The 1,153,433-nt window shown below is 37.0% G+C and overlaps 8 protein-coding genes and 1 long non-coding RNA gene across 22 annotated transcripts; 5 read left to right on the top strand and 4 right to left on the bottom strand.

Annotated features, from left to right (window-relative positions):
- Positions 1 to 253,204: 253,204 nt before the first annotated feature.
- On the bottom strand, positions 253,205 to 681,638 carry IMMP2L (inner mitochondrial membrane peptidase subunit 2). 6 transcript variants are annotated; one of them, XM_010413549.4, is made up of 6 exons: positions 681,448 to 681,601; positions 658,200 to 658,337; positions 652,866 to 652,969; positions 396,499 to 396,564; positions 348,925 to 349,027; positions 253,205 to 253,700 (listed from the first exon to the last, which is right to left on the bottom strand). In XM_010413549.4, exons 1-6 carry the CDS (start codon positions 681,523 to 681,525, stop codon positions 253,581 to 253,583), a joined length of 609 nt encoding a protein of 202 aa, XP_010411851.1. In that variant the 5' UTR covers positions 681,526 to 681,601; the 3' UTR covers positions 253,205 to 253,580. The 6 variants fall into 6 exon arrangements, with proteins under 6 accessions (XP_010411851.1, XP_039427204.1, XP_039427202.1 ...); XM_039571270.1 differs by lacking the exon at positions 681,448 to 681,601 and adding an exon at positions 667,587 to 667,657; XM_039571268.1 differs by lacking the exon at positions 681,448 to 681,601 and adding an exon at positions 661,532 to 661,647.
- Positions 468,862 to 500,216, top strand: LRRN3 (leucine rich repeat neuronal 3). The gene is made up of 2 exons (XM_010413548.4): positions 468,862 to 469,476; positions 497,249 to 500,216. Exon 2 carries the CDS (start codon positions 497,600 to 497,602, stop codon positions 499,724 to 499,726), a length of 2,127 nt encoding a protein of 708 aa, XP_010411850.2. The 5' UTR covers positions 468,862 to 469,476; positions 497,249 to 497,599; the 3' UTR covers positions 499,727 to 500,216.
- Positions 668,955 to 702,727, top strand: LOC120411928. Its single transcript, XR_005604516.1, has 3 exons — positions 668,955 to 669,094; positions 700,609 to 700,693; positions 702,579 to 702,727. It is a non-coding gene; the product is annotated as an uncharacterized LOC120411928 (long non-coding RNA).
- DOCK4 (dedicator of cytokinesis 4) lies at positions 687,387 to 919,100 on the bottom strand. 5 transcript variants are annotated; one of them, XM_039571264.1, is made up of 54 exons: positions 918,945 to 919,100; positions 837,352 to 837,435; positions 836,293 to 836,333; positions 833,910 to 833,965; positions 832,142 to 832,238; positions 830,334 to 830,482; positions 828,894 to 828,978; positions 827,086 to 827,237; positions 809,121 to 809,202; positions 808,443 to 808,503; positions 806,444 to 806,576; positions 804,845 to 804,933; positions 792,259 to 792,384; positions 774,580 to 774,704; positions 772,909 to 773,071; positions 772,280 to 772,386; positions 771,561 to 771,717; positions 765,903 to 766,000; positions 765,716 to 765,799; positions 765,509 to 765,609; positions 765,093 to 765,174; positions 764,075 to 764,245; positions 762,538 to 762,730; positions 755,360 to 755,487; positions 753,054 to 753,188; positions 748,979 to 749,077; positions 742,051 to 742,145; positions 734,669 to 734,744; positions 733,024 to 733,124; positions 732,340 to 732,398; positions 730,042 to 730,190; positions 728,396 to 728,481; positions 723,150 to 723,176; positions 722,892 to 722,987; positions 721,634 to 721,694; positions 719,816 to 719,909; positions 716,320 to 716,468; positions 715,347 to 715,433; positions 713,536 to 713,640; positions 711,531 to 711,672; positions 710,745 to 710,911; positions 709,519 to 709,605; positions 707,767 to 707,943; positions 704,580 to 704,663; positions 702,700 to 702,819; positions 702,207 to 702,328; positions 701,813 to 701,933; positions 701,248 to 701,329; positions 700,927 to 701,036; positions 699,609 to 699,776; positions 697,035 to 697,107; positions 694,474 to 694,587; positions 693,513 to 693,574; positions 687,387 to 690,495 (listed from the first exon to the last, which is right to left on the bottom strand). In XM_039571264.1, exons 1-54 carry the CDS (start codon positions 918,979 to 918,981, stop codon positions 690,070 to 690,072), a joined length of 6,075 nt encoding a protein of 2,024 aa, XP_039427198.1. In that variant the 5' UTR covers positions 918,982 to 919,100; the 3' UTR covers positions 687,387 to 690,069. The 5 variants fall into 5 exon arrangements, with proteins under 5 accessions (XP_039427198.1, XP_039427200.1, XP_039427199.1 ...); XM_039571266.1 differs by lacking the exon at positions 699,609 to 699,776 and having other exon boundaries at positions 918,945 to 919,099; XM_039571265.1 differs by lacking the exon at positions 723,150 to 723,176 and having other exon boundaries at positions 918,945 to 919,098.
- A 227-nt stretch (positions 919,101 to 919,327) lies between these two features.
- On the top strand, positions 919,328 to 965,714 carry ZNF277 (zinc finger protein 277). 2 transcript variants are annotated; one of them, XM_039571281.1, is made up of 12 exons: positions 919,328 to 919,389; positions 939,303 to 939,498; positions 942,661 to 942,749; positions 944,537 to 944,619; positions 950,253 to 950,344; positions 951,731 to 951,841; positions 953,686 to 953,818; positions 960,351 to 960,418; positions 961,598 to 961,694; positions 962,206 to 962,248; positions 964,419 to 964,593; positions 965,368 to 965,714. In XM_039571281.1, exons 1-12 carry the CDS (start codon positions 919,347 to 919,349, stop codon positions 965,558 to 965,560), a joined length of 1,323 nt encoding a protein of 440 aa, XP_039427215.1. In that variant the 5' UTR covers positions 919,328 to 919,346; the 3' UTR covers positions 965,561 to 965,714. The 2 variants fall into 2 exon arrangements, with proteins under 2 accessions (XP_039427215.1, XP_039427216.1); XM_039571282.1 differs by lacking the exon at positions 919,328 to 919,389 and adding an exon at positions 928,559 to 928,855.
- A 40,847-nt stretch (positions 965,715 to 1,006,561) lies between these two features.
- On the top strand, positions 1,006,562 to 1,018,005 carry IFRD1 (interferon related developmental regulator 1). 2 transcript variants are annotated; one of them, XM_039570964.1, is made up of 12 exons: positions 1,006,563 to 1,006,893; positions 1,008,606 to 1,008,710; positions 1,009,660 to 1,009,741; positions 1,010,153 to 1,010,277; positions 1,010,572 to 1,010,729; positions 1,012,089 to 1,012,139; positions 1,012,234 to 1,012,412; positions 1,012,516 to 1,012,624; positions 1,014,589 to 1,014,723; positions 1,015,421 to 1,015,549; positions 1,016,457 to 1,016,552; positions 1,017,308 to 1,018,005. In XM_039570964.1, the coding sequence occupies exons 1-12, from the start codon at positions 1,006,848 to 1,006,850 to the stop codon at positions 1,017,395 to 1,017,397; spliced, it is 1,305 nt and encodes a 434-aa protein (XP_039426898.1). In that variant the 5' UTR covers positions 1,006,563 to 1,006,847; the 3' UTR covers positions 1,017,398 to 1,018,005. The 2 variants fall into 2 exon arrangements, with proteins under 2 accessions (XP_039426899.1, XP_039426898.1); XM_039570965.1 differs by lacking the exon at positions 1,012,089 to 1,012,139 and having other exon boundaries at positions 1,006,562 to 1,006,893.
- A 1,946-nt stretch (positions 1,018,006 to 1,019,951) lies between these two features.
- Positions 1,019,952 to 1,028,357, top strand: LSMEM1 (leucine rich single-pass membrane protein 1). The gene is made up of 5 exons (XM_039571730.1): positions 1,019,952 to 1,020,219; positions 1,020,801 to 1,020,982; positions 1,022,690 to 1,022,821; positions 1,025,829 to 1,025,966; positions 1,027,748 to 1,028,357. The coding sequence occupies exons 2-5, from the start codon at positions 1,020,976 to 1,020,978 to the stop codon at positions 1,027,933 to 1,027,935; spliced, it is 465 nt and encodes a 154-aa protein (XP_039427664.1). The 5' UTR covers positions 1,019,952 to 1,020,219; positions 1,020,801 to 1,020,975; the 3' UTR covers positions 1,027,936 to 1,028,357.
- A 59,757-nt stretch (positions 1,028,358 to 1,088,114) lies between these two features.
- TMEM168 (transmembrane protein 168) lies at positions 1,088,115 to 1,115,138 on the bottom strand. Of its 3 annotated transcripts, none has more exons than XM_039571566.1 (5): positions 1,115,036 to 1,115,138; positions 1,110,535 to 1,111,798; positions 1,099,922 to 1,100,064; positions 1,097,253 to 1,097,527; positions 1,088,115 to 1,093,795 (listed from the first exon to the last, which is right to left on the bottom strand). In XM_039571566.1, the coding sequence occupies exons 2-5, from the start codon at positions 1,111,669 to 1,111,671 to the stop codon at positions 1,093,248 to 1,093,250; spliced, it is 2,103 nt and encodes a 700-aa protein (XP_039427500.1). In that variant the 5' UTR covers positions 1,111,672 to 1,111,798; positions 1,115,036 to 1,115,138; the 3' UTR covers positions 1,088,115 to 1,093,247. The 3 variants fall into 3 exon arrangements, with proteins under 3 accessions (XP_039427500.1, XP_010411838.1, XP_010411837.1); XM_010413536.3 differs by lacking the exon at positions 1,115,036 to 1,115,138 and adding an exon at positions 1,114,542 to 1,114,740; XM_010413535.3 differs by lacking the exon at positions 1,115,036 to 1,115,138 and adding an exon at positions 1,113,819 to 1,114,528.
- A 1,705-nt stretch (positions 1,115,139 to 1,116,843) lies between these two features.
- Positions 1,116,844 to 1,153,108, bottom strand: BMT2 (base methyltransferase of 25S rRNA 2 homolog). The gene is made up of 5 exons (XM_039571567.1): positions 1,152,914 to 1,153,108; positions 1,140,730 to 1,140,871; positions 1,130,235 to 1,130,408; positions 1,124,744 to 1,124,858; positions 1,116,844 to 1,120,137 (listed from the first exon to the last, which is right to left on the bottom strand). The coding sequence occupies exons 1-5, from the start codon at positions 1,153,062 to 1,153,064 to the stop codon at positions 1,119,508 to 1,119,510; spliced, it is 1,212 nt and encodes a 403-aa protein (XP_039427501.1). The 5' UTR covers positions 1,153,065 to 1,153,108; the 3' UTR covers positions 1,116,844 to 1,119,507.
- Positions 1,153,109 to 1,153,433: the final 325 nt, after the last annotated feature.

Below are 1,153,433 nucleotides of genomic sequence, written 5' to 3'. Positions count from 1 at the left end.
TCTGTATTGGCTTTTTAAAGGCAAATCCGGACATTCAAACACGAAATGTCCTCTAGGAGAAAGAATATTGGTCAAAATGATGGTGGGTTTTTTCCTGAGTTGTATGGATCCTCAGTGGTAACTGAGAGAGCAGCAGGGCACTTCCTGCATGTTTTCTTCAACTTATCATCTTTTTCCCCATGCCTGTCAGGTTGACATAGTGCAAGCTTGTGTGCTGAAGTGGTGCTGATGTATTTTCACAGTGCTTTTCAGATACTTCCTTTGGTTTTCTGTCCCATACCACCTGCCACTCCCCACAACCCTTTTCTGCATTATATCCCTATACTTCCTACTGTCTTAATGCCTAACCTGACTGTTTGCTCTTCTGTGTTGGACTGTTTCCAGCTTTGCTTTCTTCATTTCCTAGATCTATCCTGTTTCTTCCCACGCCATGCACACACATTTCCACTTCCATTTACAAGTCTGTCATCTTCTGGTGATATCTGTCACAATTGGGACGATCCTTACTTTCCCCATCCTGTGCATCATCCACATACGTCATATTACCTGTTCCCTCCCATCACAACTTAGAACCTCTTTCCCATGTCTATGTCCTTCCTCTCCTTCCTCTTGCTTCATGTGTCCGAAAATGACCATCGCATGCCTGGCTTGCTCCCTCCTGTCTTTTGGCCTCCAAATATTTTTGTACTTTTGCTTGCTTCTTCAGTGCCTGTTGTTTACTCAACCTGCTCTTTTTCTCATGCTCTATGTCTGAATCATAATTTTTAGGTGTAGATTTTGGGATATTTGTCTCATATTTTTTCTGGTTTTTCCACTTTTCATTTCTGCCCACACATTCCACCTCTTCTGAACGGCAGTTTGCATAATTGTTTCCTCTCCCATTTCTATCATAATGCTCCATCCCCCATATAGCTCCTTCTTCTTCCTCTACTGTCTCCCCATTAATCTCAAATGAACTTGACCTCTTTCCATGCTTAGTCAGAAACCACATTCTTCCTTTCCCCTGGTCTGTAGCCCTGACTCAATTTCCTTATTCCTCCAAATTGTGGGGTTTTTTCACTAACTTAGAAAATTTTCAACTTTTTAACTTTTCAACTTTCTTTCAAGGAAGAACTGATAGAATTTAGGCAGCATCAACTGCATCACTCTGGAAAAAAAGAAAAGAGAAAAAAGAAAAGAGTAGCTCAAAGGTTATTTTCATGACATTGAGTGTTTAATTCTGTAAAGCTTTGGCTCTCAGCAAAAGGACATGATAAAGCATCTGGCTCTCCCTTGAATACTCCATATATAAAGCTTTGGAAAGCTGGCCGTGTATTGTAAAACAGCTCTTGTTCAAAAGGATAAAAAGATATTTGGGCACGGTTATATTAATCTTTTGTGCCACTTAGGTCTCTTTATTGTGCCATGTTTTTGTATGATCATGGATGTTTTTGCCTCAAATCTCATTAATTTATGTTGCTCGATGATAAGTCTCAACATTATTAATTTAGTGAGGGTTTTATTTGCAGAAGTCATCTTCAAATTTCCATCTGGTCCTCTGAATGACGGCTACTGATACTAGCTCTCCTGAAGGAAACAACATGCCAAGAAAGCCCAATGATCCCATTATCAGTATCTAACACTTTTCTTATCAGAAAAAACAAGTCCCTCTATCACTGGTTAAAAGCTTCCCTGCTCTCAGTACCCCGACAACTTTCTTTGAGAGGACCTTGAATGAACCAAGGCTTTGAGGTGGATATACCCGCAGCTTTTCATTAAAGTGAACACACTAAAACTACCAAAATTTTGTTCTCAATATCTAAATTTATGTTTTACTAGCACATAAACACAAAAGAATAAAGTAAGCTTTTAAAGACACAACAATCATTTCTGCTTAGGAGACAGATAAAAATAAAAAGCAACAAACTCTTTTGATAATGATTCTACCTGGCTTGAGCATAATTTTTCACCTGGTGCTGTTTTCAGCTGCCTGTTCATCTTTTACCAAAGGGATCTCCCCTATGGAGATGCAATATTTTCTCTTCCTGAGGACTTCAGATTGCAGCAGCCAGAGCAAAGCAAACAGGCAGGTTTTCTGCTGTTCAGCCACAAAGTATTAATGCTGCATGATTAACAATAATATAGTCAATACGTGCAAAACAAATATATTCAAAAGTTCTTCCATCAACTATGCAGAACAGTGCTGGTTCAGCGCATCTGTAAGTCCATGAATTACTGGGACTTGTTATCCACAGTTCATTCTATAATGTATATTTGTGCAACAGCTGTGAGGTGTTCTGGCAGCTACGCTCTTTCTTCCGAAGAGACTCAAATGGAGTCTGTGGTTGTCACTGCTCTGCCTATGCAGGGCTGAGATCCATTTTTCCTGCTGCTTTATTCCACCACCAACCAAATCTCCAGATGGAGGGGAGGCTTCTCACCTCAAAAGCACAGTTTTATTTTCTGGATCAAATATAACAGGTATCATGTTCATTTAAGGAATGTTTCAAAAACTAAGTAGTCGTGAAAGTACCTTTCCTATATTTTCTGCACATAACCCCAATAAAACAGAATGGACAAGGAAGGACAAACCTCTGGTAGGGCATTCTGGAAGTAAAAACAACCCTCCCTACCATGCATTAACTTGTTTATGAGTCTGTCATTATGAGTCATTAGCTGTCTGTCACATACTCTGTCTGCCATTCTGTTATGTATGAAGCTTGGTTCTGAGGGATAAAAAAAACCAGAGATGAAAATCAAGCAGACAATAATTTTCTCATGGACAGAATGTTCATGGACACTGGGGGGAGACCCAATAGAACCCTGCACATTTTTTTTCCTAAATATGGAGGCAGAGGAATTAAAACCAGAAGAGTTAATCAAAATCTGAGCTACAGTAGCCTATATTTTAAGAAAATTCTCTGGTCACTGGATTTAAAATTTTAATATCGTTATTACAGTAAACATTTCTTTTCATTCTTTGTGTTTCATTAAAAAAAATCTGACCAAAAAAAACCCCCATTCCAACCCAAAACCGTAAAGCCCAAAAATCTCATACAGCTTCCTTGAGGTAATAAGACAATAATAGTATGCAGCGCCAGTATCAGTGAAATGAAATTATAGATATAGGAAAGAAGACAAGTTTATTTCCAATTCATAGTTGAAAAGGAGAGGAAAAATTAAGTTAAAAGGAATAGAAGGCTTTTGCAGCCCACCATAGATGCAGAGAGGGTGGCCCACCTACCAGCAGTGAAGTGTACAGTTGCAAAATGAAAGTGGGTAACAGATGAGAATGCTGGAGACAGTAACTCTTGTGTAACATCCATACACGGGGTATTAATATATTACCAGTTTACCCACAGAAACAGTGCAGGACTAGGTGAAACTGCAGAAATATAAAATAGACTGGTTTTGTCTAATGGAAGAGGTGTTTGTGAAAAGCAGTGTCTCATAATCTCTGTTATTGTAGTATGAGCTGCTAGCAAACAAATTCAAATACAACCCTTGATACAAAATAAAATCCAGTACTGCAAAACAAACTCAAACAAAGACAAATATCAAAGAATCACCCTCTACAGATTCTATGGGAAATAATAGAGTGAAATCAGTATAACAGCCTACTCTGAGAGACCCTCCCACACCCCAGGTGACTGCTGGTTATACATTATAGTATTGTTTGTGGCATAGCACATCAAGATAGGACATGGTAACATGTTCGTGTTTCAACACATACATGGGTATCATAATCTGAAAATTAATCTCACTCCTCCCATGCCTGGGAATGGTGTCCACCAAGGATACCCACACCCTGAAGTAAAGGTGTCAAGTGTCTTCCAGCCAAGTAAGGCAGTCAAAGATGATTAAGAAAGCAGAAACACCAGGATCTTTTATGAAAAACAACAATAAAGATAGCAACAATTTTCAAGAGCACAGACACAGAAAGTATTTCCAAATAAAAAACTGTAAACTCCCCTTACATAAAATAAAAAGTAACATAGAATTTTCTTTGGAAACTTCAAAAGTCAAATAGATTTCTTTTTTTGCATCCAGTTATGCCAAATGCCCTGTGAACCCAGAGGATATATGAAAAAAATAATTTGCTTCTGAAAATACCTTAAAGTAACATCATAAATAAGAAAATGCAGATTCTAGAGTAAGAAAACTGTCAGTTATTTATTTGGAGCAAATGTATTCCCTAGAACAATGTGTTCAAAACTAATCATAAGGTAAATGGTAATTTTTTGGACACAAGGTAAAATACAGGAGATAAGCTAATTTGAAGTAGTGTTGAAAACATATGCTAAGGTGAGAAGATGCATAAGAACAGCAGTGCAAAGCAGAGGCTGCAGAAGCCATGCAAATCAATACAGTGTGTGGAAGGATCAAGGAGGATAAAGTCAGAACAAAACCTGTGCTGAAAAGATCTTCCTCAAACACATATTGCTGCAAAAATAGAATGGACTACAGAGAATTATTGGCAACCCCAAATCAATTTGTTGAAATTTATTTTAAAGGTGACAAAATATGGGAACAATTTTAATCCCATTTCTCCATTCATGGCCATGAAGTGTCACACAAACAATACCAATAATGCTGCTTTCTTTTAACCAACAATTTTCTTGAAAATTAGATTCCAAAAACACCAGCAAAGTTTCAGTGACCTAATGGGAGCTACCAATCTGTGCTCTTTACCAAATTGTTTATATTAATTTATGAGAATGGGTTGGGATGTTTCTACAGTTCCTAGACATTCTTGTCCTTTCCAAAAGCAACCAAATAGGTGGAAGTATGATTTACCTAGGGCAATTAAGAGTAGGAATTATATAAATGGAACAGTCTCTTGAAATTTCAAATTTTGTGACTTCCTCAGGGTCAGAGTCTCTCAGACACTAGAATCAAAGAATTCTCCTTTTTCTTGATCAGGGAATCATCTGCATTGGCACAAAAACCCAACTGCTATCTTGTACTGACTATCTTCTGTTCAGCTGGGTATTACAAAAACATTGAAAATATACTCCCTGGTTTAAGGCTATACCCTTCATTTTTGTCTCCACTGGTCTAGGGGCTTATTATAGCCGGCTTCAAAACTAGAAGCTGAAAAATTCCTTTAAAGCAATGAGTTGGTGCGGGCCTCTGTAGTCATTCAGTCACAAAGCATTCATGGCCTAAGTCAACATCTCTTCACAGTACTGTACAAAGTAATTTCTCCATACCAAACTGTATATGAATCTAATCTGTATATTCCATTTTACCGTGTCAATGTATAGCATCATCTGTTATAGTAAATGAGGTCAAAAGATCAACAAAGAAGACATACAAATCATATTATTCTCAGTAAACAAAAGTGTTCCCCTAAAAAACCCTTATTCATGTGCTGTTTGTGAAATTACCTTCTCAAGTCCCCTTGTATGACTTCAGTCCTGGTCTGTGAACTGAAGTATGTACAGAGAGCAAGAAGAACTAAGGAAAAGCACAGATACTGTCGTTCCTAAGATGTTGCAGCCTGCACTGTGCTCGGTCTGCTGAGATGATCATCCTGAATGTAAACTTCTGTGCTGTGAATAGGAAATGCAGCTTCAGCATTTATTGAGCAGAGACAGATGTAAATGGCCTTTGGAATACTGTACAACAGTGACTGAAGGAAGCCTTCTCAGGCATCCAGTTCACAGAGGGAGATTTTCTTGATTAAAAATGACAAAATATATTAGTCCTTTGACTGCTTCAAATCAGAACTTTCAACTCTTGCAGTTTCCATTAGTCTGATGACACCTGACATTTTGTTTATGACCTACAGATTTGTGATCATAATAATGTTTTAGTTTTTCTTTCCTTTACGAAATATCTTTCCAGATTTCGGTGTTAGACACTGAACAAATAGAAGGCAAATAGGAAAAGAAAATTATTCCTTCACAATATAATTTCAAAGAAGCCTCCTAGTTTTGTGGATCTGATATGCTTATGAACACAATACCTGTCTTTCAGAACTGTATTGAAGCTAAATCTCTTTCTGAAACAAAGATTATAAACTATTGGTCATGTAATTAGTACCCATTGACTCCTGCAAGGACAAAGTGCGACAAACTGACATAAACTAAAATATTTGTATTCCTTTTCTCCTGGGGAAGAAAGTCTTAGGGATAGTTCTGATACTGTAAATGAAAAGACTAAAGAGGATGAAAAAAATCACATTAAAATATGTTCCGTAACACTTTGCTATATGTTTGCTTTTTAGCCTTCTAGTTGTGACTGTATCTTTTATCCTCTTAGCTTGCTTGAACATTATTTCATTTCAAGCAATTACTTTGAATTTTTCTTACATTTTACTTTATTGTATGTGCGTCCTGTCAGTCAGTGAGATGATTTTATGTTTCTTAAAAATGTTATCCTCCTGTAAGCAGTTAATACAATCAAAGTCTCTCAATACCGTGGAAGTTGACTCTTCCATTTTACTTATTTTATAAGGAAAAAACATCTCTGCAGGGACTGAAAAATATCTCACAAGCAAGAATTAAAAAATTAATGTAGTTTAGTCTGCACTTTCCTTCTTGCTACTTAAAAGCGCAATACTGGCAAAAAGACCCTAGTCAACCACAGTAAGCTGCTTATCCCTGTTTTTCAGTAAAGAATTATGAAAATCTCACTGGATTTTTTTTGCATAGAAAGATTTCTTGTTGAAACTGGTATTTTCATGGGAAACTGAGAGTAGGAAAAAAAATGTCCTCAAAACTAATCTTGAAGTCAAAATTTTAAGTCAGCCAAGTATGTTCTTTCTACTAAAACAATAAACAAAAATATAATGTGTGCCTATATAATATATATTATTATTTTTATTTGGTATAACACCTTAAGAAAGAAAACAGAAAAAGTCATCTTCAAAAAAAATATTTTTAAAAAGTGGTTGAATATTTTAGTCTTATTTAATTAAAAATATTTGAATAAAAAATTCTCATGAACACTGATTTAATTTGATACTTGTGTGGGTTCCACTGTGTGAGTGCAGACTGAGCTTGAAAATGCTACAGGACTCAAAATAAATTAAACTATGCACTGCAATGCTGGAGATCCCAGTTGTGAGGAAAGACTGTATGAATGTATTTTAGCTTTGTTAAGTAAATGAAAATTCAATATGTTCTTAACAGAGGTAAAATATGATGCTTGCTCACAATTCTCTAAAACTTCAAAACGGCTGTACCAGACCAGGTCCTTTCTCACTTTGCAGGATTTTGCCACTCTAGGCCTTGAAGAATTGCATATTTTCTCTATAGGTGGAGTTGATAGAAATGAGGAAAAAGCAAATGGTATAAAACAACCACCACAGGATTTTTGTAGTGTAGTCATCAACCCTAATTATGAATCTCTTATTCTATATTTTAAAAAGATAATTAGCCAGAGGAGAGTAAGGTACTCAGTAAGCATTAATACAACATAAAGCTAAAAATTACGTTAAAATTTATTTTAGTGACAAAAAGCTTTTAAATACTAATTTTCAGGTAGAGTTGAATTATTTTAATGGAATGTTTACTTGCATTTAACAAAAAAAATCATAAAATATTCTTACGTAAAGTGTGAAATTTTGACCATTGCATTTTTTTTATTCCTTTCTATTATGAATACAAAATTATTTGTGTGAGAAAAAAAGACAGTCTTCCCTGTTTATCTTTAAAACTTCTTAGTATAATTATCCCTATTCCTGGAACAGAGCTAAACCTGATGTATTGTAATGGAGTACCTGGGTCAGTTTGAAGTTTAGACAATAGAACAGAAAGGTAACCTGAGGAAGGCTCTGAAAGTGGGGATAGATTTGTAGCATCACGTTTGGCAGATGATCTGAAATGACAGGATATAATTGAAAAAATCCTACTGAATTTATTTGTGCCTGGGGCTGACAACTCTATTTTGCAGCAAAAATAGATATTGAAATAATACTCATTAAAATAATTTTTAAAAAGATTTCCTTTATCATCTAACACTCCACAAGCTAAATAGAATATTTTAATTATGAAATTCTTAAAGCAATGAATTTCAATTCTCTTTACTAAAAATCTGGAATGCAAAATGATAAGTGAACACTGAAGGATACGATTACATAAGCTGTGGGTGATATTCTTAACTTGTGCAAACAAGAGAGGCAAAGGGAGTGTTAAAACTTCACTGCTAGACCCAGTTAAGAATGAGGTTAATTACCAGAACTGTTAAGGCTCTGGTAAGGAAATTAAATTATTCAAGTTGTTCATAATCCATAAGCAGAAATACATGCAATTTTTGTTAAAGAGGTATAGCTTTAGGAGCATGTTGCATGATTATGTACATAGCTGCCTATTCTCTCCCTTTTCTGAGTAAATTTGGAAAATGCATAAGGGGCCAATCTTTTTCAGTACTAAGCCTGATCTGCACTGACCCTTCAGTTCCACCAGAACTATCCTGACTAGCCAGCAGGTAAAAAGAGCTTTGATGGCTTTGGGTATGCAGCCAGGGAAAGAAGTATACAGCTGTGTTAGTATGGCTGGCTTCCACCAGCACCTTCCTTCAAGTGAGGCGACAGTTTCACTTTGCATTTTCTAAAACTGAGAGTCCATGCATTCAACAGAAAGCAACAGAAAACTAATTTTTTCTCCTGAGCACACATAGGGCCATAATTCTTCTTCATCTGATTTTCCGAACTAATAGACAGGAAAACAATAGTAAAGGAAGAAATCAGTGGAATGCTCTTATACATTATGTTGAAGGGAAAGTCTGCATTAATTTTCTACCTTCCCTTTTACTGTGTACAAATACACATAAATAAGATATTATCATTTATAAAACGAGAAAGCAGCCCACTTGTCATTTTCTACTCCAGTTTTCAAGCCAACAGATTGCATACTCAACCCACAGAATGGACGAAGAACGTGTGTCTGGAGTCTCAGCATGGCAGGCAGTGGCAGCAACATTGCAGCAAAGCCACTGCACTGGTGGGGGGTGGCTCTGAATGAATACCAAGCAACAGGAGAGGTCCTGGTGGAGGCCTGGTTCCACAGTAATGGCGATGTCTGTTCCCCCAGGTGCTAGTCCTGCACTGCCTGGGTTATGGATGTCATGCAATGTGCCTGCTCTCCTCTCCCCTGAGCAGAATGTGTGATGTCCCTGTGAGGCGCATCTCAAAGGCAGCCTGGTTTGAGGGTGAGTTTTCTCATTTTTAGACTTATTTTTCAGTAGAAGAAATATTGCCCACAGCAATAATAATTGCTGAACTCAGTTACTAGATAGGTCTCTTGCTTTCACAGAAACACTCACTGCACAAGCAGTTGACTCTTGCAAGTGACTTAAAAAGATCATGAGATAATTGCACTCGTGAACAATACAAAAAATAGTTTATGTAATATGACTTTATATTCCCTGCTTTACACTCTAGTCATTATGCATGTGTAATTTTAGCAGAATTTCCTTATCAAGGACATTGACAGCACAAAGCATCAATGTTTTAATATTTCCTGCAAGGAAACCTGTCCCAGGTATATGTGTCACAAACCCCAGAACAGGTACTGATAGACAATGATTACTGTTCCTTTATACACAAATAGTATATCAAAAGGAAAATGGAGATATATTTCTGAATACATTTTATTTTAATCTAAATAGTAAACTGAATTAAAGACAAGACTAACAGCACACATAGCAGCATGTATGAACACACTGGTAAAGATAGGGGATGAAGCTATGGAGTACACTCGTGTAACATCTTCCAAGTTGATGGATGTGACTGTCAATAATTGTATTTTATAAAATTAAAAGGTTACATCATGGCAGTCAGCATTTATGTTGGGTTAAACTCTAGCTAAACAGAGCCTTAGTCAGAGAAAATTAGAACTGAGTAAAAAAGGCTTTTTGAGACATGAATAGCTAAAAAAACCAATCATAGTATTTCTAATGTGTCTGTGCACCATGCCCTGCATTTTTCATTGAGTGTGAGCAATTCTAGAATATGTAAATGTGGAGAAAATTCTTGCTTATTTGTGCTGTGAATTCAATGAAATTCAAACAAACTACAGTAAAATGTTCCTTTTATGTGGGTAATCACCTAAATCATACACAATAGATTACATGCATCCATTGAGTAATGCCAGTGATTTTAAAGAGGTTATTTTAAGGTTTAATTTGCCACAATACATGAAACAGTTCATAATCCTTTAGGAAGATAATAGTCACAAGTTTAAACAGTACAGTGCCCTAAATTTCTTGGGATGTTACAAATGGTCCCCCAGTGCTCATTAGCAGGCTATAGTTCCCTCTATCATGGGATTCTGAAGCAAGAGCATTACAGTTCAATTTGCACATAAGCTGCGGATCTATCCAGGAAAAAGTAATATTCAGCATTAGTTTTTACATAATATGTGAGGAAGAAATGTTCCAAAACAAAGAAAACAAAAAGGTAATACACCAATTTTTTGTGTAAACAAAGGAAAAAAATGCCATCATAATTTCCCGAATTGGCAGAAATAGCTGCAACAGTCATTGCCTAAGAAAGTACAGAGATGAGAGAGTGGCAGTACTGATGTTGCCATTTCTATGATACTGATTAGTCTTAAGTTCATTGTAAGAAATTGCTCAGTCTTGCGACTCTCCTGGCAGTTAATGGGTTAGAACATGAGCTGCCCATCTGAGACCTGATTTACAAGAAGAATTAAAAGGTCGAGCATGCTGATAGTGGGCAGGAGTTGAGAGTTTAATGAAAATGCAGCAGAAACTTAGTGGATTATTTAAGAAAAAGAAAAACTTGGTTGGACATGACATTAAAGGCATTTCCAGAACAGGGCCACAAAATATGGAGAGTGATGCTGTGGTGAGTATACTTGACCTGACCCATCAGAGATGAGCTCTGGCAAAATCTCTGCACAATGGCTCCATCAGCTCATGAAAGATACCTCATGACAGTTACATAATGAGAGTACATTTCTTCACAATGCTTTCCTCGTCATACTTATTTCTTACCAAATTACTATCTTCATCTATTATATGTCTTTCAGTATTATCAGAGCTATCACTATAAAATCTAATGTTTCTTGAGAACAAAGTATCTGCAATACAGAAGCATGACCCCAGGCAATTCTTTAAAAGGTAGATTTACTGAATTCTGGTTGAAAAGTCTAGGATTTTGTTATTGTACTCCTCTTTCAGGGCCTGCCTGAAAGCATGCAATTGCATGGTCATGAAAATAACTGTTTCCTGATATAAACATGGAGATCACAATATGGCCATTAAAGAAATGAGGGTGTGTATTTATGGGGTGTTGTTATTGAATAAAAAATAGCAGCTGAGATCTGAAAAAATACTTATGATAACAAAAATATAAATTTCATTATAGTAAAGATTAAGAGTGTTTCAATACAGTGTTTAAACTACTCTGGACCTGACACAGAATGCAGAGCAGAAATTTAGGTCCCTCCTCTTTCTGTTTGGAAACTGGAAGAGTTTAACAGTTCATAAAAGTCAGTTAAAAACATATGTTGAACAGCTAGTCCAGAGAGAAATACCACACAGAAGGGTATGCCTGAAATACTTCCCTTTAGCCTTACCCACCCGATTGTTTTCACTCCACTTTGAAAGAGCAACTCAGAGGTCTGGACTACCTGTCAGAGACCTGAGAGTGGCTTAGGGATTTTTCTTTGGCATATGCACAATGGATGCATTAGCCACCTTTACATAGTTCCTTAAGGAGCTTGATATTGGCATCATAGCTAACTATTTGTGTTTTAAACTTCTGCGGCTTCTGCAGTAAATCTTAGCTTTTTTCTGATCAATGTATTTGTGCCTTCTTCTTCACAATTAGCTTGTCTTGCTAAGGTGTCTTAAAGAAACTTTAAGATGACCAAAAGATGCAGACTTCTATTACAAAACTGTAGTGGACCTTTGAATGAATTGTCTGGTACAAACTCATGTGTAATACAAACTTAAAATAAATGTTTTATGAATTATATTTTTAATTAGGGTCCTAAAATTCATTATTGGCATTTTCTTCCGGTAAAGTTCTGATACATAGAATGTTCCTCTCAAATTATAATCTACATCAATACATCAGGAAAGTACACACAATTGTCCCTCAGGTACACAACACAGTCATCACCAAGGCAACTAATGACTGTAACAATATATTTGAAATGCTAAATGACATTGTATGAAGTTCTCCATCAGAAAGAAGCAAACAGAACAGAAATAACAATATGACCATTTTGAATTAGATTCCAAAATGGAATACTTAACTTAAAGAAACAAAAAACCCCCCAGTATGTTTTAGAAAGAAGTTAAAAGAAGCAAGAAGCATTAATAGTTCAAATTGATGGTGGTGAGCCAGGTAGACCATTTCACACACATCCAATAAATGAAAAACCTGAAATATATGAATAATTAATATGAACGCTATACCAACATAAAAATAGTGTTGAAATACCGTGGTCCTTTTTGTCTCTCAGAAAATCTTGCTTAATAAAACAATTTTGACTATGAGTGAAAATAGCATATCTCTGTTAGAAATAAAAACTGCCTGATTTATGGCATATAGTCATTTCCTGGTTTTCTTTGAAACATTGTTTCTTGCAATTATATTGCTATATAGTTCTCTTTTTCTCTTTTATGTACTGGCTGTGAAATTCAGTACACAAATGAGTAGAAAGTTCTTTTACTTAGACTGTTCATGATAATATTTAGTTCATGGAATTTAGTTTACTGAGTGTTTGTAGTTGGAAGAGATTGCTGGAAGTCATCTGGTCCAAATTCCTTACTCAGGCAGGGTCACCTAAAGCAATTGCTCATGACCATGTCTCTGAGAAATGTACAGCTCAGTGTAACATGCTGTTTTATAGCGCATTGTATTTCATGAATATTTTGGTGCTTCTGTCACTAAAGCTAGTCAAAAATGCATGAAGAAAATAATTTTATGACTAAGATTATGCATCAAATAATTTATGCTATAAATATTCATTCTGGGTATTAAATTGCTCTAATTATGAATGGCTTCCCAGAAGCTACAGCATGTACTTGGAAATGGAGTCACTGTTAAAATAAAAGCGTAAGGCACACTGCGAGCACGGCAGAAGATATGAGCGATACCTAGGGAATGGAAAGGCAGGGACTCTGATATTAATGGCACTGAACTAACTGAATATATATCTTCAATATTAACAGCAAAGTATATTTCAGATAGACATGAATTAACTCCAGAATTCCTCAGTTTAATTTCTTAAAGTATGGCCACTTGGCTAGCCTTTTCAGTGCCACATCAGGTTGGCAGTTTGAGGACTCCCAGGCATGCAGACATCCAGGTCTCTTTTTGAGTGTCTTTGAACTCCAGTATGACAAATGTGAGATAAACTTTTCTCATGTTGATATGAATTTAGCTTCAAGGTCTGCTAAGCCCAGTGCTTAATATTACTTGGATAATACTTGCAGCAGTGTTTTTCTTATCACTTATTTTTCTTAGTGGCACATGGCTGGATACCAGCAATGAGGGACAGAAAAAGAAGACACAAAGTGGATTGCTAAGCCCAGTGACACACTCTAGTTTTAGCTCTTTCTTGATAACTGTTGAAGTAGTGACTTTCTTCGAAAAGTTGGCCAGCTTTTTCTGCAGCATAGATAACAAAATCAGAGTTGTAACATCAACTTCAAATGGTAAATCTGGAGTTACCAGAGAATGACAACTCCCAACTATTGTAAAAAGTCACTAAACCAGATGGCAAATGTGCTGGTGTTTACTTCTTAAAGATAATACTGCAGCTGTTATGTATATTTTTTATTAGAGGGAAACACAAAAGTTTAATATAGCCATATAATTTTTCCTGTTAGAAAATGGCCAGATTTATACTTAACCACTGAAACAACATCAATAAATTGGTTTCCATAATTGGTGGCTCTGTACTTTTTTAGTACAGGTATGGTGCATAAAGATACTATTTTCTTGCAACCCTGTCTATTTGATGTTGACCTAAAAATGAAATATATTTGATGGTTATGAATAAACATTTCATTTGCAAAGGCACTTCCTATTTATTACAGCCTCTACTTTATTGAACTTATTTCCGAGATGTAGATGTAATTTTATTTAAGGGCAGTGTTTAGTATAATGACCCGATGTATCCCATATTTTTCCTACTGATGTCCTGTAAATCATAGATTCTCAGCTAGAAGCATAAAGCTGGCTTATATAGAGAAAGTATAAAATTCTTGATAAAAATCACAGGTAAGCAATAATACTTAGGAAAACCAGATATATTAGAATGTCTCAGAAACTTTTAGATGCTTTGTGAACTGTTTAGAACTTTAATAAGAAAAGCCATGTTCTTAGGAGAAAATCATCTGTCATAATCCCTCCCTCTTCCTCTTCAAAAAGACAATTAAATTTGATTTCTTATGAAAACACAACTGTTTTATGAAAACAAAATAAAACAATAAAGAAAAAACACATGAGGAAAGAAATGTGAGACAGATTATATTTTTACAGCATGGTTCTTGTATCTCTTTTTGAAGTCTTCTGTTCATGGCAAGGTATTTCACCTATATGCATGGCAAATTTTAGCTTTCAGTAGCATTAGCATTTTGTTAGCTTAATAATTATATTTAATTTTTTGTTGTTAGAATAGTTTTGGGAGTTTTATACATCCAGATGAAGTATTTTATAAATGCACAAAGAAAATAAAACATGAGTCTTAACACAAAATTTAGGGGAAGAAATATTAAAAGACAGAGGAAGTAGCAGGGCACAGAATGAGAATCTGAGCAGACTTTGTTGCTCCCCAAACACTGGTCTTTCCCTTTGTGTGGAATGGTACCATCATCTTAAATCAGCCACCTTACCCCATACCACTTAGTTGTAAAATACAGGAATACTTTAAAGTTTGAAGACCACACCAACACAAGAGAACTGAGAGGGTATAACATTCCCTGCCTACAACCCATGTGTCTGGCAGCCAGAGGATTGATGTAAGAGTTGCACTGCCTGAATTTTCACTGGAACTGGGCAAGGAACTCACCATGGAGTTGAGCTGCTTTTTGCAAGGCCCCTCCTATAATAGTGGGCAACAAATAATTAGAAGTAGAGAAATTAATTCAGTTTAGTGAAATGGGATATAATTAAATTGAACTGGGGCCAATCAGAAGAGGTAAAATTTAAGATGACTTTCAAGAAGCATCTCTGAAACTGAGCTTTAAGCTGAGGAATTTGCTGTCCTAGCTGTCATATTTTCTCCAGAACACAAACTCATGTCTTCTCTGCATTTTTTTCCCATTTTCTTATAAAGATTCATTTACACAAAGTGTATTTCATTGCTCAAACTATTTGCAGAGATGGTTCATATTTGTTTCATATTTGACTTAGTCCTAAGTTCTTCTGAAGCACTTTGCTGTTGTTAGTTATGTGATATTCATATTTGCCATAGCCTGATCCAAGTGGCCAGTGTTCTGAAAGTATTATGATTAATATCAAGAATAATAAAGACTAGTAATCATAAATAATAAGATTCTAATCAAACCTTCACACCAATTACCACTGTGTGACATCACTGACACAAGTAAATAGCTGACAAATTCCCATGAAGAGGCCTGATAATGGAAGGCAAACGAAAACCCTGGGTAATTTTTAGTCAAAAACTCTCATTTCAAGACATCTCTGAAATGTCAATATCAACAGAAACACCAGTTGAGCACACATGGAATAAGGAGTTACAAAACATGCTTACATTGTTCAACATATTTTATAGAAGAAAACTTTAGAATGAGGGAGGTCAAAAGCGCCTTCAAGAAAACAAAAACCTTGCTAGCCTCAAGCGCAACTGTGTTTTACTGGTTATACTTTGCATATTTTATGTGCTGAAAATTTTATAAGGAAAACTTACTGCTGCATATGCACAGCAGAACAGTAGAGTGGATACACATACAACTTAGTAATTTTCCAAGCTACTGCAGGTCTCCCCAGGATATAGAAATATTTTGCTTTTCTCAGATGAGATCCATGACCAACAATGTATGGATATCTGTTGTACTGAAAGAAAGAAGTGAAAATACCTATGACTGATTGGCAAGGTTATTATATCAACTATTGATTCCTGAAACAAAGGAAAAAGACAGTTTAGAACAATGTGCATAAACTACAAGATGACTTTTGATCTGATTCCATTTTCATACTGATATAATGGGAAACAGGAGTAACAAGGAATTGGAAGGCAATTTTTTCTATAAATACCTCTGTGATTGTGTGGAGGAGAGATGTCATTCTCATACAGACAGGACACTGGTTTTAACAATCAAGGCATTTACTTGTCTGCTTTTAAACATTTGTTTAAAACTCAGCATTAGCTATCCTTTGAGGAAAACCTAGTCCCAGCTTCACTGTGTAAACAGGCCTTTTTACCTCTTTGTACCTCGATCTGGATGATTTTAAACTGTATGGAGAGTCAACTGAGACTCTCTCTGACAAATAGAGCTAAGAAGTTCTCAAATTATATCTGCATGGGAATTGTATGAGACATACGAACTTTTGTACCTGTCAGTGAACACCAGAGAGTGACAGTGAAAGGTCTGCATTTAACACAAGAGCAAGTCACAGACTCCTCCCTCTTAAGAAAATGCTATTACCTTGGTACTTGGTAAGTAGTTCAGTAAGGAAGAAAGAAATGAAACCAAAGCCAAGTATACTTAAAAAACTTAAAAATTTCCTTCAACTTCTGATTTCTAAGATCAGTGCACTCAAACTCCACTAAACATGCCCTTCCTGTCATGCGTTATCTGTAGCTAATACTAGACTGGTCTTTGAAAGAAATGAAACACCTTCCCAGACTGACTAGAAAACCTGGCACTGGACATCACACCCAGAAATCGAGGCTGAAAGATTGAGTGTACTTAGGCAAAAGAAGGAAGGATATTGAAGACCTGTTCAGGGTTTGAGCAATTGTAGGTTCATGGTACACTTTTTACATATGTCAGGGAAAATATTTAATCACCTTTATAAACAATGTTAGAAAAAAGAATGGAAAAAAAAATAGTCATGATGGAAATCCAAGCCTTATATGAAGACCAGTGGCAAAATCTATGTATAAAAAGAATTGTATTGCTTAACCACCTTGGTAAACACCCTCATCTTTTGCTGTGTACATGCCATTTGCATGATTGAAAAATAAGGTTCTGTTGAAGACACACTTCTAGGAAATCTACAGAAACATGCAGCAACTCTTTGAATCCTTATCAGTTAGATTAATTTTCAAGGATAGCATATATTTTTACCCAATAATTTAGGAAATTTAAAATAATTTAGGTGGGTGTGCTGAAGAGATAGGTGTTCTTGTACTTTAACTTTGGTTCTTAAAAGTAATAAGCAGATAGTTGAATGAATGTAGGAAAAGTATTAATTTATCCCCTGTTCTTCATTCTGAACTTATCAATTAGAATACAAGTTCCATCTTCTCTTAGTTACTTTTCTCACCACAGGATGCTGATTCCTACCTATACCAAAGAGGAGAAGGTTAGGTGGCATGGGATTGCTGTGAACACAAGACTAAGCATAAGAGGACAAAGGCAAGAATAGAGCTGAAGTCTGGGAGGCTGCAAATAGAGATTAACAGTAGCTGACATCCCCAAAAGTATTTGCTTTTTCTTATACTGTCTTGTTTTGTCTCATATCCCTAATGGCTTAATTTAGAAAATCTATTAGTCATGCTCTACAATGTCACAAAATCCATAGGATTTAAATTATCACTTTTAACTCATATTTCTTAGTGAAAAAAATATCATTATATTCTTCAGAGAGATTAACACAGAATTAAAAAAAAAAAACTCTAAATTTTACCAAAACAGTGATAAAATAATTTATATTTAATTCTACCAGAGGCAATCCTAATGTAGAATAGGCTTCTGCAGCTGTCATCATTCTTTACGTTTGTGTCAATGTTTGCTCTTTCAATTTACTGACTAGGAAGTGGTGAGAAATCAGCTCTTCTGCTAAAGAAGAATTAGGGTCAGATCTGAATTTATGCATTCACATCCTAATAGAAGTATTTGCTTGGTTATAATTTATGGCTGTGACTTATGCAGCACAAATAAGATGCCATCATCACCACATACACACTCAAAAACATTGATCTCATCCTGAACTTATCTTTGCACATCCCCACTTTTAAATATTCAGTCTTTTTAAAAAAAAAAATCTTTAAGCAACAGATGCACAAAGCAAAGGGGACGAAAGAAGCCTTTCTTAAAATGTTGAGGAGGCGTATTAAATTCATTACCGTTAGAAAAATTTAAGATATTCTGGTGTACCTGTGAGATTCTCAGAGGCTGGTACTCAGAATTTTCTGGATGTGGTTTCCTTAAGGCAATTAGAAAGACCACACAGTATGTATTTTGTTTAAGTTTTGGCCCAATGTATGTCTTACACATGCAATTTTTCTCACAAAAAAAATTATTTTCTTAAACAGAGTTAATTTTTGTAGACCAAATTTTGGTGGATACATTAATGATACAATAATGATATATAAATAATACAATTTAATGACATTAAAGAAGTTTAGATAAATTCTGTGGCATAACTGGTTGATATAACTGAAAATAACTCAAAAGTTGACACAATACTTATTCTCAATTAATGTAAAATGTTTATTATAGAGTTAATAGTTAAGACAGTTTATAATGAAAGCTTTAATGGTGTATATTGTACATAACAAACTTACAGGTATAGAAATACAGAAGCATACATCATTAAGCTATTTTAAAAACAGAGTTAATCACTCTATATCCTGTAATAACATTTTAAGGACTGAGGGAAACATACTGGGTTTTTTTCCTAAAAAGCATTTAATTCTAAAGAATGTAAACTATGGTTAAACACTTGGAATAACACCAGTGAAGAAATTAATAATTTTATAAAGGATTAATGTAGTGTGAGCTTTTCATAGAATTTTGCCTAGAACCAGAAACTTATATTAAATTTTATCACTCAATGGTGATGTCAATAAATAAAGTACATTGGCTGTATATCAAAGATGCCTACTGCAAAAACATTTTTTCAGTGTAATAATTTTAAGGATTTATGAAGGGATTATTTAATTTTCTTCGTTTTTTTTAAACTGAAGGGGTTGTAGTGCATTTTAATGCTTGCAGAACTGAAGGTTTGATTTAATGAAATAGAGCTAAACATGGTATGGGCAGGTAAATAAATGTTTTCATTTCTGGGCTTTCATTCTTTTTCTTCAACCAACCCTGGTATTACAGTCTGACATAGTTTAGAAGAAAATCTCAATTTTGCATGTCTGAGATCATGTGCCCTGAAGAAACATTCTGTAAAGACTTTAGTAAAGCTCTTTTTGACCTGTATTCTGAATTCAAACTGAAATAACTCTGCAGAAAGAGAAAAGCAAATAGATTTGGATAGTCCTCACAGGGTAGGGGAATTTTTACTATTTTAGGAGTACTAACCACCATAGCTGCTATACAATTATGGACAGTTAATAAACAGTTACTGTCATGCTTTCCTGGTAATTAAACTAAATACATGGATGAGCAACAAGGTAACTTTTACCTCCAATTAAGCTGCCCTTTCACCTATTAAATGTAATCACACTCTTACTTATATGTTGACCATAAACTACATTATATTTTATAATCTTGTTAGTATTCATGCTTTGATAATGAAATTTGATCAGCTTATTAAAGATGCTGAGTTTTTGTAGTTAAGCCACATCTGTTGTCAGAAGTAATTAGATCAGGTGGCAAATGACAGCACCTTTTCTGACAGATGCTTTAATGTTGAGAGTAAGAATGCCCTAAATGTCTCTTTGAATAATGCCAAGATTTCAGCTGTGGTTTATTTGCCTTGAGCTTTCAAAGTGGAACTTTTGGAGCAATCTTACATAGTCCCAGACAGGAGTATGTGTGACTTTCACTTCCAGTGTTAGAGGAAAAGAGAAATTCCTTCAAGATGATTTTTAATAAACATTTGTCTTGGAAAGGTAGAAGATAATGTTATCAAACTATCTCAATATGTTTTCCTTTTAGCATATATACACACACTCTGTTAAGACACAAAAGATATTGCATTATGCATTTAAGCATATCTCAGACAGTAAATTACACTTCAGCCTAATGACTCCGTTATTCAAATAAATGTGCTGACAAGCCGGTAAAGATATTATTTTATGGCAGGCTTTTCATCAGACAGCAATGAAATAATGCTGGCTTTCTGCTTGTGAATCAGAGAACACACTTTTTTAGTGAACTTACCTTACAAGAAAGCACTGTAAAATACACTGTGAAAAAATCTCTTCCATCATTTATCCACAATCTATATAGCACACAGATAATAGTAGTGTGGGTTTCCCAGGTCTGTTTGGAAAGACACATTCATGCTTCCTGGTCCATATGATTCTGCATAAAACAAGAATCGTAGGAATGCCTTCAATCAATTCTCTGCATTGTTTTATCCTTACAAACTACAGTGGAATCATGAGTGTTCACCAGATTAACAGTCCCTGCACATGTGCCATCCAACCACTTGGAGGAGGGGTTCAAAGGCAGATGCTGACAGCCACCAAGGAGGATATTCTTTGTTACTGGCACCCCATGCAAAAATGTAATAGGAATTTTGGTGGTAGCAAGAAATATAGTTCTCTGTGCATGATCAAAGACCAGAGTGTTCTTTCTTTTGTCTCTGACAGGTCAATTATGTTTCTCTTCTGTTTTGTTTTTTTTTTTGCCATGCATCCATCAGAGTATTGTCTGGGTCCATACAGTTAAAGATGGCCCTATTTAATTTGGTGAAACAAAAATGTTTTCATTATTGTAATTACTCCCTTAACAGTAGTATTGATGGGCAGAATGAAATTAAATTAAGTGCATCCCATTTAACAACCCTTAAGTTCCATAGGATGTCTTCAGTGGGTCACAGCTCAAGTCATTTGGGTCCATACTTCCAGATTGCTTCCTCATTCTTTGTTTTTAATGTTCTTATAATTCTTTACACTTGGGAATTTGCAAAACAGCAGTCATATAATTTTGGTTCACTTCCTTCTAAACTGGAAGATTCTGATCAATATAAATTGTAGAAAGAGTGATATCATATGGAATGATAAGGAGGTGGATTATAACCTGAGGATGATACTTATGTCATTCAATTTTTCTCTGTCTTCTTTATCCTTATGTAAGACACAATAAACACAAGAGTGGGCATTCATTGCAGCTCAGAAGCCTCCTCCATGAATGGATATTCACAGTGACAATAATTTCCTGGTCTGAAAATGGGAGTAATTCTAGCTGCCCTTCAGCATTGCGTTATGTCACATCTGGTTACATTTGTATAATAACACACCAACATGGCAACTCAGTGCATCATATTGGCTTAGTGTGAGGAGATAAAGCATAAATGGAAAGTGACTGGCTAGGAAAGTGACGTATGATTCCTCAAAACAGAACTCGAAAAGAAGAAAAAGCACAGGATTCATACCTTATGAAAACAGGCAGAAAGATGGCCAAAAGGTTTATAGGTGCAAAATTAGATGTAAGAAATTAGTAGAAGGAATACCATTTTTACTTTAAAACAGCAGTCAAGAGCACAAATATAGTGCAATAGAGTATTATTTATGCACAGATCACTAAAAACATGAGAATAAAGGTGCGCAATATACCACGAATTGTTTATCTAATGAGGCCAAACAAAGGAAAAAAAGTCCAGTGTTTGCATCCAGGGATCACAGGATCTATATGTACTTAAGTATGCCAGGTCCTGTGGCAGGCTGTGTTAGTACACTAGACTTCTGGCAGAGAATATGCTGTCTAGCTTCTGCTTTGAATTAGAGTTTTGTGTGAAATTCTCAGTGACATGTCCAATGCCACTGATGGACAACAATACATAACATTTATACCAAGGAGTAGCCTGAAGTATGAAAGACAGAGTAGAACTGCTTAAAGAGGACAGAAATTATAGAGAAAATAGAAAAATGTGTGATTTTCCTACCTACCTCACAGGACTCAACAAAGGGGAGGGGAAAAAGTTCAGTATAAATGCTTCTCCAAAAGCTGTCAGCACTTTGTTAGGGGCAGCAATAGGTAAGTGCTGATTACACCAGGACTTATCATCCTATGATGCAGTAACTGAAAATGTGTACCATATCAAGCGACAGACCCTTATGGAGACAAAAAAGCAAAACTAATAGTGTCATCTATGCTTTTCTCTATTGCTATTATTTTGTGGATTATTGATTAACAATCCATTTTTGAAGCTATTATCAGAAACTATTTCAGTCCAATGAATAAAATGGTTTTTTCTCCAGACTTGCAATACTGGAGTTTCTCAGTATCTTGGTTTATGGTGGCTGAATGATCTTCACAAGACTTACTAATCTGGGTGTATGTGTTTTGTGCTTGCTAATCATTTTTCTATATCAAACACCCCAGTTTCTTGATCAGTTTGAAAAGACAAAAAAAAAGAAGAAAGACAGAAAGAATTATTCTGGGTATTTCAACTCATATCATACCCTTGCTTATTAAAACTAACAATTTTTCAAAATCTTTTTTATTGATGTAGTTCTAACCTCCACTCAGTTTAGCTCGGGGATATATCCAGTTTCTCTTGAATTGAGCCAAATATGACCCATAGCCCACATGTTCTTACTTTTTGTACCACAAATATAATTTATTATAGTAGAATAGTGGAATTCAGAAGTTTTAAAAGGAAATTTTTTGGTAATTTTCCTTTTAAAAAGCATTCTATAGGATATTCTCTTTATTGTTGCTCTGTAAAATCTTACTCTCCCATATCCTGTCATTTCCACTCAAGAAAAAAGCCATTCATTTTTTATTCCTTTCAGAAGCATAGTAGAAATCCATTGTACTTCAGGATTATTTTGTTCCAAAGAAATTTAAGTCGTTCATTTACTAACTCTTGAAGTCAGACAAGTTGTGCAGAAGTACTTTATGCAGTCAGTATGATAAATTTCAAGCTGTACTGGTAGAAGAATGTGAATAATGGAAAAATTATTCACGAATATATTATCCCAAAACTTTAAAGAAACCATACATACTAAGTTCCCTTAGCCACTATAAAATAATGATAAATTATTATGATATAATAATAAATGATAAATAAATATTTCAGGACTAATTCATTCAAATAATTTCTTTTGAAATAATCCATGCCCTGATTGAAACCCTATTGAAATAATAGATCTCACTTCTACTGGTTCAGCTTCATAAAGAAATACATGAGAAGATCCAGTATTTTATAGAATCAGGCTCTTGTAACTTCTGTCATCTTCTAACCCAGTTTAAAGCATTCTTTTATGCACTAAAGATTCAGTTTTATTTTTAACTTTCCTATTCCTTCAGTTTTCCTCCCCCCAATTTTTTACAATTTAAAAATGTCATATTGCAAAATGTGTGATACAGTTATTTCTTAAATTATTCTGATGGTTCTTATACTTTTTATTTAAGTGAATTGGTAGGCAATTGTAGCACGATTACCTACTTGGTAGCTAGTTTAGCAATTTATTTGTGCTGAACAAAATGTTATGTTCTGAAAGTTTGTCTACTTCACTTTTCCATAACTTTAAAATTAAACCTTCAATACCATAAAAAACTGTGGGTTGTTTTTTTTAAAGTATGCATTATTCAAATAAGATTCAAATAAGATTCAAATAAGATTCAAATAAGCAGTTAAACAGACCTTCAACAGAACACAACAGCAAAAGCCAATAAAGTCCCTTGTAATCCAAAGCTTGAGTAAATAAGCCTTCATGTAAGACATGTGAGCCCGGAATTAGTTTCCTCTTTGAGAGGAGCAGGAGAATGTGAGTATCTCCCATCTGGTTCAGCAACTCTTTAGATCCAGATGGGTTAGGATAGTGTCCATGTCTACAAGTAGATCCATTTTACTTGTAGGTTCACAAAAGGAATGGAGACATCACAGCATTAAGTTCTGAAGCACCTGACTTCTACAACCGCCAGATTAGGCAGTAATTTCTTTGTGAAATACACAAAGAGCTTTAGGAATGGCAGCCAAAAACGCCATTGCATAGCTCAGTGCCTTAAGCTAGAAACTAAGGAATACTAAAAAAATAACGTGTTTTCACACCTCTTTTATTGTCTTTCTGTTAGGTTCAAACAATTCATTTTTATATTCAAAATCAGAGAATGGGCAGTCATTTTTAGGGAGGAGAAAGTTTAACTTACCAGTACTTCAAGGGCTAGGACATTGATTTAGGATATAGGGCACCTGTTTTCAGTTCTTTATTCCACCTGAAGGAATTTGACTTACTCTTTGTAGCTAAACCTCTGTATATGCATATTGATTCAACAGGCCAAGAAAACCACATTCGTTGTTTTGCATAGTCAACAGAGCACTTGCCTAATACAGGTAAATCTGAATCCCATTCCTGATTCCAAAGACCTATATTTTCAACTGAAGCGTTTAATGCAGCCAGGGCCAGAGGTAGAACCAGAGTATTCCCAAGTGAATTTCTTAAATGTAGACTAAAGTCATGTTCATATTCTCTGGACCAGTGAGTGTTGAACTACTTCATGCAATGTGCAGTTACCTTCAGGAAGGTCTTCAGAATACCTTGGAGTGCAATAATAAAATATTCACAGAAGGGATGTGATTTCAAATCTTTGCAGCCAGAAGAGGCAGTTATCCCCATATCTCCTATCTCTCCTTTCCTTCCTCCTTAACCTGAAGCTATTGAAACACACATGACTAAAGAAAGAAGAGTTTGAATTTTTGCATCTTGATTAAACGCATCTGTTTCTTCTCAATCCATCTAAAGTTGTTTGCAGAGCAACTCTTTTTTACATCTGAAGACAGAACTCTGTGGTGCACTCAGGGCATGTAATTGAGACTGCTCTGAGCAGGCAGTGTCACTGAGCAGTGTGTCTACAGTAAGTCTAGTGCATTGACCTATTTTGTTAGTCTTCTTTTAACTGGGAACTTCACCTCTCTCTCTTCAAGAGCTATCATATAGGGCCTTGCCTGATAATTTCCATGTACTTACATCTGACAAATGAAATATCTTCTATAATTCTAAAACTTTTTGACAGATAATAATGATCAGTGACTTTATGTGAAAGATTAAATTATGGATCACCTAAAGCTTGATTTTCAGTATTATGCAGTATATGAACTGAATTATTAATCAAACATATTTATTCTCATTTCCCACTAATTTCTGGAAAGAATAATGTCTCCCAAGTTCAGCATTAGTAGAGTTATCATTTACCAATAATAACACTTTGTCAATGTTCAAATCATTTGACTGTAGTACGCTTTCTGTATTTTCAGAGTTCCAGTGATGCTTCATTACTGCCCTGAAAATCATCAAGAAAAGAATGGACTATTACATTTCCAGGTGGCTGGTGATTAAAAAACTTAAAAATATCATGATATTTCCATGTATTTAAGGCATGAGTGACTACAAAGAAAATTATATTCTTTTGATCAAGTCTTAGTCTAAAAAGACGGCCATTTCAACTAAGAGCTAATATATTGTTGGCAATACAGGATAGTCTAGTCATGTCAAGATGTATTATTTCAGTAATAGGTAGGTTTTAGAACACAAGTTCACTGTTAAGTGATCCATGTGAATGTCTATGATTGACACTGCAGTATGCTATTCTTCCTTTTACTAGCACCAATTTGCCTTTTTTTGTGCTTTGATGGTTGTTTGGAAATACAATTTAGTAATTTTGTTCTCAGAAGGTATGCTGGAATTATTTTAATGGTTCTACCCATTCAAATGCTGGTTTACATCTGACAGTCTATTATAACGAGCTGAGAAACCTCTACATCAAAAACTACATCTCACAATACCTATTTCTCATGTTACTGAGCCATGTAAAATAATTTCTCTACTTATTCTAGGAAGTTCCTCCACCTTTAGTGATATTGTTATCACAGCCTTCATAAGGGGCACGGTCTATGTGGGTTGCAATCAACTGACTGAAATAACACAAGTGATATTGTTAATGATATTATCCTTGATCAGGATCTGCTCTCCAACCTTTTTTTATTGTACTGAAAACCTATAGTTGCTGTGTTTTTTATTCTCTCATTAGCATATTTTTTAATTAATCTCTGAAAAATATAGAAGCGATCATAAAATTGAATTTAGCTCAAATTCTCTAGGATGAATTGGAGCTTCCTCAAAATACATTTCAAAGCTGTATGTTTATTTAATGATGGTTAACTATTTTTGTATGTGAAATTCTAGAGATATTTATATATCTAAGTTATATGCCTTTAATTAAAAAAAAAAATCTTGAAAATGAGTGTGCAGGACTTCATCAAGAAAGTGAAAAGTGGGGAAATTAAAGAAAAGACACAACAGATTTCTGGTTGCACTCTCAGGCATTCCCAGTTCTTTGCTTGACTAACAAGTTTTCATGCAGAAGTTTCAGTGTATGATTTGATAAGTTTGGGAGAAATTTAAAGTTTTATTCATTTCAGATCTCTTTTGAAATTCTCATCAGGCTGCAGTACAAACCTTGGCTCTATAAAGCCCACTTTCTATAATCACATAGGAGAATAAATTGTACCTGTTGCACGTGATAATGGAAGTCTGCCAGAAGACTCATCCATATAGGTCTTGTTGTGTCGGAATGAATACTTCTCGAGAGCTGTGGTAAGTCCTTCCCACCCTGTGTCTGAAGAAATTGATGAGATGCTATTATTTAAAGCCCAACTTTATAGATGTATTTAACAAGTCTTTCAAATAAAATTTAATAATGCTCATAAAGGCCAAGCATTTATTCATCACAAAAATGTACCTTTCCAGTTGGAGATTATTATAATTGTTTCTATATTCTATTTTTTTAATCTGGCTTTACAGTAGAAAACAAGTGGTCTGGTATAGTATCAGACTTCAACAGATGAAATCTCAACCACAAATCTACATTCATGGAGTTTTTTTCAGATACATAATGCAGAACAGTTTTAGGACAACCTGAAATGTAAGCTTTTTTTTCCTGAGCTTTATAGTTAGTTCTTATCTAAAGATTAAATCTTGTACAAGATCTGTGGCATTATGAAATTAAATAATCTCAACTTTGACATTTTTGCTGTTGGTTAATGAGTCTTTCACAAGACTATTATTGTTCAATTTAGAAAGCTCTGGTGGGAGTTGATAATTTTTTGTTCTAAATTTTACAAGCCTTTTAAACCCAGAGAATCTATTTCACTCATTCAATTTAGTAACCTTCAGCAGACAATGTCGCAGGATCTGGATGTTTTAGTCAAAATATTATTTCTCTTTATTTCAACAACTACTAAAAAAACATAAAAATATTCTTTCCCAGTAACTGAGCAGCTGCCTGAGTTGTTCAGTACAAACAGGCATGATTATAAGTTGAAACAGCTACAAAAACAAATAAAACTTTATCTGAAGGCCAGGAATTGTAAGTAGAGCTTCTGTATATTCCTTCAGTAGCAGCTATTTTTCCTCTATATTAAATAGATAATGGCTTTCGCAATGACATTATTTCTCTACCAAGTTTTCCTAGAATATTTATATCCTTTTTTTTTTGCTCATCCTAAGAAGGCTCATATAATCATGCTCTCTTGTCACTGGGGACTGAATTGGCTGTGCAGGTCCAATTAATTTCCACTGCTATTGGATTATATCCGTTTCATCATATTTATGTCACTATGTTCCCACAGCTTTGGCTTTTGGGTAATGACACTTCTGGAATTCCATGAGCATTTTCATGGACTACTGAAATACTGTCTCCGGAAAAGAAAAAAAATAAAGGGGTGCTAGTTATTTCCAAACATTTTCTACTTCTTGATTGCTGTGACAAAATACTTGTAAAATTGCAGCCTCTATAGAAAATCTGTGATTGAAGGACAAACCAAGAATAATTTCTCAGGGAGCTGAAACACTTAATCTTCAAATGGCTGCTTCTAGATTCTTGCCAATAGTCACCTGGAAGGGATAAGGCTAAAAATATAACTACAGAAAAAAGGAATCTTAGGGCTGTTTTACTGCTAATAGAGAAGATGCTGTGTTACCAGTCATTCTGAAGATGTGGCAGCTTGTGGATCAACTGGTTTAACAAATGAGCAAAAACAGTTTCTCTCAAAGAACAAGATTAAAGAATGTAAGTTTTGAAGTGGGTATCCAGTCTCAGACTCAAGTCCTTAGCAGTATTTATATGCAGTTGTTCTGGTTTGGTCAAATTTAGAAATATATCCTCTGAGAGAAGGCACAACCACCCCTCCCCCACCAGGTTTGGGAAAAATAAATTTTCCTCGAAGGAAAGTAAAAGAGATAAGAACTATTTATTTAACAAACATATGGGAAAAGGAAAATAATGCTGAATAATAAAATCTTTCGCTGTGGGGAAAAAAACTGGGAAAGTGTTCGAGTCCTCCCTTTGGTCTCCTCGGAGCTGGGGCTTGGCCCAGGGCCAGGCCCTCTGTGCTTGCTGGAAAGTCCTCCCGATGTGTTCTGATATTGAAGCAGTCCAGCAGAAAAGGGAGAAAATCTGAAATTCCAGGGAAGGAAAAAAAGTTCAACTCTCAGTCTGTCTCTGGAGAAAAAAAACCTGAAAAACTGGCCAAAAGCTGACTGGAAAAAAACCTGCAAACCGGGTGCTTCCTCGCTCCCCCACCGCAGCTGGAAAAAAACGTCGCTATCTCTGTGTGACCTTGAACGAGCTGCAAACTGCTTTGAAAAAGTTTTGCTCAGTTTTTCCTTCCTCCTCTCAGGCTCAGTTTAAAGGCATAGAAAGGCACAAAATTAATTTCTGGGCATAGGGCAGTGATATGGGATACCCATCATAAAGTCACCCCAAGACAGCAGTAATAAAAGGTACATAAAGTACCTCTCATTCTACAGTCTGGTGACTAACTGCTTGTCAGTACCTTAGTGGTACAGCAGTATGCTGCACCCAAGATAATACTTTTTTTGGGGTTGTTGGAGTAGGTACCTTTAGGCAGCCTGTTACTAAAACAAAATTGTTTTCTTGGATGGAACTGTTACATCTGTTACTGTTACAAGGTCAGTTAGTGAGATTAGCTAAAAAGTAATTTGTTCCACTGGTTATTATCTACATATGCTTTCTAGAAAACATGCTATTTCCAATGAGGCCTAGAACTTCTGAGTTAAATGAAAATTATCACAGTATCTACTTTAGAGAGGAAAGCTGCTTTATGACTTGCAGGCCCAAACACCATTGAAAAGTTATATAGGTATTTACATAGGTATCTGAAGGGAATGTGTCAAGAGGATTGACCAGGCTCTTTTCAGTGGTTCCAAGCAATAGGACAAGAGGTAATGGACTAAAGTGGTGCACAGGAAGTTCCACCTGAGTATAAGGAAGAACTTCTTTACTGTGTGGGTGACTGAGGACTGGAACAGATTGTACAGAGAGGCTGGGGATTCTCCCTCACTGGAGATACCCAAGAACCATCTGGACACAATCCTGTGCCATGTGCTTGGCAATGACCCTGCTTGAGCAGGGAGCTTGGACCAGATGACCTACCAGGGTCTCTTCCAACCTGACCCATTGTGTGATTCTGTGAAAACATTAAAGAAAGACATTTTGTTTTTGACTTCAGCTACTCCAAATTTAAAAGTAAATAAATGAGACTGGCACATATATTCATTAAAAATTTAATATAAACACAAAAATATTAATAAAACATTTCAACTGGTAATGGAACAGGCAATATTTAATAACAATATAAACTCTCAAATTTTGTTCAGGGCTCAGAAACCCCAGTTATTTACATGCATGGCGTATTTACACACAGTGATTATCTGAAAAAGTAAAGTATTTATTTAAGGCAATATAAAATATTGTTCACCAATCATGCATAATAACTTGAGTAATAACAAAAACAACAAAATCTCTTCCACCCAAATCAGACAGTTTAACTCAATCTGAAACAAAAAATGTCCTTGGTTTCTGTTCAAACTCTTTCTTTTCCCTCTCCTCTAGCTCCCACTCATGCTTCTCTCAGTTCTGATGTGATTTCCTCAACAAAATTCATTAGGAAAATAGAGACTTTTTTAAAAAAAAGCACCAGTTTGAACAGTGGAAAGTTAAAACCTGGGAAAAAGGAAAAGCAGGCACAGGGAAAACACAGAATCTTGAAAGTAACCTTTTTTGAAGGTAGAATGCCTTTCAAAAATATTTAACATTATCTGGATGAGTATTTTGCAAATTATATCCTCAGTGATAAGGTTATATTTGATTTTAATATAAATAAACTGCATTTATTAGCAAGAGGTTGGAACATTTCTTGAAAAGACAGCTCATGAAATTACAGTGTTTCAGTTCTGCTTTATTCTGATCAAGGACCACATTTGGACTCCTCAGTAATTTAAAAAATACACCCATTATTATTGACAGGGGATTTAGAAAGGCAGGTTTATAAATCTTACAGGTAAGGATGATAAAATAAGGAAGTGTTTGAAAATGAAGGTAGTTATTATTTTACCATTTTATGGTATTGTAACTGTGTGCATATACTTTACTTGACCTTTGCTATGATTTTTTAAATGAATAAACACTACAGAGCCAAAGAATAAGCAGTTCAAGAGAATGCTGAAGAAAAAACATACAAAGCAGATAATTTTAGCATTATTTCTTTTTTGTGAATAATGAAGACCATGATATTGCAAAGGTATCTGTTCAGTTAAAATCCTTGAGCTATATAAAATACTAATCATGGCCAAAATCAGGTGTTGCCACCTGATGAAACATATATTTTGCAAAGTGTATATAACTTACAAGTGAAGGATTTTTCTAAATGAAATTTTATGTTTGTTTCTTATTCTCTAATGTTTTGTAAGTTTAAAAAACCGGTCATCTAATTTAATGCTATTTTAAACATAGTAGCTATAATTTCATCTTGCCCTTGGAGTAATATAGGCTTAATTGCATTGATTCAGCAGCTAGATAAAACAAAAAAAGTGTTCTGGATACTGCAACGGTACGATCTTTCAGGTCTGTTGAATGTGTTTCTTAAACTTATAAAAACCACCTGCATGCCATGTAACTATATATTTTTATGGTAAAAGCAGCTGCTCTTGTAAATGTAATGTTTCTTTGAAAAACCCAGCTTCCATGTCATGATAAAAAACCCATGTAGTTATTTTTCAGCTCTCTTCAAAGTTAGGAATCATGGCCTTTTTACCACTTGATGTATTTAGGCATTGTCTGACATGTCCTTTTTTAGGGCTGAGGAGATTTTTAAATCAAGAATTTCATCTACTGACAGGAGCATGGAAGGGAAACTGCAAGCAACAGCAGGTCTTTGAATCTGGAAGCAGACCTATTTCCCAGGAGCTCTACACCTGGCTCAGATTTCTGTACACAACAAACTCTCTTCCACAGTCACATATGGAACAAGCTGTGCTGATTTCTTCTCCCAAGGGAGGCAGTTATAACAGGTCATGGGCTCTGCTCTGAGAACAAGACTTTGTAGAGCCATACTGCTCCCTCAACATTTTACTCTATCCTGTATCTACTGCCCACAGATATTCAGAAGACATTGTATAATTTTTTCTCAAAAACTGTTTTCCCTCGTGAATTTTTATCAGCAATCTCTCATATTTTCTTTCACTGCTGCCTCCAGATCCTTTTCCTTCTACATACATTGAGAAACAACCATGGTCAAATAGGTTTTATATTATTTTCATCTCTATTCTTTTTAGATGTATTATTTTGACAGGAGGCAATAATACCCCCCTTCGGGGAACTGACAGTGAAAAGATATAAAATAATCCCTTATCTTACAAAAAGCTTATTTTACTAAAAATCATGGTATTAATAAGTTGTGTATTTGTGGGTTAGCATATATTTTGTTTACATTAAAAGGGATGATTAGAGAAATTAACTAGTGTTGGATGGAATGATCAGTTGTCCATAAGAATAAAAAGAAATTAGTGAAATAGCCCTCTACAAAGGAATGGGCTGTGTAGGACCATGAGGCCAAAATCCCATTGTGCTGAAGTGAATAATATTCTGATCAGTATAAACCAGCATGTTTTACTGGCTTGTTTCATTTTCATCATAGACAGATTCTTGTACTTGAACCAAATTACTGACAGCGAACCTATGGAATGGTTTTCACTGTCTGTATTTGCAGAGCATGAACTTCATGAAACTATAATCCAACTAGTTTTAGCTTAATGATAACCTTATCGTAATGCAGTAAATTTTCCTCCACTGCACCATCCTGGTGAATTATCTCCACTTCTTCTACCTGCGACAGCTCCCAGTTGCAAACATCTGTTCTGAAAAGCTGTATCAAAACCAGAATACTGACAGCAGATAAAGAGGTTGTAGGCCTATCTGAAAGGCTTCAGAGGCACTGAAAGAAATGGCAGAAAAAGTTACAGAGCATGTAAAATCAGCTCTATTGGCCTAGGTCAAAGATTTACGTACTTTACCTGTATTAGCAGCTAAAAAACTGCATAGCTGGGAAACATAAATTTAGAATGTATGGTAGTTTTTGTGCATTGTCAACCCATGACCATTTTGGTAGCCATGCCTCACTTATGTGTATCACTGGATTTCTCTTCCTTACACACATCTAGTCCATCCTTAACTAGTTTAAACTGACATCTTTCTGGAGCTGATATTGTAGGAGGCATCATGACCTTTATTATTTTTATTATCATCATCATTATTTACTTATTTCTAATAATATATTTGGTTCACTCTCTTATAACCTCCTTCACTTTGTAGACCTGTATCATCTCTCTCTTGATTGCTCAATAATCCTAGTTTATTTAGTTGTTTCTTGGAGGCAAGAAGGCCCATTCTTGTGATTGGGGTAGAGACCTTCTTGAACCTGACCTTTCAACCTGTCCTTATATCCCTGAGAAAGAGAACCAGGATTTAAGTAGCAGGTGAAACATAAATTTATTCCATGGCAGAGTAATTTTCTATATTTTGTACTTCATTTCTCTCCTAATAATTCCTGACATGCAATTTACATTTTTTGCTTTCCTCAATTTGCTTTCTCTAGGAACACTTGGCGAAAGGTTGACAAAGAATAAAGTTACTGAAAATATATGGAAGAGAATGAGTTCTTTGCAGGTTAACTGTCAAAGGTTTCCTTGGCTAGAAGACAATGACATGTATAAGGACAGAATTTTTAGATTTCATGGCAGAAACTGATTGTTCTTGAGGACATCAGATCACAGTCAAACTTCCAGGCTATGGGTTGTAACTGTTTCTTATTGTTGTAGAAATGGCAAGTTGCTGCAGAATTTGAATGCTGAAGCAAGAAGACTGCTATATGTGGCCTGACCACGACAGTCCCATGGATCACTTGTACATCAGGACCCCTCATGTTTACTTCCTGTACGATGATATTGCTTCAGAAGCTATCCCACTATAACAAATTATAAAGTAGTCTAGACACAATAATGCAAAACTATTGCATTCTAAGGAGTTCAAGCCCATTGACAATCTGATATTATCCACAAAATCAGAGCTGAATTAGTAGCAATCTACTTTCTTGGAAAGGATGCTGCAGTATTGCTAGCAGGTGTTTTGAAAAATGTGCCAAAAACTCATTATAGTGATTAAACTTCAGCTGATATTTACGGTGTTTTCCTCCCCTTACCAATAAAGAAGGTGCATGACTTAATAATATTTTGATTAATAGATTATAAATGCTCATTTCTTGCCCTAAATTTGCTCAGCCTCTGTAAGCAAAATTTAAAATACTGTCCCCAGAATGCAGTGCTTTTAAACCGTTTGTCTTGGAACAGTTGTTTAACGCTTGCTGTATAGAACTCTCTCCACTTGCATTGTTCCTGAGGTAACTTTCCACAGATTTCCAAAAAGACCCCTGAAAAATGAATGGGTTGAGAAATGGGATGCATAAGACAATGCCAAAGCAAGAGTTTAACTAACTTACCATCTTGGTTCTGCTAGCATAGCTTTTTCAGATCTAAAAACTCAACTTGAAATATGATCTGGTAATGACTAATAACTTAACCCTGAGTGCTGAAGAACTGGGATTTTATTTTTTCAGGTGTTCTTGTCAGTGGATTGCTCATCTGTAGACACAAGACTTGATTGCAGTAGATGCCTATACAAACTGATTGTAGAAGTGGAGCTCTAAGTGGTACTTAAATAATCATTCCCTGGGTTTCTGTAGATACTTAACAACCAGTGACTGGGTCAGATGGTGTATGCACTGCTTTGGAACTCCTCTACGGCCGTACTGTATGGCCTAAGTGCAGCACTGCGCCTTTGCACACTTGCAATTGCACATTACAGTGGTATGTCAGCAATGGAAAGCAAAAGAAAAAATATCGAAAGGATTTTCTACATACTTCTAAGAAGTACTATCTTACAGATCATATTTGCAAACAAATATGATTGCACATATATTCATCAAAACATTTTTTCATGCTTTCTGTGTAAGTAAACCTTTTTTCATGCTGTTTTTCTGAGGGGAAAATTAATCTCAGAATATTCAATTGCAGTTGCATAGGTCAAGATGCTTTGTTAATCCTAAATTAGGAGTTGAATTCTAGGTAGTAGAAATTCTTGGAAGGTCAGGCAGTGAGAGTGTCTGGAATGAGACTGCTTATGAAAGGAGGGACTGTCTTGAGGACACTGGCTATTGGTACTTGAACTGATGTCAAATTCATGTGAATGAGTTATAGTAAATGGATATTCCACTGGCTCTCCCTATGGACCATCTGACTTGATTAGCAGAATACTGAAGACAGAAGCCTCTGTTTCTTTCAGAGCCTTTTGTGATAGACTACTCCCAGGTCAATCAGAAAGTCCCTGAGCCAGGTGGAGAGCTTTCAGAAGAGCTGTCTTTCTACATAGTAAATGGCCTTTTTGAGGGAAGGAGTTAATAGTGATCACATCAACAACATTGGAAAGTGACTTTGTAAAGCTTGATTCACACAATTATGTTTTATTTAGCCTTATGAGGTTGGAAACCCATTTATAATCTGACGTGAAAATCAGTGTTCCTCTTCAGGGAGAGGAATATGTTTTTTCAGATCATGACTTAGCATTTATGCCCTGCTACTATTTTGTATCTTTTAGGCTCTCTGGGAAACTTTTGTATGAGAAAATAATCGAGCATTTCACATTTAGACAAACATTACCTGACAGGACGTTTGGGCATTATGCATTTACAGGAAGTTTCCACCTTCCTTATTTCTCAGTCATCCTTGGGACAAAATATCAGTATCTGTTAATAAAACAACCATGCTAAGTAGAACACTCAGTTGACAATGACTCAGCTTTTTAGTGGCATTACAGAGGTGTTCTAGTACAATAGAAATACATTATAATAATAAGGGTTATATTACTGAAGTGCTCTAGTTTTCTTTTATCCTAGAAAGAATTTCTTCAGTGTTCCCTGTGAATGGAGAGGTTATTTTTTTATTCAAGGTTTCATAAATTGCATATTTCTGATCCAAACTAAGTAATTTGTGTCTTGGCTTTCCGTAGGGCATTGTTCAGGGGCATTGCTACCCTTCCACTCCATTTTGAGGTATAGAATCAGAGTTGTGTATGCAGTATCTACTATATACACATTACCTGGGTGCCTATAATGAGGAGTTGGAGGAAGCATCTTGCTCTATAGTTTGAGATGTGTTAGTAATCACAGCAACTTTTGGTGTAATCTTTTTACTAGTATTTCCACCATTATCACCTAAACAAGCTCAAAAGATTCAGAACAATGGGAATTCAGGCCCTTTATCTAAGAAGAAATGAGCTCAACATGGAATTATACAGGATTAATACACCTTCCTAATTAGCTCAGCAGAGGATTTATTTTAAATTAGCACATTTCATGAAAACACAAGCTTCATAGTTAAGGTGTTATAAATGGTGTACAGTCTTTAGCTAAGCCTGTTAGTGGCATGAAAACAACACTTCTCTTTTGCAAAAATATTTATCAACTAAGCCTCATAACCCTGTTATTTGATGAAGAAAAATAGAAATGAACACATTCATTAATCTAGAATGTTTAAAATTATTTCTCTTATACACAACTGCTATGCTTTAGACTATTTTGAAATTGTGAGAGTGAAGGTGTGTGTGATGCTTAGCATAGTTTATAGTAAATACATTAAATCCCAGAATCAACAACTACTAGTGTTTTCTGTAAAGTCCAACCCTTTATGAGAGACCTGTATTCCCACAGTAGAAGGTTCAACATGGTGTAGCTCCGTATTGTGCTGTTCCCATCGTTATTAATGGACCAAACCTTGTACTAGCTGCAATTGAGTTTAAATGCTGTTAAATGCTGTTGGGCCTTTAGCCTTAATGAGTCAAATTTTGGCTTAGTTACCATGAGCATCTACTCTGAAACTTGTGGCTTAACAGGAGGGTCTTCTGAATTCTTTTTTTCATTACCCTTTCCTATTGTTTTCTTCCTGTCCCATCCTACCACCCCCACAATCTCCCTCAAGTCTCCACGTAGGTACTTAAGGGTTTTAATTGATTGATTTTGGACTTTTTGCTTGCTTTTCCTTGGTGTGCTTTAACCATCTAGTAAAAAGTAGAGGGAATCTTGCCAACAAACTTTGTCATGCTGCCTCTTTGATATTAAACCTGTTTTGGCTGATACCTGTGATGGTCATTCTTTAAGCCACCTTAAAACATTCATTCATGACAGGTATATAAAGGCCTAAGAATTTGCTTGGCCTTGTCTAGACTTGTCTGGTCTTATTGTGGCCAATCTTAGTTGAAGCAGCAAATTGGACAATAGTTAGGTGACTAGAGTTTAACTTGCTTTAACTGGCTTTAGTTTAGCTTTGTACACCTAGATAGTTTTAGCCTGAAGAAATTATACCATATACTGCAAATGTCTAAAAGACCAACATTTTGAGTTTAACATTTGTTAGACACACCTCCCAGAATAGCATCACAGTTATTCTCTAAGCAGATGTATTCAGGTCAACAAATATTTCTCCTGTTCAGAGGAATAACTTTGGTTTACTGGACAGTTTGCTAGGAAAGGTGCACAGCTGAAGCTGCTATGATGGCTGAAATTTGCCAGAGCACATGTGTTTACTGGACATGGTTGATAATGCTTTAAAACCATGGCTGTTGCTGAAATAAAATTGCAAACCTGCACAGCTCCTCCTACATCTTGTCAAAAATACCACAGGGTGGGAACACTTGGTCTTCTGACTTTTTCTGATCCAGTCCTTTCTCTTCTTCACTTGACCTTTGATATTTTTTCCTGTGTTCTTGAGAACAGGGCAAGTGCCAAGTGGCCAAATATATTGGAATTCCCTGATAGTGAAGAGAGAAATAGAAGAATACAGGGATCCTGTGGGAGAAGGGCAGGTGGCAATCCCAAAGCTAGAGTTTACTTTAACAGAATTATTTTCCACACCCATGAAGGATTGAGAGGGCCAGAAAGAAATAATTGCCTTTGCTCTGAGCAGATGGGTTAAATCACATTGCCTTGCTCCCACATTTCTCAGCTAGGAAAACAAAATCCTGGACAGCAGTGATAGTCCTGTAGTGCTAACCCTTGCCAAAAAACACACTGAGGGGTATTTGCTGCATGCACAGGAGCTCACTGTGCCCAAAGCAAAATATATGCATCTCCCTGCCCCAGGCACACACAACAACAAATCTCTTCTGGATATCTGAGAGGAAGGGTTGGTAAAGTAGAATACCTGAGTCAAATTAAATTTCAGAGAAGGATTGAGGTTATATATATATCTCGATTTATTTTCTTATAGATTTAAAGAAAGCAGTACAAAACAACCTACTTATTCTGAACAAGGTTATTTTAGATTTCATGAGATTTCCCTGCTCAGCTCTGCCTCAAGCAATGTATGCCAGAAATAATTAAGAATGGACACAGATGTGTTGGCAAGCAACCTGAGCTACTAGACCAGAAATCCTCTTGCAGACTCCTTTCTCTACCCTTGGACAGCTCTTACCTCCAGGACAATCCTGTACCACTGCTGCAGCCTGAAAAGTGAACAACTACCTGCTCTCTGGCCACAGAGGATTTGAGAGCAGCCACCTTTACCCTTTAGCTCTCACTAATTTTTTGTTTTTAAGACATTGATAAGGAGTGTAAATAAAACATGCTGTCCACTAAGTAGTTGGGTTTTCAGTGTCTAAGGATGTTTCTGTATCTTTCCGGCATGAGAGAGACAAAAACATTTACATCCTTTCTTCCTTTTCTTCCTGACTGAGGAAGAGAAGGGTGCACATCATACCCCTCATTCAAGAGAGGTTATCTACATCTCTCTGTAGAACAAGGACACAGAATATTTTGACCCCATAACAGCTATTAACAGGGCTCTAAGGATGAGCAATATCTTACAAAGTATACCCTAGGCCAGGTCTTCAACTCTGCAGGAACCATCTCCTTGGTGAGAAACAACTCACCAATTCTTTAAGCTTTAGGGCCATAAGGATGGAGGACCCTATATTCTATGATGTGTTGATGGGGTCTTGTTTCACCAGAGAAATGTTTTCTTAGAGTTATCTTCATTTTAAGAATTTATGTTAATTATTAATTTTTATTAATCACTAATATACGAATCCCTTCCTATTTCCACCTATGTCTTCCCTTCTGGGAAAAAAAAAAAGAAAAAAAGGAAAAAAGTTTTCAGTAAAAATTTTTAGCATTTACCTTGATCCTTTCCATCTGTCTTTGTAATGTAATGGATAGCAAAGGAAAAATGTCACAGAGAGAGAGGTGATTTCTCCAGCTTTAGAGAGCTTAAGTCAGTTCTGTCCCATTGTGGTAACCAAGTAGCAAAACCCTCTTCGACCTACAGCTACAAAATTAGGGGGTTTGAACAATTCTTAACTTTGTATTTGGGAACTTTTGGGAACTTCTGCATGTCAAGCATCTAAGAGGAGACCCTTTATTAAATATATCTGAACCTAACTTTAAATTGTGAGAGCAGCAGCTTGGGAATTAATCTCCTGTTCTAATCTAGGTCATCTCTGCACATAAGCAGAAGTTTTGAAAATTTCCCTGAAAGGAAAAACTAAGATGAAATGGATAATGACAGTCAGAAACCTCAACACAGAACTCAAACCTAAGCTGGTAGTTTGAGTATGGTCTTGAGGATGTCTTCTTTAGATTATTCTTTAAAAATGCTGTTTTCATGATGTCAAACCTTGCTATTCTCATCTGTAATTTTTTTTTATGATGCAGAAGCATATCCCAATTAGTTTCAAAAAATCATTCTTGTGTTTTGTTACCTGAAAACAGGGAGGAAAGGATAGGAATCACAGCTTTAGGATGGTGAATATGTTTATCTCTACATAGCCCCAAAGTATAAACCAGTTTTTTTAACTTTGCTTTGCTACAGGAAGAAAATCTTTCAAAACTACTGAAGCTAGTTTTGAAAATGCAGCTTGGTTATGACAATAATGGGAAAACTCTTAAACTGTCAAAGTTGTGGGTTCTTTTCTGTTATAATAAATGAATAGAGGTACCCTGGATATACTTGAAGTTTGATTTGAGTAAAGGGTACCAAAGGCATTCCTTTCCTTTCTGGGAAGGAAACAAATTATATCTACCTGCCACAAAGCAAAGTAGCATTGACCTGTGATTTTGGAATTTTCTTTCAGCAGCTGAGTCTATTCTCCTGTTGTTAGAGCTGTTTCTTGTCCCCTTTCCCACATATCAATTATAATAACTTCTTGCACTTCAACATGTTGTCAAATTGCCTAATGCTTTTCTTGGTAGCTGCTCAGTAGGGACACCTGTTTTGAACATCTAAGATCCTAAAGTTCTCTGAGTCATTCTCAAAACACAGCTGGAGATGGTAGCCATGCCATTGTACTAAATAAAGATATTGGAATAGAGTGCAGTCTGAAATACAAGTGAGTGAACAAAAGAAGATAAGGTGAAATTCTCCAGAGAGTCATACTGCACAGGATGTATTACATTACAGGTATGCTGTGAATGACAATATTTTCATGGTTATTGCACTAAATTTCAATTTTCAGCCTTCTTAATTATAAGTGTTTGTTTCTGCAATGTAGAAAACCTGTAAAAAGAAATATGAAAACATTTTATTTGTGTCATCTTCCTCTCACTGTTTATGTGGCAATAAATCAGAACTTATTCTGATGGCATTATCAGCCATAAGCATTACAAATTGACACATTTCCTAGTATGCTTAGCATTATAATGAACTTTGCATACTGCACATTGATATTCAACCACTGTAAAATACTTTCATTACAGGACTTTTTTGTGTTCCTTCAGTCATGTAGAAATCGACAAACAATCTGCAGAGTTAAGGTTTAGTTTGAAATGTCAGCTTCTATTCATAAACATCAATAAAAAGTATTTGTCCTAATAGCATTTGGAAGCAACAGAAAAAACAAACCTACTTGTGCTTCAGAATGGCATCATGAAATTATTACTTTACACACTGAACACTCCATTACTGTATATTTGCTCTTTATTTTTAGAAATGTTTAGTGTACTTCAAGCCCAAACTTTATGTTTCTCAAGAATCCTAAAAATTGTTCATATATAAAAAACTCATTGTATTATTCAGCTAATTGATATGCTAAAGCTCCAAGCTTCCCTCATCCTTCATCTAGTAAAGAATTTTGAGTCATGTTTCATGGTAGCAAGTTAAGTTCAGTCTTTATAAATTTTATAGTGGAAATAGAGGTTTGAAACAAATCATACAGCTACAAAATTAGGGGGTTTGTTCAATCTCAATGTTTGGTTTTATTTTACAGCCAGGTGTCTTGATGTCTTGAACTGGTTTAGTAACAATCTTGCATGGAGTTTATGCCCTAGGCCCAAGACTTCTTGAAACAATGGGATGATGACTATGTCTGAATTTGACACCTACCAAAGTAAATAGCTATTTCCAAATTGAAAGCCATGATTATTTATTTGGTTATTTAAATATTAGCTCATAATCAATAATAAACTTGAAGTTTAAGCAAGAGAAGATAAAGTAACCATTTTACATTGCTGCCTTCTTGAGAACACTAGCAACTGACAAGAACAATCAAATTCCTGGGAATAGAAGAGGTTTTGCCTATCAAAAAAGTTCTAATTACAAACAAACACTGATTTCACAGTGGCATCTAGAAGGTTGGGCCAAGAATATAGATAATGAAATTATTGTACTAGCTTAGTGTACAGCTCAAAACTGAAGAAGATGGTGTGAAACAGAAGACTGTCTTGTAATGAATCTGTGCGAAGAACCAGGTTCCTCTGGAAGGATGAACATGAAAGTAGGAACTGAGAAAGTCACTCTGCTGGTAGGCCAGAAAGAACTGTGCTTGGAGTGGGGGTGCAGAGGACAGAAAAAAAGAGGAATGGGCGCACCATTATGTCTTCTCTAAACCTTTATTGTTTTACTGTCAACACTCTTTGTGTGTTTCAAAGCACCTCCTTTTCTCATGCTGCTGCTTCAAAGGGAGTTAATGGCTACTGTTACCTGTTTCTGTAGTTAAGACATCAGAAATCCCCGCAGTAGGTCAGAAGCAGCAGGATTTTTAGCTATAAAAAGAATGCCTTACATGTGTCTAACTCTTGCAGCACCTAAATGTATAAATAGAACAAGTAGAACCCCTGACTCACAGTGGCCTCTCTTCACTACAGATACTTTTCTTTGCTTGCCTAGACCTTGTGGGTTTTTTTAGAAGAAACAAGAAACAGCTCCTCTCTGAGACATAGTGTAGAATGTACTATGTTAACTTAATGATGAAGATATTCTGCTGGCTTCATACACATGAAATCCCACAAGATAAAGATGGCCAAACGTTCAAGTCTGCTTGGATGCCTTTACAAATACTCCTTTACAAGTAACAGACAACACCATTTCCTTTATCGCCATTTTAGGCACAAAGGGTTGGCGCTGACAAAGTCTATCCAAGAATATTCATCTTTCCCTGGATTCAGGACATAAAGTACAGGAACCTCAACAGGCTAATAGATCTTCTTCACATTCCCACTGGAGGCAAGAAGAAAATGGGAAGTTAAGCCAGACAGCCATATTAAGCCTTTTTCTTTAGTTTAATTTGTTTGGAATTTTTTTAATCACCTTTTTTGATCTTTTGAGCTTTAGCATTCATTTTCTGAGATGCTTAGCTCTCTATCTGTTGTAAGAGAAGTCAAGCATTCAATTTCGAGTCTAAACTCCTGAGTAATATCCCTGCTGGGTTCCTGAAGCTGAGGTGTTGCAGTGCCTTACTTATTAGTGCAAAGTGTCCAGCAAAGCACCTAAAAAGACCACCTTTGCAAAATATTAGAATTAAACATCTTTGCATGACAAAAATGGAACATGAACAAAAAGTGGAAAGCTACCACTATAATTTTTAACTTCAGAACGAAAAGCTACATATGGAAATAAAATAGTTACAATGAAATACAGAAAGAAATTTAAGTGAGTTAATGTCTATATTCTCTCAGACAAACAGTATAGAAAAATAAAAACCATATGTGAGTCAAACTCTCTATGAATACTGATTTAAAAGGCTAAAAGGTGCTAGTAAACAGTTAAATGTAGGAGACTGTTAGAAATAAATTTTAAAAACCCAACCAAAACCAATGATGATGAAAAAAATGCACAAAAACCCCTCAAACAACCACACAAAAACACTCAGCATTACTCAAAAGATGAAATTCAGGTCTGAATGAAGAAAGTAGGAGAACAGAGAATATATGATGGTGAGCTAAATGTTGCAGTTTTGATGAAATGTTTAGGAGTGACTTACTAACATCATTAAATATTCTAATAGAGGATTTTTAAGCACAGGAAGTGAGGAAAATGGTCAAAGATTTAATGAGGGTCAAAAGATGATACAGGTGCAAAAGAAACACTCAAGGGAGAAATGGATATAGCAGAACAGCTAAAAATGTACTGTATTTATTCTCCTAATGTGTCTCCATAATGATTTTCTATTTTTTTAATGATGGAACACTTTAAGGAACTGTCTCAAATTAAAGTATCAGTAAATGATTATTAAGATAAACCAATAAAAAGATTAATAAGATGTTGACATGAAGAGATGATATTCAGCCAGGAACAGTAAAGGTAATCAAATAGGAAATTGCTAACTACCAGTTCAAATCAGAAGGATGGAAAGGATCAAATAGGATATCAATTTTAAAAGACTTCAGGAGAGAACTAGGAAAATGAACTGACAAATCCTATTTAACTTCAGGCAAACTGTAAAGATTGGAACTCTCAGACTAGCAGGGGGAAAGAAAAGAAGAGAGATAGAGAGAGAAGAGACAGAGAGAAAGAAAGATGGAAAAGGAAAAAGAATCAATGGAGATTCTATAGAGAGCATACTTTCCATCCTAAATCAATACGATGCTCTAAAAAAGTCAGCGGCTACTTTAGGAATGTTCCTAAGCAGTGAAACTTGATTCTATTTACCAATAAACTGTTAAAATACTCTATGGCAGGCTACTGACTCATGCCAGCTGTCATTGTCCTGTTTACAATTTAAAAGATAACGCAATCTCCAAAAACCATTCTCAACATGGAGCCACATGTTTCGGAGAACATGAATTGTGCCCTTCTGAGCCCAAGTGTCAGAGAACAGTTGTAGGCACGCTAAATATGTTGGTATTAATACATCCTTAAAGTCTGAGAATAATGAAGATCTAATTGCTAGAATGTGCATATGTTTACAGGGGTTTAATAAGGTCCTCCATCAAGGTACCCTAAAGAAATGGTACCAAATCCAAAACCAAAAATCTGTACCTGGAGCGAGTAGAAAGGATGGGAGAAGGGCAGTGGTCCTAGCTCTACACACATAATGAAAGCATTTCATTGCACTGCAAATGATGTAGAAAATATTTTATGTTATTTGGAGTAGTTTAATAAGGGTAAAAGATTTCTGAGAGCAGCCAAGAAGGCAGGAAAACTGGTGTTACTGTAAATCAACAAATTATAGAATTATTTAGGTTGGAAAAGACCTTTTTCTCCGAAGTAACCTCAAGTCATTGATTCATGTAAGAATGTTACTAGGCCTTTGGGTCTTTAACATTCACTTGCAAAGTTCACCAAAAAGAAAATTATATTTGCTGTTTTCAAAATAACATGTTGAATAAACAATAATGAGGCAGTTCCACTTTGGCTTCAAGCAGACGGTTGCATACTTGATATTAAAGCCTCAAAAGAATGGAAACTGAAAAAGACTATACCTGAAATACAACTGAATTGTGTAACATGAAATTGAAATAAAATTGAGGAGGAACAAGAGTGATGTACAAAATAGCACAAGAAAATTTCATATTTAATATTGTCTTGTGATTATATGGGAAAATAAAAAACTTTTAATAAACAAGTAAAAATTTCTATTAAATAATTAGTAAATATTTAGCATTCTAGAAATTAAAATCAAAGTTAAAATGCAACTTATATCTAATCCAAAAGCTATAATAAAAAATACAATAAAATAGTTCATAATCTGAAGGCAAGAATAAAATTCCTATATTCCCAGACCATTATACAGTTAACAAAGACCTTGCTGGACCAAAACGACCCTCTGCTTCCTCTGGAATTTTCTTCAAAATGCTTCCCCTGGTATTTTTCTTCATAACGTACTTGCATGCCAGGAATAGAAGCATGAGGGAAAGGTCATGAAGAAGTCAATTTTACTTTCTAGATTTTGTCAACCACCACTGTAGGGATTGCTTTGAGGTCATACCTGGACAAAAAAACCCTTAAATATACATAGATTATTCTAATTTGCCTCAATTCTTTTAATTTTATAAATTTGTTCTAGCATTTTTTTTCTCTGTGAAGAAATTTCATAGTTAAATCCCAAGTCTTGAGAAAGCAATTATTTTTCTGCAATTTAAACCTTTTGCCTGATGTTACATTATTAGGTTCTTGTATTCTAAAAAATTGTATTTCTTCTTCTATTCCATTCATTTCTTTATGTCTTTTTTGTTTCCCTTTGCAGATTTTCTTCCCTTCAGGCTGAAAACACCAATTCATCCTGCGCTTTTCCAATTATCCTTTCAGAGGCGATCAAATAAAAACACATCTCTTTCTCAGTACTGAGGAAAACCACAAGATTTATACAGATTTATACACAACTATTCTGCTGTAGTTTATCTGGATGAAAAACTGGCTGGATGGCCAGGCCCAGAGAGTGGTGGTGGATGGTGCTATATTCAGCTGATGTCTGATCACCAGTGGGGTTCCACAAGGCTCAGTATTGGGGCCAATCCTGTTTAATATCTTTATTGATGATCTGAAGGAGGACATCAAGTGCACCCTCAGTGAGTTTGCAGGTGACACCAAATTGGGTGGGAATGTCCATCTGCTGGAGGGTAGGAAGGCCCTACAGAGGGATCTGGACTGGTTGGATCGATGGGCCAAGGCTAATTGTGTCAAGTACAACAAGGAGAAGCGCTGGACCCTGCACTTGGGTCACAACAACCCCATGCAGGCTTACAATCTGGTGGCAGAGTGGCTGGAAAGCTGCTCAGCGGAAAAGGACCTGGGGGTGCTGGTCAACAGCCAGCTAAACATGAGCCAGTGTGTGCCCAGGTGGCCAAGAAGGCCAGTGGCATTCTGGCCCGTATCAGCAATGGTGTGGCCAGCACGACCAGGGCAGTGATTGTCCCCCGGTGCTCAGCACCGTTGAGGCCACACCTTGAGTGCTGTGTCCAGTTCTGAGCCCTTCACTACAAGAAAGACATTGAGGTGTTGGAGCCTGCCTAGAGAAGGGCATTGGAGCTGGGGAAGAGTCTGGTGCACAAGTCTTATGAGGAGCAGCTGAAGGAGATGGGGTTGTTTTGCCTGAAGTGAAGGAGGTTCAGAGGGGACATTTTCACTATCTACAGTGACCTGTCAGGAAGTTATAGTGAGGTGGGGATTGATCTCTTCTCCCAAGTAACGAGAGATAGAGCAAGAGGAAATGGCCTCAAGTTGCATCCCAAGAAGTTTAGATTGGATATTAGGAAAAATGTCTACACAGTCAGGCACGGAAACAGGCTGCACAGGGAACTGGTTGAGTCCCCATTCCTGGAGGTATTTGAAAGGTGTGTAAATGCAGTACTTACGTACATGGATTAGTGGTGGACATGGCAGTGTTAGGTAGCAGGTGGACCCAATAGTCTTAAATGTCTTTTCTAACTTAAGTGATTCTAGGATTCTATAATCATTTCTCTGTGACAATAATAACAGTCATATGAAATATGCCTAGTTTGTTCTCAAAACTTACATATCTTGTACTGACTGGATTAAAAGCACAAACACTAGATAATTGCTTATTTGCTCCTTTGTAAAATAAGAGATCTAGCATCTGAACCATGAAGCTAATTACATTCCCTTATTTTCTTGGTCTATCAGCCACTTTTTGTGCAGGAAAACAGGAATATTTTAATCTTTTTATCATTTTTGTCACCAGTCAGATGATAACTGAACTGTGGCAAGCAGTCAGTGATGGAGTTTAATAACCCCAAGACAGAAAAAAATCATTTGCAACACTTACAAAAGTAGTATTTTGTTTTCTTATTTTTTAATCACTTTTCTGAATCCAAAGGCAATTTCTTTGACTTCCTTCCTTGTGTTTTCATATTACTGTAACAATTATTTTCTTACTTCCCTACTACATCTTAAACTGACCACAGTGTGATGTGTCTGTAATGCAATTCAACTGTGAGTCTTGAGCTCAGAGACATTTTATTAACAGTAAACCTTGTATTATTTTATTAGTTATGGTGGCACTCTTTTCAGCACATAATTCACCTTCATTTCATCATCCTGGAATCTTCTTCTGACTTCTTTTCTCCAGTAGGAAAAAAAATAGAGGAATAATAAAGAAGGGAAGAGTGGTTTCCAAAAACCACAGGCAGAATTGAGAAAAATGGAAACTAAGAGGACATAATGGTAATGTCTCTCAGCCATGAATGATAATGCAAGACTTGTCAAAGGGTGTAGTTCACATCATTACCCTCATCTTACCATAACCATCTGTCATATGTTCCTCAAGAACTAGCTTTAAAACTTCCATATATTAAAAATTCAACTTAGTCTTTAATTATATGCAATGAAATTGCCTGAGCCTTTTTCACAGCTAAGAAACTTTGGGCCAATATCCTCTCTACTAATAATGTGTGCCTCCTGAAGACATTGCACAAAGAGCATATTCGGCCCATTTTGGTTTTCTTCTCCTAGAGATGACATCTACAATTTTCTGAGAAGTCAAACTATGGCACCTACAGACTGCCTTGCAACAACAACCCTTATAATGAGAACAGGAGCATATTTTGCAGTAATAAAAAATGACAGACCAATTACAGTAAGCTTTAACTTTTATAGGTAAATTACACACAAAAGATTTTATTAGTTCTAAAGTAATGATTGTTATCAACCTGTTCTTTTATTATCTCATGTCTGCCAAACCAGCATTGTTCAGTTGATTAACACCTCCCAACTTTCACAGACAACTACAATATAAAACATAACAGGAGTAACAGCAACTGTACTATAAATGCAGATCTAATACTAAAACAAGATGCTAAATTCATTACTTATACAATTTTTCAATATTAAAGAGACTCACTCCACGGTATAACAAATTACTAGAGCAAGTGTTATTTTATTGTTGATATAATAATAAATTAAGCTTAGAAATTATTTCATAGGTCACAAAGTCCAATGTCTGCCAATGAAAGATTGTTCTCTACAGTATTTTTTTTCTGTGCAATTTAAATGATGAAAGTTCTTGAAATATTGCTTTCATTCCCACAGAAACAGTTTTAAAACACAGATGACTGATCAAACAGCAGGGTATATTCCCTAATCTAGTGTAGTTCAGCTGCTAATAAGAGAATGTACATTCTCCATTAAGGCTTCATTTGGCTCAGTTCAAAAAGTCCACTCTTAAATATCTGATTAGTGGGATCACAAAATCATTGAGGTCGTAAAGGGCCTCTGGACACCATGGAGTCCAACACTCTTGCTCAGAGCACTATCAACTACACCAGGGTGCCCAGGTCTCTGTCCTCTCCGTTTTTGAATATCTTGAGGGATGCAAACAGCACGGCTGGAACTGGCTTCTTCCAACACAGGGACAGCTTCTGGTGTCTTCTCACAGAAGCCACCCATGCAATCTGTCCTGCTACCAAAACTTTGTCATGCAAATGCAATATGCTCTGTTTGCTCAAAACCCTATGTAGAAATGGGGGTCTGCTTTATATTAAGGACCTTCAACATTCCAGTTAAGAAAATAATAATTTTCATAGTATGGCTCATATATTTATCCTAACCTACATCTTCCTCTAATGTCCTTGTAGGAAGAAAAATTCTGCTTTTGACATAATGTAGGCCACAAATGTATCTGATTTTACCAAAGTAATAGAATTCTGTTAGCACTGGAAAAGAAATGAATCAGGTGAAATGAATCCTATAATAAAAGCTTGACTATTGTTTATAAAGGAATACTTGCCCCCGGGGCAAATTATCTATTGATTGTCACATGGAAACAAGCTATATATGAAGACAAATGGGCCCCAGTGTTTTAGTCTTACATAGGCTATCTCATCTCCTCTGTTCATACAGAGCCTCTTCATACTCATATTTTGCAGGCCGCAGGATGTGGTATGTCATATTTATTACACATCTCAACAATAAAAATGTTTGTATTAAAACAAACCATAAAGCAGATGTATGAAGCCCAGAGAGAGTGCAAACACATTTTATGGTGTTACTTAGAACTGATTTTCTGTGAATGAATCAAGCTGGAGCAGCATTTGAATACTGCTCAAGCCAGGTCTCTAAATCAGCAACATGAAAATGCGTCTTGTTTTCATTTCAGTTATAATAGCTTCTTTGTAATTATGTTAACCTTGCTGCAATCCAGGGTAACTAAATTAAAAGTCCATCTACATGCATAATTAATTTGTTTATATTTGAATACTGGTCCTGTCACATTATATATTAATGACATAGTAAGCTAAGGACTGGCTTAAGGACTTTGCCTACTGTATAAATTTCTTTTAGAGCAAAATAATCCCTTTATTAATACTATATGTGTATCAGGGCTACACATATAATTTTGTTTGAAAGTCAGTCCTGGTTGTCTCTAAACCTTGAGGGAAACCATGTTTGAGTGGTAAATACAAGCAAAGTGTCAGGACATATGCAAATGCAAGTGCAGCTGCAAGCATGTCTAGTTAAAATGTCTGAACATCTAATGTGTTTATGCTTATGCGATGCATGTCTTCTAGCTATACACCTTAGTAGATTATTTCTCAATTTTACTTGGATGAGGCCAATTGAGGAATAAATTGTTGTCCTTGAGTTCAAAGAAAATAGGATTTTAAATCTGAATATGTGTGTAGAGATTCTGGCAGTATAAAACATTGAAAATAGAACATCTTTTGCCACAGAAAGGGACATGAGATTCTCAGGTCATTAACTGGTGTCTGGGTTCAGAGAAAAACAAGACAGAAAAGTGACCAGAACAGATCCAGCTAATACCAGCTGTGCAGATATGATTTCAGTGATGTGATGATGACAAAGAAATTATGCACAAGTAAAATAAATAGTATTGGTTGCTTCTTGGACACAGACCCTGCTTGTAAAAGTAGTCAGATCTGATTAGTGAGGCCAACAAAGAGGCAATTAAATGAGCCAAATAGAGGCTTGGCTGGTCATTTACAATCAGGACACCTCCGGTGATATTAAAACTCACCCAAATAGAAACCCTCATAAAATAGAAGCCAAAATACACAACCAGAATGGGCATAAAGCAAGAAATTTCATTAAAGCCATTTGCCTTACAAATAGTGATGAAAGAATTAAATGTACTTTGAGAATTCACTCAGAATGTAAACTGAGGCAAAAGAGGAAGAATGAGAAGCAATGCTCATATTTACAGCCTTTTAGAGCTAAAAAGAGCACTGCTTCTGCTTTGTGGGCTGAAGAATACCTCTCAAACTTGGATCAGAGGGTCATAAATTTTGCTTTAGAGATTCCAAGCAATATTGAAGATACAATCTTCACTAATAAGCTGTATCATTACTATTAGGAGGTTTTGACTTAATTTGAGTTGAATTTTCTAAAATCTCTTTCCAACTACTGACTTTTTATTCCTTTCTTAGTAATGTTGGACGCCTTTCTCCTTCCATCTAAACTTTCGCTCCATATTTAAGCACCCATACTCTTTCATCCAGTTAACTTCTTCCATCTCTTTTCTCATCAATTGCTGTATTAGTTTATTAAGCTATGCAGCTAAAGTCTTTCTCACAGCTCTCTGGATCATTTTAGAACTAATTAGAATTTTTACTAATGATTTGTTGAATGGTGGATATCTTAAGAATACATGGCATTCCACCAGAAGACTTACACACTGAAACCATGGAGCAAGATAATTCAACTTTTTTATGATTTTCTGTGGTAAATTTCACCAAGCATTGCATTAAAGAGTATACAAGATAATCATCTAGCCTAATCATCAAATACTTCAACTCACTCCTTTTCAAGGTTAAACATTCAGATTTGTAAATATAGTCTTTTTAATATGCTTCCAGATACAATGTACCAGGGTACTTTCTAATGAAATCAAGTAACCATGTCTTCAAGAGCTTCAATCGCTTTTGTAGCTGTGGTGAACATCATTATCCATTGAACCTGCAATCTGTTATCTGTACATTTAACCATAATGATTTCAGTAGCATTGCCTAGATTATTTACAAAAAACGATTTATTGAATATAATAGAGGGCACTTAACTAGAAGTACTTATGAAGAGCTCCCCTGCAACAGTTAAAGCTTTGAATCCTTCAGTAAGTCATTTTGAAAATATACCTTCCTAACTTCTAATATTGTGAGTTTAAATCAAATACCATTTTGTGTTAGGTCAGGTACCCTAGAGATGCTGAAATATGCACCACAATAGTAGCATTTAGTAAAAGAGAAAAAAAAAAAAAAGCAGCATGCTATTGTTTCATACTGCAAACAGCACAGAACATTCTCATTGGTGGTGATCAGTGCTCCAAAATCACCTTTCGTTAAAAATATGGTTTCTTCTTATTCTGGTTATGAATTATTGGGTTTGAGGCCTGGATTTTTTTTCAAAAGGTCCAGCCTGAAGACTGTCTCTTGGACTTATGCTTTGTTTGAATCCAGAACCCTTTTCTACCATGATGCTTATTGCAGGGTAGGACAAAGGAGGGAAGAAAGGAACCAGTGCGGTGATCAGCTTCATGAATTGTCTTTTTTAATTAGTTATTACTTTTAGTGGCATAATTGGATGGACTGCACTTTCAGCTCCCTTTTTTTTGTTTCAAGCTTATGTGCATTTCTGACCCCATCTGATTCCAGAGGAAACAATGTACTCTAATACCATTGCTTTTCTCTTGTGAAAGATGATACAGGGGGAGACAACAAGAAAAGGAGCTACAAGGGTATCACTTCAGGGCACAGAGAGGCAAAAACAAAAGTGCAGTGCCCAACTGCTGCGAGTTCCTTGCTGTGGTGAATTCACATCTGAGCAGGCAATAAAAAGATGTTGCTACACTTTAGTGAACTGTATGAGCTGCAGTAGTCATCCATGACTGCCCCTATCTAATCCTACACGTGAAATAAAATGTGTGGGCTTAGAGTATCCTCACCATGTTTCACCAGTCGTTAAAAGTTGATGTTAACTTATGCACTGTGCTTTACCAGGCCAGGAATACATGCATCATCAATGAGCTGAGATTAACTATCTTTGAATCACAGGACCATGATTTTCAGAAAGATAACATCTTTAAATTATATGGAATCATTTCATTATTTCATACTCACCTATTCTGTGGATACCTCCATGCTGTACCTAATGTGAAGACTTTAGATTTCCTGTGAATAAGAGGTACACATTTTGCATCCATTATATCTTTTATCTGCAGTATAAACTAAGGTTGCCAAAAGTCCCTGTTGCCCTTAAGACAGCAAACATTTTGAGTCCTTTTGGGAAGAACCTGAGGGGATCTTCAAGGAATAATCTCCAGACTATTTGCTTTTTTTCCCTACTTGATGTCAATGAAATGGCAAATAGAATAGCTAAGGGATACATGCAAATATTGTTGCTGATGGATTGGGTACATCACCAATTCCCACTGCCATACAGGAGTATCAGCAGGTTTGCCCCAGAGCTCGCCTTTGGGATGACTGAACAAGCAATCAAGGTAGATGGCAAGCTCTGCTGGCCTTGAGGCTACCCTGAGGGCTGCTCTACATAGTAACATAGTCCCAGCATCTGGGACTCTGCAGGCGATCAGTGAAGCAGCCTGTGCTTTCAGAGCTGATGCTTCAGGCTCTTGGCACACCACTTATGTCTTGCTAAACAGTCAGTTCACACTTTCAAAGTACTCAGAAACTGTATAGCAATAAGCCTGTTCAGCTATGAGATGTGAACATATTGGGTGCAAGTGAGATAGTATTGATGACTATTTTAAAGTGGAAAAAATTAACAGATATAGAGATAAATACTGGGTGACTTTGACACAGAGTATAAAGCTAAGTGAGAAAGGGCCTGATCCTGTACTGATGCTATGTATGACTGGTATTGTCTTTGACTTTGTCTTGTACTTTTCTTGCATTCTTTTACTTTCTAATCGTTAGAAAATTACCTCCTGTTTATTCAAGTCCTAAATAGGAAACTAACATCTCAATAATTTTTCTACATATATGACTTCAAGAAGATGTGGAAATGAAAAAAAAAAATTATAATTTTGCCCCACTAGATACAACAGAATATCCTCTAGCTGGTCGTATTTGCATTCAATACACGAAGAAGAAAAGTATGCAATGAATTTAATGGTTTTTTTCTTACTCGATATACTAATTTATGGACTTATAAACACAACATAATTTGTTGAATAATTCTGGGGAACAAGTTTATCGGCTCATTAAAATCTTGACAATATAAACTGCAATTAACAAAAGAATATGCACTGTATTACAGACTTTGTCATTCAGCTAAAGGTTTCTACCTATTTGCAATAATTTGAAATGCCACATTGAAAGAGTTTAATTAGTTTAATTGCAGTTCTTGGTGTTCTAGATGAGTTCATCCTTGGACACTATTCTAAATATCTCAAATTCTCCTGGAGAATTGGATGGCATCAAGTTGCTGCTGGAAAGCAAGAAGCGGTAATAATGCTATGCAGTGGCATGTGATGGGGGATTTAAACAATCAGAGAAAAGTAACACCCACACATTTTAAATTAAAATTCACTTTTTGGCAAATCTCAAAGCAGGCTGTCTTGAATAACATTTCCAATTAATATATTATGAATAGTCTTAGAAGGATATTAGGCTAAATTATTTCCCATATAATTACGGGAATTAAGAATGGCTTGAAAGAAGCACTGAGGAAAGAGACTTGGCGGTGCTGGTTGACAAGAAGCTCAACATGACCTAGCAATGTGCACTTGCAGCCCAAAAAGCCAAACAAGTCCTGGGCTGCATCAAAAGAACTGTGACCAACAAGTCGACGGATGTGATTCTGCCGCTCTGCTCTGCTCTGGTGAGACCCCACCTGCAGTGAGTGCTGTGTCCAGCTCTGGGGCCTCCAACATAAGAAGGACAAGGAGCTGATGGAGTGAGTCCAGAGGAGGGCCACCAAGATGATCGAAGGACTGGACCACATCTCCTATGAAATCAGGCTGAAAGTTGGGGTTATTCAATCTGGAGAAGACTCTTAGAGCAGCCTTCCGGTACCTGAAGGAGACCTATGAGAAAGATGGAAAGGAACTTTTTATAAGAGCATGTAATTACAGGATAAGGGGGAATGGCTTCAAACTGAGATTAGGTTTAGACTAGTTATTATGAAGAAATTCTTTACTGTGAGGGTGGTGGGGCACCAAAACAGGTTGCCCAGAGAAGCTGTGGATCCCTGGAAGTGTTCAAAGCCAGTTTGGATAGGGGTCTGAGCAATCTGGTCTAGCGGAAGGCATCTCTGCCCAGGACAGGAGGGTTGGAACAAGATGTTCTTTTTAAGGTCCCTGTAGATACAACATTTCTGCTAGCAAGAATTTTTCTTGCTTCTTTCCAGTCCCATGAGATACTCTTCTCTCTCACAGAACATATTAGCAGAGTTCTATGAACTATGAACACCTGAGACCTTGCAGAGCTTTGTTTATGGTACAGTAAAAAAATATTTTGACAATGGATGTTTTAGGATTTTAGCCAATCACCCCAAGGGATGGCTGATCCTTTGACCAATTAGACTATGAAGAAAAGAGTTTGTGAAATAATTAAATAAATCAATCTTGCTGCACAATTCCTTCCCGTTGAATCTCTCTTCTCCTCCCTACCACTGTGGGATACCGTAATAGGTCCCCTCCAAACCAAACCACTCTATGACTGTGTGATAATTATCCTACTTAGCAAGACCATTGCTTAAAATGCTAGGTAAGAATGTAATATTTTAGATATAAAACACCTTTGATATCTGTGTTCAATTTATGACTACATGAACCAAAGAAGTTAAATTCACAGTGTCTATTAGTTCATACAGTATCATGAGACATAAATGTATGGATTGCTGGAAAGCATCAGAACACAGCTTTTAAACACAGAACTTAATAGAAATGAACATTACCTTCCCTGGTTTCGTTCCACAATACCATATCTATACAAGATGCCACACACCTTTTCCCAAAAGGTACTACTAATGGCTGGTTTCTTTCCATCTAATCAATGGATTTTGTTTGCTTGTGAATTCTAATCTTTCTTATGTGTGAAGAAGGATGGGTGTTCATAGGAACGTAATTTTGGAAAGCCTGAAATTTTCTATTCCTCTTGCAGTTTTGTTTACTACTGAATCTTGTTCCTAGTTACACTAAAGAGCTAGACATAAAGAGAGATTTTTTCCCTCATTTGTATCCAACTAAAAATTTCTTTCTGACCTGTATTTAACCACTCAGTTACCATACATGTTACAGCATGCACCCATGAGAATACTGGAAAATTTACAGGACACATATGACCTGTACTAAGAATGTATCTTATTTCATGGGCAAAAGACAAATTTTGAGTAGCAACTTGCAAGCCTTGTTCTCATGCAGGAGTGGACATGTTTTAGCACACATTTGTTCAGTGTTCCAGTTTTTAGCACTTGGAAATCACAATGTTCCTTCACTGTTTACCTAAATAATGTGAACAGATCAAACACATTTGTAGCAATGTTCATATATGTGAAGCTGTAACCCACAAAAATGTATGTCCTTGTGTGCCACTAATATTTTCTAAGAGCAAATAAATTTTCATTTAATCTGAAATGTTTCAATCAAAGTTTCACTCAAATCAAGTACTCAGAGAGGGAAAGTTTCAAGATTAAAATGAATTTGAGAGCTGTGTTCTCACATGCATTAGTTCGTTTTTCATGGATATTCTGTCAGCTGAATACACTATTACAAGTGTTGACTGAAGCAAAAATAATATTTTCTGCAAATGTTAAAGAAAACACATAGAAGGTGATTTCAAAATTCTTAATGGAAATTACATGTAGAGTAATTTACGTTCATTAAGTCAGAAAGAGAAACCTCTCAAACACAAGCTTCTTGTCTGACTAAAGCAGTTTGAACTTCAGATACAAAATACTCCCAGTAACTCAGTTATGTACAATGGACATACAGAATTATGTTTACACCACTGAACTCTTTGTTAAAGCTGTAGGATTAACACCCAATTCAGTATATGCTCTCACTTAATCTGATTTCATCAACTTTCCTCAGCCTTGTGAAGTCACTCAATTTCTCCTTCTTGTCTTACTTTACCACACCAGAAAACAGACTAATGCTTACTTTAGCTAAAGCTGAGGTTTAAATGGCTACAGACAGAACCTTCTTTTGCTGTCACAGAAGAGTAGTGTTTGACTGAGAGCTCTTTAAGACTTGAACTGACTTTCACTGTTTCCCTATATAGCTTCTTGCAGTCTGTAGCAATGTCATGCAGAAAATAAAAAACACAACACGTTTTCTTGGTTTTTAATAACTGTTGGATGATGAAATAGAAACCTACATACGTAATTTTTTCTTGGTAAGTTGTAGAACTTGACTCACTCCTGAGGAACTGAACCAATATGTCACAGATTAACATGTGGAGGAAATTACTCCTGCTCTTCATGTTGGGGGTTGTGGTTTCTAATGGAGGTTTCAGTTAAAAAAATATATTTTTATTTATAGTGGAAATGTAAAAAAAATTTTAAAGATATTTCCACGCAAATGTTTGCTCCATTATTGGACTACTGAAATACAAGTTATGGCAATGAAGATATAAATTGGGACTTCATATGGTGAGTAATTTCAAATATCAAATGCATTCAAACAGTAATATTATCTGCAAGGAGATCATAGAAAGCAATATATTGTCAATTTGATTGCCATATTTAACTGCAATTAGCAAAATCTTTTTCTCCAGCACAAAAAACAGCTGTAATCCTACAGAAAACTAAGGACATGTTTCCTTTCCCTAGGGGTATTTCTTTCAATTTAAGAGCAAGCTGATTATTTGGTACTACAATACTTAAAAAATTCTATTGCTATCAACTGTTAAGGTGATGTTGCCTCCAGTTCAAGTAAGTCTTGTCTTTATTCCGAGAAAAGTGCTGGAGTTAGATGCCAGATTTTTAAGTTCATATGAAAGATGAACTTCATGAGGTTTGTCTTGTCTCACTGCAATAAATCTGGTATAAATTAGTGTCTTTCTAACCCAATGAATGTTTTTCATTTAAAATATCTTTGACTCATGTCAAGATCTTTCCTCAAAAGGTTGATACCTGTCTTTTGATAACAAAGTGAATATCAAAAAGAGAAACAAAAGGAATTTGGAAAAAAAACAAAAACAGGTGAACGGAACAGATACGTTTTTGAATGAAGAGGTAGATCCTTATCATTTCTGTTAGTTGAGACAGAAGTGGTGAGTGGGTAGAATAGACTTATATGGACTTTTTAGTGCAGTTTGACAGGAAATTAAGCACCTTTATATCTGCTCATCTATCATGCATTCACCTTTATCTCTTGACATGTCCTTAGTAAATGGTGACATTTGGAAACAGTTCAATTAAAGTCACTGTGTTCTGGGTAACGCTGCAAACGCTGTGTGTGAAATAAATAACTTGCAAACTGCACTGCATGAATATCACTACTGAAACAGCAAGTAGTATCATAACAACAGGTATGTACACAAAGCTGAATGAATACTGATTAGTCACTTATTTTATGATAATTCTATCGTCAAAGGCCATTGCAACCTTACTATTCAAGATTCATAAAAAGTATGTCTATGTTAGAAAGATGACTGAAAAAATTAAATTTTTCTGTTAGCTAAAATAATTTGAAAGGTAAAAGAAAAAAATGAATACATTCTGTTCTCATAGCTTAACCTCATAGTTAAAGGTAGAGTTTTCTTTCTTTATTTTAGTGTTAAGGTTTTGAAGGTAAAGTCCACGCTATGGGAAAATGTCTCTCTCTCTTTTCCTCCTTTTTTCTGCAGCTGAGTTGTGAAATATGATTAGAGTCATGTTGGGAGGGAAGGGAACCTTTAATATCAGTAATAGTATGTACATTCTACTCCTTCACCAGATTTCCTTTCCTGTGATATAAGTAAGGTCATGTCACCTGTTACACTCGATGAAGAGAAAACACATAAAAGGATTATAGACCATAGTCTGACTAAGGGAATAAAATGGAAATTAAAACATGAGGTACTTCAAACTAAAAGTCCCAGAGAACACAGCTGTGGAATTTCTAGATCAAAGCATTTTAGTTTTCAGTCCTTTGTAAAATGCTTGGAAACCCTTCCCAGGGGCCGGGGTGGTGGTGATGGTGGTGGTGGTGAAGGGGTGGGCCTATGTGGAAGAAAAACACATTTTTAAGATATTGAAAAGTGGGAAGTGACATTTTCCAACAGTCTTACACATTAAACATGTATGCAAATGCATAAGCAAGACCTTTTTTGGCTTTTTAATGTTCTTTGTTTAGCATATATCAAGATAGTTTAGTAAAAGAGGAGTCTATGCTATAGGAGTGCTGGCATATTTATTACAGAATCTTTACAACTACCTCAGATGTGTTTAATTCTTGAAGAAGCTCCTGTCCAGGTCAAAATTACTATATGAAGTGAGATTTTGAACCAAGCTATGCAGAAAACAATATTGAGGAGGTACTTTCTCATCACAGTCTGTAAAACTACTTTTGAAAAAAAGTTTTCAATCAGTTCCCATTTTACAAGTATCACAGCTTTTTTATTGTCATGTACAGTCAACTGCTCTCCATTTATGCAGAAGATACAAATCTGGGTTGTTAAAAATAAATGTTATATTGAAGATTGTTATATCATGTATGTATGGTTGGTCCTTTGACTATCCAATCTTCCATAACATGCTGTAAATTTGCACCATAACACTACAGGAGTGCCAGGTGTCATATATAGTGTAAGACTCAAGACACTGTCTCCAGACTCACACAGCCTTTCACACACATTAATGCAATTGTGCAGCAGTCCTACTCTTTCTTTCTTGATGGGAATTTGACTGAGCTGACAGTGATGGTCACTATGTCAGAGTGAACAGTAGGCACTGGGGTATATATCTACCAGCACTGAACATCTATCAGAGCCTCAAGGTAGTCATATCCTTCTTATTGGCAGACATTCTGGCAAAACCAATCTGTGCTGAGTTGTTGCACACTTTGAAGAGTCTGATGGACTGGATCCTTATTAACAGCCAAGAGTCAGAAGAGGAATAGGAGCAGCTGATGTGGTATAAAGATCAACACAAATGTGATGTTAAATCTTGTGAGCTCTAATGTGAGCACATTAGCAAGTAGGTTCATGCTAGCTGTGCATATGTTGAGATGTTGAATGCAGATTACACATTGGGATATCAGTTGTTGTACTGAGGTATAACATTTTAATAATAGAAAAAAATACTTAGTAGAAAGTAGGTACTGCCATTGTTTCAATTACTTCAACAAATCCATATTATTATTCATAACTTTATGCAAATATACTACAAACTATGTAAGTCGAATGTGCTTTAGAAATATTGTTTATAACAGTAAGTAAAGCATACCTCTGCCCCATGAAACATAAGACTTATACTAAATTGGTATGAACAAATGAAAACTACAGATCTCTGAAAAAAGCAAACAACCAGCTATGTAGACCAAGACACAGTAAAGTAGAAAAGCCTCTGCCAGAGAGAGCGAGTGAGCTGATCATCATCATCACACCTTCTCCACTATAAAAACCAAGAGTTGCCCAGTGACTTGTGCTGACTACTTTAGTTTGGCAACTAAGTTTGTTCAATGCTGAGTGTAATGGATTACACTCAAAACTTTTTTCTAATATTTTCTAAGTTTTTGTAACAGATTAAGAAAAAAGTCCGTATCTAGTCCCATTTGTCCAGCTTTTGCTCTGGTAGGGTGATGATGCCCATTGTAACATCTGTTACGAGTAGACTAAATCACAGAAAATACTAATTAGAAAAAGGACAATCTGAATCTTTATGGCTTTGTATGTGTTTCCATTATGGGTTTCTTATTAACCTGGTCTTGCTAATTGCTAAGAAACTCAACCTAAAATTCACAGTGAGCACATTTCCCTGTATGGCATGTTTCTTCCTTTTTACACCTCTATATGCATGCCAAAAATTGGTTTTTGAGTGGTCTGCTTTGTGAAGCTATATTAGGGTAATTAAACAAAAGGCAGAGATATTCCAGTTCAGGACGCCACAAAAACACGAATGGAGATAATATAGACAGCAATTTTTTAACCTTCAGCCTAGAGGAATGTATGTTAAAAATAAACTAGAACAAAAATTGTGAGCAGAATTCTTACAGGAAAATTAAAAATCATGGGTCTTTTTAAATTCTTTTAATATTAGTGTAACATTTTTCCTCCTTCACTGCGGGAGCTTGGGTGGCTTGGACGGTCGGGATGGACGGAGACGAGAGATCTCTGAAGTCAGATCTTGGAACATGCAGTTTATTGCAAAGGGCGTGGGTACAGGGGCACTGCTTAGAGCTGCAGCTGGCAGCTCTGAGCAGGCCCAAGAGAGCAAGAGAGTAAGCGGGTAAGAAAGGAGAGAGAGAGAGAGAGAGAGAGAGAGAGAGTGTAAGAGTGTGCGAAGAGTAAGAGAGAAATGGAATGGTGAAGTCCTGGTTACAATACAATAAATCATCTTCTGTACTGAATATTCAAATTGTCACTAACCAATCTAATACAAGATACAAATCCTATAGCATTTACATACAGCCTATAAGAGTTCTTATATTACCATAGAGTGTTACATCTTAACTTCTAAAAACTACTCTTTGGACCCCTTCTGCTGAGCTAGTAGGGTCTGCTCTGACCCTTGGACCTGCCTGCAAGCAGAGGGTATTGTTCAATCAAGAGGGGATTACCTTCAGTCGGCCATACCATTGTTTTCCAGTTGTTCAGTAACTAAGACTTGGTATTTCAAAAATGGCTTTCATTTCGATGTCGCTTATAGTTTTCATATTCCCAAAATCTTTTGTCAGGCAATCATATTTATAAGGCTTTCCTGTTTCATCTTCCCCAACACTTCACTCCTTCTCCCCTTTTTCAGTTTTTGTAACTTGCAGTGAGTTTAAAATTAAACTATCTTCTAAAGTTTGAGAAAATGTCATTGCATTTGATCTACAAAGCATCCAGCATGCCTCAGAGTGCTGTATAAATAACATGGAGGTCTAATTCTGTGCTCAACCTCAAGAGGTGTCAGAAGGAGCAGAAAGATAATTTTAAAGTTATTTTTATTCTGTTTAGATTTTGCTTTGACTGAGAACAGATGGTGTGTTGTAACTATCTTTTTGAACGAGCTGAATGTCTACAGGTTTGAAAGTTTATGGTAAATCTCCTTGTTATACTCTGCATGTAGGAGAGCTACAGAAAGAACTGTGTGAGTACAGTGTCGTTTCTGCACTAGGTGAATCCTCTGTGTGGGTGTTAAAACATCTTCATTACACTGGAATGATATACATGGGGCAACTATAAGAGGCCATGTAGCTCTTTAAAGACCCAGAAGCGCAGCTGGCCCTGTTCATCAAGACAAATAGATGCCAGAGATGGGAAGCCACATGGAAGCCTGTTTGCCAGCTGGCAGATTTAAACGGCTTCCAGTCAGAAAAAGGGATTCATGCAGAGAGTAGCTTACTAGCTAGAGGACAGAAGAGACTAGCTGTCTGATTTGAAAGGTTCTAGAAATTGTTTTCTCCTCTCCTTCTCTAGAGGGGATGGGATTGTTCTCTCTGTTAGCTTGATGGTTAATCAAAGTCATGTGTGTTCTGTAGCTGAATTGCTCTGGTACTCATATCAGGCTTTTACCAGTGAACAAACACTGCACCACAAAGTTTTGAATCAGTATGTTTTAACTCAAAGGAGATTAGTCACAGAAGCGGGTTTTCTTGGTTTGTTTCTCTCACTTTTTCTTTACAGTCAACACAGAAACAAAGCCCCTTTCAGAAAGAGCTTAGAAAATATCTAAGTTAGGATGGTTCAGTCATCCTTGAAGGACTTTCTTTTCTTTCTAAGGAAGGTCATTAGATTACTTGTCACCTTCAGCAGAGTACATCCTTTTGGATACCTTTCTCTGTGTAAACTTCTCTAAAAAATGTGATGTTAAATATTTTGTCAATATTAGAAGGCTCATTAAAGAAAAATTCTGTGCACTAAGCTTAAGCCTTGCAAACTGCTGTCTGTATCTTTCTGTTCAAATTCATAAAAGTCTTCAATATCGTCTAAAGAAAAACAGAATTTACAAGTCATTGTGGCATTCATTGTAGAATTATGAATACAGAAGTATTTAAATTTCCATATAGTCCACAAAAGAATTGTGCTGTGGGCTTTTCTAGGTGTGGGGGGGAATGACTAGTACTAAAACTGTTGGTTTTATTTCAGTGTCCCAGTGATAATGGAAAACTTGAAAACACATTTTAAAAGCAACAGATTTTGCTAGAGGCCTTGTTTGTTGGTTGGTTGGATGGATTCAAATGTACAAGGTTGTTAAATCTTAAAATGAAAGATGAGGTGTGGCTCTTTCAGCTTACGAACATTTGTTATGTTCCTTTTCGTAGTGAACATTTAAAAGAAGGAAATACATCATCAACTGTTATGTTTTATGTGGCAACTTGAATAAATCTGTTACTTTCTTTAGTAAAAAGTTCTATAGTAGGAATATGGCTATATTTTCTATGCTGGATTTGACTAGCAGCTGATGACTATTATCATGTTTACCTCCAGCAGGAGACAAAACGTAAAGGTTATGAGAAGTAAGATGAAAGCAAAAGGGCCTGGGGAATCACCATCAGATTCTACATGACTTAATTCAATTTAACATAATTTCTTAGTTTAGAATTCTTCTCATCTGTGAACAAGACACAGTCCCAAAGCTAGGTATTATGATATTTGTCTCTTTCTGTCTTTTGAGAAGTTCCTTTTCTGTGCATGCCACACAATATTCTTAACATAAAGTCCTTCATGTGAGACTAGTTCTTTTGTGCATTAATTGATATTAATCCTTGGAGACTTCAGCAGTTTTTTTCAGTGATCCATAAAAGGCAATGCATGACCATCTGAAATTCTGCAGGTTTTTTGCATGTTTGTATAATTGATTTCACTGGCATTCACTGCACACAATTGCTAAAAATCTATGGTGTAGGCCTCTATGCATACTCCATTCTACTATATTTTTCCATTAGCGAACTGTATTTGAATATATGAACTTCATTCTTTTCACCCATTTCAACAGGAATCTGCCAGAGACATTAGTACGGATGTAAAATATATATTTAGCAGTTAAACCAAGGCTTTGTAAGAGGAAAAACTGTGAGACATTTTGTTTTGACTAAGCTATTCTCAGATACCACCTGACAGATAGCAATACCTTACTATTTCCTGAATATGCCTTGGCAACATGCCTTTTGATTTTCTTCTTTCATGATCACAAATATCTGCTGTTTTCTGTCTGTGTGGAGTTCAATTATCTCTCATCCCTCTGTCATTCTGTCTGCAAATGATTCTGTCATTTGGTCTTTCCTCCCAATGCTTGTTTCCTTCTTGTCTTCTCTTTTCTCTACTGGGCTTTTGTGTGTGTGTGTGTTCCTTCCTTTCTTTTCCTTTTTTTTTTTTCTTTTCTCCTTATTCTATCATTGCAGTCCAGCAAATTTGCTCTTGAACTGTTAGACTTGTAACTATCTCTTCCTCTGCCATGCATTCATGGTAAATATCAAAGTCCAAAAGTCTGTGCTCTAGGTATTATTCTGCACCCTTGTATCTGTATATCTTTAAGTATCAATGTGTTCCACAATTCTTTTTACCTTCTGTTATGGTTTAATCCCAGACAGGAGCCAAGTACCATGCAGCTACTCACTCCCACAACCAGCAGCATCAAGGAGAGAATTGAATCAGAAGGGTAAAAGGTAGAAAACTTGTGGGTGAGATAAAGACAGTTTAATAGGAAAAACAAAAGCCATGCACACAAGCAAAAAAACCCAAGGAAGTAATTCACTGCGTCCCATGGGCAGGCAGGTGTTCAGCCATTCCCAGGAGAGCAGAGTCCCTGTAATTACATCACATGTAATGGTTACTGGGGAAGACAAATGCCTTCACTCTTGACTGCTCCCCCCTTCCTCCTTCTTAGCCCCACTTTATATACTGGGTATGATGTCATATGGAATATCTCTTTGGTCATTTGGAGTTACCTGTCCAGGCTGCATCTCCTCCCAGCCTCCCATGCACCTCCAGTCCCTCCCCAGCACAGCAGTATGAAAAGCAGGAAAAGTCTTGGCTCTGTGTAAGCCCTGCTCAATAATAGCAAAAACATCTCTGTATTATCAGCCCTGTGATCAGCACAAATCTAAAACACGGCCCTATACCAGGCACTGCAAAGAAAATGTACTCTATCCCAGAAGAAACCAGCATACCTTCATCTCTACTTCCTGAATCTTTACTTTGCTAAGGTCTGCTGGATGATACTAAAAATATGAGAAGTCTGTATGTGTTCTCTGAATAAAGACTATCATATCACACTGTGTTTTTTACATGAATTTATTTCTGTTGCTTTTTCTCCTTCCTTAGGTCACTGCCAGTATTGTCTGTGAGCATCATCACCTTTCCTTTCCAGCAGACACCTCTGAAGAGGAAAGACAATTGGAAAAACTATCCTCTAACTCACTGTTTTAAGTACTTTTTACACGACTTCACATACCTGTATAACTATACTGTTGTACTAAAGAATAAGTTTTCTTCTTAGCCTGGTTGGTAGTCATTTGAGGGTTCAAAATCTAAGCCAAATCCTTTTTATATGAAAAATTTTAATTGCCTGTAGCCATGTTATTAATCAAAATGACTGGTAACAGTAGCCAGGCACATATTCAGACTTCATTAATGTAGCTGGTCAGGGGGTCAACAAACACGTTTAGAATGAATTGGGAAATTAAAGGTATTCAGTAGTTTACCCAAATGTTTTGGATTGAAATATTTATGCAAATTCAAAGTGACAACAACAGCCAAACAAACAAAAGAAAGAGAGGATTTCTTCACCTAAAGTGTTATAATCCAGTAATTTTGACATATAATTTGAGTGCAGTCACTGGAAGAGGTTTTGCACAACAACTTTCAGGATTGCGTTCTTATTTTTCTGTACATACATTTTAGTTTAAACATCTTAATAAAATTTAATTTAGCTTCAGAACTTTAACAATCCTTTTTCTTTAATTTTAATTTCCTTGAAACATGACAGTTATATCTCAAAATAAAACCAAAAGTCCAGTAACCATCAGCTTTTATCCACAATGCTAACTAATACACAGTCTGGTCATGGAAAATCTGTCATTCTCCTCTGTGTTACTTAAAATAGTTTTTTTAGTATTGGCAGTGCTGGTTAAAGAGCAAACTTTTAACAATGGTATACAAAGGATCACAAAATGAGGTTCAATACAGATGAAATCGTTGCATATATATGTGTATTCATACATGCCTATATGTATATATATATATGTATCACAAATATATATATATATATATATATATATATATATATATATATATATATATATGGAAGAGGCCTTTCTCTGTGGTGGATTTTGGACAGCTAAGTTTCACAGACTTTAGCTAACAGTTGAGATCTACTATAAAATCCATCTCCTTAATGTTAAGTATAAAAGAGGGGAAAAGTGAAATTACCAAAAATATTGTATTTACTGAGTTTTGAGATTTTATCATTGTTTTTATTTCTTTAAACCAAATCTATGTCTGGGATGTCATCCTTATCAAAGAGGAGGAGTAGACTAATTAGCTAATAAAACCAGCTGTGTACATAGGGCTGGATCCTAAACTTGTCACAAAGTATATGTTTCCATTGTTCTTCCACTTGCTGAAGTGCTACCACAATACCAAAAGAAACATAGCAAAATAAAATCAGAGAATGCTTTTTCTTTTTTTTTTCCTGTTACTTAAGTGCAACATGTGACTTTAACAGGTATAAAGCTTTTCTGTGGAGGAGAAGATAGTACTTAAGTTGTCAGACACACTGTAATCTCAGCTACTCTTTTCCCTTCTAGTAGTTATAAAGATATTAATAAAATCTGAGAAAAAATGTGCACTTATGACAAGAAAACTGTTCCAACTGAAGACTATAGAATATAGTTATGAGGGATTATACTTTCCAAAAACTCTCAGAAGCATTGGAACTCAAACATGACATAGTTCAGGTAAGTTCTGCTTTTAAAAAGCTAGTTTTTAAGCATGTATTCAGTACACTACTAACACAATAATTTGAGGTGCAATCAGAAGTGCAACACTACATGAGTCTTCTAATTAATTTGTTTTCACCTTGTCATTTTTTTTTATTCTGATGGAAACTAAACAGAAACAGAAATCTCATTAAAAGATTATTTATACAGAACTATATTTTACATTTGATTTAATGCCTATAAGGATCTATTAATTTCAGAAGCAATACATAAGGTTGTAACTCACCTCATGGTTTGACTCATACCTCCCCTACCCATCAGTGTTTGCCTGTTGGCTAGAATCAAGGTAGAAAACTTTGGAAAAGAAGTATTTTTGGCAATTAGAAGAACTAATTTTCAGTAAGTGTGCTTAGCAAAATCAGCAAACAGTTTTTTTGTAAGATGTTTAGATGAAAATTATTCCTTCACACCAGAAGAATATGTTAAGTGAATAAGAAATTCTATTTCAGACTGAGTTTTTGCCAGCAACAGTGAATTCACACAGAGGGGGATTTCTTTTGGCATGAAAAGCTGCAATAGTTTTAGCTCTCCTCCCAAATATAGACACTCTCATCTTCTTTGCAATTACAGTGAACTTGGACTGTTTTTTCAGTAGCAAGAAAGTCTCTTAGCTCATGCTTAAGTGAAGGAGGACTGACATCACAGGTAAGATACATTCTGATATTCTAGGTATAGTAGTCTCTGACAGTATGCTGAAAATCAGTGGCATTTAAATGTGAACTCATCGGAGTTGGTAAAGTAACTTGTTAAATCTTCAAGTCTAAAAAAAAATTTAAATCCCCAAATTAAAATAATGAGAAATAAAAGCACTTTTTATTGAGATTCATCATGTCACTTTTCAAAACCAAAATGTTCAAGGTTTTTATTCCTCTCTTCAACTCCTTTGGCAGCATAATTTTTCCAACACTGTCATGTCCATTGGTCTTTTCTGTTCGAAGAGGGCACTCATCTGGACTACAGTCATGTGGTTTAGTACCTGTAATAAGATCCTGACAACAGAGCTTTTGAGCGTGGAAATAAGGCAAAGGATTCTTTTTCTGTTTTACAGGCAACTTTTCCAGTGGGGAAAAAAAAAAAGTTTAAAATGCTTACCTTTGTATTTAATTCAGCTGGAGAGCCTTATCTGAGTTTCATCACCTGTCCTAGAGAAAGTCATCTCATAAAGTCAAAGCTCCAACTTTCTGCCTGATTTGATGCTAAAAAACCACCCATATTTTCCCATGGTATTTGCTTAACATTTTTTGAAATGTTCTTTCTTCCACTGAGAGAGAAGGTCAGAGCTGAAATGTTGAGATGGATTTGTTGAAACTTTCATAGAGGAAATGTTGGTCTTATGCAAGGTCAGAATCAGAATTTAATTTGCAAAATCCTGGTGAACATACATAAAACTGTGGGTTCTGAAGGGAGGTTTAGGAAGGGTCTTATTGTTGAAGAACAGAGAAACTTTAATCCTGTTTGCTTTGAACAATGAATCCATTGGCCTGATATTGACTTCATAAACTATCAAATGAAAAAAATCCAGCGCTGTAATTAAGGAAGTGACACTGCAGACCTACTAGCCTCTCCATAGAAGCAAAGATTTGTAAGTAAGCGAACAAAAGATTAGTCCAGACAATAAAAACAGAATACTAAAACCTCAAACTACATGGTAGGTCCTTAAATACAACTGCAAAAAATGTCACTTCTTTATCATACCTTCACTACAGGGCAAATCACATCTGCATCTAAAATCACGACATGCCTGGGTAACCATATTCTTTTCTGTGTTATTACAAAACAATTCCATAGGATTAAGTATGATTAAGAAGCCTATCAGTAAATCTGATTTGATCATCACTCTAATAGCATATTAAAATTGTTTACTGGGAGAAGCCCAGGGGAAAAAATCAGGGAAAAAAAAGAAAAAAAGTTTAAAATCTTGAAACTTCAAAGTAGTAATTAAGTTAGTTTCCTACAGACCAGAATATCATGAACCTGGTTCTCACAGGACATCTCAGCCAACTTATAAATTTGTTTACTCTATCATCTCACAGGAACTATGATGCTTCTATCAGCATCTTGTTCTTGTATCAGCCTCTGTGAAAAGCAGTGAATTATTATTTTTTAGTGAAGATTCCACACTACCTAATTGTGAGCTTTTACTTTGTAGAGTAACTGTGGACTGATTGGCTTATATTTGTATTAAAAAAGGGAATCCTGTTGTTTTGGTTCTATGATCAGTCCCCCATATAAGGAGACCCTGGTGGACTGCTCAAAACTAGAAACCCTATTTTCAAGCAGTTGTATATAGACTGATTGAATTCCATCGTCATATACAATGTGGCTTCTGGTGGATGGATGGAGGAGGGGCAAACTACAACACATCTATCAGAAGTAAAGAGATTTAGCAGTGTGTACCACAACTGTGTATTCTGTTACATAAGAAAATACAGAAAGCAGAAATTTGTTCTTAACCCCTGGAGGTGAATTAATTACTCAGTGAGACCTATTTTCAATTTATTTCAATTTTTCCTTAGATGTCAAAACCACTAAAAGTTTGTCTATAAGTGTTGCTATAAACAACTGAGTCTTGCTCCAGTATACCAGAGCTGAAAGTCTCCTCTTTAGATTTATATGACATGTGAGAGAAATTGTCTATATACGTTAAGGTATGAGATGTCAGGGCCCTGAGAGCAACAAAAGGCCCCAGTGATCCTAATCAGCCTCCCCTGTAGACCCACATCCACACCCACATCCTTCCAAGCTCCCAGCTCACCTTCCTACACGGCGCAGACTCCTGCACTACCTCTGGGATCCTAAAATATTAATTTCTGTTGCTTGTTTCTCTGAAGTATTTGAGTAAAACACCTTAAAATGATAAGATTTGTGGCCAGACTGTTTTTGTTTATATGATGCTTATATCCTTAGTCTACAGTAAGATGCAGCATCCTGTAGTCTCCAAAAGACTGAGATTTAAAATCCACATGAGTATTACTCTATTCTGAAATCTGTTCTGCACCAAATCCCTTGGATAGCAGTATAACATTTCACAGAAATTTTTTATTTATTTACTTCTCAGTATAGAATTACTCAGTAATGTAAGGTAGAGATAAACACCTTTGTGACGAAAAGTCACTAAAATGTCCCTGGCTGGTTAATAATTACATTTGAAAAAAGAGGAAAAATTTGGGATAGCATGGCAGGTGGCAAAGGCCCCAGGAGCTTCCCCTTTCATCTGGCTATCATTTTCATTCTGCAAGAGCATATGAGTGAGAGTGTGTGCTCCAGGGAACCATGTGGAATGAAATAATCCTCTACAGAAATGGAGTGTAATGAGGCTAGCCACTGGGCAGTAAAATGTCAGTGTCTGTCTGACAGTTTGGGAGTTCAGTTGCCTAGATATTTCAACAGTTTTGGACCTCCATGATGCCAAATAAATGGGGTTATGGAAGAATTCCCTTCTCTATTTCATTTTCTTGCCTAAAGACATTCCTGTCTCAGGTTAGACAGATCCCTGCTTGTCAGTCCCTTCTGACTTCACTTGAAGCCACATAAAATGGTACATAGGGAAGCAGTATCAGACTCAAGCAGAAATGACTAAATGCTTGACTTGGTATCAGGCCATATGCACCTTGGTTTGAGATATATTAGTGATCCCAAACAGTCCTGAAGCCTTTGACAGTCTGATGCTGGAACAAGTAGCAGCACATGGCCTGTGTCTACATCGTTAACCTTTCACAAGCTACAGCACAGAGCAGTCGTGCAAAATAGCCTGATCAGTGGTAATTCCTAAATGGTGCTGAGGAACTGTTCAGAAGCATGTGATTTAGCCTGAATCAAAGCAATGCCAGGGATCATCCTAAGAGTTTCAAAGTGGCCAATAAAGAGCCTGCTGAAAGATGTGCTCCTTGTCAGAAACAAGATGCTGAAGTGGCTCTGTCAGCTGTGTCTTTCATTTGCTATAATGAGTGAGCTAACAGGTGGGTATGGATTAACAGGAAGGGCAAACTTGTGCCTCGAAATGGCACATGTCAACACACCTATTTCATGGCCATGGCCCAGAAAGGCAGCTCTGCAGTGATTTCTGTCCAATGACCCATGAGTATATGCTCACTTCTCAACAGGGATCACTGCATCAGTACATGTGTGAAGTATGTTTTCTGGCAGAGGTACCAGTATTTGGTAATTCAGGGGACTAAATTTTATACACTTTATTGCTCTATTAATGAGAAGCCTACAAATATCTTCATTGTTCCAGTCACAATTATACAAGGAATCACTGCCCTTTCTTCTGCAAAATAATGCAACAACTTACAGAACTTAATATTGCATTGTGGATTTTAAAATAAAATAAAAGATTAATTTAATTTAAAATTTAAATGTTACTGACATGAATTATTTCCAGGTTTCCCTTTCACACAGAAAATAACTCTCTAAATTTTTTTTTCTTGTGTTGGCTTTTACTTTTTCCTGAAGTCAGTCTATCCTTCCTAATTATGAATGCTTTCAATTTTTTGTTCACCTTTTATGCTTCTCTGTCACTGTTAAATCTCCAGTGTAATGTATAAGTTTATGTGCTGTAAGGTGTATACGCCTTACTTAAATAAACAACAACAAAAAAAAATTATAATGGAAAGACATTAGAGACATGGAATTGACCATACTTCCCATCCAGCATCTCCTTTGATGCATTGATTAATTAAGGTGCAGATGCTCCTCATCTGAGGTACTCCTCATACTGCAGTCTGTACTATGTTCTCCCATGTTGGTATATAGTGGACCATTTTGTGTAATAGTCTCTCTGTTGCTATAGAAAAATGCTCTGTTTCATTTGCAGAAGCAAATATTACCTCCAAACCACAGCTCATCATGAAATAAGAACTAGCTCTTTTAATGAATATCACTAAGTTCCAAAAGGAGAATGCAATTTCTATCTTTGTAGAGAGAACATGAATATATAGAGAGTGTTTGGCAACTCTAGGAGCTGGACATCTTAACCAGGACAACACAGAGACCAAGTTTCAACACAGATCTTTTAAGTTCATATTTCTTCATTGGCAGTTATGTAGCTCAGCTCTGGAATATACTTGTATTATACTTGAAAATTCAACTCCTCTACTACTAATAATAAAGGATATAGCTGAATATATCCAACTTTACTATTTTGCAACCAACCTGATCCTTAATGTTCATGAATCTAAATGTATACAAGATGCGTTTATTAACATATTTATTTTGTATGTTTTGTGAGATCATGTGTAGTTTCTCACATACTGTGTGGAGTGGAAAGGGAAATTATCAGTGAAATGTTGTCTCTCCTTGGCCTATCACTCAAATTTTTATTTTTGTATCCCTTACTTCATGTTAGGAACTATAGTACTGAACCCCTTTCCTACATGGAAAGTACTAAATGAACCCTTAAAAGTCCTGAACATTTACAGTTAAAAAAAATCACAACACCTCTTCAACATCAGCCTTTTTTCTCTGCTGTGACAGATGGTACACATTTCTGTTTGGATTAGAAAAAATGTCATGTTAAGAAATATTTCCATGTAACTTTTATTTATGCTATTTGAAAACAAGCCCCAGTTAACCTGATCAGATTTATACAAAAAAAGCATTATTCCCAACAGTTCACTGCCCCAAACCTTGCTAAAACAAAACACTAACTTTCTTTTTGCCAAACAGCACTGTCAATGAAGAGGCTAATAAGAGATAAATTCCTTCCTTTTAATGAACACTTTTAAGACAAATCAGTCATTATCAGATATTGCATGCTGTGGATCAGCTGTGAGGATGCTGAACGGCAGTCCAAAAACACTCACATTACTCTGCTGGTTTTTGCTGTGTGCTAGACTGCAAACATCTGACAGGATGGCAAACAAAGTATGTTCAAATAAACCAGGATGAATATCTCCAAAAACTGGCATGCACATTAACCCAAAACAGCTGGCCGTCCAAATGATTGCTAATTCAGTTTTCATTATCACTGTTTTATTTTGCTTACTGAAACATTCTTTAGAAGGTTTTATAGAACCACAGGGGAGATGCAGGAGTTACATATTGGGGAAAATTCTATTACCATACCCAGTCTACTCTATTATACTGTTCCCTCCAGGAAAACAACAAAGTATTTTGCTAGTTAATAATTTTCTTCTCTTTTGCAGTAGGAATTACATGCTTATCTGAAGAAAGAGGATTAAATTGTAAATTTCATACTTTTTTATAAAGACCTGTCTCAATTCTGCTGGTGACAAATGCTCTGCTATCCTGGAGGAAGGAAATCAGTGTGAAACCATTACAATGCAGTTTTTTGATTACCTAAATATCAAAGATGTTTTTCTTGTCATGTATGGGCTTTATTTTGTAAACACCAGTAAGTGTCAGAGTTGAAAATAAACAGATAGAATGTCACCTGCCTGTCAGATAAGATTGAAATGTAAACTTGGCACTACAGGGCAGGAGGGAGGCTTTGTTGCACCCAGTTTAATGTCTTTTGTGCTAATGCAAAGACCAGTGACAAATGCTAAATAGCCTTTCCACAAAGCCATGCACAGGATTGTGCTTGGACAAGATATCCCCTCTAGAATGACTGGAGATTGTTCTTCCTGCAAGTATTTTGTTCATATCTCCCCCATTTTTTTAATATATCTGTATAAGCTTATACACCTTGAAGACCTGTATTCTTTGGGACATCACTCTCAGAAGAGTGAGTAATACACAGCAAAGTAACTTATTCCAAACCAATTCAGATTTCTTTCTTCTTCTTTCCAGAAGGAAAAATAGATAGGTCTATGGAGTGTGTAATTTTTTAAAAAAGCATTTTTTTCCCAGAAAAAGGAACAACAGCATAATGAAAGAAAAAATACATCACTGATGATGCTACTTCCAAATCAGTAAAATACACAGGTATATGTGCAATATCATCTCTGTTCTGTCTAAACATTCATCTGTCTATTCTTAGTTAAGGATCAATCACTGAACTAGCATTTCAGGGACAGACAGAATAAAGGAAGATTATCATCTGGAGAAAAAAAGAGGACTCTAAAGTGGGAACCTATTTAAACAGCTCTGCATAACATTGGTTCAGAAAATTACTGAGAAAATTCCTTGCACTGGCCAAGACTCATTTCAGCATGACAAGTAATAAACTCTATATAATATTTGAGTTCTAACGTTCTGTTAAAGCCCCCCTCTAATTACCTAGATATGTCAGGTGGTAAGTCTTGACATTCTGAATAAATCTGACATCAACAGATTTCTCCTCCTAGTTTTTATTTTAATAAGTAAGCCATACAGCAGCTGTGAAGTTACTGATAATGAATATTAGGAAATAGGATTACTCAAGTGAGTTAAATCCTTCTGCCTTTTCATTATCTGCTATATAATACTCGAAAGTCATGTCCTGAATAGACACAGAACGAGTAACTGGAGCATATACATATTTGATCCTTACATACATATTTGATCCTTATGCCTCTAGCTCAGTCACTGAACAAGGCTCAGTCCATGAGAAAACCTGGGATGACCACAGTATCTACGTGTTTATCTGTATTGTTTTGCTCAGAAACTCTCCAGTAGGTTGTGGGTGTTTAGATATATGCATGTTTGTGTGTGTAAGATTATTTTATGAAGAGTAGGCTGATCTTGTTTTGATTTGATGTGGGCTATTTTTTAGCATCTAGTCACAAATAGTTTGGTATCTAAAAATCCAGGAGACATTTACACTTGCAGTCCTGCAGAGCTCTTGAGTTACCATGGGGCTAATTTATAGACTTCCTGAACTGCCAAGCTGACTTACCTGTTCCTCTAGCATGCTTTCCCCTGTAGGAGGTATGCTGCTATTGGCCTTTTCTTCCCAAGCTTGTGTGATAACCACACTGGACTGGATCTACTGTAACTTCAAGTTTGACTACCTGGACATATAATCTACAGGGTATCAGGGAATATCTTTCCAATAAAGCCAGTAACCTTTTTTCCCTGTTAAATTCAGATGGATTAAGTTATCCTTTTATCAACAAAGAGATCAGAGAAATATGCAAAGTATGCACTCATACTGCTAACTAAAAGTAGATCAGACATACAACAAATTGCATTTGATTCCATTTCATAGCAGTGCCTGTGTTAGTTACGTATTTATTATAAGGAATGCATCTCAGTCTGAAAAATTTCTGCCTTATTAAAGTGGTCTTTGTCATGGAATCATAACGTCTTGATGACAAACTTGTAGAAAATAAAAATAGCACATAATAAATAGCTTAAAACCACCTTTAAGGCTAATTAAACCTAGTATTTCTAAGTGTATAGGATCAGTAAGTGGAGCTGTTTTTACTGGGATTCCACACAGAAATTTTTATTAAGTGTCTATATTAGACAGTGCTATGAACTGTATGCTAGACATACTTAGGTGTGGAATTGCAAGTAATGAGGAGGACAAGTGATCAGTTACCTGAGTCACTCTGAAACCAGAGTCAAAACCTACCAAAATGTATTTTAACACACTTCATTATGGGGAATGGCAAAGAAAACAAATAACTAGATCTATACCTACAGAAGAGGACACTATCTCAGAAAGTAATTATTCAGAAAGCTACTTGAAATCATCAAAGAACCTCCCCAATGTCATGTTTTAATCTCATACTGGAGCAAAAGGGCTAACACTGTTCATGTGAGAGAAGACTGTCAAGTTAAAGTAAGGAAATAATTTTGACTTAGTACGCAAGAAACAGATAGACTTCTGACAGGATGTGTCTACTGCCAATGTTTACATTCAGACAAATATGAAAATACTGAAGATTGTTCAAAGAATGGCCATAAAAGGGCTCTGGGAATCAGAAAAACAGTCTTATTATCTGAGGCTTAAAGAATTTAATCCATTTAGCACATCTGCAGAGAAGGTTAAAGGTGATTTAATCAGAGTACAGCTCCTCATTCAAGTAAAAGAGATTTGATAGTGGGAGTGCTCAGTATTGCAGACAAAGACATAAGAACCTTCAATACTTTAAAGATGAACTTGGATGAATTCAAGCTTGAGAAATTAACTTTAAAGCACTAAGAGTAATTTATGTAAGAATAGATGTCACAGACACACCAGCATACTGACTTTTTGAGGGGCAGTCTAAATGTTGCACTTAAATCCATGCAGCTTCTAGAAAAACTGAGAAAGAGAACAGGTTTATGGCTGTTTTTCCATTTCTGGATTTCAAATTTCAGACACTTAATTACTAATTCAGGAAAGGGAAGGGAGTTTATTTTGTAAGAGACATAAGTCAGAAAATGCAGCACTTTGGAAACTGATTTGATTTCCAGTGCTGCTGTGGCTTATGATTGACTGGCGCAGACTTGTATCTAATAAGATGGGAGCTTTACCTGTTGCTGAAAAATTTATCTGTATGGATTGTTGTGCTGAAGAGGGTATGAAATCTTCCTCTGATCGTTCTATCAGTCAGGATTGCTGTTTTCTGTCCCTCCATTCAGTTTTGTTGAAATTTACAAAAGTTTTAGTTGATTATTTTTGAAGGTTAGGACACAGTAAAAGGGATGGTAAGAGAAAGAATTGGAAAAAACATTTTCATTTTTTTAGAGATAATGTGACAGCAGTCTAGGAAAAGTTTTTGGCTTTCCTGCTCCTTTGTCAAACCAAGAGTATTAGAAACTCTCTAAAGTCTTTTGGTGACTTTCCTATTGATTTAATTTCAGAAATGTGAGAGTAATGGGAAACTCTATAAAAGGCTGAGATAGATAATTGTCACCTTTCTCTTTGTTCCTAAAAGTTGATATATTCTCTGAGCAAACAAACTTCCCTTAAAGGGAATAATTTTCCCTTTCCCCAAACCACATTTATCAACGTCTTTATTATTATTATGTCTTCAATTTATGGGTCTTTTAGTCACATAGCAAAATGACAGATTTGGAGCTTACAATAAATTTGTCAATTTTATGCTGTGCTGACTGAATATTTCAGCAATGTCAACTCCAGTAGGTTGAATAATTATTTAAGAGCTACTGACCCTATTTAGTTTTGTGTAACCCAAATAACTGTTAAATGTCTGCAACAGATACTAGCAAGAAAAGTAAATTTGCAGATACACTGCTAGTGAAACCAATTATTGCTGATGTGAAAATAAGTGGCCCTCTTCAGGAACTCAGGATTATCTAAATAACCTTGTGTGGCAGTGCAGGTGGCTCCAGCCGCTCTGTCTCCTGAGAAGAACTCAGACAACCAGCTGTGGTGGTCAGCAACCCAAGCTTAGCATGTAACTTTGCAGTCATGGTGAGAACCCATGATTCCTTTGTTCTGCTGTTTCCATGTTTTCCCCTGATCGGTTAATGTTTTTCCCTCCTTGATTTATGTATGAGGTTGTGTATATTCATTTCCCAAGTTTAATATGTATCTGTTCTAGAAAGTTCTTTGTTCCTCCATGCCCCATTGCTTCCTTCCCTAAATCCCTCCTTTGTGTTATTTCCATTGGTTCCCTTGCGCTCAACCCTGCCTCCTGTCATGTACCCCATTAGCTTTGTCCCTTACACCCACCTTTCCTATCCCCACTATAAAATCCCTGAACCCTTGTCAGATCCTCGGCTCTCCATCTCCTCCCCCCATTGTCTCACCTCAATAAATCTTCTGCGCAAAAATTACACGGAGAGTCCCCTCTCTCTTCCCCCTTCTTTGCCTCTGCCTGCGTGCCTTCACACCCTGTTTAGGGTCAGCCCCCTCGGGTGAGGAGCGCACCTCAGTCTGCCTGCGCTTCTGTGTGTGGCTGTGCCTGCCATAGTGCAGTCGGGTTGTGGCTACACCTCCGGGCTCTCTTTGAGCTAGCACGCAAAAACCTGACGATCTTGCTGTTAATTTTTATTGATTCAAATTGTACCCAACACCAACAGTTAGCTAGAAATTGAGTTTTCTATGCAAGAGCAGACACCTCACCTGATGAATGCTGAAAGTATTATCATTTTGGTTTTGAAATTCTTCCAAAAGAGAGTTAATTAACATTACATCCATTGGCATAATGTTGCTTTCTGTCATATTGCTTGCTTGCAGTACTCTAACTGCAAAAGTCTACCCCAGCTGAATGTATTCACCTTCTGCCTTTTAGCACACGAGTGTTTGCCAACTCTTTGGTTCAGCCATTTACTGCTAATTTTTTACATGGAGTGGCTAGTCACATGAGTCTCATGGGATTGTTTCTGCTTGGTAACTCAATGAATTTTTCAGAAGAAGGTTGTATTATGGATTTTTAGTACAGGAGATTCATTAGAAAAACCATGGTTTTCCAAATCAATGAAATTTTTAGAATCACATGGCTATGCATTCAAGGAATGCCTAAGAATGCCTGGAATATAATACATGCTAAGTTTTAATTCACAGATCTACATGTATATTATGATTATCTTGTTCATACATCTTAAGCATAGTAAATGCCACAATTTATTTGTCAGTAAAATATGAACTTGAAAAGCTTTTTTAATTCATACAGTGCTAGGCAAAATTCTTTATGCTTTACCTAGAAGCAAGGTTTTGGAAATGCCTCACTGAAATCCTCTTGGTTTTCTTTGCAGGGGCAAGAAGTTGTTAAAGACTGAATGGCAGTCTTATTTTTGTACTGCATTTGCAGTTCACTTATTCTCTTACCTAGGAAAACCAATTCAAAGTTTCAAATGTTAGAGCTGTGCAGATCTACACTAACCACTGTCCACAAGTATAAGTTCCTTGGAAATATTAGAGGGACAATGTGAAATTTCCTGATTTAAAAAAAAAAATCTGCTTCCAGTGAAAATAAACATTGTACTAGTGCCAAGAGTATATTGAAATAATTATTCTTAAGGGAAACATTTTAAAAGAGCTTGGACTCAGTAAAGACAAAGAACAGTTTTCCTGAAAAATCAAGGCCAATCATACTAAAAGGAATGAGAAAGAAAATAATATACATTCAGTATCATGGGGTTTTTAAAATCTTGATTTGTATGCCAGAAATGATCACAGTGGCTTATGAAATACATGCATATTTTCCCCTTAAAAATATTCATTTTACTCCAGTGCACCTTGAAACTTATCCTTGGGAATTGAAATTGACCCAATAGACCACCAAGCCTTTCAAAAATAAATGCAAAGCTAAGATGGTTTAGTCTATACTAATGTGTTCTACTTCTGTTCTCAAATAATGAACAGGTTGATGCAAACTATTGTTGCAAGACAAATATATACACATGTGGATACCTTTTTCCACAAAGATGAGTCAAGGAAAAAATACATCTATCTAATTGAATAAAAATAAGAGCAAATTTAGTCTACAGTATTAAGGTTCTGGTTTCCTATCATTTTACATCTGTTTTATATAGGTCAAAAAATGAGTCATAGTCATGGGACTCAATGCATATTTAGCTTACACTTTTTTATGTAATCTGAAAGATTTAGTTTATTCATAACTAAAACTGAATGCTGAGCAGCTAAATGGAGCCTCTAGAAAAGTGAAGGAAGGAAAATAAATTTCCTTAGAGGTACGAGCTGGTCCAATATAGAATAAGATTTTAAAACATTTTATTACACTTTTTTTTTTAAATTTGACTTTGTAAGATTAAGCCTTCAATCCAAAGAAAATAAAACATATGCATGCATAATTATTATGTATCAGAATATAAAGATACATTCTTATCCACTTGCTCCATTCCTTTTTTCCCCCCTCAAAATTTGGAAAGCTACTGAACATTTACAAGATTGGTCAGGGGATCACGTCTGTAAAATATTGAATTTCCACAGAGCCTATACAGAGTCACAGCCATTGGTTTGACATATAAGCTGCTGTGAGGTGAAGTGTTTTGTGGAGTTTACACAGAGGCCAAGAGCAGAGGACAGACAGGCAATCAGCATGTCTTGTTAACTGGCCAAATTACTGTGTACAAAACTGGCAGAATCCCAGAAAGGAATGCAGAAGATAACTTAAAATGCTGTAATAGAAGAATGTAAGAAACTTGACACAGGAAAATCACAGTTCAGATATGAAATGGATAGTCAGAGAAAGACTTGCTTCATTACTGCCTCTATTGAAAAATTTCTTGTTCAGTTTTCAAAGCCTATTTTCCCCCTGTAATACAGGGAGGTTACATATGAGAAGCTTTTATGTCAACTTTTAGTGTTTAGAAAAAGAGGCATCTTTCTGGATATGTGAAACATGGTTTAATCCTGAAACTGTAATAACATCATTAACAGTTGGTTGTGACAATGTTAGTCAAGAAACGTTTGTTTGAGACTTGTTTAAAGTGGAATTTTAGTCAGAAAAAGAGGGAAATATGAGGCAGATAATGCAGAACAATGTGAATGCACCTTGCAGAGATTCTGTCCAGTGCTGAAACACTTTTCAACATTAGCCAAAGAACCCTTCTTAGAACTACCCAGGAGCACAGTGAGTTAATAACAAGAAGGAATGACGTTTGAGAAGAAAGTTAATGCATTGATAAGAAAGTTCAGTGAGAATAGCTCTGCCTTTACGAATCTTTCATGGATATTAATCACAACAAATTTTACTTTCCCACTTGGTGTCCTATCATTTGAGCACTCTGTAGAGGTGGAAGTGCAGGTCCCTGTTTGATGAATGTGTTGTTTTTAGAGTCATTTTTCTATCAAGAGATTACTTGCTCTCTCCTATCCTACTTGCCAATATTCAAATAAGCAGAAGAGCAATAGGAGCAATTAGGATTTAAATGATGTCTGAAAAAAATGCAGATTCTTTTTTCCAGCATTTGAAACATGAAAAAACCTATAAATCTTGAAAAGGAATTCACCTTTAGGCAGGATGATCTTTATCTGCCAGTTTATTTCTTTGAACAGCAATTTTGGCCCAAGAATATTTTGTGTAATTTTTTATAACTTGTTCTCTGTTGACAGACCTGGTGATAAAACACATCCTGGACTTTAAGAATTTAAATTCAGGGCAAAATAGCTTTGACCTCAAGAAGGGAGAATCAGTTCATATGAGTGACATGAAATTTAGGTGTTTGTGTGAGGATGATTGCACATTTGCTCATTGCTCAAGCTCTTTACATTCAGATGAGATGTTAACCTAAATGTTGTCATCTGAAGGTATGGGAAATGCCCTCAGATATCTGAGATATTTGCACAGGACTGGTGGAAAAAAGACATGACCAACAAAAGATCTGCACTTTTATGGAAAGATTGGGACTGGACCTGTGCGACTGAGTCTACATCTTCATTTAGTGAAATGGGAACTTGTGCATTTTATTCTGGAGGGTGTTCCAACTTTATGTAATTAAACTGGGGCTGAATCCCATTGTGCCTGTTTGCAGCAGCAGAAGTTGCTGTGTCTCAAAAGAAACACTTAAGTTTTGAAGTTTGGCTTCACTTGAGTTAAGAAAAAATTAAGCACATACAAAACAGGTAAACACCAGCAAGATAAAGGTAAACTGACTACAGTTTGATTGTTTTGATTTTAATGTGACACAAACAGTACTGGATTTTCATTAAAATTTACAAAAGAATGGCAAAGGTTACAAGCAGTTCAGACCAATAATACAACCTCATTAACAAATTCCTTTTATATGTTTAACCATATTCATTTAGCATTCAGTTAATAAGAACAGCAGGGTTCTCTTGAACCTGTCACTAGTGATTTATTAAGTCCATTTTATATTCATCTGTTTACAGATCAAACATGCAGAAGATGAATTCAACAGTATTGAGCACATTTAACAAAAAAAGAAAAGAGGAGGATTGGATATTTAACTTTTAGGTTACACGATTTCAGCAGGAAGACAGTAATTAAATTTAAGCTACTGGTTTGATCAAGGATAAATGCTCTATGGCTCTTAAATACCTCTGAAATCAATACACCTATTTAGAACAATAGTTCTGAAAAAACCTGGCATTGTCTTGGCAATGAACTGAGGTTTCACTATGTGTGTGATTTGCAAAAGTGAAAATTTGAAACCAGCTCTGTTGAAAACTGATTTCTGACATGCAGGTAAGAAACACCAGTGAATCAGACATTGTGCATGCTGGAATCACCCCTTGAATAAAAAAAACAGAAATAAGGGTTTAAAAATGTTGAGTCTCCCAGTTACCACCAAAGCACTTCTGTCTCTTACCAGATTTATTACGCACTTCAGAGCAGCAGCTGCAAAAACTGCTAAACTACCATTTAAATATCAACAGCAAAATTTATGAAAATTCATGAAAAGATGTCTTAATTTTACAATGATTTGCATGGTAATGAAAAATGCAGTTCTTGGGGGATTTAAAATTTTTATTACTTTGAACATTACTTTGAACATATTTTCCATTGGAAAAATATTTTCAACTTTAAAAAAAGTATAAACTTTTATTTGAAATGTCATAAAATCTGGATGTTGTATGAAACTTTTGCAAGAAAAAAATTCTATTCTTTTGAAATTTCCTTATATGTTCAGTTTTTCAGTGCCGGATCTGATAGTCACTCCTGGAGGAAACATGAACTTGCAGCTAAAAAGAACTCACCTCTCCAGCAGAAGCTGATGATGTGAACACACCACTACAGAAACACATTTGCACACATTTTATTTATCAATTGGATAATAACATACGGTATTTCTTTTGTTGTTAGTGGGTAGTCTTCTGTTTTATGGTTTGATCTTATATAATGTTTCCTGGTTAAACTGGGACAATAACATCAATGGGACATCGAAACAGGTGTCATTGGGAGATTATTTTGCCTGTTTGGGATACAAATACAGTGTTCACATAATGTTGCCTCTGAGACATTATGGAAATGCAATCCTCTCAGCAATGACTAAACAACACTTTAAAACAAGTACTATTTATAAGCTAACTAATTTTAACACATTGTCTATACTATAGTTTCATCTTTATTAGTGCTTAGGTATGCTGGTATAAATACATGGATATTATGAGACAAGTATAATAACATATCATTAAAAATACCCTTTCTAATAGGCTGAATTAAAACTAGAGAACAATGGAACCTTGTTAAAAAAAAACCCCTCTATTTATGCTTGGAAACAAGATTTGATAGAGGGGCAAATCAGCTACTTCCTGGCTAGCAAAATTGATATGCTGGAAACTCAAAATACGGTTACAAATTTAAGCTATTAAGGAAAGAATATCTTTGAACTAACTGGAAAGAAAATACCACATTAACTTTAGAGTAGATACTGGTATATAGTTAGACTTTGTAAGGGTAACAGAGGGAGCACATGCACCATGTAAAGATAATAGAGAAAGCAAAATTACCCTGGCATCGGACCGTAAAAGAAATTCCAGATCACTGGTACATGATTGCCTAGTGTTTCCTGGTGACACCTTGGGTGTTTGCCAACCCACCAATACACATCTCCTCTATCTCTGCCGAAAGCTCCCCCTCCCATTAAATCAACACTAAGATAAACATTTAATATCTAACCTCACTTCATTTTTTTCCTCTTTTCATCCTGAATGTGAGAAAAGACAAAAAGAAGCATCATGTCTGGCTTCAACAAGTCTGGGCAACAATGTGCAGCAGAATATGCTTGGGAGTGTGCCTTTATTTTAAAGAATAAACTGAGTCACCATGTTTCTATCTAAAATGCACTTTAGGTAATTTCTCAAAATATTCAGATATGTCCTTTTTAAATGTATTCCTCCGGCTTTTATCCCTCTGTTGCAGTGGGATTCATAGCTCACAGTACAGTCATATGTAGTGTAATGCTTTATTAGTGTCACAGATTTTACAAACATGGAAAAATACTTCAAAGAGCAACTCCTAACAGCACAGAAGTATTAAAAAAGAGTTATGTGGTCTTGCAGTTTATTTTGGTTTGAATTGCATTGTGAGAGCACTTGGTGATTAATTTGAAGAGAATAAGACTTCCTGGAGAAATTTTTTTTCACCCAATGGCAAAATGTTAAAAAAAAAAGGGGGTCATGAAAGTAAATACAAATGTAAAATTTATGTTCTTCAAAATATACAAAGATACAGTGTGCAATGTTGTGAAAGCATAAAAACATTTTAAGAAAGAAATCATAAGAATAAGGTTTTGTTTACTTCATGAAAAATGAACAGAGGATGCACCATTTCATAACAGTACATTCAAACAAAGGCTCAAGTTAAACACAGAGAAACTGGGAAATATCCTGTTATCACAAATATTACACAATGTGGTCATTAGAAATAACATGAACAAGAACAGATTATAAACTCAAACTCAACAAGGAGTAGTCACATAAGAACCTAAGTAAGATTAGATAAAACTTAAAAATATAAAGAAGTATGACATTCACATCTGGTGTCTGAATGAAATGAGGACAACAGTTATCACTTCTCAGACTATCATATATAAAAGACGTATGGAACTTGAAAAGTTGAAAAAACCTTTGTCCTTTTTAAGGATGCTGCTAAATTCAATCAAATAATGTGTTCAACAGCTTCTGATATGGAAGATGAAAAGTTTCAGGGTGTTTCATTATGGGTATAAGAACTCACCAGAAAATAAACCCCCTTGCACTCCAGCTGGTCCTCAGAGATAGAGGAAGTGGGTGCTGCTGAACTTAATTTCTGATTATAGCCAATTTAGCACCGTAAATCTGGTTGAGTTCAAAAGAAAAACTTGCATGAGGCACAGATGCACAAACAGTGCAGCTTACCTATACTGCACTATAGGTATGATCACATTCAATGAGGACTTTGCATGATCCAGATTCATGACTAGTACGGCTTATTGAAACAGGAAAGCAGCTTCAGGATTGCTGGTGATAAATACACTAAGTACAGAGTGCTAATGTGTGTTACAACAGAAAGTATAGTAACACAGATTCTAATAGCTCCACGTGCATATACATGAATTCTCGCGTGTGCTCCAACTCACTTGCAGGCACAAAGCTCACCAACGGGTGTCCCTTCAGGAGAGGAAAGACACAGCCTATTGACACCTCCTGAGCAGGCATATTTTCCCTGCCTGCCTTTTCCATCCTGAAACTCCCCTTTCAGCACTAACAGCACTGGTATGTGCTGTCTTGTGTCAGTGTTGGAATTCACCTTAGTATTCAACAAGTTTTGTTTGGCCTCTCACAGTACTTATAAATTAGTTCCTTACATTTGAGGAGTTAATAGTTTTGACTAATACATCAGAGCACCTGACCACACAGTCATAAATAATTCTTTGAAGCATTACAAAGTTCCTATAATTGTATTTCCCGTAATGCATTGTCCCCCTACACTGTATTTTCTAAACTGGGGAGTTTTGGTGTTGCATTAGTTGGTCTTCTTTATTTCAATGACTGAGCACTAATGATGGAAAATTGCTGAGAGATACTTGGGCTAAAATATTAAAGACCAATTTTTAAGAATTTGCTTCACCCAAGGAATTTTCTGTTTCTTTGACTTTGGGGTGTTTTTTTATATTTTGGGAAGTTGAGTCCATACAATTTAAATTTTTATCTCAGAAATAGCTAAAACAGTTAAGAAGGGGAAGACAGAACTACACTCTGTTTCAAGCTGGCATTCATTCATAAAGATTCAGCCTGAACAGCTTAGCATCTGTTAATGATTTTTTGTTAATAACTTTAGTTATTTACGCTCAACTTCATTGCATAGCTAGTCTGGGCCATTGACAACTGACACTGAAATGCTCCTGGTCAAGCTTTCCAGTGACAAACCTCGTAATTAATTTGTTACTAATTATGAACTCTCCATGCCCATTTTCACTTGTGCACTTCACTGCCATTGTAGTGTGAAAAAGTTTGAAGTGTGTCAGTTCTCAGGTGAAATTAGTTTTATCTTTACATTCAAAAAGTTAAATTCTAGCCCAAATTAAGAAGTGTTTGGATGTAGAACTATATACCCAGCATGTTAATCTTGCATGAATTTGAAATTAAAGCAAAAATAGACCCAGGAGATTTTAAAAAGCAAGCAATCAACAAATGAACAAAACTAAACTGAAAAAACCAAAACAACAAACCAAACAAAAAACACCACCCCACAAGAAACAAAGAAACAAACAAATTACTAAAACCCCCTATTTGTGCTCTATTGTAGCTGAAAGTTTGTTTTAAATATAGATTGAAAGATTATCTCTGTTCAAAATACTGGCTAATTCACACCGTCCTCAAAATCACTACCCCGGTCTAGATAAGGTCTCCGTTCTCTCTCCACCCTCACATCTCTGCACAAATAAAGGAATGAGATTTGCATATTCTGTAGCGTCAGAAGAAAAGTAAGTGGCTCTTTTTATTCTATTTTTTTTCTTTTTCACTCAAGAAAGAAAATTTTAGAAACCAAGCAAAGACAAACTCAACTTTTCTGCCTTCTTAATTGGGGATAACTGAAGTAGGACAACATATGGACTGTAGTGCATAAAAAAATGAACAGTATTAAAATGATGTTGCCTGCTCCTAATCTGATGCTATAAGTGGCCAAGTTTAATCAACACATCTATTTGGAATCCATGCCTGTAGCATTAGGAGATCTTGATTCCTTTTTCCAAAGCATTAACCAAGTTAACACGGACAGAAGTAGTGTAGAATGTCATTAGCAGAAATATGGACATGGATTAATAGGTGATGACTTACATGGAACTTAATCTGCTGATTTTCAAAATGACATTGGAAATCTGTCACCTATTTCTTGGGTTACCTTCAGGTTATGTGTAAACAGATTTTCAATTATGAAATCACATTCCTTATTGTTGGAAGGCAACATGGGAGTACTCCAGTACATCCACCTGATCAAAGCAGAATCAACCTTGAATTCAGACCAGATTGTGTAGGACTTTCTCTGATCAGTTTTTGCAAACTCCAAGAACAATCTCCCAGGGCACTCTGTCACAATGCTTAATTACCCTCATAGTGATTTTTTTTTTTTTTAATAGCCATTTGTACCTTTGTTGTTGTAATTTATGACCAGTGTCTTCCTGCTTCAGTAGGCTTGTGATTTCTAGTCCTGTCTTCTTAATAACATCCACCTACAGACTGGCAGACTGCTGTTATGTATACCTGAAGCTGCCTCTTTTCATGATGAACAAGACTAGAATCTCAGCCTCTCTGGGTGAGTGCTCCAGCTTCCAAACAGCTTGGGGCCCTCCACTGAAATTGCACTAGTTTGTCGGTTTCTTTCTTGAATTGTGGGGCCCAAAACTGGACACTATTCGAGATGCAAGTGTAAAGTCAAGTAATTAGTGTCAAACCCATCTTGCTTCCACCTCTTCTATACTGCCTCTTTGCATCAGACTTTAGTAGCTTGTTTTCCTGAGCATTGAGACGCACAGGATATGCGCTTGGAGGAGGTTGCTCTTTAACACATGTTGTGTTGGGCTCCTTAGTCCCTCAGAACTGCTGTCACATGACCACATCCGTCAGTTCCTTTAGAAACTGAGTTTTGTTACCATCCTGGCAAACAGAAACTGCTTTCCAATTTACCAGTCCACCTGCTGTTTGGGGGAATCTGTTAAAGAATAATGTCTAAAGAATGAGACAACCCCTTTGTGAAAGTATTTTAAACACGGGCTTTAAAAAAGTCTTGAGCCATGAGACATTTAAATGTTGAGGTTTATCTTTTTGATCATCTAAGTGATTCATAGAATAGATTCAAGAATGTGTATGCAATTGAGACCTATCTCATCAGGCAACACAAGATAGTGTGGAGCACATGACTAGCACAGCAAGATCCTCCTCCACCTTCAGTATGAAAATCAAACTTCATTCATGGGTCATTTAATATCTGTGTGCAGAGATAAATATATTTTAAGCATCACTGAGCCAAAGTCTTAAGTAACAAAATTTCCTTTCCATTTCAGACAGCCTCAATCCCTTGAAAGGCACATTATGTACACTTTATTCTGGTTAATAACTGCAGTTGCAGGTCACAAATGATTAAAATAAGCCTCAGTAACTTCCAGTTCATTAAGGCAACCAAAGTACCAGAAAAATATTTGGCTCCTTCACAAGGCTTAGACACTCCTAAAATATTTTTTGGCTTTGAACTCCAGTTAGTATTACAAAACTGTAAAGCAGCCCTATTAATTGTTAATTACCGGTTTTCAAATACTAAAACATGTATATATGTGCTGATACATATATACACAGATACACAAGCACACACATTTATCTCGGTAACCCTCTTTTTAATTGAACACCTGGTTAACTGGAAGATAGGTTTTCTTGTAATCTCTCATTTGCATTTGGCTCAAAACTTGAAGTAGGTTTGAAGTAGGTTTTAAATTCTCTGAAATTATATGTTCTATCCTCAGGCATCTTACTTCACAGAATACTCTCCTGCAAAGGAGAGGAAGAGGAAATTAGAAATATAGAACTGCAATGCAAAAAAGTGTGATTACGTAAAAAATTATTATATTTAAACCATACGGATATTATATTGTTAGCTAAAAATATCATCAAGAGCTCTATCTGTCTAGAGTTGAAAAGGTAAGGGTTTGTAAAAGCTTTTTATTCAGCAAGAGTAAAACACTTTCTTTTTAAAAGTGGGACTTGAGCTTTGAAAGAAATGTAACATGCAGATAAGCAGAGACCAATCATTACACTCCAAACTAATTTTTGCAAGGAGAAGGAAACTTGCTAAGTTCTTTTCTCAATGTTAAAGCATTTTATATTACATGATTGCAAAATTCCCCGTCTTTCCTGACTTCACCATTTAAATAGCTTTTTCTTATAGGTTATGCAGTCCTATATTAGAAGAAAAAATCCCTAGTAATCCTGAAAAGTCATTTTTTATCTGTTTTTCCATTCATAAAAATTTCATTTGAATGTAAATCACATCATAAAGTTGTATTTTCAACTTGCATATTTTAAAAAAATCAGGATTTTTATGTAATGGTGGTCTGTAATTCATTACCTCCATACCTGAACAAAACTGAGGTAAAAGGGACTATTCTATAGCAGGATGCTTCTGCTGGTCTGTGTAAAGCTATATAGTGAAATATGGTTGGTTTTTTCAAAAATCCCAGGGAAGTTTCACAAATGCCCAGGACAAATATAGAATGCTGTGATAACTTCAAATGAATATAGCAGTGTGTAAATGGCTAATGAAATTAACAAGATGCCTTTTCTAATAATCATCTAATACAAAAGAATAAACAATTAACCTAATAAAGGGCCACTACGTCAAAAGATTTTGAGAAATAACCCTTGAATTTGTTGTCATATACCACATCACCCTTTCTTCTTTTAGGCATTTAATTAATCAACCAGTGTTCTGGAAAAAAGGTAATTCTAGGAATTGTATGCTGTATTTTGCTATGCTGCTAATTAGTGCTGATCAGTATAATTCAATTAAAATTTTGCAACCTGTAATTAAAAGAGCATAAACTGTTCTGAAATAATCATAATAATGTTCAAACTTGCAGCACTATGGATATTAAGGTGATAGAAGAAACAAAAAAAATCAAGTTACTCTCAAATGGTCTCAGGACACACATATACAAGAAATCTGCCATGCGGGGTTTGTGCCACAGGGAAATATAGAACACTGATTTCAACTCATGTTTGCCATTAGACTTCCAAAATATCAGTAAAATCATTCAATGTGTTACTCTTTTCATTCTTGTAATGAGTATAAAAGTTGGTTCTGTTGCATGTTGTGCAGCAGCCCATTCATTGGACACACGGCCATGTCAGTAGCTAGGTGCATCCACAATATACTAGAGCCTCCTTTAGATGTAGCTTCAGGCTTCCTGGGAATTTCCTGGGATAGATCTCTGTGAAGAAAGCAAGGGGAACAAAATTTTATTTCACAGTTTAACTTCTTCTTTCATAATATAATCTTATTAACTATTTTCTCATTTCTTTATTATGGTAAAAAATTGTCAGAAGTTTACTATCCAATTCTCTCCCTCTCTGTCTCTCTTTTTTTCGAAGAATGATTATGTACCAAAAAGACTAAAAACCTGATTTAACAGAGTGTTTCTATACAACTGAATGACAAAGTACATCTAACAAGAGATGATGTCGTGGGCTGACCCTGGCTAGATATCAGGTGTCCACCAAAGCCTCTGTATCACTCTGCCCTCTAGCTGGACAGCAGAGATGAAATACAACAAAAGGCTCTTGGGTCAGGCTAAAGACAGGGAGAGATCACTCACCAACTGTCATCACCAGCAAAACAGACTGAACTTGTGGAAATTAGTTTAATTTATTACTGATCCTAGAAGAGTGATATCGAGCCCCTTAAGATCGAGCCCTTCACGACTTGAATCAAACTTTTCGATTTTTTATAACTGTTAATAATTAGCTGCATCTAGAGAGTTATGGCTAAGCAATTGCATAGTGAATAGTGTCTGCTTGGCTAATCTTTTGTTTAAAGGAAAAGGGAAGATAATCCCAAGAAAAATGGGTTGTCTTGATGATAGCCACCAGGATTGAAGTAAGAAGAACTGAGAAGTAATTGGGGAAAGGTAATTTCAGCAGTGGGAGATCATGATCACCAACTCATTGACCACCTACTCAGAATGAACCCCAGAATCAAAAGGAAGAGCTGGTCATGAGGACTAATTAGGATGAGAGGTAAGAGATACAACTAGAAAAGAGGAGTTTGAGTACTATTAAAATAATATTATGTTATCTGTAACTAATAAATGTTGATAACATCTTTTTGTTAAAATGTATAAAATAGTGTATAAAATATTGATTTCACTTCACTGCAAAGTGCCCTGGGCTCCAGAGCACTGGCCCCGACTTACAGGGTGGCCCTGGTCCCCAAGGCCTACAGAGGCTCCTTCTCTCCAATTCTGGGGCACTCCCCACTAAAGGGGCCTCTGCCTCACCCTCGGAATGGCCAGGGAGTACTTGTTCCTGTCACCTAGCTGAAGGTCCTGCTCACAGGGACCTGGGGCTACTCCTGGAGACAAAGGGCTCCACAAAGCCATGATACATGCCCTGAGTACAGGGAGGCACTCGGGCAGGTCACCATCAGGACTGGCAGCCACACAGCATAGGCAGAGACCCAGGCCCACACTAACACATTTCCAGGGTAAAGAAGAAGATGCAGTACTGTACATACTTCATCCTATTTGTAGCTCTGTCAGACAGTGGAATGGTTCAGCTCTTTCATTTTGCTACATCCAGCCAGCCTTAGTACTGAACATCTGGCGACTGGAACACCTAGCTACCTTTTTGTCCTTGATCTCTTTAGCTACATCATTAGAGCACTCCTTTTTAGCAATGACCTTGTGGATTTTTTGAACAGTTCTTTTATCTTTCAGAACCATTTTCCCTTCTCCAATATCCTCCAATTCCTCTAGATGAGGAATTAATTCTTCATCTTTTCTGGCTTTAATTCCTCCTTCAGGAAAATTGAGGAAGCTTACTAATAATATAATAAATGACAAGCAATGATACTTGATTTTAAATAGCAACACAACATCTTTCAGTAATTTAAAATGTCCAGTTTATCCAAAGCATATTCTTTAGCTGTGTTACACAGTGAGGTTTCTGGCATTCTCTGTCTCCAATCCAGTTTACTGTGATCTAAATGCACTCTTTTATATGATAATGTTTCCTAAAGGATCATCCAGATTCTTATTCCGTAATCTGCACTTCTCATGCACATCTTCTCTGTGCTCCATCACCTCTACCCTCTCCATCTGTGGCAGTGGTTGTGTGGAAGGCAGTAGTGGCTGACTCTCACACATAGGCAGAATCCTACAGTTTGTGAGACTCTCTGTTGGGGACCCTCTAATTTGATGGCAAGTACATCATGACTGGTGGGCTATTTAAACTTGTTTTACTAACTGGATCTGAGAAATCCTAGTCTTTCAATTTTTTTTCAAAAGTGTCTGATGTTAAACTATTTCTTTAACTATAAGAGGAAAATGTGATCTCCTTTCTCGTAACTTTTATCACACATTTAAACAGGCTTCCAAACTCTTCCAATTTGAATTTTCAATCTGCCAAAAAATAGGATACCAAATGTAAAATAAAATAGTATTAAATTTTATGGAATTAATGGGTCATCTGGCTGAAGATTAAAAGCAGCAGTTTATATTTCCAAGAAAAATCTGAACTGCCATGAAGAAAAATCATCTCTTAATGCAGGAATTAGATTTTCAGTTCTGGAGGTCTCATTTTTTCAGCAATTTTACTGTAAAGTGAAGTTTTAATATAAAGTGAGGTAAGATAAATAAAGAACCCTGCAAAGTGTTTCAAGCATTTTCTAAAGTGTAACAAATTCCTCAGAACTGTCCTTGAACAACAGGAATGAGCTATGCTGCGTGTCAAATGGAATAAAAGACTTTGTTCTAATGTTATCCAGAAGAATCCTTGGTCCATATGTTTTCCTTTGAACACACTGTGAATTAACATTTGCACACAGCAGTAAACATGTATAGCAATCAGCCTTGACAGTTCCTATGCAATTGTAAAATACTGTAAATGGTATATGTATATACTACTAAACTGTATATGTAAATTGTATGTGCTCTTGGATGTAAACTGTCATTGTATTTTACTGTACACTGCCTGGCATGTATTCTTATACTCATCTCATGTACTCTATACCATGGCAACAATACTTCAGGAAAGGTTTCTGTCTTAACGTGACCTTGAACTAAGATCAGAGGAAAATTAGAACAAGCACAGATAATATATGATAAATAATATATTTTTATCAAATTAATGGAAATGAGAAAAGCAAATATTTAAAAAATTGGATACTTCTGAGGTCAAACAATGTCTTAATAAATTGAACAAACCATGGCAGCTTACTTTTCTTAGATGTTTTCTTTCCAAGCTTCATTCAATATTCTTTTAGATTTCCTAGAACAGTCCAGCAGCCATTAGTTTTTTTCTCTGCCAAGGGTTGATAGATTTCATGATTTATTACTGCAATTGGTTTTTATCACAGACTGCTGTGCAATGACAAGCATCAGTCTAGAGTGCAGTGTGAAGGTTTGTATTTTTACTTTTTTTAGAAACAAAGTGGGGAAAGAAAATTAAGGTTGCTTTATGTCAGCAAAATATATTTATGGTTTCAACTTTATACAGCCATCTGAACCTTAGTGTGATAAATTATTCTGCCTGTGTCTTGTTCTCTACATAAAATAAGATTATAAAATCTTAAGTCTGGTGGGTTTGGCTTTCTAATAACAATTTAGCTAAGAAAAAAATATCCTTTAGTTTTAATATTCCCCCAAAAACTTAACAGTCCCAAGTCCAGTGTTCAGATAAGATACAGTATCATGTCTTTTTTTCTGCTGTTAAATCTGAAAATATAAATATTGTCTGTCTTACAAGAAAGAATCTGGATAATCCAATTTTCTAATATATCCTAGAATTGTAATCCATACTTCATTTCTATGGTGACATTTATGATGCTAGTTCTCATCTCACTGCAGTGCATCTCATGTTAAAAAAAAAAAAAAAATCAAACCTACCAAAGAAATCACCCATTAAGATAAAGGAGCAAAGCATTTATTGCCTTAATTGAATTACATACATAAGCAAGTTAAAAAAACTTGAACACACTTCTTCAATGGGACTGGGAACTCTGAACAAACAAGTCACAAGTAGAAGTAAATCTAACATTATGTTAGTATTTACTGCATTTTTGAAATATTTGTTTATTAACTCTGCTGGAGCCTCCCTCCACACTTGTTCATGGCCCAAATCCCCATTTCGGTCCAGCCTGAGGGAGTCCTCCCTGGCTGGGAGTGGACAGGGCAGATCCTCCCTTTTCCACCACCTGCCAGGCTTGGCCAAGGAGGACCTTCCTTGCCCATCTCACAGGTAGGGCCTGCCTCAAGAATTCACTGATTATTTCAGGATTATTCTTAAAGACTGGAGGCATTGAAATCTCATTAAAACTTAACTTGCACATACCAGAAGCATTTAGCATGTGTATTTCCGGTTGATACACCAAATGCAATCAAAATGGGGATTTCTGACAGAAGCACATTTGTAGGACTTATACCATGAGTTAGCAATGAGATCAAAAACAGACTGTGGAGCCCTCTTTCTAACCTTTGATTGTGCAACCATTTTGTCATAAGGGCTGATTTTAGCAGTGCCAAAGCTACCCAGTCAAGAAGATCTTGTAAGATTTCCAGTATAAAATTCCTAAGGATAGAATCATAAAATAGTTTAGGTTGGAAAAGACCCTGAAGTTCATCGAGTCCAGCCATTAACCCAGCACTGCCAAATCCACCACTAAACTGTATCCCCAAGTGCCACATCTACATGTCTTTTAAATACCTCCAGGGATGCTGACTCATCCAGTTCCCTGTGCAGCCTGTGCCAATATTTGACAACCCTTTCAGTGAAGAAATTTTTCCTAATATACAACTAGACCTCCACTGGTAAATCTGGAGGCTATTTCCTCTTAACTATGTGGGGGAAGAGACCAACCTCCACCACTTCACAACGTCCTTTCACGTAGTTGTAGATTGCAATAAGGTTTCCTCTCAGCCCGCTTTTCTCCAGGCTAAACAACCCCAGCTCCCTCGGCCACTTCTCCACTTGTGCTCCAGATCCCTCCCCAGCTGTGTTACCCTTTTCTGGATACACTCCAGCATGTCAATGTCTTGCTTGTAGTAAGGGACCCAGAACTGAACACAGGAGTCAAGGTACATCCTTGAGTACCGAGGGACAATCACTGCCCTAGTCCTGCTGGCCACACTATTGCTGATACAGACCATGATGTTGCTGGTCTTCTTGGCCTTCTGGGCATACTGATGGCTCATGTTCAGCTGCCTGCCAAGCAGATCCTTTTCTGCCACACAGCTTTCCAGCCACTCTTCTCCCAGTCTGTAACCACAGCTGCATGTGGTTGTTGTGACCAAAGAGCAGGAGTCAGCACTTCTTGTTGAACCTCATGCAATTGGTCTGTCCAAATTCCTCTGCAGAGCCTTCCTACCCTCCAGCAGATTGACACTCCCACCCAACTTGGTGTTCTCTGCAAACTCACCGAGGGTGCACTTGATAACCTTGTGCAGATCATTGTTAGAGATATAAAACAGAACTGGTACCCCAATAAGTGAGCCCTGGGGACCATATACATAACATTATGTGGTAAAACAAGTAATGTGTTCCTCATGGCAAGTGGATTAGCCAGGAGATTTCTATATGGTGCTTAGTGGATTCAGGCTATTTTCTGTGGTTTGCTCTGAGGCTGTTTAAGGTGTAGCAGGATGCTGCAGGTTTTAGTGTATCAAATTAAATAAAGGAAAAAAGTAGGAAAAAGACACCATCCTCATTTAGTCTTGCACTAAACTAGATACACGTCTTAGAATTTGTTTATATTCTTTCTCTTAATCTCTTTTTGTCACAAATGTGTTTTTAGAAGCATGCATCAGGAATAATGAGGAAGAAATATGCATCAGGATTAATGTGACATTTGAAATGAATACATATGTACATGAAGCTTAACTTCTGTATCCAGTGTATTCAGAAATTTGTCCATTATGGAAATGAGATGGGTAGGCAAAAAATGCTTCTTTCTTCCAGTCTTGAGTCTAATTTACAGATAAAGAAAAAAAAATTAAAAATATCACAACTAGTACTTTCAGTACTTCACCTCACAGTTGATTACCCTGGGCATTAGTGACAAAAGGGCTTCCCTCTTGAATATTAACACACTTTTTGCAGCTTGCAAGTTTATTCTCTCTACATCCCTCCACATAACCTTGGTAAGAGGTAAACAAACAAAAAGTCGAAAAAGGCCAAGCTGCTGCTGCATGCCAAATGGTTGTTTTCTCTGTTCACCTCATTACATCTCAGAAAGAGCTCTTTGGATCCACCACAAAAACTTGCATTTTAAATAGGTGAAGACCAGAATTATTTCACAGTTTTCACATGGTATTCCTCAGTGAATGGTGAGATAAGTATAAATAAGAAAATTAATAAACCCAAACCTTAAGAGGAATCAAATAATTCAAAATTGAAACCCTGAACTACTTTCAGAACTAGGAAGCAGTCTCTAGGTTTAATTAGGGAATTAATCAAAGAAGACTCTGAACACCTGCATGGCTATTCAAATTCCAGATCCAAATGCCATGGTGAGTCCTAGCTGATTATTACATACCGTGGCTGGTCAGCTCAGCATACTGCAAACTAAACGAGCTAAAATATTGTCCAGGAACATAGTCATTGCCAGCCCCATCGCATGCAAATACCAAGAGCATAAATATCTTTATGGCCTTTTATTTGCAGTCTATAAAACCAAAAGAGCTTTATAATACAAATGAAAATTAATTGCACAATTACCTTTCTCCTGGGTAGGTTCCAAAAAAAAAAAACCAAAACCAAAACAAACCCCAAACAAAAAAGATAAAACAACAAACATTTTTTTCTCTCTCATATTCTGTATTGTCTCTCTGCTTGCTTCATAGCCAAGTAGGACAAACACAAAAGACTTAGCAAAACCTTTTCTTTACAATCCATGTTATCCATTGTTACCGTTGTCCTTTTTGAACCTTACAGCTGAGATTTCTCAGCCAGCTTTATTTTTCTTGTGACAAAATTTACCTGAAGTCTTCAGGAAACAATACTAGTAATAAATGCATGGTTTGCAGACTTCAGTTTAATCTTATAAAAGTCATAAGCTTTATAGGCTTATATGAGCTGTGGTGGTTTCTTTCACCTTGAAAAAGTCAGTGGGTCATCAAAATTTAATTTTCTTCACCTCTCAAATAGAAGTAATCATAACTGAAAAATATTTCATTGATCCTGTGTCAGGGAGCAGCAAGGGAAAGCTTCTGCTTACAGCCCTCCCCTGAGACCAAGTGTGGCAGAGGCAATGTCCGCATGGCCAGGTGTAGCCACACAGCACACAAAGCAGCAGAGCACAGCCAGCTTAGGGATTTCCTGGCAGGTCTGAGGTTATGTTGGGAAGTCGAATCCACAGATCTGAAGGTACAGGTCTATGCACACACATGGCTATATCATAACTTATAGAAGGACTAAAATTCAAGACAGCTCCTGAGCAGAGGTAGTGAGCCTGTGCCTCTGACAACTCCTTGTCACAAGTGTGATACAAGACCATACAGGTACATCATTTATTTTTTTATGACTTTGCTATTCTAAGTCCATCTTTGCCAAAATCTCCACCTTCTGTAATTGTATTCAACAGAAGTAAAAGTTCATGTATGTTGACTATTTTCAGTGCCATAAATAATTGCAAATTTTAATTGTTTTCTCTAATTATGTTTGTTTTGGGGGATATGCAGCTTACTTTGGAATCATGTGTATTATTGGGTTCTGCATTATACTGGAGAAGTTGCTAGAAAATCTAGAAAGATTGCATTGCATATCTACTACTCGTTTTGACCTAACAGATTACATTTGAAATATATACTGAATAACCTATTAATGTATTGACCAAATTGCGTGACCAATTTTCATGGAAAGAATGTCACACTGCACTGTGATAGTTTTACCTCATACTAAAGGAATTATGTGCATATTTTTCTTAGAATTATGCAGGCTTACTTACTCTCTGGGGCTTTGTGTAACATTTAAAAACAACAGCAAGATTATTAAACAAACCAGTTTGAATCTTATGGTTTAAAAATATCAAGTAATAATCTTATAAAAAAATAATTAACATAGTCATTAACATAGTCACTTGAATTCCTGGAAAATATGTGAAACAGATAGGTACCTGGGCTAGTCTTAAGTAGTGGTCTTAACATTTACCTTTACTGCTGGCATCAACAGCAACAATACGTTCATTGAAACTTTTAAGAGGCACAGTGTAAACATCCTCCTCACAGCTGTGGCCAGAAGGTGAAGTAGAGTGAGCAAGAAATAGGATACAAAAAGATAGAAACAATATTTTAACATGAATCATGGCATTTTTATCTGAATGAAATACGTAAAATATTATATGACATACATATAACATGAAATTTTCCATGAATAATGAAGAAACTTCTGGGGAGATCAACTGAACTTTAAAAAAAAAGGGAGGAGTCACCCTTTTTGTGGATCCTGTAAAAAGTGTTTGTCTCCAGCCTACCAGGGTATTAGAAATGGTACTAAATAGCTGAGACCCATGTGCCAGAGGTCACAGAAGGTGGTAACCAAGGTAAGGTCTAAAAACAACTTAAAATAATGAAAGAAAGTCAATAAAACTTTCTTAGTATTCAATGCTATTTTTGTATACAAGGATATCACTCGTAATTTTTAGTCAATTTTTACCTATTAAAAGGCTGCTTTTTTCATACCTTCCCTTGAGGTGTTCAGTGCTTGCCTGCTCATTTGTCAGAACACACAGTTAGATGGAGCCCAGATCAGATCTAGTGCAAACATTTAGATACTCAGGTCTTGTTTTCACTCCTTGAGATGCATTTTCTAATTCCTTAGGCAAGCAAAAGAACTTACTTGCTATCGGGGAGGGAGTTAACAGAAGTAGTTCTTTATCTTCCTGGATGACAGCAGAGAAGACGGGAGGAAAATTCTTTGTGTGGGCTTGGAATCTGATACAGACAGTATAGCCCTACACTGAGTATCCAGCTGAAGAGTGACATTCATCATGTTCAGTCTTATCTAAACTCAGCAAAATCTCTGGAAAGTCTCTCATGGATGTCTGTAACTAAAACAAGATTTAATACAGCAGGAACAAGAAGATATATAGAAAGATGTGAGAAAAATACTCTTTTTTGTTTCTTTTTCTGTTACAATTGGCCACACACTTTGAGATAATGTACCAGCATAAACTTTGTTATGTCTGGTGGGGAAAAGCAGAGGAGGATAAAGAATATAATCAATCAGTTTAAAATGCCATATTATGTTGCTCTAAGAATGCCCTTTATGTTGAAATGTTGTCAATTCCAAGCACAAAATACCCTGGAATTTGAATCAGAATGATTCTCTAAGATATTTTCTGGTTCATTGCCCTGCAATGTGAATAAATTGGTGTGTCCAAAACTAAATCATGAGATGCCTTGAGAAATTCTGCACCCTTATTTCCACCAGCAACCTAGGAAGTGGTAATCCCATTGGACCTCGAGTAGACTTATGCCCCACAGGTCTCATTCAATCATTTTTCTGTTATGCTATATCCAGATACTGCTGAATTTATTTTCCAAGAGGCAGGGTCTCAGGTACCAACTGACTGGCTGTTTTCATTTACAGAAGTAATTTGATTAGCAATATGTCATCTCTATATGTTCTACTACAATGCCCTGTAGATAATTAGAATGTGGGGGGGGGGGGGGGAGTGACAGGTATTTTTTATTAGTTTCTTCACATAAATATATGATATGAATAGTGGAAATTGACTAATGTATGCATATTTCTTGATAGAATATTTTCTGTGATTCTCAAGTTTCCTTATTTTTTATTCTATACCATTCCATGAATGGTAACTGCATTCCTAAGAAACCATTTCAGGTTCCTCCATGAGAACACTCTTTACTGTACTGTAGCATAATAAATTAGCAAACCTTTGCTTTCAGAGTATGTCTTAATAGTAACATGAAGCATGAAATAATTAATTTTAGTTGCACAGCGTCTTGTTTTTATATTGAGAGCTTGATAAAATCACATACTTTTATTTTAGTTCTGATTTACTGTTTTGGAGTTTACAATCTGTAGTGACATTCTTATTCAGGGTCCCTCACCGTATGCAAGCTCTTTCTGTATTTGATTCTCCCAGTCAAACACTATGATCGGTGAAGTCTGTTTTCATTCCATTGAAATAAATCACCCAGGTATTCATTTGCTTTCCTTGAATACAGGTTTGTATGTTCAAACACTCCTATGAAAGACTGTCAAGGTGAATTACATTAAAATAGTTTAAAGTTTATTTATGTGAAACCAACACTTAGTTGTGTAGATACTGGCCTGAAATATTTTAGTTATCACCGATATATGACATATTTTAGCTATCGTAGAAATGTTGACTTTTATTTTAGAATATTATCAAGCAGCAATGGTATTGTTGAATTATTGAGCATGTAGTTTTTCAGTGTAGAAAATGAACATGCTGCTTTATACTTACTAGATATTCTTCATTCAGTGGAATAAGTAGATCATATGTAGATAACTACTGCAGGTCACCAGCTGGTGAGAGGAATTGTGGTCATGCTGGTTTACTGATTCTGGAGCTGCTACAGATATTGGCATGGGGAAATTAGGTGAAATGAACCTAAAATCGACATACTTGATTTTGCAGGTTTTTGCGTGCTAGCTCAAAGAGAGCCCAGAGGTGTAGCCACAACCCGACTGCACTACAGCAGGCACAGCTACACACAAAAGTGCAGGCAGACGAGCGTGCACTCCTCACCCGAGGAGGCTGTCCCTGAGCTGATGTGAAGGCACGCAGGCAGAGGCAAAGATGTTGAGAGAGAGGGGACTCTCCATATAAGTTCCATGCAAAAGGTTTACTTAGGTGAAACAATGGGGAGAAGAGACAGAGAGCCAAAGACCTGAGCGTGTCCAGGGATTTTATAGTGGGGATAGGAAAGGCGGGGATAAGGGATACAGCCAATGGGATACGTGACAGGAGGCAGGGTTGAGTGCAAGGGAACCAATGGAAATATCACAAAGGAGGGACTTAGGGAAGGAGTCAATGGGGTGTTGAGTACAACAGAACTTTCTAGAATTAATACATATTAACTTAGGGGAAATGAATATTAACAAACATACATAAAACAGGGAGGGGAAAACATGAACCTATCATATAACAATATGTTATATATATATATGCAGAATGGGGGGATTATGGGCTCTCACCCTAGCCAGAGTGAGGCATTATGTTTCAGTGCCTGACCACCACAGCTTGGTGTCTGTTGGATCTTCAGGGGTCAGGCTGGCTGCAGCCACTTGCACTGCCACAATGAGAGGAATTGTGGTCATGCTGGTTCACTGACTCTGGAGCTGCTACAGATATTGGCATGGGGAAATTAGGTGAAATGAACCTAAAACCGACATACTTGATTTTGCATATAAGTGCAGTCAGTTGAAGTTAGACTAAAATCACTCGTGCATAAATTTAGGGAGATGTTGAAGCAGTTAGCAGCCCTGTAGTGCAGAGTGTAGCATACTGTAGCATAAGACTCATATAGTGGGAAAATGTTGACTTTGTATCAGGATAAATGGTGTTAAGTTTGTTCCTAGTGAAATTTCTAGTCACAAAAAGATGAAGATGTGCTAGGTGTTTTGTTTTGTTCTGATTTTATGCACTGCATCACAAGGAACACAAGTTAGATACTGTTGTGACAAAAAGTTCAGTACCTTTTTGCATCTGTCCCGATAGAGGTCATGCATTCCTAACTCAATGTTACTTTTGTGTTGAAACAGATAAAGTACATTTCCTGTCACAGCATTAAACTCACAGGTGTTCAAATGCACAACAGATTCTCAAATATAAAAATACTGCACATATAGTTTTAAAACCTGGTTTCCAGTATCTAGGACAGTAATGTGTGCTGGGATTCAGTTTAAGATTCTGACATGTAAACTCTCCTCTCCTTTCTAGTATGTAGGGGTCAGTTAGATGACATCACAGTCTAAGGGCTCCCATAACAGTCAGTGAAGAGACACACGGTTCTGTCAGGGAACCATAGAGAAATGCTGAGGTGATTGATCACCAGATGTTTTCTTTAGGTTGAGGCAAATCTCCTTAGCTGAATTGATTGAATAGACTAAGGAAGCAATTTGGTTGCCTAAGATAGATGTTTAAGATTACATGATATATTCTTCCTGGTCTTCAGCTACTACATCAGAAATCCACAAGGCTCCTTTTAGTCCCGTTTCTTATCTGCCACCTTCATGCAGGTATCTCTAGAGGGCTATATTCACAAAAAACCTGATCACTGTGGAAATTTAGACATTAACTCAGATGTTGAGACCTACGACAGTTAAGTTGCCTAGATTTAGTTAGTTTACATTATCTAATATATCTTCAGATGTAATATATTTTTTTGTCCTTCAGATAGGACAAAAGACCTAAAAAAGGTCTGTAGTCTTCTACAGAGTATGATATGAGGCCAGATATGATGCCCTGAAAATTCTCGAGTGGCACTAGATAATTATATCTAGTCACTATAGTCATTTTCAGGTTTAGATGTCTTACATTTACATTTTGCTGTATCTATATCTTATCATTTCTATAGAGCAACTGTATTACACACTTGTAAAGTCGGATAACATGGTTACGTTGTAACAGACTAGAACACTTTTGTTTCATTGTTTAATCACACAAGTCTGGAAAACATAGTAAGAGGAAGGAGGGAACACACTGTCCACATAGTTGTTATCAAGGATAAACTATGACTGAAAACGCAGCTTTGGATTTTGGAACCTACCAAGCATAAATATGGCCAACTGAATATATGGGCTCTGCAGTAACAGGACAAGACCTTCTGCACCCTTTTGTTATATCCGTAGCTGACACAGAGTCCTGTATGTCCACAATCAAATGTAATGTTAAATATTAGAAAATGAGATATGCCAAGAGTGATGGAATTGCCATCATGACTAGATGGTTAATGCGGTACATAACTGGGAAGACTAAGGCATCTTGGGATGGCAGCATGGAAGAAGAAAAGATAGATGGAAAAGAAGAGGACCTAAAATATAGTATCACCTGCTCCATTCTGATACCAGGGACACCAGCTGAAATGGCAAAGGTACAAGTTTGACCAGGTTTGTAGTAATTATTCATTCATGTTATTCCACCCTATTTCCTGTATACAACAAAGTACCCTAAATCAGAATATCTGATATGCTAGTAACCAGTAAATCAAGTTTTCTGAAAGTCTAAGGCATAATAGAGTGTGAGGCAGCACCAAGAAATAGGTACTTCTAAGAGCATTTGCACATAAAACTTCACCCAGCACAAATCTTTCACAAAAAAAAAACCAAAAAACAGGGTTGAAGTTTGCATTTTTACTGATTTATGTCTCAGAATTCTGAAGTGCAACAGGAAGCACCATACCATCTTAAGTGTGTGGGTATTTGCAAGTAAGCTAATATCTAGGTGGTTGCATAGTTTGCTAATTTTATTGCATAAGAGCTCAGCTAGTAAACTCACAAGCAATAGATTTCAGTGATACCAAAAATTTCATCACAGGAAAAAGAACTGCAGCCTTCTCAGGGAGTTACTTTCAAGTTGACTTCTTGGTTACTTATATAAAGTCAAATGAGCAATTGACACAGACACAGAGCTAATGGTTGAGAAACCATATATTAGAAGACTAAAGTTAATTCTCTTTAGAATTCAAGCAGGATAATTTGAAGCTTTTGTAGAATACATGTAGATGAACTGTTTGTAAATGACTTTAATACAGAGAAGATTTTTTAAAATAAAAGAAGATGCATATATTGTATAAAAATTATGCTAAATATCCTTGGTAATTCTAGCAATGAAGAGCTAGCCTTTATCCTGAGGGTGCAAGTCATCGGCTCACAGAAAAATCAAAGACTTTGTTCTAAAAGATCTTTAAGAAATTATAGAGAAAAAATGGGGAAATACAGACAATAGCCATATGCCAAGCCAGATGCCATACATAGTCCCTGGAAGATCTCAGTCCTGTATACCCATAATATGTGAAAAGTGTAACTGATTTGAAAGATACAGAGTTGATATGTTAAGAAAGGAAAAAAATAAAGGAGGAAAATATGGTCTTCAGTGATGTTGTTATTATTGATTACTATTGCAGAAAAATTATATTCACTGGAAATTAGGCTATTCCTAATGTATTTATATAATTTCTATCCCAAGTGTACGCCCTTCTGTATTGGATAATTGATATATTGAACTTATACTGCCTCCTTATTAAAATACAGTATCTGTTATTTGACTCTGACAACCAGAAATTACTGTCTGTTCAGAATTGCAGCTCAAGAGCAGAATGCAATCCATTGTTCTGATGCTGATGATGTTTAAGGTAAGAGTGATTATCATAACTGGTAATGAAAACTATTCCTGGTTTTTTAATAATATCAAAATAATATGGGACAAATTTGTATAACAAGACAATACTCTTTTTACAGTTTTAGGAATGCATATTTGAAAAGTATTATGTCTATTATATGCTTTTAACTTTATGCTAACCAATTCAAAACTACTCAGGCAAAGTTCATACTGACTTATAATATTTAATTTGTAATTTTGTTTCTTGTCAGTGGAGCTCAGCTCCTCTCAAGTTTAAATGTGTAAGTTCTAATCATGGGAAGTAGCAATTTTTCTTCAATAGTCTTATTTATAGTTAGTAGTGCATTTACTGAAATTGTACTCTTGGTCAATTGAAAATAATTCTAAAATGTTAAAAAAAATCAGAAAGAATCTTGAGCTTAAAAAAATATCTGTAGTAAGTAGTTTATTTTTTTCTATTTTTTATCTTTTTTCCTTCCTTCTCAACCTGTCTTCCTTCCCCCTCCCATCTAATGTTGTTAGAGAATAACTAATTATTTTACTTCCATAGAGAATTCCCTATGGTTCAGGGTCTGCAGAGGTGATTTGTTTTCCTATCACAATTGTTCTTTTTAAAGTCATTTCATCTATCACTTTAGAATATATGAAGGGAGAAGGGAGGGGCTTCAAAGTATGCTACTTGTGAGCTGATTGCCATAGCTACCTGATTATCAGAGAATTATTTTTTCCTCTTTTCAGCCTGAAAAAGATGAAGATATTCTGAGTTACTTAACAGTAGCATTTATTTAGTATTTATTTAGCAAGGAGACACACACACACACAGAGTATTTATTTAGTAAACAAATAATAAAGTATTTTGACAACTCTGACTGGTAATTCTCATCCCAGAACATTAGTCTTTGACTTGTATGATTTTGTGGCAAGAGACAATTCAATTCTATTTCTGCCCTAATTGGTGCATAATAGAGGGTTGTTGGGGAAGATGAAACAGGAAAGCCTTATAAATATGATTGCCTGACAAAAGATTTTGGGAATATGAAAACTACAGGCAACATCGAAATGAAAGCCACTTTTGAAATACCAAGTCTTAGTTACTGAACAACTGGAAAACAATGGTATGGCCAACTGAAGGTAATCCCCTCTTGATTGAACAATACCCTCTGCTTGCAGGCAGGTCCAAGGGTCAGAGCAGACCCTACTAGCTCAGCAGAAGGGGTCCAAAGAGTAGTTTTTAGAAGTTAAGATGTAACACTCTATGGTAATATAAGAACTCTTATAGGCTGTATGTAAATGCTATAGGATTTGTATCTTGTATTAGATTGGTTAGTGACAATTTGAATATTCAGTACAGAAGATGATTTATTGTATTGTAACCAGGACTTCACCATTCGATTCCATTCCATTCTATTCTCATCACTTCTTCTTCACTCTCTTTGCTCTCGCTCTCTCTTTCTCTTACCTGCTTACTCTCTTGCTCTCTTGGGCCTGCTCCGAGCTGAGTCTGGCAGCTCTAAGCAGTGCCCCTATACCCATGCCCCTTGAAATAAACCGCATGTCCCAAGATCAGACTATAGAGATCTCCGTCCGTCCTGACCGCCCGACCGAACCCACTGAGTCCCTACAGTCTGGCGCCCATCGTGATTGCGGAACCCACACCCAGAACCTACAGAGGGTCTTTACCCTGAATGTTTCTAAGGGCATGTTTCAGTCCAGTTGTTCCCGCTGCAGGGGAAACAGCTTGTGTTTCATTTGAGGGAGTCTTCAGGAAAAATTAGTTCTCCATGTCAGTCCATTTCAGAGCAGAAGAAAGAGACAGATATTTACATCCTGACCATCAATGTTAATTTATAAATAAGGTATCAGTGTCTTGCAAACCTTATAGAGGCTTTCACTAAATGCCTGAGTCATGGATGAATGTGGAATCAGCTAAAAAAATTCTTGTGATTCTTACTCTATACCTTAATACAACCACATTTACAACCACAAGTAAACTGTTTGTAAGAGATTAAGTTTTCCTCATTTTTTAAAATTACAGAGGATATTACACTTGTCCAAAAATGCTACAAGGAGCAAAGAACTGGACAAGATATCCTTGGCCAGCCCTTACATGAAGTTATATAATTTTAATCCCCTGCATCTCCCTGTCAAGACCCAATTAAAAATGAGCTAATTACCTCACTTAAACTTTTTGGTTGAAAGGCTATTCCAGTATTTCATGCTCTGACAACTGTTGATTTTCTTCTAAGAATATTGCTTTGCCACAGATAAAGAGGGAACTATTAGTAAAATGCACTGAGCCCTGTGAATAACAAGAAAGCAACCCTCATTTTGCTGCTTCATTTCTTATCAGGTATACCAACTTCCACCTTGTCTCACCTTAAAAGTTTCTTTTATTGTATCACCTCAAAAGTTCTAGAAAACTCATGGATTTATTTTTATGACTATTTGGAAGCAAAAGCAGATAAATTGAGTATCTGAAGCATTTTCATAAAACTAATTGGGGGGAAGGTTTGTTGCTAGTTTTAATAGTGTCTAATGCCATATCTGATCAAGGAAATTAACATTTTTGTGTTAAGACACTGGAAAATATTTTAAGCTATAACTTCCATGTTTTCTGAATAGAAGGCTGTGAAGTTTCTTTCCTTGTGCTTAAGAAAACATACACAAAAATCCCAAGCCCTGTAGAATCTGAATCAAATAAAACTACAAGGCAGGAACAACCTTGAGCATGGACCAAGTATCAAATCTATTAAAATAACTTGCTTGAAGTTAAAGACTGAAAAAAATGGAAAGATTGGTTTTTTTTAATAAATTATGTAAATTCAAGTTTAATTGTGTTAAGCCTGGACAAATGGAAAATTCATATTATAGTAATTTTTTGAGAAAGAATAATCTTTTACTCTGACATCAATGAAAATGAGAAATTCACTAAGGCAAATGAGAGTATATGCCTCTGATGTTGGTTTTCCCGGTGTCATAGGTTAGCAAGCATAGTCCCGGAAGGGACGTCCTTGCTAAGGGGTGCTTACAGTTTCCTCTGGGAACTGATAGAACCTATCAGCTGGCCAGTTTGGATATGGACAATTCTCTAAGCCACTTAAAGTTGTGATCACCTCTGTGATCCACATTTAAGAATAGGCAAACTCCCCCTCCAAGCTCTCTCTCGTTTCCGGCGCTGGGACAGGTGGCTGCGGGGCCCAAGCAGGGCCCAGTGGGCCCGGCCAGGCCCTGCTTGGGCCAGGCCAGGCCGGGCCACGGCCATCCTGAAGCCATGGACCTGTTCCAGCCATGGAACCCCCCCCCCACTGCCTTGCCGTGGGCAGCCGGAGCGGCTCGGCTCTCCCCCCTCTCCACTGCGATAAGAAAAATTCAACATTCCAGCTGCAAAGCTGCAAGGCCGAGGTGAGATTAACCCTTTTTATTGCTGTGAAGAGCTGAAAACCTGAGGGAAGAGAGAGAGGAGATGCTTAAAGCTGAAATTCTGTTGTGAAGCTATGATACATCAGAGTATCCTGTTGTAATTTCATGAAGATATGGGGGGTGGAGTGTTCAACTCGTGAGCAGAAGCACCTGCGTTGAGATAGGCAGATGCTGATGCAGCTGTAATTTCATGAGAAGTTTGGACAGGGAGAGATGAACCAGATGAGGACTTTTGCTCCAAACGGGAAAGGAGAAAACCTCAGTCCCTAGAGATGAACCAGATGAGGACTTTTGCTCCAAATGGGAAAGGAGAAAACTTCAGTTCCTAGAGATGCTCCCAGAGATAGTCCTAACGATGAAGATGATGAAGACCCTTTGCTCCCAGGGAAGGAGAAGGGCCTCTGTTTTTGTTTCTGAACGGCTCAACCTTAAAATTGTACCCCAAAAAACTTCAAGAGTGGACCCTCGAAAGCAGTTGCGGGAAAAGCTGCAAGTCGGGGGAAAGGACTCACACGCAGGCAGAGAGACTCCTCTTCCTAAATGGACTGAACGATATTTGGAAGTGGGAGGCTGTCTCGTTGTGATAATGTTTTCATAGCATGAGCAAGAAGAGACTTCTCTTTCTAAATGGACTGAACAAGGTTATTATGGAAGTGGTAAACAGACTGAACATCTTAAGGGTTGTCTTTGAACATTGTCAGTGGGAGAAGGGAGGAAGGTGGGGGGAGGAGGAGAGTTCTGAAGGTGGTATAATTTTTTTTCTTCTTTTAGGTCTGTTAATAAACTTCTTTATATTCTTTCAAGTTTGGTGCCTGCTTTGCATTTCTCCTAATTCTTATCTCACAGCAGATAAACAGTAATGAGTATTTTGGACCAAACCACTACAACCGGGAAGGATGAAACCTGTTTTTTCTGTTCTTCGAGGAGAGCATTTTTGGCATATGGCAGCCCAGTGAGACAGGGAGGATTACACCAGGGTAGATAATGCTGCAGCTTCTCAGGCCTATCATGCTCAGATTTGGCTGCAGAACCATAACAGGCAGAGACACTGCAGAAGTCTGTGAACAACTGTATTCCACTATTTACTGGTTTTTAAAAGTTTTTAAATATAAAAAGCTGTTGTACACTTTCATTTTTATGCCATAGAAGACCGCAGATTAGGTTTGCTGTGTTACAGGCTTGAGAAATTACAGAATTAGAAACGACAAAAAAATTTTATCTTATTTTTCAGAACAGCTATACCAGAGCTGGTGATGCAAAAAGGGAGTGCCTACTCTAACACACACATAAAATACATTATATTCTTCCTTTGTTTTAGTATTATTGTGATCTTCTTATACTTATTAGGGCAAGAAAAGATATATTATGTCAGCCCAGATGCTGACTGGGAAGGTTCAAAATGAAAATCTGCCTTTTATTCCCAACAATGGCAATATAATATCGCCATCACTGTTTTCTACTAATTTCCCTGTAAAATTGTCTTTCTTCTTTTTGACTGATGGTTTGTATATTAAGCAGGCATTTACATTGTGCTAATTAAATGGCACTTCTTTCTTTTCAAAGGTTATAATGCACTTATTTCAGCATTTATTCTATTTATTTATATGCTCAGAATTTTTCTGATGAAACCACATATAATCAGAAAATGCCAATTCAATCAGCCAAATTTTAAGCACAAACACTATCATTGAGGTCCATGGGAGTTAAGTAAATGCTAATAAACATGGTATTATCTATATATTTAAGTTCTCTGCCAAAATATGACTTCTCTAATGCTTTTTCTTCAAAATTCACATTCTTATATTTATTGTTTGAAAAATGTAAAGGATCATACTAGAATTCTAATTCGGTATTCAGTCAAAACAGTAATTTGATTTCCCTTATTATTTTTATTGTCCTTAGTAGTTGAGATTTTCTCATGCCTGAAACTTTCACATAAGTGCATCTATATATGTTGCTGCCTGCTCCGAGCTTCCCTTTCCCCTCCCCAAGACAAGCCAGGACTTGCCTCTGCCATGTGCTCTGAACTCCTTTATTCCAAGTGTAGGCAAAACCAAATGTAACTCAAACTCTTTAGCAGTGTCTGATTGGCCGGTCACCCCGGGTCCGCCCCCAGTCCTCCCCTTTCCCCTCCTCCGAATAAAAGAAGGACCCGAGAGGGGGTTGCCTTCTTTGGCTTTGCAATCCTTCTGTGAACGTTTGTGTGTCTCTGTCTCTTATTGAAAGCAGGACTATAGCTTAAGCTGAGAGCTATATTTCTCCCTCTTTGCTTCTACTGGTGGTATCAGCTTTGCAGCTACCATTTTCTGCTTTCAGAGGTACTGAAATGCTGGATTGCCCGTGCTACCTCTCTAGGCTGCTCGAGGCTTTCTAAGGCATTGGACTACGAGCACTAGCCGGTAAAAAGCTGTGAGTATTCCACAGAGATAGATAGTAGCTTATATCTCTTTTGATGGCAGCTATATTTAGTAAATTCTATTGTCCAGTTTACGTACCTCCTATAGTCCTGAGTAGAAATATCACAATTACAAATTTGGAAGCAGATTTATTCCTATCCTTCTGTGTTTTCTTTTTACTCCTTTTGTATAGTACTTAATTTATGTTCCTTTCTTTTTCCACAGGGTTTGGATTTTTGTTTTCTAAAAAGTACTTCTTTGGGGTGTTGCGCTACACCGCTTGCAGTTGACAGACTCCGCAAGGAGGAGTGAAGAAATTATTGATAATCTAATCAAAATTATTATTAGTCCAGTTAAACTAATGCTAATACCGATAGGCCAAATTATACATTTATGGCAGCTAATTCACACTAATAATACAGTTAATCATCCTAGTTTATTTTATTCTCACTCCTCCAGTGTGTTGATAAAGCCAGATGTCAGTATCACAAGTCTAAAAAGAGTATGATGGTATTGGTAACTTTGGATGCCGCCTTGCTTTTGCACCTATTTGAGACTATTTATATATGCTTGCCAAAATCATCAGATTACTTGCTTTTTCTTCATATGTCCTCAATTATATTATGTAATCATTATTTATTATATGTTGAATATTTCTTTATTGTCTTTGATCCTCTTAGGCTGGTTTTATCATCTGCTGACCATTTGTAATCAGTGTCTAGAGTTGAGGATGTGGATCTGATCTTTGAAGGGCCCTGTGGTTACCCTTGTCTTCACTCAGATATCCTTTTCTAGTGTCATAGATAGATTGCTCTGCTGCACACCATAGCTACAAGTTATAGTTATGGTCTAGTTTTGGCTGGGATAGAGTTTCTCCACAGTAGCTGATGCAGAGCTGTCTTTTGGATTTGTGCTGGAAACTGTTGATAACATAGGAATGTTTCAGCTGTTGCTGAGCAGAGCTTACCCAGAGTCAAGGCCTTTTGTGCCTCTCACCCCACCCAGCAGTGAGGAGGCTTCAGTTGCACAAAGGTGTTGGGAGGGGACACAGCCAGGACACCTGACCCTAACTGACCACAGGGTTATCCCAGACCATCTGTCGTTATGCTCAGCATGTGAAGTGAGGGAAGAAGGAGAGGAGGAAGATGTTCGGGAGTGATCGCATTCTTTTCCTAAGTCACCCTTACCTGTGATAAAGCCCTGCTTTCCTGGGGATGTCTGAACATGGGGCTGCCCATGGGAAATAGTGAACCCCCCCCTTGTCTTGCTTTGCTTGTGTGCATGGCTTTTACTTTACCTATTAAACTGTGTTTATTTCAACCACAAGTTTTCTCACTTTTACCCTTTTAATTCTCTTTCCTCTGCCCCAGAGGACTGAGTTGCTGCAAATATATCAACACTATGGTAACAGTAGGCATCACCTCACACCTCACACCACTGGGCAAAGATGATTTACAACTAAACTAAATATCTAATGGCCATCTGGTCATTCTGCAAGTGGACCAAGGAAGTTCAGAGAAAGCCTGATAGATCCTGAGGCTTTTGCTGTTCTTGCAAAGGCTGTGTTCTCTTACTTTCATTTGGGATTAGGAGGCTGCAGATGTTTCTAGAACTTTGTGAGGTCGTTACCAAGATCACAGTTCTGGTTTTTGGAGCTGGGATGTCTTAGGGGAATGTTATGGTATTCAGTTCAGTTACTAATCTTTTGATTATATCAATTTTGATTTCAGGATATTATAAAATAATTTTTCCATATTTTTAATCCAATTTTTAGAACCTTCATGCAAATTTGGCCACAGTCCCTGAGTAGCTAATGCAGTTCCCTATAAAACTCACATTTGATTTTTGTTTCTACTTGGATTTAATAGTAAATGGGTTCTAAGGCTCTTCAATATTATGCTGATGGCTGCCAATTTTTGTCCTAGGGACATATTTACATAGCTAGTAGAGAGATGACTAGGCTTATTTTCTATACTATGGCCAAAAGCAAATTCAAGCTGACTCCTTAGGCTGTAAAAGCAATGAAAAGGTCTTATGTCTTCCTTGGACATGATTACACTCTTGAAAGACTTAAAGACCTCTCAGATAGAACAGGAAATTGAAATAGGCCCAGGAGATGCATGGAATCAGAATAAACCTAGTACACTATGTAGGAAATGTATTGAGAAAAAAAAAAGTATTGTAGGAGTTTAGAAAACAATTTTGAAATAAGTTCCTGAAGGAACCTGAAAGTAAAACTAAATTTCTAAGTCTGTAATACAGTATATTTCAGTTATACAAAAAATTAAAACCAAAAAAAGACAGAAAGTTCTACCAGAAGCCTAGCCTTCTGTACCGAGTTTGCATGGACAAGTTTTGTTACAGGGAGGCTACAGGGGTGGCTTCTGTGAGAAGCTGCCAGAAACTGCCCCCATGTCCAACAGAGCCAGTGCCAACCAGCTTCATGACAGACCCACCACTGGCCAAGGCCAAGCCCATCAGTTGGAGTAGTAGTGCCTCTGGCATAACAAATTTCAGAAGGGGGAAAATTGCTTCACAACAGCAACTGCAGCTCAGAGAGGAGTGAGAATATGTGAGAGGAACAGCTGTGCAGACACCCATGTCAGTGAAGAAGGAGAGGGAGGAGGTGCTTTGTGCACTGGAGCAGAGTTTCCCCTGCAGCCCATGGGAAAATCCATAGTGAGTTGGCAGTCCCTCTGCAGCCCATGGATGTCCATGTTTGAAGAGAGATCCACCTGCAGCTCCTGGAGGACTGCATGCTGAGCAGGTGGATGCCTGAAGGAGGCTGTGACCGCATTGGAAGCCTGTGCTAGAGCAGGCTCCTGGAAGGACCTGTGGCCCATAGAGAGAGGAGCCTAGGCTCCATCCGTTGCAGTGGCTTTGGATTTCAAATGGACTCCTTTACTGCCACAAGTTTCAGACCCTGGGGAATTGTGCTTTTGGATGAGGCTACCACTATGCTGGGGGTCATCCTTGTGGCTTGTTCCCACAATTGCTCCAAGGTGGAGCAACCCTGTTCTTTCTGCTGCGTGACATTTGGTATCTGTATCAACCTGACAAGTGTGAATATGGATTAAATAGAAGAACTGGGAATCATCCATCATCAACTAGTGTTTTTAAGGAGCAAGCCTTCTCAGAAATAGAATCTAGGATTTTTTACATCTCTCTAGACACTGATTCCCATGTGTGCCTACAGCGATAATTTTTTTGTTCTCTTTGACCACACAAGTGGGCAATTGCATCAGTGACTGGCTGAGTATGTGGGTTGGTCATATTAAAGGATTTTAGAGATGTTTTTATTTTGCTTCAAGTGAATTCTTTCGTAGATTACTAGACTGAGGAACTTTTATATCCTTGAAGCATGCTTATCTTTTCTGCCAGAATTGGTTCCAAAAATTAATCTAGTTTTGAAATCCCATTTATTTTTTATGATCACGGGAGGATGCATAGCTGTAAATGAGAAGGGTGTTGCTGCCAGCAGTGTCTCTTGCAGAGAAGGTAGTCTCAAGTGTTCCGTCCACATTCATCTGTAATTGTGAACAGATTCATTTTATTATTGTAATTTCTCATCTTGTTTAAACAAGACATCTCTGAAAAGGGAACATGAATACGATAACTTCATGATCTTTTTAAAGAGATGTTCCTTCTGCCCAAGGGCTGGAAGCAAAAGTACTGGATGTAAATTAAAGAAACAAAAAAGGGAAGCTCTCCTATATTTATATCATAATGAAATCTTAAGTGTATGAGGTTTTTTTCCCCTGGTACTGTCACTGATAGATGTTTCTAAAGATAGACCATTTCTAAAGAGCGGGTTAATCAAAACAGAGACAGTTGTCGATGCCTTTAACCTTAATGCATCAATTTGACAGCATTTAGCATGTCTGTCAATCACATCTATTCAGCAAAATTAAGAAAACAATGTTTCAGAAAAAAAAAAAAAGTAGTTTAAAGAGCAAGTTGTAGGAGCTTGGGTGGGTCGGACGGTCGGGACGGACGGAGACGAGAGATCTCTGAAGTCAGATCTTGGAACATGTGGTTTATTGCAAAGGGCGTGGGTACAGGGGCACTGCTTAGAGCTGCCAGCTGCAGCTCTGAGCAGGCCCAAGAGAGCAAGAGAGTAAGCAGGTAAGGGAGTAAGTAGAGTGGACAGGAGGTAAGTAAGAGAGTAAGCGGGTAAGTAAAGAGAGAGCGAGAAGTCCTGGTTACAATACAATAAATCATCTTCTGTACTGAATATTCAAATTGTCACTAACCAATCTAATACAAGATACAAATCCTATAGCATTTACATACAGCCTATAAGAGTTCTTATATTACCATAGAGTGTTACATCTTAACTCCTAAAAACTACTCTTTGGACCCCTTCTGCTGAGCTAGTAGGGTCTGCTCTGACCCTTGGACCTGCCTGCAAGCAGAGGGTATTGTTCAATCAAGAGGGGATTACCTTCAGTTGGCCATACCATTGTTTTCCAGTTGTTCAGTAACTAAGATTTGGTATTTCAAAAGAGGCTTTCATTTCGATGTCGCTTATAGTTTTCATATTCCCAAAATCTTTTGTCAGGCAATCATATTTATAAGACTTTCCTGTTTCATCTTCCCCAACACAAGTTCACAATTAAAGTTATAGGAAGCTTTGGCTTACCTGAACAGTTTGTATTTATGTATGTTTGTGAATTGATTAAGGGGGAAATTATTTGAATATTATTCTTTTAACTTTTGTGATAGATCCTTTTTTTTTTCCCAAACATTGTTAGGGTTAACTTTCTAAAGAACCATCATAGTCACCTACCTGAATTAAAGGACTGGTTTTCCAGTACTGACCAGTGTTTTCATATGTAAATATCACCAAAAAATAAACTAACAACTCTTTTCTTGCAAAAATCTGAAAATATCAGTTTGTGTTAAAATGTAAAAAAATCTTACATGAACAGTCACTAATAGCTCAACATCTGTGAACATCTCAGTTTAAATGAGGGAGAAATGCAGAAGGTTTACTTTCCACAAGACTTTGTCTTCCAAAATGCACACTTTAGTCATTTATTCTACTCAAACCATGCTGTTTCGTTTTTAGGAGACACAAAAACCCCTTATGTCCATAGGCTTTGAAATAAGACTTTCTGTTATGCAGTTGGGGCAGTTGCATATTTTCCTAAACAATGAAGGTTGCATTTAACTTAAGACTTTATATTTTATTGGTAAATTGCTTTAAAATTGGTCTTATATATGTCTGGTGCTGTGGATATTTTTTTCTAATTTTTGTCATGCCATTACTCAAATCAGGAGAAATGAAGGAAAAAATCAGATAATTTTGCATTATTTTGAGGGAAGGTTTCATGAAAGCATCCTTATTTCAAGTATGAGAGAGAAAAATTTGCAAGACTCTAACAAAGACAGCATACAATATTTTAAAACCTCTTTTCTAAAAAGTACCTCTGTTTAAATCTGATTTCTGAGAGGAATAAGGGCTTTTTGTTTTCTGTTTTCTTGTTTGTTGTTTTGGATACAAAAAAAAGGAACACAGTAATGAGACTAATAAATACTATTTTTGCACTCATACCTGAAAGACATGCTGATATTGTGAATATAACATTATTAAGTTTCCTTATGATATTACCCCAACAATTAAAGTCAGCTGTGAAACACTAGTTCAATAGTAACTGTCTCATTTTAAAATAATATCATTAGTCCTTGTCATGCAGAGAAATGTAACTAATGTAAATTTAATTTACATATCCCTGGATATTTATTTTTTCTTTAATCTTGTAATCACCACAAGTAATTTTTCAAAAAGGTGACCTTAATAAGTAATTAACATTTTTTTTTAAACTCAACCTAACAATTGATAGTTTATTAAGTGTTCCTGTAAACAAACAAAAACTGAGTTCTAAAAAAAATGCTCAAAACCCAGAAAACCTAATGGTAAAAAGTGCATTATTTCATTTAGAAGACTTGAGATAATAATAAAAACATTAAAATTTACATGTGCAGATACAGCCACGGAGTTCACACCAACTGCAAATCTCCTTAAATGATTCTTGTTGACCAACAGTTACTATCATGCTGTCTTCAGTATTTTTTCTAATCAGGCAGAAAACTCAGAGTCTGTTTTAATTATTTATATTAGACATATGGGCCAATATATCTTCCTTCTTCTATGTGAATTATTCACAACCATATTTCTCAAATATAGTAATTATTCAAAGACTATTTTCTGTAGTGAGTAGTGAATAGCATGCTCACAAAATGAGGATTGTACGTGTATTTTAAAGATAAAATTACAATTCTGTTCTAATTTCCAAGGGTACAAATCCATAGAAAAAAAAATCTTCTTGCATCAGTGAGTAGAGGACAAAACAACTGAAGCAATTGGGACACACCAGGAATTCTCTGAAACACAAAGGATTTCCAGGGCCTGAGTATCCCAGAATTGAAAGTATAAATATTTAAGTTGTTGAATTAACTATTCATTTTATTTGAATAATCTGTCATTGCTATAGAAAATTATTCTCATTGGCACATCTTCCTTCCAACAACCCACTTGCTAGAATATTCACAAGAAGGCGAACATAAAGCCGTCAGTACAAGTGAAAGGATTCATTTAACAGTGAATATTCACAGGAAATTATTTGCCCAGCTGGCAGAAATAACTGTGGTAGCTAGAATAATTACTGGATATCTGAACTGCATAGTTTTAGCCAATACCCCAAAGCTTTTCTGTGCAAAAAGGAATTATAGTCCTTGGGATATTTTAAATGAGCTTTTGATAATTCTTCAGTCATAGTTCCATATGACATGTGCCTCCATTGCTAAATGAAAAGAAAAGTCCACTGTCTGGATCTGATTCTGCTCTGAGATACATGAATTAATCAATGTAGTAGGGTATAACACAAGTAGCCTCTAATGTTGACATCTCTGTACTGTATTTCTGTGAGAATTGATTTCTTATTAATAAGCTGGGAGCTCTGTAACCAAAAGCAGTGGCTATAAATTTTTGCTACAATAATATTTTTTTAAATTTATGATGTGATACATAATGACAATAATTTGCTAATGAGAAATTAGGTTTAACAATTTGCTTCATCATATTCATAGGATAAGTCATATGTTATTTTGGATTTTCCAAAGTGTGACAAAAATTTTGGTTTTTAGTTGTTTTCTTCCTAGAAAGATCTAGGATTTTTCTTTTGATCTTTCATGCTGTGGAATTGGAATTTAACATTCTACGGCTATTTTATCCTCCTGTAATATTCCTCCCAAATTTCAGGATTGCTCTAAGGTTGTTTTAACTTGTTCAGGCAGAATTAAATAATAAGACATAATTATTAAATATTAACATGTACTCTGCAACAACCTTAGACTATTTTTTATGCAATTAATTGTAGTGTTAACAACAAAACTTTCAAATGGGCTGGCTCAAATTATTACTTTAACAGAAAAAGTAATATGCAACTGCTTCCATGTATTAGAATAAGACTTTAGAATCACGTTATTCCATCCAGAACATTAAGAAATGTTATGTTTTCTTTTATCTCATGTTGCTGTCTTTCAAAATGTCATTCTATAATTTAGTCAATAAATATTTTACCATTTTACAGAACCTATCTACATAAAAAATAGTTCTTAGCAGCTAATATTGCTGATAGTTCATGCTTAAAAATCAACAACAACTAAAAATTAAATGGAGTAACATTCTCCCACAATTCCTGCTGGCTTAGTGTAACAGATATCACTAAATTACAGACAAGTAAGAGACTTATACACAGAATTTCCCATTACCTTGATACTTCTGCTACCACTTTCAGTGTTCCCATGTTCTCTGCGTTTTTAAATCAGGACTTGATATCTTCCAGAAAATAGTCCTCAAACTGATGAGACTCCAAAGACAAAAAATCTGGCATTAGGGTATATGGCCTGTGTCATTCAAGAAAGCATGGTCTAGAAAACAAAACCAGTTTTATTTAGTTATAAACTAGGGAAGTAAATACTTAATTCTGAACCCAAAATATGTTAATCTGAAATTCTTTGAAGATGCTGAAGGATTCTATTTTCAATCCACCAGCAGTGTTTTACATTATCATAGTAGGCTACCATTTACATGAAATTGACTGTTTAAGTGTCCTATCAAACAGTAGCCTGAATAAACCTAGTAGCTGTTCACTTTTTAACTTACTCATAAAATTTTCCATCTGCCATGCTTTTGACTCATTTTTCATAGCATCAGTTATGTCTTTGCCTTAACACCATCTCACACCAATTGGCCTGCAGTATCGAATCCATGAGGATGAAGCACCTGAGCTTGATCTGAGTAATACATCTCTTCTTTTGGCTGCTGCAGAGTAAGAACGAAAGAGAGAAAGTACAGTACATGTCATAGCCATTTAAGCAAAACACACATGTAAATAATGTTATTCCAAATCTGAAGCTCAAACTTCAGATGTTAGCAGATAGGAGTTTGAAGCTGAGGGTTCTTGACCAAAAATTCAGGGATACCTTCATTACTGGTTATAGAGAGATTAACAGTATTTGTTCTGTCACTTCCTTGGGAAATGTATGTCAATGTAGATACAGGACAACTGTTTTTTCTCATATACATTATGTATGCAATGATTTCTCCCTCCTAATGGTTTTCATTCTATAGAAATTTGTCTTGGGGTGACTTTATGATGTGTATCCCATATCGCTGCTTTATGCCCACAAGTTAATTTTGTTCCTTTCTATGCCTTTAAACTGAGCCTGAGAGGGGAGAGAGAAAAAGCCAAGCAAAACTTTCAAAGCAGTTTGCAGTTTGTTTTCATGTTTCAAGGACACAGAGATATACACACAGACTCTGCTCTGGGTTCTGCTGCGGTGAGAGAGAGGAGCGGGAGGAAACACTGCTTGCTTTCCAGCCAGTTTTTCTGGCCTGTTTTCCATGATTTACCAAAAACTGAGTATCAATCTAATATCGGTATCCAACTGAGACGGACAAAAACTCTCTAACAGTTTAGAGTTAGAAAGTGCATGTTTTATTTGGTGCCAGGCACTGCATGGGATAGCTCCCTAAGATGCAGGGCCCGATACAAGCAAACACAAAGCTTTTTATTTACAAAAATTATGACTATCCAAAATACAAATGCATATTCATAACATTAACACCTCCCATTCTCCGCTTCATATGGAAATGAGCTTACATGTCATTAAGCATGCGTAGTGTGTGTTCTGAATTGAGTCGGTGGTTCCAAAAAAGATGAAGTAACTCATCTTCCTCATTTTGACCTTTTTGCCTCTCTGAACTTTAACAATCCTAATTACTTTAGTGACCTCTAAGTTTCCTCTTGCGTGGCTTTTGAACGGGTTCCCACCAAGGGAGGAAATTGCTAATTTTCCTTGTTCCCTACACCAACTTATCAATGTTTCTACTCCTCATTCTAAGCACAGCTAAGCAAACATGCAAATGACAGATCATCAGTTATTTGGTAATCAGTTACTAACATCTTAAAACCCATTTCAAGTCCAGCTCTCTTAACTATTTTAATTAACTCTAGCTGGGCGCAAATTCCTTCCTGTTCTAACTAATTTCAACACAGCTAGCCTATAACTAAAATCTTTATGTTTCTTCTAAATCTATGTTTCATCCAGACCTTTTTCTCTGGGGAGAGACAGAGAGTTGAACTTTTGTTTTCCTGGGACTTCGTTTTTTTTCCTTCTTCTCTGCTGGATGGTTTCAACATCAGAATAGATTGGGAGGACTTTCCACCAAGGCCTTGGCCCTGGAGGTGGGCCCACCACCCCATCTCAGCTCCGAGGAGGAGGGGAGAGGCTACCTATGGAAGGACTCTGAAATTTTCCCAGGTTTTTCTCTCCACAGAGAGAGGTTTTATTATTTAGCATTATTATCCTTTTCCTGTGTGTTTGTTAAATTAATTGATTTTGTCTCTTTCACTCCTTCGAGGAAAATTCATTTTTTCCCGGACCTGGTGGGGGAGGGTTGGTTGTAACCTGCCTTCTCAGAGGATTTATTTCCAAATTTGTCCAAATCGGCACAAAATTTTAGTGGATTCAATAGAAAAATGATTTCCAAGAAACTCAGATATGATGTAGGAGGGCATTGGATAAAAAAAGAGAGGGAGCTGAGTCTACAAAATGTATATTAAGATATCATTTATCACTTCCCTTGTTCTTTGTTTCATATCTGCTATGCTACAACCATATTGGTATTCCTGGTTGTGGCCATGTTCCTGCATTCTTTGTGGTATATCAACATTTGTTTGCATTTTCAGGCAGATATTTTGGGGTCATTAATTTGGGTGTCATAAATCAGACTGCTGTCTTCCAGATAGTATTCTGATAAGATTAACTGTGTCATTATCCACAGGTATGAGGTATTTCAATTCTAGCCCATTGCTCAGTCTTGATAATTAAGTTGTCACTCCTTTAAGCAATTTATTACAATATAGTATGCAATTGTTTTATTATACATGAAAGCCTGTAACAGGCAGGGTCCCATCAGTGGTTTCCAACTTGATTATGTGCATGACTGTCAAAAAGAAAGTAAAATGCATGTCACTAAGAAAAAGAATGGAAAGAAAAAGTTAGAAAAAAATGATGTGTAGCATTTCTAGGGGCTTTTAAAATGTTTTCTCAGAATTATAATATCTCCAGCTAATATAATTTACAGAGATTAGTTCATTCACATACAAGCAGATAATTCTACATGGTAATTGTGAAATTAATAAGTTAACATGCTTGGAGTAAATAAACAATGAATAATAGAATATTGAAAAATACATCTATTTCTAGTGAGTAAGACCACTTTCTTTGAGCTAATAATTAATGAGAGCAGAGACAAAAAAGAAGAAAAGGGTTTCCATGACAGAAGCCTTTGTCCAAACCTGCTTAATTCAAAAATCTAAGATTGTCTTTTTTAGAAAAAATGTGGGCAAAGAAAACATTGAGTCCAATCACTTGTCCAAATACACATTCAATTACATTTCAAATGCAGTGTCATCTTCCTCAGCTTCTTTTCTCAGGGGTATTTTAGCACAATCAGGACATTTTCTAGCCATCTTTCTGGAAGCTCATTTTATAGCTGCGTCTTTCAGACACGTTTTTCTTCAAAGCAGATGTATGTTGTCACTGCTACAATCAAAATGTTAGACACCTCAATAGTAACCTCTTTACCTTCTCAAGTTACGTTCAAGTGTATTTTTGGGTGGGTGGGTGGGTGAGTCAGTATGTGACTGCAAATAATTTTTTGTTCCAAGAAATTTGAAAGAATTTTTTATTAGGAATTCAAAGAAAATCACAGTTTAAAGGATTGCATCAGCTCCTATCACAAAGGCATATTTGTGTATGTTGGGTTGTTTCCTCTGTTTTGTGGCATTATCACCCACATAGTGGGTCACATTTGTTTATATCACTGCAGGGCCTGGTCTCTATCCTACATAATGGTCTCCAGCACATGTACAGTTTTCAATAAGAGTGAACATTAAGGGTGAAGCATTTGAAATGTACACTTCTTCAGTGATCTAAGACTCCACTACATCTACTAGAAATGGCTAAATATATTTTGAATAAATATTTGGTACAAAAAAATACAAATACATGTTATCTATCCCACTGTGCATATGTATAATATAGATAAAGACACAAAAAATACACCTAGAACTGTGCCCTTTGGATGACCTTCAGAGTCTTCAAAGGCTCTTAAATCTGCAAGTAGTCATATAAAACAGAGCTAAGTAGCAAGTACATTAGAAAAGAACATGAATTCATTAGAAAAGAGTGTCGTTTGAAAAGACAGTATGAAAAGAGGCCAGGAATGAAAACAAGTTAAAACTACCATGACACCAAACAAAGCAACAAATCTAGTTCTACATACACATTAGAACTAAGAAGAAGACAGCTTAGTCCTATTATTTATTTGAGAGAAAAGTAAACATAATGGATGTTGCAGGGAAAGCTGAAGTAGTCAATGCTGTCTCACTTCACTCCTCCCAAAAAGAAAAAAAAAGGAAAAACAAGATTAATTATGACCAGACTCTAAGGAAAATTAATTTTAACCTAGAGACAGACACAGGCAGAATGTGCAAAAAAATAGCTTTAAAAGTGTACATAGATCAAATGCATTCAAAACCACAGGCTCAGATAAAATTCTCCCCAAGGTACTTAAGGAACTACCTAATACAATCTTGTAATCATTAGTCATTCTCTTAGACAAACTCCTGAGCATGAGAAAAGTCCCAGGGTATTGAAGAAGGCCAAGCACAGTATTTGTTCTTAAAAGGAAGGTGAAAGAAGAACCAGAAAGTTATAGGTATCAGTCTGATTTCAGTACCTAGAAAAGGTCTAATTTTTTTTTTAAAGCAAATATTTTGTAAACTCTTAGGAGAGAATAAGATCTGGAAAAAACAGCCAACATCCTTATGTCAATAATGATGTCATTTCCTTCTTTGTCAGAATGGATGCTTTAGTGGACAATGGGAAATAGTACATGATTTATTGCATTTCTTACATACAGGTTATATAGGATATTCTCATAAGAAGATGAGGAAAATACAGTTCAAATGAAAAGAAACTATTTTCTGGGAGAAAAAAAGCGCAGGGCTTTTTCTCAACTCTTTATCTAAAAGCAGATTAATCCAAAAGGACTCTCATATGGGGCTGCTTCAGTGTGATTTTATACCATATTTACACTAACTTAAATAAGAGAATATGTGCACCTCAAAATGGGAGAAAAAAAATATGCTTGGGGTGACGACCAGACTTCAGGACAATCTTTGCAAATTGGAGCTATAGCAAAAATCAGCAGGAGACAATTCGATTAAGAAAACTGCAAAGTACCATTCCCAGGAAGAAATAAATCTGTCATCAATGCAACATAGAGACAAACTGGTTATAGGCTGTGATATGGACACAAAGGTTCTCTAGGATAAAGCTCATTGAACTCAAGGCTATCATACAATTCCAGAATGATTCTCCAAGAAGTATTCTGTATAAAACTCAAGAAATTATTGACCTCAGTAATGAGAAAGCTTCATCTGAAATAATAGATCCAGTTTTTGGAATGACACTGATGCAGACAGACCAGAGACATTATAAAGCAGAAAAAGATACGTAGTAGATATGATCTAAGATTTGTTTTGTACAGATTCTTAAATACTAAAATAGTAGACTGTGTAAGAGGTCTTGATAATTGCCTTTTGGATTTTTATAGGTTATGATCAAGGGTTTTGCAAGTCTACTAAAGCAAGGACAGAAGTATAATCTCTTTGACTAGTAGTAAAAAGATATTTCTGGATGTCACCAAAAAAAATCTAATACTGTGACAAGCACTAAAATTGTCAGTCCAGTGGAAATTTTGGAAATTTACTTCCTTGGAGATTTTTAGCAGACATTTAAGGGATATAAGAATGTAAGAATAGCTGAAGCAGGTTACTCCACAGATACAACTGTCCAGGACTCCAGGGGAGACAGCCAAATGGTCTTTCTGGGGTGAATGGGACGCTGTTTCATGCAGTCCTGGAGGGATGGGGGTAAGTTAGTGTGTGGCAGTGCCTCCCCTAGAACACACACTGAACCTCCAGAAATTTTTGACTGGGAAAACAATAAACCAGGATCATTTTACTTATGCTTAATAGTCTCAGTTTTTTTCTCTGAATTTTTCTTGAGAACCCATTTAGCAGTTTTAGCTTGCACAGTGTCCAGTGCAAACACTTTTCACAGCCTTATGTGAACCATGTCCTAATGATTGTTTTAAGCCATCTGCCTGGCACCTCCGTTCAATGCCCATACCTTCTTCTCCTGAAAGAGGAAATTAAGTACATTTCCCTATTCACTGTTCTAGTGCAACTCTCAGTCCTCTCTAACATCTTCCCTCAGTTATACCTTTAGCTGGAAAATGAAAAGCCTTTTTGGATAAATGTTTGCTAGGAGTAGCCTAAGTTACAGAGAAACTTCTCATGGGCAGAGGATTAGAGTAGATGGATGAGCTGCCTTGAAGCCCTTTTAAACATCATGAAACAGAGTCATGATGTGTATGATTCTTCCTGTTGTTGAAATTTCAAGCATGTTCTCTTTACTGCAATCTCTTAACTAGAGTATAAATAACCTGTTTACCAGGATGTGGTTAAGAAAACTAAAGTGTCACAGAGAAGCAAAATGGTGTAAATGGCACACAAATGCCTATATTTTAAACAAACACATAAAATATAACTGAAAATTAGATTTTTTTTGACAACCATCTAGTTTTCTGTTCTAGAGAAAATAACCTGTTTGAAATACTAATTTATAGTAAGTTGCCAAAAATAATTTCAAAAATTATTTTAGACAGAAATTAAAGATTCTGTTCTAGTTTTTCCATCAATATTTTGTTTAAAAATTATCTTAAAACACATGGAATTCCAAATAAAGCTTCTATTTCATAAAATAAAAGAATTGTTATAAAATTTAAACAAGTCCTTTAAATGGTTGCCTACAAATTAAATGGAAGCAAAGGATCCATTTTACATATAAAAATAACAAATTCAGCTTGTATTTCCTGTATATGGGTTTACAATAGCAATTGTTATTTATCTGAGGTTGCATATTCTTAAATGCTTAACAAGATACAGGACACTAGATTCTCTTTTTCTTTCTCCATGTTTTTTAATACTAAACTACTGTGTTTTAACATGAAATACAAATAATGAATTCTGCCAGATGCCATTAAAATAACCTTTATTGAATTAGATTAATGGATTTTGAACAGACTTTTGGCAATATGTAATGAATGTAATTTTTTTTTGTCTTAGAAGGTGCAGAAAAAATTAAAGCATTAAAAGATGTGGCTAAGCAATAAAAATCCTCTATTTGTAGTTTATCCAGGAAAGACTTGGTCTTAGCTCTCATAAGGTAGATTTGACAACAATATTTAGACCCACTGGTCTTTAAAAAGCCCAATGCGTAACAGGTTTTCCTCTTGAGGAAAATAATGTTGGTAATTGTTAAGCCTCAGAGAGTCTTTCCCATGCTCTCTGAATCTTGTGATTCCAGAAAACATGTCATCTTGTTAGAGGCCTTTGGTTGGCAAACACGGAGAGAGGCACAGAAGCAAAACCTGTTAGTGCTGTGTGATCAAAGCTGGACTCTGGTGCTCTTCATATAAGCTTTGAAGCCTTATGAGTATCTGTTGGCAAAGTGGTACTTAGAGACAATGCTAAAGATAATGCGTTTTGGTTATCACAGACCACATCGAGGCAGCATTGCAGATCAGGCTGTTCATGTTTCCACACAAAACCAGACAAAAATAAAAGAAATATTCCCCTATAAACAGATTTTTAAATTGGAACTCCCTCAGAAAAAAAAAGAGAAAAGCTTAATTTCTGTAAAAAATAATCTTTAAATAAACTTTAAAAATTTTACTGGTCCTTTACCTTCCTAGAAGTAAAACTTCACAGTTTCTCTCATCAAGTCTTCTGCAGGTGTGGAGTCTTGTTGTAATGATGCTAGTGTGTCATTAATTTGTTACATTTCCTGCATGGTTTGTTGTGCATGTATGAGAGACATCACCAGGCTTACACACTGGCGTTAAACTTTGCTGCTGAGAGCCTGAATTTGTTTTTACTGGGCCTATTCCTTTATACATTCACTTTAGTAGCATCTTGATAGTTTTTTAATAAACGCACTATTAAAAAAAACTACTTAAGAAGTATTCAGGGCTAAGCGCTTCATACTCATTAGATTTTTAGTAACACACCTATTTGCTAGCATCAAATGGTAATAAAAGGTAATTTACATGAATCTGCAATAAGATTTTTAAAACCCTATTAGGAAAATATGTGCAGTAATTTTAATTACTTTTATTGCTTTCATTATTTAAATTAAACATATAGAAGTTTGTTTTTATTGGAAAGCTATATTCCTGCAAACTGAGAATCTAATTTTAAATACTTTTTCTGTCTCACTAATTATCTTCCAAGAATTTCAGTTGATTTGCCATTTATATTTTCATTTAAGAAATTCTGTTCTCATTTATTTTGTTTGAAATCTCAACTTTGAAACAATGTAAATGAGATCAGAATGTGACCCAGTGAAAATGGTTTGCCATCAAAGAATTCACACTTCAAGCTGTGTTATGTAGCTTTCCAAAAGTGACATCTGGCCTCTTGGCAGGTTCCTCAGGCAGCTGTGCTGGTGGCTTAGAAATTGCTGATGGGTCTGCCATATGCAGTACCTGCAGTTTGGCTGCTTCAGGCTTGCTCCAATTCATTGCCCTACTGAATAAAATTTGCTTTGAATTATCTTCTATTTGAAATTATTGGCATACAATTCCTTTTTTTTTTTTAATTCAATCAGAGATGTGGTCAGAAAGGAGAGTTCCAACTTCTGCTGCATTGGCTTAGCTAGAGAAAACAGCTCTGTGATCTAAGAATATCACTGTGCTGCCAGCTGCTATTGAACAGATCCCCAGGAGCTGAACAACAAGTCTCTATAACTCACCTGTGCCCTTGATTAGGCATTCTGGATGAATATATGGCCTGTACAGTTCTGGAGTGGCCTAGAATCTGTTAATTTAGTTTCCTAGTATAGAATTTGGTGTACATTTTTTCATGAAAGGTTGAAAGAGGTGAAGTGTCAATAAAGCTGGCAGTATTTATAAACGTGGCTTGCATTCAGGGAATATTTGTCTGTTTAGTATGTTAATAAGATGAAAAATGGGACAAAAGTTCCAAAGACTGACAGAAGAGACCACAGAGAGAGCTTTATGTTCTTTAGCAGGATGCTTTAATCAATTTGTTTTTCTTCTTTGTCTGCACATCTGTACACAGAAACATCCTTTAATGACTGTATTGCTTTAGCACCTGGAGACCTATACTTCTAACAAGGTATCAATTGTGCTAATCTAAATATGTATGCTCATTATTAATACGTAGCACATGTAAGAGATTTTTCCCCTGTATTTAACAGACTTGTCCTATTCAAGATAATAGGTTTAGGTTTTGCTGGAGTTCCTTTACATAACCTCAGTCATGTAACTGGGCACCTAGTCTAAGTAGTCAAAAAGGCTCAATCTGCAGTAACTGGAGGAGAGAGAAAGAAAAGAAATTGTAATTTAATGTAATAATTTATCAGTTTTTATAATGCGTAAGAGGTATAACAAAAATTCACAAATGCTGTACTTTATATATCCTGTATCTCATCTTATTCATAATGTGTGTATGTAGTTGAATAGATATGCAACTTTTGGATATGTAGCTATAAAGATAGGAAGAGAAAGTGTGCCCTCTGGGAGACCCTCATGCTAACTCCCTCTCTGCTGAGAAGATAGTTTGCCTCCTCAGGGGGACCATTTTCCTGGCCGTTGTCTCATTGACTATAGAGAAAGCCTGTACAAGGCTAAATGTTAGTCTAGAATGCCCAAGTCTCATCATCAGTTTTCTCCTTATTCACAGGCATCATCTGTCTCCTAGGAGTCCTGCCTTAAAAGAGCTGATCTTCATACTTCCAATACAGATGGCTATTTGCTCTGCCCTTAACCTGGTGCCATTGTAGAGGCACAATTGACTGTGTCAGTGTGAAGCATAACATACAGTGGATCTATAGAACTGTTCTGTCTTTATATGATAAATTTTTAGCTTGTGAGAAACATTGCAGAAGCAGACATGACAGATGGTAATAAATGTAAGTATTCACTCTGAACCTGAAGTCTCATTGTTTTTAAACTAATCTAGCAATGGCATATTGAGGAGCTGGTTCAATATAGGAGAAAGTGAAGTGTTTCAAGATTTCTTAGTTTTCTTTCCCATCTGAAGAAGCTGGTTCCTTGCTAAGGAGCAACCCTCTGTCAACAGAATTACCCTGATTTAAACTTTCAGATGATCCTTCTGATGTTAATAAGCATCTGTATTCCAGGAAGAGTTCTGAATCACAGTAAACACCTATCTCTTTGGCCCAGAAGATTATTGACAAAATTAGTTTTCAATGAACAACCATCAGCTATTTCAATGAAGTTTTCAAAATCAGTTTCCATGAACAACTATCAAAACATTTTATGTACTGCACAGTGGTTTTTGTTTTGCTCTTTGGTTCCATGGATCACTTGCAGATATCTTACCATAATCTGACTTCTTAATCATCTTCTTTTCCCTCCACAACTTCTCAGAAGCAAACTTCTCATATCATAAAATTGTAGAATCATACAATATGCTGAGTTGGAAGAGACCCATCAGGATCATCGAGTCCAACTCCTGGCCCTGCACAGGACAGCCCTAAGAATTACACCATGTGCCTGAGAATGTTGTCCAAATGCTTCCTGAACTCTTTCTGACCACTTCCCTGGGGAGTCTGTTCCAGTGCTCAGCCACCCTCTGGGTGAAAAACCTTTTCCTGATACCCAAGCTAAACCTGCCCTGACACAACTTCAGGCCATTTCCTCGGGTCCTGTCACTGGTCACCACAGAGCAGAGATCAGTGTCTGCCCCTCCTCTTCCCCTCATGAGGAACTTGCAGACTGCAATGAGGTCTCCCCTCAGTGTCCTCTTCTTCAGCCTGAACAGACCAAGTGCCCTCAGCTGCTCCCCTTACATCTTCCCCTCAAGGCCCTTTACCATCCTTGTGGCCCTCCTCTGGATCCTCTCCAAGGGCTTAATTATGTTGTGGCAGCCAAAACTGTACACAGGGCTCAAGGTAAAGCTGCCCCAGTGCAGAGCAGAGCAGGACAATCCCCTCCCTTGCCCAGCCGGTGATGCTGTGCCTGATGCCTCCACAGGACAAGTTTGGCCCTCCTGGTTGCCCAGGCACTACTGACTCATATTCAACTTTTCCTCAACCAGGACCCCCAGGTCCCTTTCTCTAGATTCTCTAGTTAATATCAACTGGTAAGTACTAACAGCTTTGAGGTAATATTTTATCAGCCATGACTTAACCAACACATATTAATCGTAGCTATAACCCCATCACTAATGCATAAAAATTTCCTGTTGGACAGTATTATAATTAAATGAGTACTTTGAGGACAAAAATGACAATGAAAATCCTATATTGACTTTTAGAGACTAGCCCAAAGATATAACTATGTAAATACTGAAGACAAAAAATAATGGAATGGAATACTACTACAGGCCAACAGCACTCCCCATGAATACCAACCCTCACTAATTTTTGCTTTCTTGTAGGGTTGGTTCAAGTCATAAATAAGAGATTCAACTCTTGCTTGAAAAAATGAGGATAAAGAAAGTTTTACAGAACTCCCGAGGAAGCTACTCTGTGCTGCTGAGGCAACTCCGCAAAAGAATTTCCAATTCAAGACATTAAATGGGAGAATAGGAAGAGAAAGAGAGGGGTCAGAGCTTTAAGTCAGCTGTACCCATGCTGTGCTCTTAATCTTGCATAGTGCCTCCCATTCAACTTAACAGAGAAATATTTCAGACCAGAGCCAGTGTCCTATTCTTTCCTAGAAAACATTATCAGGTCTTCTGCTTGTCAATCCTAGGTGGCTTTTTCTGACCAAGAGCTGCACTTCCATTCCCATATTAGGCAATTATATGCATAATATATTCACTCTACAAAGAAGCTAAACAATATCCCATCTCTTTGCAGATCTCCCATCTGGGATGTCTGGAACATCAATGAGTCTGGCAACTTTCTCTATCCATACCTTAAAAGATCTGTTCATTTCCCTTCTGGGTACTTGTACAACTGTTGCCTATGCAGCAAAGAAGCTGTATTCTACCTACAGAGTTATGCAATACCAAAATCCTGCTGCAGCCTAATGGGAATTGGACTGATAAATCCTTTACAGCATTGTATATCCATGTATGCTACCTGCCACTGCCATTTGTCCTCAATATCTTCTCATTTGCTACAATTAGATTTATATTTCCTCTCACTGTAATTGTACATCAAATTCACACTTTTCCTTTTTAAGGAAATGTAAAAATTTGAACTCTGCACTCTAAACTAGCACAGTTAAACCATGTGATACTTTTCTGATAAAAACCACTATGTTGCATCTTCAGTCTGTGTAATTCAGTATAACTCTGAAAAATGATAGAGAGCTGAAGTGATTGAGACACTCTGAAAACCTGGCCAGCAACTGACCTCTTCAGACTTTTCTCTGAGATCAAGCAATATTAAATACTGATATTCTTTTGGCCATAAAGAATCTCAGCAATATGTCTATTAAAATATATTCATTTTTAAATGTAAAATTACTGTGTCAAAAGTTACTGGATATATTAAAATTTCCACTACCTATATAATTCTCATGAAGAAAGAAAAATTAGAACAAAATCATATATTCTGTTTTAACTTTTGTATTTATACATCCTTTACTTTTCAGAAACAATTAGAAACATTTTCTAAAAATATTAAGTGTAGTTATCTCAGTATAGATTTACATGGATTGTTGTCAATTCCTGATAGCTGTACATTTTAAATAATTTTTTTTTAAAAAATTATTTGCCATTTCTCTTCTAAGAAGAGCAATGCAGTGTTTTTTACTTACAGTTATTCGCAGTATCACAGCAATCTTAAAATCTTTTAAAAAGCAAAATATTTAAAATATCACTTGTTTCACAGATCAGAAAAGAAGCATAGGAATATTTCATTCCTTCCTACAGAAAATAAATGTGAATGAATCAGTCTGACATGGGAAACTATGGGCTGGTTTTGTTGCACAGCTGAATCTAAATCAAGGTGTGATTGAATAAGAAATATTAGGCAAATACTAGAAAGCTTATCATCTATGTATCAGGTAACATACAATTAATAAAGGATGAACAAAATGGGAAAAAAAATTGGGCATGACTTGTCAGAATGTGAAATTAAAACAAAACAAAATCAAACAAAGAATTACAAAGAAACCCAAAGTCTGACTTAATTACTATCAGAAAGTGCTGGACAGATGCTGATGCCAGCAGGCCTACAAGGTGGTGACTCCAGGGTGCTCAGTCAGTCTGTTAGTCCAGGATGCCACCATCCCACTACCCCTGTCTTCTTGACTACAGAAGTGAGTTCATCTCATGTCATATGGTCAGAACAACAGGACAGTTTTCCCCCATTTAGGCTTCAGTGATCAAGGGCAGGGCAGTCCTGCAGATTGTCCAAAGAGCACCGGCCACATGTTTTTGATATGACCCTGCTTTCCACCCTTCCTTTCTTCTAGCCATTGGTTCCTGGGTTAACATCTGTTCCAAAATTTGATATTTCTGTTCCCAGTAATGATTTTCCCTGAGATGATATCACTGATACTGTTAACTAGATTGAATTGGACTTGCAAGACTGAGCTTTTCAAAAAAATGCAGCATTTCCTTCCAGTCATCCATGAAGTTCAGCTACTTGTCATATAACCTCCTCTAACTCACCCCAGTAGTTTTTCACGTCCTTTTCAATTATCTTAATCTCTGGCCTTGTCCTAGTCATTGTCCTGGACATTTTCTTGCAACTGTGACAACTGCTAGGAGAACAGAAAATATCTTTCAATGTACCTTGAGGGCGCTTAAAATCAACTCTGGCACTGCAATTAATTTCAACAAGTTATGATGTCTCTTCCATATATAATGTTATCCTGGAAGAAACAGTCATAACAATGGATAACGGTCATCAAGCCTGGATGCGGAAGAGGAGTAGTTTAAAAAATGCTTAGATAGAGTCTGATACCACATCATAAGTCACAACCAAAGTTGAAGAGGCATCCTTCAGATATGGCCTTGCCTTTCCTAGGACTAACTTAACTGAGAAAAGTAGATCATATGATCCAGAAATTGTAAACTATTAATTCTTGGAGTGTATAGATGTGTCTTTCTAAATATCTGTTTTTCTAAATATCTATTTTTATTACTAGCACACCCATTACCCAAAGTAAATTTTAGTCAGGTTGCACATACACACAAAGTGACTTTAATTTCTGTAGTAGCTGAGTGGCGCTTTTTAGCCCAATTTCAGGAAAAGAAAATTACTGCAAATTTCAAGCTCAATAGAAAGGAGATAATAAAAATGTAATGACACATTATATCAAAAAGGATATTTCTGATTTCTTTGAATGGATATATGGATATATAGAGAGGCTCAAGGAGACAGTGATATCATAAGAAAGATTAATTTCTGCAACTTCCAATAACTTCTGAGAAATTAATATTCCTAAATATAGAAACATGAACATCAAAGAAAAATCTTTCGTGCTTTCAAGTTTGAGAAAAAAAAAAAAAAGGAAGTAAAAATAGGCATTTGAGTGTCAGGAGAAAAAAATTAAAAATCAAATCATTACAGTGAAAGTACCCACCTCCATGTTTGATATTTAAGTGTTTTCAGATAGGTGTGGTGCAAAATTCTGTTTTTAATAAGGATGTAAATTACATTAATTGGGAGATTTACTTTGCAATAGTTATAAAGCTATTGTAACAACAATCTGCTAGCTGAACTCTGTTTGAAACAGAGTTTGTTAGGGCAGCCACTTTCAGCTTTAATACAGGAGTCACTGCAACCAGTCTGAACAAATATTGTCAAAATAGTCTAGTCATTGAAAAACTTCAAACTGTATTCTAGCAAGTACTTGAACACAAGATTTACTACACATATGGTGAAAAAAATAATCATATATTTGTGAATGTGTGAAATCTTGGCTGACAACCAAGAAAAGGCAGTAGTTGATGTCCACTGGGCACTTACTGCAGACAGTGCATAGACATATACAGCAGCAAGGAATTATGGTGCCAGATCACTTATTTTGGTTACCCAGTGTCTGTTCCAATTGCTACAGCCAGGAGATAGGACCCTCAAGCTGTGCATTTTGTGTATCTCTCTTAGGAGCAGTAAATGGGATCTACCCTTACAGTCTCACCCTAACAGCTGCATGACCAGAAAGACTTCAACTCTGAAAGCATCTTCCAGTTCTTCTCCCATGTCACGCTTCCCTTCTCCTTTCCTTCTCACCGCCCCAAGGAGAGGTGTAGGTGACTCTTTGCTGCAGGATGGCAAATGAGGTTCATGAAATGGAGAAGTTGAGAGGCAGGTGTCACCCAAGAAAGTTGCCAGAAACCACTGTCTTTCCCCAGTCTTCAAATGTCCTGACTACAGGCCAGGAGAGAAAACCCTCTATGGATTTCAGTCTGCAGTCTGGAAAAGCATTTAAGTTCAAATCTCATGTTCTGGGCAGGTGAAATAATCATGACTTATTACTCAGAAAGGAGTAACAGCAAAACCTTCTTCCATTCCTGACAGGGGAACACTCTACACCAGCTATCACGTCTAAGGTGATTGACTCCTTGCTGTTTTCTTCACAGACAGGATTTCTAATAGATGGTTCAGGCATGTCAGTCCCAGAGAAGGATGCTACTGCTCTCTCTCATTCTCAAAGCACACTGAAGATGTGTCTTTTCTGGATTGTTCTTCAGAGGCACCTGTCTCTCTGCATTTATTGCAGTCAGATATATTAAAAATATTTTTATTTTTTCAACCTTTAGCACGATTTTCTGCAAATATTTTTTTTTATTATTTTTATTATACTAGTTTTATGATTACTTTTCCAGAATACCTCCCCAACCATGTTTTCTTTGTTTAAACACAATTTCCATTTGTTGAAGGGTATCTTTTTGCCTCTATTCACCTTTTTTTACTGAGACATCTAATCATCTTGACTTATTTTTCCCTTTTGGTGACTTTTTCCTTTGGTGATTTCTGTTTGCTAATATTACTATTCTTTTAAACAATCTCCAGTACTTATATGTTGGAAATTCAACTTACCCTTAAAGCTTTCTTTTCAGTAGTGTCCTCATTTTTGTGTCATTTTCATTTTCTATGGTTCAAAGATACAGTAAATGTTGTTCTTTCCTATAAGGATTTTGAGTTTGAATACCCCTGCATTAGGACTAATACCATTATTAAATCTCTTTTTGTTCTCTGAAATAGTCAGTGTGGAAATATACTGTATTGGAGAAATGTATGTAAATTGTTCAAAGCCATTTAAAATAAATGAGTTTAGCAACAAACCTTTTAATATTATATTAGACTTTATTGTTCCATTCTTCTTGTTTAGAAACAGTCATTATCCTGTGCTGCCTTGAGTACAGCATGGCCTTCTCTGGAAGTCACAGTTTCCTCAGTGATCAATAGTTACCAAGTGCCAACTTCTAAGGAAATAAACATGTAAAGTTCTTTGAATACTCTTCTGAAGGTTGTAGGCCTGTTTTGTTGACTGTGTAAGGACACTAGAGAGAATATGTTCTTAATTCAGTCACGATGGTTGATTATGTAAGCTTATGTGGCATGAATCCACGCCTAAGAACACAGATTTTAGATAGATAAGAAACAAATACAGATAGTGACTCCATCCGTCCAATGTATTTTATTAATTTGAGCCATTTTAAAGTATTATTTTGAACTTGTAACCTACTCAAAATAAAAAAAAAAAAAGCTAGAATTATGTGTAAATTAGATTTCTGTACCATTGATGTTAATACTTTTAGTCAGATGGTCAGTGTTTAGATGATACACAAGAAATTTATGTAATTACATTTATCATTACTATCCTTTGTTGCATGTAACAGATATTCAGTTTGAATAAGGTTCAAAATAAGGCAAAAATAACATCTTCAGAATCAATTCTGTATACAGCTTGAATAGCTTTTCAAATCACTTTGCTCAGAAAAAATAGTTTTATATTAAAAAATATTGAACTAGTCAGGCATAAAATATTATAAAAATGTAGCAGTTGCAGTGGAATGGCAGAATGAACAATGAAGAACCTTTCACCTGAGGGATGTTGCTGAAGGAAGTACAGATGGTTGCACAAGCAACAGAAGACTGTTATCTTTGCTAAAACCATCTTGAACTTTTGTAGGCTGTTTGTTGTTTGTCCTGATCGATCCAGATTGGGATAGCAGTGCATATACAGGGACAGCACTGTATTGTTGTTAACACTTATTGTTAACTCAAAAATTGGTAACTCCTGGCAGGCCCGTGGTGGGAATTACACACTGAGAAGCCACCGAGACAGCCCCGGGCACAGCCCGTGGGTCAGGCTGTCAGCAGTTTTCCCCAGTGCATGGGCAGTGAATGCTTAGTGCCAGCAAGAGATGTGAGCTTCCTTGTTAGCAAATGTGCAATGTACACCCATAATCCTGGAACCACACAGGAGCACAGAAATTAAACACCAATTCTTTCTCTTCAAAGTCAGATGGATCATCAACAGAGATGTGTACATTGAATCAACTGCAAGACTTCTTGCTGCACTGTTGTGAAGTATAAATACTAATGGTCTATTAATTTATTGTTAATTTTTCAAATAGAGATATACGCATAATTTAGCATTAAGGTGTTTGTCTTAATACATTAATATTGGTTTCTCTGTCTTTTAACATTTTCATTTTCTTTCATTCTCAGAGCAAGTGGAGATCTCCAAAAAGAAAAAAAATAATTTACTTAGTTCTCAGTAGTTCACATTTCATTCTTCCAGAATAGCCACTTATAATAGAGTAATCACAGTGTAAATGCCAACAGAGAGACTGTTTAACTATTTCAAGAGGGAAGACACATTTCAAGTTGGAGGACAGGTACAAAGATGTAAAATTTCACAAAGATTTAGAAGTGTTCTGAAAAAAATCCAGCATGGATAAAAATAAATAGAGTAAAACATGCAACTGGTTTTACTGGTTAAAAAAAAAGCCCAGACTATTTAAAAAACCCATTCCCATTCAAATGAGAAAAATAAAATTTTTTGTACAAACTAGTGAAAATGAATTACTAAAGCATGCCAAAATTTATTTGAGAAGCAATTAAAAGCAAAGGCTACACGATAAACTTTTTTTAAAAAATGCACTTTTAAAATAAAATTATTAAGAGATAAAATGAGATCTTAAAGAAAAGTGATCTCTGTGTCCTCTATTTCTTCCTTTCTTGTCTGAAGTATTTGTAAATGTCTTTTCTTGTGTACAGAAAAATCAGACTAATTGGACTTTTACCCAGGCCCATAATGGTAGTTTTTGAATCTTAGAGCTGTATTATATCAATATGGGGAAAAGTTCTTAATACAGCCTTGGAAACCTGCTCCAGAAGAAAAGCTATGTCTCTATTCCTCATTTGAATCAAGTAATGAAAGAAAGCAGATAGAAGCCTCAGTATAGAGCATCTCAATGGTACTAAACTAAGTTAAAAATAAAAAAACTAAAATGTGCTGATCAGAGCGAGAAATGACCTAATTGGAAGGCTGTGCATCCCAACACAACTTTGAGAACCCAGCAAACAACAGCACCCTAAATCAGAGCACTAGGGCTGGCCACATAACATCCTTACTGAGAGCACAACAAATTGCATTTACAGCACAGCAGAGGCAACAGAAGGATTTCTGTAATTCCTGGCTGAGAAATAAGCCTGTATCATCATATTGTTGTGAGGTCAATCTCTGAGTCAAAAAGTGCATTTGTTTAAGAAATCTGTTTGCATGCATCGTCATAAAAACAGTGTCTCTGCTCCTATAATATGCTCATTTTGACTCAGTAGCTGAATGGCTCAGAGGGTTTTGAAAACTTAATTGAATGAATATTTCATACAAATACCCCATGGTACAATAATTTTCCCTGATTACTACCAGGTCACCAAAGCAAATGCTCCGTTTTTACATATGTGCAGAGCAGGTAAAGTATGTTTTTGGCATGTTTTAAGAAATACTTAAATAAGACTTCTTTCAAGACATCTCTTAATTGTTTTTACACATGTATTCCTTTTAAATAATCTAATTAAACATAATTTTTTGCATATGAAACTTTTTTTTCTTCTAGAATGTACTTTTTTTCCTAAGAATTCTGTTTTAAAACTTTAGACCTATTGGAATGCTTTAGATACTCAATTCATTAACCTCCCGACACATGTTATGGCTATCAATTCATGCTTTTATGGAAGAAGTGTGTATAGTACAGTTTGGACACTATGTACCTTAGATTGGTAAAGAATGCTGAGATGAGTTCCTTATATAATAATGAAGAAAACATGATCTTCTATCCTTTTAGGTCCATTTTTTATTGAGACAGTTAACAGATTGTTCAACATTGCTCCTTTAATCTATAGTTTTGAGTTTTATTTTAGGCCTTCCATGCTCAGATATGTACATGTATGCACACTTGCATGTTCACTGAAGCTATTGGCTAGCTCTTCTCCTGCAAAACAGAGGTGATACAGAACATCTTGTTAAAACAGCATCATCTTGATATACCATAAGACTCACTGTTAAATGCCACATTTCAGTTTTGTTCCTTAATTTGTCCCAGAAACATTTAATGGCAGCGCAATTCATTGTTACAAATAATGTATTCACATTAACACTAACAAAGAAAAAATTGTTGAGGTTTAATTATGTCACATGAAGAGATCAGTATCCATTTTATGTTCAGAAATGTTTTTCATGTTGTGTTTTCAAAAGCTTAGATGTTAGTAAGATGTAGTGGAAGCTAAGTTTAGGAACTTAAATAAAAATTAGGTGCTACACAGTTATGTTTTTCATCTTTTTTTTCAGTGACATAGATTGGGGTTGTACAACATTTGTAAGGACAGCTCTTGTGCTTGCTGATATAGGTACCAAATGCTTTGATCACAACCTATGTCTGTAGAACAGTTAGTGCAGCCAAAGGAAACTGTAAATGGATGTAGGGAATGCAGTTTTAGGAACCAAGAACAAGGACCTTCCAGCACCAGCCCTTTCACATCTTTGGCTTTTCTGTCTGAGGCAGTTGAATGTTGTATGCCAGCTGCTTTATTCATCAATATTTTCTTCATGGAGGTTTCTGTCCACCAAAGAAAAAATATGTCTGAGATTTAAACAAATCTGTGCTCTAACAGTTCAGATGTGCTGGCACACTTCTCTGCCTTTTAAATACTAATGAATTCAAGCTCCCACCCAAGTAATAGAATATGAATGCACAGAAATTTGTATCTGTATTTTCACTGGGTTTTTCCATGATATACAAGAATACTTGGGAAAAATGGGAAGACAGATGGAGTTAATATATGTATTTACAAATTTGTATATATGTGCATTTGATTGTGTAAACAATTTGCTTATACAAATCAAAGTAACTTTTTTCTTCTTGACATAACATTCATTTAAAGGGCATTCTATCTTCTAACCTTAACATGTTCTTTCATGTTAATAAGACACTTGAATCATAAAAAGCAAATAGAAAATAAATTCTCATTTTCATGCATCAGATAGTTTTAATCCGCTGGTTTAAGTTTTAAAATATAAAGGAAGTATAAAATAAAACTGGGCATGTCAGAGTGTTTGACAGGGAGTGAAATACACTCAAAGATGGAAGTTGAAGCAAGATATAAAACAAATCCTTTCATTTAGGAAGCTGAAGAAATGGGAGTGTATGCAAAATAGCTAAACACCTGAAAAAGGAAACAAGATCTTCATTCTAGCCAGCATCTGATTTCATTATGCTGATAACATTATGTAGAGGCTGAAAATAGTGCAATTGCAACAGAACTGTCCCTGAATTCTTGTCACAAAAGAATTGTGTAATAAGGCTGGAGCAGGGAGATAAATGCATAAAGCTAAATAAGACATGGTGATAAGACTGAAGAACAGTAAGGAGACCTTAATAGTTAAAGCCTGAGGGACAGTACACTGCTTATTTGGAAGACTAATTATCTGAAAAGAAAGACTGAGTGAGTATGCAGATGCCCCAAAGCAGACAGTAACAAAGAATAAAGCAAGAGGAGGTAGTGACGCATTGGCCAGCTTTGTGACTGAGGGGTCCGTGCAAAAGGAAGTTTCAGGAGAATAAATTAGTTTAATGTGTATGAAATAGTGCTGGACCTTGTTTTCTCCCTATTCCTGCAACTGTTTTGCAGAACCACATTTAAGTGTCCAGCAAATATTTTTTTCATTGCATTCATTTTGCAGTGCTAAGCAGCAGTTGGTATCACCACAAAGCTCTCCGTGGCAGAAGCAAGCAGCTGGGTGTTAATAGCTGCATATCAGCAGCTGATCTGTAATGAGAAGTTCCCTAGAGCACCCACTTCCCAGCACTGTAAATGTAGCAATTTGTATGTTGCTCAATTAATATGTCATCCCTTATTTATGTTTGCAGTCTTTACATATTTTACATCCATGATTGATGATGTATATACAACAGCACAATAAACACATTAGAAATACCAGATGGGTTGGTGGATGAGATTAGATTACTGTTGCTGTCATCCCCATCACAGAACCATATACAGTCTGATCAAACAAGAAACCCACTTCCACTTAATTAGCATAACCTCACTGTACTATAGTTTATTGGGAGGTACTGTCCCCAGCACAATATATTAAGATTAAATGCTATGATGAAACTGTAAGTGCAGGCTTCATCTACTCTTGGAATACTTCCTAGGAAATTCAGCCAGACAACACCAGTAATTTTTCACTGTCCACAAAGTCTGTGTCTGAATTAAAATCCATCAAACTCATGATCTGTTTCAGTGATTGCTTCCATCAAAATAAACCCCCTCCCAAAACAATCCAAAAAACCCACCAATGCAAACACTAAATAGGCAAACAAACTCCAGCTTCATCTAGGACACTTGAAGATGTGAAAGCCATTGGCCCATTAGAAGGAAGATTTGAGAAAGTAATTTGTATAGTGTCTTTCTGGGAAGGATAATGACTCAAGCTTTGCACAGTTATGCTAGGTAACATATTAAATTTTTTGAGGGGGTCCTACAAAGAAGCCAGCAATTTCAGTACCTGTGCTTCCTACTATGAAATAACCATCTTCTGCTTGTTTTCTGCTGGATGATGAACCAGATCAAAGGAGAGTGTAGTATTCACCTGCCAGGCTGTGTATAACAGACTTACTAAAATTATAGCACATTCTAGCACTAGGGTATGCCAAAATCACTATTCGAATTCCTGGTAAGTGTTCTAAAAATTGGCCACAATAGACAATCATTTGTCAGGCTATGTCATAATTTTTCCCTATGCATTATTTCCCTGTTATTTTTTTAACTCTCTGACTAGTGTTTTAAGCTATGCATAGAGATTTCTTTAATGGATATGTTTGTGGTTTCTTTAATGCTTTAATCCTTGCTTCCATGATTTCCTCTCTATTGAATCTTCCTGTTAGAAAACTGTCAACCCATCTCATTCATTTCATTCTCAAATTTCCTATGATGTACTATGATTCTATATATGTTTAATAAATTGGATGCATGGGAGTGAGATATCTCCTCAGAAGAGATTGAAATGAGCCTTTATATCAGGCAGATTATTTCTGTCTCTGTGGCAACAAATAAATTCTTCCAATTTTCTAATAATACATCTAGGTAATGTATCTACTTCATACTGAATGATGCAGTAAATTTTCCTAGGTAACTTTCCAATTTTACCCCTTTCCCCTTTTAACATAAATATTGATGAATCAACTTGTGTGAACTACAGACCTACCTCGAGCTAAAGCTGTCAAGCCAAATAAGGCCACCTAATTCAGTATTCCTGCATTAAAAGATATAATCAGTTCTGGGTTTTGCTGATTCTTTGTGTACTAATAGTACATTTAACTCTGTGTGTACATTTGTGTAAATATGTTATTTAGATCTATTTCAAAACACTCTACTTCTTTCATCAGATATCTCTATATGACCTATTTTTCTTTTGACAGCTGCTGAGAAGGTGAGAATGTGATTCTTTGAATACTGAACATGTCCCAGGCTAGCAATTTAATGCTGTTTGCAGTGGTCTCTATCAGAGCATCAGCTGTATGCTATTCAACTGATTAAGCAGGAGTTGCACCCATCTCATTAAGAATTAATAGTGAGAACAATGTCTGGAGAAAGGTATTACTATTATTTTCAGAGTGATGTGAAACCCAGTGAAATGTACAGGGAACCATCAACAGAAAACAAGAAACATATCTTTAACATTCTGGGGAAAATATATCATTCTTGCTTAGTTCTGGAGTACTGAAGGTGCTGAGGCTCTAATAAAAAAGAAGAGGTTTTGGTTTCCCAGGGAAGATGTAGTGGTAATACATCTTCAATATTTATATCAGCAAAGGCAGCAAGAGAGGTCTACTGTAAACTGCTCCTGGTAACTTTTCCCACTGTGTTGCACAGCTGTCCCTAAGCTCCAAGAGATGGGTGTATAACTCCTGTGTGCTAAACCTGCTACAAGTGAGCATTAGGAAATAAAAATCAGCGCCTACAAAGAAAGGTACATGCCTGCTGCAGTTATAAAACAAAGGAATGCTTAGACTTACTGAGTAAAAGTACTTCTTCAGCAATTCACAGTAATATGCCTTGGCTTTGCTGAGTACACAAACCTCCTAAAGCTGCTTAGTGAAGTGATAGAACACTGCTTAGTACTGCTGTAAGGAAACCTACAGGGGAATGAACAGTTCCACCTACACACTACACTGACGGCCCTTGCCTAATCCAGGGTACATGTTTATTCCCATAACTGGATGACAAAATATCAAAAACTAGATTTAATGAGATCTGGTTTTTCTTCCTGGGAAATCCAAATACCTGAGGGTTTGAGAAAAATGTGGATGAGAGCTAGAAACTTGTCTTCTGTTTCTCCCTAATGCATTTTCAAATTTCTACTCACAGCAAGTGGTAATTATTGCGATAGTCTGCATACTTTAGTTAATAGGAAAGCCTCAGGTTTTTTGAGAATAAATATTGACTGGACCACATATGATGAGTTTTGAAGCCTTTCTAGAACCTCTTCATTACCAAAATTTTTTTAAAAAAAATAATTATGATATCATCTACCACTCAAGACAATAAATTACAGTTTTCTTGTGCCTCTGCCTTTCCAAGTTAATGGTTCTGCTTTCATAACAACTTTTGGTCAGTTGTGCAAATCTACCTTCTTAGATTTTTCCATGGTACTTTTAATGATAAGTATGTAAGACTACCCTGGTGAAGTCCTTTTTCTCTCACTATATTTAAACAGATACATTAATTTTTTCTCTCTAACATCAGGCAATAAAGAGAGGAAAACTGATGCACAGGATTTGTTGTCTCTCTTTTCTCATTCCAAAATCCAAAACATACGGAATAGAATTAGACTAGGAATTATCTTCCTTTTATTCTCTTTTTCAGTTACACATTTCCTTCAAATGAATCCTTTTCTTTCTGCCAACTTTATATGTGTAAATTTTTACCAGATTTGATAACAACCTTAATTTCAATAACAAAAATATGTGATAAGATGGCAGATATTACCCTACAACTTGCTAACTCAACATACAAAAATGTAATCATAGATAAAAAACCAAACTTTATCCTATTTGCAGCAGCAGACTACATAAATACCCTCTAAATAAATAAATAAATAACCCCTTTAACAAATATTAATAGAAACAAAATATGTGAACTCTAAAGATGCTTTTCTGCAGTTATTAGAAGGTAATACGTGCTTGCTAAAGATAATGCATTTATCTCACTCTCTCCCCAAACTCTTGCTTTTTGAGTAAATCCCTCAGCTAGATAATACAAGCTTGGCTTCCAGCAGGAGACTCACGTTTGGTTGGGAATAAAATATAATGATTTTAAGCATAAGGTGATGAGAGCAATAAGTTAATTTAATTTACTTTGAACATTATAAATTGGATGTTAGAATAGTACTGAAGTATAAATCCAGCAATCTATCATAAGCTTTAGAGAGAATGGTTGTGGGGCTTATATTGGAGTTTTTTATACACACTGTTCTGAATTGTAGAGAGTATTGAATACATTTCTTTAATTGCACTGCCAATAAGGTGAGCATCTAAAAGCTCCTGCTCTTATTTGTTGGTTGCACTCCAGAAAGATCAAAACCATTTTGAATTCTGATAATTTCTTTTGAGAGAAAATTCCTTTAAATCACCTTCAACATCACAATGGTAGAACAGTATAAGGAAATACATCAAAGGTCTTCTACTTTACCTCATACCCACTTCCTAATGGTAATGCAGAAGTCAAAAGCTGGAGAATGGGGCTGTTCAATGTGAATGATGGCACTGTACCTGGGCTATGATTTTGCTGCCCTGACTGATGCCTTAGGTTTTAGCTTTTATATTTTTCAAATCCTATACTGCCTAGTGTATAACTCTGAAGTTTCTTGTAGCCTGTTAACTGCTGTTTTCTCATGCTGGTTAGGCATAACAAGCCTCTCTAAGTGTGCTCTCCAAGGACACCTAAATTGTCCTAGGCCCAAAATGTGTAAACTAAAATCTTGAGTGGGGGGAACTTGGGGAAATTACATCATTAACTAAAGTTATAATTGGAGAATTAACCGTGATATGCAAATGGACCAAAGTTACAAAAGTGTGAAGAACCCGTGATCCAGGGTTCATCTTGGATGCAGCCTTTTGACCTTTGAAGGCCCTTCAAATAAATACCTCCTTTTATTCTCTTATTCTTGTCTAGTCTCTGTGTTTTAGGTGGCCACCTCAAGCATCATGACCCTCAGCATAAGGAAGTGATCACAGAAATCAATTACAAGGAGCAGGATTAGGCTTTTAATGCCTGTAAAGGCATTTGAAGTTAAGTGTTCACTGATTGCAACAGTCATATTAAAGTACAACCAGAGATTGAAAACAGTTTGAGTGTTACTGCCCTGGTCAAGTAGTGCCATAACGCTAAGAAGAGAAATGCCTTTAAAATATAGCCTGGAAGTAATATCACTTCTGCTAACTTTATTCATTTTTACTTGTTAAGTGTGGGCTTTCCCCAACTCAGTATGACAGATACTTCACATCATGTCTAAAATCGTGTAAAGAGTTGATTTTTCAAATTAGAAGTCTCTCCAATATGCTGTAAGCATATTCCTCTTATCTTTTCACATTCAGAGCTGTTTCATCAGAAGTGGAAATCTGTGATTACCAGCACCAGCACTTGGACAGAAAGCTGGTTTAAGAGTTTGCAACTACCTAAAGTAGATTTTATTCCTCTCTTTTCTCCTCTCTCTTCTTCTCTTTGTTCCACTCCCCTGTTCCTATTTTATGAACCTGGTGCCTGTCAGTCTCCCCTAAGAGCAAATCTATTGAGAAAGGGAAAAGGGGAGAGATGAATGCCATTGAGGTTTGTAACACTTTTCAAAGTTAGTTTCAGGAGGCTGACAGAACAGCATGAATGGGACTTGTTGGGGTGCAGAAAGGTATGGCTTGTGAAAGGAAAAGACACAAAATCTTCCCTCTTGGTGGCAGAGTCTTTAGTTGTTTTGGCTTCTCACAAAAACATAGCTTTTGATTTCCATGACCTATTTCTGTGACCTGCCAAAATCCTCTTCCTGTGAATGGGGAAATTTCTAAATGTTTCTAACAGTCATGTATTCAGTCAGACATTGAATTACAGTAAAAGAACGCTTATTCCAATTTTCTGAGTATGATAGAAATAACATGATCTTTCACAGAAACATGTAGGCATCTAGTAATATTTTATTCTAATACAAACACTTTGAGAATCCAGAGTCTGAGTCGTAGGAACAAAAGAAATAAAAATTCTTCTTTTACCATTTACTTGGTGGTCTTTTGTAACCTAAAAGCCATTAAAGTCAATGAAAAGACTAATCAAACTTATCTCCTCCACTTAGGAGTCTAGACATCAGATGTGTCATGAAAGCTAGGTTGTTCGTTGTCCCTCTGTATTAAATAGGAAGCAGTGTCTTCAGACTATGTTTTTTCTCCCTGTTTTGGGGAAAGAAATATTCTGTGAAAAAGCTTATTGCTTCCCAATCAATGCAGATTTTCAATGCTCAGGTACAAAGCCTAGTTTTTTACAAAACTGAGGTTATTAAACATGGCTTCCTCCTGTCTATCTCAGATTGTCTATGTGGTATTCAGTTGACTTCAGCTTCTTCAGCATTTTCATAACATCAGCTGGACTGCATAAAGAGAAAACAGATATTTCCTCAAATTTCCATACCTTACTTTAATTGTCCAAACTTTTACACACTCACTAACCACTGCAGACTTTGGATAAGGCCCAGAAGATAAGACATGTTTGGAGGGAACATAAGCTTGGATGTAATGATGAAAGATAAAAATTTCTCTTACTTGTAAAAGACCTTTAAAGTTTTATACGTGTGCCAATAACTTCAATAAATCTCATTTTATTTTATTTAAGTTATTTTGCTTTCCTTGGTTTTGTTTTGTTTCAGAGACTAGGTAAAAATAGTCTTCAGTGTGTGTATAATTTATTTCATTTTAACAACTATATGGCATAACAACTGCTCACGTTAAGGACCCTGTCATGAGCTCCGAACACTATTGCATATCAATTCATACTAAACATAAATATTCTAAAATTGTCTAAATCATGTTGTTAAAGTTCTTAGCTGAAATGTGGTCTACAGGACATATTTAAATAATATAAGATGCTGGGCAATACAGTGGAAGCTTGAAAATTCACAGTGATTACAGATTGAAGCAAAGCTCTAGTGTACACTAGACATTATGCAGCAGTAAAAACAAATATAACTGAGCAGCGGTTTATGCTCCAAGCGGCATTTGAAAGTCATCTACACATGGTTTCTTAACTCTGTATTTCTGGAAAGTTAAGTAACTAATTAAGAACACTGGTAATTGAGACCAATAACTGGCATTAGTATGTTTTGATTAGTAAGGTATGATTAAAAATCTAGATTCTAGGCCTCAGCTCCTGGCTAGCTCACTGACTTTGCATGAGATGCTGTTTGCTTTTGTTCAGTTTATTTAACCTTAAATCAGGAGAATAATGGTTAGTTCTCAGGGCATAGTGCTTGAGAGTGTAGTTTGGGGAATTAACTAATTGACATGTGTGTGCTGTATTACATTCCTCAAAAGTATACAACATACTGTTAATGTGATATATTACTATTCCACTGAGGGATTACATTGACTGATGGCTGGATGTACAGCCATGGAGAGCTCTTCAAGTCAGTGTCTTTGTAGAGCAATTAGGTGGCAGCAGTGACCATAAATATCTTTTTTTTTTATCTCTACTTGGCAAAATAGTTATGCATTTTCCTTTCACATGTAGATCCCATCATCATGATCGAGATCTTTATTATTTTTTGAGTGGCTGACTCCAATAGTCATTGGCTTAGTCTGACACACAGCAGAAAAAGGCACAGCATAAATGTAATTACCAGGCACTGGTAGAGCAAACACTATGATGTTCAGCGTGCACGAGAGCAGAGGCTGATTACAAGAAGGTTCAAGTTTTCTCCTGAGCTGTAGTCAAGAATATTAAGATCAAGTAAAAAAATTAAGATGCCAGAATAGGTGAAAAATTTGGAAGTGCCCCTGGTTTCTCTTTGCTTGCAACAGTGGTAGTTTACTAGCGCAGCATTTTATGCAGCAAATTCTGCCTATTTGGTGTTTTATACAAACAAGCTTTTTATAGACCTGTTTCAAAGCCACATACTGATCTTTTTGCCAATGAATGTTGTAATGCTCCAAATAAACAGGAACAATCTAAATAAGCATCTTAAAGAAACCCAGTATATTCAAAATATAAATAAACTGGACAGTGCAGGAAAGTGTTGCAATACCCCAGAGGTGCTCTGACATTGGTATAAAATTTATTTATGAGCAGATTTATTTGTGAAACAAGGGACTTTGAAGTTAAACCCGTACAAATAGCTCCTTGTTACCCACAGAATGATGCTGATACATAAGATATCCTTAATGAGGGCATTTTGGTGGTTTCATGAGACAGAAATGTGTTTTCATCAGGCTTTTGGATGACACCTAAATTTAAGGTCTTATGTCTTGGCTGTAAATCAGAATGTATGATCTACTAGCCTGTAGATATTACAATATCTGCATATTGTGAGATGAAGTTGGTTGAATTTTCTCAACATGTCCCTTACAAAAATTTTAAGCATGTAGACAGTCTTCTCGTTTAAAGAAATGCACTTAGCACTGTGCTATGTCTATAAACAGAACCCTAATGTTACCATTCCATAGATGCTTACAGTTTTCTATATTATGATGTTATGCTAAATGTAGCTGACCAAACTTTAATCAGGTAGATTGCCTCATTTTTCAACACAGGTGTCATTTTATTAACTGATATCACATTTCACTGACAAAGGAGAAATAAAAAAGGGGCTAGAATCTCTATTATTCATTTCCTATGTAATCACAGCTTTGCTCAGGCGAGTCTGAAGTCACGCTGGCCAGAGCCAAAATGAAACATTTGGGATAAATATGGGACTCCTACAAAACCCAAAACATTCCATTCATGCTATGAGCCTGAGAATCTCGCAGCTGCTGTGTGCATCCAGATTCTGTTTTATTACAGCCTGAAGGGACACTCAGTCATCACATTCACTTCCCAGTTACTTCCAAACTGGCTATTGTTTCCACCCTTCCTGGGCTGTATTGTTCAAAAACGTCCAAGAGTACCAGAAAGGGATAATATGTTTCAAAAGTAGCAGGTAATGGAGTCAGATTTGCTACCCACCCACATTCTCTCTTTTTTGCCCCTGGCATACAGATTACTTTCATCACACCACCTGAAGCAGGAACGTAAAAAGGGGCTTCTCTTGCCCAGAAGAGCCTGGAAGAAAAGGAAATTTTTTCAGTGCTGCTCAGCAGGTGACTGTCACACCAATGGGTGCACAATTAACCTAAGTATTCCAAGGAGAGTTATGGAGAGGGTTTATGCTTCAGCCCTCTGCAGTTCAGCAAGTATGGAGATGCTGAGAAAAGGACATTCAATACTTTCAACAGGCAAGGATTGTGCTTGGTTTTGCACATTCATAATTGTTGTACCTCTAGGAGAAAGAGATAGAAAAATATTCCAACATAAGCTTTCCCTTTACAGTTTAAATTTGTCTCATTCAGGACACAAGTCAGTGTCCTATATACTTGTTACTCCTTCTGTATAATTTTTGCAGTTACTTTACTTAACAAGACTTTACTGAAAAAGGAGTTAACATGAACAGGATGTATCAGCAGACAGTGAGATGAGGTCCACAGATTAAGATTTTTTTCTGAAAGCAACCATTTCCCCGTGACAAGGCTTTTATAGATGCTTTATCCTATGGGCAGAGTGGAACAAAAGGTATTTGAAAACTAACAAGAAGTCCCAAAGTATTTATATGTAGGAAAAAAGTTTTGGCATTATGTTTTGTTACAAAATCTATGAAATTTGCAGGGATTTTCTCACTGATTTCCCTGGTCATTTTTCCATGCCTTGGATGAAAAAATAACAGAATTAAACAAATAGCAAGCAATCACTCTAAACAAAAAGAGACAGACTTACTGTTTTAACAGTGTAACATGGCTATTGTTTCTTGCAGTCATATTCTTATCTGTAACACTGGTGTGAAATATAATTAAAAGAATGCTTTGATCTGTAAAGAAAAACAGAAAAATTAACTTACCACTTATTCATCTACTTACTAAAAATATCAGAAAGAATGGGTTTTAGACAATTCATCACTAGAAAATTGGCTGTCAGGGAATATGGCAATCTCTTTCTACAAGAACAATGTAGTTATTAAAAAGTGTAAATTGCTTCTACATCATACAATTTTATCTAAGTTGGTTTGAAAATACTAGTTTTTCATGGGCACTTTTTAACAACTACAAAATTAACTTTGCATAATATATTTCAGACTACAAATACTTTTATGATAAATAATTTAAAATTTGTTCTTAATTGAAAATACATATTGAAGTTATAGAAGACAGCATTTTCCCCAAGACATAGAACTCACAACATGCATTAATCCTTTCTGTCTCTGGTTCCTATCTTCTGAATTGCAAGATCTTTATTTAATTATTCATAAACTATACTAAAACAATTAACATGACCTGAATGAAATGGTAATTTCTTCTGGTGTAAATTGACTCCCAGGGGTTAAACAAGCTTCCCCTCCCGAAGACAATAAGGTAACAAACAATAAAAATTTCCCCTTCACTTTTTCCCCCAGAAACATGCATGGAGAGACAGAAGCCAGCATTTAGGAGTTGGAGTTGTTCTCCAACAGTAGCTGGAACTAGCAAGAGCAGCAGAAGTATTCAGGTCTCATGTGGTATCCTATGCTCCCTCCATAGCTGCAGCCAACAAATGAAAGCAATAGTTTTCTCTTGGACACTGAATCAGAAAATTAATTTCCTTTCACTGCTTTCTTACCACTTTCTCCTTCACCTCCTCCATTAGTCTCTCCCTGTCTTAGTGTAGCCTTTGTCTTGCTCTATACTGCATTCATGACTAGTTGTGGTTCACAAAGTATTCATAAGATACTCCACTCCTATCCAAGAGATTAAACCACTTCAGAACTAGAGGTGCAGTCTTGTCATATACTTCTTTATTTAAAAAAAAAAAAATTTAATTGCAGTTGTAGTTAAGGCTTTTTAGTATCATTTTTATGTGCTTAACAGCCAGCTCAAGTGAGGTTTCTAAGCACTACTTGAATAAAAATGAAAGTGGATTCTGCAATCCTCTCCAGAAACATTTTAGTTCTTTAAGATTCATGATCATTCGAGCCAGATGTCTAGTTCCCTTGGGCACATCTGGAAATCCTTGTCTTAAAGTCTTTCTGTATAGAAGGACCTTGTCTGGCAAGCAGCTAAATGTATACCCTGAGCAGAGTATTGATAAAGTGGTAATTAAATGGTACAGGTGTAACAAAGTCATTATGTAAAACATTTAGTGGTTCATCAGACATTCAAACTAATGTGTATAATTTGTATTAAGCCCCACAATTTTAGCTTTAAGTCCCAAGCTCATTTCACCTTAAAAGATTTGCTGGCAGTATTCCTACTTTGGTTTTAAGTTAATGTACTTCTGCCATAAGAATAAAAGAAAAAAGTAGGCAATTTGACAGAGCTTTACAGGCAAGTTTTATGCAGGAACTTAGTAAAGGGCTGGATCACTGCTCTCCTTCCTTAGAATTGCTAAGTAACTTCCTTTGTTGGGTTTGTACAATACTGAGATAATGCAATAATTTTAATGGAAAAGATGCTCAAACTTCTCAGTTCTTGTACTAACTACTTCCCAGCAAGCTTCAGTCACACACCATCATAGTAATTTCTTGATTAGGCCTGAAGATCTTTGTGCCTTGAATCTTAAATTTTGCATCTAAATTACAGATGCATTTTAGACCGAGAAAATGTTCTATCGCTTTTTGCTGAACACAAGTATGTGATGAAGATGTTGAGCTTTTAGAGGAAGAAAAGGCTAGAACCTCTTCTTTTGTTAAATTTATTGGTATACAAACACTGGTGAATAGTTCGGTAACATTAAATGAATGAAAGAAATAAAGACTTCAAAACAAAAAGGACTAAACTATGTCTACAATCTGTAATTAGATAACAGAAAACAATTAAAATTATTGGTATTCTGTTTCAGTCTTTCTCAAAGGAGTGGAAAGGCTGGAGTGTTTCAACAACAAAAGGCTTGTTTTTGTTTCAAAGGAATGGTCAGCATCAAACTCCTTAATAAAGTGTAAAATTGAAGGGTTTGCTTGTAGCACTATTTTTTATAGGATTGAACTTAAACTAGGTCCTGCTACTGCAAACACTATGACAGGGACTGGTATTCCAGAGGAATTGTTCCACATAGGTTCCTTGATCTATGTGAAAGACATTGCACAGAGTCCATATTGCCATTTTGCTTCTTTGAACATCCAAATGATCTTAAAGAAGAGAGGAGGGAGTGGACTGGCTAGTTAGATTCGAAAAGATCAAATCTTGCAGACAGTTGCCCAGTTTTTCCCTCTAGCACTACCAGAAGATTTGAAAAGGTAGTGTTTGGAAGGAGTCCCTTGTCTCTCTCTTTTTGCATTCCTTTCTTATGTCTGTTCTGCAACCCAATAATTACACCTGTGCCATAGCTAAGGGGTATCAGCCTTCTCAATGAAACTTATGTAAAATTCTTCAGAAAGAGAAAGACAAACCAGAAGAAACACAGAGTTATCAGGATGACCAAGGGACCAAAAAGCCCACTAAAGGAAAGTAAGTTGTGGATTGTTTTTTAACTTAGTCAAATATGGATATACATAAAGTATGTTATACATATTAAAGGGTGTGATCACCATGTAAATTAAAAAACACTGAAGAAAGCTGGGAACAGAATGACCATATGCAATTCAAAAGAAACTCTCAGAGATAAGAGGTTTTCTTCTGAAACAACCTAATGGTAACAGCAATAGAAAAAAAAAAACAAACCCAAAAAACCAAAACTAAAACCAAACAGTAGTAGTATTCAAGGTGGAGATTATGACTAGGTCATTAAAAGGCCTCTGATACTAGAAGACTGCTTTTGCCAATCCTGATTTAATCCTCTGCCCCCAAAAGAAAATGTGTTTTGCAGAGAGTAGAAGAAACCACGATGCAAACAGCTGTGCTCACTGTAGACAGTGACAAAAAAAAAAAAAGAAAGAAAGCCTACCCGGCACCATCACTGCTGTGGATAAAAAAGTGCTGGTGGCACTGGGGAGCTGCTCAGCCAGCAGGTCAGACAGGATGAGCATGTAATCAATAATAATGGACATGGCTAAATCACCTCTCCCCCTGTTCAGCCAGTAAATCTCTGCCTGGCAGATTTTAGGCTTTGTGGCATTTTTAAGAAGCAACAAGCAATTCCAGTTACTCAAAATTTCATCGAATGAAGATAAACATTTCTTTTTAAGAGATAAACTTTTAAAGTGATGACTGTATATGATTGTCCATATATCACAGATAGCAGCTTGTTAGCACAGGCAGTGGCAGACTAATCATTTTCTAATAGCAAGGAAAAGCAAACATCCTTCAAAAATACTTTTCATGAGAACACAGCAATTAATAAAGACAGAGGAAAATATAGGAAATCAGACAATAACTTTTAAGTGGAAGCACATGCAAACTGGAGGGGTTTTGCTTTTCTCTAAAATTCTCCCAGGAAATGTACATTTCTACTGGCTAGGAGGGATGAGCCTTAAGGGATAATCAGGCTTACATGAGACCCAGATTTTCAGTAAAGTAGGAGAGAGAGATTTCTGGTTATTGCTGAGAAGAAGAGCACAAGGGGAAGGTTCATTTCGTATAAATCATATATATTACAGTCTCTTCATAATTTTCCATTATTAGTCACTCTCAGCATTAGGTAATTAGACAAGAGGGAACAAGTATCACCCTATATGGATCAATTGCATGAATTATTAATTAAAAGGATATGAAATTAATACATTTTATTAATTATAAACAATTTCTCAAGATTAATTTCCTGAAGCATCCCAGGCATTCAAAACTATATTTTTTATGCTTTTCATGCTATTTTTTATGCTTCTGTCTGTTGTTTTTGAATACAGATGCTACAAATTTTCACTCCCAGGTGGAGGAATTTCTATCATCTAAATCAACACATGCCTAGATTTTCCAGCCTTGACTCATTGCCTCTTTATTGTTCTCTGTTTTATACTGATAATTCTGTTTTGAAACTTATCTTCGTATGCATTTAATGTGCCTGCACTGCAGGGAGTACTTATCATAATTATCATACAATTGGAATCAAAGATTATAAGGGTAAATGCCTGTAAGGGATTTGCTAGGATTTAAATGTTGACTGTCCTGTTATTTCATGCCAAGCTTAGGAGCATTGTGTGCTGCCTTGCTTAGGTCCCTTAATGATCACTGTTCTAACAGTGTGAAACTGCCTTCTAAATAGGCATAAAATGTTCCCAGTTGGAGGCCTCTCTTGCAATCATTCAAATCAGTGCCAAAGTCTAATAGATTCAGTGGAACACAAACATATTCTTGAGGGTTTTGGGGTTTTTTTTGCAAAGATCGAGGCTGAAAATACAAAAATATGCATGAATTGAAACAGAAGAAAATATTTGTAGTTCTCAGAAGGATAGCAGAATCCTAAACTGAATCTTGCATGAGGGGCTAGGAAGGACTGCACAGCTTTGGATTTTGCCCTATAGCTGGGAGATATAAAACATCTTTGTCTGATGAATCTGGCTGAACTCATGTGGAATTATATTAAAAAAGGTTTTTTCATCCTCCTCCTAATGGGTCCACTTACCCTAGTGTGTGCTTTTACTGAAATATGAAAACAATAATTTGTTTTGATAAATAATTTAACCTTTTATGAATTATTTTCTTTTGAGTAGAAAAAAAGAGACAAACTAAATGTGTATAATAACATATTCAGACATGATATAACCAAAGAACACCACTGAGGATAAGAGTGGGAATTGGGAATGGAGGGTGGCCCATGACATACTGTACAAAATAATGAAACACAAAACTTTTTCAAGTTTCAGTTTGCCTCACAATGCAACATAATTAAGTCCTTCAAGACTTCACAGGCTGTAGTTTACTGGATTTTGCAGTCTGCCACTTAATGAAGTATTTCAATAAAAGTGTTCCAAGAAATCTTTTTCAGTATGTATTTCACTGAATAATAACATGAGGGCACCTGTACATATTTACATCAGCAAACGTTTTTTAGTTTGTTAAAGAGTATAATGGGCTGCAGACATAAAAATTTATGTGATATCTTTTATTTTCGACTTTGCTATTATAGACTCCAATGTTTCTCTGCTCCTTCACTCAAAATAATATGAAGTCTAGGTGTTGTCTGAGAGATGCAGCAGTAGCTGAAAGCTGATATTAATAAGTGAGACTACAAGATATATATTATGAACATTACTGATTTTCTTTTTTAAAGAATAAAACCCAGCAAAATAAAATTCTAAAAATGCATTACCAACCGTATTATATAAGAATACAGATCTGTTGCCTCTGTCTCAGATATAAAAAAAAAAAAGTTAATTAAGTTGGAAGCTTTGCTCTAAAAGTGAAAAAAAAAACTATCTGAAGTTTACAGAAAGGACATCTAAAAGAACACCTGCAGCAACTTTGCTGCAGAAAAAATAAGAGTCAGTAAGTTCTTCTACAAGTGCAATAGGCTCTGTTTGATTTGCTGTCCTCCACTGCCAGTGCATGACTGTGCCCTGCTTGAGGAGGATGTTAGTCCATAACCTTGCACAGAACAGGATCTCTACAGACTAAATAGATACTTGGCAGTATCAGGAAAACTTCAACATACCCTTTCACACATTGTCTACAGCATTTCCATTTCCTTTTGGGTCCCAAATGGAGACGATTCTTTGGGCACTCTCTCTTGTTCCAGCAATCATCAACTCCTTTATATTTCTGCTTGCATCTTCACTTTGCAGATCATCACGATTAGTGGAAATGCAGCAGATTTCCAGGCATCTACAAAATACAGGCAAATGGCCAGGACCCACATTCTTGCCAGTGTTGGCAGCTGTACCAAGTGCCTTCCTGGCTTTCCCAGCTCCCAAGGACTGAAATCCCAAAGACTTTGCTCCTATGGAAAAGCCAATTCTTACTTTTAGGCAAGAGACCACATCTTCTCTTAAAAACTTTCTCACTTTTTTAATGTTTCCCTCTCTCTTCCTAATGCCACCTCCCAAGGCACATTGGAAATTCATAATATGAACTGGAGGTGCTCCCACCTGCAATTTTCATTCTCCTTACAATCTGAACATAACTGATGGGGGAGCAGAAATGCTGATGCAGCCTAAGTTCGCTTGGAAAGGGAGAAAGCAGCCAAGTGTCTTAGCCCATATTATCTGCTAAGAGGTACTGGAGCTACGCAGTAGACAAAATTTTAGGGAACAGATAGTCATGAGGGGAAAAAGAAATTAACCAAACAGAAACACGGGTTGCATGTACCTGGCCTACCCAAAAAAGAACAAAAAGAAAAAAACCCAGAAAATTGCTTTCATAATGGAAAACTAGAGACATTTCACACTCAGTCCTCCAAGCTTACACATTTTCATAGCTATTAGGAATGCTACAGGTTGTTTCTTCTTCTTTCAAGAAAAGCAGCCCTCATTTGTTTGTTTCTATCCTTTCCCTTATATTTATTCTCTCTGTTAACCTTCAACTATGTCTTTGCAGTCTGTCCCATTCTTCTCTTCTATTCCTTCTGTTTATGTCCTGATAATCCCAGGTGTCCAAATATATGCCAATGTTGTAATGCTCAAAGACCAGCCCTGAAGTTTAGGATCTCAGTGTTGCAGTGGAGCATACAGGGCCCGTGTGTGACTTCTGTATCTCAGAACAAGGTTATAAAAGACCTGTATCTTGGATACAGGAGTCCAATTAACACATCACAATGCCAAGAGCATTGGCATGGTTTAAATCCTACCCATACATAAATCTTAGGTAGGGAAAATAATTTTCTTTCTCAAGTTTTTTCATTCCAAAGAATCTAGAAAACAAAGCTCTGCTTCACATTGCCCTGTTTTGTTTTCAAAATGAGAGCAGATTTTGCTTTTGACTTCCAAAAAGACAAAAAAATGTTTCTGCTGCTTGATGCACTATTTTAAATAATTAGTCTGAGTTTACCACAGTCCTTCAGGAAAATGTAATTTCTGGGGTTTTTTAAGACTTAATGTATTTCAGTCTTCAGCATTTCCACATAAATACTTGTAAATGTGATTGGGGTTTCCTCAGTCACCACTGCTGAAGATCGTTACTTCTACTGGTGGACGTAGAGGAAACATGAGATACCTAATGTAGACCTTTTCTTATCCTTCCTCTTTGGCACAGGTGCATTTTCCTTTCTTTCATGGCTGTTTTTCTACAGGAATTGGTTTAGAACGAGAAACCAGATAATGACTCTGCTTTCCCCAGAAACTGGCAACTGGCTGTTCCATTCTCATTTTCAATGCTTTTGAAAGATCTTTATTATTCATATGTACACTGATTTCCTCTCAAGAATTCACAAAAAAAAGTATTATTCAACATGGCATGAGCAATTAGGCTTTATCATACCATATGACATGAGTTTCTGTTCCAAACCCAGATTTCTTACAATGTGTATGAGAAACCATAATTTTCACACTTAGCCAATCTTCCATTAAAAAAAGTACTCTAAGCCATTCTACAGTAATAACTTATATTTTTAAAAAAGGCTATCTGAAGTGAATCTTTTAATGTATAGTGTGTGCAGGGAGGCACAAGAAATAAATGTTATATTACTTCATTTGTGATAGGCAAAACTGAAGTTAAATCAAACTGTCAAAAATTAAAATTAACTCTCCTAAAGTATGCTTGTATGCATCCTTTATACTGTCAACATCTAAGCGGGATATCACCTCTTCTGTATAAGAAGAAAAAGAGAGGAACAAAACCAGAAAGCCACCAATTTAATGATTGCTTTTATGTAAATATACAAGCATGTGAACTCATGCAGAAGAGCATACACAGTGTGATAACAGCCTCTATACCTATCCCATAGACAGAGATGATGTCATTATTATCCATCTGCACTTTAAATGCATTTTCCATTAATACAGAGAAGCTTCTCCCAGACTGACAGTTACAGCACCGCCCTTGCGACAACCGCGCAATTGTTTCCAAAGGTAAATTACAAGCCAGGCCTTGCAGGGATTTCTGTTCACAACTCCTGATCTCTGAATTTTTTTTTCTAAACTTAAGGCTGACTTGTGAGCTTAAAAGAGGTAAAGATGTGTTTGGTTGAAGTAGATTTGCTCTCTTGTGTAAGTTTTATTTCTGAGTATCACCTTGTATAGATCTGATACAATTCCTTTTTTTTTAAATCTACATTGATATTAGGGGGTTAAATTAGGATTCAAGAAAAGGTTGCCTAAATTCCAAAAAGTTGTGACATCCTACTTCTTCATGATATTTATTAATTTGCCTTTTTATATTTCAAACCGACCAATGCATCTATCAAAGAAATATTAATCGTAAACAAAATAAGGAGAATTTTTCTAAACATAATACCTTATTAAGTCAATTTTCATGGCAAAAAGGAATATGGGAATTATTAAAAAGTCAGGAGTAAGGTTCATTATGTATTGTAAGATGTTATCTCTGAATATTAATTGATTTTTAAAATTAATCCACATAGTTTCATTTCGTTTTCAACCCTGCTTTCCATTAATATTCCAGCTATGAAATTTGCTGCATTTTGAAAGTTCTTTGTGGGTCTATGTATGTTTTCTATTCAAGGCCTGCATAAATACATTATACTGGATTGAATATTCATGGAAAGACTTTCAGGATTCTATTATATAAACCAGAGTTTGTAATTCTATACAATCAGAGAGGAAATCTAGAATGTATTATTTTATTTGTATGCCAATCACTCTATACCATTCTACCTATACAAATGTAGTGAACAGACTGTGCTAAATTGTTAAAGCATAACACTCAAAAAATTCACTAATGATGCACCCACTTACAGACTTTTTTTTTGTCTGACAAACTGCAACCATCACTAAGGCTCTGAGTGAATCCTTGCAACAGCAACCAAAAACCTACCCACCTGGAAAAAGGAGACCTCACTTCATGTCCCCAGCTGGAACTGGCTACCTAAATCCATTAGGAGCTAGATAGTGAGGTAACACCTAACTCAGAAAGCAATAAATAGCACCCCCCTCAGGAGGAACACAATGCTCAGATCTGCAGCACCATATGGAAGCTGCAGGCTGAGGAAAGGAATTGCCAGATGTAGGAGCTGAGCTGTCAGCAATGATCACAGTGAGTTTTCCATTCCCAAGGGTCATCTGAATTGGCTGGATGAGCAGGGCTGAGCTGTGATTTGTGTGAGGTCTGTGTTTGCAGGGCAGGCATCACTGGCCACAGGCTTTATTTGTCCTGCCAAGCAAATCAACTTTAGGTTGTGTGTCAGTGACTGCTGTGATCTGCTTGAATGCCCACCATGCCAATCTCTCCAGATATCCAGAAAAGTATGTCATGGCTGATGAGCAGGTAAAACACAGATGAGATCTGCATCTCCTGACTCAGTCCACAAAAGACTTAAGAAACCTTTTTTTTGATCCTTAGTGAACAGAGGCCCAGAGCCAAGATGAAGGAAGAAAATCTCCGCCTATTGTTCATAGGAGACTGAAACCAAGACTAAGGAGTCACAGGGGACCTAATCCAACATTGCAAGGGATTACATTTTGTTTAACTGACAGTGTCTGCCTTGATTATTGTAGAAAATATGCAGCCTCAAACTTGCCATTTAGCAAAAAACTGAGGAAATTGAGTCATAAAACATTTTCAGCTACATGCTCTGTGTACTTTAGGCATTTCAGTTGGGGTAAATGCACAAAACAGTACAGGTGCCCAAACTCTGTCTCTTTCCCTGCAGACCCATCAGCTGAAATTCTGATGAGCAACCCAGCCTAACTGGTGTGAACTTTGACAGGCTTCACCCTGGTATTTACAAAGTAGTTGTCCACATCTGAACTAGTCATTCTCAGGCCCCTTTACAATGACTAGCAAGAAACAGAGAGAAGATGTCGTCTTTTGGTCCAGTGAAACACATTTTGTAAGCTCCCATTTCCCTCCAGTGACTGCCACAGGATGTTTAACTAGCTAGGGCCAGCTAAGTTGCGAACAGTTAAATCTAATTTTAGTGTTTCTATTAGCCACTTTAAGTGGTTTTTCTGTTCAACATGCAAATCTCAAAGGTGTTTATTCTTTAGTGCCAAGCTAACTGCAGATAGGCAACAAAGATGTTGAACATAGTGCTGAGGATGAAAAGCTCTGTATCATAAAGGTGTTAAAACATTGCAGCTAAAATACTTCATCTGCCTCTTTGTTTCTATACGCCTCAGTTCCTGAGGTTTAAAATAGTGACAGTGCACTTCTCTACCTCTCAGAAAAATTTTGAGAATAACTTTGTCAGGAGAGAAAAATAAAATTTTACAAAAAGTATGAAAAAGCAAGAAAAATTGCACTGCTAAGTAGAGACAGCCATTCCTTATTGGCAAGTCTATCTGTTTTTCCTAAATCTTCCAATCTTCAATCTTCCATAATTAGAATGGTCTTTAAGAGGACAAAAAAAATAACTAATTTTATTTTTACTCTGTTTTTATTATATTCAATCTGAACAAGCGTTCAAGAGGAGCTCCTCAGAAGTATTGAGATGGATAATTCGTTCTGAAATCAGCCAGAGCTCCATTTGTAAATCCAGGTCCAAGGTAGTTTTGGACACATTCAACAGAAAACCAACTTAATAATTGGTAATGCCTTACTTATCTAACTGAAATGCATTGAGAAATAGAAAATATTAGCCATTTTGCAGTGTACCATTTTTCCATTCCTGATATGTTTGCATTAAATTATACGAAGTATTCGTATTTACCAAGTCCAAGTATAGCCATGTTTCAGGGGTTCTGCAGTATCAGATTATCTTCTCCTAATACCTTTTCCAGCACCTGCGATGGAGAGGAGAGATGGAATGAGATGCAAAACATCACAGCACAGCTTTCCTGTGAATTCTTACACAACCAGATTTTTCAAAAGGCAGAATGATGTGGTTTTCTTGAAATACACACTATTTTCCCTACTTCGGTATCAGAAATAATCAGAAATCATGATTAGATGAACTAATTTTGCCTAACTAAAAAAAAAATAGCTAAAGGAAACAAAGGTGGAATCCTACCCAGGAGCTGAGTAGCTGCATGGCACTGTAGACACAGGAGGAGAGAAAAATGGACCGTGGAGGTCAGGCCAGTAGCTGCTGCTGAGGAGAAAAGTGGGAAGAACTCAGGAGAAGGATGAGAACATTCTCCCATGAGAGAAGATCCCATCTCAGGCAACAGGAAGGTAAGACCTATATCTATGTATTAGATTAATCTTAATGGAAAAAATATCAGGATACTCTGGGGTTTCTCCCCCATAAATTTCATGCAATAAGAGCATCTTAGATCTACAGGTTTTTGATATACTCTGTTCCTACCTACTCTCAATTCTGTTCTGTATGTTAATTTCAAGTTCTAAGGGTGATTTCATTGTCTGACATTTATGTTTCCTTTTCAGAACAATTCTGGAATATTTCCTTTCCTCTGGAGGTGCCAGTGCAGCAGATTTCAAGGGAAAAGGTGAGTACCTCTGACACTCTCCAGAATAAGACCAAATACAGCTTGTTTTAGAAAAAAAAAAAAAAGAGAAAACATAAAGAGAGAAAGAAGGAAGGCAAAATAAATTCATAAAATGCTTTGTGTATTTTATAAAAACTCACAAATGATACAGATGTTTCTACAGTCACAAGGGGATCTGACTCATCTGGAGTATTTTGGCAAGTTCTCTTAAATTCATGGATTTTAATTTTGCACCAGTTTTCTCCAGGATTCTGGTAAATTTACTGCCCTTACAGATTTAAAAAACAAAAAGGAGTTTCTGTTCTTTTGAGGCCCTTCTCTCTTCTGTGTCTCAAAGAGAATCAGGATTACCAATATTTTTCAAGTTTTTCTCAGAGGTTTCCTTGAATTGACAGGCATAATAGATTGGCCTCACAGGTCAACTTCATTCTCACCCACAGTTTAGGAACCCTGTAGACTGAAGATAATAAGAAAAAGTAAAACAGCACTCTTTAATCCTGTGTTATCACACAGAAATCACAGTTTCATGTTCAAACATAACTAGATCAGTTTCTTCCAAAAGAAAGATAGATTTTGCGTATTGTACTTTCCAAAACAAGAAGGATGTTTCATCCTTCTTCTGAAGTGCTTTAGTCACTAGCAACTGCCCTTTTTGTTTTACTACTGGCAGTTACAAAGGCCAAATTATTTCAAAAGTGATCAAGCACTGATGCGTTAGAAGAAAACCTAGGATGGCCTCTTCATTTGGTCCAAATGCAAAAGGTCTGCTTTGAAATGGCATTGCTTTTACATGTTCTTCAATAAAGGAAATGGAAACCAGTTTGTAATGAATGTATCCATTATTCTTACCAGCAATTCCTGTCCTAAATTACTTCATTTCAATCTTGATGAAGTCAATTAAATTCTAAGTCACAATATTAAGTCAGTTATAATGTTAATCTGAGACTTTTCCTTTCAATAGTATACTTGCTTCTACAAAGCATTGGAAAACTCTCCAAAAACTCCCAAACTCTGCAGTCAAGCCTACTGTAGCAAATAACTTCTGGCCCTTGTACACATACAAAACATGTATGTTTCAAATTCCCCCTTCTTTGATAGGGAAATGTGTTGGAAGGAGATATAGATCACAATAATATTTATTGGAATATATTTTATTAGACTATTGCTATTAAAGGAAGTAAGAGCTCATTATTAAGCATTATTGAAAGCAGATGGTTGCATGGTACATTTGCTTGTCTCCTGCCACTGTTCCCACTCCCACAGGTGCACGCTGTCCCACAGACACTGCCACACACAGCAGCACTCCCAGTCACCCGTGTGGAGCCCAGCCCGGCTGGTCACTCCCCAGGGACAGCTGCACTGGTGTGACACAGAGCCCTCACAGGTCCTACATCCCCTCTGCAGCCCATGCAGACCTGGTGTCTGAGGGTGCACCTTGGATGGGGACTGACCTGCACAGCCCCTCGCTGCCACCGACGTGGCCTGGGGGCCTTACACACGCTCTGCCGGCTCTGTTTCTCTCATTTCTTGAAGATACAACAGCATGACAAGTTTTCAATCTGTCAGCATTTGGGAGATTCCCACCTTTTGTTGTCTCAGCATGTGCACTTCCTCTCTTCAAGCTGTTCTGTTCTCACCCATGGGTGTTGAGAGGGCCTGCTCACATCCACTTTATGGAATGTGTATGCTGACTTCAATCTCTTCTCCTCCCTCTAGCTGTGTCTCTGGTGGTCCCTGTTAATTTATTAAAACAATTAACACACCTAGCAGAGATTAAGTATACTTTAGAAATTTGGGGTGGGGGAATAGGACTGCCAGACTCCTTACTTTATTCTTGTTCACAACTGAAAGAAGTGTCAGTAAATAAAACTTCAAAATCTTGGTGGCAAGTGTTGCATTGTAATAGACACAAAAATATCTTGTGTTACATACACAGCCAATTAAACTGTTTGTGATTAAGAAAAACTGAGCCCAAGCCTCAGCTGGTGTTTGACACAGTTGCCAAAGTGGATTATCTGGCCCACTGATAAATAAATATTACAGATAGGTTCCCCAGATAGTAATCTGAAATTATTGCCCTGAAAACTGTGGAGTTGATAATGTGAAATGAACAAAAAATCCCTGTCTGTAATGAAAGTCCAATGTATTTTCTTGGGAGAGGATGTGACATCTCCAGTCTTTAACATGACTGCACCAAGCCACACTGTGCTTTCAGTCTTTTCCTTCTCTCTCCCCTTCCAACCTATGTAACTTTCAGAGTTTCATATCCAGGTATATGGATTGCAGCAGGAGCAAAGAACTGAGTAATGTAATTTGGTGTCCATCATCACAGAACAGACAGCATGGTGTTGGCTCTTCCATTATGACAGCAAACAAAATTCAATTACTGTTTGGATAGGATCAATTACTGCCAAACTACCTGCCAAGTCTATTTGCTCTGTTGGCATGAAAAGAGCAACTCTACAGAAAGGATGTCAAGTATTTCTGTGGTAAAGAGTGAAGGTAGGAAGAGAAGAAATAGAACCTTAAGAAAAGGCACTGAACAACAGTAAGACCATTTTGGGCCATAGTTTTGCTGTGAAAAGCCCCTAAAGTATGACAAATAAAGTAGTATCAGAACAGATCCCAGATGGAGCTGAAAAGGCTATCAGCTGTGCTTTGCAGGCACTCTGCAGTGCCCAGAGAAAAAAATGCCTTGCAGCTGGTCAGTGAAAAAATCACTGCCATGCTCAGCGTGAAAATGTCACCAATATTCTATCACTACCATCACAGTTTACATGCATAACAAACTTTCTCTGAGCCTTTTCAATTAAAGCAGAGAAGAAAAGCCTTTGGAAAAAGGTATTCACGTGTACCAATGCAATTTAGAATCTGACTACTCAGTAGCACAAGCTATGAGCCTACTCTACTTTCCTATGGAAACACCTTTAATCTTTATTTGTTAATTGACATAAAGTAGAAAATATCAAGTAGAGGTATGCTTATGTTTTAGTAATCTTTCAAGTGGTGTTTTCCATGTAGCTTTTGAACTCTGGAAGTTCGAAGTACTGATTTTGTTATGGGAATGATGAATCAAGAAAACAGTTGGAGTTCAGACAACAGTGGGGAAGTGCAGAGGTTTCTCTCTTTCTTAATTTGAGAACAGGGAAGGGATTGCATTGTAGATTATTTTAAGGTAATATAACCTCGAATACATAGACAAACATCTACTTAATTCACATCACTATCTGCAAGCACATGATACTAAAAGTCTCAATTTGGAGAACCTTTTCAAAAACTACTGAATATTATCCTTTTCTGGGTGCATATGAAGATTGTGGATATATAAGTATACTATTTTATCTGACTTTAATTTATGAGATGTGAATTTTAGAAAGCGACCTGGGCTATAACTTAGAACCTGGAAAAAACTCACAACATTATTTACTGTAATGAATTTCTGTGGAAAGCAATGCTAGAAAAATGAACTGAAGGCACCATTAAGCAAGTAGTAAATAAAAAGGTAATTTAGCAAGGACATTTATTTAGCAAGTGGAAGCAGACATTGTTGGCTCCACTTTCTACTTCCCACTGACTCTAAACAGGTTAAATATTTTACCAGTTGCTTCTATTAGGCAATTATTGGAAAGATACTGATGCCACCAGGCTCAAATAAGCTCTGATGCAGTGATATCAGATCCCATGATCCATCAAGTACAGGTTTTAACCTTGCAAACCAGGGACGCCATTCCCATCCTCTTGACTGCAGAAAAGGTTCAACATTCATGGGCCCTGACAGCAGTAACAATTGTGTGATACAGAAACTTTGTTTTCTGCTTTTCTGGGTTTTGACTCTCTTTTTCACCACCTTTGTACTTCCCTTTTTCCACCCCCAGTCCCAAAGGAATAACCTGCTGACACATACTTTAGCACCATTAGACCCAGTTTCAGTATGCCTTTACCTAGGCACTCCCTGTCTTATGTGTTAGCACTGGTACCTTTGTACTAGGCATTGCTGACCTTAGAGGATTTTAATCCTCAAAATACCACTGGACCCTGCTTATCTGGGAAGTTTCCCATAATTCTTCCTTAAAGACCTGTTGACACAGACAGCCTCATGACACTACCTTATGTTTTTCAACTCTTTGCTGTGCCACTGCCAAATCCAGTGGTTTCTCACAGTGCCCAGTGATTTTCTCCATCCCACTGTGTTATCTCAGCCATTAGGCCCAATTGGTGGCCTAATCATTTATTTGCAGATATTTAAAATAATTACCTGTAAACAATATATAATCTATGTTGTGTGATATATATATACTGCATAATGCATTTCTGTCTGCAGAGGATCTCAAACTCCTCCATTGTGTGGAGCACTGAACTCCATAGAATCACAGAATGGATAAAGTTGTAAGGGACCACAGTGGATCATCTGGTCCAACCTCCCTGCTCAAGCAGGGTCATTCCCGAGCAAATGGCACATGGTTGTGTCTGGATGGTTCTTGAATATCTGCAGTCAGGGAGACTCCACAGCCTCTCTGTGCAATCTGTTCCAGTGCTCAGTCACCTGCACAGTAAAGAAGTTCTTCCTGATATTCAGGTGGAACTTCCTGTGCATCAATTTCTGCCCATTGCCTCTTGTCCCATTGCCTGGCACCACCAAGCAGTGCCTGGCTCCAACCTTTTGACACCTCCCCTTCAGATACTGATAGACATGGATGAGGTCCCCTCTCAGTTGTCACCTCTCGAGGCTGACCAGCCCCAGCTCCCTCAGCCTTTCCTTGTAAGAGAGATGCTCCACCCCCTTACTCATCTCTGTTGCCCTCCACTGGAGCTGATCCAGGAGCCCAGAAGTGGACACAGCACTCCAGATGTGGCTTCACTAGGGCTGAGTAGAGGGCAGGATCCTCTCCCTTGACCTGCTGCCAATGTTCTTCCTAATGCTCCCCAGGACACCCCTGGCCTTCCTGGCCCCCAGGACACACTGCTGGCTCAGGGACAGCTTGTTGTCCACAGGACCCCAAGGTCCTTCTCCACAGAGCTGCTTTCCAGCAGGTCAGCCCCCAGCCTGTGCTGGCACAGGGGATTATTCTTCCCCAGGTACAGGACTCTACATTTGCCTTTGTTGAATTTCAGATGGTTCTTCTCTGCTCATTTCTCCAACCTGTCCAGGTCCTTCTGAAGGGCTCACAGCACTCTGGGGTATCAGCCACTCCTCCCAGCTTTGTGTCATCAGTAAACTTGTTTGTACTCCTGTTTTATGTTTTATTGCCTTTAAAATTTACATCAGCTGAAAGAAAATTCATGATAAACTAGAATATAGGGGCTTCTGAGAGTTTTTTCACTTGTGCTGAAACACACATTTGTCCACTGGTGCTACTGTTAGTATGGTACACAAGTTAATTACGTTCATATCATTATAAAGAAAACAAACTAAAATTCTAACACAGCAATTGCTTTTAAGGAAACATGTTTCAGAGAAACATACTTTACTATAAATCTTGTAAGAATCAAATAATTCTATTTCTACTGCCTTGCACTGAAAAAGAAGATGACAGTATATGGCAATACAATGCACTTACCAAAATAACACAACAGCCGTACTGGGACAGACTAAAAATCTGGTCAGCCCAAATTTTTAATAACGGACAAATGATGGCTGCTTTTGCAAAATAAGTATGAAAACATCATTTTCAACAATTTAAATCTTAGGGACTTCCTGAGTCCAAGTTTGTATCTTTGTTGCTGTGTATATTTATAGGAAGAGACATTGATGGAATTTTTTCTCCCATGAACTAGCTCTTTTGGGAGTGGAATCAAATACTATCACTGCTCCAGCCTGCGCATAATATAATAATGTCAGGTTTCCAAACTTACACAGAGAGTAAAGTGATTCTGAGATGAGGATACCTAGTAAAGAATCAGAGGAAAAATTGTAAGAATTTTCTCCATATAGTAAGTAATTTAAAAAGAAAATACCTTAGAGAAATAACACCAGAAAAGGTTTGGGTTTTTTAATTGTAAGTTTTTATCCCCAAGTTGTTTGTTGCTGAATTTGTAATTGTACAACAGATTATACAGAATGTAATATATCATTATATGCTACTTACTTAATACAACATAATTCCTCTCATTGTCTTTATTAATACAACATAATGTGACAGGAGGAAAAAGCTGATTTATTTTAAAGTTATTTTTGAAATTATTATAGTGTTATTAGCAATTTGCTCCCACAACCCAAGAATGTACTGAGCATAAAAACTGAAAAAGGTGTATCCATGAGATTTTAGATTTTAAAATAAATATGCATATATATATAACACAGAAGAAGAAAACAGATCCTTGGATAGCATGGCAAAGAGTCACAGAAACTAAGGAGGTGTTGGGCTCCATCTTGATGACAATAATATAATACCCATTGCCCCACCCTCCACCCACACAGTTACACAGAGAAAGGTACCGAAATAATGTTACTAAGATTACAAAGGCAAATACTCAGATGTAAAGATATTTAGAATATTATAGTGAGTTACTTGCACACCTTGCTTTTCTGAAATAATATTAAAAAATCTTTGGAGATGAAGCCTGTTTATCACAGTCCAACCCCCCTGCCAAGGCAGGGTCACCTGGAGCAGGTGGCACAGGAACATGTCCAGGTGGTGATTGAATGTCTCCAGAGAGGGTGAATCCATGATCTCTCCCTGGGCAGCCTTTTCCAGTGCTCTGGCACTGTAAAGTGTTTCCTCGTGTTGAAGGGGAGCTTCTTATGTGTTAGTGTATGGGCTCTGCTCCTCGTCCTGTCACTGGGCACCACTGGAAAGAGCCTGGCACCATCCTCTTGGCACCCACCTTTGAGATATTTATATGCATTAATGTGGTCATTTATATGCATTAAAGTGATAAATGTGCAAGGACCTGTACTGTACCAATAGGAAAGATCTCTCCATGGTTAGGGAAACTGAATAGTTCTTGCTTAACTTTTATCAGGTAGATAGTAATTACTGAGGCCCCTTTTCAAGAGGTTTGACTTGAAAATCATATTCAAAGTACTCAGCTCTCACAAATATGACAAAGTCAAAGGTAACCCTGCTCTGCGAAGAGCTCTGAGGAGTCAGGTCAAATTTTGTATTTGAGATGACTTGCTTAGAGGAGATCTTTGTGTTTCTCTGTGTGCAATAGCAAAGCTAGTTAGTTGAAGTCCCTGACCTATCCTCTTTTTGACTGTTTGAAACTTCCTCCATAACACATTTTACTACCTACTTAGTTAAGCTGATTCAACTCTGCATGTGCATTCATGCTGTGAGTCAGACTAATGAAATCATCAGTATTAAAAAATAATAACACTCTTTTGAGGATATTCAGCAGTTTCTGTTTGTTTCTCTCTTTCCTATTGGCCAGCTTACAGCACCACCTTCACAAGCAGCTGAGGGTGCAGTGCTAGGAATGACTGATTACATGGTGAAAAGAGGCAAACTGGTGCAATAGTTTAGCCACTAGAGAAACCCGCAGAGCATGGATTAACCTCAAGCCTGGCTCTGGCAGGGCTGGTATTGACACTCCAAGCAGTCAGATGTGGAGCCAGGTGCACCTTGAGGTTAAGTCCTCTCATCCTGTCATTAGTTTCCTGGGAGAAGAGGCCAACCCCCTTCCTGGCCACAACCTCCTTTCAGGTAGTTGCAGAGAGTGCTAAAGTCTCCCCTGATCCTCTTTTTCTCCAGGCTAAACAGCCCCAGCTCCCTCAGCCAGTCCTCATATGACTCACTCTCTAGATCCTTCACCAGCTTCATTGCCTTTTTCTGGAGCTGCTCCAGCACCTCAAGGTACTTCCTGAACTGAGGGGCCCAGAACTGTACAGAGAACTCAAGGTGTGGCCTCATCAGTGCCTAATACAGAGGAAAAAATCACTTCCCTGGTCCTGCTGGTAACACTATTTCTGATACAAATGAGGATGCCATTGGTCTTTTTGGCCACCTGGGGTCATGCTCAGCCAGATGCTAACCAGCACCCCCAGGTGCTTTTCCGCTGGGCAGCTTTCTAGCCACTCCTCCCCCAGCCTGTACTGCTGCATGGGGTTGTTGAGACCCAAGGGCAAGACCCAACACTTAGCCTTGTTGAACCTCATACCGCTGGTCTCAGTCCCATTGTCCTGGAATTATTCGTTTTACAAGAGTTTCTGCTATACAATAGGCAGTTATCACTTCTCTTTCGAGTAATCATTTTCAGTACTGCATCTCTAACTATGATTTGTATAGGCATAATAATAATAATTTAACCAGCTGCTTTGCCTGATTTTAAAAGTTGAAGTAGCATTCCAGGAGATATGTTTTTCTTTAAGTATCCTTTCAACCAACCAGTATAAAACACATAACCAGCGGCACCAAGGGATATTTTATCAGCTATAAATAGAATTTTGTTTACCATCATGTGTGTTCATGGCCAATACCATGTGACTCCATTGTTCAATTACCTGGGATATTTTTTATTTTATTTCTGTTCTAAATCTGCTTTAGTTAATTTATCATTTTGCTGTGAAAAAAGATACAAGTTACTCAATGTGAAAATGGGATCAAATGGTACTGTTGCCTGAAATAATGAACTATTGTACTAAGTACTTCAGAGAGGCCCAATGATTTGTTCTGGTCCCATGTACATTCACCCTACCATCACGGGCAGAAAAAGTCATTATTATATGATGAGTCATTATAGCTCTGTGATCACAGAGAACATTTTCTACAGATATTCAATATCCTTCCAAATTACATATATCACAGAAGTAGGTCAAACTGAGCAGTGATTGAAGACTAACATTTCTGCAAGTACCCAACTTGATTTTATCAAGATAATACTGTAAAGAAGTGCTCTGCATATTAAGAATGGCTTGTCTTTTTGTAATAGAGATCTAAAACTGCTGTGGGTAATTCAAAGGTCTTTTCTTTTATGACCTCTTTTAAAGTTCCTGCTCTTGTTCTCTTCAGGTGTTATTAACTCATGTTGTAGGAGATAAAGGTTAAGTTCTGAGTCATTGACAATATTCACCAGTTCTACATTAGAGTGAGAAGAAAACAGCAGGGGAACTGAACATGGAAATTCCTGATCACATGGAATCTTTTGCACATCACAGAAATGCACTGGCTCTATGGAGCTGGGGAGCATCAAAGGGCCTACTAGTGCATGTCTTTGGATATCAGATTGGCATCTATTCTTTATTGCTTAGTTCTCGTAAGGTACTTTTAATTTTCAGACTTTTGTTCCTGGTGAACAAGATCACAGGAACATATATTGTAGATTTGTGTCTACCTTTTACATCATTTGTTAGTCATTTCATTCACCATCAGCATGTTTTTTAGAGATAAACCAGTCAATAGTTACCACCTGGACCACAATGCTTATACAAGTAGAAGCCTGCAGAGTAAATCTAACAGCAGAGTGTGAGTGGGTGCCCCTGTCTTGGGCAGATGATTCTCCTGGCTTCAAACAAAGGTCACTCACCAGCAGTGACATCTTGTGCCAAAACGGGAATTTGGTGTCTGAAAAAGATACAGCTCTGGTCACTGCTAATTAACTCAGAGTAGCTGCAGAGGAAGGCTCCAGTGTGGAAGGCTATATAAAAAAAAAATTATTGTGAGGTTTCTGTAATAACAGTAATAATGCAATGTAAGGAGAAAGGGTTAAAAATAGTACAGGGAATGATCACAAGGTACAAATTTGGCATGGCAGCTCAGCAAAATAAGTAGAAATTACAGGACATTATACACTGAACCATTACCAGATTTTTTGGTAGACATATTAGAGGTGGTCAAAAAGGTAACTACCATTCTGTAGGAAAATCTGGCGTTTTGGAATCTGTTCTTATTATGATTAAAATGAAAAATCCAAATGTAAACATTTTCTATGATACAGTTCTAGGGAAGTAGTTCTTTGGAAATATCAGAATTTCAGCACAAGTTTCTTGTTAACATTGTGAAATCATTAAGCTACAAAAAGTTATATGTATATGTGATATATCTGCTATTATTTACAACACATGAAGTAGTAAGACATTATTCAGAGCAAACTGAAATGATTCATAGCAGAAATTTATTACAGCTGGTGGTGGGGTCTGAGGCTGTGACTCAGGAAGAGATGACCGGTCCAGGGAGATGGTCCCGAAAGGAATCGCCTTCCCGGGGCCCGGTGTCTTCCTCTCAGCTGCTGGCAGAGGAGCCCTTGCAGAGGCTGTCAGCTCTTTAGTGATATCAGCTCGTGATTCCAGCTCAGCTCTGCAGGGCAGCCTCTAGGCCAAACCAGACCGGAGAGAGAGACGAGAAGACCCGTCTGGCTGGTTCCGCACGAAGGGAGCTTTATTGTGGGTCCCCTCCGGCGAAGGGAAGGCCAGGGACGAGCTCTCTCCCTACAGAGGCGAACTGGTCTTTTATAGGGATACAGGGGATCAGCAAGGGGACCAATGGATTACAGAGAGTCTGGGATAGACCAATGGGTTACAGAACAATCTGCATAGGGTCTCCCAAAGGATTGTGGGTCTACTTTTCATCACCATGACCCAAAAGTCCTTTCCAGGGAGTCCTGCTGGGCGATTGCAAAATCTTTTATCTCAGCAGACATCCCTCCAGGGCAGTGGCTGGGCATATCCCACAGAAATTAAAGATGGTGAAATCATAACGAAATAGTCTTATCATGGTGAAACGACAAGTTTTCTTGTGACAATACTTCAATTAGTTTCAGTAATTATGTAGGAATAACATTATGTTTAATGATAGTGTCATATAATGTTGATCATTAAAATTTGTAAGTCTGTTTTGTACAATCGAGGCTACAAGCACAGTGATTGCCTGATGTTACCTATTAACTGTTAACTCTGAGTCATTCAGGCAGTTTCATAGTCAGTGTTTCATAAAGCACCCAGATATTTTTTGCCTTCAAAAAGCCCCATTTGTCTATTGGAAGGTGACCTCTTAGGAAGAAAAATAAGTTTTGATTCCAGTAAAATAAACGTAGAACTTAAATGAAATTACTGTTAAATTAATTACAATCTTATTTAAAAAGCAATTAAATGCTTGTTTATGTATGTTCTTGCATTTATATTTTCACAGAGGTGCTTATGGAAATTTAGCTATACAACTCCAATAACTGCTGAGAATTTATTCCTTAATGTGTTATTTTGTAGACTTCAGTAAATAACAGCCTTGAGGTTTACGGCCTAAGTATACTATTTTTTTCATCAGCTATGTATTCAGGTTTTTTTAAAGCTGGGAATTAATTTTAAAAAGTAACACTTCATAGATGATCCTTCTTATGCCCTGTAGCATGTTCAGATGTTGGAAGGGTCTTTTAACGTGAATTTCATTGTTTTGGAGGGTTTTAAAAAGCATTTATTAAATTTAGTGTTTTGTTGAAGGAAAATCACAGGATACGAGGGACAGAAATCTCGCTTTCCTAAAAGCGTAAGCAGTACAGTTTGTTAAGGTGTCCTTACCAGGGCTTATCCCTGCTCTGATAAAGTGTTGAGGATGAATCAAACTCCCAAAGGAATCTGTTTAGAGCAGTGTGTGTGTGTGTGTGTGTGTGTGTGTGTGTGTATACAAAGTGGGATATCGTTTACCCTAATGCTGGGTACTGGGCACTGCCCTTGCCAGGTCTGTGCATGGCCAACATCCCAGAAGCAAGTCTTCATCCATTCTGTGAGACCTGGATGTGAGGTCTCAGGCACAGTCCTTGGATATTATGGCCTCATGTTGACAGTCTGCATTTTGTTTCAAAACAAAAATAAAATCATACTCAAGTTCTCAGTTAAATTACATCTGGAAATGCATAAAACTGTCAACACATCAGCCTCCAAAGTACTTGATTTTTAATAAAACACATTTATTTTATTTAATTCCTCTCCCTTTAACTATGGCACAGTACTGAATGCTGTATGGTACTTCTGTGTTAAGTTACTTCTAAGTGTTACTATGTCGCTCTTGTGATCTCACCAATTTAGTTTGCTGTGTAAGGCACCAAATGAGATGCTCATCCCATCAGAGCCATTTCTACCAACCTGTCTTGAGATGCGTGCACACACACACACACACCATGAGCATTTCCCAAGTTGGGTTCCAATGGCAATTTCACTTTTTTTTTCTGAACCACAAAGGCCACATGTGTAAATAATTTTTAAAAGGTTTCTGAACACTGATCTTTTTATGAGCATTCAAGATTGCTGCAAGTGTCTGTTGTACCAGCTCTGCTTCCTTCGTACCTCTCTCACCTGCTTTTGTTTTGCAGTATCTCTTAGTATTGCTAAAGAGGTGCTGCTGTAAATCAGTCACAGAACCCCCCTCACCTCTGCATGCCAAATGATGGGGAGAAGCAGTCAGGCCATGCTGCCTCTGCTTGTAGCCTTCTCTCTTTCTCATCTCTGCTCTGACCTCTTGGCCAGCTCCCTGAACTTCAGTGCTATCAGCCTCATCTATATGTATGTTTCACAGCAGCTTGGTACAACCCCTGTGTTTCCCCTGGTTCCAGGGCTCTAACATGTATTTCCTTCAAGAGCACAGCACACACATTTACATCCAGAATATTGCTCCATGTAGTTCCCTGTCTTGCACAAGTACATGGGTACCTTGGTACTGTCATATTCCACTTGATGCAGTAAATTTTCTCCATAGTTGTCTTGAAAACATATTTCCACCGATTTATTTTGGTCAGTTATCTGTTACATTTTTACAGATTTTCCCTATCAAGGCTTACCTTTGTAAATCCTGTCCCTGTCCTACTATGAGTCCTGGCTGCTTTATGGTAAATTAACAACATAGGGCCAAGTTAATCTTTCAGGTCAGTGTCTTCATTTTCCTTAAGTCCTACTCAGTGCAGCTTGGGAAACAAAATCACTTTATGCTATTACAGTTTAAAACTGCAGCATTTAGTAAACCCAAATATCAATTTGACTATTATAATAGCAGACATCAACATCCTAAGTAATTAACCTGAATTTCAAAAGAATTGCTTTTTTCAGACAACATAATTATTTGCAGGTTATTACATAGCACAGATGATTTGTCTTTTTCAGATACATTTTTTATTTCGTAGTTTTAACCAGTTTCAATAGATCTGATTGCTACCATGCAGAGAAGTAGAACAAAGTAGATAAGTGAATGAATTTCCATTTTATCCTAAGCTGAGAAATTCTTCAAGCATATCTACTCAAAGTACAGATAAATTAAAATGTAATTTGCTCTTTTCTTCCACTTCAATAGTTTCTTCCACTTCAGCCTCTATTATTCATATAATGGCAAGCTCTAGGTCACAGTATACAGGCAGCTGATATTTAGCAGCTGATTTTAGTGGAGCTTAATTGATTGTCTTGTGAAAATTTCATGTTTCCTAAACAAAGAACAAAATACATTCCTACTAGCAGATCCTTTTTTTCCTGAAAAGTATCTATGAGTGAGCACTTCAACAAAAAAATACAATGAACACAAGTATTGTTTCTCAATTAATTTTTCTTCAGATATAATTCAATTTTTATTATCAATCAATATTTATGAAAACGGCTTTTATGGACATCAGGGATAAGTGCATAAAATCTTATTTTTTTAATTCAGATTTTATTTGTCAGGATTCTTGGTGCAGAGTTTTGGTATTCTTTTGTAATGTGATCACTTGAAGATTCCAGTCTAAATCTGATATGACAATACAAACCCAAAATTTTTATACGAAAACATAGGGGTGGTTTAATTGCAAAAAGTCAGCATAAAAATCTTTAAACATTCATCTATCCTGACATCATCTTCTGTAATGTGTCTGGATAATGGTTCCATAAGGTAGTATTTTGGGGTGTGCATTATTAAGGCTATTATTAATTTTTCCACTGTTGCTTTTTCATCCAATCCAAAATATTGGTGATTTCTCCAACTTCATTTTAGGAATGTCTAATCATTATAGCTAAATTGACTTATTTCATTTCTATTGAAAAACGTTTCTTGATAACTCTTTTATTGAGAAGTGCAGGTCAGCATCTTCACCCTGTATTTCATCTTTGGCTAAAAGCATTCTCTCATTCCGTATAAAGGATTTTCGTAAGACCTGTAGCCTGAGTGACAGATTTAAGAGACAGCCTGTCCTGTCCATTCACATAGATAAAACTCTCACTACCTTGCATCCCAGCATCTGAAAGGATTTCTTTTTTTTATTTCAGATAAGAGAGGGCATTCCTCCTAAGTAATAACCATAGAGATGCTGCTACAAAGGTTTTATTTCTACTCCATCAAATTTTAGCTGTTACCCATCTCATCCTCTCTTCTCCCTCTGCCTGCCCCTTCTGTACTGTGTTAAATATTGTTCTCTTCTCTGTATCCAGTTTGTATCTAGTCTTACTAGTAATTATTCCTTGTCAGGACCACAATTATATTCTCTGTCACCTTGGACAGACTCTCTTTCCATCTGGAAAAAAAAAAATTCTTTTCACTTGGAAAAATTTTCAACCAAATACCTGCGTGCTTAACACTCCTCTAAGCCACTTGAGAGGAGCTACTTGAACACAATTGTGTTGGTGTTTAACCTTTTTAAATAAACTCCTTTTTATTAAATTTCCTAGGGGAAAAATAATGAAAAAATCAGGCAACAGACATAGTAACAGTACTACCTGTCATACTGATGTGCGTGGTCTTTTTCCAGTGCTTGTATCTATCTGAGGTTTCATCTCTTGTGTTTAGAATATTGATTGTCTGCAGAAGAGACCTTTTGTTATTGTTGTCATTACTTTCTAATACAGTGGCTTACTGGTCCATGAGCAGGACTCATGCTAATCTAGATAATGACAGTAACAACATGAGCAACTTTGGTAAATGATCATGCACAGAATGCTCTAATGACTGAGAGAACTTCAAAAAAATGAACTTCTTCCTCTCTTTTCCTTTAAAGTGAACTCTGATGTCTCTTCAGTTTCCTATGGATGCACCACTAAATTAGCTCAGATTCTGGTCCAGTGCAAGGTATTACATGTTATCTAGAGTCACTTTATGAAAAAAATTTTCATTTGAATTTTTGGCATCTACATAAATGCAATGAAACCAGTATAAGTTATACATGGTCTTCAGGCAGTCTTTTCTGAGTCACATTGATCTTGTGTACAGACACTGCAACCAGCCCCCTGTGCTGTGACAGAATGATGGAAAGCTGGAGAGCCTTACACTAGAAAGCAAACTAGAGCAGAGAATACATAGCTCCCACAGGTTAGTGTGCTTCTTTATGATGTGTTATACCTTCCACCTATTTCTTTGGCAATAGTACATCTGACTGTCAACAAAGTAATAAAAATGAGGAAATTCTGTAGTCTTATGTTGCTTTCTGGAGCTGTTCAATCCAGGACAGGAAGAAGGCACAAGATTAACGAGGCAGATTAAAAACATACAAACTTAAAGGAAAATGTAGTAAGTTAAGCACTTAAATGTGGTAAAGTGCTTTAGACAGGGAAAGATTTAGATATACAGGTCTAGGAATAGATATTCCATCTAGGAATATGGAGAAAATGTTTTACCACCTGTGAGGATTTAGAGAATGCTGTTGCATGTCTCAAAAGATGGTTAGAGAAGGAGGTTCCCATAAAATAAGCCACCATAACAGGAATAAGCACAGATGACAAAACAGAAATCCCAGGCCTAATGAGGCTGATGATTTGGAATAATCACATCAGACAAAATTCTGCTATGCAGACTGGGGAACTTAAGATAAAACTTATCTGGACAAAAAAATAGTATGGTGGCAAAACTGTGGGAAAGGATACACATGCCAGTCCAAGCTGTGGAAACAGAATCTATGCCCTGTAGATACCCATGACCTGGACTTTATAAAAGTGGTACCTTCAGAAGAATGACTCTGGGATCCCTGCCACTGAAAACCAGGGTGAAGAAGGACCAGTGGGATGCCTCAGGGGCCCACGTGGTGGTAATATCTTCTGCCTAATCTCTCTCTGTCACTCTCTCTTCCCTCCTTCCACCCCCCGCCCTCCTGCCCCTTCCTGTTTCCTTCTATCTCTAGATTTGCTGTTAGATAAAATCTGTACCAGCATATGGTCTTGTTTGCACCTTAATTTGGGCAGAGACATCTCTTATAATCAGATCTAGCACCACCTGAAACTTCTCTTGAATATAGGCAAAACTCAAATTTTTAAAATAGTATATTTAACCAGGAACACCATCTTCAAGGAGGTACTCTTATTTCATGTTGAACCTATTTTGAAGACTATGAGCAATGTGATAAACAGACCCTTTAAGGACTAGGTTTTACATTCAGTGAGATTTGTAACATATATTTTTCTCTATTTCCAACAGAATGTATTCCAATTCCTTCTCTCAGTATAATGAGGATAATGAAACTTAAATCAGAACATGGGTAGACTCCAAATCCCATTTTCTTACAGTGTCTTAGGTCTCCATTTCTTAGCCTACAATTTCTTAGGAGAAATTACAATAGAATTCCCCTATAGTCCTCTATAAGGTTCCCTATATTAAGCCAAGCTATAAAAAAAAATTCCAGTATCTACAGTATGTTTTAAGTAGAATTTAGTAATCTGTGTCCAAAAGAACAATCTGTAAGAATACTGTTTAACTTAAGAACTTAAATGCTCAGTAGCCCATATGGGATTAATGACCTCGATACTTAGATATCTGCAGAGTCCATGAGAATTTCCTCTCATATGTCTTGGATCTATGGTGTCAGAATTTATGTCTCAGCTGGTCATTCAAAGCTCATTATATGAATGACCACAAATGCATAAGGTACATTTCAGTTTTATTTTAGACATTAATATTAGGATGAGATTATACCATAGAAGCACCCCCTCACTGACTATGAAAAGTCTACTTTGTATGCATACATACTTGTGCAGATGACCCAGATCCCAAGGGGTCTACATTTTTATTTGAAAACTTAATGTGTTGCCTATTGTGTGTGCCCAGGTTCACCTTCATGGAGTGGTTCAGCAGCTTTTGAGTGCCTCACTTGTATTATTTCTGATTCAGCACTAGACCCAAATCTTCTGATAATCTACTAGGCACAGTCTGAAACCAGCTATGCTTGTGTGACAATAAAGACCACATTGCTGAGGAGGGAAATCTGTGTGGGGTCATTCAAATTCCAAGACACAAATTAGGTACATGGGAAGTGAAAACTTCTTTATTCTCTGAAGTTTTGTAAAACATAAGAAAACAATTTCCTGCTAGATCAATGATTTCTTTTTCAGCATGAGGATGGATGCAAACACCCTACTGCATTTGTTCTGGATAATCACATATTTCATGCTGACTTGTGACTTCCATACCCAGAGCCTGGCATGAAGAAATGGTAATACACGATACCTGTTGTGAAATCCATTGCTTAAGTCTCAGTGTTTAGTGTTTAGTGAAGGGAGGATTCACCTACTGCAAACAACCACTCATGTTCAGGAATATAGAACAGATTAAATTCTTTGAGAGAGGAGAGAGACCTTCATATGCAGCTAACATAAGGCAGTACACTTTTTAGACCTATTAAAAAAAGAAAATCTGTGGTGCCATGTGCCCAAATGCCTATAAATATATGTTGCATCTGTGTAGAGTTGTCTTTATTTTGAAAGCATTTATCAGACAGAATGGTTCTTATTCCAGTGGGCCCACCTTTTCCCTATGGAGTTCTGAAGTTGTAGTACTTGTCTGGCATAGTGTTTTGAAACTACAGAAGCTCTAATAACAAAAATATACTTCTGAGACACCAGAAAGTGGATACAAAGCCAAACATGAAGGGATACATTTCCTTTATAAAATGGAAACGGCCTTATGTGAAAATTACAAGAATTTTAATGCATTTTAATTTTTTTTTTCATATCTAAACAGTCAAGAGATAATAGAACAGACACTACAACTATAAAGGAACATATATGTAGTATTTGCTTTCACACTTTCTGAGGCAGATTTTGCCTGAGGGAGGTTCTCAACTATTCTAGTTGTACCAGCTCCAAGGTAAGCTAAGGCTAAGAGATAGAGGTAGCATGGGAAACAAGTACCACATCTTTCTGTGCCCAGCAATGGTAGTATTGTTGAATCTAAAACTTGCTTGACACTGTGAAATGACCATAGAGTAGAAAGATAAATTTCCCTTTATCATCATATTTCATCAGCACAAAGCATTCTCAATAGTTCATTCTGTCTAGGAAATTACTCCATCATATCCACTTACTTGCTTGAATTTATTTTTGTGTTTAGAGGAATGGAACATAACCTGTCTGTGCTTAATTTTCAAAAAACATTTGGAGATGTATAGAGTACGCTGTTCACAGAAATAATAGGCTATAACTCATCTGTTCTCTTAGGATCTGATAATTCCCTAGTGAATTAATGTTATTTTGCAGGCAGAAATCTCAAATACATTTTGTACTTCTCTGGGAAACTACTGTTCTAAGAGTGATACTTTCTCTTGTGCAATTGAAATAAAAATTCCAGTGGGAAAGGGAAATCACAAATGAAGCCTTTTCATTACTCATCCAAAATATCAGATTCCTGTTAACCTGTGGGAGAAAAGAACCCTTAAAAATTAAAACTCTTGAATCAAAAGCAGTGAGTGGAGAATAGGAAAAGGCTGACATAATCATTAGACTGTTTGGACTGTTGGTGCTTCACTGTGTTACTTCTCCAGTAGATGTTGGAGTAGTTTAAGTCCTACACAAGAACCAGCACCTGTGACTTTGAGGCTGCTTTCAGCTGCCTCTAGTAGGTGTCATCCATTTTCTCCTTCTGATCAGGTAGCCTGTGGCAAACACCCACGGCAGACCTACTAGTCTGCCCTTTTATCCTAACCCATAAACTACCTATCAATTAATCTCATTAATCACTAAAGAAGTACTCTTCAGCAAGGTGATTTTCTAAGTCATTCATTCAAGTGAAAGTACTGAAAACTTTAAATAGAAAGACTGTCAAGACACAATCATGGTTTTTCAGTGAATCTCACTAAAAAGTAGTCTACCAAAAGTATTTGCCTTCTGAGATGAAGTTAATTGGATTTGTGCCTTCTTCATTTTTGTTCTGATATTCCATAGAATGTTTATTAATTTTGCCACTTCTGAACAGTCTGCATTAAAGAATATGGTCTTCTCTGGTTTTGTCAGAGGAAACGCTGGTACTCATTCTCTGCTACTTTGTTTTCACAGTCAGAACAACTATTTTCTGACTGGACTTCCTCCTGTTCTGTTTAAATCACTTACCAGTTGCATATATATGGTCTCTGACATGGAGGAGGGCTGGATGGTCCCAGTCATTCATTTCTATCTGAAAGAAACAAATGAACTAGAGCGGTGAATTCTGTAATAGGCTCCCTGACAGCAACAATCTCATTCAGCACCTCGTAGACTGCATTTAACTCACAAGGTCCTATTTGAATTTGCTAGTGAACATTCATACATTCAAGTATAATTTGTTGTCTAAGGCATATAATTTCTTTAAGCTCCTACAGAGATCAGGTTCTATTCCAGTAGAACTCAGTGTATAACCTCTATATAGGACGCTTGCCTAAAGAATGACATTGTGCTTATGACCACAGGAAGCAAATATTGCAGGTTGTTCTCTGAACTAAATAGCTATGTTACAGTTCTTTTTGACTAGAAAATCTTGACCTTTAATATTTAAAAAAAACCTTCTATTTTCTATGCAACTGTTCACTATATGTAAAGGTTTAGCCATAGAGTCATCCTGTCCTTCAACATTTTCGAAAATCCTTGGAAGCAACAATAAAAGGCAGGAAACATTCAAAAAACTTTATTCTAAAAAAAGACTTGAGTTTATGTCAGACTAGGAAGAGCTGGGTGTTGCACAGTTTCATATGTTTAACATCCTAAATCCTACAATAAATGTTGCACTTTAAAGGTACATGTAGTAAATAGTATGTAGTTCATACAAATATGAACCTCTTGGATCATTCAGTCCAGTAATTTACTGCTGCAGGCAATTATGTCATGCCATATACTATAGTTATCTATATGCAACATGACATTTCTGCATCCATTAGGGATGCAATATCCAGGGGTTATTTTAGATTTAGCCATTAGGGAGTCATCCTAGGATGGCAAGCTGCAGCTCCACTGTCCTCTGCTCAGAGGTCACTCAAAGCTGATCCACTGACGCCCTGCAGTAAATAAGAGGAAGCTAACCCCTCTTCCACTGAATTAAAAGCTGCCTCACTTTCTCTTGATTATGCCAGAGAGTGAGTCTACATGTAGGCAGACCCCATGAGTGATTGAGTGACTGACCTCTTATGTATGTGGGGTGAGAAAAGCCCAGTTACCTTTCGTGGAAGTAGAGCAAGTTAGCTTACCTTCCCCACCAGAGGAAAGCTTCTTATCACAGTGAGAGTGTCCATGCTTTGATACCTCATTATCTCAAAACAATTCAAAGTATCTTGTTCTGAACTTATTTTAAATACTTTACTAACCAGACCTTGTGAATTTTAGACTTGGGTCCTTTTCAGTTGGGTTAAAAAGAATGATCTGACATCTACTTTAAAATAATGATTTGTGTTCCTTTATAGGGAAGTCTTTTCAGAAACAAACGCTGATGGCTAGACAATTGTTTTTGAATTTTCACTTAAATTTATTCATTATGAGTTACCCTTGTTTGTCCTTTCCTTTCAGTTTGCATAACATTTACTCCCCAGTCTTGACCCTTCTCAGCTATACAAGAAAGTCATTTATCTCACCCTGTGTGTTAGAGTCCCTTCTCTGATACAGCTAATAGACATTCTTCACATCACTCATCTGCCTTGAACACATACGCGGTGTGTACATTATTACCAGTGAAGTTTCAGTAGGGCCTTTTAAAGGAATTATTATGATCCTCACAAGTGTTAGAATATCATTACGAAAGACACTTCTGATAATTAACTTTTTCAGTTTTGAAGTGTATTTGTTGTTCATAAGTATCTTGGACTATCTAGTGTACTTAATGATTGGTTCTGTGTTTCTTCTGCTTAGTGATCTAACAGCTAGATGCAAAAAGTCAGGGATTTTAATTTTTCTGGAACTTGTGCTCAGTTTTATTGGATCAATAACATCTAACTTTTCTCACTCAATACCTCAATCCTTGACAATGTCTTTGAACTTGTGTCTTTGTCAAACATCAGTAAAGCAAACCAGTTTTCCTGCTACCAACATGAGCTGAGGAATGCAGTACTCATATCTCCCTGATTTACATTCTCTTTTCACCACAACCAACTACCTTCTTGTCTTTAATAAGTTTCACATTTGTTCAGCAATTTTTGTAAACAACTATCAACTCTAACAATATTTCCACAACATTGCACAGATATATTTATTAATTTAATCCTACAAGATCAGGTGTTTTATAAAGAAAGATAGAAGACTTATTTGGCACTTCTAACCTGGGATTCAATTGCTCAACCCAGTTTCCATTATGTAGTGCTTTAATAAATTCCCCTTTCAATACCTGTTTTGTTGTGTGCCACAACACCAAAATAATGAAGCGATGCTCTTCATTTACATATCTGGTGACAATGAGTTGGTTTTTTGTTTGGGTTTTTTGTTTGATTATTTTTTTCCTGAAGAAATTATTTCTGCCTTTTTTTCCTATTTATAAATGGTAAAGAAGTAGAGTATTGTCTTCTTTGGCTTTGCAAGAATATTGTATTAAACCTCTCAAAAATGTTCACGATCATTCTTTAGCTGAAGATGCTCCACTGTTGACATTTTGACAAATATTTTATGTCAGGCACAGGTATAGACTATTAGAACTAAATAGGCATTAGCTAAACTCAAAACATTATAGTCATTATGGCTTTTTCTTTCTCAGTCATGCAGTACCCTTCTGTCTTGTGATTTAAATGATAACTCCAAAACTTGTAAGATCTGAATGTACAACAAAAAAAGCCGATAAAATTGTCTACATTCGTGCTAAAGTTCCATTTGTAGTGCACCAAAAAAAAGATTGATTGTTTCTTTTTCATATCAATTGTAGTAATAAATATGACCAATACATAACAAGATAGTATTAGGTATCAACTAAAAGATTCACTCATAAATGACCTATTTGACCAGGCAAAACTGTGACAGCATTCCATCCACATATTCTGAGATTCCCTAGATCTTTTAAATTTTGAACATGTGTTTGGATTATCAGGCAGTATATGTTTGGGTTAACATATTTTAAATTAATAAACTGCATTCTTTAAAGGGAGGAAAATAATTGCAAAGGGCTTGGATGCCCTGACTTCTTATTTAACAGAAACCAGATATTGTTAGGGGTCTAACGCTATTAAGTTATATCTGATTTCCACGCTCACGTGCGGAATCTAAATCACACTTGTGCAAGGCCACTCCATCAGTGCTGAATAGCCCAGCTGGTTTTGAGGATAAAAGGAAATCACAAGAGGTCAAGCAATCACTCAGTGAAAAGGAAAATTTAGAAGAGCCTGGAAAAAAGGCTTTCTAGGATGTCATCTTTAGGATGAGGATCTATGTTTTATCTTTTTACTGATTGGACATATTAAGCATGAACTTAGTGTCTATGATTAAAGTTATGGTAATATTACTGATGGATACAGAAGAGGAAATTTTAGAAATTATTTTTGAAATAGCAGGCTGAGTTTACACTATGCTAAAATCTGAAGAAATTAAGTCCCTTTTCAAGTAACATAAAAAATCATCTAATGGGGTCACGGCAACAAAACCATCATTACTTTCTTCGTATCAACCCCATCGAGTGTCACAGAGGTCACATTGGTCCCAATCACCCTCTTCATTTAACTGGTTTTACATCAGGTTAGTGCAGCAAAGCATTCTAGTGTTCACCTGCCTGGCACAATCTATTCAGCCACAAGTGGAGGCTGTTTTTTGCCTGTACACAGCTACTTTAATATTGCTGACATGGATAATAAAAACAGGAAGGAAGATGTGCCACAAAAGCTTCCGTATGCTTCAGTTGTCCCCAGAAAATGGGGCAATGTTTCAGTATTCATCTGATATGCCTTAAAATGGGCGGAACAGCTACGATCTACCTCAATCTACATGATCAGGATGATGTACAGTCTTTGCTCTGTCTTTCCATGTAGCATGTCCTTGTTTTACTCTGTGCCCCTTGGTCATAACACGTCAGAGAAAATCTTTGGGGCAGATTCATATATCAAGCAAAAGGATATTTATGAACTTCTGTTAGGTCACTTCCCTTTATAAATAAATGCGCACAATCTTTTGTAGGCCAACTAGCATATTTTATACAGTTGTCAACAGCATCCCAGAAAAAGCTTTTGTCAGCTAAAGGAAATTATTGTCAGAGTACCCAGTACAGATGAATATATACTTCAATTTCTTGAAAGCTGTGTATCAGAATATATTTTCCAGAAGAAAGAAAACATCATTCTTAGCAGATAGACAAGAAATAAGTTAATTTCCTTTTCATCAAAAAATAAGAGAATAAAAATGCTTTAAAGTATTTATGTCTGGAAAAGCATTTCTATATAAAATCTTACCCATTTTGGAAAATCTATAGGCATGGAATATATGAAACAGGAAAGAATTACACTGTCTTGAACATTGAATTTAACTTTCCATTAACTTATGATTAAATTATGCTGATCTGAGGGTTATTGTGCCCTTGAGCCAAAGTTTAACAGTCCACTTACAGTCTAGTAATAGAGATTTTAAGAAATGATGATTCTGTCATACTGCTGGAGTTATAATAGATATATTTGGATGACTGTTCACATACAAATGTATTCAAATGAAAACAGCATCACATCAATCATGATCTGCAACACATCATGGATTTTTTCTGGCCCTTTATCTATTTAAATTACATCTAAATTATAAATACTGTGAATATCAGCAGTTAAAGTAATATTAGCCTAACAACAAAGGAGATGTATAGCAGAAACATTTTGTTACTTCACTGTGACCTGCAACTTCATTGCATTTTATGATACTATTGCAAGAACTTGCCTTGCCATTTTAACTTTGTAGAGATTTCTGCATTATTCTTAAAACTCATTACACTGCAAAAGCACAGTCCTTTGTTGAGAGGCACATATTGTGAGCCTCAAATTGTATACTTACTGACTGCATGGCCTATAAGGCCCTGAAATAAATTTCCCAAAGTTAATAATAATAATTAACACTTTTAAATTTTATTTTTTTAACATCATAGATGTGGAACATTTCATTTACTTCGCTTGTTTTGACACCTTCCCAGCTTTTATCCTACCCTAGTGATGTTTTCCTAAACAAGTGTTTTTGAGGCAAAGTGGTAATGTCTATTCTTCAAAACTGTATCCAGTAACGGGTACATGCCTTGAAATGAAATCTTCTCTTTCCTAAGGACATTTTCTACCTTTTTCCTATTTCCAAAACTATGGGGTGGGGCAGGGGTGCAGGGGGTAAGCCGATCAAATCACAAAAACTTTAATAAAAATAGCTGTAGATGAGTAAAAATTTTTCATTATCTAAAGTTCTGGAAAATTTTTCAGACTAAATATAAGCATTTCAGTATAAGAAAAATCACAAAGTTTTTAGAGTAAGCCAAGCTGTTCCTTTTATTAAGTGTAACATGATCCATGCAACTCATAAGGGAGAAAACATCCAATTGCATATTCTAGCTGTGCTTAATGGCTGTCAGAGACTAGAATGGTTCATGCTTTAAGCATTGTTATGAAGGAGTTTTGCACATTATAGCAAAAACTGTATAAGGAAGCTACAACCACAGAAGCCCACATCTCCTTGAAGATGCCTGACTGGAACTTTGGACTGTGAGTTAAGCCCCCTAGAAAAGATAAAGGAAACACTATTGTTCCATCATCTCAGTTCTAGGGAGAAACCAGCAAGGCTTTGGGAAAGGAATGCATCCACAAGAAAGGCCAGGTTTACAGACTCCCTGCCAACTGAAGGAGGGGGGAAGGAGGTTTCAGGTGTGTGGAGGTTTCAGAGGCACTGAACACTCATCCTCCCTTACACAAACTAGCCCAGCTGTGGAAGCCCCAACCCCACAGGCTACATCCATGGGACATTCTCATGAGAGGCAGCTGAGGGGGTGTCAGAATCCATAAAAGACCCCCCAAAGCACTCCCCAGACACCTTGCACCACAGAAAGTTGCACCATTGCATGTGATACAAAGTGATGCAACAGTTCCAGAGTGTGCTGCAAGAGACTCTGTCAAACTGCACCCCCCCCCCCCCCCCCCCCCGCCCACGCCAGGGAAGGTACCTGGGCATTCCCACCTGGCCTGAGTATATATTAATCCGTTGGATTCTATGTTTTTTGGGGGTAGCTTCACCACCAAGAAGACCGGATGGAGAGGATCATGAGGATTATCAGAACACCAGTGGGATCCACAGAGTGGTGATATTTTCTTCAACCTGTCTCTGTCGCTCTCTTTCTGTCCCCACACCTCTTTTCTATTTCTTTCTTTCTCTTGCTCTCATTTACATCAAATAAAACCCATACTATTGACTTTGGCATATGATCTCATTTGCACCTTAATTCAGGAAGAGGCATTTCTAATAATTTTAATAACCAGACCATAACAATGGCAAAGGATACAGATAGAAAAACAGCATATGAGGGTCTCAATTGCACACTTCCTTGATTTGAGAATAAATAAATGTATGGAAGAGCAGTTGTGGCTCCCAAAGTTCTGTGATTAGTTAAAACAACCATAGGAGCACAAGAACAAAATAACAGTGTCTCAGTGTTCTCCCTCTGACAGTGACTAAAAAGTATTCTTGGGGAAGAGTACAAGAAGCATGGCCTATACAGAGTGATCATTTCTAGAAAAGTGTAATTTAGTACCTCTAACCAGAGGTGATAGTTGAACCATAACGTTAAATGTTCTCTGGTGGAGCTCAACTTTATGAATTTCCTTTTGATCCCGCTTATACTTTGACCTCCATGAGACTTGTGGCAATGAGATACAGAGTTTAATAATGGAGACACAATGAAAACTGTTCCCAGTTTACCTTCTCTTCACAATATATGCTTTTATGAACTTCCATTGTCTTTCCCTTCATCTCTTTTTCCATTCTGAAGAGTTGTACAGTGCTTTGTCTGTCTTCACACTTCTGCTTTTACAGCACCCTGTGGCAATGAGTTCCAGAGTTAAATAAATGAGGAAAAAAGTCACACATTATTTACAGTGATACAAACTATTACTTCCTTTAGTCTTTCTAATCTGAAGAAGTCTGATCCATTTTATAAGTAATCTTCACTTTTTAATAGGAGGTGGCTTCAAAACTTTCATAACCTTTGCTATACTTCCATTTGCCTGAGTTCTTTGTTTCTTTTTTGTTAAAAGAAGACCAGAACTTGCAGAAGTTTTTAAGTTAAAGGCACATAATGGATTCTCAGTGGCATAATGATTGCTCCATTTGTTTCTCATTCCTTTTGAAATTATCCTAAACAGTATATTTGCTTTTCTGACCATTGTGGAGCACGTGATAAGCTTTTCAGAAAACTATCTATGGTCCTGTTTTTTCTGAGTGATTTTAAGTAATTTAAAGTCCATCACTATGGATATATTTTTCTCCATGTGCATTGCTTCTCACTTGCCTACACTGAATTTCATTTGTCTTTTTTTCACCTAATTATTTAGTATTGTGAAACTGTCCTGTCTCTCCAGGCAACCAGTTGCAGTTGCTACTATAAGAATATTATTTCAGGGGCTGCTAACAGACCTGTTGTCATGTGAGAGAAACTAGTTATTGTCTTTTCTGACTTGTATTCAAGAACCAATGAGAAGGTACATATATTTATCCACTTTATATCTTTAGATGTATCTTTATATGCACACTGATATAAAATTAAGATTTATGTAAAATAAACATTTTAAATCTAATTATACTTTATAATGAAATGTATACAATGAGTTGAGAGCTGAGGTGAGGAGGGATGATTTATTTCTTGATAAGTCAAAAGTTGTTTATTAGCTAACAAAGTAGACAAAATGACATTTCATTTAACAAAGACACATTAACATTCCCAAGGATGTGGGTTAATCCACTTCTTTGGCTTAAGAGACATGACAAACTGTCTATCTTTTGCAGAAGAAAGACATAAAAAGTTTTGAGGAAAGAGATTATATATCAGGAACCTTGGAGGAGGATTTCAAAGGAGAGATCGGCTATAAAAGCTAACATGCATCACCAAGACAGGGTGCTCTCTAGTAATGCAACATGAGCAGCATGGTAAGCAAAAACAGAAAATCCCTGACAATCACCTTGTCTGGACAATATATCACAAACCACCTAAATATGAGATAAAGGAAGAAAAAATAGCTCTTTCTCACCTTAAGCAGGTTAAGCAGAGTTTTACTTATACCATTCACCCCCTTTAAACTTCTGTAGCTGTTTTGCCTCTTTTGCATGTTCTAAGAAAAATAATTTATTCTGCATTTTACTTACCATGGAGTTAGATATATGACATATGAAGCAAAAGTGATAAGATTTAACAATAAGACATTCTTCACACAAAAGCAGAATACATTTCTTAAGGAAGTTTCCTAAGATGCCCATGACAGAACTCAGATTCCCTGGCTAATATTCTGAGTATAGAAAGCATAAAAGAGCGTGACCACTTTAATCTACTTGAAGAAATTAGAGGAGTGGCACCTGGAGTGGAGTGGGTTGGGATTGGATGGGATGTGGGGAGGGAGAGTGATCAGAAGGGTGATTAGTATTTCCTGTAACTATTGGCAATCAGGTTGGTTTTCTGTACTGGGATTCTGACTGGACCCTGCAAATGCCTTGTAAGTTTTCTTCAGCTACTTTTATGAATTGGATATGAGAATTTTCACTTCATTATTCTTCATCCTTATGATTTAATGAGGGATGGGACAGCAGAAAACTAAGCACAAAATCATGGGTGTAACTTTTCTACCATTAGGAAATCTGTTTACCAATGCCCACCTTATGGTTAGTATTCTTCAGTCGTTCCCTAATCCTTAAAAGAGGACCTCTCTTCCCTCTTATGCTTTTTTAACCCAAGTATCTCACATGAACCAATTTCTCACAGATTCCTCCCATACACCTGTGCAATGCATCATCCTTCCAAATCACCTGTTCCATAATGTGGAACTTTTCCCCCATGTGTTTATTTATCCTGTTCTTTATTACAATTTTTAATAAGCTGCCTGATACTGAAATCTGGTCTCCAAACACTTTTTAAGTTTTAAATCTTATTTGTCTCCATCCTCTCCTTGAACCAGCTTTGCTATAAACAGTAAATTATGCCCCAATTAGAAATTGGAGGGAACAGATCATCCTTCTAAGCAAAAGGGGTTTTAGGTATGCTTTTGTGCCATTTTGCAGCACAAGCCACTCGGAGCTATCACAACACTCAATATCATATTAATTTTTGCTCTAAGACCTCATACAATTTTCTGGAAATCCAAAATTATGAGAATAAATTATTTCTAGCTGATCTGCCTCTCATCTGAAAATTCAAGGTTCAATTACATGCAAGTGGTATTTTTTTCTTACATGAAATAGCTAAAATAGAACAAATAAAAATGAATATAGAAATGAGGTAGGACTTACTGCTTTGATGTCAATATGCAAAAATACAACTTGATCCCAGCTAGCAACATGTTGTTAAGGAAGAAAACAGGAATTATCAGGGAACAATTCTCTTGGCTGTGGTGAGTATCTGACAAAGAGCAGTTCAAACTCAGTTTGTGGTATCCATTTCTCTGCAACAATTATACTGGTAGCCCAAGGAAATTACCTGCCTCTAGCTTTTAGATATCTGAATTTAGGTGAAATGAAGCATGTCTTTATTGACTGCTACACAAAGACATTGTAGTTAAATGAAGGGAACAGATGAAAGTGGGTCAATGGGGACAGAGAAGAAAACAAGAGCTTCTAATTCTTTCTAAGGTAATTTCAAAAATAAAAGCAAACAAAACAAAAAATCCTCCCAATGACTACACTCTTGTCATAGAGACCACGTTACCCTCTACACATTTTGTTCTCCCTGAATACCTGAGCTGCTTTGCTTTTATTTGTGTTGCACTGCTACAAGTGTGTGCCGCCCTTCCCCTTTGTGCATCAGCAGTTGAACAGCAACCCTGTTCATCCAGAGATTATGTACTGGGTGTATTGTACTGGGTATGTGTTGTTAGCAGGGGCCCACTGACTCTGCTTCCAGGTCACAGGTGGGGGAAGTAACAGTGTTTGCCTAAAGCAAAACATCTTCACTGGTTTGCTTCTTGGGGTAGAAAGCTATTTATCATTGCATTCTCAGAACAAATTTCTGTAACAAGGGGAATGTTTTACAAAGCAATTTCTTTACAAAATAACCTTTCTTTCTCTTCTCATGTAATTGCATACTTCCCCTCTCTAAAGAAAAAAAATGTGAATAAATAGATTCTACTGGTTAACCACTTTATTTTCTCCAACAACCAAGCAAGTCCCATTCTTCCAGCTGCAAAGCTGCTCTTTTCTTTTAATCCTTACACTTTGCCTTTGGTCAGTTATCCCCAGAACCTTGCCCCATCTGTCCTTCCAGGCTCCTTCAATCTCTTACCATTACAGCTACAAAGAGAGGAAGACTGCAGCTGGGGGGGGATGGGAACACAGATTTATATACAATGTTCAACTGGTATTTAGACAAGGAATTTGCCTGCAGCAAATGCAGAGAATGAGGTAGATTAAATTAGTTTGATGTTGTAAAGAAGTGAGAGACATTTTTATATTTTAATTAAGTAAAACTGGCAACTAGGAAAGAATAGGAATGCAGAAGCAAGAAGAAAAAAAAAGAAAGGAAATTAAACAGCAGCTTGCAGAAAAAGATGAATAAGATTACTTTTTAGATTCTGTATTGTAAAGCAGGGGATTATAACAAGATGAATGTGAAAATGCAAACGTAACAGGACACATAAGCAGGAATTTATAATATATTTCAAATGACCTTTTTATCTTGGAGTCTGCAACAGAGAATAATCTGTCACTCAAGAAAGCTAATTTTAGAAGAGCATTCTGGGTATTACTGTCATCTAATGCACCTTGTTTAATATCCTGTTTTTTCATCAGAAGTGATATATCACAGGTCAGATTCCATTTCACTGCACATGCTGAGTAGCCATTCCTTACTCATTGAGTAGTCACATTGATTTCAAGTAAAACTAACAAGTAAAATACCACTCAGTAAAGCTCAGACTTGACCGAATGTTTTTGTCCATCCAATCAAGGTCCTAAATATAATACAGAAAAGTATTTATGGATTGTGTCCCCATACTAGCCAGAACTTTTTTATACAAATTGATATTGGTGTATTTTGATGTAAAATCGTGGAGATAATGGACCAGGTTATTTCTATTCAAATTTAGGCATGTGCAGGAGATCACTGAGCAAAAGAAAAACCCTATACAAAAAGAGCATCTACATTACTCATGGAGGTATGAAGGTTTTCAAAGGGATTGATTCAGATCCAGTGTAATTAGACTTCCCATTTATTTCGGTGGGATAGTACCAATTCCCAGCTATGACAAATAGTGTCTATTAAACGCCTGCAAAAGTGCATTCTTTCTTTTTAGTGCATTATGGTACATTGTTGTCTTTAAAATAAACTTCTCTCAGATGTCTTTGACATTTTTTTAAATCACAATCTAAATTTTATCCATTGTGTGCATAATATTAATGCCAAAATATTTTAGTTGCCCAACTAATTTTTTGTAAGATGATCCACTACTTTTAATTGCTCTTAGCAGAATATTATTGTCCCAAAAATTATGAAAGAAAAACTTGCCTTCTAGAAGTGCCTATCACACTCACTACCTGAAGAATAAGCTTAGATGAATAATTTAAATTAAGCACCTAACTTGGTGAAGTTTATGAGTGTGTTGAGTCTTGCATTATGGGAGTTTTGAAGCATCCAACTTTGACAGACATACAGAAGAAGAAACATATATAGCATTTAATAATGCCTGACAGATTTCCTAATGCACTTTGCTGTCATGCAAATGTATCTCATGTAGTGTGGAATATGCTTTTTGCAAGAGTAGCCAACTTCTACTTGTCATATCATCTCTTTTTCCACTGTCAATGCAAAGACAAATACATTGGTCATCACTTTGACCAAAGGGATACTAGAAGTGACAACCCTGCTTTTGGACCTGGCTTTTGTCACTCCTTTCTCTTTAAGAAAATGTATTATCATTCTGTAATTCTTACTGCAACTCATACCTCCATGTTTTCTTGTGGTTGAAATCACGAATTCAGAACATTCTTCTTTAGTCAGAATACGTGTTAACTTTTACTCAAGTTAAAGTTAAATTATCCTCATGTTTTCAATGTAAGTGTCACAAGCTAGACTGTAAACACCGCAAGCTTTTCTTTTACCTTCATTGTATATGTTAAGTACAGAGACTAATATTTAATTTAAAATACTCCATTGTCTCAGGCTAATGGTGGCAATATTTTTTAAGCTAACATTGTTTATTCCCCCAGCTGATGTATTTTTATCCTTGTAATCTCGTCATACATGCATTGTGTCTGTGTGCTTGGCTTGTCCTCACGAGAAGATTTCTGTAGAAATCAGAGTAATGTGCAAGTGCTAATAGCTTTCCAATTGACTAGACTTGAAACTAACTTTTGAAGTATTATTGGAATCCAAAGCTCTTCTACCTCTGCAAAGTAGCATTAGTGGTTTTGCTGGGTCATAAGCATGTGATTATATGAGTATTTCTGAGTCAGTTTGTAAAATTTTTGTGCAGAACTGTCCTTTGTGCATATCCACACAAAGAAGAAAATCCTAACACCCCTTACGGAGGGCTTTCTTTTCCCCACTGTTTTCTAATTACAAAGCAATGGCAATTGGTTTTGACTAGTAAATGTATTAGTTTGAATAGCAGCAATAACAAAGGTGTTAAAAGTATTCTTCTGTATGCTCAAATGGGGGAAAGGCATAATGTTTTACTACTCCATAGGGAGTTATAACACCTGTTTTAAATGTAAAGCTGCAGTGAGCATTTTAGCAGCTATCTGAACTCTGGAGAACAATAACGTGCTTGTAAACTCACTTGAATAAGTTCACAACCTAAAGGGAAATAGTGAAGGTGAGAAAAAAATTTGAAACATCGCTCCAGTTACTATCATTTCTAAATGCTCACAGATGTTACTTGTGTTTAGGAAGTCAGTTCACCTTACCCATGCCACTTAATTACTTTCTTTTAGAATCAAATGAAAGCAGACAAATATGTGTAAGCATTTGGACAATTTGAAGTGTAATTTTATGCATCATGTTGCAATCCTTTGGGAGAATTCAGTAATAGAAATATCCTTCTACAGTGCATAATCTTACTGCCTTTCTCCTTTTGATCAACATGTTTCCATTTGTTTTCACATACAGGATGGGAAATTGTGTTGCACTGACACACCAAGTTTATTAAAAGCTGAAAACCTAATTGTTGTGGGTTGATTCCAGTAGGCAACTAAACACCACAGTCTGCCTTCCAACAGACTAGTTGGGGAGATATGTATCACTCAAGGAATGAACAGCTTAAAACCACTGATACATGGTTTATGGACTCATGAAGGTTAGAAGGGACTTCTGAGGACTGTCCAGTCCAATCTCCTATTTAGAGCAGTTCCAGCTAGAGAAGGATGCTTAAGGACTTTTGTGGTGTATTGACCCTGGCTGGATGTCAGGTGCCCACCAAAACTGTTCTAGCATTCCCCTCATTGCCTGGACAGAGGAGAGAAAATAAAAAGTCTCATGGGTTGGGACGAGGATGGGGAGAGATCACATCTGTTACCATCACAGGCAAAACAGACTTGACTTGGGAAATTAGTTTAATTTAATGCCCATCAAATCAGGGAAGAATAATGATAAATAAAGCGAAATCTTAAAAAACATCTTTCCTCCACCTCTCCCTTCTTCCTGGGCTCAACTTTAATTCTGAATTCTCTCCCTCCTCCCTCCCAGAGGCACAGGGGTACAGGAATGGGGTCTGCAGTCAGGTTATAGCACATTGTCTCTGCTGGTCCTTCCTCCTCATGGGGAGGACTCCTCACACTTTTTCCCTGCTCCAGCATGAGGTCACTCCCATAGGAGAGAGTCTTCCACTTCTCCAACATGAGTCTTTCCCATGGACTGCAGTTCTTCACAAACTGCTTGAACATGGGTCCCTTCCATGGGGTGCAGTCCTTCAGGAACAGGCTGCTCCAATGTGAGACCCCTGCAGGGTCACAAATCCTTCCAGAAAACTTGGTCTGCCATGAGCTCCTCTCTCCATGTGGCCACAGGTGCCATGGCTACTCTCTTGTCCATACAGCCCAGTATGCAGTTGGCCTCCTTTACCTCGGGGGCACCCTGCTGCCAAAGGTTGTTTGCTGTCTATCAGCACTCCACAAAGCACTTCCTGGAGGTGCTTTCTGTTCTGTTAACTCCTTACTGAAAACAGGGTGCAGGACTTGGCCTTTGGTGAAATTTCTGAGATACCTGCCAGGATATTTCTCCAGCCTATATAGATCTTTCAATACATAGAAGACGTGTTCTCCAGTGGTATAACCTAAAAACTGTTAACATCCCATCCCACGATCCAGGCCACTAACAGACATCTTATATATTATCAGATATTATATCAGTCCCTGAAGGATGCCGTTCATGCCCAGATATCAGGCAAGGTTTTGGATCCCAGAAGTCCAACCAGTTTTCCACCTAATTATCCAGTCAATATTTAATGCATATGGTTCTAGGAATACTATGAGAGAACAGGCTGAATGTCTTACTAAAAGCAAGGTAAACAGCATTTACTGTTTTGCCTATTCCACAAAGTCCGTTACCTCATCACAGAAAGCTGTCAACTCCATCAGGCTTGTTTTGTTTGAAAAAGCACAAATCCACAAAGTCTCAAAGAAATCTTCTCTTTATATCTTAAAAATCACTTTTTTGGTTCTCTCTAAAAGATCGGCAAAATTTCAAATCACTTTAATTAAGGTAATTGACTTTTCTACGCATAGGCTCCTACTATGATATTGGCAATTATGTCATCCAAAAGAATTTTAAGTAAATTATAATATGTGAACTATTTATTTAAAGCTTCTGATTGAAAAATATAACCATTATTTCTACTAAATATAAAACATGCAATTAATCCTGTAAAACTGACTAGAAATTTTCCAAGAAAGAATAATGAGTTTCAACACCTTGCAGTATTGAAACAGATGTGACGTTTGCAATATTCAGAAAATTTTAGTTAAATACTTGCTACCATCTTGAAAATAATTCACAGAAACGTTATTGTGTCCTAATTAATAAAAACACTTTAGTGTTTCTGTGTGTGTGTGTGCAGTAGAATATTTTAATCTTTTTCTTAAGTTTTTAATCAATAGTATAAAGCTAGTTTTGGAAGTCTGAACTATTATTCACCCAACAGGTTTAGAATTCTAAAGCTTGCACTGTATCTCCCTTCAGAGAATAATCTTTTTGTTAAAAGTCACCTTGCTAAAATTTTATGTTATCTTGTACAGCCCAATGTTGTACAATTTTCATTGTCTAGTGTAAGAAAAAATGTGTATCTGTGTCTTGAAAACACAGTCAACCAGATACCTAGTGAATAATGATGGCTGAGATGAATTCATAGACCTTTATAACTTGGCTTTTGTTAATTATTCAAAGCATCTGTAACCCTAAAGGTATAAGTTTAAAGTGGAAACAGAGGCTTTTTGATAAATAAGAAAAATTGGCAGAAAACTGTTTGGGCTAGGACAGAGAAGGCTCTTTCTAAATTGCGGTAAAGCCGTGTTCTTCAGTTCAACCAATGTGCCATCAAAGGTGAAGACGAAGAAAATCTGAGCAAGGAGGCCATACTGGTGGTTTTGGTTATAATAAAAAAATATTAACTACTATTACTGTGAAGAGTATATAATAATAGACCCCTTTATTCAAACTACTTTTTTATATGGACGTTTTAGTACTCAACATTTCATGTGGAAATTTCCATATACCCAGATACAAACGGATATAGAATACTTATCCTAAATAATTACTTTGTATTTAAACATTTAATTGCTTAGTTTGATTTGAAATAAAGAGCACCTTTTCTTTTATCCAGTCAACTTCTAAATGGTAGAAAATTTTAACACATGGCCAATGACCTTCTTTTTTAAATTACCATTTTTTTTTTTTAATATCTGCAGCACTGTAATCTGATAACTTCAATAACGTAATAGGCTACTTCAACAGTTTTCCTAAGATTTATTTTATATAGCATACATTTAAAAATTCTAAATATCAGTTATTTAAAACTCCGAGGGCACATTCAAGTGTTGGCATATTGTACTTCTTTAGAGGTGTTTATGATAATGATGTTTATTATTATTATTGTTATTCATTATGGCTTTCCATTTCAACAAAAACAAATGTTAGTATTGGAGGGTTCCCAATTATCTGCACCTTTCCAAAATCACCTGTATTCCTTACCAAAAAAAAAAAAAAAAAGGGAAAAAAATTACTTTTCCTGAACAAATAAATTCAAGTCTACATTAAATGCTCATCATATACCTTGTCTTCCAGATGACCTATCCAGTTTCTTCTCTCTTTCTAGTTGCAGATTTCCATAAACTATTGCCTTAATTACACTTTTTTTTACAATCTTCTAGGAAATTAGATAGCTTAAAAACATTAGCATGCCAGTGTGGAGAACAGGAAGAGGGCGTATTCATAATAGGAGATCTAAATTTAAATATCTGTGTTAGATGTCCTAGAGAGACAGGAGAGATGACAGGGGTTTAAGAACCCATCATAATCAGTGATGATCTAGTCAATACATTTAACAGAGCCTAGAGGTAGATTCAGGTCCTACTAAGCTGTCTACAGGTGTAGAAAAGGCTTGTAGTGCTGTCTGAGTGGTCCTAAGAGAACTGCTGCACCCACATGATTCTGCCAGTCATGACAGAGGCTCTACAGGATGCCTACATCCTTCTGGCACAGCAGCTGTTGAGGCTCAGGCAGGATGCCCTGAGCCATTATGTCGGAAGCTAAAGACCTAGAAGCAGGCATGACAGAAGCATTTATTCACTTGAACCCAACCTCCCTGGCTTATAGGATCTATCCATTTTGTAGGGATAGGTGTTTAGTGGCCACTGTATTCTGTGGCCCAAACATTTCGAAAAGAACTGGTGCCCCTCCCTGAACTTTCTGTACCCAGGCTATACAATTCCAGCTCTCTCAGAATCTCATTGTATAAAAGTTGTTCCAATCCCTTTATAAACTTCTTAGCTTCAATACTTTACAATGATGGACAAGTCGTAAATCCTCACTTTCCCCCTGAGAAAACAATGATGAATGCATATCTGATGTCACGTGCTTCTGTACAGTAACTTGAAATTTTCTCATGAAAGACAGTAAAAATGAAAAAAAGAAGCACACAGATTAACAAGTATCTCAGATAACACTAAGCTCTTTTGCCTAAGCAACAACAATTTCAGAGCACTGCTCACTGACACTGAAAGGGAAACAGCTGAGGTAGGATTTAGTTCTCTAAACACACAGCCAAGTTGATTTCCTTTGGTGATCGCACTTGGCTAACAGTTGTGCCTCTAGAAGCACCATGTGTTACCCATGAATCCATTAGTATATCTGCCAATCCATAGCAGTTCTTTCAGTTAACATAGGATCTTAAAAATGTATCTGCTTAGCCAAATTAATTTTTTTCTCCCAGTTTGTGTACATCCCTTATTTCTTCATCTCTCTCTGTGTTTAGTTTAGGAACGTCACGCTGATGTAGACATTTAAACCTAGTATAATCCTATGAGACCTGGACTTTACAGGAGACCTGTCCCACTACGACAAATAAAGAACAGGTAAAATTTTCTGGTGTACCAATAATGGTACAAAATTCTTATCTGTGAACAAATGAATTTTGTCCATGGAAATTCTACCTCAGAAGATTATTCATATCACCTATATTAATCAGTTGCTCAGAATATTCTCCTGGCAAGGCACGGTGCTTCAATGACTATACATATCTTGCATTGACCACTGGGAGACCTAAAGTTTGGGGTTTTTTCTGTGGCTCTAACTAGATGATGCAACAATTTGAATCCATCCTCAATAAATTGTATGAGTATTTTAGCTCAGCAGCTGTCATGACTAGGGCTCCACTGTATCACATTGGAGTTCAGAATAGTTCTCTAGTGCTGAATGCAGAGTTGCTCCTAGTTCTGAGCATGGAAAACAAGGTCAAGGCATTGATATTGTGGGCTGATATCTAAGTAACCATTGCCAAACATATAGGAGAAACACCCTGGAGACCCTAGTCACATCATCGTGACTTTGTTTTGGTTATGTGGAAAGAATACAACTAAAGTAAAACTCTTTTTATCTACCATCATTTGTCTCCTTCAATAATCAACAGCATCAAATAAGCTCAAAAATCTATAATGACATATCTTTTATATTAACTAACCAATGTTTTAGATCAGTCATATGATTTCTCTCTATTGCTACAACTGAGATAAGGTATGGGGTCTACTTTATATTGAGTAATATATTATTTGATATCTAGAGTCATATAATAACCAATAGGCATATATCAGCCATTGTTACTGAAAGATTTTATCATCTGGATTTTTATTTATAGATTTTATTTCTTCTTGCTCTATCCCATCATTTGTTCTATGATAATATATGGTTTGTAGAGCTCATAGTGTTACTGATGCTTTGCTGCAGACCACAATAATCAATAAAAATGTATAAGGAGACAACTGAGACTCAGCTTAAGTCAGAAAGTTTTGAGAGCAAAATAATTATTATATGGGAGGGATAAATTACTTGATGTTGTCATGAATATGCCCATACTGGAGTTTTGTACATGAAAGATAATACTGCAAAGAAAAGTTAAATTATGCTAGCAACATAGCTTTAAGGTAAGCCAGGAGTTACTTGGGGAAAAAAAAAAAAAGAGGCCGTAAACATTTTGAATGATCTTCTAACATCATTTGATATGGATCCTCTTCAGTCTGCTTTATATTCAATTATGCAACTATGGAAATATGGGAAGATACATGAAGAAATGCAATGCCATTGAAATGGAACAACAGCAGAGTTAGAACTCTGATCAGGGACTTAAGTTACCATTTTTTGAATTGATTGAGTCACTAATTGCAGTATCAGCCAGTATTGGATAGGCTTCTAGAAGTACTGAAAAGAATCTCCTGGAGGCTGCTAAAAAGATTTGGAAGCCTAGCAGTCATGCCTGTCAATGCAAATTAAAAAGAAACTGTTCAACAAAAAGAAAGGTATCATTTTGAAAGGGTGAAACAGAATGTACTACTGGTTAAAATACACTCACAGGCATGTTTGTGTGTTTTGTGGGCTCCTGAGATGGAGACTAAAAATGCATCTAAGAAATGTATTAAGTATGTGGAAAAAATATGAAAGGACCATTACCTGACTTCTACTCAAGGTATATGTGGAGGTGTGCGGAGATATTCAATTGTCTCAAAGACTTCTTTGAGCCCAGACCTTTCATTAAGCTATAAACAGGTTTTTTGTTACCAAAGTTATAAATTAGAAATCTCAATGAAAATATTTGTTTCTTATATTAGAGTAATATTCCCAGAGGATCTGATTTAAAGGTAAATTGTGTGCACTTCTGTCTCTATAATATACTCTCCACAAAAACAGTACATGCAATACCTGCTTTGATATTATTTGTAGGGTAATTATGTGTAATATTTTATATTGTTGTCAAATAATGCCTTAATATTTAAAAAGAGTATTTTTTGAGTTGCTAAATGTGACTGAAGGACTGTTTGGGAATATAGTCACTCCTTTTCATCCCATGAAGCAGTTATTGGAGAAAAGAAAACACATTGATGCTCTAATGAAATGAGAATGCTGTGTCATCTACATGAGGAAGCAGTATTGAAAATACATTCTGAATTATCCTATGTAGCACTCATACAGTTTCATAGTCCATCATCATACTTTATCTGGGAAAGACAGGAGCTGAAGATATTAAAATTTAAAAGGCGCATTTGCAGAGAATATATAATGAGTTCAAGAAAGATGATTGCAGTCAACTATTGAACAGAACATGAGTAATGAAAAAATCAGAACATATTTCAGGAAGAGATAGAAAGAGTAAAATCTTTATTAATACTCATAAAGTCTAAGTGTCAGAAAGCAGCATAGAAATCAATGAGATTAAGCCAAAGTCAAAAGGCAGATGGCAGCGATTTCAAATGCAGATATGGTAGTATAAATAGAATGTACAGATCTTTAAAGCAAGCAGAGCCAGTAAAGCCATTGTATGATGCGAGTAGTTGGCAGTTGTAAGTTCACAAGAATAGGGAAAACAAAACGAAATCATATTCTTTCCCAACTTAATTGGATTAAATTTTGGATAAGAGAGCATGGATTTAATTAATTTGAAAAAGCTTTAAATAGAAAACAGAAGAATAAATAAATTTCTAAAATGAGGAATAAATTTCTATTGTAGACTGAATGCATTACGCTAGATTTTTAGTAGATCAGTGGAGTTCCGTTGCCTACACTGGACTCAGGCCCTAACATGGAAATAATGTGGCTGTATTAAAAAAGCAGCATTTCCACCACGAAGTGCTATATAACACCTGCCATCCTGACAGTACAGGTATAGATTGACAGCTACCTTTGCCTCTCTTGTAAGTTTATATCCATAAAATATAGTGCTTGATTTCAAGGATTTATTAAAAAATGGTGATGTATCTTGAAATAATGTGGAAGCATTAAAAGGAAGAATATTGCTCGCAATTTCCTTTGCATACACAGAAAGAATATTGAAGAAAAAATCAATATGAAATGATCAGCATGGTAATGTCAGGAAACCCAAATTCTTCCTTGTCCAGGATTGACAAGAATAGTCTAAATAACATCACTTTTAAGTTTCTGTACCTAATGCAATTCATCAAGCAACTCAGAAGTTCCTGGACACATAGCAAAGTTTTGACAAATGGAAGAATTTTAGGGGGCCTATGTCAATATGTGTAAATATAAACTTAATATAAAGAATAATATATTTAAAAAGAAAACAGAAAATTCACCATAAATAAAATGTTACAAACCAATATCAGCAAATAATACAGGTTTTGACCTGGAAAATATCCCAAGGGCTCTGCCTAGTCATAAATACTTCAGCTATTTTCATTTTTGCATGGTACTTGACACGGCAGATTGAGTGTACTGGCTGTATATTTTTCAACAGTAGCAACATAGGCAACCCAAAATATTCATCTGGAGTACCTGGCAGAGAACATGAGCAAGGGAAGATGTTAAATATGGACAAACAAGCTGGGCCTTTAATTTCCTATGGCTATTTTTGCAAGTGATAGATTGGGTCAGATCCTGTTCCTAATGAAATCAAGGGATAAAAGTGCCTACTGTTTAATAAACAGGAGAGGTTTTGTGATCAGAAGAGCCACAAAGATCAACACAAGCTTCTGTAGTAACTGTTACTAGACAGGTGCTGTTTCCTGCACTGCTGGAAATATTGCACAAAATTCTTCAGTTCATAGTTTCACCACCAAAGACCAAATCACATTAGCGATATAAAGCCAAAAAATTAAGGACATTATTTCTTTTTTTGGAATCATATTTTGAAAAATATCCAGATAATGGGGTAAAGATGGCCTTCGTCTTTTCTTAGAAAGGATGCTGGAAGGTGGAGATCAGTTTGAATTTAATCCAGTATCATATTGGTAGCATTATAAGAAATGCTACTCAGTGTATAGGCACAAATGATATCTACTGCAAGAATGTGTAAGCAGTAAATTCACACTTGTAAATCACTACAGGATCTAAAATTGTAAGACCAAGTTGTAAGGCAAAATAAGTCAAAAATGAGTCAAGTTTCACTGAGTTCTGAGCTGAAGAAGATGGAGGTTAAAAAAGTTGTACTCTGACCAAAATGGTGTTTTGGTGATTTTAAGATATTCTGAATCTCTTATTTCACTGGGAGGTGAACTCCCCAATATAAGAAACTGAGATCTTTGGGAAAACTTGAACATATCACTTTACTTGGTTTGAATGAAATATGATTCATACAGCCATTTTTAGAGAATAAAAGGCTCCAAAATCTTGGTCCATAGAGAAAATTGTTATTAGGATGGAATTCTATCAGGTCTGAAATGTCTTCTTGCTTTAGCAACAACCTGTCATCAGCTTTCTCTCAGACATTAAAATCAATGGCAAAAACTCAGGCTTCAGTATATGGACCATAGGGCTAAACCTAGCAGGTTGTCTCCACCTTCTTTTCTAAGTTTGATTTGTAAGTGGAAGATAAATTCACTGGCATGTTTTGGTTCTTTCATGTTTCTGCAGTGACATAAAGTTACTCTGAAACCATCTGCATTGACAGACAAAAACTTAGTTTAAGTGTCAAGTTGTGGCAGGTTTGCAGCTGCTTTTGTACTGCTGAAGGACAGTGATAAGCCTGACCCTGTGTTTCTAGTCATTGTGTCAGCCCTAGGGATTGTCTAACAAGGACAGAAGAATATATATTCAATTATAAAGCAACATATGAGGTTGTGGTAAATGTCGAAAATAATGGAAACTGAAAAGAAATATAATAATCATTTCATCAAGTGTTTCCATAAGGCATAAAGAAATATTCTGACCAGTTATTGTGAGATATACACAGGTTTTCCTCCTTTCTCCTCCAGTTTTATCAGTACAGATACTTCATGAGTTTCTGTTTCTTCTGAAGAGTGTAAGCTAAGTAGCACAAAAATATGTTACATGAAACTGGCAGCAGAGCTGATCTTTTTCTCAATGTCTTTGACAGGAAAACTTATCAAGAACTTTAGAAAATTTTTCTATGAAACAAAGCTACTTCATCAATAAATGGAAAAAGGTGCTGCTCAGTAGCAATTTGTAAATTACCTTTTACATTATCATTCCTTAAACTAAGATAACATTTATAAGCATCACATTAATAATGATGCCTAGAAGGCTTCTGAATAAATTATACCTATTATAACATTGCAGAGAAAATTGTTCTGAAATACTCAATAAATTATTTAGTGGCAACATTAGACATTGCGGTTCAAGTGATGACTTTTAAATAGCTTTCAATCAGGAAAATTTCCTTTGCAAGAGGCTGTGCCATCTTGCAATTCACACTATTGTGTGACAGGTTTTTTCAATCACAAATGTTGTCAAGTCAAATATGTCTGTTACATAGAGCAAAAATACACTTTTTTTAGACAGAAACTGTATCAGGTATGCTACTACATATCCCTACTGCATCTTTTTTAATTTAAAAGCATACACACTAGTTAGTTTATTATTTAAAATCAGTTAAAAACTCAGGGCATTTAAGAATTTTGGCAACTGGGTCAGTCTTTATTTTGTCCCAAACGATCATAGAAATTGAATGAACTTTATGTTTAGTTCTTCTGTCATTAACACTCATTGAAATTTTGTTCATAAACACTGTTTGAGGAAATTAGGTTTTAATTTAGCGTCTCTCTAATTGTTATGATTACATAAACTACAGACAGTTCGGGGGAACAGTATATGTAGCTCATCAGTGTGACTACTGTGACAACCAAGGTAGTATGATAGTACCTAGTCACCCTCACCCTCGTTAAAACTAATTTTCATGAAGCAATTCAATTTGCTTCAATGAATCACTGCTATTAATGTGCCAAGAATTCTGATTTGTAGGTTTTTCATTCAACTCTTGCTGCTTTTTAAAGGTTCTGCAGAAAATTGCTTTTGGGGCTCTTGGGCATGAATAGCACTTTACAGCACTGCTGCCTTGTCAATAGTGGTTAAATGACTCAACAGTAGGGAAGGAAGTGACACAGAAGGACAGAGAAAAACGGGCCAATACACCTATCTGCAGAGACATGAGAATTGTGTTTGCCCTCCCTTTAGACAACAGACTACCTCAAAACCCAGGAGAAATAATATGCAGACAATGAAAATGAAAGTGAAATTAATCCCACTTGGCACTACAAAAAATAACAGAAACTAGTGTGGTTTTTTGTTAGTACCACAGGCATTAGTTAAGTGTGTGCTTCCAGATCGCAACATGCTTGATTTCCTCTAAAGGTCATTGGCTTTGGCATAATCATAACAACTCCAAATTAAATTAACTATGAACACTTCCATTCTAAACCAGTATGTTGGGTTTGTGTGGCCAGGTTTTGGTAGCGAAGGTGCTACAGAGGTGGCTTTTGTGAGAAGCTGCGAGAAGCTTTCTCCATGTCCTGCAGAGCCAATGTCAGGCGGCTCCAAGACAGATGTGCCACTGGCCAAGGCTGGGCCAATTAGAAATTATGGTAACACCTCTGTGATAACATATTTAGGAAGAAGAAGAAAATAAGTTATTGTGCAGATGTATTTCTGGCCAGAGAAGAGCAGGGTGAGAACACATGAAAGGAACAACTCCACAGACACCAAGGTCAACAGAGAAGGAGGGAGAGGAGGTGCTCCTGGCACCAGAGCTGAGATTCCTCTGCAACCTGTGGTGAAGACAATGGTGAGTCAGGTTGTCCCCCTGCAGCCCACGGAGATCCACAGGGATGCAGAAATCCACCTGCATCCCCTGAAGGAGACCCACACCAGAGCAGGTGGATGCCAGAGAGGAGGCTGTGAATCTATAGGAGGCCCATGCTGGAGCAGGCTCCTGGCAGAGACCTGCAGACCCGTGGAGAGAGGAGCCCAGGCTGGAGCAGGTTTCCCGGTAGGATTTGTGACCCCATGGGGAGCCCACACTGGAGCAATGCATCCTTGAAGGACTGCATCCTATGGAAGAGTGACCCACATTGCAGCAGTTTCAGGAGGACTGCTGCCTGTGGGATGTGCTCATGTTGGAGAAGTTCATGGAAAACTGTCTGTCGTGAGAGGGACCCCACACTGGAGCAGGGGGAAGACTCCTTTCCCTGAGCAGAGGCAGAAACAACATGTGATGACTGTAACCCCATTGCCTGTCTCCCTGTGCTGCTGGGGGGAAGAGGTGGAGCTGGGAAGGAGGAAAGGGTGGGGGGAATGTGTTTTTAGGGTCTTATTTTGCTTCTCATTATCCTGCTCTGATTGTGTTAGTCATAAATTCAATCAATTTCTCACATTCTAGCCTGTTTTGCCCATCTCCATGTTTGGTGAGTGGTCTCTCCCAGTCCTTATCTCAAATCATGAACCCTTTGTTAGATTTTTTCTCCCCTGTCCAGTTGCATAGGGAAGTGATAGAGCAGCTTTGGTGGGTGCCTGGAATCCAGCTAGGGTCAAGCTACTATAACCAAATTTTCATAAGGTTTTTTTCTTGAATGGCATAGAGTAACACAGCATACTAGATTCATCGTGTCCCATTATTTCAGTTATTTTGAATTTTTTCACTTAATATTTATTTTAGATATAGACTTAGTGTGCATTATTTATAGCCATTTATATTATGGATATATTAATTCATATACAGAAGTAGTTTGTCATTCTATTCAGTGTACGTATTTTCACTGAGGGAATTTTTTAATTTAATTATATTTTGAAAACTTAGAGTTAATGGAATAGCTGTCTAGAAGACTGAGATGAAAGGAGGATTAGTTAAGTTGTTAGATCATGGCGCCAGTATCCACAAGGTCATGGTTTTGATCCCTTTACAGGGCATTCTTTTCAGAGTTGGACACATTGAACCTTGTGGATCCCTTCCAAGTAAGACTATTTTGTGAAAGGCTGATGATTTTATACTTGTTACTGCTTGATAGTCCAGATGGTACTATTAATTATTATTAATCATCTCTATAGTACTATGAAAATAAGTGTCATTTTATGAAAGATAAATTCAATGTGCTATGGAGTTCATAATAACACGCCATACAAAAGAAACAAAGACAAAGCATGGGAAACTGCAGGGAGAGAATAGTGGTAAGTAATACAGGGAAGATTGCCTAGAATAAACGAGTTCTCCAAAAGGGTTTGAAGGAAGAGATAAAGGCATATGGTCTGTTCACAGGGCTGCCAGAGACCTCTTGGGTCAGCTCCCTGCAGACGAGTCAAATTGAAATCACTTTCATAAACCCTCCAAGTTCTATCTTTAAAGCATTTGGGGGTGAATTGCCCTCAGTACTTGTGCCTGCAAGACTGGCCCAGAACTGTGCTCTGAGAGTTAGAACCTGTCTCCTCATTCCAACTTCAACTTACTCTTAGCCAGTTGATAGTCACCTGTTCCCATGCCAGTCTGATCTTTTATCTTAAAAAGCAGATCTCTCTCACATGCTTGCCACCATGGCATACTCATATACAGTAATATCTTCTCTCATGTTTCGTTTTTGCTGGATTAATCTCTTATCCTGAGACTAACGTTCTTCATCTCCCTGAAAAACCTTAAATCTTCAGGCATGATTTCAGTTCATTTTTCCTTAGTATGTTGACCAAAATAGAACATGATACTGGATTTGAAATCTCACCAGGGCCTTTCAAGTGGCATAGAGGCTTCATTCTGTCATTTCATCTCCTGGGAAAACTTCTTCCGATACACTAGAATCACCACTGAATTTTCCCAATCATTTCTCTGTGATAGGAGGTAGCCATTCTGTAATCCTGTCATTAGCTAGCACCTCTAGTCATCTCACAGAGGAAGTATCTCATAGAAAAAATTCTTTTTTGTTATCCAAAGCATTAGGCTGATTCAGCAAGTGGACAAAATCAGCCAACAAGCATGCTGTCAGATGCCAGTGATGTATAGACCCAAAAAAACCCCTGAGATGTGGATGATTCCTTTATATAATACACAAAACTGCAAGCAGGTGGATGATTCTGTTACCTCACCCAAAAGCATCATCATCTTAACATGGCTCTCACATCCTCTATTCAGTTCACTTTAGTAACTAGTTTACCTCAATGCACTTAATAATCTCTGTCTAATATCGAATCTTAGTTACTGACATTCTCCTCTGAGACTTTGTTTTGCACTCAAATCCTAATCTCACTGTAGATGCTTTTAGAAGTCACAGCTTTGCCACAGTAAAACTCCTATTAGATTTTTACGCTGGTTTTTGCACTGTTGGTTTCTTAGACTTTAAGCCTGTTACCTCAATCATCTCCACTGTCTCATTTGAGGGTAGCAATTAACTGCTTTCTGCACTCCATCACACACTGAACTGTTCTGTGCTACTCACAGCACAGGATCCCTAGCACTCTCGTAAGCTGTGAACTACAGCCACACTACCCTCACTAAACACAAGTCCTTGGGTCTCACCCTTACAACGGACAACACAGAGATTGGACACAGAGAGCAATGGAGCATAGAAAACTCATCACAGTTCCATGTCCATTCATCAAGCTGTCATTGACATTGTCACCTATAAGAAATAAAGAAATGAAACCAGACAGACTGGGAGGAGAAATTCTGAGTGGCTGTAGAAGATGTATCTAAGGGAACACCTAGAGATACTAAATTTGAAACAATTTGATGATACCACATAGAATTTGGTTATTTCACATTAAAGTAAAATTCAAATTGTTGTAAGAAATAAAATGATATAGAGTATGTCTGTTCATGACTATCAATGATCTCTAGGTTACCACCTTGTTTGGGATGTCACTACACATATACTTAAGAGCTTCTTACATGTGCAAATATGGAATTCCTCCATAAATAAATTTTTAACCCTCTAATGACATCTTGATCTGGACAGAGCATTGCAGGAGTTTGTTCCAACCAACTCACAGCTGTAAGCCTTCTTTATACACCTGCATCTCTGGTGTGTCAGATCATTTCTCAAACATTAATGAACTAACTGTTTTTTAAGGCCAAGTGACTTAACTGCAAAGCCTTCCATAAATCATGTGGGATTATGAAAAGCTCTCTCAAGTCTTTGATCACAATTCAAACTAAATGGGTCATTTAAAAAGAATTAAAACATCAGTTAATTTAAAAGTTTGATTTTTGCCTTCTTGTTTTGGTTAAGGTCAAACACAGAAGCATTGAGTTACTGAAAGAATTGTGATTTATTCACCATTTGATGAAATAAGTTCCTGACATGCTACTACATGTCTACTGACATGACATGTATTGCACTGTTTGGTGTTTCCTATTAGAAACAAGTTAATCATTGCACATATTGTTACTAATTTTAAGGGTTAACCTATGCCATTAGATTTATCTGTGACTTCGACTCTGCCAGCCAAGGGTTACAGATATATCGTTCAGAGATTTCTAACACCACTCTTTGAGGTTTATGTAGCAGAATGAGCTGAATTTCAGCTTTGCAAACTGAAAAGTACTAAGTATTTACTAAAAACCACCTGGCTTTCTTTTAAAAGATGGAAATGTTTATGCAAGAGTATTTCTTTGTACAACGTACAAGAGTATTTCAAATGCACAAGCATATATATGTGTGTGTGTGTGTGTAGAGTGCACACCAACATTCACATCTAGAGCATACTGCCACCACTCTAGACAAGGGAGAAATTCAATAAGGTTTCCCTTCAGAAAGGATTGTTCTAGGGAACCTGCTCACTAAGGAATGCCTTAGTCTATTAGTTCTTGGTTATTGTTAAGAAAGGAGATTTATTCTTCCAAGACATTTGGGAAGAAGACAAGATGATGCTTCAGGCTGCTGTATATAGAAAATTTGTTGCCTGCTTTTCACTTGTTTTTTGTTTTACCTTGTCATGGGAACTTTGTTAAGTATCTTGTGTTTGATTCTTTCTAAGACAAGGAGTGGCCCAGATATTTGCCAACTTCTAAACTTTTTGTGTGTTTTAGCATTTGTGAAAATGTTAGTGACATTTTCCTGGGCGGTTTGCCATGGAAGAGAAAAATCACACAGTTAAAACATCACCAATAATGACCTATGAGCTTGTTCCTTCTCTCTGAGAGCTTTCCTGTCTAGCAGCTAGTGGCCTGTGTTTTCCATAGAAAACAGAGGAAATACTGCTGTTGTGAATATCATATCTGTGACAGAAGTTCAGTAAAATCTTTTTCACGTCAGCTTGTATTTTCTTTCTCTTTGTTTTGAAGTACATAATTACATTTTGGTATGTACATACAGCCATGAAGTTTTAAAACCTTATAAGAAATGTTTGCTCTCTCAATAAAGGAAAAGAATTGTGACATTATTTAAATTTCTTGTTGCTATGTGACAAAACCAGAATTGACTATTTTTATCATGATGTTAAAATATGGTGTTGTGCCATTAAAAATGGCTTGCGTATGGTTATCAGGTAGTAATTACTATGTGTGAAAAAGCAATTTTATTTTGTAGAAAAAAAAGTCAGTGTATTGTATCACGCTCTGTTTCCATTTCTCAAGTACGTTGTTGCAACTAGCTTCCAAGCTGAAGCTCAGTAGGAATTTTGTGTACCTCAAAAAAGTGATGACCTTGCACTGTTCAACACCAACTTATCAGGATGCAGCTATCCAGATGAACTGGAGATTTCAGTCTGGAGACACGTCCAGGAGTTGTCATACAAAATATATTGCTATTACAAAAAACTGACATCAGTATGACTTTGTAACTCAAAAACACATCCACACTCCATGAACTTCACACCAGGCAAGGTGCTAAATGATCATACTAAAAAAGTAATTACTCCTAGAAATGCTGTGCTGCTATAAATTTTTATAGCAGTATTTTAAGGGAAAAAAAATTCTCTTTTATATACAGTGTAAAAATTACTTTCAAAATTTATAGTTATATTTTATTATCAATACCTAAACATGAAACAAATGAATATTTTTTATCTCTGTAGAAATAGAAAACTGTGTTTTTCTCCATTTACTCTTTCCTCACCATCATTTTTTATGTAAGAGCTGCCACTTTTGGATCAAGCTCTGTAATAGAAAGGCTTTACATTTGACATAAAATTGCTTTTCCTCTATTTTGCACGGTTTTTGTTTTGTTTTGAGAAAAGGACAAAGCAGGTTAGAGCTCAGCTGTCATGAAACAACTTGTCATTGTAACTTCTAAAAAAACATCTTTGGATGTGATCAAAATAGTGCAGGTAAAGTTTTGCATTACAGCACAGTGTTCTTAATACATTCACAGACATAATAATTCAGCAAGGTCCTAGGGGTAGAAGGACTTGATCTTGGAGGCAGCTGGTATTTTCTCTGTCAGACATAGGGGAAGCTTCTAGCAGCTTCTCACAGAAGCCACACCTGTAGCCCCTAGTACAGGAAACACCATATTATTCAGGGTATTTAGCAACTCTAGCACTAGCTGGGAATCTTGGAGATCTAGAATATCAAATTTGACCTATAAGTAGAAAAAGTCATACTCAGTACTATAAAATGTCATGCTGAAATTCAGGCCCTTACATTTAACTTAAAATATTTCACTTTCTCAAATTTCCTCCACCCTACATGTATTTTTTTTTAAATTTTTATGTAGGAACTTGCCGAGGGAGGAAAGTGTCAGAGTTGGAACTGTGAGAAAAATTAGCAGGTTCTATGATTCACTGACCTAAAGACTTTTATTTATTTTTGATCATATACTTGCACTTTGATGAGGTTCCTCGACATTATGCCCTAAAAATGGGAGTTCAGCTTTTATAGGTTAAATTTCTGACTTTTTTGTAGGATTTGTGTGCAGATACTAATCCTATATCAATATAGGAATCTAAAATAAAGCAAACGTTTTATGCTTCTTGCTACTTACTACTAGCTGTGACTTATTTTTCAGTAAAGGAATGCATTGATTCAAAATTCCCATCTTTCTCTAAATAATTTTTCTTCTAAAGGAGATGCCTATTTTGAATCACATCCCTCTATTATCCCTCACTTGCACATGCTGTAAAACTAATATACTAACAATTTGTTTAGTAATAAGTAATAATAAGTCAGTAGAACAAACCAAGCGAGAATCTTTTGCACCACAGCCCTTCCAAGGAGCACTGGAGAGAGACCCAAGAACTTTTGACAAGATTGTGTTACAGGCTGCTTGATCCCTCAAGTCAAGCAAAAAAAATGAGCTATTTCAAAGGCAAATTTTTTCACCTCCATTTGGAACAACACCTATTGATATGCAGGGGTGCAGACTGGTCCATGATAACGCAGTAAAATGCCTGTGAAACTGTTCTGTGGAGAGGTCCATTTTTGATGCCCATGAGCCAGCACAGGCTCTCTGTAGTGCAGCTACATGAAATAAGCCATAGCCAATAAGCTCTCCTCAGAGCAGTGTGTTCCTCATTCAGAGGTCTTCTGGCAAAGAACAGGTCTTTCTCAATCCATCCAATAGCTGCATGTGTTTGAATTTAGTTTTGGAGGGGTTTTTTTTAACTTTTGAAATTCCTTCTCACAGTAATGTCATTACTGATGCAATTTCCAAGCAGGCAAGAAGAGAAGACATTCCTTCCCTGAGAATTAATTATTGCTCAGCTGATGTAAATGGTATCACTTCATTGATTCAAAGAAACTGCATCAGTTTACAACAGTAATGCTCTACCTGGTATGGTCAGCCACTTCCTTCCATTTCATTTCTACTTTGTTTGCATGCTTTTAATTGCAACTAATAAATGTGTCTTTATTACTTATCCAGGTAGTTCAAAATTTAAATTTCACTGGTCCCAGAGCCTTTCTTTTAGATACAGCTAGGCTATATTCCTCTTTATTTTAAACCTATGCTTTTCAATGCAATCAGAATAATTCTTAAACTTAAATTTATGGTTTTTATATCACAGTGTTTTGTGTTGTTTTTTGGTTCAGTCTGAACTGGAGACACCAAACATAGTTTCCAGCCAATGAAAAATTATTTTTGTTGGCATCCCTTGGGTAGAATTATTTAATAAAAATGAAATTTTTAATATAATCTTGTGACAATTATTCTCATTTTTCTCTTGTGTTCCTGTGAGAGCTTGCAAAAACCAGACCCTGTATAGTTTGTAACATTATTTGGAGTGGACAGTGGCTAACATCTGCATTTTTACCTCATTTCCACTGAGAAATACCTTCAATCCCTCAGAAACAGATTGTAGATCATTAATCATAAAACTGACTCTTCAGCAAAGCCACACACTTTCAAAGTGAAGCTGCTAAAATGTTTTCTCAGACAATATGATTTCTGGCTAACTTGTCTGAGTAGTAATTACGCTAATTTCATTGCTGCATCTCCTCCAAAAGTCTTCAGGGTCTCATTCCATGAGCCCCAGGGAATCAGTCTGGACCTCTTTCTGATGGGTACCAAAGAACAAAGCCCAACTGCCTAATTTCTTGTGGGACACAACCAGAACATTTAAATTCATTAGTTTTCTATATATAAATTTATTATAAAGGGACCTTATCAAATCAAGAGACACCATGCTATCTAAAATCCAGTGAATTTTAATGTGGTCTGAAATTCCCCCCACCATACCCTAATCCTCCTAAAGATCAATGTTGGGTACAGCCTACTTCCATAAACTATATAAGATTTCCATCTCCACCATCTCGTGAAAACTAAAGCAGCTGGCAATACAACTAGAAAGATGAAACTCATTATATGAGATGGCAAAGCTGGACAGATTTATCAAATCAACACTATTTCAACTTATCTTCAGTACAATAGTCCTACATTACAATAGTCCTACATCTGTTCATTGCTTCTGCAAAGAAAAAAATGACTATGTCTCTTAAATGCTTTTCTCAAAAGAGATCCATATTGCTCAGACCACACTTTTGTTTGGAGTAGTTTTCCATCAAATCAATTCCATCTTCATCTTTAGTGATTTTCTTGTTGCATCTTCAGATCTAATTAAGCCAATCATGCCTTTTCAATTAACTACAATTACTTTAATTAGATGAATAACAACAAGAAAAAAAGGAAAACAACTTCTAAAGTTAATCAAATTAGTGTATCCTTATTTACAGACTGCAATTAAGTCTGTAGATTTTAGTCCCGTTTCCAGCTTCAGCACAAACCAACCTCAAGGAATGGTGGCAATACACAGTCAGCTCAGTTTGGAGAGGGAAATCATATGGGTTTAATGTAACTTAGAGGTGAAACAGTATTCCCTGCCAGCTAGATGTAAAGCAAGCAACTTTCCCTGTACAACCAGTAGCAAGAGCCCAAACAAACAAAGTTGTTTGCTGTTAGCTACTTATATGTCAATTTGGAGGAAAAGGAAGTAGAGTTTATAACTTTTTTTAAGGGCCATCAATTTCTATGCTATATTTTGAATACAACTGGAGTTATTAAAGCCTGAGTCTTTATCACTGTCTTGGAGCCCTAGTGGTTCTTGAGAATAAACTCTGCAATCACTCCCTGTGAACAGATTCACTTTGAAGGACGGTTCTGGAGTGGATGGCCTGGATTCCTTTTCAGTGGACTCTAAACTGGAATTCTGAAATACTCTAAATACTTTAAAACTTTGAAGCATAAGTATTCAAAATAAAAATCATGGCCTGTGGATGGCTTTGATTGAGAGGCAAGGTATGCTGATTTTGTCTGGGATGGACTTAATTTACTCCACAGTAGCTGATACGGAGCGGTGTTTTGGATTTGTGCTGGAAATAGTGTTGATAACACAGGAATGTTTTGGCTGCTGCTGAGCAGAGGTTACCCAGAGTCAAGGTCTTTTCTGCTACTCACACCACCCCAGCAGTGAGGAGGCTGGAAGTGTACGAGGAGTTGTGAGGGACAGCCAGGACAGCTGACCCCAACTGACCACAGGGACATCCCAGACCATGTGATGCCATGCTCAGGATATAGATCTGGGGGAAGGAGGAGGAAGAGGGGGACGTTTGGAGTGATGGTGTTTTTCTTCCCCACTCACCACTACCTGTGGTGGAGCCCTGCTCTCCAGGGGATGGCTAAACACCTGCCTGCCCATGGGAAGTGGTGAATTAATTTCTTTTTTTTGCTTTGCTTGTATGCACATCTTTTGCTTTGCCTGTTAAACTGTCTTTATCTCAACCTGCAAGTTTTCTCACTTTTATCTTTCCAATTCTCTCCTCCATCCCACCAAGATGGGGGGAAAGAGGCTGGGGCAAGTGACTGAGTAGCAGTGTGGAGCTGAGCTGCTGATTTGGCTTAAACCATGACACAAGGTGACAAAAAATGAGGCATACATGCAGTGAGGATGTCAGTTCATGAGGCCAATCCAAGTCTAAGTGGAGCACAACACCCAAATCAAATATGAAGCAAAAGTAAGAGGTGGTCTTCAACATCAACAAATTCATTATATATATCCTGTGAACTGCACTGGATCACTAGATAGTGGAGACACACTCCAAATTTTGCAGTACTTGGATTGATGAATTGGTCATGGGATTGTCTCTTTCTTACAATAACCTGAATAAAGAATAGGAAGTAACATGAAATTTAATCCAAATGAATAGACTAAACCTATAATACATTGCTATGACAATGTTGATGCATACTGACATTTTTGCCGTCTTTTAGACGAAGCATTTTGTCATGTATAGCCTTTGTTTCCTTTCTTCCCTGGAGAACACAAGCAATTTCCTTTGCCAGCAAAGAAACTGTCTGAAGTCAAATGCAAGCATTGTTCCCCCACATCTTTTCACCTAGGATCATATCCTTACAGCATGTTCCATTAGCCAGTTTTAGGCAGTTTTTATATCACAGCTGATAGGAAAGTAAAGCTTCAGAATTTTCAATAGATTAATTTGTTGCGGTTGAGATTAAAAAAAATTAGCGTCATTCTACCACTGATTCAACTAGTATGCTGAAAATATGTAATTTCCCTCCATCAGACATAATTCTTAACACAACCGTTGGTGCAAAATTGAAAATCTGTGGATGCTTTTATGAACACTAATAAATGGTGAGAAGTCCCATGAAAAATGCATTCTGTGTTCCTGAAATACTTCCTTCTTTCATGTGTGTAGAGAATTTTTGCCTGCCTTCCATTTTAGACATTTATAGCTCACTACCAATTCACAGCAATTTATAGACTAATACCAAGTACCAATTTTTTTAATAACTCAAATTAAATAAATTTATGTTCAGAAATTTGTTCCATATTAGTGTATGCTTTACTTGCAGTAGTTTCTTGCAGCATGGGAGGAGGAGGATGAAAAGCAGTCCCTAGCCAGATCTGAAGCAATTTGAACAATTAAAAAAAGTCCTTTTTGTAACGTTCCTAGACATAGCTTATTGGAACTACTTTTATGCACTTATAATTCACTGAAGGAAAAAAAATGAAGGAACTTTATTAGCTTTCAGCCACTTTTTACCTTTCTATGTAGATGTGACTCCTTTCAAGAAGGGCTAGGAACCAATTTAGCAACTAGCATTCCTACAAGTTAAATACAGGTGAAAAGAAGGTTTGAGGGAAAAAAAAAATTAAAAATTGATTTAGATACTTGCATTCTAGTTAAGGGAAAGAAAATGTTTTTTTAGATACTTTCTGAACTACAAGGGTGGATTCTAAAAAACAATATATTTTTCAAATATTATTTTTTATTAGTTTTTCCTCTGTTCATGCTATTCTGTTAAACATAAAGAATTAATAGCACTAGCTAAAATCACTGTAAAATTTATGCCCAGATCTCTGCCATTGGCATTCAACACTGAATTATTCTTCATGATAATTTTAGTTCTTGGCTTCATCTGAGCAAGGATGAGTAAATTCTGCCAAATTTTATGTTTATATCAGATGAAAGGCAGATGTTCTTGGGAAAATAAGTTGAGACTTCAAGATTTATTTCAATGGAGAATTAATTTCATTCTCATTGTTTCCCCAAAGCAATTGTTGACTGCAACAGTCCAATCTGCGTTTCCCTTTCAGTTTTACAAAACATGGCTCTTCATGGTGATACTTTAATATAGGAGTGCAAAGTTTATCTCAGTGATGACTCATGCTGTCAAAAACTGAGTAAATAAATTTGGACTAAGATAAGTATCTAGCATGTATGCATGTTTTTCTGACAGCTTATCATAGAGCTGTAGAAGTGAACTTGCTTTTCCAAGTTTCTTTACAGCCTCTGCAAAAAGGGAATGTACTACATTAGTTTGGTTGTTTAGTTTTATCCAAATACACTGCTTGTGTTACTCCATGGCTTTTGCTGTGTTTTTGGAAATTGTTTTAAATCTACTGGAGGAGCTTAGAATCAAACTTTCTTTTCTGTTGGCAAAAATATAAAATCCCCTGACCTATGAATACTACTTCCATAGCATCTACTTAAATTCACAGTATATCAGGCACCATAAACAAATGCTCGCTCCCCAAGTGCCCAACCAGTCCAAGCTGATTCCAAAAGTAGAGGTCAAAAACCTTAATTTTTTTTTTCTGCTAATGTAGAGGAACTGATATGATGAGGCAAGGATTTGAGCAAAACAACCGGAAAAAATGGTTGAAGAAGCCCAAGACAATGCAAAAGTGTTGGGTTTTTTTGGTTTTGTTTTTTTTTTTTATATTAGCTGTTATGTACCTGTATTAGCTATCACATAACTATTATTATACTACACTTCATGTAGTGTTATATTTCTACATTCATTTAAGGTGACAGGAACAGACAGATCAAAAAAGAGGGAGGCACTATGGTTTCAGATTAGCACACACATAAATGCAAACCCACAAAGCTAATTTGCAGTGTGACTTCTCAGCAATACCACAGAAAGCAGAGGAGCATCTCCCTAATGTGAATTGCTTTAAAAGGCAACAAAGCCTCTCAGATGCACAAAAGAATCTAAACAGAAAGAATCAGTAACTCAGAAATTTGGCAGAATTAACTCTTTGAATTGTAAAGCATTGAGTTATTGATCACTCAAAACTGATACCCTCCTTTCACTCAAAATTGATACCCTCCTTTCCCCTCCTTCTTAGTTACATCTGAAAAAAAGAAGTCCAGTAAGGAACTCAGTGAAATAAAAAGGGCCAATGAGATCACTAATTCTGTTTTTTTGCTCAGTCAGACATGCTCTCTAAAAAATATCCCTGCCACTAGGTGGGTTTAATTGCTATAAGATCTACATGTGTCTTTTTCTCTTATTTCCCTGTGTAGATGAAATTCATGGATTGTTTTCCTCCAAGGACATGCACATCATAGTTTCCATGGCAGTCTTTGTTTAAAGTATAAAATGCATTTGGCCACACTTCAAACAGCATGGCATGTGTATCATCTTTCAGCCATTCTGAAATATGAAGTGCATGAGGTCTGGTAATGGTGAGGATGTTTTTGTGTATCATTTATTCAGGTAAAAATTGAAAAGGTGAAATCAAGTGTATAGCGATTAGAAAATGCTGCACTGAGTAGCTGTAATCAGGCTGATAAAATGTCACACCTCAGAACTGGTTTTGGGTAATTTAGAGATCACAGAATGGCCCAGTGCAAGGCAGGCAGGTAATAAACTAAAGCACTTGGACTAGTTTTGAGTGGTTTGCAATAGCTAAAGATTATAAATAAATTTTTCATTGTATTCTCTTTTCTTTTGATTCCAATATTTTTTTCTCAGTGTCTGCCATTTAATGCAGGCTCTGTGCCAAAATGATCTTAGAAAGTCTGCTATGCCAGATGTCACCCTTTTGCCCTTTTGCTCTGTCTGCAGATTTTCTTTTAACAGCATTTGAAACTAAGTTAGTGAGCACATATTTTCCAGTAAAAAGAGTCATTATGAATAACACTTTTTGTATCTCTGAATAACACCCACAAAGTGCAGTACACATTATACATCAACTACATCAACTACATATTTAAAAAAAGGTTATTCTTAACTCTTAGCTATGTGGAGAGTACCTCAATGGTGTCATTCTCTCAAATACATATAACAGCTATGATGAAGGCTAATATTAGGGGTTAATAAAACCCCACAGAGATGGATTTTACAACATTAATTTGACCTGTGCTGGGTAAAGATTAGTTATGTTATTCTACATACTTCTTGCAAGTGTTTTTTATCTTCTGGTATGCAAGGGGTCTATTCTATTATTTCCAAAGGAGAAAACTGTTCCTATTTGAATTCTTTATGTAGCAATAGGATTAATTTTCTAAGCTTTCCTTCCTTAAACTGTGACTTTCTAGAAAGTAGAAATGCCTATTGCTTCTCAAGTTACAGGCATGAATAAAAAACATTTTATTTTCATTAAAAAAAAGTGAGACATATATAAACTCTAATTTTCACAGGCTTCCCCCATTCTTCAAGTACCAGGCACTAATCAAATAGTTAAATAATGTTTTCTTTCTTTGTAGAAGAGATAATTTTTTAAAAACTTGAATTTGACAAAAACCCTAAATATTACTCTGTGTCTGGTTACAGTGTATGGTCAGACTTCCTTGGTCTGACTATTGCAGATGGCTGTTATGTGTTCTTATGAGAAAATGTGTTGGATTTTTTTGTTGATTCAGCTTTTTTATTCAATAAAAGTTGGGCAGAGATTGACTGCTGTGGGTGACTTCTTCTTAAGGATCAACCATGCAACAAACCAAAATGAAACAAAAATCACTAAAAAAAGCACCCCTAATTCACCACCCCCCCCCCAAAGAAAAACCCCAAACAAACAAAAAACCAAAAAACCCTCAAAAAACCCAAGTGAAAATATCCACAGTCTGGTTCAGTAAGATGAAGTAACTGTAATTTAAAACATTCTGTTTATACATACAAATTGAGGAATGAGAAGCTGGAGAAGAGCTCCGTGGAAAGATATATGGGGATTCTGGTTGAACAAGAGTCAGCAGTGTCCCCTGGCACCCAGAAAGACATCAGGCATAGTATCACTGGCTGGTTGAGAGATGTGGTTGTCCCACTCAAATCTATGCAGGTGCAACCTTACCGCAAATACTCTGTGCAGTTTTGGGCACTTCAATATAAGAAGGACATAAAACTCTTAAGTGTATCCAGAGGAAGATTATCAAGACTGTGAGAGGCCTTGAGGGCAAGACTTATAAGGATCTTCTGAGGTCACTTGATTTGTTCAGCCTGGAGAAGAGTCTGAGGGAAGACCTCATCACTATCTACAACTTCCTCAAGGTGGGCAGCAGAGGTGCAGGCACAGATTTGTTCTCTCTGGTGACCAGTGACAGGACTCAAGGAAACGAATGATGCTGCATCAGGTGAGTTTCAGGCTGGACATTAGGAGAAGTTTCTTAACTAAGAGGGTGTTTGGGCATAGGACAGGCTCCCCAGGGAAGTGGTCATGGCAGCAAGCCTGCCAGAGTTCAAGGAGCATCTGGATGATGCTTTTATTCATATAGTTCAGCTTTAAATCATCCTGGAAGACAGAGGGAGTTGGACTGAATGATCCTCGTGGGACTCGAGATCTCTATGGTTTTATGAAAATACTGTCATACTCAGATAAATTAAAGTCCCCAAACAGAAACTATGATATTCTCACCAGGTCATGGAAACAGTGCTCTGAGTTAGCTGCCAACATATTTATGTAAAGTAAAAAGACATGTTATTAATGAAATTATCTGTAAAACAACCTCATTTCTACATCCACCCATGATACAAGTAATTAAATATGTAGAACTGTTCACTTAAGTAAAATTCTATATAAATATATATCAGCATTCTCTTTCACAGCCACATGTACTCTGCCTCATCTTGAAATTGTTCAAAAATGTTTGTGACAAGATTTTGAAAATTTCCAGTGAACTCTGATTTAAATATAGATGTGATAATTAGCTCTTGGTATCCATGTTTTGAATTATGCAAAGCAGTTTAACAGAGCAACAAGTTGCTGAAAATATTTTTTGAAAGGTCAAATCACTTCTGTGCCTGCTTCATCTTTCTTTTTGTAAGTATACTCTAAAAAATGAAAGACATTAGAACACTATTTACCTTTCTAAGAATAAATGTCAAAGTCATATCTAATGGAAGAACACTAAAATTTTTACTGAAGGCCGGCTGCCAAAATGGAAATTAACACCTACAAAGAAATATTAGACAATTCCCCCTAATAGTAACAAGACAAATGTGAACTTAAAGATTGATGTCATTTAGAATGTTCATTAATATAAGCTGATACAAGTTAATGTTAAGGCTCAGAATTTTGGTTTTGATCTTCATGAATGGAAAAATTGTCCCTTAGACTTCTAGTGTTATTAATTTATTTTAATACTTTGCTAGGCTTTAACACCAGTACTTTGTTTTCTGTAAACCTGTCATATACTAGTCATCTGATACTGGCCAGCTGCCAGAATGCAAATTAACACCTACCAAGATATATTGGACAATTTCTCCTTCCCTTGTAATTTTGCATTGAATATTCTATTGAACATAGTGAATATTCATCTGTCCATTAAAATTCAGGTCATTATTCTAAAAAAAAAAAAAAAAGATTGGTTTTGACATAGTTTTTCTCACACCATCTTCTACTTCAGGGTTTTTCTCTGCATCAGCTCTAAGTGAAAACATATTCTTATGTCATTTTAAGAATTAATACTTTCACACGGATAAAAATCTTATCCTCTTACAAATTCAGTAACAGATTAACAAACACTATGCTTTAGCTATAATTAGAAAGAAATAAATCTGAACCCAATAATCTTTATTGAAAAATGCAGCCATTTCCAAAGTTGAGACTTTTTCTAGCAGGATAATTAAAAAAAAAAAAAACCTCTGGTTTACAGCCATAGAAGTTTATTTTGTGGTGTTTTGTATGTAATAACAGGTAGTGAAGGAGGCAAACTTTGAAATGCTATCAAATTTCATGGTTGCAGTGTGTTATTGTGTGACACGGTCTACTGCAGAGTAGAAGATGGTTCCCATTGATAACGAAACCTCTTAATTCAGTACACTACTGTATTACTAGAAAGCTATCAAAGAGAAAGAAAAGTGAAGACTGACATTCAACTTCAATTTAGCAGAGATATAACTATGTGAGGTCATGCAGCTAATAATTTCATATATTATTGAAATGTGTCTGAAAACAAATTCAGTGATTTCATAGGATAATTTAAATTGGTTTAAAACTTTTTCTTTTTTTTTAGGTTTCTAAAATTTAACTTCAGGCATTGAGCTACCTAATTTTTTTTTTTTCTTACAACATGTAAATCTAGGGATTTGGGGGCTTTGTGGCTTTTCTTTTTATTTTTGTTTGTTTTCTTGTTTGTTTGTTTGGTATTGGAGGGGTTTGTGGTTGTTTTTTTTTTCTTTTTTGTTGTTTTAAATTGCCTGTGATATGAAATTCTTGGTAATAGGGAAGATTACACTAAACTTCCAAATACAGAGTCGTATCTTCATAAGGCCTAATTTATATAATTTTAAATTTACTATCAGTCTCAGTCAATAATCAATTTGTTGGTCAGTTAGGAGATTCTTCTTTCCAGTTCATACAAAAGAAAACCTGAATATTTCCACCCTTTTTTTTTTTTTTTTAAAGGGTGGTGGGAATGGTGCAGTAGTGCTACATATTTTCTGTTCATTATTTTCATTACTAAGAAGCTTAATTCTCAATAATTTTTGTAGACCCCTAAAGTCCAGATGCATTTCAAGGAAGCAGGTGTCAGAAGTTGGCTCGCCTAACACTTGTTTTTGGGAACATACTCTTATTTTATCTGCCAAAATAAAGGTGCATTATTACACCGTTCTTTATTTCTCATTATGCTATCATCTTTGTTTACAGCACTAAAAATATTGTTCCAATTTTGGCAAACCATAGCTGCAGTTTAATTAAGCTTTTGCCTCCCCTGTCGTAAGATATAAATAGAAGTAACAGCTAAAATTAAGGCAGTTTCATTATACTGTGTTGGGTATTTTTAACCAAGGCTACAGATGCAGCATTTAGGCTGAAGAGTGCCAGAGATCCACCTTCAGTATATGAGTTTTTTAAACTTAATCTGTATGAGTTATGGTACTGTGCCACAAAAGCAATCTAAATTAAAACATAAGCCATCACTACATTGACTGATTGGCAGTCTGCATCAGATTATCTCCCTACATAAGAAAAAGTTCTAAACTTTCAACAATTCTAGGAAAACATCAGCATTGTGACAGCATTCAAAGCCAATTGCAATTCTTCTGCTTTCAGAGACACGATTTGTTCTGTATATCCTTTTGTTTTTCCTTATGGCTTTCTTTTACTCTTTTTTTCTTTTTTTCATTTTCTTTATGGAGAGAACTGGTATTATGTCAGGCATCTTATTGGACAGTAAATACAAATACTAAGGTATCTCTTGGAGAGTATATATTGAAGCTAGGTTTAATCATATTTCATAAAATTCTTTCAGATGCAATGACTACCAAGTTCCTAAAAATGGAAGTTCTCCATTTGTTAAGTTCAAAAACTCTACCAATGTCTTAATTTTTAACTGATACTCTCAAAATACATGTTTATTTGCATAAAACTGTGCAACAAAACTAAAGGTAGCTCAGACAACAACCTTGCATTTGTTATTTATGTCATTAATGATGAAATCATGCTATGGAAAGTTACAATCACATCAGCTATTTCTGGCATCAGTAATACTCTCAAACACCCTGCCCAATTTTGTAGATACTTTTCCATTTGAAAATTCCCACAGAACTTTTAGGCTCAGAGGTGAATTTTACATCATTATCTCTACAGCACTTACCTGTTAACACTTGTCTTCTGCCTAACCTTTTGCAGTATTCAAAACTGCTCATTTATTCGCATTACCTCCTGGCAGAAGTCACTAGAAAATATAGCTGGAAAGGTGCTTATGATGTTCCAGCCTCATTTAATCCATGAATGAATTTAAGGGTTATAACATTCATCATGCATGTGTCCAAATCACCCCTGTCAAAAGGAGTTTGAACTCCCACTCCAAGAAATGGCCTCATCAGCAACTGGGTGACCTACACTAGTGGGACTCTGTCATTCCTGCTGTGGATGATTCACCTTACAAGGAGGATACATCAAAACTCAAGGAGACCTCATGAAAAGGTTATTTCATATCCTGGTGGTAACAGTCTTGCTGTGAAGAGAAAACATAAGTCAAAGTCATTGCTTTGTTGAATATGGTGTATGTAACTCCAAAATGCCAGCTGGCTGCATATCCCTGTGTGCTAAAAGTCATAATTTTCCTTGTCACTTCCAACCTGTTAACTCCTCACAACATGACAGTCGTCAAGGATTTTCTACATTCACTATACACCTAAAGACCTAATTTTTCTATCCTTACTGTAAAGGAAACCAAATTCTTAACACCCACATTTTGAAAGGAGGCCTAGCAACTGTATTTAGCATGAATGTCAACATTGAGGACTTAATCTCCACTTAGTGAATCAGTCTGAAGAGATTAGTGAGACAAAAATCAGGGCCGAGATGCATCATAGCAGACCCAGAGGACACTGTCTCTTTACATCTTTGATAACAGCTCTGGAGATAATAGTGGTGCAAAACTGCACAGAATTTGGGGAGGGTAATGTTAGAAATCTCAAAGGGCAAGAGAGCCCTAACTGTAGTAAATAAAATCATCAAATTTATCTCTCTGTTAAGCTGAGAGGCAATGGTGGCTGTTGTTCTTCTCCTATCCCAAGTACCCATTCCATATCCAAGGAAACACCTATTTCATCTCCCTATTACTTTTTCTTCTCCATGCCAGTTTTACAGTGAACCTGGTGTGATCCTAGAACTTGATTTATGATCCTTTCCCAACAGTTGTCATGGACAAGCCACCAGCACATGAGCAGTGCTCCTGTCCTTTTTTTCTTTTACAGGTTTTATTTTGCCTCCTGAAATTATTTAAGGTTAAATGTTCCATAGGTCTATAAACACTAAAAGGTTTGCAATGTGATTTTTCAGTCTGTCTCTTTCGAATACATTGAAAACTGAAAAATATTATATACAACACTTCAAAGATCATAGTACAACATAATGAACTTTTAGAAAATTTTCACTGACTGTCTTCCTGAATCTCCAGGAATCAAATAAAACCAGGAATTAAAGACTTATCCTGTTACTTATAAATTGTGCAACTGTCAATTTTTTTTTCAAAGGCACTCTTTTACGTAGAGCAAATTTTCTCTTCCAAAATTAATTTCCCTTTTTTAAAAAAAAGTTAATATCCAAAATATTGCAGTTTAACAAATCACCTCTTTGGTTTGGCACTTATAACATTATAATTTTAAAATGTAACATTTTAGCAAAGAATTTTCAAAATATAACTTGAATGAGAAAAAAAATCGTGAAATGAATTTAAAAAAATTTTATTCATAAATTTTTGTTGATTAAATACACTATGCTAAATGCAATTACTTTTACCTATAAAAGTTTCTTAATAAAATGCTGAAGTGTTCCCTTTATATTACAATGATAGATGTTTCTGATACATTTAGATTTTAAAAAATACTTACACTTTTTATGTCTAACATCACCACTATGATAGAGTTTTAATTGCTCATTGAAAGCATTCATATATTCCTGTAGCAAATATCAACCATAGTTATGGGATATAGTTACAGAAATGTAAAGAGATACTACAATATTTATTGTATGCATACCAGTCAATAAATCTGACTGTCCCACTTGGTTCTCTGGGAAGGCTACCCTGCCATATATCCATCCTGCCATAGAAATGCCAAGGTCACCGAGCTTTGAGCTAGAGCTGACAGGTGCCTGGATACTCCTTGGGTGCAGGAGGAGTGCAGACTGCGAGTATGAGTTTCTGCTTAACTCCAGAGACATCAAAGTTTCCATGTTATAGACTAGCCACAGTTTTTTTGATAAATTATTGAAAGAAACCGATTTAGCCATAGAAAAATATTTCTGACTATACCATGCAGAGGCAAGAGCAAAGCCACCAATAGGGTATGAATGACACCTCGATGAAGGTACACTACAAAACTTTGGCTATCCCTTCATAATAAACATGGATCTATACAGTCACAATGCTCTTGTCAGCAATCTGAACTCACAGTGAGTTCAGGATGCCTGAGAGTGACATATAAAAACTAATGTCAGGGCATTTTTTATAAAGGAGACAATAAAGTTAGGAATCCTCTGAAAAAGTTACAGTTGTTTTTTCTGCCTAACTTTAACTTGGCCTTATGGTTAACTGAAGTTCACAGAAGCAGCTAAACCAGGCTCAAAGTGGCTAATGCAATCTTCAAGTGCAGATTACATGTCATGCCAGAAATTGTGTCTTCTCTCCTCTGGCATTACCAGTGAACTCATCTCCAGACCAACACTCAAGGTTTGCCAACATGGTGTGCAGCTGTATTAATTTATCACTGAATATGGTCTGAAAGCAATTCTGGTGCTATGTTATGATGAAAGATTTAGAAGCAGCAGTATCTATCAACACTGGAGATGCAGAGAAGTGAATGTCAGGAGTGAGTTAAGAAAATCCAAGATTTCCTATGAGATACATTGCAGAAGACTGCAAGCTACTCAACTATAACTGTAATATAAGATCAAAGATTAATTGGAGTCTAGCTATGATGCATTTTCACTATTCACTAACCACATTTATTCAGAGCAAAGGCATTAATGACTTCTATTTCCAAGGTATTGTTAAATGGTAGAGTCAGATAAATTTGTGGCCAAAAATGGGGCAGTGATAACCAGTCAGTAAGGATCTCCCTGGAATAAAATTTCTGATGGCATTTTTTGTTGTCATAGAAATAGAGATCAAGGAAAAAGCAATCCAGAACCACAGCAACAACTTGAAATGACAACCAAGCATGTTTCAGTAATGGCTGCATGCTGGCAAGCTGAAACTGAAGACACTTGAACTTGGTTCTGTTTTGGTTACATTGGCACCTAGGGAAACGGAAGGGCTGAAAGCTGAGACACATCATAATAAATAAATAAGATTTAACAATTTATGGAAATGGTAAACTACTTTCCATAGTCTACACATCCATCATATAAAAAAGCACCAAGAAAAAGCCACTCTGAATTCTCTAGCTCAGTCTACAGTGATGCAAAGAGAAGGTAAGCCAAAGTGCTTCAAGCAGACAGCACATTGCAGACCAAAATCCAGAAGCTTTCCAGACAGCCGTTCTATAGCACAGGAGACAAGCTTCATCCATGTGATACAGTAGCTGTACATCTCTCCAGAAGGCCCCAAACAACCCAAAATGACTTTGATGTGAGCTGCTTCATCCATTAAAACAATGCATACTCTAGAATTCAGGATCCAATGCTAATGGCAGCTATTACCTACTGCCAGCTTATTTGTGGATGAGCTGGGAATGCAAGATAGACCTAATCAACATTGTAGGGGCTGACACTTAGCTGAGCAAACATTTCATACTTAATGTAAACCAATATGCACAGAGCAAGCCAAAAGTTGTAACTACAGGCCATGAATTTGTTGAACATGTATTTTGAACAGCATGAAATGCACAACTGTTCAGACATCATAGAACTCTCCAACATCATTAAATCACAACTTGGTGCTGAAACAACTAAGGCAGAAAAATTTTTCAGGCAGACTATATTTCCAATCTACATTTAGTGAACACTCATTCCTGAAAAAATCTTCATGGATTTTAAGTTGAGAACCAACTGGGAAAATTCAGGCATATATTACAAGTATTTGGTTTAGACATCAACAACAGAAGAAAATTGAAATTTGTAGGCACTGCTTGTGCTTCAAGATAGCTACAAAACCACTCACACAAAGCAAATGATGAAAGATTAATCCTGGGTATATAGTATAACTAGAAATCAGGGCAGTAGAAATGAAATCAAGTACACCTGATGAGCAAAGGCAAATCAAAAGCCAGAGTGAAAACAGGGGTTATAACTCAAACAGTAAGTTTTAGGAATTAACAGTAAGTTGTTCAGTAAATACGAAGACCCGGTGGACAAGACTAAATGAGCTCTTAATAAAGACCGTATTCATATGACACCACTTTTACTAATCATTTCTTGCCCTGTCAAGTCAGGCAACAGTCACAGAAAATTCAAGATAACTACAGACATTGCTCAAACAAGGAGTAGCTAACTGAATGTAACTTGGAAGAAGGAATTTAGAATGAAAGGCGGCCAAGAAATCAGCTTTGTATCCACATAGCCTAAGCGTTAGCAGCAATTTTCACCTCTCTATAGAAAGTTCTTCTATAAAGAGAATATACAATTCTAAAAATAGTGTAGAAACTTGAGGAAGGACACAGGTTAGTACTGGATGGCTGTTAAAAAGTAAATAAACAAATAAAAATAAATCCCAAACCTTAAAGGGATTCTGAATGTATTACTATGAATGATATGAACATAAACATGACATGAAGCAAGCTTAGCTCAGTTTAGATGTAAGCTATTTCTGTGGCATAATAATTGTTGTTACTTCTTATTATACCACAAAGATACTTGCTGGTTCCTGTGGCTATCAGAACAAGGAACAGCATCATTCCCAGAATGTTGAAATTTACCTGGTCTAACAGCAAAGTACTTTAACATGCAATGTAAGCAATTCAGCAACCAACCCTTTTAAATTTCTGTTAGGAACTGTCAGGGGGGAGAATTACATCCTCCATGACCAAAACTGTTAATGTAATCAGTGAGCATTTGGATATTCCCTGGCAACTGCACTGTGCAAATCTCAAGACGCCCCCATTTGTTTAAGATAATCTGTATGAAATTACAATGAGGAGGTAGTCATGCCCAAATTTTCCTTTTTAAGCCAGATTCATTAGGATTGGGTACAAGAATGTGAAATTATAAACTTGTGTGTTGAAAATAATTTGCAGTCTCTTGGCAGCAGCTTGGAAATAACTATTTCTGCAATAGCAAGTCATGTCAAATAATCTACCATCCATAAAAGACACAGCACTGAATGCAAACTAATGAGGATTGCTGAATCTGGGAACAATTAAACCTGTCAACTAAACCCCACACTGCAGACATAAAAGGTACAGTGCACTCCAAAACACAGCAAATCCTCTGTATCTTTTAGTGTACTTCTTCCAGATGGATTTGGTCAATTAAGTAGAAGAAATGGTCAAAGGCTTTCACAAATTTGGTTGGTTCCTGGACTGCAACCTCCCCAGTGAAAAGTTCAAATGGTCACTGCTGCCTTTTCATCACAAAATTGAGCTCTATAAAAAAGGGCCTCTGTCAATAAAACATGTTTAAACTGGGGATGGGAAATTGAAGTGAAGGAAAAGCCAGTTCAGAGTGACCATTTCTAGAAGCCATGCCTCAAGATGTGGAGATGATGACCACCAAAAACATAGGAAGGTTCACAAGGATTTAGCAAGCCTTGGTTAAAACCTTGTGTCCTGCGTAAGGTCCTGATTAATTTCCTATGGATTTGCACAGTAAAATTGCACAGTAAAAAATCGGTTCATTTTAAAGAAGGTGGGTTTTTCCTATACTACGAGGCAAAATAGAACACTTATCAGTTTTAATCTGTTTCTTTGACAAGAAAAATGTCTATGAAGTTGTAAAGTACAAAGTTTTTATTGTAAAGAATGTTTATGAAACAGTATACCTGTAGCTTATGAAAATAATGTTACCTGCTAGTATATAATTGAAAGAGTCTAGAAATGACAACCCAGAGGAAACATCCCAAGCCTAAATGTCAGATTTTGTGTTTTGCCTGACCCTACACAGTGTTTTCCATGGTTAACAAAGGTGATTTGAAGACATGGAAGCTGTCTGAGAGCTGGGAAAAAGTAATTCTTTCTGGTTTTGTCTCTTTACAAGAATTAATTCCTAAAGAACAACTGTATGAGAGAGCATCAAATCATGTCCTTCATTTTCAGAAGAAGACATAGCATAGTTTTAAATTAAGTGCAAAATAACAGGCAGCCTAACTTACCTTGGGGCTGTTTCCTTAAAAAAAATCTTACATGCATGAAAACAGGAGGTTTTTGGAAAATTGACATCTGCTCCTCCTTTGCCTTGGCAAGAATAAGGAAAAGATGAATAATCAAAGCCTGTCCTTGTCTAAGCCAATGAGTGTCATTGTAAATTGGTACAACTTGAGCCTTTCTAACTACATTAGGCAGAAGAGCAACCTGAGGCAAGCAGATCTGGCTCTCCCAGCTTGTGTTGAGGGGAAGCTGTGACACTGCGGAAGCCAGATATACCAGCAGAAAAATATGACCTCATTGGAATGGAGGTTAGTTGTTAGGCCTGTTCAAAGCCATTTCCAATTACAGTTTTAATCACTTTGAGTAATGAAGGACATAGCAAACATTTCTGGCTAGTCCCTGGATTGCATCAAGCCATTCTTCAGTGAGTCATATAGATCTACAGAAGAACTTCATCTCATACACAAGAATGTTACTAAAATTGCTTTCACATAGCCTTTTCATCTCTGGGAATGAAAAATAGGATGGGAAAACATTACGGTAAAGGCTGTGTATAAGGCCTGTCTTTCTGATCTTGCCAGAGGGAGGATGTATTCAATAAAGGCAAAAACAGATCTCTGTTGTATTTTCCTGGTTTTGCATATCACCCTTGAACTGAAATTGCTATGTCCTGTGATGCAAAAGATACAGAATTCAATTAAATAAGCACAAAAGGGATTCAATAGTTTGAATGTCACATGCATGTACTGTGATGATTTCTGCCTGCTGAGCTTCCAAGCTGAGAACCAGTCAGCTCTCTGAAGCCCTCAAGCAGGCTTGTCAATCGTGGATCTTACATTAGGCTATGTTATGTAGATGGAAGTGGCAGAAAAGTCTGTGTGCTTAGCTGCTACCCAGACTGGCCTGAAATGCTTGCAGTACAAATGAAATCATAAAACCTTTGGAGTTCCTTAAGGGTACGACCTGTAGAATACTTATTTATTGTTTATAATTTTGAGTGAACTTAGAAAAATTAGTTTTCTTCCATTGGCAACATTGATATTTGCAGTTTCACACCATGCTGTTAAGGAGCAGGATAGTGCTTGACTGAGGTAATCTTTGAATTTTTCTTTACGTTTAAATAGGAGCATCTAAGTGATCTGAATTGATATGGGAGAGTATTAATACCAGGAAATAGCAACATAAAACCTTGGAAGGCAAAACTGCTGTCTGTCTACCAGCTCAACACCTTGATCAACCTGAAATGATGCTTTGACATTAACACATCAGTCATGTTAAGTCAGATTTATGAAATCCAAGTTTTCTTTGTTCCACAAGAATAAATTCCTTTTTCTCAATATCTTAGATACTGAATTAGTTTTTAAGCTCCAAAACTCCATTTCTATCTAGGGGAAGCATGAAAGCATTAAACATGCCATGAAAACATCATTTATGATAGACTAAACGGTATTAGATTTCAGATATGTAGTGACAATGAAACAACATAATAAAGCTTGGCAAGATGAAGACAGTCATAACACACATCTTTGACAACAGCATCCAGGTAGCAGAGAAAATAAATCTGCTTCTGATGCCTTACTAAATACTTATAATAAATAGATAAATAAAATACGCAAGAGTAAATTTTTTTCTGGTGAAAAATCTCTCTTCACATTCAAAGGGGACACTGCATAGGATACTACAGTAAAGAAAGAGAAAGAGAGCAGGTGAGGAAACAAGCCCTGAGAACCTTTTGTGTTCAGCACTTACAGCTAGGATAAAAATTTCTAAAGGACAGCTTTATTTACTCACCTACGTGAGTATCTTTTCATGCTGCACATAATAATTCCATCAAATCAGTAAAAGCATCAGTAAAAGTCAGGAAAACATCCTAAGAGTTCTCATGCATAATATTCTATAGCCAGCTTTAGCTGTTTTAGCTCCATGCAGAACGCATTTTCAGCACCTTTAGGATGACTGCAAACACCACATTGGGTAAAGGAAAAAGACAATATACAAGGGACCTATTTCAATAAGGTCACAATTACTACAGCAGAAGTAGTATCAGGAATAGCTTTTCTTTAAATTATTCTCTTATTTGTGTCTATCTGATGAAGTGCTCTCTGTTGATATTGTCCTAACCCTTTCCATTTCACACATTTACTTTATTCAAATTATCCATGACTATCATGGCAAAAGGGGAATCATGTAAAGTGATCTTAGCGTCACTTCTACACCCCTTCAGTTTCAACTGAGATCTATGTCAAGGCTGTGCTCACGTTCAACAGCCCCCACTCTAATTGCTGGGTTTTAATCCAAATTTCCCATTTATTAACCATTTCTAATTCATAAGCGTATGTTTCAGTTTCTGTGTGTAGTAGAAGATTGAAGGGCTGGACAACCTGCCATGTGAAGAAAGACTGAAAAAGTAAGGTCTCCTTTGCCAGGAGAAGAGATGGCTTGGAGAACACTGTCACAGTATTCCAGTCCTTAAAGGACAGTTGGAAAGAGGACAGAGGCTCTCCCTTCACAAGACCTACATGGAGAAGACACGGGGAGGTGGGGTACCAGGAGAACCTTCATCTCAATATAAGAAAGACATTTTTTTACAGTAAGAACCACCATTCCCTGGAACAGCCTTCCCTGGCACATGGTAGTGTCCCGATCACTGGGAGTTTTCAGGATGTGATTGAACAGGGTGGTAGATAATCTTATCTAGACTCCTTTTCCTAACAAAATGTTAGACCAGATGGCCTTTTGAGGTCTCTTCCAATCCAGGCTTATCTATAATCCTATTATTCTATGACCTTCAATAGAGGTTTAAAGTGGAGTGAGTTTTTGAAAACACAGTAAGAGTGATAAACATTATACATAAGCAGAGCAAATATTGTTGCTCTTTCTTAGGTTAAAAAATCCCCACAATGTGTTTTGATTGTGGTATGGGAGGCCTTTTCTTTTCACTAATGTTTCAAATAATAGTATTAAGGGTGCCATTATGTAACATTGAATCACTTTAGGAAAAATCTCAAAAGTATGTTAATTCCAAAATGTAATGGAAGCAACAGCATTTTTCAAGCAATTTTATAATGATCAGAATTGAATCCATAATCTGCTTAGATAACAGTAAGTGGCAAATAATGCTATCATTTTTACCAACCAGCTATAAACATATGCTCAGACAATTCTATTGCAAGTTTAGAAAAAATAACTTCACAATTCATCCAAGAATTTCTGACTGCTCCTCAAGGAAATGAATGTAATTTTCTTATGTTTTGTGACTTGTAAAATCTGTGTGATGACCTTCCAAAACTTTCTATCCATTACTGACGGGAAGGGTTTTCTGTACGTATCTGAATAAATATACTTTATTCAGCAGATCATTTAATGCATAAATATACTAAATTTAAAGAGGAAAACTCTCCACAAGAAACCAACCAACCAAAAAAAAAAAAATTTGTCGTACACCTGATATAAATTTCTCTGCTTCTACTATAGAATAAACTGTAGAGGACATCAACTTCACTCAAGATAGGTGCAGTGCTTTAGGACTGATAAATGACAGTGATGAAACCTAATATTTTTCCCCAAAGCAGCTGAAAAAGCACCTTATAAAGGTAAAAAGATTTTCTGACTCTTGCAATTTGAGTTGTATGTTTTATAATTCTTGTGAGTTATGTCAATGCATTTGTATGACACACTCCATTCGAGAAAATGAACTAGGAAGGGATTTTCACAAGAATTTTGGGACAGAACACAAGACATTTCTGGGGATATTAACATTGAAATTGACAGCTTCATTCAACAATATGGAAGTCACTAAAAAATCTTTTGAAATTTTAGGTTTTTTCACGGGAAGCTACATGAAAATCAACAAAGAGCAAGAAGAGAATAAAGTCTAATTTTAGACAATAAATCTCAATGAAAGCTGAAAGAAATCAGCATGAATTAGATGACTGTTAGCAATATTAGTATCACCTTGACTTTCAAAAAGAATGTGACAAAAATTTTTGGGCTAGATTATTATACTCACAATGTGTTTTGTTTATATCCTTGTGTTTCTAAAGCTTCTGTAATACTACGTACCTTAGCAAGGGGGAAAACGCAACCAAAATATAAGTCCATTTGATTCTAGGGAAAGAGTAGACTCTGTGTATGTTATTTCTATAAAACAGTATTCCACTGGATCAGGAAAATACCTCAGGATGTCTAATTTAGATGATAACTGTTTTCACATCACCAAACAAGATATCAAGTATAACAAAAAAGTTCACTCTATTGCTAACATAATTCATATGTAAAATTTCTAGGAGTAGAATAATTAACATCGTTAGCATTTTATAAACAAGAAACAGTGAACAATCATTTATCAGAATTTTTCCACTAGCCTAAACAGTAACAACAGCCTCAGACAATGTGTTTTAAAAGACAGATTTAATACTCATGAACTGTTACCAATTTCAAAGGTTGGCCAGAAAGAAGTGATGATAAAAAGAGGAAAGAAATCTAATGCACACCAAATTTTAAAGATTATAAATAATAGTGACTGTGGTTCTCTTTATTCTTTGCTTATCAGATGTCAATTGACTCCCAGGTCACACCGTGTAAATGTGTACAGAATTATAAGAACAAGGTTAGGAGTTCTTTTCAAATGAGGTAGCTTTTTGCTTTAGTATTGCAAGAAACGAAAAATGTATATCTTATTATATCATATTTAGCAACACTTGTGAACTCAGAAAGGACTGCCAAAACTGTATTTTCGTAAGAATCACGTTCCATGGACTTGTGCATGTCCAGTTTCTTTAAACATTCCACAGCCTGAGCCTTCCCATACCATGGTTAAGGCTTCCTTTCTCCAGGCCTTCCACCTAGTCTTAGGGGTCTGTGGTTCCTGAAAACAAATCATTCTAGTAAGAGTAGAAGAAAGCAATGAGTACCTCAGCCTTTTCCATGTCCTTTGTCACCCAGTCCTATCAGCACTGTGGTCTCGTTTCCCGTAGCCTTCATTTCCTTCTTATACGCCTGGAGAAGCTCTTCTTATTTCTCTTCACAACCCTCACCATATTCAACTCTAGATGAGCTTTGCCTTTCTTAACTCCGTCCCTTTTCTCTTGCACAATATCTCTACATACCTGGGTTCTCTCACCCTACTTCCGCTTCTTGTATGGTGCTGCATGATAGCAGGAGATGCCAAGAAGAAAGTTAGGTCTAGGATTTCTAACTCCAAGGCGAAGATTAAAATATCCCCTCTAGTAAGGCTGTGAGAGAGGAGTCAAATAGGGTGTTTATTCCATGAAGCAAAATATGGTGTAAAGACCCTTGAGCTAGTTCAAGTTAGGCTGCCATGAATATATGCTGGAGAGCAATGCTATGAAGAGATAACAGCCTGAGTCTCAAGAGCTTCATAAACAATTAAAGCCGCAGCCAATGAAAGCTTGAAAATCCCACTTTTAAGTACAATTAAGTAGCTCAGGTGCCACATTGACTTAATATGCATATATTGTTTCAACTTCAGCAGCTAGTTCCACTGGCACTAGCTTTGCACATTTGCTATCTTTTGGTATAAAAATAGCCCAAGCCAATTACTCTTATTCCTTTTTTCCTTGAACAAAACAAAAGCAGAAGAAAGACAAATTTTCATACATAACCCCAATGCTTGGAGAACTCATTTGGGAAAAACTCAAGCTCAAACTTCTGACTCAAGAGATTTGGAATTAGAATTTGATCCCACAACCTTTTAGCAAGTCCTAAATGTTAGGTTAAAATAGACAATAGGGTTGGAGTCTTTCCTCAGTTTTCAGCTCAGGAGAAGAAAAGCATTAGCTCCAGTCTGGTTTTGAGGTCTTCTAATAGTCCATAAGGTGATTTTAACCAGCTCGAAATCTGGCTGTTTAAAGACTGTCCCACCCTAAAAATACATGCTAAACTCTTTTTCCTGATGCATCTATTCTCCTGCCACCTGTCATCACACCACTTTGTGGGTGTCTGAGCAATGTGAAAATATAATATTGCTTTTAGGGACAGCCAATTTCTTCACTAAACTCAATTTCTACACATAGTCATGGTAATCTGCCATAAATCCATCCTTCTACCAAGTATAGACATACTCACAATGGTCTAATGTGGCTGTTGCAGCTAAGACAAAAAGAAACTAACCAATGGTGTCTAGGTGAGAAGTGCTGGTATATTGAACATCTCCCACAGAGACACCACACTGCCTATATTTCTTTATCTTCCATGGGATAGTCAGACTTTCAAGTGACTATCAGGAGTATCCAGTAAGAGGATTACAGACTAGAATATATCCTGCCTTGCAGTGACTGGAAAAAAACCCGCATTTTCACCCATGAGATTGGAATGGAAACTGAGGGAAACCAACATGGACAGCTGCTCCCTAACTCACAAGCAAGTTGGATCTACACAGAAAACTCATAAGCCTAAACACTTGGTCTGCCTAAGACCAATATTCAAGGCCTTGGCAAAATATCTTTTGCATACAATGACTTGATGGTTGCCTACATTCCTCTGTTGACTCTATGTAATTTCTGCTGTTGCCTGTTCACCTATTTATCATTTACTGGCTAGATATCTAGCTTACTTGAAACATCCTGCCATGGGTCTAGATTTTCTAATTTCTTCCTCTTTTAAGTCTGTCAGGCCTAATCTGGTAACTCTACAAAATACATTATGGGGTGAAGAAAACTCATTCATATACAAAGCAAACATTAGGGGATTCAGCTGAAAGAGAAAGGCTTCCCAGCTTCTCCAAAAGGTATTTAATATTCACATGTGAAGCAGAACTGCAACAGACAAGACGCATAGAAATATGTTTCATCTACTCACTATTTAGGTGGAAATTTGAGTGTAATCATTGCTAAAAATCAAACAGAGCAGGGAGTTGCAGTGGATCTTCTGGGTTTCATAACACTCAAACTACAAGGAAAAAAATATGCTCTAAAAATATATACAGCTGCTAGTACTGTGTGTGAAAGATAAACCATAGATTTTTAAAGTAGTTTTGAAAGCACTTCTAATGGAAACACTCAAATTTTTTACAGCTTTGCTCTCTTTGAACATGTGTTGGAGCACACTTTTATCTCCCTAAATGATTGCAATAAAAATGGTGGTGAACAACACCTCCAGCAAAGCAAATTACCCGCTTGCATGTGGAAGAAATCACTCTGCTGTTGCATTTTCCAGCCCTCTTCCACTTTGGCTTTTACAGACATCAGTGTTCTCTCTCTTCTAATAAAAAAATATTATAGACATAGTGCAGGAGGACTGATTGAGTAGAGCTATTGGAGGGCAGAACTTATCAACAGGCAGCTGTGATTGTGTCATTTACCTGTCTGCTTTGAAGTCTGCTAATCTTTTCAAGTAACATGAAAAAATGTAAGCAAAGAACTGCTAGTTTATACACACAATTTCCTTCTTTCTTAGTCTCAATCAGTCAAATACACATGCAAATGCACATGCACACACACAGAGCATTTCTTTCTTTGTTCAACTTTGATTATTACAGTTATCAGCTAAATTCTCTGCAGTTTTGGTTTTTCTTTTTTTTTTTTTCAGTTAAAAGCTTTTCAGGAGAATTTCATTTGTACAGGCTGAAAACTGGCAGAAACCTTTGTCAGTTGACAACCACAGAACATCCTGATCTTACATTATTCATTTTTAAACCATTATTGTGAAACCAGTTAAAGAACTTTGAAATGGAAAATCCCAGACTTTACCGTTCTTCACTGCTTTTTATCCAGTCATTGCTCTCATTGGCATTTTCTACTTAGAAATAAATGCTTTCATTAAGAAGAAATAGATTTTTTTAGCTGACTAGAATCTTTCACACAGCAATTTTAATGTACACCTTTATTCTAAGAAGTCCGTTTCTTAAATAACATCTATTTGCTCTCTGAAAGCATGCTAAAAGTCTTATACAACACACTCCATTAGCATGGAAATGGATTTTTTGTGTGTAATTTATTTTTCTGCTGCTGTATTACATTATAGCTGCAGTTATCAAAAAGAGACTGGAAAATTCTTGTTGTACTTTGAAGTGTGTAAGATTCTAGCTATTTTATTTTTTTATTGTACTTCTAATATGTGTTCTAACGAACAACATATTCTGTAATAAGTGTATATGTATATCACTATGAAAATGTATTTAAATGTTTCCCATTTTTGAAACATTTCAAGAAACAAAAATGTTGCAAGAAGCATGTGACAATCTAGAAAATCCTAGATTTATTAGTATTACATATAAACATTAAGAATTAATGTTCCAGGAATTATAAGAAATTAAAAAAAGAGTAAGTAGGAATGAGAATATTATTGTGTTCACCTGGAGCTATTTATTGCTAATATGAGTCATTCAAAATATACATCATGGAAAACAATTGACAGCAAGAATGTAGCCACATGACCAAAGGAGGTTATTTCTTCAGTGAGATTGCTGAAACATAATTCCTAGTGCAAATTTGACTTCATATGACACAATACTCAGTTCTAGCCTTAGCACAGAATCACACTAAACTAAAAAAAAATACAAATGTGTTGAGAAAAAAAAGTATTGAGCAACTGAGCTTTTCTAGCATTGATCTTTGCTACTAGGATAAAATCCTGAATGCTGAAGTTGAATCAGAGGCAGTTTTGGACACTTTAGAACTTTCAGTACACAGCAGTAGGCCAACTCAGTCCATTTTATGGCTATTTTTCTGTGTCACAGGCAACAGATAAGTCTCCCATGGCTTGATGAAAAAGGAATTTCTACTTACCAAGTTATTCCAGTTCAAGACTAATATAATGAGTCTTGCTGGGATCTATTGGGGCCTAGAAGCCATGGATATAAACTGGACATATAGAGGAAGCCAGACAAGTAATGAATTTTTATGCAGAGCATTCACTATAACTCTAAACAAAACAAAACATGTTCTACACTGAAAAAAAATATTAAAAGCATGACATTTTCTCCGCACAATTCTGGTTGAATCACCTCAGTACTCTGTATGAGTTAGGCTAATTGCACCAGGTCCTCAACAGGCAAAATGTGTGACTATATCAAGTTTCATGAGGAGAGAGCACCTGGGTGTTGAGGTGTCCCATGATGGCAGCATATCCAGGTGGTGGAAGTTGTAAAGGATGTTCAGTGACTTTTTCCCTGGTCTATACCACCACATGGTGCAGGCTTTCTGCTCCAGGTGCTGAGTTCTGCATTTCTCCATGCTGTCTTCCCTGGCACTGCTGTCAGCTGTCCTCAGGCTTGTGGAGGCAACTTCAAACTGGAGCTATTTTCTGTGTCAATAAATCTCTCTCTAGTTTAGAACCAACTACAAATTTGCTGATGTTGCACTCCTCCTCATCAACCTGGTCATCAATGAAGATGTATAAGGTACAGTATGAGGTCCAGTACTGACCTCAAAGTACAATGCTCATTCACAGCTATCAGACGGATGATTGGCTCTTCTGAGCCCTTTTGAGCCTGTGTATAAGCCTCTAGTTCAATATATTGCTTTCAGCTTAGCCACTACAGCCAAGTTTCCATGTTATCCTTTTATTGCTCTGTTAGATTTAGGCATTTAAATGCCACAGATACATATGTAATCATTATTTCGGATTTTACTACCAGAGTCAACTTGCTGCTTAGTACTCTCAAATTCCTATGCCACTTATGTCTGTCTTATAGGCATCTACAATCCTTAACTTGTGACAAAAACCTGAGATTTTGGCATTTTCCATGTGAAATACTGTTGAAATACCTGTAGGGAAAAAATATTTCTTCTTTCTGAGAAAAGATTGTAGTCTCTGAAGAGCTATTGGTTTATAAACAGTTCACTGCTTAAATCTGCCTTGTACTGAGCAGGGCACACCCACCTACCTCACTTCATGCAGCAATTACGATAAATTAGATTGCTTCAGAGTTTTCCAGTAGATAAGGCTTTAGTTGAGGGTTAATGTCTCTGAGAAACAGATACTTTCTGAAGAGGTGTGAAATAAAGACATACCATAACATAAAAGAGACCTCCAAATACCTGGTCTAACTGTAAACAAATATTTCAGTGTTGAGGTTTCTTACAGTAAGCAAGAATTTCCCCACTCTTCCTCTTTAAGGAGAACAATCTACTGCATAATGTCTGCTGAGAGCTTTGCATAGGATTTAATAAAAGCAAAGCCAGAATCCATCTGTATGAAATGCTCAGAAGCTGGTAGAAGGAAAGTGCTCCAGAATGGTCTGTGTTTGCAGACCTTCCTGATTTTTCTATTTCTGATACATATAAAGTTGCTGTGTACATATCATGTTCATGCTGCCAGCACTCTTAGGAGCCAGAAGAACTCTCTTAAGCTTTATATTATATATTATATTATAGTATATTATATTATATTATGTATTATGTATTATATATTATATATTATATAGATGAGAAAAAACAACTCAATTCCCAACAACTTGTACACACTTGCAAGATCTGGAATATCTCGAGTTGTATGCTGCTGCAACAGTTGGTTATGTCAAAAGTACTTTTTATGGCAATACATCTTCTTCATTTTCTGTTCACAGAGAGTAGATTCATATAAAGAGAAGGTGAAAAAATACAAATTTATCACTCCTATTGATCAAAATTTTTCTTTGCTCATTCTGCACCTTTAAAATTTAATACCTTTGAGTTTGTTCATTTTCAACCATGTGCAAGTCCATAAGAGATAGAGGCAAATGTAAAAATTGTTTGTTGTTCTCTAACCCGCACAGAGGACTATACGAGCCATGGCACACAGCTTTTCAGTTCAATTCTCTATGTAGATGCACCCTCTTCAGCACAAGGTGTTTTGAGACTTAGAGACAAAATAAATATTAGTTTCAGTAGAGCACCCCCTTCAGCTACTTCAGAGCATGGGAACTGTGTTACAAAGGAGAATGTGAGTTTTCTTTTTACATAAACACAGAGCAGGAACCTCCTCAGAGCAAAATCGGGACTGAGGGCTTTGGTGGGATGGAGTCATCTCTATCAATGAGGTCCAAAATAAAGAAGACAGAGACGGTCTCAAATGTCTCTGGATCCAGTTTTCTGTCCTTCCAGGTCCAAGATGGCTAGTTCTTCACCCATGGCTTTACCCCTGCCAACAAAGCCTGGAAGGGGTCAGCTAGGGTTCAGCTTTTCAAGTGTACTGCTTTCTCTCACCATATACCTGTCTGGGAGTCTCTGCTCTAGGCAGCAGCAGTTCACCCCCAGAGACACCTACTTCTGCCACAACAGCACACCTGAAGTCAGGATCTGCCCAGGGCTTCACAAAGGAGTGAGAACGTGAGCGAGAAGCTCAGCAGAAACGCTGGGAAGGGCCATCCCTTCTCCATCCCTTCCCTCTAGAGCTTAGACACTGGAGTGAAGAGCACCTGCAAGAGAAAGTAAAGCGAGCCTTTGGTTGCAAATCAAAAGGCAGAACTCTTTAGCCTTTTGGCATATTCTGCATCCACTCTGTGTCTCAAAGATGGAGCTGTGCAGACGGTTAAGAAAATGGCTGCAAACAGCCCCTTAAGGTTGAGGCGCTTCACAAACCAACCCAAAGATACTTAGACTTTTTTGAATACAACCTTGCAGGCTAACTATCAGTGCCTTAGGAGGTCTGTGGTGATTGACACATATTTACTGTTTCAATGCAGGGCTTTGTAGTAGTTCGCAAATTCTAATAAGGCTTCAGACTTTTTTGCCATGTACTCCTTTGACTGTGAATCCTCTCCTACACCTGACAAAGGTAGAAGGCCTCACCAGGCAGTTCATGCCAGATCTGGTTTTGAGTTTACAACACAGTCATGCTCAGGAACTGAGGAATCAGGCAGTGCTGTCAGCAGCTCTCTGGCAATGGTGGAAAGCGTCCACAGGAAGCAATGGAAGAAATCTCCAGCCTGGAAGTCGGCAGCCTTAGCAATGCTGTAGTGGTGACAGTCAGAGAGGGTGGAGATGCTCACATTTTGAAACTGTTACTGCAGTTCAAAAGAGAGAAAAGCAAATTTGGAATATAAGAACTTCATAAATAAATGAAGACAATAGCAACGAAAAGAGAGCATTCATTTTTGAGAGGTAGGAGGACCAGATCTTTGCTTCTTAAAATAAGCATGTCTTCATAGATTACCATGAAACTACATCGATTTACCTCTGTTGGGTGCCTAGTTATTTCTACAGTAGAAGAAAGGCTTAATAAATACATGGATTGTATTTTCACCCTCTATAAATTGTTTTTCTGTTGATATCAGTGGAACTACAACAGACAAAGGTCAGGCTCAACTGTACCAAAGAACATTCACTGAGTGCTTACTGAGCTTTTGTCTCAGCTTCCCTACACATGCACTCTCATTCTGTTAATTACTTTCAGGAGCTGGGCTCCCTACATGCAAGGGGCCAAAGTTTGTCTGCAAAAGACATTTTAGGATTTTTATGGAAATCTGGTACAGAAGAGATGTTGTTATTTACCCATGCAAATGTAAATGGTAATGGTGTCCCTCTGTAGCCCATCTAGAACACCCTGATGATTAAAGAAGGTGTTATTTGCATTTAAATCATTGTGCCTGATGTAGAATTAAAGAAAGCAAAAAAGATAACAGCCCATTTGTCAAAATGAAATCTAGTTATGGCTGTTAAAGTTTGTAAGCAAAAGGCTATTTGCAGAGGTGCCTGGGCTGAAATTTTCTCCCCTCGTGGCTTTATGTAAGCCTGAACTGTAATAATTTCTCCATATCACCTCACCTCACAGATACATCTTCAAGAGTTAGGATCATTTCTGTAAACTTATGAAAACTGTGTTCTGCCTTGAAATATTACTTCAGGAAGTCACTCATATATTGATTTCTGATGTTGCTGGTTTTAGCAAGATAAGACTTCTAATCCATCTGCTGAATGTTACTCTGCTGAAGATTAAACAACTGTCATGCCTACTCCCCCAAATTAAAAAAGAAAAAAAAAAGAAAGAAAAGATTAGTGTGTTGGTGGATTAAAGAAGGTCTATTTTCAGATATAAGCAAAAGACAACAAGGTGTGCTATCTTCTATGTCAGTGTCAACTTCTGAAGCTTTAAAGACCACTTCTATCTACAAAGAACAGAATGGTAAATAAAACAACTGTGCGATATCCCTACCTATAAAATCAGAAACACATCACTCAAAGCAAATGAAGGGCCTTCTGCACCCTGCTCAGAGGTGCAGACTGTTAGCCTACTTAACCTCATCCTCCTCTATTCTGAAAACAAGAATGTGTATTGGGTTTTCTTGGTAAGGTTTTGGTAGCAGGAGGCCTACAAAGGTGGTGTCTGTGAGAAGCTACCAGAAGACTCTCGTGTGTCTGATGGAGTCAATGCCAGCCAAATCCAAGAAAGACCCATCACTGTCCAAAGCTGAGCCCATCAGCAACAGTGGTAGTGCCTCTGGGATGACAGATTTACAAAGGTAAAAAAGCCACTAGGCAGCAACAGCTGGAAGAGAGGGGTGCAAATGTGCAAGAGGAGCAGCCCTGCAGACACCAGGATCAATGAAAGAGGAGGGGGGAGGAGGAGCTAGAGCTGAGACTCTCCTTCAGGCCCTGGTGAAGACCCTGGTGAGGAAGGGTGTCCCTCTGTAGCCCATGGAAATCCACGGGGGAGCAGATACACCTGCAGCCTGAGAAACTCTGTGCCAGAGCAGGTGGATGCTGATCCCATGGGAGCCCCACACTGGAGCAGACTCCTGGCAGGACTTGTGGCCCCACAGAGAGAGGAGTCCATGCTGGAGCAGATTTGCCAACAGGACTTGCGACCTCATGGAGGACCCACAGTGGAACAGCCTGTTCCTGAAGGACTGCACTGGATGGAAAGGAGCCCTGCTGGAGTGGGGGAATAGTGTGAGAAGTCCTTCCCCTGCGGAGGAAGGAGCGACAGAAACAGCATTTGGTGAGCCAACCACAGCCCTTATTCCCTGTCCCCCTGAACTGCTGGGGGATGGAGGGAGAGAATTAAGAGAGCAGCCCAAAATACAGCACCTCTATCCTCCAGGATGAGGCACAAGAGAAGAGTGATCCATTCATTATATTTATGCATTATTTTAAAGATATATGTTCCATTTTCTACAAATTCTGCTGCATATAACAGACGTAGCAGTTAAAGGGATATGAAAGCATATGTAACTATGTGATCATGCATTTATGCTTTAGAAAGACTGTATGTGAAGTCATAGCATTAATAGTACCACTTAACCTGAACATGTTTCATTCTCTTAATTTAATGTTCAGATTGGTAGATTTAATATATCTAACTTTTTCAACTATCCCTAAGGTCCTACAATAGGCTTCTTGTGGACAAAGAGGAAACTCTTATGACCTCTTTAAGTCACAAGATACTTTTCTTTGCACCAGATTGTGCTGAACAAATTGTTCTCTGTTTTAACATGAATAAGTTTAATAATCTCAGTGGTACTGCACTGAAACTAGAATGTAGTTTTTATAATTTAAACTGCAATTATAATTTCTTTAATATAAGATGAGATAAAAATCCAAGGAAAGGTGAAATCTTTATATCTTTTGATTTTTTTTTTCCTCATTGGTTCAAGCCTAGGGGACACTTCATATTGTAATTATATTGTAGGGCACATGAACATTTCTATTGCTTGAAAAGACAGCAACTCATCTTTCCTAATTATAGAAAGTTTTCATTAAAGTGTGCTGTAGTTATGCATTTTATAATTAGTCTTATGCTTTACAGAGTTCAAATTTCTGGTTTTGTTCTGCCTTCAAATATAAAAAACTCCCAAATAACACAATACTCCAGTAAAATTTCTTAAGATAGTAAGACCCTCTTGTTAAAGTTCACTAATGTGTATTCTGTTTCAGGAGTAAATCTGGCCTTTCACATTTTCATACTCAAAGCAAGCAGGCAACAGAGAAATAGCAGACAATAAACCCTCTAGAGCAGTTAAGAGTCATCCAAGAGGGACTTGTGAACATCCCATTTCATACTATTGCAGGGGAAACAAATTTTCCCTTGTAATCAACACATGAAACTGCACCTGCCTTCCAAAGTTCACTCATGAATTTTAGGATGAGAGTGAGACCAGTTGGAAGGCACAGCGGATGCATCACAGGCAAAACCTGGGACAACCTGAAGGCATCTGTGAATTGTGGGGTTTGCCATCTTATTTTTTTAATTGTGTTCTTATTTTCTTCTGCTGCTCCACACTGAAGATATTTTAGCTCAGTGTATGAGCAGCAATATGTCCCTCAAGGTCATTAGAATTACTTGATGCCATCATAGTTTGTCTTTAGATATGTTTACTTCACATACTTTAAGATTATTCTTGAGATAATCTTCCCAATGTTTCGGCCACCCAGATCTGCATCTTTGTCTTTCTATCAAAACAACAGGATGCTCCCCTCAGGCACATGAACTCCATGACATTGCTTTCTTATCTGAGATATGATGAGAGTGTCAATGTCAAAGCTTTTACAAATCTGCACAGCTTCAGTTCTACTTCTTTTGCCACTTTACACCAGGCATTTGCTGAAAACAGCATACGTGAAAATGAATGAGGTATTTACATGGCAATCTGTCCAAATGTTGAAGCCATAAAACTATGACAACAGCAGCATAATATTCCCATTCAAAAATTAATTTTGAACTCGGTGGCTGGAACCATAATTTACCAAAATGTTGCTAGCTGAGCTGATACACTTTGTGATATCATCATCAGTCATCACATTTCATTACCAAGATAACAAAACTTGGTGGCAGCCTGTATCACACATTATTAGTGGACACTACAGGGGACATTTACAAAACTAGTCTGTTCTGTGGGATGCACAATGTCTGGGCTTTTGGCTTTTTTGGTAGACTGTGAGGTCACTGTTCTTTGTAGAAAAGTGATCAGTGGTCAATAGGATATCTGCAGGATATGAGAAAATTTTTTGCATTTACAGGTTTCAAGAATATGGAATAACTTGCTGATAACTGACCTTAAATTTACCCATCAACATGGCATCACTCACAGTGCTAGGGCCATTAGGATGTTATTTGAAAAAGCACAAAATATTTCAGCAAACATCTTTGCCTAATAAGACAAAACCATCTTTCTCATATAATGGAACTGGATGGTGCTGATCTGCTAACCAGGGCAGATGAAAGGACTGTCCACAAATCAGATCAATTCACAGAATAAAAGACTTCAGAAGTATTATGAAAGATCAGGTCAAAAATTTGGTTTTCCTCAAGATCCAGGTAGCAAAGCCAGACAGTCATGGCACAGTCAGAATGGAATCCATGTTAACTTCTACATGTTTTTCATCTCTGCAGTTTCACTAAGAAAACAATTTATTAGAGTTGGCATGCACCATTCCAACAGCTGCTGAACTCTATCATTCATCTGAGACTGATAATCTCCCTCTTTCATAAGCTAACCAGCTAGATAGACTGTTTTTTGGAAAAGGACAAGGAAGGGACAGAGTGGGTATTTGCTTATTCATTCCAAACTAGTCCAGTTTAATTTCTTTCAAAACAGTGGCATTATTTTACTACCAGTGTTTCAAATGTGTAATGAGCTGGTGTGCATACAGGGTCTATATCCTTTGTTCAGAGTCACACTGCCCTTAGCCTTGAGTCATCTGTCCTGTAGTGTGAAGTGCCATTAATCTACCATATCTGCCTAGGGAAAAAATCCTATCAGATATAGATTAAAAATTACAAGACCAGTATTCAAATTTCCTCTAAAGTAAAGGGACATTTGCAAAAGATATTGTTTGCAAGCCTTCTGTCTCAGATGATTATATGTTTCTGATTCAGCTTTATCCTAAAGAATTCAAGCACGATAACTAAAGGAATGATTTCCTGCTCTGCTGAAATAGGATGAAAAAATGTTCAAAGTGAAATCACCTTAACACCTTAATCCCATTCTCAATATAATGTTTTTTTCTTCCTGTGCATGAATGTTAATGAGAGTGTGGACTTACACTTTTGTATTCTAAATAAAACTTCATTGTACAATGGAGTGCTTTCAGAAAGCTACTTAAAACCTACATTTCACTTTAAAATAAATTTGTCATTAATAACTTACTTTTCCATTTAAATCTCACAGTACAGCAAATAGTTCAACATAATTAATGCAAAAATATGAAAATTTACAAGCTTATAGTTCTGTTTCTAAAACCAGTACCATAGGGCAGGGTCTTGTCAGTATAAGGAGACAAGTAAAGCAGCACACTGTAGGAGGGAACAGGAGCTCTGGCACACATACTTGGCAATAAAAATTTATATATATATTTATCATTTCACATTTATCTGACCAGTGATAGTCAAAGTGCTATAAAGCAGGAGAGGTGCACGAAAGTAAAAGCAGTAATACACAAGCAATTTGCTTATTTTTCTTATATTCCCTACATTTTATATTTAATTGCACTTGTCTATTCTTATATTAACTCACCATCCAACTCTAAATCCCTGATAAACAGTAGTAACAGATGTTCAACATCTTGCAGGTCAAATTCCCAATACAGGAAAAAGTATTGAAAGGGTTTCAGTGTTTTTTCATGTGTAACACTTTTATACAAGTCCTGGAACAGAGATGGAAAGAAACAGCACTCAAGTAATCCTCTTTCAGAAATCAAAGCAAAACACTTCTGACTTAGCCTCAGTGGGTAAATTATGACTTGGGAACGGAGTTTAGCTAGCAATCAAATTATGGTGTAAAGTCTTTTACTGATCATACAGTTTCTTCTATTCAGAAATTTGTGTAATGCTACTTACAAGAACACAACTTTGCTTTTAAAGAGAGAACAGTGGTTACCCACCTGCCAATAGGAATTCAGACACCAACTTGTAGTGTCTCCCAGAACACATACATTTTCAAATATCTCCAAAGAATGAATTGGATAAAGTGCAATTTCTTTGGAGAATTAATACCAGTACACATTTGGTATACAATACAATCTGTTACTCCTGTTCGAGTTTTAACACAAGAACCCTGTAAAAATTTGAATATGGATATTTAGCTTGTAGTAGCAAAATGAGCTCCAGAAGAAATAGATTCACAGATATTTTCAAATAGCTTGATTGTTTTCCCTAACTGCTGTGTATTTGAGCTATTATACTTCATACAGTCTAAACAGAAGAAAAAGTCCTAAAGCACTGCAAAGGAGAACAAAAAAATGCATGTTTTATGTACTAGTACTCTTCCAGATAAGCCTAAGTATTAGCAGTCCCTTAATTAGTAATGACAAAAGAATGATTTAAATAAATAATGTTTATTAGATTCTGACTGTGAATGAGAAAATATGTATTGATAAAAATTGATAAATATCTTTATAATATAAAAAATATTTCCACATGCAGTTAACCAAGATATCCATCCATTTTTTTATGCAGATATATTGCTTTTTCATTAATCTCCAGTTCCACTTCACTGGGTTACCATATAAGAAATCACTCTCAATATTGTGTTTACCAGAAAGCCCCACAGAGAATGGCCTCTTGAACATAACTCTTCTTATGAGTTGTTTACCTACAAATAGTTGCATATCACTAATTTAGCGATGCGTTTTTTTCTGAAAGCTTATTTCATGGACACGACCACAAGGAATAATTTTTTCTTAAATTTTCAATTATTATTTTTCATTAGAATTCTTAACCCATGCAATATTTATTCCATCTATTAATATTTCCTTTATTATTTCTTTCTTTAACTACATTAATTGATACAGGAATGTTATTTTTTAATATAGCAGATATAATTTCTCCATGGAGAGATTTTTAAACTAAATACATACATTTTCATTTATTCATTTTGACAACCTAGTGACATTTCAGTGACAAAGGAAGTTAACATCATGAATATTTTTTATATGCCCTGCAATATTGTCTGCCATCCATAATAGAGCATTGATTTTGAGCACTTATAGCCCAGGGATACATATTTTTCAAAGAAACTACTTGGTCATGTTGAATAATTTCCATTCTACCTACAGTATCTGATTTGCTTTAGAGGCACTTACAACTCTGTCAGTAAAACTGAGATTGATTTGGACCACAGCATAGGAATACATAAGGCATGAAACCCTGTAATATACTGAGTCTTAAATCTTTTCACCGTTCAGGCTGGGGTTTTTAACTTAATTTATTTTCATCTAGAAAAAATCAAACCAATCCATACAAGACCTCTCTTAACCCCAGTCTCAGTTTGCCCTCCAATTAACTCCTTCTTCAAAAATGTACCCAGCTGACTCTTCAGTTAATTTAAACTTCTTGTTAGGGTTCAAGTCCTTGGCATGTTCTATATTTCAACAATATGTTTATAGACTGACTTACAGGTCAATGTCCTATTTAACCCCATTCAGAGAATGTTTTGGTTTTGACCTAGTCATTGTTTCAAATTCTGCGTTTCTGACCAGCCTGTTCTCTTTCTCTCAGAGTTTAAATGATTTTATGACATTCCTATTGGTCACTATTTCATTTCAATCACAAAAGACAAAATCTGCCAAACAAGATAATCTGCCTTTAAAAAAACCAACCAAGCCTGTTGCACTTTTCTTGAATCATTTTGTATAGGTAAAGACAAGAAATGGTGACATATAAAAAAATAAAATAAAGAATATTAAGGTGAAATAATAGATACACTTGAAGACACAGACCACCTTGTTTAAGCAACGTATTAATCAATGGGGTTTTTATCACCCATCATGTTCCAACTGTGCTCTTAATCTCAGCTTGATTTGGCTTGATTTGCTGCATGCACCATATGGATTTCAACCTTGCAGCATTTTCTTTTATGATACATCAATACTGAGATGAAGACTGTCAAGTTAGGTCTATCATGTAACTAGATAATTATGTTTCCTTACATGGATACACAAGAATTAAATTTCAAAATGAAGTATTCAAAGATATTGTGAGAAGAAAAACCTGAAACAATGGTTTATATTTTTATTTTCTTAAGGATTATTATTTATATTATTTATATTATATTAGATATAAAGATAATTATTATTAGTACAAATTTGAATTGCATAATAGAGTTCTTGGAAAACTCGAAATGTTTTGAAGACTATGAAGAAAATGAGCAAACATGAAATAGGAAATACTCTAGGTGACTAGCTAAGCAACAGAGTGAAAATTAAAAACAGTGAGAATAAAATTTTTAAAAATAAGAGAGGATTTTTCACCATTGCCACGGAAAGGGAAAGTTTATTAAGATCAAACTGATTGGTAGTGTGAAAATAAGAATTATGGACTGTGACTAGAAAAAGGAAAAAACTAACAGAAAGATTACTAAAGTAAAACAAGTAGAAGCTAAATATGAGTGTAAGAAGTTCAAAAGCTTTAAGTTATTGAGAAGCATTTGCTAATCGAATTGTCATATTGTTTTCTTTCCAAAAAGGTGATTGAATTATTTGACCTATGTAGTCCAAATAAACTTAGATGAATCACCCATAATGGTAGCCACCCTCACGACACTTATGCTTCTTGACACACTTCTATAAACTCTTTCCCTGCCAGTTTTCATGATACGAATTTGTGTCATCTGAAGAAAAATGAAGCGTGGTCACCTGAACTGAGAACTAATTCCCACCCTTCAGTGCTTTTTGAAAAATACTAATTTTCCTGAGACTCTTCACAGGCACTTTTAATTAACTAGGACCCATGCAATCTTGGACACTAACTAACCATTGGACAATTTGGACATTGCCCCGTTCAGTGGATTTTGAAAATCTCATTCTTCCATAGCTAATTCTTCTCATGCTACAGAGGGATACTGGGTATTTATATTGAAGATGCTAATTAATTATTGTAGCACTTGAAACTTTTCATGAATGTAGTTTTTCATTCCTTACACACTTACAGGATTAAGTATCGTGTGTGTGTGTGTGTGTGTGTGTGTGTGTGTGTGTCTGAAAGTGAGACAAAGAGATAGAAACAAATACACAACAGATTAGACTCACTGTGCCTACATGATAGGCTAAAAGAACTTGTGTTGACTGTTAGATGACTAAATCATTCTATGAATTTGTCACAAAATTATTTAGAATAAAAACTTCCATTGCCTTTCAATCAAGGCAATGTATCTACTTGTGCAATAAAGTATTTAAAGTATTTTTAGCAAATCCCATCAGAGCTTTTCTGTGTCTTTTAAAATTTTTTTCTGTCTGTTGCTCAGAAGGGTCTGTTTCAAATACAGGTTATTAATAGAGAAAAGGTGGAGGAAATAATTTTCTTCTTTTTATTCAGTTATCAAAAGAGCAAATCTATTCAACCTTACTATCATAACCTTGCACTGATTTTCAAAAGTGACTAGTGATTTTGCAAGTCAAGCACTTCATTTCAAATGACTTTAAACAAAAACCACCTGATTTTCAAAATGCTTTGAAAAGTAAACTGCTGAAGAACATGCACTTTCACTTTTGGCACCTGGTTATTGAAGACTCAATGTAAGATTTGGAATTGTGCCAGATAGTGACCCAAATAAGTTTAACCAACTGTAGAGAGATAACAGAAACCTCTATTTTTGTTGAACTTGCCAGGTACTACTGTGTTTAGCATGTATTATAAAAAGACTTCACTTACTTATATAACTGATTTTTTAATTTCGTTGCTATCATTGAAATATGGTTACAATGCCAACAGTAATTGCTCCCAATTGAACATAGGGGATAGCACAGGTAAACAGAAGTTAAAGCTAAAACTTTCAGACTGTACTCAGCTGTTTTCTGTTTATAAACAGAATTTTCAAATGTTGCTGTTAAAGAGAGGACTAAACATTTATCTAGATAGTGGAACATTCAGTTGCATTAGAAAGGATATAAGATAAGTAAGAAATTTAAACTTTCATGCCTCAGGGCATAACACTGACTGCCGGGGGCTGAAAAGTAATTTCCCTTTTGGCAGGTTATTCCAAAATCTTCATTATAGGAAGTATAACTTACTAACCTCTGTCAGGAACAGGTTACTGGACAAATGGACTACTTACCTAAACCCTTAAGATACTTCATGTCAGATTTAGAAAGCATCCATTCATAATGAGGGAAGAAAGGAGGAGAATAAAGGAAATGTATTTCTTTAATTACAGGCTCATCAAAAGCAGGTTAGAAAGTTAAGCACTATAGCCTGATCTTAGATCACGAGGCAATCAAGTGCTACAGAAAACAGGACCATTTGTGTGATTAATACTTGTAATCAAATGGATGAAACTGTAGGGATTGCTAAAAAAAACCTGCTGTTCTATGTTTCATTTATTAATTGAAATGCGTATAAGAAAAAATATGAGGATGGTATGTTTAGCTCCCAAAGGACGTTAAATTCAATTTTGACATTTAATAGAAGGATATGAGAAAAGGTTAGATGTTAAATAAAATGCTGAGACATTTGCGAGTGGGATGGAAGAGGAAGATAATACATGATATGGTGGGTTAATATAGTTCCACAAGTTATAACAAATTTAATATTTTTTTAAATTAAAGCTTTCCTCACTGTGTGTTCAGGGTAACCTGCTAATCAGATACAGCTGCTGCATTTTTAAAATATTCTACACCTTTGTGTGTAAATCTTCCAATGGTGAACTCCTCGTCCAATAACACCATTAATGAATTTCAATCAAGAAAATATTTGGATGATGACATAATGTAAGTGTAGGCAATATTTTCTGTGTAATGTTCTGCTTAAAACTCTCTTGAGGTGCAGATGCATAAATCAGCTTCTGGTTTACCTTTTATTTCACAAACTAAAAACCAAACAAATAATCCCACAGCTTTCGGGGTCATAAGGTGTACTGCTAAAACTTCCACAATATGTTACACAACAGTTTTTTAATTAAAAGCCACTGGAAAACACTAGGTGACACTAAGTTTGTAGTTGTGGTACCAGATTTAACAGTCTGGGCATTTAAGTCACTCAAAGGAGTTACTGAAAAGGAGTATTGATGTAGTGATGAGAACTTCAGCTCTGCTACCTCTGGGATTCCCAGTCTATCCCCTAAGCCACTGCCATGCGGTTGTCTTGCAGCCTTTGTCCTCTAGTTTTCCTCAAGAATTTCAATTTATTTCTGCACAAAAGCATAGCTTCTATAGGATGGTGACAAAGGGCTGCTGCATGCCATTTACACAAATCCAGTGGTTTTGGGTGAAATTGGGTATTTTTGGGAGGACATATCCTAAGATATTTGCCACTATTATTGCCACCTTACATATTCTATGAGCCTATAATGCCACAGGAAACTTTAGCTCTAAAGACTCATCTTTTCCTCTCACCATAAAATTGTGGAAGGCTAAGCTGTCTACTCAGAATTTTGGTTTTCATGATCTTTTTCATTCATTTAGATTTGTATTTTATATCACAAATTGTACATTTTTGCATTAAATGTACAAGGTAATGACTGACAGTGAATGACAGACAATAAGAAGGTAGACTGTGATCTAGGAAATTCTGGGGAATTTTTCAAAATCTATTCTTATGACCTTGGATAAGATGCTAAATAGACCATGGTAAAAATAGACCGTGTTGGCATGGAAAGGAAGAAAGTAATAATTTTCTTGATCATAATAGTAGTGATAGTAAAACATTCCAAAGTGAGAGAATTATTCCACATTATAGTAAAATACCAAAGGATCACCAAAGTTGCACAAGGGCATGCAGGTTCATCAGCTGCTAGACACCTGAGCAACACAGCTACAGAAAGATACTTCTGACAGCTGACCTACTTGTAATATGCTGGAAGTGTTCAGACCTCTGTCTGATTTGGGTGGTAAACAAATATAAAGGAATGAAACAAATCTAAAGGAATGAAAACGATATGTGAAAATTAAATTATGCATAGGAAGAGCTGATATCTGTCATCACTTGACCATACTGTGGTGTTTTGAGTTCATATGTCTTAGTTGTAATGTCTGGTGTATTATTTCATCAGTGTTAATACTTGAGGATCCAGGCAGCGTAAACAGTTTAGTAAAGCACATTTTCTTGGCTTTACCTTTTTCTCCTTGGATAGTTCTGCACTAAATTACCTATTTTGCAATTGTTTCAGACCTGAACACCTAGTGCCTTGTGCATGCAATGATAGATTGCTAGTATTCATGTTGCATCATCTGGGTATGTTATCTTAAAGGATGAATAGATGGAAGAAATGAAGCTCAGCACCTTTTCTGCTATGATGTTTCTTTGTCACAGGAAATCCTGACAACCTGATTGAAGATCTTTAGATTCATTAGATGATCATTCTTTACTTACACCAGCTTTTCACTTTCTCAGTTGGTGTTTTGGTTTTCTGTATGAGGCTGTGCTGCTGAGATACATAGCTTTGCTCTGTCACTCTTTCAGATGTAGTTGTGCATGTCTGCCAAGAGTACCAATTCCTGATCTGTTTGCAACATCTCTCCTTGCTCTACAAGTGCAGTTTGGCAATCTAGTCTCTCTCTTGAACCATAGGAAAGGTGTTTATGTGACTCCTAACACATAAAAAAACCAAATCAATCTTTAAAATATCCTGTCATCATATAATTTCATCCTGTCATTTCTTAGTGTCCTACTCCTTACTTGCACTCATTCTTATTTAACTCCCATGAAATCATACCTTATTGCATTACAGATATAAGCCAGCACCAAAAACCAGAAGGCCTGTGATTTGAAGAGGAAGATTCTGACTTAGAACGCTAATCATGATGGCCAGGAGAATTTTGCTACTGATTTCATTACTTCCAGAACAGGCTTCTCATTATGTGTTTCACATTTGAAGCTTGAAACCCAAATATATCAATTAAATAACAACACCTTTAAACACGTGCTCATGTGTGCCATTCTTGGTCCTTTCCGATTTGATAGGAAAGGTTTGCTCTTTATACTCTGGATACTGAATTAACTATTATGCTTATGATTTCGCTGAGCTATTTCTATTCACCAACCTACACGATAATCTAAAATGTCACACACATTAATATGATGACAGCATGTAGCAAAATAGCTTCTTTTACAGGAAGCTGGTTCCTTAGATGCTTATTACAGGAAATTGGTATACATAAGGGTACTGTAATACTGTTAGGCTTGCATCTAAAGAATCATAATTATCAGTCTAAAGGAATTAGATATTGATGCAACTACCTGCCCAGCATCAAAGGCACCACCAAGTTTACCAAGAACAGAAGACCTAATCAGAGACTATATAAAATAGCTGATGTGGACCTCAGGTTTAGTTCATCCATCCACCTCTCTCCAACAGGCCTGACAAAAAATTAAAACCTTGGAACAAAAAATAATCTATTCAAGTGTTTCATTATTTTTTATAATTAAAATATTTCTTTCTCTATGTCTCACATAACAGTCCAATCATTGCACTGTAAGTCTGTTAGTTCTCCTCCCAAGATGAACTTGGAGAACCAATGACTGTCTTCACTTCACAGTAATCTTTCATGATTTTGAAGACTGTGTCTCAGACTCTGAAGACTAAATGATAAACCCAAGGCCCTCCAACATTTCTCACAGGTCATATTTTTTTGGTTTCTCTCTATTTTTGTTTTTTCTTTCTAAACATTCCAGTTGTCCTCATTTTGTGTTGTATCTGGTGCCTAAAATCATACCATATATGAATGTAGAAGGAATATTGTTTGCTGTATTTACAGCCTGCACTGCTCTTCACAAAGCGTGTGTTTTCCTTATTCAGCATATTGTTGCCTCATGCTCAACTACAATCCACTATAATATCCAAATTTTCTTTTAACATAATCCAGCATGTATATGGGTAATTATTGCACCAGATTCTCTACTCATCATTACCAAATTCAGATCACTGCACTCTAATACCATTCTCCATAATTATGTCAGTCTTTACAACCATCTTCAGACTTAATAGGCATATTCTCTATTCCATCATTTCACCATGTATGTCCTACATATATCTCCACATAAATATTTATAAATATATGTATGCAAATATACGTGAATAAATATTCCTTGAGGCATGTCACAGTTGAATACTTGGGACATTTAAACTTTCATAGCCTGTATTAAGGTATGTGATAATAAGCTGGTCTTCACACAGACAACAGAGCCCAAAGAAGCAATGTAAGCTGTGGGAAGCCAAGTAAAACCATGATATAACGCCTTTGTGACTATTACAGGAGTCATCAAACTCTGAAAGCCTCACCCTCACAGCCACGAAGGAGCACTGAGGCCCCTGGATCTGCCCCACTGGGTGCAACCAGCACCAGGAGTCAGAAGGGAGGCTGGCCGGGTCGCCCCGCAGACTGGTGTCACTGCCCAGGGGTATGGGTCTTGCTGTGGAGTGCAGGGAAGAGCATTTCAGTACTGCACAAAACTTCTGAGATGTTTAGGGGATCAAAGTCAGTGAAATGGGGATGATTTGGGGAGGATCAAGTGTGAAAAAATACAGAAAGAAGAGTTTTTAACCTAGTGAAGAGAGCACCTGTCCAAGCAGTGGGCTGCCAGCTTCTCCATTAGAGTGCTCTTGGAGACAGTGTCAAAGATTTTACTTAAGTCCAGGTTAATATCCACAACTTTTCCATCATCCACTGGTCATCTGGTCATAAAATGAGATCAGGTTGGTAAAACAGGACCTGCTATTCCTAAACCTGTGCTGGCTAAACCCATTCTAACCCTGGCTGGCCATCCATATGATCGTATTCAAGATAATCTGTTCCATAAGGTTCCCCAGCACTGACGGCAGGCTTACAGGCATATAGTTCCCTGGCTTCTCCTTCTGACCCTGAATAATTCTGAATTCACTGCAATAGTACCCAAACAAACTGCATTAGCTTAACTAAGAGAGCTCAGAGACCTATAGAACACCTTTTTGGAACAAAGAAAGATCCTGACACACATAGAAAATAAAGTATTCAGAGAGTCTACAGAGCTGGAGCATTTAAGAAGAAAGTTAGATAGATAGTTTTTATAGTGATTGAAGCTATCATCTAACTCATAAGGCAGATGTGTATGTTCAAAGAGCTGTAGACTTACTTTAATCTTGCCTGAAATTCTGATAATTGCATGTTTTTAGCTGAAAATATGGAAAGATCTTTTGTGTGATTTGTTAAATTTTTTAAGTACTAGCCTATCTGAAGTAGAATTCTATAAATATGAACATAAGCTGGCTCATATAGATTTGTCATTGAAAATGTGTCATTTTTCAAGTTCTTTTCACTTAAAATGTATGCAGAAGCTTTACTGCCCCTTCACAGAGTATATTTATAATATTAACTATATACTAGAATATTAGTTGTATATTTCTTATATAATTGCATAGTTTCAAAGAAATGTGGCAATCAGTATTAATGGAGATTTACTCTACTTGAAACATGAATTAAACAATGCCTTCAGATACTACAGATAATATCATTTGTACATTTTGGCTGAATATCTAATTCAACAAGATATACAGGGAGTATTTATGTAAAACAAATTATTTTTATCCTGAAAAAGAAAATAGAAATAAGTAATATGTACTCAGTTTAATAATAGAAAAAACTTGCATTAAAAACTTTTCACCTACAGAAGTACTGATTCTTCATTACTAGAAATTATAGGACAATCCAAAGTATATTATGTTTAGGGGTTTTTTTTTCTTTGGTTTTTCACATGCAATCAATGATATTAATAAAGGTTCCATGCAATTACAAAAGAAACAAGGTGAATGTAAAAGATCAACATAGTTTATTGAAGGTTTTAATAGTTTCTTGTCCAGAGAAGCACAGGTACAGACATAAGCCAAGCATGTTACCGCTTCCTGAAAAAAATGAACATTCAGTCCTTCTACAACCAATTATTTCAAACTGAATTAACATACAATCCCCTAACGTTCGAGATTTTTAAAACCCACCAAACAATAGAACAAACAAACAGAAGAAACATGAAGACTTTCTGGTGGCATTGTAACACTAAGATGTCTTATTTAACTGACACCTGATGTCAAAGCACTTGGCAAAGCTCTTACAGGTGATGGTATAACCGCTGCAACTCTTTCTGGTTAAACTTCATGTCAGTGTTGTCCTGTCTGAACATTCCGATCACTCTTGCTCTCGGTGAAGTGGTTTGCGCTCCGGAGGTAGCATTGGCTGTAACTTCTGCCAGCGTTGTGGAGGCCAGAGAATATGAGTAGCTCGGGCATGTAGAAGTCCAAGAGAAACCTGCAAGCAAAATATTTATTTATAATTATAATATAATATTTACTGCATTATTTATAATGCAAATAAATCAGTAAGTGAAAAATACAAAGCACGTGATGATTTGTTAGAGGAATGGGAGATTACAAAGCAGAAGAGTGAGTAGTCTCTCATGCATGTAATGAGGGGAAAAGAAAATGTCTTTAGTAAAAATTTCTTTTTCTTTTTCTTTTTTATAAAACATCTTCTGGAACTCAAAGCAGCTTGCTGAGATGTACTGTCTGTAACAAAGAACTAGGAATGTTTTTTTTTGATTTTCAAGAAAAAAAGCTGCTCAAAATAGGTGAGGCATTCTATAATCCACATACAGCTTTTTGGTTATTAGTTATTCTGGGTCCAGAGAACAAATTTCAAGTATATCTTTTGAGTAAGTTAAGCAGAATCTGTGTCTCGGATTTGAGCCATGTGTACTAACCATACCAGGATAGTGGCTTTTCTAAACATGCTGTGTTTACTATTTATCACTCTCCTTCAAAAATCTATTTTGTCTTCAACCAAAAATGAAAATTACTGTGAATTGTAAAGATTTCTCTGAGGATGAAAATGTATTTCTCTAAAAAGCAAAAACTTTTGAAGTGCTAGGACTACTTACACTTAATTAATATGTTTTGAAAACATGTTTTACCATCTTATTATTTATTTTTGTTTACTTCAATAATTTTACTTCACTAATATTTTACTTCAATAAATCCAAATAAAATTCAATTCTGATATTGCTTATAAATGAATCAGAGATGACATTGTTTAGAAAACTTAATCACTTAGAAAATCTTAAGTAAATTATAAACAAGACTCTTTTCATATATGGTATGAAAATGGCTAGACTAAGAGTAAGAATAGCACAGTCACAATTTCAGACTGAGATAAGATAGTCCATACTTAACAGTGAAATTAAGTCATTTTGTACGGAGTTAATCTCGGTTAATTTGAAAAGCCTGCAGGATAAACTTCTGCATCTTAAATTGTTTAGACTTCTAGAGAAAATAGCATGCAATAAGCATCCAGCACCAACAGAGAAGTTATAAACAGGACAAAAATATGGTTAGAAATACTGGAATGTCTGTGTCTGTGAAAAAATTAAATAGTTCAGACTCCAAAATAGACAACAGTGTTATAAGTCTACAGAATTAGTAATGGCATGGATTAAAAAATGTGTAGGCTTATTTGCCTCTTATGTCATTATTTCTCATAAGAACAAGGAAACATCAATGATATTATCCTAAAGAATTTTTTAAGCCAACAAAAAGGAAATGCTTTTCAGTGTGTGCAGGATTACATCATACTTGCATACATTATACAGGATACTGAAGAGACCAGAAAAAAATGGCAAACTGGTTCAAAAAAAATAATGATGGAAGCAAAGTCCAACACAGGTAATTGAACATAAATAAACAGCGTAGTCTTAACACTCCATATTAGGAACCACCAAGGGAAAAAATGTATACTTGTTTTATTCTTTTATTTCAATGATCAGGTATTGGCTGTTGTAAGAGACAGGAATTAAATGGATTTCTGGTTTGAACTTGTACTTTGCTGCTTAAATTCCTATGTAAACTCAGTTCCATTCCATTTCTCATTAAAAAAAAAAAAAAAAAGTGATTTTAGTAAGCAGGTAATTCAGCATTTTATGCTAATAGACACCAAATAGGCCCCTAGGAATATCTTCAGCTAATTTTCTTGATTTAATTTCATAGGATTAATGTATATTCACCAGTCTCTCTCTACTACATAATCAAATCAGTGAAGCTGAAGTGGTATATATCCAATTCCACATGCCGTAGCTTGATGAAGCAGGTGCTGAATTACTTGAATATAATTTGGTTACTCAATAACCCATGATAGCTAAAAGAATCTGAAGTGGATCACTGAATTGCAATCTAGTATCATATTTCACTTGCTAGATCCCTTGCAGGGACCACTTTTTTCCCAGATCCATTGCATCTTTTCCTGCTACATTTAAGTAAAGGACAGGCTACTAAGTGACAACTCTTTTTCCAGCATTGAGCAACATTGTTTAATGTCTTGACACACTTCTGTGTAGTTTGGTTGATATTTATGGCATTCACAACATCCTTTATCTTAATTAGCCCATATATTACCCAATGTAATATTACTATGTTGGGTCTTTTTCCCTGAGCATACAGCATGATAGCACAAACATTACAGGCTGATGCCAAAATATAAAACCACAGAAAATCCCACAGCTGCATATATAATATGACAGCATTAGTACAGAGAAAAATGTTAAAATACTCTTTTCAAACACAAATAACATCTCATTTTCAAAGCTCTGTGTTTTTCTCAGTACATTGCTTGTTACTGATGTCAGTAGGAGGTCTGCAAACTGACTGAGAATATAATAAATGAATCAAAACATGTTTTAAGCTGAGGCTGGGAATAATTTTGCCCAGAGGATTACTTCTACTGACCATCATCTGACTTGAAACTAATAAAAAAATCTCCTTCCTATAAACATGATTTACAACATGACTAGAGTTAAAAAGGAAAAACAGATATTGTTGGGTGATGGAAGCCTGTGCTAAATAACAAATTACACTGATGCTATAGGACTTCTTTTATAATAACTTAAAGGTTCACTTTAAAAGCACCTTGATGTTTGACTTTTGCAAACAACCATAATAACTTTTTTCCATTGCCTATTATTATTCTGTACTTACCATAGCAGCCATGAATTTCACTGAGGAAGAACGGAATTGTTCACAGAGAATAACCTGCCCTTGTTAAGAGATTTACCCTCATCAAGGTTAGATATGAATGAACTCAGAAGGGTGAACTGAAAGGCTACACTGTGTTGTAACAGTGAAATACTGAAATAATCTATTAATTAATCACTTCACTTTTAGACATTATTTTCTCCCTTTACTTAAGAAAATAAGTTTATCCCCTTGAAACACTGTCTTAACTGTAAGAAAAATCAGCACTTTGCAGACATAAATTCTTTGAAGAACGTATTTCCTTTCTGTCACAGAGCTGCCAGCAATTAAATAGTTGGGGGTTATTTCTACATTATGACCTACTTGTTATTCTTGCTGTGGCAACAACAGACACTATATTGAATTGAATCCATATTACTGTGCATAAGCTGAACTGTTTAAGCATTTTTTTAATCTTTGAATATTAAGTTGAACAACTAAGAAGTCACTTTGTTAACACAGCAATTTTATCTGCAAAGTAAGTTTTGAATTAATAATACTGTTTTGACACTGTTACTGTGCTAAAAGCGTATTTCCTCAGTGTCTGCTTGTTGTTAGTATGTTAGTTGTATGGAGACAGATTAGTTTTGGCACTGCATTAGTAAAAGATAAGCCTGAGACTGATAGTGCTATCTGCAGTGGTACTTACAACAATCTTGCTCATTTTGTTCTAACAGGCTGGGATAAACCACTTTTATTAGTATGAAGTCTTACAATAATATCACTTCCTCTGGTTCTAAAATACATCACCTCAATGAGAAAAGCAGTATTCAGACTGTACAAGACTCCTGTATACATGGATACAGTGTCATCCTGTATACATGGATACAGCATACAGTGGAGCACATCAAAGTTTCTATGGAAATAACAGGTATTCAGTTTGGATCTCAAGAAAAGGAAAGTCCAGATAAGGGTGTGATCCTGTGTACTGGTTTTGGCTGGGGTAGAGTTAATTCTCTTCACCATGGCTGGTATTAGACTGTGTTTTGGACTTGTGCTGAACACAGGATTGATAAAATAGAGATGTTTTTGTTTATGCTGAGCAGGGCTTACACAGACTCAAGGCCTTTTCTGCTTTTCGTACTGCCACCGCTACTGGCAAGGAGACTGGGGGTGCCTGAGATGCTGGAAGTAGACATAGCCAGGACAGGTCACCCCAACTGACCAAAGGTATATTCCAGACCGTATTACATCATGCTCAGTATGTAAAGTTGGGGAAAGTAGGAAGAAGGGAAGGTTTGGATGATGGTTCCCAAGTCACCATTGCATTGATGGGGCCCTGCTCTCCCTGAGATGGCTGAACCTCTGCCTATCCATGGGAAGCAGTGAATTAATTCCTTGTTTTGCTTTGCTTATGTGCATGGCTTTTGCTTTTACCATTAAACTGTTTTTATCTCAACCCATGACCTTTCTGGCTTTTACCCTTCCAAGTCTCTCCCAGATCCTGCTGGCGGGGGAGTGAGTGAGCAGTTGCGTGGAGCTGGGTTGCTGGCTGGCGTGAAACCACGACAACCTAACGAGGGTATGCTCAACTTCCCCACAGAATGTAAAGTCCAGCCAAACAGCTAAATTCAAGTATTGTAGCTCCTAGTCATGAGTTCACTTTGGTTTAAGAACATTCCCCACAGATTTCTCCTTGCTTCTTTTTTCTTTAAGCCTTCTTCATTTTGCTGTACCTTAAACAGCCAAGATTTCAAATTCTGTAACAACTCTGAAACAAGGAACAATAACACCACTAAATACAACCTGAGAAACTGCAATGAAGAACCAAAAAATCCACTTTAAAACTTTAGAAAAAGTTAGACTTCCTAACTTGTCAGTTTTCTAATTGGAAGTAATAACCATAGAATCATGGAACTAAAACTACTTAGACTGACAAAGACCTCTAAGATCATTGAATCCAATGATTAAGTTGTTCACTAAACCATATCCCCAAGTGTCACATTCACACGCATTTTGAACAATTCCAGACATGTAATAAGACAAAGAGAGAAAATGAAAATGCAAGGATGTTAGTACAGCTGCAATTCAGTACAGCCACTGCCAGTAATGAGCTGCATAGCTTGTATCAGCTCTGCAAGGCCTCAAGATTAATTTCTCAGGATTTGTCTGAACCTACCTCTCCTGCCTGGAGTTTTGATTCAGCTTGTTTAGCTGCAACAAATTTTCTAATGATCGAGTGACTATTGATTAATTTGTTACAGTTTCACTTATACTGCCTATATTTGCTTATGTTTGCATAATCTTGTGGTATAATCAGAGTTTTTACATATACATTCAAAAGTAAATATTCTGTATAGGATGAAATATTTATGTTTTGCAAATAATAATGACGTATACAGGACTGTAGGCATGGGATAATAAAAACAGACTGAAAATGGTCATTAAAAAAAACCAACCAACTGTCAAAAAGGTTTTAAGGCAAGCAAAGGGAAAATAAAGGTGGACAATAACAAGGAATATGCTATCATTAAATACAATATATAATAAACAGGGACACAAAATTATGTTGCAAACCAATAAAGAACAAAGAAAAAAAAGTTAGAAAATGTGCTAAACTACTGGAAATTGCGAAAGAAGAAATTGAAGAATTCAGGGTGCCAGCAACTCATGAAAGCACCCTTTTCATGTCATTTTGACGATGGGTACTGCCAACCTTGGGAAGTAAAGAGGCAACATAACCACTGAGAAAAAGATAGCTACCTGAAAGTGGTTATGTGACATTTTTTGAACTGTTTTGATGAGACTTATAGTGTACTAATTTGATAATTTGTAGTGCAAAGGGTGCTATATTTCTAACTGAACTAATCCTATTAACAGTCAGTAAAACACTGTAAATAGCTGTGATTTTAATGCAGCTGTGACTCGGTGGATTCTCATATTAGAATTTTGCTGTTTTGCTCACAACAAAGTTTTGACTGTAACATTAAGTTACTTTTAATTTTCTGAGGCTACATAAACTCTCATTAAGTGGTGCAAAGTAAAGAAAAGCTGCCTTTCTTTTCCTCACTTGATATTTGTTTTCATATTTTTCTGAAACAAAAATGGTGATTTTGATGAAGTGTTAATAAATACATTTCACTATTTCTTCCATTAAAAAAACCTCCAAAACAATCAAAATTAGAAAATTAAATTGACTGTTTCATTATTTCCTCACATTGTATTTTGACTTAGGGGCATTGTGACTGAAATTACAGTTATTTCAATAAAATCATGAAATATACATGAAGCATTTACATCTTTGTAACAGAAGATATAATAATCACATTACAAAGTATAAAATTAGAAATCTAGGAATATCTAGATCAGTCACAGAAGATAATAATAAGAAAAGGTAATAGGAAGAAAATAATAAAGCACAGCAGTAACTCTTAACACTGAGTCAACACAAAAATCCTCTCTGAGGGTGTGCTACAGTAAGTACTTGAGTATGAGTATACTTCTGAAGAAGAAAGATGATCTTGTTTTGTCATATATCAGCCTAGAAAAAATGCAATACTCCTGTCTTCTGGTCTCATTAATAAATGTTTGAATTGTGCAAATACCCGAAAATACCACTGAAAGAAAACAGTAATAGCTACCCAGCAAACTAGAAAGAACTAAACTACAAGAACCACAGATTATAACCTGTGTACTTGATAAATTTCATCAACAGTGAGAAAATTACAATTTAAAAGGCCAGTCTCTGGTTTTGTAGTCACTTTTGCTTTAGTCTTTTATATTCTAGCAATATTGCACAGGCCTCTCAAATGTCATGGCCAATGATAAACATGCAAACACAAAAAACTAACATTTTCTTAAACCAAAAGAAGATGAAGCAATATAGACAATCACAGTGTTTCAAATTATATTTTCTATTCTCTGAAGTAATATATTCTCATTACATTTTTTTCTTCACATGCCGGTTAGCTAAGAAGCTTTACATATGGCCTTTCGCACAGCACTATGGAACATCAGGTATATACAAAATTTCCTTCTCAAATTTTCTGTTTCATAATACAAACTCGTTGGAGGTGGTCAGGAGTAATTCTGGAACTGCAGAAGTCGATTCAGACTATGTTTTGCTGGCTGGATTCTTGCCAGTTCCGAGAGAGGCTCTGAAAGGTGTCAATACACATAAGATGAAAAATTCTCTAATATGTCAAAACCCTGAGTGATTTAGAGATGGCACCATTGGAGAAGGCATAGAGTTTCAATAAATTTTTCCAGATCTAGTACTTCATAGCCCCACTACCTATATTGCATCAGCCAATCAGCTGCAGTTTGACGATACAGATTTTCTTAAAGACTGGGTATGGCAAATTTGCACGGATGTTGAAAACTGCGTAAAGGGACCAGGCTAATGAGAAAGGTGAGGAAAAAGCTCAAGAATATTTCAGCCCTCAAAATCAAAAGAAATCCTTAAGATAGAAATACTTTTGCAACTACGCAGTGTTTCAGCTATAACCCCAACAAAAATATAATACCTGGAACATATATATTTGTGCCAAATTAGATTCCATGTCTTTAAGAAAGGTTGTGGCACTGGGTTTTGATATTAGATGGTAGCTGTAAAATGGTCTCACAGAGAATTGTCCCAGTAAATTCATCTCTCAAAAAAATCCATACTTTAATAGAAAGTAAACATGATTGCTATTACATTTCATCTTTTGTACATGGTTGAACCTTGAAACAAGTAGTATCAAATGCAGTAGTAGGAAAAGGGCTCAATAAAAATAAGATCCTGTGGATTACAGTAAAATCCCAGAGAAACCACTTCCTCTAGTAGAAATATCCAAGATAACGAACAGTGACAGAAGAAACAAATATCCTTCACCTCCTTCTTTTATGAATCCAAGAATAACACAAATATTAGAATCAATAAATTATTTTGTAAATAAACCCATACCCCAGTAGATGTTCTTTAACTTGTATCAGCTCACTAGAGGTTGACATAACAACATGCCAACTAGCTCATGAATACAAAAAGTGATAAATTCCTTTCTAATACATAGCAAAGTGCCAGCATATTCATCGTTCTTTCTTCTTGTAACTGAAGAAATCAGACCTAATGGAGCCACACAGATCTAGTGACAAAGAAAGGAATGCAGCCCATTAATTTTGTTACTTAGTGTTCCATTACAGTTCCATTAGTTTGATAGCTGAAACAGCAGCTCCAGATACAGATAAAACATCCCATATATGTTTTCTTTCACAGAGCTAGTATATAATCAGTAAAGGCCTGCATTAGTTATCAAATTTAGAAGTGTTCATTTAGATAGAAAATATACTTTTAAAATCTGAAAATATATAAATGGCAATTATTTTAAGAGTCTTAGTGAAAGTATACACTTAAAAATTATGCTCATATCACATATATGCACATAAAAAATCATAAAAAATCATGTACAAGAGAGAAATATATTTCAAATGCAATGGTTGATTCCCAGAATTAATAAAATTTGCATGTTAGCACAGAATAGCTGTGTGACATTAGTGTTACAATTGTGATTGCTCCAATCCAACATGGTTTTGCAATTTAAGCTATTCATATTAGAGGTGACCACACTCACTGCATTGTAATGAAAACTCAGGTTATTGATTGAATTGAAAAAATGTACTAAATATCAAAATAATTGGATTGCACACTCATTTTCCTATCATGTCTACATGTTTATGTAAACCTAAAGTTACCAAAGAGGAAAAGGAAGGAAAAGGTCACTCAAAATAGAATATATTTCACATATGAGATTTCTTTACAGTTAAATGTGCAGAAAAAGACCAGCTAACAATGAACCATAATTGAAATTCAAAGAAGTAGCACAGATTTAAAGGAATTACGTATAAAGTGGTGCATCTCTTATTCATCTCTTGAAGGAATCAGCTGTCAATGCCATTGCCTAAATTAAATGCAGTAACAGGCTTAGTACAAGAATTCCACAAACTGCATTCTGTTTCAATGCCTCTTCTTGGAATTGTCATGGATATATTATTGAAAAGACCACTATAGCTAATTAACTTCACCCCTTCACAGTTTTGCTGTGTTTCCTGTTCTCTAAAGACATATTTTTAAAATAGAGGTTAGCATATAACACAGGACTACTGTTCTTTTTTCTTCAGTAAGTATAGCAGTCTTAGCAAATATTTTTTCTTGTTTATGATTAACAGAGCCATTATGCTAAATAGGTCTACAAAAGGATTTATAAACCAATCTATTATTTATTTTAGATTTCTAGTAATAAAAAAATGGTGGAAGAATTTGCTTAGTGCACAGTATGATGTCCTTTGCATGCTTCATATACATAAAAAGCATTTAATAGTTAAAAGCTTTTTAATATTCCACTGGATGATGCACAAAGTTCCTGACTAAATAGGATTGTCACTAAGTCATGTAACTCAACAGAAAAACAAAATGTACTAGCAGCTCTCATGAAAGAAACACACATTAAAAAGCCATAATATACTTGCAATTCAGTTTTTTAAGAATTGATAAATTGAGTGGCAGGAAGAAAAGAATTATTAAAACACATTTATTATCTTCACCTAGAAAGTATTAGCTAATTCCAAAATCTATGCATATTAATTATTTAGGAATACATAAAAGCCTTCAATGTGAATTCCTGTTCAGCAACATATTGTACCAGTGCCAACAGTCAGAATAATGTCAGGCTTAGTGACACTTTTCAGCTTACAACACTGATATTGATTATGTGCAGCGTCTTTCTTGACTGAACAATTAGGACACTAAACAGAACTGCTGTACATCACAAATGAAGTTGATTTCCAATTTGGTGCCATTGCATGTCATTAATTTAGGTTCAGCCTGAAGCTTTGGCAAACACAGGGGTACAGTGCAAGGCATTCAAGCGCAGGAGCAACCAAGTGGCCCCAAGAGTTCACACACTACCCAGGAACTCAACTCCTCCTCTCACTACGCTTCTCCTCTGCAGACACAGCTCATCCCCACAGGCTGGTCCTCAAGCAGAGGCAACCATGCCCTCTGCTCTGTTGCCCCTCCTCTGCAATCCTCTGTGCTTCCAGGAGAACCAAACTTCTGCATGCAGGCACTGCTTTGGCCATGGAGATTTACCATAACACTCTGTGCAATATGGGGGAGAGAGCCCTGGTGTGTTCCTGCTCTGCTTCCACTGCATGCTCACAGATAAAGCAAGCCCTAATGATGAGTGGCTACTATTCAAAGCTGAGCAAACAACCTATGATGACAGGTGAAATTCCACCAAATTTCTGTGGAAATCCACAACTGTGCCAGGGATCACATGTGTGCAAGCTGGGAGAGATGACATTTCAGACTCCTTCAGGAGGATTAAAAAGAACGGAAAGAGTCCTACCGGAGAAGGAAGCAGTAGGCTTTAATTTCTAGATACACTCAAATTCTTCTTCAAGACAAGTGATGTGAAAACCCCCCACATGCTAGTTGCAGCTAATTTCTATTCTTTGTATCTCTTCTAAAAGCTCTAAAAAGTACCTGATCTCATGGGTCAAAAATCAGGGCTATTTATGAACTTAGAGAAGTACCAAAACTAAAGAATGTAATGGAGAACATCTCATCCCACTGATGCCTTTTCTGCCTGTAGGAGTAGCTCCAGCCTGAACAGCTCCATCAGTGAGCGCTGTGATGGGACAGCACTGGGACTATTTGGGAAAGTTCATTACCTTAAATTTTCCTTGGCAGACGTCTTACAGTAATTATCAAATGCTGAGGTAAGAAAGAAAAAAAGAAAGGCCAGCAGTAGCCAGAAAAGTTAATTTAAGGGAATCAGTGAGAAATTACCTCTTAATTAAAACAAAATGGTGCAACACCTTATGATATTACAATTGTTACTGGGCAAAGCAAGCCTTTTCTAAAGCTAAATTGCTCATAGATTTTCAACAATAGCTTGTATGTACAGCAAACATATCTGCCAGCCGGCTCAGAGCTTCTGTGGTTTTTATCACATGTTTTAGATTTAGTCTGATACAAATGAAATTGTTTCAATACTCTTCATAAAATAATTTTTATTTTCTCTTACCTTAAAAAGACAACTGTTCAATAGACTATTCTACTTAACTAAATATTTCAAAATGCCCTACTGTGAGGCTTGCCTATATTTTCTTTTAAAATGGCGACAGAAACAGTTTGACTTAGAGAAAACATGCTGCTGGCAATATGAGCTATGAAAAGCAATGGGGAGTAAATATTCAATGAGCAGTTAGGATATCAAAATGTCATTAAGTAGCTGCATGAGACGTTATTAAAATTATAAAAGACCTTTTAATAGAGCACTTTGTGTGAGGATGGCTAGAGCTCATCTAAATTGATAAATTTCATCAAGATAATTCTGTATACGTAATCTCCCCAAGTTGATTTACTGGAAAAAACCCTACAGAAATGCTTCAAATATATACAAATATTTTTATCTTCCGTATAGCTATAATAATAGCTATGAATTTAAGACTACTAAATACTGTTTCTCTTTATCTGATTTATTCTGTATTTTTGTTAAAACTGTGGAGACGAAGATTAAATTTACTAAACGCAGCATTTACTTTATTTGGAAAAAAAAAATCTCAAAAACATTAATATTTTTCTTATTCAATCTTACTATTATTTAGCATTGTGTTTATATAATACTGTGACATTTGTCAAAATAGAAGGCTTCTTTGTATAATTCAAATCATACAGCTATCCTTCCACTTCATAACAGAATTTATGATTAAATAATTGACACTATATACTTATGAATATATTTTCTCCTATAACTAAACCTCTTCAATTTTTTTTTTCTTTAGTTCACTCCTGATTAGCTTAGGGTAATGGTATAAGAGGTCTTTCAGAGAAAAAAGTTTCACAAAATATATCAGAAATATAACAAGATACACATCCTTATCAAGATATAACCTTTATCAAATGCTGTTGCAGTTCTTCCACACAATCCTGTGTCTACAAGGATTGCACATCTTACATGTGAGATGACTGTTTAATTTTCCACAGAAAACTCCCTCAGCGAGGGAACAACACTGCTTATGGAGAAGCCAGTTTTGTAGAGCAGTGACACGACAGATCAAGTCCCCAGGCCTGGCTTCTGTACCAGCAGACCCAGCAGACTGATCCAGAGGAGGGGTAGGGGACCAGAAGTCAGCTCCCTTTAGTTAGGAGGACATCAGAAAAACAAAGAAGAATGGGAGAAGCCCACATATGAGTTCCCTGACCATTATATTAGAGGTTCAGTTAACTGGCCTAAAGAGAGGTACTGCCTTCTGCCACTTGAAATGTACCAGGAAACCTCTACTGGCCATTGTGCCTCCTCATTCAGAAGGGCAGAGGCTTCTTCAAAGTCCTGTGCTATACCTTCACAAGGCACATAAAATTTGTCTAAGATTCACTAGGACATAGGAAAAACAGCTTTGTGGACAGCTAGAGTTCTCCCACAGCTCTCTTCAAGACCTTCGGTATTCTTCTTGGCACACATTCACCAATTACTTTTTACTGTTTTACCCTTGATCTCTAGCCTTCTTTGATGTCTCCTTGCAGAACAAGACAGGACAATAAACCAAATAACCGAGTCACAGGCTGCTCTTTTCAAAATAAAAAAAAAGGTACCTTCGTCTTTAGCCAAATGCACTAACAGATGTGGCTGGAGGCCAGGTGCCCACCAAAGTCACTCTATCACTCCCTTCCTTAGCTGGGCAGAGGAAAGAACATGGTTCAGAGGCTCATGGTTCAGAATAAGGACAAGGAGATACCACTCACCAGTTACCATCATGAGCAAAACAGACTTGACAAAATTAATTTAATTTATTTCCAATCAAGTCAGGGAAAGGTATTGAGAAATAAAAAAAAAAACCTAAAAGCATCTTTCCCCCACCCCTCCCTTCTTCCCCGGTTCAACTTCACTCCCAAATTCTCTCTCTCCTCCCCCTGTGGCAGTGCAGGAGGACCAGGAATGGGGGCTGTGGTCAGTTCATCACACATTGTCTCTGCTGCTCCTTCCTCCTCAAGGGGAAAACTTCTCACATGCTTACCCTGCTCCAGGAGGGTGTCTCTCCCATGGAAGACAATCCTCCACGAACTTCTCCAATGTGAGACAGGTCCATTTTGGAGCTGACTGGCATTGGCTCTGCTGGACTGGACATAGGGGAAGCTTCTAGCACACACAGCTTGTCACAGAAGCCACACCTGTAGTGTCCTGTCCCTGCCCCTCAGTCACGTCAAAACCTGGCCACACAAACCCAATAGATCAGGTTTAATCCACAACTTTACCATCAAGATTTATATTTATCTCATGGAGAAATTAAAACTTGCTCCTAAGCCCTACATGATAAGCAAGAAAGTAGGGAAGACTAATGAATTCAGTTCCCTGCATATGTAATAAAATATTCTCTCATAGTCATAATCAAGCCATAGTTCAGCAAAGCATGTGCTTAACTTTAAATATTCAAATAATACACTTGAGCACATTATTAAAATTAAGTAAAATAAAATAAAATGAATAAATTTCCAGGGAGCTGATGATCTAGGTTTATTAACTCTTTAAATGACTCAATTTTTCAGATTATATGTAGCTATTAAGCTTTTTTAGCAAGATATAACCACACAGGACTGCCAAGTCATCAGTACAGGAAAAGGATTAGCACATTTAGGATTTGAAAGATATAAATGTTAAAACTTAACACCACTAACACTAATTTTTTACATGGAGCTCTTTCACTTCCAGGAGAAAAATCAATGTGATTAAAATTCCTTTTAAGTGCTTACCTTTATAACAAAACGACATACAAAAAATGCTACAAATCCACTGCTTATTTTGTATCTCAGTGTTTTGGGGGACAAAAGTCACATTTTTGTCAGCATCAGACAGTGTAGCCATCACCATTTCTACAATGCCTGAAGATCCAAGTACTGTCTCTCAAATTAGCTGAGGAGACAGCAGCAGTGAAATTGCAGACAGCACAATCTGATACATTTTCATCAGTCTGCTGTGGAGAAAATATATTCCTGTATGTTTACCAAGCTGTTTTTTCTGCTTCAGGATCTTAGCTTTCAATGCAGATAAAAAAATGCTCCATATTTTAATGAGATCATTATTAATAGTTCATCTTCTCACTTGTTCAAGTACTAAATTTCCATCAGCTGTAGGCAAAGGCAATGTAGAGATGGCTACTGCAACTGCTTTGCAATGGATTCTGGCAACCTCCCCACAGCATCTTTGTTCTCCCATGACTGCACAGCTTAAGCAACCCAGTCTGAGCTTGGTAAGGATTCTACATTCTTGTTTCCAAAGCATTTTGTGTATTTTCTTGTTCAATGAATCTAATGCATGTTTTTCTGGAACAGGCAAACCACCCAACCTACAAAAAGAACAAAAAGAAAGGCTCCCATGTTTGCTTTACTCCAACTTTCTCACAGTGACCTAGGTTTTCATGGTGTCTGGAGCCACACAAAGGCAGAAGTGAATCAGAATCTGCCTTGACCTCAGAAATCTGGGGGTAGGCACCATTAGCCCATTTGAAGAGAGAATCAGTCTTAAACTGGAGTCAGCCACACTGTGTGCTTGTAGACTTGAGGATGTGATTCTAAGCATGAGTGAAATACATTGGTCAAAATGATGATTCTGTAAATGCAGAAAGTAAGAAAATGAAAATTAGTAGCTAATGATAAGGTAAAATGCAGTTCTTATCAAATGTGGACAAATGCAGGGCCAGATTCTCAAGAGAGCTGGACTTAAAAAAAAAAAAAAAAGGAATTTGTAAATAGCATCTAGAGCCTTTTAATAGGAGTTTAGAGATGCTTGAACAACTCACATCCTGAAATTAGAACACTTCCTCCCCAAACATCAGAAATTATATAAAATCAGTGAGCATTAGCTACAACTGGAAAACATTCCCAGTTAATACTAACACATTAAATAAGAAACCAAAAGCTTAAAATTTATACCGAGCAAGATTAACCTTAAGCATCCATGGCAACAGCAGAGTCCAGTGCAGCACCTGCTGTGTTCTGCAGCAAGGCAGCCCTCTCTTCAATCTCAAAATACTACCTTATAGCATCTTTCTTCATAGTCTCTGCAAGAACTCAGCTGAAATTAATTCCCAGATAGTCCAAAGCCCTTTAGTACACATTTATGTGAGGTATTTTTTATGTACAGATTGTATCTGGGTAGAATCCTGATACTTTCTTCCCTCATAAGTCCAGCTACAACTCTTGAGTGCCCCCTCCTACAGTGTCATTCTGGCGGGTTTGTTATCTTTTCCATGTGTGTGCCAGCTGGCCTTAATTATTTATCCACAAGGCTTCCTAGTTGCTGTCTGGTAGCAGTCCCCGGGCATGAGAAACCAACAACCTTCATCCACTGCTGCAGAGAGCAGAACCCTGCTGCAGTTCCCAGATTCTCTGCTGCCTAGCTCCATTATACATGGGAAGGGAATCCACCATAAATCCCCAAATGCTGTTTTATGAGGAGGGTTGGAGAGCAAGGCATAATCACAAGCACAATGTGGATGACAAGGAATACAGAAACAATTTCCAAGACAAATTAATTTCCAAGTTCAGCAAAAAGGTAAATTCTCCAACAAAAAAGCTAAATCCCATGGTATCTGGACAAATACCTAATTCTCTGACCACAGAACATCACCTTAGATCAGGCCTTAACTGAGATTAATGGGGCATGTCCTATCTCTTGTTAGTTTTTTAAAGCTCATCTAGAATGAGAGAAGCCATCTCACCTGTCTGATTGCAACAAAAGCAAATTGTTATGGTCATCTTTTAAACCATAAAGAGTAAGGCTTTTTAAAGAGAACTTGAGATTCTCCTCTAAAGAGAGGTAAAATGAACATGAAATTTGAACAACACATTTTGTATTCTATACCAGCTATTCAGAAAACATAACAGAAAATAGAAAATAATAAAAGCAGTTTATTCTCAGAGACAATATTTCAGCTGGCCTCAGTTTTTGGCTTTAGTGATTAAAAAAAGTTTCAATGGTTTTTTGGCTTTCAAATGCTGAGGTTATAAGACATTCAAGTTTGGTTAAGTAAAACCCATTCCCAGCAACTCTTTGTTTATTTAAAGTTTTTGCTAGCATGTACTGTGGCATTGCTATCAACACTTTTTAAACACTAATATTCATTTCTGAAAATGCTAAACCAAGCCCTCAAGCTAATGAAAATGCTAGACAGGTTGTTCTTCAAAATATACATACACAGAAATTGAGACATTCTTTTTAAAATCAACAACTTTCTCAAAGGTGTGACAATAAAAAAGTTCAGTCTCTACTTACCATTCTTCAGTACTTTATACACACTCATTTACATAATGAAAAAACACAAACGTTATTTTTCTTGAGCATCATAGACATGAAGCTACTAAGAAAGAGATGTCAGAATCTTTATTAATTCAAATTGCATCTTACTTTAACCACATTTATTGCTCTTACATAAACAAGGTTGAGCCAATTTGATTATTATCATTTTAGATTTCTTACTTAGAACTATGTCAAAATTAATCCTTATTTAATGAAGTTTTTGAAAAGGGGTTAAAATAGCAAAATTCTGAAACATGCTTATTAGAACTATTTGCAAGTAACTAAAAATGATAGCTTTTAAATAGCTTATGATTGTATCCTAATGCCATGTCAGAAATAATGCTCAGATGACAGCCTGTCACATAAATTTATGCTTGATATATGAGCCCTGTGGGTCACTAAATAGTGACAATCTTATTATTCTCTTGAAAATAAAAAGTTAAAATTTCTGTTTTCACAATTATTTTTTACTTCCTTTTCCCTCCTACTTCATGACACCTAGTTCATTGACATTATCTTGCTGAACACTAGGAAATCACTAATTATTTAGTCTGTGTCCTCCAACTTTTCCACTATCAAATGCCACTGTTACAATGTAAGAGAGCCTAAAATTCAACAGAAAAGGTAACCAACTGCTCATGAAGATGTAATTTTTCTCTGTTTGACACAGACACTAACATGATGAGCTAGGGCATTTATATGTAAAATCCTTTTTGGATTTGGAGTGTGTCACATTCTATCACTCAGGAGTCAACATTTTGCTCATGACATTGCACCCATAGGGAAAGCTTGGGTGTGAGTTTTTGTTTTGTTTTGCTATTTTAAGAGTATGGCAAGGATTACAGTAAAGGTTCTGAAAACTTCTCAGCCTTCAAAGTGTGGTATAAAAACTGTCTTTAAAAAAGATATGCATAAACATGAAGTGCCCTTTATTTTTCATAAATAAGACACTTGAAGTGCAGAGTGTTTGAAAATGTGCTGGCTAACAAAAACATCAAAGTAATTTTTGTTAACACTTGTTTGCTATTCTACAGAAAGTCAGTTAGATGACAATAAAATAAATTAAAAGTCAAATTAAAAATAATAGTATCTTTATTAAACAAACCAGGGTCAGTGGTAGAAGTTAAACATGGAATTGTTTTTGTAATTTCTTGATTATGATAATAATGTTTAAGGCTTTTTAAGAGACTAGTTCTTACCCTTGGTGTTTCCTAAAGAAAACAAAGCTACCCATGGCTAATTATACATATATGTGTGTGTGTGTGTCTGTGTGTATGTGTGTATATATATATATATATATATATATATTTATTTCCATTTTAAAAATGATACACGTTGCATATAAAAAGCCACAGTCAACTGTGAGTTTCTTAATGTCTTATTTTCAGGTGTAATTTGAACATTGACTGGAGTCTGGAACCTGTCCCCAAACTGATTAGTAACTTACTTGAAAGCTTGTTGCTGTAATTTGAGAGGACTATTCCTGTAAACCAGGGCTATTGCTCATGTCTAAGGACACCTGAGTCTGACCCTAAGATTTATTTAATTTCCTCTGCAAAATGAGAGATTAAAAAAGCAAGAAAGAAAGCAACAACAGATTTATAGAATGTAAAACGTGTATGTCAAACTTCACCTCTTGAATCTTACAGGTTTCAAATATTAATTTATAGAACAGTGTGAGCAACAAGGCTCAAAAGTACAATTATTCTGATATAAGTAGATGACAGTCTAGTATTGCACTATGTTTTGCTTTTGATGAGGACTATTATTTCCAACAGGCATAATATGTAACAATGCCATAGCTTATCATGACTTATCTGAAAAACATGAAAGCTTGCAACAAATACATAGATTTATGAATTTCACTATTACACAGGCACTGTTTTTCATGGTACTTACTGAAGTTCTTATGTAAAAATGCTCCTATTCATAGGGGGGGGAAAGGAGAAAAATGTTTAGAGAAATTCTAGGTTTTCCAAGGGAAAAAAAACCAAAACAAACCTCAAATATTTTGTTTTCTATTACAGAATTGTGAATGCTACTAAAAAAAATTATTTTCAACATTAAAAAGTGTTACTGACCTGAGGGACTTGTTTAGAGAACTTGTTTATCTAACAGAACAAAGCCTTATGGAAACAAGGAGGAACACTTGTTCCCTCCAAAATTTCTGAATCTTTTGTCTGTTTATGTAAGATAAGATATGAACAGCAAGCAGCCAATTGCCTCGCAGTCATTAGACTCAGACAGCTATTAGAATATAGTGCAGACTACTGTAAAATTTACAAGACTGACACAGAGCTTATTAGATTTAAGGGATATAATTGCATTTGATTCAATAGACATTGGACTTAACCTCATTGGTATGTTTCAATGTCTATTGAAGCAGATGGACAAATACCCAGAAAAGGAATCATATGCAGGCCCTTATTCAGAGCTCTTTGGGTGAATGAAGTAATAGACTCAAAGATTTTTAGCACTATCATCCTTGGCTTATACTGTTGCTTTTTTTCCTAATTCAAGGATACTTGTCTTTACATAGGAAAAGTTCCCTAGCCAGCACCAGAGAACAATTTCACCTAATTTCTTTGTACTTGGAATACACGTTGCAATCTTGCCTTCTTTAGAGAGACTTCCTACACAAACATCTCTCTGGCCCAAAAAGAGGTTATTGCATGCAGGAGGGATAATAAATGAAATACCTTAGAGGTTTTGATAGGCCTAAATTAACATAATACATGTCCTGGAATGAGACATCAGAAAAAGATTGATTTAACCTGGCAGTTAATGCTTTGTGCTGAAGTGCTCTGATGTCCAAAACAGAAAGAGAGAAGCATGAGAGAGCAGTGGTTACTGTTAAGGTATTAACCTTATTTGGAGAAGTTTAAAATGCACTTTAAATTTAGTAAATTAAGGTTATAAAATTGAGTTTGAGAAGACATTTAGGTCTAAGACCTGAGGTTAAATGGAGACTGATTGAATCGTTTGTTTACTAGACCTTCTCTCAACATTCTCCTGAAATCCCATGAGAAATTCAGCAAACTTGGATTCTCTCACCTAAATCAATAGCCAAAAATGAAAATCATGCTAAGCTCTGTAGACAACCAGTGGAAAGAGAGGACCTTGACAATGTGAGGTAGACCAGTAGTAAGTTGTATTAGTTTTCCCCGTTTCTCTCCCTTGACTTTAGAGGGAAGCTAGGCAACTGTGCTATTAATTTGGGTGTCTCTGTTCAGAGCTTATGATTAGATTAAAAGAATCTGGGCTTCTATATTGACTTAAAAATCATGTAATGTTCTCCATTAAAATCTATCTGTTCAAAAGATATCCTCGAAATGAATGCAAGACATCATCTGACATTAAATTAGCTTTCTAAATTACTTGGTACTAAATTTAGAGAGGACAGCAGCAAAGCTCCCTTCACTGGCCCAGAATACGCCAACTGATATTGCATTTCCCAGTTTAATGAATAATTTTTTGGGGGGGTTTTTCTTCCTCAGAATATTCTCAGAAGTCCTTCTTTTTATACTGCTAAAGGAGGGCAGTAATAACTGCAGGTCAATTACTGAGCATTGCAGGGTTTGAAATCTTAGTGACCTTGAGTGGAATCAGGTTCCAAATGCAATCTGTTAAATACCATTATATTACATGACAACAGGGTGAGTCAGGAAATAAGAGAATAGTAAAGCCAAAGTCTCTTGGGGCAGACTGATAAAATGTAGCAAAACCTGTCTAAATAACACATTGGTTATATCTAGTTTTGTAGCTTTAAAATGGTGTGCTCAAAAAGCTACTAAGCTCAGAGGAAGAAGTCACCTCACATCAGCCATCACAAAGACATTGTTGTATACTGCTTCTGTTCTAACCATGGCAACACACTGCCACCAAAAAATAAAATTAAAAAAAAAAAAAAAAAATCAGTGATGCAAAAGTAGATTAAAAATATTCATTTCAGAATTAAAGCATAATGCATTAAACCCAAAGATTTCTTGGCTAGCATTTAATCACACAATTTCTCTTTTTAAAAACTCTCAATTTAACCTCAGTTCCCAGGTTTTCTTTTTTAGATTCCACTTCCACTGCAGTAGATATGCCATGTTTTCTCTATGGGACCACATCTGAAATGAGTCAGTCACTCTATACTACTTGCAGTCAAAAGAACTTCATCTAAAAGTACTTTAAGATTGAATCTTTTGTGTGAAGCCTGAGCAATCTGCAGCCAGTGAAGAATAAAAATATATTGAGGACTCACTGCCAGAGATGCAATCGTGAGATGCAGAAATAATTGCTGGAAAATATCAGAAGCTGGTGTGCTAGCGAAAGTTTGAATTTTGTCTGCTTTTAGAAGATTCGGTGTATCCAGCCTACATACTTATTTTACTGTTCAGAATGCATGGACAGTAAAGAAAGTATCATATACAAAATTCATCAAGAACTGTTCCAACATAAAAATAGCTGAGTTTTAATGAAAAAGATGATAATGAGCTATTTTTATTTCATTTTTACATATAATATAAAGTCACTGTCGGGTTCCTAGTTTTACCCCCAATAATTAACATTCAATGCTTATAGTCATTTATGGTTATAAATATTATATAGGTTTCTATTAAGGTAATAGGGATTATAAGTTTAATTTTTCACAATATTTGTCAGGTTTAAATAAACTTGAGGTTTATATTTTTCGTCTGAAATAGAGAAAAAAACAACAACAAAGAAAAGAAGTTATGCTGGAGCTTTGTTTCTGCAGGTAGTTAATGAATATTTTCTCTGAAAAGCAGTATTTCTGAGATAATTTTCTTGCATTTTATACTGTTCTATGAATTACAGAAAAATTCACACTGGCTGCCTGTGTTATTTTGCAAGAGTCACTACTCTTTTTAGAAGCAGACTGAAGTAAGGAAAATGGAATCATCCAAGAAGTCACTTGGTACCATCATAGATTTGTCCAAGGTAAAAATGAAAGTGAACTTGAAAATTATTTTGAGAGGTAAGGCATGTTAAAAAGAATGAGATCATTGTTTCTATGAAAATAACAACAATGATCAAGCAGCTCAACAATTGAGACTTTTACAGCTAATTGGAACAAATGTTATTCCTGGGATATTGTAGCCTTTTCAACTGAAGATCAAGGAATGGCATGTATTTACTATTTTTCTACTAAGTCAATAACATACTTTAAAATTCACCCCTCTTCCCAAAAATAAAATTTAAAAAACAATCCATCTAAGATGTCACCAACCTTTATATCTACAGAAATTGTAGCATTTTTTAAAAAGTGTGAGAACTAAGACATTAAAGCCTGTAGACAGTCTGGCACTGCTGATCCACTGTTCAGAGGATCCAGTGCAGGTCCTCAGAGTTTCTCAGCTGGGGAAACTGCAACTTTTTGCATAGATTAGACTTAGATTAAACTGCACAGCAAGGCAGCACTCACTGCTCATGCATCAGGGAGTTCTCTGTTTAACAGTACTATTCATCTCTTCAAGGAGACACTAATTTTAGGATAATTTGGAAATGCTGTTCCATCTGCGAATTAAATTGCACTTCATATCTCACAAACACCAAGAACTAAGTAGAAGTCACCTTCACTTTTTTTTAAATTTAACATTAATTTTGCTGCAAGAGGCATGTAATCCACAGCTTTCTTGTTGTGCCTGGCCATTTAAATTTTTGATCCTTTTTAATACACTGTAATAATCAGTCTATAAAGTCCAATTACTCAGGGTAAAAATGACTGGCATCTCTAGACTCAACAAACCCCAGCTGAACAAATTGTACAACTGCGAACTCTATAATTTTTTATGTAAATCCATATCACCCATTTTCATATTGTACCAGCTTGTATCTTCATTGGGAACACAGCTTTGCTCTCATAGGGAGGAAAATTTAACAATAAATTCCAGAGCTCATGAATGCATCAATCATTGCATGCATGTTGAAACAAAAGTGGAATTTACCTGCTGTTAAAGGAAAAATGTGGTTAAACACCTTTATGTATCACTTCTCCAAGAGCAACCCCGGAAAATTTTGTGTGACTGGATTAAACAAACCTTCAGTTTCATGGAAATTCTGAATGTCCCTGGAGACTCTAGTTAAAATCATCATTTCTAGTAAACAAGGACAAGGCATTAGTGATATCATTCCTCAAGATATAAACTAAAGCTTGGATTAGAAACAACTACAATTGGATTCTCCATTTATCTAATATTTTGCTTTTATCTGAGTCACTGCACTATGTACCTTTCCAAACCAATTTTAAGTTTTATAAATAAGGCACTGTTTCAGTAGATTTGTTAAATTCAAATTCAACACCTTTATGATAAGATGATAAGGACGTTCTATGTGTAAAAAGATGTTCCACTAGAAAGGTATATTTACAAATACCTAGAATATTGCATCTCTCATGGCTATACCTAGAGGCAGGAAAAAGTAGCTTTTACACTGGGTAAGTCATAAAGTATTATGAAATGCACTATATTAAGAACTATAGCAAATATTAATATTTTCTTTTTATATTTTAAACTATTATGCAAAGTTAAAAGTTCCTTTTTTCCTAAACTTCAAGACAGAATCCTTTCTCTGCTTAAAGCAAAGCTCTTTTAAATAGTAATGCAATATTGAAATCCTAATTCTGGTGTTGCTAGTTTGTACACAACTGGTGCCCATCTGACTGCTGATATGAAGCCAGTTGCAATATGCCTAATAAGAACTGATCAAAACCTTCTACAGTTTCCTGAATTATTTTTATAGAAATCACAGGAGCAAAAAAAGTATTTTGGATAAACTCACAGAATAATATATTTACATGTTTTTTACACTAATAACCTGTTAAAAAAAAAAAAAAATATCCCACAAAGCCATGCAGCAGGCTCCCAGCATAAAAACGTCATGGACCTGGCTAGAGTGAGTTCAGAGAGCCACTAAATTGATCACAGGGTTGTAGCACCTGTCCTATGAAAGGGAGGCTGAGAGAGTTGTGATTGTTCATACTGGAGAAGAGAAGGCTCCGAGGAGACCTCAGAGCAGTCTCCCAGCACCTAAAGAAGAAAGTTGGTGAGGGACTGTTTACAAGGGTATGTAGTGATAGAACAAAGAATAATGGCCTTAAACGAAAAGAAGGTTGATTTAAGTTAGATATCTTGAATTAATTCTTTAGTGTGAGGCTGCTGAAACAATGGAAGAGGGTGCCAAGAGACGTTTTGGTTGCCAAGATCCCTGGAGGTGTTCAAGGCCGGGCTGGATGGCCAGAAACCAGGTCTAGTGGAAGGTGTCTCTGCCCATGGCAGGGGGTTGGAACTGGATGATCTTTAAGGACTCTTCCAACCCAGGCCATTCCATGGTTCTACAATTCTATGATAAATCAGTATCAGATAATACAAGTAAGCAAGACAATGAGAAATTTATATTATTCCCATTTAGTGACCTCTAATATGTGTGTTGAAATGTCTATGCTCTAATAAAATAGAAAGAAGATATTTTTCTCTGCATGAAACACTGAAAATTACAGAGTAGATCAACCAAAAAATGAGCATGAACAAAGGAGAATACCGTAACATATGAAAGAAGATAATTTCTCAAGTAACAGTATGCAATCTTGTACACTTGACAACTCAAATTATTTTGAACAATGAGTATTTTATGGCTGTGAATGGTCAAGCACAATTCCTCCTTCATTTATTTGTTTTATTCCCCATAGCACACAGCAAATAAATAATATTACTTCTAAAGAGACATTTTCTGCTGTTATCCTTTGTGCCTTGAGGAAAAGGATCTTAATATCTTTGAGCTTATGAGAAAACCCACTTACAGTCATACATTCCTCCCTTTTCTCATTCTTCATAATAAATTCCACAAATTTTTATTACGTCACATTTGCTCTAAAGAAAAGCAGTATTAAAAGGTTTAACGTGACACAGATTTAGGTTTTTAAGATTCTTTAAAGTTGGGACATCTGTACAGCATGTCAATAATTATTTCTCCTAGTTGGAGAGATACTTTCTTGTCCTGTTCAATTTGGAAATAAGTCCTGTATATCCTAGAAAGCAGGACACATTCAAAATACTAAAAAAATCGTGAAAGTTATTTAAAATGTAAATAAGTGGCAACTTGTATGTGATTAAAATTATTCAAGGTTAATCATCAGAATCCAAATGTAGAGCCATTTCCACAATGACATACTGCATATTAATTAACAAGGTTGAATACTTGGAATTTCATATTAGCAGCATCATGAGAAAGCGTAAGCTGTGCAACCTGGAACAACGATCTAATTCCAATCAAAGCATTCAGTAAAATAGTTTCATAATTTGAAAAAAATACATGCAAGAAAGAATATGTGTGTTGTAGCTAAATCCAGGCACTAACTACTTAGTCTTCACTCTCTTTACTCTTAATGGTGGCAGAGGTTAAGACCCTGCTGAAACACGTTCTACAGAATTCATTTATCTTTCTGGTTTTGTATTGACCACAGATGCATCCTAAGGAGATCATCCTAATGTTTGCTTTTGGGAATACACATCAATGCCATTTTTAGCCAATTTCCCAAGCAGGTGACTACAGCCAGAGGTTCAGGTGTTCCTATACATTGCTATGCAAATGTAGAAAAGACAAAAATACATATTGTTGAAAGATCAAAAACTACTTAAGATATTCCTAAACAATGGCTGGGATTACAAGGAACTAGATAACCAGTAGTAAGTAAATCAAACCTGTTTGTAGTTGAAAGTGTGGGTTGGAATTCATAAACTTAGAAACAATCTTGGGACGCAGCAATTTTAGCTGCTGCCTCTTCCTACACTTCTTACAACTGTTGCAATTCATTGATGATTTTACCATCTGTCTCAAAAGCTAAAATACTTGGTTTAAATATATAAAAACCAGACAGACAACTCCATTATTACATGCAAAGGCATCTCTAGATCTGTAAACACAAGCTTAAACTTCCCACCACTTTTACAGGTCTACCTGTGTTAACAGTTGTGAGACTAGAACAGACTTGTCACCAGAATGGCCTAATCTAGGCTTTGTCATGGCAGTGCAAATTAATACAAAATACCTCCTGGATTGTATTAAGGTTGTATCAAATGAAGTGCCTTACTTGTTGATACATGTCATTGAGACCTTTCAAAGACAAGCTGGGAGGTCTATTAAATTAAATGAACCCTTGTCATTATATTCCTATTCCTGTATGTTGCAGACAAGATTTGGACAATGCAGTATCTCTGTTACCTAAACCATGCTTTAAGTCAGGTAAGTATAATCAGAAAAGAAATCAAAGGAACATGCTGAGCTGCAAGACCCCTAAGTGTTTTATTTCTCTTACAACTCTTTTTGTACAAATTTTCAGTGTAGCATTGGGCATTAAAGCTTACATAAATTTTATACATCCTAGTACCTGATGATGGGCAGTAGTGGCATAGTGTGCAAAAACAAAAGATGAATAATGCTTTGTGGAAAATATCTATACCTTTGTTAAGTGATCTTGTTCTGGCAGCACAGAAATGTGCTTAATTCCTATGTGAAAACTTGACAAAAATACATTAAACTCAATTTTATAATAAAATGTTTCTGAAATAAGATTATTTGCCATATTTCAGCCCAGAAACATTTAATAACATCCAAATTCCACCTTTTGACAAACAGACATTCTGAGTAAGTCTGGCACGCTTTTAATTGCAGAAGCACATGCATGCCTCTAAAATAAAAGTGTTCAGTATTCAAACTTTGCAGGGATCACTTCATTTAGGATCCTGAGAGTGATATCAAATCTGAAATTACAGTCATGATTTTCAGGCATATTTCCCTCTATAGCACGTACATTCTTCACACTTTAAGAAAATGAAGACACAGTTACAGCTGCTGCCTACTGATCTGTGTGCACTGATAAGCACATCAACATATTCAGCTTATCACAACCGTTTGCAAGAGCATGTTTGTCAAGCAAAACTATCTCAGAGCATGAGGCAACTGATGTCTCAGTTGGATTACTTCACTAACTCCTCTATAAGAGCATAGAAGGGTTATTTTAACTGAGACTATGCAAAGAAAACCAAAAAATTCTCAGAGACTGTTAAGAAACTCAGAAACCTCATCACTTTCAAATCTAAAATTGTTTCAGGCTTGAGGTTCAACATGCAAATAAAATCTAGACCTACTCTGAATACAACAGCAGGAAGAAAATTATAAGCTTTAATACTGGCCTCTTTCCAAAGTACAGGCCATATCTCAAACAACAAATGGGGGCTCTGATGCAGAATAAATTAAAAAATACTGATAATTCCAACATTTTTATAGAGCTATTCCTCAGTGAGCCACAGCAAACTTCATAAGATGGTACCATTAGGCTCACATCAGAGGTGTGGAAATAGGAACAACAGGGCTCTCCTGAGCTTTAACCAAATACAACTAATGATCAGAAAACACTGATTGTCATATAGAGACCATGTATTTTATTTTGTCACACTAGCTTGGCTTCAGACAAAATTGTCTCTTCATATACTACTTTCAGCTTGAGGGCAGCTGGAGAACAAATTCATTATAACAATGATATCTCTTTGTTGGCTAACCTTTTAGACCTTTGATGCCTTAACCTAAAATTCTGTGTGCTAAGGGCTGTACTTGCCTAAGGAAAAGACAGCTTTTCCTAAATTGCTTTGAAATGTCACATAAGCATGGACAAAAAAGATAGAATGGCAATTTCACTTTTTAATATTCATTGTTAAAAGAACTTACGGCATTCCCATGGTCTGTCTTCACAAGAACAGAAAAAATGGCACATCTATGATTTTTTTTTTTTTTTAAATATTTTGCTTGTCCAGTCCTTCCTGACTAAGCTCTCTGATACATGAACTCCTTTCCTCAACTTCCATAATCAAACAAGATCAGGAGACCTCAAGGAAACAAGATGAGATATCCAGAAAATTAAAAGTAGATTACTGGAAGTAGAGAATCTAATATTCTTAGCAATTATGTGATTACAAAACTCATCTCTGTATACTTGACGTTACTAGAATATTCCTAACATATTACAATGCTTTATAAATGTATTTGTATACAATGTATTATATTTGTATTTTTATATATAAATATATACAAGGAATATATATTCAGATCTTTATCATAAAGAAAAACACTTGGAGAAAGCTTCTCAGAATGCTTTATTAAAAGCACAAAAGTGTCAATCCTTTTTCAAGTGGTATCTACGGAAAACCTGAGCAATTTCAGTAAAGCCAGGGTTTGGCTAAAGTTCAAACGAGGCAATCATTTTGACTGGACTGCGACAATGTAAAGAGTCTTGTTAACTTGTATGGCATCAGCCAGTTTTAGAAGGGGTAAAGCAATTGACACTACCCATTTAAAGAACATGAAATGTGAGGACAAGGACCCATAAGAGTTCACCTTTTTCCATGATTGCCAAGTTATTCTGATCAAAAAGTATCTCAGCAAAAGCTTCTGTGCTTTCTTAAGTATTTGCAGCCCCTCACCTGTGGCTCTGACTGGCCTTTACTTAGCACAAATAACTTTAACTGGTTTACTGCCATATAGAAAAGATTGGTTCCAAATTAGTCTCTTCTGATATGAGATACCAGCAAAACTGATTGCTCAGTGCCTTCTTACTCACCTCCCACTCCCTTGAATATTAAAATTCCAGAACTGCTATGAACACCTGAAGGGTTTTTACATACATAAGGAATGCATTTGACTACCCTACTGCATACATATATAACTCCCAGTAGAATTGAAGGATTGTATAGTGAATGTTATTAAGAAAATAATCTCATTAATATTTCAAAGGGCCAGACTCCCTTCTCAGAATAGGCAGCAAATAAAGATAGCCTACAGAAAATACTAAGCCCAGGAGACCCTGTACCCCATGTTAATTAGAGACCTTCATATATGGGGAAGACTTCTAACAATTGATGTCATAAAGATATCTGGAAAGAAATGAAAAGAGCCAAGTAGATGTGCCTTGGATGTGTTAAGAATACCAGCCTAGGAAGATGCCTTCATACAGTTAGAGGAGATTCAAGGTGCATCAAGCATTTCTCAAGGCATTCCTTCTCCAAAGGGCTACTACTGCACTGTGATAACCCACTGAAAGTGAATATCACTGTAGAAAGATACAAAATTCCCATGGCCACGGGAAGGTGGCCTCATGAACCTCTGAAGAAGAGACAGTAAACCAGAGACTGGACACACAAAGTAGAAATAACACAGAAAGCAGGGAGCAGCAGCCAGGATTATGCAGCATGTGTGTGGGAACTCCAAGTTAGCAGCTTATGTGCAAGAGGGGCATCCACATGCCCCTCCACAGAAGTTTTTGGAAGAAATACACCACAGCAATCTCTTTTGTGGAGTCTGACCCTGCAGAACATGCCTACCAGGTCTTTGTCTGTCTTCTGGATTCCAAGAAGACAAGCTGGATTGGGGTGCTGACCTCCCTAAAGCATAGCACTCATAGAATCACATATATGGCACACTACAGAAAACTAGAGAATTTTGGTGTCAGGTGGGAAGACACCTTGAAAGTTTAGGATTTTGAGCATTAGGTAAGCACTAGTCAGTGGGGTTTATATTAAAATTTCAGGTTTAGATGCCTGAAGGTCATTGAATTTCCACCTTAGGGTTCTTTTCTAGGATCACAATGAGTAAATATATTTTATGCTTGTTATGAACCTGATAAATACACAGTAATTTAATTTTCCCAATAAAATTATCAGCAGGGGGAAAAAATTATTTTATTAACTAAAACCAGGGAACAAAAGTGTGATTTGTGCAGATCCCCACCTGTTTCAGTAGGGCTTCCCATAGTGGCAGTTATCTTTCCACTCAGAGTAAATTACAGGGCCAAGATCTAACTGTCTAAACAGATTTGCTAACTATGCACACATTGCAAGCATAAGCACAAACAAAAAAAAAAAGTGGAAGAAAACAAGCTACCTTTTTTTTTCTCTACTAATCTTAAATATGGACTAAAACTAGCATTTTAAGGGTGAGATTTCATTTCCAGACTATAGAGAGCTATTAATGAAGTTTGCATAATGATTTTAGACAACTCTTCTCCAATATACACCATATTATAATGTGGACAATGAATGCTTTTATTAACAAGCAGATGAGTTTTCCATTCCTATGCCAAATAAGGATTCTCTCATAATTAGAAATTGCACATCCCCTAGAAGGAAAATTCTTACTGAGTACACAGCTGCGGGGAAACCCTGCTGCAGCTGCACCCTGCTTCCCTCAGAAGAGGTCCCCATGGTGTGGAAATTACTTCCAGCAGTGTTATAGGCATAAATGCAGATTAGATTTTAAATATATTTCTAGCTTTAGTTTTGAAACACGTTTTATACTGAGAGTGCAGTTACAAACAGATTCCACCCATCCCTTCCTCTTTAACCCCAAGTTTATTAGCAGTATGTGTGACTGAAACTTAAAGGTGGAATTGATGGAGAAAAACCAAACCATAAACCAGTGAAAACATGTGTAGTTTCAAGTGGATACAAAGCACTTTCAAGGATAAGGATGAGCTTCATAAAAAATATCTCAGCATACAGCAATGATCTCAGGTAAAAGCAGACCTTCTTCCTTCCACAGGGTTTTCCTGAGCCTTCTATTGCATCTAAGAAGAGCTGCAAGAGTTTTTCCCTTCCTTCTTTCCTTCCTTCCTTCTTTCCTTCCTTCCTTCTTTCCTTCCTTCCTTCCTTTTTTCCTTCTTCTCTATCTCTCTATCTCCCTCTCTCTCTCTCTCCTTCTTTCCTTCTTGCCTTCTTTCTGCTCCCAAGATGGTATAGGAAAGCGGTTTAATAGCCCACAACCATTCCAACAACTTTTGGGGAAAATGGTCTACCTAAACTCTTCTAATATCCTTCAGGCCAGACAAACCACCATGGCTTTTAGCTAGATTTCTGCGTTTTGCACCCTGTAGTGTTTGTGTCTCTCCAACAACTTTCAAACGCCCACTCAGCCAAGTGGCAACAAAATGCTCAATTTTGAGACAATCTGGAGATTTTCCCTTGCTCATCACAAAGTTTGTTACATTTTAACGTGTAAATCCTTCATTTCAAACACTTGGAAAACTCATCTGATTTGCTGCCCACTAGGGTCTCTCTCATTATATACTAATGTCTATTTCTGGAATCTAATGTGAGATCATTTGCAAGGTAACATGTGAATCACACAGAATCTACAGATAACTTTTCTATTCACAATGCTGTCAACTTGAGTTTTATATCAAGGAAACATGCTGTGAATATGATAAAGAAGGTAATCTGAGGGCTTTTCAGACATTTATTTTAAGGCTATCAGAATTTGGGGTAGTCTGTAAAGAAAAAGATAAAGATAGACAAACTAGTAGCTTAAAATCAGTAGTTTATTTACCTAAATATTTAGCTTCCAAGTGCCTTTTTCAGTGTGTTCAGCACTGATTCATAATCTCTGTTAGATAGTTAGATATTCTATATTACTTTCTCCAGAACATGTCACTCTAAAGAGTAGAGTAATACCATTAGTATCAGTAGGCAGGCGCAGGCAAACAAAAAATTCTAAACTGAAACATACCCAATAAAATTTCAAACATTTCCAGCTTTTTACACTCAAACCTATTTTTCTGTAACAAGTAATGCTGGCCCAAACATCAAGGTTATCATCTGCTTTCTGAATCTGCCATAGCAACAACCAGCTCTAGTTTCTCGCATCAGCCTTCAGAAATGCTACTTTAAAGTTCAATTAGATAAAGGAAATAAATTCCTCTGCAAATTCGGAGACAACCCTCAATGTGTTTTGCAGGCACAGATAGTCAGTGAATAGAAATATCTGGGTGAAATATTTCTATAATATTTAAAGTAGAAGTGCAGTTCTAAACACTAATAATTTCTATTCTTTAGTGAATATCACAATGACTGCCTATGATCAATTTGTACCTATAAAGGTAGCTTATGAATGCTATTTGTATTGAGTAGCTTAAGATACCTAATTAAAAATTATAATTTTATTAAAATACAGACCTTTTTCTCTAAAACTCTTTATAGTAACAAAGAGAATCAGTTAGCTTACAGCACCCTACATTTTTGCAGACTCCAGTGGGTACACTTCCATTTTCAGTACAGACAGCTACATATTTACCAATAAGAATGAAAATTTTTAAAATTACAGAAGATGTAAACCTCTCATTTTCCAGTGGTATTACAAAACAAACTACCCTCAAGGAAGGAAATTTGATTTACAGATAGAACACAATCAAATGCATGGCAGTTGTAAGATTTTACTCCATCCAAACAAAAGGCTGAAAAGCTGTCCATAATGTAATTAATGGAGCTTAGAGGCAAGTGAGAATTCTGGCCTCTCGTTTGTGTTTATCGGTATCTTGTCAGCATGTTAGTTAGATACACACAGTTGTGTTGTGATATGCTGACAGATTTGGGCTGTATATATTGCTACCAATGGATGTGGGCTCAGTTTGCACAACATATGCCTCCCCAAATGGGGTTTCCTCTAAGGAGGAAATGAAGGGCATCCAGTGCATACTGTTGCCATTATTTGAGTCCCAGTACTCACAACAGTTACTCAAACATTCTTACTGCACACACCTAAAAAAAAAAGAATCCCTGGTAAAGAAGTATTTTTTTTTTTCCAGGACATATGAAGGATTCAAGCAGCAAGTATTTTATCAACAACAGATTCAATTATAAGGACCCTCTACATACACACATCATCATTCTAGCAATCTTATGTCTTTCTTTTGGTTTCTATCAAGGACAGACACGTGTCCTTCTCTCACTGACAATTCTGCACTATCTGACCTGACCTCATGGGCATGGATCATTTCTTGACTGCATTCTTTTGGAGTGCTCACAACATCTGACCCACAGTCCTGAGAAGTCTAGTACATACTAGATTACTACATTAGATGAAAGATGAAAAGAATTCTAAGAAACTACTGGAAATATTCAAAAGCATTAAATCTTAATTTATGTAGCAGGTTCAACTCAGTCCTTTCAAGACTCTCTGTTTATCTTGACTGCCTCTTATACTGAGAAACAGCCAAAGCAAGGAATGTTTTATAATGATTAGGAAGATTTTTGGAACCATTTTAATCAACTCTCTTATCCTACTTGATTGTATACAATGGAGCAACCATCCTGTGTGTATGGTAATATCTCCATGGTAACAGATTATAAAACATAAGCACGGGATTGTGATCACTACTTAGAAAAGAAGGTGACTGAACATGAGGAAATTGCACTCTCAATTACTTCCATTTCCTTAGGATTTCAGCAACGACATTTAAGGATTGGAACGACCCAAGTTGGAATCTCCAAGTTTCACTTAATAATATATTAATCAGACAGTTTATATATTTATACTAGAAAAAAATAGATAGATAGATAGATGGATAGATAGATAGATAGATATTTTTTATCATATTACGTTTTTTTAAGGTAACCTTACTTACGACTCACCATGAGTAAAGTCTTGCAAATAACTTAATATTCCCATCGAAGTCAATTTGTCTGTGGGAGCATTTATGCTCTTAAGGGGCATCACTTATTTTACAGGATGTATGCCTTTAAAGTGTACTGCATATTATAATTTTCATCTGAAGTATAGTCATACAAAAGAAAGTAGCAGAGGTACCTCAATCCACTTAGCTTTGTGAGAATGCATGAGCAAGGAAAAGGATCTGATCAGACATCTCCTTAGTTACAGTTATGGACTATTAATAGGAAGAGACCAAGCACAATATGATTTCAGCAGACTTTTAGGAAAATTGCCTTTATGGATAAGTAAGATACTTATGTTTGAAGCATATTTAAGTAGGACGAAAGAAAGGTGTCAAAGCTTTCTCTTCAATTTGTTGCATCTCATCTTCTCCTGTGTAGAAAGAACATATCATCTTCTCCTAACTATAAATCTTCTGGTTTGAGCAGTGATATCTAGTGCCCTTGCTTTTGCAGAACACAGATTACAAGAATTACAAAAATAATTATTTAGTTGTGTTTGCAGCAGCATGAATTTGCAGAGAGAACATAGGCATTTTGCCAGTTTAGTTGACTTTTAGTAAAAAAATATTTAAATATATTATTATTACATTATTATATTTTATATAGGTTGAGCAGGAAGCAGAGCCTAAATACCTAACCATTTATACCATGTCCAAGGCAAAGAGGATGATTTACCTTCAGCAGTAACTATTTCTCTGCACTGGTGGCAGAGGGAGCAACACAACCAGCTAATTTTACAAAGCTTCGAGTTACATGTCATATATTCCAACCACAGTTGCAGTTCAGTGTTTTATTTATTTACAAATAAAAGGGACTGGCTTGCAGAAGATGCACTTCTCTCTTGGCACTTTGTCTCTGAACAGGTTTGTGTCTAAATATCTGCTATTTTGTTCCTGCTCTATCTATTTCCACACAGACCCAGAAGGATATAATCATTGACCAAAGTGCAGACAGCCCACCTGTCATTTTTCTTGCTGTAGCCTGCTTGGAATAGAAGCAGTTTGAAAGATGTACTGTTGCAAGCAGCAGTTTGTTTGCATTACTCGTGAAAGTCCTTCAGCTAAATTTCCACACAGCATGCTCATTATGTCTGTGCAAGTGTGTCTGTGGAGCTTTTAAGCTTATTGAGACAAATAGTGAAAGTAACAAACAGCGAGAGCTTCCTGTACTGTGTTTAAGTAGATTTCCATCTTAGCTTATTTTGATCTCCCTCAGTGAATGATCCTTTTAGCCATTTTCATATCATCCTAAACATGCGTCAAAGGTTGAGAAGCAGCACTGCATTTATTTAAAATCTCTAATTACCAAAAAAAAGCAATTTGTTAATTATATTTCTTCTAAAATTATAGGTATATTATCAATGGTAATCTTAGAGGAATGTGTTAGGCTCAGCAAACAGTAAAAACATTACTGTGGACTGCATTGTTTATAGGTCACACTTTCCACATACTGAAATAATTTTTCTTCTCCCTAAAAAGCATTTCTGAGCTAGGAAATAACCTGTCTGGAAGCAAAAGATCCTTGGGTAAAATTGGACGTCATTATTCTAGAGATCAGACTATATCATCCAAAGATCCCTTCTAACCTCCATGAAACTTACAGAAACTACAGGACCTTAATGAGTGAAAGTGTACTCTTTAACAGAGCCACATATTTTAAAGATCATTATGTTAATTTGCTATGAACTTCTACAGTAAGAACTTATCAAAACTTTAACTTAATGAGGTATAGAAAAATTTCTTACTAAGAGACAATATTGATTCTAAGACTGCAAGTGATAAGAATCCAGTACTCTCAGGTAAACTGCCCTGGAGGTTACTGCCCTTCATCATTATTAATTTTATTTACTTTTTATTTTAATTCTCTCGAATTCACATTCACTTTATCCCATTAGGCTATGTTTCTTAAACCCTTCCTTTTGTCAAAAATCTGAAAATAAAAATCTATTGTAAATAAACACCTACCATACTCATACTGTTCAATGAGATCGCATACTAATATTTTGTTATTAGACAGCAATTCCTCAAACTCCTCCTAAAAAGGAAACACAAGTCATACCTGGTGTTTTTCTGAAAAATTACAAGCTAACATATTCTTCTTTAAAACAAAGTCACGATTTCAAGTCACGATTCCAAGTCACGATTCACCAGCTAGTTCTCTGGTGATTCTATCTGGAATAGTTCATTCATTTACATAGTTGGTTTTTCTTTTATTTTGATTAATATACTATGAACCTGCATACAGACATACATGTGTCTGTGCTTTATACATATATATATTTGTCTATATTCTGCTTGCAGGGTCTCTTTGCACCCATTTAAGGATGTCCAAATAAATAAATCCAGAAAATGGCCATGCAATTTCATCTGGAAGTAATGAAACTGAACTGTAATATGTACTTAAAGTTCTACAGCTGCAAACGGTCTGTAGGATCACACTAGAGTTAATTCCAAGATAAAAACCACTGTAGTGTGTACCATGTGATTGACAGGTCATTAGGGCTTTATCACTGTTCAGATCCACTTCTGTTGGTACACACTACTTTCTAAAGTCACTAATTCCACTGTAATTGACATTGTACATAAACTGCTAAAAATTCTACCCAAACCCCTTTAGTTTACAGAATGATATACAGATGTGGAAGAAGGCTTATTATGTTTGGAAGTTATGTTATGTTGTCTGTCTTAACTCTTAGTTCTCTTAAAAAGAAAAATAACCTTTGAAATCATATTGATCCTCTATGGATCTAACCTATTTTTATTTTTGAAAGATTCCTTAAAATATATTTCATTAATATTCACATTGGCCAATTAGCCCATATTGCAACTTAATCCAGTCTTTTCATCCCTTGACCCACCACAAGGACTACACTTTCACAGATGGAATGACAGGAAGACAGAACAGAAAGACTTCAGCAGCTCAGCATGGTTCATGTACTATGTAAGATTTTGAAGCTGTAACACAAAGTTCTTTCAGGTTTTGTACAGATGAGTACATAAAAGCACATTTTTCCTGGAGACTGTTGGTTATTTTAAATACTTCAAAGGCATTGACTTTTATATTTTATTATTCACAACAGAAAGCTATCCCACTTGTTTGACACGTTATGTCAATTACCACCAAAAGGCTCAAATTTGGGAATGAGCAGAACAAATGTGGAAAGATCACCACATCCCTGATCAGGGAGAAGCCAAAACTTCTGTTTCTCTACTAGGTTTTTGAGTCTGAAGTGACAGCAGTTTAAATGAAGGCTTACTTGTAAGGAAGCTTTATTTTAGCTTTCATCTTATTTTTCATTCACTTTATTCCCACCTTTACATTATATCAAAGCTGCCCACACTGAAGGAAACTTACTATCTTTCTTGAAATTCAAACACCCATCTGGACTGAACAATGCAGTATGAAAAGAACCTGACATTGCTTCCTTAATTTCTTTTTGCTCTATTTTTAAGTAAAAAGCTTAATAGAATTGAAGTTTTCAAAGATGAGTGATCACAATTTTTAAGTAAGAATCTTTATGCAGAGGATCACATCCCTATGAAGCCTCACTGTATTATCACCATCTGCAGCCATACAAGAAATAGATGATGCATCCAGTTTGGCCAAAAAAAAAAAAACCAGAGACAAACAAAAAGAGTCCGACAATGAAGAGAAAGGAAGAGTTGACATTGCCATAGTATTTTTCTAGCATGTCTGAGCACAGCAGTTAGCAGGAGTTGTTCCTGGTTAGCATAGCTGTTAGCATAACCACATGAGCTAAAGCCAGCTTTTAGGGCCAATAAAAGTAGAAAAGTTTAGGAAATGTTTTGTATAAATAGAAACAGACAAAATGTGATCAATCACCTGTCCTAAATAATAGCCTGCATCTTAAATAGGTTTTGTGAGCTCAAGGTAGCAAAGAGACAAACTATGCCAAGTTGCTGACCAGCAAGAAGTACAAAAGCCTGAAAGAAATGTCCAGACTGTGAGCACCACCAGAAATGCCAGCAAATAAGAAAACAATCACATTTTGAACAGACTAACCATCAACAAGTTGTTCTCTACCCAATCCCATAACTGACGATACTCAGTTGGGGAATGTTGCAGTTTGTCTAGAGCTTCTGTAAAAAGGCTTCTGGGAGGGAAACTTCATGACCCTGCAGAAGCATCCAAAATCACTAGGGAACTGGGAAGAACCCACAGGACCCCACAGCCATGCTTCAAGGGCTGTGCAGAGCCTGACTGACATTACTCACCCACCCCGATTCTCTGTAGGACTGCAGAATCTCTCCTGACAAGATGGCAGGTCAAAATATTTTCCTTCTAAACCTCAAAAACTCTGGTTTATTTTTCAGAATTCTAGTAATTATTAACAGGTGCGTATTGCGTAGACTTTCAAAGGCATGTGTACCCCTATACTACACAACTGTAAAGATATTGTTATCATACACATGCACACATATATACACACACACAATGATGAAAACCAGTGTTTTCTGATTTGCCAAATGCTTCATGGGAGGGCACCTGAATGTATGTAAATTCATGACTGCACAAATACATTCCTCCAAGTGCAATATGGTCCCCAAAGTAGTGTCACTTATTACTGCATATGAAAATATTCCTTTGAATGTTAATGCCATTGAAGTTAATTAGGTTGTTTGGGTTTTTCTTGTAACTGAAAACAACGGTGATAAAATATTTAACAAGTGACTTAACATTTTTTTCATTTCAGATGAAAGATGTGCACTTGATTGTCTCCTGATTCCTTTGTAAGATAAGACCAAACAAACCATCAATCGTTTCTCAGACCTGGAAGACCTTGCTGTGGTAATCTTGGTACAACAGAAAATAGTTCTGAAGGTTTCTGATTGTGTATATGCATCATTTAAGATTATATTCAGCTCCAATTTTAACATCTTCTTAACTAAAATGTTCCAACAGTTTGGTTTTCTCTTTTTCCTGAAAAAGTATTTTCAGCACAATGGGTTGAGATTTCTTCATTGATCAGTGGGAATGGAAAAGACCCAGGACCCGTGCTGCTGGAGGGCAGCATAACAGTGATTCAGAAAACCTCCCTGGCCTCAGCCTTGAAAAGGTTGTTTGGGAACACAGAATGGCAGAGAGCATTATGAACATGGGGAGCTAACCTGCAGCACTGCAACACTTCATTAAAATAAATGCTTGAGGGCTTTGTATGCCCCAAATGAAAAGTTTCGTTTCCTATCCAATCAAATGTTTAATATTGTTCTAAAGTACATTTCAGTATTTTGGTATAATAAAACAAATACAAAAAAATTAAATTAGATTCCCTTTTCCTACATGCTTTTTAGTTCATCAGCTGAACTAAATATCAGTTATTCTTACAGTTGTACTTGCAAGTTCTTTAGAAATATTTAATTTTGTAAAAATCTATTATATTTTGTATAATTCCTAGCTGATTTACATTTGTTCAGGCAGACTAGGTTAAATCTTTATTTACCAAGCTATTCTATTATTTTTTCTGGGATCAGAGTTAGGCTGATGGGACTAGGTTTAATGGAAGTAGCAAGGTACACTGAGTAGTGCTGCACTTTTTTTTTAATTAAGTTTTATATTTTATTTATTTCATTTGATGCTACAATAAAAAAAATAGATATAGCATTTTTCAGTGAAACCAAGAAAAAAATCACAGACAATACAGAAGTATTGGGAAGAAAAAGGACAGAATTTCTATGCAAGATTTGTTAGCCCACAACTGGGAATTCGGTAAAACTGTTAGCAAATCTGAGGACTTCATCAAACTGAGTAGGAAGCTTAGAGCTATGTTTCATGCTTCTATACATCCAACCTATGTTTTACTTACTCCAAGTTGGACTTAAAGAATGGCGACACATAATCCTGGCTTCCATTCTAGCTACTTAGCCTAACCAAAAGTTACTTTATCCTGAGTTGTGTCATTTCATTACTTATGAATTTTCATCTGGGATGCTTCTCTTCCTCACTGTTTGAACAGACAGCCTTGAGTCACAACTCAGACATACACGTCTAATTTTTAGATAAGATGCACCTAAGATAGGACCCTATTTTTTCTTTTTTTCCTTTATTTTCTGGGGTTTTTTCTTTTTTTTTTTTTTTTGCCTAAACTAATTTATAACTTTACTTATTTAGGTGTGAAGAAAAAGGAGTATATTCTGAAAATCATGCCTACAATAGCCATGCATGATGATGTCCAAAATTTTACCAGCTTACCTATAATACTAGTTGTGCAATAATTTTTTCAAAAACACAGATTCCAAATACTTTCTTTAAGTTATTGTTTGCAGTTTTGCATCTCTTTATAGAAAACTGCATACGTTGTATAATCTGTAACATTAGTAAGAATAAACCATAAAGGTTGGATTTTTCCTCATTAATGTATTTGATTTTATATTCCTAATGCACCCAAGTAATGTATTTACTAACTTGACAGTTGTAGAAAAAAATTTAAGGACACCTTTTTCTAAGAGCATAGAACTTCTATATTCATTTGGAGTATCAAAGTGGGTGAAAATTCTCTGCATTTTCTTATATATATTTCTTCAATGTTTAAGTAGTAGATGTAAAATATGTTCCTTACCAGGTCTTTCAGAGAATATAAAAGCTTACTCTCTACACCACACTACAAATTCTGAACATATTAATATTGATTTATACTTTTGAGACAGGTTCGAAAATAAGATAAGAAATGCAAAACTAATTCAGTGAGGCTATGCACATTAAAGGTCATTTATATTTAATACTGCTCTTTCGAAAGGAACTTCTTGTAAACATCTTACTTATACATATTTATTTAATGATAACTCTGGATTTTAATGGAAAAGTGAAAAATGTAGTTGGTAGAGCAGATTTATTTGCTATATTGGAAATCGGCATTCAAAACTGATTTGCTTGAATATAGAAGTTTTTTTTTTCCTCAATAATGTATGCTTAAAATAAAAAGGAGAAGACTTACCACAGAGGCTTTTCAAGAGCTGTACTCTTTAATGTATTGCACAATCAAATCACGATAATGGGAGGGAGTAACAATACTGCTTACGCCACTCAGAAGTTCATTGAACCCTTCATATGGGCAGAGAGGTGTGTGCAGTCAGCATTCTTGAAGGCTCATTTTCACATTGACAAGTAAAAACAGGAAGTTCATAGGTGTGTAATTGTAATCTCACAACAATGAACTGTGGAGGCAATGATGAATGCTGACAGTAAACACACCTCTCTCTGGAGCAAGTAAAAGCTGGTCAATATGCACTTATAATCCAGTTTTCATAAGAATTATTCTTTTACATTTCATTCAAATGCTGCTTTCAGTTTTCCCAACTTTTTTCTTTCTTTGCTTCTTTCTCCTTTGCTTCTTTTTCTCCTCATGGTATTTTTTTCCTAAAATTGTTCTGTTTCTGTATTACACCTTCCTTTCACCTGACCCTGGCTTCTTTTTATCTCAAACACACAGAACAGAAGACCAAAAGAACCAGCTTTTAGTGAAGCTGGTAAGATTAACTTATGAGTGGTTCAGTTTACACTAACAGGTTCAGTCCATACAACTAGCAGGTTGAGATGAGAGTTAACACTGTATGAGTTTTTACACATGAAGCAGTAAGGAATTAAGGAGTAAGACCAAGCAAGCAAATGGATATGTGAAGCATGAATACAGCTAGCACAGAGCTTAGAGAGACAATCTTTCTGGAGAACAGAATAAAGGGGATTTGGAAATTCAAAGCCTGTTGCATGGGAAGCATGCTGGATTCAGACTGGTGACTTTGAAGCAAGCATGTGAGGGTGTTTTAGGCATTGATACATGTTCTCTGTAGAAGAGAGTATCTCTCAATCCCACAGTATGGTTAGAACAAGAGTAAATGGTACAACTCTATGGCAATTTTTTGTAAATTTACTATTTAAAATCATGACACAAAATAGTTGACCAAGTACCTTTTATTTTATACACCATTTTTATTATTTTTCTTTTAAACTTTTTATCATGCTCTTTATTCTAGGCTAGCTGTTCCTCCCCTTCCACTCACGGAGAGTTTCATTTCTAAATTGCACTTACTTCATGCTTTCATTCAGGCCACACTGTAGGAGCCACACTGCTCTATCTTTCTGTCAGTTTACTACCTGTCAACAGCAGGTATCCCTCTGCCATCCCATCTATCTAAAGCTGACATTTTCTCACACAGATTAAGAGTAAGAAATAGGTAGCTCTGAGCAAAATTCTGGAAAGCTTTGGCATTACTGTCTTTTTTAAGTGTTGTGCTAAAAGGATGGCATGTATAAAGGAAAAAATGGGGCATGATAATGGAAAAATCTTTATGACAGTGAAAGGGCTGGATTTGAAAATGTTTCAGAAAGGCATCATAGATGACTTTCAATCAAATTATTTCACAGTTGTATTACTTGAAATGTGGCAAATACTTTTCAAAGTATATATCTCAAGTATCAAAGAAAAGAGTGTTGGAATCAGCCTACGTTCATAAACATGACGATGATTTTAGGTGCTTCAGTTCTGAACTGCTGAACAATATACCAATATAACTATATATGGGGAACTGCATTCAAGTAAACACAAAACATCCAGCCTTTGAGCTACAATTCCTTTTTGTTGTACAGTTGGGTTATCAAAACCAGAAATATCAAAACTCAGTTACTTTCTGGAATGCAGTCTAAAGTTTATGTAAAAATATAAGAAAATACATATATATATATCTCCTATATATATATAAGCTTTTCTTTAAAAAAAAATTACATCACTGCTCTTATGTGCCAATATATCTCTTCCAAAAACAACTATTAAATAAATAAAACATGTAATCAATTTTTCTTCAATTTGCTAGGTTGTTCAGTGTATTTAACTATAATGCTGATGAGTTTTAATGAAACTGTAAGGCTGTTTTTAGTTCAACATTAATTGCCTGATATGTATCTTGTAAGTTAAATTAGATCTTAATATTGGCTGATAATGAAAAAATGGATCAAAATAATAATAATAGGGAAGTAATTATGAGAACATTAATTATTATAATCATTGTGTCTGTCAGTATTAAAATCATGCAATGGTAATAAAATGATACCAGATTGAGGTCAACTTTATTCTCCTGTAGAAGTCTTTGTAACATGAAATTTAAAGCTGTGGAAAGTAACAGTGAAAGAGCCTCTCTAAAGCACATAAAATGGTTTTCAACTAGCAGGTAGCTGGAGGTGAATGGCAACTGATAGGTATTTCCTGAGCATTTTGATACTTAATTAGTTACTCTGAAAAAGAAAATGTAAGAGAGAAATTTTTCCAAGCTGCAGTTGTCATGTCCAGAGACTCTGAGCTGCCCAGCCTAATTTAAGTCTCATTATGCGACATATTTGTTTAGGAAATAAGAGTATCAAGGTGTTCTTTAAGCTAATTGCTTTACAGAATACAGAAATTTTCTCTGAGTAACACAATGAAGCTTTATGAGGTAAATCAAACTGAGACAGCAACAGAGGAAAAAAATCTGGTTACCAGAAATGTTGAAGAGAATTGGTTGAAGTGATAAGATTGCTCTAAACTACTCCAAATGGAAATATTGCAGCACTACTTGAATGTGTAGAACAGGATATAGGGAAGAGAACAGATAACTTGACTCACTATATCTTTTAAGACAAAGTACCTTCTGCCTGTTCTTGGTACTATTTCTTTTCTTAAATATCTTTAACTTGTCAATTATATGTAAAGATTTTTTTTTTTTTTTAACACAGGAATGTCCAGTAACCATTAGATACATATAGTGCAACACTGAAATCAATTTTCAGCATATAAATGTAACATAATTACCATTTTATCCAACATAATGAAAACCAGCTACATACTATATTAGTATGGTATATACATTTTCACATAGATTAAAACTACAACACAAGCAAAATGGTTGTAAAATAATACTACAAATTAGGAAGCTTTAAAGATCTTTCCTTTAAATCTCATCTTAAAGAAACAGTAAATAGTGCTTTCTCATTTCAGTGTAAAAAGGACACAGTATTTCTGCAAGATCTTTTTTTCTGAAATTATTATGGTCCTTTACTGCCTATAGTTAAACTCGGTGCTATGTGCGATTTAAATAGATGGTGCTTCATTGTACTTGCATCATAGTATGCAAATATAAATAAAATCGGAGAACAATTAATGATATTAGTTTCAGGGATATTTCATCACTAACTGCTGCTTTCCTGCCAATGTAGACATGAATTATTTAATTTTAAATGACACCACCTGCTCCAACCTATAAGTGAAATGAAAAAGCTGCCAAATAGCATGTTGGGTATTAACTTTCAACCTTTTCTTTGATCAGGCCTTCCTCTATAACATTAGAAGCCAACAATCTTATGGAATGAAAAGCACCACAGTATATGTCTGCAATTCAATTTCAAACCCTCATTGTGATGCCCGAATTAATGTATTTTTTTCATTAGTATTTTTCTTCAGCTGCAAGGTGGGTCACCAATTACTTCAAGCAGACATACTAGATAAATGTCCACACCTCATTCTGACAAGGACAGTAAAGACAAACAAACATTTATAAATGAAGGCTTCTCTGATTTTAGTTGGGTTTAAGTTCAAGGCCTCTGCTCAAATTTTCACTTTCCAAAATATGAGACAGTAAGGACATCAGTGAAAGAGGAGAGATTTTAAGAGTTAAAAAATCATACAGTTCAAAAAGTAGATATGAACTTGTCCATACAAATGCAGAGCAAATGTAGCTTTGGGCAACAGGACATAAGGCTGGCTTTGGGAGATAATTCTGTTATCTTTGTGCTTGAAGGTTCCCTATTCCCCTAATAAAGTGCTAATAAAAAGTTAAAATCCAGTACACTGTCATACATTTTCTTCTATGTCCTTAGTGTCACATTTGATGTTTTGTCAAACTGTTTATCATCATATATAGAACTGCCTTAGCAAAAGAAAAATTCATCCTACAAGCACTTTGCATGATAGAAAATAGCAGCATAACAACCCTTTCAGTTTATGATTACTGGCAAGAAAAACCATAGTGATGTTTTGCAACAAGCCGTCAAAGACTGTTTATATCTGGCTTTCCTTGCTGAAGTGGCTACAAATACTTTAACAGCTACAACAAAGTCATTTGCAGTGCTAAAGTTCTTCATCCTAACAACCACTCAAGTTTAACAGCAACGCTGCTGTATGTTTCAACAGCACACAGCCCAGGTTTTATGCCCCATATTTGTGCATGTATATTTGTTTCTGATAAACCCACATTTTTTGTCATAAACATCACATTGTTCTGTATGTGTAAAGAATCACCTGCTGAGGGTTCATTTCCCTACACATACTATGTTTTCAAATTCCTGTATTGAAAGTGTTATTTGTTACCTCCACACAGTCTCCTGATAAAATACTTGCTAAAGTCAAAAACTGTCTTCCTCAAGACAGTTAGTACTAGACAGAGTCAGAGAATCTTAATAAAAAAAGATCATTTAGATTCCCTGGAAGATTACCCTATCTGAATATTTCCATAGTTAGACATAGTGCTCAGATGGGCATATAGCAGCAATAATTTCTTTTGCTGCTATGCAACCAAAAAGTAATAAAAGACCAGATTATGGATATCTCAGAGCTTTTTTCAGAAAACCTTATTTATAATAAAGCAAAAGCAAAAGTAAAAGTGGGTCAAACAAATTTACTTAGCAAGCCCACTCCAAAAGCATAGGAATTACTCTTTATGTTTATGTAGTCAGTCATAGATGTGACGTAAATGCATAGGGTTCTTCTAGCAGATTTCACAGTAGTCACTCAACTTTAGTTCCTCCTGAAGGTACAGAAGAGAGTTGGGTTCCTAGACTGTAGCTCCCAAAGCTCAATGTGTTGAGCACTGACAGTCTAAATCACATGCAGGAAAAAGAAAAGAAGGAATGACAGAAGATCTAAATGGTGGTAGGCATTCCATGTCACACATCTAAGACTTCGTGCCTGAATTTCTGTGTTTTAAAGCTCAGTTTTATCTCACTTCCTGTACTTTAATGCTAACTTCTACTTTTCTGTCTGTGCAGGCACCCATTTCTAACAGGAGGGACAGACCAGATTAGTTTATAGCTCAGCAATTAAGATACTGATAAGATGTGGAAGTGAAGTATTCAAATCTATTCAGGCTGAAGAAGGCCTTGAAACCATTGTTAAGTGTTTATCCTAGACATGCTTGAACATTTCAAAAATCAGGAAAATCAGAAATACTTGAAGACCTAGACAAAAGGATATGTATCCAAGGAAGTTTTTGCATGAAAAAACAGGCACCAGTAGTGTCTTAGGCATCCAAGCAGTTTAAATAGGTGTCTCATAAACCTTCCCCCTCCACTCTTCTGGCATCTAAGCACATTAAATACTGGTGGTCTCCATTAAATACCACCAGGAAAAGCCTAATCCTCGCCATTATAAATGATTCTAGCATTCAGTTTTTCAAGCAGACTGATGCTGCCAGTCATAAAAAAATAAGCACTGAAGTGCTACTAAACTTGTAGAACATTTGTGATTAGAAATAATTCAGGATCTTGTACCAGAAAAGGCATTTTATCATTAAGCAGAACTTGCATGCCCTTTTGAGAGGGTGCATATGGACCAACTATATTCTCCCTTTACAATCACTGACAAAGCATCAGAGTGCTGGTGCATTGTATAGAGCTGATCTACAGTAGGAAGAGGCAAAAAAAGCTTAGGGAAGTCAAATACTGAAATCACAGAAAAATGGTATTAGGTTTGAAGAGGTGAGGGAGTTGAAAACTGATAGATCATAATTCAGGGTCAGGCACTTCTTTTTTTTAACCTATGGGCTGAAATTCTACTTTATGTGATAGAAAAGATGAATAGTTCCTTCAGGAAGTACCTGAAAATTGTTTACTGTTCTCATCACTTTGCCACAGTAAATACTCACAGCACATAATATATTACCTAGCAGTTTAGAATTATTGCTTTGCAGCAATTTCATAGTGCTTGCTTCAAAAGAAAACATGATACATGCCACATAAAGGATAAATGATGACAACAACAAATAAAAGATATATTAGTGCTATTTTGAATTACAGAAAGTTCCAGTCTATTCTGTTTTGTCCTGCACTTGTCAATAATATACGAAGGCCTTTTCAGTAATTGCTATTTCTAATAATAGAAAGTATTTAAATGGACTTTCACTAGACTTTAAAGCATTTCAATGTTTTAAATATACTTGTAGAGAAGACATAGGAAAAATGGACACATATACTCATTTACTTACCTTCCAAAGGTCAAATGGAAAATCTAAAACAGATCAGGACATTGAGTGAAGCTCTTCCAGACTGTATTTTGGAGTTTTCTTTCACCTGACCTTACTGTTTGTTACTTGTCTCATTTTCCCACCTCTTACCTTTCATCTTAGGATTTACCTTTCTTTGAAAGCAATTATAAAAAGATGCAAATATATGAAATTATTGCAATCAGCTTCACAGCTTAGAAATTCAAGTATTGAAGCTGTTCCCCCTTTGAATTTCACATGCTAAGAGGTAACTTCAACACTTAAGACTAAAAAGAAATTCAAGTATTGAAGCTGTTCCCCCTTTGAATTTCACATACTAAGAGGTAACTTCAACACTTAAGACTAAAACTCTGTTTAAAAAAGCTGAAGTCTTTAAAGCCCCTAAGTTCTCTTTTTTCTTAAAGATCATAAAAACAGCAACCAAAATGCAATGTCTCACCTAATTTGAATCTTCATCAAAATCATATGGCATTCTTTGTTCAAAATAATATTTCATGGAAAGAACCACATGTTGATATTAAGAAAAGCAAAGCAATTAATCATCCTTTGTATGAAATGTTCTGCAGTCACTGTCATATGCAATTTTATCAGCTGTACTGAAGCCACAGTACATTCTGAATTTTTCACTTCAGGGCAGGAAATGGAGAACTTCTACTGTTGTCTGGATTATGATGAGCTGCATTCTGATCCATTGTGTTCTAGTAAAGGTTTTAAAACTAATATATTATTAATAGAGTACAATCACTCCTGGTTATCAGTTTCATAGTTTATTGCAGTTTCAAACACGTGGGCTGATAAAGCCTTGGAAAATCTGGGAGGGGGTTTTCTGCTGGCATGTACAGTCAGATTTCCTGCCTTTCTTATACTTCAGGTTTATAGACTCAGTTTCCATTAGGTACAACATCTAGAAACTGCAAATAAGTAGGGTAGAATATTTTCAGACTTCACAGAAAAACTCTTATAATTTCAGATAAATTACAAGCTGTGTTAACTAATATTTCAATACACCACTGTTTACATATTTTCTGTTTTATGTGTTCTATGTAAGATTAGGCCTAAGTACACTAATACACTAAAAGCATTTGAACTAGTAAAAACCACAGAGATAATTATAGCTAAAGTACACATTCAGATATCCTGTTAAGACTTATTTTCTCCTAAGTAGAAAAACAGTTCATTAACTCTTATTTCCCTGTTCATAGATACAGATCTATGACCACAAATGGTCAGTTTCTTAAAATATCCATCGATCCATGAGCCTAAATGAAACATCAACATCTAAAGTAACTGCACTGTTGTGAATATACTAAGTTCGTTAATTAATTAATAGTTAGTAGCCTCTAGTAAAAAGCTGTGCTTGAAAATCGGGGGTTTAGAATTTACAAAGAAATTATTGATTTTCAGGAACTAAAGGCTTAATTTAAAATATTCATGCAAATAAGGAGTCAGCCCATACCTTCATTTAAGTAATTTACACAAGCTTAAAGTACTACAGTGCCTGTCCTAAAGGAGAAATCCATCTAGCCAAGAGAAAAAGGCAAACAGATTCATGGGGCTGAGAGTGACAGGACATATGTGTTTGACAGCACCAGGAGATTTTTACTAGACCTGCAATAAGACAAGCAGGTAGGACAACACCATAACTAAGACAGGTCTCCCAAGGACTGTAATTACATCAAGGACCTCAAAGTAACCTGGTACCAAGGAATTTTAAATTAATCACAGCTTGCAATTACCTAAAGCCTTCTATTTTGTGTTGGGCCCTCTAAGGTACTAATTTCTACCTTCCTGTTTCATGCAGGCAATTGCTTGTATATGAAGAAATCTTCTTTTTTCTTCAAGGATGCACAATCCATATGCAAGTATTTCACACACCCAACTTTTACTAAATATCTGATTATGAACTAAAATTCTTTTTGAAATATGCTGGGAAGAAATGCATATCTAGACTGCATTCACAGTGAGAGGTTTTTCCCCAAATACTATTGATCCCTGTTGCCAACTTTGCTGTTACTTTCCTAGTAGTCACAGTGCAAGCACTGGTGCTTACAAAACAGAATATGGGCACTGTGGACACTTGGAAATCCCAGGTTTCACAGTGGCAGAGCAGATCAGGACTTTGAGAAGAACATGGGTTCTTTCTAGTCCAATTGCCACACTTTTTGTCAACAGAAGATGGGGCAGGAGGGCTGAGAATTATGTATATGCAGGTCTCATCCAGACATCCTGCTTCGATGCAGCTGGGCGGGCATGCTCCCAACACTAAGATCTGGAAATAGCTGGCATCCACACACATTAAGTGGCTGCCAGAACTCAACCCTTCTGTTGTCCAAACCTGTGCAGATTACACCTCTCTCAAGTGGTGCTTATGCCATTGGCATCAGGAGTGATGTCATGCTGGTGCTAATTCTAGTGAGCTGCTTCACACCTATGGGCAGTTTGAAATTGATAATGGTTGAAATGAGGGAAACTGATAACGAGGGGGAAAAAACCCAGAGGAATCTAATAAAGGTAGGTGAACAGGAAACATGGCAACAGATGAAACTCAATTTTGAAACAGGCATAATATTGTCCATTAGAGGGAACAATGGAAACTACTTACATATAGTGCCTAGTTCGAGCAACACACAGAAAAGTAGTTATTACTCACAGAAAAGTAGTAATTACTCACAGAAAAGACAGCACAATTGTAATGTAATAAAAAGTAAAAATATTGACCTGTTGAACTCTTAAGTACTGACAAGAAAACAAACCTGTATGGCCTCAGAGAATCATTTCAGTCACTGTACTAAAAAATAAACTGTTTTTAATGTTCTGGGTGAATGTATTTGATTTCAAAATCACTATACAGTACCAAGCATGGACAACACAATTTTACAGGTCCATATCTACACCACAAAATCTGTTCTTACCTCAAGTATTAGCTGATCAGTGTTAAAATGTTATAGATGTAGGGTATAAAAGTAATTGCATAATGAAAGGGTGAATCCCATGGAATGGTGTCATCTCCTGTCTAGTCTCCTTACCAAGTAGCCACCATTTCCATTTCATTACAATGATGTTATGATGTTATAAAAGGCTTGTAAAGTGCCTATAGGTTAAAAAAAAAATAGCACAGTGATAATCTACTCAGAGATCTGTAGTCGTATTCAGAAATTCAGGTTAAAATGAAGATACATACATAATGACATCCTTGTTGAGAATGAAAAATTTCTCAAAGATTAACAAAATGACCTATCAATTGTAAAGACATTAAAAAAAAAAAAAAAACAAAACCAAACATAAGAAGACAGGAAAACAGTAGCATATAATTTTTTTGTCTCACTTCTACCTCTGACCTGTTTAAGAAAAACCTTTCTGAATACATATTGCATGTTTTAGACATACTTTTTATCAATTCTTACCTAAACAAATTTTCTGTCTTTGGGCTGGGTTTGAAATAAAGAAGCTTTTTTTTCTCATGTAGTGTTTTCAATTTGCTTTTTTTTTTTGGTATTGTTTTCTAATGGAGCAAAGAATATTGTGAAACACTTCACTTGTGAAATCCAAGCTAAATCCCCAGGGATAATACATGGCTTCTGTGGGTTGCAGAGCAAGGCAGATCTTTCATTTAACAAATGCAAGCTTGCCAAATATGCAGTTATAAAAGTTGAAGACTTGCAGAGTTTCTGTGCTCTACAATGGACTAGCTTTAAATTTCATAATTCTTTCAAGCTTAATCACATTTCTGGACTTGTAACTCTGTTTATGCTTTTTTCAAACGTTGTTTTCCTTTTAATCACTTTGATTGGGACAATACTGAATTATCTCATACCCTTCCATATAGCTAACTAGTTCTCTATCAAGCAAAAATCTGTCCTTTATATATTTACCATGAGCTATTATAGGAGCATAAGATGCCATTCCTCTTTAATTGCTATTAAAACACAGAGCTTGTTTTTAGTTACTTATCAAGTAGAGTGCACTCTAGTAGAGAACAATAACAACAGCAATAATAACAAAGTTTATTAACTTAAACACAACTTATCATTCAATATCGCAGGAGCATCTGTGTGCAGTGTTTTCCTGCAGCCATACAAATAAAAGCAAAGAATCCTCAGCTGGGCCTGGACAACCTAAATATGACATAAAAAAATCTATTCCACTTTGTTCAGCAGGGTTTAACATAAGTAAGAATTTCAGATAAGAAATTTTCCAGTTTCAGAGATTTGGATAGTCTTGAATGTGTATGCAACTTCAATGCTTCCCTGAAACTTACTAATACATGAGTCTATGGAACCTAATTCTGGAGTGGAAATCTCACAGGGATACTTAGCTTGTGAAACCTGTATGAGTTGGCTTGTTGCAGTACAGCAAAAAAAACTGAGAGCAGCCTCTCATGCAGGACTCTTTAGAACTTTTGGTACTAGTCACAACTGAGTCTGTGAATCAGAAAATGTAAAAAAACTTACATGAATGTGGCCAAATATTTTTGGGCTACACAAAAGATTCCTTACAATTTTATATCTCATCTGGATGAAGTTTCGTTTGGTTCCACTTCTCACCATATTGGTATATAGCTACAGAATTAAATTTCTAGCTAAACTTGGAAAATAAATTTGAAATAAGTTCTGACAAACAAATCTTAAGAAGAATTTCTTTCCTTCTTAAGTTGATTTACCAAAATATGAATATCAATCTAATATCGATATCCAACTGAGACAGACAAAAACTCTTTAACAGTTTAGAGTTAGAAAGTGCATGTTTTATTTGGTGCCAGGCTCTGCGTGGGATAGCTCCCTAAGACACAGGGCCCCAATACAAGCAAACATGATACCTTTTATTTCCAAATATTATGAATACCCAAAATACAAAATGCATATTCATAGTGTTGACACCTCCCATTCTCCACTTCATATGGAAATGAGCTTACATGTCATTAAGCATGTGTAGTGTGTGATCTGAATTGAGTCGGTGGTCTTGAATTGGGTCAGTGTTCCTAAAAAAGACAAAGTAACTCATCTTCCTCATTTTGACCTTTTTGCCTTTCTGAGTTTTAACAATCCTAATTACTTTAGTGACCTCTAAGTTTCCTCTTGCATGACTTTTGGATGAGTTCCCACCAAGGGAGAAAATTGGTAATTGTCCTTGTTCCATGCACCAACTTATCAATGTTTCTATTCCTCGTTCTAAGCACAGCTAAGCAAACATACAAATGACAGATCATCGGTTATTTTGTAATCAGTTACTAACGTCTGAAACCCTATTTCAGGTCCAGGTCTCCTAACTATTTTAATTAACTCTCACTGGGCCCAAATTCTTTCCTATTCCACCCATTTCAACACAGCTAGCCTATAACTAAAATCTTTATGTTTCTTCAAAATCTATGATTCAAACATGATTCAACCTCAGTCATACCCAAGACTTACCAAAACACTTGTCCACAGAGAACATTTACCAAGTTGCATTTGTGGGCAAATAACAGAAGCAGCACACTCATAATTGAGACCTTCCATTATCATTATCTCTGCATAAGTACATTTAATTTATTTGCAAATGAAACCAAATTAATGAAAGCTTATCTTTCTTTTTCAATTTCTATTTAATACTTTACCATTCACTTCATAAGTTTATGTGTATTCTACACAATAAAATGGTATCAGCAGGTCCCTTCAATAAATCTTTCTAAATGCCCTGTAACTATGGGCTGTTTCCAGTTTTAAATTCCAATGCATTCTCAGAATGTGTCTGTTCTTATATTCAAGTACAGGTCTCTCCAGCAAATGCTTCACAGGCCAATTCTCATTCCCATGGAAACAAATTAAACTGCAACATTAAGATTAATTAATATGTATTATTTTAAATGTGTAAGCCAACTGCTAAAAATCAGAATTCTTACATTGACTATGTTTTTTGAAAGTCATTATCTGTGATATCTGTGATTCATATTTCTTTAAGAAATTTCCCTTTATGACACTCATACATTTTTTCCATTTGTTGATACAATTCACTATTTTCTGTTAGACAATACTTTGAGTTTAGGTAACTATCAAAAATTCATGGGCATAAAATATCTGGAACATGAGAAGTTGTGTCACAGTGGGATTCATTGACTCAGCAATGAAGCTTGTCAGAGAATGGGATCACAGTATTCTTAATAGCTGTTCTACACTTCCTAATTTCAAGCTCCCTAGATAGTTACTCCAAAACTAAAAGTCAGAAACATGTGAATGGTCCATACACTGATTCAGAGCACATTTGAAAGATGAAATTCAGGATCATGACTAGACAGATACTAAATCTTGTCTTATAGGTATGGATGGTAGGAAAGCTGTAGATTTTACTCCCAAATCTGAAGAAATGTTTCCATTTATTATAAAAACTGAGTTACAAGGAAAGAAGGCATGTGTCCAGTAGATCCAAGCCTGACATTTGGATGATTTTACAGCACAACAATATTCCTCTATCTTAGCCTGATAATGTTACCCACACAGTTTAACATAGAAGTACATTGAGCAGCTCAACTTGCAGACAAAAGAAATAAGGACAGCACAGAAGCAGATAGCATTCCAGAGGGTGGAAAATTGCATGCAGAAAATAACTCATTAAAGGATTTTAGAACCTAGTTTTTTGCAGGCACAGGGAAAAAAAATAGAAAATTCTTTGGTCTGTGCTAGGGTGCTAGGGGTGGAGAAGATGGCAATTTCACAAATCACATAATCGCAAAAATCAACTCCAACAAGACCCTAAATAACACTGGTGTCAAGACAGAGATAGGCTAAGTAGCCAACAGAGAAAAGTGATATAAATTTTGCTTAAAAATATCCACTTTTTAAAATTGAGTATATCGTGGACAATTTGCATCTTGAGAAACTTATATTCCTAAGCTGGGACAGACTTCTTCTTCGAAATGTGTGTACTCAGTCAGGTAAAAACAGTCATGACCAGGTCAGGAGGGATGTAGAACAGTTTCATGAACTCATATGTTTAAAACAACCTGAATTTTTAATTTCCTAATCTGTTCCCAGAGTAAGTAGATACTTTCTGTTTTAAAAATCCTTTAATTTTTGGTAGACTAATACCAATGACAAAGTGAAAACAGAACAATCAGATAAAAAAGCTTAAGAACTTGAAGGGTAAATATGGGCTTTGTGCTGCCATCACCATCCTCTAGAAAGACATAAGAGGGGCGGTGGCTACGTGTCACGGACCTGACAGGCCTGAGAGAATGCCACCAGTAAAAAAGAGGGGATATTGATGCAGACCTCATCATGAGAAAGCATTACTGTTAGCCAAATTAATATACCATTCTGTCTTTAAGAAATGTGCCAGTGTCAATCCCCAGCGGATGATTAAGGATATATTAGGTTAAAGAATATCCTTCTTGAGCAATAGGACTAAGAAAAAATATTCTTAAAATAAAAGATGGTAATTACTCCTGACCCTCTTTGGAATACAAAATTATTTTCTTCTGTGATAAATGAGTTTTATCCTTTACTGATATAGACTCCATTGGGTCCATATGAAACTACTTTGCCAATAATAGATCACAGGTTGCTGCCAGTATTCAAATAGAAAAGTTCTGGCGTGCTATGTACTCTTCAGCAATATTGAGTAAAAAGTATAACATTTCTTAGATATATTAGTTCCTAAGTCTCTACTAGTTAATGAACCTACAAGGAGCAGATGATTAATTGTGACCTTGGCAAGTTTATCAGATGCATTTTCAGGACCTACAGTAAAGACTTCAGCAAAAGCACAAGGATTACAACACAGGTTAGACACCTGACACTTTCAAGATGTGTTTATACAGCTGCATGCCATCTTGAATTAGCCTATCCTGGCATCTGCAGCTAATTTAGGTGTTCTTGGCTTGTTTCAGAAATATCACCACTGATGCAGTGGTTGAGGAGATAGACTCTTTCAGTGTCTTAACTGGGACAGATATATTGGGATCAAGTCCCCACACAGAAGACATACAGACTTCAAACACTTTTCTTTTTATCTTAGATAAAGCAAATAGTCCCAGATGTATTTACCTCACTCTTGCGGCATCTGATCTTAGGTCACTTGCAAAAAACTAGAGAGGAGCTGATTTTTAGCTGGCAGATTCCTGCCAGCAGGGTAGGGATCATACTTCTAGTTAAGTGTCTGCCATGCTGAGGGAACTATTTTATATAGTTCATATATATTCTTGCAATTGTCACTGAGATAATAGAAAAATGCAATGTAAAGCTATCTAAATCTTCTTTCAAGACCTAGATCTTGATTCAGTCAGACATTGATTCCTTCATTCATCAAAAGTGTTGATAAAGCTGCCATTTCTCCATCTATAGGTATCCATCAGCTGGGTTCTTCTGTAAGTTGGCTGAAAAACTTTAGGATAGAATGCTTGTCCTGCAACTCAGGAGATGTAAAACTCTTGAGAAGATTGTTGCCTATTGCCGCATGGAAGAAAATTGACATCATTTTGTATCTGAAACAGATCTTTATTAAGACTCTTTCAAGGCTCCCCTTTTTCTCAAGAATAAAGAAATTGCAGAGATTAAAAAACCATCTTCCCTTGAAATCTATAAAATCTCTTCTATCAAACCTAAAATAAAAACATTCACACTTTTAAAAGCCTTTCATGGAAATAAAGATGATGTTGTGAGATAAAAAGTGTATCTGGCTTGCTATCATACATAACTTTGGCTATTCCATCTAAAGTGCTGATTGAAATGTACTCAGCTCTTTTGACCCCTATTCCATTTTCCCAGTAAAGCCTCTTAAACTCACTTTGCTCAGGAAAAGGCATTATAAGCTTCAATTCAATGAAGGTCTGCAGGACTGGCCCATTGCTGGATAGGCAGAGCATAAAACATGCATAACACAGCAGCAAGATTAATACTGAAAGTGGGCTTTCAACTAAAAGTATTAATTTCATGTTCAGTTGTGACTGATGTGCAAAAAAGAAGTTGTGTTTTCTTTTTCAAGTCAACGCATTAAGGCTAAGCTCGAAGCTCGAACATTCTTAGTGTGTGCAACATAATTAACACTACAATACCAAATACATAAATTATGAGCTTATCTTTGCATTACTGTATTGATAAATGGATCCAGTTTTAGAAGATCTTAACACCAGCTCTCAGACCAAGAAAATACTTCAGTTTTCCTGAAATCAAAATAATGCTAATGTGACTTGCTTTGGAGCTTTTACTTTTAAAGAAAAATTGCAGGAACTGATCCTAAAATTATGCTGCAATAAATCCTGGAAGAAACACATAACATATTTTTAAATACTCAAGCACAGCTACTTGGTATTTGACAATATTCCCACTGACTATTTAAGAGTACCACATATTCCATACGTAAGATTTGTTTTCTAAAATAAAAAGAATTCTCCCTGTGCTAACCACAGCTGTCTAAAAGTCTGATTTTCAATTTGTCATTTGAGAAGATGCAGTTGTACATTTTCACTTTACAATTTACAAACCTTTAGAGGTTAAGCCAAATGCAGTATCAAAGATTCTGTCTTATATAAATATATACCAAGTAATGCTATGCTCATCAATTTAGTATGATATCCAGCAGAGTCTTCTTTTTTTCTGGATATTCAATATCCTTCATTGCAATAATACAGATTAATACATCTTCATAAATTCAGGTGAAACTGGGCAAGTCACATAAAGGGACTGATGGAAAGGAAATCCTGCTCTGTACTACTCAGTTGTATCTGCCTTTAAAGGGCTAACTAGTTGCAGTGTTGAATACACACAGCAATCTCTTTATTGGAATAGAAAGCAAATAATGTGTAATGATATTCTGAAATGTTTTGTGAAATAGAGCCTGTTCAGACACATCAGATGGGGTTCACTCCAGGAATGCTCTTAAGTCTTCAAGATACCATTCACTGCAGTACAATTCTTGATCTTCTTGAAACCAGTAAGTGTTTGTGGGTTTATATTAGTAAAGTTGTACTGTAGTAAATTATGTCTTTAAAAACTATTGGCTTTTACGTTAAAGGTTATGCTCACCTATTTGCTTGATATCTTTTACATCAATAGTTCCATGCAGTCAGCACAGGGTAGCTGAAATCCCAATAAACAAGGGTGGTGACCTTTCGTTACTTGTAAACATAAGGCAAACTTTATCAATATTCAACAAATTCTCTTTCAGTAGCACCTGTGTTCTAAGCCCAAGAGGAAATTTGAGAGCAAGCAGATGGATGAGGTGCTCATATCAAAATACAGTCCCAAGAAAGAGATCAGTGCAGAAATGCCAACTGAGATTTTATTTACTGTTCAGTCAGTGAGGAGCACAGAGAATAGGAAATGGAAAATTCATATGTGATGGGAATTATATATGAAAGCATCCACTAAAACTCAATTCTACTTCTGGGTATGCTTATAACAAAGTGAGGTATCAGCAGCTTCAGCTTTCTTAAGATACTCTTCCTATCAAGGATAGCTTATACTTTGGCTTCATGATCAGACCTACTCTTTGAAAATGTCTCCTTTATAACTGCACTACATAGAATCGACATAGCTTTATCTACAACAAATAGCATTTTCATTCTCTTTTGGCCTCCTGCAATTCTAAACCATTCTAAATTGAGAGAAATAAGAAATTTCTTCTAAGGTTCCTTTCAAAGTTCCTGAATTTCACTGGGAACCTTCTGAACTAAAATGGGTATGGTTGCTCTTTGGGTAGAATATTTTTATTTTTTTATCAAGACAAGAATTGAGAAAAAGAACATTTTAGAATGCATCATTCTGCTGGAAAACCTCCATTGCCTTTGCTTTTCAAAGCTTGCTCTAGATATACAACTCTTATGGGGTAGATGCCTCATGACTATTTCAGATAGTTGCAGAACACTGTGAACCCACTAGCCACTGGTGCTAAGAACAGCTTCAAAAAATTTGATATCAAAATTTGAGCATGAAAATATTAATATTCAGGTTTTACCCTCAGACTTTAACTACATTAAAAAAAGATGTACTTTGTGTTAAGGAAAAAACAAACAAAAACCCCAGTTGTATGCTAATTAATGTCTTCTAAGAACAAGACCAGGCAGAAAAGGTTTTATAAGAAACCTCATTCAAGAAAAAACAAGTTTGCAAAAATAAGTTTCAAAACACTAAAATGGCAGCTGCAATGCGGTTTATTTTTCTTATATTAATTAAAGTAAAATTTTATTTTCTTGTGAAGCATTATCGGTAAACTAAGTTTTAGAATTTTAAGGTCAAGAGATTACAATTGTTCCTGATCTAACTTCAGCGATTATGATGAAACTTTTAACAGGAGCAACTTTTACATCTATAATTTTTGGGTTTGCATTTCTCTATATCTTCCTTAGAAAATATTTTGATGAACTAGGATGCTTCTTCAATCTAAACATAAACGAGAGATTGAAGCCGTGTGGGAAAGAGGTCATTATTATTTACATAGTACATATAAATACTTCCTTAAAACAGGTTCAAGAAGATCATGCAATGTTCAGTCTATTTTGATCACTTAATGTGGTGAAGAGCCTCTTTAAGCAGGCAATTCTTTAACAGATCGTTGCTAAAGATATTTTCTACTTTAAGAATCCTCACTAAAGACAGTGGAAACACCTGAGATCATTTCAGTACTTTTCCTGTAGATTAATATTTGTGAGGAAGGAAGAAGAAAAAGAAGAAAAAGAAGAAGAAGAAGAAGAAGAAAAAGAAAAAGAAAAAGAAAAAGAAAAAGAAAAAGAAAAAGAAAAAGAAAAAGAAAAAGAAAAAGAAAAAGAAAAAGAAGAAAAAGAAAAGTAAAAAGAAAAAGAAAAAGAAAGGAAAAGAAAATAATAATAACATTTTTGAAGAGTTTTCTTACAACTCAAACTTTTAGTTGAGAGGCACTCAAGAAGGCAGAAGAATGCGTATAGCACATTCTTGAGCTGCTTCACTGAAATATGGTTAAAAGTTTATAATTTCTGCATTTTTTTATTATTTCTAAAGCCCTAAACCACTAAAAAACCAGAAAAATATAAATACACAGATATATGGAATTTCCTGAAGATCAAACATAAAGGTGGTGTCATTGCAGCTGCAGTACAGATGTTTTTTTCTACACTATTTCACTGAATACTAAACAGATATTCAAAATGTTTGAAAGCATAATAAACAGACAACTGAGTCTAAAAGCCCTCTGCATTTATCAAATAGACATATTCAAAATAACTGGATGCCTACCAGATTTTAAAAGATGAAGAAACAACAAAGCTATATTCAGGAAAACACTGAAAATAATTATTCTGAAATTACACATAATTACATATTTACATTCTTACTATGATTAATAAAAAAGGCAAGACTCTGATGGAAACCTCTGCAGGATGGGGAATGCAAAGAACACACACACTTGTGTCTTCTAGTAAAAGGATTTCCTAGGTTGTGTGAACAAAATGAAACTCAATCAGTTACAGACACTTGGTATGATACTGTGACACAAAGGCAGCACATGGAGGCACTGGAGGGTGCAATGGGATGCTACATCTTCTGACTTCTCATAACCCTTTAAAGCTTTTAAAGTACAATGACATCAAGTTATAAGCATTCACTTATAACAAAAAGATCCAAAGTTCACTCAGCTCACTGTGGCTGTCAGGAAGAATGGACTATGGAACCACAATTTACTCAAAATTTCTCATTCAAATCATACATATATGATGTGACAGTCAGCAAACAAATGTAGTTCCATATTTCTGGCATGTGAGCATCTATAACATTACACATGGTAGCTCAGGCATGACCATTAGTTATCTTGCAATGCTTTTCAACATTTCAAATTTAACTCCTTCTTGACCTTCACATTTCAGTGTTCAGAAGAAATCAAATCATACAGCACTATACCAAATGTAAATTATTTCTCTTGAAGTAAAAAATTGCACTTTCTCTTAATAAATTAATGGGTTGTTAAATAGTTTTGGGTTTCCTTTAGACTGCCTCAGTATAATTTCCTTAAATAGTACTCATAATTACTATACTTTTGTACAGTCTTCTGATACATTCTTCCTTCTTTTACCAGAGAAAGGATACATGTTGTACACATGAATTAGCTCAAAGTATTTAGTCTTTTAGCCACTGCCATAGGGAAGCTTTAATTTCTTTTGGGATTCTGTCTCTCGCAAGGAGTTACAAATCCAGAGCAAGTTGAATGGGGATCATTTCTTTCAGGGGAATTAATGATCATTCACTTCTTGAATAGTGCTAGCACTTTGCTGGTGCTTTGTTACAAGACAGCTGCTCCTTTTTCTTAAAGGCTTTGTACAAATAATAGTCTTTCACTTGCAGCCAGTGCTTGGGGCCTAGGAAAATCTGAATATTGTTATCCCATCCTTGTTCCATATTATGTAAACAAATGCTAGAAAATTCACAGTGCATTTCCTGTCTTCTTAGAAATACAGCTTTGAGCCCATAGAGCAGGGTAGAAAAATTTTCCATATAAATTTACAGAAAAAGAAAAATGTAAAATTTGTCAGATAAACTTGTAAATCATTTTCCATTGTGAAAAAAGTTTATTTTTTCAGAATGTTTGTTTATATATTATATATAAACAAATATATATATATTTATTATATATTGTTTATTTTTTCAGCCATATTGATAAAATACAAAGAATCTAAGAACAAGAGCCAGCTTAAGTAGAATTGAAAAAGCCTTGAATAAAAGGGAGCTGGCAGCCATCCTGTCTTGGAGCAGACCAGGAATCAAATGTTGACAAAGGGAAGCTCTTTAATGCCTCTTAGGCCAAGCACAGAGGCAGATGTAACCTACCTCAACCCTATAGTAAACAGTATTTATTTCCTTCTTCTCTGGTCTACCAGAGAAGAAGGTGCCCTGAACAAGGCTAAACCAGGTTCACACATACTCTACACATCTGCACAAGAAGATTACCTGACACCAGATGGATCCTGAAGTACCACAGACTATGAATGGATCATTCTGTAAAGCAAAGTCAAAAGGCCCTAATCAACACTGACTTTCCTGTCAGGAAAGAAAATGGCCTTCAAACATACTCAGGGTCAGGGGTGATGTTGAAGAGCTCTTTCTGTCTGTAACATCTTCTCAAAGGCAGGGCTTTGGCAGATCTCAGGTGTGTCCAGGATATATATTCCATCTGATAAGAACACATGTAGCTCTTTTGCTTCTATGACTTCACATTGTATCAATACTTAGGAAATGTGGTATAAGAAAAAAAAAATAGAAAGAGAAAGAAATTTGCATGTTTTATTCTTCCAATCCCTAAATTATTTCAAATTATTAAGACCTTTATAGTCTATCTACATATTTCCCTTTCACATTTCCATTCAAACAATCCTTTTACTCTCCTTGAACATGGAACATTTTTATATGCTGTTAACAACTAGGAACAGGGAAAAATGAGCTTCACAGCATGACATAATAACTAAAATTACTCATTTCACATATGTGAATTATGGTCTTTTTAAAATACAGAGGAATATACTAGAAATTCTTCCTGCACTTTCTGCAAGTGCAATAAGACTCTATAAACACCAATTGTCATTTTGGAAATATTTGCATGACTTTTTTGGCTAACAGAGAGTGTCATAGAAAATCCTGGAACTTGGATCTACAGGGTTAAATTGCAAAGTATTATTTTTTGTGAGAAATGTGGTAGAGGGTAATTTGTTAATAAATTAAAATAAGAGGTAGCAAACTGTAAGAAACAGCTTTTTGTGATTTCAAATCTCCTGGTATGCACAGAAAGTTTAAAGCAGAATTTTCACTATTTACTGCAACTCTTGATCTTGTTTGTCTTGTCTACTTATGTATAACTGCAATGCATGTAGTTACCTATTTGCTGTTGTATTTTTAGTAATCATTGCATTATAATTCACACGACTACCTGTACAGAAATGCTGTGGCCTGATTTGGTACTCCAATTGTTCAGATCAGGAAATTTATTCTCGAGGAGCAGCAGAAATCCTGTTTTTTGTGCATGCTTTGGGTTTTTTTCTATAGAGGACATGGGGGAAAGAATCGTAACCTCACCTTAATAGAAGTGCCATGGTACAGCCTATGTGTACTCCTTGACCTGCGTACTGGAAAGTAGTTCGTGACTCCATCATTAACTGTGACTGTAAGAATTTTTCAGGACTTTATATCATCTGCTTTCAAACAATGTGAAAAGGCTGCAACAATGACATTATCACCTTGTATAAAAACTCAGACCCTGAAGTCTTTCAGAATATCAGTGATGAATACATTTGCAGCTTTGTTTCTCATAAAAAGCACTAGTGAAGGGAAGTCCTGGTTGTTTTGAAATAGCTTGTAACTCTACATCCATGCACTTTTACAGCCTGTCATGTTTGCATAGATTGATAGTGAAGAATGCCCAGAAGTTATTTCTCTAATATAATTATGAAACAAGAAGATTTATAGGATAAACTTGAAGTTCAAAATTTATGATGATATACTAATGTCAGCAATTAGAATATTCTGCTCCCTTTCAATTTTGATCACAACTAATTAAAATTCAATATAAGGATATTTCTTGTGAATTTCTTCTAAGAGATAGTTTTCTGATTAAATATAGGACTGTATTTCCTAAAATTTATGTAGCAGTCAGACAAAATTCATATGCTGTCACAGCAAATCAGTCTCAAAGTGCAGTGAAGGTAAGGAACCTTTCCTTTTCCAAAACCATACTGTGGAACATACCACGTTGCTTGAAAGGTAATGGTAAAGAACATAATGCCATATGAGTGTTTACAACAAACTATTAAAAATATAATAAATTCTTTTTCTTTCCAAAGGAGGTTACTTTATAAATGTGCACTAAGAAGCCCCACATTCTCTGTAATTCTACAAAGATAAATCGTGGGATGTTTCTACAACTGGAAAAGGTCATTTAAAGAATTCCAGCTAAAATGTTAGTGCAAATGTCTGTACTATCTAATTATTGCGTGAACTCTGGAAAATATTTCCTTTTACAGTGCAAAAAAGGAAGCTACTGAGAGAAAGATTTGGCTTTATTTTTATAGACAAGGAACAAAGCTCAATCCAACATGCCGTACAAAAGATAAGCCTGATACTCTTATCACCTTGAATGAAATTGACACTTACCTAAAGGTTTTTTAGTATGTCTACAGGAATAGTATTTTTAACATTATTATTATTATTATTATTTTTATTGTTTTTATTTTTTATTTGTGGGTTTCCTTACAGTTATTTTGGCTGACAAGAAAAGATCATTGCATTTTACCTAGACTGCTATGTATTTGTCACACCTTCCCCCCACCATATGCAAGAAAAGTTAGAAAAAGCTTTGTTCTTCATTTAGCAATAGTCACACAAAGATAAAACCATACATTTGGGGTGAATTTCACAAATGCCTCTAAATAGACCTTTTTCAACATATTTGTTGCTTTAAAAAAATCAAGTTTCCTATTTTAAGAGGACAGGGGCTCAGTACATTCCCTAACCTATCTTACAGATATTTCCTTTGCCTCTTTTATTACTTTTGCTTATTAGAAAAGAGTATGAATGACTCAGTGAGGGAGTATAATAATTAGGATATAGTATAAAAGGGCAAGCAGAATCTGAAGGTACTCCACTTGTGCTTCCAATCACTGCAACTACTGACTGTTTCTCTTTGGCCACTAGATTAATTCATCTGTACAATTAACCTTATGTCACCCTCCATTACTTATCTTTCCCTCCTCTGTTCACCTATTTTGACTTCTTGCCTGTGCCTTGCTTTTCACATGCCCAGCTGTACTCAACACCCTTCTGTGTTAGTTATCTTCCTCCTTCTGACATCTTTTGCTCACATTCATTTTTCTATCTTTGAATTTCCATTTTTAAAATGTATGCATACAGTAAAAAAAAAAGACCTCGAAATAGGATGCAAGCTGCAATTTTATAGGCAGACTTAAAAAATTAGAATTGTTATAAAAGAAGATATAGTCAGACCATGTAATTGCAAGGCAGTATCGTTGCAGTATATTTCATTCTCCACCCTGCATGAACTTACACTGTCACAAATAAAATCGGACTGTCTGCTGTCCCTTTTTCACCTGAGAAGAGTCAATTTAGTGCTTTATAAATGCAAAAAATTAAAAATATAGGATTCCTGCCTTGAAGATCATACAGTGAGAAATAGAAAAGAACAAAAAAGAAAGCAGGATGAGGGGAAAGAGCAGGCATAGCAAGCATTAAACACACAGGGACAATATGAGAAATATTTTTTTGGCAACTGAATGGTACTGGTAGTACTTAGAAACAAGAACAAATGGGGGAGTAAATAAGACCAAGCTGGAAGTCTGCATTAGAGAGAGAAGGAAATGGATTTTGCAGGGCGATACTGATGGTGCTCTAAGTGTTTTACGAGTATGGACTATGAAGTTTAAAGAGGATTTTCTACAATAACATAACTCCCAATTGGACCAATTTTCTAAATTCATTCACATTCCTGTCAGTTTGACTGTGTTGGTCTCGATTAAAGCATTTTTTCATCAAAGCCTCCCCCACTTTACTGCCCCCTCAACACAAACCATGACCACTAAAAAAAAGGCTATGAATATTTCAAAAAACTAAATGGCATGGTAAGATTAATATTTTAATTCAAGTTATGCTTGCCTTTTTTCAAGTTGTAACTTTGAACATAATAAATTCTATTTAAAGAAACAAAGGCTTTCATATTCTATATTTTGCCTCCTTTTTCATTATTTATTTTAAGTGTTTTTCTAAACACGAGAATGTTTATGGACCTAGCCAGTGGCCTGTCAAAAGCAGAGAATGAAACTAAGGTTGTACCCAGCTTACTCTGATAAATTTTCAATCTAAACCAAAAAAGAATTCTTTTTTTCTTTGCCTATTGTAAACATTTGTGCCAAAACTTTCTTCACTTCGAATGAGAGATTCAGAGCACTGTAGAGTATTTACCCCAAGAAATATTTTTTGAGGCTGGCTCTAGGTGACAGTTGAATTACAGCAGTCTGGCCAGTGTATGTTACTGGGAGTGTTCACAAGACTAGAATTCAACAGGACTGATTCACTCGCCTCCTTTTGTGAAATGATCATATTTATTTTCAGGAGTTCATTGATCATAAAGTGCCGACATATCATCATGTAAAACCAAAACAAATTGATTAGGCTACCTGCCAGCAAAGACTTTGCACTTCAAATCAATTTGGACACACAGCTAAAATTTCCTAAACTTGAGAAAGGCAAAATTGAACTACAGAAGCATGACTTTTGCATTTCTATCAAAGAAAGTTAATATTTCTGATAATATCCTTCGGAGAATTTCTTAATACTTTTTTTAACTTAGTAGCTCTTTAAGTTTTCATTGTGTTTACTTCATTACACCATATTGGGTTCAGTTCATTCAATTCATTCAGTGGTAACCTGGGCTGCATTAGACAAAGCACTGCCAGCATGTCACAGGAGGCGATCCTTTCCCTGTACTCAGCACCTGGAGACACACCTGGAGTGCTGGGCTCCTCCTCAGTACAGGACACACAGATGTACTGGAGTCCAAGGGAAGGCTATGAGGATAATTAAGAGATTTGAGAATCTCTCCTGTGAGGAAAGGGGGAGAGAGCTGGGACAGTTCAGCCTGGGGAAAGTTTTGTTCTGTTTTAAAAATCACATTATGCTTGCAATATGAAATATTGTCTCATGCTAATGAGAGCTATGGTGAAAATGGGGCCTTGCTGGATATAACTAGAAAAGTACAGCATAGCAAAATAGTTCTGCTAGAAATAAACTCCGTTTCAAATCTTGGTCTATCTTTGAAGCTGAAACAATAATGAGTTTATAATGAAACAGCAACATTCTTGCAGTATTCAGGGTTCCTATTGAGGCAGGACACTCTGAAGTTGCTATGCTAAATATTGCATCTCTTGACAGTAATGGTCCAAAGATTTTTCCTTTGAAGATCCCAGAATCAGAGAATGGCTGAGGCTGGAAGAGACCTCTGGAGGTCATCTGGTTCAATCCCCCTGCTCAAGCAGGGCCACCTAGAGCCAGCTTCAGAGGATCATGTCCAAACGGTTTTTTAATATCTCTGGGAATGGCAACTCCACAACCTCCCTGGTCAACCTTGTTTTCCCTCTGGAAGCACACCAACAAAGCTAGCAAATTCCAAGACCTAGTTTTTCTCTCCCATGTTAAATACTTTCCTCCCTGTTTTTAAGATGAAATATTCTATAAAACCTGGATATTTTTCCATCTTTCAGCAGAAATTCTTACTTCAGGTAGATGTAAATATGAGATAAATGTGAAGCAACACAGACCTCAGTAGGGCTGCAGAGAGTTTTTAGCAATAAAATTTCCGATTGTACTTTTGAGACCAAGTATTATACTATCACTAGATTGTATTTCATCTCTTCCTCAGCCATTTTTAACTCTGAAGTCTGTGCTAGAGATTCTACTTTTGTGATTTCTTAAAATATATCTCCAAGCTAATTTGATAAATAAATCCTCCTGTATTAAAGAATATATAGCACTGACTTCTTGTTTGCAACAGTGAATACAAGACATTCCTGGAGCAAAAAAATATTTTTAGAATAAAGAAAAGGAGAAAAAAGAGATAACCTATTTTATCTTACAATGGCAGATTTCCAAACAGTCATATATACCTGTACACACTTAGAAACATAAATTACAATTGATTCATGAATCCTTTGTCTTTTCATACTTCTTAGCACAGCAACAGAAACTCATAGATATTCTGGGTTCACTAATTTTGACTGTTCTGTTCCACAGAGTATAAAAACTTCTATTTAAGACAGCACTGTGGTTTGGCAGTCTGAGAAACTGAATGCTACGACAGGCTACATCCCACAAATTAGCACAGTAAGGTGTATCACACTTGCTTATGGTTTCTTTGGTCTTGTTTTTGTCTTGCTCAGGCCTCACAAGTCATCAGACTCGCAGAATAAGATGCCTTGCACATATGGGCCCACAACAGACACATCCACACATTGCCACACACAGCAATATGTCCTGATTATGCCAAACTGTATCACAGGGGAGTGTTTAGGGCACTGGAGGCTGTCGGGGAATGTGCTACCACAAGACATATTCCCCAGCTGCAGTGCACTGTTGCTGCCATCCTTCTTCTCTGGTGTTATCCTCTGGTGAAAACTGTTGGGGTCCCTCCCCTGCCATGGAGCCCTGGGAGAGGGGCCCTGAGGGCACAGACACGGGGATTCCCTGCCCCTGCTCAGCCTCGTTCCCATTGGTTGGTTTGTGTTCCCTGCGCGGGCAGAAGGACCCTTGGTCCGTGACTGGAACAGTTCCTCGGCAGAGCTCCGGCCATGTGGCTGGAGAAATAAACACCTCTGAAACAGCTATCAAGAATCTGCCTGTCCGTATATATTTCCTTTCCACGGGACTCCTGGTTTGGTATATGCGTGTTGCAGTATCCCCACTGCAACATAATGGTGGAGAATTGTGAGCAGAACGATCCCCGATCCCTAAGCGACTGATTTGTGTGAGTAAACCCTGGAAACTTTGGATTCCTCTTCTTGGTTTTGCTTTGCTATTCCATATCTAAACTATGGAGGAACGGTGGGAAGACTCTTGGCTCTCAGAGCCGCATATGGACATTTATCTTAAACTTAAAATGATTCTTGAACAATGATTTATAAATTTTAGCTTGATTCAAGCTCAAAAAGAACTGAAACACTTCCTGGCATGGTTGTTTAAGAACTTTTTCTATGTTTCTTGGGATTTAATTCTTACCAAGGGCTTTTGGAAAACCGTTTGGACACAGTTAATACTGGAGTCAAAATATATGCCGATGGAAGAATATTTTCGTGAATATTATTTAGTTACCGAGACTGTTGAGCAATGTCAGCTGTGTCTTGGTGAAGGGAAGCCTGGCGCAGGGACCGTGCGGCCCAGGCCACGTGCGCCGAGCGCTCTGCGAGCAGCAGCGAGGCAGTTCCCGCGCACGGGCGGAGCCACGCGAGCCGCAGTGTCGGTGGCAGAGCGAGGAGCGGGAGGAGCGGCAGGAGCGGCAGGACCCGGCGGTGCCCGCACGGCGCAGCGCGTGGTGGAGCGAGCCCCGGGAATGCCCGACCGACAGGGGCGGCGCGCGGGCGGCGGCTGGCGGCGGTGGCGGTGGAGCGGAGCCGTGCCCAGCCGAAACACGCGCTGGAGCAGGGCGTGGGGGGGGTCGTCGCTTGGGGGCCCGGCCAAGACGTGGGTGCAGCGCCCGGCAGCGGCAGCGAAGCTGCGACCAGAGGAGGCGGCGCACGGAGAACTGAGCGGCGCGGCCCGGCCTGGCCCACGCAGCCCCGAACGCGACCCCGGGAAGAGTGCGCAGGCACCAGCAGCCCCGACAATTCCAACACGGGAGCCACCGAAGGAGAGAGCAAAGACGCAGCGAGACAGAAAACAGCAGCCACTCGGAAAAAGGAAAAGATCATAGTAACTAAGACCTTAGGGATAGTAAAATGGTATAATGTTAAGCAAAATTATGGTTTTATAACAAGGTGTGACAACCAGCAAGACATATTCATGCATAGAACTGCTATTAAAAAGAATAACCCTGAAAAATGCATCCCAAGCTTGGGAGATGGAGAGGTAGTGGAATTCAAAATTATACGAGGTAGAAAAGGGTTACAAGCATCGCAGGTCACTGGGCCTGATGGTGTTTCTGTGAAAGGCAGTATATATGCTAAAAATCGTAGTCATGTGAGACAATATCTCCCTTGTAAACCTCCCCTACAGTCTCCCTTTCCTAATCCCACCTTTCCCTTTTACCCTATGTCCTATTACCCCCAGTGTATTCCCAATCCGTTTTTTCATCCATGGTTTCCCTCACAAAACCATGCTTTTGCCAATTGTTTCCCCAAAAATCCCTTTCCAAGGCCGAGTGGGGGATGAAAAGGGGGAGGGAAGAAGTTAAACCCTCTCCTGCCTCAGTTTCCCCACAAAGCATGCTCAGAGAGTCCTGTCTCCCTTCTGTCAGCCCTAAGATGTTCCACAGAATCTGATTGGACATTTAAAGACTCAGGAGGGTGGCTTGTTTTGTTTTGAAACTGTTCTTGTTATGTTTATCCAGTTGTTTTCATTCTCCTTTTATTAAAATAAAACGGGTGAGGTGTTGGGGTCCCTCCCCTGCCATGTAGCCCTGGGAGAGGGGCCCTGAGGGCACAGACACGGGGATTCCCTGCCCCTGCTCAGCCTCGTTCCCATTGGTTGGTTTGTGTTCCCTGCGCGGGCAGAAGGACCCTTGGTCCCGTGACTGGAACAGTTTCCTCGCAGAGCCCCGGCCATGCGGCTGGAGAAATAAACATCTCTGAAACATCTATCAAGAATCTGTCTGTCCATATATATTTCCTTTCCACGGGACGCCTGGTTTGGTATATGCGTGTTGCAGTATCCCCACTGCAACAGAAAACTACAGGTAGATCCCATGCCTGGAGAAAATGTATGCATCTAACAGCTGGCTGGAGAAAACAGGAAGACTTTTAAGCTTCTCTTTGTGTTATGGTGTAATTTTAAGTAGAAGCAGTACTTACTTCCACTGGACTTTATTCAAGCTTATTGAAAATTCCAGTGTCATCTTTCTAAATACAAAGTTGCAAACTAATATCTGCTATTTGTGTGGAATACCTTGCCACCAGACAGTTCACAGAGTACAGTGTGTGTGAACAGGTTCAGTCTACTGCTTCTATTAGAGCTCTTCATCATGAACTATTGTACAAGGGTCAGACTACAAAAAATATAGCAATGTTTTCATAGCTCCCCATTCTGCTATAGATCTTCCTGCAGTAATCAGATATTTACTTTGGTACTATACACTGACAGGTAATTTAGAATTAGTATTGTACATCGAGGTAGCTGCTCAGCCATTTCAGCTTATGCTGAATTGGGCATGGTCTCAGGCAGTCACGATCAGACTCCTGCTAGCCCTGTCTTCTCTCCCCATCAAGAACCCAACACTTTTCCTCCTCCTACCTCCTCTCCTACCTCCTTCAATGTGGAATCACTATGTGAGTATTGCTTAGAAGCGAAAAGAAGGAGAGTAGAAGGCTTGGCTTAAATATCAGTAGGTCACAGCTGTTATCCATATATTTCAACAATCTTAATTAATAAAAATAATATTGTTTGCTGCTTGTTTACAAATATTTCTCACCATACTTAAAGCAAACACAGGGTGCATTAGCTTTTCCCACAGTCATTTGAAAACAGAGGAGCAATAACAGCACATGAAAGTACTCTGACAGTGGAAACAAATTTGAAAAGAAGAAGGTCTAACACCAGGTTATCAGGTCCATCTTAAATAAACAGTGAAACTTTGTTTAAAATTCAATACAAAATGTACAGAACATTTTGGCTTCTCTTCCACTTTGATATTTAGAATAAATTAAAGGTTCCTCTCATACACATTTCAGATGTAGCACATGCAAATATCAATTAAAATGGGAAAACCCTGTATTTTCATCTGTCTTACAAGTATTTCCTTCATAATCATCAGGAATCTTTCCTGTATAGTCTGAACTTAAATGATAGACAAGTCTTTAATGTACATAAGACATGTATATTAAAGTTTACTATGAAAGAGAAAATCATTAAAATCCCCAGGAAAGGGTCTGAGGGTGGCAGTCAATGACAAGTCCACAGTGTAACACTTGCAAAACAGCAAATCTCGTTCCTGTCTGTTTTAAAAATGGAATTGTGCATGACACACAGAAGCCAGTAATTTTCCTCTATGCAGCATTCATGAGGCTTCCCTCACAGAAGTGAACATGGTTACATGTCATAAGAAAGAAGCACATCATTTGTGAAAGAAATATAGAGTAGATGACCATAAATGAGAATTTCTCCAGTAATTCTTTGATATAATAATTTTGAAGCAGAAATATATACCTACATTTCAATTTTTTAAAAGAGAACTACATATTTATTGAGAAGAAAAAAAATAGGAACTTACAAGAAATAAAATACCACAAATGGTAACACAAAAAATAACTTCAGCTCAAGGAAGTAATAAACTTTGACTCATGATAAATTCTATTTTGTAGTATTCAATTTTACCTGCATATTTTCTAAAAATACACATTATCCTTGTGGAGTTCAATTTGAAAAGAATGACAAATAAAATTTAGAGAGCAAACAAGAATTTTTGTAGGGTCTTACAAAAATAGCAAATGAACTGTTTCACCTGGGAAACTCACCATGAAACCCCAGAGTAAAAGTAAAACCCTACTACCACAGGACTATGCTAAAGGACTTGCTGTGGAACTCTCTGTCAATGAACTATACCCAAGATATTATGAATACTTGCCCATCTATAGCCCCAAAAGAATTGCAATTCAGGACATATAGAGAAATAAGTTATGATGTAGGTGTTAAATAGATTTTCATTGCTTTTCAAACCACTATTTCTTTACGCACATTGTCTTATCTTTGGATCAGTTGAATAGGGACTTGCTGGAGAAAACATTTCCACAATTAATCTTGTGTTTGTTTGGGCATAATTGCATGCCATGAAACACTCACTGAACATAATTAGCTCCTTTGCACTACTAATCCAAAACTTTTTTGTATGAAAATACTGACTTGCCAGATGGTAAGAAACGGCATGCTATCTCACCAACTGGGAAATCTGAGTTCAGGTTCACAGGCCACGGAACAACAATGATGAAAGGATACAGGGAGCCCCCAAGGGTAGAGAGGGAAGACTGCCAGGCTATTCCTAAACAAGATATGATTCTTGCCTCTCTCACAGTAAAATTTTTAACATAAGGAAGGCAGTTGGGTAGGAGACAAAAGTAAAGGCATCCAGTAAAAGAAGAGATCAGTCTAACTGCACTCAGCTCACAGAGGGGGTCATTAGAAGATTATCACAAGTTGCTTGTTCTTGTTTTTTTTCTTTTCTCCACTCTTGCTTTCCTCCCTTTGCTTCCCCCCATCCTCTGCCTGGTTAGCCTCTCTGGTGCTACTGTGGACAACAAAGAGAACACCTGCATGAAGAACTGTTCGCCTAGATGTACAGAAAACAAAACAAAACACAAAAAAAATAAACAGAAAGATACAAATTGTCTACTAAACTAGCAGAGCTTAATAGAAGAGAATATGCACTGCATATTTGTCCATTAACAATTTTGTGTTATGGTTTTTAAACAAAAGGAGAACTCTGTGAGCCATTTCATTGTGCATCCTTGTAGCTGAGGTTCTGTGCAGTGCTTAAGGGAAGGCAGCTTTAGCTGAGGGAGATGAGAGAAGAAAACTATAATTGAAATACAATGTATTTTTCCTGCAAACTAAAATTCCTAGCCTAAGCAGGACACTGAGCTTAAGATGTCTTAACTGCATTCTGCAGCCAGAAATCATAAAATCTAAATCAGGAGGGCTGAGTCATATTGCAATTTTCTCTGAAAATCCTTCTACCATTTTTATATTTCTGTAAGTTGCATGTTACTTTTTAAGGCAGGTAGAAATAAAACTGCTTCTTTAAGAAAGGTAAAAAAGCTCCAGAGGGAACAGAGAGGCCAGCTGCTTCTAAAGGGCAAGAGAGCTGGAAGCTGAGGAAGGCAGCACCTGGCTGAGGCGCCATGTTTAGGGTGCTCTGGGCCAGAAAGTGTAGAGGGAGTCAGCAAACCCACAAGCATAAAAACCAGCATAAGATCTATATGTCTCTTCATTTGAACATAATTTTACTCCCAGATGGAAAACAGCAAACATAGTATTCCAAGTCACTGCAAGTCCTTTGAAACAAATAGAAAATTAGATCTCAAAGGGTTTCTTATCGATACGATCCAAAAACCTAAGCTCAGAAAAACATGCAGTGCAATGAGCTGCAAAAATTCTGAACAGAAAGTCAGCATGGCTCCTGGCCCAGGCTAAACTGTAGTGTTCCCTTAGAGCTGATGAAGTCTGCACTGCTGTCTGCACAGATGCACCTTTGCAACCTGGCCTACAGGTGCACTGCATACCACTAGAATGGGCACCTGTCATAAGCCTGGGCCAAACTATGGCCTTCCTCTGTCTGTTTATTACATCCGTGGTGTTATCATCAGAAGAAAATAGCAACAATGCTACTAATAAAATACATATAAGGCCAATTTTCATTTTACCTATCACAAAACTCCAAAAACCTTGCGAGAGAACTAAGTTTTGCTAACAAACAGCAGTATTTAATCTGTTTTCCACACAGCGATACCATTTAACTCACTTCCACATTTAATCCTTTATCTTTTCCTACTATTTTTCATTCTATCACTGAAAATGTTTTTTTTCCAGCAAACCTGTGGTGAAGAAGAATGTAAATTTTGCAGTAGCAGCAGCAAGTAAATTAAAACATGGGAAGTTTTATGAATTAAATATGAAACTGGCTAATGCAATCAGTTCTGTGCTATTTACATTATTTATTTTATTAAATTAATATTACTGTAGCTCAGTTTCCAGGGTGGTAAGGTTTTCATATCAAAGACACAGTAGGACACTGTAAGAAAAATGGAAGAGAAGCTGATGGCTTTGGAGCTGAGCAGAGAGCATTAGAGATCTGGGAAAGGAGACTGCTTGGGGTTTGGGGATACACACATTTTGGAAATTTTGGTACTTTGATAAGCAGGATGATAGCTTACAGTGCTGACATTTAATCTGTGAGCACTGGGCTACAAGACTAACACCTAAATGGAGAAGCAATTCACACTTCCTCATGTCATGATTTAAGTCTTTCTGTGAACTAAGACATCACTGCAATGGTCATGTAGCATTTCCATTTTGAAATCTCCTTTGATGTATTATCCCCAAGGGATACTGTAACAGATGGCTATTCAACAAACACGTAGTCTTCCAACCCATACGCCTTTATTCCCAGCTACACTTCAGAAATCAGTAAGGCAAAGTGTGAAAAAATGCTCTCAGTCCTACACCAGCAAGGGTTGTAAAATTCTTCTCCTGAATACAAATCCCTTTCTCGTTACTTTTAAAGCATTCTACTCAGTATATACTCATTGCTTTTTCAAGATGATCTTGCAGAGGATATTTTTTTTGTTCTTTGGAGATTGGTTGTTTATAAAAAAGCTAACTATCTAGGTTGGACTATCGATCCAACCACCCATCTATCCTTCTCCCCCTAATATACACTTTTTAAAATGCATTATATAGAAAATATTAAAGTCCCATTTCCTGTTAAATAATTGTTGCTAATAATTGTTTTTCATTTTTCTCATGAGGACTAATGGGACTACCACAGTATTTCTCCTTCCAAACAGGGAGGTCAGCTTCTTTAAGCAATTTTCAAGGAACTGTAATCAGAATAAAAGGTTTCCCAACTGGAAATAGACTGCCACAGAAATATTTGAAAAAAAATCCACTGTGGGGAATAAAAGCTCCAGAGTAGATGACCACAAATTGGTATATTTTTAATATGTAATATATATGAATGGACTAATTTCTAAAGAATAAGGGTGGCCAAAATAATCAGAGCACTTGGACACTCCCCAGAGGAATGTATCAATGATGTTAAGTTTTCTGGAATTATGGATAGCTATTTATGGAGATTTGGATAAATTTATCCCTATATACACTAATTTACTTCTTTTATGATTGATTAAACAGAAAGTTTCTTGAAGGGGACCATGATTTTTTTTATGTTTTCACAGCACATAGTACAGCAATGACATAAATGTATGTTGTTCAATCTCACAGAATTAAAAGTGGGTGGATAAAGAGATAGCTGGAAGATGTTTGCAAAGCATCACACTAAAACTATTTCAGATTTTCTTGAAAACGTCTTGAAAGCTGTCTAAAAAATCACAGACCAACTGTTTTATTAGATGGCAGCATATCCCAGTGGGGTATGTTGCTAAAGGAGCCAGGGGAGGTTTCTGTGGGATGGTTCTCTGGCTTCTGCTGCTGGGACCTTCAGTGAAATTTGTGCGGAGAACAGAGAATCTCTACCTTGTACAAACACTGATTGCCACTGTATTTAAATTTATGATTCTTCATTTGTTATAAAGTCATCTGTAACTAGTTGTTTTTATATCATTTATGCACTTCTATAATAATTCCTTAACAAAAAATAACAGTAATTATTCAGCAAAAATAAACCATGTCCCAGATTAGAACTTTCCCTCAAAATAGCAACTAAGACTCTAATCAAGGAGGAGTGTCTCAACTGAGTGCTGAGAATATGGAAAATTATCAAACTTGAGACCAAAGGACATCTGATCTTTTAAAAGGTCTGCCCTTCAAAGAGAAAAGGGGAATCTGTCAGCTACAACTGACAAGCACAGGCTGAAAAAGCATCTGTGTACAGTAAAGAAATGAAGAGCACTTAAAAATTACTGAAAAATCCCAAGCATTTTGGCTGCTGTAGCACTAATAGTAAAAACCGACAAATTTTTACTAATAAATCCTTATCAGTTAAGAAGTAGCTGCTTCTGTATCCCAACATTAATATCAATCCCATGCCAAATGACAAGGAAGAACTAGGGGAATGAAAGTTAATTTTGAGTCTTTGTCTCAGCAGGGAGATCTGGGCACCTTCCAACCTACTATTCCAAGGCAAGTGTAAGACATGCAAAAGCCCATTCTTACAGCCATGGTGTATAGACCTCAAGGAAACTGCAACACTTCCACAGTGAACGACTGGGAGAATGGGAGTACTCAAATTCCAGCTACAACCTCAGCTCACAGCACAGCTTATAAAATACGGCAGAAGCCATGAATTAAAATTTTGTGATCCAAACTACATATTGGTATTAGAATTTATTCCTAATATCAGTTATTATAAGTTTTATAATGCATAGAAGATGTGTAGAGTTTATAAAAGAAGGCATCAACTTATTTCTTTGTTTCGTATTTTATTGTTCCCTAATTAAAAAAAAAAAAAAAAAAAGGATGCCATTTTTGCAAGGCTGAGCACAAAGCAACATATTTCGATTAGGCATCTAAATAGACAAGGCAAAGATTTTTTTCTCAGAGAAAAAGGAGCTCCCAAGGCAGAAATAAAGGCATAGCAGTACAGGGGGAGAAACAAAATCAAACAATGGAGTTGCACAACTGTGAAAAGCAGAAGTAGCTACAGCTCAGCGGCTTGCAGCAAGAGCAGAGATGCTACAGAGAGCTTTGCACTGAACAATGAGGAACTCTGACTTGACAAAGGTAAAAAATACAGACAAGTGGACATCAAGACATCATTCTAAATGAAGTAGGTTTTGGTTATTATTTTGTAATATTTGTTAAACCACAGCACTGTTTTAACCAGACTCAGGATAAGATATTTTTCCTGATCTTTTACATTTGGTACTACAGGAAAGGTTAACCATTACTTAGACTGCAAACAATATTACCTGAATTAGTTCAGTTAAGTTTTGCAAGTTCAGAGCCCTGAATCTAGGAGGTAGGTCTATTAAAAAAAAAAAAGTGAACCTAACCTTAAAAGTGCATCACATTTCCTCTGGAAAACAGAAATAAATACTTTCTGAGAATAAGTAGGAAAGCACTAATCTAGAAAAGAATCTAAAATTCCCTTCTGTCTGTAAACTGTACTGAGTTTACTTGAAATGCAACAATGGCATTTTGCAGTTGTATGTGTCTATAAATATCTACCTTTGCAAAACTTAACAGGAATGGATCTTCCCTACTTAATGCTAGAACAAGAACTGCTAGAAAACTTCCTGCATGTATGAACAGCTTGTCAGTGGAAAGGCTGGCAGTGTCATAGAGGTGGAATTCCTCCAATCGTATGGGCCCTGTGTAACCTATATTAGTCACTGAGTGATTGTTCTAGGCACTTTTGGAGGATTATTCACCCAGCCAACTAAAATTCCTGTTTTTCAAAGGGATGAATCACCTTACAGAGGAGTCATAGGTAAAAAAATGATCATAGATGATTAGTTGAACTCAGTGTGGCAGGCAAAGCAACATAGCATAGCCAAAGCAGAAGCATGTGACACCCACAAATTATAAAATATAAACCAACATATAATTATTATACTTTGTCTGCAAACCAAGAGAAATTCAACTAAAAAGTCTAACCAGCAACAGTATGTCTTTGGTGGCTGTAAGAATGTGTAGCCAGACACAGTGTCCATGCATTTCACATAAGCATGTGAGCAACATGACTACCAAAGGTGCAAACAGTGGACATCAGATACAGGAGATACCCCAGTGGTGCTATACAGAAAAAAAAATGAGAGCAAAGGACTGCAAATAGGCAAGCTGCTGAATACACAAGGAAGATGAATAGCAAAATCAAAACCAAGTATGATGGATTTTCCCTTTAGGGAGCAGGATAAGAAGGAAGACAAAATATTATTTAATTGCATGTAAGGACAATCACATTGAGAAATATGATTAAAACTAGTCCTAATATTTACTTGGAATAAAGTGTTGTGCAATATCATCTGAATTAAAATCCAGATTGCAATTAGAATAGAATAGAATAGAATAGAATATTTTAGTTGGAAGGGACCTACAACAACCATCTAGTCCTATTGCCTGACCACTTCAGGGCTGACCAAATGTTATTGAGAGGGTTGTACAAATGTCTCTTAAATACAGACAGATGTAACCCCCAAATAGCATAAAAACATCAAGCACAAGAAAGAAAGACGGAGAAGAAGGAAGAAAAGGGCACTATAAACACTAACAGTTTTATATACTTATTGCTGATGGTTAACAACATGTAAAATGAACTTCATCAGCATGAAGTGTGCTGTTAATGAATGAGTTTAGTAACATTTTTGCTTAAAGTTTGAAACTGTCCTGATGTGTCAGTCCTTAAAATATATCACAACAATCTCCAGTTCCCTAAAAAATATCAACATACATACCTGTATGTAAATCTGGACACATATTAAGTTGCAGCAGTTCTTGACAGCAAAAGTTGCTACAAGCTTACCTTACTAAAAGATTTTATATTTTTTAATATCAATATATAACTTTGAGTATTCAAAAACTTTTAAAAGGCACAGTCTAAGATATGAGACCTTCCTTACATTTGTGATTTTTATACAGCAGCCAGATTAGATCAGTGTACAAGATTTCATTCTATGACAAAAGTCACCATAGAATCATAGAATATTTTCATTTGGAAGGTACCCACAAGGGTAACTTTCCTGACTCCATACAGGGCACCGCAAAGTTAAACCATATAAACCAAGAGCATTGTCCAAACGGCTGAACACCTAAAGGCTTGCAGCCATGGCCCCTTTTTCCTGGTTGTAGGTTCCAGCAACTGACCACCCTCTTACTGAAGATTCATTTCCTAATACCAAGTATGACCTTCACCTTATGCAGCTTTAAGCCATTCCCTCACATGCTTTATTTGTGTAAGAATAAGAATGTTTAGAAGTTTGCTAAATAGAATGGAGAAGATGACTGAAAGGTATACTTCTCCTTTGTAACCTCATATTACTGAAAGGTGAAAGCAAATCTGGGAAAAATTGGATATCTGCAAACATTTCAAACCTAATTGAGTTTGGACAAATCTGAAAAACATCTCCAGGTATTCACACCGTCCTAGATTGTGGGAACCCAGAGTGCAGAGAATATTTCTCTGCCTGTTCTGAAGAATTTTACCCCCCGAACTATACTGGTTTTGACCTCTGCCCTTGGAAAAAACTGCCTACTCTTAGAGAAGAACTAGAAACTAAACTAGTGTAAATTAGGTGATAGAATACTATGTAAGATTGTCACAGGGTTAAAAATTTAGAGGTTTTGGGTTTGTTAATGTAGTAAATTGATAAAAGCAAAAAACATCAAAATGGAGGATTGCTGTTGTTCTCCAAACCTTCTTCGTCTTCTTCTTCTACTACTCCATATTCTGCAGTAAAAGTAGTTTGGGATGATTGGACAAAGAATTCCGCAGTCCCTGGCCGTGTTACTGAATAATTGGTAGAAAACTAAAAAATATGTACCTTTTTAGTAACCATTGGTTGATTTACCTTTAAAAAGGCCAAGTAATCTTGATAATTTGGCTTTCTCCTGCATTCTCTGCTCTGTGCTATGTCTGGATCACACTAGTGACTCTTTGTCTCTGATAGACTTAATAAACAACTATCAAGAAGCAGCGAAGGCTGAGAGTCCCATTTGTCTCTGGAACCCCTAGCAAGGACTTTAAAGATCTCTCCCACCAGGAGAGGCATAATTACGGCACAAACAGTGTCACTAGATAAAATGTCTTTTCTATCAGAACATTCTCACTCTTAGAGATAAATAGACGTAAATTAACAATATTGCAATAAAATTTAAAATACTGTTATATTTCTTTTAAAAATTTTAGAAGATAAACAAAAATCAAAAAGTTGAAATATAGTATTTTATATTTTTCTAAAATGTTGTGACTACTTATCTTCTAATAACAGATTTTTTGCAAAGCTGCTTAATTTTTTTACCAAGCAACATTGCCTCTCATTTTCATTCTGCTAGGAAGCATACTTTTTAATTCTAAACTAAATTACAATAGCAAACATTTTCCAATATATGTAAATCCTGAATTATCATACTGTGCATTGTTAAATACTGTTTCAGTAGATCATGTAAAACTGCAGCACTGGCACCATAAACTTCTTCTATACTACTGAGATAAATAAATCTCTGGAGAAGGCAGAATATTCTTTTCTATTGCAGGAAATATGGAACTGTATTAAACTTCTAAACTGAGATTTGGTTTCAGAAAATGCTAAGTGCCTACTTTCACTATCAGCTAAGATAAAGGTTTAGTATGAATCATGTGCACTTTAAACAGTACTGACAAGAACAATGTATTATTAAGCACTGAACTCTGCCACAGCAAATAATATTTATCTGACAAAATATAACAAGTGACTGACATTTTCTATATTAATGTCATGTTTCATCATTTTAGAAAATGTATTTTCTTAATTCCTACAGAGTGCCCAAGGTGTTTGAAGCTTTAGCAGATGTATGAACATACACTCTCTGTTCATAACATCTCACAGACTGACTCACACTGGAAAATATAACACTCAGGGAATCAAATGTAAATGATACAATAAAGAGGAAATTTAAAAATAGTATAAATATATGTAGTGTGAAGTCATGATGTAAAGACAAAAAGTGATTATTCAGACAGAATTAAGTGGAATAAACTGAGAACCACAGGCAGTATTTGAAAGTTAGTCCACAGGCCCCCCCAAACTTCTAACAGACCATAGTGAATTCCTCATCTCAAGGTCTGAGAACTGCTATTTCCATTAGGAAGAATAAGAACTGTTTCTCAAGAGACAGTTAGACAACTGAAGTTGAGACTTTCTGTGGTTGAAGATATGAGACTGAAAACTGTGCTTCCATTTCAGCAATGCATGAAGTTCACTGTAAAAAAAAAAAAAAAAAAGTACTTTCTTTTGTTACTGGGAGAAAAGAACAGGTGAAAAAAAGTGAAGGGAAGGAAACAGAAACACAGCGGAAAAAAGTAAAAAGTGGATTAGGATTTTTCATAAATGCAGGTCTTGAGAGTGGGTCTTAGGTTCAAAATTCATCTGATTTCAATAAATATGATCTTCTTTGGAAGATTCATGAACTGCAAGAATGATATATGCAGCATATTAGTGAAAGTTAGACCTTTTATTAAGTGTCATTTTGAAATTACAGACTTAAATGCACATCTTATTTTATACCTCCATTATTTATAAAACCCTTTTGCACAATATTTTTTTGAAATAGCATATTTTGAGCTTTTGTTTATGCCTTCTCAAGCATTTTTAGTTTATCAATATTTTCTCCCCTACTACAAAAATAGCACATACACGTTTTAGGTGCTTACCTTGGGACAGTCTATTAGCCTGCACTTGAAAACGAACACTGGGAATCTGACAAATGTGTCTAAACAACCAAAAGTGAAATCATTACATATAGAGATACCCATATATTTACTGCAAGATTAATGGGGAGGAAAGGTGCTAATTTGACAGTTGTCAAGTGTCAGCTCCACAAAAACGTAGAGAACATGCATTAGAAATGCCAAATCTATATGAAGCTTATACTTTCTAGAGCATATGGGAATTGCTACATCCAGTAATGAAAAATAATTCAATATTTGCAGTGCTTTGCTTCTTTGTCTTCTCTGCAGAGACGGCTAAGAGCACAACATGGTGTTAGTTTTATATTTTTGATGATCTGGAAAGTTTTATATAAACTCAGTTCAGCGAACAGAGATTATTTAACAAGAAAATATCTTCAGCATGAAACATCTTGCAGTCATATAATCTTTTACATCTTTTATATATGAGGAAAATGTTTCAAAACATGCTATGTCTCTCACATAGTTTTTTGATGGTTTTGTCAGTTTGCTTGTTTTCCCACAGTGAAATCCCTTGCACACATTTTCACCATCCTTTCAACGTACCTTCTTTTGTTAGACTATCTGAAAGGTCTGGCTTTGCGCTGTTACTAAATATGCAGTCCTGAAGGGCTGCTGCAACTGCCTACTCACACATTGCAGTAGCATTGAACTCAGTCAGGATGTTCCTTCAAGTGCTTTGAAATACCTTGAAATAGAGAACGTATTATGGAAAAGCAAACTCTTTTTTATTTTATCCATGTAAACAGAAATCTATAGTGTCTTCTGCTGTGAACTAACAAAAGGCTGCTGCATGACAGATGAAATGCAATTCAGGAGACCCACAAAGAGAGTAATCCTTTCAAATGCATCTAGTATTGTTCAGATGATCAAGAAAAAAAGTGACCACGAGTACTCATACAGTTTATTTAAAAAAAAAAATTAGGATAAGACATTAAACTAGAGGAGATTTTATGTGGTCTGAAAGACAGTTTTGTACTTAATACCAAACAATTCTGAAAACCTTACCCAAGTCCATGACTAAGTGTGAAAAAGTATCTACTACGTGTGAAAAAGCATCTACTGATAGGACAAATTAGGAGTGAAAATATAAAAAACCCCATAATTAAATGGAAAAAAAAAGAAGACATAATTAAGCTGTAAAAAACATTTTAATGACAATTAAAATGTTTAACAAAAAAAAAAAAAAGACATTTATCCTAAGAGGCTGGCTGTGCATTTTATTCAGGTAGCCTAATAAAAATTGTTGCTATTGGCAATTGTTTTTCCTCTTTATATAACTGGATTAGCAATGCCACACTAAGTGTATTTTTGGTTAATTGCCCAGAACCCCAAGAGACTTTTCAGGTTATTGTTTCATGCTTCAAATTGTACGTATCTAGCAAATGTATTTACAAGTTGCTGGCTATTTTCAATTTTAGCTTGTAATACACAGAGGCTGTGAATTAAAATGAACAGATCAGAAACTACAAGCATTTGTCACATACACAACTGAGAGGAAGGTATTCCATCTATGGTATATAATCCTTTTTCTTGTGTTAAAGCATGAGATCAATTATGAGTTTTAGAACTAGCCCCAGGTACTGGGAGATGCTCCTCACTGGCAAAGTGCTACCTCTGACTATGGTGGTTGGAAAGACAGGTTAGTTCTTACTATACAAATGGAAAGATTAGCTCTCTTAAATGTATTTAGCATTTATGTTCCACAAAACAACATCAGAATAACAGAGGAAGTCTTTAAATATGACACAGGAACAAGAGTCTTCTGGTGCATGATTCTATGACAAAGATATGATCTCTTTCTCCGCAAACTTTGCCAGCCCTGGACAGATGGAGCATGGCAGGGGCTGGAAGAAGGCGCTGCTGGGAGAGCCATGTGTCGTCCCTTGCTGGGGACAGTCTGCGGCCATAAGTCTGCAGCACAGCATCAGCAGGAAAATCCTGCTGGGGGATGAAGTCCTGACATCACTGACCCTGGCAAAACTCCCAGAGACAAGATTTTTCCCAAGCTTTTAATATTATAACATACTGTACAAACCAGACACAAGTTAAAACCTAGCTTACAAACGGTTTGGGGTTTTTTTATTTGACTTAGGTAATAAAGCTATTGCAAATGTCCCAGACCTCAAGGAGGTATATAACTATTTTTAAAAGTGGAATGTATCTTTATATAGAATAGAAAAACGAACGCAAAATTCTCCAAGGGATTGCTTAATGTCATCACCGTGCTGTCACTGAAAGCCCTCTTAATACTTGAGCCTAATTTGCACTTTTACTGAAATTTCAAAATGATGAAAAGATGATGTATCTTTTGTCCTGTTCCAAATCTAATGAAAAAAATATCCTTTGTTGCAGAGACGGCATGAAATCTAAAGCTACCTGTCCTTAATTCTATGTAACACTTATTCTACGAAAAGTTTAGTCTCCAGAAAGCTGGCACCATTCCATTTTAAAGATATAATTTAATTCTTTACTTCAAAATCTATAAGAAGCATCTCTCTATTAATTTTTTTTTTGTAGGAAACTTTGATAGATTTAGTCCCTTATGAATCTCATTTAAAAATACATGCATTTAAATGCCAATTGGGACTTTCTCTGGAGAGCTAGGAATAAAGGTTTTCAAGTAGAATTCAAAAAGAAGAATAAAGTTAATGTTTTTATTCCCAAGGTAACTGAATCTTTTCCAGATATTACTGGTATCTGCTACTATGTCTACTTGGGGTAAACAGAACTATTTCTCCTTAATTATATTGTTTACTTTTTAGAAAAAGTACCCAGGTATTCTGACCAGGAAAAAGACTCTGAAGAATAATCAAACCTCATTTTCATTCACTGTATCAATGCTTTGTTGAACCTAAAGGTGTTATACTATTAACTACTTTTTTTTCACTAGTCTTGGTGTCTGCAGCAAGACATGATCAAGAGCACAAGACCATAATGATCAGTAATAAAACTGTCACATGCAGCACCATATTATCAAGTCCCATTGAAAAAATGAATATAATTTGAAATAGACATTATACTGTTGTTGTTTACTAAGATCATTTAACATAGATATTTATCATTGAGTTGGAAGAATTTGTTCACTTAGGCTTTTTAGATTATAAGTGTACTAGTTCTTTAATTATGCGTAATGAACCATGTTCTTTAAATCTTGGATTCTGTAAATATGTTTGCTCTGACCTCACATATTTTGACCAAAAAAAGGCAAAACTTCAGATTCTAAATGCTAGAAGAAATTGCATGTCTTTCTTTCTGAGCTTACAAACAGGAGATACCTGGAGGCAAGATTACTCAAAGAATATCTGCACCTTTTTTTAACAATTACTTTATAACATATCATCTGTCTAGCCTATCTCCACTTTTCAGTCTCTGTAGAACTTATTACAGGAAAATATACAAATTTTAAAATTTTTTTGTACTTTCATTTTTTTCCTTTTGTTTTCAACATGTTTTGCAAGCCTCATTGAATAAGATAAGTGGATGTTCTGTTTTCCTGTATAACCCCGGGAATACAGTAGATTTCTCCAGTCTACCAAGAAACACAGATTTATGCTAGTAGGATAAAAGCTCACTGTAGAGGTTAAGTTTGGTTTCACAGGATTTGCATCTCAGGTTATAATTTCAAAGGCCCAGCGTGCTGTTAGGGACAGAGCTCTTTTTGATGGATAAACCCCAAATAACTTGAGACATAGTAACAGGGGTAAAACTAAGGTTACTATTCTGTTCTACTTCAGGTAGTGTGAGATTCACTAAAAAATTTGCAAGTCAGGGAGAATGTGAAGGCTCAGCTGGCAGTTGATAATTTTTTTTTTCCTCTCTGTGAAGTCTACAGCTTTTTTCTATATATAAGCAATCTATTTGAATGTGATGAAGAACTAAGGTTTCACACACTTAAAGACAAGTGATAAATTGAAATGACATGGTTCTGTTGCTAGTTTACTGCTGAAGTCATCCAAATACCTTTTTAGGTTTTGTTACTGTCAAATTAATTTGTGTAAAGTGTGCCAGGAGAGAACGCTAAAAGCAAACCAGGGAAGATAGATAACCCATTATAATCTTCTTTTTTAGTGCATGACTTACTTCGGGCTGCAGTACTTCCTGAAACTTCAAACTAAAATGTAGATGTAAAATAAGCCTTCCATACAAACCACACTGCATGTAAATGCAAATATAAATGATCAAGATGGTATCTTTAATATTTTCTTTTTTAAGAATATAGTTCAAACTTGAGATGAATGCTATGACAGAAATACAAGGTTTTTTTCTACTGTTACGTGAGTTCCATCTTTTTCTATGCATATTGCAAAGTACACAGTTTAGAACAAATTTGCAAGGGAAGAGTGAATAAGGAAAGAGATATAAGCTTTACGATATGAGCTCTGTTTCTAACTTATGTACTAAAATCCATTTCTTGAACAAGGTTCCATTGTACAAACATACCTGTTTTGCACTGGTATGTGCACAACTAATGGGGCTAGTAGTGCACTTAGTAGGATAAGGAAAGAATGAACTGTATATTTTAAACAAATGCATTTACCACTGCTGCTTCTTGAAACTGAGATGCTGTGACAACAGAAAAGTACTTATGAAAGATTTACAGGAAATCTCTCTGAGAGAACCTAACAGTAGGAAGATGTACAACAGTTCTGAATGGGATCCAAAGTGAATAAAAGACATTTCTTCCTAACCCGCATCATTAAGTGTAAACATGAAGACTTTATTCCTTGTTAGCATTTTTCATCTTGTTCAATCTAAATATTTTTCATTTAAAAGCTAATTGCTTTGTAATACTATCAAACTCCTTAATTCAAAACACAATGGTTTCTTTGAAAATTGATGTGAACAAAAATTCACTCTGATATTACAAACATTTTAATAACTGTGAAGATTAGATTTACTCTCTACATGGCTCCACTCACTAAGTATAATCAAATCTTATATTAACTGTTTTAAATTGTGACCTTATGGCTTCATTGATACACACAGAACTCTGAGGTTCTCCAAAATTCCTCTGACAATACATAAGACTTAACAGCATATTTGAGTACAGATATCATGAATATGAAGCATTTTCTTAATACCTGTGTTACAGGACTTAACAGAAAACAATATATATCTGAGTGAAAATGGATGTATGTTGAGCTTGTCAAAAGAGAGTGTTATATCTCTTCACAGCTTGAGGATACAGAGAACACAGCAGTTGCAGCAATATCAGGGCCTTTGGGGGAGCATGAGTATTTTCACTTCAAAATGCATGTTCATTTTTTTACTGTTCAGTCTGGAAGAGTAACACCAGTATTTCTGACATCGTATGTGTGGAAACCCGCATTACCAGCATTTCAAAGAACAAATTTCCATTAGTGTCCCTTGGTTGTGACAGAATTATAAGAGTCTTGAAAAAAAAACAGATCCTGGAATGCCTCTCTCTAACTGCTAAACTTGTAAAAAAACATCATCTGGTGTGCTCTTTCTACCTGCCAAAGCCTTTGAAATGTGAAGGTGATCATTACATTAGGGGGAGCCATAACCTGCCAACGAGCAGTCTTGGAAAATTTTGTAGGCAGTCACTTCTTCTGATCCCTCTCCTTTTTCAGTGTATTACATCTTGTTTTGGTCATAGGCTTCCCCTGGCTTTCATTAGAGATAGTGTGCATATGGCCAAAATTCAATGTTGGATACCAGTTTCACATCTGTTACAGAGTAGTCCAGAGTCTGTTACTTTGGCATCTAAATGATACCAATCCTGCTTTTTAGTAAGTTGCAAATTAAACCTGAATTTTAATTTGCATAATATGAAAATATGTGAATATGATTGGGCATAATACAGAATTGAAAATACTAAACTGCTAAAAGAATAGGACTTTTAAACTTTCTGTTATTTCTTTTGTGCATTTTTAGTGGAAGGAAGCTCAGCTTTTGGCTTTAAAATTTCTGACTGGCTAAACTACAAAAGACCTGAGTCGTGCTAAGGTGATAAAAAAAAAAAAAATTAGGAAGGTTTGTAGCTCTTTGCTTTCCTATCTTAGTTGTGCACCAAGTCAAAGCTATATTCTATAAATAATAACTCTGGCAGCATTGATTAAAGGTTTTAATAATCTCTAACCCCTTTGCTTAAGTAGATTTGTCTTTTCTTTCTTTCTTCCTCATTCTTTCTAATTATTGATCAATTATTGATCAACAACCCATGCTTTAAAGTGCAAATTGTTCATCATCTTCAGATTTATATTTTTGCTTGGAAAGAAATACCAGATCTTGTCATCACATCATGTTAACTACTACTATGGTTTCTTTCTACGCTCATTTCAACAAGTGATATCTCACAAATATGAGGCATACAAGTTAACAACTCACAAAGCTTGTAATCTGGTCTCCCAGCTTCAAGAAGATATATTGCATGGAGAAGAGACAGCATTGGTATAAGCACTAATACAAACATATTTCAGAACAGCATCCTTAACTTTATATCAGGATAGATTATCTGGGGGAAAAATGACATTTTGCAATTAGAGAATGTGATATTGAGTAACAGATCATGCAGCTTCCAGGCATTTTTATCAAGGTTCACAATCAAAGCATTACATGGGACTTGTCCTCATGACCACAGAGAGCTGATGATCACATGATAGGAGATTTCTGTTTTGCATCAAATGCAATTAAACATATTTTCAATAATTCCATCAGGACATACACTATAGCTACATAAATGATGCATATGTGAAAGAGGGAGCTGTATATACTAACTACAGAGGAACTACCATGGAGTTATTGTTACTTCATGCTGCTACTAATACCAGTTTTCCTATTAGACACAACTCTTTTCTAAATCTCCAGATTGACAAGAGAAGAACTAAAACTGTGCTGGTTCCTGAATCTGACACTGAGTTGCAGTAGCTGTTAATTAATATCTAAACAAAATATAAAAGCCTAATAAATGCTAATCTGCAGTGCCCAAATCCTCAGACCAAGTAAATTAAAAGAGCTATACCCAACTTTAATTAAGTAACATTATCTCAAATAGCAATCAAGGGAAGAGGAATATATTTATGATTTGTTTTGCAAACGTATTTACTACTGTGTTAGTAGGCATTATTCCTCTCACCAAATGTAACATTCTATGGGATTTACCCCTCAAGAATTATTCTTACTTGTCTCTCCTGCAGTGAAAGAGAGAACAAATAACTTTAAAATTCTGCTATCAATCTGAAAGTTTCTCTGACAGGACCATGATTATGTTCATCATAAAAATATTTCTATACTTTAATAGTTTGAAATTTTTAAAAAATAATAAATAAATCTGGCCATTACAATTGTATTTTCAAAAAAAGCCTACACAGTTTGGAAAATGCTTTGATTGCTTGGATAACAATCAGGAATTAAATTATTTAATAGCAAAAGTTCTGCTTCATTAAAAATTTAATATATTACTGAAATAACTGTCAACACCAGAATCAGCAAAATTATTCAGTTTGAACTGGGGTGCTTCATTTATTAAGTCTTTCAAAACAAGAGAAGGAGAAAAGAAGCAACATAAACAAGAGAAGCAGTCTGAAACATGCAGGCCCTTGACTTTATTAAGAAGATCTTACAGACGTAAAATAAATAAAAAAAAATGTTTGGAGGATCAGGATCCTAGTCCAAATCAGATTTAGCTTGAATTAAATAATGCTATTTGCTCCATTATTTGCTCCATAGCATACATATAAAGTTTGAAGTACTGCTTAAAAAAAAAAAAAGGGTTTGCTGCTAATATTTGAGGAAAATTTTTCTTCTCTGCTCAGGCTGGACTTTAAACATGGCCAAGCTAGGAAAATTCATGATATCTAGTATATTTTCCAAACTATCCATTTTAGAACAGAGGGAATACAAATAAAGGTTTGCAAAGAAACCTTTGCACAATCTGAAATGCAATTTGATACCCTTGATAATCCTGAGAGACTGCAGTAATAGAAAAGTGAATTTACTATTTTCTCTCTCTTGAGAAATGTGATTAACACATAACTTTTGTCAGTTTACTGTCCTATGTGCTAAATAAAAGAGTTAACTGACAAAATAATTTTCCTATATGCACTGACATATAGGTAGGAAAGGACATCTGGAGGTTATCTTGTCCAACCTCCTACTTGGAAGGACTCAGGTTGCTCAGGGCTTTCCAGAAAGATTTTTTTTACTATCTCCAAGAATGGAGATCTTCCAAACTTTCTCAGTAATCAATGCATGACTTTGCCACAATGAAAAAAAAAAAATTAAATACCTTAATGTCTATTCAGAACTTCCTGGATAGAACACGTGCTGTGCCTGTTGTCTCTTGACCGACAACTCTGCATCTCAGAGGAGTCTGGCCCTGCTTTCCCCATACCCTGTGCAGCAGCTGAAGACAGCTGTGATCTCTCCTCACAGCCCTCCCCCCTCAAGGCTGAGCATACCCTGTTCTTGAACCTCCACATGGTGTGCCACAGGTCTGTCACAGGGGTCCTTCACAGGGCTCATTTACCAACTCTTCTGCAGGGAATGCCCAAAGCATACTGCCCCTGACTGCACAAGGCACCAACTGGATGGAGAACATTGCTCCCCTCAAATAAGTCACAGAAGTATTGGTATATTATTCATCATGTTTCAATAATGTTTTGCTTCTAAATGAAATAAACATACACTGGTAAATAAATGCTTACACTTTGGTTTGCACATTCACTGCCACACAAATACACATTTTTAACCTTCCAACATGATGTGCAATCATGTAAACAAAGTGCTAGAGTAAAACAGTTTTATTTTAGGATTGGGACCTTTAAAGACATGAGTACTTACTACACCAAAGCATTTATCTTATCCAAAATTGGAATCAAGTAAATAAAAATTTCCTAAAATTCTGCAAACTAAAATTTAGAACTTTATTTTAGTAATCACTGACTGAGCTTTGACAATAATCCATGTCCAAGGAGGTAAAAATATAAAGAAATAAATACATTAAATGTTTTTTTTAAATTACGTCCTGGCAAATCTTAATATGAATGCCAGCATGAATCAAAATTCCCTACACAGTTAAACTATAGAGAAGTCAGCAAAGATTCCTTTGTGCCTCATTTGGATTAAAACAAGTAGTTTATTTAATTCTATATAGACAATATCATTTAACAAATCCTGCAGAGAGATTATTAAATACAAGGGTATTTCAAGCTGTAACTTGAGAGAAATAGAATTGTAAAGAAACTGATGAAAGAATATACAGGGTTTAGCAAATGATTATATTTGAATGCAGAGCTGTTCAAATTAGATAACTAAAAATTATTCTGACAGCTCTCTGATTTCTTCCAATATTTCATTAAATAGATCTAATACTGTTTCAACATTTTTTCCTAGTTTATTTCAATATAACTGACGTCAAAGACAGGTGTAGGCTGGTCAGACTGCCATTCTTTCCAATGTGGTTGAAAAATTCTTTAAAGGTTCTTGCATTCAGAAATACTAAATATTGGCATTAATAATTCATTGTGCTTGAATTTGTTACATAAATCCTGTTCCATAAACAGAGTGACTGAAGATTTATCAACACTAAATAAATTACAAGTAATAGAGAAAATTAGCTAGAATGCATAAAATGTGTAAGATTTGACATAACTAAGACAAAAACCAAACATTCTATTGTGAAGAAATAGAGTAGCCTTAACTGAGAGCTTTTAGTCACATGATGATAGCCATATGCACTGGTTTAACTAGAGTCGAGCTAAATATTTTACTTTTCAAAATAATTAGGAGAGCTATAGGGGACTTTTTATTCCCTATAGTGCAAATTCAGTTAGTCATGATAACTTAATGGACAGTCAGACCACACAATCTTATTAGCAAGGCTCCCCTTCAGCAGCTCCTGGAGTGAATTGTCATTCTCCACGGAAAAGCCACCATCCCAATTTGCATCTCACATATAGTGTTCTCTCAAAGGGACAAGCATATTTACCCTTCGAGCTTTATTTATCATCAGTCATAACAAGTAATGACCTATCTGTTTTATTCACCATAGATTTTTACAAGTTCAAGCTGTGCATCCATGCTATTTACTACTGGTAACTTCATGCTCCATATGCAAGGCCTTTTTTCTGATTGTAAACAGTTTCACCTATTTCATTTTTGCCAGTAGCCAGAGATAAATATTATGGAATGGCACTGATTGCATATTTGCATTACACATCCTGTTTAAACATAGCTTCATTTCTTTTTTAATACCCAAGAGAGAAGTAGAAATGTCACTGATCCCTTAAGAGTCATGCTACTTTCCAAGGCTACATTTATACAGCAGAGTGAAGCTGCACTGTTGGCAATGGCAGCTAAAAGATAACAGAAGAATCTGCAACATCTGCTAGCAAGTTAATGCAGACAAGTCCCCAGTAGGGTCATTCCCAGCCTTCACTGATTACTTTGTCATCACTCTTTTCCTCACCTACATTAACTTTATGAGTGTAAGCACAGATAAGTGTTTTCTTGCTAAAATCACACTTTTGTATTGCCACCCTTGACTATCTCTTCTTCACTGTTCTAAACTAAGAAAAACAGGGTTTGGTACTCTGCTATTGACATATTTGTCTTAAGCCTCTTTGAATGGCTGTTTGGAGTATGGGGCACAAACGGGGTCAGCAGGTATTTCAAGACCTGGCAGAGCTCTCTGTGGGAAGTGCGCCCTAGCCTTATTGTGCAATTTAACACAGCGCTGCACTGCTGTGAGCTGTTAAACTCTTCCCACCTCTTGTCTTAGAGGCTGCTCCATTTTCAGGGATATGTAATTCTTGCACTAGTTTATAGCTCATATATGAAAGTTTCACCAGATGGCAAGATCATCACCAAGATGATGTGCACTTTTAGGACATGTGGCATTCTTTGTTTGCTGTTATGTAAGTAATTCTGAATGGCAGAAAGAGATCTGCTTCCTCCTTCAACTGTCCACTGAACCTCCCTCAGAAGATGAAAGAGCATACAAAGCAGAGGTACCCCCACAAGTTGCAGACCTCTTGGTTTAAATATTTCCTTTACCAGCAGTAACCTCTGCGCTCCACTAGAAGTGTCATATTTCAGTTCAACTTACTGTCTAATGAAATTTTCTAATTTTCTGCTTTTGACTACTTGTATTCACTAACAGTAGTTGCAGAGAGAAATAGCGGGTCAGCCTATAAAAATAATCATAAGAGGCCACATTCTATTACTGTTAGTAATAGAATTTGCCCATTGAGGGTTTAACAGTTAAACCATTCCTATCTTATAGCTAAAAGAGAAGATGATAGCCTTTGAAAATTAAATTAAAATGACTAATGAATCCAGCACATTCTCTTCTGTATCACACCTAGTTTATAGTTTTCTAGCCACAGTCTACAGGTTTGTGCTGTTGAATGAAAACATAGTTAAACTGATAGAAATGTTTTTCAGATATTTTATTCCATGAATTTACAGTACGGAATAGGCAATCATAAAAATGGCCCCTACAGTAATGCTGACTAAAAGAAATTTACTCATTTGAAGCCTATGAATGTAAAGCTTCTGTCAAACAAAAAAGCTAGGCTCAGGTTCAACAAGATTTAGTTTTGAAAATAAACACACTAAAGACAGATATATTTTAAGGAAAAGGGCTAGGACAGGGACCTGGATGGGCCAAAAGAGGTGTTTTTGACAAGGTACTCAACCTACCTGTGTTGCAAGCTTCCCAGGAAGATAAGGAGACTAGTAGCTTTTTTTTGTCCTTACACTGGATTGTGAAGCTTAACTCATAAAGAACTTTATCCAAAGCCATTAAAGCCAACAGAAATCTCTCATTGACTTTAATGAGCTTTTGTTCAGGCCTTTTACATGACAGGTGAAAGACTGCCATGGATTTCAAGCCCTGATTTTATAAAGCTCTTTCATATCCCCAGCTTGGAGGCATTTAGAAACATATAAACGTGTAAATAAGAGCATTACAATATAATATTATCTCCCTAAGACATAATTTACCTGTTTTACTGTTTAAAATTACGAGAGAGATTCTCACTGCACATGTGTACATTCAGGAATATATCAGTTATTGCATGCACTTATTAATTGTTTCTTAGATACCCTCACATATTGGTTGGATCACCATCTCTGCACTGCTGGATGCCAGCTCTAAACATTTAATCTAAACAAAGTACAGTTTATAATGACTTTTCCCTTGATTTAGCCAGAATATTGGACATAGAATATTAACTGTCACTTTGCTTTTATGCGGATATTATCCTGACTATGCAAGCAAAGACAATACCTGATCTGGCATAAAGTTAACCCTCTAAAATTTTTAAGAAATTTGAAGCAGCAGAGGAGTCTAATACTTCATCAATTTTTTATAATATATCCTGCATTTCTGATCTAAGAAAGCAGAAGCATTGCCAGGAAAATTACTTCTATATTTCCTATGCTGTTGAACAGAGTAAAAAGGCCCATCAAACAGGAAAATTACCAGAACTGAAAACAAAAAGAAGAAACTTCAGAAAGTGGTACCTTAATTACATAAGATACTCATGATCACATTCCTGTAGTATGCCAAATAAGGAATGCTAACCTAATATCATAAAAGCTTGACTTCACTCAGAATTTAGAAACAGCAACAGTCAATTTAATAGAAATCTCTATCCTAGTCCAGGTAATTGAAAAAAAAATTCTGGCAATATGTAATTTTTTACCCCTTAAATAACAGTAAAAATATGCAAGTTCTCTAAATGTTTACTGGCTTCTATTCAAAACAGCTATTTTCACTTATGAATGGCTGACAGATTTCCAAACCTGAAACACATCAGTATTAAAGCAATAGTATTAATATCATCTGCCATTCAGTATTATACAAAGCATTTTTTAAAAGACAATGTACAATAGCCATGAACTAATTAATTTAGTCCCATATTAAGGAAAAGTAATTAATATTTAAGTTTTGATCATATACAGAATTAATAGCATTTCTAATTCAGCACTAACCATAGGTATCCTGTTATTTTTGTAATATCAGTTAAGGTATTAATTTTATTCAAAGACACAATAAGGCAGAAAGGAAATAGTAAACCTTTACAAATCTTAGTTTAAACATTTTCATTTTATTTACACACTTCAGGAAAATATATGTCTATTCTTTAAAAATCCAATTTTAGTCCTATAAAACCATGCAATAAAACGATATTATTTATTTTATAACACTTTTATGAACTAAGTAAACACAATTTAATCAGGCCAAATTTTACAGCTTAGAAATTAATCTCTCTCCAAAGGTGCATCTAATTTAGAACTTGATTGGTATCAGGGTTTTTCCTTTATCAACCTAACCCATTAGGCCATTACAGATATTGTTATTCTCCAAGAGAAAAAATTATTCTAACATCTGTTCTCAATCTGTTTTTCCATAATTTCCTTTTATGCCCCATGTAACTCATTAAGCTCATCTACAAAACATTACTGAGTCTATCTCCACTGTAAATGTCTTTCTACTATATGATCACATGAAAAGAGAAAAAGTGGTAGCCTACAAAACAACCCACTTAAATCCCACACTATTTCTACTTCATCTTTTGATCAAAGAAAAGACATTAGGTTAAACATTATGTGTGTCACCATTCTGACTTTCAAAATGATGTTAAGTGACCTATATACTAACAAAGTGAGAAAAACATGTCCATGTCTTACCATTGTGCTGTCTATTCCTTATGACTGCTGCAGTCTTATGAGAGGATTTTTTTTAAAAAGAACATACCTTCTGAATGGCTTGAAAGAGTGATTTTAATATTTTAATTCACTTGTGCAAATAATCTCCAGAGTACAGAAGAGGAGAAGAAAATGTCCCAGTAACCTAAAATCTTACATGTGTAGGATGAAAAGAACCTGGAGTGCAATGTGTCCTCCTAAATACACTTTCCATTTTCTTCTACAGACAAAATTCTATTTTATTATTCTGAAGCTAGTTTCAAATCCTGTGAGCTCTTCTTCCCCTTCTGCCTCCATTCAGCAATTGCTGTTCTAATTTAATTTGAGAGGAAAATACCTATTTACATCTGACTTGTCCACAATGTATTCATCTAAGCAATACAAAGGTCATTCTTCCTGCAGAAAGATAAAGAATTCACTGTCAGAATCTGTCCTGCTAGCCCTCAAAAGTGCCGTTGCTGTAAGAAAAGTGCCATACTATCTGATGTTAGCTAACAATTGATGATTAATGTGAGGTCAAAGTCTAGTGAAGGGCATTTACTAATATTTATAAACATCAGTGAATTGAGCAAAAATCTGAGGGTATTTAGATTTGCCCCAACATTCTATCTTGCATGAAAACTGCATGGTGCCTACCTTGAGGATTTTACCTTGTATGAATTTCTGTGTGAGCTGCTGTAAATCTGAAACCAGTGTCCAACTGCTAAAGGTTCTTTATGCTCTGAGTCTACATTGGCAATATATTTGTAAGTGAAAATAAGATTAGTGGCTTTATGACTATGATTTATGTTGGGAACAGGGAGTGACAGAGAAAAGCTTACTAAGGGAGGAAAGAGATACTTGCACAGGATAGGCTGAATTACATTCTGCAGGAAAGAACCTCTAAAACTAGATGTTAGAAATCTTAGAAGATAGTAGAAGGAAAATCATAACGAAAACCAGCAAGAAATACAAGCACGAAAAAAGTAAGACAAACCAGAAGAGAGGCATTACCATTACATGCTCTAAATCAGACAGTAGGCCTAATTTGTATTTTTCCTGAGAACAAATTAATTCAATTTAATAATTGGGCTAAACGTCAAGAAGCCAGACAAACTCATAAGGTCCTTCTTGTCATTAATTCAATCGGTCAGTGGGATGACTTCTGTATGAAATAGATGTGAAATGCATAAGGGTAGAAAAATCCAATCTTGGCAATTTCCCTGTAACAAACAGTGGGGTTTTTTAATAATATGAGAGGAATATTCTGTCTTAAGAAAAGAGAAAAATCCTGCATTTAGAATAGGGCCAAAAGAGTTTGTATTTCCACAGCAGGATACACAGCTTATGCAGCTATTTCCTGCATTCTAGATTAGGTTAAAACAAGACCAAGAATCTATATGAAGTGTAACAAACCCAAACTAGAGTTCAGAGAAAGAATTTACTCTTCTCCTGATAAAAAGACGCACACTTTTACCCATCAAGAAACAGATTTTACAGGTTACATTTTCTTTCCATTCAATATTCAAAGAAAATTTAAATATTTTCCTTGGGAAGAGTCTTGAAATATCTCTACTCTTATCCACTGACCAATTTGCCTGTTAACCCTTGTTAAGCATGGTTACAGTTTCCCAATTCTTTATCCCAGCACTGGCACTAAAGCAAGACCAAGCTCCAAGGAGGGAACAATTCCAAATTATATCAGCTGGCAAAATGTCCCCAGGGAGCATCTGTCAGCTACAGGGAGCTGGCTCGCCCTCTTGCTACTATTCCAGTATATCCCTCCAAATTTAAAATCTCTACCACATCTCCTTCCATGTGGAGAATTGAAACAAGTCTTTATTCCTTATATAATAGCTAGGAAAAAACTCAATATCTGCTGGCCGAGATATTTTATAAAGTCTAATAATTCTCACAAAAATAATAAAACTACACTCACAATCAATTCATACTTGCTGTGTTTCACATATGCACAGTTTTTCAGTTGCAAAGTGTGACATATAGAGAGAGAATTGACTTACAGGACCAAAAGCATTGCTGTCAAAGCTGTGTCCATGGTGATCCCCTTCCACCCAAATATGACCATGTGGAACTTTCACATACTTCTTTTTGTATCCAATGGTTCTAAACAGAATTGGAAAAAATGGTTAGTTAAAAAGATTTTAAAAACAAACAAACAAACAAAAAACCCAAACCCAACAATGTTTTGTTAGGAAAATTCACATATTACAGGTTTGGATTTTGATCTTGCATACAACTCAACACCAGCTTAAAAATACCCACACTGAAGTCCTTTGGACTTCAAGAGTGTTACTCAATTCAAAATATATAAAAATTTTGTATGAGCTAGTTGCACTATCAGGGCCTGTCTACTACATTGTTTTGCCAGAAATCACATCACAACAAAGGAAGAAGAGACTTTTCAGTTAAATATAATTAGAGATTATTAACTCCATCTCTGTAGTAACAAAATTTGAACCATCAGATTTTATCTCAGGTAAACACGAGTGAATATATATATGTTGCAATCACATAAAGATAATGTTTAAGACCATTTTTCTTCGTCAAAAATATACTGGTGTATCTGAACTGGCCTCAGATTCAGAGCTTAGATTCCTGAAATGATTCTATCCTGGGGGTAGGATTTGTTCAGCTATAACAAGCTAAACAGGATAAACTTAGAAGAAACCTTTAAGAGAAGGCCAAGTGATGAAGGAAAATGACATTGATGCCATCCTCTACAGAAAATCATATTGCTGCAGCATGTCCCAGCATTACAAAATGACAAACTACAGATTACTACTAAAACTGAGCTGCAGAGTATGCAAAATTCCTGTATTTAGTTCCCCAAGTAGCTGTCATTTTCATAATGCCAGTCTGCCTTCTACTGCACACTTCTGCTTTTTTTCAGATGGAACCTGTTATTCTGCAATCATTCATGCAGAGATGTTGCTTTAACCCCAGACACCAATTGTCACGCACGTTGAATTATTACCAGGATGAAGCGTTTACAGATGGGACTATGAATAGTGATACCTCTTATTTAGTTTTGAATAAACAAGTCTGTCTATAGACAGAAACAGACTTTTGATCTAGCTTGTTGCCTCCAGCTGCTCATCGCTTTTCGCTGTCTGGAAGATATGCCCTCAGAGCTGAAGGCAGAAGGAGCACACTCTAAATCTAAAAAAAAAAGTCAGCTGGAGAGAGAAAATCATCTGCACCAGGAGATTCAGCTGAACTGTGCAACAGCACTAATCAGGGATATTCACAAGTCAAAATGAAAAAAATTGGGTTTTGGGAGGTTTGTTTTGTTTGGGGAGGAGGGTGAGTATGTTAAAAGGACAAGCTAATCAATAACCTGGAGGCCATGAAATATTAGATGAATAAGGAATCCTCAAAAGTGCATTTTATTAACTTTATTTGGCTATATTAGTCAAATAAAAATTATAATTACTTAATTTGCAAGTCACAAAATCGGACCAATGCTTTTTCATTCAGCATTTTTCTGGCAGCTAAAAGGATGAGCATGCTAGTACTATATTCTAGTGGAATGTACTTTCATTGGAAGCTGAAAAAATAATAGCCTATTTGTAGAAAAGAAAAAGACTGATCTTCTTTTTTTCTAGAACAGTTTCATAATACACATTATTCAAGACTAAATTCCTAAACCATTCAAAACAAAAATGTAAAACTGTCCTAGTTGGTAAATATATGATTTCCTAAACACAAAGAGTATGCTATAATAATTCAATTATGCTAAAAAAGCAATTTATTACTGTGCAAATCCTTTTGTTTTTTAAGAGATATGGCATACAGTTTGGACAATAAAATTATTTATGTTTTGACATTTCATAATGCTTTGTCTCATTGATAGTTTCTTTTATAAAGTATCACATATTTTACTAGTAAAATGTTTTAAAGTATAGGATGCGAGTTGTCCATTAATTCTGCTGTTTGATTAGACACGTCTGAAAATTATTAAATGGGTCTCTTCAATCAGTGATAAAGGCAAAAAATAGCTCAAAAAATATTTAATTTTTTCTTCCATTCATCCTCCTGAATACACAAGAGTATACTGTGATAAAGTTTTGTACCCTTACAGACTTCATGTACAAGACTGAATTTCACACAGAAAGGTGAAAGGATTTGAAAGGTAATTCTGCTGACATGTTTACCTCATAAATGTCAGGAAAATAATATGGCAAATGCCAGTCAGTGACTCAATTTCTGACCAGACACAATCTCTTATTCCCAAATAATCTCCTCCTTTATTACGATTAGGAAATCACTAAGAGAAAGGAAAAAAAAGGTTTTGTAATTAGTACTTAAAAACAAAATTGGAGGCAAAAAAATGGTCTGCATGGATAGGTCTTGCAAAGGTTTTCAGAGGCCCTGTGAAAATCTAAGGGTTTAACACAGGTGTATGGTGTGTTCTTTAAGGCCTAAGGCAAAAAGAAAAAGATTACAGAGTGCAGTAATTATAATTGGTTCTTTTTATTATTTCTAAAACATAGTAAATACATATTTCTTTTCTACTCTTGAAATAAGCATCATAAACCAGAACATTTTTCTACAATTATGCACAAATAAAGTCTCTTGTAGTGATTAAAGAGGAATTATATACAAATTCTCATATTGAAAAAAGCAGATTATTGTACACAAGTAGTTTTTACTCAGAGGAAATAGAATTAAAATTTACAATGTTAATAAACACATTAAGGGAATAGGGGAGAAAAAAGAAATGGAAAAGAAACAAAAGCAGCAGTTCTAATTATCTACTTTAGTAGATAGGAGTGATATTTCATGAATAAATCCCTTAAACAGTTAAATGTAAAACCTTCTGCTATTTCATATATGGGTTATATAAATCATCAGATTTTTCCCACATGTAGGCTCAATAGAAAAAAAAAAAAAGATATCTTGTAAAAAATAAGTACCTGCATACCTGTGAACAGAAGAGAGGCAAGAAAATCTATTTTCCTAAAACAATTCCTTCAAAATGTTACTGTAGTATTTGCATAGGGCAGTTATCTGGGGACCTTGCCTCCTCTCTAGCAATACTACTGCAAACACTGTCCTGTGGAACACTCTGGAATTTTAAAAAAAAGTTTTACTTGAGATTTTCACTGCATGCATTAATAGTAAACCACAGCAAAAGCTCATGTTACAGTGAACTGGATCATCTGTTTCTTGATATTGATTTTAATTTTTAAAATAATTTCATTGCTGAGTTACTCCACAATAGATTAATAAACTGCAACAAATATTCCTGCAAACAAACCAGAATACAGGCTTTAGAAAGCCATGTTTTGTTCACAATTGTAGGGTTTTTTAATTACTCTTGCAAAGACTACATTGATATTTTTAAAATAAAACTTCACAAACTCAGTTTTCTTTCCTAAGAAGAGAATCCAAATTGATTCATAGTCAAAAATAGTCATTGCCCCTCTCTTCCATGAATCCTACAGAAATTTTAATCTCTGACCTAAATTGCAAGGAAGAGAACACATGTGTGTGCTACATTGGCAATATGGATCCTAATCTAAATGTAGCAACTACCATTTATTTGTTTCACTAGCTAAACATTTTAGCTAGACATGCTGAAATAAAATTATTGTCGATTTTTTGGTGCAATCCTACAAGGCCAAATTCCTAACACAACCATCATTTCTGAAAAGTGACTCAACTTTTTTCTTAAGGATAGTCTGCAGACTACTGCCATCAACTTCGGGGATTTAGATCTATGTAAATGAATAACAGTTTTAAGTGTAATGATCAATAGTTCTGTGAAAAATTAATACAATACAAAGTGAAAAAATACTTTGGAATGCTTCTAGCACTCTTCAACAATGGCTGCAAAACTTAAAACCCTCAAGGCAAATATCAATTTAAAGCACTATTAGCTCACCAGGAATTTTACATCAATTCCTTGTGAGACGTCTTTGCTGCAAAGGAATTGTAGTCAATAATATAACATATATTTTGAAAGCAATGCAATCTATTTTTCTTTCTTAGTTGAGCATTCTTAGACTCATTTCTCTGACTGACTGTAACCATGACCTCTGTTAGCTCTCATGCATGAAGTTTTTAATTAAATTTAGAAGATATCTGAATGAATTCTTAAGAGAACAATTGCATTGCTGTAAGTAATAATTAACTTAGTATTTGTTAATTTCATATCTAGTTCATTAGCATGAGTTATAATTACTGAACAATCTCTTAAACTTCATAAAGCCTCTACTAATGAAGAGTAGTCTTTCACTTTCTTATATTTACTGTCTTTTAAGAAAAAATAAAAACAGTTTAACACCTCTTATTCTTCCCATTTAAATGGTTTGCTTTAGCATTAGTTCAGGCAAAGACATTAAATTACACAGATTTTGATATATAGAATCCAAGCATCTGTTAAAAACCATACTGGTGTGAGCAAAAAAAATAATTTCAGGTTTTACTGAAGTCGTTGACACATTAGTAATAATCACTTATGCTTCTGTTGCTCAAACTATAGTTGAACTCTCATTAGCTTAAGAACAGGGTCTACCAGAGTTGCAGTAATTTTCTTGTTCAGAACATAATGGAATTGCATTTATCTTTTCAGACGTTTCTACAGAAGTTGGTCTGAAATTCTGAATTACTTTTTCTTACACATGAGGTACATTTTGAACCTTTGCAAGGTTTTTTTTCTCCACAATTTAATAGCTAACAGATGTAGTTATAGCTATCCTTGGCTGAGAAATAATTTCAATCTTGACAGTCAAAAATGAGCTCTATGTGGTATTCTAACCACCTGCCCACAAGCAAGAAAAATCTGCTTTTTTAGGATGCGGTAGCAGTGCCAAAGCAAGCAACTTGGCTCAGCCAAGCTGGATGAGGAACGACTGCCTTCAGTTTGATTTGACCTTGAGAAATCCAAAGGTCTCAGCAATCTGCATATCTTTGGGTGTCATTAGGGAACAGACACTGTAGATAATGTCCTGTTTGCAGAGGAGATAAAAAAAAGACAAACTCTTTTGTAATATAGGTAGTCTCTATCATATTTAAGAAGCACTTTTTCAACATGAATTGCTGTACATGTTTATCGGGTTTGCGTGGCCAGGTTTTGGTAGCATGAGGTCTACAGGGGTGGCTCTGTGAGAAGCTGTCACAAGCTTCCCCCCTGTCCACAAAGGTGAATGGTGGCCGGCTCCAAGATGGACCTGCTGCTGGCCATGGCCGAGCCCATCAGCAATAGTGACAGGGCCTGTGGGATAACAGAGTAAAGAACAGGGGAAAGTTGCTGTACAATGGTAATTTCTACCAAGAGAATGATAATGTATGTTACAGCTCTATACACACCAGGGTCAGTGAAGAAGGAGGAGGTGCTCAAGGTACCAGAGCAGAGATTCCCTTTCAGATTCTGGTGCAGACCCTGGTGAGTCAGGCTGTCCCTCTGCAGCCCATGGAGGTCCATGGTGGAGCAGAGATCCACCTGCAGCCCATGGAGGACCCCCACTGGAGCAAGCAGATGCCTGAAGGAGCCTGTGACCCCATGGGAAGCCCACTCTGGAGAAGGCTCCTGGCAGGACCTGTGGCCACATGGAGAGAGGAGTCCATGCTGGAGTAGGTTTTCTTGCAGGAGTTGTAACCCCACAGAGGACCCACACTAGAACAGTCTGTCCTGAAGGACTGCACTGAATGGAAGTGACCCGTGCTGGAGTTCATGAAGAACTGCAAAGTGTGAGGAGTCACATTGGAAAAGTTCATGTTGGAGACTGTCCCATCAGAGGAACACCAAGATCAAGCAGGAGAAGAGTGTGAGCAGTGCTCTCCCTGAGGGGGAAGGAGCAGCAGAAATGTGATTAAATAATCACAACTGCCATTCCATGTTCCCGTGCCCCACTGGGTGCAGGAGGAGGGAGAAAAAATCCAAAGTAAAGTTGAGCCAAGGAAGAAGGGAGGGGTGGGGAGAAGGTATTTTATTGGGTTTCTTTCCCATTATCCTATCCTGATTTGCTTGGTAATAAAATATACTAATTTCCCCAAGCTGAGTCCATTTTGCCCAAGACGGTAACTAGTGAGTGATCTCTGCTTGTCCTTATCCCCACCCACAGGCCTTTTGTTCTATTTTTTCTCTGATGTCCAGCTGAGGAGGAGAGTGATAAGCAGCTTAGGTGGGCACCTGTCATCCAGCCAGGGTCAACCCACCACAACGTGGAATTTTTACCACATACATGCATCTTAATCAAATTCACAAAATGAACAAATACTAAGATATTCAATTTCAAGTGACACGCGGATCCCAAAACATGAACTTTGCTGCAATATAACATGTAAGTTTTATTAGTATCACTGCAGGGAATCTTACACATGACACTAAACACCTTTCAGCTCCTAAGATATCTTTTTCACTTCCAACACACATATACAGCCCCCTGTGCCTTTCTACTTTAACTCTTCCCTTACGTGTACATAAAGACACAAAGGCAGGGTTATATATATGAAGCAACTAAATACTTTTTTTCTGAAGGCCAGCTATAGACTATGCATGAGAGTAAGTAAATAGGTTAGAGAATATTCTCCAGTTGTGTGCAGCTATAAACTTTTGCCTTAGAGCTGAAATCTGTTTTCCTTGTAAGCTGCAGATCCACCAGTTATTGAGAGGCCTGACTATAAAAAATGTATCCAAACTCAGAACCTGGAAAGTGCTGGAGGAGCCCTAATGCTTCGGGTATTGCTTCATAAGCATTGCCAGACCTGATATATTGAGACGGGAACCCCCTAAAGGAGACAGAAATGACACAATCTGAAACAAAATACTCCCATTCAGTGAGATTAGAAATAGCCATTATGGAGGCAGTGATTCCCTCTGCCTGTAACTGGGCAAATTTTTGATTGTATAAACTCTGTTTTCATTTTGCCATTAAATATTTTGAAGTCTCAGGAAAAAAGAACACTAATTTACTGCTTTCCTCATCTAGAACAGAATTATGATTACAAAAACACCCCCTTTTTAATAAATAAGCAAAGCAGTTAAAGCAAGCTGAACTACAAATGCTATCTCTTTTTTCCCAGCTAAAGCATTTTTACCAAAGTGCACCAGTGCACGTTCCTATAACTGAACAGTGCTACGAATAAGTAGAAATCTGATATGGAAAGTACAGGACATGTTTGTAGCTCTGCTTCATTAATTAGACAATTTCTCACAAAACATGCCATTCTTAAAAAAATAGTGATTTACCCATTACTTGCTTCACCAGTACCATCATAATGCAGTTAACAAGTTTTAAAGCACATGGTATTCAGGAAAATTACTGGATTTGTGCATGTTTATCTAAAATGATAATATGATTGAAAGGACAAAGAATAAGCCAGCTCATCCACTACAGAGATTAGGCTCATTTCAAACCTGATGTTCCCTTGCTAACAAGAAACAAGGAACAGAGAGAACACTGTAACAAAAAAAGAGACTAGAAATAATTTTAAGAGCAAAAAGATGTGAGATCATTGCTTGGGAGATTCGCAAAATTTATGGCATCATTGCTATGAGCAAAAGTATCCTTGATAGATCAATTTCCCAGAAAAGGATGATAATTATACCTCTGAATCCAGATATATTTGACCAAAACATACCAAAGACTTAGAAGGAGCAATTAATGTCTCTTAACTCCCTTAATATCACATAATTTCCCAGATATTTGCTCAAGTTTATGTCAGTGTAATTCCTTTTCCTGTTTTTTTCTTTTTCTGTTGTTTCTTTCTTCCTTTCTTTCTGGAACTTTCGAAATATCCTCAAAATACTCTTAAGCTTTTTAATGAGGAAGCAGCTATGGCACTGCTGCTGTTCTGTATGAACAATATACATGACAAAAAAAATGTTCTGCCTTAATGCTCTTTACCTTCATATATGTCTTTCTGGAGAAGATTTTCATGATGTCTGCCATTCACTAAGAATGTTTCCCAAAGCTATAGTTTAATTTGATCTTGGATGATAATGATATGAGTTGATAGCATTTCTAGAATTTATTCTATTTTCCTGTGCTTTAAAGATATAGTGTATATCTAGGGCCTAGGTTTTTCCCCTCTTGATGCTTTTACCAGTACCTAGATATTTGTATCACAAAGGTTTGTTATGTTGGTGCTGGCAAGCATTCTGTAACTTGATCCAAAAAAGCTACAGCTGACAGAAGTTCTTTTCTACGTCTTGTGAACTGTGGAGTTGTAGAGGCAGTACTTACCAGCAATGCTAGGGGATCCGGATTTTAAGGAAATAATTTCTCCTTGGGTAAAATTTATTTTCATTCATTTGCAGTCAGTTTTTATGATTCCCATTTCCAGCCTCACATTGTCTTTGTATACTTTTCAATTCATACCACCTTCCTTCAGAAACTGTAAAAGGCCACTGCAGATCACCATGCACATAACACTCAGCAGCAGAGGAACTTCCCTCTGTTCTGAGAGTTTTGCTTACCTAGTCAGGAGGCATGTGGCCACATAAAGCATTTAATATTGCTTGTCCCTGCAACACAGAAGTAATCTTGCTCTCACTGCTAAGAAAGATCAACTAGCAGTAGCTTTCATCACAGAGATGACTTTATCACTTTCTCCTATAACATCTGTGAATAGTTTTGGTTTTGGGCCTACTACCCTACACCTTTTATATTGTGTGCCGCTTTATTTTATCTTCATGTGTTTCATCCGTTCTAGCATTAGCAGCATTCTAATTTTATGATCCTTTCCACAGCAGATCTCTTCAACTCATTCAGGAATATACATTTTGGGGAATTTCAATGAAACTATGGATGACTTCTGCAAACCTGTTTTTGAAATAGAGGTAAGTCCAGAATCTGGGGCAGGGGTGTTTTGTTGGTTTTTTTGGTTGTTTTTTTTTTTTTTGGGGGGGGGGGTGGTTCTTGTTGTTTCTTCGGGTTTGGGTTTTGTTTTGTTTGGGTTTTTTTTTTCAAGATTGGTTAAACCTAAAGCAAAATACTGCAGAGGTGGTTCTATGGAAAATCTGTTCAAGGACCATATTTCTTTCAAGGTACACGTATAACTTACATTACTACCTCTAACTATACTGAGAGCATTATTATTTAAAATGGGTATTAAAAAATTCCATATTTAAAATCAATACATATTTTTCAATTTATTCAACAGTGGATACTATCCAAAGATGACTGCATATACTGTATGTATGTGAATAGAAATTACTACACACTTTTACACAAATCTGTCACTCCCATTTGGAATACTGAAACTATTTCATTCTTTTGCTTACCCTATTCTTTTAATCAGAACTATAATTCTTTTCAGGATAAAATTTGCAACAAATACAAACCAGTAGTTTTGTGTTGAAAAACAGAGCAATCCTTATTGGTTGCATAACTTTCATTTAGATGGCTAACCACCTTATTGATTCAGCCGAAAGAAAACATACAATATCTCATTTTTCTCTACAAATCTTTCACTTGTGAATCTGTCTGATTCCAACTGCCAACACTGTGCCCTTTCAAGTTAAGATTATGAAAATTATTCACTTCGGTTCTTTTGATAAAAGTCCCATTAACCAAACAAGTGTATCATTTCATTACCTTCTCACATTTCTCTACTAGATTATATTGATAATTAGCATGACAGGTTTTTGCTAATATCATTATCAGATATTAACAGTATCATATTAAATCATATATTAGATGGGAATCATTTGTTAGATTCATTATCATTAGCTTCATCGTTTTACTAAGGTAAAACTTTACTAGCTATTTTAGGTCATCTAAGTGAATTACCAAACCCTGACATCACTGTCAAATTGGAAACTTTATACCTGTAGGAACGGGAGGACACATACAGATGAAGGACATGTTGCTATAAAATATTAATTCCTGCACCATACACCCTCTTTTTATTAATATTGAATTAACTGGGAACATTTAGACACATTTTAAGGAGTTGAAGACAATGGTTTTGAAGTGAACTTCAAAAGTTAAGATTTATGGCACTATCAAGATGAAAATTTCACCTGACACCTAATGGTTTCCTTTTTCTCTCTTTCTGCAACATATGTAGAAATTCTTCTCTCAGTAATGCCTACACCAGCCTAAGAAAATAAATTATCAAACTTTTTTCTAGATTATAAATTGTGGAATTTAAAATTCGACTCAGCAGCAAACCTCTAACCGCAGAATCTGCAATTAATAAACACAGCTCTCTATGAAATTCTTCCTCTTTCAACTCACTTTTTCTACTCACCCAAATCGTCTCCCTTAGCAGTTCTGCCATTTCTTTTGTGACAGAAACTATCAAGGGAGAGGCAGCAGGCTGACCTTTGGTTACCTACCCAGTGTGTTTACTCGGCCTCAGAGTGGAGGTTGCTGGCCATGCCAGTCTTCCAACAAACAGGCTCGGTAAGAGGAGGAAGAAGAGGTGTACAGGAGGGGAAGAGAAAAAAATTGGTTTTAAAAGTCTTTATGCCCCAGAGGGGAATATCATGGCAACCTAAAGAAATGCTGAATTAAGAATGATGCTCTTATTTTCAAAAAGTGGTGACAGAGGTGGTCACAGCAGCATTGCCTCCTCATCACTGTGCTAGATTCTTGTAGACTTGTGACTGCTAAAAGAGTCTGGCAATACCTCTGCCTAGGTCCAGCTGTAAGAAAGAATTCCCCAGCCACACACCTCTCACAAAGGAGCTAATTGCTATACTTTCTTTATTGCTTAGGACTAAACAAAGGTATTAAAATTTTCTAATCTGCTTTAGGCAGCATATGCAAAATGTAGAACCCTTAATGTAACAAGTGTTTTCAAGATGTTTTGTTTTGTTTTAATTTAGGGAAGGGGGAGAATTGGTATTCTTTGTACAATGGAAGCCTGAAACTTCACATGTCCTTCTATTAATGTTTGGTAGGTAATAATATTTTAAAATGCCTTTTATTGCTTTTCCTTTAGAAGTGTACTTTCTTTTTTAAAGAACACTACTATCAAAAAAATAATTGAGACGCTTACAAGTAAGTAATAAAAAATATTAACCCTGTATGGATAAATAATTACTTTTATGATACAAGTTATGATTATGAGTTTTGAAACTCAAAATATTTCAATTCTTTTATTTCAAATATGTATAAAAATTTGTTAGTAATCAATCTGTATTACAAATAATATATTAATATTATACAATAGTATAATATTCATGAAGATGTATTAAAATTAATTATACTTTCTGCTGAGACAAAATCTGAGATAACCAAGGAAAAGTTAAGGAAAAAGATTTCCACAGTCAGCAAACACTTTGGAACACTGGTCATACTTCGGGAAATATAATGGAAACTAAGATCAATATGAAATTTCACATAACATAATCACAAACTTTCTTAAAATTTCAAAAATAGACTAAATGCAGAAAGAAGTGGGTTTATCTTTTTTTGTTTCCCCTATCTTTATCTCATGCAACAAGAGCAATTGTCATAAAAGTTTGGTTTGGCTTTAGACTTGCGTGATTTTAATCTGAAAAACTTGCTTAACAAAATCTAAAAAAACAATGGGTTTGATATGTCTTCTGTTAAAAGATATGAGCATGCAGATACCTACTTTTGAACTGGTGGTGCTCTTTCAGACTGAAGTTCCAAATTACAGAAATAAACAATTGCAATTTGAAGTAAACATCAAGAAAAATATTTTCTTGTTATTAGATTCATATCTAAACAAAGATGCTATTTTTTTCTTGGTGTTTAAGATAATGTTATGGTATATCCAAAAATCATTATTGATCATTAATCTTTTATGAAGATTATAAGAAATGCCTTCTTTCTGTGTCTGAGCAGCAGTCCATGTAGCCCAACTGTCTGTCTCCAGACAACTGGAAAAGCAGACAGTGCCCAGGTAAAGCACACTAGCCTGACTACTCTCCATGAGCACAGAGATTTAATCCATCAGAGATGTTTGATTGTACATCGTTGTCTATTTGTTTTACTATCTATTTACAGATGTGTTATCCATGAATTTGTCTAAACAATTTTTTCTATTTGCTTATACTGTCTGCTTTCAAAGCATTCTGGGGCAACAAATTCCAGAAGTTCACTATATACTGCACAAAGACTTTTTTCTGTCTTATAGAGCAATCTCCCATGTAAAATGCCTCTGCTTCTGTATTGTGGGATTTGGTGAATAGTTCAGCTGGTCCATCAGCATTGTTTTTGTTGTTTTTAACCTCTCTCTATGTCCATCTTTAAAATTATGTCTCAAGAAGCAAGAACTGACTGCATCGTTTAGGGGTAGTATACTCCTATACTGTTAAGGCAGCTCTATATTTTGAATATTTTCTTAGTTTTTCAGCTTTTGAATTACAATTTATATCAGTGGAAATCTAATAAACAGAAACCCTTAATTTAGAAAAAGTCTAATACTTTTCAGAGCAGTCTACTGTTTGCCACATGAGCTCATGTAGGAATATTTTTTTCTGGAAGAGCTCAGTTACATGCAGTTCAGTGCTGAGAAACAGTAAAGTGTTTCATGGAGCCTAAAAAGATTTAGATAGATGATCTCTGCTCTTAGATGTTAATACCAGTTTTCTTTTTTCTCAAACCACTGAAATTTCGTACTGTTTTGTTCAAAGGAAAACCCTGCAAAGCAGTAAAATTTTCAAAGCAAAGATCATCAGAAAATAATCTGAATTACCTACAAAAGGAAAGGGCCCTCATTAATACTTCCACTGCATTCAGCAACCTCACACCACTGAGTCAATTGATATTTCATTAAACTGCTGTGTTTCTCACATTCTCCTTCTCAGGAGTATTTTCCTATTTCATGTTACTAAACCAAGAAAATATTCATTCAACATTAATTCTTGCAAAAGCCCTCAGAATTATTCTTCGATCATTTTAATATCAACAGAGAACCTAATTCATCATCTGGCCATAACAGTAACTTCCTTGTCATTCCCTTGTGTTAGCAGGAACACAAGTATGCTGAACAGTCTACTGAGTTTTGTAGTGTTAAGAAATACTTGTCAAGAAGGGAATTTTTGTATTTCTTTTTTAAGACACAAAGTGCTACAAAGGAAGTATTTTTGACTTTGCTTTACAATCTTGCATTATGAGTCTGGGAAAAAAATAGATATTTTTGTATAGCAACAGAAAATCCTAGCATTCTGGTGTTTCCAGAAAGAAAAGTGTTATCAGCATGATTAGATGGTTCTAAATAAGTGAGAGTATGATGATAGGAAGCCTCCTTGTCAAAACAGCCTGAGACAGACACAAACCCCAAATTTTTATTTATAAAAACAGAAAAGAAGAAAAAAAATCAGTGACAGTCAAAACTATTTCTATTAATGATGGCCAGAAGAAATTTATAATTTAGGATCGAAAACCAACAAAGTATATGTTGCTAAATATATTTTTAAATAATGAATATCAGGCCCTACCTGCTTTAGCAAAGTGTAAGGGTTAGTAATTCAGCCAAAAGCTGAATCTGAGGTGTGAGAAAGAAGAAAAAATGATCAACATGAAATGTATCACTACTTGAACATTACTCTGAAAATTGTCATTACCTTTTGTCAGAATACATTCTAAAGTTGAAATTTTACAGGTATCATGAAAAGCAAAAGGATCAAGAATAAGACTTCAGCCCAATGTCTTGTAGAATTGAACTATTTAAAGATCACAAATTTCAGTTTCAGATTATTAAATCAATTTTCATTGGTTGGTGACTCAAACCAGCAGAAGTTGTTTGTATGTTTCCACAGAACTTTGCAATGTTGTCCTAACAAAAATGAGGCTCTTCATATGCTTGCCATTTTGTTCTAGAAAGAATGTAATACAGCTATAATATAACTTCCACACAGAAGATTTTGCTATCCATATAGAGAAGCTGGTAAAAGGTAGGGAAGATTTAGCATTACTATCCACATTTAGTAGAATAATCTGTAATGAAGATTAATAGGTTTGTATAAGGCTGTTCAACAAAACTCAGATTCCCTAAGTGACAGACAAGACCCTATCTTCCTTATTTGACCAGTTGTATGGCTTTATTTATAAAGATTGGTTTTAACTGTAATTGTTCTCTTGATTTTTTCCAGTGAGCACTGCTACTACAGTACATTAAGAGAAAATAATTTGTATACATTGTTCTAATAACTTAGGTGTACAAGACCCAGTCCCATCTCCTCATGTTTGTTCTTCAACACTAGAAAAAAACAAGTTTTTTCTGAACCAGGGGCAAAGGGCCACAAAAAGAAAAGCAGAAATATTGATATTAACATGTTTCCAATGGCTTCTTCCTTAAAGTCCATAGATGAGTGGATTTGCAGGGGATTTTCCCCACAGGAATGAAGGTACACCACAGTAGAAAAGGAGGTAGGATGAAAATAACATGGTTTTGGTGCCACACACACCGAGTCAGTCACAAATACCAGCAGCAAGAGCTTCTATCTCAGATGTTGGACCTTGCTCACCTCTTCAGTGGCCAGACAGAGGTCCATCATGGCCACTGGGAATGTGTCTGTGTGAAGGACAAAGTCCTGGCATATAACAGAGAAGCAATCAAAGGTCTGCATATTTTGCTGGAGTGTAGGGCTGGGCTGAAGAGACTCCTATCACAGTTGCCATGCTTTAAAACACACATACTTCCCAGCAGTGCAAGCGGAGCCAAGGGAGCCCACTTTCCCTGCCTTTCTTTCAGATGAGCTGTTCCAGCACAATTCCCCATCAGTCATAATCTGTCACTTCTGCTGAGCATTAAGATTGTAATTAATTCCTCATGCCCAGCTATGCAAGGAAGTGGTACTGTATAATCCTCAGCAAGTCATTCTCTCTGTCATAGCAGAGAATCTTTACAACAGAAAGAGGAATAATCTGACAGACACGTGACAGCTCAAACAACCCTTCAAACATTTGATTCAACGCAAAAAACGCAAGCAAAAATTTCTTGAGAGGATGCCTTTAGAGCTCTATTATATTTCACCCTTGAGAGAGAGCAAGTAGGGAAATGTTGCATAGGAAAGTGAGAGTCATTGCCAGGCAATTCCCAGCTCCTCCTATTCAATGAATTAGTTACCATCTAGTTTAGAAGAGGGACAATCATATTTTGTTATGTCCTATTGGCAATATTCCTAAGACATAAAAGCACAATATGTGCTTTTCTCCAGTGCACAACCAGTTCATTTTTCAGCTTCTGAGCTGATGAGTGCCTCAGTATGGAAAGTCAGTAGAAAGCAATAACCAGCAAACCAGCTGGTAGACCTGAAATAATCCTCATATCTAAAAATCTACCTGCTAAATTCCTGTGGAAATACTACAGCACTTGCTGTACTAAGAAAAAGTATTAGCAGCATCAAAACTATCTACCAGCAGAGTTACGGAGGAGGAAGTAGAAAGCAGGATTTCTAACCAACTCTTTCACACTGCCAGTGCTAAGTGACTTTCCAGTTATACCAATAACGGCCTAAAAACAGCTATGGGGAAACCTGAAAATAAAAAAGATTAGATTCACAACAGTCAAACCAGTAACTTATATTTCAGACTTCTGTAGCTTTAGTTTTTTCTTTCTTTTTGTTCTTTTTCTTCTTATATTCCTACAGACCTTTATACTGCCTTTTGTACACTTCCTCCCTTCTTTTATGCTTCCTCAAGGGAAAGTCTAATATATGTTAGACCTGTTTCACAACTTTTTCTCAACAACCCCAAGAAATACTTATGGTGACAGATGCACCTAGTAAGGGTTGATTGGTCGGTCCAATAAATTCTTAGTGTCCTTTCCGATGGAACACACCACAAAACCCTGAGCACTGTTTCACTGTGATACAGCCCCTCTGTAGAGCTCTAAAGCTGCATGGGCTGCCCAGGGAGGTTGTGGAGTCACCGTCCCTTGAGGTGTTTAAAGAAAGATTGGATGTTGCGCTTAATGCCATGGTTTATTTGATAAGGTGGTGTAAGGTCATACTTTGGACTTGATGATCTCAAACATCTTTCCAACCTAGTTAATTCTGTGATTCTGTGATCTCTACTCTCTTCATAGGATCTCATTTAGTCAAAACAGCCAGAAAGATTCCTCCATACCTCTGAGATGCAGCCATTTCATAAATTGGGTTGCAAAGCATAGCTTTGTGAAAAGCACATTAAAGTACATTCTTTATCTGCAAATTCCTCTGTCAACACAGCTCTCTGTTGCTGTGCATACCTCCTTCTCAAGAATGACAACCTTTCTGATAAAAAATATAGTGTCTCTGAGAGAACATTAGTACAAGCACGAACCCAGTAAAAGGTAGGTGATAAGGCATTAAATTGGTGAAAGCATCAGATTTTTCAGGCTAAAGATATTAGGAAAATTAGTATTTTTTTCCATGCACAAAAGTACAACTCTAGACTTGCTTGATAGTCCTGTGGTTAGAGATAATTAGGAAACAATATGTACGTGTCTACACAAATGGACTTCAAGTGTGAAGACATGGATAGCAGCTTTTGAACACACTGAAAAAAAATCATGAAAACACTATTAAAAGTCTGGAATGGGTAATTTTCAGCATAAGCTACCAGTAAAGGAACATTTCCTCAGTCCATAACATTAGCATTAGCATTTATTACCACTACTATATCACACAAAAAAAGAAAGTACAAAAGCTAAGGAAGATAGACAACAGGAAAGAAAACTAAATACTTTAGAGTGAAATCTTCTAGCTCCAGATTAATTGTAAGGGACAGGATATTTTATAGACTGGTCAGCAATAGGAATGGACAAGTACATAATGTTCTGATGTTCAGACCATTTGTATTCAGTTGATATGTAGCTGATACAAGAGGTACAATTACAATTCTTAATTTCCTGTAGATTTCCATGACACCAAGTTTTCTTAATGTAGTGAATCACTTCAGTCCCATATTTCAATTTAAAACAATTATGGCAATTATGAAACTCAATGCTCAGTCTGAGAGTTTGACTGCTGTATGTTTGGAAGATGGATCACATAAAAGACTTCAGTCCCTATTCAGAAAATACAACATATGGAATGAATACTATTCATTACTTAAGCTTTGCAAAAAATGTGGAATTAAAAGAACAGGAAAAATATTGTTTCATAACAACCAGGAAGCACTTGGGAACTATTTACCCCCACTTCTTATAAGACAGCAAGCAAGCAAACAAGCAAGCTATTTTCTGATATACTGCTTTTACAGGTAGGAGTCCCAACAGGTACATTCCTGTGAACCATGGTGCTATTACACCTGTTGCTTTATGAACCAAGTTGGAATTCAAGAATACTGAATTCAGAGAGAAGTTTTTCTCACTTACCAAATGTCTAGCAAATGGCAGTGTTCTCTACATATTTTTGGAAGTCCAGAAAAGGCTTCTTCAGCACTTGGTTGGACCTACAAACCTGCTAGAAGCAGGAGTAGCAGAGCTAAAGAAGAATTTCTCATTAGTCCTTTTGTGTTTTCTGCACAGATAATACTTCACCATCCATCAGACAAATATTTGACCAGTCTTATTATTAATAGCTAATACATCAGTGAGAAAACCTCAAGAAAAGCCTGAATTTCATATATCAGTACCTCTTGTATCAGCTTTACATTTTTATGCTTGTTTGATGCATATTATTAATCGAAGGACTGCAAGAGAGGAAGGACAGGAAAAGGTAAGAAGGTAAAAATGTAAACTGAATGCCAAGAATATAAACAGGACACTTGTTCAACTAGATTTTATATTTATTTTCAGTATTGTCAGTACATGCTCATCAATTCACAAATGTGATCATATCTTTACCTCAAAGGGTTTGAATCTTCTTATACCTTCCTTGAACAGCTAGATAGCTCATAGCTCAGAATAGAGAACTCTCTCATTTCTAAATCACATAATGGATTGAATTGGAAAGGACTTTAAAGATCATCTAGTTCCAATCCCCCTGTCATGGGGTCACTGGTTCAAATTTCTCCTGACTTTTAAAATTTAAATCTCACCTCTTGATCAGAAAATATTTTTGGATATTTTTTTCTCTCCTAAAAAGCTACTGCCATAATATGTACTCTATCAAATGTTTATCAGCTACCAAAATCTGAACAAGCCCAAAGCCTAAAACATTGTTCATATTGTTGTCTTATCTTCAGGGCAAAAATGGTCATGTGATATGGGATATAAAAATTAAACTAGATAGCAATTACTCAATCTGTCGAAAAAATACCTAAGGATTTAAATACACCATCATAAAGCAACTCAATTTTATAGACCATATAGCTCCTTCCTCTCATACATTGCATATCAAATACTTTTTTATTATAATACATGCTTTTGTAGAAATGACACCTTCTTAGAAGTGTGCAATGTGGCACAGTTATTGTTGCTATGGGAAACATAATATTAAATTTTGTGATTTTTGCACACATGTTCTCAAATATAATGCTTCTTTCATGTACTGTTTAGTAATAAATTTTCTCTTCCTCCACCAGTCTTCGATGGAATATTTTCTTACAAGAGGTAGACTTCTCCCTTGGATAAATTTTTGCCCTTTTTAAAGTAAATGAGAGTTCTACTGTCAGCTCAGTAGGGGGGCAACATTTCATCCCAGACCTCTGCTCCAAATACATATGCTTAGGAATATGCCCTGAACATCTGATTCTGGTTTCACTTATGCAGAACAGAAAAAGGGGGAGAGAGAGAGAAACAGAAAAAGCATGAATGCAAGACAGCAAGACAAAACAAGAAAGCAAGACAAAATCACAAAGCAAGAAATCAAGAAACCAAGCAAGTCTTCTGTTCCATGTCAGATTTATATGCTTTATATGATTTCTTTGGCAATTTTCTCATCATTCAGCTTAACAGTATAAATCCAAATGTAATATAATCAGAACAGTTCTTATGTCTCAAGAACTAACTGGTGTGGTTTCTGTCAATGACCTCTTGCTCATTCTTTTTAAAAATTAAGTCAGACATTTATCAAAGCTCTAAACCTAAGTTCAGATATGCTGTGATAGCTGGGCATAGCTAGAGGAAATAGTGTCCAAAGAGTGAGCATTTATGGCAATATTTTGACATGAAAATTTATGGGCCTGTCTGCTTTACTTTGCCATTTACAGACTCTGACATGGCATTTCTCTACTTGAGTTGAACATTTTAAGGGGCTTAGTCATCTTCTAACTACCTGTTAGTGCTGTAAAAATGGAGATGCACTCAAGCTTCATGAAGGCCTGCTCAGCTCTGACAGAAATTATCTAGCCCTACAAATGTCTGTGTACGTTTATATTTCTATACATGCACTCCCGCGTGATGCACAGGAACCATGTATTCCTTGGCTATCCCAGTCCCCAGCTAACAAAGTTCCTAGGCAGTAAGTAATAAGACAGAGGTTTCAGATTTTGGTATGATTTTTCAAAAAACAGTAAGTTTTTTACCATGAATGAATAAGAATATTCTATTTGTAAACTCCTGTGAGTGACTCTTGGAAAACTTGACTCTGCTCACTTCACAGTCAGCAGAAGCTTCAGATAGTCATCATCTTTGAAAGCTGAAGACTATGTCAATCTCCAAGTGTCAGGCTTCTTTTTCATTTATTTGGTATTTATATATCTTTTAAGAGGAGGAAGATGAGTGATGGGGTCAAAGTAATGGATAAATGAGAATCATAAAACTCCTACTCTCTCAGACTTATCTGACAATCACAAGAAATAGCCTTTCAGTAAACACCCTACTAGAAGACCAGTGTGCCTACAAAATACATAGTAAAACACCTCAGTTTACCTTAGGTGACAAACTGTTTGGTGAAATCTTCAACAAAAAATTGAGCAGTATCTTGCAAAAGAGGTATTTTTTTATGTTTTTGGAACAATCAGTGAAATGCATACAGTACAGAAATAAAAGTAAATTAGAGTGGTTTCAAATAAATAATTCTATATATTAAATTGATTTTATTCTTCCATAATGTTTATAATGCATAAAGTCTCTAAAAAATGAAACATAGATTAGAAAGACTGAAATGCTAAAAATTAACTCTGCTGTAGAATCCATAATGAAAGCTAACTCTTTTTAAACTTTGTTGCTCCTGACAATAAAGATCTCTCCAGCTTCAAATATCCCCTCCTTTTATACATAACTCACTACCATTTAAGCTGCTTGAAAAGAGCAGGGAAACACATCAATGGTTCAAAAAAGCTGACAAGACTACATTATTTAACATATGTCATACTCGTATTTTAAAATCTCAGTGTCTGTAGTTCTCTATTGTACACTCAATAAACTGGTCACACACAGCTTTTAGCACAGTCCCAGTTGAGTCTTTTGTTAGATCTCATTGCTTTTCCTCTCTGGACAAGCCTAGATGTGATTTTTTATTAAAATTCTGTAAAATTTTCTTTTAAAGATTAAATATTGTAACTGACTTCTCTTTTTTTTGTTATTCACTTAAACATTTACTCCTGATATATGGTAATGCAATCTTTCCTCTTTTGCCTGACTTCTCACACAAACTGACTTATGGTACTTCTTGAGTCACTTCAGCCATCCAGTCCACTCTGTGGACTCCACATCCCTGTGTAAAATAATCTGGTCTTCTCTTGCCTTTGCTGGAGGGGAGGCTGAGTTCTACAGCAGGCACAATTGGGTTCCTAAACCAGTTTAGGAGCCACTTGGGCTGAAGGCCATAGTACAGATTTCAACAAAAATGTATTTGTGCATAATTTGTGTTTGAATTAGAAATTTTTTCACAATTAGAAAATCAATGTTTAATTGTGTAACATTGTTTGTACAACCCTTAGAAATTCTGCATGTATTCAGACTACTACTTTCTGCAGTTTGCTGTGAGAAAGTGCACTGGTGATATCTGTCTGCAATCAAGATTTTTCAAAATAATAACCTCTTCAGAATTTATATTTAGTCTTGGAAACTGGTAGGTAAGTTGTGAAGTCTGGCGGCAGATGTATGTCTCTGCTGATACAATTTAATCTATTACAGCCCAACTTGTGTCACATTGCACCTATATTTTTTTTTTCTTTTTTTCAGCAGATGTCTGACTCTTCTTCAGACATTTTTACACTTCATATTTTTGTTACAATTGACTAAAACGTGAATAGTATGTATTAGGCATATCCAAATTATATATTAACAGATTTATTTTCATCACACCATGGTGCTTGACATGCATTTTATTTAATCAAAATTTCTAATCAGAATTTTTTTAAAAATTTGTTCAGTATTTTGTCAGTGTTATTTCCTTCTTTTTGTTTATTGTATTAGTAGCAGCATAAATTGCTAACCAGTAGATCAAACAGTAATAGAATCTCTTCCCATTGCTGTGTGCTTGATAAAGATCACAGCCTTATATTTTTTTTTTTGTTAAAGTTTGTATAAATATTCTCAAAAAAAATTCCTTTAGTTCTTGCAAATATCATTTCTAGGTAACGTCTCACAGGAAGGGTCATCGCACTCAAAATAATTAGATTCTACTGTGATTCTTGTTCTCTAAGATGTTAAAAGCAGCAATTAAGATTTGAGTCCCATTGTTAGATACTGTGTAAACCCATTAACTGGGATTCCACTTAGCTAAATTTAAAAGTTAAAAGTCTATTTCAAATTCATTACTTATCAAAGTGAACACATTCCGATGAATTATCATTCATTGTATCTATCTTAGCAACCTATTTTACGCAATATAATTTTACATATCAAAAGTAGGAGGTAGACTTATGATTTTTAGAAGAAACACACAAAAGGAAAGGTAATTGGAACAAGAGATTTTAAGTCCTCAATCCATGGCAGTGACAGTAACACAGTAAAAAGAAAGTGTCCTTCAGTTAAGTCATTGTATTTACACTGAACAGTAAGCTATGATTTTTTGTTCACAGGGCAGACAGAAGTCTGATGGGCTCAATACTTTACTAGCCTCAGTATTCACAAAATATAATTCATGACCAAAAACTTAATGAAAAGAATTTTAATGATGGGCTAGGATCATAAACCAGAATAAAGGGGGAATGTGTTATATATGATAGAGACTGATAGTATGCAAGAATATTAAACAATAGTAAGGAACTGAGCAACATACCTGTAATCATTTTGCACTAAAGATTTCAGCATTATAGCTAATCAAAAATATGAGAGACTGCTGATGAAAAAGAAAGACAAGTACACTTGAGGGATGTAATACAGAGATGTATTGAGAGATGTGTTGTATATAAAACGAGGGAAATGGACAATTCATTTGATCTTCTATCCGTTGCTGAGGTCCCAGCTAGAGTACCACAACTTAAGAAAAAATGAAATTTAATTGAGAGAATCCAGGATAGAGCAAACAACTGATATTCTAAAAATTATGTAGATGTCAGTGAAGGTAAAACAATGCTTCTGGGAAAAGTTAAAAAAAACCATGTCCTAATTTTATGCACACAGGGATGGGCTCTGATCTAATTGTTACCACACAGTAAAGGTACAATTGGGAAAATTATTGCCAGTTTGAACAAAGGTTAGCTTAATGTCTATTGGCAATCAAATCCATTGTCATTTATAGTAAAGAATGGCAGAAAAAAACCCAGAAACAGTCATTTCGTTAATGTAAAAACCTGTGATGTATCTCATCTTGAATACTGTCTGCAGCTTTGGATTACCCTGTCTCAGGCGCAGGACCTCGCACTTGGCCTTGTTGAACTTCATGAGGTTTGCACAGACCCACCCCTCAAGCCTGTGAGGGTCCCTCTGGGTGTCATCCCCTCCCTCCAGCCTGCTGACCACAGCACAGAGCTCGGTGTCGTCAGCGAACTTGCTGAGGTGCGCTCGATGCCAGTGTCCGTGTCACTGACAAACATGTGACACAGCACACTAGGTGTTTTGGATGATACAGGTTTCAAAAGGTTTGAAACATGATCAAAGTTGTGGAGGAAGAGTCTAGTGAAAAGTTTATTCAAACAAATCATCAGCCTCAAGTTAGGATGTTGCTCAAAGCCAGGATGATATTATGGAAAAGTGCCCCTATGCACCTGCCTTTTCTTCAAATTCCTCTCTGAAAAAGGGCAGTTATTCTGGGATAAATCTGTCAGGAAAAATAGAAAGCCCTTATATTTTTTTACTCTGGAAAAATTAGACTAAGAGCAAGAAGCAAATCCTATAAACTATAGTTCTGCATTAAATTCTTTAGAAGGAACAATGATAAATTTTTTCAAACACTTTAGACGCAAAAGAAAATAATTGCTTAATTTTCACTAACATAGTTTACTATTAGGAATTACTATGAAAAATATTCTGGCTACCTAGATAGCAAAGCACTGGAATATTTTTTCTGTGGAGGTTGTAGAATAGCTTTCAACAAGGTTTAGAAGAATAAGACAGACAAACATTTGTTAGAATATACTTGATCTTTCTTCTTTGCCAGAAAACTGATTAGCCCTTTCTTCCAGTTTCATTTGTATTTTACGGTGACAATTTCCAAAAGAATAGATGAAAAATGAAAACATATTTCAATAAAAAGTGCACCCTTAAAAAATTACAAAGTTAAATAATTTAATTCAACAAAGGTTTGAGACAACACATCTGTTGCTTCATTCTTTCAAAGGATGTGATGAAGAGAACTGAAGGTTTTAGAATAAAATGTTCTGCCACTTTTTTATCATTTAAAATCTACTAGATAGAAAGAGGAAGAAAGTTTGAGTGATGGAAAATTAAACGTGAGCATGGAACTGAGCCTCAGTGGATGGATTTTAGCAGAAGGGTCATCTCTTGAATAAAGGGAGAAATAGCGCATACATAAACTGCAGTATAATCTTGTTTAAAGTCAGTTTTATGGATAAATATAGCATAGTTCAGACTCTAGGGCTACCCAGGAGTGCTTTTCAGTTGAATTCACAACACCAAAAAATGAAATGAGAAGGCATTTTTTGGAATTAATGAAATCTAAACTTTTAATAAGAGAAAACAGATATCAGTTTTGTTCGTAAAGATGCTAAGATTAAAATATTCCATTGTATTTAGAATAAAGATTCAAAACAGAAGGCGAGGCGCTGTCCCTCTAGAAGAAGGATTGTTTACTTTTCAGAGTGGGAATAGATGCATTTTCAACAACTTCCTCCTGTCATCTGATTGTTATCTTAATTTTTTGTCTATTAACTGAATCCCCCTTAATTTATCCTCATCTCAGTTTATCTTCTCTGCATGGGGTGGGATAAGAGATAAAGATCTGACTTTCTCTGGAGACTGCTTCTGTAACACATTAGTGAAGCATAATGCCAGGATATGTTACATCACTATTTTTACCCTGTTTATCCTTGGATAACTGTTTTCAAATAGGATGCAATGCAAAGGACAAAAAGGTATTAAATTAAGCTTTACAAAGAGTAATTGTCTTCCTTTTCATGCTGGTCTTAGAGTTTCCAAATCACTAACTTGAAAGTGGAAATTGGTGTGAGCTAAAGCACATACATACACAAAAAGATAACGGAGCAGATTAACCTATACACCAGTGAAATCTAGGTCAGGCTTAATAACCTTCGAATTGCAGCTGACACAATGAATATTAAGCTAGTCAACCATGAGAGAAGCATTCATGAAGCCAAACCAATCTAGGTTTTTCAGATGAAAATTCATTATAAAATACTGACGTTTATGTGATTTTTTTCCTGTACAAATGTAATTGTACCATTTCTAGAAAACTCATCACATATTATTAAAAGTGGATCTCTAGCAACAATATTTTTAAATACTAAAATAATCTATCAAGAAGGCCTAAGGTAGGCATTATTTTCTGCACAGATTTTTACCAAAAGATGAGGAAAGGAGGAAAGAAAGGAAGGAAGGTAATTGCTTTTGCTCTAAAGAGAAATTGAGAGAAGACTTCTAGTAAATTGAGGGACTTAAAGACAATTTTCCTGAAAATCCTATTGCATAAAATTTTCTGCAGAAAACAGTAGTAAAAAAAAAAAAAAAAGGCTTTGATTAACCATTTCCTGAATTCAATACATCATAATCATGGGGGTTTTATCCTATGAAGATAATATTTTCTGGGGAATATATATGTACTCATGTATGTATGTATGTACGTATGTGCAAAAAACCACAAAATAATAAAATGTAGCACTAAGGACACTAAACTTGTGGGAGGAGAACTGTCTTTATAATCTCTGGTTTGCACAGTTCTGTCATAACCATCTCACGAAATTTGTTGGAAAAGGACGTAGAAAGATGATGACTCGTCTTTTCTGTGCTGGTGCCTTGTGTAACACAATAAGTAATCAATAAATATAATAGCTGATAAAAAGTTAATATTTTCCTGGACAGCAACTACTTAAAGCCAGATACCTGAGCCTTATGTGGGGGTATATATCCCACCATAGGATTTCTACTTCTTATTTCATACTCCTGTGGACTGTGCCAATTCCTCATACCTGATAACTTTTATGGAGATGTCATAAAATTGTTCATTCTCACAGGATACTGTGGCTGCTCCACAGATATTTCTTTGTTTATGGGAATGGGCAACCTGCTATAGCTGGCACTGTTTGGGCAGGGAAGTGGAACTAGATGATTTCTAGAGGTGACTTCTGACCTCAACCATAATTGTGATTCTGTGATTGTCCAGTTCTATGAGATCTTGCGTTGGCTTAGAAGAGGTTTATTAAAAATAAATCAATATTTGAAAAATCTTTTGGAAAAAATGCCTTAATCTCTACTTCCCCTAAAGACTAGATAGAAGACATGCTAGTGTTCTAACCATATTCCCTCTTTCTCTCCCCTAGGAATTTTAGCAAAAGGGAATTACTTTAAACAAAATGCAAAAAGCAACAAAAACTCAACTGTTCAAAACAGATTAAAGCCTCATTAAGCAGCAACCAGGACTGATGTTTTCAGTCAGTATGATTTATGAACGTTGTTTGCTTTGTGCTGCTCACCAACAAACAAAAGAGCTGCTCTGGAACTATTCTCTGGGGTCGAAATTGTAAACAGAATGAGTACTCCATTAAACTTCCAAGGCTGCATTTAACAAAACTATGTAAAAGATTAGTAAATTTTGACTGCATCTTTTTTTGAAATCGTATGATGCAACTATTCATTTTTACCAAAGGGTGTGTGTTCTGCCCAACGTTATCGTCACTAATTTTTGGTATTTCCCCAGAGTGTAAATGCGAAAGCAAAGAGATTTCACAAAAGAGGCTGCGTTTTACAGACAGGATTATGCATGAGATCCATCTGCTGCCTACTATTTCATCACTGTCCGTGAATTGATAAAGGTAATGATAGTTCTTTAAACATGCTAAAGCAATTCATATAGAAGGTGTTCTTACATAATTGTAGAACAACTTTAAAATCCAAATATTGTACTCAGCCTCTCTCCTAAATATAATGTTAAAATAAAGATAATGTTAAATGAGTACCTGTCTTCATTTCAAAACAAAAAAAATACCACCTACTGTACAAGGAATCAGTACTGTGTATTTTGATAAAAGTAATTCTCACACATGCATACATGCAGTATCATAAATTGTTTACTTTAACTTGAATGTTACAAGTATGTCCTGCTAGTGTGAATGTATGCAAGCTGTATTTTCTTTTGGAAGACTACTCAAATAAGTGGCTTTGCAAAGGGATATTTATCATTTAGAATCCAGTTTATCTGGCCAACTAATATACAAAAATTCTTCTTAAAAAAACATCCCTGGATCTACCTTTAATTCTGATCTGACAACTCTGACATTCTCTACCAGAAATATGGTCCTTGTATTTTAGAAATCAACAATTAAATACAAACAAAAAAAAATTAGTATTGTTATGATCTCATGTAAAATATAACTAGTAATTTGAAAAAGGTCTAAGAAACTGGTGACATGATTCATAATCATGTGCTGGTGACATGATTCATCTCATTCTACCTTTGGCAATTAGGTTGGACCTATATTGTTTCTGAGAGATAACTGTCTATGGTCTTTCTTTAAAAAAACCTCCGTTTCCTTAATACAGGAAGGTTAAAATTTTTTTGTGTAAACAAATACATTGAAAGATTGTGTGAGGTTGGAATCAGATTTAAGCAGCTAACAAAAAGAGTAATTACAAAGTAATTACTAGATAGCTGCTAGACATTATACAAGCAAACCCAGTTTGAATTCTGTACTTTACAGTAAGAAATTTTGGGGTTTTTTTTTTAAGAATGCTGCCATAATAAACAGGTACTTTGCACAGCATTTGATGGACAGATTTTCCGTGAAGTAGAAAAATGCACCTTAAACTAATACAAAAAAATTATATTTTGTTTATGTAAACATCAAGATTATATGTCTAATTAGGCATGCAACCATGCTTTTAAATTATAACAGGTGATACCTAACAGCAAGAGAATTAGCTGTGTACTTAAATAACAGCCTAGAGAGAACTGGATGAGCCAGAAGCACTGGCACATATTTAAATATGCTATGCCATTTTCAACATAATTTGTTATCTAATTCAAAACCCAAACTTAGTCAATGCATTTGTACATGTAATTAATTAGTTTGTTTAAAAGCACTTCATTTATAGTACTCTATTCTTCACTTCCTTCCTTCGTCACCTTACCACAGGAAAGATTTGATTTTCCAAAACAAAAAGAAACAAATACATAAAATTAAGATGGGCATTAAATAGAAGAAAGCACTAAAGGGCAATACACCACTAGTGCTATCTAGAATTTCAGAGACACACCTCTTCTTTTATGTTTGAAGCTATTTTAACTATTTCAATATACATCTTCAATATATTTACATCCTAACAGCTATGTGTTAAAAGACTTTTTAAGCTTTCTATATGGACAGAGCATCAATTACATAGGTCAGTCACATTGTAAACCCCATGCAAACAGGGAAGTGTGTAAATAAAGCCTTTATTTTATTGGTATCTCTAATTTGGGCCATACTGATTAGGAATTAATATGACAGCTTTTTATCATTATGCCTCAAAAGGCATAGAAGTTGTACTGGATCCAAATCAGAATATAGGTATACAAGGAAACAACGAGATCATCATAAAAAAGAAATACAAAACTATTTTCTGTAAAGTCTCACATATTATAAAGACTATCACAAACAGTTAAGTTAAGGATTTACAGGGCTTTGCTTTTTTTTCTTTTTTTTTTCTTTTTTTTTTTCTTTTTTTCTTTTTGGCAGGAAACATGAAAGAAACTAGACTGTTTACTTGAATTACTAAATTAGTGGTGCAGAGGAAGCTCTTTGTCAGGCTGAGAAGAGGCAGGAATCAAGTTCTGTGTAACTCAAGACAATCTAGAAAATAATAAAGGGTGGAAAACAAATGAACCAAGTCTCAAGAATGATAATTTATAAGATGATTTATGGATGGACCCAAAAATCCAGAGGGTAAGATAAAGATAAATCTATGAGAAAGAAGAGTCCCAAAGTCCCCTAACATTCACCTCCATCCCCAATAGGTACTTGCATTTGTAAAGACCAGAGAAGACAGAGTTCCGATACTCAAGTCTAAAGACACTCAGCCTTTTGCATTTACTTCTGAAGAGAAACAGAAACCCACACATATTTTAGAACTATAAAATATTTTTTACGATGAGAAGCTAGGAGGTATAATTGGAGCCTGATATTAGGACTGACAAAATCATACAGTGGATTTTGGCATGGTGCCCCAAATGAGCTGAAACACAAGCAAAGACTCCATGACACACACACTGAGGAAAGAATCAGCAAGACAAGCCTGGATGCAGAGAAAATAAGAACCCTGGAATAGACAAATGTGAGTTGTTCATTGTAGATCTACATGAAACAGTAAGGGTGGCAGTACAAGATTTAACTTTGGACAGTTGGAAGCAGATTTGGTGACAGCACAATACATAGCCTTAATCCTGGACATACGTTCAAGAAAATAATTTATGCAAAGTATAGGGTCGCAACATAAATCTGATTCAGTGATGGAGAAAAAACAAACAAACAAGCAAACAAAAATCAAAAAATCTTGGATTTTGGACATAAACTTTGAAAGCAAGGAAACAAATAGGCTGCAGGTAACGGACAAAGGAACTACTAAAAATTCAGAAGACTAAGTAAAAGAGGATGAAGTATAAAAATTCATTAAAGAACACAAAGGACAGAGAAATAAAGTTGATAAAATCTGTTGCATCTGTGACAGGGGAAAGAAGGAGACAAAGTTCTAGAAAAAGAATGAGAAGTAATAAGAGGGAGTAAGAAGGAACCAGGAATCACCTTTGTCCAATGGAAATCACTGTATTTGCATAAAAACTAATAGAGTAGAGAGAAGACTCATATACATGTATAGAGTTTTGGAAATGTTTATGTTTTATTTGGTGAAATCTTTAATGATGGCAAAATCTTGAAACATAGTTGTCTTCCAATGGTTTATCATCATCTCTTTTTAAAAAGTGGTGTAAGAAAAGGGAGGGTAGAGTGCTAGAAGTTACTAACAGCACAAAAGAAAGGATGCTACTACACAGAGAGATGTGATGCAAAAGTGTGCTTAACCAGACCTTCTGCTCCATGCTCAATGTGCCCTTTCCCATTAACACTATTACTTATTACAATAATTATTGTCCAGAAGGAATTGGACCTCCTCCAACAGCACCCAGGACAAAGGAAGAAGGGAAGTGCCTAAAGAAATCAATGGGCACAAAATCTCTAAGGAAATGGGGAAAGTAAGAGAGAAGCATATTCAGAAAATGTCCAAATAGCTTAATTTTTTCTCTTCTCTCTCTTCCCTGGAGGTGCTTTTCATATATGCATGTAAAAACACAAAGTGTTCTAAACAGCTGCACTCCCTCCTCCTCCCAGGAAGGGAAGATAAAACTTAATGTCTGCAACCGACTTTAATTCCATTCTGTCTCATAATTTTGACTGCAATAGTTGTTGCATCTTTGTCTCCAGTGAGACTGGACTTCTGAGCTCTCTTTAAAATGGCAGTGATGGCAGTAGAGAACCCTAACCCTGCTCTTCTAGGCACAGGTACTTGGCCACATAAACTGTTTCACTGTTATAATTAGTAGCATCCTTACCGTTTTTCCTACTGTTCATGCTTGAGATTACCCAAACATGGGCAAAAATAGCAGAGGCACCAGGAATGCTACATATATGTCTACTAAGTTTTGTGGAAATTTTCTTAAAATCTGAAGTATTCTCTGTGTTGCTCAAAGGCCAAGCTGACAGGCTTTCCTGGGAGCTCCCTAACTGATAGTATGCACAGTATTAATGAAAAAGTCCCAAACTTTAATTGAAAATAAAATTTTAAAATATTTTTAAAAAGAGCATGAGATAGAAAGAAAGAAGGAAAGCTATACCTACAGCCAGCTGGAAAGGAAGAAACTGGAATATCACCAGGCAAGATTCTTTTTCCCATCATTTTCTCCAGCACCACAGATATTCCCTTGAACACTTCCCACCATGATTATTTGGTTAAAGCAGGATCAGCGTGGTGTCCCGGTTGGCTTTCATTACATGGTAGCGCTGATGTTTCTGGCTGCAGGAACTGGTCAGGTACAGATGTTACACTCATTTAACTGTTTGTGAAGTTTTGTGTATGTATATTTCTGTAAATGTTTTATGGGTTATTTCAATAATTGCCTACTAGTTTTATCTACTGAGCTCTACATATTCCTGACCATAAAGTTATAAACCTCAAGCAAGAAAGTGAGAGGTGAAAGAAGGGTGGGAGGAGAAAGGATGAGTTAAAAATCAGTCATAATCTATTCCTATGAGAAACCCAGCATCAGAAACCTATCAAAGTCTCGCAGTTCAATGACACGACACCATGAGGACAAGAACATTTGGGAGTAAGAGGTAAAAGTGTTGTCACAGCAGCCTTGGGGTATGTCAGTGCAAGACTACAAAGTCAAAAGCAGACTTCAGTGCCGCAAGTGAAATGCTACAGGGCTATAAAGGGAAACCCCCTAGTGTTACAAACCTTAAACCGCAGGGCAACGTATGCACCTTTCATTTCTCTGCAGATAATGTAATTTTTTATGATGATGAAGAACAAGAAAAGTCAGACCATTTTGTAGATAATTTGAGACTTTTTATTTAATGTCGAGACTTAAAAATTCTGCCTGGACAAAACTAACCATTTACTGTAGAAATATCTGCATCAACAGTTAATCAGCTAATGCAGTGCAGTGCAGTATAACTCATCCTATAATCCGCCTTCTTTTCTTTCGATTTTCAGGGAATGTGTAGAAAACTATGTTTCTGTTCTGCCTGCCCTGCCCTCAACTCCATGCTCATGCATCCCCCATATATCTTTGTACTAGTGCTAAAGTCAGTCTGTAAGACCATTTCCATAGGTAATTGTGTTCTGTTCCTTTGTATCCTTTGATGTACATAACAGAGTTTAGGAAGTGTTGGAAACATTTGTAGATCTCTTTACACTGTCACTTGATACACAGGCATGTGAAAATCATTTTGAACATGCCAAAGTATGTTGGACATCTACTTTTTGACCCAGAGTTGTCTTTTACAAGAGTTCAAGTTTTTTTATGGCAAGTTTCACCTTTTAACTGCTCAATTTTGTTCTGCTGGACTTAACTGTTAGGTGCTGACTTGCTGCCAGAAGAAGGGCAAGAGATCAGCATATGTTGATGAAGGATGTTTTTTCCTTAGTCTCTTAGTGTTTTTTTCTGTGTCTTTTCTGCTATGAGCGCTTTCCATGCTGTATATTCAGTGCTGAAAGATCAAGCAATTCATATTTGAAATTGTTGCATCAAAGGTCTTCTGTAATTAACTGTTGAAAATTGAGTGGTGAATTTAAAAAGTGTTTTGGTACAACCAAATTAATTAACCAAGTAAATTTCCAGAGGAAAACTCTGAGTTTCAAAAGCTTAATAGGTGGGATTCAGTTACTTGAAACATACCTGTCCAGCGCCATTTTAGATGTCCTAGTTATCCTGTCTGGTTTTATAAGCTACAGTTTCAGAAAGGCATAATTCTCTTGAACATTGTGTTATAGCTGCCCTTGTCATGAGGATGTCTCAGCAGACTACCTAAAATAGTATCAGTCATTTATGTATAGGCATACAAGTCACTCTTCATAACAAATTAGATGGTTCATGAAAAGCAATTAAAAATATCGTGCTGAAGTTTTGGCAAACACTCAGAAACCTTTTGGCCTTAAATCTCTGACTCATTTACTGTATGAAAATTGAATTTTCTTACATGTACATAAAGTTAGCTTAGGGATGGTGGGCCCCTTTGGGGTGTAAGTAGACACCTTCTACAGCAATGAATGAAAACTATTTGATTTTGACCCGTTCTTTGTCTCCCAAGTATACACACTGGTTGATATTCGAAGGATGGTCAGTAATAGAAGAGCATCCCTGATGTTAAAGTGTGTGACAAGCTTCCAGTGCAATTGTCTTGCAGTCATTATTGAGTGTGTGATTACTGGGACAGCTGCTTTATTCTGAAAAAGAAATTTTGACTATGTTGTATTACTCTCACAGCCTACCGTAATTTATAGTTATAATACAGTAATCTATAATCCTAAATTTATAATGTATTTTCAACTTGAATATAGAGAAGACATATATACATATGTCTACTCATATAAATGTATTTTATGAATATGTATATGTGATGCATACATGAATGAGGAAAAAGGCCTGCCAGATTTGCTCGGAATTAAAAGGTATGTTATAGGTCTGCTGAAAAGAGAACTATTCATTGAAATGAATCATGATTCAGCTTTTCAAACCTTGTTTACATGTTGTCACTTCACAGGCAACTGACACTTTCAGCCTAAATAGAACTTAAATGTATAATATATGCTTAAACACCCTGTCTTTAATTACAAGAAATTCAAAATATCCTTACTCACTGGAGACAAATTCTGCTTAGAATAAATAGAAGCAGATTGGAGGACTAAACCTCATGTCTCTTAAAGCAAGGAAAGGCTGCTAAGCTGGTATTCTCAAGTACCTGAAACACTCTGACACTGACAGCAACTAGCAATAAACGTAAATTTGAAAACAAATGAAATTGCTTTCCCTCTTCTTGGGCTTTGCTTGCTAAAGTATGCCATGAACAGGACATCTCTGAAAACAGGATTTGCATCCCTGTGTATCTGCAGAGAAAATGAAATGTTCACTTATTCTGAAAATGAGAAATTTACCAGAAATTGCCCCTTAAATTCAGATTAAATTGAACATAGTTATTTTATTTCTAACTTTTACTTCAATTCTAAAGTACTGCAGAGATACAAGTGTGATTTGCTACAATAGTTATTTCTAATGTCAGACTTGTAAACGTCATCAATTGTGATCACCCTGCAAGGTTCTGTACGGAGAGATTGCTGGATAGGTGAGCAGTTGAGAGAAAATCAGAATCATTAGTCATGTTTATTCCCTGTCAGCTTTTCAGATACTGTAATTAAGTTAGGGCTAAAGATCTTATTACTGAATGGAGTTTGTAGTCCCCAATGGAAGATGCATTACAGGGTGAATCTCAAATTACAAACTAAAACCTGTGATTCAAATTAGAGCTTCACAAAAGAAATCTTGTTTACAAAAGAATGGAGTTCCAGTTTCACACAGATGTGTCACCACTCCATCTCAGCCATGTTCTGATTATATCTGTCTTGGGATATTTAAAATAAAATGAGTCTCAATTTATAACCAAATCACCATCAGATACTTTTAATGTTGTTTTAAAAGTTTCTGTAGATCTTGACTACATAAGTCTCCAAGCTATATTCACATCAGCATAATATCAAAATCCCATTAGTATCACATTATTTGCTACAGCAGATCAAGTCCCCAGGTAAATTTAAAACCAGATGATTTCAGACACACAAAATTCAGTTACGAACTGCTTTATCATGAAACTCTGTCTGGCTGTGCTGCAGTGCAACATTCAGACTTGTCAAAAGGAAGAAGGCAAGGCATCAACGAAAATTAAAGAAGGCCAAATGTATATAGCAGGAAAATATTTTATGTTGCAGTATTTAATGAGCATTAAAGCTAATGAGAATTCCTGAGAACACTGGGTGATAGGAAATTAATAACCTTGTGTTTTGTAATTTTCCCCAAGCTTGTTTAATAGTTAATGGTCACAGTGATTTTTAATGAAAACATAATGTTGATTATTTACTTATTTATTTATTTAAAAACCTTCAGTGGATTTCTGATCACCTGACCAGAATTGGCTATAACAAGTACTCGGGCCTACAAAGTTATGAAAGCAAAGAATCTGTCTAGTTTTTTAAGAGATAGTTTCTCCTCATTTCAGCAAAGAAATAATTAATTCTTCTTTTACTACATCCAGTCACTAAAGTCTAAGTGAAAAAACTGTGTGGCTGTTGTCTGAGTCCTGTTGCAATCACAGATTCATCTCTGCTCCCAGGAACAGTGCTTGTCATTTTGTCCTTGTGAAAATGGAAAAGCTCAACAACGATGACAGATGAGGAACTGAAAACCTGACACATTTCCACAACTCGCTAAAAATGATAGGTGCAGATGTCATTTTTTCTTGCATATCTCTGGAAGAGACTGGAGATCTGTCACAGTGTGGAACATCTCCACAGCCACTGTGTTACAACTTTTGAGCAATGCCTGCAGCAGAAGCAATAGCAAATTTTCTCTTGAGTCTTGGCAATATACTTTGATTTATACGGATATTAGGAAACAGTAGTTTCAGGATTTTGATATGTTACTGAATATATGATTGAATAATATACAGTTAATATGGCTGTAAATAAGTCTAATAAGTCTAAGTCTAACCCTAAACCTAATCCTTCTGTTTGATGTGGCCATTGTTTTAAAAAAAATGTGGAGCATTAACCTTGAAAAAAGAAAATCTGAAAAAATTGCAAATCTGCAAATACATCAGTGATTTTTTCCTGGTATAATCTTTAAGTTAAGAAATTTTTTACATGATTTCTCTGCTTTATTTTAGTGAAACTTCACAAAAATAAATTAAAGTGGAGAGATCTAGAATTTCTAGCCCAGGGAAAGTCTATGTTAAGTAATTCATCTGTGTTTGTTTCATTTCATTTAGAGCTCTTGTCTAAAGGAAATATCCAGATGCAAGATTTTGCACTGGTAACATTAAGTAGATTTGATTCCCAAACTAGGGGATTTCTTGTCAGTAAGGTGATGAATATATGGCACTATATCAGTATAAGGTAGAGCTTGTTTTCCCTTCCACTGCATATCTTTTATCAGTAATCCTCTTAGAATTGGAGGTGCTAAATTCAATGTAATACCTACATGTTGGTATTCAAAGCACAGAAAAATATAATAGTATCTGCCCATATAAAAAGTTGGAATATACTTTTCTCCCCCCAGTCTGTAGCATGCAACACGGCAAACTTTTTGTCCATGGGACTTTCATAAAAAAAATTATCAGTCAAAGAATTCAGCTTCTCTTAAAACAAATAAATAAATTAATTAAAATTCATAGTAGAGCATGTCTTTCCTGTACTAATGCATCAGTCTAGGCAGCCTGATGGAGGTGATAAGGTAGTTTGTGCTTTTTACTTCAAAAGCAACATCATTCTTGTCATCACATTTATCATGAAAATTGCAAGGTGTGAGATATTTGCTAGGAGTTGTTATAAACAAGATTAGAGTGGGGGAATTTCTGCAGCATAAAGTGAATGGCAAGCAAGAATATGCTAGTTTTACAGAAGCTAAATTTAATTATTTAACAGAAACATAATTTTAGGACATAGTAGATAATTATTATATTCAGTATGGAAATGGAGAAGCCTCAGCAGCAACTGCAGGTCAATTTTTGAATGCACCTTAAAGTTGCACACAGTGTGGGTAGATGAGGGAATGCTAAAGGAACAGGAACATTCAGAAAATATACGATTGATAGAGAAGACCTGATAACAAATTTCAACATGTAAAAGTTTGCTACATGATTGATATGATTAACCACTCCCCATAGCTTTAGAAAACATACAAAATTAGAATTGCTGTTTGGCTTAAACTGTTAAGAGCTATACATTAAATATTATGAATAATTTTATAACTAAAGGATTTTTATGTATTAGATATTGTTTTATGCAGAAATTTGTGCTATTTCTGTCACTAGAAAATTTAAATACCAGGTTAAACTAACTTTTGAAGAGATGGTTAAATTTCCTTAGACTTTTGTTTGTTAAATTAAGTGTGAACGTCCATAGCGTGGATACCCAGTGTAAAGGGATTGGTCCCATCCTGTCATTTTGGGATGACAAAACAAATGTGGATGTATTGCTTGTGACCATATTTTCAAGACTACTTGACCTAAAATTTTTTTCCCTAGAAGGAAACCCACAACTCCAATAGAATCATCAGAGCTCTGGAAATTATATGTATAGAGTTAGAAAAGCAAGGGTGTCTAATCTACATAGCATTTATTTACCATAATGCACCCATTGTCTTTGCTTCTGTGTAGCTCATGCTGTGTTTCCTTTCTAGCTTCTATACTTGTTTTTCCTTTCCAAGGGAAGAAGGGAAGGAGAAAACACGATGTGCTTGTGTGCCTTGTACCAACATAGTACCAGGGATGATCTGGAAAGCCAGGAAGGAGCCCGGAGGCCTAGAGTTTAGTGTTAGGCTGAGTGTCTTAATTTTAATAGACTAAAGGGCTACTTAGAAGCCAAGAACTTAAAATACTGTGCCCCACAGAAGAAACAGAGATGAATCAGTTATAGACTCCCATAGCAAGGCAAAAAAATGGAAACAGAATGTATAAGGTAATTTCCTTCCACAATCACAGCTTTTCAAAATGGCATGGTTTTAAAGAAGTTTTCATCCATTTTCAGTGATTGCAGCTGGCAATGTAGAGAGAGCCAATTGAAGAGGGTCTAGATCTAAACTTGGGAAGCATGTTACTAACTTAAACCCCAGTTTTCCACATCTGTGTTGTCCTCAAAACATATGGAGATTTTGCTGTATCAAGGAATATATATGTATACAGACATATCTATTCAGAGTGTAAAGATAAAACATATACAATATTATTAGATGTTCTTTTATAAGTATATTATAGTTATATTTATATATAAACACATATTTATATATTTATATATATATTATATTTTTTTCATTTCTGTATATTTATAGTTTTATTTATATATTTATATTGTGTTCACAGTTACCTGGTGGCCCAGAAAGAAGGAAAGTAATTATGAAAAATTCAATATTAACTATACTTCTAAAATTCTCTAGGAAAAAAAAAGAGTATTTGAATTGACAGAGGGAAACAATTTAGTTAAGAAGTCCTCAGGCATTTGTTTCTGCCTCGAAAACTAACCCAAATTTTCATATTCTGTGTAATAGAGATCCCAAAAGAACATATCTAAAGCTGATCTAACTGCACCTATTCAGACATTAATATTTCCCAGCGGAAGAAGACAAAATTAAGGACCTCTCTGTAATCTACCTGAAACTAAAGCCTCCTCTAAAGAAATACAGAAACTCAACCAAAGAATTAACATCCTAACAGGTTTATTACATCTCTCAAATAATTCAAAATGTTCAAGGTTTTTTTAGACAAATAGTTTGAGGAAACATAGAAACACAAACAAACACTGCAGCTAAACATCAGCAAGTGCTTTTGACTTAACTAGCTAAATCTGACAAGGTAAAAACAGAGTTGAAAACTTTTCTCATATGGAAGGAAATGTAGCCGTTCACCAACTCCTTTAATTGCCTGCCATACATATAACAAAACCGAGCCCTCTTCTATCCCACATGACAGAGTTCTTGATAGAGACCAGCAAGAACTTCATATTAACCTCTGTCTCCTCAGCAAAGAAACTAGAATTAACATCAGTTGAATAAAACTTACAGGGATGAAAAATATTCTGGTACCTAAAGATTCCTTATGTCATTTTTGATCTTTCCATAAATTCGGCTCAAAGAGTTAATTGTCCTGAAATAAACATTAGCATAATGCCTAAGGATACAATTTTTTACCTGGCCATGGAGTGTTGGCAGCATAGACAATGAATCTAAACTGTAGAATAATTCATTAGGAAATATGCAGTAGCTGCGGCAAGATTTACTACAAATACACTTGAAGTGTTTTTAAAAATTAATATTATGCTGCTATGCTTGGCTTAATTAGCTCTCTTCTTCATTTACAAAGCATATCTGTCTGGTTTATGAACTCAGCCTCTATTCCCCATTCTTGAAAACCTGTTTAATTAAAGTTTTAACTACTGCATAAGTTTTAGAAACAGTAGAATGAGTTTTATTACTATAAGCCTAAATCCTTCTTTTAAATATGATCATGTCTACATATATCAGAAATATGACAAGACATGGTGCATAATACTCCTGAGTATACTTACAATACTGGTCCTTTTCATTATATGTGCCCTCTATTTCCATCATGCTGCATGTAGGCAATTTTGGGGGTTTTGCATAAGCAGTTGGATTGTGATTAATTTAGCTGATCAACAAATCAGTTCCCTTAAATCCATTACAACTCACCTTTCTTTTTTTGGCATATACCTATTTCTAACCTGTTCATTGATTTCCTCATCCATGACTCTATTTTATCTCTTTTATAGGTCCATCACTTATTAGACTCCCACTTCTACTAGCAGGTGACTCTCCTTTGGTTTTCAACTGCAGCAAATCTTATGACAATCTTTTTCAGCATTTATCATTTCCTCCCATTGATGCTATAATAAATGATTAAATATTAATTTAATTTTGCCGTATATAAAAAATTGAAACATAGTCATTAGACATGCTAGCTGGGATATATCTGAAGTTCTAGAAATGCATGACATACAGTTGATCATAACCTTTTTTTGGCTGTATATTAAAAACCTCGTGGCATAATGATCAGCAAACAGAAATTATTTGTGCAATCACTGCCTACAGACTACAGTAAAGCAAAAAATATCTCTTGTCTCCCTATGCATGGATGCTGGAGACTCCACTTAATGGCTTGTCACCCATTATACCAAAAATACACTACACTTGCATCACACAATTTACTCCACAGAAGCAGAATGTCAACAATAGTCGGTTCTACAATAATTTAAAAAGATAATAGTCATTTTCCCTCCTGTACTCATTTGAATCTCATAACCACTGGGGTGATCAATATTCAAAACCTTATTCTGCTGTTGTGAACTATTTAGGACATCAGATTTGTTTGCAGTACAAAACTACAGAGGCAATATTTTTAAATTAACAATTCACAATTAATATTTCTGCCAGCATATATTTGTAATTTTTCCATAATAAAAAACACAATGTCAAAATTTTCAAATTAAAACATGGCAAATTATTGCATATGGCTGACAAATAGTGCTGTAAAAAAGGCACAGGCACTAAAAAAACTGTCAGGCTATAAATCTAATGAAGAAATGAAGCAAACAAATGGGAAAGTTCACACTATTTTTCTAAGTTAAAACAAAATAACAGACAGCTAAAGCATCATCAGTTTATTCTGTGTAGAATTGTGTATTCCTTACTCCACTCAATGGAAAAATAAGAAATGCATAAAATCAACTTTGAAGAGATGACATTTTTTGTATTCTTTACATATAGTCTAGTCCCCAAAAAATGTTTTCTTTACATATACTCTTATCCTTAAAAAAATATTAAAAAAAAACAAATTTAAGATTTTCATTTAGACTAAATTGGCCTATTTCTCTTAACATTAGGAGAGCTGAGAGTCGTCATACCAACTGAGGCTCTGATCCTATGAGAGTCTGTTCAGATGATCCCAAACGGCAGCGTCGGTGCATTTTAAGAAGTTACTGTGCTTCAGCTGGAGTTGGTAAGCAGACATGTGGTCCCTGTCAGCTCATTGCAATGACAAGTACATGGTGTTCACTTAAGCTGCCTTCAGCAGTTCCAAAAGGCAGCCCAGGTGAAGGCATAGGAAATATGAGCATTTAGGAAGAACACTGGAGGCAAGCTAAGCTTTTTTTATGTACAGCTTCAAAAGTGGTGCAGCGGCTGTTGTTTTCCTGCATATGTGTGGAAATGGAAATTACTTTTACCGTTAGACTGGAGTAGTATCATGCATACGACCAGCTTAAATCAATGACATGAGCTGTATCTCCAGTTCTGGGGGGTGGGAGGCAGGAGGGAAGAGAGAGAGAGAGAGTGTGTGTGTGTGTGTGTGTGTGTGAGTGTGCGTGTGTTGGTGCGTGTGTGTAGAAATGGAAGGGGAGCAAGAAAAGCAATACCTTTAAAAAACCACCCACCTCAGTCAATTACAGTTACTTGACCATTACTCGATTTGAAATGAACAGAAAGTCTTCTTAAATCTTTCTTCAAAGGAGAAAAAGAAATTCAGATGGAAACCACCCCCACACACACACACACCAAAAAAGTCATCATTTGGGACTCTAAAGCCAAAATAATGATACAGATAATAAAACAACCTCATACTGAGACTATCTTGAAAGACAGTTTGCTACTCATTATGGTATGTGGATACAACATTTTCACGGTGTCACTGGCTGAGTTCAGCACACAAAATATATTCAAGACAGAAAGAGGACTTTTGCACTGACGTAAAATGAAATAACCAGTAAGATTTATTTACATTATCCAGAGCAGAGTATTTTGTTTCAGCATGTTTTTCCTCAAATTGCAAACATAAGAATATGCCTGGTCCTAATACTGCTTGAGTTAATAAAAATTGTAGTTTCAATTTATAGGAGGAAAGTGCACGAATTTCCAGGTTTTGAACCTGTTTGCCTTTCAGTACACCTAGAAAAATCTTTGCTGACAAATACATGAACTTATTGTTCATTTTCTGAGATGAGGAGCCCAGGGAGCTCAGTTAATATCTGTTCCACAAGCTTCTTATATAAGCATAAGCCTACAACAACATCTTTCATCCTGACTTTCTCATCTATAAAATGGGTTTAATACTCTTTCCTTCCTCCTACCCTCATCTTTGTTCTTGTCACAGTGAGCTTTTAATGCAATACACATAGATGAGAGCCAGAGTTGAAATGAAGCTAAGCTGATATCCACAAACTGCTTAACCAGACATCTAAACATCAAGAAGATGCAGTTCTAAACTGTTCAGAACAAAGAGCAGTTTTACTAAACACACCCTTTATTCTGATGTCTAAGTATGGATTTAAGGGCCAAATTTCAGATCACCAATGAAATTTGTATCCATAGGTTGCAAAAAGGAAATAATTTTTGAAAATTAAAATACATGAGGGTATTTTATTAACTATTGGACTTTTAAGGTGTTAATGCATTTTAGTCTCTTGCTGCTCACTTTTTGAAAATCTTCATAACGACAACCTATTGAGCTTCCCATTGGAATGATTATACTTGTATGCATGTCTTTTCTCACCATCTGATGTCTTGGCAGCAAATCAACTTTCAGTGAAATAGAAATCAAATCTGTTTCTTTAAAGAAAAATGTCTATGAAAGACATGCTCTCTTAAGTGACATGACTACACTGCGTTTGTTTAAGCTTCTAACAGAGGAAATATTCATCTAAATGTGAAGTAAGACATTTGAAAATTAGTGTTTGCTATCGTAGAATCATAGGATAGTTCAGGTTGCAGGAATCATCAGGAGATCGCCAGCCCAAACTCCAGCCAAAACCACGGTGAGCTACAAGGTCCATTACTGAGGGCTTTATTCAGTCGGGCCTTGCACACCTCCAAGGATGGAAGCCACAGCTTCTCTGGCAATAGCCCTATTGCCTAACCATCCTCGAAGAGAAAGTGGTTTTTGTCCAGTCTGAACCTCTATGGCCAGTGCACCACTAGGCCCAGTTCCACCTTCTTTCTAACCTCCCCATATGTAGTGGGGGGCTTTCTGTTAGGTCACCCCAAAGCCTTCTCTTCTCCAGGCTGAACAAGTCCCATTGGCCCAACATCTCCTGGAAAGGCAACTGCTGCAGCTGCTGTTGCACTTGAGGACATGGAGCCCTCTGCTGTACTTGTTCCCTATTACTGTTGTCTTTCTGCCCCAAAATGCACACCGAAGTCTATGTGTGGTCTGATACAATGGTATTTTTCTTTCCCTAAAACACTTTTTTTTTTTTTAAACACTTTCTTTTCCTAAAACACTGTGTGTATCACAGCACTGTTCATAACGTCAAATTTCAAAAATCCAGCTTTTTGTACCTTCACTACTGGGCCTAAAGATCTATAGAACCTTAGAAATTCATTATGGATACTTCACTGTGCATTTCTCAAATTGTTTTTCTGAGTTAAAGATGCTGCACCAATATACATTCTCATCATTTGCATTTAAAGAAATGGAGTCCAGTCATGCAAGGACTCAGCATATGGAAATGGAATCAAAATCAATGGAAACTCTATTTAGGAGACTCGAAAGAATACGATCAATGATAAAGAGTCACAACAGAGCAGTATAGCTGAACCTAAATAAAAACTTCCACTGGCTAAAAAAAATCCCTTCAGTACCTAACAGTAAGTAGTGCAAAATAAACTGCATAAAACCTGTGAGATATTCTGTGCACATAGACACAAAATAAGAATATTTTAGAGGATGAAGAGTTTTCATCTAAAGTAATTTGACTGCTTCTATGTCCTTTAGATACATAAAGAACTAAGACAGAACAATATGAAGACGACACTTAGTCTAAATAAAAGATATTCCAAAATTTGTAATCCATGAGGATAGTGCTGTGTCTCTGTAGAGTACAATCTGTTCTCATTTCTGCAGATCTACCACTCCTGTCAATGTGGATCTGACCACTCACAGATTTATATTCAAAACCCAAAGACAGACACAGTGGACTTTGATGAAGAAGAGATTAGGACACCGCCATAAAACATACCCTGTGTGTCATCACCTACCGTGATTCCTAGATTTTAATGTGTTTTACTGATAATCTATTTTCCTATTCTAACTTTCAGCCATTGCAAGCAGTACCTTACCACATAAGCAGTACCTCAGAATAGTTACCAGGGATCTATGTGTATATGTTGGGGGCAGTGAGGGAAGAGGGAACAAAAAGTCTTACTACAGCACTATTGAACAGAAAATTGCTTCTGTATCATTAAATGGCAAAGGTTTGTATGCAATTCCCGCCAGGTGATTGCCCTGAAGATGTTATGTATAGAGACATTCTTGTGCTCCAACACTGGCAAAGTCTGAGTTTTTCTGAAGGCTGTTCTGCTTCCTAGAGGAAGACACTGATTTTTTTCTATAATCTAACACAAACTGTTATCATCCAGTATGGTCTCTTGTGTGAAGACAGCTGTTTTGTTGGACAATCACTCCTGGACCTCAGTGAAAAAAAAATGGCAGCCATAATGTCTGACAAAATTGAGTGGGTTCAGTAAAACAAAAAAAAAAAACCCAAACAGTAAAAAACCCTTACTGATTATCTTTCACACTAAAGGGACACCGGATGCCACTGACACCAACCCTCTGAGAATAAAAAAAGCAACCAAACCCTTGCACGTAGTAATGACAGTTTGAAGCTGAAAGGGCTCTCTACCAAGTGGACAGAATGACCAGATTTTGCTTATAATTTAAGTATGAAATCTTTGACTGGAAGAAATATAACAGCCTGCATGAACTTGACAACAGGAGTACAAAAAGTTAATACAATGATCGCTGTATTTAATAGCTTTATTAATTTTTTTTTATAGGGGCTTTATTTCTATTAATTCTCTAGCTTTTTTTAAATCCCATTATACTTCTTTCCTTCCTAACTTTCTGTGGCAAGTTTCTACAACTTAATGATAAACCTTGTAGTAAAAGCTGAAAAGTTACTGTTGAAAAGTTGGTTTAGACCTACAGCTTAATAATGTAATGATCTATCTCTGCAGTGTCATGCTTTGAGAAACAAGGAGTACTTCCTTATTCACATCTTCAGAGCAATTTTGCAAGATGCAACATGTAAACGCAACAACATTTTGCTGAAGCACTCAGTTCAGAACACTAACTCCTGAAGAGCCTAACAATATTCCCAGACATAACCTTTTTTTTTAAAATTACTCTTCCTAGAGGCTCACTAATCATTCTCACTCATCTCACTCACACTGATCACTAATCATTCAGGTAGAGTATTAAGAAGCAAACAAATAGATGAAAAAAACATAACTGGCACACCAAGCTCCTGCAGACCTTTGGAACCGTGACAGACAGGAGGAAAACAAATTAGTTCAGCAAGGTACTGAACAGACAATTTCAAATGTTGCTAGCTTAATCCCAGTTTTGGTTTCCTTCACATAAACCATAATTTATTTTTGTTACTGAAAACATACCATAACTCATCTGTGAAAGATTACTATAGATTTTTGAATTACCAGTAATGCATTTAAGATAAATGAGTTTTAATAACTTTAATCTCAAATTACTCCAAGTGTTTTATAATACCAACATTAATTTTTAACAAATTAGATTATATTGACTTTTAAAATAGGGCCTCCTTTGGAAGACTTATCATTTAAACAGTCTTCAGGAACTGATTTTCTACGTAAAGTTAATTCTCCTGTGAATCCATGGAAAACAAAACAAATCCTGATCAACGGGAGCTACACTTTGCAATATTGTCTATATACAGGCTGAACTATAGACTCATTCTCAAGGACTAAGTGGTGATTTTTTGGCCATTCTTTAAATTCTTTTGAAAAAGGAAGTTGTACTAGCTTATCTAAATTAAATTATCTGTTACAGGTTTGTGGCATGTACTGTATGCTTCTGGTGATTCACAAGACACAACCAAACTCGCTTCACCTGCACTAGCAACTAGACTGGAAACAGGAATAGAAAACTGAAATGACAGCATTTTTATTTCAGTGAGTTTGTAGCATTTTCCAATGCCTCAAATCATATTTCAAAAAGTAAATTATTATGCAGTCCATAATGTCTGACTACCTGAAAAATACAAAATTAAAGGAGAAAATGGACCTATTATAGATCTTTCACCTACACACCTTTACAAAAACTCTAAGTCAGTCATTATTACTTCTAAAATGTCACGATTTTCATTTTATTAAATACTTTTAGATATTAAGATTTGAAAAATAGGATATTTCTGCCATGGAGTTGTAGCTCCTGAACTCAAGTCAAAATATAAGGGGCCTTTCCTATGGCACTAATGGCTCTGCCTATTTGATCTTTCATCACTTTCAGTAATTAAAAAATAGCAAAATGATAACTAACTTACCTTAATTGATAACATGAGAAAACACAGCCTTTTTGTATTATCCCTAATACTCCAAATGGACCAAATAAAGATAATTCGTTCTGCTATGAAAACACAACTACAGAATCACAGATCATATTGCCTATCACTTTTCTTATCTCAACCCATGGCAATACTGTTTGTCTGATTTAATTGCAGCTGGAAACTAAATGCCACACAGCCACTTGCTCACTCCACCCCTCCCTGCCAGGGACAGCGAAGAGAATTGGAAAGAAAAGGTGAACTTCATGGGTTGAGAAAGAACAGCTCAATAATGGAAAAGAAATAAAATAAAATGCTAATGACAACAACAACAGAAATTAATTACATAATAATCACTGCTACTATCTTTGTTATTGTTGTTGTTGTTATTATTATTGAAAGGAGAAAGAGAGGAATAAAACTCAGGAATGGCAAGTGATGCACAATAAAATCACTCACCACCCATCCCCAAGCAGTGATCAGTGCTTCCCATCCAGCTCCCCACAGTTTGCACACTGAGTGTGATATTCTGTGGTATGGAATGTCCCTCTGCCCAGTTTGGGTCAGCTGTCCTGGCCATGCTCCTCCCCCCCAGATTGTTGTGCACCTCCTCACTGGCAAAGCATGGGTAACCAGAAAGTCCTTGACTTAGGGTATGCACTACTCAGCAAAAACTGAAGCATAACTTTGTTATCAACATCATTCTCATTCTAAAGCCAAAAAATGCAGCACTGTACCCGCTACAGGAAGAAAATTAACTCTATCCCAGCCAAAACCAAGACAAACAGCAAAAAGCTCTGGGACAATTGTCACATCTTCAAATAAAAAAAAAGAAAAAGCATGTCTGAGTAACTGAGACTTCTATCAATATTTCTATCAATAAATCTAACCAGGTTTACCACACACAAATGAGGAGAATTGTACAGTCTTCTGTGTCCATGAGTGATTCCCCTGCAGGCTCATCAGTATTCTGAACACACCTGTGCCACACACCTTTGTCCATTTGGCCAAGAACACCAACAAATGTTAGTGAAAAGTTCCAAGTCTTAAGAAGTTTGAATATACGGCATAGTAAATTTCCTAAAGCTAGAATTTATTTAATTAAATGTCCTTTTTTTATCAAAATCTACATTCAGTTTCAAAAAATAAGGCAAATATGTTAATAATATAGAACATATAAATAAATATTATTTTTTATATATTGAACATACAAATAAACATACAATAATAAAGTAACCCTTGAAGTTACCCTACATTGCAATCTCTTTCTGATATTACCACAAAAATGAATGAGGAATACTGGAACAAAAATGACATTTTTATCACTTATATGAATTACAGCACTAATATCAATTGCAGCAAGAAATAAGTCCCTTCTTAAGGACACAGGTCAATAAAAGACAGTACATACACTAGTCCTCTGTCTTTAGTTCTTGGAAGTGATAGGTAGTTTTAGCTATAGATGTCTGTAGTTTTTGGACATCAAATTATCTTCTTTGTGCCTGTTATTTTAGATATTTGTCTTCAACAATTTATCTTGGTTTTCCAAACCGAGATAATTCAGAATTTTTCAATAAAACAGAAATTGTATTGACTGCAAGAGGCAAAAAAAAAAAAAAAAAAAAGACATAGACATATTCCACAGAGGCCATGCTGTTAACTAGGGCCCACTGAGATCAAATTCATATCCTTGATTTGAATTGCAGCTGTCAAGGACTTCTTAAATATTCACTAAACCAGAGCAAGAATCATTATCTAAATGAATTGAGTCACAGTCTGCCATATTGTCTGAGATCTCCCGGGGTCATTCACATCTCAGTATGGGAAACTAGAGATTTACCCTCCCACCTCTATGCCTATTCAATTCTGTACCTGGCAAAAATAAACCTTTTCAAGAAAATATTTTCTTCAAAATAATACTGTTCTCACAAAAACGTTTTATTTACATCTAGTGGTAATTTATTGCCATACAGCCCCAGTAGGAAGGTCTATCTGTCAGAGTAAACCGAGTCTTGAAGTACTCTAGAGTCTACTCTTGCTACAATGGTTTTTTTTTCTGATAGAATAATTTACTCAAAATCAGTTCCACCATATTCCCTACAGATGCCTATACACTGCAGTGAAGACAGGAATCTATGAGGGTTCTTTGTCTCCAAAATAAAATAAAATAAAATAAAATAAAATACCAAACACAAAACCCTGAAAAAACCAAACAAACAAAAGCCTAAAAAACAACCTACTTTTACTTGCCCACACCAGTATGAAACATCAGCTGGACTTTCTAAATGAAAAATCACAGCCCTACAATCTCATTGAAAACTGCTGTACAATTACCTGCCTTGATTTGTGGCAGAGATATTCTCAGAAACAAGCATTATTTGTACCCATGTACATTTCACGAGAGAGTGAGTAGTTTTGTATAGCATTTCTCCTCTCATTAAAAAAGAGACAGGTACAATGCTGACATCCTTGTTAATAATAGAAAATGCTAGAAAGTACTCGTTGTCTAGGATACTGATTTAAAATATACTAAAAAGCTGCACTATTCCTATAAAGACTCTGCAACTAAGGCTTAAAATACTTACTTGATAATGTCTCCTTCAAGAGCAATCACTCGTTTAATGATCTTCTGTTCAGGATTTCTAGGAGACCTGAGACAGGGAATAAGGTTACACAATCAGTAACATTTCCAATGTTTTAAGAAATTGAAAGAAATAGACACTATGAAAGTCATTAGAAAATTCCATGTTCTCCTTGATTTAGCATCAGTCATTATGTTCCATGGTGAAGTGAAGCTACTGCAATCTCTGTCATTGCAAACCATTACTGAAAAGCAGATGATGACCTGCTTACAAACACCACAATAATCAACATACCTTTTGCCATGAAAAATACACTCCACAACACTAGAAGCAAAGCATCCCACTACCAATGAGAAGCATACCTTTGAAAATAGATTAATGTATTAAAACCTGAATTCTCCATCATATTGTGTTAAACATTTATGTCATTCAATCGCTTTGGGAAAAAAATCTTCCTATGTTATATTAATTTCTATCACTGATTTAGGTAAACTTTGCCTAGGGAATTATGGAAGTTTAAAAAAAAAAAAAAAGTTACAAAATTTTATGAAAGTTTCAGCTTCTGAATGCATTGCCATGTTTTCACTTATCTTCCCATATGTATTTTTATTGAGTAGATTCTGATCACATAATACATAATAATATGAGAAAGCAAAGATGAACTTGCATGCCCAGCCTCAATATTTGAACTTCCTGAATGAACACTAATAGATAGACTGTTAAAAGTATTATTCTACTGTACTTTTGACAGGTTAATGTAGACATATATGCACCATCAATTTTCTTTTTCTTTATACTTTACACTTTCCCTCTTTTCTTTTACTTTTCGCTTTTAATTATTTAATATGCAAACTTAGTGGAATGTCTTCATGTTACTAAAGAAACAATTCTTTTTATTTGCTGCTTGTAGATAGAAAAGTCAGGGAAGGAACAAACTGCTTTTATTTTCTGTTGATGCTTGGGTTCTCCCTATTAAGACTTTAAGTACAGTCTGCTAGACTGTACTGACAGAGGTGTACTTTACAGTTTTCATGGCTTAACACCATCTTTGAGCTCATCTCTGGTCAAACGGCAGCACACTAAGATTACACTTCTTTAAAAAGCAAACCTGAGCTAAGTCTGGATGAAAAGCTTGCCCACACTGCTGCATGACTAAAGGCATTTGAGGTTCCCTACCATTCCAATAGTTAAAAAGAAAAAATGGGTTCAGACTTATTTGTTGATTTTTTTTTTTTTTTTAAATATTAGGCCAAAAAAAGTATTCTAAATATTTTAAAATTAGTCTGAGGTATTAGGTCTTTTTCTTGTGGGTGCATGTCAATACATTTGAAATAAATTTCTCTTTCAATGTAATGAAATAAAATTCAAGAAGCCTAATTCTGAATTTCAAAATATCAAATGGGTTCCCTTTACAGTTTACCAAGCCAGGAAACCTTATTTTCAACAAGCAATAAGGAACACTGAATATGAATAAAGACCATACTTTGACTCCCTAGTCATCACTCAAATTTTCAAATCATTACGTAATTTAGAGTAATATTTTATTTAGCATTCATTTTATCTGAATAGTTGTATATTCCAGTTAAGTCTTAAATTTCATGTTCCTTCTTAAGGTAGAAATACACAGTTTCATAATATTTTGTATGCCAGTCTTGGGAGGAATTAATCAAGTTTCAGATGCTCATATGATTTAAATACAGGGAATATCCACAGCACTTTCTGATGCTGCTCCTTGCAAGCAACACTTACTTCACTGAGCACTCATTTGAGCATTGACCATGTCTTATTCTCAACCAAAGCACAGTCTAAGAAAACACAACACACCTTTACTACAAGCTATTACAAATTAAAAATATTTTTTGAAGTTACTTTACTGCCAATTTATTTAATTTTTAATCCATTTAAGTTCAGGCTGTAATATTTTCATGTAATATTTAAGCAATTGAAATGATAATACATAATGTATGTGATGAAATGTGCATTTCTTAAAGATTGAATGAAAACAAATTTTATGTTTGCTCCTTCAAAATCCTGTTCTGGTTCAATGCCTTACTTTCAAAGGTTCTCAGCAATTTCCCAGTAGGCATTTCCACTTGATTAGAATATATATATTGTAATGCAATTACTGACCCCTCCCTTAATTTTCCTTCCTTGTGCAAAAATTTCTGCTGACCTTGAAAAAAAGTCTCTCTAAATTTGAGGTATGAGTAGTTGTTCAAAGAGTGGTTGCTTTTTTGCTAGCAATGATATATTTGAACCAAACACATAATTTATCAGAAAAACTTCAAGGAATTCCTTGCAAGTAGTTATTATGAATCAGTAATATTTTTAATATTGGAAGCCAGAATATTTTTAAAATAAGCTTCATACTAACATTCTGATTATAATTCATTAAAATGGCAAAGGACTGGTAAAAGACAGATTAGCAGGCTCGAAGTGGCCAATAACTTTTACACCAAGGATTTTCAAGAGCTGAGCAGAATGGTTTTTTCAAGAGCCAGTGTGCAAACAGGAGGTAAGAGAGACTGGTTCTGAAGTGATGGATATTGATATCTTCCTGAATGGTGTATAGCATAACACTGGGATTTCACTGGTTATTGAAATCACAAAAACATACAGGCAATTTCTCTCTTCTGTGTTCAACCCTGTAAAGAACAGTGTGGGATCACAGTACTACAAAGCATGTTTCCCAGGAAAAACAGGAAAAATTTAACAGCCAGCAGAAAAATCCACTTTTTAGCAAGCAATTGTCAGATAAAAATGGTGACAATTCCCTGAAAGCTTTCTTTTTACATATTTAGCAACTGAGTATTTTTGTCAATATTACTCTGAAACATTTCCCTTTCAACCACTTGGATTATTTATTTGCTCTAGTGAATACTGCCCAGCACAATTTTAAACAATTGCTCCATGAGCTAATTAACATTTGATCAAACAAAAACTTTTCATAACATTTCTTGATTTTGTATTTGTTATTTGATTCTTTTTTCATTCTCTGAATTTCCTAAGTACATTTTTCTCAAGAGTGTGCACAGAAAATCATGCTTAACTTCAGTTTCTACAGGCTTTTCTAGAGAGAAAGTTTTTAGAAAATGCCCTAAGATCCCAGCAAAATAAGTGAAGCACAGTCCAACTAAATTAATACTACAACATACAATAATATTTTTTTTCCTTGAATAAACACTCAGATTTTTTGGGTTCCTACATTAGAAAGAGACCTGATACTGTGAACTCAATGAAAAAGCACACAATATATTTCAAAGGAATAGCTTTAATTAGATACTTTGATGATCTACATGTGTTTAATGTTACTCATCCATTATCACAGACAACCTGGAAAGATTTTGTGCTCACTCTTTGAAAATTACTGGATTTTTTATACTAACTTAGCATCTTCTAGAACAGGACAAATAACAGACATTTATTAAAAAGTTGCAGGGAAAAGTGCCTAAAGTTTTCAATTTTTGTATGTATGTATCTATTTATATGCACAAGTATGTATATTACTGTTAGAAAATTACTTCACTTTTTATGAGATAGAAGCAAGATGTTTAGGCAGCAGCCTGGAAGTTTGTCTTCAGATTATTCTCAGTTTACTTCAGATTGAGATTTATGGGATTTGATCATCATTTACACGGAGGCAACTGAAGAAATTAGCACCGTGTTGTTGTAGTATAAACGGACTGAAGTAATGAAGACCACCTTCTTCAAAATCAAAATTTCTGCTTCTATTTATGTTGTTAATGACAGATACTGAAAAGGACTTAACTCCATAAAATAGGATAAGGGGGGATTTTTGAGATCTTAGCCTAACATTGCAATTCAAAGCTTCACTCAGTGAGCTGTTCATTTCCCTAAACTAATTCCTGTCTCATCAAAAATTCTAGCATACCTGGAGTCTACACTTCTGGGAGTTTCCAGGATTGATGCAGGATGAAAAATACGCTGCTTATCTCCTTCTCAACCCATTTGGGGATCCAATCAATAGCTAGAGAAGTAACTAAAATGTGATGGAGCCCAGAATAAGTGGTATTAATATACCTAAAGAATTGGGAACCTCACAGTATGGTTTTGGTGGCTTTACCTAAAAAACATGCTTGGAGGAAGAGGAAACAGAGAGACACATTGGAGCTATCTCTTTCTTATTTTCTGTTGCTCATCCTTGCTTCCTGTTGCCAGCATAGTAGCTGATGCTCAAACTCTGTACAGTAGGAAATATGTAGTAATATTCATTCTTTCATTCCTCCAAGTACCATAGCTATGATAGGACAGATCCAACACAGCCAATTCTAAATATTGTATAAGAATGGAAATTTACTTAATATATGCATATATTCTCTAAACTAAAATATTTTTCATCTACTTGTTTAAATTTTTTCCCAGTCCATAACTTTCATCTAAATTCCATGCCTCTTTATGCAGATAGTGAATCTCATAATAAATATAACATCTAATTACATCACAGGTTATGACACAATTTCTATATTGTGGAAAATAACATGCAATATAACAGCGACGGAAAAAAAAAGTTCATACTTATTTTCTTCTTGCTTTAGTTATCATTCCTGTTATCAATTTCTTTTGTACAGAATTACTGCATTAAATGTATCCAATACCAGGTTTAGTATCTGTGTTCAGTTTGGATCCACCGATACAAGAGACGTACTCACAACTGGAAAAATGTGACACCAAAATAATAGTAACAGAAGAGCAAGGTAACAGCAGTGGCTAAGGAAATCGGGTTTGTGCAGATCAGAGACTAGGCCAAGGGTTCAATTGCTATTGCCATCTATCTAATTGCTGATTAGGAATTCAGAATTTTTGGAAAGGTACACGGCAAAGGAGATTAGCAAGCAACATGAGTGGCAGCAAGGGAAATTCCAGTGGTGCAGGCTGCCCTGAGAGGCTATGAATCACCGAGGTACTCAGAGCTCAGCGGGACACAGTTCTGGGCAGCCTGACCCAAATTCAGAGTCTAACCTGCCTTGAGTGGTTGGTAAGGTTAGATAACCTTAAAACATTAATTCTTTTTCACTTCTACAGCCTTTAGTCTTATTCAAGTATATGAAGAATCAGGATGTTAATATCTTAAAAGACAAAATATTTTGTCACAGATGCAAGCTCTGATGCTAGAAGAGACCCTACCGATCACTTTATTTATCTACTGTAGCCCACAGATAGTTTTTTCCTATGTTTTTCTTGCAGTACTTAATTCTATTATTAAGCATTTTTAAAGAACGTTATGATATCATGTCTCAACGTTCTGAGTTGCAATGAGACTAACATCCAGAGAAATTACTCCACAGTTTAATTATCCTTGCTATTAGGAAGTTGCATCTGCTTTCAAAATTGGATTTATCCTAGTTCAATTTCAATTTCATGCCTACTCCTCCAAGGCAGAAAACCCCTCAACATCTTACTTCTTCATGAAGAAAGATTTGGGCACCATAGTTCTTGGATTCATCAGCTAGAATTTCCTAAACTTCTTAGCACACAGTTTTTCAATTTTGGGACTATTTTTTGTTACCATTTTTCAAACTCCTCCAACATTTTCATTTTCTTCTTAGCACACATGGGAACCTAGTATTATTCAGCTTGGATAATTACTACGCTTAGTAATCAATTAAGTAGAGCAACATGGCCTTATTTGCTGGCTCAATCCAAAAATTTCTCTCCTGTTTTTCATTCCATTTATTTTTGTATAGTCAGACAAAAAGCTCATCCTTTTCATCATAGGAGCTGGTGTTGAAAAGATACCAAAAGTGACAATTAAACCTTCTCTGAGCAAACTGCTTGCTAAAACAATAAAGTTCAGATCACTACTTGCACTTCACATTGTATAGAGCATGTTTGTGAACACCAACCATGTGATTTACATCATGCTATCCTGTCCATCCCTGCATTCCTTGCACGCTTGGCCAATGATTAGGAAGTCAATTGACAAAACCAGCACCTACCTTTGGATGACTCAGCAACCTGCTGGAAATATTACTGTTCACAGATGTGCCTCCAACCATATCTACACCTTCACAGCTGAACAGAGCCTGTTTCATAATCTGTCTTATGTCCCCCATTAACTCCATAAAAGGCAAATTTCTTGATCAAAACATAATGTGGCAGTAAAAAGAATACTTGAAGAAACCAGATATCTATATTACAGCCTGTATCAAAATTATGTTTAGCTAGCTGTTTTGTAATTTTACTGATAAAACATACCAGGTTTGCTTGACAAAACCTATTCCTGATTTAACAACTTTATTTTAGCTTCTACTAATAGAATGAGAAATAAACCAGGTGATGATTTTGCTCAGACAAGACATTTCTAAAGCCCTTTTCTTTGTTTAAATGCTGGAAATTTATTGCAGGTCATGAAGTAATTTGCATTTTCTCCTTTGTCTTTCAGCCTCTTCAAAAGAGTCATTTTCCAAATGGTATTCCACACTACAAAAACTGTTTTGAGTCCTGTGCTTGCCATTCAGTATCAGTGTTTGAACCCCTTTCTGGATTAAAACTGTGTTATACCTTTAGAGGAAGTGAAATAGATTAGATTACCAATTTTGTCAAACAAATATTATGTAGAAATTATATGCAATTTTGAAAATGTTAGCAGCCAATGAGAGCATCAAAAATAATTCCTCAAATGGTCCTGGATTTCCTTTGGCCTAAATTTGAGGAAGTAGGCCCCAGTCTTAATAAATACTAGTTTAGTGAACCATTTTGAATATTCACCATTTTTCACCCATAATTTACAAAATAACTACTTAAAGACAGCAGTTGCACCAACTGGTTAGGCATAAGTTCTGGTGATGCTTGATTTGCTCAACACCTCCAGTGCAAAATATGTACAAAGATATAATTAAAAATATGAGGAAAACTGCTTCTAGTAACATCCTGTAATTCCTAACTCCATATTGCATCAACATTTCTTCAACCTCTGTTAAAAAGCAAAATAATTCACTGCCAACAAACCTTTTTTGTTTTTACTGGAAGTAGTGTTTCATAATAATTATAGATTCCAAGCATGCACTGTTGGAAAGGTAGTTTTGTTTTGTTTTTCTTACATTTCAATCTGTTTGTGTATAATCTAGAGTAATGTTTCCTTGAAATTTCTTGGTGAATTCTGAGCAACCTCTAAACAAAAATAACAATCTGAATATAACACCTGCATGAAGCCTCAGAAAAGGAGTCATACAAGTAGTAAACAATTCTCTCAAGCTCTGCTTTTCTTAGAAGTGTTCAAGAAACAAGTGGATGTGGTACTTAATGTTATGGCCCAGTCAATAAAGTGGTGTTCAGTCAAGGGTTGGACTCAATGATCTTGGAGGTCTTTTCCAACCCTAATCATTCTATGATTCTTTCATGCTTGTTGCTCCTTTCCCTTTCTATGGGTTTCTATTCCTTTCCTTCTCTCTACATCCTGATTTAGCCTTGAGCTTTCAAGTAGAGCAGGAAGTAACTCTCTAAAGCAAAAAAGTGGCTTCCAAGTAAATAAACATCCATAATGTATCTCCTGCTACCAGACACTATTTAGCAGAGATCTCCTACACTAGGGATGAAGTTGGAGGGAAATTAATAAAGGTTTCCATAATTTCAAAACATCTGACTTTTCCATGGTACATCTACAGCATGCTATAATTGAAACCTCACTGTATGATGAGACATCAGCAGCATCTGATTTTCAGTGTTTTTCATAGATGTTGGAAGGATATCACAAATAATTTGATCATCATCAGCACGTAACTATGGATTCTCCCCAGCATTAACTAGATGTATACTTCCTATATGACAAAATTAAGCAATCTTTTCTACACTTCAGATCAGGCAATCAAAACTGTGTATCTGAAAAACTTGCAGAATTATATACAAGACAAAGCCAAAAAATAATAATAAAAAAATAAACTACACCTCCATTAGAAATTGGCATTTTCATTTTTAAATTGCAGCCAGTTAGCTACCGTAAGGCAAGAAAGAAAAAAAAAAAAAGACAATAAACTCTAAATAAAATGTTTCACAGTAATAAAACTAATTGGTACTGCAAAACAACAAGGGACTGAAAAAACCTCAAAATACTATAGTAACTTGGAAGTATAGCTACTACTTTGAAGGAAAATCACATTTAATTGTTTCCCAGCCTTCCAATCTAACCACTTTCAGGTTAAATGACTCAGCTGCTTGTAATGCAGACTGTGTAATCACAATAGTTATGTGCACTTGACCTTCTTCCTGTTAACAAAGAGACTCAATTAATTACTTGCTGTTTTAACTGGCCATTTCACCTTATCTTCACCTTTTTCAAAAGGGTTGAAAAACTCTAACTTAACCTTTGACTTTGGAAGCATACACAGAAATATTTATCAAGCAAATAGGAAGTTAGCCTGATCTAGGAATGAGAACACCTGAGTTTCTATGCTTAAGTCAACAACAGTAATATATACACTGTTTCATTAACCCCTATGCTGTAGTGTAGGAGCCACATTTCACCTCCACCACAGCTACCCAAATATTCTACTCTCTAATGGAAATAAAATATTACTTCTGTTGCAACAGACAACAGAGGGAAAGGCACAGAAAACTGCAAAATGTAATCAAATGCTTGAAAAGAATTCTTACATTGCCATATGGGTTATTACATAGAAATAACCTAATTTATCTACACATTACCTATTAGAATGATCCAAAAAGTTATCATACGTGATGTAAGACGCACTTTTTTACCTTCTTTGATTCTGGGATTAGACCTGTATTCAGTGGCAACTCTTCCAAGCATACAAAATTAAGTAATCAGTTGCTCACCCTAAAATGGCAATTGTAGCTACACACCACACACACATTGGGCAGCAATTTTCAATCATTATTCCTTTCCTTTCTGATGGGGTACCAGAAAACTTCTCTAGTTATAGAATGCCACAACAACTATTAAAAAAAGGACTGGATGCATTTTTAGGTGTTAAAAACATCAGTGACCTAGGAACCAAAACGTTATCTCAAAATAATTTTAAACATTAAGAAGTCTGGTTCTCATATTATCTCTCATGGATACCAACTTTAGCATATCAGATAGGATTAACATTATATTTAGTAAAAAAAATATGACTCTGAAGAAGCTGAAGTTTTTGTCTATTTTGAAATCATCTAAATTCCATCAGCACATTGCTTTTTAAATTCTTCTAATGCTGTTTCAAGCACCTGCTGTGAAAATCTCTTTCTTGATAATTCTAAGTAGCTGGATATATTTTCCCAAATTTAATCTCAGCTACAGTCAAGAAACTAAGCCTTTCAAATGAGTTAAGTCTGTTATAGTCAATGCACAGAAAGTAACAATTAAAGTGGGATGAATCAGTCTTTGGAGGAGTATCCCTCTCCTCGATGACTACAAAAGAAGACAGACATCAGCTTAGTCTAGCCATCTTAACATTAAATGATTAAAGACAAACTGCTTAAAAATGTTGTTTCATCTACCTTAGAAGTATCTGTAGAAGATTTTGTTTTTCAAATAACACAGGAAAGAAAGTATTAATGGTGAGGTAGAGGATTTCCAATAACAGTATAATGTATACTTTTTATATCGTTGTAATATACTTTCTTAGTAAAAAATAGTTTAAGAATAGAGACATGTCAACATAAATTCACAGAAAACCAAACAAGCCAACAATTTAAAGTTCACTACAGAGGCCTGTAGAAGTCCTGACTTGAGAATTATCTCTTTTTTTTTTTTTTTAATAGAGCTGCATGCAATACAATTACTTTTTTCCATGTTTATGACAAAGAACATGAAAATCAATTATCTTCCAACTGGTAAAATGTAAAGACGGAGGTTTAACTAAAAAAAAAAATTTGTATCTCTATTCATGGTCATTAAAAAAACCTGTCCATAGGACAGAATACTAAATATCTCAAAGTTCTCAGTAAGCACACGAATATATAAATTATTTTCAGACTGTGCAACGTTAAATTCACTGGAACTTTTATACAGTTATATCATAAAATAACATTTCAGAAATAGAGAGTGCTGCTAAGGATTTACATAGCTGAAAATGTAGGGTTTTTTTGTAATAGAATACAGAAAAAAAGTGAGAAATAACATCAGCAAAACAAAACCACAGTTACAAAGTTTTATTTGCAGAAGTTACAAGACATGCTTAAAAAAAAGAGCAGTAATAAGATTATTGGACACAGGTAACACCTCTCACAATAATAAGAAACCAACATAGAATTGGATTTTTGCTTCACAGCCTTCACTTTTAGTTTAGATAGCATTTGGGGAAAAATGCCCACAATTAACTGCAGGTTTCCACCCTGCAGATGATGTCAGGCTGAATTAAACATAGATTGGCTTCTGTGACAGAAATCTTTGTAGTAATATAATTTATGACCTGCTTATGAGGATTTAGCAAAGAGACGCAATGGCAAATTTAATAGGGAGTATTTTTCCCCACGATATTCTGTCTCAAAACCTGATCTTCTGTGTCAGCAGGTCACCAAGCATTGTGCTCCATTTGGTACTCATTGCATTATCCTCTACTTAGGAGCCTCCAAAGAAAGCACAAGGGACCCTGCACAATAACTATGGATATTGTTTTAAGTGAATTTGATCACCTGAGCAGGCATAAAGAACTTTGAGGAGCTTGTCAAGAATAAACAGTACCCCCTGTTGGTTTTTGCCATGAGATTTTTAGGATTCTGAGCTGTAAGACATTCCTTCTCTTGTATGATGGCAAATATATTTAGTTAAAATATTAAGAAAGGAAGATTAAATAAATAAGAAGTGTCATCAACAGTGAACAGCATAAATGAGTAAAGTATTTATACTTACAGATGCTTTTTTCCCTTCATACATAGCAGTTTACAAGCTTTTCTGACAGCGCTCCCCTTTGCCATGAAGGCCAAATCTGCTCCCTCTCTGCCCCAACTGCGCACACAGCCTCGGGCTTTGGTCTGCACACTTGCTTCCCAGTTCTTCCCACGCTACAGTCCACTCTGGTTATCGCACCCAAAATGAATTCTTTGGTATCAGGCAGCAGCAAACCCCATCCTAGCCCCATCCACGCTGTCAAACCCAATCCTATGCCACAGTTTCCCACAGAAGGTCCCCATCACCATTTTCTCCAAGGAAGTGATATGCTGCTCAGAATGTTGCTAGGTAAGGGAGAGACTGGCAGAAGAGACAAGCAGGGAGGGAGAAAGAATGGACTAAATTTTGCAGACACTTTTTTCACATTCTGAAGACTAATTCCTCCTCACCCTTTATCCATGAGACTAAAGTTCAAACAAATTATTTATAATTTTTGTATATTCACCTTTTTAAACTGGATCCATGAAGATCGATGTGAATTCCAGTTTTCCTAAAATTCAACATTTTTGGCCCAGTCTTAAGTTTCTTTTAATCCACATTGGTTTGTTTGGTTTTCTTTTTAAGCAAGTGTCTTATTTCTGAAAGTTTTACAGAACAAAAAAAAAGAGAAAGCCATCTCACAGAAAACAGTCAGAAAGTTAGCAAGGTAAAATGCAAGCCAGAAGGACTAATGACACAAGTTTGTATCAGAAACTAGTATGGAAGAATAATTCTTTACTTCTTAGTGACTGGAAGTATTGGCAGTATTAGCAGCATGAAAACTTGGGAGGAAAAAATGCAAGATACAGCGTGGGATTAACAAAAATTTTCAGAATTTTTTTCTTAAATGTGTTAACTGTCTCTTGACAGAGAATATCAATTAGAAACACAAAAAGGTTAATTCAGCTAATTAAAACTTGGCATTATTGGCTTTGCCAGTCTAATTTTAAGCCTTTATATTTTCATTAAAGGTGTATATCCACAACAGGTTTGAAACACAGACTTTAATGCATCTGAGTTTGACAGAAGCTCTTTCACATCCTTATTGTAAGAAAGCAAGAACAACAATACAAATTATTTGGGTTATGAACAGCCAAATAACAAGAGTAAAAACTGGGAAATCATACAGTTTGTTTCAACACTCGTGCCTACTGTATCACAAAATTAATTATTTAGAACAGCCTAACCTTATAATTTTGATTCTCCAAAGGTTATTCTACTACACGTTCCTGATAGGTATTTGTTGCAGTCAAAAAGCATAAAATTTAAACTGGAATGTATTTAAGTTGTATGATGTAGTGTTTTGAAACACTAGCCGTATACTTCTGGCTCCAAATCTAAAGATAGCCCTTGCATATGTGCTTCAAATGACGCATCACTACAGAAATGGTTACCAACACAGTTCCTTAAAACTCAAGCTGGCAATATGTTTAGAAAGGAGGATAATAGTAAGGCTGTCGGAGCCATAATGGTAGAGGTATAACCTTACTTCTCTGAAAGAAGCTGTGCAAGAATATAAAAAGGTATCTATGAGATTTGTTCAAAGGATTTATACAACTCAGAAACAGTAGGATTAGGGTAAGTTTCTTTTTAACTGAATAGCAATACTAAGACTTACTACTTATGTAACTCTCTGTACATTCAAAGCACTAAGTGACTGACATTCATGATTTCTGGTGTCTGATAAAAAGCTACCAGTGCACTTATCTACACTATTCAAGTTTGGTGTGCAGACAGTATGCAAGAGAACTAAGCTTTACAAATGATTAATTGAAACATAATCAAAATGTTATTAAAAAATAGTTGTCACATTTGGAACATAACATATTTCTCTGCTTTGTGATCAGTTCAAGTTGTCAAGATGAGTTGCCAGCAGCAAAACAACTAGTGACAGGCAAGGAGTACTCAGCAGACAAGGATGTTTGTGGTACAAATCTGTCATAAAAAACATAATACGAATCTCTCAAATTCCTGCCTGTTTATGAGCTTGGAGGAGGAAAAAAATGGAAGCTGTTCTTCCATTAGGTGTTCACAAGCGTGTCTTTGTTAGGATTAGGCAGTATTGAATTGAATGCAGTGAGGAGCAAATGCCCCTCATCCCTAACTCCCCCCCAAAGACAAGCCAATTCATTCACGGGAGTGGGGAATTCCATACTGCTGGCACACTCGCACATGTGTTTCCACAAAGGGCAACACTCACAGGTGGGTCAGTCCAGTCAATGCAAACACTGAAATATTTGTTTGAACTCTCTTCATTATACTTTTGTTTCATAAAGTAATTATACTTTATGAATTATACATAAGAAAAGTAGTTGAAATACCTCCCCAATATCATTATATGTTATCTGGTTGATGGTAATTATCCTTATGATTGCTACTAGTCAGCACCAACTATAAGACAAAGTCACTCTAACTTCCAGTAAAAGAAGGATCAAATTATTTTTTGTCTGTAAGGTGCTAAAGAGGAAGACATGGGTAGCTGCCATGAAACTATGTTGATAATGTACATGTAGGCCAGAGATTTCAGGTCATGAGATTTCACTCATTTAACTTGATATTGAGCCTCATAATTTGTGATTGATTAACATACAACTTGGCATCCTACTTTCATTTGAAGATTCTAATAAATGGTCACTTTCAATAGCACTTTTTTCCCCACTGGTTATCCTCTGAGTGTTAATAATATTTTCACATTTGAAGTTGTCCAACATCCTTTATATTTTTTCTCAAAATTAGGTTTGATGTACAGAATAGGGTCAAATACAAAAACTTTCAATGCCCATCTTTATGCATGACAAACTCTGTGTATAATTTTAGAAGAGCTTCTCTCTCTCTCGACACAGATGAGAAACATTTAAAACTATTTTACATCCTGAGAGTTGTTAGCCAATTCAAAGAAAGATGCAAGATCTCTTTTCTTTTATAAACTGCTGTCACCATTACTACTTTATGAATAATTTAATGCTGCCTGTGTGAAAAAATTAAACAGGGGAAAATAAACCTTGCAGTCCCCTCCACTAGCCATTCATCTTTACTTCTTTAAATTTTGTCCCCACTTCTGCTCCACTAGCTTACATGAGCTGGTGCAAACCTTGGGTGAACTAGAAGAAACGGAGCCAAAGGCAAATCTCATTAAAAAAAAAAAAAGAAAAAAAAGTGCAAAAGAAAATCACAGTGTAACCTACAAAAATGGTGTAACTTCTGCTGTGTTAGTGAGAGTGGGAAACTGAGGAATAAGGAACAGATATCTCTCTTACTGACTTTCATGTTTTGGCACATTGAAATCGTTAATTTGTTTGAATTAAGAACATAGACATCTAAGTAGAAAAATTTTAAAAGGTCAGATAGACTAACAGGAAGCCTGACTAACAGCATATGACCCAAATAAACAACAAAGTAAAAAAAGCATAAAATAAAAATTATAATTTGACTCATTTGAACAGTCACACGAAAGGAGATGCATAAAAACAGTTTTTAGACCCCTAATAGCTGAGTTCTGGTCCATCGAGCTGACAGTCAGTTCAGTAAATAAATTTCTGCAACATTCTTGGTTGCCAGATCTCAGATCACATTTAGTCTTTTAAACACATTCTCAAATTTGGCTAGATGATCTATAGTCCAGTGTTTGCAAAAGTCAAGAATGTTGCAATTATCTCAAAAAGGTAAAAAAATAATTCCGATCGTATGGAAAATCACAACTTACCTTCAAAAAACCTCTAAATATAAAGAAGTAGAAAGCTTATGGATTACACTTAACAGTACAGTGTTCCCTCAAGAATGATTTTGTAAGCTACAATAATAGCTCCTAATCATATTCTGAACAAAAATGTATTATTTCTTTTCTTAAAAAATTAATGACATCAAGACATTGGTTTTGGAGATAAGGTGAAAAGAGGGAATAAAAACTTGTGTAAACTAGAATTTTTAACACTAAATTCATTTGAGAATGAGCTGTATATTGCTTGCAGCAGTTCAGTGAGACTGCATACATTCCAGAAAAATTTTACACTGTAAGTATCTTAATGAGACAGATGCAGTCTTCTCCCCAACTGTTGAATAACAATGTCATCACTCATGTAGTGGAGCAGAAAATGTACGAACAAAATTAGAAAAACTTTCTCCATTTGAATATAACAAGCCCTTAAATGCATAATAAATTTTGGAAAGAAAATTAGCCATAGAAACACTAATGTGCACTGTGTATTTAATTTCTTTTATCACGTGTGGAAATGCAGCCCTCTACTCAAACGATCAGTTTATAATCATACAAAAATTAGAAGGTACTAGCATAATTCAAGCAAAATTTTATAAAATGAGCAGTGCTACTAGATGCCCAACTTAAGATGCCTCAGGGCCTTGTTATTTTCTTGGTTAAGAGCCCCTTTTCTACTTAGTTTAAAGTGGGTCCAAAAGTCATAAGGTATATAGAAAAAAAATTATTTTGTCAACTAGTATCTATCTGAAGGACCTCTAACAGTGAGTTATACAAAACTTGTAGGAGCTCATATCAGTCAATCTTGCAGTGGTGTATTGGTATGATCTGTGAGTTCGTGAATTCAACAGCAAAAAAAGGATGAGATAATTATTAGACCTCCAATTAGCCAGAGATATCATCACCATTGCCCTCAGGAAATGGTATAGAACCTTCTTGTAACACTTAGCAGACAAATACATTATTTTCTTATACGATGTTTCTAGTCATGACCCACAAACTTGACTCCCTGGCTTGAGATTATACCTACTTCATCTGAAGATTTGCCTGGCAGGCTGGACACTCAGCTGCCCCAACCACATCTCTGGCCTTTTCCCACACTGCTTTTCATAGAATCTCAAGTTGAAAGGGATCCATAAGGATCATCTAGACCAAATCCCTGCTCCTCACAGGAGTATATCTAAAACTAAGTTATATGACTAAGAGTGCTTCCCTGATGCTCATTGAACGCTGTCAGGCTTAGTGCTATGACCACTTCCTTGGGGAGCCTGTTCCAGTGCCCAACCACCCTCTGGGTGAAAAACCTTTTCCTAATGTTCAATCTGAACTTCCCCTGACACAGTTTCATTCCATTTTTTTGTGTCCTATCAGAGGTCACCAGAGAGATCAGCACCAGCCCTTCTGCTGCCCATCTTGAGGAGGTTGTAGACCGCAATGAGGTCTCCCCTCAGCCTTCCCTTCTCCAGGCTGAACAGACCAAGTGACCACAGCCACTCCTCATACGACTTCCCCTCAAGGTCCTTCACCATTCTTACAGCCCTCCTTTGGACTCTAAGAACTTTGTATCTTTCTTATATTGTGGTGCCCAAAACTGCCCCCAGGACTCGAGGTGAGGCTGCCCCAGTGCAGAGCAGAGCAGGACAATCCCCCTCCCTTGCTCGGCTGGCAATGCTGTGCCTGATGCACCCCAGGACAAGCCTGGCCCTCCTGGATGCCAGGGCACTGCTGACTCATATCCTACTTGCCATTCACCAGAACCCAAAGATCTCTTTCTGTGCACTCCTCTCCAGCTTCTTGTTTGTACAAATTTATACAATTTGTACAAATGCCAGGATCACCCTCTCCCAGGTGGCAAATCTGGCAGTAGGTTACTGTCTTGCTCTCTGGCTATCCAGATGTTTCTGTAAGGCCTCTCTACCCCAGAGAAAGTCCACAGCTCCTCCAGGTTGCAGCGCTACGTATTTCTCATACAAGAAATCTATATATTCATTTGAGAGGACAGAGCGGGGCCTTACATACGCTTTAAAAGGAGCGCTCGTTACACAAAATATTTTTTGGAGGGGCTGCAGGCCTGTCCCCAAGGTCTGAGGGACTACCCTGCCACCCAACTGTTCACTGCTCCCTGCACCCCTTCTGTTCTTGCCTGTTCCTGTTACTATGCTGTCAGGCCACCCACTAAGCCAGAATGCCTTTGTCTTAATTCATATGGCTCTAAAGTGCTACAAGGACCTGATTAGCAATGACAAAGTGACTTCCACAAAACTGAAATAAATTTTTAATTACTTTAATTAAACAAATGCAAATTGCCAAATGTAGATAAGTTAAAACCAGTTTAACAAAGATCTAGTTCATTTCCATGTACGTTCTTGATTCCTCTTCTTTGCCATCCCTCGAGGATGGCAAAAAAGCGAAAGCTTCCATGTGTTGAGTAAAACAATTGCTTCTGTAAGATCATTCCAAAAACTAGATGAGCAGCTGAGGGCAAGAAAGAAAATTGCTACTTTGAGCAGAAAAGAGGATGTTTCACAGGTTTTGACATCTCTTCAGGGCAATGAGCAACCACATGCTAAAATCTAGCCTGCCAGTGAGCAGAAGACTAAGCTTCACTAAACTGTGGGATGGAACGGATGGATGATGAACAGAAGGCCTGAAGGACAGAAATAGTTTTATCTTGCAGAAACTGGCGATGGCACGGCTAGATAATTACAACTGAAGTGGTTTATGAAGTCACCAAACTTCAAGGAGAATTGACAAGCTTAGGCTGGAAATCAGTAACTAACAGCATTCACAAAACTAGTAACAAAGACTGGTGTGTGTGTGGGTGTCTGTGTTTTGTTTTGAGCATTAGTGTTTTGTTTTGTCTTTAATTAATGCTGAGAGCAGCAACTGCTGTAGAGTGATAGTAATTTTTTTAATTGCTAGAACTCAAATCCTTGGAACTTTCTGATTACAGTCTGACAAACACAGTCTTTGGTTAAAACAGTTTAAGCAATTCTGAGGTTTGGTTTACTCTAGTTGGTGAGCAAAGTTAAAAGTGAATAACTTACTAGAAACAAGAGCCTGTTATCTACCAAGTGTACTTTCCGATATGGCCATCACAGGGCATGATAATTATGGTAACAGCAGGGGAAGGAATGGGTCCTGATAGCCTCCTGCTTCAACACCTCTGAGTTCATCATCATATGGGTAGAGCTTAACAACACTCTGTCTCAGATCACCAACCCACTCACTCCCCCAGCTACATTCCTGCTATTTTCAAGTACTCTGATTAAAAGGACTGTGATTGCAGGCTGCAGTTGGGAAGTGGTTATGCTCTTTTTTTCTTCTCTGTAATTAATACAAGTCTGTAGAATCTTACTCTCACTGTTCCAAAGCAGTTCCATTTCAGTTCACTTTTTTCAGAGATGAAGAGCAACTCATGTATTCTCTAACTTGAGTAGACATTCAGATTAGGTTCCATCTGCCCTTAAAAGTGGGAGTGGGGATATTTTTACAGTATTTATTGTAGCACTAAATGGCCAGTGTGGCCACAGGTGACTTAGCGGATTACACAAGGCAATGAGACGCTTCTAAATACACTTTCTCACCTTGGATAATACTTGCTAAAGTAAAATCCTGCAGGAGCAAACAGATTTGACAGATAACATATATACAATATCCTACTGCACAAGCCTATTACACAAGTACTATTACACAAGTAACTTCACAATGGATTTTTTTGACAGCTGAAAAATCACATAAAGATATTTACTGTTTTCAAGTTTTTGTAAAATACAGGCTATCAGGCTACATTTAAATACTTAAAGAAAGTCATTACCTCATTAAGAAATTTATGTGTCATTGAAATGGAAATTTCAGAGATGTCTGCAATTAATCACTGTTTACATAGAAGCTCACTTGTCAAAGTGACTTGCTAGGTATTATAGACCAAGTACACTTTTCACAATGTGTTCAACTGTACAAGTGCTAACAACTCTGTCTCTCTTCCAGAAAAGGTACAATCATGTAAATAGACCCAGTGACATCTAAGGCTGAAGAATGATCTCCATATTCAAGAACAAATTATCTGCCTAGCCCTGATCCCCTTGGACTCAAGACAGCAGCAATTATCCTGGTCTGCTAATTGTTTTTCTGGGAATTACCTATGTGATCCCCAAAGCAAGCATGAAGCTAGAGTACCAGCAAACAACCCATTCCTACTCTGGAGCAAGGAAAATATTGACTTCTAACTTCTAACCAAATAAAACTTTAAAGGGAAAGGGTGAAATGATATCTCAAAAAAAGTCATATTACCTCTCCTTTCTCACTGAGGTTTATTACAAGGCTTCTGATGAAAATTTTTTTTTTCCAATGTAATTTTTCATTTCCTTAGTTTCACTGCAGTAAGTATATTTCTTTTTTTCCACATGCCAGCAACTGCCTATATTTTTCCTTTTTGCAAAGATACTATTTACTGAGAACCTGCATTCAAACTAGCTTTTTTCTAATTTTGAGGTACAGTGAGATTCTGTTAGGTAGAATGGGAAACAAAAGGACACACTAGAAACCAACAGACACCAAAAAATAATTTTGTAATACTGAAAATATTCAAAATTGAGTTTTCAACTTGAAGATATTTTCAACAGCATATAAAATCACCAGAATGCATAGACAAACATAATTAGCAATAATACAAAGAAAAAATAATGTCTTCTGTTTTGTTCATTATAAAGGGATCAAGAAGAATGACAATGGGATTTTGCCTTTATTCCTGAGAAATTAGCTGGTCTTAAAAGAAACCAAAGGTCGAACAGCATGAAATTACAGAGACTCCTTACCTATATGAACTTTGGCTACTCAATTCCAAATAAGCAGCTTTTTACTGTTAATGCTAAATATCAAGAATAATTTGCTTTCTTCTACAAAAAAAATGAAACTAAGATGGTATTCTTTTCTAGGGCAGAGCAAGCTAATACAAAGTAAGTTAAGTACTTGGTTCAGCTCCCACAGAAATAAATGTTGGAAAAACTTCCACTCATTAAGCTAAGCCAAAACCAAGCCTGTAGGTCTCATTTGGAATCGTAATGACTACAAATAGAAAAACTGTAAATAACTGTTGAACTAGAGCCTATAGTCTTGTCTTCAAATGCGGCTCAAGATTTGAAGTTTAACCAACCAACTCATGAATTTTAAAGATTACGTTACAGGGATTTTTTTTTTTCCTAGGATGTTTACCTTTGCATTCAGAAACTGAAAAGCAGCTTTCAAGACAAATTTTGACAAAAATAAATCATATCACTCCTGACGCAGACTTCCTTGAAAGGAAATAGAAATACTTTTAAATGCTGCCTTTTCCAAAGAAGAGAGTTTTAGACCTCCTGGGGATCTACCTGAACAATCCACAGACAAGCAAATGACACTTGATTAATTTTTGAAACATAATTGAAATACAGCAATATGTTGCAGCATTTGAAACCAAAGACTTGTATGTTAGTAATAAGTTAGGGGAATTATTCCTTCACTATTACTGTAAGTATGGTGCAGATATTTTATTTTCGTCCAACAACACATCAAGTAAAACATCTTTAAGACTGCCTGTTTTCACCAATGCCTTTAAGAATAAATTTAAATAAAACAAACATTCTTTTTCTGCAAAATAACTTCTGTCATTGCACCTTTCTATTAGTTAATTGCGTTTCTAAATGTCTTGGCAAAAATTTCGTAGTATACAGGAGATTCATTAGGCAGCTCTATTAAGATCTGTCATGCATATGAAAAGTTCATCCAAAAGCATCAAAATCCTAAAACAATATCAAGAGAGTTATGATTAAGACATACATTCAGGCTTACTACTACTTTTTATATTTATCCAGATTACCAATTTCACAGTGAATATATTAGTATATATTGTCCTTGTATGTCACTTGCATTCAATACCCAGAGGTAAACTAATTTACTTAACATCCAGCTACATATCACATAGTTAAAATTATCACTCCCTTGTTGAAGATTCAATGGATCAGAAAGGAAATAAAAAATGAAAGATAAATATAAGAAACTTATTGCTACTTGAGCTTTCACCTAACCTTGGGGTTATCCACAAATTACTGCTTATTTTCTATTCATGGGCAATAATCTCTGCATTATTACCAATTAATACACAAATAAATGTTCTACGTAAACCAAATTATTACTGAATGATAGATTGCAGGCCATGCCCAATAAAAGCTGTGACTGAATTTTTTAAATTAAATCAATGAAAATTCATTGAATGAATTTTACAAACAATCAAAAAACAAGCTGAAAACACTGTGACTAGCAAGAAAAAAGTGAGAACAAAGAAACAGTGTCTCATAAACTCTGAGGAAAACCAAAAAGGTTTTCAGTAAATACTTTTGTCAGTTAAATGCATAATATATACAATAGCAACCAAGGAAAACAAGAATAAGCTCTGTTAGCCCACTCTGTATTAATTAAAATTGCGTTAATGTGTGAATTTACTAAAAAGAACAAATATTAGTGACATTCAGACAGAGAAGTAAAGGAAATGTAACTTCATATTTGTTCTTTGGATACCCCTGAGACTGGGTACATTGCAGAGGCTAGAATTTTGAATACAAGAATGTCAAATATCCTGTCTGTTTCAGATAAAATCACATTAAAGGGTCTGATGGAATACCATCACCACTACTGGTAAGACATTTGATTCCTGCATTAAATGCGAGCTGCTTCAGATTCAGGCCTAAAGCCATCTTGTACAAAACACAACCCAAAGAAGGAGAATGCTATCAATTTTTTAACCTTTTTTTTCCTATATTTAAGCTTCTTAAACAAAGGGTTCTGAAACAATTTTTACCCTGAAAGACTTCTGGTTACTTTTATATGCAGTACTATTCTGGGGAAAGAAATGTAACGACTGCTATAAATAAGAAACACCACTGGTGTTTTCACCATTTCACCAACTTTAAAATATCATCTTTAGCAGACTAAAACTCTACACATATTCCTTTACTGTTTTTAGGTAGTATTTGTGGGTTATTCATTGTGTTGGTTTCTTTTATTTTTTATTATTTTAGTAACAGTGTATATTTCTGAAGGATTGAGGAAAACATATGGCTTCTTCAGTTTACTCATCTAATTTCTGATAATGAATTTAATGTAAGTCTCTACTGATCATACTGGTGATTAGGGAACAAGATTGTATAATTTCTGGACATAAAATAAGTGCAAAAACTAAAAGTGGTATCTATGCACAGAACCAATATATTCATCAAAACAAGCCAGTGATGACTCAAGGATTACCTCCTACACAATTTAAATTATTTTTCTTGAGTAATTACATCTAAGTACTATTCTTCCCTTTCTCAGCATCTCGATCTCCTTGCCTTGTAAAAGAAAAGATTAAGTCCTAAATACCAAAACACTAAGAGTTTAATTAGAAAACCCACACTTGTGATACTGTGATGTTCAAGGGAACAAATGAGTTGGCCTCTGATGATCCATGTGGGTCCCTTCTGACTCAGGATATTCGAAGATGTCATACAAAATCGGTCTGTCATAAACATTTCTAAAAAAATTCCACTTGGCTTAAGACTCAGCAATTATCATTATTATAGGTTTGTAAAGGGAGTATTATTTTCTTTTCATCTAGTTTTCCTCATTTATTACCTTTTCTTCCACTTGCGATTCTTAGGACTTTTCACCATTAGTACCATATTAGTTATTACAATGTCATTTATTACCTGAACTGCTCATCACAATTAGTAAGCACATCAGTTCACAAGCAGCATTTACCTATTCCAGTTCTGATACATTCATCTAATACTACATATTTCCTATAATAGAACTGTAAAATTACTGGGCACTTAGAAGTGGAGATCATACAGTTTACAAAGTGATTCTAGTAGTGCTATTCCAGATGTAGCCTTCATAAGAGGAGTCCAAATGTACTAAATATATCTATTTATAACAATTTTCTGGTTTTAACATTTTCAAAGTATAACTCTGACTGTCATTTAGAGATGATTACAGGTTTAAATATATTTTTATTAAGTTCTCTGATGGTTCATCAAGGAAATGAAGTTGGCCACATTTAATTTGGCTTCAATCAGTTTGGCTTCATGTGTTACTGATTCCTCAGTCTATTTACATAGAAACTCCATTTTATTCCAGTATCTAAAATCCTTTTGTCTAACTCTTCTTTCCGACTTCTTATGTGAATGAAGAGGTATCTTTTGTGGATACAGATAACCAGCTTTTCCATGTCATGTGCCAGGCTAGGCGATAGTCTCAGTGCCCCTTGGAATCTCTCTCAGCGGAGGGCCAGAAGTTAGATTACACTAACCTACAACACACAAACCCCCCACATTTGTTTATATAGTACAACAGAAATCCCACATTCTAATTAAACACATATTTTTCTGTTGATCAGAAATAAAATATTCTGCTCGTGCTGCTAACACGTGGAGGAGGATCTTCCATCTTATTTTCCACCATACCCTGATCGCTACATATCTTTCAGGATATGCATTTTTTCAAAGGATGAAAATTGAAAGGCGGTGGCATTCATAAATATTTTGACATACAAATACGTTAAACATCTTGTTCTTGCAGGATTTTGCAAAGGTAACATGAATGAATGAATGAATGCAAAAGATGAACACATTAATACTGACCTAAGGTAATAATGCAACTCTACAGCCAGGAATACTGTAATTAGGTTGGCTTAAATGAAGTAAACAATATATTTTATTTTCAGTTTTGGAAAACTGAACTGACTTCTTAATCAATGTGCCCAAACTCGTTTGAAGTAATATCTTCTAGTTTTAGCAAAAAACCTATTCCAGGGCACAAAATAAAGGTAGCATATATTAAATTTTAAGTTTTTATAGGGCAGTAGAAAAGGCTGACATAATTAAAACAAATCAATGCATAGCGCTCATTTTACATATTGTTTTATATCTTACACTACTATTTAATCATGTATGAAAATGTGATGGAATGCCACTGTTTTCTGGAAACTTCAAACTATATACAAGTTTCTTGCTAAACAGAAAATACAACCACTCAGCAAAAGCACAAATCACATGCCTTTACTGAGATTCACTTTGTATTCTCCTTTCTACCCACTGACCCCCCATATCCCTAAAGTACACTCACATGTCCACAGTTTCCACCACTTTCCCACCACCACAGTGATCCATTCTCTTAATCTTCCTTCAGAACACATCTAGATCTCTCATTCTCCTTCAAGCTCCAGTAATATCTCCTCTAAACAAGCCTTTCTGCAGCCAACTTATTCCTGATACCATAATACCTCTAAATAACACCTCTGCTGCAGTTGTGTCACATGACAGCTATCCAGAGCCTTTACATACTTAATTTTTTCCAAATTCTTGTCAATTCTAAAGACACAGATCTTCCAGTGAGATATAACTTCTTTACTTGCCTTTCCACTGTCAGAACAGATGGTGAGGAAGATATGTTGATCTTCTCCTCCTCATCACTTCTTGTATCCATTATCTCTTCTTCTGGAACAGCAGAGCAGTGACCTCCTTTCTTTTCCTCTGTCTCTTCCATGTATTTATGTCCATGTACTTATGTTCAACTGCTCACTATCAGCTCCCTTTTCAGTTCTTGTTTCTATATACTCTTCTTCTCCTGTCTTAGCTTTAATTTCTATGTTAATTGAATCACCTTCTTCCTAACCTCCTAAATGATATATTTTTCATTTCCTTGCTTATCCACTTCAGCTCTTCTCCACATCCACCACTTCCCCAAAAACTTTCAACAAACTTGATCTTCTCAAAATACCACTGCTTCTCCACATATGCTGCCGCACCCTGCTTGCTTGCTTCAATACAAGATCATACTCTTGCCTATTTCCTACTTCACCCTCAAGGGGGATAAATTTTGGGTATCATCTTCAAAAAAACTTCTCTTTTTAAGATATTCTGTTCTCTACTTCTGTTATCTCTGGAAATTCACACATTTAAAAATCCCAACTGCACACTCAGCATCACATGTCTCATTTGCTGCAGCATCAGTTTCTCTGCCCTTAGCAAATGCAATCTTGTTCCACTCATACCCACTCAGAATGTTGCTCCAAAAATTATTGTCCTGCTTTTTCACTTAGATCATGTCAGTGCTGTCCCTGCTATATTGCAGCAAGCAGACTACTGCTCTACATTTTATAGGTCCTCAAAATAGATACAAGAACTATCAGGTTAGCATATATGTAATATTTAAGGGGTATGGCTGGACAGCAGGGGGAAACCTTCTGGGTTTCGTGATCCTGGTGGCTGCATGCTGACTCAGTTTGAATTCCCTGAAAGTCGATTTTCCCTCCCTAAAAACAACTGGTATGCCAGGAAGAGAAACTTCTGGAATCCTGGATGGAGTCCTTCCTACAGCCACTCTCTCTAACACAGAGACCTCAGATATGAACAATAGAAGATGAAAACTTTTAAAGATATAGAGGGCACATGCAAGTCATTTATGAAACCTTGGGGCTCAATTGGGGCAGCAATAGTGGTGTGGGAACTGAGAGGGAGAGGAGTTAGTGCTGTGGGTTTCTTTAAGGAGCCTGTGCAAGGGGACAGTGAAATGCAAGATTATTTTCAATAGACTGGGAGCACTATTTCAGCATCTGCACTTCATCAGAAAATTGTAAAAGGCTTTCACATTCTTAAAAAGCAGGAAGTTACTCAGCTAACCAATTCTAAGATGAGTCATGGATTTCAGTCCATGTGTGACATCTTTGTGTTCTGGTTGCAGCTGACTCTAACAGGGTCCAACTGAACATTTGAAGGTAGATAGCATTGTTCAGTCAAAGTCAGGCAAACCTCAGAAATAACTTCAGGAAAATCTGTTCTGCATACATATAGCACTCTCAGTGCAAACTGAAAATTTTGTCGTTTGTGTGCAATGCTACAGGCACTGAAGAGATATTAAAAATAAGTTCTGGACTACAATTGTGTACTGTGTCGCTGCTTTAAGGCAATATTCAATTTAAAAAATACGCTTTTATTTGTGTAGGAAATTAAGAAATAAAATCTCTATATCATCATGCCCTTTTATTAAGCCAACCTAGCCATAGGCTGACTGGCAATTTACCTCTAACTGGTCAGTTATAGATTTCACCATATTGTCATGGTTCTAGCTTCTCTAGATGAGCATTCAAGACATTTTCTGCAGATGTGAGTGGCAAGGAGAACTACATGTACTTTTTGAGGAAGGCTAGATTCAGTACAGCATAAAATATTTCATATAGAAACAAGAGCCTGTCACAACAGTCTCTTTCAATGGAGAAAAAAAGGTACACATGTGCCCTTAAGGGTTTTTCAATAGAAAAATTACTACTGTTAAAAGCCCACATTGCTAAAATAGATGTACTTAAAAATATGATGAAGGTTATTAAAAATTTTGTGTTTAAAACCTCATCAGTAATCACCAGTTTGTTTGCACTTAAAGATGCACCAGGCTTTTTTATTACAGTTTATAAACCACATATGTTTGCAGTCTTGTCCTAAAAAACATGGCAAAAAAATTAAATTCTTTTCACACCTATGCAAGATGAATATACATCCCAAAAGAACAAAAAAGCAGCAGAAAAAAATGTGGCATAATTGTCTGTCAAGGCGACTAGAAGTCATCACCATGATGCAGCTGTGAAAGACACCTGCATAACCTACTTGCAGTAAAGAACAGAAAGTACCACTTTGATACCACATACACATCCAGCTGTCCATTCTGAGGCAATTCAAAACACATAACAAGGAAAGGTAATAGTAAGACTGAAAGTCACACTCACTTCACAAAAAGCAACTAATGGAATTTGGTTTGTCTGACAAAGCAAAAACAGAAGACTATATGACATATACACTAGGGGGCAGAAATTGAAGCAAAAAGTGGAAAGAAGTGTTCATTGCTTTATTTAAGTGCTGTGAGGATAGAAAATGTTAGAAATTACAGAAAAAGATACTTAGCCTGGGATTAGATGAATGTTGCATCCATTTCCAAAGAAGAGTCCTCAAATACAAGACAAAAAAAAAGACTAACCTATTGCAGGATAAAACTTGAGAATTTTTTTGAAGTATATGATGTTGATCCTGGACATAGCCAGAGACAGATTTTTGTGAAGCAAAGGATCTGTTTAGCCTCCTTTTCCTACATGTGTGGGGAGCAAATTTTGTACTATTGCCCAATAAATGCCAGAACGTTACTGATCAACACACTATGTCATAGTACCAAATTGTGTTCATTCTAGTCACTTCCTCAGAAATGCATACTGTTATTTGATGAGCACAGTTTCAGCTTCTCTAAATGCTCTATTCAGACAGGAACTTAAGGAAGAATATCCAGTTATTTCATCAAATAGTAGTTCATCTGCTGGATTCTCAGATAAGAGAAAATCAGCTGAAATATTCTCCATTTTAAGAAGTGGAAGCAAGCTTTATACAGCTGGCATCTCATGTAGCAAACACACAAATAATGAACTAGATACAACTGTCACTCCTGAGTCACCACTGTACACTTCCCATATATTTTTAGGCACCGCTGATTTGCGATACGGTAACTTACACACTGCAGTCACAGAGGTAGCTGTAGTATCTTCCTGTAATCGAATCACATTGGCAAACTGCAAAACCTTTATCAACATTGATGAGCAGTTATACTTGTCTGCCCACTGAAATCAATCTCTGCTGAGAATGAGCACTCACCAGTAGTATAAACACTGTACAGATGAACACAGTCCTGCAACTTCAGCACTACTCTGTCCTGTGCTTTTAAGCAAACAAGAAAACAGCAATATAATAATCATTTTCATATCATTTTCACTAAACTTCTCATTTCTTTTGCCTTTTTTTTTTTTTAATTTTAGTTAACATCAGTTGAAAAAAAAATAATATGGTGTGTGACAACAGGGGTGCTTTTCTGGTCCTGACTTTGAAATTAGACTTTTAGGAAAAAAAAAATAGTGTATAGTCATGTATACTGTGAAAACAGATTGTTATCCCACTACTTCCATTAGCAAACATTTCTTCTCCCAATCAGCCATTTTTAAATCAGTGAGGGCATCTGTTTGGATTTTAACAAGCGAAGTCATGATTCCTGCTTATTTCTTGACAAGTAAGCATTTATGATTATGACTCTTCTAAAGGAAACCAGTAACATTGTCTAAAATGTTTTTTAGGAGCCTAGCAGAGTAATTTCTAAAATGACATTGATGTAAACAGTTTTCTTTTACTGATACTATCTTCAGTGTGATTTGACTGGATATTGAAGATGCTACTGTTCAATATTAATGTTGAAATGTCCATATTTCATCATATGCCATTTCAGTTTTCAATCTGAAAGAAATGGACATGAATTATACAAATGTAATACAGGCAGACATCAATCTCACAGTGCAGATTGTTTATTCTAATCAACATCACCTATTGACATGCCCACACTTGTCAGCATGAATATTTTTTACCATCTTCAACCCTACTCCAGCTACCTCTTTATTACATCCCTCGTTTTTTTCTGCAGTGTATACCCTGATTAATATAATTTTATTTCCAGGATTAGGAAAATGTAGCATATATTGTATGGAGTCATACATGTGCTACCATGGGTCAGCTATTTTAATTCAGTCTATCACAAATTAATGTGACATGCAAGACTGACAACAATTTTATTCCTTGCCCAGCACCACACAAGGGTTACAAAAGCTTAAATCCCACAATGACAGTGGGATGACACATGAACACAACCTCTACTATTATGTTCACTTTGGCAAGTTGTTACTAACTGAAAGATGCCCACTGATAGCACATGGGAATAAAGTTGGCATGAATGACCTCTACAAGGTCAAGTAACAAAGTGGTATTTGGGCTCTTTCCTCTACGAGAGAGGCTACTAATAAAGCACTTGCAAAAATTAAATCACCCTCAAGGATGGACCCAACTGATCAAGGCAAACATACACACAATCTAACACTGGTGATGCTGCGAATAAATAAATACAGCCTCCAGTGACATCAGTATTCCTTTATAAATATTACATTTACATACACACAAAAATGATGAAAAAAAGCATGGATAGATAGTTAAAGGGCAAAATGTGAGTTGTACCTTTCAACTAGATCAATACAACAGACTGAAAGCATAGCCAACCTCAACATAGAAAAGTATTTTTGACTGTCCCACTGCACTTTGCTCTGGCATGGCCCCACCTTGAATGCTGTTTGCAGTTTTGGGAGCCACAATATAAGACATTAAGCTATCAGAGAGTGTCCAAAGGAAGGCTACAAAGATGGTGAAGGGCCTTGAGGGCAAGTTGTATGAGGAGAAGCTGAAGGCGCTTAGTCTGCTCAGCCTGGAAAAGAGGAGACTGAGGGGAGACCTCATTGCAGTTACAGCTTCTTCATGAGGGGCAGAGGAGGGGCAGATACCAATCTCTGCTCTCTGGTGACCAGTGACAGGACCCGAGAGAACGGCCTGAAGTTGTGTCAGGAGAGGCTTAAGTTGGACATTAGGAAAATGATTTTCACCCAGAGGGTGGTTTGGGCACTGGAACAGGCTCCTCAGGGAAGTGGTCACAGGACCAGCCTGACAGAGTTCAAGAAGCATTTGGGCAAGGATCTCAGGCACCATGGTGTGATGTTTGGGGTGTCCTGTGCAGAGCCAGGAGCTGGATTCAATGATACTCATGCATCCCTTCCAACTCAGGATATTCTATACTTCTACAATTCTAAGTGACTGCAATTATGACAAGACTACTTCACATCCAAATATAAAATAATAACCATTCCCACTTACAGGCAACTTCTTTTTATGCTTGTCAGATCCAAGTTTGATCAACATTGCTGCAAAAAACCTGTAAATCCAGGGTCCATTGGACAGTTATTGAAATGTCAATTTTTTTCACTTGCTTAGTTCTATTAATTATATTCACATACCAATGAGAAATACTAAGTGCTTTTCTTGGGGTAACTCTTTAGGTATTTCTAAGTGAATGTCTATGTAAGATAAAAACAAAATAATCTCATTGAAATTTATTTTATTTTTACTAGATTTTAAAGAAAGGGCAATAAAGAACTTGACACATCTGTATGTTAACTACTCTTCCCAAAGCTTTGGGAAATAAGGATAAAGCATGATCTTACCCCACTGCACCATTATAGCACTACAATAATTTTAGTAGCTTGAAGTATTGAGATAAATATAACATATTCCAGTGGTGACAGCATTTGAGTGGTTTCCAGAATGATTCCTCTATTTATAAACAGATCTTGTAGATGACTTGCAGGAAATTATATTTGAAATGATAGACTCGATATCTAACTATACCTAAATCAATGGCTCTCTGTAACATTCTCCTTTTCTCTAAGCATTCAGGAAGTCATGGATTCAACTAGCTCTCCAAGAGATCAACATGACTGCTTTTATAACCTACAGAGATTTTTAAGTGGGCCTTTAGATTAGCAATAAAAGCAGCATGTTGGTACCCTCTAGTCAGCTCTTAACAGCCCTTTGCTAAGGGAAAGGGAGTAATGATACTGGTCTTGTCTCTCTGGAAAAGATCCCTGACCCAGGTGAATTCTGAGCTTTTCCGTTTGGGCAGCTTTAGGCTGCACTGTGCAAAATCACAGAGTGACCTGAAAGATATACCCCACTATTCCTAAAAATGTTCATCAAATGTGTGTGTGCTATATTACATTACATATAGACATATATGTACACATTACATTAATTTAATAAATACATAGATGCAGATATAAAGACAGTTGCATTTTAGTTTCTGTGTGAATTCCTTCTGAGATGGGAAACTTGTATAGGAAAATAGAACTTCTCAGGCTCATGTAAAGCGCCTATTACATTTAAGGCTAAACTAAGTAGTTTGCATGTAAAAGAAAATAAGCTTAAAGATGCTTTGTGAGTCTCACATGACTAGGAAAGGGAAATGGAGAGGGAAAGGGAAAGGAAAAAGAGAAAGGGAAAGCAAAAAGGGAAAAGGAAAAGAGAAAGGAAAAGGGAAAAGGGAAAGGGAAAGGGGAAAGGGAAAGGGAAAGAGAAAGGGAAAAGGGAAAGGGAAAAGGAAAAAGGGAAAAGGGAAAAGGGGAAAGGGAAAAGGGAAAGGGAAAAGGAAAAAGCGAAAAGGGAAAAGGAAAAGGGAAGGGAAAAGGAAAAGGGAAAAAGGAGACAAGAAAAAAATTAAAAAGAAAAATCAGGAATTTTCTGCAGTCATGCAAACAGACTAAAAAGCTGATGATTCATGAAGACCAGCTTATGGAAGTTTTGAGCCAAACAAGAAACTACAACTACTTTCAAATTTCACAAGGCCAAAACTGATGGGCATTTTTCCTCTCATCAACATTATGAACAAGAGTTAAGTTTTAAACTCCTAATAATAATATATAATAAGAGTCATTTAGTCAGTTAGACTGAATGTTTTGCTCAAATTTAATTGCAGGGTTCCCAAGACATATTAAAGACTTCATAGGACTAAAATAGACAAAACATTATTCACCAAAAAACTTGAAAATAAATTATTAAGATTTAGTTTCCATCACTTCTCTGGTTTATCACTTTGTTATCTTTAAACTATATATTTTTTTTAATTCTTTGGTATTATTCTAAAGAGAAAATAACTTCACACTTTTTACTCTGACTCACCTTTCATATATTTTCTAGAATTGAATGACTTACACCCAGTTAGCCACTCCTGTATTGCCTACGTAAAATTAAATTACCCCAAAAATCCATTTGCATTGTAAAATGTACAGTTAGTCCTTATTTGCAATATTTGCCAACACTGTATAAACCATTCAACACAGAAAACAAAAGCTTTTACCTGCTTGAAGGGCTTATAATCTCCAACTAGGATGACTTGATTGTGCAGTACACAAAAGGAAAATGAACAATGATTAACAACACCACCACACCAACACAGACACACACATTTCTTGTGGACACTGCAAAACCAAATTTTTTTTGTGCCAGCAAAAGGACAGGATGGTTTTATTTAAAGAAACCACTGGGAAAAATGCTTTCTGCCTCAAGCAGAGTAGCTATGCCTACTACAATACAGAATTCCAGACAATATTGGAAGAAAGAACTGTGAGCATCTTTGAGCATAATAATCTGCTTTCTTTTTTCCTAAGATCAGGCAGGAAAACAATCTTCTCGGCCTACACTGCAGATGTAGATCCATATGTATCCTATTTCTAGTCAGTATCTGGAGAGTTTATTATTAACTGGTTTATTATCAGACACAGACACATATTTGGTATGCTCATTATGCCTTCTCATATTCTGATTAAGACTGACACATCCTGACCACCACATCTAGAACAGAAGAAGTGGCCTCTGCAATGGTCCTGAAGTTCTGCTCTCCTGACCATCTACAGTTGGTGACATGAAGACTTCCTCTCTGGCACAGGCACTCAGGTTTCCCTTCCAGGGCAGTTAGGATTAAAATAGAATGGGGATGTGGCTGGAGCGTGTCTGTCTATGTTCCACAGTTGGAGACAGTCCCCATGACTCTACTCTGATAACAAGACTGGACTAGCAGCACAGCACGTGGAAAGTAGAACAGATTGTGGCAATACAAATAGTGAGCTGTTGAGTCTACAGCAAGAAATTGATGTTGAAAGATGATTTTGGCCCTGAGAAAAATTGTGTTTATTGGCATTAAGAGTAGCATAGGACAGAAACTGTGGCAAATAAAAGGGTAAAAATATTTCACTAGGAAGAAGAAAATATTTACATGTGGTGAAGACTTCTAAAGATAGTTTTATGGGTTTGCTTACCTTCAAGGCACCGAATGCATTTATTTTAAGGAAGTAATGAAAACATTTATTTCAGTGCACTGAAAGAGCAATCTCATACTATTACTATACTGTAGTGAAGTTTAATCCATACTGACCTCAGCTGTGGCAGATCTGATAATACACGGAAGTATATTATCAATACCTGGAAAGCAGCAGGGAAGCAGCTAGTCAAAATAAACCGTGTCAGTTCTGCAGTTTACATAAAAATATGATCGAATTTCTTTTCCTGTGTTATTATAACTGCTCTGCTACAGAAATTGCCTAGGTCTGACAATGACAACATGGGCAAGAAAAACGAAAGGAAATTAAATAAAAGCAAGATGACCTAGTAACAAGAAACATAAACCTCCTTCTCCCTGTAACGGAAAGATTATATTTAGTCAGCAACTGTGTGCTTTGAATTTGATTCAAACTACCTCAAAAGACCCTTGACCAAAGACAATTACAGTCAGTGAATGGTAGCTATTTTATGCAGTTTAGTATTTTTGAATTTGAATCACTTTTCTATTCACCTGGAGTCCAACAATTCTCCATTAAAATAAAGTGTTAATAATCTCATGCTAAGTACAGGCTTAAGGATAGAGAAGTTCAAGAGTAAGAAATGTTCCTGTTTTCCTATTCAGCTGTCACTTAAGTTTAAAGCTCTGCACTGTGCATGCTATTCTGCTCAGAAAACATATTACAACTGCACACTAAACTAACACTTCTGTTCTGAGTTTCCATTAAAATCTCTACTATGAAGAGGTTCAAAATTCACCCATGAAAATATATTCCTGGGAGGCATTTGATCTCATCTCAAGAATGGATATTTTGATTTTTTTCACAGCAAATATCTGAGGAAAAAATTTTAAAAAATCATTTTCTGAAAATACAGAGTCAACTAAACATCAATTTGAAGAAGGTTGGCCTGACAAAGGAGCCCTCAGGAGGGTGCAAAAGCCTCACTCACTCCAAGCCCCCGCTGGGAGGAGGCTGGAGCCCCTGACAGCAGCAGCAGCCTTGGCTCCTGCCCAGTGCAGTCACAGAGCCCTGAAAACACGTCTGCACAGAGTACAGATGGATCCCCTTCAAGCATATGTCCCTAATGTGAAAGGCTCAGTCCTCTTACACTCTACCATAAGCTTTCCACATCCTGTTCCGTTCTACAAAGAGGAACCAGATTTATTTTGCTTCCTTCTGCCATATGTGCTTCTATAGAGAAAAGAGGATTTGTCCTAGTAAATGAGCACATCATACAAAATGAAAAATATTAGTTCCATTTCTCTCTGTCTCTGTCATGAACAGATGACAGAGAAAACCAAAATCATTTAATATCAAGCATTTAATGTGGAATCCTGCTTCTGATATTTGAAAATATATATTCAAGCTTAAATGTTCCAAACATTTAATACAATCAATAGAATTCTGTAATGTTTTTTTGTCCACTTTCTAGCCATCTTAAGCAAAACTGAAAGAAAACAAAAGATTTCTGATCTATGTTCCTAAGACATGTTCTAGCAGCTTTTTCTTCAAGGTACCATTTGAAACTATGTTGGCATTTCTCTTTAAGGTTTATCAAGCATTGCAAGTCTCCTTTCGGAACCTAAAAATCATTGAAGGAGAAGTAATTACAGAAAATGCCTCCAACTCCTGCTATAATGAACAGAATTTTCCTAGTCAGAATAATGTTTTCAAGTTTGTTTTGGCAAATAGTTGCATGTGAACTGCTGCTATAATGACATGTCTTTGAAACAAGTGATTTTGATAGATCCTTATAACAATAATACCACAATAATGTGTATATAAACTCATTTTTTATTTAATTTCTTCTGGAAAGGGTAAGCTAAAATGTGAGAAAACTGAAATGCACAAAATTATCTTTGCATTCTCTTCATCAGCCCACGCTCAAAAGCAGCTTTAATTTATTTTATAGAACAAAAGTATCTGAATTTGAAAAATGGTGTCAAAGAGCATTTTCTACTCTTCTTCATGGCATTACTTTCTAATTAAATAAAAAATAGTGACAATTTCAGGGCAACAGATTGACTTTATACCATGAGAAAATCACTTCTTGACCTAAAAGAGATCTTTTTGGACAGATTAACTAGCTGTAGGGCCAGACTGTACAGGTGTTTGGCACAAAACAGTTACTCCCCAGGATCTAGCTAAGAAGTCTTCTGTGGGAAAAAGAACAGAAGGTAATTACCTGATTGATGACAGAATAGAAAAACTTCCCATGGACAAGAGTCTAATGAAATTTTGGCTGTGCATTATTCAGAGTGGAGCGTGCATGTTTGTGCGTTGCAAACATGAAGCATCTTATCCAGCCTCCAGAACTGTCTTCTGTGCAAGTCTCTCTGGCTGCCAAATCTTACACAATTTGTTTCACAAGTACAGGAGCTGGAATATACAAATTGCCAGAAGAGGAAGATACCCTTGGGAGTAGTTATTAAATATGCATGTATATTCATGAATACTTCACACTTCTCCACTGACCACACTACATGAACATTCACTAAAATATGTAAGAGTTCATGAAAACTGCATGAATGACAATGAACACCAAATGAGACACTTTGTATCACTTTTTGATACATGACATCTAGACATTCAGGGATACTATCTCACTGCTAGATTCTTCAACATCTAGCTTCAAAGTTCTGAATTACCCTCTGCAGGACACTGTATTGTGTCTTAACAGGATGTAAAGACAACATGCAACATCAAAGTTACAAGCTCGTAATAGGTTAACCTAAACACACATTAATCTACATACACCGGCACTAGGTATCATCCTTCCATTTAACCTTCAGGCAATCATTCCTCAAAAACTTTCCCATTCTCTCCCACGCTTTTTTGTCAAAGAATACTCTCAATATTCTGTGAAAAATTCAACTTTCCCACCTTTCAAAATGAAAGTAATTATTAGCACTATTAGCAATTACATGCTATTTCCACCCTGTTATAGCATATACATAGAATCATATAATTGTTAAGGTTGGAAAAAACTTCTAAGATCATCAAGTCCTACCATCAATGTAGTATCACCACCATTTTCACCATTAAACCATGTCCTCAAGTGCCCTATCCACATGGTTTTTGAAGACTTCCAGGGATGGTGGCTCCATCACTTCTGTAAACAGCCTGTTCCAGTGCTTGACCATCTTCTCCATGAAGAAATTTTTCCCAATATCTAATCTAAACCTCCCTGATGCAACTTGAGACTATTTCCTCTTGTCCTGTCACTTGGTACCTGGGAGAAGAGACTGACCCCCACCTCACTGCAGCCTCCTTTCAGGTAGTTGTAGAGAGCAATCAGGTCTCCCCTGAGCCTCCTTTACTCCAGGTTAAACAATCCCAGTTCCCTCAGCCACTCCTCATAAGACTTGTTCTCCCCACCCTCCACCTCAACCTCTTCCTTGCTGCTGATTTTTGCAGACTGCTCTCAGGGTTCCTTCCTCAGTCCGGTACTCCCTCCTCTTAGGAGACTGAAAAGCACCAAATCCAGTAACACTTCTAAGCAAGAGTTTTTAGACATGACCAATAAGGCAACTTGAATGTACCCTCCAAAAATTATTTTTCAGGCCTTCTACACCCAAAAGATTTGTCCATCGCTTCCTCACTGTACAAACAAAATCACATTGTGGTATCTATACATAAATGACATAAAATAGGCAACTGACCACACTGTAAACTTATTTCCTCTAGATCAGTTGAAATAGATTCAAATGTATACATGGATAAACTTGTACCAATCTAATTAAATTGATTTAAATAGCAATGTAATTTAGATCAGTGTCACTTCTTTTTCAGGAAGAGCCTTAAATAGGCATTTCTTCCCATTCAATATAGATGTCCTCTGGATGTAACATTCCCTGCATGTGTAGCAGCACAGATACCCTCTACTTAGGTTTGGTTTAACTCCATCAAAGTGGATGAAACTGTCCACTGACTCTGAAAAGCTCTGAATTAGTTCTGTGGTGGAAGATATGTCTTTAAGAATTAAATACAAAAATATTACATTCCAAAGTTACTTATCTGTCTGATGTACACTACCCTGTTCTTGGTCTCTCATCTCAAATAAATCCCAATTATCTTTCTTTCCTCTTCCTATGCCTATTTGAAGAAAACAATTTAAATCCTTTTCTTTTCCCTTGTACTTATTATTTTCTGCTCCTTGTACAGTTGTTGCACCATGTCTAACACTGTATGCTATTAAAAAATAGCTGTATTTAATCCTCAAAGTTTCTTTTCTAATATATAATTGTATAATAAAGCAGTGTTGACAGGTCTATCAAACTGTTTGCCCCTACATGCCATTATGAGTGGATAAAAAAAAAAAAAATTACAGAAAGGTTACTTATTTGTATAAAAATAGCCAAGAAATTTCAAAAGAAAATGTACCTTAAGACACAAAATTAGAAGTTCAGTAAAACAAGGCTTAGGTGCAACTCAGTGCTCAGTAAAGTGATTACCACAGCCATACATCTAAGAAACAAAAGATATATACTTAGAAAGTCATTAAAAAGTCCTCATTGGAAGAGAAAGAACCCTGGATTTTTAAAAAAATAACTCCTACAACAATCACAGCTCCAATATCATGAACACCTGACTTTTGATTCAACTGTTTTTTGAAAAATTCAGTTCTAATGTGAGACAGTCATTCTTCTATAGAGAAAATATTGAGAAGACAGTTTGAACACACGGCATCTGTCCTTCTGCCTAGGAGTATTTAATTATAGCCCAGGGCTCAGTCAGTTGGATACCTACAAGTTAAGACAGAGGTCCCTAACTTTTTGTCTATTCTCTTGAGAAAGATGGCAACAATCTGAACCTCACCAGGATCAGCTTCTTTGCTTTGTCTTAACAGGTCCTGCTCCTGCCTTGGTTCCTGTTGACCCCAGCACAAGAAGTACAGTGCACAGAGACAGGGCAGATCCAGCAGTATGTGGAATCCACACTGTTCTATGGATTTACTCCATGCCATTAAGATGAACTCACCAATTATGACCTACTGAGCTAACATGTACTATACGTAAATGCTAAATATATTTAACAGTGCTATGTGAGAAAGGGCTAAGATATGATATCTTGCTTTACATATGAAAAATGACTCAAAGATACTCATCTCAGTCAGAAATAAAACACTAATGCTGCCATTACATTTTTACATTTTTACTTTTTTTTTTACATTACATTACATTTACTGTTTGCCTATTTTCTTTTAATTTTATTAAAATTGGACTAATTTTTCAAGATAAAAATTGTGGGTTTTGTTTTGTCTAGTAAGTTCTGAGATTTGTGGTTTAAGAAATAATATGTCTTTCCTATAAGAAATAGCCCTGAGACAAGGAAAAAGCATTTTGGGCGTATGTTCTATGAACAATCAGATTGAACATTTCCCCACAAAGCCAGGAAGAAAAATATTTCCAAAATATTTTCAAAGTGAGTGAATTTGGAGAAAAAAAAACCATATCCTGTTCTCCAGTTTCATAAAGCTGGTAACTGTACCATGGCTTTTAGTGAAACAGCATCACTCCATAGTCTCCCTGAAGTGAGTGAGGTAGAAATAGGATAATAGAAAAAAAAAAAAAAAGAAACCAACAAAAATTAAGGGTCTTGTGACATCTTGCCATGTCTGGATTCCTTTAACCCACTTTTGGAATGCATAAAACAGCAATAATTCTTATGGATATTCTTATTTTCAGCAACCTCCTGCTGTCAAAGGAAAGTAGTCCTATTGGCAATATTGAATAATGTGATCAAAAATATTGTCATTTAGCAACAAGGGTTTGAGCCACAGCTGTCCCTGCTACATCATTCTCTCACTTGCTGATCAAGACCACTCATTTGTCAGAGACATACATGGGCTTTGCAGACAACCCTGACTTCAGACATGACCAGATGCCAGCTCATAGCTGTTGTTCAATTACTTTGAACAAGAGTCTTTAAAGGATCCGGAATTCTGTCATCAGGAAGAGGGTGACCTCTCTTTGGAAGGCATAAATACATTAATGGTGACTTGATACAACAATTTGAAAATTAATAACAACAGAAAAGGTTACAAATGCAACCAAGCAGAATATAAGGAAGAAAAAGAAAGGCTGAGTCCCTTGAAAGGAAAGATTTCTGCAACTAAGCTGCCTAAAAAAAAAAAGTCCGAGAAGAACAACAAAAAAAGATTTTTCTATAAATGCAAAGTATTTTTATTCATTGTAACTAAACTCTAGGGAGACCTATCTAGATGAGCTTTGCAGAGTGTCAGGCTAGATATGCTATGCAAAACATTTCTTCTAATCTTGAGCAGCTTCTGTGCTGTTAATAAATCCTGGTTTTAATTAGACCACTTGAGTCTCAGACTTTTCAAGGAAAGTTTCATACAGGTTGTCCCACAGAGACAAACTTTCAATCACAAAAAGGTAGTGTAAGAAAAGTGTCCAACAGGGACTCCCAGACAAAGAGGGCAATTTTGCACTTCTTTTACAGAGCTGTATTACTACAGCAAGACTAAGGTCATAGGCATTCTTCTTTCACTGACCAAGTACAAGAAGCAAATTCAAAAGAAACAGCAAAGAACAGAACGTCTATGCTCTTTTTCCTTCCCCTAACTTTAAATACCTAGTCAGATAAAAGGATTGGTAAGTACTTGCACTACTACTAAATGACACAACCCTAAATACAAGATAGTAATTTCAGAGACCAGAACTGCAAGAAGGTTTTCAAACACAGCTTCTGATTTTATCAGCCTTTTTTTTTGTCCCAATATGAAATGAATTTAATGGATCATCTTTTTTGAAAGCATTGAGAATGCTTATTTAGATTACATTAAGATTAGGTGTCAGTTCAAATAGCAAACGTGTAACAAATAGGAAAAGTACAGAGCTCTTCAGTCAATAGAACGCTTAAAAACATCTGCTTTAATAGCTAATGAAAATTTAAAGTGAAAAAAATTTGAAAGATCAGGAATTTAAAAACTTTGACAAATCATGTGACAAATAGCAAATAGCTACTAGTGTGAAATAGCAAATATGTGACAAAGTATTCTGTTCAGCCACTCTCTAATCTCCTACAGTCGTCTTTCATTCATGATTGGACAAATACTCACAAAGGAAAAAAATGTTGAATATCATTTGATAATAAATTTCTGAATATGACTCTTGAAATACATCTTGTAAACAAAAAACAAAAACATGCTTTAATACATGTGCTATTTCTACTGTTATAATAGTTGTTTTCTAGTCACTCCCTATTTTGCATACAGTTCCGAATAACAAATACTAGCAGCAAGTTATATTGCAGCAAGCAAACTGTCACAATATTTTCAGGACATATTTGGTCTGCAAATTTCACAAACTAGCTGTTGCAATCAGCAGAGAGGCATTGCAGCTGTCACCACCTTTGAATCTGCTTAATAATTATCCTCTAAGAATACACAAACAAACCAACGCAAGAAATTAACCATAAAATCCACATGGAAAGAGAGCATTTCAAAATGAAGCTATAGTATTCTGCAAGCATTGCTCTAACTACTGACTGAAAAGAAGTTCTTCCAAAAGGCGAACAGCATTAAATAATTATCTCAAATTTCCCACGTGCATCTCATTCTCTTAGAAAACTTTCCTCAGTATTTTTTCCCTTTTAAAGATTGCAAAATTATATGTATCAGTAATATAATTCTTTCCTTTTCTCAATTTAGAAATATTTCTTTTTCTTTAGTTTTGAACTGCACCTGTTATATGACACACTGCTGTGGCAAAAGCTGTGCATTCAAAGGCTGTAAAAGGAATGTCCAACATGAAAGACAAAGAATGGTCTAAAATGGGATGTCAGTGACAATAGTCTGACTCAGTGAAAACTAATTTTGGGTTGAGGCGGGGAAGGAGGAAGAAAAATCAAAGCTTTTCATGTATTTTTCTCTTGACCTGAGAAAGAACATGTGGGACACTTAAAAAATCTTATGATAGATAATGAAGACCTTCATGAAGACTCTTGGGTTCAACTGAAATAGCAACCTGCTCAAAAGAAAGAAACACTTGTCTCCCTTTTTTCCCCATTCTATATATACTCTACGGATCTAAAGATTGTTTCTGCTGTATATGTTTAACCAGGAAAGAATTATACGCAAAATATATTCAGGAAGTGATAATGAAACAGCTAAAAATAGAAAGTAGGGTATGATGTTATAGAGATACCATATCACAACTGAAAATTTCATGGTCTAGCCCAGCTTTCCTTTTTTTTTTAATTCAGTAAGATATGTGAGACAGAGCCCCTGTACAATGAATATATGGCTTTAAAAAATACTGACACAGTAAATGTCAATATTCAAACTATAATGCCTCCAGCTACTTGAGCACTACAACTCTAAAATAGAAGTGTTAATAATACTGTGAAAATACCTTAATTCACAGGTAAGACTACTATTTGGAAGTTATGCTTTTGCACCCATATAAACATTATTTATCAAGGAAATAAACCAAATTGAAGTGTCTTTATTTTTGACACTTGAACACCTACAATAGTTGTAGGGGGTTTATTGTTTTCTTTGATACTACAAGGCTTACCATGCCATATGATCCCACTAAAGACTTGCACTGTACTATATCAGGTACTTCATTACTTTTAGAGACCAAAGTCACTTTATTTTTCTATTTTTACTGTAACATCAATCATTTAAAGTATATTTTTGATTGTGTTTATATTATGAGATATATAAAGCACATGAGGATATATATTGTAAATAAATTATTACTACATTAGTAGATAGCAATAAAGGTTGAAGGCAAAGAAAAAAAAAAACAAAGCACATTACTCTCTGATGGTGAGACTGCAGCAAACAGCAAACTGCTTAATCTATAGAGACAGGACAAATGTCAGAGTAAATTCTTGAGCAGGACTATATAGCTCCAGGGAAAGATAATGCCACACTACGCTCTTCAGCTTTAGGTCAGAGCCTGGCACCAGGCTCAGATCATTCCTCTTTTATGCAATGATCCACTGCTTGCATACTCAGATGTCAGAGTTGTTGGTTAAAGGCTCATGAGGGATGTTGGTAATAAAACTCACCACTTTCATTACTCACAGTATTGCCAGGAAAAAACAGCATAAGCCAAATGGTTTCTATCATGCTCGAAAACCAAGCACTAGTTAACGGTACAGGGACCATCTATAAATGTTTGAGCAGGTATGAAACAGCTGCTGGAATGAGTAATGGAGATTCTCCCAGGCCATCTGATGGCTGTCTAGTGCCCCATGTGAAATGAGTGCTTGACTCACTTTTCCCTGGCTCCCAGTGGACCAATAAGAAGCAATATCCAAAGAAATCAGTGACCTTGGCAGTAGAGCCAAAAAGAATGAAAAATTCTGTCTTTCTCACAGCACCTAAGAGTTGAGAGATGTTACTGGAATACAGAATAAACATGATCTGTCACAAAAGACAACACTGTTGTGGTATCTCAGTGTCAATGCCAGTCACTGGATGCGATTACAGACAATAACCTTCACATTCAAATTACAGGAGAAAGCATCTCATTTTCATACATCAGAATTTTCACCAATTTGTCTACTGATCTTGACACTAAAATATACCCCTGAGAGGTATTAGAAAGACCTCTATAAAATATGCTATATATACCACAGAAGATAACTTTTCCACTACTATCAAAATTCTTGAAAGAGCATTTCTGGCAGTTTGTAAATGAGTTATACTGCCCAGAATTTCATAAAACAGGATTCATGATCCAGCACCACCTGACAGCTGTTGCTACCACCATTGCTACTAAGACTTAACTGCTGTAATGTTCAATGGCAGTAAATCCCTCATTAAGAGAATCCTTGACAGACAAATGTATGGCCCAGCTCTCAGTACACAACAGAACAATTTTAACAAGTCCGGATAATAAACATTTAAAAAATAAATTAATATTAGAAATGGTGGGATGAAGTTTGTGGATATTTTTGCCAGACAGCAACTAGCCAAACCAAGCAAAGCACAACGTTTTGTGGAAAGACCACATCCTAACTAAAAGGAAAGATGTTGGGAAAGAAATACAGGAAAAGGTATAAAGGCCAGCAAAGTCTACAAAAACACTTGATGAGTTTTAAAAAACACCATATATTTTTTAAAGGTTATATAATTGCACATATATTATATATTTACAGTTGAACAAGAGCTAGAAAGAAAAAATGGAGGAATGGTTGCTCTGGAGTGGATATTAACCCCAAGGAACTAGCTGGTTGAGAATGTCAGGGTGGGTGAAAGGCAACTTGGGTGACACTGATGAATAATTAACAGAGTTCATATTCCTTTAAAAGGGAAAAAATAAAAAACAAAACAAAACAACTGATTTCAAGAAGGCAAACAATTTTGCATGAATCAATGGAAAGAGCAAAAATAGGTTAAAAGAGTAATTTTTTTCCAGTGGAGACAAAGGCAGGAATTGCCCTAAATCAGATATTTCACAGATCTTCAACAAGCATAAAGTATGACAAGCACAAAAGCACACAGTGAAAAATAAGGAAAGCCAACACACATTATGGAGTACAAATATGAAAAAGGAACAAGATTAACATGAACACAAACCCCTATAAATACGCTGGCAGCGAGAGAACAACAAATAAAATATTGACCCGCCATTCAAAAGAGAGGAAATTATATTGACAGAGTGCAGAGAAGGGGCCAAAGGATTTAATAATCTTTTCCACCAATTGTCACTAAAATAGTCAATTGCAAGTAAATGGCCAACCTGGTTTCTACCAAAGACAGCTCAATTCTTAACTCTGGTTAAGCTGAAGATGTGGGCTAGAATCGTGATTGTCATGACCATCTTTGCAATCAATTGCCTGCCTAAAAAAGGATGGTAATGGACATAAAGGCTATTAGCAAATTTGAAAGTAAGCATTGAATGGGCAGTGCAGTTGGGATTCAAGGATGAGTACTTGGGGAGAAGTATTTTTTATGTAGTAATTAGTAACAGACCAGTGTCCAAATCAAGAATAAGGCATTGAAGCAGAGTTAAACCACTCTAAAACTTCAGTGATGAGCAGCTGCTCACAAAAAACATTTTTGCTATTACAGAAGCTGTCAATTGAGCTAAATCAGATTCATCTAACTCATAATTTAAATAAAATTATTATGTTTCTTCCCACTAAAACCCAGCAGATGCTATAAAAAAAGAAAAAAATATTTATCTACCTCAAATCAAATTGTGTAAGCAGAAAATTTCTTTTTGGAACAATCCGTTAGTTTCATTGTTCAATTTTTATCATGATTTTTATTCCATGTTTTTTGCTGGTTCCTTATTTCAGGATGTCCAAATATGCATTATAAGACAACTGCCATAGTCAAGACAAAATTAAATCAATCTCCAGATAAGTGGGATCATGGGAGCCACTGAATAAATAGTACTTCTAGTAGTGGTCTAAACCTCAATTCTTTTTACTCTTCACTGTAAGAAGACATGAGAGAAAAATCTTTAGAGGCAAATACACCCAACTAAACACGAAAGTTCAGATCTGATTCTCAAATCTGACAGAACAATAAAGCCTAAACACTGTAACTTCAAGACAAGAACTCAGTCTCCTCAGGAAGGAGCTTGCGAATATGAACACTGCACACACAAGATTTGCAGGGAATTCTTAAATATAAAAGGATTTTGTGTTACAAGGTCATAATTGGAAATCTATCATGTTGCCAACTTCAGACTTTGTGTTTGTTTAGTGAATGAAATTACACTATAAATATTGTCTTTTTTTTTAATTATTAAAAGCAGCAAATTTTACAGTAGGAAAAATAGAACATTTTCATAAATTTAATAAATAATAAAGGTCAAAAAGAATCTCATTCTTAATTTACAATATGTATAAACAGACAGTCTGCATTATGCATTAGTTACATTTCAATATGAAATACAAATGTGGGTTTTGCAGCTAGAAAGAAACACCTATTTTAAAATTTTATTTGTATGACACTTTTGCAGAGGAATAAGTACAGATGTAGACTGGGTAAGAGGTACCATAAATGAGTACTTACAGGTAGGAAAAATATATTTAGCTTTCATCTATGAACATTGTTGTCAGGTTGATCAGACTGAAAATGCAGGGGGTTAACAGTGGAAAAATTAATTAATATTTTACAGTCATTATGCTGTTCTGCTGTTGATTCTCTTGATTAAGCTGTTAGTTGTTTTAAAAGACTAAGATCCTCAATTACTACACATAGCACAGAACATTAATCATATTCCTGACATTTTCAAATCTGGATGGGTCTGTTTTGTTTTGTAAATACGTGCTGTATCTGAAGCACGTGCTTCAAATTGACTTAGAATACCACCAAAAGGACACTGAAAAATCACAGAAGAAAGGAGAGAAGAGAAGAGAAGAGAAGAGAAGAGAAGAGAAGAGAAGAGAAGAGAAGAGAAGAGAAGAGAAGAGAAGAGAAGAGAAGAGAAGAGAAAAAAGAAAATGAAATAAAAGAGAAAAGAAAAGCCGTAAGAAATTGGAGAATCATAAGATGAAATTGAGGCCAGAAGCAGAAGCCATTAATTTCACAAGAGAGCTTTGGATGTTATAACAACCCACTCCAGATGTATTAGTTGGATATCATTTTCCGTTTCAGTAAGAGTAAGATCAAATCAAGGCAGCCTCATAGTAAAATCCTACAGTTACACTCCAAAAAGAGGGGTCATTTTAATTTCAGGGTCTTTTATTACACAGCAAGATAACTGATTGAACTGTGAAATAGCATTAACAGCATAAATATATTCTGATGTCCTCTCTTTAATGCATTTAGAAATTACAGAAGTATTTTGAGGTTTTTATTTGCAGAAATTATGATGAATCTTCAATTCCTTTTCCTTAACTCCAAAATATTTATATGAAGACTGTACTATTGCTAAATCATCTGCCACTGCTAAATTTTGCACTAATTATGAAATTAATATTTTTAAGGGCTGTGATGATGCAATAGTTTCAGGGGTTCAAAGCTCCTGACCAAAATTGAACTTGTTTGCTATAAACCCATTACATTTTTCTTATTTTTGGAAGCCTTTTTCTAGAACAAAATATTGCTGTAATTCAAAGCAAGAAAGTGGAAAATGAGGGGTGTTTCTATTTATTATAGTAAAAATTACTCAAAAAGGAAACTATGCTTCTTACAGCCTTCAGAGGATCTACTGTCAACAGAAAGACAACCTGGTACCTGCAGAAGAGTACTGTTTCCAAAAATCAGACAAGTAGCTTCAACTTATCATATAACTCGTACTAATTCACAAAGAGAGTTTTGGTAAGCACAGATGTTTTAGCGTTTAAAACATGCAAAGATTCTGAAGAACTCAAAGATACTAAGTTCAAATAGACCAGCACTCTTCAGAAAAAAATATGAAGTGTGTGTTGATGTTACTCTCATTCTGACTAAATTGTGTATTACATCCAGACCTTTTTATGAAATTGAGTAGATGACATGATATTTACTCATACTCAAGGACAATGAAACGCAGTCACTTTTATCATAAGACTCTCAAGTTCCTGCCTGTAAACTTATAATTCACCTGAAGACAATACAAAGGTTTTTGGAAAATCTCCCAAGTTTGTCTGATTATGGTAATGACAGAAATCAGTGTGTACTTTAATGGCTTAGCATCAGTGAGGCTCCATCCCTCTACAACACCATTAGTCCGAACTAGGATACTGATCCCAGATATTTCAGGCAGGTATTACACTTTGTGGAAACTTTGATGAAAACCTCAATGCATAAAACCTACTCCTTTGTTTTTATTTTAATGTCTTAGACAAGTATGCGGAACATCTCTCTCAAAAGATTATCTATTAATGCATGAATATGTGCTGGGACACAATGCTGTACACCAGCAGCTTCACAGTTCTGAATGCGCTTAGCAAGAAACATCCTAACGCTTCTATTTACGTGCTACCAAAAATACCTTCAGGAAAATACATAAACATGAAATGAAATGTAAAGTTGCATCTGTCAGTTCAAACTTACCCATTGCAACTTTAAGTCAACATGAGTTGGCTAAACTGAATATTGTGAATCCAAGTAACCTCATCTTTACTCGTAGACTCTTTCACACCTCACCCTCAGTGCCAAACCACCACTGACTAAGGAACAGATTTGTCTATTGGAAGAGTAGCAGATTGTAGGAATGAGGTTAAATACATTTTACTGTTACCATAAGTACTTACAACTAACAGAACAAGGAATACATTTATTTTACAGTTGAGAGCTGGTTACTATCGAGGGAGAGAAGTAAAAATAAAATACTGAGAACACAAGAGTTAGTTGATATGTTACTTTTAGTATGGCAAAGAAGAACAAAGAGGCAGTTCAAAACATTTGGTACAGGCATAACACTGCAGTATGTAGACCAGCTCTTGTGTTTCAATCACAAGGCTAGCAATAATGGTAAATATGTCTAGATTTTAATTAAATTTCCCATAGACTTGAGTATCTGTGACTAACAGTATTTAAATTTCTTCAGTCACATAATATTTATACATCTTCACGGTTCTTCCTTTAAGCCATAAAGAACTATACATAATCAGTTTTTCTCCCAAGGAAAGAACTATCTGTATTACAAACAACTCTGATTATATTCCATATATAATCACCACCTACACTTCAAGATTATTGTGGCTAGTCTGGATCATATTATTAGTGTACTCTTGGTCTGAAATCTCTATTATCTTCAAACATAATAGCAAACTTTGAAATAATAATTCCTGTTTCCTGCTTTTCTGCATGTGCCCATAGAGATGCTTATGTCTTAATTTAAAATAGTCCACATATATTTTAATGTCACCCTAAAGACTCCTCAATCTTTTCAGTTCTTTATGTGGTGATTTACTATTTCACTGTCATATAATATTTTTCCAGTGTTTTCACTGTAGATTTTTAAATGAAATTCCTACTCTAGTCCAGTGTTAATTTGTTAGTAGAAATAACTACTCCTTCATAAACACCTAAATAACAGAAAGAACTTCTCATAGTTCTAAATTGTATTTTTAATAGAATTCATTCATTATCTTTAATAAACCCTTTTATCAGGAGCACTACATTCTTATTTTTTAATGTTTTGATCTCAAGATCACCTATGCCCAGAAATTAATCTTGATTTATGCTCTGGAATTATTCAATTCATTTCACTTGGCTATAGAAAAACACATGCAATTTCCAGTAAAGTTTTCCCTACAAGTTTTCCCTGTAAGCCTAGGGAACAATCCAAAGGCAGCACTGGCATTAATAGTCACGTGTGCTAACATGGAATTGATGCTGACCAAATAAATGTTTTAATCAGGATAGCTGCACTTACAATTCTTAACACTCAAGGGCTCAGAAGTGTTATTCAATTGTTAAACCACTTATGCTTAAGAATAACATAAGCCTAATATAAAAAGAAAAGCAACTCATCAATGACAGAACGGACACCAGCCAGAAAAGAATATGATAATCTCCTCTGTCATTCCATTTATGCAGAAGAAAGGTAGAAACCTTTATTTCGAGTTCCTAGTCTACAGTTGATTAATAATTATGTTAATTCAGCTGTAGTTACTGGGTAAAATAAAACAAATTTTTAAAAAGCAGATAAATTCTTAGAGATCCAGTTTTAACAGTGCCTTTGTGATTTCTCAAGGAAGATTTGATTAAATATTATTGCTGAATTAAGGTGCACCACCTGCCAAACAAACCCAATTTTAGTAAGTGTTATTCTAGCTGAAACTCTGCAGTAGACACAGAATCAGGTCTGTTGACCAGCTTAAAAAAAATACCCTCTGAGGTTCAGAAGCTGAACCTAACAGAGTTACTCATATGGAATTCTATTAGAAGCAACAGACAGCTAAAATTTCCCAGTGTGATTCTTCTTCCATTTTCTAAGGCGGTTTTCACTGACCAGACATTCTAAAATACATCATTAAATTATTCTCTACAGAGATTGAATTATTTGATCAAATGGCTCAATCAAATTATGTGGCAAGCATAAGTGCACTATACTTTTTTTCAAACTACCTGTACTCTGACTTGAAGCTTTATTTTTCCCTCTCACTTATAATGTACCAGATAGTACAGCTGGGTACTTAAGATCTGAAAAGAAAACTGAAAGGTAAAGGTTGAATTGATTTGTCAGGGTAAATGCAACAAAGAGGAATACTACTCCTATTATAAAGAACTATGAAGACAGTCTTCTGAAAAGGAAGAAGAGACGCCTGCTGCAAACACATTTTTGCATCTTTCCCAAATACAAAGAAGGTACCAGTACTGTGTTATGTGGTTAGGCAAACATCTTACTTGATCTCAGCAACAGCCAGTAAGGCCCCAACCTTACCTAATTACTTGCCTTACATCAACAACTTACTGACCTACTGAAGTCAATTAAAATTGTCATGTGCTTAAGGGTAGATAAATTGGTTTAATCTCTTACCAAATCATAATTTCAAACAAGATATTCTTTATACAATCCCTTAAGTGTCTTTTTTTCATGTGCAGTCCTGGTGACTTCCATTAGCTCATATTAAAATAGCTTTATAAAACCTACATGAAAATTCTTCCTAAGGACCTAACTAGGTTTTTTCCTATTCCCAATTTTATAACCTCTGCCTCTGTGTAGGGAGGCAATAGTGTTTTTCATTGTTGGGAAAGTACTAGCATACTGGGTGCATATTTGATTAATGCACATGAAATGAATGCTGTCTTTTTTCTACAGCTCTTGCTTTCCCCAGTATACTCTTTCAGAATAGTGTCCACAGAACAGGCATTTTTGAAAAGAGGTGCTTAAAATGTGAACAGAAAAAATAGAATCATATGTATTACAGATAAAAATTGCCTAGTAGGCTACCTATTCTCTCTGTGCACTAGAGCAAGATTGTTCTCCATGGTACATTTTCTAGTACTCTACCAGTGAAATTTTCAATGTGCTAAACAACAGGACTTTTAGCATTCCTCTTGGGAGATAATTTCCACTTAATATATATTTCTGAAGATGTTTTCTTCAATATTCTACTCATATTTTCTCTTTCAATTTTCTCTTTCAATTTTTCAATATTCAATGCAATATCCTGTGTAGGGACACCCTACATATTCCTTTCTGTCTTTGGTCTTAATACCTACAAAATACTTCACAGGTCATTTCTTTAACCCTCTCCTAATCTCTTAGCTTATATACAAATATTTATTTTAAAAAATCCCAGCAAACTATAACTTGACCATATGTATAATTTAAACACATCATTTGAACTATATATATGCAATATATAAACACACACAGAGAAGCACATATATATATAATATAAACATGTATTTAATGTTTCCTTCTTAAAGCAAAACTCCCATTGTCCTCACTTTTGCTCATCATAGAATCATCTTCAACAACATTTTGGGATATTGATTTATGTATGTTTGGATGGCATTGCATCTACAGTCTGGTATGCAATGTCTTGGTTTCTACCACACAACAGTGAAAATTTTTGTCTAATATATCTAACAACGAATCATCTACAAAATACTAAATGATAAACTATCTCCCTTATATGGTACTCTGCAATCATAACAGATATTGTTTAAAAAAAAAATTTTCTTTTTTTCTTTCAGTCTCATTACAGAAAAAGTGCAATCTCACTCTTAAATGTCAGTAGCATAGTTTAAAAAGAGATAGCATGATTAAAAAAAAATTATTCCACAACTTAATGACATTAGACTTTTGCTACTGGCTCCTGTGCTATCACAGAAGTTAATTCAGGAAATACGTTCTAGTTTAAACCACTCAGTAACTGAAAGCTATTAAGTCTGGGTTAGGCAGAAAACTGTCAGATATAATTTAGATAAAGCTGATTCTTCACTGATGAGAGGTAGCTACATTAGAAGCAACTCAGGCATCAGTCAGTCCTGTTTTCTATGGTGCGTTTAATAAAATTATAACAACCGTAGCAATTAATCCTGAATCATTAAAAAGTTGATGACTTAGTTTTGTTACGTATCAGCAAGTATATACATGCTAATTTAAAGAATAAAGATAGAATTACTAGACGTACAACTGCAGAAATCAAGATCCACGTTCCTCATATATACATACAAATTGACATCTTATATTACACAGGAATATTTGCTTTGGAAATATCACAAGGAAGAACCTTTTATGCAGTTCCTATACATTTTGACTACTTATCTTAGCCAAACTCAAACTAAGTGAATTCATACAAAATAAGGAAGTGAGAATTCTCAGACACAACTAATAATTTAACTACTATTTTTTCCTCTTAAAGAAGCATATACTTTTGTTGGACACATAAGACCAAATTAGCGCTTTTTTTTTTCTTTTAAATATTTTATCAATCTTGTTTGTCAACCAAAGTCTTAAAATTGCCATTTCTCTGTTCTGTTTAATAGCTCAAGCTGCTAAAAGTATAAGAAACATTTCTAATCCTGTGTGGAATTCTAGAGGTCTCTCACAGCACATAGGAATGACAAATGCACAACAGCAATTACCTGTGGAACAGACCCTGTACAGTAGATAAATTGCAAATTATCTGCTACAAAGCCAGGTCCAAGCAACACAGTCTAGCAGATAAAAAACACATGGTTTACTCAAATATGACAATTAACATACATTGATTCACTATATGACTGATTTTATATCTAGTTAAAGAATTTTGGATTTCAAGCAATAAGGAAAGTGAATAATTACATTATTAAAATCTAAAGATGTTTAAAACCCTTAAATTCTACTTTATAATGTCACATTTAGTATCCAAAACTCATCTTTACAGCTTCTGATGTAAAGTGATCTAAAGGCATTTCAATTTTAGAGTGAAATGAGATGTCATCTATAGATCTTTAGTATCAGCAAGAATCAATGAAGTGGTAATTTGCAGTAATAGGCAAAACCTAAATATGGCACACCTGGGAAAGAAGCAGCACTGAGGACTAGAGCAGACTCATCCCAACTGTCTTTACTCCAACAAAGGCTGCATTAAGCCAAACTATCTCACTCTGTTAAAGTTTTAGCATGCAATAAAATTAATGTTCCTCTACATATTGATTTTTCACTTCATAAAAATGTAAGACTCTGCAAAAGAAAATTTCATCTCGTTGCAAGTTTTCATATTTGTCTCTTTCTTTGGCCTAATTTCAACTGGCACCCAAAGTGCTTCATACCCAAGGCTGTCCCAATGTCACTGATTCTTCTGTCCAGATAAAGCAATGCATTGCAATAGCCATGTCATTGTCACAAGAAAAACCCAACAGCAAAACTCCTACTTTTAGAGACACAAAATCAGTCTAAATGCACATTTAACTATATACAATGGATAGCTTCACTGGCCTCCAGTAAGGAGTTTCCCACTCTAGTTTAACAGCAATTTTTCAATTACCTATTGAAAAGGAAAAAATCCTAACTCACCCAGACAGAAAAGCTGGTTCTTGTCTTTAACAATACTGAATTATTGTATGTGTTTTGAAGAAATTTGGAATGTAAAACAGGATAAGAAGGTAAAAATAGGATATTGAGTCTGGAGTATCAGCCAAGAAACCAAATAATTACAATAAATTCAGACGTGATGCCTTGAGATGAAAGACATCCCACAGCTAAACATAAGTAGTTGAGATCATTCTTAGAAAGACTTCTTAAGTGGAGGGTACATCTAGGAACAAAATAAGAGCTAGTGATCTCTACATCTGTTGTAAAAGACACGGAGAGTTACTGATCTCACTTGGGTATTTTCAAATACAAGCTGCTTTGTAATGAAATTTAGCCACTATAAAAACATAAAAAATATATAATTGGTTTGATTTTTATCATGCTTGCCCCAAACTATGTTTATTAAAAATTATTTCCTCTCTCTTAATCTTTTATATAATTATTTTATGGTATAAATATTCTGTCAAGAAATCTGTAATATAATTTCTCTTACTATCTTTTCAAATCTCCATTTTTTGAACATTTGCTTGGTTCCTACTTAGTTTCTGTGGCCTGTTTTTTCCATTTGAATCCTAGTGAAAGGTGAACCTTAGAACTACATAGATTTCATATTTTAGATTTCATATCAGATTTCACATTAGATTTCATATTTTTCTTCCTCTGTATAACTTTATGACAAAGCATTTAGCATCGATTTTTATAAAAGTTAGACCAGTAATAATATAATTAGGAATGCTCAAAATTATAGGCATCTTAGAAACAATTTGCAGAGCAAACTGGAAGCAAGTATTATTTCCACGTTACAGAATTTAAATTTAAAGGTACAAATTAATTAAGATATGAACAATGGCTGGCACATCACACAGTGAGTACAAGGAACTTTGACCAATGCCCTAAGTCTGCTGAGCATGGTAGCAATAATGCAGGTGGTCACTGAGTTCTTATTCCCTCTGGCTCAGCCTCTGTTACTACCACTGCTAGAAATATGAAATCAAAATAGTATGACCAGAGCTTTGAAAAAGTAGACAAAGCTTTTCACCACTTCCATAAAGCAAAATATGCTTCTCAGTGGCACATCTGTATTTATCAGTGTTATCAACCTTAAGAATTTTGTTCAGTTGCCATAGAACAAAATTTATTGTTTTATGGTTGAATAATGTGGCACTGTGTTTTGCAATTCAATTTCTTAGCACCATCTGAACAGAAACCTTTCTTTCTTTGTTTAGTCCAAAATTATTTTGTCAGATGCTTCTTCTCATCAGTCTCTTGCTTAATTGCTTCTGTCTTTAGCATCCACAGCATTCAGTTTTTTAATTATATGTTTGGGTAGACCCTAAATCACTGCAACAGACATGGACAGGACAACCATCATTTGCTTCCATGGTAAAGAAGAACTGACTGTGGCTAAACACTGTCATCTGTAGAATTTACATAAACACATTAATTAGCCTTCCTTTGTTTCTCTTCAAAACCATATTAAAATACCAGACACAGCTGTCTCTACAAAAGATTAAATTCATGTCCCTTTTAATTCATGATGTCACCCCAGTCACAAGGAATTTGCAGTAGTTTTATTTTCAAAGGAAAGACAACTAATGAAAACACCACTATAAAATTTTACATGTGGAAGTTGTGCAGACATTCTACAAAAACATTTAGTATTCTTTTGAGACCTCTTTCCCATAGCAATGGGCAAAGATACACAGGCCAGCATTCCTGAAGCTAAATCAAACTTCACTTCCAATAAAATAAGCAGTTATTATGACACAAGCTGAGAGCTTTTCCTTCTATTAGAATATTGCTTTCTCATGTACTGGGCTGGTTTTGCCTGGGATAGAGTTAACTTTCTCCACAGTAGCTGGTGTGGAGCTGTGTTCAGGATTTGTATTGGAAACAGTGTTGATAACACAGGGATGTATCAGCTATTGCTGAGCAGAGCTTACACAGAGTCAAGGCCTTTTCTGCTTCTCACCCCACCCCATCAGTGAGCAGGCTGGGGGTGCACATGGAGGAGACACATCCAGGACAGCTGACCCCAACTGACCACAGGAATATCACAGACCATGTGGTGTTGTGCTCAGCATATAGAGCTGGGGGAAGAAGAAGGAGGGTGGGGACATTCAGAGTGATGGCGCTTGTCTTCCGCAGTCACTGTCATTGTATGGTGGAGCTCTGTGTTCCTGGGGATGGCTGAACACCTGCCTGCCAACGAGCTGTGGTGAATTAATCCCTTAGGTTTTTTGCTTGCATGCATGGTTTTCCCTTTATCTATAAACTGCATTTATCTCACCTCCTGAGTTTTCTCACCTTTACCCATCTGATTCTCTCCCTCATCCCACTGAGAGGGAAGTGAGCAAGCAGTTATGTGGGGCTGAGCTGCCCCTGGGGTTTTAATGACACAAACACGCAACAAAATTAATTTACAGGGTAACACTTAAGGATGAGCCAAATCATTGGGGTTTTACTTTTTCTGATAGGGATGATCAGTATTTGCAGAATACTTTATGGAAATGTATCATATTCAAAGCATCACATGAATTCATGGCATAAAGCAAATGGGTTGATGTGATGGCCAAAAGCGCCTTTCAGAGACTGAGAATGAAAATTTCCCAGTCTGAAGAGCAATAGTAACACTGGAAGAGGAAAAATTAGTAAAATTATAAGATCTTGTATTAGAAAATAATGACAAAATTGAATTATTTTATTGCTACCACCACAGTCAATACACATATATCTACAGTGTTGCAACAGATGAGGACAAAAGGAAAAGGACAAAGACCAAGTAGAAAGTCCAACATCAAGAGACAGAACCCACTTGTTCTAATAAAGCCCATATCTATTACACTGTATTGAAATCCATATAATTACCTTTATTCCTTACTTAATATTAATGAAAATACTACAGTTACAATTAAATGCTACTTACACACCATAGAGCATTTGTGACCACAGATACAAAATTTAAAATGTTAGAAAACCACCATGAACAGTCACTTTTTCACCTATTTCAGCATAATACTCTTTTTAATAGAAACAAGCAAGAGAGTGTTCACAAGTGAGAAACAGGATTAAAACAAAATGTTATTAACAAAATATTAATTGAATTTGTGGCAGAACATAATTTTAGCTTTTTAATCTAATGAACCAAAATCTCTTTAACAATCAATAGTGACAGGCACAGTACTGACAACACTTACAAAACAAAGGCTAAACACTACACAAATATTATTCGGGTTAAATTTTTCCCAAGACCAGATCTCAAGTCTCTGTCCACAGAGTTATAGTATCACTTCTTTGCTTATAAAAAAACCCTTAAAATGCATAAAAAGGTTTTATTATACTATACAAAAACATTATAATCAATATCATTTTTATCCTCACTACGGAATTGTGAGTTAAGACCTCATTTTGGCATGGACCCATCTCTCTGTCTCACCTCCAGAGACTCAACATTGGCCAGCATTGATGTTTAATTAAACAATTAGCTCAAAGGATTTGAATATTTAATGTAAACCAATGCTCATCATAAACTAACCTCACTGTGCAGCCAAAATATATTTTGAATACAGAAAGACAGCTTTACTGAAATACTAATTTTACAAATTTAAATGCATTAAATTAGCAAGAGGAAAAAAATTAAAACAGCCTTGGTCACCCAGCCCCATTATACCTACACATTCATCTTTTAAATTACTACCTAGTAATAGATGGCTATTACTCTGTAACCATTGAGGTTCAGAATGAAAACTGCTGCCCCCGAACTCAGCAAAGAAAGCATGAAAGGCTGTGAGATAAAGAATCTGCTTTCAAAAGACTCCTAAATGCATCTAGATTTGTAGCAGTAACTGCATTAAGCAAACCCATCAGCTGCAGAGAAAGCAGATGAGTGTAAGAGTAGGCTATTGCCCATGACAGGAAATCTTAGCAATCTGCTCTAACTGGCCATGCTTCAGCAAAGCATTTAAGGATGGTACTAAAGGGCTCTCTTTGCTAGGAATACCTTCTTGAATTGAGCCGAAGGGCCTTGTGGAGTTAGGGCCAGATTAAAACATGCATTATTCCTTTTTTGTGCACAAAACTATTCAAATGCAGAGTGCTCAGAGAACTGATGCATTCAACTTGCTATTTAATAGAAACAAGAACAGGATGTATTTAACAAGTATAGAAATATAAAATTTTCATATGTATTGAAAGTCATATCTGAAGTTGACTATAAACATACTGGATACACTCTTCTCTGCAAAGCTGGAGCGATGAAGGCACAATGAGGCTTATTGGAATGAGTGTATATTTACAAAAATGAGTGTGAGAAGCATATTTTTATTATAAATAAGACCTTAGAGTATGTATGCTTTGGCTGAAGCTTTGAAATTTAGAAAAGCATGCAAGGCATCTTTTTTTATTATTTTATTTTTTTAAAGAAATTTTTAGAGGAATTTATGTATTTCATACATATATTCTTTAAGCTGGTAATGTCTCTGAAAGCAAAAGTCCACATACCTGTGGGAGGAAGCCATTTAGTGAACATTACTATGTCATCTTTCTTCTAAAAGAAAAATGCCGACATCTCTACCGCCAATGGTAAAAAATATTTATATATCTATAAAAAATACCTATTTTTGTGTATAAGGTGTAACCAAATAAAAAAAGCAGAAGACGTTCAAAGGAATATGCTCTTCCATCTATTTTTAGTGTAATTTATTACTTAGTGCTATTAATTATTAAAGAAAACACATATATCGTTTGTCTTTTAAGTTGTATAAATGCTATGAACTACTGAACAAATTGAACCTTTTTATTTGTTTACAGCCCTTAAAGAAGACTACATTTCTCACTATAGATATCCTTGTACAGACTGACTTTTGGGGCTTTGAAGGCTTCAGGGAGGGATTACTGCAATACACAACTTTCAGTCAGAAAACCTGCCCTTTATGTCTTAGGAAATAAACCCCAGCATCACTAAATATTAGTAATTATATCCAATTCCTTTCCTCCATGAAAGAGGCATGTTCCTAGTTCCTCCCAATTCACCTCTAACTTCTAGCATTTCTAGTATAGGGTGGGGGGAGATTAAAATTTTTTAAGTCAGAAAGAAATAGCCTTTTTATTTCTGTCTAAGTTCCAGCTTTCAGAATGATGTATTTTATATATTCCATGTGACAAAAGGATCAAGCTGTTACACAGTACTAGGACAAAGTACCTACCCAGCACATTTACTGATTAATCTAGAATCTTACTCCCAGATGGTTATTGTCCCTCATTTCTACAAAACAAGACATCATTGCCAGCAAATACACATTTGTTCTTCTGCTAACATTGTTCTACAGCTTAAACAGACATTCTCACTCTGCCAGTGAACTTCTATTTCAGTAGAACAAAAAGACAGTACAATTTCTTTATTCTACAAGGATAGCTAATAATTCTTAATAATACCTCAGACAGAATCTGTATTTCCTCAACTCTAGCTACCCATCTTGTACTTCTTCCTTTTAGAATTCCTGTTTCCATCATATGTGACCCAAACTACAAACAGAATTTCAGATGAAATCCCACCAGTACCATGTACATTGCCTTTAATATTTTCTTCCCACTTCTAAAAATGCTGTAATACATCCTGATATGTCTTTACACTTGTTTTTTTTCATTGTCATGTCACATTTATGGCTTTAGTCACCCTGAGACTAATAAAGCCAGATCTCTCTCTTCCTCTGACACTTTCAATTATAACTCCCAGCTTATAACAGAAAAATTGCATTAGTTCCTAATTAGACTTTGTACTACACACTTTTCTTTCACTCACCCTTCCTTCTCTGACTTTTTAATCTGACCTTCACATCTTCTTCTATCAGCCAGTTTTTCAGCCTTTATTTTAGTACTCAGAGAAATATTTCCTTTGCCTCCAAATTAGGCCACAGTTTAATATGAATTCCAGTAGCACTGATCTGAATTAAACTAATCCAAGAGTGGGAAAAATGTGACTCCACGTTGGCTCCCCTATCCAGTTTATCATACAAGTCCTGCCAACAGTCAACACGAGGGTGAAAACAAGCCCAGAAGGGACGATGTGCTTCTTTAAACCGATGTAACACATAGGCACATCAACCAGCTCCAGAGGCATTACCCAGTAGTCCTTCACTAGCCTCAGCCTGTCTAACAGCTGACTGCCATAATATTCTCTTTGCTATTAGCCTTTACCTTTTCCTGGCTGCAGCACTTGTTCAATCCATCACACATTGCACTGCTTCAGGATGCTAAGAACGTAGATCATCATTCACCTGTTGCCACTATCCTGACAGGCCTAAGCAAAGGGTCAGAGAGAAGAGCCCATGGAGGGGGTGGAAATGCAGCTGCTGATGGCAGAAGGTTGGAAAAACTGCAACCAGGAAGGTAATCTGCAAAGGCTGTTTTACAGCCCAGTACCAGACTGGTAAGAGCTTGCTGCTCTCAAAGGACCAGATCATTTTCACCCTTTTCCTTTCTGTGTTATTACTGTTCCTCTTCCCTGCTCCCAGCCATGCACTCCTGCTCTGGGCATTGCTCAGTCCCTTTGTGAACTGCCTGCACCCACCTCAGAGCCAAGGACTGCCTGAGATGCTGGGAGTGACTGCATGCACGGATGCTGTCCAATGGGAACACTAAGCAGGGAGAGAGCCATGGAGGCAGAACCATGCAGCTCTTTTCTTTTCCATCTTTTCTCCTTTCAGTTGTTTTATCAGTGGATTGTAATACAAACTAAGAATAAGTAGTATCAATAATGAACAACTAAGCAACAAATTTGAGTTGATCTTCATACACCAAGTCACTGCTACTCAGTGTTAAAAACAATATACCAATTTAAATGTTCAAAAGGTATTTAGGAGTTGGGAAGATCTAAATTATTCACTCAGCCAGAATCCACAATATGAGATTATGGTAATTGTGATTGCCCGGTGGGTCAATTAGGAAAGTTCAGTGAAAAATATGCCTTTCCTTCAGATGAAGAGAAGAAATATACTGGGACACCACCCTGCAGCACTGAAATAGGCATTCATCATCTTGCCACATTAGAGTGCAGGCATACTTGCTGATATAGAAATATATCATTCAATAAAGTCTCTTGTCCAAATATTTATGACTTAATTACTTACTTATATAAAGACAAACTTCTGCTTTAAAAAATCATGAAGGTTTAATGAGGACAGAAGGCAGTAGAGTGAGACTTGTGAAACAAACTCTATCTCCAAGGTAGCAGCTGAGAAAGCGTCCCACAGCTATTACATGACTTGAGAATGGAAAACAAGTTCTGACACAATTAACCTTTTGGCAATATAGAAAAGTTATTAAAAAGACTAACTGGTGTTTTCTTGAAGGCCAAAATTTGTACACCTTGCATACCCACTCAAAATCAGCAGTACTTCAAAACTGATGAACACACAAGGAGCAGTTACAATTAACTTCCATTTTCAAAAGAAGTATTAGAGGTACCAGAACATATTCTTAGTCTGGATGTCAATTTTCTTTGTTAGGAATAAATGAAAAAAACAGATAATGCATGTCAAATACTAACATAGGAAACAGACAACAGAGGAAACAGTAATAAGGCTTAGAAGGTAAGGGACACAACTTCTAAGAGTAGCAAGGTAACAGTCAGTACCTGGTAGATAAATTTATTGTGGTCTTAATCAAGTCTCCTGTTACTGTTGTGAAACTGTGAAATGGATTCCAAGATTAACACTTAACAAGTTTATCCCCTCCTGAGTCACCTTACATGCTTTTGAAAAGATATCTTTTTATTTCTGTTTTAGTGGCATGCACCCTACTATTGCTGTTGCAGGTAATTGTACAAGTAGCAATCAAGGGCAGTTTTACCAATCAAAATGTTGCTGTTCTTCCATTGCAATTTAAAATATTTTCGGAGCTTTTGCTAATTTAACACTCTAGCTAAGTACTGGAATCATCTCATCTGCAGATACACTTATGTTATCTAAAACAAAGTTCAGTAGAAATTCATATGCGCACACACACACAGATACACACATACAAAAAACAGCAGGACAGAAACAGCATTACAACAAATGCCATCCAGGATCTTATACAAAAAATTAAATGTTAATGAGTTGTAGATCTCAAAATAACTTATTTCTTATATTCCTCTTTCTAAAATACATTTGTACTAATATTTCTTAAACCTAGAGGTGAATTTCTGATCACACTGGAATCAGTAATTCACAAATTCTCTTCAACAAAACCAATAGTTTGCCTGGGATTTTACTTATGTATGTTCCTCAGTTTTATATGTACCTCACTATGTTTTTTTTCTTTGGTTTATGGGTAATTTGGTTTCCAAGCCTATAAATAGAGTTTACAATAGGCCTTGAAAAAGTGACCATAGCATATGCAGTTATTGCTACCATGAAAGCCACCATTTCAGATTTTTCATGGCTTCAAGAAAACCAGTAGTAAATTTCCCTTTCTACAATCTTAGCTCTGAATCATGTAAAACATTTTACTACAACATCTATCTCATTCCCTACAAGTTTGTTTGGGAATGATTTGTCAATGACAGTGGGAATGATTCTATGATTCCTTGATATGTTATCAACAAATAACCGCAAATTAACTTCCAATTAAGCCCCATGATGCTGATGCTAAATGTTTCATTTCCACAAGCTCTTCAGAGAGCCAGTGCATTATCCCACTGAACTACTGAAATACAGAATTACATGGTATTAAAGGTGAGGTATGTGTTTATAGAGCCTATTGAATGCTTTCAAAAATAAAGACTGATAGAATTTCATTGTTTAAAAGCAGTTTCTCTCTTTCTTTAAACCCTCTTAGAAGTTTGTGAAAATTTCAATATTCACAGGATTTACACACAGAAAAAATAATAGAAGTATGGTTCTCAGAACAAAAAGATTTGCCACTTATTATAGAGCTCCCGAATACTAGATCTCTTCTGAAAGGGCTGATTAATCATACTGTTTAAAGGTTGTGACACATTTATGCCCAAACTAATACAGGCAAAGCTAGTAATTCACAGTTACAAACCTGTGCAAGAGACAGCTTACGCATTGGGACACTTGGTTTTAAATTCTGGACCTTTTTGGACCCTGCCCATTTCTGGTATTGAACTCACTTAATTGGCATATCTTAACACTTCTATGTTAAGATACGAAGAGGAAAAACAAAAAGCCTAATTTGTTGTTATTTGATTTGCTTTAAAAATCCTTTGCCACTTAGGTTGACACAGAAAAACGATAAAAACTAAAGAACAGGGATAATAATTCATATTGTACTTCTCCTTAGTCAAGATAATAAACTTTAGATTCACTCTTAAAAAAAAAAAGCAAGCTTCAGAACATTTATTTAAAGCACATAAATAGGTGTTGATCATAAATACACTGAAAATGTCAGACCAATTTTAAATAAATATCTGAATGGGTTTTGGTAAATTATTAACATGATCTTCAAGCTCTGTAGAAACAAAATTTAGTCAAGGCAGAGCATTATAGGCTTCTCTAGAGAGACAATGGATATTTGGTGCCATCAGCACCCCAGAACCCTTGGAATACAGTTGTGCTTATCATGGGCAAAAAAAAAGCCATACTGGTATGTGCCAAGTAAAAGTTTTTCTCAACAGTTCATCCAAGCCAGAATACTGACCTTTCAACTTATTTGCTTTACAAGCTTCCAAAGCATTTACCTACAAAAAATTTATATACCTTGCTCAATCTCTTTTCCACCAAAAAGTAGAAAATTGACTGCACCCATGATGTTACCTTTCCATGATTTAAACTAAGAAATGGGGCTGCAGCAGCTGACAGCAGGATCATTGCACTGAGGGGCAGCTATTGCCTAGGAAGCACTAACCCATAAATGTTTCTCCTGCCTGTCCCATGCACATACTTTATTGGAAAGAAGGGAAATCCACAGAAGCAGAGCCTGTTAAGCAGGTCTTAGGCTGACAGCAATGTCCTAGGGTCAGACTGGCCATGTGTTGAGCCCTATACTAAGGCAGACCACCTCAGAGCACTGTTTAGGCCAAGATTACAGGAGTCTTTGTGCCACAGCCAAAGGAAGGAATAGATTACACACAGACCTGCCTCTGACATCCTTGAAAGTGTGTGATGCATACAACACCTTGAAAGAGGAAGCAGAGGACTGAAATCTGCACCCCCCTCCAGACAGAAGCTAGCAAAGACAAAGACCAGAGCAGTCAGTGGGGAAGACTTCAGAGAAAAGGAAGATGAACTGCTTTTTCTAAAAATTAGGGGCAGGGCAGGAGAAGGCAATTGCATGTTCTTTGCACAGTCACAAAGAGGAAGAAAAAACTGGGCACAGGGAAGATCAATCTGTGGAAAGTGAGATTCAAAGCCTAAGGTAATTTATAATTAGTTCAGTTAGGAATATTCAATTAAGGGCTTTTAAATGCAGTGTAGGCAGCAATGAAGTTTGGCTTCTCTCCAAAAGTAGTTGCACTCATACCCAGAACCAGGATGGTCTCAGGAGAGTTTAGTGAAATTAATGGAATTACTAGAATCTCCTCTCCTGGTCAAAAGTTAGTGCTCCTGCCTGATGTACCAAATTATTCACCATTTAGGTTACTCCTGAGGCACATTTTTAAATAGCAATATTGAGTCTCCTTTATGTTTAGTTCAATATTCTCCATGTGACATAACAGAAGCCATGACAAAAATACATGTCCTAAGAGTACAGTTAGGAAAATATGAGAATGTATCAGCAGTTTGATTTCTCCCTCTTCGACCCATGCATTTTAACTTCTTGGGTTTCCAGTATGAATGTTATTACTATTTCATTAAGGCCATAACTATCTGTGTTCTGGTTCCTGAAAGCCTATTTGGCATAACATTCGAATTAGCAGTAATGAGAAGAATACGCTCTTCCATCATCAAGTTTGTTACCTTGACGAATATCTCTCTGTAGGAAAATATGAAATGAGTTAATGTACCTGCCTATTAAAGCCACTTCAGGAGATGGCTGAATATATCAATGGCCTATTAGCTAAAGAAAAATTCAACCTAAGGCCCAAGGAAGAAATATAGATGTATCTAAAAAGTGGATTTATTGCATCTATATCTTACACTACTCGAGAAAAAGTAGATGTCAGCAAAATTAGGAGTGCTAAAAGATCACATTAAAAAAAGTTAGACAATTTTGGGGCTTTAGGATTCTACATACAAAATAGTGAGGCTTATATGAATTTTTTTGTGCATTTAATGCTTTTTGTTACTTCCTTATAGCTGAACCTAGATTATCTGACACCAAAAAAAAAAAACAAAAAAAAAAAACCGAACAAAAAACCAACCAACCAAACAAAACCCCAAATAAACAAAGGAAAAAACAACCAGCAGAGGAAACTGAAGACAGTACTTGATCAACTGAGTGAGGCTTATATTTAGTGATCAAAGTGGCTGATTGGAACAAACTTTGGGGAAAATCTAAGGCCTGACAATTTGTTTCAGAGCGTTTTATCAAAAGGCTTAAGGTTTCCAGAACTATCTAGAAAATGGGAAATCAAAGACTTAAATATGGATATTAGCCTCCTTTTTTTCTTCTGAACTACCTGTAGTGCCACTGAACTATTTTCATGCAGAGCTAGGTAAACCACTACTTCATAACTGCAAGTAAATGTAAAAGACTTAACTCATAGCTGCTTTATTTATACTTACCTGGGTAAATATTGAGAAAAGCTGTTTTAACATTGAAAACTGAGTATTCCCACCAGTTGAGGAGTTAGAAATTCCCATTGTCACAAAAATTCAACATTTTCAGAGAGAGTTTAATAGAATGCACAGATAAGGAGTTATACAGAAATACGGTAAGTAGGCTTTATCTTTGATAAGCAAAAAAGGACTGGAAAGATCTTTCTAAAATGTTAAGTTCAGCTTCTTCTTCTGTAGGCATGAAGTCAGCTGTTTGTAAACACACCTCTTTTATAAATATGCCAATCAGTATCTTTGAAGAGGGGCTATTTTGCTAGTGATTGATTTCATCTGAGTTGTGGTTGGTTTGGATGGCTCTTGCTTTGATTATCCCAGGATGTGATGACTCACAGGGAAAAAAAAAAAAAAAAACAGACTTAAATTTAATCACAGTCACACAAAAATTCTGTTCTGCTACCTTTTCCTCATTGTGTACCAGCAGGACATATTTTATCAGCAGGAACCTTATTTTCCCCCTGGCTCTCCTACACTATGCAAGACAAGGTTTTATAAACCCCTCTGTAATGTGGGCTCTGCTGTCACCTGAACAGTATTTAATTGCATGTGTTCCACTTTGAGTTCATATGATTGTCAAGCACAAAAAATTGTAACTGAATTAATCATTCTAAGTGAAGTGGGCAGTTCCTTACTACTCCTGGAACAACTTGGAACAACAATCCTGGTGCATCCTCAGACATATCTGCTTTTTTTCACAGCTGTGCCACCCTGTTCTTTCCTCTTGATCAACCTGTAATACAGAAGTACGTTCTTCTTCTCAGTTATTTCTATTAAGCCCACAATTTAAAGCAAAACTACATTTTATTGGCCCCAAATGATCTTCCATCATCAACTATTTAGACTGTAATCCCATTTCTACTATCAAAGTTCAAACAGCCTTTCTGAATGATATTCCTATGCTCCTCTGAGCTGCTTACAGTGGGAAAAGCACCCCCCTTCTCCCATTCAATCTGTCCTTTGCCTTCTTGTCACAGCAATGTCATCAAAAGATTTACTTGGCACAAAACAATTATTTATATTGTCTACTGCATTTTATATGATACTTTTACCCAATTACCAAATAGTTAAATTACTACAAAATGTTAGTTCCTCTTCTCTGGTAACTAGAATTGCCAATTAAATTATTAACTCTTAATTATTTCTCAGTATCAAATGGTCCTGGTCCTCACCAGGTAAACTGATAGTCTTGTAACAAAACAAATGTTAACTTTCTCTGAAAGTACCTATCCCTGTTATCTTATAAAAAAAAAAATATTGATTTAATTTCTTTTATGATAATACTGATGGGAGTTAGAGGCTGAATGCATTCTCTTGGAAACACACCAGTTACACCATAAAGGAAATGGTCAGTATTACCAAACACTGAAGATCTTATTTCTTGCTGCAGACATAAATTAAAGGATAATGAATAGCAATGCTTTTAGTGTTCCTTGAGACATGTTGTGAATTCTTGCAAGTCAACAGTAGAAAGCAAACATAGCCACTACAGTATTGAAATAACACAAATATTCTGAAATATTAAAAATTTCTTAGCCAAGACAAATGAGTTCTGATACCTCTATGTAATCTAATTTATTTTGCTTCGCACAAAAGTATTCAACTAAGTCAAAACAGGGATGTGTCAGCTTTACCACAGCTGTCATTCTCCCACACATTTAACAGTCAAGGAGTTACAGAAAAAAATCTATAGGGACAGGCTGCTCATTAACTGTGCACACAAACACACACATAAATCCCTTTGAGGCATATTAGCTTTGAAAGTAAACTCGTCACCCAAAATGGATCATGAACTATGCAACATATATTATGAATGATTATTCATCAGACAGATAAGATAGCAATAACTGATGACTTAAGTCTCTTCATTTCAAAATGAATTGGCATTAACACCCACAAAACATAGGGGAAGTTAAGTTTCTATAGTATTGGTTTTGTTGTCACATGGCCCTACCGAGCCAAGGGCTTTGTAGCCCTTCAAAATAGGAACTTCCATCTTTGTCTTCAGTTTTCTATCCTGCTTGGCAGAAAAATTAACTGATAAACTAATTCATATACTAGAAAATACTGAATAAGAACATTTATTAGCCAGAAACTTCATTTCCCTACAGATCTCTGGTAATCTGGATTTCCACATTTCTCTGACACTTTGAGCTTATTTGTGAACAAGTTTCATCTTTGAGGACACTTTGAAGTCAGCTGCAAGTAATTTAATTATACTTCAAAAATATATCCCATCAAACCAGATTCATCTGGCTGTACTAAGGCAACCTTTTGTTTCTAAGCATATCAGCTGAGCATACCTAATTGGTAATAGTTATTAATTCAATTGTTTGTTAATACAGGTGTTTGGTCAGCACAGAATATATGTGTTATTCATGTGGGGGAAATGTGCTGACCAAAATATAACCTATGTATAAGTATGGTTCGGTGTGTATTTGCAGTCTGGTCCTACACTTCATCAAGGATTTTGCCAAAACAGACTCACTTTCCAAGCAAAGGTTTGATCAACTGTTGAGTGCAGAGCCATCCTTGCAGCCTTGTTTTAGCCATAACCATTGGACAGGGATTTCTTTCTATTTTGATCTCATACCAAGTTTTGTTTCAGGAAATGAAAATCAGGACTCTTATCTGTTGCTACCTAAATGGTAAACCAGATTTCTCAAATGTCCTTACAATAGACGCATACAAAGTACACGACATAAAAACATCTGCCTTCCCTGCCTAATTTATTAGTATTTTCACATTGCTTTTTGTAGGACCAAAATAATCAAAATGTATACATATATGGACAAATTTCTCAAATATATATAGATATGTACACTTTCATAAGCATGTAATACAATACCCTATATTCCTTAAATATGGAGTGGTTTTATGCCTCTTTTGTTTCCTTTGCCTCTTTCTCAGTGCTATAATGCAATTCTCAGTGTCTGAGCACCAGACTTCAAATGAGAGATCTATTCAAAACATGCACAGACAAAATAAGTGGTTTCCTTAGTAATGGAAACTATGTGAAAGCCTCTGAAACAACTCCTCCTCCAGTAAGTCATGATGTACATGATCCTTTCTACCCTCAATTTATTGATTTAAAGATAGCTTTACATTTAAATAAAAATATTTAATGCGTACAGCTTTTGGCAGTGAAATTAGAGATGAGAGGGAAGACATTTACTGCATTCCCAGCTACATTGTTTGGGTTTTAATCAGTAATGATGTTGTATGTTCTCGTGACCTTTTAATTAATTTTCTAGATCTGCTAGTTAAAAAAATGAAATTGTATAACTAAACTACTAAGGACTTCACTTAGGTACCCCATTACACTCCAACAGTTTAGCGTACTTGATCTAAACTATCATTAGGTAACCATATTCTGAACACACACTGCACTTATCCATGCTGTTTCTTGTCATCCCCAAGATAAATTCAAGCTTTTGATGGCATGGGAAAATAACTGATACTTCTCTCAGTCTCAGAGTAAAAGTAAAAGCAAAATGACATTCCAGTTCTAATATTTAGCTTAGTGACTCTCAAGTTTTCTAAATCACCAATACAGCTCTTGTGCAAATAGCTATGAAAAGCAGATAACTTAGAATTGCTATTGTTATCCATCCATTTTAATATTAAACCACAATAAAATGTAACAAGAATAGTTCTTTAGTTTCATCTAAAGAGTTAAGAAATTCAAGTCTGAAGTTCTGCCCTTGAGAAACACACACTATCTATATGGCATTTATTGCCACAATGTAGCATTATCAGGAAAGGTGGCTAAATTAAAAAAAATATTATTAGCGGGTGAAGAAGGTTCCCTTTCACTGATCACATACTATTCCTACACCACACAGCATCAACAGAAAAAGCATTAACCTGTTTCAGATAAAAAAATCAGTTAATGTTCCATAGAAAGGAAAACAGATATGAGCAAAGAAACAGAAAAAGGCTTCTCTATAAGGACAGAAAGTTCAAAACCTATCACCACCCAGTTACAACAAATCAGCACCAGGATGGAAATTCTAGGCCTTACATTCAAATCATTACTGCCACTATTTTCTTCATCAGCCTTAGACAGATTAGCTCCAAGAGCTATGACACTGACTGCTATATTCCATGCACATTCTGGGTCCCACAAACAAGCAGATCCTTAAGAAATCAACAAGGGCATCTCAGTCTTAAAGGTCCACCATTGAGAAGGTCCCAGTAAGTTATATCCAATTACTGAAGGCTACAAAACCTGAGATATCACCACAACTAAGACATAAACTTACTGAGATGAAATCAATTTTTAAAAGCATACACTGAGCTTGAAAATTGCTTTGCAGATATTTCATCTGCCTTATCCAGCTGCATATAAAGATTCTCTAGCTGCTTTTCACTACTCCGACTTCATTAAGAATCCCATGTGACAATGCAAGGTTGTGCTTGCTATGTGTGACTCACTTCCAGCCGTCTGCAGATACTGGTATGCCAGAGATTCTTGCCTGTTAAAACAGGGTCAAGGATGAAAATTAGAATGCAGATATCACCCTGTGTTGGACCCAATAGGGATAAAAATTGTTAAGATTTTTCAGACCTCAAGCCACTCCTGAAGAAGGCTGACTATGGCCCTGGGACCTGTAACGAGGAAAGAGACTATAGCTTTTGCTTGGGATCTCATACTTTTTGTTTAATAGAAAACAGTTGCTACATGAATAGGCAAATTTTCTGGAATAGGAAATATCTCCTTGATAACCAAGACAAGCTCCTCACCCCTGCTTTCATTCAGCTCCATCACACATGACTGAATTTGCCTGTACTATAAGGCTCTTTACTATGTAGTTCCAGATTTTGCCAAGTCATATAGCACCTACTACCTACATAGTATTTAATGAAGTAAATGAGGCTTTGTGTAGATGTGAATTTTTCCTTATGTGAAATTCTTTACAGATTTGTTTCCATCTGCTTTTGTTCTATCATATCAACACTAACTCTCATATCTGATAAAAGAAATTTCATAGCAGGTTAAGTAATCTGACATAGCATTTTCCATTATGAAGTGCAACTCTAGAAATTTTGAATTCATTGTTGGCAACAAGCCTTTCATCTTCAAAAAAGACAAAGAACAAGAGCCAGAAATGTTACTTTTGTTTATCACTAAAAAAATTATTCAATTTTGGGAAGGTACCTATTAAGAAAAATTACTCCTTGTCTATATGGAAGCATAGCCCTTTTAGGAAAATGTCAATAGTCTGACCATAATATCTAAAAATGCACATGACAATGTCAGGTTGATGACATTGCACTGAAAATGTTGGCAGAACAGGGTTACATGAAGTGGTGGCTCTTTTTTCTCTCTTCCAGGCAAATACAACAATGACAAGCACCTATATTTAATAAGTCAATTAATAAATTAACTGATGACACCACAACAGATTTCTTAGAAACTGACCTTCACCCAGAATGGAATACCTCCCCACAACCCACATGGAAGATACAATAAGGTGTGCTTTGCAGAACTGGTGAGAATTAATCTGTCAAATAAACACCAGCTCATCTGTTTTTTCACTCTACAGGCTACAAGTGAGAAAAGCCATCACTGAGCCTCCTCCTGGTAGTCATGGTGTCTCAGAAACCAGGATAGGAGCACGTGCAGTCATAAGCGACAAAGCTATTCCAAAAGTGTTGTCTCTTTTACACATGGACATAATCTGTATGGAAGCACACTTTAAAAGAATTTTTTTAATTGCCAATTTCTGATATAAAGTGTGTCATCTTAGAATTTAAATCAAATAGTTGTGGGATTTTTACTGTACCTGCATAGTATTCATTACAGTTTTTAACTGTACTTGCTGCATTCTAAACACAGCTGTGTTCTCACAGCCTAAAAACACTAGAAATGGTCACGGTTAATCCTGAACCACAAAAAGGGATATCAAGGCCCAAGGATACCCTGCCTTTCTATATAATGAAAAAACGGAAAAAGTTTTGAAATCATCTTCCAGTTCTGAGAAAAATGCAGGCAGAGAATCATTGTATTTTAATAACTAAGGGGTTTATGGATTGTGTTTATTGTCCATTACAAACAAATAATTACTTAGTTTATTTAATGTGCACTCAGTAATCAGATAAAATGTATGCTCTACAAATTGCTGGAGTTAGTCTGCATTAATTTCATTGTCTTTCTATCAGTCTGAGAGAATTTTTTTCTATTCTGTAACCTATTAAGCTATATATATTACTTTCATAAAATAGATTACATTGCTATTTTAAAACCACCAAGCATCCTAGTGAAATCAGCAGAAAAATAACTTAATGAACTTTAATAATCATAATTGTTTTGGTTATAAAAGATACTTTTCTTCTGCAGATAGTTGAAAAAAAATATTCTTTAGCATTACCTAAATTATAAAATTCAATTATTTCACCCTTTTTTATGAAACAGAACTTTATTATGATATAATAACATTTTAACTAATATGTAAATGTATGCCTATCAAGGAAGTACTTTAATTGCATATATAGTCTATCATAAGAACTCACTTTCTTTATGCAAGTATACTTTAGGTGATTTAATTATCTAGCCCTCTAATTACACAGTTCATACCAATCAACCAAAATGAAGCACTTCTATAATCTTAATTTCACATGTCAAATCACTGAATATGTTTTTGCATGATTCTCATGTTAATTAGAAAACCAGATTTTGAATGAATGACAGTGAGTTCATGAGGAGGTTAGGAGCAAAACCCAAGAAAGATTCCACACAGAGCAATGCTAGTCCCTATCCATTTACCCTTCTCCAGATCATGTGTTTCTCCACTGGATGAGATACGAGAAACAGCAGTATTCAGTTGTCTTTAAAAGAACATTTTCAACTTTGCCCAAACCTTTTGAAATTTTCTTCTCTCTTACTCCACCCACAATCCCACCCCTGTAGCACAGGTTAATATCTTTTGCCAGGGAGAGGTAGGAGATGGCTGAGGTTGGAAAGGATTTCCATTTTTCTTGTGGGGGCTACAATGGCAAGAAGTCTTACTCTTGTGGCTTTGGCTTGTGCTTACTTAAAACATCCGGAGCATTAGCCCGTCCAGCACAGGATGTGCAGCAGGGAAGGCTTACAGGTTCACTCAGAAGTTTAAAATGGCTTGAATTTGCAGCTCATGGTAGTAAATATGACATACATCAGAGGGTCCAAGAGCCATCTTGTGGGGGCAAAGGAGGAACAAGGTTTCACCAATGAGCCCCTGAGGCTACAGAAAGACAATGTGGCATCTTTCTGATCTTAAGTTTTTCCTGTCCCAACCTCAGGCAAGAAGACCTGAAAGGTAACTGAAGATGGGTTAGCCCCAACTTTTTTGTTATAACTCTTTAACTCACACTAGAAAAAAATTTGAATATCCATAACAAGAGAATGAGAGAAAATGAAAAGGCCACTTGGCCTTCCCCTGGCCTAGAGTATCTCACCTATTTGCATGTATCAGTCACTTAAATGCTATTATTTCATCTGTGAAGCAGTCTCACTCAGTTGGATGCATGAAAAATGAACAGCACACGTCTTTGAAAAAAATTAACACGTTGTTCACTGTAGTTAGCCTAAATGCAGCATTCAAAAATTTGAGGCAGAAGGAAAATACTGTTTTAATAGAGACACAGTGTAAGTACTGGTGAGTCTAACAGGAGTAGTTTTGTAAAATTTGCCCTAACCAGTTATAACAACCTGAAATTTATTCAGAATGGTGGCATTAATTTAATTCACTTTTCATAATAAGAGATTTTATGAAAAATAAAATTATTTTCTTACCAAATAAAAAAATAATGCAGTCCAAGATCTGACTCAAAGTGAATTGAGATGAAACTCAGTATTCATAAAATAGTAACCATTTTATTGTAAAATTTTGGTGCTATTGCTGTTGCAAAAAAGTACACTAATTCACACCAGTTGCTAATCTTCAGAAATTGTTCATACCCTTATTAGACAGGACTATGAGCCTTTCTTCAAAGCAGATGAGTGTGAAATGAGAACCACATCTCACTTTGGTCCACTAGAGGGTGGCCTGACTCGCTCAGGGTGGTGGGACTCAGTTCACACAAGAGATCCAACATTTTCTTCTTTTTGACCTGTTGATAACCAATCCTTTGTGCTTCATTATTAATCATCCCCTATTATAAAGTAATTTCTTTTATATAAACAGTATGTATGATAAAAAAACCCTTTTTCTAACAACATCTATCTCGTTTATTTTTTTGTATATCTAGGAGAAGGGGTGATGATAACCACAAATTATTCTACAGTTTTTAAAAACTTCATAGTTTGTATGCCCTCTATTCGTGGACACAGAATAAAAAGGGAAACAATAAATCATTCACCAAAGAGCATGGCATAAAGGGAGAAAGCAGAAAGAAAGAGAAGGAAAAATCTGGACAGCCTATTGTTTATATAATTGGATGGCCATAAAAGACAGACTCAAGCAGAGAGAGATTGAAAGAAACTGACTTTTTATTTAACCAACCCCCTTCACAGTTTATTCTGAATTTTTATTTCTCAGGAAGATGTACTAATGCTCTTACTTTCTACTGATAAGAACAGGTAGTAAAATGTAATATTTGACAAAATTTGGAAGAGGAAGGATATGTAAAATCTTTTCCTGTCTTAAGCTTAAAAAAAAAAAAAACACACCAAAACTGGGGGCAAGGCACATTTTTCCTGAATAATTTCATTAACATACAGTATCCTCTGATACATACAGCAGCCTTTGCAGAACTTCAGTGATGTCTAGTAAGTTGTTCTGAGTACAGATAACAGTCCTTAAAAGAAAATAAATAAATAAATAAATAAATAAATAAATAAATAAATAAGGGGGGTGGGGGGAGAAAATTTGAACCTCCCAATCTGTTCTGTACAGACAGAAGGCATGCCCTGTAGCTGCCACAAATCGGAAGAGCTATCTGGGAGCGCGCACAGGCTCGTTTGGTGTATCCGTCCCCGGAGCAGCAGCAGTGTCACGTACCAGACATCTTCCCACGGGCAGCCAGGCCGGCGCAGCCGCGCGCACTGCGCGGCACCGGGGCGCGCCAGCATCGGCTCCTCCGCGGGGCCCGCTGTGAATGACCGCCGAGCAGGCAGCACCGTGTCAGGGGCAGGCGGCTGAGCGATGCACCGCTAACCACCATGGAAACAAGGAGGAATAAGAGCAGCTAGCGAGCATCTCTCTCTCTCTCATCCCCCCCACCACCCCCCCCCCGCTTTCTCTCTCCGCTGGATTGCGAGCCTCAGACAGCCAGGCAGCAACAGCGCCTGGCAAACACAAGGGATCTCAGCTGGCAGCACAGAGAGTCTCTCATGTTGTAGGATATCAATAGATACATTTATGTATTATAGACTGTTAGACACATGCATGCACACCGACTCACACCCATACATACGTGTACTCTGATCTATTCAGACTCTGGCTTTAAGACAAGTATGTCGCTACCTGAACTAAGGATTCAAAATTACTGAGATGCAAGAACTCCTCCAGCTCTGAAACTACTCTTATTATAGGGTAAGTTCCTCTTTATTTTCAATTTTACCCCGACTTTTATCTTAACTTGTAGACTTTTTCCTTTCTTCTTTTTGTAAAGTTATTTTATTAGTGTATTTTCACATTTTACTTTCTGAACAGAAATGCAAATGCAATTTGCCTTTTATGCCAGAGATAACCTAAATACGCTTGCAATAGTATCAGATTTGTGCATTTGTTAGCTTGAAATAACATCAAAGGATAAAAAATTCTAAAAGGAGAATGTTTCCACTGATGTTTCAGAGGCAAAATCAAATTAAACACTTGCTCTGTGTTTTGAAACCAATAAAACCAGATACAGGACAGCCTCCTTTCTTCTCTCCAGTGCTAGGATTAAGGAAAATGCTGTTTATGTCAGGACCTAAAAACCACTGAGCAGTGAGGCTGAATGAGCATATCACAAACAGTTATTGAATTTCTGCCAGGCTACATCTTAAGGATTGTGGCAAATGACTTTGCTTAAAAATATCCCCTTTCCAGTCAGAAGGGACAGTGTGAATGCCTGATTACTGGTGCAGCTGGAAAGGACGCATTAGGTAAAAAGGATCACATTAAGCAGAGGAGTTCTAATCTTCTTTGGTAATTAACAGGATCTCAGCAGGGTGCCTCTATTTACATGTAAGGAGAGTGTTTAAATCCATCACTATAAAAGCTTTGCCTGTTTTAGTATAGGAAGGGTCAGAACTGTTTGTCTTTCCTTTCCATGTCTTTGTTTTCACATGTCTAACTGGAGTTTTTGCCCAGCACTGATGTTGAGAAAGAGAACCCGAGACAGGGGGAAGCAAAAGGCAGCAAGTGCAGGGGGCTAGAAAAATGTCAGTGATTTTCTATTTAACCAAATTAATCAACTTAAAATTCCAGGCTAGCACTACAGTTGTCTAATGTGCTTGTGCTTATGCATGTCTATGTCATTTCTTCCATGCAGTATAAGAGTACCTCAGTATCCTTTCAGATGAAAACACATTCGGTAAAGTGCATCAGCATGGATCTGTGATTCATGCATCAGTGAAAGACAGAGATAGATTTTACTTTATACCATGAAAAAGGTTAATCTAATGCATGCTTCAAAGTGAAAAAAATACTATCTGCATCTTCCCGTATGCTTTTGTTTGCTTTTTAGAGTACTACATCTGTATTAAAAACATAGTATTTAGATTATTTCTCCTACCCCTTTTTCTCCCTTCAGCCCCCTCACTCCTGTGCACTCTGGAGAGCATCATAAAGATTCTGTTCCTTTGCACCAATGTAATTATTTGCTTGTAATTTTAGAGTTACTGTGTTCTGAGATCCAAACACTGTGAAAGAACCATCAACAGATAGCCACTGGCTTTAAGTCTGCCACCTTACCAAAAATGTCAGGAAATGGGTAGCTTAACAATATGCTATTGGTAAGAAGTCAATTAATTCAGGTGACCTTTGTAAATGGTAACAATAAAGCAGCTCTGACAATATGCCACAGCATTCGACATTCCCTCTGGAAAATGAATGAGCTTAAGAAGAGGTTTTCTTTTCAGAGTACAAAATGAAAGGTATTGAAGCATTAGCTCCTGCTATTGCTTCCTCTATTGTAGATGGTCTATGAAACCTGTTTAAAGCAAGCTGACTTATTTTATTATATGAAACACAATCTCTGGTCTAATTAATTAAATATCCTGTTTTCATTCACACTGCATGTGCACTTCAGCTGTTAAAGCAAGAATTTCCAGCTCCTGGTTTGCATTTTTACAAAATGTGTAAAATAAGTACAGAAAACCTGATTCTGATCTCTTCATGCAATGTGCAAAGGACTACTCAGAGGAAACTTTTTCTACATGCCTCGGTAGCTGCTCAGCTTTTCTGAATCTTTATCCTTATTCACTTTTAATGTAGAAAAAAAGTAAATATGAGTAACTTTACACAAATGCATGTTGGGGTTTGTCACATATGCTCTGATGTGCTCCTTTAAAATATATAGATATGCCAAAGAGCTTCAGAAAAATGTAGCCATTTCAATCATACATGTACAGAGAAATATGCTATAGATGCAGCATCTCAGTACACAGCACACACATTCTTAACCAGCAAAGCAGGCAAAATGTATGGTGACTGTATTTTGGTTAATACTCCCTCAAAGCTCCTGCAATAATGTTGTAGTGTCAGACAACGACTGGCTGATGTTGTTATGGTAACCCTGAAGTCCCACCTTTTAGGGTGGCAGCTCTGAGCATAACATCAGAGCATGCCTGCTTGGAGTACCCTGAAGTGGGTGAGTCCTTCATTTTTGCACCGGAATTAGACCAGATCAACTAAGCACCATTGCTTGCTACCTGTAATGCAGATCAGAAATATAACATGTAATCTTTGTTAACTGATCAAGATTGAGCAGCTTATGAAAATACTCACATCCATGTCCCTTGTCACTAGAAAACAAAACTGTTTGCAAGAGAGAGCAAACCATTTAGGAGTGTTGGAGCCACTTTCTTTGACTCTAGTCCATAACCTTTATTACATTAATAAATGCTCTACCATCAAACCAAAAGCTTTGCTGCTTGGTGACAATCACTCTTAACCAAAGTTAGACTGGTATTTAATAGCCAAGTTTTGGAGTATTAGAACAATAGAAGAAGATAAGCAGTAGAAAACAAAGAGTTTTTCAAGACAAGCTCTATCTACCATTGAAAGAAAAGTCACCACAGAGAGGAAAATGAAACCTTTTTTGAACTGTATATAGATGGTTTTAGTGATTCATGCTACATCAATGTTTTTGTTAATTCATATATCCTTTCTTCAGGTAGTACTATTAAAAGCTGAAGGAAAACAAAACTCTTGACAGAGACATTGTCAGAAACTATCTTAAAATACTCTTCCACGTCAAATTCCACAAACTCTAGTTAATATCAAGTAGCAAAAACTGACAATGAAAAAACAATTTCACATGTAGCACTCATGAAACTATTTTCTGAAATCAAAGGAACAGACAGTTTCTAAAATTTTTCTGAAGATCAAAAATCAGACAGCTTCTAATTTATTTTTTTAATAGAATTGCCTTCTACAAGCCTTCATACTACTTTAAAAGCATAATAATTCTCATTCTAACAACACAACAAACAATTAAAATCCTTTACTTTACTGAAAGGAAAATTGCAGTAGAATTTGAGAAGAAACAGTAGTGACACATGTCATTAGAAAGGTCATTAAACACATTAGTATTAAGAGAAGAATCAATACTTTTCATTACAACTGTAATGTAACTGTAAAAAGGAATTAATGTGCCTTTTACTTATTCAACTGACTGGTCCACAAACTGTTAAAAGCCGTTATTGTGAAATGGTGTAGTTCATAAAGAGCTTATTTAAATAAACAGTATGACCTTCAGTGTTATACACAAAACCTATAAATTATTTCATCAATTTTTCCTCAATGAATTCATATCCACAACTGAACTGAACCAATAAATGTTTATTAGCACAGCACATGGACCTATACTCTTCTGCACCAGAGAAAAATCCAATATGGATGTCAATAAGATTCTTTCACATTTGGTTCTTCATGGAGTAGCTGAATGTGACACCTTGTGAGAAAAAGCATTTTCATGAGGGCAAAATACAAACTACTTTCACAATTTTGCTTGATCCAATTGCCCTTTTCCAACAGGATTTCAAATTCTTGATACATGGAACATCAACCATAATACAAGCTACAGGCATGCTCTCACCCCTAGCATTCACCAAACTGCTTACTTTTCTTAAAAGCAATAACAAATGCAGATATTAAAATGAAGGGAAAGTTTCATTTTATAAACACAAATTTATACAGCATATCCTTGAAACAATTATCCTTCATTTAGAAATACTTCTTTTTCACCAAAGAGTTATCTCAACTCTCTTTCAGCTTGGCCACAAGCAGCAGTGGTCTAATTCAAAGGAAATAAGAAAAAAGATCTCTGCATTCACATTATTTCTATTCAGTTGTTGTATTTCTGGAATTCATTAAAATATCTTCCCCAAATTTAATGGTAGTTTAACTCTACTGACCTCTGTATTAGAGAAGAAAAGAATATTGCCTCCTTTCTGCTCCCAACTCCCACAGTCTCAGTGAAACTGGGAAATGCTTTTTGACAACACTGGCACAAAAGAAATCATTTAGCTTTTCTCTTTCCTGAATAAGCATCTGTATTTAGAGGTAAACACTGCAAAGCAGAATAAAATGCTACGGAGAATATTTTTTCAAAATGTCTACTGATTATTAGTATTACCCCATAAGTCTTCTAATAGACATTTCTTGTTATGCAAATAGCAACCAGCCTGCCAGGAAATACTTTAAATTCTCTATAACATTTCGAATAAAAAATGTAAAAATCTTAAGTTTAGCTGTACCAAAAATCCCTGGGCATCCAGCTACTAGTATGAAGAAAAAAGAAAAAATATTTTTTTAATAAATTATATGTCTAGGGATCAGACAGTTTCAGAAATTACCTATTTAATAAATTATGGAATAATAGAACAAAATAAGCGTGGTGTAATAGAACACACAATGAAGAGCAAAGTTGTGCATTGAGACTTTTTTTTTAAATCGCCATAGTACGCAATGCTATTCTATTATACCATCATCCTGGATAAGAAAAGGTGACTCCAAAATTGTCTTTAAAAAGGCAGAATTACTAGGGCTCTTCTAGAGTGGTGTTGGAAGGTTAAAGGAAACTGGGTTGGTTAGTTTTGTCATGGTGATAAAACAAAAAGTCATTCTTATTTGAGATAGAACGAGAAATATATACCAGATTTGGGAGGCATTTAAATAAGTACAATTATGGGACTCACTCACTGAATAAGGATAAATACAAATGTCTCTTACTTTACAATAATAGCATATCTCTGATGAAAACAGGTATCTATTTGTTGCTATTTATATCATATTCATGTGATTTATTTAGTACCTAAAGACCTAATAAAATTTTTCATCTCGACAGGAATAATTTTTATGTGAAAACAGAAACTTTTCTCAAAGATTTTAGCTAGTGTCATGGTAGCTATAAATAGAAAGACCAGAGAGAGACATTTGTTTCTTCACCCCAAGCTCATTCCTGTTGCCAGGTTCTCTCAAGTCACTGAACTTCCTCTCCCCTCTGGAAAGCAGCTTTCTCTAGAGGTCATGTCAAGCATCAGCAATTTTTGCAGATGACACTTAACAGTGAGCTAATTCACCCAAGTTCAGTACAGTGCAGTTCAGTGTTTCCACCAAAGTGCAGAATTACCTGCTGAGCTCTCCACCCCAGATGGCTCCATGTTGCATGCCATGGAAGGAGCTGAGAGACAGGAGAGCCCACACTGGTCAAGGCTCACATGGTAGCTGAGTCTTCCAGAAAAAACTCTTTTCTGTGTAACAACAGCTCCAAACCCACCGCAATACTAAACTGCTCTCTTTTGTGTGAGAGAAATAAATACAGAAAAATACATACAGATATCAGGAAGTTCTGTAAAAATTCTTCCTCCCTCTGCACTGCAAAAGGATGCTTGTGAAACAATTCAATCAATTTATGAAGTACAGCATTTTCTCCTGTCAAATTCTAAACAAATAAAAAAAGCCTTTTAGTATGAAAAATATAATTACAGTCAAGTGGTGTTTCATTACCACTGTAGCTTGAGGGACATTATCTGTACAACTCCTATTAAATACCACTTCATAACAATATACAGTTACTTAGGTTATCCTCTAAGCATTACACTAAAAGATTATCCTAGATATACCACATGTATTACACCATTTTGAACATATATTTCTTTTTACATGAGGTGTACCATGTTAACTTACTGAAAAGACAGCTGAGACTCTACAGCCTCTATTTCATGACACTCTCACAACACAGTAATTTTACTATTTCATTTTAATAAGTTTGGCCAGTCACTTGCTGGTAAGCCCAATACAAGGCTAAAACTCAACAGCACTTGAGAGAAATGGAATGATTAATAATGATTATACCAGTTTATAGAGGTATCCTTATGAGGTGAGAGAAGACAAAATGAGGCAATTGCAAATATAATGAGCTGTTAAATTAGAAATATTTGTCTGAATAGCAATTTCACCCACCATGTATAATTCAGGTAACATATTCTTCTGAATGTTGCTTTGATATAGATTATCCAGTCATCAATATTGTGTCAGACAAACACACTTTCAGTCATTTTATTTTTATTGTAAAATAAGAGACAAAAAGGATATTCAGCATATTATTCCAGAGTTAGACTCCAAACTCTAAGCTCCAGAAACACATAAGGAAAAGTACTCTATCTTCCAACAGCAGCAGCCAAACTGCTGAGCTCTATTTTTCCTGGGCAGAAAGAGGAGCCAGTCAATCTGAGCAACTGCACAGAAATATTTCTGCATTTCTCACTTCCACCCATGGCTAATATGCATGTTGGGACACACATTATACAAACCCTACACTCCCTCTGATAGGAAGCAATGGATATCAGTGCATAGAGTCATTTTGATGAGGCTACTCAAGGCAATGCAGACCCAAGTACCTTTATTAGGCATTTAAATATTGACTTCAGCAGCTATCATTTAACAGTAAGCTATAACTAGAATAGATAACTAAAATTACATACAAAGATTTAAATCCTGAAATCTTAAAACTACCCATATATTGTCCAAATTATTAAGTACATTTAGGATCTCTGGTCATTTCAGTTCAAGCAAAGTATATAGATCCACATATTTGGAATTTGCGTACATGGAGGTCCTGGCCTTCTGTTCCATACTGAAATACCCTTTGCTCTTTTAAGGTTTGGAAAATCTATAAACTTGATGGTTTTCAAATGCTATTCTTCATTACTGTTCTGACAGCCTCTGAGGTTTACCAAAAAATCACAGAAAGAAACAAAAAAATCCCCATTTATCTAAGGTGTATGTGAATTAAGGATGATGTAATCTTTACTTTGTTTTACATTTGGTTTATATATCAGTTCTTCAAAAAGCATCTCGTGTTGGTATGCCATTATGTCAATCCTACCAACAAACAGGTACAGAAAACATTAAAAAATGAAGAAAAAATAATAAAAAGTTTAAATAAACAAACATATCTGTACCTGATACAAATAAGGCAGGCAAACTATAATACTTATGTAGAGACTGTAGACTATCCATTTACAACTACTCAGTGGTAAGCATATAGAAGTTGTGGCATAAATCCACTATACTACTATTTAATCTCTCATGTAGAGGTTAGTCAAACTTTCAAAACATCTGAGTAAATTCTGTGAAAGCAATCTACTCCATCATTAATTGCAATGTAGATATTTATTTTTACAATAAAGAGTAATCAATGCTCAGGGCTGAGGAAAATGTTCAATTCCATAAAAATTAAATTTGCATTAGCATTGATTAAAAATAAATTTTGTTTGGCATGTCAAAGTACAGTATTGAATCCACCATGATCTGTGTGCAACGGAATGGTCAAAGGACAAGATTTGTAAGCATAGCAAGTAGTAAGAAACTCCAGTTTGATTTTTACCTTCCATAAGCTGGTCTGGCATAACAGCAGACTTTGCTTTGGACTAGAGAGTTCCTGAGATCCCTTCCACTTGACTATCCCATGATGATCCTCTCAACAGAGAGGCTTGCTTCTCTGCCAACACTGCCTTGGGTGACAATATACAGCACCACCGTCATCACAGCCTGCTTAGATGTCTTGGTATGACTGCATCAGATGAGAGTCATTTACATGTTACTAGAGGTGAAGGGCGCTCTTCAATCTGTCTCTGAGCTAGTTGTATGGAGCTGAAAATTCTGAAAAGGCAGACAGTCTGCTGGACTGCTAAAGGAAATAAAACTCCATTTGGTCATGAGGCAATATTTGCTTTGCTGTTACCTTCCGAGAGAAGAGTAATTCAATGAAATCCCAGCAGGACACTAAAAGTGGTTTAAATATCCTACTAGCTTGTTTAAAATTTTCAAAATAAGACACTATATTTATTCAGTTAACAGAAAGCAACTGTTTTCTAGGAAGAGAGAAGAATTATTCCCTGAAACATTACCATCTTAATTTGTAATCTCTGTCTTTCTGCTCAGCCAGGTGTTTAGTTTTTTCCACAGATCTGGGACTGAATACTCTACAGTTTTATACACAGTTTTGAAAATACAGTGTTAGCATGAATTAGAGTTTGCATAATAACCACTCCACATTTAGTGCTAAACTTTGGCTTTCACTTCCTCGACTGGTATTTTACTTCATGCAGTGAATATCCTTAAACTGTTTCACTCTTTACATGTCATAAAGCTGCAATGAATTTCATGAGAAGTGGTCCTGCTGAGAAAACTTGTCAGTTTGAAGATATTATTTATTCTGAGTTTCCATAGTTATCTTCAATATCAAGATTACTTACTCCAATATTAAGATTATCAAGATACTCTACCAGAGTAATTTAAGAAACACAAACTGGTCACTCAAAGTTGCCTAAAATTTAGAGTACCCTTTTATAGATGATTAAATGGACACCATTTTAAGTCCTGGTTTTTGAAAAGACAGCAATGTGCAAAGGACAAAAATTAGAACCACACAATACTACCTGTAACCTCATGGAAGCCATGGAGTGTAAAGCAGGACAGAAATAAGCTGCAGCACTAAATTCCAGCCTTTGCTCTAATGTTATCACTGGATAACATAAGACAGCCCTTTCTGTTCTTAGTTCTGCATGTGCAAAAAACCATTGTCATGAGGTTTACTTAGTACTAATTTTAAAGGGAAGATTAGGAAGGCCTTTAAAGTATTTTTCTCATATTAGAACCATCCTGTGCAGACAGATTGCATTTCTATTCTTTGCCATGAGTAAAGGCTATAATTTGATAATGTTTTTAAAGAAAAGTGTTCCTGAAAACAATAAATTATACTGCTGATATTTATCACTGGTATTGTATCAACTCCCTAAGTAAATATTCTAGCACTGGGATACTCTAAACTCAAAAGTATGAAGAATAAAGAAGTTTTAGAAGAATTTCAACAAAGTAATAACAATGTAGTACTATAAACTGTGTTTATGATTGTTACATCTGCCAGACCAAGTCTGTTTATTGCCATTCACCGGTGTTAAGCATTTGAATGTAACTCAAATCAAAATGTTAATGATTCATCATAAAATTATTTCTTCTTGTAACAAGGATGCATTTCTCATTATGCAGTAATTTGCAGAATTTATTAAAAAACATTCTCCAAAACAAGCACAGAAAGGTTTGCCTTAACAAGAATTCCTGTTCAGTCCTAAATAGGACTCTTGCGAGAACAAGAAAGTCTTGTCTTTCTAAATACCTGATGGCTTTTAACTCAGACACTCATATTCAAGATAGATATTTAATGGAATTTGAACAATTACAGGAAGTCATATTTAAGTACAAAGGACAACTTTTAAAATGCAATTTAACTTCTGTTTACCTTCCCTGATAATCACACCCAGCAAACATGATCAGCACTTACAGCAACCACAGCTATATCTTATTGACAGTAAATCTAGATAGTTTGACGGGGCAAAAACCAATTTAAGCTTAGCAGTTGAATCCTTAAATGCCTTTCTGAGCCATGCAAATTACAAGTGTATGGGAGATTCAAAATAAAAGATGAAGCAGATCTAATTCATTGTTATGTAAATAGTACAGAGGAAAACCATAACGAACAAATTGAGGATATGAGACTGTATATGATACTGCTTTCCACACTGCCAATTTACATGTGTTTTATTCTTGGACTTTTTCTGCAAAATGCAAAAACTGGTTACCCTAGCAACTGCCACATGTTACTCAGTTTATTTCTGAGGTACAGAGCAGCCTATAAAAGAATAATATTGTGCACTTCTATTAGGATCTCCCAGCACCACAGACAATTCAGAACTTCATGTTCCATCATGTGCATGTATTTTCTGAAAGTTTTAAGAAAGCATATTAAATAAAGATTATTGTACATATTTTGTAAAATCATTTTCTTTATGGCTTGTGTGCAAATTAAAAACAAAGATTAGGCGCTGTATGGAGAAAAATGTATACTCTGTCCAACCTGATAGTTGTTTTCTGCACTCTTCTTTTATTACAGTTCTAGTAGACATCTATAGCAAACAAGTAAAGCTTTCAAACCTTCTTTAATGATGTATAGGATATCATCTTCCAAAGAGTAATAGGGTCCTGAGCAACCTGGTATAATGGAAGGTGTCTCCGCCCATGGTGGGAGGGGTTGGAAATAAGATGATCTTTAATGTCCCTTTAAACCCAAATTATTCTATGATTCTCTGATCATTCTTTCATACTCATTATGAAGATCTCAAATTCTCATCATCTGTTAAAGGTTAAGGTTTAGTACAAAGTAAGAATTAAAGGATTTTGCAGTTGCTCATTAATTATATGCCCTCCCTCCCCAAAATGCAGAACTCTTTGTTACGTGTCTAGGCCCTATACAATTTATGAGATGTCTTGCAATAGTAGTACAAAATAACCAGAATGATAAAAAGGGAGTCAACTGAAGTTAGACATTAATGAACACATCTTAAGGAAAACTCTGTCATTCTTTTGCTTTTGAAACCTGGAAAGAAGCCTCTGTGGCCACTGGAGATCCACAGCCCCTGGTCCTAGACACAGGCCTTTATCCAAGCAGTCTGCACAAGAACTAAGTCAGGACTCATAATTTATAGTTTATAGGTCAATGTTAAGCATTTTTTCCCTTCTTCCAGTAATTTTTTTTTTTCTGGTTTCTACATGAAAATATTTTTTAATAGAATAGAAGAAAATACTTGGTTACATCCTGACTCCTCATTCCAAATAGATGATTTTTCCCATTAAGATAATAAAAATATTTCTAAATTTGTACTTGAAACAGAATAATCAAAAATTAATAAGTCTTTGGATTTAAATAAGCATTTGTATGTTTGAATATTCTTCCTGCTAGCTATTTTCACAAGCTCTAACCAGTAAATGCTGCTCTGCCTGTTTTACTTATCTCTGCTGACTCCTTTTATATCATCACTTACCTGAAAAGAGTACAAAAGCTAAGGAATATCTTAGCAGAAGAAAATAAGCCCTATACCATTTTTCCCATGGTTATCAAGGATGGGGATTTTGGCATGTAGCTGAAACTGCAAATTACAGCATTAGATTGACGAGCAAAACAAGAGCACATGTACAAGTCCTGAGAAGTTTTGAACAGGTCTGGCAGCATCCTCTTGGATTGGAAGGGTAAACTAATAGAGGCTAATTCTGTATTTAGGCTTTGGGAGGCATTCAAACTAAAAGTTCCTCAGACATTACTGCTATGAGCATATGCTTCCCTTTGGATTCTTGTGATGCTTGGCTTAATCAAACTACAGAAACACAATAGCAGGGAACATATAAACAGACCTTTTTTGCATTCCCTTGGGACGTAATATAGAGAAATCAATTGTAAATTAATTGGGGAAAATTTGTTTTGCATAGCATAGAGAGGAAAAACATTAATTTGGAATCATTTGCTTAATGGCAATTCTAATATGTTATGCATGTATTCAACCTAGTTTTTTATAGTGAAATGCAAAACAATTATCAAGAATGTAAATACCAATAAACTGTAATCTACACCTCTATTACAAGTAAAAGTAGAGTCAAAATAATAGATAACAATTTCTACCAAGAAATATTCAGATTAGTTATTTGAGTGCATCAAATCTTCCATCAGCTTATGAGAATTTATAACCATTTCACTACATTTAGGCACACTGGGTACAGATATGCAAAGCCACTCAACAGCACAGAGGTTTCATGTTGTATAGTCTATCTGTGTGTAAAGCATTCACGCCAGTGCTAGCTCTCCATATGTTACTTACTTTAGGTCTTATATAAACAATAACTGCTCTTAACTGTAGGTTCTTTATTATTATATGCTTTGGTTTAATAAAAATTCATATTTTTTTTTAACACTAGAAACAAACTGATGCACAGTTGACCTGATTGTTGACTAGATCTCTGACAGAAGGCAGAGAGGAAAGAGCAGTCAGAAATCTTACTGCATATATGGAAAAAGAGTGGCTTGTGATGATTTTTGCTTTTCATACCATTAATGAGATTTGAGACCCCCTTATTGAAGTTCCTGTCCTCAAATCCACCATTTCCACAGCCAGAGGCATTGTAGGTCAATGTGGTTATCTCAGATAGATAAGGTTTTTGTGACTGTACAAGCCTAAACCCCAGAGCCACTCTATGTCCATGTGGTTATCTCAGAAAATAAAGCTCATCACCACACAATCCTACAATCTATGCCTAACCAGACACAATTGAACCCTCAGGAATTAATGGACTTTCTTAAGAAGCATAAAAAGCATCTCTCAGCAGAAAGAAAGAACTGTGCACTGGATCATTCTGTTCAAATTCCTTGCATTTAAGAATTCAATAAATAGTTTACAAGTAGTTCTAGAAGTATTCCTAGTATATTTAGAACTTATGTCTCTAACATAGGAATACAAACATCGAAAAAATTGCTAAGAATTTTTGCAAAAGTTACATTGCATTCAGAATCCAGACATTCTGAATCATATTTGCTTTTTTTTTTTCTGCTTTTCAAATTTTTTTTGCAGGAATAAATCTGTGTTCACACAAAAAGCTGTGCAAAATGAATTCTGAGTCTATTACTTGAAATTGTTCAGCTGTAAAGCAAATTCTGCCTTGGATTCAACAAAGTTCATAAGCAACAGTTTATGAAAAGTCATTTACTTCGAAAGTACCTCCAACACAACGTATTACACAGAGGTAACAGTAAGCTCAGAATATCATATAACAAATATGAATTATTGTGGTTTTTCAAACTGGTTAAGTGGGAAAAAGTGGTGAAAAAAACATGCAGCTTACTACTGTAAATGAAATCTAGTACATATGACAGCACACTGCAGAAAGTAGCAAACATTGATAACCCAAACAGACATGGAGTTTGGCCTAGAATTTGAGATCTTTCAGATTATGTGTGATAAAAGCTGAGCTCTTGTAACAGGTTGATGGCATGGTAATTGCTGGTTTCATTCATCTCTTTTAGGCCTAAAGGATTGAGAAGTCTAATTCTTACCACATGGGTCCCCAAACAGCCATTAGACAGAGAGACAGTCTGAGTGGAAAAAAAGCCCTCAAAGGACAAAGTAATGAGGGGTTTTTTGTTTATTTTTTTAATGAGTGCTAGAAATCAGTGCATAGAGAAGCATTAGATTTAAGTTAACATCAATTTGGTTTTACTTCCAATTCAGTTAATTTCCAAAGATGGTGACCAAGAGCATGGCAAAGTAAGAAAAAGAACCCCAACCTTTCTTCTTCTTTGCCCTCATCTCACTCTCCCATGTCTAGCCGACAAAACCTGTTTGTACCTATTCCCTTCGGAATAAATCAACATTTTAATTTAATAGTATTATGTTATCCCTTTAAATTGTGCTCACAATACTAGCCACCAAGGAAGCAGTTAACAAATTCCTTATCATTCCACAGCTATTTTACAAACATAAGGTGCAACTGAGATGGCCAAATTTTAAAAATAAAAATATTAAAATCATAGTTATTCTGAAGAGTTTGACAAATTTTCATACCAAATACATTTCTTTTAAATTCTGAATCTGGCTGGCAGGAAGACTATGAATATAATGAATGGTACATAGCAGCATCCTGCGAGTTAGGATGTGAAAGGCTAGGAGACATGCATGGAGCTACTTTAAGTTGATTTCCAGTCAATAAGTATTCTGAATATTTTCCAGGCACAAAATTAAATGAGACCACAATTAACCTCAGCCAGATTCTGACACATGCCCATACTGCAGAATGCTCTGTCTGTATCCTCCTTTCCTGAGGACAGCCACTGAAATTTTATTTTTAACTCTACTGACAATGTCTACTTTATGAAGAAATAGATGCAGTTCTGCAGCAAGTGTCAGTGCCCTCATGAATATTGGCATATCAGACAAAGTCACTGAAATCTGACACTAATCATTTTGAATATTAAAATTAAAAAAGGATGCATAATAAAGAGTATTACAGCAACTGTTGCTTTAGAAGTATGTTGCCTGATAGACCTGAAGAATTACCTGTATTTGTCTGGTATTGATTTGTAACCCTGCAAAATTCTTTCTAATAACACGCAGAATGGAAGCCTAACACGTGTAAACATTAAAATATCAAACTAGTATGGGTAGCCTCTGGAGCTAAGGATTTTTCTTCCAGTGAAACAAATTCTGTTTCATGCTGCTTAGCCATTATTATTTTTAAAAGAGAAAGCAATTAAAACCATAGCGAAAAATTCATCGAGAGCGACTTTCATAACAAAAGTATTACAGACCCAATAGCAGTAAGATAGGAATGAGCCTGTTCCAAAACAATCTGCCTAAACTAATTACCAAACTAATGAAGGCTAATCATTTCAAACTTTAATAACAGCTTGAAGAATATGCTATTTCACAATTAAGCAAATGAACCAGAAAGATTTTTTTCACTAGAATGTGCTGATTTATCTCTCCATTGGATTTCAAGGATCACATTTGTGTATAATCTACTACTTTATTTATAGAGTAAAACAAAATAAATCAAAACAAACCTTCCCATTCATCAAAAATAGTGTGTTGTTTCTTTTACATTCTATTACAAGTTCAGAGGAGAGAAATGTTGCCTCCTTCTCCTTAACAGTTCTAGAAATTGAGTTCATATATAGGGAAGAAGTATTTGGGGATGTTAATAGGAGCATTTCTGCTTTAACGGAATAGAATTCTTACTTCTCTGGCATAGGGCAGGTCTAATAACAATTGCTGAATGACTTAAAACCTGAAAGTAGCTTGGAAGACCAGAAAGACCAGAAAAAAAAAAAAAATGAAACTTATCAAGACTTCTTAACTTTACCATTTCCTCGGTTATTAGTTTGGTAGCTACACAGTATTAAAATGAGATTATTCAGCCTAAGGAAAAAACAACTATGAATGCTTATCAATTAAGCATAGCAAATAGTTAGCCTTTTGATCCACAAACATTGAGCATTACCTATAACCAAAACATCCGTGGTACCATCTAATTTATTAGGTCATCATCCTGGACAGTCATGATAAGAAAAAGGATATATAATCCTTCCGGAGAAACATTAAAATGTTTTTCTAACTCTCAGCAAAACAACAATCGACTTCAAAGCATGAGTTCCCTTGACAAAAAAGGGTTTGGTAATAGATCAAGCTACTAAGAACACAACCTACTCAACGTTTTTGGATGGATGGTATGGATCACTGCACAACAATTTTCAAAGGAATACCAAGCCTTGCTTTATCTTTGTCAATATGTAATTGTAGTCTTCCATTTTTATTTCTTTCAAGCTAATTATAGGGGTTTGTAATTAAATATCTATGTCTCCACCTGCAGTAGAAATTCCATCTTTCATTAAAACATTAGGCTAGTGAATATTGGTTTTCTGTGTCCAGATGACTATAAACCACAAGGATATTAAAAAGAATTGAAACATTCTGACTCTGGAGAGAACACATCTCAATAAATCTTCAGTATTTTGTTCCAAGAAAGGTTTCTATCAAAAATTGTTAAAAATGTTTTTAAAATTGACCCTTGAAAAATAAGTATTTTTAGAAAAAAGTCAACTGAACAGCAAAATTATTTGTATCTTATCAATTTTCATTCAATTATAATTTTTAACAGCAACCTGGGAATTATAATGAAAATAAAACCCAATTTTCAAGCCAAACATTTTTTTGGCCTTTAGGGTATTTTCCTTACTGCTTGAAATACAAGTCCTAAAAGCCTGCTCCTGAAGGACTGCCAAACAAAGCTATTCCACCTCATAACTACTCAACTTTCTACTCATTACTTCTATAACTTTCAAATGCTATTTCATCTTCCGTGGACGTTGCTCACATTATTGCTCATGAATACCAAGAGACAGAAAAAAGCATTCTATCACCTTCAAAGGAATGTTTTCAGGACTTTTCAAGTTCTCAGCCATTCAGATGTGATGCTTTGCCTATTCATTTAATTACAGAATAATCTCAACCTTTAACCAACTGAAAATTACTGGATGGCACCAAAGATTCAGAATTACAATTTCAGAAATGCATCAGGATCATTCTCCAAAACCAGTAGTGGAAAGTAAACCTTATTGGTCATGGTTTGAAAAGATAGGAATTAGAAAACCCAGTGTTCTGCACTGCATTTTCCAAATCTGGAGTTACTTTCAAAATTTGTATTTCCCACATACAACAGGATACGATGATAAGGACAGTTTAAAGCATACTTAAACACACCTAAGGAATGTTACTGGATTTTGATCTTCAAACTCTTTCCATGTTTTATTTTCTTTGTATTAGGAATGTTAAAAGCAACTTAAGGTGACATTTCCTAGCTCATTAACAGAGGACACAAAGTCATTTGCAAGGAGACAGACAGGTGGTTTATAACTTCCATCATTATAATATCGAACAAGGTGACAACTATTGCCTGAAGGAAGGATAATTACAAGAGATGACTGCAAGAGAGCTTAAACTATATATTCAGTTCACATGTATATAAGAACTGGCAGAACAAAGCTGCACACCAAAGCTACATTATCCTCATATACCTGTTTATATTAACCATATTAACCCTCAATTCCCTTTTATTGGTATTGGTTTCTGTACTGCATCAGCTAACTCCATCAAGTGAATTATCTTCAAAGTATCTGCACTACCTGTTATGCACTACTACAACAAAGCAGACCGATTTACATTTTTCGAGAAACACCTCATCATCTTAATCTCTTTTTTGAGATGGTCAATCAAATGCAATTGGGACGTTGTCTGCCTGGTTTTAACATACTAGCTAAGGAAGGAGGAGTTAAGAAGTAAATATACCCTTCCAAATATCAGGGAGTGTCCACTGCTTTAAAATCTTCCATGGTATGTGCATATTTTTCTTCTCAACTATAGCAACATATATAATTTTAAATACTGCAGATTGCATGTAGGATTAAACAAAAAAAGAAAAAAAACCTCATCACATTCGGCGTTTATCTAGAGATTTTCTTTGTATTTTCTATGACTCTAAACCTTTACATAGGACACAAGTATTTTTCCATTATGTTTGCCTGTGATGTTTTCTCTATATATACTCTTAATTACTTTCAATACATGGCAGTATGTATTTACAATTAGTTCCAGTTAGTTTTTATACATATTCCTAGTTAACTGGGGAGAACCATTTATTAATTCAACAAAAACCATCAGCAATTAATCTTCATATGGCCCTTCATAGTTGACATATTTTTCTAGAATTATGGTGCACATACAGGGAAAGATACAACTCCACATTTACTCAATAAATGTAACTACTCCTCATCTAGCTGTAAATTGTCACTGTACTAAAGATTTGTACAAATAACTAACAGCTCTTTCTACTCTGTTGTCCACAAAACTAAAACTGTTTTACAGAGGAAACAACCTTCATTTCCCTAGTTTTTTTCAGAAAATTTATTATAATTTTCCTCATACAACTGATTCTGCCCTAATTCCAATTTATTGTATTGAACCTCAATGACCAGTACCATATACAGCACTACATGAGGATTCTTACTTGTAGCCAATAAGCTAACATGATTTTTGGCATCTGCTGGGTTTGTAATTTCTGTTTCACAGGCATTCTGGTGCCAGTGGTCCTCCTATGAGTAAGGAAACATACCACGTCTTTCTCCTTACTTCTGATAATCACTCTGATGACTTCCAAATTTGAATCAGAAATTACTACTAGACCCTGAAAGCATAACTTGTCATTTTACATTGTTGAAATGTCACACTATTGCAAGATCTATCGTTACTCATTCAAGTTGTTTAACTGCTGAAAAAGACAACCATGCCATTGTCTGAAAGCATAAAGGCTGAAGTCAGGCTTAAAAAAAAAGTCTTAGAATAAAAATGCAGGCTGCTTTGATGTAACATTATCATTATGAGATTATGCCCAATCCATCTTCGGAAGGACAAACTGGAAGGACAGTTTGAAATGGTTTATCAGTCCCACTTTAATACATGTGATAAAAAAAGCTGTTTGTTCCATAATCACCACTAATAGGATCTTTTCAGTATCTTAATTCAAACTTGCCTTTTCTTCAGTCTGAAGAGCAATTATTCCATAGCAAGAGGCATTTCATTGCACAAATACATCTGTGCATCTCTATCATTCTGATCATAATGTGTATGAGGTAGTGTTCCTACCTGTCTCTATTGAAGCACCTACAGCAGATACGTCTATCCGAAGTCTTGCAATCCTAAGTAGGAATCACAACAAAATGCAAGAGAAATGCTGCATGTCAAGGAAAATCTAACACAAACTTCTGATTACAGTGATAGCAATCTGGTTGATTGGCATGAATCCTTGAACAGTAAATACCGGTCAAAATTCCCTGAAAGATCAGAACGTCAGATTTTGTGCTGATGTCAGGTTTGGCATCCAAAATTCAGAAAAATGGTGTAAGGATGATAGATTCTAGAAAGCTAAGATGGAAATACAAAATCAAAATGAAAGTTTCATAATTGAAATAATCCTTCTCAATGTTAATGAGCCAAATCATCTAACATTAAGAAACTGAGTCAATCTTTCACTTCAGACAAAATTTAAAAGAATCTTTTAAAATAACAGGAAACACTAGAAGAGTTATACATTGGAATAAAGTGGGATAGGTGGGTATTGTATCTACACATGCTGAAAACGTTTAAATAAATTTTCAATCTTGAAAGGAAATTAAAAATGCTAGAAAGAAAATTCAGTTAATGTTCCAGGAACTATAAGATTATTTTGCTGCAGTGACACACACTGTAGAAGGAATATGATATTTAACTGTAAGCACTGCTCTTTATCTATCTCGTATTTATCATCTTTCTTCTGGTCTTATTTTAAAAAGTAAATTTTGAGAAGATTGTATCAGCATTTTAATATATTTATTTCTGGGGAAATAAGAAGTGCACCACAGTAATCATATAGTGTGGATTAGAGCAAATGAATGGGTCATAAAAGCCAAAAACCACCATAATTTTAGGTCTACATATAACATTAGATTTGCAAATCACATGAAAAGAACCCTTAGCATGTAATATTATTAATGACATGCTCAGTTGAGCAAAAACTGTAATTTAAACGAAATACAAACCAAAATACTTTCTGCAATCAAAAATGACAGTATCTCTATGAGTTTTTTAATTTATGAGTATGCATAAATCACTCAAACTGTTATAAAACACAGCAGAAAAGAGAACTTTATTTCCTAATCTTTACAATAATATCCTGGTTTATGCATTGTCAGTTTTTGCATCCTGAAGTATTATTTTTTATCAATCCATTTCTCTACGCTGCTTCAAGCAAAAGAATTACAAAAACATTACCCATTTTTGTTGAACGATACATGGTGAACCTGGTTCCCCAGGTGGCTCAGAATGAAAGTAATCACCCAATACACTCACATTTATAAGGCTAAAGCAAGTCACCCTAATTTGGTAGGAATATTCATGACATAATAAATATCTCATCCACTACTGGCACTGCAATAATAAACCTTTTTTGGTTTTTAGTTTCTGCTTACTCTAATGGTAAGCAATAAATGTTTTCCCTACATGGATCTCAAACCAAATTTCATGTAATCTGTTGTAAGTATGCATCAATTACTGGCTGTGATTGTAGCAGAATGCTCCTGATATAACTGCGTTCATTAAACTCATTTATATCTTTGGATTATTATAGTTGATATTCAATACAGTGTACAATGGACATAATTTTTTTTAAATTATTGTAAGAGCATTTACCTTGATGTGAACAAGTCCCAAACAAACCATAGTTCACTAAATATTAAGAGTCTGCTATCAAAGGCTGAGAATTTAAAGTAATGGAAAATATTATGTGGTAAGTCTAGCCACTACTTCCTTCTGTCTTTATTACAGATATCTGAACACACCTATCTCTATGGTTTAGACATATTTAATATTTACATCTTAAGAGCCCCAGAGGAAAAACATATGCAGATTTTGCCAGTAGCTTTGCTGGATCTTGGCTAGGCTTTTTACTAGTCAAATGTACTACAGACTTGCAGAATCTGTACGGTAGCTTTCTAGAAAATCAAGCCAAAACTAGTCCGAAATCTTTAGTTCTGGCCATCTGCTAGAAGCATCTGGTAGCTGGGTACATGCACCCACATCCAGAACGTGACTGCTCTCTCGCCAACTATGTGCCTAGGTAACTGCCAATATGTGCTTCCCCACTGCTAACATGACAACTGTCAAAAAGAATCTGAACATGTACGAATAAATCTAAATTAAACTAACATATTACTTTCCTAAGTTACAGCCATTATTTTTGTACATAATTGCTTGATAATGGCAATGATACAAAAGTCGCATGGTGAAATCGGTCTAAGGCTATAACAAGGATACCAAGGATCTAAGTATTTTGAAGACTTATTGGTAACATTTTAGTCTAAGTGTTTTCTCTGACAACTAGAAAATATATATGTAACACTAGCAATGTGTTACATCTTTATAAAAAAACCAGAATTGTACATGAAATATCTGATTTAAGAAGAAGAAATAAAATAAAAATCAGTTCTGGTTCTTTTTAAAGTTTCTTCTTCTTTGTCCAAGTACATAAAATTATATGTAGTTTAATGGACACACATTGAATACATTGCAAGAGGATTTGGAAAGCCATACTACAAATTAGAATATAAATGACAGGTTAAAAATACAAATGGTAAAGAAATGTGTGGCTTCCACTGAAATTCATTCTCTTGTCATATAATTTTCTAAAATCTCTGCTCACTAAAAAAAACCAATAAAAATTATTTTGTGCACTTTATATTAAGAGAAGTAAAAAATAGGTGGTAACTGTAATTACTGAAATGATTAATTCCTTTGTGAGATCAAAGTAACTTTTTGTCATCTTTTGCTGTGACATTTGTGAAAAGGAGAGATGTATTCAATGGCTAGGTAGCATATGATTAAAAGTTAAAAGTACATGAGAGACAGAACAATAGAAGGAAAATCTGAAATCAAAGACTAGAAAAGTAATGCATGATCATGATAGTAAACTACTAGACTATGGCTAAAGGAGAAGAATAAACCCAAGAATATTCGGAAATTGCCACAGCGACTTTTTTTTTCCACTCTGTCTGAATCATCAGTTGTCCCTTTTCTTGCATTTAATATTTAAGCTCCATGGAGTAAAGATTGCAGTTTTGTTTAGCAGCAAGTGAACACACAAGGTGGTGTGGTCCTGGAATCACTGCTTTAGTTCCAATGCACAATGATGCTGCCGACACCGTATTAATAATGGTAACAAAAATACTATTTCTATTAAGCTTTTTGATTTTGATTGACAAACATCTTACTGCACATACAGGTACTCCCAAAGTTGTCTGCCGTCCCATGGTCAGTGATGGTAATCCTATTTGAAATAGGCTAGCAAACATCCTAATATTTTTCCATCCTCCATTTTTTAAAAAATGTTTTACTAAATGTTCATTTATATCCATTGAAAAGTTATTCTAGAATAGCATATACAATAAATTAATATATATGTATATTCTCTTGGATTCCATTTAAATTTTTGCTTTCATCACATCTATTTTGAATACTGTACTTTCCAAGTGGTAAGATTTAATATATTGCAATATTTTTCAAAATACTGGAATGTAATTTTTGATTGATACAGGAATGAGAACTATAGTAAGATCTTAATGAATTGTATGTGGTAATAATTCCTCTGATATCTGCTAAATGCCACTAAAAGACAGTAAACAAGAACATTAGAATAGTAAGGTGGACTCAATTACTGAGAGAGAAAGGTTAAATCTCATGCTAATCTAGCTGATCATAATGTTTTTCTCACTCTATCTGTATTTGTAGATTAAAGTAACCTCAAATCACACAATGTCCATTGATATAAAGAATTTTCATGATTTATAAAACCTTGTCATTCTTGTAATGATCTAAGGTATGAGAACATGTCCTGTTTTACAGACATATTAAACATTGTAAGATTGTGGCTTTCCCTCAGGCAAATTTATTCCACTTAAGGAAAAAAATTAAAAGGATGTGTAACAAGTTCACAAAACAAATATAAACACACATGCTGAAATAGTTATTCAGATAGTTCCAATTGCTTCTAGGGTCGAATACCAGCTTTTCCATTTCTTTTACATCTTGCATGTAATGCTATTCAGGGCCAGCCTGAAGTTCTAAATATCAATCATTAGAAAAAAACTAAAGTAGATTTCCAAAATTAGTCAAGGTTCCAACAGAGAGCCCTAGCCATATTTTTCACAAATGTCCAGATATTTCAGGTACTCACTTTGGCGATTTTCAACCTAAGACATTTTACACCCTCAGCCACCCAAGTTGAACACCTCAGAAACACAAAATTTCTAGAAAATCCTCATTTGTCTTTCAATGTGAGGCTACATCTTAGCTATATGTAGGAATATAAAACACTAAGTCCATATTACAGTGAACTGTTAATTTGTATTTGTAAAGAAAAACAGAATGAAACTCTTTGCTCCAGGGAGTGGAATGAAAGCAAGACTGCATACGCTAGCACTTCCATTTTTACATTGCCTATATAATTTTCAGCAACCCTATCAGACCAGCTAGTACAGCTTACTTCTATAAATATTACTTTAGACCAATTCTGTTATGAAAATCTATTATATCTATTATGTTACATTTTTGTGCTTTAATGAAATATGTCAAATATATAAGATGGTGCATCTTTTTATTTATTGTGCTGTAACAAAAAATTTCCCAAGGAAGCACTTTTTTCGTTTGTTTTGACCATGGAACAAACACGGAAAAAATGCCTTATAAAATTATCAGAAAGATATTAAATGTTCAAACTTCAGTCAGTATATTTCCATAACCAACACTTAGAAAACCCCAAAACACCCCTAGGTGCTGTAACTAAAATCAAGTAAGTTATGAAATGTCTCATGCCCAATTTTTGGTTAGTGACATTTCCAGATTTCTGTCCATAGAACTGATCAAAGTGGTTATAATGACAAGAATTGAGAAGTGCTCTTTCCGTTGATGTGTTTGAAAGGTAGCTTTGTATGAACAGCTGTGTTTTCAAAATGCTTGCCACCTCTAAATTGGTCCTTGTGAAGTGCACTGTTTACCTTATTGCCAGCAGGGCACATTGCACTGTAACTGCTGCATTTTTAGTTTTTATCACTGTCTCTCTAACTGCTGAAGTGGAAAAGAACGATTGCCAAAACCTGACGTGTTTCTTTTCCTTTCTGCCCACTCTGACATGGTTCTTAGCTGTCTGTTGCTCCAGTGATGAGAAATGTTGCTCAGTTTATTCATTCACTGAATGTCTTTTCCAGCTCAAATAATGGTGATACCCTCTCGTAAACCAAGTCTCCAGCTGTCAATAGCAGTAAATGAAAGAAACCTAATTAAGACATACCAATCATTGTTTACACAAGAAATAATTAGGCTGCAAAAAGTCACACACATCAGGGTGCGTTTTTCTAAAAGCAAGAGATGGTACCTTAAAAGCAAGAAATACACCATGTTTAGTAAGACATCAAGTCTTAAATGGGTGGCAACAGGGATGGACCTCCAGAAAAAAATAAATACTCTGTTCACAGAGATATATATTTTAGTTTTAGTACATAAGTTGTAAGTACATGAAAACTATAACACAAGTGCTGAAGTACTAATAAGGAATACTAATTTATTAGATATAGACTCTATTTAGCCTTTTTATTTGCAGACATTAGGAAGCAAACAATTGCATCTGGATGAGGAAATTCAAGTACAATCAGAGTGCACACAAAGATTTATAAATGCAGCTGGGTAAAGAATTACATCAAAGCCTCCAAAACTATGATGCACAGTTCTTCCTGCTGCTTGTGTGAAAACATCTATCCCACGCCTCCGCTTACTGGCGATAATCAGCTGTGGAGCCTTATCTCTACAAGCTTCTCTACTGTGAGAAATCATAGGTACAAGTTCTAAGAATCACTTGCATCACATCAATAATCTTGAGAGGTCACCAAAATCCACTAACAAAGAGTTAATGATGACATACTTGCATTATTTGAAAGATCTTCTTTCTTAAAACAAGAAAGAAAATGGTTTCTGTGCACAGAAACCTTCGTGTATGTAAAGCTCAGTTACTTTAAAAACTACTCAAAGAAACAGAACAAATACCTTTCAGGTTCTCGCTGTCCTTCTTATTAGTACCTTTAATACTCGACATTCAATATAAAAAATTTTCACATGAAACCCTAGATGGTTCAAAGCACTCAGCTTTAAAGCTCCAGAACACATTAATAAAAACTCTGAAAATGATTGCTAGTAAGAGCATTTACATTCAATTTTTATTTAGTATTATCAGTACATATTTACTATTACTAGTACATTAATGAAGAAAAGAATCAATGCATTCCAAAAGTGTAAAGTAACACAAAGTTAAATGCTTATTTTCCAATACAAACACTTACCTCTGTGACACCACATTCTTCAAGGAAACTGAACTTTGGATACAGTTCATGCTGCTGAGTGCAGTTTACATGAGGTTTATTTTGTTACAGTGAATGACAGCTCACTTTTCATTTTAAAATTATTTGAAGACATCTCGAGGTCGGAAATTAGTTACATACACACAGAAACACGCACGTAATCAATGCAACCAGTTAAGCACTTATGCTGTGTAAATTGATTCTGGGCTTTGACTCCTTCAAGTGGGACTGGAAAACTTCCGTCAGCAATACGTTTTCTCATATTCTTAGTCAAGATGTAAACTGGAGCCACACTATAGTACTACTATAAACAAAAGAGAAAAAAAAATGTTTGCCACTCAAAGCATCATATACAATTTTTGCTGTTGTAATGTATCACTTTTTTATGTACTCTGTCATGTGAAAAGCACTACTGTCATATAATTTAGTTTTATGTTGTCCTGCCAGAAGCAGATGATCCTTATGGATCCCTTCCAGCTTGACATATTCTATTCTTTGATTGTATGACCTCATAAGCCACCATGGATGTTCATTCTACTCCAGAAACATTCTTTTATTCCACACCTTGAATGACAGTTAAAAGCAAATAATTCTTATATAAAACAATACAAATATGCCACTATTTAAACAAAAAATGTTTCTCAATTGAAACAGTGCATTCTGGAATGATGGCTGCAGGCGGGAAGTGTCAACATTATTCTACAATCTGTTATTCAAGCTATTCAACCTCAGTGAATATTTTACACAAGACAGAAGCACTTTAACCAAAGAAATAAGAGAGATTTATGCTAGAACACCATATGAACTTGAGCTGGTGACTTACTAGCTAAAGAATTCACCAGAAAGAGAAAGGACATCAGACTAAATCATACCGAAGCGGAATTTCAACCTGGATCTCAGCTCTTCTTTTTTTGCTGCCTTTTTCAGAAAGCCTATCTAATATATTTGACACGGAAATATCCACCAGTGCCCTTACTTTTGGCTTGAGAATCCCATAGAAACTAAAATATAAAATCAGGAGTATAAACACAAATACAGGAGTATGTTGGTTCAAATGTGCTTTATATACTTTAAATGGTATGGCCTCTCAGGTGCCTGGGACACACATGAAAACTCCACCTTGGTCCATATTTTATTTTTCACAGTGGCCAACAGCAAATTTCCAGGGAGGAACAGAAAAACAGGCCAGAATACTTTCAGAAGTACCGCTACTGAGCAAAAGTCCCAGAGCATCATAGTGGGATCAAAAGGCAGTAGTAGTCTGTTGAATCTCAATTAATCTCCAGTAGCAGTCTGTTGAATCTCAATTAATTCACAATTCAGTTAAGGTTTTCAATGATCTTTCAATTATTTGAAGCATAAATTTTGTATTTGTCAAGCTACAAATACATTTTTAGTATACAATCCAAACGAAAATACAGTAGTCAGTGCGAAATGTGCTTCAAGAACATGTATCAAGAACATGACAAAAAAATTCTCCCCCATGTGGCCATCCACTTTTCTCCCTACATAAGAAATTACATCTGTGCATTTGGTATAGAATGATTTCTACTAAGATCTTTGGTAAATGTGACAGTACTCCACACAGGGGTATCACCTTGCCTCTTGGTGACAAAATTAAGAGCAAGTTGCAGGCATTAACTTTTCAACACAAACCTTTATTTTTCTGCAAGCCTCAAGTTCATCTCATTTCCCAGAGGAAAGGAACAGATCACATTTTTACTAGTATGTCCTAGTATTTAAGTATAAACTGGGCCATGTGCATAGAAACATACTATTGATCCTCAAAACAGCAGCATGTTTTCGGTATGTTTATCTCACACATTGTCTGCTCAGTCTATTAATAAACCTACATGTTAAAATAAAGTATTAAATGTCCCTAAATGTACATAACACAAAGAACAGCCTCAAAGACTTGCCAAATGTACTTCAAATTGGCCCAATGCTTATATTACTTTACATAGTCCAACACCTTTCCTCTGAACTGTTACGGAATGCATAGGTGGTCAGTATGCCAAATTCTCCTGGGCGTGGAAAGGATACCTAAAGTCCAAACGCTTGACACTTGACTTTTGCAATTCTGCCTATCTATACCAGCAAACCCTTAAAATTTATTTATCAATGTCAATTAAGCATTGATCTTATGGTTTGTGAACAATGTCACTGTGAATTTTAACACTAAAGGCAAGGGGAAAAAGGGTATAAATGTGTATTGCAAAACAGTCTTCAGAAACAAAGCCTGGGTGAAGTAAGTCTATATTCTGAAGTAAATTAAGCAGTTAATGTGTACTACTTTCTATAAGAAAACACAGAAGCTTTTGTATTACATGCATTGGAACAAAATGTACACTCAAAGTTGGATTTATTTTACTCCACAAAAAGAAAGTACATACCAAAAATCTGGGAAGCACATATTTGATGCCACAAGATGCTAAGGTTTCAGTCTTAACTATAATTTGGGACCTGAAGGCAGTCTGCAAACTTCAGATTCTTGCAGAGCTACAGAGCAGAGAAGCAATTGCTAGTGTAATTTTTTTTCCTTATCACTCTGAAGACACTTTTCTGCTAATATTCCTTGCAATTGAGGTTATTGAAGCCAGAATAAGAAAGCCACTGATTAGCCCGAATTTGCCAAGATGACAAGCTATTTATTATAAGGTACTTATTTCTTTCTAAATAGCACTTTAAAGAAAAGAAAAAAAGTTTTCTTTCCAAGCAGCAGCTACAAAAAGAATTAAAAATTATAAAACCTGTGGATTTTCAATTTCATATATTTCTGTATAATTATCTCACAGGCTTGCCTAAGCATGTCATTAGGAATGTGTATTAATCCAACCATTCCATTTCCCTTTGATTATACATAAATTACACTCTTTATAGTTACAAACTTCATGTAAAAAAGTTAAATATTCATGCCCTGTAGGATTTTGCTCAGTATTTACATTTTAAAAGCCAACAGAACTTGGTCTGCTTTTAGTAATAACTGAAAGAAAAAAGAAAATATTTTAAAGGAGGATAAAAAAATCTCACAGATATATTTTGCTTTATCTTCATCTTTCTGTTGAACAATGCGCCACTGGATGTATGACAAGCTAAAAGTCTAAAGACATATTACTATATTAACTTAATTTATGCTATCTGGATACCACTATAATACTCCAGACACCACAGTCATTTTCTTTTCTTACTTGCAATAATTAACAGTAGAGAGTAAAAGATGGCTAAATTAATTTATAACTTTACAGTTTCTTATACTAATTATTTCCTCTTCTTGTATTTTAGGTCATCCTGTCATTCCTGCAAACACTAATCAATCATGGGATTTGAAGTTAATACTACTAAATAAATGAATTGTTTAATCTCCTATGACCATCTATACATACTTCATCTTCACAAAGCTCATCAATTTTATGTCATCAAGGACAAAGTGACCTTCATTTCCACAAAATGCTTCTTACTACTGGACAAGTTGGTTACATATATATCACTTATCCTCAGGAAGGAAGTCCTTCATGATTGTCATTTGATAAATGCAAGTTTGTGCTTTATTAATTGACCAGGTCATATTGAATTCCAAGACCATAATTGTGGAATACTAAAGAGTCTGCTACTTTCTTGAACATCTGAGCTAAGATGAAGGACCTGCAACTCAAAATTAATTTACTGCTTGGTCTAGTTACCACTGCTCTACTACAAGCCGTAGGAAGAAAAGCAGACTGCCCAGAGTCATGTATATGTGAAATCAGACCATGGTTCACCCCCAGGTCTGTCTACATGGAAGCTCCAACTGTGGACTGTAATGATTTAGGCCTTTTTCATTTTCCAGCCACACTGCCTGCTGATACACAAGTTCTACTTTTACAAACTAATAATATTGCAAAAATTGAACACTCAGTAGACTTCCCAGTGAACTTAACTGGCCTAGATTTATCCCAGAACAATTTATCCTCAGTGACCAGTATTAATCTTAGAAAGATACCACAGTTGCTTTCAGTGTACCTTGAAGAAAACAAACTTACTGAACTCCCTGAAGAATGTCTCTCTGGACTCAACAATTTACAGGAGCTTTATATTAATCATAATCTGCTTTCTGTGATTGCACCAGGAGCTTTCATAGGCCTCAATAATCTTCTCAGACTTCATCTCAATTCAAATGGTCTGCAAGTGATCAACAGAAAGTGGTTTGAAGCTACTCCTAATCTTGAAATTCTCATGATTGGAGAAAACCCAATAATCAGAATTGAAGACATGAACTTCAAGCCTCTTAGCAATCTGCGCAGCCTAGTTTTAGCAGGTATAAATCTCACTGAAATACCAGATAATGCTTTGGCTGGCCTTGACAACTTAGAAAGCATTTCTTTTTATGACAACAGACTTGTTAGAGTGCCCCATATCGCTCTTCAAAAGGCTACAAATCTTAAATTTCTGGATCTAAATAAGAATCCCATTAATAGAATACGACGAGGAGATTTTAGCAATATGCTGCACCTAAAGGAGTTAGGAATTAATAACATGCCTGAACTGATTTCTATAGATAGTCTTGCTGTTGATAATTTGCCAGATTTAAGAAAAATAGAAGCAACCAATAACCCCAGATTATCATACATTCACCCCAATGCATTCTACAGACTTCCCAAGCTGGAATCCCTCATGCTCAACAGCAATGCACTGAGTGCCCTGTACCGCAGTACAGTGGAATCCCTGCCTAACCTCAAAGAAGTCAGTATACACAGCAATCCCATTAGGTGTGACTGCGTCATCCGCTGGATTAACATGAATAAAACAAACATTCGTTTCATGGAGCCAGAGTCCCTGTTTTGTGTAGACCCTCCTGAATTCCAAGGTCAGAATGTGAGACAGATACACTTTTGGGAAATGATGGAAATCTGTCTTCCCTTGATAGCTCCTGAAAGTTTTCCATCTACGCTGGATTTAAAAGCTGGCAGCCATATTTCTTTACACTGCAGAGCAACAGCAGAACCAGAACCTGAAATCTATTGGATAACACCATCAGGACACAAACTTTTGCCTAATACTATCTCTGATAAGTACTACATTCATTCTGAAGGAACATTAGACATCAGTGATGTAACACAAAGAGAAAGTGGCTTATACACATGTATAGCAACAAATTTAGTTGGGGCAGACCTAAAGTCAGTCATGATTAAAGTGGACAGCTCTTTCCCTCAGGAACACAATGAATCTTTAAATATTAAAATAAAAGACATAAAATCTAATTCTGTTTTGGTTTCATGGAAAGCGAGTTCTAAAATTCTGAAGTCCAGTGTCAGATGGACAGCCTTTCTGAAAGCCGAAGACTCCCGGGCTGCACAGAGTGCTCGAATACCATCTGATATAAAGGTATATAATCTTACACATCTAAATCCATCAACTGAATACAAAATTTGTATAGACATTCCCACTATCTACTCACAGAATAGGAAACAATGTGTCAATGTAACCACAAAAGGACTGGACTTGGAAGTGAAAGGCTATGAAAAGAACAACATAATAGGATTCCTTGCCTGCCTTGGTGCCCTTTTGGGAATCATCTCTGTGATATATCTCTACAGATGCATCTCTCAAGATAGGAACTATGGCACTGGACACAGCTATCTAAGGAATTACCTGAAGAAACAATCCCTTTCCCTCAATGAGCTTTATCCTCCTCTAATCACTCTTTGGGACATGGGCAAAGAAAAAAGCACAGCAATGGAAGTAAAAGCAACTGTAATAGGTGTACCAACAAATATGTCATAAATATGTCAGTATATCACTTAACTTCTGAGATAAGAAGCACATGACTGTATTTGTGCTGAATAAAAAGGCAACAAGAAAAAGTATTTCTCTTAGGAACTAGATGCCTGGACTTTGCTGCTGCCAACAAATGGAATATATATGACTCAGTATAAGAGAAGAATTTTAATTAACTGGCTTCTAAGGGTATTCTACCAACCAAATAAAATTAACTTCATATTCTAGAACTTTCATGGGACTTTTAAGTCTGGAATACAGTGGAAGTAGCCAAGAACATTTTCTGTATTTTTTTTTAAATTATTATATAAAAGTAGTGGAACTGAGCAATACCTCCTCCTGTGCTGTATTACACAAAATAGCCACGAGTTTTTGCAGTGAACAGATATACTAGGATTGACATATGGTGTAATGAAATGGACAAATTCTGTAGAGTAGACACAGTGAGTATGTGAGTTTTTTTAATGAGAAAATACATTTTTGATTAAAATCAAAATACTTTTTGTCTTGTTTGTTTCTAAAAAACATACCCCACCATTCTGGGAGTTCTTGTCTGACAATAAACAAACGCATTCCAATGTCTGATAAAATATCTCTTTACATAGTCTCCTATTAAAATGCTAATCCGAGCACAAAGAACATTTTTGCTGATTTTAGGTTGTATAAGTTTCTAACAGAAACATAAGTTTAGTCATAGTTTTTTATCAAATTTTATTTACTCTAAGAACATTTTAAAGGCAAAGGGGAAGTTGGAGATGAATCCACTTAAACCCATTTTAATTAGATTTCATCATGGATATTGGTTAATAAATAGTTCTTTGATGCTTTTATTATATACACTTTTAGTATCTGTGTGAAACACTTCTGTTCTCTTAGCAACATGTGAGCCTGCAGATCTTTATTTCATTATATCTGTACTACATCGTTTTATTACTAGACAGAAGTATCTCTTCTAGAATACATGGCACTTCTTTCCATAGAAGTACTGTGAACCACCATCCATATAAAGATAACATATTTGATTTCTACACAGAAATATTCCATGATATTATCCATTTCCCATGACCAAAGACATTTTTCATGTTACAATCTCCACAGAAGCTACAGATGAGCAGTGGAATTCTTGTGTAGCTGTGTATAAAAAGGGACAGCTGTTCCTTCTATAGATATCCTACATAAACCTGAAGTCCTTAGGAAGCAATAAATCCATCTTGTAGCTTTAATACTGTAGTGCGCATTTAACTTGCATTTTTGCACAAACATGCCAAAAAAAAATGTACCAGCAGTTTTTTCAGCAAAGTAAAATCTCTTAAAAATCATAAAAATAACTTAATCATGCTAAAGTATGCTTTTTCATAATCTCCTCATTTAAACAAAAGTCACTTTTTTTCTACACAAGGCACAGGGCTAAAATCTTCATGTATTTCATTAATTGGGATGTTTACCCTCTTTAATGGAGGTAAGAACTGACAAGAAGCTATATTTAATTTCCTCAGAAACAGACAAGTATTTTTACACACCTGTGTTTCCATTTATTTCATAGTTTTCTCTCAGGAATGCAATGCATTAAGAGCAGTACTTACTGGTTATTCAAACCAGAAAAGAGTAGCTCAGAATAAGATTAACTTTTCCTTGGCATTTGACAGCAAACCTCATTCTGAAATGTACCACTAATGAAAGAGAGAAGGCAAACATAAGTATTTGAAATATCTGGCTAGGAAATACCCAAAATACAATACTGAAAAAAACTTTTTAATTAATTTCTATTACTTTCTTCTATCAGCTACTAGACTGAAAGATAATGTTCTATTCATATAAAGATTAAGCATTTACTTTTTGGTAAAACATTTACTGCCATTTAAAAAAATAAATTGCAATATTTCATCAGCTAACATAGTCAAATGCTATGTTACATATAAACATTTCAGTTTCTAGTTTAGCTAAAATGCTGTGAAATCCTAAGTCCAAAAAGTACCCATAAAACTTAGGTAAGAGATCAGAGAAAAAAATTATTTATATCCTAAAAGGAAATTTCCATTTCCAAAATTCTCTAATAAAACTTATTCTGCTTGTGTAGCCTGAAGTAGTGACCTCAAGATAACTTAAAATAGAAATTGAGATTCTTCCCACAATCTTGTGCTGGCCAGTAATAGAAAAGACGCAATGATCAACGATAATCTTATAAGATACTCCTTTTTATCTGAAACCAGAAGAGACATTTCTGAAAAGGATTGCTATATAGTACAGAAAATAAGTTCACATACTAGACAATTCTAGAAGAGCTGCGAGAAAAAGATTGACATGTCAGACATACGGAAGAAAATAATTCTTATTATTAAACTGAATACAGTGGATGTGCGGCACTGACAAGACAAGAAATTTTACATGGAAGAAAGTGTACAGTAAGTATGAAAAGTTCATTATTAAAACTTCAGAAGACATTTTGAAGGATATAGGTAAATGCAATAGAGGAGATAGCCATCGAACATAAGCCAGAAGAGCCAAAAAGAGACTGAAAATTCACCTCATGCTAAAGGTTAGAAAACATGCTTGGAAAAATATTAACAATTGCATGCAGCTTTTGTAGAGGTCAGAAACCAGATGACTAGAAATATATCCAGAGTAAAAAAATTGCTGGTATTGCCTCCTGAAGATCATGAGACAAGATACCTTACAGAAAGACATCTTGAATCAAATCATTGGGGAACCAATATATACATTGATCACTTTAGAGCATCTTTGGCTTTCATGAGAAGCAGTAGAAAGGTGTTGGAATAAACTGCTAGGTAGCAAAAAAAACAAACCCACATCTTTCTGGAATACTGGTTGTCCTTCCAAACCTAGTGTTTTGGTAGGCCAGTTGATTGACGTACCAAATGTGTAATTTGAATTTTTAATACCATTGGAAATAATTGGAAGCAATTTTCTCAGGAAAAGACTACATATATACTCAGGGAAAATGTTAAACTACAACATAAAAAGAGAAGGATTATCAAAACAAGAGAGAGATAATCCAAACATTCAGTAAACATGAAATCAAGACAGAGAACAAAAATAAAGCGAGATGACAATGTTTGTGAAAATTCAAGAGAAAAAGCCACCAAGCTTCATTTCTGCATATGAGAGCTATAGAAGTTAGATATTAAACAAGAGAATTGCAATTACTCATTTATATGGATAAATTCAATTTATTACTGAAACTTGGCAAGCTTTGCATGATTGGAATGTTAAAATACACAATCATAACCCGTCTAGCCAGAGCTGTGCTTTAAAACTGAGACTTGAGCTATTCACTTCACTTCCAATAAAAATTCCAAAGGAGTTGCGTCCTCTTCAATGTTTCCATTATAGGGCGGAGTGAAAATGAAGTACCAGACTACATTCTGTCCATGATTAGCTGCACTTCAGTATTCTGAGACAAAATGTACAAGCATCCTTTGTAAATAGCATAGGAAAACAGTAAAACTAGTAATGAATAATGAAAACGGACCCTATGGTGCATGACTGACTATGGTTATGTTATTTTTCTGGTTACATTAAGTAGTGTTTCATTTCTACAGTTGGGGGTGACCATAAAGAGATAAAACATTAAGCCAATTGGACACCAAGTTTAAAAGACTTGTTCTTTTGAGCACTCTAGAAAAACTTTAAATAAATGTGTTCTACATGTACCTACTCAACTACAATACTCTCAGAGAGATATAAAGCTGCAGATATATTGAAGTACCTTCAAAGCAACTGAATCTTTTATTAAGTCATTCCTTCCTTCCTTCAGACAAAGCTGAAAACTACAAATTAAATTCCTCTGTCAGCTAAAAAACACTTTTTTACAAATCTCTCTCACTTGCTTATCTTTCTGTCTCTCAGCTTCAGTTATTTTAGACCCTTTTTCCCAAAGCCCTCTTCCTTGCCTTGATGCAAATTCTCTGTTCCTTTCCACACTCCCTGTGCGTTCTTTGCTTATTTCCTGCTACTGTTGTTGCCAGACTGTCACATCATTTCCAACACTTCCAGTAAGGACAGATGCTGTTGATTTATTTTAAAAATTATCAATGAAACATAATACTTGGAGGCAAAATATTTGAATAGAGAAATACAATTATTAAAGAAAGACGTAGCATTCTTAGAGAAAAATCTAGTTGTAAAGCTGATCGGGTAATGCAATAAAGCATCTCTAAAGCAGAAAAAATGTAACAACATTCAGATGAAAATAATAATATGGGTGTTAGATAAAGCTGGAAGGGCACACAATTTGGGCAGATGGCCTACTCCTGATCCTAAAATAGCTGATGTTCTTTTTAACATTACAGTTTAGATAAGTGGAAAACAACCCCATCTGCCTCACCCTTACGTAGCTATTGTTTGTTATCCATGTTGATGACAATTTCACACTGTGCTCCAAATAGCCATAATGCTTTTGTGAATCACAAAAGTATATCAAATTCAATGCTGGTGTCTTCTTCTATACACATTTCTTCCAGTCCAGACCTAGATTCTATAAAGAAAACCTTTCCGCATTCATATATTACACTTTACAGGTCAAAGAGTTTACAGTTCTGTCATTTAGCATGTGAACACAAGTCAGATTCCTTGAGATGCCTGTTGGGAATAACTTTAGAGGGCAGAATCTTGTCATAAATTCTTTTTTTATTTTTATAAAACTTTACTCTGTTAACATTTATAACTTCTTTTTGTTGTCTCCAGCATGAATGTCAGCTAAACTTAAAAACATACAGCTGAATACATTATAACACCAGAGAAAGTGGGTTACTGTCTGAAGTCTACTAAAGACAGCTAAAACACACTTTTGACATAATAGTGGAATAATTTCATAGGACACAGAAACAGATTATGAAAATCATGTATTCCTAAATATTCCAACATTTAAATGGAGTGTAAAGGGGCTACAAATAGAGTCAGAATTATTGCTTTTAATTAAATGCAAACTGCCCAATAACAATGCCAAATAAAAAAACCTGACCATTTAGATTTAGCCTCACTATACCAAAGCAACAACCATCATTAAATCAGAAGTAATCAGATATGTTTTTACTTATGTACCAGGTAATAAAAGGATTAAGTTAAATCAAACTGTTACTTTCAATTATAGTCTCTTAAATTAATGTTACCTTAAGAATTAATATAAAACGCAATATTAAAGTCTTATATAATTTATTTCATAAATGCTCTGAAGGTATTCATGATAAGTGCATGCCCATTTTTAGCAAACTAAGTGCTATACTGAATATTCATGTGTCACACAATGCATTCCAAAATATGAAATAATGCTTTCTCCTAAAATACCTGCTTGTACAAATTAAACTATCAATACCTAAAATATATAGCACATGTACACCACTATCCCAATTCCATTTTTTCTACAGCAATGTAAGAGGATTTTATTACTCAGTCTAGGATGAACTGTACCCCTAGGACTTTCAGACTTTTAGTTTGACAAGTCCACAATAGTACAGTCCAATGTCACAACACTTATAAATGTATCATGTCCAATTCACCTTGTTGCCTTTCAAGCTGTTAAAGCCAAATTAAAAATTACTTCCTTTTCTTCCTTCTGAGAAATTCAACCTCTCTTGTACCCTTCACATTTCATTTTTTCACTTAGCAATCATCTACTGTTTGCTCTTACACAAAATTACATCAGCAGCAGCCCTCCTTTTAAACTATTTTCTACTTCATTAATACTTCATGTTTTTCCCAGACTCCTATGAACTGTACTACTTCCAGAGTATCCTACTTCTTAGACTACTTCCTGAGTATACTTCTCTATGATATTTGTTATCATTTTGTAATTATCAATGACATGGAAAAAAAAAATCCAAAACAAAAAACAAACCCATAATAAAGCTGAATTGCTTTGTGGATTTGAAGGCAAATTTCAAGTGTAGCCAGAGGAAAATCACAAGCCTGAAAACTCTATTCCCCAACCTACTTCAGCAGTCAGCTCTGCTTTAATAGTATTATGTTAGCTAAAGCTCCATTTCTCCCCTTGGTCTTAGGAAAGCAGACTAAAATGGAGGATGTCCACTACTAGTAGAGTAATTCGAAGTTATTTGTAGCTTTTGCCACGTCTGGATTATTAGAAAAAGAAAACAGAAAGAGAATAATCTTATTATCCATCCAGCCTTTCAAAAGCATATAACGATTTACAAGCATATACCAATAAACACATCACACCAAAGCACATACACCAAAGATTAAACATCCCTGCAATTTACTAAAGGTTTAGAACAAAAGAAACATAAATATATTGTCAAAGGGTTGTGAATTTTTTCTCTACCACAGTGAGAGGTAGACAACTACCCACCAATACTTCCTCATACAGTGAAAGCATTTAGGTGTGTAATTTCCACTGAATTTAACAGATACTAGTCTCCAACCTGTTGAGGTGGTTTGGACGTTACAAAGTATACCCCTGGGTGACAAAAGCCTGGCCATATGAACCTATCTACCTGATTGAGACCCGTCAAAAATTTTCATCTGCACATCTCTACCAAAGACAGTATAAATATTGAATATAAATATTAAATTTCATTTAATAGAAAACATTACATATATTTTTAATTAAGACAAAATAGGAAAAGAACAATGTTATTTATTTAAAATGCTTAGAATAGAATATTTTGTGGAGAGCATCTGTTTCAGGATTAAATAATTCAATATCCATCAAAGAAATTCTTGATAGTGTAGAAAATTAAGCACCAGCAAAGAATTTTTTATATGTTCAGATATTATCTAACTACAAACAAAATAATATGCCATACAATATATTCTAAATTACTTTCTTTTAAGATACCACAAACAATATAGGTTTCCCTCGGATTCTTACTCCTCCTGACCTAAAAGGTTTCCAAGAGTCTGCTCCTGCTATTCATCTCTAACTATATATTATCGTCCTACAGAATTTCTTAGGCTTCAACTTGTCTTCTTCTTCCTTTTATCTCCTTCATTTGAAAATTTCTTTTTGCTTCAATTATCTTACACAGGAAAATTCTCTGCTCTTGTATGTCACGCAACATTGTTCTCCCACTATCAGCATTTCTTTTTCATCATTCTAGCAAAGAACTCTACTTTTCTCTTGCCAAAATTTAAATTCCACCACACTGGATGCGTATAAATAATCTAAATGCTTCTTGCTAGAACACTTACATTAAAATTACAAACTTCATGTATAATGTGGTGACTTTACAGTGAGTAGGGGTTTGCCTTAAACAAGAGCATGAAAACTTTCTCATAAATATTCATAAAATTGACAAAGTATAAGAAAGAAAAAAATATTTAATAACAAAAATGGTAAATTACAAACCTTCATATGTTGCCAACAAATAAAGTGCAGATCATGGAAGTATTACAGGTAAAGGTAAGGAAAAATGAGAAACTTTAGATACTCAAAGGGAGATAGATGAATGGTAAAAACCAATTGTAACATAGGATGGAAAAAATATTTTAGAACAAACCAGAAGAGAGCTGTAAAATGGTGGACAAAGGGGCCAAAACTGCTGAAAGAACAAGTTTGCAACATGATCAAATCAATAAATAAGAGAAAAAAAAAGTTGAATGAACAAAGAGGTGCTACAAGTAGGTTTAAAGACAGTGAAGTAGAATAGGATAGACAAAAGGTATAAGAAAGAAAAGGAACAAGTGAAGGCATTGTGTCTAACAGCCCATTCTGGAAACGCTGTAATTAAAGGTAGATATAGAAATTAGACTAGTCAGTAGTCAAGCAAAGTTTAAACAAGAAGAAGTGACAATATTATCAGAGATTAAGAAAAATTAATGATAAAGACATGAAGAAAGACTCAAGGAAAACAAGTGAACTTGAAGATACCATTATATATATATATATATATATAAAAGTTTCAAATTAAGACAAGACCTAACAAAAACGGGGAAGAAAAACAAGACAGCAACCCTATGTGCTTCGATTTGGCCAAAAATATTTAGTACAAAAAAAAAGCTGTAAAGAAGATTTACCTTTTTTTCATTTATTTTTTTCTTTTGTTGCTGTTGTTTCATTTTCAAAAATATTTCAGATTATTCTGAAATAATGCTAGGGAGACAAATTATAATTCCACACCTTATGATCAAGTGTCACGGAAAAAGTTACAGTACTAATTGTAAAACAAGAAAAATATTTATTAGAAAGTGAAAAAAAGTGTTTAAGCAATGATAAAGAGCATGTTGGGAAATTCTGGCTAATATGAAGAAGGCAGTGACAGGTAGTCTCATTTGGGAGGTTTCATTCAGAAGACAACTGAAAGCTGATAACTCTGTATTATTAAGCAAAATACTTTCGTAACGAAATCTCAGAGGGAAGGAGACACTACTGCCTCTAATTAAAGAGAGAGCTCAAGGTCCAGGAGCTGCTTAACTGTATCAATTATACTGCCACTAATAACCAATTAAGATTTGTGATTTTCTAAATATTACCAGAGCCAAAGCAATATCAATTATTGTTTTTAAGAAGCCTCAAAGTTCTTTAAAAAAAATTAATTCTGAAGGATTAGCTACAAAATCCATTTAAAGGCAACAATGAAAGACACTGGAAGGTATTTGAGTTTGTTTTAAATGATGTTGAAAACAAGTGTATACCACCAAAAAGAAGCCAATCATTACTACACAGAATAAAAGCTTGAAGAAATAGAAAAGGGAAGACTAACAGCTGAGGGAAAAAACAAAGAAAACAAAATCAATTAAATTAACAGGAGAAGAGAGGGAAGACAAGAATGATCCTGTTTATAATTAAGTTATATACTAAAATAATGACTAATGCAAAAGAGTCAGTCAGAATACAGTAACAAAAACCTATTTTTTAAAATCCATTTTAAAACTCTTTGCAAACTAACTGAAAAATCAGTGAAAACATGGAAGCAAGAGAGACTGAATAAGCCAACTAGATGTCTGTATCTAAAACAGAGCTGATCTGCTGAGTCTCTGATGATATATTTACACGTAAAGATGCAATTTGGAGAGATCTGAATTAGGAAGTCCATACAGTGCTGTGAAGCCCTTCAAGGGTTTTTTAGCTCAGGTCCAAGTGCAGCTTAACATTATTAGTTTGACAGAAAGACACCCTAATATCACTCACATGTAGATTGTATACACGAAGGTGCTAAAATACACAGTACTAGCCATGGCAGTCTGGACAACATCACACACAAGAGGTAGTGGTCAATGATTTGTACTGTTTTGAGACCAGTTACAAGTGGCATTCCCCAGGGTTCTACTCTGGGATTTAACCTGCTTAACATCTTATTAATGACCTGGAGGGGGAGACAAAATCCTTATCAATCTGACAATACTAATTTGGAGAATGCAGTCAATACAGTTAACCACAGGGCTGCCGTTTAGAGGAATCTAAAAATGCTGGAGAATTAGGCCAATGTGCTGACATGACATTCAGCAAGGACACATGTGAAGTCCTGCACCTAGAGTGGACTAACACCTGAATGAGTACAAAGCTGTGACTGCCTCGCTGGTAGCAGCTCTGCTGAAAATGACCTCTGGCTCCTAAGCACAGTTGGCTAACAGGACACTGGGCTGTATTCACATGAAACTAACAGAAGACTGAGGAAAAGAATTCCCCTTCATTCAGTGCTTGTTAGACCACCACTGTAATACTGTGTCTAATTTTGGATCCCCACTTGCCCAGCCCTCTATGAGACATTGATCAACTGTAGAGAGCTTAGCAAGAGGTTCCCAAGATGTCAAGAGCTTTTAGAAGCTCTTCTCGTAAGAAGAAATTCTGAGGCAGCTGGGCTTGTTCAGCCTGGGAAAAAAAGAAGCATTGAGAAGTAGCAACCTTTCTGTATCTAAGACATGCCTAATGAGAAGACAGAGTCAGGCTCATTACTGAGGTGCACAGCAGGAAAATGAGTGACAACAACCAAAACCAGAAGTTAGGGGGAAGGGGATTTAACTAGATATAGGAAAAATAATTATGAGGAAAAAAACACTTGGAAATAGGTTGCAGAGATATGGTACAAAATTATAAGCACTATGATCTGATTCATAATTGACCCTGTTTTGAGGATGAGGTTGAAGAGATGACTTATCTTCCAACCGGAATAATTCTGCAGAGGAACTTTATGCCCAGACTATACACACAATGTAACCTGTTCAGAGAAGCAAAAAAATTTTTAGCTGAAATGACTCCGAAGTTTCATACAGGAATATCCTCTTGCCTCTTTTTAAATGATTCTAAGAGTTCTTGAAGAGATGCTACAATTTCAGTAGGTGTTTAGGCCTCTTAAATGTTGAGATTTAAAAAATATATTCCTAATGCAGACAGCTATTTCCATACTCTTTCAACATGTGGCTATACTTTATTTCAAATATATTTACTTTTTTGAACAAAATCCTTAGGAATTTCTTACATCCCTTTTCTTGTGCTCTACCATTTTCATTATGATGATCTTCTACATAGCTAAATGGCATAAATGGCATAAATGGAGAGCAGCAGACGGTGAGTGTGAATATGTGAGTGCTTCTTCCTTTTTTTACCTACACAGACATGAGTAACCAGCTAAAACTAGCATATATTTTACTGGAATATAAAAAATTTTGAACAAATCCATGATCATGAGAAAAAGATTCAAATTCACAGAATCACAAAATATTCAAGAGTTGAAAGGGACCCACAAGGATCACCAAGTCCAATTCAAGTGAATGGTGCGTGCAGGGATTGAACCCATGACCTTACAATTCCTAGTACCATGCTCTAACCAACCAACCAAACTTCTCTGCTAAAAAAGCATGAAACTGATGAACCAGAAAATCTTTCCTCTTGTATTGTCAATTATTATAAATTTGATTTCTTTGGAGTATGGTTTTGTTCCATATTGTCTGCAATACCCTGCCTACAGGGATTGAACCAGGAGACCTTTAAATACCCCTTCTGACTTGAACCTTTATGATTCAAAGTAAGGAAAACATAAGAAAAAAAGGGGCCACTCACATGTAAGCCAGCAGCTGGTCAGTACATTTGCCTGAAATGTTGTACCTGATCATCACAATCTGCCTGTCTAATTAAACTCTAGTCCCAGCTATCTTCTGTGTAATTATGCTGTCTAATCTGTATGTGTATGGGCATAATCTACCACAGAACATCAGGCAGAACTGAAGCCTCTGTTGGATGAGACATTCCAGAAGGACTATGGGGGCCCCATAGCTCTCATTGCCAGTAACTGTAAGACACTGAGACACAATTCTGGGTGGAATAATTGATTGTAGGAAACCTGTATGTTGTGGATGAGTCTGAATGCGAGCAATAACAAACTCTAGCCCTCGTCAGCTGGCTGGGGGGAACACAATCAGGATATCCATGCTGTTGGTGTTCATGTGCTTATGCTGGTGCTGATACAGAAACTGTTTTCTCTCTGTGTTATCTGTGGGGTCAGTTAAGTGTGTGTAATGCATGGTGCATGCCTCTGCCTGTGCAGGATGTATGCTTAGCCTCATCACTGGCTGGACCCTGGAAGACAGAACCACAGCAACATCTCACTTATGGCATAAGGACAGGAGTTCTACAATGCACCAAAATTGGTTCTAGCAGACTGAAGAAAAAAATCTTGCCAACAACATGAAGTTCATAGGATCCAGCATCCCCAACATAATTTCTAAGGTTATCCTATCAATAAAAGCATTATAAGTAACAATATCTGAGGTGATGACTGGTTTAATGCAATAATCACTATATATGTAAATAAGTGCTTTTCTTGTGTAAAAATAGCTTCTAATTAAAAATATTTCATTAGAGAACTTTCCCAAACTTATTCACATTTTTTCCCTGTACTGCGCCAAATAAACTCTCACCACAGCATCACCACCACAGGCAATAAGAATTGATGAGGGGTAGGCTTATTGGATCTGACGTATGCTGACAAACACTTTGACTAGTTTTCTCTAGGACTTCAAACATACTACATCACTGAAATAATTTGCTTTTTGACCACAGGCAAAAGAACTGTCTGTTACTAAAGTGAACAACCTGTTCTTCTACCTTTGAGATCCTAATAATCATTCAAATTGACAGCACCAACCAGGGTCAAAATGTCCTAAAGAACCAATTCAGGAGAGCCACACCTTAATTAACTTTTTTTAAAAAGCAGCTATTTTCATTTTACCTTCTGATATTATTATGTTCCTTCATTTATAACAATAATCAAACACATTTACTCGAGTTTGGTATCCTCCTCTCATGAAAAGTTTAGTAAATTTGTTTGACTATTTCTGTAGTCTACATCTACAGCTGATGCCCATGATCTTGACATCCTCTCCTAAAGCACTTGCCAGACTCTAACTTCATCCCTGCTCCTGGTACTTTCTTAGCTTGCCTCAGAAACTGAATGGAAAATATGAGAGTCAATGACTTAATTATATTTAGAGCATCTGTTTCTTAAAATCTTGAGTCATATAGGTCTCCATTAATCCTTGTTCCTCAAACTAACAAGTGAATCATGCTACAGCAGCAATTCCTTCCTTTTGTCAAATTGCTAATGATGGAAGAACTTGTAATATTTAACTCCATGTTTATTCAAAACCTTTGACTTGTGTAGTCTCCTCCATAAAATCGACCTTTTAATTCCACAATAAAATATCAGATAGCTAAGTGACAAGGAAATCTCCATTCTCTTGCAGATTCAGGTTCTACCTGGTCCATACTAGTCAGACCAGCAAATTCAACTTATTTAATGTAATTTCATACTAAACAAGCATTCAACTGATCATTCATTACAATGAACTTGGTGAGACACTAGCACAGGTTGCCCAGGGAGGTAGTGGGTATCTCTTCCCTGGAAACATTCAAGGTCAGGCTGGACAGAGCTCTGAGCAGCCTAATCTAGTTGAAGATGTCCCTGCTCATTGCAAAGGGGTTAAAATAAATGTCCTTTAAATCTCCCTTCGAACCGAACCCTTCTGTAATTCTTGGGGTTTTTTTAAACTCTATGAAAGCTTGAGACTTTGATATATAGTCAAAATAATAACCATAAAGAGTACTTATTAAATGTTTCACACTACTCTAGGAAATATCAAAGCTCTTAAAGATTTTTCATAGTTCTTAACTACTTATTTAAATGCAGGAAGTCAAAATGTTTGGAAATTCGTTTAAATTTTTTTTCTATATACTTCACTCTTACACAGATTTCACACTTCAACTGATTTGTAGATATTGGTAAAAGAACCTCTTCCACATTAAGATGGTCTAGTGTCAGTTTTAAAATGTTTTCCTAATAAAACAGCCACTTTAATGTGAAATTTATATACAAATTTTAATTGCATATAGCGCAATGAATGCCCAAGTTTCCAACCCAGTCTACAATACTGTAAAATCAATTGTTCACTGAATGACTGCTCATACCCACTCAGCATGATTTACTGCATTATAAAGTACATGGATATTTTTCCCTTGTGTGCAACACAATATAGTGTATCTAGTTAAAAACAGGAGAGAAAGATCCATATTTTCTACTGCTTATTCAAATTTTGTGTACTAGAGATGTCATTTTTCTAATTGCCTCAAGATGTTACACTGAACAATTCTCTCCAGAATGAGAGCTACTAGTTAGATCATACTTGTTTTCTTCCTTTTATTTAAAGCCAAAGGATTGATTCCTGATCATTTCATAGGAGAATGAGTCATTCACAATCTCTTCCCTTCTTGTTACATATAAAAAATTACAGATGCATATGTCCTGTAGCATACATTATTGTTAGTTATAATAACCAATAACTACAACAAACAATAGAAGTTACGACTTTGATTCCCTCATTTAAAACAACAAAACCAACAAAGATCAGCATTTAAATTATGCTTATGAGGTTAATTCATGTAAGGGCATGTTCACACATTTTTAGTCTAGCGATCACTGACTTTAAGACTAGATACTAGAATAAAGTTTAGCACATACTTAGGCATGTAAGTGCCTATAAACTCAGAACTGGAGTGCTGTGGTAGTTGCATCATTTGCTCTATCAACTTCTGTTAGAGTAGAAATCAAGCACCACTATATCCAATATGAGCTAGTCAAGTGTTCAAAAGATTCTGAGTACATAAATGCTCCAGCAGTTTTATCAATGGAAAACCTTACTAAATGAATTTCTCATTCCTAAAAATCAGGAAAAGGTGAATTTCAGACACACCAGAAAAACTGACATGCTTTAGAAAAAAGTGTCTTATGAACTATATGCAGCTTGGAAAAGCATTTTGGGCAATATGCAAGTACTTATTCTACATGGATTGTTAGATTCAATATCAACACCAAAAAAACAATAGCTGTTATATTTGCAGTCAGTTAAGCTGCCATACAACACCTTTTCTTTTTCAAATATATTAATATCATAGCATGCCAGGAGATTTTTCTACAAGCAAGGGACAAAGAGCAGGAAAGGCAAAAATGGCCATATGAGAAACCAAGTAACTGTAATTACATTGAAGAACAGAGATTTTTTTATAGAGAGTTTGAAAAGGTTAGCAACATGGGTTACAGTAATAGTTATTATAAAATTAACTACTTTAATTACTAGCCTAAAATTGATGTTGCAAAAAGCCTTACACTCTATATCGCCTACAAGGATGCTACAAAAATGGAACTAGCCTTTGAAATCTATTTCACTGAAATTTAATTCCACAAAGGTACGAATTCAGTGGTATCAGCTTAGCTATCAATATGCAAGCTAAGCAACACAGACACATTAAAAAAAGAATAAGCAATTTCATGAAACTTTTTCAGACTTTTAATTAAAATTAACTAGTCCAGAGGAAGATATTACTTTGAAGAGAATGAGTCTCAAACCCATCAGTGTTTTGTAAATCTCCCTGAATCTTTTCTCTCTTGTTCTGATAAAGTGACATACAATGACTACATAAGACAAGAGAGGCTTAGGAAAACTTCAAAAAACCCAGTGTCTACTATTATCAAGATGACATAAAAAGATTGTTATATTTGGTTTTTATCTTGGGAATGGGTCATAATTATCGCTCTGCATCTTTAGCATGTGTTTAATTTATTTATATTCACAAAATGACTACTTTATTGCAGAATGACTACACAAACACTACTCTTACCATGAAATCAAAGTGCTACCTTTTGTATAACAAGGAAAATTAATGAAATTCTAGCCAATCGGAGTTTATCTTTTATTTTAAATCACTTTTTTAAAGAAAAGCTCTTGCTAAGGAGTTTATACTAATAAATAGCACATGCTAAACACCCCCGAATTTACCACCTAGTATAAATTTAATTTGTTCTTGCTTTCCTCTAAGGAATGGCATTTATGCTGTACAAATATATATTTACCAATTCCTCCTATGTATGGTTAAGTACACACAGGCTCAGATGCAGCTTCAGTTTGACCGGAGAGCCACACAGGCATAACATGTCTGCTAAAGGCCACTTATTTACAGCTGCCAGTGCATCTGCACTTGACAGAATTTGTCCCAGAACAGAAAGCAGGAGGAATAAGCAAACAAAGACAGTATTTTATATCTGAGTAATTCTCCTCATTTCTCCTCAAGTGATGCTCTGTGTTCCAGAAGTTAAGTACACATGTGAAAAGACAAACTTAATTAATTAATTACAGAGTTTAGAATTTTCCGGCTTTTGAATTTCTCAGTTATCTTTGCTGTCGTGTTTCCAGAAGCAGCAACCAGCACAATTCCATTACCTTCTTTGTAACAATCATTATTTTTTAACACTTCTCCAGAGTACATTTTTTATTCATCTACTGACCAAATGAAATAGTTGCAGTTTTTAAATCTCTCTTCTCAAGAAAATTTCTCTCTCTGTATTCATCATTCTACCTGACTGTATGGCAATAAATTTAATGAATTCACTTAGGAACTCTTAGAGTAATTCAGCTTACTACTTCTTTATTCAGCTGTTACTAATGAATTTTACATTCCATTAGCCTGCCTATTCACCTTGGCTGTTTTTCTGGAGTTCTTCAGCCTTCCATGCTACTTTCTTATTAAAATAATTTGCTATTACATTTGAAATTTTTCTCTTATTCAGTAGTGTCATTCCTAAACAGCCCAAACATTATAATAAGATATTAACTTACATACTGAATTTCTATACTGAGAAAACAATCCCTCAACCTTACTCATTCATTTATCTGATCTCTCCAGTCTAATCTTAGAATCACTATCCCAGTATATGAGTACCATCTGTACAAAATCAATAGCAATAAGGCAATTTTAATGGAGCCTGTCACATTTCCTTGGGAAAACTTAAGGTGTCACTTCATCTTGAGAAAGTCTTACTGTAGCAATGAGTCTGGCTTTTTTTCTTAAATAATGTAAAAATTTAGATCTACTCTGTCTCTTCTGAAATCATAAAATCTGCATGATTTAATTTTTCTTCATTTGAACTGTTCTCATAATCTTCAAAATTTCATAGTTTTTTATTTGAAATGCTTGTATTCATACAATTTGTGCTGGCTTGCGAGCTGCATCTCGCAAAAGGCCAAATCTTGTTTTTCTGCTCCAACTATAACTGCAGTTATTAAAAGAACCTGTTTGGTCTTTTTTTAACAAGGAAGGAAGCGGATATAGAATATCAAAAGAAGAAAAGTTTGTGAAAAAGAAACAAGAAATTATGACAAAAACCATTCTGCAACAGCAACATGAAATTAGTGCTGTGATCATAAACTAAAGCCATCACTATGGTTCTATTGTTCTATTGTAACTACTGGGCACAGCAATTTATAATACAAAATAAGATGCGGTATTGTCATACACCAGTGTCATGATTAGAGCAATAAATTTTAGAACAGTAAATTATTTATATATCTCTTTTATTATATAGAATAGCTAAATAAGAAAAAGCATCTGATGAAGGAAATAAATCCCATGTGAAATTCTTGTGAGAAAACAATCTACTTGTTTCCATGAAGTATTTTATTACTAAGCAGACTGACCAACTACAGAAGCAAAAGGTGACCCCAATTTACAGCTGTAACTTTTTGATTAAGCCAAAATATGCGAAAAATCCTTTCTATGTGCTATTAAATGTCAACTGTCGTAGATATTTTCTAGCTTAATTTCCCGCAAACCTTTCATGAATCACTTATTTTTAATATGGGATTATGTATGGCTAGATTAATCTAAATAGAAATATTTTAATTCAATCACTAAAATGGATGCTGCTTTGGAGAAACAAAATACAGATTTGTTTTTTTTAATATAAATTTACTGGTAGTTAATCACAGAATTTTGATTTGTAGACACATGTGGAGATCATCCTGCTCAAATTAACTTCATAGCTTGACTGGGCTTCTCTTTGTCTTCCCTAGGACAACTCTAAAAAGTTTATTAATTTATTGTTTCACATATCTTCTTTGAAGTCTTTATGTCCATTTCTAAATTTTTCAGACCACCTTGGACCATCAATCATGGCATTCTTCTGTATTGTATCAGCCTACAAATTGATTTTTAATATATGTATTGTTCTGAAGGAAATAACTGCAGACACACTAAACTGTCAGTCACACTAACACATTGTTCTGCACATGGAAATGAAACCACTTTCTGTTTGAAAACACCAGAAAATTCAGAATTCAGTGTACATTTTTCCAAAGTGTACTGCTAGTTGACAGTGTTTACAGAAAACAAAAAAGGATTTTCCTCCATGATGCTGAGAATATAAAAATATTAGAGAGCATTGACTAACTTTAAAAAAGAGCAGAGGAAATATTTATTTATTTATTTATTTAGGTCATCAAGTGCTGAAAACTAAATAACATGGGTATCTTTATAATGAATCTCACAACACTACCTTTATCAATGATCTGGACAAGGGGATCAAGTGCACCCTCAGTGAGTTTGCGGGTGACACCAAACTGGGTGGGAATGTCGATCTGCTGGAGGGTAGGAAGGCCCTACAGAGGGATCTGGACTGGTTGGATCAATGGGCCAAGGACATTGTATGAGGTAGAACAAGGAGAAGTGCCGGGTCCTGCACTTGGGTCACAAACAACCCCAAGCAACACTACAGACTAGGGGCGGAGTGGCTGGAAAGCAGACCAATTGAAAAGGATCTGGGAGTGCTGTTTGACAGCCAGCACATGCCAGCAGCTGAACATGAGCCAGGTGTGCTCAGGTGGCCAAGAAGACCAGTGGCATCCCGGTCTGTATCAGCAATAGTGTGGTCAGCAGGACCAGGGCAGGGATTGTCCCTCTGTGCTCAGCACTGGTGAGGCCACACCTCAAATGCTGTGTCCAGTTCTGGGCCCCTCAATACAAGGAGGACATTGAGGGGCTGGAGCGTGTCCAGAGAAGGGCAGCAAAACTGGTGAAGGGTCTGGAACTCAAGTCCTATAAGGAGCAGCTGAGGGCTGTTTAGCATGGAAAAAGGAGGCTCAGAACAGACTTCACAGCTCTGAGAGGAGGTTGCAGCAATGTGGGTGTTAGTCTCTTCTCCCAAGCAACAAGTGATAGGACAAGGAGAAGTGGTCTCAAGTAGCACCAAGAAAGGTTTAAATTGGGTATTGGGAAAAAATTTCTTTACTGAAAGGATTGTCAAGCATTGGACCCAGGGTAGTCGTTCAGTCACCATTCCTGGAGGTATGCAAAACACATGTGGACGTGGCATTTAGAGTCATGGTTTAGTGGTGGACTTGTTAGTCCAGTTAATGGCTGGACTCAATGATCTGAAAGGTCATTTCCTACTTATATGATTGTATGACTCAATTATTCCAGGGAATGTTTTCTCTCTACAAAGATATTTTAGCTAAATAGATTCAAGAGTAGGTGTATTTTTGATACTAAATTAGGTAACCCTTCTCAGATAATAGTAATTAAAATACTAAAACCAACAGAATGTTTATGTGCTCCACTTTAGCTTCATGTGAAGACAAATCAATAAAACAAACAAGGAAAGTTTCTGGGGGGAGGATGCAGGGGGGCAAATAAGACAAGCTAAATCTAAGGCATAACTTCCACATTTATGATAGCCTGGATCCAAAAGTGCTGGGAATAGCTCTTAGGGGAAAAGACTTTCTAAATCATAGTCAGTTCTGAGCTATCCATAAGAAAAAAAAATAACCTGGATAATCCATAATCTAATCTGGATAATCTGTTCAGGTTTCCTACTTATTCATTCTGGCTTCCTCACAAGGAAATCTAGGTATTAAAGAGGGCAGTGAACACAACCTGCAGAGCGGACACTAAGAGGAGTAGGCATTTTTGCCTTTTGACTCCATGCCTAATGAAAGCAGCCCATTTTCAGATCCAAGCAAAACTTTGAAGTACTACAGACAGGTTTTTTCAGCACTGCATGAAAAATAATATTGCCCTATAACTGAGTTGTTTCTGCATGGAATGAGTTTGATGATTATCTTACAATAGTACTAATAGATTTTCAAAGTGACATTAAGTTACTGCCATAATCTAGTCTACATCCTACAAATCACACAACTTCAGTCCCTGAGCTCAAATTACTGTTGAACTATAGCATATAGTTCAAACAGTAAGGTTTTTAAAATTAAAAAAATAAAATACGGAGAACCTTTTCTTACAATGTTATAATGCAGTGTCAAAAGATCACAGCAAAACAGGTGTTGTATTTTTAGTTTAACTGATTAATATGTTGTGAAAAAAAATAATGCAAATAACCTCCAAACAATATCTGCCACTATCTGTCACTTTAAACTCTGCAAAACCTCTCATTTAATAAGTTTTAAAAAATTAGAGAACATGCCTTTTGAAAAACAAACGCGGATTTGTATCTAGGAGAGAGATTCAGAAAAAAGATTAACTAAAACTTAATTTAGATTTCAACTGTCTAAAAGTATTACCTCCCCATATACAGAATTGATTTCTGTTTTGATTTGTATTTAAGACATCACCTAAGACACCACATAGAACATTTAAAGACGTGTTTCTTCCTTTTTAATTTAGTAGTCAGGCTCATAGAAAACCTTTATTAGATAGCAGCTTTCTTGAAGGACTGACAAATAGAATCAAGGACATCCATTATCAACAGAAATATCCTTGCTTATTTCTGCCAGGCTTTTTTTATCTTCTTTTCCTCACTCATTTTACTTTCAAATGTTCTTTTCATCCAAGACTTCATTAAATTTGGGAGAGTGAGGGGGGATAAAAATAAAAAAAATAACAAAAAATAAGATAAAGACTTTAGGATAATAAAATTAAGAGATGCTTACCTTCCTACCCTTTTAGTAAGAACTTTTTAATATATATCTAGAGAGCGAGTTAAAGGAGCTGTTTCTGTTTCAGGATTCTGTCAGACAAAACGCTTTCTTCTCTTCCTTTTTCCTATACCTAAACTGTTGGTCTTCCTCTTCAGCATTCTACACTCATTTAGCTGTAAGTCTAAATTCCCTACGGGTCCATTAAGTATGTTGCTAGGCAAACAGTCCAGTAGCAACTGTGAAACAGGAGGTTTGGATGGGAGCCAGTTTTATAGGTCACTACACTGTAAACCTTCACATCATTAGAGTAGAAACTAGTCTTGCAAACTACAACCATTACTCCTGATATTCTTTCATTTCTCTGAGCAGACAGTCATTCATACTACACTTTCTCAATATCGGGTATTTCTAAATCAAAGGCATCGATAAGGAAATATTTTTCCATGTACTAGAAGGGTAAATCCTCTATTTATTGAATGTTTCAATGCTATCCATCATGTGTCTAGAAATAATAGCCACGTTAGAGATGTACAGTTACCATGGGAGAAACTTCTATCTTACAAACTCAAAGAGCACATATAAAAGAGGACTTAACCTTAAGTAAGCAGTATTTTATTTGCTTTTCTTTTCTTTGTTGTAACAACAATACGACAAAGTAGACTATTCTGTACACAAAATTACCCAGCCATCATATTATCTGATTCAGGAAGGTTCCTTCTCTTTGACTGAAGTATTGTATCTTTGCTGTAATGTAGCATTATCTTGAGAATGAGCATATAAACCCTTCAGTGCGATCTTTACATTAATTCAATCACAGAACTCTAGCTGAGAACAGCAAACTGCAGAGTCCTGCTGATGTGACCACACTGCATTACCATGTGGAAGACCTGCTGCTCCAGTTAATAAGTTCAGAAATAAATGGAAGTGAAGGTTCCCTGCCTATGGTGGGCCAGTTGGAACTTGATGATCTCTAAAGTCCCTTCCAACCCAAACCATTCTATGACTCTATGATTCTATGAAATAAATATGATCCCAGAAACAAGAACATTTCCATATCATTGTTTTTTCAGGCTGAAAACACAGCAATGAAATCAGCACACAAAATTTCAAAATCAATGAAGATCCACAAGAAAAGTGCATAGCTTGGGCATGGACATGTTTGGGTTTCTTTAGTTAGTAGTTTGACATTGGAGCACTTCTGAGCCGAAGAAAATGAAGCAGAGCAAAATAAAAACATTTCTTCTGTGAATTTTATATGCACAGGGATTGTTTTAAAGTATATATTACTGAAATTAATAATAATGATAAAAAGTCACTGACAAAGCAAAACACTCATGATATCACTAGTTCTTGAGTTTCTGTATCCTTACTTGTTCATCAGTAACATTTTAACTTTTATGGTAATAGAACTACACCAATAATCCCCAACCTGTATGCTTTCATGTATGAGAAAATGAAAAATGGATTTAGGTATAAGAAATGGAAATGCATAAGCTGAAAGATCACCACTGTCAAAAGGTACAGAGATCTAAGCAGCGACAGTAATGCCAGAGATTTCTCATCACTGTCAGGTGAAAGGAAAATAGTGACATTTTTCCAATTAAGCCCTAGATAATCTTCTGTACTCCCTAATTTAATGGTCCATGTACATTTTTTTCAGTCTTAATATGACTCTCCATATATTTTTACTTCTCCAGAAGTGCAAAATATTTGAAGCAAAGAAATTGATTTTTATAACCTTACTATAATTTTGGAAGAAGATCTAGGATTTGTCTACTTATCCTGTCAACTCCTGAGCAAAAATATCACCAGACAAAGCTATCAGCATTATTTAAAATCTCTGATGTATATCTGTTTTGACTTGAACAGGTCAGATGGTAACTTACGCTTCTAGTTTTAAAATGTCTGTGTGTCATTTGGGCTGTTTTGGAAACAAGATCAGCAGAAGTAACTCATGACCTCTCTGATTCTACTCAAGCAAATTCTTAAATCCATCTAATCTATGTACATAAACAAAGATGCCAGAAGGGGTCATTAAAGAATCCCCCTTTTACAAAACCCTGAGTGCTTAAAAAAAGCCTGCTGGGACTAACAACCTGTTTTTCAACTGCTTTTTAGAACTTGGCATTGTAATTTGTGTTCAAAAGACCAGATACTACTAAATCCTGTGTTGATATATGCCTCAGAACTACTAGCAAGTTGCTATACCGAAGGGCAAAAACTGGTACCTCACATTTGCTAGTTCTATGGGAATTTTTTTAAGAAACTTGATTTACATGATGTGATAAAAAAGCAAGATGCCATTTGTCTCTAAATGTACACTTAACAAATACAATCATCAGACTGTTAATAGTGCACTGCCTTTTTTTTTTTTGTAGACAAATGTCTGGGCCCTGAGGGCACACAACGGTCTTCATGTCCCTACTTGCCTCCCTGAGGTTTCCCCTTACTCTGTCCCAGCCTCATTTTACTGCAGTCACTGCCCCAGCCATGCTAAGGACAGATGCCCGGAGCCCTCTCAAAGTGTGGACACTCCTACTGTAGCCCGTCTCCAGACCTGTCTCTGGTCCCATCAGATTTTGCTGCTGACGGGACTCTGGCCCCAGCTCATCACTTGTTGTGTTGGTGCTGTCGACAGACTATGATACCCGATCTTGGCTCTACCCCCATGTTTGCACCTCTCAGGGAGGGCACGGCGTGCTCTTAGCTTGTCCCCCTCAAAAACCTGCTCTGTTCTTGCTTCTCCCTGACAGCAGACACATGAACATGCTTGTGCTAATTCATCATCTAACAGGAATGATGAAGGCTTTGCTCTTAAACCTGGACATGGAGTACGTCATCCCTAGACACAGTGAAAGCTGAGAAAGCTCATATGCAAACAGCAAACAGTTGCCTGTCTTGAACTGAACCGGATGCTACTTTCCTATTCATGCATTTAGGCACAGAAATATCTTCTTAAACCTGGCCATCAATGTTTTGCTAATTCATATTTTTTAATTGACTAAATAATAGTGAACAATCTATTTGGCTGTTCCCTTGACAATTTTTTTAAGTTCACAGAGATACTTCCTTGTTTCATTAATATTCTTGTCTCTAGTGTTGCGGAATTAAGAAAACCAGACAAACAAAAACAAAAAAAAATTCATAAACATGAATTCATGAACAGAAGTTTGAAGTTATAGTGAGGCAGTCCATTTCATCAGAACTTAAATAGCCTGAGAATTCTATGAACTATGCCCTCGTTGAAAATAATAGCAATGACTAAGGAATTAACTCCTTTCTGCAGATACACAGTCTACTTTTTTGGGTACACATTTAATACAGATAAATGAAACCTGTAACATTAATTTTTTGCAAGTAATTTTCTTCTGACAGTGGATCAAAAAGATGACTAAAATCGTTCTAAATGTGCTCAGTTGCTGAGATAGCATAGTCATGTTAGCACAGACACTGCATAATGTACTTCAGACCACTAGCTGTAACATAGTGGTATATTTAGAAATTATTTTTGATAAGCTATATGTACCTAAAGAAACTCAGTTGCCTCAAAGAGGCGATCCCATTTCGGAACCCAAGAAGACAGGAAGGAATATGATTTGGACTCATATTAAAAAAAAAATATTTTTTTCTAGACAAAATGATAATAAGTAAAATATATTAATAAAGCATAATAGATGAGAAACTTAGCATGTTGCAACACTAAATGGAGTCCACTGCTACTGTCTAGAGTATGCTGCCTAAATCAATAGAATTTAGAGGAAAAACAGCTTTCTAACAGTCAAACACACTCACCTAATCAGTATCAGAAGTAATTGAATTACCATGCAGCTCAGATTTTTAAAATGGTCTTTATGAAAGTTTAAAATCATTATACACTTTAAATCAAACCACAATCTATTATTAAAAAAAAAATACTGAAGACTGAAAAGGCATTCAAACAGAAACAACAGTCTAAATATTTGAATGAAATACAAGTTTTATGCAACACAATTACATCAATAGCCTTATCAAAACTCCATAAAGACGCTACAACAAAAATTAATGGAAATTTAAAGACAAGGAATCTATACTACACACTCTGTTGTTGGAAAATACATACATTAACACTGTGCTTCATGTTCTAAAGAATGTAACAGCCTCTCTTCCTTAATTGCATTTTTTGACATTTCCTCCATCAATCACAATCAAATCAAGAAAAAACACTGATTTGATTACTGCGTCTGCCCAACAAAATAGCAAACTTCACTATATAAACACTATTCACTGCTGACTGAACAGTTAAATTTTATCTTGCTTCTCTTCATAAAAGGCCAAATTAAAATATTAATCTCACAAATGTTAACCATGTATCCATGAGGGGATAAACCCATCCCAGAGTGTTTTTACTTACAGACACAGCTCTAAAAAGCAGAGAGATTAAGCTGAGTTAAAAGTTGAAGAGTTGCAACCATGTTTTATAAGCATAAATTAGATTTTTAAAAAATTAAATATGCTACATGATATTATACAGATGGCATATCAGACAGAAGTTATTTTTAATCTGTGGTTGTTTTCATTTCGGGGCATATTTGGTGTTTTATTTTTTAGAAGACAATTTTTTTTATCAATTTCCATACTTAGTAAAATGAAAACATAGCAAACATATTTATTCCTAAAGCCTTGAGGTCATCCTGACTTTGCCAGCTGCAAGAGAAACTCACTCTAGGCAAAAAGCTGAAGTGCTTTTAAATGTAAAATGTGCTCGCTTTCACATGAGCAAGCAGCCTGCAGGTAAAAAATGCCTGCCACAGATTCAAAAGATAATGGTGGGATTTCAAGCTCTCTTTACAGAATATTTGTAACTATATTTGTTGATCAGAGGACCACTGAATATCATAACAAACAGTATTATAATATGCAATGGACACAGATGTGAGATCTGACAACAGGATGCCATTTTTTTGCTCACATTTTTTTAAAACTAAAAAAATGTAACCTTTTCCTCTTATAGCTGAGTCTATGTTGGATAATTTATATTTAGTGAAAATGCAGAAAAAGGGGTGGGGGAATGACAGAATAATGATATCACATAGCTTAAAGAATGCTTTTGGCCTGAAAGCATTAGGCTATTTTGCAAGAGTCACCACCCTAACTGAGCATTGCTGGCTCTGACTGAGTGGTTCTGAATCTGAAAGCTGTCACCATGTAGATTTCAGCCTACATAAAAGTAGACTGAGTGGCACCATCACTGAGGAGACAGTGTAGATAAAAGCCTAACAAGCTTCTAACTTAATTGAGAATCTCTAAAAAGCATCTAATATTTCTAGTAAACAAATGGAGGCAGAGGGTTAGCAGAGAGAATGTACAGCCATTAAATACTGACAGACACTCCCGGGTATCTATGCTCAAGACCTCAACATCACATGGTACTTCATTTCCAGTTCTACATCACTGAAAGACTTTAGTCTGTAAAGATGTAAGTAAAACTTCTATGTCATCAAAAGCCCTTTGAACTCGTCAGTGTAGCACACACATTTTTAATGTACATATCCACTAGGTTTCACAGATTTCGCCTACCTGAAGGGCTTGGGTTTTTATCTTGAGCTCCAGCAAGAAGGTACTCCAAAGTTTTTTCAGGCATTCACTATTCTTAACCAAACTTAAGACTTCTTCATTTTTTAAGTTGTATTTTTAACATCTATATAGTTAGTTGAAGAAAAAAAGAGTCTTTGGTATTTATGGCATAATATTATTTTTGTTCACTAATACTGGGAGAGACACCAGGAAGTAGTAGATATGGCTGCAAATCAGAATATTCCAATAATCAATTCATTTCATAAGTCCGGCTAAACGCAATTGCTAGAACTATTTCACCCATAGTTTATTGCCTTTTTTTTTTTTTAGCAGATATGAAAAAAATCAAGAAACCCTAACCACTGACTGAAAACTTAATGAGTAATTAATGACTATTAAATCCAAGAATTGATATAGGTCCTTTAAAACTATCTGGATAAAGAATGAAAACACACATTCAAAAAACAGGTAGTCCACAAGTAAACTGCTAAAAATAGTTAATAAAATTTTAAATTTAATTAACACTTTGGAATATATGCCTTTATTTCTGGATACCAAATATTCTCCTACTCATCGGTCAGACCTAATGCTGGGAAACATCAATAAGTAATGACTCTCCCAGGTAGAAACCAGCTACATGGATGAGTGTGTGGTTCACTACACTAAATTCAGGGTTAGTTACATATGGCTGGAGCATGAATTCCAAAGAAGATTAAATGTCTCTCACTATTGATGAAGAGGATAGCACGCAATTTTATTCATGGTCCTCTCTATGCACTTTTGCTATTCAAGCAGTATATTTAATCCTTGCATGGTTCAAGAAGTCCAAGACACACAGCTGGAAACTAAGCAGCTAGACAGAAACAATAAAATATCAAAGGTACACTCAGGTTAGATCACAGTCTTCTATAGAAGATCTTTACAATACGTAAGAAAAGAAATCTCTACTAGGTCAACCTTTTTCACTGACTTCAGTGGGACAGCATTTCATCCTGAAAAATTAACATTAGAGGAATATACAGTTCCCTGGTTAGGTAGCCCAGGTTCTATACAGAGATCAATTCCCCTTTGGCTACCATTCCCTGTTACATATGCCTCCTAGCAAAGCCATCAGTAAAAATGTCTGAAACACTTTACTTACTCTGCCAAAACTGCCAAAACTGTATCTCTTTTCCCAAACCCAACCAATTCTTTACACTCTCCAACCTTCCAAGCCCTAAGAGGCATCATCTTCCTAAAAGAGCCAATCCACACCACACCAAGCAAATTTAAATCTGTATTTTAAAAGCTGATCTCACACAAACCTCAGATCATTTTTAAAAACAAAGTATTAAACACATTGAGTATTTCTTCATTAGAGACCACAAAATTTATTCTGATCTAAATCAAAGTATGGAAGGAATAGGAATATAGGAATATAGGAATATAGGAGTATGTTTACTAAGAGTGAAATTTGTCTCATTTAAGGTACCAGTAAATTATCCATATAGCCATGAACAACATTGTCCTGGACAACTTAAAATTAAGGGGTTTAGTTCATTCCAGATAAGGAACCACAGTTGCTAGGTTGTAAATAAATCCCAAGGGAATCAGACTGGGGTTGTATATTTTCCCAGAGTTATTTTTAGCTATCTATCATTAAAGAAGGCCATTACTTGGACAATCAGACCTGTAAAGGCAACAAAATGTGGAGGAGGAGAGCATGGAAACATCACCCTCCCTAACAAGAGCACAGTGCTGTGTAATGAAATGGGCTGGCACATTTTGGCGCACAGGCTTTTGAAGCTGTTTTCCTCTAGTCTACCCATAGACCACAGAGAGAGATGCTGAGCAGCCAGTGAGCTGCCTCATGATCAGGGGCAGAGTGAAGCACCTCTTACGTCCTTTTCTTAACAATGTCCCTACATTGTCCAAAGGCGTGGGGTACAAACATCTGACATTTGCAGAGGCTGGGATACTGGCAAGCACAGCTGGCTTGTTGCTGGGGCAGTGAGTTCACACAAAAGAGGCCATCATGCCAGTGGGTAGGGGAGGGAGGACAGGGAACAGCAGCTGTTCTGCTTCAGCAAAATTTTACAATTCATTAGATGAATGCAAAAAAAAGCATATTATCTTTGCTCTCAAGGGGGCAAAATTCAATTCTTCCAACACTGCTGAGTAGCTCTAAGATGTGGCACACCTAAACTAATGAAGTCAAGAAAACTGTTGCATTTTTTAAAAACCACATTATCTACACTTGGCTAGTGATACTCTGTATCACTGCATAATTACAGACCTATAAAATCTCCATTAAATTCACACCAGTAAACATTTCTTTGAACTGAGTGAAATAAAGCTTTTTGATGTATGCTATTCTCAGCATTTATCATAAATATTAGAAATACATTCAGTAAATTAGATTGCAAAAGAGTAGTAATTCCAAAAGAATCAAAGAGGGTGTTTAATTGCCTGAGACCAATGAAGGAAAAATGGTGGCAGAATCAATTAAAAATATATTAAAGAACTGTATTTTAGGTGGCAGCAACCCACCTTCATTTCAGTGTATACTGACTTGGGCTTTATAAGCTTGCTAGTTTTACGTTGGATATAGTGGGATATAAAAATATAAACTACAGTAACTGCCCTATGGATACCAATATAGGCTAGAAAATAAAACCAGCAAAAACCAAAAAACCCATAAAATATATTATACACTTTTTAGAGGGGATAGAATTTTTCTTTGGAATCGCTTTACACCTTTTCTCTCACCACAAAACCTTGACTTTAAGAATGAGACGCACCAAAATGCCTGTTTCCTAAAGCAATGAGAATATTTAAAATGTTCCTGGAAGGTCATGATCAATGACAGGGATCATTTGCAAGTGTCATATCTTTCACAGTCTCTTCTGCTTTAGAGACCAGAGAACCTTATCTTTTAATTCCTCTATGCTGAAAAAAGGCCTTATTACAAGCACAATGATCCATTCAGAGTGCTACTAGCTGTAAAATAGTAAGAACAAAGAGGAGTGGAGGACCTAGGAAACCTGAGTTGTTGTTTTTTTTTTCTTTCTTCTTTCTTTTTTTTTTCTTTTTTTTTTTTTTTTCTGGTGATTGGGGCACAAAACCTTTGGTTTTGCACTTTTCTTGAACAGATGCAGACAGATGTTTTAATTTCCCAGAGGATGTTAAGTCCATAGACTCATCTTCATTGTACCAGTCACAAGCTATAGAATTTAAAAATTCTGGCAGATCCTTCTCTGATCTCTCCCTTAAAATATTCAACACATACAAGATGGAACATTAAGAGTTAGTGCAAAGGGAATAACCTGGAATCAAAAGGCTCCTCACATACATTTTCATGGTATCAACTACAGATGGCAACATCTAGTTTCCAAACTCACATTTATATGAAATTTGAGGAGTTGGGTTTTTTTGGTTTTTTTTTTAAGCCAAATAACATGACATTTAAAAATCAGAGCAAAAATCATAGGTAAAGATATTGTAAATGTATGAAGATACATGATTATTTACATAAGCACACATGCATTCAATCAGTAAAGGTCCTGTGACTTTATCCAGTAACAATATATCTGCAAAATCATGATACTTAACACTGAATACACAACCTTCACAAGGAAATATTCACAATTAAATGCATGGAGGGAAAAACAATCAGTTAAACAACTGGTACATTTCACAAGCTGGAAAAGAGGACACATTTGAGAGAGACACAAGTATTCCTGACCTATTCATGCAAATATTAGAATTCAAAACAGAAAATTCCAACATGAAAACAAAATAGGAACGATAAGCTAGAGTCAACACAAGACTTTCCAGTTTTCTTGAGAGGGAATATGACCATCTCCAAGGACACAGCAGTCTGCATCCTTCCTTCTGCCCCTTCTCCTCTCTCACAAAAAAATAAACTCCTACTCAAAAATTCCCAATATATTCTAGTAGTAAATCTTTATAAAAGGTAAGATTATATCTGAAGTCAGTGTATGTTATGCTGCAGAGGTTTTCAGCAACCTGTGTACAGATCTGTGGCTGATACAGTGGCATGCCAGCCACAGGCTCAGCTCCCAGGTACAACTTCCCAGTTCACGAATGGATGCACTGTGTGTCGATCACAGAAGACTGATGTCTTCAGCGTAATGTGTGCCCAACATTGCTTTACCACTGCGCTGGCTATTTCACAGGGCAACAACAGTATCACTTCTAGCACAGGAAAACCATTTAGCTCTTCCAGCTAAACATCAAGGAATGCAATTGCAAGACAGAAAGCGGTAGATACTCTATCATAGATAACAATCCAAAGCACTATGGTATCTAATGAAGAAAACGGTCTCCTTGCCACTTACTATATACACACTGAAACACTGAATTGCAGGGTATATCCTGTTTCTTACTGATAGGAGAAGGAAGTAAGCCCTTTTTTTAGTGTAAAAATATCTTTCCTTCTTGCTCTAAAATAAATAATTTTTAATTAAATTAAAATAGTTTACATTTACAAAATTGCCCTCAAATATCAACAAGAAGTAGTAGCATTAGATTTGGTTTAATAACTTCATTAGAACATGTATAAAACATGTTATAACTTAAAAAACTCTTTGGTAAAATATATATATTCATTGTACATATATAATTCAGTTTCCCAAGTGAGAATATTGCAACAAGATGTTTTATCACTGATTGCTGCTCTAGTAATATACCAAATGCTAGCTTGGAAATTAAATATTCACAAGAATACAATTAAAATTAAATCCTCACTCCCAAAATAAATTGTAAAAAACCACTCCCGTGATAAATAAAAGAAAATAGTATTCCTGCTGCCTTTGTCCAGTTCTTTTTTTTTTCCCATATGGTATCTTATTTGTCATATGGAGGTTGCAAAAATACCCTTTTAGAGAATAAATTAGAAAAATGAAGCATAAACAATAAAGCCTGCTCAGCAGTCGTGTTTTCCAGTGCTCTGTAGGATAGCTGCAGGAATTTTCCATGCTGTGAGTGTTAATGAGACCCTCCATAGGCACCATTAATACATAAAAGCAATCACCTATAATTCACCTTTTCAAATCTGCACTTTTTGAATTCAGTAACTAGAGCAAAACAGGTAGAATCATGCAAATACTATCCCCATTTACTGATATACAACCACTAGCCAAAAAGGGGTTGACAACAGAAAAGTTATCACCAGACATAAATGCTCCAATAATCACACACAAAGTCCAGAAGCACTTGGAGGACATGTACAGTTTTGAAGACTAAAAACTGTCCCTAAACATATGGTTTTCCTGATAGAAGAAAACATACTTACAGGAATTACTAATTAGCTAAAACTGGCTGGATTCAAGATGCTTAGGCACTTAGAACAGGATGGGTATCTGACCAAACTCTGTAATGAAAGCAATCTGGCAGGAAGGAAACACACAAATTTTATACAGTTTATTTCCAAGTTGTCGTTTATCTTTTATAACATTTATTGAAATTAAATTGTGGAAAAATTCCAATTTTCAACATGGATACCAGTAAAGTTCTGGTTAACAGTTGCTAGCATGAGGCAATTGTCACTAACCAGCATCTCACACAAGTAAGTTTCCAAACCAGGCACTGGACCTCTGCTAAGGACAGTTTCACCAAACAGTGAAGGGCTTTAAGCTTTTGGTAGGAAGTCCCTCATCTTTAATCCATTTCTGAATGGCCAACCCCTTGGCAAAGACATGAGTGGGGTCTATGAACCCCTAATACTTGATAAATTTTAAAGGTCCCTGAGCAAAGACAACCCCACGGATGGGTTTGTCTGTACTCGAGGCAGAATTTATCCACACAGTCTTTCCTATCAGACCTCTGACATGCACTACTGGGACCTTATCTCCATTTGTCGTATGCAGGGATTCAGATTGGGCTGGACCAGCTCTATTGGTGGAACCTCGGGTGTTAACTAACCAGGTGGCCTTTGCTAGATGCTGGTCCCAATTTTTTGAAAGTTCCCCCACCTAGTGCCTTCAAAGTGGTTTTCAACAATCCATTGCACCGTTCCACTTTGCCTGCAGTAGTTCATTCTGCCAAAAATGCACAGCTTGCAAAAATGCACTAGTTTCTGTATTTAGTGACAGCAACACACCTGATAGCTATCTTGCCCTCTGATCCCGGTTCAAAGTGATTTCTCTGTTCAAGGTACTGGGAAGTTTCTATGCAATTTAAACAAATACCCAGAAATGAGATTAATTTCTTTAAACAAGACCTACCTCTTCCACAAAATAAACACTGATTTTTGGTACAAGCTTGATGTAGGTCATCCTTTCTCAGCTGCATTTCTGCTTCTGATGAGGCAAACTAACTCTTGGGTTTCCCATAGTTCTCATTAGTATCAACTGATTCAGGCAGGTCATCCCTTATCAATGAAGTCCTTTTTTTGTACAGTACCAGATAAAAATACTTTTTTGAATAGTACTACCACCTGGATGAGCCCAAGCATGTACTTTGGGCTGCAGATCTAAACTGAACATAGCAAATACATATCAAAGGTATGCCTCAAAGCCAGCTTTGTTACAGGTTAGTTATGTCCCTTCCCTACTATTTGTCTGGGTTTGATGCCCATCAGGCCCATTACTGAGCAATTTTAGCATGCTAAGTTATCAAAGGCACTTCTGTTTTGGTGGCCAGGTTAGCTTCCTGACGCCTTGGTGTGCTGCAAGAGCTCATTCAGCATCTGACATGAATTGAAGCATTTGAAAGAGAGTAGTAAGTGAATAGGGTGAAGGAAGGCAGTGGCCAGCAGTCAAAGGGGTTTGACTTCTACGACACTTATTTACACAATGAAATGCACTTCCTGAGCACATTTCACTTGCGCAGAAGTGAAATTCCACTGGCTTTACGTGAAATTTTCATTCTTAAATAAAATTACTTCAGAAATACTTATGCAAACACATAACATAAAATAAGAAATGCCCCTCATTAACAGCTCTCCCTAAAACCAAAACATGATGATGGACAGACTTGAGAATGGCAATTTATATGAGATAAATGATTTATAAATGTGACTTGCTAGAAGGGAGTGGGAGGAGCATCATGACAGCAGCCGTTTCCATCTAAGACTAAAATTCATTTTGCTTCCAGTTTTATAGTGGAAAATCACCAGGAAGGAATCATATATTGATATTTGGTAGATTCAGTGAGCAGTTCATATAACTGAAAGATCATTTCCTCTCATCTTAATTTCATCAAATAACTTAGGGAAAAAGTAAATTCTACCACTGTTCATGTACCCAAACAGCAGTAGCCGAACTGCAGTTTTCAAAGGCAGAAAAGGCTTTATACACTATCCCAGTGGCATGTTACAACACTGCATCAATTAGTATCGTAATCTATACCATCTACTACATCTTCTTCACTTACATTTTTTTATATCTCTCTCTCTCCTTCTCTCTATTTTTAATGAAAAAGTGAAATACTGCTAGCGTCTGCCAGACAGGAAATTAGCTCAATGCTAAGGACAAGTAAAATTGCACTAACACTTACTAAAAAGAACATAACTATTTTCTGAGTTTTGCGTATTGCTTTTCTACTGTGCTGCATAGACAATTCAGTAAACCAATAAATAAACAAATTTCAAAAACAACCTGGTCCAGAGGACAGCAAATACAAATACATGGCAAAGTCAAGGGAAAAAATCTCACAGTATTTAAATTTAGACATGTCTGCTACAAACTTCCACTTCAAAACAACTTTGAATTACTGTCAACATCAGTACTACAACTGTTATTACCATGAGAAGCTCATTACCACAGGATGTTTTATAGACCAAAAGTGTTAAGAGGAACAAAAGGGGCCACCAGAATTATTGGAGGGTGGATAATGAATTATTTGGAGGTATTAAACAAAACAATACAAATGTAACTTGTGACTCAGACAGTCCCTGGAAGCCTATCTGTTGGAAGTGAGATTCACCAGGGGAAGAAACACATGATGCTTCTTCCATATGTTGCAGTTTGGGCAGATTTATGTGAGTTTGTTTTGTTCTTAAATACTGTTTATGTCTTTATTCTGTTAAAAAAGTTCCTTATTAAAATTCATTTACTGGAGGGAAAAAATAAATGTGAACCCCATAAAACACATCATCTGCAATGCTTTCTCTTGTAGTTATGTTGGGGTTTCATTGATTGTTAGTGATATGGTACAAATAAGTGGGACATTCTTCTAGTAGTTGACTTTTTTCCCTTGTAACAGATTCAGTAAATAATCTTCCACATATTGTGACACCAAAAGCACTGGTGCTCTTCATCTGTTATAATATTGTTTCAAAGAATTATACTCAAACATCAAAGGCTGTTGTTCTTAAGCCAGATTTTGCAGAGATATTAACTGCTATGGTAGATTAATCTCAATATGTCAAGTTACATACATGAATCATTAGGTCATATAATGGACATTTCTAAATATCAGCTTTCAGTGAGGTGTGTGCTGTTAATCTTCTTTTTCTTGTAATTACCTCCTGAATTTATTTGAACCCATTTATTGCTAATAAGCCAAAATAAAGAATTACACTAGAATCAGCAACTTTATGCTAAGTTATAAATCTATTTAATGCCTATGGAACCATATTTCTTGTGTTCCAAGAAAACATACTGGGATGAGTTTCTCAGGACTTCAGTCCTGGTATATAATATATACTTTATACTTTGAAATTACTTTTCATTTAAATTATGACTTCTGTGACAGCTGTGACCTGCTATGTTGTTCTTGTACTGGTTTTGCTCAGCCTGGTTTTTGGTAGCGGAGGGACCATAGAGGCGGTTCCTGTGAGAACCTCCCGGAAGTTTCCACCATGTCCAGCAGAGCCAATCTCCGATGGCTCTGAAAGATGGACATGCTGCTGGCCAAATCTGGGCCAATTAGAGAGGTTAGTAATGCCTCTGTGATGACATATTTAAAAAGAAAATCAAAACAAAGTCACAGGGTTTTGCTTCTAGTTAGAGAAGAGGAGGTGGTGAGAATATGCGAGGGACAACAACATGGCGACACCAAGGTCAGTGGAGAAGGAGGGGCAGGAGTTGCTCCAGGTGCTGGAGCCGAGGTTCCTCTGCAGGCCGTGGTGAGGACCATGGTGAAGCAGCTGTGCCACTGCAGCCCATGGGGATCCACAGGGGATGCAGAGATCCACCCGCAGCCCATGGGGGAGGTGCTCACACTGGAGTGGGTGGATGCCTGGAGGAGGCTGTGATCCTGTGGGAGACCCAGCGGAGAGAGAGGGCCCTTGCTTCCAGTCTGGAGCAGCCTGTCCTTGGAGGACTGCACCCCGAGGAAAGAGAGAGCCACAGTGCAGCAGTTTGGGAGGGCTGTGTGCCCGTGGGAGGGACTCACGCTGCAGCAGGGGCGGTGTGGCTGCTGCTTGTAAGGGTGGACCCACGCTGGGAAGTTCACAGAGAACTGTCTCCTGTGGGAGGGACCCCACAGTCTCACAGGCGAAGGACTCCTCTTCCTGCGCAGGGGAAGGAAATCTCGGTGATGAACTGACCACAAACTCCCATGCCCTGTCGGTGGGAAGGAGGGAGAGGCTGGGGGTGGAAGGTGTTCTAATGGCTTATTTTATTCTCATTATCCTCCTCTGATTCTGTTAGCAAAAAGTTCACTTTGTAACTTTAAGTTAAGCCTGATTTGCCCTTGAAGTGTTTGTCCCGGTCCTTATCTCAACTAATGACGACTTCATCAATTTTTTTTCCCTCTCTGCCCAGGTGTGGCAGGGGAGGGTGAGCAAGCGACTCTCATGGGTGCCTGGCATCGGGCCAGTGTCAACCCATGACAGTTCTTAATTGTCTACTTTGTCTCTTCAAGAAGAGTAAGGCAGATAAAATTATATGGAGCTAGGAGAAGAGTATGCCATCATAGTGGCCAAGTGAACATTAAGGGACAGAAGGTCCCAAGGCAGAAAGGTATGGCAGGGCAGAGCAGAGCATGCCAAAGGAGCAGGGCACATGCAACCAGGCATCAGAGAAGAAAGAAAGGATCAGAGATATTGATTCAAAATTTTCTTAATCCCAGAAAGTCAAGTAGTGGTTGAAACCAACCATGAATGAAGGACCTACTTTCAAGGACTCACTTTGCATGGAAAGAGTAATATTGAAACCTTGCTTATGTTGTTTTGCCTAAGCTAGCTATGTGGTGTTTTGGGGGTTTTTTTTCCTCTATCAATAATTACCCACTATAGGCTGGATTTATGACTTTAAAAACTTTTTGGTCTTTTTCAGGAGCACCTTATAAAGAGACGGTCAAGGCAGATTCTCTTCAAAGCTCTTGCCTTCTCAGGGAACCATGAGAGCACACTAGAATTCTGCATCAAGCCTCATTTTATTAATATTTCAGTATTATATTTTTATACCTTTTGTAGATTTACAATTTCTAGATTTACACAATTTACAGAGATGTGCTTTATCCAGGGATTTAGAAAAATATATAAAGATAATTTTAGGTCTGTAAAAGTTCTGACAAATCTTTAGGTAGATGAGAAAAGACTTTTTAAATTTATTTGACACCTAATATTTGTGCCAGCTACTTACCAGGGAGCATGATTTTCAGTTTATATTAAATTTTCTCTCTGTGTAGAATTTGCCCAGTAGGGATTATGTCTGTATCTGATTTATTGGATCAATGCTGAATGACAAGAAAAGATAACATAGATTCATCCAAATTTCTATTATATTCAAATGAAGTCTTATAAAAAAGTTATTACTATGAGTAAGATTATGATTATTCTTCCCAGACAAGATAGCATTCAGATGGAGAAGACATAACACAAATGCCACTTGAAAGCTAGACAGAAGAGCAACAGTAACCTACACATACCACTCAAAAATACATAGCAAACAGAGAGCATCTCAAAATGACAAATGCATATAAAGTATACATATCTGGTGTTCACTGAATAACTAGAGCAAAGTATAAGTACGGGTCAACTTTTTAGCTCTAAAGGCAGAGTTTACTCCAGGAATCCTCAAAGTGAATCTGAATCTACAAGGACTTAATCTGGGAAAATAGGTTAAGAACAGGCAGTGTTACTATATTTAGGCACAAAGGAAATCTAAGAATATGCACACATGTGAATCCCAACAGAGAGAGACCAATGTCAAAAAATAAAATAAAGAGATTGAACACACAGATAGAATAAATGTTTTTGTCAGTATGTGAAATGACGGAGAACTAGAATGATCAAAAAAGCCATAAAAATACTTCTGTAACAGAATAATCTACTCCCTAAGTTAGAAGAACAAATGATCTTTTTTTTCCATCATTTCCATTAATGGTAGAAAGTGGTAAAAAAGGGAACAATTTACCTATCACACTCAAGTTTTGTGAACTGTGTTTATTGTTCACAAAATGCTCAAAAATGAAAAACAGCTGCCTAGACACTTACATTGTTATTAAAATGCTTATAACAGACTGAAAAAACACAATAGTTTTGAAGGCTCTCTGGCCAGATGACCAGACCTTCTAGTTTTGTGGTCAGCCTCAAGCATTTATCTGTAGATTTTGGTTCTAGTCCTGTTTTGTTTTCATCCTTCTTTTCCTTGTATTTCCCTAACAGTTCTTTAATTTGGCCAATTTGGTGCCCAGCTCTAACAGAGTAAGTTATCACACAGTTACATAATTCTTCTTATCTGTCCACCAGTCTCCTGTCCAATTTGTAAGGAAAAACAATCTCAGTCTTACCACTTCAAATGTAGTTTAGTTTAAGAAAATAAGGATTGTTCACCTAAACTAGTATCCTCTCTGACAACAGCCAAAAATATTTAGTGAAAAGCATAACATGTAGCTGTGTATTCAAACTACCCTAGAAAATTTTTGTAGCTTCGGGCAATTTTCAGTCTGAAGAAACTTAAGCCAAAAGTGACGTATCAATAGATAGATAGATGGATAGATTGACAGCATTTGATTCACGAAGTAAAAAAGGAATCAACTCTTATATGATTTCATTGCCTACCTCCACAGATCTACCTGTCTGAAAATTTTCTTTTAATCTGTTGAACAATTTTCATCTAATTTAGCAGAGGAGTATGAAATGTCAATGTATTAAGTTTCACGGTGTTAAGCTTTTTCAAATGTAAGGAAAATCAGCAGCAGGGGAGACACTGAAATTAAATACCCTCATGGGAGAAGACTACAGAATAACTAGAATCATTCTATGTTCCACATGGATTCTCCTGGGGCCAGAGGAGCCATGTCATAGTTCCTCCCCTTTGGGTTGGAATTCACATCATGGTGGTGGTGGGTATTATACAACGTGTTAGATGGAAACTATAAGTATTATAGCGGTTACAATGCAGTGGCAACCAGGGAAAGACATGGAGTTATTGCTGTGGGAGATGGCAGAGAAAAGAATTTAGAATACTGCCAAGGAAAAGGATAAGGTGGGAAAATGGAGAGGAAGCTGAGATGTCTAGAGGGGTATATCGTAACTTTGCAGGAAATCTGGCTTCTGTGTGACACCTGAGTGCAAAATACCCCAAAGATCATCCACTTAATCCAAAGTGGAAAACGTAGAACACATCAGTGTTGAAAGGAGAAGGGAAGGGCAGCAAAACACAATGTAGCGATGGCAAAATGGAGAAAGCAAGAAGTCTATACAGTAAGACAGTCTGAGAGACACATTTCTCTATTTGAATAAAAAGTCCACAAATTTAAGTTGATGTAAAAGTATTTAAAAGGCAAATTCTTCAAGTTCAAGTTTTAGCACTACTTCCTGACAATCTTCAGAATAACCAAAGAAACCTCAAAAGCCTTAAATGCCAGCTAAAATAACAATTTTTACCCATATTACATTGTTCAACAGCTTCCTGTCTTCCCCAGCATAAAACACAACTGTAGCCCTAACTGGCTCCTCTGCCCACTCCTGGAAACTCTGTGTGGCTCCTACATAAGAGACCATGCCAGAACATATTTATTACCAGCTTTCAGTACTACAGAGAACCTGGGAAACCCAAGGTTGAAGTAGAAGCAAGAAATGCTGTTCACTCCAAAAATTAGAATTTGGATAGAAACTCCTTGATGGGCATTGCCTGTCAAAGGCATGAAAGGCTTGCAGCTGAAAAAAGAGAGAGCACAGACCCTCTGCTTTGACAAACAAAAAGCTATGCACGTCACAGTGCTTTTTCTAGAGCATTCATAAAACAGGCTGAGAAATGGACAATCAATTACTTGAAAAAGCAGCTTGGAGGAAAGGATATTCATCCTGTCTTTCAATACATGGAGAATCAAATTTTGCTGTCATTAGCATAGGAGGTCTTGTCCCTTAAATGTGGACAGAATTCCTGACAACATACAATATTTGCTAGCTCTACTAATGTCTAAATTACTCCTCTTCATCTTATGTTGCACAGCTGTGGGTACTATACATAGCCCTGTCTCTATTGTTGTTGTAGTGCCTTAAGCCAGCAATTGATTCCACACCTTGTAGCCCAAACTGTTCCATATGATTTTTACATTTTGACCATTGTTTTCAGCCTGCTATTTCATTTCATTTCATGCCAACCTGTTTTGACCTTTAAACTCATCAAGAGAACAAATGAATTATTAAGCCATAAGTCACTGTACTGTTCTTTTTAACACCTAATTTTGTGAATCACTTTAAACTGTGATGGGTTTCTGCCATTAGCAGCATATATCCAAAAGCCAAGAAGGGCAGAATTTTGAGTGCAACTGACTTACCTTCAAGATGTTTAATTTTCAGAAAATGCTGCTTTTATAGTGAAGCATGCCCGTAATCCTTCATATAATGAAAAATACTATCTCAAACTTCTCATTTCATAAATAACGTTCTATATCTAAAGAGATACTTTGCTTTTAATAGTTTGACCTATTCACAATGTATACCTAGGTTACTAAAGGGCTTCAGCTGTAATCACAAAGCTGTGTGTTCCAATAAGAAGCGACTCAAATGTGGAGTATCAGCCAATGAAACTACTTGTGAATTTCACATAGTAACATTAAATATTATCACTGATTTCATGACACATCTAATGATCAATATTAGGAAAAGAAATCTGACAGAACACTTCAGTCAAATTTTTTGAGCTTCAATAGATACAGATGATAGATTTTAGCTATCTTTGCTTTCTCTTTAATGAACCATGAGTATTTAAGTACTGAAATAATTTAAATATACATTTTCTTTTATCAGAAAGAGGCTATTTTCCTAGCCAGTACTTCTTAAAACAAAACAGTATTTAATATTTTTCATGGGTTAAAATATTTTTAAACACACTGAGTAAATAATTCAAAGTTTTACTTTTAAAATTGCTGACATACATATCAAAGGTGCTTTTCTTATAGCTATCTGTTTGAGCTTATTTACTGTGATTTTAAGTGATACAGACAGGAGGAACTGAAATCTCATTATTACCTATGGAATATCTGCTGCATTTTGGGACTCTGTCTTTTATCTGACAGCTCCTACTGCTCATCTTGTACAAACTGGGCTGACAGAAAACCAACTGATTCTAAAGATTAATTTCATGACATTCAATTTTTACATGCTAAAAGACACAGAAGACAGTTTCTAAGATCATCTGGTAACACAAATTGAATGCTATACTAATCAACAATAAGACACTCAACAATTTACCAGATTTTTGATGAGATTTTCTTCACCTTTAGCCAAATAAAAATGCACCTTTACATAATTCAAGCCATTACTTAATTGGTTTTAAATTATACCTCTCTGTTTTATGCTTGCTTGTTTACATCATGTTGAATTAAAAGAAAAGCAATTTTATTCAAAAACAACATGTATACCGTAGACAGTTGTTTGCTGGATTTCATAATGAACAGCATAGAAATTCAATATAGGCTAACTAATAGTCCATGCTTCCAGTTTCTAGGTAATTGCTGCACATTCAGAACACAGTTTTCTTTGTCTTCCTATATTGCTATTTACAGATAATAAGAGTTTTTAAAATAAGGTGCTTGTAAGTTTTACAGTCATAAATACCAAAGCCAAAGAATAAGGTCCCATTGAAGAAAAACTTGTGATGCAGTTCTGCTCATTGGAAAAATGGACCCTTTCTGCTTTTCATGTTATGTAGTACACAAGCAGATCAAAAAGAATTTTGCAGTTTTCCTTTGGTCATTTTATATACACCAGAATATTTTATAATGTGTAGTTTTCAATGACATTACTTGAATGCCTGAAAAAGACAACTTCTGACTACTTAAGCAGTTTCATTGGGCTGACCCCAGCTGAATGCCAGGTGGTCACAAAAGCCACCCTATCACTCCCCTCCTCAGCTGGACAGGAGAGAGAAAATACAATGAAAGGCTCAGGGGTTGAGATAAGGACAGAGAGAGATCACTCACCAAATACCGTCACAGGCAAAACAGACTCAACATGGGGAAATTAGTTTAATTTGTTAGCAATCAAATCAAAGTAGAAAAATGAGAAGTAAAACCAAATCTTAGAACACCTTCCTCCTACCCCTCCCATCTTCCTGGGCCTACTTTCACTCCCAAATTCTCTATCAGCTCCCCTCCAGTGGTGCAGGGGGACCACAAATGGAGGCTGCAGTCAGTTTATCATACATTGTTTCTGCCACTCCTTCCTCTTCAGGGAGATGACTCCTCACACTCTTCCCCTGAACCAGCGGGTGTCACTTCCATGGGGTGCAGTCCTTCAGGAACACACTGCTCCACTGTGGGTCCCCCACTGGGTCACAAGGCCTCCCAGAACACCTGATAGAGCATAGGCTCCTCTCCATGGATTTTTCCAGGAGCCTGCTCCGCACAGACTTCCCAGAGGGTCACAGACTACTTCAGCCATTCACCTGCTCTGGTGTGTGTTCCTCCATGGGCTGCAGGTGGATCTCTGCTCCACCATGGACCTCCATGGGCTGCAGGGGAACAGCCTGACTCACCAGGGTCTGCACCAGGAGCTGCAAGGGAATCTCTGCTCTGGCACCTTGAGGACCACCTCCTCCTTCTTCACTGACCTGTGTGTCTGCAGAGTTGTGTCTCTCACACAATCTTGCTATTTTCTCCATCTGAAGTTGCCATTCAGCAGGATTTTTTCCCCCTTAAATCTGTTATCCCAGAGGTGCTATCACCATCATGGATGGGCTCAGCCTTGGCCAGCAGCAGGCCCGTCTTGGAGTCAGCTGGCATTGGCCCTGTTGGACATGGGGTAAGCTTCTTGCACCTTTTCTCAGAAGCTATCCCTGTAGCCCCCCTGCTACCAAAACCTGGTCATGCAAACTCAATTTGGTGGTAGGTGTCTGATCACTGATATCAAAAAGAACTTTTACTAGTGTCACATAACACATACTTTTATTCTTTATTCCTGTGCTTTTCTCTCTTTCAAACGCAGAGAGAAGTCTGTCCCCTGGACCTCATTCTTCTTTCTTTCATACCAATATTGGGCAGTTTGTACACAACGGTTGACTCTTTTCCATTATCTGTTCCATCTACATCAGTGTCCGCCCTACCCATCACTATCCTGTTTTCTTTCTTTCGTTGTCTGTCAACGTATCTTCCTTATAGTTCAGTCAAGGTCTGTGGGTACTCAAAGAGTTAAAAATATTCGATGGATTAGTTCAGCTAGTGATATTAATGACTATATTAATTTCAGGAGACCTCACCTTAGACATAAACCCCTTGCAAGACATAAAATGTCACTAGTCTATTCTTTAAGTAATCCAGCTCCATCAGGAAAGAGGATAGTAGTTTTAATAAAATGGGACTCATAAGTTTTTATTACTATTACAGTGAATGCTTTTCAGTTTTATTGGCTCTTGGAAAGAATAATTTAGTTTCTCTATTTAAACATGACATTTTATCCTTCACAACTTGCAGGTTTCAATGTTATGTTTCTAACATTATAAATATAAATGCAGATACTGGGGTTTTAATAAGGCTATGAAGTCCTTTTCGCTGATATATACAATCTAGGATTATGAAAATCACAGGAAAAGAAAAAAAGACTTAATCACTTTTCTAGGCTGATACAGCTAACAGCATTTTTGAGAATGGATGAATGTACACATTATAAAATGGTTATCAGTGATCACATTAAGTCATATACACTGTTACACATTGATTTCAGTGCTTCTCTCACTCCTTGAATTTTCATGGAAAAAGAATTCAAGTATGTTCTCTACATAATAATATCATGGCCCTAACTGACATCAGTGAGAGCGTTACCATCAGATCACAAAATGGAAAGATGGGACATCAACATTTTTCTGTAAGGTGAATCAAGAGGCTGATACTGACTTCAAGGGGAAGAAAAAAATTGATCTTTTGTTCTATGGGGTTTTTTTTCTTTCACCATGGCTTAAATAGTTAAGCATCAGAAATTTAAAAATATTATTCCTGAAATGGTGTCTTACTGGTTTTTCTACCATTTTAGAGCAGACAGGAAAGACATGCTCTGGTATCACAAAATTGTGTTCTGTTCTTCTCTGATTTTATTTGTGACTGGGAAATATGAAAAGAATAGTGTTCATAGAACCTAGAAATATTTAATAACTAATGAAGTTCTGGCATCACCAACAAACAATTGACCGAAGTAGATTAGCAACCTGAAATTCTACTTATTGATTTAGATAAGGTAAAGATGACAAAGCTGTTCTGGTATAGAAACCATGAAAACTTTTTTTTCCTCTTGCACTTTCCTGTTTATCAGAGTGACATTATATCAGGAAAGTGTTTATAGTAAGATGAAGAAATGTTTACAAAGAGCTTAAGCTTTAGCTGTAAAAAAACAAAACAAAAACTTCTTTTATTCATTTAGTTACAACTAAAGGGGTGATGTCACAAAGGAACAGCGACTTGCACCAACTGCATGCATCCCACTATTTCTGCAGCACTGAGGTGGCAATGGACTGGCTAGCTAAAGACATAAGTTAGACCTGCCTTCACAACTACAGAAGTTATAACAGAGGTTGTCAGTGGAAGCTGTTGCATCACTGCCTGTCACCTCTGAAGTAACAGTGAGCAGCGGCTTGTGCAACTACCATACAACACATCAAGATACTCTGGCATTCACATATAGCACAAGAGCAGATAATGATTTGAAAAATTCTCAATATCTGAGAATTTTCTGAGCTAAAAAGTACATAAAGAAGAAAATTATTGAGATCAAAATTTAGTAAAGCTTCCTTTATGTAAAAGGAAGTAAAGCTAGTGACATAGAAATCTCAAATTTCATACTTACTTTTATTTTTAACTGTAGCTGGCTGCAACAAATTTGAGATTGTTAACATGTTAGCATTACTAAAATAATTAAGATTGGGAGCAAGAGAGTTTTTAAAATTAGCTCTCTCAAAGAAATTACCATTATAATCACCTAATCACCCTTTGATGTAGCTTTATTCATAAATGCTTTAAACATTCATTGCCTTACTACTGGGGGCTATGCCTCAGTTTATATACACTGCAAGAAAATAAAGTACTATTATGCACTGAAGAACATGTGTGAACAGAAAATGTCAGAATGCTGAATGTTGCAATTTTAAGTCTACGTTTTTCTTTCAAGACTCTCTAAGGCTTAAAGAAATTAACCAACTTGTCCATTTAAATGAAATATTTTTAATATAGTTTTGTTTTCCGGTTTATGTAATTTACACTGTCTACACCTGATTCTTAAAGCCTAGCATAACGCCACTTCTCAAATAAGAGCTGACTGAGCTATAAAACCATTAATGAGTAGATTTGTCTTTTAAGATTTGTCTTATATTTAATAAATCAGTCCTTCAGCAAAGCCACTTCTTTAAAAGCCTTTTAGCAATTTTTAAGAATTGTTGGTGTATCTCCCCAGGCAAAAGAATGTTTGGCTGCAGCATGAGACAGCACAGCCATTGAAGGGTATCAGCAGTGAAAATGCAGAAGCACACATTAGCAGCAAGCCTGCTGCAGACTTGGGACACAGCAAGGATGTTGGCCAAAAACAAAACATGTGCCAGCACATTTTTATTAATATTGCTACTTTCAGCAGATCCAGGAAAGGCTGAAAGAAATCTGTTCATCAGTGCAGCAATCAGACCTTCATAAGACCTCATGTCCTAGGCGGGCAAGTTTTACATAGTCTCATTTGGCTTGATGGAGACTTAGCATTTTAGGCACATAACATGGATTTCCATGGATTAACATGCAGCTGGCATCAGTTTCAAACTAAGAACACAAACGAATACATTCAAATAAGTAGTTTAGTACTCAGTTTCTCTTTTTAAAGACTACATCAAATAATATCGATATGATCCTATAATTTTACTAAGCATGATCATTTTTCTATATTAAATCTATTTCTGGGGTTTTTTTTCATAAATTTTATATAGTGCTGGAACTGAGATACCAATAGAGGCTAGAATCATTTAAATATTATGATTTAAGTTTAATAATTAGATTCACTCTAACTATTTTTTATTAAAATGTCATCCAAATGAGAATTAGCTTTGGTTTAAAAAGTACTTTCTTCCTAACAGGTAGATAAAACTAGACAAATGTTCCTAACTAACAGATATTTTAGGACAGATTTTTTTATTGTTCTCAGATCACCCTCATTATATCAGACTTGGAACTTTGTGCACAAAATATTTGTCTTTTTTTTCTTATTTCTTTAGTTTTCACCAAAATCCTACTAATGACCATTACTTCCTCATGTCTAGAATTCTGACAGAGCTCATTCTCACTTCTGAAATCCACATTATTTTGCAATAAAACTGCCTCATCTACATTTTATATTTTATATCTGCACCATTCTTATGCCTTGATGCTAACAGCGTATTTTAAGAACTATAGAGGGAACCAGATAAACCTCACAACTCCAACGTGCTGGTAATCAAAACTAGGTAAATACTCTTTCTTACTGGCTGTTCTATTAGAAGGCCCTCCCCAGGAAACATCTGGTCCAAAAGACACATCCTGAAAAATCTCAGTCCTATCAGGTTTGGAAGACCATAAGCAAAAATTAATACCTAATAATGTCTTATCTGCTGTACTTGTGAAATTTAACTCTGAGGACAGAAGAATAATCCAAGTTTTATTAACTGATGTATAACAGCACTAGAACTAAGAGACAGAATTGTGACTTGTGAACAGACAGCTTATAAAGTAGCTGATTTTAAAATTCCATTAAAATACATTTTTACTATAAATGCCTTTTCTACCTAATCCAATTTTATTCATTACATATATTTATTACATACATACAAAGGAAGGCAAACATGTCACTGTAATCAAAGAACATCTCAAATTTTAAAAAGGCCTGTCAGAAAAAAAGTTACTCAGAAGAGAAGATAATTCAACTTCAAAATGCTTAATTTTAACATCTGATACCCAAATACTTAAAAAGGAAATATGAAAATACATACGGAGTCCATGAAGCAATAAAATTTTCTGGTTTCTATTTTAATAGAAAATATGTATTTTTACCTTAATAGGGACCAATTTTCTGTCATTGTTATTTATATCAAGCACTTGTAATATTGGTAAATTGCAATTGAGGGGCAAGTAAAGCAAGTCAAAATGACAAAAGATACTTATGATTCTTGTATGGTAATTACGCAATTTTTATATTAAGTTAAAGCAATAAGATGGACAAACGTGGGACATTTCAAAGTATTAGACCAATAAAAACATTTCCTCACCAATTTACCGTAACACCTGAAAAACTAATCTGGACCTATTCCATGAATGTACAAGTCTTTTCTTGATTTGACAATATCTTCAAAAAGAGATTGTTTGGATGAAGCAGGAACAAGTTGTTGACATATTCTGTCTCTGGATTCTCAAACAGAATGAAAAAATAAAATCAATAGTAAACTACATTTTCTAAAGAACCCTGGTTGTAGGCAATATCGCTAGTAAAAAAAAAATTGATATTTAGTGATATTTACTGCAGATATGGAAGCAAACCAAGCATTCTGAAAGTTTTGGCCTCCACAGTTTCATCTCTTAATGAAATCAAAAGCAATCAAAAGCAAACATTTGTCAATGTTCTGTCACTTCTCTATTTTAATAAAGAACTATTACAGCTGGTGGTGGGGTCCGTGGCTGCGACCCAGGAAGAGGTGACCGGTCCGGGGAGATGGTCCCAAAAGGAATCGCCTTCCCGGGGCCCGGTGTCTTCCTCTCAGCTGCTGGCAGAGGAGCCCTTGCAGAGGCTGTCAGCTCTTTAGTGATATCAGCTCGTGATTCCAGCTCAGCTCTGCAGGGCAGCCTCTAGGCCAAACCAGACCGGAGAGAGAGACGAGAAGACCCGTCTGGCTGGTTCCGCACGAAGGGAGCTTTATTGTGGGTCCCCTCCGGCGAAGGGAAGGCCAGGGACGAGCTCTCCCCTTCTACAGAGGCGAACTGGTCTTTTATAGGGATACAGGGGAATCAGCAAGGGGACCAATGGATTAGAGGGTCTGGGATAGACCAATGGGTTACAGAACGATCTGCATAGGGTCTCCCAAAGGATTGTGGGTCTACTTTTCCTCACCATGACTCAAAAGTCCTTTCCAGGGAGTCCTGCTGGGCGATTGTGAAATCTCTTATCTCAGCAGACATCCCTCCAGGGCAGTGGCTGGGCATATCCCACAAAGAACTTCAAAGAATCCAATATTCTGTCTTATGTTTTAATTACCCAGCAGAGAGAGAAAAGCTTATATGCACATCCATTTACATTCAATCCATCTACCTGTCAAAGTACTTCATGAAAATAAATGTAGTCCTCATGAGAGAGAAATGCAGATCTGCTGAGGCTGTGTCTGTAAGGCTTATATGCTCTACTGTATTTCCTAAATTCTGAGAAACAATGAGAGGTGATTCTTCCATTAACACATGCATAGTTATCAGAACTTGAAAACTACCTCCCTTTTGAAAACGAAATGGAAAGTTTTTTCTTCACAGTCTTGTAACAATTTACAAAACACTGCATTTCTATTCAGCTACACTTCTGGTACACATTCTAACCCATGAATGAGGACAAAAACCTATAATTAAACAATTTCATTTGGAGTTAACATCTGCAGCACACAAATGACTGAAAACCATCAAATTTCATTGGCCAAGGTGCATGGGACAGAAAATAGAAGTCCTTTCTTAGCTGTATGAGGTGTGAATGCAAGATTAAATGTGTTTATTTTCATTTAATTTTCTAAGTTGCCTTCATATATAGAGAGATGGAAGATTGAAGATTAAGAAATACCTTTTTTAATTCATACTTTCAAATAAGTATTCAAAAGATATATGAATACAGAAAAATAATTTCCTGAATTATGTTTCTAAAACTCATTGTACAATGTCCATGCAATGCATACTTAAGAGATTACTTTGTTTCTAAAGTTAAAATACAGGTAACTAAAACATCTGGAGAAAACACAAATGCCACAGTAAATCATGGGTTTGCCTGGACTGAAGAGAATCTTGTTACTGAAAACTGGCTCTTTTTACAGCTATGTGTGGTTTTGTTCTTGATTAATTGAACTGGGAAAGGCAGTACATTGCAGGGGTTCAAAACCACCTACATTACCTATCTATTCCAGGATGAGATAAATTGACCTTTGAGTGAGTCCTTTCTCTTTATAAAGCAAACCTGGATGATTTTCCTAGACTGCTTTGGTCACTAAATGTATTCAACTGGAAAAGGAATAGAGATGACAGAATTATTTAGCTACTAATAAAAACACACTATTTTTGTTAAAATGCCAAAACAAGCAACAAGAAGGCTCTCACCCCAGCAAGCAGACTCACAAGTTCTGCTACCCCTGTCTCCTTCATACAGGTTTGACTGCCCAGAAGCATGTCCATGGACACAGCCAGCTCAGATGGAGTCTGTCACCATGGGTCCCTGGAGCAGGGGGGGTCTGCCCCTTGTCTGGCCTTGTGCTGGCTGCAGCTCATTCATGGCTACCAACTTGCCCCATGGGGCTGTCTTTAGATGGCTAAGGTGGCCTACTTTGACCATTAACCAAGAGAATATATTTGCTTTCAATGGGATGCATCACGTTTACATTTATGCATCAGTTTAGAGTTATACTGGATATGCACGCCCTGACCATGTTCAAGCAATGTTTGAGTTTGCAGTATAACCTACAACTCATTAAACCACAAAACAAATGGCTGCAGTTGTTTAATATTTTTATCAGTTTTCCTTCCCCTCATCACTTTCAGTGTTAAGACTCAAAAACTTGCCACTGTAATTCAGTGACTTGTTCTATTTTTATAAATCCACATGAAACAGCCAATTATCCCACTCCCTACTCTTAGTTAAAGCAGTCACAACTAACTAACAGCTTTTTTCCGTGCTATTTGAGCTTCTGTAAACTTTACATCTCATGAAGTGGAGATTGTCCTTATCTCCCACACTGAGGTTATATACAAGCTGTGGGCTATTTGTGTCACCAGTGCAAACAGACAACCACCACAAACACTCTCCTGATGGATTGTCCTGATGGATCATTTGGGATTGTCCTGATGGATCATTTGGGACCTCCTTGAGAGAGCCGAGGGCAAGCTGCCAGATAAAAATCAGCAGCAATTGATTTCCAGCAGAATCTTGAAAATCAGAGACATACATCTCACTTGTCTCTTCAGATGCACAACTACAGATTCTCCTACTGTGCACTGCAAAAGAAAATACCCATGAAGGACTAGTGGTTTCACTCAAAACTTAAAAGAACCACAAACTGCTATATTTTATCTTAAAAACAGTAGCATGCTGTGTTACCAGTTGTTTCAACACACCAGTATGTACTTAAATTGAAAGTGACAACATATTAAGGGTTTGACCTTTGGAAACTGAGTATTTCAAGTTGGGGATAATTTACACCACCTACTTTATATGCTTCACTTGCATATGTATCCCAGGCTTCCTATATAGTCACTGAAGCACAGTTCCTTCTGTTTTAAGCAATACAGTCACATTTATGATCAAGCCAAATGCATTTGGTCTTTTGGTGTTGTGGGAGAACAGGAAGAACCCTAAAAGTAAACACAATGGCCAAATGGTACTGCCTTGGAGACACTAAAGTTACAGCAAAAGGTGGCAAACTTGCAGCAGCATCTTCTCACACAGTGACAAGTAGCATGGCAACATAAAGAAGTACTCAGCAAAAATTAATTTTTAGAAACTGAAATGCTAGAGAATGTTCCCAAGTAAGATGTTGCCTGGTACTACAGTACTATCAGAGTCTGAATCTGCATAATTTAGACATTAAAAATCATACTGTTAATTCTACCAAAACCAGAAAGACTACAGGCAAATAAATGTTAAGCTCTGCCTATGCACTTGTAATTCTTCTAAGTAATCCAGACATTTTTACAGCTTATTTCATAGTACTGTAGGAGTCTAACAAGGCACCCCTGTTCTGTGGCATTAAAACAACTCTAGTAACTGTTGAGACTGTTAAAAATACTAGTAACACCCACACACCAGAGCAGATTCAACCTGCTTGTAAAGCCTAGAAAGTAGTTCACTCCTGTTCTTAAAAACTAAGTGATAATAACACAGACAAGAAGTTTCTTGCCTTTTTTCTACATTGAAATATATTCATGTTAGTTTCCTAATATGCAAAAAAAGAAAACAAAATTATTAAAATGGAAAAAGGTGTATGAAAAGTTGAGATAAAAATCTGAAATTGAAACTCTTAAATGTATTACTATATAAAAGTGCTATTCTTCCAAAATAATATAATACAAATAAAAAATGCTTCAAGATGTAGACATTTTATTATCTTTGTATCTGAGAATGTACTATTTTTGCAATGGCTGTTCCAGCATATGACATCATTCTTTTATTTTAGTTTAAGTGCTAAAGTTTGCAAAAATAAAATCATAAAAATAAATTCAGAAATGTATGCAACTACAGGCACAAGCAAAATATATTATCTTCTGTTAAGTTGTTTTCTGTTTAACAATGGCTTTAATAATATCATCAAAAGAAATGAATTCAACTAATTGTGCATGTCTGACATTGACATGATATAATACTTTCTATTATAAACAGAAACCACATGTGGTCAACTGTAAGAGCTCTAGATAAAAAAAAAAAACAAAAAAGCCAAACTGGTCCCCCATGGAGGACAGAAATCAGCACTAATTGACATTACACACAAGGAGGAACCATATGTGGAATCTCAGACAGAAAGCCACATAGAGAGGTTCCTAACATATATTATTGTATTACTGGTGCAATATTTAAATATTGTAAATATAGGACCCAGGAGATTACTCATATTATCCAGGAAATATAAGGTATCATGGCAATCAACTGAGATAAGAAATAGTCAACATGATATTAAGAGGTCTCATAGATCAATTTCTACAGAGATTATAGAAGTCTAATAATTATGACCCTGAATAAATTTTCACAATAACTAAGGGAATTAAGGAAAAGGCTCTTTAAAACATTCAGCATATCTGCATAATGTAACCATGTTAGGTACCTAATTCGGATATAGGCATGAAAAGCTTTAAATGGCCAAGTGAGAGCCTAAGACATACCCAAAGTTCAATATGCCATTGTGACAGGTCTGTGTTACACACTTTGGAAGCCTCCAAAAGGTTAAAAAGCTGAAACACTTTCATCATGGATGTTGAGTTTAGCTGATGAGCACCAGTCAGTGTATTGAGAGGTTACTAGGGCAGTGAGAAGCATTAATAATGGTGATTTCTCAGTTGAAACTGTCCAGGACTGACTGGTTTTGTAAATGGGCTTAGGAAATTAGATGGATGATATAGTTCCCATAATTGTGGCCCCACTGTGGTTATCAAGCAATTGCAAAAATCTGAGTTTAAATTTGTACTAAAGCAAAGAATACAGATCCCTGTGTAAAGAACATAAACATGCCTAAAATATAATGGAATTATATGTAACAATACTTTACAGTTCAAGAATGTATTTGTGACAATAAATAAATATGAGAATGCTATTAGTGTCACCATATGGCTATTCACTAACACAAGTTCTGTGTGAGATATTCAAAGAATTATTGCTACTATTTCCATATTTCTTAACTTAGCTGCATCGAGAAGAAAAATCCTACCATTAAAATAACATTATTGCTTAAATAATCATGGGACCCTAATGTTCATATTCTTACAAAATTAGTAGAAGACTGAATCTGCATTAAAACAACTATACACAACGTGAATTTTTCATCTATCAAGTTTATATTAACACCCTATAGGAGCCTAGGAAAAAAAACAGAAAAATTAAAATGGTGGAATAAGAACCGAGAATTTTGAGAATATGTTTAAACTTATTTTATATATAATTGCTAAACAACTGTAGAGCAGAAAGTTAAGGTGGCCAGACAACATGTAAGTTACATTCCACAGTACAAGGAAAATACAATTCCAAAGAATCCACCACCAAAAACTTTGTAACCAAATTTCGCGATCTTCTCACTCCTTAAATAGGAGAAATTGACAGAAGTGATCCCAGGTAATTTTTTTTCCCCTGTTTCCAAGTGCTTTCAAAAAGAGATATGTATGATAAAAGAGCAATAATCACACCAAAGTCCCATATCACAGTAAGAGAAATGAGTACACCCCTGTCCTTTTTTTAACATCAGGAAATTTGAAAAAAATATAATAATATAAACCTATCTGAGAAAAGATAGTAAACTTTTCACATCAATAGATTCAAAGGCCTCTTAAAATTAAGTTGCTCTTACTCAGCTGTCACTATCCACATTGCACAGGTTAAGAAACTGAAGTAAAATATGAGTTGTCTGTGGAGTTTCATAATGACATTAAGGAAGAAAGGAAAACCAACATTCAGAACTTGCTCATCTCAAGCCCTACTCCACCAGAGCATTCTGCCCGTCTCATCTTACCACAGAAGAGACAAAGACCTTTACTGTATATTAAAATACATTTTAAAATTATGCACAAAAGAAGTCTGATAACTAAATATCCTGGATATTTAGTATCTATAATATTCAGTAGAAAGTAAATGATTGTTGTTATCTTCAATGATCACCATGCAAATCACAGGCTGCATGGATAAAATAGGAGTATATGATATTCAGAACAAATTCCTGGTTTGTTAATATACATAATGATTAGTCATAACCACATATAACTATTTTGCAAGCTAGTAACACTAATAAAATTAAAATAATGTCTGCAATGTGTAATTTAAATAGGAAAAACCTCTTTTTGTACCACATGAATAACAGAGCAATTTCTTTTAAAAAGTTCACAGTAGGGTTTTTTTAAAACCATCCTGCTTTTTTTTTCCACAATAATAGATTTTTCTCTATGTAACATATTTGCATAATTAATAACAAGGAGCATTCTATGAGTCTATGAAAAATCCATGACAGAATTCCTCTGAAATCCTCTACAATGGATTTTATATTTTCTATTTAAATTTTACATCCCACTGTGAGCCAAGCTATGGTTGCTTGCTAATTTCTCTAAAGCACCCTGACTGGAACTCATTATTACTCTAAGTCCACTTTTCAGGGAGGAATAATTCAATCATATTATATTTTCTAGAGCTCTGGATCAATTCAAACATGTAATAAGAACAAATTTAAAAGGCATTCTTCCTTCAATTAGGAAGAAAGAAACTTAAGTTACAACATTTCTTATACTACCACTGAAGAAATAGAAGTGTATATGGGCTTACATAAAAGAAATCCCCATTGTTTCTCCTCATGCTTCAAACCAGAAGACACAAGCTTTAGTAAGGAAGCTATAAATACAGAAAAGTTGTTGGTGCTCTCTTACAAAAAATATTTTTTCTTCTGATAGGATGATGATAAATTAGAGCCTGGTCCCTAAACCTTTTTTTTCTTACTTTGCATTGACTGTGAACACTTTCCTCCACACAGAGCTTATAAAGTTATCTACTGATGACTCAGAAACCTACCTGTTGCACCAGCTTATCTCCTATACCTGGTTAACATCTCTCCTTAGGCATGCCACTGTCACTTTAAACATGAGTCTCCCATCTTCACTTTCAAATTTTCGGCCCTTTTTCCCATCACTATTACAACTATTATTATCTTAATCTTTCAAGACTACAGACCATATTTTTTCTTCTCTCGCCCCTCATTAGTTATCCAAAAATATCTCTCTAGTACCTATCATTTTATTTCCATGCACATTTCAGCTAGCTCTGATATTCACCAACTCATCACTTCTATTAATAGGGCCTTGTTCTGGCCCTGAGCTCTTCTCTCACCAATCCTTTCTGTCTCAGTGACAATTTTTGTGCAACGACATTGTTGTCAAACCACATGGCTTTGACTCTGTTTGGTGAGACTTTCTCTGCTGCCATTTCAAAATTTAGATTAAGAACAATGTCATAAAATTTTTGAAAACACTCTGTTTAGTCTGCTTTCCTGAGCCCAATTCCTCACCATCCAATCCACCATAGGTTGTCCACATATTCTTCAAATCCCTTTTGTTAAGCTCCTCCATCAGAGGCCTCTTTTGTTAACACCTACCTTCAGCCTACATAAAACCAGCCAGGTGAGTGCTTCTGACAAGTATATGCACTTACATTCAGCTCTACTTACTCACACCCATGTGCAATCTGACATGGCTGATGAGGTGGTTTGTATCAGGAATGCAACCTGAGCTATATGAAGTGCAATATGGCAGAAGAAAGAAAAAGAAAATACTATACATACTGCTCTTTTTAGCTCATTTACAGTACATTCATACTGTTTGTAGTGATTATAGTATTTGTCCGCTCTTGTGCCCATGTTCTACATGTTCATATATGATGCATGACAGAATTTCATTGCTTCTGAACTACAGAAATACTGTATTATAAACTAGGTGCCGCTGATAAGTAATGCCTATCATCACTGGGTAATGTGTTTAAAGGATTATTTCATCTGACTAGATACTAATCTGCCTGCTACATCTGATACTCATCCTCATCTTAACAAATAGATTTATATTAATGGCTTTCTCAATTATTTTTTTCTTAAATGCTGTTCTGCAGTGGAGATACTTGATACTGTCATTTAAAATCCCACACTTGCATCTGTCCACCTGATCAGATTTGAGACAAGAACTGTGTCTTGTTTGTTTTCTAAATGAGCCCCATACACATTATATGCATCAAACATTAGCTCATTCATCAATAAGGGTTCTGCTATTCCATTACTCTAGGATTTTATATAAGAATTAGACTGTATACTATTGTTTGCTATCCTTCTATATATTGTTTGGAGTTTTTTCCAGATGAAAAATAGATCAAATACAAAGAAACTCAAAATATGAACATACCATGTATCAAACATGCATAATTCCCTACTTACATGAAAAGATTTAGAGTTTGCTACACAGTGGGAATAATTTTCAATTTTTAACACTGAGATAGTTATATAATCCCATCTAAACAAAGTCTTGTTCAGACAGCTCAGTATGATTGGCTGTGTGCAGAAATGACACAGATCAGAACTAGACAGTTCTAGAAAAGAACAAGCATACTTTTGCAGATGTTGCTCAACTCATTACACAACATGCAGAAGGTAGCTTGGGAAAAGGCAGAAATTACATTATCATACTGTCAGCACCTCAGCAATCTCCACCATAGAACTATGGAGTTTCAGTTTGTTTTTAAAAAACACAGTAAAACCCTACACTAAAACGTAGAGCAAATTTCTATAACGAAGCAAAATCAGTAACTGTAAAATTTACAAGTGAAAATGTAAAGGACATTTCCTGCAGCTGGTACAGATATCCCATTAAATTTTAAAGAGCCTACTGCTGATTGTGAAATATGAGTATTAGGTGACCGGAGCATGGAAAATGCCCTTAACCAATCTATGAAATGGCTTTCCCTTCCAGATCACGAAGAAATATACACTGAAAGAGCTGTGTAGAATGGAGTTGAATAAGAAAAAAATGGGACAAAGAACAAAAAAAATGGACTAGTTGTTTCTTTTACCATAAACTTTCCTGAATATGCTTTAGGGAAATAGAGACAGCTACAACACAGGAGAAAAAGGACAAGTGTGGGCTCCTCGGTGAGTGTTCAACTGAGCAATAACTCAGTCCCTTTAAGAAGCTATGAGTTTAACATACAGCTGAAGTACATCAGCAAGGAGAGAAATCCAATCTCCTCAGAGATTATTTATGACAAAGTGCACCTAACTGAGGCACAATTTGTTTGTGGAATTGTAGTCATTCCATTTCAACTAAACAACAAATGAATCTGCCTTGTAGAGGATTCGTTCAGGGTATAAAAGAAAACAAAAGAGAGAAACAGATACAACACTTCATTTACACACCGATTTACAGGCTAACTTACAGAAATGATTGATAAAGCAATTTTTGAAAGCAGAGAACTCTCTGAAAGAGAAGGCCTTTGAATCACATCTAAATTTCTTCATCTGTAAAGTGAGCACTTTTTATTTCAGATTTATTAATATATACTCATTGGCTTAAAATCCATACTTTGTCTCATATTACTGTTTCCCCATTTACTTTACATGGTTTAATTGCAAATTTTGTTGAACTCAAAGAACTAGAATGATTCTTGTTTTATATAAAAGTAAAACACACACTAAGATTAAATTTTTTAAAGTACCAGAGTACAGTGTGTGCTAGCAGATTCCTGTGGGCAAGGACACCAGAAGCACTGGGGGCTTCCACAGGGCACAGCCTGGTAGTCAAGGCTTTTCCCATTATCTCTAGCCAGGGAGCAGGGCATCCAGGGGCCAGCTGGGGCAGCCCTTGGCATCAAGGCACCTCCCTGGAAATGTGCTTTTCTAATTATTCATATTTAACTTTTATTATGTGTGCTATTTTAAAGCAGTCTATTTGAAAGTGCTCACATTTTAAATTGGATTTACTGTGAAAACACTAAAATCATGTAACATTGGCATATTGACATATCAATCAATATTTTATCACTTGGCTTGATTTTATTCAAAATTAACTTCAAATACATTCACTGAAAATTAAAAACTGGAAAGGAATTTTGGTCACTAATTATAATTTTGGGTCAATTTCTGCTCCTTGTCTTGTCCATATCTACAGCAACACTTTTCATTTCTCCATGCAAAACTCATATGAGCATGAAACCAGTCAACAAATATGAGCACACATCAAAGAGTAAACAAAAATATTCAGGGATAGACTAGACAAGATTACAAGAGAGGCATTGCTTCAGACTTGAAATTAGAGTAGCAAAAACCTGAAGTTGTTCAGACACAGTAACCAGTGGTTCCAGAAAAACCACACAGGTCCACAGAAAATGAGTAGAGAAAATAGCCATTGTGCACCAATTAAAAGCAAAGGCGTAAATTCCAGTTCTTAAATACTACCAAAAAAGGCAAAGTGACAGTGCTTTTGAAAAGTGGCATTTGCTTTTCAGGTACTGAAAAAATACTTCTTAATTAAAAAAGAAACTACTGAGAATACAATTCAATAGATATTTCCAAGCAGAAGAGACAACAGCTATTGCAAACATTCAAATAGAAGAAAGGCAAAAGGCCAAAACTAGAGAACTAAACAATTTAGAGAATCTGTACTTGAAATAGGATAAATTAGCACCTACTGAAGAATAGTGCAGAATTATTTACAAAACAAACCCACCATAAACAAAACATAAAAAGGGAGTAACCAGACTGCTTGTCCAAAAGCTGAAGATAAAAAGAAGAGCCTCTATCAAGCATATAAAAAAATTTTATTACAGAATTAGAAGAGGTGCATTGTATTTTTAACTGAGAACTTCAAAACTTTAAAAGACATAGAAAGATAACTGAACTTTGCAAAAGGGAGGGAATTTTCTGTGCTAATGAAAGAACAATGAAAGTGGGAAATTGTATGGAAAGAATGCAGTTAAGTGAAGCCAAAGTAGAGAGATGGGACTCTTAGAATTGACATAAGTTGCATATGAGAAACATATATCTATGTTTGCAAGTAGCTACATAATATCTTATTTTGATGCTTTGAAAAATATCTGCTTTATATACTATGCAAATAAAATCAGTACTACTAACACCACTAAATTTAACACAGTGCAAGAGTATGTAAAATGGAGCAGCTAATCTCAGAAAAGGTAAAGGAGCAAAGAACCTGACCACCAATTTTAGTAACACTACAAAAGATGGTTTAACTTAATAGTTTCTTGTTTCGCCAATTATGCAAAATTTTTTGACTATCATTATTGTAAGAAGTGATGTGTGAAATGGGATTTCCTAGACACACCATAGACTGATAAGCAATATATATTAGCTGTAGGGAAAATGTCAATAGATGTGTCAGGACAGTTTAAATCGAGGAATATATTGCCAAAAATGTGTACAATTGCCTTTGGTTTAGATATACATGTCTAATTAATAATGTGAGACTCACTGGAGGATTTCAGTCAAAGAATGAAACTTAAAGTTGTCATACACTACACTATAGCATATAATTTACACAAATACTGAAGAAATGGAACCCTGTTTAGGGTTTCGATTTAGCGGTATCAGGATACTTTTTTCTAAAAGTACTATTTTAAAATGTGTAGAAACTTACTGTATATTGGTTTGAAACTTCCTACTACATATATTGATTTTTATATTTGGAAGAACTTGCACCCTTCTGGAGAAAATGTCCAGCACTTGGATGAATAACTGTGTTACGTGATGGGTGAGCAACTGGCTCATGGGTAAGGCACAAGGGGTTACACTGAATTGGGTGACATAAGGCTCACGAACTCTCACTAGTGGGGTTCCACAGGACTCCATCCTTGGCCCTATGCTCTTCATCATCTTCATAAAAGACTTGGACACAGGATTGGAAGGGACACAGGGCAAGTTTGCAGATGATACAAAAGTGGGAGGAGCTGTTGTCTTTCTCAAAGGCAGGGAGGCCCTGCAGAGACCTCAACAGATTAAACAGGGCAACCATCAACCATATGAAGTTCAACAAGGGAAAGGGCCGGATTCTGCACCTGGGATGGGGCAACCCTGGATGCACGGACAGACTGGGGAACCAGAAGCTGAAGAGCAGAGCTGTGGAAAGGGACCAGGGGGTCCTGGCCAGTGGCAAGTCAAACATAAGTCAGCAGTGCCCTGGCATCCAGGAGGGCCAGGCTTGTCCTGGGGTGCATCAGGCACAGCATTGCCAGCCGAGCAAGGGAGGGGATTGTCCCTCCCTGCTCTGTGCAGGACAGAGGGCAGCCTCACCTCGAGTGCTGGGGGCAGTTTTGGGTGCCTTAATACAAGAAAGATATAAAGCTATTAGGGAGTGTCCAAAGGAGGGCCACAAGGAAGGTGAAGGGCCTTGAGGGGAAGCCGTGTGAGTGGCTGAGGGCACTTGGTCTGTTCAGGCTGGAGAAGAGGAGACTGAGGGGAGACCTCACTGCAGTTACAACTTCCTCGAAGGTTAAGTGGGCAGGAGGCAGGTACCAATCTTTACACTCTTTTTCTGTCACTGGTCACTTTCCCTGACCACTGACAAGACCCAAGGAAATAGCATGAAGCTACAGTCATACTATTCCATTTCTGATCCATGTTCATCTAACCCAGAAAAGCCTTTTACTCCACTTGTCACTTACTTTTCACCCAGATTCTTTGCTCTTAGGCTGCATTTATGACACACCTAATTCATTGTCCTTAGCACTTGTTTTTGTCTTGCTGCCTCAAATGTCAGTTCTGAGCTATTTCCCAAGAAAGTTCATTTCTAGCCATAATCTGTGCAGATTCGAGTCAATCTCTGGACTGCTAATCTCAGGATTTATTTTAGCTTTGGTAGCACTCATACAGCTGACATAATACAACAGAAGAATATAAATGATGTCACAGAAATTTGCAGTACGTAACATCTTTCAGTAACCCTAACTTAAAAAAACATAGCACTAACAAAAATCCCACAATTAGCAGTAATTAACAGATCTGGAATAATTTACACAGATATGACTAAATACAGTTGCTTCCCAGGTTTTTATGTCCTGCCTCTCTCTAGCTACCTTTAAGCATAAAGTCATCCTTTCTTGTAGGACTGCTATTTCACACCAACAACAAATATTTTAATCTGAAATAATATCTAACAAAGCAGGGAGAAGGGGAGATTTAAAGGTTAGTCTAAATATTTTCTCTAGCTCATATTTGCATTCATTACTGCAGACCAAATGCATATACAGTTGAAATGTACTGCAGGACAGCATTGAATAGGATATTGTCAAATCAATGTTTCACTGAACTTTCTGACAGATTAATATTAGTGTCTTTTTGGTTTACAACATTTAAACTACAACATAAAACTACAGGATAGAAAATACTCTTTTTGGAAACCGCAACTTAAAAGATTTTCATTTTCTTCTTCATATATATATTCAGTTTTAAATAGTCTTATTAGTTGTCTTTTCTATGCAGTTTTAATCAGGAAATATACAGCAAAACCTACATGAGAAAGCTATTTCACAGATGACAAAATTCTCTGAAGTAACAGTTATGGAAACAACTTATTGTATGCAAAGTAAAACAAATCTGTCTTCAGGGAGGACTGTCAGAATACACAGTAACTTACAGACTAGATAACGGATGAGTCTCACATATTGACACTTTGTTGCAACCACGCAAATCACTCACTATGCTTATCTAGAAATTGGCTAGTTCTCCATCAATGAGGACTTCTTATCTCATCTGGTGTTTTCTAAATTTGTTGTGGATTCTTCAAATAAGAAGATACATCTTCCATTCAATGAAAAGCAAAAATAATCTAAGTGGCATTTTTTTTTAACAGTTTTGTAAAATAAATATGCTTCAATTATATATGAAACTTCAAAATTAGTCAATACATCTGTCTTTCCTACTACCACTTACCTAAAGAGTTCTTCTCTAGACTGCTCATCTTATGTACAAGAACTGACAAAAGCAGTTGCATAAGAAAATGGCCTCATTATGGCCAAAACTGTAGCCCCACACATAAAGAAAGCGTCAATGAGTAAGGAGAGCCCAGGCTGATCAGAGTACGAAAGCAGTTCTCTGCCTATGAAGTTATCAGAAAACTCTCCAGAGACTTCATAAAGGTGGAAAAACTCTTCTCATGATTACAACAAGCATGACCTAACAAATCAAACACCCACCGAGATATGCAGTTTTTCACTGAATAAAAAAAAGTGAAAGGAATTTGCTCACTGTAATAAACAGTAAATTCTTATTATGTAAAAATAAATAAATAAATAAATAAAAAGACTTGCCATTTTGCAAAATAGACTGATTTAAGTTATGTGTTAATTACACATTCCTCTTTCACAGTGTCTCACTACAGGTAATAATACCAATTTAAATATGCCAGTGCCTTACTCAACAATAGTTCAAGCAGCACAGATTTCAAAGGGTGGAGAAATATTCAATTTTAATACAATCACAATCTTTTCTCCAACAAAAGCTTGTTCTTTCAGTGATTTTACTGAAGCAATTCTCAAGTTATTCTATGAGGCAAATTCTTTCAAGTTTTGTATCTCTTTTTCAGCCCAGGGATTAAATTCATTCTAAATTAAAACCTCTTTACATCTTTTTATGCCAGTCTGCATTATATATTTCCATTAGTACAGTAAGAAAAAAATGCATGAATACTTGTTTTTTAAGATCGTCTTCCTGTTATGGAAACTACACTTTCCCTCAATTTTTCTTACATATTAAAAATCTTCAAGTTTTTAAAATAACATGAATAAATGGATTGCTTCAGCTGTAATATGTATCAAATCCAAAAAAGACTGAACAGCATAATATAAACTACTCCCCAGTTTTCAATTTCTTAAAAATTCTTCAATTGCTCATAGAGATTTTTCTAAACTTAAAAGAAAATGAACAAACAAACAAAATAAAAAAAACCAGACAAAACTAACAACACAAAACAAAACAAGACATGAAAAGCAAAATAAACTCATTTATGTTTCCTGTCAATTTGAATGATTTGTTTTCCTTAGTTTCTGTCCTGGCACATAAAAAACTTTGAGATCTGCATGGCCTACTTTCACTGCCATTTCAGGAAGGATTCATGTCGTCTGCTTTGGAGGTGTCTGTATCTCAGCTAGTTCCCTTATGTTCTGTGGTGAATAGAGAGAAACTGGTCACTTTTAGTACCCAATTTATGTAACTTATTTTAGATGTCTGTTTCAAAATGAGATGGTTTACTCACCTGGGAATGCCCATTTATCTCCACTGACTGCAAGGGAGAGAAGTCTGAAAAACAAACTTAAATTTAGACACCTTCATTTGGCCAGATGAAACCCAGGCTTATAGTCCTTCCAGATACAATCTCTATTTCACATGCCCAGTGGGCCTTTTGCTTTTAAATCCTGTATAATAGAACCTTGTTTCCTGACAAAGTTCCACTGTTCTACTCCCTGAGCCAGTCACTAGTAATTTGCTTGTAAACTCTGTAAAAGACAGCATTATTCCAACAGTGACATGGTTTGTTTTCTCTTGTCTGTATGTTTTTGATTCTGCTATTACAGCATCATATAGCTGAACTTCCACTAAAATTTGGGCAGATCTAGAGCTAGCCATTTTCTCTCATTTTTTCAGCTTCCTAAATTTGTATGGAAGTTGGTATACTATTGATTTCATGCCCTCGTTTGGGGTTTTTTTTTAAAGTGCCCCTTTTTAAAGGGCAACCCATTATATTTTATTTCCTTTTAAATTGATTTCATTCTCTGAGCTATACTGCACTTAGGATAATTTCAGTATCTTCAACTGTAAGAATGTCATCCTAAACCACATTCTCTTCTATACTTCACAGCTTTCTTACAGCTCTTCAACTTAAAAACTTTCTTGCAATCTTCTTGATGTTAAATGTCAACAGTTTGGTTTTAGATGAGGTCATTCTCTCCTATGTAGGTGCCGTTTATTTGGAAAGTCCTTCACATAATGTTTCTTCCACAAAATGTTAAAAACCTTTACATATGAGCCTCTGAGTTTAAAACATTGGGTTGATGAGCAGAGCTAATAGCCAAAAGCAATAGCTTTGGATTTATTTCCATATTTCTAACCTATTTTGGGTTTTGGACAGGTTTATTTTGGACTCATTTACACTAAAATAATTATTTAATTCCCAGAGTGGCATTTGCTAATCCCTTTGCAGGACACAGATTATCTACTATCCTTCAAAGGACTGACAGACTGTCACTAACAAGCATTCTAAATTAAAACTGCTGTTATGTTGCAATTAACAAGTAGAAATAAATAACTGATATAGCTAAATCTCAGGAATCCAAGATGAGGTTGTTCAAGTACACCACAGCTCTCATTTTCTTAACAACTCTTCAAAAACACTGGAGTCAAAAAACAGTTTTAAAACAAACACACATTTAACTCAAGCCCTAGGAACAGAACAGAAAGGTTTTTCTTGCTTGATTCCCAATAGAAACACTACAGCCACTTATTGTTTAAAGTATTAATTCTTCAGAGACACATTAAAGACTCCATCAATATGTAAACCACTTCACTGTATCATTTGTAGCTTTGCTTGACATTTAGTTTCATACACAAAAACCAAGGGACAAAATTGTTCTTCATGCGTGTTGATATTCTAAATTTGAGGTACATCAGAAATAAACCTGGCATTCTTCCAGTTTATTTCAATCTGGTCACACTAGGGAAAATATGCTTAGGTTTTAGCCTCCCAATAATTCTCACAAGAATCAAAGCTATCTCTCCAAATGAATTGTTAGCAACAAAATTCACTATCCACTATCCAAGGTCAAAAAATATTGCTGACCGTATATGAAAACATTTTAAGGAAGCTCATGAACAAAGACAGTAACCTTGATATTTTTCATTTACATGCTTTGATAAATCCCTTTTGGAAGATCAGGCACTTAGTATTTACAATTAATGATGATCTGCACAGATATAATAAGCAAACTGCATTGATTTCAGCCAAGTTGTATGGAGTAAATGATCTGATAGCTTTTTTCCACACTTATCGCATTATATTCCAAGCTTAATTTATCTACATTAATTCTGGTGCTACCTTTCTTGACTATAAAGTGACAAGTGGAAGGAAGGGACTATATTCTTTTCTTCCTGAGTAAGTTCCTTTCACGAAGTTTACTACAGACAACCCTCAGATTTCCTGGAAAGAAATATCAGCTTCCCTGTAGAGACACTCCACAGTACAGATCCAGAAAGTACATAATCCTTGCACACAAAAGTAAGCCTGATAGAATGACTGTGTTACCTATTCACACCACTATAGTTTCAGCAGCTTTACCATCATTACCAATCTCTAATATTTTGATTTATATATACAACTTTCCAGGTTTATTCCAACCTGAGGTTAGATAGACCTTGGTTATTTATACAATGATAGCTCATCTGTCATACACAATTTTGAAATAAGATAATTAAAGCCCATAAGCAAGGGTGCTGGGTATGCTGGGATTCCAGGTGGACTTTGAGAGCTGTCTCAAACTTGTCTCTTTTGTAACCTAGGATTTCCACCCCCCCCACCCCCCACCCCCCCTCATATCTCAGTACCACTTGTGCAAGATCACAGTGCTTCCCTGCCTGAAAAAGCTGTTTGGAAAACAGTCACAAATTTTAAACGTATTTTACTTTAATGACATTGGCTATATATGCATTTAGATGGAAAACAAGGTGAAAGAGGCACATCCAAAATCAACCATGTTTGCAGACAGATAACTATGGAAATGATGAGACAGAAAAAGAGGATGTGAGCTCTACTACATCCATTAACCAAACCCTTGCTAAATTATAGGTATCAAAATAAAGCTGGCATTGGCAGCTGTAACTGCCCACTTATCCACTGGCAGTCATGAAAAAAGAGTATATGCAGTACTTCCCATTCTGCAATTCCTTCTTGAAAAATTAATGAAGGCGATTTTGCTTCCAAATCTTTCAAAAGCTCACAGTATATACAAAAGTATTCAAGGACCATCACGCTGTCTCTTTATTTTCCAAGGAACAGACACTTGCATGTGGCTATACAGTCCTGTTAAATACCTTTTAAAAAGTAAACTTATGGTCCCAGCACTACTGAGAAGGCAGTACATTCAAAAGGCAGTAAAGCTCACATTCATCTAAGTAATGCAACTGTACAGTGAGCAAAAAATGTAAAATACTTTTGCTGGAGAACAATCTCTCTTCTAATTTAATACTGAAAAATCTGAAAACCTGAAGACTATGCAGTGTTACATTAACTGATGCCACTTGATCTCAAAAATAACTCGTAACTTGTTATGATTACTGGTTATGATTTGGTCATGCATTTTAAGTTCATCTTCAATACTTAATTTAGACTTTGTGAGTTAATACATGATGTTCTATTCTCTAGTTTTCTAGACAATTTCTTTACATCTCTTCATAATTTAGTTACTTCATATGCTGTGGAAAATTCAACAGGATGGAAAAACCATTATGAATATTTCCAGGCTACAGTGCAATGTGCCTAATGAGAAACTTAAATTTCATTTTCTCAAAAACCAACATATGTAGTACTAGAAGTCCTTGTCAGTCTTTAACTATAATTGTATTCTGCTCACTTCTAAGAGTGTCTAATTAGTTGTTACTCACACTGACAGAACACATACCCTCTCCTTCAGAACCAAATATGACACAGCAAAATATTTTTGGCATCTGTTGTTAACTATGTATTTTTGAATATTCCAGGAACACAGCCATCAGAGACCAAGAGATTCTGGTGTCATTTGAAATTGTCTGGCAAGATGGAAAAGTTTAGAATGAATCTTTTTATTGCCTCACATCAAGATCAACAGATAAAAATCTACAGCAATGTTGAGCTCAGACTATTGACAAGTAGAAATAGGATTTCTACCCATTATTTCTTTTCTTTGGATAGCAAATAGAGTAATGAAAGAATTAGCATGAATGTTTACGTCTGGCATATAGCAGAGCTTAGTAATTTGTAGAGTGCAGGAAAGTGAAAATTGGCTGATGGGTTTAATTTGGACTTGTTTTTACACTTAAAGTAAATTTAGCTAAATTGTTTGGATACAAAAATCTAAATGTTTCATTTTCCAAGCATTTCGTTTTTCAGAACCTCTTCCAGAAACAGTCACACATAGTATCATTTCCTTAAAAGATGCAATTCTAATGAATAAACTATTCATCTGTTAGTAAATTTTGTTTTGAATCAATATGATTTACAGCCCAAGACTGTGAAGTTTGGAAAAACTTTGATATGTGACAGAAGCTAAGTTTAGTATAAAAGGTGGCCAAGAAATTCTTTGCTATGATATGTAAATCATACTACTGCACTTACAGTAGTGTTGCCAGTACTGTCCAGTCTCACAGAATACCAGTGTCATTGTTGGAGCAATTCCAGAGAAGGGCTACAAAGACAACCAGATGGCTGGAGCACCTCTCCTATGAAGACAGGCTGAGGGGTTGTTCAGCCTGGAGAAGAGAAGACTTTGGGGAGATCTCATGCCTTCCAGTACCTGGAGGGGGCCTACAGACAAGCTAGAGAGAAATTTTTATGAGGGCATGTAAATTTTTACGAGGACTGGACAAGGGTTAATGGCTTTAAACAGAAAGATCAGAGCAGATATGAGGAAGAAGTCTTTGATGGTGAGGATAGTGAGACACTGGAACAAGTTGCCCAGGAAAGTTGTGAATGCCTGTAAGTTTCAAGGCCAGGCTGGATGGGGTTTTGAGCAGCCTGGTCTAGTGAAAGGTGTCCCTGCCCATGGCAGGGGGATTGGAACTAGAAGTTCTTTAAGGTGCCTTAAAATCCAAACCATTCTATGATTCTATGTACACTTGGATCTTTCATACAACTTTATCAGGCACAAGAGAGGTAACAATCTTTGTAAAACACACAGTCCTTGCAGCTTTTGTGGTCAAAAAAAACTGTCTTACTCCCAAAATTTTCCCTTAATTTTCAACAGATTTCTACCAAAATCCTGTGACAGGCATTTACAATAAATTTTCACTTCCTTTAGACTGCCTGATTCGTACAATTTGCTAACAGCCTAAGCCCGAAGTATTCCTGGCAGATCTCACTCCCTTCACACTGCTTGACTAGCACAAAAAAGGTATCTGGAGATCCAGTTTTCCTATATGCTTACGCAAAACTGTACGAAGAATGGAAATATCATTCATGCTGATATGCTTTTGGCCACTGGTCTAACCCAATGTGAGCACTTTAATGTTTTACCATATCATTTTGAATATAGTACCTAAAGCCACAGACATTCATCAAGATGTAGGATATGGATATATACATATATATATGGATATATACAATCTTACATCCTCTGACTTCTACTTTGTTATTTTCTTGTGAATTCATACCACTTGCTTTGCTTTTTGTCTGCTATTTAACATCTTGTTTTCAAAGATTTGTATGTCATAATCTCATGCTTTCATTACCATGTGATAGCTGTCAACTGAAACCCATAATTTTAGATACAGAGACAGGATTCCTTTTTTCTGCCATGTACAGCACCTTAAATTCAACTATGATTTTCATTCTATTTACCAAACACTCAATTCAGTAAAGTCCCCTGGCAAATTTTCATTGTTGGTGCTACCTTACCTACCCAGAGTAAGTTAGTAAGTCAACATCAAATTGACACATATCAGTGCTTACTGGGTTTTTTCCATATTATTTATGAATATATTGAAAAGCCTATGTTCAATAAAGATATTGCAAACTTCACAGGAAACCATTCTTCACTGATCAAAGCATCGCACATTTTAATCAAGTATTTATCCTTGCAAACTTAAACACAATAAATATTTTGCTTTATAACCTCCAGTTAAGTACCAGAGTTAGCATCCTTTATAAATTTGGGCCACATGTATTTATTAACAGGATTCACATAGCAACCAATTCTCTCAAAGCAGCACCAGATATCCAAAACTAAAAATTTCCTTTTACAACAGCCATGTTTGCTTGTCCAAAAGCATATGATATTTACCCATTCATTCATTAATTCTATTATCCACTCAATAATCAATAATGAAAAGGAAAAATCACGACTTCAAGTGCATTCAGATGGTAGTAGGAAGAGTTTTTGTTTTGCAATGATCAATTACACAAAATGATGGAGGAGATTCAATGTTTTCCTTAAAATAACAGAAACACCACAGTTATATCAAAAAGTGCTTTATTTTCACACACAATTTCTTCAGTCTGTATTTCTGTCTAAAGATTGTATTAGCCACTTTTAACAACCGCATAAATGGTCTGCATTAATGAACAGGTATTTCAGTCATTTATAGGACTGCTAATATTTTAACCTATGAAATCATTATGTAAATTAATTTCCACCACAGCCATTCAACTTCAAACAGCTGCACAAACCAGGATTTTTCCTTTTCTAAAGAAATCTGCATACTATTGTGTTTTGTATCACAATTATACAGCACCTGTATTGTCCTTTCCTGGAACAAAAGAGACCTTGAAGCCATGGTCCATATTTTAGGTGCTTGCTGTGATGCTCACCTTACCATCTGTTCACATTAATCTCTCAAACGAATCTGCTCAAAAGCATGCCAAATATAATCAGATTTATGGTAAAAAATATTTGTAATTAGAGGCAGAAAGGAGCACTTGATCACTAGAAGTAGTGAAGTTCTATGTACATCTTTAGTCAGTCACCTTTAAGCTTGCATTACCATAATTGACAGTTTTTCTTCTTTTGAAAACACCCACTTGACAAAGTGGACAAGATAATCTGGCTACTGTATTAGCTCTGTAGCTTTTATGACCAAGTGATTCTACACAGAAAGAGCATGACTTGGCCTCTCCATTTCCTTCTCCTTCTTATCACCCACTACAGCAGACTAGCAAAACAACCTACATCTTCGGAAAGAACATAAAAATGCTATTACTTAATGAATACTGTTGAAAACAACATAGGGTGTGTCACAGATTCTCAATACCAAAAGGATCATAGAATCATAGAATAGTTTGAGTTGGAAGGGACCTAAAGGTCTTCTAGTCCAATCCCCCTGCAATGAGTAGGGACATCTTCAGCCAGATCAGTTGCTCAAAGCCCCACCCAAACTGACCTTGAATGTTTCCAGGATGAGGCATTTATCACCTCTCTGGGCAACCTGTGCAAGTGTTTCATCAGACTCATTGTAAAAAACTTCCTTCTTATATCTAATCTAAATCAACCCTCCTCGAGTTAAAAAACTGTTACACCTTGCCCTATTGTAACACGCCCTGCTAAAAAGTTTGTTCTCATTTTTTAAAATCCCCTTTAGGGGGATTGAAAGGCTGCAATAAGGTCTCCCTGGAGCCTCCTTCAAGCTGAGTGATCCCAGCTCTTTCAGACTGTCTTCATAGGAGAGGTGCTCAAGCCATCTGATCATCTTTGTGGCCCTCCTCAGGACTCACTCCAACAATTACATGTCCATCTTACACTGGGTGCACCAGAGCTGGATGCAGCACTTCCAGCACTTCAGGTGAGGTCTCACCAAAGCAGAATAGAGGGACAAAATCACCTCCCTCAACCTGCTGGTCATGCTTCTTCTGATGCCAACCAGGAATGAAGACTGAACAAGACAAACGAATTTGAGCAGCAGGAAAGAGAGGAAGCCAGAGAAAAATAGGGCTATTTCCAGTCCTTTAGAAGCTACAGCTTCTCTTGTATCCTGAACCCCCTTAAATTAGCCTTCTTAGCTCTCTCTCTCCCATCCAAAATGCACTCCGTAATGATTATGAAACTGAAATTTCTTTCTCTCAAAAGTCTTGACTCACTTCTAATTATATAAATTCAGAGGTTATAAAATTGTGGTTACAGATGATAAAACTAGCAGAAATAGAAAATTTAATATAGAGAAGTTGGAAGATAAGCAGGAACCAAAAAGCTCTGTAAAAGAAGGTTCATTCTTCACATAACAGTTACCAAAGTTTTAGTCTACTATCTGTTAAGAAAAAACCCAGCAAACTGGCAAAGTACTTTTTCATTGAAGACTAAGACATATGGTAGAAAAATATGACTAAGCAGAGACCCATATAAGGGCACAAACATGTGTTAAACATCAGCTATATTTGGCACAGCCATAGATCTCAGCACCTTGCACCTAGCCAGGTGGATGAACACAAGCAGGTGCAGATTAGAAAGCAGGACTACATAATACCAAAGTCACATTTAGAGATCATACAAATACTAATAGGTATCAGTATCTCTGACATCAGATGAAAAAATGGGTTTCTCTGTGTTAGACTCAGGCCCAGAGAAAAGCCAAAGCACAGGGATTGAATTAAAACCTTTGGATAAGCTGAGATACATGAAGTCACACCAAAGTGTGACTATATATAGAAATATAGATTTTTAACTTTTTGTAGAAATATAATTAAGTGCCTTGAACATTGAAAAGCTGCAGCAAAGAGACCTTAAAACACAGTTCTTGCTGCAGCAGTGTTACCTTTTTACAGAATTCTTTTACTTTAGACAAAATATAGATTAGAACTATACTGCTCACATTTTTTAGATAGAGTGTTCACAATAAGAACTGATAGAAACTGTATATGCAGATCTGTGTAATACCTATGTAATACTTGTGTAAGACTTACAACTGTTAGAATTAAACCAGGATAGGTTAAGAAAAGGAAAACTAGAATTGTGTGTTAATCTTACTGGTAAATTAACAAATATAATCCACACTTCTGTAAGAAAAGAATTAGAAAATAGAAGAAATTAGAATTAGAAGAAGCACCTGTTTTCTGCCTGCTGTTTGCTGTTGCTGCTTGGCCTTACCCTTGAACTCTGCCTTCAAGAAAGCTACGAGACTATGAAATAAAAAACGTAGCAGAACAGCAGCCTCCTCTGCTCTCTTACCCCAGTTCGAGAAGGAAGGGTATCCCATCGAAAGCTCAACATCCCTGTTTACTAAAATTTCTGATACTTGTTCTATTTGATTCTGATGAATTCTAAAACTTTGTATCATTTTAATTTTCTAGTTACAAGACAACACGCGTCCCAATAGAAAATTAAGCAATCACAAACACTGCATTTACATTCATCTATTTCTCCTCCTCAATTAGCAATATTAGTTTATACTACAAGAAACAGGTTAAAATTTTTAATTTTTTTAAAAAGAAAGTCTTAGATTTCATTGCATAGCCATACAGCCATGTCAAAATTATGATCTCACTCCCTGACATATTTGCAGCAGGTTTTAAAGGCACCATACTGTCTCTAACCCATGCTCTTGAAAAGATTGTTGCATAATATCTTTCTAAACTGGACCTATACCTATTTCAGAGACATCAGATAGGTCAAATAGGTCAATAGACAAGGCCACATTAAAATATCATCTTCCACATCATCTATCTTTATCCATTTGGCCAGGAAATTCAAATGCAATTCAGAAGAACGATGACTTAAAATATTTCATTTAGAAATAGCACTCACTCCAAACCATTTTAGAAAGTAATCTATTTAACAAATAAAGGTCAAGTGAAAATTAGTATTACATGTGATTTATAATGTTACATTTTAAGACAAGGGAGTAAAATAGACCTGATGTATTTGTGATAGCTTTTCTGAATGTATCAAATTGCATGAATAGAAGGATAATGATAATGAGCAAGCTCCAAAAGGGTTACTATGCAAAACTCTCAACAGTGGCAGATCTGTCTCTGCCCAGAGAGCTTACAATGCAAATAATATTATTTTTTGCAAATGAAATATAGAAAAGAACAGAAACAAACAAACAAGAAGAAGTATTTAAATTGATAAGAAGCACTCAGCTAAATGGGTTTTAAATATCCTGTGCTAGTTTCCTGAAATGCTAAACTCAAATTGATGCAATCTAGCACTTGTCAGTGAAGGTATTTCACCCCTGAATTTATAAAACAGACTGCAATGAATCAAATATTTGTTTAAACTGTGTCCCAAACTATGTCCAAAAGTACGTGTGGTTGATAGCTGTACTCTTCAAGCCCAGCAAGCAGCAGACAAGTGATTAACCACAGATATCAACTCAGAATTGTCACTCTTTTAAATATCCTGCTCCAAACTGATGAGAGTTGCCTGAAGAACTAACACAGTACCATTTGCTGCTGTGAAGGGACTATAATTAGCTTGTAAATTGTTTTAATTTGTTTGATTAGCCTCTACAAAAAACAGGTCATCTGAAATATTTCTTCCCTGTTTTGATACCTAAATTACTTTTTCCTTGGGATCATTACAGACAGCATGCACAGTGACACCTTAGTGGTAAGCATCAGCTTTTACAGTGTCTGCTATTCAGACCAGAATTTTCCCCGCTGAACATCTATTAAAAGCTGATTTTTTTCTTTACGTTTCCAACTAAAATTGCTCAACTCTTATTGGAAACCAGGTAGAGGTAGAATATATTATTCTGCCAATACTATGATGTTCTTACAATGATTTCACTGAGAAATTTAAATGACCTTTCCTTTTGAACCAGATCTTCAAATCTGTCCAGAATTACTATGAATATATAATGTCTTCTGAGCTCACAAAACCCTACTTAAAAAGTAACAAACGTTTGCAGACTGCTTTTTGCTTATACTCTGTTGAGGTCACCTACTTTACCCTTTGACAACCTTGCTTATACTGAGCACATTCAATCCCCACATAGAGACAGCATGGTTCATCTACTCCCAAAGGAAACCTGGGCATGTTTACCAGCTTTATTGACTCTCAAAATTAAACTAATCATGCCAGAAATCAGTCCTTGATTCAGTATTTTCTTTAAATAATACACTGAAGACTATGTGTATCATGCTAGGTTATTAGTATCAGGATCCACTTCAGGGCTATCAAGCATTCAATCTTCTTTGTTCAATTGCTCCCCATGCCTGGTATTTGATGATGCAGAGGTTCAGCATGAGAACCAAAACCAAGCAGAATATCTCTCCTGTACTTTCAATAGCTCTACCAAAGGCACCTAGGAAAGTTAGAGAAACTAACAGTAGCTTGTCTTGCTGGGAGCTGGAAACAGAAGTACACCAGATAATAACCTGGGGCAAAGGTGGGGAGACGACAGAAAAACAGGGTGAAAAGACACACAGAAAATTGTCTTCACAAGTCTACATACTACTTTTTCAGAACACAACTTGAGTTTGCCAAGTATGAAAACTAGTCCTAGCACCAATTACTAGCAAAAGCCGCAAGCAAAGTTAATGCCTCATCCCTCCGTGCTGTTGCTTATATAGCCCAGCACTAGCTTGCAATTACTAAATAGCTTGATATTCTTTCCACACAATAATAGACAGCAACTAAAACACAAGCTTGTATTTGCATGTAATTCTTATTTTTCCATATTTCTTTCATAAACAATAACTTTTTTTGGTGAGAAAAGAAAACTTGTTTAGTTTTAATGGTTATTTTGTTCTCAATATTTAACTGTGGTCTGTAAACAAACACAAAGACACCGCAGTAACTTTCTATTATTTCAAACACTAATGTCAATTTGATTAGCCTGTTTCTTTAGACAACTATCATATTAACATAATTCTTCCAGAAGAAGGTATTGTTCATGTGTGTCTTAAATAATGAAAGTTCTGTTCTTGAGTTCTTGAGTCCCTTTCTTAACCCGATTCAGTTCATTTTAATCTTAGAAACCACCCAATTTTGCTGAAATGTCAGTTTCTGGATCAGGCTTCATCTTTCTTTCTTCCCCAGACCAATATGAAGCTTATGTCTTTTCATAATATCTTATATCTCTCCATCTCTCTAATAAGCAGAAGTCCTTGCTTATTGAAAAATGCACTGCCCCAGTAGTTTCATCTGTTAGAGTTTTCCCACATCTCTAACCATTTCCCTTTACATTCGTTCCTAGGCTATTTAGGACCTACATTCTTAGGATGTACCTGTACAGGATGATGGCATGTGAAGATTAATCCAGAGCCATAGTACTAAGTACACACATCACCTGTAAAGGATTTTAATATCTTGAAAAGATCACGCTATCACACTTTCTTGCTTGCAGCTTTGATTGATGGGAGGTTGTTTCCTGTTACAAGGAAAACAGTAAGCAGATCTCAGAGTAGGAACAATCACTGCTCATATCAGAGGCCCTTCATTTGGTGGTGTTCCAGAAATTTGACATGAAAATTAATTTATGTTGGTCAACACTGTGATGGTGTGATCAAATCAGAGCATTCCAGTGCTTCCACTGTTACAAGAACAAATTATTGAAATATACATACTTTTATGGATACCATATCATACTACAGTCATCAAAAAGAAAACACATTGCTCCTGGAGCCTACAGAGTCTTCATCACTGGAAATTTTTAAGGACAGGTTAAACCATTCCTGACATTGTGTTAATTCTACTTGGAGGAACATCTGAGAGACGTGGGTGAGAGGCTATCACTGTAGACAAGAAGTCAAAATCCAGCACACAGCATTAATGTGTATGTGTGCACACGTGTGAGTCTGTATGACTAACAGAAGTCCAGAAACATCCAATGAACAAGGAGTTTTGATTCCCCTGCTCATCACACTGGACACAAAGCTGCAGATTGCTTGTCCTTCCTTCTGCAGGCAGCAATCTTGCACTGAGCACCCAATGGACAGTTTCACTGCTCAGAAAAAGGATTCTTTGACTCAAAATGGTGCTTAGAGCACTGGGGTGAACTACACAAAGCCACTTTGGCTAAAGTAGAGTTTGCCTCCAGGGCAACTGTACAAATTAATACCCTGCTATGCTGAAGAAGAAATTACCTAATCCTCCAGCTACATATTATCACAGATTTAATGATCTTTGCAAAATAGTTATATCATCCAATGATAATGATCTCCACATGAAGCAAACTTGCTCAACATTTCAAATAATTTATCAGCTTTCTGTAATTTCCTGCCACTCTCTTTCCAAAGTCTCTGCCTTTCTTACAATAACTTAATTTTTTAATTTAATGTCAGTGCGGAGGTTCCAATTTTGATTTCATTTAGTGTTCCTCATTTTTCAATATCAGTGAGTGTTATATCTTACATTTTCTTTAGGTTTTTTGTTTGTTTGTTTTTAGAAGTGGAGACTGGCTTACAGAAGGGAAAAAATTGCTATAAGATGAATTCAGCTATAGAACATAGTGTAATTATAGCTAGCCAGTTTCATGTGTTAGTACTCATTCCTGATGCTGGTCTGATTCAAACATTTTGTTTGAGTGGTTGTAACTTTAGGACTTAGAGACATTTCTAATAATTGCTGATGATGTCTTGCCTTGCAGCTATCCAGACAAAATTCTGTTGCAATCATGCCATGCCACTCAACTCACTAAGTCAGCCTGCTAGAGTACTTCACAACCTTCCCCATTTAAGTTGCTGAAATAGTGCTGTGTCTTCTGCAAAATTTGCTACTTCTCCGTTCATCTTCCATTTTCTGGCCAATAATAGCACATTAAGTGCTAACATAAGGCCTAGCAAAGAAGTGAAGTACACTGCACTACTAATATAAAACTTGAACATACATACTGCCTATTTTCTTTCTGTCAGACACTGTCCATTTGAGAAACCTTGCTTCTCCTTTAACATCTTTTGTTTTTCCTAGGCTTTTCTACAGAAAAGCTGGAAAAATACTGAAGGAAAGTAGCACATATCCTTCAGGTAAATTTCCTTATCTCTTTTCCAGTCCATTTTGGAACAGATTAAATGTTTTCTTTCTGATATTTTTTCACCTACTATATCAGTAAATATAACAAATGCTATTGACAGCTTAATTATTACAGAACAGCTTGATTTTTCTTGGAATAGCTGTTAAGATAAGCCTTTCTCATCACTTGAGCCTGCAAATAGCAAAAAATTCTCCTGCTTAGACTGATTCCTACAATGCTAAGATAAAGCATGCATGTTTAAAACTGGGAAAAAAGTTCAAGAGAAGACCTGAAGTTGTGGAATCGGCCTATAGTTTCAGAATTAAGGAGAGAGTGAATATTTTTAAGAATGCTTTGTAAACTATTGAAATGTAAATTTAACCATCCCCAGGACAAGGACTAATCTCATCGTGGGTTTACATAAGCAATATTATTCATTGCTAACATATTCTTTATTAGCACACTCAAGCAGAATTTTAACTTTTCATAGCTGAAAACAGAATAATATCATCATATGTGCTGCTGCCTATATGGGGTTGCTTCGTAGGCCAGATTAATGCCAGGAAGGTCAAAAGCCACAGAGTTGTTATAGCTGTGAGGATTTAAGGAGATAAATCAAGATTTGGGAGAAGTAGTACTATCTTTTATTGAATGAAATCATACAGCTGGACCGCCTGCAATTAAGATCTTGTACTGGGTCTGTATTCCCAAAAACATGTGGGGTTGTTTTCTGAACTGACAGAAATCACTACCACTCTCTGTAAGTCTTGCCTTACTGATACAGAAAAAAGATCAAAACAAGGGAGCATAGTTCTGGAGAAGTGCTTAGTTTTGGAAATTCTGACAAACTAGTGGCACACATCTGAATGTGTTTCCTGGCTGTTGCTTAGAAGGAAGGAAAAATACTGCCCTGTTAAACAGAGAGTGGAGATTAGGAAAAAGTGGTCTCTTCATTGCCTTTTTTAAAAATCATGGTGGGAGGAAAAGATCTTTCACCACTTCACCACAAAGACTTCTCAAATAGCTATTTTTTAAAATATCATTGGTATACCTGGTATTTTACTGGCTGAAAAACACTTAAAAACTGCCAGCCTAATAACAGACTGTTCATAGTGAAGGAAAGAATACAAAAGCATGTCAACTCATGCACAAATGGACCTAAAATTTATACCCACATGTGACAATTTAGTAAATTCTTTACGTTTATCAGAAAATTTACAGAAAGGATTTGAAAGTACAGAACAAAAATGCTTTGCAGACAGACTGAGAAAGGTATGTACAATTGAGTAGGAGGGAAGATATGGAACATTAGGACTAATAAATAAATGCTAACCTTGAGAATGAATGCCTAGAAAATTATGGCATTCAGAAGAGCAAGTACAGAGGGCTGCTTGTTTTTGCTAAAAAAAAAGTTACAAAACAAAATGGAAACTATGTAACTAAAATAAACTGGTCTGAAGTATTTTGCAGGCAGAGAAGAAAAAAAAAGAAAATCAGTTAAAATTTGTCTGAGGCAATGTTTTTCAGATACAAAGCATTCATTGCATTTTATCACTCAGTATAATTTACTGTTTCAAAAATTTCATTTATGATATAATGATTTTGTAATTTCATATATTTTGAATCCCTGCAGGTTTTCTTATTATATGAAAGTGTGTACTTAACTATAAAAAACATGATGGGTGCTGAGCTCTAGCACCAAAGTAATAGATGAGTAAAATCTAACACAACTATTTTACAGACCTGGTTACTGTAAGCAGTCATGTCCCTTCATAACATGTAGAGTGGAAATAGGCTCTAGTGACATACAAAAGAAACTCTTACTTTGATTATGCCAGTATTAATTATACAATACAATAGCTCCTCTGAGATGAATAGAATCATTGTAGCTTGTGAAATATGTGCATATCTTTTACTACTGAGAAGAACTGCAGAAATGTAATAATTAAATTAACAAATTAGAAGGTTTGCCAAGCACATAGCAGGATCTAGGTTTATGGATAAGAGTGAGTGAAATGGTAAGATTAAAAAGTAATTTCACTTTTTAAACTGAGACCTTCTGTCATATATGTCCAAAAGCATCCTACTTTTGAGAATTTAGTCCCAAACTGAGCAAGTCACGGTATCGCCGTTTTTTCTGTTGTTGTAAAAGCGTAAGAACAATGTAATTACTACTTGCCAACTATCCCTGTTTTTTAACTGTCTCTATCTTATTGCAGACACATCTTCTTTCATGTTGTTGTCAAAAGCTAAAATCATTTCTTCATAACTATAAAATTAATTTGTTTTAAAATAATGTTATCCTAGATCACTGTACATTAAAAATGTTGAAAATAAACTTGTTCTTGAAAATAATGTGTTGGACTCCAATGTTTTTTGTGTAACTTCTTTCTGTAGCTAAACATTTGTTTTGGTCATATGTGTGCAGTTTTTAACTTCTTTGTTTCATCTCCTGTTTTCATGAACGATTGAATGCAGCACTGGTGAACCATATTCAATGTTGCAATTAAGACTTGAGTAAATCAATAAATTAAGACTTCAGTAAATCAATAAATTTAAACTTTTATTCATGTGCTATAAAAGGACAAGATGCAAGGTGGTAACAGCTTTTTTACTTTTGTTGTGGTTGTTGTTTTGTTGTTTGGTTTTTATCAAAATCAAATCACAACCAAAATAAAGAAAATCCTAAGAACTAAGAAATATGCTTTTTTGCAACTTGTCTCATGATCTTTCCTAATTTTGGGAAATGTTCTCATCCCCTGTCTATGAATATAGAGCAAATATAGCACTCACATAGCAAGTAACATCTTTGCTATATAACGGTGTGACATTTTAAATAAAAGCGAAAATATGCGCAGCAAGATAAATATGCAGTGGAAACACCTCATGAAGCGAAAGCAGAATCTATTAGCTAGTGAATGGAGGCACGTGTGATGATCAGACATTTCTAAAAATAACTTGTTGATGCAGGTCATAGAGCTCACTTAAGATTGTACGTGAGAAAAATGAAGCTGATGAAAGTAATTTGATGACAACATATTTACTGTTACCTTTTAGAAGTACATTGCCATTTTCACAGCTATATTTATAATATTTTTAAATTATGATTTAGTTTCACCATTACAACGTACCTTTTCAGGGAGAAAATGGTGACATCAACTGTTAAATCAGCACCCATTTAGTAGATATCCTTTGCAAGAAAAAAATTATTACATAAGCAAAAGGAGTTATTTTTTAAGTAGCACTTATTGCATAAGGAGCTCTACTCACCAGGGAGCAAATGAGTGGACTTTTCCATTTTAATTACAAGTAAAGGAACTTAGTTCTTGACTGGATATCAAATATGCTGTGTAATTGTTTATTATGATAAATTGGTCAAAAATTATTGTCTTTCAAGTAAAATTTTATTATGGCAATCAATTCTCCCAGAAAAAAAAGACATACCCTTTTAAAACTAGAACTTCTGCAGGTCATCCTAGAAAATTCTGTACTGGCTTCTGACTTTAAGAGACAGTACTTCATTTCACAAATTAAGAGAAAGCAACTGCAGAAGAAATATAGCCTTAACCTTATTAGGCTATAGAACACAGAAATCCACTAGGAATGATCACAGCTATTTCATAGAATTGTATTTTAAATTAAAAAGAAAGGTCTGAATTAATGTACAGGTTATTTTTCCATCTCAAAATGCTTCCCTATTTCAAACCACTATAGGATACCAATTACAAAAGCATCAATAAAAGTAATAAAGAGGAAATCAACTAGTCCTGGTTTTGAATAATCTTCAAATATTGACCTAACAGAAAAGCACAAAGTTAAATCTGTGTAAAGAGTTTGATATTTTGAAACAGACAAGATAAAGTGTCATGTTGTTATCTACCTACATGGAGATGAGGGACGTAAATATATGGAGGCTGTTCCAGTTTGCTGCTCATTATCATTCTTGAAATGACTAAGTTTTATTTCAGATAGCAAAAACGTGCATAGGAAAAGGCTGCCTGGAGGCATTTTCATAGTGCATTGGACTCTTCTACCAGCTTCATGGAATTTGGGCAGTAGTTACTGTAAATTATATCACTCTTATCCAAACTACCACAAAGGCAGCTTAAGGTGTTTCCCCTCTTACAAGGGCATTTCTTACTTTGATATCTACATGATTAGCATAGCCATTTCTGTATTTCAATATCTCTGCAAAAAAAATGCTTCATATAAAAAGTCATTTGAAATATTTGACAACAACAATTTCAGTCTGAATTATTTTATGAACATGCTTTAAGTAACAGGTACAAAATTTTGATATTAGTATTACTTTAGAAATGTAGACTAAAACTAAATACCATACTGCAGAAAAAGCCTAACAAGTTATTGAACCCAGAGGGACCATATTAACATGGAAACTTCCTGTGCCTTATTCAGTTTTCCAATAAATGAAAAACCCCAGAGTTCATGTGACAAAGCAGAAAGCTAAACACAGATTTAGCCATCAGGCAGAAATCCAGGTATGACTGAGCTCAAGACAAGAAGTGGAAAGTAACTCTTCAACAAAGTTTTTCAATGCAACTGTCTCCTTTTAAGAAGTAAAAATCAGCAATTTCTGGTTATTATATATATTATATAGATGCATACCGTTAATTTTCTCCCCACGATTTTTTAAAATAATATAAACAAAGTCAGCTTCTTCTTAGTGAGGAGATAAAGATATCTTACATTTTTTCAGACTTTAGCTAAATTTGAAATTGGCATTAATCCCCAGAAACTGGAATGATGCTTCTATACTGCTAACAACTGTTCATTGTCCTATGACTTCTGTGATAGTTAGGAAAACAAAAGTGCAACAATGCATCACATTGTTAGTCTTATACGGTTCTCATCAAATGAAGAGTGGGAAGGATTTCACTGCATGTTAAAATGTATTAAGAAGGAATATACAAAGAATGAAGAACTATTTCAGGTGAAAGACAGTACTAACAGCAGAACAAATAAATATAAAAATATAAATGCACTGTATGTATGTATGTACGTATAATATTCAATTGATCATCAATAAATTCTGGATAAAACATTAGCATCTGAACTTGCAATAAGATATGCTGAAACAATCATCCAGTTAAAGCACTGGATACACAAAGTTATAAAAAATATATGGTGTGACAGCTTGTAATAATGGAAAGGTATTAGCTGAAGTGGTCTTACTAACCAATATTTTCCAGCAGAAAACTAAGAGACAACTCCTTGAATTCTATCACCAGGATAAGTCAAGAAAAAGATCTCATATTTTGAATAAGTAAAAATGAAAAGATTAAAAGCACTTTTCAACAAAGTAAACTTTCAAGTAAAAAAACTTTTAAAAAAAAAGCTTTAAAACTGCAGTGGAAATGTTGATTATAAAATGACTTACTCTCTAATTTAAGGAATATCAAAGAAAATTCCAAGTGAAATCAGAGACCCAGATTCACTAGAGGGAGAATTTCTTTCCTGGAGGAAACAGAAAAAAAAATAGCTTGCAGAAGAAGAGCATGTAGAAATAAGCTCTATTTATTTCACTGGGGAAGTCCATATCCATCCTCAGACACCAAAGACTCAACATGAAACAATGTTTTAAAATCTTAAATATAAATCCTTACAGCTTAAGACATTGAGGAAGTATGTCAGTCTGAAATGTTTCTATTTATTTGCTGAACAAAATATTTCAATAACTTTTTAAATTAATATTGTAAAGTAATAGCAAAAATCAACTTCAAGTTCTTATGCCCAGACAAAACTTATTCTGGCTATTGACTACCAAAAAAAAATTCTTAAATTATCACAGCATCTTAAGCATTCAGTTGGTGTAGGGCAGCCTGCAGATTTGACATCTGTTTTCTAAGGTCACCATTTAAACAGGATCACAAAAAAAAAATTTGCTTCTTACAAAGAACAATTTACATAGAAGTGAATCACTTCTGTATGATGTTTTATAAGACCTAATGTAGCACTGCTGGCACTCCAAAAGCTCATATTAAAAAAAAAAATGAAACATACCTCATAGGATGGTTAATGTCCTCTCTGGAGACAGAAAAATTGCTTACATTTAGGTTCAAAATTCTTGACCGCTGTTTTACACTCATCACAACAATTTTCCAAATTTAGACAAAAGGAAAGACAATGAATTATAGGTCAAAATTTCTGTAAATCTGAATTTAAGTCCAAATGTCTGAATCTGAATTTTAGTACCCAAATGTCAACTTTTCTATATTTATACTCTCTTTCTATTTGAAGATATATTTTTCCAGAATCTAATTATGTTTTTGGCAGAAACATTGCCCAGAGCATTCTGGAGTTCTGCAGATTTTTAACACCAGAATTCCTGGCAAAATCCCTATATAGCAGACAAAATTTTAGCAGAAAAAGCAAAAGAATAAAAGCAGTAAAAACCAAAATTCTCTCCTCAACTCTTACATAACCAAAGTACTTTGAGCTTACTTTCTCCTATTTGGCCAAAAATGAAAGACTGTAACAGGGCTCAGAAGTACCATTTCAGAATGGCGCACTTTTCATTGCAAGCAGCCTGAAGTTTCTGCAGTCAGTTGTGCCAAATATTTTTCTCATGAAATAAGATCCTTTGAGAGAAAAAATAAATTTTAAAAAAATCATTAAAGTTTTTTTTAGTATTTCATTACTCATGTACATAAATTCTATGAGACTGAAACTTTACTTATAACCTCCTTTTCCCCAAGCTAAACTCCAACACATGGAATTCTCACAAACATTACAGAAAATTAAACACTAGAGGCAAGAAAGATAAAATTTTATGTAAAACTGTAAAGAAAGGCGAAGGATTTGTTAAAGAACATATGAAAAGAGTTTGAAATATTCACTGTCTTGATCATCTCCTCTGTGCAAAAAAACCCAATATTATGAATCACCAGCATGGAGAATGAGTGAGCTACTTCTGATTTCTCCCAACTAATCTTCTTATAATATCATCCCACAAAAAAGAGAAAATTACTTCGTATTCCAGAGAAAAGAACATCATTAACACCGTACATCATATTATAATTTCATAAAATAATTTTACAAAATCAATATATGTTCTTCAACAATATTACAAAGTATTCTTAAGACATATATCCTTAATTTCTGCAAACTGTTTTGTAAGGACTATGGAACATCATTCCAGAGAAAGCCTAATTCTTAAACAGAATCAGAGGTCTCCAAATTTGTCCTTATGCTGCACAGTAGGTGCATATTTACCTCCAGAATTCTTGACAGATGCTTTCAGGTCTCTTATGCACCACCGAAGTCCGAAGATCTACAACTTCCTTAGGCAATATAAACCAGTGCTTTTACTTTACTGTCAAAAGTGGTTGTCTCATGTGCTGTTGTTTTTTCTCCCTAATATCCAACCTAAAAATCCCTCACTCTTCCCTAAATATACGTGTGAAAAGCAAGTCAGAAATCCCCAAGTGGGATCATTATGCTTGAATTAACTGATTATAAATGGGTGCGTTGTTAATTTAACAGCTGATTCTAGTTCTAGCTGCAAATTATCTTAGATTGTAAATCCAAGGTTCTTTATGAGATTCTCTTAAATTTAACCCCAAAATATTCAAGGAATATTTTAAAAAATTTTTTTAAGTTTTAATTTTCACTGAGTATATATACACATCTAATATATGTATGTCTAATAAAACAATACCTACCAAAATTACAGAATTAACACCTCCATCAAAAAAAGCATAAATATTAAACTTCTAAAAAAAGTTAACAGAAAGAAGTTAACCTTTTGAAAGGGGAAAAAAATTCAGAAATTTTATTCTCTGTCCAAATCTTGCATTCTGTGGCTTGAGAACAAAAAACAAACAAACAAACAAAAAAACCAAAACCAAATTAAAATTACAAGAAATGTGAACCACAAAAAAATTTAAATTGGGAGCAAGGAGGAGATACAAATGGCAGAATTATTCCTAGAAACATCGTGGACATTTTGGGCACCAGCACGGGATTTAAATCAGAGCTTGTGAAGGTCACAGGAGCTCATAAGGAAGAATATAAAAGGATCACTTACAAGGGCAAGGCTGAGATCACTTACAAGGTTGAGAAGCTAAAAAAGAGGTTTAGATGAGGTCAGAAGTAGAACATTTGCTGGTTTTTTTATTGTATTTAAAGAATGAAGACTTGGATTACAGAAGTTGGAAATAAACATGATGGCACACAAGACATGCATAACTAATTGGATCAATTCCTCAACCAGCTGATAGGCTTTGAGCATTATCTCACAACTGTAGGAGAACAATAAATTCAAAACACATAAAAGTTTTTACTCAAAAGCTTTGCAATAAACTTTAAATACCACAAAATATTTTTTAATGAATGGGCCTTCCTGCTGGATTCAGTTGGATGAACATTTATTGAAGCACTAATTGTCAGCACTACTTTCAGATCTCCATCAGTTCTCATAAATGTCCATATGTTCTTTGGTTTAAAAGTGCAGCTTAATGACACAGGAAAGTGCAAGCCAATTTATCATCCTTCCTTAACCTTTTGAAAAATAATTTAGTTTTTATGAGAAACAATCACAGTAAAGAAAGTAAAAAGCATTTCAATTCTATCATAATATGGTGTCATTCTGCATTAAGTCTTAATGCAATTGCTTAAATTTAAAATTATTCAAATAAATCACGTATTTTTTCTCTGACCTAGAGTTTAGTATCTCTAGAAGGGCAAAGACAAGGACCAACTTTCCAAATAGTTTTATGTGCTTGACATGTGACTACTGACCAGGTGTTTGTACATCTCTCTCAGCAGAACCACATTTCTACAGTCCAATCTCTACTTTCAATATATTTATATATATATAAATATATATATAATAATAATATATATATTTATATATATATATATAGTATATATATAATATATACTATATATATATATATATATAGTATAAAATGCTTTGTGCTATAGGGATTTACCGTCCCTTTAAAAACCTACACTATGTGAAGCATTTTAACTGGTGTAACTGAATCCACACTAGAGGGTGCTGCTATTTTAATTGTAAAAGGTTTTTACAGATATTGCAGCTTCAGAGTGGTATATTTTGTAATGTTTCAGAAATGTTTTCTTGCTATCTGGGACAGCAAATTACTACCAAATGAGAATTAAACTTACGATCACAAACAGGCTTTTGTGCTGAAGTTCACGTTTTGTGATGTGCTGCCCTAGCCAACTGTACATAAAATAAACGCAATCTACTAACTCATGTGGTGTGTTAGAACCTCTACTTAATGCTTCAAAGCAACAAAATTCGTATTAAACACGGGAGAGTCTTTTTTCCCCATCTGTCTCGCTATAGCTCACCAGACACATCACTGGTACATGTCAAGTCTTGTTCCAAATCTAGAAGTTGGTTATTATTTGCTATCATAATTGCACATCAGTGCTTGCATTTAACGTTTGAATAAATTAGTAAAGAGAATGAAGAATTTTTAGCATCAGAAAAACAGTTTGTAAAATGAATGCTGACAGATTTGAAACTGCACAAAATTTTACTTACTCTTCCAAAAACAAGAGTATGTACTTTTTCCATGTTGCATTAAGATTAAAAAGGAAAATACACTTTACAAAGTACATGCAACTTGAAAGCTTCAAATAGAATTTTGCCTCAGGCTGCAGAATAGCCTTTGCAGGAGCTGACTTCCATACCAATAATTCTCCATCTTTCTTGATCCATATGAAGCAACATTTATATGCTGCCTTAAACTGATCTCTCTACTCACACTTTAAACTTTCTGAGAACATGGGCATTACTGGAAGGTCTAGTGCATCACGTCAGGGCCCATTTGTCCTGGTCCACATTTCCATTTTTCATCCAGTACCAAACCCATTCCAGAATACATATTATAGATAAGAATGAACTGAGAAGATACAGTTGATCTTCTTACTTAGCTTTTACGTCCCCAGAGACTTCTGTCTCTCAGGATCTATCCAAAGAATAAGGGGAGAGGAGAAGATATTACTCTACCTTCTCTATTCTACCATTTCCACAGAAAAAAGGAAAAGATTCATAAATACAAGCAAGTGAAAGGAAAGATTTTTTGTCTGTGACATGGCAAATAACAAGCTTGATGCCACAGAGGGATCCTATGAGAAAATGTTCTGTGAGATAAGGGCTATAAACTCAGCTGATCAGCACTGGGCTGAAAGAGAAGAAAGATTTTACTCTAGTTCCAGTTCCTATAAAGAAGAAAAAAAACCCTCAGAAAATTATAGCAAATGTGCAGATGCAGTGATTAAGGAGTACTATGTACACTGCACAGTAAACCACTGTACAGATCTTAAAAAAAAAAAAAAATCCAGAAGGAAAAAAAATTTTTTAAAAAGGTAAAAACTAAGAATTTGAAACATTTCTAAGACTTCTTGATTTCTGGTCTCTTCCCCCCAGTCTCTTTTTCTCTATTTCTTCTGCCCCTTCCCCTCTTCCCCCATTCTCTGCCTCCTTCTGTCTATTTCTGAGAAAAAAAAAAAAAAAAAAGAAATGCTTCATTTAGTTGTCAGAGAGATATAAGCACTATTTGAATTTTTCAGGTATATCTCCACTTTGAAAGAGCTTCGATTATTCATCCAAGAAAAAGCCATTAGGTAAAACTGGCAAGTAACAAATAGCAAATATTCATATTAGCATAGCTAGCAAAACATTACACTAGAAAGCACTCATTTAAAGGATGTATTAAAATTTTTAAAATAATATATTTGCATAAAATTATGTTCTCTGTTTACTGACAATTCTGTAAATCTAATCTAATCTTTGTACAAATATATGTTGTGAATCATTTACACAGCTGCAGGAATACCTCCACTAGTTAAAACTCCCTTAATGTTTTCTGAGAATCTATAAAGAAAGATTTTCATATTTCATGTTAAGATCACCAGCATAACTTTGATAGTCAAAACAACTATCCACACACTTCACTGGTTTTAAGGTTCAAAGAATTCTAAACATCCCATAAAACAACCTGTTTCAGGGTTACAACATCCCAGGGAAGACCAACATTACAGATCCCTAAGGTCCTATTTCTTGTCCCCTTTTGTTATTCAACAACATGGATTGAATGAACATAAGAATGGACAGATTATGAAAATTGTTCTTTGAGGCAATTAAGAGAATTCTTTCAAAACACTTTTTTTAATATCTCATAAATGAGGTGGTTTCTTGTTTTACTCCATGTACAAACTGAAAATCTGATTTTTAAGAAAATCTATCACTGAATACAGATTTGTTATTTAACTATTGACAAGGTAAGTTTTACCATTTCATAATAATTCAAATTATATTCTTAAGAAATATTTTAGAAACAACAGGTCATTTAGCAATTCTCTCCACCACCTAGCCACAAGTCTGTAAAATGTTATTAATATTATTTCATTTACTATATATGATATTGCTAACACGTATAATCCGTACCACCTGAGGCATTTTCTCTTTGCTGCAAGACTAATGTTAAATCTCATAAGAGATGCAAAATATATATTTGCATGGAGAAATGCACAGCAATTCAGAGAACCAGAATGCTTTTGGTTGGAAGCAACCTTTCATTAGTGAAATCTTTTCCTCAGAATCCACTTTTAATGCAGTAGGAAAAAATATGTCCTTCAAAACTTGTTCTGTTTATTAGAAAAACCATTTGTGACTTGTTTATTTTCATCTAGTCTGTTTTACTTAAATTTGCCCTTAACTTTTTCCCCAAACACTTGAAACTTCTATATGCACGAGGTTCTACCAAGTTTGATTAATCCAGACAGCCTTCTGTGGACAAGTAATCTTCCTCAATTTATTTATCTGTTTGCGCAGCTTCTTGTATACTGATGTCATCTGGAAAAAGGAGGGGAAGTTCCCAAGTGGCTGATACAGAATCAACCAGTACAGATAAATCATTTTACAGCTGTAAATACATATTTTGGCATCGTTTGTGTCTCACCATATAATGTAATTTTTATACAAGAAGATACTATCTGTCTGTAGTAATGGAAAGAGCACAACACAAAGACTAGATAATACTTATGAGAAGGGGTTGCTGAGCTAAGCAGACCCTGCTGTGAGCCAGCATAGTCATTCCTGTACTCCTAGTTAACATCGCTTTGGAAAAAGGTCAGTTTTGTATGTACATGAAAAAAATACTGAAATGATAAAGTAAGAAAGCATACCTGGAAACAAAAAAAAATATATTTTAAAATGCAAGCTATGTGCAGTACAAAGGAAAATACAGAAGCACAAATTCTGAATTTTATCTTACTTTCCCTAGTCATTATGGCCATTTCAAAGACCATTTCAAATAGTTCTGTGCATAACATTTCTTAAATAATCTTTTTTTACAAAGCCTGCAATAATTCAACTACTGTTGTAAGATTACAGCCATATTAGGATGCTACAGTCCTCACCACACTGCAAATCTAGCACACCCTGAAAACAAGCATGCTGAAAGAAAGGCATTTGTAGGTGTATTGTCACAGGATTTCACCTCCTGTTCCCTTTGCCACTGTTCCTAGCAGTGAATCATTCTAAGCATCCAGGAGATACTCTAAAATCGTTCCACTCTGGTAAAAAATACACGGGAATGTATAAAGAGCTTCCAATTCTTCATTTCCAAAACCAAGGAAATGCAGCCATTACTAAGACACGAGGATCAGAGTTGTACGACCACACGTTAATGCAGCAGGATGTGCCCCCTATCACAGGAGGGCTTATCTGTTCTGCCTATCAGGTGGTGCAATAGCTCAAGGCATCTTCCCCCTCACATGAATTTGCTAATTGGTGAAATAACTCCAGCAGGAGAGCTTGCCTGGTAGTGAATTCTTTCGGCGCCATGAAGGTCACATTCCCTGCTGACAATAAACATCTTGCCTTGAAAGCGAGGATTGTAGGAAGATACGCTGGAATTTCTGACTGACAGACACTTCACTTTACAAACTATAAAAGCTACATCAAACTCTCACGAAGCAGAAGTCTTCTGCACACTCCCTGGAAACGTGCGGGGTCTTTTCCCCAAAGTTGGGACACCAACTTTCGTAGTTACTTTCTCAAGGGTTGAGTGAAAGGACTCTGTGAACCCCATCATCAATTTGGTGGTAAGTTAAATTGATGCCTATTCTATACTATTTCTTTGCTAGCTATATACCTATATATAGATATATATATAGAGCTAATATAGGTACCTTTATGTCATGCACTGTTATGTAACCTACTAGTAGTTCTTTTGTTTTATCCTGTGTAGTAAGTAACTATGTTAAAGGTGTTTTGTCTGTTAATCTCCTCTCTATTCAATAAATAACTCATTTTATAATAGACCTGATCTGCCATTCTTGAGAACTTGCAAGCCAGAGCGATTTAAGTGCAGGTCACCTGAGTACAGCTGCTGCCAAAAATCTGAACCTAAGCCAGGCCTTGTCTAGAGCTCTCACTCAATCCATAACAATTGTACTGAAGATGATGCAGCAGCATTTAGAGATGTATATTACCTGCTGTGGGACAGGTCCAAGGTCTGAAAAACACAAGACTGGGCAGAGACTGAGCTATGAAACTAGGAGAGGAATTTATTATCATGAAATCAAAGTAGCCAGAAAAATGTGGGGAAAGTCATCACATTGTTTCATTTTATCTATGCAGAAAGAAAAAGAAATCCAACTTGGAAATGTTTTATCACAAAAAATTTGTCTAGTTTACATCTTAACGTACAGGTGGCACTGAACCAAGATTTTATTTAGCTTGGAAACTGCTAAAAATGCTTAGATGTGTAAGCAATTTGAGCTAGTGAAAGGCAACAACCATCCCACTCAAATAAGTATGGGCTGGCACTGCAAACACCTATCTGAAGCTGAGACCATGCAGACTGCATAGGCAGGAATGGGTAATACCTGTAAATAATTATCAAAGGTAGTGGCTGGAGTCGACCATAGCTGATATCCCTTGTCCACAAAACATATCCTGAAGCATTACATTTCGCAACTTCATGAAACCACTTTGGTTTGCATGAGTATTACAGCATTATTACATAGTCACATTAAAGTTTGTCTAACACAGTCCCTTGTCTAAAAACTTGCAAAAAGATTAGCTTTTCATTTACTTTTATTTTGATATAGATAGGAAAATTACCTGATATTTCTTTTTTGGAGTTCTAAAGTCAAAGTCAATGATAAAATAAGGCACAGAATAATGCAAATTATACATAGTAAAAAGAAAAATTAAGTCTTCTGAGATTCCACAGGGAGACATTTATTGCCAAAATTAAAAGAAAGATAAGAAAAAAAAAAGAGCATGGTATTTTGTATTCAAGTATAGACATACAGGCATTGTAGGTTCTTCCTTGAAAATATCACACAAATTCAAAACACATTCTCACTATCCCTACTTATCCTGTCAACTTCAGACATTTTATGGAATGTTTCTCCCACAAAAGCTCACAACTTTATACAAGCAGACCATTTATTTTCTAGAATATAGGAATACATGTCATTATGCATTTGACTAGTAATGTAATGCTAATAATCTAAGGAAGGAAAGACTGATTTCGAAGTTATCTGATATTTAGATATCATTTAAATTAATAGCATGTGTTGGTTTTTTAGTTTTTCAATCTATTAGAAGTTTTTGAGATTTTCTAGAGACGTTGTATGTGACTTTATCCACCAGACAGCTAGTGTAATGCTAGAACTTCCAAAACCATACTCCCTTCACCCACACTGTATTCTGCTCTACACTGCCACTCGATCAGAGGGCAGGCTAAGACAATGAATATAAGAAAATCTTGTGATAAGAAACCTGAGTTCTGGAGAAGGTTACCTCAACTGCCCTGACACAGGCTGTTTTCTGGAGAGAAGCACCTAGCTAGGACTTTCTGCAACAGCATGTACTTTGCCCACATTTGTAGGACCCAACAAAAGAAAAAAAAAAGGAAACATTCAACGTCAAAGTAGGGATGATGGTATAGAATGAAAACATACAAAATCCAGTGAAAAACATATTAACATCTCTGTAACCTAAAATAAATACGTGTTGTACAAACAGAACTGTGTTTCACATTCAGTGCCCAATGCCACAAAGCTAGCTTTATTTTCTATTTATTGGTATTGTCATAATATGAAAAATAAATACCATTTGTTAGGAAAGCAGCCATTACACAAAATTAACAGATATATTCTGCTTCAGGGTATGAATACAAGAAAATTGTCAGACATTAATAATGTAGACAGAGCATTTTCCTGGGAAAATGAAGATCCAATGGAACAACAGATAAATCATGCCCAACTGCTCACTGTTTGTTGTTTCACAATCTGTTGTATTTTATTGAATATGACTAGTACAAGTCTGTTACAGGCATAAAAAAATTAGCAGAAATTAATATGTAAATTACTGTAGTGCTTGTGTGGGAACCCATTTCATTAATTTGAATTCACTGACATCACTGTGTAATCTAAATTTATGAGGTTTTCAACTGCCACTCCGTGGAGAATTCTACATTTATTGAATTTTGCTTTAGAAGTATTTTGTGCATTAAATAATACTTGCAGGGCAGTAATGTACATGAATGGCTTGGAATTTAATTTATGTAATATATACCAGGCATTTTGCCTGTGAGAAGACATATAACCTACAGTACAAAAACAAAGGGATTTAGATATTTCCTTTTAAAACATTTATTGACAGCAATGAAAACAAATTATTGGAAGAGGGAACAAAGAAAGTTTTTGAAGTTCTCAGTGAACTAAATATTGCTCATAATTATTTTCTTGAAACAAATGCAAATCTTCTTGTTAATATAAGGGCTTTATTGTGTGTAGAACTTGAGTTGAAGAAAAAAGGCAAAGAATAAATCCCATACAAATCTGAACAGGAAGGTTTATCAATACATAGGCCAGCTTGAAGGTTAAAGTTTCAATACCAAGTTTTGGAAAATAGCAGCAAGAAAATAAATATTAGACTATTTCTTTCAATAAAGAAATATAAAGAACAAAATTCTTTACCTTCAACACTTTAAATAACATCTGGATATAAAGATAGCAAATGCTTTTTATAATCTTGGCTTTAATATCCTCTAGTTTTCTAGATGTAAAACAGGTATCTAAATAACATGATACTATCAAAATGTTTCTCAAGAAAATACTGAAAAAAGCATGTTAACATGCTTTCTGAAGAAAAGAGGAAATTCAACAGAAAAGATAGAACAAAACATTTACTCAGTTATGAAGACCTAATTTTAGAAGGATAAAAATGTGAAGGTTAAAAAATATTTATATGATCAAAAGGTTTTATTTTCAATTATTGACAGCATAAAGTGGGGTTTTCCCCCAGTGGATTCTAAATGTTTTGATACGACCTATTTGCTGGTGGGATGCACTACTAGGTTTATTATTTTGCAATATGCAGTTTTGTTAAGCATCAGGATTGTTTCATTACTATACCTCATTGAAGTATTTATCTAGGAGTGCCTATGGTGCAGTTTTACCCCTACCCATTTCAGTCTTTTTCACACACAGACATGTATCCATAAACAGTGAGTTTTCATGCATCATCTAGCCTTTGAATGAAGAAAACTGCTTTGAAATGGGGCTTTGGGTGCAAGGAAAGGGAGGGTTTGATTTTAGATTTGTTTAACCATGACACAATGAGGAATATATTCCCAACCAGCAACGAATCTTTCACACTTGTCAAATCCTCCTGTGAGCATTCCCTGCAGCTCTGCTGACTACCAGAACACCTGGTCTGGTAGGTGCTCCAAGGTCACTGATTTAATGTCACATTGCAGTGAACATGCTCACAAACAATTAGGATTTCAGTATCATCTTGCAAGAAATTCTGGTATCCCTGTCATTTTACTTATAACTGATTACTGGGTAATTATACTTTGTGAACTGGTATGATTTTATAAATCATAAACTTGAAATTAGTTTATCTGACTACCAAAGGAGCAAGTAAAGATATGACCCAAAGAAGCATGTACAGACAGAAGCCTCTCTTAGATGGAATGGCTACAGCTCTTTTATTTTTATCACTTACATGGAGATAGCATTTCCATAGGTTTATTTGCACTGTTCGCCTTCTAAAGGAATCTTTTTTTCTTTTTATTCTTTTTCAAGAGGTATGCTTTATAGTTAAAACATCATCTGTTTTTTTGCCTCCTAAAGCACTTCCAACTACTTGCTATTTAGGAAGCTATCTGTTTCATGCAGAGACTTAAAAAAATGCTGTATATTTCCTAATATTGAATAAACATATAAATTAAGCAACCATTACATGCCCATAGACCTGCATTCAGGTGTAAATTATAAAGGCAAATAAGAACTACTGCAGGAGTCTCTGTTTTGCCTTAACCTTGGCATTAAGGGAATGTAATACATAACTTTTTTCTGTTCCCCTGAGTAACTGTAATGTTAGAATCCTGTCCTCCAGTTGTTCTGAGATTGAAGCCTTCTGTTCATGTCTGTAACTATAATTTTTCTACCCTAAGTTTTGCAAAACATAGCAAGCAATTGTCAGGAGACACACATTCCTCAACAGTACTCAGCCTACTTACCAGCCACCTCTTCCTCAACTCAGGTCTTTGAGAGAAACATTTCCTTTTTACTATGTTAAGTTAAGCTGTTCTTTCCTCCTATCCACAAATGGAATAACATATTTTATAGGTGAGAAAAGGGGAATGATTCAACTCTTCAGATGCTTCAAATGCTCAGAGGAATAGTGATCCCACTGCTGTTCCTCACAGAAAAATTCCAATTGTCACTGCAGAAATCCATGTAAAGACCCACTCATCATGGATCTTGTAAATCTGCCACCTGTGAAATTCTGTAAGCATTGCATGGTTCTGCATATGCTGAAAAATTGCTTTCTACTGAAAAAGAAATACACACATGCATCGTGGTCTCAATTAAAACACAGCTAAAATGATACCTCAAACATAAAAACCTGCTAAACCTTCCCCAAGCATTGTCTGAATCTTTGACTGTTTCCATAGCACTGGCTAGCAGTTCATTAGCCCTACACTCTCTTAACTACTGATAGTCAATACCAGCAAGAATTAAGAGTGCATATATTGGAAGTCAATACAGAGGAGCAATCATGATGGGTATTGACTGCTGTGAACCTAAGATGCTTTACCTCTGGAAAATGGCATCTGAAGACTTGCTGCCATGGCTGGCTGTCTCATGTCTCCAAAACTGACCTACCAGGGATACCTAGGCACAAGCTTCACAAAGCAGAGTTATTTCAGTAAAAAATAGAGGGATGTTTAATGTCAGCTCTTTCTCAAGTACCCTTATAATTCTCATTCTGTAGTCACCAGCCAATTTTGCTCTCAGTAATCTGTATATACTTTTAATTTTAAGTATCTCAGCTTGTAAAAGTTCCCACTATAATTTTCTGAAATGTAATTCAAAAGTTGTCCTTCATCACAGAAAGGAAAGGGATGAGGAAAGAAAATAAAATCAATCTCATGAATTACTTACTTCGCTCAGTCTCACACTTTCTTTCCCTCTCTGCTGGAATCCTATAATGTGAAGAGATGAACAACTAATCTTTCAGATACACAAATCCATTTTCATATTTGATCCCTCTTCTTCTAAGCCCACCTTTTGTCTGCTGATTTAAGAACCACAGCCAAGGACTTTATAAACTTTTTTTCAGTGGGAGAAAAGTTGTGATGATGGCTGGTTTTGCTCATGACTTCATCATTCATTCTTCTGTTGAAGTCAAAAGAAACGTGATATTATATAACCACCAGCTACAGTAATAACCAATTAACCTCACCTGGTACCAGGCCTTAACAGAGTCTCTGCACCCTGCTTCAAAATATTGTCAATGACAGCAAGCCCCATTCTCCCATTCTCACCACCTTCTTGAAATAGCATACAATCTATTCTGTCACTCACAGACCAAGCAAATTAAAGAAAACAAAAGGAAGAAAACCTACCACATATACACTACAGGCTAGAGAATACTCTCACTGAAGAATCAGCGGAACTTAGAGAAACCATCTAGCCTCCAGTTGTTCAAGAGTTTAGTTTTCTGGTAAATGCAATAGATTTCTTCCACAGCCACCACCATCTTGGCCAATTTCAAACATAAATCATGGTCTGCCTTCAGTAAAAACAAGTCTAATCAGATTTCCTGCCTAAACACAAATCAATTCCACAACTACCTTATCTGCCAATACAGACTGATACACAGCATGGCAAGTTACAAATGAAACACTAAAAGCAGCAGAATTTTATTATTCACAAAGAATACACAGATAACATTAGTATCTTCTGGACTCCCTCAAATTACTATGAGAAGATTCAATAATCACTACTTCTACATCAACCTGCATCTCAAATACACCTACAGCAGTATCCTAGTATTAGGCACTCTGCTCAACATAAGACAAAAAGCGTACAAACTACTATACATGACAAACATGCGAACTATCACATACATCATTATAAAAGCAGGTGCTTCTTGAAACTCCCCAAGAAAGCTATAAGATACAGAAAGTCCTCAGACACCACTAACATTCATTGTGTATCATTCTCTCACAATGCCCTGCTCAGCAATCTCAGATCCTTAACTAAATAAACACACCACTCTAGAGAAATCCATCAAGTCTTCCCTGAGTCCTCTAAACCTCTCAAGTCTGACTCTGAGGGAAACTCATAAAACCCAGATGATTCTGAGAGCTCAAACATAAACTCCAAAGGATGCTAAGCAACACAGCAGAGAACATTAGATTCTGATGCTTTATAATTCTCACTCATCCCTAACAAAAAGCTCCATATTCATTTCTATCTCCCTGCCTGAAAGGACTTAATGACTCTACCGTGTCTTCTCTGGATAACACCCTTTTTCCTTCCTCCACCCTATTCCACAGGCACCCACTATTTTTTCTTTCAAATGATGCAGGTCAGTAAACAGGTTAAACTCACAACAATTTACTGTTGTTCTTCAAGACCTCTCCTGCTATTACAGATTTTAAGAGGCTCACATGGTCAAAAGGAGGCATCTTTTCCAATTATTGCAATAATTCTAGGCTATTACCATCTCCTTATGAAAACTGTAAAGCTTTTATTCTTACAAAATCATAGTTACAATGCTATGAGTGTATTAAAGTATTTCTGTTAGCACAAGGACTTTTAAGTGCTCATGTTAACAGAGATAAATAAAACGAACCATGTAGGGCCTCAAGAAACCTGATTACAATGTTCTTTCGTCTACAGCATAAAAATTATTCTATGCTGCACATAAAATTAAGATAATTATCTACTAGTTTAATTTAAGGAAAAGCATGCATGCCTCTTTCTGCGGTAACAAAAGCAATTACTTTTGTGGTAAGTTAAACATTAGATTTGGAACGTTTTCAAACTAAGCATAATAATGTTTTAACAGTGGTTTACACTATAAAAAATTCAAGAAGTGTCCTTTTATGCATCTGCAAATTTAATTTTAAACGTGCTAAAACTTTATGGGTACAGCAGTATAAAAATTATGTTAACCAGCATTTAACAAGCACAGGAAGTATACTAAGAGTTATGTAATTATTAGCTATAATTTACATATGCATGTAAATTACACAGTTTAAAGGTATAAAAGCAATCCTTATAGCGGTTCAGTTAGAGGGAGAACTGCTTTTTTGAAATGTGATCTTTTACTGGTTTCCATACTTGCTGTCATTAAGCCAGCAAGCCAAGCTCTTATTAAGCAAGTATGGTAACAAACTACTGAGATTAGCTGGTTAATAATGTTTGTAGTTTTGCATATGAATATTAAACCCACACTGTACTTATTTTATTATGCAAGCAAGAAATGTTTCTTATACATTAGTAATTTTCATTTGATTGTGTACAAGGACAGAACCAATTAAAATACAAGCTTACTAAACTGTCTGGTTTTCATGTAAGAGATCTCTACCACAGGAGTTTCAAGTTGTTTGGGTTTTCCTATTACAAATTTACAGAACAGATGCAAGGTAATTTCTAATTATAATACCTGTTTAAGCCCTATGTCCATTTAAGTTTGCACAGAAGAGGCATATGTTATGTATTGTCGCTTCTGGAAGCATCACATCACCTTGAAGTGCAAGAGAGGCTCACAGCTGAAAAGGGCAGCTAAGGTTCCATCCTCCTCCAACAATTCCCTACTCCCTCTCTTTAAATTAAACCCAGCATACCCAGCACAGTACCTCACACAGCCTTCACACAGCCCTTCTCTTCGCCATAAATAAGCAGCAGCTGTTTTGCCTACATCAAAAGAGTTTCTTGACAGAGATTACAATACCAGGATCTATCCAAGGCTGTGGTAACAAGGATCCTGAAGTTCCAAATCATTTCACAGAATATAAAAATATTTACCTGAAATTCTGCTTTTAACCATTAGAGGTACACTGAATAATTAAATCCAGCAATATTTAGCTCTTAGTCTCAATATATTTAGAGTAAAAAAAACAATTTGCTTTTCCAAAAGAAACATTCTTTCACCAGCACTGTTTTAAAATTGCCATGAAAAAAAAGGCTGATTTCCCTAAGACTTTCTAACCATATTTTATACATTACTGAAGACTACTATTTAGATTACAGATTTTTTTTAATTTCTATCAGGGAGCATACAATTTGAATGTGGCTTTTTTTTTTTTTCATGTGGTCAGCAACTTAAAAAACAATTTAAATGAATTTTATTAATTATATATGGCATTACCACATTATGAGATAATATGTAGTTTTAAAAAAAGCCCTACAATGCTTTTCCAAGTGTGTGGATTAAAAAGCAATTTTTCTCAGTAAATGAAGTATTTAAATACAAAATCTATGCAGTTTTCAACAGGAATGAAAGCAAGATAATATATCAGTCTTAAGCGTATTTTCTTCATCACCTGAAAATATACCAAGTGAAAGGAGTAGATATTTTCAAGTACCTTGAATTTTCAATTACTTTTGTTTTAAAAATAAAAGCTGTTGTAATTTCTCATTTCTCAGTCACTTCCTGTAGCTATTTTAATGCAAATTTATCTAAACCAAGCTACACCTAAAATAAAATCCCTTATGTTAAAAATATTGTATTTAAAATATTATAAAATATTTTAAGATTTCTTTTTTCCCTATGTTACATTTATTAGGAAAATATTCTTATTTCTAAAAGAGAAACAAAGTAAAAACAAGTTTTGAAGAAACTATAGGACAATTTCTTTAAGAGTTAGTAATATTCAGATAATTTTTTTCATAATATTTAACACGATCACCTTTTTCAAGTAACTCCTGGATAAAGCAAGAGAAAGAAAATGAAGAAACTATCATTTGAAAGGTTCTTCAGACAGAACTTAGTTTACTTGAACCAAGAGGACAAAAGGATCTCTTTTGCTCTAATCAGTGGCAGCACTAACCTTTTCTAGCTAGTGGGGATCTCAACAGTGTGCATAACTTAAAATATTTTACCTGTCACTTTCTGACTCTAAATGTAATTTAAAGAGTACATTCAGCAAATTAAAAAGGAAACTCATTTTCAGGAATATAGTTCAAAGAGCACTACCTACTGCATCAGCAATTTGGACAATAGGAAGTGAGCATTTGTGGACACAGTTAACAATATCCTTCATACACCTGGAAGCAATAAACCAATTCTACAGCTTGTATGAATCAGTACAGCTCCATTAATTTCAGTGATAATAGGATGATTTGCATGCTGACAATCTGACACAAATCTGTTATGAGTTTTTCAAGCTTTAGTTTTTGACATCTCTCAGAAGAGATGACATGGGAGTAGACTCCAACATAGCATTTGTAATGGTAAATGTTCATTATAAGTATACAGATCTGAAAAATTGGTTCAAGTACTAAGGTTCTAAAATCTACAGATGAAAGGTAATACAGTAATTACTTCTAAGAACATCAAAATGGAACAATGTAAAAAAATTGCATTTTTTTTAAACTAACAGCAATTTGTATGTATGTAATTTCTTGTTTCCTTGTGTACTCAGAGAAAAATTTCAAGTAAGAACATGGGAGACCAGGCACCTCAATAATTTCAAATACTTTTTTTTTAAATAGTTTTTTATTATTTGTTTAATAATTTATTAATAATTTGTTTAATAATTTATTATTATTTGTTTAAATAATTTTAAACATTTCTGAGGTTCACAAAGCCCTGCAGGCTCTCAGAATCTCAGCTGACTCAGTGCCTAAAATTATGTTGCTAAAGTTTGCTGAAGAAAAGAAACCTTCACCTCAGCACACCCTGTGGCAGCACAGTCATGGCATGGTCCTGGGTGACAAATTTCCTCTGGCAGGGGAAAGGGGAGATGAAGCCCCACCCAGGGCAGGGGCCACTACTGAAAAAGAAAAGCTGTACTACTTCACTCCCTCTTTACGCATCTGTTTTCCATTTTTGAAGGTGGACTTTAAAAAAAATCTGAGGCTGAATTTCAGGATCTTGAGAAGACACAGACACTGCATTGCTGTTTTAGACTAGATACCTAAATTCCCAGGAATTAAAGGCTTACGCCATTACTGACCAATTTAAATTCATGCCCTACCTAGCATGCCAGAATTTAATATCTCAATCCTGGCCCCTCTTCACATGCACTGTATATGAAAGTGGCAAAATTAATTTCACTTAGCAAAGGTTATAATTTAAATGCACATTATAATGCTTCAGTCATTGTCTGAACCTAAGTCTTGCAAAGGTCTCAATACATACTTGAACTTCATGGAATATATTCTATTCTCTTTTTTAATTGACATGCTCCCCTGGCCTTTCAAAAATATATATCTGAAATATTCTATTGAAATAGAGTTTAATCACAATGCACATTTATATGCCTTACACTGCTGACTAGATTATTAACCTAAAATATTAATCAGAAAGCAATACCTCATAGTTTTTATGACATGCTGGAGTCCCAGACTGAGACTCCTACTCAAAGCAGAAAAATTGCTGAAGCATTTACTGTCTCAAAAGTAATTCAAAACTCAAGGCCTTGTGGATAAGGTAAATTCTTCCCAACCCCCAGCCCATCCCTAAAATGCCAAGCAAACAAAAAGCCCAAATAAAACTACAAGCAGTATTGCATGTATCTGTGACCTGTGACTTGAATCGATACAGATAAATTAGAAGTACATTGCTTCTTGGATCAGGTAACAGTTCCGTTTTGGACAGAATTAAAGTGGGGGGGGGGGGGGGGGAGGGGGGTGACTTGTATACAATACTGAATGGCCAGAACAAAATATATAGCTTGGGAAGTGATGTGTGTAACTGTTTATCATTAAACAGTGGAGAAATTACTGCAACAAATTCACACATAACTGTCTCATATGCAACTTCAACATGCCTTTCAACTTGTTTTATTTCTATATTTATCCAAGATGAACTCTCTACAATGAAATAAAATCGTGAGCAAAAATGTAGCCACTGATTCTGCCTTACAGATTCAGAGGTGTTTCAAATGGCAGTGCAGGCTATATCTCAACTAGATAGCAGAAAGAAGTTTAGAAATCACCCAGTTATATATATATGTTACAAATATTGAAATAGAGATTATTATTAAAGGAAGCCAGCAGGTACAAAATTTCTTAAATTCCTATGGTGTCCCGGTTTGAGACAAATTCGGAGGAACATCTGAAATTAAAAGTCCTCTGACAGAAGGCAGGTTACAGCCACTGGTACCCCAGCAGGTGCAGAAAGAATTTTTCCTCCGAGGAAAGTGAAAAAACCCTAATTATTTAACAAGTAAAATGCATGGAGGCACAGGGGAAAAAAAAGAATAATACTAAATAATAAAACCTCTCACTGTGGAGAGAACCTGGGTAGATTTCAGAGTCCTTTGTGGGTGTGGCTCTCTCGTCTCTGGAGCTGGGGTTCCGCATGGGCCCCTCTGGGCCACGGTGTAGGGTCTCCCAGTGATGTTCTGGTGTTGCTGAACAGTCAGAAGAGAAGAAGAAGAAGCCAAAGTCCCAAGGGAAAAAAACTTTCTTGCCTCAGCTAGGAGACTAGCATAAAAGCAAAGGAGTTTAACTCTCCTCTCTCTCCTGAGGAAAGGAGCCAAGAGCTGGGAAAAGCAGGAAGGTGCTTCCTCCACTCCCCAGCAGCAGGAACACAGGGTGTATATGTGTCCTTGAACACAAAACCACTCGGGTTTTTTTTTCTCTTTTTCTCTCAGACCCAGCTTAAAAACACAGAAAGGCACAGGATTCATGTCTGGCATAGGGCAGACGATAGGGAACACACTATGGTACAGTCACCCCAGGACATACGGCATTAAGGCACATTATATTTTCAGTCTCTGTTTTAAACAACAGAAACCCTTACTTTTTCTTCTAATTTGATATGCAGAATTTGTTTCATGTCCTGCTTATGAGGCAGCACAAATCCAGTCAAAATTATAACCCAGGTGACATTTTAAACAGAATCACAGGAAGGATTTGGTGTGTTAGTCAGAAATAGAACTCTAAAACATACTGATTCACATCTAGGCTCCTGTAAGTGTTTAGCTATGACTTATTTAATTTTCTCTGATTTCCATTTCATTATGCTCAATAGATAATGAACAGAGTGCATTTACAGAAGGACTAATGTACTGGTTCTATCTGCAATCTTTTATCCTCACACCTTTCAGGGTATGCAGTAAGCCCTTAAAATAAAACAGCCTTCATTATCACTCCTCAGTGGCAAGCAAAGCAGCTGAAGAAGATAAAAGATATCATCATGGCAGGAGCAATAGTAAACAACTATCACCCCCTCATAAGTTCTCTTGAGTCCAAGTTCCTATTTCTTTCCTTCCTCATTATGTGTAAGAAGTTCTCTAGAATGAACATGCACTGGCTGTAAAATTAGCCTATCTGAAATTTTCTTTTATGAACCTGATTGCTGTTTTAATTGTTAGAAGCATATTTGAAGTACCGTTTATTTTGAATCCATCATCATTTCTTGTTCACCACAATGAGTTTCTGAAAAAAAATAGTATCAGCTAATGCAAATTTAAAATTGGATATAACAATATTCTTTAGTTGTGGAGAATTTTGTGAACAAATACTCAAAACTTTCATGGTCAGAATATTCCCCAAATATGTAGAGACGATACAGAAAATATCCTCAAACTGGCACATACAGCATGGCATATTCTTTGGAAGTTTACACTTTAATGCTATCAATAAAAAAAAATATTTAGAGAATCTGTTTGCATGTAACATTACTATATATGTATAAATGCATATTCCTTCTAAAAAAAATAATATAAACTTTATCACAATAGAAATGTTTACACTATAGTTACTCTGGCTTCATGGATGTTTTGTAAACAACAATTTCTAAACCCCTCGGGGATTTACCTCAACTGACCTTAAGCATTTGAAGTCGACACATGGTTTATGCTAGAAATCTGAATCCCCTCTTCACTCAGCGAAGAAAAAGAGAAGTATCTTTGAAATTATTCATGAAGCTTTACTTAGCAATCTTAGAGGGTGGTGAACTAAGCCCTGAAGACAGTATTTTTTCCCTGTTGAGTAATACAGGAGCCACGATGACACTTCTACATGTCTAGAGCAACTTACAATGGATCTCATCTTTTATGATCAGAATATCATTGCCTCTAATACACCAGCTAAGACAAACTTCTCATTATTTGAATACTGATTGTCACTGGCAAGACTTGCTCTAAAAAGATTTGGTAAATAAGATAACATAGAATGAATTAACTTGTGCTCCTTGTGAAACACAATTCAGATTGTAAGAAATATGTTTATGTCTTTATTCCTCTCAGACCATACTTTCAGGATCTTTGCTATCTGCATCTCTTCTTCATTATGTTATTGCACAAATGTGAAACTCCATTTATAAAGGAGTGGGTGCCTACCATCAGAGATTACAATTGCCACCTTCCATTTGAATAGAGATATTATTCCTCTCTGCAATGGGAAAAAAGTATTTGTGGCAAAGAGTTCTATGAACTGAACATGAGTCAGCACTGCAATATTGTTTTTAAAAAGCAATATGTTTGATCCCTTAACAGGGATGTTTTGGGATACACTGGGGAAAAACAAGATCCTGGGATTTAATTGCCAACAGAAGTGACAGACATCATAAATAAAAGGGTAAACCAGCTGAAATGTCAAGGAAGATATTGACAATCAAAAACTGAAGAAACCTCTCCAGAATGTACTACACTGTAACATTCTTGTTAGACATTGTGTCATGCTCGTTAGAACGAAGGTGACATTCTCATTTAAACTCTGGAAAGTAGTTTATCTTTATAGTCCCTTCCAACAGCCAAATCGTTCAATAATTCTATAACGCATTAAGCAATTTTTCTACTGTATTTGGTACTAGTAATTACTATTCTTAGTAAAATATTCTGTCTTATTTAGGACACTAATATTCTGGAAAAATTTGACAAACTGCAGAGGATCCAGAAGACCAGAGAAGAGCAGCAAGTACAATCAGTGGTCTGTAAATAAAGGAAAATATAAAGGTCTATAGGAAAAATATAGTTAGTTGATTTTGTATAATAAAAAAAGATGATTGAAGTAAAGACTTAAACTCTTGAATTCTTAAAAAAACCACAAAGGAACTGTGGAAGGCGATAAACAGTTCTTTGTTTCTACTGTAGACAGGGTTAAAGGCAATGGGCTGAAACATCACCAGCATACAATTAGACCAAAAAAAAGAGAAAAAAACCCATATTTGTAGCAATAAGTAAGGTTTGAAACAGCATGCCTAGGTAACTAAGGGATCATCAAAACAGTGAATTTTTCAAAGTAATTTAAAATGGTAGATTACAAACCAGCATAAACACTGGCCAGGTCAGATGACCTTGCATTGTCCCCTGACTTCACATCATGACCTTTTATCACTTGCTGCTCCCTACACCATCCAGTGAAAAATTACTAGTTCTACTTCCCCAGTTTCATTCCAGATCCTTTCTCCAAATATTGTGTCAGGCACCACAGCATATAGAGCCATCTCTGTCCACAGTTTCTTATTTTTTCTTCTATCTGTCTTTCTTTCAAAAAGAATCAGTGCCCATTATGTCCCATCAATGTACACAGCTCAATATATAAAAAGTCCTTTGCACTCACAGTTGCAGTAAAGCTTAATTACATGTTCTCTCATGGTCTCTCCAGTTACATGGAGAGCTTTTTTTAGCAAAGCTAAAAATCTATTAATCCAATTCCAACAATGGGGTGACCTTTCTTTGCAAAGCTTCCTTGTGGCTGGAAGTTGAAGGACAAAGATATTCTTCAAGCATGCATCAATATATTTGATTGATAGCAGCTGATCTGCTGAATTTTATATTCAAACCTTCTGTAAAAAATCTGAAAGCATCTGTAATATGTCATGCAAAACTGCAGGCCTCTTCAGGCCATTAGTATACAAAAGTCTGCTTAGATTTACAAGCCTTTTAATAACTGCCAGAGCTTCCTATATTTGGGTTAATTTAATTAATTATTTCATATTAGGATTGGGAAGCCTTCACAGCCATTTTTATCTTCATTATGTGCTTGTCTTCACTGATGCATATCCTTAATTGTGAACCAATTGATTATATGAAGCAAATACCTAACTCCAGAAACATCTAAATAGCCATATTTTTAGTTTACTTTATTACCTGAAAGGACATGCAAAAAAAAAAGTACCAAATGCTGGTATTTTCTGAAAACTGAGCATATAGAAAGAAGAATTTTACAATTAGACAAATCACTATTACTATGAAGTAATCGCCAAAGTTATTTAGGTTTTTTTTAATAGAAAATATCAATTGCAAGAAATATACACAATCACTTCATATAATCAATTCAATATTTCCTAAAATATAACCGTGAATTTTTGAGATGTATTAACACTAAAATATAAAAAAACCTGTGGTATAAATATGTGAGATTAATACAAGGTATCTTATATTTTCCAAGGTGAAAGACACCTTCTGGGATTGGTCAAGTAAAACCTTTGAAGTTATGAAGATTTGCCACCCTGATCCACTCTTAGCAGGTAATGATGATGATGACAAAACAGATAATCTTAAGAAACTCTTAAAAATATAAAAATACTTCTTTCCTGACAACTGAATAATTATGTGCTATATATTCGCAACATTTCCTACTTCTTATTGCATATTGAGCTTTACATAATGCTACAGATGGGTCAATTATGAAAGAAAATAAGACTCTTGCTTCAAAGAATTGATTCAGAGGTTGTATCATGGCCTCTCAATTCTGTGTTTTACAGGGATGATATTGAGTAACTAATTTATTTTCTTGGAGATTCTTTGAAGTTAAAAAGTGGTAGCAGTTCGTGCAGTCCTCAAGTTCAGAACTTCCTGAACCCAGAATCACCAATTCAAGAGTTTCCCTTAAACAGATCTACTTTGTTGCATTTCAATAACATAAAATTGCTTATATCCTCTGTACCTATGCAACTGTTTTCAAGGTGATCAGTTTACAGTGTGTTAAGTGGTTACAGGTAGGTCAGCAAACATAATCCAGGATCTGATGACAGGCAGCTGAAGATTAGCAGCTGAACTACAAACATTTAAAACAAACAAAAATGTCATTCTTTGTGGATACAATTCAACTAGTGGAATGGAAATTGGGGGAAAATATCATCTCTCTGCTGAAGTCAAGTCCCAGAAGTCTGCACTTTTTCATCCAGACTTTTCCTCAGGCAGTCTGCTCAATCTAGTTGAAAAACCCAAAGTAATTTTTTTCAGCTTCTTGCCGATATTTAAAATTAAGAAACATACGGAAAAGTATGTAATACGCTTACTATTAAAATAGATCTGCTAATGCAGAGAAGTTTGATACTTTTAATAGTCTATGGTATCTTTTACAAAAGAGAATAATAAGTGAATCAGAGTATTATCTAAGAAAAAAATTATCAGCAATTGCTGTTCCAAACTGAAACCATCTTAGTTTTGTCTAAAAGATGAAAATGTAACTGAAAAGGCATGCTCCTACTTTCCACATACATAGTATCTGTCAGGCTAAAAAGGTTTTACGCTGATAAAGCACCTGTGTTCACACCCTCAAATAGAAAAGCCAGGGACCTTCAAGTACAGGACACATGCCTTGCCCTCTATCATAACCAGTTGTTCCTGTATGCCAGCAACACAGCCAGCTGCATGAGATTCTGATGAAACAATGCTTCAAAGCACAGCTATTCCTGCAAGGACACATTCAACACCCACCAAGAGAGAGGAAGATGGTTTTCAGATCCATACATGCCTTCAGGAATCCCTGGATAAGCCCATCAGCTCCTGGGGTGATTTACAGACAAACTAATTATGTCTTTTCAACAGACTTACTGATCATGGAGTACTAGTTCCATACACTGACAGAAGAGGAGGAAAAAATAAAAAAAGGAAAAACATTCAGAGATTCAGTGTATCTTTCCATCCTAATCAAGACTCAAAGACTCATCAAGGATCAAAAGGAAGTTTGTTACCGATAAAAAAACCAGACAGTTTTAGTATCACTCTAAAACTGATGCGCCATTATATTACACACCTTTTTGGGGAGATAGGAATATTTTTCTGATATCTTTTTTTTTCCTCGTCATTTCATTGATTTTACAGGTACCAATGACCCAAAATATTTGCCTTAGAGAAAATATCACATTGATTGACCCACTATGGCAGCATTTCACTTATATTAACAGCTGAGCTATTTACCACCAAGTGCAATAGCATTTTCTAAATTTTAGTATCCTGGTTGTTCTACAGGTACAGTAGTATAAAAAGAGTTGAAGCAAACACACACCAAGAGAAACATAGAGCTGCAGAGATTTGTAATAGAAATGTTAATACTGATATGAATGGAGAATTAATAGGAATACAGGGGAGGGGAAGGAAATAACAAAAAAGGAATTACAATGAATATTAGTGAAAATGACATTAATCAGCCTTAAAGGCCCTCCACACAACTTCACAGCACACACCAACTAGAAAAACGAGCTAAAAGAACAAGCTAACACAACGGACAGTGTACTGCAGATAAACCAAAGATGTACAGAAAGGTAAAGAACAGGGCTGAAGTGACCCAGGTAAGAAGACAAGATATAGTGAGTACATCCTAAGGACTCAGAGAAGGGCAATAGGATGGAGAGACAAAAGACCATAATCACTGTCAGTTCCGCAAACGACAAATTCCAAATCAATATATGGTCACCAACCCAGGAAGAAGGAGCAAGGATGACAAGAACTCAGAAATTATAGTCAGTGTTAGTATAAATATGACTACAGTACAGGTGTACCATAACAAAATTGAAAGGGATTAAAAAATCAAATTATATTTATAGATTACAATATCTTTTCACTGTTTCTATCAGTCAGAGTGACTAATGGCTCATGTATCCACATTCACGATATTCATCTTTATTTTCTTGTCTCTTTATGGCTGACCTTTCAAAACAGCATGTAGTGTATACTCCTTTCAAAGAGGTAGACAGATATTGTATGCTGCTGTACAGATTACATATAAATCATATAACCTGATACAAAACCTTCCAGTTGAATTTTGTTGTCCTGAACATCTTCTATGTTACTGCATTGTATTAATAAAATTACATTTTAAAGAGCTATTAGAATATCTCTGGACAACTCCCCTATTAATTTTTAACCTATAATGTAAAGGTACACTTACAGCAAAAGATCGCAGTTTTTATGTTATAATTGATTTAAAATTTTAGTTTGAAGCTTAGTAGATGGGTGGTTGGAAGAAAAGGAACATAATGCACAGTCAGTCCTGGGGTTTGCTTATCTGTTGGCAGTTGTTACAGTTCCAAAGCAACCCACACCACCCATCCTCCTTTCAGGCTTTCCATGGGAACTGTTTTGCTCCATCCCTCTTTGCAGGGCGTCTGAACTCCCAGGTTGTAACACCCTTATTCACTGAATTAACTCATTTCCAACTTCTCCAACTGCATTTCACGTCCTGCTAGAGGTTTCCGTTCCAGGACATATCAATGCTTTCAAATGGCTCTGACAGAGAATAGGTGTGGATTTAAAACATCACTTCTGTATTTCTAACACAGCAAAAAGAAAAAAGGATTAAGATAACAGATGATATTTAACCTTAACTTTTGCACTTCTTTACAAGTTTGTAGATTCCTTTTCAGCTGGCTCACCATGCCATACAGTTCCAGAGAAGACAGACTGCACTTGCCTGTTGCTCTCAAACAGCATTTCCAGTTTACAAATCAGTCTCTCAAAAGATACTTTGTGCTGTTAGCCTGCACTTCATAAAGCTGTTTGATTCCTGTCTCCAGTGGTAGATTTTCAGCAGTACATTTACATTTCAAATCAGGAAGTGAACACAAGTCATTTTCTGACCCTTTTCATTTGCATTTCCTCTGACAGGAATTACCCACTGGAACAAGGGCACCCCATTGAACCCATTGTCTTGCCATGCTCTAACGAACTGAATAGCAGCAACAACATTTTTTTTTTTCCCCTAATACCTGATTAGAAGTAAAAACTCCATTCTACAGACAAGTTGTGCAAGGATACACTGCCTAAACACAAGATCAGATAAGAAATTTTCCTATTTGGAACATAACTGTTTTAGTGCATCTGTTGTCCAGCATCTTTAAAATACGCAAAATAAAACCTTTTTTGCAAATAAGCAAAACAAGGAAGGTATAATTCTTTAAACAATCTTTTTTTTCTCCTAAATACTTTAAAACATAAGAACAGCCATGCTGAACCTGATCAAAGACCTCATCTATCTTGGCATCTCATCTCTGACAACAATTAGAAAAAGAGATGCCTTCAACAGTGTTAAAGACAGGGAAGGCCTGTATCATGCTTCCTTCTCCCTTGACCCCATATTTCCCCAGCCTCCAACTATTTTTTATCTCAATTAATTTTGTAGCCTGGTGTTGTTTTCCTAGAATTCCATTTAATGTGTAAAATATAAACCAAGTCCAGTGTTTCATCACACTGATGTTTTGTCATACTTGACTTCACCCTCAATCTCAGAGGATGGAATACTTTCCACTGTCTTAAACCTAACAACCAGCGAAATGAAAAAAGTCATTTACTGGTGGTGTTTCTGTATATTCTCAACAGCAATTTTCATGTAATGAGAGTGGATTTTAATTGCAAGAATTAACAGCTTTATTTAGCATTAACTTGACATAAAATTAGCAGTTTCCATCTGAAAATAAAATCTGAAGCAGTTATATTTTTCAATAGTTGATCAAAATAAATACAAAAAATTAAGGAATACTCAGGATTTAATCAACTCCTCAGCACAGCTGGCAGTAATTGTAACCATAACATAAATAATTTGTATACACAGACATATAAAGAAAGCACTGATGAGATCAACTATAAAAGTATTTTGGTTGCACTTCATTAAAAGTCAAGTTCAGACTGAAGCACGTTTCAGCCTAGTCGGGATCATTTTATATCTGGACATCAGAAGCATATTCTGTGCTCCACTGCTCTGCAATAAACAGATGTTTGAATACACCCTATGCTATGGATAACATTAAATTTGCCTCCTGGGATTTACAGGACATTGGTTCTTAATGAGCAAATTTAATACAGTGGCAAAATACAGAATGTGTGAGATAACACACAGAAAATAATGCATAAGTCTATGATTATCCATGCATCTTTAACTATACTTAATATTTGCTATGGACTAAAACTATAAAAAGAAGCAAGTATTACACTGTGTGTCTCACTGTTATGCATTGTAGACCACTAGCTATGTATAAAGGAAAAAAAATATGTTGGCTATTCTAAAATTGTTATTTTCTTCAGAGAAAAAAAAGTAAATTAAGCATGGAATTCACTTTATGGCCATAACGTTACAATTAAATATAGGTAAGAGGGTCACAAATAAGAAAATTAAGTCTTTCAGCAGGAATATAGGAGAACAAGGTCCTGCTAAGACTATGTTTTGTAAGAAAATAAGTGAATCTCTGATCTTGGAGTAATGTTCACAGCCCGCCTGAGTCACTGAGACAGCAAAGTCCTGCCTTGCTCAAGGCAAGATAATTTCATTTAAACATGATAGACTGAAAACTTCTAAAAACATTTAAAAATATATCAGCATGACTATAGCAAACAGATGAAGGATAACTCATAATAGTTGAGGATGGAGAGAAACATTCTTTTTGTAGGCATATTAACTGTAGATTATTTTGTAGATAACAAAAGTTTTCGTTAGATAAAATGGCAGTTCTGAGAGGTGCATGCCTGTTCCTTATTACTCCTCTTGCCAATGTAGATGTCTTTCTGTATGCAAGCTATCTCCTGGCTCTCTCATAAGTATTCAGGACAAAGTTGTTTTAAGTATTTCCATGGAACAAGGCAACTGAAAATCAGATATGGACCATTTCACCCACTCACCCTCTTTGTCACCTCATGGCTGCACTCTGTATTTTAGAGCCACAAAGAATTTGCAGCTTGTTTACAGAGTAAAGAACACACATTAAAATGTTGTTAACTGATTTTCTGGCTAAGGGTAAACTATTGCTTTGAGCTGATGGCTGAATCTGCCCTTCTGAACTGCTTTTAGCTAACCCTCTAAGGCTTTTATGAGATTTTGGTTCAACCAGAACCAATTGTCGTATCTTTAACTTTCATATGAGGAGAAATCCCAGTCATGGGTAGCTTCTGACTTGTTAACAAATCTCCAGTGTACTCAAAAAGCTGCTAACACTTCAAGATATTAAGCAGAACCACAGAAGAGAAAAATGTATATAAAAAAATTAATTGAACATACCAGAATGGAACATAATTTCTATGGAACTTCTATAATGGAATGACTGGCTCCAACCCTCATCTGTCCTGTTTCTTGTTTCTGTATTTTCAGGCCAGCATATCCCATATCACTTCTCTAAAGAAAAGTTACTTCTCTTAATTCTAATGAATCTCCCATACCCTTAAGAAACATTCCGTTCCTTGAGCTCTCCCTCCATCATGTGTATAAATTAATTTCCCAAATTTGCAGCAGCTGATTATCATGGGAGAGCCTCTTACTAAGGACTTTTTTCTGCCTCCTATTACCCTGAGGCAGAACATAATACGGTCTCTATGCATTCTGAGGTTCACCTAAGGTTCCTACTAGTTTTTTGCATTTGCTATTGATTTACTTTTCAAACACCTCATATAGCTTTTTGATAAAGAAAGAATGAACAAAAGAACCAACAAAGAAACAAAACAACCAACAAAAAAACACCAAAAAACCCCAACCAACACACCAACCAACAAATCAACCAACCAACCAACCAACAACCCACAACAGAAAACTGTCACAACAGTAATGGTGACTACTGCAAAAAAAGTTTTGTTCTTAGCTACATTTAGAGAGTAATCCATAATTCTATACATTTTGATGACTTCCTATAATTGAGCTATGACCAGTTTAAATGGAGAGGACTAGAAACATGATGTCTTCTGTAAAGTTCACTTTTGAATTGCTACTGCAAACTCAGCTAATGTGTATTAGCGTATTAGTGTATTAGCACACTAATGTGAAGAGATGCTTTTTGAAGAGGGTTAAATTAACTGAATCCTGGCATAGAACCTAGAGATAATATGATACACATTTGAGAAACCTATTTTCAAATTTTCTGCATTAAAGTAAGGGACAAAATAACAGACCTTAAAGGACAAGATGTCCACCTAGCAAATAACAGAAATGGAAAACATGCAAAGTATAGCACATCACGCGTCTATTTAAATAATGCAAAGAGAATTAGAAAATTAATACATTCTGAGACTCCGCATATATTACCTTGATATGTCACTGAAAATTACTAAAAGTGTTTAAAATCTCTGAAAAACTGATTTCTGGCAAAACAGAGTATTTTTTTAACTGTTCTGCACAGAGACTACTTGGGAAACTTCCTTTGAAGAAGCTCTGACATTTGTTTCTAGTATTTTTAGTGAATTCTTCAGTTATTTCACCAAAAACTGACACAGCATGAAGCATCATTTCCTAGTAAACAACAATACAGAACTATCTGTCCATCATTGACAGTTAAATTCAGTCATCCATAATGAATTGTGATGACCACAAGTGCCACTAAAAATTTGATAATTTGTGTAGCTTCTAATCATGTTTAATTGAAACATTAGAACAGTAAAATGCATTTCATTTGGATTGAACAACACAAAAAACAACTTATCTGTTTAAGCCCATTTTCTCAAAACTTGTTTTTAAAATACATTTTATCTGTGAGAGAGTTAAACAGTTTGGTACCAGAGGCTCATTTGTACACTTGCACTACAAAATTTAAATCAATTTGCATAATCAAGTCCTACCAAGTGTTTCCCACCAAGATGAAGTATGTCTTTTCCTTTAGTTTACCCTTGAGCTATTGTGAGGAATAAAATAAACACACTAGTGCTAGATTAAATTTAGAGTTCTGACTATTCCACTGAATTAGGAATGACCATAAATACAGCTTACAAAGTCACATTTCTGCATAGCAATGGTTTTGTTAGAATTTATTTATTGTAAATATGTACCTTAAGTATATAAACACTTGCATTTTTCATGTGAAGAGTGTCTTGTAGTCAGCATTTAAGTAGCTGTGCTATGCCTAGCCCTAATCCATTCTCACAGTGTGATTAGCACCAGGCATTCCAGGAAAAAATCATGAGCAATCCCAGATGAATCCCATTCAATTATTACTGTAGATGCTTTCATCACTTTGTACTATTTTGAATCTTAATAAATTCTTCGTTTTATTTCAGTACTGTTTGTTCAAATGTTTTGATATATGTCTCCCAAATATATGTATCCTGAGAAAGTTACATAGTCTATCCTAAGTTTGGGTAATAAATAAAAAGGATGAAAGTTTAAGTTAGCATCATCATCAACTCATCATCAACAGTTTCACACAGGTTACTCAAACCAAACATTTTTTGAGAGAGATTAAATGCGTGAGATATTTGGCACCTTCTTCCATATACAGATTATACAAATAATCTACCCTGTCTCCTTTTTTTTTCACCAGGTAACTTTATTTTTCAACTCCTATTTTTCCAGATATCTTTAAGCAAGGTAATCACTTTACCTTTTACTTTCCTGTAATGTTGAAACACAGAGCAGAAGTATTCCTAATGAAAATGAGTACTACCCACAACAGTACAAAAGCATGTAAAATGTGATCTCTTTCCCAAGGAACCATCACAGCCACTAGGAAATCATGCTTACTGTTATTGGCCATGAGACAGAGTAATTAGTCATGAACCAAGAGGAAGTGAGCTAAGTGTACCTGGTCTTCAGTTCATGAACGTGAAAAAAAAAAAAGAAATTTTAACTTCATGAAAGACAAAACAACAAGGCAAAAAAATTTATTGCCAAAAAAAAATTAAAGCGGTTTTCTGACAAGGAAGTTTCAAAAACTGAATGCAACATGATAAAAAAGTAGAAATCAAATTATCAAATTCAGTAAGTCTAAAGTAAAAAGTACAGTGAGAGCAGAAACCTTGACATTACATTGCAAGAAATACATTGCAAAAGATTTATTTCTTCTTATAAGTTGATGATAAAACAGCAAAATAAATACATCAGCTGGAAAAAATCCATAAGATAGTACGGTTCAAAATATCAGAGACAGAGTTTCCAACCTTCCTGAAATGAATACTGTACCGAAAACATTAACAATTCTGCATCCATTTTGTTAGTGCACTTTTCATTTCTCTATTAATAGCAGGCAAAAAAAAATTTTTACAGCTTATCATTTGTTATTTAATACTCCGTAAATCATAAAAACTCAAAGAAGAAAGAGTTTCTAATTGGGAAATACAGTAAGCTGATGTTTTTAAAGGAAAAAACTTTCAAAAACTTTACAGGCAACATAAATCAAAGTGGAAATTTTTAGCTACTGAGTCACGTGAAGCATGTCTAAACTGCAGAATGTATTCTCTAGAAGAAAGATTAAATACTAATCCAAGTTAATCACAGAAAGAGAATGAGCGATATTTTCTCGAAGATAATCCATTACATTTCTTGTAATCAATATCAAAAAATCTCAAGCAAGAAATCCAGTATCAACTATACCAAAACATTTTGTCAGTAGACTTATATGTACCAATGTCTAGCAGAGCTTTTGCTTAAAATTTGAACCTAAAAGAATATATCAAGCTGAAGATTTCACTGCAAAATTAAAATAATTTCCTACTCTGTTGGAAAAGCCTAAACAGAAACATGTGTGTGCAGGAAACTCCATATTCTCTGCAAGCACCAATCCTCCTTCAAACACACACACAATTGCATACCTGAATGTTAAGTGCCAAAATCTAGTCCATTTGACTTGTGATTTCAAGATTTGACTGTGATTTCAAGAACAGCCTAACCTAACATCACCCAGCACTGCATCAAATGAAGACAGTATTCTCCTCATCCTGCAACCCTTTGCCTTCACCTTTTTATCTCGAACATCCCATTCCAACTGTGACAGAGCATTTGTAGAGCTCCCCAAAACCTGAATTGCTCTGGTTTACAATGTTCTCAGAAAACAAATAAAACCAACAAAGAACACAAACTAAACAGAACAAAACGTCCCAAATGGCTGCCAGTTAACCAGTTCATTGTAATTTACTGGGGGGGGGGGTGTGTTTCATGTGCAGCCAGTCAAGGAGGATAGATGCCTCTTGCAACTGTAGTGTGGAATGTTTGGGAAACTGCAGTGTTCTGTGTAACATGGCACAAAGCTGACTCTTCTGGAATCTACTGAAAACTGAAATCTGGATCTACTGCATAGGTATGGCATGACAGTGTATCTCGTGCTTGCAGTTCCTGCTTCACTCATCACATCCTACATAAATATATAAAATTTTGAAACAGAAAAAAATTGATTCTGAATAAAAAAATGTTTGCAGGTAAATGGATGAATATTAGAGGATTTTAACTGGAAAAAAAAGATGGTGTAGATAGCTTTGGAAAAAAAAAAACCCACAAGAAAATACTAGGAACAGTGCAAATTAAGGAAGCTGGGTTTATTGATGTTGTAAATATATAACTTTCAAAAATGGTATGGACTCCTTGCAGATAAAGTGAGAAAAGTGAAGGCTATGTAGTTTTCTCCACCCTTAACATATGAAAGCAAAAAAAAAAAAAAAATTAAGAATTTACTATGAGTACTCCCACTGAAATTAAAATCCTGGTCAACCCTGGAACCATGTTTAGGACACAAAGATACAAAAGATATTAGAAACACATGTTTTCCCCATCACTCAACAGGCCTTACATTTGATATAATTCCCATTCCTTTGCACTTCACATTCTGAAGTAATATTCCTTTTGTTGCTCTTGAGCTCTATTGATATAAATGAAAATTGTTTGATTAAGTAACCACAGATGTTCTCTCTTCAACTTGTTGTCTGGTCATTTTGGATTACAGCTGCATAAAGAGGAAGTGTCACAGAAAACTCAAACAATCCCTCTTGAAACAAAGCTGTCAGAATACATTTAAGTTAGCTACTTTCACAATACTCTAATACAAGTAAAAGGTTCAACATCCTCTCTCAAACACAAATTCAATTACATACTACATGACTTTTCAACAAAAGAATAATGATGTTTGGCACAGGCATTTTTTGAGAGAAGGACTAGGACACTTCAGTTCTGAGTTCAGAAAGCCATTTTCAGCTGTTAACGTGTAAGCATCCATTTGCTTTCTAGCCTCTACTGATGGTTTTGACTAGATCTCTGCTGTCCACCATAGGACTTTAAACAACTAACATCCTAGATACCCCCAAGTGGGCACTCAAGTGTAACCATCGATCTCTCAATAGAATTCTAACCTTTAATTACAAAACACAACCAGGTTTTGCCTAAACTATAAACAATTTCCAGCAGAGAATAGACTTTTCTAAAAAGTAAAAAATTTGCAATGACACAAAATTGCAGCTACATTTTCTAGTATATTCCATCAGCAGTAATAACTCTGAGATAAAATCCTTAAAAGATATTTGATGGTTTCTTTGAAGTTAGTCTCAGAATTTCCTACGATGTAAAAGATGGACTACCACCAGAAAAGTCTGATTTTTCTAATTTTAATTGGTTCTCTTGACTCTCATTGTCACTGTCACAATATAACAGCCACTTCAGTGAATTCATCTGAATGATTAAATCAACTCACCATGGAAATTAGAGAAGCCTAGAGACCAGTTCCAGAAGCAACATGCATAGCAATTTTATTTTAGCATCAGATACAATTAACAATATTGCGGGAACAAGTATTCAGAGTGTAAAGAAAAAAACCCATGCAATTATAGAAGCTGACATTTGTCTTATATGTTAAAAAAAAAAAAACAAACAAAAACAACCCACATTTGAGGGTTTTATTTGAACGTAGGCCACTTCTACCTATTTGTTGTACTCTGTTTTGCCTAAGTAGGCTTTTTTATAATTAGTCTTCAAAATAACCATGTGCATTTCTCCCCTACATTCCTGCATCATTAATTCAATTATCACCTTAAACTTGTGTCACATTAAAATGCTGTTGCCAATATAAAAGTATGAAATGACTGTAATGTATCTCGTAGTATCTTTGTCATATATCCAGCTCAGAAATCTCCTGCATCACGTTACTAAAGCCCATTCTTGCTTTCTCATGGAGAAATTACGTTCTAAAAACATCTTCCAAGATATCTTGCTCTATTAATACATTTACTTCTTAAAAGAAAATAAGCAAACTCTTTTGCTAACTCCTAGCCTTATTTTTGCTAACTCTGTCTTATTTCAGACTGAGGAAACTATTTTTAGGCTTTTCACACAATAATTTTACTTGCACAAATATGAAAGTTTAATATTGACAATATTTAAAGTGCTGGGTTAACTCCCAAGAAGGCTGTAGGAAGTTTCTCCCAAAGTTAATTGAAGACAATAAAAAGTTTAAACAGCTGACAGTTAGGGTCAAAATTAATGCAGATATCAATGTTTATAGCACTCTAACACACACAAGCCAACAGCCAAACTATTTAACTAATAAGGAAGTGAAAATTATCTTTTAAAGTGTTTGGTTCATATAAACTTCCAGGTATTAATCTGCATATATCCCAGTGCTAGCATCTCCCACACTCACCATCCATGATTCTCAGTAATAGGAACAACAATATACAGCATGAAGGCCTGGACAATAAAAGGAAGATGGGTGAGCTCTGGAGACTATCTTGAATATCATCAACAGCTGGAAAAGGTCATTAATTACAGTGATTTTAATTCCACAGAAACAGAAGTCATTTTCTAGGAAACAAAGGACATAGTAATATCATAGAATCAGCTAGGTTGGAAAAGACCTTTGAGATTATCAAGCCTAACCTATGACCTAACACCACCGTGTCAACTAGACTGTGGCACTGAGTGCTATATCCAGTCTTTCCTTAAACACCTCCAGGAATGGTGACGCCACCACCTCACTGGACAGCCCATTCCAATGCCCAGTCACTCTCTGTGAAGAATTTCTTCCCATGTCCAACTAAACCTCCCCTAGTGCAGCTTAAGACTGTGTCCTCTTGTCCTGTCTCTGTTTGCCTGGGAGAAGAGGCCGACCCCCACCTGGCTACAGGCTCCTTTCAGGTGGTTGTAGAGAGCAATAAGGTCTCCCCTGAACCTCCTCTTCTCCAGGATACACAACCCCAGCTCCCTCAGTTGCTCCTCATAGGGCTTGCTTCCAGACCCTTCGCCAGCCTTGCTGCCCTTCTCTGGACACCCTCCAGCATCTCAACCTCCTTCCTAAACTGGGGGGCCCAGAACTGGACACAGCACTCAAAGTGTGGCCTCACCAGTGCCAAGCACAGGGGAAGAATTGCTTCCCTAGTCCTGCTGGCCACATTATTGCTGATACAGGCCAGGATGCCGTTGGCCTTCTTGGCCACCTGTGCACACACTGGCTCATGTTCAGTCTGCCATCAATCAGTCCCTTTCTGCCTGGCCACTGTCCAGCCACTGTCCCCAGCCAGTAGCACTGCAGGGGGTTGTTGTGGCTAAAGTGCAGGACCTGGCACTTTGAGAAATAATAGTCAGCACTCTGCCTCACACCAGAACAGCTACAGTTGCAGATTGCTTCATCATTGTCCAGCTTTCAACCTGCAAATGACGGCAGAAACACAATGGGCTTTCTGCTCAAATTTTGGACTAAGCACATAGTCCCCACCAAGCTCTTTTTGTAATAAAATAACAGACTCTGCGGGCCTCACAGGAAGAGACAACTGAAAAAGTTTTCCTTAGCAGATTTCTGTGAAAGGGTTCCTGAAAAGAAAGATGGCAGACAGAACACATAGCAGCTGACCCAGGAGTCTGCTGTAATAGCTCAATATGGAAAAATCCAATAAGGCCGTAAAGAGGGAAGCTAAAGCATAGAAGCAAGAAATTTATATCTTCCATATATTATTTAAAAACTAAGTTGTTAGAAATTAATTAAAGCCTTTTTCTAGAAACTGCTAATGTTTTATAAAATTGAGACTGCTAATTCCCTTCCTCAATGCGTAATTATGGAGAGGGGGGGAGGAGGGTCCCCCAAAGTATATATCTTCCAATGAAGGTTCAGAGACTAAAAAATCTGGGCAAGACCAAGACCTCATCCCTAAGGCACTCCTAAATGAGGCCTAAGATAAAGATGTTTATACACTCTTGCAAAAAAGGGAGGCGGAAACTCAGAAAGGCAAACATCACCTTTGAAAACATCAAAATGTTTGGAAGCTGCAGTCTGATAATAATAGAATAATCCTCAGTTGAAAGGAACCCACAAGGATCATCAAAGTCCAGCTCCTGGCCCTGCACAGGACAGCCCCAACAATCATACCACATACCTGTCCAAATGCTTCCTGAACTCTCTCAGGCTTGGTGCGGTGACCACTGCCCTGGGGAGCTTGTTCCAGTGCCCAACGCCCCTCTGGGTGAAGAACCTTTTCCTGATATCCAACCTAAACCTCCCCTGACACTATATGAATAAATGAGCTAGAGAAATACAGATCTTTGACAACAAAGCACATGAACTTGAGAGGTGAGTGGAAAGGCTTTATAAATTTAAACTCAAGAAAGAAGATTACAGACCATGAAAACAAAACACAAAAATAGCTGCAGACAAGTTTCAAGACTCCAAATAAAGACTGAAAATGGATGTTACCTGCAGAGTATTCTGCTCTTTATGCTGTTTTTTTTCTGAAACTGCCTGAAAAAATGAAGCAGGAAACAGTGAAAACATGCAGGCTGTCTGACCCTAAATATACACAGTGAGACCAACATAAGAAAATAGTAGTGCAACATGAAAGACGACAGTATGCTAAGTAAAATACAATGAAAGGTATGACAGATCTCATCTACTCAAATTCAAAGCCCAGGCTAGATGTGTTACTGAAAAATTTTCTAAGCAAGGGACACTCTGCAGACAAAAATTACTTAATATTCTATGACATAATTTGAGGTGTCCTATTCCTGATGAGTAGAGGGTAAGCTAAGAATTTCCAGGGCATCAACTTTTATTAGCCCATTTTTGCATTTCTCATTCAAGTAAGGTTTTTGAAAAGTATACGTGTATAACAAATCTAGAGAGTCATGTATACTTTCCTCCCACCTGTTTAATATTCCTCTGTATAAAACCAAGGTATAGCCTTATGTACCAATTACCAAGTTTTCTCTACATACACCTTAGAAATCATTACAGTAAGCAATGAAAACTTTAATAGAAACTCTGCATTTGGCTTACTCACTATGTATCACTAAGAAACAATCTGTGTAATGGGAAGGGTTTAGTCATTGCCTTCTACCATCAATACAAGTTCTATCCTCATACAGCTCCATTCCTCTTTTTTTCCCCTCTTTTTATTATGCTTTCTTACCTTCCATTTTTATTGTCCATATGCTTCTCCTTTCCCTTGCGTAACTTCCCACCTTACTCATTAGCAGTAACACAAGGCAGAAACCTATCTTCTTATAGGCCTCTATGAAGATATTAAGCCATTCCAGCATGCAAAAGAAATCAATACTGCAGGAGAAGTAGAATACTGCTCAAAATACAAAGATGAATGAACACAAAAATATTGACAGAAACTAGGATTCAGTACAATGAACCTCTGCAGACTTGTTTCATTTTGCCTATTTTTATTATTATATTATTTGGGTTTATTTGGAATATACAGATAGCAACAAACTGACTATTAATGCTGAAAAATTATTAATGGATCAACTTTTACAGAAATGCATGTATTCTATCATTTCTTGATCTTCTCAGCTGTTACATAAGGAAGCAAAATATCAATATCTGGAAAAGGAAAATGGGGGGTGGGGAAAAGGGGACAATATAAAAGAACACCCCTAGGAGCGTTCAAGGTCACGTTGAATGGGGCTTTAAGCAACCTGATCTAGTAGAAGGTGGCCCTGCCTATGGCAGTGAGGTTGAAACTAGGTAATCATTCAAGTCCTTTCCAGTCCAAAACTTCCTATGATTCTATGATAATAATATAAGCTTAAAATAAAGCAAGAAAAAAATCATCTCACTCTGCTCCCTTCCCTCACTTACCTGTCCTATATATGTTCCACAGATTGAACAGACCTGAGCCATTGCATGAAACTCAAACCAATGTATCAACAAAATGTTCTTATGAAATGGAAATTTTTGCCACACTGTTTACCCAACCAGCTAGTACTAAACAGATTAAATACTTATTCATTAAAAGGTAACACAAAACCAGATGATCTGTACACTATTACAGTTGTTTGTAAACTAGCATATAGTTCAAATCTGTGCAGATATAATGGACAATAAAATTGATCACAACAGACTACAAAGTCCTGTTGTAGTAATATTGCCAGATGAGGTCATCTGCTCTCTTTAAAATTTTCATCCCTTCTCTTTAAAATTAAATGAGGGCTTAAAGCATTTCTGATTCTATTCTCCCACTAATAATCCCTCATTAGATTTAATTACTTACATTCTATGTAATTACATTATTCCTACAAACAGTCAAGCCTACTTACTGTCCTAAAAATGACTAGAAGCTATGATCTAGGAGAGATGTTTGTTTTTTTCCTTATTACACACCAGGAATTTAAATGTTACTTCCTTGTGTACCTTATTATGAAATAAATCAAGTTAATATGTCATTCTTACATTTTCATGATTTTTTTCTGAAATGCCTGATCTATTTTACATATAACTGTCTTTGTGGAATTTGCATACAACTGCCTACATACAGCTCACTCCTATTTTCCAACTAATAACAGAATTCATTATTTTGTTTTAAAAAATTTATTCATGGTGCAATTATTATCCATCACAATGACTTGCAGTTATTCACTGCAAGTTTGTCTGCTTGTATGGTACTCTACACACCAAATTCATCATGCTTAACTTCACCAATCTGAAACATAGGTCTGTCTAGTCTAATCACCCAGATCCTCTATCCAATTCATCTGAACAGACAAGCACGAAAAGAAGACAATTCATTCCATCTATATCAGATGTCCTTTAAAATGGGATATACTGCTCTCTTGGGATGCCTGCTTGCCCAGTTAATTATAAAGGAAGTCTAAGTGACTATGCTCTATTAAAAATCTCATTTTTAGACAGATACATTTAAATAAGACATAACCCAGCCATGGCATGGCAACAGGATTATTTCTGATAGTATAGTTACATCACCTCTGCAGAATGACACAGACTAAGCAGAAAAAGGGTATTTGCCATCAGCAGAGCAGAATTCAGACTAAGAGTGTCTGCATGGCACCTTTAGCTGGTTTGCTGTTCTTCTACAATGACCCAGCACTGGTATGCTGACAAAATTCCATTATTATAAGGTTGGCCTAGAATGCAACTACGAGAAATCTGAGCCAATGATTTAATAAACATATTAGCTGAATATGTTTAAAACTTCATAGCTAAGTATGGTTACTGAGATGCAAAAGTGTCCTGATGGATATTAGTGCTTATTCTATGCATTTATGGTTTATACTCTTCTTTAAATGAGAATCAGAAGTGCAGCTCACAGAAAACATTAAGGAGTATTCTAAGAAATATACTGAAATACAGAGCAGCATGTGCTGGAAAAAACCACTTTTCTAGACCTGTACACAAACATCATTCCTTGGGTTTGGATAGTGTGGTGGGCCAGTATCAGCACAGTAAACTTTCTTGAGAACTGAAGCAACTCATGTTGTAAAGCCAAAACTTTGATTCCGAAGTAAATGCAAGGAAAAGAGATTGCAGTGTTGGTGTAGCCACCTGTTTGTGTTTTCATACATCAAAAGCTTTGTCCTTATCAAATGTACTTAGAATAAAAATCATAACAGGTATATTCAGGCCTTTTAAAAGGAAACTAATCTGTTCAAAGCAAAATAGCAAATACAAAAGCTTTACTTAAACCTGATATTTATGAGGAAAACACGTCATGAAGAGACAGTAATAAACTTATGCTCTGCTATGACTACTGAACTCACAAATACTGCTTTTTCTTGCCTCCTCTCAAGTCTGTGTTCAAAATATAGAAAATTCTTGGCAAGAATTCATTTAAGACTAAAGATGAAAAACAAAAGAAAACTGTAACAAAAGAAAACTGTTGCTGTGTAGTCAGCATCACCATTTTTATTAAAACACTTTTTTAAAGCAATATATGTTTTTGTCTGGAAAATAAAGATTGAGAAGGAAGTAAAATATTTTGGAGAATTCAGTATGAAAATACAGCCACAATGACTTTACAAGACACCCTGCTCCATAATTAGTAGTGACAGTAGTAAGAAAGTACATATCATATCAGTAGGACAGAAATACAGTACTGAGGTACTGATACTACATATCAGTAGTGACAGAAACCTATAACGCAGAGACCAACATGCACTTCTGCCCTGTTTCTAATCTCCAGGTTAATTTAGGGGAACTATTATCATTAACAAGAGCAAGATTTAAGGCTCTATTGTCAGAAATCAGCTTGATCTTTAACAACAATGCACTTCTTTTGTATGGAAGAGCAAGGCAAGGAGTTAAAACTAGGTCTGGACTAAAGGGAGATGATACAATTGAGTCTTTTTGCACTGAGGTGTAATCAATAATATTTGATTTATACCTGGCAGGACTTTATCTAATTTACTCTTTACATCAAGAATTCTATGTTTCTTCCTCATCTTCTTTATTTCCTTGACAATTAAGATCAGAGTTTCTGTCTTACTTCATAAGGCTTTTTTAAAAAAACAACCAAACCTGTTTTTTCTTTTCTTCCACCAGAATCGCTTCAGTCTAACAATGTTACATAATATGAATTTCCCACATTCTTACTAAAACATAGGCAAGGATGATAAAAAAGTAAATCAATTCACCATTTGTAGTGATAGGAGGCACCTCAGTTTCTTCTACATTTTATTTTCACAGAATCAGACTGTTTGGAAGGGACCTCTGGAAGGCATCTGATCCAACATCCCTTCTCAAGCAGAGTCACCTACAACCAGTTGGCTTCCACATGGCTTTGTGGAATTCAGAATTATCTTCTTCATGACTTCAACTGCTTCTTTCATTCATATAGATTTTCAACTTCAATGTAAATACTAAATCTATTCTTTCTAAATGAGCACAATGACATCCTATATCTGATTTTTTATGACACTTATGTGCAAAACTACAGAATTGATTTCTTCATTGCTACAGCAAAGTCAAATTCAATATATCTAGGCTAGCTGGTTGATAGACCTGAGATCTTAAAAAACACATCAATACAATGGTGTGGACTTGTATTTTTATTTTGCAAGTTTTGCTCTTGACAGATTTATGTCCACCTCCTACTGTAGAAAGAATATGATCACATTACTGTGATAGTGCAGTAATATTACGACTCAATTTCACTTTAATGATGAATGCTTACAAAATGGCTAATAAAGCAGTTTTCAAGATGGGGACTAAACTAGAACAATATACATTACACAATAAGAGATAGCAAATTACCACCTGGAGAAAAAAAAGCATGGCAAATGATACAACTCTAATTTATTAAATTTTTAAAACTCCAGCAGAATAATTTATAGAAAGCTTGTATGAAGACAAACTCCCCAGTCAGCTCAGGTGACATACAATAATGGCTGCAAAAAAGAGTTTCAGATTTTGAAGAAAAACTTGCTTTAACTCTTTAACAAGGTATGAAGCCCTCCTTCTTTGAGTCACTTTCTTCAAGTATCATTAGCTGTATGCAAAAAGTCACTGAAAATAGAATAAGCCTTAGAATACCATTAACATACAACATTTATTCAACAAGCAATATGATATGTAAAACTATTTCTTGGCTAACATCCACAAAATATGCCTTCAATTTTTAGGTAACTAAGCATTAGTATTATCACCATCCAGTCAAGACACAGAGAGCCTTTTCCCCTTAAGTCCTATCATTCATATTGGAAAGGGCGATCTTTCACTGGTATGTGGAAATGATCCATTTTTGTCTTTAGGTTTGTATACCTTCTCATGCTGCTGTTTTCTAACTGGTGTTATTGCTGATTTCCATCTCAACAATATAACCCACATCTCTCATTTTGCCCTCCTTAGCTTGCATCATTCTACTCTGTAAACATTATCTCCGTTCTTTTAACATAGAAGTCTCCTCAAAAACCTAAGCCATGGTTACACCATATCAGGAATGAGGTATGGTTCCTTAATCATGGCTGAATACAGAGGGAGAAGGCAAGGGGAGAAAGCGAGAATTTTAGCAAATTGCTTTTTCCTCATGTAAAACATTCCTCTGTATCCATTCTTCTGTTTCTTTTTAAATAAAATGGGAGCAAATATTGGATGTGCTGCCAAGGAGTCCACTCCAACTGTTCAACACCCAGAAGAAATGCTTCACATAGAAAACCTGAAACAGCCATGCTGCAAAACCCTATCTGCTAAGAAGTCTGAATGAAAGCAGGTACCAATACAGCTCAGCAAGCCCAAAACTTCATCTTTCAAGCAGAACTCAAGGGATTCAAGTGATTTAAGGACGCATGTTGACGAAAAATGCAGAGTTTTAACGTGCTCCCTAGTGAAAAAATTGCATAACATATCCCAAACAGCAATTTCAGGCTAAAATTTATAAATGGTAAGGAATTGGACAAATCTGAGAAAACATTAAAAACTTCTGAAAAGTCAGCTAAATAGCCTCATCATGTAGAATGCTAATTAAAATTACTTTAAACTATGAAAGAGTTTGTTGTTCATGTAATGAATACAATCCTTTTTAAATACATCACAAGGAGGGTAACAATATAAGAATGATATAAACTATTAGGAAAGTTAGTCCCTTGGTTTCTGATGTATGTTTGCAGCTAAGGAGTAACTGCTCATCAGGTTGCAACCAAGGTAGTTTTGTGAGCTCTCACTGAATGATGTACAAACCTCATGAAATTCAACAAAGCCAAGTGCAAGGTCCTGCACCTGGGTTAGGGCAATCCCAAGTATGGATACAGGCTGGGCAATGACTGGAGGGAGAACAGCCAGGCAGAGAAGGACTTGAAGGTGGTGGTGCACGCAGAACTGAATTATAGCCAGGAATGTGCACTGGCAGCCCAGAAAGCAAACTGTATCCTGGGCTGCATCAAAAGCATCATGGCCAGCAGGTCATGGGAGCTGATTCTACCTTTCTACTCCACTCTGGTGAGACTCCACCTAAAGCACTGCATCCAGCTCTGGGGCTCCCAGCCAAGAAAGACATGGCTGCTCAAGAGGGTCTATAGGAGAGCTGTAAAAATGATCAGAAGGCTGAAGCATCCCTCTGATGAAGACAGGCTAAGAGAGTTGTGATTGTTCAACCTGGAGAAGAGAAGGCTCTGGGGAGACCTTTGAGCAGCCTCCCAGTAACTAAAGGGGGCCTGAAAAAGAGATGGGGAGGGACATTTTACAAGGGCAAATAGTGAACAAGAGGAAGTGGTTTTACACTGAAAGAGGGGAGGTTTCGATTGGATATTAGGAAGACATTCTTTACTGTGAGGATGGTGAAACACTTGAACAGGTTGCCCAGAGACGTTGTGGATGCATCCCTGTTCAAGGTCAGGTTAGACAGGGGTCTGAGCAACGTGGTCTCCTGGAAGGTCCCCTAACCATGACAGGGGGGTTGGAGTAGATGATCTTTAAGGTCTCTTCAACCCAAAGCATTGTATGATTCTCTGACAGGATTATATGACAAAGAATTAAATAAGAATCCTGTCACAAAAAATAAGAGTGAACCATTCCTCAAATAAGCTTTTTTCCCATTTTCTAAATTTGAGTTTACTGAAATGTAATTTCATTCTTCAGCAACTTATTGACAGCAGAGTTGCCATCATTACCATTGCAAACAGATGTTTGCCTGCCTTTTTTAAACATAAGTATGGGAAGATAGAAAAAGAGGAATTAAGCCTGTTATAATCAGCAGAATAATTGCTACTTTTAAGATACCTCAGTCAAAGGACAGGATCCAAAGTACAAAGGCAGAAATGTGAAGCCAAGCAAAGAAATTATTTTTATATTAATTTTCATAAACAAAAGCAGGTGTTTCACAAAGGCAGGCCAAAATGCTACATTTCTTATTTGTTACAGTGACAAAGCAAAAATGGAAAATACCCAATTAATTGCATAATTAGGTGATCTTCTGGAACAATTTATCTTCAATAGCTACTGAATATTTTAACAATGTATATGTCAGTTTTAAGGAGCATAAGAGAGAAGGATTATGGTTTTAATGATTGTAATCAAATCTAGAAATCGGATCTCCCTTTAGCCTGCGATAAACCATTATTTTAATAATTTATAGAAGTAAAGAAGCACAGGAAGTACAAGAGGAAAGAAAGTAAACTCAACCACTGGCAAATTTTCAAAACTCAGACAACAGCCTTGAATCCAATCTGTCAGGTATGACATTCTTCAAAAAGGATGAAACTTTTTACTGATGAGTGTCCTTATAATACACCTGTTGTGAGTTGGCTCTGGCTGAACACCAGCTGCCCACCAAAGCCACTATATCATTACCCTCTTTGGCTGGAAGGGGGAGAGAAAAATAGAAGGGAAGGTTCATGGGTTGGGATAAGGACAAAGAGATCACTCACCACTTACTGTCACAAGTAAAAAAAAACTGAACTTGGGGAAAAATAAATTTAATTTATTACCAATAATATCAGAGCAGGATAAGGAGAAATAAAGCCAAAACTTAAACCCACATTTTTCCCCCACCCCTCCCTTCTTCCTATGTTCAACTTCACTCCTGATTTTCTCTCCCTCCTCCTCCCCAGTAGCACAAGGGGACAGGGAAGGGGGTTGTGATCAGTTCATCACGTCTCCACCACTGGGGGAAGACTCCTCCCACTTCTCCCCTGCTCTAGTCCCTGCCATGGCAGATCTCTTCATGTATGATATACACAATCAAAAGTTACTTCAAGACCCAAATCCTCTGGTTATCTTCTAGGCCCATGATAACACATGCTAACTACACTCTAAAATTATTTATTATTTAGCATTTTCATTTCGATGTTCTTGCCCAGAGAAGTTATCTTCCCCTTCTGGTGTCACTCCTATAACAAAAAAAAAAGAGAGACAAAACGTACCAAGTTGCAACTTCTATGATTTACCAAAACAGAGAGAAGCCCTAGGTCATCCTCATGATGCTGAAAACTTAAGTAAGAAAACACCAGCCTCTTTTGCATAATAAAGATGTGAATTCCCAATACTTGTCACTACCATGCCCCAGGCTGAGAACTCCAGGTGCCATGTAATAGTGCAAGAGCTACCTGACACACCACTGACTTAAAGAGTCATATTTCACTTAGATTAGCATAAAATTCCAGGCTACATCCAGCAGAATTACTCTCTTCTAGGTTTTGCTGATCAACCTCACAGCTTAAAATGTCAGGCTTCCGATTTCATAACATTATACAAGATGTCTTCTACACCTCCAAATGTAGCCCTCAGCATTTTCTCCAAAAAGAACAAAACCAATCAAGCCATGAAATGGTGCTACCTCCTACAGTAGCACCATCTGAAGGGGAAAAGAAAAGAAGAAAACCACAAAACGAAAAATAATTAAAAAAACTTTCTAAGAATCATGCAAATGCATCCTAATGCAATCATCTGATTCTGTCTTTCTGACGTGCTGGAAAAAAAACCCATGCCTTGAACCCAATCTGTCTAACTATAGTAAAAATGATGGCCAAAGAAGTCGCTTCCCTCCCTAATTCTTTGCTTTGACCTCACCCCTGGTACAAGTCAAACCTGTTTGCAGAATTGCTCTTTGCTTCCAATAGCTAGACAGGCTGTCTGAAATACAGGGCAAGTAAGTCTCAAGGCTTCATTCTCTGGACATAAAAGGCAGATACATCCTTTTAAGCTAGTATCTCAAAACAAGAAAGATAGAATAAAGAAGTCAGTCCAAAAAAATTGCATCTGTGGGGAATTCATTCAGAGTAGGCATATCACCAAGAATGCTGATAAAATTCTCATGTAAATTCACTGTTCTCTCTTAACAATACAAAGAAAGCATTTCCCTTCTGCCTCTTCTTCCTTCAGCTGCCATTAGCTTTTAACTCTTCATTAGTCATGTAACCCAAAAAAAGAATCTAAACCATTTGCGAAATATCAGCATAAAGTAGCTTGTGGTATCTTGGCATGCTGTGGTGCCATTAAAAACTTTGTATGGAAATGAAAGCTATGAAATCAAATTGTTATTAAAAAATATTAAATAATCTCTGTTACAAAATGTAACATTTAAATCAAAGATGCATTAATATATCTGTGAATATATCTGTTCATGCTCAGTGGACAATACCAGAAAGAATTCTACTTATTCAAGGACACAATCATACAAGAGATGTGAATTGGAAAATTACCCAATATACTATCAAGTCTTTCTTCCCATTGCCAAAAAAAAAAGAATTCTATACCATGTATTACCCAGTATTTTATTCTAGCCAGTTCAAAGTAGATCAAGTGTTTTCTTAAGTGTTTTTCCTATCACTAAGGAATATAATATAATCAAAGTAGATTAAGTGTTTTCTTAAGTGTTTTTCCTATCACTAAGGTGAGGATTCCCAATTCAAGAGTCATGGCTCAACAAATTTCAGAGGTTCACAATCACTCTGCTATTTTAAGTAGAAGAAAAAGTCCTACTGTAAGCAGAAAAGCAAACTTAAAGGGAAAAAAAATTCTTGATATTGAAAAGATGAGAGTTATATGCTAGCATACAACTGTGCTTGTAGAAACTTGCAGAATTTTTATAGTAAGTGATTTGCAAACTCCGGTCAATTTGTACTAGTCCCAAACAATTTTTAATTTTCACATTGACAAGATTATGTTAGGGAGTTTATGTAACGGAGGATGGGCCAAAGGCAGCAACTCTGCTTTCACAGGCATATACTGAATATCACATTTCAGAATTCTACAAAATAAAAATTACCATGTTTATAAATTTCAGTGCACAAGGGAAACACCAAACTTGCCAACAAGCCATTTAGTGTAGCACTGTTACTGGGTAGTGTAATATTTAAGTGAAAAGACTGTTATATTGGTTCATTACCATCTCTCATCTACAGCATTCTATTATTGACTATTTGACAAAAACAGAACACACATTATATATCAGCAAGATATAACAAATACCAGTACCATCTCTAAGATATTTTTCAATCAAAAATCACGCAATCAAATAGCTCTGAATAGTTTATCTTTCTTTGGCTTTTTCACTTGCAGTATTTGGTGTCACTATGGACTGAACGCAGCTGTATCCATTATTTGTACTTGTAACTCCCATTTTCGGTTATGCAAAATACAGTCAGGTTGTGAAGTTTGGTGCCAGAAGGCAGGACACCAATGTCAATATTCTCCTGAGAGTTAAGCATGCCGTGACAAGAAAAATCTCTAGAAAGTCTATTTCCATTTATTAGAATTTAAATGTTAGAAAAGCATTACCTGATTCATGTTAAGCTCTCTCTGTACTACAAATGCTTTCCCTTCTAAAAATCTGAATTTCCACATTTGTGTGGGAACATAATATATAGCAGCAACTTACAAGTCCCTAAGGGAATCATGTCAATTGGCATTTTAAAAATTAATTCAGTGACCTACAATAATAGGAGTTTCTTATGCATAATATTTGTCAGTAAGCAATGTGGGAAGTTCTGAATTCATTTAGAGAGCCAAAGCTTTATAAAGGCAAACAAAAATATTCTTGAACTGCTTCTTCTAACTTGGGAAGTGTCTTTTGGTGAATGTTTGTAATATAAGAACAAGGAAAAGCAGAATATATGAAAGGCATCCACATGCAGTGTGGTTAATATTTAAAACAGAAAGAAAAAGGAATAAAAATTTCTGGCAGTATATGCCCAGCCAGCTACATTATTGACCTGGTGAGACATTCAGAGCTTGTGGAAGTTTTGCAAATCCTCTGAAAACTATAGCATGGTAGGTCTTATATTTGCTTGCACAGCTCATTTTTAGTCACTATAAAGAAAATTTGCAACCATAAGCAGGACTTTGGGGCAGATGGCCCCATCTAAAAAGGCTTAATATCTAATTATATCAGCACTCCCTCCTTCTGATCTTACTTGCCAGTGAAATGTCAGAGCAGCACTTCACTGAATGGCTTGTGTAAATGAACCATGCACAAAGTTGCATATAGTTTTCCACAGTTTGCTGTAGTAAGTACAAGTTGTCTTTAGAAATAGCTTTTTTCAACTTATTCCTATTGTTTCATGAAGCATGTTATACTAAGCACATGAGTTTGGTTTATCAATAATAGAGTTAAATTGGGATCTGTCCTTCAAGGATAGTTTCCATTTCCAAACAGTACTAAAAATATCTGAGATACTGAACAGGAGTTACTTTCAATTTCTACAGAGCATTTATTAAATCTCCATACTTATTACTGGATAAATACTACATTTTCTTCCTCAAGGAGGTAACTACAAAATGTCCCCACTCAAATACTATGTTTTTCCAGACTACAATATATTTTTAAAATGAGAAGCCTTTGCCACTGCAGAACATATCTCTGAAAAACACCAATATTCATTTAGTCAAATATGCAATATCTGACTGATAATCTGAAAATTAACATTCTCAGTAACACGAGAATATTTTAATACATTAATCAAGTACAGCACAATGGCCACTATCATAGAACAAAGAATTAAAAGAGAAATCTAACAACATAGTAAGACAAAAATAATACAAACAGACTGATTTCCTACAAAGGATTAGTTTGTGGGGAGTTCAGTGGTTTGTTTTGATTTGGTTTGCTTTTGGTTTTCATTTTTTGGGGGTTTTTTAATATGTTCTTTACTTAATGGTCAGGTTCTGATTGTAGAGCTTGTTTCACTCACGGAGAGTTGCACTCTATCAGCCACAGTTACAGTTCCAGCAGAATTACTGCCACATTCTCTATAGTGACATCAGTGTAAGCATCTTCAGAAATAAGTACCAAATTTCTTGTGCAAATGGGCAAGAAAATTAGGATCTCCCTATTCGCAGATTCTCACATATAGGGCTTGAACTTTGATAATGCTTGCTCTTTTAATACTTTTTTGTTCTCCTCAGTGCTACATAATACAGAACTGGAACTCACACAAGACTTAATCACTGGAGATACTCAAAATGTCTGTTTAAGTGCCTTCATAACCCGATCTAACATTAGCTAGACAGACACCTAAGAATGAGAGAGAGGGAATAACAGCAGTGCAGGAACTAAAGGCCACTAACAAGCTGAAACTAGTCTTACACTGATGGATAGTAAGAAGGAAGTCAAGTAAGTATCTGATATCTGTCGGAGAAAAGCTGGAGTCCACATTTAGTAAAAAGTAAATTTCACTAATAACTACATTTTTATTTTTGCTAAACTTGCACCTACTAATGGCAACCAGTTTCAAGAGCAAGACTGAAAGTGCAGGCTCTGAACTGAAATTGTAATACTGCTGAAAACCTCAAAAGAGACACTTTAGAAAGACTGCAAATAAAACTCAAAAAAAAGTGAAAGACATCCCTGAAGAATCTTTTATTAGTTTTAAACTAATAAGTCAGACTTATAATTAAGGCAGTTGGCAGATTGCATTACAGCAGATAGATACTAACTCAATTCAGTAATCCAAAGCTGCAGGGTGGAGGGCAAGACACAAGTAACTAACAAAAGATATGACTTCACACTTCGAAAAGAGTGGTATGTGATACATAAGGCTGCAGAAATCTCTCAGGACAAAAATTAAATTCCCAAAAGAAAAGGAAGGGGAGGGGGGGAGGCCCGGGGGGGAGGGGAAATATATATATATATATATATATATATGTACACACTTACTTCGGGAACAGAATAAAATAAAAAAATAAAAAATACAAAGTAAAGCCTTAGGAAAACCCTCACAAAAGAAATGCTGCTAGAAATAGTATAAGATGAGCATATGGGATGTAGGGCCATGCATGGTATTTGCTAAACAACTTACAATTGCAGGCAATGCAGCCAAGACCTGCCAACTCAGAGTAAAATGAAAAAAGTCACAGCAAGCAGATGGATGTACAGTGCATTCAAAAAGCAGCAGATACAGCACTGCAAGCCTGCTTAGAGGTCACGCTTATAAGATCCAACCTGGAAAGTAGTACTTCTTCGAAACAAGCAAGCTTTGTGAATTTACAGTTGAATTTAGACAATCTTAAATGAATGTCATTTCTGGAAATGCTTTAAGAAAAATCACTAGACTCAAATTTGGATTGATATAGAAGACAACTAAAATTGAGAGCTTAGAGTAAAGAAGTAATACTAAGTCTTAGATGACTCCAAACTAATGTGGCAAAACCAGAACCAGATAAGCTTTTTCTTTTCTTTAATTGTCATGATCAACAGAAGTAATATAATCTTTTAGAAATTTGAAAGTTTTAAATCTTGTTAAATAAAAATACAGAAAAATACAGAAGTAAAAAACTGTAAAAAAGTAAAAAACTGAAAAATACAGAAGCAAAAAACTGAAATATCAAGAGTCTAGTGACTCTTTATTTCTAAAATATGTTTTCTCAGAAATAGTATTATACCCTCTACTACTTCCAGCTCAGGAAAAGAAGCTCAGCTTCCAGCTCAGGTAAATTGGAATGAATTGTATCAAGGTGAGTTGAACACTGTGAGAAGAGCTTCAGAAAAATTCTGCCTTCTCTTTCCAGGAGAGTAACGTAGTAAGTATTTTAATCAGCGTATAGAATCCAAGTACAAGTAGAAACCGCAACGTCGTCTTCTACTGTCCATCCCATTTAACGGAGGCCAGGCTGTGCCAATGCACACGCTTGCTCTGGGAAATATGAGAGCTGAGGAACACCTGAGCACTGAGTCACAACAGCTGCACAGACACAGCCCCTCCTTCTAGCAGATCAGGCTCTCAGGTTAGCACAAGGAGCAGTCACGGTACAAGGATGGAGGCTTTAGAACAGACACCAGGAGAAACAAGAGGAAGGTCCTTCCTTCTGAACTTCAAATGCCAGAGACAAAACTATTCATCTGCCCATAGAAACAAAACACTGGCTAGGAAAAAGGGGAGAACTGGAATAATTTTAAAAGCTATAATGAAGGAAATTCTTCCCCAGAAAGTCCAAATTATGAAACATGCTTTCTAGCACTTGCTAGAAAAACAATGGGCATTTATCTTTAGCCAAGTAGCCAAAACACTGTAATATAGCAACTGCTTCTTTTGCTTCAGATTTAATATGTAATTTCAGCCATATGTGTATACAACAACAAACTAATTAAATAAATAACTCACATGAAAAATAAAAACTAGATGGATGGGGTTTTTCTTCTAGACAGCAACACAGTGACACAAAATCAGACTCCAATTGGGAAATAATATTTACAGAAAAACTTCTCCTTTATCCTCAGGAAGGATACACATTACTTCATGTCAACTGAAAAAGTTTATAGTAAACAGTTCTAAAGGGAAAATGTGGGCTGAAATCCTGCAGGATAAATGTCTCTCTGATGAGAAATAATCCAAGTTCATTCAACTTTACACAGCACATTCTTCACTGTAAAAACAAGGCAGAGAAAGAAGAGAGAAAGAAGAGAGAAAAAGAGAGAAAAAGAGTACATGAGGAGAGAGCAGGAAAAGGGAGACTGATGTTTTTAAAATTCTGAAGCAGGATGGAATTCCAAATATAAATTAAGTTGAAGTAGCACAACAAAGTTTTCCTTACTCTGTCAAGAGAGGTAATTTCTTTCTTTCAATACTTGTTATATCAGTATAATGAAAGCAGCAGCTGATTTTCACAGGATGGAAGTGAAATTGAGCAGACTTACTTGGCAGCTTAATTGCTGATCAGAAAAAGACAGCTTCAGTTAATAAAAGATTTTGGTCTTCATCTCAGTGAATCAGCCTTGTTCTAAATTTCACAGACACGTGCTGATACACCACTGATAAACAATCACTGCTTAATTCTTTTTTTTCTATAAAGCAGTTTTTGTTATGGTACTTAGGAGCAGATGAGACCCTTAACTGATCCAATATTCACCTTGGTACTTAATACAAGCTAAAAACAAGCTAAAATTACACTCTGTCAGTATGGTATATTGTCAGAATAAAGATGCAGCCACAGCAGTCAAAAATTTGTTTGCAGAAATGTTTCTGTCAATCAAAATTCAAATGGTAAAAAAAATTATAGATACTGCTTTGCATTCAGAAGTATGCAAATTTATAAATATAAAAAGGTTTTCATATCTACAACCAATATTTAGAGCATATATTTGCTTCATATAGACTCTAGTTTACATTTTTTTGTATTTTAAACTGATATGAGTCTTATTTAGCAGGAAATCAATTACTGCCCTTAATTCTATCTGAGTATGACTGGTCTGCCCAGAAAGCAATAGATCAACTATAAATTTATGGCTCAATACGGATACCAGCCCACAGCTAAAAATTTGCAGCTCTATATAACCAAGCACATTAAGCAGTCCTCCAGGGTAACGTATAAGCAGAAGTAACTCACATAGTTCAGCATACACTGCGGGAAGAGATCTTTCAACCATGTCTGTTCACCTTTTTTGGTCCAATCCATTTTGAAAAGAAGCTGTGCATATTGTCAACATAATGAATGAAATCTCAAGACTCCTCATAAATTTTAAATGTCTTAAGGGGTTTCTTCACCATCATGTGAAATCTGAGTACTGTATGCTTAAACTGGGGGGGGGGGGGGGAGGGGAAGGGGTTGTGTTACATTAAATCATGTATTTTCATGGATGTGCCCCTTTTATTGTCTACATCAACATTCTATAAAATTCCTGAAAATAAAAACATTCAGCAGTATTACAGCTGTGTTTTCTTAGATTAGCCTTGTTTTACTGTATAATCCCCTCAAACTTCACTGGTTTTCATTGCAGTAGCAGTTCTTCCCATGTATCTTCCATTACGCCTTAGAGATTCTATTATTTACTATGAAGAACACTAAAAAGAAATGGTACGTTTTTAAAATGTACCATGAAATTCCTTAAGGAAGGGGCTTTTATATCATTCTAAGAAAATAATCTCTGAATTCTAGTAATAAAGAGCATCACTTCATTGTAAATACAGGATAAGAATTGTGCATGTCTTCTGTCAAGCATAGGAACACCAAATATATTTTATTCTTTGTAAAGCAAATGTTCCCTAGAATAATCCTTTCAAAGAAGGAAGTTTTGCTGGGTTATTTTTACAACTGAACTAGAAAGCAATGAAGTGAGTATGTCAGTGTTGGCCGGTTGGGTATATTTAGCAAAACAAAATCTTTGTTCCTCTTGTTCAGCAGCCTTAAATATTGTCATGACATTCTTTTGACAGTAAAAGGAAAATACTTGAGAGGCTGAGAATTTCTAAAGTTAAACCAGTATCTGTAAAAAAGGAATCCACTGTGCAACAAAATACACAAAACCAGATTTACTTAAGTTTAAATACTACCATTTTCTTCAATACACCTTGGTCTTCTCCCAGAACCATTGCTGTTTCCACTAAATTTAACACACATCAGAAAGGTATCACAGCAGGATTTATTTAAACAACAAATAAAAGTATTAGATTATGAATCATTAGTATCAGAAATAAAAAAAAAAAAATTAAAAATAAGAGCACAGGTGTGAGTTCTTTGTGGTTTTTGTTCTGTCATTTGGGAAAAAATATTTTGTGAAGATTTCATAGTAAACTTGGACATTTGATAGCAGAATTTGAAATTATCATGAAAAAAACCCCTCCATCAAACCAATACATGTGTCTACAGGCATACTTCTCACTATAATAGAGCAGTGACGTTTAATTTTGGAATAATGTGAACCTTTCCCCTGCTTTCTTATATTGCATCAATTTCACAATCCAAGTGAATTTCACAGATATGAGTTAGGAGTATGAAAAAATGGCAGAAGTAACTAAAAGTTAAATAAGCGTATGTCATTTTAAGAGCACCATCACTGAATCATCATGGATATAAAGAAAAATTATCATGGCATTAATTTTCCTGTTCCAGAAGTACTTCTTCATATGCATCTTGACATCACTAAGAAACAAATTTAATACTAGCTTGTAGCTAATAATATTAATAATGGAAGACACAATGTTAATGTCAGGACTCAACACCTGGTCTATGGATATCTTCCTACAGTATATAAAGTACTGAAACTGAGATCATCTTTGAGTATTTCTCATTTTTCTACAATACCTATACAAAGGAAGGTGAAATATGAGCAAGAAATACAGAGTCTTCACATAAATTATAACTTCTTATTTTTGAAAAAAATAAATCGGAAGAGATTCTTCAATTCTAAGCAATGCTCTGAAGACTGTGTTCAGACTCCCATATAACCCAGCCTGAATTTTACAGAAAGAGCTACTGAGATTTGCAATACTGGCACAATTTTCAGCTAAATCTGAAATTGAATTTTAAATTAGTAATCAGATGCATGGATTTGTGACATTCCCTGGATGAATAACAAAAAATACCTGATAATTGTTGCTGTTTGCTGCCACAGGAAGTTGTAGAGGAAGTAACATTTAGCAGTTTATGGATCAGCTGTCCCTGAATTTGTTTAAAAAGATGCTGTTCAGGTTCAGGTACTATTTAATGGAAAGAAACATATCCAATGTCTCTTAATGCTGAGGAACTACATAGGGAAGGATACACAGGTAGGGAAACCAACTGACAATTCCCACCTTGTTTTGCCAGTTTTGAAAAGAGATGCTGAAATAAATGTTTTATTTGTCAGAGAGTTCCAGTAAGTAGCCTTATATTTCACAGAATCACAGAATATTGTGTTGGAAGGCACCCACAAAGATCATCAAGTCTGACTCTTAAGTGAATGGCCCATACAGGGATCAAAGCCACAACCTTGGTGTTATCAGCATCACACTTTATCCAACTGAGCCAATTGCAGTGGTCTTGAACTTCTGCTACACCCCAATTTTTGACTGTCTGTATAACTTTGGCAATTGCTGTGCCAAAACCTTAATTTATAAATCTGTGGTTTAAAAGATCTCCCAGCTACCTTTCTACCAGAGCTCTCAACAAGGGACTTCATGTCAAGATTTACTTTGGCTTGCAAAAAGTTGGAGCTAGGCCAATTTTCTCGTATTTGTTCCTAGTTGAAGGTACTGCTTCTTTTAAACCTTCCATACTTAAGAAGAATCTAAATTATTTTGTTTTAAAAGTGTTACTAATTCTAATTTAATTTTATAATTGCATTATAGTGTGGAGTAAAATAAAACACAGTCTTTTTGCTACACGATGCATGTTAGCTCCTGGTAATGTTGCTTTTTCAAGTAAAATCTCTGTAAGGAACTTTTAAGATGCATACAACATAATGTCCTTAAAACCATTTACTGTCTTTAACAGATCACAAGCCCTCATGTAATACTGACACCTCCATAAAATTGTATCAGTAATTTAATGGAGATTTTTCAACTTTCTTGCATCAATTGGCATTCAATTTATCATTCCTTACACTCACTTCACAGGTCTATACTGTATTTTCCAAAAGCTTACCATATTTAAATACCCAAAAGGTTCACCTTAAAAATCCCACAGATTATTACTGACTTATTTTCAGTAAAATTTAAAAAATAGGAAATAGTAATAATACAATGCTTAGTAAATTTACAGACAGGTTGATTACTAATGGGGACAGGTAACCTGAAAAAGACACAGGAAGAAACCAGGAAAGAAGAAGAAATTAAAAGGCGTTATTTGCTCTGACAGAGAAGATAGCTGATTATCCTTATAGCCTTACTTACTTCTGATACTGTTCCATACCCAAGGTTAAATTTAGGTATCAATAAGGGAACTAAGGGTCAGGAGTTCTCAGTACAGTCAATACTATCAATGAAGCTTGGATTTTGATGCCCCATTTCTATGTGAGTTAGAGCTGAATTGCTCTCTATTATACACACTCAATGTTAATGCAGTACACTATTGGTTTAAGATGAATTTTCAGGTTGGATAGTGCCTGAAGCCCCTATACAAAACACTGTCCACTGTTTCAAAGTGCAACAGTCTAATTAAGTAATTAGCTAAACATCTATGTATTTAAATGAAAATATTGCTTTTAATTCTTCACTGGTGTGAGAACTCCCGCATTCTCTTTCAAACCCTCATCAAAAAATACTGCCTGAAAATCCTCTTAGATCAATGTGGTGAGAATCTAATTAAATCAAGTTACTGAACTGTGTCCGTAAACAGTGGTTTTAATTCTGTCAACTTAGTATCACGAATGCCATCCATAAATTTTGTCACATTCACAATAAAAACATGAAAAAGTCACAGTTTCACTACATAATAACTTATGCTCTCTTGTGTGACTTTAATGGGCTCAGTTAGGATAACAGCAGCCAGCCAATTTAAAATTTTCAGGCTTCATTTTGTCAGCATCTGTGATCCAAGGGGTCATTCATTAAATTATGACCTTATTTCTTCTGTGTGGTTTAACAGACAGAGAGGAAGGAAGGGAAAAAAGAAAATAATATTGTAAACACAAGAACAGTATGGATGCTCCCCAATATTATTTAGTTATCTGCATGTATAGCTCATTAATAGATGCTTTATCTCAACAGGATGAAAATTTGACTGTAAAACTGAAGACCCCTGTTGGTCAGCTATCCCAGTCTCCCAAAAGGAGTGTCCAAGATAGGTACAGTGAAAAGTATGAGATGTCATCCTGAAATTTAAGATATAACATAGAAAATATTTTTTCTCAGCATTACTAAATTGCATGTAAATAATGTAAATAATCCTTAAAATTGTATGGTGAAACATATTCAAATATTTTCATTACTATTTGATCACCTAGTTTAGGAACAAAAGTGAAAAAAATCATATAGAAATATGTTTGTATTCTAATTAAATTACATGTCATTTATTTGGCCCATCATTTAAAATAAAATGTCTAAGTTTAATTGATAAAACTCATTTCTATAAGTGCTCATTTTTCTCCATTGACTAGAGAGAAATTCTGGTGAGTAGGCTTGATTTATGATATCTAACTATTAAAACAACAGAGATAATTGGAGTAAGTTTAATGCAGAAACCCCCCTTGAGGAGACAAAGAAATCTATGTAGAGTTTCTTGAATAATGATGCTTTTGTCTAAAATCAGCATCCCTAGGCATGACAAAATATAGATAAGAATAAAATAATAAGCTAGAGGCTTCATTCTTAAGCCTTCATTAGAGACTTTGGAAACACAAACAAGTCATAAGATGCTATTAAGGAAGGAAACAGGCTTGCTCACTGGCATAAATTTAACAGGTGAACTAGTCTGTTGTAATCTGTTTAAGGAAGTCTTCAATGATGAAGCACAACAAACCAAATAAGCATTACAATAAAGATGTTACAATCTCCTCTCTAGAACTGCTACTGAATAGAGACTCCACCAAATTGCAGCTAGGATCAACAAAAGAAAACAGTGTCAATCATGTAATTTTTTCCTCCATCACAGGCCTGTTCTCAGCTTCCTTGTTTTCCCTCTGCTCTCTCTGTATGTGTTTATTACGGCTCGTTGCAAGAGGCATAATTGACATCCCAAGATTTACGCACTCAAATGAAATGGAGGATGCAAAGCAGTTCATTTTTCAGGAGCACATTATCTGTGGCTTGGGCATAACCTTGGATACAGATACAACCTAAGCACCAAAACCATTGACTGGAGACAAACCTAAACATGTGTTTCTTTAGCATATAACCTCCATATAAATCCCAGTTACATTGGTTGAAGCAGTACAAATTCCCTTCAGCTTATTAGTATCATCCTGAATATAACAACCCAAAACCAGCAAGAAAACAACTTCAGGAAGAGATCTTATTTGCCACAGAATGGGTTGGGTTGAAAGAGACCTTTAAAGGTGACGTACTCCAACCCCTCTGCCACGGGCAGGAAAACACAGGTCAGAACGATTTTTATTTTTTTTAGTGGGCCCTAAATTGAAAAAATTCCTATAAGTATATATCCTATACATGACTAAGATGGTGAATTATCCTCAAATCCGACTAGAGGATTACCATTCTAGAGAGAGGACCTTCAGCTGCTGCATACACACTCCATGCAATCTTATGACATGGATTTTATTTTCAAATACAATAGTGTGTCACTCTAGGATCTAAACCTTTTATATAGACCATAAACACATCTATAAATTAATATATTAAAATAATTTAAATACAATTTAATATATTTGACTTTTTAATAAGGTGTAAAATACATCCATTTAAAATTTTCCCTTTTGCTCTTTTTTAAGCCTTCTGATTTTCTGAACTGTTACAAAATATATATCAGATTTGGATCCTAAGGAGAAAAAGTTGACAATATATTCTGGACTTGTAAGAGCAAAATGGAGATTACAGTCTCTCTTCTCACAGGCAATATGAACCTCATTCACTTTAAGGAATTCCAACAACAAGGATTCCATATCGGTTCTCACCAGCACCAACCATTGCTTTTGTTCCAAGTTACTGAGGCAAAGGAAAAAATTACTGATTTTCATAAAGAACATACACATTTAAGAACTTACACAGTGTATGTGAGTAATATGCTGCAGTCATTCTGCTACTGCATGCCAACTGTTTCAAAATCTGACCTTTGTGTGTCCATAAATGATACTTCACAAATCAATCATGGAATCTGAAATTGTTCTACAAGTATTGTATACACATAATAATCATCATTAAATTATTATGCAATGCTCTAATTTGCCAGTTTGTCTATCATAGATACTTTTAAAAAAAACTATAATGTCACCAATTCATATTTGTTGATATTTTTGGTATTACAGTTCTCAGATTCTGAGTGTGGTTTATTTTCTTCCTAAGTCAGAGATCATTTTGAATATCAGCTATTCATACAAGTCTATGCTAGTTCACCTTTTGTACTTGGATCAAATTTCCATAGCAATCTCCAGAATCAGTTTATTCTTAGAAAATACATGGGAGACCAATCAGGAATATATGAACACAGCAATCATGACCCTGTTGTGTTCAAAAGGGTTCTTCATGAGATAACATTAAATATTGTACAACTTTTAGCTTCATTTAGATGAAGCTCATGATAAAAGCAGTATTGATGTGTTTTATTCGTTCACTTTCTCAACTGCATGTATGAGCCAAAGAACAAAACAATAGAATAATAAAACCTTTACTCAGCCCATTCCAGTATTAGTCATATTACTATTAATAAATCAAAAAGCAGGAGTATAACTGGTAGATTAGAGATACTAAAATTGATTACTTCTAGCCTGAAGTAATGCTCTGTGCTAATAAGAGCAAATGCCCTGTTCTTGTTCCCTGTATACCAGGAGCTGACACATTTGCTAGCTGTGCTGCTACCACCTAGAGAATGTACTTGTTGCTGCCATGTAATACCTCATGAGCTTCAGCAAATAGTATATACAGCTGCACACAGGAATTGAAACAAGCCACACAGAAAAGCTAAATGTAGTTGTTGGCAGAAATTTCTAGAATAGCCCAGGAGGGCTTTTACAAATCAGGACATGAAGAGTCCCTTCAAATCTAAATTTCCCTTGGTGGTTAACTGCCGCTGCATTAGCAAATCTTGTGAACTGGAAAACCTTGCTGAGCTGTCTCGCATATAGTTACGCTGTTGAAATGTGAAGCAACTGTTAAGAGTCTTTGCAAGCTTTAAGTATTTTCAAATATATCAATTCAATCATATATGTATTAGGGAGTGGTATTATGCTATACCTGTTCACTAACCACAGCTAATAGCTGATTAAAACATACATAACAAACATGCAAAAAAAACCTTTTAAGTGTTTTAAAGGAGAAAAGTGTAATCTAGAATTAGCTGAAAAAAACAGTGGAAGACTTTAGAAGGGTGGGAGACAACAGCTCCAAAGCTGCAGACCACAGTCCTCCAGCCTTAAGGTAACCCAACATAAAGTCAACTATTACACTCTATAAATACTTAAATAAACCCCAACCAACTTTATGCATTCACAAACTGTACTCTTTTCAACACCACAAATGGCCACAGGATTGATTACAAATGAGAACTGAAAAAACGAATAAAATTAGAAGGCTGGCTACTCAAAACTCTCTCACAGATAATCACTGAGATAATTTCTCAAAAAGGATAGGCAAAGAGGGAAACAAAGAGGAGAAAATATTCTATATAAACATGCTCACCTGTTTCGATTATAAAAACTAAGAAGTATCTAGAAAAGGTTTCAGATACTAAGATGCACTTTTTTTTCTGCTCAATTTGGGCTCACACACTGAAAGGTCTTTGTTTTGCTAAGTCAGGTTTAACTTAATGTTAGTTAACATATATTTACATCGTAAATTTCTCCCAGTAAGGAATCACTCCAACATTGCACTTTCCCATCACTGTCAGTTTTAAAACATGTCTCTAGATATCATGGGATAACATAAGAGTCTTAGAAGGTTACAAGAGGCCCATGAAAGATTGTTCTTTAAATTTCCTGGCATTGCAAAGTATTTAAAATATGTTGTATTTTGTATAAATAAATGTATGTCAACTATACCAACATTCTCCTTCAGTTATCAAAGGATAACAGACATGCTGTTCCTATGAAGTAGTGGTTATATTAACCTAGAACAATTAGTATTCTTCACAAGTTTTACAACGACATCACCGCTCACAGTGAGGAAAATGTAGTTAACAACAAAGTCTGTGGAAGCTATTTCTATTTTAATCAGAAATGTGACACCATCACATCATAAGCTGCATGGAACAATGAATCTAAATCTCTAATTCTGTCTCATGGATTCAGGTAAGCTGTATCAATTAAGGATACAGAAAATAATTTGTAATAAGTTTTCCCTGGTAATGTTAAACAGGTAAGCCTTTGAACTCAAGCAAAGTGCAAACTAAAACAAATTTGCTGTGGAAAAAATACTACTGTCAGCATCCTATAGGACTGAGGAACACACTGTGTATGATCACGCATTTAAAAATCTTCCAATAGTATTTCTTTACTAAGGTCAAACTCAGCACCAGTTTAAAAATAGCCTGGTCTGAGGGCGAAGGGGATCTTATGCAGACACAAACATCACAGCAGGCCTTCTGGGTGTACAGGATGCTATTATCCTTTGCTTGCTGACAACATACTTCCCTTTATATGGCAAGACCACACTTCTGTCATTACAGTTGCCCTAGTTCTTGAAACATTATTATTCTGAGAATGTCACTAATTTATCCCTTAAAGCAAATATATAAAACAACACATAACACAAGAAATATGCTCACTAGCTATCTCTTTTTTGCCTTAGGATATACACTATTAATTACTGAAACCCTAAATGGCATTATGCTATGGATCGTGGGTTTATGAGAACAATAATTTTCAGTTTTTGCTCCTACCTTTTCCCTTAGTCCAAAATTTTACTTATATACTAATTTTTTTACATTTCACAAAGGTAGCAATAAAACAAGATAGCTACAATAGCAGGGAAAATCAGAGCTGAGTGGTGAGAGAATTGCAGGCTAGACTGTTCTGCTCCATACTGGCAGAAGACACAGGTCAAGTTCAAATCAATTTAAGTTCTATTTATGAAATAAATGAAAAAGATTTTCTTCAATTCTTCCTACATCAAGTCATTCAATTACAGACATGACATGAAAATTTGTGGGTAACCCCTGTCTTCACTTCCAGTGTTCTATCACATTAATTTTTTTGCCTTCATTTTAGATGCCTTTTATACTTTATTCCCGACACATTTTTCTCTGATTTTCAGTCCTTTATGAATGAATCCCGTCAGAATTAATTGAAAATTTAACAAGTGAGCAAACAATTGCTTGTGTACTTTAGCAGGCTCCACTCCTCACTTGAGAATTACTGTCCTCATACATTGGTAAAGCATTTCCCTTGATTGTAGAACGTTAAATATGTGCCAGTCTTCGGACGTCTGCTTGCAGACTGCCACCCACCCCACTGATTGTTTCACCACACACATCTGCCTCAACCTACTCATTGTTTCTCCTTTACAGAATTTACAATCTAGTTATAAAACCCAAATGAAATCTTACCATTCTCTCTATGTTCAGCTATAAACACAACAGGTTTTCAATGCATGGCTGGGTCTTTTAGAAGCAGTTATAAGACAAATATCACAACCACATATACAGAATAAGAGGTTTTTAGAAACTCCACTTCCATGCTATAAAACAAATTAAAAACATCATAATGCATATTGTATACATTAATTGATAATGCTGAATTCTAACCTCGAAAGTTTATAGCTATTATGCCTCATATCTTAAAAGTCCCATTGCTGAAATTCCATTAGATGTAAACAGACAGAATAATTCAGATTGGAAAGGACCTCTCACCTACTTCAGTTCATGGCCAAAACAGATGTAACTGGAAAGGCAAATGAGGGTGCTTGGTTTTTTGTTAGTCCAGTTTCAATTAAGGCTGGAGGTTTCATAGCCTCTCTGACTAATGACCTGGCAATTCTAAATCGGCTTTTATTTTTCCCATATGTCTACTCAGAATGCCCCTTGTTGCAGTTGTGGCCCCTGTCTCATCCTGCTGTGCATCTCTGAGAGGGACTTTTCTCTGTAACTAATCATCAGATAGACAACTGACAATAAAGTCCCAAATACAAACACATATGCATGTTTTTAAAGCTAAATGTTGTTCAATTGCACTTTTCAGGAACAGCTGATTGCACATAAAAAACTAATGTTACTTTCATCAGTATAATTTCCCTAGAAAATACAATGTTGATAAGGTTAATTATCATTTTAAACCTGATAATTTGCCATTCCCTTGCTTTTGCCTTTGCTAACAGGTTGAAAAAACAGAAAGCAAGGCCAAGACTGTTTATTACATGCAAAGATATTCATGTCCACAATATACTCAGTACAGGTCAAGACCCATGGTTTTTCTTCCAGATTCACCAATTAGATTGGAAATAAATATTTTTCATGTGCAGGCAAAATTCACTTTGTCAGCATATGTGTAGTTAATTGAAAGATTCCTAGAAGTAACATTCTGTAGTTAATATTTATGGTTGCTCATAATACAACTGACTAAACTGGCTTAAGGGAAGTTATTACTGAAAGATACAGAGTTAGCTGTGGCAAAATTTAATCTATAATTTTTCCAAGAACACTATGTTTGAAATACCCTGTAAAATGAAATATTACCTCAATATTTCCCAGATTGTGAACAAAATAAAAAGGCTAAAATGTGTTTAGGTATCTTTTTGATCTTTTTGCATACAAAAAACCAATTTCATTTGCTTACATCCAGAAATATATATATATATATATCAGGTTTCATCTCCTAAGAAAAATTACTGTATTCTAGGATTCAAGAACTGCTGAATCATACTGTAACATCCCACCTATATTTCTCTGTTAGAGCTCTCATACTACTGCAGGTAGCAGAACTTAGCATTGGAATATGAAAGCCTTGATGCCAAAAAAATGGATCTCTTTGAAAGATAATGGTTTCATATGGAAAAGAAAGAGTAAACTAATTTCCAGAGTTAATCTACAAAACTAAATCTAAAAAACAAAAAAATTCATTACTCCCTCTCTTCATAAGTATAGAACAACTTCTTCATAATAGGTGAAATAGCATCTTTAGGTCCAAAATGTGTACCATTCACAATTCAAGTAAAGCAATATCAAAGGTAAACGCTTAATATAGTGAGAAGTTTATCTTAAACTGAATCTAGTATTTCATGAATTCAGCACTCAGCATTTCATTAGTGCAGTGGAACCTAAGTTTAAGTACTTTGATTTGTTATCTTCTCTAGGAATCATAGTTGGAACATTGGCTTCACTTTCAAGGGAAGGAAATTACTTTCAACAAAGTATCAGTTTAACAATCCTCTAAAGTGTCAAGGTATCTGATCAGCAGATTAAACAGAGTATGTATTCAGAGCATATATTTTAAAATTATGATCCATCTGTATTTATCATAATCAAAAATACACTTGATCTCAAGTGCAAGAATAACCATATGAATACCCATTAATTTTTTTATCCTATATCATCACAGATTTTCTGTCTGAAATTTATGTAAGAAGGAGGTGTCTAATCTGAATATCCTACAGAGAAAGAGCACTGGAATTCTACATTAGCTGCTGAAACTTCCACTGGCACTTCCAGCAATGAGATTGTGTAGCTTATTTCACTGACTTGTAAAACCTTTCCTAGTTCTAAGTACCTACAAGCAATGCCAGTCATAAATAACCAGTAATTACTTCTCAGCAGTTGGAAATGTACTGAGAAAAAAGGTATCAAATATTTTCCTATCAGAGTTGTCGAACTCTCTTAAGGTTCAAGGAAAAAAGGTTCAGGAAACATATACTGTTACCTTTCTCTGCATACATGGCAGCAGATTCTGCTATAGCAGAGCATATTCCTAACATCTAAATTATAAATATTTCAAAAGGTGAAAGTGACATTTTTCTAAACCAAGACAGGTTTCAAGCTCCTTTTGCTCAACATGACCTTCACAGGGCAGTCAGCCATCACACTGTAAGGCAGAGTTACAGGATCAGAGAGAGCTTTCCAGCCAACCAAATCACCTCTGCAATTGCTGCAACATTCCAAGCAGCTGGCCACTTAGACCCAGGACCTCCAATATACTGTGACTGCCCATCATCTAGAAGAGCATAAAAAACTATTCAATGCTGTTCCATTTTCTATTGAATTTCAATTGAAAAGGTAAGAAATATGTCATTTGGTAAAACAGGTTTTTTCCTCTTCTTCATATGCCTGATCATTAAAAGGTGAAGCAAAAATAATTAAATTGAATTAATAAATCAGTTAATTTTGAGATTGAAAATTACTGTTAACACTCCTCCAACAGCAGAATATAGGGCCTCCTTATGTATCAATTAGCTGCAAACACCTGATCATCTTACACTGTGAAGATCACAGCACAACCAGTTTTTCTCACATCTTTCTCACTTTCCCAAGAATCAGACATACATATATTTTTGTTTAACTTCAAATTAATTTGTTTTTATTATTTACATCCTAACCTAGCTGAGTTGCAACACAACTATAACTCTCAGTTATTTCAGTGTAAATACAGGTAAGTCAATATACTTATCAGTGTATACAGTACCAATTCAGTAGCATCAAAATTAAAGCTGTTCTACACAGGATAGCTACAGATCTGTATTCCTTTTTTTAAAGTATTTTGCTTCTGAGGTGGGCAAGACTGTAATCTCCCTCCACTTTCACTAGAATGGGTCTTAAAGAAATTTTATGCTACTTACCTCAGCAGTAAATTCAATCAAATATCACAGACTGTGCATCTGACTTTAATTATTTTTGTCAAGTCTCTCAATGCTGCATTTTAAGTGAAACACAAAGACTATATTATATGCAGGAAAACTAAGAACAAACAAACAAACAAACCAAACCCAAAACCTAAAACAAACCTCAACACCACAACCAAATACACACCCCCAAAACCTACCAGCAAAAGACACAGCAACAGTGATTTATAGTTTTCCAAAGTTGCACTCTTCGGCCACTATAAGAGCAAGTCCTCAGACAAGAATGGATGGAATTATCTTATGAACAGTCATTAAGATTAAACAATTTACTAACTAATTTTAAACAAAATTTCTGATCACCACCCCAATGTCTAATTTCTTCATGGCATTCTAACTAGAACAAAAAAAAAAATATTCAAATAATGGTCTGTTATTAGACCTCAACATTTGCCTCTAGAGCCAAATTATTGATCTTATAGCAAGGTTCTAGACCCACTTATATCTTATCAAGTTCCTGATGTAATTTAATAATTTTATCTGACATACATTACTGTGATTAAACAACAATTTCTTCTTATTATTTAATTAACAGCTGATCACATTCTGGACTATGTTAGCTTCATGTATATAAGGTTCATGTCTGCTTTTGTCCAATCAGCTTAACTGGGTAATCAGTGAAGTGGATTTAGTAAACTTGCGATGTAGTATTCTAATAGATACTCTAATAAATATTCAGCGAGCAACAGTTTGTTTCTTAATTCAACAGCAAGGTACTTAATTCAATAGCAAGACCAATAAAATCAAAATCACCCAGAATATGAAGTTCTCACCGCACCACTTAAAACACTACAGTACTCTTACAAACCAATCAATCAACACCTTTTTCACAAATGGCAAAGGCCATCTGACTTCCCCATCATTAACTTTTTAAAAATAAATATAGTTATTTTTAAATGTCCAAATTGCAATTTAACCACTAAACAATCTGTAAGCTTTAACATCCATTTATGTGACTTCTTGGCCTAAAGAGTCTAGCCAAACTCTTTCCAGCAGTGATTCTTGCAATAAAATCTTGTAAACTTCCTGGTCATATCCATAGACTTTAAATTAAACAACCATAACTTTAACCACAACTTCTTTCCTCCACAACTGCTCAGTTTCCACAGTATTGCAATTGCCTATTAAACCCACCCTAAGCACTTCATAATAAAACCAAGGATAGTGTACAGTATCTGAAAAGTTTCCTTAGAAAAAGGATTTTACTTTGTAAATAGAAGATGCAAGGCTTTCCTTCACCAACAGTACTAACACACTCCTATATAGTATGATACCCACTCCAAGAATAGATTGTAACACAGATAATAAAAGTAGAACTACATATTTGATTTTTATCAAGAAAAGACATGAGAGTATTTTTTTCCCAGCTAAAAGAACAGAATAGGAAAAGATTTTCCGAGGTCACTGAGGCACAGAAACTAAAGTGATTATTTAGCTTCTGTGTCAGCACAACCTCCTTTGCAGTGTCCTACCTGCCAGAAGACAGATGAGTTGGTACAGAGACCTAAGTACAAACAAAAATAGAATAGAAATTGGAAGACTTGAGAAGGCCAAGCAGAGGTATTCGTAAAAGGTTGTCCAGTATTTTAGTCAGAAAGCTTTCTTAAACTCAGTGCAAGAACCATTATACCATTCATGTTATATCTATCAGAATTTCATAATTACAACTAATTCTAATTCAAGGCAGTTCCTTCAGTAAGTACCTTCTTACTGATATTTATTTTACTAAGCTAGTCTCAATAATGAAATTCCAATTAGTGATCTTCTATGAATAGCATATATTCAGTTTTCCCCATTTGAGAACACTTTTGTTTTCATCAAACAGGACTACATTTCTTCAAAAATTGGATTATTCAGATTTGTGTGTATAGGCTGAAACTTGTTGAACCATCACATAAAATCATCATCACAATTATCTGTTCCAGTTCTCGTTTCTGAACAGATGCCAGTGAGGGACACAGCCGCAGAAACAACCTCCCATGCAGTACTTTGATTCATCCTCCAGAATGATGATTTGCACTGGATTTTTCAAAAATCAAACTCACATAAATGCTTAGCTGTTTACCCAAATTAAAGGAGTTTACTGAAGAGTCTGACCATAATCTTACAGTCAGAGGAAGCAGTGACATAAGCCACTTAATATCCTTCATAAGGATAATAAGGATAGGAGACAAGAAGTATGATTTAGGTTTTTTTTTAATGCCAAGGAATTTTCTGTGTAGAAAGTTGGGTCTGTATTTAAAGCAATTACACTCCTATATGAGAACTCAAAAGAAGCTGACAAAATATACAACACTTATTTCCTTATTTTTAGAGCTGACCTTTAAAAACATGTTCTTAAAAATACTGCCCATTTAGATATAGTTCAAACTTTTAAAAGCATGTTACCATTAAGAATGTACAGAACAAACACCATGGTTCTCTTTTTCTTCGCTCAGATTAAATTAGCATCACTATTTTTATTTGACACATAAGAACACATTCTAAATTAGAATGGAGGGACACCTGGCAACCTATCCAGCAAATAGGTTCCTGCTCTCAGTCAAACCTTGGAGAAGGTGTTCTCTCTATTACAGACATGGCACAACCTCTAAATTAACCTCCAAGTTTTGACCTCAAGGTTAAAATTAGTGCCTGTGAATATTTACAACTTCGACTTTTTATCATTCAGAAATATAAGCACCAACTTTTTACTACATTAAGACAGGAATTTTGGAATAAAAAGACTGTATGATTGTAGAATCAGGACAGGAGGTTTTCCATAAAGGCAACGAAAACTAATTCTACACCTAGAAATCACTCTTTGGCAACATCTTTTTACAATGCCTGCATTTGTACGTAGTAAAAAAGAAATTATATACAGGTGAAGTTGGCAAAAATGTCTCTCAATCCACAATAGAAGAGCATTATCTCTCTTAAGTACTGGGAAGTGCAGCTGCAGCATGCATTCCCAAGGAACTGCATGAGCTGTACAACCCCCTGTGATGCATACGGCTCCAGCTACAATGTTGCTGGCACTCAAACTTTACAGATCAAAACCAGCTGAGAGAACACTACGTATCTTATAACTCATTCTGCAATATCTGATAAAGTTCTACACAACTGTTGAGATCTACCTCAGCTAAGCTCTTACAAAACAAAATGCCTGTTTCAACACAAAAGTTATTGAAAAATCACAGTCTGCCTGGCAAAAGCATGCATTCGTCTTTGAAAGATGATCTCATGTGCCACATGACTATTTTTTCTCTTTGAAGACAAATAAATGCATTCCCAAAACTTAAAATATAATGCACTTTTTTTTAATCCATTTAAGGGATGGAAAGGTAGTATTCTGGAACACAGAATAATAGAAATTACTTAAATTACTTTAAAATTATTCCTGTTTTGATTTTCAATTTATTAAGTCACAGTAATATAGCAGTACCTAAATTAAGCACTCAAGAAAGTGACCAAGTTAAGAATGATAACATTTTGCTTAGTTCTGAATCAACTTAAAATTGTGAGTTCAAAAGTTACAACATGTAACATTGAGCTCTCCTAAATCTGGTATCAATAAAAATGAGTTCAAGCTAAAGGGAAAAAATACTCTGAAGGCTGAGGTAAGATATAACTATTTGTAAAACACTAAACTGCAATTGAAGAAATAATTTTTTGCTACCAACTTATTCTCTCCATTGGTTTTACCTGACTCTAATTTAATATTTTTAAAGACTAATGCCATTCTATATATTTTTTCTAAAACAAGGTAAATGCACATGTGTGCACAAAGTGGCTGATTTTACAGCTGTAGGTGAGATGAGTAGTTCAACTATATCAGATACAGAGACCAAGATGACAGAAACACATGAAGTCTTCCCTCAGTACCTTTACTAGGTATAAACACCAACAAGTACTAGGGGGCAGGGTGTTCATCTGCAATCAAAGTCATAGAATAAAAATATATATGTTTATCAAGAACTACATTGGACAACAGAGGAAAAACTTTTGGATCTGTAAGCAGTATCAGAATCATAACCACAGGCTCACTGATTCTCTTTTGGGGCATCCAGGACCACCAAGACCAACTCATCTCTTGCTTCCTTCATACCATCAGAGATATCATGTCACTCTGGATGGCTGCTGTTTCTACCACAATTCCTAAAGGGACTGTTGAGATTCCAACTAGCAAAGTCCAGTGTAAGTAGAGCGACAACAGCCAAAACCTGGAGCAAAGAGATGAGTTTGGATGGCCCTGGTCAAGCTGCCATGAAGGAATATTTGACTTCAGCTCTTGTTCTGCAAAAGCCCACCCTACGGCAACCTCTAAATTATCTTCTGCTATGACTTGGCAAAGAGGAGACAGTGAACAAGTGTAAAGCAGCCAAAAAGGATACAAAACAAAGGTTTACATATCCATTTGCCTATCTCAGTCACACCAACACTTTCTCAACTGAATTTCTGACAAGAACAGTAAAGGAGCACCTGATGGGAGACTGGCCTTCCCTGTTCATGCCTTACCTAAGTCAGACTCTGAGGACCAGCAAGTAAAATTCATGCATATATGTGAGTTCTAGAAATCACAGGTAAACAATCAAAATGAAAAAGATGAAAGTATTAACCCATTTACACAATAAAAGCATTGTATAGCAAAATTAAGTCTCAAAAACTGACAAGTACAAAATCACATCCAGATACTATAACCTGCAAGACTTTACCACACAATTTAAAACTTAACAATACAGTGAGGAAGCAGGCCAAAACTGCTTCTAACAAACCCATATCATGAGGTACTTAACTTAGAAGTTGTTACTGATATAGGTAAACATTGAAGGATATTTTATATTAAAACTACCCAATAGATTATCTTTACGTTATTTAACTTCCTTTGTATCAATCTTAAAATGCTTTTGGAATTCTCTGATCTGATTATCCAGTGGACTTCCCAAAGACTAAGAAAAACTTCAGTACAGTGCACAAATACAACTTCTTCTATGTGGGTGTACATAAACTCCACTATGATTAGGCAAAAGTTTCCAAACCTACAAAAATCCCCACAGCATCTAAAATACTAGTTATCATGCTCAAACATACAGCAAAGTGAAAATAACCAATGAAGATGGCTCAGACAGAACCATGAACATTCAAGATGTATAATAAGAATGAAGCTATTAATTTTGTTTTCTGATCAGACTACGTGTTCATTTTCTGTTCAGTCTATTAATTTCTAATCAGTTATACTGACTCTTTTAAACAATCACCAGAGCATGACTTTGGCAGAGGAATGCACACACAGGAAGAATCACATTTTACAGCAATCATTAAATGACCTGAAGTTGGAGTCCTTTGGCAATATTCTGTGTAGCAAACATGAATAAATTCGTATTTGTAGCTAGACTATTTACAGAAGATTTTACATAACAGAAAATGAGACAGATCACAGTGCAAATTTTAAGTGTTTAACAAAAGAAGAATACATGAGAGAGTTGGCTTTAAGAGCTGGTAGTGAAAATTGTCTTACAAATTACCACTACAGTGAAGAGGTAGGCAAAAAAATGGGACAATTAGAAAAGATATATGACAAAAAGGCAGGCAGATAATATGGCTTCCAAAGACATTTCTGTTACAATCTACATATTGTGCATTTCACTTACAAAACTAAAACCATAAGCTTAAACTCTCCAAGCATAGAGTATGAGTATGTATTATATCCCTGTGTCAGTTATGAGCACTTTGACATTCTATTTCTATATTATATTAAGGCTGAAATGGAGTTTCTGTCCTCTGTTAGACTTGAATATTTTCAACAGCGAAACACTGCCACCTTTTGGCTTGATACATAGACCTCCCAATTTTAAATGTAGAATTATACTTTTTGCTCCATTTGTCCTTCATGGAGGTGGTTGAATTCTTGTGATCTTATCTGAAATTTTATTCAGTAGACATACTTCACCAGGAAGAAAAACATACAGCATTAGTTGATACAGAAAGTTTTTCTCATAAGCACATAACCAAGCAACTTAAAACTATACTCCTTTAAGCCACATAATGTTTTATCTATTTTCTATCTCACAACTCTTTGTTCTTGGAAGTTTTGGTACACATACACACTGTATCACATGATATCTTGCATTTCATGCCTTTCAAGTAAAAACTTGGCAATGCATTCTTTGAGCATCTGAGTTTTGAAAACAGATGATAGAAATAACAATAATGCATTATTAAAAATGTTATGTTACTTGCTCATGTATATAGCTACATTATTGTAGATGGAATACCGATGGTTCAACATCTATATAAGCATGTATTGAAAGGTATGCAAAATTACTTACACCAGTGACACAATGTCCCCACGTTGTACATCATAATTTCTAATGCTCCAGTGGTTTAAGAGTACTACATCAGATGCTTGTCTTCCCCCAGGATTCAAAGAAGGCTGAGAGAAGGGGAGAAAAAAAAACATATTTAGAGCTAGATTCCCTTTATCAATCTTCCACCGAATTGTCTTTCCATCAACAGGTGAAATCCATTAAAATCCATAAAAACATACCCACTTACTGTAAGAGGCCAAGAATCTGTTGTATTACAGGAAATACATTTCTTCATTAAATGACATGTTAAATATCATTAATTTATGACAAACTATAGTTCACATATTTCAATGCACTACTGCATGCAAATCAAATTACATGGGATACATACTTATGGCCAGCCTGATGAAAAGAAGGGATTGCCTTTACTGTTTATCATTTAATATTAAAATCAAAGGACAACCAAGTACACTAATTCCCAGGGGAAAAAAACAAACAAGCAAACTAACTTTTTGCAGGCATCTTACTGTTTATAAAAGCATAATACACTAAAAATGAAATATGTACTTGTAACAATACTAATCTCAGCATCCTTTGCAAAGGGGAAAAACAAGCCCTATACCTACAGCACACACTGACACTGGCAATAAATATGGGCCCTCCATAACAAGACACATAAAGGCATGAATTAAAATAACCAAGTAATTAATGCATAATTAGGAGGTACATCCAATCACCCAAAATTATTTTGTGCGATAACTCACAGCTGATACTTAGGAAAGACCTAAATGAGTGTTCTCACAGTTTTTGTATCAAATAAACTTATATCAACTGCATCTTACAGAGAAATACACCAGGTAGTTACAGTACTGCCCTAGTTGCACTATCCCACTTGACTTCTATTTTTTTCTGCATTTAAACAAAGGAAATACCTTAGAATTGAAACACATTTAGATATTGTATAAGCTTTTTAACTTAAAGCATGCTAAATGCATTTTTAACAATAGCTGATGTCATTTTGACATATATGAGTGGATATCCAACTCATTATACATTAGAATTGTGCTTGAGAAAAATACTATGGTGTTGGCTTTTTTTCCTTCTCTCTCACAAAAAAAAACCCTGACAAATGTGCAGACAATAATACTATTTTGTTAGAAGAAACTGAAGGAAAACTAGGGAGACAACTTTCCATTTACATCAATAATTACTATTGTCTGTTAAAAAAAATAAAAGGCTAAATCCTTCAGCAAGCCTTTCTCTGTTGTAAATAACACAAATTGAGATTCCACAACAAACAAGTATAGAAACAATACAACTTATTCCTCATTATATTTTTACTAGTAGTAAGGTTTAAGGTCTAGAAAAATCAAAATACAACTTCTACAAAAGCAGTCAACAAATAAGGTCACAAGGGCTTTTCATAAGAAACAGAGTAACACAGAGGCTTCTTCCTTCTAGTCTGAAGCATTATAACTTCTTTGCTCAAGTTTTTGGCATAAAAGCCTGCTACAAAGGAGGCACACAGGTCTTAATGTAAGCTGTGGTGCAGAAGCCACAAAACATTACTCTTTCTAATTACTAACTAATCTAATGCTAAAAGCATGCAAATTGAGATCCCCAGCCTTATGATGAAGCCTCATAGGACATGAGGTTCCATAAGTAGGAGGGTAAAAACATGCCCTTTTACTATAAATAATGATTAACTTGATAGTTGTTATGCTGCTAGTGAAGGTCACAACTTATTTGCTTGTAGCTTGGGGAGCACAAAGAATATTCACATGAGCTTACAGGCTTAGGTACAGTAATCCTAATAATAAAGTTAGGAGAAACTGCCACTGAATAATTACAACTGCTATTATGCATAATGGAATAGAATATTCAGTACTGTTTGCTGCAGAAACATGAATGCTTTGTCAGAGATCACTGGTCAGGCCACTTCCTATAATCCTTGGTATTGAACTGTTTGCAATAGAACTTGCACATACAGCTGCACATATGCTGTCATCTTCTATCCCACTTGAAAACACTCCATTTGATTGAATGAATTTACAAATTCATATATCCATGGGGGTTTCCTTTTCCACATCGTTGTGTATGAGGTGTTCATAATACCAGACAAGCAACGAAACTCAACAAAAAAAACCCCATAAATCAGTATCAAGATGTCCATATGACAACAAAACATATAAAAGTATACAACCCGCAGCACAAGAAGTCACACACAAAAAATCCACAACAGGCAATTAAGAAATCTTATTACCAGTTATTTGTGTCACTTACATTTCATGTTGTAGACAGATTACAACTCACTAGAAACCCACTATTAGTAGAATGCTAGATGAGTACATCAATCTAAAATTCTAAGCAACCAAACTACCTCGTGATGATTTAAAAACCCAGTACATTTGGAAAGAAAAGAGAAAGTAATGAAACTACTAAAACTTAAAATTATAAACTGCAATAGTTCACTGCTATTCCCTATAGGTTAGTTAATACACATATACACTGAAGTCAGCACAACTGAAATTATGACAGGTGGCTGAAAGCACTGAAAAACACAAAATCAGCTTGAGACAATGGAACACATGAAGTCTGTCTAAATTGATTGGGTCAGAAAATTTGTATTTTCCTTAGAAGCTTTATTCATATGCTTGCCAGGGTGTCAAAAAGCATTCCCATCATCAGTAACTATGAAGCAGCAGTAAGGCTGGTCCAGAACAAAAGGAGAAAGTGTGGGGGGAGAGAGAGCGCACAGCAGAGAACAAGAGTAGGAGAGCAAACATGACACAGAAAGATTTATTTCTTGCTTCTTGTCAAAACTTTTAATTTCAGGCTCAGCAGGAGCCACAATTATGAGTACACAAAGCCTACTAGACATTTTAGAGGTCTATTACAAACTAATTCTTGGGAATCTTACCATGGTATCAAATTGAGACAATAAGGTACCACTAGAAGCATGTGATTGAGGGATACAATCTGACTACAAACTGATTGAACTTCAGTCTTCCTTATACCTACAGCTGTCAGATACATTTAACGCAGATCACTCTCCAAAGAACACAGTTAACAGACAGAATTGCAACACAATCAGTACTCCTTCAAGCTACTCTTAAAGACAGGGATATATATTCCTTATAATTGTGCCCCTGTCAGACTTGCTTAGACGTCTAATAAATCTTGGCAAGGAAATTAGTATTTTATTAAAAGCACTAGGATTTTTTTTTTTTTTTTTTTTTTTTTTGTAATCTGAAAAACATCTATAGGCATAAAACAAACCTCTATTTCAGTTCTGTTTCGGAATAAAACCAGAGAGATTTACAGACACTGAGGTGTCAGTAAAATTACAAACGTCAGCTCTCAAGCTATCCATATTTCAATTAACAGAGGGAATGTTTAGTTAACAGATACAGCAAGGGAAAAGCTTCAATTTTAATAATCCAGTGAATATATATTGTTTTCCCTTTGTCAGGTTGAATAAATCTAAGCAAATAACTGTAGTGTTTTTCAAATCTTCCACGGATAAACCACGGTTAACTACATGCTCTTCAAGTGCCTAGAGAAGCAACACTCCAAAACAATACCATATACAGAACACTCCCAAACACTTGGGACTGACTTCAAAGAAAACATAAAACTGAGGTTTTAACCAGAGGACGACCACAGGCTTCTGGAGAGGGAAATCTAAGAAATTTCCTGCCAGCTACTGAAGTAGAACTATTAATCAATAATGGATGTCCAACAGAACACTACATCCACGACAGAAAAGATCGAACCATGAATGGCAATGTGATATGCTAAAAAAAACCAACACCTCAAAATTTAAATGCTCAGGTCATACTCGGTAGCAGCAAAAAAAAGCCCAAAAAACAGAAACAACAAAGAAAAACAAAACCATAAAATCCGAAATGAATCTGCATCTTGAATGCTCTATGTGGCTCTTGACCTGCAACAGAGGCAAAAAATGGGAAGGTAGAAAATAGGGGAGTTGTACTCATCTGGCTGATTTTGTACTTCTCTAGATGCTGCGTTATATATTTGAATTTCTCCTGCCTGAAGATAATAAAAAGATAACAAAACTGGTTTTTCCCAGTTTTCCCCTCCTCTCCTTCTTTTTAGTGCAAATTTCTGGCTCTGCAACTGCAAGCCCTGAGATTCTCCTCTCTTTCACTGGTCATCAGTGATATTCAGAATAATATCTGTGAAAATGGCAAAGATAACTTATGTTACACCTAGCTTTTGGCCTTGGATTGTAGAATTACTGGAGTAAAATGACTTTACTTTCATCCCTGTTCTTGATGTGAAAGCTGCCTGCTGATGTTTCTTGACAGAGTTTAAACATCAGATTACAGACTGCCTACAAAAGACACCTTGTCATTCCCTCCTCCCCACCACGTGCTTTTTAGAACATTAAACACAAATCAGCCAAGTACAGGATCAAGCCCAAGTTTTCTAGCCCATGTGTAAATTCTGCATAATACAAACTCCAGCAGCTGGTCTTGAGTGCTATGAAACCTCTCTTCAAGGTTCTGAGCTTATTAAGGCAATCAGAAAAGAGAGCTTGCCATCAAAGAATCAAATCCTTACTCTCTGCTAATTGCAATGTTGCAACATTGGAACAAAATATATCATAGTTATCAGTGGTGTTGCACACCAATGTGCAGTGCATATGATTCAAAATGCAAAGTAACAATATAGAAATTGTCTATCTACATAAAAACATAGCTTTTTCAAGACCAAATAAACAGCGAAAACAAAATAGCGTTCATGAGTATTTATTTATCATCTAAATGTTACACATCTTCTTTATATTTCTTTGCTTACACTGTATAAACATTCAATATAACCAAAGTAAAAACAGTGAACTGATACCTACTGCCTGATAAAAATAAGTAATAATATTAGGTTCATGCCAGTTTCAGTGTTCTTCCCTGCAAAGGTGCCATATGTGTTCATTATTAAGATCAAGTATAGCAAGAAACAGTTTTGCCATACAGTTACTATAATGTAGCTATTAAAAATTAATAAAGCCTCTTTGTGAGTCATCAATTCAATGCCAAGAGACAAAAGGTATTGCTCCAACTATTTCTAAATGTCTAGGAAGATATCAAAACAATATATCTTTATCACTATTTCTCCATATATTATCCTTTTACTGACACAGAATTTTGGGGAGTTTTGTTCTCAAAATCTTTTCTTTTACATCACAAAATATTTAACAAAGTAGAAATTAAACTATTCCATACTAGAACGTCATTTAATAACAACTGAGAAAAAAATCTTTTTCACCTGGGTATTATCAGTGGAGAGCCACATTTTAATTTCCTGACAGACAAAAGATATTACCAGCAATACCTGCATAGATGCTCCTTCCACCCTTGCAACACAGGCAACTCTATCCAGGAAAGTCACAGTTACAGGAACAGCAACAAAGAAACCTTTAAAAAAGGCTTTAATGTATTTCTTCCCCAAACCCTGAGCCTGTGCCATAGTCTGAAAAACACGAAGGAAAGAAAAAAGGTTGTTATAAGAAATTTGAAGTTAACATCAACATGTAGCAATTCAACACAGAACAATTAAGAATAAATTTATTATCTGTTAGAGTCTCACAATATCCAGAGTGAAAAAAACGAGTGTGCACATGAGAATGGAAAAAAACCCCAAACCAACAAACCAGAAATCTTCATCAGAATTTAAATGTCTATCCTACAGAACAGAGCTTGATACTTGACATTTACCATTTAGCTATTTCTTGTGATCCTGTGCTAGAAGAAGTACTTGATAAAAATGACTCAATGTAGCAGGTAAGAAAGAAGCAAAGTGATACAACCAGACAAAATTTAATAATGCATTTTGGGGAAAAAAAGCATAATTTTCTCTCCATACACTGGTAATTATTAATTTCTCACCCCCAAAGGTGGATTGTGTTAAGCAAAGGAAAGCTATTTGCAACACATTACCTTTTCTTTATTAAATATTTTCACAAATGAAAATGCACAAATGCATCGTTTCCACAGTGGTGGTAACTGCAAACATAAAATCAATTCAAATTGTCACATATATCATGGGGACTCACCATAACACAATGACTGACTCCTTGTTCACCACTACATCACAAAGTTAAAAGCATGTTGGCAGACTAGGCAGCTACATAATGACACATGGGGTGATTCCACTCCAATTCCATGTATTATACTATCTCCCATCTATTTATTTAGCCCTGAACCACTGAACATGCTTGGAAAATACCTACAAAGTACACTGAAACAACAGCTGTTTGATCACATTAGTCATACCTCTGAAAAGCAAGCTGAATATCCAGGTACTACTGCATAGACACAAGCCTAGGTTATGCAACTGCAGTTTCATTATAAGAAATGCTGCCTATCACCCTCTTAAACTGCTGCTTCACCTAATGAATCCCTGGTAGCCCTCCCTCAAGATCAGCTTGTGAAGTCCCTGCTCCCTCTGTCACTCCTAACTCCAACAGACAGAAGGAAAAAACAGACTGTGCCCTGATTTTTCAGTCTCCCACTGTGTTTCTATTCAAGAACATAGAGTTATTTTTCAATTAAAATAATTAAAAACATAAATATATGCAGTTTCATTCAATCCTCTTACAAAGTATTTAGAATTTCACAATATAATCATTTTTTCTTGGCTGCATTTTGAGAAACATGGAAGCGATGAAATATTTGTATGCAGAATATAAACTGAAATCACTCTGATGAAATAGTACTGAAGGTAGTATTTCTGTCATGGACAGAGCTTCTTAATTCCAAATAGCATCAAACTTAGGAGAGAAAACGCAGTTCTACAAAGTAAGCCATCTGTGTATTCTTCAGTAGAATTCTTTATAGATATTAATAGCTTTGCAATGACAAGACCTGTCTTCTAAGACTATTACTTCTGACATTCACCTTCAAAAGCTTTAATTATTTTTTTAAAGTGGAAATATTTCATCATCTATAACTTGTTCATAAATTCAAATTTGCATACTGCTTATAATTTGGTCATTTTCTTTCTGAACATTTCATGAAAACATTTTCAGTTTGCATCAACCACTTCTACAAATAATTTGAAATAGGCTGTGAAACAGAACAAAAGTCTCACCATTTCAAGAAAAAAGCTATAATGGTTTACTCTCAGCTTATAATTTAAGAACTTGTTATTAGAATCAATCCACCAAAAGAGACTATTGCCTCCATCAGCAGAGCTTCACCTTTGGAAAATACACCACATAAAAATAGAATCTCTAAAAATCAGGGTTTTGTCTACCTTCTAACTACACCACTGCCAGCACCTTAATACCCTTCTCTCAACCTATTTACTTTGAACTTTACCTCTTGAGTTTTCTGGTTGGAACTCTACTTCTCTGCTATGAGGTCTGGCATCTCAGACCTCTCAGACTCCACTCTAACAGCAATGTCTGCCACAAAACACCATTTGGAGACCTTACCCACAAATATATTCACTATATTCTCTAGAGTAACTTGAGCAGGAAAACATTGTCTGATACATGTACCACAATATGGCTGGTTTAGGAATATATTTTTTTTTCATTCAGAAATCAGACAACTTTACTTCTCTTAAAATTCCTCAGAGTCAAACCTCTTTTTCAGTAATAATGAAACATGAAAATTCATCCCATCCTTTCTACTAAATCCATGGACAGATCTCGTTATAAACTTCTTGCAGAAGCCCCATGATAGTATCTACAGAAAAATCTAGTATCTGAAGAGAAGTAATTGGTCAGACAATCCACAGGAGACCAACCATATGCTTCCTACAACTACAAGCTAATTAATAGTGACAGAGAATCTAGCAGCCAGGTTAAAACTGCTAAGACAAAATGCTACATTATCAGTACACCACTTGGACAAGGTAACACCAGCAGTATTAAGCAGCTATGGACAATGCTGGGAATTAAAGTCTACTTTTGTGGGTTTGAACACATGCAGAATTCTATGGCACAATAGGAAGAACATGAGGGGAAAAGCACAAGCAGCACCCCTACAAGCAATCAATTTGCAAACCACCAAAACCAATAACAGCTCAGGTGCTGAAGGACTTCTCTACTTGCCCTGAATTTTCTCCTCTCCTCCCCTCTCCTCTCAGCAACTATCAAACCACTGGGTTCATCTTTCCTTTACACCAAAATGATGAATCCTTCATTTATAATGATGAATCCTTCATTTATAATGATGTGCTACATTCTGAACTTTTGCTGGTTCCCCACCTCCCAAGCAAAGGACAGCTTTTCCCCACGGCACAAACTGAGCCAGCCTGCAGAAGCCTTTCTTCCCTAAAGACAGTAAACATTTGCACACACATTTCAAATAATTTGAGAAGAACTATTTAAAAACAATCCATCTTTAACCTTAAGTCCTTTCATATAGCAAAACATTTTCAACACAAAGGTAAATTACTACATGTCAGTATCTGACTTAACAGTGCACGCATTTTTGCCATGTCTGTTCCATAAGCTTTCCCCTCTAAAAAGCACAGACAAGTAAATGCACGTGCAGAGCTGCCATGCAACTGTTGACAAAATAGTTCACCACCCAACTCCCAGTAGATGGGAAGTTACCCCTCACTCTTTTCATATCAGGGGCTTCAAGTTGTCTTGCACTGCTACAGGGGAAGAGCTGGAACATAAGCAGCAGAAAGGCAGTTTGCAGCATTACCTTCTACCAATGACTGGACATGTGAATGGATAATCCTCAACTGATAAACACTGCTGGATTAAAATGTGCAGAGTTGTCTTTTCTTATACTTTGATAGTTGTAGGAGAAAAGAAGGGGAAAAGGTAATGGTAAGCATTTACCACAGTCACAAGAAAGAATTTAGGGTGGTAAAGGGTAGACACAAAAAAGATCCTTAAAATTAAAAGAAAAAATTTGGTTGGAGTTTTTTTAATAAAGAAAACATAAGACAGCCATCACTCCTAAAGATAATATTCTGCTCTTAGACATTTCTAAAACATCTGTAGATTTTAAAAGCATCATGTTTCTGGAATGAAATTCTGAAATACAGTGCAGTGTCTGGTTTATGATGACAGGTTTCAATGCGTATCAGTGAGGCAAGCAAAGTATTGTTTGCTGAAAAAAATAATTTCTCTAACATATATTTCTGGATCTCTGCCCAGTTAGACACCTTGAATAAGATCAACAAATCACAACACTTAAAAGATGGGGGAAAAAAACCAACAAAACCAAATACAAAAGAAAAAAACAAACCCAGAATAAAAATATTTTAGAGATGCATATGCTTTTCAGCATTTGTAAGTAATACTTGGTTTAGGGAAAAAAAAAACGCACAGAATACAAACTTCAAACAAATAACCTTGAAAACTTGTTTGAAATGGAAACATGGACAAGAAAAATCCAAGATCAAAAATGCTAGCATATAGCAGGTCAAAGCATTAAGAATTTCACATTGTGCAGCTCAGAGATTAAGGCAGATGGAGCACAGCATTATCTGGACTGAAGTATTTGGTGCACAAAAGGTCCAGGGATTATAATGAGCCTCTTGTGGGTACTACAACATATGGAGCAGAGATGCTATTTAGATAGTTCTCTATGTATAAAATGTTTATTTTTTCTTACACTTGCTTGCACATTAGAAGACACTGTTTATCAAACAGCCTGCAGAAAATCATCAAGTAATTCAGAAAGCCCCAGGTTACAATATATTTGCAAAGCTAGGTACTTAAAAATTACCCACAGAAGTATGATAGGAAAAATAGCTGTAAAAACAAGGCATTAGCAGTCATCCGCAAAGGAAATAGAATGGCCCCTGATGTGCTTCTACAAGAAGGCATGTGAGGGAACAGGAAGGAGGGAATTACAACCTATATGCAAAACAACTACCCTACGAAGGCTGCCCCGTTAGTTTGAAATTACCTATTTGATCTTGTTCAGGAATTTGTAGCTATATTATATTTAGTTCAAGAATCCATTGAAACAACCAACTTCTCTGTCAATCACAATATACATTTTTCTATAAATCAATGGCATTACACTAGAATTCAGGATATATGGTTTGAAAATAAAGAAGACTTTCATAACAGAAAACACCACAACACATGAATAAGCCCAATTTTACTGTGTCCTATGAAACATAAAACTGAGGACAAAAGCTTTTGTTTTAAGACTGCTCTAAATTGAAGACAAGGTTATACCTAGCCTAACAACCATGATTAACAGGACATCACTCAGTATCAGAATTCGTGTGATCTTTTTAACACATGCTTTTTCTACAATTTTTCATGATATGAGGCCAGAGCTAAATACTGCCATGCAGCCTGACTCATTTCCCACTTTGGTTGTATATTTCAATAACTTTTACACTACAGTGATTATTGTAAGGGTACAAGTATGCAGACTTTTTAGTAGGCTGATTTAATTCACATATATTTATCCAAGTACAGGCTTGGACACGATGGTGATGAATGCCACAGAAGAATCAAAACAGACTAGCCCATGTAAGCTTTCAGTTAAAATAATCAATATAGATCAGTGCATTTAAGACTTCATTTAAAAATGCTGTCTAGTTCCAGAAGGAGCTCTCATTTATCCTTCAATAAAGCCAACTCTATCCTGGTACTATTCCACCATAGTGGTAACGTGTCTATTCAGTTAATGTATTTATACTCTGCACAGGTTTTACTCATCCTATTCCTCCATCATATTACTCTCCTTGTATCCCCTAGCATTCAGACATTAAAGAACACCCCTCTATTGTGAGTTTGGAAATATCACAGGTCATGGAAATGACTGCTGCATTACTGAAGAAGCAAATCCAAACCTAATCTACAGTTTCAGCAGCTGCACAGGTATGCTCTGCTGTTCTTTTTTCTTTCCTCTAAATCAGTCATTTTGTCCTGACACCCAAATGTTTTGCTTGTTCCAAATACAAAGCAGCAGATTTTGCTAGCTTCAACTCCATTTTGTACCATTTTCTTGTGCCTTTGCTTGAATTCAAGCAATTACAATTTCCATGTAATAGCTCCCATCCCTATGAAATAAACAGAATTTTTCCAATATAGCACAATAAAGAAAAACAACAAAAAAAATCCATTTTTCTAATCTTCTCAGTGCTGTAACATACATAGAAGTTCCCAGAAGCAGACAAAACCAGATCAACCATAATGAGCTTTCAGCTCACAAACCAAATAGAAAAGCTTAAACCACAACAATCGTCAACATAATCAGTCACAGAATTATTGCTGGGGGCAAAAAATCAGTTCAATGTAGGACTGATTCTTCTTTTAATAAAATATTACTATCTCCCGTCACTGGGATCTATGTCATGTACAAAGGCTTAGTTCACATGTTGGTTGTAACTGGAAAATAAGTCATATTGCTTATTCTTACAAATTAATTTTGTGTTTCAAGTACACAAATTTTACCTTCGTGGACAATCTTGTATTTCCAAACAAAACATTTCACTCTTCAACTGTAAAGCAAAACTGGAAGAAAACACAGCTGTAGACCAAAGTTACACTCAGCAATCAAATTAACAACTAGTTCAGGATGGCAAGTAATCAGCCACCCCTCAGTTCTGAGAAGTTACTCAGGATTCCATTTTATACACACAAGCATCAAGAAAAGGAATTGCAATTTAAAAAAAAAAAAATTGTTACAAATCAGATTTTTTCCCAGCACTTAAAACTTTAGATGTAATGAAATATCTTCCAAGTACTATCACACAGGCAACTGGCAGAATAACAGTTCTTCTAACACAGAAGTTACAATATTTGGTTTTATTCGTGTTTCTGCACCTTCAAAGAAACTAAAAATCATTAATATATACTGTACATAATGGAAAGTACTAAATTACATCAATTTTTGGAACTCACTTAAGTGAGCAACACAATGCGTTCAGCTTCTCACAACTGAAAGTTCTGTGTTGCTTTCAGCCTAAGGATTCAATGCCTGCAACCAAAGTTAATTCTCTAAATAAATTTTAAGTGTCCTTTGTAAACAACTATCAGCTGCTGCTATGTTTTGCTCTCAAGCAGACTGCGTGAATGAGGAGTTGCTTCAAAACTTACTGAATTTGTAAATTATGTTTATGGTAAACAATAGAATAACCTTTGAATTTCAATAAATTTGTACATTTATCTAGTCAGCTCTCTGGATTCTTTTAAGTACCATGGAACTGTCATGTTAGTTGTGGTTATCTAGAACGAAACTTAGGCAAAAACAACAACAACAACAAAGGAACATTCAGTTTTCACCAAAATACACAACCTTACGTATTCAGATAAGATTCAATGAGTAGCCTAAGAATAGAAGCATTCAGCTTCAAACATTAATATTGTCAGAAACAAACTCTTCTAAAAGGTTTTGCTTTTGGATTAAGAAGAACTAAGTTCAGTACAGAACAGGAAAGTTTCTTCTAGCCTAATGAAAAGTCAAATGAATACAAAAGCAGATTAATAGAAGAAACAAGATTCTCAGCTATGAATCTTTAAAGCAGGCCAGTATGCACTGAGTATATGAGTACAGAATAATAACTGAAATAATATTTATTATGGTATGAGAAAATGATGCCAAAAGAAAGAATAGAAAATGTTTTTACTGTTTGAAAGGTATTTTAACCATTTTCAGCATGCTTCACAAAAATTACTAGTTCTCCCACAATTACTGTAAAAACAGCTTTGTGCATCCTTGTTCAAAGCAGAGAAATTGGGACTGACTCCCTGACAGAACATTCTCGTGAAAACCAGCAGTGAAACCTGATGAACCAACTACTTACTATCTACTGTCTGGGGCATAGTAATAAAGCAACTGTATGAACTAATTATGCCTTCAAAAAATAATTATTTTAACAACTCAGGTTTTATTCTTGAACATTAGAGGTCACTGTGAGACTTGTTAAGAGCAGACCTAGTGCACTCTGACTATCATTCCCCACCATATTGATTTTGAGTCTGGGATTTGTGACAACTTCAACTGCCATGTAAGTTGCTCAGGTCTCAAGAGTAAGCAAAACAACAATCATAAGGATACAGATTTCCAGAAACAGCTGAAATCTGTGGCACCCTAGTCAACTTATAAAGATCTCACCACAAAATTCCAACCGTGACTGTGAAACCGTTTGAATCTGAAAATTGTTGTTAGCATACTTAAAATATTGTTTTCAGGGATCTGGATATCACCCACTACTACACCATGTGTATAGTTATTTACCACCAGTTCCAGGAGAAAATTTATTTTGGTAACGACATACAAGTTAAATAAAAGAATCTGTAATTTTAAAAGTAAATTAAATTAAAGACTCCTGGAAAATCTCTCAAATGCAGTAGTTTAAAATGTTACATTTCTTTAACAAAATGCATATGTATTCATTTAAAAAGCTGCATATTGGAAAAATCAAGCATAGTTCTGAAGTTTTCTGGAGAAATTATTTCATTTAACCTGAAAATCCCCAACAGGTTCTGTCTTCCTAGTATATTTTGTTGACAATTTCTATTTTCTTCCTAGCTGAACAATGAACAAGTATGCATGGCGTATGCTTTTAGGGGAGAAAAAGAAAATAAAGATGTGCTGTTACAAGAAAATTATTTAGAGAGTTGTAAAGCAGCTTTGCCTTTTCTGGTACATTGGTGTGCTCAATGAATTCCAGTTCCACAGAACAAGGATGGTAATAAAAAAAAAAAAATGTAAAACTTCTATAATGGAATACTGGCTAATTAAAAGATTTTAGAAGGTTAGAATCTACTTATTGTTCAGCTGCACTTTTTCTATTTAAGCTTTTCACTAATTTCCAAGAAAATTAATTTTCCTTAACAAAAGTAGGAATACCAGAGCGACAAGTGTAGGAACTGGCTGAATCTCTTCAGCTTGAAGCATTGTGGCCTTTATACGGAGAGGCGTGTAACTGAGAACAGATTGCAGGACAAGCACAAGACATGGAAAAGCAGCCACTTTAGGACAAGTTATATCAGTATAAACAAAAAACAAACAAATAACAATAAATTCTCTCTCAGATGTCCAGGATGTAGGGTAACAGGAAAGCCATTCCATCAGGATACGAGAGAACAGCCATTAACTGTAGTCCTCATAGGACAAATACAAGATCTGATAGAAGTTTAATAAAGCAGAAAAATACGTTAAGTAAGAACTGCATTCAGTCCAGGACCAAGAGCAGTGCACAGCACAAGTCCCAGTTGCAGACAAGATGCCAGTGAACGGGAGCAGAACGCCGGAGTCGCTCTAAGCCCACTCCCCCGCTCAAGAGCCCGCTGCACTTCCACCGGCAGCCCGGCACGACCGCCTCTGACAGGCGGAGGATGCAAAGAACAGCGGTGCTTCTCACTATCGGCTCTGCCGGCTCTTTTCAATCCAGTCCCTTCCCACTTGAAATAGAGATCTCGGTAATCTGAAGGACGAAGAAGGGAAGAACCCAACACCCGACAAGGAAGCAGCAGCGGGTGTCCCACGTGAGCGGCGCTTCCGCCAGCCCCGCGGGGAGCATTCCCGGGGACGCCCCGGCCCGGGGGCGGGGCAGGGGCGGAGCAGAGGCGGCACCGAGCGCTGCCGCGAGCTCGCGGCCGGGCCCGCAGCGTGGCGCCTGCCCGTCCCCGCCACCGCACCTCGAGCCCCCTTTGCTCACGCCCGTCCCCCCTCCCTCCTCCACCAGCGGGCTCCCCGGCCGCTTCCCCGCCCCGGCTCTCCGAGCCCGCCCGGCTCCCGTGGCTCCGCCCGGCTCCCGGCCGCTGCCGCCGCTTACCCTTTGCTCCGTTCCGCGGGGGGCGGGCCGCAGCCGGCCGCGTCACATGACGCGGTGCTCCCGGAGCGGCCGCCCCGGGGTGCCCTGAGGGGGCCGCGGCTGTCGGGGCTGCTCCGCGCCTGCAGCTCGGTCGGGCGGCCTGACAGGCTCACCTTGTGCCACGCACAGAGCAGGACAGGCCCTGCACGAAATAAGGTACTTGGCCTGATCCTTTTTCAGCCCGTGTAGTTACAGTTTGAGTCTCCAAAAACTTGAGGATGCTGCGTTGCAGTCGCTGTGTTTTCCTTCAGTAAGGATGGCGATTCAAATGCATAAGGAGTCTACTCTGGTGGCCATTTGTTGGCAATTGGACAACAATAAATCTGTTTGGATATTCATATGTAATATTGGGAGTTCGTAATAGTACAAAGCAATTCTGTACCTTGGAGGTCTTCTAACCCACACAAAATGGCAAGATGTTTGTTGAGCTGATGACTTCCCTAATGCACACCAGATTTGATGTGGACTGATGTCAGCCACACCTGCTGCACATAGAGCTGGCTGCATTGTACTGCTAGTTCTGGCTTCATGGATGGTGGTTGGCTTTTCCTGGCTGGTGCAGATGGATACACTAGGGCTTGTGTTTTCATTAGTGTTTAGTTGTTTTTATCAGTTGCCATAACAAGTGCAGGTGCCAGTATAGTCTGAAGCAGGAGGTTTTTCCACGTAGTTCATGTACCTTCAAGAGTCAATGGGCAAGTTCATAGAGGGAAAATCTATTACAGATTATCACACACTTAGGAACAACCTCTGGCTCAGGGAGTTCCTAACTGGATGCTGTGAGATTCTTCTACTAGTCAGGCCACTGTTGGAAACCAGTGTAAGATGACATCTCTGCCTGACTGTGCCGTCCGTTATTTGCCGTTTACAACTATAATTAGTTTATAACTAATTATAACTATAAATGTTATTTTTAAGCTCAAATATTAAATTGTTTATAATTTAAATGATCTTGACTTTGAGGCTGAGCTACAAAAGTATGAATGCATAGTTGTCTTTAATCCAACTATGTCTTTTTACAGAAATAAAATATTTCCACAGTTGTTGAGATAGGAGTCAACTATCTTAGAAGACAGCGCGGTAGAGTACTTATTAATAAATTGAATTGGAAGGCACACTGTAAGACCATTTTTAGTACAAGGACACATAATCTATAAAATTTCTTGTTACACACTATTCCAAACACAACATGTCCAGCCTCTTGTAAAATCCGAATCTTTCAGCAATGCTTACTGCTTTTAATGCTTTGGGGGGGGTTGAGGGGGAAGGTGGCTCATGGTGATGGGGTTACCCATAGTCATTTTGTGCCCGGAATTGTCACTGCCCTAACCGCCTTCCCGCTCGCCCCACCCCACCACGGCTCCGGGGATATTGAGATGGGTGAAGGAGGGCCCGGGATCCTGCAGGGGTTGGGGCGAGGGCTGCTCCTTCCTTCCAGCGGGGGACTGAGGCAGCAGCCACGCAACATGGTGAGTGGATCTGACCTGAGATCCTATTGCCCTGTAGGGGTTTTTTTTGTTTCGTTTTGTTTTCATTTTACTTCGGCACTGCGACCAGGGCCTGCCGGCTTGTTTCCCTGCTTCCTTGCCACTCGGGAGCTCATAGCCCCAGCGCGTGTGGTGCCAAAACCCGGGACCGGGAGCGCTCCCGACAGACCACTGCCCCTTGCGGCTGCTCCTCTGTGTTAGGCTCCGAGGCTTGCGATTCGCTGCGGTCTCTACACTGAAAGCCTGCTCGCCTTTTCCCTGTTTCCCGGCCGTTTGAGGCTCCAGAGCCAATGTGTGGGGTGCCACTGAGACTGGGGCTGCCCCCGCCGGGCCACTTCTCTGCGTGGTAGCCTGACTTCATGACCAGCCGCTGCCTGTGAGCTGTGCAAAGGAACAATCACCCATCCTCCCCTCCGCCCAAGCTCCCACCACCCCCTCAGGAGGTTTCCCAAGCCCACATCGGAGTGCCCCTGAGGCCACAGCGGAACCAGCGCAGCCCCTCTGCCTCGCCAGGAGCCAACAGTGCCTTGCCGGCTGTGGGCGTAACTCCACCAAAGGGGATATCTCTTGACGGGCGAGCAAAGGCTGTTACTGGGTTGTCTGGTTTTTGTTGTTGCTGTGGTGGTTGTCGTTTGTCTGTCTTGTTATATTTTATATATATATATATATATATATATATATGTAAAGAACTGTTATTCCTTTTCCTATATCTTTGCCTGAAAGCCCCTTAATTTCAAGGTTATATTAATTTGGAGGGAGGGAGTCATATTTTGCATTCTGGGGAGGTTCCCGCCTTCCTTGGCAGACACCTGTCTTTTAAACCAGGACACGCTTAAAGCATTTTCACGAAAAAAACAGAATTAGGTTTGGTGTGATTTTGTTTTCTAAAGTACATGATTTGATATATATCACTTGATGCCAATATATTTGCTACCCAGAGAAAACCAGTGATTGTTACCCTCTTTCACTTTTTGTTTTCCCTTGACACATTTTTAAATAAGCATGACCTTTACAATCAAATAAGTCTTACTAACTTTGTTGTTGGTTAACTTTTATTTAATGCATTCTTCAACACATTTGAATAGTGTGCTCTCTTTAGGATTCTCCAGGGAGGTTTTCAGTGCACTGTGTAGAAATTAATAGAGTATTTGGCCACTGCTGTCCACAATCTCCATTTTCATGTAAAAATTTTACTGTGAAACCTTCACACATTGTTTACAATATTGCTGCAAAACACAATATTGTCTTTTTAATTGTAACGTTAGAGAAGCACCTTATGGGAATGTGCCTCAATATTTCCATGCACTTGAAGCTGACAGTATGAAATAATTCCCACTAAAACTCTTGAGCTGAAACTCTTTTCAGATTAAAGACTTTCGCTATAAACCTCACAAGATCAAATCATGGCTTATCAGTTCTCTTCATTTTGAAATCAGGTGTGTGCTAAGCAACTAGCAGGAAATGCCCATTCTTACTCTATTTAGTTGTGGATAAAGTTAAATTTATCAAAGCTGATACTAAAGTTATGAGCTGTAAATGATACATTACCAATGTTTGCACCATTTTATTTTTCTTTTTTTAAAATAAGTATTCCTACCACAACTGCATTAGTACCCAGAAATAAATGAGAGGGTTTTTTGCTTTCAACTCTAACAAGGAGGTACTGAAAATGTTTTGCTGCTTCTATGCTTTGATGCATCTGTGACTGAAATAAAGAAAAAGCGAGCCCTTTTCACCCACCTCTTCAATTACTTTTCAGCTGAGAGTACCATTACAGCATTCTTGGAAATCCACAAAACTTTTGCAATACAATATCCATTTAAAAGACTCTCAACAGACTGCAGCAAGCTTTAAGCTAAAAACACATTTAGTTCAGTTTCCTCCAGATTAATTTCATTTTGCATTTTAAGAGCACAGAAAACCTATAGGAGATATTCAAGAACTGCTTTGAGTTAAACTCAAGTTCCTTACGTTTGCAAATACAACTATCTGTAGGGTATTTAAGGCATTTTTATCTTCCTCCATATAGTAAAGGAATTAATTTTTGAGTGGTGTTGAGTGTACTGCTCTGAGGGAGAGTGTTTTGGAGGAAAATACTTGGCCAGGTCCAACCGCCTCAGAGCACAGAAAAGATGCAGTGAAAAAAGGGCACAGGATCAAAAAGTCTGATTGCTTAATGGATATTGCAGATAAACACTTTGTATAGTCCAGCTGTGGCTTGAAGAACTTGTGGCCCAAGGGCAGCAATCAATGGTGTGGCACAAAAGAATGCAGTAAATCTTAAACTCGCTATTGTACTGGAAAAAATATGATTGCAGCATCTTCAGTATTGTATTATTACACATCTCCATTTCATTACATGACTGGGAACCTAAACCCTGCTGCCTTTGACCATCACATACTGTTCATGTTATGCCTCATACACACTGAAACACAATCTGGTCAGAATAAAGTAGGTTTTGCTTCCAGTTGGTCAGGCAAGCCACAGAGCATAAAACTCTGTAGTGACCTCTCCATCAGGGAAAAAGAGAAGAATTGAAACACGAGAAATTGTCAGTGAAAATAGCATAATTTCTGAAGGCCAGAAAATATATCTATGTATATCAATAATATGTCAGTAAATTATGATAGTCAACTTAATTGTGTTGGCTTTCCTCAAGGAACAGTTATTGCACTCATATTTTTGCATAGGAAAGAAGAAAACAAACATGATTTGCAAAGTCAAGAGTCTGTTGTCAACATAGGTAAAGTCTTGACAGGCTCATGAAAGATTTTTCAGTTCAAATTTAATAATTCCAGAAAAAAGAAAATAGTGCTATTACAAGGGGAAAAAACCCATCTCTATAATAGACAGCTAAAGTTCTTATAACAACTTCCTAACATTCACCTCTCTGTCACTGGTGTTTTGCTCACGCTTCGATTGTTTCCACTCTTTAGATGGTTTGGTTCTGTGTGATGGGAGTTGTTTGCTTTGTTACCCCTGCAACTGGCTTTTCCCAGCTCCTCAGGTCAGTGTATTTTTAGCTGACCAACAGTGACTTGTTTACAGCCCTGAAGTTGCCAGTGTCATCTTGCACCTCCTCCCTCTCCTGTCATTCCAACACTGTAATCCCCTGCATTGCATTATTATGATAAGGGCAGAAACATTTCATTCTACCAACTGCTTATTACCATTTATTACTACATATTATGGTTGTATCACACAATTATATAAAATTACCAAAAAGTAAAACACAGAAACATAGAATATCTCAAGTTGAAAGAGACCCATAAAAATCTTTGAGTCCAGCTCCCCACTCCTCACAGGACTACCTAAACTAAAGCATGTGACTAAGTTGTTCAAATGCTCCTGGAACACTGGCAGGCTTGGGGCTGTGACCACTTACTTCCCTGGGGAGCCTGTTCCAGTGACTGACCACCCTTACAGCGAAGAACCTTTTCCTTATGTCCAATCTGAACTTACCCTGATCCAGCTTCGTTCCATTTCCTCATGCCCTTGTGCCTAGCACTGGTCACCAGTGTGGAAATCAGTATATTACACAAGTACTTCCTGATCATTATAAGATTGTTGTTACAGGTAAGCAAAGTAAAACAGCTGCAGGAATGCTAAAGCAAGCTCAGCACAGCCTGACAAGTCCAGAGGATTTGCAAAATCAGTATAAAGTCCATGTTCTGCTGCTAGCCATAGCAATAATGTATTGCCTGAGCTACTGGTCTACATGGGCCCTAAGTATTTGGAAATGTGAAAGTAACTCAGCCTAATATTACTTATTGCTAGATAGTCTTCAATATATTTAATCAATTTAGCATCCAATTCTTCTATATAATGTGTAAATCCTTATCTCCCTTTCAAGTGAAGAGCAGAGGTTACAAAGGTTAGTAGCAAAAAACAAATGTAGAGCAATTATTGTAGATTAATGATTATTAAATGCTTAGCATAAAGCAGACAACATTTACCTTACTATTACATGCAGTACATTCTTTCAGTAGTGTCAGATTTAAAGGCTTAAATTTACCTGTATGGAGTAAGTATTTCTGTGCCGTCCTTTCTGATTATAAAAGCTTTTTTCTGAACCATTTCTCCTGTACATGCATTTTAAAGGTGTGTAATTAACTGGTTGCAATTTGTTAGGCAGTTGATGAAGTGTGAACGAGGCGCTGATTTGTTTTCTTTGCTTACATGTTTCCCATAATACTCTGATGAGAGCAGGATGTGAAGGCATTTTTACCCTTTATATTATTTTTTCTTTGTTTCATCAGAGTAAGAATTGGTTTGTGAAGCCATTTGCAATTCCTCAAGTTCCATTAAATATTACTGTCTAGGGAAGCCTAAATCAAAAACATAGTAAGTGCTACATGAACACAGCATTGCTGTCCCTGACACAAATAACCAGGTTAAGGAAGTACTTGTTTCTGACTGTGGCAGTGCATCTGACCACTCTCAGCTTGTTGTTTAATAATATGCTGTTTTTGAAGACTAGACAATTCAGGAACTGTATCTTGTTTGTTACTCAGTCCTCCCCCACCTATTCACTTTTAACCAGAGAGAATAATAATTGTGTGGGGCAACCCACCCTTCAACCAAGGAGTAGGGAGAGAGACATTTTAAGACAGTTTCATTGCTGGGGTCTCACAAAGGCCCCCATTGTCTACTCTTTGCAAAGGTGTCTACCCTGGAGTGTTTGTAGTCACCTTTATTTTAACATTGTTTCTAACAAGCATAATTGTCGCGGTTTGAGACAATAATAAATAGCCTGCACCGTGAAAAGTCCATCCTCTTATGCACGTACCCCTGAAAAACTCTCTGAAAAACCCTACCCTTAATTATACTGTATTAAGTAAAATCAGCATGAGAGGTTTTCAGTAAGTGAGTGGGAGCTGAATTAGAAGTAGGGGAGCAGGCTGAGAGCTACCGAGACAGAAACAACTGAAAGAGCAGAGGCATGAAGAAATAAAACCGAGGCGTGCATGGCAGAGTGTATTGAAATGGCAAATAATAGCCTGGAGGAATTGGTGGGGGACAAGCAAGCAGAAACGTAATAGAAAGCGTGGATGAATACGAAAGACAAATGGCAAAAACAAAGAGCCCTTTATAATAGGCAGGAACAATTAACCTGTGTAATCACAAAATCCTGCTGTGACCGAACTCCTGTTCAATTAGTGAATGGACACATACCCCAAGCGCAGCACTTTGAAGAGTACGGCAACATTTTCTGTCTCTTGTCTCCAACTCACACACCCCCGCCCCCCCACGTCAGTCAGCAGCAGCTTGTGTGGTATCTTTGTTTTCTGCACAAGCAACAGCAGTGCCGGCCACAGACAGCGACGGCAGCACACGCCGGGTAATCAGAACCTCCCTGCGAGCAAACCCAAGACCAGAGGGGCAGCTGTAATTAGTTCCTAGTCAGCACCATTAGTTCCTAGAGGCACTACCAAATCATTCTTTAAAGGTTTTCTTTATTACTGCTACACATAACTTCGTTGATTTTTTTTCTCATCTATTGTTACTGTAGAAAGTATAATACAATCTTTACTAATATATTTTAAACAAGTATGTGACACAGTGTTACAGGAGAACGGTGGGTGTCACTGCTAGGGGCAACTGGCATCTCCATTTCCCTCTATTTAGTATGTACTTTGAGGACCTTATTACAGGTTGTTAGGTCACCATGTTCTGAGCATGTCTTGTTTGCTGAAACAATTTTTACTTGTAATAGTATAGCCTGGACTGAGTTAAAATGTTTTCTAAATTACATCAGCACCATCTAAATCCAGAATCTTCAAAGAATAACTAGATGCAGTCTTTTTGAAACCTCCCATGGGAAAAATTCCTTCCAAACACATGAAATTAAAGCCAATAAATGACTAAGGCATCAGATGCAGAATTGAAACACTTAAATCCAGAGTTATGGTCCTACTGCTCAGCTGTTGTATAACCTTGTGGATAATTCCTCATTTGACCTGCAAGTTCTTTGTGAAATACTCCTTTCCTGCTAGCTACAGTTGCACATATCTAAATCAGAGCACTGAACAGAGGAAGCTTTTAAATTTGATCTGAATTACCAGAGAGTGACTTATACTTATCCCAAAGGATCAGGATAGTCAAAACATCTAACTTGTTTTAAAATAGCAGCATTTAGTGTACAAGCACCAATGTGGTTAGTGAAGTCTGTAGGGAAGGAGAAGATTTTGATCCCAGTTTCCTGCTCGCTCTTTGGTTTCTTTCTGGATCTCAGGAGTTTCTAGGGTTAATCCATACATCCCAGATTGACTCCAAGTACAAGAAAGATATTGACTGCTGTGGCTAAGATGTAAAAGAGAATGGTAACTTACTCCTGTAATTTACACAGCTCCTTCTTCATTCAGAGTGCTCAATGCATATTCTAAAATTTCCTGCTAGACCTCAGGGGTTGCAGACAAAATGAGTCGTTTCCAAACCTGATCAGGTTGGCATAAAGTTTAGCTATGGTATTTTGTAGGAGGCAATTCTCAACTGTATAGCTTAATTTCATACCTCTGAGTCACATTCATGTTCTTCAGATAGAAATTTTGAGTCCTTAGGGACCTCTTTTGTAAAACACCCAGTCTGAAGGTTAATGAGTTTATATGAGGATACCTGAGATAACATTGATTATATGACTGAGTGAATGGAATTGGGTCTCTTCTTGCCATCTATTCCCTCAGTATCTTTACACACACACACACACACATACATATGTAGCAGTAAAATCTCTGGGTTTAACTTACCTGGCCATTCATCTGTCTGACCGCTTTTGTCCACCCAACGCACCCTGGTCTGTCCATTCTGTTGGGGTTCTGTTCCTTGGACAGACAAACTCCTTTGTGCCAGCCCTACCCAAGCTACAGGACAGCAACAGGCAAAGGAGACATGATGGAGTTAAGGCTTTGGTTCACTTGTCACTCTGTCTGCTGGTCACACCAGTAAAATACAATGTAGTTTTCAGGAGCACATAAATTCGTCAAATATAATGTAGCCATTTTTTACTATACTGCATTTCAGTTCCCATCAGTCGACCTTGGAGCCACTTGCTTGAGACCTGATGTAAGATTTTCCTTTCAATGAGAAAAGGTCTCTTTTCCATTGCATACTTGATCATTTTAAAACATTTTATAGACTCATTTTTTCAGGCCTTCATCTTGACATTCCTTCATGAACCACTAAAGCTGAAACTCAAAAAAAGCAGCCTCATCAGGAGCTAAAAATATGAAACTTAATGGTAGAAATTAGGGAAAGCAATGGAAATTATTCTAAAGCTTTCCCCAGACTTCAGTTACATGTGTGCCTATATCCTCTTGCCTGAAGGCATTGCAGTGCAGGTGTTTGGGTCTCTCATTAAAATGAATCTGAGTGATAGCATCACCTTAAAAACAGCCATGCTTTTAATTTGTTTATATTTGTAAATTCACAAGTAAGCTTACAGGGTTCATTTTCTTTTGCAAAACTTGTCTCAGATGTCTGTTAAAGCTCATACACATTGAAACTTTTAAGGCTTAGCAAAAAATAATTTGGAACTCTAAGATCAGAAGATTATCATCTGAATCTAATGTCTACTTTTTAGCATCTTAGAAAACTGTGAAAATTTGTTCAGTTATGGCCAGGTGAATTCTTCAGTAAACAGGTCAATAAAAGCATATAAATCCCTTGCAGGGAAACAAATGTTTTAATATACCCTGGGTTTATATACTTAGGGCTAGCTCTAGTACCAACTACAAGTACCTACACTTTATGTTTCTGCCTTGTTTCCTTCCCAGCCCCAGGAATGCACTGGCCTGATGGAAGCACCCATGGGTCCTCAGAATGGCTACTCGGAGCTGCGTGGTTTCCTTAGTCAGTACTAAACCTGCAGGCCAGCTGTGGCTGGAGTGGCACCATTGCTAAGGCTCACGTGCCTCGGTGCACTCAGGTGAGAGTCCCAAGTGCTGTGCCAAATCCCGTGCCGATGACAGGCACCTGCATTAGCTCTTTCAATGAGCTGTGTGCTGTGGTACTTTCCTGCTGGTGGTGATACAGGCAATGTCTTATTCACTGAAATGTTCACCCAGGGAGCTACACAAGTTGTGAAAGCTGCTCTCTGACTCTGCTTCAGCAGGCAGCTTTTAAATGAAAAATGAAATTATCTAGGCAGAATGCAGGCAGGTATGTAATCAGAGTGTCCTGCTCCCCCCAGAAACACATGAATGGAATCATGCTGTGTTTGACAATATAGCAAATTGCTGATTGTGTCACCCAAATGGAGAGAGCTGTACAAGGGGTGCTTTACCCTGTGCTGGGAGCCTGTTAAGGAGAGCATTTTCATGTGCCGGGGAAGCTGTAGATAACGGAATACAGCAGAGTTTTTTCCAATGAGAGCAACCAGCACACCACATGTACAACAACTGAGACAGAACAAGACATGCAACAAGGAAGAACAAATGCACATCTACATTCTGCTGGGTTTGACATTTGTATGGGTTTAACTGGGAATCTGTGTCCCAGGCTCACGAACTAATACTTACTACATTTAAAATATATTACATATAACAATAATACATGCCTACTAACCTCGCCATAATTAATAGCACATAATATTTAACTTATAATTTGGGAAGGGACTACTAATGCAGGTTTGCCCCAAGCTGTGGTATGGTCTCCACAACCTTGACTACATTACAATAGTCTCAACAATGGTCAAAGATTTACCTGGAAACTGTATATGGATTGGCCCCAGAGGAGCTGAGTGCTTTAACCATGGGACTGCTGTGTGAAAGAGGAGGTACTGCCTCTCCTGGTCACATTTGGTTAGTGTCTCCCTTCTAGGAGGAATGCCATGGGAACTATTAGGTTGAGCACTGCAGACTTGCATGTGAGCTAAATGCTAAGCTACTTGCATAGTGCTGACACCAATACGCCTTGGCCATGGCAGTTTGAAAACCTAGAGAATGCTAAATGCAAAGGCATATGCTCATACAGACTTTTAAGTATCAACAAAGAAGAGTGAGGTCAGGCCTTGTACTTCTGGATCTCTTACTTGAAAACTTTCAATGACTACATATACCAGGTGCCAGTTGAATACATATATCCCTTCAAATGTCTTGCATTCAATATACTGTGTATAATTAGGTAAATTCAATAGCTTTCTCCAGGTTAGACTGTTCTGTTCCAAGTTGCAGTGCTGTAAATCCAAATAACTGCACTGAATCTGCTTGTCAAACCTCTTTTTTAAAATCAGATCGAGATGACTGACCCCAGTTCTGTAACTAAGCCACAGCATGAACTATTTCTTCTAAAGAGGTAGTTTGCATAAGGAATGCATAATTTTACAGATTTTCCAAGTGGCTGAGACCTAGGTTTTAAGCAAGGGGAAAATACCAACCTCTGAAACATTAAATGGGAACTTTCAAGCTTATAACATACAGTAAAATATTTACTCTTAACGAAGAATAGTGAATATCTTGTGGCTTAAACTAATTTGCAAACACTAAAAAGTCCAAAGCCTAGAAAAACCTATCTTCCATAAATACCACTACAGATTGTCAAAGTACCATGAATACTTTGTGCAGTTAGTATGATGATGGTAAAGGATCTTTATACATCTTGGTTGAAAAGTGAAACAATATATCCACTTGTTTTGTGTCAGGCAGGAAACACATTTTCATATGATGCACAGAGATTATAGCATGAACTAAGATTAAATATCAGAATAAAATTCCTGTATTTTCTGGATAACACTGTAAATCATATGCACTGAGCCCCATTACAACTTTGATTGGGAGACTCTAAAATATAAGCAATCAGCTCTGCTAGGGAAAATTCTGTGTGTGAGGACAAAATACATATTAAAGGTAATAATTCTACAATGTTGGTCTTTTAGGGATCAGCATATATAGGTTTGAAACTTTGGGGTTGTGTTTTTTGGGGTTGGGCTTTTTCACCTCTTTCTTTGTAGATTGGTGTGCAATCAGCATGGGAATGTAAGAAGTTTTCTGAATTTGGGACTGAAGAGGTAAAAGGTTATTATTTATTTGGTTCTTCCAAATTGGAAATAAGTACTCTGAAATCTGTGGAACAGCATCCAGATGAATCCAAACTTTTGCTTTCACAAAGCTACTCTGGTAATCATTCAGTGGCATAAAACATGTTTTTCCAGTAATGTTGTGCGTAATACTTCAGTGGTAATTATTGAATTTGGTGAATTTAGTACACTAATTGTGCTTTTACACTTATCAATTTACTTCAGGTTTTACATGATGGGTTTTTTCCAAACACATCTGAGAAATGTGTGGATTATAATATGCCACATTGATCTCATTTATTTCTGACAGCTTAGAAAGAATATTAATTCCTTTATGTTGCTTTCTTTTTACTAATTGTATGCAGTATATCAACAAGTCTTTTTAAAATTCTAATGTATAGCATCACTTGATTCCAAATCACATTACAGAAATAAAACACAACTATGTAGTAATTGCAATTTTATGCTTCAATTCTCTACCACATCCGAGCATTTCAAGATTAGTCTATTGAAGATGATTGCCTCTGAACTATCTGATTGTTGATGGTTTACAGAGACTTCACTTTCACCCCAAGTATTTACCTGATCATATACACCTTTTTCATACCCTTGTTAGATACAGTAGAGGAAGGGGCTTAAATAAAATTATGTTGGTTGTAATCTGCCTAAAGCAAAAATATTTTAGTCTTGAAGTTTAAATACTTTTGTTCCCATTCTGTGAAGAATTCCAATTATACAAAGAACTAAGTGGGTATTCCCAAGTATATAATGCATAAACCTACCCAAAACCCCTCTTATTAATAAACCACTACATTTAAAACAGCCTTTAGTCTGAAGAGACAAACCAAAGCAAAAAGTGTGAACATAAGTACTGGAAAACATAACTTTAAATTTATTTTTGCTTAAATAATTTTATAAGGTCATTAAAATAATAATAAACTATTTTTTGACACATTCTCGTAATACCTTCATTATCCACCATGAATCCCTTTAAAACTCATTTGTGCAAAAACATATCTCTTTTGAAGAACTCAACATACCTGCAATATTTTTCTTTGGATACTGAGAACTCATACAGCAATGTACTCAACTTAATAACCTGTTCACTCCGCTATGGAGTCAGTATTTCTGATATGTTGTTTATTCACCTATATTCTGGCCCTTCTATGCCATGATTTCCGGCTGGAAATATGCTTAAGGATGGGAGCCTGTCCTTTTGCTTGCATTGCACTATTCTGACTGTGCTGTGCAGAAGCATCATTTAATAGGCACTTACTGAAATGCAGGCAAAGCAGGCGAGGCAGAGTGTTCCGTCTTTCCCTGACTGCTGTATGTCCTTGTCAATATGTTGCTCTACAAGCAGGGCATACAAGACACCTACAGAAGACCTGTGAACGAGCCACAGCAGTTTGGTCCAGATAAAAATAAAACCAACTGCAGCAATACCCTTTGTTAAGTGCTGCTGACTGAGTTGGAGCCCGGCTGAGGATTCAGCACTGAGATTAAAAAAACTGTCATTTTCTGACATTGTTAAGTAAATTACTTTTAGTGTTGCTAAATATGTTATACAAGAACAGCATGGCATGATGCTTTCTTGCCTATAAGATCCTGCCTAACTGCAAGCATTCGCACACATTTCAAGGCACCACTTCTAAACTGGCTCCTCAAAAGAAAGACGGGGGCGCAGAGGCAAAGTTAGCCTGCTGGGGAGTGTGGTGCCCAGAGGCACCCCGGCCATGCGCTGAGGGGAAAACCCGGAGCGGGCGAGGCGAGAGCTGCTCGAGCGCCTGCCGCAGCCTGCAGCTCGGGCGGAGCAGCCCGGTCCGTGCCCCGGGGCAGCCCGAGGCGAGGCAGCGCCCAGTGCCGCCGGCCGCCTCGCAAGCCGCGGGCCGCCTCCTTGCCGGGCGCCCGCCGAGGCCGCCCTCGCGTCCGCGCGGCCCCGCCGTCACCCGCCCGGCCCGTGCCGTGCCTGTGCCGGGCCCTGTGCCTGTTCCTGGCCCTGTGCCTGTTCCTGGCCCTGTGCCTGTGCCGGGCCGTGCCGTGCCGGGCCGTGTGTGACGGCCCCGGTGGAGCCCCGCGCGTGCCCCCGGCCGTTGGGGAGCCACAGGCGCGTGGTGCCCGCGGTTCTGTTGGCGCCCGGACGCGGCGCTCAGAGCTGCCCAACCCGCTCCGGGAGCAGCAGCACGTCCCGCGCTGGGAGCACTGCGCGTCCCTGCCGCCGTGTCCGAGGTTCCTGGCCGCAGCCACTGCGCGCGGCGACCGTGTCTGCCTTAAGCTTGTCCTGGTCCTCTTTGTTTGCCTTGCCCTGGCCCTGGTCCTTACCCTCATCCTCATGCTCGTCCACATGCGGAAGCCTGCCTGCCGGTACTTCCTGCTGCTCGTAGCCCCCAGCAGGGCCATGTCGTGGCAAATGCCGCAGATGAGAGTCGGGGGGCCCCCCCCTCAGCAAGAAGTGACAGCAGTTGCCAGGCGGCAGCAGCACTTGAGGGCAGGCCTGTGCCGCCGCCAGCGGTGCCTCGGAGCTCAGTGAGAAGGTCCAGGCCAGGCTGCAGCGCACGGCTGCCCGCGGCAACCAGGCCTGGCTGAGGCCGTGGCGCTGGTACCTGAAGTGAATCAGCATCGATGGGTGAGACAGGAGATGCAGATGGTCAGGCAGTCGAACAGCTTGCGCTGGTAGTTTGTGCAGCTGCAGTCATATAGGTTTTGAAGAGTAGTGGAAGGAGCCATGAACAGCATGGCCTCACCTCGTAGTTGAGGCTGTACTGTGGAGGTCCCGTCTAAGCCGAGTTCTCCAAGGCTTCTATGTACTTGGCTTTGCTTGCAGCATGCTTGTAGGAAACTGGGACAATCTGGACGAGATGTGTTTTAAAGCATGTTCAGACCATGCTGTGTGATTCCGGTTGGCTGGTGGAGCAGCAGAACAGAAAGTCCATGTTGGCATCTGGCATAGCAGCAGGTGCCAACAGTTCCGATGGCGTTGGGGGGGTGAGGGGCCTGATCTTCCAAAGAGACAAGACAGAAGAGCTGGGGAATGGTCCTGGAAGTCCGGCATGGCAGCGTTAGAGTGATCATCTCTTGAGAGCTCAGGTGGCCCCCACCTGCTCAGGCTGGGACATGACCCCACCCTGAGCCTCATTTTGGGGACCCTTCAGGAGCTGTTCCTTCAGGAATGCTGCATGGATATCTACATAATAAGTTAGAGTTTTAAACTTGGCAGCATTATGTCTACAATAAATTCATCATATGGTTTAAATGAAGTCTCTTTTCTAGTTCAGATAAGACTCCTGTCTCTTGCCTTTTTTTACAGAGACCAAGGTAGAAATCAGGAATAAACTTGTGGTTTCCAGGGCAAATTGATGTTAATATAGCTGCAATATTTATTAATTTATGTATAATCAGTGTTTCTAGAACAAAGTGTTACAACCCTGTGTTTCACAACACACAGAGCTAGACCAAAATAGCAAACTAGCCAGATGTTTTGTCAGCCCAGCATATTTTCACAAAACAGCTTTCCATTCTGCCAGCAGCAGCCACAGCTTTGGTTACTTTTGCCACCCAACCAAAGCAATTCACCTCAGCAATTATCATTTGCTGATTAGTTTGAGTTACATGATCATAGCTGAGATTTTGGCAGCCTGTTCTGGAACAGATTTATTAACGATGATCAATTATGACCAGGTGGAATTTCTGTCAGATTTTTTTTTATTGTTGCTTGACAATATATGGGAAGTCTCCCATTAGATAAATGCAGTTAACGAGCTGACCCTGCCATCTGCTGTCATTTCTGCTGCTGCTTCCATGGTTTCCTGCCTGCTCAGAGTCTCTCAGGTCACTCTCTCTCCTTCAGCTCAGCATGGAATACAACTCTTTCTAATGAGCCCATGGAATGTTGAGGACTTGTCATTCAAGCTGTGCCTGGTTTCATGTAGCACAACTGCTGAAAGCTTCACTTGCAAGATCGACTGGTGTTATCTTCAGTAAAAATAGCACTGAACCAGAAAGGGCTCACTGAGAGAATTTGCAAAATCCACTGAGTTTCCCAGTTTTCAAGATAAATAAGTGTAGAGTTGGTGAGAATGACAAATAGCAATTTTGTCTTACAATTTGACATTTTGATAGTTTCTGTGTACTTTACTTTACAACTGTGTGCAATACTGTGACAGCTAGTTGTGATACTCAACATACCACAAGTACATCACTGCTGCAGCAATAAGGACACCAAAGAGAGGGCACCATTCCATGGTGCCCATCCATCTCCATACCTCACCACTCCTGAGGCACATACAGAAGCACACTTCCCACAGCAAGATGGAACTTGCCTATTTTTTGTCCTTGTGCATGGGTGTGAGGCACCCACAATGAACTGAATTTTAGTCTTTGAAGGTATGGGTTCAAGAACTACCTAGAGAATATATATGTTCTTCTCTGAACATGGAACCATGGAATGAATGGCCTGGGTTGGAAGGGACCGTAATCATCTGGTTCCAGCCTCCCATGCTATGGGCAGGGACACCTTCCACTAGACCAAGTTGCTCTAAGCCCCATCCAACTTGGCCTATGAACACTTCCAGGGATGGGGTATCCACAGCTTCTCTGAGCAACCTGTTCTAGTGCCTCACCACCCTCACAGTAAAGCATTTCTTTCTAACATCTAACTAAACTTTTTCAGTTTGAAACCATTCCCCCTTGTCCATGACCACCCCTGGTGGTGCACTGACCAGTCTTTTTTGTCTTACTTCTGCTGTTCTACCATATCACAGGACTGAAGAAAAACAAACAAAACCCTGAAAACCACTTTCTTTGGGTACAAGACAAATAGCATAATTCAAATCTACACAGGCACCAGAGAAAACCATTTCCCAGCATTATCTCACACAGAGGGGGAAAACCCACTAGAGCATGTGGTGAAAATACAGTATTTCTCAAAAAGCAACAAATATTCCAGAAGTCAGAATTAATCTTTATGGCCTGAAAACCAATTTTCTCTCTTTTTTTCCCCTGCTTGTTCCCCTATAGCCCCTGTCTGCATGTTCAAAGTAGCAAGTTATGACTTGCTTTGATTTTGCTTGCTTATCATCATGCAGCTCAGGTTTTACAGCTATAAAGAGTCCACTGAATTATACCTTCAGGGGGATCGACAAGATGTGCTTCAGTTCTGAGACAGAACTTGGAGGGGAAACTATAGATGCAGGAAAACTCCCCTTGGCAACATAAAAAGCCTCTGTCCAGTGTGCACAATCTTCCTTTGCTGAACTTGAAGGCCTGAGAAGAGCGCAGCACAGTAATATTTTGTTGCTTCATCTCCTAATACACTAGCTGAAAAAAAGTTGAGTTTATTGTTATGTTTTATTCCTTGTAAAATGTTTTGTGGTCATGTTAGACAGTTTTATTTTCGTCAGGTGGGACCAAATTCATTAGGTAGCAGCTGCCTTCACCCAGTTCCTCTTGGACACATGCCATTTCTAAAACCTTGGTGTAAATCTTCAGATTAATTCTAGTGCGTGCTGTATCACATCCTTTGATTTACCACAGCACAGTATTTACAAAGATGAACTGAACATCCCAAAAAGAAGCACAGAGGTCAGGCTGCATCAGCCTCTGCTCCAAACAGCACACCTGCAGCAAGCTCTCCTCCCGCAACACATGGCAAAAAGAGACTGCATGGGAGTTCAGATGGACAGCTGGCTCTCCAGGGCATATTCAGAATTTAAGAGCAAATCATTGCACAAGTTACATCCCTTGAATGTAAGGTGGCCCAAAGACCCAGAGTAATGGTCTCTCAAATCAACTTAGGCTTAAAGGGTAGATTCAGCATTTCTTTCCTGCCCCTACCCATGCTCAGCAACCCTAAAATAAAACCTACACCCCCCACCCCATGTGTCTACCTGGCGTTACTTTCTCCATGAAAACATCAGGAAACAAGGCAAAGGACTGCCATTTATACAACATGCTGGGACTGAGCCTCACGCTTTAGCAACACCTCTTGAATTTTAGTAAATTAGCTTAGTCCCTGTCCTTGAGCTATTGGTCTATCTGTGAACACAAACAGGAGTAGCTTTACAGGTAAACTTTCCCCTCAGCTTTTGTTCCCAAAGCCCTTGCTGATAGTCCCCTCTGGGAACAGTTGCTGTGCTGCATCCCCTTCAGGCTGTGCCTTTGAAATATTCCCCACAGGAAAGGCTGAAGTAGCTCCTCGATGATGGTCTTTCTTTTGAAAAGCAAGAGGAAACACTTCAAGGGAAGTCAGTGAGGTCAACAAAAACCAGCAGTGTTAGCAGTCTCTCACATATAAGCAAAAATATAATGCAGAGAGTTCCTCTGCAGAATTTTCCAGAAGCAAAATAAATTGGAATACACAAGTGGATGTAGTTCCAATAGCAAATCAGTGATGTAAAACATTTAAATATTTAACCAAAATTTCAGTAGCTTATGAGCTATCAGAGAAGCAATATAGTATGAAATTTGGACATTGATTTGCTCCCTAAAAATACTGAGATGTTAACTGCAAAATGCACTATTAGTTATGCACTATAAGAAAATAACTGTTTAGCAGGGAAGTATTAGAATATTTTGCAGGGTTTTGCTATTTAGAAACTCTTTTCCTTTTGAACTCATGACAGTCAGTCTTCTCTATCCTCTGGGGAGCCATAGCAAAAGAGAAGGCCCACCTCCGAGGCCTTTTTAAATTAAAAACACCCCCTATTTCTTCAGGACTTCCAGCTTCTCTTCCACTCCAGTGGAAGCTCAACCAGTAGTTAAGCTGGTATAACATCATGCTACAAAATAGCCTAAAGAAATATACTTGATGCTTCAGTTTCAGGTAACATTTCAGTTTCTCCCACTATTACGTCTCCTGGCTGAGTCAAAACATATCTGGATTAATTGTCAGGCCATCAAGGGTTTTGCCTAAGTTTTACTTGCACTCTTTTTTTTTTTTTTCCCCCTACTGTTGACCTTCTTTTCCCTTCTTCTAACACAGTCTTCCTGGGATGAATATGAGTCAGTTCAAGAGGAGTTCTGAACTGTGTCCTTAACACAAGTTCTAACCTGGGTAAGTTTGCCCAGCTGTGCCTGGAAGGCTCATGTCATAGGTTGCATCCCCACTGAAGTCCAACAGCCCTCAGCCTGTCAAAACAGACCCACCAAGTTCTTCACTGAGCAATCAATTTTTAAAAAAATATTTAATTTTCTTTCTTCAGCAGCCTTATTTTACCACCCAGGATGAGTCCCTAACCTGCTGCTTATTGCGCACATGAGGTATGCAGCTCTAAACCTTTCCTATTCCTGAGGCTTGAATAGTTTAGCTGTTTAATCCCCAGATTTTTTTTGTTAATGTTAGCCAAAGTAATCATTCTAGTTTCTTCTATGAAATATAAGTCAAAAGTTGAATTAAAATGTTAAGGAGAAGATAAAGACAAATTCAATTAATATGAAAAGGGCTTTCACCCACAGAATCTAGTTCAAGGTCAGAATCTCAAGGGACCCAGTGGCGACCTTCCACAATGTCCCACCAGATGGGACTTTGCCCTTTGGCCAGCATATGTCAGGGCTTTGCCTGAATCATCAGAAATTCCAGCAACCAGCAGAGTTCTGGAGCAAAGATCTGAATCTGTCAGCACCTGAGGTTACTGAGACAATGCTGCTACATGCCTCACTGACCACAGTTATATTCAAAACAAGATGCTTCTCATCATTTATACCTCAGGCATTGACTCCTGCCTATTGGTATGTTTTTGCTCCATCACTGTTCTTTCTGCAGGTGCTGTTGGACAATCAGTGAACAAGAAGGATGGTCAGGCAGGAGGGCAAGGTGCCACTATCGTACAGAAGATTTACACATAGCTATACCCTGTTCTGTGTGAACAGGGCTGTAACTGCACTGCCCTGAAACCTTTTCTACAAGGGGTAGCTTCAGCTTTGTGCTTCTTTGAGGACAGAGCAATTGGCCTGACACAGCATCTGACCGGGACATCATAACTGAGTTCACTCACACTATGGAGCTATTATGCCATCATAAGAACCAGCCTGAACTGCATCATTTCAAAGCCAGCCAGCCAAGTTTGAGGCTGTTTCTCTGGCATCCCAGAGACCAGCATCTCAAATATGGTATTTGAATGCAAGATTATGTCACCTATTATGCACATTGGCATTCAAGCTATTGAATGGTAAGAGCAAATCGTTCTCATTGGTCTTCCTGTATGAGCTTCTGAATTACTCACCATCATCCAGAAAGTGATAAAATTGTATTTATGACTACTACATAAAATTCAAACATGACCTTTATTTACATTAGGTTTTCAAGCAGTGGGCTTTGCAACATACATAACAAAATTTCATACTACATTTTTTATAGGTAATCAGGTTGAAAAACTGATCTACAGAATCAATTTGTCAAAACTGGCTAAGCAGAAAATGTGTCAACTCGGCTTAAGAGTACTCTGTCAGTTTTACACCATTTTCTATTGTTCAGAGTATTTCTGATGTCCTGGTTATAAAAACAGAATGCTCATGCAGGTTAATTTACAGTGAGCTCTCTAGTACATTTTATGTTCTTCACTTGTTCAGAAGAGCATGTCAATACTCTCCCCACCTTGTCTTACAAAGCAATTACGGGTCCAAATAGGGAGAAAACTTGAGCTATCAGGAGATTTTTAACAGAAAAAAAAATAGATTTAGCAAGGCAAGGAGTCAGAACTTTCATTCTCTGACTAACTGAATTAGGATCTCTCATTCTGTAGAAAACAAGTTGTACTGTAAAGCTTAAACAAGTTCTTTTATTTCATACTAACATTATGCAGCAACCAATATGAGTGTCTAGGTAAACAGAGACTTTGTGAAATGTTTTGCTGCAAAGCTGACCAGTAATGCACGCAAATGATAAAGTCATCAACTCTGCTTACTGCCAGAAATAAAAAAAAAAAATGGCTTCAGGAGCAAGTAACACTGATTCATACTGTACTGTGCTCAGGCACTAGCCGATAAAATCTATTAAACTACATGGGTGGAAAAAAAATCAGAGCAGCTTTGTTATCTTACTTGTGACACCTTATTTAAATTTCAGGCATTACTTCTTTATATCAGCATAAATATGTAGCCTTCTACAGGTTTTATGATGTGGTTACAGAGAAAAATGTTATAGTAGAAAGCAACAGCTAGTTCAAGGAATTTCAGACATTGAAATCAGCAAGATACAAAGCTAAAATTCATATGTTCCTTTTCAAGTTATGAATACTTTCACTAAAACATAAATATTTTAACATATATTATTTTTTTCTGACATTCAAAATTGTAAAGTCAATATGGCAGAATTATTGTTAAAAGCACATATTTACAAATATTCTTTTTTCCATACATAAAGTATTTGGCATAATTATAACAATATTACTGCATACACAACTGTTTGCTTCTTTTTCACATAATGGTACACTCCTTATTAAAATTTACCAATTATGTACAAAAATACTTGAACATTTATTATAGAAAACTTCTATAACTACTGTCAACAGCTTGTAACTGCTGAAGGTTTAATTGAGAGAATATAAAAAAGTGGTCACTTTCTTCCAGTTAAACTATCAACAAATCAAACACAGCTAAGATCAACATGAGCTTCCCAACAAAAGAGGGAGAATATATTTAACAATATGATTTAAAATGCAGTTCACACATCTGTTCCCAAGCACATTTAAACAGTCAATAAAAGAAAGAGGATACAAAACGTACATACAGAAGGTGCTTTTGTTTCCCTTCCCCTCCACATTCCTATGTCTTGGCATTAGCTTTCCAGAGCTCTTCAGATGCCAGTCACTATAATACAACCTAAGGCCAAACACCATTCTCAACAATAAAGATGATGGTGATGAACTCAAGCTAAAAAGCAAATCAAAACCCTGGCTCCAATGGCACATACACATCCAAGGAACTGTTCAGATTTTTCGCTAGATTTTTTCAAAATTATTAATGACCTTCACAATTAGCTTTTGAAATGTATGGATTGAAAACCAGCCATTTGTATTTTTAAAAATTGGCTCATTTAGTGAATTGCCTTGATACTAGTCAGTACTGACTCTTGTACATAAGTTAAATGAACAAGTCATTTGTACCTGTTTCATACACGGATTGTATTCTAGGGTGAACTTTCAAGAACAGCAGAGAGCCTTCACTAGGAAACTGCTAGCTTTAAAAAAACCCCCCCAAACTTAAAAAAACAACAACAAAAATACATTAACTGGAAGAATAAAAGTAAATTGCACCTCAAAAAGGAAAAGGATGTGTCAGGTACATACACTAATGGCACAAAACCTTATTGGGATTCACCAGAATGGTGCTGTAACGCTGAATGAAATACAGGTATCTTCCCATCGTAAAAATAACATAAGCCAAGTGTGTGTTTCAAAAATTCCAAACCACATTCTTACAACAGTCCTGTGCTGTAAAACTTGCATTATATCTCAGTTTTGCCACATACATTTGAAATGACCAACCTGTTTATAAGATAAGAGAAACAACTTCCAGCCTACTTGCAGAAACATCCTAGTCTACAGACTACTTTGTTAGAAAGCGTGCATTTATCTCTAGTAGTAAAGATCCAGTCAGTGTATTCTGCATTTTGTAAGAAGCATTCAGCTAACTCAGATGAGAGTTCTAAGGTTTTAGATTTAATTTTTTAAATAAAAACAAAGTACAAATAAAAGCATTTATCAGTATTCACCACCATGAAATTAAAAAAAAAATCCTCTCATTCATGCTTCCTATTATATCTGGCAACCTAAATTAGTAATTTCATTTCAAATGTGCAACATAATATTAATAAGCATTTCGAAATTACTCAAAAGAAAAGGTGGACAAAATATTAAAGTGCCTAACTAAATGAGTTTTACCATTTTTAAAAAATATTATTTCTTAAACAGTAAAGAATGTGTTGCAATTAAATATAAAAGTGGCTTCTCATAGCTGAGAGACTTTGCGGGGCAGAGGCCTGGGCCGGGGAACCTGCTCAGTCCTCCTGCTGCTGTTTTCCAGGTTGTTTGGCCGAACCAGCTGTGGCTTGGGTGGCAGTGCCGGAGGGTCTGCGGCAGGCGGGATGGAGAGGCTGTGAGGTAGAGGAACGGGGCGTTTCAAAGTCCGCTCATACACGCTGTAAGGTGGCGGGGTTTTGCTTTCTTTTCTCACAGGCTCCTCAGAAATGCTGTAGCTTGGGACAGTCACTGCTGGTTCGCTGCCTTGGCTTTCAAAGCCTGATGTCTCTGATGTGCTACATCGGCTGAGCGAAGAGATGCCGCTGCTGTAACTCCCTGACAGCGCCGGGGAGTTGGATATGAGCCCCGAGGAATGATACTCCACTGGAGACGGTGTGAATGATTGCACAGACCCCTGCTCAAAAGAAAGGGCAAAAGAAGAATTTGCCTGGCATATAGGAGGAAGAGTGTTTCTGTGCTCAGACTGAAAACATACATAGATACAGTGCAGGTACTCTGAGCTTTGACAAACAGAAATGGTTGTGCTCCTGTTTAATCAAGACCCAGTAAGAAACTAATAAAAAGCTCATTTCAGTAGTGCCTGGGTACACTTTAGATAGCGGCCATGCCAGTGATTCATCTAAGTGGAAATAAAACTCTTTTTAAATGTTATCTTCCTATCATAATACCCTGGAAAAAATCTGGAAGTCTTTAGAATGCACCCTTAGTTTTCCCAGATGGAAGTGGAATGCATCACCGGGTGCAGGGCATACCTGGGGGTGTCCTGCCCCCTAACGCCAAAGCCCAGCCACTGCTGCTACTGCAGGCTCTCGTATCCCAAATTCAGTTTCCAAAGCTTTTCCTCACAGCTTTTAGTGCATTGCCATGCAGTGAAAAGTGCATTTACATCATGACATCATTTCCGAGTGTACCATAAAATCAGTGTCGGAGGGGTAGTACAAAGCAGGTGTCAAGGTAAGAGCTGCTGCTGGGTGCCAGCCCCCTTCTCTGCTGTTCCTGCTCCTATTCAGGGCAGCAGCAGATTGGTAGGAGATTAAAGCATCACCACCCTTCCTCTCCCCCATCTCCCAGGTGTTCCTTAGACACACAAACACAACACACCACATGTGCCTCAGGGACAAGGGCCATGTGGAGGACACAGGTGGCCAGTGGCTGCACCAGCAGTCTCACAGGTCAGTGAGGGATGCTGAGAGACTGGGAGCTGAGGGCCCAAGCAGCAACGACAATGCTGACGATGAATTAAAGGCAGGGACAATAAAGGCCTACCTACAGCTATCGAGCAGTTCTATTCCAGTGAAGCAGCTTCAACTGAACACTGTAAAAGGTAAGCCCACACTTTCCAAGTTGAAAAGTTTTTGCAACATATCTAATTATGACTGGAGTCACCTGAGACAATCCAGACAATCCTAAAACAATCCAGGACTCAGGCTAAAAAAGGGATGGAGAAATCACAAAAGACAAATTGCTCACTCCCATTCTTGTTAGACTGGTTGACACTCAGCTGCTCAGCTTGAGGTGAGAGTGTGAGCCATGCAACAAAGGATGGGAGTGAAGGAAGAGGAGAGGGGGCAGGGGTGTACAGAGCTGACTGCACTGACTTTTTTCTGTTGAGATAATTTTAGTTATCCATCTAGGACTGGATACACAGAGCACTGAAATCAATGGAGAAAAAAAATCTTCATTTATATCAGTGGGTTTTGTATTAGGATGATTTTTCTCTGGCAGCACACCATTAGAAGAAAGGCTAAAATCTGAGCCCTGTATATGGCTATGGAAAAGCAGAGCAAGTTTTTTTTAAAGCTCAACACTTGGTGAAGACATTTCAGACTTTCTGAGGAGCCTGTTTAACTATTAGTTTCATGTTCCATTCCTCTGCACGTGAGGAGGCTGCAGCTGCACTCCTACTCCCACAAACATCCAGGGTCAAGGTTCCAAGCACACTTGGCACTTGGATTAAGTGACCATATATCTTTTTAGGACCTTTTCTTTTGTCATTCAGAACAACAGTAAATATACGTAAAGCCTGCATGGGTAAGCACCTGGTTTCTGACAGCAGTGCAGACTGCTTTTAAAAGTAGCAAGTAACAGTCTAGACACCAAAACAGTCTGGAAATTCATGGATGCTCAAAGTGAGATCCAGCAGTTCTCAGAAGTATTTTGGACTAGCATTCCTCTTCCAAGCAGCAATGCAGACTTTGGCTGTAAAATGCTTAAATTCTGTCCAGACCTATAGAAGAAGAACGTTAGGACAAGCTTCAAACATCCCTACGAATCATCAGTACTGTGTCCATTCGGGATGAAAAGGAAGAGTAACTCATCTTTGTACAAGATCCTAATGTTCTAAAGAGCTTCCTAGTAAGCAATCAGGGCAAACCCAGGGATTGGTGCTCACTTCAGCAGAATGGTAATATGACTATGGGGCACTCTGATGGCCAGCAGAATTGCTTTGTGATGAACTTGGACCACTGTGCAGACACAAGCAGAAATGTTACATGCTTATGGGAAGGCAAACATGACAATGACTGTGGTCATGTAATTAGGGACCTCAAGGGGAAACGAAATATTTTGGGGTGCTGTTTTCCTCCTCAGGCAGTGTGTACCTCTGCAGTATTAGTTAGGCACTGGGTTGCTGAGGGGTTACTTTGGCAGGGCTGCCTCCCTCTGTCCTTGCATCTGAGTGCCTGAAGCACCAGTCATGCTCCTTTCTATTTGCTCTCCTTCCACGTTGTTGACTCTTGTATTTCTACCTGCAGAATCATCTCTGCTTCAATGGAGTGGCAGAGGCTATCCCCCATGACCAATGTCATGCGCTCTGCCAACACCAGGGTTTGCCTGGAATAAGCAGGCTGCATGTTTGTGTGCTCCAGTGCTTTGGAAAATACAGATTTCTCAGTCAAGTTTTTCAACAAAAAAGTGGGTACCAATATGTGGGTATCAACACACACAAATATCTTGAAATAGAAATAAAACCTGCTCAGTTTAGCCTGGATCTCAAATTACTTTGGATGTTTAACTATCAGAGAAAAGCCAGTGCTTATTCACAGCCTATGCTTAATGTTTCCTACTGGCAGGTGTCAAACTACTTGCAACTTCTTACAACCTCCCTGGATCATCCTGCAGAGGAAATGGATATTAAAATGATTGAAGCAGGGAATACTCTCTAACAGACCCTCTAATCTAACAGCTCTGAATGCTGGAAGAATAAGACAAATGGGTTGTACAACAGGTTTTCCTTTGCTGGAACCTCCCCTTCTTCCACACTGGAGACAGAATACTGGTTTTTGTATAGGTGTATGATAAGAAAAAGAAAACATAATATAATCCCAAATAATGTACATTAAATATGTACCATCTACCCCACAACACACAAGATCTGTCCCACAAAGGCAATTCACTGCAATAAGACAGTACCTTCATTGGTGATCTGCCAGCAGGAGAAGGGGAAATGGAGGCTATGTGTCTTGCTGGTGATGCTGTAAAGTTAGAAAGATTTCAGTGCACTTGTGGCATTACAATTTTCATTAGGAAATCATTTTAAGTGGATAGGAGATCATTCGATACATAAGCATTATCTCTAGTTCCCTTGGCCAATGGCTGTAAATAGTTTTAGAGGTCTTGTTTATTTTACTTTGTTCTCTGGATTATCTTGCAGTACAACTTAGTGTAAGAAATTTCTCCATCTGCCTTTTCTGACAACTTTTATATCACTGTAAATTGATTTATAATCTACCAAATGATAACAAGTTAAAAAAAGAGTCAGTATAACAACTTTTCCCTTTTTGTTCTTAAGAAATATATTATGTATTTGTAAGTCAAATAAGGAAAATAGAAAATACATAGTATAATTATATCAAACATTTACCTGCAAATGTACTAGAAATATGCCTGGACAAACTCAGAGGCATAAGTATAATATGCAAGAAGTTTACTCATTCCCTTGAGAACAATTATATTTATAGCATCACTTGAGCAGCCTTCCCTTTAAATGGAAATTAATCTTTTGAAAGGCAAAATGGTTATAGTAACAGAACTCATGTACTTTTGTGATTGCTGTGCATTTGCTGGCCAGTAAGATTCCTTGTGGTTAATGATCATTTCTGATTGCTAACCTACAATTATCATAAAATCACAAGACTAAATTTGATCATCCTTCCTCATACTAGCAGGAACTGTCTGAAAATTATCATTCATTAGTGAAGTATTGGAAACTGCAGAGAACATTAATGAGATGCAAATACCTGCAGAGGCAGTTCTACAACCTTTCATATAAGAAATCAAATAATAAATTAACCTGCCCAAGAAGTTAAACATTAAACAGAGTGGAAAGAATCTAAGCCCTCAAGTACTGGATCTGAAATGTCCATTAACTCACCAGTCTGTGCAGGTCTTGGTGGTACAGGAGGAGATATAAGCTTTCCACTTTCTGATGTGTTTCTGGCTTCCTTCCCACTATCCAGGCTCCAGCTGCTGGGGGTGGAGTTTACAGCTGGAAGAGAATGAAAAAACTGACATAGGCATCAACACTTCCAGTTCTCTGACTTGCCTTTATCCATGAGGGTAAAAATAGACAAAACGCCTAAGAATTCAATAAGCACGCCTGAAAAGCTTTCATGATTACATCTGCACTTGCAAAGCTCTTAAATAGCAGCTGTCAATCTCATGGATGCCTGATGGATGCGCCTGGCCCTCAGGTCAGTTTGTGACCAGCAGTGGCGGCCAACAACAGCAGCAACAGCTGAGATTGCACTCTGGTGCACTGCAAATCCAACCACAAAGGGAGATAAGTTTGAAACCTGTTAATATAATCAGTTTATCTTTGCACCAGACTCCTATTTAGAGGTTTCCAGACAGAGTGGAATAGACTATTCATACGCTGTTTCCATTAAATCATTTTATATACAGAAGGGACTAGAGAAAGGAACTTGCCAAATTCCTATCGACCTCCTTCATAAAGCTTTCTGTGCTAACAGTCTTGTGTTCCCTGCATAGACTACAAATTCAGAATTGAAAGAAGGTGGAAAGAAGGGCACAAAATGGAGGGAATGAAAACTGGAAGAAATTAAAAGTATCTGACAGAAAAAAAAATCAAATAAAGAAATTATTATGGACTGACAAAATTTCTATACACTGTTTACATCTGTGGTCAAGGATCTCTGCTTGATCATGTGAATTGCCTATCACCTTGACATGCATAAAATTGGCTGTTTTCTTTGTCTGTGTTGCCCTGACCAAATTCTATGATTTTAACTGAATGATCCCATAAAGTCTGGAAGAGCTTCCTTGATAGAACTGGATTATCTCATGTCATCAAGAAGTCACTAATATTGGAAAGAAGTCAGACAGACAGGGAATTTAACATGGACAGGACAAAACCTAATTTAAAAAACACAATCATTACACCTCCTGAGGAAAAAAAAAAAAAAGAGTTGAACTGCTTCAAACTTTCCCATTCATCTCCCAAATACACCACCAAAAAAATCCCTCACCTTAAAAGCCTCAAACCTCTTGCCCTGCCATGTCAGTTTCCTTCTTGCTTACTTGTTTCAATTGTGAGTAGAGAATCACATGCAAGGACCCTGTGTTTATTTACAAAAATGAAACGAAAAAGCAAAGTATTGCTGCTAAATGATGACATCAAGTATTACTATTGTAGCCCCTCTGAGAGCTCTCAGGACTGCAATCCTACTGCACACCAGACTTAATACAGTAAGTACAGTAAAAATAATACTGGTCTCATACCTGAAACAATATTGTTACAGTATAATTGCACTTTAGTTGACCCTGGGATCAATGCACAGAATAATCTGGTTTTTAGAGGATCATTTTGCTTTGCTATTGCCAAAATATGCAATACGGTATTTGCTTTTATTGTAAGCTGTCACCTAACAGTATGGCTTTGCCCTCATCCTAAAATCACCTGGCACCAGACCTAGGTACTTCAGTGCCTGAATCTCTTGACAAGCCAATTTTTTTTAGTCATCCAAGCACTCAGCCTTCAGGAGAGAACACTTCATTTTAATAATTCTGTGATGTACTTGGCTGCATAGGCCAGTGGAAAAGTTTTGCTATTTCCATGTTAAATTATTTCATATATTTTTCAGTCCTGTGAAAAAATTCCACCTGTATTTTCATAAAATGTAAACACAAAAATACCTATAAGACCCAGCTCTTACTAAAGAAAATCTCACTCCTGGTCAGTTCTTATTACAGTATATTCTTAAAATAGTTACTTTCTATACACTTACTTTACTGTACCCTTTATTCAGCATACCAAGAAGATACCATAATGAAATGAGCATATTATAGACGTGAGGCACATAATGAAATCATGGTGAACAATTACAACGCCAAAAATACTGGATTTCCCCATGTGCAAAATTATAAGAGGCAATAATTTTTATGTGGAAAAATATATTTCTCACTTGCCCTAATTAAAAACAAAATCCCCAAAAAGCAAGAAACCACAAACTGGTGCTTTCAATCAAAGTGTAAGAGAAGTACACACAGTTGTATTTGGTAAAGAGGACCTGCTGGTACCAAACTTCAGGACTCTGTTCATCTCTTTACCTTCTGGAGAATGGCACAGGCCCCATTCTCCAGAAGCTGGCTTTTCACCCCATATGTCTCTCTTGAAAAGCAAAAAGGACAGGTCTCACAGGCAGCCTGCTGCAACCTGCTTCTCTATCACCCCCCTCCTGCAAACTTCTGGGCCTTATTTGAGTGAAACACTCAGTTCAAACACCATGTTCTCCCCTTTTTGACAAAGTGTTTTGAAACTTAGATTTGTTAGCGCAATTTATTTAGTCAGTTAGAATGTTTTGACACTTGGAGATGACAGTATGCACTCAAAAGAACTGGCATTCTACATGAACATGATGGAGTAATTAGATTTTCCTTCTTCCAAGACTGGCATGTTGCAGCATTTCCACTGACCTTTGTCAGAGCCGGGCAGATTGGAATCACTTCGTGGCAAAGCACCATCTCCAATATGATTAAAGAGCATTCTCTGTAAATTGAGAACAGCATGGTTTACACATAGCTGCTGTTGTATTTCAGTAGCCTTTAAGAAAGCAAATATATTTTTTTATTATCCCCCCACACCCCTAGGTCTACTTTGGAGGTAGAGTGATAAACATCACATAAGAACATGAACAGTTTAATAAAAGTATGTGTATACAGATAGGGAGTAGACTAGTTTTCTGAAAACTGTACACACAGAAATTGGAGGGAGGATTATTAGGTACTGAGTTCTGACAGTTTCCAGCACCTTAAAAAACATAATAAAGCTCATTCCTAAAGAGATATCTTAATAGATAACTAAACAAATAGAATGATAGATTTGCATTAATTTCATTACAGAATCAGGACCTGAACAAGATAATAATCAAGTTATGGCTGTTACCTAAAAAAATCATTGAGTATTGTTTTCCAACCCTGACTTATTTGGTAGCAGTCTTCTTACATCTCCTGTGGGTAAGAGCTGACCCATAAAACATGTCTGTCTTTCCTTTTCCTAAAATTCATTTTGTTTACAAATTGCAGTAAATTGTGGATACAAAAATGCTGTTAGCATGAAATATTCCTGCTTCTTTCCTGGCCCGTGAGAGGCTTTTCTCTCTCTCACGAGGATATTTGCAGAGTTCTGTAAACTATGAACACCTGTGACCTTGCAGAGCATTGTTTATGGTACAGTAGAAAAATATTTTGACAATGGATGTTTTAGGATTTTAGCCAATCACCCCAAGGGATGGCTGATCCTTTGTCCAATTAGACTATGAAGAAAAAAGTCTATAAAAGAGTTTGTAAAATAATTAAATAAATCAATCTTGCTGCACAGTTCCTGTCTGCTGGATCTCTCTCCTCCTCCCTACCACTGCGGGACGCAGTGATAGTAAATGTATGAAAAAAAATTAAAATTCTACCATTTATTTCCTTTGGCAGCATTCAAATAATCCATGGGTCACTAGTGTGCCTTGAAAACATATGTAAACAGCATACAGCTAATCCTACAAGTAAGTCAGATGTACTTTCCAGAGGAAATGGAACAGATAAACTTCACTTTTTTTCTTACTTTTTTTTTCCTTGAAAAGCAAGGTCAGATAATCAGTGAAATCCAAATAAAAATCCTATTATTGTGTCTCTTTCCACTGTTCACAGAGGACCGTGCCAAGCTGGTGAGGCACTATGCTGTGGTTCCACAAGATGGCAAACCCAGCTGCAAAGTGATCATCATTGATCTAATACGTTGGCAGCTTCATGTTACACAATGAGGAACAAATAACTTGAGCCCAATTCAACTTCACTTTAAACATCTCAGAGATAGAATGCTTTGGTAGACTTTGAGCTACAGTAGGTTTGCTGTATTAGTCATAATGGGTCAGGTAATATCTCTTTTCCTGGAGTTACCATTAAATTTAGATGGTACAACTACATATGTACTCTGATGTGACAGAAAGTGTGATCATATGCTCCTGCGTGGTCTGGGTTTCTGGATTGAATGTTCACTGCCTAGTGAGTCTGCAGTGCACTAGGATGTGGTGGACAAGTGTTGAAGCCCATTTTCTATTGCAAAGGGAAAGAGCAACGGCTGAAAAAGCAACTGAAATTGGAGGAGATAAAGAGACAAAAGCGGAATGAAATACAGAGAAACAAAGACATACTAAAAAGAATGAAATACAAAACCATATGGAAGAACAAGAGCAATCACAGGATGTTTAATGAAACGCAAATAAAAACCCCAAAAATGTGAAATTCAAAAAGCTTCACTAGGAAGAATAATAGTGCAAAAATTAAGGAGGTTGTTGACCAGTCAGTGACAGCAGGCATTCCTCTTCAGAGTATGGGAAGAGGTGGAGAGACACTATACAATCAGCCAGCCAGAGATCACAAAGCAAGCACAAATGGATGTTGACTAAAAACAGCTGTACATAACCTTGAGCATTGATTTCAATGAGGAAGTGGATGCAGTACTGCTGTGGTCTTGTTCTGTGAAGTCCATCAAACTTCCTTAAATAAGGTAGCTATGGCCTGAAAGACTTGAAGTGCAGGAATTTGCCTGTGTATCTCATCTCTCCCAGTTGAAATACTAGTGTGAAAATTGCTTTCATTAAGCTATAACAAAGTAATTCATAAATGGGTGGTCCTTTCCTCTCAGTGTGAAGCTCCAACCAAGACTGTTGAAATGGTGTTAGAATAAAAGTAGAAAGGACAAGAAACAGTTTGAGCAGCTAAATTTAAATGAGAGTTGCAGGTATCTCTAAGATATCTCCTTACAATTGTCCTGAGGAATTCTTTTCCCCTTCTTTATCAGAAGGCAGAGAATCAGGATTTTGTTTCTGATCACAGTCCATTTTTACTGCTGAGGGAACAGCACACTAGAGAAAGAAATTTCACCTTTCCCCAGAAAGATATATCCTCATTTATGATTATAAGGGCAGAAAGAAACCATCAGACCTTCTCATCTTTGAAATATACTTCACTGTATGAGCAAGTTAATTTTCTACTTACCCTCTCATGGGACACTGAGGGTAGAGACAGATTGGGAGATTTTCCTGCTGGGCGAGTCTCAGAGAGAGCGGAGACTGGGCCTACGAGCTCCTCAGCCTCCCTTATGCAATCTCGGATAGAGTGGGGGATAGAAGTCGCATTCCACTTGGCAAAGCAAGAGTTTGTAGTCTGGGAGCAAAAATGGGATAATTTTTCTTTGCGGCAAACTGTAAAACCGCTTTATTTAAAGAGCATCTCCTGATCTTTCCTGTCTGTTGTCTTGGCTCCACTACCAGTGACGAAGTGGTCAGCAGATCTATCTGCTGTAAGTAGTTCCTGAGAACTGTCCTTAAGTCTGGCTAAGCTTCAGTATTACTTCTTAAGCCCTCAGGTAATAGCATGAAGACTTAAACAGAAAAGAGATTAAAAATTAAATCAAGAGCCAATCCAATAACTGAAGAAACAAGGGAGGAGAAAAGAACAAATGAGAAACCAATAAATAATTTCTAAAATAGAGAACCTTGGAGCTGGTTTTTATCAGAGGCAAAACTTCTGGTAGACATGAAAGTGTTGAAAGGAGAGCCTTTAACACTGTATGTATGTTCTCATCTTTCTCAGCTTCAGCAAAAGGTGCATTGTGTGATGGCAGGGATTAAAACAGCAGCTGTGTTAAAGAAAAGCACTTTAGGAAAATAGGTCCATTAAGAAGAAAAGATGAAATATGGATTCAGTATTGGCCAGCTTACCAAGCTCATGTTGCATTTCAGAATACTCAAAAAATACACGTTTCATGGAGACCTATGTAACAGTATTTTAAGGCAAGAACATAATACATACTTTTCTCTGGAGTAACAAAATGTCTATCATTCTTTTCTGAAACTACATGCAAAAATAAGAATTGCCACGGAATAGGTTATTATCTCACAGCGGCTAGGATTTGCTTCCTCAGAAGAAATAAAGGGGAGCTCAACAAGGACAACTGCCATGATTACAGTTTTTCATTTTTTGTCTTCTTCCCTAGATTGAACAAATGCTGTTGTTCCACACAAGCAGGATGTGTCATCTGGTTAAGTCTCTGCACCTCTCTCTCACTTCAGTGAGTAAATGTAAGAAACAGACCTACACCTAAAGAAATCAAGCAGAAATGTGAACAAGCACTATGTATTCTATTCACATCTCTTATATCTAAAATATTTTAGAGTATTTTCTTATAAAAACGTAAAAAAACCCTTGAAAATTTACAACAGTGAACAGACACTGAATCTGCTCAAAGTTCAACATGTGCCTTTATTGTCTTCTGAGCTATTTGTGCTCTGAGGATTCCCAACAAACTTCTTACCTGAGAAGTTTCTGAAGGAGTAGGGTAGATGGCACTGCAGGGCCTCTCTCTGGGAGACAGGCAAGAGTTTTCTCGGGAATGCTTATGTTTGTCAGACAACAGAGGAGAAGCTAGAATGTAAATGTGTCAAGTGATTAAATTCATGCAGTGAAACTCAGACATTTCAATTCTATGACAAAAAATTCCTCTCTCTCCAATAATTCAGATTCCTCAAATAATTGGCTAAATTTGATGTCTGACCAGTGACATCATGCAGAAATTCAGCTGTGTAATGTATCAAGAGTCATTTAATATGGCTTACCACAGCAGATGAGCACTGACCTCTGGCACTGGATGGGGCAGAACTGGTCACGTTAGGTGAAGCAGAATGAGTAGAACTCAAGCTTGAGGTAGATGGACTAGGCTGTGTATAGAAGAGATGCTTTTGTTACCACATCACACTTACTGGTTTGGAAAACAAAAATTTATAGCATAATTTTCACTAGAACAAAGAATTTATAACTTCTTAGAATAGTTTATCAGTAATTCAAAATAGCAAACCAGTATAAAAAACATTATTCTAGCTACAGAAAGATATAGTAAAATACTAAATAAATAGAAATATAATTAATACAGTAAAATAATTACATCACTATGTGACAACTGGACAGAAAGGTCTATGTGTCAGATGACTTTGCATCATAGTCCATTGCTACTTAAACAAGAGAAAACAGTTACATAAAAAAAAATATTTCTAAGTGAACGAGGTTAACTTGAAGATTTGGTTTTTAAAAGAAGCATAAGCAATAGCTTTGAGATTTCTGAATGAAATAATAGAAGCATTAATTCGGTAAATAGCCTCATAAGAAAGATTCTGTATAGTTTAAAGAATGACACTAAATTATACCTGCATGTTAAAAACTTCATCTGAGCTTTCCGACTGGCCAGTGATGTTGCTGACTTCAGCAGAAGCTTGGGATGACAGTGATGAGGATGAGTATCGATTGACAGCTGGGTAACTCAAGGGGCTATCATAAGAATAATGAAGTATAAAATGGTTATCTCTAATTGTCAATCATAATTTCTCATGTGAGAACAGCACATGTTTATTAACCTTTAAAGTTTAATTGGGGGAGGGGAGGGGAGAGAGAGAGAAAGAAGGAGAGCGAATACATATACCAGCTATTTGAGGCTGAACACACTTCAGCCAGACCATACAAGGAAGCATGCATGTAATGGAAGTATTTATGGGTCATCTTCCAAGGGTAGCAAAAATATGTCATTACTAGTATTTAACTTGCCTGCGTCGTGGTATTACCCTGGTAGCATCAGGGCTCATAGAAACAGGTACGGAATTCCGGCATACACGAGGACTTCCATTTGGGAAATGAACAGGGCTAGCTTGTACACAGGCAGAAAATTCCTGGTGAGTTATTAAAAGAAGATTAATTAAAATGAACATAATATCATTAAACATTTTGTAAGATACAGATATGTAGATAACTACATATAAATGTAGTTATATTGGCACTTTGAATCAGCTTCATCATTAATATGAAAAATATTTTAACTTTTCACTAATGATAGTAAAATGTGACTATTAGTAAAACGTGACTACTTTTCTTTGCGTGGTATGGGAAGTTTATGTTTCTCTTTCCTTTTTTTTTTACAAGGCTACAAGCTGTAATGGGGACAAACAACCAGAAGATGTCACTGTTTGTTGCTTGGGAAAATGAACCAACCCTCAACACAGCCGAACAGTCTCCTGGTCTACCCACGCACCTGCTCACGTACCTGTATTCCCAAGCTCGACTTCATCACAAAGAACTGATCCACCAGCTTTTTGTGCAACGGCCTCATGTCCTGTGGCACCACCTTCTCATGCACCGCCAAGCCAAATTCTAGAATTTGGGCCTGCAGAAAGGGAAAAAATATTTTTGATCCATTTTCTTTAAGCTCTCATCACTAATTAAAAAAAAAATCCAACAAAATGCACATTGCCTTAAAAATACCTGTCTAAATCTCTGGAAGACCTGTAACCAAGCAAGGCCTAGGACCAAAAGCGGTAACACACAAGAGCATGTAATGCCTCTTCCCATTCAACTTTCCCAAAGGTTTCACCTATGCAAATTCAACTGTAATACTAAAAAACACTATGGATGACATAGTCAAAACTCTGACTAAACAGCAACTTTATGAAGAAGCATTCTAAATAAAAGCCTTTTTACAGCCGTTCTTATAAAAAAAGCATGAAACAACAGCAATGGTCACATCCACCAGAGACTCTGTAATATATTTGCAATGAAGTCCATGATCCCCTATCCTATTTCAACTCCACAGAGACATCCATTAGTGGTGGCTTAATGTATACTCTTGACACAAGGCATGACAAGCTTCAGAATCACAGTGCTCAAACTTTAATCTTGCTCAAATTTGATCACATGCATTCAAAATATTGAATTGGTTACATGAGGAATCAGATAAATTTAAAAACAAAATAGCTACAGTGTGCTGTAATATCTTTGGATGAGAGCTCCTGGCTGATGTTTTCACATAGCCTTAGAGCAGGCATGCAGCTGCCCAGCATCCCTGACCTCGGGTCAGGACTGCAGCAGATCCATTCACACACACAGCCATCCCAGCCCTTCCAAATGCTCTGTGTTAAATCAGCTGTGGGTGCCAGAGAGGGTTAAGCTGCTATTACTTGGAACCCACATTTTCAGTACAGGAAGTTATTAACTCCTGTTTTACATTGTAAAGATTGGTGAGATTAACTGCAGCTTGAAAAAATAAAATTGTAATGTCAATTATGATACATTGTCTCAGTGAAATTAAAGTGAGCTCAGTGAATCTCTTCTGATTTATACTGTCTGAGGACCTGTCACTCGGCTGATCTGAGCAAAAGATACCACAATGCTGATGAAAAATGGAATTTCCATCTTGCCAAATTCCAATACTGTGACCCTTTTTATTCCAAGCTGGCAATAAAATTTGAAACTTTAACATGCCATATAGAACAAAAATAGATAAATGCCACTTTAAAAAGCTGAAATATTAGTGAATCTTGGATTAAAAAAAAAATTCAGTATTTTCAAATGGAAACACCTCGTATTTGAGGCTGATAGGTCATTGTCTTATAAATGAATGGAGAAATAATGCAAAATATATAATGCATAGCATACTCATCTGCTTAATATATTACTTTGTATTTACTTTACTGTCTACCTACTTTGGCAATTACTACTAGATATCATTCATTGCAAGAGGATTTTGAATGGTGTTTTGCTCTTATGGCAAACCTTGTAGTGAAAATATTTTTCTGTAACATTGGTAGAGTACAAATATATGCTGAAGCCATCAAATGTTTCAATGAAATAATGTTTATTCTGTAATAGTGACTTTGTGTAAAAATAACACTCACACTCACTCAACCTGTGTTTTACACAAAATAGTTTGAAGTGATTAAGGTGATGATAGAAAGACTAGGGGAAAAAATATTAACATGGCCCAGAAACCTGCTTGTATAGAAAGTTACTCTCTACTTGGAATCTAATTCCGAAAACACTGAAGACCACAGGGCAATTATTAACCTCCAATGTTTTTTATTTTATTTGGAGACATTTTTAGCTAGAACAGCTGAGCAGGCCACCTTTTCATTCTTCTCCCCATTTTACCTGCTCAAGCATCAGTTCTCTCAAGCGTGTGATCTTCTCTCCATCCTCTGGATGGTTCAAGATGTATTCTTTGACAAAGAATGCCTAAACAGAATAAAATTACAAAGTAAAACAAAGTGAGTAAGAACACACCACTTTTGTTTCTTTTTTTAAAAAACAAGTCTCTAGATAATATTTTCCAATGTTTTCAAAGTTCCTTTCAACTGCAATAATGGGTAATACATGTTAAGTAAGTAATGAATCATATAGTCATTGGTGGAGACTATAGGCAAAAATATGTGGCCACTCTCATATGGAATTTATGAGTTGTTCAATATCTATGACAGATCCTGAAGCAAAATCTGAAGCCTGCAAATCAGAGTTGAAACCAAACACAGGTCACATGAACTAAGTATCTCTTCCCCAGTATTGTGACATAGAAGTTTCAAGTAATTACAAAGAGTTTGCTTTTCCTCTCTTTTCATTCTAGGCCCCTCATTACTCCTTAAATGTCAAGACGTCTTGGCAACAGTGTCAAGATGGAATCATATGCTATTATGGGCATTGAAGCTGTGACATTATCTTCTTACTCTCCTAATATAAATAATATTTTGAAGAACTCACAGTGACAATGATGTCAAGAAGATACACTTCGCACTTCAGGAGCATCTGGCCAACATCCAGCTGTGTTAATGAGCTTACATGACTTTCCAGTCCATCTCCAATGCTCAAATTGCACCAGTTATAATACCCCAAAGTCATTTTACCAACCAGCAATGCTCTGGACATAGCACTCCCCTCATCTGTTCAAGACTGCATCTTTCTTAATTTAGCAACTATTCTCCCCTGCAAGGGGATTATATTGAGTTTACAACAATTCTTGACAATACATTTATTTCACATGGTCCTTCCCCCACAGATAAGTAAATTATAAGAAGTCATTTTTAAATTGTTAAAAGGAGCCCTCTGATACTTGCTAAAATCCCAAACTCCAAACTTCTGCCAGCTGATGGGTTTTTTTCCCCTCAGCTACAAGCTAAATGTTCTTCCAATATCAAGCAGGTGGTGTCCTAGTGGTTTTTGGTTTTATACAGATCTATAATTAGATATAGCTATGTGAGTTATAGACATGATTAGATTATTAGAGTAATAATCTAACTTCAAACAAATTCACAAATACTTATTAGAATTTGGCTAAATCCAGTAACATTTTTGGAACCAATGGCTTGCAATAATTAGTCATGAAAAGGCCTCTACTCTTACAGCACATTTGAGAGGAAATGTAAGTTATAATACAAATTGCAGTTAAGAGGTGTTAGTGGGCACAAAAACAACTCTTCATGTTTTCCAATAGTGTTTAGAAAGTTTTTTTAAAAAATCAGTGGTTCAGTCTACAGCCATTTTTTTAGCATACATAAAGGTGCTACATAATAACTATTACTTATTTAAATTTTCCTGGAATCTGTTCCCGTACAGAAACTAGTGAATGGATAGCTTTAACATCTGCAATACCAAGGTGCTGAATAATTAGAGATAGCTGCTTTTTCCCCATCAGAAGAGAAAAAAATACACGAAAAAATTTCAAGAGGAAGAAGGGGGAAGAAGGAAGACAGAATCAAGAAGGCAGCAAATGGTCAAAGTACACTTCTTAAAACTTGGAAGCTACCAAAAGGGAAGGAAGATATTGGTAAAGACATGGTCACTCTCACCTCAAGACCAAATGTTCCAAGAATGACTGAACTTTGAGCTTCGTATAGGGCAGAAGGGAAAAGCAAGTGAAACAGGGAAAAGCATTCACAGAGAATGGGATAACAAGAAAGGTAGAAGATAAGAACTGGCAAAACTGGCAAGACGTAAAAAGCCTGCAGAATGGACATGCAAAGAGAATTAGAGTGAAATGGAAGAAAAAAAAGCCTCACAATTATTGCTAACAGTTTAGATGTATACAAAACAAAATTGCTGAAAAGTCCTATTTTAGTGTAGCGAGGGACAGAGGGCAGAAGGGAATCGAAACATGAACACTGTCTAGGAGATCAAGAATTACAGCCAAGGACAACAATAAGGATCAGTCTAGAACCTTTGATATGCTTGTGAAGAATGGAAGCTGTGCAGAGACACTGAGCTAGCTCTGACACTGCTAATTCAAACCAGACATAGTTCTGACGTGACTGAATTTCTCCAGGGACTCCCCTCATGGTGCTTCACTATGCTAAACAGTTTAGTTGTTGTTTAAAGGCAGTTAGGAAACATCAAAAATGTTACTGCTTTGCTTCAGTCTCATAATTTTCATACCACTGCAGTTTTGAAGACAGATTCCAATACTATGCTGGACTCAATTTCTTGTAGTTTAATTAAGATGCAGTTTTATCAAATTTAATACTGTTGAGTAAACACTGAATCTCTCAGCCTTTGAGACAAGTGGACAGAATGTTATTCAACTCGACATTTTCAAAGGAAAAACCAGCAGACTCAAGTATTTCTAAGACTATTAGGAGAAAGAAGAAGATCAAGTTGGGCTACAAAGTTAAAAAAACCTTTCTTTTTACTTCAGTTTCAAAATTCCACAGAATTTTGTGCAAATACAGTATCCCAAACATTTAAGGTTCTCCGGTGATTCAAAAATTATAATAATGAGGAACAACTGTTGGAAACAAATCCAGTGTTAGACATTTCTAAATTGTATTTATTTTTTTAAATCCCCTTCCCCTCTCCCCCAAAAATAGCTTTTCTTAAAAACTTGGAAAAGAGATACAAGAATGATCTAGAAAATTATGATTCTTCAAGATAATGAACTTCTTGTTGAGAATTTATATATATATATGTATATATATAAATAAATACTAGAATATCATCACAAACAAATAAATTTGCTTGTTGGCCAGAAGTAGCTCCTGTCCTAGAATAGGCAATGTATTATAATAATTTACTTACAATTAACCATTTAATTGAAAATCTCCAAACAAAACACTGAAGAATGCAGGGTAACTGTGAATTGACTCATCACTGGAGTAAGTTTATGGTACTGTGTGCAGCAAAATGGTTATTTCAATAAACCACATCTTTAACATTACCTAACCCAAAGCTGCAATATAGGTATAATTATAACTATTATTCATACAGCATTTTCTGTCCTTAATTCATAAAGAGGAGCTACATCTGTACAGGGAAAGAAATCGGATTTTTAATAAACAGCAAATAAATTGCTTACCTCTTGGTATCTAGCAACTCCACCATTAACTGCTGCATCAATGACCCCATTTAGACACATTGTGAGAGGGTTAATGTTCTGCATCTGTCGAGTTTGACACTGACTAATCAGTGTTCTTAACTGCTGGTTCTTATTTTCTAAGACTTCAATAGCATTCTCAAGAGGACTCATTTCCACCTGAAAGAGGAGTGAGAAACATTGCAAACAACTTAAATCTTCAGTTGAAAGAAGAAATATATTGCAGGTAATTTTTGATTTCTTAAAATAAAACAAATATTATTCTATATCCTAGAGTCCTGGGACAGAGAAAATACTTCTCACCTGGGGAAGAGATTTGATTTTATCATGTAATTAATGATCAAAATAAACAACAGTCACTCTTTTGTAGATTCATTATCTGACCTTGAGAGAAGACCCAGCTCTTGCTGCAAAACATTCACATACTTTTGGCCAGTGGTGGAAGTCTTGGAATTCAGGATTAAACTGTCATTGGTAACTTTACCTACAATGGGCTTGGGGTTGGGGAGCTTCACCAGTTTAAGGGTACAGAGCAGAGCTTAAGTATGGGTGAGTTAGTTTCCCCACCCAAAGTGAAGTCAACAAGAAGACTTTACAGATCAGGAAGTCGGATGTAAGCTTTGAGCTAAAATGGTGATCAAGTTATAGTCAAAGGCAGCCTTGAGCAGGATGTGCCTCTCATCTCTCGAGGGTGGGGAAGTTCCTTCACAGGTAGTGTGAACTGAGCAATGGGGAGAGTACAGGCCTGCAGCTGCTAAAATTTACCAAAACATACAAGCACAAATCCCAGTCATGACCTCATACATGCCCTGGACAAAATGTTACCGTTTACTTTTGGAAATGGTGACTATAATGGTAACATGATAGTAAAATGAAGGTCTTCATATTAGTGGTCATATTAACCTAATAAGGACTCAGCAGGAGCCAACTAACAAAATTTCTCATGTCACATACAATTTTTTGATTTTTACTGAACTCCACTTTTGGTTTTCTACAGGAGAATGTCAAGATGGTGAACACATGGCATTTTCCTGCTATTATAAAAGAAAAACACAACAGAGTTTTAGAGAAAATCAGTTGTACTATGGTATCTTTATATTTAATGGGACTATTCAAAGACTGGCTTTGACAAGAAGGAAAATAGTTGTAGATGTTACACTCCAGGGCTCAGCAACTGACCAATTATTTAGAGATCTTTACGGGAGGAGCACTCCTTCAAATATATCTGGAATCTATTTGAGGATTTTTCAAGAAATAGAACAAGCAAGGAGGAGAAATTACAATGTGTCAATAACAGACTGGTACATTAGACCCTATTCCTACAGGTTCTGTTCAGTAGCTCATGGCATTTATTATAGTACAGGAACTTGGAGAATGTTTATTTTTCCAGGACACTGAAGGATACATTAAGCTATAGATATTCTAAGTATTAAATGTTACATGGTGCTGAGTTTTAAGGAAGTAATTTTCTAACATTAAATGCTGCCCATTATTGTTCTCAACTTCTTTTTCCTCAACTGTTTAAATGAATCCTAAGGGTGGTTCTTAATAATGCTTTTCAAGACAAGAGAATCAGACAACTCAATATACTTTGTAAATTTGTTGTAGCCACGTTGAGACCTTGGTCAAAGAAATTACATATGCGTAATAAATCTTAAAGCAGTTCATTGAATGACTTATGATTAAGGAAGTAAACCAACCCACAATACGTACTGACATGAGTCTCATACTCACCACTTCACGCTTTTCTACTTCAAACCAACGAGATATTCCAGGTAAACTCTGCACCAAGATCAGTGTGGTTCTCTCTACCCATAGACTCTAAAATATATAAAACCAATTTATTTCCCTATTTGATTCTATATCTTCCTTAATTATTACCAGTTTTCTTTATGAATGCCTTCATTAAAGTAACAGTATACATTAAAAAAAAAGTACTAACATCCAATTTCCTACTGAAATATCTATCCCATAAGCCAATGACACTCACTTTTCTCCTTACTATCTAGGTCTTAGTACTAAGCAGTAATTTCTGCTGATTCTTCACTCCTAAAATTTATTGTATGTTGTCCCCAAATCTCCAAAAGTGACTCACAACTGAATTGGTGTTTTAATATTTCTTTTCTGAACTAACATCTGAGAAGAACAAGAGTTCAGAAACAGAACAACTTACAGATCACAGACCATGATCAGCTCCCCTCTGTGATGCCCTACCTGAGATTCCAGAATGCATAGCTGATGGGACACTCAAATGTACTACTGGTAAACACTTTGTGCAAGAGGTTTGTGAAATGACAAATCAACACACAGGATTGTGCTTACACAAAATATATTTATAGTCTGTATAGTTAAAACAAAGCCTAAACTTAAATCAGAGGACAATAGTGCATCAAATTAGTTAATTTATTACCCTTATAGTTTTTTCTTCTAAATTTGTAAGAAAATTATTATGGGATAACTTTTTTTTGTGTCTGAATACCAGAATATATTCTGCATCAGGACGTATTTTTAGTGGGTCAGAATTAAAATTACACCAGAAGATTGTGACATATTTTATTAGGAGGAACAGAAGGGATTTACCTATTAGGGAAGGAACTATTGCATTCCCAGATTACATACTTAACAATGTCTTCCCATCTGCCCAAGAAACTTTTCAGAGAACTACTCTGCTCTCTCCAGTTCTGCCTTGTATATGTCACAGGTGCAAAAAAACAAATTAATTTTTTCACTCCTAGTCACATATACAGCAAGACCTTTGCATCCCCCATATATTTTTGATATTATTTTATTAAAATAAGAAGTGAAATAGTCAAACCTGAGATACTGTCTCCTCCACAGAATGTTATACCACACTCAGTTGAATAATGCACATACAGATGATGTTTCAACAAGGCAGCTGTTGTTGATACTACAAACAAATCCACAGGTCCAGTAGATCAGGAAAGGGCATGATACTTTACCTTGAATTCATTTTCCTTGTCCTTGGTCCCTTTGTGAAATGGCCTGTCATATCGGAATCGCCAGATGTGATTTACTTTGTAAAAGCTCTTGATATTATCAGGAATGCCATCTCTCTGCAAAACTTCCTGGTTTTCTGGAATTGGTGTCACTGCATAAATCTGCAAATCTGTGTAAAGAGTTAAGGCTATCCCACTTTATTCAAATTAGCAAAGTATATTGACTCCTGAAGCATTACTGAAGAAAAATTCTTTAGAAAGTGCATATCTTGAAATGCTTTTATACTAATATTGGTTTGGGAAGGGAACCAGAGAGATTTTTTGATCATTTGAGATTTCTTTGTACTGTTTTGTTGAAAATTTCATCTTTCTTTTTGAAATACAGCTACTTACATGGAATAGTACATCAAGTAAAATTTAAGTTTAATTAAATATATTCTTACACACACAATATGTCATGCCATGCTAACATAATGTTGTATTGTAAGAAGTTAAATTACTGTAACTTGAACTGCTACACCATTATCACAGTGGTGATAGTTCTGTAGGTACTTTTAGCTAAAGAAATGATGTCAATAACACATCAAGGAATTTTTAAATAGAACCAAAATTACACAAAGACCTTCCAAACACAATAGAGTGAACTGGGACAAAATGCAGGGGAATTCTCACCTACCATTTATTTCAGTGGAGGCACCATGTGATTGAAATTGGCTATAGGTGTACCTACATTTTTTAAAAGCATAGAAGATGTAAGTGCACAGTATGGCTTTGTGATTATGTGGATACACTGTGCTTCTGCCTGAAAGATGGTCTCATCTGGCTGATTAGCATGTTGCATAGCAATGGCATGTGGGAACTCATTCAACATTCGCTGCTGGAAGGCCTCCAGCCTTTCATAGTCATGTCCTCGGCAAACAAATTCCTTATTCTGAGTGGAATAAGAAAACAAAAAGCAAGAGCAAGTTACATGAAAATAACTGGGATCCAAACACACGCTCTTAAATATAGATTTTCCAGGCAACTTTTGCATCATTTTAAGAAGGAAGAAATAAGAAACAAGGCAAGAATAAAAATAAGGAATATAGGAAGAACAGAAGGAAATTTTATCATATAAGTTAGAAGAAGGAAATCAGAAGAAGGAAATTTTATCATATAAGTTCTGTTTTATTCAAAAGTCTGGAAAAATGGAATAATTACACTTCAAAGTTTAATAAAATCTGAAGGGAGAAATTGTTCTTAGTGGATCAAAGTATGCAATTAACATGATATATCAGACTGTATAAAATATGTAACAGAAATACAACCCACAAACAGTTAAGACAATGAAATGGGCAGGAAGCCAATTCCATGAGGAACTAAGAAACTTTGCTCTAATGTTATACAATTCTGTAAAAACATTGCATAATAAAAGTGCAGAAGGCATTCAATTTGCCTTATCCTCTAAATGTTTATCAATTACCAGCCTGGAAAATTAAAATGAGCCAGTTTTTACGACACAAAGTAAAAGAATGCTCCTGGCACTGAATTCTGAGAGCCAAGACTTTCATGGGAATTGCTACCAAAAAACCCCCAACTGTAACAGTATTATTGTTCAACTACAAATTAAAATGTGAAAGCTTTATTATGAAGTTTAGTCTTCATTCCTTCTACAGCAAACACAGCCAGACTTACAAACTGCTTTGTCATAAAAAAATTAAATCAAATGTATTAAGTTTGTCCTTGTTGGTGTCGCAAGCATAAATCTGTGCTGTGTATGTTTAACTTGAAAACTGCATAAGAAGATGCATAACCAGTGAAAGACCTAAGGTTTGAAAGTACTGCACTACTGTGCAGCTTCTTCCACTGCTTTTACTCTATCAGTTGCTGTTTAGCAATCTAAACATTAAATTCTTTCTGATTAATATTTTCACATTGGTTTATACAGAAGTTATATTCAGATGACTATTAGGTAATATCAAGAACTATCTTCCCATCAGACTCTTTTTGAGTACTTTTAAAGGGGAGAGTTTCATGCTACATTTACCAGTTAGAAATTGTCATTTTCCCCACCACTAAGGCAAAGACAGAGCAGGCTTTTTAGGTCTCCACCATATGGAGGAGGTTCCTTCATCACTTATTTCAATTACCACAGGAAGAGAAGCTTGGATTATGATTGCAGCTGCTCCATGAGTAAGATGGATTCTGTCCTCTTCCGAAGGTGACAGTCAATGCAGCTAAACTACTGCAGACTGTGGAAGAGGGGAACAGTGTAAACACCACTAACATTTTCAAGGGCACTCTGGAAACTTCAGATTTCCAGATTAATGATCAAGAGTAATAACTTTATTATTTGTCAGTTTTAGTACATTAATAATAAATGAAATTCAGCATGTGGAATTTCTAAGTCATTAAAAAAAAAATAGGAACTTGGGAATGCAATTGTTTAAGTGCTAAATTGCTGATGATCCCACCACCAATGGATACTACTTCTGACAGTCTTTCTCTGAGCGCCCACCAGCAGAAACAGAACAGGATAAAGGGAACAAACTACCATGAACCACTGGTCTGTGGAACAGTATAGGTGCATGGTTTCCAACATAAGCATGAATATTATGTTTATGTAGGACTCTCTTATTTAGAAGCCTAGCATTTGTCTTTTCATTAGTCAGGACCTTTTCTTAACCATGAAACATGAGGGTAAAGAATTTCTCACAGGATAAGAATTTGTATATGGTATGAACAAATTTTAACACAGTGAAAGTGATTATGAATGTCAGTAGTACTCCATTCTGTTTATTTTCATTTCACTTACCCGCAAGAAGAATGGGAACTTTTTCCCATAGAAACCAACTCTGAAAAATTCTGGCTCCAAACGCTGTTGATCCATAATTTTATCATACAAAGATGCTTCCATCATCTGCATGAGATTGAGAAGAAATGCAATTAGTCTTTTTTGAAAGTGTATTTTTACCGTAAGATATCACAAAAAGGAGTGTCTTTCAGGTCTGGGATACCAGAATTGCAATATATCTCTGAGCAACAGCTAGGACATCCAGAAGTTTCTGAATGCATCAAATTAAGTAATTATACCTCCTAGGGATCTGAAAGTTTCAAAGATTAAAAAAAGAAATCCTTTAAAAGATGAAGTACCTATATTAAGGGGGTAAAATAGAAAGACAGTTTGAAATACATGACCCAGTAACCTGCTACTCATCCAAACACATGGCAGTAATGTGGTCAGTTAAATCAGCAAAGTCTAATTTCCATATTCAAGACAGTTTTGTCCAAACCATACCAGATTCCAGTGATTTAAGCATCAAACACGAGTTCCTTTAAAATGTCACAGTAGCAATTAGCATAATTTTTGGTCAATACATCTGGTTTTTATTTCACTCAAAACACTGACACAAAGGGATCTTAATGCCAAAGTCCCCTTTTTCTGATGATATTTTCAGCAAAGTTCTTAATACTGTGGGAAAAAACCAAACACAGTCTTAGCCTTATTTTAGGTAATGCAGACAGTTATTTAATATGCATATGTTATCAACAGCTGCCTAATTATACTGCTATGAGAAATCCCCACATCTCCCTTTTTGGATTAACATTGGTGGCACAGATACAGTAAAAGGATATTTCAAACACGAAACACATTCAGTACAATTAATTAAACATGCATAAACTAATCATTTTATTCACATGATGATAGTCAGTTTGCTTTTGCTTATAGGATTCTGCCATTGACATATCTAAATATATATGGAATAAGCAGATAATAGGGAGTCCTGCCACATAGCTCTGTGTTGAGAATTTTGCATAATGTTGTTAAGCAGCTCTGGATTAAGGGGACTTCACTCAGTCCTAGCAGCAAGCATCCTACATGTACAGGAAATTTTAAAGGGAAGCTGCAATACAATACTGAATCCATCAGAAGCAGATAAGAAAAGGGAAGACTGAATAATCTTTAAAATGCACTATCTGAAAGAATGAGAAACAGTGCTTAGAGTTCTAAAATGAAAGAAACAACAGGAAGACTGTACCAAGAAAGATTAATTTTTACTATATAATATTAAACAGACCATATTTTTAAGCAGCAAATTAAAGAAAAAAGTAAAGGTGTACATTGCTTGTGGCAAGCTCTTTGCTTGCAGTTACAACTGCAAAGAGATGCTGCTGCTGCTCCTAGTGAAGGACTGCACAGAGCACATTCCCTGGATAAACTGTAGGAAACTAATGAAAGTGAATTTGTAGTATTATTTTTATGCATAAGCATGCACACAAAAAGGATGCTGTACAAATATTGGAAGAACATTAATTTTATAATAAAATAAAGCAACATGGTCTAGTGGAAGGTGTCTATCAGGGGAGCCTGGAACTAGATGATCCTTAAGGCTTCCAACCCAAACCATTCTACGAAGATAGGATTTTCTCATTTTTCTTTAAAAAGCTTGCACTCCTTTTCTATAATCCTTATTGTAGAAAAAAACCATCAGGGTAAAAAACAAGATTTGCAAACCAAACCTAAGGACTAATCTGTGGTAAATTCAATTTTCTAAGTATTATTTTATAACCAAAATTAAAAAGCTTTTGGATTCCTGATTGATGAAAAGTATTCAAGTACATTACCCTCATCTTGCTGAGGTTTCTGTAGTCATAGTAGCTCTCATACTGTTCTGCAATTTTCCTGCATAAGATAATGCCATTTTCCCAACACTGCAAGCAAGTAAAAGATGTTCAGTAATTCAAAGCAGCTGTTTGACAATTTGTGATTTATTTGTGGTCTGTTCTACCTATACAAGTCAAACTTCTTGCAACTGAAAATATTTGAACAAACTGTCCACTAAGCATACTGATAGTTTCTGAGTAATACTGATGAATTCTTTGAAGAATTAAAAATATATTTAGAGATTTATTTAATAAATTATTCTTTTTGGACTATGCACAAAATATAAGTCATTGCAAGAGTGATGGACAACTCTTCTGACACTACATGAGATAGATTCAACACAGTGTGATTTTTACATTTTAAAATTGTATTCTTAATACATCTTCCTTAATTTTAGTAGGTTGGAAAATACTTCATTGCACCAGGTAAGCTAAACTCTATAATATAATTACAGAATTGTTTGAAAAACATGATAATCAACATTCATTTGATTACACTGATTAGGCTTACATGGATTTTACACTAGCTACACAGAATTGTAATGCATTGCTTGTTTGTCAGCAGGACAAATCAGCACTAAGCGTATAGAAAAGTTTAGACTACAGGATAATTACACATGCTTCATTAGCTTTATAAGGCTCATTTTCACCACCTTTAAAATGGGGAGAAATTATATCACCTTTATAAAGTGCTTTGACAGTTACAAAGCCAACTGCCACACAAGTGAAAATTATTCTCATATGTAAGTGGGGGATTTCTAGGATACAGCCACGGGATTAGAAGAAACCTACTGCATTGCCAAGTAACTGCTTAATCAGGCAAGGACAAACACGTCCCCTGAAAAATACGAAAATACTGCGACCCCGGCACTAATATCCTAAAATGAATTAACTACCCTTCCCAGACCCACTCAGTAAAATAGGACTATTTTACCTTTCCCCTATCAAAGTTTTGAATGATGGTCAGATGGAGACACTCCTTACGTTGCCACTCTGTTTGCATGGGGTAGCTGAGAAATTCCCTGAGCGGCCGATCAGACCACTCCAGCAGCTCATCGTACAGCAGGAGTGTGTAGGCAGCCTCTGCAAGACAAATTACAGCATGGCTCTTATCAACACCAAACAAATAGACAAACAAAGTACACAGAGATGTGAATGCTTTTCTTGAGATGCACCTTTTTTTATTTTGAGTGTTAGGCAGACGGTAGTGCTGGTTTTGGTTTGGGTTTATTATTTGGAATAATAAATTCAGCTTAAAATTTTCACGCACTATTTAAAGTGGAGTCACTGGGACAGTTCTCCTGGAGTCTGACAATATGAAGGAGACAGAAATTAAGTAACCATTATCTGCTTAGCCCCAGTTTTCCCTGCTGCTAAGGAGAAACTTTCAATGACACTGCTGTTTGAACAAAGGAAAGGGACTGGAGGATGAGGAACATCAATAGTGAAAGAGGAAAGAAGCCAAGACTGTGGACACAGTCCAAAAGAGATCAGGGCTGGGAAGAAAACAGGGAGGCAGATGTGTGCTTAATAGAATCCACTCCTTCCATAGAGAAATAAATCCCTGATAGATGAGCCTTACCAGCTGGCCGTAACAAGCAATTTAGAATACTGCAATATTCTTCTCTTTTCAATTTTTAAAATTTTATTTAGTTTTTGGTTTTCCAGGAATCAAACCTGTTGTTGCTCTCTAGTCAGAGAGCTGTGTAGTAATCTTTACATCACGGTTGGTAGAAATTATCTGGGAATATAAAAATTATTATTGTTTTTACTTTGATTTCAGGAATTCCTCAGAAACAGTACACTAAAATAATATTAAATTAATCTTTTCATTGGAAAGTCAGATTTAGGCGAATTACAAAGCACCAGAATTACTACTGTCTATGACAATTCAATTCAATACAATTGAGCATAGGTATTATTGAATTCCAAGTTAGTATTCACTGTTTATATTTCCACTCACAGGACCACTTTGCATGAGTGAGTCAGTACAAAGATGGGCCATGTTCTGGAGATATACTGCATTGGAGAAAGAAGTTCCCTACTGGACTTATTTTATTGCAGGTTTTATAGATTGTACATAAGGCAAAAAAATAACGATAAAGTACTAAAGTACTTTTTGTGCTAAGCTAAGTTTGCCCCAGACAACCATATCCTACTTCTGCCTCTGCCATATGAGTTCCCATAAGACAGGCAACTTAAGCCAAATACTACAGTATTTTTTCTAGCAGTAGTGTTCCTCTACACGTCCAACTAAGAACCTGTGGATCAAAAAACATCACTGCAGCAGATATTTGTGGGAGAGAGCGTTTTGAATCCCAGTGTTGTAAAATTCTAAGCATGGTGAAAACTGATGCTGTGCTGTGATACAGCTGTACAAGGGAGACCAGCTTGAGTTGCACAGACAACCTTAATTCTGGCATCACACAGCTCTCAGGCTGCTTGACAGGTAACCCACCTTTGTGATAGTTTCAAGCTACATTTTTGTACTCAAGACATGAAGCACATCTATATATTAATTTTAAAAATCCTTGGAGTTGATAATAACAAATCATTCAAAATCACAAGGAAGCAAAAGATAGAAGAACGTAAGTACATGTTCAGGATAGCTCATCTTGACCTTTCCTTTCTAAACTCGGCATCTAAGTCCTTCACTTTAACAAAATTTCATCTGCCATAAAAATGTTGGCTTTTTAAAATTTTAATAAGTTTATACTGAAGGTTTCTAAAATAAGAATGACCATACTGCATTAAAAGTCTGAAGGGTTCCTCTACCCAGCATCCTATGTCTGGCAGTGGCCAACATAAAAATAACTAATAAAATCCTGGTACCTCAGGGAGAGGTCTGTAACTACTGACTTGCACCAAAGCACTAAGGAGAGATAAATAGGGTTGACTTATGATGTGACAAATCCAATTTACACAGGAAATATTCAAAACATTAGACATTTCTAAGGTGGAAAGGTAAAAAGACAGTCTCATTACAGTTCTCAGGTGACTTAGGGGACACAAGGAATCAGTGCATTTATGTGATTCAGTTTCAAGAGAGGTATATTTACAGCTGTAACTGAGTGCTGTGTGAAGAAAGCTTTGAAGTAATGTTTTGTATAAAAAGGACTTTTTTTTAAACAGAGCATTTTTAGAAACAATCCAGTAAATCATACTATGGAAAGAAGAGAAAAATAATTTCATCCCTAGGATGAAACTATGCAGTTAGCAAACTAATGCTGCAACATAAAGGAGTGCTGCTGAAGTATCAAAATTTTTTCCTAATCCCAAGTTCTCTAGATCAGATGATTTACAAAAGTCTGTGCTGTCTCTGATAAGGCAAGGCAATGGACTACACAAGTCTGTTTTCTAATCATGGGTGTGAGACAATTCTTCTTTAAGGCTCTCATAGCAAAAAAAAAATTTAAAAAATTAAAAAAAATAAAATTAAAAAAAAAAGTGGTGATATCTACCACAGCAAAGAATGCAAAGAATCACACACATTGATAATAAACATATAGGAAATACAACAAAGTCCTGGAAATAAATTTTGAGCAAAATACTGCTTAAAATCAAAATGGATGGCAAAACAATTTTAAAAATTACATTCATATCCCAGTTGGAGGTAAACTGGACACAGAATAATACTCAATGCATAAAAGGAACTCAAGACTGCTCAAAGAGTTACTAGGATCTATTATGTAAATGAATAGCTTGGCACACAAGCCAGCTGTGGCAGAGAGACTGCTTGATAATCAAAACAGTCTTGTGACTCACTATTGCCAGGTCACATGAGGAAATTAGAATCTCTCTTTAACATATCCTGCTATCTAGTCTACATTTAAATCCATGAACTGCAAAGGGACTGTGGAAATGCCAAGTGAACAATCTTTCTTATGGATAGCAGAAAAGCATACAATAGTACTGCAAATGTGGTATGTGAAGCTTTAGAAAGACATCATGAAATTGCAATACTTGTCACAGGTTTTAGGGTCTCTACCTCATCATGAGTAAGTGATATGGGTCTTCCTTTCTTTTTTTTTTTTTTTAACCTAAAAGTGAGGTTCTGAAACACAGCTGTGTAGAAACACATCACCAAACAGATAGCCAGAAGCATTACAGGAAAGGGTATAGGCTCAGATACCACTAAATGAAATAATAAAAACTTCCTCTAGACTTTACTCCTTTTGGGTGAAAAATGACTGTATCACACATTTACTGCTTGTGTGTATCAATAGAAGTCATTTACCTTCAACATGGCTCAGAAAATAGTAGAGCTGTGGGGCTGAAAAAAGCAGTATATTTTAAGAGACATCAATTAGGCAAGGAAACTCAGCTGTTGCCTGGGTTGGTATGTTCTGCACTGAGGATACAGATTACAGGTTTGCAAAAGACTGCAAACCACAGACCTAAATATGTTTTTCTAGTTTGTATTCAGTTACCTGTGAAGTTTTGTGCTTTCAGATGTAGGTCATAGAGCTTATGAATATAGCGAATATACATCTCTTCCTTGTTCAGTTCAGTCTTGTAAAAATTCTGAAATAAAATTGAATTTTGTAATAAAATGCAGTAGTTAATAAATTTATGATAGTGGTTACAAATAAAAAACTTCAAACATAATACTCCAGAAATACATTCATAGATTTGATTTCTGAACATATAACTGCTATTTGTTGTTACATGGATAAAATATGGACTGCAATATCATAATTCTTAGTTCAAAACATTCATTATCTATTTACAAGCCCTGAAGCAATGTATGAAAAAGTTACAAGGAGAGGAGCACAACCCTATAGCACTGTTCACAAGTACTGCCACATTCACAATGGACATGCAGTTGAAGTCCTCCTGCTAGACATATTCAACATTCAGGATAATCTGCTTTGGTTAATAAAAATTTGTAGGCTAAAAGAGTCTAAGCACTGGTTCTCATTAGCAATTAACCATTTCTGTTCTACTGTTTAAATCACTATTTTGAACTCTAAGCAGTTTTTCTCCTAATGTACAGTATTCTTATTCTGTGCCACTGTTTCCTAAATTGAGTTATTATCAAGGAAAAAGGTGGGAGGAACACTATGAAAACATAAAAATAAAAAATTTATAGAGAAAATATTTTTTAAACTGATTTGAGAAAATTAAGCATTCATTGTCTCTCTGTTGTGCAAGAGTATTAAAAATTTCTTTGAAGATTATTAGGATATGAAGTCCACCTTAGCCTGTATGAGTCATTGAAAATCCCATTAAAAAGTAATATGGTGTTTTGGGATTTTTAAATATTTTAATTTTCTTTTTGTACTAATCTTGGATGATTTGCTAATAATAGATTAAAAACTCCTTAGGGATGAAAATAATCCAGGTGCTTTACAGAATTCAGATCATGCCACATATTTTGACAGCAAGCCAGCTGCTTTATGGCTTCATAGTAAATATCATCCCTATTTAGAGCACTGTTTTCCTACTGAACAAATCCTTTGTTCTCTTATGTATAACTGCTACTTAGAAGTGATACCAAATTGTTTCACTGACGTCAGAAATGCAGAATTACAAGTCAGCTTATTTTGGTTTTTTTTCCTCTGGCTAAAAATACAGCTTTTCAAAAGATCCACCATGAAAATGGAAACTTTCCAAGGTTAACAGAAGTCAACACACTTGTCAGTGGAAACTGGCCTAGAATCAAAATGCATCTTTTAAACAAAAATGCCATCTTTTTCATACTTATGATTTAGCACTGTTGGTTGGTTGTAATGATGATAACATGACAACAGGAGGTCTTGAGCAGCATTTCTATCTCTTCTACTGAGGAAAGAATAGCCTGCAGTATTTACAAGATCTCCTATCCCATATTACATGCTGTAAGAACCAATTTGCATCAGTTATTGGGGAATAAAAGAAACAAGAAAAAACATGTAAGTTTTGTTGTGTTTGGGAGAGGAGGAAAGGCATGTTTGTTTCTATGAACTCAGAGACTAATTAAACTTGGAAAGTACTTTGGTGAAGTTTATCCAGTAGAAAGAGACTTGAAACTGAATAAAGCAGTACTGGAGACCTCAGAACCCAGCTATGAAATGCCAAGACTAACTCCCTACTGTATCGATCTCAGCCTGAAAAAAAAACAATCAGTGATTCTAAGCATAGTATATTCTGTCAAATTCCACTTAAATTGCAACAAGAAGCAAAGTATCGCCTATTCAAATGTGTATCTGCATAGTAGAAAATGCACAACTGATATCAAAAAGGGAAAGAAAAAGTATTATACAAACCAAAAGGCTAACAGTGCAGCCAATCTTTTTGCCATCCACTTCTCCCATTTTCATGCAGTCCCTAAAGCAGAAAGTAAAGTCAAAAGGAATGATGTTTATCCTCTTACAGTGAGGCACACCTCAGAAAACAGACATATTTGACTTGGCAAGCTGACTGAAATTATGGCATTTGGGTGAACAGCAGACCTAAGTGGCTAAGGGATTTCATGCCTCCTTTTGTAGTACATTGAACACCTCAGTTGTCAAGAAAGTCAATGTTTTCTTTCTTTCTTTGTCATTACTATATGAACTTTTTTATAACACAGATAAAAATAGCCTGTATAACCATGCTGAAATAAAAGAATAACAGGCAGACATCACCATGTAGTCATTAAAAGAAATTTAACATAACTGTAAAACATTCTTGCATACATGAGCTAAACAATTGCCCCAAATACTCTCATAACTAACAGAACACCGCTGTTTTGAAAGATTAGGTGTCCTAGAGGTTGTAATCCAACAAATCCCTGAAGAAAAACAGCAGTGCCATGCTTCTAGAAATTAAGAGTTCAGTCTCTTTGTTGATGAAATAGCTTTCCTTATAAACTATCAGTGATGATAGCAAGTGGAGTACTAGGTCTCACCATGTGTCCCTATGGAATCAGAGAGAAAACCTTACGCTTGAGCTCTAGTAAAGTGCTACAGGCAATAAGGAGGACTAAGCTGAAATCTGAAGCCTCTACACAGGCTCACAATTGACTGGGAAAACTGCTTTTAGTCTCGCACTCCTGAAAGAGAGTACGTGCCTCTCATTTCTCTCTCCTTTGATCGTGTGGTAGAGTCAGATGTGAGGTGTTCACCCAGAGATCATGTCTTTGTATACATACTTACTGTGCCAGCTGACACTACAACTAAGCATGATTGACACAGTGATAAGAATTTTACATATTGTGTAAAACAACTGTCAGGTGATTAGTACTGAGCTCTGTGTCTTCAGACAGACTTGAGTCACTAACCCACTGCCAGAAGTTACTACAATCCCTGACAGGAAACTCATACACGCTACGGGATTTTTACACCATGGGGAGACCACTTGGTTGTTTTCATCCTGCCAGTTGCATTTTCCTGATGACTAAGCAGCTGCTGTCAGAGATCCTGAGCACTTACAGCGGATGTATCCATGTATCCATGTGCAGTCACTGTTTGAGCAAGATAACCGTATTTGTTCCTAATATTTCAAAGGTGACAACCCTACTTCTAAATTGTGATAATCACTCACCTGTAGTCCAGGAGCCTCTCCATGAGGCGAGTCACAGTGGCAATTAATGAAACACCACTTTCCCTCCATGTTTCCCTCTCAATTTTCTTCAGCAGACTGAAAAAAAAGCCAGAAAAATTTCACTGTTTATTTTTAACTGTTACTATGACAACCTCTCTGCTTTTACCAGTACCTTAATACCTTAGCAACATCTTTGATAGTTAGATTTTCTTTTACAAACACCCTCCCAAGAAGCACAATTTGCAAACAGTGTCTTACCTAGGATAAGGACCAAAAAGTGGAATTCTAGTCCAGGAAGCATTGACAAAACAAACGATTTTTGTATTAGCTGAGTCAGATTAAAATATATGAAATACCTAATTTTCAGAATATATTTAGATCCCAAAGACTTAACACACCTCTTCCATAAAATTTATATATTTACTTCACATTGATATGTTAGAAAATGCAGAATTTAAAGGTGTTCCTAGAAAAGAATATTCATCAGCTCAAATATACTGTCTCAATTTTTTTAACAAATTTTTCATTCTCACCTCTCTTCTCTAATACTTCAGTATGCATGAAATTTAAGAATAGAGGAGGGATTTTAATAACATGATTCCCTCTCTTCACTTAACATTTCTTTCTGAGAACATACTATCAATGCACATGTACAATTCCATTAGCTTAAAGTGCCATAAGATTCTTTTATTAAAAACTGTTTTGCTGAGTTCTTACACCAATGTAAATGCAGATTACACATTGAAGTGGAAAGATTTCCAAATGGTAATGTAAGTGGAGCTGTCAGTAAAACTATACTTAATATAATTTTCTTTATTATTATTCTTAGTATACTTCTGCTACAGGCCTCTGATTTTCACTGCTTATCAATTTATTTATTAATCATTTAGGCATGAATTTCCCACATTTTCACTATATGAATGAGCAAGGAAATATTTATAAACAGATCTGTGTTACTTTTATGCTTTGGTAAAGGAGCTTAGGTGGATGTCACATCCATGGAGATACTTCAGCAGTTTCCCTGAAAATGTACTCAGTTATGGTTTATTTAGAAGCCTCTGAAAATTACCACATCCATATACTTAGAGGCTTTAGAGAGTTGTTAATAGCATCTCTGAACCTTCCTTCTGCAGTGGGCAAGCTGTCAGCTCCACTGACCTTCATCTACCCTGAGCATGCTCAGTCCCTCTCCTACGTCCAAATTTCAAACATGTAAGAGCACTCAGGAACTCCTACATGCCAACTGCACCAGCTATACACTCCAGCTCTGCTCCTTACAGACTCAGGGATGTCACAGATGCAATTCTCCAAACGAATTTGACCTAAATGTAGCTGTGCTCTGCTGGAAGTGAGGAGGAAATACTGATCTTCATCCTGCACCCTTGCATGCATCTTAAACTCATCTCTTCAGGAGGCAATCAGATGTCTTTCCCTCACAATCAGAGACTATCTGGCTATCTGTCGTTGCTAGCAGGCAGATGACAAGGCTATCATTAACCAGAAAACGCTGAAGCACGAAGCTGGCATCTCTGTTTTCCATACAGAATACACAGGCTACCTTAATTTGCTTTTGAACCCCTTATGTTCCTTCTAATACAAGCATTTGTGTCTTATAAGAAGTAAGAGTACAGCCTGTCACATTATTAAACCTTGATTAGTGTAGTGATTTTTCCTTTCTACTTCCTTTTAACCCTATATTAAAAAGGAACATTTCAACCTAGATTCAACAAAATAATTACCTATAGTTCCTCTAGAAAAACCATAGAAGTCTGACGTCTCTTTCAAAACAGATTGTTCTTATCTGCATTTGACTTATGCATTTTCTTTAAAATTGCACTAGCATGTTCATTATAAACATACAATTTCTAATAATGGGTTGAGTAGATACATTCACAGTATGTATTCAAACTGACATCAATGTCGTCAGTTTAAAAAATTTATGACTTGCCTTCTGTTGCATGTCTCCCTCTTCCCACCACACATTTCCACACAATGCAGAGAACAAACACTGAGAATGAAAAAGCTACTCAAATGTATCCTGGCTAAATCTAGGTGGAATTGAATCCCTGTTCTTACAGATCCCAAAGCATAGCCAAGATGCTTGGCTATATTGTACAAAGCACTAAGGGGGTTAAACAACATAAGGAAGCAATAAAAATGTTCCTGTCTATCCATGCTACTATAGCCTAATGCCTGGGCTCACCCGAACAATTATAGTTTGCTTTGTTTTTTTTGGTGGTGGTGGGTAATTATTTTTAATCTTGGGTACCCCAAGAGTAAGAAAATGGTGACCCAGAACACCAGAGTTCTCCAGGGACAAACACCAGGCTTAGAACAATGATCAAGGCTAGATGAGTCATTTAGTTAATGGATTTTGGATGCCTAAAGCTCAGACTTATTCAGACTTTTAGCTCACAGGCAGCTAATCCTAGAGGTGCCTTAAAACATCTGGATGCCTGTTTTGGAGTACAAAGACCTCACTATAGCCAGAGGTTCCCTGAACGAGTCATAAAGGCTCTCAAAAAACTCACTCCAGACAGAGTCTAATGGTCTGGGCAGTGCTGAATTCAGTCATGCATTTGGGGAAGAAATTAAGATGACTGAAGGCAGCATAGGAAAGGTAGCAGTCATCACTTTTTATATAATAGCTTCAGGGCTAGAGAAATCACCCAGAAAGTGGCAGAACTCAGTAATAAATGCCTGCCCAGCTGAACGTCAGCTACAATCTCTTCAAAGAGAAGTCTCACTGCCAGGCCCCCAGCAGGACTCATTAGTCCAGGTTTTGTGCTTCAGTAATGTGGCCACCTAACTTCCAAATCTGGAATGGCTTGTCTTAGGCCAAACTGAAATACAGCTACAGGAGTAATAAACTGGCAGCATCCATCGGACTCAGAAGAAAGAGCTACTTGAGTATATAACTTGGCTTCTGAGGATTTAATTTTAACCAGCAACTGTTTAATAAAGTGAAATCATTCTTTTCCCTGAGCTAATTAACTCAGGAGTTCAACTGCAGTATTACAGTGTAAATGTAGATCAGAACAGCTTTCATACCATAATCACAATAGATACCAATTGCAACATCTAGTTTCTCATAATAACAAAATGTTCACTACTTCATGCTCTGCAGGTCCTTCAAATGACATCAGGAGCTAATCAGTGAATAGTCACATTCAAGTCCCTAGAAAGACATTGCTTCAAAATAAACAGCAGCCACCTTCCCCCTACTTTCTGTCTTTTTATTTGACATAGATAATTCCGTTGTAGGCAGTAAATTCTAAGCACATAGTATTTTAGCTATCTCCAGAGATGCTTATAATTTATCCTTGAAAACAGATGTTCAGAGGAAAGATGCAGTGATTGTATCTGGGAAAAAAAAGCAGTTAACGTGGGAGTTAAGAGATTTAAATTCATTTTCCAATTCAGACAAAATAAACAGAAAGCATGATAAAACCTGAAAGTGTCACACCCACTGCAGTTCCCAGGCTGTATTCCAAGTTGTGTGTGCATCCCCCTGGCTCCCAGTGATACCTATCAAAATTAATCATGCCTAATCTTCAGAAAGTTCAGGTAATACTGTAGCATTTGCTTTCATGAAAGACTAGAAAACCACTGCTTGCTGCAGAACTGTATTACTATTTCAGTTTTTGGGCACCTGCTGCATCTCTGCCACTTCAGCCTACACAAGTCTGCTTTCTTGCACTGTGTACAGACACCCTAATATTGCTGTGTAAAGATCCTCTAATATTGCTTAGTTTAAGTTACCCATGGAAGAAATAAAGAAACCCCAAAATCTCAGGCTAACTGACCCCGTCTCTTGCAGTCAACTCCCTAAACTGTCCATCTGATTTTCATCATTTTTCTTCACATACCCTAGAACAATATGTCATCCTCCATTTTAGAATTAGTACCTTCTACAGGCTCTCCTCTTGAGAGGTGGTAATGCATATAGTTGAAGTAAAAACTAATTGTAACTACTACCTATTTTGTTAGCTGGGAGTGAACTCAAGCAGTTACTCTGAAATTTCCCAAAGAGTTTAGTTTTACTTCTGTTATACCATGACAGAAACCACAAGTATCCTGATGCTGTGAGACATTTTGCAATTTAAATTACCATGGCTATGTCTTCAGCATTTAGATTTATAAAAGGCTCTCAACATTTTTCACTGTACAATGTTTAACATTCCCCAGCTGAAATCTAACTCAAAACCATAAAAAAATTAGGAACTTTGTTTGATACCAGTATGCTTTCTTATAGAATTTTAAGTTATTTCAGTGATAGACACACTGATGTATTTTGCATAGGCTTCATTTTATAATTAGAGCTTTTCCTTTAATGACTTAATTTTACAGTTAGAATACTGTATTACTAAAATATTGAAAATATCTTACCTTTTATTATCTTTATGCAGATTATGAAAACATCATGAATAATTACAGGAAAGCTCTGCCTTAGCATACTGAATTGCTATTTGCTATTATTAATTCAATTCCATACTATTCTGCCTAATCTCTCTACCCACTTTTGCTTCTATACATGATAAATATTTAGGAACTCTATTTTTTTAACTCAGTACAATTACAGATTACAATGTGTTTGCTATTTTCAGACACCAAGACCTGAATCTTGTTCTTTAACCAAAGACAAGAGAGCCAAAAATAATACTTGAAGAAGAAGAAATGATTAAGAAACTATATAAACAGGAAAAAAAGTCACTGAATACTGAAGAAAACATAGCAGCTTGGAATCCTAAAGAGGAACAGTACATTTCCTACTAAAATAAACACATCAGAAATAAGTGAAATCTTTCACTTTGGTGGAATTGAGCTCTGAGAAACAACAGAGACGGAGTCCAGTTCTTTATTTTGTACCTGTACTCTGTGACAATCATTTATTTCAGTCAGGGAATAATTTATGGGCAACTTTAGGGACTTCAGCATTATCATTTGCTTTCCTACTAGACTTAAGTGACATGTCACTTATGAAAAAACACTAAAAGCTTGGCCAGTAATTTATAAAAGAAAACTAAAAGAAATAATCTTATCAGAATAAACACAATTGCTTACATCAAACAATAAATCAACAGGTGACATTACTCAGAGGAGTACAAGTTTGTAGCAATAGAAAATCACTTACTAAACACTTTTTGTTGAATTGTCATGCCTTGTTTTCAAAATGCTCCATCTGAGCTCTACCTGCATCCTATGCAATTAGGAAGCATTTATTGCTTTTCTGATTTTAAAATTAGTAGGTAGAGAAAGAGAATGTTCTGTGATATAACAGATTTAGCCTTTCCCAATTATATCTGCATGCAGGAAGTACTGCCAGACTTTACAGATGCTATACAGCACCACGAAATGTTTTATTCTTCAGATTTTAAGGAAACAAAAAAAGAAAAGAAAAAATGAGCATCACAACTGGTTTAAGCATTACTTCTCTACAATGACATTAGCATCTGATACAACCAACTGAACTCAAGGAATTATAAGATAAACATATTACTCACATACTGTTGAAGAGTTCTCGGTATGTTTCATCACCTTTACCTTCTGACATTAGGCTGTCCAGTTTGTCAATCAGCTTTGCTTCCACCTGCAACATATAAGTGTGGTGTAAACAGCTTCTTTTCCTTTAATGAGATTAGAGAAAATGGAGGGAAGATCTAGTTTTATGTAAGGGACTTTGCTAAATGAATATTTTAGAATTATTGGTCAATCATGTGATAAGTCACTTCATCTCTTTGAAGCTGTTATCATTGCCGAGGTTTGTGAGGCTTGCTTTTTTTTTTGGTGGGTTTTCTTCTTTTTTTTTTTTTTGAGGGAGGGAGCTAATTTAAATTGAGCAACGTGACTTTAAAACTACAGGCTGAGTAGCATTTGCTGCTGCTAAGGCAGCTATCTATTTATGGAGTCAGAGGAAAAGCACACAGCCCAAATAAATTGCCTGAATTCTCACTGCAAGGCTGTAAGCACAAGCTATTTTCTTAGACTTAAGTAAAAAGATCATCTTTTGTGACCTGCACCCCATTCTTTATAACTTAATATTCATAAATGCCTGCACCATTCAGAATACTTGGGAGCTCAGACTCTCCCAACCCTCTCACCTGCCACTGTATTTCATTAGAAATCAAATTTGCTGGACTTAGATATTAGATACCAAAGAAACTTGTGGTTAAGAAAATCTGGTGGTTAATGATTCTTCCAATGCACGTTTTTAAGTGTATTGATTATAAGAAATATAGAGCTGATGCTACACTGTGTATTCACATTTCAAACCTCCTTTTTAACAGTAATATATTAACAATCACAAATCCAGGAGAGAAACCAAGCTGTTGTCTTATTTTATTACAGAATAAATTTATTACAATTTACACTTAAACCCAAGCTGAAAACACAGAGAAGCAGAACAAGTGGATTTTTTTCTTTCTCACTCCTTGTTAACATTTCTGTGGTAATTTTTAAAAATAAGCTTATATATTGATAGCAAAAACTACCTACTTACATCACATGCACTCCCCTCTGTTCTTAATAGTTTGTTTTGTGTTTTGGATGCAGTTCCCATCCTAAGCATTATGATTACCTGGGAGTAATTATAATGTTTCTACTCTCCTTCATTTTGAAGCCTCAGGAAGGAGGGCACTGAGAATGGTTTGAGGCAGTCTGAAAGAACTGAGTGGGAGCTGTGGGAGCAGATGGCACTCTTGGTCGTTCCTTCCTAGCCCATTAAGAAAGTGTCTGAGCAACAAGAATGCTTGGATCTTTACTGAAGAAGAACATCTAATCTTTTTCCATAGTAACCAGAAGGGAAGCTGGTTGAATCCTATCTAACCAGCAGTCTGTACTACTGTAAGGCAGAGCTGAAAAACCACCACAACAACCTTGTTGAAAACAGCTCAAGTTTTGTTCTTCACTTCAGCAGGCCATGGATTTTATCCTTCATCTTACATAACTAACATGATAGTATTAGCTGGAGAATCTTACTAGCCCTGCAAAGAGTAAAAAGGGAAAACCCTTGTAATCCCTCTCCAACAGCAGAGTTGTGGATACCTTCTCCACCCTGAACCACCAATGGAGCTCCAGGTTCAAGTCCACTAGGACTCTATGAAATGCTTGGTATTCAGTCCTATTTTATAAACAGCTTCACACAAAGTACCTGTTTAAAGTTGCCACTTCTCCTTTGTTCCCAATCCATCATGTCATGGAAAATAGGAATCATTACATTCCTCAGGTCTGGCTGAGGGATCAAGGTCACTTCCAGGAACGGGCCAATCAGTGCTGGAATAAAGTGAAGCTTGTGTTCCCCTAAAATGAAAATGAACATAAACTTGAATGTGAATTGGGTATCCTCTGCATTATCAAGCAATCCAAATGCTATCTGAAGAATGAAAAAGTAGCATTCTAAATGTCTATAGATTTTTTTTAAAATCACATGTCCATTACAGCACAGGCTATTTCTTAAGCCCAAAAAGTGAAAGCTATAGACAATACAAGAATATAAGGCCAACATAATTTATCAGATTTTATTATGCAATACTGAGTTCAGAAGTGACAGTGGGTTAGCTGTATGCGAAGTTAATCCTCCAGCAAAAGAACAAAGACAGACAAAGCACTCTCTAGGCATTTCATTTATATTTCACAGGAATAATTTGGTTTCTAAGCTTTACATCCTTGTGTTTACAAAATGGTTAACTGCCTGATATTCTGTGTTCATCAGAAAGATGTAAGTACTTTGATTTTTACCTATCTTTAGTTTTGCAAGTATAGAAATGGAAATATGTGTTTCAATTGCAGGAAAAGGAAGATATGACTCAGCTGTTCTCAAAACAACTTGCTTGAAAATCAATGCTGAAACATCTTCTATTATGTCACCACATTCCACTTAACAGAAAATTAAGTTCTTATCAGAAAAGCTAGAAATGGCATACAGTAAAGACTGACCATTCAGTTTCAGTTTTCCACAAGTAAGACTTCTGACATCCTCAAAATTAAGGGATTATGAATCAGGATGCATTGATTTTCCAACATAGGAATTAATTTACGTCCAGCCTACCTCTGGATATTCCAGTGGGCATTCAGCCCTGCTTGCTGCCCTGTTCAGTGTCTGAGTTTGTGCAAAGGAGAACAAGAACTTTCCCTTTCTGGAAACATCCTAGAATGCTTATCCATATGAAAGCAAGGTGACTGTACAAGAATCAAGGCTTACGACAACTCTTACTGCTACAAGAATTGTAAAATGCTGACTAGCATAACACCAATTAAAATAAATATCCTGACTATAGTATTTAATTGGACACATTACAAGATAAGATCCATATTGTGTCCAGCGAAACTCACCCCTACTGAAAGGCATCACTTGCCTGCATCCCAGGTTTCCATTCAGCAGAAAACAACATGCGTGGGGCAGTGATGCACACTAAGGTGTGCGTGCAGGAAGGAGATGGGTCCTGGGAGTGGATCCTTGACATACCAGTTTTGAAATACCCATAATGTAGCCACGTAATTTAGAGGGATGTCTTAGTGAGTGAAGCAATACTAAATATTGTAAATAAGTAAAATATGCTACTTATCAGACATTAACAAGATATTAGTAAGAAAATATTTCTTATTTTGAACATGTCTCTCTTTAGTACAGGCTGATCTGAAAGACAGTTTTTTGCAACTTCACATCTTGCTGGGGAAAAGAGTGATAGAACTGAAATGACAGTATCTCAGAAATCTCATCAACAGAAATCTCATCATCTGATGATTGTTCCTGTATCTTAAATAAGCCTTCTGATGAAGTAAATATTGAATAACTGAAATACAAAGATGACAAACGTAGTGTCCAAATCTTCTACTCACTTTTTATTTTTTTCCCACACAACATTTAACTGCATTTCTCTGACACTCATACTTTCAGTTTGCACAGTTAAAAATATAAATGTGTTCCTAAGTTAATATTCAAGCATGTATTTTTTCCTTGTTGACCAATGTGTTGTTTATACATTAGTCACTGACTTGTTTATGCCTTTATATTTTAGTGCAAATAAGACTTCAGAGAAGACTTGATGCAAACCCAGCATCTCAGGAGAGCTTCAGAATTAAGACATGCCTTGTCCTTAAACTATTTGACAACATGACTAAAAATAAGAACATGAGTATATTTCAAGGCATAATAATTCTGCCCAAAAAGAGTAGTACTTTCTTTCTTCATTTTCTCTGATAGTATTCTCTCAGTTGTCTGTGAAGAAATAGGAATAGGTCAGATACAGTATCAAGGCTTAGAAAACTGAGTTTAGCTATAAAGAAGAAACTACAGATGACAAACTTTTTCCTAAACTTGAATCAAGATTTCATACCTTGAACGTAATTATCAACAACTCCTCTATCCCTGGGAAGTATATATAATAGCTGAAGAACTAATAATTTGCTTTCATTTTATGAGTTACTGATGATGTGTTTAATCACTTACCTAAATTTTGCCACATACTGAAGATTTCACATCCCATTGTTACCCGCATGTCACCATATCTGCAGTGTATTAAAAAATAAAGCAAAAAAATGAAAGATAATTTAAGAAAATCAAGTTCATATGCTATTCTGTGACATTATTAAATGAAATGTCTCATTTGTAGTCCACAAAAAACAACTTTGAAAGTGCTGGTTTCTTCCAGGTTTTTACTCTTTCAATCGTACCCAGCTAAAACAGGATTCCTAAACCCAGGTTTATTCAAAATATTGCCAAAATGCTACACGTCAGTAACACAGCTGTGAAGTAAAACCTATTTTTTGCCGTAACATGCTCCAGTTCGCCCTCTGAGAACAAATAGTTTTGTTCTAACTTAAAGAAATACAATTAATTCATACAGACAATAGTGCAGTGCCCGGCAGAAACACCTGAACAAGTGTGAGTTGGCTCACGCATTCTCCGGCAATGAGTGGCTGTTTCTCTCCCCGTGTCTGAACCACTTGAGGCACTCACATGAAGGCTATTGGCTCTGAAGACCTGTACCAAGGGCCAGAACCAACTCTTGTTCTAGTCAGTGGACATACTGATACATTTTTCTTTCAGTGGGCCCTCTTGCAACCTCCAATGTCTAGCATCTTGAGAAATTTTAAATCTGTTAGTTTTCTATGAGCTGATAGCAATACTTACTTTTCTAAAACCTTTTTCTTCTTGGAAGGTGTGAACATCTCCAGTTGCAGACATAACTGGTTTATAAAAATTACAGCAAGAAAAAAGTAGGAATCCCATATCTACAATAAGAATATGGTATGTGGTTATTTCATTTTCTCAGTACCACAATTTATGACCACTCAAGATGCAAAATTTCAAATCACAGCCCTTGTTTCAGTCTCAACTAAAAAATTACTCAAACTGCTTTTGACTAAATTTCTTTGACCCAAAATATACTTTTCACCAACTCCAAAATGTTCAGCAAAAATACATCTATTTACATATCCTACATCTCTAAATTTAAAAGTTTCAAAGTTACAGATTTGGTTTTTTCATCCCTCCAAATCAGAAAACCTTACTTTTGGAAACTTTCTTTGGGGTATATTTAAATAGAAAACCGCACTTCAAGTCCAAACCCCAAAAAATTCTGACACCTCAAAAGCTATCACATAACAAGATTGATATTCTCTGTCCATCACACTTTATAATAGTATTTGCAAGTCTCACTTGCTGCAGCCTTCACTGGACAAAAACCAAAGCCAGGTTTTGTTAAGATATTGCAAATATACAGATGTTTTGTGCTCATGCTTTATGAATTAGATGTTGAATATTCTACTTCTAAGACTTAGAGATAAAATTAAAGATAAAATACTAATTATTTTAACAACCCAATTAACAACCCAATTCCATCACAAGAAGTGTAGAGGGAGCCCTATACCAGACCCTGCAGTTCAGCAGGACAGCAATAACATTGCTACTCAAGTTTAAGGAACATAGAGGCCTTGTTCTATAGGCAATTCTTTTATCAGTTTAAGCCTGAACTTACAGAAATTCATAAAGAATAGGCTTCCTCATGTTCAGTTGAGTAGATAAATCTGCATTCCTGCCCATCTATCTAACAGAAGTCTGAATTTTCAGAGAAGCATCCACAACCCTGCTGGAAGTCAACAGGAGCTCACTGTCTTCTCTAGGAAGGAAATTCTGCACTTTTCATGATGCAGTAGTTGGACTAACATCTCTTGGTTGGGCAGAATATTCATTCAGGTTTGTTTCCATGGAAATGTGTCTTTTCAGACACATTCCTAGATGTTCTAATCCTAAAAGCATAATCTGTAATTCACAGTTTATCATAAATGCAGTATCTCACTATATGAGGTACCCACTAACAACTTTAACTACATTCACCATGAAGTGTCATAATTTTATAATTTTAATTATGCAGCATGTTAATTGGTCTTGAGAGAAATTACAAAAATATAAACCTGCATTTTATATAAATTTGCATTGATTAAAAACATGAAATACTTTTTTCTTTCTGTGATAACAAAAAAATAATAGCTAAATAATTTCATTAGCTTTTCTGATCCAAAAAATTGCTATGCAAAAATCCTAAATAAGTAGTCTAACAAAGAGGCTCAAATAACAAAATGAAAAAAAAGATGAAATTAAAAAAACCTCACAGCAGTCATTTTTAGGATAGTTCTGCATTTAAGAAAAAACATCTCTGAGTGTTTGAAATTACTGATTTAGTACATGTTCTAGCTGTTTAGATGCTGGAACTAAGTTTAAGAACCACCAAGACACAGGATGATGTAGCAGCTATTGCATCTATAATTTACTCTACCTTGTAATCAAAGTTTTCATTTAAGAAGTTTTTACGAAGGGCATCCGAAAGGTACAAGACTGTAGTAATGATCACACTGGGAAGAAAAGAATGAAAAAGACAGGAGTTCTCATTAAGTGGAAATTCATATTTAAGAATCAAAGCCAGAGAATTTTCCAGTGAAGAAACAGATGTAGCATGTCTAGTGGCACTAAATACTACATTTTCAACAAATCATATAAATGCCTGACTTACCTGCACCTATTGACAGAAAACATGCACATTGAGATAAATAAGGTGTGCTGTAAGAATGTGCACTGAAAACAGAGATTCTATATAGAAGAATATAATTGGTCAAGACCAATCATAAACTTTGTTCTGCAAATAATTATGACATCAGATTTATTACACACCTTGTCTTAATAGCATTAATACACACAGTTGTACAATTCGTTTTCAGCTTTCTTGGTACTGAAAGTATGTGCATATAGATTGCAAATATAAAATATCTAGTAAATACCAATATTCAACATTGACACCTCTATGGACAAAAAGTCTTTTTAACGACAACAGATAAATGCAGAACTGCATGAGCTCTGAGAGAAGGATCTGCTTCTAAAGATCCTTATGCTGTATGTTGTAAATACTCATATATTACCCTACATTTACAGCTGCCTGAATTGTAATAATCTATCTTAAATAAATATATATGACCAAGATCCTTTCACAGTAGTTGTCACCAAAGGTCAATGATGGCTTTGTTTATTGCAGCAACCAACTTCGGTAATCAACAGAAATAGAATATTCTTTGAGATTATTTAAATACACTAATTTCAATGATTCAAACCTTACACTAACCTCTGCAGCACTCTTGTCTGCCAACATATTTAGTCAAACTGAAAATCCATATAAAGCATTAAATTCTTTTTGAAAATGGTCAGAAGTGAATACTTACGGAGAAGAAAAAAGATAAACACAGAATGATCTTTTTGCTGTTATGTATTTTACAACAATCAACTGTTTAAAGATCTTCTGAGAAAAAGGTTATATCTACACATTTAATTTAATTACCATCTGTCTATTATTAATACATTTAGTTCTTCTTTGAACATAGTTCTTGACCTGCATGCTGTTACATTGCTAAAATTTGTTTCCCTTTCTATACATTGGACTTCATTTTTTTTACTATTTTTTGCAATGCATTCACGACAAAAAAAATGGTCAAGTATAATAACAGCAATATATATACTTCAAGGTTATAATATTTTTCATTTGTATAACACTGGAGAATTAAATGTTAGCCAACCCACCTAGGAGATAAACTATATTTTTCTTCTGCCACTTTTGACAGTTTTCACATTTATAAAAAAAAAAATGGCTATGTATAATTTAACATAATAGTAGTTCAAATGTTTGCTTCCATCCTTCTACTTTTAAAATTACTGTCCCTGCCAAACTTTACCTTCTTGTTTGATGTGCCTGAACACCTGCAACAGCCATTTGAGACTGTTTTTAGAACAGTGCTTGAGTCTCATGTTTCATTTATTCCTATTCCATTGTTCAAGTGTCCTTTTCATACATATTATTTTCTCAACAATTACTCTGTAACTTTTCTATCCAAGTAGTGTTCCATGCTTGGCACTCATCTCGAAGTTAATCCCACTTTTTCACCAATGGAGAGTTACAGCCTGTGTACAGCACTCACTTTGCAGCATGGAACACAAAGTGAAACGTTAGCAAAATGCAGTACAAGCAAAGTTAATAATCGAGGCATGGATAAGAACAGAGCCCCTTCATTCTTGTTGTTGCGCATGATTTAATTTAAAGCCCATATGCTTCACAAAATGGAAACAGTTTGTATATTTCAGGAAGACATTCTGATAGAATAAGTCAGTTCATCAGAATTATTGCTTTGTAAAATTTCCACGTAAGTCCAAAGTAATAAATCCCTGAAAAACTTTACTCAAGAGAAAATTCCACAAGATCTGTAACCATACTGCCAAGTTTACATTACATAGTTCTATTTATGTCTGGGACAATTCCTTTCTTGCTACATTCCTTCCATGGCAGGTGAAACTGAACAGAAAGATCTGCTTCAATTCTTATGAGGAGGTGTATAAAGTAGACATCTTAAATGCAATTTTTAGAATATTTTTTGAAGATTTTTCCTGACATAACAGAATAATTGCAATGCAAGTATTTCTTCCTATAAGAAATTTAGCTCAGGTTTTATTTATTTGGCAAGCAAAAGATATGATATGGATTAGTTGATAAAATGTGGGTCTCTAACATGAGATCTATGTTGTAGATAAAGAAACCTCAAACCACCAGATGCAACACATAAGGTTGAAGACATTGTTTTTGACCCACAATCTGTTATTCTGAATCTAAAATCAGGTAGAACAGAAAACAAGCTAAGGTTGGGGATGCTTATATATAAAAAAAGAAAAAATGCACAAAACAGAGGCAGCAGCCAGAAGACAGCTGCCTGATCTGGTACAGTACTCACATTCCAAGTTGATTCCCAGCCAGCAATTTCCAAACAACAACAACAACAACAACATTCATCTGAAATCCATCTGAGTATCAAACTATAAACTGAGTTTGTGACAACACTTGCTTTTCTTTCTCTTACCACCTGCCACATATTTGTTCAGAATGCTGGTTTTACAGGACAAAAACATCTGCTTGTAGCTACTAAGTTATGCTGGACCCATACAAAGGATGCTAGCCCAATGTCTGGTAAGGCCATTGTTGTTGGGAGTGGCTTTTCCATCAAATTTTCAGAGCAAACCTTTCTGCAATAAGCTATTTGAAAAATCCAGAAGTTCAACAACTGTTTACTGCCTGGGCTGTGCTCTGGCAGCTTGGCTTTTGCCTGGGCAGCCAGTGGTAGAAAATGAAAGCTTTCCTTTTCCATGCTTATATAGGATGAATGTATAACAATAGCTTCTCATTCCATCCTTTGCTATTTCAGAGCGAAATATTCCCAAACACAGAGGTATTTGAACAAAAATGTCTTTCACAGTTCACAAATAAATGAAATAAACCTTGAATCGCGTATATGTTATGCTTCTACTGTTATGTTTATGAGCTTATTTACTCACGCGTGCCTATGTGTATCTATGCTTTTTGTGAAGGACTGAATGCCAGGTTCAGTTGCTAGCAACATTCTGTATTACATAAAAGCAAAAATGTTGTTAGCAACACTATGTATTACATAAAAGCAAGAATTTTTGTTCATTGTAGGAGTCTCAGACTCCTACACCATGGGAGCTAACAGGATTCTTCAGAGCAGTCATAATGATGACCCTAATGCTGATTTGATGTCTTCCCTTACTGTGTATTCCATTTGAGTTACTTTTATAGTAATAATAATAGTAATAATAATAATAATGTATTTCAGCCATTACTGAATTTGATAACCAAAAGGATTGTCAACTTAAAGCCCTTATGCCCAACTGTCAGTAGATATGTTTGAAATTTCAGTGTAAGCAACATATTATGTAAACCTTATGTAAACAGATCAATTATTTTACTATAAATAATACTATTCATACACCTATTTTGTGTGCTTCTAATATTCAAATTGAGGATTGTATGACCTAGCATCTCTACCATTAAGCAAAATGCTGAAAGGATTTGCACAGTTAATTACACAGAGATCTTGAAAATTAAAGCTTTTTGCATACCAAGAGCAGCAGAAAATTAGTTCTTTGTTCAATAATACATAAACATAAGCATAGTATGTTATGAATATCAAACATTTGCTCAGCAAGTAATTGAAACTCCTTTGCTCTCTAAGTCCCTCCTCAACTGTTAATAACATGAAGTTCAGCTGAGTCTATTAACTGCTCTCAAAAGATGCCAGGCAATTAAAGTATTAGACAAGTCATTCTTTTCCTAACCTTAAGGTAACTGAAGCCAGTGACCATTACACAGTGATTTCCAGTTGAGACTGTCAAGGTCTTCTCCAGAAGCTTCAGTTTTAGTAAGTCATATTTTGCTATAAAATTTAGTATTTCTCTCTGGCACTAGGCAACTGATTCAGACATCTTCCTATATTATGTGGTGCTCCTCTGCAGTTACAAATAGAAGCTAGATATTACCTAGTTGATGTAGAAAGAAAGTCTCCTCCCAGAATGAAAGAAATTAAAATAATATTTTCCATAGTATACATAAAGCCATATTTGTAACTCAGTAGTAACATCCATGTTAGAAATATTAAATGACCGTTAGTAATTATTTTGCTTTCCTGCATACATGCTGATTAGCTCATGACAGATGTTACATGGTTATGAAGCTTTAGTTTTTTGTCTCATTGCTCAACCCTTAGAAGCTAAGGATGTTTTTGCATGTTCTCCTCCCATTACAGAATACAATTCAAAAAATCTATTTCTCTGCTTTAGTCCTAAGTTTGCCCTTTTTAAATGATACTTTATTTCTCAAATTTTAGAAGTCAATTGGCACTTAATGCTAGCTGTTAATACTTTCACACGTTGGGCATATGAACATTCAGAACTATAGATCCTACATGTGTCATCATGAAACATCTTAGTTTCTGGATAGTTAGAGATTTCCCTTCTTGAGCTCATAGTATCTTCAGTTTTGGTGGGTTTTTTTAATTTCCCAGACAGAATCCAAGTATCAGATGCTACATAATTACTGAAAACACTGCAACTAGAAAGAAAAAAAAAAAACCACAATGAGGCAGGGGGCAGCGATATTTTTATATGTAAATGTTGTATATTGTAAGAATTATGGCATTCAAGACTTAGAAATATTTCAGGTAATTGTAGTTCTGCATACATAAGTAAGAGGAAAAATGTATTTTCTCCCAGGAAAAGCTTATTACTTGATTATATCCTTGCTAAGACTTATTTCTTCCCTAAGCTCAGACAGGCTAAATCTCTCTTCCTGTAATTACCAGACAGTTTGAATTTTTATATCACTCTAGGGACAGGGAGAGAAAACCAGTGCTGCTGTTGATTGACTGCAGCGATGGGTGAAGCTCCCATGACACACACACCACCTTCAGGTGAGCTGCAGTCTCTCGAGTAAAAGGCCAGACAGGTGAGAGGGCAGCTGTCGGACACAGGAAATATGGCACTTGTTTTATTCCTGGGAAGCAGAAGTTAGAAATGACCCAGACTGTTATTGGATCACTTAATTCTGCTCTTAAAAAGATGGGCTAGACTTTCTGGCTCTTTCTTTTAGACATGAATAGAGCAGAGCGCTCAAGAAGTTTTGCCTTCAGTTCTGAAGAGTCTCAGATCCCTGGAAGTGCTCTGGCTGATCAACTGAAGCTCAGGAAGAACAGCTTACTTCTATCTGTGGGGCAGGCAGTGCCCTAATTTCACATCCTGCCTCTAGGCTCTTTCCTTTGCATTTCAAGATTTTGGGCTGGAACAATTCTAGCAAAGCTAAAACTCTGATTGTGCTTTTGAACACCTTGAGGAAGCTAAAGGAAGGCAGCCACTGCCATTGCAGTGAGGGACATGAGGCAAAGGAAGAAGCTCCCATTCAGAAGCAGCTCTGGAAAAACTATTTCTCTGCAGCTGAGGAGAGAACAGAAGTGGATTTTCCTTTCTGCTGCCTCAAAAAGGAACAGAATAGGAATGTAGGAATAATGAGGCTTCAGCTTTCACCACACATTTAAGCACACCTGGTCAACCCCCTATTTCATAGCAAACTAGCACTTCCTCCACATTGGAACAAATTCCTAGCCAAGCAATTATTGAAAGCTGAATTGGTAAAGATGTGCTTACAATCCCACTTGCTGGCAGAAGTGCTTATGCAATTGTGTGCTATCAGGATCAGTTAGGTGGTCTGACGAGCTCCTTGTGGCCAGTTCCCACCAGCAGTTATTGTCAGCTTCCGCCTAACTTCTTTGCCTGACAGAACTGGGCATAGACTCACCTCCTAGATGATCAGAAACAAATGACGTGGATTAATAAAGGGAGATGTGTGATGGTTACTAAAATACTGGTGAAGAAAAGTGCTCCTTTTGCAGAACTTCGTATCATCTGAACATCACCAGCCATGTAACACATGCCAAGGTCGCTCCTAAACCTCAGTTCTGTACGTGTCAGCTGTTGCAAAGCCATCTGCCAAGCCAGCTGTTACTGGAATATATAACAATTTCTTAGACTATCTATTTTGTCTAAAAGTTCTTATGTCTTTTTCCCTCTTTCTTGTGTTTCAGTTTATTTCTTAAGCATGATTACCAGATACAGGCTGGTATCAGCCATACCTTATTTAATATCATAACAGAAACAAATGATCCTATCCATTCTTTAATTAGTAACTTTTTTTTCTGGAATTCAAGCTTGGCAAGATTAGCAACACTGAGGTAATAAAAATTAACAAAAATGTTAATTTTTTCAAGTCATGACAAAGCTTGAGCAAATACTATTATGCTTGCATATCCACACACACACAACAAATACAGATCATACATACAAGTGTTGTCAATTTTAATTGTACCAATAATATTGCTACTAGCACAATTGCTACAGCACCACAAATTTAAATTCTCCTTGAAGCCAGCAGGCACAATGCAGACTAAAACTGAATTTTAATCAGGCATTGCAATACGTATCATGAAATTTTAAGCCGATCCTACATTCTGGATTCCTAGGTCTGCCCAACACAATGCCCCTGCTCTGCTTTTGTGTAACTGTGCTGATCGTTCAGCTGCTTTATCTGACCTAAAGCCAAGACTACAAAAGGGATAGGTGGTGATAAATGTGGTGAAATAAAACTTAATAGTTTCAGACCTGTCATAATTACTTCTTAGAAATGCTGGGAACCTGTTTCTTTAAAAATAAGGCCTGAGCAGAGAAAGAATGGCTGATGGGCAGGTTTCATCTGAAAATCTCACTAAGCACTGCTTAGAGCCTTACATGACTGCTGCCTGTGCTGTGCCTCATTTCCTGATTTGTGATTTTTAATTTGTGATTTTTCTGACCAACACTAAATGAACAAACATGTAAAAACATCGTTAACAATATTACAGCTGATAATTTCTTCTGGAGAGCAAACAGATCTTTACCAACTCGGAATTTCAAGGAACAGATTTGAAAAGAAGTTCCTGGAAGACCTGTCATTTGTTACTTGGAAAACAAAGCCGTTGATGCTTGGCAGCTTTATTCTGTAAAAGTGTTTCTGAGTTTCCAGTTATATGTGCTTACTAAAATTCAAAACAGAAAGAGGTATAGATTATATTATAAATTTGTAGTATAAAAGAAGTCCAGAAATTTGAAATCTGAAATTAAAAAAAGAACTGCAGCCAGCATTATAAAAAATATATTGAATTTTTATTATATACATCATATAAATTTATTTTTATTGTGCTCTGTGCATACTACCCGTACTTTTTAATAACATTAAAAATACCTTACTTGTTTGCAACCAAACGCATCACTGTCCAGTCTTTTGGAAACATCTCTGGTCGTATTAGTATCCGAAATACTGTGAAAATCTGCAGCAGGAAATCCTTTGGAAAGAAAAGAAGTAGTCATATGTCATTGCTGCTTTAAAAAGAGCAGTGAGCTTTAAAAATGTTTTAATCAGAGAGAAGAAAATCATTATAGAAATAACAGAACTGCACTTATTTTCACCATAGATACACCTCTGAATGCTTTTTTTTATTACTTCCCAAGAATTTTCAAATAGTCATTTAATCCTTTCTTCTTAAAATGACGAAAATAATATAATGTGCCATTTGAATGACAGCAATGCATAAAAGAAATGTCAAAGATGCATTTGGTTTCCACCCATACACTTCCACAAATGCAACGTCGAGAACAATTTGCAAATCAAAAAAGCACTTTACAAACACCAGAGAGTTCAGAATATCTCCTTAATCATGCCAGGCTTTCATCACTTTCGAGATTTATTCTAAAAGTGGCATTATTTGGTGGGATAGAGAGAGAATGTAAGGACAATTTTATCACTGAGTTGAGAGAGACCAGTGACTCCAATAGAGATGCCCAGGCCCCATAACTGGTAGTGCAACTGGCTGGGTGTGTGCAGGTCACTTAACCATTCTGCCTCGTTTGCTCGATCTAGAAAAGCAGTCAACACCTGTGAGCTACCTTGAATGTAGAAAGCACTGCCTGAAAGCTTTTAGCATTACCATCTCCTATGTCATTTAACTCCCTAATAAATAAGTAATCTATTCCTCTCACCACGTTTTTTTTTCAGTTTTCCTTTTCACAAATAAAACTAACAAGGGACCATCTTGATTATGCATAGTACTGCCAGTATTCTTTTAGTATGAAAATTGAGCTTTTGACAACATGAAGAGCATGAAGCAAGTGATATAAACACATCTAACAGAATCAGTGCAGTACCTGACCTTGAAATGTTTGGTATTCATTCTGCCCACATCACTTGTAGAGAGTTACCCCAAAACACGGATGAGATGAAGATACAAATAATTCTGAACACCAAAATATATTCTCAAGTGCATTTATCAAAGTATAGATGACAGGCATTGCACAACAGATGTCTTTCATCAGAGAATCACTGTAAAGGGGGACGAATACAGGCATTGGATAAGGCAGATGAGATCCCCACACCCACCCACCAGGGAAGATTACATAAAAGAGACAACCTGTTTTCTGAGCAAGATGCCAAAAAATTATCTGTATTAAAGAGTATAAACAGTACTCATTGCAGATAACATACTGTTTGAATGCATGTGACCAGCTTTACAAGATAAACAAGTACCTGTCTCTATGAGAAACACATTTATTCCAGGCCATTTTTCTATAGCTTTGCACCTTGTACCTAAGTGCCTTTTTATTTTGTAGAGGTTACCTCCCTTCCCTGCAGTAATCCCACAGCTCTGTGCCATAATCCCAACAATCTTGCAGTGCCTTGAATGTTGCTGCATATCACCTCACAACAACGTCCCAAATTCCTCCATATCCCCTTTTTAGCCTGTCTGTTGTCCAGACACAATAACTGTTGCTGCCATTAGGGATTTAACCAGCAGATTGCTGAGCTGAAGAGGCCAAATAGCTGTTATTGGGAAACCACAAAACCATGCGGTTTGAAGATTTAAAACCCAAGGGCTGTGTAAGGTATAAACTTAGTGCCTTTGAGATAGCTTCTTCAAAAGTCATGAATAACAGTCAGAAAGGAAGATCATATGTACTTCATTTCTTTGGGTAATTTCAGGCTAGAATCCAAATACATCTTTTATTCCAAGCAAACTTTAAAAAAAAGGAAATGTAGACACTGCCATTAAATTTTGAATCATTAATACCAGGATAATTATTTCTAATTTTCACAGAAAAAATAGAAAATCGTGTCATCAATATAGTGATATTAGATGCAAAACATAGATTTAGTAACAGACTTTAACATTTAAAAAACATTTTAGCCGGCAGTATAAGTGAACTAACATTTGGTTGGTTAAGTACAGATAGAATTAATGTCTCATATGTCTTCTATCTTAAGAGACAAAAAGGAAGTAATTTTGTCCTTTCACATACTCTAAATACCATCTCTTAATATTCCTACCTAGTGTGCATAAGGTCTAGTACTATCTGTAAGATAATACTAGATAGTACTATAAGGTTTAGTACTAATTTCACACCACTTAACTTCACACCTGAAGGAAGAGGTGCCATCCAGAGGGACCTGGACAAGCTCAAGAAGTGGCCTGGTGGGAATGTCATGGGTTCCAACAGGACCAAGTGCAAGGTGCTGCAGCTGGGTCAGGGCAACCCCCTGTAACAATACAGGCTGGCGGATGAACAGATCCAGAGCGGCCCTGCCAAGAAGGACTTGGGGTGCATGAGAGGCTGGACATGAGCAGGCAAAGTGCCCTCCCAGCCCAGAAAGCCAATTGTATCCTGGGCTGCATCAAAAGCAGCGTGGCCAGCCGGTCAAGGGAGGGGATTCTGTCCCACTGCTCCACTCTGGTGAGACCCCACCCGAAGTGCTGCATCCAGCTCTGGGGCCCCATCACAGGAAGGACAGGGACCTGGTGGAGAGAGTCCAAATGAGGCTACCAAGGTGGTTAGAGGAACGGAGGACCTTTCCTGTGAGGAAAGGCTGGAAGAACTGGAATTGTTCAGCCTGGAAAAGAGGAAGCTGCAGGGTGACCTAATTGAAGCCCTGCCAGTATCTGAAGGGAACCTGCAAGAAAGATGGAGAGAGACTATTTAAAAGGGCGTGTGGTGACAGGACAAGGGGGAACGGCTTCCAAATGGAAGAGAGTAAGTTTAGCTTAAATATTAGGAAAAAAAGTCTTTACTGTGAGGATAGTAAGGCACTGGGACAGATTGCTCACAGATGTTGCAGAAGCCCCATCCCTGGAAGTGCACAAGGCCAGTCTGGATGGAGCTCTGAACATGGTCAAGTGGAAGGCATCCCTGCCTGATCTTTAAGCTTCCTTCCAACCCAATCCATTCTGTGATTCTGTGATTAAATAATGTAGTATCACAGTTTGGTTTTCTTTGAGCAGCAATACTTGCCCGATGAAATTTTCTAACTATGATTAAGGAAGAAGCACAGCCTTCTGAAGGACTGAAAACCATCTATTTATTTAACCAAAAACTGACTTGGAATTTCTTTGCACATTTCTCAATATGAATGTAAAATCCTCTGCAAAGCAGATCAGACTCTTCACTGGACCTCTTGGGGTACATCTATAAAGCATTTTAATTTGGTTCAACCGACCACTTTGAAGCTAATTGCTTGATGTTCCATTGCTTTGATTCACGCTGCCAGGGTTATCAGGCTACTTGATATCAGGGTTTTGTAGAGCAGCCAGAGTGCCAAATGCCAATAAGGAGGAGCACGGTTTCACAGTGAGCTGTCACTTCCTGGGCAACTCACCCATCCCTTGGCCAGCTCCTTTCCCAGATCTTCTTTGCTTCACTGCTTTCTTAATCTACATCAGAAGCCACCTAAATGAGTGGCTTTAGAACCACCCCTCTTCCCCAGCCGACTTTTCAGAAGTCCCACATGTCAGTGGATGTCCCCGAATAGCAGGGGAAGGATGGTGGCTAGAACTGAGCTTCTCCACCAGAGACACTCCCCATGCCTATGGACCTCACCCTGTGTCCCAGGGGCCATTAGAGAACAATGGAATAACCTGCACTTGGTATCAGGGCTTGGCAGCCACTGTATCCTGCTCAGGCTCCTTGAGGTGGAAGAGACAGATGACAGAACTAGTAAGGTTTACACCCAACCCTATGAAATATTATCATTTCCTTCATCAAATCTCTATTCTGTCACATTATGTCAGGTACACTGCAAATGAATAAAAACTAGGCCTTCTGGTAGGTGCTTATTTGTTATGTCTTCTTTTAATCTATTAATTAAAAACCCCACACATATTGATCGAAGCCGCCTTCCTGCAGTCAAAGCTGCATTGTGCTAACATATACTGTTTTTTGCATTCACTTTCCCACTGATCTCCTATTTATAACTTCCACTGTTACCTTTTGTCATAAATTATATTTGAGCTTTTTCACAGCAGCAAATATCCACCTACAAAGGTACCTCTGTTCTATAAATTGCTGTAAAAGATACTTATTAGTAGTAGAAAGCATTTTGTGGTAAGCAAAAAGAGCACACCTTTAAAATAATACAGAAAGATAAAAGGAAGCATTCAAAATTACTGTCTTGTTAAAGTCAGGGTTTCAAAAAGTGAGTGAAGTATAGTGCCGGGTTCTACCACTCAGCCATGAAACCCCTGTCAGTTCTTTTATACTTCATTTACATGTTTTCGAACATAAAATGTTTTTCCTATCTTCTGTTTTGAGTGGAAAAAACCTCTCTTAAAAAACTGACAAAACAGTCACCATGTCAATTACTTAAGATAAATATATTTACAAAATAGAGGGAATATTTGCATAAGCAACCACTTGTTTAAGGCATCATTCAGATGCATGTCATAGAAATGTGTACATGTCATTACTTCAAAGTCTCCATTTTGCTTTTCATTGTTTAACTAGCTGGAAACAGCCTTTAGTTAAGTTTGGTATGGACTGCTAAAAATGAAAAAAAAACTGCAAAACCTTCTTTCCTTTTTTGCAAGCACTCTCATGAGTGAATTTTTGTTTGGAGAAGTGGTTTGGTGGGAGTATTTTTATTAACTGCATCACAAATGCTGTGCAAACATACATTCATGCGAGTACTGACATAGCCACCTTGAGAATTAGTGTGGAAGAAAGATGAAATGTCATGTGTTATCAGTGCCTAATCATTTAGTACAGATGGTTAATTGTAACCAGAGGTAGCTAAAACAAAAAAGCAGAGCACAAAGCAATTCAAAGGCCTAGGTTACACTCAGGTAAGTCCCTTGTAAACCTCCTATCAGATTGCTAACTCGTAATGGGGCTTCAGGAAGACCCAACTGACTTTGCTACCACTGACTGGGGGCAAAATGAGGAGTCAGAAATACAGTAAGCTGATGGTAGTTATCACTGAAGTTTCAATCCCAACTAGCCACTAGATTAACTAAGGCTACTATTTCAGCTTCTAAATCATCTCAGGGAAAAAAAGTCTTATCACTGATATTTACACCTCTTGAATTTTCTTTTATCCATACTGGTATCATTTCCTAAGATATGTTAAAGCAAAGAAAATTCCACACTTGGTAATCAAAGCAAGATGGTTTAGATAGCCTAGTCATACACAATCACCTCATGATTAACAGCAGTGTCAGTCTCACACACTAGCTCTCATCTTTCCCTCTTGCTCTCAGTGATATTTGATATTTCCAAGTGAGGAGGAAAAAACAATGTATTATTTAAGATTCAGAAGAGAAGGAATGCTGCATTAATGATGATCAGACTACTGCCACTGAATCACTGATGGAGCTGATGCTGATTTGATGAGATCTGAATGGAAATAACAAACTCTGGACTTGAGTTCTTAAGACCTCTGTTTTGATAGCTGATGGCACCAGCTACAGCTGCTTTCCATATGTCTCTGCGTAATAGTAGGGTATGTGCGTGGGGGGAATTTAAATGTGTCAAATCAAACACCATTCAAGCATTAATTCCAGAGATTTTTCATATTCTAGAAGGAAGAAAAGTCTGAATAAACTCAACACTGTATTTCACAGATACATCAAACAGAAATAAAGCCTGAAACCTCTAGGAATACCTGGTCAGAACTCACACAAAAGGGAGAAAATTTCCACTAAAAATGCCTAGGTTCCACAATATTTATGAAAATTTGCCTAAGGATAGCAACTATTCTAGGTGAAAACAGACGCTGTATTGCTCATATAAAAATTGTTCACCCTATACAACTCCTAGGTAGTGCTCTTGATTCATGATAACTTCTTAGCAGCATTTTCTATCTGTCAAGCTCTAAATGACCACCTCACTCGAAGAAAAGGCACTCACAAATTGTATGCTCTCTTCAGCTCTAAGCAGCTATCAGAAATTTAAGTAAATCTGAAATTGCACCATGACTAGACTCCTCTTTTCAGGGCAGTATGTAAGTTTATCAAATGGTAATTAAGGAGTAACATCTAAAATATATTATCACATTAGGACATGATTACTGGCTGACTAATGTGCATAAATGATTACTCTAGATTTTTTGTGTGGATCAAGTTTGGTACTATGTAAGTTTTTCAGGGTCCAGCAGAGTGGAAATCTTGGTGCATATATTTATGCAGGAAATAGTAACTTAAAAAAAAAAAATTTAATCCTGTCCCTCCTCAAAAAAGGAATTAAAAATGTTGTATCTCCACAAACCCGGTAACTTAATTAATGAAACTGATAGAAGTCAGCTTAGAAGAGCTCCACAGATACTCTTTTCTATGATCTAAATGAGCAGACATTATATGTCTGACACATCCTCCTGCCAATGGACGTGCTGCACAGCTAAGAAAAATGAAGAGTTAGTTGATTATACATTTCTCAAGCTGCATGTTTGCTATTGCCATACATAATATAATGAATGAAAAAAATAAGCAAGTATAATAAGCCAAACGTAAAAATCCCCAACTGCCTGACAGTAAGAATCAAACAAGAGCAGTGTAACCTTACACTGGCACCATCTTTAAAACAGGTTTGGAGGCTAAATTCATGACTTTAAAGCAATTATATAGTTCCCTCCATCCATATTCTCTCTGCTGTCATTTTGGAAGCAGTAACAGCCTTGCCACACTGTAAGAGTGGACCTGAGTTCCCAAGAAAAGCTGTGCAATAGCTAGCTAATCTGTAAAACACATTGCATTTAAATACTGAAGTGATTCATCAAAGCACAGAGATCTCTTAAAGGGGGATAAATCAAAAAGAGAAATAGAAAGGCCTAAACAAGTGGAAACAGAATTCTGTTACTCACCCTCAGATCTTCCTTTGTGTTGAAGCTATCAAGAAGCTGTTGATAATGTCTATCAGTCATTTGTCGCAAGAGTGACAACAAACAGGAGACAAATTCCCCCTGTTCAGATAAGCCAAGAGGAGAAATATTATAATGTTTTCTGCACTTGAGCTTAAATTGCTGTATTATAAGCACTTCAAAATAACTAACAAATGCAAGGGAAATTAATCTACAATTAGGCTTCACATTTTGTGAAAATACATTGATTGCACTTCCTTCCCATTTAAGGAAATATTTTTCCCTAAATGGAGTTTACTTGCTTAGAAAAACCTATTTTAAAACATTCCAGCAGGGCTAAACCAGTAAAATTTTAATTTGTGATTTGTTCTCCTTGTATCTGTTTTCAAACAAATTACTTAGATTGCTAAAATTACAACCTCTTTAGTCAACTCAGTTTTGAAACAAATATAAACAAACATATTTTGCAACAATTCTGGGAAGAATGCTATTGTTTTCCTTCAGGGAATAAATTAATGGAGTTAGCTGGGAATTTTTCAAAACATTTTGTCATCTCAAAAAACCAAGATTTTTCAAAAAGAAAACTCATTTGTAGGACTGAATAAACTTTGAAAATGTTTTGATCAGAAATTTCTTTGGGCTTACAAAAGAATTTCTCATTGAAAGAGCAGAGAACTGCACTGGGTACCCTCCAGTGAGCAGTCAAACAACCAAGATGCTATAGGAAGCAACGGGTTCTCCCATTCACCCTCTCCTGTCTGCTTACTCACTTTTGGACTGGAAAGAAATACTGAATGATATCACTCAGGTCTGACTGCAGAATGGATGAGGACAGGAAAGTGTCAAAGGTCTGGTTTGCATCCCAGTGATGAAAATTCTGAAATCTTACAAGCTTGCTAAAAAATGGGAAATATATTTCTGGCCTGTATCAGGAATGAAGAATGAGACTGGTGATAAAAGTACTTTAATTTGGGGTCTTTTATTAGTTCGCCAAGTCTAATTTTGGGAAGATTTCTCTCCATCTTTCACTAAAAACAGAAGATAAGATTAAAAAGAAGAAGTATGTTTTCACAGGAGTGGCTGTTCTGGATTTTACATTGGAAGGCCTAATTAATTTGTGATTATACCTGGTGCACTTGATCTTGTGTGAGGTGATGGCTTTCTCTGGCAACATGGTGATAAAATAATAATAATAAGATTCTACACCGAAGCAATGATTCTAAATTTATTACCTCCCTTTGTTTTACAGTGAACATAGCATTCATAGAAACACACAATCACAACCTCAAAACAATATCCTAAGGCTACAAAATCTCAATATTCATGGTCTGGGCATAAACAAAAAGGTTACAACTGCTGTCTTGTAAATATCTATATACTCAACTGCTAGCTTGACTGACAAAATTCCTTTCCTGCCTAGGTATTTTAAGCAGTCCTTTTTAGTCACCTTTCTTCTATATTCCCACATTTCTTTCAACTTATATAGTAGTATATTAAAAATCACAACCTCTTACAGAGAGCTGTATACTTGACAGACAGATTAGAGTTATAAAAGTATCAACTTTGGATAATTGTTAACTGACTTCTAAATTTGAGGTTTTAATTTGAATGTAGGTAGCTATACGGGCTGGTTTTTAAAATAGCAATGCACATTGAGCTTCATTTGTTGAACTCAATATAAATATGTATGTTGTAGGATTTCTGCCAGTGTTGGCCACAGATTAACTTTCAAATCATGCACAAAAGCAAATTCCACACACATAACCTTGATAAAAAACATGTAGGGTCCATTTCCATGGTCAAAATTCAAGCCAAGCAGTATACTAAAATCACTTATGCAGATTCCTTAAGTAAATTTTTTGTGTCTTATTTAAGGAGCACAATTATTAAAAAACATGGAGCTTTCAATTAAATTGCAGTTCATTTAGGTTCTGAGGGACTGAACTTTCAAGATCTGAAATCAATTGAAGTTCACTTTAATTGGACTGCTTTCTGCCAACTCCTTATAGGCAAATGCATTTTTTTCTTAAGGAAGTCCAAAGGTCTAATTCAGTGACAAACTAAAGCAGAAATTTCACCACTGCATTAAATTCCGTGTTTGTCAATGCAACATCTCTAACACTGACACCCTGAAGCCATGTCTTCTTCACGCTCAGTTTAAAGCATCGCACCCTTGCAGGTTACCATCTAAAAGACTGCTCACTGAAAATTAATGGTATCCAGGTATCAAAGCTAACAGAGATGAAAGAAATGGCAGAGTCATGGCACTACAAAGCCCAGTGCTGCCTGACTTGATGCTGTTTCTTTGTGAAGAAAAACAGTGACACATGGGCCTAGGAGAACACACTGAGATGGGTTTGGGACTACTTCCACAAGGAAGACTATGTCTTGTTCGAAACTATGACAGAATTTTATCTTTATTTATTTTAAGTGTGCTCCCATGGTACATCTGACAAAGAATTTTTTATGACACATGCAGTTTGAAATAATGGTAACGTACTGGAACAGACTCTACTGCTGTACTCACATTGAGTACTTTATCTTACGTGCTCTACAAATAGTTCCAAGAATCTGGCTCCATGTGCTGCCAGAAGCCCATACTGCATGATATTTCTACATAAATGTATATAATTGCCTTATGCTGTACTGTGAGTCACTTCCACATTAAGTATTCTTTGGGAGCCTGCAGTGACAATAACACGGCTTTTCTGATGCATAAAAGAAAATTTTGTAACTTGAAAGCACTTTCAGAGTCTCATTTTTTGATGGTGCAAAAGAATTAGGCTGTCATGGTGTTTAATGAAAACTTCATCTGAAAGCAAGGGGTTATCTCATAAGAAACAAATAAGATCAGAGCTTTGCTACACTAGCAGTCTAACACTACCACCCTTTCTTCAGCTTAGATTTTCTTGTGGTGGCCTGATATGCCACACAGCACACATTTGTTATTTTTTAATTTAAAGAAATAAACCCCCCAAACTCCTAGATGTATATTGCTGTGGAATCGCAGTGATTAAAGCAGGATGTTATCTCATTACAGAGCTTGGTCAGCTCCATAAAACACTCCATATACAGTTTGTGCTCTGCGGGTCTAAAGGAAAACAGAAAACAAGCAAATAAAACCCAACGACACTTTTTTTCCCCGCAGTTATTAAATGCTTTTGAAATGTTTGATCACAGAGGAAATTCTGGTTTGAAAAGCAACCATCTATTCATTAACAAAAACTGTTACAGTGTAAATACTGGGAAATTAATTAATAAATCAAATGTATAATGAGATGGTAAATAACTCAGCATAGTATGTTTTCTGCACAAAATGCTAACCCCTCACATCTTATTGGGGTCACATCCCTGGCTATATTAGAAAGAATTTGCTCTTGAAAAGCAAAGTGAGTATCTTGCTGCAAACAAAGCAAAAGAACACTTCATTTTATTTGATCAATGCTCATCACCAACATTTCTGTACATGCATGAATTTCAACCTTCTAATTTCCGTGAGTTGTTATAGCAGGTTCACCAAAACATCATTGGCTAATCTTCTAAATCTATCTTGTATGCTCAGCTTCATGTGCTCAGATGCTCAGCCCAGAGAACAACAAAAAGCCTCTCAAGTAATAAATCCAGATTAGTACAAGTTATCACAGGTTCTGCAGGCATCTTTAGAGTTCTTTCATCATGAAAAAATTTATGCACTTTAGGAACTGTTATTGATTGATACTCTTCTATTTTCAGGAATTCAAACTTAAATAGCATTTCAGAAAGCTACTGTATTGCAAACAAAAGGAACATACTGGAACAATTACTAACCTGAAAGTCTCAAAAGAAATGTTATCTCTTGAGCTTGTTTTTTTGCTTTGTTTTTTTTTTTGTCACTATCTATAAATAAACCTATTGAAAAAAAAATTACTATTTCCACTAAAAATGAGTAGAATGCAAGAAAGGTTTTCATTGTCCTCGTCATTCTCTCTTTTATGCACAAACTCTTAACACTGTGAATTCCAATATAAAGACAACATATTCACAAATCTAGTAGTCCAACCAGAGACAACTGTGACCTATTTCATTGCAAGAAACTTACGGTCACATCTTGAAACTGGAGGCGCATAGCAGAGCCTGATGGTTGTGGTCGGCTGGTGATCTCTAGTATGGTCCTTAATAGAATATCTAGCAGACTGTTTACAATCACATCAATTTCTTCCAGGACTGATTTTTCCTTAAATAATAAATAAAATATTTGAGATTTTATAAAAGAAATATGACCACAGGCATAATTCCTTTGATGTAGTTTTAGAAACAAATTACAGTTTCACTATGAATGCTACATTCAAGAAACAAGGATTGTTCTCTAACTCAGATATTGTTTAATTCTCTTCATTTTTTCCCAACAGTTTTGCATTAGCTACATCACAGAGGACAGTTACAGGGATGACTTTGAATATGTAAGTGTTCCTCCCATTAGCATAGCTCTATTTTCAATTGAGGTTTAGGAGAAACCAGTAAATAATGTACAAATTTCAGGCAAAATTTCTATAGGTAACACCCATATATCTTCTGGGGAAATTGCCAAGAAAGGCTTAGACTCCAAAAAGCAGAATCCTGTCTTACACTTTGAAACTACCCCCAGAAACAAGCAGATGGTGCTCAACCTTCAGGACCTGCTTCATCAGTAAGGACCAGCTACACTGCATCCCAGCAGCTGAGTAGCACAAACAAATTAGTCATTTATGTAAGCCTGCGACTGCTTGTACACAACATCAGTACAAAGGAATCAAAGTGTTCACTGCCAAAACAGACCATGAATACCTCAGTTACCAGCATGAAAACACTTGATAAAGTCAAGTTGTAGTTATTTCTCCTTTTTAATTCAGATGGAAACACGTTTTCCCTGCTTGAACACTGTTTTAAGTCTCAACTGCATCAGAAGCCACTATCTTAATCTGAGCAATTTTATCCATTATTTAACTTGACAGTTTTTCGCAAAAAGAAACACTTCATACTCAAATGCACACAACCAAGCTAAAACTCAACTGACAAACAAATAGATCAACTTTGCTGACATTGAGGTGTAGGAGGGCTTTCAGTTTTTTGTTTTGTTTAAATTTTGCTTCCTAGACATCCTAAAGCATATGATTTGTAACAAAATTCAAAATTCCTTTTTGGACTTAAGTTGAATCTACTGTCAGGCCACATTCTCTGTCATTTCATCTAGCATCAAAGAACTGTTAACTTGACTACTTATGAAAACAGATAGTACACAGTGTATTTAGGAACCATAGCCATCATGAGGACCCTTCTCTTTACTACTACAAACTATTTCTGGAACGACCAACAGCCTTAATTTTCAAAGCTGCCTTACTGCAAATGCACTTGTTCCCTCAATCTCTAAATTATCTTGATTAAAATGGAAGGACTGAAATTCTGCACTGGTACAAAAAACCGTGTCAAAGATACAAAGTTGTTAACAGTCTCAATTACTCAAAGACTACTAAAAATAGTAGCTGCACATCCTGAACATTCTGAGAGTTTTATGTAGATATCCACTTGTAATTGTGTACATCTCTGGCTTGGTAACTCCAAATGGAAGATCTCCAGAAATTCAGACCAGACATGTAAGCTTTTCTCTGAAGTCCAAAACCACAGCTTTAGTATTTATCACTTTATCTTGTGATGAGGTTTTACACTAATCCAGGAGCAGCTGGAATGAACATGTTACAGTGCCAAAGGTGCAAGCCACATACGTATCAAATAATTGATGGAGCAACTTGAATTGCTGATAGTGGTATGAACTGAAGAAGCACATAAAGGAGTTCTCACTAATGCATTACAAGGTAAAGTATATGGGCCTTGACATGCATGTATTGCACTAATTACAGGCAATGACTGGTTTTAATTTTCTTCTATCTTGTTGTCTGTGATCACCTTCCCACTTGCAATACACCTGTCTAAGCACGCTCTCATATGCAGCTTTCACAGATTAATTCACAAATTCAGACATCAGAAATCGGCCACAAAGTTTATCAACTAACAACCAAGTGCAACCCCCCTTGCAATACTCATATCCATCTCTTTACCTATATCAGCCCCTGTGTCCCCTAAGAATATACAGACCACAACAGAAAATGCCCCTAAAGGAAAGTAGACATTTCTTCCTTTCCAACACAACACTGAAGAAGTGTAAAAGCTTGTCAGAACACTGTATGATACAATTAAAATACTCTTGCATGGAAAGAAAAGGGTCATGAAAAAATCAAAATGACATGTTTATGCAGATTCATTACACAGAGAACTCTTTAAAATGCTCTTGGGCAAGGTCCAGCTTGTGTCATTAAATGTCACTGAGCCATATAAAGAAGTTCAAGTGGAAGTGACATGGTGTTTACTCACTGAGCTGTTCTTCTTGATGAGGCAAAATATGTTGCTAAGGATACGGGCACACATTATAAGGTCCTTCTGCTCTTGTAAATGCATATGGAGATGATGTAAAACTACTGGAAGAAGAATGCATCGAGAATCTGGAAAAAATTAAAGATTTCATGAGTAGGAGCTTCTCATAGAGTTATTTAATTTTAATACATATATAAAATGTGTCTTCAGTCCAAAACTATTTCTGATAAGCAGAAGCTTTTCCTTGCTTTAACCAACATTTTTGATAAGCAGTTTTTACTTCACAATCATAAGCAAATGTTTGAAGAGTAAACAATACGCCGAAAGTCACTATGTTATATCATGGATGGAGAAAAACACCACTGTGTGGAATATACTACATGTAAAAGAAAATTTTAAGTATTTATTGAACTGTCACCCAAAGAAAGAAAGAAAAAGTAGAACAGAAATACTTGTATCCAAAACAATGAGAAATTATGCTCTAGTGTTCCTGCCATGTGACAGGATCCATTTATAAGCCAAAGTTACGACAGACCTCATCTGGAACTTATGTTATTCTACAAAGGAGTCCTACTTCACAGACCAGCAGAAGTATTTTCAGATTTCTTTCAAAATTTTCACTTTTCCAGATTCCCCATTCCTACTGAGTATGAGCAACTTAGACTATTGGTGTCTACATAAAATAATTTGCCTTTCCACTATTTCATTTCCTAAACACAGCTCTTTAGTGCTATTTTCAGTCCTGAATTTTCTGAAAATTATGCAAGAACATCATTAACATGCTACTTATATCTGCTTCTTTTTATTACAATTAAAGACTATATTAAATGGGAAGAACCCTATTACTTACACTTGTGATAACACTTTAAACACCTATTAACAAAGGTAAATGGGAAGGATTTTACCTGTTTTCATTTTGTTGTTGTTTTAAAATCTTTTCCATAATTGAGAAATTATATTCTCATAGAAATGTACTGGAATAATTTCCATTAAAATTTTAATGATTATAAGCTGCGTTACAGAAATATATTCATCTACTCAGTTCCTTTGGTCATTAATGCAATTATATCCTAAAAATTGATTTGTCTAGCTGGAAAATTACTCCTTTAAAATAATTTTGCCAACCAGGTATTGTTTGTGGATTACGCTTTCTACAAACACCTTCTGTCTCCCTCAATTATTTCCTCTATTTTTTCCCATGAGGGAGAAGAAGATATATTTAGTCCAAGATTTTATTTGTTTAATGTTTCTTCCGCTCACTGAAATATAGCACTAATCTTGTTATGCTTTAGTATTCCCTTGTTTTCACTGTCTAGTCATCTGTATAACAAGACAATCACATGGACAAGCTGATTTGTACACACTAAGTATATTCTTATTTTTGAAAGAAAAGCTTGCCTGCTCTTTTTAAATGGGTTTTTCATCCTTATTATTTATTCAAGTGTTCCTCTGTATCTTCCTACTAAAGAAAATAATAAACCAAGACTGTATGGCAGTAGGCAAAAGACCATCAATCAATCGAAATCCAGTGGCACAGAAACCCAACACTGGGCAATAAACAGCCTCTCTCCAGTGGCTGGCTTATTTCTGGAAGTGCCTCAGTAGGTTTTCATCATGACTGGCCTGAGAGCTCCTATCTGTCTGTAGCATCACAAATGGGGGGAATTTTCTCAATGTAAACAAGGCAGCATTTTCTTTTTCTCTGCATCAGAACCAGAAGCTCAGCCAAGCGTTGTCCCAGGTATTCTGAGATGTCAATTGCGCACAGCTGCCACTGACCTGTCCACTGTAAGACTTCTAGGGTCAAAAGGAAAACAGGCAGGGAAATAGCAACAGTGCAGACCTGTGGTTAGCCAAGTGCCACCTTCTGATCCCCACTGCTAAATATCCGCATTGAGTCCTGCTGGATGAAGAAACAGAGCTAATGCCTTCAGCTGAAGCAATACAGCAGGACTTTTATATTTGTAGAAAAAAGACTTAACCCCTAGATTACAGAGGATGGCTCCTTTTCCCTGCTTTCTGCTAGGCCTTATATGTATTGAATTCCTGACTAGCTGGCAATCCATCATCAAGAGACAAGATGAAGGGTTCACTGTGTAAACCAGCCTGGGAGTCTGTGGTTGGGGTACTTTCCTGGCAGGCAGGCAACAGAAAGATCAATCCTATCCCTACTCAACTCCATAACTATCACAGAGTAGTAAGAGTAGCATTTTCACACATTTTGTGTATGAGCCTTATTGTTTGGGCCACAGGTCCTCTCTTGCAGCTACAACTCAAATCCCTCACTCCAGAAGGTAAGAAGAAAGAGGAGCAGCCCTGTACCAAGGTGTTTCTTCCACATTAACTCTAGATAGCTTCCTGATGAGCCCACACAGCAGTTGGTACCTTACCTAAGGTGCCCTCTGTGCACTGCTTACACACAAGTGCAGCATCATGAACTCCATTTTGAAGACCAAAAATCTGCATGTAGAAACACCTGACTTGTAAATAGCCAACTCTTACACACGATGCGGTCTGAGGCATCTCAGACAAAACCGAGCATCCTCATTCAACTGTTCCAAGTATCCTATTTTTGCAAAAGCTTCATGAAATGACCAGACACTCAGATTTACCAGACCAAATGGATTAGCAAAAAGTATCTTACAATGACTTGCAGCCATACATGGGAGGCAATAGTGCCAGTTACTGAAACAACCATCACAAATAACACAATTTTTGATGTATTCCTCATAAGCCCAGAATCTAAATACCCTTCTGTCTTGATTTGTTTAGGTGGAGAGATGTAGTGGTATTACAGAAGAGGCATGCTGGCTCATTCACCTCTGATGCAAACCAAGGACTAGGTGAGAAAGTTTGGAAAATATTTGTCTCAGATTACTCTTTTTCTTACTATTTGTCAGCTGCAATGTCAGCCATTGGATATAGAAAAAATAATGAGCACAAGGAATAGTGAAATAATCAGAACTCTGAGCCATCAGTCACTGTCCTAATTTTTCTTCTATGCAGAAAGTCAAATTAGCTGACTGTTTAAAATGCTAATACTTGCCCTTCACAAATATTATACAGAAAGACAAGAAAAAAAAAATCACGACACAGAGCTTTTCAAGTATGTGCTTGGCATAATTAGAAAGAGGGCTATCTTAGACTCTGGGCAATCCTTGTGACTTTCCTATGCAACATTAACATTTAATACATAGCACATCTTTCCTCCTTGATTTCCATATAGTCGTAAAGCATCTGCAGAGACATACTTTCTTTAGTCCAGTATATTTTAAAGATTACTTTCAGAAAGATGATATTCATTTCAATTACTATATCTGAACAGATGGTCAAAGCTTCAGCCTGCTCGGAAAAACTGAACCTTTTAAACAAATAAACAGCATTCCCCTTGAACAGTAAGAAACATGGAAGTTGCTCTTGATTTTGGTAGTTTTATTTGACCTATTCAATTTATGTACCCTCATTTGGATGAAATACTGGACTTAAGGATGGCAGGAGAAGAAAATGCTTAAGCCAAAAAAGCAGCTATCACTGCAATTCCAAACCCAAACATATATGCCTGTTCTGTGGCTGCATGGACATGCCACTGTTCTCAGAACAGTTAGTAGGGAAACTAGCTCAAAATTTGTAGAGAGGAACCGTTTTCAGTTGAAAGAAAAGAATTGCCAGTAGTGCAGAAGGAAAACACAGGCATGGCTCAGAAAGTCCTCTGGTGGCCTAAAATAAGGCATTGATCAAAAGCATAATTTGCAAAGACAGAATTTTTGTATGCAATGTGCATCTATCCATACCCCCACAGGTGTGTGTAGAAGCACATACCAAACAATGCCAAAGAATAGTACACCGCTGTGGAAGGCAAATTAAGCAACACTAACAAATCTGAAAAAGACTATGGAGTTCTTGAAAATAGTACTATGGATCAATGTATAAAACCGTTACGTTTTGAAAAGATCTACTCTTTTTTCGAACCTGTGTTAATATGTAAAGTTTAATGCATTTTAAGTAAACTGAATTCAGGATTTGTATCAACATTTTCAATAGTGATAGGCTTTTTGCATTTTTATAGCAATCAATTAGCTTGCAGTGATTACTGAGATATCTTACAAGTCTCATTAATGAGAAGGTTTGAGTCTTTTGAAAAACAATGGAATAAGAGAGAAATCATAATACCTAGCTTCTAGAATTAAGCCTCCTTATCAGTTGATGGTATCATTTCCTGAACTTGCTAATTAATTTTTTTCATTCCCATAGGAAGTCTAAGATATCACAACATAGTTTGCACAAGGTACTTCAAAGATACTCAATTATTCTTACTGATTGTGTCAGGTATTTTTCTCTGAATGACTACTGAAACAAAGTTTCCAACATGTACATTCTCCTGTAATATATAGAATGCAATTCTTAGATGAACTCATTCACAAAGACAGAATGAGGGACACAGGCAATCTCGGAAAGAAAACAAATAGATAATTATCATGTCTCTAATCCATTACCTGTGTGATTCAGTGCAATTAAGGAAAAAAAAATAAGAAAAGAAAAGGAATAAATTACATGTAAAATAATCACATTAAAATTAATATATGAAATCAAGCATCATCTTGGAATTTTTCCTAGCTTCATAATATAACTGATATATCTATATAGTGTAAATGGTCATAGAATTAAACCTCTCCTCTATTTGCCTTGAACAGTTTGCCTCACTAAAAGGAAGAGTCCTATGCAACTACCATTGCACAGAAGTCCAAATCCAATAATTTGGGAAAACACAAAGTTTCTTGCCATGTAACAACAATTTTCATATAGTAAAGAGCTGCAGCACAGCTTATGAATTAGCTAAGATACAGGCTTTATCAATATGAGGTTTTCTTTTTTGTAGGATTTTACCTACTAAGACAATGTCTCTACTGCTAACTGACATGTTGTATCAGTGATGATTCCAAGAAAACTCATCCTTTTTGGAGGACAAAACCTAGACGTTCCACTTACACACCTCACATTTTCACAGCTATTGGATTTGCACAGCTATTGAATTAGCTCGAAGTAGTGCCCTTAGATTAAAAAACAGTTGGTGTTCTGCAAATTCCTGTTTAACCATGTCAAGAAGGACATGGTTCAAGATGTGTTTCTCTGTTATTGGCCCTAACTCTTCCCAGCAAAACGGATTTAACTCTTCCTCAAAGGAAGCTATAATAATATTTAACACAAAAAAGAAAGAAAACAGGCATTCTAGACTACTGATGTATGGGAAATAACAAAGTTAGACGTTCTTCTGGTTACAGGCATATGTAGAACATCAGTTTGGACATTCTACAAGTATCAAGAGGGATGAGTCCAAAGACCAATACCCAGGAGGCTGGAAGAAAGGCCAAGAGGAAAGAAATACTGATGAACTTTATTGGCAGGAAAATTGTCATCTGTTTTTTTTTAGACAGCCAGTGAAGTGTACAACAAAGATGCAGAGATAAATATAGAAAAATAAAAGTAAAGTAAGACCTTAATACCCACTAACTTCTCACAAGAGCTAGACATAACTGCTATTGACACCTTTTAACAACCCTGTCTGTAGCTGTTACTTATAGGAAAAGCTGAAGTTTAAAATTGTTGAAATAAGAAAGGGTTCAAAGCAAACTATACCAAAACCAAAATATACCATCTCCATTTCAAACATCCTATCTACACATGATCAGTAAATACAATATATAACTTGCATTCTCTAGAGAGGCAGGCAGAGATCACACACAACAAACATATCTGAAATTGTACTGAACATGTATGCATGGGCACCTTAAATCAACCCATGCTTGCCTGTTGTTTCTGTTTTCAACAGATTCAAATATATCTCTGAATTTTAGTGAAAGAGTAGCTTTAGTGTCAGGTTGTTTCTGCAGCTATGGGAGCTAATGCATTAGTTGTTCAGGCCCTTGCAGCAGAAAATGTGTAAAACTCCCATGGCTCTACTTCAAAACTACTCTCACTTGTTTTGAAGTAAGCTCCAGATAACAGAAAATGTTATCTAAGAAGTATCCTCCTCATTTTCAGATGTTTAAATAAATAGTTATTTCCTCTGTTCCTTCTACTTCCAGCGCGTTAGCTAGCACTGTGGTTTGCAGCATTCATTATCTTCATCCTTAATATTGCTCCATGAATATGTCATCATCTAGCCAGAGACTGAAGGTCTGATCAATCAGCTGTAGGGAGAACTAACTGACCCTTCCAGAGGGGACGCTGGAGGGGCTCCCAAGGAAAAGGGTAAGCTGTTTTTTCAGCCAGAATGAAGCCAGGATGCAGTACTTCTTACCTGTTTCTTTCAGCTCATATTTAGATTGTAGGATCACTGAAAGCTTTTTTAAAAAAATATGTTTAAAGAACTCTTCCCTTTTTTTGCAGTATCCCAAAGTATTTATGCATATCATGGTGGTTTTTGCAGAGCTTTCGTCATTGCAATGTGTTTACCTTGAATGCTTTAAATGGTAAAAGTTACTGTTCCTACTAAACTCCATCAGCCAATACCCAAGTAGCTCTCAGGCCTATTGGTGGGTAAATAAAGACTTACTAGAATTCTTTAAATATCTTTATTTTAATTATTTTATTTCAAAATTACTTCATCTCAAATTTAATACTTGGTTACTTCCATGAGTTTCACTTAGAATAGAAACCAAGAATGCTGGGCTCACCACCGTTGAGCAGTATTTTCTCCAGCACAGCAAATAACTATGCTGTTATATACTTTATGCACCAGGCATCACTCACATTTGTGTAGCATTTTTATGCTACATTAAGAAATGGAGTATCCAAAGTGCTGAACTAGCAAGAGTTACAAAAACAAGAGTTAACAGATAAGTGAGTCTGTTTGCTGAACTGCCCCCAAAGAAGAAGAAAAAAGGAGAAAAATAGTTTTAGCAGTTTTTTCCTTGTAATTACTTAAAAAGTATAAGGCAAACTTCCTTAACCCACATATTGCCAGTAGATCAAAAAACCCCTATATTTTAAGAGTCTTTGCCTCTGAAAAACAAACCACTAAATTAAAAAAAACTGTATTCTTGTAAATGAGCAGCTTATACAGAGCAGTGTTTCAAGAATTGTTCCTTAGGAACACTATTCCTTTCATCACCTGCTGGCCCATGTACATAGCACACAATTCGAGCTCCTTATCTGCAGGCAGCCCAGAGTAACCTTACCTGGGTTAGTGTACAGGTGACTCTCTACAGTTTTCCCAATACTCTGCAGTTTAACAGCTTGAAGGGACTCATCACCATGCATGACTGTTGGCAAGCTGCCCAAAGCATCGTGAACCAAATTTGCCACTTCTCTCACATCAAAGAGCTTCAAAAGTTCCGAGTACACCGATGGGAATGAGCTGAGAAACACAGCCTAGAGGAACAGGACAAAAATGGACAGTTAGAACAGTTTTGACAATTATAGAATTTAAATAACTACAGAAATTCAAGTAACTGTAGAAAAATGCCTGGTTTCAAGGGTAAGTAGCAGCTTTAAAAAGAGTCTTATTTTCAGAAGGAATAGCCTCACATTCATTAATGGACTCACACTTGTGACTATTTCCTTTAAGTAATATCTAATGATTAATTTCTCCCAGGACAAAGTGGAAGTTCAGCTTAGAATAAAAATATTTATTCTTTAAATACAATTATGTCTCTGCAAGAGAAAATTTTTAAAAGGATGGCAGAATCTAGCTGATATGATACCAAAAATATTTGTGTGGAGTTGTTTTGGTTTGCTTTGTTTTAAGGTAAGTAATGTAACAGTCTCTATATCTTCCATTTTTCAAATAATGAACATTTTTATTTTGGAGTGAGGCAGCACTGGTAGTCTTGGTTCCCTTCAGCAATCTTTAAATAGGGTTAAAAAGTCATTGATGAATATGAAAACAAAACACTGTAAAAGTAAGGAGGACAATGCCAGAGAAAAGAAGCTGAAACTGTCATTCCCTTCTTTTTCTCTAAATCCTGCTGATTGTGAAAAGCTACTTGCACACTCACACTGGTGGCAGAACAGGCTTAGTTAAAAATACTGAAAAAGAATTCTAAATGTGGTTGTTTGTATCATTTTGTTGTCTTTTGACTCCAGCTGCTTACATGATATGAAATGGAATAACTACCTCTCTACTCTGTTCTCTCTGATTTGCTATTTTCTTGGCAGAACAGTTTTCTAAAGCGATTTGGAAAATATTAATTCTTAACAGGATCTTAACCACCTTTGGTTACAGAAACAGGGGAAGAGGACAGTATATTCATGAGCACTTAATGTAGAGAGCTGTCTCCTATGTGTTTTGCCTCTACACTTTAGCACTAGCCCATTTTTGTAGTCTCAAATGAAATAAGATATCATCTGAGTATTAAACCATATGGTTCATCAAGACCCAAAAATTTTCTGTAAAGCATGAAAAATCTGATAGTAGTCTTTTGTATGGCTCAAATTCTTCAGTGTCAGTGTGGCTAAACTAAGCAGTAAAAAGTCCAAAACAGAAAAATTGCTTTATTTGTATCCATCAATATAATTATTAAAATTCAAAATAAAATATCAGATTTAGCATTATCTATTCCAAGCATATTTAGAAAGTGCTGGTATGAAAATTTCACACTGTAGGATAGAGAGTTGAAAATGCCACTTCGTACTAGCAAAAATACATTTTCTTTCTGAACAGGCATACATTTTTTATACTGGATGTGGAAAATGCCAACAAGCAAGAAAACTTACTTGTAGCTGGGATAAAGCACTAGTTCCTTTGCTCTCTTGAGACAGGAAGAAGCGTACTGACATAAGGAGCTCTTGAATACAGCAGCGAAATTCCTCCTCATTTTGTCCACCAGTAGCAATAGAGAATAATCTTCGAGATTGAACTATGTATTTAAAGATATACTCCTGTGCCTATTAATGCCAAAATGAGAGATAACTCACAAAAATGAATGTGCTCATCTCCAAACAGAACACATGCAATGATTACATCATTCAAATAAAGAAAAGACTCTGAAACAGGACCCCATTACTTAATTTTGGCAAATCTTTCTGCTGAAACAGTAACAACATTTTAATAAAAAAAACAAAAACAAACAAGCAAAAACTTCACATCACTCTCTCCTCCCCCCTCAAAAAAAAGCGCTTAAGTTGCAAAACTGTTGGAATGCAAATTCAATATACAGCCCTCTCTCATTAGCAAGACACCAAAGTTCACAGCAGCATAGAAAATAACAGGGAATAGAAAACATAGAAAATAATAGGGAACCACACTGATATTTTATTTCCAAACTGTAGCACCTGTCCCAAATGGGATTATTGTGTTGTATAACTCAGCCTGATGGCACACTGTGCTCTTCTGATGATACAAACTGGGCAACAAGAACAACCACAACCACCAAAATCAGTAGAATTCCCTAGTATGGGGACTGAACCATTAGGTCAGTATGCATGTCTGCCATTTAGATTCATGCAATGGATGTTAATATCACCATTGTAATCTATATCTGATTCCTTTGCCACATTCAGTAAGGAACACAGAGCTCCAGAGACTAACGGTAGTGAGCCTCAATGGTCAACTTACTGACAAAAGAGAATAATGAATAAACTGATTGTACTGAAAGTCTGCAGCTCCCTAGAATTAGTACTTCTGTTCCATCATTTATATATATTCTGCCTCATTCCCTAAGTTAAACCTGTGGGTACTGTATGTATGAATACATCATTCAAATATATACTTGTCTTCAACAATTTTTATTACCTTTAGTACTTCCTGTATGTGATCATGAAGCTCCACCTCAGTGACTCGATCAATATGCCACTTCAGTACTTTTATAAGATCTCTAAAATAGCACATCATAAAGTATTACAACACAGAAGTGGGAGAAGGGTTAACTTTGCACATAAAATGCAAACCAATAGCTGTCATATGAGAAACACTGGCAAAATAAAAAATATATCACTGGATTTCACTGATGACCTCAGGCCCAATATTACACTTAGTTTTCAGTCTGCTGAAGGGCACCTAGCAGATCACTGATCAATGGGCAATAATACCAGCATTAAAGATGCAGTAGAATGATTTTAACAGGGAAACACCCTTTCCTTAATGATTGATTCTCTTTGTTTAGTAGTAACTGTCAATATTAAATCAGAGAGAAAAAGTACAGACTTCACCTGTACGCAAGTGCTCCTGCAAAATGACTTTCAATGTAAGTGTCCATTACTGGCTTAAAGTGGTGAAACTTGCTGTCCTGCAGCAAATTTATTATGTGAACCTAAATGTGAGAGAAAAAACAAACAAACAAAAAACAACACAACATTTTTAAAAAATTTTACTTAGTTTTTAACTAGTGTTAAGCATCATCACAAAATGAAACTTACCAAGCAATCAAATACTTTTGATCCATATTTTTGAGAATTTTCATCTAAAATCCCAAATAAAGTGTCTAGTGTATCTTGAAGAAACTGATGGGAGAGAATATGAGACAGTGTTATTAAAAAGATATTTCTGTGACATGGAAATACATTATTTCCCTCATATTATCTACAAGTATAAAAAGGTATATACCTTCACTATTTCTGAACCATCTATTTCTTTTAATTTTGAGAGGCACCCTGCAATTTTGTCTGGGTGGGTTCTCCACTTCAGAAGGTCAAGCATATCTCCTGCAAAAACAAAATGCAAGATTGAAGTTGGAGGCAAAGCAGCATTTCAGATTTTAAATTTTATTATTACAGTCCACTCAGCAAAATTTGGCATCATCAAAACAAAGGAAAACACCTCCAGATTTGCTATAATATGATCTTCCCAACAGCATATTTTCATTCCATTCTGTAATTGCTCCACTAATACAAACATAAGAATGTGGTACTGGGTCACAAAAGTCAGTCTCCTGTGGCAATTCTATCAGGAAATTTCCTTCAGACACTATCTTAAGAAAAGCAACTATTTTGCCCTCACTCATCCCATTGAAGGATGCCTTCCAGAGTTACTCTCTGAAAGCTAGAAACAATCTCCTAATTAATAGCTTGAATATATTTGAAATACTCATGTTCCTATGTCTTTTTAGAGAATAAACACGATGCCTCTAAGATCCTGCTTTATTAATAAGCAAAACAATCTCTTCTGGAAAACGAACTATTCTGAGCTGAAAGATGTCTGAGTGTGTCCAAACTCTCTCTGGTTTTAATTCATTCTCCTTCAGCCTTCTTAACCAAAATGATAACTACATTACAGATAAGATTACATCATTGTTTCCTACATCATTAGCAAGTTCATATGTCTGTTGTAAACACCTGACATATATGTTCTAGAATTTGAGGGTCTTTTAGATAGACATATTTATGTCACCAATACGATGCTTCTCCTGTTTAATACTATTCAGCTCCCTGGGTACAGCAGAATCCTCAGGAGTCTCCATTAGTGTATCCTGCCTTTTCTACCATTAGATTCAATCTAATTTCTATTCTTTCTTATTAATTATTTAAATCAAAGTTACAATGCTTTTCTGTGTCATATTTTGATTTTGTCCCTCTCAAGTGATGAGACCTTCCAACAACATATTAGCAGAAAATTATCTCAGATTTTAGTAAAGTTACTCTCATCTCTACACCCTTCCCATCCCTTAAAGCATAGAGAAATCCCAGAGATTTCTTCAGATCTAGTAGTATTTTCTTTCTACTCAGGAAAGTCCTTCTACTCCTTCTACTCCATTTTAGCTTTTATTTGCCCATTTGAAAATTCTTATTTCTAATCTACATGTTTTCCCATGCAGTGTATTATTGAACTGCTGCATTTCCTCTTGATAACAAATAAAAAACATTTTGAAAAGAAAGATTAAGTAGTTTATTCTGGCATGATTTGTCTTTGATAAACTTATCTTACAGAATTTCTGAATTAGTTACACGTTGATTTTTCATCCATGATTTCCTGTAAATACTTGCATAAAATTCATCAGGGAAGGATGGCCCAATTAACATATCTGCCCTTCCACCTGTCTTAAAGGTAAGTTCTACATTTAGTAGTCTTTGGACATATGTTACTGCTTCACAGATGTACTAAAAAACCCACCTTGCTATAAGATTGAGAATTTCTTGTTCCATACCGTAATTCAATACCCTAAAATAGTTTTGCAAACTTGGCTTGGCTTTTCAGCAGTTTTTCCTTGCTGAACTTGGACACATCTGCAGTGCTCCTTTCAAGTTGTATTTAGTAAAAGAGACACATATTTTTGAACTGTTGAATTAAATAAATCCCAAAGCTTTTTTATATTCAAGTTTACTACTTTTACACTTCACTGACCAGCTTTTCAGAAATTCTCAGTGCCTAGTGGTTTGAAGCAGAAAACCTTAATCACCATCCAACCCTTCCATCAGTTTAAGCTGCACTACAGTCTAGTTGATCATTGCCCAGCATTGTGTTAGAAGGAGTCAGTGCTTCTGAAGTGTTCTCAGCAGTTATTAAACTAAGAAGTTAATAGTAAGTTTTCCTCTCAGTTCAGCATCTCTGGCTGCTTTCTACCACAGACTGTTTTCACACTCAAGTAATACTTGAACAGCACCCATCTTTGTGTCATCTCTTTCCTGGTGTGGTCCAGGGAAGTTCCTCTATCCCACAAAAAATGAAGTAATATTTTTTACTTTATTAACATTAAATAAGTCTCCACCTATATTCAAATTTTGCCACAGGTGTTAATGGCAAACAACCAACATAAGACTCCACAATATTTTGCTGCCTTGATTGCTTTTGATGGGAATAAATTGTTTTGATGCATTTATGCATTATATTTTTGTTTTGCTTCAAGCTGTGCTGGCATGGAAAAAAGAGATCCTTGAGTTATACTGAGTGACAGAGAGTCCCACACATGCATCAAAGACACATTCCAAAGATCAAGGACAAATGATAGGTCTTATTATTCTTTCTGTCAGGAATTTTTAAGAAACAAGATTTACAAATCCAATGAACTACATTTGTCTTTTGGATAATTAAATGTACTTCTACACTTTAAGCCTCAGCTCAAGCTGACGAGTAGCGAGACTAGCTGACGCTGTCAGCTCAGAGCACGAAAAACACTTCTGTGCAGGTTTGCTGGAGGAACTTGGTGGAAAATAGTTGACACTCAATATTAGGGATTTGTTGGGGGATTTAAAGAGAAAAAGAAAGCAAATGTAAGACACTCACTTCAAAGGACTTATTTCAAGGGAAGTGCTAAGGAGGAAAGACATTCTAAGATAATATTAGTGAATAGCCCAAGCATAAATGACATGAATAGAAAATCTGACATGTGAATCACAAGGGGAACAGAAAGCAGTGTGCCATGTAGTAAGAGACATGAGAATATAAAATTGTCCCCAGAAATAGGCCCACTAGGAAGTCATAGTTTTGGAAAGCAGAAAAAGTCACTGCTGATGATTAATTTTGCTGAAGAATAAAAATATTTCCAAGGCATCATCTTAAAAATAATTAAGGCCTGTATATCTAAAATAGACTACACCTGACCTATTATCCCTACCAAATAAAATACACCCCTTCTCAAAGTACGTAATTTAAATCCAAAGACCCAGCTTTAACGGAAGGTTTAGGATCACGTTTAAGGAAGTGGTTTGGGATGATTTTCCATCTCTCTTATATAAGTCCTGAGACATCAGAAATTGGCTTGTTGTGACACTACTACACTTCAGGAGGAAAAAACTGAATTCCATAACTGGCGGTCAGCATGTCTCTTCCATCAGGCTGCTTCTGTGGTCACCAACACTTCCTCCAAACTGGGGTTCCTCAGAAAGCTGCCCAGTGCTACTTTTGTTTTCTTGATTCATTGGTTTGATTTTTTTTTTAAATGCAGCTAGAAGGACTACACCTCTGCCATGCTATATGGCGTGTTGCTCTGCTGCTGACCAAGGATGCATCGATCAGTGCTGAGAAATGAGTGGATGCCAGTAGCTAAACTATTCAGACTTACTGGAAGGATCCTGACTCTCTTGCAGCCAGAGATGCCTCCTATATGTCAAAACTAAGACCGTTTTGATAACTACTCAGTAGAAAAATACTATGTTCTCTCTCGCTCTTTTGGGGTGTTGTAGAGTAATGAAAAATAACTACCCATCTGAGAATATAATAGATAAATGCTAGTATACTTTTTGCTAATATTAACTGATTAACTATCCAGGATCAAAGGAAAAGTGAAGGAAAAATTAACCAGTAGAAAGATTAAAAAAGGACGCGTTCTTAGCCATGATGAACGCGCAGACTCCCCTGGTTAGAAGGTCTCTAAAAATTGTCTGGAAATAATCCTAATAACCCCTCCAAAGTACCCAGGGTAAGGAAGTTGTGGATCCCAACAACTAGGAGTCAGCCGCCATCCCCCAGTCCCCATAATTTTAATATGCATGAGAGCTGATGGCATGTGGGAACAATCAATGAGAGAATGACAGCTGAGTAAAATTTCCCAGCAAGCGAGTAAAGCTGCAGCCTAATTCAGTTCCACCCTTTACAAGTCTGGGTTTGGGGTCCTTCCCCACCCCATAGCCAGACAACAGAATAATTTTCAATTCGTTTTTAGACTGGACATTGTTGTTTGTAAACAACAGGTGAATCTCTGAGGCATTCAGAAAAATCTCCAAACTTAAAAACAAATTCAAAAAAACCCAGCAATTTTCAAAAATACCAATACAAATATTTACTAAAAAAAATTAAATACACAGATCTTTTTAATCCTGTATTTTTTAATACATAAGCTACATTCTCTCAGGGATAACTGAAGTAATGCTCACATGACCAAATATCCACATGCTTTGCTCTATGTTCATTTTCTGAGCATGCAATAGATTTTGGCAAATTTTTGTTTAAAAGAATGGGGATTTGGAAACTCACCAAGATGAACTTCCCAAAGAAGATCCTTGGAGAAAATATGAGCCTGTCTATTGAAAATATTTCCACCCTCTGAAGTACTGCTGAAATAATTGTTAACTCTTTCAGAGCTGAAAAGGGGATCAATATTATTCAGATATTCTACACCCTCTTACTCAGAATATGGTTAAAAAAAAAAGGAGGAAATTTTATGCCCTACGTCATACATCTATTTACATTAATTACAAAATAAATCCTGTACTGTAAACAAAAATTAGTATTAGAACCCCAGACAACAGGGCAACTATTTATCAGTGAGACACTTAAGTTCCAGGCAGCACTTTTATGCATGTGTAAGTACTAGTAGATTCATGTAATTTCCTAAATCAAGGCCTTTAACTGAAGCAAATTTAGTCTCCGATTCCCTATTAGCTACCTTTGGGAAAATCTTTCATTGGGCAACTTTCATTACGAAGGTAATTGCTACAACAATACAAAAAGGGTGTGCACAGGGAAACAAACCACTTACTGTTTGCACACAGTTCTATCTTGGACACTTGCTATTAAAGGGTGAAACATAAGAGGATTATTTCAATTTAAAAAGCTGCTCTAGTTTATGTTCTATAACCAATCTGCAAGCAGTTAGCAATTTTATCATCATACACAGAAGATGGGTAAAGTCAGAGATATTCACACACATGAGAGAGCAAAGCAATAATACAAAATTGTGGTTCTATCAAAGAATGGTAAGAAACACATTACCAAGCAAAAGCACAATAATTAAGAAATTTTTTGAAAACTGTTCCACAGTTTTTTGTTTTAGTTACAAACTGTAATTATTATGGCAGGTAAACAAGAACCGTAAGAACTTTATACAGAACACTGGTTAAGAATTTTACACAGAGCACTGCTAGAGAGTGTAAACACATGTATTTATACCTGCTGCTCCTTATAGCCAGTGTAAAAGATTGCTTTAAGTAGTAGTAAATGTTTGTTGAAGAGAAACAAAAAGCAATATATGCCTAATTAGAAACTAACTGCTAACAGCCTAAAGCTGACAGTAAGTAGTTAATAAAAACTGTACAACAAACAGATTAAGAGGTTTTGTAAAGCAGCTGGGTTTTCATAGCTGATTCCAGAAGTGCTGCATTTGATTCCAATATAATGGTCATCTAAAAAGCATTCTTGAACTACTTAAAAACAGTGGTTTATCATGATGCATCTGTTTCCATCTGGATATAAAAAAATTATGAAGAAAACCAGTTTATAAAAGAGATAGAACATAAGCTATTTCTGAGTACACCCATGCTTGCTTGGCATGGAAAAGACTAGCTATCACACTCATTTCAACTCATGTTTTAAATAATCAACATATCCTACCATTTTGTGTGAGTTTAGTGGAGCAGAGAAAGGATGTAATCCAGAAGGACTCTTTAGTGGTTTTTACTGCCTGGCTGTTGTTTCCTAGGGATATTCCCTTTGAAAAGGGGAGTTTGAGGTAGCGACCAGAATCCTGAAGGTTTGCATTTTCTTCACACTGTGAAAACAAACCAGTTAAAATGACTGTACTGCACAAAACAATTGACCAAATCTCTAAATTATATGAATCATTGTTTCTCCGCCAGAAACTGAAGAATTTCCACTATGCCTGTTGCAACTTTGGTTTTTGAACATAGCATCATATATTGGCATTGAAATCTAACACATTTGCACAGGTTACATTAAATGAATAGCTACAAATTTTCATGTTGAAATCTAAACTTTATCAGGGAGCATATAAAATCCTCTGAACAAAGAGACAACCCTTATATGTGGAAAGAGAATTCCACAAAGTTAAAATAACTTCCCTTTTGAAATTCATAATAACACAATGTGATATAATAGTAAGACTTAGGAAAACCAGTGCACTGAAACACATACCTCGATTCAATTGCAGTTTATATCAGGAAGGTGAATATTAAACAATCAGCAATGGATATGTTAATGGTGACAAGGTTACCACTCATTTGATAATCAATACAGACTTTCTCAATGCCTCTGGGCATTTAAAGTATGTTCCAGAGGAATCATTACAGCTAATGACTGCTAATTCAAATTACCTTGTGTACAATTAGTTCATGGGTTCCATCTGGCAGAGTCCTCCCATTTTCCTGCATCAGGGGCACGAAAGAAAAGCCAAACAACTTCTTCTCCCCCTTTTCTTTTGCTGAAATGCATATATAAATAGCAGCACTCAAAGATAATAGTATACATTTTAGACAAAATAAACATATATAATGCAACATAAGGAAGTATACTGGAGCTGCAGCTAGTCAGATGAAGATTATCTTGAATTGCTGTTCCAGTTTGTACATTGTCTCCTGTAATGTTCTTTTTTATCTCACTTTAAATCAGAAGGGAGTATTCTGAAATAACTTAGTATATATTAACAACAAATAATGTAAGCCACCAAATATGCAATCTTAGCAACATACAGAAGTTTATCCCCCTCTGTGAAACCTGTTTCTCATAACTTGGAATGCAGAATGTGGAACCAGCCATCAATTTTTACCTCAAAATCATCTCTAAAATGTTTCAGAATGTTTTAAAAAGTTTAGAATTTCGTAAGTAAAAAAAGCATTACAGAGAAAGTTCATGCAGCTGTCTTTTTCCCGAGGTGTTATGGAAACTCTTCTGCTGACTACAGCTGTGACAGGGAAGACTAGCAGAAGTCATGAGCACCACTTACTGGAACAGTGCCGGAATTCACAGCGGATGTGAGCTCCTCTGAACTTATCCACAGGAATGGGAAGTTTCAGCAGCTCAGCCCATCTGGGGCCATTGTTATGATAAAGCACAAAAGAATGGTACTCGCTGGCTGGTGGCTCTCCAGAGCCAAATGAGATGAAATCCTAATGAAGAAAAAATATGATTAAGGATAGATTAGTTCACTGGTGAAATGTCATCAAGGACTGCTCTTCCAAGGACAACTATTTAATGTCTACATTCGTATCATAAATGCCAAATGTAGTACGATGTTCAATATCTTATAACCCTCAAAAACAGTAGAACTTTTTTAATATTTGCAATTAGAAGATAAGAAATGGCAAAAATCATTCACAAAATTTAGAATCGAAGTGTTAAACAGGGTGTGCTGGGTGATCAGGGATGCTTAAACAACACACACATTGTGGATTCCCCATGACACAGCATGGTCTAGCCAATGTTATGCCCCAGCAACAAAGAATGGAACGCAGACCAGAACAGCCCAGGCTCAAGATCTTCAGTCATCCGAAATAAGCCTGTAACCCTGCCACTATCAGTGATACATCCCAGCACTAAAAAATAAATGTGGATCCTATGATCAGGAAGAAACATGGCTGCCTTTAAAACACCCATGATGGACTCTCCATATCAATGCAGACAAACGGATTTGTCGAAGTTCTGACTAAAGGCTATCTATTAATTCTCTGTGGAAAAGGTAAGGTGTAGCTTTTCTGCTGTGCAATTACATTCTCAATATCTTTTCTTGTTTAATATATATATACACACTTTTGTGTGTATATATAAAAATGTACCTATATTGCATGCCGTGCACCTCTATGCACAACCTCACTCACATTCCTCACAAACATGGAATTTGAAACAGGCTATTTGTGTAGCCTTTCTTCATTGTGTCACTCCACAGCCCATGCAATCATGCAGAATAGATGAAAATACTATTTTCAAATTAAAAAAAATTAATTTTAAAGACGATATATAAATATGTGAGGAAAAGTTTGAATGTGAACAGAAATTTTTTTGATACAGAAAACTTTTGAGAAACAGTCATCTTCTTTTAATAATTAAAATTTAAATCACTGCCTGTTTGTAAGCTGTCACCAGCAGCATACAACAAAATCTGAAGATGAGAAGGAACATTCATTTATTCTTTTTACTGATACACGGTGGTGACTTTTGCAGCAAGGATCTCTGATTTTAATAAATGTTATAAAATGTTTAATAAATGTAAAAAAACATAAATTCAAAGTTATCAAAACACGTTGCTCTGTGTAACATAAAAAAATTGCATACTTCTAAGAAGAATTCTTAGGAAATAAAAAATTCTCCAAAACTTGATATTGCTTCAACATTTTCCAGCACCTTAATGGAACCATTAGTTTTTTGGTTGGCAGTTTTAGGTGTTTATCCCATCACAGAACATATATAAAGGTTTTATATAGACAATTTATAAAGGTTTTACATAGACAATTTACAAAGGTTTTAAGCTAACACTTTGAATACCTAAAGACAGCAAAAGATAAATATGTCCTTTCCAAAGAATTTCTGTACTCTTCAATCAGTGCCACAAAAGAAGACTTACATATGAAAAAGTGTATCAAAAGTAACTACAGCAAGGAAAAACATAAAACAAAGATACCTTTAGAATTTGACCGCTGCTGTCCACCACATGCATTGTCACTTCCACATTTCTGGCCACACTTTTCCCTCCTTTCTCAAATTCTCCTCTTTCTACAGTGATATATAAATCATTCCTCATTTCACCTATCAAAAAAACCAAATGAAACAATGTGTCCAAAAGTCAGTCCAATTTGTTTACTTTTGCTTTTAGTATTTAAGTAGATTTTCATCTTATCTTACAACAGATAGTGTCACACCCACAATTTATCAGTATTTTTTGATTTTAAACAATAATTGTTTTTGTAAACCAAGAAAACCAAAAAATCTTCAACCGTCTCAAAACCCAAAGATTATCTGCCATACTAAACCAATTCTAGGGGCTTTTACTCATCTGTTAGATCTGTTTGGTCTTTACATTGGCCCCTCTAGCTATACTGAAGCTAGTGTCTAGCTCCACCTCATTTAATTCCTCTTCTAATCTAAGGCAATATTAATGCACTTTCACTTGTAATCATTACAGTTCTCTATTTAACTGGTTACAACTTTTTTCTACTTAATCTCAAAAGGAAGTGTATTATTTTGCAAAAGTAAAAACCAAGAGGTTGGTGTTCTTTCCATTAGAAGGGCAGTCTTCCCAGATTGTGAGCATTCAAATTCTTAATCTAAAGAATCTCAATATATTTTTCATCAATAGCGTGTTCCAAAACTTATGAGGAAAAAGTTAGCTTAGTTAGCTTATTTTTCACTTGTTGGACAGGCTTCTGAGAAATTAGACTCTTCATCAGGACATTCAAACTGCAAATCCAATACAGACACTACCTAAGTACCACATCGTATGCACAAGTACTGCTAGCATATTGAAATTGAAATTCTTTGCACGTTCATGCAGTATCACGCTAAGTAGTCTGTCAGAACATAAGTAGATCATAGGGACAAGATCAATTTTATTTTAGTTTCAGTTGACACAAACTGCAAAGTCTGTATTTCACAAAAAGAGGAAAGAGTGGTTGCAAGAGGGATGGAATGGGGGAAAAGCAGTACTGGTAGTGACTGGAGTACCATAATAGAGAAGCTCCTGTTCTGTTTGAAGATGCTAAATCTATTTATAAAGAGTCTAAACTAATCTAGCTCTTGACAAACATTACCAGAACTACTTTGAACCAATTGGACTTTCCTTGTGAAAGGCAGAACAATGAAGGATGAACAGCATCCTAATTAGGAGCATTTTCTAAAATTTTTATTTCTGGACTTTGTTGAAACAGAAATTGAGAATATGTGCTTTCATCTAGAGAAATGCAAGTTTAGTGAAAAGGGAATAATATCTTTCAATAAGGCAGATTTTCACTCAGCACTGCTGAAATAAAGTGCGATAGTTTAGTATATTTATAGGTGTGCCACTTAGAAGGCAACCATGGGATGTGTATCTGTATTGTGGGTAAAATTAATTATAAGATATGTAACATAAATAATTAGTGCATCTTCAATTTCTAGCTTCATTTTAATTTGCAAGCAGAATTGGACTTGCTTGAACTTTCCACAGTACTCTCATGTTTCACATTCCTTGCATTTTACTGCAGGCAACTCTCCAGTGATTTCTAAGTAAGGGAAACAATGATCTTGCTATAGTCATGGAATATTTTTATAATATTATTACATCACTGGGTGCAAAATAATTAAATTATTCCTCCAAAGCACAATCTAAACAATAAAAAAAGTAAAAGAAGAAACTGCTATATCATTAATCCCTCAAGACCCATGCCCATAAACAAGGGGGGAATTCTGCTATTGTATTACCTTATTATCAGTTACCTGCTGAAACAATCATGGGCAGAGGCTAGAATACAGCTAGACAGAATCAACAGAACAAATACCAGATGGTATTCACTTAAGAGTGTGTGAAGTCAAGGACGAAAGAGCTGAATTATTAGAAAGTGTGTGCAACCACCAGATCAATCTCTGGTTCCTGGTGGGAAACATGTTTAAAATAAGCAAAAGGTGATGGTTATTCAAGTGATGGACAGCAAGACTTGTAAGAAAAAAGCCCAAACACAAAAGCAATCTCAAAACAAAACCCAAACCTTTCCAAAGGATGTTATGAATGTAAGTAATGTATAAGGATGAAAGTGAAGGATGGAGAAATTGTGGAAAAAAGATCAGCTACAGGGTATGAAACAGGCAATCATAAGGACTCAGGAAATCCCTTGAGTTGAAAATAGCTGGAGGCTGGGAGAGCATCAGGGGGTAATTACCATACATGCATATATGCATACTCAGCTTTTACTTTTCCTTAGGTTCTCCTTACAACACTCAGCTAGATGAACCCTTGATCTGAATCTGTAAAGCTGCTCTTACTGTTTATTCAAGTAACAAAATTAAAACTTAAAAACTCATTAAGACTACCCTTAAAACTAGTAGATGATTATTATTTCTACACGGCAGTATTATTTCATTATAAAAATTTTAAAAGTTAGTATGGTATGGTTACCAAAGATCTTGTAGCATGTTGGGTCCTTGCTCAGCATATGTATATACTAGCCTTGGTTCTAGTTAGTGCTGCCTGTTGCCCCCTTTCAACTGTTTTACATTAAGAAAAGATGACAACACACAGTAATCAAAACAAGAAGCTTTGCTACATAGCTGATTTGAGCAAATAACTTGTAGGTGCAGCAATTTCTCTTTAAAAATTAACTTGAATCCTACATGCATTTGTGCTACATTATTTTGATTTATCAGCACAGACTTATTTCAATTTTCCATGGATCTTCACAGAAACATAACCATAACCAAATAAGCATTTCCACGAAAAATTTAATGACTTACCCCCGGTGTAACTCAGTAAAAATTGGAAGTTTTCCTTTTGAAAAATCCTGTACAGGATTTAAATGCAAATAAACAGTGGAATGGGATGCCCTATCACTGGAAGTGTTCAAGGTGCGGTTGGAAGTGGCTTTAAGCAACCTGGCCTAGTGAAAGACGTTCCTACCCATGCGGGTGGGCAGAGATAATAATCTTAAACATCCCTTCCAACTCACACCAGTCTATAAGTCTACGCAAAAAAAATAGGAGAGCATCTTTAAAAGTAGTAATTGGGGCTCTACAGAAGTGAAGCAGGCTTTTAAAAACTGTGTTTCAATGCATTTTAAGGTTTATTTTAAAAATCCGAACCTGTTGTGGTTTACCTTTTTAACTGCCAGGAGAAATCAAATCACAGTGAAAAAAGACAGAGGTGTAGGACATACTTTCTCAAATACTGACCTGTTGCTGTCCTAACAGAGCCCTGTCAGAGTTTGCAATCAGTGTAATGAAAGGATAGTTCACGTGAATCTTGCCCTGATCTACCTCCATTCAGGAAGCTCTGCTCTGTTTTAAATGTCTTGAAGAAACTGAAGACACATTGGTCATGTTATTGAAAGAAAATGCCATTTTTTTTCCATTATCATGCACGGTAAATTAAATCTAAAAGGAGACTAAGCCTCTTATGCTATATGAGAAATAACCATGTTTTATATGGAAATGAATAGAAAAGCAGAAGGGAGATGATTGAAATAGACTGGAAAATTGGCTAAAAAAAAGTAAACTCTGGGCTATGTATCAAGCATAGAGTCTGTACCAGGTGGATATAACAGCAGCTTCCTTTCCTCAAAGTATGTGGCATATTGGGCATTTTATAATATCTACAGAAATGTAGGGTTCAATGTAAATTTGCCTCCTGTCTGGAGGCACACAAATATTTCACTATTGATTTAAAACACGATCATTATTTGCAACCAAAGTGTAAGAAAATCAACTATATTGAACTTGTACAGTTCAGCTATGAGTCCTGAGATGTTAAGAACTTTACACCATGTTCCTGACAAATCTTCAGCACAGTATTTGAATAAACATATTACGAGTATAAGTTCATAAAATCAAAAAATCAACAGGTTTATAAATATTAAAAGCCTTATCAGGCATGAAGCCTTATCAGAAAACAGCTGCTGGTAAAAAAGAAAATGGATTTGACAAGTAAATGTCACTCTGGAAAGAAAAATAGAATAAAAACCTAGAAAAATACACTTGGATACCAAATTTTTTAATTATTTCACTGTTTATATATTGGTCTGGAGATATGCTAATCGCTTTTACTTTCTCATTGTAAAAATGCCATTTTTCAATGTTCCTTAAAAGAAATTCTCACTCCAAAAATTGAGATCATCTGTTTAAACTAAGTTAGGGCATTCTTTTGTGGAGCCAGTTCCCATAAAAAAAATTCCAAACCCCCTATAAAGCATTCAAACATCTTCCTGAATCTATCTATATTCCTTTAACTGATCTTTTTTATTTATGACAACTATAATTATACATTTGATTATAAGAATAAGCATCATTTTTCTGTGGGATCTTTGCCTTCACCAGTACACCAGACAGATTAAATCAACTTTTTTTCACTAAGAGAGTCAATTACAACCATAAGTAGCACTGAAAGGCGAAGTCCTGTTGAATATCAGAGTTCTGAGGTAGACTTTGGTGAGTATAAATGGTGTCTTCAGCTAAACTATCTGCAGGACTCAAATAAATGTTACAGGCGTACGTGTACTGAGACTTTTTACAGTGTTATGTTGGAGAACGGTTAGAGGATCAGGGACATGGATTATTGATAAAACCAGATCAATAGAAGAGCTGTGCAGGCAAAGGCCTGGAAGCAAAAGCCTGCACAAGCAAACGCCTCCATGAGAAAACGCCTGCGTGAGAAACGGGCCTGAGAACAAAAAGGGAGTTTTAAGGAGGTACAGTCCTGTGCTGATAAGATATACTGACCATGAGAAGGGAGGAAGATTTTTGATCTCTCAAGTCAAAACATAAATAATAGAAGCTTGCCAAATGTAGTCTTTTATCTAACCCAATTATGTAGAAGTAAGAATGCGCTTTTGTAAGCTTAAACTAATTAAAGAACTGATAAGCTTGTATTCAATACTATATAAGTGCCTCTGTATTGCTAATAAACGAAGCTTGCTCTACCAATCACATTGATTGTCTGCATGTCTTCCCCTGCCAGAAAGTCAGCAGTGTTACACTTTACCAAATGTGAGGAATTAACACAGAAATAGGAAGGGCACATTTCAAATAGCACAGTACATCAGATTTTAATTACAGGTTGAAAACTAAAATACCTACAGAATTAAATCTCTATCAGACAAGAGACTTTGAACATGATGAAAAAAGCAGCACACTCATTCCAGCCTATTTCTGTGTTGAGAAATACAGAGTCCCCTTCTCCAAGCTTGTTTCAGTGAAAACATCCAATAGCTGTTTTCAGCATGAAGTTTGGAACAGGAAAAATCAACTGAAAACAGTATCAAAATTGTGCTCAACTTTTGAGGTGACAAACCTACCTCTACCTATAATGAAAATGAGTGGTATGAAAGATCTAGACCACTTGAAAGCATTTGTTTCAAAAGAAAGGGCAGCTCATTTTTCCCTGTTCTGATGGAGCATTACCATTCCCTGGCCCCCTGTAGTGACAGGTCACTTTCAGCTTTCTGAATTCAGGGCATCCAGACTGTGAAATGAACAGCAGAGAGCACCATCCAGTTAGTAACATTCTTAGGCCAGAGTCAAACCCCACTGTAAATCAGCTTTGTCTAGGACTGTCAGTTTTCTGGATAAGAAACAACTATCGAATGGTGAACCACACACGTTTAAAATCATTAAACATGTTCTAGGTCTCCTTAGAAGTCAAAGATACTTCTAGACATGTAGGTTATGAGCTGAGTCAACAGAAGCTGGAGAAAAGCAAATTATTTCATAGTAACTTCATAGCTTAAAACGCTGCTTATCTTAGTAAAGCTACTTTCTAGACATTATTTCAATAAAAAAACGAGGTTAACAACTTACAACCAGCATAGGTAAGACAGAAGATTTTTGCACATTGGATATGAGATGGTAAACAACAAAGAAGAAATAAAAAAGTTGGTGTTGGTCCCTATAAGAGTGGGAAGTAATAAGCTGTTTCTTGGAAAAAACAGAACTGTGAGGATCAAAGGGTATATCTAGGGAAGCTGTTTATTCTTACTTCTGACAATCATGCAATGTGTTGAAAATTCTATCCTAATTACAGAAGACACCCAATAACTCCAGTGCTTTAGGACTACTTAGCTAGCACCCTATGATTTCACCTATCTGGCTGATCAAAAGTAGGCTGACTAATTCCTACAAGAGCTTCTAATATTAAGTGAGGGGTAAAGCCATGTGGAAACTGAAATTCCACAGAATTTAATAGAAAAAAAAAAAAAGTCAAGCTGCAGTGGTGTGAATACAGCCATAACTTTTTGATGCAGCACGGTGTTAGGGTCTCCTCCCCCGCCGTGTAGCCCTGGGAGATGAGCCCTGGGAGGGAGACACGGGGTTTCCCTGCCCCTGGTCACCTTTGTTTCCCATGGGTTGGTTTGTGTTCCCCTGCGCGGGCAGAAGGACCCTTGGTCCCGTGACTGGAACAGTTCCTCGGCAGAGCTCCGGCCATGCGGCTGGAGAAATAAACATCTCTGAAACATCTAGCAAGAATCTGTCTGTCCATATATATTTCCTTTCCACGGGACTCCTGGTTTGGTATATGCATGTTGCAGGATCCCCACTGCAACAAAATGGTGGAGAATTGAGAGCAGAACGATCCCCGATCCCTAAGCGACTGATTTGTGTGAGTAAACCCTGGAAACTTTGGATTCCTCTTCTTGGTTTTGCTTTGCTATTCCATATCTAAACTATGGAGGAACCGTGGGAAGACTCTTGGCTCTCAGAGCTGCATATGGACATTTATCTTAAACTTAAAATCATTCTTGAACAACGATTTGTAAATTTTAGCTTGATTCAAGCTCAAAAAGAACTGAAACACTTCCTGGCATGGTTGTTTAAGAGCTTTTTCTATGTTTCTTGGGATTTAATTCTTACCAAGGGCTTTTGGAAAACCGTTTGGACACAGTTAATATTGGAGTCAAAATATATGCCGATGGAAGAATATTTTCGTAAATATTATTTAGTTACCGAGACTGTTGAGCAATGTCAGCTGTGTCCTGGCAAAGGGAAGCCTGGCGCAGGGACCGTGCGGCCCAGGCCACGTGCACCGAGCGCTCTGCGAGCAGCAGCGAGGCAGTTCCCGCGCGCGGGCGGAGCCACGCGAGCCGCAGTGTCGGTGGCGGAGTGAGGCGCGGCGGGAGCGGCGGGACCCGGCAGTGCCCGCCCGGTCCCGCGCAGCACGTGGTGGAGCGAGCCCCGTGAACGCCCGGCCAAGAGGGGCGGCGTGCGGGCGGCGGCCGGCGGCGGCGGCGGTAGAACGGAGCCGTGCCCAGCCGAAACATGCGCTGGAGCAGGGTGCAGGGGGGTCATCGCTCGGGGTCCGGCCGAGATGTGGGTGCAGCGCCCGGCATCGGCAGCGAAGCTGCGACCAGAGGAGGCGGCGCACGGAGAACTGAGCGGCGCGGCCCGGCCCGGCCTGCGCAGCCCCGAACGCGACCCCGGGAAGAGCGCGCAGGCACCAGCAGCCCCGACAATTCCAACACGGGAGCGACCAAAGGAGAGAGCAAAGACACAGCGAGACAGAAAACAGCAGCCACTCGGAAAAAGGAAAAGATCATAGTAACTAAGATCTTAGGGATAGTAAAATGGTATAATGTTAAGCAAAATTATGGTTTTATAACAAGGTGTGACAACCAGCAAGACATATTCATGCATAGAACTGCTATTAAAAAGAATAACCCTGAAAAATGCATCCCAAGCTTGGGAGATGGAGAGGTAGTGGAATTCAAAATTATACGAGGTAGAAAAGGGTTACAAGCATCGCAGGTCACTGGGCCTGATGGTGTTTCTGTAAAAGGCAGTATATATGCTAAAAATCGTAGTCATGTGAGACAATATCTCCCTTGTAAACCCCCCCTACAGTCTCCCTTTCCTAATCCCACCTTCCCCTTTTACCCTATGTCCTATTACCCCCAGTGTATTCCCAATCCGTTTTTTCACCCATGGTTTCCCTCACAAAACCATGCTTTTGCCAATTGTTTCCCCAAAAATCCCTTTCCAATGCCGAGTGGGGGATGAAAAGGGGGAGGGAAGAAGTTAAACCCTCTCCTGCCTCAGTTTCCCCACAAAGCATGCTCAGAGAGTTCTGTCTCCCTTCTGTCAGCCCTAAGATGTTCCACAGAATCTGATCGGACATTTAAAGACTCAGGAGGGTGGCTTGTTTTGTCTTGAAACTGTTCTTGTAATGTTTATTCAGTTGTTTTCATTCTCCTTTTATTAAAATAAAACGGGTGAGGTGTTGGGGTCTCCTCCCCCGCCGTGTAGCCCTGGGAGATGGGCCCTGGGAGGGAGACACGGGGTTTCCCTGCCCCTGGTCACCTTTGTTCCCCTGTGCGGGCAGAAGGACCCTTGGTCCCGTGACTGGAACAGTTCCTCAGCAGAGCTCCGGCCATGCGGCTGGAGAAATAAACATCTCTGAAACATCTAGCAAGAATCTGTCTGTCCATATATATTTCCTTTCCACGGGACTCCTGGTTTGGTATATGCGTGTTGCAGGATCCCCACTGCAACAGCACAAGCTTTCAGTGCACATTCTGCATCAACAGCCACTCTGGTATGTGAATTTAATTGTAAGTGGAAGGTGCTGAATTGAAATGTCTGGGTTGCTAAATCAAAATGTGTACAGGACAGCATTGGCAGTACCTGACTTTTCATATGGTCCTGTCAATTCATTGCAGCTTTGACCTGGCAAAAATACCTTGAAAGCACTTTCTATGGGCTAGGAGAGGAAGAACTCCAAATCCTCCTTGCCCCAGCTGTAGGTGCTAAGCTGGTACATTACATCTCAAGAATTCTGACCTACAAAGAAGCAAAAGCTTCATGACTTCAATCCAACTACCAATGAATTGTAAAAAGGCAGAATGGGAGCAGGGGACACAGACCTGACCAGTATCAATTACGTGCAAAAGTCTAATATAAGGAGCAAGAGGAAAGGCCAATTAAATTCACAACCAACCACAAGACAGACTGCTGGAGGACACAGTTAATGGGGGTCAGCCTTCCTCAACCCGCCAACTATAAACCACAAATATTAAATACCCAGTAGAGAGAAAAGAGCCACGAGTAATTTCCAGGCTGGAGATGACAAAGAGTGCTCAGGGGGCCTATTACGTCCACTGTAGTTTCATTATGGGATGGCTCTGCAGGCTCCCTTTCCTTCATAGGTTGGATCATCACTATCACGGACCTGTGTACAAGCACTGGTCTCCTGCTGCTCCCAAGTTGGACCTACATGTAAGCTGACCCCAGCTCAGAGAGGCTTAACTGCTCCCACTGAACCTCAGATGATAAGAACAACACAGGTAATCACTAGTAAGGAGAAGGTCAGATCACTACAAGTGTCAGGAGAACATTTGCATGAATGTATCATTTGTACTGTTGTTTTTATAGAAAATTTGCACCTAACCTAAGCATCAAAGCAATGATCCTTCATCACAAAATTCTTTTTAAACTTACACTGAAGAAGCCGTGAGTTGCAACTGCAACACATACATTATAACAAGACTTTTCTCATATTTCAAACATATTTAGAACTGCAGAATTTCTTGTAGCATATTAATATGAAACAAGGTTTTCAAGCAGAAGATAACTGTCAAAGATCAAAGGTAGAGTCTTTGTTAGAAACAAGAGTTTAGTTTGCCAGTTATCCTCAAAAGCTTTCAAGTGAAATAAATTTTGATTTATTTACTAGTGTAACAAAACACAGCATGACTGTTTTGAACAAGCATCTCTGATAGTTACTGCTGTCCTGACAGCAGCCACTAATTTAAAAATAATTATACAGAACTCACTAGGAGCCTTTGTTAGGAACTGCTTTTTTGAAAGCTTTGCTCAGAATTGTAGGTCCTTTAGAACGATGAATTGCAAAAGAGCAAAAAACATCATCTTGTTTAGAGGAAGTTCCTGTTCATTTACATCTCTGTAAAATACAAGCTAATGAGATGTTTTATACTCCAAACATAACTTGAACAGCTCTTAAAACAATTTCAGTTGTAGGGACTGAAAATCTCTGGCTGTGGCACAGACAAAATGGTATTAACCCAGAATGTAAATCTTGTCATGAAAAACATTTTAGAGAAAAGATCCTTAGAATACTTTGTAGAATGGGAAAAGAGCTGTGTAGCAACTGCCAGCGGGAGGATGTAAAAAAACCAAACAAAAAAAAAAAACCACGCAGAAGGTGATTTTGACTTGAGGAGAGGGCGCTAAGGAACCTTAGTACACCTTTCCCGCTATCCTTCAAGTAAATCCATGTTATGCCTTTTAGCACCTAGGATGTTCTACGGCATCCATGCTGATACATACATTTGGAGTTGGGTCTGGGGAGAAGAGATGAAGTCCTGGAACACTACAGCAATACCTAACTCTTGCTTATCCCTTTCTGGCAGTTGAACTTTGATGATTTCATAGGCCAACTTCCATGCAATGAGCTGGGACATCTTCAACTAGAGCAGGTTGCTCAGAGCCCTGCCCAATCTGCCCTTAAATGTTGCCAGGGATGGGACATCTACACTCTCTCTGGGCAACCTGTTCCAGTGTTTCCACTCTTTTTTAAAAATTGGTGAAATGTTTCCCTCTTTACAATCACTGGGTACTACTGCCATGACTTTTCAAACATCATGGAGAGTGGCTTGGCAACTACATCAGCCAACTCCCTTAGGGCTCTGGGCTGCGTCTTACCAGGTCACATAGACTTAAGTATGTTCGGATTCCTCAGGTGGTTACTGTTCTCCTACAGTGGGAGGAACTTTGCTCCCTCCAGTTCCTGCCCTGAGGTCCTTTGATTTGAGAGGCTGGGAAGAGAGACTTACAGTGAAGACTGAGGCAAAAAGATTGCTGAGTACCTCAGCCTTTTCTTCTCATCTGTTGAGACCAGTGTGCCAGGAGTATGCTTTTCTAATCTTTTCTGGCTGAAATACCTACAGAAGTTCTTACTTTTCTTTGCATTCCCTTGTCGATTTCAGCTCCAGCTTTGCCTCGGCCTTCCTGACCCAATCACTACACAACTGGGCAACATCCCAATTCTCTTCCCAGGACACCTGGTCTTACTTTCAACCGCTTCTGCATTTCCCTGTTGTCCTTTAGTTTGACCAGCACGTCTTCACTCTGCTATTCTGTTCTCTTGCCTTCCCTTCCTGATTTCTTACACATTTAATTTAAAAACAAAAATGAATTTTAAAAATTCAAGTTAAGCAATCAAGGATCATTTGTGAAAATTGTAATACGGAAGGATGTTATCTGAGAGGAGGGCATTCTTAAGGACAGCAGCTCAGGAAGACACACATGCATGCTGCATTTCACAAAGAATTTCACCATTGTAGGAAATAAAATCCCATTACTGAAACAATTTCCTTTTTGTTTTGCACTTTAGAAGATACTGAAACACTGACTGGCTGCTCATCAGGGAATATATTCAGCACTTTCAAAAAGGGGGGCAAATCTCATTGACATGCTTGAAGTTGCCAGTGAATGTGTTTGAGTTTTAAAGACTGTGATAACCACCAGTCAGCTGTCTGTTCAGTGCTTTTTCCCCACAGAGCATACCTTGACTTCTCCATTACTGAGGCAAAAAACAACCAAGCAAATTTTGCACACACTCACAATATTTATGAGTAATATTCACACATGAGTCAAGAATGAGAAAATGTTTTACTTGGTGCTTAAATATATACATACAAAGAAAAGCTCTGAAACTGGGACCTTCTGGGTTATACAAATTATACAAAAAATTATTTGGGGCACATTGTGTGTCTGTATTTAAGTATATTACAGGGGATGTGCAGAAAAATTTAAGACTTAATTTATTTATATGCTGGCAGTTTATATATTATCACTGGTATTCTTGCTTATATGAGGGAAACATTAAAACAACTCTGCACATGTTAGGATTTTGGGAGCATTGGTCACTGGTAACACTACTGCATTTTTACTATTGGATTAAGTAGACTTGGGCATTTAAATCAGAGATTAATAAACTGATTTTTTTTAGTACTTTCTGCAGTTACTTTACTTTTGTTCTTTAATAAAACATTATCTGCATTTTCAGCTTTACTGCAAAAACTTTCAACAAACTCTAAGGAACATTCGCCAGAAAACATCTGATTAAGCAAATAAAATGCCCTTTACAAGGAATTCTCAAACTGAAACACTTTCAGACTTCAAATGAATTGTAGATCTACCACATAATACTCAATTGTTCTGTGACTTTCTTTCTATTCCTTTAACAGTGAGATGTAAAACAAGTTGTTTTGAACAAGTGAGGAATAAAAGACTTGCAAGCTTTTTTAACAGAAAACTTCGACCTGTTGACTCTGTCTAGCTACAAAATAAAAAAAAAATTCCAACAGAATTTTGAAAGACTGTTTACTTTTACAGAGCTAAAGCATTCACTTGTTAGTTTGCTAGTGTTCCTTATCTGGTTTATTAAAGAAAAACTTCCAAGCTGTAACCATCCTTGTACGCACTTCCCATGAGTCACTGCTACTTATTCTATACTCAACAGAAAGCCAGTTTATTCTTCAAATACTAGAAACTGCAGAAGACTCTTTTCCCCATTCTTCACTTCCAGAGATTTTAAATCAAGGAAGTCCAGTTAAATTATGGGTTGTGTTCCCTTTCCATAGTTTTCTTCTATTTTCCCTTCCATTTCTAATGAACTAAGAAAGTAAGACAGAGGAGATGGAAAAGAGAAGGAAAACAATATACAAGTTCCTTGTACTTGTCTAACCAAATATGTTGTATCCATTTTCTCCAGTGACTTGTAGAAATGTTAATTCCTTCAACAGATAGGATTAAAGTTTTAAAAAAGTATTAAAATAGGATTTAAAAAGCAGAGGATATTGCCCCTTGAGTACTACAGTTTCGTGAAAGGTCAAAATCAAGGTGGAAAGGGTGTCTCTGTACCACTATATTGCTTAAAAATATTTTGTGCAACTAATATATCCAGTGGCAGAATTTAAATTTAAACTGTTGGTACTTCATACAGTATAAAGAAGTTTGGAAAAATTCACTCCACTGCTCAAGGGAGAAAAATGTTTAAGTCTATCAGACACAGGCTTCTTCCCCTGGAATCAACAGCTCCTTACTAACTCCAAGCTCACTGGCAGATACAGACACTTACCATGACGAAGACAACATATTCCATAACTTTCTTTACATTTTTGCTCTCCAGACTCTTTTTCTATGCTTTGAAAGAATGAATGCCTCTAGTCAAAAATCACATAATTGAAAAATGAATGTTATCACAAAGATAGCATTTTGTGAGACCATTTGTAAAAAAAGAAAGATTTTAGTTTCATTTTAAAAAGCTTCTGAAAACAGTAAGAAAGGTTGGTGAGTGTGTACTTGCACATGAAAAGACCTTTTAATAATCCAGATGAAGGCATGATTAGTATATTCAACACCTTTGAAGGATTCTGATGAGATTTAACTGGACAGCAAAAGGACATCTAATGAAGTTAAAAGGTGACAAACGTAAAGCAATGCAGATGTGATGGTAAAAAAATTCAGTTACTTTTCCTAAATTAAACATGTGAAAGCTTTTTGTAGGAAACTTAAGAGCGCAGCAATATCCCACGCACCTCATTCTATCTGCTAAATGAGCAGAAATTGTAAAAAAGAAAAAAAAGAAGACAATGTTGAGAAACAAAACACAACTTTTAATCTTGGACAAATAAGTTTGAGAGAATAAAAATTCCACTACAAAAATTAATAGTGCAGCTTCACGTAGAGTCTTTAGCAATGCTATTTGTGAAAATTTATCACAGAATTGGAAAAGGGCCAAAAAATTCTGAGTTAAGTGTTACAAGGCAAGACTTCTCCAGTCAGGACTGACTAGCTCAGCTCTAGATACCAGTATAGATACTACACTAAGCTTATGTACAAGGTAAACAGGGGTCAATGTAGAACCATCATAGCGATGCACCAATTCTTTAACCTCGTCTAATATCATAAGAGTTTAATAATTTGTATGGACTGGAAGAAATACTAACTCTTATCCTTAAATCAAATGTCAGCAGTGGTAATGGCACCAGTTCAGATCATAAGCTGAAAAAAGGATGGCTATTGCTAACTGATATCCACCTGTGAAAGTCTTTTGAGATGTCAGCCAACAGGCCAATTGTTTACACACTGAAGTATATTTCATGGACCAAGATATTTTGAGCTGTTGTCCTCTATAAGACACAGGGCCTTTCAAAATCAAACCCATAGCTGCTTAAAGTAAGAATTATACTATTGCTATAGACAAAGCTGCATAGGTAAAATTCCAGGAAGTAAGGCTTGGACCTAATTAATTGCTTAGTGAAAAAAGTATTCTACGGGAAGACAATGTGCTAATGTCTCACACTGAAGGGATTTTGTCTTTGACTGTACCAAGCAGTCAAAACAACAACTAACAGTAAACTACCAGTAACAGACTTAGCACTGTTAAGAACAGTACAGCTTAAATGAAGGAAAGCAGATGCAGTTCTGATCTGGAATGCACAACAAAGGAAGACATGCACCTATATGTGTGCTTACCACACAAAAGTTTAGTCTGTTTACAACTGAGAGGCAGAACAGGCAGCTAGTTAAGCCAGTTAAGTCCTCATTTAGACAAACAGCTGTGCTAGGGTTTATTCCAATTGTAAAAACTCCAGACAACACATACTAGTGATCAGGCTTATTTACAGATTGAAGTATCTTCCACAATGATGCCAAAGAGCACATACATGCATGTGTGCTGTAACACATGAGCACTGAAGTTATGCACTGATACGGGTGCTCTAAGTCAAATTTGGAAAGAGATTCCATAAGACTGAACTACATAAAGTACTAAAAAGCTGGTAAAAGTATGTATAGAAAAAGGGTTTTCACATTTCATTACCTATTATGTATGTAAATTTAATTTAGAGTGCTCCTCAAAAGTATACTACCTTTGTAAATATTAAATGCTAAATTTTATATACTAAGTAATGATGTGGTTGTCAGGAAATGGTGAACACAGAAACTCAGTGTGCAAGCACAGCTGTCCTTCAATGTCATACAAAGCTTCCTGAGAATATTGGCTGTATATCTGCAACCACACTAAAATGCCGGAACAGAAATTACCAGTGGTTGCATAGAGTCTGCCCTGAAATCCTGGTCAAACCTAGAAAATGCATATTGATTATATTTACAAGTTGACACTTTCACTGCCTGTCCTTTTGTTGGCTAGAATAAAGTGAATTACCAATTTCACAGCCTTTTTGAATCATAGCCATCTACTTTTTTCCAGCCATCTACTTCATTTCCTAAAACACTTGGAGCTCTTCACAAAGAAATTCCAAGAGTCCTGGATAGTGTATTCTGTGGCTTCACCCTGCCAGGCTGCAGTGACACAAAAATCATTACTCTATAAAAACATGCATTATTATCGTCAGTTCTGGTTTGGCACGTATGATGATCCCAGTTACTTTTCACAGCATAACCTCCACAGAGAAAAGTATTGATATGACAAAAAAAGGTCAGAGAGCATTCAAATACACCAGAATAGGAGAGAGACTTAAAATATGGCATTTATAGGAGAGATACTGCAGTTCAGCAGCATGAAGTATTTCTTATTGAATAATTCAAGAGAGTCTGGTTCACAACACTAACCTAAGTGCTAATTAGCCACAGCAACACACTTTCAACAAAAATATAAAATAAGATCTAATTAATGACCATTTCTGGTGGCAAAAGATGAAGTTCTCTAATTTATCAGTGGGAAAAAAAAACCACTAGAAGAGGAACAAAATGAAAGGGGAGCTTAAAAATAATAAAGCATTTCAAAGGCTAGGTTGCTGAGGGCAGTTCAGGGCCTAGGGCACATTGCTCTGGTTAGTCCTTGAAACTCATCATTACAAGACTGAGATGATTATTTCTCTTTAGGAGAAATCCCTTCTATGCCAGTAAACATAGAAGCTGTACATTATTTAAACTGATGCATGCATACAATTGGACTGAGAAGGCACTATACTAGAACCCATATATTATTTTTTTAACTAAACCAGTGACAAAGTGAACCTGCATAATTCTTTAAAACTGAGTCAAGAAACTCCTCCAGCAGCTGATTACACTGTACCCTGCTATAATATGTTTTCTGCAGTTTAGTACATCACATTATTTCTCAGCTGGAAAATGAGGGGATACAAGATCTATTTATAGAACATAGCAAATTTGATAACACAGAGCAGCAGGTCACTAAATCATAGATAACTGGAGAAATGATTCTTAATGGGAGTTACAGTGCGCTCAGTAAAACTGCTTCCACTGTTATCTGCCATATTACCCACAACACCCATTTGATTCAAATTTCAAATCCAACAGTAAGACAACAAATAAAGCCTAGCTAATAAGCCATAAAATTTAAATGGAATTGCTTCCATTAGGCATATATATAAACTAACTTTAAATTAAATGGCACCTGACTTATGCATTTTATTATTCTAAATACTGCAGTCATACCCGCAGAGTATTTTCATTGTAGTGCTGAAACTGTGTTATTAATTTGTGTTATGTGCACGTTTTAAGTGACCAGTAGTGCTGATCTAGGATGCAGAAGGACGTTTAATTGGCAGTAAGCATACCAGAGTGAATTCTCAGTTGTCAACTTTCAGGCAGAAGTTCAAGAGAAATACATGCTCACAGCTAAAGCTGAGCCTCATTACTGAGTTTCAAATGCCTATTTAAGACCTCCTTGATTAGTGAAGTATGAAAGTTTATTTATTTGTGCCTCAGAATCTTAGTTTACTTCTGATTTAGGTCCACAGAAATGCAAAAACAGATCTTTATATGAAGATGATAGTCTCTATTAAAAATCTGAAAGTCATGAGGATGATTTACATTTGAGAAAGTCAAGACTGTATGCGTGGACTCAGCTGAAACTAAGATGTGAGCTCCTCCCTGCAACATTTCTCAGCAACGACATAACACCATAATCATGCCAAACTAGTCTGCTTGAAAGTATGCTTTTCCTTTAAAGAGACATTTGCTTCCTAATTTCCAGCAACCCACTGAACTTTTAAAAAAATTTCATTTCAAGGATGAAGCTATAAATTGTTCCACGATCTTCCTATATTTGCTTCTTCACTTTCCTACTGACACCATCTTTCTACCTTCCTTAGCATCTGTTTAGGTATTTGCATATATTTTCGTATAATATAAGCAAAATGAAGTCTCTACAGCTATATTACTATCCATTTCCAGTCATTTCCAGTATTGGAGACACTAACCTTAATGAAAACAAAAGCTGTACAGTACCACTGAAATTCTGTGAGTCTTTATTTAGAAAGCTACCAGCTCCTATGAACAAAATGTTTTGCTGGTTACCTTCTTCCCTGCACAGAGCTCAGCAGTCTTGCATTCAGTCATCTTCACTTCAATAAGGTGAGGTTCTACCTCTCAAAAACGGCTGCTATAGCCATATGCCCTTTTGACATTGGCATAGTAACTATAGAATATAATGTAATGGGGCTACTGGGACACAGTTTTCATCTACCTTTATGAAAAAATGCTAACATAAAAGTCTCTGGAACTATTTAAGAAGTTTCAGAATACAGTATTTATTTGAAAACCATCTGAAAATCAATTAGTTTCTCATTAGTTCTTTCTTTTACTGCTTATTGAGATATTTTTCTCTTTAACTTACCAGGCATTATAATATTGGAAAAACCTAGTTTCCTTGTTATGGATACTCCATGGGTAAATCTGGATGTATACTCCCTCCTAATTTGTTCTATGTCTCCATGAAGCAACTGAAGAGAAACTGCCAAACCTGAAATTGAAGAGAAAAACATTGAAAAAATGACATTCAAACAGATTATTGTTATCAGTACTTCTTAAAAATTGTATATATTTGCAAGTATATATGCATTCTCGAGAATAGAAAATTCAGAGGAAGTTTAGCAATAGCAAGCCAACCCACTTCAATTTTTAAATGTATTTGGGAAGGGTATCAACATCCAAAAATCAATAAACACTTGGAAACAACTACCCATGAAAAAGATTAGCAAATTATTACTGACATGTAATTGAACTATGATGACATGTATGAAAATTATCTCAATAGGGATGGACTAATGTTCTCTAAAAAGAGAACTAGAAAGAGGTCAGTTTGGAGACATCTCAATCAGCAGTATTTGCTACCATTTCAAATTTCACTTCCTTCAATACAATCCTGCCTTCATTGGTAGGCAAGAAAAGGTGCACATACAATGGTCCCAAGCTATGGGTGAAATGCAGAACTCTCATCACAGTTCATCAGTTAACCTGATACAAAGTTATATAATTTATTCATCCAAAATCTGAAGAAAAAAATTCTAGTAAGCCAATATAGCATAATCAGTACTCTTTACTTAGGAACCATAATTTCGTAATGACTGAAATTACAGTCTTTTTTTCAATATTCAACAGATTTAACCAATCATACTCTTTCTTATGTTTGCCAGAAGACATGCAAAATGCAAGGATGGCCATATAATAATTTTCCAATTTTTATTCCTCTAGAACCAAGGAAGCATAACTTCTTCTACTACATGCGCAGTATACAAACAAATTGCAAAGAGCATACTCCATTACAGTTGAGATTAACAAAAACAACAGGCATGCCTTTTGGTTATTTCAAATATAATCACCAAGGCAAGTGTCAGAATGACACAGTCTGTAAAGATTAGTCTTGCCTGACCTTCAACATACAGATCAAGGAGAAGATAAAAGCAAACTCTTCATATACACTGAACAACTGGAGATAAACAGACAACTCAGAAGAAGAGTCATAATGAGCTTGAGACTAAGCTGAAGCATATAACATGTACAACAAAAATGGAACAAGGTCATCAGTCCTTTCAGCTTTGAAAGACATTTTCCCTACAACCATGTTACTGTTTAACTGAATAAATTTACTTAAGTCTGGCAGTTCCTAAAATCAGACCTTAAAAATCTGTACTATGTACTGCCAGTTCAAGCTACTACAGATCAGATATCTAATTACCATGACAACTTTAATATTTTTCCTCTTACCTACACTTACATTTTCTTATTTTGGCAACTCCAGAGAACGTGATACTCTGACCAAACTTTCCTTCTCATGAAAAACAGCTCGCCTACACACCTCCAACTGGGTACATAAACAAATCTCACAAGCAAAAGCATTCAGTGAAGTCGATTCTATTTTAAGGACTGTATTTAATGCAATGGACATTAATTATTTTTGTAGGGGAATTTGTTCTATACAGTGAACAACCTTTAGGCAGTAGTGACAATTATTATTGGGATAGGTGAGAAAACAAACCACACTGTGGCTAGCTGGTGGTACAGAAGCTTGGTACAAAGTCATAAAGGTAAAGTTCAGGCTCTATTAGAGCAGGTGAAAGGTTTTTTATTGCTGTACGGGAAGAACTAGGCTGGGTATAGCTCCCTTATAAATATGGATATTTAGCCCACCTCCAATCTTGCTGCTTTCATATTTTAAGAAATTGTTATACATACACATGTATAATCATGCCCTCATATGGCCCCATTGCACTGTTTCCTTGGAAACCTAAAAAACCCATTTGCTATTGTTCCAGATCACATGAACCACAACAGCATTAATCAGATATTTTACACCGCCTGGTGTTGAGTAAAGTTATTGTGTTTTCTAAACAAAGGTTGAAGACCCCAAGTCCAATTTTCTTTCAGTACAAATTTCACAGATTTCCTTGAAGAATTTTATTTAACTCTAAAATCAAATGTCAAAAAACCTTACCAATGGCTAAACAATTTTAACTTGAGAAAAAAGCTATCTGCCAAAGATTTGAAGTACTTGCTCATGCAAGGCAAGAAAGATAAAAAGCTGTGTATTTCATGGCATTCATTGTTAGAAAGTGAAGAGCCATCTTTATACATCCAAGAAATCTCTCAGTGAACACACTTGAAACACGGGTTATTCATTTTACCTATAGTTTAAACACATCTTTGGAATATAAATGGCATGCATTCCCCAGCTTTTCAGAAAAATGAAAAACACTGGATTACAGATAGCAAAGTTACTTTAAAATGTTATATACTGGCCTCTTACTAAAGAGGCCAGTAAATAGGAAAGAATGAAAGTCAACCAGAATGGAAACAAAGCAAGAATGCACAGGGAAGGAAATCTGAAGGACCTCCAAAAATCAAGTCTTCAAGTTAACAGTTTTGTCACTGAGGATCTGGTTGCCAAATAAAAGGGATTTGACAAGAAGGGAAGTAGAACTGGTAAATCTGGTAAAAATGCTGAAGTTGGGAGCATACAGACTTTACATAAATGATGGAAAGATTCCCAGGTAAGCATTAAGATTGCTCTCTCAAAGCTCCACTAATTTTGCAAGGAACCCAGGCTACCCTCCATTAAGGACCTAAAATCACAAGAGGCATACTGCTGCTGAAGTGGGATACCCACGTTACAGAACAGGTTGCCTGAATTCCCAATGATTTGTTACATTCAGGATGTTGAGAACATACTGTAAATGAAAAGGTTTCCCCTAGAAGTGGTTTCATTCTGCTCTCAAGATCACACTACCTGATGATCAATAATTGGCCACTGGTGAGCTGTTTACAGGTCTGGGGCCCTAGTATCATCCTATGCCAGTACTTTGAAGGTGTCACTTATGGTCACATGTCTTTACTCTTCTGTGTTCCATTTTAGTCCAGGGTTATAGTTAGTTAACTCTACACAGAGTAACTACATGTTATAGCTATTTGTTAAATACAAAGCATATATACCAAGGTGGATTACACCACACAACTGCACAAAACTAAGTAAGAGCGATAATAAAGCAAATGAAATTTATTATTTTGTCATTAGATATATGCTTTTACAAGTCAGAACAAATCTCCAGGCAGGGTAAGAGAAGCCCAGCCAGCCAAAGCCAGATAGGTAATGAGGACCTTGTTGGCAGCTAAACACAAAGCCTGTGGCCAGTTACAAGCCACAGAAAACCCATATTCATGGGTTTATGAAAATGCAATACACTTGCTAAAGAAAGTAGACACCCATCATGACTGAGGAACCATGTAATTGTAATAAAAACCATGGGGACAAGGTACTTAAAAAAGATGGAATTATTAATTTTACAACGGACTACAGTTTATATGCTTATTATAAATCGAGTTACCAGAATATCAATGAGCATTAAGTAACATAATTTAAAACATACTGACACATCACATTCAGATTTTCAGAAGGGTGCAGATTCAGCTGAAGAGGGATTCCCTCAGGCACATTGCAAAACAAAGTAGACTGAAGAGGAACTGACAAGTTTAAACATATCACCCTTAAACTAAAAGAGAGGAGATACAGACTACATAATAGGGGGAAATTCTTTACGGTGAGGGTGGTGAGTCACTGAAAAAAGATGCTTAGAGAAATTGTGGATGTCCCATTCCTGGAAGTGTTCTAGACCAGGTTAAATTGGGCTCTGGGCAACCTGATCTAGTGGGTTGTATCCCTGCCAACAGCAGGGGGACTGCACACAGCAAAATTATTAGCTTTAGAAAAAAATTCCAGCATTTTATGATGGGACAGCTGTTCACAGACAAAGCAAATAGAGATCTCCAACATGCCACCATACACTGCATCTGACTGTGGTTGATAGGACCACTGCACCATCTATAAAAGCTAGGAGCCATCCAAAACTTCATAACTATACATTTTCCATTTCTAGAACATTAGGAGCTAAAACATAACAATGAAAATGATTATCCAGTCTCTGAAGGACTGGCACATTTTCTTTAATAAGGTATGTAGCCTATCTTTGTTCCCTCAGAAAAAGCTTCAATTACCTCCCTAGTGGTAATTAGAACCTCTTGTGTTAGCTATTATTCCTTATTTACCCCAGTTTTGAAACTACTACTACAATACTCTGTAAGGGACTGCACATAGATATGTTTTTATTTCTTTTGCAAGCACATGAAATTTCTTACTGTTAACTTGTACTAAATTTCAACACAACACAGATTATTTTTATCATTCAGATGAAAGAGAATGCAGAAAATTGACAAGCTGCTGAATAAGCATCCCAGATTTTTGTTAGATTTGTCATTTTACCTTCAAACAGCTTTTGTACTGCATTATTGATTTCTGCACATAGTTATGACAAAAGGCATCTGTTCATTATGCTTATAGACCCTTTATTTGCATTTGAGCTTCTGGGAGGAGGGGAAGGAATGTACATTCAGCTACTATCTACTGGCAGCAGAGAATCCTAGATCATATTAAGAAGAAAATACCCAGCAGCTGCTCAGGAAGCCGATAGAAGAAAAAAATACAAACCTCAGACAGAATGTTATTCAGCACTGTTTTTATTTTAAGAAAGGTAATAAAATGAGGCACGTGTCCAAATAAAGCTGCCTAAAGGTGTTAAAGGTTTTCTGAAGGTTTACAGGTGTTCCCATTTCCAGTAGCATTTTAAGTGCAAAGGTAAAACCAGTAGATTTTCACAATGTTATTGGCAAACAAATGATTTATTGATTTAACATGATCTGGGACAAATAATTGTATAAATCTTGGCCACAGAAAAACTCTATGTAGAAAATCCCACAAATTACAGTCTGGGAATAGACAGATTAAAAAGGAGAGGTAGATTCTGTCCTTGATGGCCTTTTTGAAGACTTCATTCTGATTAATTTGAATTATCAAAGGAAACTCCAAACTCTTCTTTTCCTCAGCTTTAATTCTGGGGTTTAGCTCAGTAAAAAAAGAATGCATGAATGCCATTGCAACATTGTGACAGCTTTCTCAGAGCTCCTGTACCCAAGACTTTTGTCAGAAATGCCCTCAAGTATAAAAAGTAGGGATATTTTCTTCTTCAAATGGAACATAAACACTTAAATGCAAATTACATTTAACTGTCATAGGAAAGCAAGCTTGGAATTTCTTTACAGGGTAGATGGTAGAACCTCAAGTATTTCCTCAAAAGGCTAAATTAATATTATAAGCACCTAGCCTAACTTCCATATAAAGACAATAGATTTCAGAAATAATGTCTCCAGTTCTTACCTTAGCAAGCCCACGGCTGCCCTTTTCTATTAACAATTCACAGGGCACATTAGCATCCATTTGCACACTACAGTGTTATATTGCAAAGGTGAACCATCTTGCATTTTAAAATTACATTTTTACCAACAGGATGGTTAGCTAGAATATTATGGAGTGCGCAAAATACACCATTTTGAGAATTTAAGTGTTTTATATTGCTTCTAGTGCAAATAACAGACAAAAGGTTCCAAGGAAACACATTTTCTCCTTCATGAAGTGTAGCACTTCATGCAAACAGAATTGTATTAGGAATTTAGCTACTTGCATTCCAATTATGCATCTTTTTTCAAAGGAAACAGATGTTTAACAGGTGCCTGAACAAAATGTTAAAAACCAAATCCCCACCAACATAAGAACCTAGGTAACAATTGTGAAGAACTTGTAAATAGATTCTTTGAAGGCACTGAAATCATGCATATATATTCTATAATTCATTATTTGAAATAGTGTTATGAGTTTTTATTTTTTTAGTAGATAAAACAAGGAAAATCAATACTCCCAACAAGTAGAACAAATTTTTGGAAAAGGTTTATAAAAACATAACCCAACTCCAAGATTGAAATACGAACCAGCTATTGTTATTATGTAGCCTTAGCTTATGCCGCCTTAGTTAGGAATTTCTGGGTTTAAATTGGGTGCCACTTGAATCACGTACAGCAACAGTGTGTCCAGCAGGACCAGGGTAGTGATTGTTCCCCTGTCCTTGGCATTGGTGAGGCCACACCTCAAATACTGTGCTCAGTTTTGGGCTCTTCACTACAGGAAGAAAATTGAGGTGCTGGAGTATGTCCAGAGAAGGGCAACAGAGTTTGTTAAGGGTCTGGAGCACAATTTTTATGAGGAGCAGCTGAGGGAGCTGGAGTTGTTTAACCTGGAGAAAAGGAAGCTGAGGGGAGACCTTATCACTCTCTACAACTACCTGAAAGGAGGTTGCAGGGAGGTGGGGCTCTGTCTCTACTCTCAAGTTACAAGCAGTAAGAGGAAACTGCCTCCAGTTGTACCAGGGGAGCTTTAGATTGGGTATTAGGAAAAAATTCTTCATGAAAAGGGTTGTCAAGCATGGAAAAGGCTGTCCAGAGAAGTGCTTGAGTCACTATCCCTGGAGATATTTACAAGACCTACTTGGCAGTGCTGGGTTAATGGTTGGACTCAATGATCTTAAGAGTCTTTTCCAACCTAAACCATTTTATGATTCTATAATTGCAGTACTGACTCGAACAACCAGTCATAGTTTCTACTGAATGTAAGATGCCCCTGACAGTATCACCATGGCACATTTTTCATTCTTCTCTAAAAACAAATCTTTTAGCAACACTGAAGAGAACAACATGAATTTAACTCCATTACACCCTTATCTCTTCAGGGCCGAATGATCTTGGAACAACGCTTCATGTGCAAAATTCTTTATATGCCTAATTTTTTGGCTTTAGCATTTTTTGAGAACAAAAAAGAATGCCTTAATTAGCTGTATACTTAGTGAAGCATACATGAGCAGTATTCCTATTTTAAAGGTATTTTAAACAGCAGCCTTCAGTGACAACTAGTTCTTAAACACATCAAACTGGAATACACATAATCTCCTTGTCACAAAACAAAGATTAAAAATGACAGATTTATAACTTGTCCTAGAACTAGAGTAACTAAGCAATGCACTTGCTATTTAAATGTTAGTGATGTGAAGATAAAAAATACATTTCAAAGCAACGCTGACACCTGAGAACCCTGTAGATAAAATACAAACATCGGAAAACTTTTCTGTGATTAATTATATGCCCAGGAGTTACCTAAGAGTTATGTACTTCATTCTGTTTTACCTTCTTTGTCAAGTTCATGTTACTGCTCCTGCTATCATTCCTCCTCACTGTTTCCCAGTCACTGCTCCAGTCAATTCTCCACTGTAAGCCTATGCTTTCTTTTTGGCTAAAACTCATAGCTGTCTCTAGCAGGGATACACATTCAGTTTCCCATCTGACGTTTCTTGCGCTGATTCACAGGAAAAAGATCTCATTGCAACAACTCTGAGTGTGGTAACGCTGTGAACTGCTGGGGTAGTCTCATGCAAACATAGTCACATTTCTTCGGGTGTCTAGAAAAGACTTTCAGTTACCACAGCTCTATTCCTAGAAATATTGTAAACTTATACTGAGCTACCGATTCCCTGCTGCATTTGATCTCTTGTAGCTTTTCATTTTACAAGTGTGAAAAAATTATGCTCCTAGATTAAGGGGCCTCTGCAGTTTCTCCCCTGCAAGGTAAACAGTGACTCTAACAGGCTTCCTGCTCCACATCAAGGAATTTGTAAGCCAAAGCTTACTTTATGTGAAATGGGAAATCAAACAGACCCAGTATACGTTTCTTTAAATTTCTCAGTGTTTGACAGTAACCATGGAAAAAGGATATCATTAGAGTGCCAAGGGGCTGCTCAACCCAGGTAAATAGGCAGGAGAAGACCCCAAAGCCCATATCACTGTTTCTAACCATCTCCATTGCCATACTTGTCTCAGAACTTGCATCTTGTCAGATGAGTTCATGCACTGGGCTCATCTACCTCACGTCTTTTCTGACCAAGCCTTATATTACCACTGAGCCAGACTGACTTAGTGGCAACTGACAGGTATACTGAGGGAAAAAAGTCCCACATATGAGGTGAAAATAGTTCCCTAAACCAAAGGATGTTTTATGAAACTTACTTTAGATTGGTTGAATTAAAATTTAAAGTATTTGCCTCTGAATGAGCAACTTCACTGAACTTCAAAAATGTTAGATCTCACTTTGAGGTTGGTTTCTCTTTCAGTTGTTGTTGGACCACAAATCCCTGAGGACCCTTCCAGCCTAACTTACTGTATGATCTGATGAATAACTTTCCTCCTTAAGATGACAGATTGTCTTTCCTCATGATATTGTTAGCAAATATCTGTCAACACATGGGTTTCAAGTCCTCCATGCTTCAGTCGGGGCATTCTAGTTTCAAGCACTCACATAAATTAATGTATAATTAAAAGTGTTTCCAGTGGAGTTGCAAAGTTTGGCATTGCTACCACAGAATACATCACACTGCATTCAGTAAAAATGCAATTAGGTTACATCACTCGTCTAGTTCATCAGAACATTCCAAGATAACGGCACAGGGAAAGACTTTCCCATCTCATTAGTTATTTTCATGGAATCCACACAAGAGTTCAAAGCTACAAAGCAGCTAGATGTGTTTATAATTTCTTATATCAGTAATTTAATCTCTATAGAACATGAAAGGATTTTCACCTCCTTTGCTGTCACAACTGAAAAGCACACGTATCCTTTTCTCAGCTCCCAAGAATTACTGCATCAGGCACATGCAACTTTTCAAGACTTCTTATAAGGAAATCCTAATCGGCATTTACAGAGAAGCTTACACTTGAGACTATTCAGAGCCTAATGGAAAAAGCAGAGCAAAACAGAATGTCTTGCAAACCCTTAAAAGTAAGTTATTCAGTCTTTCTTTTCATAGGAACGTTAAGAAAAACAAATTTGTAGTGCATTTCATCAATATTTAAATATTATTTTTATCAGGTAACCCATTGGGGAGAATATTCGTACATAACATGAGATCCAGGCTTTCTCCTCTGTAGGATTTGGTAAGAGGACATGAATACAGATCACACTTAAGAAAATCATGCTCTACTCAGAAGGCTTTAGAGCCACTTCCACTTTCCCCATGGCACCATGAATATTTTCAGCTCATATACGAAGTTGAATAGTTGCTGCGGGGAAGTTGGAGAAGCCAAGCAATTAGCATGCTCATCTGGGACATGGAAGACTGACTGAAAATCCTTTTCCAAATCAGATCTCTGATTCTACAGATACAAAAATAGAAATGTGCTATTCTCCTCATAAAACTGATGCAATTAAGTGTGACGTACATGCAGGAATATTATTTTTTCCACTGCTTTTTGCATTTTAAAACAAAGTAATCAGCTTCTAATTCTAAGAAAAAAATATTATGCAAAAAATAGATTTTACAGCCAGCTCTGCTCCAGAAATTATTAAAGCCTGGTTTGTTTAATAATGACATTCCACAAATACCATAAACTCAGTGTAAGAAATACAATGTTACTGAATGCAGCAAATGTTGTACAATTTGGCCTTTGCAATAATGGTTTGATCTCCTACAATAGGGAACCAGGTGTTTTCTAGTAATGTGATACCTCACACCAGCTGCAAAGACCAGTGGTGAATGGGAATTGCATCCATTACCTGCTACTCCACTCTCTGTTAGATTGGAAATTCATGCAGAAAACATATTCCAGTTCTCACTTCAGCAAAGGATACTAAATTTTCCATGAGAGTGTGTCTTTCCATTCCTGCACCACCAAGAAGAGGAAAGGGGATGAACATCTGTCCCCTGCTCCTTTCTGGGCTTTATTAAGAAGCAAAAGTCATTTGCCTTTATTTGATCCTTTTTAGACACAAGTTGAGAAAAAGATGCAAGAGGACTCTATACTTAAGAACCATCATGAGTTGAAGCAGAAAAAGTAGGTGTTTGGGAGTGGGGGGTTGAGTGGCAAATACAAATGCTATAGTCTGTCACTATGCATTTTAAAGCAGGACACTCAAAGTACATTTTGAGTTCCTTTTTAGATTGCCCCAAAAACTGAAAGATTTTTTTTTTTTTCCTGAAGAATATTATGAACTATCTGATAAACTATTTTAGCAGGGGGACACAACAATTTGTGTAAACTAAAGACTTTGTAAAATCTCCTGACTTGAAAGAAACTGTAAAGGAATATGAAGAGGGAACAAGCCTAGAGAATAAACAACAGTCTGAAGCATCTTTGCTGTTTGTTATTTTTACCATGCTTCCTTTCTAAGTCTTTTTTAAATGTTCAAGGTGATTTGAAAAGGACAAGTGTGATATAAACCAAAAAATCAAGTTTTCCTACATCTGGCTCATACCTACAACAGTTCCTAAAGGAGAGAAAAGACCTCTCTCTCTCCTATAATGCAAGGTGTTATCCTTTTTTGACAACAACAAGGTGATAGCCAAAGCTAATGAGGCTTCAGAACCAGCCACTTAACACTATCACAGAAAAAGACAGCAAATGAAAAATAAGAAGTAGTGTAACAACAATATTTTCCATGAGGTGTCAGCAGAAGTATCCGAACATATTGCTAAAACCTTGCAAGTGCTTTTTAAGGCTGCTAAGGAGTCACAGGAGAATGAATTTCGTGTGTGTGATATAAATAGCCTTCTATAGTTTATCTTTCAGTTGCTTGGTACTCTAAGTAGCATTACTGCTCACTTCCTCCTTCTCTCTCCAACCTTCACATCCACTACTGGAATTCTGTGCTGATCTTCCCTCTCTGCCTCCCCTACTCTGACAAACTTTTTCAAAATGTAACTAATCTTCCATTTACCTTTAGTTTCCAGCCCCCTGCAACCCCTGAGAAAAAATTAATGTGCAATGTCTTTCATGTTGAATATTCACATAATTAAGAGTATTCAAATTTATCCAATGTCTCCTAAGAACTGCACATTTAACTATGACATTTCATGAGAGAAAAATAAGATTAGCAATGTATCACAGAGTAAGCATATATTGCATGGACAGTCAGAACAACCAAGAATAAGTTTCTTCTTGATGAATATCATTAACATATTTAAGAAGCATGTTAATGTTTAAACATTAAACTTACTCAGTAATGTACTCTTCTATTTGCAGTACATGATTTTTATATTTCTTGTCCAATAAGATCTATGATATTCTAAACCTTAAATATATATATATGGCCATGTTATATGAGAAAATAATAGAATTAGAAATGGTTAAATATATAACTTCAGTCTTGATAAATAACATGAGGTTTTATGTGCTTCTTGGTTGTCCACTAAAGATTGTTAAACATACATTTTCAAAATAAACATTATGCTTGAAATCAAGTTAAAGAAGCCTGCAATATATAGTTAGGTAAAGAAGCATGAGGCCTACTACATGAAAGCCATTACAAATACAATATACTGGAACCTTCAAAATGAGATTTTTCTATAGTCATATTTCAACTAATCAACATTTTACAGGGAAAACCAACATTTGAATATAGGGACAATAGACTCATAAGCCTCCATTTCAGGTTTCATTTCAAGTTTGACTCCATCTTTGAATTACAGAATTCAGAAAAAGTTAGCAAGTTGATATTAAAAAAGAAAACAAAAAATGCAAATTCAACATCTTCTGTGAGTCAAACCACCATCTCATAATAACAAAGCTCAGTTGTGCTTTGTTTCCTTAAGTCTCACACACAAATTTATTTCAGTGACAGTTCCAGTAACATACAGCTGACTGCGGAGGACTACTGGCAAGTTCTTAAATTACAACTCTGCATCTTGCTCAGCTGGAATTCAAAGCTACCAGTAAGAATGCAGACTGCACATTCATTTTTTTCTGAAGTTTAATATATACTTGTTCTGGCCTCAGCCACGAGGGGGTGAAGCCTGGAGCCCTGTGGGCGTGTCTAGGTTGCTATTCTATACCAGCTACATCATCGATGCTGTGGAACCAAGGAACTCTGGCTTCCAGGAAGGAGTGGTGCGGCTTCAGGTCAAGAAAAAGCCTGGAGGGAGGGGCAAACTCATCCACCATTGCTGACTGTTGCCCATTCACATTTTGCATGTGAATCACCCTCTTTTGTACACTTTTGTTATTAATGTTGCTGCTGTTTCTTTTTCTTATCTCATTGCTCTTTACAGTAAGTTGTCATCCCAGGATCTCTGCCTTTCTGTATATCCCACCTGCGGGGGGAGAAGAGTGGCTTGTGGTTTTCTTTTTAGTGTGAGTACTAAATTGGGGAATACCGTTCCTAAAACACGACAGTAACGTCAATCGCAAATTTTATATTCCTGATGAAAATGTGAAGCAGAAATGTCAAGCAATACAGATCAATAATTTGATCAGCTCCAGAACTGAACTCCAGCAAACTCCTCAGAATAAAAGTTTACATTAAATAGTTCCTTGACGAAAGTTCAGTGACTTTTTATTTTTAAATGTGCACATGAACAGCAGCATTGTACATTTTCATCTGACTATTTTTCTCTATGTGCAAAAATGTTTCTTCCATAGATGTTAGTCCTTCTAAAATAGAGCTACTTCATTTGCAAACTAAGAAACCCCTAAGAATGCAAACAGAAAGGTGGCAAATTACTCACCTGCATTGGAGCCTGTCAAGTTGTAACGCGCATTCAGCTTTTTAATGATATTTTCATGGATCTGATACCAGTCACTCTCTGTGTTGCACCTAGAAAAATGATAACTTTTTTAATTCTGAAATGGGAACACAAGTTTATCAGACCAACTTCACAACATATCCCTAAATAAATCCTCTTTAGCTCATGAAACAAATAACACAATAGGAGCTAAAGCCCCATGAAACTGCCTGTCTCAATGGAAAGAGTGCCCTTACCATTTGAGAAAGGCACCATGAAATACCTGCTTCATGTGGCAAAGGATGGGAGAAAGATAGGAACAATTATGCTGAGGAACTCAGCCATGACCAAGTTCATTTCTGTATAGATCTATCCTTCAGGGCTAACCCACACAGAAACCTATCTTGTGACGCTCGAAAGGAGACACAGGACCCAGAGCTGGTCTTAGCAGACAGAAGAATCTGTGCTATACACTTCAAAGTTACTTTAAAAGTTTGTGATCTGCAGGAGGTAGTCAGTGAAAGAGCAAAGTACATTTCAGTATACATTTAGAAAATACCTGGTTTTCCATAAGGAAAATGTTCTAATGATCACTTTTCAAAAGTTTAGACTTGAGTTAGCCTTAGCATTAAATCTGGTTTCTAGTGATAATTCTTCTTCCATTGTTTTTGTTATTTTAAAACAAACAGGTAAAATTTAAAAAAAAACAAAATATAATAGGCAGACAAACCTAACAATTTGTTAACCAATAGTGAACACTTATGTGACTTAAATGTTCTGGGAGTCTAAGTAAGAGCCAGCCCACCTGTCCACTGTTACATTAAACTGTTTTTCTGCAGCACTGATTTCAGCAGTTCTAACTCAAGACAGATGGAAACAGAGGAAAGACATCCATGACTTCAAGATTTGAGTGCTATCCCTAGGAGGGGCAGAACTTTCTCGTACACATGGTGTGTCCCAGGTATAGGTAGTTAGAATAGACCACTCCACGAAACAGTTCCTACTGTAATGTCCAAGATCAGCAGGAAATTACATACATTGAGTTGCTACTAGAAAATTGAACTTTCTTCCAATTGCTATCAGCCAAAATACACTATTTAATCAAGCATTCATTTTTAAATCTACTTTTGATTTTTCATTCTCCAGCACTAACTGCCTTTTATATTTTTGTTATTCCCATTATATAGTTGCTTCATTTCACAAAAAGATACTCTGCCTGCTTTTTTTCTGTAGTTACAAAGTACTTCCACAAGATGCCTAGGCAGCACAAGGCACTTAAATAAGTCCTAAAAGCACTTTATGTTACCATAATAAGAGAGTTCCAGAATAATGTTAAAAATGCCAAAACATACACCAATACCTAAAAAGATGCAGCCTTTATCTTTAATATCATCCCACTTTATAAACACACCTGTAGAACTAGCCAAAATTTCCACACTATGATAAAAAAAACCCAAAAAACCAAAAAAAAAACAGCTACTGTGCATTTTTGGAACAGAAAGGAGGTAGAGCTATTTACTCACACTGCACTTAACCCCACTGATTCTGATGCAAAATGACTCTAAGGTACTTTCAAAAATTAAGGAAAAAACCATTTCTTACATGTAGACTTTTAAGACGAGGTCATCCTTTGAATCTCCTGCCAGCAAATCTGCAATACTGAGAACTGCACAGCCAAAGGGCCGTCTATATTGTACATTGCAGGCATTTTTCTTTTCTCCAGCTCCCATTCGTCCTGCCAAACAAAACACATATTTGATGCATAATCCATGGAACTGCTCTCCAAACGAGGCAGCAAGCAATCCAGCTCAGACAATGCCAAGTATACTCTCGTTGGGAACCTGATCCATCTTTATACTACACTCAGATAACAAATGGTACAGCAAGCCCACTCAATATGTGGTGATCTTGAAAGGTCTCAGACCAGAGCTTCTCCTCATCCTCTCATGACCCCCACTCAACAAACACCCACTTTGTAATACCCAGTCATAGAAACCTCGTGACACCATCAAATTAAATTTAGAGCTCAGACATGACAGTGTTCAACATTCACAGTCTCGTAAGAATTACTTGACTGTGCCTGTTGCTACCCATCATTTATGTGAGAGGTGTTGTGATTGAGCCATTACAATTTAGTAATCAAATGCTGTTTCCTTATAGGCAACTGGAAAGCAAGGAGATAACTGACCAGTTGCAGAAGAATGAAGAAGAAGAGATGAAACACAGGGAGAAAAGATGACAAAGAGCAGAAGAACAATTTATGGTAAGGAAAGAAAGAAGGCAGTCAAGGGAAAGAGATTTGAAACAAGATGTTTTTTCTAGGCCTTTTCTATTTGATTTAAATACAATTTATCAATCTTCTTGCTGTGTTCCTGGCATTTGAAACTGCCCTCTTTCTATCCATTTTATTCAATTGTGCACTAGCAGCTATGTATCTTTCCCACCAAGTCTTAATTTCTGACAAAAAAAACCCCTATGGCTGCAGCTGCTGCAGGGCAATGTCTCCCACAAATATCCCTATGCATCACAGCAGCTTGTAGAGTAATGGTTCATTTTCACACCATAAAGCAGATGAATGTTATTTTAACTTTTTAATATTTCAGTGGTTCATGTATAAACTTGACTGTGAATATATTTAAAAATTATACAACTGGAAAAATCATACTCTTTAATATTCTTTAAAACATTTATTCTTCTAATGGTACTTACAATCAGAGTTTACCGTATCTTTTCTAAAACCTTGCCAATAAAAACAAAACACTGTATTTTGATGAAATATCAAATCATCATAAAAATGCAAGGAAAATTATTTCTCAAAGTCGTAAAATAAAGCTTACTTTGTAAGAAGTTGTTTCTGAACTCAGCACAAGTTACAGCAACTATACTTCAAACCAAAATGTCTTTCAAAAATAGGAAGAAAAGTTATATTTAGCACTGTACTGATGCAACTAGAAGCAATTTACAAAGAAAACAATATATCTAAGATATCAGAAGCAGACCCAAAGATTATTGTTTCACATCAGTACAGCCCAGAGGATAACTTCTTAAAATAAGTACCTAACACAAATGTACACTTTTCTTCTCCACTTTTTTCCTAGAGGACTTGGTATCTGTCTGCAGCATCAGAGATTAAAATTTTTATGAAATATTGTCCATTTTTTCCCTCTCGCTCTTTCTAAAGCAGTCAGGGAGAAGACAAAATTCATCTGAACAATTTCAGATATACATCAGGTATTATATACAAATTAGGTACACTAAACGTCCAGGCAAGTTTTTCTTTGTTCAAAGGATGCTTGAAATTACAAGAATGGACTCCCCAATGACAACTCCATCATCTTAGCACAGTTCATATTTGACACTTTCATTTTGTTTTGTGATAGTAACAAAGTATACTGCCTCTAAACTCAGTTAGCAGTATACTTGATAAATAACATAAAACAATGCTGAGAAAGCCAAAGCAATTTTTCCAACAAAACTCGGGCATTTTCTTTTCCAAAAATTTATTCAGAAGTCTAGCTATTATAAAAAACCCAAAAGCTAGCTCCAAGCAGTTTTCTTTTATTTACTGTCACATGTCTAACAAATACAAGATTATACCTACCTATTCGGATGATGTGCACAGTGATATAGATGTCCTTCCTGAGTTCACTGCTACCCAAATCCTGCACAAGATCAGAACCTCATTATTTATGACTCCTGATTAAAACGCGACATTTAAAGAGATCTGTACACACTGCTTTCGCTGCCAGTGAAAGTGATAAATGAACAGTGAGTTCATTTGTACAGCATTGACAAATCCCTTCAACACTTTAAATTGGCAGTCATGCACTCAAAATGAGTGTCCTAAAATATCATGGTTAGAATTTCCTGTAATGTAGCAAAATCAGTGGGAGGGCACAAGAGACTTGTTGTGTGCCTTGAAAAGCAGTGATGCATTTGTGCAATTCCAAATATTCTGGAAGTACAGCAAGTGCTGCACAAACAATCGTTTGGGTGTAAAAAGTACAAGGAGGAAACGTAACTGGTCCTTGTTGCAGAGAGAATGACCAGTACATACGCCTATGTGGAAGTCCAAGGAGTGTCCACATACTGCCAGAAAACTTTCAAGTCGGGATTTCACCCATACCCTTCAGCCCCTCAAACCAGCCCTTTGAGTTGATGCTCATAGCAATGTACAAGCTTAGGGAGCAGTTCTGAGTCAACCACAGAATAACAATTTAATCCAACTTCTATTTTCAACATCTAGCACAAAAAAAGATTGAGACTAGGAAGAACTCACCACAAAGAGAGAACAGTGTCTTTCAGGCTTTTCTGGACATTTTGGCAAACCATTTCTATTCAGTCTTAAAAAAAATCTTTCACTGTAAGAAAACAAATATGACAGATATGTTGAACAACACTACAGCAAAAGCAGATCTCATTTTGATCTTATTTCCAGATGCAACCTTCCTCAAGATACAAACGAATGAAACAATTTCTTTCTGAAAGTCTCAATAAAAAAAAGGGAGACACAAGTGAAGGGCAGTGATTAACTTAATCACCTAACAAAATTACTAAATCGCAATACAAAATAGAAGACTGATTGTCATTTGGAAGAATGATATTGTACATCCTAGTACACAGAAACACAAGCAATAAAATCCATTTATCCTAAAACTAAAATTAGATGTGTAGTAAGTTGGTATTGATTCTTGCTAAACAAATGTCAACATCACCATGCTTGTATTCAACCAATATTCTTTTTCATATGTAGGATGATGATTGTAGGAGACATTTTTCTTATGCAACTCTATTAAAAACTCTCACTACAGTACACTGATTTTAGCAGTTTTGTAAAGAGTCTTGAAAGTTCCAGCAGGGAAAATTTCATTTTTGAAATCCTGTTTTGCAATCGACAGTGAGGTGTTAAATGCTGCAGCTGATATAAGTACCAATACTGCTAGTAGGGAGGTGCAGAGAATTCTTATTTCCAAATAGAAGAAGGCACAAGACCCCACTGGAAGAGAAATTACCTTTTGAAATATTTCCATTAGATAGTAGGATTTATGGATAATCTCTAAGCAAACCTGGGAATTCATGTACAGCAATATGATGAAAAAGCAAATTTTCCATGCTTTGTATAATTTTCTCTAAGACAAGAGGCCTCACAAGAAATGTAACAATCACATTTCTGTAATGATAAATGTGGAAGATGGGAAAGGCAAGTAAGTGTTATATACATTTCCCCTCATCCTCTCACCTCCAGCCCCATCTGGCCAGACACGAGTCTGGATGTCCTGTAATGGTCAAATCAGAAATAAAATTTCCTAAGTACAACAAGTTTTTTTTCTCAGCTGTATCCACATCTTCTCCTTGTTCCGGAAGCTAAACATGGTTTACCACTGCTCTATATCAAGCATAGCTTTTCAAAATCTAGCTGGAAAATCACTAGGAATATGTTGGATAAGATCCAGCTCAATAGAGACTAATTAAATCTTTATTGCACCAGCATTTGCCTTGTAGAAAATCTGCATCGATCATTCACAGAATCAGTCATTCACATGGAAAGGGACCTCAAAGGGCCTCTCTGTCCAAACTCATGCTCAAAGCAGAGTCGGCTGTAAGGTCAGATGAGCTTGCTGAGAGCTTCAGCCAGGCGGGTCATGAAAACCTTCAGCTATGGAAACCACAAAGGCTCTCTGAAAAACCCATTCCAGTGTCTGACTGTCCTCAATTTTTTCTTTACATCCAGATGCACATTCTCTTGCTTCATTGTATATCCCTTGTCTCTCATTGTCCCACCATGCACTGTTGATGTTATTGATCTTCTGTAGGTAAATGGGAACAAACTTTTTACCACGGACTGTTGCCATAGAACAAGGGGTAATGATTATAAACTAAAAGAGGGTTGATTCAGATTAGAAATAAGAAAGAATTTTTTTACAATGGCAGCGGTAAAATACTGGAACAGGTTTTCCAGCGAGGTAATAGATGCCCCACCCATGGAAATATTCAGTCAGATTGTGCAGGGCTGTGACCAGCAAGACTCCAAGACTCTATGATCTTGGAGGACTTTTCCAACCTTAATGATTCTGCAATGATGTCCCAGCTCATCACATGGGGGCTGAACTAGAAAAGTCCCTTCTGACCCAAAACATTCTATGCATCTATGATTATTCTGTGATTTTAATTCCCCTCAAAACTGCTGCTTCTCCAGTCTGAACAAGCCCCACAGCCTCAACCTCATGTTCCAGGGCAGGAGCTCCTGTCCACAAAGAATGTGAGGCCTTCTGCTGAACTCACTTCAGCTCATTAATATTGGTCTTGTACTGAAGGACCCAAAACTGGCATGGTCTGACCAATGCTGAGCAGGGATGATCGCTTCCCATAAGTAACGGGCTAAGTTCTTTTTGACGCAACCCAGGATACTGTCACACGCAGGAGCACATTTCTTAAGAGCTATGTCTGGAGAATGCTTTATGTTTCTATGTGCCAGCTATCCAGGCCGAACCTGTAAATACTTAAAACTTTCTTACTGTAATTCTTTGAAAACTTTTGTGCAATCTTCAGCTGTACAGCTTTTTTATCAGATGCCTTAAAAGGCAGAACCTAAGGAACAATAGTTAAGCTCACGCATCAAAGTACATGAAAATGTTATTTCCTGAGCAAAATGCTATTTTTCTCATTCATGTTTCATGATACAGCAAACTTCTGCAGCTTAGGTCTCCATGAGAGCATTAAAATTAAGTTTTAAAGACTGTTTATGTAAGTGTATTTTTACAGAGAAACAAGTTCGTATTTTGCTGTTGATTTACAACTGGTTTCAAAATAATTATGCCCTTTCATTTAGAATTTAGCTCATTTGCAATATTGGAAAATACAGTAAAAAAAAGTGCAGAGCTTTGTTTATAAGTCTCACACAAAGTTACTGTACATTGAACAAGAATTATTAATTATATTGCCAAAGTAGATAAAGTTTTAGGAGCCCATTATGTGTGGCACCGTGCCAAATCAAATACAAATGAAAAAGTCTTTGTTTCAGCACTAATACAGCTTCTGTGCACTGAAGCCTGCAGTGCATTGGTACGCATCAATAAAAATTTGGCCAGTAAAGGTGATTCTGAATTTCACCGCTTTATCTTCAGTCTGTACAATTTAAAAGTAATACATACATATATATACACACCACATTTCACCATGTGTTTGCCTTTAAAACAAATGCTAGATATGTCGGTTCAAAGAAAAATACTATTCATAAACTTCATTGTTTACCTGTTAACTGGGAAATATATTTAACTGGGAGTGTACTCTGTATTTAATTAAATTTACATTCCACACAAACAAAGGCACATCTTTTGAAAGCTTCCTATTCACTGTCCACTACAATATGAAATTTTCAAGCTCTACTTATACTCACAGATCATGAGATTATGATTCATAACACAACTAAAAGCCAAGACTTTTGTGATGCCACAAAGAAATATACTGATTGCAACCAATATGTAATGGTTATGCAGATCTACTTCCCTCATTTGAATTTGAAATTTTGTTTCACTGAAGCAGAGGACCCAGTGCCAATAAAAAAAGCAAACCAAAACCAACAAATAAAAAAAAAACAACCAACCCCCCACTAAAAAAAACCCCCAGAAAACAAACAAACAAAAAACCCCCCAACTTAATCCTTGTTTGGTGCTTTATGATACCTTTTTTTCACTAGAAACATATGACAGTACCAGTTACAGCTCAGATAAAAATGGTTATCTTTGAACATTTCCAGGGAGCAAATGCAAGCAGTTAGACTTGTAAGATTACAAGACAAAAATGGCAATGTTATATCTACGTACATAGAGCATGGGCATTTATATACCATTTCAAAGGATTTCGGTAGAGACAAACAGGTTAGAAAAAGTGCTAAGGAAAGTAAACAGCCTTCATAAAATAAAGACAGACTTCCCAAGATCTGAAAGCTTGGCTTCAAACAGCAGTAAAAATCTCAAGAGGGTTAAATCTAGAGCTAGTATCTTACTGCACAGCAGTTTTCTCATCAGTCAGCTACACATACATAGATAACAGCAAGTACACACAGCAACACAGAAATACCTCTTCTTTGTATTAGGATTATTTGATTTTCGTTTAGACTACAACACATTTTTTTATGAGCACCAATCTCACCACTTAAACGTGCTGTACACATTTAAACTCATCTGTCTTCCCACTGAAAGTAAGGAAATATCTAATGCTGGAGAGAATAAGAAGGTCAGCAAGGGATTTTTGTACTGTAACTTCTTATGTATTAGCAGAGTAACAATGTGTTCCAAATCTGCAGGCTTAACAGATGCATTTTAAAGAAACACGGCTGAAAACTGTTCTATTTTCATATGTGACCCCTATTTCCTTAGTATTAGCAGGAAAATATTACCAGTCACATGATACCAGTCTAGACAGATTGCCTGCTGTATGATTTATAAACACACTACTGAAAAAAAAAATCCAGCCAGATTTATACCACATGGCATATTCTTGTGGCAAAACTATGACATCAGTCATAGCTCTCAGTACAGCTCCACTTTCAGACATCTTTATAAATGCTCTCTAGTTGAAAATAGTTTACAGTGATTTCCAAAGTAAATAATGAGGGGCAATGAGAGAATTCTGCCACATAATTCACCACCTCAAGTTTATTACATTCCAGAACACTGTTAATGGATGCTCATTAGGAACTTCAATTTGAATTTACTTCATTTACAGTTTCATAAAACCCAGATCAGGCATAAAATGTTACCCTCATACTTAGTGGTGAAATACAGAGGAATATTGTACAACATATCATAAGTTATTGAAAGATCATAAAGCCTAAAGTATATCCTTAATCAGCAAATAACAGTGATAAATGTGGCAACATGACTTAGCAGTACCAGCTGATCCACAGCAAGTCAGCCCCAGTATTTCATCTTTTATGTACTTAAAAAACCATTCCCAAATTTCTAACTGTAAAATACAGGCAATAAGCAAAGGGGGACAGAAAAGGAAGAATGAGTACTATAAAGATAAGATGTCAGCCAATCTCAGATAAAAATCAAAGCAAAAATACTAACAAAAATAAATAAAACAATCTTATGATGGTACATTGAAGCTTATCTTTCTGTCCCCTAGCCCCATGGTGACAACATGAGGGAAGACGAAGAAAAAAAACGTTCAAAGAATGTTCCTAGATTTATGCAGTGGAGCCCAATTTTCCTTGGCTAGATGCACAGTTAACAAGAAAAAGAGAAGGCAGAAAAGGAGACTGGAGGAAAAGTAAAACAGACTTATATAGCTAAATCAAGCTCCTGCTCTCATCCTCTTTTACCCTTTATTAACTGAAGACAGCATTGAGAAATTTGTTTTTATTACTACAGTTTTTATGAACACACCCAACATTATTTTAGATATTTGCAGCTGTATTTTAACTGAAAGATGGCATCACACATTTCTTAAAAGAGTGAGAAAGCAATAATTTTAAATTATCTTTCATGACGTACCAGGAGCCAGAGGAAGATGACAGTTTAAAAACAGAATACTGTTTTTAGGAATCTATCAGCAGGTATTTAAAACTGAAGAAAAAACATATACCAGAAGCTGGAGCCTTCAGTGATCTTAGTCTGCCACCACAGATAAACATTTTAGCATCACAGCATTACCAGTGCACAGACCTACATACCCTTTAAGCTGAATTACAGTTTTGATTATTATCCTAGTCACTGACTAAGGTAACAGCATGGATACAACCAGATTTGCAGTATTTTCCCCCAAATATGGAAATTAAACCTGAAGAGAGCAGGAGGAATTGTTAAAGTCAAGGGAAACAACAGCATTTAAGAAAATTCCCCTTCCTCCAACACCACCTGGCTTCCTATGTATTCAATGCCATTTGGAGGTTTCCAAGCAGCAAGTCTGTATTTTATGTCAATCCTAACAGGCCTTTCGCTGGTAGCCAGTGTGACTGCAACATGTTCTTAGTGAGATGATCTGTAAACCAACTATATATAAACATACAGAGATATATATACACATACAGACACCACTGGTGCTCAATACATCTCATGGTTACCTAAATCTGGTACATACATGTCATGGCTGGCCCACAATTCCAACACTGCATTCATTTCTGAATGTAGCTAATCGTTTAAGCTCCACCAGCTACATGACAGGTCACCTTTTCCAGTGTTTTCCATCATCACATTTAAAAACAGCTATATCTCCTGTCAGTGTTCAAGTTTTACAACAGAATCAGAAAGAGGGTTATTTGTTAATGCATATGAGCGACATAATCAATACCACAGGCTCCTCTGGCTTGGGATGGTTTGTCTTCTTTAAAAATGTGTCTAACTACACAAGCCCAGATACAAGATCTATATAAGCTAGCACCCTTAGTCCAACTACAGCAAGTAGAAGATATTTGAGAAAGAATCTTTAAACAGTGGATGGGAAAGTGGATTTGTTTCACTGAACATGGCTCTTCCTGAGAGGAACTGAGCTACATCAAGAAATACAACTAATTTCTAACACACCCTCAGTTCTGGGAGGGCTTATGAAATATATTATTAAAATCAGACTCTGTCTACCTATAAAATATAACACCAAACCGTCTCAGAAGCATTTGCTTGCTAGACTACACTTGTGGCTTTTTTTTAAAGGAATTTATTCCTACCATATCTACTTCATTCTACTTACTCACAAAAGTAATTTGTTGTAAAGTCACACGCAGCAGCTCCCATACAAAGGCTGAATAGGACAGTCAAGGCCATCAGGCCAAAGCAAAGATCATTGCTGAAACACCAACTCCTCAAAAAATACTCGTACTAGCCTGAAGAAAAATGTTAATTCTCTTGCAATTCAAGAATAGACAGTATTTAAAGAGCAATTTATCAAAACTGTCTCATTAACGACAACAAATTACACACATTGCAAAAAAGTCAGATAAAATGAATGATTTGTAAAAGGGCTGTGGTTTAACCCCAGCTGGTAGCTCAGCTACCAGCTCACTCCCCCACAGTGGGGTGGGGGAGAGAATTGGAAGGGTAAAAGTCAGAAAACTTGTGGGTTAATATAAAGGCAGTTAAACAGATAAAGCAGAAGCCACACACACGAGCAAAGCAAACAAGGAATTCATTCATCACTTCCCATGCGGAGGCAGGTGTCCAGCCATTACCAGGAAAACAGGGCTCCATGAGAGGTAACAGTGGGTGAGGAAGACAACTACTATTACTCCAACCCCTTTCCTTCTTTATTTTCCCCCAGCTCCATATGCTGAGCATGATGTCTTATGGTGTGGGATATCCCTGTGGTCAGTTGGGGTCAGCTGTCCCAGTTGTGTCCCCTCCCAACTCCTCATACACCCCCAGCCTCCTCACTGGCAGGATGGGGTGAGAAGCAGAAAAGGACTTAACCCCGTGTAAGCTCTGCTTAGTAATAGCTAAAACATCCCTGTATGCCCAGCACTGTCCTCAGAACCAACCCGAAACACAGCCCCCTACCAGCTACTGTAAAGAAAATGAACACTACTCCAGCCAAAACCAGCACAAAACAGAAGCGTTACTAAAACAGCTAGAACCTCTTACAAACCAGGACGAAGTGTTTTGATCCCCTGGTGTCGTGGGTAACACAAAATGTTATTGTATCCCTGTGGTGGGCACCATCTCGGAAAGCGTCAGATGCCATTTTCCCTTTGTCTCCCTACGCGGTCAGCAGTGGGGGCCGCCATCTTAGGAGGGGGTGGTACCCTGCCAGTTTGGGTAATCTCTTCATTCCCCCAATGTTCCTGACTTTTAGCAATTCCGTATCTAGTGATTATTTACTTTCATTTTTTTGCCTGTTGCTGTTCTGCTTGTTAAGTAAACTATTATTTTTTTCACTGATACCTACTCACATTTCTTCCTTATTGGTGGAAAGGGATTGGTTGAAACTAAGGAGAGGAAACTCATTTTGGAGTGTGCACCCCTTTAAATTGTCCTAAACCAAGATACCTGGCAATGAAGGTTAATCTTAATCTGTAGAAAAGATCTTCTTACAGAAACTACCACAAAGCCAAAACATTTGGCAGGAGGATACAGTTGTGTCAAACATTCCTTTCATGCACCTTCTTGCCACCACTCTTGCATGAATCCCATCTGCTTATACTATTGTTGTTGATGAGTATGTAAAACTGAGCTGTGAGTAGAATTACTTAATTGTGAGAGAGAAATGAAATATATATTTGCTACTGATATTGGTATCCCTGCCCATGGCAGGGAGGGTGGAACTAGATGATCTTTTTGGTACCCTTCTAACCAAATCCATTCCATGACTGTCTGGTATCTGAAATCTAAAAAAATTTAAAATATTAATAGGCAAAAAGGAGAAAAAGGATAGATCTGTAGAAATATCTCTAAGATACCAACCCACTGCTTTTGAAATTTCTTATTGGTCCTGGCATGTTCCTGTGAAGAGTTTCTAAATCCAAAACAGATTTCAGGTCAAAATGTGAAATCAGACTTAGGGAAAGAATAAAAAGACAAAAGTAAGCTTGAATACCCATGGAATACCTAAGAGGCTCAAGTTCCTGTGTTTGCTTATGGAATGTTGATTATTTTATGGGTCAGTAAAATAGCTATAGTGAGCAACTGTTTTGCTATGTAAAACAACAAATGACAATGTACTAAACAGGGCACACTGACTGACTGGGCCAGTGCTTCAGTGTTCTCGCCTCTGGAGGAACTCCACAGCAGCCAGTTCAAGACAGTAGTCTCAAGCAAAACAGCAGAATTCAATTGAGGCACATCACTTTTCCAGTCTGACTGGAACAAAGAAACGATCTTTTTGCTAAACTCCACTGACAATTCCTACTCCAAAACATCTCCACATCTAGGATCCAAGCAGAAAGACTTTAATGACTATGCTACTCCTGCCAAGGCTAACTGCCTATATATGCCCTGACTATATTCCTGCACATAGGAATTTTTCTGCTCACAATGAGTAACTGGAAAAAATGATGCACTTTTTCTGAAGGGAAACTTTTGAACAAGTTTCTGGAGCTTCAGGCTTCTCTTTTAAGCTGCTTTTTGTAAGCCCAATTACAGTCACACTAATACATTCTTATCCACAAGAATGGGCAAATTACCATATTCTAGAGCCAGTAAGGAAATAATTAAGCCTGATTATATATTGTGTATATGTATACATATATCAATATATAGGATGATATAATTTTTAAAAAATAGCAATCATATTCAGAAATGTACATACCAAGTTAGCCATCTAAAGACGTATTCTTATTGCAAATGCATAGAAGATTGGTACAAGAGTAGTGGCTGCTCTCTTGTCAAAGTGACCTTTATGTTTTCTTTGAGGTGTTTCAACCTTTCTGCTAAAATTAGGACTAACTCTTGAATAAGCAGAAGTAAATAAAACTAGGCTGGTTTTGTTTTATTTTGCTTCTAAGGAGTGACAAACCAGAGCAGTAAGTGACTAAAGTAGAATGGAGGACTCCTTTAAGAGTCTGCTAGGCAGAAGAACCAAGATGTTTTATCTCTGCTGCATCTATGAGGCACATATATATATATATATATATATATATTTTTATATATATACACACACACATATATACGTATATGCACTGATTCTGTGTAATTCGCTTTAGCACGGTTTTAATACTGTGAAAGATAAGATATTTTTGTGAACAAGGCACAAGAAATTGAAAACAACACTGCACTACCCTATGCTGTGATCCACTAAAAGTGCAATTATGCTTTTGTGGAAATACTGTAACAGAAAAGTAGCCCTAAGCTAATTCATTGCTTCTGGGTCCCATGGGTTGTTCCCTTTACCAGTAATGCTGCTAGTTCCTCTAGCTTAAATCCCCACCCTGCCTATCAGGCACATTTGCATGCAGAAAGTCAAGATCCAAGAGTACTTCAAGACAAAAAGCATCCATGGATAATGCAGAGGCATCTGAGCAATGATTTCCAAGGAACAGTATTAACAAAGTGAAGGTTAAACACACTAAAAACAGTATTTTAAGGGGAAAAGGTAGAGTAGTCTATCACCTAATGATAGATTAAAAATTTTAAGGAGCACCTGGATTGTGCTCCTTATATAAATAATTCACGTTGCTGAAAAAGTACACCAAAGTCCAGTCCGAACTCTGCCTCTAGTCACTGCTCACTCCTCCCAGAAATTCTGTGCTATTGGTACCAGGTAATTACACCTGAGGCACAGTTAAAACACATTCCTCAATAACTCAAAAATACAACATCCACTTTTTTTCCCCCCAGAATCATACTAATTCTCATAGATAATGTTAGAAACAAACCTCTGTCTTTATGCAGGGTTATTTATTAATAGAGCCTCTGAATTTCCATGACATTCAAACACAAAACTTAAATATCAAACAATCAGATATAGAAAACGAAACCATATGCAGAAGCAGAAAATCTTAATATCAACTAATGTGCATGTGAGTATGCTCATATATAAAAATTATTTTTCCCTCTCTCTCCAGCTTCTGTATTTGAGATACATTGCACCATCTAAAGTTATTTCCAAATCTGGGTTTAAGGTGTCCTCACAGTCATTTTCCAAACCTAATTTTTTCTCATCTCTGATGCTATAATAAAATAAAGAAGCAAGAGTCTGAAAAGAAGATGGAAAGTAATAATAGACTCACACATTGCAGACCTGGGAGTCCTGGTGGACACCAAGTCAAACCTGAACCAGAAATGTGCCCTTGCAGTACAGGAGGCCAATGATATCCTGGAGTGCATTAAATAAAGTACTACCAGCAGGATGAGGGAAGTGAGCCTTTTGCTCTCTACCCAGCACTGGTTATACCACAACTGGACACAATTAAGGGACTGGATAGAATGCTGTGACAGCTGGGACTGTTTAGCTTGAGAAGAGAAAGCTCAGAGGGGATCTTATTAATAAATTGAAATATATCTGAGGGGAGGGTGCAAAGAGGACAGTCAAGCGATTTTCAGTTGTTCCCAGTGAGACAATGGACATAAACTGAAGCATGGGAGGTTCCCACTAAGCATCAGGGAACAAATTCTTTTCTAACGGATGGTATCTGAGCACTGGCACAGGTTGCCCAGGGAGGTTGTGAAATCTCAGTCCTTGGAGATACTTAAGAGCCATCTGGACATGATTCTGGGAAACAAGCTCTAGAGTGGTTAGACCAGATGACTTCTGGACTTTCCTTTCGGCCTCAACCATTCCATGATTTTCTGATTATGTGTAAGTACCACATGCAGGTAGCCCAGACAGACAGCCAGGTCATTTGGGTCTCTATGGAAATACGGTTCTTTACACAGTCTTTTCCATCTTCCACCTCTGAAAGTTAGTAACTGCCATGATGCAACATCCTGTCACTTCTCTACTTGCCCAGAAGTTCCAAAGGACTATAATTAATGAACTATCCCTCACAACAGCATGTGACATATTTTTCTTGAGCCAGTGTCAAGGTTCTTCAACTGTACCTTTTTATCAACTTCTGTAGCCTTGCACTGAGTACACACCCTACAGCTTCACAAATATAATCTCCATCTCCCTTGTGGTCTAGTGTTCAACATGACTTAGAAGCAACAAGGAATTTATTTGAGTCTCCTGCATTTAAAGTGCTGATGTCTGGAGTACTGATTCTAAGTAAACTAGATACTGAAAGTCAAGTGTAACCCACTGCTGAGCTTAAAATAATATTGAATATTTGAGCTCCTGCTCAAGACAGACCATAGGGATATCTTTGAAGAAAGACATCTTGGGTTGTCAGTAGTGAGCCTTCAGGGTAGAGAAAATGTATTATTAGCTTGATTCAAGAGGTATCCAAGCCCTTCTTTGCTGTTCTTACAGTAATAGTCAGTTGCACAAACTTTAGTTAGTGATGACTAAAAGTCATGTTCTTTGAGATGAGCAGTTCTCAGGTTTGAAGATGCTGATGGAGGTTGCAAAATATGTCTTTAAACATTCTCTTCTATAACAAAATCCTTTTAAGATTATTGTAGAATAGAGGGGGAAGGGAGTATTTGTTCCTTAAAGAGAGAATGAAAATAGGTTTTTCCAAAAATTTAAAAATTAGAACATCAAGTAGTGAGTATTTTGACTAATTAAATGTGGATTTTAGTTTTTGGTGAGTGATTTCACTGAATTACACGAATAACAAAACTGAAATAAGAAAGGGATAAAAAGATTGATGATGTGGATGTCACTAAAAGGTGATGTTGAAAGTACAACAAAGGAAGGGTAATCTTATTCTTTGGTATGGTCTGGAGTTTACACAATCATTAAGGATATAATCAAAAGCTCACAAAAAAAAAAGCAGTTTGCTTTCACTGGCCTTGGATAAACAGCCTATTCCTCTTCGTGCTGTTTAAGAATCTCTTCTCATTTGAGGGCAATATGATAGTTAAAAACAAGGTTGTTCAAGGTGATAGAAAAAGGAGGATTAGCATGCCAACTTATCTCCGCTCCTCACATGGATGGGGCCAGAGGCATCAATCATTTCTGATAAGATGTTCATATCACATTGACACAGGCACAAAGTGTATATCAATGAAAGAAAGTCTTAACATGTTCCATATTACTGAAGTGCTGCCCTTAAATTTTCCCATTAACAGTACTGCTATTGGAAAAAAAGAAAATGGTTTAGAAAAGACAATGCTACAAGAACTATGGGTCATATTACAGATTTAAGAATTTCTACAGCAGTATGTTGGCATAAGACAGAGGCACAAACTCTACATAAATGTAAAGGTCAGCAAAGCGAATGGGACTCTGAGCAGGAGATGATGCACCATTCTTATGCATAATCATCAATGCCAGCAACAGGGGTCACAGTCTGAACAAAACAAATGTAGGCAGCAGCCTTAACACCTTCCATTCCCTTTTTCATAATACACTACCCAGTGTTGCTGGTGTTTTCAGAATTCTCTTAAAAAAACCCACACAGTATCTCTAGATGGTAATGTGCTACATATATTAATACAGTTTTATGGGATCTACAGTGGAAAGGTAGGAATTGCAGAGGACATGGGGATAACTTGATGTTTTGAACACAAACATCTGGTAAATACTTCTTTGGGTTTTTTGACTGCTTTTATTTTTTTTTTTTTTTTAAATAGCAGCAGAATATTCTTATAGCAAGAAATAAAATTAACACAGCCTCAGTGAATAATGCACATTGTCCAGAAAACAGCTAAGCTGTTACTTTGTCCCTTGCCACTTGTTAAACTGATTCTATTAAAAGCTAATAAGTGAGATCTTTCCAGGATCTGAAAAAAAAAAATCAATATCTTTTTGATTAAATGATTGGTGCTCTTCGAGCTCCAGTGTAAATGGGCCCTCTGGCTATACTAAGGTCATCACTGCTGCAAAAAACTGCTGTATTGGGTAACTGATACTAGTACATGTGAATGGAAAGCACAGACTCTCATCAGATGTCCTTTATTTGTCTGAAAATCTGGCACTACAAAACTTTTAACTGTGTAACCCCTTCAAGTACATATTATTGGCTTTTTAAGTGTGATCCAACTGCTGAAAGAAAAGTTTGTTTCATTAACTTCTATTCGGGTAAGAGAAAAATAAATCCCCAAAGCCAACAATCATCACCACACTCAAACTCTTCAGTACTCTAAATTCTGGGATTCTATATATTCACTTTCATATTCCAAGGAATAGAAAAACTTTTAAAACTTCACAAATCTCACAAATGACCACATGCTACAACTGGTTTATAAACCAACTAATAAAGAACATCAGAACACAGGATTGTTGCATTGTGCTGAAATGTTGCAAACACATTTCCAGTTTTCCTTTGGAGCTGTAACAATGGTCTATCTCTTACCTAAAGTTAGTAAGTGTTTCTCACATTAAATCAATGCACTGAGGTGCCAATAATCCCTTTGAACTCTGAAATTGCTTTCACAGTGTGATTGTAGTAGCAACAGTTAACTCTCAAAGTACAGCTGGGTTACTCTGTTTTACAGAACTTTCCCCCATTCAAACTATGATCCTGTAATATCCATCTTACGTGCACTATTTTACGATCTCCATGATCAAGCTAAATAGAATTAGGTGCTTTTGAAGACAATCTTCTGATCATCTCCACATTTTGATTCACAAGCCAGGGCAGTCTAGCTAGTGAACTGGCTTTCTTCCGCATGAATCCAAACTAGAACATATGCTGCTGCTACTCAGTCCACGCAACCACAGATTTAGTCCATGGTAAAATCCTTAAAACATTTGCAGACGTTAACATTGGGTCTAGCATGAACTGCTGCTCTACAGATCCACTCCTACTGGCTGGCACTACTTGCATAAGTAGACAGCAGTCTTAGACTTTCAAACTGTTGATTTGCTTACAACAAAATTAGATGATACAAAAACAGATCTTCAAGGCTCTGTACTAAATTGGTAAGTCCTTCTGATTTTGCTTTTCTCAAACATTTGTGCAGCATGCCAGATTCCAGAACAGATTTTATAAAAGCATTTCTTCAACAACATGAAGTACCGTCTGGACTCTTAACAGATCCAGACAGAGTATGTTTGAGCTCATATACTTTAGGAACAACTCTAAGTAGCCGTAAAAGTTCAGCAGTAGCCAGAAAAATAGAACTGAACTAAAAGACAAACAATTCTCAAGAGATGTGACCGTGGACCTCCTTCATTTTCCAACTTCAGTAACAGTACCTCTCTACAACTGCACATGCTAAAATGCTTCCTTTAGGATTCTATGCTAGTGAAATTAGCCTTAAAATTTAGGTGTCATCATGATAGCTTTTTACTTTCTTAAAAAACCAAAAATACCCAAGGAATACACAAACTGGGCTTGTGACCTTAACAGAAATAAAAGAGGAAGAGTAATAGAAGGTTAGAAGATGTAACAGTGCATAAACCAAAGAATTTTACTGGGGCAAGCCATATGGCTGTACAGTGTTAAAGCAGTGCCATTCACAACTTGCTCTACCCCCACTAGGGGCTATTACTGTTCTAGGAAAGGAAACTGCAAAGCAGAAGGAAGGGGAGACAAATGGAAGATGATACAAAAACACACCAGGGAAAACTCTAGGAATCATCAGGGGCTGAATTCGGCTGTTTATTGTTAATTTAAGCGATAGCAAAAATGATTCCTAGCAGCTAGTTTAGCCAGAAAATATGGCTATATACATATGCATATATATCAAGTGAAATTAGCATGCACCATTTAAGTAGAAAAGGAATTACTTGCAACCATAGTCTTATTAAGCAGAAGCATGTCTTCACTCAGATTTAACTACTTGACTTAAATACTGAGTTTTCTTGCTTCCATACAAATAGAATATTCATGATCAATAAAAGCCTTTTAGAGTGTGAAGACACATTAGATAATTATTTCAATACAGAAAACAGTCTGCAAAATAATATTTATTATTATTGTTTATTAACAGCAATAATAAAGTCATAGATAAACCTGTATTTTATTATTACCCCTAACTTAGTACAACAGAACTGCCATTATTGTGGATACCAACACATTTAGAAACAGTTATTTTTAATAGCAATTTCCAGCAACAAAAAAAAAAAGTCTGGAGCAAAATACAATCCCATACTGTCAGAAACAAATGGAAAGTGATCCCAAAAGAGTATTTACCTCTAGCTTAGCGAAGTTGATAGAAAATCATTCCTATTGCCCAAAGTGGGTGCTAATCTCACTAAGTTAGGTGTAAGCAAGGCATAACAACCCCTACCAATCCAGAGAAATCTTTAGCTGGAAAATATGAAAATAAAAAACTCGAAGCATCACTGATTTTTTCTGTCATTATCTGATACCAGATTTCTGCTGTGGGAAAGTCACTAATGCATTTCAAAATCAGTTTTTCACATCTCACAAAAAACCTACTCTCTAACTCTTAGTACGTTGGAAAAATTATGAGCATTTATACATGCTGCCAGGATGACAAATCACTTAATTGAGAATAGTCTAGCTAGAAATATACATAATTTTTCTTTTATTCATAGAATCATAGAATGGTTTGGGTGGCAACACACCTTAAAGATCATCTAATGATGATCTAGTCAAAACTTAGTGTTCAAAAGGAATACTAAGACACATTATCAAAACCATAATAACTGTTAAAAGATTTTATGGCTTTAATTTCAATCTCTATTTATTTTCAAAGGTGCTAACCTAAAAATGTCCCACAATGAGAGCACCAATGTATATGTTAAACTGGGAGAATATTCCTTAAACATATATATTGCCTACCACAACATATCTGTTCTATTTAAACTAAAAAAAGTCAACACATAGTGAAAAACAGTAAATCTGTACATATATATTTATCACTTATTTTTGATCCAACTACCCTAAATCCTTTGCAAATATTTAAGAGCAAATTCAGAATGGTTTTCCCTATAGATTCCACTCCTAAGGGCTTATCCTGTCATTCCCCCTGTGCCCTAGAAGGCAGTTTGGATTTGTAACAACACATTTCTTCAAGGTTTGCCAGTAATGGGATGAGGAAGTTCACAGCAGCTGAAAACAGACACTGGAGTCAGGAATCAATAACTAAAGGTCACATCACAGCAAGCACGTGAGAAACAGCTCTAGAATTTGTGCTTTCATGTAACATGAAAACAAATCCATTTGCTTTCACACCACCACCACTGCCTTAACCTTGTTTTCAGCAATCCATATCACCCCAAATTGTTTTCTGTCAAAGTCTGCAGCTCTCTCCTAAATCTATCACCCGCTGTGGCATTCATTGGAGTGAACACAAACAACGTGTCCTGATGCACATTTAATTCTCAGAAATGACAGGAACTGTATTTAGGTGACTACTGTCTGAAGTGCAGGCCAGAATGAAATGTCAGTAGTTAACAGCTAAAACTGTAACACTGTGTATAGATGATTGCACTAACAGTAAAAATTAATGTACTGAGTATACCCCTTCCTTCAAAGTACTAGTTAGTTATTTTGCCTGCACTGCAAAGCACAGACATAATTTTATCAAATTCAGCCCAACTTCCACAGAGTTCCCCAAATTCCTATTGCCATATTTAAGATAACAGCTGTGGAAAGGACTCAAGCCAGAGAAGTTCATGGAAAACTGTCTCCAGTGGGAGGGACCCCAGGCTGGAGCAGAGGAAGAGTGTGAGGAGTCCTCCCTGGGAGGAGGAGGAGGGAGTGGCAGAGAAAATGTGACATCAAGTGACCACAGCCCCCATTTCCAGTCCCTTGTACTGCCAGGGTGAATGAAGGAGAGAAAATCAGGAATGAAGTTGAACACAGCAAGAAGGGAGAAGTGGGGAGGAGGATGTTTTAAGTTTGGGGTTTATTTCTCATCATCCTACTATGATATGATTGGCAAGAAATTAATTTTCCCCATGTCAAGTCTGTTTTATCTGTGACAGTAATTGGTGAGTGATCTCTCCCTGTCCTTATCTTGACCCATGAGCCTTTTGTTCTATCTTCTGTCCCCTGCCCAGCTGAGGAGGGGAGTGACAGGGTGGTTGTGGCTGGCTGGAGGCCAGGATCAACCCACCACACCCATCACCACTGCACAGCCATTTAACGGTTCAGATTTCCTGGCATATTCCTCAAACGGAACTTACTGGGCTCTTGCACTAACTTTACTCTCCTTCTGTGCTCATATTTATTAAGTGCACAGTGTTTCTCTACCAATCACTCCCATATTTTCTCTCTCAGCCAGGATTCTGAAAATAGAAATAACTACCGAATATTTTAAAAATCAAAGGTTATCAGGTCTCTCATAGAATTTAAACTCTAGGACAGATTGATTTTGACTGAAGAACAAGCACCTTCTCATAGAACTAAAGGCTCCTTTTATAAAAAATATGCTTAATTCACTAACTAAGGGCAGTCCTCCAGCCTCATGTACCGAGGAGAATTCATCTTATAAATATTACGGAAAAAGCAAAAGTTCAAAGTTTTGAATGTGCACTGATTAGGAGAGATGAAACTAGAGATACTGAAAAATGACCATTCTGTACATGTATATATGTTTCTATACAAAAAACAACTGGAAGGTGAAATAAGTAAACAAGACAGAGATTATACATTTTTTTAAAACTTAAATGACACTACAAACCATTAGACATAACAACTGAATTTCAGAAGGAAGCAAAAGATTCTTGTGAAACAAAAATATCTTCCCCTTGTTTCTAAATGTGGAATTTGTTACCTGGATCAAAAGATACAGTATTTATTGTTAAACTTATGCAAAATCAGTATTTAAATAGAAATCACACGGTACCTGATGGGTCGATTTTCTTTACTATCAAAGAGTGAAAAGATTACTTCCAGTTCCTCTCCCAGATTGGAGCACATTAAACTCTTCATCTGAACAAAAAGATGGTGGCTGCTGGCTGGTACTGGTGTGTCTTTTTTTCGATGGCGATGTTCCATCTAAAAATGCCACAAAAACAGTGACCAATTTGAGTCAATTATAAAATTCTCAAAACAAAAAGAGGTAAAATATGTAATGTAGAACTACTTTCTTAATCCAAATTATTATCTTTTCAAATTCAATATTAACTTGTATTTTTTCCTTTTTCTTTTTTTTCTTTTGCATCTGAGAAGGAAAACACAGAGAATTTATTTTCCCAGTGTTACACTGCATCACTGTTATTTCTAGGAGAAAAACAGTAATCTCTAAAAGTCGTTTTTTTCTACTCTGAAAATGTGAAGCCATTTTAAGCTTTGTGCTGTAACAACATTGTATTTCTTAGCTGGTTTAAACAGTTAATGATCTAGATATTCCAGCATTCAAACACATAAAAAAATGCTTTTGCAGAAGACTAAATACCAGTATTTTAAAAATGGGAAAAAGCAATCATACCCACATTTTATGATCTCCAGAAAACTGCTTTATAAAAGCTAATAAATTGTCTTGATTTGACTTCACAGTTTATACCTTCTGCATTTTAGTCACCCATTACAAGAAGGACAATATTAAGTTGTACTATCCCTCTCTTACGTTTTAACAAAAATAATTTTAAACAGCAATTTTTCTAAGCTACATAGCCTTCACACTGAGGTTATGTTTTTTCCCCTTTTTTATTTTTCAAAGTATACTCCATGAGTTCCATTACTCTGTATGTTTCCTTTGTATTTTTCCTCTGTACGTTTCCTCTTAGGATTAATGGTTCCTCAGTGTATTTCATCTAGTGCTTCAACAGGATTCCATAATATTACATATGACTTTGAAATTACTCAAAGGAGCATGAAGAATTTACTATTAGGCTTGACATTACAAGTTATCAGTACAAGTAGTTAAAAATTATAAAACAAATATATAATTATTTCAGATCCACAAATAATTGTAGCGATGATGGTTTTGGGGAGGTTATATTTAAATACAAAAGTTATCATAAATAAAATTCAGTTTAAATACAAGCTTAGTCTTAAGCACATAAGGCTCAGAACTGTGTATCTGTAACAGCTGCAGTACTTAAATATGAGCCAAAGCCCACATAAATGAATTGGCAAGATTTCTTAGACCTCGCTGGAGGTTTAATCAGAATAAGAAATATCAGTGCTGGTTTTAGTAAATCAAGATGGGCTTTTATACCCAAAGGGAAGCTTTCTTATGCAATTTAACTACTATTTACATTAATATATTAGAAAGGGCCAAGAGCGCAGTATGATTAATTGTGACAATATTATACCATGAAAATATTATTATATTTCCACAAAGCTTATCTAGACAGGCTCTTGGGCCAGGTAAAGCTCTAATGATAAAGAATCTCATAAGCTTTTATGGATAATTAAATTCACATTAACAGTCACAATCTTAAATGGTACATCAGAAAACAAAACTTAGAAAACAAAACTTTTACCAAATAACATTTAAGCTAAGTATGTGTGCACACACAAATTTGATATCAAATCCAAGCATCTCATACAGATGTGGAGATGACACAGCTGTTCAAAAAAATTTCTTTCCTTATAGTAAAATTTATTACATTATGAAATGCCAATTTGGTTAAATAGAAAAGAGCTGCCATCAAACTATCAGTATGTAATTTGATAGCAAAAGTACCAAATATTACATTCACATACCAGCCTGTAGAGCTCTGTAATGCTGATATCTTCAGGATCCACCATAGCGTATTCTTTTCTTGGAACTAAGTCAAGTCCCAGTTGTCTGTATGAGAAATGGAATAACAATAAGTAGTTTCCACTTTCAAAAGAAACAAATTAGCTCTGCATGTGCTTGTTGTTTATTCCAATAAACAATGCACACATTAATTGGTACTCTACAATTAGTTGACTTTGGTTTTGTTTTAATGTATTTTGGCTGTATTCACCATTCACATATGACTCATCCCCTTCCTCCACTTTGCAACATTAATAGAATGTTTTTCCACAATTTTTAAATCTCTTTCACATTGTGGACAATGTGCAATGGACATTGTCCTTCGTACTATTGTGAACACTTCAGCGTGAATGCACTAGTACTGTCAATTTGAATAACAAACATGGAAAGGAAAGTAAAAAGAAAATCCATCAAATGCCAAAACATCAGCTTATTTTCAGTTTGGACTGGATGGTATCAAAAATGCTTGCCTGAACAAAATAAGGAAATGAGCTTGAATCAACAGGAATACAATTTATTTCCAGCACAGCAGCAAGCAGTAATGTTTAAGAACACATATGGGGCAGTCATGCTGAATTTACAAAAATTTGAAAGATTAGAAAGTTTTTCGAAAACATGTTTTAAAGAGCAGGAACTGACCATGTCAAAAACCTTCACAATTAATTCCTGTCAGTTACCACAAAGTTCTAAGCAGACAGGTAATCATACACATTTAGTCACAATCCTTTCACTGTATTAGGTACTTAAGCTTTCAGATAGCTGTAGAAACCCCGGAAATTCAGTTAATTCTACTGTTGAATGTGGCTTCCTTTAGTTAGCATTTAGCTGTAAAAACATATGCTAAAGAAGAGACTTTGGAAACAGCACCTAAATGCCAGAGGGTGTTTTAACCATTTTCATGCTTAAAAAAAAGAGTAAGATAATACAATTAGTGTTAGCTCATTTCAGTTATTCAGATAAAAGAAAGATGCAGAGCACAGTAGCTGGATGTATGTTAGAAATGCCCAGGTAGGAACTAAATTGTGTGACCATGTTAAAAAAGAAGCAATGTCAATCAACATAGTTTCAGTTAGAACACAAAGCTATGCTAAATGCATCATCCAGGCATCTAGCCAAGTGCATATTAAAAAGACGTAAAATGCTGCTTCAGATATTCCAATGCAATTCTCTCACAGACAGTACTACTTCTATGTTAATTACACTGAAATAAAAGAGCAGAATAAAACAATAAGTCACTTTTCACTATTAAAACATAGTGGACATAAAAACAATGAAGGAGAAAGTCCATTTTAAAAAAATGGCAACACTTGTTAGAAATTTGTTCTTTATTTCAGCATTCTACAATCAGCCTAAAGCACTGACTTTACAATTTTATTACATTTCATTTATTTCTATTCACTCACTCGTTGCCCCAGTCCAGACGAGCAGTGATGTGTCGCTTGACATCCTTCATTCGATCATGGGTGAGATGGCCAACAAGGACTTGCCTTCGCAGGTCTAGGATTTCATTCATTATGTGCCACAGCCGGTGAAAAAGATCCCCCTCATTCCTCTGCGAGATAAAAACATAACTGTCTCTACATCACCTGTATAATCTGATAATCCTAATAAATACATGCATGATGAGGAAATTAAGAAAATCCCTTTTCCCCCCTACTTAGTCTTTTTTTCCCCAATTGCACTGTGACCATTTTACCTGCACTTGAGTGTGTACACAAAATAATTTCAGACCTTGCCACAGACCCTGTCTCTGCACCACATCCATTCCAATATTCCAGTCCAACTCCTTGTGTCTCACATTTACCTAGTCTAATGTACATGACAGCTATGACAAAAATTCTACAAACAATTTTCATGTGTTTCACGACACAGCATTGTTGTATTCCAAGAGCATGTTCATTCTGTGCTGCTGTCTCATCCAAACTGAATATATGATCCGTATTTCAAGACTATCTTGAACACACACACATAAGGGGTAAAAAAAGCAATAGCTCTGAGCATTGAAACTCTGAACTACAGGGTTAATTTCTTTTATCTTTCTCTTGCATTGATATAACTACTCACTACTACCTAATCATAAATAAATACCATCACGTAGACAGATTCTTGTCCAAACAGTTGTTCTTTATCTAACTGTGAAGTAGGAGAAATTATGTGAATATGATTGCTTTAAAACCACATTCTCCTACTCTAATTATATACCAGCTAAGGGCATAACAATTTCCCATAAAAGAACCTCTATTTTGGAAGAATCTATTAACTCCTCCTTCACTAATTCAAAGTAGTTTTACATAGGTTTTTTGAGAACCTTTAGCTTAAGAAAATTACTGCAACCTTAATTTAAGTGATTCATTACACAAAGTTGAAAAAATACTCCTATTCAGATTTTTTCTGTTAATTCTTGCCAAAAACCCTAAGCCCATTTCTCTTTTCCTTCTTCCTATGAATAAAAGGCATAAAAATAAAGTTCAGCTACTTAAGTTAACTGCTATAGAAGTTAAACCTAAAATTCATTTAGAAGTACCATTACTCTCCATCAACAACTTTTATATTCCAAGCACTCTGAAAAATTGCAATTTGATAAATCTGCTCTTTTTACTTCACATTCATTCACTTCATAAGCTCAGTAAAATGGGCATTAATTTATTGTTTGTCTTGGCTTTCTGTCTGGAAAGGAAGAAAACCAGGGTAATTTTGAACATGCAATAACAACAGCAGTGAAGAAAAATGTTACTAAAAAGAGAAATAACTGCTCTAAGAACAAGAGGGAAATATGAACATTATAAGTAAAAGAAAACCAAGGAAAAAAAGGTCATTGAATGAGCCCTTGAATTAGAAACGAGCTAAAAAGGACTTTGTAGGAACATTATAGAGAACTATACTGATGGTATGTTTTCCATCAGACACTAATATATAGACCTTTCATTTCTGCAGTTAGAAAATCAAATTTAATAATTCAGGTGCATCTTTGGTCCCGGTATCGGATAAGTTCTACTGAAGTAAATTATTCATGCAAATACAAGAGACATGCTAATGTTTAGTAACACCATGAAGCTCAAAATAAAATTTCAAGGTATTAGTAAAATCATTAAAAATCAAACTGAATGTTTTGGTTTTCATTCTGAAGTATGTGCTTAAACCAGAGCATCTAAACAACAGTGCACCTTTTGAGATGACATGAAATCAAAGCAATATTATTCAGGGTACTTGCCACATAGAGTTGTTTCCACATTGTTCCCCAGTCTCTTAGAGTTGATGTCATTTCTGTAATAACAGAATCTTCTGTTGGAATAACCATTTCAAATTGTCTGTAACATGCAGAAGAACACGTGATATTGCACAAGCATTACTAATCCCATTGCAGTTACTAATATGTAGACTTCTTACTGCCAACAGTAATGAATGTCTATCAATCTACATAAGTGCTCCTTCAGACCATGACATTTTTTATTTGTATATTTATTTAATCCCCATGGAAAAACTTTGAGTGAAAATAGTTTAATCCCCATGCAAAGTCTTGGTCCTAGAGAAGTCAAGGTGAGTTTTTTTACTATGAGATAAGCATATCAAAAACTTTCACAGCAGAATAAATCCCACAGTTTCCAAAGGGATCTTGACATGTCAGCTTTTTATGCCTGAATTACTTTTTTCATATCTTGTCTCTTACTAAACTGACATAACAATGTGACAGCTCTTGGCCATGGTGTGCAGCAGGGCACATGGCCTGAATGGGAAACACAAACTAACAAAGGAAATTTGTTTAGCAACAAAGATTGAACTCCATGCAAGTACTGTCATGGTGTCTACTAACAAAAATTATTCTGCCTTTAAACTTTATTTTATTGTGATGGTTTACAATTCTGTTTCACCGAACCTTCAGTTTTAGCTACAACTTTAAAAGGAGAAAGGATCCTAGGGCATGACAAACCACATGTGGCTATAACTTCCTAGCAAACAACAGTGAGTTTTACAGTAACGTGGTGACATTTTCACCTGTGGGAATGAAACTTGTTTTAATATCATTACAGACTCCATCATTATTTCTACCCATCATGGATAATGGACTTTCAAGGCACTCATTCATGCTCCCAAAACAAAGGTCACTTAATGTTCAGGCATCCATCTATTATGAGAAATGTCCTTACCTAAACAGGTTTCAAAATATTTTGTATCAGTTCTCTACCAATAAGTCCAAATAAAGGATACAATATGAACGATTAAAAATTAAGTAGAACTGTGAAAAAAACTGTTGAGCTAAGATCTCTGACAGTTTCTAAAAATTTTCAATTTTTAAAAGTGATACCATCGAGGTCAGTTTTAGACCAAAAAAAAAAAAAAAAAAAAAATCAGGTTTTTTTTGGTCAGACATTTTGAATTTGAAAAACAAAATTTTAAAACAAGTTTTAACCAATTACTCCAGATTTTATCAATTATTCTAAAAATGAAAAGCACAGCTGTTGTCAAAAATAAATATTGGCTCTCCATCGCCTGAAGAAAAGAAGCAAAGGAAAAAGCTTCTCTGTTCATTTACAGGTTTAGTAATATCTTTTGCCATTAAACTGATACATTATTTTACTCTTTTTTTGTAAAATGGCAACTGTCTACCATGGTAGAGCTGCTGCCCTCAAAGAAAATAGCTAATCTTAAACAGCAGGTTAAAAGACAGCTTACATACAGAATAATTTCCTCAAATTAAGGCAATGCCTTTTTCAAGCCAAACTTAATGTAATTGTTTTCTCTTTTCTCTAGACAATACAGAATGATATTCCCAATTGTGTTCAGTGTCTTTTTAGGATACAGCATTCCAATATTATGACCATGCAGGAGTATCAGGTTAGCTAAAGACAACTATTTCAAGTCCTCTGGCATTAAGCTGAAGATACCATACCATAACAAAATCATTTACTTTATAAGCCAAAGATCTTTGGTACAAGTAACTGACCATGTTTCAATATTTGAAATCAGAACATTTCCCATACCCTTTGTTCTTAACACACGCATTCTTCAAGTGAATGTAGTTAGATGGAAATATGCCCTGAAAAATAAAAAAGTTTAGGTAAAAAAAGTCCCCTTACATGAGTTCAGCATACCACTTAGTATCACTCAATATGCATATGCATGCTGAATTCAAAGTCCTCCAAATAATTAACAAAAAAAACACACAAGGAAAGAATGCAACAAATACTCAGTATAGCTCTAACATAAAGTAAAATGCCATATTCAGTAGAGTTTAAATCCTTTAACACTTCAGAAAATTAGAAGACAAACACATGTAGAACATGCAGAAGATTGTTTGAGAGCTCCCTTATGGCAGATGGTTTTATTCATTGTTCCCACCTTGACAAGAAACAGACCAGCTGTGGGGGATATTGTCTTATCAACCACATATTAAAAATAAGGATTTTCAGAAGGGATTTTCAAAATAATACAAAAAGGATGAAGTTAACAATATTCAATAAAGATAAAGCTAAGTTAATAAAGAAAGTCAAAATAAGATTTAATTTGCTGGCTACTCTGGCTGCAGTGCACAGGAAAGTTGTGGTGGATGCCTATCAAAGAGCCTGTGTCTGCCAGGAGAGGTCCTTTTCTAGTCGTTTAAGGGCTCCCCACCATCCTCTTAGAAACACAGCATTGCTGCAACACACCTACCACTCTTAGAGCCCACTAACCTTCACAAATCAGAATAAGCAAAATGAAGCAAGTAAGCTCCAAGCCTCTGGCTGGGAAGATAATATACTACAGCTCATGCAGTGATAGAAAATACATATAAGGTCTCTTCATAATAAGCACAGCTGCATACAGCTTTCCTTTGTGATGATGGTGTCCCATTTTCTTTTAACACAGCCATTAGACCTTTGACAAAACCAAATCTACTATGTAGAGGCAACTGCCCTTTTAAATGCTCCTACTCCTCTGTAATGCAAAGTAGTTCAGGAGAGCATCTCCCAAGGACAGTAAGACACACAGCCTTGCAGGTGTAACAACATGTCAGGGAACAGGATGGCTGCATATGCACCCTTACTGCAGACCAGCTGCCACAGATAACTTCTTCGAGTATCAAAGCTGGCAGAATAACAAGGGAAGAATCTTGACAGAGCAATAGCAATAACAAGAGGAGCTACAAGGTGCTCTTATTATTTTACTTTTGGAGAGACTCCCTTCCAAAATCCAATTCAGAAAACTGTTTGCATTCACACTACAAAAACAGAGAATATGTATCATCTCTTCACACATCAAGTCATGTTTAGAAAACCTATTCATAACTTCCATCACACATTTGACAGACCACAAAGCAAGACTGACAGTAAGCATGTGGTGAGAATTCCAACAAAAGACACAGAAGATGCAATAACAAACCACAACTGCTCATGTCTTATAAATCAAACTGTAATAGATATCAATGAGTTCAAAGTAGTAAACATCAAATTAGACTCTGTGGCTAAATTTATTGTTCACATTGACCTTCCACATAAAGAAAGGAAATTTATGTGATTAGAGACCACAGGCCTTGGCACAAAAGACCAGTGACTTGATATGAGCCCCTAGAAACTTTTGAAATTAATGTGTATGTGCCTTATTTTGCAGCTGAAGAATCTTGGAAATGATGAGAGAAAAAGAAGAGGAAAGCTTACAACGCAGGTTAAAAGATCAACAGATAATTTAAGATCTTTCTTGCCCATGAAAAACAAAATCTGTACAATCCCAGAGGCAAGACAACAGCAGAGACTAAGAAAATAGACACATATAAGACAAGTAAAGCTCAAACATACAACACAAACAGACACTGAAACATAAATTTCTTAACTTTTCATGTCCGAATGCAGAAGAAATCAGTGAAGTCTGGTTTAGAATATTATGCTACTATGGAAATCAAAGACTACACATCAAAGAAAACCAAAATGAACCATATATTGTACATAGCACCACATATCTTTTATTCTATTGATACTCTGCATGTGGCTCCTATAAACTAGCTGTCTCCTGGCTGCTCTAAATTAATTCACAGCATCAAGAAAAACAGGCACAGTTTAACCAACTTTTCCAGCCATGTTTACAATTTGTATTCACAGTAGTGTTTTCCCTTTAACCTATGTTCCTCTGAGTGGAAAATCTAAAAATCAGAAATGAAAGAAAATTCACCACAGCCCTGGATTTTTCAAGTGTATTATCCTAATACATAGAAGCATTTCAGAAGGGTAATCCAGGTCCAAATCTAATTAAAGTAGTATCAATAATATACTTAACACTAAGCTCTAGTTTTCTTTTAAGAGTAAATATCACATACTTACAGGAAGACTAGTAACTTTTAAAAAGTAAATATACATTTTTGCCAAAGAATACAAAACTGCAATTGACCTTTACCTTAACACTGGGGTTTTTTAAGGCAAATCCTCTATACCATCCTGTGAAGAAAGCACATTTTGCTTTTTAAAGTATGCAAATCATTTACATATGTAAAACAGATTTCATCTTTCCCTTTTGCACAGATATTACAATTCCACAGTGCTGTCAGACTATACTCATTTAAAAGATTTTCCATACAGTGAAAGGTATTTCATTTAAACCAGCTCATATTCGAACTATTTCATTCACACAATTTCAGGAATTACTCTTTAACCCTGTATCCCTAAATGTTTCTAACAATGTAACCTAGGTAAATTTTGCATTGAACATCAGTCTAAATCGAAACAGTTTTGTATTAACTCTAAACATTTACAAATAATTCCTGGACTTCAGGTTCTGCATCTATCAACCACAATGCTATAGAGAATTCATAATATACCTGATTCAAAAGAATAGATCCTATGCCTTCTAAAAGAACATTTCTTACAGGGTTAACCATGTATAATCCTGGTATGATAAAAAAAAGACCTATATAATCCCAAATGATAAAAAAAAGATTAAAAATTATTTTAAAAAACCAATGTGTTGATTTTTATGTGTTAAGGAGGCAGATTATAAAAAAATGCAATTTTGTTTCTCTGACACTAGCAACAGACATTTGATAAAACTATATTTGCATTCTCTAAGGCAAAACAGAGGTAGAAGAGAATGCTTACAGTGCTTTAAGATTTAAAGTTGTGACTTTGAATTAATTTGAAGATGTCTTGATGGCAGCCAGGTTTCCCTCAGAAATACCAAGAAAGCAGAAGAATCATGAGAGACTTCCTTTCTGATACAACTCTTAGCCTCAGTAAATCTTTATCAAACAGTGAGATTAAATAAAAATTAATGTACTGCAAATTGATTATTATAGAGATCAGGGCTCACTTGAACTGTGGAAAAAAAATTAAGAGGGCAAAATGTGTTATATTATTGACCTCAAAAATGTGTTACTTTAAGAAAAGAAATGAATATTAATGGACTTCAAACGACCAATACACAAAACTTAATTATCACTGGAATCACCCATGAACTCACCATCACATTTCTCTAATATTTGAACGGTGTCTCCAATCTCCAGTGATAGGCCATGTGGGACTGTCCCTCGAAAACCAGCAATTACTGAAAAATATAATATGTTTCAATTATTCACAGCATTAAAATATAAATTATTATTCCTATTGTTAACAAAAATAGCACATTTCCAGGGGAAGTTACATGTTAGAACCGACAGGCTTACTCAAATTTAATAACCTGTGAAAAGAGTCAAGGAAAGAACCATTAAGCCACTTTTATGAGCATAAAATTTAAAACACAGGACTCAGAAAAAAACCCGTAAACACAGCCCTACTACACATGAATGGAAAGCTTGTACTGGAGAACACTATTAGCTAGCTCATATGAACCCCGAAGGACAGAAAGTGTTTTATTCCAAATGCTTACACTAACACGCATCAGACCTCACAATTTCGCAAGCTGAAAGTGCCAATATGTGCCAATATTTTTGTTGCCATCTATACCACTCACATGCAGTGACAAGAAAACCTTATTTCACATTTGCTTAATGGATGCTATAGACCCAGCACCCCATATAACCCCAAATGTGAGGAAATGGTTAGGGGATGGAGAACACTAAAGCATGTTGTCCACTCCAATACATTAAGTGCACACACAGTTTCCCCTGCAGCTTCACCAAAGCCATTGAAGGGAGGTCATGAGCTCAGGCTGGGACAAGAGCTTCAGAAATGGAGATGGAGATAAAACATGCTTCAGAAATAAAACAGACACCAGAGCAGTGATGTTCCCAAATACTTACAGTGGCCAGATATTAAGTCTTATATTGTTAGTTCTAAAACAATAGATAACTATTCTTTCATGCAGAATCAAAATAGATTACCAAAAAGCCACTCAAAGAGCTCACTCCTACAAATGCTAAAAATCCAACATGCTAGATAGCAATTCAGCTATTCAACCCTGTCAAAATACTGCCCAATTCAGATCATGAGACCAAGAAATAGTGCTTTTGATTCTCTGTATTGTAATCTTCTGTCAGAGCTTAATTTTGAAGTGGAAGAGGAAAACAGCCTATCCACCAGGGCACGATGCACAAAATGACTTTGCAGCTTAACCGCAGTCTTACTGCTGTCAAATACCCAACCATCTAGACAGGAAACCCCAAATCTCATAGGAAAGAAAAAAAAAAAACAAACACTAACTGAGAGGCATGATAAGAAAACTTCACACATAAATGCCAAAAAGATATGTATATATGCAAGGACATATATACTAGACTCTTGCCTGCTGTTGAAGGTCTAACCTGCCACAAGCAGACACTACAGTCAAACACAACATAACCTGTCATCCACAATCTGTGCTTGCCACATTGTTCATCAAAGGCAGCAGGAGAGATCAGCTGTCAGCAACCACAGAAACTGAAAAGTCACTTGTTCTTTGGAACAAAGTTCCAGATTCTAAGAGTAAACCAACAGGATATGGTTTATGCTATAGGATGGCATGTTCGAAAGTGTACAAAAGTACATTTTTGCCAAATCCTTCTTCAGAATTTGAAGACTTCAAAATTCATTGTATTCAATCATCACTTCAATCATAAGAAAATCATCACTGTGTTTAACCCACAGTCTTTATCCCTTTGAAAAAATGTGAGATTGTATTCCTGGGCAGTCCCTAAGTGCTTGATACAACGTAAGACCAGTATTTACAGTATTGAACCTCCTCAAGTATGTGTATTGAATCCATCTCTATTCATCTTGTTGCTACTGCCACTCTTCAAGTTTTTTACTCCGAACTGAATACTGTGAGATATGCAGCATGAAATAAAAAGCTACTTTGGTTCCAACACCATGATCAAGTACACTATTTTTAAAGCAGCTTAGTAGTAAGACAGCATTTTTACAGTGAAAAAGTTTGCCTAAGAGTTGGAAAAAAATCAAGAAATTTTCAATTTATTCTTATACAAAGATGGGAAAATTAGATCAGTTTATTAACTATGAAGAAATGAAAATAAACAGAAAATTCCCTGAATTTCAATGCAATGTACATCTAAATTCTGCTGTGGCACTGCAATGACAGGAGTCACTCTGGTCACCTTTCCAGTTTCAAAGAAGCAAAACTGAAATATGAAGCCTGCCAAAATAGCATGTACAGCAAATGAAATTAAGGAATTAACTGAAGAAGCATGCAAAATCAAACCAAACCCTTGTCTGTTATTACAGTTGTGAGATGTCTTATTTTTAAACTCCATGAAGTAAAAAAAAATTACAGTAATTTTCTCCTTCAGAGCCAATATATCCTGTCACATTGTTATGATTTGACTATGCTGTGACATTCAGTTTTTATTACTTAGTTACTAGAGTTGTTAAAGATCTTTTTCTCTTCTTCTTTGTTGTTTTTTTTTTTTTTTTTAAGAAGTTTAAGAAAACTTTTAGGACAAAAAGAGATTGAAATCTGACACAGTGCAGAAAATAGCTAGAAATCATTTTAGAGACGTACAAAAGAACAAAATTATACCTTGAAATATCTTCTAGACGGATGGCCTGCAGAGTACCAAAAAAAGAAAGAAAGAAATGAGGGCATCATCTCTAAGCACATTCCTCTGATACACTTGAAAAACTCTGCCTGGATTCTTGTGAAGGCCTTCCCGTACTCTTGTGGAGTAAGGTCAGGCTCAAAACAGGTAGCCTGTGGTGTTTAGCAGTGTCAATCAAAGTAAAATAAAGAGCATTGCAGAGCAGCAGAGGATTTAATGAATAGCACAGGAACCCACAGATAAACTTATCTCCCAAATGTTTACTCAGCTAACTTTGTAATAATCAAGTCATGCTACAGAACTGGCACCGAGACAGAAGGTGTCCATCATAACAACTGTTATAACAACTGGTGACAACAGATGAGGGCCGAAGTATTCAACAACCTTTTTTCCCCTCAGTCTTGAATGGCAACCTCTCTTCCCACACTTCTGGAGTGGATGAACAGCAGGATAGGGACTGGGGGAGCAAAGTCCTTCACTGTAAATATCAGGTTCATGACCACCTGAGAAACCTGAATGTACGTAAGTCCATGGGGACCTGATGAGATACATCCCAGAATCCTGAGGGAATTGGATGATGTAGTAATGGACTATTTATAAGAGCATGTAGTGATAGGACAAGGGGGAATGGCTTCAAACTGAAGGAGAGTAGGTTTAGTTTATACAGTAGAAAAAAAAAATCATTTACTGTGAGGGTGGTGAGGCACTGGAACAGGTTGCCCAGCAAAGCTGTGGATGTGGATTCTTGTGAACACTTAAGGTTAGATGGAGTTCTGAGCAACTTGGTCTAGTGGAAAGTGTCCCTGCCCACAGCAGAGGGGTTGAAGCAAGATGATTTTAAGGTCCCTTCCAAACCTTCTATGGTTCTATAGATTCTAGAGACCCCTATAGAATCTATAGGTTCATCTATTCCATGATTCATGTCTTTTTAGTTTATCTGTGGTATATATACATAAGTAGACTACAGGGAGGATAAAAATTAAGGCTTGAAAGGAGGTTGCTGTTCCACCAGAGAAGATCCCAGGGTTTAGCGGTTCAGCTAGGATATGGGGTTCTTAAGCAAGCCATTATATAAATTTCATGTACTGAACATCTCACGCTTTTCTCCAATGACCACATTGTTCTGAAAAAGCAGATGCTCCTTAATTCTTTTTTCTAGTAGTAGCAAGTATATAATTAATCACTCTGCAGTGACCATGGCTTAAGGTGTTCTCAACCTACGAGCAGTACACATTTATCATACTCACAGAACTGGACTTTTTTATATACGGCATTCACTGACCCACATGCATCATATTATGCACCACTTTAATTCTAACAACAACAGCTGTTGTGACTATCACTTTCTCTCTTCCATTGCAACTGTGTACCAGAGACCTTAGAAAAGGAGGATGGACAGGAGAAGAGAAATCTACTCTGAATACAGATCATTTACCAATGCCTGCAGTCTTTGCAGATGGACTGTCACATGCATGTCCCCAGGAAGCTATGTATCAAAAACACATCTAGATATAGTTTTTTGTCATTGTAGTAGCTGAAGGTCATATAAATGTTCCTTTCAAGCACAGGAATAGTGATTGATGTCCTCTTTAATCATCTCACAGCCACAGGAGAAATATGGAACTCCACAATAAAAGTTTGTGGCAGGGTATGTCCTCAGAAATATTTTAGAAACTGAGTTCAAATACTGCAGCCCTCTTGCTTTATTAAATATTTTCTAGCTACCAAAGGGTGCTCAGAGAATAAGAAAGGAAGACAACAACACAGGATACAAAAAGCTAATCTATACAGAAGGGGAAATCATATGGTGAGAACTACAGTGACATGCAATATTAAAGCAACTTCAGTTTTGGTTTGCTTTGCTTTGCTCCTAAGTTCAGCTTCTCAAAACAAAATTCATCTTTGTGCTTTCATTCCAATCTCTGGTTGGATGTGCTCACTGTTGGACAGTTTTACATATGAAAGTGCCTGGTGTGTAAAAAGATCCATCCAAGCCCAAGGTCTTAATTAAAGCCTAAACTAAGTGGGGGGTTTTGGTGCAGCTTCTGCTCATCTAGAGCGCAGATACCATTGCTGTTCTAAAAATTAAAACAGGATATTTTTCTGCTTGCAACTAGTGCATACAAAGCCTTACATGTGAGTTAGCATTATAAAGAGGATTTGAGACACCCAGAGCAACCTGGTTTCATGGCTGGCTTGACTTCTTGTTTACAAGATGAAAATGTCTCCCCACAAAGGGTACAACACAACATGGTGCTCAAGATGCCCTTGTCACAATTTAGAAGTAAGGTCAACACCACAAAAGGACACACACATTACATTCAGTTCTGGGTTGTGTGGCAGGACATATACCCCCATACATAAAGGGAGGAAAAGAAGTCATATCTACAGCAACTACTCGATGCTCAAAAATGAGCATTTGTATTACAATAGCATACTTGGGTTTCACATAATAAAAAACTGTCCTTCAACTGAAGAGAGAAGAGTGGGGAAAAGATGTGAGGCAGAAGAACATAAATTACTTTAATAATTAATTATTGCTTGGCCATATTCTGCTTGCAAAATGCTTGAGTAAAAAATAGACTCTAGTCCAATGCCATAAGTTATGATACCCCAATTAAGAGAGGTGGCATATAAAGCACACAGAAACATGGTAAGTACACACTAGATGATCAGATTTGAAGGGTGGGAACACTGTGTCAGAGGGACTGGCTTTGACAGGGAACAAGATGCTCTGATAGGAAAGGAATTGATTAGCTGGCAACAGGGGTGGTTGGCCCACTTCAAAGTTTGGCTTAGGGTTATATTCTTAAAATTTTTATGCCTGAAATAACTGGAGATCTGCATATAAGAACTAATGAAGCAGACATTGTTGTTCTTTTCTTCCTAACAGAAGGCCAGAAGCTATTATTGATTCCAGATATTATCTGCTGTAATTGAAATCAGGTCCTCTAGGTAGCAAAAGCAATTTTACAAGTTTTTGTTCTGGACTTAAAACTGCCATTCTTTCAAGAGATTGAGACTTTCAGGGACAACTATTTCAAGGGGTTTTGCTCTATTCAACAATTGAAAAAAATAATTTAAAAAAAACTAACAAATGAAATTGGGAATGAAGTTGTTATATTGGTTAAAACAGTAATGTTGTATTTTGACTTCATGATGGAAAACTGAACTTGCTTTTATGAAGTTTTTTAGTTGGTGAGTAATGACATGTATGTATTACCTTTGAGGAAGGCTCTGATTCATGGTCTTTTTGCAGAAATATAAAAACTATCCTTTGATATGGCCTTATGCATAGTAAATACAACAGACATCTGGCACTGTGAGCAGCGGCAGAAAGTGCAACATCATCTTCACAGCAGCCATTATTAAGAAAGAATAAAAATCTGTCAACAACTCTCCCAAGCATACTGTTTGTAAATTCATCTCTGAAGCTACTGACCACTGGCAAGCAATGCAAGCATCCAGTGGTACAACTCTCAGCATTTTGTGGCACAGGGATCTCCTGAGCCAGAAACGGTATTTCTGTGTTTAACAACCATGGATATATTTTTCTTTTATGAATTTGCCTAATTAGGATTTATATGCATCACAATGTCAGTGTCCACAGTAAGCTTTCTAGTTTAAATACGCTCATGCAAGAAAAAGGTCTTCCTTTCATTTCACAGTGCAATTTCATGTCCTCTTGTTCTTGCGGGAAAGTTTGAATAAGAAATTTCTTGTCACCCTCTCTACCATACTTTTTCCAGGATGAAGCCTTTTCTCCTCAAAAGAAGCTGAAGAAGCTTTTTAGGTTTCTAAATATGCAGGATTACTAGCAGCAGAAACACATGGAAGCATGCAGCTTTGATATTGCAAAATGGCCAGAGCTTACTGTAAAAGGCCATCATGTGCACTGAGCTTTGCCTACATATGAATTGATCTGGATGGAGTGCAATGATAGCACAGCTACACGCTCGTGCTTCTAATACACAAGTTAATTCAGGCATCTGTTTATAATGCATTGTGCTGCCTACAGACACCCCAGGAGGCTTGCTGCAAACCAGCAACAAGCTAATGAAGACAGCGACAGAAAAGAGAGAGGGAGCAGGGCGGGGAATCGATCTAATCTCCTTTCAATAAACACAATATATACAAATGTTAGTTTCAATAACAGACGTGATCCTTAAATCTCTTGCAGATTACCGAGGATAAACACTTTCAAATTTGTACTGAAATAAAAGAATGTGAGTTCTCTTGCCTGTGTATGTAGACCACAATTAAAAGGATCAAATGCATAGTTCGGATAACGACAGCTCAGTGTGGCTTTTGAATATCTCAAGTGCTGCTCACATGCAGCAGTCAGTTTTCTTAAGAGATGAGAGCTTGCATGGAATTTTCCTAACAAGGACATTTATTGAACAGCTATTCATGAAAATATATCAAGGCACATCAAAAATCATCAAAAAAGTTTGCATCAATGTCCAAGCATTGAAAATACTGTATAAGGTAGAAGAGATATAGAAAACTAGTCTTCAGTTCCTGTGAAACAAAAGTCTGGAATTCCTACTGCTAATAGTACTGACTACCTGTAAAGACAAGGCAAATGGCAAGTCTGAAATACAGAAAGGACATGGAGCTGCAGTAGATCGTATTCCCTCCTGTGACATTTGAATTCAGCAAGGTAATCACTTTCAAATCCCTGATTACAATGCTGCCAAAAACCATAGGACAATTCTAACACAGATAATCAGTTTAGAGTGAATGTCTGAATGCATGTCAAGCTCTCTTCATCCTGCATCTCAGCTACAGGCAGGCATGTTATAATCTCTTCGATGACAGCTAGATCGGTTCTCCCAATATGTGCAAATGATTTAACTCTTTGCTTTGGGTACCTTAGGTATTAGGACTATTAAAACAGAGCACTAAAAGTAACAAGTGATGATGGTACCTATTTGATGTTGAGAATCACTGCCCATCTAGAACACCAAAACTGGAATGGTTCAGCATGTACCACCAGTGTCCCTGTCCTTGCAGGTATGACATTTCATTGTTTTCTTTCTTGTATCAAATATCTAATTAAGCCCTTTATAGTTCTTGAAATCCTGCTTGCTATCTTTTTATGTCCACATGTTGTCCCTACTAAGAGCAATTTCTTGATATGCATTAGTTCTGGAACAAGAAATTTAGAAGTAAAAAGAAAATAAAACAAAAAAGTCTTTAAAAGTCCAGAAAATCTAGTACACCTTAAGAGTTTATGAATAAATGACACAGCTCTTCCCCTGAATTTGCTCAGGAATGTCCTCTACAGAGAAGGAATGTCAATGTAAAACCCATCAGAGGCATCATGGAAGAAGGCAAGGTGGACTCAGTACTAACAGGTGTAGATTTCATGTATTTAATCAAATTATGATAAAGAAACTAGTCTGCAGCCACTTCAACCAGTTGGTCTCGCTTTAATTCTTTACTGTAGAGCTAGAGATGCAGTATCAATGCATTAAGACTGCCATGTTAAACAGGAAGGGTGGATTAAGTGTGCATTTTCTTTTATTCCTTGGAAACAGCATCAACTTAAAAATCCAGCTAGTAGAAAGGAGTAAGTGCAAAAAGTAGATTATGTTCACATAACATTATCTGTAAGAACAACCTCTTTTAGTTAAAAAAAACTATGACTTTTATTAAGATTAAGTATTTTCAAAGTTTTAATAATTTTCAAAATTTGTTAAGCAATTGCCTTAATTTTTAATAGCATGATCAAGGAAAAGAGTTCAAACTATTTACTTGGAAAAGAATTCATGTTTCATCCATAGCCTCTGGGGAAACAAAGTTTCTGAGTAAAATAAACCAGCAAGGGGTTTTCTAACTTACTTTAAGTGGCAGGTATCATAAAGATGGGAGGACAAGAGGACAGCCACGATCTGTATCAGGGGAGTTTCAGGTTGGACATCACGAGGAATATCTTCATGGAAAGGGTTGTTAAACATTGAAACAGACTGCCCAAGTGGAGTCACCATCCCTAGAGGTATTCAAGAGACTACTGGACACGGCACTTAGTGCTCTGATCTAGTTGACATGGTGGTGATTGATCAAAGATTGATCAATCTTAGAGGTCTTTTCCAGCCTAAATGATTCCATTATTCTGTGATGTATCCACAGCACAAGTGCATCATCTGAGGTCTGCCAAAGCCAACAAAGCCACAAATGCCAGATCTCATAGCAACTCATCAGTGTGTTTTGTACTTCATTAAAGCTCACCAAAACCTCAAAAAACTTAAAGAGACACAAAGTTCTACACTATTTCAAATACGAATCTATGGTGTAATTTTGTATCTGCCAGAAGGTTTGCTGGCTACATGTCATATCCCTACAAAGCCCCAGAAACTGAAGCAGAAAATTAAGACCCTCACATGATTATAAACACAGGAGTTATCTTCCAGAAAACAGTTAAATTTTTCTAGAATAATAGGATAACAATTATTTCAAAGAAGGCCTTGACTACAAGAGTACATGTTTACAATTGAATGCTGAGTAATAATGTCAGAACAGTGGGTATGGTCCAAAGTCTAATAACCACACATTTCCCTATTCTCCTCTTTCCTCCCCAAAAGCATTGTAATACAACATGCTTCTCTGAACTCAGGGGGCATAATTTCACAGCCCTTAACAAACTTTAAGTAGCACCATGGAAACTCAAGCTCAGAAGAGCTGTAGTCTTATGGACTGAGAAAAAAAGACAACCACTGTGCAAGCTGCAAGAATTACTCTTCACCAACTATGAGAGGCACCCAAGAGAAACACGGGTAGACAGCAGTGCAGTAGCTCAAAAACTCCATGTGCTTGGTATCAAAGACTTTGGTAAATGAGACTGGCTTCCCCTTAATATTGCAGTTTGCTCCCATTCAAGTAATAAATAGCATTCAAGGAAACCAAGAAAAGAGCTTAAATTTTCTTCACCAATACAAGAGACAGGACATGCTTCTTCCACAACAGTCAGGTCCGTCAATTGACCATAGAGATAAAACACTTTCCATGTATTGTACACTATCTTGTATTTCCTTTGGAAGAGCAGGGTTTAATTCTGTATTTGACCTGCCATCAGTGGAAGACAATAAAAAAAATTAAAAATCACACTACAAAACTCAAACGCACACACAAAACCAAACACAAAACATAACCAAAAATCAACACATCCTGCAACTTCCAATGCCATTGCTTTTCAGCTTGTCTCGTATCATATTTCAGATGAGTTTTAGTCTCCTGCTAAGCTGCAATTCTCTGATATTCAACCATATAATTATAAATGTATTTTAAGTACTTTCTTTTTACTAATAAGACTCTGGTTCACTTCAGCTTTAGCCTTCATGCAATGTTCTCTATAGCATTTTACAACTAAACAAATTACTCTGCTTTTGTAAGCTATGAGCCTTAACCACGTTGCCACTTCCAAAGAACATTTATTAAATAAGATTTTTTTGCTGCACTTCAAAACTTACTGCAATATGGTATTTTGCAGAAAAGAAACAAAAACCTTATCAACTTATGCAATAAGCAATAAGCAAATTGTGCAATTTAGCTAACACAAAAAACAAACTGTAATTGTGAGCTTCTGTAGCCTGTCCCATAGGACAGCCAATTCTCTGCGTATAAAAATGTCGGAAAATCTCTTTAAAGAAAGGACAATTTGGCAAGGTGTGGAATTAAGCGCAACTAAGGAAGACGACTACAAATCACTTAGAAGTACCCTGGCACATGTTTTTTTATCTTAAATGAGGCAGAACTTTCTTGATCTTGTGTAATTGAGAGGTATTTCAAATACACTGGAATACAGCTATCAGAACTAGTAAAGCAAAACTACTTCCTCCTGTGAAAATCCTCAGAGACAGCTGAATGGAAGTTTAAACATCCCACTCTGGCTTTAAGCTGGTTTATTAGGTTTAATGGTTGGAAATAACCACCGCTCTTTTCAGCCTGATTTCAACAGCTGAGCCAGCAGAATTCAGTGTATTTAGCCCTGCAGGCTTTCATCACTAATCCATAATCTCTGTAAAGTTAAAAAACTTCAGGGATATTTAAAGAAATCCTACAATTATTTTAAAATGTGTGACCAAATAGAAATGTAACAAGTGCATATGCTTTTTTTCCTACTCATAGCTCTGAAAAAAACCCCTACAAACCTGGATGTATAATTTTAACAGTGCTGCTGTAGCACAGTGCACTTTCAAAAATCCAAGTGTGGGGTCTTCTTGAAAAGTCAGAACCTTCACTTCTGCTCATGCTTGCTTAAGAACAGTGCCTGTTATTCCAAAATTAAGGGTGAAAAGAGTTTAGGTTCAGTTGGCAACTGTTTATAAAAGCACAAAAGAACATGAGAAAAATATATCTGAGATAAAATATCATATATCAGATAAATATTATCTGATATATGCAACCAATTAAGATAATGAAGATTGCTGACGAGGGGGCGATTCTGTTTGATGTGATGGGGGTAAGGAAGTGCATGAGCAAACAGTCCTCTTTGAAGGCTTATATTACAATTCATTGATGTATATGAATTTTTATCCTTTTTTTGGTAAGAGTATTTCAAGAGACAAGATAGTTCTTTTGGTTTTCAATACCTTGGAAGAGTCACTAAAAATAACTGCCATTGTAACAGTTCTATCCTTACTCCTCCCTCTAGATTTGGCACAGAAGCCTAGGAATACATTCAGGTACCACAGGTGCCGAAAAACCTGAAAAATAATGATGTCGTTCTAAGAAATTAGAACTGTGAGAGACACACTAGCATCTGGCACCATAAAATACTTCCTGAGTGAAACTAATCACTGTTTTGACAAGCAACTGGGCAGTGCCAGGCGAACCAGACACAGGGACTTCTTGTCTTTTAGTATTAAGGCATTTTTAACCCTTCTCCAGCTGAAAGAACATACAGGACTCTTTCCTGAAACTTCAAAACTCTTTTTTGTACCTAAGAAAAATTGGCAGAGACAGGTAAAAAGACTTTTCTGTCAATCCAGTGTCTGCCAGCAGGTTAGGAACAATGCTGAAATAAGATAACAGAAATTAAGGAGATTAGCAATCTATCCACTTAGCCACTGTCCACACCATTCAGCCACATGCCACGTGCTTGTTTTGCACTGAATCAAGATGCAAAACTCACAGAATTAAAGGAAAAGATGCTGCCAAACTTCACTTGAATGTGGCATGGACAAGGCAGGGAAAGAAGGGACATGAAAGTCAAGGCAAGACCTTCATCAAAGAAGTGCAGAGCTTCCTCCCTAGGAGGGACCGTTCCCAGGGAGGGACGGCAAACAAACTGCAACTCCAGGTCTATGCTTGGCCACAGTGCCACAGAGAGCCATCACATCACACACAGCTGATAGACTTATTACACTAATTTAAAATCATAGTTTTCTTAAATACTGGGGGGGTTTTCCCTACAATTGACAGCCTCCGAATAGAATAACAAAGACCTCGTGGGATTTATCCAGGAGCTTAAGGAAAGGACAAAGCTGTATTTTTCTCCCATATGTGAAAAGACCTTCTGAAACAAGAATATGAAACACACATAGACATCAGTTTCTTGATTCAGCTTGATAGTTTTTCAGTTTCTGTATTCCACCAAGCAGTTTCTGATCTCAACTTCAGTGTCAGTAGCAAAACACAGGCGTTGAAAGTAAATTAGACAACCAGTATAGTGCAACGTTGTTTTTTAAAAGTAAGTGAAACAAGCCCTTAGGACTGATAAGATGAACATTATGTGGCATGTCTACTATACATAGATTTCTTCTTTTTAAAGAAAAGACTTGCAAAGAGACTAAAAAAAAAAAATCAGCCACTGAGATCCAAACCAAATGGTGAAATTGAAGATGGTTAAGCACAAACATACTTTAAAAACAGTAACTTCCCTTAGTCATAGCTGACTTTAGAACAACTGTATGATTTAGTATTTCTGCATTATTCTCTTCCCCTCTCTCAAAAAATCTTTTGCCCAAGAACTCTGAATTAAAGCAGTCAAGATATATATAGATATATACTCAAATATATGTGGACTTGTGCATCTGAATGTGCACAAGTCCATGGGACCCAAGGACATTCATCTGTGGGTCCTGATCTTTAAGGTCCATTCCAACCCTTAACATTCTGTGATTCTATGAAATATTGAATCCCTGGAGCACTATATATGAACAAACACTGTTTTGGATTCAATTCAGCCGTTGGTTTGATCCACATCATAATCCCTCCCACTCACGAATTAAAACAATTACAGATGTGTAAATAATCAAAAACACACCTAGCCTGTAACGAGTTTATTCTTCCTAACAGCAAATTGAAGGGACCAAATCAAAGAAAAATGTCATTTTTCCTTGCAGAAAGAAAGAAGGAGTAAAAAACGAGTACGAAAGTATTTGCAGTACAATACACAGTTAAACTTGAGGAGGGAAAGGAAAGTAAGAGGCACATCAAGACTTTCGACTTGCTTCTCACTTCCTTAAACAATTTCAACTCACTTATTAAAAATATGCTATTTATTAGCTCTAAAATTAACATCCAAATTAAAAGGAATCCCTTTTCCACTTCACTAGGGTTGCTTGAAAGGTCAGCCAACAATCACTGCTGGGCTCGGACTGAAATTCATTATTTCCAGCCAGCAGCAATGTTAATAGCTATGATAATTACGGTCATTGGTGGTTTGGTTACTTGTTGGGCCAGAAAGAGATACCATTTTGTGACCAACATAATCCTACCTAATCCTTGAAGGTTTGCATATAAACCACAGAAGTGTCAGAGAAAGGAAATTATATATGAGCAAAATCAGTGAACTGTTATGACTTTTCATACTTGTTTTCTAAAATACATGGAAATGACATGATTTAACACCTTCAGTCTCCAAAAAGAATAGGAGATGTCAAGTGAGCCAAAACAGAATACTCTTTCTCAAGTACATCTTGTGGAACTTGCAGCCTTTGCATTTCAGCTAGATTAGACATGAGAAGAGACACACTATGAATTTTATTTGGAAATACCCCTAGCAACACTTCACCTTTTCTGAAAGTTTATTTTCATCTGCTCTATCATTTCTATTTTAGTGTTTGAATCCCTTACCCTCCATTTCTCAATTTCAGGACTGAAAAAAAACCACAAACACTGGCAGATAGAGTAATAAAATAGTGATAGACAAATTAGAATTAAAAATCAAACTGAAGAGATCTTTAATTTGTACCTTTGTAAAAGTAGCACAGTAGTATCCAGGACACAGAATGGACCTGACATTCAGTGTGAAGACTGGTCACCATTACAAATACTAAACTGATCAATGGAATTACTGTAATGTAGGGCAACTACATGCCAAAGACTAAAATACCATCTTAATCATTCAACCTTGCAACTTGCTTTGCCCAGGTAGGTTTTTTGAATGTACTCCATCAGGACCATGGATTTACGTTAAATATTCAGGGCTGACCTGGTTTCATCAAAGTTAGCCCTATTTAAAACTTGTCTGGCTAGGACTAGGAAGTGGAATTAGGTGACAGGACAAGGGTGTTCTGAGATTTCTAGTTTGGGGTAGGTTTTTTTCCTTTATTAAGTCTTAAAATCTATTTAACTTGTTCCAAAATTATTGAAAAAAAAAGGCCTCTGGTTTTAGCAATACAAAAGCTAACCCAAAGTATAGCAGAGCAAAAACTGAAACAGTTCAGATAGACATATTTTATCTTATTCCTCATGAATTTAGGGTAGGAATAAACAAGGAAGAAGCTCTCCAGTTTTGTCTCCTCCCTTATTAAAACCCTGCTTTCCCTCTTTGGAAGCATATCTTTTGCAATTTAGCACTTCATACTTAATTCCTTTTTTTTCTAAACCACAGAATTACTAATGAAAAGGAACTGATAATTTATGCTTTTCAAAACCATGAATTATTCATAAACTACAACACAGGACCCATGTAGAATCACACACTCTGATTCCTACTGAAGTAGTTTGAAATAGCAGCACTCGTGGCAAAATAGCCACTATCAGAATCTTAGAATCCCTTAGGTTGAAAGGGACCCTTAGGATCAAGTCCAACCATAAAATATACTACACTGCACCCATATACTCTACTATTCCCACTTCTCAGCAGACTAATTAACTCCTGCCCACTTATCACACAAGGGTGTCTAATCTAAATTTTGTTATCAAGAAGGGTCTTTCAGAGCCACTTTGGTGTCTCTGCAAGACACTGCACTCTGCCATACAGCCACAAATATCCAAATACCAGAGTGGCTATGGTTGTATGTGGGTTTTACTCTTCTTGTATTTCCAGTATAACTAAGATGACAAAAATAAAAACAACTTCCAGACTTTGACATAGCTGTGGTGACAAAAAGAATATTCTGGCAATGACCTACATCATTTTGGCACAGAACAAACGTTTCAAGTTGAGTTTGCCCTGGAATTCATAACATAAGGCTGACACTGAGAGGATGGTGCAAAACCTCCAGCTGCTATATTTTGTCTGATATAAGTTAGAAACTTAAGGCCATGAAAACAAGACAGTATTCTCTTACATAATAAACATTAAAAAATAAATAATAATAAACAACCCTTGAACAACAACAAACAAACAAAAAACAAGAATCAAAAAAATCAAGGAAAATCAAAATAAAATCAAGGGAAAGGAATTAAGGAATTCTTCAAAGGCTTGTGATGAGAAACTGTGTATAATTCCCAGTAAAACAAAACGTGGTAACATAAACACAAGTGCTGAAATTACTGTATCCTGAAACAGAGAATTCACTGAAATTCCTAATCTCACCATAAGACTCTAAAGTAGGTCACAGCAAGCTTAAAAATTGACAGAAAGCAAAGAATAAGGGGTAATAGTATGCAAATCACCTTCTTTGCAAAGTTGATACTTCTTCCCCCTCCCCCATTGATTTTGACAAAGCCTCAAATACAAAAGGATCCATTGTTTCTGCAAACAGAAAAATATTTATGAACACACCTTTAAAAGTATGTACTAATGACAAATCATGTGCTTTTAGACTATGTCTAATTGATCTAGAATTCCTTCAGTAATTATTTTTTCTTAACTACTGAGTTATGTCTGGTCAGTGTTATATTAAATGCTGTGATTAGAAGGTATTAAAAAGACCAACCACATAATATAGAAATCCTAGTTCAAAATATACACATAATTATAAACACCTTTTTTTCCCCCTTAAAGTTATACTCTCACAACTCAGGTGAATTTAATCTTACTTTTGCACAGAAGTATGTTAGAACAAACTTCAATTAAATTATGTTCTTATGAAAAGTAAAGAGGAAAATAACAGTTATTTCTTTTTGAGCAACAATTTTAAGTAAACATTGTGCAACCAAATTTATCTTAATGTTCAGCACATCCTGAAAATTACAGGTTTTGGTAAAACGAAGAAAAAATTACCCAAGAATGAAAAATGTCTGCAAAATGTCTGACTTCATTACATCACAAACTGTAATCATGATTTTCAGTACTTAATACGTGTAACACTTAGTAAGTTAAATAACTAAGTGATATTTGTCGCCTCCCTATATCCAACGAGTTAACTTGGACTAAATTTAGGATATCAGAAGCTCAAACCAGTTTTGTTTGTTCCAAGGAAAGGTTAACACTTGATGATAAACTTCTTCACTCTAACTAAAATTCCTATAAGCAGCTCCCAAATCACATTCTTAAATCTGAAAGATATCTGATAGACTAGTAGCTCGAGATTTTGTTTCCAGCTCAAAGTTTCAGATTTCACTCTGGGAATAAAGCATTGCATTCATGATATCTTTAGTTAAAAGCAAAATGCTACTGCATCAACTCTGCATTCAACACATCATATCAATCTTATTCTAGATTATTATTCCCATGAAATAATCTACCTCCTGCCAAACAGTGCTTTTTCTTCCTTTTATTTCTTTACACCCTGTTTTAAAAACAACATTTTCAGACTTCAGTACTGTACACTTCCTGGGCTTTGATAGAAAAAGAAAAAAACCTAAGTGGTTATAGCAGGGAAAATTATACTGGATACAATACAGTGACCAGGTGAAACCACATGTGTTAAAATTTGTGGTTTGTGCTCTAGATTTTAAGAGCCCCAGTCCTATACTCACATTTATAATCAATATACAGTCATGTTTTCAAATGTCTTCTTCATAACCAAGGTAACTGTATGTAAGGAAATCTTCCAAACCCAAATCTTACTTAAGGTGCCAGAACAGAACTTCCTAACAGCATTTAATGAGTTTTAAATATTCAGTAAATCAACTGCCACAGTTTAGACTGTCTATCCATGCCCAGGTTATATCACAAATACTTTCTCTATTGCTAAGAGGTTGCTGACGTACATCTGCAAACTGACCTTTGAGTGGGCAATGGGAATCAAGAACCATCAAACTTCAATGACTTCTGCGAGAACCAGATTATTTCTGTTGTAAAGGGAAGAAACCCCAAGACAGAGTAATTTTTGTAAATTATTAATGCAAATTCTTTTATATCTTGGTCTCAGGTGAGCAGAGGTGGAGAGATTTGGAATAAGCCACAAAAGGAAGTAGAAGAATTGAGGCATCTGAAGAAGATTCAGAAAGGTTCTGCAAGAGAGAGAAAGATGGAAGCTTATAGGAATGAGGTTTTCAAACACTCCAATGCAGGCAAAAGAAAGCAAGCACCAAAAAAAGTTAGAAAACTGAGGCAGGGAAGGAATGTTGAAATATGTTACCTGTGAGTAATGGAGCAATTAGGTGAGAAATCTTTTGCGAGCATACATCTTTTAAAATATTTTTAGTATCCTTTCAATGGAACATTTGCCTAGAGAGGTAACTGCAAACAGTACCAACAGAATGGTCAGACCAGCATCTTTTCAGGACAGAATTCTTCTGAGAATGTAAGTGGTCCATCAAATCAGAGATGGCTCCAGGATCTGCTTTCATGAAAGAGCAGCATACAATAAGCCACACTAGGCAAGTGCAGCTGAAATGCTGGATGAACCTACCATAACCTAAGAAATTCTGAGAAACTCTGCCATTCTGTAGTGACACCCAATAATGTTAACACAAGCCTAGCAGCTCTCACACAGTTGGATTTTGATATTTATCCAAACAGAAGGTTAACTGCTGCCATAAAGGAAACCGCAAAGGACCTTAAATCTGAAAAGAAAGGAGAAGTGCTGAATTCAGAAATGCTGAAAAAAAGGTATTTCTCTTTTTTGGCTTCTCAGGCTTCTTACTCTGAAGGAAATCAGCAAGTATTAATGTTGTTTGGGAGGCTTGGGGGGGGTTGGGTTTTTTTTTTTTTATAATGTGGTCATTTGTTCTCAGAGAACAGGACTAAGACCAGAAGAATTATTCCATGTAAGCCATTAAACAAGGAGCAGATTGTCATGATTTCTGGATTACATTGACCATTTCAAAGGTGAATGCCCTTTCTGACTAGCCATCAGCATCCCTTCCTATTTCAAAACATTATTTATATCTCTCATTTAGGCACAGGCAAAAAAACTACAGTCATCATTTCATATTTGACAGATTTCAGTATGAAGAGACTTGATAGTAACTGCTGTGCATGAAAGCCTCAGTGTTGTAATTTGTCACAACAAAGCACTGCAATAAACAACCCATTGGTGATGGATGGACACTATAAATGTTTGCAACTCCTGATAGTCAATGAACTTGTTAGTTTACAGTTGTACAAAGCTAAAATTTAATAGGAAGCAACTAAGTACCCTAAAGGATCTGTATTTACACAAATAGATGAATTAAGAAGATTAATTAACATTATGATACGTCAGAGAAAGTAAAGTGTCAAGACGTGAAGGGGAAAAAATATTTAAAAGGTAAGAAATAATGTTTCTAGAAGAAAACTAATTAGCAGCTAATTTATCACATTGTAACTACCTACCACCCTGAGGGAGTTTCTGACAAGCTAGAAGGGGAAAATTAAAGAAATCCTCTGAAACAGATCTAGGGCAATATTCTAGGTCAGTATGCCGAGAGAAGCAGCACTGCAGAGGGCTGAGCAGCAGTGGCACTGCAGTCTCACAGCTGCCACTGCGTGTTGCTATGGGCACAAATCCCACAAAGAACTCATCCTCAAATCCCCAAAGACTCATTTTCCCAACAAGGCTGCAATAAAAGTGTTATTTTGGAGGAAAACTTAAGAGATACTGTGAAAAATGTGGACTTTTAATCTTCAACTTGAAGAAAAGTTGTAGCTAAGATTCTCCTCTCCCATGAGCAGGGAAATGCTTGCTAACTTCTGTGAACTGCTATTTTTTGAGCACACTGGGGGCAACTGCCCGAAGGTGGGACAACACTTAGCTCTGATTATCTTGAGCCCACCATGATGAACCTCCTGCCCTCATCCTCAGCAGTTGGCAGGGCCCTTTGTCTACTTTAACACTAGTGGAGAGACTTGAGCATCTCCTTTCAAATTAGGCAATTTAAAAAACAAGGCAAATCAAGTAATTCAGAAAGACAGCCTAGGTAACTGTAATTTAACAGGCTGTTACACAGTTTTAGGATACAAGGAAGGAATAACAACAACAAGAAGAAAAAAAAAGAAAACAACAAAAAGAAACAGAAAACCCCCCAAACAACTGAAAAACCCCCCAAAACCCACAAAAAACACCCCCACAAAAAAAATCCCCACAAACTCCACCAACCAACACAACCCTTCCCACAAGATTTGCATTAGTATCTCAGTCCCAAAGGATGACAATTCATTTCTTCAATTACCTTCCCCATACCCTTTTCTAAGCATGTGTTAAATAAGTTTGTCACATTACACTATATTTTAAACTCAAGATGACTGAACAAATTATGCTGCCATAAATATAACTGTCAAAGTTAGATAGGCAATTCCAAACAGCTTTTTTCTTCCAAACTAAAAAAAAAAAAAAAAAAATTGCAATTTATCCTAGAGATCAGGCTAGACATGCCCTAGTAAATTACAAATATTTACATCCCAGAATAAACATTCCAGCAACATCCAAAGTTGCAATTACAAAATAATTAACTACTTCATTTTAAAGGAAAAAGCAATTTATTATGCAATAAGCCTTCAGTTAAGACAAGCTCAAAGAAATGGTTCTAGCATCTAGAAGGCCATAGCCAACGCTCAATATGCATAGCACAGGAGCCCAGAGAGTTTTGGTTTTGTTTACAAAAATATATAAAACAGCTTAATTAAAGTACATTAAAGAGATTAATTATATACAGCTTTGAAATTTCAGGAAGGAAAAGTAGGAATCTGAATTGAACTTACGAGTGGCTGCTCATTAACTTAAATTGAGCTCAAAGAGTTTGCTTATCCTAAAATTCAGCGTTTGAACAGCTAGTCAAAAACGTGGGTCTCTAAAATTAATATTGTTTCGTTCGTCTGACAGACCTGCAACAAAGCATCATTCTTAGGTACTGTACCTGGAACAAACAAAAGGCGTGGTCACATGCCCACAGGCAAGGCAGCCTTTGTGAGATCCAACTACTAAGTGACAAACTGATAAAGCATTTAGTATTCTTAAATTAGTTTACCAGTATTTTTTCTTTTAACTATTGCTTAGGTATACATGATGATTTCGGCTACAGTTACTTTTGAACAAACATTCTGGGAGTTTGCCAAAGAATTTAATGTAGGAGAGAGAAACATGAGGATATCATAGGCAAAACAAGTTACTTTGCTTCCTAATTTCCAGCTGTGGCATATTATTAGTCTCTCACTTTAATTTTGATACCATATCCAGGACCAATCTTCCAAGTCTGCAGAGCCAAGTGAAATACGGAAAGTGAGCCTACACACAAATAAAGAGAAGTTATTTGCTTGTATCTTGTGCTGGTTTTGACTGAGACAAAGTTAATTTTCTTCATAGCAGCTCGTATGGGGCTGTGGTTTGGATTATTGCTGAAAATTGTGTGGATAACAGGGATGTTTTAGCAACTGCTGAGCAGAGCTTACACAGAGTCAAGGCCTCTCACCCCACCCCACCAGTGAGGAGGCTGGGAGTGCACAAGGACTTGGGAGGGAACACAGCTGGGGCACATTTGGCATTGCAGCCACTGGTGCTCACATGTTGCACATACAAAATGCAACTTTAAATAAGTCTCTTTTTATTCTTCCTTGCTAAACTGACATAAGTATTCCTGGCAAGTTCCTACTTAAGTACCTTACGTCCCCTGTAGTTACTAGTAAATGAGGCTGTAGCTATTGAGATAACAATCCATGTAATGATCTCAGGACCAAAAAATGGGGAACCCCTCAATTAATAACTACCTTATTCATGAAACAGAGTTCCTCCACTGCATAACAAAGTACCAAGAAATCAAACATGGATCTAAACCTGCACTGTTCCAATGTATTAAGATTTTCAGGTCTTGAAGCCCTCCAGTTTCTCCGAGAAAAGACAGAGATTTGAGGTCTAGCAAGAGAACACCATTAAGAGCCACTAAGAAGCATCATAATTGCATAAAATTCAGCAACTATAATGTATCCTGTAAACCACACACTTCATTCCACATGCTAATCTCGATTATCACAAGATCTACACAAACACCTAGTACAAACACCTATTAAACATACCCACTGAACATATCTTCAGCAAAACAAAGATAAAACTGAGATGGAATGCAAGTGTTCAAAAAGTAGAAGATCAGACTGTACAATTATTATAAACAATTAACAAAAGAACAAAAGTAGACATTGCCTATTCAAAACCCAAAAGTACAAGGAAGTACAAAGGGACTTTCTTCACTTCTTAAAATGTATTAAAGGCTTCTGCAAAACAGCAATGAGGATAAGCTTATTAGCTCAAATGTTTCTCAGAAATCACTGCATACACAGCACAATCTGTTACAAAACTAGAAATACAGAGCAGCAAATGTTTATCTGCAGCTTAAACATACAAGTGTCAGCCTAGAACAAAAGATTTCTTTTTAAACAGCTTGACACTTCCTCTCTGATTTTATTAAGTATGTCTTGTGTTGATAAGGCAGGGTTGCATTCATGTTCTCCACTTACCGCTCTAGCTTTCTGATTAAAACTTTTTGCTCTTCTAGAGTTCAGTTCTTTTTATCTCTTAAGTCTGTTGAACCTTGTTCCCTTTGGTACGCACTTTAATCCTGCAACATCATCTCTGAGATGTTTCAAGCATAAATTTTAGTGTGAAAAGTGTGAGAAAAGGACTGATATATGTATTTCATATGTATTTCAGCATTTTTAAAGCTGAAAATATCTGCCTCACAGTCCTCTGTAAACCTGCCTAGCTCAGGTGACTGGTGAAATTCAAAATTTTCCAAATTACTTTCAAAACTATCTTCACATCAAGAAAGTTTATTTTCTTTTTTCACTTCAAACAAGTAAGCAAGACAACCAAATGCACAATAATTAGATATTATTAAGGAATGGCAGCATTTATACAGTTTCCAATTGAGGATAACAAGCATTTTTACAAAGATTTAGACACTGACTTGGCATGTTCTCTTGAATGAGATTAAGTACCCTTCTCTCCATACACATACCCAGTAAAATCTAGCTTTTCATTCCCTTCTTCGTAAGAGAGTCTTCCTCAACCATTCATTGGTTTCCAGCAACCCATTATTGCTTGGCTTGTGTTTTTGAAAAAGCTATACCCACACCATTTAGATGCAGAATTTTCTGATTCTTTTTTCCTCCACTAAACAATTTAACCTTCAATTCCAACTTTGATAACTTATGTAACTAAATTTTAATTTCCAGGGTGCATTTAATTTGCATATTCCAGATGACAAGAAAAATGTATGGTTATTCCAATTTTAGTAGGTTATACATCCTCAGAAAGATGTATTAAATACTGTTAGCCCCAAAACAAAACCTAGAGCTCATTCATTTTCTGTAGGTCACATTTATCAAGAAAAGCACATTCAGTTCCTAGAAATGGCCTTTGCTCAAGATAAAAAGCTTGAAAGCAGATATTCTTTATGTTAACAGGTTTTTAGGAAAGAAAAAAATAGAAAAAAAAATTTACAGTCATGTAGCAGATTTATTCAAAACTTACTACACTATGAGGAAGACTGCAGGTTACTTACTAAATTTGCCTTTTACAAAGCCAGCTATAATGATTTCCATAGTGTATTAAACTCTATTAAATCACCTGGGAGCTGATTTGTTTTGAAGGACTTTTAAACAATCACTCATTACAAGAAATTCAAGTTATTCCTGGAGATGAATGAGATTACGTGACCTGGTTTCCAATTTATTTATTTATATTTTTAAGATTTCTGGATAATCTCCAAATTTCAAGCAACTCTTCTAAAGCATCATCTACACATCTGGGTAACAAAACTACCTCTCGGTTCAAAATTCGTTCTTGGTTTCTCTATCATTTCATATTGTCCCAATAATAAGACTATAAACAACCATTTAAACTTGGTTTCTGACAAGAAACAGATTGGATTCACTGGTCTATGCTGCTTCAGTCTTAGTTGTGACATTAGAATTGAACACTGCTCTGGCTGAAGGCAAATCACCAAAAATGGATATCTTTTCTTATCTGTTTTCAAAAGAGCTGAAGAACCATATTTGCTTCTGATAGCATAATCTTTCAAATACACTTTCAACTCATATTATTCTATCCTTAAACAGAAAACTACAAAATAACCACGGCGTATTCGTCTGCTCACCATTTGTACCAGGCTTTGAGTGTCAAAGAAGCATTAGGGTTTTACATATAATGCGACCAGTAAAGTATTCTTTGCCTTTGTTTCCTTTTGTGGTTACTTTTGTCATCATCTTTACAAACTTTTAAAAAGTAGTGCTTGTGGGAAATTCAAAGGTTATGGATACATCACAGCAGTGACACCAGGAAAGGTAGGAGAGAATAGGTTAAAATAGAAGCTAAAGAGGGGAAAGATCACCAAGGAGAAGAATGGAGGTAGGAAATGTGAGATAGATTCCTTCTCCTTTTAAAATCCTAGGCTTTTTATATCTGGCTTCTGAAAGGATATAAGGAAAAACTGTCACCATAAGACAAGCCAGCACTGCAAGAGGTTGCTCAGGAAGTTTGTGCAGTCTCCCAAACTAGAAGTTTTCAAGGCTACCAACCAGAAAAAGTGCTGAGTAACCTGGTCTCATCTCACAACTGACCCTGCTTCAAGCAGAAACATGGACTAGAGACTTTCTGAGGTCCCCTCCACCCTGAATATGCTGTGATTTAGTCTGAGTTCTCAAGTTGAGTTTGTGAATACAGTTCTAAATCATACATGAAAAGGATAAAAAGACCCCGAAACAAATGAGCAAGTAAATTCTGAAGAACCCTTTTACCATGATTACAACCTTCCTGCCTGTTGTCATGTTCAGAATCAACATTAAGGGTAATCTGCTTGATCTCAAAAGAAGGAAGAAAAAAATTATTTTTCAGTATTCCCACAAAATCCTGTTTCTTTAAAAGCTATGTTATTGTACATTTTGTACCCAGTTCAGATGGAACTACAGTGAACATAACTTGCACTTAAACAAACTTGTCTAGATAAACCCTGAAGCTCTTCAGTTCTTCAGAGTAGAGTCCTTTGCCTGAGCCCTGCTCTCAAAGAGAGAAAGGGAAACTTGTGATGAACCACTCGAATCAGCAGCACTCCCACATTTTGCTCATGTACATCTACCTGAGCTGTAAACACTACTGTTAGTGACAGAATTGGTATACAAATTGACAAAGATATAACAACGGTCTAACTACTGAATACTACCTAGGATATCTTAAAGATATGCCCAAAGCAACACACAACACTTTTCCCTCCATGTAAAAATCAAAATATAAATGGTCGAAAGTTATTTTGTGGAGGAAAAGAGCTCAAGACAAAATACAAGCTATTCGGATCTGCACTTTACTGGAACAAAATATAAATATACATTACACACCAAATTAGGAAGATTTAAATAAAAATTTTAATAGTAAATGACGACAACTACATTCTTTGAAACTGGCACATCCTGCATTAGCACTAAACAAGCATAAGCACAATCTTATTGCAGAAAAAGTAGTCCCTAAAAACCAGGGAGGTGGATAAAATCCAAAACTATTAGAAGTAGCACACTGAATGATAAATTCTAGCAAGTAGAGCTAAAACCAGACATCTGGACTTTAGATTTTAGTTTTGCATGCCAACCAAATAGAACCACTTTTCACCTCACTTTACTGTAGTTAAATGTGCACTAAAATAAAAGCAACAAAAAGAGAGACTGCATCTATTACCTCAAGGGGAGGGTGGGAGAAAACACATTAAAAGAACACCTATCACTCAAAAACCATCAACAGAACAAAGTATCAAATAAATACAATGCCTGAAAGGCAGAAGGTCCTTTACTTCTGCTTTTCTAAGCTACATATAAATATATGTATCATTTTGGTAATGGGTTGAGCCTGGGAAACTGAGCCATTAGGACAACAAACTTATTCACTAGGACACTGATGAAAAATAGGCCCATTAAGTAACATGTTTCATTCATGTTCAACTTCCTTTAAAACAAACAAACAAAAAACCCAAACATGAAAAACCACCCCAATTCCCAAAAACCCCACCACCACCATCACACAATCATCAAGGTGTACCTATGAAAATATACAAACAAAAATCAAGGATGGTAACAAGGTATTTTCCAAAAAGCTGGATATTGAGGAGCTGAACCTGTTTGTATACAAAGTATACAAAGAACTGTACATCTTAAATCCATACAATTCTACACAGAGTGGGCTGTTACACTGCCCAGCAGTCAAGCAGGGGTAAAAAAAAAAAAAAAAAAAAAAAAAAAAAAAAAAAAAAAAAAAAAAATCTTTCTCTTCTACTCAAATTACTCCTTAGTGAAGAATTTACATTCTAAGTCTCCATTTTAAGTGAACAATAGTTAGGAAGAAAAGTTATCTATTGGGTCACCAGTGAATTCCCCTACCAATGAAAAAATTGTATCTTGCAGTACACAAAATTTATTCAGTCTAGTTTAGACACCAGTTAATAGCACTTTCCAGGGATGATTGATTGCATATATCCCATTGGAAAAAGCTGTGCTGTTTAATCCAAAAATTCTGTATTTAATTTCTAGTTACCAGTGACAGGGAAAAACTCTCATCAGTGAGTTTTGCTCTTTGTAGTACCTTCTTGCTTTGCGCTGCCAGCCATCTTCCAGCAACTTTCACAATCCCTCAGGTGAAATTCCCTCACAGCATTTTTTTCCTCTCTCACTATGTGTGTTGAGACAGGGCTGATAAAAGCTGCTCAGCTCATGCAGCACTTTCCACTACAGCATCTCTGCCCAACACCGATTCAATACAGATAATGCAAGGCAAGATTCTAGAGGCAATAATTTCATGGGACTAAGGAGTCTTGGAGAGACTGGTAACACCAGTTCCAAGCAATTACAGGGAGAAAATAGGATGAAAAGCTGGAATTACACATAGCTCAGGAGCCCTCTGCAACAGGACAAAAAAACAAAAACAAAAACAAAACCAAAACCAAAAAAAACTAACAATACAAACTTCATAGCAAATCCTGAAAAGGCTCATGTAAACATAGCTCAGCTAAATCCTACTCACACCCTCTCCATACCTTCAACTCACAGGCTTTTATTACCTGCGCATCAAAACTTCTGTGGCTGCGCTGGGTTTTCACCAGACTGCTCTTCACTACTAATCAAAGGCATCTGTCAAGCCTCAACTTCAGACCTGCAGCAGACTCTGCTTTCAACTCAGTTGACTGGGAAGGTGAACCTCAATTTTAACCTGCATTTTTATAGTTATAATGTCACTTCTTTCAACTGAACATTTACTGCAGGCCCACACACACCAGTGTGTTGTGAGCAGTAGTGTTTACGTCAGTTGTGTGCTTGGTGGCACCTCCTGAGCAAATGGATTTCAGATATGACTGCCACCACATAGACTCCATGCAGCATCTAGTGCTTAGCAGAACTGTAAAAAATAAACCAGATAACGAAAGCCCAAATTGTCAGCTTGCTCAAAAAAGAACCCATGCCTTTGGGATCAAGGTGAGGCATAAGCAGAGTAAGACTTGTCCAATCCCCATCTTACTTTAAAACAATAAACCTAATTTAGTAAGCTTGACTTTCAGAACAAACCCAGACAGTTAAACAAGATAGGCAAACTACCTAGGAATATGCAAATTGATCCATTAAGGAATTTGCATAAAATCTGAGGGAGAAAAGCTATGAAACATTTGGCACTTATGCTTTAATCCTTATGCTGTCTCCCCTGGCAGGCAGAGAAAAGGCCCTCTTCAAATCATCACAAAACTCAGCATTATTAATGGCCACTCGCCTCAGAGACACTTCTGTGGAGAGGGTTTTCATAGCTAACATTAATATCTCTGCAGTAAATCATTTATTTCATTTTTCTAGTGCAGTAAACCCCAATGTCCCAATTACAATTGCTTCACAGTATTGCAAGTCTAACATTCCCAGACATTATCTCATAGAAAAGAAATAAAAAAGTAAAGACAAGAGAGCGTGGAAAGAGATTACTTACTGCAGTTATATATTTCTGTGTGCTGTTACAGCATTTAGCTGTAACTCAGTGGAACCTGAATCCTCAGCTGCTAAGAGTCCCTAAGTCAGTAAGTAATGAAAGCACTTGTCTTCCTCTTGGTCCCCTCTGAACAAACACCACAAGCAAAATACATTTCTAGTATTTATTTTTGGACTACTTAGTCTACATGGCCCAAACCAAAAAGAAAAATCATTCTTACTTCTAACTTCACATCCTCATGTGGACACACTTGATGGAAAAAGTTCTCCCCAAGAAGAAATATAAAGTCTACTAAAAAAATCTCCCATCACGGTAAGTCAAAGAAAAATAAATCAGTGCTTCTCTGAACAGAGAGTACCTTTCTATCCCCATGACATTAAAATCTTAGCAACACAGACTCCTTCCATATCTAGGGGAGTCTGTGTCAGTAGGAAATTCTGTTTTCAGCCATTAAACATATGCAGATTAAGTAAGCTCTCTCTATTCCCAGGGAGCTTTCCCATGTCAGACATGCCTACCATGAAGGCCTGTATTACAGAGAGAGCAATTTAACATGCCCTGTGCACAACAAAATAAAATGTTTGGTTATTTTGGTGTCCAGAAAACAGAAATAAAATAAACTTGCAAAATACCTAGGAAAACAATAAACAGACAAACTGGTAGAGCATTGCAAATAAATACATTGACTAGTAAGATCTAAACATGAAATGTGTAGTTCATGTTAAAAAAATCAAGCATTGTATTGAAGGATCAGAAGATACCATTTAAAAACTGTGACCCATACTGCTTAATACACTTCTAATTTTGAAAATAATGATAAGCAAATAGGATTCTTTCTAGTAGACAGTTGATTGTTTCCTGCAGTTGAAGAATGGTAATAAAAATGAATATGGGAAATCTAATATTGAAATGATTTGGCTACCACTTTATTTCTCAATATTAAACAAAACTTTGAGACCTCAGGTACTTTTCTGATTTGATTGGGTCTTGGACACTGCACATACACTCAATTCTGTCTCACGTGAAATTTCTCAGAGAAGAGGAGACAAATGCAGTCAATAACTAGTGAAAGAAATGATCTGCACGACTGAACTCTGCCCCACTTTCCAGCTGAAGTCGGTTAGCTCAGCTGTCAGCAAAACCATTGGGCCCTTTCGGGGAGACTGCTTGGCACACAAAATGGTCCTCACCTGTCTTCACCACTTAACAGCCAAGCCAGAATTCCATAAGTTATAGGAATTACTTATATAAAAATAGTATTTTTAATACTATGGCTGATATTGCTACCATTTTATGAGAATACTTGAAAAGAATTTTGAAGCATCCTCCTAACCAAGAGTAGTAACACGTAATGCCACTGCAAAAGATCCAGTTGCACAAAAAGCATTTATTTTTTTAATAATTCATTTAAATAAATATATTTAAGACACAAAAAGGAAAATTACTTTAAAATCTGGAAATTTGTTTGTATTAGCAGAGAGCTTTTACTGGAGTAGAAAGCTGTCAGCTCTTGGAGTTCTGATGAAGTGTTACCCCACACCAAGTACTGGCAACAGCAAGCAGGTACAGCATTACCTGCAGGTTGTGTCAGCATTAATGAACCGCCTTCCCTCAATCTTCAAATCTCACCATGACTTAAATACAATTTACAATTCTGCTCACAAAAAAACCAATCTGAACTAGTACTGATGCTTTTAAAACCCAACAGCCTGCAGTCCTGAGCAACATGCCATAGCTGACCCTCCTTTGAGCAGAGCGATTGGACAAGATGATCTGCAGGTGTCTTCCAGCCTTCACTTTCCTATGATTCTGTGATCTTTGAAGACAGCACAGCTAGAAGTCAGAACGCTGTACACATCCATACAGATGGGCTCCTTTTACCAAATCATATACCCATTCAAAACCAAACAAAAACCAGATAAACATGAGTGACTTTGCTAGGAGAGGAATGAATAATAGACATTGAAAGGAAGTGACAGGCCACAATTTTATTTAATCATGGCATAACAAGAATCGAGGTCAAAGCTCCAGCATTCCCAGCATCATTCTTTTGATCCAGTCAGAGCCCTAGCTAGGGAAAGTTCCTCTCTGTCTGTTGACATAAGGTCTTACTAACCTTAAGTACTAATCACACTAAAATGTACAGCTATCACAGGTTCAAAATTGGAACAAACCCAACTTTTAATAAAGAATACTTTTGAGACAAACAGCTGCTCAGTCTCAGTTATCAGGGAAGTTTCTTGACCAAGGAAGGGCGTGATTAAGTAACTCACAGAATAAGCACAATTTCAGCTACACTGCCACAAAGGAAGCAAAATAGTCCTGCAAGTTTTCTTCTTTTGTCCTGAAGAGGCTTGATATCTGAAACATAAGTTGGAAGGCTGCCACTACCGCCACACTAATCAGTGCTCCTGGGTCTAGTTTATACCAATAAACTTCATTCTCTCCTTTCCCTACACCTTTTGTACAGTTACACTTGGTCAGCAGTGTTCCTCCTCTGCCAAATGTTTCAAAACCACAGAAGACAAAGTCAGAAATAGCAAGGGAAAGTTCGTGTTGACTGGATGGGATATCATGGAGGCTTTTCCAAACCTACTACACTTTAAGCATCCAACCAACCTATTACTTTGAGAAGCTTTTCACAGAAAGCTGTTATTTTGTCTCTCTTATCACATAAAGGTGGAGAGGCAAAGGAGGACGAAAGCAAGTAGTCTGAATAAGTAACTAGAACACAGTGGGAGCTTAATCTTTTTTTATACAAGTTAACATCAAAAACACTTGTTAAATGCATCTATTACTGTAGTGTGATGCACCTGCCTCTTCAAAGTCTTATTAGCACTACCTTCCATTGTTTTGTAATAAGTGACAGCAATTCTTATTCCGTTTAAGACATTAGATGCTCCTTATACAGCCAATGACAAGTTCCAGAATTCTTTAAGATCTTTGTAATAGTGAAAAAGGCAGCTTATCTTACATCAACTTCTTAATGATAAGAGAGCCTAATTTAAAGCAAAAACATTTGACAATCAGTGAATTCTGAGAACAAAGCATGCATGCTTTCCGACAGTTCTAAAGAATATTACCTTACTGAAAATGAGCATACGGTAAGACTTCTGTACTCCTGTTACATACACATTAGAAAAATAGTAAAAGAGCATCAGGTCTTTTACAAACAGTTCTATAAATTCAGTATAAGCTTTTATAAAATAAAACAGCAAAACATTTCAATCATGGCCTATATCCTGCTTTCTCAAAGTGGTACCCTTTTGCTTTCATTCAATGTTTAAGTAATTTTAAAAAAGAAAGACAAAATTTAAGAACTACTGTAGCAACTCTAGTCAGAAGAATGTTGTGTTCTTCCACCTCCCTTTATCAAAATTCCTGTTGACAGCTGAAGAGGGTAAGTTTAGATATAAAGATGCCACAGATATTTCTCAACTCTTGAACTGTTATACCTTACTGCTGCTTCATACCAAAAAGCAGCTGGCAGTCTGATCTGCTCTCTCTGGCTAGCCAGGTACACTGGAGCAGCTCCCCTCACAGACAGTATCATTATTACAGCAACTTTTCACAACAGCTCACCTAGACTTCATGGAAGAGGCTCCCTGCCCCCTCTTAATGATCAACTCCTGCTCATCAGCTCGACATCAGAAATCTCAGTAAATTTCTCTAACTGCTTCTTTAAGAATGCAAAGAAAAGGTAGTATTTTAATAGAATTTTTAAAAAAATTCTTATGCACTGAAATTGGAAGACATGCTCAAAACTCCATTACATTAAGTATCACACGTAACCTAGCTGATTGTACACTGTAAAGTAATTTGAATTTTCAAATGCAAAACACTAGTCATCTTCTGACAGAAGGAAGAAGTGGACATATCAACTCCTCTTGGTAGCAGTCATTAAAACCCACGTCTAATCTCAGACTGTTTGCATTTTTAGTGCTAAGGTTCCTTAAAAAAAAAAAAGGAATAATTAAAAAAATTTCTAAGCGCCTGACACTAAACCTGTAACCAGGCTGCTCAAGCAACTAAGTCACAGTTCAATTAAATGGATTTTTCAGCTAATTTCTTGCTATTTGGCATTTTGAGTCATAGGAAAATAATTGCATTTTTTCTGTATAGGACAAGGGAGGACCTAATCACAAGAGCTGGGCAGAGGAAATGTCACACTTTTTAAAAATAGCAAACAGCATGTAATTTTTGTAGATTGTCAGGGGTGGTTTCATGGACCTCTGCATGAGACCTACAGGAATCCATAGCTTTAATGACAAATCAGAAAATCATAGAAAGGGCATAAAATATCTGCATATATTTTGCAGTGCTACTCTCACATTCATTTTTTCCACATCAGTCAATTGCTGTCCTTTCCAACAGAACACTAAGCAAGCTCAAATACCCCATTCACTTACTACTCAATAGAATAACATACTCCATAGTTCACTACCATTGATCTGTTTTAGATTAAGTTAACAGTCATTACACAATTAATGGAAAAACAGATATATTAACACTGGGCTAGAGAACAATGATGGCTTCTGACTGGATCTTTGATACAATTCAACAGTTTTATAAATTGGAGTAATTTGTTCTAGACTTAGTGTATCTTCACTGGCCTTTAGGGCGAGCAGTGCAGTTTTATGAGAGACGCTTTACAAGCAGCAGAGGGCTTTGTTTACATTAATAATTTACTTCTATAGTAATACAGTATACGATGCTTTCAATTATCAATTAATGTTTGAAAACAAACCAAAAACAACCCAAGCTTGTCATTCTAAGAACTAAGCCAAGAGCAGCAAGCTGCTTTTGCAGAATTCTGCTGAGTTCTCATTTTGATTTATTGCTTGTGCATGGAGATATGTGAAGTGGGGCATGCACTTCACGTTTTTGATCAGTGTTAATTTCTCCCATGTGCTAGCAGTGAGAGTGGCAGCAGCAATTAAATGATCATGACAGCAGCAGTAGAAGCTGTGGCCATGGCAGCAATCTCCTTTCCTTGTTTTCCCCCCTCTCCTTACAGCAAGCAGACAGGTAAGAGGAGGGAAAAGCCCTTCATTCCCATTTCAAACAGGAGGTTTATGATCCCGTTCATAATGCTTTTTTGCCCCCAGAGGAGTCCGCAGGAAGGATAATTTCCAACCCTACTCTATAAAATGAAAAGCTCTACTGGGAAGACAAAGTAAGACACAATCTGCAGAGCCAGGGAGTAAATGAATGAAAAATAGAAAAGGTAGTGAATCCACGCAAACAAATGGAAGGGGAGGGAAAATGAGGGCAGAGTCAAAGAATTTTCAATGGGTGTCAGGTTTTATTAAAGAAAACAAAAGCCACAAGTGTAACAAAAAGGGACACTGAATACTCCTGACAACACCCTCCAGTTTCTGAAGAACTGCAGATTTCCAAAGCACAGTGACAAGTCACAGGCCATGTGGTCAATGCAAGCCTCCTTTTCTAGTTTCCTCCCCCATCCATAGAAGTCTGGCCCAGTCAGCAAAAAACCGAGAAATCTGTAGTGTGTTGGAATATCAAATATTAGGCAAATGCAGAAGTGTCACTAAGTTCTGTGAGGGAGAGAGGGTTCACTTGAGGAGGCGGTTGTGGACTTCACAGGACAAGGTCCCCACAGCACTTTACTGTGCAGCCTCAGGCACAAACCCCAGGGATAATAGAGCATCCTCTCTTCTCCCACTAACTGTGATCTAAGGGGAGCTAAGGTAACCTGATCACTTTTTGCCTATACCCAACAGTTCTGGGTACCTCTCAATCCATAATCCATTTTTAACCCATACACAGTACTATTAAATTTAATAACTCAAATGAGAAATACCAACTTATTAAACATATACAGCTCAGGCAAAGAAAAAATGTAGATCACTTTATGGAAAGTAATCTAAAAATAGGATTTTTAGAAGGCCATTGGAAAGTATGTCTGTTATGCTCAATTACAATCAATGGATGATTTCCAGAAACTAAATCTATTACAAATATCTAAACATTTCTTGAATGATTCCTACATCGCAGGTGTTGCTTCAGCTTCTTTAAAGCAATAAATTACTTCAGGTTTGTGGGGATTTGTTGGGGGTTTTTTTGAGGGTGGGGTTTTCTCATTTGTTTGTGGGGATGTGGTGTTTAAGTTTAGCTACAAAAGAGCATTCAGTCTTTACAGCTGCTATATGTTAGTGGAAGTGTATTCTAGCAGTCAACAAAGAGAATGTCTTCTACCATAGCAAGAAGTGTCCAGGAAGAAGAAAGAAGCCTGTCCTCAAATCTGACTAAAAAGCTTGAAGAACTGTAAGAACTCAGCTGATTTCAGCTTAAATAAAGCAAAATACTTGTCAAAATGATACACTGAGTGTGTAACCCAGCAATACCAGTTCTCTAATACTAATCTCATGTCTGATCTCTATCTCAATTACTTAGTGTCCAAAATTTGAAAAATTAAGGGAAGTAATTTGTTTTCTTCAAGGATTTATGGGGTTTTCAGCCTGATGCTAAAGGAATCTCCTATCTACATTGCTATGCAAATCCACATTAACTGAAAAGCCTCGTAAGGCTCAGGGCTCTTTACCTATATATATATTATATTAAGGAATGCTGAGCATTACTTTAATAATGCAATAGGAAGGGCAGCAAGCACACCTACATTACTTCCATTTTCCCCAATTGGTTATGTTACAGGCATATTTTTTAATATCTTGCAAAATATAGTAATTAGGTGAAATTTATGGGTATTCGCCACATGGAACTTTCAGGACTATACCATATTTTCTTTTTCCTTTTACAACACTGAGTGAGGACTACAAACATCAAGAAAGTTTTGTTTCCAGGTATTTAACTGCAAACAGAACAAGTGAAAGTCACACCCAGTATGAAAAAGCTTTTATAGAAGTATACACACACAGAGCATGGGATCAAAGTAGAAGTCAATGCATGAAGGCAGAGTTCCCAGCTTAGGCACATTATTACAATATATTGAAATGTGTGTGTACCCAATCTCCAAGTGCTGAGCTACCATTATTGGAATATTACTTCAGAAATTATTATTCCCTAAAGACTCCATTTAGAAGGTAAAATACATTTTGAGGGTTTTGTTCTACACCTCTAGGCCTATGACCAATAAAAAGAGGCAAAGCAGTTCATGTTAATGGATTCTTAATTAGTCTGGGATGCACAAAAGAAATTTAACATAAGAGCAACTTCTAATTCTAAACTTTAAAACACCAGAGAGCTTCTCAAACACAGCAGCAGCATGTGTTCCAGCATCACAGTAAATATGAAAGCTAGAGATTGAAAGTTATAACTGTAGAATTATCTTCTGCAGAAAAGGAAATCTATTCTCAAAACCTAAAACACCAAATGTGAAAAAAAAACCAACAAAAAAACCCCCCCTACATTTATTTTGCCAGTATTTGCAACACTTTAAATTATATCAAATCAGATTTATAAACTTATTGATGTTTAAAAAAATACAGGAAGATGAACAAAAAAAACCTCCAAAAAACAACACTCTAAGTTTTTCCAGAAAAAAGATCCACCTCTAGTAAATGGGCAACGGTAGGCCCCATTATTGCCCTAGAAGCCATCCAAACACAAGTACCAAATGTCCAAATATGACTGCAGCCACATGCATCCAGAACTGACTTGCTTCTCACTGCTGTGGGACCAGAGGCAGGAGTACTATTCCATATCACGTTTCAGCCTGGGATGGACGGAAGCACCGTCTCATGCCTACTGATGACTTGTGGTCATACCAGCATGTTCTAACATAATAAGCTGAAACAAAATTTAGGTTAGAATACAACATACCCATGACAAATGTTGGTACACCAAAATATCACACAAAAGAGAACCCTCCTCCACAAGCTGTACCATTGTACCACTCCACTACAAATCTGAATCGTGGCACTCTTTAACACTCTTTTGTGCTAAAAGATCTTCTACAGTACCAAGCACGATATTTTATTTACCATAATCCCAGCTTTAACTTCCATCAGTGCTAAAGCAGAGTACTATTATACTTGGCTGCACTGTCTTTGAGATCACTAAGGGAAGTGAAGTATTGGTTGGACATAGGGATCTGAGTTCATCAGTTTTGCTACACCCAGTCTGGGTCCAAGAGACAGAACAAGGCAACGCTTCCTCTCTAGGAATGTGACAAGAAAGAACACAAGTCAGCAAGATGAAAACATTTTCTTGGTAAACCTTACTGAGAGGAACTGGCAAAGACTGGAAAATGTTGTGCTGCTCTAAGAGACAAGACAGCACAGCAGTCATGTTATAGCTAATCTACTGTGCCTGCACTGCTCAGGGTTGCAGCTCCTTCTGCAACAGCAGAGGAAAAGAAAACCCAAAACAGAGTAATGTTGAGCTTTGAATTAGACTGGCAACCTACAGGAGCAAAAAAAAAATTCACATGAAAGTCTTTAAAGACATCAGGGGGTACTTGTTTAATTAAAAGTGGGGGTGGGTTTAAAAACTAATTCAAAGAATGTAATAGAATTATTTATACTACTGTATTTTGCTTAGCAGGAAATACCCCCTCTCCCCATACATTTCTCTCTGCATTTTTGTTCCTTTATATCAACACACCAAAAATTAAGATTTAGCATGTTGAATCAGAACAGTCTTCAAAGCAGGAGTAGAAATTAAGTTACAGGCAGATATAATTAAGTCTTAACAATTTTGATGAGGTTCCAGTATGAATAAATTCAACACTCTCCTGTGAGTTGTTTAAATTACATTTGGGCACATTTGTGTTTATGGCAGCCAGATCAAAGTTATATCCAGTTTCAAACAAAGGCTTTATCTAGCATTTAAAGGTGTTTTGGTAGATCCTTTCTATAATCCCATCTAAACACAAGTTTACTTATCGCTGGCAATCAAGAAAACAAAACTTAAATGAGCCATTACTCTGGTTGGTCCTTGCATCCAGTGAAGCCAACTTGAAGCTGTCATCAACACAAATGAGCAGTGCAGCACTAGTAAGTTTAAAGCCAAGGTTCCACCTCTCAACCGTAATTTTACCAAGTTTGTTTTGTACTAAAACTGGAAACATTTTATTCATTATATACATCTGGAAGTGTTACATCAAGCATTAATGGCATTCATAAGGGCAGGCTGTGCAGGGAGGTGGAGAAGAAAAAAATAAATTCTCCATACTTCATAAGAATTGAACTTGAAGGATTTCTGGAGGTTTAACAGAAAGGGACAAGTAGGAAGATGAAAACAGTAAAAGCCGAGGGCAGAGCACAACTAACAGAGACTGGTAGGCATAAACAACTCAAAATTTTTTAAAAGTGCTTTGCATGAAACGTTATCACAAATGCAGGCTCTGATGTTATTTAAGGAAAACTGACCAGTTTTCCTCAGACTGATGTAACTGAAGTTGAAATTACTAGAGAGGAAACAATAGTCTCAATTCTCATTAGCAGGCTTTGAACAGCTCAAGAGCTACAGAGAGCAATGTTGGAAACTACTAATTGCAAATCAAATGACAATTTCAAGCAAAGGTGTGGGCAGGTATTAAAAGCATTCTATGATAAACTTCAAAATGCTGCAATAACAAATGGGTTATAATTCCTCTGCAATCTTTCTTTTATTAACTCAGAAACCTATCTTCTTCTGCTGGCTCAACATCCTATAAACAATAATGATTGCTTTAACGTCACAGAAGTTATATCAACGGATGATATTTATTATATAACCTATACTAGTCCCAGCCGTGCTGTTTAATCATCATTCACCTGATAAAATATGTGACATCAAGACATTTACATCAGTGTTAACAGGTATCCCTATAATTCTGTTTCCTAAGAACGCTTGCAAGAGTTTAGACTTGTAAAATTAAGCTCAGATGCTTTCAAGAGACAGCTAAAAGCAGATTTGTCACATTTTAAACCATCCTGTCCAGATCTCAAGATAAGAAACTGAGATAGTGGTTCAAAAGTCTTCAGCATATAAAAAGCACAACCAGAAAAAAAACCACTGCTTAATAGCAGTAGCTTTTGAAACTGTATTTATTTTAAATAATTTCATAAATGTCACTTAAGGTCCTCCAGAGTGAATTAAAGCAGTAAAGCTATTTAATAAAACACATACAATTCTAGGAAAGCATAAGATATCAAATCAGATGTCTGTATTTCTTAACACTAATTATGTAAGTCATCTAGACATGGATGCAAAATAGAACCAAATATTTCTTCCTTTTACAACCAATTTAACCTTGACCCTTTCAATCCAGGTTATGCTGTCAGCCTTGCTAGAACTTCTCATAGACTAAAAAAAATAACCTGAACACACTATTAAAGAATTTGGATATTTTAATATCTAGTGGTTTTACTTCTTCAAACACTTCCAAGCTGTATCAAGAAAAAGTTCAGATATAAAAAAAATGCCATAAAAAAAGGGATGAATCAAGTTTTAAGTTCCTATTTACTGAAGAAAACAGTAAAATAATTTACCATGAGTTTTCTGAACATGAAACACAGACTAAGTACATCAGCTAATGCAGGTAACACTGTATGTCTTCACAGAAATACAACAAATTGCTACATCCAGATTCCCAACTGTAACCAAGAGCTAATTCAGTAAGATTTTTACATCAGCAACATGTAAAAGATTGTATGCTTTAACTATCTGATGTTTTTAGTGTTCCTTCTAGATGACACACACATAACTGTTTTGTTTTGCTTCTTATCCATCTTCACAGTAGTGAAGTTCACAGTAGGAACCACAGGCTGGAACAACAATTCAACTGGCAAATGAGATCCAGATGACTTTCTCAGAATGTTTCATAGTGGTTTATAACATACTGCAAAATTTGGTTTCATGTGCATCGTCACATGCAGGGATGCAGCTACAGCTGCAATCACAGAAAACAAGGCCAATTCTTAAAAGAATGAACACACTTCACATGGTATTTCTTTATTCCTTTCCTCAAAATATAAATAATGGCAATACAGCCACATATTTTACTGCCAAGACAGTAGCATAAGTGTTATTATAGAAAAGTTGGAATTATGCCCAATATACCACATCAATTGCTTCTTCATTTCTAACAAAGAATTGACGATGGCAGAGGCTAGTCCTACAGCTCTCACATAACTGAGAAAGGGAAAACACACAAATACATGTTGAAGAGACTGCAATTTGTCTTAGAAGAAACTGAAAAGCTTGTTTACTTAGACCTGTAGCTGAAAACTAGATAGCTTTTGAAAAGATTACTATAATGGAAGAAGTGGCTTTAGAGAGTCTGATTGCTGTCATGGAGCTTCTTACATGTTTAAAAAGAAAATCTTTTAGTGTCAAAAGTGTACCTCCAAAATAAACAGAAGCAGCTGGTAAGTGGGAAAAAAGACCACATCTAGTACAGCTGTATCATAAGTACTTAAACCCTTGCAAAGCCATCTCTCATCAAAAAAGGCCTTTTGCAGGGAACATAAAATAGACCCAGACTAGAGTTTTCCATGTTATCTCCCTGCGTTTCAAAGGTTGGAATTGCTGCCTTTCTGCCTCATTCACTTGCATTTGTGGTTTCTGTTCCATGTCAAAATTCAGCAAAGCCCTTAAGAGTACCAGTACTATTTAAGTATTGTGCCAAATCATGTCTCTAAAAGCTGCAATTAAGGATGAAAGGTCAGGGGTACAATCCACACAACTTGCATAACTAACCATGAAAACCGGACATCCTTAGATGTTGAGGTTTGATTAAATATGATTAAGCCTGTAGGGAAGAAGAATTCGGTCTAAAATATGAGTGCTTGTAATAGTCTACAAAATTAAATACTTTGTGAAGCAAACAAGGAGTGGGATGGGAAAGCATGGGGAGAAGGGGCAAGAAGAAGAAAAAAATTTTTAAAACAGAGGGGAAAAAAAAAAGACAGTTTATAATGAATTGCTGAATTAGGTAGAAAATACTGAAGAGAATTACCTTACAATGGCAGCAATTGGGAAGCAGTGGGGATGAAAGAAAAGAGGTACAGCCAGTGACTATTTCTTACAGGTCTTCTCTTAGTCTTGGTTGGGTTCTCTTCGTTTTTATTTTAAACACTAAGCATCAAAAGCGGGGGTTTTTTTAATATCTGATTTAAACTTATTGCCACAGCTGTTTATTAGGACCGCTATTTAATCACTGAGGTTTAAATACATGGAGAATGACAGGACACAAGTGTTAGTTTAAAGTTTTAGTTTGTAATTTGCTCTTAATTTAGCACAGAAGAAGCTTCCTCTTTTGAATTCAAGTTCAAATTCCATAGACATAGTGGAAAGCTCTAACAGGCTCTTGTGGCAGAACAGCCATTTACAGAATTTAGAGAAAGCAATTCTAATTCTCTCAGATTTTAAGACAAGTGCGAACAATTCTTTTAAAGAAAAAAAATCAGTAAGCAAGCCAGAAAAAATAAAGCTGAATTATGTAGGATTCACTATGTGTGCCTAAAGAGCAAGATGAGACATTTATGATTTCAACATTTTCTTCTTAAATTTTAGAAGAATGCTGATAAAAGAGCTAGAGAACATTTTTGAAGACACAGTCAGCTTTCAAACATCATACTAAGTTTCCCTGCTACAAAGCAGTAACGGCAAGGGAGGCAGAGAGAAAAATGATCACAGGCCTGGATTAACAGCTGTATCACTTCCAGTACCAGCATGAATCTGGGAAATTTACTACCCACTTGGACTATAAAGCTGAGCTAGTTTTATGCAGAACCAGCTCAGGCATATTAAGAACATAATCCTTGAATTGCAACTGCTGGGGACTACAGGCTGCAGAATCCCCAAGTTCTCATGGTCTATCCAAGCATAGCCAAGGCATGGGAACACTGAGGCACACAAGTTTCAATACAGCTTTATTCACCAGGGCACTGTGACAGGTCCCTGCTGTCCCTGTACACTTCCTGCACCCATGCAGAACCTGAGCATTGCAGCAACACTTGTTTGATTTGAAAGTCATTTCAAGTCCTGTGTGGTTAATGGTGGTGAATAAACCCTGTTAAACACAAGGCAAATATTGCAGACTCACTTAAGTGTTCCTGCACTATGTTCCTAGCAATCCCTAGATTCTTACCTTCTTTGGGGTATACCCATTTTACTCAATCCAGTCAAAATAAACAGTTACAGAAACACTTTTTCAGTCTGGAGACTTTGCTTAAGGAGGAACAACAGTATTTCAGTGCAAGATCCAGGGTTAGTCTCCTGAAGGAGGCATCTTTCAGCTGAAGTCACAACTAATTAGCCCAAGTAATTTCACAGCCTGCCCTCAAGGTGTAACAATTACTGCTCTTCAGCAACCTCCTTGTTTCCACAGCCACAGGCTACAACATGCTACCTGCCTGAAAGATAAGTGAAGGAAGAAGCTTAAAGAACAGACTTTAACATATTAACAAATTGGGTTTGAGGTTTTTTTGTTATTTACAATACGCTGTCAATAACCTCTTCTGACGCTGAGAAAATGCGTGTCTTCATCATGACACGTCAGACTAATCTTAGAAGTTGCAGCTAGAAAGAGAAAGTTAATACATTTTGATTTTTCATATCCAATATATTAGAAGTCTAAGAAAAGCTTTCCTTTTCAAGCTTTTCCTATCAGCTGTAGACATGAACACATAAAGGAATTAATGTCCAAAGGGCCTACGCAGAATTAGGTTCCATTAGTCTCTATCTATATAAGCAGACTGCAACATCTGCTCCAGATTTACACATCAGCAAAGAAGACGATTATGCAAATAATGAGAGGTAATACATACGTATTCAGGGAAATATTTCTCCAATCTCTTTTGCTCTTCCATTAAAACAGTCTACTTCAGAAACACACTACCACATAACAAGAAAGCCACAAACTAAAGTATTCATTGTAACACAGTAGGTATTTAAGCAGCTCAACAGTTAACCACACCAAACCAACAGTTTGGATTCTCGAAAGCATAGAGAGGATCAGCTTTGGAAAAAAAAAAAAAGGCAGGTTTTCCACAATGAGTTTCTGCTTCTTGCATAATTCCAAATATTTATATGAGGAACAATAAATACTAATAATTTTTGAGATAGCTCCCAATGTAGCCAGAGCACTCTAGAATATTTGAAGCTAACAGATCCACCAAGTCCTACATTAATATTTCAAAGAAGGGGAAGGGACATCATGCATCTACATTGCTGGAAAGCTGATTCAGATTGAAATTTAAGTAGTTGTAGTTGCATGGCCTTTCTTCCAGGGCCCTGCATTTTAAAGTACCTACCACAAATTTATATTTTACTCTAAAAAGAAAAAAAAAAAAAATCCTCCTTTTTTTTGCATGCTAACTCAGTTTCTTCAGTTTCCTCAAACCAGAGAGAGCTCTGCATAAGAATTCAGGCACTGAATGCATGCAATGAATATGAGGGACACAATTCCCTGCATCCAGAAATCTACCTTAAAAAAAAATTACTCCTCACAGTCCATCAAGTAAGCTGGCTTACACACTCATCACCTTATACCAAAGCTTCTGCTAAAGCCTGCTGATTTTAATGGAAGCATATTACGTTTATCCTACACAGGCTGTTTCAAAAATTCATTCTATTTTTGATTAGCCATTTAGTATTACAGTATACATTTTAAGGTGTCTCCCTCAGATATCAGTTTAACTGCACACCTTGCATTCAACCAAGTTTTGAAATACTCAGATGAAATCTACAAAAGCCCTTACCAATCTCCAGGTACAGTTAATAGCTGTGTGTTGACCAAACTGCTGAAAACTGTGCACATTTCTAGACTTAAACCTGTCATTCACATGCCACGGAGAAGAGAAGGTCTCCCCTCCCCTCCCATGTGCTTGCTCTAAGCAAGCATGCTTTAACAATTTGTAATTTCACTAATGAGACTGAACAGAAGTGTGCATGCAAAGCATGTACAGCTTTCTGGATCTACTCAATACAAGATATTCCAGTTCTATTTGCAAATATGACTAACACAAAAAGCATAAAATCTTGGCATTCATATAGAAATCTAGGATTTTCCTCATTTGCCCTTGCAAAAGACACTCAGCAGAGCCGCTCAAGCCCAAGCACTCGCTCACAATGCGTCGTGTATAGGCTGCTTGCTCACAGGACTTTTTCTACAGACAGTCTGACCCTGAATAAATGTCATTTTTGATCAGCAAGTGGCCAAATTTAATGGATCTCTAGACAGACTCCAAAGTCCAAATTCTGAGTCAAGATAAGAATTTGACAGGTTTTTAAGTTGGTGACAGAGGGTGATGAATTCCACTCCTCTTGATGTTCAAAGTCTTCCTTATGTTTCAGTAGGAAGAGACACAACTGCAGTCTGCTTGGGAAGGGCTGGGTTAAAAGCTCAGAGCTGTTTATATCCACATGAAACCAAGTATATGGTCATAAATATTTCACACTTCAAGGCAAGGTCTCTTTAAAATTATTACTTATTAAATCACATTAAGCAAATTTTTTCATAAAAATTGAAAAAGCTAGATGAGGAACACCAAGCACTCAGAGTTTTAAATCCATATATATGCACTGACAGATTCCATACCCAGATTTCACTAGTCCTTAATCCAGAACTGCCCCATCTGCCCAGCAAGGTGTCCTAAAAAGCCCCAGCAGGAATCTGTAGGATTTGCCAAACAGTGGTTTAACATACCAAAGATAGTTACTTATTTTGGGTTTTTTCCAAGTAATTTGACAGTAGCTTTCAAGACATCCGACACAACCAAGGGTGTCTGAGGTGAGGCGCTGGCTGTTGGGAAGCCTCTGTGAGGAAATGCCTGGGCTGCACAGACATGGACACCCATGCGGGATGCGGCCAAGCCCCTTGGGTACAATAGTGGTGATGCCTCAGGGAAACACATCTAAGAAAGGGCAAAATGTCTGAGGGAGAGAGGAGAGGGGAACAAAAGAGAACAAAAGAAGCACCCCAGTCAGTGAAGGAATGGGAGGAGGTGCTCCAGACACCAGAGCAGATATTGCCCTGCAGACGACCATGCTGAAGCAGGCTGTACCTCCGTAGCCCATGGAGAATTCCCACACTGGAGCAGGCAGACATGCCCTGAATGAAGCTTCTAGCCATGCAGAAACCACACAGGAGTAGGTTTTCTGTAGTCTAAGGCAAGGATCTACACTGGAGCAGTTCTTGAAGGACTGTACTCTGGGGCACAATGGAGCAGAGAAAAAGTGGAACGAGCCCTTATGGAATTATTTAGACTCTCAGTTAGCAACTGCTCTGCATTGCTTGGGCAGGTACAGGAGCTGGGAATGAAGGAATGCAGTTGAGCCTGGAAAGAAAAGAGGGATGACTGGCAAGAGGTGGTTCAGCTTTTGCCCTTGTTTCTCACTATCATATTCTATTTTCAATCAGCAGTAAGGTAGCTTTCTCCAAGTCAACCCTGTTTTGGCCCGTGACAGTAATTCTGAAGTGACCTGTCTTTGTCTTCATCCAAAAACTTTTGCATCATACATTCCCCAGGGCCTGGTTGAGGGAAAGAGTGAGAGAGAAGCTGGGTGGGCATCTAGCACCCATCCATGGTCAACCCACCACACCAATATATCATTAGTACCAGTTTTCTTGAAATACTAATTCCTCTGTATGACCTATCTGAGCCAGTTTTTAGCTGCTTTCATCTGCTATACACATAGAGCAACTAAGATTTTGTTAATATTTTCCTATTGCAGAGAACAACAATTCTGAATTGTAATGGACATGTGACTTAAATAATGTGATAAAAAGCATTATTCAGGGTTACAGGCTAAATTTTTACTTCGTGTAAATGTCTCAAAGCACCCATCATTTAACTTTTTTATAGAAGTTAATGTACGCCTAATATACTTGGAGAAGCTACTTACTTTAAATTATCTTTTCTTGAATTCTTTCTCCATTATGGAAATTATGTTGAGCAGTCAGTTTAGACAAGTTAGCCGTGACTAAATATTCATTTAAATCCTTTTAGCTCAAACTGGTACAGAACTTTATCATAAGGACCAAATCTTTTCTTACACACACCCACCCTTTATAGTTAGAGACTCATTTCACCTCTGCAATTACCATTTTCAATGTCTCAGTAATCCTTTACATCAAGCAGTTTTTTGGCCTTTACCCTGCAGTAATCTGGCCAGCATCTTCCTCTGAGCATCCCTTGTGCTTGTGGACACACAAGACAACCATATTCCCAGACAAAGGCAGAAGAGACAGGGAAACAGGGATTTTGGGTACACGTGCATTCATACACACCTCAAGCATCAAAAAATATTTGTGCAGAAGATGGTTTCATTTAAAAAGGCAAAGCAGAAGGCAGAAGAACACTATATAATGTGTAGAATTTGCAGAAGAAAAAGTGTGTGGTTCAGTGTTTCCTCTACTTACTAAATTTCTGCTTTGAAGTCAAGCTTCCTTCCAGTGCATTCTTAATACTTTATTCCTCAGTCTAGCTGGACAGCAGGAAGAAGGTCTTTTCAAACTTCAGTAAAACAAATTTGTTTAAAATAAATGCATTAAGAGGTATTTAATTCTTTCATAATGTAAATACTGTGACAGAAACTGGTGAAGGTGCTTTTGGATAGCCATACATCAAATGTAACAAAACTTAGTTCACATTTACAACCAAGGAGACATTTTCTACCAATGGCTGCTTGCATTTCCAAAACAACTATTTTTGGGTTTAAAAGAGCTTCCAGTGAGATCAAAATTACTACTTACTGAAGAAATTGATTCAAAACAATAATATATTGAGGCAATTCCTTAATAACCTTTTAGAAGTAGCTGTGCATTTATAATTGTTCCTGATGCACATGCATACTCTCCCCCAAGCAGGCAAAGAAAGATCAGCATGAGGTCCTGCAATCTATTTCAAAGCAAGATTCTAGAAACATTGGGAAAAACTGAAAAACAGTGAATTGCAATAAGCATGCATCATAGGAAGTGCTGTTTCACAGCTGGTCTTTTTGTTTGCTCCTCCTTTTCTAACAGAACAGTTTCTGTTTAGGGTATCTTCCACTTGACACTTGATGTCATCAAGTGTGCAGTAGTGTGGAACACATATCCTAATTTTCAAATGAAGCTTTAAGCCTTTCTGGTATTTGTCAGCCTTATAAAGTCATCTTTTTATTTCTAGAGCATAACTGGTAACTTTGACATTTCTTTGTAAAAGCAGTAGATGTTTCTCATACATCTCATTCAGCACTTTGATACTTGCAAATAACTAAGAATTCCAGTAGTTTATGGGGCTTTTTCTTTCCAAAATCTTTATTCAATTATCTTCCCATATGAGATGAAGTATCCTTCCTTTGCATTTTTATTTAGCTCAAGTGTACTAAGGAAACACTTGACTTCAAGCTGGAGTTCTGTCTATATCTCATCAATTCTTTGAATCAATTTCTTTCATTCTTCTCAAGAGCAATTTTTCTTAATATGTACATCTCCAAGTCTTATGTCTCCAGTTAGCCACATTAGAGATTTTAACTCAATTTGCATTTGCCAATAATTAGTTTGGGCTTTCCACCATTTCTGAATAAGCAGAAACTGTTTGGTCAGAAAGGACTAAGTTCTGAAATACTTGAAATGGAACAACATGATGAATGAAAAAACAAAACTCAGAGACTGAAACCAAGTATATCAGAGAACACTCAACCAGATTTCTCAATTATGCCAATGTTGCCCCTTGCACAGTGTTCGGAGCTGCTTTGAACTGCACACATTGTTGACTGCTCAGCAAATGGCACATCAACAAGGCCACTGATGCTCAAATACACAGCTCATCACCAACATATCTCAGAAAATATAGAAAAAGATTGTGTCATGAATGAGACTGGTAGATTCTAGACAGACAAGAGAATAAGTACGCACACATTCCGTATTTTAAGCCCCACTAGCATTTGTTTGGTGAACACTATTACCACTTTGGCAACAGTAACTCCATATTAAGTGAGAAAATTAACAGCAAGGGGGACACAGAAGAGGTATCATAGGCATAATGAGCTTGAACAATCTTGTTACTTCCTGTGCTTCTAGGTTAACTGTATGGAAGGAGTAAACAATAGCATTTTTCTGAGATTTTCTTCAGACTAGCTACTGACTCAAGCTGTGGACTGATTTAGTGCTTATCTACACATTCTTTATATCTCATGTTGTTTCTTCTTCACGTGCACAATTATTCTGAATTTGCATATTCATGGAAACCTTATTGTAAAAAGCAACCCTGGTAGTGGAAGAATGAGTTCTGTCCCAATAGCTTCAACTTTTACAGATTTCTTCTGCAGGAAACAAAATGAAGACAGTAAAAAAATGTTTACAAAAATTAAAGTGATCTACTTTTCTCCTCCTTTCCCCCTTAAAAGTTTATTTTATATAGCCCTTTCAAAAAAACAAAGGACTGCAGTGCATACGAACATGGTTACATGTTCCAAAAAGGATAGGCTACATTTACAAAGAACACCAGAGAAAACTGGTTTCTAAAAATACTTTGGTTTCAAAATGTGCCATGATGGGAAAAAAGGAACCAGCACTCTCAGTATCACTCCCTGTGAGGGAGTGGGAAGACGGAAGAAGTATTTCATAATCATTACAGAAGCTCATTACAGCTGGGGGTTGAGCTGCACCCCCAACTTCCCTGCTCTCCTGTGGAACTACATTGAAATGACAGCCCTATAGTTGTGTTCTCTACAGCATGAAATTCACATTTCACCTCGTTTCAAACTAGATTTCTGCAATATGACATCCCATTCCTGAGCATCCCATCATGATTACTGGGCAAATAACTTATATTGCCTTGCAATCTCTCACACCATGATAGGTTTCTGTTACGTCTACCTCTTTCCTCCTAAGGCGAGCTGCTCACCATTACCATTCAGCACAGGCCCAAGACCCAAGACTTCTCACTGAACCTACTAACATACAGACCCATATATGAACTGGCACAAGGAACATGACTGCTACTCAGAGGCTGTCAGTAATTTCTGTCTGCAATACAGTTTTTCCAGGCTTTGCAGTTACTGTGTTGCTAAAGCAAGTCCAAACAGCTGCTTCCAGGTCAATTTTTCCATACAGTCACTCAAGTACAGCACTATCAGGCAGGAAAAGTTACAAGAGAGCTCTGGTTCCTCTGCCTCTCTCCACAGCTATGGCCATGACTATCCAAGCCAGACACAGATAGACATGCAGTGGGCACTGCTGGGCCCCTACCCTTGTTCCACTTCATTGTCTCATGCTCTTCTGACTTCCAAGTAATGCAGCAGCTGCTGCACTCTACTTATACACGTGTTGCCATCTCAGAATACCTCTTCCAGGCAGCAATTTTGAATAGCATAATATTCTTTTTGATCCCAGACTATGGTTTTGGAAAAATAAAACTACCTGATGACTGACTAGAAGACATTTCTCCATGGTTTTCTGGAAGGAACTCTAGAGAGATGGTATTTTTGAAGTATTTGTCTATTTTCTTGAGCATCTCTTTTGATTTTATTTCACACATGCAGCCAGCCAGAAAATAACTAAGGAGTTAAACTAAGGAATACTGCATGTCTTCCTCCCTCTCTTCTCTAAACATTTTCTGAATATGAAGTTAAACCCATTTTTTTCCCTGTTATGGACTGTCTCTTGAAAAGCTTGCTTTCATATGTAATTTCATTCTTGAATTTTTAACCTAATTTAAGATCTATAATCTCTCATATATTGAGATTTTGAGAGATGAGAATAGCAGGTCCAATCTATTACCAGGCAATGATTGCCCACACGATTAGCTTACAGTTTCCCAATACACAGAAACACACAGAGAAGTCTCTTTTCCTAATTATATCCATGCCTACTCCTGTGAACGTAAGTTTTGCCCTGAACAGTGAATTTACACAAAAGCCAAAAGAAATCCCACACTTTGCAAAGCTCTTCTCCTCCAGGAGAGTGTTACTCTCCGTACCAGCCCCCACTAAGCCATGTGTGGGAAAGAGTAACTACTGTCCACCACAAAGAAGTAACAGTAGACAACTAAGTGATGGGAATTTGAGATACCTAACAAACATCAACTGAAATTGTGCCTTGAATTAGAGTGAGTCAGTGAATGAGTAAGATCCATATATTCTAACGCATCGGCAGGAAAGAGAAAGCCATCATCAGAAAATACTTTGTCTAGAGAACTGAAGTAGTACCTGAAATAGCATAGTAAATAGTAGTTCCAATGAACCCCCAAATTCAACACTAGCCATTGCTTAGGACCAATCCAAGTGCCAGCTTTCCTAGCTGTGAGCAAACGCTCTGAAGAGGCAGAAAAATGTTTACGCTTCCACAAGTCTTCTACTGAAGAAAACACACGAAATAAGGAAAATAGTCATAAAGTCAGAGCATGCTGTGATTTTTACCTATGACTGATCTTACCTTGGGGGCAGAAGGACACTTGCACACATGTAATTTAGTATCTAAATACAGGAAAGCTCATTTCTCTGTCCTGGAAAAAATATTTATCTTGCCAGAGGGTGAGAGAAATAGTGGTAAAGTATCTAGAAGTAAGAGAATCCATCTACAGCAAGGTATTCCCTCTCATAACAGCAGCATGTTTTGTCAGTGAAATATGAAAAAAGCAGAAGAGAATATTTCCCTGGAGAAAATATTTCCTTGCAAGAGCTTTCCTACCAATAGCCAAAAGGGGAAAATAATGTTCTCTGAGGACTGACAATATGGAGACCACAGCTTCTTAGTTCAGCCAAAGCAAATTTTAGATTAGAGCAGTAGAAATGTATTCCAATGAAGGGATCAAGAAATTATTCCCCTTGAAAAACAAAGTCCCTACAGAGACAATACGGTAGAGATATACAGTATAATGAACAGCACAGAAAAAGTAGGTCAGGAACATCTATTCAACATTTCTCATTAAATTAGATGTAGACAATGCAACTAAATTAAAACTGGGAACAGAAAAAAACCTTTTTATATAGAAATACTTGTTATACAATAATTACTCTAATTACAAGAAACAGAAGGCAAGTGTTCAGTAAAACTGCCTGAAAAAACTGGACATTTACAAGGATCCTTAATAGCATAAGATACAATATTTAAAACTAGAAGCATTTTGAAAGAACACAAACCCTCAGGCTCTAGGTGATAACTATTACCCTGTAACAAGTGAGGAGCCTTTCCCCACTGGCAGGTTTTGTGTCTCCCAAGGAGCTCTCTTCACACCTCCCACTGAAACAGACCCTGGCTTCTTGGAAATTAATCACTCCTCCAATTAAAAATGCAGCTTCTATATACTTACAAGAAAGTCTACATGATCCATTTGTAAGAAATAATTTTCCATTTTCAAATTTTCTTGTGCACAAAAAAGAAAAAAACTCATTTGTTTTTTAGCATGTCTGAAATAGAGGTAGTTTTGTTCCAGCCCAATTTTATTTACAGTCAATAATAGTATTGTCAAGGATAAAGAATTTTGTCATATACACATTCTACCTCAATTGTTCAATTCCCATTTCTTGTCAGCACCTAGGTTGAGAATTTTGTTTTATTTTTTGTGGCTACCAAGAAAGATACCTATTTGATATTTTTTTTCTAATTATAGATTATTAAATTGGTGGTAAAGTGCTGGGGGTCACAATAAAAAAAAAGTTGCCGGCTATTCCATTTACCTTCATTTAATAAAAGTGAACTGAAAGTATGGCAATCCATACCTATGTATCTTATTAATTTAACTTGCAATGTGGTTTCATTATTAGCCTTATAAACTTCCAGGAAGACTGAGAAACAGAATAAACACAGCTGAACAAGTCAATCCTTCCAAGTTTTCAGTCTTTTACTCTTGATATTTACGTGACGAATTGAAGCATTTAGAGTTTTCTACATGTTAACATTTAGAAGTGAAGCAGCTTGTCTGCAAAACTGATGGATAATTATTTTCCTGAACTTCTACTACAGCCTACTTGAACATTCCTGATTTCAGTTAATTTAAATCAGTTTACTGCTGTTCCAGTAGCCAAATCTGTAGCCCAAGAACAGCACACAAAGGAGTTATGGGGAACAGTTCAGAGTGATCAGACACAACACTTTACTTACCTGGAGGAAAATAAGGGGAAGGGGTTGTTGCATATGGTCAGGTTAAGCTCCTTATATCAAACAGAAAAACTGAACAACAGTTGAAAGATATTCAACTGAGCAGCCGAAATGTTAGAAGAAGAAATTACTTTGGGAGAGTTATGTGCTGAAATTCATTTATTATGCATTACACTAAGCTATTATTTTCATAAAACGAGAAATTACATATCTCAAGTGACACAACTCAAACTGTTCAGTGGCAAAATTTGAAATAAACCCCCCCAAAAACTACCTCCTCAATACATTTAACCATACATTATACTGCAGCCCAGTCTGTATTAGCTACTGCTGCCATGGCTATCAGTTCCACCAGAATTCATGACATGAATTTTTAACTTCCTATATCCCAACACACCATGAATAATACCAGACCTCTGTTCCATAGATTTCATTCCTTACATTTTTATTGCCTGACTTGGTCTTTGTCATCTTGCAAACTGTTATTTTAATGTCTGTTTTTATACATTAAACACACCCAATTGTCAGGAGAATGAATGAATACTAGAAGAGCTGCATTCACAGACACTCAAGAAAAAACGTGGAAGAAGTAAAACAAAAATTCTGCCCTTACTCAAAAGTTTCATCCTCATGGACACCAACCCTGTAGCTTCTACAATATAAATAGTAAAAATAGCCCCATAATTCCCTGGTCACCTAATAATTCAGAGGAATTTGCCATCTTGAGAAGTGTCATTGAGAATATCTCATTATTGCAGAATTCAGAGTTTGAATTTGCTCAGTTTGACACGGAGACTCTGCAATTAATAGAGAACTAGAACACTAAAGCCTCTAAAACTTAATTTGAGAACCACTATTCTAGATGGCAACAACATTTAAGTAATCCATCTCAACTTACTGCTACTGCTTTTAGTCTTTGATATTTGCTTCCTTTTCCTTGTGTGGTTTGTGAATGCAAAAGCAAACCTACATAAAGTGGTATTGCAAAATGATTGCTTAATCATGGATACAGAAGTATAATGGGAACAAAAGACTGAAGTTTCACCCAGAACAGTTATACAAAAAAAGCAGTGGATAAGATGATGCGTTATTTCCAAAAAGCCTTAGTCTACCAAGTTACCTCTTTTAATTAAGTTTGGAAGTTTTTGAAAAAGCACATCCTAGTTCACATACTTTGCATGAAATCATGTATTTAAGTCTCCTTTTACTATTTTCTTCTATTCTGGTATTGTTTTTCTTTGTACTATAACATGTCAAAAGATTGAATGTTTTCTTCTATTCTTGCTCAATATCCTAGAAATTGCTCAGTGACAAAACCTGAAAATATCTTCCTTCCAAGAACATCTTCCACAACAATTCTTAAAAAGAAAAGCAAAAGAAAAACCAAGGAGTAATAGTTCCTTCCATATACATGCTCAACTCATCACCACCACCAGACATTTGATGTTATAAAGAGGACAACAGATCTGTAAGACCACACCAAAAATACACACACACAATTTCTACAATTCAAAGAAAGTTTTCATGTTCTACAGCAATTCGGTATATGTTATAAACCCAATTAAATTTATCTAAATGCTAAGTTCCACATTTGAACCTAAATCCTTCTTAGGAAAAAGACATTTCTCACTTTCAAAGGACAAAATGAAACCTAAATGGCTAAGTAAGGCACTGTTTGGTTGTACCCAAGTAGCACATAAAAATCTTTAATGTACAGAGCACAAGAAAATAATGCAGTGTGAGCACAGGGAAATAATGCAGTGTGAGCACAGGGAAATAATGCAGTGTGCTGATTTCTAAACTAATTAAAAATTTAGGTAGAGAAGCTGTATTAGGAATTCAACTGCAATCAATCTACGGACATCCTGACCTATTGAAACTCACTTGACAAACTAAAATTCTGCTGAATATCATAAATTCATTACAGAAATAAGGAAAAGCTCCCAACACAGATAAATAAGGGTAAACTTAATTGCGATATTTCCTGTAATATTCTTCTCACTTGACAATTACTTCTGTTGTTCTTCTCAGGACTAGCCCAAGTATTCAAGTTTAGTCAAACCCTTAACTTTTTTTTCCAAAAAGTATTATGAAATGATTCAATAATTACTTTGTTCAAAGAATAAACCGAGACACAATAAAAATAGAATGGGTAAGTTTGCTTAAATATTATCACCTGAAGTTATATAGCCTTTTAAAAAAATCCATCATTCTGTCCTTTATCTCATTCTCCTTTCCTAGCAGGAGCAAGTATAGAGAGTGGAAATACACCTTTAAACAGTACATTTATAAATTTACATGCTGACTTATCAGATCTAGTGAAATTTTTAAACATTTAATAGCATACCATTCAACAAAAATGAAAGATTATATTCACTTCTCCCTCCCTTCTTTCTTCTAGTACAAATGTCTGATTTCATAGTCTACATAAAATGTACTTGTTTTAACATGAATAAACATTCAGTTGCTGTTCAGCCATCAACACCCAACTGAAATAGCTGTTTTGCCTTTGTGGAGCCAAGGAAAGTATTGCCCAGCCTTAGCCCACCATGTGAGGAGGTACAGATCTGCCACTCAGTGAAGGCACAGACACTATTAGTTCAAATTCAGAGATGTGTGTTCCCCTCAACTCTACTTCTTGTGGAGGACTCAGGAAACACAAAAAAGCTATTGAGCTGTGAGAAAATGGTCTAATTCTTCCTCGCATTTAAGGGTACACCACAGAAAAATGGAGGCTGGCAGTGAAGACTGAGCAGGTCAGGCAGAATGTATTCAGCTAATAAATTTAAATGGGTTTTACCTGTGACGTAAGTGACCACATTAAGAATTCTCCCCACCAAACTCCTCACCCATCAAACATCAACCAAACAGCTTCAAATAAGAAAGAAAATTCCCCATTCTATGCAAAGAAGTGTATGTCAATGTCCATGCTCAATCCTTTTAAAAAGCAGAAAGCCTTAGGGACAAACTTTTATCATACAAGGGTAAGTTTACCACAGGAGAAGCTCAGTTTAATGGAACTCTGCCTGTATAGAGCAGCCAAGCAGTTGACCTCAATTAACCCTGCTACTTCAAAATATGCTTTTAGAAAAAACAATTGCCATGTAAATACAATGGCTTCTTGCTATCAACATACAGCTGGGGTCTGTTCATGGCAATCACTTCAAAATTATAGACTCCTTGGGCAAACATTAATATGGGGTATTTTACACAACGATCAAGTACTCCTGACAGAAGGGAGCTCCTCCCTGTGAGCCAGGTCCCATGGCACCACAAATCTCTTCCTGTTGTTCTGACCAAAATAATTCACTTTCTTCTGAGCAAAAGTCAAATTAAAGCCTTGCATTGAGGTGCCTAAGTACACTTAAAGTAGGACTGAATAACAAAGAATCACTCTTTTTTTCTCCTTCCATTTTGCCCAAGTATCTAAAATTAATAAAATTAAAATTAATATTTTAAATTAATAAGAATTTATTAATAAATTAATAAGAATTAATTAAGAATTAATTGATTTTAATAAAATTAATAAAAAATAAGAGAAAGCCTAGATTTAGCAGTTTGTCTCCAAATGATTACAACTGATCTTGGAAATACAACATATTTTGTCAAATATATATTTTTTATTAATTATGATGTTAACAAGCTATCACATCTCTTTTTTTTTTTGGAGGCATGTTGTTTCCAGACATTCCAAAAACATGGATGTGAGCATATCCATGTTTTTGGAATGCACATCCACAGTTACACAAACTTAGTACCAAGATAAACTTTTTCTACTTACACATTGTAAAAAGGGAAGAGAACACAACTAAAATGTACCAAACATTGTTTACTGTTTTGATTATTTAGCAAGCAGATACTTTCACACACAATTGCATTTCAAAACTCTATTCTACGTATTATTTACACTTTATCTCAACCATGACATCCAGAAACTCCCTTTCATACAAAAATATAAAGAATAGGAATTTAATTTATTACTTTCCTCTGAACTTTAAACACAGATATTTTGAAGGAGTAAAAGAATACTCCAATGTCAATTACTGTCTGAAGTAACTTCTAATATTTCACAAATGTAAGGATAAAATTTTTTTCCTAGGCTTACAAAGAGATCTGGTGATTTGCTGTATGTCATAAAAAAAACTGAGGAAGATGTAGAAATAGAACACCGTTTCCTTATTCTTAGCCCAGGCCCTGTACATTATGGCACAATTACTATGACTAAAACTATACTGCAACCAGTTTGTGGCTGACAGCAGCCAGACAGTAATTAAAGGCCATAAATGAACAATGCAAATCCCACAGTTGAAGTCCCTAAAAATACCTTCTTTAATCCCTAAAGAAATTTATTTGGGTCTTGTCAAAATTGAAAAGGGCAACTAGAGGTTTCCATTAAATATTGAAAATAAGAAAGACTTTAAGGTTTAAATATTAATTGTAAATAATCTGATTCTATACTTGGTCTACAGTTATCAGGTGTCCCAAAGCAACTCAAAGAATCTCCCCCAAATCAATTCTGTACAAACATTTCGTTTGTAGATGGGAAATACTTCAAACCCCTGCAAAACCTGCACATTAAATATTGTACAAATACTTAGACACAGGCACACCAACCCCCATCACTCCTGGACCTTTGTTTCAGCTACAATAACATCTGACAGGATGCTGCCCAAAGTCTTTTCCTCAGACCTGTCCTTCAGGAGCTCTGGGAATGGATATATAATGAATTCATGATCTTAGCCCATCACCCAGCACAGATGTAAGGACTCCAGAAGGAGCAAGCTGTTCAGAGCACCGCTGAAAGCCACCTGATGCTAAAGCAGAACTGAAGAAAGCAGCTGTCCCATTGCATCTTCTGCACCGTGATTGCTGGGCTGCAGCGTCTACTGAAGATGTTATGTCACAGATAAAGAGATGCTTCCCCCACTTACACAAGAAAGTAATCTTTAAATCCCTGGTTATAAATATGAAAAATTTTAGGTCCCTTCTGCATCTGATGCTACAAAGGACTGCTTCTTTACTACGACAGTATTATTTGGTGAGTGTGCCAACAGATAACAAGGCATTGAAATTCGCCAGCGACTGAGGTAAAAATCTGGTCTTTCTTCCCTTGAGTGCAATCAGGAATACTAGATGTTCAGAGATGCATGCATCACCTTCCATGGACACACTCAAAGCCTGGGGACAAGACAGTGTGGGGAGAGGTATATCCCCATCTGATACCCCCATGTGCCTGATAGCCACCTCTAAGGTTCAGGATCAGACAAGCAGGACTTCAGGGAGGTTCTGTATCTCTGCTGTGGAAGATGTAAGCATGTGCCACAGACCACTAGCTACAGTTTGGCAAACTCCCCTACAGCTGTAAAGGGCATTCATTTCCACACGCAGTGCAAATATTCCCAATTACCGTATCTTTCAGTCATGCCTTATGTCCTTCAACTTATTTGTAAATTCAGTAGCTCACTACTGCAGCAAAGCAAAGATACCTGCCCTGGAACACTTTAAATTAAAAGTACCTATTACCAAGTTCTCCTTAGTTTCACTCCTACAAATTAAGAGACACACTCTTGTAACTCTTGTGGCCCTCAAATAGAGCCCATAACAAGAAATGACCCAAGACAATTCACTGAAAGCACTACTGAATAAAAAAGCCAAAACTGAGTGAAATGACAGCAGTGGAGATTTTAAGAGACTTAATGCCTCAAATACTGTCAAGGGCCACAGAAGAAACAGAAGGGCAATCTCACCTAAAAGGACTTTTTTTGTCATTCATTTCTATAACTTCAGAAAAAGCAGGCAGGCAGTTACCAGAGGATAAACCCTTGTTCTATATGACAAGTACAACAGAAATGCAATGTAAAGTATCATTGCACAAATTCTCTCATTGTAAAGACTTACACAAAAAGTACTTAAGCAAGAGGTTGAAGGTTACCTTCACACAGTATATTTACCATTACTTTTGCTGCAGTTAAATCAGTTCCAGTGTGTACATAAAACACATCCATTTCTGAAACCCTACAGTAGGAAGTTAGTTTCCATGGCGACATAGCAATTGTGGGATGCTTTGGAGGGAGGTTATTTGTTTTTAACAGATGGGAAAAAATATAATGCTGTTCTCAAGCTTAAGTTTCATTTCAGACTTGCTTATATTAAGCCTTAAGGCAGAAATCTGTGGTACGACTTTTTATAATTTTATATTTTAATTGAATAGTGCAAGGGTTGTTAAAATCATCTTAATCATGTATGATGAGACTCAACAGGAATAGCTACAGCAGATTACTCCTTAGACACTTTTCATTATATTTTGAAAAAAATAATTTTAACTAGTTGAAGATGTTCCAAAGCTTGAAATTTATCATTAAGGCATTCCACATCTAATAAAATATATTTATTCCCATTTAGCATAGCATTAGTCATTTATCTTACCTAGTAGAATTAAGTGCAGAAGCCTAGGAAGAGATTTATGGTCTAAATAGTACAGATTCTGAAACAAACCTAGTAAGTGCAACACTTCAAGAGTTAAAAGTTAAACAAACGTGTGCAGGCACATACCTACACAATATCCTGCTACAATACAGTTACTGGCCTGGTAGACAAGGGGAGAGCAGTGGGTAATGTCTACCTGGACTTCACCAAGAACCTTGACACTGTGCCTTGTAAGACTGTCCTGGAGAAGCTGATAAAGTGCAGTCAGGATGAGCCAATAGCAAGGTGGATGAAAGCTGTCTGGATGGCTAGACCCAAGGGCTGTGGTCAGAGAGTGGTGACCAGTGGCACAAAGTCAGGCTGGAGGCTGCTAACTAGTGGTGTACCCCAGGAGTCAACACTACATACAACTCTGTTCAACAGGCAGAGCATACTCTCAGCAAGCTGGCTGATGACACAAAACTAAAGGGAGTGGCCGATACACCAGAGGGTCTTGCTGTCATCTGGGGGGGGCCTCAACAGGCTAGAGAAATGAGCTGATGGGAACATCCTGAAACTCAACCATGGAAATTGCAAAGTCCTGCACCTGGGAAAGAACAAACCCAGGCATCAGTATATGCAGGGAGTGGGGGCAACTATCTGAAAAGCAGCCGGGCAGAAAAGTATCTGGGAGTCTCAGTGGACACCAAATTGAACATGAGCCAGCAATGTGCCCTTGTGAGCACAATGGTACCCTGAGCTGCAAAGCATTGCCAGCAAGAGTGGTGATCCTTCTGCTCTATTCAGAACTGGGGGAGGCTGCACATGACACAGATGGAACTGTACCCATTTCTGGGCTCCACAGGGCAACAGACATGAACATATTGGAAAGCATCCAACAAAAGGTCACAGAGATGATGAAGGGACAGCAATGAAGAGTTGAAGAAAACTTGCTGCAAAAATGCTGGTAAGCAAGGTGTAGTAACTACAGGTTTTAACAGCTTTGCATAATTACATGCTTGTCAATATTCATTGAACATAAAACTTTATATGACACGTAGTAAAGGAAAGAAAAGAGGAAGTCTGTTGAAGTCTAACTTAAACTGGGGTAAATGGATACTTTAAACATTTCAGTTCTACTATGATTCTGGGAAAAAAGAGAGCACACACCACTTTGCTTCTAAAGTAGATCAAAAATTTAAGACTGCTTCCACATTTCATAAAAAGAGTTTTAGATTATTACACTGAGTGCTGTCAACAGAACAATTTTTCCCTGCAAAGAATTTGTAGAAAAAGAGACTGGCATTTATTCCTCCATAAGATAAAGGCGCTCTCATATCGTACAGAAATATTGGCACAGATTAATAAACCCAGACAGGAAAGATACCTAAGAAGGCTCATCTCTATCACAATTCCTCTTTCTAAAATACAAAGGCCCTACTTCATTCTGTCAGTCATTTGAATCATCATAGGCACAAACAAGTCCAGTACAAAAAAAAAGACTGTACTATATGTACATTGACACAGCAAGAAATGCCAGACACATTGGAAAAAAATTCACTACAACTGGTTTTGAAAATTATCACATAGCAGTTTGTTCTCTGTATGGAGAGAAATTGAGACACAGTTTAATGTTAAAAACAGATCTCAAAGCTCTTCTTCCAGGAGTTTTAGAAGCAATCATTAAAATTAACTGAGAAGCCTGAATCTTTGTAGCTCTCAGTAATTATTTCTTTTCGTTCACTTGCTTTTATGAGTTAAAGTGGTTTTGATTAACATTACATTCATTAATAAAAGAAAAAAAAAATCTATTTAGGCAGGAAAGAAATTGTCTGCTAATTACCAGAGAAGCTGCCAATTAAATTACATCACTTCATCAAAATTACTTGTTAAAATAATACATCTACTTGAGGTTACACCAATAATTTTTTTCCAAAGATCCAATTTTACTGTACATTTATATCTATGAATTATTAAAAATAATCAACTGTTCATGAAAATAAAATTACTTGGGTTTGTGTCTATGGTAAAAAGACAAGTTCTTCCCTCTTTTTCTCTGGTTTAGGTAAGATCAAGTATCTCCACTAGTATTACTTCAGGCTGACAGTAAAGAACAATATTCACTCCACTACATCCAAATGCATTGAGACTGAAAATTGTCAGCCTTTTGCTTTATGTGAAACATGGAAAGATGACCACTTCTCACAAGAGTGAGACAGCCCCTTGAAAATCTTGTTTTTCCTCATGTGCCAGACAGCCTTGAGGCTTGACCAAAGCACTAACCTACTAAACTCCCCCTAACCCAGTGCAGCAGTCTTCCATGATTTACATTGCATGACACACACATACCTCAGCCCATACACGTGTATTAGATTGTCTAATATGCAGTGAATGTTAATTTAGAAATAATTATATGGAGTTTATACAAGTGCTTTGATGACATAAAGCATTCTCAAGTTTAAGTCTAGAGCTCTCACATCATGACTTGGAAGGCTTATATTTCTGAACTTATTCTCAGCAATTACCTGGTGCAGCCTCAGACCAGGTTATCCACTGCTGGTAGCTCTGAAAGTACACTTCACACCAATCCACTGACGTTTTGTGACTGCAGGTACAAGGAACCCATACTGAAGACAAGTGTGGTAATTTTAAGGCATACAAATTGGGAAAGGATGAGGGTGGAGACCTCAAGACCACAATAAAGTCCATTATTTCTATCACAATAGAGCCTGAAGTCCTTGGGACTCAAGCATGCTAGGTACTAAATATATTTCACGATAGCTTTTAAGCCACCACTGTTGATGTCCTCTAGGAACTCTAAAAACTATTACATGAAAAAAAAATGCTATACTTGACTTAATATTTGAAACCTTCCCCATTTTTTCATCAAAGGATATTGCAAATGCTTTCCTTAGTACAAGCAGGTATTAGGAAAAACTGTCTTTGCAGCTCCTTTCCACCACCTTCCAAGCTGGTACCGAGGGGGCCTGAGGGACGAGAGGTACATGTGTGTCTCAGCACTTGCCAGGCAATCAGAAACTTAAGAGAAGCAACAGGAATCTGCATCAGACCTGGGCTCTTGCACATGCACAAGAGAGATGAGAGTATGTGGATGAAAAATAACCTAACAGGTTAGAATAAGGAGTCCTGGACAGGCATCTGTCTGTTCAACATCAGTCTGCTCTCACTTCCCCTCCTGAAGCTCCATCCCAAGATGGTTCTGCTTTCATAATCCCAAGCTTTGACTTCCTCAAATCAGTCTCATTGTCTTCTTGTCACCAACTCCCTCCACAGCGACCTACTCCAAGGCATGCAAGAAGAACTTGAAGAGGAGAGTTGGAAACAAGGACATAAATTGGGGATTAACTGAGGAAGATGTTACAAAAGGGCTGAGCACAGCTGCTTAGCTCAGGCTGCAAAAGACAGTGGCAGTCCAGGACATCAGCAGAGCACAACATGCCTGCACAGAGCACAAACCAGAGCACCCGCATTCTCAGCCCGGCAGTGCCAGCTGCACATAATCTCATCCCTGTCATCCCGTACTTTATGATAGCTAATAATGAGGCTTCTGATAAACCATAGACAACAGGTGACATTCCTAATTCAATTATCTTTCCACACCCAGGGGCTTAAGCAGAGTTAGAAAACAGCCAGAGGCAGAAAGCTCCCCTATAGTCAGTCCTTCCTCACAAATCCTGCTTCTGTTGCCCCCAAGTCTTCTCTCCCAATACTTTCCCTGACAGTTTCAAGCTCCCATTCCTACATGTCTGCACTTTGGCTTCATCCTACCAAATTCAGGGGTTTTTCCACCATTTTTTCTCTCCTGCCTGTTGCTGTTTTGTATCTCCAAACTATGTGCAGAGTACAACAAAATCATGGATGTAGCTAATAAAGAAGTTTCAAGGGAGGTGAAACACATGAACTTCAGCAGTGGTGGACTTCAAGGTCTCCTTTTATCTGATATATCACTTTCAGAAATAACTTTCATGTTAGAAGCAACTGTTGAGTGTTGCTCAAAACCAACAGACCTATAACTACTGGGAAAAGTCTCTAATTTTCAAGTCAAATGTGAGAACTAACAGGTTTTTCATATAAACTCTTAAGGACACAATCTCAGTGCTATCTGGAATGCAGGAGAGTGTTGGCACCTTAAAAACAACATGAGGAAAATAAGCAATTAAAAAGGTAAGTATTTAAAGCAAACTATTTACAAAGCAGGTGCTTCTGCAGGGGATATGTACCTGTTTGAGCCTATAAAGGAACTCTTCTAGGATTACTGTAACAAATCCAGATACATATGGAAGTACTGTTGTCAGGAAAAAAATTCTGGTCTTGCTGAAAATGTTAATCCTAATCCTGCATTATTGATACCATCAAAATCTTCATATCAAGCAGAAGTATCATTAGGAGATAAATACCTTAGGATAAGTGGACATTTTTTAAGAAATCCCAATTTTACCTTGTCCATTTTTCCTTACTTTCTCCCAGCAGCTGAAATGCTTCTAGTGTGTTGGACAGAAATGGGTAATCAAAGTTTGGTTCCTTTTAGGAACTACAGATCTGTCTATCATGAAGTCTGCTTTTGTTAACAAGGCCATTCTAGGTCTACACTTTATAGAAGCTTAAATAGTGATCCAAAATAAATGGCCTGACAGCACCATTTCCTTTTTTTTTTTTTTTTGCAACAAGTATTTTCAAACACATCTTAACAACCCCTATTCCTTTTGTGATGGGTTGACCCTGGCTGGAAGCCAAGTGCTCACCTAAGCCACTCTATCATTCCCCTTCTCAGGTGGACAGTGCAGAGAAAATAAAACAAAAGGCTTGTAGGTCAGGATAAAGACAGGAAGAGAACACTCACCAATTACAGTCATGGGCAAAACAGACTTGACTAGGGGAAAAATGCAATTTATTACCAATCAAATTAGAGTAGGATGATGAAAAACAAAACTAAATCATAAACTCCTTTCCCCTCACTCTTCCCAGGCTCAATTTCACTCCCAATTTTCTCTGTCCATTCCCCAGGCAGCTCAGGGGGACTGGGAAAGGAGGCTGCAGCCAGTTCATTACACCTTGTCTCTGCTGTTCCTTCCTCCTCAGCGGGAAGACCCTCACACACTTCCCCTGTTCCAGCATGGGGATCCCTCCCACAGGAGACAGTCCTTCACCAACTTCTCCAGAGGCTGCAACTCTTCACAAACTGCTCCAGTGTGGGTCTCTTCCATGGGGTGCAGTCCTTCAGAAACACACTGCTTCAGCATGGATTCCTCACGAGGTCACAAGTCCCACCAGCAAACCTGCCCCAGCATGAGCTCCTCTCTCCATGGGGTCACGAGTCGTGCCAGGAGCCTTGTGGAGCCACACTCCAGCATGGGTTTCCCACAGGGTCACAGCCACCTTTGGGCATCCCCCTGCTCTGGTGTGTGTTCCTCCATGGGCTGTCGGTGGATCTCTGCTCCACCATGGACCTCCATGGGCTGCAGGGGAACAGCCTGACTCACCAGGGTCTGCACCAAGAGTTACAAGGGAATCTCTGCTCTGGAACCTGAGACAGCCCTCCTTCACTGACCCTGGTGTCTGCCCAAGCTGTTCCTCTTAGGTAATCTCTCTCCTCTCTCTGGCTGCAGCTGCTGTCACTTAGCAACTTTTCCCCCATGTTAGATACATTATCCCAGCGGCACTACCACCATCGCTGGTGGGCTCAGCCTTGGCCAGCAGTGGGTCTGTCTTGGATCCACCTGGCGTTGGCTCTGTCAGACATGGGGGGAGCTTCTGGCAGCATATCAAAGATCCACCCCTGTACCACTAGGAAAACCTGACCACACAAACCCAATCCAACCCCGCCTCCCCGCAACAAAATGTTGGCCATTCACACTGAAGACAATCTGTCACAGCAAAACTAAGTCACTGATGATTTATTCATGCACTGAAGACTCTTCTGGGGACAACAGCTTGAGAACCAAGACACTCTTTGTCCAGACTACACAAAAATTATCACTAGCTCATGTATAGCACATTCACATCATAGTTAATGTGGCATAACAAAGTCAAATCTTTAAGCCAGGATAAGTCTCAGTCTCTTTCTGCAGTGGCACTGTCTGGAGAAGAGCAAAGAGAACATTGACCCTGTTTCTTCTTTCAATTACCTAGCAAGGTAGGGCATAAAAATTGTCAGATCTCAAACCCAATTGTTACTACACCTAATTGCTTTTGGCATTGATAGCACTTCTTATCCAAATACGTAAGACTGAAATGGTTAAAAGAAAATAAGAAAAAACTGGCATTGCATCACAGAATTTCCAGTTCTGTGCCTTTATTTTGAGAAATAATGCCCTAAATTTAACAACAAAAACATAACTCGCCTTTATGTAGACCACTTACAACTATAAATTGAAAATGAAATACTAGTTTTTCCTCATTAACTTTTTAAACTCTTCCTGTCAGGTATGTGTCAAAATCTATCCAGGCTAAAGCCCAAGTATGGTGAACACACAGCCAGTTAAAAAAGAAGTAAATCTCTGGAGAGCTTGGATGCTCTACCAACACTCTATTTAGGATATACTGAGACAAGCTGTTATTTGTTATCTTAATCCAGATACCACTACTTCAGACTTGTAGTGGCACACTGCTGGCATATAGCAATCCACTGCTTGTCTGTACACCATTGTGAACAAAAAAATAATCTCCATTTGACACAAAAAAAAAATACCAGCTTGGCAGCATGTGATTTGCACAAGACAATAATAGCAATTGGTTCAAAGAGGCAATGTTTTCCTTAACCCATCTTTATAATATATAGTATTTTACCACTTGGGAAGCAAAAGCTCCATAAAGAGGATGCACAGAGATCTTCCCCTATATCAAGGGACACCAAGCCAGACATTTATCCCCAGACTTAGCTCTGTATGCTCACAAGTAACTAAAGAAAATTGTTCCCATGTGTATTGTTTAATTGCACTGTCTTTCTAATATGCTGAAAGCAGAATATTAGATACTAATTGGTAGATGTTGAACTGGTTTGTATTTTGTTGTAAGAATCTTTTGTGGAGTTTTGGTTTGGATTTGCTTTGGGTTTTTGTTGTTTTTTACAAAGTTTTATCATGTTGCTTTGTGGGCTTGTTCTGTGGTAGATTCTTTTACAAAGCATGGCAGAAAAACAAAGAGATGAATGAGCACTGTCTCTGAAGTTCATCTTTGGTACCCAAGAGATAAAAACCAAAAGACAACATAAATATTTACTGTAGAAAGCTTAAGAGCAGCAGCTCAATTATTCCATTTCTGTTAAATAAATTATCAAAACCAGTAAGCTATGCTCAAAGAATTCTTAATATTTGTGTTGAGGCCTCCATAGCATGACAGCTTAGAGGAAGTTAAGTACCTTGACAACACTGACTCTCCTTTAACTGGGAGCCTCACAACAATCCTCTAGGATGTCAGAGGGACCTGCAGACACTACAATGGCAATCCAGCAAACTTCTGAACCCCACACCTACACAGAGCTCATGCAGGCCCCCAACATCTCACAGTGGAGTCTGTACAGTCCCATGCTGATGCCAGATCCCTTGATCTTAACACACCAGATACCTGCTCAAATGGTAAAACATGTAGGCTTTCAAACCCAGACTCTGTGCCTCCCAGACCAAAGTTCCCACTTCAGCATTGCCAAGTTACTAATCTGTCTAACAAGTAATACTGCCAGATTACAAAAATCACACTCACCCCCAACAATGCTCCAAGTATGTGCATAGCTGACTATATTTAGATCAGATTCACAGCCAGTGCCTGGTCAGTCCACTTTTCTCCTGCCTAAACCACCAGCAAAAGACAGTCCAGATAGTCAACCCACCTTTGGAAAAATTACATTTATTGCAGGTATTATAGGATGCAATGGAAACAAACACCAAAATAAAAGTGAGAGTTCTTCAAGCATTTGCACAGCTTCTGTAGTACCTTCCTATTTCACCCTATCCACTCAACTAGACCAAGCCTGTGGGAACACCAAATGCAGTCTTCAGATGCAACAGAAAAAAGCAGGAGACAGTTTTTTTTCCATGACTGATGCAATTTTTAAAGTGCAAGATAAAAACAATCCATTGGCATTTATACTGAAACCAGAAGCAATTTAGGATTTTTCTAGTTTAAAATTTAGTGCACCCAAATCACTGCACAATGGTTGTACCTGTTGACAAAAATGGGACAAAAACTTTAGAAACCAGCAGCAGCATTTAACACAGTGAGAAGCCACAGAACAGCCACCCATTTTTCCTTTAGTTTTCATCAACCAGCCACAGACGTAACTCCTGAACTATCTCAGCTATGTCAGATGAAACAAGTACACAAGCTTTCAGTCAGCAGTGATAGCCTGCTTTTCAGTGTGCTGCTTTACAAACCAGGCACTGAGGTCATGTCATTTGGACGCAGTCAATGAGCAGACCAGCAGTAGATGTGGGAATGTAACTCTCTACTGAAGACTCCCCATTCAGAACTGCAGTTCCATTGGGCTATTAAGGGATTCACACTCAAAAGCAGTTACCCTTATGTCTCCAAGTCATATTTATGACTTGTGTTTCCTTTTTCTTCAATTTTGCGTATTGAAGAGATATGGACAAAGAATTTAAGCTGCATGTTTAGACAGTTAAAGGAATATCGACGCACTCCAACAACACACCATCACTACCTGGATGTTTCCCACTGAGGATAACCACCGAGCTCGCACAGAGCCGGAAAGCTACAGTGAGACTGAGCAGAACTAAAAGGCTGCCATTGTGTCTTGCAATCCAAAATGTATGAGCCTGGTTGGGGAAAGCATGCATGGAGGTGCAGAAGGCATCATCCTCTGTTCTTTTCCAACAAGCCCATGCTTGAATGGCCGATGAAAATTCAAATGACTACAAGATTCACAAAGACACCCAAGTAGTCTACAGTACAGACCTTATCCACAGGATTTAATTTCTTTTTATGAAAGGCAATGATGAGATGCCAGAGAATGAACAAAACCTACATTTGCAAAGGGAATGGAAAAACAGAAGCAGGTGGTCAAGTAGCTAAGCTGGCAGAGCATTTGGATGGCAGCCGAATGGCCTGAATTCGGTCTTTAGTAAGGTCACCAGCATCTTCCACAACACACACAGCTGCATTACTTGAAATCTTAAATCATATTTGTGGTAAGAAAACAGAAAGCACTTTCAAACACATATTTAAGACTTCAGAAGTGATCTATGTAATAACAGACACCTAAAACATTCAACTATAATTATTAATTTAGTACAAAACATTTATTACTTTCAATAAAAAGGCCATCACACAAACATTGTATGCATTTATCACACTTCTGCTGCACAGTTCATGAGGATACAGACTCAACTCCCATCACTCTCTGCCGCAGCCCTTTGTGATGATATTTTGAGCAGTATTGGTACACATGTACTCACACTCACTTGCCCTGTTGTCTAACTAAGAGTGCCTGCCAGCCGGCTGAAGGCTTGCTCTACACAGAAGCCTATTAAAACTTAAAAGAAAAAAAAACCCAAAAGAAAAAAAAAAAAGAGTCCTGCAGTCAACCTTGGTTTAACAAAAAAAGAAAACACAGTCATTCAGCACTTCCTATACTTCTAACAAATACATACTCTTCATTTTACGTAATAAATAGTATTTTTTAGTACACAAGTTCTACTGGTCAGTATTTTACTGAGGTGAAATGAGGTAACTCACAATACAGGGAATGCTAACATATTGTACAACAAAGCATTTCTTTTAAAGCCAAGTGAACATGTCATTTAATCAAGATAACTTTCAAGTGGTAAAGCCATTCTTACAAATGAATTCAAACTTGATTCCCAGCAGACACAGGACACTGACAGAATCCACCACCTTGGTGAAAAAGCATTAACATCTCACAGATAAGATCTGCAGTGTCTAATTCTTTCAACATCTACCACTGTCTCTGTCATTTGTAGGTCACACAGTGACTGAATCCTCAAGTTGCAGCTGAATGCTGCCTATTCCTAGCAAATTCACTAGCACCTCAGTGGCTAGGACACATAATACAGGAAACAGCATTACCCCGTGAGCTCTCAATTCAATCACTTCTTTGGTCACAATTAAGTATTGAGCTAAAAGTTTCCAAGCAGCCTTCTGGAAGTGAGAAACTGTATATTTTCATGAACAGTTTGTTTAGATAGCAGTGAGCCCTGAGCCAGAGGACAAGGACTTTTGATTAGCCCAAAGCTCATTAGCAACATTCAAGAATCCCTCAGAGTTGTTATCTAGCAAACTAAAACCTGCATGACCTACAAACTAAGATAAATACAAGTGATTACAGAAAGCTCAAATCTGAGGTCCTTACCTAAAACCACACAGCTAAACATGACTCCATGAAAATTCAAGCTGAAGCAAGCACTGCAAAATCTTGACATGATCTTATTTCTGAAGTGTACTTCAGTAAGATCCAGTTAGATCCAGAAGTAATGTTATGTATACAGTTTCCAAACCATAATCCCTGACAGCACATCATCCAGAAGCACTTCCCAGATCTTCTTCCCCCGCTGTCTTTATTCTGCAAGTTTTGCAGCAAACCTTAATTACAATTTCCCTACTGGAAAGGCAGGCACCAGATGCCACAAAAGAGGCCATCAGTGGAGCATAAAAAAAGTTTCTTACAAAGTTTCCCACACTTGCATATATTTCTCTGCCACAGCCATAACTCCTCCTCACTCTCTGTGCCTGACTACCAGCTTTTTCCTCTGTAAGTACATTAGTAAACCCTGATAAAACCACATGGCAGATCTGACCTCTCTGCCCCTGCCTGTCATTTCACTCGCACTCCATAATCCCTCATCCAGCCTCTTCTGAAACCCACTACCTTCAGTTCGCTACTGGGTCTGCCAAACCTAACTTTGTAGGCACATGTGTCCAGGTCTCCCTCCATTTCCAATTGATACTGCTACAACAACCTGCTTCCATATTTTCCAAAAAAGCCCCTCCAAAAAATACAAGTACATACTTAATGGAAGTGTTTTCATGCCACATACTTCATGAGTTATAGCAGTTCACCTTTGCAAGATTAACATGCAAGAAGTTTCTAGGTAAAAAACAATTTGCAAGTAACCACAAAACAATTAGCATTAGGTCTTTGTCTATACCTCCACACAGCTGTGCAGATAAATTTCTTTTTCATATTATGAGAAACTTAAGCTAATTTTGCCTGAAATGGACATTGGACAGAAAGTACAGAAAACATCATATTTGGGAGAAGCACATGGGTAAATTAAGTAGGGGGAAGGGTAGAAGTTCTGCTTCTAAGTCACTATTGTAGGAGATGTTAGAGCCAAGTGCCAGAAAAGCCTGCCAAGTGCTATTCACCCACTCACGCACAAGTGTATAATGCTGCCTTGAAGAGAGCTTGACATGAGATTACAAAGCAAATTCCATGAAATTCTGCTCCATCTCTTAGCTTGGGGAATTTGAGGTATTTAAATCAGGTATGCTACACTGCTTGTGTGCTGCAACATTTTACACCAGCAGTGTCAGCATTTCAGTGCCGTATCTGAAGCCGCAGCATTCCTCTCACCTCCCCAGGGCCCCCACGACATACCACAGGCTGCAGGAATGCCTCATACGTTCATTAAGTCAACATCCATACAGAACACAACTTTCTTTGTGGCTACTACAAAATAACTAATACTAGGAGAAAGTTGAAGTATTTTACAGCTGAACTACACGCTGAAGAATTTCTGGAGCTAAAGTCCTCTAGAGAGGAAGAAAAATGACTGCATGATGGAATTACCCCATATCCAACCTTTGTAACTAAAAAGATGCAAAGCCAGACCTGCCCAAACAGCTTTCCTACTAAATATAGATCTGAGGAGACCAAGCTATTCTTTTCTAAACCACTTCCATATTTTATCATGAAGCTGTCTTTGTATCTAACCTTCCATAAAGATACCACCCATCAAACACTTCCTTTTGCAAACTGATAGTGCAGATTTGTTTTAAAAAAGAAAAGTAGCATGTGTACAGATGTAAAGGCTAAGGGTTATCTAAACTGTCTTTGCAAAAAGCAATAGGAATACAGATGCCTGGCAACTATTTGTCTCTTAAGTTTTAAAGGTACTTCAACAAATCAAGATTTCATGAGAACAGTAAATATTCATTTTCAGACAGGTTAAATATTTCAAGATCATGCTACTGAACTTTTTATAACCAGAACCCTGGATATGAGCCAAACAACAATTATCAGACGATAGCTCCTTTTTTCTCCTCTTCACCTCCCAGTTCATTGTGATAGGGCTGAGCAGCAGGTACACACCAATTCAAAACCTTGTGTGACAACTGGTCAAAAACACACTTATTAATTCAAGTTTCACAAGCAAGGTGACTGACAATTTGAGGAAACTGAGAAAAAAAATACATACACAGTTTATGTATTGCATTCCAGTTCCTGTTCTCATACACTTCTGTACATTACACACACCCACTCCCAGAGGGTGTTTTAGATTTTAAAAATGCTTTGAACACAGTAAAAGTCAGTTCATAACTAGTCTAATTTAGAAGGGAAGAAGACACCCAGAAGAAAATGCCTCCAGTACAATATTGCATATGTGATGCCCCAGCTTTATAGCTACCATACCAGAAAAGTATTAAGGATGCTGCTTCATATTTAACAGACACTGAGAAGTCTGGTACCCCATAGATCATAGCCAAATCAAACAATTCTTCCTGTGCTGAAGGTTCTTGTTATGTATCCAAAACCTATTTTTGGTACAAAACAAACAATACATAATTAACCAAAGAGTATTTTCTCTAAGCTTGAGTTGTAGTTTTTCAAAAAACTGACAGACTGAAGTGAGACAAATGAGCTCGGCAACAAGGGATAAGAGCCAGAAAGCAACATGACTGTGGCAGTGCAGAATGCCCAGGCACTCCACTGATGGTTTCCAGGAGAGCTAACACACAGACAGCCACAGCAAAGAAGAAACGAGACAAGGCTAGTAGAGGTAGTTAGAAGGAAAAACTGCCAAGGCCTTTTCCTCAAATTTATTTGCAACTCTATGCTGACTGAAGAGGCAATGGCAATGCTTAAGAGCCATCATTTTGGAGAAGCAGCAGTTTACATTATTCTGAGGGTATTCAAGTTCTCATAACAACCACATTATTACATGTCGTCATTAGAAAATATTTTATTATAAAATATTTGTATCTATATTTGTATATTAAATATTTTATTGTGAAATTATCAAATATCAAATATTTTTATTACATCAAGCAGAACTGTTTATTTTTTCTTTCGCATATTTTGATTTTGAAAGTACTTAAAGTTTACCTGTTTAAGTTCTGAATGCAGCAGTAGGACACAGACCTCTCATAACGATGTCAGAAGTAAATATGACATCTGTGCTCATTTTATTTTACTTCGTTATTTACATCTCACAGAACTCCTGATGTACATTTACCAGTTCTCAGTTGTCACTTTCTACCTTTTTCCATAAGTTTTGCTCCACGGCATATTTTGACTAGTTTTACATCCACAAAATTGAAATTACACCTTTAGAGTTTTTAGTTTCTGATCTTGTGATCACTCTATTATCTATGATCTTGTGACACTAACTATTTTAGCAGCCTGCTAAGGGTTCACAAAAATCGATCCCAGCTTCATGTCCAAAACGTGTGCTTGGACAGGTCTGCTTGTTGATAGAAGACAAAGTTTGAGATTGCAAAAACAGTTAATTGCTTACGAAGTAGCCTCCAGAGTAAGAAAGCACTTACTGTGTTTGGCAGTAAGAGTTTTATAACTAACAGTGGGTTCAGTAAACAAAACACACACGAATCCAGACCAAACAGCTGGATAAGAAGATGTACAATTTATCAGTTTGTTATTTGTTCCTGCCCCATGAAAAGTGTCACATATTCTTGACAGGCCAAATAAATTTCTCATGAGGCTGTAGCTTTCTGTTACACCTTATCTGATATGCCTGCAGGCACATGCAGAGCACTGGGGTCCTGCCATCTTCTGTACTCCCAGCTGTACCCTCCCTCACTCCCCCCACGCTGGCACACACATTTTGGCAGACAATCCAAACCCAGCTAGAGGTGCTGATGCAGTATAAATACCTCCCTGCCAAAAAAAGTGATTAGTTTTCAGCCAGATCAGCTCTCTCAATTGTTCATCACAGAAGCTGTTACAAAGGCATTAGGGAAGCACATGGCCAGAGCTGTGTGAGCCCCAGAGCTGGCGTGGCCATGGTCATGCTGGTCCCCAGTTACATTCTGCTCAAGAGTTTTAACCACACACATATACTCAAGACAATATGCTATTCTGAGTTTCCTGCATTACTTTAACATTTGGTACTGTAGCTGTGCATATTCATATCCTACACAAGCTTGCTATTTGTAGTCTACAGAGTGCTTTTAAGGTTTTGCATAAGGTATGTAAAAACATAAATGGTATTTTACAGAGGTCAATAACAAGCCAAACTTATGACAACTCTGCAAACAATAAATCCACTCCATAGACTAACCAAAAGATCCTAACTTGCTAGTTTAAGAGTCCATTCAGTACTTATCAGTTAAAAAGGTTTATTCTGGACCTTTGCCTCTCTAAAAGAAGGCACCTCCTCATCAGTCCAGTCCCTTTCTACTTGGTCACTATTTTGCACTGGAACTCAAAAAGAGGCAAAGCATACTGAAAAAGACTACAGATCTCTCAGCTGTACAACCACATTTGCATGTCAATTATGATGCTGTCAACTGGCTGCTCAAAAAGAGAGCTAGAGGCAATATTTATCAATATAAATACAAACATATCTTTGTAAGAATCATAGTGAAAACCAATGCAATTTCTCTGACGTTGCAGCTCCACTTTTCCTATTTACTAGGTTCCATTTTTCAGATTAGATTGGGAAAATGGGGACCAACATAATTTGTGTTTGCTTAGTAGATACACGTTATCTCAGTCATCTTCAAAACTGGTGCCATTTAATACACCTATTAAATATGCATTTTTAGAGGCACTGCTATTCAAGCCCCAGCCGATTTGGCAGAACCGAGTCTTTGCAGAAGTGAAACAAAGAAATACTTTCCTTCACGTGCAAATACATTAAAGCTCAAAAATTTTCAGTCTTAAAGGCTTCCCCAGGAATTTTCTGAATGTAAACAAGCAAGAGTACACTTAAGCTTGAAGACACAAAAGCAATGGATTCAGTCCAACACTGAACAACAGAGAGGTAGCAACAGAAAGACTGACACCACTCATCCTTCATGCCACCGGGAAGCCAAGGCTTTTCATCAGGAGAACAAGTTTTATATATTACTTCTTAAAGCACATTGTAATTGCTCAGGTTGAGATAAAGCTACTATTCATATTTCTTTAAAAATAAACCAATAAAACAGTAGTGTTTTCTAGAAGCAACCACTGACAGCAGCTTAAAAGAAATTAACACTGCAGGCAACTATGGAATAAGTGATTTCCATGTCACCAAGTCTGAGGCTGGAGAGCACATTACCTCAGATTGCTCTGAATACTGCTTACCATGTTACATTTCCGAACACTATCTCCAAAGAAGATTAAACTCTAAAACCAACAGCTGTCTCACATGCAAGAACACCACACATTTGCCTGGAAAAACACATAGTATTCTCATATTTTACCTACTTTCAGCATCTCTTACTATGCTTTTTTAATTAATTGGTGGAAAGAAATTGTCGTTGGATAATTAAATCATTATGAAAAGCCTAACTTGTCTGTTGTCTTTTTCACATACAAGTCTTTTGTCTTCCAATCCAATTTGAAAAAAAATAATGAAAATTTAAGTGATTGAATTGAGCTTTCCAGTAATGGAAACAACCAGAGAATCTGTAGCTTGAAATGCTTACTGTTATCACTGACATATTCACCAAGACAAATAAAATGGCAAAATACGTGCAGGCAGATACCTCCACCCTTACTTTACCTATTTAACCTGGCAAGCAATAGGAATAATGAATAATGAATTTGTTCAACACAGCTGAGAACTCAGAACTACATCTGGCCCAGTGAGAAAAAGCATTCAGGCCTTGTTACTCCAAATGGAAAAAAGGATATCAATATCATTTTGGCTTGACTTATAATCAGCTAGTAAATTTTTTTTCTGATAGGGGTGGGTGGAAGAAGAAAGGTAATGAACCCTGTACAGAACTGACATGTGCTTCTTACACTGAAGCAGAAGAACAGGGATCTTCTGTTTTCTACCTTAGGATTTCCTCTTTTTTTTTGTCCTAAGTTTTACAGACCAAAAAAAAGGAAGGAAGCTGGGGGCAGGGGGAGAATGAAGAGGCATAAGGAAAAAACAGATAAGTAAAGAATGTTCAAGAAGTTTCCACTATTAACCATGAATAACAGAGCAAGCTCCGCCAACTGTTGTCCATGAAATTGTTTCAAAATACATACTCCTATTTCGTCCTTATCAGAGTAAGAGAGGAAACAATCTTAACACCAGAAGTAGCATTTCTAAATCCCATGCAAAGACACAAACTGCATGTCAAGCTCTGTATTCTCTCTGCACTAACGGGCCTAGTACAGATGTGAAGAAAAGAACCATGCAGCCTAGGAAAAGAGGCACTTTCCTTGAAGATACTAAATATTATCCAACTTTCTTGTCAAAACTACCACTATCACTTACCAAAAAACCTACCATTTACATGTGGCCCTTCTCTATCTTGCTTAGTTTCAAGCAGTGTAGCTCATAACTGTACCTTAAGACAGAGTGTTCCTTATAGGTGTACCTATGGATTCAGTGGTTCATAGCATTACCTCTGATGACATTAAAGTTACCCCATGCTATATTTTTCTCCAAAAGATAAGACAGTACTCTTAAAACCCAATAGTCATCTTTATACAGGGCTTTTCTCAAAAAAAAAAAAAATTAATAGTCCTTATTTTATGGGTAATATCACCTACAAAAGCATGACTGCTACTTCATGAAAGTACAACTACTGCACACTTATATAGTCTATAGCATAACTTCTGTTTGATCAAGGATCAAGCTGTTACCCACTAGTGTTTCTATAATAAAAATAATGAAATATACAAATTTTTGAGTTACCTTGCATCTATCCCATGGAACAAAACAAAGCATCAGAAGTACTGGTGTGTCCTGTCCCAACCCGCCCAACATCTTGTACACACTCACCTCACCACTCTGGAGAAAAGTTAAAATAATACTTTATGGAGTAATCATTTAATTTCTGCACTGTAACCTGTAATTTCAAAGAGTTGCAAAAAAGTAAAACATTATCCTATTACAGAGTAAATGATTTATGATAGTAAAAGAAAATGCCTTGCACTAAAAACAACTAAACAGAATTCCATAATTTCTATTACGGAAGAGCCCCTATTATGCAGTTATCATCCCTTACCCACAGTGTATGTACAGTCCCACTTACTCCATGAAAAGTATTCATGAAAATGTGTCAGTAAACACCTTTATAGTTAAGGACTTATTTTGCATTTCTAAATAAAACTCAGAAATCATAAGTTCAGTGCAAACAACAACTAAAATCAAATCAAGAAATCCCAAGCAATGGATTTCAAAGAGCATCACATTTCTTCTGTGCTGCAGAAAGGACTGAACAAGCACATGATTTAGCTACTGACTGCATTAGACCAGCCACCACCTACTTCCAGAGCCCTGAAAGCACAAAAACACACACTTGAAATAAAGTAACACAAAAATCAAAACTGAAATAAATTTAAGTAATTCCTCAAACACCTTATTGTGAGACTTGCTGATTAACAACTCCATTTTCAGGTTTATTACCTCATCTACTAGTCTGGTTTTCTACACACAAACTATCAAGAAAACAAAACTCTTTGTACTAGAGACCTGAGTACACTTTTAGTTGTAGTAACTTCAGTAGTTATTATTAAAGTAGATAAATAATTGCATGTGAATCTGAAAAAAATAGGTTGACTTGGTTCCTTAACTGGAGAAGGATAAAAGGTGCAATCAGTAACAGCAAGGGGTTTTTTCCTATAATAAGACACTTGTTTTTCTAATACTACAAAACTAATTAGATTTTATCCTACCTTCTTACTCAAAACAACTAAAAATGGCAAGCACAATGCATGACAGATTGCAAAATCCAAGCTTGTTTCTTTGTCCCTATAGCACAGGTGGCTTTCAAAGCTGCACTGTTTGCAGCTCTCCTATTCACCCTTGAGCATCTGGAAGTTATATCAGCATTTTTTTTAAACAAAACATTTCAGGTGCCCAAAAATGCAAAGTTGACAAGTTATCATACCATCTTTAAACTATATAACTGGGAACATAAATTCTGAGTAACTAGAAAAACGCATTATGAAGAGAAACTGCAAGCAGCTATCACTTTGGTCTCTTGTCATTGTAAAGATCTGAAAAACACATCCCTTTAAACATACAAATGCAAATTAATGGCAAATCATTGTGGCATCCAAGCATCTTTAGTTGCTTATCATGCACTGCTTCTCTTAACAAGATCTGCTTCTGCTAGTGAGAACAGTTCCTAAATAGCATCTCTGAAACCTGTCAGACAAGGTGCTTCCAACAGGCATATGAGAGAAAGGAAATTTGGGAGTCAGTGTGGCTGACAAACAGAATAAATAGCATCGAAGAGAAGTGTCATTCAGTTAAGATACATAAGCAGAAATCATCAGCTGACACATACAGGATGGAGGAACGACCGTCTAGACAAGCGAATTCCGGAAAAGGATCTGAAGGATTGATTAGCAGTTCCCGACTGAACATGAGTCAGTGCAATGCTACTGCAAAAGGAACAAATGTCACACCAGGAATGACAAGAAGACAAGACACATCACCTAAAGTGCACACTAAGATTCTCCTGCTTTACCTGATAAAGCTTTCCTCTCCAGTTTTGAACATGGATCAATTGGTCAAATATAAGAACATATCATTTACAAGGAAAGAATGAAATAACTGGAGCTGTTTCATAAAAGGGAAAGTCTTGGCAAGTCTTCATATGTACATAATGATATGTTCAAGAAGAAAACTGGTCCAGTGCTAAACGCTTCTAGTAGTGAGATTGCTAAGCACTGACTATAGAAGTTGTAGATGCTCTGCTATCAGCATTTAAAAAAATATGTTGGCAAATATCTTTCAGAAGTGACAGCTAGAGCTGGCTGGGCCTTGAGAAAGCAGTACAGATTAAATCTCTCAAAACTCTTCCTAAACATTTTTCTGTATTTCTATTGATGACCTTCAGGGAAAAAAAAAATTTAAAAATCAATCATTTGTATTACATAATGCTAGAGACATTTAAGACAAATTAAATGCATGTAACAAATAAATAAAAAGGGACGTTTCCCTCCAAGTTAGTCACCTGGCTTCCAAATCACTGGGAAGTGGACAATGATCACCTCAAAGGCATTCTGCCCAGCTCCTCACAAACAGGCAAAACAAAAGGTTACTCAATGATGTACACTTACATGCAACAAAAAATCCCACAGCAACAAAACAAATTCCAGACCGAAAATTAAGCAAAACCTTTGCATTTCAACCCTTCTGTGAAGAACCAGGCTTTGAGAGGTTATCAAGTTTGTTCCACACTACCTTCACAGAGCCAACAAATCCAGTTTAAAAAAAAAAAAACCAAAACCACAACACCAAGTCTCTCAAAACCAAAGAAATTAACTAAGACATATCCCAGGGGGGCAAACTGTCTGCTCAAAGTGCCTTGTCTCAGTTGCTGAATACATTCAAGTGTCACAAATGACCCAAGCAGCCAAATGCTCTCCTCAGGATTTTCCCCAATCCCAAAACTCAAATTAAAGAGAACTTTATAGACCAAAACCTACACAGTGAATTACACTCAGAAACAAGCTGGGAACTATAGAACATCATAGAAAACATTGTACCAGGCTGCAAACATGAAACCATATTTTATTCAGAAGTTTCCTTTCTGGGGTGTAGGTTAGGGAAGCAAGATGAGTCAATGGCAGACACTCTTGCAAGCAGTGCAAAAAGCTGCTGAGATCTGCATGGTAGGAGTCCAGTAACCAATTATAGCTTCCTTGACAGAGAAGTTAGGGACTCCATCACATGCTGCCTGAGTGCGCAGAAGCAATCACAGATTACATTAGCCTATGTTAGACTAAAAAAAAAATTCTCCCTTTCCACAGGGAGAACACATTCTCACCTTCGTGGCTTATGTCATTTAATTCACCATTGTTCCATCACCTTTTGGTTAAATCCACCCCAGCTAGTAGCCTCCCAAGTCCAACACTGAGAATGGTGGTAAAAAACCCTCTATACAGCAAAAGAGGAAGAAAAACAGTGTCATCAGTATACAGCTAACCCTGAAACAACCTCCGCCTTCAGAAATTTCCCCAGTAGCTCCAAATATGTAGTGAATAGGAAAAATTAGATCTCTGAAGGGCACTATGTAACATGTTAATGAGCCAGCCAGCTCTGAGCTGTCCTTAGGAGATAGTGAAGACATTCAAAACATCACACATCCATATGGAAGACTACAGATTCTTGGAGGCAGCTGTTTAAAAATCATTTTAAAATCTTGATCTAGCCTTATTTAAAGAAAATTCCACCACTTTATTTAAGACTAGTCTTATGACCAAAAATTACTTAAGAATCTGAACCTTCATATTCTGCTCTCCAACAGAACATAGGTAGCAATTTTTTTGTCCAAAAACTGCAAGTTAATTCCATTTTTTAAAGACACTGAAAGTTACTGCTTATATAAAAGACTAGAAAAAAATATCACCTTTATTTGACTGATATACTAAATCTATATAAAAGCCTCCATGACAAATGTGTCATGTGTCAAAAATATTCCTATAGAAAATGTGTGGGTCTTTGCTATCTCAGCTAGCTAGAACTCAGGGAGGATTTCATAATGGACTCCCACTGTCCCAGTGAGGGAAAGGAGCACCGGTATCCTGCCAGCTTCATTCTTGGAGCCCCATGGTACCTCACCTTCACTTGCTTGCAGGTGACCAGCCCCATAAACAGCTACAAGCTGTAACTAGAAAGCAAAAATCGCCCTTCAACTGCCCATTAGTTAAATGAACCCACAAATACATTATGCTTTGCCCTGCCTCAACTCTAAATAGTTATTTAGAGAGCTTGATAGTAGTTTTGGATATCACTCATTATTAGTGACAATATTAGTCTAAGACAAAAATACAAAGTGATTCCACATAGAAATCCGAAGCACAATTAATGGGGAGGAATGGAGGAAATAATGCTTGATTGAAGGCTTTATTTGTACTGTTTGAAGAGGCACACAAGAAAGGCTAATGAAGTGTTTATGTTTAACAAAACACATTATAGCATGTTACTGACAGAGATACTGTTGAGCTAAACAAATCAAGTTAATTTACAGTAAAGTTAGCTGGCAGTCAAAAAAGGGATTGCAGCATGGAGATAAGGACATCTTTGCTATCTTTCAACAGGACTGTTAGCAAGACTAGTTTGGCTGCAACTCAGAACAGGACACAAGCCAATTGATTGGCTTTTGTCTATGTGCAAGTCAATACTGCTCCCGTGATCAACTAATACGCCCCCTCCTACAAACCTCAGCTTACAGTACAAAGTCATTTGAACCTTACACTTCTCCGTCTATGAACTAGGAGATGCCCAAACTTCATGCCCCCCTCAGAAAGGCACATTTATGGCTTAACCACACTAAAAATATCAACTTCAACTTGGCAGAGTTAAACTGGTGTATTTTGCTGTACAGAACGACTTCAGCATGTGGAATATCATTCTGCTTATAAATTAGATGATACATTCAGCAACTGTTTTTAATCATTCTCCTTAATTAATCTTTCCACCCTAATCCAAAAAATGCCTTCCAGAGAAATACTGAGAAGCTTTGTGCTCAGTAAAAAAGCGTAAATCGCTTACTTTGCAGAGAACATAACTGCACCCTTACAGATTCAGGTAAATCAAAGAAATCAGATGATATGGCAATATGCAGATCTGGTGAGACAAAAAGAAAGATATTCTGAATATAGAGGATGAAACAGAGCTTGTATCTTTACTCCAAACAGCAGCTATAAGGTAATTGTGTAGTCCCATGATTTATTTATTGCAGCTAAAAGTTTCCAGTATGAACCAACCAGTAAGAGTCACTTTTGAAAGCTACGTTTACTGGTTTGCTGCCTGCAGAGCATCCAAAGCCATGCAGTCTTAAATGACTCATTTTAACAAAGGGTTTGGTTATCATTCTAAACAATATTGGTCAGTGGTTAGACTCTTTGGATCTTGGAGGTCTTTTCCAACCTAAATGAATCTGTGATTCTCTTGGGCTCTGAATTCACATGGATCAGCATACAGCATTTACATAAGTCAGCTCCATTTGACATCTACCAGATTTAAACACTGTTAACAGTAAAAAATAATCTTACCTCTCCAACCCTTTCATCAGCATACCTTGTGCTAAATGCTTCACATAACTGATCACAGAGTCCTTTGTACAATGCCATCACTGGTTTGACACCACGGCTGAAGGTGTGATTCAAAATATGTAATTTCAAAGTGAAATACACAAGTTTAACCTTCTGTTCTGAAAATACAGGTATCAAAACCCAGACAAAGCAAGTTCTCAATACCAGAAATATTCCAGTGTTTATTTCACTTTTAGCATCCTGAGGGATAAGACAACATAGCTGACAAAATCTATAGCCTTGGAAACAAAAACACACAACTGTAGTAAAAAAGGTGGCACATAAAAGTGTAGTAACGTTCTCCTTATATCAGCATGAATGTCTACCATGAAATGAACTAGCAGTATGTCTGCCTACTAGTAAATGAACTCAGAGTTAAGCAACATGCTCAGTTAAAAAAAAAAAAAAAAAAAATCAACCAGATATTATCAATAGCTAGCACGCAGAAGTTAAAAAAATTGTAGAAGACTGTGACTCGTATTACCTACCCCTCAAAGTGGGATCAGTCAGGCTGTGCAAGTGAGCAACAGCCACCTGGTTACCAGCAACCCATCAGTGCAACCAGGTGGCTGTTGTCTGGTTATTCATCCATTTTGGCATCACAGTAGAAATGTGCAGCACACAGCATGTGCTGCAAAATTCAGATGGAAAATGCAGATGAGGTCTGCTGTTGAGGCAAGTGCTGAGCTCTTTGTATAAAGGATACATATTCTCGGTACAACTAATTGGGATTCTCAAAGGGGTTTCCTAAATGCACCCATTTTACCAGAGCAGATAAACACACAAATATTAAAATAGCTATTTGGAAATGTAATCATCCCATCAGTAAAAAAGAAAACACATAAGCTGGTCTGTGGTGCAAAATGCAAGTTTGATTTATGAGGTTCACTTAATATAAAGTTTAAATAATTATACAGCAAGATACAACCCTTTCTCCTGCCTCCCCTCCCACAGCTATATAGTACAATAGCTTCCAGGGTAATTGGGTGTGAAGATTTTGCAGACAGCACTCATCATGCAGGTGAGTGAGCACACAGTATAAAAAGCAGTCCAAGAGAAAAATTAAATTACTTTAGGTTAGTATTTCAACATTTTGCAATAGTCATATTGAACTATAATATCATTCCCATCCTAGGGATACAGAGAAACCAATTTGAACAGTGGCTTTTTGTTACTATCTTGAATGGCCTTTGGAAGCCAAATCACAGAAAACCAGGAAATGAATTTAAATAAGAATAAGCATCTTTTTTGTGACTATATTATATTTACACAAATAAAGACAATCTTTGTAGTGGACTACATTTTCTGGTTGATCCAAAGAAAGCTTTCTATTGAGAAATTGCAACTGCATTTCTTTAGCAGGAGTAAGATTTCAGTGACACCAGCCCTGGAAAGCAAGGCAGAGCTGAAGAGCAATTCACCTCTAAGTACCTGAAAAGGGTTACTAAACGCAGAAAAGCTTACTTAAGGGATATCTCTTAATTGTTTAGCAACAATGGGATAGTTATTCAAATAGGAGGAACAGTGTTTATCTGCTTGTTTTCAGTATAAGAAAGATAGAGATTCTTAGCTCATATGCCGGGGGGAGGGGGTGGAAATGCTTCAGTTGTGAAATAGCATACTAGGCTCGAAAATAAAAATAAACAACAAATAGACAGAGAGGAGGGCTGCAGCTTGAAATACTTGACTGCTAATATCCAGCATGCCATTCCAGGGAGTCCCAGAGTGGCTTTTAAGCCTCTTGCCCATCCTCGTAAAGAAAGGCGGGTGGCAGGAGTAATCAATATCTCGCAACCCAGCTGTGACCTGACAAATAAAGAAGTCAAGAAAAAAAAAAAACCATCGATGATCTGTGTAATTTAGCATTCGGAAGACGGCAACATCTGGGCTCAACTCCAGATGGGACGGAGCGGCCCCGCGCTCTCGGCTCGCCACAGCGCTGCTACACACACACACACAAAGGAGGGCTCCGCGCTCCTCCCGCTTTTCTCCAATATGAACAACTCCGCGTTCAAACGCGACGTAAACACACGGAGAGCTGCCTACTACGCCGGCAGGTCTGTACAACAGTTCAGCTACACCCGTGTCAGAGGGGGCTATTGTCCGGGACGAGCGGCCGGCGCTCACCGGGTGTTGGCGTAGGCGGTGCCAAGAAAAATAAAATCACTGCGAGTCTCTCCGATCACTCCGCAAGTCAAACCCGCGGGCTTCAGAGCCCTGCACCGGGCAGAGGGGAACAAACAGGCGAGGCAGCGCGGCTCTCACAAGCGACACTTTGTCTGGTTTCCAGTGAAGCAGCGACAAAACCCCCGACGCGCGAACAATGCCCGCGGCCCCGCTGCCGCTCCTTGCCGGGCCGCCGCCGGACACCGTGTCCCACCGGATCGCCGTTCCCAGCGATATGTTTTTAGGCTGCTTTGTTCCCCGTGAAACGCCAGCCTTTTCACCCAGCGCCAGCGGGGAGAACCGAGCGCCCGGATCGGAGACGGGGGACCGGCCCCTGCCCTGGCAGCGGCGGGAGACGCCGGAGCCGCGGCTTGGGCATCAGCCGCCCTTTGTTGTGCCCCCGGGGAAGGGGCCGCTCCCCCGCGCCCTGCCGGGACCTCGGCCCCCATCGCTGCACTCACACGGCGCTGCCTCCGCTCCCGCGGGGAACGACAGCAGCGCCCCGCGGGGCGAGCCCGCTCTGCCCGGGATGCGCTACCCGCCGGCAGCGCCGCTCCTCGCCCCCACGCTATCCCGCTCGCCTTCTCTTTCACTCACCCACGCCGTACTTCTCGTGTTCCGTGGGTATCCACATGCTCGCGGCGTGCGAGCGCCCGTTCCGCCGCCAGCCCCTCCGCGGGGAGCGGCGGTGGCCGGCAAGCGCGTCCGCTGCCCGGGGCTCCCGCCGCGCTCAGCCGCGGCTGCCCGGCCCCGGCGGCGAAAGCATTGTTCGGGCGGGCGGACTAACTGAAGCGCGCTCGCCGCCAGCCACTTATATTCCCCGTCCCGCTGCACGCCGGGGAACGTAGTGCCTCGATGCGGCCGCGCCCCTCGTCGCCCGCGGCCGCGGGAGAGACTACGAGCCCCGTCTGGCCCCGCGCTCCCCGCCGGGGCGGAGCGGGGCGGAGCGCGGCTCCCGGGGCCGCCCCGCCGCGGGGCGGGCGGAGCGGCGGCGGCGGAATGGCCGCGTCCCGCGGGGTTGCGGGACCGCCGGCACGGGGAGGTGAGTGCGCTGCGGGAGGCGTGGGGGTCTCGCACTGCGCTCCCCTACTCCCCTCCGCTCCGCGATCCCGGCTCGGACGGTGGGACGGGGCTGGGCTGGCGCAGCCATCCCTGGGCTGGGAGCGGCTGACACGTGTTGGGCAGCCGGCAGCGCCAGGGCCCGGCGCCGTGGGGCTCACTTGTCGCCCGTCGGAGCGGGGTTCCGCGGAGAGCTCCGTACAAGCACCGTACCTGTCTCCCGCTGGTCACCGGGACGTGAGTCGCTCTGGTCCTACTGATGCTAGTCGTTCCACGTTTGGCACACGGAAGTGTGGGGACAGGGAGAGTTTCCAACAGCGTGTCGAGGTGGAGAGGGAGTCGATGCCGGCAGCGTGCCAGAGCGGTGGGACGTGGAGCTGACGGTCCGGGCGGCATTTTGGCTTCTCACATAAATCCGTTTGTCAACACACACATACACAGAGATAATGCAAAGCAGGCGGCGCACAGCGAGGAGCACAAATGGACCGTGGGGAATTACTGCAGGGATAAGCCAGGTACCATAAGCAGCAAGAGCAGCAGGTTTGTGTTGAGAAGTCTGTATGTCTGCACCCTTCTGGAAGGAGCTTAGCTAGAGCTCACCGTAGCTAAACGGCAAGAAATCCTCAGGCTACTCTGGTCCTTTTAAGAGAGACCTGGGTATTGTGAGTCAGGAGCAAGAGCCTGGGTTATATCTTCTGGTCCTGTGGAAAAGCACAGGCAGAAAAAAGGGAGAAAATCGGTGATAATGATACTACTTTGCAGGCCTTACCAGGTACAAGTTGTCTCTAAGATGGGTATGTCTGGTTTTAGAAAAGTGTTCTCCGATCAAATCGTTATTCTGAAGTGGTTATCTAGAGATTTTATGGGTTTATTTGGTTTGATCTGAATGAAAAATATAGTTTAATGTTTTTACTCTTAAGAGAGTAGCTTTCAGTTCAGGTTGGCTTTTAACTTCTGCGCTCAAGTCATTAATAGTGTGAAGGACACAATGAAAGGAAGTCATGTGCAAGCAGGGAGTTTCAAACCTAGAATTAGAGCACTTTTGTTCTGTGTTTGGGCCTTTGATAGTGAGTGGTCTTTTAAGTGACATTTGTGTTGTTTCTCTAGTATGTGCCCTTATTCTATTCATAAAAGTAATATCAATTTATGCTAGTAGTTAAAGCAGTACTCTGGCTTTATTTATGCGTTGCAGTACGTTGGCATGAACCTCATACATGAAAAGCCAGACCCTTTTAGAGCATTTCCACACTGGTGTAATTGCACCTGGAATCAAAGCTGTGCTGTTTTAATTATTGGAAAGAACATGTGCCTGAGTCTGTGCAACTCTTCTGTGTATACATAGGTCTGTGGACTACTAGAGATGATGAGGTTACCCTGAGATTTTTTCAGGTAACTCTTGTAAAGACATTGGCACCAGTTCAAAGAAAAAACGGTTGATTCCATGTAAATTCAGAGGCCTATGCTGTTTTCCTCTTACTGAGCACACTCATTGAAAGGACTAGTGGACTTTCTCTGTCTTTGCTCCCAAACTCACTTTGCATGCCCTGGCAGATCATTTGGAGTCTCTAGGTAATGAATTATGTAAAAATCACTGTTGAAAATCAAAACAATAGGTGTCAGGCTAAATTAACTTTTATGTCAGCCTATAGACTTCCATGTATGTCCAGGCGCTTCATCTCTCCATAAGACAAGTCTGCCAACGTGCTGGCTGGGAGTCATAAAATTCTGCCCCGGCCTTGTAACTGCTGTCTCCTCTCATGTTAACCGTGACTGACTTCAGCATGAACAGTCTACCCTTGCACAAAGACAAGAGTACCCAATAGCTCAAATAGCCTTTTCGAAATTATTTGTTTAGAACACAGTCACTTAGGGTCGAGATACCTTAAGAGTATAAATCACATTGTCTGTGGGCAAAGAAATACCTCACCCTAATATTTATTATTTCTCTGCCTCTGAACAAAATCCTTATTCATTCAGAGGTTTTATTTCTACAAAACTATTCTCTCTAGCAACATCTTGTACTTGCATGTACACTGAGGTGTGTCACTTACTTGGAGACAGCATATAGGAAAATTAAATAACATACAATTTCCTGGTTTGCTGATTCATATTTACAGGAAAGCCTGTGCTTTTATATTCTAATCCAAGACAGTGTTGCTTTCTAGTTAGTTCCTTCCAGCAGCCTTCACCAAGTGGCTTTTAATAAATACATCACTGTCCACAGTACAGTTTGTTCAGTCTGCATTAATTATGCTATGTATCAACACTTCTTACAGCATCTGTCAATGGATTTTAAAATGAGTATTTTTTCTGGAAGTGTGTCTTTCAGTGTTTCATCATCAGTCTGACAGTTATGGTTTCCTACTCAAGGTGCTTGTGCTCAAGAGCTTTTGAGTACATGCTGCTGGGGTGTGCCATGTCAGAGCACAGCATGTTATTCTGATTCCTTCCACATCTCTCTCTTGTACTCCATTTTTAAGAATATTTGGTTTACTGTGGAAAACTAAAGTTTGACTGGTCTTCCCACGTCTACTTTTTTTTGTTCTACCTAGAGGATACTCCAGTGAAAGCTGTTTGGTTCTTGATAGTGCAGGCATTACTTCTTTTGCTCAACTCTTATGTTCTGTTAAGGATGCTATTAGAGCTGCTCAACGCAGTGGACTCTGGAACGCAGGGCTTCTTCTTTCCTGGTCACTGAAAGGCAGTCCCATGTACTCTCAGACCCAAAAGATTTCTCCATCCAGGTTAATGGATGCATTCTTCTTTAGATTTGCAAGCACTCCCTTGTTCACAGGCCACTTGTGTATCAGTGTGGATTCTTAAGTCTGTTCAATGTCCATTTCTGGACTTTGGGCTGCTTACCCAGCCACTGGCTCAGACAATAAGGGTGGGGAATTGACAAGTGTTTCGTAAATTACATCCCCAGGTTATCAGTAACTCCTGACAACTGCATTGTAGTAACATAGTCCTTCACATTTGCTGCTCCAAGCTACATTAGAGGGTACAGTGCTGTGGGACACCTTAGGCAAAGCTCATGCATGCATCAGGGTAGCCCTTCTGAAGGACTGATTAAAGGAATTCGCCAGCATGACCCCTGAGGAAGAAAGGGAAACCTCTTATTCCCTTTGGATTTCCTTCCCCTGAGAGAGCCAGGCAGTGAGGAAAATGGCAACAGCAGCAATTTACGTGGCTGTGCCCTGCCTTAAAGCCAGTTCTCAAGATGTGGAGGGTAAAGGAGGATGGTACTTTTGAGTCCCGTTTGGGGTGGTGAAGACTGATTAGGACTGAAGTGCACTAGTGAAAACACTGTAGGCACCCTCACTGTCTGATTCAGAAGGACAGATGCATTTGTGGGTCCCATGAACGTTACGACGTCCTGTAAACCTCTCTGACTTCTGTGCTTGGACCCCCTTGCCCTGCATGGAGGTTTCCTCCTTTTTGCTAGCAACTTGGTGTTGGCTATCGCAATGGATACACACATTGGCCCTTGTCTCATATGCACCCCACAGTCATGAATCCCTCAAATATTAGAAGAATGTCCTAGTTTGTTGGCTGGACTTCTCTGAATTACACATAGATACACTGTCGTCCCTCCAGTTGCTGGTTCCTGGACCTGCAGACCCTGAGAGCTGCAGCATCTTCTGTAGTTGCTGGCACTTAAGACTATGCAGCAGTATCACACATAGAACAGAGGGTGAATTACACAAAAAGTAGTTAAGGATTTAGTAAGAAGGAAAAGAGGTGATCAGGTGCAGGGTTTGATCAGAGAAGCTTATCCACTGTTTAAATGCAACTTGCCCTTTTTATTCTTTCCTCCACTCCCCATCTCCATTGCCTGGTGTTTGCCCCCCTGCCCCTTCCTTTTCTCTGTCCTCACCACTAAATTCCTTATAAAATATACAAAATCCCACAAACGCCTTCTGATCCTATCCACGAACACTCTCAAAAATACCATATATGATATGGTATTTTTATGATATGATAATCACACATTTCCCCTTTCACATCAGTGACAAGAGTTCATGCTGACCCTGTTGAAGTATGTGTGTGAGTAGTTCCTTTAATGGCATTAGTTCCCATATTGACAAGGACAACTTACTGTCTCTGTTTTCACCCACTCATTAATATTTGTGTGTGTGTAATCTACCACTTTCCTTGTTATTTGTTGTTTCTTTTTTACTGAATAATCCTTAGCCAAATAAGTGGTGAACTAGATGCCTTCCCAACCCCTGCTTCCTTATACTGCTGCTCCTATTCAGATCAGACTGAGTGCTTTACCTCCTTCCTCTCCAAAATATCCACAGCATGCATGGTGAGTGGGGAGCTGCTGGCTGCTCATGTCCCTGGGTGAAAGCTCCAGCAAGACAACAGAGCAGCCATTGCCCGAGCACACAGCTGCCTCTTCTCATCTCTGCATTCACAAGAGATCCTCAGACCTTAGCCAGATGAGCTGCCCACATGTATCTGCCCGTTTCTGTTTCATGGGTTTAGAGGTTGATATCCTGCTCAGCACCCTTCCTTAAAAACCCCCACCAGTTCCAAATGATCACATGTGCTTGCATCCTCAGTTGTTTTCCCACAGGGCACTTTCAAGCATCCGGGGTACCATACAATGGTGATCTGTTTCTCAGGTTGAATCTTTGTGTGCAGTTGAGGATTTCAAGACCTGAGGCTTCCACCATACTACAGAGAGAGAGAAGAGATTCCTTTTACTAGTAGGCATTATAAGCTCTGTAAAGGATCTTGGTTTGATGCGGGTTAATCATTGTGAACTGAACAATTAGCAATTACACCTGGAGGACAGGTTCACTAATTAATTCTGGAAGTGCAACACTATTTTAATACGATTACCAGAATGTATCTCCTAAAGCAGTATTATTTAAAAATGTTTTAAGAGCCTTTTTTGTGATTTTTAATTAAAAATTCAATCTCAAAGTAATATTAAACATTTACCTGATAAGCAAGTGGATCTTTGGAGGACTGGAAATTAGTAAATTATTGTTGTAAAATCACCTTTTATGTGCTTCTCTGTTTGAAAATTAAAAAGGCAAAATCCTTTCATGTAACTGTTGCAATAATATTTTAGTGTTTTTAGCCTTCACAGCACATTTCTTAAATAACAGACGATGGGAAAATATACATGTGAAACTAAATATTTCACTGAACAGGCTATAATAACTTAATAAGTGATGGATTGTTTTGGTAGATAATAGAGATCTGAAGTGCCCATAATTCCTGCCATAATTTTACAAATAATTGTGTTGCAAATGTGTAGTATATTTTATCTGAAGACAAGGGGGCATCCCCACACCTCAGAATGAATGTGTAATTTCTGTTAGCACAAGGCTAAATACCCAATAAAGACTTGCTATTTGATTTTCTCTGAATTCAGAAAACTTTCATTGCTTAAAAGCAAAGATGGATGGCCTTTATCTTTGTATTCCATTTTAGTAGTCTAAGCCAATTCTTGCCTGCTCAGTAGCAAGTAAAGGCTTTGCTGCATGAGCAAACTACCTAGTATCAGCTCCTCTGTTCTCTCACCAGAGCTCATTTAGAAGTGAGCTGCTTCAGACTGCCTGGTGAGCAGGTACACAACTTAAACATGGTAACTTGTTTGCATGTTAAAGCTTTCAAGTTCTTTGAAATCTCTGCTCAGTCTTTCTGTTACCTGCTGTGGAGAGAGAGTGAGTGGTGTTTCATCAGTCCTCAGACTGATGAAGACCCTTAAACTGTTTCTGTATTGGCAAATACCTGATTCTTACTCGAAAAAGCGTTCTCATCACTGAACAAATAATAGATGTGGACATGCTTTATGTAGATATAGAGGTATAGGCTAGGGAGGTACTTCAAGTGTTTTGAATGTTCTGGGTGTAACACAGATGCCAGGATAATTTGTTATGCCTATTGAAACACCTTGTTCACTGCTTTGTTTTTACTGGGGAGTACTCGTTTTCTGGAAGAGCACCGGTGTTGTAGATTCTTGTCAGCAGTGATGACTGCCACAGGGTGTGCATGTCATATAACCAGGTGAAAGAGTTCACCCTTTGAGACTTCAGCCAGCTTTCTTGATGAAGGGATGTAGGGTTTAAACTAGCATATGGTTGTGTATACAAACAGTAGGAAAGCAAGAAAAAAACTTAAATGTTAGGAAATTACAAGCATTAAGTATTTTAACTTCAGTATAGGTTAAATTTGTCTGTCCAAATAGCCTTCATAACCTTTCCCAGCCCGTGCTTCCTTCCACCATGTCCTGTCTTGAAACCTCTGCTAGAACTCTGCATCTTTGTGTGACCATCTATATCCTAAAACTGCAGTTGTTCCCAGCCTCTGTCTGAGGTTTTTGCTTCACATTCTGATCCACAAACTCCCAGTAGGCTGAAACTAGGAGAAAAGCCTGAAAGCATTTGAATGTTGTTCTGTGGGCTTTTTAAAGTAGCTTTAAATATTGCATCAATAAAAGCCTCGCACAATGCAGGAAAGAACATGACATTCCAGAAGTGGGAGGGAAAAAAAAGTGGTAAGTTTTGTACAGCTTTAAAGCAAGTCTGTGCCTCTGAAGAGCTGGGCACATCATCCTGACCAGTGTCTCACTGAAGTCAGGGAAATGTATTTGTGAAAGTGTGGGTTCTTTGCAGAGTTGTTGTCTACACTCAGTCAGTACTTAATTACAGTCACTCGAATGGAAAAAGACTAGTGTTCAATGACCTGATAATTGTGGTATTAAATAATATATTAGTCAGTACCACTAAAACCACATAACCAGACTGAAATTGTGCTGTGGCATCCCTGCCTATGGCCGGGGGGTGGGTTGGAACTAGGTGGTCTTTTAGGTCCCTTTCAACCCAAACCATTCTATTATTCTATGATTCTGCTTAGCTTGCAATATAATGTGCACATTTTTTAAAGATGCTCACCTGCTCCACAGTAGGATCAGGTAACTGGGGGTGTGCAAGCAGTTTTCCTCAATAAGGATATGGCAGATGATACCAAGTACAAATGTAGTGTGTGTGGCTATTTATGCAATACAGTTTCATGTTAGGGAGTTTATCTGCCCCACTTGGTAGGGTGGTAGATTTATGTCCTGTGGTATAAACAATAACACTTATTTTGCTGTACAGATGTGGAATGCTCAAGTTACTTTGTACTTGAAGAGTACCCATATTTGATACCTTCATTACAGTGTGAAGTCAGGAGTGCTCAACTGGAGCCTTTTTTGATTTTCCGCAGCATGTTACATGTTATGACAGTCAAATGACTGCCAACCTAAATATGAAGTAAATTAAAAGGGCATTGCATTTGACTTGAGTTTTTTCTAAGATCATAAAAGATTTTAGATCATCGGTATACAGCATTACCTGTTATAGCTGCAATAGTCTGATCATTGATCTCAAGACCTGGTTTTCCAGCAAGTATTTCCATGATCACTGCTTGTTTGCCATTCTGTCCTAATATTTTGCTATAGTAGATCTTTAAGTTAGAAATTGTAGTAGGTGTTTTGTCCGTGGCTTCAGTGGTCCATTGGCACACTTCTGTTCTTTGTAATACATTTCAACTGTGTTTCTTGAAACTTCCCTTTTGATTTTTTTGCCTTATGTTTTCACTGGACCATGTCTTCCAAATGGTCTTTTTTAAAAAAATTTGTATATTTTTCTCTGATTTTTATGACTCACAGGCAGTGACCTGTGTGAAATGGCCCAGCTGTTTCTGTTGGATTCTTGGTCATTGAGATGTCACCCTCCCATTTGTCTTTGGTGGCTCTGTACCTGAGGAGTAGCTACTTGACCTGTGTAGTTGTAGCAGGTTAAATGCCTTCTCTTTATCCCTCTGGTATAGAAGCTCTATAACTTGACATGCCATCTGTTTCAACCTCATGATTTTTTGTGGTATGTTGTGGCTGTGTTCACCCGAACAAATAGTCAGGCACAGTACATAAAGGTGCCACAGTCCCTGCAACTATACTGGACTGTTTGGCATTTCTGCTTTGGGTTACATGAAGTGAGTGTAAGGTTCCCTCACCAAAGAGCCCCTTGGTTTAGACCCAGGCATTTCTCTTAAGGGTTGGGATGCATTTTGTATATACCTGGACTCCAGACAAATCCTGTTCAGATGCTCCGAAACTGATCTCTAAACCCAGCCAAAGCACAAAGCAGCTGGAGAGAGATCAGGGGCCGCAAGACTCCTGTGTGGGTCAGAGCTGTGCTGAGATGCAAGAGGAGGGACAGGGCTGGTGGGCAGCATAGGGAAGCTTGGCACAGCACCCTCCCATCCAGAGCCTCTGCCAAAGTTCATGGCATGTGCCCCAGGTCAGGCCTGCCAGTCCCATGGTAGAAGTGCACAAGTCTCACAATATAAAAACGGGAATGTTATGAAACAAATGTGTGCAGTTCTAAGTGATAGTGCTGTCAGAGGAGCATTTTGCTAGCATTTATCTTGACCAGTGCCAGCACTGAATTTTATTATGACTCCGTAATGCATGAATAAATGAGGTAGAACTTTTTCTCTAAAGACCAGTATGTAACAGAAAACATCCTGCTGGAGGTTTTAATTTGATTTTGTCTTATACGGGATTAAAACATGTAGTCTGTGTTGTTACTGTACTAACTTAATGTTCAGGAGCCTGCATGTATTTATACAGTCAGCAAAATGCTGCCTGAAAAACGTAAACAACTTGTATCACTAATTCTCACATTCTAATTCTGTTTCTTGAGGAAATTAATTTCAATTGGTGTATCATCCATGTCCACGGGCTGCATTAGCAGTATCAGTTAGTAAGCATATATCATACTTAGAAAGTCAAGATCTGTGTCATGTGTTTAATGAATGCAAGGAAATAAGTCCAGTATCACAAAAATATTTATTTCAAACTGGTACAAAGTCAGAATGCGCTCATAGTAAATTTATATATCCTGCTGTGAGATGTCTCTGGGTTCTATAAGACATAAGTATTTGAGCTCTGACTTAAAAATACTTTCTTCTCAAAATAGTTTTCAAAAATTTATGTGTAAAGAGTATAAATTGTGGGTTATTTGAAGTACAATCAAAGCTTTGTTTTCCTGAATCATGATATCAGTTAGGCTGAACTATGTTGATTCACATCACTGCACACTATAATGAACTTTCCTTTTAAGCCACTGTTTTTTCCAGTTTGAACACCAGTTTATGGAGGTTTGATTCTAAAAGTAGAAACAACTTACTTTGCTACTCTCCATCTGGAAAAGCTCCAGTTCACTGAGAAAACAGCAAGAGACTACAGAGATTCTAACATCACAGGACCTCTTCCTCGTACTGATTCTTCGTTAAGATTCACTTAAACAATTCAGCCTTGAAGGCTCTGTGTGTGTCAGGAAGCTCAATCAGAATATCTGAGAGAGATTTCAGCCTGTTCTGTCAGTATGAAACCCACACACACAAGGATGCCAGAAACGAGACCTCTCAGGATGCACTTTGAGGTTAGTTGTAATTCATATGAGTCTGAAAAAAATTAAAGTGAAATTTAAATAAAAGTTTCACACTATTTGTAGTTGGTTTTCTCAAATAGTTGCCTTTTTCAAGGGAAGTCTACTAGTGGAAAAGTTGTAAACCTTGTGATGCAAACATTTTAGTTAGGAGCATGGTAGAAATTCCCATCATAATGACATGGGGGTGTCTTACAGGAACTACTAAAGCGGGGTCTTTATGTTTTTAAGGCAAATCACACAGCCTTTCCTTTAGTTACAGAGTGTAAAGCAATTGTTTTAAAAAGACCACAAGGCAGTTCTTTTAACATCAAAAGGATAAACGTGCTTGGAAATTGAATCCTGTTAGAGGAAAAGAACATGTGACAAGAAAAGGAAAATCCTTGTAATAAAGCATTATTGATCACTACTAAATGATCGTGATAAAAAGTAAAGAGTAAAGTAATTAACCTGCTTTACATCGCAATGCTGGCATGAAAGTTACTAGGCTCAGTACAGTGTTTGTTAAAGGCACTGCAAAGATAAATTGTAGCAATGAAGTATTACTATCCATATTAAACACATTGTTAAAACCCCTTCTTTTTGGGAGAGCTAAGGTCACAGACGCAGTAAATGTAAAGTAAGTGCCTATTTCCAGCTTGCTGCTCTTTGCAGAGGGTTAAGCAGAACAGTGACAGTGGTAACATACACAAATACTTCATTTGCATATGCATTTTTTTACTTGTGGTGCCTTCCAGTATTTTTTAATGTTTCAGAATGACGGTCTAGAACACCTTGGCACAAAATTGTACTTCCCGCCCCCCCCCCAAAATCTTCCTGTGAAAATAGCAGAAATTCAATCTTTGCACCTTAAATTTAAACAGCATTGTTTATGCTTTATTATGATGTCTTTGGTATGCTTTTGTACTAAATAGCATGTTAAACAGAAGAAAAGCTGCTAATTTTTATCAGATAGATTTGGGTGATAAGTACAAAAGAAGAACCTGGATGGTCATTTTTGTCCTTCCATTTCAAATTCTTCTGTTGGATATTTTCTTTCTCTTCTTTGTAACTCACCATTCTGAGTTTCAGGCTACATAATTACTCCGTTAATCTTTCCAGATTATAGTCTAGGGTTTAATCATTGCTTCTAATCCCTTATTTTAGTACATAATACGGATCTCAGCTCTCTATGTCTACCAAATCACGTGATCACACTAAACAAGAAAAGGTAAACAGAAATTTTGTTAAACAGAAGTCATAAGAAATCAGAGAAGCTCTAAAAAATATAATAAAATTGTTCAGTGTATAATTCTGAAGTAGATAAATACTGTTTCGTATTTGTGACCAAAATATCAAACCCTGAATTTAGTACACTAATATGTCTGTGTCATTTACCCAGGAATGAGGCATTATATGGTTCTGAGCTTGCGATAGAACCTGCTGTAGTGTGTTAAATATTTATAAATTGCATATTAACATCAGCACTTAAATATTGTTATGAATACTTATTAGGGTCACTTTCATTAGTGCGGGGGGGGGGCCACGTGTGTCCCTCTCTGTGTGAGAACAGTAGGTTTGCTCTGGTCTTTACAGATGTGGGGGTTTGTCTGGGCTCAAGCAGAAAGACAACAAGCAGTGGCATGTATCTGCTGCTGAACTGGGCAATAATGTAGTCTATAATTTAAACATGATCTTAATGGCAAGCACATTGGTTTTGTTTTATTAAAATTCCAGCACTTCACATTTTTATTAATCACTTTCCCAGTCCTATTCAGTTGTGTTCTGATGCCTGTGCTGCGGTACCCATAGCAACACTTGTTAATGCTAATGAAACTGCAACATCCTAAGCTCCCTGACAGAGCAGCCCTGTTAAATATGGCTATTAAGCCCAGTTGTATTTCTGTTAGTTCCAGCTCCCAGCAGACACCTGCTCTGTAGAAACTCTGTCCTGAGTTATTAGGATTCCGTAACTTACAGCTTTTCTTAAAGCTGTCATTTGACTGGAATAAAATTCTCATATTCCTAGACAGCAAATGCTACAGAATATGTACAGTTTCTGTAAAACTGACGAGCTTTAGCCATAGGATTAAGTATTCTTTTGAAATGCTCATTTGCATTCAATGAAAAAACAGGCAGGGTTGAGACTGATTGATCTTGGGGCAAGCTACAGGATGTGTTGTCCCCTAGAGCACATGGACATTTTAACTAAATATCATTCATAGCGTGTTAACAAGCAGAAGTAGTAGCTAAATAATTCCTCATGAACACAGACTTAATTCAACTTAATAGAAGTACTTGAGGGCTTCAATATATCAAGGTAGGACATGATTATGTACATTGATTCTTCTTTCACTAGGAAACATATTTGCATGTATTGGTGAGGACCATGGCAGGGTGTTTTATTTTCATTATTCTGAGTTTTGGCTTTGAATTCTGTTTATTTGGCAAGTCATTAGTCACCCATCTTTTGTACTCTGGAAAACAAAGGAAAAATCCTGTAATCAGTATAAAATTGCTTCCAAGAATATGACCACAAATTAGGGAATGCTGCTGTGCCAACAAATAGATGCTGCAGTGCCAAGGCTGCAAAACAGGGAAGCTGTCATGTATGTATTCCGAGTGTCAAGCCGATCCTTCTCGATACTCTTTCATCAGCTCAGAAACAATTGATTCCAAGACAGAGCTTTAAAACTACTCATTTCCTAAAGGTTTTTCAGTGCAGCACTGTTCTGTGCAGAGTTACCTATAGGAATACAGGTTGGTTCCCCAGTGTACTCTCCGTGGGGGTTTGGTCATTTTGATAACTACATGGTTTTGCCATGTAATCAATGAGAACTCAGGGGAGGGTGCTCAGCCTTTTTGTTTTCCATTCGGCATCTGTTGGGCTGTTAGTGTGGAGTGCCAGGTTTGCTAGGTGTCTTTTGTTTTCCTGTCATTCTTTCTCCCCTTTGTTCTTTGCATGTCTAAAAACCTGTCTTTTGCTCATTATTTGGACTCCTGTATTCACCAGTATGTCTTTGTTGTGTTCATTTTTGTTTCAGGATCATTTCAAGTTCTTGTGCTAATCTCCTCATAATATTAACTGGCTGTATTAATGAGATAATAAACCAGATTTGTTGGTAATGAATTGATCCATTCAACTATTGGATTAATTAGAAAGACACTTAACATTCCAGCAGATGTTCTTATTTTGTTTCATTATCCTTGTGTTACCAACAGTGGGCTTATAAATGTATACTCTTCATGTCTATATTTACATTGTAAAGTCTTCAGCCTGAGGCCTTGTTGCTGTGCCAGAGACTACAAAAAATGACAGGAAACCTGTAAATATATCTTAAGCAAATTTGTATGAATTCCTGTTTCATCATTTCAGTTCTCAGACTTTGCAAAGTCTTGAATTTCCAAAGTATTCTTCATTTAATAATAAATTGATTAATCTATTTTAAATCTTCCCTAGTTAAAACCCTTTGGTTTTGGACTTAGTTCCTTTTCCTCTGGTCTTGTGACTCTCATTCCTTTTTATCCAGTGGCAAAGCTTCAAAAAGAAGGATGTGAGTGCCCCTGTCCTCAGCATTCCCTGCAGACCAGTTTAGGGGGTTCCTCCCTCAGCTTGCTGGTTGCCTGCTTGCAGAGTCTGCTGTTCCCTGAGCTCTGGCGCTCAAGGCGCGGCTGCAGGTTGCACATCAGGTGAACCTGAGTGAAGGAGTGAAGGAGTGAAGAGTTACAACAGTGAAGTTACTTCATTCATCTGAACCCAAATACCTCCACTTTCTAGTTAGAGAATGTAATTTATGCAGCAGTGTTCAGTTTGTCCCCAGAGCTAGTGTCATGGGTTAGCAAGCATAGTCCCGGAAGGGATGTCCTTGCTAAGGGGTGCTTACAGCTTCCTCTGTGACCTGACAGAACCTATCAGCGGCCAGTTTGAATATGGACAATTCTTTGAGCCACTTAAAATTGTGACCGCCTCTGTGATCCACACTTAAGAATAGACAAACCCCCCCCAAGCTCTCTCTCATTTCCGATGCTGGCACAGGTGGCTGCAGGCCCCGTGTGGGGGCCAGTGGGCCCGGCCCAGGCCCTGCTCGGGCCAGGCCAGGCCGGGCCACGGCCATCCTGGAGCCATGGACCTGTTCCAGCCATGGAACTCCCCCACCCGCCCCCCCCCCCCCCAGCCCTGCTATGTGCAGACGGGCGGCTCCCCCTCTCCAGCTCGGCCAAGATTCAGCTGAAGCTGCCCTGCTGTCCAGCAGAGATCATGTGAGCAACAGCGATAAGCAAAATTCCAGCTGCAAGGCCTAGGTGAGATTAACCCTTTTAGTGCTGTGAAGAGCTGAAAACCTGAGGGAAGAGAAAGAAGAGATGCTTAAAGCTGAAATTCTGTTGTAAAGCTATGATATATCAGAGTACCCGTTGTAATTTCATGAAGGCATGGAAGGTGGAGCATTCAACTTGTTCTTGTGAGCAAAAGCATCTGCGCTGAGATAGGCAGATGCTGAAACAGCTGTAATTTCATGAGAAGTTTGAACAGGGAGAGATGGAAGTGATGAGGACTTTTGCTCCAAATGGAAAATGAGAATACCTCTGTTCCTAGAGATGTTCCCAGAGATAGTCCTAGAGATGAAGATGAGGAGGACCCTTTGCTCCCAGGGAAGGAGGAGGGCCTCTGTTCTTAGAGATGAAATGCTCCCAGAGATGGGTGAAGAGAACTTTCGTTTCTGAACAGCTCAATCTTAAAATTGTACCCCAGTAATTCAAGAGTGGACCCTCGAAAGCAGTTGTGGGAAAAGCTGCAAGTCATGGGAAGGGACTCACATGATGCGAGCAGAGAACCAACCTTGGTGGCTGGCTCGTTGTGATAATGTTTTCATAGCATGGGCAAGAGAGACTCCTCTTCCTAAATGGACTGAACAAGGTTATTATGGAAGTGATAAACAGACTGAACATCTCAAGGGTTGTCTTTTCACATTGTCAGTGGGAGAAGGGAGGAAGGTGGGGGGATGAGGAGAGTTCTGAAGGTGTGATATCATCTTTTTTTTCTTCTTTTAGGTCTGTTAATAAACTTCTTTATATTCTTTCAAGTTTGGTGCCTGCTTTGCGTTTCTCCTAATTCTTATCTCACAGAAGGTAAACAGTAATGAGTATTTTAGACCAAACCACTACAGCTAGTCAGAGCAGGTAGTTCAGACCTGCAAACCAAGTAGAATTGAGCACAAGAGTTCCACACTGCATTTAGTGTTTTAGGTGTGCCCATGCTGGCAACAGTGGATTCTGCAAACTGAAGCCAGTGCTGAGTGTCCTTGTTAGGGAGCAGTGATAAAATCGTAGTGGTTTCTTTTCCTTTGTGTATAATGCCTTTGAAGAAACCTTGCACACTGTGGCAGGCTTATGCTAAAATTGTATGAGACAGCTGAGGCTGTACAGCTGAGAAGAGAGGAGGAAGCTGAGAGGAAGATTCCATTTCACCTTATTGCTTCTCACCGTGCACTCCTTAGTTTGCTCTTGCCCCTGGTGGACTCTTGTGTGAGCATTTTCAACATTATAGAGCAAAAAGAAAGGAATGAATAGTTATTTCTGGTAAAGAGTTGGCTTGACTCATCATAGGATTTGGCAAGCCTGGGAGCCAGCACAAGCAGAAGGGCAGTGGTAGATGATTAGGAGTGGTAGGATAAGGTGGAGAAAGACAGAATAATGAGACATCCCTGTGCTTCTTGGAGGAAGCAACTGGTTACACTGGCTAAACCATCTCTTGAGGACCTTGCCTTTCAAAACTCCCATTCAAAGGCTGAATCTTTCCTTCCTTTTCTTTTTGATAATAGTATCTATTGTATTGGCCATAAAATTGCATGGCATATTGCTTTGTGATAATTGCATGTGTGATTGTGCAGGTGGAGTACATTGCCTGTTCTGCTGTAATCTGTGTTATAACTGTGTGGGTGTAACATTTACTTAATTGTGCAAATGAACATTGGTTTGAGGATCAGAATGATTGCATTCGAAAGTAAAAGTGTTCTAGTAAGGAAAATTAATCATTTTCATCTTGTTGCTTCCCTAGCTGTAAAGATTAGCTAGTCTATATTATAACAATTCTTAAAATAAATAAAGCCGTATAATTTTTATAACAGGCAGTTCTTTTTTTTATTTACTTTTTTTTCCCCACTGTTGTGATGGTATGTACAGTCCCTGTGCAGGGATCAGAAATCATTGTACTGGGTGTCCTGTGGGTGCTTATAACAAAAAACAGTGCTTATTCTAGTTTTGGAAGTAAATTGTTTTCTATACCATCTCATTGTCAAATATCTTCAAAGTATTTATTTTACTTTCCCCTGAAGAACTTGGTATACTTCTTAGTTTTAGTTTTCAAAGAATATATTCCTCTGTTCTTTCTACGAATCTACATTTTTTAGCTCTGAATTAGCTGTTAAAGACCATACATAGTTTTATCTGTCCTGTTAAAGGTTGAACAACATGGTGTCAGCTGCCAGTTCTGTGATTGAGAGCGATTTTCTTAGTTCCTGAGTTCAGAGGGCTTTCTGTGAAGCCTTTGGGATATCTGTTTGCATAACAGTCATGCTGCTCTTCTATTGGGCAGAGGAGAAAAACTCAGGGGCAACAACAGTATTCATCCAAAACTTAATGGATGGGTCCTATAGGGCTCTCTTCTCATCGGGAGTGTCAGGAGTCCTGTGCTGTTCATCACAGACACAAATAAGAAGGGTGATAGATTTTGCTGTTAATACACATTTTTTTTCCCAAGTGGTAAAGCAGGAGGGCCAACTGAAGCATTGCAGGAAATCTCATGCTATTTGGGCAAACTGTACCCAAAAAAAGTGCAATTCAATGTTAACAAATGCAGAGTAACACACAGGAGTGAACACACAAAGAATATGACCACTGTCTTGACTAACACTCAATTCACAACTTACAAGACTTTGAATCATTGAAGAGAATTCAGTGGTTTATTCAACGATTCTAAAAGCAAGTGAAATACCAGAAATAAAAAGTAAGTAGAGGAGAGATTGAAAAAAAAATCCTGTGCTGATTTAGAAACATATTTTCTTCCACTCTTGGACATTTTGAGGCTACCTCTTAGGACATGAAGGGTAGAGTAGAACTAGCCAAGAGTTGAACCAGGACATCAAGGAATCAAGGACCATTATGAAAACATGAAAAGTTGCTGCAAGTTTTTGTAGGTGTTGAAAGACCAACAATTTCAAATAGTGCAGAAATAAGTTGATGGAGAAAAAAAAAAGCTTCTTAACTGAGGGGCTCATATAGACTTTGACTTAAACTCTCCACACTCAGATTTCTGGAAGACTACTCTATTTGTGTGATCTGTTTGCCCTATTTTTATACCATTCCTAGGTAATTGTTTCTTGCCCTTGTCAACCAGGGCACACGCACTAGAGGAGTATTTAATCTGTCCCAGTGAAGTCATTCTTGTTGCAGTAGATTCTAAGACAAAAGCTTGTTGCTTTTCCCTCATTTTCAAGTGTCTCTGCATGTGGGAGTCTTGGAGTCTGAGAATGCGTCTGAGTGTTTTTATTTCCCTGTTAGCCCTGAGCTGTGCTATAGTTAACAGCTTTTATTCAGTACCTGTGGCCACTGCTTCAAATATAGAAACAAAATTAGCTGCTTTTGCAGAGATTTCAATATTATGCCTAGATTTATTTGTACTGTTTTGAGGTTTGTGCTACATTAGTCCGGTAAGTGCTACGCTAAAGGCTGTGCATTTGTTCAGCTCTGTGCATTTATTCTCTTGTTCAGTGTTTTTTGTAGCAGATAAGTAAAAAGATATTTACATGGATTGTTTTTTCCTTCGCCTCCTCTTTTAAGTGCCTTCGAAAGAAACTGCATAAGCTTCTGCAGTTGCCAAACTGCTCCAGTAGCCTGAAGTTACTCTCTTTTAGTATTAGGTACTCTGGTTGGGCAGCAAAAAAATTCTTCACCCCTGTTTATTCCTTTCAGCAGCTCATGACTACAGTTAAAGACTTAGCAGTTCTGTTTTTCCAGCACAAGTGGTTGCTATTCACAGTATTCTTACTAAATAACTGTATTGGTTCCATGTCAAAGTTGAGTACCAGTTCCTTCCATACACACCTATCTGTTGAAAGTTGAGTTCTTGAGGCAGATAGGCACTTACTTATTTGGGTTTCTAAATGTTTAAATAGGTCATTGCAAGAGACCTATACCAAAAATGAACAAAAAGCAGTGTTGCTGCTTAGTGGGTACAGTTGAACTGGCTGACAGAGTATCTTCTTAGTTCACTTGGCATCAGCAATTGCAAAGGAAATTAAGTTCTACTTTTCTCAGTAAACATAGTTTAATGCTTCTTCAGCAACACTACTGACTGTAAGAATGGACAAAGCTGGACTCTTGCAGGTACCATCAGCTTTGCTTGGGAGATTTGATCCTTTTGTGACGATTGCTCTAGCACATAGTGTAGCCACTGCTGTTCTTAAAATAGAACAAAACGTAACAATTTCTGCAATGCCAGTTTAATAAAAACATTTCTGAGGGAAGGGAATGGGCTGAAGTGCAGGTAAAATTTTGAGAAGAAAAGTGTTAGATTGTGCACAGCAGCTGCCTTGCTCCAGGTAATACCATGCTCTGTGTGCTGCCATCTTTCCACAGTGCTTAGATATCTTTGGAAGCTGATGCCCAGGAAGTTCCCTCTGAGTATCAGGAAATGGTTTTGCACTGTGAGGGTGTCTGAGCACTGGCACCAAGGAGGTTATGGAGTTGAAGCCATTTGGATATAGTCTTGAGCAAGCAGCTCTAGGTGGTCCTGCTTGAGAGTCCTTGACCAGATGACCTCCAGAGGTCCCTTCCAATTGCATCCATTCTGTGATTCTGTGAAATTCCGTTTTTTTACAGAGGTGTTCATGTCACCGCAGGAATCCAGAGACACAGAATTTATTCTTGTGCTGCACAAACTAACTTCATAGTACAAGAGTCCAGGAGACCCATTTTTTCGGTGTTCAACCTCGAGAGGGTAGGAACATGGGGAGCTTCTTTCTGTTTACTGTAGCTAAAATTGAAGATATGTGTTGAAATTGGCATTTGCTTCCAAGATAAACCCTAACCCAAGACTGAGGTATGATTAATTTGGAAAATAAACGCCACAGTTTATTTCTGGACAGCTGGAATTTGGTTAGGCTAATGGGGCCAACTGTTGAACTCCCTTGGTCAAACAGTGTTTCTTAATGAATTACACTAATTTATGCCTATGGAAGAGCTTATGAATTTAGACCAGTGGTGTTTAAATGGGGAACACACACATATAACCCCAGGACAACATGTGGCAGTGACTCACCTCTGTGTGCTGTCGCTTGAGCAACCTGTGTCTGACTGGTACAGAATAGTGCAAACATGGGCCATTGACCTTTCTACATGGAGCATGGCTGCCCCTTCCTCAACATTGGTACAGCTAGAAAGGGTTCTGGTGGGCATAAGCGTCTGTGTGGCAGTAATCTTTATCAAGGATAGTCTTTTGTCATAGTGATGCCCGAGATGGCCACCTAAACACAGAGATGAGACAAGAATAAGGGAATGAAGGTAGGAATTTATTTGAAGGGCCTTCAAAGTACACCCTGGGCAGGCTAAAGGTTATACCCAAGATGGACCCCAGGTCACAAGTTCTTCACACTTTTATAAGTTTGGTTCATCTGCATATCAGGGTTAATTTTCCAATTAAAACTTCAGTTAATGATGTAACTACTCCAAGTTTGCCCTCCTCTTAGTTTACACATTTTGGGCTTAGGACAGTCTGGGTGTCCTAGGAGAGCAAGCTTGGAGAGGCTTGTTATGTCTAACCAGCATGAGAGGACAGCTGCTAATAGGCCACAAGAAACTTCAGAGTTACACACTAGGCAGTACAGGATTTGAAAAATGTAAACGTTAAAACCTAAGGCATCAATAGAGCAGTAAATCACATGCTAATGGGGAAAAAAAGGCAAGACAAATGTGTATCTTCAAGAGTCAGTCAGAAAATTATAAAAGTATTCTGCAATAAATAAAAGTATAATTAGGAAAATTAACATGCAAACCAGTTCATCCTATACAGTCTAAATCCCTCCTGATGCTCTGAGCAATGTGGCTCAGGGAGCCACAGAGAGTAGCTTCATTCATATCAACAGGTAGACTAGATATAGTGAGAGGAAGAAAAGTAGGTTTCTCATCATAAAACTTCTTTAGTAGTAAGCAGAGCACTTGTGTATGACTGACTTGGTGTCAGCTAGGAGTTTCATTTGGGACAGATACCTGAGAACTGTCCTGTGCTAACTTCCCACTGTCCTTGGAAACAATGCAGTCAACCCTCTTCCAAGCATCTTGCTCCTGAAGTGATCCATGCAACAAAACCGAGACTCAAACAGGTTTTACATGTACTACCTAAAAGTACTTCAAGAGATGTACATTTATTTACCTGGTCAAAATTAATTATTATTTTTATTTATTTTAGATACCGAGTGTATTTTGGAGCCTCTGTCTCTGCCAGAAAGTCCAGGTGGTGTTGCAGTAGAAAGTTCTCCCTATGTGCCTTGTATTTTCTGCAAAGAATGCTATGTCTTAGCAGAACAAAACCAGCTCCTGAAGCACATGATTATTGAACACAAGCTCGTCATAGCAGATGTGAAACTGGTTGCAGATTTTAGAAGGTAAGGGTTATATCATTTAAAATGAGTGTGTATGTCTGCAGATGTTATGGAAAGCTTTGGAAAAGTACAGATCATCTTTTTTAAAAGATGTTGTGGGAGGACTTCTGTTAAATTTTCTTATGAGCAATTTGCTGCTGGACTGTAAGGTTGTTTTCCTATTCCCTTCCCTCTCCCTGGTCCCTATATGTTGCTGGGACTAATGAGTTCAGTTTTAGAGTACATGGCTTTTCCTGTGTTTGACTTTTTTTGATATATCCTAGGGTCTTCTCAGGTCCTGTCACTAATCAACAAGTTGTGTGCAAACTAGAAAGCTGGTTTTTAGTAAAGCCTATTCCAGACAATCAGCTCTTCTAATCTTTTTTTGATTTTATTTGTGTAGGGCAAGACTATTTCTACCCCTGTACAATGTCCTAAAGCTGTGTATTGCACGCAGAAGCTGCTCAGTACAGGATCTCTCACATTCTGGGATGAAATTTGTTTGTGCTATTTTAAGGCTGACAGTATTCCCCCATCAAAATCACATTTAATCCTTAACTGTGCTTTACAGTACTGGGATCTGCATACAACTGTGACTCCTTCTACAGCTGTGTCATTGATCATCTCACCAGGGTCACATTTGGCTTTCTCTCTCTTAACTTCCTCCAGTACCTGGCATAGCCCCAGCTGGCTTGTAGCTTCAGAGACGAGGTACTTGCTTGGCATTTTGCTTTCCACAGTAATGTATGGGCCAGGAGGAAGGCTAGACAGTACCTGCCAGTCTGTAGATAGTTCTGCTGTAGTGTTTAAGTGTTAGATGGATAATTTCTCAACTAAAATGAGTTTTCTGGTAGGTCTTCTGTTACTAGTTACTCAGTCAAAGCCAGGACTTCGTGTCTATCAAGACTCAAAAAAAAAATTAAATAAATAATACAATATAATTCAGGAAGAGAAATGTAAACCATATAAATCCTTAATCAGATGTCTGATCTTAACATTGCTTAAAATTGAAAACTGATGGTAGTTTTTGTTTGCTTTTCTGCTGAGGGCAGGCAGAAGGAGAATGTACTGTTCTTTGGAGATAGTACTAGTGTCTTCAGGTAAATAAAGGAATCAGAGCTGCTCAGTCATGGACCGCCAGTTTAAGTGTGCTTGGGGGAATTATTTTGCATTAATAGAAATGTATTTTAAAATCACCACTTCAGAAAGTGCCCATTTGGATTCTTTTTGCTGCTAATGCAATTGGAAGGTAGCCAAATCTTGTAGAAAGTGGCCCCAGGACGTGAAATGATGGAGTTGTTACTCTGAAGTGTGCTTTCTCTGATTTGCTGTATTAGTAAAATAGTCTAAAACTATGCACAAAAAAGAGTATATTCTGAAGTGTTGAACTGAGGAGTGGAAAATATGGGGTTCAACTCTGAAAAGATGGTATTATTTTTATGCTTAGCAATGAGTTACAGGCAGTCTTAGGAATACATTTCTTGACAGAACTGCAAGAAAGGAATAATCCAGAAAAGACCAGTGTTAGTGGAAAACTTTTTTCTTTTCTTTTCTTTTCTTTTTTTTTAACTTTGAAGAATAAAGATAATTTAGCATAAGGACAGAGGGAAGAGATAAGGGGAATAAGTTTCTGCTTCATGACTCAACATGATCACTCATTCTGTCTCCCTGGAAGTATGACAAGGCATTGGTTTTATCTGGTCATTGATTATTTGGTTTAAGTCTTATGATACGAAATCCCTTAACTGTAACTTCCATGACACAAACAGTTATGGGCAGGTGAGTTTGTGATAGTGTTCATATCTCTCAGTGCAAGGGACAGACATTTATTAAATGAGCTCTTGAAATCTCTTCATTTGCACATTTATGTCCTAAAAGCTCAAGGATGACTTAATCTGGAAGAATTGCAGTTCTGTGTAGCAACTCTTCCAATGGGCATTACCAACAGTGGAGTAGGCAGGGGAACAACTAAAGAGTCACCTCTCGCTTACTGACATCTGATGATGCTGCTGAGTGAGCCTCAGCCACACGTGCTGGCTTCACTGTGCTCAGCTGTCTGCTGCACCAGAGGTTAGTCCTCTCCATGTCAGAGTTAGCAGAAAGAAATATGTGCTGGTTCCTTGGCTGCTGCAGTTGAAGTCCTTAAATATATTAGGTGAGATGGTAGAGGAAGTGTGAGCCACTATGGGATGTGATAGCTGTGGCAAGTAAACTTACAGATTGCACAAGTATTAAAAGCTGCAGCTGTTTAAAAATGCCCTCATAATAATATCTGATTTTTTAATTATTCTTTTCTTAATTTGATGGCACATAATAAGAAGCAATCATTGAATAGCCTTTATCTTACCAACTCTCACATGACTTATATCATACATGAGTATAAATATAAGCAAGCACTTAAGCATGTTCAGATTATATTTTGTAGTAAAATTCTGAATAATTAGCACAAGAATTGCTTGGTTCCCATCATCATATAAATGAAGTGATGATTTCTTCTTGGTTAGACAGTAGCTTCCTAGTTCAGTGAAAATCTAATCTCAGTTGGGTTCTGTTGATGCAGCTGTAATACCAACAAAGATAGTACAGAATGTTTTTAAACAATGGTAGTTGATGGGTTAAACCTTCAAAATGTGTTTAGGGCTTTTCTTATTCTGTCTGCTATCTTATCCCCAGGTGTTCAGGGACTTCATTTTTCTGTCTTTCCAGTTGTCTGCCAAGCTACAGCTTTCATTGTAACTCCACAGGAGACCTGCCAAAACCTCACTTTTGTCAAGCTGGTGTTTTTACTGAGTTTCAGCTTCCTGACTGCATCTTGCAGAACACAGAGCACAATATTTTGGGAATTTGAGGATGCTCTCTAATAAATCTTTTCAGTAAAGATGCATCTGAGTGGCACTTTTGTCTGAAGATGTGAATAGGTCACAGTGTTTATGGAAAGCTTGGTGCAAATCTGCTTATTGAGTTCTTAACTTTGACAGCATGGTTAAACCCAGTTTAAGTGAAACTGAATTAATTTCATAAAATTGAAAACTAATATGAAGGAAGAAAGAATGGACACAGGAGGTAAACAAAGAAAGAAAACCACTTAAGAATTTAGAGCATGAAAAAACAAGAGCTGATCAATTGTTTATTAAAAGCTTTTTGGTGTTTCCTTTTTCACTAATCATCTCCCCCTTATTTTGAAAGCTACATCTTGCACTGGAAGAGGAGGTTTGCAGAACAACCTATCACAGACTTTTGTAGTGTGATAAGAACAAATTCAAAAGCTCCATTAGGTACGTATGCTGCTTGCTTACTCTGATGGGCAGATCACGTGATAATTTCTGGCATATACTGCTGCTTTGATCAGCTAAGTGTGTCTGACACTAGGTCAGAAAACCACAGAAGTAATGTTTAACTCTTAAGCACATATTTAAACTTACCTTTTCCAGGGATTACAGCACATGCTTCTGCACTGTGCTGAGTGAGGATGAGCTCAATACGTGCTTAAATGCGCTGTGAACTGGGGCCCGTTGCAAATCAAGGCCTGGAAGCAGAGCTGCTCACATCGTGGCTGGGGAGGTGTCAGTACCCACCACATAAATAAATAATTGGTGATGGTCCTTCCAAAATGTTGAGAAGCATTCCCAGTGAGCTGCCTTTTCTAACTTCACCCTGCCCACCACCTGCACTGATGCTGCTAATTCTTCTTGGACATCGGGGCCACAACACCCCTTTCTTTCCCCTGCCACAGTACTCACTGCCCCAAGGGTGGCAGGGGACATTATCTTCACAGAAGCAGTACAATTCTTCAATTTTCTGGGCTCCAGCACAAGACTGAAGCCATAGTTCACTGTTCTGCTGCATTGGTATGGTGGCACATTCCATCATAGGGACAGTGTTGACCGTGTGAAGGAAGTGTTTTTTCTCAGAAGTAGCTGATGCATTACTCTGGCTTTCCTTTTCTAATAGAAGAACACAGTTTACCTAAAATAGATAAGAACTTCAGGGCTTTTCTGCATCTTTAATTATCAATGGAGATCTTAAAAGAGAGGAAACAATGCATACGGCTGGTGTCAGAGATAGTTAGAAGGTGAAAACTGAGTACAAAACAGATGAAAGTAATTTTTTTAATTACTCAGAATAATTTTAGGAAAAATAGCCCTGGAAAACATGAAAGTCACTCCAAAAATCATAATTCTGTTTCTCTTACATATGTACGTTTTTGCTTCTGAAATTTTAATGCTTACCACTCAGTTTGAAAACTGCAAATCAAGCACCTGAATACCAGAATTATGAAGTATCAATGAACCTTCTCTCTCTCTCTCTCACTCTCCTTCTCCCTCCCTCCCTCCCCACCCCCTCTCTCCCTCTCCAGAAAATTGTTCTTATCTCAACCCATTATCTTTTGTATTTTCCTGCATGCTGAGTAATCTTAATTCCTTCGAATAAAATTTGTTGCCTTCTTCAATTGGATATGACCATAAATAGTAAAAAGGTTACTAAAGATAAAATATGTGTAAAACATATACATAGAAATGTAAATTAGGCAAGTCTCAATGTATGGTACTAAACAGTTGTTGTGTATACTCACAGGTAGAAAAATACCTGATGGTAAAAGGTAATGTGATAGGTCAGAGCATGGGGAGGATAAACCAAATTATGATAGCTAGTGAAAACTGACAATTGCTTAGGGAAATAACTGATAAGATAAAATGAAAGGTGATTTCATGTTTCTTTCATGCTGACTTTAATCTGTAACCAATATCAGTGGTAATTGTTTTATGTGTCCAGAAGAACCGTCATGGAAATGAATAAAGCTGGTAGTGGAGAAAAGCTATGCAAGACTTTTGCCTTCAAACTCCAATATAAATATGCACAAATATTTAAACATGTTTCATTAAATTATGAAATTAAAGGAACTTTTATAGATTAAAAATCGTATTTGTTATTATTGTTAACATATTCCATTGTTAACATACATTGTTAACATATTCCAAGGACTTAGCAAATTATGTGCCAGAAATATTCAAAGCAGCTGCAACTTCCCATTCCTTACTCACACTTTCTAATCTCTTGACAGAGGAACAGGACAATTATTTTCTTTTATGTGATGCTTTACCAGAAGACAGATTACTTAGAGAACAGCTTCAGCAAAAGAAACTGGTAAGAAATTACTGTCGTTTCATATTTTAAGGTAAACACTCCAGTAGAGTAATATATGGTAACTTAGTAGGCATTTTAAAGGTAAAGCATTTTTTGCTAGATGGCAAAATTATGAATTTCTTTTTAAGTTCATTTCCCTAGCTGCTGCACAAACATACACTAATCGCCTGTTTATAGATTTTTCCTTGGGATAAATTTACAGGTTGTATGTCAGTGTTCCACACAAGTGGAAAATACGCCCAGACCACTGAAAAAGGCTGAATGTGCTGAAAATTTTTCTTCTTGCAAGGATCTGCAATGTTGACACACTATCTTTCATGTAATAATATACATCTAGGGAAGTTAGCAAAATAAAACTTGGTGTGCCATACTGTGAGCAGGGAAAGTGATACTTATCTACAAAATCTTTGAGCAAGTTGTTTTTGTGCATTCGCACTCTCTTTCCCAGATTTCAGTAATTCACAGTCTCATACTCACAAGCACCGTGGTGTGTGAGTGAGGAGGGCTGGCCAGTATTGCTTCTGTGCAATGCAAAGGACAAGAAATGCCAGCTCTCAAGTCCACATGAACCACTCGATTCTTCTTGCCTGGTGATGGCAACCTAGTACTTTGGACTCAAGAACTTCTAGGCATTGTCAGTTCTGAACGGATGGTCCTTCAAGTTAAACTCATGCTGACCGGCTTCCAGGAGTCTTAGTCCAGGTTGTCGACCTGTTTTTTTCTGTTTTCTTGTTTGAAATCACGTCTGGACTCTGGTTTTGCTGTTGGGCTAATTTAGAAATCAATGTTACATGGTACATAGCAGCCTTGTTGACAATCTCCTCATGTTAGGAGAATTTAGCCCAAAGCAAGTGCTGGTTTTGTTTACAGAGTAATTAAATTAGAGAAGAAAGAGATATGCATTCTTACCATGGTGTGAAATAGTTTGCAATTATCACTGTTTCCAATATCAGAATTGTATCCTCAGTTTTTACAGAAGGATTTTGTGAAATCAAGCTGCAGCTGTAGTTGGGGCTAATGGAGTCACTGCTTTAGTTACATCAATAAAGTCTGTTTATTTTTTCATTTCCTTTTGCTGCAATCTGAGCGTTGTCTTGCAAGTTAAATAGTTACTTTGCTTTGTAAAGCCTTTTACCTCCAGACAACTCCAGCAATTAAGAATGAGCTGGCAAGTGGACTCATGTGAGTTGCATAGAATAAGGACCAGAACCATACAACTTTTAGTGATATTTCTGTATCCTTTGAATCCTAACTGCTGTCTCCAACAGCAAGCCCAAACAAGGACAAATGCTGTCTTTAAAATGTGCTGCCTGAAGCATTTCATTCTGCAGTTTTGAAACTCCAGTTTAGGAACATTTCAGGCTGTATTGCAGCAGGGAGCTAGCCAAGGTGGATGTCATGCCGAGACATAATGGTGACTGTGATGTATTGAGAGAGGCCAAGGAATGAGCCTGAAGTAGGTTAGAGAGCACAGCTTGCCGAAATAGCTGACAGGCTGTGAAATACAAAACAGATACGGTCTTTTGGAAAAACACAGTCTTGACAAAGAATTCATAGTTGTGCAGCAGTACCAGGCAAGGAAGTCCTGGCAGCAAAACTAGAGGTACATGGAGGGGCAGTGTCAATATAAGCCACTTGGGTGTTTCTTTATGTAAAAAATGTAACATCCTCAAACCTATTTTTTTGAAAATACGTACTTCGTACAACAGCACTGACCTTGTCTTGCTCTCATGTATTAAATTGTTCACCTGTCATTTGACTGGTAGGTTTAGGTGAAGAGGCTTCTCTTTCTCCCAATAAGTAAAGACCCTGAAGAGGAGTCTTCACCAAGACTGCAAGCTGTACCAGCCTCCCAGGAAGAGCTGTTCATATGATCCCCAGTTTGTCACAATCTTAAACTGAGATGAGGTTCAGGAGGTTGAAGCTATACATTGGAAGGGATGGAGATGTTAGCCCAGTTTAGTGTAATGCAGCATCAGAAGTGCTTACAGAGTAGATAGCAATGTCAGCATGTTAATACCTGCTTCTGAGTTCTGTAGGCCCTTCTTTGCCTATGTTGGGTATTTAATTGCTTTTCTCAAGCGCTCTGGAATCTTGCCCATCCTGTATGGGTTTATGAAGACTTGTCATCCTAATGGTCAGAAATAGTTTTGTCTGATTCCATAATGACTGTTGGGTAGATTATGTCAGATCTGAATACATATAATGTCCAACCTTTAACCCTTTCTTGTCCTTTGCTGATTTTGGTTCTTTTTTCCTTTTGTTTTGAATGCATTTCTTTAACAGCTGTGACAAAATTAGACTCAATGTTCCAAACATTCCTCTTTGCTCATGTTTGGTCTCTTGCTGCATCAGATCTCTGTTCTTCTTTGCTGTTTATTTCTAATGTATTTGGGGGTAGGGGAAGGTCAGTTTTCACTATTTCATTTTATGATATTAGCCTGTCTCCATCTTCTTTTGCTTGTCTTAGTTCAAACAAACTTCACCTTTCACCTGCTTCAGCTTGGCAGCCTGTGGTATGTGTCTAATGCAATTTCAGCCCTCTTTCTTTTCATACATCTTTACATAGTTAGTTTTCATCATACCATGAAACTCTTCCTCCTTTTGTTTTAATTGACTCAGCTTCCTGAATGAGCTGAGTGTCTTCTACATCAGTGTCACAGTACCCTTCAAAATCCAAGTCATCTGACCTGTCATTGATTACAGCCTTTTCAGGTGTAGGTTTTAGCCTGTATCGCTTCAGTAGTTGAGTCAACTCAAGAAGAGAAGCAGTAGTGATGAAAGGAAGAACCTAAAAGCAAATGGGACAGACAGCTAGAGGAACAATCCCTTATACCTGTCCCAGTTAGTCATTCCAATGTTCATTTGGAACCCAATCTCTGTGGAGTCAGCTAGAATCAAGGGTGAGGTACAGGAAAAAAAAGAAGAAAAAAAATAAAGGAAAAAACCACATTTGTTGGAAGTGTTTTGGGTATCTTTGTGTTAGTATCAAAATGAGTTAATGCTGACATCCCCAGACATTCAAGGAGGTTGGAAGCTGGTGCAAGTATTTAAGCAAATTGCTCATTTCCTGCCTCATAACTTCAGTTTCTGCTTGACTTTCATTACCAGAATGTCTCTGCTCAGAAAAATCTGTTTTATGTAAGTTATTGTAATTGCTGTTCTCCCTTCAGAGTCCCAGCAGTGAAATATAGGGTTGGAAATGTCTGTAAGGAAGAGCAGCCTTGTTGCTTTTGCTGTATTTGATGTGAACTGGAGCTTTTAATTCCTCACCTGTCCAAGTATCAGATACGCTTTCTGGTTTGGAAAGTTCCCTCTAGCAATGAAAGATGCCAGTATTTCAAAAAAAGGAGGGTCTACCTTGGAAAATATTTTTTCAACTCTGTTGAGTAAATTGGTAAAGCAACAATGCTGGATTAGTCAAAGCTTCCCAGCTGCCAAGCATGCCAGTGTAGGGGGAAATGGGAAGGGTGAGAGAGTGAAGTAGCAGTAGCATCGTCTGTATGGAGAATACAGTATGCTTCTCCTTCCTCCTCAGACATAACTGAGAGCAGCTGCTAACAAGGGCCTCAGTAAGGAATCTGGAGTTAGGCAGCCAAATACCACAGAAAACTTTTTTTCCTCCTAGTAAATGAAAATCAAGAAGCTACACTGGAATATCATTGATGAGGGTGGGGGTGTTTAAACCCTTTCTATCCAAACGGGACATGATCACTTTTGATTTCCATTTAGATTGTTTCCAGTGTTTTTTACAAAGTATATAAACTATGTTTATAATGGTTTCAAATCCAAGGTTAGCCAAACAGCGTCAAACATGCTGCTGAGTGGAGAGAGGGGGCAGCTCCACGCATCAGAGAAAGCCCCAGTTTCTACTGACGTGGTATGGGACATTCACTGCCTGCATGGAGCAGTCTTACTTAATTGCATCTCTGCTGAAGGGCTGTGACAAGGTGTGCTCCATTCACCTCTTTCCAGAGTCAGCCCTGAAAAATAGGAATTTACATTTCTGTGAGCTGATGTTTTGCATAATGCAGCAGGACATGAGCAGATACAGCCTAAAATGTGAGTAGGCGCTGCTGAGCATGATTCCAACATTAAATGTACACCTTGTAGTACAAAAACAAACAGAAAAGCCCCAGCATATGTATTTTCAAGGTAACAGACTCTTAGCTGATGTGCAACAGCTACAGTTCCCAAGTGATGTGGTTGAATCTGGGCCCTGGAAGGAGCTGTGGCACAGTGTGCCCATGTCTCTCGGCATCCACGGACCCCAGGCCAAGTGCACTTCAGGTGCAGCACTCTCCTGCACTCTTGACAGGCCTCTTATCACCCTACTGCCCTTCACTGGGTGCAGCATGCTGCTTTTGTGGAAGAGAAGCAGACAGCACATTTACGTGCCCAGTGTCACCTCGTGCCACCTCTCAGTGGGCAGTGGGATGTGGTGTAGTACATCCACACCAGCCTGTCTGCACTGCAGGATGCATTGGGGCCTTTCATGACAGTAGCTCAAGCCTTCCTCTCATTTCTTCGGGGGTTCAGGGGGTGTGTCTTTCCTTTCTTTTCTCTTTTCATTTCTTTTCTACCTTCTCTGGAGTTTATCCAAGAGGCATAGCTGAGTGTAATTCAGATGTACCCTATGAACAAATTTGTGCTTTAATCCACATAAAAGAGTTACTAAAGAGGCAGGTGGGAAAAACAAAGTTTCACTGCAGGTTCTGAAGAGATAAAGAGATTGAGAAAATGCCCTAAGAAATTCAGTCATGATCCCCAATGTCAGAAAGCAGTCAGTAGCCCCTCTGCGCTGCACAGAAATGAAATATCCTTTCCCAGTTATCAGTACTTAAAACACAAGTACAGAGTAGTATGTTGCTAGGCTGAAAATATGCTAAGTTTTAATCCAGACATTGATTCTCTCATGTCCCAGATGATTATGGCCTTTCCATCTGAAGTGCATAGTAACTCCACAGTATAACTACGCTGCTGCTGTTACAGCAACAGAGACAAATCACCTGCTGCTTGATTTTGTCGTTGTTAGGAAAGTGCACCAAGTGTTGTAAAGTGTCTGACCTAGCCTGTTGCCCTACTTTAAACAGAACCAGGGTTAAGGAAATGACCTTCTCCTTTTCCCTGGGTTCGTATGTGCCACAGCTTCTTACAGAAACTGCCAGGGCTGTGTCTTGTATTAGAAAAAAGCCCTCTAGGTTGCCTGCAATTAGCCATTGAGTTTGTCATTCCACTGGGTGTTAGGTGGTTACCCATAAACCTGCTCACTGTTACCAGAGGTAAGCCTGAATCACAGGTAGAACCAATAAACTGAGAGGTTTTATACAGAATTATTTAAATAGTTGTACAAGATCTCGCTGTGGATTGTATTTATTTCCATGCACCATGTATATAAAGTTAAGAGAATTTTACTGGAACTTAACTGGGATGCATACTGCATTTGGAAAAACTTGGAATTTTTTTGAGAACCCACATTCAAAAGTTTGGTCCCCACAAACCCACATCTGGTTTGTGTCAGCAGAACATTTGGATTCTGTATGTTCATTGTTACCAGTAGGGATAAATACGTATAATAAGCTTATGTGATGGAATGGTTTTGTCTGAATGACTATATCTGTTTCTTTTCACAGAGAGAAATTCTAGAACAGCAACAACAAGAGAGATATGACACAAGTTTTCATAGTGTATGTATGTTCTGTGATCAAGAATTCACAGGAAACAGGTTTGTTTGTTGCCCTGTTTGCTTTTGTTCTATTTTTTTGATATCTGCTCAGCATCTTTTTTTATGTTTTCAGTGTCATTGAACCAGTCAGTCCATAATGGTAGGACTCAGAAGGTAGAATTAACTCTAAAATATAGTTTAAGTATTTCTTTCAACTGAAGTGCCATTTTAAATAGATCCTGTCCTACTTCTCAAACCTTTTTATTTATTCCAGTGCAATTATTTCTACTACACAGTACATTGGATTTGGGAATGAAGCATTTTAAAGATAAACTTTTTTTTGGTAGCTGTTTCAGCAACAAGGAGAGCTGTGTAAGCCAGTGTGATGGTTAAAAAATATTTTTATCCAGTTGTACATTTTCCTATTTAAAGCTCACCTAACTAGTGTGAATTTGAATATCAAGTGAAAAAGAGGAGAAGAAAATTAGAGTGAGACCAGAGTGCTTTACAGCATCAGTCAAGTGCAAGCAAGAATTGCATTGAAGTGCATGCTCCAAAGAAACTTTGTTTATTCAGAGTAAATCAGTTTCAGTGGGAGAGGCTAAGTCTGTTTGTGTGGGTAGTTCTGGTAATCTGGAAGGGTAGAAGAACCTGGGGTCATATTCCTGCAGGTCATCCCAATGTTCTATGAGTGTCCCTCTCTACTGTCTGGTGCAGTGAAGCTCAGATCGTTCAGCCCCCAGGAACTTCATCCTCTGCTTCCTCTTGGGTCTGACAGGCAGAGTGCACGTTTGAAATTCATGCCTGGACTATGGTAAAAGCAAGTGCCAACATTCGGATGTTTCTTTAGTCCCCAAAAGCAGAAGCTGAGGCATATAGAGATGTTGGGCACCTAAGGAATTAACCAGTACATCTCTGTTAGAGGAATATCTTATTTGAACATCCACTATGTTTATTTGTGTACACTTTTGAGTGCCTTTCATGTTGCTAGTGCTGTGTGAAGCAGTATTGATGTAAAAGCACATTGCATCCAAGAATTTCTGCTCTGCTAACCAGCATAGAGAAGTCTGACAAATGGCTTTTTAGAATGTTTCTCAAGAGGCTTGTTTGAAATGTGATTTACTTATACAGGGTAATGAATGAGCTTTGCTAACAGTAAGGGTCAAAATAAACTATACTGTAATTTTCATTTAAAGGATTATATATCATGTGCGTGGATTGAGCAGTTGAAATGTTGCTGAACATTCAGCAGAGCTGAAAATGAAAAACTTCTTGTTTCAATAAAATTGCATTTTTTTTCCTAGCAGTGGCAGCAAGACTATTACTGTTTATTTAATGTTGGCTTTTGTGCAATTTTAGAGCCATTGGTGTATTTTAAATCACTAATTGAATAATCCTCATGTGTATCCAAAAACGTATAACATTCTATTTGAATGTCTTTTGTAGATCTGTCCTTCTCAATCATATGGCAAGAGAGCATGCCTTTAACATTGGACTGCCAGATAACATTGTGAACTGCTATGAGTTTTTGGCTGTATTACAGGGGAAGCTTGACAGGTAAGTAGAGTTTTGTTGGTTTGTTTTCAATAAATTTGGGTCATATTTCTTTTAACTTGGAAATAGTTGGTAAAAATGAATTCCACATTTGTGGCTAGTTACAAAGAAGCAAAGAGAGCATGTAAGTTTATTGTGAGTCCTCTTAGAAGTCTTTTTGTTGACTTACTGAAAGCTAATTCATAACAGTTCATAGTATGAAGTCAAGTGCAGTGTTTCAGTTATGCATTGCACAGTTTCCCTCGACATCAGTAATAGCACATGCCTTTTTCTCACAACTGTTAGCATTAATGTTCTTTCTCATCGTAACAAACTTTTTGCTAAACATCTCTTTAATCACTGGATACAGAGTCCTTGTGCCAGTCTTCATTTACCTCCATATACCATTACTATGGGATGTTTGGTCTCTCCCTTTTGTACTGCTTACAGAGTAAGCCCAGAGCAGAAGGGGATAGATACGTGTTAACTTTTTCCAGAAATGAAGACATATTAAGAAAGCCTTTTCTTTTATCACTAGTGTTGCCTAATGCACTGAATTACCATGCTTACTGATAATTTGCAGCTCTGCTGTTTATCAGTAGGACCTGAGGCTCTCAGTTAGAGGGAGTTTTCTCAAAGTTGACCCTCTCTGTAGTTAATGCACATGCTGAAATTATGTCCAGAGTAGTGAAAGGCCATCTCCCTACTGCTAAGAATAGGCTTATTAGCTATGCTAGTAGAATAGTACTTGAAAATAAATTACTAGAGGAGAAAAATCTTGTTTCAGGCAAATAAGACTACATTATGTATGCTGCCAGAAAGCCTTTCATGCTCTTCCTGGGAATGCCTTTCTCAAGTAGAGCAAACACTTTGCTGTTGGCAGGTGGAGCAAAGCAGATAGTAAAATTCATAGATGTATTCTGCCATCAGACCTATGATTCACCAGCAATGCAATATTGATTTGAAGTCTGCAAGCATAGGGAGAACTCAAAACTTCTTAAATGTCTTGGAAGGCAAAATGATACTGAGAATCCTGAATTCCTGCTCCACACAAAAGAGCTGAGGGGAATCTGGAACCAAAACAGTTCTGTGATGCTGATCTAAGGCAGTGCATAAACTTCTGTTTTGTTTGAATTGCTCTGGAAGACATACTGTGGTAAAATTCTCATTTTTTAATGAATGTTTTCACCTTCTTGAGTAATGTATATATACACCTATATAATACTTCATGTCTATGTATATATATGCATGTAAATATGTGTATGTATGTCTATCTATGAATTACATAGAACTCTGTGTGTGTGTGTATGTGGATATGAATTTACTTACTGAATTTTATTTTTTGGGATTTCAAAACCCATTGACCACCCTGGCAAACTTTCGTTTACCCTCCCTGTTGAGGTAGAACTATAAAAACTTTCTGTTTAGCTAATTTAAATTGTTTCAAAAGGTAAGTAGTATGTTCAGTAAGTAGTATGTTCTTTCACTCTGAATTACAAAGAAGCCATTACAGATGGATTGGATCTCAGTGTAAGTCCATGCTGAGTTATAGAGCTCACACACAGAGCAGTCAGAAGCCTTTCTGTGCCAATTTTGGATAATCAGACTTTTATCCCACTTTGCATATGGGGAAAAACTTTTTTGTTAACTATATTTTTCATTTTCTGTCGTTATTTCTATGTTTGATTGACTCTACTCTGATCTAAGATTATCTTGTAATTTTTTCTTTCAAATAAGCCTTCTGTTACTTTTAGTTTGCTCTGACATGCTTAGGTTAATCTTACTATATATAACTCTATCTTATTTAAGTTTATTATTTTGTATTATTTTCATTTTAACATGTTGACCTGTTTACCTTTTTATCTTAGCTTACAGTGTTTATACTGTGAAAAAGTCTTCAGAGACAAAAACACACTTAAAGATCACATGAGAAAGAAGCAGCATCGCAGAATCAATGCCAAAAACAAAGAATATGATAAATTTTATATCATTAATTACTTGGTAAGTAGTTCTATGAATAAATAGCAAATTGACTAAAGAGATACAGACATTATCTAGCTAAAAGTGAATAAATCCAAACCAGCAATTAGTATAAAGGTCAAAAATCATTTGAAGGATTCTTAAGAAGTATGCTCATTTATGGCATGATACTCTGGATGATTGTCAAACTAAGCACTAGTAAACATTTTTTGTTGAGATTTGATTTTGAGAGATGCAAGAATGTAGCTTGAAGAGACACTAATCATCATGTCATTAGTGCTCACTCTCTGCTTTAATAACAGAAGGGAAAGTGAGATAGAGCAATGAAGTAAATGGAGGTCTAACTTCAAGCAGTTGGCTTTGAGCTCGTTTTCTACAAACCTTAAGCTGGAAGTGCTCTTCAGAGTATAAATTAAATGCAAAGAAGAGGAAAATGAAAGATAGATGAAAGAAAAAAGTTAGTTTTTAGCCTCCAGGTAGGTGTATGTTGCTAAATATTTTTTTTGTCTCAGACCTTTGAGAGTGTGTGCATGTGTATGTAACAGATTTTCACTTGCTGCCTTCAACATATGAATATAGGAGCTGCTTCAAAAGCTGCTATGTTCTGTCCCAGAAATAACTATAGTTCACCTGAAGTAGTCTTTGTGCCTTCTACATGTGCTAATATCCAGGTTATAAATAGGCATTCTTCACCATTTTACCTACTCTTTCCCTTTAATTTCTCTTCATGGGTGTTACTTTAAAACTGAGAACAAAAATTTGTATGTTTAATGCTCTGCCAAGTCCCTTCTGCCCAAGATAGAACTAGTTTCCTTGGTGATATCTTATATTTTTCTTCCAAAGATCTATGACCTGAGACCTGTGGGTTTTTTTCTCAATATTCAAGTATCACAACTTTGAAAACTGACCTGTATTTGCTGTACAGTGAGGAAAAAGTTGTGACGTCCTGTAGGGTAGATATTTCTAGATCTTCAACAGAAGTGAGCATTTACTTCTCCTTTGGAAGTTAACAGATTTTAATTTAATGTAATTGTTTTAAGTGATTTTAATAGTTTCTTTCTTCTCTGCTTGTCCTGCACGTAATACTATATTTTCAGAACTTGGCATCTTTTTAAAATTACCTTTTGTCTCTAATTTGCATTCATTTGCACATTGAGGCGTGGTCTGAGTAATGCTGCTTATGTGGCCACAGAACATGCAAACTGTTTTACAGTCAAGGCCTTGGTTCCCCTTTTCCTGGAGCTGGGATTCTGGGCAGGACTTTGCAGAGTGTCTTCCCGTGCCAGCCTGAACCAGCTCGGGTGTTGGTCACTGAGTAACATCACTCAGGGGTGTATTCTTTCAGGTCCTTGAAATTACAGACAATAGAAAATATAACTCAAATAAACTATGTCAAACCACAGAAATGTTTAAAATTGGGCAGTGGGCACTGCATGTGCAAGATCTGTTCAGTACATCTTCTGGGACATGCTTGAATGATCACAGTTCTTTGTCTGGCTCTACATGCTCTGCTACAGCCATGTTGTCTTTCCACACATTTTCAGTTGTCTACACTTCAGTCTCCTCAGGGGACTATTTCCACTCAGTCTTTCTGATCCTTCAGATTGTACCCACATCAGAATTTCTGACATTTTTTCTTTTAAAGAAAAGATTTTTTAAAATAAAGATTGAAAACAGACTAAAAACTCTGTCTTAAACACTTATGACATAGCTCACTATTAAATGTATATTTGCACACAGGAAATTTTTAGGAATGTTCCTACATAGTGGAAAGTGTTTACTTTCCAAACAGCATTTGACAACCCTTTTTTTTTTTTTTTGCACAGAGACAAAAAGACTAAAAGGAAGAACCTCAGTTTGTTCACTAGGAGTTCAGTAGATTGGCCTTTACATTGTAAGGAAGAAATATTCTGTACTGCACATACATGTTCTGCAGTAGATTATGTTAAATGTGATAGGACGGGTTTTTTCAAGCGATGTCTGTATTCAGTAAATTCTAGATGTTACACAAGGTCTGTTTTCTGTAATGACTTGATATAGTGATTTTGCTTCTTCTCCCCTAACACCTCACAACTTCCCAGAAATTTTTTCTTTTTATGTGTACTATCAAGATTTACTCATTTTTATCAATGAGTGTTAGAGGTCTGTGCTTCACATTGCTCTAAATGTCCAGGGGAATTATACAGTTTCAAAGACACAGACGTGGTTTACGTATCATATCTGAAATGACAGATGTAGTGTTTCGAAATTTGCTATTGCATTCACCTTAACCTAAAGCTGTAGGCATACAGTTTATCTGTTTTTTTTATGTTTTCACAGAAGTTTGAATCTTGATCTTTCTATATGCCAGTTTGATCAAGTTTTTTTTTTTAATCAGAAAAAGATTATAAAACTAAGTAGTGATAAAAATCAGTACTGTCACAGTGTTACCCACTTTACCTTTAGGATGTGCATGATAAAGCTTTTCCTTCAGCAACTGGATCTTAAGCTATTTAAATGAATAGTTCCTTTCTACAGCCATCTTAGAGACATTATTGTTCTTCTTTTATAATTTTCCATTACATGTTATCTTCACCAAGCAGTGCATAAAATAGTCTTGTTAAGCTGCAACTGGCAGTTTCCTTTATTTTGTGGCTTTTGTACTGAGAAGTTTTAAGGGCTTGTTGTTCAGATGGCCTGAGAATGCTGAATTGCCTCATGGTCTTTTGGCCAGTTCTTGTCTTTTTAAGCTGATGGCGCAGCTCCCATTGATTTCATTTAGAGCAGTAGGCTTGCCTGCCTTCTTCCTTTCCCTCCATTCTGCTTTCGACTTCACTTGTGTTTGTAGTGCAGTTGGGAGAATCTGTTTTCATAACATAAAGTTGCTTTTCTGTCTGTGTGTTGGCAATTTCCTACCCTAACTTTTCAATTTGGCATAGTGATGAGTAGTGTAAATGCATATTCCTGTGTAAATATTTTGATATTCTGTGATTTTCTGTGACTTCTGTCATGATCTATCTCCATATCATTTATTTTTCTACCTCCATATCAATGACATGTTCTGTTGCTCACAGGTAATTTCTTTCATAAGCAAGTATCAAAATCTTGTTATTAAGTAGTTATGTTGAATTACAGAGAGAGTTTTGCAATTAATCAACTAACTTGAAGGGCAGTGTGGTCACTTCCCCAGTGGATTTGGAGGTCTTTTGTCTCTGTTGTGTAAGTATGGAAGATCATGCCAATCCTACTCAGAAAGGCTTGAAGTGTTAACTCAGAGAGACAAACTGGTACTAGAGTGTGAAGAACTGAGCAACAATGTATCCATGATATATAGATGTACATTACCTTATTTTTCTTTTCTTCAAAAAAAACCTTCCAACTTAATTTTCTTGTTTCTCTGCCTGTATTATCCTGTGGCCCCATGACTCACCTTGCACAAAGAGCCAAGTAAAAATGGAGAGGGAAGAACTTTGTAGTCTGTGGTGCTTGCTGGAGGCCATAAAAGAATAGAAGGCAGTATTAAAACTCTCTTATTCCCAGAGGAACTGAGGCAAACCCAGACTGGCAAGGCCTTCCCTTCTGTATTCACTGATTGTTACCAGCAGCACTTTTAGGTATAGAGTATCCTTTGTAGGAAGCACAGATGTCTGTTCTACAATTGATTAATGGCATGTGTCTACAGTATGTAACATCACTGTAATTAATGCACTTATAACTAAGCTAGGCAGCTGAAAAATGGTGCCTACTACTTACTAGAAAACTTGTTTTATAAAGCCTTTATTTTCCTCAAAGATAAAAAGATGCTTTCTCCTTATTTCCAAGCTCTAGATCATCACTATTATTCGTTGGGGGACAGGGGAAGAGTATTTTGTTATGGAGTCACTACTTATATTTAGCCTCTTTTGATTTACACGGTGTGTATTTTGTAAAATAGTAAAGGGAAACCCTTCTTCAGCTGGTGACAGTTCAAGACTTAGTAAAATCCCCCAAGTGGATTTCCATTCCAGTTTCCATTGACAAGTGGGGGAATGCTTCATATTGAAATTCATCCAATGTTGGGGTAAGGCCATCTCTTCTTCCTGATAGGCCATCTTGAGTTCTGCAGCAATATAAAACAGATAAGATAACTCAGATGATCACAGCAAGACAGGTGAGAAGAAGGGTGACAGAAAATTTGCAGGGGAAATCAACATATGTTTGGAGTTTCTGAGTTCCGCAGGCCTGGAACTCCATTTGCATGTAGTTCAGGAACTGCTCTTTAGGGAACACTGCTTGAGATACCAGCTGCTGTTTCTAGTTTCTCCCATCTCAGCACTTCTTTTCAAGTGGGGGTGTGTTGCATCAGTGAGGCACACAGACTTTCTGCCTGCTCTCAAGTTGAGAAGGTAAATTGCCAGTGAGGCGTTTCATCTCTGTGCCTTTAGACTACATTTTGGAAGAGGAAATTATCAAACCGCACACATTTGCATGCTCTCCTCACTTTTCTATAGAATCATCCTCTCTGTGAGGTACACAGTAAGTATTTAAAAGAAAAAGTTGTTTTTTCTAGAATATGTAGCAAGGCCTTCAGGGTTTTTTTAATTATGCATTTTCTAGTGTTTGAACTATTAACAATGTCAAGTCTCATTTTTTCTCTGGTTTTGTTAAGAATTTCTTGGGAATCTCTAGAGATCACTCCTGGGAGCTCTTGCATCTTGGATGAAAAAGCAAAGAAAGTTGAATACTTAACAAAGGCACCGTTGGTCCCAGATGCCCATCAAGCTGGAGAACTGAAAAACTGTTAAAAAAAGGAAAATTAAAAAAAAAACGGAAAGATTTTTAAGAATGTTTCAAAGAGCTCTTTTCCACCCAATTGCTCAGATTCAGTCTCTTGGCACTTTCATCACAGTGTTCCTAGTTATCCATTCACCATGCAATTTTCCAGTGATACAAGACCTGGTTAGCTTTTCGCTTTTTCCTTTTTTTTTCTCCTCTGAATATAAATAGATGAGGGAAACAGAGACCTCTTACAAGATCCCTCTCTGCCTTCTTCACAGAAAAACCGTAAAGAAGCAGCAGCAATAACAAAGCTCATGCATGTTTTTTCCCTTTCACCTTTAATTAAAAGGTGAAGCTTAATATTGGCTGCTGTTTTGAACATATGCTGATATACTTTGAGCTGGTAAAGGGAAAAAATAGTGAGCATTGGTCTTCATTTTGTAGTGGTTGTGAGCCACTATCTGCTCATTAAGGTGTTAGCATTAGTAGACATTGGAAACTGGTGTGCAGCTGGGAGAACATGTGGTGAGAGGTGTTAATGGCTTCATGTTTTCTCACAGTAATGGTGACATTAATCAGTCTCCCCTCTCACTCAGAGAGCTTACACACTAGCATGTAGTATCACTGAATTAATTACAGAATTTTCATTCTGTAATATATGATGACATTATGTTTATAGCTGTCTAGAGACAATTGTTCATCATTTTCATGATAGACACTAGCAACTTCAAAAATTCTCATTAAATTGTTAAATGATGGATATCTTTTTCTTCTTTTTCCAAACAACCATAAAGGCAATAATCATACTTGTTACTAAGGATGTTATTAAATATATTTATTAGTAGGAATATTTTAATAAAATCAATTAAAGGATTATCCTTTTATTATCTGCCTCTTTTTTTTAATAGGGACAAGATTGTCAACTATAATCTTTGTGAATCCTCCACAGCCATCAAAAGTATGGGTTCAAAAATACTGTTCTGATTACTGGTTAGTTTTCTTGGGTTTATTTTTAAAGACAAGAAGAATCCAAGGAAAGAAAAACACTAGCTAAAGATCACTGCTGGTATTTGAGTAGAGCCCTTCAGCTTTTCATTGCCTGTTATTTGTATCTCAGTCATGCTGAGAGTGCCTGCCATTGTGCTGAACGCTGCACAAATGTATTGTGATATACTTCGTGCTGAAGGTCTTTAAGGTATAAATAAACAACACAAAAAGTAAAAGGAAGAACAGAACACCATGAATAGATGTGCTTACGTTCATGTATGAGAAGAGGAGGGAAGACAAACTGGAGTCCAGCTCAGAGGGCTGTGCCCTGGCTCACACTGCCTTTCTGGAGCACTACATAAGTTTACACCGTGTTCTCATTGGCACAACCTTGGACAAGGTACAGGCACTGACTGGTGTAGCTGAAGCCCCAGGTGTGACAGCTGCATTAAGCAGCACGTGCTGCATGAAAAGCAAGGTAGGCAGATTGGATTGAGCAAGTGTGAGGGCAAAATTGACAGTGATAACACACCCACCTCAGGAATACCTTGGAAGTGTTGCAACACTGGTTTTCTTGAGAACTCTGTGCCAAATCATCTTCCTCTCAGCTGTAGTGTGGGGAATGCCCTGTTAAAAGATAAAAATAATTCTTATTTTAAAAATTCTTAGTATAGCAGTGTTGTATGACTACGTTTTATTCACAGCAAAACTGAAGTGATCCAAAGTAAGATACTGATTGTGACTTCTGAGATGTTCGTTCAGTTGAGTGACAATGTGTGATGAGAATTGGGAAATGTTTTTTTATTTTCATTTCTTTTTTTCCCCCCAGGAATTTGGAAAGTCGTGGGAGGAAGTGCAGTCAGAGGATGACCGGGAATTACTAGATAACCTGGAAGAGTAAGAGTTACTTATGTGCCCATTACACAGACTTGCAGGACCATTATTTTTAAAGTAGTTTCAGGGAAAATGCTGTGCACGTTTAGCACACAGTTTAAATTCATTTAAGCCAATAAAATCAACTCCAAATTGTCCTCATTAAAAACACTTCTCAGCAATGAGAGTTGTAAACTTCATACTTCAACCACAAGCCTGTTGTTTCCCTAGAGCTCAAACAAGAGCGTTCTGGGTTTGTAAAGATGTAGACAAAATGCATTATTTTTTACTTCTGTACCAGAAAACATTGAATCGCTTTTGCTCAAATTTAAAAATCAAAAGTAAGCATCAAAAATGTCAGTATGAGGAAGAAATTGTATGAAAAAATTTCATAAAAAGCTAGTAACTAGAGATTAAAGAAGGCTTTGAAAGGAAGCTTCTCAGCAGTGCTTATTGAGGGCAACATCCACCTCCTCTGCATACTTCTGTGGTCCAGGCCCTCAGATCACTGCAGAGGTGGTTTCCTTGGCCATACAAAATGGAATAAGCAGGAAGTAATTTATGGGTATCAGGGTCCCTGATCTTCCTGGTTCTCTCTGTGACTTGAGGTTAATTTTACATGGCTCTACCTGGTTGCAGTAATAGTTCTATCTCTCAGCAGTACTAGGGTTTAAACGGATGTTTAGGTAAAGTATTCTCTGTGTACATGTCTAAATGCAGCATAAGTGAGTAATTAATATTTCATAAGTAAATAACACTTAGAGTTAGCTCTGCCCGATGATTATGACTTTGGCTGGTGTACTGAAAGATTAGAAAGGTATAAAAGAATTTTAAAAGACCTCCGAAAAATAAACACTGAAAGCAATATTTGATGACTTACCAAACTGGATAGAAATTGAAGTTAATATTCTGTTTGTTAGTGCAGACAGTTTCAAGTAGGATTTAATGCCTGTCTGCTCAGGAATTATCCAACATTAACATTAACTGCTCAGTTGTTTTCAAATTTGTAATTTGTTTAGACTCTACACCAGATTGTAATCATGTATCCAGCTATAAATCCACTCTCTTTTCCACCCCTTTAAAGTATTCTGTTTCTCTGGATTTATTTCTAGTGTTGTGAAAGCATAATTTAAATTGCCCTTTCTCAAAATGTCTCTTCTCTTTTCCACAACTAAATGAATCTTTTTGACTTTTATTCATAAGAGACTGGTCTGACTGGGAAGAGCATCCTGTGTGTGCAGTTTGCCTATTTTGTGAAGAACAAGCAGACACCACAGAAAAACTGTATCTTCACATGCAGGTAAGACTTCTTTTAAGTAACTGTTTTTTCATCACTTTGGAATTAAAAATTATGTTTGTAACATCTTTATTAAGGTCAAATCAGCTGCTGCATTAGAATGCCCTCTTCAGCACAGAACCAAAGTACTGCATGCACCTCCAGTATTTGTTACTAAAACATGCAGAGAAGTCAAGCTTTACATTAAGAGTATGACTGGCTATTACTTGTGAGTGTAGAGACTGCTGCAGACAGTAAAGAAATAGCATCTTTGATATCATAGTGGTTTCGTGATGTAATATATTTTATCGTTAGCATCTGTGTTTCAGTTTTAATGAACTATTTAACAGTATGAAACACGAATATGGAAGTTTCTGATGAACCAAAACTTCTGGGGTTTGTTTCATGTATTCATGTTTGTGTGTCTATATGCATATGTCTGTGTCAGCCCATGAAAAGCTGAGCTGTTTTTAACTTGGAATAGTAGAAGTAGTGGAAATAAGGTATTTTTTTCTTCCCTTTTTTTTTCCTCCAGAAATCACATGGATTTCACTTTCCTAAAATAAAGTCAGAGCATGGTGAGTAAGAGGTGCTGTAATTGTCAGCATTTGCCACTAGTGTGGAGAAAACCACATCATAAGAATAGTGGAAAACAAGTTTATTGGTTTTATTTTTGTAGAGACATTTAACTTTTCCATTATGGAAACTGTTTCTGCCAGCTTACAAAAGCAAGCCAAGAACACTTTATTTTTATGGAACTGTTGTTACTGCCAAGGATGTGTGCTATTTTCTTTAGACCCACTGGATTCTTTTGCAGAGTAGCTTCTACAAATACCTGCTCTATGAGTTCCAGGTCTGGCTGCTGGAGACTTGGAAGCATTATTATTTTTTTATTATTGTTGCTGTTGTTGTTGTTTTATTATTATTATTATTATTGTTATTATTATGCCTGCTAAGACTTGCTTACAAGTTAGAAGCTTTGTTTGGCCAATGTTTGCTTTCTGCTGTAGAATAGAGTCATTTAGGTTGGGGAAGACCTTTAAGATCATTGAGGCCAACCATTAACCCAGCACTGCCAAGTCCACCACTAAACCATGTGCCTGAGTGCCACATCTAAACATCTTTTGACTACCTCGAGGCATGGTGACATAACCGCTTCCCTGAGCAGCCTGTGCCAAGGCTTGACAAGCCTTTCAGTGAAGAGATTTTTCTTAATACCCAACTTAAACCTCCCCCTATCACTTGTTACCTGGAAGAAGAGACTGACCCCTGCCTGGCCACACCCTCCTTTCAGTAGCTGTAGAGAGCAATTAAGTCGCTCTTGAGCCCCCTTTTCTCCAGGCTAAACAGGGGGGCAATCCCTGCCCTGGTCCTGCTGGCCACGCTATGGCTGATACAGACCAGGATGCCATTGGCCTTCTTGGCCATCTGGGCACAGCTGGCTCATGTTCAGCTGCTGTCACCCAGCACCCCCAGGTCCTCTTCTACCGTGCAGCTTCCCCCAGCCTGTAACACTGCATGGGGTTGTGTGACCCAGCTGCAGGACCCAGCACTTGTCAAACATAACACACTGGCATCCTGACCCAGGCTCATCTCTAATGGGCCTGGTTTTATCCCTTACCCCCTTCAAGTCTAGTTTAAAGCTGTCTCCATGAGACCTGCTAACTCCTGTGCAAGAATCCTTTTCTCCCTCTGAGACAGGTGTACCCCATCTGTCACCAGCAGGCCTGGGATCATGTTGACACATGATCTGAAAACCCCAAATTCTTCCAGTGACACCAGGCTTGGAACCAGGTATTGATCTGCTGGCTCTTCCTGTTTCTTCCCTCATTATTCCTTGCAACTGGAAGGACAGAGGAAAATACTACTTGTGCTCCTGATCCCTTAACCAGTCATCCCAAGGCCCGGCAGTCTCTCTTGATTGCCCTTGGACTTCTTGTTGCAACTTCATCACTGCCCACCTGAAAAATCACGAACAGATAATTACCCATGAGGGTAGGAAGGTTTCTTGTCACACATTTAACCCAGGCCCCAAGGAAGCAGCAGACTTCCCCTAGAAGTGAGTCTGGTTGGCATTTTGGGTCTTCCATTCCCTCCAGCAGGGAGTCTTCTGTGGCAATGACCTGTCTTTTTTCCCTTTATGGGAGCAGTTTTTTGTAGGGCATAGGACGACTTAACCCCAGTGACACCTCCATGCTGGATGAACCATTGTCCTTGTCACTGATGGGTTCCATTTGCAGGAGCTCACACCTGTTGCACCTGGGGAGGTGGGGCAGTCACAGAGGAGACAGGCCTGCTGCTCAGGGCAGGGACTTGTCACCACTTGTCACCCTGTCCCTTAAGTCACTGTGCTCAGGCAGGCAGAGGGAGGACAGGGAATCCTTGGAATCATGCATCCTGTCTACCTGCTGGGCCTGTCCTGGGGAAGCCAGGGTACAATGCCAATAGTCAATCTCTCTCTCATTTCCCAATATTCCTCAACCTACTTGCCTCCTCCTGAAGCTCTGTCACTAAGCCTAAAGACTTCAACAGAGAGGAAGCAAAATGTTTGCAGTTTTTGCACTAAACAAAGGGTTAGTTTCCCAGCAGCTAGGAATAAGCACTTATTCAGTTAACTTGCTAAGATACAGCATTCAAGCAGTGCTGGTCTTCAGTAAACTCTGATCAATCCTTATGCTTAATCCAAGAAAGCATTTTTATATTAAGTCTTATGTTGCCCAAGTGCTTGTTCGCTACCATCTCTTCCAGGTCTGAACTTCTATCAGCAAGTAAAGCTAGTGAATTTCATCAGAAGAGAAATCCATCACTGTCGTTGTTACAACTGCCAGGAGAAGTTTGAATCCAAAGGAGGATTGATAAGTCATATGGAAGAGACTAAACACATTGCATTCCTGCCAGCCAGGTCTACATGGGATCAACCACAGTAAGGGCAAATACATTTCTTCCAGCATTTATACTTTTACTTGATAATTTCTGTGAAACAGTAAGTTGAAAGTTCTGGGGTTTTCCAATGCAACAGTGCCCTGAACTTCCTAACTCTACTGGCCTCAAAACTACTCAGAATTAGAAATCTCTATACAGTCTGAAGATAAAAAGAACATGGGATACTGCTCTGCTGGTTGCATCCACGTATGTCCCCATACGTGGGATGTGTACTTTCAAGTCAGTATGCTAGAGAAGTTGGTTGTTGCAAAATTGTTCTAGAACCAAATCAATCCCCTTCTTTTCATGTCTAATGTAGATATATGCATGATGTCTACCTAACTTTAGGCATCAAAACAAGTTGGCTGTTTACCCATAGTTTTTTCCATGGAAAATAGAGAGAGAGTGTAACAAAACACTGGTTCAGACTCTAAGTAGGCTGTGTGGGTCCAGGGAATGATGCTCTCTACTGGGTGGTAGAGCACAGGGAGTGTTCTAACTCAAACGCCTCAGTTCAGCATTTGTTGCGGGACAAATATGGATCTGTAGTCTCTGTTGTGACATCATTTGGGTGAGGAAATAGGAGGAAGAGCTTGTCTGTTGTCAGCTCTTCTCTGTGACTCTTCTACACTATGCATACCAGTTTTTTTTGGGTATGCTGTTTACTGTCATTCCAGACAACCAGACTTGCTCGTTTTTCCTTTTTTAAAATTCTAATCTCAGCCTCTCAAACCAGATGTGTAACTGTCTAGTAATCATGTCTTGTTGCTTTCAGGTATTATTTTCCTACCTATGAAAATGATACACTTCTGTGTACACTGTCAGACAGTGAAGATGTGATAACTGAGGATCAAAGTGAAGAAGTGCCTGTTGTAAGTGAAGATATATCCAGTCTAAAAGCTCTCAAACAGAGCAGTGTTTTAAATCAGCTTCTGTGTGAAGAGAACAAGAGTCAGGAGAAATTTTGACCTGGAAGTACACTGGCTGACCTTTAGTGCTGCTTCTGCAAGACAAAAAAACATTCAGTCTTTAAATACTATTGGTATACAGTTAAACTCACAAATATTATTATCACTGGACAAGTATTAGAAAGTGAATGCTAAATAAAAATTTAAGTGTTAACTTTGTTGGTTTATCTTCCTTTAAATTTTAGCTTCATTTTAAAATTGACTGCTTGATTTTCTGCTTAGATCTTCAAATACCATTAGTGTTACTTACAAATTTTTCATCTTTTTTAAAATTTTTCCTGAATAAATCAGAATCTGAGTTCTATTTTAGGGCCACCTTGTGAAAGGTGGGAACAACTGAGACAATGCGTAAAGCCAGTGAGTAAATCTTCTATGTGTTATTGCTGTTAGAGAGCAAACAGAAAATGTAATTCTTGGTCTGGTGTGTGAAGGAAGTTTTGCTATTTTTAACCTTAGACGTTTTAGAAAATGAAAACAAATCTATATATCTCTATTATTAATCATCAATATTTAAGACACATGGTGCCTATTCTGAAAACTAACTCAGAAACATCAGTAAAGCTCTGCCTGTCCCAGGAATATCTGACTGCATGAAAAGCTGACAGTCCGAAGTCTAAAAAAGCATAGGAACAATTGCAATATTGGTTGCATCAAAAATCCAAGGACTTTAAAGTAGATTTCTTGTATGGTTATGAACTACGTTAAAGAATTACTTAGGGAATTGCAGACACATAAATCCAAATTAAATCCTAAAAATCTCAAGTCCAGAAAAGTTGCCATATTTCCTTTCAAAGGTCCCAAAGTGTCAGAAGTCTTCAGCATGTCCAGAAAGAATATCAGTCCTGATAGGGTAAAGTTGCTCAGAGCACAGGTCCTGCTAGGATGATCCAAACTAACTGTTCTGAAATGTTAAGTAGTTCCAGAATTCAGGTTTAGCTTTCCATAATATGTAGAACCTCTTTCAAAACCATTAGTACATTCTTTTTTCTTCTTTAGGTCAGTGTTAGAGCACTTGCTGAAAGTGTGAAAGTCTTGACTCAGTGCCCTTCCCTGCCTGAGAAGATTCAAAGCTGTAGCTTTGCCTTTGCACAGCCCTCTTTACCTGAAATTCCTTGCTGTCAGTAAGAGTTGTTGTTTGTCTTTATACTGTGACTGTGAATTATAAAGCAGTCCCTGGGAGCTGGGGCTAAAGTGCAGATCTTAACCCATGTTCTGCTAAGCTTCTATGTCCCACCTCATTCACCCTGCAATCTTATTTGCATCAGTTTCTTTTCATTTGCATTGAACTGGTTTTCTTCTGCCATTACTCATCACCCTCTAGCACCTCTCTTTGCTTTCCCTTTCATACTTTTTCTTGGGCCTGGGTGCTCTGGAGATAAGTTAGAACAACAGGGTGCTGAAAATGCACTGAGTAAGACAGATCAGCCACATAAACTGCACAGTGAAACAGAGACAGAAGCAGTATCTGTCTCTGTAAAGAGGAAATGGGATAGAAGTGCAGCAGGTGCTGAGAATATAGACAGAAAAAGGGGACGGGTGTAGTCATATGTTTGGATTGATACAAAAATTTAGGAGGAACAAGCACAAGCCCAGTATTTTTCAACTAAAATGTCCTGACCATCTTAAATAGGCTATAACCTGTACTTCCTGCATTTGTAAAATTCTTAATTTCATACAGTAATTGCAATGGCTGTTGCTGCTTTTTTTTTCCCTCTTTTTCCAAGCAGTTATTTTCATCCTGGCTTAGAAATTGACTTCAGTCTTTGCTTTTTAGTCAGATTCTTAGCTGAGGAGGGAATAAGAGTTAATGGGGCTTACATTAGTGATGTGTGTTGAGCAATGGAGAAAAATCAACAAAAGAACTGTGGCAGCAGCACACAAATGAGTTTTATGGCAGGCCCATCTCAGGAGGGCACATTAAGGGAAACATAAAATTTTACTGATATATCATAAAGTGAAATTGCAAAACATTTCCTAACCATAAAGAATGTGGTGCTGAGTCATTCAAATCCCTACAAAATGAAAACAATGTCAGCAATATGGAGTGACTGCTATTCTGGTTCTAACAGAAATTTGAAAAAGCAATTTTTCAGTGTAGAATTAAGAGACTATCTAAAGGTAAATTGTATAAATAACAGAGACTGGTTGTCAGTTTTGAGTAAAGAGAAAAAAAGGACTTAGGAAGAATTCATAAGCAGCGTATAACTGCTGACTAGAAATATAAGGAACATGAGGAATCAGATTAGGGTTGAGCTTGTTACTTCAGTTATGAACAGGCAGCGAAGTAGGTTTAAGTCTTTTGTAGGTTCACAGAGAGGGTTGGTTTTGGTTTCTAGAGTAAAAATCAAGAATTTTCATTTAGCACAATGGTGCCTGACATTTTGCTGGAGCATACTTATTTGTTCATATAATGCCCACAATTTTCCCTAGGCATTCTTGGTCTCTTACCTGTTTTAAAACTGAAGTTATTTTTTGTCACAAATAGGGGACACAGTAATGACTGTATACAGTTATCAGGAGCAAATATGGTCTTCTAAAAAAAGAGTATTTTTGGAAGCATTGCAACAAAAATAATATTGTAATGCCTTAATTCATGGAGTGGACAGAGTTTGGGTTGGCAAATGCTCTTGAGAGAGATCAGGAGAATGAGTGCTTCTGATTGGTATGAAAAAATCTATACTAGTTTAACTCCAGTGAACATTTCTTACAATAACTCCTCTTAGCCTAGACCTGGACTCCTTATACACACTCACTTTTCTGTGTCTAAAGCCATGTTTAGAAGGACCTGGGTTAAAGGAAAAAAAATGCTTGTGTCCTGGTGTCTGGTAATTCATCCTGCCCTTTTTACAGGTATTTTAGTTATGTCTTTGATACTTCTCCACACTCAGTTTAGTCTGACAAGTCTGTGCAGACTTAATCTGACTTAAGGAGTTAATGGCTGTTGGCTTCCGTTTAAGACACTTACTGTTTTCTGTTTCTGTCTGCATTTGCCTTCCATGCTGTGAGAGCTGTCACTGTCTGCTCTTAGCTGACTAAATGGTACCTGATGTGAGAAACACCAGACTAAGTCTCTGAGAAGTCTCTCTGCTGTTCTCTTTCCTCAGTGTCATCGCTGCCTCTGAATTCCAGTCAGATCTGTACTAGTGAGTGAGTTGTTTGGTACAGTCTCTCTCTCTCTCTCTCATTCTTCCATTTAACAGAGTGTTTGACCTAAATCTGACATGAGACACTGAATTGTGAGTAGAAGTAAACAAGGTTACCAGTGTCCACACTCAAATTCAAGTCTGGAGCAGACAGTGGACATGGGCCTTGGCATCATCTACTGTCCACTGCCAGTGAACAGCAGCAAATTTCACGGCTTTGCTCATGATTTGATGCTGTGTTAAATGTTCTTGCATTATTTGCATTTCACTTATATGTATACAAAGGCCGAAGAGAATCAAAGATCCCTGGAGAAAAGCTGTATTTCAAAGAGGCAACATGAAAAATACTTTTGTTTCCCCAGGAGATTTTGTTAAGTCACGATGCTTTCTGAGGCTTAGTTACAATACAACTGAAGCATCTGTTGGTCAAATTATGCCCTTGTCTACCTCTGCCAGGTATGTCAAACTTGGTTAGATAACAATTGTCAAATGGAAGAGGTAATTTGTAACCCTAGAATGAATTACTGCTTCCATGTAATAGTCATTAAAATCAGATGCTGTAGGAATATATGCAGCAGTGGTTGCATGTAAAATTCATCCCTTTTCTTCATGAGCATTCAATGTGCTGTTCATCCTAGTGCATTTTTTTCCCTTTCTATAGGAAGTTTTCTCCTACAAAGCTGTGCTCAGTTTGACTTCTCCTACCAGGGAAATTTTTAGTTGCTTCTTGAATTGGATTTTGCATCTTTTGCCAAACTCTTGCTCATGAAGATGCAGACAAAGTGACTATTTTAGAGATTACCATGTAACCCCTTGCTTGGATTCACATTTGATATTTTATAGCCCTGATAAATTCACTTTCTCCATGAGAAGAGAAGGGGAATTAAGGATATTCACAACTAAAAATACATCAGTTGTGTTTGCATAAATTTAGATAGAAATGAAAGTATTTTTCTTCCACAAATGTACCTTGGAACACAATTCTCTCCATCTGGTTTACTATCCTGAGACTGAAAAGCTGACCATGTGTAGATTACATATGGTCTAATGTCTAACCTTGCATTGTAATCAATAAATGTAGTCTGTGGATCCTAGAGTCGTTCAGCTCACCCTAAAGAAATGCCAGTGGCGGATTTCTAGTATTACTGCTGGAACTCTGATATGCTGCAAATGTAATTCTCAGTACAAACAAATGCTTCAAAATTTCACATTCTGAGGGGGTCACACAATTCATTTGTCTGTCACATCACATCACGTGAGTGCGTAGTGAAATCCCTCAGAATAACTACAGGCAGACTTTCAGTATAACCTCCAGCCGCAGCTTCACTGAGTGTCAGGAGACTTACTTTTTATTTCTATGCTCTCTGGAAATAGCAGAACAATCTAGGAATAAATAATGCAGGAATTGCTAATTGCTCATTAGAGAGTCTGTCTTTGTAAACTGCCTGCGCAGCTTTGCAGAGCCGAGCACTGCTTTAACCTTTAGGTGGTCTTAGATTTAAGCTTCCAATTTTATTGAGGTCATTTTGTTATTTCTGATGCATATCTGTGTCTTCACACCACTTATGGAAATACTGCTGTGGATCTTAAAAAATATTTGACCTGTTGTAATAAACTGGGTTTTGTTTGAATCTAGGTGAAATGAAGAGCAAATAAGCAGGGATGGAGCTTAGCATTTGGGAAGAGGGGTCATGACCATGTGACAATGCTGGCCTCCTGTATTTTTACAAACAGTGATTTGCCATGCATTCTTTGACAAATACTGTTACTTCCCTCTGCCTCACTTTCCTAAACAGTAAGATTGTGATTATATGATAACTATCAGGAAGAAAACTGCACATAGAAGATAGGATTCCAATGTATGTGTGCAGCTTTCAACTTGAAATATTTAGTTCAGAAGGTGACTGGATCACAGTCAAAAGAGTTACTCATTCAAGAAGAAGAAACTTAATATTGGGATTACATTCCCATAAGGAAACAAAAGTTAAATATTTTGAAAATGACAGTTTTTTAAAAGAAGGGTTAACTTCTGAATCAGATTTTCAGAATATTTCTGATTTGCCTTCAATTGAGATTTTCAAGTAGAGAGTGCATATTTTGTAAAAGATCCTCTGCTTTTAGTCATGTCACAGATCTTCCAAGTGTTCAATTGCATACTAAGGAAAATTGTTTTCCTCTGAGAAAAAAATGACTGCATACCATAGAGTACCCATGGTTGGCACAGATGACAGAAGATGTTCATACTAGTCTGCTCTAGCTTTAAAAGGTATAAACCCATGAGTTTGCTGAGATTAAAGAAAGAAAATATATTGCCAGATACTGTGTATCCCTTAATTCATTTAATTCATCCATTGCTTTATAAACAGTCTTTATTTAAAATCCTATAAGAAGGTTTCAAGTGAAGGTTTAGTATTTTTCTCATAAAGTATACACGAGGTAGATAAGATTTCTCAGATTCCTTTAAGCTTGTGTTATTGCATGTACCTTGCCTTTCCTTTAGTGTAGGAAAGTTTCTGATTAAGACAGGACTTCTTTTCACTACTAGAGCTGATACTTGGTTGATATATTCTTCTCAAAAGTTGCTGCAATGGTACTTTTGTTCATATTCTCATCTTAACCAGAGGCCTGAGTATTTCAATTTGCCTTGAGCCACTCAGACAAACAGTTACATCTCAAGTAAGCAATCTGTGAAAGGACTGATGCTGGCATCCATGCTCCAATGCAACAGCATGGACCATTTCCCCGTTGATGCTGGATTGTCCCTAGGGATCTTTAAAGATGGAGATGTAGTTCCTGCTGCCTCCTAGATTTTGGTAGCACTGGGAAAGTTGTTTAAATGCCCCTAATGACTGGTTTGAAACCCGTTAGATAGGATTCCAATCAATATCTAAAATGAATGTCAGCATCCAGTCAAGCAAAGATTTCCTGCTATTTAGTTTTGTTTCCGGTTGAAAAAAAAAATTCCTTAACATATGTTAAAATTTTTTTCCACTGAATTTTTGTGAGGCTTTGTGCTGATTAAAAATAGTACAGTTCTAGAGTCTGCCCCCTCTTGTTTCCATTGTTTTATTCCTCATCTCTTCCTCTGCCACCATCCCTCCCATTACCACTGACCACCTCCCACTCCTCAGTCAGGTCTATCTTGCAGTCTTTCATCTGAAAGCTAGATTAAATCTTATTCCAATATTATTCCAAGCTAAGGATTTAGTAAAGCTTAATACACGTGCAGAACACCTCCTGTGCAGACTAAGGGCTTTGCAGAGGCAGGGGAAGATAGACAAATGTTTTGGTGTTCTCTAGTCATGAAGTGAAAGGCATCAAAAAGAACAAAAAAAGAACATGTATTCTGTGTGTACATGGGATGATCTGTGTAAAAAGCAGTAGTGAACACTACTTGTCTTGCAAAAGGGCTTTTATTAAATCAATAATGATAAAATATGTACTAATCTTTTGGACATAATATTTGAGCATAATATAAACAGATGACTGGTGTCATCTGTTGTGCAGGCTGTAAATTAATGTTCTGGTGGCTACAAATAGTAAAGGAAATCTGGATTGTAGTTGTTTTTTTTTTTTAAATTTCAAAGAATCAATTAGTATTTTATGTCTTCCTGTGAGAAGACTATATCCATTCAAGAGATTTGAACTTTTTGTTCATGTATTTAGGGTAGACAATGCTTGCCCATCTGAATTTAGATAGCAATTGAAGTGGTCCTAGCTGAGACACATGGTAATAAGGCAGCCATCTGTTTAAAAAGGGGTCCAATAAATCTCATTTTCAGTGACTGAATTAAAATACCCTTTATCTTTAGCTCCTTTCATTCTATTAATTTGTTTTATTAATTATTTTTCATTTACTTTATTTTTGTATCACATTATGTGGAAGATAGGAGGCTTAGAACCTGGAAATGGAAATTTAAGGAAAGGCAGAAGCCATGTAATGGTGGTACAGCTTTAGATGCAGGATTTCCAAAAATGTCAAAGGCATGCCAATAAATGCATTTTTTTTCCAGAATAATCAGAAATCTTGCAAAAATCTGAAATTAATTTTTTATTTGTTTTCTGAAATTAAACTTTAATTCTCAGGAATGGGAGACATTGAGAATACTTAGCACACAGAAATTATTAGAAGGCCCATTTAGTAGTAGCTTGTTTACACTTGAATACCAAGGAATAGACAGACCATCAGAAGTAAAACCTCCCAGACCTAATGAGGTCCTAGAGATTTTCCTTCCCTTCCCACCCTCCTATTAGTCCTGATGTATCAAATCTCCTGAAAGATTTTGAGGGCCCTTGGTTTCCCGTGATTTCAATGGGAGTTGCCAGGAGTAGCTTTCAGATTCATCACCCAATCTATCCACTCCCATTGCTGACTACTGCAACCAGGAGCTGTAATATGTCACACTCTAAGATATTTTTCTAGTGAGCAGTGCCTGTTTTTATGACAAAGAGCCACACAAGTGCTTGCAAAGACACCAAGGAAGGGAAAGACACTTTCTTCCCTCCAGTCTCCAGCAGCTGAGTGACACCACTTCTGTCCTCCTGTTCTGCAGCCAACTGGAAACTTGCCTTGTCCAAAATTTGCGTTTTCCTGTGGTGGTGGAAGGTAATGACCTCCTCATCATCCAAGGACAGCCAGAAGAATGAGAAACTCTCCTGATTTCTTCTTCCAAGAGCACACTGTTTATATTCACCCTTCTCTGTTTTGAGGCAGAATACACATTTTTATCCCTGCCTCATCAGGTCATGTAGGGGGTTGCAGGCAGATGGTTCACTGTCAGGCTCTAGATTTCTTTAATCCCTCCTTTCTCTTGAGGGCAATAGCTAATATGCCAGCTAAAAACACAACTAGAGCACTACTTACTGATTTTTTTTTTTCCCAGTGACTGCTGATACAGAAGTTCATACATATGCACAGATTATTTTCAGTGAAATCTCTGAATTTCGTTGTTAAATCCAAGTAAGGTTTTGCGTGCTTTAAAACTGAGTTAAGCAGGGTTCAAATTATTGGGTTTTACTCCAATGACTGTTTGTCTGTAGATTTTATGGTGTTCTCTGAAGCAGGACTTGTCCCTCCAGGCTGACTCCCCTCAGTATGGGGCTTTAGACCTGTGCCTGTTTTAGTGCCACATTCTTCTTGCATCTCTTTTGTGGCAAAACATCCATGAGACTTAAAAATGTTTAAGATGAGGCTGCCTGTGCAAAAAATGCTTTAAACATTTTTAGGCAGAAGAAGGTGCCAGACCAAGTCCCCACTCCCTGTGCATCTGTACTAACTAGGTTCTTACATGGCAATTCCTCCCATAGCATGAAAGCAAGCAACGAACACATTTCAATAATTTAAAACCAGATGGAAACAACCTCCAGGGAAGACTGTGAGCTCCTTATCTCACCTGGATTGAATTTCTGCAACCTGTATACAGGTGATTATACGCTAGAGAGCATGGATGCAAACATCTTTTCTGCTGGCTCCCTATGCTGACTGTTTTGGGCTGTGTTTTAGTGTGCTTGTCCCTATGGACTAGGCAGGGAATGCAGATAGCAGCTGGGGGTTCTGTATTTCATGGCAAGGGCAGGTACTTAAGAGTTACTACACAGCATCTGAGCTACTCGTAAGGGCCCCTCAGTCCCTGCACGTGAGCAGAGCGGGAGAAGGGTGCGCTGGCATGGAGCAGCTGTGGCGCAGCGCAGTGACCAGGGCTCACCTGCTTTGGCTCGCTGTGGCACTCCGTGGTGAGTTAATAAACCTCAATCTGGGGCTCAGGGCAGCTTTTTCTTTCAGCACTGTTTAACTTCTCCAAATCCTGCAGGTAATTGCTGCAAAAGTAAAAAGCACACAACTGCCACAAGTTTGCCATTATTAGATTAATTAGCTGCAGAGGTCTCTCCTGTCCTTTTCTGTGTAGCATTGCTGTTCTTACTTGAAACAGGTTTTGTCACCAGTGACAGATTGCAAACTACCTCACCTTTAGAAAGTTGACTGCTTTAGGCTCTGCATCCATTACTGTCACTTAACACATTGAAAAAAATGTAGAAACAGCTGCTTCCATGCGACATGCTACAAACTTCCTATGAAAAAATCAGACGTGATGTTCTGACACCAAATATTGCTTAGCATGCAAGGCAAGTTCTACCTGAGACAGAGAAAACCACTGTCACTGGAGCAGAAAGATTGAAATGTGCCAGCTTCCTCAGCTGACAGGAATAGTACGGAGCAGGAATATTCAACCCTGTTTTTTCAGGAGGTACAGACACCTTAGAAACTTGTGTCACACACAGAGTCACACATGAAGGATACATATTTGCTTTTCTCGGTCATTTTGGAAGCAGCCACTGGAGCGCCTGGTTGGAAACCGCAGACAGGACTCTCAGAAGAAATGAAAGGACTAATTGTGTCCTGATTTCTGGTTAATGAGAGTTAGCAGGTTTTGTGCAAAGATACGTTCAGTCGAAAAACAGTTATGTATAGACTACAAGAGGTAAATTACAATATTACAAAGCCTACAATAGGCTGAGCTGAAAGAACAGGAAAAGCTGTGGGGCTGAAACCCCTGTACCCAGCTGTGTAGTGCTTCATCTCACCATTCCTGCTGCACTGCCTTTTTTAATGAACTAAATGTTTGCAGAAATACCAGTCTGGGTCACTGAACTCAAATCATTCTGCAAGCACTTCAGCCCAGTAATACTAAAGAAGAGCTCAAGTGATTTTGAATCACTGATACTTCTGATGATCTTTTATTCATTATTTTCTGTGCATTATTGATTGTCTGCTTGTTTGCTCAAAGGGAGTTCAATTGCATTCAGGAGCTGAAAGCTGGAAGTTGGTCTGGAGGCATCTCTGGGCCTCCAGGAGATTAATTTCAGAATGTTGAACATGTGCATATTCACTGCTTTTCAGTGATGTGCCAACATCCAAAAGGTCAGATGTGGAATCTGAGCTACCCCCACCCCAATGGTTTCTGCAGGCAACACACACAGAGAGAGCATGTAGGGGTTCGCCACAAGTGTAGGCTTACTGGGGGACGGGTTCGGAGCTTGTGCTCTCAACCAAGCTCCTTTAGTGTCTAGCATTTTTATATTTTGGTATTAATTTCCTGGGAATAAATTCTAGTCTCTCTGACTTTATTCAAAAGGTTTTCTTACAGGAAATCAGTTGGTTTGAGGGTTTGAGAATGCTTTTAGCAAATATTTGTATTTGTACTCAGACTAGTAAATCAAGCACATACATTATTATCTACTGGTACAGCCTCATGGACCACTCACCTCGTTTCTGGGAGGACACGTCAGACAGTCTCTCTCCAACTTGCTGGAGTGCAATGCAATTTAACAGGGGTCAGGCAATCTAAGAAGAGCATACAAGGCCAAGCAGCTGCATTTGTTGTTCTGGGAAATTGAAGGGAATTGAAAATTTCTTATGGGATTTGTGCCTTTGTATTAGAAAGGCAGTTTATTCCAGCCTCAGAAACTTGCTACCCACAACTTCTGAGTTAGCACTTGGCTTTTTTTAGTGAAAGACTGGGGGGGGGGAAAGGAAGACAGAAATGCAGTTGCATTAGATAAAACTGCAAGTAGAAGGACAAAAGCAACCTAATACAATGTTACAAAGTAAAATTGTGGTCTTTTCTGGACACTTTACAGAAAGATGCTGAAATTAAGTTCCTGGTCCACTGTAGTGTCTTCATTTATCAATTTGACTGTCCTTCCTGCACTGGAACAATTTTACAGGCAAGTTTTCTTGTAGAGCAAATTTTGAGAGTTTAAAAAATACAAAATCTATTTATCAGTCTAATCTACTGATACCTTTCTAAAAAGCCTTTTTGTATAAATGGTGTTCAGCCATCTCTTTTAATACAAAGCAACTTATTCTATCCTAATCAGGTTTTCCATATGTACAACTTGGCAAGTATTTTATATTAAGGGATAAATTAGCAAACATAAAGAGAAAATAGTAAGTTCTCTAGAGAACTCACTGAATGTATTTCACAGGTTGGAAAAGAAGATTAATGACAGCCTTTTTTTCTGTACTTGAAGGTAAAAAAGATGAATTTATTTATAAGACTGTTTATGAAAAAAGAAGTGTTGAGGGAAATACTACATTAAAGAAAAAACCAGATTTGCTTGTACTTGTTTCTGCATATTAACTTCTGGGGTTTGGTTGTTTTTTTTTTTGGGGGCAGGTGTCCTGTGACTCTGTGTCAATGCTCTTTGTCCCACACTCATAAGCACCCCCATATGCTAAAGAGTTCTGTCATGGTGCTGTGTTCTTAAGGAAAAGAGAGGATCTCTGGAGAGCACAGCCCAGAAGTGCCCTGTGGGTATGAGCAGTGCTTCCCCAGACTTGGTCTGGGTGGGATGACTCTTTAATGATTCATTAGGCTCTCATTAAAAAATATTTGGAAGTCTTGCTGTTCTATTAACCAATACAAACAACTTTACTACATTCTTGCTATTACTTCCTTCTCCTTCTTTCCAGTTTTATCTTAATCCTATTTAAGGCCTAGGCTCTGAGCATCAGGAATACATCCATGTGTATTTGCAGAGCGCCAAAATATCACAAGCACCTTTTCTGCTTTGACTTAGGTCTGGTGTAATATAAAAAATATATGATCACATTAGCTCCCAGCTCCTTCTTTCAAGCATTGGGTAGGTGTGTTCTCTCATCCTCCATGGGAAGTGATCATCAATTTATAATCAGGCTCAGCTGCTTCACTGTAGGATTCTGTATCGTTTTCCTGCTGGCATATAAATGATACTCTCTTAATACTCTCAGAAACCACATCCTTCCCTCCCCGAAGTACTTCATTAATGAATTATCCTCATGTTTTCTAGGATAGCTCAATTCTACACCCTCGAGTTTACAGAAGCTGTTGGATTCTCCTAAAGCAGAGACTTGAGGATAGTGTAACCCCTTAAATGCTGGAGTCAAGTGCAAACTTATGCCCTTGTAGAGAAAGCTGTTCTCCAGAATTACTTGGAAGTCATTAAGGCACTTTGTCATTAAGTCTGTTAATCGGAGAGGGAGGCAAGCACTGTTCCCACAGTTTCCAGCACTCGTGCTTGGGTGCACCTGAGAGCTGAGGCAGCAGTGCTGGTCGTGAGGATGAAAAGCATTTCTAAGCATTACACTGCGTTTTTTCAGATCTTTGAATTAAATATGCTAAAATACTCGAATATAGTGACAGTAAAGGGATATACACCCATGTAAAGTAGATATATGGTAATCAGCTTTGTGCAAGAGGGACAGAGGCTGCACAATTGTATGAGAATCCCAGGCACACCTGTAGGATCAGGTGGCACCTGCTCTCCATCTTTGCTCACTGTGTGTCTGCTTGCAGTGATTGTTTTAGGATATTACACTGAAAACCTTTTTCTATTTCCAATACACATTCATTTGCATTCACATGAGACAACGCTCTGCAGTTGTTACTAACTACATGTTGAATAGCCTCTTCCAAACAGAAGTATTGCTCAACAGGAGGAGAGGAATTTGAATGAAAACCCATAGTTACCCAGTGGGAATGAGGAATCATTTCTTATCTTCTCTCCGCAATTTCTATGTCATTGAAATGAATGGGGTCTTATATGAAGCTTCCATTATCTGAGCAGGAAAAATCCTTGCTACTTGCCATTAATTGTGCTATTCTGCTAGGAGATCTGGGAAACCATGGCTATATTTTTAGGCTCTTTAGCCAAACATTTTTTTCTGACTTGACCTGGATCTGCTTTGAGTTTAATTTGGAACCTTTCCAGCTCAAAACACATGAGGGTACATGTCTCTGGCATGAGGCAATTCAGTAGAGAAACACCGAGACACCTCCATATAAGAGCTGTTGGATGTGCTATTATGCCTTGCAGACAATCCGCAGGCTCTGCTAATTATTTCATGGTGCCTGCATGTTACAAAGATTGTGCATATTAAAACCAGAATGGCCATTTAAAGATGTCTGGTAAGGTAAGGTCTGCTAGAAGTTTGTGCTGACTAAACATCCATGCTTTAAATCTTCACTCACAGTTAAGAGGGTGTGAAAGGGCCATTCCAAAAATACCGCCTCTGATCTCTGCCTACAGACAGGGAGGTAGAGGTTAAACCCTAGCTTGTCAAGTAGTTTTTAAGGATCATTCATATACTAATCCCATTGAGCAGTCTGCTATGGTTGGAGACACAAAATGATCCACAGACATGAGAAAAAGCCCTGATAACTGCCCAGGGCTGCACTCAAAAGTTCATGTACAACAGCAGGGCTCAGTTAAATCCTCAATTACTGTGAATACCCTGGAAAATCTGGCATTTCCAGCTATCAGACATGCAAGTTAGGGGCTCTGCACAGCCTTTTGCAGACTGCTGTTTTCAAATCAGGCTCTACAAGGCTAGAAGCGAGTCAGGAAAACAAGTGAGGCAAGGGGCAGCCTGGATAACCGCTCGTGAAACCCTTCTGTTGGAAACAGGCTCCATGCCAGCTTCTTCTTTTCTATGATGTTTCCCTTTCAGGTTTGAGTCCACTGTCTACCTCTGCCTCTTTTGAAGACTTTTTTTTCTTTGAACATTGCATTCTTGCTTCATGGGGAAGCAGAGCCATGGGAGCACCAGCAAAAAAAAAAAAAAAAGCATTTTTAGCTCCAGCATACAGAGTTCAGGCCTCTTACTTCATTTGCTTTTGGATCTTCACACATATTCAAACCCCTTAGAACCCCAGTCCCTGCTGGCAGCAGTGGGTTTGCCAGTTCCCAGTTTCTTTGAGTGTTAGAGGTATTGTTAGGGCATCATCTATGTCTGGAAGAGAAGGAAATTACTTTGAAACTTATGTCGCAATTGGGACCTAATTTCTTTAAAAAGATGGAATGACATTTTTTCTTTTTTTCCTTAAAAAATAGGATCCCAGCTTGATAATGCCTAAGAAAGCTCTGAAACACTTGCTGAGCTGGTTGAAATAGATAAGCCTAAAATAGATTCTCTACAGGCAGTTACAGAAACTTGAATCTGGAATATTGATCAGGTAAACTGTTGGAAAAACATGGTGATGTACAGCTGTGCTACACAGTCTAACCCTGCCCACTCATGCTTCCAGTAACAGCCCAGAGCAGCCAAGTGCCTGCATTAGTGTTAGAAGGAGGCACATTTTCTTTTGTTTAGAGTAACGTTGTCATATCACAGGCTGTACATCCACACCAGGAAAAGAAAGGGAAATCAGAACCTTTCCTAAGCCAAATCCTGCTCTGGAGAGCATCACACCATGCCACTGGCCAGCCCAGACAGATCCACCCGCCACTGCCACCTGTCACCAGCAGCTTCCTGGGTCAGGTCATCCTCCTTGCAGCACCAAAGGTTGGGCACCTTTCCAGTCCCTGTCAGGGGCTTTTCCACACAGAGCACAAAAAGCCTTGTCCAGGGCTGTACCAAAGCCAAGCCTAGCTTTGAGTTTTCCTTTGTTTTCTCCAGGAGAAGAGTCTGACACTTCCCAGCTAGCACGGCGGAAAATGCACCATCTGAATGCAATTGTCTGGAGCCATGGCTATACTAAGCTGCTTGTGTTTTCAGACATCTAACGTTACAAAAAGACTATACACCCCTAGTAGACTACACACCAAAGGAAGTGTCTTTTTTTGGAATCAATATGTATTTTTTATCATGTTTTCAGAAAACTGCATGGAGAGCGGAAGGTGCTGCAACTGCCATGAGTGGTAGGTGCAAACCAAGATTTCCCAGCAGAGCAATCACAGGAACTCATGTCTAGGGAAGAGCTTTGTGAAGATGAGGAGGTGAACATGATCCTTCATGGCCAAGCAGAGACCACTGCCCCAGCAGCTTCCTCAGTTCAAAGGTGAATCTCAGGACAAAGGCTGCACACACAAGGCAGTGCAGGAGGCAACCTGACCAAGGCACCATGACTATGGCTGCCGCAAACTTCTCTATATCATGGAGATCTCTGGGAATTTGGCAGCAAAAATACATAGACAGTCCAATAAAATAAACACATCATAACTACAGAGACTCAGAGACAGCTCAGATTTAGGTGCGTTAAACCAAGTCTTCTCAGGATGCAACAAGAGAGAAGCTGATATCATCTCTGTTCCTTGGTACAAACTTCAGAAGACAGGACAGTGATAGCTGGTTTAAAACCTGGCTGTGTGTCTGCAGAGGTGGTTTCAAATAATTTTCCTTTGGGTGAACAATTACAAGATGGATCTAATAATCTACTATGGTATCTTTAACAATCTAGTTGCTGTGTGTTCTGCCCTTTTGGGTGGTCCAGTCTTTGTAAAATCAGGTATTTTAACCCTGGTCATTGACAGGGTCACACAAACAACAGATCATGATTTTCATGTCTGCAGCATCATTTCATTACCACTAGAATTGCCATTAGAATAAACCAAAAGACCATAATCTCTCTATTTCTCTGCTGACACAAATATTACCTTATGCTTTACAAGACATTTGAGAAAGCTGAAAATCAAAGAAAAAAAAATCTAATCCTCCATGTAAACCACTGTCACTTGAATAACTAAACTGCACAAACCGTAATGCTGATGGAAACCCAGAGCAGAATTCAAACCAGTTTTAAATATGTGCAACTCATTCCTTCTGTTCTGCCAAGTCATCATCAAAAGAGGAACACACAGACACACAAAATGATTCATACAGGAAATCCAGAATACTGCAGAATTCATCTCTCTGCTGTGACAAGCTCATCCTAGTTTCATGTATTTTGTTTCCAACGCAAATAGCTTTCAAGACAGTGTTTCCATGTTTTATCCAGGCTACTTGGTATGTAGCATGAGTGACACAGGGAAGATTTAGCAAATACAGCACAGTGTTTCATGAATTATGCATTTCTGGATTACAGTCTTCAGGCTGGAGGTGTCAGTGCTGCAGACACTGTTTACACAGGAGCCAAGTTTACATCGACGAAGAAGAAGAAGAAGAAGATGAAGAAGAAGACAAAGAAGACGAAGACGAAGACAAGACAAAGATGATGGAGGAGGAGGAGGAGGAGGAGGAGGAGGAGGAGAAAAAAGAGATATAATATTTCAGCTTGGTACTTCTTGGTTCCTCACCAGTTTTTTGCCTGCCCTCCCTAACCATTTGTATTGCTACTGCAGTCACTCTCTGCCACTGATGGCCTGGAAGTCCCCATCACATTTTTACAAGTTTTGAGCAGAATCCTGTAAAAAGAGATGGAGATAAGAGTGGTTTGTCATCAGCAACTAGGATGCTGCAGGGCTTGCTGGGGGTACAGCAAGTCAGGGCTGCCCCCTACTTTCAAAAGCCGGTGTCTGGTTGCAAGGCACAAAAAAGCCCACAGGTAATGAAGAAAATGTAATTGCACCTTAAAACTGGCATTTTTCAGCATCTGTGTCTCATTTTGAAATTCAATGCGCTGTTATGGAGAAATGAGTAAGCTGCAAGGCAGAGTCTTTCTGGGGGTACTGTTGTGTGTGCTGGGTTAAAAGCCAAGGGATAGGGGAAGCACTCGCTTGCATGGGTAGAGCAAAGCTTGGTTCCAGCTCCCTGCTGCTGGCCTTCCCTCTCACCACTGGCAAAAAGGGAGCTGACACAAAGGTAGACATGAATGCATTATGGTAAAGGACAAAGCGACGTGAACCTCCACGGCTTTAACACAAGTTTGAAAATATTCTGCTCATTTCACAATGTGGCAGCTTTTTGCAATTAAAATCTCCTTTTTTGTAAGGGTAGCTTTACACTTAGTGTGGGGGAGCAAAAGCATAAAAACATAACATGGATGCACCTGAATAAGACAGAAATTAAGCACAAGTTAACAGAAAACAGAACGGATTGTAAGTAGCATTTTAATCCACTTCTACTCCATGACTACATCTTTTGAAGGGTTGGTTTAACAGCACAGAGGAAAAAAGGCATAATATTTTTTAAAAATAGCACAAAGGCTTTCAAAAGGTTTTCAGAGCCTTCTAATCCTACTTTGGTGTTCTGACAATCTTCCTCAATTAAATACTTCCTCAGCATCAAAGATGTCATTGGTGCTCTCAGGAGCAGTCTGCGGCACTTCTCCTTCCCACAACCACCATAGTGCTGGCCACATCTTTGGGCAGATTTCTCTGCCACATCCTGTGGGTTTGCTCAGCAGGGAGAGAGAGGTATGAGCAACAGGCTTGGCTTTTGTTTGTCTTGGCTTTTTGAGTCATCAGAACTCCCCATGGGTAATTTTTCCAGTAGATTTTGGTCTCCCCATTTCTTCCACCCTTTGATATCTGTCTGACAATGCTCACTGCTACCCGCACCTGCACTATTGACAATAAATTTGATTAAAAAACTTCCTAATACTGCCAATAAGGAAGTGCCTAACACTTTTTTTTTTTAAAAAAAAACCCTTTTATTTCTTTTATTTCCCCTTTTGGTCCTACAGAAAGTTTTGCTGACTGTAGTCTATGTTAACAGTAGGACAAAAAAAATGCTAGGAAAGGTCAGGAACTCCAAGAGATGGAAGGACACAACAGTGGCTCTACTATAAGGCTTCTTTCTGCTTCAGGCAGCACACAGTGACTGGACAAATGGGAAGCTGAAGATAAGTTAAAGGAGAAAAGGAAGGAGATTACAAAAATAAAGGCTGTTTCTCCATGGGGATGACGTGAAATCTGAGCAACTGAACTCTCACTTCCTTGTCCTTTGTCTTCGGCTTGTTACTAATGTTGGCATGCAGAAGCCAGGAAGGAAACAGAACAAAACACTTTTAGGGAGATACTGTTATTTGCAAATATCTGAGAATGCTAGTAGGAATCACCATTTTCCTTATTCATTAAGAGGTTTTCAAAAATGTCTCCTTAGCCCAACCTAAAAATGAAGGAAATATCTGAGGAAGGTTGGTTTCTCATGGTTGTTTAAAAGTAGCAATAGATACTCATTGTAGAGCAGTCATTTAACTAGGACTGCTTTCACACAAATGAGACGCATTTCAGGCTCTGCCAAAACCAGGACTGAAACCACTGACTTAGGACAGTTTGCTCAGGACCAGTTCCCGCAGCTTGTTTTGGCTATGGTGGCACCTGCATGGCCGCACCCACGCTGGTTACCCAAGCCTCTCTGCGGGTGTGAGCAGAGACAGGAGTGGGTTGTGCAAGGGGATGGCTGAACTTCAGCAGCTGTGCACAACCCAAATGCACCAGCTGCTGGTATAACAGTGGAGGAAGATCTCCTCCACACAGGCTGTGTAGCCAGGAGTGCTGCTCCCAGAGGTGGCACTCGGTGTGTGCCAGCCTTGCTGCTCTTACTGCTGCAGGGCTCTCTGCTTGCCCCAGAAATAATGAGTGCTCCCCTTGAAAATGAAACCCCAAATACATGGTATTTCTGCATATACTTGCAGGGGATTTACAGATAGTTTTAGCCTTCAGAGTTTGGAAGATGGAAAAAAAAATTAAAATATCATGGGAATTAGTTTCTAGATAGCTCACACACAGGCTCGTTGGGCTCTTTGTTCTCATTGTCAAGCGAAACTAAAATACCTTCAGATTGAAAACTAAAGAATCTGGCCATGCCAAGCAGGTTATAGCATGACCATAAACAGTGAGCAGTGCCTTACCAGAGAGGATTTCTTTGCTTTCCTGTGGATCCATGCCATTCCACAGCAGCCAAAGTCCCTGCTCCCCAAAACATTGTGATGCAAATGGAAAACACGGGTTTGCAGCTCCTCTAATTTTTAGGCAGCAGTATTAGCTGAGCTGGAAGATTGAAATGGCAAGCCATGAGTGAAATTAGTGTATTGTGTTAGACGAAAAGCATTCAGGCTGACTTTAAGTGCCATGCATAAGTAAGACACCATTCTCTTTCTCCTGCTTAGCAATTCTTTTTCTTTATACTCCATTTACGCTATATTAAGTATTTTTAAGAGATCACTTTAAATACCCTTTGCAGTCAGCATGTGTACGTCAAGACTCATGCCCATTTGCTGAGGCCATATAGCCAGGGAAACACACTGTGGGTAATTGGTGCTGTGAGGGTTTTGACTGAACAGGTAAAACGTGTATAAGTGGCTTTACATAAAAAGCCATTTTCGAACCTGCTCTCTCTTATGTATGCCCAACTCAAATTCATTTAGCTAAGAATGCTAGCATGTGCTCAAGAAATAGGTGTTAATCTGGGGAGAACCAAGGGAATTTCATGTTTTTAACTGGAAAATTACTTTGTGCCCATACAACGAGACAATGTGTGTGCTGTGTCTGCGAGGCGCAGCATGCAGTGTGGTACTGCACCCTGTTGGTCTGTGGCATTATGAAAGCCCAACTGCATTCTCAGTACAATGTGAGGCAATTTCTTTTATATTAAACCTTTATTTCAGCCAAGCTGGTTGCAAATGCAACGTAGGGACAGGTGGGATAAAAAAGAAACTCATCCTTGCAGAGAGAGTGTGACCTACAAAAGTGAGAAGAAAACGTTGTGTTAGAAAAGCAGCTGTGATCGAAATGTTCTCACTCACTAGTCAGTGGGTGGAAGCAACAGAAAAAATAATCAGCAAGCAAGGAAAAGGAAAGCAGGTTTTCATGTTACTTATAGGGAAGCAAGAAGGATGTTTTAAATCTTTAGAAGAGTGACTCAAAAGTGGGGCTCACATGGTTCAGATTTGTACAAAAGAGTGAGTTCAGGAGAACAGCATTTTGGGAACTTGGTGACAAAACTCAAATTACAGAAAAGGTAATGAAGAATGTGCCTGATTCAGTCTTATTCCTGAGTACATGGCTACTGAACTAATTTTCACTGAAAAAGATGACATCAAGGTGGTCTCCCAGCAGAGGAGGAAGAGCAGGCATCCTGGAAGGGGTCCAAAGCAAAGGACACAAGTGCCAAGGGGCTGGCAGGCTGTAGGAGGCAGAGTGTATGTGCAGTCAGAGTGCCATCATGAAGTGGACAGCAGGATTAGGGACATCACATCTTACAAATCAAGCCAGGCAGAGAGGTTCAGAGGCAGATGCTCAGTTAGGACACTCCTCTGCAGAGAAGCCTTGCCCGTGCACCCTGCTGATCATTTGGTCATATGCTCCTATGCCATTAGCAGTGTTTCATAGCTGAGCCAGGAAACAGTGCGTACTCATCGTGTAGTCTTTGCCCAAGCAGCCTGCAAAAGTAACTCATCCTGTTGAACCACTGACAGTGTTCACACAAGACTGTAACTTAACCTATGTCATTGGTCTTAACAGCTCTTTCTCCATCCATTCCTACGGGTTGTCTGTGTTGTGCCACCATCTGCTTGGAGGGGACTTCCCAGTGAATGCACAGATCAGACAGTGGTTGTTATGTCCTTGCTTGCTCCCATGCTACCGCCCATCCTCCCATGTACAGAGAGCTTCTGGTCCTGCCTGGCCTTTTCTTTAATCAGTCTTGGCCTCAATGACTTACTGTGATGCTAAATAGGGTAGAAATAAGCACCAAAGACAAGCAGCTGGTTACAGTTGCTTCTGGACTAGCACCTTAAGGGAATGGGTTTTAGGATGTTCATTTGGTGAAACCAGAGTCTTTCAATAGCTGTTGACAGCAGTATTTTAAATCCAATCTATTGCAACAGTATTAGAAATTACATGGATATATGATTGGGTTTTTTCTCTTTAAGACACAAGTTTCAGTTACTTTTTGTCTCATTACTTCCTTGGAATTTAAACTGGGGTGCAGTACAAGCTGTACATGCCTGAGCACCCAAGTACCTGGTTGTCACTTCAGGACATGACTTGAGGTGATCTGCTGCAACTTTCCTTGGGCGTTGCATTCCGGGTAGGGTTCCTACTAGTACAGCCCTTGGAGTGGGCAGCTTTACACAGTGTTTAAACAAGCCAATAACAGTGTTTGTGTCAGCAGCTGTGACCTGCTGTTCTCCAAAGGCTGACAGAGCTCAACACATGCATACAGGCAGGAGCCATGCCTCAAGGGCTGCATATTTAATTACTAATTTCTGTGAGAAACCTCAGCATTTTCTTACTCTCATTTTCTCTTGTGCCTATGTGTAGCCCCCGGCAGGACACAGCTTCATCCCAGCAGCCATTTGTCACACAGTGAAAGAGAGAGCTGCCACTGCCCCAGGCTAGAGGCAAGGAGGGAGGTGAGAGCCAAACACCCAGCCCAGCCCGGGCTTCATGCACCCACTGAGAGCAACTCGCTTAGGAACATTGCAAGCAATACACGAAGAAAGCCAGTGTAGCGAGAAGGCCACAGATGTCAGAGCAGCCGTCAGAATCACCCCACCTTAATCTGCAGAGGGGGAAAGCAAATTCAGTGCGAGGTAGAGCAAGCTGTGGTGAGGTTCACATGTGCACCACGGTCACACAGGGAAGCAGGAAGGCACAGGTCAGGCTGCAGCCACAGAAATAAAGTCTCTCAAGAGTCCACCTGACCAAACAGAGCTGGCTGAAAGCTGCTGGACACCGCAGGGCTGGCCGTGTGCTGCCAGTGGAGACTGACAGGCAGACAGACTGCGGACAGCAGGAGAGCAGGCAGCGGGTGGCCACAGTGCACCTGTGCCTCTGGGCAGCCCTGGGGGCTGCTGAGCTCCCACACCAGCCTGATTCAAACCTACACCTCTTCACCTTTCCAAGGGAAAGGTCCCTTGGATCACTAGGCTTGCAAAGTGACAGAAACACGGAGTCTTCTCCCAGTCAGTACGCCAGGAGACACAGCAGGAACCTTCTCCTTCTGCCTGCACCCAGCAGGCACCAGCTGGCCTCGCACTTGGGTGCAGAAAGCAAAAGCAACCATCGTTGCCAGGCCCAGCCCCGAGCAACCAGCAGGATTTTCCTGTGTTCTCTGCCGTGGTTTTGCAGCCCTCAGCCGCGTGTCTCTGCTGCCGGGCCATGCCCGCCGGGGCACCGCCTGCCGCGGCACCCACCTGCCTGCAGCCAGTGCTGGGGAGGGTGAGCACACCCGGAAAGTCCCTCGAGAAGTCCCTCTTGTCCACCCTGAACAAAGAGCACGTCAGCTCCTCCCACCCTCTGTAATTAACAGCCAGACTGGACTTTACATCTTCCCCAACTATGAGCCAGCTTGAGGCAGAGCATTGCCACTCTGCTGGGCTCACACACAGGAGATGGAGCTTTGCTCAGGGGCTTCCAGCTACCCCTGGGGCAGTTTTGGTGTTCAAAGAGTCTTGACAGACACTATTACAAGGGACAACACCAGTAACGCCATGCAGTCAGATGGCTGAACCTTGGCCTTTCTTGTGTGATATCTGTATCTGTCCCGTCGCCTAACATCACATTTATTGGGTTCAAACTAAGGGTAACAGCAGGTATCCAAAGTGCATAAAAACAGAAACAAAGCTTCTGGGAAACTCCCCAGCTCCGGTTCACTTCTGCTTTAGCAGGTGCAAACAGCAATATTCTCTGTCACCTCAGGGCTGGATTACAGGCAGAACATAATGAGTTCTGTAGATTTGAGGAGTGGTTTAACACACAAGGAACAGGCAAGTCCTTCAACATAGGAACAGAAGACTGGAAATGATGATCTAGCATCATTGCTCTAGCCTACTACTTTTGAAAAAGAGAAGTTTTAATTTTCATTTGACAAGTTACCTGAGACATTCAAATTTGCTGAAGAGCAGTTTTAATATAGCCGTATTTCAAACCACTGAGAACAGGCTTACTCTTATCTGTTTTCAGTGTTTTCCATATCTTCCTCTTGATGAGATATTTAAGACTGTCTTTTCTTCCTGTGTGAGCTAATCCTTGTCTTTCTGCCCCCCTTGTACTATGTAAGAATATCAATCACTTATCCTACTGTTCAAATTGAAAAGAAAGAAAATTTAACTCTGTTAAGCTGACTCATTATTTTATGATATCACTCATTCCTGGTCCCTTGACAATGAATATCAAGGGAAAGTTTCAGCCACTTCATCTTCTTCAGACCCCCCTAGAGATGTTTTTGTTATGAACACAGCCCTTCTTGCTTTATTATTTCACTATAACAATGCTATAGCAGTGCAGCCAGCCAGAGGGTGACCTCCTGCGATTAGCTTGCAAATTTGCAGGTAAATCTGGAAAAACCCTGGGTTTTTTAAGAATTCAGGGTTTGTCTCCCCGCATTACACTCACCAGGTTCTTCCCTGGTGGTGCCAGAAGGCTTCGTATGGCAGGCAGACATTGCCGGGGACCATGCTCCAGGTTTGCTCAGCACTTGTCACTGCATGGCTGAGAGAGGCACACTATCCCCTAGGAGTGCTGGCCCAAATCTCCATGACAACAGATTTGGGATGGAGACCTGGCATGCTGAGTGGCAGAAGGTCACTGCAGCAAAATAAAACCCCCAACAAAACCAAACCAAACCAAAAAGGTATAGGGGGAGGAAAAAGAGCAGCTGGGGAAGAGATCAAGGGGCATCTTGCGGCACCTTCAACCATATTGCAGTTGTGAGTTCATTGGCTCCATGTGCTGGGGCTTTTAAATCAATGTTGTAAGAAGCAATTGCCACATAGAAAGAAACCAGCCAAGTCCTGTGTATTTCTATCTGTTACTACATTTATTTTTTACTGTAATAGGGAAAACAGAGAGCAAAAATACATTTCTTGCCCCATGGATCTTGTGATATAAAGTCAGGATGAGAGACAAGAAGAAGTCTGGTAGGCAGACAAAAGGAGAAGGTACTGAGTCCAGTTCCTTATGATCCATTTTTCAACGTAATTCATTTTTAGCTCTGTTTTCTAAGGAATTGGAAGTACAATTGAAGTGACTGCCTGTCCTCCTATCTGTCATCCCACTGTGCAAAGACTCCTGAAGCCATCCTGCTATTTTTACCAAATCTGCCGAAGAAGTAGAAGTCTCAAAGATATTTAGTTCCTACAAGGATGAAAAAATGCAGGTGATTGTAGAGAGGGCTGAGGAAGTGCCCCGGAGGAGAAGAGGAAAGGGTGGCTCAGCCCTCCTGCACTGCAGGAGGTGCGGCGCTGCTGCACGAACAGCATGTGCGCACTGGCACAACGGGCAGCACACGCAGAGCTCTGAACCCGACAGAGCATATGCTGCCTCTTGGGCTGCCAAAAATACAGAGACATGAGAGGAAGATAAAGCACCACAGTGAGGAATTAGGGAAAACATGATGTACAGAAATGAGGGAAAGAGTAAGGGAGACAGCAGAAATCTGTCCAGTGTTAGATGAGAGCAAGTGCAGAGACTGTGAGCAGGCAACCAGAATGATCATGTGTGGGAGGATGTGCGGGGACATTTGAAATGGTCTGTAGGAACTAAACTTTGTCCATAGAACAACCACTTGGAATTAATTCTTGTGTGTTGATGTAACTGCGCACCTGGGAAAACTGCTGGGTTGGAAAACATAGCAACCCTGGTCCCTTCTTTAGATGGAGGAGAGGTATAACAGAGTCAACAGCAAAACAACATTTGCCCCATTTGTAAGAAATACATTCAAGGAAGGGTGAGTCTTGCCTCCTGGGGTCAGTGCTAAAATTACTGAGCAGTGTAAGTGCAGTGGAAACATTTTGGAAAGTGCTCTGACCCTCACTTGCACTACACTCGAATATGTGTGCTTCCAGCATTCCTCCCATTCCCCGTGCACACACACAGCTCACTGAAGTGCTTTGTTCAGGCTATGATCCACCTACAAATGCTCCCAGGCGTCTGCCTCTGACAAAGATATGGGGAGTTTTCCCACAGGTATGTCTGCCATTTATAGTGGTTATGAAAAGACAAATAAACCATAAATATTTAATATTTTCTGTGCACCTTCATTCTCACCCGTTCTTTGAGAAAGCAGTAAGTCTGATGTTCACTGCTGTAAGCAGCCTTGAATCACACCCGCCCACCACCATGGCTGTCACAGTGCATTTCCTGTGCCATTCCTGCTCATCCCGTCATTCCCCATGAATTCTTCATTAGGTCACAGCTGACTCTAATGAGTGCTAATTCTTTTCTTGTCCACACCTTCTTAATGTGACACATGAACTAGGAAGGCCATAAGTAGAGCAAAGAGAAGTGCATCGTTGGTTATCTTATTCTGAATAGCAGTGATATCATATACAAAGTGAGTCCAAATTGTGACCATGGTTATTCTTGAGCAGTTTCATGAAAGCCAGTTGTATTTCACATGGCATTTGATAGTGTGATTAAAAAATAGAGATTTAAAGGTAAAAATTACTTAGTTCATTGCGTGAACTAAGGGGGGGTTCCTACAGAACATTTTATTGAGGACCATTACTTTACTCCACAATGCAAAGAAAATAGCTCTGCTAAAAGGTTAGGTTTTACATTTCTGGGGTTTGTATTCATTTATAGATGAAAATATTTTTTGAGCATAAATTACTATCTCCAGGGAGTGCCATGCACTGCCAAATCATTTTTGATCCCAAAATAATTTTGTCTGATCATATGGAAACCATTCTTAACATCCAGAAACCTGGATGCCATATAGGCAGGCTGCCAGCCAGGGTAAACCAAAGATACTCTGTCCTTGGAGTGGGAAAGGTACACGGTTTGCACAAGCCCTTAGAAAAAAAAATCAGCATCAGGAAGTATCTTGGCCAAGAGGAACTTGGCAGAGCAGTATTTTAGCTTTGCTGAGGGACTGTGTATGCCCATTGAAACAGTAACATCTGTGGAGGAAGGGCAGAGCACCGGGATACAATGCAGTTTTATGGCAGCACTGCTTAGTCAGGGAAAGGGACTCCAAAGGGAGCTGATGCAGCCAGCTGGCTGGCTGATGAATGGAGTAATGATTGTGGAAGAGATAAAAAAGCTATCAAGTGCTCCATCTCTCCCATAATGAATTTCTGAGGATTAGTGAAGCTTGCAGTTAAAGTATGTAGGTGTGATGTCAGGAAATATTGAGTGGTTTTTGCTTCTTTAAATTATTAAAAATTAATTTGAACTCACAAGCAAGCCAAAGCAATGACAAAACTCTAAAGAATCTGAAATTCAGCATGAAGGAAGGGAATACAGACAGAATACTGTGCTTTTGTTCTCAAAATGAGAGAAGAAATTTAATGTATTTTCTATTGGTATGATGGATTCCCACTGGATTCAGCTGTGCACCTCATGGAGTTGCTCTCTATGCAGAGCACAGAAAAGCCTATTTTTTGGCAGTGAAATGTGTTGAGTATGCAGCAAAAATAGCACCTAAAGATATTTATTTATTTATTGCTCAGGTCACTGAATTTCTTATTTTGTCTTTACTAAACTCTAGGAGATTTATTAATTTTTCTTTCATTTACCACAGTTACTGAACAACAGCAATTATACGGGCGCTGTCAGGTGATCAGTTCCAAAAGTGTTAATTAAAAGCATTTCTAACCTTGTACCTCTCCTTGAACTTTCATGGGTGATTGACATTGTTAAAGCATTAAGCATTTACCTGCTTGAACCCCAAAATGTTCTCTTTTTTCCTTCTCTGAAAGAGCCCTTCAAACAGCAGAGAAATTACTTCAGCAAAACCATAAAATTGATTTCAGAGTCATTATGTCACATGTCTACCAAAACACAGAGAAATATAATTTTTTTTTTTTATGTTTTCTAGTATCATCATGGGTGTTACATCGGTACTACAACAACGAGCAAGGCAGTTCCAGGGAGCATTGAAATTTCCATCTGGCAATGGTCCTTCTGATGAGTATTATCTTTTAAGATGCTTTCCTGGCATCTACCAGCTGCCTTCAGAAAAATTTATATGCTATTTTAGTTTGTTTAATTTCTCTTCCCTGCTAATGTGCCTTTGTTATTGCCGTGTGGAGTTCATTAATTGCGCCAGTAGATGGCAGCAATGGAAACCACTTTGTGCTCTCCATTCATAAATGATCTTTTGTACTGAGCGACGACAACATGATTATCAAGCAACGTTTAAAAATTGTTTTGAAAAACCAAGAAAAGCAGTCTTCACAGCTGTAGACACTGAAAGTTATGAAAAAAAAGAACTATGAAACGTGAAAGGAACTATGGGGTCCCTTCCCAGGATTGGAAGGTCATTTTTTCAACACCTAAGTTGCAAAGGCCACAGATGGACGTGAACATATAAAACTGTTGGAAGGCATGACTTTCCCTGACTACCATAACCAAAAAAGTCTAAAGTAGCTTTAATTCATTTGATCTTCATGGCAAGGAACAAAAAACATTTGAGTCTGGAGCAGGAGAGGACTGGGGAAAGTCTGGAAAAAAATCATTCAGATCAGAGATGGCACTTGAGGCTGCTGGACTTCAACCCACATGTCTGATTTGGTGAGAAGAGGCACAGGGAGCAAGCTTCTTATCTAATCGTTCTTATAAAACAGGAGAAGGGACACGCAGAGCCAGATAGAGCATCTACTTAGGAGAAATGAGTGTTTACACAGGCGAATTACCATACATATTTCCCACAGGACACAAGCATTATTAGACCTGTTACAAACTTTGTCAGCAACCACCAAGGAAGAAAAGAATCTTATTTACCCTTCTAAATACAGACCAGTCTTCAGGGCAATACAGCTGCTAAATTTACTGGCATGGATGCCTATGATACAGCCAGGATTTATCAAGTGTAATAAATGCAAAACTGTCTCAGCTTCGGTTACAAGCTTTTGTTCCCAGCATATTATTTATTTATTGCCCAAAATTAAGAGCATATGGGGAAAATGAGCTTCCCCACCAGGGGATAATGTTTGTGTGCTGTTGAGCAGAAGGAGTAGTGGTGATGCCATGAAGATATTTTGCCTTTTCTTTTATACCCCTCTTATACCTTTTTACAGCTTCTGTATTCCTAGTGCTTTTTGCCTACGTTCTTGGACTTGTTTGTCAAGCTGAGAGACTCAACATTTTAGAGGCTTTGTAGGTAGGGGTAAGTGTGCCCCAGACCCAAAGGTCCTCTCCAGAACACATTCTGTAAGCTAAGACAGAACCATCCAGGGGAAGGCTCCTTGGAGAGGGGGGCTCACTTGAGCCTCTCATTGGGGAATCTTTGATAGCTATGCTAATTAGTAAAGCCTATAATGTTATACCCGATCTTTTGGGGTGGGTATTTTTTGTGGGGTGCATTTCGGTGCATTTGACCTGGACGCGTGCACCTGAGGATCCTTAAAATAAATACCAAGGTAAAATCCCTTTTCCCCTTCTAGCCGTGTTTGACTCTTGATTTTAAGACCAGGAAAAGGCATCAGTGGAGGTGGGGGCTGTGGCAAAGTCCCAGTTCTGCTCTGGTCCATGTTTATCAGCACAGCTAGGACAACCCTGGGCACGTGTCCCCATGAAGGGTTAGGAAGCAAAGGCTGCCAGTTATGTGCTCTCCTAAAAAGGAACTGGAGTGGTGAGAAAAGACACAGCTCCTTGTCATGTTTCTTGTTGACTTTGGGGCTGTAAGTTTTCTTGCTGCCTTTGTGAATTAACAGGAACTCCCATCCTGGAGAAACATGTGCTTTCATCATCAGTGTATCCTAACAGAAAAGTCTGTAACACTTAAAGATTCGGCTAATTGCTTGTTTTAATGAGACAGATAATAAAGTAAATCATGTTTATGGAAATCAATCTGTCCTGCATCACACTCTTTCCATTAGTGAGAAATTAGTTGTGACTACTGGAAACAAATGATGTTCTGAGGTTTTATGGGGCTTGCTTGAGTTAAAAAGGCTAATATTGCCAGGAGGAATACATGGGTTTTGTAGCTACAAGCCACTTCAATCATGGTGGAGACTTCCAAGCAATTTTGCCTGATGTAAATTAAAGACCCACAGCCCTCAGGGTGAAGGGAGCTTTATTGCAAGAAAATCTCACTTATACTTCTCAGAAATGTCCCCTGTGCAACACAGGCCAGTGATTATTTTGATGTAAAGCAGAATGGTTTAAAAGAAATGCAGATCAAAAGAAGCCTCCTTTAGTTATATAAAAACATGTAATTATGAGGTTAGTTGATTTTCAGTACAAAAGATCACGACCTCTGGGGTTTGTTCATAGTTGAATATACTTTGTGACTGAGAGCACATGAAGAACATGGACTTTTACACCTCTAATTGTTCCTGTGGTTAGTTTGTATGAGAAGCACCCTCTCTTAAACACCTCAAATGCGATTATGTCCTATTACTACCTGTGTTAAAAAATTTATTACAAGGTACGGTAAGTATTCATCCTACGTGGGTCTGTAATACTCTAATATGTAAATGTGTTTCTCTTCCTTATTTCTAGCTCCTCAACTGCATCAAAAGGCAACATGATTTATATTTTCAGTATGTTATCCTACTGGTCTTAGGTGCTTTTAATAAAAAATGGAAGGGAAGGTACATGTAGCACTACTGGTATGTTGTTGATCTATAGGGTATGCCTCATTCCTCCAGCCCTAATTATATAACATATAAATAGACTAGAGAGATTTAAAGATATTTTAATAATCCTAGGTACAATTATAAATAGAAAAATTCTGTGATGCAGGAAAACAGTGTCTAACTGCCCCCTGAGCAGATTTTCTTAACGCTGACGAAAAAGGCCTGCAGAGGTATGGTATCAGACAGAAGCACGGAGGTCCTGGGCAGCAGCATCCATGAGGGGCCTGCTCTGGCTTTTTTGCTTTTCTGCCTTTGTCCTGCAGGAGGAGGAAATTGCAGTTGGAGGCTTGTGAGCTCCACCCCTCTCCCTGCTTCAGTGTGGGTACTGGCTGCCTTTTAAAGCAGCAACACAGAGCATTTCTGTGAGCCTCCTTTAAAAATGAGATGCCCTCTGAAACGCCTGAACTTAGAAGCAGATTTATTATGCAGGCTGGAATAGTGATTAGCTCTCACCAGTGTCACCAGGCACAAGGGAGCTTTCTTCAGATTCAGTAGTGAAATCTAACGTCAACAACCACCACCAACCAAAAAAACCACACCAACAAAAAATACACAAATGGAAAACAACCTGACAGCATGACCTTGTCCTGCCTTGCCACTTGATCAACTTTCATAACCACAGCAGTAATATCTTACACAATACAATAGTGCATTGTGTTGTATTCTATCTTGCAGTATCTTATCTTTTCCATTATAGCCTTGTTCATACTGTTTTCAGTCCTGACCCCACTGTCTCTGTCCTAGGAGTAGCAGGGAGACTAGTGGAGTGGAGCTGTTAGATGCAAGGACACCCCTTACCAGGCCTGATCCTGACCCTGCCACACATGCAGGCTGATGTCCCAACCCGGCTTTAGGCTGTCACCATCCCCATGCACGTGCCTGAAGGCTGGGAGTAGGGCTGCCAAAAAGGCAGTCAAGGTCTGAACAGGGCTTTAGTGCTGACCTTTTGTAGGTGAGGATTCAGGTTGTAATGACATTACTGGCAGGTGTGGTGAGGTGCTGGCATCAGTCTGACTGGTTTAGGATGCTGACCTCAAGGCAGAGGAATGCTGCCGGCACTACACATTGTGATTACCACCTAAATGAGGCAGCTCATGAGGCACCACATCTCTGGATATTTCCACTGTGTCTCTGCTACATAAGCACAACACTTTCATCACAGGGCATTTTGAACCCCTGCAGGGATGGGGGTGCCATCCCTCCATGCCACTGCCTGCAGGGACAGCTGTCAGAGGTGATGGCACGGAGGCCACAGGGGAATCTCGGAGTCTGCAGGCACATCATCTGTTTGAGAGATGCCACGTCCATGTTCCTCAGTGCATGGTGAGGGTCCAGCAGGCACTATGTTCAGTATGTTTCTCTATGAGGAGGCAAGCTGCTGGAGGCAGAAGATCTCCCTGTGGAGTCACACATGTGCAAATACTCAATTATGAAACTGATGCAGGGACACATTTTGTTTTCTTCTTTTTTTTTTTTTAACAGAGTTTCCTTTTTCTGTTTCTGTCTTAAGGTTCTTCTGCTGGTAATAATCAGGAAGACAGCATGTTTTTTACCCACAGACCCCAAACGAAATTTGGTATTTCTGACAGCAAACACGTGTGTATTTTCCAAAAGTTTCTCTTGGGGATGGATATTTACACAACACTTCTCATGATAAAATTCTGCTTGAAAAAATTGCTCACATGCCGTAGAAAAACCTTGAAAGGATGGGGACAGCAGGTGCCCAACAAGATTAAGAGTTTGTACTTCTGTGTCCTCAGGTCTGAAACATGCTTGAGAGCAGGTAAGATTTGTGTGGCAGATAGGCACGTCAGTGCAGTGGGGGTGCTGAGCATGGATCCAGACCAAGGTGACAAAGTTAGGTGGCATAGGCAACTGACGTGGCAAAAGCATTGTGGCTTGTCACGTGTCACTGAGTAGCTGGTTGTGAAAGACACTGTTTGAACAAACTTTGTGTACATTTCCATGTCAGTACCTGTCTGTCCAGATTCTTAATTTTAAAATGCACCTCTTAAGCATATTTGAATGAGTCATTATTTTTGGCCAGCATTGACAGTAACTGGAAAATCTGAACATTATTGCACTGTACATCCCCTGCACTCCATAGATTGCACAGCAGTTTTTTATATGGGTTGCATCCTACTTCTGCTCTGTCCACACCCTCGTTTCTCTATTTCCATCTGAGAGGACTCTTGTTTTGTCACAAAGAGCTCTCCAACTCCTGCTGGATACATACTTTCCTCTCCTTGGTGCAAAAGCCCTTCTGTATAGTTACTCTTTGAGCAAATGGTGACACTTAGCATTTGCAGCTTGGTTCTGTTAATTTTTATACATCAGTGCTTGAAATGGCAACGCAGCTTTTGAGTCCTCATCTTTGGGAGCTGAAGCCAGGGCCCACAAAAATCCTTCGTACCCATGTCTGCTTATTTATGTTTGCCTGTAGTAAGGTAACTGTACAACATGGCATACAATCATTGACAGAGTATTGCAAGAATATTACAGACGTCCTTGGGTGTTGCAGCGCTAGGTTTGGTTTAGCAAGCTGCCGCTTTCCCGTAGAGCACAGCTGGGCTGCTTAGGGCAGGGCAGACATTCTGCCCTCCCGTAGTCCTTTTGGACTTCCCTGAGCTCCTACTCCGGCTAGCTGGGCTCTGCAACACAGTGACAGCAAAGGAGCTGAGAAGGGTCTCTCCATCAGGAACCTTTATTGTTTCATGTTGGTTCGCTGGTTCCCAGAGGCAGAGAGACCCTGTGATCCGGGAACAGGGGGGTTTTCTCAGATCGCCGGGGCGGTACATGGGCAGAGTTGGGGTACAGGAACCAATAGGGAGAACCAGAGGGAGTGGCCAGGACTAGGGGCAAGGGAAAGGGGGGGGGGAACAATATGGGATAAGAAAAGCAGTGGGTGAACAGACTTGGGCAGGAATTGCCTGATTTTGAGACCAGTCAACCAAAAAGCAGTAGTTGGAGCTTCTAGTCAGCATGTCCCGCACTTCCAACAGCAGTTGGAACAGCCCACTTCTGAGAAAATAAGTTGATGAAATTATTGAGAATATCCCAAATCTTCAAAGTGTTCAAATAAGCCTGTGAAAGAGAAGGGGAGCAGAATGAAAGGGAGGAAACTCGTGGTGGCCGTTGTAAGGGAAAAGGAAACAAGGGACACTGAACCACTTGAGGAAGGAAAAGCGTACTCAGATGTGGGTGGGATACAAGCCCTGGAGTGAGGGAGGGCTTGGAGACAGTGAACAGAGAGATGAGAAGGGAGTCACACAGTCATCCGGTGGGGAAGAGAAAGGCAGGAATTCAGAAGCATCTGGGATGTGCCAGGATTTTGATCTTGAGGTAACCATAAGGTGTACAGCCTGGTACTTCCATGCTTTGACTTCAGTAGAATAAAAGCCATGAAGCTATCGTCTCTCTTGACACCACAGAAAAAGACCAGCTCTCCTTTCCTGGGAAATGACCCTTGCCAATTCTTTCCCTGTCTTGCTTAATCAGCTCTCTGTAAGCCAGCAGCTGAAACAATCTTTTCCCTCCAACAATGAACCACTCTTCATAGTTTCAGGTTTTGGTGTAAAGAGAAGCATGAAGTCTATATATCATTCAGAGTGTAGATCATGAGCTTTGGCAGGTCCCAGCAGCTTCGCTGTGACTTGCAGTGAGAAATCACCTTTCATATAAGCAGCAATTAAATAATAATCTTTCAAATAAGCAGCAGTTGCCAATGATGGAATGTAAAAAGAGCTGCAATTGCATGGTAGACGATAACAGCCTTATTGTTACATTCCCCTCCATTTCAAGAAAAAAAAATATGATTAAGAAACAACACCTTTCAACACTCACTATTTGGGCAGCCTGGCAAATGTATAAGCAATAAGTGGGTGACTGTGCAACACAAAAATGTGGACTTCTGACAGGAATTTCTAGCTCTTGAGAGGAAGCAGCCTAATGCTGCCACTAATTACCAGGACACCAGAAACAAGGGGTTGTTAATGGAACTTAAAATTGCCATGTAAATTGGAAGGTGGTGCCTTTATAAAGGAGGTTTTAAATATTGCCTAGGAAGAACTGACTATGAAGTCCAGGCTGACAGAAATACAGTAAAAATTAATAACCCATGGTGAAAGATCATGGATTTCAGGATTAAAAAAAAATTCAGGTGTCAGATAGGGAGTTACTGAACTCTACACCATGGGGAGGAAGGAAGAAAATACAATACAAATTTCAGGCCTGTTTAAAATAAACATAATAGCAAACTATTTCACACAGGGTACTTCTGATTGACAGAGGGGTGGGAAAGCTATCAATGACACTTAGGAGAATTCATCTGGAATACTGGTCATCTATGTTCAAGAAGGAATTGCCATGGGAACCAGTGCAGAGAAAGACTTCAAGACTAGGCAGGAGACAAAAACCAACAGCACTGAAGTCTAGATTCATGCTGTCCAACTTCAGGCACTTCCCAAAGATACATAAAATAGGAGCACTGTCACCAGGGTCTCCTGTAGTCAACGGAAGGAGATGGGCCTCTCCAGTCATTCAGCCTTCCTAAGTTCTGACTTGGCTTCTAAATTAGATGATTTATTTAAATACCCTAACTACAAAGGAAGCATATTGCTCTAGGGAATTTGCATGGCACCCTGAAAAACAGAGGGTCAGAAAAAAACCAGCTGCTCCCAGAACTGTAAACACCACAGAAGAGGTCAAGGTGAGGTTTAGCAGCAAGACAAACTGATACATGCTAGGCACAAATAAACTTTCTTGATAAACAGAAGGCTGACCTTTGGAAACAGCTTTCAATATGCAGATGGGGGAATAAGAAACTTGCCTAGAATTAAATGGCACCTGAATGAATTCAGTTAAGAGGTTATATAATGAACATACCTGAAAGAACAAACATTTCAACTGGCAGATACAAAAAGTTCCTTTCTCATCTGTTTCAATATGCTGTTTTATTTGGATTTTTTCTTACTGAACACAAACAGGACTAATCCTTTATACTGGCATAAAAGGGACTTCTTGTAAAATCACATGTGTTTTGAAAAAGAATTATTGGAAGGTACCGCCCCCTTGTCGTTCTCCATCTGCATCAAGGGGAAGGACTGGAAAGTCTGTTTCCTGGGACCAGAATTGCTCAAGACCAAAACCAAGAACAGCTACAGCTGAGCAGCTGACCTACACTCAGCAAACTGAGAAAAATGCTTCCTGCCCAAGGCAAGGGAGGCCAGCTCTCCTAAGTGATGGGCAAATACTGGGCAAGGTGCTGTTCAGAAGGAACAGAAATGCTATCAGCAGGTTCCCAGTTGTCACTGGCACAGGTAGTATGTGCAGTAGGGTGTACAGCTGATGGCAAGTTAGGCAAGTCAGCATCTTTCCACTTTATGGTTGTTGCAGCAACGGAAACTCATTGTCCATGGAGCAGCCCCACGTACAACCTGAAGTGCTTGAACCACACAGTTAAAAGTGTCCAGCAAATACAAACGCGGACTATCGATCGCAGCTGTGTATTGCCAAAAGGGTGGGAGAGCACAGCCAAGGGCCTGGCAAACAGATAGAAGAGGACATGGGAATGTAAGCATAGAAGGATTTTGGCAGGAGCATTGGCAGAAATGAGACTGGAGCATTGTCTCCTGCTATTTAACCCTTCCTAATTTTCAGGGGAATGAGCCTCTATGCACATTGCCAAAAAATAATGTGGCAGAAACAGAGAAATATCAGATTCTTCTACACTGATATTGGCTAACCAGTTGGGTCAACAGCATTCTAATGCAATAGTAACATGTGCTAAGAGAAACAAGATGTATACTCCTGATTATTGTATTGCATGCTGGGGAATGGCTGTGTCACAGTCCCCTAATTCTCTGCAACCCTGGTATTTTGAAAATAATTTGGAAGGATAGCAGTAATTTTGAATTTTATGTTTAAATCTGAGCCTGTGTCTAAAATTATATATATATTTCATTTCAGAATAGCAGAAAGTAGTGATTTTGCTGGGTAATACTTAGCATGAAGTTAGTGGTTGATATTAGGAAACACAAAATTTTGCAAAAGGCAGAGAACCAAGTGAAGCAAGACACAAAGTGACAACATACAAGGCCTTAAGAGGCATGACATACATGATTTTATGACACAGTTTTACAATAGCAATTACATTTATTATTCTAAATCGTTTGTTTGCTAAAGCTTGCCCCACAAGAAACAATAAACTAGAGACAAATATAGAGTCATATACATTTTTTGTTTAAAAAAATGTGCTAATCCTTATTCCAACAAAATCTTGTTAGCTATTGCAAAATGTTTGCAAGGGCTTTATGTTTGACAGAGTCTTATCTTTCTTTTTCCATGGGGTCACAGTTGCTCTGTAATGCCGTTACTGTTCAGGCTAATGTTTGTGGTCAGTTGCTATTGGCAGTGACAGTCGAAGTTCAGGCAACCAAATTTAGACATGAAATTAATAATGGCATATGTACCAGAGATCTTAAGTATGCATTGTTTCTTCATGACTTACCAGGAAAAATTCTTACTGAGGTCCAAGAAAGCTTGGCATGAATAAATCATATATATGGAGTGAAGGATCCGCCTTCAATGGAGGTAAAAATGGAGGTAAGTGTACACAATGGAGGTAAAAATGGAGGTAAGTGTCAGTATAATCTGGATAAAAGGAGACCAAATATCTGGAGTATGAATGTAGCTGGAACCCGCGGCTGTGGAAAGCCTGGGTAGTGTGCCACTGAGGATGTGCTCAGCTGCATAAATACACAGTGTTTCCTAAAGTCCACATATTCTCTACTGCAGAAATTGTTAATTTAAAAAGGATTGGAATTTGACCGCAATATATGCCTCTAGCACCGTACATATAATATAAACAGTACCAAGGCTGTGGAGATTTCTCTGTGACCACTAAGAACTTGCCTGATTTGCACAGTCACGCCTCTGTCTCAGCAGGCAGACTTGCTAAATCCATCTGCTCACCATAAACAATTGAACTTCTTTCCTGACTGCTTTCTTTTCCCTTCAAAATGTCCTCTGTGTGTCCATACACACAGGGCTGCTGAAATTAGAGAAAAAAGTATGACCTGTTTTTGTGTCACCTTACAGCTTTGGACTTCAGCCACCTATAGACACCATGACCTCCCCTCAGTGTCTGAAGTTAATCCTTCAGCTAAGACCAAAACTCCCTCAGGAACTAATAATAGTGACTCTAGTAGTGAGCCTGCCATCACATTTATTTTATTCTGGACTTGGGGTTCTTGGACGTGCTTGGACCACAACTGGCCAGGCTTCCAAAATATAAACAAGAAGACAAGAGGTAAATAATGTAAGAAATCTGAAAGGACCTCCAACACGGATGCTGTGTATTTTTTACTACAGTGTAATACTCCTGAAATATCAGGAACTGCTTAGGCCTCCAATATGTATTCCAGCATTCAAAGGGAGAAAAAAGCTGCAGCTCTTGGCTACTGCTCTCCATTAAAAATTCATGTCACTTGCAACTGCTGTCTCAGAAATAAGAGGAGTTCTGTGGGAACTGATCAGATATATCTTGCATGTATACCCAGAAGTACATGCCTTCATCTGAGCACCTTCCCAGTGAAGACCTCACATGAGCTTTCCCTTCTTAGTTTTTCTTCCACGACACAAGACCAGGTGCCCTACCTATGCAAAGGAAATGAATGAGTTTCTTTTGCCTGCAGTCAAGTCAGCCCCCAAGCAAGCATTCCACTGTAGCAACAGTAGCCAGAATTGAGGGGGCTGTGGCTGTAATTTATCATAGCAATTTATTTTGGGCAGTGTGACTACATGTCAGTGCTGACAGCATTTGTAGCATTAAGTGTTCCAGAGAGAGGACCATGGCACTGCTAGCAGGCACACACTCTGAAGGCCTGTCAGTTCTGGTAGGTCACTAAAAACACAGACATTTTGCAATATTTGTTCAGGGAATGCCTTAGCATGGCTCATTTTTCAGGTTTGCATGAGCCTGGGATCCTCTTCTGGGTTCAAAGACAGTCATGTCCTAAGGACCAGCAGAAAGGAAAAAGAAAATCCAAAGAATTTTGTATGCAAAGATAACAGGAGCATTGTGTCAAACGAGGAGGAAAATACAGCCATATGAATCAAGGATCCATATGATTCCCTCAATTCTGACTTCTTTACAGCATTTAACAGTGTACAGAGAATACGTCTGGCCATACCTTCAGTTGGTCGTAAATTATCATTGTTTACACATCTTTAAAATAAACTCTGGCATACAAATCCTAAACCACATAAACTGAGTCAGTCACACATGTATGTCCCTCAGCTGGGGTGGAGTTCTTAATTAGACCTTTTCTTGGGGCCTTAGTCAGCATTAAGCTGCCTGTGCTCAAAGGCAGCTCTGCCAAGGTGCAGCTGAGTGACCTTGGATTAGACTGCTACGTGAGAAAGAGCTGTAAGAAGTGAGGGCCACTTACTTTGCTCAAAAGCGGTGCCTACATTGAAGAACTCTCCTCAGTTCTTGCCTGAACTATGTCACGGGTATGACTCTGCCTGGCCACACACACTGATCCAGACCCTGACCCACCTGAGCTGATCTTGGATCCTTCCCATCACTGTGGGCTTGTCTGATGATGACCAGACTGGTGGCTGGTTAGTCCTGGTTATTGTCATTGAACCTGATCTGATCCTGACTCACTGACTTGACTTTTCTGGCTTGACCTCAGATCTCCTTGTCACTATGTTCACTGGGATTGTCACTGGTGATCTGTACTCTTGGCTGAACTTCTAGTCACCACTAGAACTGCTTTGCTATTCTTGTTTGGGTGCTGTGGTACTTGCTAGTGAAGCCACTGCCATGCATGCCTTACTATCACACTCCACTCCCAGCTTGCCTTGCAACTACATAAAACACTTTTCTCCAAAGGATGTCACCTCTCACCTACCCCTGGTATCATCCGTGCCAGAGGGACTGTGACAGCCCTGACACCAGCAGTTCCAGCACAAGCCAGACAATAGGAACACGGATTGCCGGCACCATGTCACTCTGCATTTAGCCAAAGATTTTTGTTAGAAATCTGTCTTGAGCCAGCCTACTGGTGCCATGCATTCCTGCCAATAGGATAAATCAGGAGAGTGGGCAAGAAGTCAGCAATCGAGACAAAGAGTCTGTTCTGTCACAGACAGACAGCAAAACTGAGCAGTGATACACAACTCCTCTTGTGTGACCTCACTTTACTGTTGGTCAAATAACCAGGGAATCTCAGTAACCTGGAGACATCGTATTTCACAAGCCCAAATAAAATGCAAAGTGGTCACAAACCCAAAGTAGCCACAAGTTCTCTGCTTTTGTCACCTTTTGTAATTTATTTTAATTGTCTAAGTCTGGCAACAGTGTTTCATATTTTAGATGCTAATTTTCCCACCTCATCTGCAGCATTCCCTCCTCCCCCTCTCCAGGACGAGATCTCTCCTGGCGAGATCATCTTCAAGCATACAAGGGCTACGACACTTAATTCTTCAAACTCCACCATGAGGTACCACTGGTGTTGCACCTGAGCTGCCACACGGACAGGCATAGTTCGGCATGTTATTCAGACTGTCATATCTGCAAGGATTTCAGCACTAAACCCAATCCTTGCTGGCAGCCTCAGACAGCAGTTGTGAGACAGGACTATCAGCAGGAAGGCAGCAATTTCAATTCAGTCGAGGCCAGGCAGCCTGCACCCCCTGAGATCAATCTGTATATTAAAAGGGTGAACATACAGGAAATTGTCAGGACATGGCTGCTCTCACTCAGGTGGTGTTGGCATCTTGCAGCTCAAATACTCCCACCATACAAGTTTGCTTGGCTCCTACTGGGTGCTGTAGCATGTCCAGTGCTGCTTCCTTGTTCTAATATTGCCTTATGTACTCAAGAGTAGTTATGCCTTCTGCATTTAATTGCCACTCCTCTGCCAACTTACCTGGAAGGCTGTCCTTTGTTCTAACATTTCATCCTGAAGGAGAAAAACTACTGCCCTTGAGACATTTGTGTTGTCCTGTATAGATGCAGTATATACTGACTTCTGTCTTTTCTCTGCTCTTCTTAAACAGGATGCCTGAACAGCCTTCTCAGAAATTTGAACCTCCCACGCCCAAAGAATTGTTAGCCAGGAGTCTCATGCTGCGCAGCAGTGCAAAACATTGGGCTCAGGTAGAGCCAGCTACCATTTTCTAGAAATAGACACTTCCAGCATTTCCCAACCCAGAATGCACAAATGGGTCACTAAATCCTTTGTTGTTTATGTAGCATATAGAGAGAATTGTTATGAAAGTTTACCTTTCTGGAAGTCAGTGTAAATACATTTTGTACACAACAGAATTCAAACAGTGTAATCATTATTGTGTGTTATGTAACCTTTCAGCACGTTCTGCAAAACTGCCATCCCTTCCTCAAACACTGCAGTTCTGATATGGCCTATCAGTGAGCATTCACAAACATTCACTGCTCAGAAACATAAACCAATCTGTTTGGTGGACAGGAAAGCTATTGTATTTCTATTAATTTAGTTAGTTAGTTATTTGACATTTAGCAGAGAACATTAAAAAAATCAATTTTGCATTAAAAACCATAAAATACAAGTCTCTAAATTGGAAGATGCAATTGACAAAACCCATTTCTGCATGTGGAAGAAAATCTGATATGAAGGAATAAAGCATCTATCCTACATATCTGTTTTTAAGTGAGAGGCACACTGCGGTTCTGGGCTCCTCAGTACAAGAAAGACAAGGAGCTACTGGAGAGGGTCCAGCAGACACCCACAAAGACCATTTGGGGTCTGGAGAATCTCTTTTATGAGGGGAGACTGGAAGCTGGGCCTGTTTAGTCTAGAGAACACTGAGAGGGATCACATTAATGCATATAAATATCTCAAAGGTGGGTGCCAAGAGGATGGTGCCAGGCTCTTTCCAGTGGTGCCCAGTGACAGGACGAGGAGCAGAGCCCATACACTAACACATAAGAAGCTCCCCTTCAACACGAGGAAACACTTTACAGTGCCAGAGCACTGGAAAAGGCTGCCCAGGGAGAGATCATGGATTCACCCTCTCTGGAGACATTCAATCCCCACCTGGACACGTTCCTGTGCCACCCGCTCCAGGTGACCCTGCCTTGGCAGGGGGCTTGGACTGGATCTCCAGAGGTCCCTTCCAAACCAAACCGTTGTGTGATTCTGTGAATCCTTCCGGCATTCCCCGCCTACACGGCGAGCAGTGCCGGCGACGGCCCCGCACGCCCACAGAGTTCCACACAGCCCAGCCGAGCTCGCCCTTCCCACAGCCAGCCGCGCACGTGGCGCCGGGCCGGAAGCCGAGCCCCCCGGGCACGGAGGGCCCCGCCGAGCACCCGGGGCCGCTCTGTCCCCGCCCCCCGCGGCCTCAGACGCCCCCAGCGCCGCCCCCCGCCCCTGCGGCCCGCCGCTCCCGGCGTGCACCGCGGCGTGGCGCGCGAGGCGCCGCTGACGTCCCAGCCCGCCGCTGCGCAGCAGCGCGAGCGCGTCACGAGCTCGCGCGGCTGAGTCACCGGCCCGCCGTCGCAACGCCCGGCCATTGGCTGCGGTGAAGCGCGGCCCCGCCCCCGCAGCCCGGCGGGGCTATAAAAGCCGCTCCGGCGCCCCCTCCGCGCCTTTAGCCCCGGGTGTCTGAGAGGAGAAAGATGCATCGACTCCGCTCACGGGCCTCCACGGGGATTTCTGCCTTTGCCGCCGGTTCGCCCTCTGCCTGCTCTCGCCAATCACCTCCGCTGCCCCGGCCCGAGAAGTCAGCCTCGCAGAGGCGTTGGAGTAAAAAGCGCTCCTGCTCTTCTATCGGCTGATTGTCGCTGATTCCCGGGCGGGGGGGAGCAGAGAGACCGAGACCCGGAGAGGGGCCGCGGGAGCCGAGCCGAGCGCCGCTGCGACCATGCCCAAGCCTAAGAAGCGGGGGAGCAACCACCAGCGCGGAGCCGGTGAGCGCGGCCGGGCCGGCGGGCGGGGGAGCGGGGTCTAGACGGCGTTTCCCGTGGCCGCAGGAGGGTCGCCCCGTCCGGCGGTGCCCCGCCTCCCCGCGGGCGGTGGGGGTGAGCAGCGAGGCGGGCGCGGCCGCGGGGCTCTGGCTGGACGGGCCGGGGCCGGGCGGGTGACAGGAGCCGTCCCTGAAACCGCCACCTCACGCCGCTGCGCGCATGCGCCGGGGAGCGGGGGGGCTCCGGGCGCGGCCGCGCTGGCGCCGGCGGCGGCGACGGGAGCGCCCCAGGGCAGCGGCGGCTCGGGCCGCACCAGCGCCAGCTGGTGTGGCTGTGTGTCACCTTGCTGTGCCCCGAAAGGCTGCTGTGTCTTTTTAAAAAACCCCTTATTCTTAGCCTAAAATAGGGTATTATAAAATAAACAGTCTTCATACAGATGCAGAATACGCGTGTCTGAGGTGTTGATGCTTGGGCGGAACGGAGATTCTGCGGGGTGGTGAGAAATTTCACTTCAGTCTAGCATAGCGATGGGCAGCATCGGTTTCTAATACCAGTTTTTCAGGAAGTGAGCAATTTTTGGGGTGTTTCTGCAACTGCTGTTATTCTAGTTTGTGAAGGGCTTGCTGTCGTTCTTGTCACTTGTGTTGAAGTTCCCTGTTTGAATCAGCAGAAGCAAGAAGGTGGCCATGTCAGAGCTCTGAGCTTCCAACTTTCTTTGCTCATGCATTCGTTGGTGGGGTTTTTTTTGGGTTATGGTTAATGATACAACTGGCTACAGCGGAAAGCAGCAAAACTTCCGGAGTGTGACTAACTTCATTGGAAAGCTCTTGGACACAGATCCAACTGAAGGTTGATTCTGCCTAGATAAAAATAGTTTTATGGGTCTTGGTAGTCAGGGAGCCTCCCTGAAGCTGGTAAGCCCTGTGTGTAACCTTCTAAATAATTTAGAACCAATTGTGCCACAAAAAATTAGCTGAAAGAACAGAATTCAGAGTTCTGTAAATGATTTTTTGGGAACTGTTGGAGAAATAATGGATGTGGAAAGAGAGGTGAACACTGGTAAAAACACTGCTATATTCAAAAAGTCTGAAGCTGCTGCACCAAGGCCTTCTTGGTCCCAAGAGGGAAAACTTTTATTCCCTGTTGAAGCATTTGATGTTCTGGGTTGTATACTTTTAATTCAGTATTAAAAGAGTTGGACATGGCTGATGCTGCACATACTACACTTAATCCCATAAATCCTGCATTGCACTGGGTAATGTATGTTTGCCTAAAGGTTCAACTTAGAACTGTGTTGAAGCTCCTCAAAATTAAAAAATAAAGACTGTATGGCAGTTTTTTTAGGTAGCTTGTTCTAACAGTTAAATTAACATAGACCTGTTTTTAAAGTATAGTCACAGAAAACTGCATTAATATGAAGTTGATTGTAGAAAGATCCTAAATTTACAGTAGGAATTCAGTCAACATCTGGAGTAGGAATTGGACCAATACTAGGTGGGCCCTTCCTCACTGTTCACAAATGGTCTTCCAGAACAAAGCCAACTAAATCTTCAGAATAGGGGGGACTAAAGGAACCAGCGGAAGATGGGAATGTTCTTGCTATGGGTGGGTCAGGGAGAGTGAATCTGCTGGGAGATTCAGCTCTACTTTTGGTGCTCAGATTTTCCCTTTCCGTATGAAAAATGACCAAACTATTGTGTTCATTTTTCCTTAAGGTGGTCAGCCCAGAAATGTGCAGCCTTTTAGTGATGAAGATGCTTCAATTGAAACTATGAGCCACTGCAGTGGCTTCAGTGATCCTGCTAGCTTCACTGAGGATGGTAAATTCTTTCATTTATATCTATTCATCTTTTTAAAAATGTAAAACTGAGCTGGTTTAGTAGTTCTGATGTAGTAGTTTTAAGTAGTAGACTGTAAGTAGCAGTAACAAAATAATGGCATTACATTAACACTTTATGATGGTTAATCCAGTGGCTATTGGTTTTGTTTGGTAAGAGTATACTCTAGGTTTCATGAGCCTTGTAAAACTATGAGGCTCTTTTCTATTACAATTATGGAGTGCTGATATAGAGACAGTAAGAATTTTAAGGTGTATTGTAAGACATGGGTTTTCATAACAGGTAGTTGAAGCAGTAAGAACTGCTGAAGAGTTTAAGATGGGAAAAGTCACATTTGCCTGTTTTGAGCTAGATTTGTGCTTTGTCTCCTTTACCATCTTTGCAACCTGGACTGGTCTACTGTCATTTTGTTGGGAGGAGGAGACCTGAAAGCCTGCTACAGGGGGATAAGACAGGGAGCCATTTCTGGATATGTGCTGTTCTTAGCTGAGCTCCTATTGCAGAGGTATCTGAATTGATGCCCTATAGGACAGGCTGCTTTGACTCACTGCATCAGCTGTGAGCACCTCGGTGTACTCTAGGGGTAGACATAGTGGACTGAAAATGTGTTGTTGACAGGATTGGCTGATGGTCATCAGGTGGAGAAAATTCATGTAAGATGTGAATTGCTCCCTCTACATCCTTGGCACATGTAAGAAGCAGATCTAGAAACAGCGCAGATGTATCAGTAGCCAGTTTTTATAAAAGTATTTTAGGGTGCAGTCTGATTTAGTAGGTTTAACACCATTATGCTGCTCTAATATGGAACAATTCTGTAGCTGTTTTCTGTGTTGAACTGCTTTCTTATTAGTGTTAAAACCATTGTGTTGGATCTACTGTATCTGCTAATGAAATGTGTATCAGTAGGACTAAATTATTTCTTCTGGATTAGGGCCTGAAGTTGATGAAGAAGCCACTCAAGAAGACTTAGAATACAAGTTGAAGGGATTTATTGATCTTACATTGGACAAGAGGTATGGTCTGCTTGAAGAAACACATTCATACGTTGTTCTCTTGCTTTCTCTGATTTAATAAGGAAAGTACACATGAAATCTTTTTATATGCTTGCTGAGATTTTCATGCTGGGGAGGACTTCTGGATCTAAAAAGACCTTTTTCCTTCCACCAGTTTTTTTGGATGGGTTAGACTTTCCTAACATGTTGAAGTAGAGTCACACTTTCTAGCCTGCAGTACCACTGTGAACTTCATCTCTAAACAAAATTCTGCTGTCCTTGAGTAAGGAAGTAATTCAGAGCATTTAATTTCTTCATGGTACTTCTGTGGGTTATATTGAGTGCAGACAAATATAAACTACCATAAAGCGAAGGTGGGGGTTTAACTGATGTGTGCTGGTTTCAGGACGTCTTCCTTCTCTCTTCTAATAGTGCCAAGACAAGACAGGCAGCCCTTGAAAGTCTGAAAAGTGCATTTTCTTCTAAAATACTATATGAATTTATCATGGAAAGGAGAATGACTCTAACTGATAGCATTGAGCGCTGCATAAAGAAAGGTAATTAACATGCATGCTATTAGGAAGTAATAATCCCTATGAAATAGCACATTGTTTAAAAGAACTTAAGATTTTGAATGTTCTCTAGTACTTTACAGAGTGCTTAATAATTTAGGTAACATTCCTTTTTTTAAATGTAGGTGTCAGATTTTAACTGTCCTAGAAAATTAGCTGAAATTGTCTTGTATCTGTTGGTTTCTGAATTTCCGCTTACACGCTTTCAGACTTATCTGTAAAGATTAAATGAAGAAAGCAGTGCAAAAGGTGATTGCTCATCACTGTGTTAATCCCTAGGTAAGAGTGATGAACAGTGTGCAGCTGCTGGACTGGCGTGCCTTCTGTGTGTGCAGATGGGGTCAGGAATTGAAAGCGAGGAGATTTTTAAGACCCTTGGTCCAGTTCTGAAGAAGATTGTCTGTGATGGAACAGCCAGTATCCAAGCCAGACAGGCTGTAAGTATGAAATGTTTATTTGCCAGGCAGGGACAGAGGGCTGCTTTTGACCAGTTCACTATTGTGTAATCCAGAACTAAAGGTTACCACGCTAGTGTGTATTCATAATGTTGACATAGGCTCTGAATGATGCATAGCAGTTTTCACTGGCTTAAAAAGTTCCACCTGAAGGTTGAATGTGATTCTTTTCTTCAACCTGGGGCCCTCTTAAAGAGCTGTTACATGTAGTACTTTGTCAAGTGTCTGAACTCACTGTATTGCAGTCTCCTTACTGCAGTTCTGAGGGCTGATGTTGAGGTCCTAGAAAACATTTCCCACTTTCCCACTGAGTGATATAACCTTCCTGTATTAATTTTATTTTATTCTTGAAAATCAATTTTATTCTTAAACAGCATAGAAATGTTACTTAAGCATTTACATTTATTTATGGTAAAATCACATACAGCACATCTGAACGACATAAACAATGCAGTCATACTACCAAAAGTATTTCTAAGTTACTTTTGCCCAGTCATCTCATCTGTACATCAGCGGCATGCCTGAAATAGTGAGTGAAGACTGTCCAAAGCTCTGCCAAAAGTTTTGCTTCTCAAACTTCAGAGATATAAGTAATATTCTCCAGCTTCCCTTTATCATTGCATGGCTGGCTACTCCTATTCTAGTCAAGCTATGGCACAATAGATACTGTCAGCTGCAAAAGGAGGTATTAGTTCAACAGCAGTTATTTCTACAAAAAACCAAAAGCTATTAAAGTTTGTCCTGTTTAAATGTAGTTTTGAGTCCTGTGTGGTTAGTGCAAACATCACTTTCAAATGTCTTTTTCCTTATTCTTTGTAAGAGAAATTGGAGTAGAATATGAGGCATAGGGAACAGATCTGCAGAAGTTGCAAAGTTCTGGGAAAGGCTTTTAAAGTGCAGAATTTTCATGCCATTTAATTGTAATAGTGGTCAGAAGGGGAAGATATTTCCTGCAGCCATGAATAAATACCGTATGTTGATTACTGTTTATCAGCATAATTTCTGCTAAATCCTAGTGAGATTTAAAATCTTTGGGTGAAAAGAGTGTTATGTGTAGCTTTTTCAAGGGCTTTGTAAGCTATTTTAAAATAATAATACATGAAAAAATGAAGGCTTATGAGTAGCATATGTTGTAAAATCATCCTGAGAGTAGATGGGAATTGGGAGCTAAGTATTACAAAGAAGCTGCATTAAACAGAGTTGGAGACTTCTAGACTCTGCGAAGGTCTTGAGATTAAGTTTGTTACTTCAGATGTTAAATTTCAAAGGTCCGAAGTTTGAAAGTTTTGTCAACTGTAACATTGTCAAATACTGACACTTTTTTTTTTCTTTTGTGTCTAGTGTGCAACCTGCTTAGGGATTTGTTGTTTCATTGTCACTGATGACATTACGGTGAGGATGATTGATACCTTTCAGATGTAATAAACTGGCAAGATGAAAATGTGTGACTCTTAAGCCACTTCCATTATGTTTTTGCCTTGTACAGGAACTGTACTCTACTATGGAATGCCTGGAAAACATCTTCATAAAGGCTTATCAGCGAGATAGAGACACTAATGGTGTATCGAGTACCCATAATACTGTGCTTCATGTCAGTGCTCTCTTAGCATGGACACTGTTGTTGACCATTTGTCCAATGAATGAAGTGAAGAAGAAAATTGAAATGTGAGTATCTTTCTTGAAAAGCAGAGTTTGTAATGACTGTTTATATGCAATGAAACAGTGTTAGCAAAATTTAGATCTCAATGGAATATAACTTACTCCTTAGGCACTTGCATAAACTTCCAAGTCTGCTGTCTTGTGATGATCTCAACATGAGAATAGCTGCTGGAGAAACACTAGCGCTTCTGTTTGAACTGGCACGTGAAACAGATGCTGTAAGTAAACGTCAGCAGCTAAACCTTCTTTTGTCAGGACAATGATGAGACAAATTACTTAACCTGTGTTGCGTAGCACCCTGGATCTCAACAAGTAGCAAATAATTCCATGGTTTATGTTCTTTTTAGTGAGCCTGTCCCAGTCTAAGTGGGTATAGCAATAATTCCTAGCTATCATTTTTTACACTTAATTTCTATATTGCAAAACAGGACCAATATAACAAAATGCATCAAATACTACTGAATAGCAACTAGAAATATGGAATGCAAGGTTTAAAATCTAAATCCAACACCTGCATTTAAAATAAAATAAAAAATATCTCCAGAGAGATTCCAGGATAAAACAGTATTGTTTACTGTAGTGGGAGCGCTCATCAGATGCTTACGCAGACAAGTTTGAGTAGTTCACAGTCTGCACAATTCTGCTCTCACAGCCAGAAACCTATCATCAGGTGGAAAACATGTTGACCTAAGTATTGTTTTTTCAGTATTCTTACTTAGGTAAGAATACTTGAGAAGAATAACTCGTATTGCATGATGGTTTCAGAGCATTTGACTATTTGTCAGTTAAGAACTAGGCAGTCACTTTAAGGGGGAGATTTTTAAAGAATTTGCACAAATTTTGCACAGATACCAGTATTACTATGTTTGGTGAGATTTCTTGGAGCTTGTTTTTGAATTGGATTAGGTGCAAGCTGCTCAACAGTAGCTCGTCCACAGGTAAAGTTGTCTTTACATTCTTCAGTATACCTTATTAATTTTGAGACTATTTTCTTGACAGCTCAGAAGAACATAGCTTCCTTCTGCTTATGCATGGGAACTTGGGAGAGTTGTCTGAAGGGCTCTCAGCTCAATCAAAGTGCTGTGCTTTGCCAGAATGCTGTCTAAAGTGAAAAGATAACTCATTTGAATCAGGAATCATGACACACTAGCACTGCATAATCTGAAACAATATGTTAAGGCTTCTGTATAAGTGCAAGCAGTGATTTGAGTGTCTTGGCTATGGAAGTCAGCTTTGAAAGGAGCAAAATAAATTGGGACCACAGCTTGATCCTTTATTTGGTCAAGCTGACCAAGTAATTAAAGTCTTAAAATGTGCTAACAAACTAGACTGCATTCACTACAAATCTCTTCTGCTTCATTGAGGAAATGCCACTTTAATCATTACAAATTATTCTCGTTGAATCCTTAACAAGGATCTTGTTGGATCAGTGCAGATTAAAAATACTGTATTTGCCTTTGACCAGTTCCTCTCAGAAAGCATGCAGTAAACTCAATCTAGTCAGTTGACATGACAAAACATTCATATTAAAAACCCTCACAAACCACAAAAACTTGTTTTTACATAAGGATGCATACATTTATACTAGTCCAGGTGAACTACTGCCAAATTATTAAATGCAGTGGAGAAAATATTTATATGCATGTAAAGCACATATTATACTTTAAGTGTTTTGTTAAGCATTTAAAAAAACAAACCTGCTTTCTAGTTTCCCATTCCATACAAGACTTAAATCTAAATATTCCATACCCTCAGTCTAATGGTGTCTTGCAATCTGCCTCCAGCAGCATGAATTCTGTGCTAACAACCTTAAAGTGCTCTCAGCTTGTTGACAGGAGTGGTTCAGCAGATCTGTTAGATAGTTTGAGTCCCTTGGAATTATGGAGCAGAACAGATTAGCAGGTGTATATGGCAGGTTCACATGGCTGAGTACCAAAATAGACTTTGTTAGTGCCCCTCCTGGTAAACTGGGTGCTGTGCCTTTGTTCCTGCTGGCTTAAATGCTGCAAATGGAACTGCAGAAGTGCTCCCTGTCTTTTTAAATAAAGTAAGAGATTGAAGAGATCTATGTGCCCAAAATTTAAAAGAGATCCATTTTCTTATTTGTGGGGAAAGAGGTTAAGGCCAGAAAATAAAACAAACAAAAAAAACACACTAAAAATTTTTGTTGTTGTTAACCTAGGATTTCTTTTATGAAGATATGGACCTTCTAACAGAGAAACTAAGAGCTCTGGCTACTGATGGAAACAAGCACCGGGCCAAAGTGGATAAAAGAAAGCAGCGATCTGTCTTCAGAGATGTTCTACGGGCTGTTGAGGTGATTCTTTTGTCCCAGATACAGTTTAGACCTTAAAAATACATGGTGTAAAATTTAGGGAAAACAATTTTACTATTAAACAGAAGTACTGTTTCAGTGAAAGAAACAGGAAAAACTATTTTAAGTGAGATTTCACAGTCTGATCACTTGTGTGAAATAGAACTGGTTTTCTAGGAATGTAGAACAAAGACACTTGGAATAGGTAAACATCTTGGAAGCTAAGAAGAAAGCTTGGCATGATTTGAAATCACCTTTAAGATCCTGCCTGTAGAAGGATCTGAGTCACCTATTATCACATATTGTATTTCATTGTCCCAAATGTATCTACTCACACTTGTAAGGTAGAGACTAAATGAGGTTTACAGCCTGACTTAAAGGTGACTTCTGCACTCAGAACTGGTTTATCTGGGGCTAAGTCCAATTCTTAAAGTAATTTTGAAGATAAAAGTTGAGCATTTGTTTTTTGAAAAGCTTTCTGATAGTGAAGAATATCAGCTTCAAATTCTACATGAGATTTGACTGTAGGTGTGCATCTGCTTTATGATCAAATACAGTGTTTAATATATTTATACTATATTATTTGGAAGGTTTTGGTGTGCCAAATTTATCAGTGAAAACAAAGTTCACTGAGGTGTATAAAATTCCTTGTACAAAAGACTGTAAATTATATAAGTTGTTTCCTTTGATTTTTGCATAGGAGCGTGACTTTCCTACAGAGATGGTGAAGTTTGGACCTGAGCGCATGTATATTGACTGCTGGGTTAAAAAACAAACTTATGAGACATTCAAGGAGATTCTGGGGTCAGGGATGCAATATCATTTGCAGGTGAGCTGCTCTTTGACACTTGGTCAGACTGTTGCTCCCTGTCTGGCTTTGATGTAACTCAGTCTGAATTACAAAATCCCGAGTAGAACTTAGGGAAATGATGAGCTTTGCATTTGAGGTGTTACAAGACAGCACTTTAAAAAATAACTACAGTGAGCTGAAATGGTCTAGGTAAGCTGCTTCTGCTGAGTTGTAGCCTGGGTTTGCTGGCTTAGTAATCGACTTCTCCAAGAAGTAAAATTTTAAACTGAGTATCTTTCTAGCTTCAGGGTTTTTCCTGAATCCTTATGCTCCCTTTCAGCAGAGTGGTGTAGTTGTCTGGCTGCTATAAAGCTGCATGCCTCCACCCTTCCTGTGCAAGCCTGTAAAAGGAAGGCAAAGTTTTAGTCAAAAATAATGAACACAACTTGCAGCCCAATAATGACAGCATTCCAGAAGAGAAGGCATAAGTCTTTATCTCTGTTCTGGGAACTGCTTGTTTACTAGTCATCTGTTTACATATGTAGCAGAAGCAGGAACTCTACCTTAGGAGTATATGCTGCCAAATTGCTGTGATAATCATGGAGTTAAAATCTTTAGTCCTGTGTTAGTTAAATTTCTATGTGACTGAGGGAGCTAGGGCATGTAGCATGTTTTTCAGTTTTTTCAAGTACTGCTTTCACAGCCAGATATCTTAAAACTGGTGTGTTGGGAAACTATACAGGTCTGTTCAGCTGCCTCATTTTGTGTAGAACGGAACAGTGTCTCATTTGCTGGGACAAAAATATCAAAGGAGGCAGGAGGGGCTGTCTGTCTTCTCAAGGTGGCAGTTTTCGCTTTTAGCCTTATTCTGGTTAAAGGAGGAAGTGTTCTTGACTTGATTGCAAAAGATAACAGCAATTGACACAAATCTGTGTTTCTTGTTTAGTCAAATGACTTTCTTCGGAATGTGTTTGAGCTTGGTCCACCAGTAATGCTGGATGCTGCAACTCTTAAAACAATGAAGATATCCCGTTTTGAAAGGGTAGGTTATTGCACTTTAATGAATTTTCTTTACTTCATACTCTAATTAATTTCTCCTGCACTTCAGAAGCTGTCATTGTTACACTTTTCACTGTAGTTCTAAGAGTGCCTCATATTGTCCTGAATGAAACCCAGCTTTGTATGCATCTATGAGCTCTTAGATTTTCCACTGGGTGTGTGTCTGCTACTGTGTTTTTTCCAAGGGGCCTGAAGGTTGATGTGGTTGCTACCAGATTCATGTTCCACACATGTGAAACTTGGTCTCTTCTGAGAGATACATGTTTTTGGGGGGGGGGCACCTACAGGAAACCATGGAAATTGAGTCTTTCTAAAGACAGTGTCCCAAACTCAGCAGTGTGAAATGGGCACTAGGAGGTTGACTTTTTTCTGTTGATTGTGAATGCATTCATCCTGCATATAATTTGGGGAATGGTGCTACCAAGTTTAATCTGGGGGTAAATGTAACCTACATGGTATCTGTTTGATATTCAAGACTGACTGGCTTCCAGAATTGCTCATAGTTCAGCCTTCCTTATACAGGCTAAGTTTCTTTTAAATACACGTATATATCTGTGTATATATATATGAAAATTAAATCAGCCTTTGGTGCAAAGATCGCATACTATAAATTTCAGAAGACCTACCAGTTTACTTCAAAGATTAATAAAAGATATTTTCATTTGTAACATGAAAAATCTGTAAAGGGCATAAACCTTATGACACGATGTAATTCTTTTTTCTTTTTTTATTTTGTAGCACTTGTACAACTCTGCAGCATTCAAGGCTCGGACAAAGGCTAGAAGTAAATGTCGTGATAAAAGAGCAGACGTGGGGGAATTTTTTTAGACTCCCTTTTCAATAGGGTTCAATTTTCATAATTAAAATGAACTTGTAACATTTAAATGACTTTTTTAACTTCTGTAGTCAGTTTGCAGTTGTGCACGGGTTTGTTACATAGTCTGTAAATATAATGCATGTTGTTGCTTAGTCGCATATACACTGTATATAGATTGATGTAACATTTGGTGCAGGGATACATTTTAACGCTTGTGTTAGCCCCCCACTAGCTCCAAAGGTCGATTATATTGTAACTGATACATTAAATGGGGTGGATAACTGTAGTCAAATACCATGTGTCAGATTGGATTCTTTATATAAAGGTAGGGTAATTCATTGACTAAATGTTTCGTTAAGAATGTGCTAATATGAAAAAATGACCATGTTTATGTGAGATTATTTTTAGTAACTTTTTAAAACTCTCCAGTGGTAGGTGGACAATGGAATTCCTATGTAAGTGTAACTTTATCCTGACAGGGACTGTGAAGTTCGGTAACTTCCACTGACAGTCAAATAGTGAATGACAAATAGTTGTCTCCATGTAAAATAAAAGCAAGAATCTTGTTTCTGAAATTGAATATTTAATTTTTGGAATAAAGATGTTTCTCACTGCCTGCTCTCTGTGTAAAAGTAATTATTCCATGAATGAAAAGCTGTAGCACTGCCAAAACCCCAAAGGCTGAAAGGGATGGGTTTATTTGCTGGTTCAAACACCTGCTTGGGGTACTCTCAGTGCTTTAGTAGATGCTACATGCAAGTCTACCTTGCTTTTTTAAAGGTGTCTCATACATGAGGTCTGCACAACAGCCTCATCTTGATTTGTCATTGCTTCTCCAATGGTCAAATGCTTTCTAGTATTGGTGCTGCAAAACATCTCGTTTATCTTAGAGGACCCATTCCAGCTACCCTGTGTTCATCATCTTGAAAACTACTCTTCTCAGTTTCTGGTTCTGTAATTGAGTGGGGGAAAGGGGGGGTGTTATGTAATAAAGACTAAAACCTAGATAGCTGGAGTTTCTGAACCTGAATATAAAAGTGCTTGTTAGAATAAACATTCTTTAAATGTCTATCACCAGATGAAGTAAACATTGCATTGAAATGCAAGACCGCCCCCCTGAAAACTCTTGCCTGCTCTGATAAGGGAAAGTTTGGGTTGGGGTGGAGTGGTTTTTTTGGTTGTGGTTTTTTTGGTTTTTTTTGGTTTTTTTTTTTTCCTCTCCCAGTCTCTGGTTAGAGCAGAACCTATTCCAGAAAGTCCATGGATACTAATCAGTTGTACCTTCTCCATTACCCTCTTTCCCTGTCCTCCCCCCCCCCCCCCCCTCCCCCCCCAATAATCCCTTCTGTTCAAACTTGTTTGGCTTATAAAACTGATCTCTTGGACTACACAAAGCCTTCAACTGAAATCTATGATGATGAACATGTGTTGTCAGTGTCACACCAGTGGAGAATAAACTTCTGATCCTTGCATGAGGTGAAGTTGTGTGCCTGTACTTGCCCAGCCCAAGACAGTTCCCTTTGAGCTAAACTGTTCCCTCAAGCCTGTTGGCCTCTCCTGTGGCTTCTGCGTAGTCACCTTTGATGGCCCTTGCCAGGCACTTTTGATAGCTTCCTGCCCAGCAGTTCTGCAGCACCTCCTGGCAGGGAGCCAAGCAGGTGGTTGCCTTTTTCTCTGTTCCACTGTGGCTGCCACCCACAGTGACCTGCATGTCTTCTAGGGCTGTTGCAGAGGTGGGATGTTCTGCAGTCCTGCAGACATCCCAGGGGTTTGCAAACCTTTGCAAGTTTAAAACTGGAGAGGCCTGGGTTCTCATTTTAGGATTATGTTGGTGTCAGGAGTTTTTGGGGCATGGGCGTCACAGTGATTTTTTTTCTGGCTTGCAATTCCTTATTTGGAGGGAGGACTTCCAGGAGACTCCTGCAGAAAGGGAACGATTCTGGGCAGCAGAACTTGTCAGCTTAGGGTGGGAACTATGAGTCAGGTGATCTATTCTCTATTGCTTCCTGAAAGAAATATGTTTATTGGCAGTTTAAAAGGGATTCAGAATTTTAGACATAGGATGGCTTCAGAAAGAATTTGTTTTGAGCTGCAGTCCCTGTGTGTGTCAGCTGCCTGTCAATACAATGTTCTGTAACATTCCCTTCTGCAATGTCAGCAAGGAAAAAAGTGATCACAAGAACTGTCAGCAAAGGAGCAATTACACTACTCACCACCAGTTCATCAGAATTTAATCTTTAAACGACTAAGGATGCCAGACAAATTAGTCCACCCCATAATACTGATCCACTTGAATTTGTAAACTGTATGGGAGAAGGGGGAAAAGACCCTGTTTTTTCCAGTCTATGACTTTAAAATAGTCATGACTGTAACACTGTAGATATGACTCTTCTGCATAGCAAACTGGTTACTCATAGCTACAGTGTTGTAGATACAACCCTTCTGCATAGCAAATGTATTTTAGACAAGCACTAAACCTAAGAGGTTTCGCACTAACCAAAAAGTTAGTGAAATACTGATCATCAGTAACAGCCCTTGTTCTCCATGATGGGATATTATCATGATTCCAATATAATAAGAAAGATCTGTGTATGTGCTGATTTCTGTTTTAGCAGATGGATTTTGTGAAGTGAGTATACTTAGCCAAGTTGAACTCTAAATATAGACTGAAAGGGGCAGTCTGTTTCATAGCTATCTTTATGGGTACTGCAGGGCTCAACAGGTTCCTATGGGAGTAAAAGTAGAGAGAGGAACTGCGAACCAAGTTTTCTTCACATGATTTTCACTGGCTGATTTCTTCCGTACTGGCACATTACCTGAATGTAATTATGTTGTAAGTAATGTTTCATTCTCCTGTTTTTTTAACCTTTAAGATTTTAATTCCTTTTTTTTCTGTGAAGAATTTTCAGTGTGTTCTTGTTCTAAGTTTTTATTTTACCACAACAACTTAAGAAGAAATTTAAAAGTTGCATAGGGGAAAAAAGTCTTTAGGCAAGGCTAAAGTGCAAGATAAAGTGAAGCCAAAGCTCCCGATGTTTAGATTGGTTTGTTGGGAAAATAATAATACTTTTGTCCAGTGACACTGACGTTTGTATCCTTTCTCCTTTGGCATGTCAGTGGAATCAAACAAACATAATATAAACTTTTCTGAATTAATAATGGTAATCTTCACTGTTTATATGTGCAAATAATTAAATGATTAGTAGTAAATGCAAAAACATATAATTCATAATACTAATGAATCAAAGGTACTCACATTTATTACAGTTCAAGTTGTTAAGAAGAGTCTTCCCTGAAGCTGCAGGGAGGCATTAATGAAAATACCCAAGAGAAACAACTGCTCTTCAGAATCTAAAAATAACCAAAAGCCTTTGTGCACGAAGTGGTAACTTTTAGCACACCGTTCAAATGCAGGGCTCCGTGATTGCGTTGGCTGCGGATGTGCATGTGGGGAGACAGCGGAGCAGAGCCAGCTCTGGTGAGGACGTGGCTCACAGACTCTGCTGCCTGGTGCCACGTGATGTTCTAGAGGAAGGACAGTGGGCACAGCCATCTGTCCTGAAGTTACTGCTGCACACCTAAAAATCATATGCTAGGTAAGGCTAACTCCTATTATGCCAGCTTTTCTACACTTTCTTTGTACTTTGAAGCAACAGTTCTGAACAGAGAAAAAAAATAAGGTGTAATCTTTTCTTATGGGCTGTTAAAAAGAAATATGAAAATATCCATATAGTCCTGTCAATCTCCACTAGCAAGAGAACAAGCCCTGTTGTCAGGATTGATTTCAGTGCTTACTCTTCAGACTCACTGAGGCTCAGTGAATGTCTACTTTGCTGTGTGCTCTCAGATTTGGGGGAATTACATACAGCAATCTTCTGTATTTGGTTTGATGAGGAAAGGAGTGAGTGTTTTCTGCAAACAATCAGGGCTATATTCCTCAAATTTTAGGTTTTTAATTTAAGTGTTATGTTAGGAAACTGGTCACACTGTATTCTTTATTCCTTGGAGAGAAAGAGAAGGCTCAGAAGCATGTCAAGAGGACAGTTCAACCCATCTAGGATTCAGAGATCACCCTTAGGTGCTTAACACACGTCATCAAGGGAGGTTTGCATCCCATGAAGTGCTGATTTATGTTGGCAGGTAAACTTGAACTTGGGAGCTTTATAAAATGCTAAATGGGTAACATACACTCTACTCCAAATTTAACTGTGTAAGCTCCCTCCTTACATTCACTAGCAAGAAAAAGGTACATTTAGGCCGTGATTTTAAGGTGAGAAAGGCATATCTTAGAATGAGAGGAATATTACCTGGAGGAATGTATTTTTCTTCAATAATTACAGAGGGATTTGTCAGTGACAAGTGTAGACAAACGTGCCTACTTAGAGTGTCTGCATCTCCTTATGGCTAGAAGTGTAGTTTGTTTCTAGAAGACATTTTTGGAATCAGAGTGGTGTAAAGAAAAGAAAAAGACTGATAAGGAATTATGTGCAATACATAGAAGCAGCCTCCTCAGATATTGCTTCTTTTCTATATATAATCTTCTTTCAAAACTGTATTTATATGAAGAATCATTCACTGAGTTCATGTACCCAGACTCTACAGAGAAACTGTTTTTACTGATTGGACCTCATCCAGTGCCTTTTTTAAAGCAAGGGGTATTAGTCCGAAGAGAAAGCTTTTAAAATTTGTCCAAAATTGTGTGAAGTAGAACCACATTACAAGACTATTTTTTGTTCCATTTTTCACAAATAATAACGTCACAGTGATATTCTAAGGTATGTAAACAGACACATACTCTTGTTGCTTATCTCCCACATTCATACCTGCTTTCCCTGTTTTATCTCTAAATTATTTGATGCTGAAAGAAGAGGACTTGAGTGACATCCTTTCGGGAAGTGTTAGTGAAGGTTTGGCTTTCACTGTGGTCAGGATCTCACACCATCTCTTACCAAGTACTCACCAAATCAAAGGATAATATACTAAATAGGTACCATTCAAATCAATGCTGGAGCCAGTCAAACTGATTTTTCTCTTTCTCTCTTTCCCCATACATACACATATGTGCACAAACACAATGTAAAACCAAAATGTTTCAATCATCAAAGATTTCCAAGAATAAACAAGTGCTATGTACTGAGTTATCCCTGCCTTCAAGATCTAGTAAGTATGCTGGTCATACAAATCCCTTTATTTTAAGGATTGCTTAGGCTGCTCAGTATTTCCTTAGAACAGGACACCAACTGTTACCAGTTATTTCCCATAGCCATGTGTTAATTTACCTTTTAAATTATTATTTCTTTTAGATACAATGGAGAAGCCTTCCTTGGAATTTAACCTGCCTGATACTCATGAAGAAGGAAAACTTTATGTAGTTGATTCCCTAAACAACCTAAACAAGCTAAATGTTTGTCCAGATGAATCCCAACGTTCACTAGGTATGCATGATAGGTTGTATGTGGATTTCTATATATACAATCCATATTGCGTGTCACTGATGTCAACAGCCTAATAGACCAATATGTATGACAAGCTCTGTACTGAAAAATGTAAGAAAAAGATTGAAAATGGCATAATTTAGAGAGATCAGACAATGATTTAGCTGCCCCTGCTGAGTATTTCTGCTTTAGGTTCTTGAAAATCCTTGCGTTTAGTTGGGATTTACTGTCAAACCTGAAATTATCTTCCATTTCAGTCAGAATTTATCAGGTGATCACTTGCAGGATAATGTCTCTAGTAATACCCAGTATACACCTTCTACATAAATAGCATCATAACTCTTCCCAAGCACTAAAATTCATAAGTGGCAATAGAAGTACCTGAGAATTTCTGTTCATTCCTTTGAGACACACCTCCTAAGAACTCAAACCAATTACCTGAAATATCCCATGAAACCTTTAAGCATTTTACTTTCCAGACTTTCTTTACTTATAGTTTCAGATATGGCTCCCACGCTTCTACTGGTTTGATAAGGCTTTTGCCTTTGATTTCTCACAGCAACAAGAATATTTTCACCCAGTGATAGCTACAATGTATTTCAGTTCTTTGTGACCTGAAAATATCTTAAAACCTGGAGCTCTTCATCAGCATTCCACATAACAATATTTGAATCTGCTTTCATTTCCCTTACTGTAATGGGAAATTTGAGTGAAGAAATTTATAGATCAACAGCTGTGTTGAAGCATGTTTCAAGCGGCCATAACTTAATCATGATTCTAGTTATGGGTCTTAAATGTGTTCTCATTGCTTCTGTTTCCAAGTCCTCTAACTTTTCCTAATCCAACTAACTAGAGTGGTGCTGGTTTCTGCATTTAATGCAAATATGTTAGACATAAAGTACTAAATTCTCATATGCTGATCTCATTCTGATATTGTCACTTCTACACGTAGAAAATGAGGCAATGGCATACATAAATATTAATGTCAAAGAAGCTCCTCTCAGTGTGACTGTTTTGCTTTCTTTTGCAATTTTTATTGGACAGTACTATTTACTTTTCAGATATATATACAAGGTTCTGTGGAAACATATGTGGTTCTCACATGCATGCATTCATTATTCCTCCCTACATTTCAGTAGTAAATAATGGTAGCTTAATAAGTATTTTATTCAAAAATTTGCAAAGTTTTTTGGTTCCTTCTAGGATTATTGTTTTAATGTAGTTTTTAAGCTTGCAGAGTCTGTAGATATACTGTCAGCTACCTCACTCAGCAGCATAAAACTCTGGTTCTCTTGCCAGAAAATCAGAGACACGCCAAAAGCTATTTAAAATGTATATACCTTTTGGTTTCTTCAATAGGAGCCATGCAGTAATTTCTTTATTTTAGGTGATAAAATGTTCCCACTGTTTGCAGTTTGACAAGAGTGTGTGCTCACCAATTCCTCACAACACTCCAGTCTAGCACATTTAGCCTGATGAAACAGTAAGAAGAATTCATTAGGCAGAGCGAGCTCAGACCACTTTTGAGACCACTATTGATAGCCCACCCCTAATATTCTGATTAGAAAACAATATTGGTGCAGACACTTAGTGTATGGTGCATTTGTTATGAATGCTAAGGGAATAACAATAGAACCTCAAAGGACAAATATGAAAATATTTCAGCTTACTCATGGACAGGAGTGTTTTAAACATAAAATAAAGAAAAATAGGATATTCCCAGAGATCTGCCATCTCAGTGAATTGCCTAGCTCTAGGTAGGGTCATTATTAAAGTGCTATAATGGCACATGCAGCCTTTCCTCAGCTTTATCACTACAGGCCCAGTTTCAAAGACCTCAGAGATTTGCACCAGCTAAAACAAGAACATGATCTAGAAATACATTTTCCACAGATGTACATGCTACTCTCCCTTTCAGAATGGCAAGACAGCAATTACAGAAGGATAAATTACAGTAATTTGCATGTAATTTTAGTATGTATGAGACTGACACCAAAATGAAATTACATTAGCTTCCTCCTCCCTCCAAAACAGAAAATAAATCTTTGCAAGTTATTACACTAGTGTACAAATTTAAGATTAAACAAATCTGGCTCAAGTATTTTACATTCACATGAATTGCCTCATGGTGTTCAGCTGACTTGTTCTCTTTAGGGCTTATTACCACCTCACATTGATTGCAACTATTCCTATGAGAGAAACTACTGAGTTTCCCTATGTATGCAATACACTCTTTATAAAGCAGTGAACTGGCTTGTTGAGCTGATTCAAGGTCAGCATTACAAGTGCTTTTCCTTTTCCCTCTCATTCTTCCTGTGCTTAAAGGACAACATATGTAGTCCATATAGGAATGTGTTCCATTCTTGACAATTGGGAGGTACCTCATTTTTTCACTAGAATGAAACCAAAAATCCTAAAGATGAAGAAGAATATTGAAAACATTTGTTTTAAGATAAAACAGTCAAGACCTACATTCATTCTATCCAACATCAGGAGCTTAACTGAGGTGTTTACTTTGGGAAATTAATCATTCCAGGGATACTTTTCATTAAACAGAAACAGAAGCATATCTAGAGGAATCTGTACCTTGGTTTTCAATAGGAATTTTTCTCTCTTCCCTTTTGAAAAGGTTAAGTGCATTCAAGCCCTTACACAGCTGCCTGATGAAAACTTCATTGCAACCTTTGTACATGTAAAACAGCTGTACAACTCTGAACCCTAAACCGGGTCAACTTCAACAAAACACTGTATTTCAGCAAAAGAAATATTTTTGTTGAATATGTTCTAACAGCTATAACAGATGTATCATTTTTTATATTTCCTAATTCAAGCTGAGTTCATAGAGTTGATTTCTTCCCTTTCCATGCAATATCACAGGAAGTAAAATCTGTTGGCCAAATATATGATGTACTCTGCATCATTTCATGAAGCCAGAAGTATTTTGTCATGCTTATCCTAACTGGCCTTAAAAAACTGTGTCACCAAATGATTTGTCGTCTCTTAACAGATGAGGAGGAGAACACTGGTGGTACTGGAGAAAGGATGGCAGGGAGCAACACAAGAAACCAGTGTTTGTTCTTTGTCATCTTTATTCTTACTTTGATCGTCAGTTTGGCACTTGTTTCATTTGTAATATTCTTAATACGTAAGTAACCAGAGAGTGGTTCTTAAAAATGTGGGGCCAATTGGAAAAAGAACTTTTCTGAAATGTGTCACGCTACCTTACAACATGCTACTGCTGTATTTGCATGGTCAAAGGCAATTCTGGCTTTGGCTGGTTCTGGGCACTGGGTCCCAGTCCTGGGGGCAGAAGTACAGGCAAACAACACTCTCTCAGGGCTAAAAGGCAAAATTTTATTCTTAGTGCTAAGGATTTGTGAGTTTCAACAGCTGTGAAGAATTTATCTCAGCAGCATTATACTGTGTCGCTAAAAATGCTGAGTGGAAATGAAATTAAAATTTAAAGGTAATTGTATGGCAGTGAGATACTTTGGCAATTTGCCTTCCATTCCTTTCCAGATCAACCTCAGTATTGGGGTCATTCCACTGAAACTGGAATTATACCCAGGCTAACACTCAAATCAGGCTACCTGAAGGAAGACTTGAGGGTTGTCATCAAAGTACTGACTGGAAATTGGCTTGGAATTAAGAAACTCTTAAGCATAAGAAAAAAATTAGATAACATTTATGAAGATTTGCATGTAGTATTGAGTCTGTAGACATAATTACCGTTCCAGTTTTTTAGGACTGATCAGGTGGGTTTAGCTAAAGACATGGCTGGTTAATCAAGATGACCCTTGTCATCTTGGGGTTTTCTGAGCTAATAATATTGAACAGAATATGAGGTGCATTATTTCAGTGTACAAGTCTATTTTGAAAGAATTGGAACCCATGTGAAATTAAGATTTCCTATATCCTATAGCAGGGAATTTGCTGGAACATAGCAAAAATCCTGATTTTTTTTTTTTTTTTTTGACCAGGAAATCTAACCCCTGACTAAATTACCTTACAGGCACTCAAAGAAAGAAATATCAGACAAGTAAAGAACATAAAGTAGAGTTGAAGTGACATGATTGTAAAATCCTAATCAAAATACCACATACTTGAATTTCAGATTTATTTAACAAGGAGCTGCTAAAAGTAGAGACTTGGTATAAAAAAAAGAATATTGTCTTGCTCTAGTGGAAAAATGCTAAACTAATGTGAAAAGCTTTCTTACAAGAATTAAAGCAGTTTGCTTGGGCTCACATTGGTGGAAGCCTGTGGTTTTTGAAAGTGATTTCAGTGGTGTTTCCGTTTATGTTACAATGTTCTATTAGATATACATAGATACAGACATATGTATGAGTGTGTTATATAATCTGAGATGTTTGAAAACCACATCCATAGATTCATTTACCATTGCCACTATTACACTTAACCTTCAAAACCTATGGGTAGATTTTTTAACTTCAGAAGGCCAAAATAAAAATAGTTCCAAAAGGGCATATTGGCATGCCAGAGGAGGCTGGCCTCAAAATGCCAGTATTTGCAAGAATTTTCCTTTAATGTAAAATACAATACGTGCACATACTGACCACAAATTGGCTCTTGAAGCCCGTAAATAAGACATTTCCCTGTGGACATTAATGGAATGGATACACTCCTGAAAACTGCAAAAATTATCTGAGCCATATCTGATTTTATTGCTCTGCACTAAACTGAAAAAAAAAAAAAATCCAGAAAATAAACAAAAGAGAATGTAATGAGCCGGTAAACCCACCAGATGTGTAACTTCTTATCATTAGGTTCTGCAGTTGTTCTCCTTTTTAATATATTTAGTCATCATAATTCCTTACAAAGTCTCACAGGAATGCAAGTGAGAGTAGTGATGCTCTTGACTTAAGTCAAGTTGCCAATTTAATGAGGTACATTTTCCTTTTCAAGTTCAAACTAGAAGTGAGGTGGACCAAATATCAAGCAGACTACTCTCTGAAAAGAAGAACATAGAAGAGCTGAAGAAAATGAACAGTATTATATTAAAGCATCTAAATCAATCAGGAATTAAGGAAAAGCCTTCTGATCTTCATGATTACCTCTTTACCCATGCTGAGCTCAAAGTCCCTGGAGAATAGATCTTCTTTGGAAAGAAATTCAGCATATTCATGACTCAGATATTTTCACATATGGCACACAGGTTGCTGAAACACTGCTGGAAAAGTCAGCTGAATGAAAAATATTAGCAAATAATATTTTATCCTGTTTTATGTGGACATAGTTTTGTAATACAAAGCCCATATGATTCACAATAAACAATGGACCGTCAATTTGGGGCAAGACTTCCAGATTCTCTGTGCATTGTAAATTGCAGGAGTAAGGGCCTAGTTTTACTTTAAATGTAAGTGAATGATCACAGAAAATCACAAGTTCTATTCACATGATTCCAGCTTGACCTTGTTCACTTAATCATTCTCCTGTTACCTTTGTACAAGCTTTCTGTTTGTTTCTAGTATTATTTGTAATTAAGGATAACTTCAGATTTCATAACTTATAAATAAATCCATTTCTGCCCTAGAGTTTTATGGTTTTCCTTTCTGTGCATCTAAATATACTGATGTACTACTCTTTTTGTGAAAAAAACCCGGACTTGAATAACAACAAACCCTTTTATAAGATGCTATAGTCAGCCCAAATTTGTGTTGGCAGAGTGCGTGTCCTATTGCCTTATATGGAAAATGGGTTTAGAGGACTCAGTCTGGTAACGTCAGAGCAGCATCGCAGCCAGTCTGTCTCACAGCACTGCCAATATGCTGTACTCACAATTTTCAGGTGAAGCCCAAGTGTTTTTATGAAGTGATGTGGGGAAAATGCTACATGTTCTTGTACTCTCCCCTGTAGTTGCTGCTGGCTACCATAGAGAAGGGCCAGATGAAATATGGTTGGAACCTTCACGGTTTTAATGTGGAGCAATACCTCAGAGGCTAAAAGGAGCCACTCTCTCTGAATTTACACAGTTGTGGAGACAGACACCTGAAAGTGTGATCACATAAGGGACTGCTGCGTAGCTTTGTCATTTTTAGTATTCAGAACCTTCTACTGAAATATGCATTAAGAAGGCATCTCCATAATCAATCAATAAATTTGTTACTCCCATCATAATGGTGGAATGGCAGCTGAAACTATGGAATATGTCCAACACCTTCTCTTTTACTTCAAGTTCTCATTCTCATCCAATTCTTTCTTACCTCTTCTGGACAGTTTTACAAACAAAAAAAAAGTCACCAAAGTCAACAGCTTGCATTGCCGCCTGCTTTTCCAGAATGCATGATAGTCCTTTCTGTGATGACTACAACATTGTCTACAACAAAGTGAAGAGCTGAGTCCAGGAGAATTTCTTGGTATCACTCTGCTTGGATTTGCCTGCCAGTTCTATTCCTGCTATAAGGAGTGCTTTGCTTTACGCCTATGTTTTACATCACTTTCTTTCTATTTCCTGATTTTTATTTTGCTGATGTATTACTGTCAAGTAAATGGTGAAGATTGGTTTCAAGAGTTTATTACTCCTGCTGTTACTTCCCAGATGAAATTTTAGTTATCTCCTCTGGACATCACAAGTAGTTTTTACAAAGATGACTCTAATACAGCCATCAGAGAATGACAAAAGTAGGTGTAGAAAACTTGTAAGGAAAGGAACCCTAAAAGTCTAACCCAAACATTTTTCTGTAAATGCTGCTAAATGATAAAAGAAAGGTATCTTAAGACTAAAATCATGACACTTGCAATGTTGCTTCTCTGTTCTTCTCTGAGCTGTCACCTGCATTTTAGTGACAGTATTAAGTTCTCATCCCACCCACTCTCATTGTAGCCACTGTAACTGCTCTCAAGCTCCTGCCTTGCACTGACACACAACCATACTTGTGACCCAGGGAGAAATGCTAGTATTTGGCACTCAGTGTATCTCAAACATATGGATTTGTCACATCCTTCATTGCAACTGCATTTATCAGAGCAGTCTGTGGTCCACTAGAAACTGATACCAAGAGCCAATAGATTTCTTTTTCCTGTCAGGAAACTGTAAATAAAATGTGTGTTACAGCAACAGTCCCAAAGAAATGAGTTTCCTCATCTCTCTGATGTTGTCCTCAATTACTCTTAATCTGGTTGCTAATTCAGTACTCATAATAAATCCACTTTTTCTGTCTCTGCTATTGATTAGAAATGTTGTTTCATTCCATGGTTTCCTCCTGCAGGATTCTGAATGACCTCAGCTTCTCCAGACTTACGACCAGCTGAGTCATAACAATGTACAGGCATGCTCGGTATCATACAGGACTGAGGCCTCAGATCATTCTTCTCATATTTAATTGCTTCTTCACTTACAGTGATCAACAATTAAGATCAGTGACTGAAAAATTGCAAAGGTCCAGTGCTGATCCTGCTAGTGCTGCTGAAACACACCTGCTGTTGGAGATACTTGCAGACATGGAAGACATGGGGCAGCACTGCTTATGGCTGCCTTTGGCTTCTCAGCTCAAGCTAACAGTAGTTGACAATATCCATTTACTGTCAGAACTGCTTCTATATGACATCAGAGCAAGGGTTGAGAGCAGAGTGCCAAAATCCCTTCATCAACACTGTCTGGAGGACCCCCTACAAGCTCCTTTAGGGGAACTTTTCTGTCTAATCTACTGACAGTGAAGTCGTCCCAAACAAACCAATACTTCACTCTTAAAACCTCCTACAAACCTGACCCTGAAGCGAATTTCAGCTCAGTTCAGAGGCCCATAATCCTTATCTCAAATAAACAGCTAAGTAAACTCCAAGCTCCACCTGCATGTGACGTAACCACTGTGCTGTACATGGATGTTGCAATGCCTCCTGCAGGCCTTGGTAAGTTCTCTCTTCCTGTATTGCTGCACATCTCAAGAGCCTTTGCAATGTCTGGTATTACAACAGGAGGAAGATGATCTGACAGGTTCATCTTACAGCAGTCACAGCTGTTCTTGGTAATACTGCTTCTTTCCTTATTCTCTTATTTGTAGGCTGTAGAGGTATCTACCCAAAGTAACTCACCTTTCAGTAACTCTCTGAGTCCACTGTAATTGGAAAGAGTGCATAGAGGGTTCAGATAGATTTCACAACATGCCACTGACACTCATCTGCTCCAAGTACTGTCATTGGTGAAATAATAACATGGCTTCAGGAAATTTTCTGCTGAATAAACCTGGACAATATTAGAAAAATGCTGGTAAGCGAAGGGGAACATGTGGAAGATTTAACCAATAAGTTACCTCCACCTTCCAGCGAAGGCATTGTCATGCCAATCCCTGAAGTGTTGGCTGAATCTTTAGGTTGTCAGGTAATATCAGTAGACAAAATACTTTCTTGCCTTGGTTACCTTGCTGAGAAATTCAGTCCTTTGTTCCAGATACAGCCCATGTTGTTGTTAACCTCAAACCATCAGTGTCTGACTAGCGAATAGTGTCTGACTCTCTGTGGGGAGAATATACAGTACTAAATAGAAGAGGGTCAGCTGGAGCAGGCATTTGCTTACCTTCCTTGGGGTCATGTTACCTTGAGAATATCAGCTTGTACTTGGCCTTGTGCTGCTGTAGAATGAAACAGCTCAAGCTCAATATCTGCAAACAGCATGTAAGAACTGAGGGCAAAACATCCTTCATAGACACCTGTCCATGTCAAATGTTACACAAATCTGAACAGTGGGCACCTTCATCTGAAAAAGAGGCACAGAGGATAAAGAGGGATTTTGAGGGACAATCAAATCCATCCCTCTGCTTGACAGCAGCATTCAATTTACTCAAACCATTCCTGACAGAAGCTTGTGTATTCACACTGTAAAATATTCAAATAATGGACTGTCCCTGGGCCTCCCCTTCTAGTGTTCAACTAAACACATGGTTAAATCTATTTTTCCTGAAGTCTAACTAAAATTCTCCCCTATGAAATTTAAGCCCATTATCAAGTGACCAATTCCTTGTGAACATGAAAATTAGTTTGTACCTTCCATTTTTTCATTTATTTGATATTATACTAACTGCAAAGCATTTTTAACTTCAAGAAAGCTTTTTTCCCCTTTGAGATACTTGGAATTTTAATCTAATATTTATTCTTGAAATCTAGTATGAGTTCAGTTCATGTGCTTTGTTCACAGGTAACAATACAAAGCTGAACACGGGTAAAAAACAATAATGATGACGTGTGAACTCTGAATCTGGAAAAAGAGAAAATACCAGGAGGGGCAAAAGGATTGTCATAAGTTTGTTAGACCACATGCTCTCGAAGGTGATGTGGTGTGTGTGGCACACAATCCAAACTGTTCAGGAACACTAAATATGGCCAAGGTATTTGTAAAATGAGCAGAGTGGAATAATGTTGAACAAAGATGAACTATTGGCACAACTAGAAGTATATGAGGAACAAAATCCTGCCTCATGGGGTTTTGAAGTCTTTGAAGATCACATATTTATTTTTGTTTTATCAAAGCATAGTCTACTAAAATTAAACAAGACTGCCTACAAATGTGAATTTTCAGATCCCGAATTCCAAGTTTTCTTATTAATTTCACTCGGTCTGACTGGAGTTTCTGTTCTTGGGATACAGAACCTACCCCATTGGAAATGGCAGCAAAGCAATGTGCTGGGTGAAAGCTTTACTGTTTTAAAAATATCTGTTTTGACAGACAAAATTGCAACTAGTTCTAATTAGAACTCTGATTAAGCAAAACCTAGATAAAACAAATGCCAAGTAGCAACTAAAAATAGATTTATGTTTTGACTAGTAACTGAAAATCATGTGTCCGAGAAGATGCTTAACTTGATCTTCTTATAGGCTGCTCGTACAATTATCTTGGACATGTCGGTGAATAAAGAAAGTTGGATCAAAACCTTAGATCTCAGCTCAGTGCTACTGGGATTAAGGGGATTGTTCTTTTCAGTTAAGAAAAAATACTCAGCCTGTGTTACTCTTCTTATTTTCCTGAGAGATTAACAGGAATACTAAGATTTAAAGAGAGGGATGGAGGGGGTGAGTGTACTGTCACTTCCTCTGGGATACATAGGAAATAATAACACTGAGGCCAAAGAACTTAGTCCTATTCAAGAACCCAATCAATCTTAGAATTCGAGAAAAGGCTTTTATAGACTGTTTCCGATCCTTTCTCTGGTTTCTGGGCCACACTTCAGCAATCGCAATGCTGTCCACGATTCACTGATGAGCCAGCAAAACCCCTGAATGGTAATGAGAACCTTCTAGTGAAACAGTCACAGCACAATGCTGCTGCTAATTTATCACTGTGAGGCAAACCACATTACACACAAGGGTGAAAGGACAATTTAAAAATCGATTGCCTGCCAATTTAAATATCTATTAATAATTATGGGTTTGCTTTTCAGTTCTGCACTGTTCATTTAATCTTAATATCTTCTTCATCACATAACTGACTTTGGAAAACAGTGTCTGTCTACAAGGTGACACGAAATGTTGAAACTCCCAGACACCCTTTGCTCCTCAGCAAAAGCTCATGGATAATTCATTAACTTCCCATTTTTAGCTTTTGTTGGTTTTTTTTTTCCCTAAGTTTAGTTTATTTCTTAAAGCAGCACTGAAACATTTTCTTCAGAAGAAGTGTGAGTACTCAAAATTGTATGGGTGGGTATTCATCATGAACTAAGCTAATAGGACAAGGAGTAATAGGTTCAAACAGAGGAGAGAAAATTTAGGTTAGATATACAGAAGAAATTCTTTACTGTGAGGGTGGTGAGACACTGGAACAGGTTGCCCAGGGAAGTTGTGGCTGCTCCAACACTGGCAGAATTCAAGGCCAGGTTGGATGGGGCATTGAGCAACCTGGTCTAGTGGAAGGTGTCTCTGTTGGAACTAGATGATTTGTAAAATCCCTTCCAACCCAAACCATGCTGTGATTCTATGATTCTATATAGGTAATAACAACAATATTTTTAGTGATTTTTTTTTTTTTAACAGGAGGTATGATATGGATTCTGTGTCTTTCTGTGCATTCACATTGGTGTGCCTGAGCTGCTATTTTAATCTGAAATAGCTTTTTAAGTTGCACTTCTTGCTTGACATGAATGTGATGAATCAATGCTCCAGCTTCCTGAGGTCCTAGTACTTAGGACCTGGATTGAAACTACACTCAGCTTCATACAAAAATCTGCAGCAGGAGGATTCCCAGCTATGGACATCGAGTCAGCTCCCTGAAGTGCACGGAGGGTGAATGAAATCCAGGGAAGTGATTCATCACCTATAAGTAAATACTGATGGACTCACTTAAGGCCTCCTCCTCGAGGAAGGGCGGTACTGACAAGACTTCAAGATAAACTGATAAAAGAGGAAAGCCTCCGGAATTTGAAAGCTCTTCCCTAACGCTGTTCACGTTTTTGTGCCTTCCGCAAGAAGCAGCCTCCAGCCTGCGCAGATGCTTCGGGGCCTTTTTTCGGGCACCTGGGCAGAGGGAGCGGCAGGCACCGGCCAGAGCAGGCGTTCCCGACCGGCGCGCTGGGAACGCGCCGCTTCCCTGCCCCCGTGCCAGCAGCGCCCCGCGGGCGATCCCTGGCGGCCCCGGCGGGGCGGGGGGCGGCGGGGACACCGAGGCACCACCTCGGCAAGGGAGGCACGATGGAAGGGACGGGGAGGGGGCGCGGCGGGGCCGGCGGGCCGCGGGCGGGGAGTCGGGGGCGAAGGTCGGCGAGTCGGGGCTGCGCGCCCCAGCCAAAGGGCGCTGGTGGCCAGTCCGCGGGCTGGGGAGCCTGGTCTTCTTCAGTGGCTCTCCCCCTTTTTCCGTTCCTCCCCGCTCACTCCCCGCCACCAGCGCTAATGCCTTTTTAATGAGTTTTCAGATGCCTGTTGCTATTTTGATGGGAATTGTCGAGTCATGTACTCAGCTGGCTTGCGGACGGCTACAAGCAAGAAGGCTCGGCAAAAGTGCAGCTGGTCAAAAGTATTACCTTGAAAAGAGAGAAATATGATCGAGTACACGTGTAAGTGTGTACCATAAACATGTGATGGTGTCAGTATGCCTTTTAGTATTTGCAATCCAAGCACTGCTGACTCCATTACCCGAAGTCGGTGAAGCCACTCTGGTGTGGACTACAATGGTGCACCCAGGGGGGTCATGATCAAATCAAGCCTAAAAGGGAATTAAACAATGTGAGTGACCTTTGAAATGTACCCAAGCCTTTTAGCATTCCCCTTCACAGGAAGGAGGGAAGGAAGGAAGGAAGCAAGCAAGCAAGCAAGCAGGCAGGTGAGGCCTACACTGGAAGATGAACAGAGGCATTGTGTCTGACAATCCTGGAAAACATGGATCTCTCAAATATCTGCTTTGGCAATGTATGGGGCACAGCTGGGGTAGGGACTGTCATAGGAAGAACCTCATCCCATCTTGGAGGTGGGGAATGGGCATTTTTGTGTGCATGGGGAAGGCCTGGGAGTGGGACCTGCACAAAAGCCTGTGGTGGCCCCCATGGGTATGTGAAATGCAGCTCTGCCTGGGGACAGACTGGGCAGGAGCACTGTGCTCAGCATGGAGCATTGGCCAGACCTGGGAGCTGGGGTTATATTTTCTGAGAGGTAGTTAACTTGGATCTGCACTAGTCTATTCAGCATCATTTTTCCTTTCTTTAGACTTGTTATAAAATGACATTTTGCCAGTGACTGGAACGGCCATTCACACGCTGATGGAGTATGTACTGCTAAGCCTATTAGACAATCATCAACATGGAGGCACACGCTTTGGCATATGCATTTAGGCATATGCATTGATTCGGGGGAGATGTAGGCCCTCTGGAAAATTATCATAATACAAGGGGCAATTTTATAGCCGTGATCTATTCACTCATTTTGAGATGAAGAATTTATTAAAGAACCCTTCTCAGTGCACTATAGGGCTAGTAAAGATGAATCCAATTCTTTCAATAAATGTCCTCTATTATGCTTTATGGTCCTTTTCTACATTTCCCTTTCTACAAGAATCTGGGATTTGTAGTTTGAATTTCTATCATCCTACTGAAATAGCTACACTAGCTGTCTCAATATGATATTATTATGCAATACCTGACATCCCAAAGTAGCCAACAAACTGCCTTGTTCTTCTCTTGAAAGGAGTAGTTAAACACTACAGTTTAACTGTTTGAGTTGGGTCTGTTCAAAATGGGCCAGTCCTCTCCTTTCTGAGAGACTGCAGTCTCCTCTGTATTCAGATTTCCTCCTAGGGGACCTCTGGTCTGGGCTCAGTCCTTGCTGGATAGCTGTCATCTGACTGATTTCTTTGTTCTGAGCAATTGAAACCTGTTGCAGCTTAAAATATTTCAAGACAGACTCTTGCTTGTCTCCTTAGAGCTGTCATCCTAGTATATAAGGAATTTTAGCTAGTATTTATAGTCAATTTATCTATCCATCTTGGCAGGAAGTGAAGCACCTTATTTGTAAGAGATATCATGATGATTCTGTGCAGCTCAGTGCAGAGTTCTGTTTCAATTTAAAGGACAGCAGCCTTCACATTTTTGCAACCACAAAGGAATTACACAGTGTAATTGGAAGGAACACTTACTCTTACCAAACTGTTGATATAGTCTCCTATCCTTAGGAATAGCAAGTACTAATACCATTACTTGGCATGCAGTAACTATTTGGAAAACTTTCCATCCTGGTTCTCCTTTCCAGCTCCAGGTGTCTTTGACAAGTAAAAAGTCTTTACGGTAGTTTCCAACAATTTATGTTGCATAGCTTAGTTCTAGTTCTTTGTTAGATATCTAAAAAAGCAATGGGGTTTCTAATTTCTAATTAAGTTGCCTCTTCCTGGGGGATTCTTTTACGAGTACCACAGACTGTACTTCTCACCTGCTGTTAATTTCTTGCCAGCTAGTCATGCACTGTATTTTCTTGTTCCTCCTGCAAAAACATCAACTTCATATGAAAGTCAGAGAATCACTGAATGGGTCAGGTTGGAAGGGACCACAGTGGGTCATCTGGTCCAACCTCCCTGCTCAGGCAGGGTCATCCCATAGCACATGGAACAGGATTGTGTCCAGATGGCTCTTGAATATCTGCAGTCAGGGAGAATCCACAGCCTCTCTGTGCAATCTGTTCCAGTGCTCAGTCACCTGCACAGTAAAGAAGTTCTTCCTGATATTCAGGTGGAACTTCCTGTGCATCAATTTCTGCCCATTGCCTCTTGTCCCATTGCCTGGCACCACCAAGCAGTGCCTGGTCCATCCTCTTGACACCCTTCTGTCAGAGACTTATGAGCATTGATGAGATCCCCTCTCAGTTGTATCTTCTCAGCACTGAGCTGGCCCAGCTCCCCCAGCTCTCCCTGTAAGAGTGATGCTTCAGTCCCTTACTCATCTTTTTAGCCCTCCACTGGACTCCAGGAGCTCCATGTCTCTCTTGTACTGAGGAGTACAGAACTGGGCACAGCACTCCAGATGAGGCCTCCTTAGGGCTGAATAGAGGAGTAAGTTCACCTCCCTTGACCTGCTGGCCGTGCTTTTCCTAATGCATCCCGGGATACCATTGGCTTTCTTGTCCCCCAGGACACACTGGCTCAGGGACAGCTTGTTGTCCATGGGACCTCCAGGTCCTTCTCCACAGAACTGCTTTCCAGCAGGTCAGCCCCCAGCCTGTGCTGGTGCCTGGAGTTATTCTTCCCCAGGTGCAGTCCTAACTGCTGACACTTTTATTTGAAACATTTTCTTTCTCAAATATATATTTTCCATGTAAATGGTACAACTTTAACAGTTGTCACCAAGAGCCCTGTAGTTTGAGAGCTGTAGCCTTCACCTAGGAAATAGGAAGCAATAGCTGAAATCTCCCCATGCCTACCATAGGATAGCTGAGCAGCTTCTTATTGAGCTAGTGGGAAAAGTGGGAGAGGGGACAATAAGCCTACCCACTGCCTTTCTTGTCCTATGTACACCATGATTCATCAGAAGTGCTCTGAACACTTGAGCAGATTGGGTACTGTAGGACAGAGTGATGTGCAAACAACTCATTTCTGAATCCTGGCAGACCTTAATTGTGAGCTAGATGCTAACTGACCACTGTTGCCAGGAGAGGCTGTTTAGATGATCAGGAAAGTTTTCTGCTGCAAAGATATGCTCGCATACTTCCAAAGTTACATGGCAAATTAGCTGGAGTTTTGGAGATCTCAATTTTTAATACAGATGAATGAGATTAATAAAGTGACAGCGGGAAATAAGGTGGTGGCAAAAAGCTGCATGATGATAACATTCAAAGAATCATTATGAGGATAAACTAAATACTGTGAGGCATCTAGTGATAAGAACCAGATAATGACGTTGTTTGGTTTGGTTTGGTTTTGTGGTGGTGTTTTGTTATTGTTGGGGTGTTTTTGTTTTTCTTTGGGGTTTGGTGTTTTGGGGTTTTTTGTTTGTTTTTTTGGGTTTGTTGTTTTGGGTTCCTTCCCGCCCCCCCCGGAAAACAATAGGAAAAATCCTACCAGGATCAATGGGCACAGGATTTTTCTGTTCTATCTGGATGATGTAAAAGGAAGACAGCTTCTTAACCCTATTGCTTTGACTGCTGATCAAAGTTGGATCTGAAAACGAATTTTTTCTCTTCTAAGGCCAAAGGAAGCTTCTTGCTCATTTTGGAACAGGTGGGAAGGAAGAGGACACTCCATAGGTATGCAAGACTTTCCTGGCAGCAAATAGGAAGAGGTGATAATAGCAGTTGCATTTGCCTTTCCTTAACCTTCTCCTTTCTGGAAGTTTCCCCTGACTTGATTTGGCATTTCAGTCTCAGCGCCCAAAACACAGGGGATCCTGACACAGAAGATTGCCTGAATGAATACAGTGGGTTTTGGCACAGTTTGCACTTGAGGATGCACCTGAGTGGGGATGAGGGGGCCCCGTGAAGCAGAGGAAGGGAAGCAGTGACATTCATTGGCAGATCTTCCTCAATTTTTTAAGCTTTTCAGTTTCCCTTACACATTACAAACCACTGAACTGAAAACACAGACATACAGTTCTTCTATATTGAGACACATTTTTTGTGGAGTATATAATATCTGACACCTTCAAGGAGAGTTTTATACAGCTTGGCACATTCACCAGTTCGTGAAAAAAAAAGAAAAATACTTTGGTAGTAAGTGCTGGTAAAAGGGGCCTACAATGGGAAGGTTTAAAACCGGCACTAAGGGGAAATCTGAGCTAAGTTTTTTAGGAGACAGTACATACTTTTCCCACTAGGTGGTGGAAATCTGCCACCATCCAGAGCTTTAGAAAACAGGAAAAAACCCACATAATTATGAAGGGCAGGCTGAATTAAGATAGAAAATAGCTGTAATAACAGCTTATGATGTATCGATTAAAATGAGTTCTCTGCCTGTCGAAGAGACAATCATAGAAAATTATTGTTAATATTATCCTTGACACAAAGGCAAAAATGTCAGTTAGGGAGGTTTTCTGATGTTTTAGAAAAGGAAATGAAAGGATAATTTAATCTAAATGAATTCTCTCACCCCCTACAGAAGGACTGTCATCTGTAATTTCAGACCATAGGAACGCAGGAAACAAATCTCTCATGCATTTATTTATCTTCAACTGCCAAAATATATTTTTTAAATTAGCAATTTTAATTAACATGCATCATAGATCTCTTACAGCCCAGGAATTGCTGCCATGTAAGCATTGTTTCTAAAGGTGTCCTCATGGCGGCAGTAAAACAATCAATTATTTAACAACAGATTTGAAAATGACACCATTTTCTGTTGTTCTTGGCATGATTCATGGCTGGAACAGCAGAGACAAAGCACATGCTCTGGTGCTAACAACACAGAAGAAACAAGGCTTTGGTAATTCTTCTAGTACAGCACCAACAGACAACCATTGCTGACTTTATTCCATGCATTTTCCTTCAAAGCTACTCCCAAGCCATACCTGACATATGATTCATGTTTTAAGATGAAAGCAACTATCATGGACACAGTTTTCAAAGACATTGAGAACCTACTATTTTCACTGAAATTCATGGCTCTTATCTCAGCAACACATCCCAGAGGTGAAGTCATCCACAAACCATTTTGAAAAAAAAAGATGATGAGGTACCTTCAGCTACTGAGATGCAGCTAATTAGTCCTCTTTTGGTCCTCCCAGTGAGGGTCATACCAGTTCTACTTCTCCCTGTCATTGCCAGGGAACATGATTTTGCCTTTTGATCTCTGTCCTTGGCCTGCCTGTCTGATCTCTGAGCTGCCTCCATGTTGCATGGGTACCCACTGATCTGTGCAATGGCTGTGGTTCTTGCTCTTACCGCTTGAAGAGGTCTTGCTTTCCTAAGTAGGACCAGCACCATTTTCCCTGCCATCTTCTGAAATACCTTTCTCTGCTCTGTTCTTCCACCCTGCTCTGCTTTACTCCCAGAGTCAGACAGTGATTTCTGACTGTGGTTTATGCAGGGATGTGGCAAGCAGGGAGGCTGTGCAGAGCTAGATTAGCTTCGTACCCACTCACCTTGTAGCCAGAGTGTGCCAGCCCTTCTGTCCACACTTTGGCATGCCAGGATACCTGGATACATTTCCAACCTGTTTGCCAGACATTAATGGAGCATACAGTGGTTATTCTGAAAGTAGTGTAACCTACTCTGCCATGAATTAACCATTCATGGACTTGGGTGGTTACTGAAGCTGATACAATGTTCTGGGAGGTTGGTTTATTTTTTTTTTTTTTTTGAGGTAAATATTCTGTTGATGCTCAGCTGAGATCTAACCAAACAGGTATGCTGGCTACATATACAATAAAATGGTGTGCCCAGGTCAGAACTGAAATGCAGTGCTGTAGTGATGAATGACAGCAAATCTCCAGTTAGCTAGCTAGCAAAACTTAGACAGGTGTATCATAACTAGATTACTTTTCTCCTATTAATTAAAGTTGGGGTTTTTTCCCAGGGTGCTTTTCATGGACCGCTGCTAACCACAGAAAATAATACTATGTTGAAAATGCTAATAAAGAAGACGGATATCCCCTTTTTATTTGATTTCTGGAGTGTCATTCAAAAAGTTAAGTTTTTTGAAGAACTCAAGATGGCCTCTTTTTCTGTTCCATCTAAATATAAGGAGCAGGATTTCTGCATTCCACAGATACTCTCTAATAGTTTCCAGAAATCTATTATTCATTAAATGTTGCACCTAATTTTAGGTGTCTCATTTTGCAATGTTATCCTTCACCCTCAAAAATGTAGTATCACTTACATAAAGGTTATTTTTGAATCTCCTATTACACAGGATCACATTAGCAATCCAAACGATTTCTTCTCTGTGTGGAGACTTCCAGCCAGGACTATATTATTAAAATGCAGGAGTTACAGTACTTTTCTTCAAATTTATTTGCCTTTTAACAGTCCTGGTAAAATACTTCTTCATTTGCAAATGTTTGTTATCATAAAAATGGAGTATATCAACACTAAATTGTCTTAACTCAGCTGTCTAGGATACACCTGAAGCAACATCTCTCTCAGATTGTAGTGCTCACCTAAGACATTAAGTAGCACAGGGACAAGCTGCTGCTGGGTGTTGTACTGTAACATCTACATTGCTCTGAGGAGCCACATGACTTATTTTTAAGTTAGAGTTCATATGGCTTTATGAATCAGGCATTTGTCTGCAGAAGAGACATGTTTCAGAGTCTATGATACCAATGGCCACAATCTGAATATAATCTCAGGGTTGAGGGCAGTTTCAAGTCATGGCATTAAACTAGCACTGTAACTCTGAAGAGAGAGAAGCACAACAGCAACCTGAAGAAATTGGGGTTTTTATCCCTTCTTGTATGTCTGATGTGATTAGGTAGCTCTCAAGGTAAAGTAGTTGCTCAAGCTATGAACAGGTGGTACACACGTTCCCTTTCCCTGCATCTATTTTTGGTGTAAGCTCTTTTCGGTAGGTGCTGGGTTTTTTATCTTGTATGTTGACTAGAACAGAGAAAATTCAAATTTAGATGGTCTTAGGTATCATAACTACCCAAATGAATGATATTCAAGTCAGGAACATGTACAGCACATGCATGCATCAGTGGTAATTGGAAGGTGTTGCAATTCCCTTCATACAAAAAGGAGAAAGAGAGCAAGGTAAGCAAGATGCCTGGAGAACAGAGCACTTCATATATCAGAGCACTATAAAGCCAATCACTCTGGCTGGCTGCTTCAGAGCTGTGATTTCTGTAATACATACCACTATGGCAAAAGAGGAATTTCAGGGCTGTGAACTGGGGACACAACCAAAGGACAGGTAGAAAGTGAGAAGGAAACTTGATGGAGGAATAATTATACTCTCCTAATTCCTATATTCTAAATGGCTGTCCATGTGTGAACCAGAAAATGGTAATACCTGTTTAAATAAGAGTATGAATGTGGAATTGAAGATAAAAGTATGAAATGAGTCAATAATAATAATAATAATAGTAGTAGTAGTAGTAGTAGTAATTATACACTCGTATCATTTGTTTGCCTGAGTGTGTTTTCTGAGAGGCAGACAAGAATTGTTCTATGCATTAGTGGAACTAGCAGAAATCTGTATGTGTCTGTGCAGAGCATTGTGATGCTTTGGGATATACAGAAATAACATTTAAAAAGTAAAAAAGTATCTATTAGTACTCTTACTTCTGGATAAGGGAGCTAGTGCTGGTGCACTGACAGCTTCCCTTCTAGCACTTTCTGATTTCTCAGTGTCTGAAATAGAAATCTGAATATTCTTTTGCTGTAAGTTTTTTATATTACACGCAGACATAAGCATGTGTATGAACACGCCCAAATGCACACATGCAAACTATATTAAATTCACATACAACTTAGCACATAAAATAGAAAACTAAAAAAAAAGTTATTGCTCCTCTAAAATGCCTTAATTCTTACAGATACAGCTGCAAAAACAGATTAAAAAAATCCAGAAATAGAGGGTCATACAGATGTAACATTTCATCTTAACATGTACTTTCTTCGGAAAAGTGATCACATTTAATCTTAATTTAAAAAATGCTTCTTTCCAATGGGAGCCATTTTACACTACTCTGAAAGATTGCTTGGTAAGCATGAGACAAATTCCAAGTGTTAAGTGCTGTGTCTGACACTGAAATGATGGGAAATTGCAGACTGAACATGTTATAGGAGCAATTTTCTTATATTTCAAGGTCAGAATCATGTAAATCCGTTATCAGGCTCCCTAAACTTCTGATTAAAAGAAATGGTTTCACCTGCTCTTGTACTCTCCTCTTTCAATTTCTACCATTTTTCTTTCTTCCATTAAGGTGATTTGAAGAGGTTTTTTTTTTATTTACTAGCCATCCTGATCTTAACTTCACCATACAAATGAAGAGAAGCACCTGTACCCACAGACACTGAGGATACTTTAACCTGTTCAAAGGTAAGCCAATGGATTGATTTTCTGTCTTGTTCTATGAATTCTCAACAAATACTAACAATAATTTGAAACTTTTTTGTATAGATTGCTGTCATGTGTCAGATGACTGCCACCAGCCATCACGGAAAGCTAAGACAGACATGGCTACTGATACCAGTTGCTTAAATAGTGAGTGCAGGATTGCATCAAATCTTCTGTAGATTTCTGTGGTGGTGAGAGCTATTGTTTTTTATTTGTTACATCTGAGTCAGTAAAAACTTCTACTCATCTGAGCACATCGCTCCCTTCACGTAATGTTTTTCCTGTATGGATAAAAATGGGAGTTTTGTCACTGATTTCAGAAATTTTCACCCAGTTGTGTCTAGAACCAGGTGCAGATATGTACCCGAAAGCTCTTGGAAACTTGCCCAGTGACTGAAGCTGTATCTATCTCCCTGTGGCTCCTGGGAATGTTAGTTCTGCCCAAAAGACTGCATTCCCTAAATACAGGAAAATGCCAGTTGAGGCAATGTACATAAAAACTCCTCAACTCCTTGTTGAGGAGTATGGACTAAGAGCTGGATCTTCCATATCCTCTTAGCAATGCTCTAGGTTGATGATTGTATGTATTTTTTTCAGTCTTATATTCTGAATTTGTATATGAATAATGAAATATTCACTCTTGGTATGAAGTGTCCAGTGTCACAAAAAGGACGGAGAATGTCTTGTGCAGATTACTTGTAGCCCTGTAGAGACAGCGCTCAGTTGTGTGTGGGTTCCTGACACCCTGGAGCCAAAGAGCTTAATTTGGATTTGCCTGCCCTGCTGCTCACTCCCTTAGGAGTGCAGAGACACAGGGGGAGTCCTGCTGCCTCGGGGATGGGCTGCAGGGTGAGTGGGCTGCCCAGTGCCAGAGCTCCCCTGGGACCTGGAGCAGCAGCAGGGAGGGAGGTTTCTAGTCTTGCCCCATAAAACTGGCTTCAGAGCTGCCAAGGGAAGGTATGAATCCTATTCTGGATCATGTCCTTGGCCGACATTTACAGTTTCTTAAGACACCCCATGGCATGAGAACTATAAAAAAAGAACAGTGTTTGAGGGAAAGAGAAAGAAAATGGGTCCAACAGCAAAGGTGAAATGAAGAATATGGCTGTATTACTGGGACATGCATGTGAAACAGAGGAGCAGAGCAATTTCAGTGCAGTCCAAATCATTTTATGCACTGTCAGCTCCCATGTCAGATATTAGCATCATTCACTTTTTAGAAGAAAACTGATATAAGCAGCAGGTTTCACCATGTGAACAGACTCAAACCAAACTTTGCAGTACTTTCTTGGTGTGCCTGCTCATCTGTTAAAAATATTTTGCAAGGGCTTCAAGTCCTGGAAGACCTCCAATCACTTTTGATGTGATTTTTGGGAAAGTTTTAATAATAAAAAAGATTTTGATTCTATAAATAAAAACATTCAAACATTCTTCAGATCTGAAGCTTGAACCTTTGCCCTTTTTCTGCTGTTTTGAAATCCAGAGACTGTTAAAAATATATTAAAATGCTCTGTGCTGAAGAGAATATTTTAGCATTCTGAAATCTCACTTGGGACTGTAGTTTCAGCCTTCCATTTTATTGATATCTTGCCAGAAATTATTTAATAAAGATTTTTAAAGGTTTTGAATATCCAGATTTATATATGAATGTGAATGAATTATATACTGAAAGTCCTGGAAATGATATCAAGTACTGTTTAGTACAAATCTAAAAAAAAGAAATCAAGGCAGGCTGAGATTGATTCTACTTTTTCAAATCTACTTTTAAAAAAGGTATCCTGGTATTATGGGATTTTTATCCAAAACTGCATTATACCTTATTGGCTAAAAATGATAAAGTGTAGTTATATTAGAATGGGACGTTGAGTTGGTCATAGTATGTGAACTGTTACAAAAGAAAGAAAATGGGTACATGGAGGACAACTTAGCTGCAGGTTATTGCTTTACAGTGTTTTACCATCTAAGACTTTTTATGTAGAAATAACTAAGGAGCTCAATCACTGTAAGCCTAGAAACGCCTTTTGAATTTTAAACAACAAACAAATGAAAAGAGCTGATTCACTTTTATATTTTTATTATTCCTCCATGCCAGCTATTTCTAGTCTGGCGGTTTGAAGGATCTAAAAATGTCATGCATAACAAACATCCTGAGCAACCTCAGGCTGGATACAAGTGGCACAGTTTAATTGAAATTCCATTTTTGGTATCACTTCCTGCTTCCTAACAAATGCTGTGATGAAAAAGCTGTCCTTACATACCAAAGATTCTACCTTTTTGATGTATCCTCTGACTTCCGTGGTAATTAGGTGGCACCTGTCCAGGCCAAAGTTGTTCTTCCTCAAATACTTCTACTAAATACAGTTTGCACAGAAGAGCTGTGGAGATGCCTGTGGAGTTCTCAGGGGTATTGCTGGATGAAAGATGTTACATCCATGGAAATTCCCACTTTGAGAAGACAAAACAGACATCAGCTACTAAATAAGTAGGGTTCCCTGATGTGAGAAATAACAGGCTCTATTCACTTTGCAGGAGCAATGTCCAGTGTAATTCTACTTTTATGTGCAGAATTACTGGAGCTGCAGTGAAACAAAAGTAACAAGTATGAACTGGGCTTTGTGGTTTTAGTGTGTCTGTGAAAAGGTTAGATTTGAACAGAAAGGCTGCAGCCAAAAAAGATTGCTGCCTATTAAGGAGCGGTTTTGTGTTTGGTTTTACTTTAGAAAATTTGGGAAGGGCATAATTATGTGTAATATAAAATAAGGCCTTTTCTTCACTGTCCTGTGTAAGCTGTAGTCATTTGGTCAGTACAAATGGATGTTGATCGTTACCACTTTATGCTCACACCATGCAGGTCACCTTGGGAAATGCTGAGGTGGACAGCTAATGTAAGTAATATAAACCATGTTTGAGCTAGGTAGAAGAGAATGTCCTATAATACAGGAAATATCTCCATATTACAATATATGAGTTTGAGGTTCAGTTGTGCCATTCTTTCTGAGGAAAGCATTGACTTAATCCCATTTTTGTAAGCAAAGAGAATAAAATACAACACTTCATATAATTTTCTGTATTTTATTGGACACTTAACCAGCAATCTTAGGAGCCAATCCCTGGTCATTTCCCAGTGTCCTTTATATACCTCTCTTCAAAGAACAAGGATATTCAGGAAAAAAATACAAATCCGATATTTTTCTGGTAGAGGTCTCCAGTGTTTAATCACATCAGGAAATCCATTAAAATACATGGTTATCTTGGCAGATGCATAGATAACAGCTGATGTCCCTCACACTTCTCTGATCTGTGTGACAAAAATGTAAGTCTATTTAGTAGAAATTAATGGTTATTATGCTGATGCTTTTTCTATTTGGAGTTCCATTCTGTTTCCAATAAAATCTTTCTGAGGCTGCAGAATTAGAAACTCTTTCTCCTACTTGTATGTAAACATTCATTTTCTGTGGTTATATTTAGTATGATTTGTGAATTTTAGTAATGATGAAGTTGTAGGAATGCTCGAGAAATTGGTAGTCTTTTAAATTTCTTTTCTCTTACTTACTTTCATGCATGAAAAATAGTTGTGGCTTCAAAATATATCCATAAATCAGATTAAACATTCCTGTGTTTGTAATTCTAGAGAACAAAGCAGTCACTATTTTGTCTGTGATGAACAAATCTGCATGGGGGTTAGAATTTTTTTTTTCAGTAAAATTTTTTCAGTAAAAACCCCAAACTTTTTAATGGAAAAACAAGAGGTGTCAGTATATTGAATTAGGTTACAGATATTTTTAGCTCTGATTATAGTATTAAATTCATACTACCTTTTTCCTTTCCTCTGAATGTCAGCCTACAGATGTCGTTACATTTTGAAAACAATATAGATCTAAACATTAGATAAGCATACAGGAACTACATGAATAAGCAAGTTCTAGTTAGAGAGAATCAGCATCAAGTGATGTCCAAGAAGGTTAGATTCCCTCATCTCCATGGCTTTTGAGGGCCGCATTACATCAACCCAGGCTCAGTCTGAACACATGAGTAGATGTAACAGAGCAAAGTTGGATAGCAGAGCACTGTAGCATTCTGAGCCTTAGACACAACTCTCAAGTGTCCAATGACATGTATCTGGCATGTCATTGAACACAGGAAAACAGAAGACTCTGGCAACATTATTTTAAAGCAGTGCCTCAAGAATCTTTCCTCTTTTACTCTGTCAGTTACACTATTAAAGAAGTACCTACTGTGTTGGAAAGGATTGTCCTGGCTCAGCTTCCCAGGATGGTGTAGTGAAATAAAACTGAGTCCCCCTTTTTGGTCTACTGTAGCAGTTTTGGAAGTTGCTTTGTTTGCTGGGCCTTTTTGGACACTGGTCTGAATTGTTTAGAAATATCTTTTTAGTCCCCTGCTTAAGACAAAGGTTATTAGTCTGTTTGGCTACTTGCACTGGCAGATTGCCCCTTAACCGAAGAATATGTAGGAGAGTCTTCTACTAAGTTAAATGATTTTTGAGTTTTATTTTACCTGGCTTTGTCTGAGTTGCTTGTGTCCTTGTGAACACTAATAAAAGGAAGGAGAGAGCAGGGGTGATGGTTCATGGTTAGAGCTTCAGTACAAAGCACGTGGGAAAGTTTGACGCTTCTGGTCCTCATCCAGAAGATGAAGATCCATACACACCTGGGTAATTCAGAAAGTAAAGTTAGAAAGCAGCATTTGTCTTGGAAGAGGATGCAGGCAGGAACTGCTATCAGAGGAACAATCTAATATTGAGGAAAGGTTTGTTAGACCAGGTGCTCCAGCACTGAAAACCAATCAATACCACAATGAAAATCTCCAGGTTATCTTAGCTTTTCTGTCCTGTTTTGTACATGCTTGTTCTGGTTTATCTTCACAAAACAAAATTAGATTTCGATAGCAATAGCAGCAGCTGCAATTGCAATCGCTGTAACTTTTCCTTATTGCCCCTTGAATAGGATAACCACTGCCCTCTAAAAGGCAACAGAAAAGAAGGCATATAATTAATACTTGCAGTTGCTAGTGCTTTCCTTTTTCTTCTTTGCTGTCTGTGCTTTGATAAAGAGAATGAAAGATTTTTAATGGCAGTCAACAGTAAGCAGGCTTCAGTAGCAGAACTGACAGATTATAAGCAACTATTGAATTTCATATTGTGACAGAGCTGTGTTAACAGTTTTAATTCTCAAAGTCTGTGCACTGCATCAAAATGAATCCAACAGCTTTAAAGGACAATTCTATTCACTTCCAGTATTGAAGGGAATTCTGGTCTGTGGTCGTCAGTAATATTCTGACTGTATCTATCTAACTATCCCTGAACTTTTTAAGTGTTTTGCCACAGAACAGGCTCTGCAGTCTTGTGCTCCTGTGCTCCCCACACACCCCACCACTGCAGTAGTACTGTTACAGCCAGGAAACACAGGCATGTAAGGTAGAAAAGGCCTGCAGGGAAAGGTGACATCTTTTATCAACAGGCTGGATACAGCTGGAACACCTGAGAGTGCCACAACTTAACCTGGAAAAGTCTGAGTGCCAATCTGAGGAAACTTCAACTGACAGAGGTGACTTAACCTTTAAGAAAAACTGAGTATCCACCGAAAGGCTTTAGAGTAAAGCCCTCCTACAGTTTTAATCCACACAGAGAACTTCATCCTGGAGCTATGCAATGACATTTTTTTCTTGATATGGAGACAAAGCCTATGTAGGTGTTCCGCAACCCCTGGGTGTGTCTAACGCACTGAAATATTCTATCTTCTACCTTGTGTTGACTTGGCAGTTGTGGTCAAAACGTTCACCAAGTCATCCCATGAACAGCATAGAAGAAATGCCTGTCTCTAGGTCCCTGAAAGGTGGGAGCTTCTGAGTTGTATCAAAATTAAGACATATCTCAGCCTGCCCAGAAATAGACATTGAAGTATACAGGAGACAGTATCATAGAAAACCTTATACTTATCCTGTGTCTACTATGACAACTTGGCAGCAACATTGAGAAAAGAATTCATCACACATCTTCCTGATCTTGAACTTTAACCATAGAGCAGTTTTTCTGTTTTTAAATATCTCTGCAAAATATTGAAATAAATAGAGAACAGTATTGTTCAAAGATTAATTTGCTGCTGAGATTGTTTATGCAAACTATATCTTCTGTCGAGTAGTGTAATGTTCTAGTGAGTCATATTGCAATTACATGTTTCCCCTTAGTTAGATGACAGTAATTAGCTATGCTACAGGAAATTGCCTAAATGGAAAATTTTATGTAAGCTTCCTACGAATTTATGGAATTTATCATGAAAATGGTTTTTCTATGCAGCTGAAAGATATAATTCTTCTCTTTCATCCCAATTTTACACTGTTTTAAACCTATTGATTTCAGGAGAGTTATACATGGTTTACCCAAAAATGGCTTTTATCTCCAGATGAGAATAGAATCAGCTTCTGTATCAGAATTGGTCATGAGGCAACATGTTGCTTTCTTCGCACTTTGAAAAAAATGTTAATGCAGTTGCTTGTGCCTTGGTGGAGTAAAAGCATTAGCAAATATAGAGTCTGATCTACCATCTCTACCTGGGATCTCATCTGTTTAGTCCATGGAGGATTATCCTGTGTGCTTACTCATCCTAGACTTTTAGATATAGCTATTAAAGTATTTTGCAACATCTTCATTTCTATTTGTGAGCAAGCATACAGATATACATACATACATTGCTAACCACATCCTTGAAAGGACAAGAAAAAACATGCACATACAGTTCAGTACTGATAGAGCTGAGCAGTATATCCTGATTTGGAACACACAAAGATTTAAAAAAAAATTTAATAACATAAATTATTGTAATTTACGTTTTTAACTAAAGTCTAATCGCAAGATTTATTGATTCTAAGTGTGTAAACTCTGTGTCTTTGTTATACTCTGTTTAATGCAATGTAAAAGCAGTCTTAATAAATTCAGATATAATTATACTTTAGTCAGGAAGCAACTAATGGATTTATTTTTAAATCCTAAAAGCATTGAAACTGCGGGGGAAAAAAAGGGCTAAAGCTTTGGGGAATAAGAGTTGCATCTTATTTGTTTTTAAAAGGGAAATGGGTGAATGTCTGTTTTATGAAAAGAAACCCATAAAGTACGGTGACCAGTGCAAGCAGAGTACAAACTCTGGTGCCGCCAGTATAACTGGTGGATACAGAAATGCTAAAGTACTCAGTCTAATACCTAATTAAAACTTCTGCAAAGGGAGTTCAAAATGAAGACTTGACTACAAAAAGTACAGGGTAATGACTTGAGCATCAGGTCAAAACCAAAAGAAGTCATGTCCTTTTTTCATGAATGCTGCTGTGGACTCCAGGGAAGTCAGTGCAGAGAAAGATAAAACACACTGATGTGGGCTCTGTTTACCTCTTACCTCTGCTGCTTCTTTCTTGTTCCTAATGCCTGTCCATGCTACATAATTGCAAGAGAGAAATTCCCTTTGTTTTCTGTCTAACCATTTTCAGAATGTGCCATGGAAAGTACATTTTGAATCTCATCTGAGCGTTACCTTGATGCTTACTGTGCTGCTAATCTTGCCCTGTGTTTGTATGCACTTAGTACGCTCATTTTAAAGTTATTGCATATTATATCTTATGTCAAAATTCTCACATTCTATTAAAATAAAAGCTAGAACATAGACTTATGCTCGTAGCAATCACATTTTAGCACCAGAAAATTTCCATCATCTGAAATGGTGAAAGGTCCCAAGTGCTCAGAATAGTGAGATTCCAGTGTATATGATCCTTTTAAGACACTTCCTGGGATTTAATTTTTATTAAAGTTAAGTATTGTTGTTCCTATTTTAATAAAGACCTGATGCTGGTAATCATCCAATGCAAAATCTAAGTTTGACTCTACTAGAGTAGAAGGTGTTTTCTGTATGATGCATCTATCAAAAAGGATAGCAGTCTTTATAACTTAGTGTTTTTTGAGGAAGAAATGACAACATGAAAATCATACAATCAATGAAGTTACCATTTTTGTGGTTCCCAGATGTGCTTTCAGCCTTTTTTTGGTATATCTAACTTTACTAGTTGCATTCCTTCTTCAAAGCTTGTTACCTAAATGTTTTTCTGTGTTTAGTCCAAGACCACAGGTTTTGATGAAGCTAACCCAGTTGTGAGAGCACAATTTCTATTTAGTTCTTAGCACAGTGTCTTTTTGTGGGTCACCATACAAATTCATTCAAATGTTGATGTTTCTTGTTCTGGAATAATTAAACTTGTTCAGTGACAGATAGCTCTAAGTTCTGCTTGGAAAGAGAGAGAGTTATAGCCAGAGAATCTTCCTAAGTGCATGCACCAGGCCCTATCTGTGAGGAGACACACAGCCTACCTAGTGTTTTGATTGTTTCTTACTGGCCCCATAATACATACATATAAAGAGACTCTATGTACTGCTTAAAATGATTTTCTGGGATACCTTTTTTATACACAATGCCATCTGTGGATCTGCCTATATTTTAAGTAATTTTGAGGGTCTAACAGTGTTAAACTTTGTGCATTTAAAAGCAGGAAATCTAAAAGGAGAAAACTAACATTTTTTAAATTGTGAAATTATGTTATGTGTTGACTACACTTGAAAGAGCATATAGACCTCTAAATGTCTAGTTTACTGGCTGCATCTATTCTGACCACCCATCCTTTTTTCTGTTGTACAGCCCAAGTGTGACATTGCAGATTGGTGAATGATTAAATGATTTATGAGAAGAAAATGATTCTATGAAAGCAGACCTATAAACATAACCACTGATGAAAACAATAGTGATAATGATCACTGAATTGCAGCAGAAATTGAACTGAAAAGATAGAGTGTTTTTTTCTCTTGGGGGAATGGGTTTCTTAAAACAACAGTGACTATTCCAATGGGGGATAGCAGGTGAAAAGTTACCTTGGTTAGGTCTTAGCAAGGCCTGAGTGTTACCAACCTCATGTTGCACAATGTTGTAGTAATGGGAGGCAGAGATTATGTGGGAGAAAGAAAGAAGGGAAAAGAAAGAAAGAAGGGAAAAGAAAGAAAGAAAGAAAGAAGGGAAAAGAAAGAAAGAAAGAAAGAAAGAAAGAAAGAAAGAAAGAAAGAAAGAAAGAAAGAAAGAAAGAAAGAAAGAAAGAAAGAGAAAAAGAAAGAGAGAAAGAAAGAAAGAAAGAGAAAGAAAGAAAGAAAGAGAAAGAAAGAAAGAAAGAAAGAAAGAAAGAAAGAAAGAAAGAAAGAAAGAAAGAAAGAAAGAAAGAAAGAAAGAAAGAAAGAAAGAAAGAAAGAAAGAAAGAAAAAGGAAGGAAGGAAGGAAGGAAGGAAGGAAGGAAGGAAGGAAGGAAGGAAGGAAGGAAGGAAGGAAGGAAGGAAGGAAGGAAGGAAGGAAGGAAGGAAGGAAAGATTTACTTCACTGGTCTTTTCTGAGGAGAAAAAAAAAGTGGAATTAGCTTAGAGAATTTGGGATCATTCCTCTCCAACATTTAAACATTTAGAAAATTGGTTTATACACAGTGAAGGACAACAATTATTTTTGATAATGACAAAGACATAATTCCAGAAGTAATATAGGATTTGGTTTTCTGGTGGTTCATCTGTAATTGGAAGTCATTGATAAAAACTGGGACCATGCCAAAACAGACTGTTGTTAAAAAGAGTGGTTTAGATTATAGATGCTTAAGAATTAGATATTAGAGTGCTGAATATTTATTGCTACTGCTGCTCATGTCTGAATGCTTAGTTTTCTTTTTGTGTGCCAGAAAAAGACAACCATCTTCATAAAATGCATCTTCTCCTGTGATTTACACCTCCAAAGATTAAAACTACACTGTGATCCTGGTCCCCAAGTGGACAGACTGATCTTCGGTAGAAGCATGTGATTGATTTTCTGCCCTTTCCACAGCATTACCTCCATAAGATAAGACTTGTGCATTGATCTTTTTACTTACATAGGTCTTTTTCAGAACAGATGTGTGCTATAAACAAGCAGATACTCCATGCAGTACATTGGAATTGAAATTATTTTGCTTCTTTATGCTTGCCAACACCGAATTGAGAATCATGGCTTGACTAACTCACACATTTGTTTTGTGGAGTTTTATATGGATCCACTTAACTTCTGAAAGACAGGTTGGTCTTAAGGGATGGAAGTCTCTCATCTTCAAAATTGTAATGGAATGAAGTAAGAGGAGAAGAGAGGAGAGGAGAAGAGAGGAGAGGAGAGGAGAGGAGAGGAGAGGAGAGGAGAGGAGAGGAGAGGAGAGGCGATGGACAGTTAGGGTACTGAGAGAAAAGTGCTGTGCATCATTGCAGATTTTCCTCTCAGAGACTACATGCTTTCTGAGAAAGTCTATTAATCTTCCTTAGGCAGACATTACATCTTCAAAAAGCCTTCTAAATACCTAAATTTCTGAGAGGCATCTTTCAGTTTGAGTCTTATTAATCTAGGTGATGATACAGACCGAAAAAGACCAAGCAGGGGTTCTCAGAATTTTGAGGTGAAGATTAGTTTGAAGAGAGACAATCTTGTGATACAATGTTGTTGGGAAAATCATAGTAGAGGCGTGTCATGAAGAAAGAATGTTGTATATGACTAGATATTTACCTGGAGATGGCACTTGGAAGCAAGGAAGAATAAGAATTTAGGACTCTCAGTGCACTCATGAACTCATGGCTGATCAAAGTTTGAAATTTCTCTGTAGTGCCTTGAGATGATTGCAGTCTGAAATGGCAGATAACCAAGCTCATAAAAAAATAGACAAGTGGATCATTACACTTGAGTAATTTTGAGTAATGCTTTGGAATCTAATCTAGAAGTAATCTAACCTGATCCACATCTGATTAGATAGAAATGCTTTGGAGAGACAAGAGCTTTTTACAATGTAGCATTATGAAATTCAGTTTGAAATTTGGCATATAGTTTTCCAGTCTTACACACTTCAAGAAGAAAAAAAGATCTCCAGTACTAGAAATGGACCTGAAAGGAAGGAGGCATAGTGGGAGATAACTGCTATCCTGATGTTTCTTAATCACTTTGAAACTGGAATGCAGTGCCAATAGGTATATTTTTTTCCCCTTGCTGTCTAAGCAATAGTTTTTACATGCTACTTTCATCAGCTAATTGTGCTGAACTATTTTCACCCTCTAATAACCACTGCAGTAAGTGTGATAGCCGCCAGTACTGGAGGTGGGTGGTTAATGTTTTCTTCAGAAGGCATTGTATAGTGTTATAATAATGATGCTGTTCACCACTTTACCTATTATGAGGTTTTGACCAGGACAGAGCTGGAAGCAGACGGATGCAATTCAGTACTCTAGACTGAGGCAGTGGTACGAAGTTGAGGAGACCTGCTGGAAGGTATGGAAAACAATACATCTGCATTTTGAAGAAATATGATTGACAGATGTGATTAAAGTTCTAATTTATGGAAAATTGTGTATTGCTTGCTGCTCTTAGCCAAGCGTGCCAGGATTTATGCAGGATTTTGCTGCTTCTGCTGCCCAGTAAGCTATGAATATTTGTTTTGGAGAAGGACCTTGGTGCCTAACTCTTATATTAGATACTGGCCTGTGATATATTTTTTACTGTTCTGTCTTGAAAAAGAAAGTGTGCGGTGGAGAAACGAGCAGCCTAATTATTTTCCAAGAGCATATAACAAAAGTTATCTTCATGATGTAGAATGTCTGTTTATTTCCCCATGCAGTTTGAGACACTGGCCTTGATCTGAAAAACTCCTGAGTCAGCTTGGGACTTTTCTCTGTGCTCTTATGCACTGGAACTCCTGGAATGGCTGGGACAGTGCGAGCACTAACAGTGTAACATTACTTGTTTAAAAACACAAAGAGCTGCCAGCTGAGAGTTTTCTGTAAAGGGCTCTCAGATTTGCAACCTGATTCTTTGTCTCATTAACAGGGGAGCAAAATACCAACATCCCTTTAGGGGAGCGAAATACCAGCATCCACTGATAATTAATGCTGGCAAGAAAGGATTGTTAGTTCAGCACTAGGGTTTCACTACTTGATAATGGGATTAGGTATGAATGTATCCTATTATGTGATTCCTTTGCTATAAAACAAGGGAGCCTAGAACCTACAACCTCTAATGTCTTCTATTTCTGATTAACAAAGTATGTTCAGAGCAGCTGTATGGGAACACAAGGTCTCTGCACAGATGGCTTTTGCCTCTGACAGCATTTCCAAGATCAATGTGGATAATGGAAAGCTAAAAACTGCAATTTTTTTTCTTTTTGTCACAGAAAGTGAAAGAATCAAGTTTATTCTGTATTGTCAGAGGAGGGCTGTGATAGCATTTTCCCCGCTCTTGCATTTATGTTTCATACCAAAAATATGCTAAACATCATGTTCACTGTACTCCAGAGCAGGCTTCCATAATCAATAGAAAATGCTATGCAAATCTATTTTGAAAAATGACAAGGGGAGGAAGGTGTTTATATTTTTAAAGTAAAAGCATATAATGCTTAATACTGGATTGCACAGTACAGCATCTCTCAAAATGATGTCAGTACTGTTTTTCAGTTTTTAAATTAGCCATCTACTCTCTCTACTATGAGTTGTTATCTTTTAGTCTATTTTTTATGACAGAAGCAGTATGCAATGTATTAAGATTTAGTAGAAAAACATGCTTATCCACAGAGAGGAACACAAGGCCTTATTATGCTGTTTTTCAGGCAGAATATGAATGAGCTGATTTTTTTCCTGGTAGATTCTATGTTGGGTTCACTGTCAAAGGCCTGACTCTCTTAATTCTTCATGGAGAGGAAGAGGGAGTATGTTGCACACAGCCAATTAGAGATGCTCAAACTTTAGCTGAACTGTGGAATCAACTGTAGCACTTTAAATATTTGATTTTGGAAGTAAAAGCATTCTATAATTTTTAGAATGATTTTTTAATTTAAAAAAACATCTCACATAATAAGTGATGGTTTTATAAAAATATACTTGTTTTTTGTGGATATATTTTTGGTAATCATGTATCTTTGTAGCACAACAGTTTGTTTGATCCAAGAGAGTGATTAGGGGCTGGAAGTAAGGCTCAGTAAGAGTTTAGTCAACTAAGCATAAGCTTGTGTTTTTTAGAGAGGATGCCTGCACCTGGATTGCTGCATGCCTGCAGAGGAGGTCAGAACCATGCATGTATTGTAGCTCCTTGCATGGCTCCAGCCTCAGCCTAACCAGAAACCAAAACTGAGCTCTCCCCACCTCCATTCCTAAGAATGGCTGATTTCAGAAGGCTGTGTAATACAGCATTTAGTGCACATAAAGGTGACTGTGGCTGAATTTTGAAGCACAGGTAATATCTGCTTGGCAGCTGAGACCTATTCCATGTCTCCCTCTAAACTGAGGGATGAGAGATGCTAAAACTATCTCCCATCTCAAAAAAAAAAAAAAAAAAAAAAAAAAGGGTGGAGTTGCCTGCAGCTTACTGCATGTGGCTCTGTTTTTTTCATTGAAACTGAAGACATCTAGAGAAATATTCAAACTCCCTGAGAGATCACATATGTGCAACTGTAGGAAAGGCTCTGAAGTTGAGGCCTTCTCCTGACAGGTGATGCTCCAAATTCTTTGTCTTTGCACCTAGGATTCTTTGCTTATATCTAATTATGTGAAATTAAATACACACAATATAAATAGGAGCTTCAGTTGCAATGAGCAGAGCCATAAGGTCCCCTTCCAAAATGGCTTTGCTAACCATCAGTTTGAGACTCATGCTCATCCCATCTCCTCCAGTGCTAGTTTCATGAATTTGTTGCACATTTACACTGGTTCAAGAGGAGTGATGGATGGGGAAAAGAGCACCCCTGACATTGCCCGTGTCACTTGGTGGATACACAGACTTTGGTGCCCATATTCTCCTTCTGGATTTACCTGAAATCTCACCAGGTAATTTTTATTAAAAATACACTTACAGACTCATCATCTGTCAGCAATTTACAATTGGAACAAGCAAAATTTTCTCCTTGTTTATATAAAATAGCTGATTTTTTCCCCCCTAAACTTCTGTTCTTGGAATAAAATATATGCCTAATGTTGCCCCTCTTCACTTGGAAATAAGCGTTTAAGCCACATCTTTTCTTTAGTACTGGGAGCATCGATCACAGAATATAGCACAAAATATGGAATGTTTATTTGCTTGTTTCCCTTTGTTCTCTGTGGGAACAATATGAATGGAGTACAGAAAGGATAACTCAAAGAACCTTTTCAGTAGCCTGAAGTACAGCTGAGGTCACAGAGCCTCTGTTTACCATGATATAACTTTTTTTTTTTTTTTTAACCTAATCGTCTCTTCAGTCACAGGGGCAGAAAATGGGCTGTCATTACTGTCTACTTTTTTTGCTCCAAGGCAAATTGTTTCCATGTTTCACAGCAACCCGTTTCTGTGCTCTCAAGATCTACATTACAATGTGACTCTCCTACAGATCCTCTCTTTGGTAAAAGCAAAAGCATTTTAATCTTTAAAGGTAGCTGCTGTACACAACTGTTCACTTTTATTTAACTTTATTTGTAACTACCTCTTTTGTGGATAATTCTAGCACCTATGAACAGTAAAATAACAGCTGTGATGAAGGTTATTTTTCATGCAATGTCATTTTGTTATGGGTTGGTACTTTTATGTATTCTACGGCCTGAGTTTAAAAGGACTTATATTTTGTAATTTCAGTGGTATGGTTCTGAACCTAAATGGGCTAACAGTTTTAAAATGGCTTGTTGCGTACTATAGCTGCTGCTCTGTCCCACTGAAGAAAATGTAATTTTTAGTGTGCTTGTGATTAGGGCCTGCAATTCACTGGGAACGGCGAGCTGTAGATGTCGGTCTACTATTCTGCTCAGAATAGGGCCTGATGGAGAGGGTACCATTTAAGAAAACGGAAGATGGTCTGAACTTCTTCATGCACAAAAGGGGTTTCCATATTGGTCCTTCACATACTGCTGTCCTGCTTTCACTAATAAATATATCTCACTGTGATTTAAAAAGACAAAGAATAGCAAGCCCTGCTGTTGGTAATAGCACTTGTAAGGACCAGCTCTTGGGAGAATGCCTTAGCCTCTGCTGCCTCTGTGGATGAAAGCTAGTTCAGGAACATAAACATTGCACAGGTAATAGGATATTGGATTTCCTAATCCGCATTTAATCTTTCTTGTCAGTTTTAGATACTCAGTTGCTTACAGAGTGGTGTGGCTAAACGGAAGCAGCTGCTGCAAATCCAGACAGCTCTGTTTTTCCAGCTCTGCTCCCTTCTTTAATCTATGAGCTATAGTTGTCTCTCAGTTGGCACTGGTGTTTGTCTGGTCCTGCAGAGAAACGGTTCCAACTTGCTGCCAGGCTGGTTCCATGAACTGCCTTACCATGGCATCAGATAAATGACAGCTTTGGGTCAAGTGCTCAGTATGGGAAAGGCAGTGGGACTGCTGCTCTTTTGGCAGCAGGTAGATGAGAGATACCTTTGATGTATTCCCAAATTGCCCTTTTGTGCATAGGGAGTTTTGAATTATGTTTCTGTCATGCCAAACTCTAATTTTAACTATCCAGACTAGAGACAGCTGCACCAGTCATATATTTAATGAGAAAGTGCAGAACCTCTTGCATTATCCAGATAACTTACACAGGATGGTTTGCTGTGAAAAGCACTGGCACACCTGGATGTGCCACAGTCTCTGCAGTAGCTCTGTTGTGCTCAGGACACAGCACATTGACAGAGATAAAATATGGACAAGGGCAAGAGACCCAATGCATTCATGACTTGTGAGAGCTAATGAATATGCAAAAAATGAATAAACAGCAATAATTTCCCTGGTATGACTTGTTTTGTTGTTTTTTTAATGTGGCAGCTCTTTGTTGTAGGAATGTGCAGCTGCGCTTGGGAAACCCATGGCAGCCTGATGCTTAATCATACAACATGTACATGATGCAGGAGAAAATAAGTTAGAAAAACACCTTGAAAAATGGCATTTCTCTATATCCTTCTAACCTCTTGCCGTCCTCACTGTAGAGAAGCACTTTCAGAGAGGCATGTTAAAAATAAGATAATTTTGAAGAGTTTATGATTGTAATCCACTGTGGCAATCTAAAATTTTTAAATATACTCTATGTCCTTTAAATTATTCAGACATTTAAATTATCTGCTATAGATCTTCATGCTAAGATGTTCTCTTTGTTTTTTGTTTTAATGAAAACCAGAAGCCAGGAATCACAAAACCAGTGGACAACACTGAACAACTGTATTTTCCAAGGAATGGTGCCATGCTTATAAAGGGATTTGGCTTTTAAAACTGGTCTGAGATAAAAATTAAAATCCTGCTATGAAAAGACTGGGATAAATGTTATATCTGTTTAATTCACCTGATTTACCTGGTTTCTTCCTAAGGAAGGTAACGTGGTCACCAGACCAACATGTGCATGTTCTTTGTATGACCATTATTAATCTTGTGCTGTGCTTGCATTTTTCTCAAGATGGGGCAGTGCCAAGCTGAAACAGGCACAGGTCTTAGTGCTGTTCAGAAGGACACTCTTTTTCAAGCCAAATTTTTAACCTGATTTCAGAAGGCGGTTGTGCAGGAGGAAGGAACTCCAATTTCCTCCATTACTGGCTGGTATCAACCAACACCCAGTTAATTTGCTACCTGCTTCTGTCTGATCCCCTTGAGTGCCACCCCATTTCTCTCTTACATTAGGTCCAGGATTACCCCTTCAGTGGTCCCTTCTTCTGCTGTTCATAATACTAACTCATTTTTTACAAGCCTGAGGTAAATAATATTTTTTGTGTAGCTTGGTACTATGATAAATTTTATCAAACATTTAAATTAGCTTGTCAGATTTATGAACCATCTCCCTTATTTCTGAATATTTTGTAAAGTGAAATAATTTAGTTCTTACATCACCAGCAAGTTTCATTGTTCTAGTTAATGAGCAAAGGATTAGGTTTTCAGCTGCTGTGAAGTGGCATATTCGCATTTAATTCTGTAACACAGAGTGCTTCACAGAAAGCAAGATTCTGTCCTAAGACAGACACTACCTGGAAGTATCTTAGAGGAGGCATTTGAAGTAGACAGATGCTTGGATATAATGGCTGCCCAGGAAAAAGATTTAAAGTAGTTTTCATTAGGGTAAAGAAAACTTAAGTAAGATTAAATCTGCAAAAACTCGTTGTGATTCTGATCACCTAGCTGTAGCCTCACAGAAATGGAATCACCATAAAGAGGTTTTAGATGAACTCACTAAAGCAATAGAAGTTTCATCTATCCTAAAGGTACATCTGCAGTAGGATTTATGGTATGTTCATTGCATAATAGCCTGTTCTTTTGTGGGGAGAAGAACATCCTGGGTTTAGTGAGCTGCTACACTTTCAATCAGAGAGTATATCAGAAAAGTGGGTTTTTTAAAATATTTTTTGTCTTGTTTCAGTCTTGTAGTTTTTTTATTACAATCAATTTATTCTAAAGTGATTGGCAGCTGTATCATAGAGTATAGCTATGTTACAGCAAAATTAGATCAGTGAATACAATAAACAATACTGCATCTAGAGGCTCAGGTCAGACTGAACTACAAGTAATCCATCTTCTGAATGTATTAAGTTATCTTATGTTTGCACATAGCATTAAGCATATTAGAAATTGAATTGTGAGATTTTTTAAAAAGAAAATGAGATATTTTAGTGAGTAATAGAAAAGAGAGACTGAAGTTCCCTGATTTTCGACCCACATAACCCTTATTGTTAGGTTTCATCCTAATGGTCAGTTTCTGAAATCATGGGTTACCTCGTGATCCCTGCAATGCATTTGGAATCTTCAAAATGATGCATTTATAAATCTATGTCTGCCACTAATGTCAGGCTGATCTTACAGGAGTCTGAGAGCTCTTAAAAATACTGTGCATATATTGGGGGCATTCACTCCTTTCTGGGATTGAATGTCTCCAGTGAAATGATATTTTTCCTAATTTTTGTGATGTGTCTACTAATGTCAATAGTACTACACATGCGGAAATGGATTCCTGCTTATGTTTTCATTTCCAGGAGTTATCTGTGATGCTTTTACTGTTATTGATTAAACACACTTAAAGCAGTTGCACTGGCTTTGTACTTCTTCTGTAATCTTATTAACTTCTTTTTTTTCAATTTTTTCCCCTCCAAGGGAGTAAATTGATTCATATGAACATGCTGTTAATAATATAACTCCTTGTCTAGCCCCTTGGGCTGTAATGTTTTTTAAACACAGTACAATTATGGGAAAAATTATATTGGAATGACAATATAAATCATCCCCATAGGAGTCTGAGCAGTCTGGGGAGTTGATCGCATAGAGCCCTGCTGAGGTAAATAAGAACAGTAATTTGAAATAAATAAAAGACCAGTGGTGCTAATGCGGGTGTCTCAAGAATATCATTAAGTTTGTAATGGCATTGTTTACTTGGTGTAATGAGACTCATGTAGTGTAATGCTGCTGCGTAAATCATAACTGTATAGTTCGTGATCCTGTCTCTTTTCTTCAGAGAGTGTGTCAGGCTGGCCCTGCTTCCACATCTGTCCCCCAAATTCCAGCACTTGGCTGGAAAGCACACACACGTGAAATGTGTTGAGATTCCCTAGAACTTTGGTTAAATTTAGTCGACATATGTTGAAGTTCAGGTACAAAAATTTGCCAATGGGGATAATTTTTTTTCTTTTTCTGTTTCTCACCATAATCAGAGTGTTAGAAAAGGTATGGAAATTGGCTAATGAAAATAGTTTCATTTGCTGGTCATCCATATTCAGTCGTGGTGTTGTTTGGGTCCAAAAGGGTCTTACACTGCTTTGTGCTTGAGCACAGTGTGAGTTTGGCAGCTGGGCAGCCTAATGGTCTTCTTCTTTTGCAGTAGCTTCTTCACCAGTGCTTAAATCCCATCGATACTCCAAGATATTCTCCCTTCCTTGACATGCAGGGAAAGTAAAGTATGAGTTTAAAACACAAAATGGAAACAGTTAATCTGAAAAGGAACCCTAGGGATTTTTTTCAGTCTTTGTTTTTAACATGTACAAATTACATTGTAGAAAATACTTCAAAAATATTACTTTTTCAAAGAAAATATATTCCCTTAGAATAAATTCAGCAATATCATATAAATAAAATTATAATAAAAAATTTAAAGCAATATATTTTTGTGTAGAAATTGATCTTCCACAGGATTTATTTTTTGGAGATGCTAGGGATCTTGCATGTAAAGCAACTTGTGTAATTGAAAGCATGCTCTGTTTATGCAAAACTGAATGTAAAATGTTCATTGCATAAACACAGCCTTCAGAACACATTGCTCTAAAATTTAATGGTATTAACTTTTTATTAATTTCTGAACAAATCTTGGAGCGAGATTAGACTTGTGCAGTCTGTTACACGGATTTATGTATAATATGGCACTATTTTTCAGTGATAGGAGTGCTATCAGTACAAGGTGTAAGAGTTTCTGGGGAAATGCTTCTCACATTGGGGACTTCAGTGCATCTTGGACTTGGAATAAAGCAAACTTCAGATTTTTAGAAGAAGACTTTTAGAAACTATCAAGGACGTTTTAAAAACTATAATATTACATACTCATACTGTATGTATTAAATGCTCTGATGTCATTATGAAAAACTTCATAAGAAAAATGTCCACAGTTTTATTTGCTGCTTTCTATCACTTATTCTGCATTGGTAATAAAAAATTGGAAAGAAGCAATACATGATGCTAATGAAATTGTATAGTTGAACCCTGCAAACCCTGTAAGTAATCATGGTACAAACAATGTTTATGAAGATCATGAAAATATATAGGAATTTTGGTTTGTTTTGCTTCTTATGCTCTGTTTTGAAAAAAAGGAAAACATAAGGTGTAATTAGGCTTTAGTTTAAGCAATTTCATAACTTTTCTAAGCTGCTGTTTGTGCTGAATATAGCATAGTGAGCATGTATTCTGCCTTCCAAAAAATGCCTTTCCAATAGGCTTTGCCCTTGCTCTGGAGAGAGAAGATGTAGGATTGTAAGATCCACTCATGAAAAATTTTTAGTGGACCTGCTGAGACTCATAGTGCCAGTGCCATATGAAGACCCCTTAAGTTTGTAAGACTTGCTCAGGTAACTGGCTGGTCTTCATAGATAAGTGATTCTTGGTCAACAGTGACATCATGTGTATTAATGCTGGCTGTGTGGACACCTTTTTCTTATTACTAATCCCTCAAGGAATCAGGAGTGATGGTTTTTGGAATCTGGTATCTACAGCTTCTCCACACACTCAAGCTTACTCAAGGAATCATCACTGTGTTGTTATACCTTTAACTCTAAGTAGTTGATAGTCTATGCAAAATTTCATTCCTTTTCTCTGAACATGCCTTTCAGCTGTCCAAGGAAAGTGACCCATTTTTTTCATAAAGAGGACTCCTCTAGTCTTAGTATGGCACATTTTTGTGATAAGGGAGAACTCATTTGATTGTATAGAGAAGTAAAGAGCTTATCTGAAATGACCAGCCAGTAAAATCTTCAATCTATTGTGGTTTTGGTTGTTGGTCACTAAAAGTTCTCCTGCATTCCAGTTCAGTCAGAATTTAGGTGATCTGAATATCAGCCACAAGATAGGAATATCAGACAAGGTACCCCAAACTGAACACTGCATAAGACAGATCATTCACTTGGTATTTATCAGATGATTCAACCCTGCAAGGAAACATGTATTTATTACTGCAAACATTGTATAAATGCTGGCCAGACTGGTATCATTCAAGAGGGGGAAGGCTGACTTCTGTTCCTCCTTAGAACAGATCCTTGATGATGCTGAATTTTGTCTTCTGATTCTCTGTTTTTTCCCTGGAAGTTTTTATATGTTTATATGTTGTTTTTCTTTGCCCCTTAAACTCCTGAGGATCCTTATCTCAGTAATCCTCTATTTGTAGTTTTACCTTTCTTATCTTGCCTGGCTTCACTCTGCAGATCCTCTCACTGCTCTTTCTCACATTGCAGTTTGCTTAGTGCTTAGAGCTAAGGTTACACACCTCTGGCTGTGCCAGAGCTGGGCCTGGGAGCTTTGGTCACTGGCAGCTCTGCCTGTGGGGCAGCCTCAGGAGTGCTTAGAGAGGTAGAACCACGTCAATATAAAACACCAGTGCGTTTAGAGTCATTAACATTTTCCATATACATCAGTGTGTCAACGTTCTCAACTCCACTGTTAAAGTTGTTTCCCCACACACCATAGTTCTGAACGCACTGAAGATTTTACTACATGCTTTCTCAAGGAACTTGTTTCTGAATCATAAAACTTTCTCTACTAAAATATTTAAATTCTTCCATTTTTTGAGAAAGCCTGTTTTCTTTCAGTGTGGTATTAAAGAGAAAGCACGCAATCGAATCACTTCCACATTAAAAGCGCAGCCTTTTAAGAGCAGTACTGCAGCTAGATAGCCAGGCAACACTGCTGTTTTAGGGAGGCTATCAAATGTGGAGACAATGAAGGAACTGGGTGCAACATCAGAAGGTAATACTATATCTGTTTTTATTGACTCAGAAGCTATCCCAAAGACCTATTTCTTTCCCCCTAATTTCTGTTCTGTTATTTTTACTGAGAAGCATTTCTAGGGAAATACAGAAGTATATAGTGCTTTTATGGAAAATAAATCAGAGTCCCTACACAAAGTGTGGGCTGGGATTTTTTTGATTGGTGGATTTTTAATTAATAGTACTATAATAATTATAACTGTTATAATAGTTATATTTGTTACAATTGTTATAATTATTATTATTTTTATTGTTATTATTATTAACGATATGGAAAGACTAGACAGGTGGGAAATGAAAGGGTTATAGCTATGGATTTGCAAGACAGGTAGATTACATTTCCTGATTAATCTGTAAAATATAATACGTGTAAAACTTCGCAAATAAAATCACTACAGGCAAATGACCTAGTTATGACTTCCAAAATCTGACATAGATTCTGGTACCTAAATTAATGCTTTTCAGTGCCAGAAATACTGAGTTGCTGATTAGAAGGGGTAGTTTTTTCTTAAGCTCAGTTTCAGAGAAAGATTTTTTTTTCCTTGAATGTGTCAAATTGATTAAACAGAAAAAAAACAGTTAAAGAATAGTAACATCTTTTAGTTAGAGGCACGAGGAAGAAGTATTATAACCACAGGGAAGGTTCAAAGCACTTATTTTTTTTCCAAATACAGAGTATATTTGCATGTGTAGGTCAAAGGGTGAAATAACACAGAATTAGATGTAAACTAATTGAAGTGCAAATGTAAACTCATTTCTGCTTGCTGTTTCTCTGCAATTTGTTTTGGGTTGTTTGTTTGTCTAAACACTAATGTGGAGGTAAGATGAGATTTTTGTTTTCATGAGGCTAAAATAGCCTCATCAAAATTTGCTATTCCAAAGGAAAAAATAGCAGAGTTCACATAAGCAGTTTTACACAATTCTTTTCCTAACGTTTCCTCCACATTTTACCATCATGAAATATGAAAGAAAGTGAGGCTTTGGGCCATACTAATCCATGCCAGTGTTTTCAGACCAACAGACAGCTCTATAGATATTAGGGATCATTGCTGGGAACCTAGAAAAAATTCTAAATAGCTTTAATGTACATGTGTTGGCATTTTTTTAGTGTCCAGTATTAACTTACAATTGAGGCCATTTTTAAAAAATTTTGACACCACCATTTCTGTAACCCCTTTCAGATATTTCTTCTAGGCTGCAGTTAGTTCCTCTCAGCCTTCCTCTCCTCTGTGTCAAGCTAAACAAGACATTTTCCCTCAACCTCTCCTCGCAGCCCATGTGTCCTCTGCCTCATGAGCCCTGTCCTGTACCTTCTCCAGTTATCTTAAGTTTCTGCACAATCTAGGTGGTACAAAGCTGGATCCACTATTCCACATGTGCCTCACCCACGCCAAGCACAGGGAGGTGTTGCCACTTGCTCCAGTTCGATGTCCATACTCCTTCCAACATGTGCATTGCTTGCTTCCTGTGAGTGCACTCTACTGGTTTGTGTCCAGCTTGAGACCCACCATGATGACCCCAGGAACTTTTCAGCAGGGTTGCTCTTCAGTCAGTCGGATCCCCGTTTGTCACATGTCTCTGAGTTCTCTGTCTCGGGTGCTGAATGAACGTTTCTTTTGGCTCGACCCGCAATGTCTTGTCAAACTGAAAGTGATATTTTTGAGAAGAGAATTTTTCACTCAGTGTCTGCAGTAATGTAGAATTAATCTGGTGTGGTACTTGAAAACTTTGAAGTACTTTAGTGGCAAATAACTTTGTAGTAAGCATTTCCAAACAAAGTCGTTGGTCAGAATTTTCATCTTGGTTGGAATAATTTAATTGCAGTAGAATTTGGGAAGGTTCCACTTGCAGAAACAGTGTAATGTAGTGATGAACAAGACATGCCTTAACTGTAACCTTGTTTTCTCTCATCTTGAAGCCACTATGTTTCAATCAGCCTGTGGTCTAATTTTGTATCAGATATGATGGATCCTAAAAGAAATCTAGAAAAGAGCTGAATTGACTGAAGGGTTCCCAGGGTGAGATGCAGATTGATTAATAGTGACAGATGTTTGCACATCTCTGAAGATATTCTATATAAATCAAGCACATCTGTACTCAGATTTGCAAATTAAATCTCTGTTCATTTCACGTGGGTTTGACTACTTGGGAAGGAGGAGGGGGAGAATAATAGTAACCTTCTCCCTTTCTTTGGAAATGTAGCAATGTTGATTGAATTATACCATTACTGCTATGAAATGCTGTTTACCAGCTTGTAGGATAATACGCCTAAGACTTTGCCTATTGTTCTTTCGTAGCCTGGTTACAACTTCACAAACTCATAGAGGCAAACCCACAGCTGTTTAAACCCACCATATAAGTGGTTTACAAGAAAAGGCATAATCAGTAGTATCAAGTATTTTGTTAATTATATTAGCAACATAAAATTAAAATGATGACTATTTGACAGACTGTTTTTAAGATACGACATTTGCATAATGCTTGTCTTTTCATACTATAGAAAGCAACAAGATCACAGAAGATATATATCCATTATTCATGAGTTTAAATAATCTGACTAGCATGTGGAAAATAAGACTGAACTAGATTTTATATTGTTGGAGTGATTTTTTTTTAAATACAAGCAATTATTGTTTGTTGTTTTTTAACTAATCCTTTTTCTTCAGTCTGATTCATTATATGAATTTGCAGTTAGAAAATTAAGTATCTTTTAATTAACTCCAGTATAATTCACACCTTATATGACTCAGACTGCTGAAAGTAAACAATTCAGGCCGAATTGTCCTGTCACTTCTGTGAGACTGATTAGACGTAAACATCAGCCATGGCAATTCAGGGTTACTCTAGTGCATGTGGCTTCTCCAGAGGCCCCTGCTCTATGAGCATGGATGTTGACTGAGACTACTTACCAGAAATATGCAGGTTTCAAAAGGCAAAAGTAATTAGGAAGGAGTCATGTGTTTCTATTGCTCCATCTTGGTTTTGCAGGCGAGACCTGCATTTCTCAGCGCAGGAGTAGTGACAAGATGTGATCATCAGTGGAGGAGGCATAAAGAAGACTAGTCCATACCTGCTTACCCAAATAGCATATGCAACAACTGCATGACAAAAAATAATGCCCTTAATTTGCTTAGTTCAAAATGCTTGGATCTCTGGGGGTTTTTTCAGCTCTCCTGAATATATTCCTCTCCTGAATATGCTACCCTTTCCATGAGATTTCTACCAATTTCCTGATCATAAACTCCTCTCTTTCCAGTGAAAAATTGCAATGAAGCAGCTCTGTTGTTCAGTGCAACAGCTCTGAAGCTGCAACTTGCATGTCTGAAATGCAGATGAGATTGTGTTGCATCAATTCTAAAGCTCCATTGATTCCCTCTCACAGCTGCCCCAGTGAGATTTTTGAACATCTCTTACTCTATTCAGGCTTTGTATTTCCAAGTCTTAAAGCATGGTCTCAACTTGACCAAGATCCTTTGTCTTTCTGACTCTACAGCTTTATATTCTCTAAAGATAATGGTGTATTTTGCAGAGTGTTATCTAGTAATAGTGACACTGTAGCTGGTCGTGGTGGTCTGAGATTGTAAGAAAATACAGGTTTACAGGTATAGGTAACATCTGTTAATTATTTTATTAGGTGGAACATTCTATAGAGCAATGAAGACTTTTCTGACATTGGTCTGAGCAAAATGAATTATGCTGATACAAGTGTTGATTAATACATATTTAAAGGAGGAAAATAAAATGATAAGTAACATAAACTCATGGAAAAATGACACAGTTGCAAAACAGATTCTTCCTAACCAATTGAATATTTTTATGTCTTACCAAAGACAATTTTTTATCTTTGCTTTCACTGTTAATTAACTTTCTCATTGACCAAGCTCAATTTGATTTAGGAAAATGCTAAGTTTCTAGCCAGTGAAGTTATCAGGGGTCTTTGAGACAATCCAGACAGGATGGAATCCTTTGGAAGTCACTTTGGCTTTGTGGCCTGTTACAAATGGATCAGAGGTCAAGATTTTTATATTTAATACTATTTAAATATATATCTTACTGTGGTAGATACTATTATGAGACAACCCCATTCCATTATAATTTGAACTGCTTCTATATATTCATTAATAGAAGCAAAATTTTAATATTTTTCCCACAAATTTCTAACCTGAATAGCAGTTTCGTAGTTGCTGTCTGCTGATCTCACTATTCATGAAGGAACATACTTGAAAAAGAAAGAATAGGTATTTACTTTACAGAAATGAAGGTGACTCACTATGGATTCTCCATGGCTAAAACAGCTTTCAGTTGTAATTCTGAATAGTATTATACAATGCAAGAGGAACAGGACTGCTCCTACCTGAGGCATAAGGGCATTTAGAATTCAGCTGAGGTTCCTCATGACTGCTGCAAACCAAAGAAAATTCAGTGACAAGCACTTGGGGTATATTACATTGGAATGGAAAGCCTTATAGATGATATTTATCAAAAATATTATATATTATTTCTTGTATTTCTAAGAACAAGTGGGCAGAAACATTCAACTTTCCTCCTTTGTGCCATTATGTCTTGTTCCTCTGTAGTATTTTTATTCTTCTCTGATTCAAATTATTACAGTGCTTTGGTTGTCTTCTCATACAGATGTCTTTCCCAAATTTGTTTTCCATTTGTTCTCTTGACCATTTTTGACATGTTCTTTATGTGTTCTTTCACTTAGTGAGTCAAGGTAAGTTGTTTAGGAGACTATCTCACTGACAGATAAAAGATGTTGAAATACACTCTTCTTTCCTCTCATCATCTTTGTTGTTTCCAAGACTGTTTGCATTGTTAACTGTCACAGCACATTGAACTGAGGCTTTCATCTCAAGATTTCTCTTTGCTGAGATGTAAAGTTAGTTTAGAACTCAACACATTGCTCCTTTCTGCACACATTACCTTGCATTTGCCAGTGCTTAATGTTGTCTGTTTGACATACAGACTGACTGACTCTCTGAGGTCCCCTTGACCTGCACTAGCATGAGATTTCATTCTGCATTTCTCAGTTTAGAGGAAATGAAGGCTGGGGCCCTTTAAAGCAGGTTTAATGTTTCTGTAGGAAGCATGCTTATCTTTCATTTACTCTGTTTGAAAAATCAGGTGTTTTTTCCAAGACAATATCTACATTTTGGGCACTGATAAATACTCATAACTTTATGTTTACTTTAAAAAGTATTTTTCCCTGAAATAAGAGATTGATATACTTGGGAGTACTCTTAGAAATGCATCAAGAAAAAAAATCATACATTTTGAAAATGTCAAACGTTTGAATTAATGTCTCAGACCATTCACTTTGGATCTTGGAGAAGTGTTTCTGTTCCTCCCTTTCCCTGAAGAGGATTTGAACTCACAGCACGCAACCCTTGAAGCAGGGAATTTTTGCTCATTGAAGGAGTGCTTGCAATCTCTACTTGAAATTGTTCCACTTTAAAATTGAATATTTAAATATTCTCTGGGCCATAAGGAGAGAATGTGTTTTATAAGGCAAGGCTTCAAGCTTAATGCCCTATGATTGGTTTGTTTCACTGTTTTCTGTCAAGAAGAACTGTGTGTATCTCCTGTACTGGTAGAAATGTGGGGGGTCTCTTGTTTTGACTGGCACTGCTGGATTTAAGTACATGTGTTTGATTTAAATTCCGCTTTAGACACCTACATTCTTCTATGAAACAGGAGTTTAATGTTTCCTGACATAGGCAACAGCTGAATGAGTGTTTTAGAATTTAGATTTTGGGCCTCGGCACTAAAGACAGATAGTGGAGGTACCTAAATTCTGCAACTGCATACATGTATGATCTTTGCAGCTATTTATAAGCTTATATTGTTTTTCAGCTTAGCTCAAGCATGTGATTTGATTAATCAGCATTAGATGTTTTGATTCTTCTACCTAACTTCAAGCTTGAGAAAGCTCTTGTGAACTCATATTCTTTCAGCATATAACACCTTGTATTTCAGGTTTCCTGTCTTATTTCTGTTTAAATCAGTGGCTATAGGAATAGGAATGTTCCCATGTTTTGTTGGAATTATGAGAAATTTGTTTCTCTGATGTAAAAGAAAGAACAAATTCCTTTGAACTCCTTTGGATTGTTTGGGGTTTGCTGGCTTTCAAAGCTATTAGAGCACCTGCTTAATGGTTAATGGATTTACTCTCAGGAAGTATCATCCTCTAACGGGAAGTCTTTGTTATCTCACCATGGAATATGCTTCCTGCAGTTCAGGGTTAGGTAATACTCCATTAATCTCATCAAGTCTATGTTTTCATTTAGATCCATTTGGTTACACAAGGAAAGGGGAGAATATGTTGACATGTCTGTGGTACAATGCCAGCAGTCAGCAAAAGTAAGATGATCACATAGCATTTTAAAAGAAGCAATTCCTGGATTATTGGCATGGATAATCTGGTGAAGATTTTAAGATTTTTTAATATTGTGGAAATGTAGGAGTATAAATAATTGCACTTTACTGTTCTGAGCCTAGTCATTACCAGGAAAATAAAAAAAGTTTCCTGCAGTAATATGTACCAGTTTTAGTTCTAGACTGGGATTATTTTATACTTATTCACACACCAGTTTTAAATGAAATTTAATTAAACTAACTCCTTAAAAATTTGAGGATTTAGCTTCTGGCACATTCATACTCTTGCAACAATAATGGTATAACTTATAACTCAAGTAAGGTAGAATATCAAAAGTTCCTCTGAAATTTCTCTATACTGAATTGTTTTAAAACGTTTTCCATGTAGAAATTGAAGCTGTCTGCTTTCATATTCCTGATTCAACATGAGCTGAATCCCCCAGATTTCTAAAGCTCTTACACCTTGTTCCTGGAGTGGGAAGATCTGTGTTTCACCAGAAAATTATTCCCTGGTTGTGACTGAAGGCAGTGTGACCATATCTTTTGTGCAGCCTTCACCTGTGTAGTCTTCACCTGTGAGGTCTTCCTGTGTAGTGTTTGCAAGATATATCACATCTTAACCCACACCTGTATCAACATTTGCACCCCTAAAATGAGATTACTACCTGGGAGAACAGACTATTTGGGGTGCTACAGAGCTGGTAGCAGTCAGCATCCTCTGGGAGGTGCTAGTGCTTTACAGTATTCCCAGACTGTATGTTGTGGGACCTAACCTCCTCAGGAGGCTCTGAATGCTGTTTATTCGTACACAACCTGGGGAAGCTGAGCAGTCTTGAAAAACTGGTCTCAAAAGCATTATACTCATTATATTCAAAGAATTAAAATATTATAATTTTCTCCTTTTTATTTCAGCTCTATGTGTGGCACAGTTACAGTATTTAGAATTGCTTCTAATAAAAAAAATAGAATGTTTGCAAATTTCCCTTTTTAGAAATTGGTAGAAAATGGAAGACTTTTAACATAAACTACAGAATATTTAGCTGCACTTAACAGTATCCTCATAATCTATGATGGTACTAATCAGGAAAATAATCTCAGTCATTTTATCCAAGCCTAGTTGCACATACTTTGTTTTCAACTGGCATAGTTATGACCATAATGCAGCAAAATCTGGCATCCTCTGTTCATTCAGAGAACCAACAATCTAAAGAAAACAGATTTACAAAGACTATATCAATAAAGTTGTCTTAATATTTTTCTTGTCAATCTATCACACGCTTAGTGGCTATTTAAGTTTGCTAAAAAGAGACATTATTGTAACATCAGAGTATTTTAATTCTCTCCTTATAAATAACTCAGAAAACCACTGTGGCTACCCAGTGACCACCTTCTGTACACCCCCGCTCTTGCTTTGGAGAGCTCTCTTACTGTCTGCTCCAGGTGGAATAGTTTTTGAAGCTATGCTTACATGGCTCTCACCTCGACATTAAAAAGCTCCTACTGTCTTTTTTTCACAGACTAGAAACCAGTTTTGTTCATGTGACAAACCTGTAGTAAATGAAAAGAAAAAGAAACAAAGGTTAAATTGGATTTTTGCATGGTTATCTTTTTCATGCTTTTGTGAATACTTATAAAAAATTAGCAGACCTATTGTACTACCTCAAATAATTTCAGGTATTTAGCTTCTTTTAAAGCAGCAGTAAAACCTATAGTGAAAATACTTAATCTTAGTATTATTTTTAAGTTTCAGGCTTTAATCTAACCTGTAAGATCTTAATATTGTATTTTAAAAACATTCTCAAAAGATGTTTTTAGCTTGCCTTGAAGTTCCTTTTTATGGTATGACATATTAATGCCAAGGGTTAGGGGACTTTTTAAAAACTATATTTATCTGAAGAAAAGACACTGAATTATGGCCTGATTCTCAACATTGCTTAATATCTGTAGTGCCCAGAAAACCCAGAATTGCAGAGTTCAGTTCAGAGCCTAAATGTAACATATCTATTAGCCCAGGAACTTTTCAAAGTTCTTGAGGTGAAGCTAAGATCATTTTTAATGAAAACAAAGCACAGGCATGTCTCAGGCCAAGTAGTGTCTGCATGCCAGCTTTCAGCCTGGAAATACATAAATAGCAGTAGGAGTAGGAAGAAGCATTTGACCAGAGGTGTGGCTCTGAGCAATTGCGTAAGAGCACATCACTGACCCTTGGCAGCTGAGCCAATTGCTCCAGAGCGAGACGCTGCCCTCCCTCTGCAGGTGGTGGTCCCAGCGGTGAGGACACGGCCTCACTCTGTCCCCTTTGCTGGCAGCTTTCCTGCCCCAGTTCACTGGATCAATGGCTTACTGGTGCAGATAATATGGAGTTGTACCTGCTCAGACCTGCCACAAGCCTCGGCTCCCCAGGCAGTGCCGGCACGCACTACCCAGACCGAGCCGGCAAACCCGGGAGCTCCCTGTGGTTCTGGGGGATTACTGGCCTTCCATGTGGAGTTTCTCCACTTTCACTTAGGTTTTACACTGTTCGCTCTTGGATGGTGAGGTACAGCTACACTGAGTACTGGAGCTTGCTGCAGAAATTTTGAAGCCTGTCAGGCAAGAGCAATAAGAAACAGGGTTTTACAAAGAGATTTCTCAGCAGTTATTCTGAATTCGTACCTAAGATGGAAAGGACATCCGCAGCTTATGCAAAACAGTAAAATTTACACACCTGATTTCCTTTAGAGTGTTTTTGGGAGATTTTATCTAGGCCTGGACTCTTTTGACAATCAAGATAGCTCCTTGACAAAATGTATCCTTTAAACCTCTCATCTGAAGGTTTAAAATCCGGCTCTGGCACTTATTTTCACTCCTTCAACTCTTTAATTTTCCTCTTTTATATCTCTGTGGACAACATACAGTGAAGCAATTTTCTAACCTAAGTCCCTGCATATCTTTTTCTGGATTGATTGCCTCATAAGGAGAAAATCTGTTTTCTAATTTCCTGTCCTGACACATGCCAGTTCTGGTTTAAAAAAAACAATTCCAGAAAGCATAAACTGATGATTTTACGATTGCATGCATAACAGAGAGTTTATAACATGCAGGGTTTGTTGCTTTAATATATGGAAACATCACATCTGAATTTTGCAGCAGATAGAACAACTCTATTTAGTACTGAATGGAGAAAACAAACCAGCAGACCAATTTTCATTTCAATCAATGAAATGAAACGATAGACATGAAGTATTTTTTTCTTTTCTGCCCATCCTATAGCCTCATTTGGTGAGATCAGGAGAGGAAAGGCCTAAATCTACTAACGGTCTTGGATATCACAGTGTGAAGTAAGTCTATCTTCCTTCCTGCATGTGTCGGTTAATGCTTAAGCATTCTAGCCAGATAGGTCCTGAAGGTGCACATACAACCTTGTTCTCATCCTCACCTATCCCAGATGGGATCTCAGAAATACAGATGGGAAATTTTAAACTACATTGCAGCAATTTTGGACAGAATCCCAAGTCAGCCTGCACTCAGAAAATGCAGCCAGAGAAGGTGATCTTAAGACAGTAGGTCTGTGCTAGGTTTGTTTAGAATAAGAAGATAAAATTTCACGTCTAATGTAATTAAACGGATGGAATTTGAATTCTTAAATTTAGCTACTAAAATATGTGACCTGGTTTTCAGAGATTCTGTAGGCACAAGAAAATCTCTTTGAAATGCATGAATCTTTTTGGTCAGTATAATCCAGTTTGTTGCTGTAATGCAGAGGACTTGTCATGCTCCTGTTTTCTGCCCTGCTTCTTCCATTTTTATTGTGGTCTCAGATGTGCCCGTTCCAGCAACTGAATGATTGCATTTCATGGGTAATTTCTGTAAATCTTTGACATTTTAGCAGCTGTTGCAGAGGCACACCTGAAGCAGGGCACCTTAACCTTCCAAGAACATAAGTCACCATAATTCCCATGTAATCTGTGCATCCATGAATTACAGTCTTTGTCTTCATCTGTGGATCACATTACAGTGCTGACTGCTAGAACGAAGCCGATACACCCTTCAAATGTAAAGAGTGGTTCTTTTGGAGGTCTAAATTCTACACATGTACTCAAGACTACCTTGAAATCTAGCATGTCCTGTACTTCTGTGGAATATCACTTATGACTTAAATTCAGGCAGCAGTCCTCAGATTCATTTTCCATTTCATAAAACAGGACTTTTTAAGTGCTAACAAGTGAAGAGCCCATCTTTTGTGAGGATGTGACCTGCAAATCATTAATTTATTTGTATCTCAAATATTCTTAGTTACTCAACACTTATCCTAGCCAGAGAAAAGTACCTTGTGCACTTCTGAGGGACTTGCATGGAGAGCTTAATTCTCTCTTTAGAGAGACTGGAGGAGGTCTCTTGGGTGAATAAAATGTGGCTTTGTGAAGTGTCCATTTGACAGTGACTCTGGTGGTAACATATGGTGGCCACTAAACTGCAGCACCATCCAGTTTATGTAACATTCATGCTTGTCATTGACAGAAATAATTCAAAGTGCTGAATTTAGAAAGGACTGTTGGAGGAAACTGTCTTTCTCTTCATTTAAAGGAAATGCCTTATGAAATTATCTGCTTTACATGAATTACAAGTCAGATAATTCAAAAAGAAACTACGTGTGACGTTTGCCATGGGCAGAGACTACAGGATGGAAAGCTGGGGAAGAGAAAACTTGGGGCTGCAATGAAGAGAAGGACAAATTATGAGAAAAGGTGAAGTGTTGGGACAACTCTGGGGAGAATGACCAGCTGTGTAAGACTGGAGAAATAGGAGGAAGTGGATTTGTAGAGGATAGAGGTCTGTTGTGCCTTACTGTGTACCAGGATCTTGGAAGAACCCATCTATCGTGAGACTGTGAACCTGGTGTCCTCCTGTGAGGCCAGACATTAGGCCTCTTACCTTAAAGAGTAGGAGAACCACTTACCCTCTAATCACCTCGGTCTCCATGTCCCAGACTCCACCTTGAGCCAGCTGTGGAGGGCATTAGACACCACAAAGCAACCTTCAACTTTTGCCAGCCACTTCTTGTTTTGTCAGTAAAGAATAATGCCGGCAGGCTCCAGCTTCCTGCTTCCTTTACAGGTGCTCAGCACAGAAGCAGCCAACTGGGGTGGAGGGCAGGGGCTGCTGCTCAGTTATGGTGTCTGTTCTGGGCTTTCCTGAGATGGGCATGTGATACTGCATTACCCACTCTGTAAAAAATCCCATCTGAGGGTACCTGTTTTGTTTTGGCTAAGTCATTCCACTGAGTACCATTAACTGCCACACAAATGTGTATTAAACATTACTTCACAAAACAGTTTAAGAAAGTGGTATAGAGAATGAACATTTAAAAACAGCTATTTTCATGTGCCACTGCAACATTTTGGATGAGATGACAAATCCAAAACTAAAGATCTGTCTTCACAAGGGTATTTATTTCGCATTAAGCTCAGCTACTGCTCATAAAAGAAGCTGCAGTGAACTAACAATGCAAACCAATTAGAGTGTACTGACTGCCAAGACAGTGTTTGTTCTTTGGTTTGTTTTGAAGGTACTTTCAGTTCACTGCTTATTGATGTAGTACAGCAAAGATAAGCTTTAATGCATGGCAGCCCTTCTGCTGTGTTTCACAACAGGACCAAGCAGTCCTTTTGCCTTCAGGCCTTATCCAGCTGTGGAGAAAACCGTGGGCATTTTTACCTGCACAGCGCTGGCTTCAGCAGCAGCAGAATATGACAGTGGTACTCCAGCACTGTGTCAGCCAGCAAGGGGCAGACTTCTGTGACTTCGGGAAGAAGGGAAGGTTCCAAATGGACTTGTGAAATATCCCCTGAAGGGGTACCTGAACCAGGAGACGTCTTGGTTTGCCCATTGTATTAACCAGCGAGGTAAAAGAAAATTGTAGAATAGCTAAAGAATGAACAGCAGGTTTAATGAGTAGCAAAACCAAAAAGAAATTAGTTACCTGCAGATTTGAATCTCCTAGCTGGACCCTCTGATGATTTGATGGCACTAGCCATGTTTTAACACTATGGCAATAGGACATTCAGGATGTATTTACTCCCCTATGTGGTAACCAGCACCCAAAGTCCATTCAGCCTTTCATTCAAGAGGGGTGCTTATGAAAGGTCCCCCTTCATATCCTCTGCATACTTTTGTGAAACCTGTAGGAACCTAACATCTCTAACATCTCTAACTTGACATGATACTATTTTTATATTGATTACTGAGAACACACTTGTGCATACACAGAGTTACTAAGTGCCATCTCCATAGGAAGCTGGGCAAACTCCAGGTGTCCAACAGTACTTTTATTGTTTTCTTTTTCGACAAACTGCGTGGCATTTTATCAGAGAGCAGCCCACAGTGAGCCTCTCTCAGCTGCTGACAAAGTCAGGCCCTCAGAGCTGAGGACAGCTTCTTGTGCACAGGGATGATGAGAGAGAGGTCCAAGATCATCCCTGTGGCATCAGCAGACAACCTATCTACCCTGAGAGTGTTTTTAGCATGCCACTTACTAGATTTAGGGTTATAAAACCTTCCAGTGAAGCAATTTTATGGATCAGTCTAAAAGCAAAGTATCATTTAAAGCAGTTTGATTAATTTTTTTCATTAGGTTGTTGAGATGACACACACGACAGATGACTCAGAATTATGTCTCACTGATAAAGCATTTAATTGCCTAACAAGGCAGTTCTACAAGGGAATCCTACAGAGGTTGTTATAGCTGGTGAATGAACTTTGTACCTATCTGCAGGAGACACTGAAGGTACAGCTGTAACACTGCCAAGCAGCATTCCCTTCTCATCTGCTCCCCTACATCAGGATATACCCTTTCATGCCAGCAGCATTTTGTGAGGGAATCAATCTGCCTGCGTCTCACTGAGTTTCCATTTGCCTCCTTGAACAAGCACATCTGTGCTTTTTAACACTAGAGACAGTCTGCAAGTGGAAGCCACAGAACAATGTTAGCTTACTTCCTGCAGGCATTCAAAGAGTGACATTTCTTCCATGGCCTTCCCAAGCATTTCCCTGCCAACATCCTCTGAAAACTCTTCTTCCTTTCTCGCTGCAGTGATGGGAACTGTTTCTGCTGACTGTCAGCTCTTCTTGATCAATGGTCCACAACAAAAAATCACCCACCTGCCCCTACTGGCCATATGCCATGGGAACACACAGAGAGGACTCCTGACCATATGGTGGCATACTTGTGGAAAACAAAGTGGGGAAACACATTTCTAGGGAACACAGTCTAGGGAAGATGCAAACTTCTCTTAACTGAAGCGTGTGGGACATTGTATCTTTTAAATAATCCAAATAAGAAGTTCGTGTTAGTCTGCCTGCTTTTCACAGTAATGCAACATGAGCCATTTGTGCTGTCAAGCACAATTCCTCCTTCTTGGCAAATCTGAACATAAGGAGAGAAGAATCAAAGGAGGAAGTGCTTGAACAATATGTAGTAGTTGAAGTCCAGAGATGGGTCACAAAGTTGAAAAGGAGACTAGAGCAACTGTCCTATGGAGACAGGCTGAGAAAGTTGGGGCTGTTCAGCCTGGAGAGAGAAGGTTGCTTGAACACCTCATAGCATCCTTCCAATACCTAAAGGGGACCTGCAGGGAAGCCAGAGAAGGACTCTTCATCAGAAACTGCAGTGATAGTACAAGGAATAATGGGTTCCCACTGAAAGAGGGGAAATTTAGGTTAGAAATATATAAAACAAATTCTTTACTGTGAGGGTGCTGAGGCACTGGAACAGGTCACCCAGAGCAGTTGTGGATCCCTCATCCCTGGCCAGTGGGAAGGATCATCCCAGTGTTCAAGGCCAGGCTGGAAGGATTGTTGAGCAAGCTGGTCTGGTGAGAGGCATCCCTGTCCACAGCAGGGGGCTTGGAACTAGATGATCTTTAAGGTCCCCTCCAACCCAAACCACTCTATGATTCTAAGGTGCTGACAAGCATTTTCAAGGCAGTTTTCAGGATCTTGCAAGGTGGGAAAGAGAAAGATGAGGGGTTAGCCATGTTACAACTGAAGAAAATCTCATCATAAACAAAAAGACTTGGAAAAACAAAATGAGTGGGTATCGCTACTTTGATTTCTTAAATGAAGAAGTATTTTTCCTCTGTGTAATTGAAAAAAGTTCTACAAAATGTAACTTTCAGCCAAAGAAGTCCTGCTCTCATATTCAGCAATTTTCATGAAATATCAAAAGTATTTTAAAAAGACTCCCTGATGTTTTCATAAAATATAGATGCCAGTGTATAAAAAAAAAAAAATTAAGATCTCAGTGAAATGTGTTCTAAGTTGGAGATACTCCAAGACAACACATGCTCAGTTTTCATGAAATTATATGTTGCATTTCATGAATAGTTCAGACTCCATATTTTACAATATTCATTACATTTCATAGCAATATTCATGGCATTTAATAGCAATGTGCATACAATATTAAACAAAGCATAAAAAACCCCATCAAAGCCACAAGCTTAATGAATCACAGGAATATAAACTCTCTTCCAACATGCAAGGAAACAGGCAACTTCCTTCATATTTCTTATATTTTGTTAAAGGAAGACAAGCAATGTTTCTAAGTAGATTCACAAAATAGATCTTAAATTCTCACCATCTGTTCATAGGCTGGCCATTCAGAATTACAGAAAGCATGAAGACAGTATTGCTGCAGCTTCACTGGAATTTATTTCAAATTATTAACTATTAAAAATAACCCCTTTCCATCGTAGCAAGGAGCTGACAGCCTTGATCAGAGACAGTATAAAGCTCTTCTGGAGAAAGCAATTTTCTAGTTGCTCACAATTTCTACCTCTGTGCCTTCAAGTATATAATCTTAACACTAAACTCTGTTAAATGGACATCTCCAGCCTTGCAACCTGCCTTTCTGTTTTCTAAATTCATACTTCATCCTTACCTTGCAGCTAATTAGACATTAGCCAGCCATTCAGGATAAGGCTTTGTTGTTCAGGGAAGTGGAGGATAAGGTGGGTCTCCAGAGGGAAGGTTGTCAATTATAGCAGTTAGGGTAGCTGAGGGAAGAAGCAGGTGCTTTACAGCACAGGGCATTAATGCTGACCAACATCATGGCACTAAACAATCCTTTGGAGGTGGGGACTCCACTAAAATACAGACACAGTGTAACAGCAAGGAGGAGTAAATAAGGTTCTTTAATTACTTCTGCCCTTTTGAAATCATGTAATGTCCTACCCACCCCAGCTGAATTTTCTTTACATCAGCAGAGCCCAGTCCCACCCCCAGCCAGCAAGTAACCTGCTCAGGCCCTAGTGCTGGCTGATGAGCAGAGGTAGCAGGCTTCTGGGTGGTGTGAGTGACTGGCTTCTGCAGAGCTTGGGAGCTTGGTACCGGTATGCTGCTTCCCCAGCTTTGCTGGCTTTATTTTATTGTATCCCTAGAGACATGATCTGTCCCACTAGGAGGTTCTTCAATTGGGGCAGGAAGAAATGCATCCTCCCTTCATCCAAAGAAATTATTTCTCCCTCCTTGTTTCTCTATTTTTGTAATGTTTTGCTATACTCAGCTGTCAATGCCTGTGGATGGCAATATAGTACAAAACATCTCAATTAATGTGTGCAACTACTCATGAGTAATAATACTCTACCTGTAATGTTAAAACACTGGGAAAGTACATTTTTCTTCTGCCGGCATGTGCTGTATTTGCGGGGCAACATGGAGAGACACTAGGATTCTTTCTGGAGTTACTGGAGTAACTATTCTGTTACTTCTTAGGGAAAGTATCTTCTAATGGCAGTTTGTAAGAAACTAGCTCAGAATTTGTCTCATTATGGCTAAATTAATAGAGAGAAAGCAGTGTTTTGGTTTAAATTTTTGGTTCCTCCTTAGAGGAAAATACTTACTTGTCAAGAGAGGCCTTAAAGTATTCTCCTATTCTCAGCTCCTACTTGGCCAGTAAGTGGCCACCTTCAGCTTTTTCACAGGCAAAGAGCATTTGGGCTGAGCAAAGTCTTCAGGGTAATTCATGTAAGCACCTGAAGCAATTGAATCCCACACTAAGTTTTTCTCCTGTGTATGAATGAGAGGTGTTATGTTGGCATTTGTGATCCATAAATATTTAATAGTAGTGTTTAATATTTCCAGACATGACAAAGCTGAAGCACAATATACTAAAGTGACCTGCTTTTTTAGTGTGTGTAGTGGTTGAGAGAGGAAATTCCCATGCTTACTACTCGGAGAAGGGTAGAACAAACTGACAACCACATGCAGGAAAAAGAAGAGTTGGCATACGGTGCCAGTAATGCCTGGAAAACACAAAACACTGCTGACAGTAGGATGTTCCTGTGAAGCCATTTGGTGCCAGCTCATTACAGTGCTTTGGCAAGGTTATTTGGCATAAAATAGATCTTATTTAGAATTAGGGATTCTGCTGCCTTGCTCTTGGCATGGAATGAACTTGTAAATTAAGCTGTCTTGTAATATAATGACATTGCCTGGTATTATGAATCATTTAGAATTAGAAACATTGATCTGAATAAGAAATAAAGGCTTGCTAAGAAGTGGAGAAACATGTACAGCTGACACTGAGGGCTGGTAGGCATAGGCCTGTGGAGGATGCATTGCATGCTGCCCCACCACTGCAGAGTGTGTTGCTTCTGAGCCTGTGGTTAGCACCTGGCTCCTCATTTGCAAAGGTTTTCAGGTACTCCAGGGGTTGCTTTAGCAATTATCTTTTCCTCAGATCCAATTTCTTTAAAAACTTTTCTTCTTCACTGGATGTCTCAGGTGGGTTAATATTAAAATTTTATATTTGCCAGGGGCTTACTTTTCAATTAGCAAAAGTTTGAAAAGTCTGGGTTAGGGTGGAAGAAAGTTTTAAATACAGGGAGAAGGTGGCTGGGCATGTGATGCCTCTCTAAATGTTTGATGAGGCAGAGGACTGTGTTCTTGTTTCCCATACTCTGTACGGGGCAAAATCCCCACGGGGATGTTTGTACATTTTTGGAGCAACTCTCTAAGTATAAGTTTGGCTCATTTCCTAAAGCAAATTCAATATTTAAAAACCACCCCCAACAAAAAACATGAAAAAGAAGCCTAAAACAGTGTTTGGGGTTCCTGTCCTTTTTATAAGAAATGGATACATTCTCAGTCTGATCAGCTAATTTCCCTCAACATCCCCCAAACTCACAAAACTACAAGTGGAGAGAACTTTCTTGGTATTTCCTGGCAAATATTTCTCCCTCAGATCAAAGACACCACCCAGTCCTCTGAAGAGAGCTAAGTTAGGGAGCACTGCAGCTACTTTCCTCCAGCCTGAGCATATGGGAATGCAACATGTTTTTCTGCATGTGTTGTGCTTTAGCATTCATGGGTATCTTTATGAAGGCAAGTTTCGAGTCACATGCTGCGTCACACTACAGGGAAGAAGAATATCAATTACACAGCATGCTCAATCATGAGAGGAAATGGATTTGACTAACTGAATATGCAAATGACAATTCAAAATAAAATTATGAGCTCTTCCTGATGTGTAAATGCCACTGGTGAAAAACATTTTAATGTATTAGTGCTGGACTTGAGGAGAGTGTGGTTTATGAAGGGAAAAGAGAAAAATGTAATTTAATTTCTTCTTGCATTGTATTATTCTTGTTGGTATTTTTCTAGTTTGGAAAAGCATAGCTGATGTGAAGCTTTAAAACATATTTTGACATTTAAAATGCAGCTTCCTGTGCTTGCATTCATGCATGGTTTCCTGAGATGAAGGGTGGTAAGTAAATACTCACTGCTAATTTTCCTGTGAACACCATGAGACTGTACAGGATGGGATTTTGTTGTACACAAGGACAAGCTGCTTCTGGAATCTTATACCCTCTTGCCCTACTAAATCAACAGCTGTTTGGCAAGGAGACGGGAATTTTCTTATTTACCCACAACTTAGTATTTACAGCTCATCCCCCATGGTGTGGGTGGTCATGATGCCTCGGAATGGCTACCTGAAAACAGAGGCTAGACAAGATTAAGAGAATAAAAGCAGGTATTTATTGAAGTGCCTTCAATAAAGGTACACTGTGGGTACAGAACTCCAGGGCTACACCCAAAATGGACACTGGGTCATGAGTTTTCCACACTTTTATAAGTTTGGTCCATTTGCATATCACAGTTAATTCTCCAATTACAATTTCAGGTAATGATGTCATTACCCCAGTGGCTTAGTTCACATATTTCAGGGCCTGGGACAACAAGGTGTCCTTGAGTCCAGGCCCAGAGAGGACTTGTTATGTCTAACCAGAATGGGAGAACAGTAGCTAACAGGCTATGGAGTTTTAGAGTTACAGAATAAAGCAGTACAGCATCTGAAAAATATAAAAGCTAAATCCTAAGGCATCAGTCACAGTTCACTTCCTGAGGCTGCTCAGTGAGACCAGCACCTCCCACCTGCTGTTGCAGAAGTCTCTGGTGCAGCATCTTTTCCAGTCCTGATTGCAGAAGTGTTTCACTTCACACAGTGTGGTGAGCTGGCTCACAGGAAGATGATGTGCTGTACTCAGGAGCATAACACTCTCCTGAGTGGGGAAACCTAATCCCAAGTATCTTAAAATACTGTTTAATTTAGCTGGAGCGCTGGCAATCAAGGCCAGTTTCCAATGTGCTCAGTGAGTACTGGAACCTGTCATTGAGTTAAATAGGAAAGTCTCTTTCCCCTCTTACCAGCTCTTGTATGGAGCTCGTGTTTGGGGGTCTCATTTAATCATACCCACGAGCTTAACTTTATAAGGCAATTGTGTCCAGCTGACTCTGGAACCCAAGTGCCCACCAAAAGCCACTCTATCTATTCAGAGTTCATCAACCTTGTCCTGCCTTGCTGGTGGCCTCAGGGACCTGCTTGCACACCTTGCTTTCTTGAAATCCTGGGTGTGGGCAGCACTGCCCCTTCACACCATGCGCTGATAGTAGGTGGAGGCTCTGGGGCAGGTCCTCTCTTCTTCTGGAGGGGGGGAAATGGCCTGCAGTGTTTCTCCACAGAGCAGCTCTTCTCTAGCCCTGCACATGCTTCAAGGTGCAGCCTTGCTGTGCACTGCATGTGAGGCTGTACACAGCTCAGGTGCAGGAACAGGATGTTGCTCTACACCAAGGAAACCCAAACGGAGGGCTGAAAGCAGAGTTGAATTTGTTTAGGTGGCAGAGTAACATTTGGTGGAAAAGTGCAATCTGGGTCCTACTATGTATCCCACCAAATTGGGACATTTTAGGTTATGTTTCCTTTGGACTTGTCAATAAGCAAACCAGTGTTTCGTAGACTGTAGGCAGAAGCACCAACGTGGGTGTCCAGAGCTTTACAGACACAGGAGGCTCCCATGAGAGCACTGGGATGCTTCACTCAGCTGCCTGCAAGCTCAGTGGTTACTCTGCTGGTGCCATTCTCATTACAGTATTGTCTGAGTGGGGTTTGGGGTAAATCCGTGATAGCTTGAACAGGAGCTGTATCTAAGCCATGCACTCAGACCGGGGATTTCTGCTGTGGGAAATACTACCACATAAATAAATGAAAAGTGAAAGATGGATGAGCTGGAACGAGCTGTGAACTGACAGCTTTGTGACTGGTTTTGACTTATTTTCTTTTTGTGGTCTAAAGCCGAGTGCCTCATAAATTCTGAAGACATCAAAACTCTAATCAACCCAACTAGAACCATCCTAGGTTTGCTGGAAATACAAAGAGCAGTGACTAACTAGAAGACAAGAGACAGTGAGAAGGGAATGAGTTCTCTCCTCAAAGTGCTGGTTTGGGGTATTTACTTCAGTTTTGACACCAGGATCAAACCAGAATGCAGACAAATTCTGGGTATTTGGGATCACATGGTGACTGTCCTACAATCTAATATGGACCTAGAGATGAAAATATTTTACTGATGGATCTTAAAGGTCCTGGGATGCCCAAATAGATACCTGCTAGTGCACCTCAGCCATGAGGTGACACATCGTAAGACGCCATTTGGCAACTGCTGAGCAGTGTGCTGGTCTTGGGGGCTGTTTCCCACTTTGCTCACTGGGTAGACAGGAGGGCAGCAGGCTTTCTGGGGGGAAGGAGGATGTAAAATGAGAGCAGCTGCATTGGATCTGGTCAGAGCCCCATCCAGTCCAGCACCATGGTTCTCAGAGCTGCCAAAATGGGATGAGCTTTAAGAATGGTTCAGATGGTCCTGATCTTAGGTTACTAGCTTTGTGTCTAAGAGCCCAGGGTGCAGCCTTCTCCCATGAATCTGCCCCAGATCCCTCAAATCAATACAAGCATCTGGATCATCCTTTGGCAGGACTCATAATTTTACTCTCTATTAGGGTTATTTAGTGAACAGCTGGCTAAAAAAATTGGAAAATGAACTACGGTAACAATACTCCAGCTGCAATTTGATATCCAGCATCATGCAATGACCAACAAAACTTCTCTCCAGGGTGTGCACAAGTGAGAGCTGTTTACTTTTCTTTGGCAACAGTTCATTGTGCAATTTTGAGTAGCAACTTCCCAGCTGCCAACAATTTCTTTTGTTTCCTCAAAAGAGCCACTGGGCACCTGATGCACAGCAATGAATTGCAGAAAAGTACTAGTTTTTCAGATGCTGGGGTTCTGGTTTTGCCCCCTTCATAGGAATTGTCTCTAAATAACATAATTTTGTAATATCCAATAGACGTTTTGGAGCAGATGTTCAGGAGTCCCACACTTACTAAGCTTAAGTATGGCATAACCCAGCAGGACAAACTGCTTGCCCCAAAGTGAAGATGCCTGAACACTCTCTACATCTACTACAAGTCTCCAACAGCTAATCTTGATGTTTATGTACACATTTTTGTGCATCAAGAGCAGGCTCATTCAAAAAGTTTCTTCCTCTTGTCTGTAGGTGGTACCAGTCTGTTCTGGCTTGTTCAGACAAGGACAAGTTGTGGCCCATTGTGCCCTTCTGTATTTGTAGCTGAGGTATGCTGCAGGTCCATCATCTGAATCCTTCCTAGTACTAGTCTTTCTTTTATACACCTTTATCTCTTTTTACACGCCTATGCCAAACACACAGGAATTACAAAATACTTGACTTCCTGCCCTAAACCAAGCAGTCTTGTGGTACGTCTGGATGCAAGACCAGCAGGATGCGGTTCCTTTATAGGGCTCTCTTTCCAGCCCTGTGTTCTGTCCTTCTCCAGCTCATGTACATCGTCAGTGTATTCCAGCACTGTACTGTCTCCATTCATCAGATCTCTTACCACATGCTTGATCTTGAGACAATTTAGTTCAATGAGCAGTTTTTGATATTAGAAACTTGGTTCAAATTCAGGCTGGAAGGTACCATGTTTCCTCATCCACAGAAGCATCTGGAGACTCACCTGAGAGTAAAAATGAAATAGAGGCAGAGACCAAGCTTAAGAGGTCTGAGCTACCTTTCCCATCAGCCATGGCAGAAGATGGAATCTTCTGCATCCTCAGTGCTGCAGCAGATGTTTCATGCACAAACACCACTGTGGGAATGTGCCTGATGGCAGGTAACATCTACTATTGCCTTGTACTATAATAAAATAATAAAAGCCCCACTGCTCAGCCAGATGTAGCTGTGCAGCCTTACCTGCTTTCAGGCACTGTATTCAGCATATAATCATCATAATTTTTAGATGCCATCTTTAGAGTGTTAAATGGTGCCAGGACACAAGCCCAGAATGGAAACTTGCCTGTCTACCCTGTCAGTTTGTTAGGATGGGCCACAGCATACTTCTAGTGTGAGTCCATACACAGGTTGCCTCCACAAGAAACAAAACAGATCAGTCTGAAGCCTTTCTCCAGTTCTAGGTCTGTGATTCCCATTCTTCTGGCCACAGCACTGAACATGACCCATCTGATACTACTTTTTTTCTTGGCTTTTTTTTTTTCTTCATTCTTTTCTTCCTTTTCTTCAGCTCCTTCCTTCCTTCCTAAGAAAAGGAGTAACCTTTGTCTAAGGATAAAAATCTTCATACTCTTTTTGCAAGGCAGAGGAAATCTTTAGGGCTTTCAGCTATAAAAACCCAATTTGTCAGTTTTTTTCCCCCTTCCCCATCTCTCTTAATGGATCTCTTATGCATTTATAATGCAGTCAGTACCACAGTATCTAGGGACCTTATAAAGAATTTATAGAGCAAACATTTTTTTTGCAAACATTTTCTACTTCTCTTCTGGCTATTCCCAATCTCTAAACCAGGCTGTTCTCTTTGATTTGCATAGGAAGGCAAGTTGTCTGTTTTATACTCTTAACACAGACTGTCTTACAGCATCCTGGCTTTGCGTTTGGGATGATAAAACCAGGTTCACTGGGATTTACTTTAGCAGTTATTAACTACAGAACTGTCTCTAATAAGCAGAGCTGGCTGTGTTTGCCCATCAGCATCAGCACTGGCAGTTCCTTAGCTCCATGCAGAGTGGTATCTGAGGTAAGAGCCCAGAATATTTCACAACACCTTGAAGTGACTATATAATCATTATGTAGAGAAAATAATTCAGTGCTGGTGAGGAGTGAAATTTTAAATTTCTGTGTCACTAGTAGTAAGTAGCTGGATGCTGCAGGCACCTGTAGGGGATATCCTCCTCCTCAGTATCCCAAAGATTTCAACTGCTGCCTGCAACGTGACCAACCCCTCACAAACACCTAAGGTGTGTGCGTATGATTGTGTGAGGAAGTCATACTCATTCAGTGCCTGAGTCTGTAAAGGTGAGCTCTGTAATAGTGAGGGCCTTTACTGATCCAGCTTTCTGGGCTCCAGCACAATCCAGCAGTTAACAGTTTGATTTTGACTTCGCAGTGGTAGTGAGCAATGTGTTCCAGAGCCAACAGAGACCAGGTGAGGGCAGTGCTGGTGCAGCAGGTAACACTGATCAATGCCTTGGTGCTTTTCTTGATCCAAATCAACAGGCTGAAATTTTTGCTACACTTGTTTTCCAGTAATAATGTATCTGTGTAGCAACACTGAAGGAGAAACATTCTTTCAACACTGACAGAGCTATTTGCTGACTTTTATTTCCTAGGTAACCAAAACAGTTGACCAAAACTCCCACACCCAGTGCCATGGATGGAGATGTGTATTGGGTTGTCCAACTCCATTCAAAGAGCCTTAGAATGAGCTGCAGGGCAGCACTGAGGGTGAGCTGTGCTGCTCTCTAGGGCTACCTCTGGATTTGTGACAACAGAAAGGATCTACTCAAGTAGGATGTACTAAGGAAGGATCTACTAAGATTACTAAGAAAAGAACACTGACTAGTAAATTGCATAATTAAGGAATTCAATCACGAAGTACAAGAGTTAAAATTAAACTCCTTCTGTTAAAAAAAAGCCCAACCAACCAACCAAGCAGTGCTGCTAAATCATCCTTGTACTCAGGCAGTCAATGTGCCAGAGGCACTGCCTGTGGTCAGTGCCCTTCTCGGCAGCTCGGGACACTGGATTACCGCTGAGATGCCCATCACCCTGAATCACAGTAACCACTCTGCTTCTCCATTGCCCACCAAAGTCTTCACTTAACAAGTCCAGGCTTGTTAGGAGGAATGCTGGGACTGTTCCATGAGGACGGAGTGCAGGAACCTGCTCAGCAATTTCTGTGAGAAGCGGATGTGCGGATTTGTCCTCCTCACCATTCTGCAGCAACAATTTCCTTCTGCTTCCTGTCCCAGGCTTGATCTCACACAGGAACCCTCCACTAACTTGATCTTACTGGTGATAACAAGTTTGACTAACTACAAGCAGTCATGTAAAGGAAGTCTTCAATTATATCTCTATAAAATTATGTCCTGAAGTATAAACAGCATTTTTACTAGCTTGTTGAATAAGTGATAAAAAAATGACAAGGTGAAAAGCATTAATAATTTAAGCTAGTATTCCTCATTTCTATTAAATTATTAACCTAAAAATAATCCTTAAGAGTATTTTCAAAATACTCTATTGTCAGTAAACTCTTGCAATTTCTAGCTATTAAAAACCTCCTGTGAAGCAAGCTGTACAGAAAACCCCCATGTAATTCAAGAGGGAGCCCAGAAATCTGGGAAGGGATCAAGACATAAAAAAATGAAATGGAAATGAGCATCCAAACCAGCAAAATATATTTACGTAGTATCACAAATACACTCAAAAAATCCATTTACATATCTAAACCCCATATATTCAGTAAAAATCCTCCCACAAAAGGTATTTATAAACAAGAAAATTAACCCGATTTCATTGTCTACTGCTGGCAATAGAGGTGCTTGACTGCTAGCATAGCATTAACTATGCCTTTACAAAGTATTCTGGGAAAAACTTGAACTGAAGACTGGACAACAACTACAAGGCATACAAAGCATAACGAACTGCAAATACATAACTCTAGTAGTGCAAAAATCAAGAATGGCTTTTTTTTCCTCCAGTACTTGTTCAGAGAAAAATACTATTGTGAATATGCAATTTGAACTCCTTTAAAAGATGGAAATTAGCAGAACTCAGTGCATTTGCATGTTCCAGCAAGGCTGATACTACACGGGAGGTAAATGAAACAAAGTCAACATAAAATTATACTGTGACACAAGTTTATAACAAACTTTATAGCAAATAGTCTGAATATACAGTACAGAGACAAACCTCTCAAAAAAAAGTTTTTCTCTACCCAGAAATCTGTACATGTTACCACAAAACAACGTGTGCATAACTGATAGCATATGTAACATTCTTTGGAATTAGATTTAAATTTCTTTCAGGCCCTGTCTTTTATACAGGAACAGCAGAAGGATAACTCCTCACTTGGATTACAGGATCTCCCAGTGTTCGTTCCTCAGGCACATGCCTGAGGCTGGGCAGAGACCTGCAGAGAGGTGTAAGCACCAGGAGCTGGAGAAAAACTCCACCTGGGAATGTGGGTCACTGTAGGATGCCTTGATAAAAGTCAGTGCAGAAGTGAAGAACTGATGCAGTTGAATTCCTCATCATCCATAGCCCTGGTTTGATTGTGTTTTGAAACACATGACAGACTCTTTCTACAAAAAGGCCTCATAATTTGAACAGCTGTAAACATTTCTAAAGTTAGCATTTTCACCATGCCTTTGCTGTTTAAAACAGTAACAAAATCAGAAGTAGGAACACCTTAGCTCATGTTAGAACTATTTCAAATTCCGAAAACCAGAGGTCTATAATTGAGAAAATAGAAACAAATCTGCGAACACGATTAGTTTTGCAAATAGTATTTTTGCTCTATTTTTCAGCTCTTTATCTGCCTTTCAGCAAATAGCTGAATATCACCCAGCCTATCCTAGAAAACAATCTAACTTTAATAAGTAAACTGGAAACCATTTAATATCCAGAGGCAAAACAGCAGCACAAACTGTTGCATTTATTCTGCCCAAAGCTAAGTCCATCAGTGCACTGCATAGCAGATTCCTGCTCACAGACTCAGGACAGGTCAAGAATCTCACCCTTTTCCTGTTCCCCTTCATGTACAAAAAGAAAGATACAGATGATGTCCATAAAAACGTAACAGTAGCAGGTAGAGATTTACCCATTAAGATCTGTCCAGTATAATTAGCGGCAAGTGTTGTGGTTGATATTTAAAGCCTTTCCAAAACAGAAAGGACTTCTTGACTTCAAATGTTCACAGAGTTACTATCAGGTGTTTATGGGGACTTTATTAAAAATTTCTAAGGCTCAAGATGCAACAGTTCATGATGCAATCAGGCGAACTTTTGCTGAAAGAGAAGTCAAAACAATGGTGATTTTACAAACCAAATGACTGCCTTTATGCATCTATACTCAAGGGCTGTTGACCAGGAATGGAAGACACTGACTTCTGCAGGAGGCAGTGCTGCTTTTCTGCAACCTGACGGATGCTAGTTCAACCCAATTTCAAGTATCCAGTTTATGTGCTTGAACAAGGAACTTAGGTACTCAGCTCAGGCTCCAGAGAATGGCTTACAATTGCTATGAAGTTATTCAAGAGACATATGGCATTTGCCTGCTTGACCTTTGGCACGGGAAACCAAAACCAAGAAAAATGTAATGCCCTCAATCACAGGAAAATTCATCTTAGAATAGAGACAAGTCAAGTCTTCCTCTGGAAATATTTACTTCTCCTTGCTAATGAGCAGTGGAGCTGCTGAATCCATGACAGTGGATGCTAGTGACTTCAGGTCACTAGCATGGATTCAGATATCTGGCTTTTGGACATCTGAATTTAAATGAGAAGACTCCTATCTCTGGCTCCCACATTAGGAACTTCAGTTGGATACCTGAAGTCAGACGGTGTGAGCACCCTCTGTCCTTACTGACAACAGCCACCCCTACAATCCGTGACAGAGCTGCAATCACAGCATTTACTCAGGGAAGACCCAAAGGCATTGAGTCTTCATAGGATATAATTTCTCTCTCATTTCTTTATCCCCTTTTTACATTATGGAAGGGAATGCAGAAAGGGAAAGCGGTGTGTGGGGTGGTGTCTTGCTAAACAACATTGTGTAATACATACTAATGAAGAAACTTAATGGCTGCCACTTCTAGATCTGAGAAAATCACCATTTTGAAGTTGGTGGGTACAAATTGCTTTGGCTGTTTTAGCTCTCATTAACTTATTTTTGGAGTTACTGATGGGTATCAGTGTTAGCAGGTTCTCTAACTTAGCTGGCTAAAAAGCTCAAATGGCATTAGAAAAAGCCATGACGGCAAAGACTTAAAGAGCTACATGTTATTTGCATGTATTTAAATCAAAAAAAATCAGTAGGTTACATTTTAGACAAATACCAGCTACTCCCTAAGATCTTAACGAAAATACTGATAGAAACACAAGGAAGTAAACTGTAGGTCTACTGAATTGCACACATATATGCAAATAAATCACTGCAAAGGGTACTGTCTTAGCCATTTACTTGTTTCACCCCTAATTTTCTGTACTTGAGAAAATGGCATAAAAAAGCTGTGCAGCTTCTATGTCTAAAGGAAAGGCCATGACAGGATTTCTAGAGTCCCATCCAGCTCTGCAGGTGGAAGGATTAAAATTAGGACCTTGTGGGTGGGAGAAAAGACTTAAGGAATACTGAGGATTCCCTCCTGTCCTAAGGGAATAATCCATTCCGACAAGCTTTGCTTGTGGTTTTAACAGATAATGAACTCAGTGGTCTAACTCTGTATTCAGAATTTCACAAAATCAAGGTCTTAGGCACACCAAAGACTTCAGATAAACACGGAAGCAAGGCAACACTTGTACTCCCATTTTTAATCTATGGATTATTTTCTTCGTTAAAGTCCTTGGGTTTTGTTTTGCTTTGTTTTCTTCAGGGTAGCTTTTCAAAGAACAAACTAGTAAGAGCTTGGAAAATTCAGAATCACCTTAACAGGGGAGGGAAAAATGCTCAGTGCAGCTTTTATTCCATATATGAATTAACTACTGGGAATGTATGCTCAAAGATCACCAGCAAGATATTTGTTGTAACATTGAATGTTGAAATTAATACTGAATGTTTTTAAAACTCACTTCAGAACACATTGTCAGAGAAGTGTCAGAGCATTAGAGAATCGTCTGATTTTCTTGTTTTCAATGTCAAACTTCCATTGATGGCAGTAGAGAACTGAGGCAGGGCAGAAGATGTAAAAGCAAATAAAACTAAAGCATCTTGGTAGCTACTTACATACAGTAGCTATATATTCTGGGGGTTTTTGGCTCAGTGACTGCACCACATAATTTCAAGGACATGTAAACTGATCGGAGTATTTATTAGCTTGGTTCCTTTCCTGTATTTAAACCGTATAGTGGACATAAATGACAGATCAGCCCGGTGTAACTAACAGGAGCTCCTGTCCATTTAACTGGTGTCTCTAAACAAAGGCTGCCTTAAGTAAGACATATGAACATGTGACCTGTCTCCAAAATGCATGGTCATATTAAATAATCTCTTACATATGTACATACAGACCAGTAACAAAATTCAAAATATCATAGTTCTACCCTCTTCTGTTTAAGATTGCGATTTCTAATTGTTGCATATAGAGTAGCTGCTCAAAAAGCTGAATAAAGTGAGTAGAGCAGATTTTTTCAGAGAAAAATAGTCACATAAAAAGTTTTAAGTGTGGTACAGTGAGAAAGTTCACAGAGCTCTCACTTCATTTTCTCTTTGGTTGCTGATTAGGATTTGACGAGTTTGAAACCCTGTCCTGTATCCAGCACTGTGGGAAGAAACCAACTCATTTTCAGTCTTTTCAAGCACCTAAAGCATGCTTTACAGACCCAGAACAGATTGAGACCACAAAACCAGTTTGCCAAATGTACTAATGGATAGGTGATGCGCGGGAAGTACATCATCCAGTGTTTGGCAACATCACTCCCCGTTGGCAAATGCAAAGTGTAGTCGCTCCAGTGCTTCGACACACCATACACTGCTTTCACCGTGCGGCCCTTTTCAGACCAGCTGATGTTGCTGTCAGGGTTACAGTTGTACTCAACCCATTGCCTGGTGAAGTCACCAAGCTGTGGAGGGTCTGCTTCCTCGATGTCTACGACTCTGGCCATTTCTGCTCCTTGCACGGCAATATACTGGTCATTTACTTTTCTTACTTCTTTAACCCACGGCTGAGAGTTCTCACAGTCTAAAACAATGATCAATCGAGAACAGAAAGTGCCATTCTTTTCTCTCCACCACTCCAACAGCGTGTCAAGTCGTAAAGCATCACCCCCTGCCACAAGGACAAAAAGATTTAGTATTAGGATGAAGAAACAGAAACTTCTGCAGAACTTTAACTGTTTTGACTGGTTCTAAAAATCCCTTACTTCAACAATTTGGACAATTTAGAACAAAATACATTTTCAAATGGTGGGAACCAAAACAGTTTTAAAGCACTATGAGAAAGCCACATGCAAGCACAAAAATTCACATGATCAGAAATGAAGAGATTCTCTCTATAGAGACAGTTGTTCCAGAGCTTCAAGGAAACTAGTATGGATTTACAACTCAATGAAACAAAAATCTCACTGGGATTTTTCCACAGTATTTTTTTCCTATGAGATCAGAAGACCCTTGCAACTAGTGTCCAACTTCTCATGTTCTCAGCTCCAACAGGAAAGAGGAGATTGTAACTAAACCTGAAGTGTTACCTATAGTGGGAAGTCCTTCTGCTTAAGTGTACTGGATGCTGCATGATCTACGTAGCTTTGAAAAGCAGACTACTTCCTCAGGTACCTAATGACAACATCTTGCTAACAAGTCAATAAATCTCCATTAGTTCTACAGTGATATTAATGTAAAGAACTGGTATGTCTAGGTTTTGGCTAGTTGAAGCTATGATACAGGTTTACAACAAAACCACTCCAGTTTGAAAACATCAACTTAAAAAAAAATGAAGAAGAGGAAAGGTATAGAAATGTGATTTAAAATAATTGAATTTTAATTCTAGAGTGATTTTTCACTACGGAATATAACTAAGCAGTGTTTAAAACATTGTTAGCTGCGTATTTCAGCACTTACAGTTCTACCTGCAAGGGGTGACAAAAAAGTGCTTCAAATTAATATCTCAGAATTAAAGTGTTGTGCATGCTATTGCAGTTAAAGTAAAAGCAAAATTACAGAGCTGCAACTTTGTCCAAGAAAATGAAAAACTGGAAAATTCAGTACCGAAGAAAATCTCTAGGATACAAACCTAAAGTAATGACTTGTCTTGGTACATGATCTTCAAATTGCTGTAGTTATTTACCGCAGAGACTTATATAGAAGCAGCTTTGCTTTTCTAGGTAATTGACCTTCTGTGTCAATTACAAAAATTTCTTTATTTGTTCACATTTCAAAGGCCTATAAATAAACTTTATTTTAGTGTAGCTATGTAGGAGTGCAGGTGATTTCAAAACAGCATTGGATAGAATCACCCAAAGAAACATCTCATCCTTCACAGACACAAGTGAACACATGCTTGGCTTCCAACCCTATGGACCTCAAACACATGGGCTTATCACCCAGCACAAGATTTAGGCACCAAGCTGTGTAAGAAATGCAGGTGTCTGGCCACCTCTAGCTCTGTGGCAGGTTTAGAAGGACAACAAATATGCCAACAGTTTCAGGAACAGAGACAAGGCTTTATTAGCCCAGCTCATGCCTTTGCCTTCTCTCAGAAAACATGACCTCCCAGGTTGTTTGACTGCTTATACTTTATGCATGACTAGTTAAGAGTTTCTTTTATACACCACTGTGTTGCATCTCAGCTTCCAACAACAGAGAAACATCATTACTGAATTAATAAATTCAGTAGGCCTCCTTTGAAAGATGTCATTACAAAGCAAAGACTACACTGCTACTGCTGTGCTGTACCATGGCATAAGCTGGCAGTGAGAAACTACTTTTTCAATCAGATATGAACATTTTATCTCATTGTTGTCATCTCTTTTCATTGTCTTTATGGGTCAGAGGATAAGTACACATTACTGGAGCTGATGACCAAGGTTCCATCTGTCACACAATGCCAGTATCCAATACATGGGGCACAACTACAGTCAAACAGTCTTTATCTTTTCAGTTTATGCTTTCCAGTTACAAGTGGGAACAGTGCTTTCTGGAAGGAGGATCATGTTACACTCCATCATTTAACTAAAATTAATCACAAAAAAAGCATGCAAGACCTGTGACTGCTGCCTGCTCCTCTCCTTTATGTGACTATACAAGTATCCAAGTAGAAGCTGAAGATGTGGTTGGACAGAGAACTGTAAAGGAGCCCTTGAGAAAAAATACACACTGCTCTTCAGCAAGTCTAAAGGTTCAGGGATGGAGCTGCACCAAAACAGGTATAGATCCCCAGATGGAAATCGACCTGTGCCTGAACACCTACCTCAGCATAAGAACACATTGAAGGGTATGCTCTACTGAAGGGCACATGTACCTGGAGAGACACTGCTGACAAAGAGCCCAGAGCACACAGGCAAAGTGCTATCCAAGAGAATTAATTCTATCCCAGGAAGAAAAAAGTTGCAAATTTCCAGTGTATTTACTATGAGATTCCCATTCTGCACACAGTGACCTCAGTTGCCTACAGCAGCAGAGCAAGGCTAAACCTTGCAATGACTTGACAATTTCATTAAGTTTACCAAAGAAATGGTCCAAGAAAGGGGAAAATGGTGAAGTCTGTGCCAAGCACATGATGAGGTATTAAACTGGCCCTTTAAATAGAGGTTTACAGTCTTGAGGCTACACTGTGTCTAGAATGTCAGCAAACCATACCTGTTTTTATGATACAAGGTTTGTTATACGTTTGAAGACCTGTTTTTCTAGTGTGGATTGTGTATCTGCCTCCTGTTTCTTTTACTGATTCTGTCTTTTACAAAAGAAAAGCAAACCACATCTTAAGGACATAAATGCAGTCCTTCGTGACAGTCTAACTGACACAGTGACACAGAGCACTCTGTAATTCACTCTGTCATGTACAAGGAATGAGAAAAGATTATACTTGTTCATTACAGTGAACAGATACTCCTCAAAATACAAGGAAAAATCTGTCTTTAGAGCAGGAGCGTGTAATTTCCACATTTAATTCTATGTGGGGAAAAAAGCAATCTTTAAAGTTAACTTCTTGAATACAAAAATCATGCGGCAGGAAAATCAGGGGAATATGAAACTGTGTTTAAATCTGAAAGAATACATGTGGGGTCAACAATATTAAACAATTTTGAGAACAAGTGTAAGATTAGCTAGCCGTAAAAGGATTTTTATCAAAGTCAGTAAATACTAAAATGACATAAAGTTCATGAAGTAACACACCTGACTCATACAATGCAAGGGAAGAAAAGAGCTACCTCTTAACAACAACTTTGCTGCATACCAAATAGGTTTCTGCATTTTTCCATTCTCTCCACTAGCAGAGGTAGTCAGCCTGCAACCTGGCTTGTTTTCTCAATTTCTTGTAGTCTCTGAATCTCTCAACAATCATGCTCTGTAATATTGCCTTTTCCTTTCTTCCCTCCCTGCCAGGAGCTTGTATAAACCTGTTCTCCAAAGACTGATGGTTCTTTGCCATTCTGAACAATCTGACAATAAGTACAACCAAAACTTCCAAGTTTTGTAACACAGTATTATTTTCTACAGAATTAATGAATTGATTTGGAAGGTTTATCAATACCAAAACATAATAAAAAAAAAATCCCCAAACCACTTACCTGCCAGTGCCCATTCTCCAGTGCCATGTGAGTGACCACTGTAATACAGAATGTAGGTATCATGTCTGGGCCCATCTGCTGTCCGAAGTTCAAGAAAAGACTTGATTTTGGAGTGAAGGGTATCAAAGGTCAGTCCACTTGTAGAGTAGTCACAACCATATGTCTCAATCATGTGATATGCAAAAAATCTTTGTATGGCATTAAGCATGCCAGTAGACCTCAGGTTTAACTCTTGAACATGCTCAGGTGGAAGAAGAGTTGGTTGGCCATCAGGACTAAAGAGAAGGAGAAGAGTTAATGACTATGCTTGATAATTATTTCACCCTTAGTGGACTTTTAGTAACTGGTGATTTTTTCCCCTGTGCATATTTTCTCTGCTATGAGGTAGCACTATTGTAAATTCAAATTTACTTTAAATTTACAGTATTAACAACTCAAATTACTGTATTTGAGTGAGGTCACACTTCAATTCAATAGTCCTTACTCAGCCCAATGCTATTCCTGCAACTGAGAGACAGAGAAGGAAGCGACAATGGGAAGAAGCTGGGAGAGCTCCAACAATTTCATAAAGTTCCACTGAGGAGCACTGCCTTCACAGAGGTATTTTTTCATGCACAACTCTAAAGAAGCACAAGGAAAATGAGTGCTAATCTGCACAAAACACAATGCAAACTAGTTTCCAATAATGGACAAAAGAGAAATCCACATACACACTTTGCTCAGATACTTTGAAATATGGAACTCACACAAATACATAATTCTTTCTTGTGTGTGCTGTTCAGATGCTGTTCTTTCAGCATAAGAAATATGTTTCAGGTAACAGTATTCACAGCTTAGAAAATCAAAGTTTTAAGAAAGTTACAAACTAGACCTGGAACAAACCATGTATGTGTATTTATGTCTACATAGATATGAATAAGCATACATAATAAAAATAAAAAAACAGCCCTATGGTTCCAAAATGCATTTTATTTGTATCAATATATATATTTTATAAAAAATATAGATAAATTTATAATATATAAACCCAAATATATACATTATATGAAATATCAAATAAAAATAGACACTTTTTTTTGTTTTTAGGTCTACACAGCTATTCATTAATAATAATAATAGCAGATTTGGTCTTGCAAGACACCCAGTTAGGGGAGTGCTCTTCAGAATGTATTTTCAGAAAGAGAAAAGCATTCATCATTCTTCAGCCAATGTAATAAGGGTAATGATAAGGAACATGACTGACAGCTGGGCCTAATTGGCCTCATTTACGCTCAGTTATAGACATGAACAGGTTTTGTGGGTGAAAATATGGAGATAAGTCTTACTCTATTAATACAAAACATGATGTTATCGGTTTTTTCCCTATATATGTTTGTATGTGTGTATTCTTCGTGTATTTTGTTTGCAAGTCAGTGTGTAAAGCTATCTAGTCTCCTTATTGGTCTAGCTAATTAAATTTTGCACCTTCTCACCTGTCTAGGGCTTTTATGAAAATTGATATTCCACTGTTATAGCTACACCGAATAGCTCATCATTACTGTTTGTCTCAGCAAGTGAAGACTGGACCCATCACTGAAACAGTCAAGCTTTGTTAATAAGGAAGTTCAGTTCTGTCAGGTCTTAAACAGCTGCTCAAGAGTATCTAATTTGCTCAAAATTAGAGGGAACTGCCTGAGCCAGAACAATATAATACAATTAAATAATTAAATTGTTACCATGGAAACAAAATTAATTTATTTTTATTGTAATGTAAATTTTGAAAATCTATTTTCTAAATCTGTAACAATAATTGGCAGAGTTTTTTAAGGGTGCACAGCTGAAAGACTGAAAGACTACAGAAGCTCAGAAAATTTGTTTTTTACAATATTTAAAGTTATCTAAGATTAGCACACTGTCTTTGGTTTCTCTGCTGTTAAGTTCTTCCTTATCCACTGAATCCATTACACGCACTGCAGCTGTGAAGTTTTCATAAATTGGGCAGTTCTATTTTGAAGCCTGTCGTTTCAACTTACTACTCTATTTCTCTTGTAACTTGAAGAGATAATTTATATAGCTCTTGTTTATCATTTACAAAAAAAAATGTGCACACACCTATTTTAATTTTATGGCAAAAGCAGCATTTGCAAGTTTTAAAGTTCATAAGAAAACACACAAATGGGCAAATAATAATAATACAATCCCTCCACAATCATGCATTTCTCATATGGTAACATTTATGTTGGAAGAATAATCAGCTTCAAATTCTCAATACCAATACATGACATGTAGTCCATTTGCAAGTCTACTTTCAATGAACTTTAAATGTAGACACCACCTCATTTAATAGAATTCAAAACTACTTTGAACTGATCCGTCTGGTTTATTAAACCTTCTCATGTAAGATATCTGCTCTCAGTCAAATGCCCCAGTCCTCCTTTGTGTGAGATGTGGACTGTGAAATCTGCCTATGCACAACCGGTCTGTATTCATTGGCTTTCTAAAAGCAAATTACCTAGATAGAAAGGTGGAGTTATTCATTCCAAGGTGAGAAAAAAGGAAAAATAGAAAATATACCTATTATTTAAATTTGTACTTAATTGTTGAAAAATCCAAGCAACAGCATTGCATTGCCTCCACGAGCAAACAGTACATTTACACTACTGTGAAGCTGAAATGCACGGTAACAATACCTGCAAAAGTTGGTGGGAATCACAACAGCATACCCAACACATGTTCCTCCCAAGCAGTTTCCCAGTTCATGGAAAAGCCCATGAGCCATGGACTCCAAAGGTAAAACGATGAGAAATGCACTCATGAAGATCCCATTGGTTGGCTAAAAAGAAAATAAAGAGATTTAGGCATTGTATGAAAATCCCTTTGTTTGATCATACATAATTGGGTCCTGAAACATGCAAAGTATTACTGGTAACGTATATTTATTTTTCCACATATTACACGGTGAAGTACTCTAAAGACAAATGAAAAGCTTGGGGAGAAGGTAACTGGTAAGGAAGGATCACTCTTTTGAAAGGAATGCGTTTGAAAACACTGACAGCACAGAATTTAGGTGTAAAAACTGTGATGATAGCTTAGTTTTACCAACTAAGGCAAGAACATCAAATGCCACAAAACTAATTGTGTGCATAAAATAAGAAGATCTGTAAGCATCTGCAGGGTCAGGCCTTAATCTGTAAGGTACAGCACAGATATTACATATCAGATAACAGCACACTGTATTGCATCCATCCCTGGAGGTATTTAGAAGACGTGTACATGTGGCACTTTGGAAGGTGGGTTAGTGGTGGACTTGGCAGTGCTGGGTCAATGGCTGGATGTGATGATGTTAAAGGTCTTTTCTAACCTAACCCATTCTACAATCATTAAAAATATACATTTAACTATTCATGCTCTTTAACATCAAGGAGTTTTTAAAACATTCTTTGTGGAATACTATGTATAACACAAGAAATGAATTCTGAGAACATCTGTGAACATTATTTCAATTATAAAGACAATTCTTTGTCAGTTACATAAATACCAGATGATAAGGAACATCCTCTACAGGACTTCATAACATTCACAGAGCTAATACCCTATATTGAGCTTTCCTGCTTTGTAGGGAATAAGCAGTTTTGGAAAATATTACACTTACTAATACATAGGTGATTTCTGTAACAAACAAACAAACAAACAAACAAGAAGTTTCAACAGTTACATCTCAACCACTAGTAATAGTAAAATAAAAATGGACTTCTGAAATGTCAAATGTCACTGAGAGGCGGAACAGATAAAGAGTCATTTTAATTATTTTAGTATGATGTGAATGAGTTTAATGAGGTACTAAATGCTTTAGGAAAGAGAGAAACAGTATTATAATGTATAATTAAACAAGAACTTTAATATCCATGGTGCATTTGTTAAATATTAATGTGTGCTATGTAGCAAAGGAAGTAAATTCATAGCTAGAAATTTCTGTCTCGAGAAGAATCCTGTGGTCTCTGATGCCCTCCACATTTTATTTGCCCTCTTTGCACAAATCTACAATATTAATGGGTTTTTTTTAAATCTGGATATTGCCTTATTGTGTAAGACTCAGTGACTTGATGCGGACTGGTAGTTCAACTTAACACAAAGTCAACACTATTAATAATTTAGAAAGTATATTATACTGAAAAAAATGACACCTAAACCAACCCAGATCTTTTTGGCACATGGCAGTAGCTCAACTACATCCAGTTTTTAAACACAATGACTTAGCCTGAAAGAACAGCATTACCCATCTAATGTGCTAAGGAAGAATAGTTTGCTACCTGTCCTGGTTTTAAAAAGTGTCCTACAATACTTCTGATGGAAGGATCCCACCTCTGTGTCCTTGAAATGGTGACAGCAATACTTCTAATCGCAAATAAACACCAGAATCTGATATTAAATGATAACTAACTGATAGCATTATTAACTCATAGAATTAATTGCCTGAAATCACCAGAAGACAGAAAAGCTTAAAACACTGTAACTATTATGGTACCACTTCAATTTGTTTTGTTGTCAATATGGAGAAAAGAAATCCTTAAACTAAGAAAATACAATTTTTGTTTCAAATGTATCAGCAGCAAGTGCTCCTTTTTGTTGCTCCATTTCCCAAATGTACTCTGAAAAAGACTCAGAGTGGCAACAACAGAATCTTACAAAGCTCTAGTTATATCTTTTTCTGTAGAAACCTTATAAAGTATAAGACTTTGATGCAAGAGCAAAGTTTTCTAGCTAAATTAGTTTCATAACTAGCTAATTAGTTTCTAGATAATTAGTTTCATTTGGAGACTTAGTTTTCCAGCTGTAGATTCCAGAAGGGTAACGTGTCTTAAGTTACAAAAAAAAAAAAAGGGGAAGTATTTTTGTGACAACTTCAGCTTTTCCACCATATAAAAGTATCTTTTCTTGGACTTTGCTTGGGCAAACTGCTTCGATATTGCATTAGTGTTTTGATCACAGAGAACATATTACAAAAAAACCCCCCAAAACATTTGCCCATAAAAACTAGAGTGATCATAATATCCTCAATAATACTATTATAATATTACGGTATGTGAATTTTATTTTAGTTTTCTTACAACATGCCATCTTGTTCTAAATACTCCCTGCATTTCCCCAATCCCCTAAACACATGCAGGTTATTAAACCCACAGCATTCTGCCACAACACAGCTTGATATTCCAAAGACTCACTCTGAGTTTAACTCCTAAAAATATTTACATTTAATTATTGAAAGTGCTCCTACTAATATGAAGATACTGTCAAAGAAAATTCCCAAGTACTTGTGAGGTAAGGATCTCACATAGAAACTCGTAAGGATCATGTTGGTGATCCATCTTGCTCTGTATCCTGCTTTGAGTTTGTACCAAATATTATAACAGGAATGGGAAATAAGCTCTATAGTGTTAGGAATCAACTCAGCTTCATCTGAGGTTTCAACTGTGTCCTCTTCTAGTGGCCATCTTATGCTATGGAAAGGGAAAATGTTGGATATCTTACATTTATAGACATCTATCTAATGCAAAGATGCCAGTACTTATTCAACAGTTTAGATTTAGAATAAGTAAGTCACAAATGTAAAAATGGCTACTGACAATGAGAACAAATCTACAGCAGGATAAAAAAAATCTTAGTCCAGAAACTGCAAAAAAATGACTGGTAGCATTTTAAAATACCTGAACAATAAGAACTTCAAATAGCAAAAAATATCTGATTTAGTAATTACAGTAAAACTGAAGACAGGTTCCTCCCTTAAGATAAACAGCTAAAATTCCAGGTGGAAACTGTCAGTGCTTTATTAAATCCCAAAGATTTGATGACTGGTCCTTAATGGAGCAGATGGCCATGGATGCAGAGTCAGAACCAGAAAGGGATTTTGTTCTTTCATCTGTTCAACCCATTTTCATTGTTTTCAATTGCACTAGCAATGTGAGCCTGCAGTATATCCCTAAACTCCAAATGCCCATTGATTCCACACAGACTGCTCAAAAAGCAAACAGAAGACAGGGATCATCTAGGCAATCCTATTAAAAAAATCATGAGAAATCATTGTATCTCTTATCTTTGTTTTTTTTTTTTTTTTGTCTTTGTCTGTCTTGTTCTAAAGGAATTAACAATGAAGTCTCATTTCAAATAACATAGAAAATGTGAAAGAAGAAAAAAATCTTCTTGCCTCTGATGACTCAAAGGACAGGCAATAAAGATTGGTGAGATTTCACTAGTAGTAGTATCTTTCCACTTTCTCTAGTTTTTTGAGGACTGTTTATTGTTAAGTGTAACTGTTAGAACACCAGAAGAATTTAGAGGTATTTTACAGCCAAGATGCTAATTTTATACTCATGGATAGGACAACTTCCATCCCAAAAAATAACACTGTTTGAAGCAGAATAACTCTGGAACTGTATTTAATTATGGATGTGTGACTGATGAAAAAGTAGGGAAGAAAAAAAACCAAAATGCATAAAATGTTAGTTTAAATTGGAAGCCAATTACAAAGAGCTATAGAAGACCCCATCTGTTCAAAACAGAAATTAAACAGAAGTATGTCAACTAAGATGATCACAGGATCACCAAATGGTTGGGGTTGGAAGGGGCCCCTGGAAATTGTCTGGTCCAACCCACTGCTCCTACAGCAGGGTGCCTGGGATTATATCTAACAGACCAATAACTGAGAAAGCTTACAGAGATGCCTTTGTGCATTTCCAAGCAAAAATACTGCCCTGCTTTCCATTATCCAAGCTGAATATTTACTTGTCTTTATACACAGACACACAGAGATACACAAAAAACTCCACACAAAAGAAGTACAAAAGAATACTCTCTATGACAGAGAAGGCTCAGGAGAAAAAGGGTAACATGCTGGCTAATCTACAAATACTTGGTGAACAGCTTATCTCAAATGAGGACAAGATATGTGATATGTATATTACAGGTAGAAAAAAGCTTAAAGACAAAATTTGTAAAGCTACAAAGCAGATCAGCTACCAGAGGAAACTGTCTTACAACAAATTACTGAATGAACAGCCTGTGGAGATCAATAAATAATCCTTTACTTCTTACTATTAGAACAGCAGTGGGAAAATCTAGAAAACAGTTTGCAGAAAACAGTTGTCACCATCCCTGGCAGACGGATTTAATATGTTGTGTTTGCCATCCCTGCCTCCTGCTCTAACCATGGGAAAGCCTGTGCTTTAATCTATGTGCATTTGTTGCAGCAAAACTACAAGTGGTTATCAGTTTAAAAGCATACTAAAAACTCTGATGTCTTCAAATGCAAAAACGTTAACCCTGAAATTAATGAAATTTTGACAGCAAGCTAAACACATAATAGACTCTTCAGACTAACAATGAATACTTTCTCTTTGTCACCAGAGATCCCCTTCGGGACTGAGGGGCTCTGGTGGTGACAGCAGCAAGGTCTGCTACCGCTGTGGATTTCAGAAGGCAACCTGAGGTAGCCCTCGGGACAGGACAGGAGAGGTAAAGAGCCAAGGAGGGCTGAGCACACACTGAAGAGGGGAAGACAGGCAGCAAAAGTACACATGATAAAGGGTGAGTTTGAGAAGAAATGATGAGCAGTGAGCCAGGGGGACTTGTGATGCAGCCTGAGAGCTGATGGAACAGTAGGAAAAGAGGGAATAAAGGTATTACAAAAGAAACTCAACAGAAAAGTCTTTAAAATAACAGCAAATAACAGAAAAGTCTTTAAAAAAACAGGTATGGAAGGCAAATCAGCAAGAAGGGGGAAAACTGTCAGTGATGAAAAGAAAGGGGGGAACTAGACATGACCAGGCAGACAGATGAAAAAAAGCAGGAGTGGCATGGATATTTGCAAAAACATGGAAAGAGGCCAGAAGATGCAGCAGGGCCTCTGCAGGGAAAAAAAAAGAAACCAACAACAAACAGCCACAAACAAGCCAAGCCTGAGGAGGATTGGGTTAAAAATACAAGCTAGGAAGAAAAGCAGGGGTGAAGAGAAGGAGAAAGACTGGATGTGATTTGCATTCAAGTTACTTAACCTGTGATGTTAACAAAAGCATGTCTAAGTAAATACAGATGTTACTATATATACAGGCAACCACAACAGAATAAAACTACAAAATCATTAACTCTTCCCCAAAACAAAAATTACTCAAACATACAGTAAACTTATTTTGTCTCCTGTAAATAATTTGAGTTAAACAGTACTGTCCATTTAAGTATGACTACTCAACCATGTAACGAATACTATTATTTTACTAACCCATAAAATTCACTAAAACCAAGAATAATGTACTGAAAGTACTTCATTCCATTACTTTACCTGCTCTAACATAGTTAATTTTTCTCTTGGTAATATTAAATACAAGCCTTCCAGGGATAATAATTCTCTTTGGCCAGTAATTCAGAATACCTGTAGTTACCTTGGCATAGAGCACTTAACAAAATCTGCTTTTAAGTTCTTGAGAAAAAGAGGGCCCCAAACCTTTCCAAGACCTTTGTCTGAAAATTACAAGCTCTTCATCTGCAAATTTTTCATCATTTTATTGGCTTCTGGAAGAAGTAATGCCTGAGTCATTTGCATGACTTCTGCTGGATCTTGTCCCATCCAAGGGCCTAATTACAAACAGGCACTTGACTAATTGCTGAAATAAGTTGGCACTAAAGAGTTTATTGATCTGCCTGAAATTACTCACACAAATGTAGAGACAGGTGCTGACCATTTCCTACAGATTTTGCAAAGAAAACGTCCGCGTATTTTTGCCAACAAGACAAGACCTCTTTTCTCTGCAGCTATAACAAGGATTATTCTCAGAAGCAGACCATGTCCCAGCTGAAAGATGCCCCACTGAAAGAAAAGCTGTTACTCCATTTTTTAATGCACCCAATTTTAACACATTACTTTTACAGTTCTCCCCAAGCATATACTCAAGCACCAGGAACAGACACTTTAAACCCTTATCTTATTACAAGGGCTATGTTCCCCTTAAAGAAAGGTCCTTGGCTAACAGGACATTTAGCCTCAACACCTCTGCATCAGTAAGAAAACCACTGTCTCTGCTGCAGCAAGTTAATTCACCTCACTTTAAAAACCCTTCCACAAAAGGAGATTCGATATTTTTCTTCAAGTTTAATCAAATAGGATACTTCTAGACACCAATTAGCAGACAACTGGCGCTCTAGGTCTTGATTTTTCATACATGTGAGATTTGCATGAAGGATAGATATTACAGTTACTAGAAAAGTTAAGAGGGCATATATAATGTGCTTGCAAAAAATTTTCTATGAAGGGGAACCTCTCCTCTCCATTTCTGGCCGTAAGTTGGATTTTTTTGTATGCTATTGCTAATTATTTATAGCTGGCTGCTGGGAAGCACCTTTCCAAGGTTTTTAGCAATTCTACTCATAGAAGGTCAAATGGCAGACCACAAAGTGATTTCAAGCAACCTCTCTTATCAAATGCACTATCAATAAACAAGTTTTCAGTAGTGAGGAAAGGTATAAACAAAAAATGCTTCACCTTCCAGGTAACATTTAATAGATTTCAAATATAATTCACACTTACTGAAACAAGTACAGAAATTCCAAACTAATGTTGCAAAGACTGAAAATTGTTCATCTTACACAAAATGTTTTAAAAATGTTTTAAATAATCTTTAAAAGAGCAAGCACATTTTCAGGAACTGGTGACTGAGGAATACTTGGCATTCCTAACAAACTATAGAAAAATATGTTAAAAATCTAAGTTTAAAAATTTTCCTTAATATAAGAATGCATGAATGGCTGTATTAATCTGCAGCAAAGGTCCATCCAGAACAATGTCTGGTCTCCAAAGAGGCCAAATGGATGCCTAGGAAAGACTGTAAGGACAGACCAAACACGTTTCCCGAGTACTCTTAACCACTGGTGGCTCAAGAACTTCCTGAGGCAGATGTGGTTTCTAAATAGTACACAGACCCCAATTTTGTCCAGCTTCCTCCTGAGCCTCTGCAACCGTGGGGCACACATGGCCTGCCACAATAGACAGCTCCAGAGCTCAGCACTGTATGAGGAACTATCCCTACCTACCTGGCTCCAACCTGCTTCTTGCCAACTTGATTCCTCTCAACTTTTGCACTGAACTGATTGTTTATTGTCTATTAACATTTACCTTCTCCCACACCACGCATTTTATACATTCATCATATTCTCACTTAGTTGTACTTTTTCCTGACTAAAGCATCCTTATTTATTCATTCCTTCCATGTAAACTCTTTCATGTCTACAATGAATTACATTGCCCTCCTCTGGACCTTTTCTTGTTTTCTTATCAATAGGAGAGCAAGTAAAAACTGCACAGTTATTCAAAATATGAAAGCTATGGATTTATACAGTGGCATAATGATATCTCCAGTCCTTTCCTAATAATTTACAATATTTAGTTTGCTTTTTTGGTCACTAATAAACATTAAACCAATCTTGTAATGGAAAAGCTTTTTATCTTACACAGCCTTGAGATCTCTTTTTACCACATACTAATATTTGTATATCAAAGTTTTCTTAAAAACAGAACAAAACCAACAAAATCCTCAAATCTAAACCCACTAGATATTTAGCAATAACTATTTTTTTTTCAAGAGTAAAGGCAGAGATTGATCTTTAACAATCTGATTTGTCTCTTTTAATTATTACAATATATATAAATCACCATAAGAAAAGTACATATTCACTGGAGAAACTTATTTTCTGCATTACTGTTGAGCTTGTTAGACCTCCTGAAACACCAGACTCAAAAATCCAGCAAAGGATTCTAGAGTCTTAAGGCCTTGAATTCCACCTACAAAGCAGAAAAAAATCCCCTAGTTTCCTTAAATCTCTAGGAAAAAAGCAAATGCCCTGCAAGAGGGTAAATTGTGTGCTTATGCATCCCTGCTTTCTTGTTTCTAATTATTTTGAAATCTGACACTATCCAGCAAAATACAGAAAAGGCCACAGCTGCCTGCAATCACCATAATAAATGACAGAACCATTTATTAAATTACGTTTTTCACAGGCCTAATGAAAGTATTTCATTTTCCAGTAACATATGAAAACTTCCAGTAAACAGCAATCTGCAAGGTGAACATCACAACATCTGAAGTAGAAATGCTTTTAGGTGGAGCAACTGCATTCATAATCTTATGGTAATTCATTACTAATAACATACAGTGAAAGAAATATAAATATAGTAAGAGAAATATAAATGTAATTATCTACTAAAAATAAATTATTATCACAAAACCCTGGATTTTCTGACAAGTGAAAATATCGGTCTGATGCCTTTCACTTTCACCAGTATAATTAATCCTCCCACTGATTAGGCAAATACATAACCTCTCAACAAAGGTGATGACCAACAGCCTATTTTACTTAAACACAGGATGCCAATAACAAATATTAAGATCTTAGCTGGATTACCAGTTTGTTTCTTGTGAACAGTCCTACACAAGTAATTTCACAGCACAACAGCACATCTTCAGAATTAACAGACGGGGAACAATTACAGTTATTTTGGGACAGAGGACTAGGCAGAAGAAAATTACAATTAATGGATTCAAGCAATGTGAAGAGGAAAAACTACCAAGATGGGTATGAATCCAACCCTCCTCAGTTACACTCACAGCCTGCAGTAAAGATGCAGTTCTAAAGGAAGCTCCAGTGTGCTTTAAACAGATGGCAGGGGGAGAGGGAGCCCTTCCCACAAAGGGCTACAGCAGGAGATCCTGCCCAAGCCTGGCTAACTCCCTGCCATTAGGCTCTGGGAAGCACCAGGAGAAACAGCCTCTCTCTCATAGACTTATCTGGACAACTTATGCCCTTGATTTGTTCTGCTTTTTCCGTGTAACTAGGTGGTGTGACTCCATCCAAGGGCAAGAATAGAAAAATTAGTAAGACAGATAGATATGGTAAAAAAATGTTTTTACTGAAAAATGGTCAACTAGCATACAAAAAAATTAAAATCTAGCATTTTTATACTCAGAAGAAAAAGTATGGAAGTTCGCAATATTATCATGCTTGTAGTCCATCATTATCATTTCTGTCTCCCAAAGTACTTTCCCATTTCTTTAGGTGCCACAGCACCATCACTTTCTGTAAGTACATTTCGGGGATATTTCTTCTCTACTTTTTTGGTCCTGTTTCCTTCCGTCCTTTCTGCAAGTCCTCACACCATAGCTATGAGTGCTGATAATTTTCCAAAAAAAAAGCAGAACTACCCAGTGTTCCTTGCAGGCTTGTCTGTGAACCTCTCATGCTCTTCATACAAAAGACAAAACCCCAAACCAAACGAAAACCCAACACATAGAACACAAAGTAACTGTTAATTTCATCTTCCACTAACTTCCTTAATAGCATTCATCCATAAAGTTATTTAGTCTAAGAAAATCTGCAGGATTAGAAATTCTACAGGAGTGGGCAGGAAATTGTTCTGGAAACACTACAAAGACATGTCTGTAAATCTTATCTACCCTGACATTTTTTATATATTATTATATGCTTATAATTCATATAAGAGGGTGTATGGGCACAAAATTAAATTGTTATTGTGGTTTACGTCAACTTGAAAAAGAAGACAGACTCTGAATGCCCTGCTGCAACTATAAAAATGCACATCTTAACTTGGGCACTGAACAAACATTTTGAAAGAAACATTTTGAAAGACAACATCCTGAATTTGTAAACGGAAAGAGAAGTCAAAGGACGCTGTGTGATTTTAAGAATTGGTCTTTCAGATACCATATCCTGAGGTGCATAACCAGATTTGAAAGTGACACACTTAAAGCTCATGTTATACCAACAATTTATCAGCTGATCTCTGATTCCATGTAATTGATTAAAAGCAAAGCAAAAATCATTCTTTAATACACTTCAATCTAATTAAAATAGTCCACAACAATAGTCCTAGATTTAGTGCGTATTACTAGGGTTTAACATAGTGATTTATTTTGAAAACAAGTTTTATGGCACAATGAATTCAAGAGCAAAATAATTTCCTACGTAGGTAAACACAAAATACTTTGCTTACCTCTTTTGCCCTGGAAGCACTACCTTTTCCCATGCTGCCAACAAAAGGAAGCTGGTAAGATGCACTTGCTTTAATAGGTCACAGTCAAAGCAGCTTGAAGTGTTAAGTTCAAAGTGCATGACGGTGAAACCACGCATTCCAACTTTGAATTGCTAACCCACAGCACAGCATTAAATTTTAGGAATTTTACGGAGCCAGCAATTTTCAGGATTATTGTCAAGAGGAGATGAAGATAAAGAGATTATTATTTACCTGCCAAGAGACAGCTCCTAAAACAGCCGTCGCAACAAGGCTGAAAAAGACCAGCTGTTCTGAGATCAAACAGAAGTGACGCATTCCTTTAGATGCCATGACTCTGTCCAGGCTGCTGTTTTCTGCGCGGTGGGTATAGTACATTTTGTGGCAGTCATTTAGTTTTGTGTGAAATCCCCAAAGAGTTATAAAAAAAATCACATGACAGATCATCCAGAAAATTCCAAAAATAGAAAAACCAGGTATCACAAAATACCAGAGATCCAAAAAACGTAGTTTAAAGGCTGCAAGAATGAAAAAGATTAGTTCAATGACTCCAACTGAGATGACAGAAAGCCGCCTGCAAATTTTACCACGGTACAGGTAGGGCTTCCATCGCTCAGTCACTGAAAGTCCACTGAAGTAAACGTCGAGAAGGGGATCTGAAATCAGGCAGCTGAAGAAACATGCCAAGGCAAAAGGGTTTGTGGGGATTTGCAATGATGGAAAAAAGAGTAGGGATGCAATGGCTCCAAAAATTGCCAAATTTGGAATTGCCAAAAAAGACTTCATACGTAAGTCAATAATCAACATGGCCAAAGCCAAGACCAACAGAATAATACTTACAGATTTTTCTACCAGCATAGTTGTGCTGGCAATTGCAAATCCAACTAGCTCCAAAAATTCAACTGTTGTGAGCAGAGTTGGTCGATGATGGACACAACCGCAAATCCTCTCAACTAAAGCACATAATATCCTTAAAACAATGGCAGAGAGAAGCAAATATTTTGTAGCTTCTTCTTTCACATCTGTTTTGAAGGCAGAATTATTGAGAAAACAGAGAAGGCCAAGCAAAAAACCAAACCAAAGATTGGAGAGACTCAAACTTGCTGTTTCCATTGAAAAATAATAGTACAGTATGCTGGCAATTCCAAGAACAAAGAGCCCCAGAATAAATATTACCAAAATCAGTGCATCTGCAGTTTTTTCCCATCTGACATAAAGGCCCATGCAAATGGCAACCAGTAGGTTGATTCGGGCAAGATAGCCAAGGTATCTGACTGATGAGTGCATGTTCACTTCTCTGTTTGCTTCTTCTAGCCTTGTCATTGCTGCATAGAGACAATGACTAACACAGTAACGCAGTGACCTACACATGTAAACTGCAGTTAGGGGTTTCACCCACTTGACTAACAGTATATTTGGGTTTCATCCAATGAACACAATGCAATTGCTGCCTTCTGTAATATCATTTCAGTAACAGTGGTCCAGAATCCTCGTAGTCCTGGAAGAGAATTAAGAAAAGTTTTAGTGGCAAATAATTCCTTTTAATCATATAGAACATGACGGATCCTATCTCACAAAGAAGTTCAATGTCTAGAGTAAAAAGACCACATAAAAACACCAATTAAGTGTGAAAACCAATATAAAATGGGTTCTGCATAAACCTTATTTCATAACTTGAATGAGAGGAAAACAATCCTGGCCTGGGCAGTTTTCCACAAAACTCATTCATTAGGTATCTATGTTAGATATCTATGGATATCCAAAACCCTTCAATGATAGCCACTGGTTTCTACAACAGTTTATAATTATTTTAGAACACGATTTTATTTCACCATTACATTTGGTAAGTTCTCACTTTATATTAAATTTTTTCAGCATGCTTTGCAAGACTTCCTGTTAGCAGTCAAATAAGTATATGATTTACAAGAACTTCCCACTCAGTCAATGAGCTGAATCTACAGTAAAAAAGATATTATTATCTCCATTTCACAAAAGGAGAGTGGACACACAGATGTAACACCTGATTTGGCATAATTTTCAGAGATTTCTCCTAATGTAAAATCAAAGCCTTCATTTTTACCCCTTCAAGCCAGTTTCCCCCCTCCTCCAAAAGCAAGCAAGCAAACAAACAAACAAGATGATCAGGATAAATACTACATTTAGAACACAAGCATCTCCTACTCAGATCCATTTAACTGACGTGATTTTAATATAGTTAGGAACCTACAGTAGTATTTTTAAGGGGAATTTTGTAATGTTATGGGCAGAGTCTCCAACACATAAAAGACTCATACATAGCCTCTGTCATTTTTTAAGTAATAAACTAATTGCCCATCTTACAGAGACTTCTGAAGAGTTACTGGTATGATAGAGAAACCAATGTGCCAAGAACACTCAGTGCTAGGTTATAGCTTACTGCTTTTATTTATAATGCTGGGGGAAGAATTAAAAGACACCATGACTCAAACTCAAAATTTAGACTTTATTCTCTCTTGATTTTTAAATCCTCATTTTTTAAACCAGTGAACAAATGAGAAAGTGAATTGACTGATTTGCCCGTAAGTTTTGGCAGATTCGAAGACTGACACACAGTGTAAAACCTGCTTAAGTAATTGCTGCAGAGAAAAACTAGGACTAAGAAATCCTATTGTTTAAAGTACTTATTTGGTAACATGTATTTTCAAATTATGTTATATACCCAACAACAATGCAGACACTCCTTGGAAGAACTATGCATTAAAGATCTGTTTACCTGAAGCAGAATACATACCACATATTTAAAGCAAATTGCTATTACACGAAGTTATTGTAAATTAGAAGTTCTTTGGATTACAACTGTGCATGTTCATAGTATTCCTTATTGTTAATGTTTTATAGATACTGACTTAATTCTGAGTTGCCTGGATGCTTAACATCTCACAATATCTCCTCCCTCACTTAGTAAGGTACTTTCTGCTCCTCTCACCCTTTCATTTGTTTCTCCATTATACAGATAACGCAGACCCAAGTTAGCTTTCATATTCCAGGTCATGATACTTTAGGTTTCACAGCACTGACTGCAGTTTCACTGTTTCTTGTACTACAATCAAAATTCATTTTATGGACAACTTGAACCATTTATTCCAGCTGCTAAACATGCCCTCCCCGTGCCTCCCACTCTCTCTAGTTTAAACCATGAATACAGACAACTTCCCATCTCCTTTCAACCCACAGCAATGACATGAGATTACTGCTACTCTGAAGAACATATGTCATGACATCCCGTTTATCTTGATTCCTGAGCCTTTCTGGAACCCCTCCATGTCAAGAGGCTAGCCCTATAGAAGTTCATTTGGACAACAGCCCCACAGAAGCCAGCAGGAATGAGCCCTTTGCATATGAGCAAACAGCAAAGCTCCCGCCTAACGCCTGGCTAAAATTTTGCTGCGATCACTAAATTATTTTCTGTGGGATCATTAACAGCAGTAAAGTCCCTTCCAGGCAAGCAACGAGCCACTCTGACAGAACACAAGACTCACGGGGTCAGCTCATGCGAAGTGGAGTTTTGTTGCCATCACACCACGAGAAGCATGCCCCACCAGCTGCTTTGGGTGCTGTGGTGGGGGAACAAATACGGGAATATGTCTTCCTACTGCAAAGACACAAAATCTACTTGGGCACACAGGATTTGCAAAATGACAGCTTGGACTGTGAATGCAATCTCTTCTTCCTGGCTCCACCTTCTAGCCAATTAGCAAAAAAGTATACTCTTAAACCACATTATTAAACATTAGCATTCTTTTAACCAAAATACATGATCGACATTTTGTGAGGAGGAAAAGGAGCATTTTCATGATTAATGTATACCATCACACAGCTATTACCAAATAAAAAGACAACAGCAATTTTAAAGAGAAACTTCAATAACTGATTTGTTCTTTAAAACACAGCCATGTGCTAGTAATTTCTGTCAATACTTTGTTTACACACAGACTGTTCAAAGTCCTGGGGGGGTAGTGGTGTTGTGTTTGTTTTAAACTAACGTCTTTAAAGTTTCAGGTTGAACATGAGTTACACATCTCTGCAAACCACAGATTCAGAACAGAATGTGGACACTCACTTTAGGTATTTGTCAACTTTTGCAAATATATTTTTAAGGAAAACCTGGAGCCTCATTAAGATTTAAAGACCAAACTATCTAACAGCTTTTCTATGTGCAAAGGAACATTGCTCTCGAAACAGTTATTGCTAGTTACCCTTACTTGTCTAAGTTGAAAAAACAACCAAACCCCAAAGCTCGTTCAGTAGTTAAGTCCAGGTGAGGCCTATCTAAAATACGGAATCCACTTTCCTTCCGCTTTATTCTTCCAGTTTAGCACTTTTCTCTTTTTTCAGCAATTCTGTAAGAGGTTTTTTTTTAAAACAAAAAGTGGTATTTAGCTAATCCATTATCACAGCAGACTTAACCCTCCGGTGGAGGACTCCGTTAGTTTCCAGACGTTAACACGGCGCTCACAGCGGGGCTCGCCGCTTTGGGGCGAAGGGCGCGCTCCCGGTTGCAGCTCCCGCTGCGGGGCCGGCCCGGCCAGTGAAGGTCAGTGACGGCATTTGGCTCCGCGGCGCGGGGTTCCCGAGCAGCCGCCCCGCGACGCCGATCCGTGCTGGAGGCCCCCGCGCCCCCCGGGGGTGTCCGCCCGGCCGCGCTCGGTGACGATCCCGCGGCGCCCCGGCCCCGCCCGGCCCGGCCCGCTCTCACCTCAACAGGCGGCCCGGAACCTTCCCGCCCCCCGCGCCGGCCGCCGCCATGTCGAGGCCGAGCGCGGCCCTTCCCGCTACGGGCCGCTACGGGCCGCGCCGAGGCTCAAACACCGCCGCGCCGCCCGGGCGCGGCCGGAGAGAATTATGAAAAAAACCAACCAACCAACCAAACCTAAAAACAGCGTCAACTGGTGCTTAGGCATGGAAGCGGGAGAACTGGGCTTTAATTAGGACTGCAAGGCAGACTGAACCTTCTTCACCCTCTTGTCCGGCGAGACAGGTGCCACTTCCTCGGTCTCGGAGTGCGTTTCTCCACACTCAGTGTTGGAAATGCACGTTTTGAATTGGCACTCGCAGGCAGGTGAGCAAATACGTGGAAGGTTCTGGATCACAGTAACTCTAGGCCATGGCTGAGAGAGGCAAAACAAGAGGAGTTTGAATGAAACTCGGGGAGTGCTGCTCAGGGGCTCTGTGAACTGCAGGTGGGCTGGGCTGCTGCGGAGACGCATCCTTTGTTCCTGTAATTCTTCATCACAACCAGCACCTTCTGCCCCTAGTCAAGAAGCACTAGGGCAGCCTAAATATCGAAACTTGCCCGTCTTTCCTCACTCAATTATTCAAACAACTGATTCACAAGAATCTCAGTCATTCCCAAAATTATTGCACCTCTTGGTAAAACTGGCCCAAAGGCCTAAAAATTAACATGGGTTAAAAACAACAATAAACAAAATCAATGAACCTCCCAAACAAACAAACAAAAGCCCAACAAAACAAAAAAATCCACAAGCTAACAGGTTTTCCTTTAACAAGCACTACGGTAGAAATCTCAGTTGCCTAGTGAGGGTCACATGCTTCAGATAGCTGTACCAGCATCATGGACAACACTTAAGTGGTACTGTATCAGTCCAATCGTGATCTTGTTATACTCCTCAAGATTCTTGGTGAATCTTTCACTTAAAAGATTAAAATAACCCAACTAAGTTTCTGTGCAAGTTTGTGAAATGAAACCTTTCTAAAAAAACACCTTGCTATTCTACAGGTTGAAAACAATTGAGGGAAATAGAAAAAGGAGGAAAAACGAGCGGAAAACCTGCTGCTGATTCATGGAGATATGATTAAAAAGCCTTAGAATGACCACACTTTTAAAGTCAGTCAGCAAGTCTTCCTGAAGCAGAAAAAGGCAGAAAGGATCTGCAGGAAGCAATACTGAGCACAGCTGTGAAATTATATTTACTCATCTTCACTGTCTCTTAAGAGACCAGAATACACCAGGTAGGCTGTGCAGTGCTAGGGACACACTTCAGTTCTGCTGAAATCCAGTCTTCCTAGAACTTGTATCTGAGCAGGAGTCTTGAATTTTCAGTTATTTGGTTTTGCCACTGCCATCCTTTTCCCAACACCTCCAGTATTCAGAATCACAATGTAGAAAAATACAATAATGACGTCAAAGGGGCAACATACAATGGGTGCTGCAAAAATATTTCAGTGCGCTAGAGAAGAAATTAAGAACATGTAGAGAGAGATCAGAGGAAGTGCATTGGAAAGTGGTCACAGCTAAGCAGGCAGGCAAAGGAATATGATAACAGAATCAACTGGAGGAACTTCAAAACCCTTCTGAAAAGCAAAGACCTCAACTGAGATGTAGAAGCTGAAACTGAAGTACCAAATTGAACATTGTTATGGGTTATAAAATAAACCCAAGACAACTATCTCCTTGAAAATAAATAGCTTTGCATTGATTTCACTGGATTTCAGCATCAACAGATTGTACAGAAACAAAAAAAACCACAATAGCTCTATCCCAAAGAATTTTTAAAAATGTTTTCAGTTTTTCATTTTTTTTTAATAAATGTGCTTTGTTCACAAAAGTAGTGACATAAAAGACAACAGAAATGCCAATACACATTTTCTTCCTTTTCTTCTCCAGCACTTTAAGAATGAAAGATCTCTTGCACAGTCATAATTTTCAAATATTTCATAACCTAGAAATAATCTTCTTGCACCAAAGCCAAATATACAACAACTCCTGATATTCACCACTTTATTATTCAGGGAGGTGTAAGTATTTATGTAAATCACACTGTCCTCCTCCACCACAATCTACTGTCCCTTGTGAAACAATACAAACCAAACCAAACCAAACCACAAAAAATCCCACAAAACCAAATAACCAACAAACCCACTTTGGGTATTTAGAATGATCAGCAAGAAAACCAAGCTGTTATGAATCTCAGGTCCCTTAACCACAGTGTTATCATCGACCTCCCAAAAAGGAGGATAAAAAAGATATTTTGGGGGATAATCTTGATCTGAATTTCATTTTTTTGTATATGAATCACAAACCAATTTACAGTAATCAATGCCAATGCATATGTTTGATGGTGTACTACTTGTTTTTAAACCAAGTATCAGTTAAAATATTAGGTATACTTTGAAGAATGCACATATTAACTTCCCATAAACAGTTGAATTTACAGCAGCAATATTTTAACATGAGCACTGCTGGAATAAGTGGTTAATTGGGAAGAAAGGCTTTGAATGACAAACATTTTAATGAAAATACTGACTTAAAGCCAGTTTTGAAGCCACTGTGTATTTCATTAGAGATGTATTCTCTGTAACAAAAATTAACAAGTGAACCATGACTCTTGTATGTCTAACCTTAATTCTTTTTTTCTTTTTATACATCAGAATAGAATTGTTTGGTTTGTATAACTCTATCATTCAGATTGAATAACAAATTTGAATTAGGTATTTTGGAATGCTTTAAATTCAAGAAGGGACACAAAAAGCTTATGTTAAAGAATACAGCACCACAGTCCAGATCACATTTGAGTGTAAGCTGGACCAATGCAATTGCTCTATGTAGAAAATACTATAAAAGAAAAACAGGTAGGTCAGACTGTGACACATTCAGTGCAAAACTTCAATGGAAGGAGTAAGTTTCATTTTTGTAGCAAACACTGTAAAATCCACACTACAACTTCAATTTATCTAGCAACTTTCATATTATAAATATGTGGCAGTTTAATATGGTGTAAGATATATTTCATCACAATCACCTGTGAAACTGTATTAGTATTTTTTCACCAACTTTCAGAAGTCAGAAATAAATCATGATGTGGCACCTAGTTAAAATCATTTACTACTAGGCACTTACATATAGATTTAAGAGCCTAATATTAAAATCTGAAAATTCTGGCCATTATTTTTAAATTGAGGGAAATATAAGCTAAACTAATAATGAATCCTCTTTTTTTAACCACTGAGCAGAATTGATTTTTCTGCAAAAACTCACAGATTCATTACACAAGTTAAAAACTTAATAGATGTAAAAATACATGTTTCCTCTCCTTACAGTGCAGACCAGTTTTCAGTTAGCTATGGAGTTTTTATTTAACTGAAGACTTTTAGGTCCTAATACAGCAAACAAAAAGTGTATGTTAATTTCAATTTTGTGGTCAGAATTACATGGCTTTATGCAAATACGTGTATCCTTGAAAAACTTGTACAATTATGTTTCTTTTTACAAAATCAGTTTGTAGTCACTGGCCAGCTTAGAAGGTCTACAAATAAGGACAATTCAAGAAAAAGTTGTTTCTTTCTAAAATGCATAAATAATTTACTTTAAAACATGACAAAACCCACCCTGTCCCCCAAAAACACAGTTGGAAGGGAACACAGAACACCATAGTTGGGGAAATACTGATATATGTTAGTGCTTGTATACTCATAAAATTGCAAAACATATTCCAGCTTTGAAGTGAAACATAATTGTCTAGACGTACCATACTCCTCTGGGGAAAAAGCCTCTTCAGAAATTGCTGTTTATGCAATGAAATTACACAGTATGTATAACTATGGATGAACAGATTCCTGTGTTTTGGTGTTATGTCAAGAGGGCTGCAATAAACAGAAAATCAAATGTGCAAGCATTGTAGTTTCTCCAGCCCGGGCTTAACCAGAGTGAAACAAATTTTGGAAGAAAAAAGTTTTGTTCCATAATTAAGAAGGGACATTTGTAACCAAGTGTCTTAACCTATCTGCACATTTAATTAAAGTGCAAATTATTTCTTCCTACATACACTTCTCAGAAGCCCACCAACTCCAGTGCCTTAAGCTCAACCACACTGAGTTAAAATACTGAAACAACATTTAACAAATTAAATAGAATTCACACTTCACAGCACTAAAGAAAAGAATGGTACCTTTCTTGAAAAAAGAATAGTGATACAAATCTAAAGAAAGTAACAGCAATTTATGCTATGACATGAGTCATTTGCATAAAACTTGTATTTTTTCACTTTCATACAAGAATAAATTTTAAAATTCAAAAGTAGAAAAAAATAGCAAACTCTGTAAACCTTTGCATTTTCTTTATGCAAACCATTTTTCTGTGTTGAGCCCATGTTAGTATAGCAAAATTAGTTAAGCAAGAGATTTTACTGAAAGGGCATTTCAACGACTACATTAACTTAGAAGCAATATAGGATCTTCTAGCTCATAGAAAGGAATAGAACTAGACTGGCTTTCTCCAGAGTCTGAGTCATAGGGAGCATCAGGTAGCTCCATAAAACCGTAAGCTAGCTGTTCATCTTCTGTGTCTGACCGAACATAGCAGGCAGTGTTGGAATACTCCTCATCCTCTATAGTGTTGAAATCCTGTGGGATATACAACATGCCTGGGTAGTTCCTGCTAACTAAGTCACTTGTTGTTTGCAGGGAAGTTTTCCTAAATGCCATCAGGTGCATGTGAGAAAACTTGGAATACTTGAAGCGTTTAAAACCCAAGGACTCTATGGCAATTTTCCAGCTTTTCATCATCATAGCCCGGCGATTCTGATGAGATGAATCAGGAGTTATTACAAGCAATAAGCCATTTAATACGAGAAGTTCATGTGCCTTCTTGCAGCATATCCATCGTTGATAGGGTGATGGAAAGTAAGAAAGAAGAAGTGAGAAAACAACAACATGGAACAGTTCTCCAGGTAGAGAATCAATGGGATTTTTCAGTTGCTTAAGAAAGGCATCTATAGCATCTTGTGCCAGTTGAAGAGGTTGCTGAATTTGAAGATTTAGGAAGTCACATTTGTATACGCTCTGGTGGAGTGAAAGAAACAGAACATCAAGGTTAGTTTAGAAGAGCAAATACAACCAAAATCCACAGAAAAATCAGTGATTCCCTTAAAGAAATGTCAAGCCTGCTGAACATTCCTCTTGCTATTAAATCAATCAATCTAAAAGAAAAATTTAACATGCATGCAAGATTTTAGATGTGCAGTATTTTACTAGAGATTTGATAGCAGAGAACTGTTAATTAAAAAAATATCATCAAAAGAAAAAAGTATTGAATCAACTATCTCACAAAATATTTAAGAATTCAGAACATTGCTTGTGTTTTTACAGGTGCTGAAAGCCTTTTATAGGTTTTTGTAAACCTGAAATAAGTAATTAGAAACTAAATTTGATACCTCAGAATTTCTACCAGTTCTTTAAAAACAATCCAAATCCTCAGTAGTTTCGTCACTTGGAAAAAAGTGTCACTTTTTTTACTGGTAAAGACACAAGGAATAACAAGGCAATACACATTTTAAAGCTACAACACACTGACTGCTTTGCAGCAGTGATGTAGATCCATGTTTTAACTTTGCTGTAAATGCAAAGTGTAGTGGTACACATTTGGGCAGTTATCAAAGCTAAGGAACTACACATCATCTGTTGATCATTTGTGCACTCAAGCTGTCAAAGACTGGAAATGACATCACAATACAACATACAGAGAATAAATTCTTAACATCATTAATCACAAAGCATTCAAGAAGTAAACGCATGTACTTTAGTGAATTAAAGTTTTGGCACTTCATATCAAAACCTGGGACTGACTTTTCATATAAAAAGGTAGTAAGAGATAATGTTGTGATCTGATAGCCACAAAAATTCTTTATTAATGCCTAGAGAATGTGCAGTGAATGACAGACACTAAACAGATAAACAAATACGAAAGCAGACACAAAACATTCTGTGGAACACATCTGAAAGGTGGAATTAAATCTGTTGCATTTTAATACCATAAAAATATCTATAGTGTGTTTTATGAAGCAATATTCAAAAAAGATTGCTAGAACACTATTGCAAGAGTATTCATAAAGGAACTAATATGCACAATTGTATTCAAGTAGAAGAGAATGTTATTTCTGTCCATATAAAATCACAGTCTCTTCTGAGAGTAAGCAGAAAATTACAAAAAATAATCAATGTTCAAAAAAATCTGATTTATTTTTCATTAGCTTTAATCTTGGCCTTCAATATGCAAAGATCTAGAAAAAGACTTGCATTATGTGGCTATAACCAAGAAATTTTAATTGCAACCATTATACCTGTAGGGCTATATTCTGTTTCCCTGTAATACTGAGAACAGGAAATTAACTGTAGCGATTTCATTATATCCTCTAATAAGTTTCAAAAGAAATAAGCATTTTGAAAACTGATTGTTCAGAGCGACATGCTAACTTTACTTAGAACTTCAAAACTTCAAGACTTAAAAAGTTAGTGGTTACACATATACAGTTGAAAAAACCAATTTAGACTGCAAGTATTTCTGAGTAGTGGAGGAACACAAGTTAGTTATGCAGAAATAATGTTAAAGACAATTTCAGGACTAAGGTATATTTCAAGTGGAATCTGTAACCAGCTTTAGGACAAAGATGCTGCTAAACTGGAGTTTGCTACTAAACTTCAGGTATCCAAGTCTTGAACTGATGTTTAACTCCTCATAGACACTGAAACAACAGTAACATCTCACTGCGTCCACTGACACCTAAGAACACAATCCTACCTATGTAAATAATTTTCACAGATATTTCACAGAATATTCTGAGTTGGAAGGGACCCTCAAGTATCGGGATACATATTCTAATTTTTAACTCCAGTACCCTTCCAGCCACTTTTTTTTTTTGGTCTCAGACTATGTGTACTCCAACACAACATCTGCTGCAAACTCCAGTCTCAGTTTCCATCCTCCTAGCTTCTAATAATATATGTTTCCCTTCCCTCAGTATACTTTACATGTGGACACTGGAAATGAGTGAATGCTGCCTAACAAAAGAAAATAATTGATCTTTTCTCAGTAAGCAGTTTCCCTCTCTCTCAAAACCCAAAATCCTTCAATGGAAATATTTCCATATTCATGTATCTACAGTTTGCATTCTCTGTATATGAAACAGAAATTCTAAAAATTTTGAAGACATTTATCCTTTAGTTACATAACTAACATTTCAGTTCCTTTCCTAGTATTTCCACAATTACATCCTTCTTATTCCTCCAAATTAATTGAAGTATTACTCAACTAGTCTATATCCAAAACATTTCTATATGAAGGTGGATAATCTTTTTTTATTAAAGAAAGAATTATTTAATCCTCTAATCAACGTTATTCAAGAAGGTGGCTTTGTAAGAAGCCTCTGTGCTTCAAATTGTTTCAAAAGGTTCTTTTGATAAAGATACTTCAAAAGATACTTTAGTATCTCACCCAAGAAACCTGCTAAATCAGCAAATTTTACCAGTTCTTTTACTTTCAGCTTTTACCACAAGTTATCATGATCAATTTTTTCAGGTCAGGAGATGACATTAACTACCACAACAAACCTCTGGCTTTTATTCCAAAAACCTTAAATCAGCCCAGTCAACTGCTGGCCTAGAGATAAAATTAATTCAAGAGGTTATGGTGCTGATGCAGCTCTAAGTAGAGTAATCTTCAGTACATCAGGGCTCATTAATTCTGTTCTGCAGGTAGGACTAAGCTTATTCTAGGAGATGCATTTGACTGCTCAAACTATACTCTCTGTCCCTCCAAGAATGCTTGCACAGCCAGGCTTCAAGATACTCTGAACAAGCCAAAGCATCCAAGAGAATCAAAGATGTTGGTGAGTCTGAGACAGGCCTCAGAGCAAGCATGTGTGTAACCACATGTACATTAGAACTCTGGGAAGCTCCTACCATAAAGCTATGGTACTAACCACGTCAGACGACCAGAAATCAATTATCTCATTGTTCATTTGTACTTGGAGAGAATCTAAAGGACTAGCTAGTACACAGAAATTGCTTGTGTTCCTCCATTAAATCCATAGAAGTTATTTTTTCAGGACTTTTACCAATAGTGGTTTTGGTCACTGTACATTTAAATTTATTTTCATGAGAACAAATGTAGCTTTCTTACGAAAACAGAACGACAGATTAGAAGATAGAAAAATGTTAACTAGGCATACTCAAAAATGAACGTTTAGGTTCAACTCATGTAATGTTAGGTACCTAGGCTGCCATTATAGTCACTGGAGAATTAGTCAATACAGAACACAATTCACCTCACCATCAAACAGCAGGTATTTAGGTTTAAGTGCTTTTAATAGATCTTCACTGACTGTAATTGGAACTTAGAACCTGAGATGTAGACACTGAGGATCTATATATCATAGCTAGAAATTCACTTGCCATGTATTTCCATTTTAAATGCCAGAGGCTGCCATTTCAGTGGCATGTGACTTTTTTACTTCCTGTGTCATGCCCAGCAGCCCTACACAGTCCTACAGCCTCCAAAGTGGTGGAAAGCAATCATGCTGCCTGTGTTTCAAATTAGGCAAGACGAAATCTACTCAAAGTTTGTGTTTCAGACAGAACTAACATTGAATTGCTTTTCAAAGCAATTTATCAGACCCAAATTTTTAAAGAATATCTTTCAGTATCTCTCAGCATATATGCAAAAATACAAATGAGGTGTTAAAGGACAGAACACGGTAACAACAACAACAACAAACGACCAGGCATTTCGCATGTAAATCACACTGCAGCAAAAATAAGAGAACATTACTTTTCAGTTAATGGTATTATTTCACCTGTACACTTCTTTTCACCTCTCCACTTTTAAAGAGGGTTACCTTAGGCCACAGATTTTAACAGAGCCTGATTTTTAACTGTAAGTAGTCAAGGTGTGTATAGTCAAAGGCTTTTCTGTTTTCTGCCAGAAATGTATTTCCGTATATTTTTAATAATTTTTATTCCACCTTATCCTTTTGCCTGGTTGATAAATGCAATTAATGCTGACAGAAATTGGGTCAAGAGCAAAAGACAAAGAACATACGATGACAGCAGAATTAAAGCATTTGAGAACCCTACTGCCTAGAGAAAATGAAGCAATTTGCCCCAAACGAGCTGATAAATTTGTCCTCTGGATTGTGGAAGTTCAAAAATATTTCTAGCAATAAACAGAAATGCTCCCTTATAGTGCACTGCTGATTACTAAATCTCCCCAGAAAAACCCACCAAATACAGTCACTGATCATTTCCTTTGGTCAGTGAATGCAGCTTCTGAGAGGTTCTTGCCTAAGGATAAGCCTACTTAATTGTTATTTATACCTTTTAAGATGCAGGGACTCATCTGAAATACCACTGAAAGATGGCTACTAAAATTTTCCAATTTCAAGATTAGAAACGCCATTATAAAGGCATAGCTGTGGGAAAAAATCGTATTTTTAGAAGAAAACACAACTAGGACTTAAAGCCTGTTCACAGGAAAGAATGCAGTGTTTAGTTCCTACTAAAACAGATATTTAGAAAACCTATAAGTATTAAACATACTTTTTTTACAGTCAGTTTGAGGCATTCCAAAAATCTGAGGATCAAATTTATATTAAATACCGCAAACATTACATACCTCAACAGCTGGAACAATGTCTATGCCAACTGTAAGAAATTCTTCAAACTTCAGAAATGGATTAAAGCAGCTACCAACATCAAGTAATCTGATCTTTCCCAAGGAGTGAAGAAACCTAAGGAGCAGCAAGAATTAAGTTTTATTAAGTGTAACTTTTAAAGCTACATTCTGAGTTACAATTTCAGATAACTAATGCAAAAGATTCTCACAGAACACCACAGTAGTGACTAATAGAAGTGAATGCCTTACTTCAGTTGCTGAGATACCCAAAGAACCAAGTTCTGTCAGTAAAAGCAGATGGTCCTCAAGCAGAAGAGTTTTGTTCAGAGCACCAGTAATACTACTAACTTGTGCACTTGTAGTAAGTAAATAAAATGGGAAATTGTGTGTCCACTAGACAGGCTTTCTCATATTGTTTTGTGTTTCTCACTTAACTTTTTTTGTGGTATTTACTAATTTTGAAGTCACACTAGACACCAGAGTTAAAATTTTGTGAGCTGAAAAGGGAAACTGAGAACAACTACATAAAGTGCCTCATTTACAGGGCTGCAATCTAAAAAAATTCCATGATGATTTGTAACATCTTAGAATATCCAAAATCCATTAACAGAGGCAAACAAAGTCACAGCTTTCGCAGGGACTTCACAGAGAAGAGAATAACTTTTCCAGAAAGCAAATGTTTTTTGCTTCAAGTTTCTGTAGCCAAAACCAATTGGCATCTCCAAAATACCACTTTCTGGGAAAGGCTCAGCCCTGGAGAGAACTGCAAAAAAACTTTCAGAAACAGATGTGCAGGGCCAATAGAGTAAAACCAAAAACAACGTGCCTGTACTCATAGCAACAACAAAGCAGTAAGGAATACTGCAGGGAAAAAAAGCCTCTAAGCAGCAATAAGAACTGTTGGGCTCTCTGGGCTCCTTCTGGACTCCCAGTAACCTACCAGAGAAAGGATGTTGGAAAAACAAAAGAAAATGTCTCATTGCATTCGGCAAAATAATAAGGCCAAGTTTAAGCATTTTGCTTCTACATGGAATAGAAGATATCCAGGGCATTCTTCTCTCAAAATACTATCATGACCAAGGCAAACAGTGCAAAAATTACCTCTAAGTTAAAGCTGCAAATGCTACGAAGCTGCCCTGTAAGTCAATCAGTACTGGAGTGAGATTTCAGAATGAAGATGAAAGCAACAATTTTTCCAGACTTGGAACAGGAGTTTGGATACTGTGTAGGCAGATCCTAGTAGCCATAAATCACAAAGGGCTCAAGTCAAGTAGTGTCTTTTCCCACATAAGAGCAATATGAGGCTTCTCATACCATTGTATCCCCTTGTCTAGCAAATGGAGACACTAATGGCAGATTCTTCCTCATTCAAACACAAAAATGCATGCCTATATGTATTGCTTGCATTCTATATGAGTCAAATATGGTAACAACAAATCAATGGACACATGGGACACAGGAAGCATTACAAGAGGAGAGAGGACTCTACAGTGCAGAGAAAACTTCCCATAAAAAAGAGAGAGCCTCTAGAAATCTAGAGATGTTCCCTTTAAAGTGTTCAATGAAATACTTGTACAGATTAAAATTAAGCAGCAAATCCCAGAAGCCTCTAATTTCCAGGACAGCCACTTCACCTATGGTACAGTGAGAAAAAAATCACTACAACGTATTCCGTCTTCCTATTTACAAAACGTGCCTTCTTTGCTGCAGTGTTATTTTTGACTGCTTAAAGGGGACACTGCTTCACACTACTACAGCTTTGGAGCTGTAGTAGCTTGTGGAAAGCTACAACTCTGTATTCTGAACTAATCAGAACCCAGAAATTCTCATCTACACTAATAGACAACAAAACTAAGACATCTGATCCAGGGCAAATTCACTCTGATAGGTGTGTCACATCCAAGGAGTCTCGTTGACTATGTTCAATGCAAATATACTTTGAAACCATAAAAGTAGCAGATTCAGATGCTCACTTGTGTCTCGACTTCCTGTTGCTTGTCAGGTTTTGCTGCCTCTTGGAATACAGACGCAATGATTCAGTAGCAATTCTCAGGCTGTCAGTTATCAGCAGGAATAGGATACTAGTTAGGTGCTTGAAAAAATTTTGAAGCTCTTCAGAAGCACTTAGATACTGTTACCAACATACACAGAGAGCAGGGACCACTGATTTCTGTGCTCTGAAGATCACTAGTTCAGATACCTACTTTTCAGCACCGTAACTCTTAGGTCAGATTCCTCAGTGAGACTGTAACTGTAATCTGCACGACAATCATGGAGCCAGTGACTCTGTTAGAAATGTACTCTCGTTGAATTCCTTGTTAATCACCTTCAGCTCCATGTCTCCTAATGATTTTCAGTCAAGGCAACATTAACAGTATGGGAACTACTTTGCCACTGTAAGTAATCTCCAAGCACATCTTGCATCCACAGTTCTTAAATGCATTCGTGTGCAGGTAGAAAAAACAAAATGTGAGTAGGTAAATTGTAAGAAACTGTAAAAGAAGTGGACATAGTCTGGAAAATGAGTGCATTTTAAATACATCCCACAATTGTTTATTTAAGAAGTTGTCACTGCCCACAGCAGGGTGGCTGGAACTAGATGATCCTGAAGGTCCCATCCAATCCAAACAGTTCTATGACTCTAACTTGATTAAATGGACTCCAGCTCTTGACTATTAGCCCCCTTAAAAATGCATCAATGCATTCAACTAGGTGCTGTACAGCTAAGTGACATTTTCTCTTGGAAGTAGATAAAAATAGAACAGTTGCTTGGCCATAAGAAAAGTCACTTATCTCTGAAATTAATCACTTCAAGTGCTGATTGCCTTTTTTACAGTTTTAAATTACTGTATTATTTATCAAGCATGGGAGGGGAAATAATTCATGAGCCTTATGCTGCTGCCAGAAGAGAAGAACAAATACATAAACCTGGTTCTGAGGGGTAACACTGCTAGGCCTCAAACCTTTCATAACATCCACACATAAATACACCCAACAGGAAGATGTAGCTGTCTGAGATACATATGAAAGAAAGAATGATAGTTCAAATCACTATCTGAAAGAATCCATACCAAAATGGTTGTGATTTTTACCACTAAGGATAAAAAGCAAGACTGTTTAATTTGACACAAAAAGAAGAGAAACAATACTCAAACAGAGAAAGCAAAGGTGGGGGACTGATTTATTGAAGGGAGGAGCTGTTAAACAGCATATAACAGCCACTTTTATCTCAAATAACTGAGTCACTTTGATGTCCAGCTTCACAGCAGGTGCAGTTGTAATGTTTCTTTACATGTAGAGAACTCATTCTGGGATGGAACAAAGTAACATGGACAAGTGGAAAGGCTTACTTTTCATATAGATGAAAGCAAAGAAAAGGACTGCTCACATTAATTGTTTTTGAGAGACTCAACTTTATTCTGGCAAAGAGGTGAGCAACATGACCTACTTGAACTGGGTTCATCAAAGTTGCTGACATTCAGACCTGCAGTAAACTTTGCACTTCTGGTTCCTATATTTCTCACCATCCCCTTTAAGAGCTGATGGAATGCCTACTTCTCTTCACATCTCCCAGCATCTTTTTTACTACCTGTAGAACTTTTTATTACCAAGCTAGCTTTGCTCCTTACCAAGCAAAGTACAGTCTCTCTACAATGGCTTGTAAGGTAAGTTCAGAAAGAGCTCCTACCATTTTTAATAATACTTGAGAGAGGATTATGTATGGGATGAACAGAATTACTGTCTTTACACCTACCAGGATAAAACAAAAAGTCACAGGCTTAGTCTTACTGATAGACAAACCCACAACTCTTATTTGTAGTGTTACATGACCAGAATGGAGTGACTGTCTTTAAACACTGTGTGGAGATTCCCTCATAACCCTTGTACCAAATTTGAGACTTCACTACTAGATCAGTGTAGACATGATAAAAAAGCATTTCAGGAGAGATCTCTGCTTTGTGTAATACACAATCCATTTTCTTTCTGATAAACTCTGTAATTTCTTCTAAAAGGCAGCAAGAAAGAAACAGAATTTTGATTTCTCTGGGCAACTTAGACCAGTTATGCCTTCTTGTTGAAGGTCTGTACAGCTACTAATAACCTTACGATCATTAGTAGCTCACTCAGGTAAATATTATAAAACTTGCCTTCACCAGGTATGTTTTTAGAGGTGTGTATATTTTTAAAGTTTTGAGAATGAAAATAAAAATCATCAGCACTCACTGTATTAACAAATACTTTTAAAATAATTTATAAAAATTCTCTATTAGCTCCTTTCTGTACACATTAGTCAGACCAAAAGAGAAGGCTACAAACAACTGGTAGCAAGCAGGCAGGTGAAATTAGCTCTGCAACAGCCAATATAAACTGCAGAAAGTAGGAAGACAGAGAGAGCTAATGCTTTATCCTGACAATGCCTCCCACTGGTAGCCAGTTTTAAAGCTTGTATGATTATCAAACCTATTGATTTAAACAAACATGAGAGACACAAAAGATAGTGGCTCCTAAGCACAGACACACCTACTAATAGGATTAGTAACATGTCATTCTCTCCCTAACCGATACTACATCTAGCTTCAAGTAAGTGCTGATCACATCAGACATGCTACAATGATGAGGAAAAAAAATCTCTTTACACAACAGAAAAAACACTATTGCAGGAAGTTCTAAGAACTAGTCCATAAAGAATATGAAACAAATCACAAGTGTATTTTTAACAGATTCTATGCTTACGCATTCATTATTTCACTGCACTTGCAAAATACCAATTTTTTTCCATCACACATGGAATAGCCACAAGCATGACCCATGTTATTTAGGAAAAAAAAAATGGAGGGTGGGACTTCAGAAATAATAAAGTTAGCCCTGGATGCCAAAAATAAAATTCTTACATGAGTGAAGGTCACAAAGAAAATTAAAACTGTCATTTGGAAAATACCTCAAGGATACTACAAGTTCTGCAAAGCCAGTCATCAGAAAGCTAGCGCATTAAAAGTTAAGGGTTGTAATTCCAAATTGCTTTTGAAGTGTGTAATTGGAATCAAGAGTTTCTCTGCAATTATTTATGAAGAGAAAGTTTTAAGTACTCTGATATTTACATTTGGCACTTAGTACTTACATAAGCAATTGACTTTTCAACAGTGCTGAACAGCCATTAGATTCTAACTTAATTAACATCTCCCTTATTTCACCTCAAGGTTTAATATAAATTGCTTTGCACACCAATGACATATTAAAGTGAAATTGCTCTAGCACTTAAATGAAGATGACTAAGTTGTCATTCTCAAGCAATTTTTTTTTTGGCATTCAACAAAATATACTACAACATAAACAGCTCTTGGAATGTATATATTCACATGAAAATGCCCCTTCTTAACTATCAAAAATACATCAGACTGATCTAACATGATATGGGGAAAAATGTGTTGGGGTAAGTTTTAACACTCAAAAAAGGGAGAAAAAAAAAGTCTGAAAACCAAGTCAAACTTACTCTTCTGTCATAGTTTCATGATTTGTCAAGCCAAAGTTAGGCAAAGGATCTTCAATCTTGGGAGTCTGAGGAACATTTAAAGCTGGAGTGGTCTTAGAAGTAAGAAGTGCTCTTTTTTCATCTTTCTCAAGTGCTTTTCTTTTTCCACCATTCTGAAAATATTCTCGGCATACACTGAAAAGACAAAAAGAAACATTCCCCAGGAAAACTGAATGCTCTTGTTAGTTATTACTATAGCTAAGACACATACCAGAGGTTTAAGAGATACAAGTGCAGTCAGCTTTTAAACAAATCTGGATTTTATTTCAGCTTTGGTAAATCAGCTTTAAAAAAGATGTGATACACCCAGCAACACACTTAAAGTTGAGTGGTGGGTTGTTGGGGTTTTTTTCCCCCCCAAATTATGCCGTAAGTCACAGCTGAGTAACCAGATTCAAAATACTTTTATCTGGATAGACTTTTAAAGTAAGACAGCAGAAGTCTAGTCAGAATATTGCCAGAAGGTAAACTTCAGCTCAGTTCTCCACTATAGCGCAAAGAGTTATCAAGTAGCTCCCTGTAAATACAAGGTTTTGAAATGTGTGTCTTGCTGGCACATAAACCGAGGGAAAAGAAACATAATCCAGATTTATGCGCAAACTTACATCCACCAGTTTTTAATTTTAATTGAGTTTGCCTGGGTCTATTTTGTTTTAAGTAACATATAGTAGATGTATTACTGTGAAAGACTTATTTTAGGTTTCAGTTTTTCCCCATATTTACTTATTTTCCTTAGAGAAACCAGAATGAAATAATCTAATCATACTTGAACAAAAATATTAGCCAGTTTAAAGAAATTAATGTCACCAAAAAAGTTATATAGCTTTTGTGTACTTCAACCAGTAGTCAGCATTAGTGTATGAGAAGCACTATGTTCGAGAATAACTGAATTTCACCCACAAAATATAACTAGAACTGGAAAAAAATTGTTGCTGTGAAATTAAAAAGCCGGACACGCCCTACACAATTCAGTTTTTTTAATTAAATGTGCCAGCCAAGTATTTGCACGGAAATTTTAACAGAAATACTACTTGTTAGAATAATGTTTTCCTAACAACCCATTTTTATGATGCTTTCTTGAAATTCACTCCATTTTCCTCTAATAAAACTGCAGAGGTTTGTCAGAAACATTCCAGAAAACATAAATTCAAGTGTAGTTAAATAATACCTTATACAAAGCAGAATCAAGATAATGACACTTCCCATCAGATTTAAGAATGGACATGCTAGTATAATGTTGCATTTAAATCATAAATAGTAACAAGGACACCTGGAATACACAGGGCTTATCTAAGGTTTGGTGATATTTTAGGCATCAAATATACTCAATCTCTTCATCATATAAGATGTGAAGGACAATGAGAAAAAGTCAATGGAGTGGCATTGAGTTTCTTAGATGGAAACATACACAAACAGATAGAAGTACCGATAGAAGTCCCTTTACCCCAAGATAGGTAGGAAAGAAGCACCTTGAATCAGAAATGTGCAATCACAGAATGGGTCATGTTAGAAAGGACCCCAGTGGGTCATCTGGTCCAACCTCCCTGTTCAAACAGGGTCATCCCAGAGCACATGGCACAGGATTGCATCCAGAGGGTTCTGGAATATTTTCAGTGAGGAAGACTCCACCTCTCTGTGCAATCTGTTCCAGTGCTCAATCACCTGCACAGTAAAGAAGTTCTTCATTTTCAGGTGGAACTTCCTGTGCATCAGTTTCTGCCTGTTGCCTTTTGTCCGACCAGCTGGCATGACCAATCAGTGCCTGGCTCCATCCTCTTGACACCCTCCCTTCAGATACTGATAGGCATTGATGAGGTACCCTCTCAGTTGTCTCTTCTTGAGATTGAACAGGCCCAGCTCCCTCAGCCTTTCCTCAAAAGAGAGATGCTCCAGTCCAGGCTGCAATACTACCAGACATACAGGCTGCAAAATCATAGCAACTCCATCTATTAGAGATTGTATGTATGGAAAGACAACAATTCTAAAATTAATTAAGTATAAGGAGCCAGTCACTTAAATTAGCAGGAAAGAGATTTAAAAAAGATCAATAAACAAAAGAGAACCTGAGAAAAAACCACTTGAATTACTGCTGGTATGCTAAATAAAGTGGTTTTACACATTGTATTATTTATTTATAAACGTGATAAATTAAGAACTATTTAGTTCTGTGTATCAATTAGTCAAAGAAATGAAACTTGGAAAGAAAAATCTTTTTTGTCAGTTTATCAGCTACCACACCACTTTGTTAGCACCCTGCAGTCTCTTTATTTTTATTCTGTCTTTTATTCTCATTACATCTCTTAAAACATCCAGAATCAATGGCAGTTTAAGTAGTGTTGCACTGACACGTAAGACACGAGAGAATTCACATCGTTGGAAGAATGTGGTCTTTTTTTTCTCAACTATTCATGTTATCAACCTTTTCACTCCCTAGAAGCTGGTATGTTACCCACCTTAACACTTAACAAGCACAGGAGAACCACCTACTTGTAACGTGCGAATTCCTCTTGTCACTGAGAAGCCATTTCTTCCTCATTCTTGGTAGTGATGGAAATGCATATTTTTTCCAACCTTCTACCCCTATCATGTCAACTGAGTTCTCGTAATTCTATATTCTTCATAACAGACCTTCATCATATGCACATAAGACACTATCAAAGTCAACCACAAGGAGAAGCATCTCCCATTTCTGCATCTCCCCTGGCAGACAACTGGCCAGTGCCACAGGAAGGCCCAAGAATGGATACAATTCTTCACATTCAGATCCCAGGCTCTACATATTGGTGCAGTACCACAAGGTACCAAAAACCCCCAGCCAAATCCATCCAACCCAAAGAAAAAAATCTCAGATCATACTGCACTTCATAGCCACTGAGGGTCATCTCCCCTTTACGCTTTTCTGACATCACAGTCGTTCTGGCCTAATTACTACATGTTGCCCTTTTGGCTCCTTAGCTGTCAGAGGAGTTGTCTATGTACTCCCCCTGTAGAAGTGACCCTCACACCTCCTGTGGGGTAACAGCGAGCATGGAGGGACTCACTGCATTAGCAGTTAGCAGAGATAATGCACTCTGTGATTCACCCCATGGCAACTTGCTGATGTAGTCAGGATGTTTAATTTCACAGCCATTAAAAGCCACCATTGATCACTCTGGTTTTGAGTATGCAGTTTTATAAGACTCTACATTTAACAATTGTCTCAAGTAAGGAACAGAGCATCTCAATTATCTACAAAGCAAAAATTAAGGAATCTATTTTATAATTCTAAAAACTGACATAGCTCCATTCTTAACTGACAATTAAACATTCAGTCTCTGATGACACAATATAGCTCTACAATTAACATGCTTGCAAAGAATTGTGCAATGTAAATGCTATCTGAGCTGACACTTGCTACAGTTCACATGAACTGTGAAATAAATATTCAGGTCTAAATTGTTTCAGTTTCTTAGATGAGAGACAGGTTAGGTTTCTGGGTGAAGTCTGTAGTTCATGTCTTTGCTTTAAAAAGGAAACCAAAAAATCAAATCTTTGTTTTTCCTCAGTGAAACTTATTTCCATACTTCAAATCTCAAACGGTAAGCAACCTGTTCAGTTGACTCCCCTGTTCTGTCTGCCATTTGGGTTGGACACATAAAGGAAGTCTCAGAAAAAGCTAATATGAATACATATGATTTTGTTAATACTCTCCAGCAATAAAAGAGAAGCTTTGTTTTCAAAAAGAGTGACTAAGTCCACGAGTTTCAATAGAATATAAAATGAAAAAAAATAAGGGAGGCAGTTTCAAGAAACACTATATGAAATGTAAAAGCCATAACAGAATCGTTAATGAATCCTTCTCCTCAAGTAATAATGAACAACTAAATTAAAGCTGGTGTGGTCAACTTTTATCATGGCAAAAAGCAGTCTCTGATAGCTGTAATCAATGAGGATTTCAAGCACCCAGTTTTACTGCCTGACTCTTTCCTTCTGCTTTATAATGAGGAAAAGGTGAGCTTGAGTCTTGAGTCATGTTCCTTAGAATATTTACTAACCAAAACCTAATACTGAAGATGGCTTTCAGTGAGGGTACAGAGAATAACAAACTTCCCTTCAGAGCTGAACAATGCCTGGACTTCTCATCATGGTTTCTGTCTGCAAAACTATCTCCCCTCCTATCTCACACTGAGGAACAAGTTTATAAATGTCCAATCTCAGAGCTGCTAGCCTGAAAAAAAATAAAATTGCAAATGCTTCTACAGGTTTAACCCATCCACCTCCCAACGTCCAAAGTGAAGGGAGGGAGAAGTCTCAATTGCCCTTGTACACATTAATCACACCTAGAAGAGCAGTCAAGTTTCCTTTGGATTAAAAATATTTCATTATTGTCATGGGCACCCAGCTTCAGATTAAGGAAACAGTGTTCAGCATTGGTGAGAACACCAGGTTTATCAATGTAAAGTATCATAATTTTTTATCAGCATAATCGTATTTTTTTAAACTTCAAGTTGAGAAACTTGTATATAATACATTTTTCCACTTTGTTTTTGATATTTGGTCTCAGTTCTAGGGGTTTGAGACATTTTTCTTCTGAGAAACGCAACTAGATCTGTAATCATATGTTTCTCTTGTGCTGTGTCCACCCCAAGCCAGTTTCTGGAGGTGATATCTTTTATTGCCAGAGGATTCAAAGAACTTGAAAATAGTCAGCAGTTATCATATGATCATTGGTCTAATTAGCTCTAGTGTTCTACAAACAAATATGCTCTTGTCAAAACAAAGCAGTCATAGAATCATAGAAATATCCTGAGTTGGAAGGGATCCATCAGGGTCACTGAAATCCAACTCCTAGCCCTGCAGAGAACAGCCCCAAGAATCACACCATGTGCACAGAAGTATGGTTCAAACACTTCTTGAACCCTGTCAGGCTTGGTGTTGTGACCACTTCCCTGGGGAGCTGGTTCCAGTGCTCAAATACCCTGTGGGTGAAGAACCTTTTTCTAATATCCAGCCTAAATCTCCCCTGACACAACTTCAGGCCATTCCCTTGGGTCACCACATTCACTGGTCACCACAGAGCAGAGATCAGTGTCTTCCCTTCCTCTTCCCCTCATGAGGAAGTTGTAACGGCAATGAGGTTTCCCCTCAGTCTCCTGTTCTCCAGGCTGAACAGACCAAGTGCCCTCAGCCACTCCCCATACAGTTCCCCTTCAAGTCCCTTCACCTTCCTTGTGACCCTCCTTTGGATGCTCTCTCATAGCTTTATATCTTTCTTACATTGTGGTGCCCAAAACTGCCCCCAGCACTCGAGGTGAGGCTGCCCCAGTGCAGAGCAGAGCAGGACAATCCCCTCCCTTGCTCGGCTGGCAATGCTGTGCCTGATGCACCCCAGGACAAGCCTGGCCCTCCTGGCTGCCAGGGCACTGCTGACTCAGGTTCAACTTGCCACTGGCCAGGACCCCCAGGTCCCTTTCTGCGGCGCTGCTTTCCAGTATCACATTCCCCAGTCTGTCCGTGCATCCAGGGTTGCCCCATCCCAGGTGCAGAATCTGGCACCTGTCTTTATTAAAATTCATACAGTTGGTGATTGCCCAGCCCTCTAATTTGTTGAGGTCTCTCTGGAGAGCCTGTCTGCCTTCAGGGGAGTTAACAGCTCCTCACAATTTAGTATCATTGGCAAACAGTGTGTTTAACAGCAAAAATTAAGACTGTCATATAAATGTGGACATTGAACATTGTCTTTTCCCATTTTAAATGGTTACACTCCTGCTGTTTCTGCCACCTCCCTCAATTCCATCCTCCTTGCAGTGAATTGCTCAACTAATTGCATTCATCAAAAAAACCTGCAAAATGGTGTTGAAGGGACTTGCAAACACTCATTCATTCAATCTTCCAATTCAACAGGATCAGCTTTCCAGCTCTAGCAGAGATCTGCTATTCTCAAAGATCCTCTAATACATTACTTAGCCTTCTCTTCTTTTGACTAGACAGCTCCAGTTTCTAGAAAAGAACACCAAGGCTTTTGTGGAAAAAAACAAAAGATTTTTGATAATTTCTTTATCTTTCTTGGAGTTGAGCTGCTGTTTGTTATTTTTTAACTGCAGTGGCCAAGGTGATATTTTGGCTAAGAGCAATGCTAAATAAAGTCAGAGTAGTACATCACATATCTTCTGGACAATCTCATTAACACAATCAAGTATGATATTTGCCTCTACTGCAAAAGCATCCCATGACCACTTCATATTCAGTTTATGGCCTGCTTCAGAATCCAAATGTTTTTTTGAAAAACTGACACAATCGATTATTCCCAGGCCTTTATTTGTACAGCTGGTATTTAATATAGTTGATAATGTTTAGTGTGGTGGTCTGTCTACCCACTGCTTTTCTGATCCCATGTTCCCCCTCCCACTCTCCCCTGCCCTTAGCCCTGGCCCTCCCTATTGGTTCCTGTACCCCAACCCTGCCCATGTACCGCCCCTGAGAAAAGATCTCCGCGCCCAGATCAGGAGGGCTCTGCCTCTGAGGGTCGCCGGGACAAGATGTGATTAAAGTCATCTCAAACCCTCACGGGAAACCCTTCTCTGCCTCCTTTGCCATCACTGGTTGTAGCGCTGCTAGCTGCTGGAGCAAGACTGCGGGGCTGTCCGAAATGAACTACGGGATTGCAACCGTGGTCACACTGCCCTAAGCATCCCTGCTGAGCTCTCGGGAAAGCTGCAGCCTGCTAAGCTAAATCTAGCGACTACAACAGTTTAGTATAGTTTATAACTGTATTAACTTTAATTCTGCTCTCAGAGTGACAATTTCTCTCTCTTTGGTCTCATTTCCAAATTTAATAAATACACTTTACTCTAGCAGACTGCTAATAAAGGTATTGGTTAGTTATGGATACAGGGACAAACTTTGACAGAATCCTACCCAGTAAATCACATTTTTAAGATAAGCTTCTTACATTTATTCTCTGCAAATTTTTCCAAACAGTTCTGTACTCACCTTTCATTAATTTAATCAGAACTGTATTTCTTTGCTCATTAAACAGTCAGATGACTTTTTTTAAAAAATGCAGGTCTAGATAGTGTTTTTTCATGATAATTAGAAGAGCAGATTTAATTTTTGCTCTTTAAAAAAACCAGTCAAGTCAACACAAGTCAACACTGAGGCAGAAGCAACAGAAAGAAGCAAACCTGCTGGTCTGGCTTATTCTGTTCCAACTAGAACCAGAACAGGCTGGCATTCATTGTCCATACAAAGGTTCACCAGTCTATCTATGCCAGCAAAAATTAAAGAGTTACAAAAATTATTCAGGGTAAACACCATCTTACCCTGTTTTTTTTAAGTTTTGTGTTGTAATATAAATGAAAGAGAAACAGAAGTGTTAATTTCCAAATACCACTTGCTACTTGCATAAAATTTTCTATATATAAAGGAAGGAAGGAAGGAAGGAACAGTTGAGTGTTGCCCAGGCTTTTTACACCACCACTCAGGGGATCATTAACCTGGATTTGAAAGCAGATAACGTTTTAATCCCTCTTCACCCATCCCACTCCCCAGTTAACGGTTGTATAATGTTGCCCTGAACAATAAACAAAATTGGCCCTATACAACTCAGCATATGGCGACTAGCACAGTCTATCATGTACTGCTTTCCATCTTTCGTGGCTTCTATAGTCTGGATACATGCTCTTTAAATCAATGCTAATGAAGAAGTAAACCAGTAAGTTTTATGTCATCTGGTTTAAGAATTAACATCAGAATTTTTCCAGTGTCTTCAACTAAATAGCTAGAAAGACTGTTGAAAGAAAAGCAGAATTGTTATTCTTGATCCTGAGAAGTACACATAGCTTCTCTAGTGGTCATTCTATACTATCTGATTTATTTTATCAGATCCTAAGAGAATACAAAGAAAACAAAGGAAAGAACAAAAACCCACAAAGTCTTTTGTACTTTTTTTTCCCTTTTAACTAATGGAAAAAACACTTCTCAGTTTCAGATCTCTGAAAAGATCTCCTTCAAATTAAAACAAAACTCAGTCTCTCCTTTCTTCAGGAGGGATATACTGGTGGTTCCAAACTATTTTCAGCATTCCACTCACAAAATCCATCTGATGTGAAACAGCTACCTTCCTGCTGTCATGGTAACGTAGTAATAAACATTGAGCAAAAGCTTTCACTTAAGTTTCATGCAAGTTCTCTTGCATGCAGTTCTGCACCCAGGCACAAGGAGGAGTAACAACAATGGAATCTGCCACCTGTCTGGCACACCTCTGGGCTCTGTGAAAAGGAACAAAAAGTAGCAGAACACAGAGTCAATCTGGTATGCTCTGGTATTTAGCAATCCAGGCCTCGGTATAATCTGAGACACACGAAGTGAAAAGTACCCTCTCTTTTTCTACTAATATAAAAACTCATGATCCCTTGACTTTGCAAACTGAAAAGCTATGTGCTTTATCTGAAGCTTTATACCAAGACAGAGCATTTTAATTTTAGTGTCTCTTAGTGGGTTGATTCTCTTCCTAATATGAGCTCAGGCTGCAAAGCTCAAACTGGACATTTATTTCAATGTTTACTTTGTAAATGATCTATAACAGAAACCAAGTGGGAGTCCAACACCTTCAAAACACAAGTTATCAACCGTCCTCCCTGTCCACAAGAAACATTATCCTGTCCTACAGGGTAACAGACAAACTTTCCACAAACTAAGGGATTACTCTCAGCTGAAACTAAAGTAAGAACACACAGCTCTATTGAAAACGTTTCACATAGTAGCTGACAATCAAAATGTAAGAAAATATCAAGCAATGTTCTATGGAATCTGCTCTGGGTCCAGTACAACTATTTTTTTCACAGATAGCCTGAACTGAAGAACAGTCAGTTTCAGTTCCTTATAAGTGATCTGAGAATGATGCCAGGGTAGGGTGGGAGGAAGACACTGCAAGAAATTGCATTATTAGAATTCAGTATGATTCAATGGAGCGTAATGTAGAGAAGAGAAATACAAATACCAGCATTTCTGCAGAAGTAATGAATAGCACAAATACAAGTAAATAACTATCAACTCAGGAAGCTTGTAACACAGAAATAGGCGCCTGGGGATCACAAGTTAGCGGAAGTCAGTGCCATGCCAATTATCAAAAAACAAAACAAAGCATACAAACAAACAAAACCAACAAAAAACTACAAACAACAAAACCCAAAACCAACAAAATACCAATCCCCCAGCAAACAAGGTCAACAGCATAAATGAGAGTCCATTGCAACCTCAATAAAATCTCTTTATTTTATTTATCCCTGACAAAGCCATTGAAATGCTCTGTCCATTTTTGGGCTTAGTTCTCTATAACTGAGTCACTGCTCATGTAATTGCGACAAAGACACACAAAGCATGTCCAGAAAGGCGTCTATAAAGAAACACTTAAATATGATGGATTTTTTCTGAGCTAAAGGATAAAACATTGGTAAGTAAAGGAATGGCTTTCAAATATTTAAGAGTTTATGCTAGGGAAAAAACCCCAGCTTGTTATTACTTGCTCCATTTCCAGAAGCCACAGAATAGCTCAAGCTGCCACCAAGATCAACTGCTTCACAGTCAATTTCCTCTTCTCTTTTTGGTTTTATGGGCTCAAGAGAATTTAAATTTAACAATACCACATCTACTGTTCTTTGCTGTCTTTTGTCAGCACTTCGAAACACTCACCTGCAGGACCTACAAACTGGCACACAAGATCACTTTTTGGTTTTCTGAAGTCATTTGCTTCTCAATGGCAAGACCATTGATACACTCTCTTCCCATTTAAATCTCAACAGCATTTTGTTTTATTCTGCTGTACAAATTCTATAGTATGTCTTGGATGCCAACTATGTCCAGGAATTGAATGACCAACATTTCTCCTCTTTTTAGTATTTATTTTCCTCAAGGATTCAAATAGTTTAGCTCCTCATTTCATGACTTTACAGTTCAGATAGCCCAAGAAAAACTAGATGTTTATGACTAATAGGAATTTTAGAGTTTTCAATACATTTAAAACAAGTTTCACAGTGGTTAAAGCCTGTCACAGGAGATTAAGAATTAAGTACCAGAGATTTGCATTTAGAGATCAAACACTATTATATGTACAAATCAAACGAAACCCCTGAAAATTAAACTTGAGTTACACTCACTGCATTTACTCAGCTTAGGTTCAAAACCATGGAAAATTACTTCATAGGTTTATTTGCAAACAGCTTCAGTATTTGAGGAAAAAAAAAATTGTTTGTTGAAAATACTTCAAAAAACGATCACCTAATAAAAAAACACTTCATAAGCTATTTCCTTAGTAAGCTGGAACACTAAGAAGGTACTTCTTTAAGAAAGCAATAAATTATTAACATGCTATAGGACAAATGTTAAATGTGGCAAAAAGTAAAAAACACTTAAGCTTTGTATTATAAATAATTGCAAGTAGAAGCATGCAATTGCGTGTTTCAAATACATTATTTACCTGCAACACCATTCAATTCGGCCTTCCCCTTCACAAGTTTTTGCCCAGTGATTATCTGCAAGGTTTTTCATTGCCACAGCATATTCACACAGAGTTTCCTCATCCTCACAGTGCTCACGCCAGATCTTATCAAAGTCTCCCACTAAACAAAACAAAACATAACAAAACAAAAAAATTGCACATCAGATACAAAGTCTCTCATTATCTCCATGGCAAAATCCCCATCCAGTTAAAAAGTTACATAATGCACCAAGAGATTACTTTACATGCACATAACAAAAACAAGTTCCCCTTTCTCTAGTCATAAACACAGAAATCCAAGTTTTGAAGCAGAAAGGGGCTATCAGGTACTTGAGAAACGAGAAATATCAGTATACAGATTTTGTTCAGTTTGTTCTGTGAAATTAAAATCCCTGGGAAGATTTGCTTTCAGGTTTCTGTGCATGAACATTAACATGACAAACATTTCAGAAATGAAAGATTTAAAGGTTTCTACTAGTGTTCACATCCATGGCAAATACTGTGGATGACATTGCATGAAAAAGCCATGAAAGTTTAACCCAGAATATAGGTTTCCTTGGGTACATGGGAAAAGAAAAAGGAATTCAAACCCTCACTGACTGCTGTCTAATCTAGCCAATCTCAGTAAATTAGCTTCTAGGGGATAGTACTGAAGAATCAACCAACTATGATAAGGAAATCTCAGACAAACACCTCTGTTGATCTCTAGGGACAGATTTATTTCCCTGCTCCTCACCTTGCTGAAAAGAAGTCTTGCAGGTTTAAGTTCTGGCACTTCAAAGTAAGTAAACGTAATTATTTTCCTTATTTGCTCCTAAGTATCCACTTCTCCTAGCCTGCTTTACATAATGTACTGCTAAACAAAAACAAGATAAATGCTAGTCATGGCTAGCCCCAATTCCTATACAGCATGCAAACCCTTGGTGTACCTTACTGAAAGAATATTTCTGCCTAAGAAAGATGCTTTCCTGATACGATGTTCATTAATTTCTTTTGTGTTTCTTAATCACAAATGCGTGCACACATTTAGAATATATGTCAATCTGCAGAATAAAAAATAGGTACCAATTTTGAACTTACAAGCTAATACAGCTAAAAAAAGTTTTCAAGAACACAGCTATATTTTAAGCTTCAACTCGGACAAACAACACACTTATCACAGCATGGTTCCATCTTGTAGCATCTTTGTATTAGAAGGAAATACTTTAAAAGTGTATCAGCCATAAGCTAACAATTAATGTCTGTTAAAAGCCTGAAAGTAGCTTACAGTATGACCTGTCCTCAGACTAGAAAGAGATTTCTGTTTCTAACACACTTACAGCAATTTCTTTCATGTACTTTGTCTTAATTAGCAGTAAATCAAGGATTTTTTTCCAGTGACAACCTTTTTATTTTTTCCCTCCTGTGCAAAGCAGCAACAATCCTCACCTCATTTATCCTCCGCTTACAGAAAGACTGGCCCTGATGGACAAGTATAGAAGTATACTTAAAAGATTTAAATCAACCATCCAGGTTACTCCCTACTTAGGTTTGGTTTAGGGATGTCATAGCAATTTTCAGAAATAAGCATCTAGTACACTTGTACAATCATCAAAGTGAGTCATGTGTAAAATTAGGTGTTTATACTCCCTTGTGTGAGATGGCAGTTGAGATGGAAGGGAAGGGAGTGGCCACAATTTAATGTTATCAAAATGAGGAAGCTGTGCAAGAAATCATGTATTCTACTTGCTATTCAACAAGCATATATGAGAAAGTTACACTGGACAAAAAAAAGGGTATAATACTGAATGGCATCCCTCATTATTTTCCAAATGATCCAAGTTCAGAGAGGTGTGCTTTATAAGAAGTGGTACCAGCAAGGTCATCAGCTGACCACCATGGCAGAGAAAACATCCAAGTTTCAGGCAAGTCCCCAGAGAGGTTCCTGCTAAAACCTGTGGGGCACTTTTCCAGAGCTTTCAGGAGAGCCTTCTGTAGAAACCAACATGCAGAACATAACATAACCCACTGACAAAAGAGAGCAGAAAATGGCATCAACAGTGGCCTACCAGCACAGGGGGTACACAAACACAACTCCTATCAATCTGTATTTCTTGTATCAAAGTGCAGAACCTATACAGCACCAAGCCAGAAAGCACTAGCAAAGTTTGAAGTGATTCTCAATAGCAAATTAATTCTCGTGCAACTTAGATAAAGTGTCATAGTTTCTCTGACACAATACTCTGAATCTTACTGCACGCTCCAGACAACTGTGTAATGCTTTGAACACTTGCAATTGCTAAAGATTTGTTTGAATACATGGCCAATTAGAAAGGTGAAAAGTAAATGAATGAACACTTATTGAAGGAAAATACCACAAATACAAAATCCGAAGTTCATTACTGTTCTTTTATTTCACTACTTCATCTGGTCTATCCTGAAGCAATTATTCTATTTCCAAATACCCCTTTTCCTTAAAACTTAAGAAATAAGACAGATGGGAAAGAAGAAATATGCAAAGACCAGATGTTCTTAACTAGCCTACCCTTAGTAACAGAAAAGTAGTGATGCCTTCTAACACTGAATACTGCTCTCATAGCAGTTGCTCTGATTTCCTTCTGAACAAGGCATAGATTTGCACCTCTCCCTGGAAGTCAGATGAGGGTTAAAAGCATCCACAGATAAGGGATCTTAAATTGAAATATACAGCAACAGACCCAGAGCTGACTACCAGCATGCTGGGACATGAACTTTGGGTTACAACAGAGCTGCCTATAACAGCAACAGCTTCTTGGCTCTGAGCTGACAAGAAAATAAAATTGAATTATATAGACCATGAAGAGAGAGATGCAGAATAAAAGTGAAAAATTCGTCACAAAGTAGTTCTGTCACACATCCTATATTAAGTCAATTCTGTGAGCACTTCTGGTTTATTTTCATTTACCAATACAGAGATACAGAAATTGTCTACATGAGACAGATACAGCCCTGCTTTTGTATGAGGAACACTGAAATAGAGGATGGAAGAAAGCAGATGAAACAAGGAGAGGACAAACTTCCACAAGATCACAACTGACGGAAGGTAAATGTGGAACAACTTCTGGCTGTTTCAAGAAAATGAGGCATTCAGAAAAAGCATCTTAAAAGAAAAAAAAAAAGTTATTTCCTCATAAAATGTGTAACTAAGCTTAAAGTTCATGAAGTTTGTGCAGCTGGGCAAACTGTGGGAAGAAAATCCATGACAAACTCCATATTCAAAGATGAGATATCTAACTTAGGAGCTCCTAGACCACAAAATCACTGAAAGACATAATGGTAAGCAAGCACACAAGTGATACTCCAGCAGCATTTTTCATTTATTCTTGTCTAAGCATCTGCTGTTGACCCACTGTCAATACTGATTTTGATATGATGCCCATTTCTCTACCCTTTCATGAACACAAGCTCCAAACAACTGCAGATAATGGGTCATGTTAAGGCACTGGCACTTTCAAAGTGTCTGGGGTCTAATTTCCTTTGAGCAAATAGCATGGAAGTGAATTGCTTTGTTGTGGTTTTTGCTCCCCCATACTTTAACACAGTGAGCTTTGAGAAGACACAAACAGGCACACTAGATATAGGAACTTTAAATCCAGAATCATGCTCCAATACTGAGTTGAAAATGCAAACAGTCCTTCCTATCTGTTGAGATTTTGAGATAGTGACTACAGTAAGTCTTGTAGCATTCAATTTCAAACATCAGATATCCAGAACACAGAAAAGTTATGTATTTTTTTTTAATCAATACATTATAATCCATTGTGTACTAATTTTTCAAGCAACACATTATAATCCAGGTGCAAATATGGCATTAACTCTGTACTAAACATTTATTTATGAATCAATAAATTTTTGCTTATGTAACCAAAAAGGCAGTAAAATATGCAGGAAGGTTTCACGACAGAACTAGTAGTTACTAGAGAAATAAGATACATAAAGTCTTCTGTTAAGCAATCAGTAACATTGTAAATTAAACAGTAATTTGTAGCAGGCTAATCTAATAGAATACAAAAAAAAAAGTCTTTAATCTTTGATCACATCCTAAAGTTAATATTTGATTTTGTGTATTAAACTTTTAATCTCACATACTCATGCCCATACCATAACATAAAGTTGAAGGCACTAAACACTCCTACTCTGCGCTTACAGATTACCTTTTATACAATTTACAACCTCTTTTGAGTGCTGAACATTCAGAGATCTTCATAGGCCTGAGATCTCCATCAAGGAGCCAGTTATGCCACTGTCCAGCTGAAAAGTGTGACTGGCAAAACTAGCTCAAAACAGGAGTTTCCCACACCTCTCAAACCACTATATTCATGCTACTTTAAAGTTATTTAATGTTTGTTCTACTTTATTCAGAATTATCTAGAAAATAAATAAAATAAATACTCTTCACCTAGAAAATTAACTATTCCTTTAAAAACAAAAAAGGCCAAAGCCCACTGCTTCCTATAATTCTGTCAGTGAACAAATATCTGACCAACTTGTTCTTCGTAACACAGACTTTACAGTAACAAAAATCCAATACTACTTACCTAGAACAGATGAATCTCTCTAAATAATTTCCACCCACATTAATACTGCCCACAGAATAGCCAAGTCATAACCCTGAACTCAACCACAGAGTAATCAGCAGTTGCTGAGTACTGTCACAGAGAGAACAGGTCAGGCATGTACAAGTTATTTTTAAATGATCCTAATTACAAGATAATTTTGATTGTGGATAACAGCAATAGAGACCAAATGTTAGCTGTAAGTTTCAACAACTGAAAACATTTGTAATAGAGAAGAATCATACAAAATTAGCTAGAACTCCCCTTGTTCCACATTTATTTACAAGTTCTTACCAGAGGTTCCCAGAACAGCCTGAAAAGACCAGGTTTGCCATTCTTGGTGGGACAAACCTACACCATAATTCTTCTCTCCATGAAGTCTATTATTAAGAAAAAAACCATCTAGCTTTCTTCCATCCCATTAAAAAAAAAATTAAAAAGACATTTATTTGTAGAGTGTTAAATTCAACTATTATTTAAGGTATGCTTATAAAATAAACAAAAAAATTAAGTATGCAATTTTTCTTCAACTTCTGAACAAATCATGTCAGCTGGTATTTCAAGAAAACACAACCTTCTGTAATATAAAAGAAATAGAGCTCAGTTCTGCTAAAGGCAGTATTTTTCATTTCAGAATGGGATGAAACCTAAAACAACTGATTTGAATAATTCTGTTTTATCAAGCAACACAATAGTTGTCACGGAGAGTTACAAAAGTACTATCTGCACCCACAAGAAGAGATTTGTAATTACTATTTTCCATAACTTCATTGGTACTCTTTGGAAAAACAGTGCAGTCATCTCTGACAATCTCAAAACTAAGTACAAAATACTTCATCCATCACCAACCACGACCTTGCATAGCAAAAGTTAACTGACACTGACACTGCGCGTTTAAGTCTTCAGGCACATGCAGTGCAGGTCTTAAGCAACAACTTCCTCCAAAAAAAGGAAATAAAAAATAATAATGATAAAAAAATAGTCTTGGTTATCTACATACTGATATAACTTAGTAATGTAATAAACCAAATTCAATCCACTCCCTTTTCAATACTTTCATTTAACAACACATCGCCTTCCTATTTTCTCCTCTACCAGAACTTTGATACCTCTGGTAGAAGAGAAAATAACCTCAATATATTGACGAACAACAAAAGACAAAAGCAAAACTGACATGTTAATATTTGCACAATAGCTACTAATACCAACACTACCTCAATAAAAATTAATAAATATTGCTCATGGTAAAAAGGAAACCTATTCCCACAACTAACGAGTGTCCATGGCAATGCTGGGTAACTTCAGATGACTGGCTGCTGGCCATAGCAGTGCCTAGCAAGATTCTTGAGGTTTCTTTTGTTTGTTGATGGCAATGCACTGCAGAATGAAAGCAATCCGTCTCATTTTGAGTCTCTTAAGATCACTTCTCACTTGCTGGAAACAGTAAACTAGCTTCTCTAACACGCTAAACAGTAAATGAGGAAAGCAGTCCTACACTGTTCACTAGGCCAAAGCTGGAATCAAATTCCTACAAGTATCTGCCAAAATTTCCTCATTTACTGTGTCAGTTGAAATTTAGCAGTACTACTAATGTATGGATGCTGTGGCAATGATAAGAAAAATTAATTACATGAGGAGTATCAGCAAATATTATGATACTCGTCATTTTCATTGTATACAAGATAAACTTACTGAACATCTGTCTTACTAAAAGCATATTCAGCATTCCTTGCAAAAGACATTAGGTATTTTTGGCTTCTCTGTTTTCCAATTTTACATGTCTATATACAGAACATGAACTTCAACTTGGACAAAGTTCAAGCAATCAGTTAGTATTTTCCTTCTCATGTCTGACTTGTATTTGCTTCACATTTAAGAATTACCTGAACTATTTCAGAATAAAATATTTTTTAAAAAATCAAGTGCAAGAATCTAATTTTCTCTATCTCAGTATCAATGTTCCTCCCTTCAACTTACATAGAAAGGATTCATTTGACCAAATGTGGATTCTACATCTGACCTTAGGTAAGTTTCCTATCCATCTGTTAATATGAAACAGACTGTGAGGGCCCAATTCACTGATATTTCAGTATCTACTGGGGGTCAGCTTAGATCCCTCTGAAGATTTGTGTCTCTGATCATCTGCTATAAATCTCTGATGGCTGTCACACAAACAGCATGTATGTGATAGTTTAAGCAATTACTGCCCCCAGGTGTTGGATCTACTCTACTGGAAACTTCACTCCCCTCCTCTTTCCCAAACCCGACTTTCTGGGATGGACTACGTGCTGCACCTTAACACAACCAACACAGAGATGAGTGTGTTAATGGAAACTACTAATTTTGGTAATTTTTGAAAATGCAGGAGCAAAGCTTAGAAGCAGCTGATGCATAGGTACAGATTTTATTATGCTGACCCTGTAATGGGAACACCATTGTCCCTGCCGGGGCAACAAAGGAACAGGGAAGGTGACGTACACCTGTTTGTCCAGTGAGTGCAAGCCCATGCTGTAACCAGCGTGTTTTCAAATTTATGGGTTAAATAAATGATAGCAGTAATTAAATTCCCCAAATGCAAAATCTTAGGCGATTTCTAATGAAAGCCTTGTTGCAAAACTGTGGTGTGCAAACTGTAAGGGCAATGCTACCTTAAACCTCATGTAATAAACTAGCATCAATTTTCATTTTAATTTAATAAAATTTAGTTTTTTTCTTGAAAATTCAGCAGTGAGTATTATAAAATGTCTTCCTCTTCCAAGTAATTAATGCAAGTGGTAAAACACAAATTAATATCTTGAAAACTTAGGTTTATTTCTACTGTAAACCAGTTACATTTAATAAGAAGGAGTCACAACTGTTAACTTATCGTGTAGAGTTCAATGACAAAGTTTTTCCTGTCCTGTGAAAAATGACACCATTTCAAAATGTTTCCTGTTTCACATCAGGAAGAACTTAAGCTCTCTCACGGTTTTTCATGAAAAACATGATACGAAGAGACCATGAAGGAACTGAGTTCAAAACAACCCTTCTGTCTAAACGTCTAAACCACTTACCTACTTGATTTACTTATTATCATCAGGCAGGGTCCTGTAAATTTCTCCTAATTTTCTGAAAAACCTTTAAAAAAGTTGTTCTCAATTTCTTAGAAGTTTCAACAAATCTTTCTTTAAAGGAATCAAACTGCCACTGTTAGCTTCTGTGATATGGTAACTAGTAACAGGACAAAACCCAATTCAGTGTGATTCTCTAAGCCTCAACAGCATTAGCAGGCATATATTAGGAGAAATTAACTGTTTTAGTGAACATACAGGAAAACATTTCATAAAATACCTTTACAGATACCTCAGCAACTTTTTCCACTTGTACTCATTACAGGATTTTGAGAGAAAAGTAGAGTCTTGTAAATCGTCTTTCAGACTATATACAAAACCATCTATAACTGAGGGTCATGCTACAGAGAAAATGTTTACTTGATAAATACAGCTCTGCATGACTACAAAGGTAATAAACAACTGAAAGAAAAACTGAAAGAAAAACTGAAAGAAAAACCGAAAGAAAATACAGCCCCTGTATCAGGGGAAGGGATTTTTATCCCAGTAAAAATTAAACTTATTTGGTTACTACAAGCAGTTAGAAAGAAACAAACATACATCACATAGCAGATGTTCAGTAGATCTCGCGGAGTTCCTTAGGAACCACTAAATCTGCTTTTACAAGTCTGTCTGTCAGGCTTGGCACACATCAGCCTACATGCAGTATATGAAACATTCATGCATATATACAAGCCATACAACACGCTCCAGCCCATGGCTGCAAGTGCCCAAAAGATGCATAGAGGAAAGCTCTGTAAAATTTGGGGTCACCTGTGGTACCAAGCAACAGAACCAACAGCAAGTGACTAAATCAAGCATTGTTTTTCCCCCATCTCCATGTAGTAACAGAAATTCAAACATCATGAAAAACTGTAATTTCTGTACTTTCCAAGTGCTTGTGTCAAACATCGAGAACCACCCTGAAATTTCTCATTAGTGAATAACTCACTACTTGAGAGCAATTTCAGCTTTTGGATTTTACTGTGGTGTGTAAAATAATTAACATTAAACTAATCCATCTGAACAGGAAGCAGGAGTAAAACTAAAAAACTCCATGAGCTTTACACTAATGAGAGACACCCCTAAGTGAACATGTTACAATCTCAGAGTAATTCTCACTTAAAGTTTTCTTCATGATGAGAAAGTTTATAGGGTAACCTCAGGAATTATGTCTATTTTTAGGAACCACTATATAGGTACTGTCTTTCTCAACCACTGCCTAAAAGTAGCCTGAAACAACTTCTTAATGAATAGTTGATTTAGCTCAGACATTCTCTCAGTGTGGACAAGGACCAATCACTGATTTAAAACCTACACTCATATGCTAAACTTCATTAAATAATTTCAAAATATCACATAGAATACTACTGTAGGACCCACAGTAAAAAAAAAAAGCAGCCTACAATTTCAAAATACCAAATCTGCCATGGCGTTTATGATTACATGCTCCCCTTTATTCTTATTGACAACAGAGATGGTAAGAGAAGGGAAGTGGAAGAGAAGGAAACACAGAAGGAAAAAAGGAAATAAAAAAGGAGAAGAAAATTTAAATATTCCCACTATAAGTCGTACTAGTAATACACAAACAATAGAAAAGATAACTACTAGTCACACAGCAAAAAACCTAAAATTGTTGAACAAAAAAATGCACTTCAGTGCAAACTTAAACGTATTTCAGCTGCATAATTTAAAAGAAGGTAAATGATGGTCATGAATGGCATGGGGCCATGACATGACATGACATGAGACACAGTACAGAACTACATATAAAATCCATGCACCATACTCACAAGCATAAAGTGCAGAAATTAAAAAATAAGCCAAAGTTCAGCTTTGACCAATTTCCAGAATTACAGTTTTTCACTAGGAAAAAAAAAAATCTAAATCAAACCCTTTACATGACATGATGCTGACTGAACTTCTAAACTTTATTCTAGTAATTCCCTAGTAACTGCAAAAAATTTGCTGCAATGCTTCCCTAGTTAAGAAATATTGCTCTTGCACTTCTGACAAGTATGCAACTTCTTCAAAAACATGTTAGCTTGCAATTTTGGAGCACACTGTCACTTTTTCACTGGCTCATCTTTAAAAAAGAGGGGAACAATTGCAGAAAACGAAATGAAATTATAACAATGGTGCAGTTATAAACAACTCAGATAATATACTGGCTTGCCTGTTACAACTGCCCATTAAAACACAAATCTTGATAATGTCAGCAAGGCAAATGAATTGGCAAAGAAATCCCCTTATTAAAATCATATCCAAATAAAAGCTATCAACACACATCTCAGTGTCTCAAGGACGCATCTATTTCCTTTCAACACTTCTAACAGAAGACAGTAACTTAGGATCATATTACAATACCAAGAGCTTTCTTAGACTTATCTACCCTGTGCAAAATAATCATATAGCTCTCAGGATACTGAACATGATTTTTAATCTCCCAACAAAATCAATATGGGATTCTACTTTAGCTTCTACAGACAAAGCACTGAAGTCCACTCAACAGCAATTCTAGTACTGTTTGCTTATTTAGACAAAATGGAAACTAGCTTCATAGAACTCTAGTAAAGCGTAAGAGGAGGAAGAGTACAAAAAGAAAAGAGAAAAAAAAGATAATACAAGATTGCAGAATAATGTTTCTGCTTTGTATGGAAGTGAGTGCACTGAATTGTGGGGTTAAGAGGCTTTCCCTGTGTGAAAAGCCACAAACACCTAAGCAAGGATGAGGGGATTTTTCCTCTTTGCTTTTCCATACTCAAGTCGTAATTCAAATTGTACAGCAAAATTACAGACGATTTATTGATTTTTTTACTTCTATTCAACAAACTGTCACATTTAATTTTGTCAGGGTAAGATACTTGCCAGACAGTGTCACAAGCATTAGAAAAAAAAATTCCAAGAAAAGACCTTTCAGAGATCAAGCGTGTCCCAGTATTACAATTTCAGAATGACATTAAAGGCATTTAAGAAGGAGATTCTCAAGTCTGCCTTTAGAAGCAAAGGTAGATGTAGATAGGAAAGACTCCAAAACTAAAATTCTTAAGCTGAAAGAACCTAACATGAAGTACTACTGGCTACTAAGCACTAGTAACCTGTAAGGACCACCTACTATCAGATGAGAAGGTAATGGGTGGAGCTCTTCTCGTTGCATAGATGTGACGAATTGTTTGGTTTTAACTCTCTCAGTGAAATGACATATCATGTTGCTAATTCGGAGTGACCAGAAAAATCAGTGTAAAGTTTTCACTAACTCATGATTTACAGGTCACATGAAGTAAATGAAAATGTTGTTGGTTCTTTCACTTAACCAGCTACACACAATTTACCCTTGAGCATGAACTTGCTTTTTGCTAAGAAGTAGGCTCACAAAAACTTCCACCTAATTTAGGCTCTCATCTAAAAAAAAATCAGTTGTTACAGAGATTGCTCACTTTAAAAAAAAAGTTAACAATGCCAGTCCTTGTCTGTCTTAATCTCTTGGCATTCTGAAATAACACAGAAACATGTAGTGCTAAAAGCTGGACTCCTTTGCCAGGATTTGAATGTTTAAGTATACTATGTTCATTCTCCCAACATTTGAATGAAGAAGGGAGATCCTCCCTTAAGTTTTGCCTCACCAAGGCCAAAATAAACAGCGACTTTTGATCAGTATCTAGATAAGTAGGTATTTGTGCCCAAATCCCATGAGCTGGCTCCAGGGGAGATTTTGGGAGTCCAGAAGGCAATATGACCTTGTTTCTTTAATAGAAGTGTCATATGCAAACACAGAGGGGAGGCAAGAACTTGTGCCTACAAGAGGAAGAGGTCCCATTTTATGTGTGTTCTTCTGGAAGTGAGCTCACTGAATGGAGGGATGGATTAATTTTCTGTAACCTGTGTTAGCATTTCAGGGAGGCTTTAAAGCATTCCAATACCACCCATAAAAACCTTGCATAAGGGCATTAATACCAAGTAGATTTTTCGAAGACTACAAGTAATTTGTTTTACAACAGCTTTACCCCAATCCCTTCAGTCAGTGCTCCTGCCTGAACTACTGCACTACGACTGAAAGACAAGAGGCACAAATAATTCACAAAGACGTGTGCCTTTCCAGATCACCATTCAATCTCTTTTGGCATTCATCATCTACTGTCCTCACGGTTGCCGATCCTCAGTTTGGAAGACACTGCTATACGACCGGGAAGCTCCCTCCTCCGCCAGGAAGGGGGCTCCGCTGCCAACAGCTCCAGGAAAGCGGCACAACCCCGCAGACCCGATCGGGCGCCTTCGGCGGGGCTACGGGCAGCCGACGGCAGCGGCGAACCCGATCTCCCGGGGAGGAGCAGGAAGCGAGCGCGGCGCTGCTCCCGGCCGCCCTCCCCCGACACACCCCCTCGGCAGCGGCCGGGGGCGCCGGGCCGGCCCGCCGCCCCCCGCCCGCGGGGGACACCCCGATCCGCCTCCGGCGAGGGCAGCGGGGCGGCCCGGCCGGGGCGGCCCCCTCCCCCGCGTTACCTTCCCGGTACTTCTTGCGCAGCCGCCGGTGGACGCTCTTTACCACCCCCGACAGCTTCTCCTGCTCCAGCTTCCGCTCCTGCTCCGGGGGTGGCGCCGGGGCGGCGGCGGCCCCGCCGGGCCGGGGCCGGGGCTGCGGAGCGGCCTCCATGGTGTTCCCGCTGCTCGCCGCGCACCGCCCGGCCCAGGGGGAGGCGCGCGCTGTGCCGGGGCTGCGCCGGGCGGGCATGCGCGCGCCCGCCCCCGCCGCACGGCGCGCCGGGACCTGCAGTCCGCGCGGCCGCTCCATGGGCGCGCCCCGCAGCCCGGCGCTCCCGGCGCTCCCGGCGCTCCCTTGTCCGCAGGCACCGCGCTGGCCGCGCCCCGCCGCTCTGGGACGGGTTTCTTCCGACAAAACTCCCGACGCCGCACATCTGGAGCGGGTCACTCCGCGATGCTTAGCAAAACAGGGAGGCGGAAAACACACCAAGTGTCCGGGGCGGTGCGACTTCCCCTGTAGCTTCTCTGCATTACCCCCAGT

Source organism: Corvus cornix, chromosome 1A, assembly GCF_000738735.6.
Source record: "Corvus cornix cornix isolate S_Up_H32 chromosome 1A, ASM73873v5, whole genome shotgun sequence".
Lineage (NCBI taxonomy): Eukaryota > Metazoa > Chordata > Aves > Passeriformes > Corvidae > Corvus > Corvus cornix.
Note: the sequence above shows the minus strand (reverse complement) of the source record. Positions and strands in the feature narration are given on the sequence as shown.

Excerpts from the sequence above, each read along its gene's own strand:
- LRRN3 (XM_010413548.4), top strand. The coding sequence starts at position 497,600 with ATGAAGGACCTGCAACTCAAAATTAATTTACTGCTTGGTCTAGTTACC.
- IMMP2L (XM_010413549.4), bottom strand. The coding sequence starts at position 681,525 with ATGGCCCTGCTGGGGGCTACGAGCAGCAGGAAGTACCGGCAGGCAGGC. Across the intron at positions 658,338-681,447 it reads GGACGAGCATGAGGATGAGG|ACTATGGCACAGGCTCAGGG; the intron begins GTAAGGACCAGG and ends CGTGTTTTTCAG. Across the intron at positions 396,565-652,865 it reads GGGGACATTGTGTCACTGGT|GTCTCCTAGAAATCCTGAAC; the intron begins GTAAGTAATTTT and ends TCCCTGTCTCAG.
- DOCK4 (XM_039571264.1), bottom strand. The coding sequence starts at position 918,981 with ATGTGGATACCCACGGAACACGAGAAGTACGGCGTGG. Across the intron at positions 719,910-721,633 it reads GCTGCACTGTTAGCCTTTTG|AATTTTTACAAGACTGAACT; the intron begins GTTTGTATAATA and ends ATTTTATTTCAG. Across the intron at positions 704,664-707,766 it reads GAGTTGCTAGATACCAAGAG|GCATTCTTTGTCAAAGAATA; the intron begins GTAAGCAATTTA and ends TATTCTGTTTAG.
- ZNF277 (XM_039571281.1), top strand. The coding sequence starts at position 919,347 with ATGGCCGCGTCCCGCGGGGTTGCGGGACCGCCGGCACGGGGAG. Across the intron at positions 939,499-942,660 it reads CTGGTTGCAGATTTTAGAAG|CTACATCTTGCACTGGAAGA; the intron begins GTAAGGGTTATA and ends TTATTTTGAAAG. Across the intron at positions 960,419-961,597 it reads TTACTAGATAACCTGGAAGA|AGACTGGTCTGACTGGGAAG; the intron begins GTAAGAGTTACT and ends TTTATTCATAAG.
- IFRD1 (XM_039570964.1), top strand. The coding sequence starts at position 1,006,848 with ATGCCCAAGCCTAAGAAGCGGGGGAGCAACCACCAGCGCGGAGCCG. Across the intron at positions 1,010,730-1,012,088 it reads GTATCCAAGCCAGACAGGCT|TGTGCAACCTGCTTAGGGAT; the intron begins GTAAGTATGAAA and ends TTTTGTGTCTAG. Across the intron at positions 1,012,413-1,012,515 it reads GTGAAGAAGAAAATTGAAAT|GCACTTGCATAAACTTCCAA; the intron begins GTGAGTATCTTT and ends CTTACTCCTTAG.
- LSMEM1 (XM_039571730.1), top strand. Across the intron at positions 1,022,822-1,025,828 it reads TGAATCCCAACGTTCACTAG|ATGAGGAGGAGAACACTGGT; the intron begins GTATGCATGATA and ends GTCTCTTAACAG. Across the intron at positions 1,025,967-1,027,747 it reads ATTTGTAATATTCTTAATAC|TTCAAACTAGAAGTGAGGTG; the intron begins GTAAGTAACCAG and ends TTCCTTTTCAAG.
- TMEM168 (XM_039571566.1), bottom strand. The coding sequence starts at position 1,111,671 with ATGTGTAGGTCACTGCGTTACTGTGTTAGTCATTGTCTCTATGCAGCA. Across the intron at positions 1,100,065-1,110,534 it reads TAGGAGCTGTCTCTTGGCAG|CCAACCAATGGGATCTTCAT; the intron begins GTAAATAATAAT and ends TTTTCTTTTTAG. Across the intron at positions 1,093,796-1,097,252 it reads TGGAGAATGGGCACTGGCAG|GGGGTGATGCTTTACGACTT; the intron begins GTAAGTGGTTTG and ends TCCTTGTGGCAG.
- BMT2 (XM_039571567.1), bottom strand. The coding sequence starts at position 1,153,064 with ATGGAGGCCGCTCCGCAGCCCCGGCCCCGGCCCGGCGGGGCCGCCGCC. Across the intron at positions 1,130,409-1,140,729 it reads CGAATTGAATGGTGTTGCAG|TGTATGCCGAGAATATTTTC; the intron begins GTAAATAATGTA and ends TTGTCTTTTCAG. Across the intron at positions 1,124,859-1,130,234 it reads CATGAAACTATGACAGAAGA|GTTTCTTCACTCCTTGGGAA; the intron begins GTAAGTTTGACT and ends GCTGCTCCTTAG.